This window comes from Microcaecilia unicolor, chromosome 3 (genome assembly GCF_901765095.1).
Source record: "Microcaecilia unicolor chromosome 3, aMicUni1.1, whole genome shotgun sequence".
Lineage (NCBI taxonomy): Eukaryota > Metazoa > Chordata > Amphibia > Gymnophiona > Siphonopidae > Microcaecilia > Microcaecilia unicolor.
In genome coordinates, this window is record NC_044033.1 from 410,049,359 (window position 1) to 411,144,682 (window position 1,095,324).

The 1,095,324-nt window shown below is 43.3% G+C and overlaps 4 protein-coding genes across 5 annotated transcripts; 2 read left to right on the top strand and 2 right to left on the bottom strand.

The window, feature by feature from the left end:
- The first annotated feature begins 256 nt into the window (after nucleotides 1-256).
- Nucleotides 257-77,597, top strand: PTCHD4 (patched domain containing 4). 2 transcript variants are annotated; one of them, XM_030195582.1, is made up of 3 exons: nucleotides 257-862; nucleotides 40,248-40,728; nucleotides 75,476-77,597. In XM_030195582.1, the coding sequence occupies exons 1-3, from the start codon at nucleotides 257-259 to the stop codon at nucleotides 77,107-77,109; spliced, it is 2,721 nt and encodes a 906-aa protein (XP_030051442.1). In that variant the 3' UTR covers nucleotides 77,110-77,597. The 2 variants fall into 2 exon arrangements, with proteins under 2 accessions (XP_030051442.1, XP_030051443.1); XM_030195583.1 differs by having other exon boundaries at nucleotides 257-685.
- A 256,498-nt stretch (nucleotides 77,598-334,095) lies between these two features.
- On the bottom strand, nucleotides 334,096-902,479 carry LOC115467099 (protein eva-1 homolog C-like). The gene is made up of 8 exons (XM_030198792.1): nucleotides 902,228-902,479; nucleotides 709,109-709,326; nucleotides 669,902-670,025; nucleotides 643,801-643,953; nucleotides 605,954-606,097; nucleotides 359,712-359,876; nucleotides 348,677-348,850; nucleotides 334,096-335,813 (listed from the first exon to the last, which is right to left on the bottom strand). Exons 2-8 carry the CDS (start codon nucleotides 709,160-709,162, stop codon nucleotides 335,443-335,445), a joined length of 1,185 nt encoding a protein of 394 aa, XP_030054652.1. The 5' UTR covers nucleotides 709,163-709,326; nucleotides 902,228-902,479; the 3' UTR covers nucleotides 334,096-335,442.
- Nucleotides 902,480-918,517: 16,038 nt separating this feature from the next.
- LOC115464782 (39S ribosomal protein L19, mitochondrial-like) lies at nucleotides 918,518-957,577 on the top strand. Its single transcript, XM_030195137.1, has 7 exons — nucleotides 918,518-918,662; nucleotides 918,998-919,170; nucleotides 923,665-923,721; nucleotides 927,250-927,379; nucleotides 951,442-951,576; nucleotides 953,355-953,536; nucleotides 957,227-957,577. Exons 1-7 carry the CDS (start codon nucleotides 918,518-918,520, stop codon nucleotides 957,446-957,448), a joined length of 1,044 nt encoding a protein of 347 aa, XP_030050997.1. The 3' UTR covers nucleotides 957,449-957,577.
- Nucleotides 957,578-966,268: 8,691 nt separating this feature from the next.
- Nucleotides 966,269-1,078,067, bottom strand: GCFC2 (GC-rich sequence DNA-binding factor 2). The gene is made up of 18 exons (XM_030198793.1): nucleotides 1,077,719-1,078,067; nucleotides 1,068,383-1,068,496; nucleotides 1,057,941-1,058,090; nucleotides 1,056,255-1,056,467; nucleotides 1,046,404-1,046,507; nucleotides 1,044,977-1,045,092; nucleotides 1,044,051-1,044,234; nucleotides 1,034,423-1,034,546; nucleotides 1,023,083-1,023,158; nucleotides 1,018,959-1,019,071; nucleotides 1,015,408-1,015,607; nucleotides 1,001,780-1,001,930; nucleotides 991,658-991,764; nucleotides 988,671-988,747; nucleotides 983,617-983,683; nucleotides 975,521-975,667; nucleotides 967,658-967,779; nucleotides 966,269-967,381 (listed from the first exon to the last, which is right to left on the bottom strand). The coding sequence occupies exons 1-18, from the start codon at nucleotides 1,077,987-1,077,989 to the stop codon at nucleotides 967,267-967,269; spliced, it is 2,451 nt and encodes an 816-aa protein (XP_030054653.1). The 5' UTR covers nucleotides 1,077,990-1,078,067; the 3' UTR covers nucleotides 966,269-967,266.
- Nucleotides 1,078,068-1,095,324: the final 17,257 nt, after the last annotated feature.

Sequence of the window (1,095,324 nt, forward strand, 5' to 3'; positions counted from 1 at the left end):
ACCGATAGAATATCCCTTGCACAGCTTCGCATGCACACATCAAATGGATAGCGGATACTGCAGCAAAAGAAAAACCCCATAATGTAAAATACAATGCCTGATCAACGGTGGGGCGAGAAGGGGCTGTCCTGGCTTTACAACACAAACCCCCGTTGATCAATATTTTACTGTCTTACTGCAACTTGCTGCAGTGCTTTAACGGAGTACGAGAGTGCAAAAGGAATTGACAGAAGGGACAAGAGGCTCCACATGTCACATGTGCTTCCTAAGAGGATCCGGACTGGGAACTGCAGGCTGGATTTGGTGGAGGATGCTGCGGCAGGTGATTCACGGTGGGCTCAGGTCATTTTTCTACAAACTGGGATTATTTGTAAGCAGGCACCCGGTGTTTTTTCTCACTGTCCCCGCCATCCTAACTATCGTCTTCGGATTCAGTGTGCTAAGTCACGTCAAACTCGAAACTGATCTGGAAATCTTGATAGCCCCGAGTCACAGCTTGGCTAAAATCGAGAGGAATCTTGCCAACAGCCTTTTTTCTCTCGATCAGTCCAAAGCCCAGCTCTATTCAGACTTGCACACCCCTGGGAGGTATGGCAGGGTGATCCTTTTATCCAAGCCTGGAGGAAATATTTTGCATCAGGCTGATCAGATCCTACAGATCCACCGAGCTGTGCTGGAAATGAAGGTGAACTACAAGGGCTATAATTATACTTTTTCTCATCTCTGTGTGTTGAGAAATCAGGATAAGAAATGCGTGCTGGATGATATTATTTCAGTGCTAGAGGATCTCAGGCAGGCTGCCCTCTCCAACAATAAGACAAGAGCCAGGGTGCAAGTGAGGTATCCCAACACTAAATTAAAGGTATGCTCTTATTGCATGCTTTTGCCAATTAAAGAGACAGCACTTCATTTCTTCTCTAGCCAGCAAAGTAAACTGCAGCTTGCTTCGTCTAAAGCATTAGCTGATACATTTTTGTTGTTTCATAGTACGGAAATGAATTATTAAAACGAATGATACAATGACTTCGAAGGGAAACGAGATGATGGAATGGTGGCTGGCTAGAACTCTGTATTCCTGAATTTTCTTTCAGTGTTTTGTTCAATAAAAAGTATAGCTTCCCGTAACTATTTTTATTATTCAGGCTGGAGCAATATCAGGCATTGCTCTCGTACTTGCTACTTTGCAGGGTGCTGATAATTGCTTAGCTTACCTTTTAGCCTGTGGGTTTTCTTGCTGGGATCTGGGAGTGAATTGCTGTAGTAGAAATCCCAGTTTACATGCAATTAGGGGGGGGGGGGGGGAGTAAAGAGACTGAACGTATCTCAGATTATTCCTGTAATTAGCTCTCTTACTGGCTGAGGAGCTGCTCGACTGTACTGAATAATACCAAAGAAAGACTTGGCATTCTTCCTTTATTAAAGCTGAGCATGTAGCTTGAAGCACGTTTATCATTTGAGTGGGAATACCTTTGTTTAACAGTGCTTTTCCACTGTGGAATGATAATCCTTTAAGAAACCTCTCTTCCCTCCCTTCCTCTCTCTGTCTCTTTCCCTCTGGTCATTTCAATATTCCTGACAGTCACAATGTCCTACTCTATGAAAAAGCCAAAGCTCCTCCTTCCTCTTTTCCCCCCCTCCCAACCCATGCTGTTTGTCAGTCCCTTGGAAAGAAGCCAGCCCCCGAGAAGGGTTTCTCCAGATTTAGGAACAGAACCATTACGCAGAATGGCCGGAGGCAGCAAAAGCTGCAATGTCTGGTTTCTAAGTGCGATAATGCTCTGCATAATGGAAACATACAAATGTAAGTTTCTGAAGGGGGCACAAAGAAATCCTATTAATGTGGCACAAGATGACGATCAAGAAAAGATGGAGAAAGTGCCATGAAGAAAGTACAGCCGTTACTGCATCTCTTGACTCTGCTTGCAGCTGATGGTAAGTTTACTTGGCACGAAATTCTCCTACCAGAAATAATGGACCAACAATGTACTGTATGTCCAAAGACCTATCATTAAAAAAACTGTAAAAAAAAAATCACCTGACATAAATAGCCTCCTTTTTTTACATAGTTTTTTTTTCAAGGATAAAAGGTTACAGTAGATAGTAATGATTATGAGCAAAGCGGATCAGAAGGGTATTGCTCTGACTGATGCTTTTAACCGTTTTTTTTTTTAGCGAAAACCTATGATAGCCAAAGGTCAAGCCTCAGTGAGGATTGCACTGGGAAACACAGAATGGGAGAAGACACTTGAGATATTAGACCCAAAGATGTGATCAAAGTATCTGCGATTGACTGATACTAAAGCTGTGGCATTCGATCAGTTGACGCATCTCCGGTTGTAACAATGAGACAGAGAACTGCTATGCTGTATACAATGATTTATTAAGCCCTAACTCATTTGCAGCACTTGGAATAAGGAGGACATTTTCAAAGGCTAGAGTGTTTTTTTTTTTTTTTTAATTCATGTAGAGTGGAATTTACACATGCAGAGGAGGAGTAGCCTAGTGGTTAGTGCAGTGGACTTTGATTCTGGGCATCACTTAACCTTCCATTGCCCCTGGTACAAAATAAGTTCCTGAATATATGTAAACCGCTTTGACTGTAGTTATAAAATCCTCAGAAAGGTGGTATGTCAAGTCCCAGTTCCCTTTCCCTATTTGAGATTCTACATGGAATGTTGAAACTATTTGTAGATTCTACATGGAATGTTGCTACTATTGAAGATTCTAGATGGATGGAATGTTGCTACTATTGAGATTCTGTTACTACTATTTGAGTTTCTACATGGAATGTTGCTATTCCACTAGCAACATTCCATGTAGAAGCCTGCCCTTGCAGATCAGCAATGCGGCCGCGCAGGCTTCTGTTTCTGTGAGTCTGACGTCCTGCACGTACGTGCAGGACGTCAGACTCACAGAAACAGAAGCCTGCGTGGCCACATTGCTGATTTGCAAGGGCAGGCTTCTACATGGAAAGTTGCTAGTGGAGAAGTAGTCTAGTGGTTAGTGCAGTGGACTTTGATCCTGGGGAACTGAGTTCAATTCCCACTGCAGCTCCTTGTGACTCTGGGCAAGTCACTTAACCCCCCCCCCCCCCATTGCCCCTGGTACAAAATAAGTACCTGAAAATATGTAAACCGCTTTGAATGTAGTTGCAAAAACCTCAGAAAGGTGGTATATCAAGTCCCATTTCCCTAAATGGCCAACACACATAAACTGGGGTCAATATTCAGCCTGTGGCACTGGTCATCAGTATTATGTCCTTTTTATGCAGTGACCTTGGCTGATTAAATGCTGAACATCGACACTTAACCGGCCAAGTGCCGACTTCACTCCCGGAATGCCCACAAAATAGCTGGTTTTGCTTTAAGCACTCGCAGGTTAAATCACTTCGAATATTGACTCCTGCGATTTTAGAAAACTGCTATTTTCACATGTAAAAGCCATGACAGCCCCCCCCCCCCCGAATTCTCTAAAATATGCTAAAAACCTGTGTGCAGAAATTTGGACATTGCCCGAATTATATACGTAATTTATTGAATAACTAGCCAATTAGTGCTGATAATTGAGATCGTGACAAGCAATTATTGGTACTAATTGTAATTAATTCAGATTTAAGCACATGCATTTAGGTGCAGGATCCATGCATAAGTTTTACACATGGGTCCAAAAAGGAAGCACAGCCATGGACGGGCCATGGACAGATCACAGGTGTTCCTTTCATTTATACACATTTTTATAGAAGAAAGGGGATCTGCACCTAATTTAGGAGCTTGGGGAATTGGGGATTTACAGTACACCAAAGTTTCATTGGCATAAATGGTCATGCCTAAATGTAGCTGTGGTTCGTGGTGCTAAACGCTATTCTATAAATGGCACCTAACTTTAATAGGTTTCATTTATAGAATAGCACGCAGCACTATTTTTTTTCAGTGTCACTTTTTTAGGCACCATTTATAGCATTCAGTCCATGAAGGGCAGTTCTAAAATCTAGGTGCCTGCATTTACATGCCCCTTACAAGCATGAATGTCTAGGATACTAGCACCGTGAAGAGGGGAGTTCACATGCCCAAGTTAAGATGTGAGAATCCTATATTACATGAGGATCTGTCAAACATAGCGCTTCCTGTAAACTAGGCGCAGGACCATATATCAAAGTCCCTCCACATACAGGGGGAAGCAGCGATTTAACAAAGCTGCATAATGGGAAAATAAACATAGATCCCCTCCCCTCCCAACTAGGTATGGGACCAACTTTGTAAAATTATAGCACCCTCTGGAAACTGGCCTCCATGGCATCCTTCCCCTGCCCTGGTTAACCATGCCTACAACATTATTCCAGTGTGGAATCATCCCCCCAAGCACCAAAATACCTCTCACATGCAGTTCCTCCTGTAGCAGCAATCTCCCCCACCATTGCAACTCCTTTGCAGCAGCAACCCCACCCCCACCCCAATCACCACCATCAGGATACCCTCCACCAGAAGATTCTCTCCACCAGAAGATTCTCTCCTGTAGGATTCCCTTCTAAATGCAAACTCCCCCAATTCCCCATATGATAAGCAAGTACCCACCACATGGAATCTTTCCCCCTCCAGGAGTCTCCCCTGCCCTGCATTTCCCCCCCACTCTCCACCCACCAACTCACTCCCCAGACTTACTAGATCTCTGGAATCTAGTGGGGTGGGTCTGAAGCCCACTGGCTCCTGCCTTGATGATGCTGGTGACTGTGACGATCTCTAGCAGTGATATTGCAGTATTACCACTAGGGGGTTTCAGGCTTCCATATATGGACATTTTGCACATATATGAAAAGCTAACCCTTAATGGTAATTCCGCAATATTACTGCTAGAGGTCTTCGTAGCCATTTTGAGGAACAGCATCATAGAGCTGGGAGAGAATTCTCCCACCCTGCTGGACCCCATGTAAACCTGGTGAGTGGGTTGGGGTGGAGGCTGCAGAGGATGGTGGTCTTTTTTTGCCTTTGGGGTACCACATGTTGGGTGTTGCCCACCACATGGGGGATCGGGTATGGGAGGGGATTGCTGCTGCAAGAAGGGAAAAAGCCATGGGCAAGTCTCCTGTTGGGGGGTTCTGTCATCTGGGGGACTGTTAACCATGCGGAGGGGGGATTGGTGCTGCAGTGAATTGTCTGTGGGAAGGGTGGATATCAGAGGGGGTGCTCAGGGGGATCTAACATCAGTATTTACATCTGCTCCTTACAGAAGACACTTACACATGCCACAGGGCAGGTGTAAATAGAAATGAGTATCATTTCAATGTGAAATGGGAATGCCAGGATACTCCCTTTCCCTGCCCTACCAACACCCTTCTGACATGTAGATGTAGGAAGCATCCCTATATGTGAATGGTCTCCGTTCTGAAATGCCATTTAAACATCTGGCTGAAGTCTCTAATTCAATAATAGCATTTTAGCCTTTCAAGCATTTATATCAGTGTGCCTCACACACTCTAGGGAGATGCATATTCAGTTTGTCTTTTAAAAATTCTGATGGCATGTTCATTTTTTGATATGCTGGTTCTCTCGTATATATTTTAGAGATGTAAAATAAACAGCATCTTAATGAATCCCCTATAATTGCATCTCCTTTTAGGGGTTACATTTTTTTTACACCTCACTTTGTACACTCGGATTTCTTGGCAGAATCGGGTCACTTTCTTGACTATTTATTTCCCTTGAAATCATATCTAATGGTTATTGCCCTTCCAACATGGAGCCTCATATAGGCACTGTTTCGAGTTGGGTGGTTTTTCCTGTCAATGTGCTTTTATATTTAGCTGCTTTCTCTTTTTCCCTTTTAACCCATGTATCCCTATAGTATTTTTAGAGTTTTTTGTAAAACCATATGCTCAGACAGAATGCTTCCACTTTTTGAGATATACGTTTTCATCTTTTCATCATTCCATACTTTGCAGATAATACCTGGCTTCTTAACATGATCTTGGATTTTTTAAAGTAGAACGTTACACTCTTGAACCTTCATCACTCTCCACCTTTTCTCTTGTTGTGTTTTCTTGCTGTTTGGTCAAAAGGATAACGTTCCTTTTTTCCTTCTATAGGACTGTGACTTTTGCTTTGAATTCTTGTCTTTTATACTAGAACTAAGAAAGTACTGCCTTTGCTTTATATTCAGACCTTAGAAACATCACAAGGTCAGTGTCTAGAGTACACATTTTTAATGTGTGTGATTACAGTTTATCCTTTTGATTTGTCGATGTAATTTTATTGTTTTATTTATACAAAGATTGTTATATTTGCTAATAGGATTATTTTGTGTATATAAATCTACTCATTTTACTTTCTGCTTTTAAACTCTTTGATTTATCCTTTGTACAATAAGAGTATTACAACATATCATGTTTTATTGTTGTATTTATATGTATTATATATATTTATATATTCTTTTATGTTTCTCTTAATATCATATGTTCATTTTAGTTTTTACATGTTTTGTAGACTCCTGAGGCAGGTGCGTAGGCGCCGAAACACAGCAGCTGTGTCGAGTCAGTTGATGTTCCTTAATAAAGACCGATAATCGTATATACTTCTTCCTTGGTTTTTTGAAAGCCAGCCTACCCTACTCCCTTTCTCGCTGAACTGCTCTTACATAGGGATTGAGTGTTCTTCCACTTTTTGTGGTTTCTCTTCGCCTATATGCTTTATGACAGATATCAGTGACCATTTTAGTAGCCACCCTGTGGGCCAACTCCATCCTGTTTATATCTTTTTGAAGGTTTGGTCTCCAGAATTGTACACACTATTCTAAATGGGGCCTTACCAGAGATTTATGTAGAGGCACTATCACCCCCTTTTTTTCTGCTGGCCATTCCTCTTCCTATGCATCCTTCTGGGTTTGGCCTTAGCCATTTTTTTAACCTGTTTGGCCATCATAAGATCATTATTTATTTGTTTGTTTGTTTGTTACATTTGTATCCCACATTTTCCCACCTATTGTTAGGCTCAATGTGGCTTACATTGTGCTGGAGAGCTGTGATCATTAGAAGTGATCACTCCCAAAACCTACTCTTTTTTTTTTTTTTAGCACAAAAGTACTTCCCCCTCCCTAAAGAGTATTGCTCCCTCAGGTTTCTGTAGCCCAAGTGCATGACCTTGCATTTTTTAGCATTACATTTTAGTTGCCAAATTATGGACCATTCATCAAGCTTTGCTAGATCCTCCCATATGCTATACACACCATCAGGGGTGTCTGCCCTATTACAGGGTTTTTTTTTAGTCATCCACAAAGAAGTGAATCTTAGCAGACAGCTCTTTCATGATATCACTCATAAAGATATTAAAAAGAGCCGGGCCAAGGACTGATCTCTGTGGTACACCACTAATAACATCCTTTTCCCTCAAAGTGAGCTCCATTTACCACCACCCTCTATCTCTTTCCACTTAACCAGTTTCTAACCCAGTTAGTCACATTATGGCCCAGACCAAAAGCACTCAGTTTATTGATCTGTTGCCTATGCTGGAACAGTGTCAAAGGCTTTCCTGAAATATAAGTGAACCACATCTAGTGATCCCTGTAAGTCCAACTGTTTGGTCACCCAGTCAAAGAAATGTATCAGATTAATCTGACAAGACCTTCTGCTAGTAAAACCATGCTGCTTGAGTTCCTGCAAGCCGTTGGATTCCAGAAACCTCTCTATCCTCTGTTTTAGAAGTATTTCCATTAATTTACTCACCACAGAATTAAGACTAACTGGCCTATGGTGCCCAACCTCCTCCTTACTTCCACTTTTGTGGAGTGGGATCACATCTGCTTTTATCTAGTCCTCTAGGACCATTCTAGACTCTAAAGAAGCTTTGAAAAGGTCAGACAGCAGAGCCAGAATACAAAAGTAGAATATGACACAAGCTTCAACATAGGGAGTGTCTGTCACAATTCCTTTATTGCACCTGAGACCTGACACAAGGCCATGTTTTGGCGGTAAGAACCACCTACCTCAGGGGTCAAAAATACAATATCTGTTGTTGAATGAATTAGAAATCAATGGTGCCCAAAAGGAAATGTGTTGAATACACAGATCCCAAAGGTGTGCAAAAAAAAAAACCTTGGCACCAAAATCGCCACTGTAGCAATCACAAAAGAAAGGGTTCACTACAGTGGTGATTTTGGCACCAAGGTGCTTTTTGCACGCCTTTGGAATCTGTGAATTCAACACATTTGTTTTTGGGCACCATTGATTTCTAATTCATTCAACAACAGATATTGTATTTTTGACCCGTGAGGCAGGCGGTTCTTACCGCCAAAAACACGGCCCTGTGTCAGGTCTCTGGTGCAATAAAGGAATTGTGACAGACACTCCCTGTGCTAAAGCTTGTGTCACACTCTCTACTTCTTCTTTCTTCTCAGACAACAGAGCCACCAGAACCCTAAGTTTCATCACTACCCTCAGATGTATCCTTTCCAGCTCCATCTCTTTGTGTACTTTTAGTTTAGCTAGCTCATGAGCACTACTTCTGAAATTTGGTCAAGATATCTTTTCTACACATTGTAAACTAGCCACTGTACATCAACATCTAAAAAATCCCTCTGCCAACCTTGTCAATCCCTCAAATTATCATCCTGTTTCCCAGCTTGCCTTTATATCTAAACTTACTGAACAGGTAGTGTTTCAACAGATTAGTACCATTTTTAGATAGCACCCATATCAAACAGGAGGATTCCACAAACACCTTTCTACAGAACGTTCTCTGCTAATTGTCTTGGAGTTTGTATATTGTATGCATGATGGCTTCTCTTGACCTTAGTGAAGCATTTGATCTGGTTGATCATTCTAATCTGCACCGTTTAGCAAGTTTAGGTATCGGTGAGACACTGCTGAAATGGTTTCACTCATATCTAGATATTAGATCCTTTCATGTATGCTGGCCCTCTACCTCTTCTCATACTTAGAGGCGTATTTTCAAAGCATTGTATAAGGAACCTATGGAATTTTGTAAGCCTAAGTGCTTTGAAAATGAGCCCCTTATTGTCTGACATATGTGTTCAGCAAAGAGAGAGGAAGTCCAAAGTACAAAATAGCACCAAAGGCCTCCAGGATAGGGACAGCAGTTCTACTCTTTTCCCTGTGTCACATGTGGTGTTCCTCAGGGTTCTGTATTGTACCTATTCTCTTTAACATTTTTCTAGCCCCTCTTGCACTTTCACTTCAAACTCTAGGAGTAACACTTTTTAAAATCAATGTAATAATGTTCAACTCTTATTTACCACTGAAAATCACACTGCACAAGAATTTACTGCTAGCTATCTCATTAATATCTGACTGGATATTCCTAGTGAACTGCACATAGAAAACAAACGTACCATATAATTCATTGTTAACAAAACTCAATGTGACAACTTTAATTCTAGTAATTGGGAAGCATAGCCAGTGCCAGGCAAACTTCTATGGTTTGTGCCCTGATCATGGCTGGACAGATTTGGATGGGCTGGAGTGGGGCTTCGTTGCCAGCCTCAGTAGTTGTTGAACAAGGCCTGTATCAGGCAGGCTTCTACAGTCTGTGCCCTGAAAATGGCAAGGACAAACCAAGATCAAGTATGCATATGTATCACATCATATCTTATGCTATGAATTTATCGTATTGGGCAAACTGGATGGACCGTGCAGGTCTTTGTCTGCTATCATTTACTATAGTACTATGTTATGTTACTATGCTACTATGACTAAATGAACATAAACTATTACCAGAATGATATGTTACCATATACTTCTATGTTTCTAAACAGTTGCTGACAAGTCAAACAAGTCTTGTCCTGTTGTATCCTTCAACAACACTCTAGTTCATGATGTTTGTGCAGGCTATTTTCTCTGTATACTTCCCATGATCTCACAGGCTACATAAAATTCAGTGGCATGCATCAGTTACCCACCCTTGAACTAGAAGGTAGTAGAGAAATCCATTCATAGAAGAGGCAGAGTATAATTTCATGGTAATGCAATTTAAGAAACAGGTGCATTAATCGATTTGGGTTATTAATCTAGAATATATGTGGAGAATTTTCACAGCTTTGTTTGTGCCTCATTAAAGACAAAGGTTTATTTTATATTCCAATAAGATTCAAATAGTAAATATGCTTTTATTCAAGGTGATCTTTTAAATCGCAATATTTTATGCTGCCACAAATCTTCGGATGATCCCAAAGCACATCACCCTACTCAAAGAAAACCATAAAGTGCCCTTAATTCTCTGTAACAACTGCAAATAACTGGCCCTGTCCCTCACCCAACACTATCACCAAATATAGAGAAACTGAGATCATACTCCACATACCTTGGTTTAGAAGTGAGGTTCATTTCTGTCATGGAATGAGCAAAACTAAACCATTTACAGACACTGCCACCAAGCGATCCATTAATCATTTGAAAAATGCTAATATTGTGATCCTAGTAGCAGACCTGGGTTTATGCCATGGGTTCTCAACTCAGTCATCAGGGCATACCTGGCCATTCAGCTTTACAGGATACCCACACACTACATCCATTGTATGCAAATCTGTCTCATGCATATTCTTTATGGGTATCCTGAAAACCTGACTGGCTAAGACTGGATTGGGAAGCACTGGTTTAGTCCTAGCCAACAAAGGCAGCTGGCTAGGGCATCAAATAATGAATGCTGTTCATACATTATAAAACATATAAGAGTAGATGTGAAATTGTCACGCTGCTTGCTTTTATATATAATAATTAATTAGTCTGGCTGATATTCAAAAGTAATTAAAGTGGGTAGGAGCCTCTCCTGCCCGCTTAAATCTCTTACCACCACATAAGTGGCGATGTTCAGTGGCACTGTACTGCTGAATATACCCACAGACCAGCCAACAAAAAAGTGGGCAGGTCAGGGTTGGGGAAGAGCTGGGGTTATGTGAATGCCAGCAATATTCAGAGCCAGCACCCATATAGCTAAGCAGGAGAATTTAGGCCAGCAAAAGGTCATGGCAGCCATTTCACACAGGCAGCCTCAAGGGGCAGGAGTGAGGAGGCTTTGCTCCTGCCCCCGACAACCACACTAGGACCACCAAGGATAGATATAGGACTGAGGAGGTTGAGGGTGGGGGGCTCATTCCGGGGGGAGGGGAGGAGCTTTGATTACCAAGGGAAGGAGGAGGAGAAGAAGGTAGTTTTGGAGGCCAGGAGGGGTATTTGGGGGGGGGGGGGGGGGGCTTTTTAGGTACAAAATAGTTATTTATTTTAAAAATCTGTACACCACCTAAAACCTACGTGGTTTTCAAAAATACACTCATAATAAACCTCATACAATGCATAAGGCAAAATTAATCGTAAATGAAAATATATTTCTTTATTCCTAAGCACTCATTACTGGAAAGAACTATCTAAGAAACATAGAACAGTCAAACTCCGTCTTATGTGGGCCCCAGCTGAATATTGTCCGGATCCCACATAAGCTCTGGCAGCCAGGCCACATAAAATTAGCAATGAATATCTGAAGCAAATCTAGCTGGTGATGGTAAGCCTCAAAAAATGTCATACCCAGCTCCCTGACAGCAGTATGCAGGTCCCTGGAGCAGTTTTAGTGGGTGCAGTGCACTTCAGGCAGGCGGACCCAGGCCCATCCCCCCCCCCCCACCTGTTACACTCGTGGTGGTAAATGTGAGCCCTTCAAAACCCACCTGAAACCCACTGTACACACATGTAGGTGCCCCCCTTCACCCCTTAGGGCTATGGTAGTGATGTACAGTTGTGGGGAGTGGAATTTGGGGGGGGGGTTGGGGGGCTCAGCACCAAAGGTAAGGGAGCTATGTGTCACATCCGTCGCTCCCTCCGGCTGCTCCTCCGCTGGAAGCAGGAGCCGGTGTCCATCGCGGCGAGGGCCGGCCTTGAGCCCGCGGCAATAGCCGCCCAGTCCGGGGCCGAGGCCGTGGGCCGGCGATCACGGCTGCCGGGCTCTCGATTGCCGGCTATGGGGTCCGTACTCGCGCCAGTGGGGAGAATGGCGCCAAGACGCGATGGCCAGCGTCTCCTTCACTTTCGGGCGCGAGAACCCGAAGCTCCGCCTCAGAGGAGTTAGATTGGGAGGCCGGTGCTGTAGTCCCGCCTGGGAGGTCGGACAGAGCCAATCAGAAGGATTCTGTCAGTAACTGGGTTCTGATTGGCCGGCCATGTCGGCTGGGGCTGGGTGGTTGAATGCAGACAGTATTTAAGGAGCAGGCCTGAGATAGGACATTGCTTCAGGTTCTGTTTCCCGAGGCCAGTCTCCATGTGTTCCAGTTTTCAGTTCGTTTTCCTTGCTCTCCTGGTTTTGACCTTTGCGTTGTTTTTGGACTTCTCTGCTAGCTGCCTGCCTTGACCTATTGCCTGTTTCGACTATGCTGTGAGCTGCCTGCCCTGACCTATTGCCTGTTTCGACTACGCTGTGAGCTGCCTGCCCTGACCTGTTGCCTGTTTTGGACTCCTTTGTTTTCCTCCTGCCCTCCTGGCTCCAGTATTGGGTCAGTTCGTCAACCCCGCGGTTCCAGAAGTCCCGTTGGCCGGCTGCAGCTGGGGGCTCAACCCTCGGCGAACGGTGGTCGCCACGGGTGAAGACTTGGGGTTGCACGGCTATCCTCTGAGGTCCTTCGGGGCCTTGCGGGACCTAAGGGCTCACCTTCTCTTCAGACAAGACACTATGCACCTGGGAGCAATTTGTGAAGTCCACTGCAGTGCCCCCTAGGGTGCCCGGTTGGTGTCCTGGCATGTGAGGGGGACCAGTGCACTACGGATGCTGGCTCCTCCCACAACCAAATGCCTTGGATTTGGTCGTTTTTGAGATGGGCGTCCTCAATTTCCATTATGGCCGAAAACCGGGGTCGACCATCTCAACATTTAGTTCGACCATCTCTAAGGTCGACCTAAATTGAGATTTGGGCGTCCCCGACCGTATTATCGGAACGAAAGATGGACGCCCATCTTGTTTCAATAATACGGGTTTCCCCGCCCCTTTGCCAGGACATCCTTAGAGATGGGTGCCCCCGTTTGATTATGCCCCTCCCCATGATTTACAGAGCCCCTAGTAATATAGAATGGAAAATCGCCATGTCCTGACTTGAACATATGAATTCTGCTCTGCACATCCTTGCTAAAATGTCTTTAAATGATCAGCTGAAGCTTCATCTTAACTTATGAACTTATGCTTATAAATTTAGGCCTGCCATTTATTAGCCTAGATGTAGAAGCCTAATTTATGAGCCCTAGTGCTGAAAATCAATACTAAGTTCCTTTTAACTCGCCCTAAATCCGTCCCTGTCGCCACCCACTTTTTATGCTTCATATTGGAGTTCAGTGAAATTTTGAGTATATATTTAAGCAATCAGTCCTAATAAATTTTGAAAGAGGCCGATTTGGGAGTATAAATCTTTCGAATATTGGGCCAAAGTATAGCATAATCTCACTGTACTTAATATCACCGGGCAATCCTACCCATTTATGGGATCAGCGTATTAAAGTGCACTAACCATCAGACTTTAATGTGGCTACACACTGTGTTACTGACATTCAAATGAGGCAGATGGTAAAGGATGCAAATATTTTACCTACAGATGCTTTCACAAAAATTTATCTATCCCACCCAAAGGTGTAGTTAAATTTTTTGCATTAATGCATCTGTGAAGCAGTTTGTGCCCATACTTTGTCACTGTGATAATGGGTACTGAGCTGCACTGCATCTCATTACTTCATTAGCATAGCTTTTGTATTCAAACTCTTGCAAGCTAATTTATGTATGCTCAAAGCAGTGGTAATGCCTGTAAACCAGAATGCATATGCTTATAAACATATTAGCACATTTTAGTACTTTGGTCCTGAAGTCACTGGAGGGAAAACAAGAGTTTTGTATAATGAGAATTTCAAAAGATTAATAATGTTTCAAGAATGTGAAAATTAAAGCCAAAGAATTGCTAAAAGCAGTAAAAGAAGTGATGTGGAGGCATTCAGAAAAACATACAGAAGATATTTTTATAAAGACTTTCCAAGTATTCTCTACATGAAATAGTGTACATGAAATATGTGCAAGCAGCAATCCTAGGCATCATCTTATATGTGCTATAATTAGGTGTTCCTGGGAAGAGGAATGGGTGGAGATACAGTTTTAAAATATACTTTGCAAAAACTCAAAGTATACTACTACTAATCATTTCTATAGTGCTACTAGATATATGAAGTGCTGTACACATTATGGTCCAGATTCTATATATGGCACTTAGAATCTAGGCACATCTGATAGAGACACCTAGGCATATTCTGACGCGCCTAAATTCAGGCACGATATACAGAATATCCCTTGTCTGGGCAGATGTGCCTAAATCTAGGCACGTCCATTTATGCCAGTGAAAACCTTGTGTAAATGCCTGAGCCTACATCTATGTGTGCTGGTACACATTCTGTAACAAAGTGCATAGATGTGATTGATAGGCCCGGCACACCCACAGTCCGCCCATGACTATGCCCCATTTTGCCTGCACGCATGGGTATTCGGACTGTGCGCATTGGAATGTACGTGCACCGCTTTGCAGAATATGCCTGGCAAAACACGCACATAAATTTCTATTAAGGCCTATTAGTGTTGTTAATTGGTCATTATCAGACCATTAGCAACACTAACCAGCTTATTTTCAAAAGAGATCGCCGGCTATCTTCCGACACAAATCGGGAGATGGCTGGTGATCTCCTGAACCCGGCCAAATTGGTATAATCGAAAGCTAATTTTGGCCGGCGCCAACTGCTTTCCGTCGTGGAGCAGGTCCAAACTTCAAGGTAGGGTACAGAAGGCGGGATGGGGGCGGGGCGGGACGGGGGCGTGGTTACGAGATGGCCGGCTTCGCCCGATAATGGAAAAAAGCAGGGAACCAGTGGAGCTGAAGCAACTCCCAGCGACGTGCACTCGGGGTGGATCGGCCCTCCCACCCGCCCCCTTTCCCACTCTAGTGGTAAGAATGCACTCCAGGGGGGGGGGTGCACATGCCGAGGGGGGTGCGCAGTGGCGAACCGCCCCGGGTGTCAGCCGCCCTCGCTACGGCACTGAAGAGAGGGTTTTGTTTTTGTGTTTCTGTGAACTAGATACTCTCTTATCTTCTTTTTTATTAACTGAACCTGTTCCGGGGCAGAGAGAGCAGGGAACCAGCGGAGCCGACACCCCCCCAGCAGCGTGCACCCGGGGCGGACCGCCCCACCGCCCTCCTTCCTACGCCACTGCCTCTCTTATACAAACTGCAAGATACTTGATATAGTACTATATTCCAGTGACGTGCAAAATATGAGAAAGGGAAAAAGCCTCTGCACCCCAACCTCCACCCAATATATAGTCTTAGAGTATGGAAGAAATAACATGGGTCAAATTTTCTTCATCGGCACAAAAAAACCCATATCTATTTTAATCTTGCTAGAATCTTCACAGCAAAATCGTATTCACGGATCCAAAAAAAAAAAAAAAAAAGAAAAAAAAAAGGCTGAAAAGAAGTGAAAAGACCACTTAGCTTTAGACTTCTAACAAATGTGCAGGAAAAGTCAGTCACACCAACTGTGACCAGAGTTTCGCTACCATGGGCTGTCTCAAGGCGTGCATGACAAATCAGTAACACTGAATACAACTCATCTTCAATACACCAGGATCCTAGATTAAGGCGTACTTTATAGAATGAACTTAGGCAAATTTCATTTTGGCACTAAATTTTTAGGCGTGATATATACAATCTAATCCTATATGTATAAGCATCCTAAATATAAGCACATTTATATAACAAAAATATAATAAACAAACAAAAGCCTATCCTAATCCAAAACAAAATAATATTAATAGCAGGGAGAGCTATAGTTCTACACCTTTTATAAATATGTCGAGATAGACACATACAATTGAGACATATGCATATATTTGATCACATATTTGATCTTACCTATATGTACAAGATTTGTTTGATTGAAAAACTCTTAAAGATATACACACAGTTCAAACTCTTTCCACCTTCCCAAACATGGGCAATTATTTGTTTGTGATGACCCAAAGTAAAGTCTATGAATGAATGGAATTTCAAGAACATGATTAGCACAAATCTTCAAATCACTGGGTACTAATTGGAATCTCAATATAACCAAATGCTCATTAGTAAGATAAATCCCTCAGAACTCATCTGAATTCATTTTTAGAAAAATATGTACTGCAGTTGCTAAAGCTTCCTCAGTCAGCAGGATATTAATTTGCAAAACATAACCACTGCCCCTGTAAGGAAAGAAACATTTCTTCTGAATAAGCTTTAGTCAAATAAATGTCCTATATCGAGAACCTCCATTTATGCATAAGCCCATACTTAGTTCATTTGGAGGAGCATTTTCAAAAGAAATGTCCAAGTTGCGATTTGGACGTCTTTGCAAAATGTTGAAATCTGAGGGCAGGGAAAACCGTATTTTCGAAAAAAGATGAACATTCATCTTTTGTTTCGAAAATACCATCAGAGACGTCCAAATCCAAGGACATCCTTAAATTTGGACGTCCCTAGACATGGACGTCTTTGACTTTCGGTGATTTTTGAAACCAAAGACGCCCATGTCAAAAATGTCCAAATGCAAGCCATTTGGACATGGGAGGAGTCAGCATTTGTAGTGCACTGGTCCCCCTGACATGCCAGGACACCAACCGGGCACCCTAGGGGGACTGCAGTGGACTTCATAAAATACTCCCAGCAACATAGCTCCCTTACCTTGTGTGCTGAGCCCCCCAACCCCCCCCCCAAACCCACTACCCACAACTGTACACCACTACCATAGCCCTTACGGGTGAAGGGGGCACCTAGATGTGGGTACAGTGGGTTTGTGGTGGGTTTTGGAGGGCTCACTGTTTCCTCCACAAACATAACAGGTAGGGGGGGTATGGGCCTGGGTCTGCCTGTCTGAAGTGCACTGCAGTACCCACTAAAATTGCTCCAGGGACCTGCATGCGCTGTCATGGATCTAAGTATGACATCTGAGGCTGGCATAGAGGCTGGTATGAAATATTTTTAAAGATTTTTTTGAGGGTGGGAGGGTGTTAGTGACCTCTGGGGGAGTAACGGGAGGTCATCCCAGATTCCCTCCGGTGGTCATCTGGTCATTTTGGGCACCTTTTTGTGGCTTATTCGGAGAAAAAAACACGTCCAGGTGAAAACATCCAAGTGTTCGTCAGGGACGTCCATGCTTTTCTCGATTATGGGTCAAAGACGTCCAAATGTTAGGCACGCCCACGTCCCGCCTTCGCTATGCCTCCAACACACCCCCTTGAAATTTGGACATCCTTGCGATGGACTGCAGTTGGAGTCATCCAAAATCGGGTTTTGATTATACCGATTTGGACGTCTCTGGGAGAAGGACGTCCATCTTACGATTTATGTCGAAGGATGGACGTCCATCTCTTTCGAAAATGAGCCTGTTGATCTCTCTGCTTTACATCTGTTTGGAGGCACTACAGGAAGAGTGAATTTTAATAAGACAAAATAAATAGAGATTTATAAATTTAGAATTAGATTTTATGACTGGGAAAGAGTTCCTCAATTTAGTTTATTTTAATCAACTGCTGTTAACATTGGCTGGTACAGAAAGATTAAGGGGTCCTTTTACTAAGGTGCACTGAAAAATGGCCTGCGGTAGTGTAGGGTGTGCACAGAATCATTTTTCAGCGCACCTGCAAAAATGCCTTTTTAAAATTTTTGCCAAAAATGGACATGCAGCAAAATGAAAATTGTCGCATGTCCATTTTGGGTCTGAGACCTTAGTGCCAGCCATTGACCTAGCGGTAATATCTCATGCGGTAATGACCTACATTCGTCAAATGCTGCTTGGTGCGCGTCTGATACTCAAGTCCGAAAATAAAAATTATTTTTTGAGCGCGCGCAAAAAATGAAATTACCGCAAAAGCAACGCGGTACTCGGGCAGTAACTCCATTTTGGCATGCGTTGGGCATGCGTAGATGCTTACGTGGCTTAGTAGAGGGACCCCTAAGACCTTTGACAAAACTGCAGTAAGTCTTTGCACTTCCCACACCGTAACTGCAAAAGTTAATTTATGTTAAGTGCAAAGCCTGTGTGGTAAGTGCAGGAGGTTTGGCCAGCATCTGTCCTACATTTAGTGTCCAGGGTAGACACTTACCATACAAGCACTGCATCACATGCATTTCTTAAGCTTCAACCAGGGTGCCCCCAAAAGCAACTTCTCTATACTCCAATCCTCCTCCCCCCCCCCCCCCCCCGGGACCTATCAGGCAGTCTTCCTGGAATTCCAGTGGACCAAGATGGGAGCAGTCCCCCTCTGCTCAAATCTGACACTGCCCTGGGTGCAAAATGGTGGCAATGACCCTAGCAGTAGTCTTGCTGTATTACTGCTTGGGATCATCCCTCCATCTAAGTAGAATCAAACATTTACACCTTTTCTTGAGAAAGCATAATGTCTTGAATGTAGGTGCTATTGTTGCTGGATTTCGACTAGGATATTATAAAGTTATATAGGTGTTTATGGGGCTTATTTTTAAAAGAGAAAAACATCCAAAAATTGGCATAAATCTGTACTTGGATGTTTTTCTCACAAACCGTCCAAATTGATATTTTCAAAAGCAATTTTTAGATGTTTTTCTTTGAAGTCCATCAGAAATGCATTCAAATCACAAGGGGGCATGTGAGGGGCGTGTTAAGAGTGGGATCCGGGAATTCCTTACACTTGGATGTTTTTCTGTCATAATGGAACAAAACAAAAAATATCCAGGGCTGTAAGTTGGATGTTTTGGTCTAGACCTGTTTTATTAATGAATAAGCTACAAAAAAGTGCCCTAAATGACCATATGACCACTTCAGGAATAAAGGAATGAAAACCTCCTTACTCCACTGATCCCCTCCCACCCTGCAAAGATGTAAATGAAACAGTACATACCAGCCTCTATGACAGCTTCTGATGTTATGGCCAGTCCTAACAGAGCAACAAGCAGGTTCCTAGAATAGCCTAGTGGTCAGTACAGTACACTGTACAGAAGGTGACCCAGGCCCATAATACACTCTATTACACTTGTGGTGGAAAGCGTCACCCAAACCTACTGTACCCACATATAGGTGACACCTGCAGTCATAAGGGCTATTGTAGTGGTAATGGTGAGATGTGTATCTAGGACATTGTATGACCCCTAGGATTCCTCACTGCTCTGATGGGATGCCTGTGTGGCTAGTCTACTAGGAAATCTGGCTCCTCCTACATCCCAGTGACTTGATTTTATGCGTTTTTCACTTGGACATTTTTTTTTGGGGGGGGGGGGGGGGGCGGGGATGGTCCAAAAAGATAGACGTACTAAGCACAACATATAGGAAATGGTAATTTTCAAAGAAAAAAGAGAGACATTTTTCTGGTTTGAAAATCGTCATTTTCACTACTTGATTTTTAGACGTTTTCAGCAATATGTCCAAAGTCAGATTTAGACGTCATATCGAAAATGCATCTCCATGTGTCTTTATAAAATAGCACCACAACATGCATTCCTGATTACTTAATCTAGGTGTCCTGATACAAAATTAATGCATAACAGTTCTGTTTCTCTGGAGAGCTTACAATCTATGGGGCCCTTTTATTAAGCTGCGTTAGTAAGTAGGAGTATTCCAAGTATTTTTTTTATTGCAGGTCATGGGTTAATGTTGCTATTAGCACACTACCTGCTGAGATTTAACACTGGACAACTTACCACCTCCTGTTTAAGAGGTGGTAAGTGTGTTAAGTCTGCGTTAGCCAGTTAGTGAATGGCAAGTGTAACATGCTAGCTGGCTAATGCTCCTACGCTCACTTTCTGCCCATGCCAAACCACCTGACAGAAAAAATGAGTAATGTGTGGTTTAATGCACAGAAACAGACTACTACAGAACCTCTTACCATGGTTGAGCAGTAGCATGTTTCTGGGCACTAACTTGCATTAAGAGCTTAATGCATTTTAGTAAAAGGGGTCCTTAGAGCAGTACAAAAGTAAGATAACATTTCCATACAACAAAACATAAATTATAATCCACTAAATCTAATGTAACATGGACTAGATGAGCTTTTCATTTTTGTCCTTAAACACATTTAATTGCTCTCTGTTTGTGATGTTAAGAATGAGAAAGATGATAAAGGATGAGGGTAAGATAATTTTATAAAGTAAAAAAGTAAGGAGTAAAATAGATGGATAAAAGAATAAGAAGGGGTTGTAATAAAAAAAATGGGATAACAGATGGTCAGCCACTATGTTATTCGTCAATGAGGATGTCTCTTCCTATAATACTATTCTCTCCTCTGCTCTGGATACTCTCACTCCTTCCATTCCTTTTTCTATAAGGCGTACCAAACCCCAGCCTTGGCTGACCTCTAGAATCCACTACCTACAATCCTGTGCCTGATCTTCCGAATACCTTTGGCTGAATTTCCATGCCCATACTGACTTCATACATTTCAAATTCTTACTGACCTCCTTCCAGTTTGCTCTTTCACTTGCCAAACAGGACTACTATATCCAGTTGACAAACTCTCTTGGCTCAAACCCTTGGCATCTCTTTGCCACACTGAACTCTCCTCAAAGTGCCTTCATCTCCAACTCCCCCTTCACTTTCTCCCCAGGCTTTGGCTGAGTACTTTCATGATAAGAGTCACAATATTAACCTTGGATTCTCAATCAAATCACCTCCGCCTCTCCTTCCCTTAGTCCATTTTCTCAACCCTCCTTCAACCCCTGCCTCCTTTTCTTTCTCTTCTGAAATCTCTGCAGGAAACTGCACATGTTCTTTCCTCCTCCAAACTAACTACCTGTTCCTCTGATCCTATTCCCACCCATCTACTTAGCACTATCTCTCCTACTGTTATTCTGTCATATCCTCAATCTTTCACTTTCCACTGCAACTGTTGCCTTCAAACATGCCATAGTTACACCACTCCTCAAAAAACCTTCATTGGACCCTACCTTTCCTCCCAACTATTGACACATCTCCCTTCTGCCTTTCTTATCCAAGATACTGGAACGTGCTGTTCACCGCCGTAGTCTTGACTTTCTTTCATTTCAAGCTATTCTTGATCCACTTCAATCTGGCTTTCATCCTCTTAATTCAACTGAAACTGCACTTCCTAAAGTCTGCAGTGACCTGTTCCTGGCCAGATCCAAAGGTCTCTATTCTATCCCATCCTCCTCAATCTATCTGCTGCTTTTGTCACTGTTGATCACCGCCTACTCCTTGATAAGCTGTCCTCACTTGGATTTCAGTGCTCTGTTCTTTCCTGGTTTTCTTCTTATCTCTCCCATCACACTTTTAGTGTATACTCTGGTGGATCCTCCTTCACTTCTATCCCACTATCAGTTGATGTACCTCAGGGCTCTGTCTTGGGGCCCCTTCTTTTCTCCATCTATACTTCTTCCCTTGGTGCTCTGATCTCATCCCATGGTTTTCAGTATCACCTTTATGCTGATGACTCCCAGATCTACCTCTCTATACCACAAATTTCAGCAGGAATCTAGGCCCATGTATCAGCCTACCTGTCTGACATTGCTGCCTAGATGTCTCACCACCATCTGAAACTAAACATGACCAAGACTGAGCTTCTTATCTTTCCCTCTAAACCCACATCTCCTTTCCCCCCATTCTCTATCTCTGTAGATAACACTTTCATCCTCCCTGTCTCATCAACTCGTAACCTTGGGGTCATCTTTGACTCCTCTCTCTCTCTGCACATATCCAACAAACTGCTAAAACCTGTCGTTTCTTTTTCTATATCATCACCAAAATTTTCCCTTCCTTTCTGAGCACACTACCAAAACCCTTATCCACACTCTTATCACCTCTCACTTAGACTATTGCAACTTGCTTCTCACAGGTCTCCCACTAAGCCATCTCCCTCCCCTTCAATCTGTTGAAAATTCTGCTGCATGAATTATATTCTGCCAGTGTCGCTATGCTCATATTAGCCTTCAACTCAAATCACTTCACTAGCTCCCTATCCATTTCCGCATACAGTTCAAACTCCTCTTATTGACTTACAAGTGCATTCACTGCAGCTCCTTAGTACCTCTCCATTATTATCTCTCCCTACACTCCTCTCCGGGAACTCCATTCATTGGGTAAATCTCTCTTATCTTTACCCTTCTCCTCCACTGTCTACTCCAGACTCCATTCCTTTTATCTTGCTGCACCATATGCCTGGAATGGACTTCCTGAGCTGGTACGTCAAGCTCCATCTCTGGCCGTCTTCAAATCTAGGCTAAAAGCCCACCTTTCTGATGCTGCTTTTAACTCCTCACCCTTATTCACTTGTACAGTACCCATATATGTTTTATCATTCCCACCTTAGTAAGTCCATTATCCTTTATTTATTCCATTTGTCTGTCCTGATTAGATTGTATGCTCTTTCAAGCAGGGACTATCTCTTCATGTTCAAGTGTATAGCGCTGCATACGTCTAATAGCACTATAGAAATGATAAGTAGTAGTAGTAGGGTCAGAAAAGGTAAGATGGGGGTATGAGAGAGATTGATGAGCCTTTTTTTCCTTTTCTACCCTGGGGCCCTTTTACTAAGTAGAACTAAAAAGTGGCCTGCACTATCCCCAGCATGGGTCTTACCCACATACTAGGGCCACTCTTAGTGCAATTTTTTTATTCTGGTAATAATGGCCATGCACTAATTTTCCCATTAGTGCGTAGCCTTTCGCACGTGAGCCCCTACCGACCCCTATTTTCTAGATGGCAAGGGCTCACATGTTAACCATGTGCCAATCGGTTAGCATCAGCAATATGGCTGTGCTAACCAATTAGCTCAAAACACGCCTACTCTCTGCCCCCAGACCCGTTCCAGCACTAAAAAATAACAATTCTTTAGTGCGTAGGTAGCGTGTACACATGCAAAAACCACCGTGGGACATCTGAGTGTGTCCTGTTGTAGTGTTTTTAATCTGCAGTAAGTACATGTTAGTGCTCAATGCAGCTTAGTAAAAGGACCCCTAAGTTTTTATATGACATATTCAGTGCATTTTTCTTGGTGTTTCTATTTATATATAATTGCCTTTCTCGCTTTTCAAATTAGAAAATGAGAGAATGTAACACCCTAGTTGTAGAATATGGGAAAGGGAACCTTCTTGAAGGCAAAATCTACAGGGAAAGCAGGGGCATAGCCAGACTTCGACGGGAGGGGGGCCAGAGCCCAAGGTTGGGGGGCACATTTTGGCTCACCTCCCTGCTGCCGCCCTCCCGCCGCCACTTCTTCCCCCCTGCTGCCGCTGGAAGGTACTGCTTCTGCCTCCCCGCCGCCACCGCTGGAAGGTACCTTGGCTGCCGGGGTACCCAACCCCCTCCAGCTAAAGCATTTGTCCCACGATGGTCTCACATTGCCTGGCCCCTTTCCTGTTTTCAGCACCCTAGACTGAGTTCAGATTACACTAATAGATTGCTAGCTAGTCAATCATTTGATAATGACTTTTCACCAGAGAGACCTGGACTTTGAAACAATCATCTTCAGAAGACAGGTTTGTATCAAAGTCAATGAGTTTCACATTGAATCTAGGCAGCATGTAATATGGCTTTCTGGCACAACTGCAAATTTCCTTGTGGTTCTGGAAGCCAAAGTCCATAGACATTATTAAAATAGACTTGAGGAAAATCCACTGCTTATTTCTAGGATACAAAAAGACAAAATCAATGGCTCAGCTTTGTCCAACAATAATTTGTAAAAATACACAACAGTGACCGGACAGAGTAAATATGTTGCAATAAAAAATCAGTTGACTAAAGAGGTTATCTCATAACATCCAAAAAGTCCTTGTGTGCCAGCTACTGTTGTGTCTCACAGGTCTATGTAAATTTGTAATCATTGATCACCTCCAGCCAGCCAGTAGTACCAAATGGTGCTCATATATACAAGCTTAGGTGCCTCATTGTCTTTCAATGATTAAATGGAAGCATAAATACATTGGCACAAGAATATCTATGTGTACTACTGTTCAAAAAATTCAAAAATTAAACATTATTGCAGTAAATAAGCAAATAATGCACAAAATCCACTTAACTTGAGAGCTCCAAACTCTATATGTTATCTTCTAAGGCTGGAGCTCATCAGGTTTCACCATAGCGTTGTCGGCGATTTACCGACATCAGTCGTTGTTGCTGTGAGTCCAGACGCCAGTTGTATATAGCAAAGATTTATGCCCTTGACAAAGCAAGAGACCGTGAAACAGGGTCCTGTCGGGCTTACAACGTTATCGGAGTTGCCAGTAAGGTTTCACAACGCTACGGTGAAACCTGATGAGCTCCAGCCTTAGAAGATAACATATAGAGTTTGGAGCTCTCAAGTTAAGTGAATTTTGTGCATTATTTGCTTATTTACTGCAATAATGTTTAATTTTTGAATTTTTTGAACAGTAGTACACATAGATATTCTTGTGCCAATGTATTTATGCTTCCATTTAATCATTGAAAGACAATGAGGCACCTAAGCTTGTATATATGAGCACCATTTGGTACTACTGGCTGGCTGGAGGTGATCAATGATTACAAATTTACATAGACCTGTGAGCCACAACAGTAGCTGGCACACAAGGACTTTTTGGATGTTATGAGATAACCTCTTTAGTCAACTGATTTTTTATTGCAACATATTTACTCTGTCCGGTCACTGTTGTTTATTTCTAGGATAAGCAGCATAAAATGTATTGTACTTTTTGGGGGTCTTGACAGGTAATTGTGACTTGGATTGGTCACTGTTGGAGACAAGATGCTGGGCTTGATGGACCTTTGATCTATCCCAGTATGGCAATACTTATGTATTTATGTACTTATGAGACTAATTCCAATGTTTGTCCAAATAGAATAAATAGAGCAAGATCAATGGTCACAAAGATATACCACAGAATTACACCTCTTTCTAAGATGGCTGATGTGCACCAAGCATGGATTCTATAATTTAAAATTTTTCTTTCAAGAACCGCATTCAGACTTGCTAAAGTAACCAGCAAATCAGGCAGAAACTGCTGTTAAATAATGCATTCCAAAGAAAAATGAGTATGTTGCCATAAGTCAAATCCAGTAAAATCTTTCCCTATAGAGCAACAATAGACCTTTGGTACAGGAGTAAACTATAGACTTCTAAGAAAGCTTTTCTTATCACTCTTGTTGTCTGCAATAAAATCATGCTTCATTTCATTAAATGACTCTCCTGTTGCAACTACTAATTAAAACAATAATTAAAATTTCCAACTCTTTCTTCTTTATTTCTGAATATTAAAATTTAAAGACTAAAAATATAGCTCATTAGCATTTTCTCCATCTCCCTCCAGCAACACATTGGAAAAGTTAAGTACATAAATCACACTGAACTATCAGGATATTCCTTGAACATCTTTGGCCACACACAACAGGGGAATTCTATATATGGTATCGAACATTAGGTGCTACTTCTATGCCATGGAAAAACGTCTTAACGGATGCAAGGTGCCAAAATAGGGCAGAAATGGGAGATCCACGAGAAAACACGCTTGTGCACTCATTTATTGAATTTATAGATCTGCAATGGGGGCAGAGGCATGGGAGGGCCAGGGTCATTCCCTTGAAACGTGTGCTGTGTTGTAGAATTGTGCAGACCTGCGTGTAACTCGCACACTGGGATTTATACCTAGTTTCAGTTGGTATAACTCCTCGTGCCCAGAGTTGGTTGTGGATCCCAGTGTTATGTTCTATTCTATAAAGGGCATCAATCCCAGAAAGTCCATTATAGAATGCCATTGTGCCGATTTTTTCGGAGCAGCATTTAATGAATCCAGGCCCAAATGTGTGTTGGATACTGCAGCAAAAAATATAATCTAAAACACAAGTAAAATACAACACATGATCAAAAGTGGGGTGAAAAGGCTGTGCTGACTTTATACCAAAAATGTCACAAAGGGCTGTCAAGAATGGAACCAGTACACTTTATTGATGATCCAACACAGGCCGTGTTTCAGCGTATAGTAACACCTGCCTCAGGGGTCAATTCAATCAAGCACCACTTAATGTTTGTGTGGTTACTCATAGTAATTTGTCACCATAAAAGTCTGTTCTGAAGACAGAAAATATTCCTGCAACGGTTTCGGACGTCAGAAAAATGTGATTTTTGGCACTTTTTTGGGCATCAATAAAGTGTACTGGTTCCATTCTGCTGTGTATTTTCACCCTCTCTGTTGCATGTTGCTTTATACCAAAAGTGCTCATTGTGTTCCTTGCAGTAGTAGCACTTTATGAGCTATAGATCCTACAGCGGCTCTGCCTCCTCTATAGATTTTTTTTGTTTTTTACTAAAAAGTAAATCTTGTTTATGAAGGAAGGGTTTACTAAACTGCATGAAGCACTAGCACATCCTTAACAAGAGAGAAAAAAAAAGCTTACCACAAAACATGTTATAGCATTTGGCGGTAATTTGTCTATTCTTGTGCTATGTTTTTGCTATTTTTTTGGGAGGGGGCATGTCATGAATGGGGGATTGGGCATGGGAGCATTATCCAACTAGCATGTTCACATTAGTGCATGCTAGCTGGATAACAGAGTTAACACAGAAGCACATAGAGTCCTTCCCAATAGGAAGCAGTAAGTGCTCTTTCACTAACTTTTTCAGGTAATGCGTATTAATATGAATATTTGTGCATGACCTGGAAATAAACTGAATACTGCCTTGAATACTGCTGGGGGCTTAGCTCACAGGAAAGTCCTAACACACATTAGTAAAAGGGCCCCAAAGTGAAGCCACTGATATACCTGTGAGCATGTATTGGCTTACATATCCCACACTCTGACTGTTGCTGCCCTTTCCTAGCAGAAAGGATGGATGTAATGGGTTGTTGCTGGTCTCCAAGGGAAAGGAAGAAGAGGAAATAGTCTACTGCTACTATTAAAATTTCTATAGTGCCACAATATGGTACTGATGTAGTATATAGAGCTTATTATCTATTCAGATACATAGATAAAACAAATACTGGCCGATATTCAAAGTGATTTAAGCAGGTAGAAGCCTCTCCTGCCTGCGTAAATTGCTTACCACTGCCTAACCCCCGATATTTAGCAGACAGCGCAGAACACAGCAGCAAGGCTGCTATTTGGCAAATCTTGATTTGAGGCAGCAACACCCCTTCGTGAGAAGCTCCACTGGCTCCTGATCAAAGAGCGGATTGAGTTCAAAGTCTGTGCCCTTACACACAAGATCATATATGGGGACGCTCCTGCCTACATGTACAATCTGGTTGACCTCCCACCCAGGAATGCCGTGCAGTCATCCCGCACCTACCTCAATCTCCACTTCCCTACCTGCAGGAACTTACGATACAAGCTGCTCTTTGCCTCTTCATTTTCCTACCAATGCCCCCGTTATTGGAATGCTCTCCCATCAGCGTTAAAAGCGACCACAGCATATTCAAGGAATCCCTGAAGACCTACCTATGTGATCGTTCATTCTCCTCAGCAGCTTAATCCTTGCATCTCCGTCTTCCATTCCCCTTCAGTTTCCCCTCCCTCCCCTTCTCTACCTTTTTTTCCCCCCTTCCCTTCAGCTTTGCAGTACTGTTATTATGATGTACCTTCTCCTGTATTGTACGCCACATAGAGCCCGCCTTGGTGAGAATATGTGGGATATAAATGTTCACAATAAATAAATAAAATATTGCCTCTGACAGTCCCCAGAAAGGATGAGCAGGTCAAGGGTGGTACTGAGGCATTGTTAGGGAGGAGGTCAGGGTTATTTGGGTGCCAATATTCAATGTCAGCACCCCCAGAGCTATACAGATTAATTTAGGACAGCTCTAAAACTGTCCTAAATTAACCTGCTTAGCTGTGGGGGATGGCACTGAATATTGGACGGGGCCTGCATAGCTATTTTTCCCCCTGAAAGTCCGCACAGATCCCCTTCCCAGGCACATAAAGAGCTCCTCCCTCCTACCCCCTCCCCCAGCCCATGATACTTAAAGACCTTCCCCTGCCCCACCAGGAACGAGCAACCCCCGCAAACCAGGGGCGTATCTGCGTGGGGCCTCAGGGGCCTGGGCCCCCGCAGATTTCGCCCTGGACCCCCCTACCGCTGCCAACCCTCCCCCTCCGTTGCTCGCCTACCTTCGCTGGCGGGGGACCCCAACCCCCGCCAGCCGAGGTCCGCGTCCTCCTGCCGCTGCCGGCTGCCTCTGGTGCTTTCATTTGTCCATTGAAGCTGGCGCCGATGAAAGTTTCTTTTGAGTCTGACGTCGCTGCACGTTGTACGTGCAGGACGTCAGACTCAGAAACATTTTCTGAGTCTGACGTCCTGCACGTACAACGTGCAGCGACGTCAGAGTCAAAAGAAACTTTAGTTGGCGCCAGCTTCAATGGACAAATGAAAGCACCAAAGGCAGCCGGCAGCGGCAGCGGCAGGAGGACGCGGACCTCGGCTGGCGGGGGTTGGGGTCCCCCGCCAGCGAAGGTAAGCGAGCAACGGAGGGGGAGGGTTGGCAATGGTAGCGGCTGGGGGGAGGGGGATCGGCAATGGCGGCGGCGGCGGCGGGGGGGGGGGGGCTATAATGTGCCCCCTCACTCTGGCCCTGGCCCCCCCTACCGCCGCAGTTCAGATACGCCCCTGCCGCAAACCCTCCCTGAAGTCTAGGTAGGACCACTCAGGCCTAACTGATGTCCCTGGTAGTCCATGGGGGGGGGGGGGGGGGGTCTTTGAGGGCAGGAGTGAAGCCCCCTCACTTTTGCCCTTTGTGGCTGGCCCTTGCAAATGGCTTCCAGTGACCTCTCAAGGCAGCTTCTGGTACTTGTATAGTACCACAAGCTGCCATAAGTGGTCACAGCAGCCATTTGCAAAGGCCTGCTGCAAGAGGCAGGAGCAAAGGAGCTTTGCTCCTGCACCAAACAACCCCTACAGACCACCAGGGACATCAGGTAGGCCCAGGGGGCCTACCTAGATCTCAGAAGGTTGGGGGGAGCTTGTTCTGGGGAGATGGGAGGGTCTTTAACTATCAAAGGCTGGGATTAGGGGAAGGAAAGAAGGGGCTATTTGGGAGGCTGGGAATGGGATTGGGATTAGGGCTTTCAGTGGCAAACATAGTTATGTGTATCCCATCCGATATTCAGTTGGAGCCATCTAAATATCTTATGTGGGCTCTGGCTGAATATTGACCAGGGCCCACAGAGGCTTGGCAGCCAACCACATGACATTTAGCCCCCCAATATTCAGTGCTGGTGCCTGACCATGGCCCAGCACTGAATATTGGGGGCTAATCCAGCAGGTGATAAGTGTTCTGACCCCACTGAATGGGGCAGCTTGTGCTGTCTGTGTGTGACAGATTACGTGTTTGTACATTTATTAACCTATGTATATGAATCATATCCCTGCATTTCTGTAGTCCTTTGTAATCAGCTCTTAATAACACCTGTGTTCTGCTCCCTGCTTTTTAGAGCTTTGTTGTTGTTGTTGCCTGCCTCAGAGCATGTTGAGAAGAGCAGAATTCCCCCTCCCTCCAATTCCTCTATGTAAAGATATTAAGAGAGATGGTAGCTGTACCTAGGGTTTAGATCCAATGTGTAGAAGGCTTGAACTCTCCATGTTGAGGCAGTAAACTACTGCTTGTTGTTACCTCTCAGGGTAGAAAATGTTATGATTGTGGTCATAAACCCTCTCAAACTTACCTTTTTCCTGGTGGTCAGCTTAGCTGGCTTCTGTTTCATTTGTCTGTTCTGTCTGAGCTGGCTTCTGTTTCGTTTGTCTATTCTGTCTGAGCTGGCTCTCTCTCTCTGTGCTGGCAGCTTCCAGCAGCATGACTCTAATTGTCTCACTTTACTACAGCTGTGTGTGTGGACTGAGTTGCTCTACCTCTCTTTGGGTGTACTGGCTTCAAGTGCTTCACGGTGCTGCGTTGGTGTGGGTTGAGCCTCTATGGGTTTCAGTGTGCACTCTGGGTCAGTATGCTGTTGCCTGGGTCTAGGGAGTGTGACATCATCTGGGACACTGTCGATCACAGCATACTTCTCGATACCCTGTCCTCACTTGGATTCCAGGGCTCTGTCCTTTCCTGGTTCTCTTCCTACCTCTCCCTCCGCACCTTTAGTGTTCACTCTGGTGGATCCTCTTCTACTTCTATCCCTCTGCCTGTCGGCGTACCCCAGGGTTCTGTTCTTGGTCCCCTCCTCTTTTCTATCTACACTTCTTCCCTTGGTTCATTAATCTCATCCCATGGCTTTTCCTACCACCTCTATGCTGATGACTCCCAAATCTACCTTTCTACCCCTGATATCTCACCTTGCATCCAAACCAAAGTTTCAGCGTGCTTGTCTGACATTGCTGCCTGGATGTCTCAACGCCACCTGAAATTAAATATGACCAAAACCGAGCTTCTCATTTTCCCCCCCAAACCCACCTCCCCGCTCCCCCCGTTTTCTATTTCTGTTGATGGCTCTCTCATTCTCCCTGTCTCCTCAGCTCGAAACCTTGGGGTCATCTTTGACTCTTCTCTCTCCTTCTCTGCTCATATCCAGCAGACCGCCAAGACCTGTCGTTTCTTTCTTTACAACATCCGTAAAATCCGCCCCTTTCTTTCCGAGCACTCTACCAAAACCCTCATCCACACCCTTGTCACCTCTCGTTTAGACTACTGCAATCTGCTTCTTGCTGGCCTCCCACTTAGTCACCTCTCCCCTCTCCAGTCAGTTCAAAACTCTGCTGCCCGTCTCATCTTCCGCCAGGGTCGCTTTACTCATACTACCCCTCTCCTCAAGACCCTTCACTGGCTCCCTATCCGTTTTCGCATCCTGTTCAAACTTCTTCTACTAACCTATAAATGTACTCACTCTGCTGCTCCCCAGTATCTCTCCACACTCGTCCTTCCCTACACCCCTTCCCGTGCACTCCGCTCCATGGATAAATCCTTCTTATCTGTTCCCTTCTCCACTACTGCCAACTCCAGACTTCGCGCCTTCTGTCTCGCTGCACCCTACGCCTGGAATAAACTTCCTGAGCCCCTACGTCTTGCCCCATCCTTGGCCACCTTTAAATCTAGACTGAAAACCCACCTCTTTAACATTGCTTTTGACTCGTAACCACTTGTAACCACTCGCCTCCACCTACCCTCCTCTCTTCCTTCCCGTTCACATTAATTGATTTGATTTGCTTACTTTATTTATTTTTTGTCTATTAGATTGTAAGCTCTTTGAGCAGGGACTGTCTTTCTTCTATGTTTGTACAGCGCTGCGTATGCCTTGTAGCGCTATAGAAATGCTAAATAGTAGTAGTAGTAGTAGTAGTAGGGAGGGCCTTGATAAGGAAGTGGTGTTCTTTCCTTCAGTGCCTTTGCAACGGTGGTGTTTGCTTTAGGTAGGGTGGTGCAGTGTGTCTAGTTTCCCTGCTTGCTTTTGCTAAGGTCCAGGTTAGTGTTAGTGCACTGTGCACTGGTGTCTGTGTGTTTAGCTTTCCTGCTTTTCCCTTGTGGTTCCCCTGCTTTTCCCTCTTGGTTTTGGAAGCATTGCTGTGTGTAGGGCTTTGGAAGCTCTGTTACTGTTAGAAGTACTTCAGGATTTGGTGTTGTTAGGAACACTACAGATTTTGCTGTTAGAAGTACTTCTGGTGTTTGTGCTATTGGGAGCATTGCAGTCTTTGCTGTAGGAAGCACCTTGTTAGTTTTGTGTCTAGCTTGCTAGGGTAGTGCTTAGGTAGCCCCTTGATAGTTTGTGTCTAGCTTGCTAGAGTAGGGCTTAGGAAGCACCTTGTTAGTTTTGTGTCTAGCTTGCTAGGGTAGTGCTTAGGTAGCCCCTTGATAGTTTGTGTCTAGCTTGCTAGAGTAGGGCTTAGGAAGCACCTTGTTAGTTTTGTATCTAGCTTGCTAGAGTAGTGCTTAGGAAGCTTGTTAGTTTTGTGTCTAGCTTGCTAGGGTAGTGCTTAGGAAGCACCTTGTTAGTTTTGTATCTAGCTTGCTAGAGTAGTGCTTAGGAAGCTTGTTAGTTTTGTGTTTAGCTTGTTAGAATAGGGCTTAGGAAGTCTTTTTGTTAGTGTAGGCCTAGGAGTGCCCTGGTTAGTCCAGTTCCTTGGAGCACTGCTGTCTCTTCGGTTTCCAGTCCTGGTCCCTGTGTCATCCAGTATCCGGTAAGTCCTGCTGGCCACTCTAACCCAAGGGCTCAACCCTTGGGGGGGGGGGTAGTGGCCAAGCGCAGGTGAAGCTGTATGGACCAGTCCTATGTGCTCCAGTCCAGTGTGTTCTGGTCCGGTGTGTTCCAGTCTGGTGCGCTCCAGTCCAGTGTGTTCCGGTCCGGTGTGTGTTCCAGTCCTGTGTCCTCCAATCCGGGGGATTCCAGTCCGTGTGTTCTGGCTCGCTGGGTGGTGCCTGCAGTCCCTGCCGGTGCCGGTGTGCTTGCCCAGCGTTGGTTGGTGGGTTTTGCCTGCTGCTGTCGCTCCTCGTCAGCAGCCCAAGGGCTCACGTTTGCTCCAGAGCCCAGCCCCGCGGGCTCTGAACCTGAGAACCTGACAGAAAACCTCTCATAGTGATTTTTTAAATGTGCAGCTGTGAGGTTACCAGTGCTGCTGCTGTGATTTCTGATAGTCCTCTGTTTCAGTACTCAAATTAACATGGCACTGACAGTTTCTCCACTCAGGGAGAGGGGCTAATCACAGATATAGGCTCACTCTGTATGTACAGAATCTCTAATCCATTGCAATGCAATTGTAAGTGATTTGTTTTATCATGTCATCAACTGGATTAAATAAAGAATGGGATTAAGAATTGGAGTAAAATTCTTGGTAACTAGCAGTCACAGGTTTTAAGTCTCTGAATAGACTCAGTATATAACACTGAGCTGAGTTCAGAAAAGTAGGCATTTAAAAAAACGCTGACTGCTGCTGGTTTATATTGGAGGGGAGCAGGAATAGAGTCCAATATTGAAAATCTGTTTGCAGTTGGTGCTAGCAGTAGTGCTAGCTCCATAAGTGGTGTTTTAAAAAACTGTTGACAGACCTAAGGATACTGATTATTTTCTTCACTAAATGGCCAGAGTTATGCATCTGAAAAAGGGGAAAAAATATGTATATTAAGTGCTGAAATTCATCCCCTGAAATATATAACTTATTCATTGAAGTGTCGACAGGCAAATAGCAAGTGCCTCAAGCTTTGCTTTCATCTTCATCAGAGGCCCCTGATCCTCCAATTTAATAATCTTTCATTTCTCAGCTCTATTACTTTGCAGACACATTGGCACCTGTTTGTAAGATAAAGAAAATATTTATTTGGAGGTTTTCAGGACCGATGAGAAGAAATAATACCAGGGTAAAGTTCTGAAGTCCTTCCCCCCCCTTTTTTATTTTTAAATAGTAATTCACTCATTTCTTCATATTCCTGTGTATGAATTTGGGACTAGAAATATTACTGGTACATGGGATTTCTCTTGATGTGTTGTTGCTGTGCCTAAACCCACAACATGCTGTTGTTAATCTCCCCACTAATAACAAATGTTTTACCAGTTTACTGATAGAGGGATATTGAACATTTATAAATTCTGCCAAATAAAATCCATACAGTTTCATTAGGGATTAAAATATTTATATTGGTGTTGATATTCAATGCAATTTAACTGGACAGAAATGGCTCCTGGCTAATTAAATCACCTGTTCAGGGCTAACCAGTCATTCAGCTGTACAGCGGCATACTAAAAGGGCCCCTTAGTGATGTATTGGAAAGGCAGTTAGGCAAATTTTAACAAACTAAGGGGCCCTCTTACTAAAACTTAGTGCATGCTAATGAAATTAGTACATGCTAAATGCTAAGAGCCGCATTGAGCCTGCCATGAATGGGAAAGCACGGGGTACAAATGTAACAAAAAAAAAAAAGAGGCCCCGGAGGAGATATCCCTATCAGAGAGTCTTCAGGCCCCGCACCTACTCCTGGACTTCACTGGCCAGGAATGCTTTACTAGGTTCCACTTTGACAGGGCTGTCATGCAAAACTTCTGTGACCAGCTACAACCCCTTTAGCTCAGGACATGCAGGAATAATCCTGTGCCAGTCCACCTGAAGGTCATTGCCTCCCTTGCCTTTCTGGCAATCGGCACCTTCCAGTCAGTGCTACCAGTCAATGCACCCAGCAAGCTCTAACTGTCTTGCCCAGTTCTTCGATGCCTTCCTCACCCACACCTCACATTATATTATCTTCCCCACTATTGCTATCTTCCCCACTATTGCCCAGGTACTCCAGAACAACATGGCTCAGTTCTATGCCATAGACCACTTCCCCTCGACCATAGGTGTCATAAACTGCATACACGTCGCACTCCGACCCCCCCAGACAAATGAGGAGATCTACAGGAATAGAAAATAATTTTTCTCCATGAACATACAGGTTATGTGTGATGCCCAGGGGAGATTGTAGATGTGTGTGTCTGCTACCCAGGTTCCACCCACAATGCCTACATCCTCCAGCATTCAGGAATGTACTGCAGGTATGACCGAGGGGAGATCACCAGTGGTTGGCTGCTAGGTAATCAGTTCAGGGATTCCCAAACTTTCCCCTCCTAACAAATACCTGGTAAGATCCCCAAAAAGTATAAAACATTTTATGCTATTTATCACAGAATTAGTGGATTTTCCCCAAGTCCAATTTAATAACTATGGACTTTTCCATTAGGAAGCCGTCCAAACCTTTTTTAAAACTCTACTAAGCCAACAGCCTTTACCACATTCTCTGGCAAGAAATTCCAGAATTTAATTACACGTTGAGTGAAGAAAAATTTCTCCGATTCACTCTAAATTTACTATTTTGTAGCTTCATCGCGTGCCCCCTAGTCCTAGTATTTTTGGGAAGCGTAAACAGACGCTTCACGTCTACCCGTTCCACTCCACTCATTATTTTATAGACCTCTATCATATCTTCCCTCAGTCGTCTTTTCTCCAAGCTGAACAGCCCTAGCTGCTTTAGCCTTTCCTCACAGGAAAGTCATCCCATCCCCTTTTTCATTTTTGTCGCTCTTCTGTACCTTTTCTAATTCCACTATATCTTTTTTTGAGATGCGGCAACCAGAATTGAACACAATATTCGAGGTGCGGTCGCACCATGGTGCAATACAAAGGCATTATAACATCCTCATTTTTGTTTTCCATTCCTTTCCTAATAATACCTAACATTCTATTTGTCTTCTTAGCTGCAGCAGCACACTGAGCAGAAGGTTTCAACGTATCATCAACGACAACCCCTAGATCCCTTTCTTAATCGGTGACTCCTAAAGTGGAACCTTGCATGACGTAGCTATAATTCGCGTTCCTCTTTCCCACATGCATCACTTTGCACTTGATCACATTAAACGTCATCTGCCATTTAATTGCTCAGTCTCCCAGTCTCATAAGGTCCTCTTGTAATTTTTCACAATCCGCCCACGATTTAACAACTTTGAATAACTTTGTGTTGTCAGCAAATGTAATTACCTCACTAGTTACTCCCATCTCTAGGTCATTTATAAATATGTTAAAAAGCAGCAGTCCCAGCACAGACCCCTGGAGAACCCCACTAACTACCCTTCTCCATTGAAAACACTGACCATTTAACCCTACTCTCTGTTTTCTATCTTTTAAGCAGTTTTTAATCCACAACAGGACACTACCTCCTATCCCATGACTTTCCAATTTCCTCTGGAGTCTTTCATGAGGTACTTTGTCAATTGCCTTTTGAAAATCCAGGTATACAATATCAACCGGCTCACCTTATCCACATTTTTGTTCACCTCTTCAAAGAAATGTAGTAGATTGGTGAGGCAAGATTTCCCTTCACTAAATCTATGTTGGCTTTGTCTCATTAATCCAAGCTTTTGAATATGCTCTGTAATTTTTTTCTTTATAATAGTCTCTACCATTTTAACCAGCACCGACGTCAGACTCACCGGTCTATAATTTCCCGGATCACCTCTGGAATCGACGTTACAATGGCCACCGTCCATTCTTCCGGTACCATGCTCGATTTTAAGGATAAATTACATATTACTAACAATAGTTCCGCAAGTTCATTTTTCAGTTCTATCAGTACTCTGGGATGAATACCATCCGGTCCAGGAGATTTGCTACTCTTCAATTTGTGGAACTGCCCCATTACATCCTCCAGGTTTATAGAGATTTCATTCAGTTTCTCCGTCTCATCAGCTTTGAATATCATTTCTGGCACCGGTATCACTCTGCAATCTTCTTCGGTGAAGACTGAAGCAAAGAATTCATTTAATCTTTCCTATTTGGTTTTGTCTTCCCTGATTGCCTCTTTTACCCCTCGGTCATCTAGCGGTCCAACCAATTCTTTTGCCGGCTTCCTGCTTTTAATATACCTAAAAAAAAATTTTTACTATGTGTTTTTGCCTAACACAATCTTTTTTTCAAAGTCCCTCTTTGCCTTCCTTATCAGCGCTTTGCATTTGATTTGACATTTCTTATGCTGTTTCTTATTATTTTCAGTCGGTTCCGTCTTCCATTTTCTGAAGGATTTTCTTTTAGCTCTAATAGCTTCCTTCACCTCACTTTTTAACCATGCTGGCTGTCGTTTGGTCTTCCATCCTCCTTTTTTAATACGTGGAATCAGTGGCGTTCCTAGGGGGGCGGACACCCGGGGCGGCGCCCCGCCCCCCGGGTGCAGCACCCCCCCCCCCATGCAGCGCGGACGCCCCCCCCCCCCCCGCCAAAGTACCCCCCCGGCGAAAGAAACCCCCCTCCCCGGGTGCACGCCGCTGTGGGAGGTGCCGCAGCACGCGCCTGCTCAGCGTTGGCTGAGTTCGCGCGTTCGCTGCAGCCTGCAGCTCCCTCTGACCCGGAACAGGAAGTAACCTGTTCCGGGGCAGAGAGGGAGCTGCAGCCTGCAGCGAACGCGCGAACTCAGCCAACGCTGAGCAGGCGCGCGCCGTGGCACCCCCCCAGCGGTGTGCACCCGGGGCGGACCGCCCCCCCCGCCCCCCCCCCCCCTTGGTACGCCACTGCGTGGAATATATTTGGCCTGGGCTTCCAGGATGGTGTTTTTGAACAGCATCCACACCTGTTGTAAATTTTTGACCCTCGCAGCCATTCCTCTAATTTTGTTTTCACCGTTCTTGTCATTTTATCATAGACATATTGGATTTCCTCTGTTTACTTACTCCAAAGCTAATATCAAATCTGATATATTATGATCATTACCTCCCGCACCAGATCATGCGCTCCACTAAGGACTATAAATGTTGCTCTGAGTTGCTTAAAACAAGTGTTGTTACTTGTGAATTATGTTACAAATACTATAAAAAATAGAGTTTACATCTGGGAATATCCCCTAAGTTTAGGTGCAACTATTTGTACCAACTGAAACGTGGTCTAAATGTAAAGCACCTAAATTATGCACTTATCCCTACTGGCGCTAATTAGCTCATTATTCAATTAAATTGGGTACATGCCCATATTTGCTCACACAAAGTTTGGTGACTTTTATGGAATTAGGGGGATAATGTGAAGCTGGGCAAATACATGAGTAGAGCATGGGCAGGGCATACAATATAATCATAAACAAATCACAATAATATACTTCCTCACTCTTATTCTGTTATAAATAGAATAACAACTCACTAAGGGGCCCTTTTGCAAAGCGGCGGTACCTGTTGCAGAGTATGAATTCCACTTTTATTCGGGCTTTCTGCTTAACCTACAAAGGTCTATAGCGCTTCCTTTGCAGGCCTCTGTCCGTGCTTCATGAGAGGAACAATTCCCTCTCACGTGAGCTGATGGAGAGTAAATATCTGGGTGTCTTCATTCCCAGTGACCTATCCACATTATATACCCTTAATTTAGAACCCCTTTTTACTGATACTGCTAATAAACTGTGGACTTGGCAATCAAATCCACTGTCCTTACTGGGAAAGGTTGCATTGTATAATATGGTGTTACTGTACTGCCTCATTGGCTCTGTATATGTCAAATGCTTCCCATGGTGCTGAGCGTGTGACAGAATAAGCGATTGACAAAACTGCTGAATCTTTATTTGTGGAATGGGAAGCAAGCCAGACTGCCTCTGTCCCAAGCATATTTACTTAGAGAGAGGGGAGGATTGGGTTTATTGTCAGTCCGACTTTTCTCTCTGGCCTGTAGGATGTGACACATAAATGATTGGTTCCCGAACGTTTCTCCTTTTTCTTTTACTCCAGTACCAGAATGTTTCTCATTTTTCTTTTACTCCAGTAGAGATATATTTGGCCCGCCCATATCATTTTAGCTATGTGTTGCATGCCCATGTCAATCAACTGGGACCCTTTTGGCACATATACCTCACTTGGCAATGGATTGTTGCCTCCGTGGGTGTCTCCATTGCTTTCCACTCACAGTAATGGGCTCTTTTTGCCTAGCATGTCTGTGGCTCGCTTCCAAGTGTGGCATCAGCGAGATTTATCCTTTTTCCTTCAGGCTGGATCTGAAGGGGGTGTGTCACGACCTCATGCCTCCTTGTGCATGGAGTATGAATTAGGGGAGTAGAGGGATGTATTTTCTTGTCTACAAGTTCATCATTATGTTGCTTCTCTGCCCTCATCAGCCCTTACTGCAGAGGTTCACAAATCACTTTCAGAAACATATAACTTGGAGGCTCAACAACGAGTTTCTCTGCAGTGTCATCATGAAACACTGTTGGATTTGCTACTCCCTTGGCCTTGATGGTCACAGGATTTAGGTATTCCAGTACTGGAGGACCAGCTTCTTAAGAGTCTCAAGAACCGTCAGTCTTTTACAAAAGATGTCCTCCATTGGGAGATGCAAAACAAACTGGTGATTCGCTTATACATTTCTCTTTCCTGAACATATAAAGGCGTGCTTTGGAACTTCTGATTGTTGTTGTAAGTGCAACCAGCCAGCTGCTACCTTGGGACATTCATTTTGGCACTGTCCAATCATTCAAACCTATTGGAAAATGTTGGGATGTTGTGTTTCCTCCCTTTGGAAGGTGCTTTGGATTCTATGACCTAAAACTTTGTTTGGACTGCATGATATTGTTTTCCCCCAAACCCCACAGGTTACTTAAGCTTTGTTAAATGCACAGTCCTATTGGTTATTAAATGTATCCTTACTTGTTGGCTTAACCTGGAGCCACCTTCACTTTTCCAGTGGAGATCATTAATGATTATATGAGCTTCCATGGAATGAAGAAAGCTTACAGACTTGTAAATGGTACCAGGAAAAACATTTTGTGCTATTTGGGAGCCTTTTTGGACTTCCTCAACTACTACTGCTCAAAGTAGACTGCTTAACAACTGAAGTTGAGTTTGATTGTTAATATTTGGGGGGGGGGGGATGATTAGAGATGTGACATGTACCCATTTACTTCTTTTTTTTTTAGGGGGGAGGGAAGGGATTGGAAGGGTTGGTTCATGTTAGGGGTTCTCGTTTATCTGGCCTTTGTATCTTTCATGCCTATGTTACTTGCTCTGTTTTGTATATTTTCAATAAAGATACTTAAAAATAAATAAATAAATAAAAAGGAGCATTAGAGTAAAGAGTCTGATGCACAATTGTCAATACCTTAAATTGAATTTGTTGAATTACTGGTAACCAATGTAGATGCTTAAGAATTGGTGTATGAGAACATTTTGATATGCTGGCAATCAGCTGGGAAGCTGCATTCTGGGCTACCTGCAATGCCTTGAGACTCGAAGAAGCTATACTGAGGTACAAGGCATTGCAGTAGTCCAACCGTGACAATACCATACTCTGAAGTACACTTCTGAAGTCATAATTAGACAACATAGGTTTTAATTTATCCAAATGCTTAAAAGTTGCTTGAACTACCTTACAAACTTGGCCTTTCATGTTAAGTCTATTATCCAATGTCACCCCTAACAACTGCACTTCCTCTTTTACTGGGACAGACATATCTCAGGTCACTCATCAAGTTCTTCTCTTCCCACAATCATCACCTCAGTCTTAGATACATTCAGCACAAGACCATTTGCAATCATCCATTGTCTCACCTGATGTATATATTTTTTTGATTTATATTTTTGTGATACAATATTAGCCCCTGACTTAGCCTTCAGAGAGGTGAAACATGGCCACATTAGGCATTGCATATTCTAGAGTTGATTGGAATAAAGTTCTCCTGTATTGGAAGAAATGTATTCTGCTTTTTGTAGACTGCCTGTTATGAAATTAGTCCCAGATTAGCCGAAGATAGGAAGAATAACTGAAATAAGGAACATAAGTTGTAAAGAATAATATCACTGAAAAAAGTACTTAACCCAGCAATCATATATTGCTTTTGCTTTTTTAAAGGATGGAAGAAATAGTTTCATTGGACATCAGCTTGGAGGAATTTTGGAAGTACCAAACAGCAAGGACCCGAGAGTGAAATCAGCCAGGGCCATTCAAATGACCTACTACCTCCAAACCTATGGCTCTGCTATGCAGGATCTTATTAGTGAGAAATGGGAGAGCGAATTCTGCAGACTGGTTTATAAAATACAGAAAGAACACGTGAACATTCACTTGTATTCGTTAACTTCCTTCAGCCTGCTGAAGGACTTTCAGAAGACAATTTCTCTATCTCAGAGTAAGATGCTGGTGAGCCTGGTGCTGATTCTGCTGACTGCCACCCTTTCTAGCTCCATGAAAGACTGTCTTCGAAGTAAACCTTTTCTGGGACTTCTAGGAGTACTTACTATCTGCATCTCCAGTGTCACTGCGACAGGAATATTTTTCGTCATGGATGGAAAGTATAACTCCACTCTCCTGGGAATCCCTTTCTTCGCTATGGGTAATCATTTCTGTTCATAATAGTAAGAGTTGTAAATGCCTTTCTAGGTAATAAAGAATGTCTTTTACATTCCAAGATAAATCTTCCTATTACTATCTTATCTTAATCTGTCCTTTGCCAAACTTCCAACCAAAAGAAAAATGAAAGCTTGAAGAATTTCAGCCCATGTGGAGGAACACTTGCATTCCTAAAATGGGGGAGAAATTGTTACTGAAAAAGTAGTCAGCTCAATATAGCAAACGAACACCTGGTGAATGACAAAAATGTTATCATCATCATAATAACAACCAGATAAAAGAGAAAGGAAAAAAGACAGCAAGATAAAGAATAATTTTAAATGATATTATAGCATCTCAAAACACATATATGACCATCTCTGGGAAAAGGTGACTAAAGTCACAAGAAACAACAAAATAATTTGTAATGCAACAACCCCAAACCCATTTTTACGTGAAAACAATAAAAAAAAAAGTTACAGATGTTCAAACATATAATTTTTTCAGACTGCTTATGGACCCAGGACATGAAAGATTGGTCATTCTCAACATTTAAATGGTCACATATGTGTTTTCAGGCTTTTTTTTTGTTCAGGCAGTATGGGGGAAATTCTGTAAGTGAGCTCCTCTAGTTAAGCCCCCTGGTGTTATGTAGTGAGACCTTATTCTATAATGGCAAGATTCCATTACAGAATGCTAGCATTGCCTATCATTACCCAGTATTGGCACACCTTTGTGCTTATGTTTATGATTAGTAGGGAAAATTTGCTATATCGCTCTATCCAAAACCAAATTGGTTTAGCTTATATTTAGGAGGAGGTAATCCACCAGGGTGGATGAACACTAACTCCCACGAAAACACAATAGTTAAAGAGAAGTGGGAAGTGGACCAATGACTCCAGGGAAACGGGATACTGATGTATAAGGTACCACTTTATTCACAGACTCGACACAGTACTGTGTTTCGGCCACAGGCCTGCCTCAGGAGTCTTAAATGATCCTTGGTACTAGAAATCAGTCTCGATGTCGGATGGTCTTGATAAAGACCTTTGTGATATATTACAAATGCTGTAGCGTCTCTTTGTAGTCTGTATTGGACAAATACAGTGAATAAAGTGGTACCTTATACATCAGTATCCCGTTTCCCTGGAGTCATTGGTCCGCTTCCCACTTCTCTTTAGCTTATATTTAGGCATCTGCATTTACACCAGCCATAGGCCTGGCCCAAATGCAGCAAGGGCACACATAACTTATTGTACTCTGTAAGTTGCATGTGTAATTGGCAGCCCCACCCATGTTCTTCCCATGCTGCACTCATTTGACTGTCCCCTTGCTTTTTCACGCTATCCCCTGGATTCTATATAGAGCGCCTAGAGATCTGAGATGAAATCCAAGTGTATTCTTCAACAACAAGCTAATCAGCATTGATAACAGCTCTTAACAAGCAATAATGAGCACCAATTGGCAATAATTAGAATTTACACGCACAACTCGCTAAGCGCATTCTGAAATGCAATGAACCTAACTTCTAATGCGTGCAGGCAAAAAGGGGCATGGTTATGGGCAGAGAAATGGGTGTTTCAGGGGCATTCCAAAATGTACACAGTGTGCCTAATCTACACACCGGGATCTACGCCATGTTTTCGATGGTGTAAATGGAGGCACATAGTTTTAGGTGCTGAGATATCAACTAAGTGCATTCTATATACCACGCCTAAATCTAGGCACAGCTTATAGAATATGCTTAGTCGGCACCAATTTCTGTGCCACTTACGTGCATTCTCAGAGAATAGCTGCCTCTTACGAGCATAAGTGTACATTTAGCAGAAAAAGAGCTGGTACTCTGTACACTTATGCATTCAAGTGGCACATAAATGGCAGCCTGTCAAAGATTTACCCTTTATGTGCCGTTTCTAAATAATAGCATCATTTTTACCATATGCTCACACTGCATTGTCCATTTCTAAAATGAAAGTGTGACCCAGCGCTGCCTCCCAAACTCTCTTCTTAAACCAATCCATGGCTGCTCATGGAGAAATGTTAGGAAGGCATGATTACTATGGCAGCACATGGCCCAGAGAATTCTCCTTGATTCACATCTTCAAGGATAGCATGCTTGCCTGTGGTAAAATGGGTAAAATGTTTTTTGTATCAATGGCCACACACCAATTTTGCCATTAGCATGTAACCATTAAAAAAGATTAGCACATGAGTCCTTACTACTACTACTACTATTTATCATTTCTATAGCGTTACTAGATGAATGCAGCGCTGTATACTGGACACGAAGAGACAAGTCTCTGCTTGACATAGCTTACAATTTAATTAGGACAGATAAACAGGACAAATAAGGGATAAGGGAATTACTAAGGTGAGAATGATAAAAGACGGGTATTGAACAAGTGAGTAAGGGTTAGGAGTTAAAAGCAGCATCAAAAAGGTGGGCTTTTAGCCGAGATTTGAGTGAGCCCTTACCGCCTACCTATTATGTAGGCAGTAAGGCCTCACACACTAAGCACATGCAAATAGGTTAGAATGCGGCAATCAGGGTCGCCGCCGCTCCCCCCTCCACCCCCCAGGTTGCCGCCGCTCCCCTCCCTCCGTCCACCACCGGGCCAGCCCCCTGCATTGAAATCACAGCACCTCTCACCTCCGTGTGAAAGTGCTGCAGGCAGCAGGGCAGCAGATCACCTCCCTTCGGCCCTCCTTCACTCTTTGTGTCCCGCCCTCGCGGAAGTTACATCAGACGAGGGCGGGACACAAGGAGGGAAGTAGGGCCAAAGGGAGGCGATCTGCTGCCCTGCTGCCTGCAGCGCTTTCACACTGAGGTGAGAGGCGCTGTGATTTCAATGCAGGGGGCCCAGCCCAGTGGCAGACGGTCGACAACGAAGGGCGGGTGGGACTGCGGCGCCGGGCCTCCAACCCGGGGAATTTTGTCCCCCCTGCCCCCCCTCTCGGCAGCTATGTAGTTGTGTTAACCAAGTAGCGCAGTGCACACCCATTCTTCATCCCCAGATATACCCCCTTGTGCCAAAAAATAAATACTGCCGGAATTATGTGCATCCCATCCTGCACATATCAATTCTGATTTCTACAGCCTATTTAAAATGGGGCTTTATATGTTTATATAATTGTGCAATCTAAAATGTAGTGAAAATAAATCAGACTTTCATAAGCTATGATTAAACAGACCATTAGCAGTAATCCTGCATACTCTCCTACTGCTTAAATTGTTTAAAGAAAAAAATATGCAAGATACATGATCAGCACCTGCTATAACCCAGGTGCATTTCTTTTCACTGGGATTAAAATTTCTCTAAACATTGATCATATCATTAACTTTTACCATCTGTCAGTAATTTTGTATAAACTGGATGCAGTTTCCATGCTGTTTCTGCCAATTCTAAAATCAATATTACAATTAAAATCTATGTCTTGAAACAAACTTTTTTTTTTTTGCTTTCACATTTTTAAAGCATTGAGAGGGTCTTTTACTAAGGTGCGCTCATGTTTTTAGCGCAAGCTAAAATTGTGGGCGCACTAAATGTTAGAGACGGCAATGCATTCCTATGGGCGTCTCTAACGTTTAACGCACCCACAATTTTAGTGTGCGCTAAGAACGTGAGCGAGCCTTAGTAATAGATGCCCTAAGTGTTTTAACAGTTGTTAACTTATCTCCCAACACAGATGCATAATTTTTTTTAATTAGGGGGCCTGATATTTAAAATGATTTAAATAGCCAGGAGAGGCTCCTGGCCCTTTAAATTGCCTGTCCAGTGCTAACTGGGCACGTTCAGTGTCAATTAACCAGATAGTGCTGCTGAAGATGTCCGGTTAGTGCTCAGTGTGAAATCAGATATTTGGGGGGTGATCCAGCGGTGGAGTCAGCACTTGGCCAGTTAAGTGGCCATATTCAGCATATAACCAGCCAAGGCACGTAAAAGTCAGTCTTATCTTTATGTGGTCTCCATAGCTGGTTAAGTGCTGAATATCGCAATTACGGGCCCTTTTACTAAGCTTACCGCGTGCCAATACGGAACTACCGCCAGGCTACTGCAGGAGCCCCGACGGTAGCCCACCCCAAGCACCCACGCTACCCCGGTGGTAGTGTCAATATGGCACATGCTACCTGCACATTAGCCCTACTGGTCCTTATTCTGTAAAGGTTATGCTCCTAAATTTATGCTCTTAGGAGCATAAATTATGTTCATCAATTAGGAGCATAAATTTTATAGAATAAGGATCACTGTGGCTTAGTAAAAGGACCCATTCATGTGCTAAGCACTCCAACTATTATTTTTAAAAAGGGGTCCTTTTACAAAGGTGCGCTGAAAAATGGTTTGCAGTAGTGTAGGCACGGGTTTTGCATATTCTATCCATTTTTAAGTGCACCTGTAAAAAAGGCCTTTTTAAAATTTTTGCAAAAATAAACGTGCGGCAAAATGAAAACTGCTGCGCGTCCATTTTGGGTCTGAAACCTTACAGCCAGCCACTGACCTAGCGGTAAAGACTCACGTGGTAACTGGCGATAATGACCCCTACGCGCACCAAATGCCACTTGGCGTGCATCCGATAGATGAAATTACTATAAGAGCCATGCGGTAGTCGGGCTGTAACTCCATTTTGGCACACGTTAGGCATGCATAGACACTTACACGGCTTAGTAAAAGGGTCCCAAAATTTTTTGTTGAGGGGACGTGTCATGGGCAGAGTGCATGCTAACCAGACAATGCAGGAGCAGTTAACTCTTCCCACATTAATTTTTTGCATCTAATCGCAACACTAGAACACGCAGTGGTGTACCAAGGTGGGGCGGTGGGGGCGGTCCGCCCCGGGTGCACGCCGCTGGGGGGTGCCACGCGCCTGTTGGCCAAGTCCACTCGTTCCCTCCATGCTGCTCCCTCTGCGTGGAACAGGTTACCCGGGGGGGGGGGGTGTAATTTCACCGGGGGGAGGGTCACGCTGCACCTGGGGGGGGGGGGGCACATTGGCGATCTGTCCCGGGTGTCAGCCAGCCTAGGAATGCCACTGAGAACACGACCTGAAAATACAAATTTTTTAAAGTCCTAAAAAGTGCAAGTAAAATCTAGGCTTAGCAGGCAGGAAAGTCCTGCATTAGAATGCATTAAGCTCAGATTTCAGTATACTATAGTAAAATGGTCCCTAGAGGAGCAAGAAGATATGAGCTGCAATCATGCAGTTCTAGACCTCTAGTTTTATTCAAATTTTATTAAAGATTTACTATACTGCCTATCAGGAAAGAGTCTAGGTAGTTCACATTCTAAAAAGTACAACTTAACTATTAAACTGACAAGTAGTACAACAAAACATTTTTTTAACAAAGGAAATGGGGAGGAACTACAAAATCAGAAAGGAAAACAAGAGGAGGAGAGGAAAAGGCAGGGAGTACTGAAAGTTTGAGCAGTCAGATTGTGTCATTTCCACAGTCTAAAGGGAGGTGAAGAGAATGCATTCAAGAATACAAAGGTCTTCAGGTCAGTTTTGAGTTGTTGTAGGGAGGTTTGATGGCAAAGCGAGTGCGGTAGTTTGTTCCAATGTTCCAGTCCTCTGTAAGTTGAGTTTTTTTTTTCTTCTTTGTTCATCTCTTCTTCCCTCCCCATGTACCTATCACTTACATCCTCTTTCTCCTTCCTCTTCTCCCTTATCCTCTTCTACTGCAATTTGCTTATTCCGTAATCCTTCTCTTATTTCTCTAATCCTTCTCCCCTCTTATCCTTGTACTTCTATAATTCCGTTCCTCCCCTCCCTTCTTCTCTTTTGTGGAAAATATTGTCTTCTCTCACCTTACAAATGTTTGGAAAGTAAATATGTGCTTCATCTCAGCAATCCAGCTTTAGCCAGGGTTTTAGCACGGAGACAGCACTGGCATCTCTGCATAGTGATATCCTATCAATCCTATAGGAAGGTAATGGCAGCACTTCTGGTTTTTCTTTGATTTGGTTGATCACCCACTGCTGTTTATGCATTTGTTTGAGATTGGTATCAGGGGCAGGTTATTGCCTTTCACTTAGAATCAAGAATATTTCAAGTACCTTTTGGTGCTTCCTTATCCCAACTTGTTATCTGTGTTATGGGATCATGAAACAAAAACAAAAAGCACCAAGGGCCTTCAAAAAAGGGGAAAATAAAGTCTTTAATCATATACATTGATAAAGCAATACTTAAGTGGACCCGACATGGTCTGTTTTTCGGCGCCCAGCACCAGGGGTCGTAAGAAATAGTGACAATGTGCGATTGTATTGTAAAAACAATACAATTTATTGCAACGCTGTGTGGTCCCTTCACACAAAATGGAAAGTTATTCGATTCAACAAGCGCAGTCCTTCAGTCACAGACTCAATCACCCCCAGCGTCCTGTTTTGGGACTCTTTATAAGTTCCCTAGCTACTATGATCCAAGTTCATAGACTTAGTACCTATCTGTATGCAGATGATAAGAACATAAGAGCACAAGCATTGCCATACTGGGACAGACTGAAGATTCATCAAGACCCCAATATCCTGTTAGCAGCAGGGGCCAATCCAGGTTACAAGTACCTGGCAAGATCCCAAAACAGAAAAACAGATTTTACATAGCTTGTTTCAGAAATAAGCAGTGGATTTTCCCGTCTATTTTAATCATGGCTTATGGACTTTTCCTTCAGAAACTTGTCCAAACCTTCTTTTTTTTGCTTTGTTAACTTAAATGCTTTTGTCACATTCTCTGGCAAATAATTCCAGAGTCTAATTACATGCTGAATGAAGAAATATTTTTTCTGATTTGTTTAAAATTTTCTACTTAGTAGCTTCATTGTATTCCCCTAATCCTTGCATTTTTGGAAAGAGTAAACAAGTGATTTATGCCTACTCATGCCACTCCACTCATTATTTTATATCCCTCTATCTCTCTTTAGCGCTCTCCTTTCCAAGCTGAAGAGCCCTTTTAGCCTTTCCTCATAGAGAAGTCATCCCATCTCCTTTATCACATTGCTTGCCGTTTTCTGTACCTTTTCTAATTTTACTATATAATTTTTTTTAGATGCGGTGTCCAAAATTGCACACAATATTCAAGCTGTTATCATTTTTGTCGCCCTTCTCTGTACTGTTTCTAATTCCGCTATATCTTCTGTCAGAAGTGGTGACCAAAACTGCACACAGTATTCGAGGTGCAGTCGCAGCATGGAGTGATTCAAAGGCATCATAACATTCTCATTTTTGTTCTCTATTTCTGTCCTAATAATTACCAGCAATCTATTTGCTTTCTTAGCTGCTGCTGCAAACTGAGCAGAGGATTCCAACAAATTATCAATGATGACACCTAAATCCTTTTCCTGGGTGGTGACTCCTAATGTGGAACCTTCCATCATGTACAGTAGCTATATTATGAATTCCTCTTTCCTATATGCATCACTTTGCACTTGCTCGCATTAAATAGCATCCGTCATTTCAATGCCCAGTCTCCTAGCCTCATGAGGTTCTCTTGCAATGATCTTGTGATTTAACAATGTCAAATAACTGTGTTGTCAGCAAATATCACTTCACTCATTATTCCCATTTCTAGATGGGAATAATGAGTGAAGTGATTAAATTTGCTGACAACACAGTCAGTGATTTCTAGATCACATATAAATATGTTAAAAAGCAGCAGTCCCAGCACAGACCCCTGGGGAGCCCCACCATTTATCCTTCTCCTTTGAGAACACTGACCATTTAACACTACTTTTTGTTTTCTATTTTTTAAACCAGTTCTTAATCCACAACAAGACACTGCCTCCTATTCCATGACTTTCTAATTTCCTCAGGAATCATTTATGAGGTATATTGTTAAAGGCCTTCTGAAAATCCAGATACACAGTATCAACCAGCTCACCTTTATCCACATTTATTCATTCCTTCAAAGAAATTTAGCAGATTAATGAGACAAGATTTCCCATGGCTAAATCCACGAGGGCTTTGTCTCATTAATCCATGTCTATGTATTGTGACAAGAAAGCTAGGGCAAAACCCTTGGGAGCCAAGGGATTAGGACTTAAATCTTGTCATCACTCGAAAAACCCTCTATTACCAGGAAAGTCAAAAGAGAATTCAGTAATATATCCTTACCCGCTTGCTTCTTTATGCACATCTAAGGAACTCCCTCTAATCAGGCAAAGCAGAATGCATAGGGGAGAGCTAGTAACAGGAAGGCCAGAGAAGGTAGCTCCAGCAGCCAGCTGGGGTCTGAAAGCAGAGCCTCTTGGGACAGGTAGTCCAGGAGCCAGTCTCTCCCCAGCTGGGACAGATAACTCATTAGCTGCCTGGGCAGAAGCAAGAGCTGTTGTTGGAAGCACACACTACAGGCAGAATTTGAAGGAAAGAGACAGACTGAAATTTCTTGGGTATGAGAAAATCCTTAAAGCATTGAATCTACTAAAGAGGCACATAGGCAGGCTGGAATTCTTTGGGTAGTTAATAGACCCTAAAGTATAAGGAACACAGGCATGCTGAAGTTCCTTGGGCATTGGATAGATCTTAAAGCATTGAATCTATGAGGAAGGTAAAGAGGCTGGGAGAGAAAAGCCTTTGGGAAAGTTATTACAGCCTTGGAAGTGGGGAGGCTGGGAGAAAGGATTTTATTGCAGCCTGGAAAGAGAACCTGGAAGAAGGTTTGGGCTGGGGAAAGCAAAGCCATAATTGGGGAGAAACCTCTGTATGCTGAGTTTTGTAGCCCAAGGGACAGTACTGGTGGGCTGAACTGGGAAAAGGATTTGAGAGCCTAGGTGTGGCACATGTTATATGCATGGAAAGGGGGTTTAAACCTCTGTGCAGTGCTGGTGTGGAACCAGAGAAGGGCTTTAATAGGAGTAAGCCCTCACTGATATATGTTTAATGCCCTACTATTACTTTATTATTGGTGCTTTTATATATTCTGGAAACCCTATAAGCCAATGCCAAGAATAAAGGCTTGTATTCTCTTTTTGTTATAACCACAATAAAAAGCTGGGTTTTGGGAAATGCTAGGCGTTGTGGTCATTGTAGGAAAAGGCTCCCATGGGGTTAGGTTGAGCTAGTTGTAGGGGAAATAGGAATAGCAGGAAGGCTACATCTTCTTCTCAGTACCAGCCATACCTGTGTGCGAAGACTCCCATCAGAGACCACTCACTCACCTTAAACAGCCATCAGGACCAGGACTTGCCCCTTAGAGCGCCCCTAGTGGTGACAGTATATATATATATATATATATATATATAGAGTAAACGTTACTTTATCCACCTTCCAATCTTCCAATACTTCACTTCTTTTAAAGATAAATTACATACTGCAAGTTCATTTTTAGCCTCTGCAATACCCTTGTTGGTTTCTAGACCAGCTTGCTTGCTGTGGCTTCTGTTATAGTGCCCCCTATTCTCCTGGTGAACCTCTAGACTTGGCCAGCCCTGATTCTAGCCTGGGCATGCCTTGCCTGCCACCAGTCAAGGCCTATCTAGTCTCAGGATTAGTTAGGCACCGTCAACTTGGATGCTGCCCAAAGGCTCGCCCTGCCCGGACGTGACAATTGGCTTCTTGCTTCTAATAAACCTAAGAAAGTTTTTATTGTGTGCTTTGTCTCCAAAGCAAGCTTCTTTTCAAAATCTTTCTGTGCCTTCCTTATTAGTCCTTTGCATTTGATTTGGCATTCCTTATGCTGTTTCCTATTATTTTCAGTTGGATCCTTCTTCCATTTTTTTGAAGGATGTTCTTTTAGCTCTAACAGCCTCCTTCACCTGACATTTTAACCATACCAGTTGTCATTTGTCCCTTCTTCTGCCTTTTTAATATATGGAATACATGTGGTCTGGGCTTTTTTTGTTTGGACAACATCCACGCCTGATGTATATGACCTTTACAGTTGTGCCTCTAAGTTTTTTTTTTTTTAAAACCATTCTGCTCATTTTATCATAGCCTCCTTTTCAAAAGTTAAATGCTAAAGTATTGAATTTCCTATCAGGCTCATTTTCGAAAGAGAAGGACGTCCAAAAAGCGACATAAATCGGCACTTGGATGTCCTTCTCACAGAGACATCCAAATCGGTATAATCGAAACCGCATTTTGGATGTCTTTCTCAGAAGTCCGTCGCAAGGACATCCAGATCTCAAGGGGGGCATATCGGAGGCATGTTCGAGGTGGGACTTGGGCATTCCTAAGACTTGGACGTCTTTGAGCCATAATGGAACAAAGCAAAGACGTCCAGGACTAAAACTTGGATGTTTTCACCTAGACTTATTTTTATTATGAATAAGGCACAAAAAAGTGCCCGAAATGACCAGCCAGCTCATTTTCGAAAGAGAAGGGCGCCCATCTTTCGACACAAATCGGGAGATGGGCACCCTTCTCACAAGGCTGCCCAAATTGGCATAATGGAAAGCCGATTTTTTGATACCCTCGACCGCTTTCTGTCGCGGGGACGACCAAGGTTCACAGGGGCGTGTCGGCAGGGTAGCGAAGGCGGGACTGGGGCATGATTAAGAGATGGGCAACCTCGGACGATATTGGAAAAAAGAAGGGTATCCCTGATGAGCACTTGGCCGACTTTACTTGGTCCATTTTTTTTCATGACCAAGCCGTGAAAAGATGCCCGAACTGAGGGAATCGGGGATGACCTCCCCTTACTCCCCCAGTGGTCACTAACCCCCTCCCACCATAAAAAACAGGTTAAAAATACTTTTTTGCCAGCCTCAAATGCCATACTCAGGTCCATCGCAGCAGTATACAGGTCCCTGGAGCAGTTGTAGTGGGTGCAGTGTACTTCAGGCAGGCGGACCTGGGGGGGGGGGGGGTTGGGGAGCTCAGCACCTAAGCTAAGGGAGCTATGCACTGGGAGCAATTTCTGAGGCCAACTGCAGTGCCCCCTAGGGTGCCCGGTTGGTGTCCTGGCATGTGAGGGGGACCAGTGCACTACAAATGCTGGCTCCTCCCACGATCAAATGGCTTGGATTTGGCCGTTTTTGAGATGGCCGTCCTTAGATTCCATTATCGGCGAAAACCAAGGGCGGCCATCTCTAAGGTCGACCCAAATGTTGAGATTTGGTCATCCCTGACCGTATTATCAAAACGAAAGATGGACGCCCATCTTGTTTCGATAATACAGTCGGGGATGCCCCTTTACGGGGCCGTCCTTAGAGATGGGCGCCCCCGTTCGATTATGCCCCTCCAGATGACCATTGGAAGGAATCAGGGATGACCTCCCCTTACTCCCCCCAGTGGTCACTAACCCCCTCCCAACCCCCAAAATTGTGATGAACAACATTACTTGCCAGCCTCTGTTCCAGCCTCAGATGTCATACTCAGGTCCAATACAGCGTACTTCACAGGTGCACCCAGGCCCATACCCCACCTACTTGTTACACTTGTGGAGGAAACAGCAAGCCCTCCAAAACTCACCAGAAACCCTCTGTACCCACATATAAGTGCCCCCTTCAACTATAAGGGCTATGGTAGTGGTGTACAGTTGGGGGTAGTGGCTTGGGGGGGTTGGGGGTTGGGGGGCACAGAACACAAGGTAAGGGAGCTGTGTACCTGGGAGCATTTTATGAAGTCCACTGCAGTGTCCCCTAGGGTTGTTGTTCTGGCATGTCAGGGGGTCCAGTCTACTACAAATGCTGGCTCCTCCCATGTCCAAATGGCCTGACTTTGGACGTTTTAGACTTGGACATCTTTGTGTTCAAAAAACGCCAAAAATCAAAGACGTCCAAATCGCAAAATGTCCAAATCCAAGGACATCCATGGTATTTTTGAACAAAAAAGATGGACATCCATCTTTTTCGAAAATGACCTTTTCCCTACCTCCGAATTTGGATGTTTTACAAAGACGTCCTAATTCCAACTTAGACGTTTCTTTCGAAAATGCCCCTCTATGTGCACTTACTCCAATAATTAACTCAAATCTGATGATGTTATTATCACTGTTGTCAAGTGGCCCCAGTACTGTTAGTTCAGATCACGTGATCCACTAAGGACAAGATCTAGAGTTGCTCCCCCTCTTATTGGTTTCTGAAACAGCTGCTTCATACAGCAGTCCTTGATTTCATCTATGGACTTTACCTCCCTAGCATGCCTTGATGTTATATTTATCTAGTCAATTGAAATCACCCATTATTACTATGTTACCCAGGGGTCCTTTTACAAAACCATGGTATAAAGTGGCCTGCGTTAGTGTGGGTGTTTTGGGTATGTGCTGGGACAATTTTTACTGTGGCTGGGAAAAGCCATATTTTAATGGGCTAGGAAATGAATGTGCAAAAAAATTAGAACTAGCGCATGCCTATTCAAAGCCTGAGCCCTTACCGCCAGCCATTGACTTAGCGGTAAGAGCTCATGCGCTACCCGTGCGGTAACCATGCAGTGCACACCAACGTGGCCAGGTTGCTGATTACGCTGGGAACACACACATCCCACGCTAGAAAATAGAAAAATATTTTCTGCTGTGGGATTTGGCGTGAGTAGTGTATCTCCATAGCATTTGTCAAAATTCATTGATTTTGACAGGTGACACTTCCAGGTTTTCAGCAAATCAGAAGCGAGGATATGCCCAAGCCATGCCTTCTCCCCACCCCTTTGATGATGTCATTGCCCAAACCATGCTGAGCCATGCCTACTCCCCACCCCCTTGGATGATGTCACTATAAGATCATTCAGAGATGTTCAAAAACGCTATACAACAGAGTATCCAACAAGCTTTAGATATCATAAAAGCAGAGCATCACCCGAGATTTAGTTACAAATAAGATAAGATTTATGCCTGGGGGTTTATATAATTTCTTATATTCTAGAAGTCACTAACCGGGAGGGAGCGAGGTGGGGCATTTGTAGAGTTTCAGAGAAATATACATCAATGAGAACATGTATCCTATTGATCTCACACAGACAATGTGAAAAAGCAAACATCAGGCTAAAGACCCTGATCTCACACAGAGAATAGTTTACTTTGCAGGACAAAAAAGTAAACAGCTCTGCCGTTCTTAAAAAACAGGTGTCATAAGAACATAAAAGTAGTCATACTGGGTCAGACCAGTGGTCCTTCTAGCCCAGTATCCTGTTTTCCAAACTGTGGCCAAGCCAGGTCACAAGTACCTGGCAGAAACCCAAACTGTGGTAACGCTCCAAACTACAAACCCCAGGGCAAGCAGTTGCTTCCCATGTCTGTCTCAATAGCAGACTACAGACTTTTCCTCCAGGAATTTGTCCAAACCTTTTTTAAACCCAGATACACTAACCGCTGTTACCACATCGTCCGGCAAAGAGTTCCAGAGCTTAACTCTTCATTGAGTGAAAAAATATTTCCTGCTATTTGTTTTAAAAGTATTTCCATGTAACTTCCTCAAGTGTCCCCTAGTCTTTGTACTTCTGGTACAAGTAAAAAATCAATTTACTTCTACTCATTCTACATCACTCAGAATTTGGTGGGCCTCAGTCATATCTCCCCTCATCTGTCTCATCTCCAAGCTGAAGAGCCCTAACCTCTTTAGCCTTTACTCATATGAGAGGAGCTCCATCCCCTTTATCGTTTTGGTCGCTCTTCTTTGAACCTTTTCTAATTCTGCAATATCTTTTTTGAGATACGGCAACCAAACCTGAACGCAATACTCAAGATCCTTTTCTGTGTCCTTTTTTTGAAAAACAAAATGCCTATTTTCTTTCCTGTGAGAAAGCTTTGAACAGCTTTAAAAGTAAGCACACGGTATCCTTTTCAAAGAAAAATACTATAAGAAAAAGAAAAACATCTATTTTCTTTTCCTATGAGAAAAAAAGTTTAAGGTGCACATGTGTGACTAACAGGTGATTTTTTTCGAAAGAGAAGGGCGCCCATCTTCCGACACAAATCGGGAGATGGGTGTCCTTCTCTCATTGTCGCCCAAATCAGCATAATCGAAAGCCGATTTTGGCCGTCCTCAACTGGTTTCCGTTGCAGGGACAACCAAAATTCACGGGGGGGGGGGGGGGGGGGGGGGGGGTGTCGGCACCGTACCGAAGGCGGGACTGGGGCGTGATTAAGAAATGGGCGTCCTCGGCTGATAATGGAAAAAAAGAAGGGCATCCCTGACGAGCATTTGGCCAACTTTACTTGGTCCATTTTTTTTCACGACCAAGCCTCAAAAAGGTGCCTGAACTGACCAGATGACCACCGGAGGGAATCAGGGATGACCTCCCCTTACTTCCCCAGTGGTCACCAACCCCCTTCCACCCTAGAAAAAACTTTAAAAAACATTTTTTTCCAGCCTCAAATGTCATACCCAGCTCCATGACAGCAGTATGCAGGTCCCTGGAGCAGTTTTAGTGGGTGCAGTGCACTTCAGGCAGGTGGACCCAGGCCCACCCCCCCCCCCCCCAGTTACACTTGTGGTGGTAAATGTTGAGCCCTCCAAACCCCCCCCAAAACCCACTGTACCCACATGTAGGTGCCCCCCTTCACACATAAGTGCTATGGTATTGGTGTACAGTTGTGGGGAGTGGGTTTTGGGGAGTGTTGGGGGGCTCAGCACCGAAGGTAAGGGAGCTATGCACCTGGGAGCAATTTGTGAAGTCCACTGCAGTGCCCCCTAGGGTGCCCAGTTGGTGTCCTGGCATGTGAGGGGGACTAGTGCACTATGAATGCTGGCTCCTCCCACGACCAAATGGCTTGGATTTGGTAGTTTTTGAGAAGGGCGTCCTTGGTTTCCATTATCGCCGAAAACCGGGGACGACCATCTCAAAAATGACCTAAGGACGACCATCTCTAAGGTCGACCTAAATTTGCTGATTTGGGTGTCTCCGACCGTATTATCGAAACGAAAGATATACGCCCATCTTGTTTCAATAATATGGGTTGTCCCGCGCCTTTACGGGGCCATCCTGCGAGGACGGCCTCATGAAAACTTGGGCGCCCCGTTCAATTATGCAAGGTGTGCTGAAAAATGGCCTGTGGTAGTGTAGCTGCGTATTTTGGGCGTGCACAGATCCATTTTTCAACCCACCTGCACAAAATGCTTTTTTAAAATTTTTGCCGAAAATGGACATGCAGTAAAATCAAAACTGATGCATGTCCATTTTGGGTCTAAGACCTTACCGCCAGCCATTGACCTAGTAGTGTCAAGCAGTAATGACCTATGTGTGTCAAATGCCACTTGGCGCGCATCTGATACGCACGCCCAAAAATAAAAAATATTTTTCGAACGGGTGTATCAGACATGTGCCAAGAATGAAATTACCACAAGAGACATATGGTAGAGGTAACTCCATTTTGGCACATGTTGGGCGCATGTAGACTCTTATGCAGCTTAGTAAAAGAGCCCCTAAATTCCGCCAAGGCGGTAGGGGGCAATGTTGGGGGGGGGGGGGGGTTTGACATCACTTCCTGTCACATGACCCCCATCCAAGATGGTGGCTAGTAGTGGAAACAGGAAGTGACATGATGCATACAGTGGTGGCCCCCATCTTGAAAAGGGGTGTGGCTATGAGCCCACTCCTTGTGACATCACCAAAAGGGCAGGATTTGTGGTGGGGTATGCAAAAGGATGACGTTTGGGACAGGGCTATGCAAACAAGGTGGGGTAAGGGTGTGGCTATGCAAAAGAGGTGAGGCTTAGGTGGGTCAAGATGTCATGCGCAGTGACATCATCCAAGGGGCGGGGTGGGCATGGTTTAGGCATGGATTAGGTGGTGATGTCATCAAAATAGGTGGGGAGTGGGCATGGCTTGGGCATGTCCTTGCTTCTCATTGGCTGAAAACCCGTGGACATGTCACCTGTCGATTTGGCATGTGCTACCCACAGCTTTGTAAAAGGGCCCCTTAGTTTGTTAGCTTCCTTTATTTCTGTTATCATTTCTTTATCTGTCTCTTCATTTTGACCAGGTGGATTGTAGTAAATACCTGTTATTATCCTTTTCTCTTTTTCATATGGAATTTCTATTCACAAGGATTCCAAGGTGTATTTTGTGTCCTACAAAACTTTTAATCAAAATAACAATGACAAGAGCTGGCAATGAGACAGAAGGATTAATTTTTTTGCAGATCAGGACCAAACTTTACAAACTAAACTACATAAAAGGGAATATTCAACATATTCTAACTAGCAAATGTAGACTATACAATAAAAAAGATTAAACCATTGACCACTTCCTTAGTGGATGTATTAAAGCCACCCAGACTGACCACAAAATCATCACAGTAGTGTAGCCACAAAGATGCACTGGAGCGAGTGTGTGCAAAAATATGACTTTTAAATCAACAAATACTGGTATAACCACCATGTAAAAAAAGTATGAGAAAATAAAAAAAGTCAAGATTTTATAGGACTTCAAATTCAAACACAGTGATATTTGGAACATAGCATATTGAATATCACACCATTCAAAAATAATACTGTTGAGTTTATCGATATTATGGTACCAGGAGACACAAGAATTAATGACAAAGAATTGGAAAAATTAACAACATATAGAAACCTGACAATAGGAAAGGCAATCCTCTGGAACAAGCTATGTTGGGTTATCCCTATTGTTGTAGAGAAGCCTTAGGTGGAATTATGCCAAGGCTGACAAATTTCTACAAAACCTTGAAATTTCAGATTTGTCAGCAGCAGACTTGCAAAAAACAGTTTTGTTGGGTTCAAGCTATATTTTGCAAGATACCTGGATAATTCCTAAGCTTCTAAATGAAGCTTGAATTCTTTGTTGATACCAGAAAAATCCATTAATGTACCTTAGTAAAAGGACCCCATAGTGACTGATAGTCCTCTATTTCCCATAATAGCCCAGATCAACTAACAGACATAGAATGAGGAGTCACAAACAAATCCTTACAAACAGAGACATACAAAATATATAAATAATGCAAGTTGAAATAACAAAAATTAAAATAAAGGATATAAAATACCACAGATAAAAACAAAAGTAGAAAGTGTAATTAAATGAGGTGGTCTAGAGGAGATCTGCAAGGATATAGTAGAGAAGTCCCACCTCCAGTGTGGCAACCTTTGTGCAGCCATGGAGGAGAAAGGTCTCCTAAAGGGAGAACATCACTGTGGAGAGGCAGGAAATGATCCTGTAGCCATTACCTGCCCTCCAGGAGATAAAATATCCTCTCGCACCAAGGATGTGTCTCCAGGAAGGAAGGGTTAGGATGGCCATTGTACTTGGAGATTCAACCATTAGGCATGTAAATAGCAGGGTGGCAGGTGGACATGAGGATTACTTGGTCACTTGCCTGCCTGGTGCAAAGTTTCGGACCTCACGTGCAGTGGCGTACCTAGGGTAGTTGACACCCGGGGCCGGTCATTTTTAACACCCCCCCCCCCCCCAAAGCCAGTACTAGGCATACCGATAATACAAAACACTCAGGACCTATAGAGCAATTCTACCATACCTTAAGCAGTAATTTCTACGAGTCACACAAGGAAAAGGAAAGCATCTTAAACACTACAGTGAGCACTAGAACATCAATTCACCTATTGTAAAACGAAAACAGACAGATTAGTACAGATCGTCGATCCTGCACAGTCAATGCCAACCGAAAGCCATGTCTTTTTCACAAACACAGATACACCCTAATCCACTATAGAATAAGTAATCATAAACTTTCTATTTAGACAAAAATTAAACTGAACCCCCGATGCCAGACTCTGCATACAATGCAACACCACAGAAACAGAAAATGTCCCCTAGTACTGTGCAAAATATAAAGACAGCAGATGTAAATTTGAAAAAACTAACAAATACCAATCACCACTTTACAAATTAACAAATAGAAATAAAACAAATACAGAAAATAAAATAATACCATTTTACTGGACTAATACATTTAGCTTCCAGAGGCCAAAATCTCCTTCCTCAGGTCAGTACAGTATAGTGCTGTTACAGTATCTTACCCTGACCTGAGGAAGGGGGTTTTGTTCTCTGAAAGTTAAGTCAAAATGTATTAAAATTAGTCCAATAAAAAGATTACCTTATTTACATGTTCTATTTATAAACAACACAGCTACAATACTATATCCTAAAGCAAAATAATAAAAATATATATTTACAGTTTGTTGTCTCTGGTTTCTGCTTTTCTCATCTTCTTTTCACTGTCTTCCTTCCATTCAGGATCTGTCTTTGCTCTCTCTCTGCCATCCAGTGTCTGCCCTCTCTAATATCCCTTCCATCCACTGTCTGCCCTCTCTCTCCCTTCCACCCACCATCTGCCCTTTCTCTCTGCCCCTTCAATCCGTCTGCCCTCCCTCTTCCATCCATCCAGGGTCTGCCCTCCCTCATGCTCCCCACTTCCATCCAGGGTCTGTTGTCCCCTCTCTCTGCCCCCACTTTTCAGACCCCAGTTCCACCTGCCCCTAGTTCCAGCCCCAGCCCACATCTCCCACCTGCCCCCCTTTTCAGCCCCACTATCCCACCAGTCCCCAGCCCTTTTCTCCCATCAGTCCTGAGCTTCAGCCCCCAGCCACTTCTCCCTGTCCCCTTTTCAGCCCCTAGTTTCAACCACAGGCCTTTTCTCTCCCCAGTCCTGAGCTTCAGCCCCAGCCAGTTCTCCCTGTCCCCTTTAAAGCCCCTGCCCCGTTTCAGCCCACAGTTCCAGCACTAGCCCCCCCTTATCCCAAATACCCTCCTTTTCAGCCCCCAGTTCCAGCCCCCTTCATCCACCACATGCTTTGCATCCCCCCCTTTTCAGCCCCAGACCCATTCTCCCACCTGCCCCAGGCATGGACCCATTCTCCCTCCTGCCCACTTGTCAGACCCCAGTTCCAGCTTCAGACCCCTTCTCCCCTCTGAGCACCCCACCCTCCCCAATCCCCTTCTCCCCTCTGAGCATCCCTCTCAGCTCCCCCACCCCTCCCCAGTTCCCTTCTCCCCTCTGAGAACCCCTCTCAGCTCCCCCCACTCCTCCCCAGTTCCCTTCTCCCCTCTGCGAACCCCTCTGAGCTCCCCCACCCCTCCCCAATTCCCTTCTCCCCTCTGCGAACCCCTCTGAGCTCCCCCACCCCTCCCCAAATTCCCTTCTCCCCTCTGCGAACCCCTCTGAGCTCCCCCACCCCTCCCCAATTCCCTTCTCCCCTCTGGAACCCCTCTCAGCTCCCCCACCCCTCCCCAAATTCCCTTCTCCCCTCTTCGAACCCCTCTGAGCTCCCCCACCCCTCCCCAGTTCCCTTCTCCCTTCTGAGAACCCCTCTCAGCTCCCCCCACCCCTCCCCAATTCCCTTCTCCCCTCTGAGCTCACCCATCTCCTTCTCCCATCTGAGCCCCCCCCCCCTCCGTGGAGAGCGACAGAGCCCTCTTCTCCTGCCACCACCCTGCATTTTTTTTTAATCCATGGCTCAGAAAAGGTATCTTTAAAAGATATCACCAACACAGGGAAGATAGGGCATTCTGCTAGCGAGGTTGCAAAAGAGACCATAGCAGATCAGATGCCTTTAAATAAAAAGCAGGCAGATTTTCAAGATTGCAAATTATCACTGTCAACTGCCGAGCAAGTTGTAAATAGGAGCAACAAACATTATTTGAAATATCTGCATGCAAATGCCAGAAGTCTAAGAAATAAGATGGGAGAGTTAGAATATATTGCACTAAATGTAAAGATAAATTTAATAGGCATTTCTGAGTCTTAGCAGTAATCTTGCAGTACAAAGCCATGCTGTGCAATAACTGTCTGCCCTGTGTGGTAAATGTAGGGCAGATACTGGACATGCCCTCTGCAATTACCACAAAGGCTTTGCTTTTACCACATATTAATTTTTCTTTTAACATGTGGTAAGTGCAAAATTTACTGCAGTTTAATAAAATGGCCCCTTAGACTTATAAGTATTTAACTTCAATATATGGGCCCTAATCCAGCTACCTAAAGGTGCAAACCCTACTCTAAAAGTGTGTATGTCAAATCTAGAGTACCCTGCAAGGAGATGATAATAAAATATTATTTACATATGAGAACTTACAGGTCTTTTTACAAAGGCATGCTGGTGTTTTTAGTGCACGCTAATCATTAGCATGCACTAAATGCTAGCGACGCCCATAGGAATATATGAGCGTCTCTAGCATTTAGCGCACGCATATTTAACGCATGCACTAAAGACACTAATGTGCCTTTGTAAAAGGACCCCTGAATGTCTAACAGGCTTATATTTGAAAGTGATCGTCGGCGATCTTCCGACATAAATCAGGAGATGGCCGGCGATCTCGCAAAAGCGGCGAAATCGGTATAATCGAAAGCTGCTTTTTTGACACCATCGCCTCTTTCCCGTCACCAAGCCGGCGAAAGTTCAAGGGGGCGTGTTGGCGGCAAAGCGAAGGTGGGACATGGACGGGTATGGGCATGGCTACCAGATGACTGGCTTTTGTGGATAATGGGAAAAAAAAGCGGCATTAATCAGTATTTCGCCGCTTTTACTTGGTCCTTTTATTTTCACGACCAAGCCTCAAAAAGGTGCCCGAACTGACCAGATGACCACCGGAGGGAATGGGGGATGACCTCCCCGTACTCCCCCAGTGGTCACCAACCCCCTCCCACACTACAACAATAAAAATAAAAACCTTTTTTGCCAGCCTATATGCCAGCCTCAGATGTCATACCCAGCTCCCTGACAGCAGTATGCTGGTCCCTGGAACAGTTTTTGTTGGTTGCAGTGAACTTCAGGCAGGTGGACCCAGGCCCATCCCCCCCTACCTGTTACACTTGTGGTGATAAGTGTTGAGCCCTCCAACCCCCCCCCAAAACCCACTGTACCCACATGTAGGTGCCCCCTTCACCCCTTAGGGCTATGGTAATGGTGTAGACTTGTGGGCAGTGGGTTTTGGGGGGGATTTGGCGGGCTCAACACACAAGAGCTATGCACCTGGGAGGCATTTGTATATTTTAAAAACATTTTTAGACGTGCTCCCTAGGGTGCCCGGTTGGTGTCCTGGCATGTCAGGGGGACCAGTGCACTCCAAATGCCGGCTCCTCCCATGACCAAATGCCTTGGATGTCGCCGGGTTGGAGATCGCCGGCATTTTTTTTCCATTATCGCTGAAAAACAAAAGCGGCCATCTCAAACCCGGCAAACTCTGGCATTTGGCCAGGCTAAACCGTATTATCGAAAAAAAAAGATGGCCGGCCATCTTTTTCGATAATACGGTTCCGGCCAGCTTTAGCGCCGCCGCCAAAATAGATCGCCGGCAACATTCGATTATGCCCCTCCATGTCACATAGACTCCAATCAAATGAACTAATAAACACATTAAAAAGAACTGGGGATAAGAGCGAACCCTGAGGTACTCTATAGAAGGATTGTTAAGAGGAAGAAACAGTATTTCTCATTTTCACTTTGTATGATCTATTAGCTAAGAACTCATGAAATCAATTTAAGACAGCACCAGAGACCCCTAATTCACTCAACCTTGCTAATAAAAGCTCATGATCCAGAATATCAAATGCAGAAGATAAATCCAATTCTGCTGGAATGGCTTGCTTGTTCCTACTAAAAATTATTTATATCAAAACCCAAAGCTGCCAGCACACACTGTGTGGAGTGCAACAAATCAAAAGGTTCCAGATATGCCCTTAGTTGGTTAGCTGCTGTGGCTTCGAGTAATTTCGAAAAGATTGGGAGGTTAGCTGTAGATCTACAGTTTAAAGGTAAGCGTAGATCTCATTATTTCCTTTAAGAACAGAAGTTAAAGCAATCTCATTAATAGCCTTCAGAAAACAACCCATACATAGTAATCTGCCAAAAATTTAAGAGATCCAGGACACTATCCCCCTGAAGGTCTGTAAAAAAAAACTTTGTACACCGCGTTAAACCATTTCTAGGGGAAATTGCAGTTTAAAAGAATAACATTGACATATACCCCTGGATTCTATATAGCGCGACCTAACGTGCGTGTGCATATCAAGTCATATGGTGGCGGCGGGGGAGGGTTCACGGCGGGAGGGGGTCAGAAAAGACATGGGGGCGGCAACGGCGGTGGGGGGGGCGGTGCCGGGGGGGGATAAAATGTGCCCCTCCCCTCGGGCTTTGGACCCCCCTCCCACGGAAGTCTGGCTACGCCCCTGCCCTGAATATCTTGCAAATCACCTTATTCCAGTTACATCCGTGGGGCCTACACAGTGTCAACATCAGAACATTTGACACGTTCCTTCAGCATCATCTGGGAAATTTTATAAGTGTTGCCTAAAGATAGGTGTGGAAATGTGTTCTAATGGTTTCAAGGTGCCGAAAATGGGCTGAATGTATCTGCGCTCAACTGCAAAAAGGGTATTTCCTTGAGAAAGTGGGTCGGGGGGGGGGGGGGGACGTTCCAGAAAATTGCATGCAGTATTGTAGGATATCGCGGTTGCGTGCCCAACTTGCATGCCAGGATTTATACCTGGTTTGAGTTGGTGAAAGATGGAAACAGAATTCAGCGGCCAGTGCTGACAGAACACTCAGCCTGGAGTGCCATTTATAGGATAATGCTGGGCGCCATCTACTGAATCCGGCCTGTGTGCATCTTGAGACAATGTGCCAAATGGCTTTCTTCTTTATAGCCCTCCTCTCGAGAAACACACTTCCAGCATATTTGCAAATGGACACTTTTTAAAAGTTGATCCTGATTTTTCCTAGAGTTTATGGAGGATGCAGCACATGAGGCAAAATGCTGATTATTGATAGTTTCTTCTACCCCTCCTTTTTTATAACTTTCCTTTTAATATATTTAAGGCAACTGTTAGTTTGTCTGTTGTCTATCTTCACTGTTCGTTTGTTTTTTGACAATGTTTGGATTTGATGTAGTGTCATGTTCCCTTTAATTATGAATTGTAAATCACTTTGATGCAGTTGTTTGAGAAAGGCGATAAATCAAGCAACAACTAAACTAAATTAAGAATTAAGAATTTACTTATTTATTTATTAAGATTTATTTACCACCTTTTTGAAGGAATTCACTCAAGGCGGTGTACAGTAAGAATAGGTCAAACATGAGCAATAGGCAATTTCGGGCTAATGTGGAGTATAAATATCATGAATGATTAAAGAAATAAATCTCCCATTCTTTCCCCTTCCCCAACTCCCCTCCATTCCTTCTTTCTTCACTTTCTCTTCCTTTTGCTGTTCATTTCCCTCTACCGTTTTTCTCTTCCCTCTCCCTTTCCAACATCTCATTTGCTTTCTGTCTTTTAATCCACTCTTCCTCCTTCAGTACAGCCTCTACTGAAGTGTTGCTTCTCACATTCTCTGGTCTATATGAGGCCAGAACAATAGTCTCTTTCCTTCACAACCCAATTGCAGTCTTAGGTGATCCAGAGGGTTCATCTTTGTCTATGCAGTTCCAGTTACTGTCAGCAGATTTTGATGGCTAAAGGCAGTTGGAAGTACTCATCGTTCCACTATCTCCCATACTCTTCATTTATCAGCACTTGAAAAACCCTATCAGATCCAATATTTTGATTGCCAGCTTTTCCTCATGGGCAGGTGCGGTCCGGGGAATCCCATCAATCCTGCTCCACCACCAGCTGGCACATTTATATTACCAGCTTGTTCATCTGCAAGCCACTATAGCTCCATTGCACTGCCATAACAGCTGGTCTCTGCCTTTGACAGTGTTCTTCAATGCAAGGCCCAGAGGCTGATGGCAGCCTCTGGAGACCTCCGGGGCAGCCCTCATCATGCTGGGATTTTCTCTACTCTCTGTCTTTCTATCCAAGCTTGCAACAGAAAGTGGGAAGTGGATGGGGGGAAGACCTACAAGCTTCAGGGACAAGGCATTTCTCAGTGGAAAAAGAGAATTAATTTGAAATGCCCAACTCTTTGAGGATACCCCCAGTGAAAAGCTTGAAGGTAGTCTGGAAGAACTGGACGTGACTGATCAGTACTGTAATGGTCCCGAATGGGAAGATATTTATGAGCTCTCCTTCAGCTTATTTGGATCCAAAATGAACCCGACATAAAAATGAATGAAGACCACTGGCCTATGATATCAATGCCACAGATGGATAGACAGACTGACAGGCAGAAGAGCAAACTGAAAACATGTTTATTTTTATTTTTATAAATCTGATTAGAAAGCTTCTACTCTTGGCATGAAATAAAACAATTTATAAATCTATTTAGAAAAAAATCAATACATTCCTTTGCATACTTAAATTCTGTCTGTGGTACTAAACATTACGATAAATCATATAAATTGGCAGGAAAGGGTTTTATATGAGGTTACATTCCACAGTAAAAAGCACCATTGAGCCCGAGGATGAAATTCATTTAACATTCTTTTTTCTTTTCATTAACCACTTCATTTTCGCTATACATCTGGTCCAGTTCCCCAAGGCCTAAGACTGGTAGAAATGTCAGGTAGCATAAATTGCCTTTTGTATCCACTGTGGATCAGATCTTAAGGATTTTTTACATAGGTATAAAATGAAAAGGATATGCTTCCTGAAATGAATTCTAATTCATGAATTATGTTTCCCTTAAGTTATAGGCAGAGAATGGAAATACTGATTTTCTCTCTATTAGTTGCGTAAGATATGCTTTCTAAAATGAATAAATAAGAATAGTAAACTGTTAGAAAAGAATGATATATACTAAAGCCAAAATTTGATCCTTCTAAATTAATCCTCTTTATACCATAAACATTCAGACGCCCATGCAAAAATCATTAACACTGGTTTCATCTGTTTTTACCATAGGTTTTACTGGCTGAGCAATGCAGAAATAGTTTCAGTGCGGGTGCTTCGTTGCTCTGAAAAAGTCCTTTATATTTAGTTAGTTGCATTTGTATCCCACATTTTCCCACCTTTTTACAGGCTCAATGTGGCTTACATAAAGCTGTAATGGCTATCGCCATTTACGGAATGAGAAATACAAAGTATTATGAGGTTTAGGGTACAAACAGTTCATAACAGGTGTAAGAGATAAGGGAGTAATGCATAATGTTCATTTAGTGACAAAGTAATTGAAGTAAACAAGTATAAAGAGTTCAATGTTATCTTGTTCTGGTGGAGTTTTGAAGTCAGGTCATTTATTAAGGATCATTATGATAAGTCTTTTTGAACAGGTTGGTCTTTAGTAATTTCCAGAAGGCTATCAAGTCGTGCATTGTTTTTATGGCATTTGGAAGTGCATTCCATAGTTGTGTGCTGATGTAGGCGAAGCTAGATGCATATATTGATTTATATTTAAGTCCTTTGCAACTGGGGTAATGGAGGTTCAAGAATGTACGTAATGATCTTTTTGTGTTCCTGGTTGGTAAGTCTGTTAGGTCTGACATATATAACGGGGCTTTGCCATGAATAATTTTATGAACCAGGTTACAGACTTTGAACATAATTCGTTCTTTTAGTGGAAGCCAGTGCGGATTTTCTCTAAGGGGTTTGGTGCTTTCATATTTCGCTTTTCCAAATATGAGTCTGGCTGCAGTGTTTTGGGCAGTTTGGAGTTTCTTAATGACTTGTACTTTGCATCCAGCGTAGATGGAATTGCAGTAAAGAGTCATTGATTTGATATACTGCCTTTTTGTGGGTACAACCAAAGCGGTTTACATATATTATAAGCAGGTACTTTTTCTGTCCCTAGTGAGATCACAATTTAAGCTTTTGTCTGGGGCAATGGAGGGTTAAGCGACTGTCCCAGAGTCACAAGGAGCTGCAGTAGGAATTGAACCCAGTTACCCAGGTTCTCAGCCCGCTGCACTAACCATTGGGCTACTTCTCCAAACGTTTGCAGATGACAGCAATGGAGGCAAGAGCGAGTGGGCATTGCTCCGCCCCATTTAAATTATGGGGTTGGAGGGGTCTAGGTGAGGGTTTGTAGGGTGGATTGCAGGGTCCTACTAAAGTATCAGGGAATTTTGTTTTGGAAGAGGGGAGAGGGAAGGGCTCCACTAGATAACCAAAGAATTTGGGGGGTGGAAGGGAAGGAAGGTTCCACTAGATAACCAGAGAATTTGGGGGGGGGGGGGGGGGGGGGGGGGAGGGGACCCACTAAACACCAGGGATATTTTCCAAGGTTTGGGATAGCAGGGGGTCATTCATGTGAGGAGGATGGGTGCCACTAGATACAAGGGATATGTTTCCATGGGGGTTGGGAAGATGTGGATTTATTTCATGCCAACTGGAGAAGCTTTCTAATCAGATTTATGAAAATAAAAATACACTTATGTTTTCAGTTTGCTCTTCTGCCTGTCAGTCCATCCATCCATAGGCCAGTGGTCTTCATTCAATTTTATAAGTCAGGGCCATTTTGGATCCAAATAAATGGAAGGAGAACTGCCAAATATCTTCCCATTCAGGGCCGCGACAGTGCTGACCAGCATGTGTCAACACCATCTATCTCTTCCAGACGACCTTCAAGGTTTTCATTGGGGGATCCTCAAAGAGCTGGACATTTTCAAATTAATTTTCTTCTTCTATTGAGACGTGCTTTATCCTTCAGGCATGTGGATCTTCCCTCGTCTACTTCCCCCCCTTTCTCATGCAAGCTTGGGTAGAAAGACAGAGAGTAGAGAAATATCCCAGAATGATAGGGGCTGCTCCATTGAAGAACACTGTCATAGTCATATACAGAGACCAGCTGTATTAGCAGTGCAGAGGCTGTTTGCTAGGGCATCGGGTGAAGGGCTGATGCAAAATGCTGCAGTATGGTTGTGCCTTTTTAAAAAAATGTCACCCTTCCTGTTAGTGCCTGAGCCAATCACCACTCATACACTGACAGGAAAGGTGACATTTAGCAATGAACTGTGGATTATTTCCATGATTTTAGCATAGCAGTAATTTGCATGCTCATTGATTCTAGCATGCTGTGGCATTTTTGTAGCTCTAATTTCACAGTAGAGTGCAGGCTCTTCCATGGGGCTTTCTGTATGTGATCTCAGTATGTATTGTAAAAAGATAAAAATAGAGGTTCTAACCTATGAGGTTTTAATATCCTAATGTGTATGTCTTCTTCCAAGATTCATTCTGTCTTTAAATTATAGTGAAATTTGAACAACGAAGAAAGCTAACATTTTGACCTAGATAAATGGCTACAAATGGCTAAACATATATGGCTGGCAGATGAGATAGATCCTTGGCAGGCTGGATAGGAGTAATTGGCAAGACTAGAAGTGCCAATTGGTCTTTTTCTGCCTTAACCTATAACACATTTAGGCTATTATGAGTTATTTTAGGATGACTGTCTTCCTAGTGTAAGATTCAGGGTAGCTTACCCTGTGGCTGTATGCTCTGGCAAGCTCGTCCCTTGTGTTTAGAATGTTCTGAGAGCACTTTAAACTGTTTTTCATATTCCTTACACTGCTTAATTTATATAAGAACATATGCATTGCCATACTGCTAAAGACTGAAGGTCCATCAAGCCTAATATCCTGTTTCCAACCATGGCCAATCCAAGTCACAACTATCTGGCAAAGTCCCAAAACAGTGCAATACATTTTATGCTGCTTATCTAAGAAATAAGCAGTGGATTTCCCAAGCCCATCTTAATAATGGTTTATAGACTTTTCTTTTATGAAGATATCCAAACCTTTTTAAAACCTCGCTAAGCTAACTGTTTTTACCACATTCTTTGGCAATTAATTCCAGAGCTTAATTACACATTGAACGAAAAAATATTTTCTCCAATTTGTTTTAAATTTACTACTTTGTAGCTTCATTGCGTGCCCCCTAGTCCTAATATTTTTGGAAAGAATAAACAAGTGATGCACGTCTACCCGTTCCATTCCACTCATTATTTTATATAACTCTATTATATCTCCCCTCAGCCGTCTTTTCTCCAAGCTAAAGAGCCCTAGTCGCTTTAGCCTTTCCTCATAGGGAAGTTGTCCCATCCCCTTTATCATATTTGTCACCTTTCTATGTACCTTTTGTAATTCCACCATAACTTTTTTGAGATGCAGTGACCAGAATTGCAGACAGTATTCGAGGTGCGGCTGCACTATAAAGCGATACAAATGCATTATAACATCCTCATTTCTGTTTTCCATTCCTTTCCTAATTATACCTAATATTTTATTTGTTTTATTCACCGCTGCTGCACAATGAGCAGAGGGTTTCAATGTATCATCAACGATGACATCTAGATCCTTTTCCTGGTTGGTGACTCCTAATTTGGAACCTTGCATCATGTAGCTATAGTTCTGGTTTCTCTTTCTCAAATGCTTCAGAAGGGGGCAGACCAGTAGCAGCAGAGTGTGTAGCAGTGTGGGCATTATGGAAGGTCCCGCAGCTTCTCTCTGCTTTATTGCTGCTGCTACACATGAAGAAGAAAGGATCGATTCTGGATCGGGGGAGGAAAGTGCAGATGCTAGTTTGAGGAGGGAGGGTGGATATGCTTGCTCAAAGAGGGGGAGGGGGCAGGTTCCAGATATGAGCCAGGCAGTAGATAATAGAAGATAGATGATGAAATAGGATGGGGAAGGAAGATGCTGGCTTATAAAGAGAGAAAGGAGATATTGGCTAGGCTGAAAGTAGGAATTGTGGATGCAGTGGGGTGGGGTGGGATGGGTGGTGGGAAGGGAATAGGGGCATGGATTGGGTTGCTGGACCTGTGTACAGTAGAAAGACAGAGGGGAGATGCCGAACTTATTGTAGAAAGTTGAAAGACAGAGGAAAGATGATGGGAGGGTGGAGAGGAAGACAAAGCCAAGATGCTGAACATGGGAAGAGGGAGTATGGAGACAAGAGGAAGAGGCTGGATAGAGTGGTGGAGAGAGGGAAAGAGGGAAGATGCTGGATAAAAGATAAGGAAGACAGAGAGGAGAGTCTGGATCAAGGAAGAAAGGAATATGCTTGCTTAGGGAGAGAAGGGTAGATGGTAAACATGGGAGTAGGGTGACAGAAGGGAGATGCTGAATTGGGATGGGGAAAAGAGGGGGTACTGGAACAGGATGGGAAAGATGCTGGCATAGAGGGGGAGGGAGGAGATGCTGGATTGGGTAACAAGTAAAAAGGACATGCTGATAATGGGGGGACAGTGTAGTCAGAAAGCAAAGGGGACATGCTGGACAATTGGAGAGGAATAGGAACAGCGAGGGGTTGGACATTGGGGGAATAATGAGAAAGGGGAGATGCTGACAGAGAGAAGCTGGACACGGGGGGTGTAAATTAGGGTGATGGAGAAATGCTGGATGGAGTTGGAAAGAGAGAGTTGAGATGCTGAATGGAAGGGGAGAGGAGATGTTGAACAGAGGAGGGAAATGTTGGATGGAGGTGGAAATAGAAAGTTGAGATACTTGATGGAAGGAGGAGAGGAGATGCTGGGCAGAGGAGGGGAAAGAAAAAAGGGGTACTGTTCAGAGGGGAAGAGAGAGAAAGAGGAAATATTGGATAGAGGGAAGGAGAGAGAAGAACTAGGAGGAGGGGAGAGAGGGGAATGCTAGCATGAAAAGTGAGGGATCATAGGATGAGGAATAGGAGGGCTAAGGTGAGGGAGATGGTAAGCTGTAGGTAGATGTAGTAAAGACAGGAAGACTGAAGACGATAGTTTGAATGAAGGAAATCAAATAGCAGAAAAATAAATGGAAAAAAACTGAAAGGAAAAGATCGAAATCAGAAATAGATGTAGGAAAGGAAGTGAAAAAGACAGAAAGGGAGGGAAGACATGACAGATGGACTGGAAACCCTTGAAAGAGTTAAGACAGAGGAAAGCAAACTGTGAAAATTACGAATAAAATGGCCAGACAACAAAGGTAGAATAAAGCATTTTATTTTTTTTAATTTAGCAAATGAAAACTGTCAATTTAAAGTAAGAATTTATTTCTGCTTTCTTTATATTTTGAGATTTGAATAATATTTTTGTATGGTGAGTTGTATGGGAAAAGGTCCTTGATCTACTGTTGGAGACTGTGGAGTGTGTGTGTGTGTGTGTGTGTTGTGTGTGTGTTGTGTGTGTGTGTGTGTGTGTTACAAACCTGGAGGTTCAGGGTTTATACCGAGATTCTCAGAGCTGCCAAGTTACCCACTTCCAACAGGGAGAGTTTAGACCATATCTGGCTTCTGACAACCCTGTACTGATGCATTATGGGACATACAAAGAAAAGCTACGAGAATGGTATGGGATTTGCGTTATAAGATGTATGAGGAGAGACTTGCTGAACTAAACATGTATACTCTGGAGGAAAGGAGAAACAGGGGTGATATGATGCAGACGTTCAAATATTTGAAAGGTATTAATCCGCAAACGAACCTTTTCCGGAGATGGGAAGGTGGTAGAACGAGAGGACATGAAATGAGATTGAAGGAGGCCAGACTCAAGAAAAATGTTAGGAAGTATTTTTTCACGGAGAGAGTAGTGGATGCTTGGAATGCTCTCCCGTGCGAGGTGGTGGAAATGAAAATGGTAACGGAATTCAAACATGCGTGGGTAAGCATAAAGAATCCTGTGCAGAAGGAATGGATCCTCAGGAGCTTAGTCAAGATTGGGAGGCGGGGCTGGTGGTTGGGAGGCGTGGATAGTGCTGGGCAGACTTATACAATCTGTGCCAGAGCCGGTGGTGGGAAGCGGGACTGGTGGTTGGGAGGCAGGGATAGTGCTGGGCAGACTTATACGGTCTGTGCCAGAGCCAGTGGTGGGAGGCGGGGCTGGTGGTTGGGAGGCGGGGATAGTGCTGGGCAGACTTATACGGTCTGTGCCCTGAAGAACACAGGTACAAATCAAAGTAGGGTATACACAAAAAGTAGCACATATGAGTTACCTTGTTGGGCAGACTGGATGGACCGTGCAGGTCTTTTTCTGCCGTCATCTACTATGTTACTATGTTACTATCCAGCTTATAGAGAAAAGAGAAAAACGCCTATATTTCGACCCAAATCGGGAGATGGGCATTTTTCTCGCAAAGGCGCCCAAATCGGTATAATCGACAGCCGATTTTGGGCGTTTCCAACTGCACTCCATTGCGGAATCGAATAAAGTTGATGGGGGCATGTCGGAGGCGTGGTGGAGGCGGGACTGGGGCGTGGTTATCAGCCGAGGAGAGATGGGCGTCTTTAGCTGATAATCGAAAAAAAGGCGTTTTTACTGCGATTTTGGGTCACTTTTTTTGGACCCTTTTTTTTCATGAACAAGTCCCAAAAAAGTGCTCCAACTGCCCAGATGACCACTGGAGGGAATCGAGGATGACCTCCCCGGACTCCCCCAGTGGTCAATAACCCCCTCCCACCAAAAAAAACCCAATTTAAAAACTTTTTTTCCAGCCTCTATGCCAGCCTCAAATGCCGTACCCACCTCCATGACAGCAGAATATGTTCGATCCTGTCACAGCCTTTCCCTGGGTCAGATGTGGCTCTCGGGTGCACTACAGGGTCACATCAGCATTGCATTGTGGTGGGTGTAGGGTATTGGGCTCCGTGATTTCATTAGTTTGTGTTACAGTCTCACGATGTTGGTAGTTGGTAGGCTCTTCTCCCATGGTGCCTTTCCCCCTGCCTACTGGGTCAGAGTGTGTCCAGTTTTGTTTCCGATAGTCCATGAGGTAGTGGCAATTTTTGTAAGCCAGTTTTAGATCCCTTCCATGTGTTAGCCACATTAGAGAACTTAGTTCTTACCTTGAATGTGGCTGAAAGAGGGCATTGTACAGCATTCTGCCAGCTCTGACCTACTGCTAATCTCACTACCAGGGAGACTCGTTGCCAGTGGGGCACAACCTCTGATCTCCAGTTAACTGTGAGTAAGCGTGCTTATTCCAATAAAGGATGTTTTCGGAGAGATTAGTCTTCAGGTGTAAACTGGTGTGCCAATGTTATACAGCAGTAACAAGTCCTAGAGGCCTGCATGTATGCAGGTCCCTGGAGCACTTTTAGTGGGTACCGCAGTGCACTTCAGCCAGGTGGACCCAGGTCCATCCCCCCCTACCTGTAACACTTGCGCTGGTAAATGGGAGGCCTCCAAAACCCACTGTACCCACATGTAGGTGCCCCCTTCACCCCTAAGAGCTATGGTAGTGTTGTACATTTGTGGGTAGTGGGTTTTGGGGGAGGGGGTTAGGAGCTCAGCAACCGTGGTAAGGGAGCTATGCATGTGGGAGCTTTTTCTGAAGTCCACTGCACTGACCTAGGGTGCCCAGTTGGTGTCCTGGCATATCAGGGGGGCCAGTGTACTACCAATCCTGGCCCCTCCCACAACCAAATGGCTCGGATTAGGACGTTTTTGAGCTGGGCGTTTTTAGTTTCCATTATCGCTAAAAAAAAACAAACGCCCAGCTCAAAAACGTCCATTTTTTTGAAAATACGGTTCGGCCCGCCCCTTCACGGACCCGTTCTCGGAGATAAACGCCCATGGAGATAGGTGTTTCCGTTCGATTATGCCCCTCCACGTATTTCAATGGATAAAATCAGGGACTATAAATCTCACACTGATTTGAGGTGAAAGTTCAAAACCAGGATTGGATAAAAAAGTCTCCTTCCTAGAACTAGGTAACTTGGCACGTCTGGTTTCTAGTCTATTTGGTATAGAATCAAATCCAGCTTTGATTTCTGTAACAGTAAGGGAACATATACAGAATATGGCTGTATGTTTTTTTTCCCCTCCTGTTTTTAATAATGCACCACAGTGGCGTAGCCACAGGTGGGCTTGGGTGGGACGGGGCCCACCCATTTTTGGCTCAGGCCCACCCAACAGTAGCACATGTTTAGTGGTAACTGGTGGGAATCCCAAGCTCCACCAGCTGAAGATTTCCCCTGATGGTAACGAAAACGCTACTCTCCACGACACCGGCACCTGCGCATGCTCAGTTTTCAGTGCATGCCTGCTGCCAAGGTGGAAAGAAGCATTTTCCCACCAGCTGAGCTAATTTGTTTTTTTGGGAGGGGGGGAGAACACTAGGTGCCTGCCCAATTCTTGCCTAGGCCCACCCAAAATCTGTTGTCTGGCTACGCCCCTGATGCACCAGCTGTTATCTAGCTGGTGACTGACCGCCTTCTTTTCTGTCAGTCCATAAGAGTGAATGGTTGTTTTTGTTGGTGGGAGTGGGGCTCAAGATTGCTTTCCCTGGGCCATGTTTTGTCTTTCAGCAGCCCTGGAGGAGAACATAACTAGAAGCTACCCAGGAGCAACCCCAGTAGAAATCTATCTCGGTGGAGATACTATGCAAAGTCATTTTTCCCAGGCTCCGCAAACAGTATGTAATGGCTCCCAGGAAGGTATCAGAGGTGGAGTTCCAGGGGACATTCACATGGGTGGAGCATAGGAGGGGCATGGGCGGAGCTGCCACTTACATGAGCAATTTACAGAACACTGTAAGTTATATGTGCCTTGCTGCATTTAGGCATGCACAATTAGATGTTGTGTATGATAGGTGTAGCTTCATGCACCTAAATTTTAGGCACTCCGATACTGAGTCGCACTAGTATCTATAGAGGAATCCAGGTGCCTAGAGTAGCCTAGAGTAGGCTGTCACCATCCTGCATTGAGGTGCTTAAAAGGAGGATCCCACTTATAGTATTATCCTCTATGTCTCCATTATTATCCTTCTGTAAACAGTGTCAGCAGGTCTTCCTTCCACTCTTCGGCCTAGGTCAACCCTGCTTAGCAGATATGCTTCAACGCCAGCTTCTATCTCTTTAGACACCGGTCAACATCTGTTTGCCTTTCTCCCACAGCCAGGACCTTCTGGATTCACTGTTCCTTTGACTTGTACTTCAGTGAACACCCAATAAACTGACAGGGACTCCAACATTCTTATAATAAAGGTTTCTCATGTATTTACACCAGTTCATTTGTAGCAACTTTAACAGCACAGCATACTGCATTATCTCAGGTTCCTTGACATTTGTTCCCATTCACAATGTCACACAGGGTTATATGCACTAGCTTGCTGCTTATAGTTCAGTCCTTTAACATCACTTTCTCTTTTCAGGTAGCCACTAATTATCTTGTTAATCACCAGTTTCTTACAACACACAGTATTTAACTTTCCATATTCTTAACCTTTTGAGATACCTGCTGCCACAGGTTTCTTCCCAGCTGCATCAATTCTGTCTTTCGAATTCTAGACAGTTTAGGAAATACAGCAGCCAGGAAACCTCTCACCTTGGTACCAGCAGTTTGCGTGAATGCAGCCACCTCCATACTCTCCTCCCCACCCTCCTCTATAGCCTCCTTTTTATCCCATTCCATTTCTTCTTCCTCCTCCCAGGGTTCCTCCAGCTGCCCCTCATCTCCCTGATTAGAAGCCATCTCCCAATCCTGCCCCTCGCCCTTCACTTCCAGGTGCATTGTGGGCCTGGTGGTCCCTGGGCTTATTCCTTATTCCAATAAATCTCTTGGCCATCGGAGGGCACACTCCTCCTCTATAAGAGATTTGTGAATACCTCTTTATCTCCCTCCGGGACTGCTCTCGCTTTCCTTGAGGCCGTCTACTCAGTAACCTTTCACAACAGTTAAAGAATGACTGGTCCTTGCAGTCATTTGAAGTAGGTTTTGGTAGTAAAGTTTAATGCTCCATTTATAATGAATGAAGTTTATGTTCAGTAGATGATTATGTATGTATGTATATCCTGTAAGCCACCACGAATTTTAGATTGTGCAGAATAGATATTGTATAAATAAATAAAATAACATTTCAGTGGTACTCCTTGGATAGTGCCACTAAGAATCAAGGGATGGCCCAGTTCAGTGACACTTCTCCAGATAGCAGATGCTGCTACCCAGATCAATGTGTTTGAATATCAGATCTACTATTTTGAAATTATTTTGCCACAGGTACCGAATATTTTAAAAATCATTTGAAAATGGGGGTCAAACTCTTCAGTAAAAAGTATTTAATTACAATTGAGGAAATTTAAAATAAGGAAAAATGTTTATGTTATTTTCTTTGTCCTCTTTTTAGGTCATGGAACAAAAGGAGTTTTTGAACTTCTTTCTGGATGGCGCAGAACAAGAGAAAACTTGCCTTTCAAAGACAGAGTAGCAGATGCGTATTCTGATGTAATGGTGGCATACACGATGACAAGTTCAGTCTACATCATCACATTCGGCATGGGTGCCAGCCCTTTTACAAACCTCGAGGCTGTGAAAATATTTTGTCAGAACATGTGTGTTACTATCCTATTGAACTACTTCTATGTGTTCTCGTTCTATGGTTCTTGTCTTGTCTTTGCAGGCCAATTGGAGCAGAACCGATACCACAGCATCTTTTGTTGTAAAATTCCCTCAGAGGAGTATCTTGATAGACAGCCCATTTGGTTCCAAACAATGATGAATGATGGACATCATCATTCTTCACACCATGAGCCTGATCCATATCAGAATCATTTTATTCAACATTTTTTGAGAGAGCACTACAATGAGTGGATTACCAATACCTATGTTAAGCCCTTTGTTGTGATATTGTATCTTATTTATGCATCATTTTCTTTCATGGGCTGCCTACAGATCACCGGAGGCTCAAGTATCATCAATCTTCTAGCCACTAAGTCTCCAAGTGTTTCCTATGCATTCATTCAGCAAAAATATTTTAGTAACTACAGTCCAGTGATTGGATTTTATATCTACGAACCTCTGGAATATTGGAATACAACTGTGCATGAAGACTTGAAAACTATAAGCCATGGATTCACCACAGAATCTTGGATCGAACAATACTATCAGTATTTGAAAGATGGAAACGTCAGTGCCACAAACAAAACCGATTTTATAAATATCCTTCAGAACTCCTTTTTAACAAAACCTGAATTTGAGCACTTCAAAAATGACATAATTATCTCCAAGTCAGGGGATGAAATTAATGTTATTGCTTCTCGCATGTTTCTGGTAGCCAGAACTAGTGAAAACACGCAGCAGGAAGTAGTTGAGTTATTAGAAAAGTTAAGACCACTTTCACTAATCCAAAGTGTTAAGTTTATCGTATTCAATCCAACATTTGTTTTCATGGACCATTATGGCTTGACAGTTACCATGCCTGTTTTAATATCTGGTTTTAGTGTCTTGCTAATGTTAATACTGACATTTTTCTTGGTCATTCATCCTTTGGGCAATTTCTGGTTAATCATCACAGTCACCTCAATAGAATTGGGTGTTCTTGGCTTGATGACATTATGGAAAGTAGACATGGACTGTGTTTCAATCATGTGCCTTATTTACACTTTGAATTTTGCCATAGACCACTGTGCACCTCTGTTATACACTTTTGTACTAGCAAATGAGCACACACGGACTCTTTGCATACAAGCATCACTCAAGGAGCATGGGGCAGTCATCTTTCAAAATGTGACTTGTTTTCTTCTTGGGTTGGTTCCTCTTCTTTTTGTGCCTTCGAACTTGACCTACACACTGTTTAAATGCTTGCTGCTGACTGGCAGCTGCACCCTTCTGCACTGTTTTGTTATTTTACCTGTGTTTTTAACTTTTTTCCCACCATCAAAGAAACACCAGAAGAAAAAGAAACGAGCAAAAAGGAAGGAGAGAGAAGAGATAGAATGCATAGAACTTCAGGAAAATCCAGACCATGTAACAGCGGTTTGAGAGTTTTTCATGAATGTTCTTCTTAACAGCTAGGGATACAGAAAAATCACTGGAGATGCCAGCTACCTGTGCTGGCCATGTGTAGCTGGGCAAGGACAATTACAAAGTGGCAGCCAAGATGGATTGAGGTGGACATTTACTTTGAAATGAAAAGGAAAGTGTGTGTCCCAATAATTCTCATTCTCTGCTAAGGAACTTTAGTTAATTGGCCAAGCGTTCTTGAAATTCAAATTAAGAAGTTCATGAATACATTGGGAATCATATCAAATCTTGAGAATTGAGTCAAAATGGTAAAAAAAGAAAAGTTCTTGCAGTTCTTATAAGGCATATTAAGTCAACCATGCCAAGACTTTTAAACTCAGGCAAAGCTAAAATAAGTCAAAATGTATACATAGAATAGTTATTATAGAGGGTGACAAAACGAACACATACAGTACATCTTCGATGCACTAATGAAAATGTCATTAATTTAAATAGCAAGGACCACTATCATGACCACAATCTATTTTTATTACATAAAGGGAAGGGATAAGCTAAAAAAAAAAAAAAAGGTCACCGTACAAGCCAAAAATAAACAAAAGCCATTTCCACCAGGAATAGGGCTGCTTTCTCCAGTGTGCTTAGAATTTGCATAGGTGAACAGGGACTTTTCATTAAAATTGTCTTTTCACTGAAATACTTTGGTTTCCCGCACTGAAATCCAATCTTAGTGGCATTACTAGCGTTGATTTTGCAACATGTATTGAGTATGGGTTTTACTCATAAAAAGATATGATCCAAACTAGGATTGTGCATTCAATAGCACATTCACTGAGGAACCTTAAACATCTTAGGGATAAAGTCTATATAGATTGCTAAAAGTTAGGCACCTAAAAACTGGGTGGTAAACTAATATTCTGTAACATCAGAGTTGTGTGCCAAACCTATTACAAAATACTTGCATAAGTCCGCAGTTATGTACCAAACTTGAGGGAGCACTTGCCTCTACCCACTGAGGTGGCTGTAAGGGCTCCCGTGCTAACCTGGCAGTAATTGGGTAGCACGCAGCACCGCCTAATTACTGCCGGGTAACCCCCTGTGGAAATATTTTTTGAATATTTCTGCTAGCGCTGGTAACTCACAGTGGGCTTACCGCTGCTTAGTAAAAAGGCCCCTAAATGCAGCAGTTGAGTGTGTAAATGTGACTATTCTATAAAGTGAGCCCCTGACATGCCCATGCCCCTCCTATATTAACACTCTCTTTGGATTTGTGCACGAGAGAAGTTAGGTGCGTTGTTTATAGAATAGGGGCATAAATCAGTTACACGCACAACTCAAAATTAGCATCAATTAGTGCTTATTGATACCAATTATTAGTATTTATCAACAATTATTTGCCAATTCAGTGCCAAATAGCTAATTATGTTGTGTGGGTAACTAGCCCTGTTCTATAACTTTGCATCCAATTGCACGCCTAACGTTTGGCACTATTTATAGAATTTAGGGGTTAGTGCACAAACTTGGTTGGATGCACGTAAACCTACAAATTAACATGTGTAGAACTGAATTGCACTTGTTAGAAAGTTCTAGCATGCATACAACGTGCTCATAGAAAGAAATGTCTGAAACAAGGCGAAAAGCATCTAAAAACTGAGAAACTCTTCCAAAAAATACAAAAACAAACACATGGATCGAGGAAGAGCACTAGATGTGGTGCATTTAGATTTTAGCAAAGCCTTTGACACGGTTACGCATAGATGACTAATAAATAAATTGAGTGCCCTCGGTATGGGCCTTAAAGTGACTACTAACTGGGTTAGGAACTAGTTGAGTGGAAGGTGAAAGAGGGTAGTAGTAAATTGAGCTTATTCTGAGGAAAAGGATATTATCAATGGTATGCTGCAAGGTTTGGTACTTGGGCTTTTTAACATTTTTTAACTTCTTTTTATCATTTTTCTAAGCGATATTGCTGAAGAGCTGTCTGGTATGGTTTGCCTCTCTGCAGATGATACCAAAATCTGAAATAGGGTAGACAACCCTGATGGAGTGGATAACATGAGGACCAACTTAGCAAAGGTAGAGGTATGATCTGGAATTTAGCAGTTAAGATTTATTGCAAAAAAATGCAGGGTCGTGCATTTGGACTGCAAAACCCTGAGGGAACAGTACAGTTTAGGGGATCAAGAACTTTTGTGCATGAATGAGGAGTGGGACATGGATGTGATCATGTGTGATGAACTTAAGGTGGTCAAACAGGTAGAAAAGACAATGATGAAAGCTAGAAGGATGCTTGGGTGCATAGGGAGAGGAATGGCCAGTAGGAAAAAGGAGTTAATGGTGCCCCTGTATGACTCTGATGAGACCTCATTTAGGGGGCCGTTTACAAAGCTATGCTAGCGTTTTAGCTTGCAGTAAAAATCAGCTGGCAGTAAACGCTGAGATGCCCATAGGAATATAATGGGTGTCTGTGTTTACTGCCAGCTGATTTTTACCGCAAGCTAAAAACGTTAGCGCGGCTTTGTAAAAGACACGCTTAAAATATTATGTACAGATGTGAACAGGATGGAGTTGGTCCAGAGGGTGGCTACTAAAATGGTCAGTGGTCTTCATCATAAAGTGTATGAGGACAGACTTAAAGATCTCAATATGCATACTTTGGAAGAAAGGCAGGAGAGGTGAGGTATGATAGAGACGTTTAAATACCTACATGGCATGAATGCACAGGAAGTGAATCTCTTTCAATTGAAAGGAAGCTCTGGAATGTGGGGGCATAGGATGAAGGTAAAAGGGGATGTAGACTCAGAAGTAATTTGAGGAAATACTTCTTCACGGAAAGGGTGATGAAATAATGGAACAGCCTCCTGGTGGAGGTAGCAGAGACAAAACTATACCCAAGAAAGCTTGGGACAAGTACATAGGATCTCTAAGGGAGAAGAAGGGATAGTAGTTGACATAGATGAGAATACTGGATAGGCTATATGGTCTTTATCTGCCTTCATTTTTCTATGTTTAAGTGCCAGTATTCTAAACATTTATGCGTGTAATTGGCACATAAATGTTAGCTATAACAAACCATTACTACTTTTGTATCCTTTTCCCGTCTACCATGATGTACCTTTATTACTTTTATATACTCTAATCAGTTTATGTCGTCCACCTAGTAAGTAAAGGGGATATTATCAGTATATAAGATTGGATTTGATTTGAAATGTTAGCATCCACTTTATAGAATTACTCCTTATCTGTTTAACATGGGAATTAGTGCACACTAAGGGGCAATACAGTAATTTGATTGTGAAATAGGCACCACAATGAGGCACAATTTGCACCAATTCTATAATAGCACATAGGTGCACCTAAGATTTTATAGAATACTAGTGCAAACCTGCTCTGGCATGACAAAATGTTAGCTTAGGTCAATGGCTGGTGTAAGTGGACGTGCCTAAGTGCACCAATCAATACTTATAAAATACTATCTGATAGTATTTTATAAGTTGAGCGCATTATTTGGCAACACACTCATGGCCTGCCCATATTCTGCCCACATATTCTGCAATTACATGATATAGAACTTAGGAGGGAGTTATCAGTGTGAGCGGGCTTTACAGCGTCCATTGAGTTTTCACTGCTTCAAAGCAGTTTTATTATTACAAGGTATATCACTCTACATTCTGCACCCATACTTTGTGGTTTTCAATTGCAAGTGTATGACCCCTGAGGCAGACGGTTGTTCTGTTGAAACAAGGCCCCATGTTGGGTCATATACACATCTGGTGCTGAATAAAGTTGCTTCAACCCAACTTCAGCTGATGAGATTTCCTGGTGCACCCCTACTTTTCTTATCTTTACCCTTTGGTTGGTATTTTGTTGTACTTTGGGCTACCATTAAGCCATGTTATTTTATCACAAGTTGTGTTATGCCATGAGATTCTGTGCTAAAATAGCACAACTTGTGGAAAAATAACCCAGTAGGCCATGTTGATAACTTTCCCCTTTAGGTGCTAACTCTTGTCATGGCGCCTACTGCATATATACACATCACTGCCAATTATTGGTGCCAATATTTATGTTTATGTTCATTTATGTTTTGATATACTGCCTTTCCAGTAAACAGGTCAAGGCGGTGAACAGGTTTTATAAAATATCAGTTTAAAATATAGAAAGGAACGACTGTACAGGTCTTTACCTGCCGTCATCTACTATGTTGCTATGTATCAATTAAATGGACAGAAATCATCCATTCATAGAAGAAATGTGCAATCAGTCCAATAGCAGACTGCCTCAAGCAGATTGACTATATTTTCCAGTCCCATAAGACAAATCCCTAAATGCCGTTCAAAATAAAAGAGGTTTTGAGGGCTAATTTGAATTTCTGAAAACATTGCTCAAATCAGATATCACATGGTAGATCATTCCATAACTGAGGAGCTAAAAAATAGAAAGCCGAGTGGTGGGTGGATTCTAAATGGGCCTGTTTGGAATTTGGGAGAACTAAGCAATGTGAGTCGAGAGAACATAAAGTACGAAGTGTGTATAAAGTTTTGTCGGTGATGCCAAGTATGACGGACAGCCTAGATAGTAAGCTTTGTGAGTCAAGCATAAGATCTTGAATTTCAATCGATACTGGACCAGCAACCAATGGAGGCGATACTTCTGGGCACCTATTTATAGAATTGCCCTGTAAGAGTTCAGGAGCTATTTTAATTGTTAATGCAATAGCACCCTAAGTATTAGCTTATCTGCATCATTGACAATTAATGCATATTAACCCCCAGATTCTATATATGGCACTCAAAATTGTGCATGCAAATTTGGACGTGTGCCAATTTACGCAGGCAATTTAATTAACAAGCCAATTAGCACCAATAATTGGATGCTAACAATCAATTAGTTAATTAGCAACAATTTGGATTTATGCGCACATCTTGCTAAACGCTATTCTAAAACGATTTGCACGCAAATTGTTTAGCGCATAACTAAAAAGGGGGTGTGGTCATGGGCAGGTCAGGGGTGTTCACTAAAGATTCCTAACTTAACTACAAAGATTTACACCAGGATTTCACTCGGTGTAAATCCTCGTACACAAAGTTGTGCATGGATCTCAGTGCTGCACACTAGTTTATAAACAGTGCCCAACTCAGAGCACCATTTATAGAATAGTGCTCAGTGCTCATTTTTTTCGCACCCACATTTGGGTGCTGTTTACTGAATCTAGTCCTAAGTGACCACATACTAAGTGAAGGATGCTGTTCACACCCATTCCCCACCCATAACCTGCCCATTTCCCAACCCTTACAGTTAGAACGTGAATTAGCATGCTAGCATGCACTGTCTTTTAAGTATGATAACATTTACCAGCCCCATGCAGTAATAGTTAGCATGTGCTTAATGATGTAGTTATAAACTTTGGCTTCTGTTAAGATGTGTTATTTTACCACTAACTCATGCTATTTTATGCAATGAGCCCTAGTTACTGATAACTGGGGTTAACAGTAAAATAACATAACTTAACATGTAGCCCACCACTGTTCCCTCTAAGCTGAGTTGGATTCCTGTTTCATTACCATATTTCCAATAGTGAGGGGCAGGCAAGCTCTGCAGAATTCTAGAGAACCTGTCTGTCCCTGGCCATTGAAAACACAATATTGAAGCACTGCCCCCTACTGGCAGCAATGCAGTTGGAGGACTCACGCTCAGCCTAAAGGGCACAGTGTAGCCCGCACTGATTAATTCCTCATTCATTCATATGCTAATTGCTTAGCACACTTTAGTAAAAGGACCCCTTAGTAAATCATGGTCTTAATTTGATACATGAAAGAAAGACAATTATAAAACAAGTTTACAGTTATTGAGGACAGTTTTCAAAGTCATTCAACCAGTTCAATAGCAGTTTTCTTGGGTAAATTGCCCTGAAAATTGTCCTCCTCAGATGCAGTTAAAAATACAAATGTGGTTCACAACCAGAATTCACAGTTACATTCCCCTGAGTGTGGTGAGGTCAGGGGATGCAAATAGCACAGGTACTTGATATTTTCTAAAATACCCACATTATTTTCTCTATCTAGGTTGCCTACACAAAAGAACAGATGGAAAGTATATGGGTGATTTTTAATGCATGAGATATGTGCCAATTTTTAAAGGAAGGGATCCTCTGCAGTTTCCATGCGGAAATGTGGGTTATAGTGTGCATGTTAAAATAGCCCTAATACTTTGCTAGTTCGTGGCATGTTTGAAGATTGGTCCCAATATTTTAAACTATTATAGTCAATAAGCTTGAAAGCCACTCTGTAGGTAAAAAGATACATGGAAGAATTTCACTAGTAACATGAGGACATTTTCCCCTGAATTCTATATAGCGTGCCTAGAGACCTGCACTGAAATCCAAGCGGATTCTATTTTTATTTATTTATTTTATTTATTTATTGCATTTGTATCCCACATTTTTCCACCTCTTTGCAGACTCAATGTGGCTTACAGAGTTGTTGTTGTTGTTACATAAAGAAATAGCATAATCGAGAGTTAACAGTGGATATAAGAAAACAGTATTGATAATAGGCACAGGTGCCATAAGGTAGCGTGGTCGAGATTTACACAAGCAGATATAAGCAAAAACATTCCTGATGATAGGTATTCGTTAATAATGGGGAGGAATGATAATAATCGTTGCTAATGGCAGATGTCATAGAATATAACATAATCAAAGTTCCGATAAACATACATAGACAAGCACGTTCTTGATAGTAGTGTTATGACGTATTACATTGGTAGTAACTGATCTTATTGGTATGCCTTGTTGAATAGGTGGGTCTTCAGGGATTTGTAGAAGTTGGTTAGTTCATAAGTAGTTTTTAAGATGCGTAATCTGTAACAACGTGTGTACCTTAATTGACTTAACAAGCTAATTAGCATTGATAAGTGCATTTAAGTAGCAATAATGAGCACTAATTGGCAATAATTAGAATTTACACGCATAACTCACTAAGTGTATTCTGTAATGCACTGCACCTAACTTCTAACGTGCAGGCAAAAAGGGGTGTGGTTATGGGCGGATAAATGGGCATTTTGGAGGCATTCTGTAATTCACACGCATAATTATAGAATATGGCCCTCTGTGCCTAAATCTATGTGCCGGGATTTATGCCATGTTTTTCTTGGTGTAAATGGATGCGCGTAGTGTTAGGTGCTGGGATATCAACTAAGCATGTTCTATATACCGTGCCTAAATCTAGGCATCGCTTATAGAATATGCTTAGGTGAAAATGTTTTCTGGGTGGATTTTTTAGGCGCCATATATAGAACCTCCCCTTTATGACCAGTTCTATTACTGGGCTTCTGCATTTATGTGCTTCTTGCATGCATAATTACAGAATACAGAGCTGCCAAGGTGGTCAGCCTCTCGAGTGGGCCTGCCTATAGCTCCACCCCAGCCCGCCCATAACTCCGCCCAGCACACCCAGCCTGCCCACAGCTCCACCCAGAACTACCTGCAGCTCTGCCCTGGCACATCCTCCATTCCAGCGACAGCAGGAGACGCCTTGTAAAACATTATTTCCTGCTGTCGCAAGACCAGCTGCAGCAGGAGATGACGTTTAATGAAGGCATTTCCAGCTGTTCCTGGAAACAGAGCTGTTAGATCTTGGCTCCCCGGCGGGAGTACGAGAGATGACTTTGGCAGGTCTGAGAATACGAGCCCTGTGGCAGGTCTGAGAGTACCAGCACTGTGGCAGGCAAAGGTACACTTACATCTGTAAGAGGTGGAAAATCAACTAAATGCTATTCTGTAAGAGCTCGTAATAAGATGTAAATGCAAGGAGGTGTTCATGTGGGTGGAGCACGTGGTTCTGCAATTACACATGCAACTTGGAAAATATGGAAGTTACGCGTGCCCTTGCCACATTTAGACACCAGCAGTTACACCAAGTCTTTGGCTCACGGCACTATTCCCTCTAAGCTGAGCAGGGGTCCTCCAACTACATTGCTGCCAGTGGGAGGTGGTGCTTCAATATTGTGTTTTCAATCACTAGGGACAGGCAGGTTCTTTGGAGTTCTGCAGAGCTTGCCTGTCCCACACTATTGAAAATGTGATAGTGAAACAGCACCTAGCACTGGCAGGACTGTACATGGAGGTCTCCTGCTCAGCTTAGAGGGAAGAGTGGCCCAAGGTTACACTGATGCCAGGTTATGCTGTTACTCCATAACAGAGTCTGAGTGCTCAAATGCCACTATATCATAGGTTTTCACTGTGCGGCATCAGGATGGCCATAAGGAGGTGCCCACTTATAGAATTGTCTCTGTTGCCCATGAATGTAATGACATCTTGTGGAGTATCATTGTTAATCAAGATTGTTCGTTTACTTTTCACTGAATACACTCCAGTTTTTTCTTCTGTTGACATTTCCATGAGTTTGTATTGTTCTGAAGAAGTCAAAAGAACTTGCTATGCATCTTTGAAGTAAATACTAAAATGCAGACAAGGCAATGCAATGCATTTATCTTCTATGAAAATATGGTTGTTGCCATAATTCATCCATTCCTTATTCGAATTTATCTAGAATGAATTTAAAATCACTTGAAATTAATTCTAAATGTTCTCTAAGGATTAAAAACTGCTTATTTTGCAGTTCACAACTGGTTTGAATCAGGTTGGCAAACCCAAGGCTTCTGAAAGTTTCATAGAATTAAATTGTTTCCGGATCCTTACATTATATGCTACTGCTAAATATTAAAATATGTCTCAACCTACAGTAGTAAGTCAATGGCTGAAAATTCCACAGTTTAAACATCATATCATAGGAATGTGCATTTGTTAATGCGTATTTAGGGGTTCTTTAATTAAGGCATGCTAACAGATTTAGCACGCACTAATGATTAGTGTATTCTAACAATTAGCATGCACTAAATGCCATGCAGCCCATAGGAATATAATGGGCTTTGTGGCATTTGGCGCATGCTAATTATTAATGTACGCTAAATCTGTTAGCACGCCTTAGTAAAAGGAACCCTCAGTTTGTTAATTCACCATTTTTAATGTTTGTGTACTAACATACATACCATTTTTGCCCATTAAATAGTCTTAATTCACTTCTAAATATTTTATTAAATTGAACATGCAAAATGAACAAAAAAATGCTTGCGAATGAGCAAAAATGATGAAACTTCCAAAAATGAACTGAAATGTTTTTGTATGAGCACATCCCTATAATTTCAGGAAGCAGAAAGGAATGGATCATTTGGATTTGACAAAGCCAACAGCCATACCAATCTTAATACTAATTAAGCTAAATGCAGATTCAAGTATTAGTTCCTGTCAAACAATAAACATCTTATTGGTATTCGGCGTGCATGCCTAAGTATTCTGTAATTCCCTATGAAATAATAGTATTTGCAGAATGGAGGCATTATAATAAAAAAAAATATTTTACTGGCAAATAAATTTGTCTACAATGATATGGCTATGCTACATTGTTTATTTCCATAAATTATTTTTTACACTTTCATTGTATTTCTTGGAATAATGTGAGATAAAAACAACAGTTGTCAATTGCTATTACAGTATGGTAAGAATTAATGCATATGAATTGACACAAAGGGTTAAATATTCAGCTGGCGGCAGTGACCATATTATCGTCCTTTGCCAACTTAATGCCCCCATATTGAATGCCGGACCATGTCCAGGCACCAACATTGAATATGTGAGTATGTGCAGACAGATGGTACTTATGTGGTTAAAGCTAATAATCAGTCCTTAATCACATAAGTATTGACTTCGCCCCTGGACCACCCACAGTGTAGTTGGTTTTATTTTATTTTATAATGACATTTGTATTCCACATTATCTCAGAGTTCAGGTTCAATGTGGCTTACAATCCATTTATAAGTAGGTACTATCTCTGTCCCTAGGGTTCACAATCTTGGTTTTGTTTTGGTTTAGGCGGTTCGAGGTGATATTCAACGGCTACGTTAGGGGCATTTTTTAGTAATTATTTGAATGAATGTTTAAGGAAAGATGTTTTTTTTAAATCATAATTTATTCTTTGGTTTAAGATGTCTTGTTTTTTTCCTTAGCTTTTTTGCTAAGCTTGAATTTTCTAGGAAAGCAGAGGTTAGACGATTTAAACTGTATTACTCCTTGTACTATACCCTTAGTGCCATTTAGAAATCATTGTTAGAGACAATATTGTAATAATGTCAGGATTTTGAATAATTTGTTTGACTTTGGTAGTTTATCATTACAAATCCCTGAAGTAATGAGGAAATAGACCCAAATGTAGATTACCTACCCAGTTAGTAACAGAAGCTTGATTTCTTCTGTATCCATCTGCTGAATCTCTTTGGGCAAAGAGAGATTATATTTTAATGTTTATATTTTAATGCTAGGTCAATTTGTAATAAAACTATTGTTATAAGAGATTTGATAGATGATACTCAAGCAGGGCTAGCATTTATAACTGAAACTTGAATACCTGATCTCAATTTGCCTCATGCTATTGATGTTTGTCCTCAAGGTTATAAAGTACAGCTTTACATTGTCCTAAGCAGGATAGGAAATGAGGTGGTTTTGCCTTAATCTATAAAGATTTTTACACCATTAATATAGTGGGTGGTTTGATAGGCCAAGGTCTGGAGCATATGGTCTGTCAGTTACAGGATATGGAGGGTTTTTACACCTTGGGTATAATAATAATCTATAGGCCTCCAGTGAGTTTAAGTTAACCACAATTATTGTTTATTATGCAAAAGATTTTAAGAATATGATTTCAATAGGTGATCTTAGTTTACATCTGGAAGGTGTGAATGATTTTTTAGATTTAAAAAATGTTTCTAATTTCCAAGTTGATTTCGTCAGCTCCATTCATGAGAAAGGGCACATGTTGGACTTTCTTGCTTATACCTGTGAAGGAGGTTGCCTACCCTTAGTTGGTCATCAAGTTTGGGAGCCAGTATGTTGGTCAGGTCACTTTTCTTTAAATTTTTTTAGACTTAAGTATATTACTAGGTGTAGGAAGATAGATTCTGAACTGTTCTGGCAACGAATTGAGAATATATATTAACTCTTGATGAAAGTGATTCAATTCACACATTACTGTCATGTAATAGCACAGTAAAGGAGACCTTAGATAAAATTGCTCTATTCAAGACTAGCAGAGTTAGAGCTAAACAAAATCCATGGGTCACTGAAGCTCTGTTGACTTTGAGGAAACAGTGTAGGAAATTAGAAAGGAATTGGAAGAAATCTAGTGACCAAGATTCCTGTTTAAAATGGAGACTAGAGATTAAGTGGTATAAGTCCACAATATCTGAGGCAAAGAAGAACTATCTTGAGCTGTTGACAGATGAAGCTAATTCTTCTAAAAGTATGTTTAAGATATCTACAGTAACCTTTACAGAAGCAACCCTGTCCACATCAACTACTTTACAAACTAATGCAAATGATTTGTCAGACTGTTTTCAAACTAAAGTTAATCCACCCAATATTTAAAACCATTTAACCAGCCAGGAACGACTACTGATTGGTTAAATGGCACTTAACTGGCTATATGGTAATATTCAGTGGGAGATTGACAGTTATCTCCTGCTGAATATTGCTGGTTAACATAATTATCCATCAATGAGAAATATTCATCATAAACATCTCTTAGAGCTTAATTTTGTCTATCAGGCCTGTCAATTTGTAATCAGCTGTCTCTTCAAATAAGGCAAATTGATTCATATTCAGGAAAGCCTTGAAAACTCAACTATTCAGTAAACAATTCAGTATCATAATTGTCATTCTCCTTGACTAGAGGACTTCTTTATTTTGTCATCTGTGTTGAACCTTTGAGATAATTGTGGAATAGAATAGTAGTAGAATATGGGAGCCATTTGGAAGAACAGAAAATATTTGAGGTAGCATAAAAAATAAAATGTAAATATACTTGGCAGGGAGCCACAAAGGATACTCATTTGCTTATTACATTTACTTATTCATTTATTTAAAAAGCTCCTATTCCACGTTCTCATTTTGCAAAGTGGTTCATGGCTCTATAAAAATATTAAAATGTAAAAATTCCAAACTAACTAAAATTAAGACAGAACTAAAGCCCATAAAAGCCTGGTACTCATACCCTCCTTCTCCCTCCAAGAATCACAGAGGGATCCTTTTGCTAAGGTGCGCTAATGGATTTACCATAAGTTAACAAATTGTTGTGCATTGTGGCATACAGTCCATGGGCTGCATGGCATTTAGCGTGTACTAATTCCATTAGTGCATCTTTGTGAATGGACCCCAGTGTGAATTAACCAACAAACAGATAAATTCCCCCAAAGCAACCTATTTAGGAAAGAGCAAGGTTTTTAATTTCCTCTGAAATATTTTGTAATCCTGCTCTAACCTTAGCTCCTCCAGAAGTGGATTCCACAAGTCATGAACCACTGAAAAGGCCCAAGGACTAAATTATACCTGACTCATCTCTTTAACCACAGAGACCACCAAACAATACCTTAACTGTGTTCAAAAAGATATCCAAACCACATAGGGACAATTTAATTCTAGGTATTAGCCTTCAAAGTGAAACTGAATAGGGAAAAACACACTGTTTGCTACTAACATCACCACACAATACTGAACACAACCATCAATGCTATGGGAGTTACTCTCCTAATAGCTGACAAACTGAAGATCCTAGGGGTCACCATAGATCGTGATCTATCCTTTGACAACCAGGTAGGAAACACAACGAAGAAAATGTTCCACACAATATGAAACTCAAACGCTTGAAAAACTATTTTCCCTAAGATGTATGCTGCACTCTTGTCCAAACTATGGTCCTCTCCCACGCAGACTACTGTAAAGAACAAGACTTAAAGAAACTACAAAAAGCACAAAAGACAGCAGCAAGACTTATATTCGGCAAAAACCGCTTCAAAAGTGCTAGACTTTTACTTCAAAAACTATACTGGCTACCTATTAAAGCACGCATATCCTTCAAGATCTGTTCTCTAGCCTACAAAATAATCTTCAGCCACATGCCGGAATACATGACCAACTTAATAGATCTACCAATACGCAACACATCCAAGAGCATGAGATTCTATCTTACCCGTCAGTTCCCTATATGTCAAAGCATAAAATACAAATCTACATATATAACCAGCTTCACCTACATCTGCACCAAAACATGGAATTCACTACTGAAAGACCTGAGATTCATGAACAACTACTTAACATTCCGAAAACACCTTAAAGCCCACCTTTTCAGAAAATTCCTTCCTGATGAATCCACTTAGTCAAGCAGACCACCGGTCAATACTCAATTATCATGTTCATGGACAGAGCGGAACTTGACTTGCATTCAACCAAGAGTTGCTATATCATGTAACCTGTTCACCTTAAGTGAACTGTAAGCCACACTGAATCTACCATTAGGTTGGAAAATGCAGTGTACAAATTCAGAAAATAAAATTAAATAAAATACTAAACTCCCCAATAAGCATACAAACATGAAGACTTCCACATTTACCTCCCCTTGGAGCTTGTCAACAACCTTGATATTCTTGGTATCCCTCCATACCCACATAGGAATAATTTGAGACCACACAATCCTAGCATCAGGAAAATAGTAACAAACTAATATCAAATCCCTCTTCATCTGTTGCTTAAGATCTACCCCTTTTCCTGCATATTCTGAATATGTTGCCCAAAGTTTGGTGCGCAGTTTGGGGCATGGATCTAAGGTAATTGGCTAAATTGGTAATAACCAGTAATTAACAAGTGCTAATTGGGAGCAATTACTAGTTACAGATCTCTGATCCATGCCTATTCTATAACCTGGGTTCCCAATTCATCTTGTATGCAAATCCAAAGTGCGCATTGCCAAGAGAGGGGCATGGGTGCATCAAGGATTTAGATGCACCTAACTGACAGTAGTTAGGCATGAGCCTTTACACCAGGCTTTGACAGCCATAAACGCTCACACTTAAAGTTAGATGCGAAAATAACTTAAGCTAGCATTCTATGAAGACAGTTCTGCAGAGCACCATTTGGGTACGTTTACAGAATCTTGCCCTTTATGTTACAAATGTCATTGAAATGAAATAACAACACGTGAAGAGTAAAAAATGCTTAGCTTGTAACAGCAATAGAAGGAACTGGTCTTACTGGGGGCCTCAGCCATGGACGACCAATCCCAGATGAAAATTGAGATGACATTCTGGAACCCCTTTCTGAGTCCAAAAGATAAACGAATGTCCAAATAAACACATACATCTTATACACTGGAATAGAAACTGATGCATAAGAAATATAACAAAAGGAAAGTCAAACACAGGAGCTAACTTTTCAAAATTATTAGGGATCCTAAACCCAACAAATTACCTCTCCCTGGACACAGTCAAAGAGTTTGTTTAATATTGGGGGTGCTCAAGTACCTATACAGCTGGATTCTATTTAAGCAAAGCTTAATTCATATAATGATATTATTAGCTCACCAGCAAGATTCCTTCTCTCCTTTGCACTGCCAAAAATGAAGCTTCTCCAATTCAAAAAGAATTAGTGCATACAATTTTGAGTCATAGCCAACATACACCAAACATTTCAGCAAAGCAGCAGCATAGGGAAATGGGGTCAACTGGATTCGTCAGCATGTACCAATCAATACAATCTCATTACTGGTCAAAAGGGCAAGAAATTCTGAGTACTGGACACTGAACATGAACTCCAAACTGGGGCATGATGCAATGAAACCTACAACCTCCTTATTTTCTGATCAGTTGTCAAACAACAAATTTAGAAATACACCTTCTGCCAGTGCACCCACATATCATTTCTTAGCAAACTCATATGGCTGATCACTGGCTTGGCAGAAGCCACTAACTCACTCACTTGTAATGCCATGAAAATGTAAATGAAAAGGCCACTTGAAATAAAGCATGGAGGAGTGGCCTAGTGGTTAGGGTGGTGGACTTTGGTCCTGAGGAACTGAGTTCAATTCCCACTTCAGGCACAGGCAGCTCCTTGTGATTCTGGGCAAGTCACTTAACTCTCTATTGCCCCATGTAAGCTGCATTGAGCCTGCCATGAGTGGGAAAGCACGGGGTACAAATGTAACAACACCAAAAAAAGCAATGGTATAAGCCAAGGAACAAATCTGCATATCAGTCAGCCAAGTGAGGTGCTATCACTTATGTCCCTCCAATAGCACAAAACCATGTAACAACATTTGCACCAGAAAGAAGACATTGAGTCATCAAAGCCTCTTAATCTAATACAATAGCAACATTCACCAAAGAAATAGTCACTTCATGCCTCAACATATCCATCAATTTTGCATAAACAATGAAGTCCATCACCACCTCGTGCTGAAAATTAGCTTGAATGGACAAGTCTCACTACAGCAAGAGAGAGTCACAAACTTCCTCCATCCAGCCTCATATGCCTTTCAACTATTATTTGCAAGGGAACTTCTTAGCAACCTCCTGAGGACTCCAGGATAATATTCAACAAAACTCATTTGGCATTACATTTGGAGTGACGTCCACATCAGGAGTAAGTCTATTAGGAACAAGAAAGGTCATCTACAATCTCATTAGCAAATCTTGGAACATGGCTCACTGGAAATGCGACATTCAGATGCAAGCAATGAAAGACTAACTGCCTCAATAACTCAACAAGCATCACACAGCCATCTTGTCTGATCATATGACCACTTTCTTATTAGAAAACTGTTCACCCCACACCATAAAAGCATTGAACACTGACAGTAACTTTTAACAAGCAATGCGGACAATATTCAAAGTGATTTAACTGGGCAGGACAGCCTTCTGCCTGGTTACATTGCCTGTGTGGGGCTATCCACTGATAATCAGCGGCACTTAACTAGATAGTGAGTTAGTGCTGATACTCAGCAGCACTATCTGAATTCAGTCACTGAAGGGACGGTCAGAGGGCAAAGTCTGCTGGCATTTATTGAGGCACTGTGGTATTCAGTGCTAGTGTCTGACTAGTTAACCAGGCTGATAAGACCACATAAAAAGCAGTCCTTTCTTTGTTTAGTTACCTATGAGGACATCAGCACTGAATATCAGCCAGTGCCCAGATAATTTCCGCGTAGAAGCCTGAAGGGTCCTATGGACCCCTTCCTTCTCAACTCTTCAGAGTAATGGCTGACTCCCCTGATTCCAGTTCCCCCTCTCTCCCTCCCTACTCCCCCAACAAAGAGAAGGAATTGCTCTTGCCCTCAGGATTCCTAAACCAGCAAAGCTATTAAAAGTAAGCCTGGGAGAGCGTACAGGGATTGGTTTATGGTGGGATTCTTTTTGGCCTATTCCTTCTGTTCAAGATGGGAAGGAGGGAGGGAGGGAGGGAGGGAAGAGGGTTGGAATTGGGGGGAGGGATTTATTTTAGGTACCATATATTAAATCTAGCTCTTAGTGCACACAATTGTGTGCACTGGCTATAGAATACTGACTGTTACACACAACTGAACTGATAAATTAGGTGCTAATCAGTGATAACCAATAATTGGCAATAATTGGATTAATTGGCACTAATTTGCAGTTATACCCTTAGTTGGTATTCTATAACCATAGCACCCAATTCCTTTAGGAGCCCTTTTACAAAGGTACAGGCGGGCTAACCCGTGGGTAGTGGATGCCAAATCGGCACTACCACAGGGCTAGCAGGTACGCCTAGTGGTAATTGTGAGTTTTGCAAGCACCGAATCCCATGGTAGAAAATAATTTTCTATTTTCTACCGCAGAGGGCGTTCCTGGCAATAACTGGCAGTTGGTGCGTGCTGAATGGTTACCATGTGGATAACGTGTGAGCCCTTACTACTAGGTCAATAGGTGGCGTTAAGGGCTCAGGATGTAAATAAGAGCACGCTAGTTTTAATTTTGCCACTCATCCATTTCCTGGCCAATTAAAAAAAAATTTTTTCCAGACACGGTAAAGAAATGGCCCAGTGCACATCCAAGACATGAGCCCACAGTACCGCAGGCCACGTTTTACCACGCCTTTCTAAAAGGACCCCATAGTGCATAATTGCTAAGGGGTGTTGGCATGGGAGAGGCATGGGTGGGTCAAGGGAGTATACATTATACGTGAGGCACAAGCATTTACATCAGCCTTTGACATGGCGTTAAGTGCTCACAACTAAAGTGAGCACTCAATTGAGGATTTACACTAATATTCTACGGAATTCAAGCTTAGTACCCAGCATTTTAATGCCTAAATTTAGGCAACCTTTTGAGAGTTACTCCTATGGAACTAAATTCTATAAATGGCGCCTAAAAAATCATTGCTGAAAAAAAGTGCTGAGTGCTATTCTACAAACAGCACTGAAAGTTATGTGCCATTTTAGGCATGTCCATTTACACCAATGAAACCCTGGTGTAAATTCCCATGCCTAAATTAGGGGTGGAATTCCTGAATTCTATAACAATAAGCATAAATTAAAGGAACGCCCTTGTTCTGGCCATGACTCTCCCATAGCCACGCCCAATATTTGGTCCCATGTATAAACTTTGCATGCAGAAATTTTAATTAAAACCAATTAGCACCAATAATTGCTTGTTAAAAATGTAATTATCGGCACTAATTGACTCATTATTCACTAAATTTGCACGTGCAATTTAAGCATCATGTATGGAATTTGGGGAAAAGTGTAGAAGTTAATTTTATAACAAGCTACCTGTGTGTGATGACCAAGTAGATGCCTATTTCATGGCTATTTTATTCTAAAATACTTGTGCCTGGATTGAAGCTGTGTACTTTTAAACCTGTTTGGAAGCAGGTTCAAAGTACATATAGGCACAATTATTTTATAAACAAGATCAGTATTCAGTGGCACTTACCCTGGTAAGTGCTGTATACTGGGGCCACAGGTTTTCAATGGTGTTATCTGGTTAAAAGAAGGATGAAATCCCCATGAAAGTAGTCAGTGGAATACAGCAGTGAGGAGATAACGCCAACTTGCAGAACCAGATAAATCTTTATTAAAACCAGCATCTTGATCTCCTTGTCTTGTTTCACTCTCCCTATTTATTTTGTGGTCTAAGAAAGAGAAAGATTGTATATAATCCATTTATTTAGTTGAGATTGTTTTCCTCTAATATTGTATTAATGTACAGTCATCTCTGTATTACTGTTTGCAAGTGACCCTTGTAAAATGAAAAATTATAAATAAATGATTAAAAAAAATAGCATCTATGGCACAGAAAGATCTGACACAGCCGTATTTCAGCAAAGGATAATGCCTGTGTCAGGGGTCAGTGTTTTCTTTGTTCCGAGATCTATTATGAAAAGAATGTATGGCTCAATCAAGTTATGCAAGAATGGCACTGGTTATATTCAAAAGACGAACAAGGTGTTGGTCTGAAAAAAAGGCATCTCACGCAAAATTTACTGACTAAGCAGTGGGACAAAGAAAATAGGCATTTTGCCAAAACACAGCCGTGTTGGGTCTTTCTGTGCCACAGATTTATCTGGTTCTGCAAGTTGGCGTTATCTCCTCACTGCAGTATTCCACATTAACTGATTGATGCAGCTGAAATTTTTTACTGAGTGACTCAGGGGTCGAGCCAGAAGGTATCTGAGTACCGCCAATATTCAGCACCGGCACTAGACATCTATTCCGAGCTAGGACAGTAAAATAGTAAAAAAAAAAAGCTGCATCTTTTTGTAACTGTGCAGACTTTTATGCTTGTATTCCCTGGGTTAATTTCACTGAAGTCCTTTTGTACATGTAAAAAGTCCTTTATGTGCAAAACATCTTTTACAAAAATCCCCTCAGCGAGCTTAGTCCAGGAACTTTGTCCTCCTTCTGCAGTCTTCCACCCATGTAAACCAGCTTTCAGCAGCTCACTGGGCCAGTGAATGAGTAACAGCAAATTTCTTTTATAAGACTTTTTAAAAAATTAATAGACGCTGCTAGTTATCAACTATCTATACATTTCATATTTATAGATTAGGTACTGCTTCATAAATTGAGGTGGTGTTAGTGTTAAAAGAGTGATTTGGGTATAAATCACATCATATTATGAAGTAGAAAGATCTAAATGTCATTCCATTGTGGATACTGATGTGGGAAGACACTGGAGGCAGGGAACAGCTGTCAAAATGAGCAGCTTAACTAGTTGAACTTTCTATTAGTATGCTGAGGTCTGTGAAGTGCTGTTCAAAATGTAATTAGCTGAGCTCAAAATTTGGTTTATGTTTGACTAAATCTACCAGACCACGTCTAAATGTACTAATTAAGGGATCAATACAGCTTGATCTCTGCAGCTGTGGGGGGAGGGGTTTTCAAAGTATATTGTGCACTGCGTCTCCTTTGAGATTTAGTGTATTTCATCACTTTGTCATTCTGCCAAGACAGATCTACTGCAACCTGGAATGAATGAAGACCGAGCTTAAGGATCTGCATTGCACCCATTAGAAGCCCGTGGATGTCTGAATGCTCAGGCACCCAATAAATCTTTCTGTTCCTTTATAGTTTTATAGATTAATATGCAGCTCTGCCAACATAATACTGGACTTAAACTTTCATCTATAGAATGCTGGGGGGGAAAACCCCTATTCAAACAATGCAGATATACTTTATACACTTTTAAAAGTTACATATTGTTATACTGGGCATGACTACAATAAATGATACCCTGTGAAAATCTTTTAGAGCAGAAATAAGATAATTATGGGACTTTTTTACTAAACCACAATAAAATTTGCTGTTACTACATCTTAACATGGGCTTTTACTATAAGGTGGCTGCAAAGTAAAAGTGGCACCTGTTTGATCTTTCCCACTATTTTTTTTATTGCAGGTTGTGTGTTAATATTCACATTAACTTGCGGTACCTGCTCTCAATTAATGGAGAAGCACATATTGCATCCTATTTAGGAGGCAGTAAGTGGTCCTGTGCTAACTCTGCATTAGGTAGTTAGGGCCCTTTTATAAAGATGCGTAAGGGTCTATACGCATCCAGCACTTGCCAAATCAGCATTACTGCCTGGCTACCACATGCCCCGGGTGGTAATTCTGAATTTGGTATGTGCGGTAAACAGCAGTGGGCATGCACTGGATGCTTACCACCTGGGTAGCGTGAGACCTTACTGCTAAATCAATGGGGGGTGGTAAGGTCTCAGACTGAAAATGGACACGCACTGATTTTCATTTTGCTGCATTTCCATTTTCCGGCCCCTTAAAAAAGGCCCTTTTTTCAAGACGCAGTAAAAAATGGCCTGATGCATGCCCAAAAGATGTGCTTGCACTGCCGAAGGTCACTTTTTGCTGCGGCTTAGTAAAAGGGCCCCTTAGTGTGCTGTAAGTGCAGCGTGTGCTAAATGCTTTCCTCGCCCACTCTCCACCCATGCCATGCCCCTTGACACAAAACGCACTGAACGCCCTTGTGAGGGAGTGAGTGGTGTAGTGACAGGCGTCCTTATGAAAACTCCCTCACTGATTTTGCAGTTAAGCCATCTTGTGGCGGGTGGCACCCACCTGCCATGTCAGAAGCAGAGGGGCGGGGCTCAGGCTGGAAGGTGGTTAAATGCCCTGGAACAGAGTAGATCAGAGAGGCCCTGAGAGAAGAGGTCTCCAGAAGCAAGTACAGAGGTCTCCTGGAGTGAAGGGATCCTTCCAAGGTGTTGGCGGGGCTGCCGTACCTGTGGGGGAGACCCAGGGAAGCAAGGAGCGGCCCTATTTCCAAGGTTTGCACCTGGGGGTAAAGAGTAACTACCCATGGATTGCAAAGGAAGGAATAGAAGACTGCAAAGGTAAAGGAGTGTATTTATTTGTGAAGACTCAGACCTGAATGCCCTAACTAGAGCCAGGCTTGGACTTATGCATAAGTGACCTGAACTATGCTGTAGAAGCCTGACATGGTAGGAGTGCTGAGGAGAGGAGAAACCATTGTTAATGTGATTGTTGCCATGTTAAGCCATGCGTCTGTGATAGAAACAATCTGCTATTTTGTTTGTCTGTTCAGCAATAAAAGCTTTATTTGGATTTACGCTGCACTCCTGACTGTGTCTGTGGGATTCCCGGTCTGTCCACCAGCCATGATGCCACAGCACTGATTACCGCAGGCTAACTGCAAAATTACTGCAAAGTTCCTTAACACAGCTCTGTGCTAGCAGTTAATACAGTGTTAAACTGTGCATTATCACCTAGATTCTATATATGGTGCTCAGATTTGCGTACCCAAATTTGTGCACTCAGTCAAGATGTGCATGCAATTTAATTGAATAAAAAGCAAACAAGCAAAAGGAGCCATTTGAATTGGGTACACCAGGGAATTTTTATTCACATAAGACCCAAATATTCCCTGCCATAGCCAATTCAGAAGGCTCCTTTTGCTTGCTTGCTCTTTCCTTGTTTTGTGCGTCTTGGATTTTTTCATCTCCAATTTAATTGAGTAACAAGCCCTTAATGATTGATAATTGGATGCTAACAATTATTGAAGTTAATTGGCATTCATTAAAAATTGCGTGCACATCTTTCTGCATGCTATACTATATCTCAACTCACCTTTCCTTCCACTGGTTAGGCTCCACAGCTTCTTTGGACCGTCTCCCCGGCACTGTGTCCCTCCTGTACTGATGCCTTTGCTGCCAGTTTTCCTGTTTGACTATGCTCCAAGCCTCATTCCAGAGATTATACAAACCTCACTCTGATGTTCCAGTATTCTAGCCTCATTCTGGTGCTCCTACTGCCTCTTTCAGTGTGTTCCAAACCTCGTCTGGGGCATCAGAGATTGTGATATCATTAGTGAGGGCCCTTATAAGGAACCATGGGACCCTCAGGCTTTACTTTAGCAACACAGGTCTCCTAGTGGTGTCTAGTGTGTGTGTTTCACTCCAGCCCTACCTCAGTTGTTCCTGCCTTGTCTCCAGCTTTGCCTCAGCCTGTTTCTGCCTTATTTCTCAGCCCTATCTGTTTGTTCCTACTGCGGCCAGCCTTATCTCAGCTTGTTCTTACCATGTTTCGAGTCCCACTCCTGCCTTGCTTCCTGCCTTGTTCTAGCCCAGTCTTCCAGCTCCAGCCCTGCCTTCCAGTTCCAGCCCTGCCTTCAAGCTCCAGTCTTGCCTTTAGGCTCCAGCCCTGTTTTCCAGTTCCAACCCTGCCTTCAAGTTTCTGTCCTGCTTTCAAGCTTCAGCCCTACCTTCAAGTTCCAATTCTGTCTTCAAGTTCCTGTCTTCCAGTTCCAGCCCTGCCTCCAAGCTCCAGTCCTGCCTTCAAGCTTCAGCCATGCTTTCAAGCTCCAGCCTTGTCTTCTGTTTCTGTTAACCTAGACTCTGGTTGCCTGCTGTGCCTCGTCCTGTGCCTTGCCTGGGTGACTTGTTTGCCGGGTAGTGCCAACTTGGCTGTGGCCCAAGGGGCTCACATTTTCTGAACTGTGTTGTTGTGTTAATGGTGAACACTATACTCTATACTGAGTGATTGGCGTATCCAAAAAATGAAATAATTTAGTACTTACCTTCGGCTCCACAAATCTCAAAGGACATCTGTTTTGCTGTCTCTTTAGCTTGAAAATAGGGAGCTTGCATGTCAGCTTCTCTTGCCGCAAGAGCAGCTGACATGTAAGCTCACTATTTTCAAGCTCTAGTCCCTTGATAAAGTGACGGTGAAACGTATGTCCGTCGAGATTTGTGGAGTCGAAGATATGTACTAAATTATTTCATTTTCTGGATACTGCCAGTCACTCAGTAACGTGTATAGTGGTCACCATTAACACAACAATATTTTTTCACATATATTTTTGGATGGTAGGGGGGGGGGGGGTTTGGTCTATGATTATATTTTTCACCAAAGGATACAAATGTAGCTCCCTAAGGTTTTAACTGATGGAGCATTGACCCGGTAATTGATAATACCTTTCCCCCACTTTTGTTCACATACATGGTAATCTATTTGATTCAAATTTAGTTGACATTTAAATACATCCATGACATAAATACATAGGACGTATTTATTAATTTAGATTTTGCTCACACCTTTTTCAGTAGTAGCTCAAGGTGAGTTACATTCAGGTACACTGGATATTTCTCTGTTCCAGGAGGGCTCACAATTTAAGTTTGTACCTGAGACAATGGAGAGTTAAGTGACTTGCCCAAGATCACAAGGAGCAGCAGTGGCATTTGAACTGGCCACCTCTGTATTGCAAGGCCGGTGCTCTAACCACTAGGCCACTCCTCCGCTCCATTATGTCTCTTTCAATTGAAAGGAAGCTCTGAAATAAGGAGATGAGGTGAAAGGGGTTAACTCAGGAGTAACTAAATAATAGTTATTCATAGACAGGATAACGGATGCATGATACAGCCTTCTAGTGGGAGTCGTGAAGATGATGGCTGTAGAGCAATTCAAGAAAGCCTGGGTCAAACACAGAGGATTTCTGAGGGAGAGGAAGGGATTGTGGAGCTGAGCAGTTGGTATGGATGGACAGATTTGGTAGGCCATATGGTCAGTTTCTATGTTTCGTTGTAGGTAATCAATAGAAATAAAACAAAATAAAACATGGAAAAGAAAATAAGACGATACCTTTTTTATTGGACATGACTTAATACATTTCTTGATTAGCTTTCAAAGGTTGCCCTTCTTCGTCAGATCACAAATAAGCAAATGTTGGTAGATGACAGTATATGTTTCTTTGTGAATGCACTTTGCTTATTTTATGAGAGAACTAGAGACAGTTGTAAAACAGAGATTGTTTCCTACCATGTGTTTTTATTCTTGGCCATTTAGTTCTACTTATGAGTAATAACACCAATTTAGATTTGCCTAATACCTTGTATTTTAGTAAAATTGCAGCACTATTTACAAGTTTTGATAGTTTATAAACCTATATGCAGTCACAGTTGGTTAGTCAGCACAATTCTTGTGCCTGGATTTGCAGAGAGACATCAAAAGGACCAAAATTACAAAGTCATTTTATTATATAGCTACAGCTGGCTAATGGGAGACACAGAAATATAATGATTTTGCAGTGTTGCTTAGGAAGATGGGCAATGAAGAACTTTGAAATTGAGTCTCTCTTGCTTCATAATGTACACCGCTTTGGTAGCTTTCAGGCTTGCAGGCAGTATATACAAAAATAAAATGTAATGTTCTTACAACTGAACTATTCATTTTCTTTGTATATAGACATTCAAGGAACAATTTTTGAAAGTTGTTTACCCATAAAGAAAGTAGCAAGATTGGGAGATAGGACTGGGAATAAGGTTGGGGCGGGCCAGCTCAGATATACACCAGAATTTCATTTTGAAATCTTGGTGTAGCCCGTAACCTACAGAATATGCAGAGTACGAGATCCCCATGGTACCAATCATCCAGTATATTTAAAAAGGGAAACTCAACGGGGAGTTTCCCTTTAAAAATCATCTTGCAGGCTCATAATATCTAACTACCTAAGTCTAGTAAGCAAAACTGAAGAACTCTAAATTATGTATTTACTAGTAAAAAAAGGCCCGTTTCTGACACAAATGAAACGGGCGCTAGCAAGGTTTTCCTCGGCTCCCCTGCAGCCACCCATGTCCAGCGACCCTCCTCTCCCCCTGCAGCTACCCATGTCCAGTGACCATCCTCTCCCTCTGTGTCCACTGCAGCCACCCATGTCCAGTGAACCTCCTCTCTCCCCTGCCCCCCCTCCTGCCACCCATGTCCAACGACCCTCCTTTCTCCCCTGCCCCCCTCCAGTCACCCATGTCCAGCAACCCTCCTCTGGACATGGATCAGCTGTGAGGCGTGTTCCCCCCCCCCCCCCGGGTTCTGAAGATGACATCATAATGGCTATGGTGATGTCAGCCTGATCTACTGAGCCTAGCAGACCAACTCGGAATGAGCCACGGTCCCAGGCAAGTCAGAACGTTGGAGGTGAGAATTATTATATAGGACTAGTAAAAAAGGCCCGTTTCTGAGACAAATGAAACGGGCGCTAGCAAGGTTTTCCTTGGAGTGTGTATGTTTGGGAGAGTGTATGTGAGAGTGACTGTTTGAGAGTCAGAGTGAAAGTGTGAGTGTGTGAGAGAGAGTGAGTCTGGGTGTGAGTGTGAGAATGAGAGTGTGTGCAAGTGTGTATGTGAGACACAGTGTGATAGAGAGTGTGTGTGTGTGGCCATCCATGCTCCTCTGTCCCCTGCCCCCTCCATTCATCCCTTTCCAGCATTTCCCCTCTCTGCCTAAGGCCTGTCCTGCAATCCATATCCATCCATGGCCATCTGTCCCCTTCATTCATCCCTATCCAGCAATTCCCCTTTCCCTGAGCCCTGCCCTCCCAATCCATGGCCATCCATGTTACTCTGTCCTCTGCCCCCTCCATTCATCCCTTTCAGGCATTTCCCCTCTGTGCCTGAGGCCTGACCTGCAATCCATATCCATCCATGCCCATCTGTCCCCTCCATTCATCCGTATCCAGCAATTTCCCTTTCCCTGAGCCCTGCCGTCCCAATCCACGGCCATCCATGTTACTCTGTCACCTGCCCCCTCCATTTATCCCTATCCAGCATTTCCCCTCTCTGCCTGAGGCCTGCCCTGCAATCCATGCTCCTCTGTCCCCTGCCCCCTCCATTCATCCCTTTCCAGCATTTCCCCTCTCTGGCTGAGGCCTGTCCTGCAATCCATATCCATCCATGCCCATCTGTCCCCTTCATTCATCCCTATCCAGCAATTCCCCTTTCCCTGAGCCCTGCCCTCCCAATCCATGGCCATCCATGTTACTGTGTCCCCTGCCCCCTCCATTCATCCCTTTCCAGCATTTCCCCTCTCTGCCTGAGGCCTGCCCTGCAATCCATATCCATCCATGCCCATCTGTCCCCTCCATTCATCCCTATCCAGCAATTCCCCTTTCCCTGAGCCCTGCCGTCCCAATCCATGGCCATCCATGTTACTCTGTCACCTGCCCCCTCCATTCATCCCTATCCAGCATATCCCCTCTCTGCCTGAGGCCTGCCCTGCAATCCATGCTCCTCTGTCCCCTGCCCCCTCCATTCATCCCTTTCCAGCATTTCCCCTCTCTGCCTGAGGCCTGCCCTGCAATCCATATCCATCCATGCCCATCTGTCCCCTCCATTCATCCTTATCCAGCAATTCCCCTTTCCCTGAGCCCTGCCGTCCCAATCCATGGCCATCCATGTTACTCTGTCACCTGCCCCCTCCATTCATCCCTATCCAGCATTTTCCCTCTCTGCCTGAGGCCTGCCCTGCAATCCATGCTCCTCTGTCCCCTGCCGCCTCCATTCATCCTTTTCCAGCAAGTCCCCTCTCTCCCTTCCATGACCCCCCCCCTCGCATCCATGCTCCTCTCTCTCCCATGTCCCAGCCTGGCCCGCCCTCTTCTTCTCCCCCCCCCCCCTTCGCATCCATGCATCCGGTTTTTTTTTTTCTTCTTTTAAAATGTACCTCCGTGGCGGTTCTGGCAGCGAAGCGTCAGGGAAGGAGGCGGCGCTCCCGACGTCTAGGTTTCCCTTCGCTGTGTTCCGCCTTCTTTTGACGTCATCCTTGACGTCAGAAGAAGGCGGAACACAGCGAAGGGAAGGCTAGACGTCGAGAGCGCCGCCTCCTTCCCTGACGCTTCGCTGCCGAGCGATGCGATTGGTTGAGTGTCATTGCTCCGCCCTCGACGTCATCACGTTTGACGCGTGGGCGGGGCAGACACAATGCGATCTCACCCCCTTCACTTTTGGCTAAAAGAGGCTTCATAGAACGTTGGAGGTGCGTTTTATATAGAGAGATATGCTCTCTCCTTGCAATACTTTGTTGCTTGGTTGAAACATTTTTGTGCTTTTCTCTCTTTTCAATAATCTGACACAGAGAGGACTATCTACTGAAATTTCCACTTATTAACCACAGGAGCCACCAAACAACATGTCGGCTATGTTAAAAAAATATATCTAAACCAAGGTCTAAAAGGTGAACCACATAGGGACAACATAGTTCTAGACAATCCACTATTGAAAGCTGATGTGTCAGTACTAAACTCCCCAGCAAGCAACCCTCCATACCCATCTAGGAATAATGTGAGACCATACATTCCTAGCATTAGGAAAACAGCAAAAGATTAATAGCAAATCCCTCTTCATCTGTTGCTTAAGATCTACTTCAAATTCTGTATGTCACCCAAACTTTAGAACACAATTTTTCATATGTAGATATATATATAATTTATCATGTTGGTATATGCAAAGAATTTAATAGAAAGTGGGAGTACATGTATAAAAAGGGAAATTTTTCACAGGCCAACCTGCTGGCGAGGTACAGATCTGATGAATAAACTCTTTTGCATAGGAACTATACTTCCTTTCTCAAATAGGAGACGTTACATGCAAGCATAACTATCCTCCTTTATTACAACTCAAACATCTATTATTTCCAGTTCATAATTTGGTTCAATGCCCTAAATCACCAAGGCATTCCAGCTGGGCATTAATACAATTTAACATACACCATGTAGTGAGAAAAGAACCTCTCTTCCTACAGAACAGCAAAGTCCTGAGCAGCTAGCTTCTACCAATTTTCAAAATCGAGACTCCGCATCACCATTTCAGGTCTTAGCATCTATCAGTCAGAGGTGGGACTCCTCCTTTCTGATGTGTCAGCAAAATATTTCTTTCTTTTTTTCAATCTCTACCTGTTTCTCTGCCAGCTGTATGTGTTCCCTACATTACTTAGAGGGGCATAATCGAACCTCTCCGGCGAAATAGATCACCGGCGATCTATTTTGGCGGCGGCGCAACAGCTGGCTGGAACCGTATCATCGAAAAAGATGGCCGGCCGTCTTTTTTTCGATAATACGGTTTAGCCCGGCCAGAGTTCGCCGGGTTTGAGATCGCCGGTTTTGTTTTTCAGCGATAATGGAAAAAAAATGCCGGCGATCTCAAACCCGGCGAAATCCAAGGCATTTGGTCGTGGGAGGAGCCAGCATTTGTAGGGCACTGGTCCCCCTGACATGCCAGGACAGCAACCGGGCACCCTACGGGGCACTTCTAAAAAATTCAAAAAAATATACAAATAGCTCCTAGGTGCCTAGCTACCTTACCTTGGGTGCTGAGCCCCCCAAAACCCACTCCCCATAACTCTACACCACTACCATAGCCCTTATGGGTGAAGGGGGGCACCTACATGTGGGTACAGTGGATTTTGGGTTCTCTTAAAAATAGATGCAAAACACATAGCTACGGTAAAAGGGAGCCTGCATAAGCATCAGTGTGTGTTTTTGATGGATGCTGAGGCCCCCTTTTACTGTTCAGCCCTTTAGTAAGAGGGCCAATATAAAGAAAGGAACAGGCTAGCAGTTTTATACAGCTGAAGCCAAAATAATGGAAATTGCTGGGGGCTGTGCCATATATAAAACATGATACTTAAGTAATAATGGTTTTCAATGAGCTGGCTTTATATTGCAATGTAAATAAATACGTATAAATTTTTAAAAAGGCATAATACTAGGCAATCGATGGCAGGCAGCTGTATAAAATATAAACAGAGAAATATGGACTGAGCATTACAGCGATCGCCAATGGAGTGCACGGCAAATCAACTGTGCAGCCGCCAACATGCTCATTTAGGGGTCCTTTTACTAAGCTGCAGTAAAAGGGGCCCTGTGCTAGTGGCCATTTTTACCAATAGGCCAAGAAGAAATGACCATCCACTGTTTGCACTTGCTGTGTGGCCATTTCAGGGGGGGAGACCTTACTACTACCCATTGAGGTGGCGGTAAGGGCTCCTGCACTAACATAGTTGGGACCGGGCAGTGCACGATGCTGCCTGATTTACCGCCGCGTAACCCCCTGTAAAAATATTTTCTCAGTATTTCCACTAGCACTGGAATAAAGGCTGTAATGTCATATAACAAAAAGTAGCCACCCCGCGGTAGCAAGAGAAATTAATGCCTCAAAATATAACCTAGGTTGCTGGAAGAACCAAACAGTGCTGGTAGCAAAAGTGAAGATGACAGGACTTCTCCAAGCTGAAGAGCCCAAGCCGCTTCAGCCTTTCCTCACAGGGAAGTCGTCCTATCCCCTTTATCATTTTTTCACCCAATATTGACTGGATAAATGTTACATCAGAGAGCGCCAGGGAGATAAAATTTCTAGATTTAATAAATAAATGCTTCTTGGAGCAACTGGTCCAGCAACTGACTAGAGGGGGAGCCATTTTAGATTTAGTCCTTAGTGGAATGCAGGGCGTAGTATGAGATGTAGTGGTGTTGGATCCGCTGGGAAACAATGATCATAACATGATCAAGTTTGAGCTACTATCTGGAGTGAAGCCACAAAGGAAATCTACAGTAGCAGTATTTAATTTTCAAAAGGGCAACAATGATAACATGAGAAAAATGATAAAAAAGAAGCTAAAAGGATCAGCTGTAAAGGTTATGACATTAAATCAGGCATGGACATTGTTTAAAAAGGCCTGGCCAGACCAGATACATTCCACGCATTTAAAAAGGAGAAAATAAGAGAAATTGATAGATAGCCAGTATGGTTAAATGGTGAAGTGAACGTGGCTATTAGAGCCAAAAGATCTACCTTCTTTTGGCTCTAATAGCCACGTTCACTTCACCATTCAAAGAATGAAAAAAGGACCCAAATGAAGAAAATAAGAAGCAACATAAGCACTGGCAAGTTAGATGCAAAGCATTGATAAAGGAAACTAAAAGAAAATATGGAGAGAAATTTGCCGCAGAGGCAACTTTTCAGGTGCAGAAGTAACCTCAGACAATATTTCTTCATAGAAAGGGTAGTGAATTCATGGAATGGCCTCCTTGTAGAGGTGGTGGAGATGAAAACTGTATCTGAATTCAAGAAAGCTTGGGCCAAGCACATAGGATCTGGATAGGCCATGAATGGGCAGACTGGATAGTCCGTATGGTCTTTCTTTATCTGCCTTCATTTTTCTCTGTTTCTTAAATACATCTTAATAAATAAATAAAATTAAAAGATGCTACACCGTGAACTGAAGAAAAGGTTTCTATGGAGCTAGCAAAAATAAAAGTCTACAAAGTTAAGGAGCTAGATGGAATATATCTTAGATTAAGGAAGCTCCAAAATCTTCAGGTAGCTCAATTAATAGATTAGTAGAATCAGTCATTTAAGATGAGAGAGGTTCTGGATGACAGTAGAAAGGCAGACATCAATCATCTTCATAATAGTGATAAAAGGGAAGAGGGAGGAAATTATAGGTCAGCTAGTTTGATCTTGCTACAGAGTAAATCAATTGAGAATTTCAAAACATATAAATATTATGTATAAAAGAGTAAATTGTATTGAATGCAGCAATTACAGGTTCCAAAGCAGCATAGTTTTCCCAGGGGAGATCATATCAAACAAAAATTATCAATTATTTTACATAGGTGATCCAAGAACTAGATCCAGGGCCTGTATTGGATACACTATACTTAGATTTCAGTAAATCATTTTCCTTTGTACCACATAGGAGAATCTCTTAAGCCTATTCTTATCCCCTTCCCCAAACAGAATATGACAACAGATATGGACCATTAAGTTCATCTCGTCTGACCAGTTTCATCCCTGTTACAATGCCATAGGCCAGTTGTAGTGTTACTGAAAATTCACAGATGGGGACATATTTTTAGCAGCAGCTGCTAAACTTATAAAACTCTTTAAATATTGACCCACAGCAGAATGAGCTCAGGCCATTATGCAAAATTAAATTATACTCAGTTCCAAGTACCTGATTAAGACTAATATTTGAAGAAAGAATGCCTAGATTATTAAATATGAAAATCGTGCATTGTACATGATCATTTTAACACTTAGCAATCCTTCTGAATATCGACACTAACCAGCCAGAATGAAATTGGGCAAGAGAAGGGTGTTACATAAGTATAAGAGTAGCCATACTGGGTCAGACCAATGGTCCATCTAGCCCAGTATCATATTTCCAACAGTGGCCAAGCCAGGTCACAAGTACTTGGCAGAAACGCGAATCATTGCAACATTCCATGCTATAAATCCCAGAGCAAGCACTTGCTTCCCCATGTCTCTCTCAATAGCAGACTATGGGCATTTCCTCCAGGAACTTGTCCAAACCATTTTTTTAACCCAGATACACTAACCACTGTTACCACATCCTCCAGGAACGAGTTCCAGAGCTTAACTATTTGTTGAGTGAAAATATATTTCCTCCTATTTGTTTTAAAAGTATTTCCATGTAACTTCCTTGAATGTCCCCTAGTCTTTGTACTTTTGGAACGAGTAAAAACTCAATTTATTTCTAAACCACTCAGGATTTTGTAGACCTCAATCATATCTCCCCTTAGCCATCTCTTTTCCAAGCTGAAGAGCCCTAACATCTTTAGTCTTTCCTTATATAAGAGGAGTTCCATCCCCTTTATCATTTTGGTTGCTCTGTGAACATTTTCTAATTCCACTATACCTTTTTGAGATACGGCGACCAGAACTGAATGCAATACTCAAGGTGCGGTTCAGAAAGTTATATGCATCTGAAAGACATGAACTTTATATGTTAGTATTCATGTACTTTTTTACTTAATATACATGGGTTAATAGAAGAAATATGAGTATCAAGAAGAAAATACTGTCAATATGAGTGAATTGAACTTTAGGAAAACATATTTTCTACTGCATATTGAATATCAAAGGTACTATAAGCTAAAATGCTGATATTTGACTAAAATTAAAAGTTTAAGGGGAATGCTAACTAAAGTGTGGTACATTTTTTCACTTGCTGTACTTTAATGCATAGACACTGTGTTACATGCAGTGCCAGATAGCACGGGAGCACCCATGTTATCAGACACTGCATGTAACGAAGTGCCAGCAACTTGAAACTTCCTGCTGCGGCAGTGCAGCTAGCCAAACCTCCTCTCCCCCAACAATGAAGATCACCTTCCCCTCCTAAACCCACCCCAAAATCAATATCCTTCACCTGGGCAGAACCCCCTGGCCAAAACCCAATTCCACCCCAAAAATCAAGACCCCCCACCTGGGCAGAATCCCCCAATCAAATCCCCTCTCCCAATCCCACTCCAAAAAAATCAAGACCCCTCCACCTGAGCAGAACCTCTCCCAGTTGAGACCCCCCCTCTTGATCCCACCACCATTTTAAAAATCGAGACCCCACTCCTGATCCCCGACAGACCCTCAGGGGTCTTGATGTTTGGAGTGCTGTTGAGTGTGCAGGAGGCCTTGATTGGGGAGTTCTGTCCAGGTAGGGGGGTTTTACTTTTTGGAGTGGGATAAGGAAGTGGATCTTCATTGATAGGGGTGGGATTGGGAGGGAGTATTCTGAATATCAGGGGGATGGGATCGAGAGGGGTTTATAATAGTACAGGGTGGGATCAGGAGATGGTATCCTGACAGTTGAGGGATAGGATAGGAAAGAGGTATATTGACTGTCGGGGTGGAATCAGAAGGAGGGATCTTCATTGCTGGGAGTAGGATCAGGAGGGTATATCCTGACTGTTGTAGGGGTGGAATCAGGAGAAGGGATCTTGATCAGGGGTAAATTATGAGAGTGGGGGGAGAATGAATGTGGCAGAAAGGAAGAGGGGCCTGAGGCAGCTGTGGTATCAGACTGTCAATACTGTGCACCTTCCCCCAGTCAAAAAATTATAAACACGGCAATGATACAGATTGCAAATACAAACTGGCAATAAAAATTATTAAAAAATGAATAAAAACCCACTTTTAGAATAATTTTAACTGTAACGCATCTTTCATTTAAGAAATGAACTAAGACATGTCTTCTCAAGGAACCTAATGACTATTCTATACGCACTAATAGTTACCTTGCCAACCACTGTAAAACACAGCAACATACAACCTTGTAAATGTAATTGAATCAATGTAATCTCTAACAAGTTACATGTGCAAATTGAGTCATATTCTATATTTGTGCATGCAACTTAGTTAACAAGCCAATCGGCGCTGATAATTGCCAATTAACAAGCAATTATTGAAACTAATTGGCATTAATTTGAATTTATGTGGAGGAGTGGCCTAGTGGTTAGAGTAACGGTCTTGAAATCCAGAGGTGGCTGGTTCAAATCCCACTGCTGCTCCTTGTGATCTTGGGCAAGTCACTTAACCCTCCATTGCCTCAATGCCCATGACTAAATTTAGTTGCATGAATGGCTACTTGACTTATTCTATAAACTGCACCAAAAGTTAGGTGAATTCTATAAAGTATGCCTAAATCTATGTGTACTTTATAGAATGCGCCTAGGCATATTTTCTTCCTTGCAGATTCTTTAGACGTAATTATATAGAATCTACCCCTATATGGTCAAAGTTTTAGCCAGTCTTCAAAGAAGTAACAGACATGAGAAAATTAACAAATAGTAGTCCCCTGGAATACACCATTATGGCAAAACTCTTTTTTTAAAAGGAATACTGTCAAACTGGAGGAATCATAAAAACTGAGAAATACTTTGTGACTGCTCCTCTTGGGAACATTTAAAAATGTGTTGAGAGATATATGAACTAAGAAATAGAAACCAAGATTATCAAAGCCATATCTATGATGGAAGATGGACTTAGCATTCTAATAAGTACAGTTAAATGCAAAGTATTATGGGTAGAACAAAGCCGTTGGAATAAGTAGATGGGTGGTTAAACTGAAGGCAGATTATATGTACAGTTGAATAAGATAGGTGGAATTGGTTTTAGTTACAATAAACATGTGGCAACCTAGTCCAGATATGGAGTGAGTGGTTAGACAGTTTCTATATGTATTAAAGGCTTGTGAGAAGAACCAGACTTTCATAAGCTTCCTGAAGTTGAAGTGGTCTTGAGTTAGACATAGCTCTTATGGGAATGACTTCCAGAGTGTGGGAGCTACTGCCAAGAATGCTCACTGGTGGGTATCACATTGTGTGATTTCTTTTGACAAGAGTACTTATACTGATGCTCATTGAGAGGACCTTTGAGGCCTCAAAGGCATATTGAGGCCTAACTTATTTTTTAGGCACTCTGGTCTATTTTGTCTAAGGGCCTTGAAAATCATAAGAACATAAAAGTTACTGGGTCAGACCAAAGGTCCATCTAGCCCAGTATCCAATTTTCAACATCAGCCAGTCCAGTTCACAAGTACCTGGCAAAGTCCCAAAAAAGTAGCCAGATTCCACGCTACTTAATTTCAGGAATAAATAATGGCTTTCCCTAGGTCTATCTTAATAACGAGTTATGAACATTTCCTCCATGAATTTATCCTAACCTTTTTTAAGCCCAGCTAAATTTTAAATCTGGCCATGTAGGGGATCAGTTGCCGGCACAGTTTTTGTTGGTAATTATATGTGGAAGTGATGATTTTGCACTTATATAAGTGCAAAATCATCACTTCCACATATACTGTACTTACAAGAGGCAACAATTAGCTAGAGCCAAAAAAAAAAATCTAGGTCAATTACTCCCTTGATCCCTCATTTACAGCCCTGGCTGGAACAAGCAGTTTTTAAACCTATGCAAGAGCTGATGGGAAATTTGGTTAAACATAAGTGCATTCCCTTTGTAAAATGGATTCTTACAACAAATTATTTTCTTATGTATTATTCTTTGTTATGTATCCTATACTGTTTATTGTAAGCCACATTGAATTCAAACTTGTTTAGGATAATGTGGGATATAAATGTCACAAATAAATAAATAAATGTATACCTTTTGTCATGTGCAAAGCATATCTCCTTGTAATCTCTGCATTCTGGACATCTATATGTGTAAATAGTATCTTTCTGAAATTGTCGTTTCTTAATGTAGCCCATCTATACTTGTAAAATGTCGCAATTTACACATGTAGATGCTTCTAAAATAACCTCTGTAATGTACTAAATTTAGGACTGCAATAAGTGCCTACTATTGAAAATCCTAGTTAGAAACACCCAAAGTAGAAAGTGTGGGGACTATGTTTAACATATAATTTATTCAAGTGTCCCAAAAATCCAAAACTTCAACAGGATTTTTTTATATAACTGCAATGATCAAAACAAAATTCCTTTTTTCCTTTTTTTATGTTTTTATATTTTTTTGTTCAAGGGTCATCAGATCTAACTACAGCACATCCCATATGAACAACTTTGTTCCTTCTTTTCCAGAACAATGGGTGTGGTGCAAATCCTCATATAGACCCCCTTTGTACTAATATTTTATCTTTCTTTTTTCTCATTTCTTGATTCATTTAACTGATATACATGAATATGCATTAGCGCAGACTTATCGGTAGAAAGTGGCAACTTCTAACCCGCAGGGGGACTATATGAGGATTTGCACCACACCCATTGTTCTGGAAAAGAAGGAACAAAGTTGTTCATATGGGATGTGCTGCAGTTAGATCTGATGACCCCTGAACAAAAAAAATATAAAAACATAAAAAAATGGAAAAAGGAATTTTGTTTTGATCATTGCAGTTATGTAAAAAAATCCTGATGAAATTTTGGATGTTTGGGACACTTGAATAAATTATATACTATTGAAAATCAGCACTAAACATTCTTTCCCCATACTCTAACTATGTCCTATGGCTGCCTACGTTTTAGGTTTCTAATTTAGAAGTCTAAAGAAATTAGAAGGTTGATATTCAAAGTTATTTAACCAGCCAGAAATGGCTCCCAGCCAGTTAAATCACCTATTCGGAGCTAACAGCTAATTTCAGCGGCACTTAACCGGTTAGTGTCACTGAAACTAACCACTAAGCGCCAAATTTGAAAATTGGCTATTTTGAGGGCATTCTGGGGGCAGAGTAGACACTTGGCCGGTTAAGTGCCAATATTCAGCACTTAACTGTCCAGGCTAACCGTGTAAAAGTCAGTCCTATCTATGCAGTAACCCATAGCTGGTTGTGCTAAATATCAAACTTAATCAGCTATACATTAACTGGCTCCAGAGAAACTCGAAAATTCAGTGCCGGTGCCTTGCCATGGTCCAGCACTGAAATTGTGGGTTTAACCTTGGCAGTGGTCAGCAAAACACTGATTGCTGTTGGCTGAATATCAGGCTCTAAGAGATTTGGGGGCCCTTTTACTAAGCCATGTAGGCATGTACTTGTGTCCTACGTGCGTCAATTTGGAGTTACCACCTGGCTACCTTGTGGCCCGGGTGGTAATTTCATTCTTTGCATGTGTCCACTACGTGCGCTGGAAAATAATTTTGATTTTCCTGAACGTAGTGGAAACCGGGCGGTAATTGTCATTCTACGTGCATAGACAATTACCGCATGGTTATCGCATCAGACCTTACTGCTAAGTAAATGGGTGGCGGTAAGGTCTCAGACCCAAAATGGATGCATGCTGATTTTAATTTTGATGCATGTCTATTTTCGGCCTAAAAAAAGGCCTTTTTTGCAGGTGCGCTGAAAAATGGACCTAAGCGCATCCAATACACGCGTCTACACCAGCACAGGCCATTTTTCGGTGCACCTTAATAAAAGGACCCCTAAATTTAGGCACATAGCCCTAATCAATTTTCAAAGGGTCCAATTTAAGCTCCTAGCTCCCAATATTAAAGCACCTAAACTATTTGAAAACCAGACCATAAATAGTACTCACATTCAAAAAAATTGCAGGCTAGTAAATGAAAAAATGTAAGTGTTCCACAAAACGTTTGGCTGAAAATAAGGCAGAAATTTAGTAGCTTAAATCTAGAAGCTTAGCTTTTTTTTTTTTTAAGAATTGGACCCATAAAATATTTGACAGATATTCAATGGATGGAGTCCCAAATGTTTAGAAATGGTCTGCTGACTCCTAGTGAAGGGGCTCTTGTTAGCACCCTGGTTTCTTTAGCATTGAAGGTAATCTTCTCCCATTGGAAGTCTTTACATCAGGCTACCTACCAGGAATGGTGGAACTTAGTGCTCCAAATTTACAAATTCGAATCACACCTTGCAAAGAAATCTTCTCGTTTTGCTTCATACAGGGAAAAATGGCTACCACTTTTGCTTATTTTGGTACGGTACAAAGATAAGTACTAAATTTGATGTATTTTTGGCATGTGTATGCTTTATACTTTGATTTGTATTCTCCAGCCCCCCCCCCCCCCTTTCCCTCTTCTTTTCCTCTTTCTTCCCTCTCTCTTGTTTTCACTTAATTTGATTCTGAATATAGATTGCTGCTTCTTACATGTGAGCTCTGGTATTGCCTTACTTTGTAAAATGTTACTTGTTGTTATGTTGTGAGCTTTTGATTGTATCTGTATCAAAAATCAATAAAAGAAATTGAACTTTAGAAATGGTCTTGTAACCCTCTCTAGACAGACTGGCATCAACTTCTCTTTCATATGTCCTCTGAAATGTCATTTCTTTTGATATCTATCTATGGCAGCTTGTCCTCCTACCAATATTACTGTGAGGCTACCGCAAGAGGTCATGGGTGCCAATTTGTACACAGTATTGGAAGGGGCAGGAATGACTGGAGCTTACTCCTACTTCAACCCAGAGACAGCCCCTGGGATCCAGCAGGTAGGTCTAGGGGACCTACAGGAGGGTTGGAAGGGTGAGATAGGAGAAGAGAGGGGGAGTTCAGGAAGGGGGGTCTGAGTATAGGGAGTCATCAGGGGGTCTCAGTGGAGGAGCTACGGGGGGTCGAGGGGGGCATTTAGGGGGGACAATACTTCAGCTCATTCCTTTTAATAATCAGCCTGGGAGCATCAGGCTCTGGATTTGAGGCCCCATGATCTTGGGTCTGAAAAATGATATTGTAACACAGTAACAAGGACAATATAATAGGATTAATTCAACTATACTTTCAATACATTTAAATATTTTTGTGGACCATCAGAGAATGGATGTTTTGTTTTTTCCCAAGTGCAAGGCAAACACTTGCACATAAACATCCTGGACCCTCATCGGTCTGTTTCTTTTGTGTGTGTGTGTGTGTGTGTGTGTATATATATATATATATATATATATATATATATATATATATATATATATAAACTAGTAAAAAAAGGCCCGTTTCCTTCTCTGCTCATATCCAGCAGACCGCCAAGACCTGTCGTTTCTTTCTTTACAACATCCGTAAAATGCGCCCCTTTCTTTCCGAGCACTCTACCAAAACCCTCATCCACACCCTTGTCACCTCTCGTTTAGACTACTGCAATCTGCTTCTTGCTGGCCTCCCACTTAGTCACCTCTCCCCTCTCCAGTCGGTTCAAAACTCTGCTGCCCGTCTCATCTTCCGCCAGGGTCGCTTTACTCATACTACCCCTCTCCTCAAGACCCTTCACTGGCTCCCTATCCGTTTTCGCATCCTGTTCAAACTTCTTCTACTAACCTATAAATGTATTCACTCTGCTGCTCCCCAGTATCTCTCCACACTCGTCCTTCCCTACACCCCTTCCCGTGCACTCCGCTCCATGGATAAATCCTTCTTATCTGTTCCCTTCTCCACTACTGCCAACTCCAGACTTCGCGCCTTCTATCTCGCTGCACCCTACGCCTGGAATAAACTTCCTGAGCCCCTACGTCTTGCCCCATCCTTGGCCACCTTTAAATCTAGACTGAAAACCCACCTCTTTAACATTGCTTTTGACTCGTAACCACTTGTAACCACTCGCCTCCACCTACCCTCCTCTCTTCCTTCCCGTTCACATTAATTGATTTGATTTGCTTACTTTATTTATTTTTTGTCTATTAGATTGTAAGCTCTTTGAGCAGGGACTGTCTTTCTTCTATGTTTGTACAGCGCTGCGTATGCCTTGTAGCGCTATAGAAATGCTAAATAGTAGTAGTAGTAGTAGTAGGGCGCTAGCATGTGGGTTTTTTTTTGTGTGTGTGTGTGTGTATGTGTCACAGAGTTATTTTGTGTGTGTGTGTGTGTGTGTGTGTGTGTGTGTGTGTGTGTGTGTGTGTGAGTGTGTGAGGGTGCGATGTGTGTGCAGGTTGTTGATGTGTGTCTTTTTTTGTTTTGTTTTGTTTTTTGCTTGGGGGTTGGGGGATGTGCTGTGCTGTGCTGGCAAAGTGGGTTGGATTGGTGTGTGGCTTTGAGGGTGTGTTTCTGTTGTACTGTGTGTGTGTGGTTTTGTCTGTCAAGGAGGTTTGTGGAGGGGGGTCTTTCTGTTGGTGAAATGTAAATGTGGTTGTAGGGGGTGTCAGCCTTTGTTGGGGTTTTTTTTCCCATGTTTTTTTTTTTTTGTGTTGTGCTGAGGCAGCAGTGTTGTTTTAGATGGGCGGAAGGTTGAGGAGCACGTTCTTTGTCTGTCGGTATTTTTTGGCCGTTTCAGGGCTGCTGTAGGGGAATGCTGGAAGAGAAATGTGCTGTTGGAAGCAGCGCCATCTTTTTCCATTGGGCTGGGGTTCTGGGCATCCTGGAGGTGGGTGACAGCTTGCCTGAGGACGGGGATGGTTGTTTTAAGTTGACGGAAGGGAGAAGAGCACGGTCTCGGGCCATCGGGGGGTGATCCGGTATGTTAGGTCCATTTCAGGCCGGCTGCAGGGGAATGCTGGAACATTTATGCGCTGCAGGAATCAGCGCCATCTTTTTCCGGGTGCTCGGGGAAACCCGAGGTGGGAGACAGCTTGCCTGAGGCTGGGGATGGTTGGGCACGTCCTTGGCCGCTTCGGCAAAAGGAGAAGAGGAAGGGGGTGGGGAGTTACCTGCAGCCGCCTGAGAAACCATGTATTCTTTGTTTGTTTTGTATTATTAGTTTGCATTTCTGTTGAAGAAAGAGTGGATGCCTTTCTAATGATGGAGGTGGTGCGTCGGTGTGTGGTTGTTTCGTTAGTTTGGCAGCCAGTCTCCAGCGATTCCTAGGCAGGGAAGGAGTAGGGAAACTGCTTACTCCTCCCCGTTCCTTGGTCGCTGTTTGCTGCTGGCTGTGTCGCGGGTAATCCTTCCAGCTGGGCCGCAGCTTGTCCTTGTCCCAGATGGTGACGGGCACGTTGTTTTCCGGCTCCTCTGACTCCATGTCAAGCGATCCCAAATATAGTCTGTGCTATAGGCCCTCTGGCACTCTTCAGTACTGGCATTAGGCATTTAAAAATTCCCCCCCCCCCCTCTCCCCCAGTCTATTTTTGCACATACCCACAGCAGAAATATTCTTCTCTCGTTCCAGCGGTGGTTCTGTGCTCTCCATGCTGCACAGATAATGAGCCATTCTGCCGGGGAATGCTCCTCCCTTATTGTCACGTAGTTTCCTCTGATTGGTCCGTCTTACGTTGCCTAGTGTTGCCTGGGAACGGTGTTGTGATGGTCCTTTGTATTTCAGAATGTTGAGTGTGTTTTTTCTGATTGGTCCGTCATGCAAGGGTGGGGCAGAGAGACATGGTCAGTGTTCTGGTTTCACCACCATGAATCCATGAACCCTTCAGTGAGTGACTGAGTGACTTCAGAACGTTGTCTTCAGAATGTTGAGGGTGAGTTTTATTATAGTAGATGTATATATATAACTTTTTTTCCCATTCAACGCAACATAGAAATCACTTATATAAAACTGCACTTATCTTTTAATGGGTAAGTAATTCTTCTTTGTGACTTCATTTTAAGACATCAACAAGCTGATGCAAAAATCCAGTGCCTCTCAATATCGAAACTTGGAACAAACTAACTGCATTGTAACCTGACATAGCGCTATGTTTCGCTATCATAGCTGCATCAGGGAAAAATTTGCAAAAACAAAAATCAAAGTCACCTCCTCTGGTATTTGACAAATCCAAAAGGTTGTTCACAAATTTACTCACATTCACTCAGGATTGGCACTCTTATCAACATTCAATATCTCGCTAAGATGACTGCGGCGTCTATAGCCATTCTTGCGTTAATAAGAAGCGTTTGTCCCTGTCTCCTCAGCTCGAAACCTTGGGGTCATCTTTGACTCTTCTCTCTCCTTCTCTGCTCATATCCAGCAGATTGCCAAGACCTGTCGTTTCTTTCTTTACAACATCCGTAAAATCCGCCCCTTTCTTTCCGAGCACTCTACCAAAACCCTCATCCACACCCTTGTCACCTCTCGTTTAGACTACTGCAATCTGCTTCTTGCTGGCCTCCCACTTAGTCACCTCTCCCCTCTCCAGTTGGTTCAAAACTCTGCTGCCCGTCTCATCTTCCGCCAGGGTCGCTTTACTCATACTACCCCTCTCCTCAAGACCCTTCACTGGCTCCCTATCCGTTTTCGCATCCTGTTCAAACTTCTTCTACTAACCTATAAATGTACTCACTCTGTTACTCCCCAGTATCTCTCCACACTCGTCCGTCCCTACACCCCTTCCCGTGCACTCCGCTCCATGGATAAATCCTTCTTATCTGTTCCCTTCTCCACTACTGCCAACTCCAGACTTCGCGCCTTTTGTCTCGCTGCACCCTACGCCTGGAATAAACTTCCTGAGCCCCTACGTCTTGCCCCATCCTTGGCCACCTTTAAATCTAGACTGAAAGCCCACCTCTTTAACATTGCCTTTGACTCGTAACCACTTGTAACCACTCGCCTCCACCTACCCTCCTCTCTTCCTTCCCGTTCACATTAATTGATTTGATTTGCTTACTTTATTTATTTTTTGTCTATTAGATTGTAAGCTCTTTGAGCAGGGACTGTCTTTCTTCTATGTTTGTGCAGCGCTGCGTATGCTTTGTAGCGCTATAGAAATGCTAAATAGTAGTAGTAGTAGTAGTAATGTCCACTCCGAAAATTCCAAGGTCAGATCACACCACTAACAATTACCACATTTTTTAAGATGGAATCGTTGACTAGATTCTATACAATGTTTATGTTTATGAAAACATTCCACTAAAGAATTTCCTCTATTTAGGGCTATAATATGAGGATCCATAGTAGTAAAAAAGCAATTTGACTATGTGCCAGTGATTACATATACTAGAAGCTATAGCAGAAGACTTAGATGAATAGGGCAGCACACAAGCAATAGCCTCCTGGGATTCATGACATGTGTAATGAATCAAAAGATCTCGCTGTGCACATAGGAGCCAACTTTTCAAAATTATTGGGGATGCTAAGCCCAGTGGAAATAACCCTTCCTTGGACACATATAAGGAATTTTCTCAATAGTGGGTGTGCTCAAGCACCCAAAGCACCCACAGAGTTGGCTCCTATGTCTGTGCATATCTTGCTTTCAGGTATGCTTTTTTTCACCACACGTGATGGATATCCTCTAGCTGTCAAACGTGGTTCTAACAACAATGTTTGATATTTAAAATCTTGTAGAGATGAACATGTGCTTCATAGTTGTAAAAACTGACTAACAGAGATTGTCTCTCAATTGTCTAGGATGAAAACTATGATATTGCAAAAAATTGTTACGATCTTTCTCTTTCCTATAAAGGGTAGACCCCAGACCCTCTGATCTTTTAAATACTCTCACATCTAAGATATTAATAGAGTATTAGTGATAATTCATTGTAAATTGCAAATTCTCATCCTGTCGATTTAACCAGACAAGAAAATCATTGAGGGCTCCTTTAACCAAGCTCCTGGAAAAAGTGCCCTGCTCTAGTGATGGGGGCTGTTTTTCCTTCCTGCCAGGGCCCTTTTTACCGCAGTGGGTAAAAAAGCCCCCAGCACACATGGCCATACGGTGAGAGAACTATTACAGCATGGCCATGCGGCAGGGAGCCCTTACCGCCACCCATAGAGGTGGCAATAAGGGCTCCCGTGCTAAACCAGCGGTAACTGGGCAGCGCACGACGATGCCCAATTACCACCGGGTTATCACCATGCACGCCATTTCCAGGGGTTTTCTTTTTCCTCTGGAAATGGTGCGCACTCAGGGCAGGACTACCGCCGGAGGCCACATTGGGCTGGTAGTAGTCCCGGAAGAGCGAGCGATAAGCCTGCGTTGGGCTTGCTGCTGCTCTGTATAAGGACCCTTTAGTGATGACTCGGTGCTGATCCAGATAAAAAACACATCATACAAAAACCATTTCCAACATATAATGAATCGATACCATACTGATTCATATACATATTACCTTCAAATCTGGCCACATACTAAAATAGTAAATCACGGCAGACAAAAACCTGAACAGTCCATCCAGTCTGCAAACAGTCACACTCATTATTAATTCATGATTAAACTAACAATGAATGTGATATAAAATACTTGATCATGGTCTCTCTTTGGCATTTCTGAGACATCGACTGTAGAACTCCAACTGCCCTATTGGAGATGCAGTTGAATCCTATTCCAGCCTATCTGAATCCATGTTGTCATTTGCAGGACACAGGCCGTAAAAGTCTGCCTGGCACTGTCCTCACATTCCAACTACTGGAGTTGTTGTTGAAGCCCTCTACAGCCCATCCTAAACCGGACTGCCATATATGGGACACAGACCGTACAAGTCTATCCAGCACTGACCTTAGTTCTTCACAACCGGAGTCGCCATCTAAGCGCCACTCAACACATCAACGCACATGCAGCCAATTAAGTTTTGTTTTTTATACCACCCCTTTTCTAATTAGAGATCCTCTGTGTTCATCCTGTGCCTTTTAGAATTCTGTCACCGTTTTTGTCTCTACTGCACTCCTTGGGAGGGCATTCTAAACATCAACCACCCTCTCAGTGAAAAAAAATTTTTTTCCTGACATTACTCCTAAGTCTACCACCCAGCAATCTCAATTCATGTTCTCTAGTTTTACCATTTCCTCTTCTCTGGAAAAGATTTGTTTTTATATTAATACATTTCAAGTAGTTAAATATCTGTTTCATATCTACCCTGTTCCTCTTTTCCTCTAGGGTATACATATTCAGGTCTTCCAGTCTTTTCTCATATGTCTTTTGGCACAAGCTCAATATCATTTTTGTTGCCTTCCTCTGGATCACTTCAAGTCTTTTTATATCCTTAACAAGATATGGCCTCCAAAACTGAACACAATACTCCAAATGGAGCCTCACCAATGTATAGGGTTATGAACAACTCCTTTCTTCTGCTGGTTACGCCTCTCTCTTTGCAGCCTAGCATCCTTTTGGCTATGACCACCGCCTTATCACACTGTTTCGTCATCTTCAGATCCTCAACACTGCTTAAGAGGTTGATCATTATTCTTGCACCATAGGAGTGACTAACCTGTGGTACTGAGCTATATTGCATGCTAGTCACTTCCATGGTAAATCTAGATGTGGTAAAAGCCCAAACAAACACATAAGTAACTTATGCATTCACCACCTGTTGCAAATGTATAACTCAATTTGAATATCAGACGCATGGTTCATCTCTAAAATCTGAAGAAAAAAGAAATTAAATGTTCACGGTTTCTTTCAATTTTGTCATGAACTGCTGAAGTAGTTAATGTTTAGTTAATACTTGCAATGACCTTTGCTCTTTCCCTGAGCAAGAGTCACTGTGATTTATAGGGTCCATTAGGTAAAAAGGTTGGCATTTTGTCAACAGTGTTATCTTTCAAAGTCCATGGATTAAGACTAATGGAACAAAAATCTTTAAATTATTCTATGTCTGCCTGAGAAATATACTAATATGCTGTAAAAGGAGAAAAAGGGCAATGACAAAGTTCACATTTGCTGAATAATGCTAATTAAATATATATCCCAAAGTAAGTTAAGACCCTGTCTTACCAAAGACTTTCCCAAAGTTCTTAAATCGCAAGAGGATTGTGAAAAATTACAAGAGGACTTTACAAGACTGGGAGACTGGGCATCCAAATGGCAGATGATGTTTAATGTGAGCAAGTTCAAAGTGATGCATGTGGGAAAGAGGGGCCTGAATTAGTTATGTAATACAAGGTTCCACATTAGGAGTCACCGACTGGGATCTAGGCATCATTTTTAGTGTGCGGCGGTGGCTAAGAAAGCAAATAGAATGTTAAGCACTATTAGGAAAGGAATGGAAAACAAAAATGAGGACGTTATGATGCCTTTGTATCGCTCCATGGTGCGACCACACCTTGAAAATTGTGTTCAATTCTGGTCAACGCATCTCAAAAAAGATATAGCGGAATTAGAAAAGTTACAGAGAAGGGCGATGAAAATGATAAAGGGGATGGGATGACTTCCCTATGAGGAAATGCTAAAGTGGCTAGGGCTCTTCAGCTTAGAGAAAAGACAGCTAAGGGGAGATATGAAAGAGGTCTATAAAATAATGAGTGGAGTGGAATGAGTAGACGTGAATCGCTTGTTTACTCTTTCCAAAAATACTAGGACTAGGGGACACACAATGAAGCTACAAAGTAGTAAATTTAAAACAAATCAGAGAAAATATTTCTTCACTCAACGTGTAATAAAACTCTGGAATTCGTTGCCAGAGAATGTAGTAAAAGTGGTTAGCTTAGCAGGGATTTATAAAGGGTTGGCTGACTTCCTTAAGGAAAAGTTCATAGGCCATTATTATAATAGACTTGGGGAAAATCCACTGCTTATTTCTACAATAAGCAGCATAAAATGTATTGTACTGTTTTGGGATCTTGTCAGGTACTTGTGACCTGGATTGGCCACTGTTGAAGACAGGATGCTGAGCTTGATGGACCTTTGGTCTGTCCCAGTATGGCAATACTTATGTACTTATGTACCTATGTAAAAGAATAGGGTTTAAAATATCTGATAGCTTAAACCCTAAAACTATTGTTCTTAACCTTTACCTATTAAGCCCCCAATAACTTCATTTAAATTAAATAATCCCATTCCTGCATTTTAATTTAGGAAATATAAAGGCAGATTCACATATCCATATCAGAATGTGAGGAATTACCACAGTATTACAAAAGGCTCTGCCAAACCTAGAATCTCATGTAAATAGGTGCAGGACTGCACATATATGTTTCTCCATGTCTAGTAGAAATAGCAATTTTAAAAAACTGCATGTGGGGAAAAATATTCAAACGACCTAGAGGGCAACCGTTTTTGGAACTTTCAGTTCCAGCTGAAACCGAATCTACGGCCAAAATTCACCACTTGGTTTTGGCTTGAAACAAAGCCAAAACTATAGTCCTGATCTGCTGCCACTGCAAGCCCATCCATCCTGGGCTAGATTCCCCTAACAGAAAACCCATCCCTCCAGGCTACCCACCAACTCCTTCTCCCTCCACCCTCACCTGTAGACCCTCCCTAGACCTACCTTTCGAAAGCCCTGGTGGTCTAGTGACCTCTTTGGAGCAGGAGTGATTCCGAGTCACTCCTGCCACACCCACTGCATAATGAAAATGGTGGTCATGACTCCTCATAGCAGGCTCGTGGGAAGTTGCAGCCATCATTTTGGAATTAGCACTCATGCCATTTACAATCTCAAAATGGCAGCTGCGATTTCCCGTAGCAACCTCGCAAGATTGGCACTTTTGACCAAAACCTGAACCCTGATTTTGGTACAGTTTTCATGTTGAATTTGAAACCAAAACTGAAATTAATTTGCCTCTAAAATACTCCCACATATGCATGGGTGTAGCTTTTTAAAATTTCTGTTCCCACTGTCAAGCCAGTCTGAGCCAATGTTCACCCTCCAATCACCCCTCCCTGACCCCAACTGGATCCTCTACTCCCTTGACTTCAATCTCCCTGATCAGCTCCCAACCTCAATCCTCCAGTCACCCCTGATCTAAATCCCCCCAACCCCTGCAAAAGATATCAAAACACTTTTCCCAATTCTCTTACAACGACCCCCCCCCAAAGTATCTGATGTCCACCATTAGCACCCCTCCTGGAAAAAAGACCCCCCCCCCCTACCCAACTTGCCAGTAACAATGACTCCTCAAGGCCACACCAGAAGACTCTCCACCCCCCCATCCCATCCCCCTTTACCAGTATCCCTGGAAGGAAGGCCAAATGACAGTCAGCATCATTAAAAAGTGAAGTGAAGGAAACTATTAGAGCTAAAAGAAATCCTTCAGAAAATAGCCGGTTGTGGAATAACCTTTTGCTGGACTACAACAGATTGTGGATGGACTTCTGGTTGTAGAAGTGAAACCAGAGGACAACGGTCAACACTGACACATCATGCCATTTTATTTCATTATTTTCTTTTGGAACATCTTTAGTGTGGATTTTTGGATAAGTTTGTTGACTAATTAGAATATGCTGTGACCTTTGACGTCCACAGTCATAGCTTTTAGAGCAAATATCAGCACAGGTGAGGCTGATTCACCACAAACTGCTGCTGGTTGGAGAGAAAGTATGTGTGTTATGCTCTGATTAGGGAAGTAATTTGTAGCTGGATTAAGTTATCTAATATTATCTAAGTGTGCCTACCACTTGCCAAAAATCACTGCTGCAGAATGCACTGAATTGCTAATACTAGCCAGGGTTTCTTCAACTAAACTCTACAATTCTTAAAAATATAAATCAAGAGCCAACACATTAAAAAAATCTTTTCAAATATTGAAGAAAATTTTGTTTTGATGTGAAAGGAGATATTCTCAGAGGTTGTGCCTAAAGGGTGGATGGGTTTCTCTATCATGGAATGGCTCCAGAAGTTAAACCCGGTATCAGCTAAGTTGTGACTCCACCTAAACTCTACCCTCATTTAGGAAATGGCTGGTTATTGGGATATTCAGCAGCACTACCCAATTATATGTGGTGGCCAGTCAGCTCAGTGGGGTTTAACCAGGCAGAAGCCTTTCCTGCCCAGTTAAACCCCTTTGAATACTGACCCTTATATTTTTTGCAGTTAGCTTGATTTTTTTCATCACAGGTGACAGAAAAAAGGTGGACTACTGCTGGACTTTTCCTCTGACATTTTCCACAAGAAGTTGTATTGTCTTCACTTGCAACAACCAGACACAAAAATAGTCAAAAAAGGAGAAGAGAGAGCCCCTACATGATAAGTCAACAATATACAAAGAGAATAGGGGTGAATCAATGGTCTTCTGGTGTAACTGGAAAACAAGAACTCCAGAGGATAAAAGATGAAAACAGCAATCCAGCTGCAGCCCTCTAATGCAGTATTAGTGAGCGCTCCTGATCAAGTCCCTTTTCCAATCACCCCATTCTGATTGGTCTCAATCCCCCAAACAGAACTCTCAAAATGATAATCTCCCCAATATCCTCTCAAAATGATAATCCCCCCCTCCAAAAAATCCCAATCTCATTCAATGCCCCTAATCCAGCCTCCCTCTGACACCCCACAACTTCCCAAATCCCCTTCTAAGTCCTTCCTCCAGTTCCAGATCCCCTTCTAAGCCATTCCCTAGTGCAAAGTCCCTCCTGAATATTTTCAACCTGCCCCTCTCCTACCCACCCCTCTCCAACATCCCTTACCAGTAGTACTGTGAAACTACTGCTAGAGGTAATATCTGCCATTTTTGAATCCAAGAGTCAGATACAGTCTGCCCTGTATCTCATTAGATGACCAGGGATACCCCCGAGTAAGTTATGGGGTGGTCAGGAGTGGAAAAAGGGTCAGATTGAAGACATTGGGAAGAAATTTTATGCTGGGGAGAGACTTGGAGAGGGGGTCTGGAATTGGAGGAGTGGCTTGATCATGCGAGAATTGATTTGAGGAGGGGTTTGGAGGGAGTCTGAAATCAGGGGAGGACCTTGATCATAGGGGACATGATTCAGGGGAAGGGAGTTATAGGGGGATCATATTCTATGGGGTGGCCTTGATTATGGGAAGATCGACTCTGAGGGGCATGACTGTGAAGGGAGGGGTTGGATCAGGAGGATTCTGTTTGGGGGGACATTGGGGGAGGAAGATAAGGGTTGTACTACCATACCAGCAGATTTTTTTTAACATTGGGGCCCCCATTCAATGCCTTGGCAGATACCCGCTAAGCCATTAACTGTCTGCAAGACTCCTGCATTTACCACACAGGCTTTGTAGTTAATGCTAGGGATGTGCAGGTAAAAAAATGTAATTTTGTTTTGTTACCTGTGTCATTTGCAGGCGTCATTTTGTTTTCACAATTTTTTTTTATTTTGTTCCATCTTGTTTTTATAAATTTCTTTTTAAGGGCACTACTGGAATTAACAAGAAACAAGTCCTGAGTTAGGGCAGATATGCTGAAGGCTGTTCCTAGTAGGCTCCTGCTGGGCCAGTCAGAAAACAGGAACTAAGACAACCTGAAATACAAGAGACAGCTAGAAATAGACTCTCAAGAGGCAGCTGCCTTCTAACTCAAAGGTTATAGGTTTAAGGTGGTTATGCCTGATAGCTATCAATACTGGGGGAAAAAAATACTCTGGCTGATAATCAACACGATTTAAGGTTGCCGATGGTTAAATCATTTGTTCGTGGCTATCCAGTCACTTTCAGCGGCACTTAGCTGGTTATCTTTGCTGAAAATGATCGGTTAGCATTGAACAAAAAACAAGCTAACTTGTGGGCATTCCAGGGGTGGAGTTGGGTTAAGTGCTGATATTCAGTCTCTCGCCACATAAATAAACTGTTCAAATTGGGCCATATAAATAGCAATCCTATCTTTAAGTGGTTTGGCAAGGGCTGAATATTGACATAGCCAGTTACATGCTAGCTGGCTCATAAAAACCTCCAGATATTCATTGACGAAAGCCTAAAAGGGCCCCGGAATTGAATAACCATGAATAACACCAGAGGTGGGCAGCAAAACACTCACCACCAATGGCTGAATTTCATGGGGGAGGAGTGACATTTAAGGACACTGGAAAAAACTTGTTATTTCAGGGTTTATTCCTGTCATTTTGGGTTACAAATTGTATTAAAGGACAAGGGAAATGCCTTTCAAACAAATACACATCCCAACTGCATCTTAACTTTTGCACTACAGATGTGGTAAGCTGTATGGAGGGAAGGGCATGGGAGGAAAGAGGGGAAGATCTTGGTTTGAACTTCTGATGGTAGGTTATAACAAGCAAAACATCCTATCTTATTCTGTTAGTAATTGATTGCCTGGGGTTGGTGGAAGAGGAATGTTTTCATGTTCATGAATTTTTGTTATGTGAAAATTAATAAAAATTATTTTACTCCAAAGCTGCGGTAAATGCCAAAACTTACTACACTTTAATAAACATATCCCTTTATGCAGTACACCAAGAGGCTTTAGCCATTCACTGAAGTTGCTTTTTATGATACGTACCCCTTCTTTCTCTCTGCCATACGTTGCTAACCTTTCAAATAAGGCAGCTGTTCTTGACAATTGCTATATAATATCTCCTAATTTCCTCTTGTACTGCACTGGCTTGGTTTCTAGCCAGGTCATTTGTATCTTAGTAGATTATAACATCAATCTCCCCTTCCTTCCTTCCTTCCTTCCTTCCTTCCTTCCTTCCTTCCTTCCTTTCTGCTCCAGCTGTCTTGAGAATGTGCTTGCATCTCAACTAGCTGTGGATCTACTAGGCTCTATCTCTCCTTCTGCCCTAGATCAATTCTACTAATGATAAGACATTCTGCAACAAAGGAAAGAAAGGGAAAAAAATTGGCAACGGTAACAAAGATTTCACCATGGCATATGACACAACAGATATACATCCTGCTATAAGTTATTAAGGCAAGCCCCAGTCAATGCAGAAGAAAGACAAATAATCTCACTTAAAACTTGGCATTCACTTTGGAAATGTTTATCTACACAAAATTTTGCTGTAATTTGATGTAAGGCAATCAGAATATTTCAAAATAATTAGACACCAATTCTGTTAGTAATACTTTTGTCATGAAGAAAATTAAATTGTTGAATCTAATTTTTTAGTACAATGTATTATATTAACTAGATAATTGTTAGTTACTTATTAAGAGGATTTAATCTAGGCATGCCGTACTATTCAGTTGGATATTTTTTGTCTCAAAATTAATCAACTTTAGGCTAACTAAGGGTGCGCTAATGAATTAGTGTGCCTTATGTGCCATGCAACCCATAGGCATACAATGGGCTGTGCAACATTTTAGTGCATGCTTATCATTAGTGAGCGCTAAATCCATTAGCACACCTTAGTAAAAGGACCTCTAAGGAGTTTTTAGTATTATAAAGCATACATCTAGTATTGTTCATTAACTGGTATATATGGTACAAGTATTCTAAAATTTTTCTAACTAATTTTGAGTGTTATATGAACAGAAGTTAGTTACTTATATCTGGGAGGACTTGGAACTATGCAAGGGGCATAGTTTATTTTTTGCTGGATAGCACAGATATTCAGTGATATCCAGTTATGTCTGGTCAGGATATCGCCATCCTAAAGTTAACCATTTAACTTCTCTGGTATACTTTAGGACAGCATAGCTGGAGCTTATGCAGGTCCCACTTGCATAAGACACTTATGTGGGTCCCAGCTGAATATCAGTCATGACCTGCAGAAGGGGATCTTCCAGTCCCCCCCCCCCCCCAGTTCTGAACCTATCTCATATATAACATAGTAACATAGTAAGTGATGGCAGATAATGACCTGAATGGTCCATCCAGTCTGCCCAACAGTCTCATTCATTATCAATTTAAAATGTAAATTGACAATGAATATGATCTAATATAATAAAACGCACCGTGAACGTTCTGAAAACAATGTTCTGAAGTCACTCAAACATTACTTGAAGGGTTCGTAGATTTGTGGTGTGAAGCCAGCCAGGCTGCCAGCCGTCTCTGCCCCGCCCTCGCGTCAAACGTCATGACGTCGAGGGCAAACGTCATGACGTCGAGGGTGGAAAAAAAAACAAACAAAGCGCAGCGTCAGGGAAGGAGGCGGCGCTCCCGACGTCTCTAGCCTTCCCTTCGCTGTGTTCCGCCTTCTTCTGACGTCAAGGATGACGTCAGAAGAAGGCGGAACACAGCGAAGGGAAGGCTAGACGTCGGGAGCGCCACCTCCTTCCCTAACGCTGCGCTGCCGGAACCGCCGCCACGGAGGTAAATTTAAAAAAAAAAAAAAAAGGGATGTTGGGGGGAGAGAAGAGGGTGGGCAGTTGAACAATGGGAGCGGGAGGGCAGAGGAGAAACGACAGCAAGGATGCGAAGGGGGGGAAGAAGAGGGCGGGACAGCATGGGCGTAGACTGGGGGGGGCATTGCCCCCCAAACGACGACGACGACCCGCAGCGGCGAACTGGGGCCAGCAGTAGTACAGGCAGCAAGCAGCAGGCAGGCTCGACTCCGCTTCTCTGCCCTCTCTGCATCCCGCCTTCCTCTGATGTCATTTCCTTTCGGGCGGGAAGCAGAGAGGGCAGAGAAGCGGAGTCGAGCCTGTCTGCTGCTTGCTGCCTGTACTACTGCTGGCCGTCCGTTCGCCGCTTCAACTTCGGTACCAGGGGCTGTTGGTAGCGGCGCTGCAGCGATTACAACAGTCTGCCTCGGAGCCTCAGCCTTCCCTGCCACACATCCCGCCTATGCGGAACAGGAAGTTGTACCAGAGGAGGCGGGACATGTAGCAGGGAAGTCCGAAGCAGACTGCTGTTATTGCTGGCTGGCTGGCTGCAGTGCCGCTACCGGCAGCGATCAATGCAAGTGAGTGAGGAGGAAGGAAAAGGGAGAGACGCTGGAACCGGAATTGGGGGGAGGTGAGAAAAGGAGAAAAATGGAGGTACTGTTCAGCTGCACCTTTGGGAGGAGCGAGGTGATGGAACCATGTGGGTAGGGGTGAGTGGTGGCAGGAGGAGGATCTACAGGATGGAGGGAGAGAGGTGCAGGTCTGCTGTGCTGGATATTTTTTTTTGGGGGGGGGGATGATGAACAGAGAGGAAGAGGTGATGGATTGGGGGGGGGAAGGGATTGTTAGATGCGGATTAGCTGGTAGGAGGGAAGAAGGGAGAATGGATGGTAGGAGGAAGGGAAGAGAAAAGTGAGATTCTGGTCATTGAGGGAGCATAGAGACAGGGACACAAAGGGACAATGCTGGACAGAGAGGGGATAAGGGCACACAGGGACAATGCTGGGAGGGAAAAAGGGATATTGGAAGATGCAGGACATAGGGTGGGTAAGAGGACAGGGGAGATGCTGGAAATGGGGCGTAAGAAAATGATGGGAGGGTGCTAGACATTGTACGGGGATGGGGACAAAGAGGGGATATGCTGGACATAGGAGAAATAATGATATAATGGGGAAGGGGACATGGAGGGATGCTGGATTGAAGTAAGGGAAGGAAGATATGCTGGACAGAAGAGGTTGAGAAAAAGAGAATATACTGGTCAGAGGAGTGAAAATAGGGAGAGAGGGTGCTGTATAGAAGGGAAGAAATAGAAAGAGAGGGTGCTGGAAGAGGGGAGAATTAGCAGAAAAAAAACCAGGAATAACAGGATGAAGATTGGGGTGAGGGACACATTGAGGGCAGATACTGAAACTCCAGGAAGGGTAGGGACAGGGCAAATGAATATGCTAATATGCTCCGCCCCATCCTTTCCCCCCCAAATGAAACAGTCAAACTACGCCTATGTGGGACAGGCTGGGACATGGGAGACAGAAGAGCATGGATGCGAGGGGGGATCATGGAAGGGAGAGAGGGGAATTGCTGGAAAAGGATGAATGGAGGGGGCAGGGGACAGAGAAGCATGGATTGAGATGGCAGGGCTCAGGGAGAGAGGGGAATTGCTGGAAATGGATGAATGGAGGGGGCAGGGAACAGAGGAGCATGGATTGGGAGGGCAGGGCTCAGGGAGAGAGGGGAATTGCTGGATAGGGATGAATGGAGGGGACAGATGGGCATGGATGGATATATATTGCAGGACAGGCCTCAGGGAGAGAGGGGAATTGCTGGATAGGGATGAATGGAGGGGACAGATGGGCATGGATGGATATGGATTGCAGGACAGGGCTCAGGGACAGGGGAATTGCTGGATAGGGATGAATGGAGGGGGCAGGTGACAGAGTAGCATGGATTGGGAGGGCAGGGCTCAGGGAGAGAGGGGAATTGCTGGAAAAGGATGAATGGAGGGGGCAGGGGACAGATGGGCATGGATTGGGAGGGCAAGGCTCACACTCTCTCTCTCATATACAATGTCTTTCTGACTCTCATTCTCACACACTCTGTCTCACAATGTATCACATTCACTCTCTGTGCCACACAGTCACTCACACACTCGCTTAGTCTCATACACTCACTCTCACAGAGAATCTGTGTCTCACACACACTCTCTCTCTCTCTCGCACACACACACACACTCTCTCACACTGTGTCTCACATACATACTTGCACACACTCTCATTCTCACACACACACACTCTCACAAACACACTCACACCCAGACTCACTCTCTCTCTCACACACACACACACACACTCACACTTTCACTCTGTCTCTCACACAGTCACTCTCACATACACTCTCCCAAACATACACACTCCGAGGAAAACCTTGCTAGCGCCCGTTTCATTTGTGTCAGAAACGGGCCTTTTTTTACTAGTATTATATACTTGCTCATGGTCTTTCTTTGGTGTTTCTAGGACATAGACCATAGAAGTCTGCCCAGCTCTCCCTAGTAAAGCTGCTTCCACCATCAAAACACAACACCACTCTTGACCTCCATCCCCAAAACAGCTACTTTCCTCACCAAAGTGCAGCCCCACTCCCACCACGCTTCCCCAGAAGAGGTGCTTCCCCCATCAAAGCACAGTCCAACTTCTAAAGGCCTCCCCACCCCCTGTAGGTCTCTCCATCTCTGTATAGCCCCTTGGCCTACCTTAAGATTCCCTGGTGGTCTACTGTAGAAAGAGCAGGAGTGATCCCCACTAATTCCTACCCTATTGACTCTGGGTTCAAAATGGCTATTGTGACCTCTAGTGGCAGTCTCACAGTACAGCGGTACTACTGTGTGACTGCCACTAGAGGTCTTAGCAGCCATTTTGGACATGGAGCCACCATAGACAGGATCAGTTGGGAATTGCTCCTGCCTTTCCTACAGCAGACTAGCAGGGATTCTTAAATTAGGCCTGACAAACTTACAGGCAGTGGGGGTGGGGCCTTTGGAAGTAGGGAGAGAGCCTTTGGGAGAAGGGCAGTATTTTGGGGGGGGGGGGGATGCAGCTCTTCTGGGGAAGGGGGATTGACTGGAGGGCTATGCTTTCCAGTTGACATCCAGCAGGTTGAAATCTCTCAGTAACAGAACTTCTCCTTTCTTTCCCAACTTTTGGATATCTACAACCACATCTTTATCAAGCTGCTCCAATTATGTCAGAGGTCTGTAGACAATACCCATGTGAATAGAAGTTCCATTTTCTCTTTTCAAGGTGATCCATTTTGCTTCTTCCTTTCCCCAAGTCCCCTGCATTTCAGTTGCTTTGATATTGTTTCTCACATACAGAGCCTCTCCTCCACCTTTTCCGACCATCTCTATCTTTCCTAAACAGATTATAGCCCAGTATGTTTGCAACCTATCGCAGAGATGGCCAAATTACAAAAGGCCATATCGGAGGTGTAGCGAAGGCGGGACTTCAGCATGCCTAACACTAGGACGTCCTCAACCCATAATTGAAAGAAACAAGGACGTCCATGATGAACACTTGGACGACTTTACCTGGTCGTGTTTTTCTTACGACCAAGTCACAAAAAGGTGCCCGAAATAACCAGATGACCACCGGAGAGAATCGGAGATGACCTCCCCTTACTCCCCCATTGGTCACTAACCCCCCTCCCACCCTCAAAAAAACATATTTAAAAATATTAATTGTCAGCCTCTATGCCAGCCTCAGATGTCATACTCAGGTCCATGACAGCAGTATGCAGGTCCCTGGAGCAGTTTTAGTGGGTGCAGTGCACTTCAGGCAGGCGGACCCAGGACCATCCCCCCTACCTGTTACATCTGTGGAGAAAAGAGCAAGCCCTCCAAACCCCACCACAAACCCGCTGTACCCACATCTAGGTGCCCCCATTCACCCATAAGGGCTATGGTAATGGTGTACAGTTGTGGGTAGTGGGGTTTGGGGTTTGGGTGGCTCAGAACACAAGGTAAGGGAGCTATGTACCTGGGAGCAATTTCTGAAGTCCACTGCAGTGCCCCCTAGGGTGCCCGGTTGGTGTCCTTGCATGTGAGGGGGGACCAGTGCACTATAATTGCTGGCTCCTCCCATGACCAAATGGCTTGCATTTGGTCGTTTCTGAGATGGACGTCCTTGATTTCCATTATCGCCGAAAATCAGAAGCGGCCAAGTCTACAGACTACCATCTCTAAGGACAACCAAATTTCAGAATTTGGGTGTCCCTGACTGTATTATCGAAAAGAAAGTTGGACGTCCATCTTGTTTCGAAAATATGGGTTTCCCCGCCCCTTGTTGGGGCCATTTTGCGAGGACGTCCTCATCAAAACTTGGACGTCCCTTTCGATTATGCCCCTCCACGTGTTCCATAATTTTATTCTTTATAATAGTTTCCACTATTTTGCCTGGCTTTGAAGTCAGACTTACCAGTCTGTAATATCCAAGATCACCCCTGAAACCCTTTTTAAAAATTGGCGTTACATTGGCAACCTTCCAATCTTCATGTACTATGGATGATTTTAATGACAGGTTACAGATCAGTAACAGCATATCAGCAATTTCATGTTTTGAGTTTTTTCAGTACCCTGTAGTGTATACCATCCAGACCAGGTGATTTATCATTCTTTAACATCGATTTGGCTCAGTGCTTCTTCCAGGTTCACTAAGATTTCTTTCAGTTCTTCTGCATCATCATCCTTGAAAAATATTTCTAGTATAGGTCTATCTCTTACATCTTCTTCCGTAAAGAATGAACCAAGAATTCATTCAATCTCTCCAATATGGTCTTATCCTCCCCGAGTTCTCCTTTTCTCCTTCGTGATCTAATGGTCCCACAGATTCCTTCACAGGCTTTCTGCTTCTGATATAACTGAAAAAGATATTACTATGAATTTTTGTATCTGCAACAAGTTTTTTTTCATATTCTCTTTTATCCTTCATTATCAATGCTTTGCACCTAGCTTGACGGTGCTTACATTACTTCTTCTTTATTATTGAGATAGACATGGGGGAAGCCACTGTTTACCCTGGGATTGGTAGTATGGAATGTTGCTACTCTTTGGGTTTCTGCCCGGTACTTGTTACCTGGATTGGCCACTGTTGGAAGCAGGATACTGGTCTAGATGGACCATTGGTCTGACCCAGTATGCCTATTCTTATGTTCTTATGCAGTATGGGGGTAATTCTGTAACAGGATGCCTGGTAGGAGCCTATTCTATAAATGACACAGGTGCTTATTTTTCGTTACAGAATACTAGCTTCACCAGGTATAAGTGTTATAAGTGTTAGCACTTACTTGATGCAGATATGAGCGCTCAACCCAAACACTGCCCATATGTACATCCACAATGTAAATATGCGCCATGTGGGTATTTGCAAATTAGCACCTAGTGCTTGAACATTGGCTGATATATTTTTAACTAAAATATTGACAGTTATTTCAAAATAAAATCATTGTGGCTACTTTTTCTCCCCCTCTCCCCAACCTTTGTCTTGGAAGCCCACATGTAAAATCTGCATGCTTTGTAAAACAGGGTGCACGCTCTTACCCACTCCACGTTGGGGCAATTTTCAAAAGGCATTCTTAAAATGGTAATTATGGATTTAACTACATAAAAACTCTTGAAAATTGTTTTGGCAATATTATTCCTTTGTCTCTGTTATTAAACTTCTGCGTTTTTTTTTAATCTATTGGCAGTATGTCTTGTTTCAGGACAGCAGAGCAATTGCTGCTAGATACAGTATCTCCAGGAACAAAAATGAACAGAAATAAAGAACTCATGATGGTCCCTTAAATGATTGTCTTTAGATGGAAAATTCTGTTAGTGTACCATTGCAAGTAACACTACTGTCATATGGCATTACTAAAAATGGAAAGATCTGAGAAATGTCCGTCTTGTCCTAGAACAAACATGAAACCATTTGTCTTGAGATCTTTCGCTTCTGGTGTTTGTTGAGTAAGTACAATAAAGTGCTAGAACATTGAGCTGATAGATTAAACCAATTTAAAATGGCTTAATAAGACAGTTAGATTTATAGAGCTATAAATCTAGTTCACATGGATAAGCCAGAAAGGTGAACACTCAGTGGCTGAATGTTATGTGTATGTTATGTATTTGGTCTAAGGTGTACATGCTATTTACCAAGAATATTTTCAGATACAAAATAGTATTTGGTGTACATAAATGTTTTTTTAATGAAATCAGGACATGCCTAATGAGGTGGAGTTTGGGTAGAGTCAGTCTGTATGTGCATACATTTACACATGCTCTTGAGCAGAGCAGATGAAATGCTCAAACCTTCAATCTAAGCAGAATTTTTGCCAGTATTTTCTGAAGACAGCACAGCAACAGGACAGGAGAAAAATACTCTCAACACAAACACCAAACAACAGCAAAGGTAGTCCAGAGCAGGAGAAGACTTAACAAAGGTTTGCCACATGCAATTTTATTTTGCAATGACCTGACCCATGCATCAGCGCTATGCCTCTGTCAGGGGTCAAAACATATATAAAAGATAAAATCAAATAGCATAATAAAATAATATGAAAAAACTCAAACAAATAAAATAATATGTATATATCTAAAAAAGATAATCACCAATACTTTATCAGCAAACTGTGCAATATGAGTAAAAGTAAGTGCCTCATAAATATATGCTCCATGTAAACAAAGATAAAATACTTTTATTAAATTAAGTACAATAAATAAAATGACTTTTTATGGAAACCACAAAACATGTTCCAAACAATTAGAACACCCAAAATTACCACAAATGACATAGCATAGAACATATTAAACTAGCAATGAGTAAAATTGCAAATATAATTATAAAATTATATTTGCAAAAGATCAAATAAAACATTTTAACTATAACTGCTGAGGTGTAACAAAATATGACCATGTTAATCAGAACAGAAACCTAACAAAAATTGGACTCAAAGCATCATCTAAAACATGAAAAGAAAAAACTTAAGAGAGGTTTGGGTTAACCCCCGCCTCCCCCCCCCCCCCAAAAAAAAAAAAGATTGAAAAATTAATGAATTAACTAATTTTAAAAAACATATAAAATACAAAAATGGTGCTGTGCATCTTTCCTTAAAAACTGTCAACATCCTCTTAAACAACCCAGCATATTAGCAACGTCTGCAAAAGTTACATAGGCACCCTGTTTTATAAGGTGACAAACAGAAATGTAAAGTGCCAGTTGCAATTTCACAAGGAAACAGCGGCAGTCGTGAAGATAAAAATTTAAAAAAATGAAGATATACTTATCACCTGTTAAAGTATGTAAAAGCAACAGTGAGGAGTGTAAGTACATAATCCAAAAAAAGGGGGGAGAAGAACACTACTTTCATAATACAGCTTGAAATAACTTTACCGCTACAAAAAATATGAATATAGAGATCGTCTATTATGACAAACATCTTCTCCTAACAGGCAAAAAACAATAATAGCAACTCAGGCTAGTAATGACTAAGGACCTCTTTTATCAAGCCGTGCTAGTGGCTCCTCTGTTGGCATTACCACACCAGGAGCTGCTAGAATGGCTTGATAAGAGGCCCTAAAACACCACATATATCTCAGAGGTGATAAGCAATCACACAGACTGTATATCTGAAAAACAAATGCTAATATATTAGTACTTTTTTTTAGTACTGTTTCAGCTTCTTAAGCACTAAGCTATCACTTGATATGTTTAACATTATTATATGTAATTTTGTTCGTTTAAGGCACTGTTTGTTTCTCTTTTTATATTTCTTCAGATTCCGAGTATTGAACCAACTTTTGACTTGCAAAACTGGTCTGTGAGTGTTCTACCCCCATATTCATGGAGGCAGGTTGTTTATTTTTCATATGCATATGTTGAACATTGTTACATCAGATTGCATTGCCTGTAACGGGTTACATTGCCTGTGCCTTTAAGAAAGGCAGGAAGTGCCTTTGGACTACAAATATTATTTATTCTGCAGTGCTCTGTAACAGGCTTTTCAGGAGCACATGTCCCAGTTCCCTATGCTGTATAGGACTTTTCCTATTGGCTGGTTTCTTGTCTGTGTATGATGGAATGTAGCCTGCACATTCTCTCTCCATTGAGTATCATTTATCGTTTATTCATTTACTAGACCGTCACTTATTACAAAAGTAAGTCAGAACGGTTTACAATTTAATATAACATTAAAAAGTAATGTTAAAATACTATAAAACATACTCTGAAATCCATTTATGATAGGAAAGCACAGCAAACCAGACAGTCAATTAAAAACAATTCATATGAATTATTTAAGCTATAATCATAATCATAAAAACATTTAATAAAATCTCGAGAGAAAAAAAGAAAAGAAAAGTATATTCTCTCTTTTTTTTCCCAACCTTTCTTTCCCCTTTTTTCTTATTCTCTCCCTCCCCCTTCTTCTTTCTTCTCTTCTATCCCTTTCCGTTATTTTATATTTAGTTTTGTATTAAACATTATCTTCAAATACATCTCGAAAAAAATGCGTTTTTAAAATTTTGCGGAAATGAGTGTAGGAGTCTTCAAGCCTAAGTTTTTTAGGAAGGCAGTTCCAATGAGTAGGGGCTAAGAAGAAGAATGCAGATGTTCACGTTGATTCCCATCTAGCTTTGGATGGAGATGGAATTACCAATCTATTGCCTGTCAACGACCGAAGTGTCCGCGCTGGTGTATAAGGGATAGTAAGATTAGACAAATATGATGGACTAGATAAGTAAAATGCTTTGTGTGTCAATGTAAGAATTTTAAATTTTATCCTAGCTTCTATTGGAAGCCAGTGCAATTGATATAACAGTGGAGTAATTCTGTCATATTTTGAAGCTCTACAAATAATACAAGCTGCAGTATTTTGAATCGTCTGTAGTCGTTTTACGTTAAGTTTTGAAAGACCTGCATAAATTATATTACAGTAGTCCAAGCGTGATAAAATATAAGCATAAGTTAGTGTACATAATGAAGATTTGTTTATGGAATTTCAGATTGAGCGTAGTTTGCGCAGTTGATAAAAAGATTTCTACCTAAGAGCCTAAATTTGGCTTCCAGAGCCTCCCCTCCCCCCCCCCCCCCCCCCCCCCCACATTTTCCTATATCATTGGTACCCACATGTACCAAGACAGCCGGCTCCTTCCCAGCACTATCTAAGATCCTGTCTAGGTGACGCGTGAGGTCCGCCACCTTCGCACCAGGTAGGCAAGTCACCAGGCAATCCTCATGTCCACCAGCCACCCAGCTATCTATATATGCCTAATGATTGAATCACTAACTACAACAGCTGTCCTAACCCTTCCCACTGGGGCAGAACTTGGAAACATATCCTCGGTGCGAGAGGATAGTACATCCCCTGGTGGGCAGGTCCTGGTTACAGGAGTACTTCCTATTTCACCAGGGTAATGCTCTCCTTCTAGTGCCAATTAACACCAATTGTAGCCAATAATTAGTAGATAACACCAATTAACACTTAATTATATTAAGGTACATATGCAACTGACACTATTCTTATGAGTGTAACTTTTGTGCCAAGCATAAGACCATGTGTGCAAGTTTATAGAATTAGGAGGTTAATGTGTGGTAAATGTAAAACTTTATTGCAGTTTCATACAAGGGCCCCTAGGTTTCTCATGAAAGTTTGTTTATAGATCTTATTTGTATCTGTTGCAATCTTTTGTGGGAATGGACCATATCTGAAATCACATAGGTTAGTACAGTGTTTCTCAACTCAGTCCTCCGGGCACACCCAGCTAGTCAGGTTTTCAGGATAACCTCAATGAATATGCTTGAGAGAGATTTGCATACCAAGGATTTGCAAATCTCTCTCATGAGTATTCAATGATATCCTGAAAACCTTACTGGCTGGATGAGCCTGAGGACTGGGTAGAGAAGCAATTGGTTAGTATATAGGCATAAAACATTTGTTGAGAAATTACCCATCCTCTCATGTATGTAAAAGCTCATATGCCAAAAAACATATTTTAAATCAGAAGTAGTTAATATATGCATAAGACAACACCATCTGAAATTGAAAATCTTGAAGAACTAGGCAGGCATTGTCTCTTCTTTCTAAATAAAAATCATCTGAAACACTATATCTGTGCTACATGTAGATTACAAGGGAGCATCATTTGGGCGTGATATGGGTGGGATTTAGGACTAAAATCTAAACCACAAAGGGAATACACATATATGTAAGGCAATTGACATGTCAGGATTTACACTTACTCTTTTACATTTACAAGTATTTCAGCGTAAATTTAGGCTGGCCATTTGCAGGAAGGAATAAGGGAGATGTGGAGGGGCATTTTCGAAAGAAACGTCCAAATTGCGATTTGGACGTCCTTGCAAAATGGCAAAATCCAGGGGCGGGGAAACCTGTATTTTTGAAACAAGATGGACATCCATCTTTTCTTTCAAAAATACTATTAGAGACGTCCAAATTCTTACTTTTGGACGTCCCTAGACATGGACTTTTCTGACTTTCGGCGATTTTTGAAACCAAAGACATCCATGTCAAAAATGTCCAAATGCAAGCTATTTGGGCATGGGAGGAGCTAGCATTTTTAGTGCACTGGTCTCCCCCACATGCCAGGACACCAACCGGGCACCCTAGGGGGCACTGCAGTGGACTTCATAAAATGCTCCCAGGAACATAGCTCCCTTACCTTGTATACTGAGCCCCCCAAACCCCCACTACCCACAATTGTACACCACTACCATAGCCCTTATGGGTGAAGGGGGGCACCTATATATGGGTACAGTGGGTTTGTGGTGGGTTTTGGAGAGCTCTCTGTTTCCTCCACAAATGTAACAGGTAGGGGGGAAGGTATGGGCCTGGGTCCACCTGTCTGAAGTGCACTGCAGTACCCACTAAAACTGCTCCAGGGACCTGCATGCATTGTCATGGGCCTGAGTATGACAACTGAGGCTTGCATAGAGGCTGGCACAACATATTTTTAAAGATGTTTTTTGAGGGTGGGAGGGGGTTAGTGCCCAATGGGGGAGTAACGGGAGGTCACCCCTGATTCTCTCCGGTGGTCATCTGGTCATTTTGGGCACCTTTTTGTGCCTTATTCGTAATAAAAACTCGTCCAGGTGAAAACATCCACGTGTTCGTCAGGGACGTCCTTGTTTTTTTCGATTATGGGTCAAAGACGTCCAAGTGTTAGGCACGCCCAGTCCCGCCTTCGCTACGCCTCTGACACGCCCCCTTGAAATTTGGACGTCCTTGCGATGGACTGCAGTTGGAGACGTTCAAAATCGGGTTTCGATTATACCGATTTGGACGTCTCTGGGAGAGGAAGTCTATCCGATTTATGTCGAAAGATGGACATCCTTCTCTTTCGAAAATGAGCCTGATAGCCTCCTTAATCCTCTATTGTTTATTTTTCCTTCCAATTCAAAATTAAATGAATGCAGTGTCTGTATCTCATTAGTGGCATTTATATATATAGGTTTGCAAAATGACTGACATATATTTGTAGGAGCTGATATGCGTGTAAGTTGATATTTCACGACTTACATGTAAATGTTTAGGCACTTACACATATAAGTAACTGTGCCTCCTCGGTTGATTTTCCTCCATTTGTCTTTTTAAAATGGATGTTCCTTCCACATGTACCATCACATACTCATGCACCCCTGTATGTATTTTAGAACAGGCAAATCATGTTCTAAAATACTGCTGGAAGTGTACACATCCCTGGACATTTCAATTCTGATTTCTATATTCTATCTAAAAGAGACTTCATATAACAGTTTAGATTGAATTAAAACATAAATTCAGAATATAAAAAATAACCAAGGATTTAAATTATTCTATGCAATAGTAGGGGATATCACTTTGCAAGGCAAACACAAGTTTGTTTCTCTGTAACTCTCTGAATAAATGCCATAGGAAAACTAAGACAACTCGCAAAGCCCTTGAGTCTCTAGCTTGAAATTGGAAAAGTTACTGAAGTAAAAGTCATTTGGAAACATTTGTTTGCTCATGTGAAAGCACTAGACGTTCCTTTCTGCTGTTGAATTTCAACATCTTCTCTCTTACAATCCCATGCCGTAAGCCATTACACATTCAAGATTCTTAAAATAATTTTTTTTACTCCTAAAGGTCAATTTGCAGGTTGTTTTCCCTGTTGAGTTTATTTATACATGGTTGATCAATATATGTCATCCATTTGATATAATTTCAGCTGTTTGAACAACTTGTCACATCAATTGATCATTTCTATAAATTGAATGCACAATTTGTTACATTGTCTACTCATGTGGAAAGATGCTAAGCAGCTGATGAGAAATCTTACTTGCTTTTTTTCTGCTTGTCAGTTTGAATAGTTAAAGCAATTTCTTAATTAGAAAGCAGTCACATATGTAAATGATTAAAATTTCCCAGGGTCTTCCAACAGGAATGACATCTTGGTGCCTGTTTGTACGGAGCTAGCCCGTCCACTAGGCAGACTAGCTGGAATCCTAGGGTGGCACAATTTAATGGGCGGAATTACATTGACACTTGATATCCAAGTTCCCTCTCTTCCATTCCCTCCCTCCCTCCCTCCCTCCACTCCAAGTGTTCAGGCCTTACCTCCCTTCCTCTGAGGTGGTGACATGGCAGTCAGAAGCTATAGAAAATGAATGGTGACCAGCACAGGGACTTGAGGATCCATGTATACTCAAAGACTGCCAATTCCCGCCACCTCAGGAAGTTCAGAGGGGCAGGAGCTAGCAAGGCTTGAGCATGCGCAGATGCTCAAAGCCCTGCACTGGCCACAATATATATTCTATAGCTGCCGACTGCCATATTGCTTCCCATAAGGAACTGAAGTGAGGCCTGAACACCTCAAGAGCCAGAAGGAGAGGTGGAGGGAGGGAATGATGAAATGAGAGAGATGCTGGAGGCCACAAGAGGGGAGGGACTGTGAAAGAGAGATTCAGGAGACCATGGGGATGTTGGGGGGAGTAGAAGAGGCAGATGTTAGAGAACATGGGGAGTTCGGGTTTAAGAGAGAGAGATGCTAGACACCATGGGGAGGAGGGAGAGGGCCTTGAGCTGAAAGCTGTTCACTGGGGGTGGTGGGAGTGGCTCCTGACTGAAGGTTTGCCTAGGTCAGAGCATGAGATATCCTTTGGACTGGCCCTGTGTTTACTGAATTATGGTAAGCTTTTGCATTTACTGTGCTTTAACAACAAAACTTAACACATGGTAATTGCAAAAGCTGTGTGAAAACTGTTGGGGACATGTTCAGCACGACCCCTGCACCTACTGTACAGAAAAGTACCTTTCCACATGTTAAGTTTATTCACAGTTGGCAGGATGTGCTTGATGTCATCTAGTGAGGAGGCAGTAAGTTCACCTGTATTGTTTCTGGATTATGAGGAAATTAAGAAGAATACGAGAATACCTTCCATCAGAATCAGGGCCCTATTTACTAAGGTATGCTTGCATTTTTAGCTCATGCTAAAATGAGCACGCGCTAAATGCTAGAGATGCCCATATATTCCTATGGGTGTCTCAAGTGTTAGCGCACACTAATTTCTAGCGCATGGTAAAAATGCTAGTCCGCCTCTAGTGCAGCTTAGTAAACAGGGCCCTTAGTTTTTTAAATTATAATTTCTACCTTTTTGCCCAGCACCGATGTCAGGATTACCAGTCTGTAATTTTCAGATCACCCCTGGAATGTTTTTAAAAATTAGCAATTATATTGGTCACCCACAAATCTTTGGATATTGTAGATGATTTTAATGATAGGTTACAAATTACTATAATAGGTCTGCAATTGCATTTTTGAGCTATTTTAGTAGAAATGCATTTCATCAAGTTCAGGTGATCTGCTATTCTGTATTTTGTCAATTTGTTATATTATACTTTCCAGGTTCACTGAGACTCTCGTAGTTCATTTCCTCCAAATGGTTATTTCTAGGAGAGAGACACTAGTGGGGAGCCATCGGTGTAAGGTCATACATCATCTTGGTCAGGCTGGTTGTAACAAGCAGGAGTAGTTGAGGGAATGCTGCAGCCAGGATAAACCCATGGTGATGTCATCTAATGGCACTCACCAGCTCTTTAAAAATTTGATTCCACTGTTGTACATAGCTGTAGGCTGATGCCCAAAGGGGTATACTTCTTTGATGCTCCTTTTGCACCTGTGAGGGACATGTGAGGAGCTGGCAAAAGAGTATTGAGGAAAGGAAAATTAAATCAAGACCTACGATATCCTGGACCTTAGGCAATTTACAGGGATCAATGGATCATCGTGTTCAGATACCTTGGTTGAAGAATCTGAGCTTGCTGGATACACAGGCAATTGAATCCCTTCAAACATCTGGAATTTTCCTGAACCTGGATGTTAGGGCCCCACTACCTCAACCATTGAATGGTAGATTAGGCTTCTGGTGGTGAGTCATGCCAGGAAGAAATGCTTTCCAGATTTCCTACTGCTAGTTCTTCGCACAATGTTGTTCAGATCCCTTCCCCTATGGAAAGTCCCACTTCCCAAAATGTTTTTTTATAGTGCTGCCATACTGGGACAGACCAAAGGACCTGTTTCCAACACTGGCAAATCCAGGTCACAAATACCTGGCAAGATCCCAAAACAGTAAAACCGATTTTATGCTGCTTATAAGCAGTGAATTTTCCTAAGTCCAACTTAATAATGGCTTATGGACTTTTCTGTTAGGAAATTATCCATGCCTTTTTTAAACCCTGCTAAGCTAACTGCTTTTACCACATTCTCTGGCAATGAATTCCAGAGTTTAATTACATGTTGAGTGAAGAAATATTTTTTCCTGTTTGTTTTAAATTTAGTACTTAGTAGCTTCATTGCATGTCCCGTAGTCCTTGTATTTTGGGAAAGAGTAAACAAGTGATTCATGCCTACCCATTCTACTCCACTCAGTATTTTATAGACCTCTATCATATCTCCCCTCAGCCCTCTCTTTTCCTAGCTGAATAGCCCTAGCCACGTTAGCCTTTCCTCATAGGGAAGTCGTCCCATCTTCTTTATCATTTTTGTCACCCTTCTCGGTACCTTTTCTAATTCCACTACATCTTTTTTGAGATGCTATGACCAGAATTGTGCACAGTATTTGAGGTGTGGTCACATCATGGAGTGATACAAGGGCATTGTAACATTGTAATTTTTGCTTTCCATTCCTTTCCTAATATTTCCTAACATTCTATTTGCTTTCTTAATCACCACTGCACACTGAGTGCACAACGATGACACCTAGATCCTTTTCCTGGGCATTGGTTCCTAATGTGGAACCTTGCATCATTTAGCTGTAGTTTGAGTTCCTCTTTCCCACATGCATCACTTTGTACTTGCTCACATTAAATGTCATCCTCCCTTTGGATGCCCGGTCTCCCAGTCTTGTAAGGTCTTCATGCCCAATCTCCCCATCTTGTAAGGTCCCATCTAGGGGTTAAAGCCATGCAGTGTGAAGTTGTTCCCCCTTAGAATGTAAAACCACTTTGCCAAATTAAGGAGCAGACAGTTAAATACATAGAAATATTATTAATTAATATCCGGACTTTTAGCATATGCAGCAGGAAAGTTCAAAGTTTTTACCAGATAGACTGTAAAAGTTGCATCCATGCCTTTGCATTAATGTGATTTTATTACCATTTACTCAAAAAACTTTTAGGATAACCATTTCCAGATCTGCAGTGCCACTGTTGTGCTAAAGTTTTTTTAAAAAGTCAGCAAGAAACAATTCAGTGGAAATACTTGCAATACTTAACTGATTCTTTGCAGGTATCTATGAATTTGGTGTAATTAGCCCTAGAGAGCAACATTACTTATTCATCACCATCTGGAACTTCTAACTCAATTACCTTAGCTTTTTTCTTAGACTTTGCATGTTTAATTGATGCAAAAGGCAAGTTTAGTAATTAAGTACTGCTTTATGCTGCAAAAGGTAAATATTTAATGTTAGTTGTGTATAATGAATCTGGGTTTTATTATGGTTACAAGCCGACCTGAGAGTTCCTGCATTTAATCTATATGCAGGCACAGGCGACTCCTCTCAAAGAGATATGTCAATTGAATGTTTCTAAGGAAAGTATTCCAAGAAGCTCTTTTATATGTGTAGCTGGAAGTCATTTGCTTCACCTAGGTAGTTGCCTAGTGTGTACCCAGAAGCAGAATAACCCCTTTACATAAGCAACATGTATAGGTACCAGGGCTGGGACCAGAATCCTCCAGGAGGCTGAACAAGCAGGCTCCACTCTCACGCCACATTGACTCAGGATGAGTTAATGCTGTGTTCTCAATCAACTGTTCATTTGAGTTAAGTCTCTTGAGGCAACAAATTCAATGTGGCAGTGGCAAACTATAGGCGAAGGCAACAATAAGGCAACTTAATTACATGCAGTGTCTCTGTTTCTAAATACTCCTCATTCCTAAGCCAGGAGAAAGTCCAAATTCTTTTATCTCTTTACTCTACTACTGTGGGTAGCAGGGAAGTCACTACAGTCCCTTTCAGTAATCATTTACAGTTTTGATGTTTGCTGTGATGAGACTCAGGGACTCTGAAAATCAGAAGCAGTTCTTTTAAAGCAGGTTCCTCTGGAATGATTGTGGCTTCTCAGGAACTCTGTAGTTTTAGGTAGTAAAGTTTCTCTTTCAGCCCTGTGGATGTTCCTGACCACCAGTAGGTAGGATGAAATCCATGTTGCCTTGCTGGAAAGATTCACAGATAGACCAGTACTTCCTTCTATTCTACCTCAAGAGAAATGGTAAGGGTTCCTAGTGTCCTCCTCCAACCAATAAGACAGATGATTAAGCAGCTTTTGCACACCTAGATACTCCTGGATACTCCTTGACTTTAAGGTACTGGCTTGGGTGGTACAGTTTTCAATCTATATAACTCCTGGTCTATAATGCTAAGAAGATAAGCATTAAAGGTCATTTGGAGTATCACATGTACAAATGATTGTAGTCTATCTAACAAAATCACTGATCTAGTAACTACCAGGGTAGCAAAGGACAGTACATAAGTACATAAGTACATAAGTAGTGCCATACTGGGAAAGACCAAAGGTCCATCTAGCCCAGCATCCTGTCACCGACAGTGGCCAATCCAGGTCAAGGGCACCTGGCACGCTCCCCAAACGTAAAAACATTCCAGACAAGTTATACCTAAAAATGCGGAATTTTTCCAAGTCCATTTAATAGCGGTCTATGGACTTGTCCTTTAGGAATCTATCTAACCCCTTTTTAAACTCCGTCAAGCTAACTGCCCGTACCATGTTTTCCGGCAACGAATTCCAGAGTCTAATTACACGTTGGGTGAAGAAAAATTTTCTCCGATTCGTTTTAAATTTACCACACTGTAGCTTCAACTCATGCCCTCTAGTCCTAGTATTTTTGGATAGCGTGAATAGTCGCTTCACATCCACCAGATCCATTCCACTCATTATTTTATACACTTCTATCATATCTCCCCTCAGCCGTCTCTTCTCCAAGCTGAAAAGCCCTAGCCTTCTCAGCCTCTCTTCATAGGAAAGTCGTCCCATCCCCACTATCATTTTCGTCGCCCTTCGCTGTACCTTTTCCAATTCTACTATATCTTTTTTGAGATACGGAGACCAGTACTGAACACAATACTCCAGGTGCGGTCGCACCATGGAGCGATACAATGGCATTATAACATCCGCACACCTGGACTCCATACCCTTCCTAATAACACCCAACATTCTATTCGCTTTCCTAGCCGCAGCAGCACACTGAGCAGAAGGTTTCAGCGTATCATCGACGACGACACCCAGATCCCTTTCTTGATCCGTAACTCCTAACGTGGAACCTTGCAAGACGTAGCTATAATTTGGGTTCCTCTTACCCACATGCATCACTTTGCACTTGTCAACATTGAACTTCATCTGCCACTTGCACGCCCATTCTCCCAGTCTCGCAAGGTCCTCCTGTAATCGTTCACATTCCTCCTGCGACTTGACGACCCTGAATAATTTTGTGTCATCGGCGAATTTAATTACCTCGCTAGTTACTCCCATCTCTAGGTCATTTATAAATACATTAAAAAGCAACGGACCCAGCACAGACCCCTGCGGGACCCCACTAACTACCCTCCTCCACTGAGAATACTGGCCACGCAATCCTACTCTCTGCTTCCTATCTTTCAACCAGTTCTTAATCCATAATAATACCCTACCTCCGATTCCATGACTCTGCAATTTCTTCAGGAGTCTTTCGTGCGGCACTTTGTCAAACGCCTTCTGAAAATCCAGATATACAATATCAACCGGCTCCCCATTGTCCACATGTTTGCTTACCCCCTCAAAAAAATGCATTAGATTGGTGAGGCAAGACTTCCCTTCACTAAATCCGTGCTGACTTTGTCTCATCAGTCCATGTTTTTGTATATGCTCTGCAATTTTATTCTTAATAATAGCCTCCACCATCTTGCCCGGCACCGACGTCAGACTCACCGGTCTATAATTTCCCGGATCTCCTCTGGAACCCTTCTTAAAAATCGGAGTAACATTGGCTACCCTCCAGTCTTCCGGTATTACACTCGATTTTAGGGACAGATTGCATATTTCTAACAGTAGCTCTGCAAGTTCATTTTTTAGTTCTATTAATACTCTGGGATGAATACCATCAGGTCCCGGTGATTTACTACTCTTCAGCTTGCTGAACTGACCCATTACATCCTCCAAGGTTACAGAGAATTTGTTTAGTTTCTCCGACTCCCTCGCTTCAAATATTCTTTCCGGCACCGGTGTCCCCCCCAAATCCTCCTCGGTGAAGACCGAAGCAAAGAATTCATTTAATTTCTCCGCTACGGCTTTGTCCTCCTTGATCGCCCCTTTAACACCATTTTCGTCCAGCGGCCCAACCGACTCTTTGGCCGGTTTCCTGCTTTTAATGTATCTAAAAAAATTTTTACTATGTATTTTTGCTTCCAACGCTAATTTCTTCTCAAAGTCCTTTTTTGCCCTCCTTATCTCCGCTTTGCATTTGGCTTGGCATTCCTTATGATCTATTCTGTTACTTTCAGTTGGTTCTCTTCTCCACTTTCTGAAGGATTGTTTTTTGGCTCTAATGATTTCCTTTATCTTACTGTTTAGCCACGCCGGCTGACGTTTAGTCTTTTTTCCCTTTTTTCTAATACGTGGAATATATTTGTCCTGAACCTCCAGGATGGTGTTTTTAAACAGCATCCACGCCTGATGCAAGTTTTTTACTCTGCGAGCTGCTCCTTTCAGTCTTTTTTTCACCATTTTTCTCATTTTGTCGTAATCACCTTTTCTAAAGTTAAACGCTAGCGTACTTGATTTCCTAGTTTCACTTCCTTCAATGCCAGTATCAAAACCGATCATATTATGATCACTGTTATCAAGCGGCCCTCGTATCGTTACCCCCTGCACTAGATCATGAGCACCACTAAGGACTAAGTCTAGTATTTTTCCTTCTCTTGTCGGCTCCTGAACTAGCTGTTCCATGAAGCTGTCCTTGATTTCATCAAGAAATCTTATGTCCCTTGCGTGTACAGATGTTACATTAACCCAGTCTATATGCGGGTAATTGAAATCCCCCATTATTATTGTGTTGCCCAGTTTGTTTGCGTCCCTGATTTCCTTTAACATTTCCGCATCCGTCTGTTCGTCCTGGCCAGGCGGACGGTAATGTGAGTGCAATAACCGAATAGCCTAGTAATGCTTGTATCTGGGGAATGAATGCATGTTTTGTGAAAGGACAACATACGTTTAAAAAAGGGAGCCACGGCTTTATATAGTAGGAACAAAATAAAGGAGATAATTATTAAAAAGTTCATTGTATGCTTTTCCACATATAAAGCCTCTTTGGCTTTTATAAAATTGCACAGTTGTATAAGCATGTACAAGTATAAGCCCAAACAATAAAATATGCACTTATACACATGTGGTAAAAGACCTGGAGCAAAACTGTGATGTACACACATGCTTAATATGTTCATACAATCATAGAGGATGCAGGTGTAAATTTGTCCTTGCACATGTATGTATAGGCCCATATGTTGCCTTTGGAATACTATGAGTGGAGATTGTAATTAATAAGCAGGAACTATCCCCTGACCCAGCATTGTGAAATATGGTCATGTTGGGAGATTTCCTAAGGCTTTGATACATTTTCTGCACACTGAGAAGTTATTTTTTTAAGAATTTCATTAGCTAATATAAAAAAGGATTTTGATATTTTCACAATAATAGATGGCTTGTATCGGACTTTTGAGGAGTTATGGTGATGCTTGCTGATAAAGTTATGGTTTAGCTCATCTTCTGAAGATCCAATTGAGAATCAACAACATTTTGAAATAGGGAGTGATTGTGGTATTGTTACTACAGGGGCCCCCCAAAATATTTCTATCTATACCCACATAGGAAGTGACATCACCCAGTTCCTTCGACTCACTGCTCTCCTGGGCCACCGTGAATATGGCAGATTTGCATGCTAAGCGCTGCCCACAGAGGAAGTGATATCACCCGGTAGTAACCTTATCTGATATCCTACTAGCGGCACAGGCTGCATAGGCATGCATCATGTAAGCGCACCAAAGGAGCTTGCACATCCTGAGTACATGCCCCACTCTATTCCTATCCCCATCCAAACCCAGCTCATTCACCACCATTCCTCATACTTGGTTTCCTTCTGTTCAATATTGTCATGTTCCCTGCTAAAATACTGTGGATTATACACAAGAAATCTAAGGATAACATACCAAAATAAAGGGCCATTTTACTAAGCTGCGGTAAGCACTATCATGTGCTTACTTCAAGTTAAAATCCACTACAGCAGAGTGTGCTCAGGCGCCCCATGGTAATTTAGTGTTTGACATGCGCTACCCAAGTGCTAAAAAATAGAAAAGATTTTTTAGTGCAGGGGCGTGTTTTGGGGCTGAGAGTGGGTATGCCCAGAGCTAATTGGTTAGCACAGCTGCATTGCTGTGCGCTAACCAGTTAGTGCATGGTTAGCGTGGGAGCACTTACCGCCTAGTAAATAGGTGTCGGCAAGGGTTCCCGCACTAATGACCAAGCACTACTTGGGAAATTAGCACATGGTCATTAATGGGGAAAATAAGAAATGCATCCATTTTACAGCTGTGCTAAAAGTGGCCTAAGCACGTGGGAAAGCCCTTCACTACTGATACTACAGGCCAGGGGCGTAGCCAGACTTCGGCGGGAGGGGGTCCAGAGCCCGAGGTGCGGGGGCACATTTTAGCCCCCCCCCCCCCGGTGCCGCCTACCCCCCCCCCCCCCCCACCATTGCTGAACCCCCCTGCCATCAACTTTGACCCCCCCTGCCGATGACCCTCTCGACCCCCCTCCCGTCACCAACCCGCCGTCGCCTACCTTTGCTGGCGGGGGACCCCAACCCTCGCCAGCTGAGCCAAGGTCCTCTTCTTCCCAATCCCGCAGGACGTCAGACTAGAACGAAGACTTGCGCTGGATTGGGAAGAAGAGGACCTCGGCTCGGCTGGCGGGGGTTGGGGTCCCCCACCAGCAAAGGTAGGCGACGGCGTGTTGACAACGGGAGGGGGGGTCGAGAGGGTCGTCGGCAGGGGGGTCCAGGGGCAAATCTACGGGGGCCCAGGCCCCCATGGCCTCATACTGGCCACGCCATTGCCACAGGCTACTTTTTAGTGCAGCGTAGTAAATGGATCTCAAACTGTTATTAATGTGGGACCTAAATTTACCAGATGCAGCTTGTACAGTAAGAATGTGCACTGGCAAAATATTTTTTATTTGTTTTTAAAATTTTTGGAAATGTTCTGATTTTTCTGTCTTTTTTTTTGTTGTTGTTTAAGACATTCAGTTTAATCATGTGCATTGGAATGCCCCTGAGTTGCATGGCTAATTTACAGAATTCTATGAGTTATGCATATCCTTACTACATTAGGTGCACAGATTTACACCAGCTGTATAGCTGGCGTAAAGGTGGGTGCCTACAGATTACATTAGTATTGTATAATGGAACCTAAGTACCTTGGCTCCATTATAGAGTGGGGCTCCTGCTGTGTGGCCTAGGGGCACCTAAATGGAGGGACATATATGTGACATCTGTTTGTAACCCTGGTCTCACCACAGAGTTCTGGGCATCAGCTAGCTCTTCAGGTCAGTACCCAAACCAAGGCCACAAATAAAAGTTTTATTTCACTGAGCTGGGTGCAGGCCTGGGCCGGGCTTGATCTCGGTAGGCCTTAGGGTTGTAAGCCACACTTTTACTATTTTTTATTTATCAGTCTGGGATCAAATTAACTTCACTCTCACTCCAAATAAACTGTCTACTCCAGGTGTTATAACAAAATGCAATAACTTTACTGGAACACTGTAATAGGTAGATAATCAGTCTTCATACTTTTCTTGTAACAAAGCAGTTCACTTTATCTCAAACAATTCACTTTGCTGAAAGAGGTTTTTGTGTCAAGCCAAGACTTTTGGTGTAAAAGTTCTAACTACTAAATTAATAGTCTTTGTATAAATCCTATGGTATTTATATATTTACACTTCCATCCAGTCCTCCAATACCCATCCTTTCTGGCAGAACAATCCAAGAATGTGCTTCCCGCACTTTCTGTGGCAAGCTGTCCTTCTGGACTTTTACCCAGCCACCGGACTCACTCAGAATCAGATCTCCCTATCTATCATTTCCCACCAGAGGGGCACTTCGACAAGCTGCTGCCTCTGGCACCAAATAGACTCTTGTTCTGTTTTCAGGCTGGGTTAACCCTTTCTACCCACCCGGAGCACTCCTCACAATCCAGTTAATGCTTTTGTTAGCAAAAACCTCCTCTTTATTCAGCCTTAGGCTATTGGGATTGTCCAGGGCACCCCTCTCCTCCTCATGGGTCATGGCAGGGGTAAAGGCAACCATAAGTACATAAGTACATAAGTACATAAGTAGTGCCATACTGGGAAAGACCAAAGGTCCATCTAGCCCAGCATCCTGTCACCGACAGTGGCCAATCCAGGTCAAGGGCACCTGGCACGCTCCCCATGTGCTCACTAATCCCATCATTTTTATCACCTTCCAACTCCACCCCAACTATGATACCTATTGTCAGTTACTCTCTGCTAATCCTACCTCTGGGCTGGGCTCTTCACCCTCTCATCCATGCTGTTTTCCTCCCCCCCCCCCCCCCCCCGCCCCCCCTAGTGAATTTGGAGAGTTCCACACCAGTCTAGAAATCCCCTAAGGAAATTTCCAAACACAATTTACCAGGGGATTACACTCTCCCTCCAGTAAATAAAAGATGATTTCCCTGGTTCCATCACAGGGAAACATCTTCCTTTGTCCTCAAGGGCGAAACCTTCTACAATTTCTTTTCCTCCCTCCCAAGGGTCAAAGAACAAATCTTGCTAACATTAACATTTTATTCACTATAAATACCACTATGAACAAATAGTACTATTTTGGTTCATAAATATTATAGCAACAAATTTCTTACAAATTCATCTTTTATAATCTCTGAGTATACACTTTACCAACAGCTTTTAACTTTGAAACATATTTTCATTTTTTATTTCCCCAAACCAACAGCAATAACAAGTGTGCATTATTCAATCCCCATATTCCCTAATATTCCTCTTCAACTTCTTTATTGCAAAACACATCAGTGATAAATTTTCTTTGAGTCCAACTTAATCTTTATGTGTTGTTACCCATACAATTTTAGGTCTGGTTTGCATACCAGTAAATACCATAGTATGACTTGTACCCTGCTAGGATACGAGTCATACTATGGTATTTACTGGTATGATATGAGTCTATGATCTTAACATAATGTTTATGGATTGACCACCCAATCTGCCGGTCTGTATACTGGGCATCAATGTGGTCTCAGACCATGGGGTCTTATGACCTGTGTACTGGCTATGTCAGGTCAGAGCCCATCTGTTGAAAGATGGCTTCCCTGATCCATATCTCTCTTGGCACCTCAATAATGCTCATGACTTGCCATGGAACATAAGGATATCCAAAGTGCCACATGTCCTACACCATGTGCTTTAAATATCTGTCCGAGTGGCTAAGTTCAGGACGTTTCTTTCCACTAGCTCTTCTTAGGTCTATCCAAGGTTCCTGGAGGTACTCTGCTGAGAGAGGAGTGTCCAACATCCTGCTAATGTTCTCTCCTGTGGCTCGGGGAGGCCCTCCAACACTCCTCAAACTCTCTGGATCCACTTTCATGGGTAGGAGTAGGTGGTCCACCTCGACACTTCTCACTGCCCACTCGATTGCCAGTTCAACAGGGACTGTGATGTCTATGACCCCTGTGGCCAAACACAGGTACTCCAGAGGAGTTCTGGGCTTACTAGCCCTGTGCCCATGTCCTTTGGGTTATGCCACAACAAGCCCCGGTAGGTTTCCGGGGGCTCAATTGGTGATCTCTCCAGCTTCCCTCTCAGGTGCTTTGGCAGAGGTGCTGGTTCCCTCCACATCACTGGAGCCCTCTCCAATGAGATCACTGTCTCCTTCCCTGAAGACTCTTTTCGGCCTTGCCCTCACCCACGGATCCAAGATAACAGGCTGCTGACTGAGCTTGGGGGAGTCATAAGGGGGATGATGTGAGATGCTCCATCTGCTCCAGTCCCCCAACTTCCATACAGTGATGTTATAGGGCCTGATCCTCCAGATCCCTGACTCTCTATTGAGCTTGATGTTCCCAGTGGCTCCATCAATTCCATTTTCTCGGGGCCTCCCTAAAGTGCTCTAAGCCATTCCAAAACTCCTTGCCTCTCTGATGCGAGTCCACATTTTGCTCCGGTTTCAGGGCTGTCCTCTTTCCTCACCCTTCTCTGCTACCGAAGGCTCCACTGGCGGGCACCAGCAGGCTCTCATCCCATTGGTAAAAGCTGATCCCACAATGGTCACAGCATAGCCACACCAGGGCCAGATCTCCTCGATGGGTGCAGCCTGGACAGATGAATTGCCCCACTGTTGCTCTGCCCTCCACCACCAATTCAATTATGGCTTGCAGTCAATGCACCATGCTCTCCAGGTGATAGCAGTACTCTCCTAACTCCTCTCCATGTGCTCCACTTTGCTCTTTATCCCCATGTGCTGCTCCACCTGGGGCCTCACACTTGACCTCCACCCTCTTTTGGCACATCTGACATCAATCTCAGCGATCCTCCAATGGCAGACCATTCTCAGCATTCCCAGTATTTGTTAAAGGCATACTGCATCTTGTTCCACCTCCTTGTGGCAAGCAAGGAATCAGTGGCCATGTTTACCATGTGGCGTCTTCCTGCCATTTCACTGGGTACTCACAGTTCTGTTGGTATCACTGCATTTCTATTCTGGTAGCTGTCTCCCACCAGTTCAGATCCTTCTCCAGCACCAGGTTAGAATCAAAGTCTTAGTCCTAGATTAAACAGTCTTTCCGTCTTAAACTCTATCGTCCCTCATTATGGGCGCCATTTTGTGTAACCCTGATCTCACCACAAAGTTCCAGGCACCAGCTGGCTCTTCAGGTACCAAAACAGGGCCAGAAACAAAAGTTCTATGTCACTGAACTAGGTGCAGACCAGGGCCGGGTGTGATCCCGGTGGGCCATAGGGTTGCAAGTCACACTTCTACTATTTTTTATTTATCAGTCACCCACCCGAAGCACTCCTCACAATTCAGTTAGTGCTTTTGGTGGTAAAAACCTCCTCTTTATTCAGCTTTAGGTTATTAGGCCTGATCAGGATACCTCCTCTCATTACGAGTCCTGGAGGGGGTGAAGGCAACCAAAGACCACGTGCTCACTAATCCCATCACTTTATGACATTTTTTGGATGTTTTTCTCTTTCACAAATGAGCTCCAAAGTTATTCAAAGTTGTTAAATCGCAAGAGGATTGTGAAAAATTGCAAGAAGACTTTACAAGACTGGGAGACTGGATATCCCAATGGCAGATGGCGTTTAATGTGAACAAGTGCAAAATGATGCATGTGGGAAAGAGGAACCCAAATTAAAGCTTCGTGATGCAAGGTTCTACATTAGGAGTCACAACTCAGGAAAAGGATCTAGGTATCCCTCTGCACAGTGTTTAGTGGCAGCTAAGAAAGCAAATAGAATCCTAAGAATTATTAAGAAAGGAATGGAAAACAAAAATGAGAATATTATAATGTCTGTGACGAGTGGACACTTGTTGAAATTACATGGGAATACTTTTCAAATAAATAGTAGCCAAAGAAAAAAGCAACACTGGGCCTTCAGAACTAGGACAACAGGGGTACTTTATTGATCAATGACCCGACACGGGCCGTGTTTCGGCGCTGACAGATGCGCCTGCTTCAGGGGTCTAAATAAACATATAAATACATATATAAAAATAAATACATATATAAAAATTAATAATCGATATGATAAAACATAATGGACGCATTGCATTTAAAATCAAAAACAAACAATATGTCACAGATAAATGTATCAAGGAAATTGTTATACAAGAAATAAAGCAAACAGAGGAAATGAGTAATCATGAGATGAATATCATATATATAAAAATGAATTTCATTTTATAATTCGAAAAGTACATTTGGTTTTAATGTTTAATGTAAATAGCCCTGATGGGCTGTTTGTATGTATAAAATAAAAGAATGCTAATAAAACAATAAAGGATCTTTACATGTATATACATCCATATGTAGAACTTGTAGAGCAATGTAGAGCAGTAAAAGATCCTTACATGTATATACATATACATCCACATATATAGATAAATAAATAAATATATATAAATATGAATTTATAAATATATATCTCTCCGATCATTATTAGAAATGTATGTGTCCAAAGGTATAGCCAAAAGCTTTTAGTGTGAGTATATTCACTGTATCGAGTGCATTATCTATATCTTTAGGTAAAAGACCATATATATGGTTATAGGGAGAAATAAGCAATCTTACCGATATGTTGCCGCAATAGTGTGCGGATGACAAGGCGCGTTTGCCTATATAATAAAAGTATAATGATGAGGGTAAGAAATAATCAAGTGTGTGAATAAAAAACACAAATATGTTAGTATTGGCTCACCTGAGGGGTTGTATTTATTGAAACGAAAAATATGTATAAAAGGCTGAGCTAGCATTACAAAGAATTATATATAAAAATAAGGCAGTATCACTGAGAGGTATTCGGAGCCATGTTAGATATACATAATGCGTAAGAAAAGGGGTCAGTGAGGAAAACTCCTACCTTAAACCACCGGGAGATGGTCGTTTATGATGACAAAAAAGAACGCAGATAGCGCTTGCAGTATCTCCTGTGTTCTGATCCGGAAAGCGCTAAAAAGCGCTACACCCGATTGAAAATGAGTTCTCTCGAAAACAAGGGTTTAAGAAACCAAAACGGGACACTCGCTTATCCAGTCCTATATATTTGAAATAAAAAGCGCGCCAAGATCTAAAAGACGTGATGATGTAGTCACGCAAGTGTGAATGATGGTTAGAGCGAAGCGCTTGCGTAATGACGTCATGTTTTGTTAGTCGAGAGATTTAAAGGGGAACAGATAGATATACTGAGTATCGGTATAAATGATGTAAATGGATGTATAATGTATAGACATTATTCAGAAAATATTACATTCGCTAATCAGAGAATCGGTCATAATTATTATAGAATAATATGGACATTGTATATTTCTAAATACAAGTGTTAAATTACAAATAAATAACAAATACATGAAATTGGATAGTGATATAATAAAAAAAGAGACAACCATTACGTTAAAATACATTAGGACAGCAGGCAAATTCAAAATTCTTAAAAAATATATTGTAGATGTTGGTAATGAATTGATAACAATTACAATAAGTTAGGTCAAGATATACATACATTAGAATAGCAAGGAAAGATTTTTGCTTTTAGATGTGAATAAATCTAATTTAGATATAATAAAATAGTTGTTAAAAAATAAACACAATTAGAAATTTAAGCTTCTAAATTTAAGCTTAGTTTGATATTTATTGGATGTTGTTTTAAAATCTAGTAAAATTGGTTATGAAGATATGACAATTTATTGTGTGTTTTTCTTTATTTCCATTAATGTATCTATTTTGATGCTCCGTGACAAATGAATTGTGTATAGATAGTTTGAACATATAAGGATATGTGATAAGATGTACTTATGTCTAAAAATTGAAACTCCTTATGAGGGGATGACAGTGCAAACGGGAAAAAAAGGGAAGGATAGAATATGTAGTCAAGAGAAGACAGCTAAATCCAATTCAGCATTTAATCCTGCTGGATAAAGTGTGTTCAGCTCAAAAATGGCTCTTTGTTCTTGTTTAAGCAAAGTAGAGTCCAGGTTTCCACCTCTCCATGGTTTTGAGACTACCTTAAGGACACAAAAGAGAAGTTCACCAAATTCGTGAGAGTGTTCTATACAATGATTTACCAATGGTGCAGAAAGGTCCTTGCGCCTAATACTACTTCTATGTTCTATCATTCTGGTTTTGACTTTGCGAATTGTTTTTCCTATATATATTAGATGACAAGGACACATAATTAGGTATACAACACCCTCTGTGTTGCAATCTGAGGAATGGTTAAGTGGGTAGTGTTTCTTCGTAATTGGATGTATAAAGGTATTGGTGCTCATGGAAGATGCACATACCGAGCATGCACCACAGGGTTTATGTCCAGTTGAGAGTTGTGATGTTGGTCTTGTATTGGGGAGGGCAGAGGGGGCAACTATTTCCTTGATGTTTCTGTTTCGTGTATGTGCTACAGTGAGATGTTTGTTCTTAAAACAGTCCAAGTTCTCCAGAATATGCCAATGTTTCTTCATTATTCTTTGTATATCAGATGACATATTTGAGAATCTGAGGCTACATACTATGTCAGGGATCTTTTTTTGTGCTTGCTTTTGTAAGAGTGTCTCCCTGTTTATCATTCTTGCCTTGGTCAGTCCTCTGTTCACACTTTCCTTGGAGTAGCCTCTAGAAAAAAATCTTGTTGCCATAGATTTGGCCTGGTTCTCAAAGTCATTATGATTACTACATAGTTTTCTTAAGCGGAGGAATTGTGAATATGGTAAGTTCTGTTTTAAACTTCTGTTGTGGAAACTCTGGAAATGCAAGAATTGATTTTTGTCAGTGGGTTTTCTGTATATCGTTGTTGTGAAGTGATGTGTTTCCTTTTTGATCAGGATGTCCAGGAATGGTATTTCCTCTTTATTGTATTTCATCGAAAATTTCAGATGTGGATTGAGATTGTTCAGCCATTCATGGAATTCCTCAAGTCTAGTGACGTTCCCTTCCCACAAAATCAGTATATCGTCAATATAGCGTTTCCAAAATTTTAGCTCCTCTTTAAAAGGATGATCTTCTAAAAATAGGTGCTCGAAAGAGGCTACATAAAGAATAGCTAGGTCAGGTGCCATGCTTGCTCCCATCGCTGTGCCTTTGATTTGTTTGTAAAAGGAGTTTTGAAAATTGAAAAAATTCTCTTGTAATGCTATGGACGCCAATTGGATAATGAAGGCAGTAGGTACTCTAGGGTTGTTATCTCTATCATTTAGGACATCCGTGATGATGTCCAAGACAGGTTGGTGAGGGATGTTGGTGTAGAGCGACTCCAGGTCTAAGGTGACCAAAGTAATTTCAGAAAGGTCACCATCATATTCTTCCAGCAGATTGATGACATGTGCGGAGTCCCTAATGTAGGATTTGACAAGTGGAATAAAAGGTCTAAGGAAAGTGTCCACAAAGATGGAGAGAGGTTCGAGGACAGAGCCTATACCTGATACAATAGGTCTTCCTGGTGGATCTATCAATGATTTGTGAATCTTAGGTAAGGTATATATGATTGGTGTTATGGGGTATTTGGTGATAAGAAAGTCTTTTTCTTTGCTGGTTAGAAAACCTGATTCGAAGCCAAAGTTGACCCAGAAGTCAATTTCTGTCTTGAGTTCTTCTGTTGGATCAATTTCTAATTTTTGATAATATTGGGTGTTGGACAATTGGTGGTTAATCTCTCTGATATAGTCACTTGTGTTAAGGATGTAGTAACAGCGGTTAGAGTATCTGACTTTTAAAAAGGTTTGCACATGTTCCTGGAAGAAAAGTCCATAGTCTGTTATTGAGATGGGCATGGGGGATGCCACTCCTTGCCCCAAGAATGATAGCATGGAATATTGGTATCAATTGGGTTTCTGCCAAGTACTTGTGACCTGGATTGGCCACTGTTGGAAGAAGGATACTGGGCTAGATGGACCATAGGTCTGACCCAGTATGGCTATTTTTATGTTCTTATGACCACAACTTGAATGCTATGTGCAATTCTGGTCACTGCATTTCAAAAAAGATACAACAGAATTAGAAAAACTACAGAGAAGGTCAACAAAATTGATTAATGGGATGAAATAAGTTCGCTATGAGAAAGGCTAAAGCAGCTAGGGATCTTTAGCTTGGAAAAGAGATAGCTGAGGGGAGATATAATAAAGGTCTATAAATTACTGAGTGGAGTGAAACGGGTAAAGGTGAATCGCTTGTTTATCCTTTCCAAAAATACTAGGACTAGGGGGCATACAATGAAGTTACTAAGTAGTAAATTTAAAACAAACCACTGAAAATATTTTTTCACTCAATGTGTAATTAAACTCTGGAATTCATTGCCAGAGAATGTTGTAAAAGCAGTTAGCTTAGCAGGGTTGAAAAAAGGTTTGTATAATTTCCTTAAAAAACAAAAAGGCCATAAGGCATTATTAAGATGGACTTGGGGAAAATCCACTGCTTATTTCTAGGATAAGCAGAATAAAATCAGTTTTAGTCTTTTGGGATCTTGCCAGGTGCTTGTGACCTGGATTGGCCATTGTTGGAAACAGAATACCTGGCTTGATGTACTTTCAATCTATCCCAGTATGGCAACGCTTATGTTCTTATGTTCTTTTAGGATTAAAATAGGTGGCATAACCAGTGCTGATAGAGTGTTGTCATAGAATTACTGTCTTACACTTCAGTAAGTGCAAAACTTTATTGTGTTTTATTGAAAGGATCCTTATGATTAATGAGATGAAAGAGAAAGAAATCATGCATTTCTTTTAGTAGGCTGATTTGTTCACTGGGTTAGATAGTCCACTGAGACAGGCAGCTTGCTTCTGACCATACTCACTCTGGGTTGCCTGAAAGAAATACACAATAGATCCTAAAGTGGGATTCATTCCCTCTTGTCCATCCCTGTTTACTTTCAGAAAGATCTTCATGGATAATGCGTTTGTTCTCCAAAGATTTGTTCAAATGTGGTTTGTTTTTTTAATCCAACTTTGCTGCTACTGTATTTTAAATATCTTTCAGCAAAAAATTCAATGGTTTATTTATTCATTTGCTGAAAAAAATATTTGCAATTCTTTCTGTGCAGCAATGAGTTCAGAGATGAAAATATGCAACCAGTTTCATGAAACTGAATTGAAGTTCTATATCATTCATGTGATTGTATAAATCCTCTTTCACTTGGTTCTTCTCCAAGCTGTTCCATGTCTTACTGAAACCTTTGTCCATATAAACCCTAAAGATCTTTAATGAGAAATCCTGCAAGGATTGATCAAAAGATATTAGTGGGGAATCCTTTTCTTGTCCCCGTTAAGCCAACCACTGTATGTGGATATTATGCTAAACAATTTAACAATAATAAAAACCATTATTTAGATTCTAATCAGATGAACATATAATTAACTTTGCCAGCTTTCCAACTTAATTAGTCCCAGATTTCCTCTTCTTCTTTCAGAAATTTAATAAACATGACTGTCTTTAATGGCCAAAACGGGTATTACAGGTGCGTGACATGGAATCATCATTAGATCTTAAACCATCTTATACATAAGCATCTTGCCAAATGTTTCTTCTTATATAATAATGTAAATTAAGAAAATATATTTATTAGAAAATAATATATTCTAAGACTGCTACAGTAACATATTTTACTTTTTCTTGTGTTGGCTAGGCTACTGTAATTTTTAATAATCACCCTGCTTATTTCAACTATAGCAGAAACACTTTTCCAATTTTTTCTCTTTTTAAATTGTACACAAGAAATAAATGCACACCCATTAGATAGATGACTAGATTACAGAATAATCGTTAAGGACTCCCAAAACAGTGAACTGCAAAATTGGAAAATAAAGAACATTCTGTTCCAGTGTCTCCAGTGTTCTATAAAAACAAGTCAAAGGAAATTAAAGTAAATTAAAAACATTACATTGAAATAGCATTAAGGATCTGTCTCTAGCTCACAAAAGCAAAGAAATCAATGAGACTTCAATAATGGCATTAGAATATATGAGTATTAAAAATGTCAAGGAAGCCTAGCAATTCGATTACAAAACTGTGAAACCTGAATACCTGGGATCAACTCCAATCTCTATGGTATTCAGTGGCTCACCTTAGAGAAGTCACACAGGCTCTAGGCTCTAACTTGAATTTTTTGAATTTACAGTAGCTATTTGGAGCTAGAAATTATTTGTGGCCAAATATATCCAAATTGATTTGAGCTGCCAAAACTCAAATGTTTGGAAATAGAGATTTGCTGTATATGAGTTGTCCTAAATGCATGACCTTGGTGTTTCCCCTCTAAGGGATTGTGATCTGCGCAATCTTTCTAGAAGATCATAATGGCATTTTCCAGGGCAGACTCAAAAGGAGCCAGAGAGCAGTCTGAGATATCCCCACTGTGAACCCATAAGGAAAGCCTGCTTCAGTGAATTTTCAAACATTTGTACATTTTTCCCATTCTGCTGTCTAAAAACTGCAATTCCAAATGCAAAGTTGGTCGACATTTATCCAAAAAGACTCATGGCTGCTATTGCTACAAAAGGGGTTTCTGCAAAAGCACTGAAGGATCCTTTTACTAAGCTGCGTAAGCATCTACACGTGCCTAACACACCCCAAAATGGAGTTACCACCCGGCTACCATGTGACTCTTATGATAATTTCAATTTTGGCGCGCATCCGACATGCATGTCTGAAAATTTTTTTTATTTTCAGACGCGCGTGTAGGTCATTACCGAAAGGTTACCGTGTGAGAATTTACCACTAGGTCAATGACTGGCGGTAAGGTCTCAGACCCAAAATGGACGTGCACCAATTTTGATTTTGCTGGACGTCCATTTTCGGCAAAAATTTAAAAAGGCCTTTTTTTATAGGTGCGCTGAAAAATGGACCTATGCACGCCTAAAATCTGCGCCTACACTACCGCAGGCCATTTTTCAGCACACCTTAGTAAAAGGACCCCTGAGTCAAGGTGTATGGAGATTTATGCAATCAAGACTTATAGAAACATGACAGCAGATAAAGGCCATCCAGCTTATTTTCGAAGGAGATCGCCAGCTATCTTCCGACACAAATCGGGAGATGGTCGGCGATTACTTGAACCCGGCCAAATCACTATAATCGAAAGCCGATTTTGGCCAGCACCAACTGCTTTCCATCGCGGAGCTGGCCAAACTTCAAAGGGGCTTGGGCGGGACGGGGGCATGCTCACAAGATGCCCGGCTTCGCCCGATAATGGAAAAAAGAAAGCCGGTCCTGACGAGCATTTCGCTGGCTTCACTTTGTCCCTTTTTTTTCAGGACCAAGCTTTAAAAAGGTGCCCCAACTGACCAAATGACCACCGGAGGGAATCGGGGATGACCTCCCCTTACTCCACCAGTAGTCACCAACCCCCTCCCACCCAAAACAAAATATATATTTTTTTCTTTGCCAGCCTCTATGCCAGCCTCAAATGTCATACCAAGCTCCCTGACAGCAGTATGCAGGTCCCTGGAGCAGTATTTAGTGGGTGCAGTGCACTTCAGGCAGGTGGACACAGGCCCACCCCCCCCCTACCTGTTACACTTGTGGTGGTAAATGTTAAGCCCTCCAAAAAACCTCAAAACCCAATGTACCCACATGTAGGTGCCCCCTTCATTCCTAAGGGCTATGGTAGTGGTGTACAGTTGTGGGGAGTGGGTTTGGGGGATTTGGGGGGCTAAGCACCCAAGGTAAGGGAGCTATGCACCTGGGAGCTATTTTTGAAGTCCACTGCAGTGCCCCCTAGGGTGCCTGGTTGGTGTCCTGGCATATGAGGGGGACCAGTGCACTACAAATGCTGGCTCCTCCCATGACCAAATGCCTTGGATTTGGCCGGGTTTGAGATCACCAGCATTAGTTTCCATTATCGGCGAAAACCGATGCCGGCCATCTCAAACCTGGCCATCTCTGACATTTGGCCGACCTCAACTGTATTATCAAAATGAAAGATGGCCGGCCATCTTTTTCGATAATACAGTTCGGGACTGCTCTTTGCGGCGCCAGCCAAATAGATGGCCAGCCATCTATTTGGCCGGCGCCGTTCAATTATGCCCCTCCATATGACACATCTAGTCTGCCCATCCTCTGTAATCCCTAACCCTTCCTTTTCCCAAGCGATCCCACATGCTTATCCCATGCCTTTTGAAATTCTGGAAGTCCTTAACTCCACACCTCCACCAGGAGGCCATTCCACGCCTCCATCACCCTTTCTGTAAAATAGTGCTTTCTTAGATTACTCCTAAGCCTATTCCCTCTTTTTGTTTATTTCTATAATTGTACTTTCCTGTTGTGTTATGTAGATCATCAAAACAAACTTGAATGCATTTTGAATTGTATTTTTTACACATCAAATTGTGAAAAATGTAAAAGTGTGTAAGATGTTTGCAAGACACTGTATGTGGAGTGGTCATTCATCAAACGTAACATCTGAAATGAATTATATGGACTTGTTTACTAAGGTGTAATAAAGTTTTGTATTTATCCTGTGTTAAATGCAAAAGTTAACATAGACAGGGCCCTGTTTACTAAGATGCACTAGCATTTTTAGCGAGTGCCTAAAATTAGTACCCGCTAAATGCTAGACACCTATATATTCCTATGGGTGTCTTTAACATTTAGCGCGCGCTTATGTTTAGCGTGTGCTAAAAATGTTAGTGCGCCCTTAGTGCAGCTTAGTTAACAGGGCCCTAAGTGTGCTAAAAGAATAATTCTGTAACTGCACCTGTATTATTAGGCACCCAGAGGGTACTTGGTAGGAGCCTGTTCTATAAAGGAATGTAGGCTTTTACATTAGAGAACATCAGCTCAACAGGGTAGAGACATGCAGATGTGCTAAACCCCAAGCATTTACGTCAGCCATAGAGCTGGTGTCAGTGTGTGTATGCCTAAGGTCCAGTGATGCATGGGAGGAGCCAGCATTTGTAGTGCACTGGTCCCCCTCACATGCCAGGACATCAACCGGGCACCCTAGGGGGCACTGCAGTGGACTTCACATATTGCTCTCAGGTGCATAGCTCCCTTACCTTGGGTGCTGAGCCCCCCCCCAACCCCCCCCCCCCAGGTCCGCCTGCCTGAAGTACACTGCACCCACTACAACTGCCCCAGGGACCTGTATACTGCTGCGACGGACCTGAGTATGGCATTTGAGGCTGGCAAAAAAGTATTTTTAAACTTGTTTTTTATGGTGGGAGGGGTAGTGACCACTGGGGGAGTAAGAGGAGGTCATCCCCGATTCCCTCCGGTGGTCATCTGGTCAGTTGGGGCACCTTTTTGAGGCTTGGTCATGAAAAAAAATGGACCAAGTAAAGTCGGCCAAGTGCTCATCAGGGACGCCCTTCTTTTTTCTATTATCAGCCGAGGACGACCATCTCCTAATCACGCCCCAGTCCCGCCTTCGCTACCCTGCCGACACGCCCCCATGAACTTTGGTTGTCCCCACGACGGAAAGCAGTCGAGGGTGTCATAAAATCGGCTTTCGATTATGCCGATTTGGACGACCTTGCAAGAAGTACGCCCATCTCCCGATTTGTGTTGAAAGATGGGCGTCCGTCTTTCGAAAATAAGCGTGCAAATGTAGATGTCTACTAAACGTGTGTCTTGGAAAATGGGTGCACCACCTTGTTCAAGCCTCTTTGGCTTTCTGGCCTAACTTTAAGCACCATTTATAGAATAATGCTGAGCGTTATTTTTTTTGTGCTGATTTTTTTTGTGTCATTTATATAATTTAATCCTATGTGAATGTTTATTATAAGCATGTCCCCTTTTGTGAAATTGTTTGCAAAGAGGCTTCATACATTAAACAACACTGTCAGCATTTTTGTGCTGTTACACAAAGCTCCTTTTGCTGTTATATGATTAAAACTCAATAAAAGATGTTAAAATAAATAAAGAATTACTACATCAGGGCACTAGTTATAATATTGAATTTGTGTTCTTTCTTTCTTTCTCTTTCTCTAGCTTCTTTCTAATTCATTATCTTTCTGTCACTGAGAAGTTAGTGGCATTTCAGTGAGTAAAATATCTGCATCCATATTCATTCTTAAATTATGCACTTTCAAGCAAAAGTCATATAGCATATTCACAAACGTTTTCATTTGCATGGCTGTTTTTGACTTTTGAGCAGTTTCAAGAATTGAAATTCTTGGGCAAATTAATTAAAATAGCATGTTGTGGTTTAGGATTCAGCTTCAATCTCATTGGAGTAGCTGTTACTCCAGCTTCAATAGTTTGAGTCAAGTCACTGCCTAGTTTGAATGAAGTTCAGATCTCATACATTCAGCTCATGCATTAAGTTCAGCTCATGCATTAAAGCTTTGCCCAGTAGAATCAGCAATTTAAGATGTTGAGTCCTTTTAAGATGTTCATGATGCATGAGGGGAAGGAGTCATAAGTGAATGCTTAAAATGCAATATGTATAGGTCAGACAAGCTGCGTGCATACCAGATTCTGGAGCGGGGCTGCCCGAACCTGCCCTAGGGAACCTACAGTCAGTCCAATTTCAAGGTAATCACAATGAATATGCATGAGACAAATTTCAATATACTGGGCTTCCAATGTATGCAAATTTGTCACCTGGTAACATAGTAACAATGTAAATGAGGTGATGTAAAAACTAGAATGATATCTCTCTTCTGCCCAGTATAATATATTAAATGATGGCACATAAAGACCAGTAAGATCCATCTACTTCATTACGGGTATCTTGAAAATCCATCTGCCTATTGGCAGGACCAGATTTAAGTATCAGGAAGACAAGCTACAGTGTAGGGCCTCAAGGGGCCTTATTATTATTACGTATTACTTAATTGAGGGGGAGGGGGATCTTTTACAGATTACAGTTTAGGGACCACAATACATATAAATCCAGCCTTGCCTGTCGGGCAGTGCTTCTCAACCCAGTCCTTGGGGCACACCCAGCCAGTTGAGTTTTTAGGACATCTGTAATGAATATGCTTGAGCTAGTCATCAATACCAAGGAGGCGGTGCATGCTAATTTATCTTATTCATATTTATTGTGGGTATTCTGAAAACATGACTCATCTGGGTGTGCCCCTAGAGCACTGCTGTAGAGTTCCCAGGATAACCTTGAGAAGCCCTGGTCTAGAGGAAGCTGCAATGTGTGACTAACAACTGATGCTGTGATGACACTGTCAGTTGGAAGAGAAAGCCAGAATGGGGGAAAAGCGTTGAGAATGAGCAAGGGAAAGGTTACGGTACCATAGATTCAACAAAAAACAGTTCTGATTAAGCTGGAAGTTCAAAACATTGTTTAAGTTATAAATGACCAGGCAGAATTCACGAGAAGCTGTACGTTTTTTTTGTGTTTTTATGATATATTGTAAACCATTAGCAACAGACATAATGCTCCACTTAGAAGGAGAACATTTTAGTTAAACATATTGTGCACTGAGTCATTGAACTTTATTTTCCATCAAAGTAGCCTTAATATGCATACATTATACTGCAGCTTGCCTTCAGATTAGAGCAATTTTAATGAATATTTTAATAACAACAAAAAAAGAATGGGGTAAAGATTTAAGCCTTTAGAATGGCAATTAATCATAATGATAAATTAAACTGTAAATAAATTACCTGAACATTATATTTCCTCATGTTTTAAGTAATGAGCTGTACAATGCAATCAATGCAGTTCCAGTAAACGTCTGCCTTTTTAAAAGAAAGGATACTGATTTATTTACTGACAAACAAATATTTCAGTGTAGTGTATTATATTATAGTTTTTCTTCAGTGGAAAACTTTTCCCATGTACATAAAATGGTGTGCTTTGTAAACAAGGATATATCCATTTCACTGCTCTGCTATAGCAGTTATGGTCCTAATATATATGATGGAAGAATTGGATTTAATTATTTACTCAAGATGAATTGTATATTCAAGTATGGTTCCTAGGTCCTTGCCCAAGAGACCTTACAATCAAAGGGGCCCTAACATGGGTTTTGGGCACTGAAAAAGGCTTACCACAGGATGGACTAAATCGTCCTTTGGTAATTTCCCAGTTTGCAGGTGCTAATCATGCACTATTTACTTTTGAAGGCGTCATGGCAAGGGCGTGGAAGTGTTATCAAGCTAGCACATTCACACTAATGTGCACTAACTGGATAACAAGTACTGGTTGGTCACACTATGCATGCAGTAGACTGCACAAAATGGAGGAGGAACTTAGGGACTAACAGAAATTACAAGCATTGTAGAGCTGTCAATTTTCCTTGTTCCAGGAGAGAGACTTCTTGTCCAATTCCTTTCCAATAGCAGAGCGTGATAAATAGAATGACTTACACAGAGGCATATTTTCAAAGCACTTAGCCTTCCAAAGTTCCATAGGTTTCTGTGGAACTTTGGAAGGCTAAGTGCTTTGAAAATATGCCCCACAGGGTCACAGGGAGTGTCAGTGGCAGAAGTGGAATGTTTTGAACCCTGGCTTCTCTGGTTCTCAGCCCACTGCTCTAACTACTAGTCTATCATGTAAAGGCTGTGTAAGCTTCTGTTTACATTAGAATATACAGTCTGACCAGGGGATTCCTATACTTTTATATACATCTCTACATATGTATGAGTATATGTTTATATACAGTGGTGGAAATAAGTATTTGATCCCTTGCTGATTTTGTAAGTTTGCCCACTGACAAAGACATGAGCAGCCCATAATTGAAGGGTAGGTTATTGGTAACAGTGAGAGATAGCACATCACAAATTAAATCCGGAAAATCACATTGTGGAAAGTATATGAATTTATTTGCATTCTGCAGAGGGAAATAAGTATTTGATCCCCCACCAACCAGTAAGAGATCTGGCCCCTACAGACCAGGTAGATGCTCCAAATCAACTCGTTACCTGCATGACAGACAGCTGTCGGCAATGGTCACCTGTATGAAAGACACCTGTCCACAGACTCAGTGAATCAGTCAGACTCTAACCTCTACAAAATGGCCAAGAGCAAGGAGCTGTCTAAGGATGTCAGGAACAAGATCATACACCTGCACAAGGCTGGAATGGGCTACAAAACCATCAGTAAGACGCTGGGCGAGAAGGAGACAACTGTTGGTGCCATAGTAAGAAAATGGAAGAAGTACAAAATGACTGTCAATCGACAAAGATCTGGGGCTCCACGCAAAATCTCACCTCGTGGGGTATCCTTGATCATGAGGAAGGTTAGAAATCAGCCTACAACTACAAGGGGAGAACTTGTCAATGATCTCAAGGCAGCTGGGACCACTGTCACCACGAAAACCATTGGTAACACATTACGACATAACGGATTGCAATCCTGCAGTGCCCGCAAGGTCCCCCTGCTCCGGAAGGCACATGTGACGGCCCGTCTGAAGTTTGCCAGTGAACACCTGGATGATGCCGAGAGTGATTGGGAGAAGGTGCTGTGGTCAGATGAGACAAAAATTGAGCTCTTTGGCATGAACTCAACTCGCCGTGTTTGGAGGAAGAGAAATGCTGCCTATGACCCAAAGAACACCGTCCCCACTGTCAAGCATGGAGGTGGAAATGTTATGTTTTGGGGGTGTTTCTCTGCTAAGGGCACAGGACTACTTCACCGCATCAATGGGAGAATGGATGGGGCCATGTACCGTACAATTCTGAGTGACAACCTCCTTCCCTCCGCCAGGGCCTTAAAAATGGGTCGTGGCTGGGTCTTCCAGCACGACAATGACCCAAAACATACAGCCAAGGCAACAAAGGAGTGGCTCAGGAAGAAGCACATTAGGGTCATGGAGTGGCCTAGCCAGTCACCAGACCTTAATCCCATTGAAAACTTATGGAGGGAGCTGAAGCTGCGAGTTGCCAAGCGACAGCCCAGAACTCTTAATGATTTAGAGATGATCTGCAAAGAGGAGTGGACCAAAATTCCTCCTGACATGTGTGCAAACCTCATCATCAACTACAGAAGACGTCTGACCGCTGTGCTTGCCAACAAGGGTTTTGCCACCAAGTATTAGGTCTTGTTTGCCAGAGGGATTAAATACTTATTTCCCTCTGCAGAATGCAAATAAATTCATATACTTTCCACAATGTGATTTTCCGGATTTAATTTGTGATGTGCTATCTCTCACTGTTACCAATAACCTACCCTTCAATTATGGGCTGCTCATGTCTTTGTCAGTGGGCAAACTTACAAAATCAGCAAGGGATCAAATACTTATTTCCACCACTGTATGTATGGGAACAAAAGCACTTAGACTTACAAAGTTCCATAGTAAGTCTAAGTGTTTTGAAAATACACCCCTAAGATCTAGCTGAGATCAGCTGCATTCAACTTTTCAGACTGCATGTGCAAGTTTTCCTCAGAGTTATCATCTATCTAAACTCCTGTTACTCTATCTTATCTGTCTATGTGTTCCGCCTCCACTTGTCCCCTTTGCTGTCTATTAAGATGGTTTAATATATATTATGTTGGCATTGTAAGTAGCATACTATGCTATATTGAGGGGCATAATCGAAAGGGATGCCCAAGTTTTGCTGAGGACGTCCTCGCAAAATGTCCTGGTGGAGGGGTGGGGAAACCCATATTATCAAAACAAGGTGGACATCCATGTTTCATTTAGATAATACAGTCGGGGACGCCCAAATCTTGAAATTTAGGTCATCCCTAGAGATGGTCGTCCCTAATTTTTGGCGATAATGGAAACTAAGGAAGCCCATCTCAGAAACGACCAAATCCAAGCCCTTTGGTCATGGGAGGAGCCAGCATTCATACTGCACTGGTCCTCCTGACATGCCAGGACACCAACCAGGCACCCTAGGGGCACTGCAGTGGACTTCACAAATTACTCCCAGGTACATAGCTCCCTTATCTTGTGTGCTGAGCCCCCCCCCCCCTAAAACCCACTAACCACAACTATACACCACTACCACAGCCCTTATGGGTGAAGGGGGGCGCCTACATGTGGGTATAGTGGGTTTGTGGTGGGTTTTGGAGGGCTCACATTTACCACCACAAGTGTAACAGGTAGGGGGGGATGGGCCTGGGTCCGCCTGCCTGAAGTGCACTGCACCCACTAAAACTGCTCCAAGGACCGGCATACTGCTGTCATGGACCTGAGTATGACATTTGAGGCTGGCATAGAGGCAGGCACAAAATATTTTTAAAGATGGTTTTTTGAGGGTGGGAGGGGGGTTAGTGACCACTGGGAGAGTAAGGGGAGGTGATCCCCGATTCTATCCGGTGGTCAGGCACCTTTTTGTGACTTGGTTGTAAGAAAAAAAGGACCAGGTAAAGTCGTCCAAGTGCTCATCAGGGATGCCCTTTTTTTTCCATAATGGGTCAAGGACGCCCATGTGATAGGCACGCCCAAGTCCCACCTTCGCTATGCCTCTGACACGCCCCCGTGAACTTTGGTTGTCCCCATGACGGAAAGCAGTTGGGGATGCCCAAAATTGGCTTTCGATTATGCTGATTTGGGCGACCCTGTGAGAAGGACGCCCATCTTCTGATTTGTGTCGAAAGATGGGCGTCCTTCTCTTTCGAAAATGAGCCTGATTGTGTACTGTCTTTTGAATATTTTAATGTTGTAACTGCTTATTGCCTATGACTGGCTTATTTTTGCTGTACACTGCCTTGAGTGAATTTCTTCAAAAAGGTGATAAATAAATCTTAATAAATATATATAAATGAATACATTTGAGGTCCCGATTCTACCCATTGATTTCGTGCTGCAGGTCCTATAATGCATCAAATTAAGGATCCTGTTTACTAAGGTGCACTAGCATTTTTAGCACATGCTAATAATTAGCCTCTAGTGCGGCTTAGTAAACAGGACCCTTTGTTGCCTGAAATTCAAGACTGGTCTAAAAATCTACCTCCTGAAACTGGGTAACTTGGCAGCTCTGGCATTGCAGAGAATTTATTAGGGATGGGCTGTCATTTGTGACGAAATATCATTCACTAATGCTAGTGTGCATTCGCACTATGTGCGAAGAGAGTGCACTCTTTTTAAAGAGTGCACACATGTGCATGCCTATGTGATGTTTCATGCACGTGTGATAGTTCATGTATGTATGCACTATTGGGGATAAAAGTGTATGCTCTTTAAGAAAAGGGTTCCTCTTTACACATACCCCTGAAATCTATAAAGATTACCCTAATTTGGGCACAATCCTGAGATGTGCACATAACTTTATTAGTTAATAAAAAGGAAACTAAGGGTACAAAATCATGTTGCCCCAAAGGAGACGCTAAATGTTACTTTTTGTCCCCATCCAACACATACAGTGGTATTCTTGGACATCGTAAAGATATATTTGGTTCTTCGTTAGCCACAATAAAATCTAATAACTGCTTTGGGTCAAAGAATAAGTAATTATCTGCTTAGAGCAATAAATTGAGAAACTTAAAGGAAATTGCTCTAAAATAGGTATACATATACACCTGTGTATAACAAAAGGTTAAGAAATATTAAATAAAGGCCTTATAAGCCTAGGGTACCAACTAAGTGGACGCTCTTATAATGGCTATCATCACAGGCCAACCACAGACCAATCACCACCACCACCTATCTAGATGGACCTTTAGCCTCACACTGGTGTCTATTTTACAAAAGGTCTGCTCCCCCTGATGATAAAACCTGCCTAAGCTTCTGGCTCTTAGTGACAATTTTTCAAGTGCTGAATTTTAATTGCCATTTACTAAATTCTGGCCCATAGTATACACTGCTTTGCAAAGTGTGTGCACACTCAATGATATTTGTTCTGGAATAAAAATTTTTTGACTACCCATCCCTAGAAATTACTAATTTTGAGGGCCTTTTTACTTAAGTGCATTTAGCAGTTAACAATGTGAATTAGCACACATTAACTGCTACTGACAAGCACATTGTTTCCAGAATGATTTAGCAGTTAGTGTGCACTAATTTATGTATTAAGTGCATTATGTGCTGGGGTGGGGCATGAGTGGAGAATGGCCATGAACACCATACTGCAGTTAGCACAGAGAACATAGCACAGATTCACTTCACACCTTATCAGTAGGAGGCTCTAAGTGCATTTGTGTTAATTATGACCAGATTTAACAAACACTAATGAACATTTCTGCACAGAAATGCAGAGAATGTGCTGGAAACTCCCTCAATTGTTGCTGGTGCTGCTTTTGCACTTACCACATGTTACGCTTTTCCTGTTGAAGCCCAGGAAGTGCAAAACTTGACGCATTTTAGTAAAACCCTTGGTGAAACTGCTAAAACATTAGATCAGTCATCATATAAAGATATTTTTTTATTGCTGCTGCACTTGTGGGCCGATGATCAGAAGCAAATGCAGACGCTAGAGGCTGTTAGCGCCATACTAGTGCCTGCATTTGCTACACCCCATTATCAGAGCCCCCGAGCACATGAAACAACGTGCTTGCGGGCTCTGAATAAAAGTAGCATGCAAATGCATGCAAAACAGGGTAAACTTATTCATCCCCAATGATCAGCGACCAGCGCGCCAAAGATTGGCTCGCTGGCCGCGGCAAACTCTACGCCAGCTTGGACCATTGGAGAGGAATGGTGAACCCTGTCCAGCATGCATTTGCATGTTATCAGGCCCCCATTCCCCCCAATGCAGCAGGCACTCGCAGGAACCTCGACACGACCGCTTCCCCAAACCCAGGGATAGGTGGCAGGAGGTCCGGCAGACCTCCGGTCCCCCTGACCCCCCGACACAGGTTCAGGGGGGGCTGGAGATCCAGTGGGTCTCCAGCCCCCGCTAACCCCCTCCCCATCATTCCTGAGATGTCCCTGGTGGCCCAGTGGGCCACGGTCAATCCCCCCCCCCCACCTGGTGGTCTAGCAGCCCTTCTCCACCCCACTACCTTTTAGGTTGTAGGGAGGTGGCCTCCCTCCTCTTCCATCAGTGCCACCTGTAAAATGGTGGTGCCCAGCCCTGCCCAGTGCATCCTGGGGATGTGCTGGGAGGGACTTCATACCATATAAGGGAGTTTCTCCCTTATATGGTGTGAAGCCCCACCCAGTGCATCCCAGGATACACTGGGCAGGGCTGGGCGTCGCCATTTTGCAGGCGGCACCGATGGAAGAGGAGGGAGACCACCTCCATCCTCCAACTTAAGGTAGGGGTTGGAGGAGATTGACCGTGGCCCACTGGGCCACCAGGGACATCTCAGGAATGTGGGGGTGATATGGGGGCTGGATACCCCCCAGATCTCCAGCCCCCTCTGAACCTGTGTTGGGGAGGGTCGGAGGGACCGGAGGTCCACTGGACCTCCAGCACCCTGTTGCTGGGGAGGGGGGTCAGGTCGGCTCGGGATTTCTGCCTGGGCTGCTGAACCTGTGTCAGGGGAGGGGAGGGGAGGGGAGGGTCAGGGGGACCGGAGTTCCGCTGGACCTCTAGCCCCATTTCGCTTGGCTCGGGTGGAGTAGTTGGGGTCTGATGGTCCGATGGACCTCCAGACCCTATGTTTGACAAGTGCAGGAGGATTGTGAATGAGCACATGCTCAGGCACAATCCTCCCGCACTTCTACCCCATGATCAGAGAGAACTGCGTGCTTAAATTTGCATACAATTATCTTTGATCATAGGTCTGGAAAAGCCCCGTGCTGTTCCAGTGCTATTTTTAGAGTGCTGTTTGGAACAGCACAGGGCTTTTGATCATCTGCCTATTGGTCTTTCGATTTACTCTGTTCCCGCCCTCCCTCCCACCCATCCCCATCCCACCCACATTGTGCTTGTGCATGTCTTTCTTGTACCTCATTTCCTGCTACAGTGTTTGACAGATTTCAAGATCAAAGCTTAGTCCTACAGTGGTTCAAGTCATTCTTATTTGACTGATACAGTCTGTTTCATGGGCCAACAGGATCAGAAGTAGGTATATTTTGGCATCTGGAGCAGGTGGCATGAAGCATGCCTTCAAATGCAGGGCCTAGATTGGGACAAAGGAGCAACAGCAGTGGCTAAGGCAGCATTTCTTCTCTTTTCCCCACTCCTCTCCTAGATGCCAATTTTATTTAATTAAGAAAAGAAAAAGGTGCCATACAAGGCTGTCCTTAGGGGGCAATATGACTGCCCAGGTCCTGATCCCACACTAGCCATGCCCTCTGCAATCAGTCACAGACACTAGTCCATATAACACCAATGACCTCTTGTGAACACAGAAGAAGAAAATCTTCTATAGATCCTTGCACAGAAATTACCTCACCTAAATCACACAGACAAAGCATGGTTATACCCTCACCAAGTACAGAATAAGTGACCACAAATTATAAACTGAAATGTACAGGCAAAGACTGAACTGAGAACTCCAAGAAGCCAGACTGCAATGCAGTGCAGTACTGAAAACACCGGAACAGAACTACTTTTTCTCCTATACCCACCATCTCCATTTCTCCCCTCCTTCCTCCAAATTCTCATCCTGCTCATGCTGTATTCTACAGACTCTAGATGCTGGAACCATTGCAGGAGGAAGAAGCAGGCATTGTACCAAGGAATAAATAGCAGCTGCAGTTTGAGCTGCCATAATTGAATTGAATGCAATTATTATATTTATCTCCTTCCTCCAACAGGCCAGATTACATCAGAAATAATTTTTAAAACACAATATAATCATGTAACGCAAATGGAAGAGGAAGCACTGAGAGTATGTAGAATGACTCAATGCCATACCATCTTACACCATACCTACCACCATACAAAAAGCCTCATTCTGTACCCTTTAAAGTGTGGCACATCACTTGAGGGCACAACCAAAGATAAATGAGCTCAGTAAGCAGAAGAAACTCCAAGCAGGTTTTGGACAGATTGCTTTGGGCAGCCAGTATAACAGCCAGTATTAGACTCCATGGTATAATTATGTAGGTTAATTAGTTGCTTGTCATCTAATACATGGGTGATCGGATAATTATTCATCAAGAGTAGCACAGTTAGCTGACAGTAGTCAGTCTCCTAACCAGCTAATTATCTGGATAGAGTTAGGACAGCAAAAAAGCTGCTTTGTACCTGGATATTCAGACCGACATTGAATATCTAGGGGTGTAAAAAGACTATGCCGACCACTGAGGGCTGGATATTGGCCCATCTTATTTTTTGTAATCTGACAGAACCCCTAATTAGCTGGAAAATAAACATCAAAAATGTTAAATTTATAAACACCTTTGAAGTCCTGTTTTCAGTAGTGGTTCTACATTAGTTACAATAGGTCTTTTCCTGTCCCCAGTCTCAGTTTGGACCTGAGGCAGTGGAGGGTTGAGTGCCTTGCCCAAGATTACAAGGAGCAGCAGCAAGATTTGAACTGGGCTTCACTGGTTCTCAGTCCAGTGGTCTAACCATTAGGCAACTCCTTCATTCATAGGGGTTGATATTGAACTAGGGTGGTCCAGTGACAGAGTCACATTTTTTTAACAGTCTAACATCCCAACTTCAGTTTACCATGACCCATGATAAAAATAGGATAGATATTTTGGATGTTTGTCTCTATAGATCTGTGCCTGTCTATGGCAACCCAGTTTAGGATAGGCTAGAAAGGGCTTCAATAGCAACTTCAGTACCAGGAACCAAGGACAGTGCTGGGCAGACTTTTATTGTCTGGGTCCCACAAATGACAAGACAGATTTGGATTGGCTGGAGTGTGCTTTCACAGCAACTCCAGTAGGTGGAACATAAAGATAGAGCCAGGCGGACTTCTACGGTCTATGTCCCAAAAAATGGCAAAGAAAGACTCGTGATCAAGTGTATGATATCACATTCATTGTTGATTTAATCATGAATTGATAATGAGTGTGACTGTTAGGCAGACTGAATGGACCATTAAGGTCTTTATCTGCCGTCACTTACTATGTTATGCTAAGGCCACTTTCTACTGCAGCTTAGTAAAAGGGTCTCTTAAATATACCTTTGCACAAACTGAGACTTCACGCAAAAGTTTGTTGTGGTGACACATACTTTTGCAAAGTGACTTTGCAAAAGCACACTTTACATGAAAACAAGCACAAACTGCCTGAAATTGGTCATTTTTGCATGATTCCAGGCAATTTATGCTCATTTTCATGCAAAGTGTGTTTCTGCAAAGTCACCTTTGTACTGCAGTACATGAGGTCCTTAGTGACTCAACCTCTTCTCTGGGTGATTTTAATGCAGAGCACAATCTTGGTACAATATTTATCTTTATATTGGTTATTTTCCCCAGCCAGAATATATTGTATTATGTCCCTCTTTTTTCAGTTCTTTAAAGCAGATATTTAGCATTGCAGAAAGATTCCTTGGTATTTGTTAAATGAACATCACTCAACATCATAAAAGATCTACAGCCACTACTCCAGCTTCAGATTAGGACATAAGAATAGCCATACTACTACTACTACTACTATTTAACATTTCTAAAGCGCTACTAGGGTTACGCAGCGCTGTACAATTTAACATAGAAGGACAGTCCCTGCTCAAAGAGCTTACAATCTAAAGGACAAATGTACAGTCAGTCAAGTAGGGGCAGTCAAATTGGGGCAGACCAATTGTCCAGTAAAATTATATTCCTTTGGGCATCTCAGGCTAGTATTCTCTAATATGACAGAATTCCAACTTAGCTCACATACTTCAGGTACCTTTTCAGGAGTTGCCCACACACAGAGGCTACATCTAACTCAAAACTACCTCTACTTTAGAAATCAAGTGAAAGCCTGATTCTTCTCTCAAGTATTTAATACATGTGACTGACATATACTCACTCTGCACCTGGACTTGCTTACTGCACACCCAGTTCCTCAGATCTTCTTTAACTGTACATATAATTTGTTTTCAGTTTAGCCACCCATTTATTTATCCTGATTGACTTTATACTACGCATCTTGTCCCTGTTTATATGTCTGCACTTAGCCCCCCAACTGCATAGCAAAATATTCCGTTGTATTGTATGAACAGCATTAGCATTTTATCTATGCTAATTGAATGTTCTTCCATGCTGTCTATTATGCTATCATTTGTATTTATACATCTACCATATTTCTATTATATGATTGTTCTACAATGCTGTTTAAATGTATATATTTCTGATATTGTTTCCTGTTAGTCCTATTGCTGGTCATTTCCATTGATTGTATGCATGTTTCTATTTGATCATTTTATTATTGTTATGCTGATAACAAAAGTGTAAGTTTTTTGTCAAGCTGTACCTGCTGAATACTGCCTTGGGTGAATCTCTTCATAAATGTTGTTGATAAATCTCAATAAATAAATAAAAAACATTTTCAATAATTAGCCTTAATGAAGACTATTTGGCACTAATTTGCAGTTATGCACGTGAGTTATGACCCTATTCTATAAAATGCATATGCGAATTGCCTAGAAAATAACTGGAAAAAAAAGGAGGGGAAAAGTCAAGCAGAAACAACAAGGGTGAAAGTGAGGAAAGTTCCAAATAACCAAGGCAAACAAGGAGTAAGAGCATCCAAGAGTTTATTTGCCAAAATAAGTTGACCCAAAAAGACCCTACACGGGCCGTGTTTCAGCACAAAGACTTCCTCAGGGGTCAGGATGGTTGAACAAAAAAATCAACTGCGAGAAAACAAGAGAGGACTGATTGCCTCGCCACTCAGCACATATTGCTCCAGTACTTTAATGTTTTTTTTCCATTCATATACAGTACTTGGCCATTTGGAACTTTCCTCACTTTCACCCTTGTTGGTTCTGCTAGAAAATAACTGCACAGGAAGTGTTCACATGGAAGGGATATGGGTGGCATATGGGCATTCTCACTATTATTAGTTAGGTGTGCAAGGTGCCGCATTTAGGCATGAGTATTTACACCCAACATAAAGTGATCATGCCTAATTATTGGTGCATAAATGTCAACTTATACTTGATTTCTATAATGGCAATTACATGTTTAATTAGCATTACAGAAAATCGACAGAGAAAAAAGCACTACTCTATAGGCCATGCTTAAAGTTAAACATCGTTTATAGAATAGAGCTTATGCCTGGGAATTGTGCCTAACTTTAAGCATGGCAATTTGCACCAACTGAAATGTGGTGCTAATCTATGCACCTACCCTAGGTGCATATCCCTGTTATTCTGTGCTAATTGTAAGAATGCCCCCATTATGCCCATGACTATCCCATTTCCATGCCCCCTTTTCCAGATCATGTGTAAATTTTAGGTGCATATCCCTTGCCTAAATTTAAACATATAAATGCCAATTAAATTTAATTAGTGCCAATAAGTGCTTGTTAAAAAGCTAATTATTGGTGCTAATTAGCTTATTATTCAAATAAATTGCATATCCAAATTGGGCTCATGGTTAAACATGTGCTGGCTGCTTTACACAGCTTAGAAAAAGAGTCCCATAGTTTATACAATATGTGCATCTATGTGTACTTTACCTGAAAACATTTACATTGTTCACATTGTTCTAGGGCAGGTGTAGATGGCCCCATCTTCAATCTACAATAACAAACAACTATTTCACCACCACTGCAATATTCATCAAATACTGGTCCTGCTAATACATCCCCTTAATTGCTGTCATCTGGGATTACTATAACATTAATGGGGTAGGATAAAGCCTCAGAAGAACTTGGTAGCTTCACTCGTATTTAATAATACTTCAGCTCCCTTTCTTTTCATTCATCGGCTGAAAAAAACTCTCCCTTTCTATTTCTATAACCCTCAGGAATCTATTTGAATGTTTAAGGCATGTCTCTTAATCTTATAGCATTATTCTGTGCATTTCTTCACTTATTTGTTTTCCTTTTTGCTTCAATTTTTCTTCCGTGATTCCTTTTATATGTAGTTCCTTCACATACAGTATCTTAATATCACTCCAATGCTGTCAGCATTTTTGGTTAGTGTGCTGCTGTGTCAGGGACACTGATGTCTGGCTGTTTCTCATACTGACAGGAAACATACATTCTTTTACCCTCCTTAATCCATAATTTTTCCAAAACACCATTCAATGCATATCATACATTCATTCTCTTGTTGATCACAGAAACCCTGTCGAAAATGGTGATTCACAATTTAAATAACGCTGACAGAGAGGTCAATACAATCACTTCTCACTATGTAGTAGTTTTCTATAGGTTCGCTCTGGTTGATCTATTTCTTGTTAACGCTATTACCTACCCAATCAATAAAAATGTTACCATTCTATACTGGCATTTAAACCATCTGGTTCTACTGACTTTTAACCTGTAGATCTGTTGTTCACATCTAGCCATCAAACTCCAATGATCCCCTCCCATAATTGAATATGAAAAATATTGTAACACTACTACTTCAAAATCTTTAAAGTTGTGATTTTTTTGCAAGCAGTGGTTTCCTATTGGAGTTTCTCAATGTTCTCTCAGAATATTGCTCTTACAGTATGTTCTGTTAATCGCACATTCAATCCTGTTTGTCCTATCTTGTTACATGGGCGTTCTAAACAATGTACCACCAAGACAATTTTACAGGATTTTTTATCTTTTAACTGAAATCCTTTACCATCTAAAGAATTCATGAAAACCTGAGTTTGTTCCATAAGGTCGCGCATTTGGCATTGTCCACAAGGTCCACGTCCCCTTTCTTTACTCAATTGTTGGCTCACCGGAATGGGTAGTATGAATGGGAAAAGAATGTATTTAAAATTTTTGCCCCTACTATAGGCTATATGTAAGTTCTTTCCTTCAAATGTAATATGATATTGTAGCAGTTCCTAACACTTGGACATTTTTCTGCCATAATGGAACAAAACAAAAACATCCAGGGCTGTAGGTTGGGCGTTTTGGTCTAGACCTGTTTTATTAAAAAAATAAGCCACAAAAAAGTGCCATATATGACCAGATGACCATGGAAGTTAATTAGGGATGACCTCCCCTTTCTCCCCCTGTGGTCACTAATCCCTTCCACCTTCCAAAAATGTGATTAAAAACCATTACATACCAGTCTCTATCCCAGTCTCAGATGTTATATACTCAGGTCCATTAGAGCAGCATGCTGGTCTCTGGAGTAGTCTAGTGACAGGTGCAGTGCACTGCAGACAGGTAGACCCTGGTCCATACCTCCCCCCAAGTTACTGCCTGGCTACAGCATGCCAGAAAATATATGTTATTTTCTGGCATGTGGCGACAATCTGGCAGTAACTCTGACGACGCCCGTAGGCGATTACCACATTGTTAACACAAGAGACCTTACCACTAAGTCAATGGCTGGCAGTAAGTTCTCAGACCCGAAATGGACGCGCGGCAATTTTTATTTTGCTGCACGTCCATTTTCGGCAAAAAGGTTTTAAAAGGTCATTTTTTGCAGGCACGCTGAAAAGTAGATCTGCACGCACCCAAAACTCACACCTACACTACCGCAGGCCATTTTTCAGCGTACCATAGTAAAAGGACCCCTTTACTTGCAAGGTCTTTAGATATTTGTCAACAGTGATTTGTAAATATACTGCAGCCATATTGTCTCATAGAATATATGAAGAATACTTTTTGCAACTTTTTACTGAAGCCAAACATGATGACTACTCTAGATATTGACTATGGAAATACTAACCTGGTTGATTAAAAGATTTGTATATACTTGTCAACTTATTACACTATCAGAGGCATAATCGAAAGAGAAGGGAGCCCATCTTTCGACACAAATCGGGAGATGGGCGTCCTTCTCTCAGGGTCGCCCAAATCGGCATATTCGAAAGCCGATTTTGTGCATCCTCAACTGCTTTCCGTTGCGGGGATGACCAAAGTTCCCTGTCAGCAGTGTACTGAAGGCAGGAAGGGGCCGTGCTTAAGAGATGGGTGTCACATCCGTCACTCCCTCCGGCTGCTCCTCCGCGGGAAGCAGGAGCCGGCGTCCACCACGATGAAGGCCGGCTTTCTTGAGGCCACGGAGGGGAGCCGGGGCTCGCCGTGGTGATGGCTGCCCAGTCCGGGGCCGAGGCCGGAGGCCGGCGATCGCGGCTGCCGGACTCTCGATCGCCGACTACGGGGGCTGTGTTTGCGCCAGTAGGGGAAATGGTGCCGAGGCGCGATAGCCGGCGTCTTCTTCATTCTTGGGCACGGGAACCCCAAGCTCCGCCTCAGAGGAGTTAGATTGGAAGGCCAGCACGAAAGATCCACCTGGGAGATCGGTCAGAGCCAATCAGAAGGGTTCTGTCGATAACCAAGTTCTGATTGGCCGGCTATGTCTACGGGGGCTGGGCGGCTGACTGCCGAACAGTATTTAAGGAAAGAGCCTGAGACTAGAGGTTGCTTCAGGTTCTGTTACCCGAGGCCAGTCTCCGTGGTTCCTGTGTTCCGTTGGTTTCCTGGTGTTGCTGATTTTGGACTTTTGGACTGTTTCCTGGTTTTCTCTGCTAGCTGCCGGCCTTGACCTCTTGCCTGACTCTGATTACGCTGTTAGCTGCCTGCCCAGATCTGTTGCCTGTTTGGGGACTCTCTATTCCTTCTGCCCGCTTCTCTCCTGGTTCCAGTCCAGGTCAGTCCGTCAACCCCGCGGCTCCTGAAGTCCCGTTGACCGCCTGCAGCTGGGGGCTCAACCCTTAGTGAACGGCGGTTGCCGCGGGTGAAGACTTGGGGTTGCACGGCTGTCCTGTGAGGTCCTTCGGGGCCTTACGGGACCTAAGGGCTCACCTTCCTTGCGGATAAGACAATGGGCATCCTCGGCCGATAATGGAAAAAAGAAAGGCGCATCTGACGAGCATTTGGCCAACTTTACTTGGTCCCTTTTTTCACGACCAAGCCTCAAAAATGTTCCCGAACTGACCAGATGACCACTGGAGGGAATCGAGGATCACCTCCCCTTCCTCCCCCAGTGGTCACCAACCCCCTCCCACCCCCCAAAAAATTGAAAAACATTTTTTTACAACCTCTGCCAGCCTCAAATGTCATACCCAGCTCCATCACAGCAGTATACAGGTCCCTGAAGCAGTTTTTAGTGGGTGCAGTGGACTTCAGGCAGGCGGACCCAGGCCCAACCCCCCTATCTGTTACACTTGTGGTGGTAAATGTGAGCCCTCCAAAACCCACCACAAACTCACTATACTCACATGTAGGTGCCCTCCTTCACCCATAAGGGCTATGGTAGTGGTGTACAGTTGTGGAGAGTGGGTTTGGGGGCAGGGGTTGGGGCCTAGCACACATGGTAAGGGAGCTATGTCCCTGGGAGCAATTTGTCAAGTCCACTGCAGGGTGCCCGGCTGGTGTCCTGGCATGTCAGGGGGACCAGTGAACTACGAATGCTGGCTTCTCCCATGACCAAATGAATTGGATTTGGTCGTTTTTGAGATGGGCATCCTCGGTTTCCATTATCGCCGAAAACTGGGGACAACCATCTCTAAGGTCGGTGATCTCAACATTTAGGTCGACCATCTCTAAGGTCGACCTAAATGTTGAGATTTGGGCATCCCCGACCGTATTATCGAAACGAAAGATGGACGCCCATCTTGTTTTGAGAAAATGGGTTTTCCCGCCCCTTCGCGGCGCCGTCCTTATACATAGGCGCCCTTAGAGATGGTCATCCCCGTTCAAAAATGCCCTTCCACATTGCCACAAAAGGAAGTGTTCAGTAGATTGTTGAAAGGCTGTTTCCAGGCTTCTTGTTTTGACTGATTGATGTGATGATTTTCCTCTGATATGTTTTTCAGTTTGGATAAGGTGCTGGTCTGGCACAGTATGTGTGCACTCTTTTCCATTAGTGTGAGTTTACTCTTGTAGAGAGTTCTGTTCTATTAGTTCTTTTTCTTGTTTCATTTTAGTCTGTACATCATTTTGGACTATTTTATTAGTAAAGATAATATAGTATATTTTAAATAAACTTTAAATTAATTTTTAAATTACACAATAACTAGCTTTAAATAAACTGTCACAGTAATAAAATGTGTTAATTTCAGAGACCACCATTAGTAACATTTTTATTTCGAACAGATTGGTTGATAGCATTGAACTAACATCCATCATATTGTGTTCATATTTTACTGACAATTGTAGGATAACCCTGGGATAGTTATGCATCACAGTAACAGACCTTCAAGCACAACCATATTATATTGTCCTAAATGAATAATGGGTATCTTTTCCAGGAAACTGCAGTACCTGTGTTAAGAGTATGTTATATATTTACTTCCTATTTCAGGCTATTAGGTTTTGCCATACAGCACAATGTTATTTATTGAGGCTGAGTCAAAATCATGCAGATTCTAAGTTGTAATTTGCTATCTATCAAGGTAAATGGGAGCTTGGTAAGGTGTGTTTCCACCACCATGTTGGCTCCTCCCCCAGTAAAATATAGCAATGTGATCCGTTCTGAATTGTGCCTCAGTTGCCACGTGTGTTACAACTTAAATAGCCAGTGTTGTGCCACTTATTTATTAATAGGACAGTAGACAAATTTTTTAAAATGTCATTTAAACTAACCACGCTTAAATGTAGTTAAGCCAGTATAGTGTCATTTTTTAATTAACAGGACATTAGCAGTGGCAGCACACTGATGGAAATGGGACTTGATATACTGCCTTTCTGAGGTTTTTGCAACTACATCCACAGTGGTTTACATATATTTAGATACTTATTTTATACCAAGGGCAATGGAGGGTTAAGTGACTTGCCCAGAGTCACAAGGAGCTGCAGTGGGAATTGAATTCAGTTCTCCAGGATCAAAGTCCACTGCACTAACCACTACTCTTCCACTAGCAACAGTCCATGTAGAAGCCTGCCCTTGCAGATCAGCAATGCAGCCGCGCAGGCTTCTGTTTCTGTGAGTCTGACGTCCTGCACAGCCACGTTGCTGATCTGCAAGGTCAGGCTTCTACATGGAATGTTGGAATGTTGCTAGTGGAATAGCAACATTCCATCTGGAATCTCCAATAGTAGAAACATTCCATGTAGAATCTCAAATAGGGAAAGGGAAATGGGACTTTCTGAGGTTTTTGCAACTATATTCAAAGTGGTTTACATATATTTAGATACTTATTTTGTACCAAGGGCAATGGAGGGTTAAGTGACTTGCCCAGAGTCACAAGGAGCTGCAGTGGAAATCAAACTCAGTTCCTCAGGTTCAAAGTCCACTGCACTAACCACTAGGCTACTCGGACACTGTGTGCCAGTCAAGTGTCTACATGTAAACAGGATCAGTCAAGTACATGCATGTAAGTGAAGCATGTGCTAGCTGGTGTACATAATCAAAGTGATTGCTAATTAAATTTATAGTAGAAAAACAGAACTGGTGCTCTGTAGTCCAGATAGACAATGGAGTGGACTGCATTAAGCATTACTATTGAACACAGAAACATTGCAATGCTAAAATTTGCCAGATGCAGGGTGCTGCAAAGCTGCAAAGGGAGGTTACCATATTTTCTCTTTGTTTTGTGTCTTAACTCTGCCAACCCTGCATGTCCCTACCATCTGTGCTCTGTAACTTTCTCTCTATCTTTGGCACCTTTCTGTTGCTTGGCTGTCTGCAAAGGTCAGCTTCACCTGCTCTGCTTTCTGTTTGGCATCAGTTCCGAAATGACTGTAATGTGCTTTCATCTGGCATCTTCACTCACTGCAAAACAACATTTATTAGCACAAACCTAAAGGACTGTTATGAATAATGAAAACCAAGTTTATTTTTTAAAGTATTATTATTATTTATTTCTATTGAATCAGATTTAAATACAAGACTAAAGCACGATAGAAAAAAAATTTGAATCTAGCAAGTAAAATGTTTTTAGTAATATTGTTGGACTGTTGGTTTAATCATGAATTGATCACGAGTGTGACTATTGGGTAGGCTGGATGGACTGTGCTGATCTTTATTTGCCATCATTTACTATGTTACTATGGGGCCCTTTTACTAAGCCGCGTAGGAGTTCATTCATGCCCAATGCGTGTGGCATGGGCGGTAGTTTCATTTTTTTCTGCGCATCCACTACGTGTGCCAGAAAAAATTTTTATTTTCTGGGATGCAGTGCTAACCGGGCAGTAAAAGGTATTGTACTTGCGTAGACCATCACCGTCCAGTTAACGAGGCATGAGACCTTACCGCTAAGTCAATGAGTGGGGATAAGGTCTCAGACCCAAAATGGATGTGCGCCAATTTTCATTTTGCCGCACATCCATTTTCGGCCAAAATTTTAAAAAGACATTTTTTTTACAGCTGCGCTGAAAATTGAATCTGCGCACGTCCAAAACACGCACCTACACTAGCTCAGGCCATTTTCAGCGCACCTTAGTAAAAGGACCCCTATGGTAGTATGCCTTATTTAACTTGAAACAACAGAAAAAACCCCACACAATTCTGAGTTTTTTCTTTGCCGTCAATAATGTGTACTATTTATCAAAAGACACACTATTAAACAATAGTACATGCTATTGCACAAAAATGTGCTATATTTCAGCAATAGTATGCATTATTAACAATATTGCCCCTGAAATGCAAACATTTTTAAAAGCCCAAACACATCAAAACATCCCATAAACAGCAAGAGAAACTTGTTGGTCTGCATATCCCTACATTTTATAACTGCTGGAGCTGAGGGTTTCAAGGCAACTAGTGTGCACACAAATTAGCTAAGTGAGTGCAAATTATACCTGCTATGTGAAAACTAATTTGGTACATGTGTGGATTGTTTACATTCAAATGCTGATCTTCAGTGCATCTCAAAGGATTAGAACTTGGGATCTTTCTTCCTTCTGCTGTTTTAGCTTCCTAGTTCACTTGGAACACGTGCTTAATGGATCTACGGCACCAAATAATGTATGCTTACTGTTAATGTAATCTTTTATTGTCAGTCAGAGCTGTTTATTGCTTGTAAGCCACATTGAACCCGAGCCAGTTTGGGATAATGTGGGGTATAAATATCATAAACAAACAAACAAATAAATAAATAAAACACTTTCATTCAGAGTTACCCAGCCGTTCTACCATGCTTTTAATCCTCCTTTCATCACAGTTTTAGCCAGGAGCAACAGACCAGAGCTTCCTTAGGAACCCAATATGTGTGTACCTCAAACCTGGTGTGCATGTGTACCTGCTCAATATTTGCTGGGATTTTTCTCCTGGAGGTATTTATTATTTATTAAAATTTGAGGGGGGGGGGGAAGAGTGGAGCGGTGCCTAGAATGAGCAGTACACCTTACCCCGTGAGCTCTCGTGATCAGCTCCCAGTCCTGCTGACATCAAATGTGTGGGACCGGCATCAGAGGTAAAAGCTTGCAGCTCCCTGTTGTATTTGGAGGAAGAGAGGAGCCGTGCCTTAAAGTAAGCAGTACAACTGTATCCTGTGAGCTCCCAACCATGCTGACATCAACTGTGCAGGACCAGTGTCAGAGGTAAAGTCCTGCAGCTCCCTGTGGTGCAGCCGCAGGGTATGGCCAAAGAGGCATGCCCTAAGGGGCACACCAGGCCCCTTGTGAGCCCTGGTGGAGCTTTGATGAGCCTGGATTCTCTGTGAGCCTAATCTCCTGATTATCTTCCAGGCTGAGGTATTTTGATAAGTTTATTTGCATGGGGAAGCGCAAGGATAAAGGTTAAAAATTTGGGTCTGAATGTGACATCTACCCCAGGTCCGCTAATCGGTTGGCATGTGGCAATGTAGATGTACTAACTGATTAGCGCAGAACACGCCCCCAGTGCTAACAAAAACCAAAAAGTATTTTTTAGCATGTGCAACCAGAATTAAACCTGAAGCTACCACAGGATGCCTAAACGTGTCTCACGGTAGTGGTTTTTAACCTGCAGTTAAGCATGTGTTAGTGGTTACTGCAGCTTAGAAAAAGGGCCCTAATATATATAGCACTATTAAATATATGAATACTTTAATAATTTAATAAAGTATAAGGCCTAAGGTAGACATTTTAAATACTTTAAAATGTCTACCTTAGACCTTCCAAATTATTCAGCAGACCTCCTGCTCAAAATTGTGCTCATGTTTTTTTCTAAAATGTATCTCCCTTAAAATGTTGAAAGTCATAAAAAGAAAAACTTTCCTTTTGCAAGCTGAAAATATTTAGCCAGTATTTAGCTTTCTGTACAACCTTTGTGACCTTGCTACAAGGTCTTAAAGCCAGCAATTTAAAATATAATGAAAAGAAAGGCTTTAACTGGTGTGCAACTCATATATAGAAGCTATTTATTTATTTATTTATTTATTTATTTATTGCATTTGTACCCCACATTATCCCACCTTTTTGCAGGCTCAATGTGGCTTACAGAGTAAGTTTATGATAAAGTCGGTACATGATTTAAATACAGTTGATCATAAGCTGAGGTGAAAGAGGAATTTAGATTGGCGGATGTTGGATCGGTTGTGTGAGAAGAGTTTTAGGAGTGTTTGGGTGGTTTGGGATGATTTGTATCATTGAGGGTGACTTTTGTAAGCTTTGTTAAAGAGGTGAGTTTTCAGAGCTTTGAGGAAGCTGGTTAGATTGTTCATGGTTTTCAAGGCCTTGGGTAACGCATTCCAAGACTGTGTGCTTTTGTATGCAAAGGTCCTAGCTTAAGCCTGTTTGTATTTCACTCCTTTGCAGCTGGGGAAATTCAGATTGAGGAATTTGCGGGACGATCTTTTGGCGTTTCTGGGCGGTAGGTCCACTAGGTTTAGCAACTGATATAGGTTAATGTGAAAACTAGAAAGGGTCATTTCTATTTGTAGCTTCTTTGCAGCAAAGAACAGCAAAAATCTGCTGTTCCATTCCTAGGGAAAGGAAAGCAATCTCATATAAAAGAAAATGTTCCTTGGCAGATTCAAAGAATTTTAAGTTAACTTTATTAAATTCTGAACGTTAACATTTTGCAGGAGCGCTAATGTTGTGCAACTGGGCTGGCCCATAGATACAAAGAGGTGTCAAACTAGCAAAAGTGTAATAGCAGTATCCCTCCTTGAAGATTCAACTCTGGCTACTGTCCATTCACACATCTTTCTTTACATTACTAATTCAATCACCTTGAAACAATCTCAAGTGGAAAGAATCTCTGGCATATACTTTACCTCCTGTAGGGATAAGAAATAGCTGATCAGCATTCAAGCTACAAATTCTAAAGGAGTTTCCTTAGGGAAATTTAAATATAAATAGATGAACAGGCTTGGAGGTGGATTTGATTATCAGCTGCCCGGGGAAGATGATCATTTTGAGTTTTACTCTGCCTTATATATCTGAGAATTATCATAACCTCCATTAATGAAAAGTGAGGGCTGGATAGCTATAAAATTCAATCCAGATACTTGGGCCTCTGCTTAATTAGTTCTTACTCTGTTTATTTGATTATATTTGCCTATCACAGATATAAATTATGCACATATGTGTCCTCAAGGTCCACAGTAGACATACTTGACCTTGATGACTGTAGTTGCTAGGTAGTCTGCAATTGACTGAGACTGTCAGGGCTCCATTGCACATTTACACTTGTCCCTAAAATCAAATGGTATGCTGGATTTAGTGATTGCCACCTATAGACTTACTTTACTGCCAACTTTCTTCTGGGGGGGGGGGGGGGGCACTGAATGACTGGTGGTTGTGCTGAGGGCACCATCTTTTAAACTCACTGTTTTGAGACTATGCAGGACTGAGGTGAACCAGAGTAATAGAAGCAATATTGATGGACTGGGCATGATTGGAGAGGAAGACGTCATTTATATAAGATAAGTACTGAGCTTCAGCTTGGGATTTATTTGCACATTTACATATATTGTGTATGTATATACAACATTGCTTGTGTGGGTTTAGTACTGTTTATGATGGTGATCTGTTGTGGTTAAAAAAACATGCCAGGTGTGGTGATGGATGTACGTGCATGCATTTATTGATATTTAAATGTGCAATGATGGTTCCTCTGGTTCAACCAATGACCTGCTGAGGTTGTAATAGTTTGAATAGGTATGAACTGAGTTCAGTTTTCTTTCATATATAATTTTCTCTCTCTTTTATTTAACAAGTTTTACCTGCCAGGCCTGGCTTACTCGCCTATCCTCTGCAATTTGACAAATGTGTGACATGGTTTCGCAGCTAGCTAGCACCTAGAACTACATCATAGCCACTTCCGCCCAGCACATCAAAATACTTAGTCATGTGAAGGCAAATCTACAATCCAGGCATTCACATTACATAATAACATAAGAATAGCCATACTGGGGAGATATGATAAAATAATGAATGGATTTGAACAGGTAGACGCATATCGCTTGTTTACTCTTTCCAAAACTACTAGGACTAGGGGGCATGCAATGAAGCTGCAAAGTAGTAAATTTAAAACGAATCGGAGAAAATATTTCTTCACTCAATGTGTAATTAAACTCTGGAATTCGTTGCCACAGAATATAGTAAAAGCAGTTAGCTTAGCTGGGTTAAAAAAAAAAGGTTTGGGTTCTTAAGATCCAAGATGGCTGCTTGAACCTGGAGTGGGTGAAGTCTCTGCTTTCCTCTTTCCGCAATGCCGAAGCATAGGGGAAAGGCGACCCCCGCCTGAGCCACTGGTCGGCCTTCTACTCCTACGGCTGGACCGATGGACCTTTTTGTGCAGAGCTCTGAAGCGCTGAATAGATCGAGAGGCGGCACGCTTGTGACGCCCAGAGTGGAGACCTTGGAGCGACGCCAGCTAGAGGTCACGCTAAGCCCTGACCATAGAGCACCTCCCCCGCAGCCACAGAGCACCAGTTCCCCATTGGTGGCGTCAACTTCTCTCCAACCAGAATGTGTAGCTGAGAAGGGACGAGAGGCGCAAGAACAACTTTCAGAGGATTTGGGGAGTTCAAATGGTTTGAACCCTCGTGGAGCTGTGAAAGAGTCATCTATTGCTGCAGGAGATTTCCTGGCTACAGGTAGTGAGTTGAGTGCTCCTTCTTCATTAATTCAGAAGGTACAGACTCCATCTGCTTTTTCTTTTATAGTAGAAAAACCATCTGAGGTAACCCTGGATAATCTGTGGGCCTTGATAGCTAGTCTGGGGAACTTTTTATGTCCTCAAATCCAGGCTTTGGAATCTCAAACTCAAACATTATAGGAGAATTTAACATTTATTGAGACTGATGTTAAAAAGTTATCTGAGAAAGTCGAAATGCAGGAGAAAAATGTTGAAAAAGTACAAGTACAAGCAACTATGATAAAAGATTCTTTGAATATGCGCCCAATTCCATGGTTTTACAGCAGAATTGTCAACTTTGAGGTCCAGCAGCAGAGGTGATAGAGTGGGAGTCAAGAGGACCCAGAAGCAGAAGGTAATGGTGTTGGAGGAAGCTCTCTAGATTCCTGGCTGCTCTTATCTTTCTCTTCCAGGAGCTTCATGGAACATTGCTCCTCTTCCTTTTCTTCATCCAATAAGATGAAGAGTTCCCCCTGTTCCTCTTCTACTGCCTGGGAATCATTAACAGGTGCAGTCAAATACAATGAAGACCAAAAGGAAATGTAAGGCCACAAGCAACAGACACTAAAGAAAAAAACACTAGAGTCACATGGAACTCAGGCTGTGGTATAGTACTCGCATGCCATCTTGGTAAGACATAAACTCCAAAGTAAAATTTCACAAGCTGTCACTTTTTTTAAAATATTCAGAATTATTGGGCTGCTCCAATGCAAGATCATGAAAGACAGCTCATTAATCACATAACAGAAAAAAGATAAATGTCAGTTCAATACAAACAGTACCATAATAGACAGCATGGAAGAACGTTCAAATAACATAGATATAATACAATATCTGCTTACTAGAAATGGAACAACTAATAAGCATGCATTAGAACATAATAACATAGATATTATGCTAATGCCTGTCTACAATATAGCTTACTATATAGCCAAGGGGCCAAGTACAGATATATAGATGGGCAAGTTCTTTGTACAGTTAAACAAGATATAAGGAACTGGTCTCAGTTACAGTGTGTGTAGCAAGCTAGTTCAGGTGCGGAATGAGTGTATAGTCAGTCGCCATCCCCCAGATTCTACATATGGCGCCTTGAGTTACACACACAAATCTGGGCGTATTCTGATTTGCACACATAACGTAATTTGATAACAAGCCAATCAGTGCTGATAATTGGATGCTAGCAAGCAATTGGAAACCATATCCTCCTCCTACAATTTGACTTATCCAGCACTTTTGACATGGTTGATCACACTATCCTAACTAAACTTCTGGACAAACTCGGGATTGGTGGCAACATCATAAACTGGATAAGCCGCATTGAACCTGCTATGTGTGGGAAAGTGCGGGATACAAATGTAATTAATTAAATAAATAAATAAATTATCAGCACTAATTGGCAATAATTAGAATTTACACACACTACTCACTAAACGTATTCTATAATGTAGTTCACGTAAATTCTACTGCATGGATCCCAAAAGGGGGTGTGGCTATGGGAGGAACATGGGCGGGTAGTGAGCATTCCAAAAATGTACATGCAGTGTTATAGAATAACCTGCTCCACACCTAAAGTTAGGCATTGACATTTGCACCAGGTTTTCATTGGTGAAAAAGGCTGCACCTAAATTCTAGTTATGTGGATGGATTTAGACTTAATGGACTAGATTCTATATATCATGCCTAAAAAATCAGCACCGAAATGAAACACGCCTAGGCATCCTATATAATAATTCTCACCTCCAACGTTCTGACTTGCCTGGGACCGTGGCTCATTCCGAGTTGGTCTGCTAGGCTCCGGAGATCAGGCTGACATCACTGTAGCTATTATGATGTCAACTTCAGAACCCAGGGGGAAAAGAAAACATGCCTCACAGCTGATCCATGTCCAGAGGAGGGTCGCTGGACATGGGTGGCTGGAGGGGGGGCAGGGGAGAGAGGAGGGTCGCTGAACATGGGTGGCTGGAGGGGGGCAGGGGAGAGAGGAGGGTCGCTGGACATGGGTGGCTGCAGGGGGGCAGGGGAGAGAGGAGGGTCACTGGACATGGGTGGCTGCAGGGGGGCAGGGGGTCGCTGGACATGGGTGGCTGGAGGAGGGGCAGGGGAGAGAGGAGGGTCGCAGGATATGGGTGGCAGGAGGGGGGCAGGGGAGAGAGGAGGTTCGCTGGACATGGGTGGCTGCAGTGGGCGCAGGGGGAGAGGAGGGTCGCTGGACATGGGTGGCTGCAAGGGGAGAGGAGGGTGGCTGCAGGGGAGCCAAGGAAAACCTTGCTAGCATCCATTTCATTTGTTTCAGAAACGGGCCTTTTTTACTAGTATTCTATAAAATACACCTAAATTTAGGCGTACTTTATAGAATATCTAAATTTCTATATGATTTATAGAATATGCCAAGTGCCCATCCAAGCAACTAAATTTAGTTCCGGGCAGTTACATCAAGTAAAACTTGGTATAATGCCGACACCTAAATTTCACATGAATCAGGTGCATTCTATAACAACGCGCATAGATTTTAGAAATGCCCATGACCTGTCTATTCCACTTCCATGACCACACCCACTTTTCAGTTAAACGACTTAGAATTTCTGCACATCATGTTATAGAATATACTTAGACAGTTCTGTGTGTAATTAATGCCAATTAGTGTCAATAATTGCTTGTTAAGTGGCAATTATCAGTGCTGACTGGCTTGTTAACTAATTAAGTTGTGCGCGTAAATCCAGAATACGACTCTTATTCCACACTTATTTTTAGGCAAAGTTTACAGAATACATCTAAGCTTGTTTTCCTTTGGCACTGATTTTTTTTTTTTGGCGACATATTTAGAATTAGGTCCCATATGTATTAAAGACTTCTTGCCTTCAGTTATAGCGGCATTTGCAGCTGTGGTGTGCTCAGAGGCCTCTGCCCCCTGTTCCAGATAATTTATTTTTGAAGATAGCGTCTGTGAAAGAATAATAAGCAGATGTTAGATAAAGTGAGACAAAGCTAAGAGCTGGGGCTAGCTATAAAACTAATGTAAAACACACTTACATGCTGAGATATACAATACCTCTCAGCCCTAATTTGAAGCTAGAAAAAATATTTAGATTTGTTTTTCTCCTGAAATAGCGCAGTGTATAATTGTTCACATTTCTCCCCCAAGTCTAGCAATATCAAGTTAATTTACAAGGTAGTCCCACTTCCTTCTGTAGCCCTGATACTTCAATTCTAGCTGAGTGATTAACACTTCAACAAGCTTTGGCAATGGCAATGACAATTTATCTACTTACCTAGATCTTGTGTTACAGCTTTGCTTTCACCGAATGTTTATATCTTGCACTTGGAGCACAAAAGAGAAATATCCAAACCTGGATGCTCCTCTCCCAGAGAACAATAAAGGGTTTATTGATATGTTTACCACTTTCCACAATGCACTGATCAATATCTTATTATACTGTTTATTTATTTTGAAGATCTGTGAGATTTTTTTTAGCAAATATTTTACTGTGAAATGCACAAAAGTTCATTGTACCCCTCGGGCACTTCATACTAGATTATTATTTTCAATAGGAGTAAAAAGGTATCACATAATTTCTTTCCTTCTTTGGCATATATAATATATCCAGAAATGCTCTTTAATGTCTTTTGCTCTAAAATCATCATGTATTTCACCACCATGTAACCCAAAACCCTCTGTTAAACCAATTGTATGTTCTCTTCTATCTCCATTACCCTTGAAGAATTGTAAGCCACATTGAGCCTGCAAAGAGGTGGGATAAATGTGGGATACAAATGCAATAAATAAATAAAATATCACTGTATCCTTTAGATTGTAAGCTCTTCCGAGCAGGGACGGTCCTTAATTGTTAATTTTACAGCGCTGCGTAACCCTAGTAGTGCTCTAGAAATGTTAAGTAGTAGTAGTATTCGATAGGAGTTGCCTTTTGTTTTTGACAACCTGTGTATTTGATGAATGGTTTAAGTGCTTGGTTACTGCTGGTGAAATACATTTTCTTTTTTTATATAGCAGAGAAGTTCCTGCTTCCCCTCCACAAGCATAACTACAGGGCAGAACTGAAGTAACTTTTTTTTGTCTAAGTTTTGGTCTTATTTATTGAGCTGAATAAACAAACCATATGTGACTGCCAATGTACTTTAAATAAGATACAATTTTTGAAGTCTTTGAAGCAGATTTATATTTGGAGGAGAAAGGGCATAAAAGTACAATTAGAGGGGCATTTTTGAAAAAATGTCTAAGTCCAAAAAAAAAAAACCCCAGCCATCTCACAGCCATAATCAAACAGGAAAAATGTCTAGATTTCCTGTTTGATTATGGCTGCGAGATGGATGTTTTTGCATTGAAAACATTCAAAGTGAATAGCCATTTTCCAAAGTGAAACGTCCAACTTTTGAAAGACATAAAAACAGGGACATGAACATCTATCTGGCATCATTTTCAAAAATACGGCCGCAGACTTCCCTGCAGAACAAAGGAGTAGCTTAGTGTATAAGTACATAAGTATTGCCATAGTGGGAAAGACCAAAGGTCCATCAAGCCCAGCATCCTGTTTCCAACAGTGGCCAATCCAGATCACAAATACCTGGCAAGATCCCAAAAAGTACAAAACAGTTTATACTGCAGTAGACTGTAAACTAAGAGGCACAGGTTCAAACCCCAACATAACTCTCTCTTGCTGTACATGTGATCCCTCCAGCACCTGAAAAATACCTACTGTAACTGAACATATACCACTTCAATAGCCTTCAGGCTTGCAAGTGTCTTATATATTTAGATAAAGTAAACATTTTTCCTGTTTCTGGACTGCTCAGAATTATTTTTTTCTTTTAAAGAGTTAAAGTGGTTCTTAAACTTGGGTCCTTTGGGTCACAAGCCACTGCACTAACCACTAGGCTACACCTCTGAACTAGTTGCTGCTTTGTTCAAAATGGCCATAATACCTGCAACTGACATACAGCTTGGTTTTCCTTTCCAGATTAATTTTCAGGGGAGAGGGAGGAGGACAGCAACCAGTGGGGGGGGGGGGGGGGGGGGGGGGGGTTAAAGAGGTATCATGCCTTAATCCTTCCAGTGGTCAACTGCTCAATTAGACCAAGTTTTTGTAACTTGAATGTGACTTTGGAGTCAAAAAATGATAAATGTCTGCCCCTAGTTCTGTTTTCTTTCCAAAGAAATCTTTACCAAATCCCATTGCAACTGGCCCATTTTTAATGACAGAGAAACAGTTACTAGAAAGGGTCTGGGACCAAAGAAATGCATGCAGTTAACCAGAGCATGCACTTAACTGTTGTAACCCAAAGAGACTCCCTGCTCCCCAAGTCCATCTAGGACATCTGGTCTAGTTGTGTACCCAGAACCTGCACCTTAAGACTCTCTGTTATCCTTAACCCCCCACCCCCACCCTGGTTCATTGGACCCTATCCTGTTGTCCAGCAGGTAGGACTGATGATGTACCAACTCAGGTTACCCGTTTCTTTGTAAATCCATGACACATTCCACGTGGCCCACCCGAAATCCCTCATGCTGAGGAGGAATGACAGGGTACCTCCATCACCGACTCCTTTTGATGCTGACCCTGACACAAAATTTGAAATCCAGAACAACCTTGACTCCTGAAAGATACGAGAAAGACTCCAATATCTCATCACCTGGAAGGGTTATGGCCCTGAAGAGAAGTCTTGGGAACCAGCAAACCAAGTCCATGCCCTGTCTCTCCTCCAAAGATTTCATCACCTGTTTCCTCATAAACCTAAACCTGGGCCCGGGAGGAGGGGGCCTTTGGGAAGAAGGTACTGTCATGGCTGACCCCGACCCCCCCCCCCACACACACATACAAAACTCACCCAGTTTGTCATGCGGCATTTTCGGAGCCTCAGCAACTGTCCCTTGTGCCTTGAGGCCTTCTTCAGCCCAGCACCCAGCCCATGATACAGCGCCGGCAGGAGCTGGCTTCCCTAGCCATGCACGCACTGAAGAGGCATTTTAAAGGACCAGCTACCGGAGGTGAAGACCAGTGCCCCATGATGATATCATCTGGCTGGGGCTATTTAAGGCAGACAGACCTTTTCTGCCTTGCCTTCACAACATATTGCCTTCTGTTCCTATCTTGCCTTGGTCTCCAGCTCCTGTTTTTGTCTCACCTTCAGCTCCCAACCCTTCCCAGTGTCCTTGTCTCCAGCCTTGCTCAGCATCTTCGTCTCCAGCCTTGCTCAGCATTCCTGTCTCTGGCTCTGCTCAGCATTCCTGCCTCTAGTCCTGGTCTGCACTCCAGCCTCCAGTCCTGCCCCAAGGTCCTGTCTCCTGCCCTGTCTGCATTCCTGCCTCCAGATGTACCCAGGTCCTGGTTCTCCAGGTCTGCCCCAAGGACTCTTTTTAGAATCACCCAGGCCCTGGTACACCAGGCCTGCCCCAACGGCTCTTTCAGGGCCACTCAGCACCCCCATGCTCCTGGAGTGACTCACCTCCTGTCAGCAGGGACTCCCCCATCTACCACTGACTGGCTGTGTCCCAAAGGCTCACCAACCTAGAATCATGACACAAGTCATCTATAAGCTGAGGCTCTGGGCTGCAGAGGGTCTAGAACCCTTCAGGCTCCACCAGGTAAAAGCCCATAGACTAGACCCTGTTGGATAACATTGGTCACAAGACTCGATCAGTGGGTCACAGGCATGGACTATGCCCATGGGAGTCAGTCAGGTCTGTCTTCACACCAGTACAAACTGCACCATCTGCTGAAGACAGAGAAATACAGCCCTGGAACTTGCTGGTACTGTCACTAAGGGCTTCTTTTACTAAGCCTTGCTAGCAATTCCTACGTGGCAAATGAGAGGACGTCCATATGAATTGCCGCTCCGGGAATCGCTAGCGCGACTTTAAAAAAAGAGGTCTTAAATTCTCAGTATTTTTTGCTTCTGTCTGCTAGTTAGGGGACGTGGAGGGGCATAATTGAACGAAAACGTCTATCTCCATGGCCGTTTATCTCCGAGAACGGGTCCGTGAAGGGGCAGACCGAACCGTATTTTCGCAAAAAATAGACGTCCATGTTTTATTCGACAATTTGTGAGCTGGGCGTTTTTGTTTTTCAGCGATAATGGAAAATGAAAGCGCCCAGCTCAAAAACGAATAAATCCAAGGCATTTGTTCATGGGAGGGGCCAGGATTCGTAGTGCACTGGTCCCCCTCACATGCCAGGACACCAACCGGGCACCCTAGGGGGCACTTTTACAAAAACAAAAAAAAAGGTAAAAGAGCTCCCAGGTGCATAGCACCCTTCCCTTGTGTGTTGAGCCCCCCAAATCCCCCTCAAAACCCACTGCCCACAAGTCTACACCATTACTATGGCCCTAAGGGGGGAAGGGGGGCACCTACATGTGGGTACAGTGGGTTTGGGGGGTTGGACGACTAATAAGCATTAAGCAGCACAATTGTAACAGGTAGGAGGGGGATGGGCCTGGGTCCACCTGCCTGAAGTCCACTGCACCCCCTAACAACTGCTCCAGGGACCTGCATACTGCTGCCAGGGAGGTGGGTATGACATTTGATGGTGAAAATAAAAAGTTGTGAAACATCATTTTTTTGTGGTGGGAGGGGGTTAGTGACCACTGGGGGAGTCAGGGGAGGTCATCCCTGATTCCCTCTGGGGGTAATCTGGTCATTTAGGGCACTTTTTGGGGCCTTATTCGTGAAAAAACAGGGTCCAGGAAAAGTGCCCTAAATTCTAGCTACAAACGCATACTTTTTTTCCATTATCGGCGAAAGGCGCCCATGTCTGTTCGGGTTATAACCATGCCCTAGTCCCACCTTCACCACGCCTCCGACATGCCCCCGTCAACTTTGTATGCTTCCGCGATGGAGTGCAGTTGAAAACGTCCAAGTCCGGCTTTCGATTATACCGCGTTATTCGTTTTTGTGAGATAAACGTCCATCTCCCGATTTAGGTCGGAACTTGGGCGTTTTTCTCGTTCGATTATAAGCAGGATAATCTACTTGTCTGTACTGGTCTAGCAGAAAAAGGAAAACAGAACTCAATGACTCTGAACGCGAATATGCATCTTTATGTAAAGTTGGTTTACATTTTTATACAAGAGGTGTTAGCAATTCAGACAGTTATCCTCTTGCTAATTTACACCCACATACAAAACAATGTTGAGCCATCTTTCAAATGAAGCAAATTATCCTGCCAGAGACTGATATACAATTTTCCTAGAATGTCAAAGATTATGGCTCTAGTTATTTTATTCAGCATATTAAAATGGAAATTTATAAGTTATAGTATTTCTACAAGAAGATTTAGAGTTTTGTAAAATAATTAAGAAACCAAAAGTTTAACTTAGGCTACAAACATATTGATTCCTTTTCACATTTTTAAAATTGAGATGCTTTATGGCATCATTCCCATTTCACCATGTCACAATTCTCCAATGAAACATCACAGTGATTGGAAACCTCTAACTTTGTGGCCTCAATCATAAGATCCTGGTAATTAAATATCATAAATTAAAGACCATAAACTAAATTATACATCATACCATTCCATAAAAGCATCTTAGTTCACCAGAAAGTTTTCAAATAATATTTAATTTAATAATTTAAATAATACATATCACATATAATAGGATTTACTGCTTTCCTGTGTTTTATTAATTATCTTAAACTAAACTTATCACAATTTGTTTGTTAACTGAACTTTTTTTTATAATCAAAATGAGTTGGAATGCTCCAATGTTGTAATTGGACTGCTGAGTCAGTCTAAGAGAAAGATTTACTCCATTGTCAAAAGCATATAGTTCTGGCAGATTTAGCAAAAATGTTCTGAAGCCAAAACCACACTCTTAACTATTGTTCTTTTACAAGGGAAACTAAAACATAAATCAGTTAAGCCGAACAGTAGCGCAATTGATGGCTTCCAAATGTTTAGATCTCCAACAGCCTCTCTCAAACATTTTACAACTTGATTTTTTCCTTTTTTATTTTTTAACTAGTAAAAAAGCCCCGTTTCTGATGCAAATGAAACGGAGGCTAGCAAGGTTTTCTTCAGAGTGTGCATGTGGGAGTGGGAGTGTCCCTGCCCTCTGCCCTCTGGCCTCTCTCCCTCCCCTCCCCCCTCTGAGTCCAGTCCTTCAGTGTTGTTTCCTGCTGTTCTGTGTTTGTGTTACAGAGAGAGTGAGGGCATCTCTCTCCCCTCCCCCCTCTGAGTCCTTCACTGTTTCCTGGGATTTTGTGCTGTGCTGTTTTCCTTCACTCATGGGGAAACCGGATATCTCTGGCGCTTCACACTTCCGACTGGAGGCTTCAGTGGTGCCTTTTATATATATAGATAGATAATGAGAATAATTTTATATAGGTGGAATAGGCAGAGATGTGCAAATAGAAATAGTGCCATTTAAATGTACTGTGATACTTTATTCCCCCCCACCCCCACATGTGTATACTTGTCAAGTACATGGTGGGCCCTTCCCAACCCTACCCCCATATATACAGGTTTATTTTTTAACCTTTCCCTCCACCGCTGGCCCATCTCCCTCTCTTTCTTCCCATCCATCCCCTCTGTCCCTATTCACTTATCATCATTTTCTTCTCCCTACCCACAGCTCGGCATCTGCACCTCTTTCCCACCTACCCAGCATCTGTCCCTCACCCCCCACCCCACCTCCTGCCCAGCATTTACCTCTCTCTCTCTCTCTCTCTCTCTCTCTGAACTCCCCCTCCCCAGTCTACCTCCAATCCATTGCTGACAGCAATTCCTGTAGTCAAACTGTGCCTGCCCTGCAAGCTTCCCTCTACCACACCCCTGCCAGTAAGGAAACAGGAAGTAGTGTCATCAAGGGAAGGTTATTGTAGAGGGAAGCCTGCAGGGCCAGAGCATGTTGCCTACAGGAATTGCTGCAGGCGATGGCTCGATAGTAGACTGGGGGGTCATAAGTACATAAGTATTGCCATACTGGGAAAGACCAAAGGTCCATCAAGAATTCCAGAGTTTAATTACACGTTAAGTGAAAAAAAAATTTCTCTGATTCATTTTAAATTTACTACATTGTAGCTTCATCGCATGCCCCCTAGTCCTAGTATTTTTGGAAAGCGTAAACAGACACTTCACATCTACCCATTCAACTCCACTCATTATTTTATAGACCTCTATCATATCTCCCCTCAGCTGCCTTTTCTCCAAGCTGAAGAGCCCTAGTTGCTTTAGCCTTTCCTCATAGGAAAGTCGTCCCATCCCCTTTATCATTTTCATTGCCCTTCTCTGCACCTTTTCTAATGCCACTATATCTTTTTTGAGATGCGGCAACCAGAATTGAACACAATATTCGAGGTGCGGTCGCACCATAGAGCGATACAAAGGCATTATAACATCCTCATTTTTGTTTTCCATTCCTTTCCTAATAATACCTTGTGCTACTATCTCGTTAGTGAGCTGGGTGAAGATTGTCCATGTCCTGTCCACTGGAGATTCCTCTGGGTGATAGTCAAGTTTGTCTATAAAGTTTTCGAGGTTGGTTTCATTCTGTGGTAGGCTTTTTCTTGTTGAAGATCTTCTCTTTGAAGTATCTAGCCATTTCGTTTGCTCGAGAGGGATCGTCGTTTACCATTATCAATGATTAGGTGTTTAGTAAGTTATTACAAGTTGGTCTTCATAGATCTTCGCTGCTCCCAGTGACATCGTACCTGCTGTAGAGGTGTGGTGCCTTCCACTCCTCTTCGGGTATGGGTTGCAGCCAAAGGTCAGAAAAGGTGATATGGTGTCACCCGATTTTCACCAGTTAGGTTTAAACTTTGTATCTTCTCGTTCCACTGTATTATTTTATTTATTTTTTTGTTACATTTGTACCCCGTGCTTTCCCACTCATGGCAGGCTCAATGCGGCTTACATGGGGCAATGAAGGGTTAAGTGACTTGCCCAGAGTCACAAGGAGCTGCCTGTGCCTGAAGTGGGAATCAAACTCAATTTCTCAGTTCCCCAGGACCAAAGTCCACCACCCTAACCACTAGGCCACTCCTCCACTCCAAGGACAAGGTATGGAGGCCTCCCCACCTCCCCATCCACTACAATGATTAGCATTGCACACAACTGTTGCAAACCTCCCAAATAGGCCTTCTTTATAAGAGAGCAACAGAGTTTTTATTTGTATCTGCTTCTAGGAATTCCATTTCTTCCTGGGGTGGTTCTCTTGCAGTTTCTGTTTCCATAGTAGCCTCCATGTAAGTTAGAAAAGGGAAACCTCTTTACCCATTTTTCCTTCCTGCTGGGCTTTAACTTATATTGCTTGTGCTCCCAGAGGAATTCTCCAGCCCCTCCCTCAGCATCCTGCCCCTGACCAAGTGCTGAGTCACTGCCATTCTGGAATTGTTCCATAGAATTCCTATGCTTAAGAGACTGTTGCTTGTTCCTATCCTGAGTATTGGGCATATGACTGCCTGAGGGCGCTGTTTCTAAAATATCCTTCCCCATGCTTCTCTATCCTGCAGTTTCTCCATCTCACTCTCTCTCCTGCTGAGTATATGCATAATGGCTGTCAAGAGGAAGTACATCTCAGGTAAGTCACTTTTGCACTAGGAGAGGTTGCCCTCCAGGAGCAGGAAGCATAATGGTAGAATTCCTTACCTGATAATGTAAGACAATATGCTAATTACAAACTATTTTGTAAAGTGTTAAAGACAGGTTCTGTTTGAAAACTATCCAGCTTATTTTCGAAAGAGAAAAACGCCTAAAGTGCGACCTAAATCGGGAGATAGACGTTTGTCTCTCAAAGGCGCCTAAATCGGTATAATCGAAAGCCGATTTTGGGCGTTTCCAACTGCACTCCGTCACGGAAATGAATAAAGTTGACAGGGCGTGTCGGAGGCGTGGTGGAGGCGGAACTGGGGCGTGGTTATCAGCCGAAGAGAGATGGGCGTCTTTAGCTGATAATCGAAAAAAAAAAAGGCGTTTTTACTGCGATTTTGGGTCACTTTTTTTGGACCCTTTTTTTCACGAACAAGTCCCAAAAAAGTGCTCCAACTGCCCAGATGACCACTGGAGGGAATTGGGGATGACCTCCCCGGACTCCTCCAGTGGTCACTAACCCCCTCCCACCAAAAAATCCCCACTTTAAAAACTTTTTTTCCAGCCTGTATGCCAGCCTCAAATGCCATACCCACCTCCATGACAGCAGAATGTGTTTGATTCTGTCACAGCCTTTCCCTGGGTCAGATGTGGCTCTCGGGTGCACTACAGGGTCACATCATCATTGCATTGTGGTGGGTGTAGGGTATTGGGCTCCGTGATTTCATTAGCTTGTGTTACAGTCTCACAATGTTGGTAGTTGGTAGGCTCTTCTCCCATGGTGCTTTTCCCCCTGCCTACTGGGTCAGAGTGTGCCCTGTTGTGTTTCCTGTTGTAGTCCATGCGGTAGTGGCCATTTTTGTAAGCCAGTTTTAGTTCCCTTTCCTGTGTTAGCCACGTTAGACAACTTAGTTCTTACCTTGAATGTGGCTGAAAGAGGGCATTGTACAGCATTCTGCCAGCTCTGACCTACTGCTCATCTCAGTACCAGGGAGACTTGTTGCCAGTGGGGCACAACCTCTGATCTGCAGTTAACTGTGAGTAAAGGCGGTTATTCCAATAAAGGACGTTTTCGGAGAGATTAGTCTTCAGGTGTCAACTGGTGTGCCAATGTTATATAGCAGCAACCAGTCCTAGAGGCCTGCGTGTATGCAGGTCCCTGGAGCACTTTTAGTGGGTACCGCAGTGCACTTCAGCCAGGTGGCCCCAGGCCCATCCCCCCCCCCCCACCTGTAACACTTGTGCTGGTAAATGGCAGGCCTCCAAAACCCACTGTACCCACATGTAGGTGCCCCCTTCACCCCTAAGAGCTATGGTAGTGTTGTACATTTGTGGGTAGTGGGTTTTGGGGGAGGGGGGTTCGGGAGCTCAGCATTTGTGGTAAGGGAGCTATGCATGTGGGAGCTTTTTCTGAAGTCCACCGCACTGACCTAGGGTGCCCAGTTGGTGTCCTGGCATATCAGGGGAGCGAGTGTACTACCAATCCTGGCCCCTCCCACGACCAAATGGCTCGGATTAGGACGTTTTTGAGCTGGGCGTTTTTAGTTTCCATTATCGCTAAAAAAAAACAAACGCCCAGCTCAAAAACGTCCATTTTTTTCGAAAATACGGTTTGGCCCGCCCCTTCATGGACCCGTTCTCGGAGATAAATGCCCATGGAGATAGGCGTTTCCGTTCGATTATGCCCCTCCATGTCTCTTAGATGATGTTTTTGGAAAAGTATGAAGTTGTAATGTCCTGGGACTAGCTTGGCTTCTTTTTCTGTAAACCACACTAAACTCAGGAGGCTAGTGTGGGATATAAGCATCCGGTGTAAAATAATGTAATTAAGTATTTTAAAGTTCTTTATATACCAGTTTCTAAGGTCATATCCTACCACAAAAAAATCTGACAGGGCATTTGTAACAAACTGATTACCATTTTCCATAATAATTGTGGTAGAGAGGACCTTTGGAAGAAATGGAGAGACCTCAGGAAGATGGCAAGTTTAAGCAGACTGAAAGGACATAGAGAGGCCTTCCAACCAGATCATTCTGTTACAGTTCAAGTGTCATGCCCTGCCCACTGAATGATACCACTGTCTCTGGGGTTAGTCAGCTGGATAACTCACATTCAGCCATTAAAGAAGAAAGTACTTCAATGTGCAAGATAGGCTCTCCACCTGTCATGCCATGTTATTGTCAGAAGAGCATAAGTATTGCTATCCAAGTCTCTGTAAAAGCAAAATAATTCTAAGGAAACATCCAACAGTGATGGCCAGCTGCTACAAATAAGAATTTTATTCATAATGATTCTTGTCATAAACATTTTTGTAAATGCCCTTTTACTTTTTGAGCTGTATTAAAATTTATTTGTGTAGATTTTCTTCAACTCGTGCACTTGGCACTTGCTCCCCTTCCCAGAAACACCACACTGAAAGCATCTTAGAGAAAGTTGGATTTATTTTGGCCGCAGCCAGGAACGTTTAGCTTACAATTCAAAACACATCATACGTCATAACATAATTATCGTTACACACACATAACCACATATTATCATCTGTTAATAACTTGGGGTACACAGTTTTGGACCTCACAAATGCTTAGAATGCCCCCCAGGTTGCCGCACAAGCAGCCTGTGGGTTCCCTGTGCCAATTACTAGCACCTGTAGAATCCTGGTGCATCCCGCTTAAGGATGCCCCGCCCTAATATCAAAAACGGCATTCTGGCCCCCTGGCCGCCTAAGCCAGGAGACACGCTGTTCACATTTTCCTGCTGCCACTCTGCAGCCTTACTGTTGCTTATGCTTATCACTTTGGAGGAGGTCTTTCTGCCCCCGTTCTCAGCATCTCATTTAGTACTGTTACTGCAAAGTTGCTGTGTACCCCCCGTCGTTATTGCGTCTACCTCCCCGGCCGTCTGGATTTCCGAGGGCGGTTCCCCTTTCTTCCTCTCCTTTTATTCTCTTTCCTCCCCCCCTCCCCCCCTTTTCCTGCCTTAACCCTTTGTCTGCCTGGTTCCCCTCCCTCTTCCCTGTGCCCTCCTCTCCTCTCCTCTTCCCCCCCCCCCACCCTCCCTAACGTCGCAGGCCATCGGCCCGGTTGTGCCCAGCCTCCCTTTAGGAGGTGGCTGGGTTCTTTCTTCATTCTTATATCTCAGGAAGCAGTATTTTGCATCACAATTCACTTTATACACATTGGTCAGTTTTATTTTAAGGAGGTATATAATTCATATTATCTATAATTACAAATATATCAGTTAAATTATTGGTTCTTTTCAACAGAAAACAAATCATCATAACTTATCCTTGTATACATGTAAATAGGCATAAGGATATGTTCTTCCTTTTTTGTTTTTTGGGGGGGAAGGTTGTTTGCTTTTTTTTTCCATTTTCAGTTTTCGTAGGGGCTAATTTTCGAAACAGGAAAATGTTCAAAAAGTGGCACAAAGCAGCAGATGGCTTTTTTTTGTCAAAATGTCAAAATTGCTATTTTCAAAACCCATTTTCAAGACCTTTTTCTATGCAGTGCATCCAAATCACAAGGGGGCATGTGAGGGACGGGATATTTATTTATTTATTTATTTGTAGCATTTGTATCCCACATTTTCCCACCTATTTGCAGGCTCAATGTGGCTTACATTATGCCGTAATGGCGAACGCCATTTCCAGGTCGAGAATTACAAATGATATTACAGTAAGGTGCATACATGATAAGATATGATACAATAAGGCATTGCATAGAGGTTCTTCAGTGATAGAGTTAATTATAGCATAAGTTGGATAGTCAGCTATAGAGAGTTGGATGTTTTTCTGCTATAATAGAACAAAGCAAAAACATCCAGGGCAAAAAGTTAGATGTTTTGGTCTAGACCTGTTTCAATCACATCTAAGTCAGTAAAAGGTGCCATAAATGACCAAATGACCACTGGATGGATTAAAGCATGATCCCCCTTACCCCTCCAGTGGTCACTGACCTCCCACCCCCCAAAGATGTGAAAGAAACAGTATATACCAGTCTCTATAACAGCTTCAGATGTTATGGCCAGTACTATTAGAGCAGCAAGCAGGTCCCTGGAATACCTGGAATAACCTAGTAGTTGGTGTAGTTCCCTGTAGAGAAGGGAACCCAGGCCCAAATCCCATTCTGTTTCATTTGTGGTGGAAAGTGTGAGCCATCCAAAACATACTGTACTCACATATAGGTGACACCTGCAGCCATATGGGCTATTGTAGTGGTGTACAATTGGGTACAATAGGGGTTTTGTGGATTTAGGAGGGCTCACCATACAATATAAAGGGGTAACAGATGCGTATCTGGGACCTTTTATGAAGTCCACTGCAGTGCCTCCTAAGGTGCCCCACTGCTCTGCTGGGATGGACATTTTTGAAACAAAAAGGTAGACTTTTTTTGGTTCAAATCCAAAATTGGATTTAGATGTCATATTGAAAATGCTCCTCTTAATTAGCACCTGAGGCAAGAAGATTCCCCTGCTATAGGAACACTGAATAATTTAATGCCTTTGGTCCCCAAATTTAATTTACTTAATTAATATTATGATCTGAGCAAGATAATTAACTTTTGAATATTGTGATAAAAACAGTCCCTAGTCTCCATTTTAAGACTTGTATTTTGATTTTTTTGCTTGTGCATTGATCATACAAAAGCAAGATCTAAAATAACTTGTGTGCATTACATCTGAAATTAAAACAAGACATTGGGAAGTTAATTATTGTAACTGATTCTACAAAATGCTGTACGTCACTTTCATGAGCAGTTATGCATCATTGCAAAAAATAAGCAACCTCCTTCTACCCACTCACAAACACATCCCACTCACCTGTCTTAGCTATTCTTGAGGTTGCTGGTCCAGGAAGTCCAGACTTGATCCAGGAAGGTGGACCCCTCTGTTAAAATGAAGAAGTGAAAGCTGAGTGTGTAAATTCAGTCTAGATGTAGCAAACAAGAAAAGAAAAGAAAAGAAGACTTCCAGAAATAAAATGTTTAGGTTTGGGTTTATATGTTGCAGAGAATCTGCTGTAGAATGGTATAACTTAAAACCTGCAGGGGAAAGGCACTTTTTAATGTTTGATCAAACCTTGCAGAAATTATTACAAGCCCTAAGTTTTGGGTCATAGCTAAAACAAAATGTGTTGAAATTGCTAAAGAAGACCCTGTCTGGAAGTAGGAACTAGATCCAGGGGGAAATTAAGATGTCAAAGTATTTGACATTGAAAGATAACCCAGAGAACTGTCATCTTCCATTCATAAACCCTGCAGAGACAAACTATCTGAGGAAGCACAAGCAGCGGCTGAATTCAAGAGGAGAGTTTGTCATCTAACATAGAATATAGTAGCAGCATCTACAAGGGATGCTGAGCAGAAATATTTTTGTGACTTCAGCCCTATTTCAACCAATGCACAGATGAAGGGTCTGTGTGTTACCAGTTATGTGCTCAACTACAATATACAGGCTAACTGTAGAAGAGTGTGTATCATTTAAGGTCATAGTCCCCTGCCCATCTTCAAGTCTTTGCTTAAAGCCCACCTCTTCAATGCTGCATTCGGCACCTAACTCTTACCTCTCAGGAATTCCAGACTGCCCCAATTTGTCTGCCCCTATCGGTCTGACTTTTCACGTGTCCTTTAGATTGTAAGCTCTTTGAGCAGGGATTGTCCTTCTATGTTAAATTGTACAGCGCTGCATAACCCTAGTAGCACTTTAGAAATGTTAAGAAGTAGTAGTAGTAGTAGTATGTAACTAGTTACTGTACTCAAGTAAAAGTTCTATTACTTTTACTTGTAAAGAAGTACAGGAAAAATGTTACTTTTACTTTTACCAAAGAAATAATTTTACCAATTTTACTACTTTAGTACATAAGTACATAAGTACATAAGTAGTGCCATACTGGGAAAGACCAAAGGTCCATCTAGCCCAGCATCCTGTCACCGACAGTGGCCAATCCAGGTCAAGGGCACCTGGCACGCTCCCCAAACGTAAAAACATTCCAGACAAGTTATACCTAAAAATGCGGAACTTTTACCTAGTTACTTCTGATGTTTGCAGTTAAAAGTAAAAGTGGCAGAGAGCCCTAAATGACCTCAGTAAACCAAATGAAACAACAAAATCTGGAACAGGATTTTGCAATTGCGAACCTTGTCACACAAACAGTGGATCATCTCATCTTAAATTTTGGTGTGCAGAGAATACAACCTATGAGAACAGCCTATGGTTGTTGAACTGGTACTAATCTCTAGTCAAACAGAACAGTGATGAGTTTGGTCCAGGGCCGTAGCCATACTTCGGCGAGAGGGGGGTCCAGAGCCTGAGGTGAGGGGGCACATTTTAGCCCCCCCCCCCCCGGCACCGCAACCCCCCCCCACCCCCCCCCCCCCCCCCCCCCCCCCCCCCCCCCCCCCCCGCTGCCATTGCTGACACCCCCTGCTGCTGCCAGCACCACCAACAACAACTTTGACCCCCCCCTACCGACGACCCTCTCAACCCCCCCCGCCCGCCCCGCCTACCTTTGCTGGCGGGGGACCCCAACCCCCGCCAGCCGAAGTCTTCTTCCTTTGTTTGGTTTCCGAGTCTGACGTCCTGCACGTACAGCGTGCAGGACGTCAGACTCACAGAAACAGAACGAAACCTTGCGATCTGCAGGGCTTCGTTCTGTTTCTGTGAGTCTGACGTCCTGGTCAGATTCAGAAACCAAATGAAGGAAGAAGACTTCGGCTGGCAGGGGTTGGGTCCCCCCCCCCCCCCCCCCCCCCCAGCAAAGGTACCAGACGGCGACGGCGGGTTGGTGGCAGGAGGGGGGGTTGAGAGGTTCGTCGTGGCCCCATAGTAGCTACGCCCCTGGTTTGGTCACTTTGAAATATAAAGTTGAAGCTGTTTGCAATTCTTGGTGAACAGACATATGTCTCTATCACAACAGATCAGTGGATATGCCATGGAAAATTTTATATTGCCATGACAGTCCACTGCATTATATTTCTTTTACATTTCTTGTTTCTTTATATTATAAAGCACTTTGTATAAGTATTAAGAGCAGATATCTTAGTTATCATAATATTGATACATAATATCCGATTGGCTTATCTTCAAATAACACCTCACTGCCAGATAAATTATGTCTGCTCATAGGGGTTAAAACTAGATGACTGCCCCTTAATTAAAGATGGTGCTTATATACTCTTTTTGCCTTAATCATTATGTTCCTTATACTGTATATGCTTTCTCACATTTGTTTACCTACTTATGTTAATAAAATATTATAAATGTAAGAATTTAACTATTTATACATGTGATGTTTGCTTTTGAACATTATATATTAGTCTTTTTTTTGTTCCTGTATATTATTAATATATTTATTTTATTTTAATATCCTGTTACATTTTATTTTCCGTTTATATTTTTAGATGTTACAACATGTTGTATTCTTTATTTATATATCAGATATTTTATGACCCTTTTTAATGTTAATACATCTATTTGGTTGTGTCACAAAATTGGTTTTACTTGCTTGTATGTGCATAAATATGCTTTTTTAATGTATTCTATTTAGACCATAAAGACTCCTGAGGCAAGCCGGTTGGCCGAAACATGGCCGTGTCGAGTCTTTTTAAGTTACATGATTTGGACTCATCATGTCTACTGAGCTACATAATAAATTTGAACTTTTTCCTACATCGTCTCAAGACTTTATTCCTGAGTCATCTTCGCTATGTCTTTTGCAACTAATAATGACTAAGCCACAAACAAATGCCTTAAATGACCAGATGACCACTGGAGGAATAAAGGAATGACACCCCTTAACTCCTCCAGTGGTCACTGACCCCCTCTCACCCCCAAAGATGTGAATGAACCAGTACATACCAACCTCTATGACAGCTTCAGATGGTATAGCCAGTCCTATTATATCAGCAAGCAGGTCCCTGGAGTAGCCTAGTGATCCAAAAAGATAGACACACTAAGCACATACTCCCAGATTCTATATAGCGTGACTTAAGTTGTGGGTGCATATCTAGTCATATTCCTCAAATATCCCACCATATTTTCTTACATCTAGTGGAATATAACATTTATTTTTTTACATAAGCCATGCCAGACTGCATTCTTTTTGTAAGACCCAGCCCTGGTCTTTGCAGCCCACACAGCAAATGGTAATGCCTTTTTATTTCTCTTACAAGGAAGTCTAACTTCCCACTGTGAAAAAATTAGCTTGTCTTAAGCTAACACCTCTGCATTAAGATAGGATGCTGGCTCTATGAACAGATTATGTGTTCACACATTTAGGGGGTCTTTTACTAAAGCTTAGCTCGAGTTATCTGCAGCAAGGCCATTTTATTCCTATGGGCCCTGCTGCAAATAACTCGAGCAAAGCTTTAGTAAAAGATCCCTTTGTTTATAAAGGCATGGAGACTTGTTTTCAATCAACAGGCATTCATCATTTTGCACCTAAATTATACATTTGGCCCAAATATTGCACACCATAGCTGTCAGTGCCTACATTTCAGTGGGAATGGCACCCATCTCTCTATCTTTATTAAAGCATACACCTGTTGACAGAGTTTGCCTTTTCACATTACTGTTTAGCCTCATTAGGACTTTACCCGGTTACTTAATCCCAGGTGACACTGTGCCACTCTGATTCACCAAGAGGGGCATAATCAAACGCGAACGCCCATCTCCATGGCCGTCTATCTCCGAGGATGGGTATGTGAAGGGGCGGGACATAACGTATTTTCGAAAAAAATGGGCGTCCATCTTTTTTTTCGATAATGCGGTTTGTGTCGGGCAAATGCATCGGATTTAGGCGGATTTGAGCTGGGCGGTTTCGTTTTTCAGCGATAATGGAAACCGAAGGCACCCAGCTCAAAAATGAACAAATCCAAGGCATTTGGTCATGGAAGGGGCCAGGATTCATAGTGCACTGGTCCCCCTCACATGCCAGGACACCAACCGGGCGCCCTAGGGGGCACTTGTAACAATTAAAAAAAAATTTTAATACCTCCCAAGTCCATAGCTCCCTTACCTTGGGTTCTGAGCCCCCCAAATTCCCCCCCCCCCCAAAATCCACTACCCACAACTCTACACCATTACCATAGCACTTATGGCTGAAGAGGGGCACCTAGATGTGGGTACAGTGGGTTTTGGGGGCGGTTTGGAGGGCTCCCATGTATAGAGTACATAAACACATTTATAGCTTTAAAGAAGGACTCCTATATGCAAGCCTCTTGACTCTGAAGTCAACAGAGTATGGAGTAAGCCTATAGGACTTCTAAGGTATTGGGATAGTAGACGGATAGATGGGGAGACTGGATAGCCTACGTGATCTTTATCAGCCATCATTTTCTATTATCTTAGCCAATGTAACTCATGTAGTTTCTCTTAGTTTTAGTCCTGGACACTTTCGTTTTGCTCTATTATGGCTGAAAAATATCTGTAGAAGTCTCTTCTATAAAGCCCAGAAACCCCTATATCCAGATTAGAACACAAAAAGGTAAGAAGCACAGAAGAACATTCTTTCTGGTTCCACCACTGATAAAGGGTCATTGACACAGATAGACGGGCATGATGCCCTCCTGAGGCATCTTTTTTTTCTACTATGTAAAAATGTATCTAAAAATAGTCAAACACAAAGAATGAATAATCTGTGAAAGAACTAGGGATGTGGGGTGCATATGGGCTGTTTAGGTGCCTAAGAAAAGTGATCACACAATTGATTTAATCAACATGAATTTAAAAATTAACAAATGCATGGTTGATTCCTGTGCTTTAAATGGTGCTAATGTGTAGTATGAAGTTTCATCAACAAAAAAAAGTGTGAGGAAAACATGAAAATCAGAAAAAGGTCCTAACATGAACTGAAGATCAAATGACAACTTTTTCCATGCACATCCCTACACAGAACAGATAAGATGGGAAGGAAAAGCTTGTAAACAAGGGAAAAGTATTCTTACTTGAACAAGACAATGGTTATTAATGATTGACCAGAGCTAAGAGAAACTACATGTGTTACATTGGCTAAGATAATAGAAAATGATGGCTGATAAAGTATCCAGTCTGCCCATCTATCCATCTACTATCCCTTCCACTTCCTTAGAGGTCCTCCTATATACTTATCCCATACTCTGTTGACTTCAGATATAGTCAGGGCTTTTTTGAGGGGGTACTGTGTACCGGCACCTTTTCCGTTGTCTGCTAAAATTGATCCATGGACCCCAAGTTTTAATGAAAGAGCTGAGGCTCTACACACCAATTCTGCCTTGTCATACATTCTGTGACCGGTTGCAGGGGGCTTGGCTATTGTGGGATGGGTCCCTCAGTGATTACCCCACCCCTGAAGAGTGGCCTAGCATTTGAGTACTGGCACCTTTTTTACTAAGAAATACGCAGTGGATATAGTCCTTGCTTCCACCACCTACACTGGGAGGCCATTCCATTGATCCACCACCACCCTTAACAAGGAACATGTCTGATGCTAACCATGAAAGCAAAAAGTTATTTAGACACTTTTCTTGCATTAGGTTGCTGCCATTCCCTAGCAAGGTAAAGATAAAAACCCTTGAAGCACAGTAATTTTTTTTCTATGTGATTTCTTATATTGTATTCAGTCCTGCATATGCTAAATTGCATTTGAATTATCAATAAATATTGTTCTAATTTGTCTAAGAGATTTTCTGGCAATGTTGCCAAGTGTACAGGAATCAAAGTAGAACATAAGTAATTACTAAGAAGAAAAATATATCCCTCAGGATCTTTATCTCTCTATAAAGCCAGTGAGGCCTGCAGCACATTTGTAATGTAACAGATATTGTCTAGCATTGCTGCCTATTCTTTCTCTTACATCATTATATAAAAATGTTAATGAGCAGCAGGTGAGACAAAAATTGGCATATGACACTCAGAAATAATGTCTGTAAATCCAGTTTTTCACAGTTTGAAAATCCATCATTCATAATATATGAAAATTGGTACCAAAATTCACATAAACTACATCTAATGTTCCCTCTAAGCAGCTTTAAGCTGGGGGAGGGGCAAAGATATCGCACTCTCAATTGCAAAGGACAGGTGATCATAAGGGATTCCCGCACAGCTCAAAGTTGCTTGGAAGGAACACTGACTAGGTCAATGGGTGACGGTAAGGGCTCAGGTTGTAAATAGGCACACACTACTTTTAATTTTTAGTTTTAAACAATTTTATTGATGACCTATCACAAACAATACAATATTCATATGCTATGTTCAAGATACATCAGGAAACAAATGAACAACTTGTAATCATAACAAAGAGGTAGCCATCACTTTTCTCTTTAGCTTCCTCCCTCCCTACTCCCAGCTATTTATCTTTTATCCGTACCTCTATATCCCTCCCCGCAACCTCCCGTCTGCCCTTCCTTACCCCTCTAATATTCCTCACCCCTGTAACCTCCCTCCCCCCTTTGTCCACCCCCTTCCAGGCAGCTACATATCTCCAATAGCCCAGGGAAATTGACCTATTCACTATCTAAAACCCGTAGCTAACTTTGTTGGGTCCAAGCTCAGTCGATTAAGGATGGAACTTCGGGCCCTAGGGGCTAAAGCATTAATATATGATTCCCATATTAAGTAGAATTTAACACTACTTTTAATTTTAGCTTACAGCCATTTACTGCCCCCACACACAAATGGGAAAAGTGAGTCTAATATACGAGTGGGTGCCCAACTGGGCAGCAGTGATCATCAAACATTTTGGCTTGATAAAACAGCTGAAGTGGAGGGCAGCCACTCAAAACTCAAAGTCCTAGATTTCAAACATGCTGACTTTAGCAAAATGAGGAAACACCTGACGAAAGAGCTGAGTGGCTGGGAGGACATATAAGAAGTGGAAAGGCAGTGGTCCAGGCTGAAAGGAGCTATAAATATGGCTACTAATCTTTATATAAGGACAGTAAATAAAAGCAAGAGAAAAAGAAAACCAATATGGTTCTTCAAGCAAGTGGCTGAGAAAATAAAGGCTAAAGAGTTGGCGTTCATGAAATACAGAAAACAAGAGGAACACAGAGAGGAATACCGAATGAAACTGAAAGAAGTCAAGAGAGAGAGATACTTTTGGCAAAAGCACAAATGGAAGAACAAATGGCTAGAAATGTAAGGTGGGGCAACAAGAATTTTTTCATGTCTATTAGTGAAAGAAGGAAGACTAAAAATGGAATTGTGAGACTGAAAGATGCTGTGAACTGCTACGTGGAGAATGATGAGGAAAACGCAAACATGCTAAACAAATACTTTTGTTCTGTGTTAACGAAAGAAAATCCCAGAGAAGGACCACATTTGACTGGCAAAGGTACATATGAGAATGGAGTGGATATGGCACCATTCACGGAAGAAAGTGTTTATGAACAACTTGAAAAATTGAAGATGAACAAAGCAACGGGACCGGACGGGATCCATCCCAAGATATTGAGGGAGCTCAGAGAGGTTCTGGCAAATCCTTGGAGACAGAGAGGTTCCTTGGGATTGGAGAGAAGAGGATGTGGTCCCTCTTCACAAAAGTGGTGACAGAGAAGAAGCTGGAAACTTCAAGCCAGTAAGCCTCACTTCGGTTATTGGGAAAGTATGGATGCGATGCTGAAGGAAAGGATAGTGAAGTTCCTGGAATCCAATAGGTTACAAGATCTAAGACAACATGGTTTTACCAAAGGAAAATCATGCCAAACAAATCTGATTGAATTCTTTGACTGGGTGACCAGAGAATTGGATCAAGGATGTGTGCTAGATGTAACCTACTTAGATTTCAGCAAAGCCTTTGACACGGTTCCTTATAGAAGGCTTTTGAATAAACTTGACAGACTGAAGTTAGGATCCAAAGTGGTGAAATGGATTAGGAATTGGTTGAGAGACAGAGATGCCAGAGGGTGGTAGTTAATGGATTTCACTCGGAAAGAGGAAAGGTGAGTAGTAGAGTGTTTCATGGATCGGTGCTGGGGCCGATTCTGTTCAATATATTTGTGAGCAACATTGCTGAAGGTTTAGAAGGTAAGGTCTGCCTTTTTGCCAATGATACCAAGATTTGTAACAGAGTAGACATTCCAGAAGGAGTGGAAAATATAAAAAAGGATCTACAGAAGTTAGAAGAATGGTCTAATGTTTGGCAATTAAAATTCAATGCTAAGTCCATAACCATTTAGCTACTTTCAATGGTAGCTATGCTGCAGATCTGTGTGAGGCGTTTCAAATATTGGTTAAATAAAACTGATGACAAAATTGAGCTTTCAGATGACAAGGGCCCTGGATGAGATATTATTGAGCTGCATTGCACAACTGCACTCTGTCATTTGAAAAAAAGACAAACTAGGCCAGTGCTGTGCTTTCGATACCATGGGGCCAAAATTTATCAAGCAAAAGATCATGATCCACTACATTAAAAGCTGCAGATAACTCTAAGAGAAAAATCACATGGTCAGATCCAGCATCTAGATTCCTGTGCAGATCATCAGTCAATGACAAGAAGGCAGTTCTGTGCCTTACCCTGCATGGAAACCTGCCTTTCTGTCAGAAAATGATTTTCCTCTAGATAGTCCACTCACGTTGCTACTTTCTCTATCAGTTTGCCAATGAATGGTAAATGGGCATTAGGTCTGTAAGGTCTGCAAGGTTGGGACTATCAATTTCTAATGGAAAAATTATTGCTTCCTTCAGTTCTTCTGGCAGCACACCCTCATTAAGGAAGGAATTTATAATAGACAGCAGCAAAGGAGCAAACAGCTCTTTGGGCTCTTTAATCAGACCAGCTGACATGACATCTTATGGGAGCCCCTCGTTTTAAAAGTCAGAGATTACTTTTCAGGGCGCAGCACAAAAAACAGCACTCCCTGAGTCTGTACATCACGATCATCTGCCAGCGCAGTATTATCTTTCAAAGCCACCACCGACTGCTTTATCATAGAAATACTTTGCAGCGAGTCAGCCTTATCGGTATAACCTACAGTCCTGTTGTCTTGCTGGCAATTGTTCACCTGTGGATTTCACAATAGCTGCCCAATTCGGAAAACGTCTCTTGACTTATCCCTTCCTCTCAGATTTTTTGTAAAATCTTCCTTCTGGCTATTTCCAACGTTCTCTTTGTTAAGTTTCACATGCTGTTTATATTCCTCTTTTTCGTACATGCCATAAGCCTTGCGCCAGTTGCATTCAGCCTTCTGGTAAGACACCGTTCTAAGCTCCTCGCTGAACCAGGGTATGGATTTCTTGAGTTTCCTAGGAAATTATTAAATAGAAGCAATCTTAACTATGAGAGCCCCCCCATTTTGAATTCCAATTTAGCCTTTACTCAGCCAATAAGGTTTGGCAAAGCAGCTGACTCTATAGCTACTAATAAAAAAAAGAATCCATTAAATCTTTCCTCTCCATGATATCCCCCAAATTCTATAAATGGTGTGCATATTTATGCGTACAAAATTGCACGCTACCTTGAGACGTGTGTGCAACTAAATTGGCTAATGAGTCAATTATCGTCAATAATTGGGTGCTAATTATTGGCATCAGTTGGCAACTATTTGGATTTGTGCATGCATCTTGCTAAGCGTTATTCTATAAACATCCATGTTACTCAAAAGGGGGCAGGGCCATGGTAGGGGCAAGGGTGAATCATGGCTATTCAGTAAAGATGAGCACAGTATTATTGAAAACAAGGGATAAGTACATAAGTGTTGCCATACTGGGACAGACCAAAGGTCCATCTAGCCCAGCATCCTGTTTCCAACAGTGGACAATCCAGGTCACAAGTACCTGGCAAGATCCCAAAACAGTACAATACATTTTATACTGCTTATCCCAGAAATAAGAAGTTCTCAAGTCCATTTTATGGACTTTTCTTTTAGGAAGCTAGCCAAACCTTTTTTAAACCCCGCTAAGCTAACTGCTTTTACCACATTCTCTGGCAATGAATTCCAAAGTTTAATTACACGTTGAGTGAAGAAATATGACTTACTTACACACCAGGATTATACCAGGTTTCAGCTGGTGTAAATCCTTGTGCCCAAATTTTAGTGTGAAAATCAGATCTAAGTGCTATTCTATAAATGACACCCAATTCGAAGCACCATTTATAGAATAGTGCTCCATGAGGATGTTTTTCAGTGCTGTTTTTTAAGTGTCATTTACCAAATGTAGTTCTATATTTTGTTTTGTTTTCTGTGGTTCAAGATCACATGATTTAGTACAAGGGAGGTGAGCAATAAATAGACTGTATTACAGGGTCTATTTAAATATCATCAACTCTAATTTCATGGGAACAGAAATTATTTTATTTATTATTTATTAGGATTTATTTACCGCCTTTTTGAAGGAATTCACTCAAGGCGGTGTACAAGCATGAGCAATAGGCAATTACAGCAGTCAAAATATTCAAATTAAACAGAAAAAGTAACTCTAATATGTGAGAACTGAGCCATTGCTATAGGGACTCTACATCAAAATAAACCTACTAGACTTTTTAAATTCTTTAACCTAAATGATATGCATTCCACTCCCTGAAACTCTGGAATGTTTTCTTCACAAGCATCACCATGCCCCTGCCCCTAGCTTGATACAAGATAAAACTGCATAATCTGCAAGACACAACTCCACAAGTGTAACGGTATCATTAGTATTTAGCTATGTGTCTATTATGCAAAACAGAGCAGATTTTTGTTCTGTTATAAAATCATGGAGAAAGGCAGATTTAGATTTAACTGCCTTAGAATTAATTGACATTTCAGTGTAATATCCTTTTCTCTCAATGGATAGTACTCATGTTATATTATGTCTTGCAAAAAAGATACTATTTTAACAGACAACAAAATCAAATAGTAAGAAAATAGGCCTGCAATGCCCTGCAAAGAGGTATGATAAGGGGCATGCCCCTTTGGCTACACCTCATCTGCAACAGACATTCTGGCAACGGACTCATCACCTCGAAGGGGTTGATATTTTAAGTCACTTAGGACCCAGAAATAGTGATGTTGGGTGAGCAGAGCTTAACCGCAAGTGCAGGTCAAAGGCTCCTACCAGCATAATTCTAAACGCCAGCTGTTTACAACCAACAGTTCAATCACATGCAAAAAAGGTTTCCTGGCATTTTCTTACTGAAACACAGTTAGTAGCAGCCAGATTAAAGCAGGCAGGAATAGGAATATTTAAACTAAAGTCCCTTAAGTTTATTAAGTATATTTTGACAGATTCTCATGAGAGAGTCCTGATAAAATTAAAAAGTCATGGGATAGGAGGCAATGTTCTGGTGTGCATTAGGAATTGCTTATTGGACACAAAACAGAGGGTAGGGTTAAATGGCTATTTTTCTCAATGGAGGAGGGTGAATAGTGGAGTGCTGCAGGGATCTATACTGGGACCGGTGCTATTTAACATATTTATAAATGATCTGGAAAACACAACTGCAAGTGAAGTGATTAAATTTGCAGATGACACAAAACTATTCAAAGTTGTCAAAACATGTGCAGATTGTGAAAAATTGCAGAAATAATCTGAATCATAGTTACCTGATGCTAGAGTCCACCTTAGGAGTGAGGACTCAAGAAAAAGGCCTAGGTGTCTTTGTAGACAATGTGCTGAAATCTTCTGCCCAACATGCAGCAGTGGCCAAAAAAACCAAAGCAAACAGGATGCTAGAAATTATTAGGAAAGGGATGCAAAATAAGACCAAGAATATTATAAAGCCTCTGTATCGCTCCATGATGCGACCTCACCTTGAGCATTGCATTGAATTCTAGTCACAGTATCTTAAAAAAAGATATAGCAGAATTAGAAAAGGTTCAAAGAAGAGTGACTAAAATGATAAAGGGAATGGAACTCCTCCCATATGAGGAAAGGCTAAAGAAGTTAGGGCTCTTCAGCTTAGAAAAGAGATAGCTGAGGAGGATATGATTGAGGGTCTATAAAATCCTGAGTGGTGTAAAATGAGTAGAAGTGAATCGATTTTTTGTTCTTTCAAAAAGTACAAAGACCAGGGGAAACTTGATGAAACTACATGAAAATACTTTTAAAACAAATAAAAGGAAATATTTTTTCACTCAAAGAATAGTTAAGCTCTGGAACTCACTGCCGGAGGATGTGGTAACAGTGGTTAGTGTATCTGGGTTTATAAAAGGTTTGAACAAGTCCCTGGAGGAAAAGACCATAATCTGTTATTGAGATGGACATGGGAAAAGCCACTGTTTGCCCCAGGTCTGGTAACATGGAATGCTGCTAGTAATTGGGTTTCTACCAGGTACTTGTGACCTGGATTGACCACTGTTGGAATTAGGATACTGGGCTAGATGGACTTTTAATCTGACCCAGTATAGCTATTCTTATGTTCTTTTTCTCCATGAATTTGCTTTTTTGGCCACAGCTGCACACTGGGCAGAGGATTTCAGCATATTGTCTACAAAGACACCTAGATCTTTTTCTTGAGTGCTGACCTTCCAAGGTGGACCCTAGAATCAGGTAACTATGATTCAGATTATTCTTCCCAATGTGCATCACTTTGCATTTGTCCACATTAAATTTCATCTGCCAATTGGATGCCCAGTCTTTCAATTTCCTAAGGCCTTCCTGCAATTTTTCACAGTCCGCATTTGTTTAAACAATCTTGAATAGTTTTGTGTCATCTACAAATTTAATCACCTCACTCATCGTTCTGATTTCCAGATCATTTAAAATATATTTAACAGATCCCTGCAGTACTCCACTGTTCACCCTCCTCCATTGAGAGAAATGGCCATTTAACCCTACCCTCTGTTTTCTGTCTAATAATTCCTAATCCACAGTCAGGTTATTTAGATCCTGCCGCAGTATTCCTTAAGAATTAACTTATAGAAAACATAAATAAAATTCATTTGACCTTCTTAAGAATAAGAATAAGCCATAGGCAGTTTCTGGTTCTGGTAAATCCTGAGACTGTGAAATATTAGATAACAATAAGGCAATTCCTGGTCTTTAAAACATTGTCACCCACGAAAACCACAATTCGCCCTTATTTGGGGCTTAGAAATATTTCTAGCAAACTATTTTTCATTGAATTGGGTGAGTCAAAATAATCATATTGTATGTGTGTGAATGCATAACCAGCCCTCCAATTTTCGGAGCAGCCTGGGGTGAACTGAGGGGGCAACACATTCCCCCTCCCCTTGTGCGTTAAACATACATTTGCTGGCGGGGATACCAAGACTCCACCAGCCAAATAAATGCAGTACCTAGCAGCTCCCCTCCTCCTCAAGCTGCTTTCTACCTACGGAAGTTGGTGGCGGGCCTTCATCTACCAATGCCAGGACTACTTGTGCATTCTTCAGCATCCCCGCCAGTAAAGGTAAAGGGATGCTACAGTTCTAGAGGGGGACTGAGCCCAAGGTAGGGGGGCCAGGTCCCCAAGGTCCCCCCACCCTGTGGCAATGCCACTGAGAAGCACTCTGCATTTAAACTGCATGAACACCTTTTACACAGGATTTTAGATTTTCCCCTTCTTTCCCATGCATAGTAACTTAGTTTCATTGAAAGAAGCATGAGTTTCACTATTCCTTTTTAAGCTTCCCAACACATTCCATGAAATAATTAAATACAAGGGATTGATGTCTATAAGGGTAATTTTTTAAGATTACCTAGGTTTGGAGGTGGAGAAGGCATGTATTTTACTCCTATTTTATAAAGACACAAACTTGCACAAATTCTGCTGAAATAAGAATGTAAGAATAGCCATACTGGATCAGACCAATGGTCCATCTAGTCTAGTATTTTGCTTCCAAAAGTGGCCAATCCAGGTCACAAGCACTTGGCAGAATCCAAATTAGTAGCAACATTCCATGCTACCAATCCTTGGGCAAGCAGTGGCTTCCCCATGTCTATCTCAATAGCAGACTATGGACTTTTCCTCCAGGAACTAATCCAAATCTTTTTTAAAACCAGATATGCTAACTTCTGTTACCATGTTTGTGCAGCACTGCGTACGCCTTGTAGCGCTATAGAAATGCTAAATAGTAGTAGTAGTAGTAGTATATCCTCTGGCAATGAGTTCCAGAGCTGAACTATTCTTTGAGTGAAAAAATATTTCCTCCTATTTGTTTTAAATGTTTTCCCATGTAATTTCATGAAGTGTCACCAGATCTTTGTACTTTTTGAAAAAGTACAAAGACCAAGCCTAAATTTATAAAATACAAATATAAATTACAACTCCACCTGTGTTCCACCCAAACTCCTCCCCTGAACAAGCCTACTGTAAAGCTACATACAAAAACATGCCACATTGCACCATGTGTACTTTTACAATGATGACATTTTATAAGAAACCTTTTATGATCAATAATTCATCATTTTACACATGAATAAGATTTATAAAATTATCACCTGTCTGTCTGTTTCTCTGTAGGTCATGCTTTCTTTCCAGAAAGGGTCAGAAATTCAGCAACTTTGGCATGCAAGAAGAAAATGTAAACATCTTGGACAAGTTCAAAAAACACAAACAGTGGATCAGTTATCAGTGAACCAAAATGTGAAAAAATGGCAGTTGACCATAGAAGGATGCAGTATAGACTTCTGATAAACAGTATTTACAGTATAAAATTAACTCTTGAGATTACCATGTGTAATTCCCTATTATAATGGGGATTGCTAAACTGTTGAGAAACCCCTTCCTAGAGTCACTGGAGGGAGGGAACTGGTTGTAAAGGGAGGGTAAGAAGCCCAGGCCCAGGGAGAGTGGTTGTGGGAAAGTGCTGAGGGAAATGTTCCTGGTTGTTGAATGACAGGGGAGGTGTTTGGAAGTTAATAAATAATGTTGTTGGTATGAGCACAAGGTCTTTGGTGTCCTCTACCCCCCTTGTAGAGAGGGGGGTGTGCTGGATGGGTTCAAGAAACTGACTGAACTAAGTGGAGGCTTCTGCCAGTGAAAGCATTAAGTGTAAAGCGGAGGAGTGGGCCAGGTGGGAGCAGAGGAACCCAGCCTAGGAGCAAAAACAGGAAAGAGCCTGTTTGGAGCCCAAGGTAGTAGCCTGGAGAGGTGCACCTTTGGGAGAGAGTGGACAGACCGGGAAGTCTGATTCACAGTGGAGATTACTTGCTGCACCAGTGCTGCAGGCACAGCCTTAGTCTGTTTCACCCAGAAAGGATGGGTAATGGACAGGAGGAGCTGTAAATATGTGCTTACTGTATGATTTTACAAGATTTGGACTGGAGGATTTATACCATATCCCTGAGTTTGGCTCTGACTTACTTGTACTGGATATCAAGTTGGATTACAAATTAATTTGTTTTATTCTGAAAGGATTTGAGCTGCCTGTTGCAGAATGTTCAGTAAAGTTCTTGTTTGTTTTCATATAAAACCTGGACTGGAGTCTTCTAGGAAAACTTTCTTTGCTTTTGTGGCCCTGATCTTGGGTGCCGACTCGTGAAAGGCTAGCTGGTGCCCGGACTGTGTGAGTGTGGTGAGACCAGGGTTACAATTAGAAATATTTTTGCTAATCATGGCTTAGTTTTCCTCATTGTATACTGTGTCTCTCTATTTTCCCTTTACAGAGATCATGCCAGGCAGTGTGAACTGGGTACTGCAGAGTAATGACTGTGTTTGACCCATCATTCTCTAAAGAGAATCTGCAACTATGTCCATCCTATTCCACACCAGCTGCTACAGATGAAGATTCACATAGACCAGATGGTAGGAATATCCATAAAGGATGCTGATGACCTGGAGTGATGCCTGACTAAGCCAGTCAATTACCTTAATCTGCTGGATTCAGTCAGAATCATTAGTGCTATTTTTGTAGACATGCTGATTAGTTGATTAATCATTCAACTTATTGGTGGATTTGATTTCTTAAAGTGTTTTTGCTCAAAAGTTCATTTTTTTATCGATTATGTTTTAGCTACAGAACTGCAACAGAAGCTGGGAACTTTTCTCAGTGCGGGATTTTCTTTGAACCAGAGGCAGAGAATGGAAGGAAAAGTCCGAATACATCTGGCAACTGTGAAATGCTGAACATGAGAAAACAATGAAGTTTTTAGTAGGGCAATGAGATGATTAATTTACATAGGTACTGGCATTTAAATAACTACATGTGGAGGGGCATTTTCAATATGACGTCCAAGTCTGACTTTGGACGTTTTGCACAAAAAGTCCAAAATTCGAACAGGAAAGAAGGTCATTTTCGAAAAAGAAAAACTTCCGAAAATACTGTTTTGAACAAGGTTTTGTGCTTTTGCTGTTTTGTTTTTTGGTCCATTTTTGAAAAAAAAAAACGAATAAGTGCAAAATGTAGAAAATCAAGCCATTGGGATGTAGGATGAGCCAGCATTTTTAGCAGACTGGTCCCCCAGACATCCCAGGAGAGCAATGTGGCACCCTAGGGGGCACTTCCGTACACTTCATAAAAATGCTCCGAGGTACACATCTCACCTTTGCTCCCTTATCTTGTCCCCTGAGCCCTACAAAGCCCACTCAGAACCTACTGCCCCCCCCCCCCCACTGTACACCACTACACTAGCCCTTATGGTGAAGAGGGCACTTATATGAGGGTACAGTAGGGTTTTGGTGAGTTTGGGAGGGGTCACATTTTCCACCACAACTGTGACAGGTAAAGGGAAATAGGGACCCAAGTCCCCACTCCATAGTGCACTGTATCAACCATTATACTACTCCAGGTACCTGTATGCTATTCTAATAGACCTAGCTATAACATCTGAGGCTATCATAGAGGCTGGTAGGTCATATTTTTGTTCACATTTTTGGAGGGTGGGAGAGGGTCAATGACCACTGGGGGGATATTGAAGGGTCATGCCTGAATCCCTCTAGTGGTCATCTGGTCATTTAGGGTAACTTTCTGTGCCTTATTCGTTATAAACACAGGTCTAGCTCAAAACATCTTGGTTTTAGTCCTGGACGTTTTTGTTTTATTCCATTATGGCTGTAAAACGTCCAAGTGTTAGGCACACCCTAGTCCCGCATTTGAAACGCCCCGTCATGCCCCCTTGTGATTTGAACATACTTCTGATGGGCTTCATAGAAAAACATCTAAAAATAGGTTTCGAAAATACTAATTTGGACGTTTTTGTGAGAAAAACATCCATATGCTGCTTTATGCCACTTTTTAGACATTTTTCTCTTTCGAAAATGAGCCCCACAATCAGTGTTGTTTCACACATAGTCAGCAGTGCTGAATATATGTCGAATGTTTGACTATCACCAACTCTGTACTGATAATTTAGGCCTACCATTCACACAAACAAAGATATATGGATTAATGAAACTATTCATTTGCATTTCTTTAAACCAGATTGTGCATACTGAGCAAACCAACTAAGGACTCTGTTTAGTAAGGTGCACTAGCAATTTTAGCGCATGCTAAAAATTGGGATGCGCTAACCATGTAGATGCCCATAGGAATATTATAGGCATCTACATGGTTAGCACGCGCTAAAACGCTAGCGTGCCTCTAGCACAGCTTAGTAAACAGGGCCCTAAATGTATATCTTATTCAGATAGCACCCAAAACCTAGCCCTCATTATATGGATAGTATCAGGCCAGACAGACAGATTTTTGACACAAGTGTAAACCCCCTGGTGGCAGAGCAAGGTATTACACTGTTAAAAATATCTCACGGTGTTTCCCCAAAATAATCTCTACGCAAAACCAGAGAATTTAACATTTAAAAAATAAGTTTTATTTTATAACATCTATGCATGCTAACAGCAGTATTTGCCTACTTTCTTTTCTACAGTGTTCTCAGCCATCATCATTCAAGGACAATTAAAAACCATTTCAGTATTTTAGGAACAATATCAGATAAATATTTTTTCCTCTCTAAGGAATAAAACAAAGTAAGTAGATTTCTTGACTAACTTTTTTCCTTGAAACTGATTCTTTGTACTAAAATTTTATTTTTCAGGTTAATTGGATTCTACTCGAGGACACCGGAATCAGGTATGATTTATTTATTTATTTATTTATTGCATTTGTGTCCCTTATTTTCCCACCTATTTGCAGGCTCAATGTGGCTTACATCTTACCAGTCAAGGCGATCGCCTAGACCGGTATGGAAACAAATACAATTTGATGTTAGGGTCAGGTAAAACTAGTATATTCAGGTGCCTAGGGATCAAGGATAGGAAGTAATATGTAGTGTCCAGTACAGCTTGTGGTTTGCTGTGTTGCAGATTGGAGGCATCTAGGTTAGACTGATGGGGAATGCTTTTCTGAATGGGTAGGTCTTTAATAATCTCATGAAGTCTAGATGGTCGTAAATTGATTTCACAGTCTTTGGGAGTATATTCCATAATTGTGTGCTTATGTAGGAGAAGTTTGATGCATAGGTTAATTTGTATCTGAGACCTTTGCAGCTTTGGTAGTGGAAATTTAGGTAGGTACGTGATGCTCTAGTTCTGTTTCTGTCTGGAATGTCAATCAGGTCGACCATGTATCCTGGGGCTTCACCATAGATAATCTTGTGGACCAAGGTACAGATTTTGAAGGTGATACGTTCTTTGATAGGGAGCCAGTGCAGTTTTTCTCGGGGGGGTTTGGCAAATTCGAAACGTGATTTACTGAATATCAACCTGGCTGCCGTGTTTTGGGCTGTCTGGAATTTCTTTATGAGTTATTCTTTGCATCCCGCATATATTCCGTTGCAGTAATCTGCGTGGCTCATTACCATTGATTGTATTAGGTTACGGAAAACTTCTCTTGGGAAGAACGGTTTTATACGTTTAAGCTTCCACATTGAATGAAACATTTTCTTTATAGTGCTGCACACCCCCCTTCGCCAACGCCTCATCATACCTTCGCTGGCAGGGTCCCCAACCCTCACCAGCTGAAGCGTTTGTCCCACACTGGTCTTGCACCCTGCTCTTCTCAGTTGCGCCGTGGACACTCATTTTAGTGAAACTGAGGTGTGCGACACTTTGTGCATGCTGCTCAGTTTCATTAAAAAGAGCATGCATGGCGCAACTGAGAAGAGCAGGGTGTTCAATGCAAGACCAGTGTGGGACAAAGAATTCAGCTGGCGAGGGTTGGGGACCCTGCCAGCAAAGGCACAATGATACGTTGGCAAAGGGGGGTGTATGGCAGGAAGATGGGCCAAAATGTGCCCCCCACACTTTGGGCTTTGCCTCCTCCCCCCCCCCCCCCCCCCCAGCGGATCACTTTTTCAAATATCAGTATCTCAGGGAAGGGGGGAGTAAGAGGATTATTGAGATTGCCAGTGATGGCTGGAGACTCCCTGCAGTTTAGTTATAGGTCGCTATTATAGGATCTAGATTTGGCCAGTCAAGTTGGGAAGCTTGTGCTGAAAATCAGTGCTAACCATTTGCTTTCTACCTCCACCTAAACCTGTTCCCAATCCCATCCAGAATTAGACAGGCTAAAGTTAGCTGCCTAGTGAAACGTGGGTGTTTAAATTTAACTGTTCATCTTAGTAAATATTTGAAGGCATTAATCTACTCTGCTCAGAGCTTTGAAAACTGACACCATTATGAATGTTATCCTTGTATGGATCAATGTGATTCAATTTTTGAAGCTTCTTTGCTGATTTGCTAGCAGATAAAATGTCTGTCCCCAGGGAATAGTAAGGCCACAGTTTAAATACATCTGAAAATGATGACTTCAAAGTAACCAGGGAAAGATTCAACGGGGTAGTCAACAAATGAAATTGAATAAATAAGTTATCCATTTCACTTTATATGGATTTTCAGTCATGCTGTCCATATAAGTGGGACCACAGATTATGTGATCCTAACTTTAAATGGTTAAGTTATTCATCTTAAATTAAAACTGATAGTTGTGAATTCCAACATATATGGGTAAGCTTTATGGATAGTGGCTGACTATCTCCGCTATTTGCATAGCTTTTGGGAGGGAGGGTGGCCACCCTGACACTTAAATATAGAACTCAAATACAGCAGGGCCAGTGGACTCCACCTCAGCCTCAGCCCCCAAAATACGAAATATATAGCAGGCTAAGCCATGTCATGGACTCCCCTATTGACTAGCCAAAAAAGTTGAGTGCAAATCTCATCTTTGACCCCACTCCTCCCAAACTGTGAAACAGCACTGCTAGGGGAGGTAGGGCTAGTCCATTACCCATTATTTAGTTGGATAACCTCCTATTCTTGGGAAGGCATAATATGGAATGGACTTTTCTACTGGGAATATCCTGGGTACTGGCTAGCCACTGTCAGAGACGGTATACTGGCACCTTCAATCTGACTCAGCTCTGAGCTTGGGATCTGTTATGTTGCACATACTTTCCAAGTATTGCATAGTACACAAAGCTTTTTTTCTTAATTGAACAAAAGTAGATTCTCTAAAACAAATCTATCCTCTGACTTTTGAAATGCCTTCTCTGTTTTTCCTAGCTTGTAAAGTGCTAGCGTAATTTACTGCAGAAGGCAGAGTTATAGCGATAGAGAAAAACAGAAATTTGAATGTTGAAACTAAGGGGCCCTTTTACTAAGGTGTGCTGAAAAAAGGCTTGCGGTAGTGTAGGTGCGGGTTTTGGGTGCACGCTGATCCATTTTTTAGCGTGCCTGTAAAAAAGGCCTTTTTTGCCGAAAATGAACATACAGCAAAATCAAAATTGCCGCACATCCATTTTGGGTCTGAGACCTTACCGCCAGCCATTGACCTAGTCGTAAAGAATCCGGGTGGTAATGACCTATGTGCGTCAAATGCCACTTGGCGCGCATCCGTTATGCGGGTCCAAAAATAAAAAATATTTTTCAGATGCGCATATCGGACACGCGCCAAAAATAAAATTACCGCAAGACCCAGGCGGTAGTTGGGTGGTAACTCTATTTTGGCGCACGTTGGGCACGCGTAGATACTTACGCTGCTTAGTAAAAGGGCCCCTATCACCATAAATAAAGATGTGATTAGCGCATAATAATGAGCATGGTGCTATTCTCACAACACATTTCCATCATTAAACAGCAAGTTAAATGAAGACAACATCCAAAGGAAGACTCACTTTCTTAGAGGCCCTTTCACTAAAGTGCGTTAAGCAGATAACATGCAAATTAGTATATGTTAATTGCTCCGGCACAAACGCACTAACTGTTCCCAAGGTATTTTAGCAGTTAGCATGCACTGATTCACATGTTACGTGCATTTTGTGTTAAGCAACAACTAAACAGGCTATGGCAGAGAATATAATACTGCAGTTAGCACAGGGTACACACCAAGTGCCGTCACTTGTGCTGTCTGCATGGGTTCATTTAGCACCTCCTCGATAGGAAGCGCAAAGTGCATCCACTCTTATTGTGACAAGTTAACAAGTGCTAATGAACATTTCTAAATGGAGACTGCAGAGGATATGCTAGGTATGCCACCAGCAGTTGCCATGCTACCTTTGCACTTATCGCGTGTTGAGTTTTGCTGTTAAGGAACAGTAAGTGCAAAACTTAATGTACCCCTTAGAACGTAAGAACCCATACTGGGTCAGACCAATGGTCCATCTAGACCAGAATCCTGTTTACAACAATGGGAAATCCAGGTCACATGTACCTGGCAGAAACCCAAATAGTAGCAACATTCCATGCTACCAATCCCAGGGCAAACAGTAGCTTCTCCCATGTCTGTCTCAATAGCAGACTTTGGACTTTTCCTCCAGGAACTAGTCCAAACCTTTTTTAAATCCAGATATGCTAACTACTGTTACTACATCCTCCAGCAAAGAGTTCCAGAGCTTAGCTATTTGTTGAGTGAAAAAATATTTCCTCCTATTTGTTTTAAAAGTATTCACATTTAATTTCCTTGAGTGTCCCCTAGACTTTGTACTTTTAGAACACGTAAAAAATCAATTTACTTTTACTCATTCTATACCACTCAGGATTTTGTAGACCTCAATCATATCTCCCCTCATCCATCTCTTTTCTTTGCTGAACAGCCCTAACCTTTTTAGCCTTTCCTCATATTAACCCCTTAATTTCCAACTGTGTATTGCAAGTACATGAAAAAGATAACTGCATATAGATAGTTGGAAAATAAGAGCTGTGCCCTGAGAAGATGAGTCTTTGAAGCTAGATATTGATCAATGGGATGACTAACTGCCAGACTGAAGAAGTGGATGTAGTCACTAGCAAGATGGATTCTGAATTATCATAAAAGTGGAAGTTAAACTTTAGAGGAAAAATTATGACTGTTGACTGGATAGATGCAGGGTTTAATGCAGGAAGGAATTTTGCCTCTGTGCAGAGGATGTTGAATGAAAAAGACATTGCTTTCTCCAGAGGAAAAAGAAAGTCAGAAAGCTGAGGACAGCTTGCTCTTGAATCCAAGATGGAGAACTCTGCTGTGTGGGGGAGGTGAGCAAAGAATACCCATAAGACTAGGAGGCTGGGGAAATGACCAATAGGGTTAGAGCATGTGCTTGGCGGGATGAAGCATGAAACTATCAAGTTTCTTGGTGACTGTAGGAAATGATTTATATGTATGGGGTGACCTATGAAAAATAGAGATTATAGGTTCTACCAGGAAGTTGACACTATCCTCAATTATGCAATACAAATACACATACAAGAAACATAAGCGTACACATACAACTATGGAGGTAGAACAGGCAGTAAATTGCATGAAGCACTAATACTGTAGTCTCACACCCTTTAATTATATTGTAGCTCCTGTCTGACTTAATGAAGGACTGATGCTTCAAAAGCAATATGAATCCCTCCTTTACAAGTCAAATTAGTTCAATACTTGCAATTATCTTCAGAGAACTCTGGTTTTCAGCCAAAATCTTAACTGAAGTTCTATCAATAGGCAAAATACATTTATCAAAGGTCTGAGATTTTAGTGCAGTCTTCACTGCCAAAAAATTGGTCATTTTTAATTCTGTGCCCTTAACTGTATGCCTTTCCTTGCACTAAAAAGACAATCTGCATTCTCCTGCTAGAAGCACCTTTTTACAATCTATTACTTTTTTAAGTATGCATCCAGGGGCCTAATGGTGAGCATTCCCTGGACTCTAGAAAAATGGGTCCTTAGTCCAAGGTTATCTCCAGACAAAGAAAACATGGTCCTTTCAAACTCAATTTTCTGTGCTGGAGGAGAAGCCTAACGATGACTGCAGCAGGCTGAAAATCTGAGAGACCAGGGTTTACATCCTACTGACACTCCTTGTGGCCTTGGGCAAGTCATTAAACCTTCCCTTGCCTCATCTATAAACTTTGATTGTAAGCCCTGTGGGGACAGAGAAATACCTAGTGAACCTGAATGCAACTCACCTTGACTACCTCTAGAAAGGTGTATAAGTTTACTAGATTTGGAAGTCAAGATCAGCAGCTACAGGGAGAAGAGTCCCAGAATCAAGTTGGTTCCTGGACTGGAAGGAGAGTCCATTTCAGCATTTGCTCCCTCATTTCTTTTTTAGGGGGGATTATACACATAGATGGTGCAGTGGCACTATGAACCTGATTAAGTTAGAAATGATTCTGTGCGTCTAGAAAGTGGACAGTGCTTATTGGGGGGAGAGCGGTCTTCACAGGTCCTTAGAACCTGAAGAGACTGAGAGAAAAGTGCTAAAATCAAGGATTCAACATCAAAAAGAGAAAAAAAAAAGGAATCTGGAGGAATTCAAGAATTCCAACTAAGAAGAAGAGAGAAGGATCATTTATTTTTGGAAAAGAGGATCCAACAGAGATGTTTCTGTTCTCAATGTTTTTCTGCTATACTGGCCTATTTTCTGATGATGTTACGATACGTATCCTACTTTGAAAAACTATCCTGCTTATAATTGAAATAGAAAAATGCCTATATTGTGACCCAAATCGGGAGATAGACGTTTATCTCACAAAAACGAATAAAGCGGTATAATCAAAAGCCGAATTTGGTCGTTTTCAACTGCACTCCGTCGCGGATGTGGACAAAGTTGATGGGGGCGTGTCGAAGGCGTGGTGAAGGCGGAACTGGGGCGTGGTTATCGGCCGATCAAAGATGGGCGCCTTTCGCCGATAATGGAAAAAAAATATGTGTTTTTAGCGGGAATTTAGGGCACTTTTCCTGGACCCTGTTTTTCCACGAATAAGGCCCCAAAAAGTGCCCTAAATGACCAGATGACCACTGGAGGGAATCGGGGGTGACCTCCCCTAACTCCCCCAGTGGTCACAAACCCCCTCCCACCACAAAATATGCCGTTTCACAACTTTTTATTTTCACCCTCAAATGTCATACCCACCTCCCTGGCAGCCGTATGCAGGTCACTGGAGAAGTTATTAGGGGGTGCAGTGGACTTCAGGCAGGTGGACCCAGGCCCATCCCCCCCCCCCACCTGTTACACTTGTGCTGGTAAATGGGAGCCCTCCAAACCGCCCCCCAAACCCACTGTACCCACATGTAGGTGCCCCCCTTCACCCCTTAGGGCTATAGTAATGGTGTAGACTTGTGGGCAGTGGGTTTTGAGGGGGATTTGGGGGGCTCAACACCCAAGGGAAGGGTGCTATGCACCTGGGAACTGTTTTATCTTTTTTTGTTTTTGTAAAAGTGCCCCCTAGGGTGCCCGGTTGGTGTCCTGGCATGTGAGGGGGACCAGTGCACTACGAATCCTGGCCCCTCCCACGAATAAATGTCTTGGAGTTATTCGTTTTTGAGCTGGGCGCTTTCGGTTTCCATTATCGCTGAAAAACAAAAACGCCCAGCTCAAAAAAAGATAAACGTCCATGTTTTTCAAAAATACGGTTCGGTCCGCCCCTTCACGGACCCGTTCTCGGAGATAAACGCCCATGGAGATAGACGTTTCCGTTCGATTATGCCCCTTTATACGAACCAATTCATTCGGTAACTGGTGTCATCTCCTTGACAAGCAGTAACTTCAGCTGAACTTTTCAATAGGGTCTAGGTTGAGACTTTGAGTTGGCCATTCTGAAATGCAAATTCTCTTCTTTTTAGCCATTCTCTAGTAATTTACTTGAATGTTTAGTGACATCATCTTGCTGCATGACCCACTTCTAGCTCAGCTTCAGCTCATGGATAGCTATCCTAATATTCATCTCTAGAAGTTTCTACCATAAAATTATACTGCTTTGTCCCCTCTTATCACCCATCCATCTCTCCCTGTCTCTCACCCACCCAGCTTTCCATGTTTCTCACCTAACCCACCCCACTCTCTTCCTGGAATGATTTGTATACATTCTGATATTTTTCAGACGTTTTTCTATGTTGTTCTTCTGCAGTGTGTCTAAATCTCAAGGGGGTGAATCAGGGCATGTAAAGGACAGGATTTGGTTGCTCCTAAGACTTGGGAATTTTTCAGCCATAATAGAACAAAACAAAACCATTCAGGACTAAAACTAAGAAGCTTTGAGCGAGACCTGTTTCTAGAATGAATAAGGTGCAAATAGGTGCTCTAAATGACCAGATGGCCACTGGAGGGAATCTGGGGTGACCCCAATACCACCCAGTGGTCACTGACCCCCTCCCACTCAGCCTCTATGACAGCCTCTGATTTTAAAGTCAGGTCTATTAAAGTAGCAGGCAGGTCCCTGGAGTAATGTAGTGGTCGGTGCAGTGCACTATGGAGTGGGAGACTCAGGTCCCCATCTCTCTCTACCTGTCACACTTGTGGTGGAAACTGTGACCCCCCCCCCCCCAAGTCACCAAAACCCTATTGTACCCACATATAGGTGCCCCTTCACCCATAAGGACTATTGTAGTGGTGTACAGTGGGGGGTAGTGGGTTTTGGATGGGTTTTGGAGGGCTCAGAGGACAGTAAGGGAGCAAAGGTGAGATGTGTACCTGGGAGCATTTTTATGAAGTGCACAGAAGTGCCCTTTAGTGTGCGCTATTGTTCTCCTGGGATGTCTGGGGGACCAAGCTACTAAAAATGCTGGCTCCTCCTACATTCCAATGGCATGAATCTCTACGTTTTGCACTTATTCTTTTTTTTTTTTTCTTTTTTTTTTAATGGACCAAAAACCAAAACGTCCTAAGCACAAAACCTTGTGCAAAACAGAATTAAAAAAAAAGAAAAAAAGATAGATTTTTTCCTTTTTCAAAAATGACCTTCTTTCCTATTCAGATTTTGGACATTTTGTGCAAAACGTCCAAAGTTGTACTTAGACGTCATATCAAAAATGCCCCTCCATGTGACATTATTTCCTTCCTGTGGGTGGTTGTAGCTGCAATCAAGGCTAAGCAGGTGGTGGCAGGTAGGCAAGCTGGGATGGGGCCTTAACCCAACACAAAGGCATTTGTTTTGAGTATCTCATTACAAACAAGTTTTCTGGAGGAATCTGGACTCTTTTGTTGATATATATGGAACTTTTGTTTGAACGTTAATGGAACTTGTATTAAACTCCTTAGAGGGAAAAGGGCCTGGGACTGGGTCAGGCCCCACCAGGTGATCTTACCAAAGACTGACCAAAAGGGTTAAATGAAAGTCACCAAACCTAGGCAAAGACTTAACTGTTTTGTTGTAGAGCTGCAAAGCAGAGAAGTCTTCACGGTCACTTGGTCCACATCAATCATCTATCCAGAAAACATTGTTTCAGAATTCTTGCAGGTCATCCAAAAGCTATTTGACAACTTTGAAGCAGGCAGTACAGTTCTTTTTAGAGAACAGCGGTTTCATTCTAGTCATCATCATATAAACACCATTCCTGCTCAGTTTTTTCCTGATGATTTATACACAAACCACCTGATGTTCAGCATTATTTCACCAGCAGGAACAACTCCTGGCCATTTAAATAGCCTTAAGTCAGCTAAGCACTAATATTCAGTGTGAGATAGCTGGCTATCTCAGCTGAATATTAGCACTTCCCCCGGATTCTATATAGCACGCCTAGAGATCCGTGCCAAAATCCAGGAGTATTCTATAACAACGGGTGTAACTTAATTGGATTAACAAGCTAATCGGCACTGATAACAGCATTTAACAAGCAATAATTGGCAATAATTAGAATTTATGCGCACAACTCACTAAGTGTATTCTGTAACGCAGTGCGCCTAACTTCTAACATGTGCAAACAAAAAGGGACATAATTATGGGCGTTTTGTGGGTATTCCAAAATTTATACACGTAATTATAGAATATGGCCTAGTGCGTTTAAATCTACGCACCAGGATTTATGCCACATTTTCATTGGTGTAAACGGAGGCTCATAGTTTTAGGTATTGTGATATCAACTAAGCATATTCTGTATACTGCGCCGAAATCTAGGCACCGATTGCAGAATACGCTTAGCCGGCAATGATTTCCATGCAGATTTTTTTAGGCGCCATATATAGAATCTCCCCCTTAGCGGCTAGCCCAGTCACCGGCTTTGTCACACAACATAGCAGGTTAGCGCAAATATTCATTGGCTGACCAACTAACTTTAGCGGCCAGATGGACCTGCATAAATAGCAGGTCTATCTTTGGCCGCTATAACTTAGCTGGTCAGCCAATGAATATCGACTTAACTGGCTATGTTCATAATGGCCAAAAGAAACTCCAGAAATTCAATGCCGGTCGCCAGATAGAACCCAGCATTGAATTTCCAGTTTGCCACAGGAGTTAGCCAGGCTGGGTACAACGTGCAGGACCTCAGAAACAGAACGACGCCTTGCGCCAGAAGAAGAAGAGGACCTCGGCTGACGGGGGTTGGGGTTGGGGTCCCCCGCCAGCAAAGGTAGGCAACGGCGGTGGCGGGGGAGGGTTGGCGGCAGGAGGGGGGTCGAGAGGGTCGGCAGCAGGAGGGGGTCAAAGTTGGTGGTGGTGGCAGCAGCGGTGGGGGGGGGGGTTGGCAATGGCAGGGGGGGTCAGGCGGCACCGGGGGGGGCTAAAATGTGCCCCCTCACCTTGGGCTCTGGACCTCCCTCCCGCCGAAGTCTGGCTACGCCCCTGGTGGCAAGACTTCTGTAGGTCTTCCTATGTGGTTGGGCCTCAGTGCTATAAGCACTGGTCTAGTGAAAAAGGTTGTGTGTTGCTGTAGCACTGTAACACAGGAAGCACCCAGAGGTAACTCCATAGTAATCTGCTTAGTTCCATTTGAGCTATGCTGTTATAGCAGGTAATTATCACTATAATTAAAATGTTGGTAAATCATGCATAACATTTTATTTAATGCATTATTTAAATTGTCCAGCTTTATAGGCAGGAGTAGAAATCTCATTATATTCTGTCTAGTTGTAATAAATAACAACTTTGTTAAATGAAAGACATGTAATTATGACTCAAGCTCCTTCCTTTAGATAAATGCTAAATCAATTTAAATATTAAAGTCAATTTAATGGAAAAGGAAATTATTTTGTTTTGTTTTGTTTTTCAATACCTGGATGCTGTGTTACACATTTTACAGTAGAAATCATAGAACAAGCTCAAATAATTTAAAATACAATTTATAGTTGCTTCACGCTATGTGAGTTATACTCAAAGCTCAAATTAGCAGTACTTAATGGTTCTACCGGTGAAATGGGAAAAGTCAGCAAGATGCATGTAAATTATGGTGCTTATTTTAGAAGTGCTAGTCATAGTTTAGACATTCCTAAACAAGTATTTAGATGTTCATAGCGCATGAATGTCTAAATTCCGATTTGCCAAAGCTGGGATATGAATGTCTAGAACTGAAGAATGCCCATATGGTGAAGGGGTGTGGTTTAGGCAGGTTGTGGATAGGACTTTGGTGGGCCCAAAAAATAGACATTTACTAGGGGATTCTATATATGGTACCTAACCCTGGGGTCCTTTTGCTAAGCAGTGGTAAAAGTGGCCTGCGGTAGTGTGGACGTGTGAAATTGGCGCACGCTGGGCGATTTTATACTACAGCTGGGAAAAAGGGCTTTTTTTATGTGGGGGCACTAAATGGTCATGCGCTAAAATTAAAAGTCCACAGCAGTAACAGGGTGGAAAGGAACCAATTTCAAGTGATCAGTCACCACACCAGGATAAGAACTTGTTCCGGTTGCATGCTATACCAAATTTTTACCAAGATATTAAAACGCTCCATTATCTATCGATACACAACTGAGCACTCATCGACTGACCCCTGAGGAAGGCTGTTATAGCCGAAATACGTGTTGGGTCCAAATACAATTTTCATTGGAGCATCTTATCCTGGTGTGGTGACTGATCACTTGAAATTGGTTCCTTTCCACCCTGTTACTGCTGTGTTCTGTTCTTGTGGAGAGTGTGAACCCCATTTGTCTTTTCATCTAAAATTAAAAGTAGCATGTGGCTATTTACTGCCTGAGCCCTTACTGCCACCCATTGACCAAGCAGTAAGGGCTCATGAGCAACTAGTACGGTAACCAGGCAGCCTTCGCCAATATGGTCTTGCTGCCGATTACTGCCAGGAATGCTCCCCATGGTAGAAAATAGAAAAATATTTTCTACCACGGGAAACAGCACGAGCCAACTTAGAAACTACAGCAGGGTACCCGTGCTAGCCCTGTGTTAGTGCTGATTTGGCGCATGCTACCTGCACACTAGCCCTACCGTTGCTTAGTAAAAGAACCCTGTTATGTGCTATTTTGCGGAAAAGCATTATAATGGAAGCAAGGTGCTAAAATGGCCCAAACACAGCAGATTGATGCGGAACTGCACTTACTCACCCAGATAAAGAACAGCACCTAAGTGTTTCCATGTGGATCTGAAAAGGGGGTGTAACAATTGGAGCAACATGGGCGGGTCAAGGGTGTTCCCTTAAAATGCCCACAGTGTTGTATTACCCAAGAACCTTCTGTAATACTAAATGTATACTTTATCATATATTTCCACTATTCATGATGTATTGTAAGCCACATTGAGCCTGCAAAGAGGTGGGAAAAAGTGGGATATAAATGCAATAAATAAATAAATACATTTGGGGGGGATCCATGCCCAACTTGTATGCCAGGATTTACACCTGGTTTCAGTTGGTGTAAATCCCTGCGTCCAAAGTTGGACGTGGATTCCAGCGCTGAACGATTTTCTATAAAAGGTACCCATCCCAGAGCACTGTTCATCGCTGATGGTTTTCTCTGCTGATTTTTCCATGCCATATACTGAATGCAGCCCTTATTGTCCATTCCAGAAGGAGAATGAACATCTATGTCGAAAAAGTTGGATATCAGGATTTATACTTACTACCCAGTACTTCCAGCTTTCAGAAAAATACTCCAATTGAGCAGCAGTCCACTGGAAGGATTATGGAAGGCCACCTCTTTAATCAACCAGTTGTTGATCTCCCCCCCACCCCCACCACCACCACCACCACCAAAGAGATACTGGCAAAGGGTACCAGGCTCTTTGCCAGCTTTAAGATAAATAAACATTTATGTTTCCAAAAAGGCTGATACAAACATTTATGTTCTGGAACATTTTTAAAAAGCTACTAAATAGTTCTCAGTTAGATAAATTTTTATGTGTGGACCATCAGCTGGTGAGACGAAAAGCCTGAACTTTCACAATCTTATAGCTGCCACGTCTCAATTCTTCATCGAGCTGTTTTTTCTTTTTTCAGATATCGGCTGTTTTTTCTTTTTTCAGATATCGTTCAATGATGCATTAATTGTGGTTAAAGTTAAATTTAAAACATCAAATAGTACTTACCTTGTAAAGATTTCATCATGCGCATTCAAAACAGATTCCTTGACAGTTCAGTCACTTTACCAGACTATTTCCATTCAACTTAATTGTATCTCCTCATTGAACGATATCTGAAAAAAGAAAAAAATGGACTGATGAAGAATTGAGATGTAGCAGTTATAAGACTGTGAAAGCTCAGGCTTTTTGTCTCACCATCTGATGGTCCACATAAAAATTTGTCTAATTGAGAACTGCTTAGTAGTTTTTTATATGAATGATTTCAGTTCTCTTATTTTTTTCAATAGTTTGCACCACACTATTGTTTCCATAGGAGCCAACTTTTCAAAATGCTGAATGAACGCAACCCAATATTCTCCCGCCACCTGTCACCAGCAAAAAAGAAATAGTCTTAGACTACATTCACCATTCTTTTTGTCACCTGCCTGTCCTGCAAACAACACACAGTTCAATTATCCCTCTGATATGTAGTCGTGTGAGCCGAGGTTTACTGTGTGCAGCTCACAAAAAGGCAAAGTGAACATAAACAAACATCATCCTGAGAAAGGTGTTACCGGATGAATGCATTAAAGATAAATATTAATTTTGTGAAAAGAATCAATTTGATTTACATCAATTTGAAACCACAAACTCTGGTAAAAATAAATATATTATTTATTTTAGTGCAAATTAATGATCATATTGCACTTAGTAATCTATGATCAATAATACAAGTGCTTTTAAAGCTTGAATGTTAAAAATATTATCAGTGTTTAAAGTCCCTACTGGATCCAGCTACTACACTCTAAAATATTTGTTTTCCTTCTAGAGGAATCAACAGAATCACTTACAATCTCAGGTAGGTATTACATATTACACAACTTACATAAATTTCCCTAATACCTTTTCTTCTTGAGCAATTACAGTTCTTTTCTCTTTCTGATTTATTTCCTATAGGAATTACTTTAAAGGTAAATATCAACTACTATTATTTCAAACCAATCATATGGCCAAGAAATGATTTAACTATTTTTTTTATTTTTCTTTTCTCAGGTTCTCAGTTCCTTAAAGTAAGTATGTATATGTTTTGTAAATGCAAAGTGTCTCTCTCAGCTCAGTCCAATTATCAGGGCCGGTCCTAGGGTCTCTGGCGCCCCCCCAGCAGACTATGAGTTGGTGCCCCCCCCCCCCCCCGATCTCCTTTCTCTTTTCTCCCACCCTGCCCCTGTCCAGCGATTCGCCTTCACCCCATCCCCCGCCATACCTCGCCGCCCTTGGTTCTTTAAATCTTTAATTTACCTCTGTTCCAGCAGCCACGTCATTTGAAAGCCCTGCCCTGTCTCTAGCCTTTCTTCCCTTAGTGAGTTCGTTCCCTCAGAGTCCCGCCCTCGAGGAAATGACATCAGAAGGCGGGACTGCAGAACGAACTAACGAAGGGAAGGAAGGCTAGAGACAGGGCAGGGCTTTCAAATGACGTGGCTGCTGGAACTGAGGTAAATTAAAGATTTAAAGTACCAAGGGCAGCGTGGTATGGCGGCGCCCTTGAAGGCAGGCGCACCCCTGCGGCGCTTACCCCGCTTACCGGGTTTGACCGGCCCTGCCAATTATCCTCATTCTCCTGCTGTACTTAGCTGGATTCCTGCTTTCTTGACCTTAGGATCAATTCTTCTGTCTTTGTTGTCTTCACTTTGTCTTCTTCCTAAACTTATACTTTAAAGAAAATAAAAGGAGAGAGTCTACCTCTCTGCAGTGTGTGTACTTTAATGTAAGCCTGCCCGTTACTGGAACCTGAACTGGATTGTAATATAAGCAAAATAAATTAAAATAAAATCTCTGAATCTGATCTCCTAACTTAACCTAATAAACATTCATTTCCCAACTATTAGTTTCTAATGATTTCTTCCTAAAATATTTTATCAATTCAGAAGATATCCTTTAGAAATTATATCAATTTCTGTTATCATCACTTCAGCCTCTTGAAGGACCATTAATCTCTATGGCTTTTCAGAACTTTTCAGAGTAAGATATCTTTAAATAGTGTTCTAACTATCTTTCACCTTAAATAATATCAATATCTCCATTAAAGCCTATGAAACAGCAGCTCTTCCCTTCCCAGGAAAGAAATCAGAACTGCTTAAATTACAGTACAAACCTCTTATACCCTTATTACTTTCACACAGTATATCCTCAATCAGTCCTTTATTGTTACACTCATAGTTTGTCAGTTATTCCTTCCTCACAAACCTCATACACCCAGACACACTAGGAAACAGGTCTTCCCTCATCTGGATCTTCCGTTGCTCTCTTTAACTGTCACCAAGCAAAAACCCTAACAGGAGTAGTGCAGCCAATCAGGGAATCTCTATTTGAGACCATATTTCCATACAGAAATTCTATTAGGCATTTTATGATAAAAACAAGACATAAAACCTTCGTTTTGGACTCAAACTTCATAGTTAAGGTCATAGCCATGCTCTAATGTTTACCCTATAAAATTTTCCATGAAAATTAACCCTCACATACCCAAACTGGAACACTCCAAAATTGGACTCATTTGCATGAATTCCAAGCTTCAAAAACCTTACAGCTAATAAAGAAAAGCTTCTAGCATCTGAATTCTAATCTTAAAATGCTTGCAATCCCTTTCAAAACACATTTTGGATTCTTTTAAAACTTTAAGGTGTCAGTGCAAGTCTCCTTTGAGTGTACTGTGCATGTGCCAGAATTCACGCAGTTTTACTGTTGCTATGGCAACCAAAGGCACGCTCAAACACCCCCTGCACTCCCAGCAACCTTTAGGGCATATGTAATTAAAATTGCGCAACATGCACGAGCGTCGCGATCCCATGACAGACCCGCCCCCTGACACAAAAATCCAGCCTAGAGCCTCCCCACAGTTCCCAAACGCCAGGTACTAAATAAATAAAACATTTTCTTCCACTGGTTACATTTTATTTTTATTTCATTACAACAGTCAGATAAAACAATAACAACAGAGCAATACCAAATCGAAAATGAATGGTGTGCAAAATGAGTCTACTGTCTAAGTAGTTGCAAGGTAGAAGTGTAAAAATATTTGTCACAGCATTTCTTATCATCAGCTGTGGAAGACAGTGGGACTGCTGTGCTGATAAGATCCTAAGTTCAAAACAGGCCATTTCCCTCATATTGACAAACCATAGCTGCAGATAGTGGTGGTGAATCTTCTGACACCCAATAGGACAGAATCAATTTCTTGATGAGCAAAAGAGCATTATAAAATAAGTGGCACTGTGAGGCCAAGATGCCCTGCTCCAGCAAGTGTTCCTGAATACCCAGAAGTAAAGAGCCGTAGCCCAATCGTGGAAGTACTAGGCAACTCATGCCAACACCGACAGTCTTGCCAAACGTGAAACAATATGTTATCAAAATCTCAGAACCTAACAAACAGATCCCTTTTCAGACACTTGGCCTTGCAGTCACACATGCACAACAGAAATAACCCCTCTTCAAATTCTTCAAAAATTAACCTGAAATCCTAGGAAGCTAGATTCTGCATGCAGTACAATACTGGAAAAACAAAAATGAAAAATACATTGCTATACACTGCAAAATAAGATAACAGATGTAAATTCTCAAATTGGACATATTCCAAACACTAAAATGAAAATAAAATGATTTTTTTTTTTTACCTTTGTTGTCTGGTGACTTTGTTTTTCTGATCATGTTGGTCCCAGTCTCTGATTCTGCTGCTATCTGTTCTCTTAATTCCGTTTCCAGGGCTTCCTTTCCATTTATTTCTTTACTTTCCTCCTTTCTTCTTCATTTCTTGCCCTACATCCATAGGTAAAAGCTGGGTCCTCCGTGGACTTGACTGGAGAAGGTAACGAGTGGATCCAGCTTTTGCCAATTTTCTCCATTCATGTGTAGTTTTTCTCTTCTTTTCCCTTTCCCTCATCTCCATCAGTATTTTATTTATGTATTTATTTATTTATTTATTGCATTTGCAGTATGCATCTCCTTCCTCTTTCTTCCCTTCCCTCCTTCTATATGCATCTCCTTCCTTTCTCTTCTATCCATGTCCATCATTTTTCCTCTACTTCCTCCATCCATGTCCAGCATTTATCCTTTCTCCCCTCCCTTTTATCCATGTGCATCTACGTCCTCTGTCTTTCCTCCACTCCATGTCCAGCATTTATCCCCTCCCCTCTATCCATGTGCATCTCCTTCCTCTGTCTTCCCTCCCCTCCATCCATATCCAGAATTTCTCCTCTCTCTCACCTCCATCCATGTGCATCTCCTCCTGTCTTCCCTCCCCTCCATCCATGTCCAGCATTTCTCCTCTCTCCCTTCCCCTCCATCCATGTGCATCTCTTTCCTCTGTCTTTCCTTCCCTCCATCCCTGTCCAACATTTCTCCTCTCTTCCCTGCTCTCTACTCCATGTCCAGCATATCTCCTCTCTCCCCACCCCTCAATCCATGTGCATCTCCTTCCTATTTTCCCTCTCCTCCATCCATGTCCAGCATTTCTCCTGCCCTCCCCTCCATTCATCCATTTTCAGCAACTCTCCTCTCTCCCCCTTCCCTCCCCTCCATCCATCTATCCATGTCCAGCAACTCTCCTCTCTCCCCTGCCCTCTCTTCCATCCATATCCAGCAATTCTCCTCTCTTCCTTGCCCTCCCCTCCATATCCAGCGATTTCTCCTCTCTTCCCTCCCATCCATGTCCAGTGATTTTTCCTCTCACCACTGCCCTCCCATCCATGTCCAGCGATGCTCCTTTGCCCTCTCCTCCCATCCACGTCCAGTGACTCACCCCAACACCCATCTGCCTCCTTTTTCAGCCCCCAAGTTCCAGTTCCAACCCCAGCCCCACCTGCCTGCCCTCTTCTCCCACAACAGCTCTCCTTTCCTTCCTGCCGTCCTGCATTTAAACTTTTATTTTACCTCAAGTTGCGGTGGTGGCAGTGAAAGCAGCAGGCTCACCTCCATGCTTTCACTGCCGCTTATCGGGTTGCGCCTGCCCTGCAGCAGCCGTAGTTCCACTTCTGATGCCTTCTGGTTGGGTCTCAAAATATAGGGGGGGCTCGAGCACCCACAGCACCCACAGAGTTGGCACCTATGATTGTTTCAGTCATTTTATAAAAATCATTCTTGTGCTGTCTCAGAGATGTCATGTTCCTGCATTGTCCTTTGATATTTTAGACATTCTTGCCACACATAGCTGGTGCCTGAAAGTCCATTTCTCCATGCATTTTAGACCAGGATCTATATCAACAAATCCTGTTGTAAGATACTAGCAGAGCATAAGATGTCCTGACCTAGACGTCTCAAGTCTCATTTGTACGTCCTTTATAAAATGCTGCTCCATATCTCATAAACAGACATGGCATGTGTCACAAATGATATTCACAGTTGCCCAGGGCCACCAAGAAGGGGGAAGAGGGGGGTAAGATTCAATGGGCCTGGCCTCCAAGGAGGGCCCAGCGCCGGCGATCAAAGGAGATTGCTCTACCGGTCACAGGTCCTTCTTTCTACTGTGTCCTGCCTATGCAGAAACAGGAAGTTACTTCACAGGAGGCGGGCAAATGACAAGAAGAAGGACCTATAACTGGCAGAACACTCTCTCCCATTCACTGCTATGGGAAGGGAGCGGCAGTGGCGGCGGGAGGAACAGCTGTGGTGATGCAAGATGGTAGTGGTGGTGGTGGGGCAACGTCGGGGCCCAGAATATTGTTTGCCCCAGGCCCAGCTTTGTCTCTCAGCAGCCCTGCAGTTGCCCATATAGAGGGGCATAATCGAACGCGAATGCCCATTTGTAAAAACGTCCATCTCCGAGAACGGGTCCGTGAAGGGGCGGGCCGAATTGTATTTTCGAAAAAGATGGACATTTATCTTTAGTTTCGAAAATACGGTTTGTGCCAGGCAAATGCATAGAATTTGGGCGTTTTTTGAGCTAGGCGTTTTCGTTTTTCAGCGATAATCGAAACCAAAGCGCCCCAGCTCAAAAACGAACAAATCCAAGGCATTTGGTCGTGGGAGGGGCCAGCATTGGTCGTGTACTGGTCCCCCTGAGATGCCTCTATGCCAGCTTCAAATATCATCCCAAGCTCCATGACAGCAGTATGCAGGTCCCCCGAGCAAATTTAGTTTAGTTGGTGCTGCCCGGACCCACGCAGAGAGCAAAAATCGGAAGAAAAAAAAAAACATGCAAGTGCAGTTGGGGACATCCAAATTAAAAAATAGTAAAAGGGAGATTCAAACTAGCCACCTTCTGATTCCTAGGCCAGTGCTCTAAGCACTGCACCACATGAATCAGTTGTTTAGACATCCTTCCCTTTCCATTAAGTCCCTCTAAGTTTCTGTCAGCCAATCACAGCTGGGAATCAGAAGGTGGCTAGTTCAAATCTCCCTTTTACTATTTTTTAATTTGGACGTCCCCAACTGCACTTGCATGTTTTTTTTTCCTTCCAATTTTTGCTCTCTGCATGGGTCCGGGCAGCACCAACTAAACTAAATTTGCTCGGGGGACCTGCATACTGCTGTCATGGAGCTAGGGATGATATTTGAAGCTGGCATAGAGGCTGGAAAAAAAAGTGTTTAAAGTTCGGGTTTGTTTGGTGGGAGGGGGTTAGTGACCACTGGGTGAGTCAGGGGAGGTCATCCCCGATTCCCTCCATTGGTCATCTGGTCATTTAGGGCACTTTTTTGGGACCTGTTCGTGAAAAAACAGGGTCCAGAAAAAGTGTCCTAAATTCTGGCTAAAAACGCCTTTATTTTTTCGATTATCGGCCGAGCGCGCCCATCTCTCCTCAGTCAATAACCACGCCCCAGTCCCGCCTTCACCATGCCTCCAACACGCCCCCGTCAACTTTATGCGTTCCCGCGACGGAGTGCAGTTGGAAACGCCCAAAATCGGCTTTCGATTATACCGATTTGGGCACCCACAAGAGAAAGACGTCCATCTCCCGATTTAGGTCGGAATTTGGGCGTTTTTCTCTTTCGAAAATAAGCTGGATTGTCACACCTGTACTCAACCTTGTCATACATATACTGCTACTTGCAGCTTTTGATTACTCACATATATACACAAATAACCTCTTTTAAATAGAAACACATAGGAGGGGACGTATATTAAATTGAACAGTTCTGAGTAGTGGAACATGAAAACATATGGTACCATATCTCAGAAAAAGAGGAAATTCCAAATAGAAATGTTTTTGTTCTAAACTTTCTTTCAATTTTGGTGGAATTCAATCTGTCTAATGTATCAATATGAATCTTATGTTGCTTCTAAATCTAATAATATCAGCAAACATAAATGGATTTGGGAACCTTTTAAATCTTTTTGTGATACAGTATAATTGTTATGACATTTTTTTTTTTAATGGATGTGATGTTGCTATTTCATGCATTCTCATTGTAATGGACACTCTTGTTCTGTTTTATCTTGTTTTGCTATATGCATAAAAGTTTAAATAAACTGATTTGAAGTAGAAATGTTTTTGTTCATATTGCATATAGTGTATGTTTATTTTTATTAAAATATATGCTATACCACCTTTCAACACTAAATAATTTACAATCTAATCATTAAATCTAAGACCATATTCTATATATGGACCTTAAAAACTCTGCGCGGTAAACATTTCTGCCTAGGCTAATTCTGTAAGCTGCCCCTAGATTTAGCCACAGTATATAGAACACGCCTAGGTGGGCATCACAGCACCTAAAACCATGTGCACCCATTTACACCAACAAAAACGTGACATAAACCAGGCACATAGATTTATGCACACTAGGCCATATTCTATAACAACGCACATAAATTTCGGAACACCCATGAAATGCCCATTTTCTCCCCTATAACCATGCTCCTTTTGCCTGTGCATATTAAAATTTAGGCACAGTGTGCTACAAAATACGCTTAGGTATTTATGCGCATAAATTCTAATTATTGCCAATTAGTGCATATTGTTGCTTGTTAAGTGCTGTTAACAGCGCTGATTAGCTTGTTAAGCCAATTAAGTTACGCGCGTTGCTATAGAATCCACCTGGATTTCAGCACAGAATTCTAGTCATGGTATATAGAATCCATGGGTAATGACCAAAATCATATTACAAAATGAAAATCAAGAAACAAAACAAAATACATATTAATGAAATTTAATTGAAAGTAGTATGAAGGACCAAAATACAGCCTGGGAAGGAAGAGTAAATAACACTTGAAGTGGCTCTTGCTGGCCAATGATTGATGTCAAGAGTGAAAAAGACAAGGATATTGTGAACTGAGGGCTTCACTGCGTATGGACTAATACAATGTTCCTTAAATCTGTTTTAAATGGAGTGTCTTCTAGTCCTAGTGATATTGGAAATGATAAATAACTGTTCCCTATTTACTCATGTAAACCCACAATGACCTAATCCTTATGCACCCCAATTTGGGTGCTAGCAATTATTAGAGCTAACAAGCAATTGATTGGCAGTAATTAGGATCTGCCCTATGCCCCATTCTACAACGTACATGCTTAAATTTCATAGTAAGCAACTCAAAAGGGAGCATGGCATGGCAGGAGAATGGGTCAGGGGCGTAGCCACGGGTGGGCCTGGACGGGCCCAGGCCCACCCACTTTCCCTCCAGGCCCACCCAACATCCCTCACATGTTGCGCGCTGCCTTTTCTCCACATCAAGAGCTTTACCTGCAACGGAAATGCTTGTCCTCCCCGCCGGCGCTGCCTCTGCCCCTGCCTGCATTCTTTTCTTCGATCGTCGCGTCGCCGGCAGCGCTGCCATTCACTCAGGCAGCTCCGCTCCCCTCAGCCGCGTCCATCTGGCCCTACGTAAACAGGAAGTGCATCAGAAAGAGCCGGATGGACGCGGCAGAGGGGAGTGGAGCTGCCTGAGTGAATGGCAGCTCTGCTGGCGACGCGATGATCGAAGAAAAGAATGCAGGCAGGGACAGAGGCAGGGTAGAGTGCAGGGACCGAGGCAGCACCGGCGAGGAGGAAAAGCATTTCCGTTGCAGGCATGGTGGGACGCAGGGGTGGAGAGAGAGGCAGGGAAGGGCATGAAAGCTGCCTTGCAGCAATTCCTCAAGGCCGCCACACTACAGCAGTGGCCAGGAGGAGAAGCTAGTGGTTGGGCATCAGTGTCCTTGCCCTGGGCCTGCCCCGTGAGAGGGGGTGGGGTGGAGAGAGTGAGTGAGTGAGTGAGACGGTGGGGTGGAGAGATAATTGTTTGACATGGGGGAAGGGAGAGATGCAGGAGAAAAAGAGAGGGAGAATTGTTTGATATGGCTATGGTGGGGAGAGGAAGGGAAAGGCTGCAGAGGAGTGGCAAAGGACGATAGAGGAAAAAAGTGTTGGACATGAAAGTGGAGGGAAGGGAGTGAGAGATGAGAGAGGGAAATATTGAACATGGCTGGAGGGGAGAGAAAAAGATGTTAGACCAGGGGCTCAAGGCAGAGAGAGAGAGAGAGAGAGAAAGAAAGAGATAGTGGACAAATAGGAGAGATGTTGGACATAGAGGTGGAGCAAAGGGAAGGAGAGATGCTGCACAAGGGAGGGGGAAGAGGGAGATATTGGATCCAGGGGCAGAAGGGAGATCTGCTGGACAATGGGTAAGAGAGAGAAATGCAGGACAATGGAGGGAGGGAGGGGTAGGAAGGAGGGGACAGGCATATGCTGGTGGGGAGAGGGGTAAAAGGGAGATGTCAGGCTATGAGAGTGAAGAGAGGATAAAGAGAGAGGGGAGATGGTAATGAAATGAATGAGAGGATAGTGATTACAGATTGTAGAAATATGGTAATGGTGCATAGATTGAAGATGGAAGGGAATGGAAGGCTGGGAAGAAGTGAGTTTGGATATGGGTGAGCTAGTGGGTGAAAGGAGATGAAAATTTGATATCTGAAAAGTAAAAAGGAGGAAAAAGTTTAGAAAGAGGGTTAAATTTGAGTGGACAGAGGCAGAAAAGAACAAAAAACAGAAATGAAAGAGCTAAAATGGAAAGATCAATATTTCAGAAGCAGTTAGTGAGGAAATGGAACGAGAGGAGAGAAAAGACAAATGGATAACAGTTGCTTGAAGAATTAGCAGAAGACGACGGGAAAGTGGGAAGGAGAAACTGAAACCAACATGATAGAAAAATAAAATGTCCAGACAACAAAAGGTAGAAAAATAATTTTATTTTGAATGTTTTAAATGGAATATGTTCAGTTTTATTGTGTTCAGTAGAAAAGGAAATACATTTTTGTTTTTATTTCTCCAGTGTTGCACTAAATGTTGCGGTTCTCAGTTCAATTTTTGTCTACATATTTTTATTTCTAATTTGTAATCCCTTGTTCTGTATTTGGTGATGGTCTGTCAGTGTGAGACTGTAATGGCAGATGGGGAGATTAAAGAGGAGAGGGCTTCTTTATTTTCTGCCCTGGGCCCCAGATGGCTAACAGCAGCCCTGACCCTTGCTGTAGCTGGTAGGGATCCCCAAGCCCTGCTAGCTGAGGACCTCCACTGAAGGTGGCCAGAAATCCCTTCTGCTGAGCTTGGCAGATGGGGGCAGCATCCTTGAGCCACTGACAACTAAGCATGCATGGGGTGCCGCTATCGGTGGCTCAAGGAGTTGTTGCTTCCGACCAAGCTTGGTAAAAGTAAATTCTGGTCATCTTTGGTGGAAGTTTTCAGGTGACAGAGCTTGGGGATCTTCATCAGCTAAAGTATTTATCTTTTGAGTTGGGAAATGCTGGGGGAGGGGGTTAGAGAGAAAACTTTGTGCCCACCCACTTTGGGTTCAGGCCCACCCAAAATTGGCTGTCTGGCTACGCCACTGGAATGGGCAGGTTTGGCGTTCCCAGAATTTAGGTGACTGTTGTTGTGTAGTAATTCTACATCCATCGTTACCAGAAAATTTGTTCAGAAGGTCATTGGTGTATTATATTAAGCTGTTTGTCCTGTGCACAAAGGGTTTAAGAATTCCCTCTATAAATTCAGATACTTCCCCTGCAAGATTACCAATGCCAGTTATGATTGGTCTGCCAGGGTTTCTAGGTTTATGGATTTTTGGTAGCCTATAAGAAGGATTTTTTTTTCTTTTAAGATATGGTTGTACTTGCTTTGGAAGTGTTTGATCAGATTTTTCAACTGTTCTTCAGTCAGTTTTCTATAATATCTGTTCCCTTCTTCAATGTATTTTTGTTTGTCCATAATCACTGCAGAATCTCTTTTATCTGTAGGTCAGATGATAATGTTTTGGTTATTTTGTAGGTTCTTTTTATAATGAAATTCAAACAAGAAATTAGATAGCTGTGTCCAAAACACAAATCGGGAGATGGGCATCCTTCTCTCAGGGTCGCCCAAATCGGCATAATCGAAAGCAGATTATGGGCGTCCTCAATTGCTTTCCATCGTGGGGACGACCAAAATTCATGGGGGCATGTCGGCACCATACTGAAGGCGGGACTGGGGCGTGATTTAGAGATGGGTGTCCTCGGCCGATATTGGAAAAAAGAAGGGCATCCCTGACAAGCATTTGGCTGACTTTACTTAGTCCCTTTTTTTTCACAACCAAGCCTCAAAAAGATGCCCGAACTGACCAGATGACCACCGGAGAGAATCGGGGATGACCTCCCCTTACTTCCCCAGTGGTTACCAACCCCCTCCCACCCAAAAATCAAAAATTTAAATACATTTTTTCCAGCCTCTATGCCAGCCTCAAATGTCATACCCAGCTCCATCACAGCAGTATGCAGGTCCCTGAAGCAGTTTTTAGTGAGTGCATTGCACTTCAGGCAGGCGAACCCAGGCCCAACCCCCCCTACCTGTTACACTTGTGGTGGTAAATGTTGAGCCCTCCAAACCCCCCCCAAAGCCCACTGTACCCACATGTAGGTGCCCCCTTCACCCCTTAGGGCTATGGTAGTGCTGTACAGTTGTGGGGAGTGGATTTGGCGGGGCGGGGGGATTGGAGAGTTCAGCACTGAAGGTAAGGGAGCTATGCACCTGGGAGCAATTTGTGAAGTCCACTGCAGTGCCCCCTAGGCTGCCCGGTTGGTGTCCTGGCATGTGAGGGGGGACCAGTGCACTATGAATGGTGGCTCTGCCCATGACCAAATAGCTTGGAATTTGGTCATTTTTGAGATGGGCGTCTTTGGTTTCCATTATTGCAGAAAACCGGGGATGACCATCTCTAAGGTCCAACTAAATTTCATGATTTGGGTGTCCCCGACCGTATTATTGAAACGAAAGATGGACGCCCATCTTGTTTCAATAATGCGGGTTGCACTACCCCTTTACGGGGGCCATCCTGCGAGGATGCCCTCATGACAACTTGGGCGCCCCGTTCGATTATGCCCCTACACGGCACCCACAGTTCATTGACCAAGGTAACGATGTGCTGTTGCTGACTAGAACTGATTGTTTTCTGTCTGACAAATAGGATTTGAACCGTGTAAGTACTGTGCCACTGATACCTGTTTCTATAAGTCTTGTAAGCATTATATTATGATCCACAGTGTCAACGGCTGCTGAGAAATCTACTTGCGTCCTGTATGAGTGTTCTGTCTTTCCTCCCTGGTCTCCCTGAGTGTGCTGGGCTTTGTAGCCTTTTTAGTCTCTGTGCTAGCATGGGCTCAGTCTGCCCTAGGCATTGGCCTAGATCCAAGGGCTCATGACCAAACACAACACCGAAGGGTTCAATTATGCATTTCTGATAGATCCAATAATATGTAAATATGCCTTTCTAATAAATTCTTTACTGTTGTGGGAGTTAGGTTTTGAATAGTTATAGAAGTTTGCCTCCTGCCTGCCTAACAGCCTGGTTGCGTTGTTGGTTTGGAACTTAGTCAAATATGGGTATTCTCTCAGGGTAGGATTACTACAGCTCCCCCCCCCCCCCCCCCCCCCCCCATGTTCCTCTTTCAATTCCCCATTGTAGTAAGTAAAAAAATAAAAATTGGAAGCTCCTCTGACAGTACACACAGTCAGATGCCATCTTGAGTCTTTGACTGTGTTCTTAAATTCAGTGTTGTAGTTGTGTAGTCTTAGCTTTCCCCCCTTCACACTGGCAAAAGGCAGATGGAGACATAGGCATAGACAGCTGGACAAGACAGAAAAAACTTTATACTGTTTATGAATAAATTTGCTGTTCTCAGGAGGAACTGTAGTAAATATTAAAAATATCAACTGCTATGCCAGCAGAAGCACGAAATCAATTATGGACAAGAACAAGAAAGTCATTCTGCATGACGATGAAGAGTAACTTGTGAAGTGAAAAGAAGTCTTACTTGGCAGTATCTAGGTCTGCAAAGATCTGCTGCAAACAGTATTTTATTCTACTTTGTGGCACAGCAAAGACAGTGCAAATGTTATGCCAGCATTATGCTTGTTATCTCATTAATCAATGTCCTGCAGAGTTGCTGTATGAATGTGTTCCAAAAGAAGTACCCTGTGTGTACGTATTAGATTTTGTCATTGTTCCAGGTGAGTTGACACCTACAGAATCGACACTGGAAAGTAAAATCTTGTGCAACACAATATCAAGAAAATACAAAATGAGCACAAAAGGGTGAATCTAGGGGAACACTAGAAATTAAAGATCCATATTATGTCATTACTGTTGAGTTTTAGGTTACTTCCCTAAGATAATCAAACACAGCCCCACTATACAGTGCAACAGTAGGTACGAAATGAATGTGTCTCCTTTATGGTACATCCATCAAGACAAGAAAGGCTGCAAAGGTAATTATTTTCACGGTGCTCTAGCCAGCTACAATATATTCATTTGAACTGTTTAAAACTAAAGAGGAGATTCTATATATGGCACCTGAAAAATCCGCACAGATATAATTTTCACCTAAACATCTCTCTATATATAAAATGCACCTCCAACGTTCTAATGAAGCCACAGCCGGAAACTTGAGGTGGCAAAGATATCCGGTTTAGTGTCTGCCCCGCCCTCACGTCACAATGTGATGACGTCGAGGGCGGAGCACTGACAATGAATGAATGGCATCACCTCGCCAACCCGTTGCTCGGCGGCCTGAAGCGGTGAAGGTGGCTCTGCGCCAGCGAGAGGCAACGGTCTGCGTCCTCCTCTCCTGCTCTGCTGTCTCCTGCAGCCGTTACCATGGAGGACTGTCAGGCAGGCGAGAAGCTCTACTGGGCCGAGTACGCCAAGAGCGGTCAAGGTTCGTGCAAGAAATGTGGGCACAGCATCGCCAAGGATTCGCTGTGACTGCCCATCATGGTGCAGGTAGGCGCGTGCGCTGCAGCACATGGGGGCGGGGAGCAGGGTTCGTATATCGGCAATCGCGCTGATCGCTCAAAACCTTGCTAGCGCCCGTTTCATTGCTTTCTGAAATGGACCTTTTTTACTAGTATTCTATAAGATTTAGATGCAGTATATAGAATGCACTTAGTTGATATCCCAGCACCTAAAACTATGTGCATCCATTTATACCAATGAAAATGTGATGTAAATCCTTGCACATAGATTTATGCAGACTGGGCCATATTCGATAAGGCGTGTAAATTTGGGATCACCTACAAAATGCCCATTTCCCTACCCACAACATTGCCCCTTTTTGGCTCCACGCATTAGAATTTTGGCGCTCTGCGTTACAGAATGCGCTTAGTGAGTTATGCATGTAAATTCTAATGGTTGCCAATTAGTGCTCATTATTGCTTGTTAAGTGCTGTTACCCATGCTGATTGGCTTGTTAAGCCAATTAAGTTGTTATGGAATACTCTTTGATTTCAGTGCGGAACGCTAGACGTAATAAATAGAATCCGGCAGTAAATGCCTAAAATTCATAGTGCAGCACTTCCTTTGTAATACCTTCCCCCCCCCCCCCCCTCCAAGCTTTTTTTTCTGCACACAAGCAATATTCTCCTATCATGATTTCTTTAATGACAGCATTACATTAATCTTCATTTATTCCAAAAGTTGTTCTTACTACTGTACACTGTGCTATGACTTCTAGAATTATGGTTTCACCTATTTCTGTGTGCTGAGCACCATGTAGCAGTTTCTGTAACATGTTTAATTTGGAAGCATTTTCTCATAGATAATACATAAGTAGCAGTCTGGTTATAGGGTAAATGAGAGCAGATAAAGACCCAAATAGTTTATTGTTTATTAAAATTTTCTATACCACCTTGTGTGGCATACAGGCGGATCAAAAATGAGGATCTCGCAAAGGATGCCGCAAGCTAAACGCGCTGTGATTGGCTGAGAGAGACCTGGAGGGAGGGACATCCAAAAAGTTTTGATTTGGACGTCCTCGCACGTCCTGATCTTGTAGGGGGGGGGGGCACAAGCTGAAAACAACCTTGGAGGGGACTGTTGAGAGAACTGTGGTTGTGGTCAGTTTAGGCAGGTAAGAAAAACAGGGACGTCCTTTTTTTTTTCTTCACAGAAGTCCTTCCTAATTACAGGTAAGAAAAACACGTCCAGGAAGGACGCCCATCACAAAAGCTGCAGGAAGATGTCCAGCTCGTGTTAGACGTCCCTGACGAGAACTTGGACGTGGCTAGGCAGTGATGGACATCCATAAAGGACGCCCCTGATGAGCACTTGGACGTTTTTCCCCCCAATTCTTTTCTTTGTTACATTTCTAGAAGTTTTTATAGGCAGCGCAGCCCCAACGAGAGGTACAGATCTGTCAGATTTTTCACGGTTAGGCAATTGGAAAACTGTAGTGCATCTCATTACAATACAATTTATACACATTGGGGTACTAATTTGTTGCTGTTGTTACATTTGTACCCCACACTTTCCCACTCATGGCAGGTTCAGTGTGGCTTACACGGGGCAATGGAGGGTTAAGTGACTTGCCCTGAGTCACAAGGAGCTGCCTGTGCCTGAAGTGGGAATTGAACTCAGTTCCCCAGGACAAAAGTCCACCACCCTAACCACTAGGCCACTCCTCCACTGCATTCTGATTTTGTTAGCTGCTACCATGATCAATTGGAAAATAGCTCGGAGAAGCATTTAGTGCATGCCACAGTTTACTACTTGCTCGTTAATGGCTCATTAGTGCATCTGGCCCTGGGTATTCCCCTGTCCTTGGAGGGCTCACAATCTAATTTTGATCAAGAAGCAATGGAGGGTTAAGTGACTTGCCCCAGAGCACAAGAAGCAGCAATGGAATTTGAACTGGGTTTACACCATGGTACACCGAGTGTGCATTTCCAATTTTGTTTTCACGTGGGATTAAAAAATTGCAATCAAGAGAAAGCCAATAAAAGCACAATATCATTTCCTATTGCTTCTTTCATTTGCAAGGCAATACAGCACTCAGATCTTTTCAGATTTATGTCCTGAACACACCACCAGAAAACCCTCACTTGTAGAAGCTGTAAATTTCCGTCTTTATAGGGCTACCCTTGAAGTCTCTGAAGGATTACCGCTGTGATGGATGGGCAGTGTTCAAAGGGGAGATATAAAATAGAAGAGAAACTCAGAATAGATGTAAGACTTAATGGCACCAGGACACAAAAGAGTCTGGTCCTGATTGAGCTGAAAGCCTAAGCAGCAAGAAAGAACTAATTGTTAAAAAAAAAAAGAGAGAGACTTTGATACATTTGTCTAACCTGTTCAAATAGCTGTGTCATCCATCCTATCACTTTAATTGACATGATGTATATTTGTATAAATAAAGTTTCCAATATTTACCTATATAAAATGTGGTAAGGAGTTCATTGAAGCATTATTAGATAAATCAACATAAAATATAGATTCAAATCAGAAGTTTGAACAGTAAAACATTTTTAAAAATACTCTCTTGGGAATTCAATGGGTCCACCTCTCCACAAAAGCATACAGGGTCTATTACATAAGCCATAAATAGAAAATTTTAAAGAACCTGAAATGTACCTTTCAGCTTAAACAAAATAGAGAAAGAGTCATGGCAGAGACGTGGTCCTGGACACATCAGACTTTCTTGATAGTGAATTGTGTTCATAGCGTTTCAAGCCTTCACTTTGAGTTTGTCCTGAGCTCTTCAGACACGCGTGCATTTCATAACTGTCATACAAAACAAGCATTCACTTTATAGATTTATAACCACTCTCACTATATTATCCATCATCTTTGTGCTGTATCAATGTACACCATCTTTTTAGCAAAAAGGATGGAACATGTACGATCTTATTAAATTGATTTTTTTTTTTTAACACAAATCATATACACTTTGTAAATGTAGTTTTTAGGGATCAACTGAACTTCAGAACATCACCCCTTTGTGGTTATAATCTGGTGCATCACTTTAATGGTTATTTTAGAAGCTCTAATCCTGCTTTGGATGTCTGAAAACTGGCATTTAAATATCCACATTGCATGGATGTCCAAATCCCAATTTTATAAAGGCAATGTGGCCAATGTAATGCCGATTTTTAAAAAAGGTTCCAGAGGAGATCCGGGAAATTATAGACCAGTGAGTCTGATGTCGGTGCCGGGCAAAATGGTAGAGACTATTATAAAGAACAAAATTACAGAGCATCTTCAAAAGCATGGATTAATGAGAGAAAGTCAACATGGATTTAGTGAAGGGAAATCTTGCCTCACCAATCTACTACATTTCTTTGAAGGGGTGAACAAACATGTGGATAAAGACATATGCAGCACTATACACATAATATGCAGGTACTTTCTTTGTCCCTAGAGGGCTCATAATCTACGTTTTTGCTGCCAGCTATCTGGTCATAATTATTGTTTTGCTCTGAATATCGTTAGTGCAGCGGGCATTGATCCTGGCAACCCATTTTTGATTCCCACTCAGCAAATTGTGACCTTGGGCAAGTCACTTAACCCTCCATTGCCCCAAGTACAAAAACCTAGATTGTGAGCCCTCTAGGGACAGAGAAAGTACCTGCATATAATGTGTATAGTGCTACATATGTCTAGTAGCACTGTAGAAATGATTAGTAGCAGTAGTACTCTTTGCTGCCCCCTAGTTTAGTTGAGTTTATCGAACACTTAATATACTGCTCTTCACAAACAATCACAAAAAATTCAGAGAAACAGAAAAGAACTACAACTCCAAGGAGAACATGGATAGCACAGTAGAGAGGCAGAAGAATAAGTACCGTCAGAGGACCAGTACCAGGGCAGGCAGCAATCCCGGAGGAGAAAAAGGGAAAGGCCTGAAGGAAGAGATGGGACTTAAGAAAGGACTGAAACTGGGGTAGGACTTCTCACTGGCTGAGTGTTCCTTAGAGAGAGGGCAGTACAAAGGAAGGCTGAGAGTTGAGTGGGCACAAGGCAGGAACAAGAAACAAGGGGTACGGTTAACCGGGACAAGTGTGCAGAGCAGAGTGTTTGAGAGGGCACATAGGGTCAGATAAGGGCAGAGAGGTAAGATGGACACCCAGAGTAGAGACTTATGAGTCAAGGTAAGGATCTTAAATTGGACTTGAAAAGGAATGGGAAGTCAGTAGAAGTGAGCAAGCAATGGGGTTACGTGGTTAGACCTATGGGCATGGGAAGGCAGTGTGCTAGAAGGTGCTTTCCCATGTGGCCTAGTGGTTAGAGCTCCAGCCCTGACATCCAGAGGTGGCCAATTCAAATCCCACTGCTGCTCCTTGTGATCTTAGACAAGTCATTTAACCCTCTATTTCCTCAGATAAAAACTTAGATTGTGAGCCCTCCAGGGACAGAGAAATATCCAGTATGCCTGAATGTAACTCACCTTGAGCTACTAGGTGTGAGCAAAATCTAAATAAATATTCTGCCTGATAGTTATGCCTCGCCTCACCCCATACTTGGAATAAACTCCCTGAGCCCATACGCCAGGCCCCCTCCCTGCCCATCTTCAAATCCTTGCTCAAAGCCCACCTCTTCAATGTCGCCTTCGGCACCTAACCACTACACCTCTACTCAGGAAATCTAGACTGCCCCAACTTGACATTTCGTCCTTTAGATTGTAAGCTCCTTTGAGCAGGGACCATCCTTCTTTGTTAATTTGTACAGCGCTGCATAACCCTAGTAGCACTCTAGAAATGTTAAGTAGTAGTAGTATCTTGCCTGGAAACAACCCTTTTCCCACCCTGCTAGAAGTCTGAACTCTACGGAAGCCCTCGCATACTTTCAGCTAAGCAAAGAGAGGACTTTTCAGCTAATCCATTTCCCCCAGGTAAATCATGCTTCACCCAACTGAATGACTTGGAATATTATCCTCACAGTATTTCAAAATAGCGAAACATGGGTTTAAGCGGACAGAATAATACAGATACATATAACCGGACAAACAGGAACTGAAGAAGAGAAAAGAGCAATTGACGTTCAAGTTTAATTACATTGTTGGACATTTGTATCTAGAATAGTATACCAACTGAAGTTACACACAAAGCTGTTTATCTGAGGTGGATTTTTTTTTTTTTGTTGGATCAACCTTGACACCAGTAATTTAAAAAAATGCTAACGTGATGGATGATAGGACTCAAGAAAAATGCTATGGATAAGCAAATATGAGATCAAGACATAACATTATAATGTGCAAGGGATATATTATATTTAGGTGCTGTGGTAGGGTTGGGTCCTTATTTGCAACAAATATTGCTGTGTATAACCCATTTGTTATAAGTGTGTGTGGATTTGAAGTATGTCTGATTTTTAAAGTAGGGTGGTAAGAAAGATTATGATGAATGGTGGATATTCTCAAGGATTTAATGAGATTTAACTAAGAAAGGAGATATAAGAGTTTTGAGAAATATTTAATTGGATAATTTTGTTACAAAAATCAAATAATGATAGTTAAACATTATCAGGCTTATTTCTGAAAGAGAAGGGCGCCCATCTTTCGACACAAATCGAGAGATGGGCGTCCTTCTCCCAGGGTCACCCAAATCAGCATAATCGAAACTGCTTTCCGTCACAGGGGTGACCAAAGTTCACGGGGGCGTGTTGGAAGCATAGCAAAGGCGGGACTGGGGGTGCTTAACACATGGGCATCTTCGGTCGATAATGGAAAAAAGAAGGGTATCCCTGACAAACACTTGACTGACTTTACTTGGTCCTTTTTTTTTTAATGACCAAGCCACAAAAATGTGCCCTAAATGACCAGATGACCACGGAGGGAATCGGGGATGACCTCCCCCTACTCCCCCAGTGGTCACCAACCCCCTCCCACCCTAAAAAAAATTAAAATATTTTTCCAGCCTCTATGCCAACCTCAAATATCATACCCAGCTCCATGACAACAGAATGCAGGTCCCTGGAGCAGTTTTAGTGAGTACTGCAGTGCACTTCAAGCAGATGGAACCAGGCCCATCCCCACCCACCTGTTAAACTTCTGATGGTAAATGTGAGCCCTCCAAAATCCACATGAAACCCACTGTACCCACATCTAGGTGCCCCCCTTCATCCCTAAGGGCTATGGTAGTGGTGTACAGTTGTGGAGAGTGGGTTTTGGGGGGGGGGGGTTGGGGGGCTCAGCACACAAGGTAAGGGAGCTATGAACCTGGGAGCTTTTTCTGAAGTCCTCTGCAGTGCCCCCTAGGGTGCCCGGTTGGTGTCCTTGCATGTGAGGGGGACCAGTGCACTATGAATGCTGGCTCCTCCCATGACCAAATGGCTTGGATTTGGTCATTTCTGAGATGGGCGTCCTCGGTTTCCATTATCGCCGAAAATCGGGGGCGACCATCTCTAAGGTTGACCTAAATGTTGAGATTTGGGTGTCCCCGACCGTATTTTCGAAACGAAAGATGGCCACCCATCTTATTTTGATAAAATGGATTTCCCCACCCCTTCGCTGGTACATCCTGCGAGGACGCCCTCAGGAAAACTTGGGCGCCCCATTCGATTATGCCCCTCCACGTATGGTTACTTGAAGTTTATTATATCACAATATCTCAGGGAATATATTATCCAAGGCATAGTGTATCTGTGCTATTTATTTAAAGTACACACTGCTAACATCCTTGCAATGTTAGTATTATTTTTTGCACTTGTAGCGCAAAAGGCCAGCATAGCCCCATAGTGAGTTCAATGCTGTATTGCAATGACTGTGTTAAATTTAATTCAAGGGCTCCCTCGCCTGGAGGAAAAGAAAACCTGAGCAATTACCTCAGCACAATCAGCAAGAATTCTTTCAAGTTTTACTTCATGTTAGGAGCAACTACAGTAAATAAAGGGCAGCACAAAAGCAGTTCAAAGTACTGTATTTAAACAGCACATATTACAGGGGTCCTTACTGTAGAAAGGATGTTCAATGACAGGGTTGTCTTTATATTTTTAGATTTCCCTACATCATGTACTGTTAGCTTTGCCTCTGAATCTACAGTACAATGCTAAATTACTGAATGAGTTATCAAAAACATAAAGATGGCATTCATCTGAAACTCGGGTTCAGGTTTTCTCATTTAATACAGATTACTCTTATAGTGTCAGCCTGGCAAACAATTTCAGCCTTTTATTCATTACTTAATACATTTTGTACACCATTTGCACAAACCTTCATGGAACACCCATGAAGTTGCAGTGCATGGACCATAGGGGTGAACAAAAAGGATTACATCTGAACATTTTTCTTGATCTTTGAAGACCCAGATTTCAATGTCTCTGGAGCAAGACACCTTCAATAAGATGGCTGAGGGGAGATATGATAGAGGTCTATAAAATATTGAGTGGAATGGAACATCTAGACGTGAATCGCTTGTTTACTCTTTCCAAAAATACTAGGATTAGGGGGCACGCAATGAAACTACAAACTAGTAAATTTAAAACAAATTGGAGAAAATATTTCTTCATCCAATATATAATTGAACTCTGGAATTCATTGCCAGAGAATGTAGTAAAAGGGGTTAGCTTAGCGAGGTGTAAAAAAAGATTTGGCTGGCTTCCTAAAGGAAAAGTCCATAGACCATTATTAAGATGGACTTGGGGAAAATACACTGCTTATTTCTAGAATAAGCAGCATAAAATGTATTATATTGTTTTGGAATCTTGCCGGGTAATTGTGACCTGGATTGGCCACTGTTGGAGACAGGATGCTGGGCTTGATGGACCTTCAGACTGTCCCAGTATGGCAACCAGAAATTGAAGTTCAGATTCTGTATTGCCCTGTGTGTGATCTGAAGCCCACATAAGATATTAACTATCCCCCTTATTTAATAAGAGGTCATTTAAATCTGGGCACCAAATGCACATGTAAGTTATAGAAGATGTTTGTGCTGATCGCATGCTTGAGGTGTTCTATAACCCATGGAGGGGCATAATTGAACGAGAACGTCTATCTCCATGGGCGTTTATCTCCGAGAACGGGTCCGTGAAGGGGCGGACCGAACCGTATTTTCGAAAAAAAATAGACGTCCATGTTTTATTCGACAATTTGTGAGCTGGGCATTTTTGTTTTTCAGCGATAATGGAAAATGAAAGCGCCCAGCTCAAAAACGAATAAATCCAAGGCATTTGTTCGTGGGAGGGGCCAGGATTCGTAGTGCACTGATACCCCTCACATGCCAGGACACCAACCGGGCACCCTAGGGGGCACTTTTACAAAAACAAAAAAAAGGTAAAAGAGCTCCCAGGTGCATAGCACCCTTCCCTTGTGTGTTGAGCCCCCTAAATCCCCCTCAAAACCCACTGCTCACAAGGCTACACCATTACTAAAGCCCTAAGGGGTGAAGGAGGGCACCTACATGTGGGTACAGTGGGTTTGGGTGGGTTGGACGACTAAGCATTAAGCAGCACAATTGTAACAGGTAGGGGGGGATGGGCCTGGGTCCACCTGCCTGAAGTCCACTGCACCCCCTAACAACTGCTCCAGGGACCTGCATACTGCTGCCAGGGAGGTGGGTATGACATTTGAGGTGAAAATAAAAAGTTGTGAAACATCATTTTTTGTGGTGGGAGGGGGTTAGTGACCACTGGGGGAGTCAGGGGAGGTCATCCCCGATTCCCTCAGGTGGTAATCTGGTCATTTAGGGCACTTTTTGAGGCCTTATTCGTGAAAAAACAGGGTCCAGGAAAAGTGCCCTAAATTCTAGCTACAAACGCATACTTTTTTTCCATTATCGGCGAAAGGCGCCCATCTCTCCTCGGCCGATAACCACGCCCAAGTTCCACCTTCGCAACGCCTCCAACACGCCCCCGTCAACTTTGTACGCTTCCGCGATGGAGTGCAGTGGAAAACGTCCAAAATCGCCTTTCCATTATACCGATTTATTCGTTTTTGTGAGATAAACGTCTATCTCCCGATTTGTGTCGAAATCTAGGCGTTTTTCTCTTTCAATTATAAGGTGGTTAGTGTGCAACTGCTTTAGTGCATAGATGCAAAAGGGCATTCACAGGGGGAGGAGCAGGGGTGGGCCATAGGTGTTTCTCCCACTTGCGCACATAACTTACAGAATTCTGTACATTACTAATGTAAGTGCTGCATTTAGGTGTATGCCTAAATGTAGACATATAAATGCCAACTTACACTAGTATTCTACAACAGAAATTATTGGGACTATATTCAGCTGGTGGCAATGAACATTTTGCTAACTACTGCCAGTGTTATTCCCAGATATTCAGTGCCAGGCCATAGCCGGGCTTTGCATTGAATATCTGGTTTATGTGGTCCCAGCTAACACATAGCCGGTTAAATCGATATTCAGACCTTAAGCAGCCGTGGGTTGCCACATAAAGATAGGACTGTGTTGTATACTGTCCCGTTTATACAGTTACCCTAGCCGGTTAAGGGCTGAATATTGGCAAGTGATGACTCTGTTCCTGGAATGGCCCAAAATAGCCAGTTTTCACTTCTAACCGCTACTTTTCAGCTGATATAACCAGTTAACTGTCGCTTTAAATTAGTGGATAATCCCAAACAAGTGAGATATGATGGCCAGAACTGAACACAATACTCAAGGTGAGGTCACACAGTGATACAGAGGCATTATAGTATTCTCAGTCTTATATGCCATCCCTTTCCTAATAATTCCTAGTATCCTGTTTGATTTTTTGGCTGCTGCTGCACACTGGGCAGAAGAATTCAGCATATTGTCTGACACCTAGATCTTTTTCCTTGGTGCTGATCCCTAAGGTGAACCCAGGCATCAGGTAACTGTAATTTGGATTATTCTTTCCAATGTGCATCACTTTACATTTGTCCACATTCAATTTCATCTGCCATTTGGATGCCCAGCCTTCCAATTTCCTAAGGTCTTCCTGCAATTTTTCATCGTCAGCATGTGTTTTTAACAACCTTGAATAGTTTTGTGTCATCAGCAAATTTAATCACACTCATTGTTCTGATTTTCAGATCATTGATAAATATGTTAAATAGCACGGGTCCCAGTACAGATCCCTGCGGCACTCCACTATTCACTCTCCTCCATTTAGAGAAATGGCCATTTAAACCTACCCTCTGTTTTCTGTCCAATAACCAATTCCTAATCCACACCAGAACATTGCCTCCTATCCCATGACTCTCATTTTCTCATGAGGAGCTTTTTTAAAAGCTTTCTGAAAATCTAGATACACTACATCAACTACATGTTTATTCATACCTTCAAAGAAATGAAGCATATTGCTGAGTCAAGACTTCTCTTGGCTGAAATCATGCTGACTCTCTCCCATTAAACCATGTTTGTCTAAGTGTTCCATAATTTTCTTCTTTATAATGGTTTCCACTATTTTACCCAGCACCGAAGTCAGGCTTGCTGGTCTGTAATTTCCCAGATCACCCCTGGAACCCTTTTCAAAAATTGGCATCACTCTAATCTTCAGGTACTATGGATGACTCAGTGGGCTGTCCCTGTACAGTGCCACTGAATATCTTCTCTCATCATGCTGGGGCAGTCTGTGGATGGAGCGGACAGGAGCTAGCAGTTATGCAGGCACCAGCCATATTCGTTGCCACTGCCTGCAAAGCTAAATGGGCAGATAGGACCAAACAAAAGGCAGTCCTGTCTTTGCCTGTTTAGCTATGCAAGTGCTGTAACTGAATATCAGCCAGAATTTATTTTTGTTACATTTGTACCCTACACTTTCCCACTCATGGCAGGCTCAATGTGGCTTACATGGAGCAATGGAGGGTTAAGTGACTTGCCCAGAGTCACAAGGAGCTGCCTGTGCCGGGAATCAAACTCACTTCCTCAGTTCCCCAGGACCAAAGTCCACCACCCTAACCACTAGGCCACTCCATCCACAGAACTTCTGGGTTAGTGGTTAATATTGGTGCCTGGACATGGCCAGACATTAAATATCCAAGCTTAATTCTGCCCACATTTCTCAGGCTAAATATTGGCCCCAAAGAAAACTGATCAAGGCCTGTTGTAAGTAGTCTTATGTTCATGAGAGGTTTTTGTTTTTCTTCATGTTTCTACTCTGCAGAGATGCCGAACCCCACTCACTAGGAGAGTATTGCACTCATTTGAAGGCTCTCTCACTCATTACAGTCTCAATGCCAGTCCTGATCACTGTTTTCATGAGATGCAAGCCTAAGAGAGAAAAGCCAAAGGCCCAAACAGCAGGAAGAAACCTGAGCACACCTTCTTATGTACTACTGCCCTGTTCCCCATCCCTTTTCCTTGCTTTACAACAGTGGTTCTCAACCCTTGTTCTGTTGTGACACACCTGACAGACAGTGTTCATATATGTGACACACTGAACACTAAGGAGTTCTTTTATCAGGGTGCACTAACAGATTTAAGGCTAGGTTTACAAATGGTGCTATGGGCACATTAGCATTTTTAAAGCATAGAAATGTGTAGGCGCGTTAGCGTTTAATGTGCATTAAATTTACAGGCATGTTAAAAATGCTAAAGCACCTTAGTATGTACGTTAAATGCTAAGATGCCCATTTCATACGTATGGGTTTCTTAGCATTTAGGGGCCCTTTTACAAAGCAGCAGTAGAGCTACCGCTGCTTTTGTCATGTGCTAATCTAACATTACCACCAGATCACCACGGTGCCATTTGCGGCACACCAGAAATTTATTTTTTTTCCACTGGGGACTTATCAGGTAGTAATAGGGCAGTGCTATGTGCTGCCTGGTTACTGCTTGGTTAGCATGGGAGCCCCTACGCCTCCTAAATAGTGGTAAGTATATACAGTTCAATCCGCTTAACTGCAAGGGTCTGGGACCAAAGAAATGCATGCAGTTACCTGGAGCGTGCATTTAACCGTTGTGACCCAAAGAAGCTTGACATCTGATAAACATATGTACATATGTCATCCCTTTTTTCAGATACATGCAATGTATTGGTAACTGTCATCTCTTTATTGTAGGTACATACAATGTGTTGACAGCTGTCATCCCTTCCTTGCATGCACATTTAATATTTTAACAGCTGTTATCCCCTTTTACTTTTTACATTATTTGGATCCACATTTTTTGTGTTTACAGCTGTCAACCTTTTTTGCAGATACATGGGTTGACAGCTGCATTCCTATTTTTCACCCACTTTGCAGGCACATGTATTGTGTTGACAGCTGTAATCCCATTTTATAAGTACATGCATTCTGTTCACAGCTGCCATCCCTTGCATACACATTTAACTAGTTGACAGCTGTCATCCCATTTTTGATCTACTTTGCAAACACATGCAATGTGTTGACAGCTGTCATCCCTTTTTTTTAGGCACATACAATGTGTTGACAGCTGTCATCTATTCCTTACATGCACATTTTTTTGTTACATTTGTACCCCGCGCTTTCCCACTCATGGCAGGCTCAATGCGGCTTACATGGGGCAATGGAGGGTTAAGTGACTTGCCCAGAGTCACAAGGAGCTGCCTGTGCCTGAAGTGGGAATCAAACTCAGTTCCTCAGTTCCCCAGGACCAAAGTCCACCACCCTAACCACTAGGCCACTCCTCCACTCCATTTAATATTTTAACATCTGTTCTCCCTTTTTTTAACATTTTTTGGATCCACATGTTATGTGTACACAACTGTCACCCCTTTTTGCAGGCACATTCAGTATGTTGACAACTGTCATCCCTTTTTTGCAGGTACATGCAAAGGGTTGACAGCTGTCATCCTATTTTGAATTACTTTGCAAGCACATGTAGTGTGTTGACAGCTGGCATCCCTTTTTTCAGATACATGCAATGTGTTGACATCTGTCATCCCTTTTTTCTAGGCACATACAATGTGTTGACAGTTGTCATCCCTTTTTATAGGTACATGAAATGTGTTGACAGCTATCATCCCTTCCTTGCATACACTTTTAATATTTTGACAGCTGTTATCCCCTTTTATTTTTAACATTATTTGGATTCACATTTTTTTGAGTTGACAGCTGTCACCCTTTTTTGCAGATACATACAATGGGATGGCAGCTGACATCCTATTTGTGACCCACTTTGCAGGCACATGTAGTGTGTTGACAGCTGTCATCCCTTTTTTCAGATATATGCAATGTGTTGACAGCTGGCAACCCTTTTTTGTAGGCACATACAATGTGTTGACAGCTGTCATCATTTCCTTGCATGCACATTTAATATTTTGACAGCTGTTAACCCCTTTTTGTAACATTATTTGGATCCACGTGTTTTGTGTTCACAGCTGTCACCCTTTTTTGCAGATACATGCAATGTGTTGACAGCTGTCATCCTATATGTGACACACTTTGCAGGCACATGCAGTGTATTGACAGCTGTCATCCCTTTTTACAGGTACATGCAAAGGATTGACAGCTGTCATCCTATTTTGACTTTGCAAGCACATGTTTTGTGTTGACAACTGGCATCCCTTTTTTCAGATACATGCAATGTGTTGACATCTGTCATCCCTTTTTTCTAGGCACATACAATGTGTTGACATCTGTCCTCCCTTTCTGTAGGTACATGCATTGTGTTCACAGCTGTCATCCCTTCCTTGCAAGTACATTTAACTAGTTGACAGCTGTCATCCTATTTTTGATCTACTTTGCAGGCACATGTAGTGTGTTGACAGCTGTCATCCCTTTTTTGCAGATACATGCAATTTGTTGACATCTGTCAACCCTTTTTTCTAGGCACATACAACGTGTTGACAGCTGCCATCCCTTTTTATAGGTACATGAAATGTGTTCACAGCTGTCATCCCTGCCTTGCATACACATTTAATATTTTGACAGCTGTTATCCCCTTTTAATTTTAACATTATTTGGATCCACATTTCTTGTGTTGACAGCTGTCACCCTTTTTTTGCAGATACATGCAATGGGATGACAGCTGTCATCCTATTTGTGACCCACTTTGCAGGCATATGTAGTGTCTTGACAGCTGTCAACCCTTTTTTGTAGGCACATAAAATGTGTTGACAGCTGTCATCCCTTTCTATAGATTAACCTTCTCAATTACTGGTCCTTTTACAAAGCAGTGGTAGAGCTACTATCACTTTTTTATGCACCACTAGTGCCACCACCACTGCGCACCATTTCTAGTACACAGGAAATCTTTTTTTTTATGCTGGGGGCTTACCCAGTGGTAACCACTGGCTGGTTACCATGGGGCTAGTGCGGGAGCCCATACCATCTCCTAAATAGAAGGCAGTAAGGACTCCCTCAGGAAATGGCTGTACAAAAAGTACAGTGCAATCCGCTTAAGTGCAAGGGTCTGGGACCAAAGAAATACATGCAGTTAACCACAGCGTGTACTTAACTGTTGTGACACAAAGAAGCCTGACGTCTGATAAACATATGTACAGTACTTTTTATTATATGTATAGTATACAGTCTCCATTAACTGACGTTATATAGTCTCCGTTAACTGACGTTAGGCTTACTTGAAGTAATAGTCATAGTCCTCTGTACACTCTTGTGTCTGTGAGTTCCATAGACTATGTCTGCCAGACGGTAAAAACTGTCATAGCACTGACATTCAGTGTCCTCCAGATAGGCCCACACGGTGTTAAGACTCTTCAGCGCTCTTACAAAAGTGACAGGAGGTTGTTGAATTTCGTCAGCATGTGCCTTGCTGCTCATTTCATCATCTGTTTCATCATCAGCCGTTGTCTGTGTGTAGGCACATATCTGGACATCAGTGCTGTTGTCAGCTGTTTGTAGATCAACAGCTATGTAGTGATGAAACTCCTCTTCAGTAACACAGGCTAGGATGTCAATAGCCTGTTCATCTGACGTGTTTGCAACAACTGCATCTGTTTCGCCCCTCTCCACCAGGGGCGTATCTGGACTCTGGCGGTAGGGGGGCCAAAGCCAGAGGGAGGGGGCACATTTTAGCCCCCTCCCCAGCGCCACCGATCCCTCCCTGCCATTTCCGGACCCCCCGCCACTGCCAGACCCCCCCCCCTCGCCACCAATGACACTCTCCACCCCCTCCCGCCGCCGCCAACCCTCCCCCGCTGCTGTCACTTACCTTTGCTGGCGGGGGTCCCCAACCCCCCGCCAGCCAAGGTCCTCTCTTCCATGCAGGCTGCAAGTTGCAATGCTTCCTGTTCTTCTGAGTCTGACGTCCTGCACGTACAACGCGCAGGACGTCAGACTGAGTTCCAAATTCTGAGTCTGACGTCCTGCACGTTGTACGTGCAGGACGTCAGACTCAGAAGAACAGGAAGCGTTGCAACTTGCATCCTGCACGGAAGAGAGGACTTCGGCTGGCGGGGGCTTGGGGTCCCCCGCCAGCAAAGATCGGCGACGGGTTGGTGGCGGGCGGGCGAGGGAGGTGGAGAGGGTCGATGGTAGGGGGGTCCATGGTGAAATCTGCGGGGGCCCAGGCCCCTGTGGCCCCTCGCAGATATGCCCCTGCTCTCCACATCCCTAACAAAGCTTGCCCGCTTGTAGCAGTTCACAATGGTTGCCTGTGTAACATGATTCCAGGCTTCTTTCTGCATATGTAGGGAATCCAACAGTGATAGATTACGAGCCAGTTCAACAGCACGTTTATCCTTGCCATTCTGGTCATCCATAATGCTCATCAGATGACGTAGCACAAGAGCCTGATAATGTTGTTTGAAATTGGCTATTATGCCCTGATCCATAGGTTGGATCAGAAAGGTAGTGTTTGGTGGCAGGAAGACCACCTTGACGTTAGACAGCCTGACATCATCCCTGTGTGCAGCACAATTATCACAAAGCAACAAAATCTGATGCTTTTGTGCCCGCATTCTAGTGTCTAACTTCTTTAGCCACTGCTACCAAATTTCCCCAGTCATCCATGAATTTGCATTAGCCTCGTATAACAAAGGAAGTCGCTTAACTTTCTTGAAGCAACGGGGCTGTTTGCTTTTTCCAGTGACGAGGGGTTCCAACCTCTCACTCCCATCCATATTGCAGCAAAGGAGGATCGTCAGTCGGTCCTTCAACGTTTTACCTCTAGTAGGTTCAGCATGTTTGAATGCAAATGTTCCATCAGAGACCGTTTTCGTCAGCAATGAAAATGTCAAGAGGTGCAAACTCATTCAAGATGGTAGGAAGAACTGAAACAACCCAATTTTCAGTACCAAAGTCATCAGCGTCTTGTTTCTCAGCATGCTGTTTCTTGAATGTTATGCTGTTCCTCTCCTTCCATCTTTCCACCCATCCAACAGTGGCTTTGAATTCAGTTAGTCCAAGACTTTCAGCTAGCTGGTTAGCTTTCTCCATAAGCAGTGGACCACTGACAGGAAACTGTCTGCTCCTGACTCGAGAAAACCACTGAAGAAGAGCATCTTCTACCTCCTCAGCTTTTCCCGCCCGTTTTCGTTTCTGTTGTGGATTTGTATTGTTTTGTCAGTCTTCTAGAAGCTGGTCTTTCTGCTTCAAGACACGTAAAATTTGAACAGGATTGACACCATATTCTTTAGCAATAGATGCTTGACTTTGTTTGTTTTTTAATTTTTTAAGAACTTCTATTCGTTCAACCAGTGTTAAAGTTTTACAGTTCCACTGCGGCGACGACGACGACTCCAGTGTACACTCTAACAATATTCTTTCACTTATTCTGCCTGTGGCAGTTAAAGGGGCAGTAAATTTGAAATCTCGTTGGTTGTCACTCGCCAATCGGCTTCCATATTCCGTGTGCGCTTATGCGGAGTCTTTCCTGCAGAGGAGCGGTCTTAAACCGTGCGTATTAGTGAATCTTGCACTTATCAGTGGTGCACTAAACCAAAGTTTGTCTCCATAGAAATTGATGGTGCTAAAAGCAGGACCGAAGTACGGCATGCAGTTAAACAGAGCATGTGCTTATCCGACGTGCACTTAAATGGAGTGCACTGTATTTACCGCACAGCCATTTCCTTTTTTTCCACAAAAGCCCAGCTGCAGTAAAAAGGGCCTCGGCGTGCAGCAAATCCACATGCTGAGGACACCGCACGACCCCTTTACCACATCATAGTAAAAGAGCCTCTTAGTGTGTGCTAAATCCATTGGCATACCTTAGTAAAAGGACCCCAAAAATTCACAGCTGAGCAAAAAAATAAAACTCCTAAATATTTCATTGTTAAAAATGATGCAAGGGAAATATAAATATAAAATATTCTTATACAGAATTTACTTTAGTTTTCACAACAGTTCATGATAAAACAAATAGCATTTTTTGTTCAAAAAAGTTGTAATCTTTACTTATTTTTCTTACACTCATAGCAGGCTCAATGTGGCTTACATATTATATACAGGTACTTATTTGTGCCTGGGGCAATGGAGGGTTAAGTGACTTGCCCAGAGTCACAAGGAGCTGCCTATGCCTACAGTGGGAATTGAACCCAGTTCCCCAAAACCAACGACCACCACTAGGCCACTCCTCCATTCTGGGACTGACAAGATACATGCAGTTTTTCCATATGGAATTGTTTAGTAGGCAAATTCATAATAATCTTATTGTGAAAAAAAGAAAATTTTATCTATGCTTGAGTCTATACAGCTTATTATACAAAACAAATATATTTTCAAATTCTGGTGTCCCCTCGGTAACTGCAACGCAAAATCCCTCTACTGTCAGATACGGTGAAGTAACACAAAACCCTGCAAATAGTCAAACTATGTAGCAAACAGAACATATGAACAGCAGACCTGCAACATTTCTATTTGGGACTGATGGCAGCAAGTTAGTCAAGAAGCAGAAATATGGACCAGTTATGAATATTTCAAGGGACATACGCTCTGAAAGTTATGCACATTCTTCAAAGAACAAATTTCAGCCCAAAACATTTACCCTCATTGCCTCCATTTTGTCTTATCAGATGTTCCAAAGAAAAGCAATAGCATTTTATGCTGATTTTTTTTTCTTGTACAAAACAATACTACACTTATTTTAGATTTACACTCTGGATGCTGCATCTGAAAAATCTCACTATTTAGGGCAGTCAATCTCACTCTTTGGGATAGATCACCCTGAACATCTCTGATGCTGAATGACATCTGATTGGATTATGCCGAATATAAGCCTGTCAAAGAAAGAAGTTGGTTTTATATTGCTGTCTTATTTGCCATGCCTGTTATGTGGAGTTCCACCAGAGGGCGCACTTTACCACCATACTTTCTTGTCCCTGCATGGCACATGGTCTTTCCACTATTAAAAAATGTACAAAAAATATTGAGGCGTTGCTCAAAAATATCTTCCCATTCTGTGTCTATGGAAAATATATTTATTGAATTAAGATGCTGGCTGCATATATTTTGTTCATATGTACTATTTCCATTAAAGTGACTTTTAAGCTCACTACGAAGTAGTATTACTATTTATTTTATTTTTTAAAATGTAGGGGTCCTTTTACTAAGGTGTGCTGAAAAATGGCCTGCAGTAGTGTAGGCATGTGTTTTGGGCGTGTACAGATCCATTTCTCAGCGCACCTGCAAAAATTGCCTTTTTTTTTTTTAATTTTTGCCAAATCAAAATTGGCACGCGTCCATTTTGGGTCTGCGACCTTACCGCCAGCCATTGACCTAGCAGTAAAGTCTCAAGCGGTAACCGGGTGGTAATGTCCTACGCGCATCAAATGCCACTTGGTACTCGACCGATACATGCATCTGGAATTATTTTTCGGACGAGTGTATCGGATGCATGCCAAAAATGAAATTACCACAAGAGCCACACGGTAGCTGGGCAGTAACTCCATTATGGCGTGCATCGGGCACGCATAAACGCTTACGCGGCTTAGTAAAAGAGCCCCTTATAGTCCACCTTAGCAAAAGGAATCAAAGTGGAGCACAGTAACAACATACATCCTAAAAGCAGACAAAATAAAAAACAACATAAAACAGCATGAAATAATAAGCATTCATTACAAATCAAAACCAGAGATATCCACAAAATAATCAAATGCCTCCCTAAGGGGCCCTTTTACTAAGGGGTGGAAAAAAGTGGCCTCAGTAGGCCCTTTCATGTGTTTTTCCTGTGCACTAAAGCCATTTTTGCTGTACTTCTAAAATGGCTGATTTTCTATTTTTTGTATTAATGGTCATGTACTAACGTTGAACACAAAGGCTATATATTAAATTGTAATAAAGTTCAAGTCTAGATAAATTCAGATCTGAAACTATTCCTATAGTATCCAGTATCACATGTTATACTCTGTATTTGTTGTTTTAAGGTATGGACCATCAGTGGTGAAGTTCACCGATTATATTTAGAGAAGATATGTATCTTCATTGGTCCAATCACTTTATATCAGTTACCATATATCACATTATTTATCTTCAAACTCCTCATATTCTTGAATTTTTTTTTCCTATTTTCAAATTGATATCAAATATGCATGAAAGTTACATCTTCACTCAAAAGTACTTTAAATGCAGAGGGGAACTGATACCAATGCGAATTCATGTTTCACCCGGATAGGCTGTTTCAAGGCTTTCCCTGCAATAAAAATCAAATCAGTATACATTCTCCACTAATATAATTCACTTTAAATCGTCATACCTTTTACCGTGTCAAGCACTGGCAGAGTTTCCCCAACACTAAACACGGCCACGACATTTTGTTGCATTTAGTTGACCAAGGTCACGTGAAACATAGTAACATAGTAGGCGATGGCAGAAAAAGACCTGTATGGTCTATCCAGTCTGCTGAGGAGGAAGGAGGTGTTTTAGAGAGCTCTGCTGACTTCCAGTGGAAAGGGAGTGAGACCTAGCTCCCTCCCCAAAGATGAGGAGGGTCCCTGGGGAGAAGGCCTCAGGAAAGTCCCAGGCTATGGGGCCTCCTGGGGCCCGGGACCAGAAGGCCGAAAGGAGTGGCTCTCTCCCTGGTTTGACTACCGGGAGAAGGGAAAGGAGTCCAGTGGACCGAAGGGAGAAGCAGCCCAGTGGAGGCCACCAGAGCATTTCCCCCTCCATGGCCCAGCTTGCGGAAGGTAAGCGAGAAGACAGTGGAGGGGGGAGGAAGATAGTACAGGCCCCAGAAGGGCGCTTCCAAGGAAGGGAGAAGGAAGAGGCGATGGAAGTTTGCCAGAAGCCTTTGCTGGAGGCAGCTGAGAGTGAGAGTGAGGAGAATGGATCGTCAGATGAGGAGTTCCTTGAAGTGAGCTATGACCCTGATGATCCAGCAAGTAGTGTGGTAAATATTGTAAGACGAATTAAGCTGGTGGAAAAAGAAGTAGTGGAGCTAGGAAAACGTCTGAAAATGGCAAGAACTATGTGTAAATTTGCCCCAGCGGAGCACAGACAAATGTATGTTAAAGAGGAAGCCCGGATATCAAAGTTGTTGGGGAAAAAAGAACACTTGTTGAACTGTTTAAAAAAGGGCTCTGTGAATCCTTTGAGGGAGCTCTATGTTAACCGAGAAAGGATGGCTTCAATACCTCAGTCTGGGGGTTCAGGAACACTACAGTTGCAGCAAGCTTCAGTGTCTTCAGCAGCATTAGACTCAAAAGAGTTGTCTGGGTTCAGAGGTGACCCCACTTTAAAATACATGAGACAGTTGGCAACACAGTCTAGAGCACTTACCCAGCAGCCAGAGGATAAGGAGGCAGCGGCAGGACATGGCTCTGAGGTGGGGGCTGGAGTAGAGATCCTACCTGTGGAGGGGAGGACAGAACTCAGTAACTTTTCAAAACTCCAGATAATGGAGGCAGCAGAGGGAGACGCAGGTAGCAGCCTGTTTTCTACAGAGGTGGTGGTCGAAGTCTCAGAGGGCTTACCTGCAGTTGTGCAAACAGCAGAGACAGTTGCCGTGAAGGAGGCCCTGTTGGAAAAGGGTCAGCAGAGGCAGACTCCGGTATTTTTGGCCGGGTCTGCAATGACTGAAGTGGAAACCGAAGCAGCATGGCATCTGGAGAAGCCCCGCCCACGAAGTCCGGGAGCAGGGGAGGTCTTCCCTGAGCATGGAGTAGCTGGCGGTTTACAGGAGAGGGGTCGGAGAGAGAGGAATAGGAGCGGGCAGCAGCTGGGAGCTCATTTGACCAGCTGTCCATTACAAGAGGTGAAATCGGGGGGTGCTAACAGCCAGCCTGTGGCGGAATCAGGAACAGACAAGCCATGCCCCCGGGAAGCGCCAGCCATTGGGAGAACGCAGGAGGGACTGCACCAGAAGCAAGGGGGAAGTAACCCGATTGTTGAGAGACTTTCGTTGACTACAGAAGTGGACATGGCAAGTCTAACAGATGTGCAGCGGGTGGTGGAGCAGACCTGCCAGCAGGACGGCTGGGAGCGAGGAGCCAAGGGGAGCGGCGGAGTTCCGGAGGCTTCGCCCCTGGTGCCGGAGGTTGGAGGGAGTTCGGGGGCAGAGCGAGCAGGGAGTCTGGTATCGCCAGCTGCAGACCTGACTGGGCAGGTGCCAGAGTATCGCCAGGAGACAGAGGAGAGGAGGCGATTAGCCCAGAGGCTGGAGCCTGCAGTGGCAGGGACGAGCAGGGACGTTCCAGGAAGTGGTGATGGGCAGGACAATCAGTTGGAGGCAGCCCAAGCCGCAGAACTGACTATGGACGTTGCTGGATGTTTGTCTGAGAGGGAAGGGGACGGGGGACAACGGGAGGGGGAGGGGGCGGTGGATATTGAGGAAGGGAGAGGGATGAGGGGAGGGGCAGAGGGACAGAAGGGGGGGGAGGCAGAGGGAAGGGCTGGAACAAGTGTGGAGGGGGGGCGGTGGGGGCTGGGGTCCAAGTCCTTTGCGGCAGCAGTCCAGGGAGGGGGAAGGAGGGAGGGGGGGAGATCGGGTGGTTTTGAGGGCCCAGGGAGGGGTTGGGGGGGAGCGGGGACAGGGGGTGGACAGCTGCCTAAGCGGCGAAATGTGGTACAGCTGAAATGGATAGGGGAGGGGGCAATGCCCTCCAGGGATCGGGTCTTGAGGCTGGTGATGGGGATGGGGTTTATACCCGAGGACTTTTACGCGTGTATACACCCCATCAACATCCCAGAATATGACTTGAGCTTCATGACCCAGAGGGGGATGGAAATATTCTGGGAAAGGTACGAGGGGGTGAGGGGAAAGGGGGAGTGGCGGGACCTCAGGGCCATTCCAGTCAGCAAGCCGGACCTGGTGCAGATCACCCTGCTCGTGAGAAATGAGTCTATCTCTGGGGCAGATTTAGCCTACTGGCTACAGAGGTACGCGGAGCTGAGATCCCCACTTACAAAGTTACCGGATCCAAGCAGGGTTTGGGCAGGAGGTTGGGGAGCCCTGGTCAAATTGAGACAGGAGAGCCATGTGGTCCAGCACATTCCTTCGGCTGCCTTTATCGGTCGTGACAGGATACTGTGCTTTTACAAGGGGCAGCCGCGGCAGTGCTTCAGATGTGGTTCGTTTAGGCACTTCAGCATGTCATGCCCAGTGGTAAAGTGTGGAAGATGCGGGGATCAGCATGCCACAGAGGACTGCACCGCGATCAGGTGCAACCTCTGCGGCGGGTTAGGCCATGCATATCGGAACTGCCCTAGGGCGGCCCATAACGAGTGGGATATGTGGGGGAAGGGACGGGGAGGGGGGGTAATGGAGGAGGGGATAGGGCAGGGGGTGATAGGCAGGGAGGGGCAAGGGGGGGAGAAGGGGGGGATGCAGGAGGGGGGGGCGGCAGGGGGCTGGGTCAGGAGTGGAGCAGGGGGGAGAGGGGGAGTGGGTACAAGTGCCACAGAGGAAAGGGAAGTTTCGGAGGGGGGGGAAAGTAGGGGTGGGCAGGGAGGGGTCGCTGCAGGGGAAGAGGGGGGGGAACAGATTTCAGGTGTTGGAGGAGGAGGATAGGGAGGTTGGGAGGGAGGAGGAAGAACAGGGGGAAGGAGAAGAGGTGGAGTTAATGGAGGAAGAGGGGGCGGCAGGGGGGATTGGGGAGGGCAAACGGAAATATGAGGAAGCACTGGAGGAGGGTACTGGTGGTAGGAAGAAGGGCGGGAAGGCTCTGGGGGGAGGGGGAGGGGTGAGGGAGGAGGAAGAGGGAAGGGAGGGAGGGAGGGGAAAGGGGAGTAAGAGGAAAGCTGAGGGGGCCGGGCAGGTGGTGAAGGCCCAAGTGCAGGCTTGGGGGGACAGAGTGGAGCTAGAGGAGGATCTGGAGGACTTGGAGGACTTGGGGGAGGTGGAGGACTCGGAGGAGGAGGAGGGGGGGGGGGGTGAAGGGGGGAGAGGGAGGGATCAGGGGGTGGGTCCGGATAGAGCAAAGAAGAAAGGAAGGAAGAAAGGGGGAGGGGGGGGTAAGGTGCAGACAGGACAGCTGCGGGGGGGGGAGGGGGATCTGGCAGGGGATGATGTAGACCGCATAGCAGAGGACCTGCTTCAGGGTAAGAAGGGGGTATCCCAGGAGATAAGGAAAGAAGTTGGGAGTGAGCAGACCCGTGACTCGCAATGAGGATGGCAGGCTTAGTATTGACATTTGCCACGCTGAATGTGGCCAGCATCGCCTCTCCGAAGAAGCAGGGTTTAGCGTATGACTGGTTCGCGAGGGTCCAAGCAGATTGCTTCCTGCTCCAGGAGACTCGGCTGCGGTCCATTGAGGTGATCAGGCGGGCAAGGCGGGCCTGGAAGTGGGGTCCCTCGGTGTGGGGGTTGGCGGGGGAGAGGTATGGTGGGGTGGGTATCTTATTTAAGTCCCACCGGGTGAATATTCAGCGAGTGGTGGAGCTGGGGGTGGGGAGATGTCTTGTTGTGGATGCGATTTGGGAGGATAGAGCACTGAGGGTGGTGAATGTGTACGGGCCCCAAAGCAAGAAGGAAAGGGTGCTCCTCTTTGGGAAGATCAAGCCCTACCTATACACTTCGCGCCAAGTAGTCTGGGGGGGAGATTTTAACACCATATTGCGGAAAAAGGATAGTGGGGGACGATCGGTACAGGTGGGCTATGACGGGGTGAGGCTGGCAGGGATCATGCGGGAGGCGGAGCTGGTAGACGCGCATGTGGCCTTCTGTGAGGAACAGGAGGGGTTCACGTTCTTTCGAGGGCAGTGTAAAAGTAGAATCGATAGATTCCTGGTAAAGAAGGGGGTTTGTCTGGGGGGTCCACGAACCGTGGACGTGGACTTTTCAGACCACCACATGGTCCTCCTTCAGGTGGGGGGGGGCGGCAGCGCAGAGGCCAGGGAGGGGGTTATGGCGACTAAATTTAAAGTGGTTAGGTAGCGAGCAGGTGCGGGAGGAGTACCGCCGGTTTTTGGAAGATCAGGTGTCAGTGCAGGGGGCATTTCAGTCATTGGGGGAGTGGTGGGATACAGTGAAAAGACGAACGCGGGGATTCTTTCTCAGACAGGCGAGAAGGGAGGGGAGGGAAAGGACAAAGTTGGGCATGGCAATAAAGAAAAAGAGGGACACATTGATTTCACAAGGGGGGAGGGAGGAAGAAATACATGATCTCCAAGCACTCCTGGAGCAGGTACAGTACAACCGCTACACCTCCTTGGTGTATGAGCGGGACTTCGGGAAAATGTGTAGCCCGGACCCCTTCGCATGCTGCCGGGAGCGGAGGGCGCGCAGGGTGATGGAGGGGGTGCGGGATGCACAGGGGGTCCTGCAGGACACCAAGGAGGGGATTCTGGGGGCAGTGAGGGACCACTTTGCGGCGTTCCTTTCAGCCCAGCAGATTGATATGGAGCAGATGGAGTGTTATGTGGAAGGAACCCCGGGGATAGGTCACGGGGGACCCCAGCTTCAGGCCCTCTTGAACCCGTGGACAGAACAGGAGGTGGAGGAAGCCATCGGGGCGCTCCACAGGAAGACTTCGCCGGGGCCGGATGGGCTAACAACTGAGTTCTACCAGGCCTTTAAGGAGCAGCTGGTGCCGATCCTGGTGAGGGTATGGGGGGCAGCCCAGTTGGAGGGTTCCTTGCCTAGTTCCTTGACAGAGGCGGCTCTTATCCTACTAAGTAAGGGGAAGGACCCGGCGATGCTGGCCAACTGGCGGCCTATAGCACTGCTTAATACGGATCGAAAAATCTTTGCGCGAATGCTATTCCAGAGAATGAGGCAGGTGTCTGGGGATTTGCTAGCAGCCTCGCAAGCATGTGGGGTTAAAGGGAGAGGGGTCTTGGAAGCTGCAGCGTGGGTGCGGGAGGGGGTAGAACGCAGTAGAGTGGGAGGGCATGGTAGGCTGTTGGTAACACTCGACCAGGAAAAAGCGTTTGATAGAGTGCAGTGGGGTGTCCTATGGAGCATTCTGGAGCGCTATGGGTTTCCGAAGGGTTGGATAGAGCAATTACAGCTACTCTATCGGCATGCGGGGTGTTTTCCCCTGGTTAACGGGTGGAGAGGGCAGGGGTTTGAGGTAGGGGCAGGGGTCCGACAGGGGTGCCCACTCAGCCCGCTGTTGTATGCATACGCCATCGACCCTTTTATAAGACGGCTGGAGAAGGGGGGGGCGGAGGGGCTGGAAGGGGTGGAGGTGGGGGACAATAACCAGTTAAGGGTCGTGGCGTATGCAGATGACGTTACAGTGTGGGTAGCGGACCAGAGGGAGGGAGGTAGATTGCAGAACCTGATCCAGGAATACTCGCAGGCAACAGCGTCGCAGGTCAATTTTCAAAAGTCCAATAGCCTGTGGGTTGGGGATCAGGGGCTGCAATTTGAGTTGGGAGGTAGGTTTCCTACAGCTGTGGAACGTATACGGGTCTTGGGAATATACTTCGAGAAGGGGGATTATAGGCTCTACAACTGGGATAGGTGTCTCCAAGAAGTGAAGGGGAGGGTGGATAGATGGAAGGGGTGGAAAATGACCATGGGGGAGCGGGTACAGCTCATCAAGGCACACTTAGTTCCTTTGTTTCTGTTCGTCAGTTACATCTGCCTGCTGCCGGAGAGCCGGTACACGGCCTTGTATGGGGTGTTCTTCCGGCTGCTCTGGGGCAACAGGACGAATCCGGTAAAACGGAATGTTACCTATCTGCCTAGGAGGGAGGGGGGGGTGGGCATGATAAACCCAGTCCTGTTTTTCAGCGCTTTGTTCCTGCAGTTCAATCTGGGGAGGGCGGTAGGGCGGGAGCCACCGGGGTGGGCTAGGAGTGTCCTGCAGTGGTGGCCGAGATATTGGGACCTATGGCTGGAGGGGGGGAGGGTAGTGGCACTGCGAAGGGGGGCTCCGGGGGGGGTGAGTTATTGCAAGACCCTAGTGAAATTGGTGAGGGTGTGGGGGCTGACGGTGGGGGAGGTGAAGGCAGGACAACGGGGGGTCTGGATGGACAGAGTACGGGCGCAGGTGTTCTCAGCTCCTCTGGCGCTGAGGGACGCGCCGGCCCCACGGATGCAGCAGGGGTTACGGTTGATTGCTTCGAACCGCATCCCGGTGAAGTATAAAGACCTGGCGTGGCTGTCCTTTCACGGTAGACTGTACGTCCGAGGAAATTTGAAATATCGCAATGTGCGGGATAGAGGGTGCCCACGGGAGGAATGTGCTGGAACTGAAGAGACGATGGAGCATTTCCTGGTGAGGTGCCCATTTACAGTCCAGGTCTCTGACCGGGTTTCCTCGTTGCTGCAGATCCCCAGTTTCCGCAACTACAGCTATGCGGACTGGGTGTATGGCCCAGAGGGTGGAGAGGGACGCGGGGATCCGGTAACACGCTTTCTGATTTCGGTGATATTGCGGTACTGCCTCTGGATGGCGCGCTGCAGGGTGTCCCTGTACCAGGAGGTCCGGCCGGCGGAGGTAGTCAGCTGGGATGTGGTAAGGGCGGTGCAGGAAGCGGCGAAGTGGGAAAGGGTGGAAAAAGGGGTGGGGGTGGCTTCGAGGTGGTGGAGACACGTGAGGCTTAAGCCGCCATGAGGGGACATGCTTCCCAGGGGATTGTGTGCCAGTTGTCTGAAGGGGTTGTGGGGGGTCGGGGGGGGGGGGGGGGGGGGGTTGATCCATTGTATTATTGAGGAGGGGGTGTACATAGATAGGCAGACCATGTCTAGCTAGGAGCCTGGGGTTTGATTTGCATGTCCGGTTTTTTTCTTTAGTCTTTCTAATAAACAGTTTCCACTGTACTATTGAGGAGGGGGAGGGGGTGTACATAGATAGGAGGACCGTGTATAGCTAGGGGCTTGTTTTTGATTTGTATGTTATTTGTTTTTAGTTTTTTCCAATAAAAAGAGTTTTCCAGTCTGCCCAACAAGATAAACTCATATGCACTACTTTATATATATATACCTGGCCTTGATTTGTATCTACCATTTTCAGGGCACAGACTGTAGAAGTCTGCCCAGTACTAGCCCCGCCTACCAACCACCGGTGCTGCCACCCAATCTCCGCTAAGTTTCTGAGGATCCCTTCCTTCTGAACAGGATTCCTTTATGTTTATCCCACGCATTCTTGAATTCTGTTACCATTTTCATCTCCACCACCTCCCGCCAGTGGCGTAGCTACGTGGGCCCCTGTAGATATGGCCCTGGATCCCCTGCCGACGACCCTCTCGACCTCCCCTTCCGCCGCCAACCCTCCCCCGCTGATCTGCAAGGCTTTGTTCTATTTCTGTGAGTCTATTGTAATATGTTTTGCCTTCTAAAAGGCATGAGTAAGCGGATATTACATTACTGTAGCAAAATAATTGGAGAAAGAAGGTTGTCTGCTCCAAATATCAGGTGTAAATGTAATGCACATACTTTTCTGGGCTCATTTTCAAAAGGGAAGTATGCACACACTTTCTCTTTGAAAATCTGACAAAGTCTACACAAAGAGATGTTAAGTATGTACTTTTTATCTGTATGGACAGTTATCAAATTACTCATAAAGCAGGAAAGTGAGGAATAAATAGAATATAAGTGCAGAATTGTATAAAAATAAAAGGAAGTCATATTCAGTTTGTGGATAGCAAGAAAGTGGTCCACAAAAGGAAATTACAGTGGGAAAGTAGCCAGAGGGAAAGAGCAGAAGCTGCATGAGTAGGGAATATAATAAAGAGTGAGCCAAATCAAAATAAAAAAAAGCAGGGGGCACATTAGAGTGGGACAGTAGGGTGCCACAAGGACAGCATGAATAAGGAGACAGCTCAGAAGTAATATGAATGGTAATGGGCAAGGTCATGTGAAACCTGTCTTGAGACAAGTGAGGTGGACTGTGCTCCACAGGTCTACAAAACGTGAGAAACAGAGGAGGAAAAGGGGGAGAATGCAGAGAATGATGACCCAGAGACTCAGAGGACCCTACAGATGTTAACACTGTCTTAGATCATTCGGACAGATACAGAAGTTTAGCAGTAAGGCACCAGAGGTCACAGCTGATGTCTGTGGTATCAGCTGCTGCTGGAAGACCAAGAATGCTGAGAGATGGAGGCAAGGAAAGGGATTTTTCAGTCTCTGGGTCATCATACTCTGACAAAACTAACATCTTTAAGTACAGTATGTATTTTCCTGTCCTGGGAGAGCTTACAGATAGGGAAAATTCTATAAATTGGGCACTGATGTTTATGTGCTCAATACACACATAAATACAGGTTTCCATGTGTATGTGTGCCAAAATTCTACCTAAGTGCTATTCTGTAAAATGGACAATGCATATTTGACAGATAGACATGTAAATGGGCAGAGTCTAGGTAGAGTATGGACTTAGACTTACAATTGTAATATAGAATAAGTTGCACACATATCTCAGGTATTCAGGTATGAGCATTTGCACCAGATTTATGGCTGGCATAAGATAAAGGCATGGGCACTTTCCTTTATAGCATAGACATCATATAGGCATCCTCTATATCCTCTTTGATCCTGGGGAACTGAGTTCGATTCCCACTGCAGCTCCTTGTGACTCTGGGCAAGTCACTTAACCCTCCATTGCCCCTGGTACAAAATAAGTACCTGAATATAAGTAAACCACTTTGAATGTAGTTGCAAAAACCTCAGAAAGGCGGTATATCAAGTCCCATTTCCCTTTCCCTATTTGAGATTCTACATGGAATGTTGCTACTATTGGAGATTCTAGATGGAATGTTGCTACTATTGAGATTCTGTTGCTACTATTGGAGATTCTACATGGAAAGTTGCTATTCCACTAGCAACATTCCATGTAGAAGCCTGCCCTTGCAGATCAGCAACGCGGCTGCGCAGGCTTCTGTTTCTGTCGTGCAGGACGTCAGGCTCACAGAAACAGAAGCCTGCGCGGCCGCATTGCTGATCTGCAAGGGCAGGCTTCTACATGGAATGTTGCTAGTGGATGCAATGTCTGTGCTCTATCAACCGAGTTTTTAAAGTGCGAGAAGCATCCAAGCGGAGAAGACACATGAACCTATGGTCTCGCATTGTATACAATACCATCATCAATTTTCAGAGTTGCGATGTTTAGTATTGGAACAAATGAGAGTTTCTGAAAGAAGAGGTGACATTAGACGTCTTTTACGACAAAGAGAACAACGATGGATATTTGAGCTTAAGACTGTCATACCCGGGGGTTTAAATGTAGCAATTGAATGGAAAGCGTTTCTCTGATTGGAGCACTTTTGGGTGACGTCAGACGCCGAGTATATAACCGGATTGTGAAAGCGAAGAGACCGTCCGCCATGTTTTGAACCAGTGATTAGTGGAGACGGCGAGACATCAGAAGCTTGGATTTTTGTATATATGAATATTCCCCTGAAGCAGCTAGAATATAGCGAAACAGGGCAACCCTGTCGGGACTTTATTTACATGTGGAGTACGTTGAATGCGAGGCTGGATTTACTAAGCAAGACAATTCTTCAGTCAAGATAAGTACTCTTTCCAAGCCTTTGGAATTTAGACTTTATTATTTGAGTCTCCTTCACAAATGTTTGCATGGAACATGGTTAAGCCAGTGGCAAGTTAGTGGCAATTGAGTGATGTTGTGGAGTTTTTTTTGAAGACACATGATTGATACAGTTCCCTCATTATACAAAAGGCTTGTCCTTTGACAAAGAGGTGGTGCTGTTATACCTGATGTCTTTTTTTCTCCACAGTGGGTGATCGTTGGAAGTTGCTTTGCCTAGAGGCAGCCATAGTTGCTTGCAAACAGGTTGTAGATTTGGTAGAAAGAGATATACTGTTTGAATTCAATTACCCCAATATTGGTTGGATAAATGTAACATCAAGGTATGCTAGGGAGGTAAAATTCCTTGACGAACTCAAGGACTGCTTTATGGAGTAGCTGGTATAGAAGCCAACAGAGGAGGAAAAATTCCATACCTCGTCCTTAGTGTTGGCATGATCTGGTGCAGGAAGTAATGTTGCTGGGGCTGCTTGATAATGGTGATCATAATATGATCAGATTTGATATCAGTTCTGAAGTAAGTACACACAAGAAATCCAATACATTAGCATTTAACTTTCAAAAAGGAGACTATGATAAAATGAGAAAAAAGGTGAAAAAAAATCTTAGAGGAGCAGCAGTGAAGGTCAAAAATTTACAACTGGCGCGGATGCTGTTCAAAAATACTATCCTGGAAGCCCAGGCCACTTACATTCCATGTATTAAAAGAGGAGGAAGGAAGGTCAAATGACAGCCAGCATGGTTAAAAAGTGAGGTGAAGAAGCTATTAGAGCTAAAAGAAAACCCTTCAGAAAATGGAAGAAGGATCTGACTGAAAACGTTAAGAAACAGCATAAGGAATGGCCAGTCAAATGCAAAGCGCTAATAAGGAAAGCAAAGAGAGACTTTGAAAAAAAGATTGCGCTGGAGACAAAAACACATTTAAAACATTTTTTAGTTATATTAAAAGCAAGAAGCTGGCAAAAGAATCAGTTGGTCGACAAGATGACTGAGGTTTAAAAGGGGCATTCAGGGACAACAAAGCCATAGCGGAGAGATTAAATGAATTCTTTACTTTGGTCTCCACTGAGGAAGATTTGGGGGAGATACCGGTGCCTGAAATGGTATTCAAAGCTGACGAGTCAGATAAACTGAATCAAATCTCTGTAAATCTGGAAGATGTAATGGGGCAATTTGACAAACTGAAGAGTAGCAAATTGCCTGGAAAAGATGGTATTCATCCCAGAGTACTGATAGAATTGAAAAATCAACTTGCAGAACTATTTTTAGAAATATGTAATTTATCTTTAAAATGAAGCATGGTACCAGAAGATTGGAGGTTGGCCAATGTAAGGCCAATTTTTAAGAAAGATTCCAGAGGTGAACAAAATTACAAAGCATATTCATAAGCATGGATTAATGAGACAAAGCCAACATGGTTTTAGTGAAGGGAAATCTTGCCTCATCAATCTTGCCCTTACTTAAAGAGGATGCTCATTAAATCATGACGTCATGATTTAAGTAAGGGTGCCATGTTTGATTACCGGCATCAGAGTAAGAAAGCACAGAATGAGTGAACAAGTAAGCATTCTCAATCTTTTTCAAAGAATTATTTTCAAAGAATCTTTTCAAAGAATCTGTTTATATATTATGAGGAGTATGAATTATAAATTTGGATTTGTTTACTAAATATACCAGCAAAGTTCCAGGATTGAGCACATGATATTATGTGGTTTATTGATAGTCTTTTCTTTTTAGAAATGATAATATAACACAATCTGTGAATTAATTTGAAAAGAATATGGATCTCCTTGATAAAACCTAATATAATTGATGGGTGCAAGGGGACCCCATCGGAACACACTAAGCGGAATCCATTTCAATAATTGGAAGATATATTAAAGATAAGTGCCATTTCTTTGAATTTTGAGAATATACATTGAAGATAGATGCCATATTCAATATTTTTGACAAGAAGTGAAAATATATAAAATTGAAAAACATACACAAGGAGGAAGAGGAAAGTGAATAAGATTGGAGGTTTTTAGCCAATGAAGAAATCTTGTTCGGTGTGTCTGCAAGCAAAATAAACTCAGACTGCTGACGTACAGAGGCTTTTTCCTCCTGAACACTCTCGTTCCTTTTGTGAATATTATAAAAGATACAAGGTGAAAATATAGTTACCGCAATATTTTGTACCCACATACGAGTTTTGATTAATCATATTTATTTTGGTGGAGTAGTTCTGGATTTTTTTAAGGCTAAAACCTAGACATTTTGAGCTAGACCTGTTTTAATAACGACTAAGGCACAAAAGGTTGCCCCAAATTACAACTGGAGGAATTAAGGCATGACGACCCCCCCCCCCCCCTCCCACACACACACACACACTTTACTCCCTCAGTGGTCACTGACCCCCTCTCACCCCCTAAAGATGTAAAAGAAACTATACATACTATGCTCTATGACAGCTTCAGATGTTATGGCCAGTCCTATTAGAGCAGCAAACAGGTCCCTGGAGTAGCCTAGTGGCTGGTATAGTTTACTGTACTGTACAGTGCACTTGTAGTGAAAAGTGTGAGCCTTCCAAAACCCACCAAAAGCCTACTGTACCTGCATACAAAAGCCTACTTGTACACAGGATTATTTATGGTGAAGTTCTGGGATACATGTTGGACCTCATAAAATTACCACCCAGAAACAGTACCAGCCTATCCTGAACTTATTTAAATCTGCATTATCCAGACTGTAATGGACTTAGATACAAATCAACTTATGCATCCAACTTTTCTTACATAAGTACACAACTATGGAACGCTTTGCCCATAACCATCTTAACTTCAGGAAACTACTGAAAACCAACTTGCTTAAGAAGGCCTACCCCCCTGATCCAAATTAACTTCTCACTTCATGCGACACAACAAAATATTAACCGTACTAGGTTTCTATAACTTCTATAACTTCCCTCTTGTTATTTCCTTGTTGTTTTATACTCATGTTTATTTCATGTGTTCTACTGTACTATGTATTTGTATTATTGAACCGGAGTCTACCTCTACGCTATTGTGTAAGCCACATTGAACCTGCAACTAAGTGGGATAATGTGAGATATAAATGTGGTAATTAAATAAATAAATGTAGGCAACACCTGCAGCCATAAGGGCTATTATATTGGTGTATAGTTGGATACAGTAGGTTTCTGGTGGGTTTTGGAGGGCTGACCACACAACATAAGGGGGTAATAGTGAGATGTGTACCTGGGACCTTTTATGTGAAGTCCACTGCAGTTCCCCCTAGGGTGCCCCACTGCTTTGCTGGGGTGTCTATGCGGCCAGTCTACTAAGAATGCTGGCTCCTCCTCTATCTCACTGGATGTAAGGGCACGGCCACAACCGTGACAACTATTATCTCAATCTCTCAAATTTACCATTAATGCTCACGATAATATTTATATCATACCAAAAAGAGCTTCCTTCTGGAATTAAAAATGTAAGAAAATAAGAATTGTCATACTGAGTCAGACCAAAGGTCCATCTAACACATAAGAAACAAGATGGCAAGCGATCCGCAAAATCCAACGTGGAGACAAACAAAGCAGATCAATCAGTGATATGGTTCAAAACTTTATTTTCAAAGATTCACCCAACACAGACTGTGTTTCGCCCACAAGGGCTGCGTCAGGGGCTAATAGTCGAAGCAGGACATGAGATTGAAACGTAAAAAACCAGCAGGGTGCTTTCCTCAATCAAAGTGAGGACATCAGCTCAATACACAGGGTAAGTCTGGTCGCACCTCCAGCAGCTGAGAGATGCGACCAGACTTACCCTGTGTATTGAGCTGATGTCCTCACTTTGATTGAGGAAAGCACCCTGCTGGTTTTTTACATTTCAATCTCATGTCCTGCTTGGACTATTAGCCCCTGACGCAGCCCTTGTGGGCGAAACACAGTCTGTGTCTGGCAAATCTCTGAAAATAAAGTTTTGAACCATCTAACACATATCCTGCTTCCAACAGTGGCAAATCCAGCTCACAAGTACATGGCAAAATCTCAACAAGTAGCAAGATTCCATTTTACTTACCCCTAAGGATTAGCAGTGGCTTTTCCCAGATCTAGTTTAATAATGGTTTATGGACTTTACCTCCAGAAACTTGTCCAAATCTGTTTTAAGCTCAGCTATGCTGTTTTTACTACATCTTCTGGTAATCAAAGTAGTTTGGAGTAATAAGATTGAAGCGACTCAAACTGAGATAATCCAAACACCAGTCTAACAGCAGAGTTCTGTACCAACTATAAACAATGAATGAGTGATTTAGAACAAATTGCTAAGGTGAGACTGCAATAATCCAGTCTACAAAGAATTAAAAACTGGACCAAGATTCTAAAAGCCTCTAAATTGAATTATTTTCTAAAGATCCTCGGTTTTCTCAACATTAAAAAGAAGTGTTTAATGACAGACCAAGTATGACAATGCATAGCACAATAAATGGTCCATCTCCACTCCAAATGTTTTGAAAAAAGATCCAAAGAAAACTGACTACCATCTAAAGATATAAACTCAGCATATCTTGAATCTGTTTTAGAACCCAGCCATAACAACTTGGTTTTGCTCTAGTTCAATTTAAGCCTATGGAATGAATCCAATTAACTGTCATATAAACACAGTCTCATAAGGTCCTCATGCAATTTCTCGCAGTCCAGGTGCGAGTTAACAGCTTTGAATAGCTTTGTGTCATCTACAAATTTGATCACCTCACTCATCAGTTCCATTTCCAGATCTTTTATAAATACGTTAAAAAGCACCTGTTAATACAAATCCCTGTTACACTTCACTATCCACCCTCCTCCATTGAAAAGATTGTCCATTTAATCCTACTCTCTATATTTTTAACCAGTTCCCAATCCACAACTGAACATTGCCTCCTATTGCATGGCTTTTTAATTTCCTCAGGAGATTCTCGTGATCGATTTGTCAAAAGCTTTCTGAAAATCTATATACACTACATCAACTGGCTCACCTTCATCCACATCTTTATTCATACCTTTAAATAAATGTAGCAGATTGGTGAGGCAAAACTTCCTTTGGCTAAATCCATATTGACTTGGTCCCAATTAAACCATGTTTGACCACGTGTTCAGTAACTGTGTTCTTTATAGTAGTTTCTACTATTTTGCTTGATGCTGACGCCATCATGGCCAAACAAAATTGTAGAAACTATTATAAGGTGCACTTGCAAATCCATCAGACCAGTGGTACCCATTATAATTGGGACCTTTTTCTGCCACAATTTCTTGGTCTCAGATTGGATTTTTTTTTTGTTTTCGATACTTAAGGATCTTCTCTCATTCCATACATAGCACCAAATAATCACTTCTATTTGCCATTCCATTCAAGTGCTTTTCACTGTTCCCTCTGAGTGGGAGCCCGCCACCTACAGTCTTGCCAGTGGGGGGTGCTGTTTCACTATCACATTTTCAATAGTGAAGGACAGACAAGCTCTGCAGAACTCCAATTAAAAACACGATATTAAAGCACCCCCCCCCCCCCCCCACACACACACACACACACACACACACTGGCAGCAATGCCCTTAAAGGACTCCTGCTCATCTTAGAGGAAACATTGGCCTGTTTTTCTAGTTTACTATAGTGGTTTTCTTGCTTTTGAGCTTTTCAGTAAGAATAGAAATGCTTCAGATAATCATAACTTCTTTTCTCCACAATTCTGTCACGGTTGTGATCCCAGTGTTTTTTCTGGTACAGAAATGTTATAATATTTATACAGTTTCCAATGGTTAAGATGTGATTTCTTATTATGCATTTAAGTTCAGTTTCTTTATTACATTTTTCATTTAATCACACAATCCAAATAAACAAAAATAAACATAAAGCACATACCATTAAAGAACAGAGAAATATATCAAACATAAAACAATCCAAAAGTGAAGGATCAAAATAGTCTATTTAGTCAGGCTCTGGTCACACCGTAGTTAACATCATGTAGCATACAACAAACATTACATTTTTTAGTGGGCAAAGAAAAAATAAGTAATCCTCTAATGGTTGCTATATCTTTTCAATATAAGTCAACTAATTAATTTGATATCTTCTTTACATTCCTATTATACAGCAACACAGTGTACCACCAGAAAGTCACATTACTACCTCCAAAGTTCTTTCAGTTAGCAAGCGCTTGTCAAAGTGCCAAAGACAGAAAAATATTAACCAGCTGTTCTTCATGTGATGCAAGCTGAAGGGATTTAAAGAAAAGCAAAAAAAGTATCAACGATAAGGTGGGTTTTTGAGATCATTTTACAAATTATTGACCATATTTCTTGTCAAAAACCTTGCAGGCAGGAGCATTCAAAAACGATGTGTGATAACATTCGAAGTACCAAATCACCCTGCCAACGCCGTGCTGGTTGTAGCATTTGTTGGGCGACCAGTTAATTCTGTTAGCCAAGAGGGTCAGTTTATTTGCTGATTTTCGAAAGTGCTTCCGTATGCACTGTGCAGCTCCAGAGCTATGGTAGGCAGCAAATGAAGCCAGGGCCTAGATTTTTGGCCTGCCCAACGGAGTTCTACAGCTAAACACCAGTGCTGAGGTGGATCCTTCCAGACCCAAAACAAGTCCAGGGGAAGCATGAAGAAGACATGGGGACCCAGGTAAGGTGTCCTATGGCCTGGGGATGCAATTATTTTAATATTAAATTGGATCTTTTGTGCCCATGATACTGCAAGCTTTGGGATTGTATTTTAAAAATTCTTGTTATCCCTCAGGAGGGTTCAGGGGTTTCCCTGAGGTGGGTTAATGTGGGTTAATTGATTTTGTTGCTGTTCCACATACAGATGGGGTTTGGGGCTTTTGGGTGCATGTTTCAGGCAGTGGCTAAGGTCATGCTTTAATTTTTAAGAGTGATATTTGGGGGTTTCAGGTGGATATTAGATACTTTTTCTGATGAAATTTGGTAACATCTTATATGGCATGTTATTTTAAATTTGGAAAAAAGTGTGCAGTTGATACACGGTAAAATGGGATCTTGTGATGGTTTTAATTAAAATGTGTGACGATTTTTGTAGTATTTCACTTAAAAGTTTATTTCCTCATTCATCTCAATGGGATTTTACACTTTCAAAATGGAGATTGTGGTTGTAAAGTGGAACTGCTTGCATGCAAAAGTTTTAGAATGTGTCTATGTGCATGCTTCTGATTGGTGTCCGGGACCGTGGGCAGGCAGGCACTCTGATGTCATCTGAGTCACTGTCACCCCAGCAATGGTTTGGGACAGTGTTGCCAGGTGGGCGGTTTTACCGCCCAATTGGGCGGTTTTCCGTGACCTGCCGCGGGAAATTTTTGCCCGCGGCGGGTTGCGGTTTTTTGGGCTGGTTTTTGGGCTTCCGGGCGGTTTTTTGTGCGGCTTTTTCGGCCGCGGGGGGCGGGGTTAGTGACGTTTGTGGGCGGGGTTAGTGATGTAGGAGGCGGGGCCGATGACGTGGGAGGCGGGGCCGGTGACGTGGGAGGCGGGGCCGGTGACGGGGGAGGCGGGGCCGGTGACGGCGGGGGCGGGGTTAATGACGGTGGGGGCGGGGGTGATGACGCGGGGGTGAGGGTGTCAGGGGCGGGGTTTGAGTTTGGGCGGGTTTTGGGCGGGTTTTGTGCTGCATTGGGTGGGAAAAAAATTTTCCACCTGGCAACACTGGTTTGGGAGGCAGTTGCTCAGAAGAGCTATGACCTTGTGAGAGTGAGGAGTACAAGTGTGTGGTTCTGTGTGGTGACAGAAATTTCCTCAAAAAGAATAGTTTTGTGATAACCACTGCATCATTGCTATCTGAGAGTGACTGGTGTAGCAAATCCAGTGTGAATTCTGGGAAAAAGACTGCTGAAAGTGCTGTGATTGAAGCAAACTGGGAAACTGGTTTTAGGTTATGAAATGTTCCATCAGGAATCGCTCACCAGTAGAGACTGTTTTCGTCAGCATTGAAAATGTCACAAGGTGCAAACTCGTTCAAGATGGTAGGAAGAACTGAAACAACCCAATTTTCAGCACCAAAGTCATCAGCGTCTTGTTTCTCACCATCTTGTTTCTTGAATTTTATGCTGTTCCCCTCCTTCCATCTTTCCAACCATCCAACAGTGGCTTTGAATTCAGTTAGTCCAAGACTTTCAGCTAGCTGGTTAGCTTTCTCCATAAGCAGTGGACCACTGACAGGAAACTGTCTGCTCCTGACTCGAGAAAACCACCAAAGAAGAGCATCTTCTACCTCCTCAGCTTTTCCCGCCCATTTTCATTTCCATTGTGGATTTGTATTGTTTTGCCAGTCTTCCAGAAGCTGGTCTTTCTGCTTCAAGATACGTGAAATTTGACTGGGATTGACACCATATTCTTTAGCAATAGATGCTTGACTTTGTTTGTTTTCTAATTTTTTAAGAACTTGTATTCGTTCAGCCAGTGTTAAAGGCTTACAGTTGCGCGTCGACGACGACAACCCCAGTGTACACTCTAACAACATTCTTTCGCTTATTCTGCCTGTGGCAGTTAAAGGGGCGGTAAATTTGAAATCTTGTTGGTTGTCATGCGCCAATCAGCTTCCATATTCCGCGCACGCGCGCTTATGCAGAGTCTTTCCTGCAGAGGAGCAGTCTTAAACCATGCATATAAGCGAATCTTGCACTTATCAGTGGTGCGCTAAACCGAAGTTTGTCCCCATAGAAATTGATGGCGCCAAAAAACAGGACCGAAGTAAGGCATGCAGTTAAACAGAGCATGCGCTTATCCGACGTGCACTTAAATGGAGTGCACTGTATATACTTACTGCACAGCCATTTCTTTTTTTTTTTCACAAAAACCCTGCTGCAATAAAAGAGGCCTCTGCACATGGCAAATCCACATGTCAAAGACACCACAGGGCCCCTTTTACCGCCGCATAGTAAAAGAGCTCCTTAGCTAGCATTGAGTAGCACTTATTAGCATAATATAACACACAATATGTAGTTAGCTCATGCTATTTCCTGCTAGTACATAGTTAAATGCAATAGTTTGTGCTGAAACAAAACTGAACAAAATGAGAAAAAAAAACCCACAATGAAAAATAGCAAACAATTTCCCTTGCATGCACCTAAGTAACAGCAACTGGAATGGAGGAGTAGCCTAATGGTTAGTACAGCAGGCTTTGATCCCGGTAACCTGGGTTCAGTTCCCCCTGTAGCTCCTTGTGACCTTGGGCAAGTCACTTAACCCTCCATTGCCCCAGGTACAAAAATTAGATTGTGAGCCCTCTAGGGACAGAAAAAGTACCTGCCTATAATATATATAGCGCTGCATATGTCCAGTAGTGCTATAGAAGTGAGTAGTAGTAACTCATAGAAATATGTGTTTTGCTGTGTCCCATCATTGCAAAGGAAAGTTGGCAGTGATAACAAGACGTTGTCTGGATGTCCCATATTTTTTTGTAGAAAAAGATGATTTTGTGCAGAATAAATAAATAAATTGCATTGGAGGAAGAGAATGTTATATGATCCTCTTGGCTTTTAGTATCTGACAGTTCTTGGCTGCTAGATGTGGAATGGGGTTTAGGTATACAGCAGGTCATTCTTTGGGTCACGATCTCTGAGAAGTGTCTTTCAGAATTGGGAAATGGCTGCCATGCCATCAGCATAGATGCAGAGAAAACACAATTATACCCATGTCTTGACCTTTCCCATGTTTTTCTGTATCACGTCCTTAAAATATTGCAGACCTTTAAACCTCTGTGTCATGGATTCATTTGAAGAAGAACTGATGCCTGAAATCTATTCATGTGTCTGAGGTCTTCAAAAGAACAGCATCTGCCATTTGCTAGAACTCCAATGTGGTAGATTATTTTGCTTTCTTCACCCCCACCCCCCCCCCCCCACCCCAAAAAAAAAAAAATCCAAATTGGGAACAAATGAATGAAAAATCCATCAAAACAACTTTGTTAAAAAGTAACATCATCTTTTGTTTTGAGAGGTTTTTCTTTTATTTTGGGTTTTTGTTTGTTTTTAGAAGATAGAGAGAGGGAAAAGAATTTTACCAATCAAGACATAGCAATCAAGATCACAGCCACTGGAAACTTTGGGGAAGTTCTGACTAAAATGTAAATCATTTTACTTCATTTTTATGGAAGGATAATTCTGATAAAATGAGAAGGAGCTCTTGTACAGACACCAAAAAACAGTGATTCATTTATGTCTGCGGGGTGTAGAATTCAGAACTTCCATCCTGAAATGGCATCATTTTGATGACTGGGTAACACATGTCCTTGTTAAGAACAACTTTCTGTAGAAAAGGTGACTTTGTAAAAAAATAAATAAATAAACCAAAAGTAAAAGAATATAACCGTAGATTGCCTAGATTAGGCTCTTTAGCTTACTGCTCCTGTTTGCTCGTTTCTTTTTTTTTTTCCTCTGCTGCATTATACACTGTAAAAATCCACTAGATAAAAGCCCCAGGTAGATATAAGCCCAGAAGCATAGCCAGGGGAGCAGTTGCTCCCTCAAATGGACTTCTGATGGCACTGGCGCATATTTTTTACGTGATATGTCACATTTAAATTAAGCGCCGGTGCTGTCCGCCCTCTGCCTCACCCCCCCCCCCCCCCAATGCCCTCAACCTGGCTACACTTCTGTATAAGCTCTCAGGTAAGTAAAGCATCAAATATCTCAAGCAAGCCAAACCACCACGAGGGTGAAAGTACACAAATTCCTACGAAAAGTAGAATCTGAGAAAAGGGGGAGTAGGAGGAGTAGGCTCTTGAACAACACTAGTAGGCGACGTAGATTAGGAACAATCTCTTTATTTAAATATACACTCGACTCATTTTCCTACGAAAAGTAGAATCTGAGGAAAGGGGGAGTAGGAGGAGTAGGCTCTTGAACAACACTAGTAGGCGACGTAGATTAGGAACAATCTCTTTATTTAAATATACACTCGACTCATTTTCCTACGAAAAGTAGAATCTGAGGAAAGGGGGAGTAGGAGGAGTAGGCTCTTGAACAACACTAGTAGGCGATGTAGATTAGGAACAATCTCTTTATTTAAATATACACTCGACTCATTTTCCTACGAAAAGTAGAATCTGAGGAAAGGGGGAGTAGGAGGAGTAGGCTCTTGAACAACACTAGTAGGCGACGTAGGTTAGGAACAATCTCTTTATTTAAATATACACTCGACTCAACACAGCCGTGTTTCGGTGCTACAGACACCTTCTTCAGGAGTCTTGTCATATATAAATATACGAATATTAAGCTCAAAGAGAATGAAAGCAAGGCTTCTGCTACAATTCTAATCCACTTCTGTGAAGTGCAATTGAATACACTGAGCTGTTTTTTCTGCATCGGCAGTGGATTACAATTGTAGCAGAAGCCTTGCTTTCATTCTCTTTGAGCTTAATATTCGTATATTTATATATCACAAGACTCCTGAAGAAGGCGTCTGTAGGAAAAGAAGGCTGCTTTGGTTCTCAAAAGTAGTAGCTGAAAATATAAGGAAAAAGAGGTTAGCCTTCATAAACTACAAGAAATTACAGAAAACGAAAGACAGGCAACACTATCTGGAAAAGCTAAGAGAAGCTGACAGAGCAGTCAGGAAAGCAAAGCTGGAAATGGAAATAAAAATAGCCAAAATGGTAAAATGTGTGTGTTTGGGGGGGGGGGGATAACAAGACATTTTTTAGATATGTTAGTGATAGGAGTGCAAATGTGGCATTGTGAGATGCAAAGATGAAGCTGTTGAAGATACAGTGGAATTAATTAACAAATATTTCTGATCTGTGTTCACAGCTGAAGGGCCAGGAGCAGACCTGCAGATGACAAACACAAATAGGAATGGAAGTGTGGTAGACTCTGAACGATTTTCAGAAAACTGTGTTCGTGAGGAGCTAGCTAAACTAAAGGTGGGCAAAGCAATGGGAGTGAAAGGGACAGTAGATGGCATGGTAATGATTGTGAATTTTGCATTCTGCATTAGAAGAATGCCAAAAGTCTTTCTGTGTAACAACTCAACATATGATTCCTCTGTAAAATGGCTTGTACTGGAAAAAAATGAATTGTTCAGACAGAATGCAAATGAATGTTCCCTTCTCAATGGAGTTTGCTTCACATTGTGGGTGCTCAAGCACCCACAATGCTGGCACCTGTGGTGGTATGTAACATATGACCTCCAAAGTTCATTAAAAAGAGTTATATCACTTATTCAGCTCTCTCATTGGCTCCTTTTTACAGGGTGAAGGAGTAGTCTAATGGTTAATGTAGTGGGCTGAGAACCTGGGGAGTTGGGTTCAAGTCCCACCGCAGCACCTTGTGACACTGGACAAATCACCTAACCCTCCATTGCCCCACATACAAAATCTTAAACCAGTGGTTCCTAAACCTGGTCCTGGAGGCACCCCAGCCAGTCAGGGTTTTGGGGATATCCACAATGAATATTCATGAGAGATATTTGCATGCACTGCCTCCACTGCATGCAAATCTCTCTCATGAATATTCATTGAGGATATCCTGAAAACCTGACTGGCTGGGGTGTTTCCAGGATCAAATTTGGAAACCACTGACTTGAAGTGTAAGTCTACTAGGGACAGAGAAAGTACCTGTACATAATATATGTAAACTGCTTTGGATGTATTACACAAAGGTGGTATATCAAATCCCTGACTCTTTACTGCATTGCAAGTCAAATGTAAGCACTAGCAAATACATGTACATGTTGCAAAACTGGCACCTACACAGGTAGATGTTGGAACTTACAAGTGTAAATCCCTGATTGATGCCATCTTTTTTTCTACACATGTAGGTTATTAAAATAGATGTACTGGCTGTACCTTTACCTCTGTACCTCCTTATACGTCTTTTACAAAAGGCTCAACAGTCAGCAGAGTCTTTTGTACAACACTGGGAGAATTGTGAGTGTCCCGACCTGGACATTCCAATTCCTACCCCAACGTCCAGTTTATCCATTCCGATCCTCCACTTATACCTCATACAATCAGTATACAACTTTGTATTGGTTATCCACCGACTGGGCAAACGCCTCTAACGGTACTATGCATACCACATTGAGCCTGCAAATAAATAGGTGGGGAAAATGTGGAGTACAAATGCAACAAATATATAAATAAAATGGGGCTTCAGATCTGGCAACTGCCAGTTGAATATCGAACAAATACTAACATAATGCATACTTTACACACAAGTTTCAATAGTGAAGATAGTGTTACAAATTATTAAAAGCAGAACTTTTAACATCATTCCACCAAGGCAGATAGCTTTGTACACTTTACAATCCTTGAATGGGAGCAACAAGTCTTTAGTTCTCAGGGGTAGAATAGTTACATGAGGAAATGAAGCCACATCATTCCATCAGAATCTTTATCATCAGGATTCTTACAGACCACCCAAAAATATCAGACATTTGAACTTAAAATTGTTATACATCCATATGCTTTGAAAATGAGGCATTATAATCTGCAGATTATATTGCTCATTTTCAAAGCATATGGATGTCTCAAAATGTCCAAAAAAAAGTCCATCTGCCAAAAAATATCCAAATCATAATTTTTGAAAGCCACAATTAAGATGTCCTACACTGTAATTCATCCATATAGCAAATAGCAAGGGGGCATGTTGTAGGCATGTTTAGGGGGGGAACTAGGGAGGACACAAATTTAGGACGTCCAACAGTGATAATCGAATGGGAAACAAAGTCCAAGTCAAAAAAGAAGGGTGTCCTACGTTAGACCTGTTTCAATCATGCCCTAATTGAGTAGCTGACCACTGGAGGGATTAAGACATGACCCCTCCTTAATACCCCAGTGGTTACTGTCCCCTCCCTCACCCCAGAAAGTGACACTAGAAAGAGAAACTAGGCTTCCTAACAACATCAGGTATTATGGGCATTCTGAACACAGCAAAAAGCAGGTCTGAAGGGTAGCCTAGTGGTCAGTGCAGTGGACTGTAAATCAGGGGATCCAAATTCAAATTCAACTCTTTTTTTTGTTACCTACTGTACCTAAATATTAAAAGACACCTGCAAGCCTGGGGGCTATTGAGGTGGTGCACATTTAGATACAGTAGGCATTTCCCTGTCTCTGGAGGGCTCATCATTTATTTATTTATTTGTTACATTTGTATCCCACATTTTCCCACCTATTTGCAGGCTCAATGTGGCTTACATCTTACCGTAAGGCGATCACCTAGACTGGTATGGAAACATATACAATTTGATGTTAGGGTCGGGTTAAGTTAGCATATTCAGGTTCCTAGGGATAGAGGATAGGAAGTAATATATAGTGTCAAGTACAGTTTATGATTTGCCATGTTGCAGATTGGAGGCATCTAGTTTAGGTTGGTGGGGAATGCCTTCCCAAATAGGTAGGTCTTTAATGATCTCCTGAAGTTTCGATGGCCGTAGATTGATTTCACAGTCTTTGGCAGTGTATTCCACAACTGTGTGCCTATGTAGGAGAAATCGGATGCATAGGTTGATTTGTATTTGAGACCTTTGCAGCTCGGGTAGTGGAGATTTAGGTAGGTACATGATGCTCTAGTTCTATTTCTGGTTGGGAGGTCAATCAGGTCGACCATATATCCTGGGACTTCACCATAGATAATCTTGTGGACCAAGGTGCAGATTTTGAATGTGATGCGTTCCTTGATTGGGAGCCAGTGCAGTTTTTCTCAAAGGGGTTTGGCACTTTCGAAACGTGATTTACTGAATATCAGCCTGGCTGCTGTGTTTTGGGTTGTCTGGAGTTTCTTTATGAGTTGTTCTTTACATCCCGCATATATTCCATTGCAGTAATCTGCATGGCTGATTACCATTGATTGTATCAGGTTGCAGAAAGTTTCCCTTGGGAAGAAAGGTTTTATACGTTTAAGCTTACACAATGAATGAAACATTTTCTTTATAGTGGAGTTTACTTGGCTCTCAAGAGTGAGATTGCGGTTAATTGTAACGCCTAGAATTTTGTGGCTGTACAATATGAGTTGCAGTGGAATATGAACCTGGGTGCTCTGGATTAAAATTCACTGCACTGACCACTAGGCTGACCCTCTGCTCTGCAGGGATGTCTGTGTGGCCGTTTTTATACAAATGTTGTCAGGCAGATATGTTTGTCCCTATTTTTTTGGCATCCATAATTTGGGCATTTTATTTTGGAAAATGGCTGTTCATTTCAGATGTATTTTTGAAAATGACTGAGATGGACAGGATTTTTTTGGATCTTATGAGGAGGACGCCCCAATTCTGGGCATTCTTTTGAAAATTCCCCCCGCATCTCCTTCACCTTCAGGCACTCTTGTCTTGGGGCTTCTCTAGCATGGTGGCCAAGGAAAATTGCCCTGTTTTCACTTTCTTTTTTTTTTTTTTGTGTTTCATGCTTTTTATTCAGACAGATCAATAACTTTAAACACATTAGATACAATACAACTTGATATGCAGCCTGTCTGAGTTTTTATAACATTTTTTGAACAGAACTATCCCCCCCTCCCCCCCTCCAACCCTCTATCCCTATCCCCCCCCTCCCTCCCCCCACCTTTCTTCAAGAGTTCAAAATTTTACTTCTTGCTACTGGCGTGAGAGTGTCCCAAAATGGAGACCAAACATGACAAAACTGATCACCTCTCTTGGAGGCTAAGTCTTTTATGCCTTTCTTTTCGATGGCACAGGCCTGAATCATTGCGGATCTCCAGTGTGCGACACTTGGATGATCATTTACCAGCCATAACTGTAATATGACACGTTTTGCCATTAATATTGTCCTCTTCAAAAATGCCGTGAGACCTGCCGGCACTGGCCGCTGTATATCAAAAAGGTCAAACAGTTGCTTAGGCGTTGGTGTCCAAGTGCGATTCCATATTTTGGAGACATGTTCACTCAATTCCATCCAAAAGTTTTTAACTGGTGCGCATGACCAATACATGTGCCCTAGATGAGCCATATCCTCCTTACATTTTGGGCAATTGTCCACTTCTCGAAGCGTGGCTTTATATGCTCTGTGTGGCGAGACGTGCAGCCGAAGCAGAAATTTATATTGTAGCTCCCACCAGGTAGCATTGTCCGTCACCGAGGTCATATTTTTTAGACATTTTTCAATCTGTTCAGGGTATAACTTACTCTGTAATTCCTCAGTCCAGGCCTGTGCCACCCGGGAACAGTCAATTTGTTGTAATGAGTCCCTCAGACCTCGATGGAAATAGCTCAGGGGGACTTGTGATTGAGCCTCAAAACCCAATGCTTCACTCAGTTTTTCCCAAGCGATGTTTTTTAATGATTCTGCCGGCAAAGAGTTTACATAATGTCGTAATTGTGTATATGCTAACCAGTCATTCACACCCAATCCATACTCTTCCTTCAGGTTCTCAAATGATTTTAATGTCCCTTGTTCAGAGACCACATGGAATAAGTACCTAATTCCCCTTTTTGCCCACCTCTGGAAAGGAACCAAATCACCACCCGCGGGAAAGGCTAAATTACCCTTTAAGGGCAGCAAAGGCGAGATTTTGGTATCCACCCGCAATATCTTGCCCATCCATCTCCACGCAGTTCTCAGGGGCAAAAGGATCGGTCGATAGGGGCCCAACCCCGGTAAATCTCTGGAGGGCGCATGGAGCCAATAGGAAAATTGCATTTTTCCCAGGATTGTCACCTCTGTCTCTGTGCAGGAGAAAAAATTTGTGGAGCGGAACCAGTCTGACAGGTGTCTCATACTACTGGCCAGGGAGAACAACTTTATGTCTAGTAGTCCCAACCCCCCCTTTATGCGGGGTAACAACACTTTCTCAAAGGGCATACGGGCCCTCTTTCCCTGCCATATAAAATTTGTCAATTTTTTCCGCAGCCACTGTACATCCCGTGGCCTCATATGAAATGGCAGCATTTGAAATATATAAGTCCACTTTGGGAAGAGAACCATATTATAAAGCGCTATACGTCCCAGTAATGAGATGGGAAGAGCCTGCCACCTCTGCAAGAATTCCAACGCACGCTCTTTTAGGGGTCCCATGTTGACCTCATAAAGTTCTGCTAAATCTGCAGGAATGTGTACCCCCAAGTATTTGATACTAGACTGTGCCCATTGGAAAGGAAATTTCCCCTCCCACTGTAATCTAATGTCCACCTGTATAGGGAGAGCTACGGATTTATGATAGTTTAAGGTGAACCCTGTCAAAAACTGAAACTCGTCCAAATTCTCCATTAAGTGTCGCACCGAGGATGAGGGATCAGTCAATGTCAAAAGGATGTCGTCGGCAAAAGCCAACACCTTGACCTCCAGCGATGGCATGGCTATCCCCCTCACCTCCGGGTCTCTTATGATCGTTCTAAGCAACGGTTCTAAGTATAGTAAAAACAATAAGGGCGATAGGGGACAGCCCTGCCTAGTACCCCTCTGTAACTGAAATGGGGCTGATTGAAGCCGATTTGTAATTACTCTAGCAGAGGGGTTGCTATATAGTGTTAAAACCGCCTCCATAAACCATCCCCCTACTCCGACATGTTCCAGAACCTGAAACAGATAGGCCCACTGCACCTTGTCGAATGCTTTTTCGGCGTCTAGGCCCACCAACATCAACCTCTCTCCCATGGCCTGGCTACGTGCAATAGACAACAACACTTTCCGTACATTCACCGTTGCTTGACGCCCCTTAACAAAACCCACCTGATTCTTCCCAATTAAGGATGGTAAATGCTGGGCAAGCCTATCTGCCAAAACTCGGGCCAAGATTTTTATATCCACATTTAATAATGATATGGGTCTATACGCTTCTAATTGGTCTGGGGACTTACCCGGCTTAGGAATCAGTGTAAGAAGTGCTTCATTTTCACCGGGTGAAAACCATCCTCGTTCCACCACCGCCTCAAAGTATGATATTAAGGGTTTAATCAACTCCAGGCCCAAAATTTTGTAATATTCACTCGAAAAACCATCTGGGCCCGGAGCCGATTTCAGAGGGAGAGATTTTACCACCCGTTGAATTTCCTGCGCCCTTATGGGTTGTGCTATGGAATCACAAACCTGCGGCTCTAACCACGGCATGCCTGCATCTTCAAGATAATCTTGTATAAGAGGGCCCTGGTGTTTCCCTGTTTCAGAGTATATTTCTGTAAAATATTTCTGGAACGCGTTTACAATCTCCGCTGGCTGTGTCAGCCTAGACCTATTTTGCAATTGGATACATGAAATAAAGGAGTTTGTTTTCTTAGTTCTTGCTATATGTGCTAATAACCTACCCGACCTATTGCCGTATCTTTGAAAATTAAGCCTCCTCGCATAGTATAAGCTTTGATATTTTTCATGAATCATTGTATTTAATGCTACCAAAGCTGCTACCATGGTTTCTTGATTTTCTTTAGTTGGGTTAACTATATGTCGCTTCTTTGCAAGCTTATATGCTGATTCTAAACGTAAAATGCCCGCCGCTAAGCGTTTTTTCCGGGCGCTCATAAAGGCAATGACCTCTCCCCTAAGGACCGCCTTTGAAGCCTCCCAAAATATTGTTGGCGCCACCTCAGATTGTGCGTTTGTCTCTACATAGAACTTCCAACGGTTTCTCATATGATCTACAAATGTTGGGTCCTGGTAGAGATATGAGGGGAACCGCCAAAATCCACCACCCGATCCTCTAACCTCTAAATCCAGCTCTAACCCAATTATCGCGTGGTCTGAAATCTCAGTGGGACCTATAAAAGCTTTCCTTACTCTAAAAAACCAAGACTGCGTTAGCAGAATATAGTCAAGCCGAGACCAGGTAGCATGTGCTTTAGACTGGTGGGTGTAATCTCGTGCATCCGGGTGCAACAAGCGCCAAGGGTCAACCACGTGCAGCGCTCTACACAAGGCTGGTAAACCCTTCCCGCGGCCCAGTGCTGCTATAGCCCTCGGGGAGGATCTATCCATTTCTGGGTCTATGACCTGGTTAAAATCCCCGGCCCAGACCCAAGGGGCATCAGCATATTGTAACCCAAGTGCTGTTATCGATTGAAAAAACTGTGGGCTATAATTATTTGGACCATAAACAGTGCAAAGATAGAACTTTGTTCCCTGATAATTGATGAGCACCAGCACTACTCTCCCCTCCTTATCTTTAAATATCAGTTTGGAGTGACAGGGGATACCTTTCTTAACCAAGATCACCACTCCACTTCTTCTATTTCCCGAAGAGGAGTAGTGACACTCCCCCACCCACTGTTGACAAAGTTTTGTGTGTTCTTCATCAGACAGTTTTGTCTCCTGGAGACAGGCAATATCCGCCCCATGCGCCCTCAATTGTGATAAGATTTTATATCTTTTCACCGGGGAGGTGATCCCTGATACCTTCCAGGAAAGGATGTTCAACCCAGTTTTACCCTGCATCTCTAATAGCTAAGAATTGGTCTATCCCAAGTTCTCCCATCAAACACAGCCCCGGGAGCCCAGCCTCCCCCAAGGCTGTCTGCCTCCAATTTCCAGCTCTGTTATTATCTTTTCCCCGGCCTCCTGTCCTCCCAACAAAAGTAAATGCCAACTTTCCCACTCTCACTTCCAGCACAATCATTCCATCTTTCCTTTCCCTAGATCTCCCTCCCCCTTCCCCCCCCAACCCCCCTTCTCCAAATCCCTTCTTGTACACCATCTAGGTGTTACTCGGTCACTTATCTGCTAGGGACCCCACTCCCCACATTCAGATATCTGTCACTGTTATTCAACATCACATACCCTGTATGAATGTCCTGTAATATTGTCCAGATACTACTCCTCTGTCTAGGAAAATCCACTCCAAGCCGGCAGTCCAGCAGTCTTCATGATGTGGGAGTCTGATCCTCACTATTCTTATTTATAAAGGCTGCAGCCAGCTTCTCCGACTCAAAACTGTGCCATTTCCCATTCCTTTGGATTTTGAGGACAGCTGGGTAAGACAGTGAAAAACGAATCTTCTTTTCCACTAGGGCTGTGCATATTGGGTGAAATCTTCTTCTCTTTTCCTGTAGCCCAGCCGAATAATCTGGAAAAATCAAAATCTCATGTCCTTCAAAGGTCAGATTGCCCCGCTTGGACTTAAATCCCTGCATGATTTCCTCTTTATGGATATAGTTATGGACTTTGAGAATAACCACACGTGACTTCTTTCCTTCTTGATAGCGTCCCAGTCTATGGGCTCTTTCGATACTGAGGCTTCCCCTACTGTCTGATAATGCAAATTCCTGCTGTAACCATTTTTCCAGGGCAGGCCCCAAATTTTTCTCCAGCACAGTTTCGGGAATGCCCACCAGTCTCAAATTGGAACGCCTTGCACGGTTCTCTAGGTCGTCAATTTTTGCTGCCTGCATGTTAACCTGTTTTTCCAACTCCGTGAGCTTCGGTTCTGTGGTCTGCCACGTGTCTTCCATGTCCGACACACGCTGTTCCAGCGTTTGAGTGCGCGTTGCTAACCCCTCAATAGTGGCGTCCAGCTTTCCCAGATGTACTTCTAAGCTGTCGAACCGCGTTTCCAGAGCCGCCTCGATCACCTTCGCAATCTGGGCCAGCTGGCGGTCTGTAAATTCATCACGCGCCAAATGTGCCCCATCCGCCATTTTAGGCTCCGCCGGGGGAGGTGAGGACTTTCCTTTCTCTATTTTCGTGCTGCGTTTCGCTGTTCCAGCTGGCATCGCGACCAAATATTGGTCCATGCACCTTCCCGCAGCTATAATTGAAGTTTTAAAGTTTTAGTTCTTAAATTTTCCGGCGATTTTCGGCCATATGGTGAGTGGGGTCCCTGGAGCTCAGCCTCTACGCAGCTTACGCTCTCAGCGCATCACGTGACCTCCCTGTTTTCACTTTCTTAACACCAGCCCTGTTTTCTTTACAAGGCCAAAGGAAAAGGTGACAACCATTTTTTTTGTTGTGAGAACCATCTGAAAATGTACAGTAAGTAAAACTGGGACATCTAAGAGCCTAGAAAGGAAAAGTCACATTTTAGAGATGTAGACCAAAAAAAGGAAAGAGATGATGAAAGGAACAGTCATGTATAAGGGCAGGGCCGTGCCGATGCGGTAAGCGGGGTAAGCGCCGCAGGGGGGCGCCCACCTCTGGAGGGCGCCGCCGCGGTGCTTACTCTCGCCCCGCGCCGCCGAGGCCTTTAAATCTTTTACCTGGTCGCAGCAGCGTCAGTGAAAGCGCTGCCGACGTCTCCCTTCCCTTGCACTCATTGGTTCCCTCAGTGTCCCAGCCCAACCATGACCTTTAAAACCGGCTCCGGTCCCCACCTGGCAGTGTTGACGGCGTCCCCTGTGCCTTTGAGCAGCTTACCGGCACACGCAGCACTTCTCTTGTTTCTCCTCTTCGTTGCCGTCGCGTCGTCCCACCCCCCCACCCCCCCTTCACGCGATTTGCGAACCGCGCTGCCGCTTAGCACTGCTTAAAAAAAAAATTTACACGTCAGCAGGAACAGGCTGCTTCAGCCAATCCCAGGAGCCTTCCTTCAGCCCTTGGGCGGAACACGCTGAAGGAAGGCCCCTGGGATTGGCTGAAGCAGCCTGTTCCTGCTGATGTGTAAATTTTTTTTTAAGCAGTGCTAAGCGGTTCGCGAATCGCGTGAAGGGAGAGGACAATTTGCTGGAAATGGAGGGGAAGGGAGAGAGAGGAGGATTGCTGGTTATGGATGGAGGAGGGAAGGGCAGAGAGGGACAAGGATGGACATGGGGGCCCACGGAGAGGACAATTTGCTGGAAATGGAGGGGAGGGGAGAGAGGAGGATTGCTGGCTATGGATGGAGGAGGGAAGGGCAGAGGGGGACAAGGATGGACATGGGGGCCCACGGAGAGGACAATTTGCTGGAAATGGAGGGGAGGGGAGAGAGGAGGATTGCTGGCTATGGATGGAGGAGGGAAGGGCAGAGGGGGACAAGGATGGACATGGGGGCCCAGGGAGAGGACAATTTGCTGGAAATGGAGGGGAGGGGAGAGAGGAGGATTGCTGGCTATGGATGGAGGAGGGAAGGGCAGAGAGGGACAAGGATGGACATGGGGGCCCACGGAGAGGACAATTTGCTGGAAATGGAGGGGAGGGGAAAGAGGAGGATTGCTGGCTATGGATGGAGGAGGGAAGGGCAGAGGGGGACAAGGATGGACATGGGGGCCCAGGGAGAGGACAATTTGCTGGAAATGGAGGGGAGGGGAGAGAGGAGGATTGCTGGCTATGGATGGAGGAGGGAAGGGCAGAGGGGGACAAGGATGGACATGGGGGCCCAGGGAGAGGACAATTTGCTGGAAATGGAGGGGAGGGGAGAGAGGAGGATTGCTGGCTATGGATGGAGGAGGGAAGGGCAGAGAGGGACAAGGATGGACATGGGGGCCCACGGAGAGGACAATTTGCTGGAAATGGAGGGGAGGGGAGAGAGGAGGATTGCTGGCTATGGATGGAGGAGGGAAGGGAAGAGGGGGACAAGGATGGACATGGGGGCCCAGGGAGAGGACAATTTGCTGGAAATGGAGGGGAGGGGAGAGAGGAGGATTGCTGGCTATGGATGGAGGGAAGGGCAGAGGGGGACAAGGATGGACATGGGGGCCCAGGGAGAGGACAATTTGCTGGAAATGGAGGGGAGGGGAGAGAGGAGGATTGCTGGCTATGGATGGAGGAGGGAAGGGCAGAGAGGGACAAGGATGGACATGGGGGCCCAAGGAGAGGACAAATTGCTGAAAATGGAGGGGAGGGGAGGAGGATTGCTGGCTATGGATGGAGGAGGGAAGGGCAGAGAGGGACAAGGATGGACATGGGGGCCCAGGGAGAGGACAATTTGCTGGAAATGGAGGGGAGGGGAGAGAGGAGGATTGCTGGCTATGGATGGAGGAGGGAAGGGCAGAGGGGGACAAGGATGGACATGGGGGCCCAGGGAGAGGACAATTTGCTGGAAATGGAGGGGAGGGGAGAGAGGAGGATTGCTGGCTATGGATGGAGGAGGGAAGGGCAGAGAGGGACAAGGATGGACATGGGGGCCCACGGAGAGGACAATTTGCTGGAAATGGAGGGGAGGGGAGAGAGGAGGATTGCTGGCTATGGATGGAGGAGGGAAGGGCAGAGGGGGACAAGGATGGACATGGGGGCCCAGGGAGAGGACAATTTGCTGGAAATAGAGGGGAGGGGAGAGAGGAGGATTGCTGGCTATGGATGGAGGAGGGAAGGGCAGAGGGGGACAAGGATGGACATGGGGGCCCAGGGAGAGGACAATTTGCTGGAAATGGAGGGGAGGGGAGAGAGGAGGATTGCTGGCTATGGATGGAGGAGGGAAGGGCAGAGAGGGACAAGGATGGACATGGGGGCCCAAGGAGAGGACAAATTGCTGAAAATGGAGGGGAGGGGAGGAGGATTGCTGGCTATGGATGGAGGAGGGAAGGGCAGAGAGGGACAAGGATGGACATGGGGGCCCAGGGAGAGGACAATTTGCTGGAAATGGAGGGGAGGGGAGAGAGGAGGATTGCTGGCTATGGATGGAGGAGGGAAGGGCAGAGAGGGACAAGGATGGACATGGGGGCCCAAGGAGAGGACAAATTGCTGGAAATGGAGGGGAGGGGGAGGAGGATTGCTGGCTATGGATGGAGGAGGGAAGGGCAGAGAGGGACAAGGATGGACATGGGGGCCCAAGGAGAGGACAAATTGCTGGAAATGGAGGGGAGGGGAGAGAGGAGGATTGCTGGCTATGGATGGAGGAGGGAAGGGCAGAGAGGGACAAGGATGGACATGGGGGCCCAGGGAGAGGACAATTTGCTGGAAATGGAGGGGAGGGGAGAGAGGACGATTGCTGGCTATGGATGGAGGAGGGAAGGGCAGAGGGGGACAAGGATGGACATGGGGGCCCAGGGAGAGGACAATTTGCTGGAAATGGAGGGGAGAGGAGAGAGGAGGATTGCTGGCTATGGATGGAGGAGGGAAGGGCAGAGAGGGACAAGGATGGACATGGATGGGAGGACAGGACCCAGGGAGAGAGAAGAAATTGCTGGAAATGGATCTAGAGCAAGAAATGAAGAAGAAAGGAGGAAAGTAAAGAAATAAATGGAAAGGAAGCCCTGGAAATGGAGTTAAGAGGACAGATAGCAGCAGACTCAGATACTGGGCCAGCATGATCGGAAAAAGAAAGTCACCAGACAACAAAAGTAGAAAAAAATCATTTTATTTTCATTTTAGCGTTTGGAATATGTCTACTTTGAGAATTTACATCTGCTATCTTATTTTGCAATGTATAGCAATTTGTTTCTAAGAATATTGCTGACAATTCCTGTCAGTGTAGCAAGTGGTGAGCGATCATTTTCACCGGGGGGGGGGGGGGGGGGGGGCGCCAACTGATAGTCTGCAGGGGGGCGCCAGAGACCCTAGGCACGGCCCTGTATAAGGGCAATTCTATAACCTAGATGTCCACATTTGCGTACACATTAATGAAGCAATTCTGTGACAGGTCGTTTATACTTCTGTGCATATTACACATTTAAATGTACAGAATACTGCTTTTGAAGCAAGCATGAGTGCACATATGCGCATAATTAGCCCAACAGGTTTAAAGAGAGGGCAGATTTAACTTGGCTGAGCCCTTTCCCCCATTTGTGGTAATGAATTGGATTTGGTTATAAAAGTTGTGCACATATGGGGTGAAAAGGGGAATTTGGCTTATTTGATGGTGGAGGAATGTGATTGGCTGGCAGGATCGGGTTGGTATCAGGTGGGAAAGTCACTTCGCAGTGAGTTTAATTTGAGCGTGAGCCATGAGCTGACATGGGTGAAGCAGTGGGGGAGTTCTTTTAGGTTTTAAATTAAATTAATAAAATTCTGGTTACTCACACGGTCTGGCGCTGGTGGTTTGAGGAAGTAGTGTTGATGCTCAGAGGACATGAGTAGGTACGTAAGTACATAAGGTAGGGAGCCAGGGGACGTGTTAATCTCATTCCATGATTGGTTTATGTGAAGGGGAAGTTTCTATGTAGTTTATTTGCTTGGGATTTGTTGTTCACGAGTGTGTCATGGCTCATAAAAAAGTAAGTGGATAGTCAGGCATGATTAGTGGCTTGATTAGAGAGCCCAGTAAACATGTCATTAAGCGTCCTGAGCAGTTATTGGAACAATTTGGGATGGTGGGAGCGGAAGAATCTAGGATGCAGGATTCTGCTATGCCTAAAAAGAAAGCTCATAAAACTAAGCATTTGACCTCAGCATTGGTGAGCAGGGCTGCCAAGAGTGTGTGTGTGTGGGGGGGGGGGGGGGGGGGGGGGGGCAAAATTCCCTGGGCCTGATCTTCAAGGGGGGCCTGGCACTGGAGTCTGTCTCTCTCAAGCTCTCGTCAGTACAATAGCCCAGTCCTGGCACACAGGAGCAGGAGAGAGACAGACTCCAACGCCAGTATTGTACAAAAGACCCCAGCCCTTTGCCCTCCCTAGAAGCGGGAAGGAGCAGACACACTGACGCTGGAAGGTAGGGGGTGGGGAAAGTGGTGGCCCAAAAAAGTGAGAGGCAGTGGTGGCAGCGGCTGTGTCCTGAGTGGGGGGGGGGGGGGGGGGGCAGCTGCGGCAGCCCTGCCCTGGGCCCGGCTCTGTCTCTCGGCAGCTCACATCGTGTATGCTCAATGCCAGACCAACCTCCAGGTTTCCCTGCTATGTCATCTCATTGATGTCACACCATGGATATATTCCCCAGATAACCACTACTGCCTACACCTGTCTCTGTCCCTGCCTCATGACATCCAGCTGCACCACTATGCAAGCCATGTAGGATGTGCTCACCTAAAGTGCAAATCTTTTACATACACAGGGCACCTTCCAGCCCAGGACCAGCCAGCAGCCCTGGAGCAGCCTGAAGGCCCAGACCAGCCAGCAGCTCTGAAGCAGCCTGAAGGTCCAGACCAACCTGAAACCTTGGAGCAGCCTGAAGCCCCAGACCAGTCTGCAGCCCTACAGCAGCCTAAAGCCCCAGACCAGTCTGCAAGTCTGAACCAGCCTGAAGCCTGTGGCCCAGGACTAGCCGAAAGCTCCCACTGAGGAACAGGCCAATATAGAATTTGACCAGGGAGAATGGGAGGAACCACACACTAGCCCCTTCCAGGTGGAGGCAGAAGAGGGGGAGGATCCCTGGGAGGACATGCCCCCTCTAGAGGAGGAGGAAGAGGCACAGCAGCACGCCCCCCACCCCTGCCACAGCAGGACACAGAGGGCACTGGGCCTACAGCGGACAGGATTGCTGGGGGGCTCCACTGAGGGAGACCCCCACCTGCATCTCCTGTAGCAAGTGGCTGCCACGCAGACCCACTTGCTGGAGAAGATGGCTGCCTTAGGCAGGTCATGGAGCAGGAGATGAGGGTACAGCGGTAGATCACACTTCTGCTGGTGGAGGACCTGCTCCAGTGGCTCAGTAAGGGTAAAGGGTGAAGCAGTGGCGTAGCCAGAAGGCAATTTTTGGGTGGGCCAACAGGTTGGATGGGTGGGCACTAGAGTTGCCAACTTTTTTGAAAAAGAAAAAAACAGCAAACCTGATGCACCCATGCTCTGTCCCTACCCCACTCCCCATAACTTCAATGAGGGTTGCAGTGCAGGCTTCAGTGGCTGCAGGCCAATTGAGAGCTAAGGGAAGTACAATAGACTGCACTATTCAGCCCCACTGAGCCATGGTCCTCCAACACATATATGGTATTGAAGCCAAACACATTCTGCATTCAGAGAACCTCCTGGCCGTCCACCAACAATGGATACAGAGCACAGCAAGGACAATTCACCATAAAACTCATCATATAAAGAAATTTTGTTTTCTAGTGTAATCTCAATTACAGACATATTATAAATTAACTTAAAAAAATCTATAAAACAAAAGTCACTCAGAACCTAGAGCAAATCTACCATGCCAACACTAACTTCCAAAAACAAAGATCCTACCTATGAAAAAGAAGTGCCTTAAATATTATAGTAGGGCCCTAAAATACAAATACATTTATCAGGAAAGCTGAACAAGCCAAATTACTACAGAATGCTACATTGAAACTTCATGCTAACAGAATACCTCAGTCACACACACAAGACACAAATGCCAAATACAGAATAAGTGACCACAAACTCTAGAAATATAAATTAAACGGAAACCCCAAGAAACTAGACCTTGCATGTAGTACACCACCAGAGAAACAAGAAAGAAAGGCACTTGCTCCTGTGCAAAATATAAAGATGGCACATGCCAGGGATGGTGTTAGGGGATGCAACTAGGGCAATTGTGCTTGGTTCCTTGGCCAGAGAAAGCCTGCATGCTGGAAGCTGAAGGAGCAGCCTGGTAATGGACTTTGGGGTCCTTTCCTAGATTTCTGTCCTGGACCCCAGCCATGTTTACCATCAACTTTGGCAAGATGTACATTCCAAATCCACATATTATATTCACAACATTGAAAATAAAATATTTTTTATACCTTTTTGTTGTCTGGTCATTTTTTCTCAAATCATATTGGTCCCAGTCTCTGGTTTCTGCTTCCCTCTGTCTTCTCTTAACTCACTTGCCAGGGTCTCCTATTTGACATTTCTTCTTTCTTCATGTCCATCATCCATCTCCCATCTCTGTTTTCCTATATTTCCTTGTTCAGTATCTCCCCTGTGTTCATATCTCCTCATCCATCATCATTCCTCTGTGCACCTATGCACCCCATGCCCAGCATATCCCTTCTGCATTCCTATTCTCTCCCTTGTCTGGTATCTCCCCCCCCCCCCCCCCGTGTCCATATACCCCCCTCTCCAGTGTCCAGCATTTTATCTCTATTCTATATCCCCCCCCCCCTTGGTCAGGCATTACCCCTCTGTGCCCATGTGCCATCCCCATACAGCATCTCACATTTGTGTCCCTGTCCCCATGCTCCCACCTAATGCCCATCATCTCCCTTCTGTATCTGTATACTTCCCTAGGTCCCCTTTCTCCCTCCTCCACACCAATGTGTCCCTCTCCTCACTGATCCCACCCCCAACCAGCTTCTCTTCCTCTCTTTCCTTCCCCTTATGCATCTGGCTCTTTCTCCCTGCATCTCTCTCCCTTCCCTCTGCATATCATCATCTGCATATCCAGCACCTCTCCTTCAGCCCCCCCCCCACAAACATCCAGCATCTCTCCCTTTCATCCAGCCCCCCTACATGTTCAGCACCTCTTTCCCTTTCATCCAACTCCCATACATGTCCAGCACCTCTCCCCTTCACTTCAACCCTCTGCATATCCAGCACTTCTCCCCTTTCCCTCCACCCCCCTGCATATCCAGCACCTCTCCCCTTCCTTCCACCCCCCCCCCTATATATCCAAAACCTCTCCCTTCCCTCCAACCTCCCCTCTGCAAATCCAAAACCTCTCCCCTGCCCTCCAACCTCCCCTCTGCAAATCCCAAAACCTCTCTCTCTCCTTCCTGCCAACCTCCCCTCTACAAATCCAAAACCTCTTCCCTTCCCTCCAACCTCCCCTCTGCAAATCCCAAAACTTCTCTCCCTTCCCTCCAACCTCCCCTCTGCAAATTCCCAAAACCTCTCCCCTTCCTTCCAACCTCCCCTCTGCAAATCAAAAACCTCTTCCCTTCCCTCCAACCTCCCTTCTGCAAATCCCAAAACCTCTCTCTCTCCTTCCTGCCAACCTCCCTTCTACAAATCCAAAACCTCTTCCCTTCCCTCCAACCTCCCCTCTGCAAATCCCAAAACTTCTCTCCCTTCCCTCCAACCTCCCCTCTGCAAATTCCCAAAACCTCTCCCCTTCCCTCCAACCTCCCCTCTGCAAATCCCCAAATCTCTCTCCCTTCCCTCCAACCCTTGCAAGTCCAGCACCCTTCTGTTCCCTCCCCTCCCTGCCTCCCCTTACTGGGCCAGCACGCAGCACCCCACTGACTTCCTCACCCTCTTCCACCCCTGCCGCAGCGCTTCATTTAATGTTGTTGTCGGCGCTGCTGTTACAGTTTCCCACCCCCGCGGCGGCGCTTTACACTTTACCCGACGGCAACGCTACAGATGCAGCGCTGACGTCCGACGTCCTGCTCCGGGGCCTTCCACGCTGATGTAACTTCCTGTTACGGAGGCGGGACGCGGAAGGCCCCGGAGCAGGATGTCGGACGTCAGCGCTGCATCTGTAGCTTTGCCGTCGGGTAAAGTGTAAAGCACCGCCGGGGGGGGTGGGAAACTAACAGCAGCGCCGACAACATTAAATGAAGCGCTGCGGCAGGGGTGGGAGACGGTCACAGCAAGGATCTGCTTCTGGGCGGGCCTGAGGCTAAACTGGGTGGGCCTGGGCCCATCCAGGCCCACCCGTAGCTACGCCCCTGGGGTGAAGGGCCATGGACTTGACATACTGTCTTTCTTTGGTCCAACCAAAGCGGTTCACCCAATCTATGCAGGTACTTTCTCTGTCCCTACTGGACTCAATGAGCAAACACACCCTCAATGAGGGTAAATACCCTTCCAATCCCCCCAATTATGTATATAGTTCTGCTCTTGAAAATACAAGTTTTATATGTTTCCTACAAAGGTCTGTGTCTCTACTCTGTGTACAATGTATCGATAGCCTGACATGCCAATGCCGACTGGGGTTGTGCTGCAAAAGGTACTAGGCAAACCCTGGGAAAAGGGAGACTACAGCTGTATTAGGGCTGTGATACCTGAGCATAAGGGTTGTGTGTTTGATTCCCACTGTGGGGGAGTTTGGGGTAGCTTTTTATTTCCCCTGTTGTAGAGGCTGCAATGAGGTAGGTAAGTGTGTGTGGCATGCAGAGCCCTTTGGTTCTGGTGGCTGGTAGAAGGTAAGCAAGGGGTTCCCCCCCTCCCCTGTCCTTTCCATGTCTTCTCATAGGTTAAGGGTTGGGGCCAACACATATGGGGGTTTTGGACCCACTCTAAGGAGGGTAGTCTCATCCTTAACCCCTTGATCTGGGACAGAGGTATTATAGGGGTGCTCTATTTGTGATACTTATGTGGGGCCTAGAGGCACCTCAGCATACTCCAGATGAGCACAGGGTTGTCTCTCCGAACACACCGGTACCAGCGCCTCAGGGATTCCAGCTCACTGCGGATGCCATAATGCCTGCAAAATACAAGTTTGTAGACCAGGGTTCAGGTAATGGGCCTTCTTGCCTTCATATACATTATTATTTTGGAAGCTAAGTTGTGCAATGCTCTTCACATAGGGTGTGACAGCTATCAACAGGCAGATGGGGGAAGAGGGAATGCATTACACAAGCACAGGTGATATATGAGCCGAGGTAGACATGGGGACAGAGAGTGGCATGGTGGTATTGCAGGGATGTGGGAATGAGCAGCAAGGAACAGCTGGTTTTCTTTTGGGCATGTACTTTAGGGAGCTGCTGCCAATGTTCCCATCACTATGTAAGTGGGGCCAGGGAAGGGGGGAAGGGGTGTAGGTCCGTGCAGTCCCTCATGATAGCTCTGCATGGGTGTTAGAGGGAGATGGCCTCCATACTTTCTGGGCATTGGATGTGGTATACATTTAGATTTCAGCAATAGATGGGGTTTTCCCCCCTTCCATTCTATATTTATGAATGTGCACATATACATCCATGATTACTCTGGAATGAGGAACCACTGTTAGACCTTGGATTGGTGAGGGAGCTATTAAATGTCATGCAACAGGAAAGGGACCTCACTGCATGTACCCTGCCCATGTCTAGTGCTTGTACATGAATGGTGCTGTAATCTGGGGGGGGGGGGGGGGGGGGAATGCTGGACACTCTAATGTGTGTCCATGTGTAAACTGCTCCTCTCACTTAGTCGTGTTAAGCTCTCTAGTCTTCTCCGAGAGTTGACCTTGGGGTTTGGGAGACTGGGTGTGCACTACTCACTTCAGGTTCCCTCTGAATCAAAACCAGGAGCCACACAGTAGTCAGGAAAATCAAAAAAATCAACTGAACTTTATTTTAAAAATTAGAACTAAGTAACGGTTGACATGATAGCTCTCAGCATACAGTTTTGATGGCATCTCAGGCTTGATCTTACAGAGTCACAAGAGTTGATAACTTTTCCTTCTTGGGTTATGCACATGTGCAAAACCCCTTTCACTTGACCTGTAGCCAAAGGACATCCCACAGTCAATTTCTCCGCTATTGGGTGGGCAGACTTATACGGTCTGTACCAGAGCCGGTGATGGGAGGCGGGACTGGTGGCTGGGAGGCGGGAAATACTGCTGGGCAGACTTATATGGTCTGTGCCCTGAAAAGGACAGGTACAAATTCAAGGTAAGGTATACACATATGAGTTTGTCATGGGCAGACTGGATGGACCATGCAGGTCTTTATCTGCCGTCATCTACTATGTTACTATGTATGTTACCATTGGAGATTTGGCCTTTTAGGAATTTACCCTGGAAGAAATCACCAGCCGTGGGCAGACAGCATCCTATCCTTAAGCCAGGTTTTCAGCGAGAGTCCTCAATCTCAGTCTGCAGGTCAGCTCCTCTGTTGGCTAAGGAGATTGACAGCAATGACCTTGATCCCACTCCAATGTCAGGGTTAGATCAGCAGGTACCCCCTATTTCTATTCCACCGGGTCACTTGGCAGGGGTATAGCAGTTCTCAAGCACAGGCTACCAAGGACAAATCTTACAATACTGTCCTTCCTTATATAGTAATTATCAGCTCCAGCCCACACTAAGATTCCACGAATCATGATGCTCTCAAGTGTGAGATGGACTCATGATTACTTCCATGCTAGGCTCCTCCCACCCAGGGCTCCAATATAGCAAAAGGTTACACATGCTGTGATGGAGACATTTATGTGGGGCAGGTGTTTTTGCATTTTAAACAGGTGTCTTCTGCGCCTTAAGCATAGGTAGACCAGGAGCTGGGTCTCCTCAAAGGAGTAATTAGGTTTTCACTTGAGAGACATACTTCTACACCTTGTACAGATATGGACGTTCCTCCACAAGTAAAGCTATATATGGATGTGTTGCATATGGAGGGGACGTCCTGCCGTGGTCATGCACGTTATTTTGAACATGGGGACATCTAGTGACAATGGGTGTTCTATGCTATGTATTTTCGAACAGTGGGGATGTTTATCATCGCTGGTTAAAGATGTTTTAGTTCCATACGTCTATTTTCACTATTTTTGTACATAGGGAAACATTTATATATTTTTTTGATTATAGCCTTTTGATTTTGGACATTTTGCGCTAAACATCTCTGGCATGGTTTAGACGTCATAACAAAAATGCCTCTCCACATGGATTACAGGGCCAATCGGCCTCTCAGTGCAAACTGGTCCCAGCTCTGACCTGCTTACAGACTTTACAATTTACTTAAAGTAACCTACCTGATGCTCACCCAGTCAAGCAAGGGTTATAAAAATGGTACCTAAATGAACAGAGACTGAATTGGTGCAAGAAAAAAAATCCAACAAGTGATTCAAGGACAAAGATGCAAATGGAAAAAATATCCAATAGAGTAAAATTGGGGACAATATTTTTCTTATTAACTAGAGGAAGTACAAAAATGGTATTGTTAGACTCAGGTATGAAAAGAAGCTGATGACAGTAAAGCAAAATTGATAAACCAAATGGGATGAACTGTTATTGTGCATGAATGTCATTTACCAGTAAGAATGCAGGATTTGCACATAGTGTGTTTTCTTCATAGCACGCACATGCATGATGCTTCGTGTATGCATGCCCTATCGGGGAAAATGTGTGCTATGTTATATAGCATGCACTTTTTAAGAAAATTGTGCACTATCCCCTGGATGCGGTATATGGTGCCAAGATTTCGGTGCCAAAGTTTGCACAGGTCAAGAGGGCAGATTGTAGGCCGTAGACCTTTCAGAATTTTTTCAAGAGCTTTCTCTGTGACGTGGTTGAATGAGTCCCAGATGGCTGTGCATGGTCTTTATCTGCCTTCATTTTTCTATGTTTCTATGTAACTTGGACTAGCTGCAGTACACGTTTTCCAGAGAGCAAAGAAAACAGATTATTCACCTGCCAACTCCAAGTCCCGCTTTTCTTTTATAGATTGCCTGATTTCTTACTGCTTTAACCAATTAGATAAGTGATTTGTAATGCCACATTTTCAGAGGGCTTTTAAGTTTTACTCCTGACTCTAATGGATAATCAACATTGAGCTTAATTACATATAAATTACCTGGCTTAGTTCCTGCCAGTCATGGCCTCACTTTTAGAAGTTAATGACTCCTATCCAGTCAATATTCAGCTGGTGGTGGTCAGTGTTTTGTATGCAGTAACCATTGCCAGTTAAATAAGACCTGGATATTCAATGCTGGACCATGTCCAGGCACCAGCATTGAATATCCAGGTGTGACCAGACATCTTGGCCTGGCTGTTCTTCAGCTGGGAGACAGATAAGACACTTATGGGGGTCTTGGCTAAATATCAGCCAGACCTGCATAAGGGGATCTTTCATTTCCCCCTCTGGAATTCTGATTAGCCCTTTTGGCACCCCAACAAGATAAGCCCCAAATGTTACCTGAACCTCCTCCCAACATGACTAGACCCCCCTCCATGCCCCCCAAAGAGAAGCCACCATCCCACATCTACCTACCTTAACAGCCCTGGTGGTCTAGTGGTCACCTGGGCAAAAGTAAAGCCCACTGACCTCTGTCCCTGGTGGTTCCAGATGAATAATAGCTGCCACGACCTCTAGCCATAGTCTCGCGGTACTACCGCACTGTTAAGGTAGGCCCAGAGGGACCTACTGGGACATAGAAAGGAGTTGTCTTGGAAGGGTTCAAGGGTTTTTATCTGGGAGGGGGTTGGCAGGGCCACCAAGCGAGGAGGCGGGGGGGGGGGGAAACAAAACTCCCCGAGCCAGCTTCCAAGGGGGAGCCTAGGCTTGGTGCTGGCAAGGTTCTTCTTGCTGCCTGCTTCTGGGTCTGTCCTCTCCTGCTCCTGTGTGCTGCCCAGAACCTGGATGATTGCATTAGTGCGATGTCACGTTAATGCAATCATCCAGGTCCTGACTCCCGGCACAGACAGCAGAAAGAGAGGATAGACCGTGGGAGAAGGCATGTAGGAAGCAGCTTGCCAGTGTTGGGCCCGGGTTCCCCCTTGAATTCAAAGACAGAAGGATAAGAAGCCAGAAGGGTAACGAGGCAGAAACCCACTATACCCATGTATAGGTGCCCCCTTCACCACTAAGAGCTATTGTACTGCAAACTACTAAAAGCCCATCTATTTAGGCAAGCATTTCTAGCATTGTAACCCAAAGAAAATTTTACCGTGGTATTTGGTGACTTGATATCTTGGGAAGAATAACTGATGGCTCTATTTCTGTCTTGTTTTATTTGTATGTTTTATATGTATGTTTTATTGCTAGCCACCTAGATTTGATGATGGGCAGGCTATACATTTTTTAAATATGAAAAATAGGTATTTTCCTGTCCCCAGAAGACCTACAATCTAACCCCCCCTCCCTTTTATAAAACCATGCTAGCGGCTGCCACGTCGCAATGCCGACATAGCCTATTCACTTTGAATGGATTGTGTTGGCATTACCACACTGGCAGCTGCTAGCACAACTTTGTAAAACTTTGTACCTGAGGCAATGGAGGGGTCAGTGACTTACCCAAGATTACAAGGAGCAGTAGTGGGATTTGAGCCAAGCTCTCTGGTTGTCAGCCAGTTGCTGTAACCACTAGGTTACTCCTCTACTAATTTAAGACTGGTGAATGGCAAAATCTAAACTAATTAGATTATTTATTTATTTATTATTACATTTATATCCCACATTTTCCCACATGTTTGCAGGTTCAATGTGGCTTATAATATGCCAAAAAGGCTATCGCCAATCCAGCAGAAAACAAATGCAATTGATAAGTAGGCAGCGAGGATAGAAAGAATAGGGTGTAGAGGGAAAGCAGGAAAGGTATGAGAGTCCACAGCGGTCCAATTATGTGCTGGTTCACAGTACTTTATGTTTTATGTTGGATCCAGGGGTAGGCCTTCTGGAATAAGTTGGTCTTAAGTAATTTCCTAAAGTTGAGATGGTTTTGAGTGGTCTTCACAACTTTTGGCAGCGCATTCCACAATTGGGTGCTAATAAACGAAAAAGAGGAAGCGTAAGTGGATTTATATTTGAGTCCGGCACAGGTCTGGTAATGGAGATTTAGGAACGAATGGCATGTGCTTGATGTATTCCTGGGTGGAAGATTGATTAGGTTAGACATGTAGCCTGGGGCTTCTCCATAAAGGATTTTGTGGACTAGGGTGCAGATCTTGAAATTGATTTGTTCCTTTATTGGGAGCCAGTGCAATCTCGCTCGAAGGGGCTCTGAACTTTCAAATTTGGGCTTACCAAAGATTAGTCTTGCTGCTGTGTTTTGTGCAGTCTGTAGTTTCTTTACGAGTTGTTGTTTGCATCCTGCATATATGCCATTGCAGTAGCCTAGGTGACAATACCATTGATAATGCTAGTATAGTGATTTCAATGTACATATAGTCAGCGCTACTACTTATTAAGATAGTAGTTTCAAATATATGTGTTTTTTTTTAACGTGTGTCTTCTGTAAGTCTTGTCTAGATTGTAAACTTCAAGGATTAGACACTATCCATGGTGTGTCTCTGTTCAGTGTTGCAACATTAGCATGTGCTATACATTTCATGATAATAACAATTTACCACTCTCAGAGAAGTCCTTTAAGGTGAATCGTTAGTGCGGGGTACCACAAGGCTCTCCAATATCACCAACATTATTTAATGTAACCATGGCTCCACTTGGAAAAAAACTGGAATCAAGGGGCTTCAATCCATTTATCTACGCAGATGATGTCACCATACACATGCCTTACAATAACAACAACATCACAGAAACAATGGACAAAGTCAAAATAAGTCTGGACCTTATGGAAAACTGGGCTGAAACCTTCGAACTCAAATTAAACAGGGTCAAAACCAAATTCCTGGTTCTGTCAAACCCGTATAGCCCCAAAACTCACCACAATCAACCACAATACATATCAAATCAAAACGCAATTGAAAATACCGGGAATCATTCTTGACAAACATCTAACACTTGATAGCCAACTATCAGCAGTAACTACAAAATGCTTCAGAACACTATGGAAACTGAGAAGGATCAGAGACTATTTAGAGAATCATTCCGTGTAATAGTAAAATCGTCGATACTATCACAACTAGATTACTGCAATGCAGTATACATCGGCTACAAGGAAAGCACACTGAAATCGCTGCAAGCCGTTGAAAACACGGCAGCAAGGCTAATCTTCAGGAAGTTGAAATATGAAAGAGCTACCCCACTACTTGAAACACTACACTGGCTGCCAATCAAGGCAAGACTGATCTTCAAAGCATGCACCATTATCTATAAAATATTATTTGGCTTTGCTCCAGAATACATGCTAAACTTGATATAACTATCCCCAAGAAATGCAAGTCATGGAACCAGAAGCTACCTACTTCTTCATCTACCCAATTGAAGAAACATAACTTACAAATCCATATACATGGTCTGTTTGAACTACCTCGGTTCCAAATGGTGGAACACATTACCAAAGATCACAAGAAGCATCACAAACTATCTCCATTTCAGAAAAGAACTGAAAACATATCTTTTTACAAAATTCTACTATAAATAATATAACCATACCTACATCACAAGCCCATAACCAAAATGTAAACTGATGGTCTAGTGGCCTCTATGGGGGCAGGAAAGAATGTGGGAACAGGAAAGAACAACACTCTTTCCTGCCCACTGCTGCTATTCTGCCCGGTGCCACAGTGTTTTAAAAATAGTTGCCAAGACTCCCTGCAACAGTCTTGCGAGACTGTTGAGACCCATGATACTACCGTGGGAAGTCTCGGCAGCCATTTTGAAAATACGGTAGTGCCAGGCAGAATAGTGGTAGTGGGCAGGAAATGGTGGGATTCTTTCTTGCCCCTGAAGAAGTCACTAAACTACTACAGCCCTTCAAGGTAGGACCACTGAGGCTCGTCGGATGTAGTGTGCGGGAGGGGGCAGCAGTGCAGCAGTGCAACAGTAGGGGGGGCAGAGGGCAGTGGCCATGGGGGCCCATGTCACTCTTACTGCCCGGGGGCCCAGGTCACTGTCAGTCCGCTTCTGGTCGGTTAAATGCAATATTCAAGACTTAACCAGGTATGCATTACCGTATAAAGCTAGGACTGACTTGTATGTGGTCTTATTTATGTGGTTAATTTGACCAGTTAAGTTCTGAATATCAGCACTTAACTGGCCAAGTGCTGACTCTGCCCCTGGAATGCCCACAAAATAGTGGGCTTTCAGTTCAGTGCTAATCAGTTATTTTCATCGCCACAAACCAGTTAAGTACCGCTGAAAATGAACAGTTAGCTCTGAACAGGCAATGTAATTGGCCAGGAGCTGTTTCTGACTGTTAAATCACGTTGAATATTGACCACCTAGTCTATCTATATAAAAGGTAATGCTAGAACTGGTCACTCACATTTACGAGCCGCTTGAGCACATAACTGTACAGAACGCTAGCAGTTTCATAGGTGAGTGTACACTTAGGGCCTGATTCTGTAAATGGAGTCTAAAAAATAGGCACACCCAAAAGTAGAACTTTTATAAACCATGCCTAAGTTAGGCATGGTATATAGAATAGCACATAGATCTGGGGAACGCGCCTACATTTAGGTGCAGCCATTTCCACCACTGAAAACCTGGTATAAATACCCAGGCCTAAATTAGGAGCGGTTCCACCCAAATTCTATAACCATGTAAATTTGAGGAACAACCCTGACACACACATACTCTTCCCATGGCCTTGCCCCCTTTCAGCTACATGAGCCTCCTTTTAGAATACGCCTTGTAGCACTATAGAAATGATAAACAGTAGTAGTAGTAAAATGATACATGCGTAAATTCCAATGATTGTCAATTGGCTCATTACTCAATTAACGTGTGCGTATAAATTGGGCATACATTCAATTTAATGCACACAACTCGCCATGCCTTATATAGAATCTGGGGGACAATGCATAAGAGGCATCAGGGTGATTAACCACTATGCTGTAACATAGTATGTAACTGGCATAGCAAAATGCAAGGAGAGCATTCACAATGGTGAAGCATGGGAGGGGCATAGCCAGGGCTACAACTTCTTAGGTGCCTACAGAATACTGCAAGTTACACACAACCCTGTCACATTTAGAGGGCCACAGTTGGTGTTACTGCAGGCATGTTCATGTAGGCTCACCGATGCTGGTTACGATAGCATTCTATAAAGGAACCCGGGTGTCCAGATGTTATTATACAATAAATTGTCACCACAAGGCCTCAGGGCATGTAACAGGAGGCACCCACTTATAGAATCCCTCATAGTGGCTGAATGTCACTGCTATATATATAGCGACAGGTGGTCAGCAGCAAATATATATATTCAGTGTCATTGACTATAAACCTAGTGGAGCTGAATACACATATTTTTCCACTGAAGCCAGCATTTAAAAATAATCCACCGACTGCCACCACTGAAAACTGGCCTCACAATTATTTTTCTAAGCAAGAAAGACAAGAAATTAGGAAGAAATACTTGTAACAGCCTCCCAATGAAAGAGAAGCAAAAAGGATATCTGAATTTTTTTTAAAGGTAGAAGACAAGCAGAGATGATCATTAGCTGCATGAAAGCGAGACAAGATAAAAGCAAAACAGGAAGTCCAAACTCCACAAGACAATCCAGGAAAACCACACAGTGGGGAGAAAGCCTGGAGAGGAGAAGGGTCCACAGCTCACAGCCACAGGATGGATTGGGCTGAGAATGCCAGAGCATAGCCCCCTAACAGGGGGATGATCAGAAGCAAACGCTGGCGCTAGAGGCTGTTAGCGCCATACTAGCACCGGCGTTTGCTAATGCCCCATGATCAGAGCTCTGAACACAACTAGCATGCAAATGTATGCTAAACAGGGCTAAACATATTCATCCCCAATGATCAGTGGCCAGTGCGCCAAAGATTGAGTCGCTGGCTGTGGCAAACCCTACGCCAGCTCCGAGCTGGCGTTAGGGTTTGCAGATCATTGGGGAGGAATGGTGAGCCCTGTCCAGCATGCATTTGCATGCTGGCAGGCCCCCATCCATCAACAGCAAACCTGCCAGCAACAGGGGGCTGGAGGTCCGGCAGACCAACCAACTCCCCCCCCCAGCGACAGGGGGGCTGGAGGTCTACTGGACCTCCGGTGCCCCCCCCTGATGATCCCCTCCCCCAGGTTCAGGGAGGGCTGGAGATCCAGTGGGTCTCCAACCCCCTAGTCTCCCAGCAAGGGGTCCCTGATGGTCCAGTCCCCCCTACCTTGTGTGTTGGATGAGGGAGTGTAGCCTGCCTCCCTCCTCTTCCTGCGCCGCCGCAAATATGGTGTATAGCCCCTCCCAGTGCATCCCAGGATACACTGGGCAGGGCTGGGCGCCGCCATTTTGCGGCGTCACAGGAAGAGGAGGGAGGCAGGCTACTCTCCCTCCTCCAACACACAAGGTAGGGGGAACTGGACCACCAGGGACCCCTTGCTGGGGGAACTAGGGGGGCTGGAGACCCACCGGATCTCCAGCCCTCCCTGAACCTGGGGTGGGATCGTCAGGGGGACCAGAGATCCACCGGACCTCCAGCCCCCGTTGCTCGGGGCAGGGGGTAGTTGGGGCCTGGTGGTCCCATGGACCTCCAGCCCCTGTGTATGACAGGTTTGGGCTTTTGACAGCCCAGACCTGTCAAACAAATGTGGGAGGATTGTGCAGAGCACATGCTCAAGCACAATTCTCTCGCACTTCTACCCCATGATCAGAGATAATTGCGTGCTCAAATTTGCATGCAATTTTCTCTGATCATAGGCCTAATAATGGCCCGTGCTGTTCCAGCTATTTTTGGAGCGCTGTTTGGAACAGCACAGGGTTTTGATCATCTGTCAGTAAGTAAAGAGCCAGAGATAGACAGTAAGGACAAGATTTCATGTAAGGGGATCTTCTGATACTATAAATGTTTCACTGAGGTCCTTTTGGCTTGATTTTACATAAGAATTTCTAACACCTGTAATCCCCCCAATTATTAGTGTTTACTGAACGTATAAATTTCTTCTAGAGATTACTGGGGGGAAGGAAGTCCAGCCCAAGGGGAGGAGTATGGGAATAAGAGGCAGGGAGATAGTGCCCAAGTGTTTTGAGTGATAGAGGAGGAGGAGTTTTGCTCGTCCCAGGATCAGGGTGAATCATGAGTAGGGTCACCACTGGAAGAGGGTCAGACTAAGGGGATCTGAGCCCACAAGGGTGAATTAGTGCTGAGAGAAGGAGTGCAGCCCTTGGGATATAACATCTCTCTACACGATTGGCATGGGCAGGAGCTCTGTATATATATATATAGTCCAGAGCCCAAGAAATATCCCTGTAAATAAACCTGTGGAGATAAAGAAGCATGAGAGTTCCACATAGGAACAACAGAAGAACTGAAATATAGTTTGAGGTACTTGGAGTTGGATTGCAAGAAACTGTTTGATGTTGCTGCCATTGCAGAATTAGAGAATAAAGGTTTGAGTTTTGAATAAACATCTGCCTACAGTGTACTCATTGTGGATAGAGAGTCTAGAGAGCTTGAGTGTCTCCTAAACCCTAGGATCGCAATTCCAGAACTTTAACCCACTCCCAGCTAATCATAATTGTGGACCACAAATTAAGAGAAGAGTGGTGTGACCGATTGCAGGCAGTAGAGGGATCATCCCTGATGCTGTTTTTAACGCCTAACCCCTATTCACTTGTTCAGTACCCATATCTGTTTTATCATTTCCACTTTAGTTAAATTCCCTTATCTCTTATTTGTCCTTTTAGTCTGTCTTTTATTTATCTATTTGTGACATTTATGTCCCATATTATCCCAAACAAATTTGAGTTCAGTGTGGCTTACAATAAACAGTATAGGATACATAACAAAGAATAATGCATAAGAAAGTAATTTGTTGTAAGAATCCAATTTTACAATACAGTATCATAAACATACTGGGATAGCTATGGATGTTTAACATTTAGAAAATCTATTATGAATGACAAATTGTACATGAAGCAAAGAGAATGTTAATGGTAAACAGAGTAATAACCAATTCAGATAATAATTAATTGCTTGAGATATGGTTGTTCTTTGTGAGGGTTTGTTTGCAAAGTAACGATTTGGTTCCTAGGTAAGAGAAGTCTGTAGAGTGGACAGTTTTGTAGATCACTTTTTTGCAATTTGGAAATCTGAGGCAAGTCTGAGATAGTTTCTTGCCTCATATTTAGCGTTTCTTTGAGGTAAGTTTATTAATGGTACCATATAGTCTGGAGTTGTGCCATTTAGGATTTCAAAGTTAAAGGTACATAATTTGAAGGTGATTCTCGCTTTGATGGGAAGCCAGTATAATTTGATTAACAAAGGGGAGGCACTTTCAAAACGAGAGATTTTGTATATGAACCTGGCTGCAATGTTTTGAGCTGTTTGGAGTCTTTTCAAAAGGTACTCTTTACAGCCAGCATATATGACATTACAATAATTGAATTGGGATAATGTTAGTGACTGTACCAATAGTCTGAATGTTTCTGATGAGAAATAGAGTCTGACCCTTTTTAGTTTCCAAAGAGAACTGAAAGATTTTGTAATTACTGAGGAAACTTGAGAATCAAATGTTAAATGTTTTTCTATAATTATACCTAGAATTTTCAAATTATTGTCAGTGGGGAATGAAGTGTTGTCCATTGTGAAACTGTTGTAGTCGTTTTGGTCAAATAGATTGGTAATGACCGTGAATTTACTTTTTTCTTTATTTAGCTTTAGTTTGGATTCTGAGGCCCAGGTTTCCATCAAATTTAGGCCAAGTTTTGCTTTTTATAAGATGTCTTGAATGTTCTTTTTGAAGATTATGTATATGGTAACTTTGTCAGCATATATGAATGTTTTGAATCCTGCGTTACCTAGTGTGGCATCATTACATTAAACAGAATGGGCGATAGTTGAGAGCCCTGGGGGACGCCACAGTCCGGTGACCAAGAAAAGGATAAGGTTCCTTTTATTTTCACTTTGTAAGATCTTGATTTCAGGAATCCTTGAAACCATTTGTGGACTGTGCCACATATGCCAAAGTTGCCTAGTATGTTTAGTAGGATATTATGTTCTATTACATCGAATGCGCTAGACATATCGAACTGCATTATTAAGATCTTAGACCCTATTCTAATTTCTTTTCTGAGATTTGATACTAGGGTAGTAAGGACAGTCTCGGTGCTATACCATGGCCTGAAACCTGATCAGGTCATGATTAGATTGTATGCTCTGTCAGGCAGGCACTGCCTCTTCGTGTTCAAGTGTACAGTGCTGCGTACGTCTAGTAGCACTATAGAAATGATAAGTAGTAATAGTAGTAGTAGCCTGGGTCGTGAGAAAACTGAGCCTGGTCTGGGGGCAAGACCCGGGCTACATAAAACTGGTACCCAGCATGGGGTCTTGGGAGAGGAGTGTTAAAGAGAAAAAAAAGAAAATTATAAACTGAGACTGAGATAAAATTCACATTTTCCTTGTAACCTGGGTTGGACCAGAGCTAGCCAAAAGGGGTGAGGCCTGGGCTACACACCATATTTACAGATACTTTGGACTCCTGAGGCAGACCTTTAAGGCCGAAACATGGCCCCTGTTGGGTTCTTGTCTGTTTTAATAAAGAACTTTTTAGTCTTTGAAGTGCACGTCATGGTTTATGTGTGTTTCTTTTCTCTCCACTGTGTGATTTTCCTGAAAGTGAGACAAACCATGGACAACAAGCACAGGCTGAGGTCCTATAACAGGAAGAAGACATGAGCAGACTAGGTGGGTCTTCAAGCATTATTTCCTGTGTTATTCTATGTTTCTCTGTAGAAAAGCTTAATAAAATAACAATAAAGGTCCTTATACTAAGTCCAAAGAGCACATTTCAGAAAAATGTTCAAAAAGAGAGAATTTGAAGTGGAGATATTTTCTGATTTGTGCAGAATGCAGCATTGGGGATAGTTTTAATGGTGTTTGGAAACAGCAACTCACTTTAGGGACAGTGGATTCAACTCTAGTAATGGAGAATGTATAAAACCACATGGGGCAACATTTACAAAAATGTAAGGCCTGATTAAGCTCTTGAGAGCTGAGATTGAGCAAAGTGCATGCAATGAAAGAACAATCCCTGGCACTCTGAACATATGGTTTATATCCTAATGCTCCATTTACAAGCAGAGCTTACCTACCTCATTTGTGTAGCCCCTGGGGTTCAGGAGAAAACAGCAGTCTGAGAGTTAAGGAGAGCCACCCTGGTATCAGGAAGGAGAGGTCAAGCCTCATTAACCTGGTAGAATTCTTGGTGGATATTACTAGAGAGCCAGACACACAGGCACATGGTGGCTACATTTATGAGACCTATGTTTTGAAAAACTGGAGTATGACATCTGAAGTCAAAATGCAGGAAAGCACAACAAAAAGAAGACTGGTATGTGCAGGAAACAATTGTAACCTTCAGCATAAATGGAAATAAGTTATTTATAGTACAATTTCAGTGTATGGGGAGAGGGGTTAGACAACAATAGCAAATCCATTGTCTACGTGTATGTCTCTTGTCTGTAGTGAGTGTGTCTTTCCTTTTTTTAATGAGTCCCTGTTCTCTTTTGTTTTAACCCATTTATGCACGTGGACGTGTGCAAGCATCATTAGTTCTGCATTCTTGTTTTCATCTGCTTACTGATGCAGTGTCTGTGTTCCACTATCCTAGTTCTCAACATTCTCTTAGTTTTACCTGAGTAGAACTTCTGCAGAGAAGTGTAACCTGGCCTGCAATAGGATTGCTGTGGATCTTCTTACATGCATTGGCAATTTGAGCATTATTGTGACACCTGAGGCGGGCATTTGATTATGCCGAAACACAGACCATGTCAGGTCCCTTTGTCCAAGCAGCAAATAAAGCATCTTTTAAGCACCACTTCCTGTGTTGGAGTGTCTGTTGGCATCTACTCCAGTTTGATCGAGAGAATCCAAGGCTCATCTACAGGCTATGCCTCATTCAACTTGATTCAGGCTTGGGGCCTCTTGTGGCACTGGTGGCCCAGGGCAATTATTATGTTTGCCAACCACTAATGCTGGCCCTTTTGCTAACCTATTTTTCAAATCTGTATGTTTAAGTGCTGTCAATTAAGTAGTAAGGTGCAGGGGTTTTTTTTGCAGGAAGAAATAAACAATGGTAGATTAAGGGGAAATTCTCTCTTAGAGGCAGATGCACTAAAGCTAAATGAGCCTTTAATGACTCTCCAACGAGGAAAATTTCATCCGTTGCATGCATCAAAGGGCTTTTACCGAGGAAGCCAGCAGCTAACGAAAACGGAATGGAGATGAGCAATTAGTGTGAAAACCCCATTGAAACGACATGCACTAACCTTTTCCGATTGCCTTTACGCAGGAAAAAGGCAGGAAATCTAACGAGAGGTCTGGACCACTCGTTAGGACAGCTCTGTGCCAGGAAAAATCATTAAGTGAAAAAATAAACAAACTTTGAGCCAATCCCAGCGCATTAGCAGAGCTAAAAGCGCTGTGATTGGTCCAAAGGACGTCAGAAAACACATAAATAAATAAAAATAAAAAAAGGATCGGGAGGGGGCAAGGGCGCTCATCAGGAGCGTCCTGTACGGACGGCCTTGCCCCCCCCCGCTGCTCCCCACTTTCCGCCGCTCCCCCCACCCCGAAAAAAGCAAAATTCAAGCAGCCCCTGCCCCCCTCCCTTCCTCACTACTCTCTCACCTCAGCTCCGCCTCCCGACATCCTCTGTCCTGTGCCCCGCCCCCTTTTGGGGTCGTCGCCGCCATTCCCCTCCTCCATCGGGCCCCCCTCCCTCTTACCGGGCCCGTGCAGCGCCTCTCTCCTCTGTCCGAAGGCGCTGCATGGGCAAGAAGAAAGCTGATGCCTGCCTTCGCCCAGCTTCGATGGCGCGTCTTTCTCCTGCTGGGCCTACGTAGGTTACTGACGTCAGACAGGGGCGGGCCCAGCAGGAGAAAGACGCGCCATCGAAGCTGGGCGAAGGCAGGCATCAGCTTTCTTCTTGCCCGTGCAGCGCCTTCGGACAGAGGAGAGAGGCGCTGCACGGGCCCGGTAAGAGGGAAGGGGGCCCGATGGAGGAGGGGAATGGCGGCGACGACCCCAAAAGGGGGCGGGGCACAGGACGGAGGATGTCGGGAGGCGGAGCTGAGGTGAGAGAGTAGTGAGGAAGGGAGGGGGGCAGGGGCTGCTTGAATTTTGCTTTTTCGGGGTGGGGGGAGCGGCGGAAAGTGGGGAGCAGCGGGGGGGGGGGCAAGGCCGTCCGTACAGGACGCTCCTGATGAGCGCCCTTGCCCCCTCCCGACCCTTTTTTTTTATTTTTGTTTTGATTTGGGAGCCATGTGCTTGTGATTTGACTGTGTTTTGACTGTTTGTGGCATGCGCAGAGCAGCTAACATAACGCTTGGCTGCTCTGCGCATGATTTGGGGGCCGATTAACGATGTGTATTGTGATTCTTTGATACATTGTACGTTTCAATACCGATCTCAGCATGTGTGACTTTTTTTTTTGGTGCATTTTTCGTTATTTTAAAATCGTTAGGGACTTTAACGATTTAGATTTTTTTACGTTTGGTTGCTGCATCTGCCCCTTAATCCCTTATGTCAAGCCTTGTCCAAAATGAACACTTAAAAAAAATCTGTGCATGCCTCCGAGTTAAACTCTCAGCTGACACTTTTTTTTCAAAGACTTGTATTTTCTGTGTAAGATGGAGAACACACTTGTAGATTTTTGGCTCATCCAAACCACACTTCCTGAATATCCACGTACAAGTAATGAATTTCTGAAATTGCCATTTACCTACATCCAGTTTAGTTTATAGAAATAAAGTAGAAAAAAAACAAGTTGCAGTTGATATCTGTAATGTATTTAAAAGATGGCTATAAAATGTATTCTTGGACAGCACAGTAGGCAGGACATTTTCAAATGTTTAAGTGGCCTATATCATAAATTAGAAACATTAATGTGCTAAACAGGACCTCTTTGAAGTACACATTAAAGTGATTCTGGAAGATAGCAATGTGAGCATAAAACATTTTGCAAGACCATGCATACAAATAAAGGAATCCTGTAACAAATAAGATACTACCAACTGACATGCTCACACTTCATTAATCACCTCAGTAAATGACAATTAATACCTGTAGAGCCAGGCGTTAACTAGCTATCAGGCAAAATGCTGTTAAAAACCCCAGTCTTAAGTAGATAGGCCAGTCTGCAAAAAGGATTTTCTCTCTCTCCAACTCTGCCAGAGCATCCCTCTCTCTTTCACAGGAAGAACAGTCCTCAGTCAGGGCATCCCTCTTCTCTTTCCCAGCTTCTTCATAATATTCACCTTCCCCTTCCAAACCCAAAGCAAATGCTCTAAGTCAAAATAGATTTCCCCTACTGAGGTACCCTAACCCATTGCCCCTAGAATCCCTTTCTAATACCAATTCAGGAGGTATATTCACTCTTCCGGAGGATTCCAGGTCTTTCTTGCCTCTATTCACTCACGTTCATTGATGACATAATAATTTGGTAGTAAGGTAAAGATTTCTCCCTTCAGTCATTGCATGAACTTCAACAGATAATCACATACAGAACCTTGCTTATTCAAAGATTCTTTTACGTAGATTCTCAAAGCCATCTAGCAGGAGTTAGGAAGCTAGACTGGCCCTTTTGAACATCTTGCCTCATACTAGGACCTAGTATGGTTGGTAGGAACAACTTAGCGGGCTAGCATAAATTGTTAGTGTTAACCAGCTAAGTTAATCAGCTATTCCCTGTGCAAAGGGATAGATGATTTAAATCTGCCTAGCTAACTTCAGTTTAAGTAAGTTAGGGACTTAAGTAGAGATAATTAGCTACCTGCAGCTAGCTAACTTTAGGTGAATTTTCAATTGTAAACCAGTCACTTAGTTTGTGTATGAAATTTTACCCAATGTTAGCCAGCTATAAAACACCTAGCTATTAGGCCATTGAGTTGCTTACTGAAAATCTACCTGTCATTTAATAATAAGAAAAGTAACATTGACTGCATCTGTCACAAAATCTAAGATGTCCAAGATGAAAATCTACAACTATCTACCCAAGATCAAGGCAGTGGCAGCAGCTGTGGCATCCAGGTGGTTCAGTGCTAGAGCTGCACACCACCTGCAGAGGGACCAGAGTCCAATTCCCAGCATAAACCTTCAGTTCCCAAAGCAGTCAGGGCTGATTCCTAGGTCTAATCACCTATAGAAGGTGACCCAACAAAACAAACAAATTTATATATGGAAGATCTATAGTATTTCAAATACTGTCATTAAATTAAAAAAAGGAGGTCATTTTATAAGCACTATTCATGATTTAAATATCTCAGTCCCAGCACTTATATGTTTTTGTGTCCAAAACATATAAGCCAGTATTTTACAAAAGGGCAGGACAAAATGTTTAAGCCATTAAAATGAATAGGGCTGGTGGAGGCATGTCAGGGGCAGTACAGGGTAGTGTCAAGGTTGGTGCTGTCAGCAACATCTATCTCCAATTCCAAATAGCATGCTGATGTACATCCAACACCAGATGAACGTTGGGACTTAGACCACCATTAAACAGGGACAGAAACTAGCTCAAACACACAGCAGGGGCAGAGCCTGGCTCAAACACACAACAGGAACAGAGCTTAGCAGAAACAGAGCTCAAGAGCCAGGAAGCAAACATAGCAGGCAAAGGATTAAACAGACTAAGGGAAGACAAACAAAGAAGCAATGTGCTTACCAGCATCCACAGCTGGAAGGGAAAGGCCAGGCAGATTGAGAGGCAGCAGACACACCTGCATAGTAGTTAGATAATTAGGGACAATGCTGACTTCTATAGACTCTCAGAATTAACAGACAAGAACTACACACACAGGAAATAGAACAGGGAAAACAGAAAACAGGAACAGAGCTTGGCTAAACACAGAGATTGGCTTAAACACAGAGCTTAACTATAGCAAGAGTCAAAAGCAGGGCTAGACTAAAAGCAGAAGCCAAGAGAAGTCAAACAGATACAAACACCAAGGGCAGGGTATGGCTCTTTACTCAACATGTAATTAAACTCTGGAATTCACTGCCAGAGAATGTAGTAAAAGGAATTAGCTTAGCGGGATTTAAAAAAAAGGTTTGGATGGCTTCCTAAAGGAAAAGTTCATAGACCATTATTAAAATGGACTTGGGGAAAATCCACGGCTTATTTCTAGGATAAGCAGAATAAAATATATTGTACTTTTTTAGAATCTTGCCAGGAACTTGATTGGCCACTGTTGGAAACAGGATGCTGGGCTTGATGGACCTTCGGTCTGTCCCAGTATGGCAATACTTATGTACTTATATATTGTATTTGCTAATGGTGTATGTACCTTGTTCCATTTCTGTGCAGTGCTAAGTAAATAAAGGTTAATAACAAAAACAATCCACTGCTAAATATTTTGTTCTGTATTGAGGGGAATTTGAATTAGGCACTCCAGAATATCAAGCCTAGAGCTCTAATGACAAAGATTCTCCATCATTAAGCTGTAACATGCACAATATTTTTTCCTGTTTTAAGGTGCAATACAGTTTGCCTTGCTCTGAGGTACAGAACATACTATACCCCAGAGTAGGGTAAAACATTTTGCACAGCAGACTAGAGTAAACCACGAGCTTATTGGTTAGAGGCCAAGCTTGATATCCAGGGATGCCTGGTTCAAATCCCACTGCTGCTTCTTCTGATTCTGAGTTCATAATCCTCCACTGTCTCAGCTACAAAATTAGATTATAAGCTTAAAAGGATCTGAGCCACTATCAAAATATGCATTTTGTACCCCAGGGCAGTGCAAAACATTTTAGGGTACAGAACATTTAGAACTGATCAGAGCTCCAAAATGTTTTGAACCTCAGAGCAGTGATAAACATTTTGCACCCCAGGCTGGTGCTAAATGTTTTGGGGTGTACAACATTTAGAACTGCAAAATGTTCAGCCCTACTCCGAGGTGCAAAATGTAGTACACATTACAGGGCTAAAACTATTGCACCTCAGAGTAGGGCTAAACATTTTGCCCTTCAGAATGTAGTGGAGGAATGGCTTAGTAGTTAAGGCATCGGCTTTCAAATCCAGGGGTGACTTTCTTTCTCCTTTCTTTCTCTCTTTTTAAACTTTGTTTAATCAGCACTGCTCAGAAATGGAACAAGATATATAAATTGAGTACACAAGTATCTTTGAATGCTTAGACCCTAAACCCAGGGAATATCCAGCCGATCGATTATGGACCAAGTTTGACTTGATTTCAGTAGATGAACTCTCACACTGGCTCAGAAAATATGCCAAATCTCAATGCAAACTCGACATTTGCCCCACTAACCTAATGAAAGCCGCCCCCAAACAATTCAAAAAATACCTCACGAACCAAGTAAATTACAGGCTCTTAAATGGTCTCTTCCCCACGGATAAAGGAAATATCCTTCTCACTCCGCTACCAAAAGATGCCAAGAAAAGCACAATGGACCTAACTATCGACCAGTTGCTTCTATCCCGCTCATAACAAAATTGATGGAAGGCATAGTGACGAAACAACTCACGGAATACCTAACCAAACACTCAATTCTACATGAGTCTCAATCAGGATTTCGTTCAAATCATAGCACTGAAACCGTACTAGTGTCTGCAATGAACTCATTCAAAAAAACAATTGCAACCGGCAAAAACATACTCATATTACAATTTGACATGTCTAGTGCTTTCGACATGGTGGATCATAGAATATTACTACACCTATTAGAATACTTCGGTATCGGAGGCCCAGTTCTCAAATGGTTTGAAGGATTCCTCATCACCAGATCCTACCAAGTAACAACGAATACTGACAGAGCACCACCTTGGATACCGGAATGTGGAGTTCCTCAAGGATTCCCCCTTTCACCAACCATTTTCAACCTAATGATGATACCACTAGCCAGACTTCTAGCTAATCAAAACCTGAACCCCTACATATATGCTGATGATGTTACGATCCACATCCTGTTCAAAAGTGACTTAAATGAAATAACCAACGAGATCAACCAGAGCCTCCAAATCATGCACTCCTGGGCGGACTCTTTCCAGCTAACACTTAACACAGAAAAAACTCAATGTCTAGTTCTCACTTCTCAATACAATACAACCAACTACCCCACTATAACCACACCATACTGCACACTGCCTATTTCGGAAAATCTGAAAATTCTTGGAGTCACTATTTATCGATACCTCACACTCGATACTCACGTGAAGAATACAACGAAAAAAATGTTTTACTCGATGTGGAAACTCAAAAGAATAAAACCTTTTTTCCCAAGAAACATCTTCCGCACTCTGGTAGTCATTGGTGATAAGTCACCTGGACTACTGTAACGCTCTGTACACAGGATGTAAAGAACAGACCATCAAAAAACTCCAAACAGCCCAGAACACTGCAGCCAGACTCATTTTTGGTAAAGCCAAATACGAAAGTGCGAAGCCCCTAAGAGAGAAACTGCACTGGCTCCCGCTCAAGGAACGAATTGAGTTCAAGATCTGCACAACCGTTCACAAAATCATCCACGCAGACGCCCCACTCTATATGTTAAATCTAGTGGACTTACCGCCCAGAAACGCCAAAAGATCGGCCCGCAAATTCCTCAACCTGAACTTCCCCAGTTGTAAAGGAATTAAATACAAACAGTCATATGCCACTACTTTTGCATACAAAAGCACACAGATATGGAACGCATTACCCAGGGCCCTGAAAACCATGGATAATCTAACCAACTCTCGCAAATCTTTGAAGACACATCTCTTCAACAAAGCCTACAAAAGTAATCCTCAATAAACTAATCACTCCTTAAACCACTCATGTGCATTAAAAACACCTCTCATGCTACCTAACCTAACACCTTTCCATCCTTATCCCCACTCATCTTTAGCCTATTTAAGATCTTGTAATGACTACTTCATAATAACACTCTGTAAGCCACATTGAGCCTGCAAAAAGGTGGGATAATGTGGGGTACAAATGCAATAAATAAAATAAATAAATAAATAAATAAATACACTCAGAGCAGGGCAAACCGTTTTGCACCTCAGAGTGATGCTAAACATTTGCAATGTAGAATGAAGCAGAGAAATAGCTTAGTGGGTAGAGCAATGGACTTAATATCCAGGAGGTAGTTGCTTCAAATCCCACTACTGCTCCTTCTGATCTTCGGCGTATCACTAAACCTAGGGGTCCTTTTACTAAGGTGTGCTGAAAATGGCTTGTGGTAGTGTAGGCGCAGGTTTTGGGTGCGCGCCAATGCATTTTTCAACGCGCCTGTAAAAAAAGTCCTTTTTAAAATTTTTGCCGAAAATGGGTGTGCAGCAAAATCAAAATTGCCGCGCATCCATGTTGGGTCTGCGACCTTACCGCCAGCCATTGGCCTGGCGGTAAAGTCTCACGTGGTAACTGGACGGTAATGACCTATGCGTGTCAAATGCCACTTTTGGCACGCGAAGCTGATGCGCGCCAGAAAATAAAAAATATTTTTTAGGCGCACATAGTGGACGCATGCCAAAAATGAAATTACCGTAAGGACCACATGGTAGCCATGCGGTAACTCCATTTTGGTGTGCGTTGGGTGCGCATAGACGCTTACGCAGCTTAGTGAAAGGGCCCCCTAGTGTCTAATGTACATGAATGTACATTGAGCTGCTGCTGAAAAAGGTGTGAGCTAAATCTACGTAAATATTATATTTTGCAGTGCACTATACATTTTGTACCATCACCACAGTTGGTGCTAGATGTTGTCCCCTACAGACACTGAATAAACACCAGGGGGGGACCTCGCAAATGCTATGTACTTGTCCTATGAGGGTAGGCATTATGGTGTGAGAATGTGTGGGCCATTTTCAGCTTCATGGGCACCCTTGGGTACACTTTTTTTCATACATTTTATATTTTCATATTTTGAGACATTGCTGTTGATATGCTATACATTTTGAATGCCTTTAGGACGCCTTGGTCAGGAGGCAGAGAGATGTCAATTTTATATTAGGCTTCTGTTTAGTCCTGGGTTTGTAAAATACATCACAGACTCTAGACATTTTATTTTAAATGACTATTTGCTGACATCTACAAGCTTTCTAAAATGGCACTGCACACAGGAGCACCGTTGCCTCTTAATTTCTTTCTTTAGTTTTGCTCATACAATGAAAGGAATGAATCTCACTTGTAAGCTACGTTATGTTGTGTATCATGTCAAGATCTCTAATGTACTGCTAGTGCTTTTTTTTAACACTTGTAACAAACAAGAACTTCCTTCTAAAATTCATAAAGTGCAAAAAATACAAGCAATATACAAGACGATTGAAACTATTTCTGTATCTTTCTGCCATATTTTCCTGTTCTTCAAATGCACCTCTCAGTACATATTTATTTATTCAACTTGATAATCCGCTTCATCATGAAAGCCTGAGGTGGAGTACAGTAATAATATACAAAAGACCATAATTACATACAGTATAAAATGAATTATCCATTGCTGAGAGAAACGATACACACACCCAAAATATTAGGGAAAATCTGTCAAGATTACATATGCAGAGACCTCTAAGATTCTATTAACATACTGAACTCTGACTTGTGAATAACCCTGAGTTTGTAGAAGAAAGGGAGGGCTCTCCTGACAAGTGAGTTAATGGTGGATGGGCACTGGGACGATTTAAACCCCTAGCTACATTTAAATTCTTTGGGCTCAATATTCAAACCATGGGAGTTAACCAGGCTGACTCTCACGGTCGGCGTTGAGGTCAGATATTTAATGCCTGGCCATTTCCTGTGACTGGCATTGAATATCTGGTTTATTTTTGGCTGATTTCAACTTAACTGGCCAAGTCAATATTCAGCACTGCTATTTTTGCAGCTGAATTTGGCCATCAAACTTAACCGGCGATGCGCTGAATATTAGCAGATAGCCTGCTATATTGTGTGATAACCGGCTATCTCCCACTGAGTATTTGCAAATAACTGGTTAAGCCAGAACCCAGAACTCCCAAAGATCCGGAGTGGGCAGGAGGCACACTGGTCTCTCCCCACTCCCACCCGACACCCTGCTGCCGCCACCGCTGCTGCTGTTTCAGTAGTGGTGGCAAAAACAGAAAAAGCAATTGTGGGGCCGCTCTCCTCCTCCTCCTCCTGGCTGCTGGTCCCACCCCCTCTGAAATAATTTCCTGTTCCAGGGCAGAGCCGGCAGCCGTGAGGAAAAACAGCGGCCCCTCATTGCTTTTTCTTTGTTTTTGCTAACACTGCTTAAACAGCAGCAATCGTGGTAGCGGTGGTTGCGGCAGTAGGGTGTCAAGTGGCAGCGGGTAGACACTGAATGTAAGTGTATATTTTTGTCTCCACCACTCAAAGAAGGTGGTGGAGGCAAAAATGGTAACTATAATCTCTAGATGCAAAGTAGTGAAGGGAAAACCAGATTAACCTGGGTCTATGAATATACTTCAGGAAAGCACTTGGCCGCACTTCCATCACTTTTTGGCTCTGTTGATGTTCTCAATTGAGTTGCTCACGGGATATGTGCCAATCCACTGAGCATGACAGAAGCTTCTGATTTCTAGCAATGTGCATGGAAAAACTGTTAAGCTATAAACGCAAATACAAGCAAAACACGGTTTATTTGTTATTTATTTCTTGTTCTGATAGCATATTTGGTCTCATCAACTGCACTTCTCTTTTTAAAACACAACCGTTTTTAATAAAATATATAAAACTATTCTGCATTGCTCTTCATAAAGAAAACCACAGTTTTAACAAATATCAAAAACAGAATAAGGCACATTATTGTGCAGCATCTTCAAATATATATATATATATATCTTTTAAAAGCCAACCTCTTTGAGGCTGTTACCATATTACAGATCACCGACACATCTCCTATAATACCATAGTCATTGTAAATTTAAAAAACAATTACTCCAATGCAGCAGGATCTCATCCCTGAGGTGTCAGTAAAAATGTTGCCACTGATAAGCAAATTTTAAATAACAGAATAAATTGTAGAACGTCTAAGCACCAAGATGGCTTCCTGATGTACGAATCTCCTGTTGTTATCAAGTTTTATAGCTTAATCTCATGACTTCCAGATTCCCAAGACCATTGTTCAGCATTCAAGTCTCATCTCCTGTCCCACACTCTTTTCAATCTTTTGGCAGTCCTGGAACCTCTGGAGTGTTGCATTCAAATGTTCCCAAAATCTACTGAAGCAGATGGTTTTTTTCTTCAGTCTTCACACACACACACACACGCAATTCTAATAAATTCACTACAAAAATATGTTTGCATATTTGTACCAAACATTTCCTCCATTTAAAAAAAAAAAAGAAAAAATACAGCTTTTTGTTTTCTAAGTTTCTCTTCTTGCTTTTTTTTTTTTAACAAGTTATGAGAATCTTTATAGGATGAGAAACAGAACTCTGCTTCTGTTTAAACCCCAAGCTTTCATGCCATGAGGAAAAAAATACTATAAAGTGAAACCCTCAACATTGTAACAGTACCTCAAAATAAAGTGAATGAAGTCTCTGTAATGAACAGCTCTATTCGTTTAGAGCCTCTTTGAAAAGGGTACAATGGGGTGAGGAAAAAAAAGGAAAATTAAGCCTCCCTTTTTAAGCCATTTGCTTAATTGTACAGGCACAAAGACATCCTTGGTTTCGGTATTATTAACTTGTAGTGTTGCCTACCCAACAAGCAGGAATCTTAGTAATAGCGGTTCAGGCTTCTAGTCCCTGGAATGTCCGGCTGTCCATTCATCCATATTTCCCGAATGATACGCTCCCTCTCCTCCAGCCTCTGGGCCCTCTCCAGCTCCTCAGCTGAGGTGAACACATTCATGTTTAAGGTCCTTTCAAACCGGCGGTGCCGCCTAGCAGACAGGTCAGAAGTGGTGTCTGAATCGTCATCCGTATCACTGCTGTCACTGTCAGTCTCCTGCTTTCGGGGGGACTTTTTCAGCATTAAATGCTTGCAATCGGTTTGACAGGAAATCCTCACCACCAGGGCAATCAGCGTCAAAATGAGACCAATGCACACTCCAGAAACAAAATATAAAGCTGCCCGTTCAGGATTTTCTGTGGAAGAAACAAAAATATTTTTTCTGAAGCAAGAAAATAGCAAATAAAGAGGCTCATGCACATGGCATATATTTTCTAAGACTCACAGTATAATTTTATAGCATTTCCTTCCATATTTGTCATTTTAAAATGCACGTGTGGCTTTTACACATAGTGGCATTTATGGGTCACCTGAATGGATTTCAGAAAGCCGCTATTAATAAGTGTAAAAGCTGCAGGATGTGTAATTTGAAAGGGGAGGTGCTAACTGATAAGATGTCCATTATGGACCAGATTCTATATATAGCACCTGAAAATTCAGGCATATTCTGTAAGTACATCTAAATTTTATAGAATAGCCTTAAGTTTCCGCACAGCAGTGGTGTACCAAGGGGGGGTGGTGGGGGCGGTCCGCCCCGGGTGCACGCCGCTGGGGGGGGGGGGTGCGGCGCGCCTGTCGGCTCTTCGTTTTCATGCTCCCTTTGCCCCGGAACAGGTAGTGGAATATAAGATCAGCTATTAAATTAAATTACATTGAGGAGATGTATATTGGAGCAGGTTATTATAAATCACCTCAGGTTCTTTGGAATGAAGGTGAAATGTAAATGTGATAAATAACACATAAAATAAATGGCAGAGTGTAGGGTTGAAGTATGTTCCAATTGGACTGGAATCTGACCAACACAAGGAGGAGAGCTGGCTAAGAAAAAAAAAGGGCTATCAATTCCAAATAAAGAAAGTAATTGAATCTTTGGTTTTACAATAAATAATCAGATTTTATCAAATGAAGGCTGAGTTATAGCCTTGTACTCATTTAACATTAGGTATGATTCCGTATGCAGTCTAATCATGCAGCTCCGTACATGAACGAACACATCTCGTTTCTGAAGAAAAAGATTATGTAGTTAAAGCAAATTTCTGTTATTGGAAGACCTCGTTTCACTGGAATCTTCCTCCTAGAAGAACAAGTGGCTCATAAATACATTCATAAAATTATACCTCCCTTTAAAAGTATTTGGGGAGGCAATAGAGGGGGGCAAGCCAGATATTGGGGGGGGGGGGGGAGGGGAGGCAAACCAAAGTGACATTTCTGAATATCACTCCCACCACATCCCAGTCCTCCCCTCCCCCACATTTAAATTGGCTATAAAAGATGCTACTAAAAGATTCCAATAGTCTTTGATGCATAAAGAATCCCCCAATCAGTTTTGGTCACTCAGAAAAACTAACATTGGATAATTTCATTCAATTATTTTTATCTATAAGGGGGTGAAGTATGGATTAAGAATGGACAGAGTCTCAACACAAACCCTGCATCTGCTGGCTCAGAAACATACTCCACATTCCTCCTACAATGCTGCTAGGACATTTTCCCTCACAAGTCACTATACAAAAATATATTAATAACATGTCTGGATTAATTCACTTAAAGACCCTTTAACTCAGCTGCAGTATCAAATGGGCTTTGTGCGTCCAAATGTGGGACTTTCCTGTACACTAAGTCCATTTTTATCGTGGCTGTAAAGTAGGGCTTTTTCTCTTTAATTTTTGCAGAAGCCATGCTAATTTTTCCGTCTGCGTACAGGATTGGCAAATATATTGATGTGAGAACACTAACCTCCTCCTATGGAGTGGAGTAGTCTAGTGGTTAGTTTAGTGGGCTTTGATCCTGGCAATGCGGGTTCAATTCCCACTGTAGCTCCTTGTGACTCTGGGCAAGTCACTTAACCCACCATTACCCCAGGTACAAAATAAGTACCTGTACACAATATTTAAACTGCTTTGACTAACCAGAGAAAGGCGATATAACAGGTCCCATCCTCTATCCCTTTTGTTTTATATGAGGTGGTAAATAGTCCTGTGTTAAGTCCACATTAACCAGTTAGTGCTTGGGATTATGAATGTTCTAACTGGTTACTCCTTCCACAATCTCTCTCTGCCCATCCCCTACCTTCTCCAAAAAATAAATGGGAAAAAGAATTCACACCACTAGCATGCACAAAAGGGAAAATAACAGCAGGACGCTTCAGCACATGCAGAGGTAAGCATTTTTCGATGTAATAAACTTGCTTTAGGGGTTAGTGCACCTTAGTGAAAGGGCCCCTTACATTCCATTGTCAAACACTTTGCGGCACTTTTTACAAAAGTGCGTTAGATTTTGCACTTAATGTGATATAACGCAGGAAATTAACGCATGTCAAGTGCAAAACTAATGTAGTACGTAGTGGGAGCATGCCCAGCATATAACCTGCAGTTACTGCATTAAAATGCTCATTAGCCTGCACTACTCAGTTTGCACTTAGCACCTACTGAAAAGATCTCATTATATATACTTTGGAAGAAAAGTGGCAGATAGGGGTATGATAGAGATGTATAAATGCATAGGAGACAAGTCTACTTCAACTGGAATGAGAGAGCATAAGATGTAGATGAAAGAGGACAGACTCCGAAGCATCTTCCCTCACCCTCGCAGGCCCGCCCAGCAGCAATTCCGATCGCACGCAGCTTCTTCGGCTTGCACACGCTGCCTGCCAGCTGCCGCTCAAATCTCCTCGCAGCTACTAAGCAGCAGCGCTAACCCAGAAGCTCAGAGGAGAGGCAGCGTGTGCGAGCCAAAGAAGCTGCGTGCGATCTGAATCGCTGCTGGGCGGGCCTGCAAGGGTGAGGGAAGATGGGGTGAAAGTTACAGCACGCCACGGGGGAAGGGATGATGGGGAAAAGATGTTGGATGGGGGAGGGAAGATGGGGACAGCAGCTGCACGGGGGGGGGGGGGGAGGGAAGAAGATGGAAGGAAGGAAAGATGCTGCACAGGGAGGAGGGAAGATGGAATGATGAGGCATGGTGGGTAGGGGAGAAGCTGTATGGGGAAGAAGGGAGAGATCCAGTAAAGGGGTGGAGGGGTCAGGAAAGGAGAAGTCTTGGCTGCATATGAGGTGGAGGAGAGGGAGACATGCTGAATAGAGAGGGGATAGGTGGTGAGAGGGGGAGAAATGTTAAACATAGGGGTGGAGAGGAGGGCAAAATGGTGGGCATAGGGGTGGAGGGAAGGGAGAAATGTTAGACATGCTGGTAGAGGGGAGGAAGGTAAATATGCTGTATGGGAAGGGGAGAGAGACGGACAGTGGGAATGAGAGGGGGAGATAGACATGGGGGTGGATGAGAGGTACACAGTAGGTGGTGAGGGGGGAAAATGCTGGGCCATGGGGGAGAGGACTACTACTATTACTATTTAACAGGAATGAAGAGAGAAGGGGCAGGAAAATATAAGGCTACCATGGTGGGGTGGGGAGGGGATCAGATGCTGGTTAGAAGGGTGGAGGGAGAAGATGATGGGAATGGTGGAACCCTGTGGGAGAGGGCAAGGAAATGAATGAGAGATAGTGATTACAGAGAGTAGAAATATGGTAATGGGAAGTAGATTAAAGATAAAAAGAGAAAGTAGAGATGGGGAGGAGTAAGATGGGGAATGGGAGAGCAAGAAAGTAGAGATGGGGAATGGGAGAGCTAGTGGGTGAAAGAAGAAGATGGAAATTTGATAGGTAGTTGAAAAGTAAAAAGGAGACAAAGAAGGGTGAGAGAGAGGCAGAAAAGAGCTACAAAGGAATGATCAACATGTCAGAGGCAGGAATAGTGAGGGAACAGACACGAGAGAGGAGAAATGACAAATGGATTGCAGCCGCTTGAAGAAGAATTAGCAGATGGCAGAGAGGAAAGCAGAAAAGAGAAATTGGAACCAGCAAGATGGAAAAATAAAATGTCCAGACAACAAAGGTAGAAACAAAGCATTTTATTTCGAATGTTTTAAATGGAATATGTTAGCTTTTGGAAATGTGCATAGGAAATGTCTTTGTATTGTGTTCTGTAGAAAAGGAAATGCATGTTTTGTGTCTCCAGTGTTGCAGTAATGCTATGTTTAACTTCTTGGGGTTACTTTTTAATTTTTGTCTAAATATTTTTATTTCTAATTTGTGATCCCTTGTTCTGTATTTGGTGAGGTTCTGTTGGTGTGATAGTCCTGGGGAACTGAGGAACTGAGTTCGATTCCCGGCACAGGCAGCTCCTTGTGACTCTGGGCAAGTCACTTAACCCTCCATTGCCTGCCGCATTGAGCCTGCCATGAGTGGGAAAAAGTGCGGGGTACAAATGTAACAAAAATAAAAAAATAAATAAAATAATGGCAGGTGGGAAATTGGAAGGGAGGCAAAGAGGAGAGGGAATCGGGGAGGGGAGCCCTCCTTTATTTTCTGACCTGGGCCCAAGCAGGTCTAACACCACTCCTAACCCTTGCTATATAGCTGGTGAGGATTCCCAGACATCCCCAGCTAAGGACCTCCTCCAAAGGTGGCCAGAACTCCCTTCTACCAAGCTCTGGCAACAGCATCCTTGAGCCATCGACAGCTAAGCATGTGTGGGGTGCTGGCATCAGTGGCTTAGGGTCATTGCTGCTGCCTGCCAAGCTTGGTAAAAGAGAGTTCTGGCCACCTTCAGAGAAAGTCTTCAGCTGACTGAGCTTGAGGATCCTCATTAGCTAAAGTATTTATATTTTGAGGTGGAGGTAGGGCGGAGCAGAGAAAATTTTGTGCCCACCCACTTTGGGTTCAGGCCCACCCAAAACTGGCTGTCTCGCTACGCCACTGATTTTAAGGAAATACAGAAAGGGTGGTGGATGTGTGGAATGGCCTCCCAGTGGAGGTGAGGGAGATGAAGACTATGCAAATTCAAGAAAGCGTGGGATAGGCACATACAGTAGGAGCATTGAAGAGAGGATGAGAGGCAGATAGGAAAAGCCAGTAGATAGTCTTCTCCTTTTCATTCTCATCTAAGAAGACAGTGAGAGAAACAGAGAATTAGGGAAAATTAATGGATAGCTATAAACACAGAGAAAAGAAAAGTGGAAAAAAAAACCTATAAAAAGAAAGCAGTGGTAGGCAGATGTAGAGAAGGAAAAGAAGGAAAAAAGGAGAGAGAAGAAATATAAATGCCAATCTGGAAAATAATTTAGAAGACAGACACAAAAAGTGGAAGTAACCCAATTAGAACTGGAATTAACCCAATTAGAAAAATGCCCAGTATCCTGTTTCTAACAGTGGCCACTCCAGGTCACAAGCGCTTGGCAGAAGCCCAATTAGTAGCAACATTCCATGCTACCAATCCTGGGGCAAGCAGTGGCTTCCCCATGTCCATCTCAGTAACAGACTATGGACTTTTCCTTCAGGAACTTGCCAAGTCTTTTTTTAAACCCAGATACCCTAACCTCTGTTTCCATATCCTACGGCAATGAGGTCCAGAGCTTAACTATTCGTTGAGTGAAAAAATATTTCCTCCTATTTGTTTTAAATGTATTTCCATATAACTTCATTAAATGTCCCCTAGTCTTTGTACTTTTTGAAAGAGTAAAAAATCAATTCACTTTTACCTGTTCTACACCACACAGGATTTTGTAGACCTCAATCATATCCCCCCTCAGCCATCTCTTTTCCAAGCTGAAGAGACCTAACCTCTTTAGTCTTTCCTCATATAAGAGGAGTTCCATCCCCTTTATCAGTTTGGTTGCTCTTTGAACCTTTTCTAATTCCACCATATTGAGATACAGTGACCAAAATTGAACACAATACTCAAGGTGAGGTCACACCATGGAGTAATACAGGGGCATTATAGTATTCTAGGTCTTATTTACCATCCCTTTCCTAATAATTCCTACCATCCTGTTTGCTTTTTTGGCTGCTGCTGCACACTGGACAGAAGATCTCAGCGTATTGTCTACAATGACACCTAGATTTTTGTCTTGCCTGCTAACTAGCAAAAGGCAACTATGATTTGAATTATTCTTCCCAATGTGCACCACTTTGCATTTGTCCACATTAAATTTCATCTGCCATTTGAACACCCTTCCAATTTCCTAAGGTCTTCCCACAATGTTTCACAAACCGCATGCGTTAACAACTTTGAATAGTTTTGTGTCATCTACAAATTTAATCACCTCATTCATCATTCCGATTTCCAGATCATTTATAATATGTTAAATAGCACCAGTCCCAGTACAGATCCCTGTAGCACTACACTACTGAGAAAAATGGTCATTTAAGCTACCCTCTGTTTTCTGCTCAATAACCAATTCCTAACCCGCAACAGAACATTGCCTCCTATCCCATGACTCTTTAATTTTCTCAGAAATCTCTCAGGTGGAACTTTGTCAAAAGCTTTCTGAAAATCTAGATACACTGTATCAACTGGCTCACCTTTATTGACATGTGTTTTGTTGGTCCCATCTCTGGTTTCTACTTTCCTCATTCTTCTCTTAACTGTCTTGCCAGAGTCTCCTTGTCCATTTGGCACTTCTTTTCTCTTCATGTCCACTAACCATCTTCTCTCTGCATCCCTATCTATCTGACCCAGCATCACCCCTCTCTTCCCGTCACGCCACATTTCTCTCATCTCTGTTTCCCTATTCTTGCCCTCTCCAACATATTTCGTCTGTGTCCTTACACCCCCTGCCAAATGCCTCTCTCTTCCCTCCCACAACCCCCCCATCCCCAAGGGTCCATCAAGTGTTCCTTTCTCTTTCCTCGCTCCTCTTCTGTCTCCCAATTGCAGACCAGCACCTCTCCCTCTTCCTTCTTCCCCACAGATCCTGGCACCTCTCTCTTTTTTTGTCCTTCCCCCCTCCATCCAACATCTCTTTCCCATCTCTTCCTTACTCTCTTCATTCGATCTCTTTCTCTTCTCTACCTGACCTCCCTGTCCAGCACCTCTCTTCTTCTTTGCCCCCTATGCAGCACCGCTCTCCCTCTCTGTTTCCCCATGCAGCACCTGTTTTCTTACTTGTCCCCTCCCCCGATGCAGTAGCTTTCTCCCTCCTTGCCCCTTTTGATGCATCTCTCCCTCCTTGCCCCTCCAATGCAGCACCTTTCTCCCTTCTTGCCCCCACCCCTAATGCAGCACCTCTCTCCCTCCATGCTCCCACCCAATGCAGCACTTCTCTCCCCCTTTTTTGTCTGGCCCCCCCCCCATCCTGTACCTGTCTCTCTTTGTCGCGATTAATCTCTCTATGCACTGCCGGCACCCTCAGCAATAGCACGCTGCTTCAACCAATCTGGGGGCCTTCCTTCAGCCACATCCCACTCACGAGGAAACAGGAAGTTGCTTCAGAAGGGGTGGGATGTTGCTGAAGGAAGGCCCCTGGCTTGGTTCAAGCAGCTTGCTATTGCTGAGGGTGCCAGTAGTGCACTACAAGATTAATTGTGGCAAGGAAAGAGAGGTACCGGATTGCAGGAGGGGGTGGAGAGGGGCAGGGGGAGGAGGGCAAAGAGGAAGAGAGGTGCTGCACTCGAGGGAGGTGGTGGCAGGGGCGTATCTGCGTGGGGCCACAGGGGCCTGGGCCCCCGCAGATTTCGCCCTGGCCCCCCTCCCCGCCATCAACCCTCCCCCGCTGCTTACTTTTGCTGGCGGGGGGCCCCAACCCCCGCCAGCCGAGGTCCGATCCGCAATCTCCATATTTCATCTTCCTCCGTGGCCATGTGCTTCAAGGAAGTAACGCTGCAGTGCTGATTGGTTGAATCCAGTTCGGCGTCTGACGTCGCAGCGACGTCAGACGCCGAACTGGATTCAACCAATCAGCACTGCAGCGTTACTTCCTTGAAGCACATGGCCACGGAGGAAGACGAAATATGGAGATTGCGGGTCGGACATTCGTCTGGCGGGGGTTGGGGCCCCCCGCCAGCAAAAGTAAGCAACGGGGGAGGGTTGACGGCGGGGAGGGGGTGGAGAGAGGCGGCGGCGGCGGCGGCGGGGGGGGGGGAGGGAGGGAGGGAGGCAGGCAGGCAAAAATGTGCCCCCCCTCTCTGGCTCTGGCCCCCCCTACCGCCGGATTCCAGATACGCCCCTGGGTGGTGGAGAGAGATGCCTGACCCACAGGAGGGAAGGGAAGGACAGGACAGCACGCCAATGCAAGAGATCAAGCCCCTTAAGCGTGTGAGCTGGAGAAGGGGCCCAAATGCGTGTGACTTGGCATGTCTGATATTGAGGCTCATATATGTTTTAACAAGGTACATAGGGTCAATTTTCAAATACAGACACCCCAGGTACAAAGTCCATGGGGACAAAACAATGTGTTGAATTTTAGAAGGAAAATTAAGTGCATAATCTCCTTTTGAAAACTATCCACAGGTACAAAGGATCTGTAGTGTTTTTACCTACCTTTTTTCTGTAGGCAGATTTTACTGGAAAACAATACAAACAGATTAGAAAACCCAGCTGGCATGCATTGTTTTCCAACTTGGTCCTAGACACCCCCTGGAAATGTTCCCTTAAATTTGATTGACAGGGCACCCTACCTGGAACCACACAAATACTTTTAGCCAGTCTGAGTGAAGGCAATTTCAGCAGAAACCTATTTACCCAACTCAATTACTGTTTATCCAGGTAAATGACTTAGAAATTATCCTCATAATGTATTCCAGGCTGCAAAGAGAGCCTGTTTACAATGTCTCATTATACACTCATTAGCAAAGTACTCACAACTATTTGCTCTCTTGAAGAGCCTCTTTTTAGACACAATATGTTTGCCTAATTCTCCAAGAGCTATTTTCCAGCTCCTCTTTTCTGGCTTTTAAGGCAGCAATTTTCATACTCTCTACTCCTCTAAGCTGATTGTGAGTCCTCCAACTGCACTATTGTCAGTAGCAGGGTGGTGTTTCAATATTGTGTTTTCAATCACTAGGGGCAAGCAAGTTCCCTGGAGTCCTACAGAGCTTGCCTGTCCCTCAGTATTGAAAACGTAATAGTGAAACAGCACCTCCCACTGGCAGGACTGTAGATGGAGGACTCCCACTCGGCTAAGAGGGACCAGTGGTCCATGGGTACATTTACATTGAAAAATCCCAAAGACAAGAGCATGCACACACACTTGCACCTTTTCTGACCACAACAATGTGTGTATATTTGAAAATACGAAAGTATGTGCATTATTTAAAACCCTGTCATTGTCTTACCCCCACCCCTTGCTTAGAAAGCCTCCACTAAATGCACTGTAGAACAATGAGTGCGTGCACACTTTTGCCTGCACACGAAGAGGGCAATTCTATAAATAAGCTGCTAACATTTATGCAGTGAATATGCTCATAAATGACTGTGCACATATGTCTGCACAGACACATGTAAATGCAGAATATCCACCTACTTCTATTCTGTAAATATACAAATATTTTACATAATGCTCGTTTGATAAGAGGGCATACACATGAGTGGAGCCTGGGCAGAGTGTAGGCAGACTTGGCTGGAACCAAGGTGGACTTGGCTGGCAGTAGGCTCCCAGAGGCCAGGCAACATATGGCAAGGAAAGCTTAACAAGCTAATCAGCACCAATAATTGGCCACTAGAAAGCAATTATCAGAACTAATTGGCACTAATTATAATTTACATGTGCAACTTTCTAAGCATATTCTGTAAAGGGGCGTAGCCAGACAACAGATTTTGGGTGGGCCTAGGTAAGAAGTGGGTGGGCACCAAATGTTCTACCCCCACCACCACCAAAAAAATATCTCCGCTGGCATGAAAATGCTTCTTTCCACCTTGGCAGTCTACAGCAGGCATACACTGAAAACTGAGCATGCGCAGGTGCCTGTATTGTGGAGAGTAGAATTTTGTTACTATGAGGGGAAAGTCTTCAGCTGGCAGAGCTTGGGATCTCCACCAGCTACCGCTAAACATGTGCTACTGTTGGGTGGGCCTGAGCCCTAAGTGGGTGGGCCCTGGCCCACCCGTGGCTACACCACAGGTGGTACATGTAAATTCTAATGCACAGATCATAAAAGGGGTGTGGCCATGGGAGGGGCATGGGTGGGTCATGGGCATTCCTAAAAATTATGCCTGATCTGCGCCTAAGATAGGCATGGGCATTTACACCAGGTTTTAGTTGGTGTAAATGGTTGTGCCTAAATTTTGCAAAAATGGTACGGGAGGCCGTATCTTGCTAAAGATGTAAAAAACTGGAAGTGGTGCAAAGAAAAGCTACAAAAATGGTATGGGATTTGCGTTGCAAACCGTACGAGTAGAGACTTGCTGACCTGAACACGTATACCTTGGAGGAAAGGAGAAACAGGGGTGACATGATACAGATATTCAAATATTTGAAAGGTATTAATCCGCAAACTAACCTTTTCCGTAGACGGGAAGGTAGTAGAACTACAGGACATGAATTGAGTTTGAAGGGGTGCAGATTCAGGAGTAATGTCAGGAAGTATTTTTTCTCAGAGAGGGTGGTAGGTACGTGGAATGCCCTCCCGCGGAAGGTGGTGGAGATGAAAACGGTAATGGAATTCAAACATGCGTGGGATAAACACAAAGGAATCCTGTTTAGAAGGAATTGATCTATGGAATCTTAGCGGAGATTGGGTGGTGACCAGGGGCGTATCTGAGGTTCGGCGGTAGGGGGGGCAGGGGCTAGAGTGAGGGGGCACATTATAGCCCCCCCTACCGCCGTCAGCCCCCCTACCGCCGTCAACCCCCCCCCCCCCCCACCGCCGTCAACCCCCCCTACCGCCGTTAACACTCCCTCCCTCCGTCAACGTGATGCGACGTCAGACAGACTCCATCCAACTGGATCTAAAGATGCATGCAGCTTTCACAGCGCGCTGCACGACGAGGATGAAAAAGTTAAAGATCCCGGCTGGGCTGGCGGGGGGTTGGGGTCCCCCGCCAGCTGAAGCAATATTTTAAAAAGCTGGAGGAAGCGGACCTCGGGGTAGGTGATGGCGGTAGGCGAGGGAGGGAGGGTTAACGGCGGTAGGGGGGTCCGGGACAAAATCTGCGGGGGCCCAGGCCCCTGTGGCCCCACACAGATACACCCCTGGTGGTGACACTGGTATTTGGAGAACAAAATCAGTGCAGGGCAGACTTCTAAGGTCTGTGCCCTGATCGTGACTGAATAGATATGGAGGGGCTGGAGTGTAAATTTTAAGGGGCTTCGACGTTAGCTTCAGAACTTTTAGTACAGGAACAGTGCTGGGCAGACTTTTACAGTCTGTGCCCTGAGAAAGGCAGGGAGAAATCAAACTTGGGTATGCATATAAAGTATTACATACCATGTAAAATGAGTTTATCTTGTTGGGCAGACTGGATGGACCGTTCAGGTCTTTATCTACCGTCATTTACTATGTTACTATGTATTAATCTGCAAACAAACCTTTTCTGGAGATGAGAAGGTGGTAGAACTAGAGGACATGAATTGAGGTTGAAGGGGGGCAGACTCAGGAGTAATATTAGGAAGTATTTTTTCATGGAAAGGGTGGTAGACATTGGAGCCGACTCTGTGGGTGCTTGAGCACCCCCAATATTGAGAAAGATTCCTTGTATGTGTTCAGGGAGGGGTCATTTCCATTGGGCTTAGCACCCCCCATAATTTTGAAAAGCTGGCTCCTATGGTGGTAGATACGTGGAATGCCCTCCCACAGGAGGTGGTGGAGATGAAAACGATAATGGAATTCAAACATTTGTGGGATAAACACAAAGGAATCCTGTTTATAAGGAATGGATCTATGGAATTTTAGAGGCGATTGTGAAGGAAAATCAGTGCTGGGCAGACTTCTACGGTCTACGCCCTGATCGTAACTGAATAGATATGGATGGGCTGGAGTGTAAATTATAAGGGGCTTCAACATTAGCTTCAGAACTTTTAGTACAAGAAGAGTGCTGGGCAGACTTCTACGGTCTGTGCCCTGAGAATGGCAGGGACAAAAAGTATCACATACCATGTAAAATGAGTTTATCTTGTTGGGCAGACTGGATGGACCATTCAGGTCTTTATCTGTCGTCATTTACTATGTTACTATGTTTTTAGTCCCGGGGACAGGCGTTACTCTTATTCTATAAACCATGCCTAACTTTAGGTGAGGTTTATATAGCGCTGATTTTTTAGGCACTATTTATAGAATCTAGTCCATACAGTATTAATCAGATCCTGACTCATTAATACCACTATAACAACAGGAACTACTACTACTATCAGTACTTATCAATTGCATTGTTCTACATAAGAGACCCTGCTATGTTGAGTTTACAGTCTACTCAATATATAGTGATGACAATACATAGAAATAAAGGTTAACAAATAAAAACAGCTTTTATTTTGGTGCATTGAAGTGGACTAACATGGCAACCCCACTACTTGATGGATGATTACAATAAACATGATTAAATAGACAATGTAAAAGGAACCTCAGAAAGGGTGATGTTGTGGTGGAACTCAGAAATAGAAGATGAATTAGGAAGAGCTAATAAACTTATTAGCCTAAATATACAAATTAGTGAGAGTGGTTTATAGTTAAGGAGAGTTTTGGGCAGAGCTTGAATTTTGTTTAAATTTGGTAATCTATTATAAATTTTACTCATCAGTCCCACCCTTCTCCACTCGATTCCCAATTCATTTTCATCCTCCTATACTTATCTTCTCTCTACCCTCTTCCCCAGCACATTCCTTCCCTCCCCCACAAAACCTTTGGATCCAAGACCCCCATTCCTAGATTCTCTCTGCCTCAAGGACATAGCACTTTCCATAAGACACAATAAATTCAGCTTCAGATCCCTGTCTCTCAGGGGTTGACCAGAGCTAAGCATGCCATAGAGGTGGTATGCTTAGAACCAGAAAGGAAGGGATGATGGCTGTTGCTGTTAAGGCAAATTCCTACACACTGAAATGCAGAGCTGAGGGTTTGCATTGAAGGAAATATTCTACCAGCCCTCAGGCTAGTTAGGGTTGTTTGGGCATGCCATCTAGAGAGATGCGCTTGAAGATGCAGGAATAAAAAAAAAAGGGGAGTGGGAAGAAGAATTGTTTTAATGTAGATTTTGAAGTATCAGTATTAGCAACAGATGAGAGTCATACCTGTAATAAATGAATATGCTGCTAGGATATTGGTGACTAATGCCATTTCTGTGCTGATTCTGCCCACGGGTGGCATACTGCTGTTCAAGGCCGGCTGCTGTGTCTCATCCGCAGGAAGCAGCAAGAGGCTGTGGTCTATCGAGTGAAAGGTAGCTGACCTCCCTTTCTTCTTCTCTGTTTGTGAGCATAAAGAAAATGAAAGTAAACCCACTGGAAATCACGCTAATGCCCGATATTTTTGCTCAATCCCATTTTTATAAGTCATGCCTGCATCTAACGTTTGCAACAAAACATTTGCACCAGATTTCCCTGTCCGTGCCACAATTAATTTCTAGTATCAAAAGTCTACAGCACTAATTTTAAACTCCAATTCTGAATTTGGAATCAATCAACATCTGTCTCACCCAACTATAAAAGGATGAAATAGGCAGCTTTGAAATCAACACAGAGTCAGAGTTTGGTTTAAAAAAGGCAATATTATCAACCCCAGCGTCAACTAGCTTGTTATGTAATAATCAGAATGACTTCATACAGGGTACACTATACAATCTTAACTGCAGTTCCATATTAAATCAAGAATAAAAAGAACTTCTTTACATCACAACCTTATTAACCTAAAGGCTGGTCTTGCTTTTGTTTATTGCTTCCTTCTGCAATAAGGTCCTATTGAGTTTAGTCAAAACATAATTTCCCCTTTAGAGAGGCAAGTGGACACAGGTTAATGATTTTATTTATGGATGACTGGAGCTGAGAATCAGGTTCATTCCTTCAAAGTCTAAAAGAGCCCCTTTCAAATCTTATCTGATCACTGGAGAGTACTTGTTGTACCTCGATATGTTTAGCAACACAATTACAAATCACAAAACACTAATTTATCAACACATTAAAGTCAGTCCAGCAAAGCCCAAGGAACACTATTTAATCAAACATCAAAGTTTGTGAGTCTGCAGCAATAAAGATTTCTGAATTTCCTTCTTCACATAATTATTATTGACTAAAAATTAAACAGAAAACAGTAGCCGGCAATCCATCCAGCTTCCACTTATCTGCTGGAAATTAGTTTAGGAAACTAACACTTATACTGTGAAAAAAAAAATCTTAGCAGTACAGAAGCAAAGCAATTTGCTGCTTTACAAATTTTGGCACTTTCCAATTTGTTAGGAGCTTTCTATGTGTAAGTTTGCAGATTTGATACTAACGATGAATAACTCCACTGTTCTATATCAGAGTGTGTGCTTAGAAGATGTTGAAAGAAAGGCAACCCTTCAAAATTGCAAAATGGAATGACAATACGTGTTCTAGGGTACCCGGTCAAAACAGCCCTGACAAAATGTCCCCTGACAAAAAAGCTTTCAAAATAATAGCCCCTGACATAACAGCCACTGTCAAAACAGCCTGCCCACAATATAGCCCTTGACAAATTAGTCCCCCAACAAAAGGGCCCGATCAGGCTGCCTAGAATACGGCACTGCATTTTTTTCCTAATAATCTTTCCTTGCCAAAGAGGATAAGGTTGGTAAGACTATGAAAACGATGATAATATTGTTTTTTTTTTTAAATTAGCATGTTGATGGAAAAATAATTTCCTTAAATAGCAGAACAGATCATGAATACCACTCGCAGTGGGTAGTCACAGTAAGTAAAAACTGGTTTTCTTCATGAAAATACGGTAAGACTATAAATGAAGAGTTGTGCTGGGGGTGGGTGGGAGTTGAAGAGGGTGGGCAGGAATGAAGACTAAACTAGGCACTGCTGTGCCTTCTAGAGGATATCTTTTAATGCTGTAGGCTGAGGCAGAATGTTCAAGTTTTAAAACTATAGGGAAAAGGGTTTTATACTATGGAAACTAAGCTATGCTGCAAATTAAAGTTAAAACTGTAAACTCAATAGACTGAGTTGACATGAGCAAAATTTTCTGTTACATTATATTGTGAGCAATTTTTACAGATACCCATACACACATATATAAACACTCGCAGGGAGAGATTGGGCTTTCCCTCCTTGTTCACCTGCACTTTAACTATGATTATAGCTATTCTGAATTTTACTGAGCTACTGGATGTACAGAACAGCTTAGAGGAAACACTGCTCCTCCTGTACAATCACCATTCAAAAAAAAGGGGGGGGGGGGGACTGTAGGGGCATTTTTGAACACAGCAGTGAAGGACCTCTTCACTGTCTACCAAGCTGCCTCTCCCAGTACCTTTGTTACTGATGGTATTATGCACACAATATACACTCCTGGGAATTATATAAAAAAATAAAATACAGCATGGCAAAATAATACAACATATTAAACAGAAAAGTATTTGGAGTATTCTTGAAATATACATGTGAGCAGAGAAGTTCAGCAGCACTAAAACAGCAATGTTTCTGGTAGACTGCCATATGGCTACCATGCTTCAGCTCAGCTAGCTTTTAGTCTGCGGTTGAGATACCAAACATTAGGTACAGATAATAGTCTGAGCAGCAGGCTGAAAACTAGGGAAGCCAGGGTTCAAATCCCACTGCTCCCTCTTGAGATCTTGGACAAACCACTTAACTCTCCAATACCTCAGGTATAAAACTTAAATTGTAAGCCCTCCAGGCTTACTCTACTACTACTACTACTACTACTTAACATTTCTAGAGCGCTACTAGGGTTACACAGCGCTGTACAATTTAACAAAGAGAGACAGTCCCTGCTCAAAGAGCTTACAATGTAATAGACAAGTGAACGGTCGGTCCGATAGGGGCAGTCAAATTGGGGCAGTCTGGATTCACTGAACGGTAAGGGTTAGGTGCCGAACACAGCATTGAAGAGGTGGGCTTTCAGCAAAGACTTGAAGACGGGCAGGGAGGGGGCTTGGCGTAAGGGTTCAGGAAGGTTGCTCTTAGCATAGGGTGAGGCGAGGCAGAATGAGCAGAGCCTGGAGTTGGCGGTGGTGGAGAAGGGTACTGAGAGGAGGGATTTATCCTGTGAACGGAGGTTACGGGCGGGAACGTAAGGGGAGATGAGGGTAGAAAGATAGTGAGGGGCAGCAGACTGAGTGCATTTGTACGTAAGAAGGAGAAGCTTGAATTGAATGCGGTATCTGATCGGAAGCCAGTGAAGTGACCTGAGGAGAGGGGTGATATGAGTATATCGGTTCTGGCGGAATATGAGACGTGCAGCAGAGTTCTGAACAGACTGAAGGGGGGATAGATGGCTAAGTGGGAGGCCGGTGAGGAGTAAGTTGCAGTAGTCCAGGCGAGAGGTAATGAGAGCGTGGATGAGAGTTCGGGTGGTGTATTCAGAGAGGAAAGGGTGAATTTTGCTGATGTTAAAGAGGAAGAAGCGACAGGTCTTGGCTATCTGCTGGATATGCGCAGAGAAGGAGACAGAGGAGTCAAAGATGACTCCGAGGTTGCGGGCAGATGAGACGGGAAGGATGAGGGTGTTATCAACTGAGATAGAAAGTGGAGGAAGAGGAGAAGTGGGTTTTGGTGGAAAGACGATAAGCTCGGTCTTGGACATGTTCAGTTTCAGGTGGCGGTTGGACATCCAGGCAGCAATGTCGGATAAGCAGGCCGATACCTTTGCCTGGGTCTCCGCGGTGATGTCTGGTGTGGAGAGATACAGTTGGGTGTCATCAGCATAGAGATGATACTGGAAACCATGAGATGAGATCAGGGAGCCCAGGGAAGAGGTGTAGATTGAGAAGAGAAGGGGTCCAAGGACCGATCCCTGGGGAACACCAACAGATAAGGAGATGGGGGTGGAGGAAGATCCATGAGAGTGAACTTTGAAGGTGCGGTGGAAGAGATAGGAGGAGAACCAGGAGAGGACAGAGCCCTGGAACCTAAATGAGGACAGTGTGGCAAGAAGTATGATTTAAATCCAAATCCAAAATCCAGTACCAGGCATAACGTGAAGTAATACAAAACACTACAAAAGACACTGAGGACCTACAGACCATAATAGCAGTAACTTCCACAAGTCACACAACAAAGACCTACCTAGGAAAAGACAGCACACAAACACTGCAATGGGTAGTAGAACATCAATAAACCTACTGGAAAACTAAGGGCCTCTTTTACTAAGCCGGTGCGGCAGATGAGAAGCCCATTCAATTCCTATGGGCTTCCTCTCATTTGGCGCGCAGGAATCGCTAGTGCGGATTAGTAGAATCCCTAAAGAAGCCAGATTAGCACAGATCCATCTTGCACAGTCTACTAACAGAAAACCATGTCTCTTTCATATACATACAGACAGCGCTCCAAAAACAGCGCTGGAACACATCGGGGCGTTATTAGACCTCTGATCAGAGATAATTGCATGCAAATTTAAGCATGCAATTATCTCTGATCATGGGGTAGAAGTGCAGGAGAATTGTGCCTGAGCATGCGCTCAGCACAATCCTCCCGCACTTGTTTGACAGGTCTGGGCCATCAGGCCCCAACTACCCCTGCCCCCGACGATCCCCCCTCAGGTTCATTTCATTCTAAATTTATTAATTGGAATATATCAGCTTTGGGAAATTTACATCTCTGATATCTTGCATTTCAGTTTATATTTCTCTAGCATTGCTGAACATGCAGAGTCTAACTTCTTGAGGTCCCCAGTTTAGATTTTTTGACTTCCTTGTTTCATATTTGTTGAGAGTCTGTCTGTATTTTTGTACAGGTGACCAAGGTGCAGTAATTTGCTAGCATGTTGTTTCTGTGAGATACTCTGTCAGTGTTTAGTTTCTGTGTAGATATCTGAAGCAGTCTGACTTGTTCTGTTCTTCCAGCAGGAAGTATATTGGTATTCTAGGGTGCTGCCTTTTTATAAGCAGGGTTAGTACTATTGGAGTCTTGAACATTTGTGCTGTTTACTATGACAGGTTTTCTATGCAAGTCTGAAATGTGTTTGTGTTTTGCAGGGTTTCATTACTGTAGCTCTATCTGAAGGGATTGTTCCCTCCTCCCACTCCCCAACCCTGTCCCCAGTATGTTGGGAGAGATGGTGTTATAAGGGCACATTCAGTCCTAGCTATGTCACTGCATGTGAAATAAACTGCAAAATATGTACATATCAAATACAGGGGTGTAAATATGCACAAGTTCTTTCTATGGGATAATTTTCAAAAGGGAAAAACTGGTTTAATTTAATGTGCATATTCAACATGTATTTAAGGCAGCTTGCTATACAATTGCCTTTTTTTGTGAGAAATGACAACTTCTACTTTTAAAAACATTTTTTTTAATAGATGTGAAAGAAAAAAAAAAACCACGTAATGCAAACCCAGCAAAGGTTGCTAGTTTTGTTTACAGCAACAGGATCACTAATCTTTCAGGGCTTAATGCTCAAAGCAAATTGGGCTTGCAATGGATTTCGCCAATCTAAATGAAATGTTATTTTGCGGGTAATGCACAGAGGCTTTCAGCCACTGCTTTACTATGCATGCAAGCAGTGACCGAAAGTCCCATGCTAATGAGCTCGCTACTATTAAAATGAGCTCATTAGTAATTTCGTACAATGCACAGAGAAATGGTACACGGAAAACCCCTGTTCTTGTCCTGTGCTAACTTTTGTGTCCGTGCTTGAGTGCTGATTGTCTCAGGTACTGACAGGAAAGTCACGCCAAGCCCCACGAGCCTCCCTCCAACAACAAAAATTCCTGGAGGTCCAGTGGACCCCTCCCGACCCCCCTCCCCAATCTAAATAAATCCATGGAGGTCCAATGGACCCCTCCCAACTCCCCAAAAAATATAGCCTGGGGGTCCAGCAGGCAAATCAACCAACCTCCCGACCTCCCCCACCCTGGTGGTCCAGCAGGCTCAGTGACCCAACCCGTTAGGCACTGGGCAGGACGGGCTGAGCCCGAACTCCTAGTGAACACTGTCCCCAGTGGTCTAGTGAAATCCCCCCCCCCCACCCAGACTCCTCTGCATACCTTTAGTCAGAGGCAGGAGGAACACCTACTCCATCCTGCCTCTGGGCCTGCCCTCGTCAAAATGGAAGTGCCTAGCTCCTGCCCAGTGCATCCATGGTATTTAGCCCCTTCCAGTGCATCCCAGAATTCACCAGGCAGGGGCTGGACAGCATCTTTTTGACAAGAGCGGGCCCAAAGGCAAGAGGAAGTAGGTGTTCCTCCTGCCTCCGACTAAAGGTATATGGTGGGGTCTGGGGTGGGATTTCACTAGACCACCAGAGCCAGTGTCCACTAGGGGATTGGGCTCAGCCTGGCCCGGCTCAGGGCCTGCTGGACCACCAGGGTATTTTTTTTTTCAGGGGCTGGGAAGTCAGGTCAGGTGGCCTGCTGGACCACCATGCTATTTTGTTTTTTTGGGGGGGAGGTTGGGATGGGTTCATCAGACCACCAGGGATTTATATAGATTAGGGAGGTTGGGAACAATCCACTGGACCATCGGGGATTTTTTCTTTGTTGGTGGGGGAGGGGGATCAAGAGGGATCCACTGAACCACTGGGGATTTATTTTAGGTTAGGAGGGTCGGAAGAGGTTTGCTCACTGGACATTCACACAAGAGGTGTGCCTACCACACAGCTCTTGTGGGCATGTGCCAGAAACGTTCTGACCCCTTTACTAACCAATGCTAACATTCTGTTAGTGTTGAACACTGGTCTGTAATTCTGAGTTGCTGTCTCAGCCAGTGTTTTCAAGCACTGTTTCCTACAGCACCTGAGTATTGTGAAACTAGCCCTCGGTCTCTAATTAATGTTTCTCTAAGTAAAACCACTAAAAAAATAGTCCTGAAGATCTTCATTCTTATTTAATATAGGGGCTACCTATCTTGAACTTGTATAATTCAACTCTTAAGGCAACTAGGAGGCATGCTTGCTTTAAAAATTTAATAGAAACTGTAAGCTGAATACTACTAGATATGCTATAAAGGGATAGAATAGATGTCCTGAAAGATTTTAGATTGAAAAAAAGAGGGAGAGCAAGGTCAGAGGCAAGCAGGGAGTTAAATAGCTGTTTGTAACAGTAAACTTGAAAACCTTTGCATCTACTTGAATTCCTTGAAAAAACCAAAATGCAAAAATCTTCCTTAGGGATGAAATCTGTTCCCAGAGGACAGTTAAGGTGATTAATATAGTAAATAGCAACAACCACAAATCTAGCCCCTGGCAGCTGTCTGCAAATTTTGGGAAAGAAGGAAAATCTTTGTCTTCACTACCACTGGAATTCAGGGGCAACCCCACATCAAAATTCAATCCAGGACACAGACACCAAGTCAAAGCCTGAACTGGTTTACAGTAAACTGATAAACTGCTGCTTTCTAATAGCGACATTGCATTGACAATGAGAACACTAAATGGTGGGGTGTAGGAGTCTTTATTTAACTCTATCCTTTAATATATATATATAGATCGTTTCATTCACTTCTAAACTGCTTGATGGTAAGAAAAGTCTTAATTAGAAAGAGCAAACCGGCATTTATAGAAAACCATGGCCTAAGATCTAAGCCGACGTATGGAAAGAAAGCAAGTTTTATACAATGCAAATCAAAGCATACCATGTATTACCTAGTCCTAAGCCAGTGGCTCCCAACCCTTGCAAGCCCTTGAAAATAAATAAATAAAACAGCTCATTTAGCCAGTTCAATAGCTTTTGGAAATGGCTCTCATTATGTAATGAATGTAATTCATCTTGAGCTACTGCTGAAAGATGTCTACATATAAATTATGTATATACTAGTAAAACAGGCCCGTTTCTGACACAAATGAAACGGGCGCTAGCAAGGTTTTCCTCGGCATGTGTATGTTTGAGAGAGTATGTGTGAGAGTGACTGTGTGAGAGAGAGTGAATGTGCGAGTGTGTGTGTGTGTGTGTGTGACAGAGAGAGATTGAGGCTGGGTGCGAGTGTGTCTGTGAGAGAGAGTGTGTGTGTGTGAGAGTGAGAGTGTGTGCCAGGGCCCCCCCCCCTCCCAGTGTCACCCCTTCCTCCATGTTCCAGGGTCGTTGTCGTCCCCCTCCTCCCCTCTCGTTCCCTCCCCCGAGTTCCAAACCCCTCTCCTCCACTGAGTTCCAGACACCCCCCTCCCTCCTCCGGAGTTCCAGGTCCCCCTCCCCCGAGTTCCAGGCCCCCCTCCCTCCCCGAGTTCCAGCCCCCCCCCCCCCCTAGAGAGAGTGACATGAAATCAACTCTGGCTAGTCCCCACACCACCGCAGCCCAGCCCTGCACCTTATCACCTCCTGATCCAAAAGTTGTTTTGTAGTTTGGATTTCTTTTACCTCGACAGCAGGTAGGCACAGTGATGGAGCCTGCAGTAGAGTAGGAGGTCCAAGATGAATACAGGCGAGGCAGAGCAGGCAGTTTCAATGCCTGCAGCACACGGGACAGGTTTTCTTCAGTCAGGAGGTGTGCTGCTGTAGCGACAGCCAGTGTCTTTTCAGCTGGGGATCAGCAGTGCTCCGAGGGTGGGAGGGCAGAGCGAGAGGGGCGGGAGGGTGGGACACGGCGCGAGTAACTGATCCAGGTGGCTATGTCTTCAGATCAGCAGGGCTCCGAGGGCAGGAGGGCGGAGCGAGAGGGGCGGGAGGGTGGGACACAGTACGAGGAACTGAGCCAGGTGGCTGTTTTTTCATATCAGCAGGGCTCCGAGGCGGAGCAAGAGGGGCGGGAGGGCGGAGTGTGTCGTTCACGTTCGGGTACACTGTTTGGGCTGTTTTTTCAGTCCATTGGTGTGCCTCGTGCTGTTTTCATGTGGTTGGTCAGTGTCGCTGGTGACGTACCAGGAAGTACTGAGGTTAATTCATGAGATGGAGAGCACGAATGCCTCAAGGTTTAAGTGCCACGGAGTCAGCTTCAGAACGCTGGAGGTGCTTTTTATTATATAGGATATTAGGGTCAAGTTTAATATTTAAAAGTATGATGTCCAAGTATATGTTTTAACAGGATCATTCTAGGATGTTTGGTGTTGGAGCAATCATAATGGTTGAGTCGTATTATCAAAATTTCTAGGGGAGGTTCTAGGAGCCTGGAAATTAATTGAAATGGGGTCAAGACTGAGGGTTCACTCAGGGTGCCAAATACACTTCCCATCTCCATGATTCCACTGATACTGGGCTGGCTCCATACTGGATCTGGCTTGAGGAAACCACTGAAGATGAAGACTGTAATCGTGAGATGCCAGTGACCAGCGGGATAAAAGAGATAGTTGCTGAGGTCTCATGTGAGCCCTTGCCCAGGGAACCACCTCCAGAGTTGCCATAGATAGAGGTATATAAAATAATGAGTGGAGTGGAACAGGTGGATGTGAAGCATCTGTTCACGCTTTCCAAAAATACTAGGACTAGGGGGCATGCGATGAAACTACAGTGTAGTAAATTCAAAACAAATCAGAGAAAATTTTTCTTCACCCAACGCGTAATTAAACTCTGGAATTCGTTGACGGAGAACGTGGTGAAGGCGGTTAGCTTGGAAGAGTTTAAAAAGTGGTTAGACGGTTTCCTAAAGGGCAGGTCGGGGAGAGACAGTAGGCAAGTTTTGTGCGGATTGGTTAGAACAGCTACAGTGCTGTGCGCCAACTGTTTAGTGGGTGTGGTTAATGTGGGAGCCCTTACTGCCTACAAAATAAGAGTCAATAAGGGCTCATTTGCTAATGGCCACACGCTAATGGTGAAATTAGCACACGGCCATTAATAGGACAATGGGGCCATTTTACCACCATGCAAGTGGCCTCAGCACATAGGAAAGTCCCGTGCTGAGGATAGCGCATGTCACTTTTTAGCGTGTTTTAGTAAAAGGCCCCCAAAATGTGGAAACGACCTTTAAGGGGGAAGGGGGAGAAGGGATTTGATATACTGCCTTTCTGTGGTACATGCTCTCTGTGGTACATTTACATGTTATATACAGGTACTTTTTTCCTGTCCCTAGTGGGCTCACAATCTAAGCGGTCCTTTTACTAAGCTGCAGCAAAAACTGGCCTTAGAGTGCCCTTACGTGTGTCTTTCCCACATGCTAAGGCCATTTTTACTGCAGCATTAAAATGGCCAATTTTCCATTTTTCGTATTAATGACTATGCGCTAGTGCTGCCATCAGTGCATGGCCATTAATAAAAATTATTATATGAGCACGTAGCAACACCTATTTTGTTGGCAGTAAGGGTTCATGTGGTAATCCTATGCTAACCAGTTAGGATGTGGTAATGTGGGCACGCTGATTAGTGTAGGAACGTCCACTCTCCACCCCTCTAACATGCCCCCACCAACAAAAATGTTAAATACTTTATAGCGAGCGATTTGGAACTTATCCTGTTCCCCAGGTTCTCAGCCCACTGCACTAAGCGTTAGGCCACTCCTCCATTCCAGGATTCTTAATAAATATGTAAAATAAAAAAATGGTTAGATAGGTCCTGCAAATCACTAACCCTCTTGTTTACTAAGCTGTGCTAGCGGCTGCCGTGCGCTAATGCCGACACAGTCTCTTTACTTTGAACGGGCTGTGTCGGCATTGCCATTCAGCTGACCTGCAAGGTTTCGTTCTATTTCTGTGACTCTGACGTCCTGCATGTGCCGGACGTCAGACTCAGAAACAGAACGAAGGAAGAACAGGACCTTGGCTGGCAGGGGTTGGGGTCCCTTGCTTGCAAAGGTAGGCAACGGCGGCAGCGGGGGAGGCTTGGCGGCGGGAGGGGGGGGTCGAGAGGGTCATCAGCAGGGGGGAGGGTCAAAGTTGTTGTTGGTGGTGGTGGCGGCAGCGGGGGGGGGGTTCGGCGCAGCCGGGGGGGGGGGGGCTAAAATGTGCCTCCTCACCTCGGGCTCTGGACCCCCCTCCCGCCAAAGTCTGGCTACGCCTCTGGTAAACAGGGGGGGTATATCAGTGGTATTCATTCTCAGTTTTTGAAGGTTGCCAATAAGTCAGCTTTTCAGGTTATTCCTAATGACCAGGCATGTGAAAATTTTATACATATTCTTTAGGGATATTCTGAAAACCTGACCTGTTTATGGACCAGAGGCCTGGAAGTAAATATTATTGCTAGAATTAATTATTCCTTTCTATTACATAAGAACCATCCTAACAAATGTTATCAGTATAAATATACTTCAGCAAACACAATACCTGGAAGTATATGATCTGTTATAAAAGGAGACAAATCTGGGTAAAACGTGCCATCTCCTATCACATTAGGATCATAAGTTCTTGGCTTTTGTGGAAAATGCCGCTGCTGTATTCCTTGGTAGTTTGTTGGTTTGGACTGGGATTCATGCAACAGCTTCTTGGGTACTGAGAAAAAAAAGAATACCACAAAATAAGAAAGAATGATTTAAATTTGTAGTAAAGTAAATGCATCAGTAAAACATCACATTATAATACAAAGTTGATGAATCTTTTAGGAACTGCAATGCCTCTCAGAAAGTTTTCAGGTGCACTTTGCACCACGTGATAGCACCTATTATGAGGGTTTGCCCATTTGTCTGTCGTTTTCATCTGTCCATGCACATGAACTTCTAGGGGGCCTTTTACTGAAGTGCGTTAATTAGCTAATGCGGGAATTAGTGTGTGCTAACTGCTGGTGTATGGCAGTTACTACAGTGGCTTAGCACTTTAAAGGCCAAGTCTATAATCTTGGTGCACATATTTATGCATGCCCTACATTACTACTACTACTACTTATCATTTCTATAGCGCTACTAGATGTACGCAGCGCTGTACACTTGAACAAGAAGAGACAGTCCGCACATGGGTAAATAACTAGAATTCTGGCATTTACGTATACGTGTGTTCACCTACCTATGTAATGCTGGTATAGCACCCAAGCACTATTCTACAAATACCTGTTTAACTGACACAGCATGTATTTGCAAGGGGGAGGAAGGACTATATGGGCAGGACATAGGCGGAGTTCCACTTACATGCGTAGCTTATGGGCACCCTGCTGCATTTAGGTTCTCACACTTAAGCCAACTGTATGGCTTCCGTAAGTGCGGGCACCTAAATATTGGGTACATTGATGCCAGATTATGCTAATATTCTGTATCAGATCAGGGCCGTCGCCGCAGCCCCCCCCCCCCACCCCCAGGATCACTGCCGCCTGCTGCCACAACTGTAAATACCTTGACTGGCGGGGATCCCAAGCCCTGCCAGCAGAAGAGTCTTCCTCCAGCGCTGCTTCTCTTCACTCGCCGCATTGCCTGCCCCTGCAGCTACTTTTTCTCTCATGTCGCGCATGCTCGGTTTCAAAACCATGCATGAGCAGCCTGAAGGGAAAAGCAGCCACTTGGCAGGCAATTCGGCAGAGTGAAGAACAGCAGCACAGGAGGAGGATCTCTTCTGCTGGCGGGACCTGGGGAGGGGGGACCCCTGCCAGCCTGCTCTGTTTGTTCTTTTGGGTCCTTTCCAGCCTTTAAGAGGGGCCCGGCGCCGGAGCTTTCTCTCTCCTGCTCCTGTCAGGATGCGATCACCCAAGTCCTGTCAAGAGCAGGAGAGAGAGAGACCCCGGCGTCAGTTCCCCCTTGGAGGCCCAGGCCCTGAGAACTTTGCCCCCCCCCCCCCCCTTCTCGGCAGCCCTGTCAGATCCTAGGTGCCTAGGTTCTGTTATAGAACAGGCTCCTCACAAAGTACCTAAATGGAGGTCCTCAGGGTGCCAAAATGGAGGAGGCCGCTTATGGAATTGCCCTCTTTGTGTGAGTGTGATCCGCTTAGGTGGAATATGAGGAAATAAACAGTAACCACAGTAGATAAAGTGGCATTACGTTATTCACATTAAATGTAATAAATGTTTCTCCTTGTATTAACTGTATGTGACGCTGCTGGGTATGCCCACAGCATTACCTCAGAGGCTTTCCAGTTACTGTGTGATCATTTTTGCTAGTAACACATGGTAGCTGCAATTTTTTGCCCCAAAGTTTCAGAAGCTCATGCAGTAAAATGGAAGAAAGGGCTTGAACAACAGTGGAGAAGGAAGTTGGAGCCATGGGCAGTTTCTGTCTGCTCCGTTAGGCTTCCACATCAATCAAAACCAAGACAGAGATCTGATGCCATAAGCTTTCATTCACAACTACCTGGAGATTTCCCCCACCCCCCAAAACACACACACACACACTATTTTATACCCCATTCAACACACTTTAGTCCAACCAACATAGTGATAATCCTTAGCCAGAGGCCATGCACTAGGACACTATATTCCTGTTCCTAAATTCTGCCACATGAGGGTAAATTCTATAAATGGTGCCACAATTTAGGCACTGGGATGAGGTGTGAGAAGGGAGAATTCTATAATGGCAGCTCCACATGGAACTGCCATTATAGAATACTACCTTAGGTTCACAGTTTTGCACCTAACTTTAGGTCTGAGCACTTACACCATGTCAAAGGCTGGTGCTTGGCAGTTAGGTGCGTAACCCCAGGCACACCCCTCCTATAGCCAAAGATTGCAGCTTCTAGAATACCAACTACCAACTGGTGCCAATTAATACCAACAATTGGCTGTTAATGCCAATTATTAAAGTTGCACGTGTAACTGACCTTATTCTTCTACTAATCATTTCTATAGCGCTACTAGACATATGCGGCACTGTACACATATGCAGGTACTTTCTCTGTCCCTAGAGGGCTCACAATCTAAGTTTTTTTGTACCTGGGGCAATGGAGGGTTAAGTGAGTTGCTCAAGGTCATAAGAAGCTGTAGTGGGAATCGAACCCAGGTTGCCATACCTAAACTTACATTACCCAAATTGCAAAGGACTTAAATACAAAACAACTTACGCATCCAGCTTCTCCTACGTAAGCGCACAACTATGGAACGGACTCCAAAAAGCTGTAAAAACAATCCATGACCATCTAAACTTCAGAAAATCACTAAAAACCAACCTCTTCAAAAAGGCTTACCCCACCGATCCAACGTAAATCCCCACACCCAGCAACACAGCTCAACCAATGATTGTACTTGACAATATACAATCTTCATTCCCTTCGACCTTTACGGTGCCTGACACACACCTAGCTCATTCGACCACAATACAACCTTGTATTTGTTATCAACCGACTGACGAACACCTTTACGGTATTATGTAAGCCACATTGAGCCTGCAAATAGGTGGGAAAATGTGGGGTACAAATGTAATAAATAAATAAATAAATAAATAAATGATCAAAGATGGAAGGTCAAGAATTGAGGAGGCATAAGATTGTTGGATTTGAAATCGAAATTTGAGAAAAGCAAGAGTCAAGAGAAAGAGGCAGTTAATGTAATACAGTAGAAACGTTATTTGGAAATCTTTAAAAGGGGCACAAAAAGTAGTATCGCAGTGACAGTCATTATTCCCGCTCGGTTCCAAAGTCATCAAAGAACTTTGCCTATCTCTATGCTCCTGGAACCATCGATTTCACTACTGATAGCTTTCTGTTGACTGGTCCAAGTAATAAAATATGATGAAATGGGCAGACACCAGTCAACAAACAGAGATAAGGGAAAAAGTGAAGGAAATGGAGGTTCTTTTAAAACTAAACACAATTGTTTTGGAAAGAACAACCATTTAATCTTCCTGTTCTTAACGCGAACGTGTTTGCTAATCATGGCAAAATACATACAAAGACTTCTCTTTTTGTAGCTTTATGTGATTTTTCCAATTACTTGAATCTTTTTTTGCTGTGAAAGTTCAATATAATTCAAAATAACATGAAAACCACTATACAAAAGTGGTCATTACAATAAAATTGCAGTGTAGCCCTACCAAAATGTAACAGAGACCTACAGTTAAGCAAAGTTATCGAGACAGGTTGGGGCCAGCAACCATTTCACAGATCATTTTTTAAATGCATCAACAACACTCAATGGGGATGATTTAAAAAAAAAAATGGAAATCCATTCATTATAGAGTAGGCTGTACTTTTCCAAGCTAATATAAAAGTTCAGAAGGAATAGACTGCCAAACATTGAACCGATGAGCCACAGTTGGTGATTAGATCATTATTTATTTTGATGTATTTATTTAAAAGTTTGTATACACTGCCAATCTCAGATTTTTTTTGTCGGTTTACATAATAAGATGAAATGATATAGAAGTGGAAAGAATATTTTGGCAGTATTTGGCTTCATATCCTTCTCAGCATGCTATATTTGATCATGCAGAGATCAGGTTGAACAATTCATTATTAGGCCAATATACACAAGGTTTGGGGACCTTTTTACTAAGCTGAGTAGGCACCTATGCGCGCACAATACACTTCAATTTGGAATTACCGCCCGGCTACCACGTGGCCTGGGCGGTAATTCCATTTTTTACGTGCGTCCACTACACATGTCTGAAAATATTTTTTATTTTCGAACGTGCAGTGGTAATCGGGCAGTAATCGGCAGTGTCGCGTGTTGATGATTCCCGCCCGGTTAATGTGTGAGACCTTACCGCTAAATGAATGGGTGGTGGTAAGGTCTCAGACCCAAAATGGTGGAGGAGTAGCCTAATGGTTAGTGCAGTGGGCTTTGATCCTGGCAACCTGGGTTCAATTCCCACTGCAGCTTCTTGTGACCTTGGGCAAATCACTTAACTCTCCACTACCTCAAGTTCACAAACTTAGATTATGAGCCCTCTAGGGACAGAGAAAGTACCTGCATATAATGTGTACAGTGCTATAGAAATGATTAGTAGTGGGACACACAACAATTTTTATTTTGCCACACGTCCATTTTCGGACAAATAAAGAGGCATTTTTTTACAGGCGCACTGAAAAATGGATCTGCGTGCACCCAAAGCACACGCCTACACTAGCGCAAGCCATTTTTCAGTGCACCTTAGTAAAATGACCCCTTGGTACTCAAGTTTGGCGTCTTTATACTGCCAACTCCAGGCTCCGCTCATTCTGCCTTGCCTCTCCCTATGCCTGGAACAATCTTCCCTCACCCATACGCCATGCCCCCTCCCTACCCATCTTCAAATCTCTGCTTAAAACTCACCTTTTCAATGCTGCCTTCGGCGCCTAACCGCTCTAGAAATATGAAATGGCCCAATCTATCCACCCTATCAGATTAACTGTCCACTCGTCCTCTAGATTGTTCACTTGTCTTTAGATTGTTCTCTTGTCTTTTAGATTGTAAGCTCTTTGAGCAGGGACTGTCCTTCTATGTTTAAATTGTACAGCGCTGCGTAACCCTAGTAGCGCTTTAGAAATGCTAGTTAGTAGTAGTAGTAGTAGTAGTTTATACTAAGCTGCAGTATAAAGGGGCCCGGGTGATGTAATGTGATACAGCTCTTCTATCCTGCCAATTCCTACTGAATCAGTGGTTCAAAGTGGTTTACAACAAGTAAAAAGTAGAAAATGCAACTTATGATATACATAACAAAAATAAACAAAAAAAAAATTAAGACCTACAAAAAAATGCTTGAAAAGGTAAGTGTTAAGATTTTTTCAAAATTGAAAATAACCAGAGTAATAGGAAAAGAAACCCAAAACTGAGGGGCATAATAATAATAAAAGTTTCCAGTATTTTGTTATATTTGATACCAACAAAACATGGTAGCAATTGGCGTAACGGATCTCTGAATTGGAGAGAACCTTTTAGAAGTAAAATGGCCGGTTTTCCATTTTTTTTTTTCAATTAATGGCCATTAAAAAAATTAGTGGGTGAGCACTAACCCAACACCTATTTTGTAGGCGGTAAGGGTTCACACACTAAACCTGCACTAATCAGTTAGCATGAGGTAATGTAGTTGTGCTAACTGATCAGAACAGAAATGCCCAGTCTCTACTCCCCTGCATGCCCGCTCCACAGGATAAATGAAAAATATTTTTTAGCCTGTGGTTTGTGTGCACAGAAACTTACTGCAGGATGCCTGAGCATGTCCCGCAGTAAGCCATTTTAAACTGTGCTAAGTGCATGCTACAACTTACCATAACTTAGTAAAAGAATCTCTTTGGGGCCTTTTTACTAAGCCACGGTAGGCTCTACGTGCATGCAGCACATGCCCAAATGAGACTACCGCCAGGCCAGCATGCCCTCCTGGCGGTAATTTCAGATTTGGCGTACGCCCATAACGCGTGGATGGATTATTTATTTATTTCCCCTTCCGCGCGACAGTTGCGGCGGTAATCTGTACTTGGTGTGCACCAACTGGTCACCACGTGTGTAGAATGTAAGCATTAAGGGCTCAGGCCGGTTTTAGGTGCGCGCTGGTTTCATTTTTACCGCAGACCCTTTTCCCGTCCTATTAAAAAAAGCCCTTTTTTTTAGATGCGGTAAAAACTGGCCCAGTACAAGCGTGCCTACTCTACCGCAGGCCACTTTTTACCGCTGGTTAGTAAAAGGGCCCTTTTGTGAGGTAGGTGCCTAGATTTGCCTAAACGTTTTCCCAGCAAGTGTCTAATCTTACAATCCTAAAATGTAGGATCAGCTGATCAAACTTTAGCAGCCACCTACAGTTAAAGATAGGTGCTTAATTTCAGTCATTAGTTTAAGCATCTAACTTTAAGGCTCCTTTTAAAAAGCTGTGGTAAACACTAGTGCTCAGCAGGAATTGCTAGCACAGTTTGGTAAAAGAGGTCCTTAGTCAATAAACTATTTGCTCTGCAATCTCCCTCTAAAGACACATTCAGAGGGAAAGGAATGTAAAAATACAAAAAGAAAATTTAAAAACATACACAGAAAAATCAATAATTTGGCTCAAATTGTGGATCCTCTGCGATGTCAAAATGACTATTCAATTTTCTTTTGCTTGAAATTTGATGGTTTCTTTATAGCACTGAGACTAACAGACCATGACGCACTACTGTCTTACTGCAATATTATGAGGAAAGTGAGTACAACTACCAGGTCAATGTAATTGCCATGATAAAACCCTACCACCACAGTATCACTTCTGTTAATAATGTTTGCTTATGCTAGTTTTGTTATTTTTTTTTTTAACTCTGTTTTGACAAGTTTCACTTAAGACATTGTGACTAACTAATCCTAAGGGAATCTGAGGTTCTTGACATCATGCATAGGTAACCACAATCCTGCAATTACTATGGTTAGATCTAACCATCAATCAACCAGCTCACTCTACTTCAAAATTTAATTTAATGACATAAATTGTGGCAAGGCCCACCTAAAACGTGTACAGTCACCACAGCTCTTCAATGTAAATACTGCTTTCTTGTCAACAAAAAATACAGAGTCACTATAAGTAGGATTGTTAAAGCAACAGTAATACCATTCAACAACCATCATAATGCCTCCATTCTTTCCACTTCATTTCTACAATTTAAAAATAAAATATTTGATGTTTCTGAAATACACCCACCAATCTGGGCACTGCTACACTGTTCATCAGAAAAAAATCATGTAAAGAACAAAAAAATAAAAATAAAAAGACATCAATATCAAAGAACATTAGTGATTCTAAGAATCAACATTACTCTGAGACCCCTAGGTAAACTTCACACAAAACAACAGAATAATATCATTTCTGAGCACAATGGGTAGACCTAAAAAGTCTCATTGTACGAATAAACTATGGGGTTAGTTTACTAACCTGCATAAAATCTGAGCTTAACACGGGTTAACATGGGAATATCCTGCACGCTAAGCCAGGGGCGTAGCCAGACTTCGGTGGGAGGGGGGTCCACAGCCCGAGGTGAGGGGGCACATTTTAGCCTCCCCCCCCCGGAACCTCCGACCCCCCCCCCCCCCCGCCATTGCCAACCCCGCCACCGCCGTCACCACCAACTTTGCCCCCCCCCCTGCTGACGACCCTCTCGACCCCCCTCCTGCCGCCAACCCGCCGTCGCCTACCTTTGCTGGCGGGGGACCCCAACCCCCGCCAGCCGAGGTCCTCTTCTTCCCACCCAAGGCTTTCTTCTGTTTCTGACGTCCTGCACGTTGTGCGTGCAGGATGTCAGAAACAAAAGGAAGCCTTTTGCGTCGTTGGAGGTGCCGGGGGGGGGCTAAAATGTGCCCCCTCACCTCGGGCTCTGGACCCCCCCCTCCCGCCGAAGTCTGGCTACGCGTGCAGGATATTCCCATGTTAACCCGTGTTAAGCTGTCAATTAGTGTTCATTATTGCTTGTTAAGTGCTGTTAACAACACTGATTGACTTGTTAAGCCAATTAACTTACACGCATTGTTACAGAATATGCTTGGATATCAGCGTGGATCTCTAGGTATGCTATATCGAATCCGGGGATAAGTGCTCCCACGTTAACTCTGCATTATCCACATAGGATGCACTAGCTGAATAATGCGGGAATGCCCACTCCATCCACGACATGCCTCCTCCAAAAAATATTTCTAAAAAATCACTAACACAAACAGGCAAAATAGCACAGAATGCTTTAACACATTTATGCAACAGCCTTTTAGGTTTACCTTTTAGTAAAATGAGCCATATGTGTAGCTTGTGAGATTGGACATGTCATTAAAGTAAGAGAGAGACAGTACTCAGGATCAGTATTTAAGGGAAGGAGACCTCACAGGAAGTGCTAGGTAACCATGCTTGATGTAAGAAGGCTCACAGAAAATGTGATTTTTACATTTTTAAAAATCTTTTACTTATCAGGATTTACTTAACGCCTTTTTGACGAAATTCATCCAAGGCAGTAAACATATTCAAACAACAATATATATTATGGCACAGTATGACCTTACAATGTCAATACAATACATAATAAAACATCATAGTACGTGGAGGTGGAACACGTGGAGGGGCATTTTCGATATGACGTGTACATCAGACTTTAGACGTTTTCCGCTAAACATCCCAAATCCGAATAGCAAATGTAACCATTTTCAAAAAAAGAAAAATGTCTAGCTTTTTTTTTTTTTTTAAATACCATTTCAAACAAGGTTTTTTGCTTTGTGTGTTTATCTTTTTAGACCATTAAAAAAAAACCACACAAACAAAAAATACCCAAAATCAAGCAATTGGGATGTAGGACATCCCAGGAGAGCAATGGGGCACACTAAGGGGGCACTGCTGTGAACTTCATATAAATGCTCCCAGATAAACACCTCAGTGTTGCTCCCTTAGCTTGTCTGCTGAGCCCCCCCCCCCCCCCAAAACCCACTACCCCCAACTGTAGATCACCTACAATAGCCCTTATGGGTGAAGGAGGCACCTATATGTGGGTACATTGAGTTTTTAGTGAGTTTTGGAGGGTTCACATTTTCCACCACAAGTATAGCATGTAGGAGGAGGTATGGGCCTGGGTCCACCTGTCTACAGTGCACTGCACCCACCACTAAACTACTCCAGGGACCTGCATGCTGCTCTAATGGACCTGGCTATAACATCTGAGGCTGTCATAGAGGCTGGTGAGTACTATTTTTATTCACTTTTTTGGGGGGGTAGGAGGGGTCAGTTACTACGGGGGGTGTAAGGAAGGTCATCTAGAGGGGAATAATCGAACGGCGCCGGGGAAATACATGGCCAGCGATGTATTTTGGCGGTGCCGCAAACAGCTGGCCAGACCCGTATTTTCGAAAAAGATGGCCGGCCATCTTTTGTTTTGATAATATGGTTCCGGCCAGCCAAATGCCTTGGATTTGGCCGGGGTTTGAGTTGGGCGGCTTCGTTTTTTAGCAATAATGGAAAGTTATGTCGGCCATCTTAAACCCCGGCCAAATCCAAGGCATTTGGCCGTGGGAGGAGCCAGCATTTTTAGTGCACTGGCCCCCCTGACATGGCAGGACACCAAGCGGGCTCCCTAGGGGTCACTGCAGTGGACTTCAGAAAAGCTCCCATGTGCATAGCTCCCTTACTTTGGGAGCTGAGCCCCCCCCCCCCCCAAACCCACTACCCACAAATGTACTGCACCCACTAAAACTGTTCCAGGGACCTGCATACAGCCTCTAGGACTTATTGCTGCTGTATAACTTTGGCACACCAGTTGACACCTGAAGACTAATCTCTTTGAAAAAGTCCTTTATTTGAATAAGCACTTTTACTCACAATTAACTGCAGATCAGAGGTTGTGCCCCATTGGCAAAGAGTCCCCTGGTACTAAGATGAGCAGTAGGTCAGAGCTGGCACAATGGTGTACAATGCCCTCTTTCAGCACCATTCAAGGTAAGAACTACGTTCTCTAACGTGGCTAACACAGGAAAGGGAACTAAAACTGGCTTACAAAAATGGCCACTACCGCATGGACTACAACAGGAAACAAAACAGGGCACACTCTGACCCAGTAAGCAGGGGGAAAGCACCAGGGAAGTAGAGCCTACCAACTACCAATACCTACACCCACCACAATGCATTGCTGATGTGACTCTGCAGTGCAAATAACAGAAAAGGTGTCACACTCACCCCAGAGCCACATCACAAGCAGGAAAAGGCTGTCGGAGGACAGAACACATTCTGCTGTCATGGAGGTGGGTACAGCATTTGAGGCTGGCATACAGGCTGGAAAAAAAAGTGTTTAAAGTGGGGGTGTTTTGGTGGGAGGGGGTTAGTGACCACTGGGGGAGTACGGGGAGGTCATCTCCGCTTCCTTCCGGTGGTCATGTGGTCAGTTTAGGCACCTTTTGAGGCTTCGTCGTGAAAATAAAAGGACCAAGTAAACCCGGTGAAATACTGCTTAATGCCGTATTTTTTTCCCCCATTATCGGCGAAAGCCGGCTATCTGGTAGCCACGCCCATACCCACCCATGTCCCGCCTTCACTTTTGATTATGAGCTGGCTGGTCATTTAGGGCACTATTTTGTGTCTTATTTGTTAGAAAAACAGGTCTAGACCAAAACGGTTTTCGCCCTAGGTGTTTTGGTTTTGCTCCATTATGGCTGTAAAACATCCAAGTGTTAGGCACGCCCTAATCCCGCCTTCAAAACACCCCGACACACCCCCTTGCAATGTGGACACACTGCCGACAAATTGCATAGATAAGACATCTGCAAAATAAGTTTTGAAAATACTGATTTGGACGTTTTGTGAAGAAATTTGTTCAAATGCTGCTTTATAACACTTTGGACATTTTCCTCTTTTGAAAATGAGCCCCATAGCCAGATAAGATAGAGTGATAGGAGTTAGACAAAAATAAGAGTGATTACCTTAAGGAAAAATTGCACATGAAGTCAGAAAAGGTGTAAGAAAATGATGTAAAAAAAATAAAATAAAATATTCTGAAGGTCTTTTTATTACATGACATTGCTGGCACATAAGCAGCAAGTTTCTATGGGTACCTATTGTCAAACAATGACACCAAAGCAGGAAAGTGTGCTTATATTCGTAAAAACAAGTATATGTGTAAAAAAAATGCAGCTAGGATATTTGAGGTAGGTACTCGCATGCTGACAACACTTTTAAAGCTCATACTCTAGTATTTTGAATGTTTATGCACAAACCTATACTAATGAGGTAATCAGAGGTGAAATTACACAAAACAACCTCATTACTCATTACTGGAGCGATCTGCAGTCAGGGTATTTCTTTATTTTAAGATCAGATGGGTGGGCTGGGAGGTGGGGGCGCCTGTATTTTGATATTGGGAGGGTGAGCAGAAGATTATCAGATCTCGATGCACAGCATTAACCATCTCGATTTCTATTTTATTTTTCACCTTGTCTGTAATTTGACCCGGGACTGGCAAACACTGACGTAATCATGTGCCCTCACGCTATGTTTTCACTGTAGCCTCAGTGCTTTGCTTTTCTGAGACCTACCACTGACTAGTCATCCTGAAACTAAACACAGAAATATTTGGAACAGAGCCCCTTCATCTCATACAGACATGTCTTAATACAGAAGTATTTCAAAACATTGGTAAATTTCAAATGACTCATATAGGCCAAGAGGAGTCTTGTGAAATTCCTGGAGTGTGGGAGTCAGATTAAAAGACTGTTTCCATTTCTGGGAAAACATTCTCGTCATCTCCTTTCCTCCCCACTCATACCTATGCGGATTAAAAGCCAGGGCTCAAATATGAGAGGACAAAAGTCATTTCCTACTAGGCCTAAAATCAGCCAGGAGCTGCTATTTGAATTCATCTCCCTATGAAATAAAAACGAAGCTGCGAGAAAGCACTGATTAAATGGAGCATGCTGTAACAGACCAGGTAGACATGTCAAATCCCCTGGATGGAGCAGGATGGGCCACAGCACAGGTTCTGTGCAAATTCAGGTTTCACTGATGCCAGTGTCTGTCCAGGCCCCCCCCCCCCTCCCCGACTACAGACCACCAGCTGTGGTGGTTTACTATATCAGAGACCACCACCGATATTTCACTTATACCAAGGTCTCCACAGATTACAAACATAGCATTAATCAGTGGTTACACAAAAGAAATTCACTGTACTTCCTTATTCCCTTGAAGAAGACTAAATGCTCCCTTTGATTGACCTGCCTACACATAATTCCCATCTCTGGATCCAGAGAATTCCTAATTCTCTATTTATCCTAATTGTAAAAAGATGGTTTACAAAACAGTCATCTCTGCTGACTTCTCCTATCAATGTACTAATTGGTGGAATCTTCTTCCAAGAGCCGTTAGATCTGTACATGATTACAGTTGCTTTCGGAAATTACTAAAAATGTTTCTTTTCAAAAAGTTCCTGCAACAAGATAATGGAAGACAGGTATAACCACTTTTATGCAAAATGTTATTTTGAACTTTATCCTGTATAACTGCTTATAATTTGATGTTTGATACACAATAGAACCTCGTAAAATAATTCATAAACTCATTTTTGTAGTTTCATATGGCCGAATATAGAAGATTTACTCAACATTTTTCCTTTATCAGAAGATTTATAGCTATAATATGAACTAAATTACCCTCCCATGGCCACACCCCCTTTTCAAAGCCACGTGTAAAAATTTTGCACGGATCTGCTCTACTAAAAATGTGCACATACATTTCAATTAAGGCCGATTAGTGCCGATAATTGATTATTAGCACCCAATTATCAACACTAATTGGCTCATTATTCGATTAAATAGTAAGCTCAAATTTGTGTGTGCAATTTTAAGCACCTTTTATAGAATTTCAGGGTTAGTGCATGGTAGCTCTCTGCCCATGTTTCACCATCAGTAACAATGCAGAAACCGGAAAACTACTGCAAGACCCCTTAACGCAGTCACGTAGTAGACTGTTTCCAGGCTTTAACTGCATGTTAAGCGCTTAGCACACTTTAGTACAAGAGCCCCTTGGATTCCTTCCTGCATCACATTTTAACAGCTACAAAGCAGTTTCCAGTATAAAACTAGTTTTACACATGGAAAGGGGCTTTTGTAAAGCTGTGCAGCAACATACACATTTATTTATTTATTACATTTGTACCCCGCGCTTTCCCACACATGGCAGGCTCAATGCGGCTTACATAGTAACAATATAAATAATTACAAAGTCGTAAGAAGAATATACAGTTTGTGGTAAACGCAAAACTAATGGGGTTAACGGAAAGTAAGTTAAACATAGGAGGAATTGGGTTCAGAAGGAAATGAGCATTGGGAGGTAGGCGTAGAAAGTGTATCTAGTTTTATATGATTTATGCATAGGCAGACCTGGGGCGCAGTCTGGGCAGAGTGGAAGTAGAGTTCTGATGGACATATGTAGTTTTGGCCAATCTCATAGCGTCCAGGTCCGTTTTCATTTACTGGCTTTAAATATTTCAGAGCGGACCACCATTGTGCTGTTCTACGATATATATATCCTTTGTTACCATCTAAGCACATAGTATTGGTTGGTGGAATTGACCCCTGAGGCTGGCGTCTCCACGCCGAAACACAGCTCATGTCGGGTCACCAATAAAGCACACTTGTCCCAGTCTTAAAAAGCCCTTGGAGCTTTTTTTTTTTATGACTGCTTGTGTTGTGTACTTTGACCCTCTCTGTTGTATGCTGCTGCATGTGCATTTTATAAAATGCATGTGCACAAGCAGAGTACATGCACATATTTACACCATAGTCACTGTAGGTGTAAATTCTTGCACTATGGGGCTGGCTGTGGAGCTAGAGAATGACACGGGGATGGAGACACGCGGTTAACTGAGGGGACGGGGACAGAGCATGTGGGGGACACAGTGGAGACAGGGACATTGCCCGCAAAGACAGGGACAAACTTTGTCCCTGTGTCATTCTCTAAAACTTGAGATTAGCCTTAAACAGGCTGTTCCAACTAGATGGAACAGCATCTATAAAATGCTAGTATCAATATGAAAAAAAATAACACATTTTAAACAACTGGCAACTGAATTCAATGATAAAAAAAACTGCAGAAGCTGCTTTTGGATTTAAATGAAGCACTGTTAAATAACATCATTTGTGTCTTGTCTGTGTTTGATGTGGTAACAAGAGTCTTGTCTGCTGATCAGACTCCTACCATTTGCAATGTCCTTCCATCATGTGCCCAGTTGCTCAAGCATCTTACTGTTACTGCAACAGATTCATCCATTGTTACTGGCATCTATGAGCATTTCCAACACTTAACTGACACTTATTTTCTTGTTTATCCACTACACAGTGTTGGTTCTCTTCTACACCTACACGTCTGAAAGACAATCCAATTATCTTCCCAGAAAATGTAAAAACACAGGCTACTGTATCTATGAGAAGGTTGTACCAAAACCAGATTGAAATTGAATGCTTGAGACGATCAACATCAAAAACCCAGGACCCTCCACAATCCACATTCCCAGAAGGCATCACATCTGTGAAAGAGCTCCCCTCCAAAAGAATGAAAATAGATGTTAGTCGGTTTATGAGTGACTTTTGTGGAACAATGCCTCCTTTGAAGGTTATGGTTAATGAACTGGATAGATATTTATGTTGGAGTAATGCAGATGACGATATTTTGATTTTTTGGAAAAACAAGCAAAAGTTCTAACTTGCATGGGGGATCCTGTGCATTCCTGCTACCAGCACGTCTTCTGACATTTTCTATTGTGGAAAGACTGTGGAAGACAGGAGAGCTACACTGACTCCTGAGATTGTTGATGACTTATTATTCATCCACAGATTTAAAAAATCATAATAGTGCTTCATTGAGCATATTTCTCCCCTGCTAGGGCATACAGAGCGGGTTGTATTTTGTACCCCTGAACATATTAACAGGGTGGAATAGGGTTCCTTGGGGTAGTAGAAGTCAGATATTGTTGGGGTTGATAGGACAGAGGGTGGCAGGGGTGGTTATTTCAGTTGCTTGTTGTTATTTTCTATTTGTGATTTATAAACAACAGTTGCACAGAATATTGTTCCTTTTTATAATTTAATTTAAAAAATTTAAATATAAAATCATGTGTTCAAGACTTGGGCAGATGAGAACAGAGCCTGTGAGCAGGGCTGCCAAGAGACAAAGCTGGGCCCGGGGCAAACAATCTTAAGGCCCCCCCCTGCACCCATCAAGCCCTGCACCATCAGTCAAAAGTAAAAGTTTGATACTATTCACTCCGCTCCTCTACAACCAACTGTCCAGTGTTCTGGTGGTAACTTCCCTTTGTGACTAGCAGCAGCACGAGCAGGGCACTCTTTCTTCAAAAGAAAGTAGAAAATATCATGTTGATTTATTTATTTTATTTATTTATTGGGATTTATTAACCGCCTTTATGAAGAAATTCACCCCAGGCAGTGTACAGCAGGCATAGTTTAACATAAACCTTACAATTTTAGTAAAATAACAAAGAATAAACATAAATACAATAAATGAGGTAAACTTGAAAACAGTAAAATGAAACCTAATAATTGAGAACGGGGTTTAAATATTGCATTCCATACTAATTCCAAACAAAGTTGCAGTTGGCACTGTGTGAAAACTGAAAACAGAAATTCTCCATGCTGCTGGCCTGCCCCTCCCCCACAAATTATATTAATTTCTTTAAATTATAAGATCTCCCCTCCCCACAAATTACATTAATGGCTTTAAATGCAGAGATCTGCTAGTTACTTACTGAGCTCAGCTGAGGCAGTAGTAGTACCATTGCAATGAAGTTGAAGCTATTAAGAAGGGCACAGCCCTCCCCTCGGTACAGCTCTGGGCAAACTACATCGATGATGGCAGCTGCCTCTGCACCACCAGACGCCACTGACCGACAGGCCTGCCTGCCAGCACCAGCTCTGCTCTGCCTTGCCACTACAGCACGGAGCATACAGGGTACTGTATGTCTAACAGTAGTTAAAGAAGAGGCATAGCCAGAAGACTATTTTTGGGTGGGCCAACAGGTTGGATGGGTGAGCACTAGGGTTGCCAACTTTTTGAAAGAGAAAACCTGCCACCTGATGCATCCATACCCTGCCCCTGTCTCACCCCACCCCATGCTCCACCTCTACCCTACTCCCAATAACTTCAATAAGGATAGCACTGCAGGCTTCAGTGGCTGCAGGCCACATTGAGGGCTAGTGAGAAATACAAGAGATTGTACTCTTCAGACCCCATTGAGCCCTGGTCCCCTAACACGCATACTTTGCCCATATAGTATTACAGCCAAATAAATTATGCATCCATAGAACTCCCGGCCCTCCCCCAACAATGAGTTCAAAGCAGAACATTCCCCATAAAACACACCATATATTTTGGTTTCTAGTGTAATCTCAACTACAGCCATATAGTAAATAGAAAAGTCGTTAAAACAAAAAGTCACAACAATTTTTCCACCAGCTTAACCGAAAAGCTTTTGCCTACATATGGCAACACAAACCTCCAAGGGTACGAGCAGCTATTGTGTGTCAGTCTAAGAAGCAAGGGGGAATGGGAGTTCCGAATTTCATTCTCTATCATCAAGCGGCGCAATTACGTGTGCTAACGGAGTGGAGCGCTGGTAGTATAAAGCCTTGGCTTCAAATAGAGCAGTACTGGATGGGGACGGCAAGCTTATACTCTATATTATGGATGCCCAAAGACCGACTTCAGGCATATATTAGACAGGAAAAAAGCAAAAAACAAAGAGGAGGTAAACAGCCTCACGAAACCGTGAGATGAGAAAACAAAAAGTGAGGAGAATGGATGAGGATACCAAAAAATATGTATTTATTCGCATAAAAAATCAAAATTAAAAAATGACTAATTTATACATAAGATCGACCCGACACGGCCGTGTTTCGGCCCTAAGGCCTGCCTCAGGGGTCTTTGCAACCTCAGGAGATATACCTCAGAATGTGTACTCCAAGGGAAATATCAAAACGAAGATCTCTAAGGTCTCCTCTCTTCTAAAAAATATATATAAAATGTGCTGAAAAGCACAGCGAACTTGTAATACTTCTCTGCCAAAGAGATATCTGCGATTGTAAAATATGTGGACATATTTTACAATCGCAGATATCTCTTTGGCAGAGAAGTATTACAAGTTCGCTGTGCTTTTCAGCACATTTTATATATATTTTTTAGAAGAGAGGAGACCTTAGAGATCTTCGTTTCGATATTTCCCTTGGAGTACACATTCTGAGGTATATCTCCTGAGGTTGCAAAGACCCCTGAGGCAGGCCTTAGGGCCGAAACACGGCCGTGTCGGGTCGATCTTATGTATAAATTAGTCATTTTTTAATTTTGATTTTTTTATGCGAATAAATACATATTTTTTGGTATCCTCATCCATTCTCCTCACTTTTTGTTTTCTCATATATTAGACAGGCCCCGCTGGCGGTGCAATACCCCCTACAAACCTGGTCTACTATAAGGTGGAAGTTTCTTCCCAATAGAGAATATTTTCAACAGATGACAATAAAGACAGCACCGGGTTGCCCTTTGGGGTCTGAAGATCCTATATACAGATTCTGGGAGCGGAGGGGCCTTGGCTCATTAGGTCAAATCTGGGAAAAGAGACAGACGGTACCATTTGCTGATCTCCAAGAGGAGTATGGTCTACCACCACATCATTTGTTCCACTATAATCGCATTAGAGATTATATATACAGGCGAGCCAAGGAACAGCTATCCCTTGAGGAGACGGCCCTAGAGAAGGCGCTGCGGGCAGGAAGCCATAGAGGCTGCGTTTCTCGCATATATGAGGCTTTGCTAACTGACAGTGCACCTATTTTGCGCTATATAAAGCGCTGGGAAAGGGACCTCAAGATAAACCTGGAATACATACAATGGGAGAAAGCTCTAGAACATATGTTACGGGTTTCTATTTCCAGCTCTGTGACTGAAAATAGCTATAAAGTATTGTATCACTGGTACTACACGCCTAAGAGACTAGTGAAAATGTATGCTCGGGGATCTGACCAGTGTTGGAGGGGATGTGCAGAGGTGGAAGATATGCTCCATATTTGGAGGACATACCCCAAGATACAGGTCTATTGGTCAGAATTGCTAGATTTGTTTGCTCCGTTGACGGGGGTGCGCTACCCCACTAGGGCGGAGGTCTGCCTGTTGCACATCCGCCCTGCGGGAATCCGGCTGCCGGTGCACCGGTTAACATCAGTGTGGCTGGTGGCGAGCAAAATCACGCTGGCAGCAGCGTGGAGGACCCCTGTAGCACCACCAGTGATAAAGGTTATATTCATAAAATGGATTATCTCTATCAAATGTCGAAAATGACGGCCATTCGCTCTGGGCATATTACAAAGTTTAACAGACAATGGGACACGTATAGATCTTGGAGATCTCATGGTGGGGTTGATCTGGACGCCCCCAAGTTGATTGTTCCTCTGCTGTGACTGTTACACTCAAAGACTCATAAATACCGACATTCAGTTGAACTTTGTGTCTGGTTATCAGTGAAGGGAAGGGAAGGGTGGGGGGAGGTTTGGGAAAGTTTGTTAATTCTTAAACTTCACAATAATTGTATATTGTACATTGGCTGTTTAAACTCAAAACTTTAATAAACATATTTGGAAAAAAACAAAACAAAAAGTCACTCGGAACCCAGAGCAAATGTACTCTGCCAGCACTAACTTCCAAAACAAGGATCCTACCTATGCTATTTTAGGGCCCACCCATATCACGCCCCCTCCCAAAATTAAGAAACTTAATGTGCGGTTAGTGCATGGAAAAGTGGAAATTACTGCAAAATGCTTTAATATGTACTGTGGTAAGCATTTTATTTCCACATATTAAGGATTAATGCCCTTTAGTAAAAGGGCCCCATAATAAGCAGAACTATCCCAGAACAAATCTTGAGGCACCCACTAATAACCCTTTTTGCTTGGGAGTGAATTTCATTTACCATCGCCCTACATTGTGTATCACTCAACTAGTTTCTAAAGTGGGGCCCAGTTCCAGGCAGCTGTTTGTCTTCAACTTCCTTATGTCCTTAGTGCCCATTGCCATTTGTCATCCAGACTGTAAGCTCCAATGAGTAGAGACTGTCTCTTCTACATGTCCAGAAAGCACTGTGCATATACAGTGTAGCACTATATTCATGTTTAATAGTAGTAGCATCAAAAGCTTTGATGAAATCTAAGTAGTCCATATCCAGTGCCTGCCCTTGTTCTAATTCTCTAGTCATCCACTGAAAGAATTCTTTCACATAAGAGCATGTTTGCTAGAAAGCACGAAGAGTAAGTGCAAAAATGAGTGCAAACGGTTAGCGCATAAGTGGAATAACCATGTTAGCGAATAAGTGCAATAACTATTGCCAGTCTGGAATGACAGTACGCACTGACTCACATGCTAACTGCTCATTTCTCACCCCTCAACTGCAGAGCATGTTAAAGGGTGAGAAATGGGCAGGTTATAAGTGTGGACTGTGTATTGCAGTTAGCACACAGTGGTACATATTCAGGGAAAGTATGTAAAGGGGCAGTGGCGTTCCTAGGCTGGCTGACACCGGGGCGGATCGCCGATGCGCCCCCCCCCTGGTGGAATTACACCCCCCCCCCCCCCACGGGTGCAGTGCGACCCCCCCCCCCCCCCCGGGTGAATTTTTACCTGCTGGGGGGGGGGGGTGCCGCAGGCCTGTCGGCTCCGTGTCCGCTCGTTCCCTGCTGCTCCCTCTGCCCCGGAACAGGAAGTAACCTGTTCCGTGCAGAGGGAGCAGCAGGGAGGGAACGAGCGGACTCGGCCAACAGGCGCGCGGCACCCCTCCCCCCAGTGGACCGCCACCACCACCCCCCCCTTGGTACGCCATTGCTTATTTTTAGACATCAAGAAGGTGCTTACTTGGAGCAGAGTCTATGGTGTTTATGTTTATTTGATTTTCTGTATACTGCCTTTCAAAAGGCACAAGCAGAGGGAAGGGGACAGTAACCACTGGGGATTAAGGAGGTATCATGCCTCAGCTGCTCAATCAGAGCACCTTTTTGTACCTTGGACATGACAAGCAGGACTAGATAAAAACATCCTTCTTTTTAGACATGGACATTTCTCCCCATTCGAAAACTGCCATTGGATGTCCTACTTTTGGGCCCTCCCTAGTCCAGCCCAAAACACGCCCCCTTGCTATTTGGAGGAACTGCAGTGTGAAACGTCCAAATTCTGACTTTCCTAAATCCCGATTTGAACGTTTTTATCAGATGGATGTTTTTTTAGGCATTTTGAGATGTCCATCTGCTTTGAAAACAAGCACCAGTCTCCTGGTAAAGGAAAAATATGAAAAGTTCTAGATACTGGAATCTAGATATTTTACAATCTTTTCTTTCTGTAGGACTCCAAAAATTGTCCTACCTTTGTGTAATATTTGTGGAAACAGGTTAAGGGCCCTGTTTTCTAAGGTGTGCTGGCATTAGCACACACTAAAATCGTTAGTGCGCCTACCAGGGGCGTAGCCAGACAGCAAATTTTGGGTGGGCCTAGGCAAGAAGTGGGTGGGCACCAAGTGTTCTCCACCCCACCCAAAAAAATGCTTCTCTCCACCATGGCAGTCTGCAGCAGGCAGGCGCTGAAAACTGAGAATGTGCAGGTGCCGGTATCGTGGAAAGTAGCATTTTCATTACCATCAGGGGGAAGTCTTCAGCTAGCAGAGACTGAGATCCCCACCAGCTACTGCTAAATGTGTATTACTGTTGGGTGGGCCTGAGCCCCATGTGGGTGGGCCCTGGCCCACCCCAGCCCACCTGTGGCTACACCACTGGCGCCTACATCACAGCTTAGTAAACAGGGTCCTTAGAGTCTAACCGCCCTGAAGTTTCCAACCTCCTCTTTATAATGAATTGTTATTTTATTTTTTATTGAAACTTTTGCAATGAAATTACATTGACAAAGCTGGCACATAATGACATCAGTTGGCCTGCACATAGTCAGTTTTAATCTTAAAACAAATATTCTCACAGAACATTTCCCATCTCCAAAGCTTTGTTCAACAGATCTGTCAGCAGACCCAGCACTCCCCTGGCTTAGTTCATTTTCAATTCTGCCTGTTCCTCTCAAACCCTCTCTTCTATAAATGGTGTGGCATGTACCATAAGTACATTTATTGGGTTTTTTTTTAATTTCTTGTTTTTTACAGAAAGATGAGGGCTTAAAACTTGACATTTTGTGAAGTACTTGTAAAGTAGGCTGCATTTTATAAGCTCATTTCTTTGACTGTAAGCCTTCTAAGTAGCAGGTTTTTTTTTATTGTCAGTATCTCTGGATTGTTTGTATGAAACGTGTTTTAATCTGCCTAGGACTTTTGTTTTATTTTAAGTGACACACAGTTTGTGGATAATGCATATTATTCTCTGCTTTTATGAAGAAATATCCTTTTCAGTTAATTATTCATCACGCTGTAACCTCCCCTGCATATCAGCCTAACCTGTTCTCTGAAGGGTTAGCCTAAAATGCCAGGAAACCATTCATAGCAAAATTCAGTTTGACAGGATGTGTTAACTTTGCTTGCTAGTGGAGTTACAACCATGTCTGAAGGGAAATGAGTTTACTCAAGCAGATTTTATTCAGTCTGACTACAAAGTGGGAGTGAAAAAACAAAGGGCCCCTTTTACAAAGGCGTGCTAGCGTTTTTAGTGTGTGCTAAACGCTAAGATGCCCATTATATTCCTATGGGCATCTTAGTATTTAGTGCACGTGAATATTTAGTACATGCTAAAAACGCTAGCGTGCCTTTGTAAAAGACCCCCCAAAGTGCTCTCTTTTCAGTCAGTGTTAGGAAAGCAAGAGATGTGAAAATTCCCAAAGTATATTAGAATGTCATGAATAATGGTTTGTCTGCAAAATGCTGTGGCCCTAGAATTTAGGAAAAAAAACCAAAGTACATAAGTATTGCCATACTGGGACAGACCAAAGGTTCATCAAGCCCAGCATCCTGTTTCCAACAGAGGCCAATCCAGGTCACATGTACACCTGGATTTTCCCCAAGTTAATTTTAATAATGCTCTACAGACTTTTCCTTTAGGAAGCCATCCAAACCTTTTTAAAACCCCGTTAAGCTAACTGCTTTTACTACATTCTCTGGCAACGAATTCCAGAGTTTAATTACACATTGAGTGAAGAAATATTTTCTCTGATTCATTTTAAATTTACTACTTTGTAGCTTCATTGCGTGTCCCCCTAGTCTTGTATTTTTGGAAATAGTTAACAAGTGATTCACGTCTACTCGTTCCACTCCACTCATTATTTTATAGACCTCTATCATATCTCACCTCAGCTGTTTTTTTCTCCAAGCTGAAGAGCCCTAGCCGCTTTAGCACTTCCTCATAGGAAAGTCATCCCATCCCTTTTATCATTTTCATCGCTCTTCTCTGTACCTTTTCTAATTCCACTCTATCTTTTTTGAGATGCGGTGACCAAAATTGAACACAATACTCAAGGTGCGGTAGCACCATGGAGCAACACAAAGGCATTATAACCTCCTCATTTTTGTTTTCCATTCCTCTCCTAATAATATCTAACATTCTATTTGCTTTCTTAGCGGCAGCACACTGAGCAGAGGGTTTCAACATATCAATGATGATGCCTAGATCCCTTTCCCAGTCGGTGACTCCTAATATAGAACCTTGCTTTACTATAATTCGTGGTGTGCATAAATTCTAAAGGAAAGCCATAGAAGTAGAAGACTATGGTCCACTACGTGTAAAAATCCTTGCCAAAAGAGTACTGAGACCGACAAGGCTCTTCCAAAAACAACAGGAAGACGGAAAATCAGATAAAACTGCTTTATTCTGGTAATACATAAATTCTAAGTCACAGAGTTGAAAATGGGCATGGCCTATTCTAAAATCTATGTGCATTGTGGTAGAATACACCCACTCTGTGCCTAGGAGTAGCTTAGTGGTTAGTGTAGTTGACTTTGATCCTGGGGAACTGAGTTCAGTTCCAACTGCAGCTCCTTGTGACTCTGGGCAAGTCACTTAACCCTCCATTGCCCCTGGTACAAAATAAGTACCTGAATATATGTAAAACTGCTTTGAATGTAGTTGCAAAAACCTCAGAAAGGCAGTATATCAAGTCCCATTTCCCTTTCTCTAATTTAGGAATTGGGATTTACACCAAGTAAAATATGGCATAAATAGCAAAGACTAAATTTGTATCAGGGAAAGTGGGAAATGGACCAATGACTTAAGAGACTGGGACAGCTGGTCACGTGGAGAAGTACTCAGCATATTCTATATACCATGCAGAATTTTAAGCCTATTCTATAAAATTTAGGCGTACTTTATAGAATACGCCTAGGCGTATTTTTTTCCTGCGCAGAATTTTCAGGTGCCATATATAAAATCTAGCACTTTATGCCTGTGCATATAAAATAAATGTATGAGAAAGGGAACAAAAAGTGGGAGAACACAATAAGAGGCCTAGGTTACAATTAATTTCAGAATAGAGAAAAGGGGGAGAGGATAGGGCAATATGGAAGGAGTATAGGGCAAGCAGCCGAGACCTAGTGAGATTATTTAATTCAGGGAAAATGCTTTCGTAAAAGTGTATGTTTTTAGCTCTTGCTCATATTTTTAAGGAGGTTTACAATCTAATACTGAGGAGAAGTTTGTTCCAAAGTGACAGGGCAACTACTTTAAAGCAAGAAGAATGGGTTGCCTCAAACTTTATTGCACAGTGTCTCTGTTAGGGACACTCATAAAAATGGAGTTTCCCTTTTGAATATTTGAGCTGAAGTAGAGAAGTCCATTTGTATAAATGTACCTATATGCATACTAAGGGGCCCTTTTACTAAGCCGCAGTAGGCTCTACATGCATGCAGCATGCGCCCAAATGAGACTACCGCTAGGCCAGTGTGTCCTCCTGGTAGTAATTTCAGAGCCTTTACCGCTAGATTAATGGGTGGCGTTAAGGGCTCAGGCCAGTTTTGGGCGCACACTGGTTTCATTTTTACCTCAGGCCCCTTTCCCGTCCCATTAAAAAAAGCCATTTTTGGTAGATGTGGTAAAAACTGGCCCAATGCGCGCCCAATACACACGCCTGCACTATCACAGGCCACTTTTTACCGCAACTTAGTAAAAGGAAGTGAAGGAAAGCTTTCGGCCTGGAGAATTTACCCAGATAGCTATTAAGTTAACCAGGAAAATTACTTTAATAACTGTCCTAATACTGTCTCCACTTTCAAAAGCTAAATATATTATTTTGCTTCTTCCATTTGTGAAGCTTTTTCACATGTGTAACTGTATATTTACACCACGTCAGATACACTGCAAATAAATCTCACTCTTCGGGGCAGTCCACCTTTCGCATTTCTGGTTTGTACTAGAGGCCATGGAGGAAGAATATGACTTTGCACAAATACCCTGGTTCCCAGCTCATATTGCATAGCTGTCAAGTTCTCCAGTTTCAGGGGGAAGACTTTTTGGCCAATCTAGTTGTTGCACTTACATCCCAGTTCAGGGAGCCTTTTACTAAGCAGCTAGCCTGGGTTTTAATGAGAATTAGAAATTAGCATTCCTCTACATTAACCTCTACTGTGCATTAAAACCAGCAGTGCAGTAACAAAACCCAAGCAAGCAGTTAAATGTGAGGTAGGAACCAGGCGTGACTTGGGTGGCTTGTAGGCTTAGTCAGCTGTGACAGCTAGCCACATGCCAACTGTCACGCCTGCCAATAGCGCGGCTGCATTTACTGCCACCTCAGGAGGAGGGGGAAAGTGCAATTGAACTACGGGCAATCCAGCAGTGTGGTTCAGTGGCGTAGCCAAGGGTGGGCCCAGGCCCACCCAGTAGCAGCACACCTATGATGTGGCTGGCAGGCATTCTTCCCAAGCCCCACCAGCCGAAAACTCCCAACAACTGTCCCTCCTGCATAACTTGTAAATAGATCTTCACCTGCAGCATGTAGCGACTGATACATGCTGTAGGGTCAACATGAGCAGTGTGTATTAGTTGCTGCTCGCTGCCAGTGAAAATCTATTTACAAGGTATGCGGGGGGGGGGGGGGGGATGTTTGAGAGACCATATGGTATGCAGGCGAGAGAGGGAGAGACCAGTTCACTTGTGGGACAAGGTGGAGTTCTTCTGCCCACCCATCTTGGGCCCAGGCCCACCCAAAATTGGGTGTCTGGCTACGCCCCTGGTGTGGTTGCTGTCACAAGTTCCGCAGTAGTACTCTCACCCCCATTGTCTGACCCCTTCAACACCCCCTCCTCCCAAAACATATCCGATCCAACCTGTCATAACTCCTTCCCCTCCCAGACACTTCACCCAATTCAATCACCCCAGTCACTGCAATGGATCAGATTAGGGAAACAACAAATCCAAACACACTCCACAGTCAGAAGACGGTTGCAGGGCGGTAGTTGAAAATTGACACACGTAGGACACGCGTACGCGCCTAAGTGGCTTAGTAAAAGGGCTCCTAAATTTCTTACACTGCAGTAAGGAATTGACTAGATCTCGTTGCTGGATGCTTAAAATTCTGACCATTAAATTTGAGATTCTCTATTATGGTAACATCATATGCCCCAGAAGCAGGCACAAGCCGAAATGTGGCCACATCAGGCAGGTGACTTTTGTACCAATAAATGAACTAGACATACTGGGAAAGACCAAAGGTCCATCAAGCCCAGCATCCTGTTTCCAACAGTGGCCAATCCAGGTCACAAATACCTGGCAAGATCCCAAAAAAGTACAAAACATTTTATACTGCTTATCCCAGAAATAGTGGATTTTCCCCAAGTCCATTTAATAATAGTCTATGGACTTTTCCTTTAGGAAGCCGTCCAAACCTTTTTTAAACTCCGCTAAGCTAAACGCCTTTACCACAGACCTCAAAAACCTTGCAGGTGTCTACAGTTGCAGAGCACCTGCCAAGTAAGTGACAGATGCATGCCAGAACACACTGTGAATCAACAGTAAAAGCTTAAATTGTATCCTAGCTTCCACAGAAAGCCAATCCAACTAACGTAACAACAGAGACATATGGTCATATCTCAGAGACCTATAAATCAATCAAGCAGCTACATTTTTATATACATTTTTCAACACCTGAGTCTCTTTTATTTAACTTATTATATAGCCTGGGAGTATAATATAAAAAACAAGATTTTCCAATGTTAAAAAACTCATGTATAAAAATCAGAGCTGTACCGAATAACATATTTTACTATTTGGCTGAATACAAACAATGAAAAATATTATTTGGCTGAATACGAATACCAAATATGAATAATGAGGTTTGAGCTTTAACATAAAAAATAATAAAAACAGCAATGTAAAATCAGAGATCAAGAGTTTATTTCAGTAGGATTTAGTACAGTAGAGTACCGGATTTTTCATATTCAAATTTAAATCACTATTTGGCCAAATATGAATAATGTATTCGGGGCTGAATCAAATATGAATGTTTGGTACAGCCCTAATAAAAACAAATACCTTTTCGTTTTCTTTGGACCACTGTGGACCTTAGCACTATGGATCTCTTCCTTTCCCACTGCTCTCCTACTGCAGCACCAAGATAGACCCCTCCCACTACTCCAATTAACTGCTATGGGGACCTTAACCCTCAGTTCAGGCACACACTCCAATAATGTGGCCCTACGTCAAAAAAAATTGCCCAGTACTGTGTACAAATGCTACTATCATTTATGTGTATCTGTGTCATGGGTCATTTTTCCCTTTATATGTGTGTGACATACTACACATGAGAAAAACAGTATGTACAGGTCTTTATCTGCCATCATTTACTATGTTACTGTGTGTGAACACACACACACACACAAAATGAATACATCAGTTTTTCTTGACAATGACAAATTGCTCCTTTGATAACTATGGGGCCTTTGTGTCATAAACATAGTTGGGTTTTAAATCCCATAAGCACTTACCCTCTACCTCCTTTCCTGTGACCTGAGCACAATCTCCAGATCAGATTAGCTTCTAGTGGATATTCTTAGCCCATACTGCTCTTCCCCTTTATGTGAAATTTACAAGAACCCATTGATGAAGTATTAGACTTCTGACCTCCAGTGAGACTGTAAGAGGAGAGTACTGAAACCTCATGGCAAAAAAAATCCAAGCAGTATATACCAGTAAGAAGCAGAAACTAACTTTTAATTTAATTACATCTATCTTGTTCAGCCCCATAAGGCTATGAAATCAGATATGTACTCATTAATACAACTGCATCCTAAATGCCAGTGCCCACAATGTAATGTAAAGGGTCATACATTTTGATATACAGGCCTTTCTGTGGTACAGCCAAAGTGGTTTACATATACAGTAAAACCTCTGTTTTCGTTGACGTTGGTTATCGTCGTTTTCGGGTTTTGTCGTTTTTTTTTTTTTAATTTGTCTCGATTTTCGTCGGTTGCCTCGGATTTCGTCAGCATGCATACTGTACTTGTGCTCTGAAGACAGGGAAAACATTAATCCGGCTTATCCTTTGGGAGCTCATGCCTCATACATAAATCCTTCTGAGAGGGGAGGAAGAAGGGATTACCCTGAACTCTATAAAGCTGAAAAAGACCCTACTGCTCCGATGCACCAAGACTCTCTTCCTGCCCCTACTCTCCCCCTGTGGATGAACTTGCCTTCCTCTGCACAAACTTCAGCCTCTCAGATCAATCAACTCTCGGCACCTCTCCCCCCCCCCCCCCCCCCCACACAAAATAAATGCAAAAGATCCCAAGGGAGACATGCACCCCAACCCTGGATTTTGACACCTTCTCTGCACTGCTCAGGCTGGAAACGGAACGAGGCGATCCGGGAATCATCCGGTCTCTTACAGCGGCTGCTCATGCATCTTGTTGCTTTCTTGGGGGGGGGGGGGGGGTTTATCTTCAGATCCACACGGCTCCCTCTTGAACAAGACCTGGAAGGAGGCCAGGGTAAGATCCTTGGTTGGCGAAAGCAGTTAGGGTGGGAGCTGGTTGCTGGTATGGATCTCTATAGGAGACAGTGAGAGACGTCCAAAGTGGAAGGTGAAAAAAAAAACCCTATAAAATACTTTTCAAAATTATTGCCTCGGTTTTCGTTAGTTTTGGATTTCGCCAATTGTTTTCGGACAGATTACCGACTGTATTAAATGTAGATACTTTCTCTGTTCCTAGTGGGCTTACAATTTAAAGGCCTGATATTTCGTCGGTGGCAGCATTATCCCCAGAAATTCAGTGCCCTGCCAGGCTCTGCCACTGAATTTCTGGGTATATGGAGCTGGTGAAAACACAGCCAGTTAAGTGCATAAAGACAACACTGTGTTTTATGCAGTTACCTTTGCCAGCTAACTGCTGAATATCAGCAATTAACTGGCCAAGTGCTGATTCGGCCCCCAGAATAGCTGGTTTTGCATTGGGCGCTAAGCGGACATTTTCAGCAGCAACAGCCTGAATATGGCCGGTTAATCCTGAACAAGTTATTTAACCGGCCAGCAGCCATTTGTGACTGGTTAAATCACTTTGAATATCGACCCCTAATATATATTTTTTTATGTACCTGAGGCAACGAAGGGTTAAGTGACTTGCCCAGGGTCACAAGAAGCCACAGGTTCTCAGCCCACTGTGCTAACCATTAGGCTACTCCTCCACTCAACGTAGAAGCCACCTGCAGAAAGAGACCTTGGCCCACTCAGTCAGACCCGTGCCCTGATCCCAAACACCTTCATCTCCTACCTTCACCCATTTTTGAATATTCTTTTTGTTGCACACAACTACTTCTGTTGATACACTATTCCAGGAATCAAGAACCTCCTCAGTAAAGTAATATTAATATCCTCTAAGCTTCCCTTTTTACAACTGGAGTTCTACATAAGAACATAAGAGTAACCATACTGGGTCAGACCAATGGTCCATCTAGCCCAGTATCCTGTTTTCCAAACAGTGGCCAAGCCAGCTCACAAGTACCTGGCAGAAACCCAAATCAAGGCAACACTCCACACTACAAATCCCAGGGCAAGCAGTTGCTACCCATGTCTGTCTCAACAGCAGACTGTGGACTTTTCCTCCTGGAATTTGTCCAAACCTTTTTTAAACCCAGATACACTAACCACTGTTACCACATCCTCCAGCAAAGAGTTCCAGAGCTTAATTATTCATTCAGTGAAAAAGTATTTCCTCCTATTTTCATGTAACTTCCTCAAGTAAAAAATCGTTCTACACCACTCAGGATTTTGTAGACCTCAATCTTATCTCCCCTCATCCGTCTCTTTTCCAAGCTGGAGCCCTAACCTCTTTAGCCTTTCTTCATACGAGGGGAGTTCCAACCCCTTTATCATTTTGGTCCTTGAGCTTCTTTTTCTATGGAAAATGCTACATTTTACGCATTACTGAAACCAAATGTTTCTGCCATAACTCTTTTTCCCCGAGGGTATATTATGAGCTTCTTAAACATTTTTCTGTAGGCCTGGCCTCAATGAGTAGTTCAGATTTACCTGTTAAGTGAAAAGACACTATGGATAAATCAGAAATATATCACTATCATAGAAAACCAGAGCTTGAAGGGACCTGAAAAATCAAGAGGCCATCTAATCCATCCCTCTGCCTCTACTGCGTTAAATCCTTTCTACACCAGGGAAGGGTACCCAGAAAAGTTTTATGCCATTTTCATTTGAAAAAAAAATTCTCTCATGAATGTCATAAATAGTGTGCCCACTTTCTATGTAGTATGCACTCTTTCCCGATAGGGTGCACATGTGCAATAGTTTGTCCTTGATAATCTGCTCCAAAAGAATAAAGTGATAGAGAATCCCACTTGTTCCATTGCTTACATAGAGAAGTTCTTCCTTGTGACTAACCTATATGTCCCCTTCTAGACTTGAGTCTTGCTCGACCAATACTGGTCTAGGAAAGTCTGAACATGTTAGCTCCTGCATGCAAGACCTGGAAAGAATGGGCAGTCTGGGATGCAGAAGACAATCGGATAACTCTGCAACGTTCTACCAAATAAAGCTTACAGGCACTGTGGTGGGCTTTGATCATCTAAATCTTGATGCCTAGAAATGGGTAGAAAGAGGATAAGAAACCAACAAAACTCTGAAGCCCTATTCTTTTGTCTTCATACACTATCCCCTAAGTTTTATATAGTGCGACCTAAGTTGTGTGTGCAAATCTGGTCGTATTCTGTTTTGAATGTGCAACTTAATTGGCCTAAGCCAACAAGCAATTATTGACACTAATTGGCTTTAATTAGAATTTATGCACACAACTTTCTAAGCCCTTCTATAAACTGATGCGCGTAAATTCTAAGATGCAGATCTGAAAAGGGGGTATGGGCAGGTTGTGGGCATTCCTAGCATATATGTGAAGTGTAATAGAATAAGCCCATTCCGAGTGTAACTTAGATGTCGGCATTTAGACCAGGTTTTAGTTGGCGTAAATGGCTCCTACTAAATATAGGTGCAGGAAACAGGTGCTGGGTGTATTCTATACACTATGCCTAATTTTAGGCATATTCTACAAACCGCACCTAACTTTAGGTGTAATTTACAGAATACACCTAGGTGTATATATTTTTTAACGCCGATTTTTAATCATCATATATAGAATCTAGCCCTATATGGGTCATATTTAAAAAAAATATTCCTGTGTATTAGGATTATTTTATTCTAATTGGTTTCCCTTTTTTATTTGTTTTTCACTATCAGGTGAATTTTCGAAAGAGAAGGACGCCCATCTTCTGACACAAATCTGGAGATGGGCGTCCTTCTCGCAAGGTCGGCCAAATCGTCATAATCAAAAGCTGATTTTGGGCACCCTCAACTGCTTTCCGTCGCGGGGACAACCAAAGTTCAGGGGGGGCATGTTGGCAGTGTAGCGAAGGTAGGACTGGGGGGTGCTTAGGAGATGGGCGTCCTCGGCCGATAATGGAAAAAAGAAGGGTGTCCCTGAGAAACACTTGGGCGACTTTACTTGGTCCATTTTTTTTTCACGACCAAGCATCAAAAAGGTGCCCGAATTGACCAGATGACCAACGGAGGGAATCGGGGATCACCTCCGCTTACTCCCCCAGTGGTCACTAACTCCCTCCCACCCTCAAAAAAAAATCTTTAAAAATACTTTTTTGCCAGCCTCTACGCCAGCCTCAAATGCCATACTCAGGTCCATCGCAGCAGTATGCAGGTACCTGGAGCAGTTGTAGTGGGTGCAGTGTACTTCAAGCAGGCAGACCCAGGCCCATCCCCCCCTACCTGTTAAACTTGTGGTGGTAAATGTGAGCCCTCCAAAACCCACCAGAAACCCACTGTACCCACATGCAGGTGCCCCCCTTCATCCCTAAGGGCTATGGTACTGGTGTACAGTTGTGGGTTTTGGGTTGGGTTGGGGAGCTCAGCACCCAAGGTAAGGGAGCTATGCACTTGGGACCTTTTTCTGAAGTCCACTGCAGTGCCCCCTAGGGTGCTCAGTTGCTGTCCTGGCATGTCAGGGGGACCAGTGCACTACGAATGCTGGCTCCTCCCACAACCAAATGGCTTCGATTTGGTCATTTTTGAGATGGGCATCCTCGGTTTCCCTTATCGCCGAAAACCAGGGACGACCATCTCAAAAACGACCTAAGGACGACCATCTCTAAGGTCGACCTAAATTTCATGATTTGGGCATCCCCAACCGTATTATCGAAACGAAAGATGGACACCCATCTTGTTTCAATAATACGGGTTGCCCCGCCCCTTTACAGGGCCATCCTGTGAGGACGCCCTCATGAAAACTTGGGCGCCCCGTTCGATTATGCCCCTCCACGTAACACTATTCTCCCTTGATGTGGGCTAAAAGGATTTTTTTTTTTAAGAAGTTGTAAGTCACATTTTTTTCCTTTGCTTTTTATTTCCATTCTTTGTACTTTCTTATGGATGTGTATCACGTTAGAAAATAAATAAATAAAAAGCAGTCCTATTGAGTCCAAATCATAGCCCGCCACATAGAATAAATCTGCATGCCAAATGTCCCATTTAAGTATGGCCAAGCTGCTGAGGAAGGGAAATGCTGCTAGCCTAGAAAACTTGCTGACTTGTAAGGTCTTTCCTTAATCTTTAGCTAGTCATCAAAGCACCACACAGAATAGCGAGTTTTACTCTCAATTTAATGACTATTTTTGGGCCCTTATAGTGCTGCCCTATAAGTATGGGAATAATCATCATGAATTACAGACTATGCTTATGATAACACTGCATGAGGCTCCTCTATTACATACAGAGGTAAACACTCAATTTGGAATGACTTGCAGAGAGCGTACAACTCTAGTTGCACTGGTTCAGTAACTCGATTCTGGCTGCATTACATTAAAATATCATATGGGCATGACAGGCTTACAGTGTGCTAAGCAACTTTTCCACTTATTCTAGGAAAATATACAGGTTTTACTGTGCACATTTTCTAATTGCAAACATTCTGTAACACTGGCATCTGCCAAGGAACAATCAAAATTAATCTGCTAAAGCAGTAAAGTCCACATTTACTGGCACTCAAGCATGCAATGAACAGAAAACTTGCAGCTTGTAGGTGCACATTCTAAGCCAGAGTTTTAAGGACTGAGGGGCCCTTTTACTGCCGTTCGGTAATAGGGCCCCTAAATATGTTAAAAAAAGCAGTGGTCTCAACACATACCCTTGGGGAACCCTACTATCTACTCTTCACCATTGAGAATACTGAACATTTAACCCTACTCTCTTTTTTCTCTCTTTTAACCAGTTTTTAATCCACAACAGGACATTACCTCCTATCCTATGACCTTCTAATTTCCTCAAGAATCTCTCATGAGGTACTCTGTCAAATGCCTTTTGAAAATCCAAATACATAATATCAACTAGCTCACCTTTATTCACATGTCTATTTACCCCTTCAAAGAAATGTAGTAGATTGGTGAGGCAAGATTTCCCTTGATTAAATCTATGTTGGCTTTGTCTCATTAATCCATGCTTTTGAATATGCTCTGTAATTTTGTTCTATATAATAGTCTTTCCATTTTGCCCAGCACCAACATCAGGCTCACCGGTCTATAATTTCCTGGATCACCTCTGGAACACTTTTTAAAAACTGGTGTTATATTGGCCCCCTTCCAATCTTTTGGTGCCATGTTTGATTTTAAAGATAAATTATATATTACTAACAATGGCTCTGCAAGTTCATTTTTCAGTTCTATCAGTTCTCTGATGTATACCATCTGGTCCAGGTGATTTGCAACTCTTTAATTTGGCAAATCACCCCATTACATCTTCCAGGTTTACAGAGATTTGTCCGCTCCTCTTTTTTTTCATTCTCTACCGTAGTACAGCAGTCAAAGATATTCTTCCTACTGAACTGATAAGGGTCCTCCTTTCTTTCTTCATCTCATATATAGATTACTGCAACTATTTATAAAATGGTTTACCTCTTGGATTCATTAAGCATCTGCAATTAGTTCAACCTATATAATGCTCACTGCTTTGACCATGTTTCTCCTCTCCTGATTGCAGAACATTGCCTTCCTGTCTCTACTTCTCTGAAGTTCAAAGTCCTTGTTTTGGTTCACAAGGCTCTCTAGACTCACTCACCATCTTACCTTGCAAGCTTCCTGACTCCCTATGTGGAGGGGTATAATCGAACGGTGCCGCCCAAATTGATGGCCGGCCATCTATTTGGCCGGCGCCGCAAAGAGCAGTCCCAAACCGTATTATTGAAAAAGATGGCTGGCCAACTTTCGTTTTGATAATATGGTTGGGGCCAGCCAAATGTCAGAGATGGCCGGGTTTCAGATGGCCGGCATCAGTTTTCGCTGATAATGGAAACTAATGCCAGCGATCTCAACCCCGGCCAAATCCAAGGCATTTGGTCGTGGGAGGAGCCAGCATTTGTAGTGCACTGGTCCCCCTCACATGCCAGGACAACATCCGGGCACCCTAGGGGGCACTGCAGTGGACTTCAAAAATTGTTCCCAGGTGCATACCTCCCTTACCTTGTGTGCTGAGCCCCCCAAAACCCACTACCCACAACTCTACACCACTACCATAGCCCTTATGGGTGAAAAGGGGCACCTACATGTGGGTACAGTGGGTTTTGAGGGGGGGTTGGAGGGCTCCCATTTACCACCACAAGTGTAACAGGTAGGGGGGATGGGTCCACCTGCCTGAAGTGCACTGCACCCACAAATAACTGTTCCAGGGACCTGCATACTGCTGTCAGGGAGTTGGGTATGGGATTTCAGGCTGGCATAGAGACTGGCAAAAAATATATATTTCTTTTGGGTGGGAGGGGGTTGGTGATCACTGGGGGAGTAAGGGGAGGTCATCCCCGATTCCCTCCAGTGGTCATTTGGTCAGTTGGGGCACCTTTTTGAAGCTTGGTCCTGAAAAAAAAGGGACCAAGTGAAGCCGGCAAAATGCTCGTCAAGGCCGGCTTTCTTTTTTCCATTATCGGGCGAAGCCGGCCATCTTGTACCACGCCCCCATCCCGCCTTCGCTACCCTACCGACACGCCCCCTTGAACTTTGGCCAGCTCCGCAACACAAAGCAGTTGGCGCCGGCCAAAATTGGCTTTCGATTATACTGATTTGGCCGGGTTCAGGAGATCGCCAGCCATCTCCCGATTTGTGTCGGAAGAGGCCAGCGATCTCCTTCGAAAATAAGCTGGATAGTCAGTCACTGCCTTCAATCATTCCTCCCTCCTCCTCCTCTCACCTTTGAATGTCTCCAGGGACAATGCCTTCTACCATTTAGGCCTTCACCTGTGGACATTTTCCCCCCTCCCTATGATCTGAATCATCTTTTACTAGTTTAAAGAAAGCAGTGAAAACCTGGTTATTCCAAATGAACTTCGGACAACACTAATGTGGTTCCCATACCCTAGCCCTTCTTCCCAAAATGAAATAAGCCCTTCTTCCTTTCTGCACCATTCCCCTCTCTCGCCTTTTCTACTCAGTCACGTCTTCTTATCCCTTTCTCTTTCCCTCCCTCTCTCCCCTATATTTTTTATTTCCCGTATTCTTTTATTTTGTTTTGTAAACTGCTGTGCTGCACACAGATGGTATATCAAGCTCATGTAATAAATAAATACATTTTGTGAATCATGAAAATAAGAGGAGTTTGCTGCTCTTGCAGAAAACCCATGGCATAAGATCACTCAGCCAGAGTCTTAAAAGAACCACATAGGGTCTAAAAAACATCCTTAGGCAGTGAAACTGCTGGTCTACCTCTTTAATGCTACATGTTCAACAACATTGCCTCCTCAACTCTTCCAACACTCAACTGATACCCAGATGTATTTTATAAAACTGCTATGACATGGCATAAACTAGCTGGATAACCTCTCAGAAAGAATCCGTTAGTGCACGGGCAGCAAATACCCCAAGGTCTCTGAACCACAAACTATATGCAGGGCTTTTTTTGAGGGGGTACTTGGGGGTACTGAGTACCAGCACCTTTTCCATTGTTTGCTAAAATTGACCCATGATCCCCAAGTTTTAATGAAAGAGCTCAGGCTCTACACACCAATTCTGCCTTGTCATAGGTTCTGTGACTGGTTGCAGGGGGCCTGGCTATTGTGGGGAGGGTCCCTCAGTGATTACCCCCACCCCTGAACAGTGGCCTAGCATTTGAGTACCGGCACCTTTTTCACTAGAAAAATTGCACTGACTATATGGCACCTTGACTCCATATGGGATATCAAGAGTAGGTAGATATCAAACATCTTCAGATTCCCTCTTGGTAGGTATGAAATTACATTTTACTTTTTTCACAATCTTTCCCCAAAACATTACTTCTTTACCTGAATATATAGGAAATGAACAGAATCAGAATTACTAGAAATCATAAGGCCTTAGAGAACCTCAGACATATTCTGTGTCATAGCTCTTGAAATAAGCCTATAACTATCTATCTTATCTGCATGGGAGAAGCATTTCAATTCTTCTAATGAAAAGAGAGCCTGCATATATCAGGAAAGACTGTGTACTCTTTTATTTGCAAATAGGGTACACTCTTGAAAGAATGGACTACTGTTAAAATGTGTTATTTTACTGTTAGCCCCAGTTATTATTAACTAAGGGACCCTTTTACTAAGTCGCACCTAAAAGCAGCTTGCGCTTGTGTAGGCGCATGTTTTGGATGTCAATTTCCTCAGCGTGCCTGGAAAAAAAGTCATTTTTTGTGCCTGAAAATGGACATGTGGAAAAATTAAAACCAGTGTGCATCCATTTTTGGCCTGAGACCTTACCGCCATCCACTGACTTAGCGGTAAGGTCTCACACGCTAACTGGGCAATAAGTGGTAAGCGCGCATCAACTGCCGATTACCACTGGGTAAGCACCACGTAGTAGAAAATAGAAAATATTTTCTACCATGTGTTTTCAGCATGCGCCAAAAAAAGAATTACCACCCAGGGCATGGGGTAGCTGGGTGGTAGTACCAATTTGACGCATGTTGGATGCATGTAGACGCCTACGCACCTTTGTAAAAGGGCCCCTAGGTACATAAAATGGGACCTGTACCAAAATAGCACAAGATAGTGGTGAAATAGCATACCTTAATGGTAACCCATGCTGATAAGTACACCCCAAAATGAAATAACCCCCCCAAAAAAATAAACATTCCTGGAAATGACATGACAGAAAAATGTTCAGCACACTTCTAGTACCAACCTGGACGTCTGAATTCCAATCTCAATGTTCCATGTATAATGGACCTTCACATTTTTGCAAAGGGGCTTTGGTAAACAGAGGCTAAGCATTAGTAAACATCAGACTTAATGTGTTTTGATGAGTTTCTCTAATAAAGTAAAAGAAAAGGACTTGCTCTAGCTATTTTCTCACAAGAACAAACATGTTTTAAGAGTGTCAAAATAGCTCCCAGGGAGCTACACAGGTATAGCATTGCTCAAGCTGAATGTATTTAGGTCTGAGTGACAGAGGCAGGTCTATGGGAATTGCGAAGGGTGCTATCATAGTAACATAGTAAATGTCGGCAGATAAAGATCTGCACGGTCCATCCAGTCTGCCCAACAAGACAGCCAGAGTTGAATCTGGCACTCTGCATAGGTTCCACTTCTTCATGATTAAATACTGGTATACTTTTTCTCTGTCTCTCCCTGCCAATTTTGGGGTACAGACTGTAGAAGTCCTACTTCTCTACTATTGGAGTTGCCATTGTAGCTCACTCCAGCCTTGATCCTGATCTGTTTTTTGCAATTTACAAGACCCAGACCACAGAAGTCTGCCCGGTACTGGTCTTACTTCCCAATTTCTGAAGCTGCCGTCGAAGCTTGTTCCAATTATGAGGTCATTTAAGTTTTGCTGTAATTGGATTCCATTCTTTTTCTATATAGTGTTCCTCTATGTTTATCCCATGCCCTTAATTTTATTTTATTTACCATTCATTCTGCAGAGGCCAAAGGGAATGGAATCTCTACATATACAGTATCTCCTGTACACTGTTTTGAAGGTTACCATGCTCATTGCTACAACTCAGTGTTTGGATATTGTAGATATGTCTTGATGCTTTGTAATTCTAGATACCTGTCCTCAGCCAGGAATAAATGCTTTTGAAGCCAGCTGAATTACGTCCAAAATAATTTTTCCACTGAAGTTCAGATGTGCCTTCATGACGACTAGAAGCAAAATATTATTTATAGAGCTGAATCTTATGGGCACAAATACTAGGGATAGGCATACCTTCAAAAATGTAGTGCATGCAAAATTGATTTGGCACACATTAACTTACAAACTAATATGCAAAAAGCTAATCTGCACACATTAAAAAGTTTTAACACATTATAAAAATCCAAAATTGTGGGAGAAAAAGGCCAAAAATCTTGAAAACAAACCAAAAATGTATTCATGTCCTCAGCAAATATTAATTTGAAATGTATTTATATTATTTTTCCTTTATGCTAAAATGGACTTGATGCTGTTCCTATAACTCTTGAATTCCTAATTGGAGAGCTGTATATAGCAAATAAGGAAGACCTGAACCATTTGTAACAATGCAATGTCCTAGATAAAAGAATGAACTAGGCCAGGGCCTAGAGACTGCACAATGAAGATGTACAAGAAAGTTGCATATACAGGATCTTCAATGTATGTAAATTTATTTTAAGTACATTAACCCTGGGATTCTGTATAGCGCAATATAAGTTGCTTGCGAAAATCCAGTCATAGTCTGGATTTCCACATGCATCTTAATCAGTTAACAAGCTAATCAGTGCCAATAATTGCCAATTAACAAGCAATTATTGACAGTAAATGGCATTAATTAAAATTTATGCACAGAACTGTCCATGCGTATTCTATAATGTAACGTGTGTAAGTTTGTAAGTTCTAAGTCATATAGTTGAAAAGGGGGTGTGGTCATGGGCGTGGAATGGAGGGTTGTGGACATTTCAAAAATCTATGCGTATAACATAGTAACATAGTAGATGATGGCAGAGAAAGACCCGTACGGTCCATCCAGTCTGCCCAACAAGATAAACTCATATGTGCTGCTTTATGTGTATACCTGACTTTGATTTGTATCTGCCATTTTCAGAGCACAGACCGTAGAAGTCTGCCCAGCACTAGCCCCGCCTCCCACCATGGTTACAGAACACACCCCGTTCATGCTTAATTTAGGCGTCGACATTTACACCAAGTTTTACTTGGTGTAACTGGCTGCAACTAAATTTAGGCACCTGGATGTGTGATTGGCGTATTCTATAAGGTGTGTAGAAATGTAGGCTTATTCTAGAAAGTACACGTAAATTTAGGCATATTTTATAGAATACTCCTAAGTGTATTTTGTTTCAGTGCTGATTTTTTAGGTGCCATATATAGAATCTAGTCCTAAGAGGGTAATTTTATAAAAGGATTTTCACCCATAAATATATTTGCTTCTCAGTATTAATGCTTAAAGGCTTGCACAGGCTTCCTTACACTTCCAAAACAAATCAAAACTAGCGGATTTTAAACAGAAAATCATAACAAATCCTCTCTTCAAACCCCCCCAACGCCAGCTTCAAGATGGCGGTAGGCTTCCAGTGTTAAGAGCAGAGTTTGTTTGTGCGCTGTTGTCTGAGCATTGGGAGGAAATAGCAAATGACCGCCTTTAATACCCATTGGACTACATTTAAATACAATTTGTGACCATCTTTGGCATGCACATTGTTTCCTGAATTAAAGCTCTCTGAACATTCTGCGCAGATTAGCCCCGGTGCTAGTCCAGCGCTAATCAGTTTTAAGCATTGGGGCCAGACACTTACAAAGCAGGGTCCAGAGGGAGAACAGTTGTAAAGGATTTCTATCAGGAGCCTCTACCAAAGTAGAGTGTTAATAAGGAAACTAGTAAAGACTGTAAGTGCATAAGTACATAAGTAGTGCCACGCTGGGAAAGATCAAAGGTCCATCAAGCCCAGATTCCTGTTTCCAACAGTGGCCAATCCAGGTCACAAATACCTGGCAAGATCCCAAAAAAGAACAAAACATTTTATACTGCTTATCCCAGAAATAGTGGATTTTTCCCAAGTCCATTTAATAATGGTCTATGGACTTTTCCTTTAGGAAGCCGTCCAAACCTTTTTTAAACTCCGCTAAGTTAACTGCCTTTACCATGTTGGGTGTGATCGTATTTACCGCCTTTACCATGTTCTACTACTACCTGTATATAGTTTCTACTAAGCTTATCTAGAAACATAGAAATGTAGAAAAATGTAGGCAGATAAAGACTATATGGCCTATCCAGTCTGCCCAACCATACCATTTACTCTCCCTATCACTCCCTGTACTTGTCCCAAGATCTCTTGAATTCAGATACTGTTTTTGTCTCTACCACTTCCACCAGAAGGCTGTTCCACAAATTCACCACTCTTTCTATAAAGAAATATTTCCTCAGATTACTTAGGAGTCTATCCCTTTTCACCTTCATCCTATGCCCCCTTGTTTCAGAGCTTTCTTTCCATTGATTGAGACTCGCTTCCTGTGGATTTATGCCACGTAAGTATTTAAATGTCTATCATATTTCCCCTCTCCTGCCTTTCTTCCAAAGTATGCATTTTGAGATCTTTAAGTCTGTCCCCATACGATTTATGATGAAGACCACTGACCATTTTAGTTATCACCCTCTGAACTGACTCCATCCTGTTTATATCTTTTTGAAAGTGTGGCCTCCAGAACTGTAAACAATATTCTAAATGATATCTCACCAGAATCTTATACAGGGGCATCATCACCTCCTTAATCCTACTGGCCATTCCTTACCTTATTAATCCAAGCATCCTTCTAGCTTTCACATTGCCTTTTCTACCTGTTTGGCCACCTTACGTTCATCACACCCAAGTCTCACTCCTCTTTCATGCACAAAAGTTCTTCATCCCCTAAACTGTACCGTTCCCTTGGGTTTTTGCAGCCCATATGCATGACTCTGCATTAAATCTAAGCTGCCAAATTACTGACCATTCCTCTAGCTCTGCTATGTCTTTCCTCATGTTATCCACACCATCAGGGGTATCTACCCTATTGCAGATTTTTGTATCATCCACAAAGAGGCAAAACTTACCAGACAGTCTTTCAGCAATATTGCTTACACAAATGTTAAAAAGAATTGGCACAAGAAACAAACCTTGCAGCAAACCACTGGTAACATCCTATTCCTCTGAATGAGTTCCATTTACCACTACCCTCTGTCACCATCCACTCAACCACTTCCTAACCCAGTCATTCACGGGCCCATACCGAGGGCACTCAGTTTATTTATTAGTCGTCTATGCAGAACTGTGTCAAAGGCTTTGCTAAAATCTAAATATACCATATCTAATGTTCTCCCTTGATCCAACACTCTGGTCATCCCGTCAAACAAATTAATCAGATTTGTCTGACAAGACCTGCCTCTGGTGAAACCATGTTGCCTCAGGTCCTGTAATCCATTGGATTCCAAAAACATTACTATTCTCTGTTTTAATAGCATTTCCATTAATTTACTTAAACAGAAGTCAGACTTACCAGCCTGCAGTTCCCAGTCTCTTCTTTAGTTCTGCTTTTTTGGAGAGGGACCATGCCTGCTCTTCTCCATGTCAGCCAGTGGAGCAACTAGAATGTCTCTAAGTTCCGTCAGTACCCTCAGATGTATGCCATCCAGTCCCATTTCTTTGTCCACCTTTACTTTAACCAGCTCCCCACAAACACAGTCCTCTGAAAATCTTTCGGGGACTACCACCCCTCCATTCCTATTTGTGTTTGTCTTCTGCGGTCCTGCTCCCAGCCCTTGTGCTGTAAACTCAGAACAGAAATATTTAAACAATTCCACCTTACCTTTATCAGCTTCTACATATTCCTCCCCTTCACCTTTGAGTCTCATAATGCCACTTTTGCACTTCTTCCTATCACTAACCTATCTATAAAATGTATTGACTCCCCATTTTACCATTTTTTTCTTCCCATTTGGCTATTTTTTTCTTCCACTTGCATTTTTGCTTTCCTGACTACTCTACCAGCTTAACTTTTCCAGATATTGTCGCCTGTCAACCTCTTTCTGCGATCTCTTGTAATTTAAAAAGACTAACCTCTCTTTCCTTACCTTTTCAGCTCCTACTTTTAAGAGCCAAAGTGGCCTCCTTTTCCTCTTACTTTTATTTACTTTCTTTACAATAAGGTTTGTTGCCCTTATAATAGCTCCTTTAAGTTTGGCCCACTGCTTTCCAACTTCTTCCAGATGTTCCCATCCAGACAGCAGTTCCTTGAGGTAAATCCCCTATCTGAATAAAGTCAGAAGGAGGCCTGTATATCACATCAATGCAAATACATTTGCCATTCCCTCTTTTCAGATTGACCCACAGTGCCTCTTCCTTACCCTGTAGGTTCTGCAATTGTGTGGCTTTAATATTATATTTAACATATTATGCCACTCCTCCTCCCTTTCTTCCTACCATGTCTTTCCTGAAAACATTATAGCCTGGAATAACTATATTCCAGTCATGATTCTCTGTGAACTATGTCTCTGTGATCGCTAATAAATCCAAATCAGCCCCTTCCATCACAGCATCAAGATCTAAAACCTTATTTCCCATACTTTGGGCATTAGTATATACTGCTTGCCAGACGTTGCCCCTTTTTTCTATTTGTGTAAAGGTATTTAATGCTTCACTTACCTGAGGGCTTGTACTTACCTGGGGGTTTTGATCACCCTGACCCAACAATTCTAGTTTGAAGCTCTCTTCAGTAGGTTTGCCAGTCTGCTACTGGAAACACTTCTTCCCTTCTTTGATAGATGGACACCATCACTGCTCAGGAGCTCTTGGATAAGCATCCCATGGTCCAGGAAGCCAAAATGCTCTTGACGACACCATCTGCGCAACCACATATTCATCTCCAGGATGTGAGCTTCTCTTCCTTGGCCTTTTCTCTCAACAGGGAAGATCAACGAGAACACCCCCTGTGAATATGTCTGCTTCATCCCGAAGGTGAAACAGACAGGTGTGCAGGTGGTGTTTTTTTGGCTGCTTCATCCAAATTTAAGTAAACCCTTTGTTTGAGAATTCTGCAACTTTTGGTCTGGAGTTGGGACATGCATTTGTTTGAAATGATATGAGAAATGTAATTTTGTATTTCTTCTATGCAAAAATAACAGGAACAAACCTTAAAATGACCAGCTTCTTTCCACTGTCTTTATAGTTCAGCATTTCTTTCAGTATTATTTGCTATGCTGTACAAGCCAACCTTGAACCTGTGACTTTCAGACTTTAAGGCAGCCACATTCTTGGAGGAGCTACTCTGTCTCTTGGGAACCTGCTTTAGCCAGCTCATGCCTAGCTGTGTCTTGTATTTCTGGTAATCTTAGATTTCATTTCCTGACTGGTCCAGCAGGAACCAGCTCAGGGTAGTCTTGAATTTTTCCTCCTGACCTCTAGGCTTGTTTTCTATTGCTTCAGTATTGTTCTTGTCCAGTTGTGCCCTAAAAAAAAATATATATATATATACACACACACACACACACACACACACACACACACACACATATATATATACAAAAACAAAAAAGTTTGCAAACTGAGGAACCAAAAAACCAATTTTTTTTTTGCCTGCACATCCCTAGCCTCAACTGACTTATTAGATGAAAGGAGAGTACTTAGTAATTGGATTTTTCTCTGCCTTCAGCTTCCTAGCTCCTATTGGTCCCAGCCCTGACCCCACAAACTCAAAATTTACCAAAAGCAATTCACCCTCATGCTCACAGGGTTAAGGGTTACACTGGCCATAAGGAAAGAATACAAATTTGACTAAAGCAACACATTTTTCATGACTCATAATTAGAAGAACTTTAAAAAAAATGTTAGCCATCGCTTTTGCATGTACACATAGCTCTGGAACTTGAGTACTACTACTACTTATAATTTCTAAAGTGCTACTAGACGTACGCAGCGCTGTACACTTGAACATGAAGAGACAGTCCCTGCTTGACAGAGCAGAAAACATATTTGGCATTAATGGCCATATGCATGAAATGCACCATAAGCAGTCACCCAGCTAAGTCAGCATAAAGCAGTATTTCAAAACGCAGCCTGAAAAGAAATCAGGACCGTACCATGAGGCTGAGCTGTTTTCCATTCACTCATTTTAATCCTTCACATAAGGGAAAAGGCCAAACTATATCAATCACAGACTTCAAACCTACATATCTAAGTACACCTACTGGTTTTCCAGTAAAACCAAACCTATAAAACCTATTACTTAACCAGATTCCTCCTAACTTTTTTGGGAGGGTGGGGGGTTGTTGTTGGTGTTTGTTTTAAATACTAACTAGGTAGGAATAAAGCAAAATAAGATTTTACTTTTTCCCACACATTTGTCTCCCTCACAGAATCCTGTAAAACTAATAGTGACTTGATTCTACATGGTATGCATAGAATCACTGCAGACCTTCAGGCTGAATTTGATCATTTATCGTTTTAGGTATGAAATGCTGAAGACAATGGAGGGCCTGTGCAGCTGAAGATTTACCTTTCACACCCATTGTGACACATATTATGACAGGAAGAGTTAAACTCATATGACGCGCAAGTCACTATGGGCTCCTTTTACAAAGCGGCGCTACCAAATAGCGTGCGCTGAATGTGAAGAAACCCATGGGAACTGAATGTGCTTCCTAGCATTCAGGGGCCTAATGTGGGTTTACTGCTCGCTATTCCAGGACTACCGCCAGCTCAGCATGGCCGCTGGAGGCAGTTCTAGGTCAAACGCACACCATTTTCTGTGGGGAAAAAAACCCTGGAAATGGTTAGCACAGCAGTAGCACTGCAGTAATCAGGAACTGCAGTGCACTTCCCAGTTACCACTGGGTTACAGTGGGAGCCCCTACTGCCACCTCAGTGGGTGGCGGTAAGGGCTCCCTGACGAATGGCCACACGGTAAAAGTTTTCTTACCGCATAGACATTTTATTTTGGGGTTTTTTTTACCTGCTGTGGTAAAAAGGGCCCTGGTGCATGGGAAAAACAGCCCTCACCGCTACCATAGGTTCCTTTTTCCTGCATCTAGGTAAAAGGATCCCTCAGTGCACCGTAATTGGTAGCGCCACTTTCTAAAAGGAGTCCTATGTGATAAATTAATAGTCAGCATTAAGATATACAAGTAACCACATTCCAGTACAGTGGCAGCAAATAACAACAGCCCAAGTTTGGATTTTGTCTTTAAAGAGACAGGGGTGAGAGGGCAAGGATAGAGAATATTTATAGTATGGGACAGGATTCAGCCCCTTCACTAGGGCTCCTGTCTCTTCCTTATCTATTAGGGGGTGAATCAAAAGCAAATTGAAGACCTGGCTTTTCCAGAAAGCTTTTGAGGGTACTTGAACTGTAGGGGTTGGGATCTGGGCAGAATTAGGACTCGCCCAGCAGTCAAGAAAAGGCAGCACCAACACATCAGAAGAAAACAGCTGGAAAAAAAATCAAGAAAACAAAGAAGTACAGTACGAAAGTCACCTGTCCGATGCGACCTGATTCAGGGGCATATGATGTAACCTTAATGGGGAATCTCAAATTTAATTGTCAAAATTTCAAACATCCAGCAATGAGATCTAGTCAATTCCTTTCTGCACTTCCCAAACTCTACTGAACAAATGAGAAAATAGAACAAGTCATACTTTTACAGATCCCTACAAGCTGCACAGCAGCAGAATACATCACCTGGGCCACACACAGACATACAAACAACCAACACAGACACACCCTCCCTAAATACATAAAGGGTGACAATTAGATAGACTTAGAAAACAGGCAGGCAAAACCTGAAATGGAAACTAATGTGTAAAAGAATTACTACCATTAGACAGAAAAATTAAAATGTAGTCAGGCAAATCTGTGAAGGTGCATCTATTTGGAGCCACTTCTACTCAGGAAAGAAGGCAGTTTCCTTATTTGAATACAAGCATAGAAACACTAATATATGGGCATAATTTAGGTGTTACCTCTTACATCTGCTTCACACATAGATTACTAAAACAAATGCACAGATATTGGCAAACTTACATATTATATTTGTAAGACGCAAAGATTTCAACATTTTGTTCATCAATATACTTTCCTGTCTTTGATAATTTTCTAGATATGCAATAATAGCATTTAATCTTTAAGCTTAGTATACACACTGTTTGATGTAATAATCTGCATGTTCACTTTTATTGTTTTATTTCTATTTAGATCCTTGTGCTTTTATACTACACATGTAATTGCCTTTTTAACATTAACATATAGGTGAATTATGGATACATGTTTAAATATGTATTTATGTTTTTGATTTTAAACTGTTCCTAATTTATTAAATGTTTTTGAATCTTTATATATTTTTTTATTTTATTTTTATTATATATATATATATATATATATATATATATATATATATATATATATATATATATATATATATATATATATATATATAAATCTTGTTATTTTGCTGATTGTTTCATTGTGTTTTGTCAGACTCCTGAGGCAGGCACACGTGGCACAGAAACACGGCCCGCGTCGGGTCTCTTCCATTAAAGATTGTACCATTGTCCCCACATTGGAGGCCCTTTTGTGCTTTTCTGTTGGCGATTCTATAATTAGGAACATAAGATTAGCCGTACCATCTAACCCAGTATCCTGCTTCCATCAGTGGCCAGCCCAGGTCACAAGTACCTGGCAGAAACCCAAATGGTAGCAACATTCCACGCTACCAATCTCAGGGCAAGCAGTGGCTTCCCCATGTCTATCTCGGTAGCTGATACGGACATTTCCTCCAGGAACTTGTCAAAACCTTTTTTAAACCCAGATACGCTAACCACTGTTACCACATCCTCCAGCAATGAGTTCCAGAGCTTAGCTATTCGTTGAGTGAAAAATATTTTCTCCTATTTGCTTTAAAAGTATTTCTATGTAACTTCATTGAGTGTCCCCTGGTCTTTATACTTTTTGAAAAAGTAAAAAATCGATTCACCTCCACCTGCTCCACACCACTGAGGATTTTGTAGATCTCAATCATATCTCCCTTTAGCCGTCTCTTTTCCAAGCTGAAGAGCCCTAACCTTTAGCCTTTCCTCATACAGAAGCAGTTTGAACCTTTTCTGATTCTGCTATGTACTTGAGATATGGCAACCGGAACTGAACACAATACTCAAGGCAAGGTTGCATCATGTGGCAAAACAGAGGCATTATAATATTCTTGGTCTTATTTTGCATCCTTTTCCTATTAATTCCTAGCATCCTGTTGCTTTTTTGGCTGCCACCACACACTGGGCAGATTTCAGCATATTGTCTACAATGACACTACTACTACTTATCACTTCTATAGCGCTACAAGGCATACACAGCGCTGTAGACCATACATGAAAAGACAGTCCCCGCTCAAAGAGCTCACAATCTAAATAGGACAGACAGACAGAACTAAGAGACAGGGAATTAAAGAGGTGGGTATAAAAGGGTACAGGGCAAGTGAGTAGTGGTTAGGAGCCAAAAGCAGCGTTAAAGAGGAGGGCTTTTAGCCTAGATTTGAAAATGGCCAAAGACGGGGCTAGATGTACAAGCTCGGGAAGTCTATTCCAGGCGTGAGGTGCAGCGAGATAAAAGGAACGGAGTCTGGAATTAGCAGTAGAGGAGAAGGGGACAGACAAGAGAGATTTATCCACAGAACGGAGTACCCGAGAGGGGGGGGGGGCGTAGGAAGAGACAAGAGTGGAGAGGTACTGGAGAGTGGTAGAGTGAATGCACTTATAGGTCAGTAAGAGAAGTTTGAATTGAATGCGGAAACGGATATGGAGCCAGTGAAGTGACTTGAGGAGAGGGCTAATGTGAGCATAGCGACTCTGGTGGAAAATGAGTCGCGCAGTAGAGTTTTGGACTGATTGAAGTGGGAGGCCGGTGAGAAGCAGGTTGCAATAATCTAGATCTTTGTCTTGGATGCTCACTTCCAAGGTGGACCCTAGCATCAGGTAACTATGATTTGGATTATTTTTTCCAAAGTGCATCACTTTGCATTTGTGCAATTAAAGCACATAACAGTGCACTCCACCCTCACTCTGCCCATGTGTATGCCCTTTGCATGCATTCTTGGCACCTAAATGTTGGCATCCACTTTACAAAATTACCTCCAAAGAGGGTAAGTTTATAAAGGGATGCCTAGTTAAAGGTGCCTATTTTGTAAAATATGAAGTAGAAGGTATGGATATTTATATCATCCCTAGAGCAGGTATAAATGCATGTGTCAAAATTTGTCAAGTATGCTTGTAGTGTGTGCTTCACCTACAATCTGCCTACACTGCAGGTTAGTGAGTCATCCAGTAAATTTTCCTGCAGTAAAGAGATTGTGGGGTCCTTTTACTAAGCTGCAGCAAAAGGAGGCTGTGCTGCCATCACTACATGTTTTTGATGTGCACTGAGGCCCCCTTTTACTGCAGCAGGTATAAGGCTAGGGGCTTTTTTGTTTAAAGAAATGGCTGTGCAGCAAGTGCTTCACTTGCTTCATGGCCATTTTGGGGGGAGCACTTACAGCCACCCATTGAGGTGGCGGTAAGGACTCTGGTGCTAACCTGGCGGTAACTGGGCTTGATTACTGCAGGGCAAACACCAGCACTACAAAAATAGAAATATTTCTGTAGCACTGGAAATGGCGTGCTGGAGGTGGGAACTACCGCCGGGCTGCTGAAGTAGCCCGGCAGTACATCCGGTTTAACAAGCAGTAAGCCGCTTAGTAAGTACATAAGTAATGCCACACTGGGAAAAGACCAAGGGTCCTGTCCACGACAGCGGCCAATCCAGGCCAAGGGCACCTGGCAAGCTTCCCAAACGTACAAACATTCTATACATGTTATTTCCTGGAATTGTGGATTTTTCCCAAGTCCATTTAGTAGTGGTTTATGGACTTGTCCTTTAGGAAACCGTCTAACCCCTTTTTAAACTCTGCTAAGCTAACCGCCTTCACCACGTTCTCCGGCAATGAATTCCAGAGTTTAATTATGCGTTAGGTGAAGAAAATCTTTCTCTGATTTGTTTTAAATTTACTACACTGTAGTTTCATCGCATGCCCCCTAGTCCTAGTATTTTTGGAAAGCGTGAACAGACGCTTCACATGCACCTGTTCCACTCCACTCATTATTTTATGTACCTCTATCATGTCTCCCCTCAGCTGTCTCTTCTCCAAGCTGAAAAGCCCTAGCCTCCTTAGTCTTTTTTCATAGTAAATAGTGGTCTTAGATTGTAAGCGTTCTGGAACAGAGAAATGTCTACTGTCCAGTATGTGATAGTAACTTGCCCTGTGCTTGGGTTTGGAAAGGTGGGTAATTATATCTATATTCCAAAGATTTATTTACTGCCTGGCTGATATGGTTCCAGGTAGTTATCAAACATCAAATATCATCACCATAGAAAGCAGACTGCGGAGTACCTCAAGGATCACCACTATCACCAACTCTTTTCAACCTAATGATGACCCCACTAGCCAAGTCCCTTTCCAGTCTTAGCCTTAACCCTTTCATTTACGCAGACGATGTCACACTATACATCCCTTACAAACACGACATATCAGAAATCACCAATAAAATCAAACTTAGCTTGAACATCATGAACTCATGGGCGAATGCATTTCAACTCAAACTCAACTCAGAAAAAACACACTGTCTCATCCTCTCATCTCAATACAGTACGAACAAGCCCACCAACATAAACACAGCTGACTACACCCTCCCCATCTCAGAAAGCCTGAAAATTCTTGGAGTTACAATTGACCATAACCTCATGCTAGAGAACCAAGCAAAATCTACAACAAAGAAAATGTTCCACTCAATGTGAAACCTTTTTCCCAAGGGGAGTATTCCGCAACCTGGTACAATCCATGGTACTAAGCCATCTACACTATTGCAACGGAATCTATGCCGGATGCAAAAAACAAATCATAAAGAAACTCCAAACTGCTCAAAACACAGCAGCTAGGCTCATATTTGGCAAAACGAGATTCGACAGCACCAAACCTCTACGAGAAAAATTGCTTTGGCTCCCAATCAAAGAACGTATTGTGTTCAAAATCTGCACCCTGGTACACAAAATTATCTACGGTGAAGCACTGGGATACATGACTGAACTCATAGAACTACCAACTAGAAACACTACAAGATCATCACGAACTTACCTAAATCTCCACTACCCAAGTTGCAAAGGTCTAAAATATAAAACAACCTATGAATCCAGCTTCTCCTATATAAGCACGCAACTATGGAAAGCATTACTAAGCGCTGTGAAAACAACTTATGACCACTTAAACTTCCGGAAAGCACTAAAAACTAACCTGTTCATAAAGGCATACCCTAATGATCCAACCTAAATGCCTGAACCCTGCAACACAACGAAACCAAAACCATATTCGAAATAACTAAACCCTTCCTCCTCTTTACGATCCCCAAATATTTTTGTCACACATGAACTTTACCCTACTATAACTTCACTCTGTATTTTGTTCATACCAGAATTGGTGATCACCTAATGGTATTATGTAAGCCACATTGAGCCTGTAAAAAGGTGGGGAAATGTGGGATACAAATGTAATAAATAAATAAAACATAGCAAAATAAAACGCTAGTTGTCACGAAACACCTAGCCACCCACCTAGGGTTATCCCGCGGCCACTTAGATGATCTAGCACCAGCACAGCTCAGGTCTGTCTGCACCTGCTGTTTGTGCTCTACACAAGTCTCTCACTCTCAAGCTATCCCCAGTGATTTCTAAGTTACTGGGGCCACACTCCCAGTGGTCCCACAGTTCCCAAAGCACTCACAGACCCAATAAACAAACTACCAGGATTCTTTCAATCCAGACAGGCAGAGTCAACAAACGAAACAGGTTTATTGTCACACTGGAACAAGGAAACTGAAATATGGATCAATTATAACACTAACTAAACATCTATATACTTTCTAAACAGTACCTGGGAAGGTCAGAACATATAATTAATCGAGCCTCAGCAAAGAGATTTGTCTCTTTTTCTTCCCGTGCTAAGACTGAAGCAACAGCTAAAAATAGGAATGTGCTAAACACTAGAGACGCCAGTGTATTCCTATTTTTAGCATGCGCTAAAAACACTAGACCATCTTAGTAAAAGGACCCTTCAGTTCTCTGTAGCAGCTTTAAATCAAAGAAACACCACCTGCTGGCCAAATAGGAGAAATACACTTCAGAACAAAATGCAGGAAAATATCCAATACATTTTGCAGACTCAAAACACACTGTTTCTTCACACCAGTGTTTTGATTTCCAATAGGCCATTTTGCAGGTGTAAAATAAGGACATACTAGGATTTCATATACAGAAGACATTCAGAACTGTTTATGAGTGTCTAAGATGATTGAACTGCCACAGTATAATTCATTTACTGATCTGTTTCCGATTTGAAGAAACAGAACGAAAGACATATTTAAGTAATAATCCCAAGACAACAAAAATGAATTGGAAGGAATTCCAGAACAGTAAAGAACTACAACAGAAACCATATGTAATCTGAGGAAGGCTATTAATTCATGGTAAGCCCTTCTGCCAAAAATCAACTCATAATAATACATTCTCAAAAAAGAGATTGATACCAGATTTGTTGAACCACCTCTGGGGGGGGGGGGGGGCTTTCCCTCTATTCCTTCCAATCTAGTTCTCTTCAAGGAGACACCATATACAGTTTCTAGTACCTTCTGCCGTCTTCCACATTTCCTCACATACAAGTCAAGCACTGCAGGGAGATGCTTTTTGACCAACACAATATTATCCAAATCCCCTCAGAGCTAGGACCAAGTATTGCTTTATATCTTGGGACTTGGTATTCAAACAAGCACAGTAGTAGTGTTAATGGCTTCTTAAGGTCCAGAGTGTTACTTTTAGCAGCTTTAAATATAAGATCCATATCTCTTGTTTGTCAACAAAGAATGCTTTTGCAATATTTAAACACAGCATAATTATTTCACCTTGCAGATAGAATTCCTTCAAGACTTAATATTTTAACTAGCAAGTGTGAATTTCCACTTATTGAAAACAAGTAAAACATACAAATTATAAAAATATGCTAATTTCAAAGCGATTTTAGATCAGGAGGTTTCTTAGACTGATGAAGAAGCTCGTTCAGCATTCACATTGAAATCAAAAAAGATAGTGATAGCCGAGTATCTGAAGTCTTTTCCTCCATCCAATTGCTGAACATGACAGATTAAAAGTTCATTAATAGGGGGAAATACACACTTGCTAGTTAAGATATTACGTTTTGAAAGGAATATTTAAACACAGAACATTTATCAGACATGAAAAAAAGATGCAGCCCAGCTGAACTTTGAAAAGGTCAACCTTGGCAATCATTCTTTTATTCTTGCAACATTTTCTCTGCATGTACAGTAGGGTAGTCATGCACATAACTAGTGTCAGCAGATGGTTATTCCAGAGAAACAAAGGGGAAAGGGAAGTAAAGTCTGCTAGAATTCATAATATAATGGTTGGGAAACACAAGGAAGATTTAAAAGTAATAATTTCAAATGGGAAAGATTTTGATGATCAATTCAGTTGCTAATTTTTCCAGGCTGCTAAAGGGATTTCCTTTAAAAACTATACCATGTTGGTAGCTTAATATGATTAAAACCAACAAGTAAACATCTTTGGAACACAAGCTTTGAGACCAAATATATTAAAGGGGAGCTGCTCTATTAGCTCAGTGGTAGAGTCCATATTAAGTAGTTCAAATCCTAAGATTCACACCTGGAAAGTAGACTGTGGCACTGCTAAGTGATTACAGTAGCTGTCACTAGGGGTTGCAGTGGTCATTTTGAGGCTGGATCTGCAACAGGCAGGAATGAGTGGGCATCATTCCTGCCCATATGACCCCCTAGACCTCCAGGGACTGTCAAGGTAGGCCTACAGTGGAGGGGGGGGGGAGAGGAGCTCAGGTTGGGGCTGCATCTGTCTTCAGGGGGAGGCGGATCGGGACTGGGGGTGCTCAGGCCGCAGCTGCAGATGCATCTCTCTTCGGTGGGGGGAGCAGGGGAGAGAGGAACAGGATATCAGCATCTTCTTATGCGGGTCCCAGATGATAATTTTTTTTTGTTACATTTGTACCCCGCACTTTCCCACTCATGGCAGGCTCAATGCGGCTTACATGGGGCAATGGAGGGTTCAGTGACTTGCCCAGAGTCACAAGGAGCTGCCTGTGCCTGAAGTGGGAATCAAACTCAGTTCCTCAGTTCCCCAGGACCAAAGTCCACCACCCTAACCACTAGGCCACTCCTCCACTTGCCTCTTCTTTCAGTTATGCCGGTCAAGTACAACTAGGATGTGCTTGTTGGCAGCACCTTTCAACACATTCATCAATTTTAACATGAACATTAACACCACAAATGGTATTTTCACCACACTCTACAGCAATCCTTACCAGAATCTCTCATCACACACTTCCCAGTACTGTAAGCTTGCCAATCTTTCACTCTCAGGAACCCATAACGTATAATTTCACACTGAATTACTTCACTCAGAGGAGAACCACTCTCACATGTCTGGTCAGCACCAGCTCTTCAGCCTTTTTCCTTAACGGAAACTCATTCCAGCTCCTAGGACACTGACTCCACTGATGTCATTAGTGATGTCATCCTTCCTGCCAGACAGCCTCAAAGCCAATCGAACGCATGCACTAAGAACATTCTTTAGGTTTTACATGCATGGCAGTTCCAGTCTGCAAGTCAAAATCTATGTCCCATAGACTTACATTATAAATAAAAAAATTCCTCAGTTTTCTCATAGGGGTCCATCTATGGGCTGCATGGCACTTAACACATACTAAATTGTTAGCACACCTTAGCAAAAGGACCCTATAGAAAATCCCAAGCATTTCTCTCAAAACCACTTTTAAGCCTATGTTTGACCAAAATTATTCATACAGTATTTTTCCCCCATATTTTTAAGTACAATAATTTACTTCACACATTTGTCACAAACCCACAGACTCCCAAATAACCCATAAGAAAAATAAAATAAATGAAAAGGAAACCCAAGATATGCCTTACCTGTGTCCCACGATGTCCTCCTGGCTGTCACCACCTTCAAATTTAGTCTTGTTGGACTCCTTGCACTACCTGTGGCCTCTCGCGGCAGCCCGCCAGATTGACTAAAAGATTTATACCACAGCTAATCTTTGGGCTTATCAGAGCTCTGGGCACCCAATCATGCATTTGTGAAAAACCACGCATGCTCCGGAGCTCTAGTAAGTCAGACCTTATAGTCTGCCGCTTTCCTGCTACCTGCTTCCCCATACAGACCAGCCATTATGGCAGCATGAGATCGTGTGCCTGCCATAACAACAACCCTGGCTTCTACCTGGACATCTCCTGGACCCTTTTTGGGTCTCAACACAGCCCTGCCAGTCCAGACTTGCCCAGAACTGACCCTATTCAACTTGGGGCCTGCTCAGCACCAGCCCCAGCCTACTGCATCGGAGCCCCAGCCAAGTAATATTTTAAAATGAACCCATTGGGTTGCATTACTACTGGGCATTGAATGAATTAGAAAAGTCAACTGAAGAAACAAAAATTAAAAATTAAAAAATTCTCTAAAGAAGAAAATGTGTCACCATGGACGAAACAGGACTGTGTGGCAGGAAAATCCATGTGTGCTCTGAAAAGCCTAGAGAGTATTTCCAGAACTCTCTGTGAAACTTTTCTGTGTCAGCATGGTTAGAGCCACATGAGTGGCTAATACATCCCATTTGTACTCCTAGAAATAGGAGCAAATTTGGAGATCAAGTATGTGTAGCATTGTGTTAGGCAGGGGAAATGTGCTTTAGGTTCTTTATCTGCTATCATCATATACTATATTCTCTAACATCCAACAAGGGGCTAGAAAGCAAAGGCTGAATTTTCTCAATCAAGCTTGTGACTAAAGAAACAGCCGGCTATTTTATAGAAGTTTCGTCCAAGCAGACTTTCCTTTTATAGGGGGTTCACATTCCACTAATCCAGCTAACATTATAGAGTCAAAGGAGGACAATCAAATCAAACCACTTACTTTAAAAGCTAGCCTTTCAGAAGGGATGCACCTATATATGCCAAGACAAGTAATCATCACAAGAACAGCTGGAAGTACTTGATCTTTGCTTTTCTACTGCTGTCTCCCAATCCTGTCTTCTTCAGCTTCTTCTCATCTCTCACATCCATCCTTTTCTTACTGCTTTCACCTCTAAACTCTCTGGTCTAAGCAGTAGTTTCATTTGAACTGCTGTAGCTTCTGGCTCGTTGACTTCCATTCACTGCATATCTTTCACTTTAACAAATATAAAAAATATTATTTCTCAACTCCCAGAATGTAGTTGTGTCATTTCGTTTTTGAAAAGATGAACATAAGAAAATAAGATTTGCCATACTGGGTCAGACCAAAGATCCATTATGCCCAATACCCTGTTTCCAGGTCACAAGTACCTGGCAGGATCCTAAAAAATAGAAAGATTCCATGTTGCCTACCCCTCTTCATTTTCTCATCACCCTCTAACATAGTAACATAGTAGATGACGGCAGAAAAAGACCTGCACGGTCCATCCAGTCTGCCCAACAAGACAACTCATGTGTGCTACTTTTGTGTATATAAGTCTGCCCAGCACTAGCCCCGCCTCCCACCATCGGCTCTGGCACAGACCGTATAAGTCTGCCCAGCGCTATCCCTGCCTCCCAACCTCCAGTCCCGCCTCCCACCACTGGCTCTGGCACAGACCGTATAAGTCTGCCCCGCACTATCCCCGCCTCCCAACCTCCAGCCCCGCCTCCCACTACCGGCTCTGCTATCCAATCTCGGTTAAGCTCCTGAGGATCCTTTCCTTCTGAACAGTACATATAGTTCATAAATATATTTCTTGCTTTGTTTTAATTTTAATTTATTTACTTATAACCACCCACCCGTGATCAATGCTGCATGAGGAACAATCAGAAACATACAAATTAATCTAAAACAAACAACCACATATCAAACATAAAAATATATAATATAAAACATTAAAGAGCCCTTTTACTAAGCCACGTAACCATCTACGCATGCCCAACACTTGCCAAAATAGAGTTACCGCCCGGCTACTGCATGGCTCTTGCGGCAATTTCATTTTTGGCGCATGTCCAATACGCGCGTCTGAAAAATAATTTTTATTTTCGGATGTGCGTATTGGGCGCACCAAGTGGCATTTGACGTGCATAGGTCATTACTGCCCGGTTACCGCCTGAGACTTTACCGCTAGGTCAATGGCTGGCGGTAAGGTCTCAGACCCAAAATGGACGCGTCCATTTTCAGCAAAAATTTTTAAAAAGGCATTTTTTGCAGGTGCGCTGAAAAATGATTCTGCACGCACCCAAAACACGCGCCTACACTACCAAAGGCCATTTTTCAGTACACTTTAGTAAAAGGACCCCTAAAATATTACCACATACCTAAAAAATGCTCTGAATTTCAGCAATATCAGAGATGGAGTCAAGAAAACAGCGTCAATGACACAGCAAAACAGCGGAGTCAGCCATGAAGTAGTATCAAGGAATCGGCTTTATTTAGGAGTTGAAGTAGGATCAACTTTATTTAGGACCTTAAATAAGATTGCTTGCTTGATCTTACTTCGTGGCCGACTTCATTCTTTGAATTTCAGCAAAACATTAAAGTCTTCCCTACTACTACTACTACTACTATTTAGCATTTGAAATGCTTGGTGCAATAAATGGGTCATCAAATTAGGTATTATGAAAATCCATCAAATTCTCAACAATTGGGCCAGCAGTAGAAAATACCTAGATCGGGTAGAAGTTAAATCACTTTAACCGGAAAATAGTCTAATAAGTCTTGCTGGCTACAGTGAAGTGCTGGGCAGACTTATACGGTCTTTGCCCTGAAGAGGACAGGTACAAATCAAGGTAGGGTATACACAAAAAGTAGCACATATGAGTTTATCTTGTTGGGCAGACTGGATGGACCGTGCAAGTCTTTTTCTGTCGTCATCTACTATGTTACTATGTTACAGTGAAACGCCCGAGATGGACAGTAAACACGCACTAAGGCTGATAAGTCTTCAGTTGTAACACTGAAAGGTTTGTAAGAAGTAACACCGAACCACCAGGAGTCAATGCAAATTCTGAACACTACATGAAATATGATCAAATCTACCATAGCTAGTTATAACATAATGTAACCACATTTTGGGCTAGTTGTACCATCTTAACAATTTCTCTGGTAGCTTAAAACAACAAAAGTTACAATAACCCATTAAAGGAAAGCTCCAAAAAAGGTCAAAGATATTGCAAAAGTTGGATCCTAAAATAACTGGTCAGACCACCTGGGAAACTTGTGAGCGACATGGAAGCCCCCATTACTCCCTCAATAACTCAACGCCTTCCTGTCTTTCATTCTTTCCCTCTTCAGACGTCTCTATCCATAACTTCTGTTCATCATTCTCATTTCTACTGAATTCTGACTTGTTCTCTTCTCTGTTTGCTTTTAATCTTTTTAATCCATTAGTGCCCAATGTTCCCATATGGCTTATTATGGGAACACTGGGTACTAATGGGTTAATTCTCACTTTAAAAATCATCTCTTCTAACCCTTAGCTTCATTATGACATACACTTGAATACTGTTTCATGAGGTCTAATACAACACTTGAAAAAGAACAAATGAATATTGAAATAGCATCCAAAAAGATTACTTTCTTTTATATACATAGGGGCCCTTTCACTAAGCCGCGGTAGGCTCTAAGCGTGTGCAGCACGCACCAAAATGAGACTATCACCAGGCCAGCACATCCTCCTGATGGTAATTTCAGATTTGGCACATACCCATAATGCCTGGATGAATAATTTATTTATTTCCTCCTCCACATGCCAGTTCTGTTGCCAACCAGTCACCGTGCGTGTAGCGCATGAGCCTTCACTGCTAGAGCAATGAGTGGCGTTAAGGGCTCAGGCCACTTTTGGGCACGCACTGGTTTTATTTATACCGTAGGCCCTTTTCCCGTCCCATTAAAAAAAAACAAAAAACATTTTTTGTAGATGCGGTAAAAACTGGCCTGGCACGCACCCAATATAGACACCTACACTACCGCAGGCCACATTTTCCCGTGGCTTAGTAAAAAAGGGCCCCCATAGTAATGTACTATGCAGCTTCGACAGCCTCCCCTAACACAGAGATCTGACCTATAGATAATGCAGAGATGATGCATTATGAGCTACTAACGTGGGTCCAATTGCAGAGATGATTAAGTAGGAAAATATGAGTCTGGCCTAGCAGCATTTCTCCTGAGTTTTTGAACAATTTTTACTGCATACTATTGGAAAAAGTGGAGACTTTTGTGAGGACCTGAAGTTTAGTACAAATGCAAAACAAAAATCATTATCCTCTGGATTCTATACAGCACGCCCATAGCCGCTGAGAGGGGGGGGCAGGGGGGACAAAATTCCCCGGGCCTCCAAGGGGGGCCCGGCGCCGCAGTCCCACCCACCCTCCGTCGTTGACTGTCTGCCCCCTGCATTGAAATCGCAGTCTCACCTCCATGAAAGCAGCGCTGCAGGCAGCAGAACGCCTCCTTTTGGCCCTCCTTCCCTCCTTGTGTCCCGCCCTCGCGGAAGTTACGTCAGACGAGGGCGGGACACAGGGAGGGAAGGAGGGCCGAAGGGAGGCATTCTGCTGCCTGCAGCGCTGCTTTCATGGAGGTGAGACTGCGATTTCAATGCAGGGGGCCTGGCCCGGTGGCGAACGGGGGAGCAGTGGCTGTGGCAATCTCGCGGGGGGGGGGGGAGTGGTGGCAACCTCGGGGGGTGGCGGGGGGGGGGAGCGTTGGGGGCGGCAAGGGTGGCAGGGGCCCCAGGAGTGGCCTTGCCCCAAGCCCGGCCCAGTCTCTCGGCGGCCCTGAGCACGCCTACAGATCGGTGCCAAAATCAGCACAGATTCTATAACAATGCACACAATTTAACAAGCTTAAGAAGCTAATGAGCGCTGATAACAGCACTTAACAAGCAATAATGAGCACTAATTGGCACTGATTAGAATTTAGGTACACAACTCACTAGGCGTGTTCTGTAGTGACTTGCACTGAACCTCTAACATGTGCAGGCATAATGGGGCGTGGTTATGGGTGGGGAAATGGGCATTTTGTGGGCGTTCTGAAATTTACATGCCTAGCTATAGAATATAGCCCAGTGCACCTAAATCTACGTGCAGGGATTTACACCACATTTTCATTGATGTAACTGCATGCGCAAACATTAAGGCATTGGAATATTAAATAAGCGTATTCTATAATTGGCGCCTAAATCTAGGCACCAATTATAAAATACCCTTAGTCGTCACTGATTTCAGCACCGATTTTTTCGGCGCCATATATAGAATCTCCCCCTATGCATACAAAATACACTATAAAGTGTGTTCTTCGGTTGTATTCCACACCTTTTCCTAATTACGTCTTTTGCTAGTGCTTTTTTTCTGGAAAATAATGCTGGCACTCATATGCACGACACTCTTTAGGGGCACAGGGTGACCACTTTGGACCCCACCTTTATAATAGCCACACCCCCTACAGCCAACCAACCAGTTTATGAGAAAGGCAGCATTGCAAATACTGTGCCAGTCCCTAGAACATTAGCACACCTGTACCTGGAAAACAGAATAAGTCAGAACAAGCCAGAGCGCTACAAAAGCCTGCACAGAAGCTATGCGTTTACAAAATACCTCACCTCAGTCATATATGCAGAATATAGATACAGCCTCACCATATTACCACAAACTAGAAATAGAAATGTTCAGATACAAACTGCATGCAGTGGAACACTAGAGAAATAGAAAGTAGAAAGGCATTTCCTCCTTTACTATGCAACATATAAAAATATTACCCCCTATTTACTGAGCCACGCTAGCGGCTGCCACGCACCAATACCGACACAGAAAACAGGGGGGGGGGGGGTTAGAGATGCTGCACATTCAAATATTCAGATCTCTAAACCAAATCTAATGCAATCCCAAGCTCACCTGTACCCTGCAGGAGACCAGCCCTGTATACCTTCAAATTTCTGGAGTTCGTTTTGTGGGGCTGAGTCTTCCTGTACCTATGATCATGTTTCTGGGACTTGTGCTGATTGGCTTCAAAAGAGATGGTTGTTCCCTATGCTCTGTGACAAATGCCCCTTGCACTCCAGAATTTGTCACAAAAAGATAGTGTTCAGCAACAGCATAACTGGAAAATACTTATTAACTGCACTGTACACTGTTACACCTAATGGTATTTATAAGAAAATCAACAGTCAGGGTGATCATTAAACAGAAATTAATAGAAAGCATTCAAATCAGTTTCAAACATAAAATAAACACTGGTTTTGCTGCACTGTTATAGAAGTGTGGAGATGTCAAGGCCAAATTATTCAATAAAAAAAAAAAAAAAAGAAATGGCAGCCAAAAGGCTAAAAAACATTTTCTGCATGCTGTACGCACATACCAGTTGGTGGCAACTGTGAAATGTTGGAAATGTTAGTTTTTTTAGGCATTTCCTTAAGTATTCTAAAAATGAATAAATAATTAACTTGAGATGAAAAATTTCTCAAACTACCTGGTCTCTGTGTAAGAGCCCTGCTTTGACTATAATTCCTTCCTGGGCTGAATGGCCCCAAATGTTGTTCACTCCCTTCTCCCAGGCACTAACTGAAATGTATACATTGCATTCATTTCTGGTCACAGTATCTAAAAAAAGATATAGCAGAATTAGAAAAAGTTCAAAGAAGAGCAAACAAAATGATAAAGGAGATGGAACTCCTCTCATATGAAGAAAAGCTAAAGAGGTTAGGGCTCTTCGGCTTGGAAAACAGAAAGCTGAGGGAGATATGATTGAGGTCTACAAAATCCTGAGTGGTGCAGAATGAGTAGAAGTGAATAGATTTTTTACTCTTTCCAAAAGCACAAAGGCTAGGGGACAATCAAGGAAGTTACACAGAAATACTTTTAAAACAAATAGGAGGAAATATTTTTCACTCAACGAATAGTTAAGCTCTGAAACTCTTTGCCAGAGGATGTAGTAATAGCAGTTAACGTATATGCGTTTAAAAAAGGTTTGGACAAGTTCCCCATAGTCTGCTATTGAGAGACAGACATGGAGGAAGCCACTGCTTGCCCTGGGATTGGCAGCATGGATTGTTGCTACTATTTGGATTTCTGCCAGGTACTTGTGACCTGGATTGGTCACTGTTGGGAGCAGGATACTGGGCTAGATGGACCATTGGTCTGACCCAGTATGGCTATTCTTATGTTCTTGGTCCCTGGTTAAGATTCTTTCTTGTGTCTGTTACCAGCAAGGATACAGTTCCACTCTTAATCCAGAGGATCCCTTGTCAGCAAGAGCAGGCAATTACCTTTCTCTTCCTTGCTTTATGAGACTGGGTGGAAGATCAGCTCTCCTCTCATTTACAAGTTCTCTTGTTTGCTGAAGCCCATAGAAATCAGGAGCCCAAAGATACAGGTAGCTGCCTCTAGACCTCCACTCTCATTTTTGGCTCTTTCTCAGTCCTCTGCTTCCAACTTCCCACTCTCAACTGACACACTGCAGTTGCATTAGCAGCATCCCAGAGTTCAAAAACAACCCATGTGGAATTTAATCCTGTCCGTGCTGGTATAGGCACAGTGAGTTCAGCAACTTCCTCTGAGTTCCAATGGCATGGTTTAAAGGAACACAACAAAACACAAAGCAGGAGTGGGCCAAGGAAAATCCAAACCGGAGATGAAAAAGTTCAAAATCTTTTATAAACATACAGTGGTGGAAATAAGTATTTGATCCCTTGCTGATTTTGTAAGTTTGCCCACTGACAAAGACATGAGCAGCCCATAATTGAAGGGTAGGTTATTGGTAACAGTGAGAGATAGCACATCACAAATTAAATCCGGAAAATCACATTGTGGAAAGTATATGAATTTATTTGCATTCTGCAGAGGGAAATAAGTATTTAATCCCTCTGGCAAACAAGACCTAATACTTGGTGGCAAAACCCTTGTTGGCAAGCACAGCGGTCAGACGTCTTCTGTAGTTGATGATGAGGTTTGCACACATGTCAGGAGGAATTTTGGTCCACTCCTCTTTGCAGATCATCTCTAAATCATTAAGAGTTCTGGGCTGTCGCTTGGCAACTCGCAGCTTCAGCTCCCTCCATAAGTTTTCAATGGGATTAAGGTCTGGTGACTGGCTAGGCCACTCCATGACCCTAATGTGCTTCTTCCTGAGCCACTCCTTTGTTGCCTTGGCTGTATGTTTTGGGTCATTGTCGTGCTGGAAGACCCAGCCACGACCCATTTTTAAGGCCCTGGCGGAGGGAAGGAGGTTGTCACTCAGAATTGTACGGTACATGGCCCCATCCATTCTCCCATTGATGCGGTGAAGTAGTCCTGTGCCCTTAGCAGAGAAACACCCCCAAAACATAACATTTCCACCTCCATGCTTGACAGTGGGGACGGTGTTCTTTGGGTCATAGGCAGCATTTCTCTTCCTCCAAACACGGCGAGTTGAGTTCATGCCAAAGAGCTCAATTTTTGTCTCATCTGACCACAGCACCTTCTCCCAATCACTCTCGGCATCATCCAGGTGTTCACTGGCAAACTTCAGATGGGCCGTCACATGTGCCTTCCGGAGCAGGGGGACCTTGCGGGCACTGCAGGATTGCAATCCGTTATGTCGTAATGTGTTACCAATGGTTTTCGTGGTGACAGTGGTCCCAGCTGCCTTGAGATCATTGACAAGTTCCCCCCTTGTAGTTGTAGGCTGATTTCTAACCTTCCTCATGATCAAGGATACCCCACGAGGTGAGATTTTGCGTGGAGCCCCAGATCTTTGTCGATTGACAGTCATTTTGTACTTCTTCCATTTTCTTACTATGGCACCAACAGTTGTCTCCTTCTCGCCCAGCGTCTTACTGATGGTTTTGTAGCCCATTCCAGCCTTGTGCAGGTGTATGATCTTGTCCCTGACATCCTTAGACAGCTCCTTGCTCTTGGCCATTTTGTAGAGGTTAGAGTCTGACTGATTCACTGAGTCTGTGGACAGGTGTCTTTCATACAGGTGACCATTGCCGACAGCTGTCTGTCATGCAGGTAACGAGTTGATTTGGAGCATCTACCTGGTCTGTAGGGGCCAGATCTCTTACTGGTTGGTGGGGGATCAAATACTTATTTCCCTCTGCAGAATGCAAATAAATTCATATACTTTCCACAATGTGATTTTCCGGATTTAATTTGTGATGTGCTATCTCTCACTGTTACCAATAACCTACCCTTCAATTATGGGCTGCTCATGTCTTTGTCAGTGGGCAAACTTACAAAATCAGCAAGGGATCAAATACTTATTTCCACCACTGTAATAATCGTACTGTCAGGTTCTCAGGTTCAGAGCCCACAGGGCCGGGCTCTGGAGCAAACATGAGCCCTTGGGCTGCTGACGAGGAGTGACAGCAGCAGGCAAAACCCACCAACCAACGCTGGGCAAGCACATCGGCACCGGCAGGGACTGCAGGCACCGCCCAGCGAGCCGGAACACATGGACTGGAATCCCCCAGAATGGGGAACACAGGACTGGAACACAGGACTGGAATCCCCTGGACTGGAGGACACAGGACTGGAACACTGGACTGGAATCCTGGACCGGAACACACCGGACTGGAACACACTGGACTGGAGCCCCCTGGACTGATCTGTACAGCTTCACCTGCACTTAGCCACTGCCCCCCAAGGGTTGAGCCCTTGGGTTCGAGTGGCCGGCAGGACTTACAGGATGACACCGGATGACACAGGGACCAGGACTGGAAACAGAAGTACTCCTAAATCCTAAACTGACCTAAGTGCTCCCAAGCCCTAAACCAACAGAAGTGTTCCTCACAGAAACTAACAAAAGGACTTCCTAAGCCCTATACTAACAGGAGTGCCCCTAGGCATTGACCTAACAGGAGTGCTTCTCACAGCACCAAAAGGAAAAGCAGGGGAGCCACAAGGAAGAACAGGGAAGCTAAACACATAAGCCAAAAGTGCTTCCAAAGCACCAGACCCAACCGTGCTTCTAAAGCACCAAACACAGCAGAGCTTCCAAAGCCCTAGACACAGAAGTGCTTCTAAAGCACCAAGAGGGAAAAGCAGGGGAACCACAAGGGAAAAGCAGGAAAGCTACACACTATCACAAGTGCACACTGCACTAACACTAACCTGGACCTAAAGCAAGTAGCAAAAGCAAACGTTGCAAAGGCCCTGAAGGGAAGAACACCACTTCCTTATCAAGGCCCTCCCTGATGATGTCACACTCCCTAGACCCAGGCAGACAGCACACTGAAACCCAGAGAGGCCCAACCCACACCAATGCAGCACCGTGAAGCACTTGAAGCCGGTACACCCAAAGAGAGGTAGAGCTAACTTAGTCCACACACACAACTGTAGTAAAATGAAACAATTAGAGTCATGCTGCTAGAAGCTGCCAGCAAAGAGAGAGAGAGCTAGCTCAGAAAGGACAGACAAAAGAAACAGAAGCCAGCTAAGAAGCTAACCCCCAGGAAAAAGGTAAGTTTGAGAGGGGTTCTGACCACAATCATAACACATACAAATCATCATAATAGACATCATAATAAAAAATCAACATAGACTGTCTGTATAAAATTAACAACGGCTGTAAAAAAAAAAGTCCACCAGAGGATGCTGTATCCAAATACCCTCCAATGAAATTGGGGGAAACACTTAAATAACAGAATCCTACCAAGTAAAAACATACAGACAACTAAGCACAATAAGATAAAAATCATAAAATATAAATACATATTTGTAGAAAGAAATGTTCTGTAATATATACATAAAAATGAACATGGGCATGCCATAATTAAAAAAACAATGATATAAAAAGAATCATCTTCAATATTTACATAGAAATGCATAAAACAATCATTTTGTATACACATGAACTGACCTCCACAGACACAAATATAAGATTGCCAATAACATATAAGAAGCTGATGATAGAAAACATGTGTATTAAAAACTACCAAACATCACCAGAGAAGGACATACCAAATTTGTACAGGTGAACAAAACAGATGAAGACCTCAATAGTAGCACAGTATCAAAGTGATCAAAATCCAAGCAGAAAAAATTAAAACATGCTCAAAGCCCAAAAAAGCTAAAATAAAAAGGCAAAATAAGAGAACAGCTCACTGTGAGTGTAACAAAATAGAATAAATGGCAAATATTTATCTAATCATACTATGGAAATACAAATGAAATAAATAAGCTAGAAAATCATGCTTAGCCCAAAATGTTTAATACTATGTATAAACTCGATTGATTCCCAAAAACTTAAAACCAGATCAAAAAGCAACAAATGACACTATAATATAAGGAGGGCACAACAAGAACGAAAAGTTCCATCAGAGGGCAATGATCATGAGTATGAGCGAATACCGGGGCCTAATCTTAAATGCAAAAAGAAGCAGAACTATGGCTGTGACTAAGCCGCGGTCCGAAAGCAACATGTATGTAACAAGAAAAAGAGAAGAGCAAAAAGCAGGGTACATAAGAACTTACTACTTGTACAAGCAAATGCCAACAGGATCGCAATCTGAAAATGACACGATCTGCATGTGCAGGTGAACCCGAAACGTTGCACATGTGCTCTTTATAAACCACGGGTGTCAGTGATGTAAGGTGACATGATGCCACAATGAGGGAGTGGTTAAGGCTACAGTCAAACCCACATAAATGAAACAGAGAGAGCCGAGCATCCATTGGAGGCGCCTGGTGATATTAATTACATTCAAGATATCAATATAATAACATAATCAATATGTATTTCCCCCACAAGGTGCAACAAATCAACTTGATGTAACAAAACAAGTATAGGAAAAACATTGCACTTTTTGCTGTAGGAGCTTTGTGGGGGGGGGGGGGAGGTATCCTATTGTATTTAATGAAAGGTTCTGAAATGTCATTGTGTTCATGTGGAAGGTGATTGTTAGTAACTGGAGATCTGGAGGGAAGGCGTGCAATGATTATTAGTATTATTGGTTTTTATTAGAAGATACTATTATTTATGTTATTCTTTTTTTTAGAATTATGTTTTATGATTGTGAGCTATTTGTAATGATTTTTTTTTTCAGGATAATTGTATGTAAATTTTAAATAAACAGAATTTCCAACCACTTCTAAAGTCAAATCATTCGAGCAGCGGTTCCCAAACTGTGCAGCGAACTTTCAGGGGTGACGCAGCACATTGCTCCCTACTTTTTCCTCCCACAGGTCCGGCATCTGTTGCTTCCTGCTTCTTCCCCCACCACAGCTGCAGTGCTTGCAGCTTACAATTTCGGGCCATCCGCAATTCACACAGGCACTGCAGGGACTTCCCTCTGCCACATTCGGCCCTTGTAACAGGAAGCTGCATCAGGGAGGGCCAGATGCGGCAGACTGGGAAGGCAATGGACTGCCTGTGTGAATTGCAGATGCCCCAAAAATGTAAGCTACAAGCACTGCAGCAGCAGTGGGGGAAGAGAAGGAAGCGGCAGCGATCCTGGACCTGCAGGAAGGAAGGTAGCGAGCGATGCTGGATTTGGGAAAGGCAGAGTGCTGCAGGGAAAGGGAGACCTATGTGGCGGGGGGGGGGGGGCTGTGGAGACCTAAGTGGCCGTGGGGGGGGGGCAGAGATCTATGTGGCTGGGGGGAGGGGGGAGGTGCCGCGAACCAAAAACGTTTGGGAAACCCTGCATTAAAGGAAAAAGAAAATGCACCACTGAAGCTGGTGAAGCATAGCTTTTCAGATTTCCAAAGAACACACCAGGTTTTGGTCACAAATTTTCAAAATTGGCCCTTCCTTTTTAGTTTCTAGGCATTTGTGAAGAGCAAATATTTTTGGATCATTTGGGCTGTTTTCCTGATTTTAAGACTTTTTTCAGCTTGTTTCAAAAATTCAGTTGAATAACAACTTTTAACATGTGTTGGAACTTTTAACATATGGCAAGTGACCTAAAGCACATTAATTCATAGAATAGTATGTGTGAAATCAATTTCGTGGGCTCTAGAGGACCCTTTTACAACAGGCTGGTAAGGGTAGAGCCAGCTTGGCATGTGACGATTTCGCCCTACCGCCGCATTCTAATTCTGGTGCTAGAAAATATTTTTTGAGCTTCTAGCACTGGGGGCATGCCCAGTTACTACTGGGCTACTGCTAGATCTCCTACCATCTCCCAAATAGGAGGCAGTAAGGGCTCCCCCAGGAAATGGCCCTGTGGCAAGTGTTCAACTTGCCTCATAGCCATTTCCTTCCTTAAAAGGAAAAAAGCCTTTTACTGGTGGCGGTAAAAGGAAGCCTTGGTGCGCAACAAACCCATGTGCTGACACCACCGCAGGACCCCTTTTTCTGCCGTTTGGTAAAAGGGGCCCTACATTTTTTAAGCACTAATGATTCAAATGCATGCTGAGTGCATATCCCTGGTTAGTTTCGCTTCATCCTTCCCCAGTTTCTCTGTTTTACTCTGCTTTCCTTTCTACCCCTCTCGTGCCCCCACACAGTTCCAGTCAAAATCACATTTACATGCTTGCTTCTTGCAGCCCACATCCTTTAAAGTAAAACAGGACTGCTTAATGTTGGTTTTTTTGATTTAAAAAAAAAATCTTAGTCACTGCTCAAGCAATACTTTCCAATAAAATCTAAAACGTGCCTTGGCTGCCAAGCTCAAGGTCCCTGCTTAAGGGCATAGCTGCACAATCAACATTCAGTCTGAGCCTCCTTTCCAGGAATGGGGAAGTGGGATAGAAAAAAAATAAAGCAACTTCAGTCCTTGCCCATTATATCCTCTGGTTCACTAACTCTGGGCTCTGGAACAACTTGCCTGCTGAAAACAGAGCACATATCATGCCGAAATACATGCTTGAAAAACTTTTAGAAGGCATTCCAGCTTATAATCGAACGAGAAAAACGCCCAAGTTCCGACCTAAATCGGGAGATGGACGTTTATCTCACAAAAACGAATAAAGCGGTATAATCGAAAGCCGATTTTTGGGCATTTTCAACTGCACTCCGTCGCGGATGCGGACAAAGTTTATGGGGGCGTGTCAGAGGTGTGGCGAAGGCGGAACTGGGGCGTGGTTATCTGCCGAACAAAGATGGGCGCATTTCACCGATAATGGGAAGAAAGTATGCGTTTTTAGCTAGAATTTAGGACACTTTTCCTGGACCCTGTTTTTTCACGAATAAGGCCCCAAAAAGTGCCCTAAATGACCAGATGACCACTGGAGGGAATCGGGGATGACCTCCCCTGACTCCCCCAGTGGTCACTAACCCCCTCCCACCACAAAAAAATGATGTTTCACACATTTTTATTTTCACCCTCAAATGTCATACCCAGCTCCCTGGCAGCAGTATGCAGGTCACTGGAGGAGTTGTTAGGGGGTGCAGTGGACTTCAGGCAGGTGGACCCAGGCCCATCCCCCCCTACCTGTTACAATTGGGCTGCTTAATGCTTATTAGTCGTCCAACCCCCCCAAACCCACTGTACCCACATGTAGGTGCCCCCCTTCACCCCTTAGGACTATAGTAATGGTGTAGACTTGTGGGCAGTGGGTTTTGAGGGGGATTTGGGGGGCTCAACACACAAGGGAAGGGTGCTATGCACCTGGGAGCTCTTTGACCTTTTTTTTTGTTTTTGTAAAAGTGCCCCCTAGGGTGCCCGGTTGGTGTCCTGGCATGTGAGGGGGACCAGTGCACTACGAATCCTGGCCCCTCCCACGAATAAATGTCTTGGATTTATTCGTTTTTGAGCTGGGCGCTTTCATTTTCTATTATCGCTGAAAAACAAAAACGCCCAGCTCACACATTGTTGAATAAAACATGGGCGTCTATTTTTTTCGAAAATACGGTTCGGTCCGCCCCTTCACTGACCCGTTCTCGGAGATAAACGCCCATGGAGATAGGCGTTTTCGTTCAATTATGCCCCTCATTGACTTTCAGATGGTTATGAAATACAGTAGGAGATATTGTCAGGCTTTGTCCTTGAAGTATGTAGAAATAAGATTCAATAGGCACGCTTAATGTAATTTATTGGATTAACTTTGTTCTATAGAGCTCTGTCCCTTTCATCAGCTCAAAGCAAAATGAATTAAGGATGGGATCCACCGCCTTGGGTGAATCTCTTCATAAAGGCAGTTAATAAATCCCAATAAATAAATAAATATCTGTAGTCATTTTGCCCTGACTTCATCAAGAGAATACAGCATTATGAAAGGTTGTCACCAAATGTATCAATACTGTAAACAACTTTGTTGACTTTTTAAAATTATTTTATTTATGAATTTACACATTACTTCCACTTGAATGCAAATTAGAAATACAGCATTGACCAAATCAAGGAAAACATAATATCAAACAATTTACTACTAAATACTTTAGTCCACCAAAGAAGGAAACCAAGAATGAGTAATAATTAAGGAAAACATAGTCAAAATATCTTCAGGAAGTCTACCAGTGAACTCAATTGGTAAAGGAAAGTCTGTAGAAGTCCTTTAATTAATGTTGGCTTCTCTTTTTATAAGAAAATCCCTGAGCAGCTTAGGGTCTGAAAATAAGTAATTAACACCACCAATATTCAAAAAACACCTACAAGGAAATTTTAATATTAAAGTCCCCCCCCCCCCCCCACCCACCGAGCTATAACTCTTGGTTTAATAACCAAGAACTCCTTCCTCCTAAGTTGGGTACTTCTAGACAAATATCTGAAGTAAAGTCTTAATATAGTATTATGGTCCGGTTCTAGTGCAGGTGTAACTAACACAATTGATCTTCCAGTTAGTATGTGTACTAAAATAGTATTTTAAAAGTTCACTTATAGAAAGCACTAATACTCACCCTACATCATTTACAAACAACAATGTCAAACCATTACATTTGGAATGCCTTGAGCATGTATCTCATAATACCCACTGCAGCCACATTAGCAAGATGGTTGCTGAATCCTTTTGGTCTATGTCACAAAAGACAATGTAGAACCCACACTAATCAATCAGATCCTACTCTGGTAGAGGTCGTTTCTGACACTGTTCGAAACAATGGAGATACCAGAGGTCCAGGAAAAACCACAGGGAAGCAGATAAAAGAATGATACAAAACCCATGCCACATTACATTTTTCACTGATGTAAGGTACACACTTCAGTGGTGTAGCTAGGTGGTGCCACAGGGCCTGCCCCCCCCCCCCCCCAATTTCCTCTGGGCCCCTGGTTGGCTGGCGGGGGTACCCTACCCCCGACAGCTGAAGGCTTCATCCAATGCTGGTCTGCGGTGGCGGCGGCGCCGCATTGTCTGCCCTGCTCTCTCTTCCTCTCACGTCAGGCACACTCCTTTTAATGAAACTGAGCATTGTTTAAGTAAAAGATGCTATATTTTTATTTATTAGGATTTATTTACCGCCTTTTTGAAGGAATTCACTCAAGGCGGTATATATTTTTTTTAATCCTGCTGTTTGCTGTGTTTGAGTATTATTATTATTATTTGTTGCATTTGTACCCCACATTTTCCCACCTATTTGCAGGCTCAATGTGGCTTACATAGTACCGTCAAAGGCGTTTGCCAAGTCGGTTGATAACAAATACAAGGTTGAATAGTGATCGAATGCGGTATATATGGGGGGTCGGAAGGGATGAGGTTTGCGTGTTGTCCAGTACGATCATAGTCATGCTGTGTTTCCGGGTGAAGAGATTTACGTGGGGTCATTGGAGTAGTCCTTTTTGAAGAGGTTGGTTTTTAATGATTTCCTGAAGTTCAGGTGGTCACGGATGGTCATGGTGGTCATTATCTCTTTGATGTGCATGCCTCTTTATTTTCATTTATGGATTTCCTTTCCCTTTTTCATTGTTGTATGTAATCCACTTTAAACTCACCTATGTAAAGGTGATATATCAAATAAAGAAATAACCATAAAATGTATTTGTGGTAGGGGAATCCTGGAATTCCACACATGAACAAGCAGTGAACACCTGAAACTGCACTGGAAGAAAACCTACATATTCCCCTGGAAATCAAAGGTTTACAACGTCCTTGAACTGGTGCTTTTTTTCAGTTGAGCAGGAAGCTTGCTTTTTTTTTTTTAATCATTTTAATTGGAAGTGAAAAAAGTACCAATAGAAGCCAGAACTAAATACAACCTCTAATAGAGTACAATTCAAAATATTATGAACCTAGACTTCAAAAGAATCAACAGCAACCTCAACATCGGCTTTTAACTCTTTCTCCTAACATCAAAGGAATGTTCTGCTTGAATGAAAAGGGGAGGCGTTCATCAATACAGCTTTATCTGACTCTGGTCTGTAAAAGAAAAAGTCATTTGCTCTGATACAAAGTAGCACTGATAATTGAAGACACCAAGAAAGCCCATCTAAGAACTTTAGGGGTCCTTTTACTGAGGTGCGCTAAAACATGACCTGCGGTAGTGTAAACGCGTGTTTTGGGCGCGTGCAGAATAATTTTTCACTGCACCTACAAAACAGGGGTGTAGCCAGACAACAGATTTTGGGTGGGCCTAGGCAAGAAGTGGGTGGGCACCAAACGTTCTCCCCCCACCACCACCAAAAGATATCTCAGCTGTCAGGAAAATGCTTCTTTCCACCTTGGCAGTCTGCAGCAGGCATGAGCTGAAAACTGAACATGCGCAGGTGCCAGTATCATGGAGAGTAGCATTTTCATTACCATCAGGGGGAAGTCTTCAGCTGGTAGAGCTTGGGATCTCCACCAGCTACCGCTAAACATGTGCTACTGTTGGGTGGGCCTGAGCCCTAAGTGGATGGGCCACGGCCCACCCAGGCCCACCTGTGGCTACGCCTCTGCTACAAAAAAAGCCTTTTTAAAATTTTTGCTAAACATGGACGTGCGGCAAAATGAAAATTGCTACGCGTCCATTTTAGGTCTGAGACCGTACTGCCAGTCATTGACCTAGCGGTAAAGTCTCATGCAGTAACCGGGCGGTAATGAACTACACGCGTCAAATGCCACTTGGCACGTGTCCGATACGCGCATCTGAAAAGAAAAACTATTTTTCGGATGCGCATATCAGACGCGCCCCAAAAATTAAATTACCACAAGAGCCACGCGGTAGTCGGGCGTTAACTCCATTATGGCGCACGTAGACTCTTACGCAGCTTAGTAAAAGGGCCCCTTAGAGACTGATAATGCCCATAAAACCAGGAGGATCCTAAAGTACACACTTAAGATAAAGGGCAGAGGTCAATACAATGTACCCTCAAGAACGACGTTGCTGAACGACCAATTGTCCATTGTGGCAGCGTTGCTAATAAAATTGTCTACATGCTTTAGGCTCTGCAAAGACTGTAGTCCATAGTCCTATGATTACATTGTTCTTCATCAGTTACTGGAGTCGGACTAGTAATTTGAACTGGGTTAGTTAGTCCAACCTATAATTTACTGACTACAAATTGGAATCCCTAAATAGATAATTTTCCTCTGCTTTCTGATTAATGTTCTTTATACTATTGCCTTGCAAACAGCCTTCTGCCCCAATACCCATCCTTCAAGGTTATTTTTTTCAAAAGGTTTTTCCACTCAGTGAGCCAAGAAAAGCAGGCTCCAAGTATGATTATCTTTCAGTGGTCGGAAAGCACATGATGGTGTTGAATATTTTGACAGCACCACTGACACAGCTACATCAGAAAACCAGCATTTTCATTAAATGACTGGCGGGACAGGTTACCGAGCCCTACCTGACAAAAGCACCTCTGTTTCTGGCACACGTAGATCCAAATCACTGACATGGAATAATTACTTCCAGCCATTTCTGCGATAATGTAGATATGCTAGAAAACAGTTAGCTAATATTCATTATCTTGGTGCACTGTGTGCAAAAATTAGCAGTCAATGCGTGTGTGCTAGTCCATATATTAACAGAAGTGGCTAGAATGGATGAATAAATTAAATTTTCAGGAGCCCTCTCTGGATGAGTATGAAACTTGATTTCATGTTTGTGAATTGCTATACATAGATGTTTATAAATTCACAAATACAAATACGAGTTTCACATACATCCATGTACAGTGACCAAAAATTCATCCACAGAAACAGTCAAAATTCATGTAAACTTGAAATTGGCTTCATCTGTTTGCAGTAGTAGTGTTTACAAAGAAAAAAAAGTGGACTAACACGGCTACCACCCTTTACAGTAGAGTTTAAAAGCAAGTTCTTTTTCTTTCTTAGTGTAGACTACAATTTTCTATGAGGATAGTCAACTGGAGTATAACACACCCACTCTTCCCCCCCGTCCCCCACCATGAACTGGGAACATATGCCCAGATTCAAAAGTGTAGTAAGCTTACTAGGGAAAAGTGTGTTAACTTCACTTTTCACCATGACCAAGGGGTAAAAGGGGTACTCAGGGAAAACAAAGCCATAGCGGAGAGAATAAATGAATTCTTTGCTTCGGACTTCACCAAAGAAAATTTGGAAGAGATACCAGTGCCAGAAATGGTATTCAAAGCTGACGAGTCAGAGAAACTGAATGAAATCACTATAAACCTGGATGATGTAAAGGCACAAATTGACAAATTGAAGAGTAGCAAATCGCCTGGACTGGATGGTATTCATCCCAGAGTACTGATAGAATTGAAAAATGACCTTGCAGAACTATTGTTAGTAATATGCAATTTATCTTTAAAATCAAGCATGGTATTGGAAGATTGGAGGGTGACCAATGTAACACTGATTTTTTAAAAAGGTGTTCCGGGAAATTATGGACTGGTGATCCTGACGTTGGTGCCGGGCAAAATGGTAGAAACTATTACAAAGAACAAAATTACAGAGCATATTCAAAAGCATGGACTAATGAGACAAAGCCAACATGGATTTAGTGAAGGGAAATCTTGCCTAACCAATCTATTACATTTCTTTGAAGAGGTGAACCAACATGTGGATAAAGGTGAGCTGGTCAATATTGTGTATCTGGATTTTCAAAATGCATTTGACAAAGTACCTCATGAAAGACTCCAGAGGAAATTGAAGAGTCATGAGATAGGAGGCAATGTTCTATTCATCTAGAGATGGGAGTAACTAGTGTGGTAATTACATTTGCTGATGGCACAATGTTATTCAGAGTTGTTAAATCTGAAGAGGATTGTGAATAATTACAAAAGGAACTTACAAGACTGGGAGACTGGGCATCCAAATGGCAGATGATGTTTAATGTGAACAAGTGCAAAGTGATGCAAGTGGGAAAGAGGAACTCGAACTATGGTTACATGATGCAAGGTTCCACATTAGAAATCACCAACCAGGAAAGGAATCACCAACCAGGAAAGGGATCTGCATGTCATAGGAGCCAACTTTTCAAAATGATTGGGGGTGCTGAATGAACGCAACCCAATATTCTCCCGCCACCTGCCACCACCAAAACAGAAATAGTCTTAGACTGCATTCACCTTTCTTTTGTTTTTTTTAAATATATTTTATTGTTTTGTTTTTTTTAATATATTTTATTGCAACAGTCAGATAAAACAATAACAACAGAGCAATACCAAATCAAAAATGAATGGTGTGCAAAATGAATCTACTGTCTTAGTTGCAGCGTACAAGTGTAAAAACTTGCGCCACAGCATTTCTTATCATCAGCTGTGGGAGACAGTGGGACTGCTGTGCTGATAAGATCCTAAGTTCAAAACAGGCTATTTCTCTCATATTGACAAACCATAGCTGCAGATAGTGGTGGTGAATCTTCTGCCACCCAATAGGTCAGAATCAATTTCTTGATGAGCAAAAGAGCATTATAAAGGAAGTGGCACTGCGAGGCCAAGATGCCCTGCTCCACCAAGTGTTCCTGAATACCCAAAAGTAAAGAGCCGTAGTCCCACTTGGGGAAGCACTGGACAACTCACGCCAACACCGACAGTCTTGCCAAACCTGAAACAACATGTTATCAAAATCTCAGAACCAACAAACAGATCCCTTTTCAGACACTTGGCCTTGCAGTCACACATGCACAACAGAAATAACCCCTCTTCAAATTCTTCAAAAATTAACCTGAAATCCTAAGAAGCTAGACTCTGAATGCAGCACAATACCAGAAAAACAGAAAGAAACACATTGCTATACACTGCAAAATAAGACAGGAGATGTACATTCACAAATTGAACATATTCCAAACACTAAAATGAAAATAAAATGATTATTTTCTACATTTGTTGTCTAGTGACTTTGTTTTTCTGATCATGTTGGTCCCAGGCTCTGATTCTGCTGCTCTCTATCTGTTTCCAGGGTTTCCTTTGATATATAGAGATAAACTATAAGTATTATTAGGGAACTGGTTTCCTCACAATTCCTCACGGTCTGATCACGGTCTTGGTTGAAGAAGGCTGTTCGCCTGCCTAAGTTAAGTAATCTTCTAGGACTGTACGGCAGTGCTGTGTATTTATTTAGAAATTGAAAAATATTAAAAATAAGGAGGTTTTTAGCCGCCGATGATGATGAAGTCCTAGCCCTCATCCTGTTATAAATATGGGAGAGGTGCTTCTCGAGGCGTTTTCCTCCAGAAAGGACACTCTTATGCTTACATATTTGTAACTGTGTTCCAGGGTTTCCTTTCCATTTATTTCTTTACTTTCCTCCTTTCTTCTTCATTTCTTGCCTTACATCCATAGGTGAAAGCTGGGTCCTCCGCAGACTTGACTGGAGAAAGTATAGAGTGGATCCAGCTTTTGCCTATTTTCTCCATCCATGTGTAGTTTTTCTCCTCTTTTCCCTTTCCCTCATCTCCATCAGTATGCATCTTCTTCCTCTTTTATGCCTGATTTGGTATCTTTTGCTCCTCCTTCCAAATAAATGAGCATTACTATTCATTTATTTATGACATTTATACCCCACATTTTCCCGTACAATTTCAAGTTCAACGTGACTAACAAGCTAAAAAGAAGTCATTACAAAATATGAAATACTTAAACCCACACATCAATAAGGAAAGAATCGTAAATATATAAAGAATTCAATGATAAAGCATAATGGAGAGAATGGAAGGTGGGAGAAATATAGGGCCCCTTTTACTAAGCCGTGTAGGCACCAATGTGCGCCCAACGCATGTCAAATTGGAGTTACCACCCAATTATCGTATGGCCCTTGCAGTAATTTTAATTTTGCGGTGCGTCCGCTACGCGTGTATGGATAATATTTTTTATTTTCTGGCGCATGTAGCAGATGTGCGCCAAGTGGCATCTGACGCCCGTAGGTCATTAGCTCCCAAATTCTTTATGGCTAGATCTATGGCTGGCAGTAAGGTCTCAGACCCAAAATGGACAAGCGACAATTTTAATTTTGTTGAACGTCCATTTTCAGCAAAAAAAAAAGGCCTTTCTTACAGGTGTGCTGAAAAATGATTCTGCGCGCACCCAAGACCCGCGCCTACACTACCGCAGGCCATTTTTCTGGGCACCGTTGAAAAAGGACCCCATAGTTTACTATCCTATAACCAATGCCTCTTCTTTTCCCCTCCCCTAAAGTTGATAGCCAGCTCTAAATTTACCCAACAGGTTGATCCAGTTTACCACAGTCCATGCAGGAATTTGTAGTCCCGATTTTCCTAATACATTACCAAAGAAAAGTGAGACTAGAAATCCATGCATACAGAGGGTATTTTACTAAGCTGCGGTAGAATTTTTAGCTCGCAGTAGAAATCAACTGGCAGTAAATGCCAAGATGTCCATTATATTCATATGGGTGACTCAGCATTTACTGACAGCTGATTTCTACTGTGAGCTAAAAACGCCAGCGCGGCTTAGTAAAAGACCCCCCACAGTGGGGTAAAGCCAGGACACGCTGAAGCTGTTGAGCAAATATGGAATCATCTGGCAACCCCATATCTCCCACCCCACCCCCCAACAACACACACACACACACACATACTCTTATTTTCCCAGTGAGAAGAGGGTGTTAAATTTACTAAAATGTTTCTCCCTTGTTTGTGTGTAGGGGCAAAATGCTTCTAATACTTGGCCCAGTGTTGCATATTTTAGGTTTTGCCTAGCACCATAAATCCAGTTAAAAGAATTCACACCGTCTCAGATGTTTCAGAATCAGTTTACATGCACATTACAAGCAGGGATGAATTAAGGCATTTATAAACTGGGCACATATCTAGGGCCTCAGTGTTTAGAAGGAGCCCACTCAGATGTGCAAGTTTAGTGGCAGACTTTTGCCCTGATTTAAGTCAGCTGATGGCAAACAGAAGAGTGATGGTGATGGGGACCAGTGAGTCCACTAGAGAATGACACAGGGCAAAGTTTGTCCCCATCCCCACGGGCTCTGGCCCATCCCTGCCCCGTCCCTGCAGGCCTTGTCTCTCCTTCTCCATCACTGCCCTGTCCCCGTAGGCTCTGTCCCTGTCCCACCCCATTCCTATGGTCTCTGTCCTCATCTGCAGAAGCCTCAAACACTGATTTTATATTTCAATCTTTTTATTAAAGTATAAAATGGAGCAATATTTTGTGCAATTGTTGTTTATAAATCATAAATAGAAAACAACAATAACGAGCATCTATCATTTATTTATTTAGATTTTGCTCACACCTTTTTCAGTAGTAGCTCAAGCTATGTTACATTCAGGTACACTGGATATTTATAATAACCCCTCTACCTCCCCCTCCCCACCCTTCCAATCCAAACAATAGCAGATTTCTACTCCAAGGAACCCTAAACTACCCTGTTAAAATGTCCAGGGGTACAAAATACAACCCGCTCTGTATGCCCTAGCGGGGGAGAAATATGTCCTAAGATGCACTGTTATGATTTTTTAATCTGTGGATGAATAATAAGTCATCAACAATCTCAGGATTCAGTCTAGCTCTTCTGGTTTCCTGCAGGAACGCACAGGGTCCCCCGTGTAAATTTTGTCAGTTGTGGTCAGCACTTTTGCTTGTTTATAGAAAACATGAAAACATCATCATCTGCATCACTCAAACATAAATAACAGTCCAATTCATTAACAGCCTTCAAAGTAGAGAATGACACGGGGACAAGTCCTGTCCCCGCAGGCTCTGTCCTTGTCCCCAGCCCCGCGGTTATTGCGGGTCTCCGTCCCCATGTTATTCTCTAGTGTCCACTGCCTGCAGAGGTCTGTCTATTCTCTCTCTTTTTAAAATCTATTTCCTTTTCCGCGATATCCCATTTACAAAAACCAGGTAAAGGACAAACAAATAAAAGAAACAATTCAAATCATAAGGAAAAATATAGAAACATCCATCAATCCACATCACACAGGAGCAAAGGTAAAATATCAGGCAAAAAAAAAAAAAAAGTTAGGAATACAAGATTCTACTGAATTCCTGGATAAATTACAATTTCAAGTCCCCATCTTAATTCTCGTTCAGCGAACTAGGAAATGAAGGATTTAGCTCTGTTTTTTGGTTTTAAAAAAATACTCAACTTGGGTAGGATCAGGTTATTTAGCACTTACAGGGCAATTTAAGAAAAAAGATCCCACCTAATGTAAAGATCTGTACCTTCATTTGAAGAAAAGTCTGTGTAAGTTGAGTAACATAAGGAAAAATCTTTACCTTTTGGCCACAGAACAGGAGCTTCTTCTTCTTAAATCAATACTTCAAAACTAATAACTTGTTGTCAGAAATAAATATAACCAAGAGAGTGGCAAGAAATGCCTGTGAAGATTCCAGAATCTAGACAGATCAAAATAAGGAGAGGAAATGACACCCATACCAACGTCTTGCACTCTTTCCGTAACCACATTAGGCGGCCCTTTTACTAAGGGGCGCCCAAAAGTGGCCTGCGCTGGTGTAGGCGTGTGTTTTGGATGTGTGCTTGTCCATGTCCTGAGCGCGCCTGGAAAAAACGGATTTTTGGGGGGACATGCGAAACCAGCACATGTCCATTTTCGGCCTGAAACCTTAACACCACCCACTGACTCAGTGGTAAGGTCTCACACGCTAACCAGGCAGTAAGTGTCCAGCCCACGCCAACTGCCGCTTTCTGCTAGGTAAGGGCCCAACAGTAGAAAATATCTTCTACTGCGTGATTTGGGCACACGCCAAGAATGGAATTACCGCCTGGGGCATGCAGTAGCGGCAATTTGGCACATTTTGGATGCACATAGGCGCCTACACGCCTTAGTAAAAGGGCCCCTAGGTGAAAGGTAATGACATTTGGATATTAAAATTGACTCCAAAATGGGCAAAGCGAATAACTCCTTATAACAGGTTTATCTATTTCCCCCCCCTTTTCTGCACATTGAACAGTGCTGGGCAGACTTCTACGGTCTGTGCCCTGAGAACAGCAAGGTCAAATTAAACTCGGGTATACATATAAAGTATCACATTAGAGTGGCTTGGTCCCGTGCGGGCAGGAAGGCATGCATGCACAGTATGCCGCACTCAAAGGCTTTGAGAAGTTGCTGGAGAGCGGTTCCCATGCAGGGCTTCATCAAATAGGAGTGGCTGGTGTGGAGGAGTGGCCTAATGGTTAGAGCACCAGTCTTGACATCCAGAGGTGGCTGGTTCAAGTCTGACTGTGGCTCCTTGTGATCCTCCATTGCCTCAGGTACAAACTTAGGTTGTGAGCCCTCCAGGGACAGGGAAATACCTAGTATACCTGAATGTAACTCACCTTGAGCTACTACTGAAAAGGTGTGAGCAAAATCCAAATAAATAAATACCACGTAAAATGAGTTTATCTTGTTGGGCAGACTGGATGGACTGTTCAGGTCTTTATCTGCCATCATTTACTATGTTACATTGTCCTCTAGTTGATAGGAAAAGTTGGTGAGTCTCACTTCTTCCATGCTGCTGCAGTCAGTACCATGGGGGAGTTTTTATGATATATTTATTTTATTTAGATTTAACTTAACGCTAACATGCATGTTTACCTACAGCTCACCGAAGAGTTAAACCTGCTCTGATTACAAAGCAAAAAGACAAGGTCATTTTCATTAACTGGATTTTTTTTTTTTTGTTAGCCTTGACCTGGAGGAGGTTTTCAACAGAGTTTAACACCTTTTGAACTCAATTAACTATGGAAAAACAATTTACACTTCCAGGTGATTTTGGTGCTTCTGCATGCTGCTTAAGTGGCCTTGAGCAGGCTGGGTTACCACATGCTCTCTCTCTCTCAGAACGATGCCATATCTACAACATTATGTTCTCCAGTGTCTATGTTGGGATCAATAAAAACTTTATTTCTAGTTTTATAAAGTTTTATAATTTTATATGAAAGTGCTGGAGCTTTGTGTCTTCTCTACATAAGTGCTGGAACTAGGAATGCTACACAAAACTCCCTAAAAGTGCAGACTTTCATTATACACAAATCATAAACAGTTTTCCACACCCCCATCATAAAAATTGTTCCAACTGCCATGACTATTTTTTTTTTGCCTCTTGTTGATTGTGTCAGAAGATCTTGGTTTCCTCCCCAACTCTACTCCCAGAACGCCCCACTCCTGTCCACTTTCAAAACCTGATGTATTCCCATATATTAAAAAAAGGTGAAAAAAAAGGCCAAATGATTCTCTGCAAGGTTAAAAGGTAAGGTAAAAAGGGCTATTACTGCCAAAGCTCCTTTCAAAAAATGGAAAAAAAGATCCGAATGAAGAAACTGGAAGAAGCATAAACAGTGACAAGTTAGATGCAAAGCATTAATAAGATAATAAGCAATGCCAAAAGAGAATTTGAAAAGAAGCTTGTCATGCAGGCAAAAACTCACAATAAAAATGTTTTCAGGTATATTAGACGCCCAAAACCTCTGAGGGAGTCAACTGGACCATTGAGGCACAAAGGGGCACTTGGGGAGGATAATGAATTATTTGTTTTAGTCTTTACTGAGGAGCATATAAGGGAGCTATCCTTGCCAGAAATGGTATTTAAAGGTGATGATCTGGAGGAAATGGAACAAATCTTGCTGAACCTGGAAGCTGTAATAGGGCAAACCAACAAGCTAAACATCAACAAATTACCTGAACTGGGTGGTATGCACACCAGAGTACTGAAAAACTCAAAAATGAAATTGCAGATCTACTATTAAATCATCTGTGGACCTGAAGACTGGAAACTAGCCAACGTAACACCACTTTTTAAAAAGGGGAAACTGCAGACCAGCCAGCTTGATGCCAGTGCTCGGCAAAATGGTACAGGCTATTATACAATTATTGAACACATGTAGATAAAAAATGTGTTCTGGGACAGATTCAACATAGATTTAGGTAGGGGGAAGTCTTGCCTCACCAATCTGCTACATTTTTTTAGAGGCATGAATAAATATGTGGATAAAGGTGAGTTGGTTGTAGAGTATCTGGATTTTCAGATGTTTTTGATAAAGTCCCTCATGAGCGACTCCTGAGGAAGTAAAAAAAAAAAAAAAGCTAAGCAAGCAGAGGCAATGCCATGTGGTGGATTGGAAACTAGTTAAAAGAAAACAGAGAGTAAAGTTAAATGGACAATTCTCTCAGGAAGATGACCAATAGAAATAAAACAAAATAAAACATGGAAAAGAAAATAAGATGATACCTTTTTTTATTGGACATAACTTAATACATTTCTTGATAAAAAAGGATGGAGTTGGATTCTAGACCATGAATAGACTCCGAAGGACTGACCAAATCAACTGTCATGTCAGGAATCCTGCTCTAAACAGTAATGAGATATGTATGTGTGAACTGAGGACCAGGTCGCAGCTCTGCAAATCTCCATTTTATACTTATGGGCTTCTTAGCTTTTAGCACGTGCTTTCCATTAGCTCAAACTAAGTTTTAGTAAAAGGGCCTCTAAAGGGTATATGAGATTGTTTTCTCAGTTCTTTGAATATTTAAGTTCATGGGAATTTCCCAAGTCTGAACATTTTCTGATATTAATTTACATTGACTGTGGGAATTATATATAATCATTGTTTATTTTTATTTCTTCCCCTACTTTTTTATTTTTTTGTGGTCTACATTTAAACATTAATTCTAGAAAACAATCTGAAAGTCAGTAGCTTTCAGGTATTGTAAATGTGTGACTCTTGGCCAACTCACCCAGTAATTAGGCATAGGGATGGGTATAATGGACTGTTTTGTATGTTGACTTCACATAACATATGATTAAGTTATGCTGTAGTCAAATTGTGAGGCAGACTGGATGGACCATACAGGTCTTCATCTGCCATAATTTACTATGTTACTATAAATGCAATCCAAGTTTAACCATTAGCTGTCTGCAGGACTTAATTTAAAAGCCAGAAGTGGGGGCAGAGCCAAGGCCGAAAGTGAACTTACCCCTATACACACAATACACCTGAATTCTGTAGAATTTATTATGTTTCTTCTTCTTCTGGTTTAATATGTGATTAGTCTGTAACCCGCTTTGAACCACCACCTGGTTTGGGATTTAGCGGGATATAAGCACTATGTTATATCATATCGTATATCACACTACATTTGTGGATAACAAGGAAGCTGATATGCACATATACTAGGAAAATTTTAAAGAATATCACCAAAAGTTGCAACTTGTGAACAATGTGGCCCTTTTACTAAGCTGTGGTAAAAAGGCTGAAAAAAGAGATGGCCATGTGGTCAGATTGCTCTTACAGTGCGGCCATGCGGGGAGGGGGGAGCACTTACCGCCACCCATTGAGGTGGTGGTAAGGGCTCCCATGCTAACCTGGCGGTAACTAGGTAGCAAACAACGCTGCTGCTCGACTACTGCTGGGTAACCCCCTAAGGACATTTTTTTAAAAATATTTCCGCTAGTGCCGGAAATGCCACATGCTGGGAGTAGAACTACCACTGGCACCCGTGTTAGGCCGGCGGTAGCTCCAGATTGGCACACAGTAAACTCACGGTGGGCTTACCGCCGCTTGGTAAAAGGGCCCCAAATCTAGGACTAATCAGTGTTTTTCTCAGCATTTACACATTTGATACCACAGTGTTCGCTCCGGACATTTTCAGCAGCCTGCTGGCATGAAGGAGTAGCTGGGTTAGAACCAAGGAATACTGCGCAAACACACAGACATTTAAAGTAAATGTATAATCCAGGGCAAAAATTAGCTGATTAAAGGAGGATGTTATTAACGTGGGCTCCCATGAAGATGGCTTATATTACCACAAGTTATGCTCTTTTAGCACAGGGTCTCATTGCATAAAATGGTACCCTGAGCTAAAATAGCACAACTGGTGGTAACATAACTTGTCTTTACTGTCGTCCATGTTGATAACTTCCTCCTTAACGATAATTTGTGCAGCAAAGGAAAAAGATGTGTACGATAAATTAATTTTGTTGTTTTACAAATACTATTGAAAACAAAATCTTATTTAAATAATAAAAATTTATATATATACACACACACACACACACACATACACATGAAAAATGAAAACAATAAGAAATATTGTTAATACTGTAAACATAACAAATGTTTCAAGGACCTTAAGTCTGACACATGCTCTGCATCCACAAAAATCCAACCACCCCCCAACAACAGGTAGATTATTTCTCCTTGGAAGTCACTATGCAAAAAATATTCTGATTTTCCTCTCCTCTGAGCAACTGCAATTGCAATATAAATCTCCCCACTACCAGGCACCCTGAAAATATAAAACTTGAAAAAATATTCCAACTCAATATACATGTAGCAAACCTGTTCTACAACAGTAGTAATTACTATGATTCAAACAGCAAGAACCCCACCTATGAATAGTCAGCACTACAGGTATTACCCTGCGTCCTAGAACACCAATACACTTACTACTGGTCAAATAGGGGACTGCTACAGATTTCTACACAAACATGCAAACAGAATACCACACCATGATCATAGTCAAAACAGAGCTATATAGGAGCCAGCTCTGTGGATCCAATGGTGCTGAGCACTCCCAATACTGATGACGCTCCTTCATTGTGTTTGGGAAGGGGTTATTTGTATTCCCCTCAATGCTCAGCCAGCGGCGGTCAGCTCATGGTACTATATAGTACCGTGGTAAAACACAGTACCACGAGCTGCCGTTAGAGGTCGTGGTAGCCATTTTCATTCTGCGGACGCAAGGGGCAGAAGCGAGGGATCTGCACTACTGCCCTCAATGACCTCACCCAAATGCTACAGCATTCTCCCCCCCCAAAAAAAAATGTTTCAGCATTTCTCTCCTCTCCCCCCTTCCCAGTGGTCCAATATTTGTCCTCCCTAATGCTCCAGCATTTCTCCTTCTCTCCATTGCCATGGTTCAGCATTTGTCCTTCTCCCTCACATAGTTTTTTCTTTTCTCTCTCAATGGTCCAGCATTTCTCCTTCTTCTCCCCCTCCCCCCAATGGACCAGCAATTTTCCTACTCTCCCTCCCCAACTGGCAATCCGGTATCTCCCCTTACCTTTCAGCTCCCCTTGTACCTTTTAAAAGTGATTTTCACTATTAGAGGCCACCAACAGTGAGCAGTGATTCAGACGTACTGCTCACATCCACCAGAGAGCTTTATCTTTGATGCTTCCTGCCTCTGTGGAAACAGGAAGTTGTGTCAAAGAGAAGGCTCCGAGGTCAGTGTGAACAGTGTGTCTGCTGGCAGCCTCTGCCAATGGAAACCACTTTTAAAAGGTACGCCCAGGGGAAGAGGTGAGAGGTAACGGAAAATGTTGGACTGCTGGTTAAGCAAGGGGGGCAGGAGAAATGCATGTATAATCTCAGCATTCTCTGCCCCCTCCCAACCCCACAGTGCATTCTTTTATCTCTCCCTCATCCCCATTGCACACATTCAGATTTATCCCCCCCCCCCCCCTCCACCAATCCCCATGGCACACAGTCACCTTGTTCTGCCCTCCAATCTCCATGGCACAGACTCACATTACTCTGCCCCACCCCATCCCCATGGCACATTCGGCCACCAGCATCAGCTGCTCTGTTCACCTTCTCTTCCCCTTCCCCACAGAGATCACACAGCATGAGGAGGAGGAAGTAAATGGCTGCATATTCGGGTGCTGCCTTCCCCCTGTGCTGGAATGGAGTTGACTTTCTTTAAACCATGGGGCTGTACCATAAGGCTGCAGCTAGAGGTCGCGGCAACCCTTTTGAGGAGGCAGCCACGTCAGGCAGGAGTGAGTGGACATCACTCCTGCCCGTTTCCCATTAGACCAGGATAAAGCAGGTAGGCCCCCTGTGATCCTGGTGGAGGGGACTTGATATTCCGGGAGGTGGGAGGGAGGGAGAACCAGAAACATGGAGGAGTTAGGACCTGGCTATAAATCCTTATGCAGGTCTCAGCCGATATTCAGCCAGCATCCACATAAGCTCTGGTGGCTAGCATTGCACATCATGAATTCAATGCCAATGTCTGGGCTAATTCTGCCCGCAGTGGCCAGCAGGCACCGAATATCAACCAATTTGCATTCCTCTTACTTTTCCTTAATGCATAAGTACCCTGTTCAACTAAGGCAATCTTTTATTGAGCCATACGAAAACTCATTCTGAGGTATATGTTACCAAAACTATGCAATGACCAGTCTTACACTGAGACTGGTCATTGCATATTTCCAATGAAGATCAAATATCAATGAGATATTTGATGTTCTTTGAAATTTTCTGTCTCCAAGCATCCTAACAAGCATAATTGAGGAGTCATTTCTAGCGTTGTCCCAGTAATAGTTATTAACTTCCTTAACTTCCAGTCACAAATTGTAGCCTTTCTAAAATGCTATATAAGTTCCTAAGGGGGACGATTCATCAAGCAGCGTTAGGGCTTTAATTGGTCCTTAGTGTGACTTACAGGCCTATCTCAGCTTTTCTAAAAATACTATGGTGATATTTAATTTGACGCAGGTTAGTTAGTAATGAGATGCAAAATATGCAAATGCATGTTTTGCATTTCATTACTATGCAAATACTGTAATGCGGCTTGTGGTGATACATCGCAAGTCGCAATAAGGCCCACAAACCACGGTAAAATAACTCCAGCTTTTTGCTTGGGTTATTTTACCATCCGGGAGCATCAGGCCACAAAACAGCAGCCTGATGCTCCTGGGTCACTAGAAGAGAGTCCCTCCAGACTTCCGCCCCCCCCCCAAGCACTCCCCCCACCCAAGCACCCTCCCCAGAGTCGAAGCCCCCACTCCCCCTCCCCCACCTGAAAGGCTGGTGGTCCAGGGTGGGGGTCTTCTGGGATCCAAGCGGTCTTCCAGGGTCCGGGGGGCTCTTTAGGCAGAAACGATGTCCAGTTGCTCCTGCCCTGTCCAGTGCTGCCTTCAAAATGGCACCCCTAGAGCTAGTATCAAGTTACTACTGCTAGGGGGCCATATTCCATATAAGAAGGACCCTCAGCTAGTGGCCCAGGAGCATCAGGCCACTGTTTAGGGAGGCTCACAAGCAGCATTATTCCTCTAAGACAGGATTCAACAACCAGGTTGCTGAATCCCATGGGAAATCAAGGTAAACGTTTACCATACCTTGATGAATCTCCCCCTACGTCTCCAAACTCCACATCTCCTCCTCTAGAAACCTACCTGTGCAATGTAATAACTTCTATATTATTTCTTGGTTTTTTAATTCAGCAAATATTCTTTGCTAAATCTCTGCATGGCAATCTTGGATCTGTTAGTGAATCACTCTACCTCTTTACCTCCCTTTGTCAAAGGTTATGTTATGTTATGCACTGCTTATACTCCACAAAAGCCACAAATGGTTCGCTGCAGATCACAATGTAGAGAGAAATTGCAGAAATTCAGTACATATCCCATCACAAATAAACAGACACTAACATGTTTAAAAATCATCTTAAATTGTTTCTTTGAACAAAAATGTCTTAAGGGCCTTTCTAAAAACACAGTAATCAGTAAAGGTCTGAAGTTGTACAGGTAACCATACCCATTCCATATACAGGCAACTTGATAATAAAGAGAAGAGTCAAAGATCCTTCATTTAGTAATCCATGTAATAGAAGGAAAAGCCAATAATATTAGATTCCAAATTTTGGCTCCAGTTTTTATGTGTAATAAAGTGATCCAATCTGTGAGATAAAAAGGAGCCTCGTCATAAATAATCTTAAATGTTAATACACAAAGCCTAAATTTAGACTTTGCGTATATAGGGAGCCAGTGAAGTCTCTGCAACAATATTGAAGCTGAATTGAATCTACTTGAGGTATATGCTAAATCTCTATAAGGCAAAACAGTCCGACATGGCACATGCTCTACTCAATGTGGAAGTTCAAACGCCTGAAGCAATTCTTCCCGAGGGAAACATTTCGCAACCTGGTACAATCAATGGTACTAAGCCACGTAGACTACTGCAATGGAATAAATGCGGGATATAAAGAACAAACCTTAAAGAAACTTCAGACCGCTCAAAACATGGCAGCTAGGCTAATCTTCGGAAAAACGCGATTTGAAAGTGCAAAACCCCTCCGCGAAAAACTATACTGGCTCCCAAAGAACACATTGCTTTCAAAATCTGCACTCTGGTTCACAAAATTATCTACGGTGAAGCCCCAGGATACATGACAGACTTGATCGACCTACCAACTAGAAACACATCCGAATCAACAGGAACGTACCTAAATCTGCACTACCCAAGCTGCAAAGGACTCAAATACAAATCAACCTAAGCATCCAGTTTTTCCTACATTAGCACACAACTGTGGAATGTATTACCAAAAGCCTTGAAAACTACGTACGATCACCTAAGCTTCCGGAAAACACTAAAAACTAACCTGTTTAAAAAGGCATACCCTGCCGATCCAACATAAATGCCTGACATCTGCAACACAACAAAACTAAAGTACGTAATGGACATAACACAACTCTTCCGTTATATGATGCCCTAATGTGGCTGTGCCACATGAACTTTATCTTACCAAAACATCACTTTGTATTTGTTCACACTGGAGTCTGCAAAAGTATCTCCAGTACTACGTAAGCCATATTGAGCCTACAAATAGGTGGGAAAATGTGGGATACAAATGTAACAAATAAATAAATAAATAAATGTTTCGCATAAGCTGTTTCAAGGACATACCCCCATTATTGCTTTTCTCCTTAGACCAATGATGTGCTTGATTCTTGAAGCTTTATAAACTTCTTATGAATGAGAGAGATCTGAAAACAGTGGATGTAGTGGGCATGCAAATCTTTCTCATGCATATTCATTGGGGTTATCCTGAAAACCTGGTTTGTTTGTAGCCCTTGAGGGCTGAACTTGGACAAGCCTGCTCTAAAGAAAGTAGTCGCCTACTTTCCTTAATAGAATAGACTCCTATCAGGCACCCAATTATGGAATTGCCCTTATATTGTATCTGATGTGTCTCGCCTGGGAAGTGAGTCTTGAAATGACCCTTTGATTCCCTTACCATTCGGGCAAGGGCATGTAAAGCTAGGTTGCAAAGGAGTGGTGAAAGAGGGTGTCATTGTCTTGTTCTCTTGTTGCTCAAAAACAGCACTAGATCGCAACCCGTTTGTTAGGATCATGGTCTCTCGATGATGTGGTCTCTATGCACCTCCCTTTTCACACTGCTGACATTATGGGCTTCAATAACATTAAGCGTATTATTATTCCATTATTTTTATGGTTTTGAAATGAGAACTGGATCTATATTTAGGCCATATTAACTAAAAGTTTGTATGTGGGCATGCTCCAATTTCTGAAGGGGCAAATTAAACTTACGAAAATGTTTCAGTGTATTAACATACTGTGTGCCCAAGAGTACCCCAATCTCTGCTTTTACTTCACTGATCTGAGCTCCATTTAGCTCAATCAGAGGGCAAAACTGGTTGCAGCTTTGGTAATTAGAACTTGATGGGTGGTACTAATAGAAAAGAAAGTCTGGGAGAGCATCAGGCATGAGCTTCAGTGCTGTGCTGCAGAAATATTTTCAGCTAGGCCAGCCAATTACTTTATTGCTAGGATGGCATCCAAACACTTGTGCTGCCCCATCTCCAAGCAAACTACAGCCAGAGGTGTTATGTTGGCAACTATTTATATTCTCATCAGATAATGTCAGTGCTATTATCATTACATCAGGATTGTTTCACACACGCTGCAGGTACACCCAGTTAATCTGCTGCCAAGAAGTGCCAGCCACAAAAATGACGTAGACTCCTGCAGGTGATGTCTGGGTCCTGCTCTAGCTTGTCCTGAGAAACCCAGGATGGCTGCATAAGCCAATACTTTTCTCATTATTGTGCTACTCATACTGTAAGCACACAAAGCCTACTTAAATTACAGATAGAAATCCAACCACCACGAACAAGGCATTCTTCGAACCTGTACAAATCTAGCTAGCAAACACCTTAGCAGAGTATCTAGTGCATTCCTTTCCTTGAAGGTAGATCTTTTTTGAACATCTACTTAACCACAGAAAACTCCAAAAATAAAGACAGAACTTTCTAAGAGAGATGTTCTCATCTCAAGGCCTGGGGATAACCAAACTTGGCAAATTAGCTTTGTTCTTGAACTCTAGGAGGGGTCACTTCTACAACTAGGTGCCTCCATTTAGGTGTCCTGAGGGTGGGTGGTAAGTGCCTAGGTTCCCTTATAGATTAGCATAACCCAGTATTGACATACCTAACATTTAGACATATATACATTTACAGGGGTGGCCCAAGATAATCTGTTGCCTGAGCCGAGGAATGAGCCGCTGCTGCTGCCCCCCCCCCCCCCCTTGAGGTAAGGAATGAGCTGCTGTTCCCCCCCTCCCCCCCCCCAGGCAAGGAATGAGTTGCCTCTGCCATGATCTTCCATCTTCTTCCTTCCTTCCCCAGCCCTCTTCCACCAATTTACCTTTTCTTTCTTATTTTTCCAAAGGCGGTGGCAGCGATTCTCAGAGGCTGCCCTGTCGCCGGTCCCGGCGGCAGGACAGCCTCTGGAAACTGCTGCTGCTGCGGCCTTTGGTAAAACAAGAAAGAAAAGATAAATTGGTGGAAAGGGGTTGGGGAAGTAAATGACCCTCCCTGTGACCTTTAGCAAGTCACTTGGCCCTCCGCTGCATCTGATACAAGCTTATGGTAAGCCTTTTGGAGAACAAGGTAATACCTCCCGGTACTATACTTGAATGAAACACACCTTGAACCTGCTTCTGGAGAGGCATAAGCTAAATACAATAGGGTTGAGGAGGAGAGGCTCTGCAGGGTTATCTGCCAATATTCAGCGACACTTAACCAGATAGCACCGCTGAACATCTCCTCTAACCGCCTAAGCTGAAACCAGCTATGTTGTAGTCTGTCCGGGGGTGGAGTCGGCACTTATGCACTGATATTCAGCACTTAACCGCCTAAGTTAACCAGACAAATTGGACTACAGAAAACACAATCCTATCTTTGTCCAGGGTCACCTATCTGGTTAAGGGCTGAATACTGGCCTTGGCTGGATATGTGTCATCCGTCTGCACATCCCTGAATATTCAATGCCAGTGATCATGCGTGGCCCGGCATTGAATATCGGGGTATAAAGCCAGCGGCAGCTAAAAAAAAAAAAAAACCTTCACTGCCCAGGCTGAATATTTATCCCTAATAAACAAAAAGTATATGCTAGTATTCTAAACATTTAGAAGTGCCTAGTTCAGTGATTCCCAAACCTGGTCAGGTTTTCAGGATATCCACGATGAACATTCATGAGAGAAATCTGCATGCACTGCCCCAACTGGATGCAAATCTCTCTCATGAATATTCATTGTGGATATCCTAAAAACCTGACTGGCTGGGGTGCCTCCAGGACCAGATTTGACAATCACCGGCCTAGTTTATAGAACTGCCCTTTATGTACATCTGAGGAACATTCATTGTGGACATCCTGAAAACCAGACATGTTTGCAGCTCTGCATTACAGTTTCTCTGCTGGAGAGTCAAACACAGGTAATGGTACAGTCCACAGATGGGACAAGTAAATCACTTCAGTATGACAAAGCGGATCTCACAAACATCTACTCTCGGGGTAAGTTAAGGGTCAAAGGTAGTGATTACAGGCAAGCTTGGAGATTGTCTTCCAAAGAAGTAACCTGATAATAAGAGAGGTAGGGTGATGCCAAAAGACTTGACAAATCCCTCTCCAGATACAGGCAGACTGTAGCAATCCCAAACCATGCATTTTCAATGAACCTAATTTAAAGCAGATCTCAGAAACACTGAGGCAAGAACAATGTTCTTTTAAGTGTCATCAGTGCAGCAAAGGAAGGTTATTAGGAAAGGGAATCGAGCCACCTGATTCTCCTTCCTGGATCTCAATAGAACCATATTGTGGGGTATTTGCTGATACAAGTTTAGATTAAATGCCTGAGGTAAAGGCAGAGCAAAAATAGTACAGACTGCAGACAATATTTTGAAACAGTAGATGATCAGTGTTCTCTCTAAGCTGTATGTGGGTGCACACGGGTCAGAAAAGGAACGCAAACACCTAGAACTGCACATGCAACAGTTTTTCTGGCTTCCTTTATGGTGAACATAGGCTAAACTGCACACGTTGAGTTGATGCTGAAAACTTGAGCGAGCACAAAATGCTTTTCAAGCACGCACTTGGTACAGCAAAGATTAGAGAAAACATTAACAGATGATTTGTCAGTGAATGTAATGTCTTGCAAATTTGGGGAAGGAAGGAAACAGAACATAATTAAAAGTTCCAGAGTAATATCCTGAAGGGGAGCCAAGATGGCATCAGAGTAAGATATGGACTCTAGCTGCTCCCACATTTGACTGATTTATTAAGTTCCTTGTTTACTCTTTTATTGCTTGAAAATGCCTACGCGTAGGGGGAAACTTCTCCTTCTGCTACTGGAAGCCTTCGTCAAGTCACTATAACAGCTTTTGTGGTGCCTTCTCCAAGAGTTTCTGCTGCTGGTACTGGGAAGAGGCCCAGCTTGAACAGTGAGGTATCGCTGAGCCCTAGTGGACCTGCTACTCCACCATTACCTGGATCTCTCCAGTGATCTCAACTACCATAAGATATAGAGGATGCCAGACTTTCTCCTAGTGTCACAGGATAGGATGAGCAATCGAGTACCAGAGAAGAGAGTTCATTTGCAGCACCTTTTGGAGCAACTGCGCTATCTTTGATGGAGAGAATGACCTGGACACTAACGAGAAGGAAGGAGAAGGACGCTGAAGATTTGTTATCTCAGGCAGAAGCTAGCCTGTTTCCTCAGTGGTTCTGCCCTGTTGAAATCGCTGGTGAAGTCTAACATGATGACCCTTGAGAAGCTGTGGTTGGCTATGGAGAGTTTTCATCAGGTTTGCTCCTCTTTTATTTCCATTTCTTTAACTTCAACCTCCAAGATTTGGGGGCTGATATTCTGAGTACGAGAGGTAGTAGAACTGCTTCCCTTGGCCAACACTGAGACCGGACATTCAATGCCGGGTCATTTCCAGTAATCAGCATTGAATATCCAGTTTATTTTTGCCTGGTTTCAACTTAACCAGTCAAGTCAATATTCAGCGCTGGCCAGTTAAATTGAAACTGGCCAAAGATAGGCCTGCTAATCCTGTGGCCTAATTTGGCCGCCAAACTTATCTTGCGATGAGCTGTATATTGATGGATAGCCTGTTTTATCAAGTGATTTAACCAGTTATCTGCTAAGCGCTAAGAACATTGTCAGATAGCCGGTTAAGTGCCATTTAACCAGCCAGGACCCGTTCCTGGCCAGTTAAATAGTTTTAAATGTCGGGCGGCTGGAGACTAAATTGAATTTTCACACTTTCAGAATTGAAGCAGTTGATAAAACAGCGACTGAGCTAAACTCTTCTCAGACTGTTTTACTTCAGAATACAACTCATAGAGGCCTGAATTTAAGATTGTTCAATTTTCCGCAGTCCAGATTGACCTCAGCTAGGGATCTCTTTCATAGATTCCCGCAATCGGTATTGAAATATCCAGAATCAGTTTTTCCACCTTTGCAGAAGATTTTTTTTTCTATAACCTCTACTGAAAAGAAAACAGCTAAAGCTTCAGTAGATTTAAATATACTGGATATTTTGGAATCTTCACAGATTGAAGTATCAGAAAGATCTACTCTATTGGCGTCTTTTGGTTTTTATCAAGATAGGGTGTCAATATTGAGATTATAAGACTGCAGATTCAACATTCCTGGGAGATAAAGTACAAGTGTTTCTGGATGTTTCCAAATAGACGCATTCTAGAAGGAAGAAGTTTTTGGAACTACGTTCTACTGTGACTTCTTTAAGAGCTTCCTTCCAACTTAGGTTTCATTGTACATTTTTTGCTTTGTAGCAGAATAAATCAATATGTTTTTTTATGAACTTGTCCAGCTGACGTTCTTTTTGGAAGGGAAAAATGTAACTCTCAGTTGAAACCAAGCGGTCATTGGTTGTCAGGTCCGTATCAACAGGGTTTCTCTTATTCTTTTCCTTGCCAATTTTGCTTCTTAAATATCCATCTTCCTATGGATTTTGAAGAAGCAAAATTAGATTAGAAGGAAACTGTGTGCTCCTGTTACAGTTCAGTCACCAATATAACAAGACCACCTTCAATAAAAAAAAAATAGCCTCTGCCACAAAGCAAGAGAGGAAGAACCTCTAACCTAACGGGTCACTGAGAGATTGTTCAGGCATTTAGCATGATTACATGATGGAGGAGATAACTTGCGGGGATAAGTGGGGATGCAATGAATCTTAGTGGGGACGTGCGGATATGGGTTAGATTCCAGTGGTGTGAACTGACAATTTTTTGTGCCTTGTAAGTGTGCCGCGAGACAAAAAAGGTTGAAAATCACTGCTCTATAGATATAGATTATACGTTAGGCTTGAACAACTATGGACAATTATGCTAGAACAGGATTCTCTGGCTATTTTCACTACAGATATACTATTGCTACAGAGATCAGTACGGGTTTGTCAGCTTAAAGATACACAGGTCTGTTATCAGCAGGGAGATAAATCTAGACATTTCAAATAATTCCTACATTCAGTGGCATTATCGCCCTAATTTTATATGTAGAGTTCAAAACTGCGCATGCAAATTTGGGCATGCGCTCAAGTTACGTGTGCAATTTAATAGCTTGACGAACCAGTTATCACTAATAATTGGGTGCTAAAAATCAATTAATGGTGCTAAAAGGCAATAATTGGAATTTGTATGCGCATCTTTATAGTTGCTATTCTATAAAGATGTGTCCGTAAAATTTCTATGCAAACCCAAAGGGGTGTGTGGCCACAGATAGGGGCATGGGCGGGTCGGGGTGTTTCTGGGATTTGCACGCAGTATTATAGAATTCAGTGGATCCACACATAATTTAGGTGTAGGGATTTACACCAGAGTTCAGTTGGTGTAAATCCTCATGCTCAAAATTGGGCGCAGACCCCAGCACTAACCCTCAAGTTCTTTATAGTGCACAAATCCAGTCGTATTCTGGAGTTGCACGGGCAACTTAATTAGTTCACAAGCCAATCAGTGCCAATAACTGCCAATTGACAAGCAATTATTGACATCACTGATGCATAATTGACGTCACTGATGTCTGCCAGTCAGCCAATTTCTGCAGCTCAGCGGTTTTGTCCTACTGAGGATTTTACAGGAGTTCAACAGCCTGGACTCTGACTACACTCCTTTGCTAAGCTTTTTTGCCATAAGAGACTAACCTGACCCCTGAGGTAGGCCTTTGTGCTGAAATACAGCTGTGTCGGGTCATCCTTTTGCTGTTTGCATTAAAGTCTTCTTGATATCCTCTTTGGATTTACCTCACTTTTTTGTTTGTTGCTCATGTTCGCGTGAGGTCTATTCCTCCTTTTTTTGTGCGTTATATGTAAACCACTTTGGAATTACCACAGAAAGGCAGTGTATCAAACCCATGACCCTTTATTACAAAGCAGAGAAAATACTTAGCCACAAATATAAAAGCCCACCATCAGTGACCCTCCCAGTGACCTTTGGCAAATCTCTATCTCCAGTTGTCTGTTTACTCAGGTGTAATTGGTTATTATTATGCTTTATTATCCCATATTAGCAAACCGCTTGTAGGAGAGCAACCATCAGTGGCGTAGCTAGGTGGAGCGCCAGGGGAGCAACCGCTCCCCCAAACAGAGTTCTGCCAGCGCTGGCACCTATATTTTCTTGTCGTGTTGCACTGAAAATGTGTGCCGGCGCAAGTCCGCTCTCGCTCCCCCCACGCCGTCAACCTGGCTCAACCTGGCTCCGCTTCCAGCAACCATCCCGCCCCACGGCACTGGAGCCACTGTCCTCTTACTCTCACTGTGCTCCTGCCTCAATGTCCTCCAGCCTGGGTGTATTGGTGGATTCAGAAGGCAGCTGGGGGATAGTGCTGGGCAGACTTATACAGTCTGTGCCAAAGCCGGTGGTGGGAGGCAGGCCTGGTGGTTGGGAGGCGGGGATAGTGCTGGGCAGACTTATACGGTCTGTGCCAGAGCCGGTGGTGGGAGGCGGGGCTGGTGGTTGGGAGGCGTGGATAGTGTTGGGCAGACTTATACAGTCTGTGCCCTGAAGAGGACAGGTACAAATCAAGGTAGGGTATACACAAAAAGTAGCACAGAGTTTATCTTGTTGGGCAGACTGGATGGACCGTGCAGGTCTTTTTCTGCCGTCATCTACTATGTTACTATGAATAACACAACTTGTAAGCAAGCTGCATTATTCTTCCTCCCAACCCTCCTCCCACCTCCCTCCAAGTCATGATTTACCCCCCCCCCCCCCCCCCCCCCCCCCCCCGCCAAAGAACCCCTGGGGGTTTGGAGAGGTAAATCTTGCCTTCAGGGGTGGGTGGGTTTGACTGCAAGGGGGTGGGAATTACTCATGCCTTCAGGTGGTGTATGACAAGAAGAACTTAACACCAGCCATTTTAAAAAGTTTTCTGGAGCATCAGGCCCTATGTTAGCAGGAAGGCAAGATAAACTGTGTTATTTGATTTGCATAGTAATGAGGCATTTTTATTCACTTGTGTGCTTTGCAACTCTTTATTATGTATCCCATGGTAACTTAAACTAACGTGCTTTACAGTCTTAGACTCTCAATTCTGCAGCTCATCTCTGTTAGAATCGTTCCAGCTGGACTTGCCTCTCCTAGGCCAAAGGATTCAATATGAGAATATTTTCAGGATAGTTCCATTTCAGAAACAACTTACATATTTTCTATCTATCTATACACATACACACACTACATGGCGTAGTTACACATACCTAAATTGTTGGTTAAGAAAAAACTTATTGACTATCCAAAGACAGCACATTCATTTGAAATGTATTGTAACTGGAGTCATTTTCAAAGGACTTCCATGGATAAATAATGACCTACCAAAAATCCCTAGTTAAAAATTACCCCAGGCCCTGTGCAGAGAAAAGTATACATGTGCAAAAAGCGGGGACATGGGGTGGTGGGGGGAGCACAAAAGTATGTAAGAGGATTTCATTCTGAAATCCCCACAACAAAGAAAAGATGGTGGCATGTTGGATTATGGGTCACTTACGCCAACAAGCGAGCACCATCTCTTTATTTGGGAATACTATTACTCCAGTAGACTCCTTCAGATATCATGGAATCATGCTAGACTTCAAGTTTTCATTTGTACTACAGGTTTCACAGTTGTACAAGGCCAACGTTTTCATTCTTTATCAGTTGCGTTCAGTCAGACATCTCTTTGAAGTTCATATTTTCATGGACTTATACTCTCTCTTGTTATTGCAAAACTGGACTATTGCAATATCATTAATGCCAGCCTTTGACACTCCTTAGTGGAAAAAACTACAAACAATACAAAATGTAGCCATCTGACTACTATGTCATGCAAAGAAAACGGACCATATTACCCGCTTGTTTAAAAAATACCACTGGTTACTGGTAACACAGAGAATTATGTATAAGATTTGGTTTCTACGTTTAAGGCACTTAAAGTAGGTCTACTAGATTATCTTGCTGTTTTAACAATCCCTTATACCTCATCTCATGTTCTTCGATCTATCAATGATTATCGGTTAGTTTTTCTGGGTCCAAAACAAGCACAACTGAACACTACACGGCACTCTGCTTTTTATTTTTTAGCTTCTTTTTTATGGAACAATTTGCCACTGAATCTCTGTGGTTATCTCCTCTTTAAAAGAGTTCAAAACAGAATTTAAAACATAGCTTTTTGGTCAGGCTTTTGATTCATAATGTGTGTGATGACCTTCCTCCTTGGAATTGTAATTTTTGGAATTGTACTTCCCATAGTCATTCTTTGATTTAATTTAAATTTTTACTTATTTACTGCTATCCTGTTGTGTGTGTGCTTGGAAAATGACTGCATTCTATCCCTCTATGTGTGTGTGTGTTTCTATCCTGAAGACTGTAGTTCCTTTCTGTTTTTGATATTGTTTTTTGTATTGTACACCTCCCAGTTCTGCCTGTCAGTTTGGGCAGTATAGCAGGACTAAATAAACCATAAACCATCTGTTTTTTTCCCCACATATTTTTGTACCTACAGAGTATTTGGAGAAAAGCCTCCTTATGTAATGTAATGTAATATAATGTATCCATTTGATATAGTGTTCTTTACCAAGCTTTAAGGGGTTAACAGTTAAAGTACAGTAGTACTACAGTTAAAAACAATTAAAATAAATTACAACTTAGATCAAATAAAACAAATTAAAAATAAAAGAAAATAAAACTACAAAACAAGGCTCAGCATTTTCCAGACCCAAATATATACATCCTTCAAAAAATTAATCAGCAAAAAAACTGATAATTTATTTGTTGCATTTGTATCCCACATTTTTCCACCTATTTGCAGACTCAATGTGGCTTACAATAATACATCATAACAAGCGCTAATCAAGAGTAGATAAACAATTGGTTACATAAAGAACAAGTGTAACATAATGGATATAATCAATTCAATAAATCAGAAGGCAGATAGATTATCAAGTAATTAGTGGTGTGTTGGAATTCCTACTATTGATTATTATGGTAAGTCTTGTTATAAAGGAAAGTCTTTAAAGATTTTCGAAAGTTGATGAGGTCGTGAATATTTTTCAGATCCAGTGGTAATGCATTCCACAGCTGCGTGCCAATGTAAGAAAAACAGGACAAATGTACTAGTTTGTACTTTAGACCTTTGCAGCTAGGGAAGTGAAGTCCCAAGAATGTGTGTGCTGATCTTTTAGTGTTCCTGGGTGGTAAATCAATAAGGTCTGACATGTATGCCGGAGCATTTCCATGAATGATTTTATGAACCAGAGTGCAAACTTTGAACACAGATCGTTCCTTAATGCAGCTCAAGTAGCTCAGCCATAGAACTACACAAGAAAACAGGCTTTTAAAGCCTAGGGAAACTGAGAACTATTTCCTTTCATGCAACTCTTGAGGCAGGGCTGGCTCTGCAGCTAGGCAGACTAGGTATCTTCCTAGGGCTGCCGCAGTTGAGGCACAGTGGTGATGCAGCATCTCATCTCTCCCCTTTCCCCTTCCTCCTGCCACAGCTGAAGCAACTGGATTCAGCACTGGCTTGGGGCCTACAAACACAGGCCTACACTCAAGCATAATTGTATCTTGCCTCACCCCCTTCAAGAGGAAGTCCTGTATTGGAGGAGAGAAGGGTGCAGCAATGATTCAGTGCAGGCCTGTGTTTCAAGGTCCTGAGCCAGTGCTGAATCTTGATTCTTCAGCCGTGAGAGGGTGGCAGGGGTAGTGGAAACAGCAGCAGCAGTTCTGGTGGGAAGAAAGGAAAAGAGCAATATGCTGGATTGTGGTGAGAAGAGGTGTAATGGGATTTGATATACTGCCTTTCTGTGGTACAATCAAAGCAGTTTACATTTATCATATACAATTACTTTCTATGTCCCTAGTGGGTTCACAATCTAAGCATTGTATCTGGGGCGATGGAGGGTTAAGTGACTTGCCCAGAGTCACAAGGAGCTGCAGTGAGAATCAAACCCCAGGTTCTTAGCCCACTGCACTACTCCTAGGGGAGATGCTGGAGTTTGCGGAACAGGAGTTTTGGTAGTATGGAATGTTGCTACTAATTGAGTTTCTACCAGGTACTTATGAGCTGGATTGGCCACTGTTGGAAGCAGGATATTGGGCTAGATTGCCCGTTTGTCTGACCCGGTATGGCTATTCTCATTTCTTATGGATTACGGGAGGGAATGGGAGATGCTGGACAGTAGGGAAGACAGGTAGTGAAGGGAAGGGGAGATGGTCTGTGAGGACGGGGTAGAGAGGGGAAAAGGTAATTCTGGACTGTGATAAAGGTGGAGAGAGAGGGGGGGAGGGGAAATGCTGTAAGGCCTTGAGCTGCCTTTGGGTAAATGTGAGGGATTTGAATGTCTGAAGGTTTGCCTAGGGCATTGGATAACCTTAGGCTGGCTCTGTCTTAAGGCAAAGAGTTCCAGAAGGATGGACCTATAACTAAAAACACTATTAAGAGTAGCAACCAAATAGACAATGGATAAGGTTGGAAGCTGCAAAAACACTTTTTGTAAGACTTGCAGTGAAAGTATATTCACTCTACTTACCTTTTGGCCAGATACTGCAACAGATAGCACTCATTTATACAGTAACTTGTGGACCGCATAAAGTATTTTTTAACTGATAGAACAATTCATCAGAAAGCCAACACAACTCACGTAAAACTGAAATGATGGCACTGACTGACTTCATGAATTTTTAAGAGAAATCTCCATGGGGAACCAAATGCTGTGAGCATGCAAATTAAATGAGTGGCTGAAAGTAGCTCTTAATATGTCTTGCTGACTGTAAAGTCTTCAAGGCATTCACAATTAGTAGAAGCATAGCAGTTTAGAGTAACTAAAGACTGCTGCTAGGCTCACTTACTTAAACTTACTCATTCAGGTTCATAGATTTCCTTTCCATAGAAGAAAATGCTTGACTTGTGTATTATTTATACCTTTGAGATGTCTGAATGTCTCTCTGGTCTTCCCTACTCATGTTCTCTTCCACTATCTACTATACATAATTGGGTCCTTAAATCTCACCTCATAGGGCTTATGGTGCAAACACTACACTTTGTAGACTCCTTTGCACATGCGACTGCCAGAAGTAGAGAATACTTCAGAAGAGGTCTCAGCGATGATTTGTATAGCAATAATACCACCTTTTTTTCCTACGCTTATACCCATCCCAATGCATCTTAATGTTCAAAAAAATCTCCCAAAAGTTGTATCACAACGGTTGGCCATCTTGAAGTCATCACAAAGGATCTATAAAGCAGGGGCCAACATTTACAGTACGTGCTGATTTCACACACGTTTAAAATACTGGCATGTATGCACATGTGCACACCTATGCCTGTAACTGCCAAAAATGCACCTAAGTGCTACTCTGTAAATCATAGGCTTAGTTTGACTGTTTCATTTGGGGGGGCAAAGAATGGGCGGGGCATATTAGCATATCATTTGCATATATACATATGCAAATGAATATGCTAATATGGAGGAAGGAATTGAAATTTACAGGCAAAATATCACAGATGCACATTTCAAAAAGCTGACACATTTCAATTAATAAATTATGAATAAAATACTTTTATCTACCTTTGTTGTCTGATCATTTAGTTTTTCTATTCGCTTTGGTCCCAGTGTCTTCTGTTTTATGCAGTGTCTTCTTTCCAGTAGGCTTCCCTCTGCTCCCCACCCCTCCCAGTCCCAACCATCTCTTGCTCCTTCCCTCTGCTCCCCACCCCTCCCAGTCCCAACCATCTCTTGCTCCTTCCCTCTGCTCCCCACCCCTCCCAGTCCCATCCATCTTCTGTTCCTTCTCTCTGCTCACCATCCCTCCGTCCCATCCATCTTCTGCTCCTTCCCTCTGCTGTGCCTGACCTCTCCCAATCCCATCCATCTCCTGGTCCATCCCTCTGCTCCCCACCCCTCCCAGTCCCAACCATCTCTTGCTCCTTCCCTCTGCTCCCCACCCCTCCCAGTCCCATCCATCTTCTGTTCCTTCCCTCTGCTCACCATCCCTCCATCCCATCCATCTTCTGCTCCTTCCCTCTGCTGTGCCTGACCTCTCCCAATCCCATCCATCTCCTGGTCCATCCCTCTGCTCCCCACCCCTCCCAGTCCCAACCATCTCTTGCTCCTTCCCTCTGCTCCCCACCCCTCCCAGTCCCATCCATCTTCTGTTCCTTCCTTCTGCTCACCATCCCTCCATCCCATCCATCTTCTGCTCCTTCCCTCTGCTGTGCCTGACCTCTCCCAATCCCATCCATCTCTTGGTCCATCCCTCTGCTCCCCACCCCTCCCAGTCCCAACCATCTCTTGCTCCTTCCCTCTGCTCCCCACCCCTCCCAGTCCCATCCATCTTCTGTTCCTTCCCTCTGCTCCCCACCCCTCCCAGTTCCATCCATCTTCTTTCTACTCCCCCCCCCCCCCCGCGAGGTCCAAGATCGTGACTCCGTCTACCCCCTCTCTTCCTCCCTCCCTCCGGCGCAGGCAGCAGTCTTTTCCAGCGTTCCTGGCAGCGGTAGCGTTGTACACGCTGCCTTCGGTCTGCCCTGGAAGCCTTCTCTTCAAGTTCCTGTTCCCACCCATGCGGGAACAGGAACTTGAAGAGAAGGCTTTGGGGCAGAGCCGAAGGCAGCGTGTACATCGCTACCGCTCCAGGAACGCTGAAAAAGACTGCTGCCTGCGCCGGAGGGAGGGAGGAAGAGAGAGGGGTAGACGGACACGCTCCTCTCCACTCCGTCCACTTGGCTTCCCTGCCCTCTCTGTCTGCGTCCTGCCTTCCTCTGACGTCAGAGGAAGGCGGGACGCAGACAGAGAGGGCAGGGAAGCTAAGCAGACGGAGAGGAGCGCGTGCCTGCATGTGTTTTTTTTTTTTAACTAATGGCGCGGCGGCGCCTCGTCATCATTTGGGGGGGCATTGCCCCCCCTCGCCCCCCCCCCCCCCAGTCTACGCCTATGCTGTAAATATTAACTCAAAATGAGCCCAGCACGTCAAAAGATCTAAGCAGGGAATAATAAATGTATTTTTACACAACCTCAGTAGTGACTCTTTTCACACTTGCTGACAGCCTAGTGATTCACTGATATCATTGCTGGTCAGTATCAAACTTTAATAATCCTTACAAACTTTGGTGACAGATCCTTTAATATCTGAAGCTAAGAAGCTAAGTAGCTTTTATTATAAACTATATTAAAAGTAAGAAAAAAGTTTGTAAGGATTATTAAAGTTTGATATTGACCAATGACGGTATCAGTGAATCACTAGGCTGTGAACCAATGTGAAAAGAGTCACTGCTGAGGTTGTGTTAAAATACATTTATTGTTTCCTGCTTAAATCTTTTCAGGTGCTGGGCTCATTTTGAGTTTATAATCAGTGCCCCCACCGATACGTTTAGACTGTTGAAATTGGATTTATCACTCTGTAAATACAAGCTTATCTTATGCAGCACGTACTTTAAAGTTAGGCATACACATAAGCGGATTCTGGGTGCAGCATGGGTGAGACTGACACTTGCGCATATAACTTATAGAATTTATTTAGGGGCTGGATTTAGTAAATAGCAGCGAAAGTTAGGTGCCGGAAAGATCTCTGCTAAAATTGTATTCTATAAAGAGCGCTCCATGCCAAGCTTAGCACAGATTCCTGCAACCAACTTTAGTGCACGGACTTGCACCAAGTCAAACCTGGTATAAATCCAGGTGCACACGTTGAGATGTAACCTCAAAATTCTATAACTTCGTGACTACATTATGGGAACTCTCTTGCCTCATCCATGCCCTTGCCACAGTCACACGCAACTTTATAGAACAGCGCATAGGCAGAAGCGTGCGCAAATCCAAAGAACTGTAAGTTAACACCAATAATTGTGTTAATTGGCTCATTATCTATGTTCTGTGCGCATCTCAGGATCACGCCCCATAAAATGCAAATATCTTCTAGTCAAAACAGAAAATGATAAAAACTGAAATATTTGAAAACAACAAAGAACGACCTTTGCGAGCAACCAAAAAAGGAAGCATGCTGCTGTTTTCAACAACCTAGCCCCTGTAGTATTATTACTGATTTAAACTATGAGCAGATCAGCTGTTGGAGACTTTATTTGTACAATTATGAGCTATTTGCGCTGACTGTGACTGTCCTCAGGGTCAGCCAGAGGTTGAACCTGGCTTTCCTAGCTGAACTTGCGGTTCTGTGAAAAGCAAGCAGGGGATCTGGTCAGCTAAATCTCTGTTCTTAAAAAAAACTGCTGTTTGTGCTAACAGAATGTAATCATAAAAGGTTCACTGTTTCTTCCTTCCCAAAGGAAATGGAAGCTGCGAGGAGGTAGACTCAGGGACAAGGTCAGGAAATATTTTTTTCACAGAAAGAGAAAGGCCTGCCTAGAATAACCTCCTGGAAGAGGTGGTGGGTACAAAAAAGGAATTCAAAAAAGGCATGGAATAAACACACAGGATTCCTTAAAAAGAAGAGGATGGAAACCAAATATGAGACTCTTCTGCTCAAAACAGCAGTGAAACAACTTATTTGCACTTCTGTTGTTTATGTTTTATTGTTCTCGGCCAAGAATTCCAAGATTGTGAGGATTATAAATAAGTAAATAAATAAATAAATAAGAAGACGGGGGGGGGGGGGGGGGGGGGGGGAGAGAGAGAGTTACAGCCCTAACCATCTTACTGGGCAGATTGAATGGGCCATTTCAGTCTTTATCTGCCCTCATCTTCTGTGTTAGTGTAATAAAAAGAACCGAGCATACACGGCTGCTGAAAGCTGGTGATAATCTACTCAGCAGGATTTTTTAAAAATCACATTTCAGAGACTTTGCTTGTTCAGCATGTAGCTGCAGTCCAAAAGGATGATTTCTGTTGCACAGTGCGGACAATAAACGGCACCACCGAAATATATAATTATCAGACAGGCAGTGTCCCGCAGGGCGCTGACACTTTATGTCTGGGCCTGAAGTTTATTTGAAAATGTCATCGCTGCACGATTTTGCTCCGGTCAACTGTCTACAGGAAACCTTCAAACAAGTAAAAACCTATTAATTCCCAAAGTAATAAATTATCCCCAAGGAAGTCAGAGAAATGACAGCTCTCCTCCCTTCCTTTAACCCTCTGCACCCTTCCCCACCCCCTCCAAAATCTCTCAACAAAAGACTGAGGAAATTGCATCAGTCCCAGATGCCTGCTTGCCAGAGGGAAATCCATATGTCACCATTTAAGGAACGTTACTCATGTAAAAATAGTTCACAAGAAGTTATCATGAAGGAGAGTTTTTATTTAACAACAGCTGGCCGTAAGAGCATTTTCAGGTTACCGATACAGACACAGAAAAGTCTTGATAGGAAAAATATGCTTCCCTTATAAAAACCAGGTCCAGATCCTTGTTCTAACATCAAAGTGTTTCTAAACTTTCTCCTTTTGGACAGTAAAGGCAGAAAGTGCATTAAAGCTGAAAGAAACCACATAAAAGTTTGTTTCTGTACCGGAGACAAATGTTCCCAAATGCTGAACTAAACATGAAAAGTCTTTGCAGGAAGAACTAATTTAATGCACTACAACACACTTTCCCATGGATTCTGTATTGGTCACCCAAATTTGAGGACAGATCCCAGATCCATGCATAAATTAATTTGTCAATTAGGCGCTAACAATCAATTACTGGAGTTAATTGGCAGTAATAGGATGTGGTACTATGAGCAAGGGTGGGCTGTGGAGCATAGTCAGATAAGTCGCACACACTCCACAAGTTACAGTGAAAACAAATAATATTTTATTAAAGGTTTCCGGGAAGGGCTCCAGTTTACTTTACAGGAGGGGAGAAAACAATATCTACAGCTAATTTGTAAGCACAACAGCATCTTTGGGTGACCTGCTCCTGCAGGGCCACAGCATACATGAACATCTATTCCTCAGCAGGAATTCCTACTAGTCTCTGGCCTGGTCTCTGGATCCAGTCACCCACACTGTCTCTAGCAAGTACACATAGCTGGCCTGCAACTGCAACTCTTCATGGTTCCTAGTTGAATTTGTCCTGACTAGACATAATGGTTGCACGTTCTTAGCTTTGGGATGGAGGCATCTGCAGTGGGTATCACTGCTTCCCTCTGGGGCTCCTTATCCTAGCTCTGTCCTTGCCTTTTATACTTCCTGGGTTATGCCCTCTTGGCTCCTCCCTCCCGTGTCACTTCCTCTTTGGGCAAGACTAGGAATGTCTCTTTTGCCCACTTAACAGCTAAAGCTTCCTTTTCAACCACAGCATAGTCCCTTCTCCCTAGGAAACAGCTTACCGCTAATGTAAGCTACAGAGTGTTCTTCACCATCCACTTCTTGAATCAAGACAGCCCCGAGCCAAACATCTGATGAATCCATCTGCACTACGAACAGTCAGTTGAAGTCCGAGCTGACCAACACTGGCTCCAAGCATATGTCCTTCTTCAGGGTCTGGAAAGCAGTGTCCAGGTCCGACATCCACTGTACATTCTCAGGGGCTTTCTTCTCCAGGAGACGAGTAAGTGGTTCCGCCTTCTCAGCAAATCCTGATAAATTGATGGTAGTACCCAACGAGCCCCAGAAAGGCTCATGCCTGCTTCTTGGTCTGGTCTACCGGCACTTGTGTGATCACTTTTACTTTCCAGATCTGGGGTTTCACTTGTCCCTTCCTGACAGAGTACCCAAGGTATTGGACCTCCTGTCCTCCCAGGAAGCACTTTTTAGGATCTGCAGTCAACCCAGCTGTCCGTGCACTATCCAGTACTGCTTCTACCTGGATGAGATGGGTCCTCCAATCCTTACTGTAGATGATGTCGTCGTCTAAGTAGGCAACCGTGTAGTCACCATGTGGCTTAAGTAGATGGTCGACAAGGCATTGGGAGGTAGCTGGAGCTCCATGAAGGCGAAAAGGTAATACACCTTAGGGTGTAGAAAAGGCTGTCTTCTCCTTGGCATCCAGTGTGAGGTGTACCTGCCAATATCCTTTGGTCAGGTCCAGGGTCAAAATGAACCAGGCTCCTCCCAGCCTCTCGATGAGTTCATTGACCCTTGGCATCGGGTAAGCATCCAGTTTGGAGACAGAATTAACCTTACAGAAGTCGATGCAGAACCAGAGGTTCCCATCAGATTTAGGTACTAGCACAATGGGTGATGACCAATTACTGGTGGATTCTTTGACAGCAGAGATGCTTGACCTGGGGATTATTTCTTTTGCTACTGTCTGCTGATGGGCTTCTGGAATCCGGTGCAGGCATTGGCAGACCACCACTCCTGATTCCATGATGGCATCACGCAAGGTGGGTCCGGTCCAGCACATTGGAAAAGATGTCCTGGTTCTGGCGGACCAACTGTTCCAGGTCAGCATTCGATAAAGGTGAAAGCTGCTAACCAAATGGGACTTTAAAGGGCTTCAGCTGTACCGGTACCTCTGTACCTAAATCATCTGTTTGGACCAGTGCCGCAGACACCGGGACCCACTTCTTTAACAAACTAATATGGAAAATCTCTTATTTCTTTTGTCTGGTTGGGCCAACTTGTAGTTTGACTAGGCTCCTCTTCCCAAGCTTCTTGAACCACATCCAGGATTCCCCTAGGTCTCCGACCATATAACAGTTCAAACTGAGAGAATCCTATTGAACTCTGGTGCACCTCCCAGATGGCAAACAGTATATAAGGGAATAGGGTATCCCAGTTCTTCCCATCTTCTGCCACAAACTTCCTCAGCATTTGCTTGAGAGTCTTATTAAAGCTTCCACTAGACCGTCTGTCTATGGATGATATACCAATGCCCGCAAAGTCTTTACTTTTAGCAGGATACACACTTGTTTCATGACTCGGGACATAAAAGTGGTGCCTTGGTTAGTCAGTATCTTAGCAGGGATCCCCATGCGGGAGAAGACCTCCCATAGAGAGTTGGCCTCAGTGGTAATCTTCATATTACACAGCACATTTACTAAGGCACATTAGAGTTTTTAGCGTGCACTAATATTTAGGGCAAGCTAAACATTAGTGATGTCCATAGGAATAAATGGACATCTCTAACGTTTAGCGCGCCCTAAATATTAGCGCACGCTAAAAACGCTAGTGCACCTTACTAAAAGAGGCCCTTAGTGTATAAGAAAATATTTTTAACCGAAAATCCCTGCACTTGTAGGGGATAAGTTTGTAGAGCATTTTCTATATTCAAAGCATATTCTACATGCAAAAAATGACTATTATAAAAACTAGACACATAGGAAAACGTTTCCAGGGTAGTAATTTGGGCAGAGGTCTGATGCAAACACATACTTTACACAATACATGCGTGCGCACATGGATGATGATTTTAAAACTAGGCACCCAGAGTGAATTCTATAAAACACCAGCGTGGAAAAAAATGCTTAAGCGCTATTCTATAAGCCACTCCTAAAGTTAGGCACGGTTTATAGAAAAATGCTTAAGTGCAAATGTGGTGCAAATTGCCCTGCCTAAATTTACACACATAACCTCTTTATTCTATAATTGCGTGTATAACTGGAATTCATGCCCATGCTCCACCCTGAAACACCCATGACCCTCTCATTTCCATGCCTCCTTTTCTGGGATGCACATAAAATGTAGGTGCAGATCACGTGCTTAAATTTACACGCGTACATGTTGATTTCAATTAGCGCCAATACTTGCTTGTTAAAAATCCAATTATTGGCACTAATTGGCTTGTTATTCAATTAAATTCCACATGCAAATTGAATGCATGCCCAAATTTGCGCCTGCAATTTTTGGTGGCTTTTATAGAATTAGGAGGCTAGAGTAAGGTGTCCAAAACATGCCTATTTCAAGCCTACTTTATAAAGATCAGCAGGTACCAAATGACATGTTTCAATTATAGCTATTCTTTAAATATTAACATTTAATTCTCATGCATCTGTTTATATCTGGTGGAACTGGATTCTTATGCACAGGAAATATAAAAATATGTTACAGTATAATTCCTCTTCCAAAACCTGTCACTACCGTAAATGGAAACCTAGCCCTGGTGATCGACGCCCCCTCGTACCTTCCAACAGGTAAGAGTTCTCTCACCGCATGGCCATGTATGCTGGGGGCTTTTTTATACGCTGCAATAAAAAGGGCCCTGGTGCGTGGGAAAAATGACCACCAGCACAGGGCCCTTTTTCCCACAGCTTGGTAAAAGGGCCCCATAGGCAGCTCCACTGTTCTCATAGGCTGTATTCCCTGAACAGCAAAATTTAAGATGAGATGATCCACTGTTTCTGTGACAAAGTTTGCAATAGCAAAATCCTGTTCCCAGTTTTGCTGTTTTATTTGGTTTACTGTGGAATCATTATTTACATCTTGCTTCCGCTTTCACTTTTAACGTTTAACTGCAGGAACCAGATGTAACTGAGTAAAAGTACTACTACTATTACTACTTATCATTTCTATAGCGCTACTAGATGTACACAGCACTGTACACTTGAAGTAGTAAAAATTGGTGAAATTATTACTTCAGAAAAAGCAGAAGTAACAAATCTTATCCTGTACTTCTTTACAACTTTTACTTAAGTACAGTAACTAGTTACATTTATTTAGTTACTGTACAACACTGGATATATCCATATAAATACCTATTTAGCCATGCCAATGGCTCTGAAAACTGTTCTCCCCATGAGCTAATTCTGTTAGCCATCAGCTAAAGCAATTTCCTCATATAAACTAAGCCAGTATCCATCTACTTTACCTACAGCTCTGGTCTGCACATTAAGGGCTGCCGAACAGGATGTATATTTTGGAAACTGTTCAAATAAGCATTAGTAGTAGTAAGTAACATTCACTATGCCCTAGACCTCATGAGACTTTTTCTTTTCTGCCACTTTTGTTTATTCTTATCACTCCTCAAGAAAAAAAAAACAAAGGGATAATAAAATACATGGTACAAACCTTAACTTCGGTGAAAACTCCTTGTGAATGGAAACAGTGGCTACTATCTTTTTTTTTTTTTGCAATTACAGATCTTGCCAAAAGCCATAGCAAAATTACAGGGCCAGACTAAATATATTTATTTTAACAAGCGAACAGTATAATTTTTTTTTTTTTCACATACAATTTTTTCATGATTCAGGGAAAGAGTAATTTCTTCTCTTGATAGACCACCATCGTGATCTAAAAAACGTTATCTCTCTCTTCATGTTATAACACAAGAGGGGAGGCAAGTCAGAGCTCCAGCTTCGATTCCTGAAGCCAGCTCCTGCACCTCAGGCCTGAAGAGGCAAAGAGCACTGCCCAGATAGCAATCACAACCAAAGGGAAAGGAGGAATACCATAGGATGGACTACAAATCAAAGCGGGTATAAAATGAGAAAGGTGGATGAAAAAAAATGACATGAATAGGATTTTTAGAATGTCGGGGTGAGTGGCTGCTTAACCAGAGAAAAGAGAGGCAGAGACATGCTTCCTCCACTGTGCAAACCATGCAAAATACAAAGAAAATGCACATTCCCCAAAAATGACAGCAAAAATAAAAGATTTTTCACAAAAGAATGAGCAGGAAACACTATATAATCTGTGAGGAGACAAGAAAAACAGCAGTGACATCAGCAACATATGCTGTATTGTGCCACCAGGATCAGAAACTTAATAAGAGATTTATCTATTCATTTATTTCCAGTGCTGAGTTTGCATTCCCCACCACCATCCCCAGCAGCATTGTTTTCATTGTGTGCAGGCATTTACTGGCTTCTCTGATAATCACCTACTGCAAAGCTAGCACATAAGAAGCTCCCATGTTCTTTACACCTGCTATCTGTGCATGGCCAAGGGGAAGAAGCCAAATGGCACAGGGGATTTGGACTTAGCTCAGTAAGGCTCCAATGTTCAGTTCTCCGCAATGTTCCAAACAGCGCCACAAAATTACTGCCAGAACAGCATGGGGAGAGAACGCATTATTAGTATTGATCACAGGGGACGTCTGTGGAAGGATTGTGCCTTGGCATGCATTCTGACACAATCCTCCCGCAGAAGAGGTTTAACAGGTCTGGGCTAAAAACCCAGAACTGTCAAACCTAAAGCCCTGGTGGTCCGGTGGTTCTCCAGATCCCCCCCCCCCCCCCAGCACAGGGGCCTGGAGGTCCAGTGGACCCCCATACCCCTCACCCCCCAAAACACATAACCCCCCACTGCAAAAACATTGAACACTGGTGGTCCAGTGGGACCCTTGCTAGGACTCCCCCCTCTGGAAAGCTAGCCCTGGTGATCTAGCATTGTACCCCCACCCCCAAGCCCCCTCGTACCTTCAAAACAGGTTCCTAGGTTGAAACTAGAGGAGGGACTAGCACTCCTTCTCTCCTCCTGCAGGTGCCGCCTCAAAATGGCAGCGCCATGCCCGGTGCATCCTGGGATGAACTGGGTGGGTCTTAACTATGCTTGGCAAGGGTCCCACTGGACCACCAGGGTTCAATGTTTTTGTGGGGGGGGGGGGGGGTTATGTACTTGGTGAGGTGAGTGGTCTGGGGATAAACTGGTCCTCCAGGCCCTTTTGTGTTTGGTAGGGGGGCCTGGAAGCATGCAAATGCATGCTGAACAGGCTCTTCCCAATCCTCCCCAATGCCCTGGCAAACCCTAACTCTGGCTCTGAGCTGACATAGTGTTTGCCGTAGGAGCAGCACCCTTGTTTGGTGTGCTTCCCACTGAGTATTGGGGAGGAATAGTGATCACCCTGTTTATTTATTTATTTATTTATTTATTAATACTTGTATCCCACAACTATCCAAAAACAAGTTTCGGTTCAATTTGGCTTACATTTAACAGTAAATGTAAATGTAAGCCAAATTGAACCGAAACTTGTTTACATTTACAAGTTTGTATGATGCTATGTTTTACAGTGGTTGGCAAGATAACAGTATTCAGAGCCAGAGAGCGCTGGAAACAACAAGCTCGCCAGCTCTGAACATCCTGCGGCAAATACAGGTGCTAGTCCGGCGCTAATGGCCTCTAGTGCCTGCATTTGCTTCTCAGCATCTGGCTGTAGATATTTTCCTATCACCGGAGGGCTTTCACCCGCGCTAGCTAATGAGACATCTGTATGCAATTTTATGGCCATGTGATGCAGCGAAGTGTTGTACATAGAAGATAATGCATGAATCCACGTGTAGCCATATTAAAATGGACGGTAATGAGGCTATTAAAAAGTACACAGATGACTTTAAGGCAATTAGGCAAGCACAACACTAGAACTCGAGTGTCAGTTCTGAGAAGATGTAGAAGAGTTAGTTCGATCTTCTACAGTAGGGACTGTGAAGATTTAATGCCAGTTTTTCCTTTTTGCTGCGAGCATAACAGTACCCACACTTTTAAGACAGAAGGGGAGGTGATGGTTTTGCGCACAGTGTGAGCAGAAAAAAAATAAGTTGTACCTGCGCATGTACTAGAATGTTCTTCTGCACATAAATATTAATATTGCAAAAATTTTATGTGCAAGAAATTTTTGCAAGACTTCCACTCATACACAGATGTGTGCTGATACTCAGAAGAGTGGAGTAGTCAAATGGTCAGTGTACTGGCTTGAGAACAAGGAGAAGTAATTTCCACTGCAGCTCCTTGTGATTCTAAGCAAGTCACTTAGGGGTCTGTTCTGACCTGGTTTTACAGCCTGCCTCACTGACACAGACTACTCAGTAATTACTGTGGATTCTTTTGGATTCGTATTAGGTAAATGAGACTTATTAGAGGTTCTAAAAAGCAACATGATTAAGCTATATAACTGCCATACTGGGACAGACTGAAGGTCCATCAAGCCCAGCATCCTGTTTCCATCAGTGGCCAATCCAGGTTACAAGTACCTGGCAAGATCCCAAAACAGCATAATACATTTTATGCTGCTTATTCTAGAGTCACAAAAGGGAGGGTAAAACAGCATACAAAAGAAATAAACAGTGGATTTTCCCCAAGTCCATTTTAATAATGGTATATGGACTTTTCTTTTAGGAAGCCATCCAAACCTTTTTTGAACCCTGCTAAGCTAACCATTTTTACTACATTCTCTGGCAATGAATTCTAGAGTTTAATTACATGTTGAGTGAAGAAATATTTTCTCCTATTCGTTTTAAATTTACTACTTTCTAACGTCATTGAATGCCCCCTAGTCCTAGTATTTTTGGAAAGAATAAACAAGCTATTCACATCTACCCATTCCACTCCACTCAATATTTTATAGACCTCTATCATATCTCCCCTCACCTGTCTTTTCTCCAAGCTGAACACCCCTAGCCGCTTTAGCCTTTCCTCATAGGGATGTCGTCTCATCCCCTTTATCATTTTCGTCACCCTTCTCTGTACCTTTTCTAATTCCACTATATCTTTTTTGAGATGCAGTGACCAGATTTGAAAACAATATTTGAGGTGCGGTGTGATGCCTGAAGACTTGTTACTAAATTGAACCATTTTGTGACATCATGGCTTTTGGTGGTTGGCTCCTTCTGTTCCTTTTCTTGGCTATACAAAATGGGCCTTTGCATCTATTTGGCTAGATCCCACTCCTTAGTTTTCTTGGTTGAGCCTCACGTACCGTGCTATTTTCAGACCTACTTATATCGTAGCTCCTCTGTAACGCATTACTGCAGCACTTCATAAGTCTGGGCCAGAATCCTGGACTCGCTAATGTGCCACAGAAAATCTGCAGCTGGAATGAGAAAACACTCGGGTGTTTCAAGTACAACAATCACATGTGTTAAATCAAGGCATGACACACCATTTGCTATCATCTGACCTGAAAGCAACTGATCATTCCTACTAGTATAGAGTAGTTTCAGGTCTGCAGCATTAAGCCTGGGAAGGGGAATTACAATTTGGATGTAGAGGAATGTGTGTTTGATGACCTTAAGATTAAAATAATTGGAAAACTACTCGTGCCTCAACTTTCAGCCTGCCATTTTCTACTCACAGTATTTGTAATCTGGCACAATACAGGGGATTTGATTCTGGAACACATTTATAGGGATAATTTTAATAAGGCATTTTTGAGTGGAAAATAGCATTCATAAAACTATAAGGGCTACAGGATATGCATGTAAGCTTATGTACATAAACCCTGGATATGCAAAAATGAGGATGTTATAATGCCTTTGTATCACTCCATGGTGCGACCACACCTCGAACACAGTGTGCAATTCTGGTCACCGCATCTCAAAAAAAGATATAGTGGAATTAGAACAGATACAGAGAAGGGCGACAAAAGTGATAAAGGGGGTGGAACAACATCCCTATGAGGAAAGGATAAAGCAGCTAGGGCTCTACAGCCTGCAGAAGAGACAGCTAAGGGGAGATATGACAGAGCTATATTGTTTTGCTTTATTTTCTACCATGTAAGATGCTTTCTTTTACAATGTAAGCCGCACTGAACCTGCTGTATGTGGGAAAGTGCAGGGTACAAATGTAATAAATAAATAAATACATAAAATAATGAGTGGAGAGGAATGGGTACATGTGAATCGCTTGTTTACTCTTTCCAAAAATACTAGGACCAGGGGGGGCACACAATGAAGCTACAAAGTAGTAAATTTAAAGCAAATCGGAAAAAATATTTCTTCACTCATTGTGTAATTAAGTTCTGTAATGTACCCACCATCAAAGACAGAATAGCTGGATTATTGTCAGGGACAGGGAAATACTTAGGGGCCCTTTTACTAAGCTGTGATAAGGACTAGCACGTGCTTAGCGCAAATTAAAAGCGCTTACTGTAGAACCTGCTCAGGCGTCCTGTGGCAAGAGCCCAATCTGCCAGCTCAAAGCACACAAAAAAAAGTAATTTTATTTATTTTTGCAGAGACAGGGCCCTGCCAAGGGTCTCTGGTGCCCCCCTGCAGACTATCAGTTGGCGCCCCCCTGGTTTGGCACAAGATGCAAAGGAAATAGGAGCTGAAAGATGGAGTGCAGATCTTTTCAAGAAGGCATACCATAATCATCCATCTTAAACACTAAATAATAACACTACACAGGCTCTATCCCTCCCCATCTTCAAATCCTTGCTTAAAGCCCACCTCTTCAATGTCGCTTTCGGCACCTAACCATTGGACTAACCAGGAAACCCAGATTGCCCCAATTTGATTGACTGCATTCTTGTCCCTTAAGATTGTAAGCTCCTTTGAGCAGGGACTGTCCTTCTTTGTTAATTTGTACAGCACTGCATAGCCGTAGTAGCGCTTTAGAAATGTTAAATAGTAGTAGTACTATACAAAACCGAAAGCCTATCACATGATTGATTACCCTCCTTGCTACCTATATTTAAGCACTACCACTTCAAACCTCATCTTGAATAGAATCTCTCTATAGCAGATGACTACTACTTATCATTTACAATCCATTTTATTACTCATCAGCTTATCTTCCTTGTTCCTTTCCTCGTGCCTTGGTCTCCCCTCTCCCCCCCCCCCCCCCCCACAGAAATGTCCTCCTTGTTTTTCCTATCTTCCTCTTTGCCTTTCTGTTCCATCAGTTCTTATTTTCCTTTCCTGCCCTTACTCTCCCCTCCTTCATTCCTCCCTGATTCTAGCTTGTTCTCCCCCCACCCCACAGAAATTTCCTTGCCTGCCTTGTCTTTCTTTTCTTCTTCTCCAGCTGGCCTGGTGGTTCCAGTTCCCCCACCCAACCTGCAGCCTCAAATGTACTTAAAGTAGGCCCACCACGCCACGCCAGCCAGCAGCCATTATAATGAAAAGTACAACAACAAGGGCAGGCAAAACCTTACCAATAATGTCCAGTCCACGCCACTGCCACAGAACAGCAGCGGATCCAAGCAGCACGGTGCCGGCTCTCCTCTCCTCTCTCCTGCAGGGCAGCACTAACGCGGCGTCGGCACTCAGCTCAGCAACACCCCCCCAAGTCCTCCAGAATTCGACTGCCTGTGAGGCTCCAGGCGCGTGCGTTGAAGAGCTGAGGGGCGGTGCTAACAGTCACAAATGGAACGAGGCAGCGCTGCGCACGGGAAGGCAACAACCAGAGACAGCAGCGGCGCATGCGCATATAGGCGCCAATGCGACTATGCGAGAGAGGTGAGGTTTAAATTTATATTTTTTAATTGACTCGGCCGGCGGCGGCGCCTCTGAAAGGCAGGCGCCCCCCTGCCATGCTTACCCCGCTGAGTGGGTTAGCATGGCCCTGTGCAGAGAAGGCATGTCTGGGGGTGGAAAGTGGGCACTTCTGCGCCAATCAGCACAGTTACGTTACCGTGTGCTAACTGATTAGTGCAGGATTAGCATGTGAGCCCTTAGGACTAAATTCTATAAATTGCACCTAAAATATCACTGAAAAAACGCTTGAGCACTATTCTATAAGCTGCACCTAAAGTTAAGCGTGGTTTATAGAATAATGCCTAAGTCTCAGGGATTGCGCATAAATTTAGGCACATTCAATTGAACCAACGAAAATGTGGTGAAAATGTCCTGCCTAAATTTACATGCGGAAACCCCTTATTCTATAATTGTGCCTGTAACAAAAAAACACGACCACAATCTGCCCCAAAGCACCCATGACCCTTCCACTTCTGTGCCTCCTTTTTCAGGATATGCCTAAATTTATATGCGCACATCGGAACTGATTCCAATTAGTGCCAATAACTGCTTGTTAGAAAGCCAATGATTGGCACTAATTGGCTCGTAATTTAATTAAACTGCATGCACAAATTAGGCACACACCCAAATTTGCTCACACCATTTTTGGCAACTTTTATAGAATTAGAAGGTTACCTCCTACAAGACAGGTTTCAGTAAGTGCTGAAGCACTATTTTTTTTTAATGGCATCATGGCATCATTAGCACATGGTCATTAATTCCGAAATGGAAAGTCGGTCATTTTACTGCCGCAGTAAAAATGGCTTTAGCACAGGGGAAAAACCAAAGCAAGGGCACACTAAGGCCACTTCTTTTACCACAGCTTAGTAAAAGGGCCCCTTAGAGTGTACCTGAACATAACTCACCTTGAGCTACTACTGAAAAAGGTGTGAGCTAAATCCAAATAAAGAAATAAATAAATGTGTGTGAACATACTAGGTGGCTCCTTATGGAATTACCTTCCTTGATGCATAAAGTACATGCATAACCATAAAATAAACGTGGAAATTTGTGTATGCCTCATAGTCGGTGTACATTTGCGTGTCTCTGTACTTCCGAGGTGGGGGAAGGGGTGAATTGTTACAGAGCTGGTAAGCACAAACGTTTCCCTTTTTAAAGCTGCCATCACTTTTGTTCCTACCTGTCACACAGATTAGTCAACCTGCTATAAAATGACTCCCCAACCATCTAAAGGGCCCTTTTACTAAGCTGCGTAAGCTTCTTCGCGCGCCTAACGCGTGCCAAAATGGAGTTACCGCACAGCTACTGTGTGGCTCTTGCGGTAATTTCATTTTTGGTGCATGTCCAATACACACGTTCGAAAAATTATTTTCGGACGCGTGTATTAGGCACGCACCAAGTAGCATTTGACGTGCTTAGGTCATTACCGCCCGGTTACCTTGTGAGACTTTACCACTAGGTCAATGGCTGGCGGGTAAGGTCTCACACCCAAAATGGACGCATGACAATTTTCATTTTGCCACAAGTCCATTTTCAGCAAAAATTTTAAAAAGGCATTTTTTTACAGGTGTGCTGAAAAATGATTCCATGCGCATCCAAAACATGGGTCCACACTACCGCAGACCATTTTCCAGTGCGCCTTTGCAAAAGGGCCCCCTAAAACTCTCCTATACCTTCCTAAGCAAAACTATATTGAACTATACCAAGGTCCAATTAGTTCAAGACATTCACAGACAAGAGCACATTTGTTTGAGTAACTCGGCACTGTGAAAGTAACAGCTGTGCTCCCAGGAGTGGAATAAAGCTGGTAACTTAATATATTTTATTTCTTCTCCTCATGTTCACCTCCACATTTATAAAACTGTTTGACTTTCCCTCCCCTATATCCGACACAGTAGCAAATGCTTCAGAGGACAAGATTTCTAAGTGCAGTTTTTTATGTTATCTGAAATGACCGCTCAGGCCCCAACAGCCTAAAATTCACAAATCCTCTTGGCTAAGAAGGGGTAAATTATTTGCCTTTCAAAGAAACCAGTAAAACGTTCGAGCAATTTCATACCCACAATTTATTTGTAGAGAGACAGTCACCTAATATTATTTATTTATTTATTGCATTTGTATCCCACATTTTCCCACCTTTTTGCAGGCTCAATGTGGCTTACAATGTATCATTCTTCGTAGATAATAGATTGGAAGATAACAATTAGTGTTACATAAAGGACGTGAATGATATAGTAGAAAATTAAACATGCAGATATAAGAAAAAACAGTTCTGATTATAGGTAAGGTGGAGATGTGTTATATTTACAATTGCTGGTCTTTGTAGTATGCCTTGTTGAAAACGTGGGTCTTCAGAGATTTGCGAAAGTTAGTTAGTTCATAAATAGCGTTTTAAGTTGTGCGGCAGTGCGTTCCATAACTGTGTACTCAGGTAAGAAAAGTTTGACGCATGCGTTAGTTTGTATTTTAGACCTTTACAACTGGGGAAGTGAAGATTGAGGAATGTGCATAGAAGCCAGTTCTGTGGGCGCCACTGGATGAGCACCCTCAATATTGAGCTAGTTCCTTCACTGTGCCGGGGAGGGGCGACTTGTATTGAGCTTGGCACCCCCAGTCATTTTGAAATGTTGGCACCTATGATCAGATGGAAAGGTTTGGGCTACTGTACAATTTATGGGGCTTACCGCTGCTTAGTTAAAGGGCTCCTGTATTAGGTATCCTTTTTGGTTTCAAATTCAGAATTTTTTCTGTTTGTGAATTTGCCCATAAACACACAGAGGGCTCCCCTCCCCTGACTTAAACTACTACTACTACTACTTAACATTTCTAGAGCGCTACTAGGGTTACGCAGCGCTGTACAAAATAAACAAAGAAGGACAGTCCCTGCTCAAAGGAGCTTACAATCTAAAGAACGAAGTGTCAAGTTGGGCAGTCTAGATTTCCTGGGTAGAGGTGTAGAGGTTAGGTGCCGAAGGCGACATTGAAGAGGTGGGCTTTAAGCAGAGGTTTGAAGATGGGCAGGGAGGGGGCCTGGCGTATGGGCTCGGGGAGTTTGTTCCACGCGTGGGGTGAGGCGAGGCAGAAAGGGCGGAGCCTGGAGTTGGCGGTGGTGGAGAAGGGTACTGAAAGGAGGGATTTGTCTTGAGAGCGGAGGTTACGGGTAGGCTCACTGTCTCTGTGCCCTGTGCCCTATTGCAGTGGTTCTTAACGCAGTCCTTGGAGCACAACTAGCCAGTCGGGTTTTCAGGGTTCCCACAATAAAAAAAAAAAAAAAGCTTGTGACATGATTGCTTGCACTTTCTCCATTGTATGCAAATCTAACTAATGTATATTCATTATGGATATCCTGAAATCCTGACTGGCTGGGTGTGCTCCAAGGACTGGGTTGACAAACACTGTCCTGTTGGCAGCCTAGTGACAAGTTGCTTTCCCGGAATGTTTTAATCTGTCACAAATAATTTAAGTCAATGGTTTGCATATTTATTTATATATTAGGATGTTGTTCGTTATCATTCCTATAGGTCAGAGGTTCTCAACCCAGTCCTCAGGACACACCCATTCAGTCAGGTTTTCAGGATATCCTCAATGAATATATATTCTCTCCTATACCTGTGAGAAATTTCTTCAATAAGTTACAATTACTGTATTAATTCTTCTAAGTTACAATTCCTGTATTAATTCTTCTCAGTAACTTTGACCGGTTTCAATCTTTAACAATACTTTATTTATTTAATGTTTCTTTTACAATTTATAAACTCTTAAAATCCACCTTATCCTCACTGTTTCAATCACATGCATACATACCATACACTTCTCTTCATTCTAATTTCATTCAAACATAAAATCCTACAGCAGGGGTTCTCAACCCAGTTCTAGGAACACACCTAGCCAGTCAGGTTTTTAGGATACCCACAATGAATATATATGAGATACATTTGCATGCACTGCCTTCTTGGTATGCAAATCTATCTCATGCATATTCATTGTGGGTATCCTAAAAACCTGACTGGCTAGGTGTGTTCCTAGAACTGGGTTGAGAACCCCTGCTATAGGTGAACTTCTAGAAGGCAAAACATAAAATTTTATGAAATAACTCCCTTTTTGTTGCATTCCTTATTCCTTGCCAAAAAGAAATTCCTAGGTAAGGCACAAGCTTTACAATGTTGAAAAAGAAGTGCTGAGTGTGCCTCACCTGAATCACTATACCAGTGGTTTTCAACCCAGATCTCAGGAGCCACCTGGCCAGTTGGGTTTTCAGGGTATCCAAAATGAATATGTATGAAAGATTTGCATGCCAGGAAGGCAGTGCATGCAAATCTCTGTTGTGCATATTCATTGTGGATATCCTGAAAAACCGACTGGCTACATGGTCCCGAGGACTGGGTTGAAAACACTGTCCTAGACACTGCCATGCACAGGTGCAAATTGCCTGCTTACTTTGGGGGGAGTGAGAGCGCGGGGAAATAGCAGGTAAGAAACCATATTGGAGGTTGGGGATGGGGACAAACATTAGCATCTTCATCATTTGGAGGGGCACTGCCCCCCCCCCCCCCCCCCCCACACACATACTATATGTCTAAGCTGCCAATTAAAGATGAAAAATAACTTTTGGGAAAACCTCACAATGTTCCTCTCATGAGTCTGAAAGTCACATCAAATGATCCATATTAATAGCCTCCACTAGGTAATATTAGGATTAGAATTGCACCACTGTAGCTATGAAATTTCAGCAACAAACTTCAATTTCTCTTTGATTAATTTACCAATAAAATTATTTTTTGTTTGATGTTTCCAGCAGAAAATTCATTGAAAAACACCCTTGCTGGACTGACAGATTTGATGGCCTTGAACATCTAGGGGTAATTTTATAAGAGGCCTAAGTGAAATGTCCAAAACACAACTAAAAATCGCATGCCCATCAAAAACATTTCAATAGTCAAATAATGCTTTTGATATTACGTGACTTTTGATTGTTTTTTGCAGGTATATTTTTTTTTTTTTTTGGGGGGGGGGTTATTTATATAGGGGCCCTTTTCTAAACTGTGTTAAGTGCTAACATTTGCTTAATGTGGGAAAAAGGCTTAGGGGCCCTTTTACCAAGACACGCTAAAAGGTGGCCATCGCTGGTGTCAGCACATGGGTTTTCTGTGTGCTACTGCCACTTTTAGCATGGTCGTAAAATGGCCACCTTGGCATATTCTTTTGGAATGGCCACATGCCAATTTCCCCATTAGCGCATGCCCATTACCACAGGAGCCCTTACTGCCACCTATTTTGGGTTCCCTTGCTACTCCCACGCTAATTGGGTAGTGCACAGTAATGTGCCTGAGCTACACGATTAGCACAGGCATGCCTACTCTCCACCTATGGGCATGCCTCCCACACTGGAAATTAAAAAAAAAATTTCCAGTGTGGGATGAGTGCATGCTAAGAGGAAACCTACTGCAGGATGTCTCAGCGCACCCTATGGTAGTGCCAGGGGCGTAGCCAGACTTCGGCGGGAGGGGGTCCAGAGCCCCAGGTGAGGGGGGCACATTTTAGCCCCCACCGGCACCGCCGCCCCCCCCCCCCACCACTTTTGAACCCCTCGGTGCCGCCACCCCTTCCCCGTCCCTTTCGACCCCCCCCTCCTGCCGCTGCCAACTATCTTCCGCTACCGCCAGGTACCTTTGCTGGCGGGGGTCGCCAACCCCCGCCAGCCGAAGTCCCCTTCAGTACCGGTCTCCGAGTCTGGCACGCTCGCTGATCTGGATTCTGTTTCTGTGAGTCCTGACATCCTGCACGCTACGTGCAGGACGTCAGGACTCACAGAAACAGAATCCAGATCAGCAACGCGCCAGAGACTGGCACTGAAGAGGACTTTGGCTGGCGGGGGTTGGGGACCCCCGCCAGCAAAGGTACCTGACAGTAGCAGCGGGGGAGGGTTGGCGGCGGCAAAAAGGGGAAGGGGTCGAATGTGGCGGGGAAGGGTCAGCGGCAAGGGGGTGAAAGCAGGGGGGCCAGAGCTAAATATGCGGGGGCCCACGCCCCCACCTAGCTACGCCCCTGGGTAGTGCCCTTTTAGCATGCGATAGGACCGCATTAAGCTTACCATGCCTTAGTAAAAGGACCCTTTATTGCATTTTGCGGTTATTTGCCTGTCACACACTATTTTTTAAATTATTTTTTCGGAGTGGGCATGGAAGTGTTATTCAGGTAGTGCCATCCTATTCGCGCACTCTAGCTGATGTGGAGTTAACACGGGAGCACTGAGCACCTCCTAAACAGGAAGCAGTAAATGCTACCATGTTAATATTTTTGCAAGTCTCACCCACTAATGGAAAATTTAGGGGCCCCTTTTACTAAAGGATTGGCGCACAGCAACAGACTTGCCACACACCCATCCGGAACTATCGCAGGAGCCCAGCGGTAATTCCCACATCCCAGTGCACATCATTGCCGTTGCTACAAAAATATTTCTATTTTTTTGTAGCACTGGTGCTTACCCAGTTAACACTGGGTTAGCGCGGGAGCTCTTACCACTACCTCAAAGGGTGGCGATAAGTGCTCCCCCCCCCAAAATGGCCGTGTGGCAAGTGGTTCACTTAGTGCACAGCCATTTTTTTCCAGCAAAAGAGATATCCTTTTACCCACTGCGGTAAAAGGGGGCCTCAATGCACGTCTAAAACACATGCTGACATAAGTACATAAGTGTTGCCATACTGGGACAGACCGAAGGCCCATCAAGCCCAGTATCCTGTTTCCAACAGTGGCCAACCCAGGTCACAAGTACCTGGCAAGATCTCAAAACAATACAATACATTTTATGCTCCTTATCCCAGAAATAAGCAGTGGATTTTCCCAAGTCCATTTTAATAATGGCTTACAGACTTTTCTTTTAGGAAGCTAGCCAAACCCTTTTTAAACCCCGCTAAGCTAACTGCTTTTACCACATTCTCTGGCAACAAATTCCAGAGTTTAATTATACGCTAGCACACGACCCTTTTACCACAGCTTGGTAAAAGGGATTCTTAGTACTGTTCTTGCAAAAAGAAAAAAAAGCCCTATTATAGGGACATGCTAGAAATTAGCTTTGCGTGCAGGAAAGTCCTGTTAAAAACATGCTAAGCTCGTTTCTTAGCATATCTTAGTAAAAGGGCCCCTTAGTTTTTTATAAAGATAAAAGAGGCACCTATGTGCCTTTACAAAAAATGATCGTACAATGACCCCTCAGTAAATTTTCTCACAGAAATTTACACCTACTTCAAATGTGTGTGTGTACTCTGCATATACACACATATTTTATACAATACACTTGTACATCTCAACTCTGCTCCAGCTGCACCAAAACTATGCCCCCCCCCCCCTTGCAAGAAAACGTAAGTGCAGATGAAGTAAATGCATGAACAATCTTGCAGTGTGCCTACTTTTAACACATGCATAACCCTTTGGACACGTAAACCTCTGCCCAATTTTATAAATGCAATTTTCTGCACATAAAACTCACTATACACCTGGATAATACTTTATAAAATTAACCCCTAAGAGCAGAGGTTTTCAACCCAGCACTCAGGGCACACCTAGTCAGTCAGGGTTTTCAGGATATCCCTATCAATGGGGATATCCTGAAAACCACAACTGGCTAGGTGTGTCCTGAGGACTGGGTTTAAAACCTCTGCCTTAGAGAGAGAGAAACAGAGACAGAGAAAGACCAGAGAGAAACATTAACCTGGCTGGGACACAGAATGCTGACAAGTTAGCCCTGGGCAATTTTTTTTTTTTAATTCTGTTTATTAATATCCAACACAATGAAAATGGTATCAAACAAATCCAAGGAAAACAACACAAGTTGGATAGCATTTTTATCTTTAATTCCCCCCTTCTTCCCCCTCCTTCCCCCCCTCTGCCCCCCCCCCCCCCCCAGTACCCCAACTAAACCCTCTCCCTTAACAGTTCAAAATTTTACTTCTGTCCACCGGAGTGAGAGTATCCCAGAATGGTGACCAAGTCTTGCAGAATGTGTCACCTTTCTCAGGGGCTAAGTCTTTGACTCCCCCCCCCCCCCTCCCTGGGCAATTTTAAGTAAGGTACTGCTGCTACTGGTGCAAATTGAGCTCTAGAGGTAGCTGAGGGGGAGAAGCAGCATTCGGCTCACATAGAGGCCCTTATACTACGCTGAAGTATAAGGGGCCCTGCGGTGTTGGCAGCGCATGGATTTGCCGCGAATCAAGGCCCCTTTTACCGCACTGGGGGTTTGTGAATAAAAGGAAATAGCTGTGCAGTAAGTATATACTTGCTGCATGGCTATTTCCTGAGGAAGCCCTTACCGTCTCCCAGGGGCGTAGCCAGACCAGCGGGAGGGGGGTCCAGAGCCTGAGGTGAGGGGGGCACATTTTATCCCCCCCACCACCATTGCCGACCCACCCCCGCCAACAACCCTCTCGACCCCCCCCCCTCCCCGCCGCCTACCTTTGCTAGCGGGGGACCCCAACCCCCACCAGCCGAGGTCCTCTTCTTCTGGCACAAGGCTTCGTTCTGTTACTGCGAGTCTGACGTCCTGCATGTACAGACTCACAGAAACAGAACGAAGCCTTGCGCCGGAAGAAGAGGACCTCGGCTGGTGGGGGTTGGGGTCCCCCGCCAGCAAAGGTAGGCGACAGCGGCGGCAGGAGGGGGATCGAGAGGGTCGTCGGCAGGGGGGTCCAGGGCCAAATCTACACAGCCGTCTCCTATTTAGGAGGTGGTAGGGGCTCCAGTGCTAACCCAGCGATAACCCTTTATGGAAAAAATAAAAAACTTATTTCAGGCATTCCGGAAATGGCATGTGGTGGGGCTGGCACTCTCACCGGTTCCCATGGTGGGCCAGTGCTAGTGCCAGATTGGCATGCGACAAAGCAGCAGTAGCTCTACCATCACTTTCCACTTTGTAAAAGGACCCCATATTCTCAAGTAGGCAGAGAACTCAGGTATTTGATTCTAACAGTGAAATGCACAGCCTGTATTTAAACTGTTGACTGGGAAAGGTGGTTTTAAGAAGAAAAAAGTTTTGGCTTTCTAATGGGACTATGCAGAGAGGCTGGTAAGACGAGATGGATGGGGGGAAGTCCTGTACATAAAGTTAAAATTAAAAGCATACATTTGAAAAAAAAAAAAAAAAAAGGCTGGCTTTTGTGAAGATTTTTCCCGGAGGTATATAAGGAAAGAAAGAGTGATTTATTTTTATTATTGCCTGAGAAACAGAACCACTGACCTAAACAGACCACTGTCAAAGAGGTGTTTTCGTAACCTCACATCCCCCCTTCCCCCCAAAAAGAAATAAATACAGTGGAAAAATCACATCTCTCTCTTCAACGTTGCCTTCATCAGGCAATGAATCAATCGATACACACTGCGCTTCGGGGTCACGTTTCCATCCTAAACTGCAAGATGGCAACACAGCCTGTGGTTGTGCCAACAAAAGAGGATTTTAAAACAAATTTTGCACTATAAACCAGAACACCATTTCTGTAGTTTCCATCTAGCCTCCTGCAGAGCCCGGGACTCACTTTTCCGTAACCCTATGAGCCCGGAGTTTGCCACTAGTTACTGAACTCTAAAGCCAGGCACTAGCCCGGTGCAATCAGAACTAGTGCAACGCAAGGCTGCGTCACCTTCACGACGATAGTGCGAAAATCTAGCGCAAAAAGAGGTAGGAAAGAAAGTCATCTTACCTGTTGCTTCTCAGTTCGGGATGCAAACTAGCACAGAGCAGCAGCAGCAGCTGGCACCGGCCGAAGGCTGGAAAGGAATGTGACAGAAGAGAGCAGGAGGGGCTGTGACTTGGCAGCTCAGCGATCCGTGCAAGAGCAGAGAGTGAGAAGCTACTGAATGATGGGGCGAGCGGAGGGTGGGGGAGGAGGAGAAATGGCAGGAAAAGAGCTTCCCTGAGCTTGGGCCGAGACAGGATCCCCTCTCCTCCCCCCAACAGCTCGTTTACTTGTCCACACCATTTTTGGCACGGTGCATATTATTTTGATCGCTAGTAAGTCGTCTGCCACACTTACAACCGGGGATGGTCGAGTTTCAACCCTCTAGTGGCGGGAGAGTGGTGGGACCTCCCTCTCCCCAGCCCTCGGTCGGATTAAGGCAGGGGAGCCTCTGTCTGGGACGATCCTGGTTACTTCCATTCAGCTGAAAAAGTTGGGAGTCAGCAAACTGTGCACAGGCTCGAACAGATCAGTTTAAAAGATCTTGTTTTGGGTTGTATTTCTTTTCTTTTTTTTTTTCAGGAAGGCTTGGTGCTCACATGGCAAGGACATGACTGGCCTTATGGAAATTATGTGTACCACATGCTCAGTCTGTGGTATGATGAAGGGTTTCACAATGAACCAAAGCTGGAATCTATTACCTCTGCAAGAGTAGATTAAAATAAATAGGAACGTTTAGGCGGTACAGTGTATATATGAAACCCATCACTCACATCTGAGAGAAAAAAAAATGACACTACTAAAAATTGTAGGAACTGCCTTCCATAGTGGGATAAAACTAGAGTTCAAATCCTGTACTGCTGCTTGTGATCTTGGGCAAGGCAGCATTTTCAAAGGTCGTGACTATCACTGGCTGAATCTGAAAAGAAAGCGACAGTGGGAAGGTGGAGAAGGCTTGAGAAAAATCAGGTATGCACGATTATCTTATTTTACAAAACACTTCATTTCTTATACTTGCAATTACATGGAATGCATGACAGAGCTCTGTGTTTTGGCACAGAGTGCCTGCCTCAAGGGTCATGAGATCAGGGGCGTAGCCAGACTTCAAGGTGGGAGGGGGCCAGAGCCCAAAGTGAGGGGCATATTTTGGTCCCCCTCCCTTACACCCCCAATCGCCATGCTGCCCCCCCCCCCATCTACCACCGCTGCTGCTGCTACACATACCTTGGCTGGCGGGGATCCCCAACCCCTGCCAGCTGAAATTGCGCATGCCAGTTGTGAGGGGAAGAGAGAGCAGGGCAGGAAATGCGGCGGTGTCGGAGGCCAGTGCTGGAAAAAACGCTTCAGCTGCGAGGGTTGGGGAACCCCACCAGCCAAACCAGGGGCACAGATCCAGTATTGGGGGGCCCAGGCCCCCATGCCCCCCCATAGCTATGCCACTCTATGAGATATTAATGTATCCAAAACAGTGCTTGAGTATAGCACTAAGATAGCACTTCAATACTTGTGAAATTGGTCTTTAGAAAGACCTTTGTAATGGCCATGCGTCTGCAGTGAACTGCAATGCAAACCACCGCCATTGCAAAGGTCTTTCTAAAGGCCAATTACACAAGTATTGAAGCAATTTCTTAATGCTATACTCAAACCCTGTTTTGGATACATTAATATCTCATGACCCCTGAGGCAGGTACTCTGAGCCGAAACACGGTACCGTGTCGGGCACTGCATGTTATTGCAAGTATAAGAAATAAAGTGTTTTAGTAATTGACAATCACCTGGTTTTTCTCAAGCTTTCTCCACCTTCCCCACTGTCATTTGCTTACTACATTCTATGTGGGATTCCTATCGGTTTTCCTTCTTTCCACTGGCTGAATTTGACCCAGATATTCAAAGGCTGCCTAATCCAGGCACTGGCATTGAATATCCAGGTCATAGGTGGCTACTGGAACTTAGTTGCGTAACGGTGACATTCAGGGCTTGATGCTCAAGGGTCGCTTTTGAAATTACCAATTTGTAAACAGCGACCGATGCTCAAAGGGAATCACATGCAAATGTGAGGCACAGAATTTCTGCAAGCAGCTCGGTAGAGAAAGCACCTAATTCGTGTGCAGAACAGTCTTGGTAAGTGTCCATCTTCTGCGCAGACCCAGGAATCATTTTGTCCTGCTGCTGCATGCTCTGCCGGCCCTCAAAAAACCATTTATGAATTTGAAACAAAAAAGTATTTACTCTGAATTCAATTTGTAAAACTCTATTTAATGAACCGCCATGGAGAACTGAAATGTTACCAGTCCATAGTTAGAAAGATTTAGCATGGCACAGTTTTACTCACAGTGGAGAGTTTGGGCTGAAATGTTATCAGGGTCACACAGGGACAGCTCCAGACCTGTCGGAAAATTTTGTACATTAAAGTTCGGTGCTCCTTTCTGTGCATTGTACAGAATGCTCATTTTAATACTAATGAGCTCATTGTAATACTTTTGCATACGGTTATGGGTAGCTGCTTTGTGCACTGAACCCTCAGAATGACACTCAGGTAAGTACCTGGATGAAGTTATGGCAGCCTGTTTTCCTGTCCTAACTTATTTCAGGCACTTACCCAGTTAGCAAACTATTTCCACAAACTGGGTAAATCCCAGTGCTCTCCTGGCTCCACCCTAGAATTTCAGCAGCATTGTGAGGTTAAGCCTCTCCTGCCTGGTTAAATCATTCTGAATATCTATCCAACAGAGTGTGAGCTCTCTGGGAAGAGAACATAAGAGCACAAGAGTAGCCATACTGGGTCAGACCAATGGTCCATCTAGCCCAGTATCCTGTTTTCCAAACAATGGCCAAGCCTGGTCACAAGTACCTGGCAGAAATCCAAATCGTGTAACACTCTATACTGCAAATCCCAGGGCAAGCAATTGCTTCCCATGTCTATCTCAATAGCAGACTATAGACTTTTCCTCCAGGAATTTGTCCAAACCCTTTTTAAACCCAGATATGCTAACCGCTGTTACCACATCCTCCGGCAAAGAGTTCCAGAGCTTAACTATTCGTTGAGTGAAAAAATATTTCTTCCTATTTGTTTTAAAAGTATTTCCATGCAACTTCCTTGAGTGTCCTTGTACTTGTAGAATGAGTAAAAAATCGTTTTACTTCTATTCATTCTACATCACTCAGAATTTTGTAGACCTCATATCTCCCCTCAATCATCTCTTTTCCAAGCTGAAGAGTCCTAACCTCTTTAGGCCTTCCTCATATGAGAGGAGTTCCATCCCCTTTATCATTTTAGTCGCTTTTGTTTGAACCTTTTCTAATTCCGCTGTATCTTTTTTGAGATACGGTGACCAGAACTGAACACAATACTCAAGGTGTGGACACACCATGGAGCGATACAAAGGCATTATAGTATTTTCAGTCTTATTCACTATCCCCTTCCTAATAATTCCTAGCATCCTGTTTGCTTTTTTGGCCGCCGCCACACACTGAGCACAAGATTTCAGCGTATTATCTACAACAACACCCAGATCTTTTTCTTGAGCTCTGACCCCCAAGGTGGACCCTAGCATCAGGTAACTACGATTCGGATTATTCTTTCCAGTGTGCATCACCTTGCATTTGTCCACCTAGCTGAATGTAGCTTGCCTTGAAATCAGGGGTGAACAAACCAGACTGTACATAGGGCAGTGCCCAAGGGCCCACAGCAGTCAGGGAGCCCATTCTCCCCTAACCAATAAGAACCAGTAATATATGTTGGATGGGTGGATAGGGGCCCATATCACTGTAAGTCCACCCATGCTTGAAGTACTACCTAAAAAGACATGAGCTAAATCTAAATCCCAAGGAAGGATCAGCATAGATGATTTTGAAATCTTGCTTCTCATTTGTCAGCAGCTGTCTCTAACCTCATAGGATATATAAGGTGGCCACATCATAGTGTGTGCTGTAGGGTTTGCTGAATGTCATGTGTGTGTGTTGCAAAGCACAAAACCAATATGCGAAGACATACTGAAATTCTACAACCTGCAATTTATGATTAGGCTTATTCTGAGAACTAGAAAACTAATATATTGTGTTTTCAGAATAAAAACATTAACTTTTAATCTTTGACTATTATTTTTCATTTATCTCAGGTAATAAGGCTGGAGCCTACATTGATGATATCAGGCTACTGGTGACATGTGGACTGTTCACTGGAGGGCACTGATACAGAAGCTTGACTTTTCTCCACTGTTTCATAATTGGTGTTTTTTAAATTTAATTTCCTTTATTAATTAATTTATTTTATTTCTGCCCTTTTTAAGACATTCACCTAAGGCGGTGTACAGACAACTAGACCTAGGTAATAGACAACTGCAACAGAAAATATTTTCAAATAAAAAAGCATATTATGACTTGGAGAGGCATAATCGAACGCGAACGCCTATCTCCATGGGCGTCTATGTCCGAAAATGGGTACGTGAAGAGGTGGGACAGACCGTATTTTTGAAAAAATGGACGTTTTTGAGCTGGGCATTTGTTTTTTTTAGCGATAATGGAAACTAAAAATGCCCAGCTCAAAAACGTCCTAATCCGAGCCATTTGGTCAGGGAGGGGCCAGGATTCGTAGTACACTGGCCCCTCTGATATGCCAGGACACCAACTGGGCACCCTAGAGGTCAGTGGGGTGGACTTCAGAAAAAGCTCCCACATGCATAGCTCCCTTACCACGGGTGCAGAGCCCCCAACCCTCCTCCCCCAAAACCCACTACCCACAAATGTACAACACTACCATAGCTCTTAGGAGTGAAGGGGGCACCTACATGTGGGTACAGTGGGTTTTGGAGGCCTCCCATTTACCAGCACAAGTGTTACAGGTGGGAGGGGGATGGGCCTGGGTCCGCCTGGATGAAGTGCACTGCGGTACCCACTAAAAGTGCTCCAGGGACCTGCATACACACAGGCCTCTAGGACTTGTTGCTGCTATAGAAGCTTGGCACACCAGTTGGCACCTGAATACTAATCTCTCCGAAAACGTCCTTTATTGGAATAAGCACGCTTACTCACAGTTAACTGCAGATCACAGGTTGTACCCCACTGGCAAAGAGTCTCCCTGGTACTGAGATTAACAGTAGGTCAGAGCTGGCAGAATGCTGTACAATGCCCTCTTTCAGCCACATTCAAGGTAAGAACTAAGTTCTGTAACGTGGCTAACACATGAAAGGGATCTAAAACTGGCTTACAAAAATGGCCACTACCTCATGGACTACCGGAAACAAAACAGGGCACACTCTGACCCAGTTAGCAGGGGGAAAAGCACCATGGGAGTAGAGCCTACCAACTACCAACATCGTGAGCATTTGCCACAAGTTAGTGGAATCACGGAGCCCAATACCCTACACCCACCACAATGCATTGCTGATGTGACTCTGCAGTGCGCATAACAGAAGAGGTGTCACACTCACCCAAGAGCCACATCAGAACCAGGGAAAGGCTGTCAGAGGACAGAACACATTCTGCTGTCATGGAGGTGGGTATGGCATTTGAGGCTGGCATAGAGGCTGGGAAAAAAGTTTTTAAAGTGGGGTTTTTTGGTGAAAGGGGGTTAGTGACCACTGGGGGAGTCCGGGGAGGTCATCCCCGATTCCCTCCAGTGGTCATCTGGGCAGTTGGAGCACTTTTTTGGGACTTGTTCGTGAAAAAAAAGGGTCCAAAAAAAGTGACCCAAAATCGTGGTAAAAACGCCTTTTTTTTACTATCAGCTAAAGACGCCCATCTCTCCTCGCTGATACCTATGCCCCAGTCCCGCCTCCGACACGCCCCCGTCAACTTTACTCGTTTCCACGACGGATTGCAGTTGGAAACGCCCAAAATCGGCTTTCAATTATACCGATTTGTTCGCCCACGGGAAAAAGACACCCATCTCCCGATTTAGGTCGCAATATAGGCGTTTTTCTCTTTCGATTATAAGCAGGATAGTATGCTACTTACAATGTTGATTCAATGCAGAATAAAACACCTTAATAGACAACATAAGGTATTAGCAGAGGTGGAACATAGAAACAGATAAGATGGAGTAACTGGAGTTAGATAGTCAATAAGCAGACTAACTTAAAGTTGTACATGACCCCTTTTACCTGCATTTTATAATGAAGGTTGTCATTCATCTCTCACCGTGTCTGCTTCTGCACCTGCCATTCTACTGGGACTTGTGGACCACTTTCCCACTTGTTTTCTATGACTCAGCTAGGACAGGAGTTATGCAGGAAACTTTCTGTAAAACTATTTGCAACAGCTGGACTGCACTCTATACATAGTAACATCATCACATAGTAAATGACAGCAGATAAAGACCTGCATGGTCTATCCAGTCTGCCCAACAGTCACACTCATTATTCAAAGCATTATTGAACCAATGGTCCAACAGTATTATTACAACATTTTACTCACCCTCTCTGTGGGCACGCTCGCCGCTGGTCGCCTCAGCCCATTCCAGCCCTCCCTGATGGATAGATGATGAAATGAGTGAGTCATGAGGCTGTGTACTTCATGTGAAAAAAAGTCATCACCGAGATCCAGTTCAATTAAGAATCTAATCTGTAGTGATGCACCCATAGGAGAGATTTTATAAGGCGTTGGGTTGTAGAATTCATTTTGTATCTAAGTCCTCACCATATGAGTTAACAGGACCTACAATTATTGATTTATCACAACTGGGCACAATGGGCAGCTAGTGCTGTCCAATGAGATCTGTTGGCTGCTGCAGATTCTGCCATCTCCCAGGTGATGTCAAAGATTTGCAGAGCTTCTTTAAATGTTGAGTGGTCTGCCTTTTGGAATGTGGTCTTGCTGTTTTTGGAATGTGCTGTTCAGTGCATTTTTTCTAGTGAAAAAGGTGCCGGTACTCAAATGCCAGGCCACCCTTCAGGGGTGGGGTAATCACTGAGGGACCCACCTCACAATAGCCAGGCCCTCTGCAACCAGTCACAGAATCTATGACAAAGCAGAGTTGGTGTGTAGAGCCTGAGCTTGTTCATTAAAACTTGGTGACCAGGAGAAAGAAAGTTCAGGTCACGTGATAAGATGGCGGCACGTTAGTTTGTGGCTTGTGAGCTCCTGAAAATTGTTTCCCAAACGTTACCTCTTTTTTCAAAAATGCCCCATACCAAGCGGAAGGGATCGGTCAGAGGCGAGACCTCGATGCCTAGACCCCCCGGAGGGCAACAGATGATGGAGAGATATGCCACAATTACATCTACCCCAAAATCCGGGAATAGTCCTGCTGCCTCGTCGGAAGAAGACCCTTGGGGCTTGGGACTCGATGACACCTTGTCTCCCCCTGAACTCGAACCGCCGCCCCAACCCGAAGGACGCCTTCTCCAGCGTGAGACTCTGGGACCGGAAGTGGTGATACAGGGCCCCACGGATTGAGGAGTGGAGGGGGCGAAAACCGACGGAGGGAAGGGAAAGGAATTTTCCCTTCCTGAGCAAAGAGCTCCATTTTCTAGGTCTGGGACGGTGACGCTGGAGAGTATTTGGAATGCTCTCCAGCGTTTGGATACTTCAGTAGCCAATTCCACGAAAGAAATTTCATCACTTGTAAGTAAAGTGGATTTACTTTCTAAAACTATGGAAAATACAAAACAAGAATTTAACTTGCAGGTGTCATACTTAAAACAAGAAATAAAGAATTTACAGGAGTTTAAAGTGACAACAGTTAAAGATAGGACTTTTCTTCATCGAAAATTAGAACAGATTGAAAATTTTCATCGTAGATTAACACTACGGTTTTTGAATTTTCCAAGGTCTTTGGGGGTTAGCCCACTGGATGCATTTAAGAAATATCTATTGGAAGTCATACATTATTCCCCTGAAATGTTTCCACCAATAAACAAGATTTATTATATACAGCCAAAGAAAGTATCTGATGTACAGCTAGATCTAGGGGCTTCCGAAACACCAAAAAACAAGGAAATTGTGAATCTAACTGACTTTCTAGAAACTTCTATGACTGAAGACTCTGAAAGATTGACACTATTAGTGAACTTTGTATTTGAACAAGATTTGGAGGTGGTTAAACGCCTTTACTTTAGAAATGCAAACTCACTTTTCTTAGGAAAAAAAATATGGATGTTCCCAGATGTAACTAAATTAACCCAGGAGAGAAGGAAAGCTTTTCTATCTCTTAGGGCCGAAACCATAGCTCTGGGAGCATCTTTCTATCTTAATTACCCCTGTAAATGTGTGGTTAAATTCCTAGGGATAAAATATGTGTTTTTTCAACCAGAACATCTTAGTGTATTTGTAAAAATAAAGAAATTGGCTACTGGGTAGATTTAGTTCGATGATATTTAGATTGGATAGATGTGTGCTAAGCTATATAATTTGATTTTGTTTGCTTAAAACTTCTCCTGTTGTATTTCCTTCATGTGGCCTCCTAATATTGTGGTCTAAAGAGGACAAAATATTATAATTTCTTCTGGGTAAATTTACCAATGTTTTTATATATTCAGGTCCGCATTACCAGTTCAAGTTTATGTATGACTTGTAAATGTATTGTAAAAGCATTAATAACAAAATAAATAAATAAAATAAAACTTGGTGACCAGGGGTCAATTTTAGCAGACAATAGAAAAGGTGCCGGTACTCAGTACCCCAAGTACCCCCTCAAAAAAAAGCCCTGGTGCTGTTACACAAAACGTGATCACCAAGCTGCATCTTGTGCTCCATCACTATCTTTTCCAACTTGCATGAGCCAACCACTGCAAGATCCCTTCACTGAGAAATTAATCATGATGTGTAATAACTAGTGTTCTCCATAGAGGGCATTAATGAAATACATTTAGAGGTCCTTTTTACTAAGCCGTGGTAAGCACTAGTGCTTCCAATGGCTTACCTCTGGACGCACTCAGGAATCCTGCGGTAATTTTTGGATCTGCGTGCAATCCACGTGCTAAAAAATATTTGTGTCTAGGGGTGGAGAGTGGGCATTTCAGTGCTAATCAGTTAGGGCATCTACATTACCGCATGCTAACTGATTAGCGCAGGATTAGTGCGCAAGTCCTTACTACCTATAAAAGAGATGACTGTAAGTGCTCACACACTAATATTTGTTAATGGCCACATGCCAGTGGCAAAATTAGCACATGAACATTAATTCAAAAATAGAAACTCGTCCCTTTTCCAGCTGTGGTAAAAATGGTCTTTGCGTGTGGGAAAAACCCACGTAAGGGCACGCTAAGGCCACTTTTTACCACGGCGTAGAGGGCCTACATCAGGAGTCTACAAATAAAAACAATGTGTGATAGTAAAATACTGACAAAAACAAGATGTGTAACAGAAAACACATGTAGTATTGAACATTAATAGATGTCTGTTTATGACTTACGTATAGCATTGAAATCTTGAACAAACTAGCTATGAAATGTAAAAACATGAATATGCAACAGAAATATATTTGTACTTGAGAAATCATATATATAGAAAAAAATATAAAAAAAATTAAAAACAATAAGTAAAAAAATAAAAAGTATGTTATTCAGCATTTGTGTTCTCTATCTCTCTAGACCACCATTATCCAGCATCACAATTTCAAGATTCTCATCATTTTTTGTTTAAGCATACAGGTTAGTCCCTTTTCAATTATACTTTTCTGTAACACAAATAAATTTTAAAAATTTTGTTTATTTCTTTCACAATTTTCATTATCATATCCCGTTCTGGAAGTTAGATTCTACATATTTTTAATGTATCTTTTTTAGAATTTTTCAATTTTTTTAATTCAGTTTGCTTATACATATACACATATGGATGGTTACCTTGCACACCATTATTATGTAATGTCATTTTTACATACTTTTTATTTTTTTACTGATTGTTTTTTATTTTTTTATATATTTTTCTATATATATGATTTCTCAAGTACAAATATATTTATGTTGCATATTCATGTTTTTACATTTCATAGCAAGTTTGTTCAAGATTTCAATGCTATATGTATAAACATAGACACCTATTAATGTTCAATACTACATGTGTTTTCTGTTATATATCTTGTTTTTGTCAGTATTTTACTATCACACATTGTTTTTATTTGTAGACTCCTGATATAGGCCCTCTGGCCGAAACACAAAGTTGTGTCGAGTTATTTTATTGGTTAATAAACTTTGTTTCATTTTCACTACTGTTGTGGTCCAGTCTCTGGGAATCCTGGTTTTTATTCCCACTTCACTTTGTTATTGAGTTTCTCCATGGGACTTCTTGAGTGCTCCACGTCTGTGGATTCTCTTTTGGTTTTCTTTTTAAATAAACACTCCCTCCTATTGGTCCTAGTTTGGTCACTGAAATATGTTCCTGGGGCTATGTACTGGGGCTGTTTCCAGAACCTTCTATGCTAGGCAATAAATCCAGTGAGCAGATGTGACCTGACCTGGAAACTGAACCAGGAGCCCTCTGCATGCGTAGTGCATGGTGCTATCCACAGAGCCATTGCATCTGTCCAGTAGGTTCTTTTCATAGAAAGCTACGTGCATAGTTTTCCTTTTGAAATTTTCTTTTATGGGTATATGGGTAAAACATTGCTCCCAGACTTTTTTTTTTAGTTCAATATTCAAATAAAGAGAGCAGTGACTGAGTTAGCCAATACAATCAGAACAATAACAATAATTACCATGCTGGAAATAACAATTAACCATGTCAATTTGATAATGATAGATGTGGTGAACAATAAGCGTAAATAATGACATGATTAAAAAAATAAAAAGTAAACCAAATGGAAAAAAGAAAATAGTGAAAGATAAAACAATGACAATGACAAAAACCCAATGATGGAATTTTCAAACTTTGATTTCTAAATATTGTTCCAGAGATTTCCATAAATATGTTCTCTTATGGACCTTGTTTTTTTTTCTAATGCTTTAAGTTCATATTTAAATACAAGGCATACAGTATGCCACCAAAATTGTTGCATTTTTCCATGATCCTACAATCATTTGAAAAGAAACTAAAAGAAGTAAGTTCAGCGAAGTATTGTGATCATCTTCTAAGTTAAAATCAGGATGAAGTGATCGAAGAATCAAGCATATAAACGGCAAGTGACCGACTCACCTGCAAATGCGCAGTAGAGACTTCCCTCTCTGTCCCACCCTCACATCAAGACGTGATGACGTCAGAGGGCAGAACAGAGAGAGAAACGGAGTCAGAGTCACTGTCGGACGCTGCCGCCTGGAAACGAACATCGCGCGCACCAACCTCCCCCCTCCCCCATCCCCTCTGCCGCTCCCGCCTCCTCTGCATCGGGCCCTGCACTGACCTGACAGCGCCTCTCACCTCTGTGTGGAAGCGCTGCAGGCACCCCCTGCAGGTCAGTGCAGGGGGCCCGCCACGGAGGGGGGAGGGAGCGACGGCGAGGAGGGTAACTGGAAATCTCGCCTGTTTTTACGGGCTTAACGGCTAGTAACAGATAAAAGATACCTGTGGAAATATGATAAGGCACGTGATGGAGTGATTTTAAAATTAGAAGACAATGGATAATGTGACCAAGGTCATGAAGTACTTTAACCATTAATGTGAGCCTCAGTGTTAGTTTAAGTACTAGTAATGTGGGAGTACTGCTTGCCTTGATGTATCTATTGAAGTATACGTGGAAGCGAGTTTTTGTAGCTGGTTTTCCCCACAGAAAAGGAGCTAGTTATTACAGAAAATGAGATAGGTATTTCAATATTCAAAATCTTTTGTATAGTTTTCCAAATATAGAACCAAAAGCCATGTATGATAAGACATTTGTAGAACATATCTTGTAAAGATCCAAATGAAGAGTTACAATGCCAGCAAAGATTATTAACATGTAATTTTGCTTTACATTTCACATTCTGGAATCCATAAAACTGTATGAGCTAAAAAGTACTTAGATTGGAGCAAACTAGCTGACTGTGTTGATCTGGAAATTCTGTTGCCCCCAGACTTTTTATACTCCCATTCCTTTAAAATCTCCAGGAACATTCTTTTAAATGAAGCTTATAGTATGCATGTTGTGAACTGGGTGTACCTTTCAGTTGCAGTGGGGACAGCAATATTCAGATAGCCAGTTTACCTATGTACATCACTATTTACCAAAGTTAAATAGCTTTAAAGACTGTCCTCGTTATGTTCATGATGTGTCTTGAAGGACTTTGTCCTCTTCTTAGAATGAAACATATCAGAAATATGCTCCAATTGTACATCAATGTATCTAACATGCGCCAGCTTCAGGGGGCCTATATCAACCTCTCACCCATGTCCTTACTTCTTTTGTCCTTCCTTTCCACCCAAACAATTAAAATCTTGGCATATGGCCTGCTTAAATATACTTTTTAAATAGTAAATTCTAACTTATAGTAAATTATGAATTGATTCAGAATTGTACTCCTTATCCAACATTATTTGAAATACTACAAACATTCCTCTTCTAAGTCTACATACTCAATCCTTGGTTTTGATCCTTTACTCCAACTGAGAAAAATGAATCAAAGAGTCACAAGTGCTCACTTACTGCAACCAGGATGAAACTGCGGCCTACAAGTGTTCATTGTTTAAGGTAAAAAAGTATCAGATGTTTCATTTTGGAATAACAAGCCTCAATACAAAATGTTTTTTAAGCTGTGCCATTTACACACTCTGGCAAATCCTTTGATCTAAATAAAGGCCATGACTTCTGTAACCTTTCATACTTTTCTTTGGCCTTCATAACTGAACTGAGCACACAATCTTCAGGTATCAGCTGTCATTCAGTTAACAAGCGATTATTTTCAATTAGTCAATGAAACTGAAGCAGCATTCCATTCACATTCAAATGAATCTTGTAGCAGTCAGCCATTTAGTCTGAAATGGTAGGGGCTCAAGAATTTGGAAGTCCTTTTCATACGGAGTTCCCACACGCCACCCTGAAAATCAGCCTCTAGGTCAAATTTCACTGAAAGTATCCCACACTGTAAGCAAAGGCATGTTAGTATATACATATATATTGCATTGTATTAATCAGCTTTAACCAATTATGGTTATGCAACCTGTACAGCCAAGTTTTCGGACAACTCCATTCACCTATATTCTTATGTTTCTGTTTATTACCAGTCTTACTATACCACCATTCGTAAAGACATCATAGTGGTTTACAAGCTTTTACTAAGGCGTGCTAATGATTAGCGTGTGTTAAATGCCATGATTCTGTAAAGATTGTCAAAAATTGTGTGTGTAAATTTAGGCATGTTCCTGATTTGCACACACAATTTAATTGAATAACAAGCCAATTAGTACCAATAATTTATTCACATTTATTTACAAAAATTGTATATTCTGCATGATATAAACATTGCTCAGCGGATAACATAATAAAACATTCACAATGAAACAAGTCAAAACATACAACATACAAGAACCTACTCAACAATACATCAATCAAGCTTTTTAACAAACAATTATTGGCACTAATTAGATTTAATTGGGACCAACATACTTAAAGTTTGGTGCAGGATCCATGCCTACAATTTGTGTATGTTCCAAAAATGGGGGCATTAAAAAGGGAGGGGTCATGGGCATTTCAGAGTAGACCGTGGCATGGCTTCCAGTAAGAGAAAAATCCCAAAGGGTTTCCTCTTCACCTGACTGGCAGCTAAGAAACTCTGCAGCTGTTACTCAAGCTGTTTTTTTTCTTATTTGCCTTCAAAGATTCAGATTGCAGAAACTCAAGCTTTGCCTATTTTGTCAGGTGGTGCTCAGGAAGTTATTTTAAAGGATATTTGTGATTTAAATTATCATATGGTGGTGATGCTCAAGTCCATCATTTCTCAGTCTGTGACATTTTCTAAACAAGTAGTAGACAAATTTGTAAATGTTGATGCTAATATTGCCTTATCAGATAAATGAGTTTCAGGTGTGGAAGCTCAGGTTACTACACTCTAAGCTGCTTCTGTCATAACTATAAAAGATATGTTATTCATTTGAAATTGGAAATGACAGAAAATTCAAGGAAGGTTTGTAACCTATGTTTTCTCAATTTTCCTTCTATTTATTTGTTATCCCCTGAAATCCTCCTGAGGAAATACCTTAAGGAGGTTCTGGGGTTGCCTAATTCTGAAACTCTTCCATTAGGCTATTACTTGCCAAATAATAAGAAACTCTAGTTGGTCCAACACAAGGTTGATCAATTGATTTCACATGAGGTGGATTTGACTGCACTTTTCGAGGATTCTCAAGAGAATATTAAAACTAGATCTACTCTACTGGTCACATTCACCAATGAAAGTGATGTCGTTGATTATAAAATGTTTCTTTCAGAAAAAAAGATGTGAGTTTTGTGGTGCAAAGGTAAATGTTTTTCCTGATGTCTCTAGGGCCACTCAACTCAGAAGAAAAGCTTTTTTGCTCTGAAAATTAGTTTTGGCCATTGGGGCAACTTTTTACCTTAAATATCCATGTAAATGTCTTATTACTTTTCAGGGAAAGGTTTTATTTTTGGGGAATCTTTTCAATTAGAAAATTTTCTTAAAGGACACGAAATGATTAACTTGTTATTGGGAGTCATTAGAATTATAGTTCCAATGAATATGGTTTTATAACCTTGTTTTCAGATGTATACGTTTCTTGACAATTGGTGTTTTCTTCTCTGTAGATGTGGGCTAGATAGCTGGTACTGTGCAATTTGCACTGGATTGTTTTTCCTTTTCAATGTATGTGTATTGAATTGCCATTGTTGAATTTTCTGTTGAACGTAAAATTTTGAAAATCAAATTTTAAAAAAAGGGAAGGCAGAACCAACATAGAACAAAAGTTGTATGTCAACAGCAAACAGAGATGGGCTAACCCATAGTGAGTGGATTAGGGTAGTAAGAGGGCTAAATTAAAAAGACCTGGGTTAACACTAAGCTCTGCAGGACACCACCTGGGAGAGGATGCAGCGAAGATAAAATGGAAGTAGCAAGGACTCTAAATAAGCAATCCCGTAGAAGTGAAGCAAACCACCTCAGAAGGGTACCTCCTACTCCAAAGTCTAAAACCCAAGCCAGGAGAATCTGGTGGTTAACCAAATCAAATGCGGTAGGTAGATCCAAAAAACCCCATAATGGCATATCTGCCTGCATCAAAATCTGCCTGCATTTTTCAATCATCTTTATTTGGTTCACTACAAATTACAAAACAAAATAGGCACAACAGTGTACAACCAATACAGTACCAGGCTTCTTCCCACCCTAACACCCCCACCCCTCCCCCAGATGCTACATATCCCAAAAGCTATGGTCCATATCACAAGAGCTATGGTATACTCCATCAGTTCTCTAAGGGCCTTGTTTACTAAGGTGCACTAGCATTTTTAGAGCATGCTAAAAATTAGCGTGCCAACCGTGTAGATGGCCATAGGAATATTATGGGTTGTGGCTTAGTAAACAGGGTCCTAAATCAATGATCTAACAAGCGTCTAAAAGCCAGTGGTGTGAGATATGACCATAACGGTTCCCAAATACACTGAAAAGCCTTCCAGAAGTAGAGTCCAAGTCCAGAAAGGCACAGCGTTCCATGGCAGGCTGGTGAATCATCAATGAGCACCACTGTGCCAGAGTAGGCCAGTCTGAAGCCAGTACTGTAAAATATATTCTTAACCAACAGATAGAGCATTTAACAAAACCCACAAAACTTTTAGGAGCTGGGCGGGTACAGGAAACATGATCAATAAGCAAATGAGCCATTGGTCTCCATCTCCAGTTCCACAGACTAGAAACATGTGTCATCACAGCACCCCAGAAAGTGAAAACTCTAGTACAGGACCAAAACATATGCCCAAGGGTGGCCTGCAGCTGAAAAACATTTCAAGCAAATATCATAAGGTCACATTGTAGCTAGAAAAGCTCTATGGGGGGATACATACAAGCATAAACATATATTGTAGCTCCCAATGCAAAACATTGTTAGTACAGGCCTTCCTAGTCATCAAACTGCACTTAAATTGTTCTACAGAGAGCGTGATCCCCAAGTCCTCATTCCATTTATGCACATATTGTTCATAATCCAGATCCTATAACTGATCCTGAAGATGTTTATGATAACACTTTAAGGAGATGGTGTGTTGTGCATCCAGCCAATACAACTCAGTATACAATTCATGAATGGACACCGAAAGCACCTCTGTTGGTAGTGAGGTGACATGGAGGGGCATTTTCGAACAGGGACGCCCATCTCTAAGGGCGTCCATCTCTGAGGATGTCCCCGTGAAGGGGCGGGGCATCCCATATTATTGAAACAAGATGGGTGTCCATCTTTTGTTTCGATAATACAGACGGGGACGCCCAAATCTCAACATTTAGGTCGAACTAAGAGATGGTTGATCTAAATGTTGAGATGGTCGACCGGTTTTCGGCCATAATGGAAACCGAGGACGCCCATCTCAAAAATGACTAAATCCAAGCCCTTTGGTCGTGGGAGGAGCCAGCATTCGTAGTGCACTGGTCCCCTTCACATGCCCTAGGGGGCACTGCAGTGGACTTCATAAATTGCTCCCATGGTGCATAGCTCCCTTACCTTGGTGCTGAGCCCCCCAAAACCCACTATCCAGAACTGTACAACACTACCATAGCCCTTAAAGGGTAAAGGGGGGCACCTAGAAGGGAATCGGGGATCACCTCCCCTTACTCCCCCGGTGGTCATCTGGTCAATTTGGGCACCTTTTCGAGGCTTGGTCATGAAAATAATTGGATCAAGTCGGCCAAATGCTCATCAGGGACGCCCTTCTTTTTTTCCATTATTGGCAAAGGACGCCCATCTCTTAACCACGCCCCGTCCCACCTTCGGTACACTGCCGACACGCCCCCGTGAACTTTGGTCATCCCCATGACGGAAAGCAGTTGAGGACGCCCAAAATCGGCTTTCGATTATGCCGATTTGGGCGACCTTGAGAGAAGGATGCCCATCTCCCGATTTGTGTTGGAAGATGGGCGTCCTTCTCTTTTGATTATGCCGCTGATAATGTCACAACTGGTGGTACTGAAAGACAGCAGTGCCCCCCAATCCAAATTCTGCCTACAAGTCACCAAAAGTTTTAATCTGATCAGAATCTTGTACTACATGCAGAAGGTAATGATTGTACACAACAGGGACTCAAAGTATAATGCAAACAGAATAGGGACCATGGGCACCCCTGATGAGTACCCCGCTCGATAGGAAACACATCAGACTGGACACCATTCATCAAAATTGCTGCTATTCGAGAAGCATATAACAAACAAACTGCATGGAGAACCAACCAACAATCCCCACAGACTGCAAAATGTTAAACAAATATGTCCAATTAACTTTATCAAAAGCATTCTTCACATCTAATCCCACCAACATACCCAGTACCCCCTCCATTTGAGCACGGGACATCACCAAAAGCACCTTTTGAACATAGACCACTGAGTACCAGCCCATTATAAACCCAACCTGATGGTTCCCCATCACTGATGGCAAACTGCGTCACAGATGAGTAGCTAGAATATGTGCCAAAATCTTAATATCTACGCTGATGAGATAAATAGGCTGATAAGATTCATAGTATATGCTTTGTTTACTCGGTTTAGGAATCAAAGATATACTCATTAGCATATTCAGAAAACTTTCCTTTCTCAAGGCTGTTCTCATAATATGCCTATAAAGGCCTCAACAACGAAGTGGACAACATCTTTAAAAACTCTAAGGAAAACCCGTCCGTGCCAGAAGCCATATTATTCTTAAATTGTTTAATACACAGCTGAATTTCCTTCACTTGCAAAGGCTCATTCAAGCAAGCCCTCTGGTCAGGAGATAACCCAGGATTGCCGGAGTCCTCTGAGTAATCACGAATCTGTGGAAACAAATTATCATCCGGTGCTGCATAAAAGTTCTTAAAGTTACAATAAAACTGCAAGGCAATGTCGCATGGTTGGTAAAGACATGCCCCAAAGCATCAAGCAAACTAGAAATATAACAGGTGTCCTGACAGTGTTTAGTGACCTGAGCCACTATCCTTCCTTGGATGATTCCCAAATTGGTGATAATGAAATTTCCGATACAGTAACATATTTCGTGATCGCTCATAGATAAGAGAATCGAGTGCAGTCTGCGTAGCCAAAAAGGCCTCACAAGCTGCTTGTATGGGGTGCCGAACACACTCCCGCTTAGCCAGCGCTCACTTCTTCTCAAGATGCACAATACCCTGGGCAATTTGGCATTTGCAAGGGGCCATATGAGCAATGACATCTCCCCTAAGGACAGCCTTAGCAGTGTCCTAAAACAAGTGAGGTTCCTGCAAGTGCTTCCCATTAAAAGCAAGAAAATGCTGCCATCTCTGAGAGAAATACGCAACATCACCCTGTAGATAAGCAGGAAACCACCAGGTACCAGGTGTTTTACAGGGTCCCCCCACTTCCATCTGCATCCGGATGAAAGAGTGGTCTAACACCTCCTGCGGTCCAAATTTGGGATGTTGGACTCCAGAGAACACAGACTGTGATATAAGTATGTAGTCAATGCGTGACCACGTGCCATGCACTCTGGAGAGCTAGGTGTAATCTCTCTCGCCCGGATGCAGCAGTCTCCAAGGATCAACCAATCCCAGGGCTGTACACAAATAACAAACCCCACGAACAGTGATACACTCCTCAGGGGACGCCTCCCACCTGTTCTTAACTTGCTCTTAGTTTGACCTATGTACAGGAGGTCACATGGGCATCATATCATATATCACCCTATTGGTGTTGCAAGTGGTGGCACTGTAAATCTGAACAGTTTTATTACCCTGAGGCCACCAAAAGTTAAAAACACGGTTAGCTGAACATAAACATTGTTTAAAAGCGAGAAAATTAGAAGCACCCATGGATAAGGGGCATAAATTTACAGACTTAAATTGTATGGGGATTGATCCTATACCAAATAACAGTTGAAGAGGTGATATTTCCAAAATATTACGACAGCGTGAGCAACATTGGATTTATCAGTTGCAAATTGTGGCCCCTACAGGAATGAACAGACCTAAAATGAGGTCAGGTTCCTTTAAATTTCCTCTTTGTTTTATTGGAGACTAGTAAATTCAGTGTCTTATATCCCCTAAAAGCCCTAAAAGCTATTGATGAAATAACTAACTTCCGCAAATCATTGAAGACACATCTCTTCAACAAGGCCTACAAAGAGAACCCATAGCCTTACAAAACTACCTCACTAATCCACCCAGTTATTAAAGCCCACCTTCTATCCTACCTAACACCTCCCTTCTCTCTTCCCTTACCTAATCTTTGTACAATACTAATTGTATCTGATAACATGGAATGATTATGTCATAACCAATCTCTGTAAGCCACATTGAGCCTGCAAATAGGTGGGAAAATGTGGGATACAAATGCAATAAATATCACCATCTTGAATCTGTAATGTTGTTGTGAAGTTTCCAATCATAGCAATGGGTGAGAATATTCTTGCAAAATTTTGTTATGGTATGCAGCTCGGAGATCATCTACATTCTGTAGCTATATATTGCAAAACAGCTGCTAATCTGCCAATTTCTTGTGGGCTAGTACATTGACCAAAAAATTCTCCTCTTATCTCAGACTCTTTGGCATTGATTAAGAAGAAGGCAAATCCCAAGCTTAGAGTTTTAAGACCCTTTATGCTCCAAAGACCAGTGTTTCCAGAGAAAAAGGATTTCACAGGGTACCCTGTCAAAATAAACATCTCTAATTTTAATAATGTATCCTTATTTCATCATTGAAAATTAGATTTCGCAACAACTGTCAAACACAATAAACCACTCAATCTATCAGTTAAATATGGCTGATTCATGACTTTAGTTTCATGAAAGCAAAACCACATATCTGTTTTACCATACACACAAATGACGCACTGTACAAGGCAACATAAATGCATCTTGTACAGGGTGTTCCTTTCTCATACAAATGCCTAGTACTGTTTAGCTGGCATTAAAATACAAGGGATTAAATCAACTTTGACTTATAAGATAACTTCCTACCACGTGCTTATGGGACTTCTAATAGCAGGATATGTCTACAAATAGTTATGAATGTTGATTAACCACAGTTATAAGAGTTTGCATCAAAAATGTCCAATTGAGATTCAAAATTCAAATTACAATTTTAAAATCTTATGCATGAATTTTAAGTTGTTATTATATCCACAACATGTGGAAACAGATGTTATTCTAAATGATGTATGTACAAGCATACCTCCTGATCAAAGAAGGGCCTACGGTATCTGTTTCCTTTCTACAATCCTTACCTATATATATCTATTATCATAACAGGTTTAGCCATAAACACTATATCTGTCTTCATTAGGTATTAGCCGAAGAGCAATCGAAGAGAGGGTTCAAAAGTACACAAAGTCAAACGGCAAAATGAAGCAGAAAAGGGCCTCAAGAACTGGAACAATGGTACAATCTTTAATAAGACAGGACCCGGCACGGGCCGTGTTTCAGCGCCCAAATGCGCCTGACTCAGGGGTCAAACTGAAATCAATCTTCACAAGTTTTAAAGCTGACTGTACCAGAATCCGTGTATTCACTTTCAACGTTCCTTAACAGAACCGCCAAAAAAGAAAGTGAATACACGGATTCTGGTACAGTCGGCTTTAAAACTTGTGAAGACTGACTTCAGTTTGACCCCTGAGGCAGGCGCATTTGGGCGCCGAAACACGGCCCGTGTCAGGTCCTATCTTATTAAAGATTGTACCATTGTTCCAGTTCTTGAGGCCCTTTTCTGCTTCTTTTTGCTGTTCATTAGGTATTACACAGATTCCTTCACTATACATATATGTCATTACCTATGGTCTTTACACATAGTTTTTCCCTAAAATAAAAGGGTTTTTTTTCTGGTGTTATATTAGGCCACATATATATGTAGTTGGCATTAGGTTGTAGAAAGGTTTAATTTATTTTTTTATCACATTTGAGTGTTTTCATATCATAATGCATATATGCCCATTGGTACCAACACTTGCTTCCAGCATTTATATTCATACCAGTGGTGTAGCCACAGGTGGGCCTGGGTGGGCCGGGGCACACCCACTTAGGGCTCAGGCCCACCCAACAGTACCACACGTTTAGTGGTAGCTGGTGGGATCCCAAGCTCGGCCAGCTGAAGACGTCCTCCTGATGGTAACGAAAACGCTACTCTCCATGATACCGGCACCTGCGTATGTTCAGTTTTCAATGCATGCCTGCTACAGACTGCCAAGGTGGAAAGAAGCATTTTCCACCAGCTGAGATATTTTTTGGGTGGTGGTTGGGGGAGGGGGAGAACTAGTGCCCACCCAGTTCTTCCCTATGCACACCCAAAATCTGTTGTCTGGCTACGCCCCTGATTCATACTTACATAATTTCACACTGATTGTGTTATTTCACATACAATGTTTATTTATTTTTATTTATTTAGATTTTTGCTCACACCTTTTTCAGTAGTAGCTCAAGGTGAGTTACATTCAGGTACTCTGGATATTTCTCTATCCCAAGAGGGCTCACAATCTAAGTTTGTACCTGAGGCAATGGAGCGTTAAGTGACTTGCCCAAGATCACAAGGAGCAGCAGTGGGATTTGAACCGGCCACCTCTGGATTGCAAGACCAATGTTATATGTTTAAGTAACAAACAAAGTAGACTTGTATCAATTACTGTTTCTTCCTAAACTCTTGTATACAAATATCTCTATCTTTACAGGTGGATATGAGGTCTCATAAATCACAGGGATGCGTTGCTGAATAGTATTTCTAGAATATATATCAAATCCCTTTCTTGTGATTGTAGATAATCATAGACCTCCACAACCTCTTCCTGCCTGAAATGTGGATTTAAACGTCCTTCTTACTTTTTTTTACTATTTTAAAATTTCTTTCAGTTTTGCTTATCATTTATTTCTTAGCAATTGTTGTTTATAAAGCAATTAACAATTCAGTCAGCTTTCATCTACTATTGTTCCACTTTTCTTTACAAGCTCAGCTTGTTCCCACAGCACAACAGCAGAGAGACAATTTCAAATGTTCCCCTGCTCAAGTCCCCTGAGAAAGTGATAGTGAAACAAGCGCTTGTCCGGACCAGCTGAGCTTGTAAAGATAAGTGGAACAATAGCAGATGAAAGCTGACTGAATTGTTAGTTGCTTTACAAACAACAATTGCTAAGAACTAAATGATAAGCAAAACTGAAAGAAATTTTTAAAAAGTAAAAAAAAGTAAGAAGGACATTTAAATCCACATTTCAGGCAGGAGGAGGTTGTGGAGGTCTATGATTATCTACAATCACAAGAAAGGGATTTGATATATATTCTAGAAATGTTATTCAGCAACACATCCCTGTGATTTATGAGACCTCTTATCCTCCTGTAAACATAGAAATATTTGTATACAAGCGTTTAGGCAGAAACAGTTAATTGATACAAGTCTACTTTGTTTGATGCAGATTTTGGATATTGTGTAGACGAACACACCTTTTAAGTATGCTTGGCGAGTATATTATTGTTGTATGATATGATAAAGATAAGGTTTTTTCCATGTTTGTGGTTTTACTTATAGTACATATACACCTAGTATAGCGCAGTTTATCCATATCTTATAAGTTAAACTAAGTATCATTATTTTGTGCATCACATTTATTTTATTTGCATTGCTATAATACAAATTACGTTAAGTTCCTATATTGAATAATGTTCACTGTCATTCTAGTGCAAATAAACTCTGTAGGTTTTTCCTACACTTATATAGTACTAGTAAAAAAGCCCCGTTTCTGATGCAAATGAAACGGGGGCTAGCAAGGTTTTCTTCTGTGTGCATGTGGGAGTGTGTGTGTTCCTGCCCTCTCTCCCCTCCCCCCTCTGAGTCCTTCATTGTTACAGAGAGAGCGATTTGATTTCCTGCTTTGCTGTTTTCCTTCACTGTTTGTGTTAGAGAGAGAGCGAGGGCGGGGCAGACACTCATGGGGAAACCGGATAGCTCTCCCTCTTCACACTTCCGGTTGGAGGCTTCATAGAACGTTGGTGTTGCCTTTTATATATAGAGATTGTTAATAGTTTTGCTTGTAAAACTGTTGATGTTGTATTGCACCTACATTGATTTATGCTCAACATTATCTGTTGCCTGTGCTTATTGCAATGTATTTCATGCAGTATACCTTTTCTTCATGAACTATGAATTGCATGCATCATCAGAGACTTATGACTGTTACCGTTCCTCTGGCATGGATTTTTAACCCATTAAAAGAGGTGTGATATGTGCCACCTTCAGCTTTTGTTACTGCATTATTTATTGCCCAGCATGTTAAAGACTGCATTCTATGGACTGAGTTACTTTTGGACTGTCTGCGCAGCTATACACCACCTGCAGCCCATGCTGTGGACATTCAAGGTCACTAAAATGGTACATCAAACACTACCTTCAATGCAGTGATCCATCACTCATCTGTTGCAAAGCTTTGCTATAAAGTGACTTTTCTTTCATGAACTCACAAGCCATTTAACTTTTATGGACATTTGCTTAGGCATTTCAAAGTCACTTAACCACATTTCCTGATGAACATTATTATCTGCAATTCAATATGTCTGTTCATTGCATAATCATGCATTCCAGTATTGTATCTTTCCATACTTATAGGCTTGGTCTTATTTTAAGTTCATGTTTTAAGCTCGATTACAATGTTGTCTGTTACTCTTAGATGTGTGTTTATGCGTCAATGCAAGAATGTCATCTAAAACGCTTGATGAAACATGGTAACAACATTCATTGTGATGAAGTAACCTATCGCTCACTTAGGGGCCCTTTTACTAAGCCACGTAGGCGCCTATGCCTGCCCAACGCACGCCAAATTGGAGTTAACCACCCGGTTACCACGTGGCCCTTGCAGTAAATTCAATTTTGGCGCGCGTCCGAAAAAATATTTTTCAGACGCGCGTAGACCATTACCGCCCGGTTACCAAGTGAGACCCTACCACAAGGTCAATGGCTTGCGGTAAGGTCTCAGACCCAAAATGGCTGCACGGCAATTTTCATTTTGCAGCACGTCCGTTTTTGGCAAAAAATTTTAAAAGGCATTTTTTTGTAAGTGCACTGAAAAACAATTCTGCGCGCGCCCAAAACACGCGACTACACTACCACAGGCCATTTTTCAGCACACCTTAGTAAAAGGACCCCTTAACTAGCATTTCAAGCTGTCCAGCTACTCCTTAGAGCAGAATACATGAAAGGAGGGGAATGTAGGAACAATGCAAGCACTATCATGAGCACTATGCCCAGCTGTCCATTAGGTTTTAATTTGCTGTTTTCAAGTTTTCCTCTTTGTATTTATGTTTATGCGTGCACATTTTACTATTGTTATGCTGTCAACAAAATTGTAAATTTGATGTTAAACTGTACCTACTGTACACCGCTTTGGGTGAATCTCTTCATAAATGTGGTTAATAAATCCCAATAAATAAATATTCTTGTTGTACACCACCATGGGCGGATTTCTTCAAAAAGACAGTAAATAAATACTAATAAATAAATAACATAAATAAGGCTTTAACATGCACATTAAAGTGATCTGGAAGACATTAAAATGAGCTTTCTGAAATTTCATATGCCCAACCATATAGATAATCATCACGTGAGTTTTTAGTGTGTGTAAAGTGAATGGCGTGATACATTATTTACCAGTAATTACTAATGACCTGAAATTTAACACCTGCTGATTCAAACTGAAAAACCGCTAGCTCACTTGATCTCCCCAGTGTAAAATATAAAGTTTTCATAAGGCTCCATCAGGACAGAGAAGAGAAGGAGGGAGAAAATAATACAGAGAACGAGGTGACATTGAAGACTAAAGCTGTCAACTGGCTCTACATTTTCAGAAGAGGCTAATCTAATCCTGGATTTTATCCCACTGCATACATGAGACTGTACTGTTGCTTTCTTAAGGGAACACAGAAGGGGATTAAAGTCCCTGCATGCAACAGAGTAAACCCAGGACAGGATCAACCTGTCCTGATAAATGGAGCCAGTTGGCAATCCTAGAAAACACATGTCAATAAGCACCTAAAAATGAAATCTTCCTTTATTTACATAAAGTAAATGTATTTCTGAAAAACAGGATGCCAGAGGACAAAGGACTTTGTTGTCACTGATATTGCTAGTACTGCCAAAGGCCACTAAAAACATTCAAAAGTTGAACACCAAAAGCTTCTGTGAGCTCACCAATTATGTTGGTTTGAGTGCAGAGCTCTTTCCTATTAGCTCTGAAGCACAAGCCCTGTGGGGTCTAGCCACTGCAATGCCTACACTAAAGAATGGTCTTAGAGAGGGGAATGATCAGATAGCAGTGCTCTTCTGAGTAAAGGCAGTGAAATTTCTCCCTGAGTTACCCTCTTCTTTTCTACATTCTCTCCCCATTACCTTTCACACCACTATTTGAAGACATTTATTACTACCAAAGACAGACGGAATAAACAACAAGAAAGAAAGATGGCTCACGTCTAGCAGCTCTCCTGCTTCTTCCATCAGCAATGACAATCACCATCTGCCAGGCTCACTAGTGTGCCCTTTCAAAGCAAGCAGGTGGAGCCAAGGGAAGAGAATACACAGACACATAATAAATGATGGCAGATAAAGGCTATATGGCCCATCCAGTCTGCTCATTCATATCATCCACTACCTCTTCCTCCCAAAGTCCTATGATTTCTTTAATTCAGATACAGTCCTCGTCTCCACTACCTCCACTGGGAGATCATTCCAAGCATCCACCACCATTTCCGTAAAGAAGTGTTTCCTTAGATTACTATTAAGTCTATTCCCTTATAACTTCATCTTATGCCCTCTCATTCCACAGTTTCCTTTCAGCTGAAAGAGACCTGCCTCCGGTGGATTTATGTCATGGAGATATTTAAATGTCTCAATCATATCTCTTCTCTTGTCTTTCTTCTAAAATATACATATTGAGGTCTATGAGTCTGTATCTATATGCTTTATGATAAAGGCTAATGACCATTTTAGTAGCCACCCTCTGGATCAACTCCACCCTGGCTATATCTTTTTGAAGGTTTGGTCTCCAGAACTGTACATGGTACTCTAAATGTGGCCTCCCCAGAGACTTACACAGAGGCATTATCACCTCTTTTCCCTGCTGGCCACTCCTCTTCCTATGCACCCAAGCAGTTTGGCTGTTACCCTTTCTACCTGTTTGGCCACCTTAAGAACATCAGAAACAATCACCCCCGAGTCTCACTTTTCTTTAGAGCAAAAAGAAATACTGACCATGCTCGGTTTTCTGTGATTTTGCTAGTTAGTTTCCCATCAGTAAGCAATTTGGTCATGCTACTTAGCCAATGTATTTTGAGGTCTCTGGGCACAATAAAATTTCAGAAACATTTTTACTTCGCTCATCTTAAACTTATTAAGTGGTATTTTAAACTGCATTTAATTTTTTTTAGTACCTTAACATTTTAAGGGGCATGTTTGCTAAGGTGTGTTAGCGTTTTTAATGTGCCTTTAAAGTTACAGCATGTTAAACGCTAACACGCTTATACATTTCTATGGAAGCATTTGCATTTAACGTGCATTAACCATTAACGCGCATTAATAACGCTAGCACGGCTATAGTGCACCACAGTAAACATAGGCGTTAGTGTGTTATTGCATAGGCCAATATGTTTATTCTAATTCACCTCTGAATTTAAAAACTATAAAATATGTCCGATTAAAATTGATATATCCATGTTTCAACTTGGATTCACATATTTGTTCAGGACATTATGATAGTCTTGGGTAAATTATCCTAGTCTAGCCTTCTACTAGGGACTAGGCATCAATCTTGTCCTGTGAAGCATTCATGTTCAAAATCTGGAAGTCAAACCTAGCTCTGGAGTGAATAAATCAGTCATACCCAGGAGACATTCCAAGCATCAGTTCCTCAAAGTATGGGAGTAGAGTTTACGTTTATTTCAGATCCCTGATGCAGGCACTTGGTCACCGAAACACGGCCCGTGTCGGGTCTTTCCAATAAAGAACTCTTCATTGTCTTGTTTCTGGAGGTCAATGTGTGCTTTTGTTTTTTATATTTTAGAGTGTGCAAGTTAAAAAGGGCGTGGCATAGGCAAGTCAGGGGCATTCCCAGAAATTAGACATGATGTTATAGAATAGATTCATTTACATGCTTAACTGCCATTAGCTGCACATCCAGCATTTACACCAGGTTTCAACAAGCGTAAGTGCCGCTCCCAAAGTTAGGTGTGAGATCCACGCTAAGCTAGCATTCCGTACGTCTAGTAGCACTATAGAAATGATAAGTAGTAGTAGTAGTAGTAAAGTATACTCCGCACAGAACGGCCTTGCAGAATACCAGTTTAGCATTGATATTCCCAGTGCCTAGCTTTGGGCACCAGTTATAGCATTCCCCCCACCACCCTTTGTGGAAAGCATTTCTGGTAACTGTGACTGCAAACTGGCTTCAAAACACTTTCGGAAGTCAAAGCCCTACTATTTTTAAACAAACAACTGAAAAAACTCTAGCAATCAGTACAACTTTATTCTGAGATATATAAAAGAAAACCTCATGGGACTCCAAAAAAGCAAAAACCATTTCAGGTCGGTGCTCTTGTCTTTGAATGTTACTATTTTCACTAGCTTATCAGTGGGTGTAATCGACTGGGGGATTTATGTGGTCTGAAGCTGCTGTGTCATGTCCTGGAGTGAACAGAGGCAGAGATATGAACACACAGGTTTAACGAAGAATTAAGGCCTCAATTAAGAAATCAAGTACGCTAGCGTTTAACTATAGAAAAGGTGATTACGACAAAATGAGAAAAATGGTGAAAAAAAGACTGAAAGGAGCAGCTCGCAGAGTAAAAAACTTGCATCAGGCGTGGATGCTGTTTAAAAACACCATCCTGGAGGTTCAGGACAAATATATTCCACGTATTAGAAAAAAGGGAAAAAAGACTAAACGTCAGCCGGCGTGGCTAAACAGTAAGATAAAGGAAATCATTAGAGCCAAAAAACAATCCTTCAGAAAGTGGAGAAGAGAACCAACTGAAAGTAACAGGATAGATCATAAGGAATGCCAAGCCAAATGCAAAGCGGAGATAAGGAGGGCAAAAAAGGACTTTGAGAAGAAATTAGCGTTGGAAGCAAAAATACATAGTAAAATTTTTTTTAGATACATTAAAAGCAGGAAACCGGCCAAAGAGTCGGTTGGGCCGCTGGACGAAAATGGTGTTAAAGGGGCGATCAAGGAGGACAAAGCCGTAGCGGAGAAATTAAATGAATTCTTTGCTTCGGTCTTCACCGAGGAGGATTTGGGGGGGACACCGATGCCGGAAAGAATATTTGAAGCGGGGGAGTCGGAGAAACTAAACAAATTCTCTGTAACCTTGGAGGATGTAATGGGTCAGTTCAGCAAGCTGAAGAGTAGTAAATCACCGGGACCTGATGGTATTCATCCCAGAGTATTAATAGAACTAAAAAATGAACTTGCGGAGCTACTGTTAGAAATATGCAATCTGTCCCTAAAATCGAGTGTAGTACCGGAAGACTGGAGGGTAGCCAATGTTACTCCGATTTTTAAGAAGGGTTCCAGAGGAGATCCGGGAAATTATAGACCGGTGAGTCTGACGTCGGTGCCGGGCAAGATGGTGGAGGCTATTATTAAGAATAAAATTGCAGAGCATATACAAAAACATGGACTGATGAGACAAAGTCAGCACGGATTTAGTGAAGGGAAGTCTTGCCTCACCAATCTAATGCATTTTTTTGAGGGGGTAAGCAAACATGTGGACAATGGGGAGCCGGTTGATATTGTATATCTGGATTTTCAGAAGGCGTTTGACAAAGTGCCGCACGAAAGACTCCTGAAGAAATTGCAGAGTCATGGAATCGGAGGTAGGGTATTATTATGGATTAAGAACTGGTTGAAAGATAGGAAGCAGAGAGTAGGATTGCGTGGCCAGTATTCTCAGTGGAGGAGGGTAGTTAGTGGGGTCCCGCAGGGGTCTGTGCTGGGTCCGTTGCTTTTTAATGTATTTATAAATGACCTAGAGATGGGAATAACTAGTGAGGTAATTAAATTCGCCGATGACACAAAATTATTCAGGGTCGTCAAGTCGCAGGAGGAATGTGAACGATTACAGGAGGACCTTGCGAGACTGGGAGAATGGGCGTGCAAGTGGCAGATGAAGTTCAATGTTGACAAGTGCAAAGTGATGCATGTGGGTAAGAGGAACCCGAATTATAGCTACGTCTTGCAAGGTTCCGCGTTAGGAGTTACGGATCAAGAAAGGGATCTGGGTGTCGTCGTCGATGATACGCTGAAACCTTCTGCTCAGTGTGCTGCTGCGGCTAGGAAAGCGAATAGAATGTTGGGTGTTATTAGGAAGGGTATGGAGTCCAGGTGTGCGGATGTTATAATGCCGTTGTATCGCTCCATGGTGCGACCGCACCTGGAGTATTGTGTTCAGTACTGGTCTCCGTATCTCAAAAAAGATATAGTAGAATTGGAAAAGGTACAGCGAAGGGCGACGAAAATGATAGTGGGGATGGGACGACTTTCCTATGAAGAGAGGCTGAGAAGGCTAGGGCTTTTCAGCTTGGAGAAGAGACGGCTGAGGGGAGATATGATAGAAGTGTATAAAATGATGAGTGGAATGGATCGGGTGGATGTGAAGCGACTGTTCACGCTATCCAAAAATACTAGGACTAGAGGGCATGAGTTGAAGCTACAGTGTGGTAAATTTAAAACGAATCGGAGAAAATTTTTCTTCACCCAACGTGTAATTAGACTCTGGAATTCGTTGCCGGAGAACGTGGTATGGGCGGTTACCTTGACGGAGTTTAAAAAGGGGTTAGATAGATTCCTAAAGGACAAGTCCATAGACCGCTATTAAATGGACTTGGAAAAATTCCGCATTTTTAGGTATAACTTGTCTGGAATGTTTTTACGTTTGGGGAGCGTGCCAGGTGCCCTTGACCTGGATTGGCCACTGTCGGTGACAGGATGCTGGGCTAGATGGACCTTTGGTCTTTCCCAGTATGGCACTACTTATGTACTTATGTACTTATGTACTTAATGTTGCTTATATAGACACTAAATATAAAGTCTGCAGAGCTACTGCAGCAGATACAGGCACAATGTGTAATTAAACTCTTAGCTGCCACCCAGCGACTATAGCTAGCATTCACATTGTAGAAAGAATCTGTAACAGCAGCAAAATATCTTTCAACCACATAAAGCACTTGACTTAGTACAATAATCCCTCATTTCCTTTTTAAATTCAAAACATGTGACACGTGGAATAACAAAGAAATTAATGTCCTGTCAACCAATTTTGTATGAGTACAATATTGTCCAATGCTGCTTGCCATGTTTTATAGAAACAAGTACTATACTTTGGAGATCTAACAGCTCCTTCCTGAAATATTATAGAAGGGAAAATCCAGCCTCACTTCATCTCTTTACCCCGTCCCTTAACATTTTGCACCTCTTTGTTGTTTGAAGAACACAGACAACTTCTTCCCCTTTATTCCCTCTTAACACTGCCTCAGTTTTCATCTTTAGAATAAGGCAAAACCTTCTCATTTGTCTAACCAGCTGGTATGATGCTATGAGAAAGCTTAAGCAGAGATACTAAACTGATTTTGAATCTCAAAACCATTGTTTTACAAGTAGCAGAGATGAAGGGGGGAAATGTTAAAGTTGTAATCAGGGCAATAATCAAATGCTGCAGTCAGTGCTGATTTTAAATGCCAACTGCAGTGTACAAATTATTTATTTATCTTCTGCACAGTATCCACAGAAGTGGTGGCACCAAATGGTTAGTGCAGTGGGATGTAACATAGGCAGCCGAGATCCCTCGGGCCTAGGGGTATTCGTGATATTGAAATAATAACAAGACACATGGTATTTTCTTAACTTGGCAGAACTTGGCCGCAGCTTTATTTTAAACACAAACGTCATAACCCTGGGGATACCCAAGCCAATCAAACTTCCAGCTTAGCAGCCAACCCAGTCCGCCATCACAGCAAGACTGACCAATCGTATACAGAGCTCCCCGCCGTACAGCAAGGGCGCTCGACCGTAAGCGCAGCTATCCCAGCTGCTTAGCTTACACCATCAGGCTTGGGTACCCCGCCAAAGCTGTGACAAAATATATACATTTACGTATCCACATAACATTGGGAGGGGGGGCTGGGTGCATGCAGATGCCCAGACGCCAGAAGAGGACGTCCGGGCTCCGCCCAGGGGGTTTTAAACCCCTTTTCTCTCCACCCTCCCCAGTGGGGTGCCTCCGAGCGGTGGGAACGTGCCCATTGCGCTCCGCTCCACCCCGCTGGCCTTAGAGCACATGCCCGTCGGGGCATGGCGCCATGTTAATGGCGGCTCCATGCACCCGAGGGGCACTGCGCCTTGCTTAGAACCTAGGGAACTGGGTTTGATTCACACTGTGGCTCCTTGTGACTCTGGGAAGTCACTTAGGGGTGAATTCTACATTCAGTGACAAAAAAAAGTGCTTAAAGTTAGGCACAGTTTATAGAATAACGTTTACGCCCAGGAATCGCGCCTAACTTTAGACATGGCCATTTGCATCAACTGAAACATGGTGCAAATATTTGCACCTAAATTAAGCATGTTCACCCTTAGTCTACAACTACATGCATTAATTTTAGGAATGCCCTCATTCCACCCATGACCCTCCCATTTCCATGCTCCCTTCTTGAACTCACACGTAAAATTTATGAGCAGATCCTGCGCCTAAATTTACATGTGCATATTCCAATCAAATCTAATTAGTGCCAATAATTGCTTGTTAAAAGCACATTATTGGCACTAATTAGCTTGTTATTCAATTAAATTGTGCGCGTAAATTGGGCACCTGCCCAAATTTGTGCACACAGTTTTTAGCGACTTTTATAGATTTGGGGGGTTAATGTGTATTTGACAGATGAACATACATATATGAAGAGTCTGGGCAGAGCACAGGCGGGACTCACACTTAGGCATGTAGAGCAGGTATATGGTATCTCTGGCACTGAAGTGCAAGCACATACCCCAGCTCTAAATTATAGGTGTGTATTTCACCTGTTACAGTACCATCCTATAAAGGAAAGTAAGTGCCTATCTTCCTTTAAAAAGTAAGCGCTGCTTAGGCAACCTCTCAGTGCCTATATATAGGTTCACTTTTACCTACTTCAGGAAGTAGGTGAAAGCCTGTCTCTTCTCTCAAGCCTTTACTACATATGGGGCTAGATCCTGTATATGATGCCTGAAAAATCCGCATGGAAAAATATTATGCCTAGGCGCATTCTCTACAGTACGCTACGCCTAAATTTTATAGAATGACTCACAATTTCCGTGTGGTATATAGAATACTCCGAGCGGCTCGCCATGCGACTAATTTGGTTTTGTCCATTTAGGCCACCGTGTAAATCCCAATGCCTAAATTAGGTGTATTCTATAATAATGCGCACTGATTTTAGAAACACCTATGCCATACATACATAAGTATTGCCATACTGGGACAGACCAAAGGTCCATCAAGCCCAGCATCCTGTTTTCAACAGTGGCCAATCCAGGTACAAATACCTGGCAAGATCCATGCCCTGCCCATGGCCATGCCCTCTTTTCAACTATGCAACTTAGAATTTAGGCGCACCATGTTACAGAATACACTTAGCACATAAATCTCAATTAATGCCAATTGGTGCTAATTGCTTGTGAACATCCAAATAACAGCGCTGATTAGCTAGTTTATCAATTAAGTTATGCACATTGTTACAGAATACGCTTTGGTTTCCAGGTGGACTTTCAGGCGCCATATATAAAGTCCAGGGGATGGTGACTGTCTATACAGTAATTCCACATATGGACTAGCTGGCTACACACACTGTAACTTAGACCAGTTCCTCATATTATGTTTAACTATACAAAGAACTTGCCTTGAGTTTAGCCACCCATCTATTTATTCCGATTGACTCTGTGCTATCCATCTTGTCCCCCATCTATATATCTGCACTTGGCCCCTCGGCTACACGGTAAGTTGTATTGTAGAAAAGCATTAGCATCATATCTATGTTATTTGACTTTTCTAATGCGTGCTTATTAGATGTTCCATTGGTATGCTGGCATTGTATTATATCTCTGTTATTGGAATGTTCTTCCATGCTGTCTCTTATGGTACTGTTTGTATTGTACTGACATTTATCCTTTTTCTGTTATATGATTGTTCAGCAGTGCTGTTAAATGTGTATACTTTTTGACACTGCTTCATAGTCCCATTATTAGGTTTCAATTTGCTGTTTCCCTTATTGATTGTACTTATGCTTCTGTTTGGTCATTTTACTATTGTCAAACTGTTCCTGCTATAAATCATCTTGGGCGAATCTCTTCATAAAAGTGGTTAATAAATCCCAATAAATAAATAAAAATATAGAATTCTACCTATGGAACTAGATTCTATAAACGGCACCTAAAACTGGCACTGAAAAAAAACGTGCTTAATGCTGTTTTTATAAATCTTGCCTAAAGTTAGGTGTAGTTTATAGAACACACGTAGCGCCTGTCCCATGACTAAAATTTAGGTGCGACCATTTACACCAACTAAAATCTGGTGTAAATGCCCATGACTAATTTAGGCACAGATTAGGTGTATTCAATAACAGTGCATGTAATTTTTACATAAGAACATAAGCGTTGCCATACTGGGACAGACCATCTATAACAGTGGCCAATGCAGGCTACAAGTACCTGGCAAGATCCCAAAACAGTATAAAACATTTTATGCTGCTTATCCTAGAAACAAGCAGTCGATTTTTCCCAAGTTCTGGTGGTTGGGAGGTGGGGCTAGTGCTGGGCAGACATATACGGTCTGTGCTGGGGCTGGTGGTTGGGAGGCGGGACTAGTGCTGGGCAGACTTATACGGTCTGTGCCGGGGCTGGTGGTTGGCCGGCGGGGATAGTGCTTGACAGACTTATACGGTCTGTGCCAGAGCCGGTGGTGGGAGGCAGGGATAGTGCTGGGCAGACTTATACGGTCTGTGCCAGAGCTGGTGGTTGGGAGGCAGGGTTGGTGGTTGGGAGGCAGGGATAGGGCTGGCCAGACTTATACGGTCTGTGCACTGAAGAGGACAGTACAAATAAAAAAGTAGCACATATGAATTTATCTTCTTGGGCAGACTGGATGGACCGTGCAGGTCTTTTTCTGCCGTCATCTACTATGTTACTATGTTACTATGTTAATAATGGCTTATGGACTTTTCTTTTAGGAAGCTATCAAAACCTTTTTTAAACCCCACTAAGCTAACTGCTTTTACCACATTCTCTGGCAAAGAATTCCAGAGTTTAATTACACATTGAGTGAAGAAATATTTTCTCCGATTTGTTTTAACGTTATTACTTTGTAGCTTCTTTGCTTGCCTATGACCCGCCGATACCCCTCCCAGGCAACACCCCCTTTTGTGATCTGCTCATTAGAATTGGTGCACCACTTTGCAGAATACGCTTAGAAAGTTGCTTGTGTAAATTCTAATTAGTGCCAATTAGTGCCGATAATTGCTTGTTAGTGGCAATTATCAGTGCTGATTAGCTTCTCAAGCAATTAAGTTGTGTGCGCAAATGGTTTATGTGTGCTGATTTGCATACGCAACTTTTGTTGCCAGTTATAGAATCTGGAGGATGAGGTCTGTCACCTATATGACCAAAAGAATTTTGTAGACTTTTGCAAAATGATCTTGAACCACAATAACTTATTTAGGGCCTCTTTTACTAAACCGCACTAGCGATTTCCGGCGTGGCAACTGACAAAGCCCATTCACTCTGAATGGACTTCGTCAGCACTGCTGCGCAGGAATCACTAGCGTGGTTTGGTAAAAGAGGCCCTATTGTTCATATTCACTTAGGGAAAATCATCCATCATTTTTGTTTTCTCAGCAAACAAGGGCTTTTTTCATTAGAGTAAACCTCTTGCGGCTGCTGTTTGATATTTACACATAATCTCTTTCTAAGTGGTGACAATTCGTGGAGCTGAAGCATTTTTCAGTAATAATGCTCCCCTTCAAGAAGGATTAAAAAGGTAACATCATGCTGCACAGGAGAGAACACTTTTTTCTTGACATTCTCTTTTGGTTTACTTTTTGAAAATATAATTGGTGCCAAGACATTTTACTGTTCAGACACAGTTTTCGTAAGAGAAATAGGCAGTGGGTAACAGACAACTCCGACGCAGCCTTTAACTCATCTCCTCTGGGCTCTAAGAAATCAAGAAACCACATGTTCAGACTATTCTATGACTTGGTGCCAAAGCTTGTGTGCTATTTATGTGCCTCTGGAGCACCAAAATTGGCAAGAATGTGTGTAAGTGCACTAGGCAACACTCTATAAGGTCTAAAAGGACATAGAAGTCAGAATTGAGACATTGAACAGAGGCAGAGATATGATTGAGACATTCAGGTCAGGTGGCCTCATTGTAGAACAGAATTTGCCAATACAGTTCTAAAATACTGAAGAAAGGGACATTTATACACCAAATGAAAGCAGCGCAAGCATTCATTTTAGAAAAAAAAACATCGAAAATCTCAACAGGTTGAAACCCAGCACATAAATATGTATCGTAGTAAGTTAAGAAATATGAATATGTACTGTATTTTCCTGATGCTATCTCAGAGACCAGTATCCCTTGACAATTTGTTTTTTTGGGGGGACAAAAACCACTGGGGGGGATTAAGGGTGCAACCTCCCCTAATCCGTGCAGTGTTGCCCAATTAAAGCAGTTTGCCAAAACATACTTGTGCTTGGTAGCAGATGTAAATCCCGACACTGACATTTATTCTCCTTCTGATGTGTTCTCAACACGTATATGAGAGAAAAGGTGGAAGGTACGTATTGGGAAAGAAACTTAGGAGTGCTCATGAAATTCTCCAACCGAGGGATCAAAAAAATAAATAAATAAATAAAAAAGAGAGAGAAGACAAATTCTTTAGCAGAAATGATTTCCTCCCTAGATGGGGACATATGAAGTAATATGTTACCTAAATCATGATATGTGTTAAATAAAGTTGAGTTATGGCTTTAAGTGTTCTCAACATGTAAGGAGGAATGGTGACAGAGGTATCAAAGTTGATGGAGGCACACAATGTTAACACCATGAGTATGGTGAATATCAACTAGGATGAAATTTTAAAAAAAGGGGAGGAGGAAAACACAGAAAAAGAGAAGAGATTGTGAACATGGAATTCATGAATATTATGACAGTAAAGGTATATGATAACAGAAAAAAAATTGATGTTTGTGTATTTGATGTTGAATTCCCAAGAGAAGGGGACCCTAGTTGGGAGGTACAAGGGATCTAGTAACTGAGGGGGGAGTGTCATCCCCTATTAAGTTGGGGATTACTGGAAGGGAAGGTTCCCTTGAGAGTCATTGGGGGGAATGACCTAGATGTCCCTGAATGGGAGTTGGCCCGTACCATGGGGAATACTGATACAAGTTACAGGAAGAGAAAGGTTCCCTGGGAGTGATTGACAAGGAGGGAGGAGTTATCAGACAGATTAAAGGGGGGGTAGACCCATGAGGGGGGACTTTGGTTGTCTAAGCATCCCCTGCCAAAAAACCTGGAGGAGAAAAGGGGACTGATCTCTGGCTGTAAATAGAGGGGCTGTGGCTCCTGAAGCGGCAACCAATAAAGTGTGTGAGCTACAGGTGGGTAGAGGAGAGACTCAGTCCGTGAGCAGGGGATTGGAGCCAAGGAGAGCTCCATCCCAATACCAGGGTGGATCCAGAGCAGGGTCACCAATGGAAGAAGGTCAGAGAAGAGTCTGATCCCACAAGACATTGAGCCTGCACTGGGAGAAGAATAAACAGCCAGTGGAAATAACAATACCCCACGGGATAGGAATGATTAGGAGAACTGTATAAATGTGCATACTCTTTATTTGAAATCTATCCTTGTAAATAAACATGAGAGGACCAAGTGGTATGGGAGTTCCCCAGAGGAACAACAGAAGAACTGGAATGCAGTTTGGGTGGTGACAACAGAAATCCTGAGAGTCAGGTTCTTGACTTCCCTATAACTGGCCCCTTATTTCTTCTTCCCAACAACCCTGAATAATAACTGCTGCCAGCAGCTTCAACTGGAAATGTTGAAGGTCTGCTGTCCATAGGTTCTGTTTGCTTCATAGTTTCTGAGAAGTCAATGCACAACGGTCGCCGTTAAATATGGCAGCTACCGGTGAACTTACCGAATCGTAAACAGTGACTGATGCACGGAAAGTTAGCGAGGGAAAGCACGTAGAACACACGCAGAACAGTCTCTCAGTAAGAGTCTATGTTCTGCACATGCCCAGGAATCGTGGCAGCATGCTCTGCCAGTGGGCTCAGATCCTGCCTATATCTGCCTACCAGGGTTCACTTTCTGCCTGTGCCCATAGGATCCCAGTTGTGTTTCCAGCTTCATTCAGCAGCTGATAATTCTTCTATGTGGGCTGTCCCAAACGCTTTCACCCTTCCTACATGTAACCCTAGTCTCACCACACACAGTCCAGGCACCAGCTAGCTCTTCGTGGGTCATGCACTCGAGACCAGGGCCACAAAAATATACTTTATCAAGTCAACCAAGTTCTCAGTTACTACAGACTCACTGAGCTGGGCGCAGACTAGGGCTGGATAAAATCTGGAAGGCTCGTAACCTTGGGGTCATTTTCGACTCCTCCCTCTCCTTCTCTGCACATATTCAGCAGACTGCTAAAACCTGTCGTTTCTTTCTGTATAAGGCCAGCAAAATTTGCCCTTTCCTTTCTGAGCACACTACCAGAACCCTCATCCACACTCTTATCACCTCTCGCTTAGACTATTGCAACTTGCTTCTCACTGGTCTCCCACTTAGCCATCTCTCTCCTCTTCAATCTGTTCAAAATTCTGCTGCACGACTAATATTTCGCCAGTGTCGTTATGCTCATATTAGCCCTCTCCTCAAGTCACTTCACTGGCTTCCTATCCATTTCCGCATACAGTTCAAACTCCTCTTATTGACCTATAAGTGCATTCACTCTGCAGCTCCTCAGTACCTCTCCACTTTCGTCTCTCCCTACATTCCTCCCTGGGAACTCCGTTCACAGGGTAAATCTCTCTTATCTGCACCCTTCTCCTCCACTGCTAACTCCAGACTCCGTTCCTTTTATCTTGCTGCACCAAATGCTTGGAATAGACTTCCTGAGCCGGTACGTCAAGCTCCATCTCTGGCCGTCTTCAAATCTAAGCTAAAAGCCCACCTTTTTGATGCTGCTTTTAACTCCTAACCCTTATTCACTTGTTCAGAACCCTTATTTTATCATCCTCACTTTAATATTCCCATATCTCTTGTTTGTCCTGTTTGTCTGTCCTAATTAGATTGTAAGCTCTGTCGAGCAGGGACTGTCTCTCCATGTTCAAGTGTACAGCGCTGCGTATGTCTAGTAGCGCTTTAGAAATGATAAGTAGTAGTAGTAGTACTTTATCTCTTTGTACCTTGTTATTTCCCCTTCTTTATTAGTCCAGGTGCAAACAGACTCACTCAAAGAAGACTCCAATCCAGGTTTTTTATGAAACCAAACAAGAACTTTACTAGGTTTGCTGCAACAGGCAGTTCAAAATCCTTTCAGAATATAACAGGTTAATTTATAATCCAACTTGGTATCTTGTAACAATAAGTCCAGAGCCAAACTCAGGCATATGGTGTAACTTACAACTCCTCCTGTCCATTACCCATCCTTTTGGGTGAAACAACCTAAGGCTATGCCTGCAGTACTAATGCAGCAAGCAATCTTCCCTATGGACCATACCTCTCCATCTGTTAATCTCCCAAAGGAGTATCTCTCTAGGCTACCACCTTTGGCTCTGAACAGGCTCTTTCCTGTTCCTGCTCCCAGGCTGGGATCCCCTACTTCCCACCTGGAGCACTCTTCCACTTCACGGTTAATGCTGTGACTGGCAGAAACCGCCACTTAGTTCAGCCTTAGTTCCCAGCAAGGGTAGAAGCAACCAAAGACCTTGTGTTCTTCCCAACAATCAGGGCCAGTTTTAGACAGGCTTGGGCCCAGGGCAGAAATTAAGGAGAGGGCCCCTCCCCCAATCTCCCCACCCACCATTACTGCCACACATAAAACAACTTACATAAGAAAATAAGAGTAGCCATACTGGGTCAGACCAATGGTCCATCTAGCCCAGTATTCTGTTTTCCAAACAGTGGCCAAGCCAGGTCACAAGTACCTAGCAGAAACCCAAATCTTGGCAACACTCCATATTACAAATCCCAGGGCAAGCAGTTGCTTCCCCATGTCTGTCTCAATAGCAGACTATAAACCTTTCCTCCAGGAATTTGTCCAAACGTTTTTTTAAACCCAGATACACTAACCGCTGTCACCACATCCTCTGGCAAAGAGTTCCAGAGCTTAACTATTCATCGAGTGAAAAAATATTTCCTCCTTTTTATTTTAAAAGTATTTCCATGTAACCTCCTCAAGTGTTCCCTAGTCTTTGTACTTTCGGAATGAGTAAAAAATCCATTTGCGTCTACTTGTTCTACACCACTCAGGATTTTGTAGACCTGAATCATATCTCCCTTCATCTGTCTCTTTTCCAAGCTGAAGAGCCTTTTACCAAATACAAAACAAGGGATCAGAAATTACAAACAGAAATATGAACACCAAAATTTAAAATTTAAACTTGGCAAGTACTGCAATACTACGATACTGAAGAAATAAAATCAGAAATGCACTTCCTTTTGTATTGAACACAATCGGTAGCATCACCATGGGGGTCCTGGGTCCCCCCTCCAACTTTAGTTTCAGACACCCCCAAAATTAGCCACCACCCTTGTTGTGGCTGGCAGAGATCCCCAAGCTGTGTCATCTGAAGACCACCTCCTCTAGTACGGCAGCCAGAGCTTTCCAAGTTCTGCAGCTGATGGCTGTGTCCTAAAGCTGCAGCCACAATTGCTTCCCCCTCCCCCCCCCCCCCCCCCATGCTTGCTCAGATTTCATGTATGCAGAAAAACAAAGCATTCACAGGGGTGGGTCAGCAGTGGCAGCAGCAGCAGCTCGGGGATACTGCAGCTGGCTGCAGAGCTTAGAAAGTTCTGGCTGTTGGAACAGCAAAGGAAAAGGAAGTCTTCACCTGGAGGGTCTTGGAGATACCTGCGAGTTCAGGGAGGGGCAGGCAGCAGGGAGAAAATTTGGTGCCCACCCACGTTTGAGTTCAGCCCTGCCCCCCCCCCAATCAAATCATCTGTGATACATATATCCCAAAGTTAAAATATTCCAGTTAATAAATTGAGAATAAAACACTTTTTTCTACCTTTGATGTCTGGCCATTTTTTTTTCTGTCATGATGATCCCAGTTTCTCCATCTGTCTTCTGCTAATATTCTTTCCAGAGAGTTTGTCCATTTGTCTTTTCTTCTCTCTCCTGTCTTATTCTATTCCTTCACTACACCTATCTCTGATATATTGATCCTTCCTCCCTTTTTCCTTTCCAACCTCTCTATCCACTCAAATTTTATCTTCTTTCCCACCCTTCTCCTTCTTTTAACTTCTTAGCCATTAACTTTCCGTATTCTTCTCTCATTCCCTAGCTGTCCCATTTCCCATCATTCCTTCCCCAGCCTGCTATTCCCTTCCATCTTTCATCTAACCTCCATTACTACAGTTCTACCTCTGTATTCACTATCCTCCTCTCACTCATTAACTTGCCACCCCTTCTTGGCCTCTCTCATATGGTTCCGTCATTTGCCCTGTTTCCCCTCCCTCTCCTTCCCTCAACACTTGAAGACCAGTATTTCCTCTTCCTCTCCTCCCCTGTGGTCTAACATCTCCCTCTCCCTTTTTCTCAACACCCCCATCATCTCTCTTCCTTCCTGCCACCCCCCCCCCCCCCCCCATTGTAAATCATCTCGCTTCCTATTTCTCCCCTCCATGGTCCAACTTTACTCCTTCTCTCTTTCCTGCTATTGTTCCCTCCCCACACCCTATTCCACATGACCCAGCATCTCTCCTTCCATCTTTCCTCCCTCCCATTGTTCAACACCTGCCTCTACCTCCCTTCCTTCCCTGGGTCCAACATATTTCCCTTTCTTCCCTGGGTCCAACATATTTCTCTTTCTTCCCAATTGCCATCCTATCTAGCATCTCTCCCTCCCTCCCTCCCTCCCTCCCTCCCCACCACCCTCAAGTCCGAAAACTTTCCCTTTCTCTTCCTTCCCTCTACCCCATTGTCTGCCATCTCTCTCTCTTCCTCCCCTGTTCCTAGTCCATCATTTCTTCCTCCATCCCCTTCCCCCACTCCCAGTATGGCATGTCCCCCTAACTCTCAAACCCCTTCCCCTGGCCTACTTTAGGATAGCTCCAGGGGTCCCACGATCTGCCATCTCTTCCCCTCTCGCCACTGCGATCCGAGGTCTCCCTCCCTCTCACCTTCCCTGTCCAGCTTATATCATGTTTTTGTTGACAGGGGATCGTCAGCATGGCAGCAATTCTGATACGCTGCCTGTGACTGCCCCAGCACTGTTCCTCTGCCATGTTCCACTGAAACACGAAATTGATTCAGAAGAGGGTGGAATGTGGCAGAGCAACAGCACTGAGGCAGTCACAGGCAGAATCACTGCTGCACCGACAGTCCCCCATCAACAAAAACATGATGTAAGCTGAACAGGGAAGGTGAGGGGAATGGGAGAGACCTCGGATCAGGGTGGCAAGAAGGGGAAGAGATGGCAGACCGTGGGGGCCCCCTGGAGCTGTGGGGCTGCTCTGTTTACCCATCCCCTAACACCGGCCCTGCCAACAACAATATTTATTAACTTCAAACTCCTCCCCTACTGTCATTCAATAACCAGAAACATTTCCCTCAGCACTTTCCCACAAACACTCCCCCTTGGGGGTGGGCTTCTCACTCTTACCATAGTTCCCTTCCCTTCCCCTCCCTCCCCCCCCCCCCAGTGACTCTTGGGAGGGTTTTCCTAATAGGGTTGCAAACTCCACAGTTTTCCTGCAGGATTGGCTTTTTAAAGTCACCCGTGGGCACTTTCCAACAGCCACAAGTTGTGACTTTTTGGGTGGTTTTTGGCAGCCACACGGCTTGAACCAATGATTCCGGCTCTGTCTCCTATTGGTCAAATTTAGAGCCAGAATGAGGCCTGGTGCATCTGAAGCCTCATTCTGGCTCTAAATTTGACAAATAGGAGGGTAATTTGGGTGATGAGGTCATTCATCAACAGCTATGCGAGGCAGCGAACACGTGAGCAGTAACCACATGGGATTCTTGGAGGAGGCAGCAGAGCAAGCAGCACACAAGCACACAGGTGAGAGAGTGACTCCTCACATAGCTTATTGGGCTATTTTTAGGCTCCTTTTGGGCATGGATTGGGCTGTAAAATTGTTCACTATCTGGCAACTCTGTTTCCCAAGGGGAAGAGAAAGAAACCCCCCTGGGAAAAGGGTAGGTACAGAGATCAGGTCACAGGACAGCTCCAGACCTGCTGGAAAAATTAACACAATAAAGGTAGGTTCTCCTTTCTGTGCATCACACAGAATGCTCATTTTAATACTGATGAGCTTGTTCTAATACATTTGTATAGGTTTATCTGTAGCTGCTACGAGAAACAGTAAAAGGGATGCAGAACCCCTTTGTGCATTAGTTGCTATATAACGTTTGCTTTAGACCAACTCCAACCGGGCGAAAGCAAACATTGCAAGCACAATAAGCTTTGTGCATTGGCCCCTGAGTCCTATATGTGCACAGGGTTTTGCGTTATCTAGCAGTGAATGGATTTTATGTTGCTGTTACCGAGATGACACCAGAATTTGAATATATATATCTATATCTATATATACCTGTATCTATATATATATGGCTTGCATAACAAGTAAAAAATCTGGGACTGGCTTGTTGCATACAGGTTTTTTAAAATATGGGATTGAATGGTAGACAAAATCACACAAAACACAATTAAATATTTAGGAGGGTTTTTTATTTTGTCCAATTGTGAATTTTAGTGTTGCATGTGTCGCACACATAAACATTGTCTGTCAAGTGTGTCACAACACAAATAGGATGAAAACTACTGTTTTACAGGGAAGTGCGATTCAAATATCCCTCTAGTCATCTGCCCCTGACACAGCCTTATAGGTGAAATGTGGCCACGTTGGGCACCGTTTTTACCCACACTTGTTTAATACATTTCTTGCTACTTTTATTATTATTAGCATTTGTATCTTCTAGTACATCTGATCTGTTTTATTTCTGTACTGCTTGAGCCTCCTTTTGTTCTGCTTCTGAATGTGTCCTTTTCTTAACACACATTAGTAACTATTCCTTTTAGGCTTTCACCTGTTTATGAGAAAGATTTCTGATATCCTTAGCCTGATGCTGTTCCCAGGGACTGTAGATGTTCCAAGCTTCCTTAGAAAGCTCTGAAAAGGGTAATTTAGTTTACAGGCTGCTTGAAAGACACTAACCTTTCAACCAGATGGTACTTTTCATCTGACACAACAAACAGCCACTGTAAACTCTGACCTTGGAGCTTTCCTTTAAATGCAGCAGGTTTTCTTCCCCAGGGCTTTGTGGGGAAGAGTGGGAGTGTCAGGAGGGTCTCCTCTTTCCCATACAAAAAGAAAACTGGCCACAGGAATGCCCACCTATTTCATCCGCATACCAATTTATACCTTCAGCTGGATTTACCATTAACTGTGCAAGCAAGTGTCGCCCTTTGTGCTCTCTGTAGCAAACGAGGTATTAATAAAATCTCTCAGGGCCAACTTTCACAATTGTGAAAAACTGTTGCTGCCTGCCTCTTTAATTCCCAAACCACCTTGAGTTAGAGGCAGTAACCACCTGATTATTATTCAGGGCACTGGTTTAATCTAAAGCTCAGTCTCAGAGCTCTTGACTTTGGTCAGACTCCTCACCTGGGTAATTATTGCAATTAAATGCTTTTTGTTTTAACTTAGTCTGCCATAAACCTACTGTCTGGAATCTATCGACAACTTCAGACAGGCTTGGTGGTACTATCATTAACAAACTAAACTGTAGATTACCGTGGTATTAAAGCTGATAGGAAACAGTTGCATACATTTAAATGCTTTCTTTGGCTTTTGTGTTTTTGTGGGGAGGTTGTCTGGTTCTTTATCTTGGCGATATCCAGGCCTCAGGCTTATTTTTCTTGCTCACAGGTTTGCTATTTGCCCTGCCCTTTAAATTTATTGCTCCCTCTTTAGATATTGTTCAAGTGCACTCAGAGGAGCAAATATACTGAAATTTACAAGGCCTCCAATATATTTATCATGTTAGAAATGTAAAAAAAAAAAATCCTTTATCCACTTTTTAGGTGTTTTTTTTTTTAACAACCCACTCTTTGGTTGTTACAATCATCTTTGTAATGTTTTATCAATCTTAAAATGCCCATATTGGCCTTTTAAGCATCTGTATCACTCTGAGGTATGTGAACTTCTCTCTACCCCTATATTACACATTTACTGTCAAAGTACAAAGGGCCAGTTTGCATGCACACCAAGAAAAATGTATCAGTCCAAAAACTGGCATTTTGAGGGCGGTGAGAACTTGGGAAGTCAAAACAGACGGCAGTCATTTTTAATATTGTGAAATTAACTATGGGGTACTTTTACTAAACTGTGATAAAAAGTCACCTTAGTGCATAGCTATTTTTTAAAATTACCGTGTGAGCACTTACCACCACTCATTTTGTAGGCAGCAAGGGCTCCTACGTTATCAATGCACTAAACAGTTAGCATACAGTAATGTAGATATGCTAACTGGTTTGCACAGGAACACCCATGCTCCACCCCTTACAAGCCCCCCCAAAAAATTTGAAATATTTTTTAGCGTACACATAATTTAAAGTTACCACAGGATGTCTGAGTCCCATGATATTCTATTTTTTGCTGTGTTAGGTGCATTAGCGCCTAATACAGCTAAGTAAAAGGGGCCCCATGTGCATTAAAACTTCTGTGTGTTGGGGGGGGGGGGGGGGAGAGCTGTGACAGATCAACTAGTCAACAATATTAATATAAACTTTTCACTTCTTATAGAGCCTTCCTTCATGTTTTAGTTTATTAGGGCAAACAAAAAAAACAGCACCACGGGCCTTTAAAAATGTAACACAGTTCTTTAATGAATGAGCCTTGACAAAAAGACCCGACACGGGCCGTGTTTCGGTGACTAGCACCTGCGTCAGGGGTCACAGTGATGACGTGGAAAACTTGGGGAATAACTCGAATATATTCCTCTACAATATATTATTCCTTACCCCACGTCTCATGTAGTAAAAGCTACAAAGCACCAAGGCACTTTCACTTTCTGTATCCTGCTCCCTCATCAGCGAAATGGCAGATGAAATTTAATGTGGACAAATGCAAAGTGATGCACATCAGAAAGAATAATCTGAATCATAGTTACCTGATGCTAGGATCCACCTTGGGGGGGGGGGGGGGGGATCCACCTTGGGGGTCAGCACACAAGAAAAAGATCTAGGTGTCGTCGTAGATAATACGTTGAAATCTTCTGCTCAGTGTGTGCAGGCGGTGGCCACAAAAGCAAACAGGATGCCAGGAATGCGTGGACTAACACAGCTACCACACTCCTCTACTTAGGAATTATTAGGAAAGGGATGGTAAATAAGACCGAAAATTGGAGGATAACCAGTGGGACACTGTCAATGCCGTAGTGAGGGTGGCTGACACCTGGGGTGGGTCGCCACTGCGCACCCTCCCCCCCCGGAGCGCATTCTTACTTGAATTAGTAAGCGAGGGGCGGACGAGAGGGCCGATCCACCCCCGAGTGCACGTCGCTGGGAGCTGCGTCGGCTCCGCTGGTTCCCTGCTCTCTCTGCCCTGGAACAGGAAGTAACCTGTTCCGGGGCAGAGGGAGCAGGAAACCAGCGGAGCCGACAACCCCCCCAGCAGCGTGCACCCGGGGAGGACCGCCCCACCGCCCCCCCTTCCTACGCCACTGGACACTGTCATACCAGAGTATAAATTATATCATAGTGATAGTGTGGACCAAATTGGTGGAGGGGTAGTATTGTATGTTAAGAAGGGCCTTGAATCAAATAGATTGAAAATTCTGCAGGATACAAAACACATCTTGGAATCCTTAGGGATTGAAATTCCATGTGTACAGGGGAAAAGGACAGTGAAAGGAGTGTACTACCGTCCATGTGGCCAGGATGAACAGAGAGATGTAGAAATGTTATCAAAAATTAGGAAGGCTAACAAACTGGGGAACATAATAATAACGGGTGATTTCAATTACCCCAGTATTGACTGGGTAAATGTAACATCAGGGCATGATAGGGAGGTAAAATTCCTTGACAAATTCAAGAACTGCTTTAGGAGCAGCTGGTAAAGGAGCCAAAAAGAGGAAGAAAAATTCTAGACCTAGAGCTTAGTGGAGCACATGATCTGGTGCTGGAGGTAATGGTGCTAGGGCTGCTTGATAACAGTGATCATAATATGATCAAATTTGATATTGGCTCGGAAGTACACACAGGAAATCCAATACATTAGTATTTAACTTTCAAAAAGGAGACTATGATAAAATGAGAAGAATGCCGAAAAGAAAAATCAGAGGAGCAGCTGCGAAGGTCAAAATTTTTAAATCAGGTGTGGTTTCTGTTCAAAAATACCATTCTGGAAGCCAAGGCCAGTTATATTCATTGTATTAACAAAGGAGGAAGGAAGGACAAGTGACAGCCAGCCAGGGTCAGCATTGGGGGGGGGGAGCAAACAGGGCAGCTGTCCTGGGCCCCACAGCTCCAGGGTGCCCCCACAGTCTGTCACCTCTTCCCGTTTTTACCACCCCCATCCAAGGTCTCCTTCCATTCCCCTCACTTTCTTTGTCTTCCTAACCGCATTTTGTTGACGGGGGGGGGTCAGTACAATGGCAGTAATTGTTATACACTGCCTGCATCTGTCCTGGCGCTGTTTCTCTGCCGCGTTCCTTTCCCTTCTGATGCAACTTCCTGTTTCAGATTGTGTTGGAGGCAAAAACACATAATAAAAATCTTTTTAGGTATACTAAAAGCAAGAAGCCGGCAAAAGAATCAGTTGGACCGCTAGGTGACCGAGAGGTATAAAGAAGCACTCAGGGAAGACAAAACCATAGTGGAGAGATTAAATGAATTCTTTGCTTCGGTCTTCACCAAGGAAGATTTGGGAGAAATACCAATGCCAGAAATAGTATTCAAAGTTGACGAGTCATAGAAACTGAATGAAATCTATATAAACTTGGAAGATGTAGTGGCGCAATTTGACAAATTGAAGAGTAAAAATCGCCTGGACCAGAAGGTATTCATCCCACAGTACCGACAGAATTCAAAAATGAACTTGCAAAACTATTGTTAGTAATATGTAATTTATCTTTAAAATCAAGCATTTTGGGATTTGGTTTATAATACAATTAAATATTCATTTTTGGAGGCTCTGTTAAAATGTTTAAGATATATGCATATTACATTGCCTTTTAGAATCTCCTGATGGCGCTTTCTTGTGAAACATGGTATCCATGTAGAGATTCTGTGGACAATTAGAATAGAATAAAGCTGTAAGATTGATCAGAGGGTCTCTGGATGAGAATATATGCAGTATTGAGCAATGAGGATAATCGCATAATAAAGCGATTGAGATCTGTATCTGGGACATTATCGATTCGATCGTTTCTATGTGTGAGTGGTTTCAACTGATTATTATTATTTATTGCACTTGTATCCCACATTTTCCCACCTATTTGCAGGCTCAATGTGGCTTACACAAACCTGATGAACTCTTCAACTGCATTTTCAAAGACTCAAGAGCACATGAAAGGGATTTGGGACTTTCATAAATATCACTGTCTAGTTAAGTATTTGATGTTTTGAGGGTGGTGAATAATCTGTAACAAATATTTTTTTTGTTACATTTGTACCCCGCTCTTTCCCACTCACTGCAGGCTCAATGTGGCTTACATATTGTATACAGGTATTTATTTGTACCTGGGGCAATGGAGGGTTAAGTGACTTGCCCAGAGTCACAAGGAGCTGCCTGTGCCTGAAGTGGGAATTGAACTCAGTTCTTCAGTTCCCCTGGACCAAAGTCCACCACCCTAACCACTAGGCCACTTCTCCACTCAATTTCAGAATTTGTATATTGTTAATATATTATTTCTAATGAATGACAAATCTATTCATGTGAACAGTGAGTGAGGGGAATGAAAATATTTGTAGAGTTCACCAGTGTTTGGGATGATAAAGTTATTTTATTATATATTTTTTGAAATAAAGATTTCTTAACATTTGATATAGATATAGTTGTCTTCACATTAATGTATGCTTATTAACAATTGTAGACTTTTTATATATTTGAGTCCTATACATTTTAGACTCGACACATTTAAAGAAGAATAACATTATTAGATGTTAGGGTCATAATGGTCGTAGTTGGGGGGGTATTGGGGTGCTGTACACATTATCCCTCATTCCCTAACATGTATTTTCTGAATAGATGAGTCAACTGGCAAATTCCATAATCTGATATTGATTTTATTGTCAATGCTATATCATTCCACCATTTCACCGATAGATAGGATAAGGTTGTTGAGTGTACAGTCTTAAATCTGACACCTTTTGTTCATGGAAATACTAGGTCCAGATTTCCTTTCATTCTTTTCAGTCTCTTTTCGGGTACTATTATCCAACGGTTAAGATATTCTGGCATTTTGCCATGTAGAAATGTGTGTATCATTGTGCAGAGTTTAAAAATCGCTTCAAACAGTAGTGTGACGAACGAAGGAGTTACTCTTTCGTATTTTGATTTAGAAAAGATCAGTCTAGCTGCAACATTTTGTACTGTCTGTTCTTGCAATAATCGATTTGTGCAAAAATGAGAGATTGTACCAATAGTCAAAAATTGTCTCGGCTGATACAGTGACATATTCTCCTGAGTTTTTTTTTAGTACACTCTGACTCGTGAGCTTTGATTACCATGTCTGGCACCAGTATCTCTCACAAATCTAAAGCAAAGAATATACTGCTTGCCTGGAGCACCTAAGAACCACACCCTCCTCTACAGATGAGGGCTAGCTAAGGACTAACTGGTTCTCCCCTGCTACTGCAGCTCCCAGGAACCTGTCTGCCTTTCTCCTGTTGTCTTCTAGGCAGTTATGGAATACTTGACTCACTTGCAGGAAACCATTCCTGTCACTACTGTTGCCATAATTCTCCTCTATGTTCCCCAAGCTGTGGACCTGACCAGATTCCTAGGCTTTGTTTCCTGCCTATTCCTCCTCCCAGGACTTTTGCCTCTTCCAGTGCCTGGGTTTTCCAGGACTCTACCAGTCTGCCTGCACAGGTAAAGACAGCTTTTTTCCCCTTTTCCTCATTTACTGGAGAATAGAGGAAACTGCAGTGCTTTTCCTTCTTGCCAACCTTTTCCTTTATCTCCTCAGACTGTGACTGGCCCAGCCGGTCACAATATTCAAGAATACAAAAAACTTAAAACATGTTAAACCATAAACCTGAAAGGCGTAATGGAGAAAACTGACAGACTAAAACATCACACATCCTAATCCAGAAAGATCTCTGAAAATATTGTACTATCTTCCCCATAAAGACCACTGTTCCCTCCTTCTTCTTTCCCTTCTCAGTGCAGACCCCAATCTTTCTTCTCCACCCCCAGACCCCATTTTCTCCTTCTTAGTTCCCTTTGTAGACCCTCATTCTCTTCTTCACTCTCCCCCGTTGATCTCATTGTCTTCTATTCTGCTTTATAAATCCCAATTCCCTCCTTACCTCTGTCCAAGAAATTTAATCCTCCATCCTCCTCCCCCAGGCCACAGTTCGGTCTTTACTCTTTTTCGTCCCTCCTCCCTGACCCAGGCATCACATTCTAACATCAGTCAGCCCACCCCAAAGTTACCTATCTTGAGATGCCTGGAGAAAACCATAGAGGTTGGTCCTAGGTCTAACTCAGGCAGAAGACTTGATTGCAACCGAGCACAGGCTGAGCTAAAACAGCTCATGCTCATGGTCCCCATCGCTCTTAGGAATCCAAGAAGAATAGGGCCATCATTAGCTTACTCAGTCACCAGTTCATACTCTCTCATAATCTGGCTTTCTGCCACTGTCAGTGCCTCCGTCATATACACTGTCCATAGTACATCTGAGAAGTTCTTGGCAAGTCTAACGGGCCCCATTAGTCATTCATGGCACCCACAAGCTGCCATGTGTGGTGAAACCATCTAGAAAACAGGCAAAGAAATGTATGTCTGACTGTGTTCTACAGGGTTTCGTCTCTTTAATGAATGATTAAATACATTTTAGTTTATTGACCCAACTTGGGGATATTGTTCTTAACTTAGAGAATGCTACCGGTTATTGAGTAAACAAGTCACAGTTTTTTCAGCTTTTCAGACATGATCTATTTGTGCATAATAATGCGTGAGCGATGAAAGGCGTTGTACTATATTGCATTACTAGATGAGCTTTCAGTGTGCCTACTAAACTAACCTACCAAAGGTTTTCTGTTACATTTCCAGACTCTTGTCACCACCTGCCCCCCCTCCTGCCTTTATAATTATTACTGCATATGTTTCTCATCTATGACACTGAACCCTCACAATGACTGCACCATGGAAACAGCATTTAAAACAGCTTCCAACACTGTAATTATCCAGCCCTTTGGGATCTCCAAACCCTCTAATTTTGAATAAAGGGTGTGCCACATGGCAGAGCAGATATGTAACAATGAGGCCATTCCACTGCTGCTGTTGTATTAGCTATGTTCTCTCTTGTGGAAGAGATTAGTACCTGAGGTAACATTTAACAATGGCCCAGTAAACCAATGGCCACTAGCCTTCTGAGCTGGAGGAAGACAGCTATTTAAGACATGCTGGCAAAGCTGGCCAGTAGCCCTTTCCTCCAGTTCCCTGGCAGCAACATACATGCAGAAGCTCAAAAGTAAAAAAAGAAAAATCTAAATTATCATATTAGATATGGATATACTATGAAAAGTTACTATTACACCTACTAATGCGAAAAAAGTTAACTATATGTCTGGAAGTGCACTTACGTTTGTTTGTTTTTTATTTAAAAAAAAAATTTTTTGTTACTTTTGTACCCCGCACTTTCCCACTCATGGCAGGCTCAATGCGGCTTACATGGGGCAATGGAGGGTTAAGTGACTTGCCCAGAGTCACAAGGAGCTGCCTGTGCCTGAAGTGGGAATCGAACTCAGTTCCTCAGTTCCTTCACATTGCCAAAAGATTATAATATTCACCAGTACAACATATGTCCACAACAGCTGATCCGTCAGTTAAAAGGTACTTCTCTAGTATAGCATGCTCGTACTAACACTTTTCTTATTTTCCCTACTTATAATACCAGTCATATCACCCCTCCCAAATAGACACAATAAACCTCCACATTCATAGCAGCAAATATATAATCACTTCAGTTAGATTGCACTATGATGCATTTTGTCACGTGACTCTGGTTCTGGGCAGTAATTGGCTGGCTCAGTCTCTGTTCCCTTGGCTATCCTAATTCGAAATCTCATAGATGACGATCTTTGGACTCTTCTTTTCACCAAATTCTTAATAGAAATTTATAGCGGATTGGCTGGAACATCAAAAATTGATTCTTAATCCATCAAAATGTGAAGCATTTTGGCTAAGAAAAGACCTACTATTTTTTCAGCGCTATTCAAAATACCTGTATCCAAGTTAATGAAACCATTAGATTTGTTAGATGTGATCTTGGATAACAAGCTTATCATTTATACTTCACATCTCTGATTGTTAGACAAAGTTTCTCAGTCCTCGGGAGAATTTGTTCTCTAAAACAATATTTAGATTCCAGAGCACTAAGGACATTAATTCATGCTTCAGTTATCAACCAGATAGATGTGAAAACTGAGACTGCCTTTCAGACTCATTTTTTATATCTAATTATTTATACAAGCAACCACGTTCTCCTGTGGGTAGTAATGTTTGTTATCTTGGTGAAATAGGCAAGGAAAAAACTTGGCCAAATTCAAAGCCTGAACACAACTAGGGAAAAAAAAAATTGGCGCATTTGTTGAGAAGATGCTGATGTCACTTTTAAATCCATCTGTTTGAAATGGAAAGTTTCTATTTGTGGTTTGGATTTGATCTGTGGTTCTTTACACTGGGCTACCTCAAAAATCTGTTTCACCTAGGTCAAGTTCTTAACCACAGCAGCTAACACAGAAGGGCAGCCGCTTTCAAAAAGACCAGTGTACTAAACAGTGTACTAAGAGATGGTCATATTGAGAGTCAGTGTATAATGTGCTGGCTATGGCATCTATTGTAAGCCTATTGTATAAAGAAAAAAAGTATCTACTTTTCTTTACAGAATACTAGCGCAAGTGGCAAAGAGAATATGCACATCCAGGCACAACCACTTATGAGGTTTAAGATATCTGAACACATTCCTCTTTGGAAAAAAAACATATAGGTCAATATTCAAAGTGATTTAACTGGCCAGAAACACTCATTCCCAGGAACGCCGTTCAATAGGCAAATCTCTCCTAATTGTTCCCTTCTCCTCCATCGCTAACTCCAGACTCCATTCCTTTTATCTCGCCGTACCTTATGCCTGGAATAGACTTCCTGAGCCATTACGCCAAGCTCCTTCCCTGGCCGCCTTCAAATCCGGGCTAAAGGCCCACCTGTTTGATGCTGCTTTCGATTCCTAACTTGTCACTTACTCTTAACCCTTATCTTGTCTTCCTCTCCTCAATAGTTCCCTTTTCCCTTATTTGTCCTGTCTGTCCTGGTTTAGATTGTGAGCTCTTTTGAGAAGGGACTGCCTTTTCTTCATGTTCAATTGTAAAGCGCTGCGTACGTCTGGTAGCGCTGTAGAAATGATTTGCAGTACTAGTAGTTAAATCACTGGCTAACTGATCGTTTTCAGTGGAACTTAACCATTTAGTGCTGCTGAAAATGTCTGGTTAGCGCCCCACATAAAACTAGCTCTTTTGAGGTTGGAATCAGCACTTGAGTTAATTGCTGACATTCAGCACTTAACTGGCCAAGGTAACCGCATAAAAGTCATTCTTATCTGTATGTGGTGCCCCATAATGATTCAGTGCTGAATATCTCATTTGGGGCCCTTTTACTAAGGTGTGTACGTGCCTACAAGCGTCCAACGCATGTCAAATTGGCACTATCGTCCAGGTACCACGACCCATTGATTTAGTGGTAAGGTCTCATGCACTAACCAGTCAGTAAACGGCCAGCACACATAAACTGCTGATTACCACCAGGTAAGCACCACGCGGTAGAAAATAAAAATCAAAAATGGAACTACCGCCCAGGGAACGTGGTAGCCAGGCGGTAGTTCCAATTTGACGCACATTGGACATACGTAGGTGCCTCAAAGAATTAATTATTGACTAACCCAGGGATTCTATATATTGTGCCTAACATTCTGCGCCAAAATCCAAGCATATTGTATAACAATTACATAAATGGATGCTCCTACAGTTAGGCACAGTCATGGCTGCTATGCATATTCTCTATACCACGCATAATTCTAAACAGCATTTATACAATATGCCTATATTCTGTGTGGATTTTTCAGGCACCATATATAGAATCTAGTCCTAACTAGCTTTAGCCAATAATTGGCTATAATTACTGCTAATTGGTATTTAAATACTTAATTGCCCTTATTTATTTATTTAGATTTTGCTCACACCTTTTTCAGTAGTACCTCAAGGTGAGTTACATTAAGGTACTCTGGATATTTCTCTGCCCCAGGAGGGCTCACAATCTAAGTTTGTACCTGAGGAAATAGAGGGTTAAGTGACTTGTCCAAGCTCACAAGGAGCAGCAGTGGGATTTGAACTGGCCACCTCTGGATTGTAAAACCAGTGCTCTAACCACTAGGCCACTCCTCCACACCCTTAAATCAGTAATCTGTAATCTGTGCACTCAAGTTCTAGTGTGCACAACCCCAAGAGGGGCATAAAAGGCAGTTAGGCACACAGGTTACAGAATACTAACAGGGCCGCAAAGAGACAGAGCCAGACCCAGGGCAGGACTGCCTTAGCTGCCCCCCACTCGGGCCATTACCACCCCACACTCAGGCAGCCGCCGCCCCCCACATATTACCTTCCCGTGCTCCTCCCATGGTCTGTCACTCTCCATCTCCTGTGTGCCGGGACTCGGGTTACTGCGTTAACACAATCATCTGGGTCCCGACACACAGGAGCAGAAGAGAGACAGACTCTGGCGCCAGCCCTCCCCCTCTTGGAGGCCAGGCCCGGGAAATCTTGCCCCCCCCCCCCCCCTCAGCAGCCCTGAATACTAGCATTTACATGCAAACTGCCTATAGTTAGACTCAAGCATTTACACCAGTCATTGAGCTAGCATAAGTGTTCGCACATAAAGTGCGGACTTTATGTCCCTCCTTGTTCCCTACACTCTTCCCAACAATCCTTCTTATCTTTGCCCCCTCCATTTCATTTTTTTTCGAGATACAGTTTTTTTTCCCTATCTACATAAGTACATAAGTAATGCCATACTGGGAAAAGACCAAGGGTCCATCGAGCCCAGCATCCTGTCCACGACAGCGGCCAATCCAGGCCAAGGGCACCTGGCGAGCTTCCCAAACGTACAAACATTCTATACATGTTATTCCTGGAATTGTGGATTTTTCCCAAGTCCATTTAGTAGTGGTTTATGGACTTGTTCTTTAGGAAACCATCTAACCCCTTTTTAAACTCTGCCAAGCTAACCGCCTTCACCACATTCTCTGGCAACGAATTCCAGAGTTTAATTATGCGTTGGGTGAAGAAACATTTTCTCCGATTTGTTTTAAATTTACTACACTGTAGTTTGATCGCATGCACCCTAGTCCTAGTATTTTTGGAAAGCGTGAACAGACGCTTCACATCCACCTGTTCCTTCTCTATGGAATTCTTTCCCTCTGCAGATCCATTAAAGCCCACTTACTCTTGTTTTAAAAAGACAATCAATACTCATTTACCCTTTTTGATTTCATCCAACCATCATCATACATTCTTCCTTAATTACAACACACTATTCCAATTTACACCCTTTTCCCACTCTCTACCTCTACCACCTTCCTCCCTTACCCATCTTACTTACCCACTTTTTATTGTCTACTTCTATATTCAGCTGTTTTATCCATTTTGTGTTATCTTGTAAACCTGTTATATTTGTAAGCCGCATTGAACCTGCTAATAAGCGGGAAAGCGTGGGGTATAAATGTTACAATACAATAATTGGCTCTTTAAAGCTACTTTCAGTTTAGGTCCTTATGACACTTCTTGAAGCTTGAAACAGTTTCCCCTCCCTTTTCCTTTACCTATCCCTGTCTTTTGTCATTTTCCATCCCGTCTTCTAATATTGTCACTTAATTTCTCCCCTCTTTCCTATTCTTTCTATCCTTTTTTGCAGATGCTGTATTTCTCTCTTCACATTTTTGTTTTACATTTTGTAAACCATGCAGTAGCACCACTGGCTATGATCTGTGGAATATCAAGCATCAATCAATCATGGTAAGTTCAGCTCTTGCTATTCCCCAGTTGGTCTCAGGAAGCACTTTTAAAGAGATCATGAGCTTGGCTACCTGGGTTATTTGTCAATCTCTTTTAATTCATTTGTCAGGTCATCTTCTTCTGTACATAAGTAAACAATGATACAAGAAAAGTGCCTTTGTAAAAAATTATTCTTTTTTTGAGCACTGTTATAATAGCTGATATTTTTTCACTATTTGGGAAGGTTTTTGCCTATGATGAAGTAAAGATCTGTTCAGATCGCTATAAACCTTGTTGGGTTTGAGCAACTTTGAGGCTTTTCCTTCCTTTTTTTACTATCAATGCATGAGTGTTTCGTAGCGATACCTCTGGATTAATTTTGAGTTATAGCTTTGAGCGCTGGTACTCCCACACCCATTTTTGTTACCATAGGTAAACAATGTCCAGTTTGCCTCTTTTCTGAGCTCGGCACATTCCTGCAAGCTAAGGTAGCAGCAAGGAAAACAACTTTCTTCTCCCACTATTTCCAGCGGTGTACCTTCTCTATTCCATCTCATTTAAGGTTCTTAATGCAAAGGATTTCCTCATCAACCAATTCCTGCTTCAAGCGCTGTCCGAGGTTGCCTCTGTACCAAAGCATGGCTATATATTGGTGATCCACAATCTCCATTCCTTCTGATCTTACTGTAAAATTTACTTTTTAACCCTTTTGGAAGCTTATGCCAGTGGTACCAAATAGAACAGCACCCTATTTGCTCTTTCTATGAATTGGAGATATCTTCTTTTTTTAAAACTTTATCTTTATTAAATTTTAACAAGATAATACAAAAAGCTATCTTCTAAGGACAGAAGGTTGTGTAGCTCAGTTCCCAAAATTTTCCATGAGAAGAAACAATGTTTTCTCTCCCACGGAAGATAGTTGGACTTTTTCCATTTTCCATTTATTATTATCCAAGCTGTGCTCAGGTCAATGTAGCTTACAATATAACAACATTTTGCAATATAACAATGTAACATTGGAATAGACTTCCCGAGCCTGTACGTCTAGCCCCCTCTTTGGCCGTTTTCAAGTCTAAACTTAAAGCCCACCTCTTTACCACTGCTTTTGACTCCTAACCACTGCTCACTTGCCCTGTCCTTTTATCCTCACCTCTTTATTCCCTTGCCCTTAATTGTTCTGTCTGTCTGCCTGTCTTATCTAGATTGTAAGCTCTTTGAGCAGGGACTGTCTTTTTTGTGTATGGTGTACAGCGCTGCGAATGCCTTGTAGCGCTATAGAAATGATAAGTAGTAGTAGTAACATTATACAATGTCAACAATTACTAATAAATTTTACTCGATCCTGCAATATAAACGTTATATGATGTCAACAATAATTAATGATACATTTTACTCGATCTAACATGCAGTTATTGACTTTCAGCACTATACCTTCATTGAGTGGGATTAACTATTGAGGGTAAGAGCCTCAGGTAAGTGAATAAAATCTATACACATAAATAAGCCTTTGTAGGCTAGAATGGGGGCAAACTGGAAAGAATTAATAGAATTAATAGAATTAATAGACCACCCTTCAACATCTTCTGTCCTTCTGTGACTGTTCTCTTGTGCTTGACTGCTTAAATATTTTAAATTTAAATGCTTTACTTTTTGTCTATTAGATTGTAAGCTCTTTGAGCAGGGACTGTCTTTCTTCTGTGTTTGTACAGCGCTGCGTACACTTTGTAGCGCTCTAGAAATGTTAAATAGTAGTAGTAGTAATTATCTGTGGTGGCTCTGCTCCTTGCAAGCTCCACATAGCTTTAATCTGACAAATTCACATCATGCTTTGCCACTTTCAAAATACTCAGAATAACATCTGCATACCCTCCTTCACAACAGGAGAAATTCAAGAAGACTAGACACCAAATCCAAAACTTTCTAACCACTTTCAGCCAAAACCAAAACTGCAGCCGAAACTTATTATCTGATTTCGGCTGAAGCCAAAACTGAAAACTAAAGTTTGGTTGTGTGAATGTGGATCTACGAGGCCTACTGGAGATTGTCAGAGTTTGTAGTCAGCAGCCCTCTGCTAAACCCACAGGAGATTATTACCCTCTGGTCACAGGAACTGCAAGCACAGGCTGACAACTGGGAGAGTCATTTTAACAAGGACTTCTCAACAAGTCTGGCACATTTAGGTTCCCAAGTCAATGCAGATGTAGCTAAATATCTTCTGAGACAGGACCTTTGTGAGAACGTATAAAAAAAAATCATTCTGTTACTATGCAGAAGTAACTAGAGAAAGCAGCATTAAGATGCTTCCCATTTTGTATTTAGTTAAAGGACAAGCGTGATATAGATTCTTACTAAAATAAGGTAAAGGAGTTTAGACACTGGTCTACATCATAGACATTACAGCAGCCTGATGCACAATCTAAAATAAGAAAAACACATTGATGTTTGTTTTTTTTTAATTTGTACCCTGCGCTTTCCCACTCATGGCAGGCTCAATGTGGCTTAGGTACTTATTTGTACCTGGGGCAATGGAGGGTTAAGTCACTTGCCCAGAGTCACAAGGAGCTGCCTGTGCCTGCAGTGGGAATTGAACCCAGTTCCCCAGGACCAAAGTCCACCACTCTAACCACTAGGCCATTCCTCCATTGTTACTGAATGTAAGGACTATATGCTCTGAAAAATTACAAACAAGACTAATACATTTCTCAAATTGTTTTCTAATATATAAACTTCATTGCATTGTAATATCACTTCGCTACTAACACTGTATGATGACCAGTACATGTGCTTGAAAACAATCACTGCAGGCTCCTTTACTACTATTTATCATTTCTAAAGCGCTACTAGACGTACGCAGCGCTGTACACTTGAACATGAAGAGACAGTCCCTGCTCGACAGAGCTTACAATCTAATTAGGACAGACAAACAGGACAAACAAGAGATAATGGAATATTAAAGTGAGGATCATAAAATAAGGGTTCTGAACAAGTGAATAAGGGTTAGGAGTTAAAAGCAGCATCAAAAAGGTGGGCTTTTAGCTTAGATTTGAAGATGGCCAGAGATGGAGCTTGATGTACCAGCTCAGGAAGTCTATTCCAGGCATATGGTGCAGCAAGATAAAAGGAACGGAGTTAGCAGCGGAGGAGAAGGGTGCAGATAAGAGAGATTTATCCAGTGAACGGAGTTCCCGGAGAGGAATGTAGGGAGAGACGAGAGTGGAGAGGTACTGAGGAGCTGCAGAGTGAATGCACTTATAGGTCAATAAGAGGAGTTTGAACTGTATGCGGAAACGGATAGGAAGCCAGTGAAGTGTCTTGAGGAGAAGGCTAATATGAGCATAACGTCACTGGCGGAATATTAGTCGTGCAGCAGAATTTTGAACAGATTGAAGAGGAGAGAGATGGCTAAGTTGGAGACCTATGAGAAGCAAGTTGCAATAGTCTAAGCGAGAGGTGATAAGAGTGTGGATGAGGGTTCTGGTAGTGTGCTCAGAAAGGAAAGGGCGAATTTTGCTGATATTATAGAGAAAGATACGACAGGTTTTTAGCAGTCTGTTGATTATGTGCATAGAAGGAGAGGGAGGAGTTGAAGATGACCCCAAGGGTACGAGCTGATGAGACAGGAAGGATGAGAGTGTTATCCACAGAAACAGGGAATAGGGGAGGAGGAAAGTTTGGTTTAGGGGGAAAGATGAGAAGCTCAGTCTTGATCATGTTTAGTTTCAGATGGCGCTGAGACATCCAGGCAGCAATGTCACACAGGCAGGCTGATTCTTTGGCCTGGATTTCGGCTGAGATTTCTGGTGTGGAGAGGTAGATCTGGGAGTCATCAGCGTAAAGATGATACTGAAAACCATTCCTGTCTCATAGAATCTAGCTTCTGCATGCCACAAGTTTGATTAAAATGCTGCATCTTCATCATACACAGCAGAGCCTGGAAATTCTTTAGAGTTATCCAAACCATATTCAAGCCAGAATATATATAATTTAAATAATGAAAGACCTACCCTCCGCACACATGGAAGTCAGCAAAGGAAACCTGAAACTGAAAGCAACAGTGCTTTTACTAGAGCTCACTTTGAGCCACATTTGGAGTGACAGCTCATGTCATATCTCCACAGAAAGGCAAATTCCTAAGAAGCTTATCATTCAAAATTTACAGAATAAGGGCCTCTTTTATCAAACCGTGCTAGCAGTCCCTGGTGCAGCAATGCCGACAAAGCCCATTCACATTGAATGGGCTTCGTCAACATTGCCACTAGTGTGGCTTGATAAGAGCTCCTTAAATTCCTGCTACATTTTTGTATCAAAAGCAATTATTTGGAGCAGTCTATTTACCATATAAACTACTATGCAAGATCATAACTGCATTACTTGCAACCACATTACACACACACACAATAAAATGCAGACGTAACCCGCTCCTCTCACTTGTAGCCGGGCTAAGCTCTCTAGTCTTCTTCGAGAGCTGACCTTGGGGTTCAGGAGACTGGTTGTGCACTACTCTGAATCAAACCCAGGAACCACATGGTAGTCAGGAGAGTCAAGAAATGAACTAAACTTTATTTTAACAAATTAGAACTAAGTAACGGTTGACATGATAGTCCTCAACATACAAATTTGATGGCATCTCAAGCTTGATCTTACAGTGACAAGAGCAGATAACCTTTCCTTCTTGGGTTATGCGCATGTGCAAAACCCCTTTCACCTCTAGCTAGATGACATCCACAGTCAATTTCTCCGACGTAGCACCATTACTATTGGAGATTTGGATTCAGCATTAACTGTCCAAGTCTTTCAGGGATTTACCCTGAAAGAAATCACCATCTGTGGGCAGACAGCATCCTACCCTTAAGCCTAGTTTATGGTGGGACTCCCCTATCTCAGCTCACAGGTCGGCTCCTCTGTTGGCTAAGGAGATTAACAGCAATAACCCTGATCCCACTCGAATGTCAGGTTTGGTTCAGTAGGTACCCCCTCTCTCTCTCTCTCTCTCTCTCTCTTTTCTACCGGGTCACTAGGCAGGGATGTAAAAGTTCTCACAGGCTACCAAGGAAAAACTCTACAATATTATATATATATATATATATATATATATATATATATATATATATATTATATAATTATCAGCTCCACCCCACACTGAGATTCCATAAATCAGGGCACTCTCAAGTGTTAGATGGCCTTATGACTTTTCCATGCTGGACTCCTCCCACCCAGGGCTCCACTATAGCAACGGGTTATTCCCTCCATCCCCCAGACTACCTTATAAATCCCTTGTGGTCTAGTGGTATAGTCAGGGCAAGAGTGATTCCTAGCTGCTCTTGCCCATTTCACCATTACTCTCAAAATAGCTGCCGTGAACTATTGTGGCAGTCTCGCAAGCAGAGAGAACATGGACAGGAATGACTGCAGATTACTCCTGCCCTAATTACATTCTTAGACCATCAGGGATTGTAAGCTAGGCCCGAGGGGCGCACCTACAGGTGGGCAGGGGGGAAAAGCAGCCCTTTTCAGAGGGGAGGGAGACCAACAGGACAAAGCACAAATTTTCAGCTTCCACCGAAAACACATGGTCAGTTTCGGCCAAAACCATGGCCATAGCCTTTTAGCTGAATCCAAAACTGGGCAGAAAAAGGATTTTGGGTCAGTTACAGCACCATAACCAAAATCAAAATTCAGTCAGCTTCTAAAGAAGATCTGCTATTCATCTGCTATTCACCAAATGATCCAAGGATAAATGGGTCTCAGAATGTCTGGAAATGGAAATGTGAAGGCTGGACCATGCCATAGTATCGCCGAGGAACTGCAGTTAGTTGAGGACAGCAGGCCAGTATAAGATGTGAAGGGTTGTGAGACTGATTCCGGCTTTGGTGGGGCAGCTTTCTATCAGCAATGGTCGCCCCAGAAGTAGGGTCTTCGATTCCAACCGCAGCCTTAGAATTGGTGCCAAATGGTGTTCTTCCTACTATTAGCATGTGGAGGCACCGGGCACTGGTATGAAAGGCCAGGTGTTAGATGTCAGCTTGCTGCAGCCTTTGAGTAGGCCTGCAGAAATCAACTTGGACTCCATCTTGATTCTCTTCTTAAGGTTTGCGCAGCATTTACTGTATCTCTGCTTCCTTGACCAATTCTAATGCATCTAGGGGTCCTTTTACTAAGTCGTGGTAAAATGTGGCCTGTGGTAGTGTGGGTGCGTGTTTTGGGTGGGTGCTGGGCCATTTTTTTTTTACCGCAGCTGGGAAAAAAGGGCTTTTTTTTAATGGTCCGGGAAATGGGTGTGCCCTGAAATCAAAACTAGTCAATAAGCACCAAATTATTTATCTTGAAGGGAGCTCACAGTATAGCCATTAAATAAACGCTCTGCTTCAATCCATTTTCCAACATACATTTATCAATAACAATCCACTGGGTTCAGAAATCATAGTATTTTTATATATACGGATCTATCAGATCAGCGCACCTTCCCCTAATAAGGCTAAATGAGCCTAGCATATGTCTGAAAAGGGGCGTAGCGCAATCCTCATCAATCCTTATATTTTTTCAATTTTTTTCTCTTCTTTTTTAGTTTTAAACAGCTTATATCTTTTCCAATTATTATATCCAGTATTTCCTCTATATATTAACAATATATTAAAGTACTTAGCTTCTCAATTTTTCAATGTTAGCGATTTTAGCTGTTTCTTATATTCAAAGGCTGGAGACCAGATGTCAACCGACACAGATCCATGTTTTGCGTTATAAAACGCTATTTCATGGTAGTCTCCACACATATGTCAAACAGTCCCCATCTAAATTAAAACTAGCATGCGTCTATTTACGGCCTGAGCCCTTACTGCCACCCACTGACCTAGCAGTAAGGGCTCATGCACTACCCGTGCGGTAACCATGCACCATACGCTAACTGCTGATTACTACCGGCAACACCCCCACAATAAAAAACAGAAAATTATTTTCTACCACAGGATTCGGCACGCGGCAAACTCAGAATTACCACCAGGTGCTAGCCCAGCAGTAGTGCTGGTTCGGCGCACATTACCCATGTGTTAACCCGCCTGCACCTTAGTAAAAGGGCCCCCAAAAGATTTATACTCTCAGGAGAACCTAGAGCCAGTTGGAGGGGCATAATCGAAAGGGACGCCTAAGTTTTCCTGGGGACGTCCTCGCAGGACGTCCCCGTGAAGGGGCGGGGAAACCCGTATTATCAAAACAAGATAGGCGTCCATCTTTCCTTTTGATAATACGGTCGGGGACGCCCAAATCCTGAAATTTAGGTCGACCTTAGAGATGGTCGTCCTTAGACTTGGTCGTTTCTGATTTTCGGTGATAATGGAAACCGAGGACATCCATCTCAGAAACAACCAAATCCAAGCCATTTGGTCGTGGGAGGAGGCAGCATTCGTAGTGCACTGGTCCCCTTGACATGCCAGGACACCAACCGGGCACCCTAGGGGACTTCAAAAATTGCTCCCAAGTGCATAGCTCCCTTACCTTGTGTACTGAGCCCCCCAAAAACCCCTCTCCACAATTGTACACCACTACCATAGCCCTTATGGGTGAAGGGGGCACCTACATGTGGGTACAGTGGGTTTCTGGTGGGTTTTGAAGGGCTCACATTTACCACCACAAGTGTAACAGGTAGGGGGGGATGGGCGTGGGTCCACCTGCCTGAAGTGCACTGCACCCACTGAAACTGCTCCAGGGACCTGCATACTGCTGTGAGGGGGACCCGAGTATGACATCTGAGGCTGGCATAGAGGATGGCACAAAATATTTTTAAAGTTGTTTTTTGAGGGTGGGAGGGGGCTAGTGACCACTGGGGGAGTAAGGGGAGGTCATCCCCGATTCCTTCCGGTGGTCATATGGTCAGTTCAGGCACCTTTTTGAGGCTTGGTCGTAAGAAAAAAGGGACCAAGTTGGCCAAGTGCTCGTCAGGGACGCCCTTCTTTTTTCCATTATGGGTCGAGGACACTCATGTGTTAGGCACACCCAAGTCCTGCCTTCGCTACGCCTCCTCACGTCCCCCGGGAACTTTGGTCGTCCCCACGATGGAAAGCAGTTGGGGACGCCCAAAATTGGCTTTCAATTATGCCGAATTGGGCGACCTTGGGAGAAGGACGCCCATCTCCCGATTTGTGTCGAAAGATGGGCGCCCTTCTCTTTCGAAAATAAGCCTGTTGGTAACTCAGACAGGATTGATTCAGTTCTGGGTTTACTCTAAAGTATACAGGGACTTTAAGTCTTGTTTTTCTTAGGGAACCTAGTTTCAAAAACAGAACCATAAGTCTCTGCATGCAGTGAAATAACACCTGTACTGGATCAACCCTGTTGGGCAAATATGGAGCCAGATGGCATCACTATTCTAACATGACTGTCCAGGATAAAACGTTTTCTGTTTTGGAAGATTCTGGGGTTCATTTTCAAAACAAAACAAAACAAAAAATCCAAAAAATGTCATAGGGTGGTAGATGGATGTTTTTCTCCCCAAAACGTCCAAGTTGCAATTTTCAACACCATAGACCATTATTAAAATGGATTATGGGGAAAATCCACTGCTTATTTCTAGGATAAGTAGCATAAAATGTATTGTACTGTTTTGGGATCTTGTTAGGTACTTGTAACCTGGATTAGCCACTGTTGGAAACAGGATGCTGGGCTTGATGGACCTTCGGTCTGTCCCAGAAAGGGGCATAGCTACGTTGGGCCACGGGGGCACGCCCCTCCCAGATACGGCCCTGCCCCCCACCCCACACCCCCCACACCCCCCGCCGAGGACCCTTTCAACCCCCCTTCCCGCTGCCACCACGAACCCTCCCCCACTGCCATCAAGACCTGTGCTGGCGGGGGTCCCCAACCCCCGCCAGCCGAAGTCCTCTTCAGCGCCGGTTTCTGGGCCGGCACGTTGCTGCTGCTGATCTGGGATTCTGTTCTGAGTGAGTCGTCCTGACATCCTGCTTGTTCCTACGTGCATGTAGGAATGTGCACGACGTCAGGACAACTGACTCAGAACAGAATCCTTCCAGATCAGCTGCAGCAACGCGCCAGCCCGGAGACCGGCGCTGAAGGACTTTGGCTGGCAGGGGTTGGGGACCCCGCCAGCACAGGTACCTGACGGCGGCAGCGGGGGAGTGTTTGCGGCGGCGGGAAGGGGAGGGTCGGCGGCGAAGGGGAGGGTCAAAAGTGGTGGCGGCAGCAGTGACAAGGGGGGGGGGGGGGGGTCAGTGGCACTGGGGGGAGCTAAAATGTGCCCCCTCATCTTGGGCTCTGGACCCCCTCCCACCAAAGTCTGGCTACACCCCTGGTCCCAGTATGGCAACGCTTATGTTCTTATGTACTTATTATACTTTCACTTGTATTATTTCTGAGTGAGTAAGCCAAATAATATGCAGAATCACTGGATAACATGCATTATTTCCCTAATATAGTGCTTTATTTGTCTTATCTCAGCTTACTAAATGGATCTTCTTAATGAGAGACTACGAACCACCGATGCAGCGCGCTGTGAAAGCTGCATGCATCTTTAGATCCAGTTGGATGGAGTCTGACGTCGCAGCACGTTGTAACGTCAACATGCTGCGACGTCAGACTCCATCCAACTGGAACTAAAGATGCATGCAGCTTTCACAGCGCGCTGCACGACGAGGATGAAAAAGTTAAAGATCGCGGCTGGGCTGGCGGGGGGGTTGGGGTCCCCCGCCAGCTGAAGCAATATTTTAAAAAGCCGGAGGAAGCGGACCTCGGGGTAGGTGACGGCGGTAGGCGGGGGAGGGAGGGAGGGAGTGTTAACGGCGGTAGGGGGGGTGACAGCAGTAGGAGGGGCTATAATGTGCCCCCTCACTCTAGCCCCTGCCCCCCTACCGCCGAACCTCAGATACGCCCCTGTTTCCAAGAAATCCTATGTTAGAAAGTCTGTTGAAAGTAAGAAAGATATAAATAGAATTTGTAAGTCATGCTTTCTACAGACCAAATAAAGGAACAAAGCAAGACATCTGTTATCCATTGAATAAAAATGTTTTTGTCTAGAGCCACATACGAAACAAGTTGTCAGAAAAAAAAGAGATTTGTTGACAGAAAGAAGTAGCAAAAATATTAGTAAAGGGTTGTTTGGGTAATCTCTCAAAATGCAGTTATGTAAAAAATGTGCTCTGTAGAAGTATAACTACAGCATGTTCATTCTTGTTTTCCTAGTAAACAGGAAACGCATTCAGTTAGATGAGAAAACTACAAAGTTTCTGCAAAATATTAAGCTGTCCCAGTTATTGCAGTAAATCCAAACTACAGTATGGATACTTTCTAAGAAAACTGAAAGCACTAAACTGTTGTTGAACATGAATACGTCATGTGTACAATATTGTAATAAGCATCGCTGGTAATATTTATTTCACATTTGAATTGTACAGGATATCTCTGTAACATAGAAACAGAGAAAAAAGTAGGCAGATAAAGATCATATGGCCTATCCAGTCTGCCCATCCATGCCATCTACTCTCCCTATCACTCCCTTAGAGATCCTATGTACTTGACCCAAGCTCTCTTGAATTCAGATACTGTTTTCATCTCCACCACTTCCACCGGGAGGCCGTTCCATGAATTTATCACCCTTTCCATGAAGAAGCATTTCCTCAGGTTACTTCTGAGCAGTGCATATTTCCTAGTAAAAAAGGTGCCGGTACTCAAATGCTAAGCCACTCTTCAGGGGTGGGGTAATCACTGAGGGACCCATCCCACAATAGCCAAGCCCCCTGCAACTGGTCACAGAATGTATGACAAGGCAGAATTGGTGTGTAGAGCCTCAGCTCTTTCATTAAAACTTGGGGTCCATGGGTCAATTTTGGCAGACAATGGAAAAGGTGCCGGTACTCAGTACCCCCAAGTACCCCCTCAAAAAAAGCCCTGCTTCTGAGTCTATCCCCTTTCACCTTCATCCTGTGCCCCCTCGTTCCAGAGCTTCCTTTCAATTGAAAGAGACTCCCCTCCAGTGAATTTATGCCATGTAGGTATGTCTCTACGATATCTCCCCTCTCCCGCCTTTCTTCCAAAGTATACATATTGAGATGTCCCCATAGGCTTTGGGCTAAATTCAGTAAATGGTGCCCAAAATTGGGCGCAGAAAAAAAAATCAGCGTTCAATGCTATTCTATAATGGGCACTCAAAGATGGACACCTATTATAAGTATGGCATTGTGTACCGATTTTGGCACCCAACTTTAGGTGCAGGAGTTATGCCTGCTGAAACTAGGTGTAATTCCTGATGCCCAATTTGGATGGACATCCTCAGTATTCTATAGTTCTGAGCAAAAGCTTTAAGAGCGCCCCTCACCCACCCATGGACCTCCCATGGCCACGCCCCTTTGAGTTGCTCACAATGGGATTTGGGTGCACATTGTTATAGAAAAACACCTAACAGGAAGTGCACCCAAATCCAAATTGGTGCCAATTTGTGCCATTTAGAAATCAAATTATTGGCACTGATTGGTTTTTTAGCCAATTCAGTTGGGTGCACATCTTGGAGCACTGCACAAAACTCAGCGCCCAATTTTGGGCACCATATATAGAATCCAGGGGTTTATGATGAATACCATTGACCATTACAGTAGCTGCCCTCTGGACCGGCTCCATCCTGTTTATTTCTTTATGAAGGTGTGGTCTCTAGAATTGTACACAATATTCTAAATGAGGTCTCACCAGAGTCTTATACAGGGGCATCATCACCTCCATTTTCTTACTGGCCATTCCTCGCCTTATGCACCCAAGCATCTTTCTAGTTTTCGCTGTTACCTTTTCTACCTGTTTGGCCACCTTAAAATCATCACACACATTCACATCCAAGTCATGCTTCACGTTCATTCACAGAAGTTCTTCACCCCCTAAACTGTACCATTCTCTTGGATTTATGCAGCCCAAATGCATAACCCAGCATTTTTTAGCATTAAATTTTAGCTGCCAAATTCCAGACCACTCGTGTAGCTTCACTAAGAGGCTTATTTTCGAAAGAGAAGGACGCCCATCTTTCGACACAAATTGCAAGATGGGCGTCCTTCTCACAGGGTTGCTCAAATCGGCATAATCAAAAGACGATTTTGGGCATCCTCAACTGCTTTCTGTCGCAGGGATGACCAAAGTTTACGGGGGCGTGTCGGAGGCATAGCGAAGGCGGGACTGGGGCATGCCTAACAAATGGGTGTCCTCGACCGATATAATGGAAAAAAGAAGGGAATCCCTGATGAACACTTGGACGACTTTACCTGGTCCTTTTTTTCTTACGACCAAGCCACAGAAATGTGCCCTAAATGGCCAGATGACCACCGGAGGGAATCGGGGATGACCTCCCCTTACTCCCCCAGTGGTCACTAACCCCCTCCCACCCTCAAAAAAATTTTTTTAAATATTTTTCCAGCCTTTATGCCAGCCTCAAATGTCATACCCAGCTCCATGACAGCAGTGTGCAGGTCCCTGGAGCAGTTTTAGTGGGTGCAGTGCACTTCAGGCAGGCAGACCCAGGCCCATTCCCCCCCCCCCCCCCACCTGTTACTCTTGTAGTGGTAAATGTGAGCCCTTCAAAACCCACCAAAACCCCACTGTACCCACATGTAGGTGCCCTCCTTCACCTGTAAGGGCCTATGGTAGTGGTGTACAGTTGTGGGGAGGGGATTTGGGTGGGCTCAGCACTCAAGGTAAGGGAGCTATGCACTTGGGAGCAATTTGTGAAGTCCCCCTAGGGTGCCCAGTTGGTGTCCTGGCATGTCAAGGGGACCAGTACACGAAGATTGCTGGCTCCTCCCATGACTAAAGGGCTTGGATTTGGTCGTTTCTGAGATGGGCGTCCTCGGTTTCCATTATCGGCGAAAATCGGGGACGACCATCTCTAAGAATGACCATCTCTAAGGTCGACCTAAATTTTGTGATTTGGGCGTCCCCAACCGTATTATTGAAAGTAAAGATGGACGCCCATCTTGTATCGATAATACGGGTTTCCCAGCCCCTTCGCCGGGACATCCTGCGAGGACGTCCTCAGGAAAACTTGGATGCCCCTTTCGATTATGCCCCCCCCCCCCCACGTCTTTCCTCATGTTATCCACACTATCAGGGGTATCTACCCTATTGCTGATTTTGGTATCATCTGCAGAGGCAAACCCTACAAAATAGACCTTCGGTAATATCACTTTCAAAAATGTTAAAAAGAACTAGCTCAAAAACTGAACCTTGTGGCACACCACTGGTAACATCATTTTCCTCAGAATGAGCTCCATTTACCACTACCCACTGTTGCTTTCCACTCAACCAGCTTCCAACTCAGTCAGTCACTTTAGGGCCCATACTGAGGGCACTCAGTTTATTTATTAGTCGTCTATACGGAACTGTGTCAAATTCTTTGCTAAAATCCCCACATCTAGCACTATCCCTCGATCAAACTCTTTGGTCACCCAGTCAAAGAAAATTAATCAGATTTGTCTGACAAGACCTGCCTCTAGTGAAACCATGTTGCCTCAGGTCCTGTAATCCATTGGATTCTAAAAATTTTACTGTTCTCTGTTTTAAAAGTGTTTTCATTAAATTTACTTAGAACCTCTTCCTTACTTCTGCTTTTGTGGAGAGGAACCACCTCTGCTCTTCTCCAGTCCTCCGGGACCACTCCCGACTTTAGAGAAGCATTGAAAAGATCAGACAGTGGAGCCACTAGAACTTCCCTCAGTTCCTTCAGTATCCTCAGATGTATACCATCCGGCCCCATGGCTTTGTCCACCTATAGTTTGGCCAGCTCCAAAATTAAGCCACTTAGCTATATGGGTGCTGGGACTGAATATTTTTGGCATTCACATAACCCCTGGCTCCTCCCCAATGCCGCCCCCAGTACTGCCCCAACCTGCCCACTTTTTTGTCAAGTGGTCTGTGGGGATCATTTCCTTAGGCAGCAGGAAACGATTTAAGCAGACAGAAGAGTTGAACAAAGAGAAAACCAACACTCCCATTTAACTGCACAAGCAATCCTCATAAGGTGGCAGGGATAAAGTACCATGGACTGTGAAGCAGTAACAGAGTTTGAAATTATAGAATCCAAACTCCTCTTACTAAAAAGTCAGCAACAACCTCTATTGTGCGTTTACTTGATTTTGGCGATAGAGAGAAGAGGGGTTTGGTTTTTAGAATTTCAAACTCTAGCTGCTTCTAAATCTAAACTTAGGCCACAAATTGCTCATATTCAGGTGAAGTGAGGCTGCTTGGAGGTTTTCTTCGTCATTCGGGTTCTCCGATATTCACAGTCCATAGCTGTAGTCTACTGCTGATGAAGGCTGGAAAAGCTGAAACACAGCCTGTGTTGAGTGAGCTACAGTACTTGTTTTTGATCAAGAATGAATATACAGCAACTAATAAAGACATTCTTCTTCCCACACCAAATTATACACATGTATTTGGGCTGCTACGCAAGTATTCTATATAAAAAGAAATAAAGTAGATATCTACTTTCCTGTATAGAATAGGTTCCATAGAGGCACTTTCTTGGCATATAAAACTAGACTCACCTTTATGAAATTATCCTCGCATGTGACCAACATTGCACCATTCAGGATCACCACCCCTGCCACAGCATCAAACTCTACTACTCATGCAGCATCAACTCCTTCACCTGGTGAAACCTCCTTCCATTGTACCACCACTATGGCTTGCTTAACACACAGCCCACTTCATCATTACTCACTTTTCCTGCCACATATTATTAGCACTTCTGCCTCTGATACAGTCCACTCCTGTTCCACAATGCCACATTCTGGCATGTCTCAAAGCCACAGCCTTACTCTGCAGGTACGTCCTACATGGGCCTACCCTCAAGACAAACTAAAACTGCTTATTATCATAGAAGATACTGCTACCTCGTGACAACTGCTGATACTTTGGGGGCAATATTCAAAGGATTTATGCTCCTAACATTGAGAGTAACACTCATAAATTAGCCTCTTTGAAAATTTACTAGGGCTGAGTCATACATTTTTACTCAAAATTTCACTAAACTTTTAAATTTAAGAGCATAAAAAGTAGGAGGAAACACGAGCGGATTTAGGGTAGGGAAAAGAAGTTAGGAGCCTAGCACTGACTTTCAGCACTAGGCTCATAAGTTCATAAACCTAGGCAAATGAATTTATGAGCATAACTTTTATGCTCCTAAATTAAGATGAATTTTCAGTTGAATAGTTATACTTCAAAGTTTGGTTCAAAATGAGGCACGAATTTAGGCTAACTTAGGAGCAAAAATTTAGGAGCTCACCATTTTCTGAATATTGGGCCCTTAGTTTTTGGTGTTTCTGGACAAACAAAAAGTAAGTAGTGTAATAGACGTTTCTTCTACCTCATCTTTCTGGAATGGCAGCAGTTTATTTTATGCACTTTATATGTATACATTTAAGGAGAGGATAATATTTTTGAATCTGCTGTATGTCTTTCACACATACTGGGTGATTCTGTATATGGCAACTAAAGTTGCCCTTGCAAATCAGCACACAATACCGATTCACGTGTACAACTTAATTGATTAATGAGCCAATTATTGCCAATAATTGACTGCTAACAACCAATTAATATTAATTAGCCTTAATTGGGATTTACATGCAGATCATATTCTGTAACACCAGGGGCGTAACCACGGGCGGGCCTGGACAGGCCCAGCCACCTTTGCTCCAGGCCCACCCACCCTAACTAGCCCCAACCCAACCAGTGGTGTAGCTCTCCCAAGCAAGGCTCCAATCTTTTCCTGCCTCTTCTGCCCGCTCTCCCCGTCCGCGTGGTCTACTCACTTTTACTGCCCTGAAGCACCATTCTCCCTCCAGCACCGGCGATTCCCATAGCCAGCCTTCTGCCAGCGTGCGTCGTCGGGGCCTCTTCTCAGGTGCATCCCACCTACTCTGCAACTTCCTGTTTTCCGCTAAGGTGGGACGCGCGCCTGAGGAGAGGCCCCGACGACGCACGCTGGCAGAAGGTTGACTATGGGAATTGCCATTGCTGCAGGGAGAACGGCGCTTCAGGGCAGTAAAAATGACCAGAACTGACCGTGTGCAGGGGGCGGGGGCAGCAGGTGGAGAGGAAATGCGAGGCCCGTGCCCAACCAGTCCACTTCCAGGCCCATCTAAAAATTGAACTCTGGCTACGCTACTGTGTAACACTCCATGCATAAATCCTATAGTATGTAAATTCAAGCAAGCATGTAATTAAAGTCTGGAATTTGTTGCCAGAAAATATGGTAAAAGCAGTTACCTTAGCAGGTTTTAAAGAAGGTTTAGATAATTAAAAAAAAAACAAAAGTCTATAAGCCATTATTAAGATGGACTTGGGAAAATCCACTGTTTATTTCTAGGATAAGCAGCAAAAACTCTGTTTTACTGTTCTGGGATCTTGCCAGGTACACATGATCTGGATTGGCCACTACTTGAAACAGAACACTGGGCTTGATGGACCTTCAGTTTGTCCTAATATGGCAACGCTTATGTTCTTCTGGTCTTATGCAGATGCGTTTCGGGGATGCTCCAAGGACAGTTCCACAATTTACACGCAATGGTACAAAATAGATCCCATTGGCGCCTAATTTAGGTGCTAGCATTTACACCTGCTTTCAGCAGGCATAAGTGCCAGCACCTTAAGTTAGTAGCCATTTATGCGCTTGGGGAAAATTCTATATATTGCACCTGAAAAATCGGAGCTGACTATAAGCACACGTAGTGCCATTCTATTAAGGATGCAATACCTTTAAAGAATCACACTTAGCGGTACAATTTAGCGTTATACTTATGCGTCATATGGTCCGCCAAAAAACTCAGGATCATTTATAGATCATGCCTACTATGTTTCATGCTCTATGCAGAATTGCCAAACAGTTCCACATCCTGAATCAACGCTGATATGGCATCAGCGCATTATGATGTCATGATGTCATCTGCACGGGGACACTGGGAAAATGGCTACAAGAAGGAAACAGTCAAACTTAATTAGGCAGATACTGTCCTCTTGGCAAGATTGTTCCTCTGCAAGAAGAGGCATTATTTTGTCCTTCCAGGCCACAGAAGGTCATATCTAAGATATAGGAGGGCCTAGGAGAGACTCACGGAGGAATAAAATGCTGAACCCTTCTTCCGCATGGATGTAAGTATTAAAAAGCATGCAAAGTACTGTGCAAAAGTGATGGTCTTGATTGTAGTGGTTAGCTGGCCTTGGGGCAGCGCATGATTTTCTGATTGCAAGGCTACTTCCTTCCCTCCCCTGCTTGAGGATGCTTCTTGGTATGTGTGGAGCTTTTGGGGTATGGGACCAGTGAGAGGATTTGATATGTCACCTCCTTGCCTGCATAGTAGGGCTCTTAGAGTAGTAAAGCCTGTGTTCTTGAAGGTGTAAGTGCAAAATGATAGCAGCCCATGGGAGCAGGAATCAGTCATGGGATTTGATTTCACTACCCCAATATGATTAGTCTTGAGACAACTTGGCTACCTCCTTCCCTCAGAAGTAGTGTTTCTCTATACATGTCATGAGGCATGCTGCACTGAAGATGGAGGTGAAGGCAGGAGCATGTATGTCATGTTAAACAGCGGTATGAAACATCTGTCATGTACCTGACACGCAACCTCCCTCTTCCTGTCCCTCCCCACCCCTTGTCTCCCTACAAATGAAGGACTTGAGAAAACGGGGGAGGTACCTGCGGCAGCATGACCAGGACTTTCTCCAGGGGGTGCACAACCAGCTGCTTGCTGAGGCAGGTGAGTAACACTTTGGTGTCAACTTGTTTTCCTCATTTGTCACTCATTTCTGCTGGCAGCCTCTAGGTATATAACCATTAGGCAAAGGTTACTCCCAATGGTCAACTCCCTAGATACAATGCCCATCTTAGAAATGTCATGTTCAAATGTGCAGCTGATGGAGAGTGTGAAAGTTTAACCAGTGTCTATGTTTCCCACCTGGAAGCGGTGCAAAGAAAAGCTACAAAAATGGTATGGGATTTGCGTTGCAAACTGTACGAGGAACGACTTGCTGAACATGTATACCTTGGAGGAAAGGAGAAACAGGGGTGACATGATACAGATGTTCAAATATTTGGAAGGTATTAATCCGCATATGAACCTTTTCTGGAGACGGGAAGGTGGTAGAACTAGAGGACATGAATTGAGGTTGAAGAGGGGCAGACTCAGGAGTAATGTCAGGAAGTATTTTTTCACGGAGAGGGTGGTGGATACGTGGACATGCATGGGACAAACACAAAGGAATCCTGTTTAGAAAGAATGGATCTATGGAATCTTAGCGGACATTGGGTGGTGATGCCGGTATTTGGAGAATAAACCCGGTGCAGGACGGACTTCTACGGTCTGTACCCTGAGAAAGGCAGGGACAAATGAAACTCGGATATACATATAAAGTATTACATACCATGTAAAATGAGTTTATCTTGTTGGGCATACTGGATGGACCATTCAGGTCTTTATCTGCCGTCATTTACTATGTTACCTTTGTAGCACCCCCTGGATCCACTGCTGCTACAGAGCCAGCCCAGCACCCCACAGGCCAGAGGAACAGGAGAAGGAGGAAGAGAAGGTGGAAGACAAAGAGGAGATATAGGAGTGCATCCATTTTCGGCCTGAGACCTTACCACCACCCATTGACTTGGCAGTAAGGACTCACACACTAACCGGGCGGTAAGCATCAGCACCCGTAAACTGCCGATTACCGCTGGGTAAGCACCACATGGTAGAAAATATTTTCTACCGTGTGTTTTGGATGTGCATCAAAAATGGAATTACTGCTCGGGGCACGCAGTAGCCAGGTGGTAGTTCCAATTTGACGCATGTTGGATTCACATAGGTGCCTACGTGCCTTAGTAAAAGGGCCATTATATTTGTTGTTCTTATTTATATGTTGCTCAGCAGTTGCCAGTGATAATTTGCAATCTTAAAAATCTGTCTGCTTTTTATTTAAAGACACCTGATCTACTATGGTCTCTATTGCAACCTCGCTATCGGGATGCTCTATCTTCCCTGTTTGGTAATATCTTTGAAAGATACTCTGTTCCGAATCTTGTGCTTTTGAACAACTGTCAGCCTTCCCCCAGTTTCCAGTTTAAAAGCTGTTCTGTCAGCAGGATCTGTTTGTCAGCCCCAAAATATTTGCACAGGGTAGGGTGAAAAGGTCTGCTGTGGGTCAGATGGGATTTGAACCCTGATTACTTGATTTACAGTCTTGAATTGATACCTCTAGGCAGTGGTGTGCTGGTAAATGTTTAACAACAGGCTCTCTCCCTGGTCCACCTCTGTGTCCTCCCCCCCAAATTGCAGAGCTGGCTATAGCTGGGGAGAGAGCCTTGGGGGGAGGGGGCAATGCATTACTCTCTCCAGGAAAAAAAAATTAAATTCTCCAAGGTTCCAATCTAATTCATGTTTAATTTGGGATAAAATTCCATAAATAAGTAAAGAAATATAAACTTTTAACGTTGAGCACCTGATTCTCATAACATGATGTCTGTTTTAGCAGCCCTTCACCAGGAAAAAAAAAAAATCTCTGCAGCATACCCAAAGTGACGCAAACCAAATTAGAATACAGACCAGGAATTAGAAGAACAGACAGTCTTGCCAACTCTGAAAAACAATGTGCTATCAAAATCTCAGAACCTAAAAAACAGATCCCTATTCAGAACACTTGACCTTGCAGTCACACATACAGAACAGAGATAGCCTCTCTTCAAACTCTTCAAAAATTAACCCGAAATCCTAGGAAGTTAGACTCTGCATGCAGCACAATACCAGAAAAACAGAAAGAAACACATTGCTATACAATGCAAAATATGATAGCAGATGTAAATTCTCAAAGTGGACATATTCCAAACACTAAAATGAAAATAAAATGATTTTTTTCTACCTTTGTTTGGTGACTTTTTTTTTCTGATCATGCTGGCCCAGTATCTGATTCTGCTGCTCTTTATCTGTTCTTAACTCTTGTTTCCAGGGCTTCCTTTTCACTTATTTCTTTACTTTCCTCCTTTCTTCTTGCCCTACATCCATAAGTAAAAGCTGGGTCCTCCGCAGACTTGACTGTCCAGTGGATCCAGCTTCTGCCTATTTTCTCCATCTACGTGCATTTTTTCTCCCCTCTTCCTTTTCCCTCATCTCATCTCCTTCCTCTCTCTTCCCTCCCCTCCATCGATGTCCAGCATTTCTTCTCTCTCCCTTCCCTCTCCTCCATCCATGTCCAGCATTTCTTCTCTCTCCCTTCCCTCTCCTCCATCCATGTCCAGCATTTTTCCTCTCCCCCTCCATCCATGTCCAGCATTTCTCCTCTCTCCCCTCCATTCATGTTCATCTCACTTCCTCTCTCTTCCCTCCCCTCATTTCTCCTCTCTCCCCTCCATTCATGTTCATCTCACTTCCTCTCTCTTCCCTCCCCTCCATCTATGTCCAGCATATCTTCTCTCTCCCTTCCCCTCCATCCATGTGCATCTCCTTCCTGTCTTTCCTCCCCTCCATCCATGTCCAGAATTTCTCCTGCCCTTCCCACCATCCATCCATGTCCAGCAATCGTCCTCTCCCCTCCCCTCCATCCACCTATGTCCAGCAACTCTCCTCTCCCCTGTCCTCCCCTCCATCCACCCATGTCCAGCAACTCTCCTCTCCCCTGCCCTCCATCCATCTATCCATCCATATCCAGCAATTCTCCTCTGTCCCCTGCCTCCCTCCATCCATCCATATCCAGCAGTTCTCCTCTCTCCCCTCCCCTCCATGTCCAGCGATATCTCCTCTCTCCCCTACCCTCCCCTCCATGTCTAGCGATTCTCCTTTGCCCCTATCATCTGCTCCCATCCATGTCCAGCAATTCTCCTCTCTCCCCTGTCCTCCCGCTCCCATGTCCACCTGCCCGCCCTCTACTCCCCCCAACATCCCCCTTTTTGTTCCTGCCACCCTGCGTGGTTTAAATCTTTTATTTACCTCCATCACAGTGGCTGCATCAGTGAAAGCCCTGCCTGTCTCTAGCCTTCCCTTCATTCCCTCTCAGCGTCCCGCCTTCTTCTGACATCATTTCCTCTTTCTGCGAGGGCAGGTCACTGAGAGGGAATGAAGGGAAGGCTAGAGACGGGCAGAGTTTTCACTGACGCAGCCACTGCAATGGAGGTAAATAAAAGATTTAAACCCCCCAGGGCGGCGGGGGCGCAGGCAAACGAGGGCTGTGGGAGGTGAGGTAAGCGGTGGTAAGCTTGGCTTGTGGCGCCCTCCTGCCATGCTTACCTCGCTTACCGCCGGGTTGCGCCGCCCCTGGAGAGCCAGCTCACCGTGCCAGAACAACTGGCTTGCGAGATGTTAAAAAATTTAATAACCAGCTCTTGCGCGCCGGCTCCAGCACACCACTGCCTCTAGGCCACAGGCCTACACTCCACTCTTTAGAGGTCCAAAGAGGGAACCATATCACTGCATAGGGTATATATCCCAGCTCCTTGGCAAAACACAAAACACCCTGGTATGGAAAGTGAGGTACAATACAGGTTACTGCATATGTTTAAACTATGGCCCAATGACCATTATTACAAGCAGCACCCTAGACACTCCAGCTCACCTATTCTCCTCCTAAGGTATCAGTAAAGATGAATGTGACCTAAGACTTTGCATCAAATGAGGTGGCCTAGTGGTTGGAACAGTTGACCTGTTATGCATAGGTGGTGGATTCAAATCCCATGTAACCCACAACTGACCTTCTCACCCTAGCCTGTGCAAATGTTTTGGGGCTGACAGATGTGATCTGGGAATAGGTGTTAACAGTTGAATTTTGGAAATGCGCAACATGGAGCTTTTGTTGATCTGAAGGGTACCATAAGTTGTGTGGCCAAGAGAGATCATTGAATCTCTCCTTTCATATACTGGTGGAAGTGGTTATGAATTTTGTAGATCAGGTTAGTTGCTGTCTCAGACGTCAAGAGAACTTCATTGTTTGTATCTTCAGACTGTAGTCAGTCTTTCCTTACTGAAATACACACTTCTGATACTACTACCGAAACTTTAGAACACACGCCGAAAAACACGACACCCACAATTGCGCTTAGCAGTCTACCATTGTATGCACCAGATGTTAGGCCTGCTCTGAGCAGGGCTACACATAAGTGGCCACTTTAGGCGCAGTTGTGCATAATTCCATAACAACACGCATACATTCTAAAAACGCACCCTGATCAGGCGCCTTTTTCGCTTGTACGACTGCTAAAATTAGCGCCAACCATTAGAGAACATGCATAAAGAGATATGCATGTATGTCCCAATTATTGCCAATTAGTGCCATTAATTGGTTCTTAATTGCCAATTATTGGCGCTGATTAGTTTGTTAAATAGTTAAGTTGTGCGTGCAATTTGGCCACATGCCCAGTTAACGTCTATAATTTAAAGCATCATTTACAGAATTTACCCCTTAGCGGTATTCTATAAAGGGCACAGATCCTTTACAGAATACCGCTCAGTGGTTACATATAGAATCTAGTTTGTAATCACTACAGTGCACTGTAAATTAAGTTTGTTTATATTGCAATCCTACAGGTTATGCAGCATAGTATGAAAAACTGTAAGCTGGCCAATTCATGGGTTAAGAGTTGGGAACACCATGCCGAGATCATACTGAGGAAACTGTACTGCAAGGAACACACACAGAGAACCAACAGACCTTGCTCTGGTTGAATTTAAGCCACAAAGAAAAGACTTTAAAATTCAGGATTACTTAAAAAAGCAAAGGAGCTTAGCCTCCATTTTGAGGAACCACATGCACAGTTATTGTTTGTGCTGTATGAAATATTTACAAAATGGGTCTTAATGATATTGTCTCTTCTCCCCTCCAAGTACACCTGGCATGTTTGAAACCATATTTTTTAAGACAAAAGTCAGATACTAGGGAGCTCATTTTCAAAACAGAAAAATGTCCAAAAAGTGGCACAAAGAAGCAGATGGACGTTTTTTGGTCCAAGATATCCAAATGTTTGTTATTGAAACATATTTTTAAAATGTTTTTCTATGCAGTTCATCTGTAGTGCGTCCAAATCACAAGGGGGTGTGTTGGAGGCAGGATTTGGGCGTTCTCAAAAATTGGATGTTTTTCTGCCATAATGGAACAAACTAAAAACGCCCTGGGCTAGAAGTTAGACATTTTGGTCTAGACCAGTTTAAATCATGATTAAGTCACAAAAAGGTGCCCTAATAGATGACTGGAGGGATTAAGGCATGACCCTCCTTACTACCCAGGTGGTCACTGACTCCCTCCCCCCCCCCCCCACCCCCAAAGATGTTAAAGAAATAGTACCTACCAGCCTATTTGACAGCATCAAATATTATGGCCAGTCCTATTAGAGCAGCAAGCAGGTCCCTGGAGTAGCCTAATGGCCGGTGCAGTGGACTGTAGAGAAGGGAACCCAGGCTCATATTCCACTTGTTGCACTTCTCGTAGAAAGTAGGAAAACCTACTGTACCCACATATAGGTGACATCTGCAGACCTAAGGGCTATTGTAGTGGTGTACAGTTGGGTACACTAGGTTTTTGGTGGGTTTTGGAGGGCTCACCATACAATATAAGGGGGTAATGGTGAGATGTGTACCTGGGACATTTTATGTGAAAGCCCACTGCAGCGCCCCCTAGGGTGCCCCACTGCTCTGCTGGGATGTCTGTGTGGCCAGTTCAGTATGAATGCTGGCCCCCATACGTGCCACTGGTTTGTTTTTCTGCATTTTCCCTTGGACGTTGCTTTTTTTAAATGGTCAGAAAAGTAAAATGCACTGAGCACAAAATGTCTACAAACGTCTAAAAAATGGCCATTTTACAGTTCAAAAATCGCTATGTTCACTACAACAAAACATCCATAATCGGATTTAGACGTCATATCAAAAATGCCCCTTTAAGCCAGAATCTTCTTGTTTAAAAGGCAAGTTCAGTAAAGCCTTTTCTATTCGCATTTATTTCTTATAAATACACAGTTCATTTTTTCTAGCAAAAAAGGTGCTGGTATTCAAATGCCAGGCCACCCTTTGGGGTGGAGTGATCACTGAGAGACCTACCCCACAATAGCCAGGCCTCCTGCAACCAGTCATAGAATGTATGACAAGACAGAATTGGTGTGTAGAGCCTGAGTTCTTTCATTAAAACTTGGGGACCATGGGTCAGTTTTAGCAGATAATGGAAAATGTGCCAGTACTCAGTACCCTCAAGTACCCCCTCAAAAAAAGCCCTGTAAATACAAAAATTCCTTTTGAGGGGATGATACCTCTTCTGTTAAGTAAACTCCAGAAATATTCCACAGAGTATCATGGGAGAATCTGTGCATACTTCTTTCAATTCTTAAATGCTCTTTATTTTTTCCATTTTTTCCAGGCCTGAGTTTTCTAGGAAATGGGCCAGTACTCTCACTCACACCTGGCAAAGATCATGAAGTCCTTTAGCATGGTGTTTAATTTTCTCACGCTCTATCTTTGTACTATTCCAGGGTTCTGTGCAATATTCTGGGATGCAGAAGTGGAATATTCCACATTAATTTAGGATGCATTGCATCCTCCTTCCCTTTGGCACTGAACTCTATTCCTTTTATATCTGTACTCCAGCTTAAGTCTGTTTTCTGTTCCAAGGCAGCAATCACATCCGTTTTGCTAAATGGAAGCAGAAGGAGAGTGATCAGTTGATTTTCATCTCTGGGAAGTAAAGCCAAAAAGAACTGAGTTTAAATTGCTATAGGAGAGAGTTCAGTTACACTTTAGCAAGAAAACGTCAACCGTAAATGTAATCAGGTTTGATAGGTTACCTTGACTGGTGGCAAAATCTCCATCAATAGAGATAGTTAATAAGGACTGATGCTTATTGATACATACATACATGCACAAAGTTAACCCTGTCAGAGGGTAAATGGTGTGCTCAGAGAGGATTAGATCATAGCAGGAAAACTAAATTAATTCTCTGATTGAGTCTTTACTGCAGAGGACACTGGGGAGATACCCACATCAGACAAACTCTTGGTAGACAATGATGGTTCAGAGGAATGGAAAGAAACCAGTGACCTGAAAAATGAGCTAGAGCTAATTGACAAACTAAACAGTAGCAAATCACTGGGACGTGATGGTATTCAAAACCACATTCCACCTCGGATTTCCAAAGGAACTCTAATACAATATGCAGACGTATTACCAGTAAGCTGGAATCTACCATACAGATTTGCTACTATACCTGAGAATTAGAGAGAAGCCAATGTAAGCTTAATTTTTTACAAAGGGCTTCCAGAAATGATCCAGTGCTAGGTAAAATTACGCGGGTTAAAGGAAAATGGCCAGCATGGAGTTAGCAAATAAAATCTGTGCCATACTAATTTTAGAATTCTTTGAAGGTGCAAATGAACATGTAGATAACAGTGAGTCAGAAGGTGTTTGGCAAAGTCCCTCAAAAGACTCTTGGGGAAATTAAAGAGTCATGAGATCAGTTAGGTATGAAATGCAACAGGTGGAAGAGTTTAGATTATGTATTGTATTCTGTACATTGTGGCTGCAGCCTGTGTTTCAGTTCTAAGTTCTAAATTTGTTGATATTGCATAGCATGTGAAATTTTTCAATAAAAATATAAGAACTAAAAAAAAGTCATGAGATAAGAGGCCATGTCTTAATGTATTGGGAACTCTTTTTTAAAAATGGGAAACAAAAAAGAAGAATTAAATGATCAATTTTCTCCATGGAGAGAAGTCAATAGAAGACTGCCCAGGGATCTGTACTGGAAACACTATTGTTTAACTTAATCATTTACTACCTGGAAAAAGAGCAATGAATGAGGTGATCAAATCTGCACATAACACAAAATTATTATACGTAATTACAACATAAGCAGACTGAAGAATTGCAAGACTAAGTAACTAGCCTGCTTATTTTCGAATGAGAAGGCCAGCCATCTTCCGACACAAATCGGGAGATGGCCGGCCATCTCCTAAACCCAACCAAATCGGTATAATCGAAAGCCGATTTTGGCCGTCTTCAACTGCTTTCCTTCGCGGAGCTGGCCAAACTTCAAGGGGATATGTCGGCAGTGTACCGAAGGCGGGACGGGGGTGTGGTTAAGAGATGGCCGGCTTTGGCTGATAATGGAAAAAAGAAGGCCGGCTCTGATGAGCACTTGGCCGGCTTCACTTAGTCCATTTATTTTTAGGACCAAGCCTCCAAAAAGTGCCCCAAATGACCAGATGACCACCGGAGGGAATCAGGGATCACCTCCCCTGACTCCCCCAGTGGTCACCAACCCCCTCTCACCCCAAAAAAAAATTAAAAATTATTTTTTCCAGCCTCTATGCCAGCCTCAAATGTTATACCCAGCTCCATCACAGCAGTATGCAGGTCCCTGGAGCAGTTTTTAGTGGGTGCAGTGCACTTCAAGCAGGTGGACCCAGGCCCATCCTCCCCCCTACCTGTTACACTTGTGGTGGTAAATGGGAGCCCTCCAAACCCCCCCTGAAAACCCACTATACCCACATGTAGGTGCCCCCTTTCACCCATAAGGGCTATGGTAATGGTGTACAGTTGTGGGGAGTGGGTTTTGGGGGGGATTTGGGGGGCTCAGCACACAATGTAAGGGAGGTATGCACCTGGGAGCAATTTTTGAAGTCCACTGCAGTGCCCCCTAGGGTGCCCGGTTGGTGTCCTGGCATGTGAGGGGGACCAGTGCACTACAAATGCTGACTCCTCCCACGACCAAATGCCTTGGATTTGGCCGGGTTTGAGATAGCCGGCATCAGTTTCCATTATCGGCGAAAAACGATGCCGGCCATCTCAAACCCGGCCATCTCTGACATTTGGCCGGCCCCAACTGTATTATCGAAACGAAAGATGGCCGACCATCTTGTTTCGATAATATGGTTCGTGAGACCTCTTTACGGCACCGTTCTTAGAGATAGCAGCCCATAAAGATGGCCAGCGCCATTCAATTATGCCCCTCTCAGGGGGCCCTTTTACTAAGCCACAGTAAAAAGTGGCCTGTAGTAGTGTAGGCATGTGTATTGGGCACGCACCAGGCCAGTTTTTACCACGTCTGCAAAAAAGGGCCTTTTTTTAATGGGATGGGAAAAGGGCATGCGGTAAAACTTAAACCAGCGCACGTCCAAAACTGGCCTAAGCCTTTAACACCACCCATTGATCTTGCAGTAAGGGCTCACGCGCTACACACGCGATGACCGGTCAGTGCGCACCAACTGCAGATTACTGCCTGAAATGACGCATGTGGGAGGAAATAAATAAATACATCATCCAGGCATTATGGGCATGCGCCAAATCTAAAATTACCGCCAGGAGGGAGCAGTAGCCTGGTGGCAGTCTCGTTTAGGCACACACCTTTGTAAAAGGGTCCCTAGGCATCTAAATAGCAGGTGAAATGTAATGTATCAGATACACTATTATCTGGAAGAGGAGCTACCATTTTGCACTGTCAAATGTGTTTTCAGTGACAAATGCAAGAACATTTGGGTCCCCTGTTTTTTTTCCCTGTCATAATCAATCATATTATGTACTTTATGCACATTGCCAACTGTGTTTCTTCTCTGAATAAATCCTGTTTGACCTTTAAGGTGTAATTCTTATTATGCCATGTTTATTGAGTTCTAACCTGGAACAAATAAGATGTGTGCAAAAAAAAACAAGAAAGAAAATAAAGCTACAAAAAGAAAGAAATTTCATGCAGACCAATGAAAAGTAATGCACATAAATTCAAATAATTCTAACTACATTTACACAATCCTGGATTCTATGTGGAACCTGGATTGTGCTTTGGTTTATCATTCCCCCAAAATTTGTAAAAACAAAAGTAAATGGGGCATCATAAAATGTATTGAGCTTTTCAGGGATCTTGCCAGGTATTTGTGACCTGGATTGGCCACTGTTGGGAACAGGATACTGGGATTGATGGACCTTTGGTCTGTCCCAGTGTGGCAATACTTACCTACTTCTGGTGGAGAGGGGAAGCTACAGTCCCAAGGCCCAAGGAAAATAAACATCTCACTGCCTCACACTTTCTAGAAAGCACCTTTATTGTGCTTATCCCAAAGCAAAGGTATTTACAACCACAGCAGGAAAAACTCAAACTGACAAAGTCCATATGAAAATGATAAAGGAGATGGGACAACTTCTCTATCAGGAAAGGCTAAAGCGGCTACAGCTCTTCAGCTTGGAGAAGCAACAGCTGAGTGGAGATTAGATAGAGGTCTATAAAAGAGTGGAGTGGAATGGGTAGACCAGAATTGCTTGTTTATTCTTTCCAAAACTACTAGGACTACAAGGGTGTATTTTAAAATCTGTATGCTTATTTTTAAAATATTACATGGCTATGCTCCTGAGTCTTTGTTAGCTTTGATTACTATTCCTTGTCGGACCTCTGTACAACTACATCTGCCGTCTCCGAGGTTAATAAGGTTTAAAAGAATTTTTCAATCCTCATTTTCCCTTATAGGGGTCAGATTTCAGAATGAGCTCCCTGTTATCCTTAAACTGTTAGCCTTCTGAAATTTAGAAAAGTAGGGTTGTTTAAGAAATTTCTGAATTGTTAATCATTCTTGGTTCCGCATTTTATATTTTAAGGTTGGGTTTTGCTAATTTAATGTAATTACTGTATATTTTATATTTCAACAATTTTATTGATGGAACATTTCACAGTACATAGTCAGTATATTTTAAATGTGACTTCAGGTATAGTTTACAAGGTGTGTTATTAAGATATGTATCTTCCTCAGGAATGCCTGTGATGATGTCTTCATATAAACTGCATAGAACTAATTTTGGTTACTGTGGTATTAAAAGTATCAGAATAGTATAGTATATATATAGTAAATTTAAAACAAACAGTTAGCTTAGCAGGTTTTGAAAAAGGTTTGGTAATTTTCTAAAAGAAAAGTCCATAAGCCATTATTAAAATGACTTGGGAAAATCTACTGCTTATTTCTAGGATACTAAAATATACTGGTAGGAGAAAATCAATCAAAGTATTCACAATCGGCAACCAGGTGGAGTCTCATATCTTTTGCACGAATGTTCACATCACTCCCTTGGTGACTCTATTACCGTGCATAGGTTTTAATCATCGACTAAAGCCACCTCCACCCTAATATTGTGAAATCTTAAACTTGACGTACCCACAATTACAAACTTATGTGAATATATATCAAATGTATCAAATATACTAAAGACACTTAGCTTCTGGAGCGATTAACTCCCTAGTTCAGACTCAGTGTGTAGAGGCCCCGACAGTGCCTGTTTTGCTGTGCTTCTTCTGGGGGAACCCACACAGTATTAGCCTGATAAAATAAATCATAAAATATATACAGTGTCAATCTCTTGTTGCCATTGCAAATCCTATACAAATAACAATTGTGGACTTACTGAATCGTGTCTTGACACAGTCCTTAAGCTGTTCCTACAAAATGGCGTCTCTGCTTTCTTTCAAATCTGTTTATTACCGGAAATTGTAATATTCTGTTTCCGTAAGGAAACCTGAAGTGTTCACATAAAGCTACCCCATTGCAGCATAGTGTTAAGACCTTCGGGTTCCACCGTGTTTAACCGATGTATCCACAAGGTCTCACGCTGCAACAATTTCCTATTGAAATCTCCCCCTCTAATAGCTGGATCGACACGTTCGATCACTTTACATTTAAGATCTTCAAAACTATGACTCTTGGCCACACAATGGTGAACCAAAGGAGCGCCAAAGTTACGTGCATTGATCCTAGATTTATGTTCTATCAATCTGGCATGGAGCGATCGAATAGATTTACCTATGTATATGGAAGAAGTTTGTTCACAGTTATCTGATAAGTCAGCTTACGAATTGTTAAGCGAAGATCCCACAATTAATCTCCAGAAGAGGATTCAAGAGATTACTCAAACAGGGGTTGAAGAGGGTTTCCTCACGGATAAAGAATATAGATATTTGAACAGAAAAACTCCAGTTATCCCTGTTTTATATATTTTACCGAAGGTCCACAAAAGTACAACCAATCCACCTGGTAGACCTATTATGTCATCGAGAGGATCTTTATTGGAACCATTATCTGTTTACATTGATTCCTTTCTGAAAGATTATGTAAAATCTAGCCCAGCCTTCATCAGGGACACCACTGATTTTTTGAATATATTACAAACAATACCTACAGTTGATGCACATACACTAATGGTAACTCTTGACATTAAGGCACTCTATACAATGATTCCTCAAAAAGAACTATTGGATACAATTTCAGAGTTACTAGAAACTAGGGAAAGACCACATGATGTTCCAACCGACTTTTTAATAGAATTGACTACTTTGGCTCTATGCAAGAATTTTTTTAGATTCCAAGATGGAATCTATCTGCAAAAATCCGGAGTAGCCATGGGCGCTACGTTCGCCCCTACTTTGGCCAATCTTTTTATGGCAATGTTTGAAAGAAAATGGCTATATATAGTTCACCATATGTTTGTAAGATCATATTATGGCGTAAATTTATAGATGATATTTTCATGTTATGGAGGGGAGATGTACAAGATCTGATGGAATTCATCCAATGGTTGAATAAATGCCATGTTAACATTCAATTTACAATGACATGGTCAAACACTAAAATAAATTTTTTGGATGTAGAAGTGCATCAGATTCAAAATCAGTTTGTCACTCGGGTTTTTTCTAAACCGACGGACAGGAATACATTTTTGGATTACCATAGTTGTCACCCGAATGCTTTGAAACAGAGTTTGCCCTTTTCTCAGTTTCTCAGATTTAAAAGGATTTGTACCGATATACAAGATTACAAATCGCATGCAAATGATCTAGGAGCAAAACTGCTACAAAGACATTATCCATATAAGACTTTGAAAAAAGCATATACACGCGCTAAGTTCAATAATAGAGAACTACTGTTGCAATCGCAACATTCAAAGAAATCAAAAGAACAAAAAGAGGAGATATTGACTTTTGTCTTACGATATGTCCCGGGTGGAGAAAAAATAAAGAACATTATCAGACAACATTGGGACATAATACGATCTCATCCCCTATTTGAAAACCATTCAATAAGAACTGCTTTTTCCCGTTCTCAGAATTTAAAAGAAATTTTGAGTCCAGCACTATTACCAGCTCCGTATAATGAGTCATCTGACAGTACATTAGTAACGGGACACTTTAGATGTGGCAAATCTCGATGCATGACATGCGAGATGACAGAAGAGGGAGATCATTTTTACCACAATGGTAAGACATATTCATTGAACAAACACACTACATGCCGAACTCAAGGCATTGTATATTACATCAAGTGCCCGTGTCATAAGCTCTACATAGGTAAATCTATTCGATCGCTCCATGCCAGATTGATAGAACATAAATCTAGGATCAATGCACGTAACTTTGGCGCTCCTTTGGTTCACCATTGTGTGGCCAAGAGTCATAGTTTTGAAGATCTTAAATGTAAAGTGATCGAACGTGTCGATCCAGCTATTAGAGGGGGAGATTTCAATAGGAAATTGTTGCAGCGTGAGACCTTGTGGATACATCGGTTAAACACGGTGGAACCCGAAGGTCTTAACACTATGCTGCAATGGGGTAGCTTTATGTGAACACTTCAGGTTTCCTTACGGAAACAGAGTATTACAATTTCCGGTAATAAACAGATTTGAAAGAAAGCAGAGACGCCATTTTGTAGGAACAGCTTAAGGACTGTGTCAAGACACGATTCAGTAAGTCCACAATTGTTATTTGTATAGGATTTGCAATGGCAACAAGAGATTGACACTGTATATATTTTATGATTTATTTTATCAGGCTAATACTGTGTGGGTTCCCCCAGAAGAAGCACAGCAAAACAGGCACTGTCGGGGCCTCTACACACTGAGTCTGAACTAGGGAGTTAATCGCTCCAGAAGCTAAGTGTCTTTAGTATATTTGATACATTTGATATATATTCACATAAGTTTGTAATTGTGGGTACGTCAAGTTTAAGATTTCACAATATTAGGGTGGAGGTGGCTTTAGTCGATGATTAAAACCTATGCACGGTAATAGAGTCACCAAGGGAGTGATGTGAACATTCGTGCAAAAGATATGAGACTCCACCTGGTTGCCGATTGTGAATACTTTGATTGATTTTCTCCTACCAGTATATTTTAGTAGCCTAACTTTATTAGGAGTTATCCAAGCCATTAAGGTTTTTTTGTATTTCTAGGATAAGCAGCATAAAATCTGTTTTACTGTTTTGGGACCTTGAAAGGTACTTGTGACCTGGATTGGCCAACGTTGGAAACAGGATACTAGGCTTAATGGACCTTCAGTCTGTCCCAGTATGGCAGCACTTATTTATTTATTTATTGCATTTGTATCCCACATTTTCCCACCTTTTTGCAGCTCAGACTTATGTTCGGTTCATACACACAAAACAGTATTTTGAACTCAGAATTTGTGGTAGGCTTCTCTGAATTCTCTGACACTCCCTTAAACCTTACAGGGAGCTACCCAAAGTTAGGTAGCACAAAAGTGCATAAATGATAATAATCCAGCTGTGCACTAGTTTGTAAGTATACACCTAGCTTTGCATGGGTGGGGGCACATATGTGTGTAACTTATAGAATACTAGCAAGGAAATCCAGAAGAGGAAAACAAAATTTCTGCAGAAAGAGAAATACAGTTCACAAAAGCAGAACACGTCTTCTAATAGTTAAAAAGCTTTTAATCTTGCCACTTTAAAACACAACCCGACATGGCCACGTTTTGCCTCTCTAGAGTATACTATTGAGAAAGGAGGAGACACTCTTTTTATCCTGCTGCTAGCTGCTTTCATTGCCATATCTGCTATTAGGTGTGTGCACCCTTTGGGACCCTAATAGTTGTTAATACCTGACACAGCCTACACTGTGGAATGTCCTTCCTAGATTACTACAGAAGGAGCCCTCCCTTTCCTCATTTAAAGTCTTGTTAAAAACGTATCTGTTTCAGTCAGCTTTTAACATTTGACTTATTTGCTAACAAATTGAACTGCTTTGATCCTGGGACCCTACAAGATATAGCAGGGTTGCTGAATCTTTCCTTTTTATACATATTGTATTTCCTTTCTATCTTTGTCATATTATTATAATGTAAACTGCCTTGATGGCATTGACCTAAGTGGTCAGTCAAATAATTATACCCTTGTATGGACATGTGTGGAGTTTGTATATGGGTTGTAGCTTTGTAGGGGTGATAGGTGTCAGAATGTGTGGTGTGGAGGGTTTATGTGTGTGACTTTGGAAGTGCTGGGGAGAGGATTTTGAACATGCATTTTGATGCCCTCCATTTCCAGCTGCATCAGTTATTTTTCTTTGTCTCTGTCTGTCTGCATAGTTACTCTCAGGGCTGTGGAGTCAGCGTCGGAGTCAAAGGTTTCGTGAACCGATTAAACAGCCCTGGTTACTCTGTGCCAAACTGCTGGAAGAGGGAAATGGGAATGAAATTGAAAGTTTAGAATGGTGTACTAATCAGCATCCTAACAGTTCAAACAGATTCCCACAGAAATTAATGGGAATATATTTGTCTGGAGGCCTAGTTTTCTGAAAATAATGATCCAATGATTCTGGTTTGCTAATTCATCCAAGATATTCATGATTTTCATCCTATATGCTGAATCTGGTGAACTGCCATCCCTTTTTTGAAAGTTATTGTGCCTGTGAACAGAAAGACAGACAAGCACAGAGACAGACATCAATCACTTTTATTTATTTATTGGGCTTTATTAACCACCTTTATGAAGAGAGTCACCCAAGGTGGTATACAGTAGGTGCAGTTTTGTTAACAGCATAAAAATCCTTAAATGGGCAAGTATAAACATAAATACAATGAAAGAGGAAACTTGAAAACAGCAAACTGAAACCTAATAATAGGACTACCATGAAACAGGATCAAAATATACACATTTAACAGCACTGAAATTCAAACAACAGAGATATCATACAATCTAAGCATAATAGTGATGAAATATCTAATAAGCACACAATTAGAGCATTCAAACATTGGTATGATAGTAATGCTTTTCTACAATATAGTTTACCAAATAGCTGAGGGACCAAATACAGATATATAGATGGGGACAACAGAGCAGTTGGGATAAATAAATGGGTGGCCAAACTAAAGGCAAGTTCTTTGTACAGTTACTCAAAATATAAGGAAAGATAAACCCTTCTTTTTCTAAAATTCCATATATTACTCATACAAAGCTGCAGGATGTTTGAAAACTATAAAACAATCTGTAAAACAGTAAACTATGCAAGCAATTAGCCAGAGGAACAGCAAACTAGTGGACTGCCCCGCATCCTGCCTGCCTTCTTTAATATACAAAGAGAAGACTCAGCTGGCAGCAGCCAGACTCAGCAGAGTAATTACTGAACTCCATCCACAAACACGAGGTGACCCATCTGAGCTATTGTTCGGGGAGGGAAACACATATGGATATTATTAATAATTGAACCGCTCAGCTAGCACATGTCATTTGTCTCACAGTTGACACCGGTAGGATTCTTGTTGGTGAGGTCAAGGATCTCATTTTTGTTATTATGTTGTGTTGTGGAGGCATAAGAACATAAGCATTACCATACTGGGACAGACTGAAGGTCCATCAAGCCCAGTATCCCGTTTCCAACCGCAACCAATCCAGGTCAGAGTTACCTGGCAAGATCCCAAAACAGATTTTATGCTACTTATCCCAGGTATAAGCAGTGAATTTTCCTAAGTCCATCTTAATAATGGTTTGTGGACTTTTCTTTTAGGAATGTGTTCAAATCTTTTTTAAACCCTGCTAAGCTAACTGGTTTTACCACATTCTTTGGCAACGAATTCCAGAGTTTAATTACACATTGAGTACAGAATACTTTCTCCAATTTGTTTACAATTTACTACCTAGTAGCTTCATTGCATGCCCCCTAGTCCTTATGTTTTTTTGCAAAGAGTAAACAAATAATTCACGCCTACCCATTCCATTCTACTCAGTATTTTATAGGTCTCTATTGTATCTCCCCTCAGCTGTGTCTTCTTATAAAATTAGCAACAAAGGAGATGAAGTCCGTGGTGTGCTGGAGCTGGCTCACACTCGGTTGTTAGATTTTCTGAAATTTTGCGAGCTGGTTGTTGTGCCAGATCAGCTGGGGCAGGAGCAATCCGCCATCCTATGCTCCTGCCCATACAACCTCCACTCTCTAACCGTACTGAAAGTGACTGCTGTAAGTTTCAGCAGCAGTCTCGCAAGAATGTTGTGGGAACTCACGGCAGCCATTTTCAGTACGGAGAGTGCATGAAGACTGAATGGGCAGGAGTGTAGGAGAATCACTCCTGTCCCAGCTGACCACTGGACCACCATGGCTGTGTAAGGTAGGCCGAGGAGAAGCTGCATGGATGGGAGCGAGAGAAGGGGACAAGAGAATGGATGAGAGGGAGAGAAGAGGACAAGCTACATGTGGATGAGAGGGAGAGAAGAGGACAAGCTGCGTGTGGATGAGCGGGAGAGAAGAGGACAAGCTGTGTGTGGATGAGAGGGAAAGAAGGGGACAAGCTACATGTGGATAAGAGGGAGAGAAAGGGACAACTGTATGTGGATGAGAGAGAAAGAAGGGGGACAAGCTGCATGTGGATGAGAGGAAGAGAAGGTGTTAAGCTGCACATGGATGAGAGGGAGAGAAGGGAGAGGAAATCACAAACACAATGTGGCCCCCAAAGATGCATGGAAATAAATTGTTTATGTTTATTTTGAGTAACAGAAGAAACATCCGGAAATACCCAGCAGTCACAAATTCCATCCTGAGTTTCTGTGTGGCTAGGGAAAAATAAGCTGGGTACTTTCTTATTTTTCCTTTGTGTTTCACCATATTTAGTCAGGAATGAGTGGGAAAGCGCGGGGTACAAATGTAACTAAAATAAATAAAATAAATAAATAGAATACACAGGGGTCCTTTTACTAAGATGCACTAGTGTCAGCAACAGCAGCAAAGAGTCGCATAGCAGCTCCTTCAATTTTACAGAATTCAAGAAAGCCTGGGACAATTTATTTATTTATTATTATTATTAGGATTTTATTACCGCCTTTTTGAAGGAATTCACTTAGGATCTCTAAGAGAGTGATATGGAGAGCTGCTGAGAATACCAATTCATCCAGTGGTCAACATGTGGGATAAAAATATTTGACCTGCGGGGCCCCGGAATGCATGGTTGAAACAGATGCCGTTTGAACCTCATAGGGATCTGTACAAGAGCCTTGCAGTTCAAGGAGCTGTTTTTAATCATGTGTCCCCACCCATATAAGACAGAAGGAGCTGCTGTGCAACTCGGGGGAGAAAAAGGGGAGCAAAAACTGGACGGTATGGAAGGGGGTGTGGAACATAAGTTGGATGGGATTTGGGGGACAGCAGATGCTGGATGGGATTGGGGGAGGGGAGCAGAAGCAGAATGGCATTCAGGGGGAGAACATAAGCCAGATGGGACTTGGAGGAAGGAAAGCAGAAGCTGGATGGGAAAAGGGGAAAAGGAAGAGGAGCAGAAGCTGGATGGGATTTAGGTGGATGGGAAGGGGAGCAGAAGCTGGATGTGACTCTGGAAAGGAAGGAAGAGGAACAAACCAGAAGATGGATGGCACTCGGGAGGAAGGAAAACAGCAAAACAGTTGGAAGAACTGTGACTGAGTGCAGAGCAGGGAATTATGGATGGGAGAGACTGAGTGGGAATTTGGTGGAGATAGCGAGGGGTGTGTGTTAGGGAATGGTGAGACTGATAGGAATTTGGAGAAGATAGGTATGAATGGGAGTGTTTAGATGATCTAGGAGTATGGATGAGGGTGTGAAATGAGAGTATGAATAAGGATGTGACATGGGAGTAAGAGAAAGGGAATGAAGTAGGGGGAGAGACTGAGACATTGTGTGAATAAGTTGGAAGACTAGAGTGGATGAGAAGCATTGAAAATTGATAGGGGCGCAGTGGAGGGGTATGAGAGAGGAAGGAGATAGGTTTCTGAAGAAGATGAATGAGGGTGGAAATGGAGAAAAAGGGTAGCAAGAGAGAGGCAATAGGAAATAGAGTAGAGAATTCAAGAAAGCTTGGGACAAGTATATAGGACAAGTACATTAAAGAACTGGATCTCCCTTTACACACCTCCAAGGTCACCAAGGTCCTCTCAAGCAACATCCCTGACCACAGCCTCTCCGAAGGACATCACATAATGTGATACCCACCAGCGAGCCTTCTCCGGAGTAGCCCCTACACTCTGGAATACACTGCCTGAAAGGCTATCCCTATTTCAGGAAGCAGGTGAAAGCTTAACTCTTCAACTAGGTCTTTAATGGAAGAAGTAACTAACTTGCTAGTCATATACACACACAAGGAGTGACACCGGCTGCACATACTAAAGCAGGACATGCTTATCCATTTCTACCCTAGCTAAGATAATTTTCAAGCACCAGCCTAACCTCATGTGCAACTTTCTTTAAATTAGTCCCCTTATTTTCTTATTCCTGTTACTCTTATCTATCAATATGTTTCATCTTTGCTTACATCCTGTGCTCTCTATTAAAATGTTTTATTGCGTATTGTGTTGACATTGTAATGTAGCATACTATGCCATACTTTGTATGGTAATTTGAGTATTTTTACTGCATAATTGTCTATTACTTATGTTTGACTTATTCTTGCCGTATACCTTCTTGAGTGAATTCCTTCAAAAAGACATTAAATAAATCCTAATAAATAAAAATAAATAGGAAGTGAAAAGGAGAGTAGATGGCATGGATGGGCAGACTGGATAGGCCATGTGGTCTTTATCTGCTTTTATTTTTTCTCTGTTTCTATGTATATTGTTCTAGGGCCTAGTACGGTATTTATACTACTGCCTTTTCAAAGGTAGATTATGGTTGTTATGGTGTGATAAGTTGGCTACATAGTTTTTGAGTATCTTTTTACAAGGTTTTGTGTGATTTCACATAATGGCCCTGTTTGAAAGCAAGGTCTTGTCATCCACAATAAAAACACTCAGGATCAGTGGTCTCCACAAACAAAAAACCATTGGCTTTAAGCAAAGTGTCTGGCAGTTGAAGAGACATGTGCTGTTCCTTAGGTGATAATCACAATTTGAATATTTTTTTGTACGGTGAATTGTAAGGTGGATAGCTCCATTGTTAGGGAATATGGAGTTTGTGATACAGAATTGGAGATTCTGCCCTCCAGACTCCATTGCCACATAGTAGAATTTGATGAATGATGGTATCAGTTATAATGGTGGTTTTACCAGGCAGTTGAAACTGGCAGGAGGGGGGAGGTTTTTTTTAATGCACGGTGACTAATATCGCTAATTTAAAAGTAGGGAAAAGAAGAGTATGATGTGCGGCAATATCATTCTGGCTTGTCGCTTCCTATCTAAATATCAAGGATCAATATACCATCAATAAAAAGGAGCTTATCTCAAGTGAACAATGGTATATGCAATGTACTATAGAAGTGCAGGAACAGAATAGAGTTCTTCAAAGAACAGTCCTTCAAAAATAGGGAGGAAAAGATCTCCTGTTGAGTTGCAACCATTTTAACATGTGGTCGGTCCATAAATAATCATAGGTCAGAAAAACCTCCCAAAGTAATGTGTCATTTAGTGGATCCAAAAAAAACTTAACAACTTTATTTTCTAAATTGACATCTACTAAACAGGCAAACAGAGAGTACTTAACTTAATAAGCAGTGCACAGTTGCTTGACTTGCCGGTTTACTGAGTCATCTATTCGGCTGAGGTCCTGATGGAGACCCGTTTCGCGACGGCTTCTTCTGGAGACCCAGTCACCCATTGTCACTGTGCAGTAGTTTCCTTAGCTACCATAGAGAGTTAGCCTTCACCCCTCCCCAAACAAAATATTTCTGTCTAGAGATGCCACTTTTTCGTGTCCTCTAGTTCTATAGCGTCCCCATCTTTGAAAGAGATTTGTTTGCTCATTAATATCCTTCAAGTTTTTAAACGTCTGCATCATATCACTCCTCTCTCTCTTCGCTCCTCTAGGACATATATAATCAGGTCTTCAAGTCTCATCTCATATGTCGTCTTGTGCAGACCCCATTCCATTTTGGTAACCTTCCTCTGATCTGCTTCAAGTCTTTTTATATCCTTAGCAAAAATTGCCTCCAAAACTGAACACAGTACTCAAACTGAGGCCTCACCAATAACTACTACAGGGGCCTTATCACCTCTTACTTTCTGCTGGTATGTCCTTCTCCATGTCACCTAACATGGCTTTTTGGCTTTGGCCTCTGCCTTGTCACATTGTTTCACCACTTTGAGATCCTCAGACACTGTCACCCCAAAGTCCCATTCCTGGTCCATGCACATTAGCTTCTTTTATCCTACTGTATACAGCTCCTTTGGGTTTCTGCACCCAAAATGTATCACTCTGCATTAATTTGCATTAAATTTTAACTGCCAAGTTTTAGCCCACACTTCTAATTTTTGTAGATCACTTCTCATACTTTCCACTCCCTCCAGGGTGTCCACCCCATCACAAATCTTTGTATCATCTGCAAAAATGCAAACCTTTTCTCCTAACTCTTCATTGAACAGAATTGGTCCCACAATTTATCCCTGAGGGACACGACTCATCTTTCTTTCTTCTGAATGTATTCTATTTACCACCACCCTCTGTCATCTGTCCATCAATCAATTTCTGATCCAGTTCACTACCTTCAGACTCACCTCCAGGACACTCAGTTTATTTATAGGCCTCCTATGATGAACATTATCAAAGACGTTGCTGAAATCTAAGTACAGCACATCCCACGTTTGCCCTGAGATCTAGTTCTATGATCACTTGGTCAAAGAAATTAATCAGATTTGTTTAGTATGATCTTCCTTTGGCAAGATGATTGCCTTAGATCTTGCAACCCATTGGATTCTAGAAAGTTTGGTGTTCTTTCCTTCAGCTGCATCTCCGTGACTTCCATGACTTTTGCTTTACCGAGGTGAGACTTACAGGCATGTAGTTTCCCATCTCTTCTCTGTTACCATTTTTACAAAGAGGGACATAAGAACATAAGAATAGCCATACAGGGTCACACCAATAACAGACTATGGACTTTTCCCCAAGGAACTTGTTCAAACCTTTTTTCAACCCAGATACACTAACCACTGTTATGACATCCTCCGTCAACAAGTTCCAGAGCTTAACTTTCTTTGAGTGAAAGAATATTTACTCCTATTTGTTTTAAAACTATTCCCATGCAATTTCATTGCATGTCCCCTGGTCTTTGTACTTTTTGAATTCACCTGCACCCGCTCCACACCACTCAGGATTTTGTAGACCTCTATCATATCCCCCCCTCAGCCATCTCTTTTCCAAGCTGAAGAGCCCTAACCTCTTTAGCCTTTCCTCATACAGGAGCGGTTCCATCCCTCTATCAATTTGGTCACTATTCTTTGAACCTTTTCTAATTTCGCTATATCTTTATTGAGATACGACAACCAGAACTGAACATAATACTTAAGGTGAGGTCATACCATGGAGCGATACAGAAGCATTATATTTTTGGTCTTATTTTGCAGCCCTCTCCTAATAATTCCTAGCATCCTGTTTCCTTTTTTGGTCACCACCCTGCTCCAATCCCATGCAATCTCTCCCGTCTCCAAGAATCATTTAAATACATCCTTTAGAGGACCCATCAGAAGCTCTTGAAGCTTTCTCAGTATCCTAGCATGTATCTCATCCAGTTCTATGGCTTTTTTCACTTTTAGTTTTGCAATTTGTTCAAAAACACTTTCTTCAGTGAGTGCTGTGGTACCTACTCTATTCCTATTCTTTGCCAATCATTTGCAGTCCTTCTCTGGAATGTTTTTCTGTAAATACTAAACAGAAGTATTTGTCTAGCATACTTACCTCTGTAAGAGAAGCATGATTAATCAGAGATTACCTCATTACTGAATGAGATTAAAAGAGGAACATCAGGAGCCAAGAACCTGAATCTACAAGTTACAGCAGACAGTTTTGCTCTGTGCCATTAGATTTCTTCCTTACTTTGACCGACAGGCAAGACAGAGAAATGTAGGGTTTGTAAGCCCCCACTCTATCCAGATAAATGAACCATGCACTGAAGGCTTCAATAACATTGAATCACACAACAGGAAATTTCACCTCTCTTTTTATGGGAAACTAGTCAGTGCTTTCCGGGAACAGAAGTTGGGCTCTTTGATCAGCCTGTGTGAGGTTCAGAAATGTCAAAGAGCCATTGTCTCATCTGGGTTCAATTTTTTTTTCCTGGGGGAGGAAAGGAAGCTGCAGAGGGCTATGGATATTCTTAATCCATGCTTTCAGAATGCTATGATAAATATTAACTTATTAGAAAGTGAAAGCTAACGAACAAAGACCCCACAGCTAATACCTACTGAGCTGATGTGAGGGTAGAGCCTGCACTGTGCCCCTACTGCCTCCTATTTATTATTATTATTATTTATTGCATTTGTATCCCACCTTATCCTACCTATTTGCAGGCTCAAAGTGGCTTACATAATTTTGTTACACACAGTTAATCCTGGATGTCAGGTACAATTATTGTTGTGCAGAGATTAATTAAGGGAAGAAGTAGAGAGAAGAAGGAAGGAATTTAATAGGTATATTAGAGGATGGGTTTTCAGAGGTGGATTAGTACGGTTCTGGGTTTTCATTGTAGGCTTTGTTGAAGAAATATGTCTTGAGGGATTTGCGAAAGATAGTTCAAGTTACCAAATAATACTAATTTACCAGGAGTACAGTACATCCTCCATCATCCTACACAAGTAATAAAGCTAACCAATTTTTGGACTTGTTTGTCATGGAGTGGAAGTTACTCAGGGTTCTGAATTAAATCGGGTAAGATCAGAAGAATGACCATTTTGCCTCTGCTTTCTCAAATGTCTGTAACTCATTATCTGGAGCAAGTAATATTCATATTTCCGCTTTGGTTATTTTTTTTCACTAAAGCAAACATGGCAGGGATGTATACATTATTGCACTGAGACGTAAAAGTGCTTTTAGCCTTGGTTTAATAGAACACAGGCTGAAGAGATCACACTGACCCCCAAATTCTGTATATGGCGCTTTAAATAGCGCAAGCAAATTTGGGCATGTGTCCAATTTGCACGTGTAATTTAATTGAAAAACAAGCCAATTAGCATAGACAATTGGAATGTTAACAAGCAATTATTGGTGCTAATTGGCTTTAATTAAAATGTACTAATGTAAGTTTTACACATGGGTCCAAAACGGGAGCATGGCTATGGGCAGGTCATGGGATGGATCAGGGGCATTCCTTCAATTTATGTATGTTATAGAATTTGGGGAATCTGCGCCTAATTTAGGGGGCCTGTTACAAAGTCGCTCTATCTTTTTAAGCTTGTGGTAAAAGCTGAGAGGCCCAAAGGAATACAATGGGCATCTCAGCATTTACTGCCAGCTGATTTTTACCACGAGCTAAAAACGCAGCTTTGTAAAAGACCCCCTTAGGCGCAGGAATTTACACCAGGGTTTCATTGGTGTAAATGGCCATGCCTTAAAGTAGTCGCAGTTTCCAGTGCTAAGTGCTATTCTATAAACAGCGCCTATCTTTGAGCGCCGTTTGTAGAGTAACGCTTATTTTTTTCAGCACCAATTTTTTAGGCACCATTTATAGAATTTAGTCCTGAATGTCTCCATATGTTGCATAGTTTTAAGAACATAAGACCATAAGCGTTGCCGTACTGGGACAGACCAAAGGTCCATCAAGCCCAGCATCCTGTTTCCAACAGTGGCCAATCCAGGTTACAAGTATTTGGCAAGATCCCAAGCTTTGGAACTGTTATACCTATCTCCAGCAAACTTTGTATGGCAATAGGTCCTTGGATGGCCATTTGAATTTTGTACTTTTAAGAGCTGGGGAGTGATGTAGGAAGGTGCATAAGGGGTCAGAGTTACCTGAGTTTTGTTTGTTTTTTTCACACAAAAGGCCTTGTGTATGTTTGTGCCCCCTTCTAACTCTAAAATGGATGGACCTGACACTAAATTTTATGTGGGGGCAAGTCCCTAGTGAGACAGATTTTTCTACTTTTCAAAGCTGCTGAGTGATTTGGGTGGTGGGGGAGGGGGAGGCATAGGAATGGGAAAAACTGGCACCTTTCCAAAAGAAATGCATGAAGTGTTGAACTGAGGCTATCCAAAATGTCACACTTCTTAGTCTTTGTTCATTAGAGTATTTCAACAGATGTAGCTTTAGGGGTTTTGTTTTTTACCCTTTTCTATTCCCAGCTGTGTTCTGGCCACGTGTTTCCACAGGATTTTCTATCATTACTCGGTGTTTTGTTTACAGAATATGCGCTATGGAACACTTCATGTGCCTCATCGCCTCAATCTGTGTTCGTTTCAACATATGTACATATCTTTCCTGTCAATGAAGAGTTATGAATGTAAGTTGAAAACCCAGACCAAGAACAGTAGGAGGCAAGGGATGGAGCAGGACTGTTAAAATTTCTTGGATACATCTGAGACCTCTCTGGTTCCTCTGCAGAAATTTTTTTTTTATTTTACCAGGACTTAAGAAACATTCATGAAATCTCAGAATTGCCACCTTCATGTCAAACACAAGGGAAGCACCTAGAGCAATTGGCAGCAAAGGCTAGGACTACACAGAGGCACTGAATGCACCCCCCACCCCGGTAGTTGGCAGTATCTGAAGAAGGCAGAAGCAGCAGCAATGGATGAATCAGCCCATGTGGGCTAAAGGAAGGAGATCGCAGTGACAGCGACTGAATAGGTCCAGGACAATAGACTCAGAGGTGGGACAGGAAACACTGTGAGAGTGCTGGGGCTGGACTGGAGGGAGAGGTGTAGGGGGCGAACTGTGGTATGTCCACATGCATTTCAGAATGACCAGAACTCAAAAGTTCCCAGGTATATTCCTGGATCAAGCCAGCCAAAAAGGAGACGTGCCACACTGCACCAGACAAAGGTCCATCAATCCCAGCATTCTGTCCCCCAAAATTACCACCTTGACATCCCAAAGAGTAACTCTATTCCTTATCACTCATGCCCAGGATTAGGTATTGGCTTTCTCAAGTCTACCAAGCTGCACAACCCTAACCTGTTTAACCTTTCTTCCTAATGAAGCCAGTGGCATTCCTTGGTCAGCAGCCAACTGGGCAGATCACAGCTGCACCCCCCCCCCCCCCCCTGGGTGCAACATCGTCCACCCCACCCCAGGTGCAGCGTCCCCCCGGCGCATTCATCTTACCTGCTGGGGTGCTTGGAGCAGCAGCGCAGTTGTCGGCTCCACTGGTTCCCTGCTCCTTCTGCCCCAGAACAGGAAGTGACAGCAGAGGGAGCAGGAAACCAGCAGAGCCGACAGCTGTGCGGCTGTTCCATGCACCCCTCCTGCAGCGTGCACCCGGGGCGGACCGCCCCCACCGCCCCGCCCTCGGTACGCCACTGAAGGGAGCTGTTCCACCCCCTTGTCATTTTAGTTGCTCTTCTCTACAGTTTTTCAGTTCCACTACATTTTTTTTTTAATGGGGAAACCAGAACTGCACATAATTGTGACAGCACGGTGGCATTGTAGATCAACACAGATTTATTATTGTAACATAAGGGTCCTTTCACTAAGCTGTGCTAATGGATTTGCCGCGCTAACATTTGGTATGCGCTAAACGCTAATAGTAAGCACGCACTAAATCCATCAGTGCACCTTAGTAAAAAGTCCCATAGTATATGATGACTGATAAAGACCTGCACAGGCTATCCAGGCCATAAATCAGTACTTTCTGCTGATTTCACATAAATTGGAACCAAATGTTGGAACTCTCTTCCAAAAACTACTTAATTGCTAAAAACTCATTTCTTGTGCTGCATGCAGAGTCTGTATGCTAATTTCGTTTGTGTCATTTTGGGTATACTGGAGCTGTAACAGCTTACTGAAATTATTTATAATGAAAAACAAAAAAATAAGTTATTTTTCTTTTTCTGTACTGGTGTAATATTTTCAATGATTACTGTTAATATGTGCCATGGCTGGTGAAAGGGTGTGGCTAAATGTGTCAACATTGTCCAGTTCAGCCAAGTTCATGCAAAGTTAATTATGTTCAGTGGAAAATAAATCTGTTGGCTCAGGCTGCTTGCTATCTGAATATTCAATCCCTGTTTCATTATTGCTACCAAGTATTACATATTAAGGGGATTTGTTTTAATTCATTTATCCAGTCCTTACGTGCACATGGTTTTGCTTTTTAAACCCAAAGGTTTCCTAGTATAGCATTTTTCATGTTTGAATTAGTTTTTGTATACAAGTTTTGCTTGATTTGTCTTTATTTGAAATAAAAGAAAATGTTTAAAACATATGTTGTCAACAAGAGACGGGGCTGGATGGGGGTGTGGCTGGGTGGGGGTGTGGCTAGGTGGGACTCGGGGGGGGGGGGGCCTCAGAGAACTGGTCTGCACACGGCCCCGCAATTGCTAAGAAAGGCCCTGCCCCTCTGAGATACACTAATAGCATGTGATATAAAAGTGATATAAAAGGAAGTTCCTCAATATCTCAGAATAAATAAACTGGCATAAAAAAATTTTAAAATTGCAAGTTACAGAAAAAACTGGGGTGAAAATAATCATACTCCAAGAGCTGGCAATTATTTTTCATATTCATATAATTTTAGCTCTATTCAGGCAGCCTCTTCCTATTCCTTGGACTTCTAGACCATTTAGAAACTTCCTCAGGCCATTATAATATTCTCAGGTTTATTCACCACCCCTTTCAAATAATTAGAACATAAGAGCAGCCATATTGGGTCAAACCAATGGTCCATCTAGCACAGTATCCTGTTTCCAAACAGTGGCCAAGCCAGGTCACAAGTACCTGGCAGAAACCCAAATAGTGGCAACACTCCAGACTACAAATCCCAGGGCAAGCAGTAGCTTCCCATGTCTGTCTCAATAGCAGACTACGAACTTTTCCTCCAAGAATTTGTCCAAACCTTTTTTTTTAAATCCAGATACACTAACCGCTGTTACCACATCCTCCAGCAAAGAGTTCCAGAGCTTTCCATCGAGTGAAAAAATATTTCATCCTATTTATTTTTAAAGTATTTCCCTGTAACTTCCTTAAGTGTTCCCTAGTCTTTGTACTTTTCAAACAAGTAAAAAACTGATTTACTTCTACTCGTTCTACACCACTCAATCCTATCTCCCCTCACCTGTCTCTTTTCCAAGCTGAAGAGCCCGAACCTCTTTAGCCTTTCCTCATACGAGAGAAATTCCATCCCCTTTATCATTTTGGTCGCTCTTCTTTGAACCTTGTCTAAGTCCGCTATATCTTTTTTGAGATACGGCGACCAGAACTGAACACAATATTCAAGGTGCAGTCGCAGCATGGAGCAATACAGAGGCATTATAGTATCTTATTCAGTCTTATTCACCATCCCTTTCCTAATAATTCCTATCATTCTAGTAGGCTTTTGGGTTTTGTTTTGTTTTTTAATCACTGCTACATACTGGTCCCAAAGACACCAAGGGTGGCCCATCCCAGTGTTGGAGATTCACCACTACAATGCTGGAGATTGAAGGTCAATGAGTGAGGTTTTTCTCGTGGGCCTCAGCCATGTCTACAACTAGTTCTGACAGATGCACATTCCAAAAACTGGCATATTCCAATCACTAAATAGAAAATAAAATTATTTTTTCTACCTTTATTGTCTGGTCATTTAATTTTCCTCATCATGCTGGTCCCAGTCTTTGGATTCTGTTTTCCTCTGTCTTTTCTTAACTCTCTTGCCAGGGCCCTCTTGGTCCATTTGGCATTTCATATCTCTCCACGTCCACTAATCATCTTCCCTCTGTGTTGCTATCACTCTGTTTAGTACTTCCTGTATCCTTGCTCCTATCCTCCCACCATATTAGGTATTCCTCTTCTCTGTGTCTGTATTCTTGCCCTATATCCCATAAGTCCTGGTGGTGCTTTTTTTTTTTAATGGCATCTGAAACAAGGAGGCTACAGCAGCATACGGATGTACACAGAGACATATAGTAATGGAATAACTTTTCATAGGTAGAGTAGTAATTTGTTACAAATCATACATAGTAACATAGTAAATGACGGCAGATAAAGACCTGTACGTCCATCCAGTCTGCCAACAAGATAAACTCATTTTACAAGGTGTGTGATACTTTATACGTATACCCGAGTTTGATTTGTCCTTGCCTTTCTCAGGGCACAGACCGTAGAAGTCTGCCTAGTACTGTTCTTGTACTAAGTTCTGAAGCTAACGTCGAAGCCCCTTAAAAGTTACACTCCAGCCCATCCCTATCTATTCAGTCACAATCAGGGCGTAGACAGTAGACGTCTTCCCAGCTCCCGTTTTGTTTCCTAATTACCGGTGTCACCACCCAATCTCCACTAAGATTCCATGGAAACATTTCTTCTAAACAGGGTGAAGCCCCGGGATACATGACAAGACTTGATCGACCTACTAACTCGTAATCAGTGTGTCATTGTGAGGGGCTGAATTAGGTTGAAACCTAGTTTGGGGGGGGGGGGTGAGAGGAGGGGGCTTTGGCATGTGAGCTGGATTCTGGAGCTGGTATGTCTGTGGTCCATAGGTATAAAATAGGATGCACAGCATTTAGTGTGCATTAATTCCATTAGTTCATGATAAGCTTTAGTTAAAGGGCCCCAAAGTTAGGCCTAGTTTGCCCTATGAGCATCACTTTTTATTTATCCACATTAAATTACATTTGCAATTAAGATGCCAGGTTCTGCAGTCTAGCAAGGCCCTTCTACATTTCCTCACTGTGCGCTCATGTTTCAACAACTTTGAATAGTTTAGTGTCATCATACTGCTCCCTGAGCCACATGCTGATCCCTGAGCACTCCAATATTCACTGTTCTCCCTTAGGAAAGCTGACCATAGAGAATAGCTTTCTGCTCTTGTATTTAACACCATTAACCCCATAATTATTACGTTTACTACAATTTGTATAATCTTTTTAAAGACTTTGCTATGTGTGGGAAAGCGCAGGGTACAAATGTAATAAATAAAATAAAACAAAATAAAATAAAATGCCACTAGCACCAAGTCCCATAATGCAATACAGCAGTTCCATAGCATTTACATTCCCCTCTGGTGGCTTATTGTTCCCCTTCTATCTTCACTTTAGACTGCAGGCACTGACTAGGAAATCTCCAGACTGCAGAACATTTATCAGGAGCTTGGCTAACTTAATAAAGGTTGAAGATCTAGCATACGACTTTGGGATATTTACCTAACCTTTCCTTCCAGTGGGCAGCGTTTTCCCTCTTGATTTATAACTATATCCTTTTCAAAACAAAGCTGTTGGACTGTGGCTGAACAAGAAAGCAGGAAGCAGGGCAGCGCCACCTAGAGGCAATATCCTTGCACAGGCACTTGAAACAGGCTAGGAATACCAGGATGCTTCATTGAGCATCCAGGCACAGGAGTCTCACTAAACAAACTCTACTAGTACGGTGCGAGTTTTGTCTTCAGATCATCAGATTCACCTGAAGCTTGGAAAGTTCAGAGGTTTGAAAACAATAATGTATGAGCGTGGATCTCTCCAAAAGGGAGTCAGTCAAAGACCTTTCAGGCTGGCTCAAATATCTTTTAAGCAACATGAGAAACAAAGCCATGGCCCAGATATGTATCACATTCAAGAGTTTTTCTGTATTCTGACCAATATATTGGTCCAGTAATTCATTTTTTTTCTTCCATCTCTTTTCGAACAAGCGCTAACGTTATGGCCTCATTAACCTTTATTTATAACGGGGGGATTTTTTCATCTATTTTAATATACTTTCCCTATGAACCCCTATCCCTCCATCCCAGGACTTTGTAATCATCCATGACCCCAGCCAAATCAGGATGCAGAAGACTCAATGGTAGTGTCTGGATGACAACTTCATTTTTATTTATTCATACTTGTATCCTACAATTATCCAAAAATTAGTTTCGGTTCAATGTGACTTACATTTAACAGCTGTTAGAGATTAAATTGATTCAATTTCATTTACAAGGTTGTATGATGCTGTTTTACAGTGGTTGGCAAGATAACTATTAGCGCATATGGAATAGTCAATGGATTTCTTGAGAAGATATGTCTTAGTTCATTTCTTAAATGAAAAGATCAGTTACATTTAGAGGTTGTGTTGTGTATTATTGTTCCAGAATGGTTAGTGCATATTTTACTCATAGAATTTCCTGAAGAGGTAGGCCTTTAGGTCTTTTTTAGAACAAGGACAGTGCGGACAGACATCTATGGTCTATGCCCTGAAAATGGCATGGACGAATCAAAATCAGGTATATACAGTATATATGAAGTATCACCTCATACATTATGTAAAGAGTTTATCTTCTTGAGCAGACTGGATGGACCGTACAGGTCCTTATCTGCCGTCCTCATCACCATCTACTATTCAACACTTTTTGGGCTTGGTCATTACATTAGAAATGACACCAAAAATGTTCTGGTACAATATTATCACCCATTTATATAGCAGGTCCATTATAATGGAATGCACTTCCAGGAGTCCTAAGGTTATGCAGTAGCAAAGCAAATGTTAAAAGAAACTATTGAAAACACATTTGTTTGTGCAAGCGTTTCATGCAGTGTAGATGTAACCATTATGGGCCAGATTCTATAAATGGCACTGAAAATTCAGTGGCAATAAAATTCAGTAAGGGGCTTTGGGATGAGCAGTCTATAGAATAGCACTGAGTGCCGAATTTGCTGCTCAACTTTGGAAGTGAGGACTTACGTCAGCTGAAACCTGGTGTAAATCCTGGCACACAAATTGGATGCAGCTCCCCATTATTCTGTAACATTGTGTGCGTCTTTTCTGAGCCTAGGTTATAGTGGACTGTAAGTTTTTAAAATATTAAATAAATAAATAAACAATAAATTATGTCAAAATACAGAAAGTTAAGATGTCTTAAAGGAAGAATAGCTGTCCAAAAAATTTCTCTTTAAATATTTAATAGCCTTATAAACTGTTTTCTTAGGTTTTTATTTTTTTACACATTTTCCCCCAGGTTCTATATATGGTGCCTGAAAAATCTGCGTGGAAAACATTTCCACCTAAGCATATTCTATAAGCGGCACATAGATTTAGGCGTGGTATAAAGAATACGCTTAGTTGGTATCCTAGTGCCTAAAACTATACGTCTCTATTTACATCAATGAAAATGTGGCGTAAATCCCAGCGTGTAGATTTAGGCACAGAAAGCCATATTCCTATAATAGTGTACATAAATTTTGGAACACCCATTTCCCAACCCCACCCATAACCATGCCCCTTTTGCCTGCGCATATTAAAATTTAAGTGCAGTGCATTACAGAATACGCTTAGCGAGTTGTGCGTGTTAATTCTATTGCCGATTAGTGCTCGTGATTGCTTGTTAAGTGCTATCATAATGCTGATTAGCTTGTTAAGCCAGTTAAGTTACGTACACTGTTATAGAATATGCCTGGATTTCAGCACGGAATGCTAGGCGCACTATATAGAATCCGGGGAATAATGACTAAAGTTGGATGCGCAAATCAGCATGCATAACCGATCTGCACACGCACCTTAATTGTTTGACAAGCTAATCAGCGCTAATTGGCCACTAACAAGCAATTATCGGCACTGTCACTAATTAGAATTTACATGTGCAACTTTCTAAGCGTGTTCTGTACAGAGATGCACGCAAGTTCTAATGCACGGATCACAAAAGGAGGCATGTGCACAGGAGGGGCATGGGTGGGTCATGGACATTCCTGAAAATGACATGCACTGTTACAGAATATGCCTGATCCGTGTCTAAATACATTTACACCAGGTTTTTAGCTGACGTAAATGGCTGTGCCTAAATTTTAGTTGTGCGAACAACCGTTATGCGTATTCTATAAACTGCACCTAACATTAGGCAGGTTTTATAGATTATTCTACAACAAATAAAGCAAGTATCATAAGCCAACACACCTAGAAGAGCATTTTCGAAAAGACGACCAATCAGAATTGGGATGTGCTGCTCATAACGTCCAATAAATACATCCATCTCAAAGGTATTTTTTGAACAGGAAACACATCCTCATTCTCTATTTGAAAATATGTGAGATGGACATCTTTGTGCTGAGAATTTCCAAAATGAATAGCCATTTTACACACTGAAATGTCCAACTTAGGAATGGTTGAAAACAAGGAACAGGGATGTCTCTCTGGCAGCTTTTCGATAACCATGGTCACACAGACATCCCTCCAGAGCAGAAGGGTAGTTTACTGGTCAGTGCAGTGGACTTTAAACAAAGTTACTCAGGTACAAATCCCATCTTAAAGTCTTTATATTTTACTAGTAAAAAAGGCCCGTTTCGGGAGGGCAAAGGGTAATGAAGCAGGAGTGTATTACGAATTTCAGCTGTATGTAGTAAATTTTGAAATGTTGTAAATCCTGATAATGTTCTATACTATAAAAAATTAATAAAAAGGATTTGGAAAAAAAAAAAAAGGCCCGTTTCTGTTTTAAAGGAAACGGGCGCTAGCAAGGTTTTCCTCGAAGTGTGTATGTTTGAGAGAGTGTGTGTGCGAGTGACTGTGTGAGTGTGTGTGTGTGTGTAACAGAGAGAGAGTGAGACTGGTTGCGAGTGTGTGTGTGAGAATGAGAGTATGTGCCAGGGTCCCCCCTCCCTCCCAGTTACAGGGTTGTCGTCCCCTCTCTCCCAGTTCCAGGGGGGTCCCCCCTCCCTCCCTTTTTCCCAGTTGCAGGATCCCCCCTCCCTCCCAGTTAAAGTGCCTCCCGGTCTCCCTCCCTCCCTCCCAGTTGCAGGGCCTCCCTCCCTGCCTCCCAGTTGCAGGGTCTCCCTCCCTCCCTCCCTCCCTCCCTCCCTCCCTCCCAGTTGCAGGGTCTGTCTGTCTCCCCCCTCCTTTTGTCCTCCACGTTTTAAAGCACTGTCTTTCCAGTTGAAACAGCTTTAGACTTGTTTCAGATGGAACAACAATTTTAAAACGACAAAGCATCAGCTCCTAGTTTGCTGGGTTTTGAGTGTATAGGAATGACGGCTGCGTAGGGTAGTGGAAACAGAGATTAACCAAAAGGCTTCGTTGCTTACCTTACACTTGCTTTGCTCACTTCCATTCCTGTGTATGAAACGTCCTGCAGCTTCTCATAGGGTTGCTTGTTGTTTTTTGAGTGAATGGGGATGACGGCTGCACTGGATTCGGACCCGCTGCCCTTTCCCTCCTCCGTCTTCCGAGTCAGCAGTGGACCACGACCCCCGCCCTGAGCCCTCATCCGCCTCCTCGACATTGTACAGTCGCCGCAGCTGCTCGCTCGCCGTCCTCCCTCTTCGTCCTCTCCGACAGTCCGAATCCGGACTTGGAGAGGAGAGGGAGGGTGGCTGCGGTGTTTTGAGGGCGGTTAATGTTCGCGGGTGATTCGGGAGGTTGGCAGCCAGTCTCGAGCGATTCCTGCCTAGGTCGCTGTTTGCTGCTGGCTGGGTTGTGGTTTGTTGCTGTGCGTCGGGCTGGTGACTTCACCTGAGGCTCAGCCAATCAGTGGGTTTCCTGACGTCATCGATCTACAGCACCTAGCAGACCACGGCGGAAGCCAGGATCCCAGGCAGCTTCCGAACGTTGGAGGTGAGAATTATTATATAGGATTGTGAGCTCTCCAGGAACAGATAAAAGCTTACTGTACCTAAAAATGCACCACTACAATAGCCATCACCCTTGCAGGTACTTTATACATTCAAATACAATAGGTATTTCTGTGTTCCAGGAGGGCTCACATATACAGAAAAGAAATAGTTAAAGTGGGAGTTACACCTGGGTCCCCTGAACTGGCCACTAGGCTACTCCTTACACTTGCTTGCTGCTCTGTAGGAATAGCTGTAATACCTGAAGCTGTCATATAACCATGGGCGTAGACTAGGGGGGCGAGGGGGGGCATTGCCCCCCCCCCCAAACTCTTCTTACCGGAAGTCGCGGGTGCGCCAGTAGTAAAAGCACCAAACAGGCAGCTCGACTCCGACCTTTGCTTCCCTGCCCTCTCAGCATCCCGCCTTCCTCTGATGTCATTTCCTTTCGGGCTGAACGCTGAGGGCAGGGAAGCGAAGGACGGAGTCAGTGCTTCCTGTTTGGTGCTTTTACTACCGCGCCAGTTCGGGGTTCGCCGCTCTGCTCTTCGCACCAGTGAGCGCCAGGCCAGCCAGTCCACACAACAAGGAAGGCAGAAGGGGAAGGCGCCGCGAAGCCATCTGGTAAATGTTTCCTTTCCACTCCTCCCCCACGCAGCCAGCCGTCGCCGTTCACTCAAAGTCAAAACAGCAAGCAAACCTGTGAGCTGCTGCTGCCTGCCTGCATCCACCACGTTGTAGTTCTTTATTGCTGGTCCATCTTAGTAACACTGTTTTTGTTGGGTGGGTAGATAGGCTAGGCAGTGCCTTACAAGGTGGAGAGAGAGGGAGAGGGAGGGGAGGGGGAGGGGGCAACGGGAAAGGGGTAGTTGGAATCAGTCTTTAGAGTTTTTATATAGCTGTTTTAAACAATGATTTAGGAATGAGAAGACGGAGACCCTCACAACACACCAGTCAATATTTTTAATCAATCTAGAGCTAATCCTATTATAGCACAGAAAATGGTTTGGCTTGTAACAGTTCTTGCCCTGACTGATAAATGTGGGTTATTAGATATCTTTCCCATGGGCTTGTACATTGATCACTGAAGGTGTCAAGTATTGCAGTGATGCTTCTCGTGTTAACCAACCCTTGTTAGCTGGGTAAGGAGGAAAGAAGGAAGGGAGGGAGGGAGAAAGAGCTGGCTTGATATCTCATACCTATTCATTATGGTTATTCCCCAAAAAACCCAGCTTTTTCTCTTCCTTCCTTCCTCCATATTAGCATATTCATATATATATATATATATATATATATATATATATATATATGAATATGCTAATATGCTCCACCCCATCCTTTGCCCCCCCAAATGAAACAGTCAAACTACGCCCATGCATACAACCTGGTATCCACCATCACTTTCACTTCTTTGAGGGGTGGGGGTGGGACAGGATCAGTAACCAATGGGAGATTAAGGAGGGGTCATGCCCTCATCCCTCCAGTGGTCAGTTGCTCAGTCAGGGCAACTTTTTGTACCCTGGATGTGATTGAAACAGTTCTAGATAATAAAAGCCCTTCTCTTTTGCCTTGGATATTTCTTCCCATTCCATTATCACTGAAAGATGTCCTAATTTTGGGCCTGCCCTAGTCCCGCCCAAAATATGCCTCTGACACGCACCCTTGCTATTTTTGGTGAACTGCAGTATAAAATATCCAAATTCTAGCAGTCAAGAGAACAGAATACACATCCAAATTCTAGCAGTCAAGAGAACAGAATACACGTAACGGTGAAATAAAACTTTTATTCGCCAATGATGATCTCACCACAAAATGCATTATGCGGTGAGATCATCATTGCTGAATAAAAGTTTTATTTCATCATTATGTGTATTCTGCTCTCAACTGATTTTCATGCCATCTGCAGATTACAGACTCCTTTACTCCACTCCAAACAGTCAAATTCTGTATTTCGAAAATCACAATTTTGGACTTTTTTGGCAGATGGGCTTTTTTGGGCACAGCTTTGTAAAAGAGGCCCTTTATTAGCTACTAGTAAAACAGGCCCATTTCTGACACAAATGAAACAGGCGCTAGCAAGGTTTTCCTCGGAGTGTGTATGTTTGAGAGAGAGAGAGTGTGTGTGTGAGAGAGAAAGTGTTTGTGAGAGATGGAGTGTGTGTGTGAGTGAGAGAGAGAGAGAATGAGTGAGAGAGAGACAGACAGTGTGTGTGTGTGTGTGTTTATGTCAGACAGAGAGAGTGTGTGAGAGACAGAGTGTATGTGTGTGTGTGAGAGTGAGTGTGTGACAGAGATAGAGTGTGTGTGAGACAGAATGTATGTGAGAGACAGAGAGTGAGTGTGTGGGGGGGGGGGGCTCCGAGGTCCATGACGCCCTCCTTCCCTCTCTCTCCTCCCCTCCAAGTTCCAGGCCCCCCTTCCATCCGAGGTGCAGGCCCCCTCCCTCCCTCTCCTCTCCCTCCTCTCCTCCCTCCCTCTCTCTCTTCCACTCCAAGTTCTTGGCCCCCCTTTCCCTCCGAGTTCCATGCCCCCTTCCCTCTCCTCCCCAGCGTGTTCCATGCCCCCCTTTCCTCGGAGTGTGTATGTTTGAGAGAGAGTGTGTGGGTGAGAGATGGCGTGTGTATGTGAGAAAGAATGAGTGAGAGAGAGAGACAGTGTGTGTGTGTGTCAGAGAGAGAGTGTGTGTGAGAGACAGAGTGTGTGTGTGTGTGAGTCTGTTTGTGAGCGAGAGAATGTGTGAGAGAGAGTGTATGTGAGAGACAGAGAGTGAGTGTGTGTGTGTGAGAAAGTGAAGCCTTCAAGCCTTGAAGCATTCGTGCGCTCTGTAAGGCTCCATCTCCTCAATTGACGACACGTAGTTCCGGAACATTGCAGGAATGCTTCAAGGCTTGAAGGCTTCACTTTCTCGGCTTCAGAATGTTGGAGGTGCGTTTTATTATATAGGCTATTTCATGTTTGTATTGATGGGATATCAGTTTTAAAATTACATTGCTCCTTATTTACAGCAACTGTATTGGTTGCCTATGGCTCAAACAATTTTTTTTGTAATTAGGATTTGTTATACTGCCTTTCTGTGGTACAATCAAAGTGGTTTCACTTTTTTATTATATGCAGGTGTTTTCTCTGTCCCTGGTGGGCTCACAATGTAAGTATTTTACCTGGGGCAATGGAGGGTTAAATGACTTGTGTAGAGTCACGAGGAGCTACAGTGGGAATTGAACTCAGTTCCCCAGTTTCTCAGCTCACTGCACTAACCATTAGTTTACTCCTCCACTCATTTTAGGTTGGGAACTTTACCCACACCTCAATTTTTTAAAATTCATTCAGCTGCCCATAATAATATTTAAGCTTGTTTTAAGTACACACAAACACTGTATTTCTGTAGTTGTTACCATGGGCCTCATTCTCATATAATAGCATTCAGGTATTTCACAGTAAATACTGGGTGGAACCTCTTTACAACCTCTCTGATTACTACAGTGGTGGTCTGACTGAGGCCTAAGTTCTATATTTTTGGTTCTGCGTGAATATACTTGCCCTATCTTTCCTAAAACCGTAACGATAAGCCTTAGAATGGTAAATCCCAGCAATGTGCTTTTGTGTTTTTAACTTGGCACAGCACCAATCTTTAATATTTCCATCTTGATGGTTTTCAAGTTTGGAATACTCTTTTATGTTAGAGGATTCAATCTGTTCCCTTGACTAGGTTAATGGAATCATAATGTATATGAAAGATTGTTATCTAATCCCACTGCCTCTCCCACACGTTTCAATCACAGGCTACCTTGGCACACATCCTCCTACCTGTACAAGCCTTGAACAACACATAAAGGCTATAATATGATTTCCCATAGATTCTGTCACACTGACTTTGAAACAGTACAGATAGCACTGCGTTGGGCCGGCGGTAGCTCTAGATTAGCATGCGGTAAACCCACGTTTTACATATGATACACAAATTAACTAACAAGCCATTAACTAGCAATAAATTGATAATCAATTATTGCAAGTAATTGGTATTAATTAGATTTTGCGCACCATTTTCCTGTGCACAATTCTATAACCCCCATGTGCCTAAATCCCCTAGCACAGAGTTTTAAAAGGGAGCATGGCCAGGGGCGCGGTAACGGCGTTCCAAAAATGTGCACATGCCAAGAGTTGGGCAGCCCTTACCACTACCTCAGTGGGTGGTGGTAACTGCTCCCCCTCACATGGCCATGCAGTAAGAGCAATCTTACAGAATGGCCATGGCTGTTTTCAGCCATTTTTACCTGCTGAGGAAAAAAGGGCCCCAGTGCACAGCAAAAACAGTCCCTGCTGCTAGTGCAGGGCCCTTTTTACCGCAGCTTGGTAAAAGGACCTTTCAATTTGGAGCACGCTTTATAAAATAGCACTGTGCACCAATTTTTGTTTCTGACACCCAGATTTAGCTGTCATTTACTGAATCCAATCTGATGTGCTTAACATTTAGGCACAAGCTCTTATAGCAGCCATAGAGCTAGTGTGTGAAACGTCTAAATGTGGCCAATAACCATGTAACTTACAGTATTCTGTAAGTTGCATGTTAGTGAGAGCCCCACCCATCAGGGGTGTAGCCAGACAACAGATTCTGGGTGGGCCTAGGCAAGAAGTGGGTGGGCACCAAGTGTTCTTCACCACCACCAAAAAAATATCTCAGCTGGCGAGAAAACGCTTCTTTCTACCTTGGCTTACCATCAATGGGAAGTCTTCAGCTGATAGAGCTTGGGATCTCCACCAGCTACCACTAAACATATGCTACTGTTTGGTGGGCCTGAACCCTAAGTGGGAGGGCCCTGGCCCACCCAAGCCCACCTGTGGCTACGTCACTGCCACCCATGCTTTTTCCTGTATACATCTCCTTGCAAATATAGGCTTGTGAGTGACTGGATGGTATGTGGCTGGGTTTCCATAGGATCACACCCTCACTGAAGCTGAAGTTGAACCACCTTACGGCAGGTGGTGGTAACCTGCTGAGTCAGAGGGGCAGGGCTCAGGCAGGAAGGAGGTTAAATGCCCTAAAGCAAAAGAGTTCACCAGGCCCCAAGTGAGAAGGTTTCTAGGAAGAGGCTCTGAGTCGAGTAGCAACTAAGGCTACAGTACCTGTGGAGAGTGCCAGGGAAAAGAAGCAGCCAGAGCTAAGTGTTTCTCTGAGGTGGGGAACTGTGAGCAGACAAGTCAGCTTCCAGGCATTAATATATACATGGACAGAAGACTGCCAACGTGGCTCCTTTAATAACATTCAAAAGATATCTTTCTGAAGTATTAAAAATTACTGAACAATTGTTTCCACCTGTAGCAAGGATTTATTATTTGGCTCCCTATGTTAAGAAACCAAGTGAGCGCATAATACCATCTATGGAAACCCCATTTGAGGAGCTAAATTTGAATTTATCACAAACAATTGAAGATGAACTATGTGGAGTACAATCTGCTACATTAATTATAGACTTTGTTCTACAGCCGGATCGGGACTGGATCTTGAAAACTTTCTTTAAACATAGACATGAAGTCTTTCTGAATTGCAAAGTCAAAGTATTTCCTGATATTGCTAGACAAACTCAGAAAAGACGTCAGTCTTTTTTGAAACTTCGTGATCGTGTATTGTCACAGGGGGGAATTTTCTGGCTTAATTTTCCTTGCAAATGTGTTGTTAAATTTCAATCAATTAAATATGTTTTCTTTGAGAGTGATCAGTTAGCAAAATTCCTGGACTCCAGACAAGAACCAGCCGTAAACTCTCTTGTGCTTCCTCCATTAGTATCTACTCCGTGATAGGATAAGTGGGAACATGTTCTATTCATTTTTTCCTATGTTAACCAATTTTTGAATTGTGCCTTGCCTATAATTGTGGACTTTAGCAGTAATTATCATTTAATAGATTTTCTTTATAAAATATTTTCTTGTATGGTATGATAATACTCCTTTTCTGTACAAGTGTATCTTGTAAAATTCATTAAAATTACAAATAAATCAAAAAAAAAAAAAGAAGACTGCCAACGTATTCCTAAAGTGTATAATTTGATGTGTGTCCAGAAGAGACATTAGTTGCCAGAGTCCTTAGGTCTGACTAGGAGTCAGCCCAATGAAGAGTATTGACAGACAGAGAGAGAGAGAGAGAGAGAGAGACTCTACTTAAAAGGACTAAATCTGTACAGAAATGACTACAACCCCTTTTGTGTACTTTTGACTTTTACCTGCAACCTGTTTGTGAGGTCCTGCTGCCAGTCACGAGCCACACTGCCACAGCGCTATATAAGTTAAGTAGGTATTTGCAGAACAGTGCATGCTGGCATATATCTATGTAAGTGTATGCAAATGTTAGCGCCTAGTTATTAGAACTGTACCATGAATGTCCACAGTAAGCATCAGGGGCGCACTGACCATTAGGGCAAATGAGCAGTGCCCAAGGGCCCAGAGGCTCTTTTCGGTTGCCTGCTGCCATCACCGAAAATTATAGCCCTCCTCAGCCTCAGTGGGCTCTTCCCGGTCCTACCTTGGTCTAGTGGCCTCTGTGGAGGCAAGAAAGAATCCCACTCTTTCCTGCCTGCTGCCGCTACTCTGCCTGGTGGTACTGCTGTGTTTTAAAAATGGCTTCTGAGACTGCCAAGACCCATGAGACTACCGCGGGAAATCTCGGCAGCCATTTTTAAAACGCAGCTGTGCCGGGCACAGTAGCGATAATGGGCAGGAAAGAGTGGGGTTCTTTTCTGCCCCCGAAGAAGCCACTATACCACCAGGGCCCATCAAGGTAGGATCGGGAAAGGCCCACTTTGGCTCAGGGGTTGGTAGTGTGTGGGAGGGGGGCAGCAACTGCAGCGGTGGGGGGGGGGGGGCTGCAGTGTGCATGAGAGGGGGTGGTGGGCAGTAGCTGGGGAGGCCCCAATAACCTTTATTGCCCAGAGGCCCTGACCACTGTCAGTTCACCCTTGGTAAGCATACTGCATAATTAATAGATAGGTCTATACATTCATCATTTTGGTATTCTACCATCCTTTCCTGCATTTCACTCCATTTCTATTCCTGCAGTGCAACTGGCATCAAAGAACAAGGAGGCAAATGCTTATTTTAAAAACATCCACCCTCCCCTGCAGCCTAGCTGGAAAATTCACTTCATTTTATTTTTTTCACCTACTCTACAAAGGATGTCGTGCAGACAGTTTCACAACACACATTTTTAAAGTTCCTCTAATGAAATTCAGATAGAGGTTCAGATTCACAGGGAGAAATTCAACCACAGCACTTGGACTGGTGAGGCACTTTGCCCAAGCATGTTACACTCAAAGCGATTAGACTCTTTTTACACAAGATAACCACACATACCAGTGCTCAAACTGGAGGAGGAGACTGTTAAGTCCTTTCAAAAGCCAAGCAGAAGGAAAATTAAACAAATATCAACACATTCCTAAATGCTGATTGTCATCTTTCAAGGACCTAAAAAGCTTTTATAGGGAAAAACAATTGTTTCTTATTACCTCTGCTAAACTCCGTTTATAGGACATTGCCAGCAGCAGGTAAAACACTAACAGCAATTGGTTGTGATGTGCCAGAGCATTTGGGATGCCTAGAACATCTAGATTAAAGCAGAATATATGAAATTTTAAAAGAGAGCAAGGGCCAGCCCTGTGGTTCAGGCTGAGTCAGGCCTGCTTTTGTCCCTCTCCATACTACTACTACTACTACTTAACATTTCTAGAGCGCTACTAGGGTTCCGCAGCGCTGTACAAATTAATAACTAAGGACGGTCCCTGCTCAGAAGAGCTTACAATCTAGAGGACGAAATGTCAAGTTGGGTAGTCTAGATTTCCTGAGTAGAGGTGTTGTGATTAGGTATGTGATTAGGTATGGATCAGCCTGTTTGGGTTAATGTGGCTGAGGTGGCAACCCTACAGCAGAGCTTTTCAACACATTCTTGGGGCACACAGTCCCATCGGGTTTTCAGGATGTCCCCCTTTAATATGCATGCACTTTCTCCTTGGTATGCAAATCTATCTCATGCATATTAATTGTGGATATCAGAAAACCCGACGGAACTTGGTATGTCACAAGGTCTGGATTGAGAAGGCCTGCCCTATAACACTGTGTTCTGTGAACTTTGACTGGCCAGAACCGGATACACCACAGTCATAAGACAGCTACCAATAGGGTGGTACTCCCTGCCTGCCACAGGATCATCAGAAGAGCCTACAACTTTCCTCTAGGTCTCCTGATCAGCAAGTACACATGCCACTTGTTAAGGATCCACCGTTCATGTGATGAAGTCTGATCTACTGAAAAAAAAGTTAATTACTTGCTGATATGTCTATACTGGATTCAGATCCAAAAGCCATATACAAATAACCTTTCCAAAACTGCTCGACTCATTCTTTAGCAAAAGTTTTTAAAAGATAAAGATACATTTGAAGTGAGTTGAATTAATATGCATTCCTTTATGCCCATGTGGGCCAGCTGTTTCCCGAAGAAGCAACCAGCCAATCAGATTTCCAGCACTTCCCAGGGCCACCGAGAGACTGAGCAGGGCCGGGGGCAAGGCCGCCCCCAGGTCCCGCCGCTGCCCCCCCCAATCGCTACTCAGGCCCCCTCTGTCCACCACCAGATCCCTACATTCAAATCGGTAGCGCCTCACCTCCGTGTGAAAGTGCAGCGGCAGATCACCTCCCTTCGGGCCTTCCCTCCCTGTGTCCCGCCCTCACAGAAACAGGAAGTTACATCAGACGAGGGCGGGACACAGGGAGGGAAGGCCCGAAAGGGAGGGGATCTGCCACTGCACTTTCACACGGAGGTGAGTAGCTGCCGATTTGAATGCAGGGGGCCCGGTGGCGGACAGAGAGCGGCTGTCGACGGAGCCGAGGGCGAGTGGATGAGATTGGGGAATGCGGCGCCAGGCCCCCCTTGGAGGTCCGGGCCCAGGGAATTTTGTCCCCCCTGCCCCCCCCCCTCTCGGCAGCCCTGGCACTTCCACAAGAAGAAAGAAACTAGAATGTGCTAAGGGGGAGGGGGACTCTATAAATGGCACTAAAAGTTAGGCAACTAAAAAGTGGGCACTGAGCTAGTATTCCTTAACGGCAGAATTGTGCACCAAATCTGTTATAGAATACTAGAGTAAGTCTGCAATTACGTGCCAAATTTTAGGTGCGACCACTTATGCCATGTCTATGGCTGGTGTAAATGGTGGCACGTAAATGCGGCAGTTGAGTGTGTAAATGCAATTATTCCTTGGCACGGAAGACTCTACATGCAGGAGCTAAGCTGGTGCTTTTGATATTTTGAGGGGATGGTCCTTGAGGCAGTCCTGGGGGGCGAAACATGATTGTGTCGGATGATATATTTCCCATCTGACAAATGCTCTGCTTCAAGATAAGTTAAATTAACGTGTACAGTTTAAAACATTGTAAAATTTTAAGCATTTAAAATATTAAAAAATCTCTCAATAAGCTAGCAGGTCACCCGCAGTAAAGTGGAGTGAAGTTTTCAATAGATTTTGAACTGAACTACTTGAGAACCAATGACGAGGTGGGTGCAGGAAATCCTTGTATCAGTGTGAAATCATTGGCAAGGTGCACCACTGAGGTTTTCGGTGTTCTGTTAAATTTTGAGTGGGAAAACAGTGTTGCCACTATTCTATAAAGGGCATGCAGGAATCTGTTTATTTTAAAAAGTATCTCTTGCATCTTTAAAAGAACTGTTACATCTCAAGAATGTTCATTTTGCATATCCTGAAAACATGACTGGCTGGGGTGCCTCCAGGACCAGGTTTGGGAACCACTGGTTTACACAATCTAACCTAATTCCATTTCAGTTTTTTAGTTTTAACTATGGCATCCCGGATAACCATCTGGACTTTTGAACAAAATGATCTAATTCTCTTACTGAATTTACTCTTCAGCAGATACCAGTTGATAGACATCATCATTCTCTGAATTTTGCCAAATTCTTCTTATGGCTCCTAAAGTTTACAAATCCATGTAATCTCTCAAACCTCATCTTTGCTCTAAATTACTTTCTGACTGGGAAAAAGAATTAGAGATTTCACTACCCAAAAAGGAATGGGAGCTCAGTGGCTTTCCTAGGTTAGTAGCCACCTTGGGCAGATCGTTGCTGCGTACTCCCCACCCCGGCATATCACCCCTCCCCCATTGCATCACCTCATGGGGGGTGTAGGGAGCATCTGCGCGGCCTCCCCCTGCACTCCCTTGAAACATGCACCCAGGGCGGACCACCCCCAATGATCCGCCCTTGGTACGCCACTGTGGGAGCTTTTCTGGTCTAAGACAATCTGCCCAACTTTCAATTCAATTCAAATTAGGTCTTATATACCGCTAATATCTCCCTACTGGGGTTCACTGTGGTTTACAACCATTAACTTAAATTAGTTAGAACTGCTGAACTTCAGTCTTCCTACTTCGTATTTCATAATGCATATTGGACTCCAATGAAACTAGTTAAGCTCCCTCTCAAACCCTCAGACAATTGTTGGTCATGTCAAAAGGACCAAGGTTATCTTCCAGATATGTTATTTTATTGCACCAATTTGTCTTTATACTGGACTTCAATCAAAATCAAAGAAATATTTTCCCATATTGATACTCTTTCATTTAAAATTGTAATACTGAAATCTTCCAGCTCCAGTCTCTCACTTCCACCTGATCATGGTAAATTGTTTAATTGGAAGAATAACATGAATGCCTCCTAACATGAGTGGTGGAGTTTTCTCTGTGGCTAAAATGCTTTTTTCTACCTTTGTTGTGTGGGCATTTTTAAAATCACATTACTCCCAGTCTCTCTGGTTTCTGCTTTCTTCTCTCTCTACCTGGGACTGTTCTCTCTTCTTTCTGCTTTTCCCATCAATACCCCAGTCAGTTTCTAAATCCCTGCCCCACCCCCCAAAACCTCAGTTTCCATATTCCCTTAATCACTTAGTCCAAACTAAGTCCCCATCACTGAGTCTATGGTTTCTCACTGTAATCTACCTCCCTTATCCTACTCTGTACCCCCAAGAAAGGTTCAGCATATCTCCTTCTCTCCCTTCCCCCCCCCCCCCCCACTATGTCCAACATCGCTCCTTCCCCCTCCCCTCCCCCATACCAAATTCAGTATCTCCTTTCCCCTCCCCACAGGTCCAGCATCTCTCCTCCATCCCCTTTTCCTTACCAGATACAGTAATTCTCTCTTTCATCCTATATCCCCTACCAGACACTCCCCTGATCCTGAATGAACTTCCCAACTCCCCACCCACCTTTATAGGCAGAAATGATGCCTAATTGGTCCTGCCATCTTTAAAAACAGTGGCATTTCACCCCTAGTGGTGCTTTCCAATGCACTGCTAGGGGTAGTCTGCCACATCCTATATAATAAAACACACCTCCAACATTCTGAAGCCGAGAAAGTGAAGCCTTCAAGCCTTGAAGCATTCCTACAATGTTCCGGAACTACGTGTCGTCAATTGAGGAGATGGAGCCTTGCAGAGCGCACGAATGCTTCAAGGCTTGAAGACTTCACTTTCTCACACACACACACACACTCACTCTCTGTCTCTCACATACACTCTCTCTCACACACAGACTCACACACACACACTCTCTCTCTCTCTCTCTCTCTCTCTCTCTCTCTCTCACTCATTCTCTCTCACATACACACTCCATCTCTCACCCACACACTCTCTCTCAAACATACACACTTCGAGGAAAGGAGGGCATGGAACACGCTGGGGAGGAGAGGGAGGGGGGCATGGAACTCAGAGGGAAGGGGGGGCCAAGAACTTGGAGGGGAGGAGAGAGAGGGAGGGAGGAGAGGAGAGAAAGGGAGAGGGGGGCCTGCACCTCGGATGGAAGGGGGGCCTGGAACTCGGAGGGGATGAGAGGGAGGGAGGGAAGGAGGGGGTCATGGAACTCGGAGCCCCACACACACTCACTCTCTGTCTCTCACATACACTCTCTATCCAACACATACTCACTCTCACACACATATACTCTGTCTCTCACACTCTCTCTCTCTCTCTCTCTCTCTCTCTCTCTCTCTCTCTCTGACACAAACACACACACTTTTTCTGTCTGCCTGTCTCTCACTCATTCTCTCTCTCACACACACACACCAAGGAAAACCTTCCTAGCGCCCGTTTCATTTGTGTCAGAAACGGGCCTGTTTTACTAGTAAAGAAATATTTGAAACATTGCCTTATTTGGCAGATTGACTCCTAGCAGTGTATTTGAACACAATGCCAGGGGTCAAAGGTCACCATATGGACGTATGGCAAAACGCCACATGCAGGCGTAATTGGGTATCGCTCCTGCCTTTAGAGGCAGGAGGAGAGTACGATCAGAGGAGTGTCTGGAGGGGGGATCAGGGGAGTGTCGGATAGGGTCTGTGAAGCCTTTCTGCTAAAATAATTCACTGTCCAAAAAAAACCCAGAATGATAACAGAGGCCACCATTGCCTCACACACCATAATGTGTAGAGCACTGATTTAGAACGCTCTTGCATAAAGGGAAATGGGACTTGATGTACTGCCTTTCTGAGGTTATTTGCAACTACATTGAAAGTGGTTTACATATATTCCGGTTGTACCAGGGGCAATGGAGGGTTAAGTGACTTGCCCAGAGTCACAAGGAGCTGTAGTGGGAATTGAACTCAGTTCCCCAGGATCAAAGTCCACTGCACTAACCACTAGGCTACTCCTCCACTCCACTAAAGCAGCATAACTGTGTACAAGCAAAAGCATTCAAGCACTAATCGCTGGTTTCACAAACTCAAACTCCTCTTCTGAGAAAAATGTCAAACTACTAACAAAACTGGTATGGTCGTCAGTTCTGTTTAATGCTAATGAGCTGTGACCTGAAGCTACATGGACAGGAACCACAGGAACGCAGGAGTTCCACTTTCCACATACCACTGGTGCACATTAATTTATTAGAAAACTGGTTCAGCCGAGGACTTCTAAAAGCAAATGCAGGTTCAAGGCATTTTGGAAGACATTTTGCATCTGAATACTATAATACAATGAATAAAATGTTATCACATATAAGGTGCAAAATCCATATAAATAAATATTTCTCTCATGTCAGTATACTCTTTACAACAATAAAGAGGTTTCTAGATGTGAAGTTCAACACAGTGCCCCTAGACACAATGAATATACATGAAACACATTTGAGGGTGCTGCCTTTATTGTATGGTAATATACTTAAAGAGCAATTCTATAACAAGTGCATAAAATTACAGAATACCAGCACTTTTTAAGTATATATACTTAAGTGCTGGCAGGATGGTTAAGCACTATTCAATGCAAGGCCCAAGAAACCTCTGCAGTTGCCTCCATTGTCTTTCTGGAGGTTTTTCTGCTACTCTGCCTCTTACCCAGGCTCAAGACAGAAATAAGAAAGTGGATGGGGAAAAGCCCTATGCTTGAAGGATAAAGCATTTCTCAACAGACAAAAGAGAGTGCATTTGGAAATGATGACCTCCTCGAGGATGCATCCAAATCCACATGCTCAGGTTGCACAAGAAAGCAAAAGTTACCAAAGGCCAGCATCAGTCCATGCTCCCTCAAAAACACGAAGGGGGTCGATCTTCAAAGCAATTTAACCTGCCAGAAACAGCTCCTGTCTGGTTAAATTGCTTGTGCAGGGCTATCCACTGATACCCAGAGGCATTTAATCGGTTACTGTCACTGAATATCAACACAGACCGCTAAAGTGAAAGCCGGCTATTTTGTGGGTGATCTGGTGGCTGAAAATCAGCACGAAACTGCATAACTGCCTGTCAAGCAATCATATTGGACAGCATACGACACAATCCTATTTTTTGCGGTGTTTTTGAGGCAGTTAAGTGCTGAATACTGCACTTAACCATGTAAGAGATAGCTGGCCACACAAACTCAGATATTCAATGCAGGTGCCGACATGGTCCAGCACTGAATATCCAAGAATAATGCCAGAAGCGGCTTAAAAAAAAAAAACACGCTCCCTACCGCCAGCTGAATATCTAATACTAAAGGGATAAATCTTTGATTGGTTACAATATTTCAACACTGAACATTTATTATTGAAGCAGCAGGGATAAATGTATTCAGCAATAAGCAGTGGCCCAGTAGGCTCTGGCTTACCACAGGTGTAGATTACGTTGAGGTGCTTGGGGACTCCAGGATAACAGGGGTCTCCGAACTCGTAGGTGCTGGCATAGACACTGCAGCTTCTCTTCCCATGGCAGCGCCTGGTCATCAGCTGGAGGGCAGAGGCTGACTGACATTCTACATCACAGAAAATAATAATATGAATAAATCATATTTCAGAATCTATGGATAAAAGAAAACATTAAAGAAACATCCTCCTCAACAGATACTGTCCATCTGAGGGAATCTTGACTATTTTGAGATGTAAAGGTTCTTAAAAAAGATAGATAAAATACCAAATATGAAGCAACGAATGGCTGAAACAGAGTTGAAACAAACAAGCAATGAACAATATGAAAACCAACCGCTTATTCCATGTAAACAAAGCACAGAAATAAATGGATCAATATTTAAACCTGGTGGTGGGCATGGGTTTTTAAACACCAGCCACAGCATTTTTTAAAAATCTGCATACTGAATACTCCCACACAGTGGTGACCCCACCATTAGGCCAACTGAGGTGAGAGCCTCAGGTGGCACTCTCCCCTTCCCTCCTCAACCGTCTTCCACTCGTTTTTCCTAATTTTTTTCATTTCCAAAAGGCGGCAGTGGCAATGGCAGCGATTCCCATAGGCTGCCCTGCCACCGGCCTCTTCTCCCTACTGCAGTCAGCCTCTTGACGTAACTTCCTGTTTCCTCAGTGGTGGGATGCAGTAGAGCGAAGAGGCCGGTGCCTATGGGAATCGCTGCCAGTGCCACCTTTTGAAAAAGAAAAAAATAAGGTAAACATGGGGAAGAGGGTTGAGGAAAGAAGGAGGGAGATGCCAGACTGGGCACAGGCACAGGAGGGGGCAGGGACAGCATCTCAATCCTGCCTCAGGCAGCAGATTGAATGGGCTGCACCGGTTCAGTCCCACACAGATAGGCAGAAGCCCTGAATATACATTGGCCACTGGCAGCTATACATATAGGAGGAGATTCTACATGTGGCGCCTAAAAAAATCAGAACTGAAATCAGTTCCGACTAAGCATAGTCTATCATCGGTACCTAGATTTAGGCACTGATTATAGAATATGCTTAGTTCATATTTCAGTGCCTAAATCTACGCGCATCCATTTACACAAACAAAAAATTGGTGTAAATCATTGCGCATAGATTTAGGCGTATTAGGACATATTCTATAACTAGCTGCGTGAATTTTGGAGCACCCATGAAACGCCCATTCCCCTGCCCATAACCATGCCCCTTTTGCCTGCATGCATCAGAAGTTCAGTGCACATTGTTACAGAATACGCTTAGCGAGTTGTGCACCTAAGTTCTAATCAGTGCCAATTAGTGCTCAGTATTGCTTGTTAAGTGCTGTTATCAGAGCTCATTAAGTTACGCGTACTGTTAAAGAATCTGTGCCAATTTCAGCACAGCTCTCTAGACGCACTATATAGGGGATAGGGGTGAATTGTATATTCGGCACCAAAAAAAATCAGCCCCAAATAAAATCGCTACTCTATAAACCACACTTAAATTTAGGCAGAGTTTATAGAATAGCGCTTGTGCCCAGGAATTGCGGCTAACTTTAGACACGGTCATTTGCACCAATTGAAACTTAGTGCAAATGTAACAACATACACAAATATTAGTAATGCCCCTGTTCCGCCCATGACCCTCCAATTTCCACACCTTCTTTTTGAACTCACATGTAAAATTTAGGCATTTGTAAAATTCAATTAAATCTAATTAGTGCTAATAATTGCTTGTTAACAAGCCAATCATCGATGCTAATTAGCTTGTTATTCAATTAAATTGCACTTGCTTTAGGGCCCTGTTTACTAAGCAGTGTTATAGGCGTGTTAACGTTTTTAAGGCACGTTAGTCATATACACACATTAACAATGTATGTGCCCACAATATCCCTATAGGCACCTACATGGTTAGCGCGTGTACTAAGTGTCAGCGCGCTAATCACTAATGCACCTTAGTAAACAGGGCCCTTAGTGACTTTTAAAGAATTTGGGAGATATTGGTGATATTCAGCCTCTGTACAGCTGTGTGGTTTTAGGACAGCTTCTTTTCTGGCCTAAATTAAAACTCTTGACTATTTTGACACCTAACAGACAGGACTTAACAAGGATCTGGGTTTTCTAGCCCATTATAAACCATAAAGTTGTATTTCTCTGTTTATCACCCTCCTCTCACCTACCCACACCCATCCTGTTTGACTATCAATGAAATGCTTTGATGTCCCCATGCATATTCCTACCCACCCCCACCCTGCTAGACTGTCAATGAAATGCTTGGATGTTTCACTTATATATACTATCAGCTACCACATTTGCTTATTTCCGATCTGACGATGAAGGGCAACCTTCGAAAGCTAATCAAGAAATGCATTAAGTTATGACCAATAAAAAAGGTACCATCTTATTTTCTTTTCCATGTTTTATTTTGTTTGATTTCTATTGATAACCACTGTGAACAAGACACACACTTTGCTTCTCCTGTCAACAGCAGGATTTTCTCTGATATGTGTCCAAGGTTTCACAGTGCTGACTATTTCATTTGTTTTCAGATCTAAAGTGACACTGATTGAGCATTTTGCTAAGATGAGAGGAAAATTCACTGTCACACTTCTCTGCACTTACATATACAAAATAGCCCTATATGTTTACATTTGATTTAAAGTAAGAATCCATGAGGTTAGGAAGAATTATTTTTCAAAGAAAGCTTATATTTGTGTCGGGGTAGTTACCTTGTTGCTTTTTCTAGCAAAGGTTTAAAAATTTTTAAATATATTTTTCAGCAACACCAAATGTTTCTAGCAGGATCTATATAGATGGTGGAAATCAAGACATCCTGCCCTAAAGAGGATTAGGGGAAAAGCTTAGGTTTGGTATCAATTATAACTCTGACAGCAAATATTAATGTAATATATATAACATAACATATACATGAAGGGGCATAATCGAACGGAAACGTCTATCTCCATGGGCGTTTATCTCCGAGAACGGGTCCGTGAAGGGGCGGACCGAACCGTAGTTTCGAAAAACATGGACGTTTATCTTTTTTTGAGCTGGGTGTTTTTGTTTTTCAGCGATAATGGAAACCAAAAGCGCCCAGCTCAAAAACGAATAACTCCAAGACATTTATTCGTGGGAGGGGCCAGGATTCGTAGTGCACTGGTCCCCCTCACATGCCAGGACACCAACCGAGCACCATAGGGGGCACTTTTACAAAAAAAAAAAAAAAAAGGTAAAACAGCTCCCAGGTGCATAGCACCCTTCCCTTGGGTGTTGAGCCCCCCAAATCCCCCTCAAAACCCACTGCCCACAAGTCTACACCATTACTATAGCCCTAAGGGGTGAAGGGGGGCACCTACATGTGGGTACAGTGGGTTTGGGGGGCGGTTTGGAGGGCTCCCATTTACCAGCACAAGTGTAACAGGTGGGGGGGATGGGCCTGGGTCCACCTGCCTGAAGTCCACTGCACCCCCTAATAACTGCTCCAGTGACCTGCATACTGCTGCCAGGGAGGTGGGTATGACATTTGAGGGTGAAAATAAAAAGTTGTGAAACGGCATATTTTGTGGTGAGAGGGGGTTTGTGACCACTGGGGGAGTCAGGGGAGGTCATCCCCGATTCCCTCCAGTGGTCATCTGGTCATTTAGGGCACTTTTTGGGGCCTTATTCGTGGAAAAACAGGGTCCAGGAAAAGTGCCCTAAATTTTAGTTAAAAACGCATATTTTTTTTTCCATTATCGGCGAAAGGCGCCCATCTCTGATCGCCCGATAACTACGCCCCAGTTCCGCCTTCACCACGCCTTCGACACGCCCTCATCAACTTTGTCCGCATCCGCGACGGATTGCAGTTGAAAACGTCCAAATTCGGCTTTCGATTATACCGCTTTATTCGTTTTTGTGAGATAAACGTCTATCTCCCGATTTGGGTCACAATATAGGCGTTTTTCTAGTTTGATTATAAGCAGGATAGTAACATAGTAGATGACGGCAGAAAAAGACCTGCACGGTCCATCCAGTCTGCCCAAGAAGATAAATTCATATGTGCTACTTTTTTATTTGTACTGTCCTCTTCAGTGCACAGACCGTATAAGTCTGTCCAGCCCTATCCCCGCCTCCCAACCACCAACCCCGCCTCCTAACATATATTAAATGTTTTTTTCCTGGGGCTCTGGGGGGGCTGTTCCAGGGTTTTGATGGATGCTGCTGGCTGGAAAAGGTTTAAAGTTTAGTTTGGAAATTGTTAATAGAGTTAGCTGAAGAAAGTGTGAGATGTTTCTTAAATGTGGTTTTATTTTTCAAGAAATAAACCATGATTAAGTGGGGATTGTACTATAAAATGTTCCTTGGTGTTTCAGGTTAAAAATTGACTTTGAAATTCTCTGTATAGGAAGTTTTGCATTTACTTCCATGGGGGAGGGAGATTCTAAACAGATCAGAGAAAAAAAAACTGTCTTTCTCTGTCAAGCTGATTGGTTGAGTGATGTCAGATCCTCTAGGGGGGGTGAGTTGCCCGGAAGACTGCTGAGTGAACTGAAGACCAGAGCAGGGGATGACTGGGAGAGAAACGTATGCTGAGTGTGTGAAGTGTGGGAAATGAAGGTATATTTTATGAGTTTAAAGTGAAATAAGTGACATTGGAAAAGGGTACTTTGATATTGAAAGTGAGCTGAGTGAATGTTCCAGTATAGCACTGAATTTCCAGAGATAAGTGATTTACCATTTTAGGGTGAGAGAGGTTTTGATTTGTGGTGGGAATTGTACTACATGAGAAAGCCTATAAGGGTGTCAGGAAAAAGTGTGTAAGGATTTTAAGTATGACCCAGAGGAAGGATTGAGAAGTGAAGTTGATATTTGGAAAAAGAAGCCATTAAGCTGTGTCTGTGGGAAAGGTGTGTTGTTGGTGTGAGTTCTGAGTTCAGTACAGGGTTTGGAATCAGACTGCAGATTAAAGAAAATCCAGCACTGTTTTTGTATGATTATGCTGTATTCTCCAGATTGATCTGATAGCTGTGCAGGGAAATGTTATGTTTATATTTGAAGTCTGTGAGATGCAATGTTGAATCACCATTTGAATATGGAATGGGTTACTGTGTGAGATCTCTGAATGCAGTGTGAAGCCTGCTGGATTTTAGAATAGGGAATTAACAGTGAGAAATAGGTTTTGTAGTGAGAAAACCTTTAACTTATTTTATTTCAATTAGAGAGTGTGGCCACAGTATTGAGAACTGATTAATTGTCACCAGAGAGGAGTCAGCGCCTGAAAAAGCCAGGGAGTTGTAAGGTTTTTCTTCCCTGATTATTTTCTTTATAAGTGAGGTTTAGGAAGAAGAAATCTGGAGAAATTATCCTCTGAAGGGTTCCAGCTGAGCTCCAACTCAAGAAAGACCTCACCTAAATAAATTCAACCATAGCTAAGTGACATTTGCAAAGGGTGTTGAAGGACATATAAGTTTTTTTGGTTTACAACATTTTAAGAGAAAACTAAAGAACAGAACAACATCAAATATGAAAAAAAAATCCATGTTTTCCTGACTTGCCTAAGTGTTCTGGGTTCAAGTGAGATCCTTGCACAAACATCCATAATACCTATAAAGACTCAAATTCTGACATCAATAGCAAGGAAAGAGTATAGAAACAAATATCTGATTTTGATAAAAAGACAATTTAAATATTTATCTGAAAAGGTTCTTTTCTACCTTTTTAGGTGATTTTGTTGAAAGAAACAGAAAAGGTTATGGGTATACATGTAAAACTACATTTGAATGTTGAATATGTTATTGCAGTTCTATTAAGCCACACACTAATTGTGAATTTGAGTTTATTTGAATGAAAATTTGCTTGCATTTGTATTCAATAAAGAAAGAGATAATTTGCAAATCTGAAAGTTTGGTCCTTCCATTTCAGGAACAAATCCTAAAGTTAGATTCTTTTCCTCCTTTATTCTTTGAGAGTAAAGGACGAGGTTAGTTTATTTGTTCCACTCCCTTGGCTGTGAGTGTGTGTTCCCTGGATATTCGCCACGACTACAACCATCAGGTATCTGGAAGCACATCACTACAGTCCAGCCGAGAGGGGTGGCAACATTAATCATATTTTTATAGTGCTACTGAATATACCCAGAGCAATAAAATGGCATTTTCAGGTTTGAGAGTAGTTAACAAATAAAAAAATGTGCAGGTTAGTCGCTGTTTTGTACAAAAGTTAGCTACACATACAGAAGAGCTCCTGGTTCATTTGCATCTGCAGCTAAATTTCACAATAAATTGTTCACATGTTGCCACAATTGGGAACTTCATGTAGTCAGGCCAAGGCAATGCACCGAAAATTTTAACACATAGGGGTGCTCACTTTCAAAGCACACAGACTTACAAAATTACATAGTAGCGTACTTTGAAAATTAGCCTCCATGATTATCTCCTTTAAACAGCAGCATCAGTCTGTTAAACAAGTGGCAGGCCTTATGAAAGATGCCCCTCCTCCCCCAGGAAGACCTTGGACCCCTATATAACAATCCCCACCAACCCACATATACACACAGCCGGCCCTGATCCAGGGCTCAAGAACAAGAAATGTGGGTCAGCCCAGAAAGCTCCAACTTTTGTAACTCCAAAACACAAGCAGTGCCATCCTGGTTCCACTTCACTGACCCTTGAATCACACCCAAATGCTATCTAGTAGGAGCCAGGAGCTCTCCACTGCTGCCATTTTGAAAAAATGACAACCCCCAGCGGTACATTTGGAGGTGAGTCCAGAGTTGGGGGGAAAGTGAGTCCCAGGCTGGCACCACTACTTGGGTGTTGAGTAGCAAGTGGTGGGATTTTCGGGGGGGGGGGGGGGGGTCATATTTCTCCAAACTTCAGTTCTACTGATCCACCAGAAAATTCAGCTCACCAGGATATGATGGTCTCTCACGTGAGGCTGGGGGTCCATTTAAGTGCAGAATGTCACTGCCACTTGAAGTACAAAAAATTCTACAGGTCATAAAAGGAAAAAAAAATAACTACTTCCCTATGAAGACAATCTGGTCATCTCAAACACTCCCATGCTGCTTTAAATAGAACGTTATAATGCCTTTGTATCACTCCATGGTGTGACCGCACCTCAAATACTGTGTGCAATTCTGGTCACTGCATCTCAAAAAAGATATAGTGGAATTAGAAAAAGTACAGAGAAGGGCGATGAAAATTAAAACGGGTATGGGACAACTTCCCTATGAGGAAAGGCTAAAGCGGCTAGAGGGCTCTTCAGCTTGGAGAAAAAATGGCTGAGGGGAAATATGATAGAGGTCTATAAAATAATGAGTGGAATGGAATGGGTAGATGTGAATCGCTTGTTTCCTCTTTCCAAAAATAGAACTAGGGGACACGCAATGAAGCTACAAAGTAGTAAATTTAAAACTAATTGGAGAAAATATTTCTTCACTCATCGTGTAATTAAACTCTGGAATTCGCTCCCAGAGAATATGGTCACAGCAGTTAGCTTAGTGGGGTTTAAAAAAAGGTTTGGATAGCTTCCTAAACGTCCATAAGCCATTATTAAGATGGACTTGAGGAAAAGTCACTGCCTATTTCTAGGATAAGCACTATAAAATGTATTATACTGAACTGGGATCTTGCCAGGTACTTGTAACTTGGATTGGCCACTGTTGAAAACAGAATGCTGGGCTTGATGGACCTTCAGACTGTCTGTCACAGTATGGCAATGCTTATGTACTTATGCACTGATCTTTCAGCACCATATAGAGAATCCAGGGGTATATGCAGGTACTTTAGCTCACAATCTAAGGCAACAAAGGGAAAAGTGATTTACACAGGGTTATAAGGAGATGCAGTGGGAACCCAGTCCCCCAAGATTTCAGCCCATGTTTCCTATGAATGTGAAGGCCTCTCCACCCCCCCCCCCCCCCCCCCCAATAAGGGCTGAACTCATGACCCCTGGTTTATGAGACCAGTGTTCTAACCACCCAGCTATGGAGCCTTGTAAAATGTTCAAGCCTTGAATATAGGGACTTTTCCCCCAGCCACTTATACTAGTACTCTACAGAAACACAGGTGCCTACTTTTCTTTATAGAACAAATAGATGCTTTCCTAGTGCCTAACTCCAGGTGCCACTTTATAGGATTTCCCCCACAGTACAAATGTAAAGCTTGCATATACTTTCTACCCACAGACTTTCTCTTTGAAAACTGAGTCCAGAAAAGTATATGCACATATCTGTAGCAGTTAATTGTGTGGGTACTTTTTCCATAAACATTTACAGGTACCTTTTTGGAAATCTGAAAGTAAGTTCCACCTCCAACCCTCCCCTCAGTAACACCTCTCATACATGCACGTTTTCCCTGTATGTGCATATGTGTTTGGCAAATTTCAAAAGCCCCAGTACTACTCACAAACCTCTGTTTTAAGTACTTTGAAAATTGTTCTCATAATGAACAATCTCTACTTTTTAGAGCTTAAAATCTTACTTAATGAAAAACCAGTCCCAAGTGGATACAAATATTTCCTTCTTAATGCACTCGTTAAGCAAGCTAGCTTTTAGATTAATTTGTCAGAGAGCTTCATTACAAGAATGGTGGTCCATAATACTTCAAAGCAGTTGTAAAGCAACAGAATCCCATTCAGCTCAATGGTGAAATGTCATGATCTGACATCTTTATTCTCCCATTATCTGACACCGAAGATGTCAGCAACACATCAAGACAACAATTGGGTGATTGATGAGGTTGTGGCACTCCCCTAAATCATGTTGCCTCCACTCCTCTAGTTCTAGCAAGGACATTGATCCATTTCAAACCCTGTGATGATGTTTAAAAGAGCCAGTACTGGCATTCAGTGCACATCAACGAGTACAGCTCCCTTAAAGTACTATAGAATGACTCTGCTCTGGATCAGAACATTGAGGATCCATAATCTGTTAAAGCAATCCTCAACTCAAGGTCATGCCTCTAAACACAAAGAACCAGATTCTATATGAGGCGCCTAAAAAATCCACACGGTAAACATTTCTGCCTAAGCGTATTCTATAAGCGGTGCCTAGATTTAGGCTCCTAAAATTATGTGCCTCCATTTACACCAACAAAAATGTGGCGTAAATCCCTGCACTGGGCCATATTCTGTAACTATACATGTAAATTTGGGAATGCCCACGGAACGCCCATTTCCCCGCCCATAGCTACACCCCTTTTGAACTACACAGCTTGGAATTTAGGCATTCATTATTTTATTATTTTTTTTTTTGGTTACATTTGTACCCCGCGCTTTCCCAGTCATGGCAGGCTCAATGCGGCTTACATGGGGCAATGGAGGATTAGGTGACTTGCCCAGAGTCACAAGGAGCTGCCTGTGCCTGAAGTGGGAATCGAACTCAGTTCCTCAGGACCCAAGTCCACCACCCTAACCACTAGGCCACTCCTCCACTCCACAGAATACATTTAGCGAGTTGTGTGCGTAAATTCTAATTATTGCCAATTAGTGCTCATTATTGCTTGTTAAGTGCCGATATCAATGCTGATTAGCTTGTTAAGCCAATTAAGTTACGCACGTTGTTATAGAACACGCCTGGATTTTGGCACTGATCTCTAGGTGTGATATATAGAATCCAGCAGTAAAGGGAAAATTCAATAAATAGCACCCAAAGTTAAGAGCCAGGATGATCTGCACTAAGTTAGCATTCTATACAGAGCACTCTCCGTGGAATGGCCCGTACAGAATACTAACTTAGCACACATTTTCCTCCTAACTCTATATATAGCGCTCAAAATTGCACGTGCAAATTTAGGTGCATGTCCAATTTGTGCTTGCAATTTAATTGAATGAGCCAATTAGCGCTAATTGGATGGAAGAAAGTCAATTGATGCTAATTGGTGATAATTTGAATTTACGCATGCATCTTTGTAGTCGGTATTCTATAAAGATGCGTGCATAGATTTTTACATGTGGATCCAAAAAGGGGGCATGGCCATGGGAGGGGCATGGACAGGTCAGGGGCACTCCTAGAATTTGGGTGCCGTGTTACAGAATATGGCAGATATGGCTTTGCACCAGTTTTCAGTTGGTGTAAATCCTTACGCCCAAAATTGGGCGTGGATCATGGCGTTAAGCGCTGTTCTATATATGGCGCCCAACTTTGAGCACCATTTATAGAACACTGTTTAGAACTCATTTTTGGCAACATTTGTAGAATTTAGCCCTTTGTGCCTAAATTTGGGTGTAAGCACTTATGCCTGTACTCGTGCCCAACTGATGGCAGGTATTCTATCAAAACAAGAGGAAAATAAAAAATCTTCCTAAAAAAATCGGCAGACAAACAAAACAACAGTGGAAGTCACAATGAGGCCAAATAACATCCAGTAGTCAGGTAATAATGTCAGCATATTTAGTCATTCATAATTGGTAAAATCTTAGTCCAGCTACAAAAATAAGACCCAACACGTGTTTTGGCGTGCAAGCCTTCATCAGATGTCCTTTTGATATAGCTCTAATCAGTTAAAAGGAGGTTCCAACCAGGGGCGTAGCCAGACTTCAGCGGGAGGGGGGTCCGGAGCCCGAGGTGAGGGGGCACATTTTAGCCCCCCCCCCCCCCCGCCATTACCAACCCCCCTGTGCCATTGCCGACCCCCCCCATTACCGACCCCCCCCATTACCGACCCCCCCTGCGCCATTGCCGACCCCCCCCCGCACCCCCGCCAACTTTGACGACCCCTGCCGACGTCCCTCTTGACCCCCCCTCCCGCCGCCAACCCTCCCTCGCCGTCACCGTGGGCTACATTTGCTGGCGGGGGACCCCAATCCCCGCCAGCCGAGGAGGTCTTTTCTTCCCGTGAAGGCTTTGTTCTGTTTCTGACGTCCTGCACGTTGTACGTGCAGGACGTCAGACTCACAGAAACAGAACGAAGCCTGGCTGATCTGCAAGGCTTCGTTCTGTTTCTGTGAGTCTGACGTCCTGCAAGTACAATGTCAGACTCACAGAAACAGAACAAAGCCTTGCAGATCAGCCAGCGTTTCTGACATCCTGCACGTTGTACGTGTAGGACGTCAGACTCACAGAAACAGAACGAAGCCTTCGGAGGAAGAAGAGGACCTCCTCGGCTGGCGGAGATTGGGGTCCCCCGCCAGCAAAGGTAGCCCACGGCGACGGCGGGGGAGGGTTGGCGGAGGGAGGGGGGTCGAAAGGGTCGAAAACAAGGGGGGTCCGGGGCCAAATCTACGGGGGCCCAGGCCCCACGTAGCTACGCCACTGGTTCCAACTGAAAAAGGGGACATCCTTACTTCCTCCTTAGACACAAAGTAATAGCAGTATGCTCATCCAACTGTGCCACTACATCAAAAGAACTCCTGAAGAAGGCTTGTGTGCCGAAACACTGCCTGTGTTGGGTCTGTAGCTGTACTGAGGTTTTACCAATTAAGAATGAATAAGTATGCTGGACATCATTACCTGACTGTTGGATGTTATTTAGTCTTGAGCTTTGGCTTAATGGTGACGTCCACTCCCCTTTTGTTTGTCAGCAGGTATTCTATAACATCACATCCAATTTCTGGGAATGCCCTGACCCAAATGTGTCGCTTCCATAGCGATGAATCCTTTGAAACTGCATACTATGAAATTTAGGTGCGTATGTTATAGAACAGGATGTAGGGCAGATTTGTACGTAACTCCTAATTACTGCCAATTAAGTGCTTGTTAACACCAATAATTGTTATCACCTAATTAGCAACTAAGTTTATGCAATCTGAGCCCAACACTGCACACCCAACTTTGGGTAACCTATACAGAATCTGGCGATACATCTGACAGCTAACATTAAAAATGTCATACTGCATGCTCTGAAATACATACTTTCTAAAACTGGGTCAGGCTTTGCAGTTTTTTGAGCAAAGATTTCCTCTGACCTACTGCATCAATGATCTTATGGTAAGAATACTAAAAGGAAATTTTAAGACAATCCAGAAACGTAAGACCTGTGAAGTCAAAATGATAAAATATTTTGACAACCACTATAAACCATAAAATTCTACTGCTTTGTCACTCTCTTATCAGCCATCCATCTCTCCCTGTCTCTCACCCACCCCCCCCCCCCCCCCCCCCCCGTTTCTCACCTATCCCACCCCACCTTCTTCCTGTGAGACTGTCATTGGAATGCTTTTGTGTTTCACTTATATATTCTGATATTTGTCAATATTTGCTTATTTGTGATCTAAAAGAAGGGTTACCTTCGAAAGCTAATCAAAAAATGTATTGTTAGTCCAATAAAAAAGGTATCATCTTATTTTCTTTTCTATGTTCTCACCTATTTCTATTTATTACCTCTGACCCACTGAAATCAGAATTAACAGGATGGGAGATTTTGTATAGCTATTAATAGCTTGGTTGTTGAAATAGCTTCCTCAGAGCTGACCAAGTGCTCCTAAAATGAAAGGGAAAAACTATTATATGTCAGAAGCTGGCACCATCTTTGATCCTGGTATCTCTGCCTCCTAGCTGTGCTAGAAAGCAGGGGTGCCATTTTTGATCCTGGCGCAATACCAGCTAAGCAGCACAGAAGGACCGTAATCCACATCAGAAGTTGATCCTGGGTAGGTAGGGGCCTGGAGGAAGGGGTAAGTAAGGAAAAGATTTGGAGGTGGAGTGTTTTTTGGGGGGTGGTAGATTTGAAGTTCAGGAATCATGGTTTCAATGGAGGGGCAATAAGGGGATCAAAACCGGGGAGGGGGGGGTTGAGTGAGATCAGACCTCGGGAGGGGGATCGGAAGGGAACTGGAACACTAGAGAGGGAGTGGAAGGAGGCTAAAAACATGATGGGGGTTAGGACAGGACTTTTGACCTGTCAGGGGGGCCAACCAGAAGGAGAGCATGAGGTTTAAGGGTGCCAGAGTTCACCACCTCACTGAGGATGGTATTGGGGGCTCAGCATGTCCTGTGCAGTACACGCAGAGCAGATGCTAGGCACATTGCACTTACTCTGTGTTCTATATTACAGATAACACAGGGCAAGTGCAAACAATTCCTGACCCTTCTAACAAGGGCCCCCCGAATGTTCCAAGTGGCTGGTCTAACAGACATCCACCTTTCTGGATATGGATGTTCCTTCCCCTTCTGTTTTAAGTCCACCCTTGTACCACCCCAAATACACCCAGACCACATCCCCTTGCCATATGGACATACAGCAATTTCAGACATCCATATCCTGGCTTTCTATAATCCATGCAATATGAATGTCTAAATGCTGATTTTCAGACGTCTAAAACACGAACAGGGCTTCTAAAATAAGCACCTTTTAGCTGAAAAATCATCTTAATTTAGGAGCTTAAAATGTATGCTTATAAATTTAGGACTGCCATTCATTTGCCAAAACCTATGGACCTAACTTATGAGTCTTATCTTGAAAATCAGTGTTAAGCTCTTAATTTTTTTTCCCTGCCCTAAATCCCTTCCTCCTGCTACCCACGTTTCATGCTCCTAAATTATGAGCTTAGTGAAACTTTTAAGAATAAAAAATTTAGGCACTCAGCCCTACTAAATTGTCAAAGACAACAGTTCAGAAGCAAAACTCTTAAAGCCAAGAGCATAAATCCTCCCCCCCCCCCCCCCCCCCCCCCCCGTTTACAAAACCGTGCGGTAATGCCGACATCCCATTCAAAGTGAATGGGCTGTGCCAGCATTAGCATACCAACAACCGCTAGTGCGGCTTTGTAAACAGAGGGGGGTTTGAATATGAGGCCCTACGTATCTTAATCTACAGTACCTTGCAAAAATCTTTGCACCAATTTACATTTTTCTGTCCTAAACACTTTTGACTTTAAGTCTTTCTTGATAAAAGTCTAGAGTATGTTGTGTAGCTTCAAACCAGTGGCGTTCCGACCCTAGCTGACACCCGGGGCGGAACGCCGATGCGCCCCCCCCCCCCCCCCCCCCCCCCCCCCCGGGTGTAAAATTCTTTGCTCCCTGGGCACTTTTCACATTAATGTGGGAGTTTCAAGCAGTGGCGTACCAAGGGGAGGCCCTGTCTCAGTCCGAGTTCGCAATTCGCATGTGCTCACTGCTCCCTCTGAATTGTGAACTCGGAGACAGGGCAACAGGCACGCGCCGCGGCACCCCCCCCGGGTGCACGCCGCTGGGGGGGGGGGTGCCGCGGCGCGCGCCTGTTGCCCTGTCTCCGAGTTCACAATTCAGAGGGAGCAGTGAGCACATGCGAATTGCGAACTCGGACTGAGACAGGGCCCCCCCCTTGGTACGCCACTGCTTGAAACTCCCACATTAATGTGAAAATTGCCCAGGGAGCAAAGAATTTTACAAGCCTTTCTCTTCCCTGTATGCTAGTCCTGATGAGTATTTGTGTATCAGTGAATTGGAGATGATTTCTTCTTCCTTATTATTGCAAGTTTTGTTTCTGATACTGCTCTTTTCCTCTTCTTTGTATTTTTTTTTATGTTTTTACGTTTTATGTTTTTAGGTAGGGTTTTGTTTATTTTTTTCTGCTGTTTTTATGTAATATTATAGTTTTATTGTTTGCAAACTGCATTGATTGGTTGTGGTATATAATGTTTTACAAATAAATAAATATATATCACAAGGGGGATAGAAAAAAAAGAAAAAAAACTTTAATGCTGGAAACATATTTCATCAACTTTCTTCAAGTAAATAGATAAAAGACTAGCCAGCAATAGCGCTAACCAGTGTAGTAAAGAACCCGCTGCTGGACAAGACTTGAGGGCATTAAGCGAATGCTACATACCTGTAGAAGGTATTCTCCGAGGACAGCAGGCTGATTGTTCTCATTGATGGGTGACGTCCACGGCAGCCCCCTCCAATCGGAATCTTCACTAGCAAAGGCCTTTGCTAGCCCTCGCGCTCCCATGCGCACCACGCATGCGTGACCGTCTTCCCGCCCGAACCGGCTCGTGTTCGTCAGTCCCGTATATAGCAAGACAAAGACAAGGGAAGACACAACTCCAAAGGGGAGGCGGGCGGGTTTGTGAGAACAATCAGCCTGCTGTCCTCGGAGAATACCTTCTACAGGTATGTAGCATTCGCTTTCTCCAAGGACAAGCAGGCTGCTTGTTCTCACTGATGGGGTATCCCTAGCCCCCAGGCTCACTCAAAACAACAAACATGGTCAATTGGGCCTCGCAACGGCGAGGACATAACTGAGATTGACCTAACAACTTATCCAACTAACTGAGAGTGTAGCCTGGAAAAGAATAAACATGGGCCTAGGGGGGTGGAGTTGGATTCTAAACCCCGAACAGATTCTGAAGCACTGACTGCCCGAACCGACTGTCGCGTCGGGTGTCCTGCTGCAGGCAGTAATGGGATGTGAATGTGTGGACAGATGACCACGTCACAGCCTTGCAAATCTCTTCAATAGTGGCTGACTTCAAGTGGGCCACTGACGCTGCCATTTCTCTAACACTATGAGCCGTGACATGACCCTCAAGAGCCAGCCCAGCCTGGGCGTAAGTGAAGGAAATGCAATCTGCTAGCCAATTTGAAATGGTGCGTTTCCCCACAGCCACTCCCCTCCTGTTGGGATCAAAAGAAACAAACAATTGGGCGGACTGTCTGTTGGGCTGTGTCCGCTCCAGATAGAAGGCCAATGCTCTTTTGCAGTCCAATGTGTGCAGCTGACGTTCAGCAGGGCAGGAATGCGGACGGGGAAAGAATGTTGGCAAGACAATTGACTGGTTCAGATGGAACTCCGACACTACCTTCGGCAAGAACTTAGGGTTATAAGAGGCCACCTTTGGTGAAAAACTTTCAACCTCCCCCCGACCGGTAGATCGCCCGGCACGGATACGTTGATGTCGGCTATGCTCTGCTGGAGCCAGTCAAAAGCTCGTCCCCTGCTTTTGCTGGGGAGCCGTAGGGCCTTGCTGAGGCGCACGCTGCTGATGAGAGCGAGCGCGCTGGGGCTTAGCCTGGGCCGCAGGCTAGCGAGAGGGAGGATTGTACCTACGCTTACCAGAAGAGTAGGGAACAGCCCTCCTTCCCCCATAAAAACGTCTACCTGAGAAGGTAGATGCTGAAGGCTGCCGGCGGGAGAATTTGTTGAAAGCGTTATCCCGCTGGTGGAGCTGTTCTACCACCTGTTCGACTTTTTCTCCAAAAATGTTGTCCGCTCGGCAAGGGGAGTCCGCAATCCGCTGCTGGATCCTATTCTCCAGGTCGGAGGCACGCAGCCATGAGAGTCTGCGCATCACCACACCTTGTGCCTAGATTTTACCTTCCTACTTGGGGCCATCCTGCCGACGATTTCTGGGCGGGGTCACGTGACCCGCGAAACTCCGCCTCCAATCAAAAAAATTTTACCTTCCTACTTGGGGCCATCCTGCCGACGATTTCTGGGCGGGGTCACGTGACCCGCGAAACTCCGCCTCCAATCAAAAAAGCAAGTTGAACTTTCCTATTTAAACTGAAGAGCTGCGGCGCTCGTGCTGCTGAGAACTGATTATTGAGGATATTGGACTGCATTGAGAGCTGTTTAAGCTGATATCAATTCAGAAAAGTATTTTTATTTTGCTTTTATTATTTTTTATGTGCCTAGATTTTACCTTCCTACTTGGGGCCATCCTGCCGACGATTTCTGGGCGGGGTCACGTGACCCGCGAAACTCCGCCTCCAATCAAAAAAGCAAGTTGAACTTTCCTATTTAAACTGAAGAGCTGCGGCGCTCGTGCTGCTGAGAACTGATTATTGAGGATATTGGACTGCATTGAGAGCTGTTTAAGCTGATATCAATTCAGAAAAGTATTTTTATTTTGCTTTTATTATTTTTTATGTGCCTAGATTTTACCTTCCTACTTGGGGCCATCCTGCCGACGATTTCTGGGCGGGGTCACGTGACCCGCGAAACTCCGCCTCCAATCAAAAAAGCAAGTTGAACTTTCCTATTTAAACTGAAGAGCTGCGGCGCTCGTGCCGCTGCGGCGCGTGCGTCGGGTGCGCGCCGGAGGAGCGCACCTGAGGAGCAGGTGCGCTCCTTAGTTGTGCTCCTTGGGGTGTGCGACGCTGGGATTTATAGCTTTTTGAGCTTTAGGAATTAAATTAGGAAAGTAAAGTTATGTAGAGGCCAAGGCCTTGGTTCCTAATGAACTAATGATGTTCCTTATTTTTATTTTGTTGATTCTCTGGAATTCCAACTCACCTTCTTTGATAACATCTAAAGGCATGCAGGACTCAGCATATATTCCAGTACATTGGAGTTGGCGTACTAATCAGAGACTTGCCTATTCTAGGAGATCTAATAGTCCACGCTATCTAACATCTGTTACACTATCTAATAACAGAGTCCCCGATATCACCCCTCCTTTTTCCTCGCTGTCTACAGCTTTAATTAATTGTAGATCTCTCAAGAGTAAGTTCTCCTATATTTTAGATCTCTGTAAATTGCATCAGCTTGATTTATTTGCTATTACTGAGACATGGCTTTTATCAGGGGAAGAATCTTATCTTTTTCAATGTCTACCACCAGGGTATTCAGTTAGCTATTCGTCACGTACAGGGAGAAAGGGAGGTGGACTGGCTATAATATTTAAGTCTGATTTTAAGGTTCAGGAAATCAATGACCATAGACTCTCATACCCTGAACTTTTACTGCTAAAATTTTGTACTGCTAGTTACACTTTTCATGTACTACTGTATTACTGTGCTCCTTCCACTACAGCAGTGGGGTGGGACCACATATATCAATCACTTGCAGATGCCACGATTAGGTTTTCAAATCTTATAATACTAGGTGATTTTAATGTGCATATAGATGATCAATCTAATCCACGTTCAGTAAAATTTTTAAATTTTTTACGAGATATCAATCTTATACAACATGTGGATGGATCAACCCATACTGCTGGACATACATTAGATTTGATAATAACACATAAACTGGATGAAATTAGATGTTCAAAAATTGTATTAACTCCGGTATCATGGTCTGATCACTACCTTCTTCAGTTTTATTTATCTGTACCACAGTTGTTATATAATACCAATTCTACTTATATTAAAACAAGGAGTCTACAAAAAATTGATACGTCATCTTTACCTTCTCTAGCGGATAAATTCCCATTGAATTTTGATACACTTCCTATAGAGGATCAAATTGGAACATGGAATCAAGTTCTATCTGTAGCTCTTGAAGATATTGCACCAGAAAGAATAATTACTAAAGGTACAAAACGGTTTCAACCATGGTACCATCCAGGATTAAAATTATGTAAACAACAGATACGTAGAGCTGAACGCCAATGGCGGAAGCATAGAACTATAGAATTTAAACAGAAATGTAAGCAGTGCCAAAAATATTATTTAACACAACTAAAAGCTGCTAAAACTACCTACTTCTCCAAAGAAATAAAGGAAGCTGCTAGTTCACAGAAAAAGTTATTCCACATTATGAAATGCTTGACAACTACGACTAGTGAAAACAGAGAATCTCCTGCTCTTGATTCCGAGATTCTGGCAAAGTTTTTCAGTACTAAAATTGAGAATCTAAGAGCCCAATTCTCAAGGGTATCAGGGATCAGTCATATTGACAACACCTCAAATTCACAATTAACTGTACCCTGGCAAGACTTTGAACTCCCATCTGTGGAATCACTGCATACTTTAGTTGCAGGTCTTTCACCCACTTACAGTTCCTTGGATCCCATACCATCAGCATGGTTGAAAAACCACACGCTAGAAATCCAACAGTTTATGTATTTAATCATCGTACGGAGTCTTTCTGAAGGGATAGTCCCTGCTACTCTAAAAGAGGCGCTAGTAAAGCCTATTCTGAAGAAGCCCTCATTAGATCCTATAACACCCAACAATTATAGACCAGTTTCTAATCTTCCGTTCCTATCCAAAGTGATAGAGACAATAGTGTTTAGACAATTGCAAACTTATGTAGATTCTAAAAATTTGCTACATCCTAGACAATCGGGCTTTAGGAAAGGCCATAGCACAGAGACTATCCTGACTTCAATGTTAAGTGAGATTCATGCAAAACTAGAACATGGCTATATTGCCTTGGTTGTTTCACTGGATCTATCTGCAGCTTTTGATTTAATTAATCATAAACTACTTCTTGATAGACTAGGTGAGATTGGAATTTCAGGGACAATTATGAAATGGTTTATATCTTTTCTTACCGAACGGTCATTTAAAGTAGTTCAGCAGCAATCGTCCTCTACAGAATACAACTTACCATGTGGGGTTCCACAGGGATCGGTCCTGTCCCCATTACTGTTTAATCTATATGTCAGTCCCTTGGCACTTCTCATTCAAACAATGGGTATTAGTTTTTATTCTTATGCGGACGATTTCCTTCTTATACATTATGTTAAACCATCTAATATGGATCTTACACCACTACAAATTTGTCTGGATAAAGTGGCAGACTGGCTCACAACATATCAATTAGTATTAAATCCAGATAAGACTATAACATCTTGGATAGTAGGACAGGGCACATGTCCAGCAGTGGTACCTATGCTATTTGGCAAGAATATCCCTACAGTTAAATCTTTTAGATACCTTGGGGTTATAATTGATTCTGCTCTGACTTTCGAGGAACAAATATCTGATGTAGTGAAAAAATCTTTTTTCCATCTTAGGAGACTTCGGTCAGTTAGGAATTCAATTAGTAAGGATTCCCTTAAAACGTTGACATCTGCTTATATTACCTCACGCTTAGACTACTGTAATATCATATATTCAGGGATCACCCAAGCTAGCTTGAAGCGATTACAAAGAATACAGAATACTGCAGCACGTATGATTTGTAGGGCCCGGAGGGATGACAGAGTAACACCTTTGCTACATCAACTGCATTGGCTTCCAGTTGAAGCAAGAGTTAAGTTTAAAGCCTTAGTCTTGACCCATAAGGCCTTTTATACACTAAATCCTGACTACCTGTCAAATCTAACTATTCCTTACACTGCCACACGAACCCTTAGATCCCTGACAGATAACAGGTTAGTGATTCCTCCTCTTGCTAGGGCTAGATGGGAATCTACACGGAATTCGGCTTTTTTCTATCTGTCTCCCTCTCTTTGGAATGGCCTTCCAAAAGAGATCAGACTTGAGAAATCTTACTTTCATTTTCGGAAACTTTTGAAAACCTTCTACTTTATCGAGTATGTAGATCAGAATTTAGAATAATGGAAGAAAGGTTATAAATGGGCATCTGTAATATATACTAAGTCAAAACTGTATTATCTGTCTGTGTAGATTATATTATGTATTTAATTTTGTATCTGCAGTGTTCTCCTGTGTATTAATCATGAGTTATATTGTTTTCATCTTATGTAGCTAGTTTGTTGGGTTTGCTGTGCTTTCCTGTAATGATTGGAGTTCTAATGTTTGTCCAATTTGTACTTATTGTACTGCTTTTTTTTTTTTTTTTTTTTTTTATAAATTGTAAACCGTTCTGTCTTGCAGTAGCAATAAGATACGGTATATAAATTGATGTAAATAAAATAAAAATAAATAAATAAACATCAAAGATATCATATACCCCTCTGGCCAGGAATTTTCTGCACGCCTTCAGCTGCCTGACCACCTCCTGAAACGGCTTGGCTTGCTCAGGAGGGAGCTTGTCCACCAAGCCCGCCAACTGTCGCACATTGTTCCGCATATGGATGCTCGTGTAGAGCTGGTAGGACTGAATCTTGGCCACGAGCATAGAGGAATGATAGGCCTTCCTCCCAAAGGAGTCTAAGGTTCTGGAGTCTTTGCCCGGGGGCTCCGAAGCATGCTCCCTAGAACTCTTAGCCTTCTTTAGGGCCAGATCTACCACACCAGAGTTGTGAGGCAACTGAATGCGCCTCAGCTCTGGGTCCCCATGTATCCGATACTGGGATTCGATCTTCTTGGGAATGTGGGGATTAGTTAATGGCTTGGTCCAGTTTGCCAGCAATGTCTTTTTTAGGACATGATGCATGGGTACTGTGGACGCTTCCTTAGGTGGAGAAGGATAGTCCAAGAGCTCAAACATTTCAGCCCTGGGCTCATCCTCCACAACCACCGGGAAGGGGATGGCCGTAGACATCTCCCGGACAAAGGCCGCGAAAGACAGACTCTCGGGAGGAGAAAGCTGCCTTTCAGGGGAGGGAGTGGGGTCAGAAGGAAGGCCATCAGACTCCTCGTCAGAGAAATATCTGATGTCCTCCTTCTCCTCCCACGAGGCCTCACCATCGGTATCAGACACAAGTTCACGAACCTGCGTCTGAAGCCGTGCCCGATTCAACTCCGTGGAAACACGGCCACGGTAGGAGCGTCGAGAGGTGGCCTCCCTCGCCAGCACCGGCGAAGCTCCCTCCACCGACGTCGTCGGGGAGTCTGCCTGGGAGGCGGCCGTAGCCGGTACCGCAAGCGGTACCAATACCGGAGAAGTCACCTCGGGCAAGGGGCCAGCCGTCGCCTCACTCGACGGTACCGGTGGCGCAAGCACCCCCGGTACCGGAGGAGAAGGGCGCAACAGCTCTCCCAGAATCTCTGGAAGAACGGCCTGGAGACTCTCGTGCAGAGCGGCTGTGGAGAAAGACTGGGAAGCTGATGCAGGCGTCGAGGTCAGAGTCTGTTCCGGGCGTGGAGGCGGTTCCGGGCTGTCCAAGGGGGAGCGCATCGACACCTCCTGAACAGAGGGTGAGCGGTCCTCCCGGTGCCGATGCCTACTGGGTGCCGACTGCCTCGGCGACCCAGAGCTCTCGGTACCGAGACGGGAAGGAGACCAGTGACAATGCTTCTTTGACTTCTTCAAGCGAAGCATGTCACCAGAGCTTCCCGGTACCTACGAGGAGGACGTAGAATCCAGCTGTCGCTTCCTCGGGGCCGAGGCCGAAGAAGGTCGATCTCGGGGGGGCTGTACCGCAGGAGCCCTCAGGGTGGGGGAGACCCACCCGAAGGCTCACCGCCACCAGCAGGGGAATGGACAGCCCTCACCTGCACTCCAGATGAAGCACCACCGTCCGACGACATCAGCAATAGCGGAGGTCCCGGTACCACCGACGTCGACACAGCCTTTCGATGTCTCGGTACTGACGATGCAGGAGGTAGAAGCCTCGATGCAGTCGATGCCGATGCCGAGGTCGAAGACTTCGATGCTGTCGACGTCGATGCACTCGATGCGTCCCGTGCTGTTGTCGTCGAAGAGCCCGAGAACAACTCGTTCCACTGGGCTAATCTCGCTACCTGAGTCCTCTTTTTCAAAAGAGCACAAAGACTGCAGGCCTGCGGGCGGTGCCCAGCCCCCAGACACTGAAGACACGAAGCGTGCCTATCAGTGAGCGAGATTACCCGGGCGCACTGGGTGCACTTCTTGAAGCCGCTGGAAGACTTCGATGACATGGGCGGAAAAATCACGCCGGCGAAATCAAAATTCGCGATGATGACGAAAAGCACCAAAAAGAAGGGAGAAAAAACCCATACCGAGGCCAAATAGGCTGGTCCCAAAAGCGAAAGGAAACTTACGTGGGGAAAAAGCTGGAAACACGGGAAAGGGGTAAAGACCGGATCGGTCTCTTTTTTTTTTTTTTTTTTAGCGAAAATCGCAAAGACGAGCGAGGTCAACTTGAGGGGCACGAAACGGCGGCAAAACACGACCGTCCTGAGCACGGACAAAAGAAGACTGACGAACACGAGCCGGTTCGGGTGGGAAGACGGTCGCGCATGCGCAGTGCGCATGGGCGCGCGAGGGCTAGCAAAGGCCTTTGCTAGTGAAGATTCCGATTGGAGGGGGCTGCCGTGGACGTCACCCATCAGTGAGAACAAGCAGCCTGCTTGTCCTCGGAGAATAGAGGCATATATGTTCTGGTTCAGGAAAGAGCTAGAAATTATCTAAATCCTATGTGTCCCCAGCTAGTTATGGATCAGTGCTGTGTAGTAAAAGGGGCTCCAAGAGGGAAAAGAAAGAATATAAGGGAAAATATTGTGTATCACGGCTCTAAAAGTTCAGTCAGAGTTTCCCTTGCTTATGTTTCATCCTTTCACCTCTTTTCATAGCATCATTGCCTTCCAGAGATGCTCAAAGATCTGAAAAATCATGTTATACTATACTATATTTGAGATAAGTAAACCAAACACTGAGTTCAGCTCATGTACTTGAGAGTAAGTGAACTGTTAATAAAGCTTCAACTCACAGGGTACAGCAAAAGAGATTTATCCACTAGATTCCTGTATTCAATACAGACCTGAAGGTTACATTAGACTCATGTTACATCCTGTTTCATAAAGGGTAACTGAACTGCCCATCAATTTCCTTGTAGTGGACAACTGCCAGAAAAGGGGCAGAACAAAGCCAGAATTGAAAGGGACTTCCCTATGCCTTAACATGTAATGTAATGAGGCATTGGCTGAGGGAGGGGAGGCTAGGTACAATGATAAGCAGAACCCTGCCTTTCCTAATGAATGCGTTTATGTGTAAAAGCAGAAATGTAACTTATAGTTGCTTTCTAATTGTTGGAGTGCAGTACATCAGAAGCAAGCTTTTGAGAATTATACTGAATATCTTTGGAGGGCAAGGTGGCATCAGCAGGATCAGCCATGAGTGATTAGTTCTGCTCTGTACAATTTTCTCTTTAAATCCAAACTGTTAGCATTAATATTCTGTTGTTCTTGTTTTAAGGGCAAATTAAAACCTCAACTCTCAGAAGATATTTCTGCTGGGTCAATGGGCACTTTTACTCTCCACGCTCAGGAGCTGGGATAGGAATAGCTTTGATGTCTTCTCCTCTAGACAACCAGCCTGGAGCAACCCACAAGTCATGGCCTCTGTGCTACTAATGGACTTATTGTCAAATTTAATGTATGGGGCTTGTTTACTGATCTTGACAGAACAGCAGATGGGCTTCCGATCAGGGCTGAACTCTGGTTCTTTCCAGCATGTGCTCTGAGCAGCACCAGATGGCCACTGCCACTGTTCTTGCCTCACAGATACAATCACCTCGACACTCACAGGAACAGATACTGGTTCCCCCAACAGCTAATGTCTTGGGGGAAGCTTTAAACTGAGCCTAGAAAGGACATCCTACATAAGCACACAACTGTGGAACGCATTACCAAAAGCATTGAAAACAACGTACGACCACCTAAACGTCCAGAAATCACTAAAGACTAACCTGTTTAAAAAGGCACACCCCGCAGATCCAACTTAAATGCCTGATCTCTGCAACACAACAAAAGTAAAGTACGTAATGGACATAACACAACTCTTCCGCTGACTGTTCCACATGTACCACAACATCACTTTGTATTTGTTCACACCGGAGTCTGCGAATGCCTCTCCGGTACTATGTAAGCCACATTGAGCCTGCAAATAGGTGGGAAAATGTGGGATACAAATGTAACAAATAAATAAATAACTAAATAACATCACAGTTCTGACATGAAAGTGGTGGAGCAGCCTAGTGGTTAAAGCAGTGGCTGGGTAGCCAGGGATTGAATATTGCTTCTCCCTTTGATGTTCCCTGTGACTGTAGGTAAGTTGCTTCACTCTCCTAAACTACCAGCTTATCCAAGGCTGTTGCAATCCAGTAAGCACGATAAGCATGGCAGGGGGAGCTGACCTCTAGGGGGTGCCACCTGTTACGCCAGTCTCTGTTTCTCTTCCCTTCCTCAGTTACCATGGATCTGGCATATTCCACCCCACCGCCCTACCCCCTCACTCCACACATACAGTCTGGCATTAAATTGGACCCGCTTCCGCTGAATCCCTCCCCCCCCCCCCCCTTTCCTTCCAATCCAGCATCTTTTTCCTTTTCCTTCTCCCCCTCCGGTGATCCTTTTACCCTGAGTCACAGCAGCAGCACAGATGCAAACACGCTGCCACGTGCTGCTGCACAACTCAGAGTAGATGATTTTTAAATTCAGGGCAGGTGAGAGAAGGGGTCTGGGGCTGGAACTGGGGGTCAAAGAGCGGGAGTACTGCCCTGTTAAGCACTGCATATTGCCAGTCGGCCTGCTATCGATTTCTTTGTCTTCTGGAATAATAAAAACATGTCCACTGAAAATGTAACAGTTTGTGCACAGTTCTGAATTTCACCCTAGGAACACATGCACTTTTACCTATATATCAGGGAGATAAAGCCCAGTTGCCCAAAGCACTAATCTACCAATGGAGATAGTAACATAGTAACATAGTAAATGATAGCAGATAAAGACCTGAACGGTCCATCCAGTCTGCCCAACAAGATAAACTCATTTTACATGGTATGTGATACTTTATATGTACTGTATACCCGAGTTTGATTTATTCTTGCCATTCTCAGGGTACAGACCGTAGAAGTCTGCCCAGAACTGTTCTTGAACTAAAAGTTTAGAAGCTAACGTCGAAGCCCCTTAAAATTTACACTCCAACCCATTCATATCTATTCAGTCACGATCAGAGCATAGACCATAGAAGTCTGCCCAGAACTGGTTTAGCTTCCCAATCACTGGCGTTGCCACCCAATCTCCACTAAGATTCCATGGATCCATTCCTTCTAAACATGTTTATCCCACACGTTTGAATTCCATTACCGTTTTCATCTCCACCACCTCCCACGGGAAGGCATTCCATGTATCTACCACCCTTTCCATGAAAAAATACTTCTTGACTTTACTCCTGAGTCTGCCCTCCCTTCAACCTGAATTCATGTCCTCTAATTCTACCACCTTCCCATCTCTGGAAAAGGTTTGTTTGCGGATTAATACCTTTCAAATATTTGAACGTCTGCATCATGTCACCCCTGTTTCTCCTTTCCTCCAAGGTAGACATGTTCAGATCAGCAAGTCTCTCCTCGTATGGTTTGCAACGCAAATCCCATAGCATTTTTCTAGTTTTTCTTTGCACTGCTTCCAGTCTTTTTGCATCTTTAGCAAGATATGGCCTCCAAAACTGAACACAATACTCCGTGGGGTATCAACACCTCCTTTCTTCTGCTGGTTATACCTCTCTCTATGCAGCCTAGCATCCTTCTGGCCACGGCCGTCGCCTTGTCACATTGTTTCTTCACCTTCATATCCTCTGACACCAACACCCCAAGGAGATGGTTTTGAAAATTATCCTCCCTATTACTTTAGTTATAAGCCACCTTCCTGCTTTGCCATCCTGCACAATCCAATGCAAGGGCACTGCATATGCCTTTCAATATCCTAGGACGCATGGCAATGTCAAGATTACTTCACAACCCTGAAGTGTGCTGTGCCCCATAAAAAAACATTCTTCAAGGAAATAGCAAATACTGTTTCTGCTAAAAAAAAAATCTTTTAATTGAGCAATACAATTTCATAATGTAGGCAGAGTACTTACAAGTGCCAATAACAAATAATTCTTAAAACCCAAACATCTTAGTGACCATTAAGCTTAAAAGCATATTCAGGTCAGAAGAGCTCCAGTAAACACTATCTCAGCAAAGTACCCTGCCCTGAGGGTTCCATTCAGGTGGCTTTTGCATGGTGAGGTAACACGCAGGCTGCTAAGCATGATTTCTGCCTGTTACTTGTGAGTGTTCTGTACAGAATAGAGTGGAGGAGTGGCCTAGTGGTTAGAGTACTGATCTTGCAATCCAGAGGTGGCTGGTTCAAATCCTGCTGCTGCTCCTTGGGCAAGTCATTTAACCCTCCATTGCCTCAGGTACAAACTTAGATTGTGAGCCCTCCTGGGACAGAGAAATATCCAGTATACCTGAATGTAACTCACCTTGAGCTACTACTGAAAAAGGTGTGAGCAAAATATAAATAAATATACTGCTTTAGTTAAGATGGCAGCTATCTGTCCCAATATAGGCCCCTCAAGCCTTTCCCTTTCCGGGTCAGCTGCATCATTGCCTACCCTGTTGTTGCTAAGCACATTTAGCCCCACACCTAAAAACTTACAAAGAAAGAAAAGGCTCCTCTTCCCTTTCTGCTCTCTGCTGCTGCCGCCTGAGTCACTGCTGGTATCTATGTTACTGCCAACACTGCTAGGCCTCCTTTTCCCCCTCTCTTAGTACATCATCATCATCAATGGCTTTCTTGGTCAATGCAATCCTCCTCTTTTTTTGTCTCACACCTTACTTGGTGCCTCTAGTCTTAATTCCACAGTTGTTAGTACTGATTTAACCCTTCTGCACTGCCCAGGTTGTTTGTGCTCTGATCCACTCTTAGAACACGTGGGTTTTTTTGTCTTGTAAAAGTGTCTTAGGAAGAGGTACATTAACTTTCTCCACGACTGAAGTCCTTAGGACCTTAAGCAGTCCCTGTTTGTTGGTAGGGACTTTTAGCCTATCCTGCTGCTTTGTCACTTGTGAGTGTTCTGGGTGTTTTAGGGCCTTCCAGCCTACCTTGCTGCTGAGTTGACCTTCTTCAGGTATGCTACAATTTTCCAGCTAACTACCAGCTTTGCTTCTTTTCAAGTATTTGGGGCCTTTTAGCCTATCTATGTCAACCCTCTTAGTGTGTTTTACAATCTTCCTGCCTACTTTGCTGCTTTGTGGGCCCTCTTTAGCTATTTTGGGGGCCTTCAAGCCAATATCATCATTCCTTTAACCCATTCCCTCTGCCTTAGGGTCATCCAGCAAGTGTTGCTGTCACTTTCCTGCTCTCATAATTCCTTGGAGTGTTCTTGTCAATGTTGGTACACTTTTACCCCTTCCCAAATGCCTTGGTGTGCTGTACTCCTACCAATGTTGGTACTGCTTTGCTCCTGCTTTTATACCCTGGGATCCTCATTTCACTGTTTGCTTCCCTTTGCCCTTCTGATAGTGTATTGGAGTCTTTGTGAAGTCTGTTAGTATCCTTTACCCTCGTTTGGTGCCAAGAAATCTTCATCCCATTCTTGATGCCTTGGAATGCTGTTACAGTTGCCTGCCAACAAGTTGGTTTTTTTTTAAATTAATAATGGTAACATTTAAATATGCACTGAAGCTCCAGTATATACAACATCATCTAGCAATAAAAAAGAGGAGGGGAAACAATAGAAGCAAACTAAGGAAACCTTTCACTAAGCTGCGATAAAAAAAGGGCCCCTGCGCTAGCAGCGTGGGATTTTTTGCCGTATGCTGCAGCCCTTTTAACCGCAGTGGGTTAAAAAAAAGCTGAAAACAGCCATGGTCATGCGGTAAGATTGTTCTCACCCTGTGGCCATGTACTCGATCTGCAGCCCCTCCTTACCTCTCAACCCTCATCTCCCCTTACGTTCCTACCCGTAACCTCCGCTCTCAAGACAAATCCCTCCTTTCAGTACCCTTCTCCACCACCGCCAACTCCAGGCTCCGCCCTTTCTGCCTTGCCTCACGCCACGCGTGGAACAAACTCCCTGAGCCCATACGTCAGGCCCCCTCCCTGCCCATCTTCAAATCTCTGCTTAAAGCCCACCTCTTCAATGTCGCCTTCGGCACCTAACCTCTACACATCTACCCAGGAAATCTAGACTGCCCAACTTGACATTTCATTCTTTAGATTGTAAGCTCATTTGAGCAGGGACCATCCTTCTTTGTTTATTTTGTACAGTGCTGCGTAACCCTAGTAGCGCTTTAGAAATGTTAAGTAGTAGTAGTAGTAGTAGTAGTAGTTATATCCCAGTCATAATATAACATAACTTACAAATTCTTATGTATCACCATTACCCAATAAATTAGTTCAATGTGGTTTACAAGAGCAAGTGAACTAGTACAACACTAGGAATTACATTCAATAAAAAGTTACAGTATATTGGGCATTAACAAAAATGTTTTTGAGTAAGAAAAAATGTAAATTTACTTCAGAAATTAATATAGTTCACTTCTAATCAGATACATAGAGGAAGAAAAATTCCATTCCAAGGCTGCTTGACAGTAGCATACCAAGGGTGGGGCAGTAGGGGCGATCCACCCTGGGTGCAGGCAGCAAGGGGGTGCGTGGAGCAGGCGCACAGCTGTAGGCTCTGCTGGTCCTCTGCCCCCTCTAATGTTACTTCCTGTTCCAGGGCAGGGGACCAGCAGAGCTGATGGACGCACACCTGCTCCACAACCCCCCCCCCCCTTGCTGGGAGGAAAGGTCTTGTGATGCGCTTCGGGGGGGGGGGGGGTAACACGCTGGGGGGGGGGATGATGCACTTCAGAAGGGTGATGCTCTTGGGGGGGGGCACAGCAGCGACCTGACCCGGGTAGCAAACAGGCTAGGAATGCCACTGCTACTTGGTATGAAATAGTCAGAGAATACATTATTTTAAATTTGACCCAAGAAATGGGAGAGAAGATTAACACTAGACAATTATGTTGATGCAGATTTTTATTTGCAGCCAAAAATTTGAGTAATGAACACATATAATCTAGTGCCACGCCATTAATAAGTCTAAAGACAAATATCAATAACTTAGGGGCCCTTTTACAAATGTTGTGTAAAAAGTGGCCTTAGCGCAACGTTGTTTGGGTTTTTCTAGTGAGTTAAGTCCATTTTAACTGCAGCAGTAACAGGGGTGCTTTTCAATTTTTAAATTAATGGCCAAGTGCTAATGTTGAATATAAACTAAACCAAAAAGTAGGGTAGAATCCTCAACAATGTGCAAACAATATATTAAAAAAAATACTTTTAGAGAGTTCTCTTAAGGTCTGACTTATTTAAACCAGTTGTTCCTGCAGGAGGAAAAAGCCTCACGAAGCTCAAAGTTGCAGTAAGCAGCAAGAGCTGGGCTGCTTCATCATTGGCTCAAAAACTGGAATAAAATCCCTCCTGTTAACCTTGACCTGTGATGCTCTACAGTGTGGGAGAGTACTTGGCTACAAAATTGTATGAATATATTTCACAAAGTTATACTCCACAGTAGTATGAAAAAGTACTTTAGCTTCAAATTATTTTCCACAGCAGTATGAAATAAGTACTTAGCTTCAAAACCAGTCTTCCTTGCACTTAGGTCACGGTCCTTCAGTTTTGAGTCAGAGGAGTGCAAGTTTTTGAGCCGATGATGAAGAAGCCCAGCTCTTGCTGCTTACTACAACTTTGAGCTTCGTGAGGCTTTTTCCTCCTGCAGGAACAACTGGTTTAAATAAGTCAGACCTTAAGAGAACTCTCTAAAAGTATTTTTTTTAATATATCAAGTGCTAATGTTGCCACCTATTTTGTGAGACGTAAGAGCTCATGTGGTAGTCCTGCGATAAAATAGATGCACTGATTAACGCAGGAACGCCCACTCTCCAAACTTAAGACACGCCCCTGCTGAGAAAAATTAAAAAATATTTTTTAGCACGCGGTTTGGAAATCACCTTAGGACACCTGCACACGCCCCACAGTATGCCATTTTAAGCTGTGGTAAACGTGCGGTAATGCTTACTGCAGCTTAGAAAAAGGGCCCCTTAAATTGTAGACAGGATATTATAGGCAACTAAAGGAACATATTCAAGGGAGGAATGTCCTTGTCATATTTTTGGCTCCAAAAATCAGATATTCAGCACTATTCTGCAATATTTTCAATCTTTTCACTAACATGTTAGAACTACCCACATATAGAAGATTACAGTAATCTAGCTGTGATATAATGAGGGAATGTAACATAGTAAATGACGACAGAAAAAGACCTGTACGGTCCATCCAGTCTGCCCAACAAGATAAACTCATTTTACATGGTATGTGATACTTTATATGTATACCCGAGTTTGATTTGTCCTTGCCTTTCTCAGGGCACAGACCGTAGAAGTCTGCCCAGTACTGTTCTTCTACTAAGTTCTGAAGCTAACGTTGAAGCCCCTTAAAATTTACACTCCAGCCCATCCCTATCTATTCAGTCACGATCAGGGCGTAGACCATAGAAGTCTGCCCAGCTCCCGTTTTGTTTCCAAATACCGGCGTCGCAACCCAATCTCCGCTAAGATTCCGCAGAACCTTTTCTTCTAAACAGGATTCCTTTGTGTTTATCCCAAGCAATTTTGAATTCCATTACCATTTTTATCTCCACCACTCTCACGGGAGGGCATTCCACATATCCACCACCCTCTCCATGAAAAAATACTTCCTGACATTAGTCCTGAGTCTGTCCCCCTTCAACCTCAATTCATGTCCTCTAGTTCTACCGCCTTCCCATCTCCGGAAAAGGTTCGTTTGCAGATTAATACCTTTCAAATATTTGAACGTCTGTATTGTGTCACCCCTGTTTCTCCTTGTGACTCTGGGCAAGTCACTTAACCCTCCATTGCCCCTGGAACAAAATAAGTATCTGAATATATGTAAACCGCTTTGTAGTTGCAAAAACCTCAGAAAGGCGGTATATCAAGTCCCATTTCCCTTCCCCTTTCCCTCCCTTTCCTCCAAGGTATACATGTTCAGGTCAGTATACCTTGGAGGAAAGGAGAAACAGGGGTGATATGGTACAGACGTTTACAGGACAAATGTAGTACTATTATAAATTGGTCAGGTAGGAAATATTTCCGCACTCGATAGAGAATTCCCAATTTTAAAAAAGATTTCGTTATAAATGAATACATCTGTTTCTCCCGTGGTAAACCAGAGCCTAGAATCCCTCCCAGAATTTTCAGAAGAGATTCTAAGGAATAAGAGAGATTAACCTGCAACTGATCAAAACGTATCAGAGCTCCACAGAGCATAAATCTTCACATCATCCATCAAAAAGTTAATACCATTCTTTTGCCCTCAAACAGAATCCCCTGTTTACTAAGGGGCCCTTTTAGTAAGCTGCGGTAAAAAGGGCCCTGCGCTAGCAGTGGGGGCCATTTTTGCCATGTCGGTAGAAAGGCTGCAAAAATGCATGGCCATGCATAAGATTGCTCTTACCGCATGGCCATGTAGGGGGGGGAGCACTTACCGCCACTCATTGAGATGGCGGTATGGGCTCCTGCGCTAACTGAGCAGTAATTAGGTAGCACACGGAGCTGCCCGATTACCACCGGATTACCGCTGCATTAAAAAACTGGCCCCTATTTTCCTTAGCACAAGAAATGACGCACAGTAGGGCTGGAACTACTGCCGGCGAGCACGTTGGGCTGGTAGTAGCTCCAAATCGGCACACAGTAAGCGCGCATGAGTTGGATCTACAAAAATATAGTTTTCCCTATTTGCAAGAAAACTTTCAAGAAAAAGTACCACCCAAAGTCAAAACTCTAGGTTTTAGCTGAGAGAAGGACCACCTCCTTGATGGTGTAGCAAGCACCAAACCTGGCAAAAGCTGTACTTTGTATCCAGAAAAAACAGCATCTTTCAACTTAAAATACAAATTCAAAACCACTAACTTATTGTTCCATGTACCAAGGACAAAAGAGTGGCCCTTACAGAAACAGTATCTTAGGAATCCTCCAGAAAACCAGTTACAGCCAATGATTATTATTATTTGTTACATTTGTATCCCACATTTTCCCACCTTTTTGCAGGCTCAATGCGGCTTACATATAACCGTTAACGGTGTTAGCCGATTCCGGTCTGAACAACATCAAGAAACTAACATCAAGGCTGTCTTCCTCTTCTGCTACCTGAACTTTTTAAAGTGGAAAATAATAAAAACTAGGCAAGGGTAGGGTATCAGCATTGGGTAAATTCAGCATCTCATGTGCTAATAGGAAAATTAATGCGTGGCCTTTAATACTGAAAATAGAAAAATCAGCCATTTTACCCCTGCAGTAAGAATGGCCTTAGTGTGTAGGAAAGACTTGTGTAAGGATGTGCTAAAGCCACTTATTTACTGCAGTTTGGTAAAAGGGTCCCTTAGATTGTGAGCTCTCCAAGGGCAGGAAAAATATCTATTGTGCTAGCGGTGGGGGGTCGTTCTTGCTGCTCGCTGAAGACCTTTTTACCACAGCAGGTAAAAAGGCCAAGAAAAGAAATGGCCGTGTGTTAAGATTTAACTCACTGAATGGCCCTGGGGGAGGGGTGAGCACTTACCGCCACCCATTGGCCAGGTAACCCCCTGCAGAAATGTTTTTCAAATATTTCTACTAGTGCCGGAAATGCCACGTTGGGCCGGCGGTAGTTCCGGAATGTCGAGTGGTAATCTCACGTTGGGCTTACCGCCGCTTAGTAAAAGGGCCCCTAAATGAATAAAAATAAACACTGTACATTAAAACCAATATATAAGTAGCCAGCACTGGCCTCAGGAAAGCTGGTGCCATTTTGGAATAGATACCAGCAGAGCAGTTGTGACATAGGATTGCTCCTGTCCACATTTATTTCATACCATGGATGGGGTAAGAGTAGTCTTGGAGGGTGGGAGCAAGGATAAAGGGAAAAGAGCCCAAAGTATTTTTATCAGAAGTATGATGCTTGGGATTTTTTTCAGGGGGAGCTGATGCAGGCTGTTCATTTGAAAACTAAACAAAAAATGAACACATTTGTGACTGTCTCCGGGAAAAGGTGACTAAAGTAGCAGATCCAAAATGTTAAGAATGGCCGATCTGTTCTGTCATGGGTCCATAAGTAGTCTGAAAAAATTATGTTTGTTTTGTTACTTTTCTATTTTGTTACATAAAAGGATGGGGTTTGAACTGTTATATTACAAATTGTTTGCTTTTAACACAATTCATTAAAACCTCATTTTTTTGTTTCTGGTGGCTTTAGTCGCCTTTTCCCAGAGATGGTCATATTTGTTCTTCATTTGCAAAACGAAATGGAATATGAACATTTCATTGAAATGTCCCATTTCATTTCAAACAGAAATACATCTTTAGTGAATGGTGATGATCACAGTTCAGATCAATGGGGCTCATGTGGGAATTTTCAGAAAGATTCCCGATTTTGGATCATGATGCCTGATCAGAATTTTATGATCCTTATCATCCAAATGTAAAATAAAGTTCCAAATACAATCACGAATTTTCCTCAGATTGCAAATCCAAAGACAGGACCCTAACCATAAATAGTTAAGAGGGTTCTGCTTCTTTACCATACAGAATTCTTCCCAAGTCTATTACCTCTTAAAAGATACTTACATCCAGAAACTGCTGAATTGTGTCAAAGGCACAAGTCATGACAAGTAGACATAGCTGCTTAGCTGTTGTAGGAAAGCACAATGCATTAACCTCTTTAAATCCATATATTGTTATGGTTAGGCTGAAATTCCTTGGGTTTTAAAACCTTTCAGCAAGAGGATTTTGTGTTAGCCATAACAGCACATCATGGAAACACCATATCATAACATTGCTTTATTTTGAGGCTTGACTTAGTTTTGATATTTTTTTTTTTGTTTTTAGTTAAACTAAGACTAGGATTTAAGAAGGAAAAAAAGCAGTGAACAATGTCACTTTCCCTTTGATCCTGTAGCAGTTTGGACTATAACATTTTCTAGGGGGCTTTGGAAATAGGTTGTCTGCTGTCATCCTTTTCTCCTGCTACTTTATCCCTGACTTGCACAGTCTGACATTCAACAATAAGAAAAACAGGTCCTTTCCTGAAGCTACTGAGTCATCATTCTCCTAACAGCCAGACTTGAAGGTAGAAGAAATGAGTCCTGAAAGATACGCTAGTACAAAATGCTTCTGCTTCCTAGTTTCGAACTCTTTGTGGTCATGGCATAGCTACAAGTGGGCCCAGGTGGGCAGCAGAGCACCCACTTTGGGCTAAGCTTTCCCAATATTGGTGAATCCTTGCTGTGGCTGGTGGTGATCTCCAAACCCTGCAAGCTAAAGACCTCATCCTCTGATGGCTAGAACTCCTACCAAGCTTGGCTGGAGCGGTGGAGTTCTGGCTATCGGAAGAGGAGAGGTCTTTAGCTGGTGGGGCTTGGGGATCCCAACCAGCACAGTTATTTACATTTTAAGTTTGGGAGAAGGAACCAAGGGAGAAGCAGGGAGCGGGTGGAGAATACTAAAGTTTTTGGAATCCGATGATTACAAGACCCAAGGCAACATGGTTTCACTAGAGGCAGGTCTTGCCAGACAAATCTGATTAATTTCTTTGACTGAGTGACCACAGAGTTGGATCGAGGGAGAGTGCTAGATGTGGTGTATTTTAGCAAAGCCTTTGACATGGTTCCGCATAGACGACTAATAAATAAACTGAGTAAACTTGGTATGGGCCCTAAAGTGACTGAGTTAGGAACTGGTTGAATGGAAGATGACAGAGGGTAGTGGTAAATGGAATGCATTCTGAGGAAAAGGATGTTACCAGCACAGTTAGCTGTTGGGGTTCTGCAGTCCAACATGTCACATGTTTCACCTGCAGAAGGCTTTACCCTTGATATCCATGATAAAGCCTTCTTCAGGTGAAACATGTGACATTTCGGACTGCAGAACCCCTATAGCCGACTGTGCTTATTTAAAAGCTAAGTACTATACTTAATTAATAGAAGTTTGGGAAGTTTCAACACCTTTAAAGCATTAAAAATATCAAAAAAGTAATACATTTAAGTGACCAGTGACGATTTTGGGAACGTTCTGGGCGGCATTGAAACCATTAGCTCGCCAGACACCCATGCTGAGGTCCTCTTTATTTAGATTATGAACAGTGAGTTTGAAGTAAATTTTTGATATACAAGTGCATATTGTGTATGATCATTACTGGATACTATAGCCCTTGTGAAGAGATATACTAAAGTTTGCCATTTCATGGGACTCAAGCTTGACAACAGGCATAAGTTCGGGCACCTACTTTCTAGGGCTTATTTTATAAAGGTAAGCTATGTGCATAAATTCTGCCATATAAATGGGGCCCCTGTGATAAAATTTCCCTCCCTGACTGTAAGTTCTCTAGGGATGGCAGTATGTTAAATTTGTTGTAAAGTGCATTCAATTAGGGGGATACAAAAATGCTAAAAGAATCTTAGGATATTTTTCTGCTTTTATTTTATTTATGTCATTTATATCCCACATTATCCCAGGAAAACTCAAGTTCAATGTGGCTTACAATAAGGATTAAGTAAAACAATGAAAGGTTTAGAGTAATTATAGTACAGTGCAATCATAAACAGTGGGATTAACAATAGGAAGCTAATGTAAGTGGCAATGTTCGGATAAGTAAGTACATTTTATAGAAGAAAAGGCTAAATAAGCACCAGGTTAATTAGACATGGCGGGGGAGATTCTATATATGGCGCCTGGAAAATCCGAAAGGAAATCCTTTTTGCCTAAGCGCATTCTAAAAGATTTAGATGGGGGTATATAGAATACGCTTAAATTGATATCCAGGCACCTAAAACTACATGTATCCATTTATACCAATGAAAACATGGCGTAAATCCCTGCACGTAGATTTATGCGGACTGGGTCATATTCTATAACATGAGTAAATTTGGGAACGCCCACAAAATGCCCATTTCACCGGCCAAAACCATGCCCCTTTTTGGTTTTGCACATTAGAAATTGGGCACAGTCAGTTACAGCATACGCTTAGCAAGTTATGCATGTAAATTCCAATTATTGCCAATTAGTGCTCATTATTGCTTGCTAAGTAAGTACTGTTAACAACGCTGATTGGAATACGCTTGGAATTAGGCACAAAACGCTAGGTGCAATATATAAAATCCAGCAGGGAATGCACTAACTTTTGATATGAACTTATAAAGAGAAACGTTTTTAGCATCCTGCGGAACTGTATAAAACAAACTCTTAGTGCACATACATCGGCTCTTAATTTTAAGGGCTGTATTTGTGATTTACACATGTAAAACCTGATGTTAAACAGCTGGTATTTACAAGTGCAAATCTGCATTATTTCCCAAATTCTATACAGTGTGACCTAAGTTGCATGCACAAATCTGGTCATATTCTGTTTTGCGTGAGCAACTTCATTGGTTTAAGAAGCCAATGAGTGCCAATAATTGCCACTTAACAAGCAATTATTGCCACTTATTGGCTTTAATCAGAGTTTATGAGCATAACTTTCCAAGCGTATTCTATAGAGTGATGTGCATAAATTCTAAGATGCTAATCTGAAAAGGGGGTGTGGCCATAGGAGGGTTGTGGGCATTCCTAGCATTTATGTGCAGTTATACAATATGCCTGTTCCGAATGTAACTTAGACATCGGCATTTACACCATGTTTTATTTGGCGTAAACAGCCGTGAATAAATATAGTCGCAGGAAACGGGTGCTGGGCATATTCTATAAACTACACCTAAATTTAGGCGTATTCTATAAACCACGCCTAACTTTAGGCATAGCTTATAGAATATGACTAGGAGTATTTTTTTCAGCACCGATTTTTTTTAGGCAACATAAATAGAATCTAGCCCTATATGTAGATTATAAAGCGGCGTGGTTAGGCAGAGCTTGGGTAGAACTAAAATCTACATGTGTAATCCCCATTTCAGCAAGAGAACACATGCATATGTCCTGAAATAACATGTCAGATTTGTAGCTGCTCCCTTACATACGTAGGTTCGTAAAAGTGCTTGTTTCAGCCACCCCTTTACAGGAGGGATTATAGAAGCTCTCTCCCTTAATTCCCCATTACAATTTTCCCCTCCAAAAATATCTTTAGGTTTGCAATATTGCATTTATACACATGTAACTTACATTTTACAAAGATATGGCAACTTACATGTGTAAGTTGGGAAATCAACTTGCACGTGTAACCAAGTTTCTCTGTTCAGTTTTTCAATGTGTATCTTTGTAAAATGGCTGCTCCTGCTCCATGTGCAAGAAAATACATGTACACTCCTGCACGCCTCTGCACTGGCAGATCCTTTTTTAAAATTCCTGCGGAATTCAGCACATCATGACCTAGATGTATCAGTTCCAATTTCTACATTATATCTAAAATGGGCCTGATTGTGTAAATGTGTCTTATAGATGTAATGTCTCTGGTTTATGCTGAGGGTAAGAAGCTCCATAACTATTCTAATTTGTGGCCTTGCCATTATGATGCCTTCTTCCATCTTTCCGAACTTTTCTATTAGGAACAATTAATCTATGCTCTATCTACTCAGACTGAAAATACAAAAGATATTGTCAGAAGTTAACTGCGCCTATCTTACCAATAGTTGGCATCCCAAAATGTTCATAGGGGCATTCCAGGCTACCTCCCTGAGACCTTCCAAACGTGGCAGAATAAATGGCTATTACCATGCTTCTTTTACAGTTCAGCCTCAGTTTGTCATCTTCGCAGGCTACTTTACTCTTGTACTCATCTGAAAAGAAAAAATATATATTTTTATTCACTTGTTCTTGTCTTGGGCACACTAGAATTTTCATTGGTAAAGTGATTTCTGTTGAAATAGATATTTCATAAGCTAAACCAAGGTTGTTAGCTGCTATCATGTAGCTTTAAGATTTTCTCCCAAAGAGCATCCCTTTAACACCAAGATTTGCAACCATAGATATACCAAACAGGAAAGTCTGAACAGCATGTACCAAACACTGTGCGAGTGGGGTAGTTGCAAAGGGCACAAATACGGAGGGGTCCAAAAATTGGTCACAGACTATTATCTCCTCTCATTTGGCGATGGTGAAGTGGGCAGACAGGGCAGGAGGCACCAGTGGGTGAGTCGTACAGGATGAGTCTGGAAAATACCAGCCATGGTTGAACCTGGGGCTTGGCAAAGGCAGGAACGGCACACAGGTTGCACCTGTTTATAAAGGTAACATATGTGCCTCATAGAAGGCTCAGGTTTGCATCTTCACACCAGTGAAACTAGTGGAGTCTAAGTCTATTACTGAAGCAGGTTGAATGATGGCATCCATCACCCTTCTCAGCAACACCAGGCCCAAGTCTCAGCCTGCTTGTCTGACATTGCTGCCTGGATGTCTCACCATAAGAATGAACATGGCCAAAACTTAACTTCTTATCTTCCCACCTAAAACCACCTCTCCGCTTCCCCCATTACCTATTTCTACGGATAACAATCTCATCCTCCCTGTCTCATCAGCTCATAACCTTGGGGTCATCTTTGACTTTTCTCCTTCTCTGCAGATATCCAACAGACTACTGAAACCTGTCTTTTCCTTCTCTATTACATCACCAAAATTTGTCCTTTCCTTTCTGAGAACACTACCAAAAGCCTTATCACCTCACACTTAGACTACTGTAACTTGCTTCTGCCAGATCTCCCACTAAACCATCTCTCTCCTCTTCAATCTGTTCAAAATTCTGCTGCACAACTTATCTTCCACCAGTCACTAATCTCATTAGCCCTCTCCTCAAGCCACTTCAATGGCTCCCTATCCACTTTCGTAGACAATTCAAACTCCTCTTACTGACTTACAAGTACATTCATTCTGCAGCTCCTCAGTATCTGTCTTCTCTTATCTCTCTCTACACCCCTCCCCAGGAACTCCATTCATTAGGTAAGCCTCTCCTATCTGTACTCTTCTTCCTCCACTGCCAACTCCAGACTCCATTCCTTTTATCTTGCTGTGCCATATGCCTGGAATAGACTTCCTGAGACAGTACATCAAGCTCAGTCGCTGGCCATATTCAAATCTAGGCTAAAAGCCCAACTTTTTGAGGCTGCTTTTAACGCTTGACCCCTATTCACCTGTTCCATACCCATGTTTGTTTTAATCATTTACACAATAACTCCCCAATCCCTTATTTGTCCTGTTTATCTGTCTGAATAGATTGTAAGCTCTGAGGAGCAGGGACTGTCTCATATGTGTTTTATATACAGTGCTGTGTTCATCTAGTAGCGCTATAGAAATAAGTAGTAGTAGTAGCAGCAACACCAATTCCTGTCCCAGTGCAAGGGATCAACACAATACGCTTGTTATATTTAATCTTCCTGTGGCGTTGACCAGAAAATTCTTAAGCAGTGGTGTGCTTTGGAATGCTAGTGAATGCCATCCCAGGGGTGACTAAAGGCCTACATTAAAGCTTAAATTGTTAATAGCTTCTGTACACATTTATTTATTCAATAACACTTTTAATAAAATGTCTTATAATGTAGCACAGGGAGACTAGAGAAAAAGCTGAATTTCAATCAGTGATCCTGAGATGAAAGCACAGATTAGGATCTTATTAAACTCCTCAGATAAAATGTGATGAACTTTTTGAAATACTGAAGGAGTGATACTGCAAGATTTTGTGCCTGATCTATCAAAACTTTTCCTATTCTGTAAATGTAGGTAAGACCTCTCATTAATCAGGCCCTGCAGCAGAAAATGTTCTAAGAAAGAAAAAGCAGGGTTAATGTGAACCCCAGGTCTATGAGCAGAATCAAGCAATGGCATACAGAAAAGCTAATACTATGATCAGTGACATATGGTAGGCTGCAAGAAAGAATTATTCAGGCAAGAGTCTTCGTCAAGACGGTGAAATATCTCAAGGAGTTGTTAATTGAACAACTGTAGTCTTCTGGCACCATATAGTTCTTGTACTCCTCATCTCCCCATATTCCCCCTCTTGTACTGCCTTCACTCCAAAATGTTTGCCCCCTCTTCAACTCATCCTAGTGTTTGTCTTCCTTTACACCTCCCCCAGCATTCGGCCATCCTTTGCACCGCTCTCCTCTCTCCTCAAAAAGCATAAACCAAGAGGGCAATTATTAAACTGGATGCCTAGGCAGAAAGGTTGCAACATGTACCTTAATAAAAAAGGGGATCAGAAGAATAGAGCATAGGTTAAGTGCTTTTCTTTTGGCTGTGTAACCAAGCATTGAAAGCAACAATTAAGAATTTCTGATAACAGATGTTAGTGATTGAACACTATGGAATGCTATCGCTGAATAGAAAATAGGAGGTTTTTGACCAATGATTGGTCTGAGTCATAAGGTGCTATGGTTTTTGAACTGAGATATTTGCTGGGTCACAAAAATGATGACCGATGTCCATAGCAATAACCTTTGACTGCTGAAGCCTTTTTTCCACCTCCTTTTAAATAAGACTTGTCAGAAGATTGAAGGATTATTTATCCTTTGAGAAGTTTCATTTAATGGTTCAAAGCATAGTAATGCCTCATTTTGATTACTGTAATGCTTTATTTTTAGGGTTACCAAAATACACCTTACAGTCATTACGGATTGCACAAAATGCTGCTGCTCGTGTACTTTTGGGAATGAGCCATTTTGATTATATTATCGCTGCTCTTGTTTCTTTACATTGGCTGTCTATTGTGTATAGAGTGCAATATAAAATCTTATTATTGGCATTCAAAGTGTTAACTGATAAAATTTCTCCAGTGATTTCGGCAAGTTTACATTTGCATGAGCCTTCTTGCTCCTTGAGGTCTGGATCTTCTAACATGTTTGATGTTCCTTCATTCAAGACTGTTTTTTTTTTTTTTTTTTATAAGTACGCAACTCAATCTTTTATATTGCAGGACCAAGACTGTGGAATTATTTACCAGCTCAGCTTCGAGCCTTACATAATATGGATAAATTTTAAATGGTTTTGAAAACTGTTTTGTTTCAGCAAGCGTTTGATATTTCTCCATAGGGGTTAGTTCTGGATTGTTTGGATACTGTTGGATTCTGATGTTTTAGCAGATAGTTTTGATATATCTCTGTGAAATGTGTATTATTATTATAACTGTGAATTGTCTCCCACTCAGGGTTGTAGATGTGCACGGTATAAACTTTTTAAAATAAACTGGTGAGAGGATGAGAGGTATAAGAAAACAGATGAAGCTAGGAAGGAGATGAGTAAAGAAGGGAAATGGGAGACGAAAGAGGATGACAGACAAGAAAATAGGAGGCTGGCAAAGGATTGAGAGACATGGGAGGACTAGAGGGGTAATGTAGGAAATAGAGGGAAATATAGGTGTAGGGTGATACTGTAGGCATATATTAGAAATGGAGAAAAAATGAAGCAGAAGGATCAATGTCAGACAAATGTAGGGGAGGAGGAAGGAAAGAAGAAATGAGGCATAAAGAAACAGAAAATAGAAATGTGATCCTAAAAAAAGGGCGTAAGAGAAAGCAAGATGTAGTAGTAAAGAGAGATCATGATCACCCCAATTGGAAAAATAAAATGATTAGACAAAAAGTACAAAATACTTATTTTTAGTTTTTAGCAAATTTCAATATTTCAGCTTAAAAATGTGCATACAAACAAAAATGTGTTTCTGTGTTCTTGGGTTTTCCATTTCATATGTTATTCATATATTTATTTCTGATTTGCAGGATCTTATTACTAGGCGATGGTCTGTGTTTTTTTTATGTGTAACCAAGGTAAAAAATTCTTTCAGGGTCAATCCAAGGGTATCTGACACCCTAGGTGAACCTTTAAATGTGTGCCCCACCCCATCCTGGGGTGGCTCAGGACCCTACTCCCCACTCCCACACCTAGAATTTTTCCCTTCCCTTTTGTAGTCCAGCATTTCTCCCCTTCTCTACCTCTCCCACCCATGGTAGTGTTCAGCATCTCCCCTTCTCTACCCACCCCACCCCCCCCAATCCCTTGGTGTCCCATATCTCACCATTCTACCCCCAAGGTTTCAGTGGCTTTCCTTCCTTCCCTTCCATACCTCCTCAGTGGCAGCATTACATGTCAGCCACCTTGCCAACACAACACTCATCACATCATAGGACAGACAGAGTGAGTACTGACAGCCATGCTGGTGCTGCCACAGAGGGGGTAAGGAAGGGAAGCCATTTCAAATCCAGAATTGGTCTGTAGAGCCCGAGTTCTTTTATTAAAACTTGGGGACCATGGGTCAATTTTAGCAGACAATGGAAAAGGTGCTGGTACTCAGTACCCCCTCAAAAAAAGCCCTGCCCCTATGCAGGCTTGAAAAAGGTACCTTTGGGGACTTCATATTTAGGCTCCCTGTTATACAATTACCCTTATAACCAGAATACACTACAAAAATATGTTCTTCCCCTTTTTTATTTACAGCTTTTGTAGTATGGATCAATATTTCCCTAGTGTTTCCTCCAGTTTTATGCTTATTGGGACTTTTTTGTCTTCTCATACAATCATGCTTTTCACTATTTTAGGAAGAGCTCCTGCTGTCCCCCAGGGCATTGCTGGCAATGGCCTCGCTTTGATGAGAAACTTGCTGCATTACCAACCATGCCTCATTTTCCAAGAATACATGGAACTAAAAGAGAAATGTTGTAAAACAGAACTGCATTTCTGAGCTTTGCATCCTACTCCCTATCATCCATTTTAAAAATTCAGCTTTGCGATATCTGTCTGTCCTATGATGTGATGAGTGTTGTGTTGGCAAGGTGGCTGACATGCTAATGCTGCCACAGAGGAGGTATGGAAGGGAAGGAAGGAAAGCCACTGAAACCTTGGGGGTAGAATTTGTTGCCAGAGAATGTGGTAAAGGTGGTCAGCTTAGCGGAGTTTAAAAAAGGTTTGGATGGCTTCCTGAAGGAAAAGTCCATAGACCGTTATTAAATGGACTTGGGGAAAATCCCCTATTTCTGGGATAAGCCATATAAAATGTTTTGTACTTTTTGGGATCTTGCCAGGTATTTGTGATCTGGATTGGCCACTGTTGGAAACAGGATGCTGGGCTTGATGGACCTTTGGTCTTTCCCAGTATGGCAATACTTATGTACTTATGAACTTTGCTTCAGCATCATAACCTTCAAAGCACTGTAGGAATTCAGTGGGTGGTCACATTTTTTCAACAGTGGGCCCATACCCAATTGTGTGGGCTGCATGAATTTTTTTACAGTAGGCCACAAGATCCATATGTGTGCAGGCCGCATTAATATTTTAGCATGTTATAGCATGGTTTATACTCACCAAAACCTGTGAATCTCTTCTGTAATTGTAACTTCATATCCAGAAACTACTTCTGCAATGTTTCAAAATCATGGGTGCTAGCTAATTAGGTCAAATTTATTTTTTTAAATTCCAAGTGGCCTCTATCTTGAGGTCAAGGAGACCACAGTTGGCTTTCATGGGCTAAACATTGGCTGTCCCTGTTCTGAGACACCAAAATTGTTCCTCTCCTATCTCTGTTACTATTTAAATGTTAAATTTTGGTCAAACAAATCATTAAAAAAATTAGCAAAATATCCTTGAAACTGAGACCTTATAAAGATCTGTATTGTTATGATTTGTGGTTGATGGTACACATCCCCTTAATCTAGAGGAAGATAAATCATTTCTTCTGGAGCAACGAAGCAATTTGCATAAAGCTATTCTGTGAGATGTGCAAGCTGGGAAGCACACCAAATTCAGGTAAAGATAATTATGCAGCAAGTATCAATGGCAGGTTTCTTTCATTCTTAATATAACTTTGAACTTCAGTGAAACAACAGATGCTTAAAAATATCCAGGGACTGGCTCCTTTCCTTGTTCTAGTTAATCACCATGAACAATTCAGGCGCTGACTTTGTCAGCAATATCCCATTATTCTTTACTCAGAAGGACAGGGCTTTCCAATCTCATTTTGACTAATTGTAAAACAAACCTTTTGGAAAAACAATAAAAGCCATTTGTTACAATCAGACTGTCAAACCATAATATAGCCTAAATCTTCAGTGCATAAAAGTAGAACTGTGTTCAATGCCTGCAGATTGGCTTGTATCTGTGGCCAAAGGTCATAACCTTCCACTCCCCTGGTGAATATTGTTTACTCACCTGCTTTTGTGAGGAGTGGTTTTCAAAGGCAGAAATTGTCTTTATATATTGTTAGTCTTCAGAGCACAAAGGAGCTTGAAAAGGCTTTGTTTTAAAGTTCGGGCAGCCCTTAAAATACCGGGGCTGTGGATCTTAGGAAGAAACTAAACACCAGTTGCTAAATCTGTTGATGCCTCTTGCTCTAGACAAGCAGATTTAAGATTCTAGAGGAAAGTGAGAAAAGCAAAGTTCCTTTTTATAATGTCGTTAATTTTGTCCTCATTTCCACATTTAGGAGGTAAGTCCGTAATTTAGGAGGTAAGTCCGTAAAAAAAGAAGCCTACATGTCACATATATACTGGTATTGTGGTCATTTGCATATCAAGAGCACACACATGTGACCAGAATACTGGTATGTACACAGGGTGAGGCAAAAAAAAAAAACAAGTACCCCCCCCCCCCCCCCCCAAGTTTTTTTGCTGTTCTATCAGCAAGTGCTTGGAATTTCAACATGAAAGTTTACAGATTTATTTGCTGTTACTATCTACATTTGTGTACTGAGTGGAATGACATTATCTTTAAAAACGGCAAAGTTACAGACTTTTTATTGTGACCACCCAGCAATTTTCATGCGATCAAAAATGTTTGCACTGTACAACTACCATTATTTGAAGACAAAAAAAATGACATCATGGTGACACAGATTTTTGTCTGATGAGCAATGTTGGAGGTCTATCATAAGCTCCACCCAAAGCTGCAAACCATTACCAAACTCAAGGAAGCCTGAAGATGATCTGGAAGCCTGCCACAGGGACCAATCAACCTCCTACACATCTCTCTCCTCCTCTTCCCTTGCCTCCTCTCTTCAATCCTTTCCATCATACTGAGCCCCTCCTCCTTTCAATTAAAACTGGAGGTGGACCCTTTGAGGATTCGTGACTGCGAAATTCTGACACATTGTTAACTGAATTGCTTTAGCTCGAACGTTTTAAACACGCTAATATGTCAGCAATATCAATATAGCTAATATATAATAGATAATTAAATGTTATTTAATATTAATAGATAAGTATGATGACTAAATAAATATGCAAAATTTCGTATTAAAATTCAAAGCAGTTGCTGAGAAAATGGCAAAAAAACTCTCAGGGGTTACTTTTTTATGCCTTACCCTTCACATGCAAATGTGTACATATACACATGTCAATATTCTGGCTACATGCTATTTATTCTATGGTAATAGAAGAAAAGCACCAAGAGCCTTCAAGGTTGAGATAAACACTGGTCCTTTATTCACTGACCCGATACGGGCAATATTTCAGCACAAAACGCCTGAGTCAGGGATCAAATGACTACACAAATCTAAATTTCCAGAAACCAAAGAGCTTGTCCTGTCCAGTTAAACCCCTCTGAATATCAGGCCCATAAATAGTAACATAGTAGATGACGGCAGAAAAAGACCTGCACGGTCCATCTAGTCTGCCCAACAAGATAAACTCATATGTGCTACTTCTTGTGTATACCTTACCTTGATTTGTATCTGCCATTTTCAGGACACAGACCGTAGAAGTCTTGCCCAGAACTAGCCCCATTTTCAGGACACCAGCCCCGCCTCCCAATCTCAGCTAAGCTTCTGAGGATCCATTCCTTCTGCACAGGATTCCTTTATGTTTGAATTCCGCTACCGTTTTCATCTCCACCACCTCCGGCGGGAGGGCATTCCAAGTATCTACCACTCTCTCCGTGAAAAAATACTTCCTGACATTTTTCTTGTGTCTGCCCCCCTTCACTCTCATATCATGTCCTCTTGTTCTACCGCCCTCCCATCTCCGGAAAAAGGTTCATTTGCGGATTAATACCTTTCAAATATTTGAACGTCTGTATCATATCATATTAAATGCTATCATTTTATGTGAATGTTTTAGCAATCTAGGCACAAGCATTTATACCAGCTCTATGGTGTAAATGGTCACACCAGTTACACAGAAACATAAAACATGACGGCAGATAAGGGCCAAATGGCCCACCCAGTCTGCCCATCCTCAGTAACCACTAACTCATCCTTTCCTAAGGGATCCCACATGTCCCACAAATTCTGACACAGTCCTCGTGTCCACTACCTCCACAGGGAGGCCATTCCAAGCATCCACCACCCTTTCCATGAAAGAGTATTTTCTTAGATTCCTCCTAAGTCTATTTCCTCTTAACTTCATCTTATGCCCCCTCATTCCAGAGTTTTCCTTCATTTGAAAAAGGTTTGCCTCCTGTATATTGACGCCACTCTTCCAGCGTATACATTTTGAGGTTCCTAAGCCTGTCCCTATATGTTTTATGACAGAGATTGCTTACTAATTTTGTAGCCGCCCTCTGGATTAACTCCATCCTGTTTATATCATTCCGTAGGTATGGTCTCCAGAATTGCACACAGTACTCTAAATGGGGACTCACCAGAGATTTACATAAGGGCATTATCACCTCTTTTTTCCTGCTGGTCATCCCTCTCCTTATGCACCTAAGTATCTTTCTGGTTTTTACTAGTGCCTTTTCTAGCTGTTTAGCCACCTTAGTCACCACCAAGTCCCACTCTTCTTTCATACACAGAAGCAGTTACAAAATAAAGTAGATACCTACTTTCAGTGGTGTGCTGGAGCAGGCTCTCACAGGCTCGCAAGAGCCGGTTGTTAAGTTTTTAAGAATTTTGGGAGCCGGTTGTTAAAGTAGGGCCCTCCATGGCTACTTTAACAACTGGCTCCCAAAATGTGGGCTTGGGCCCCCTGCTGAATTCTCTTTTACTTTGCTGGTGGGGATGCTGAGCCCTGCCAGCCAAGTAAATAGACTACTGCTGCTCCCCGCTCCTTGTTTCCAGCTCTGGGCAGCAGGCTGGGACTTCTCGAGCATGTGAGAGAAGTTTCAGCATGCTGCTCAGAGCAAGACGTTGGGAGTGGTGGCAGTCCATTTATTGGCTGCCAGCAAAGGTATGCCTAGCGTGCCTGCACGAAGGAAGGGAGGGAGGAGAGAGAGGCAAGTGTTGCTCCCCCCCCCCCCCCCCCCCCCCCCCCCGGCCACCCCTGGCCCTTCCAACTGCAGAGCTGGCTACGTCCGGAGAAAGAGCCTGTTGTTAAAAATTTACCAGCACACCCCTGCCTACTTTCCTTTACAGAAGAGGATCCAGATGTAGAACTGCCCTCTACATACACTTGATAACAGTAAAATCAGCATTTGGTCACACTGAAAGCGGCCACCAAAACAGTGCTGGTGGTTTGTGCAGCTTAGTTTAAAAAAAAATGGAAAAAGATTGCAGGCATCCACATTCAGGTGTCAAGCACATAGACAATGTTAACTGGGCTGGTAGTGTGCCATAAGAACATCGAAACCTCTGAAGGGTTTAAACAGTCCACAAGAAGTGTGCGGTTTGCAGTGGATAAGAAGCATTAGAATTATATGAGATTGCTGATGTAATATAAAGCAGGTTCCTGGAAAGCTTCCCAGGGGGGTAGTGGGGGGAGGGGGGGAAGATGGCATCAGATGTTTCTAAAAAAACACCCAATACAGGAACTGAAGATCGTGATCTGCAGAAATAAGAATGTGAGGATGAAACTGAAGGTCATATAGGAGGGAATTTCTCTACAGGACGCCCAAAATTAGACGCCAAGATGATGCGCATTAAGCACAACAGTTACTAATTCTTCTCTACCATCGACATATACAGTATCATTCTGTACAATCTTCTTTTTTTAGGGTGGTAACTCCTTATAGAACTCCCTTCCCCTTGTCGTACATTTAGAACAATGGTTCTCAACCTTTCTTCTGTTCTGACACACCTGATAGATGCTCTGTGGCACATTGAATACTACTGTTCATGGCTGAACAAAAAAATCCCTTATATATAATTTATTATTGCTGAAAATGATGCAAAGAAAGTTGGTCACTACTTGGTGGGAAAGATTAGATTTGCAACATTTCCAGTTAGGGCTGGTGGCAACAGTGAGCATTGTGGGTAATGGAGAAGCAGAAAGGACCACAAGCGGATTTCAAGTACCTGATTTCCTGTTCTGTTCTCCCCAGCCTGCAGTCCTTGTTAAGGAAAGCAAGGGCTTACTGTCTGTCACATTTTTGGTGACACGTAAGTGTGTCCCGACACACTGGTTGAGAATCACTGATTTAGAACCATCACTTTTTAAGGCCCAGCTTGACTACATCATCACTGTCCTATACGTTTTACAGGAATAAATTGTTTAATTTATCCTTTCACCATGGTCAAAGTGCATTCTTCCCTGGCACTTGTATACTGTGGTCTTTTCACCTCTCTTCCCTCCCAATAGTGTTTCTTATTTTTAATTTTAGTTTATATTCATTTCCTTTATCCCTTTTAGGCTATAGGACAGCAATATAACACGAACAAACCCACCACCATAAACACTCCAGACTACACCCATCCTGTTTCAGCCAGTCTGAAAATTATTGGAGTTACAATTGATCAGAATCTCACACTCGAAAGCCATGCGAAAAATACAGCAAAGAAAATGTTCCACTCAATGTGGAAACTCAAAAGAATAAAACCTTTCTTCCCAAGGGATATATTTCGTAGCCTGGTACAATCAATGGTACTAAGCAACCTAGACTACTGTAATGCCATCTATGCCGGATGCAAAGAACAAATCATCAAGAAACTCCAGACTGCCCAAAACACAGCAGCCAGACTCATATTTGGAAAAATGAAATACGAAAGCGCCAAACCCTTAAGAGAAAAACTACACTGGCTGCCACTAAAAGAACGAATTGCGTTCAAAGTTTGCACCCTAGTCCACAAAATCGTGCATGGTGAAGCTCCAACCTATATGTCAGACCTCATAGACCTACCAACTAGAAACACAAAAGGATCAGCATGCACATTCTTAAATCTTCACTAATCCAGCTGCAAAGGACTTAAATATAAATCCACATACGTAGCCAGCTTCTCCTATATAAGCATGCAAATATGGAACGCACTACCAAAGGCCATAAAAACAAGGCACGACCTAACAATCTTCCAAAAACTACTGAAAACCAACCTGTTCAAGAAGGCATACCAAAATGACCAATCCTAAACAAGAGATAATTAGTCGCCACATGAACTAGATGAAAACGAACTCTTTACATCAGATTATAACTTTTGATGTCACTCAAAGTTACACAATTCACACTACCACTTTAACTATTATGCTGGATCGAACTGTGTTTCTCATGCCGGACATGAACTTTCTATATTTGATTATATAACTTATTTTATAACTCATTCAGGAACTTTTATATTTGATTATCTAACTTACTCTATAACTCATTCAGGAACTTCAATGCAATACCTCTCTGTTTTCTATTGTACCATTTATCTGCTTTAATGTAATACAACCTGTAATTCTCCATCCGGAAATGGCGATCGCCATTACGGTGTAATGTAAGCCACATTGAGCCTGCAAATTGGTGGGAAAATGTGGGATACAAATGTAACAAATAAATAAATAAATGTAACCTAGGCTTCACTCATTTGTTCACCTGTCCTTCCGTGATAATAATTGAATTGATTTTTAATCTTTTGTAAACCGCTTTGCTACTTTGTAATTGTGGTACATTGTGAAACATGAAATGTGAAATGTTTATAGTATACTAGCTTAAATCATTTTTGAGCCTAATTTTAGGCACGAGCATTTACACATGCCGAAGGCTAGTGTAACTGTTCGTGACTACTGCCAGTTAGGCACAGAAATGGACGTATTCTATAACTCTGCGCCTAAATCCTTGGAATGTTCATGTACCACCCATGCCCCACCCTGGGCCAGGCCTCCTTTGGAGCTACACGTGAGATGAATTAGGCGGCTAGGTTATAGAATAAGGTGCAGCGCAGATATGTGTGTAACCAGTAATCAGTACCAATTAACACTTAAGGCCAATTATTAATGGTTATCAACAATTTAGCCAATTACTTTACATGCGTATCTGCAATCAGTGCCCAACTTTGGGTGACCTATAGAGAATATGAGGATAGGGTCTGCTGTAGAGCATTAGGCAAGATAAAGAAAAAAAAATCTGGCTTTCGATTGTTTTTCTAATTTCTAATTTGTTTCAGCTATCCCCACCTACTTATTCAGGGCTCGATATAAAAAGCTGTGCATTAGAATAGTGCACTAAAGTTTAATCTACGTTAGGCTAAAAAATTATGCAATATGAGCACATAACATATACTTGTCAACTAACGCATGTTATCTGGCAAATAACATGCATTATTACCTGAACACCCATCAGTAAAAATGGCCCTTATTATTCATATGTTGAATTTCCACACCAACCCCCAGATTCTGTATAGGTCACCCAAAGTTGGGCTCAGGTCACAGATCCATGTGTAAACTAATTGGCTAAATAGGTGATAACAATGAATGATTGGTGTTAAGAAGCACTAATGGGCAGTCATTAGTAGTTACATGCGGATCTGCCCTACACCCCTGTTCTATAACCTGCACTCCTAACTTATTTTATTTATTTACAAACATTTACTAGCCTGCACAATCTTCAAAAATTCTTGGTGTCTTACAATAAAATATACCATATTTTTCGGACTATAAGACGCACCGGACCATAAGACGCACCTAGGTTTTAGAGGAGGGAAATAGGAAAAAAAAATGTTTCCTTTTTCCCTCCTCTAAAACCTAGGTGCTCCGGTGCGTCTTGTCCGAATCCCTCCCTCCGAGTTCGGGATCGCCCTCCCCCCGGCCCTGTCACCACTTCTCCCTACTCACGTCACGCGATCTTCCCTGGTGGTCTAGTGACGTCGGGGCAGGAAAGAGCCCCCTCTTTCCTGCCCAGCGCGCTGCTCTCCACCCTCCTGTATGCAGCCTGACGGTCTCGGCAAGATTCAAAATGGCCGCCGAGAATTGAAGTCTCGGTGGCCATTTTGAATCTCGCCGAGACCATCAGGCTGCATACAGGAGGATGGAGAGCAGCGCGCTGGGCAGGAAAGAGGGGGCTCTTTCCTGCCCCGACGTCACTAGACCACCAGGGAAGATCGCGTGACGTGAGTAGGGAGAAGTGGTGACAGGGCCGGGGGGAGGGCGATCCCGAACTCGGAGGGCGGGCGGCCAGCCAGCCAGCCAAATCTACCTTCGGACTATAAGACACATCCCCATTTTCCTCCCAAATTTTGGGGGAAAAAAGTGCGTCTTATAGTCCAAAAAATTCGGTACATAATACAATCTTAAAAAGTAAAAATTAAACCATATGAAAAACCATAAAATAAACATAAAACAGAAGTAAAATAAACAAATTACACAAAAATGGAAATAACTCTTCAGTTAGTCTACTCTCCAATTAATATTATATGCATTTATCTTAGATCACAGCAAGTCCAGATATTTGTACAAATAACAGTGTCTTCAACTCTTTTTAAAACTCTCCAAGTTCTGAGCCAATCTCAAAGTCATTGGTAAAACGTTCCATAAAACTGGACCAATGACCTTAAAAATTGATTTTCTATACTCTTCTAGCCTAATACATCGAGCGGCTTTGAGCCTTATTTGCAGATCTCAAGGTTTGCCAGGGCTGATAGATTTGTAAGGTTGCCACAATAAATGGAGAAACAGTTCCATTGAATATTAGGAAAACCAACAACATGATCTTAAATTTAATTCTTTGATGAATAAGTAACCATTAGAGTCACTTCAGCACAGGAAAATATGTGAGTAACGTGAACAGCCTGTGAGTACTCTCACTACAGCATATTGAGTTATCTGGAGAGCCCTAAGAGAATTTTTTGGCAAGCCTATTAACAAGTTATTACAGTAGTCAAAGCATGGTGTTATTATGCTTTGGACTACAGTTCGAAATTTTGAGAAAGATAACAAATCTCTCAATCTCCTAATCCTTCTTAATTTACAGAAAACCACTTGAATGATCTTATGTACCTGAAATGACATACTTAAAGTAGAAGGGGATATGACCAGGGGAGGGGCATGAGGGCTCAGCGGCATTCCTAGGATTTAGGCACATGGTTTTTAGAATACTTGCATTTCTAAGCCTAACTGACAGTAGTTGGCCGCGAGTATTTACACCAGCCTTTTGTGTAAATACAAGTTCCTATATTGGAGTATTGTGTTCAGTTTTGGAGGCCGTATCTTGCTAAAGATGTAAAAAGACTGGAAGCAGTGCAAAGAAAAGCTACAAAAATGGTATGGGATTTGCGTTGCAAACCGTACAAAAAGAGACTCTTACTGACCTTAACATGTATACCTTGGAGGAAAGGAGAAACAGGGGTGACATGATACAGACGTTCAAGTATTTGAAAGAAATTAATCTGAAAACGAACCTTTTCCGGAGATGGGAAGGCGGTAGAAACAGAGGACATGAATTGAGGTTGAAGGGGGGCAGGCGCAAGAGTAATGTCAGGAAGTATTTTTTCACAGAGAGAGTGGTGGATATATGGAATGCCCTCCCGCAGGAGGTAGTGGAGATGAAAACAGTAATGGAATTCAAAGGTACGTGGGATAAACACGAAGGAATCCTCTTTAGAAGGAATGGATCCACAGAATCTTAGCAAAGATTAAGTGGCGACGCCGATAATTGGGAAGCAAAATCTATGCTGGGCAGACTTCTATGGTCTACGCCCTGATCATGATTGAATAGATATGGATGGGCTGGAGTGTAAATTGTAAGGGGCTTCGACATTAGCTTCAGAACTTAGTACAAGAAGAGTGCTCGGCAGACTTCTATGGTCTGTGCCCTGAGAATGGCAAGGACAAATCAAACTTAGGTATACATATAAAGTATCACATGCCATGTAAAATGAGTTTATCTTGTTGGGCAGACTGGATGGACCAGACAGGTCTTTATCTACCGTCATTTACTATGTTACTATGTAAAAGGCCTGACACGGGCCATGTTTCATCATCAAAATGCCTACATCAGGGATTATTCAAAATTCGGAACAAAATACTTAAACGCAATCGGTAGAAAACCAGATTTCTCAAACATATCAATCTGCAAATCGGATTTGGCACCACAGTGAAGACACCAATTTGTAGCTTGATATGTTTGAGAAATCTGGTTTTCTACCAATTACGTTTAAGCTTTTTGTCCCGAATTGTGAATGACCCCTGATGCAGGTGTTTTGATGCCAAAACATGGCCCATGTCAGGTCATTTAATATAGGAATTTGTATCCCACTCTTGATGGCCCTTTGTGCTGTTTTTTCTGCAATCTGTGCTGTGTACTCGACCCTCTCTCTGCTGTGTTGTAGTATTCAATCAAGACAGACCCACGTGGAACTGCCTTTATAGAATTTGCACTTAACACACATCATCCTGGCACCTAACTTTGGGTGACCTTTACTGAATTCCGCCTCCTCCTCCCCCAAGTACATAGGTGGATAAACAGCAAAGAAAAACAGATATGCAGATGCAAACATTACATTTCAGTGATCTAAAGAGAGAGAGAATAAAGCTGAGAAGGGCTAATTTTACAGCATCAGTATTTATGAAGTTCTGCTCAAACTACTTACATGCCGTTCTACTTCCAAAGCATTGGCCACTGAAAAATGATACAGTAAACAATCAGCTGAACTTCTCCTGCCACCAGTAAAACTGTCTTGTGAGAGAGACTAATGCTTTTCTGAAAGGGTTGATTAAATGCAGAATTACTGACCTACTCCCCCCACCACACAAAAATCAATCACCAACATTAAAGAAAAACAGAACACGCTTGATCTCTTTCTGTCCTGTGCCCTGTGTTTCTCCTGCTCTGAATGACACTATTATATCCAGGTTCCACCCTCCTGCTTGGCCTTGTATGCAACAAATCGTGTCAGTGGAGGGAAGGAAAGGTTTAAGAATGTGTTTAATCAGGCCAACAGTATCTTGCTGGGCGCTGACCTCCTGATATCACTGAAACAACGGGACTAGTAGAAAAGGAATTGCTAAAATAGCATCCAACATTTTATTTTTTTGTCATGATCAGAGCCCTCAGCTTCCCGCAGCGGCAAGAATTTAGAAATTCTGGGCCCAGCTTCCAGAAAATGCTGAGCTCCTAACTTTATGCTCCAAAGTTAAGATCATATATTCTTGTGCCCTATTTTCAGCCAAATTTAGGAGCATACATTTTTAGCTATTTACTAAGGTGCACTAGCGTTTTTAGCAAACGCGAAACACTAGAGACACCTCTATATTCCTATGGGTGTCTAGCGTTTAGCGCATGTTAAAAACGCTAATGCGCCTATAGTGCAGCTTAGTAAACAGGGCCCTTAATTTAGGAGCTTAAAAGTTAGGCTTTAAGCCTAGATTTATGAGTCTAATTTATGAGCCTAGTGCTAAAAATTAGTGCTAAGCTCCAGACATCTTTTCCCTGCCCTAAATCCACCCCTGTTGCCACCCACTTTTTATGCTCCTGAATTTAAGAGTTTAGTGAAATTTAAGATGAAAAATGTGTGCACTCAGCCATAGTAAATTTCAAAGAGGTCAATTTTTAAGCATAACTCTCAAAGGGGCCTTTTTACTAAGCCACAGTAGGGCTTGAACCTGGCAGTAATTCCATAGTTGGCACACACTGTTTCCTGCGGTAGAAAATAATTTTCTATTTTCTAATGTGGGGGGCGTTCTCAGCAGTAATCAGCAGCATGGCCACATTGGCGTACACTACCTGATTACCGCACTAGTAGCACATGAGCCCTTTCCACCAAATAAATAAGTGGCATTAAGGGCTCAACAGGGGTGTATCTGCGTGGGGCCACGGGGGCCTGGGCCCCCGCAGATTTCGCCCTGGACCCCCCTCCCGCCATCAACCCTCCCCCGCCATCGCCGTGGGCTATCTTTGCTGGCGGGGGACCCCAACCCCCGCCAGCCGAGGTCCGCTTCCTCCTGCCACTGCCTTTAAAAATATTCCTTCAGCTGGCGGGGGACCCCAACCCCGCCAGCCAAGCCGAGGTCTTTTAAGTTCTTCTTCGTCCTCCGTGCTGTTCAAAGCTGCTGAATCCAGTTTTGGAGTCTGACGTTCCAGCACGTTGTACGTGCAGGACGTCAGAATCACAGAAACAGAGATTCAGTTCAGCTTCACATTCAGGGCCAATCTCCCCTCACTCATCAGTTCCAGCACATATGCAGTCAAGCTTGGGAGTGGGTCAATGGTCCGGAATTGCGATCTGAGGGTTTGAGCTTTACCCTCTGGAGCTACAAACCAGATCTCAAACATAAGCAAACTCTTTATCTGAATTCTTGGAACAGGCAAACTGCAACTGGCAAATTATCAATCCAAAGTATTCCTTGTTGTTATTTTCAATGGGGAACTACCTTTTCCACGTCTTCTCCAAATTATATTTACAGGATACATAATATTATATTTACAGCTCCTCCTGTCCGTGCCTATCCTGTAGAGAGATATTATCCCCAAAGGCTGTACTCCTCTTCTTTACCTTGGTTTACTTTTGCGGGCTCAGACCTCCCTCAATATGACCCTCCTCCAGCAGTGACCCCACCTTTGGTCCACCCTGGTTCTGGGACGAACTCTTCCTGGCTTGGTCCTCTTCTACCCACCCGTAGCACACTATCTCCCAGTAGGCACTTATTGGAGCCACCACCTGCCTCTCACAGCCGGTGGATCTCTCCAATTTTTAGGACTCCCCTCTCTCTCCTCCTGATAAATGGCAGGGGATGTGCAGGCACCTCCAGACCTACAGGCAACCAAAGACACCCCCCCCTTAAAGGGCATAACTTTAGCTTTATCTCCTTTCAAACTCCCCCTACCCCCTTCACTTTTTAGTACCAGGGCACTATTTCTCTGCATTCTATTTCAAAACTACTCTCCATGGGCTGGACTTCATCCCACCCAGGGACATCCTACCACTCCAACCCTCTGGAATGGACCTCTCTTCCCCCTAGGGCTCTGGAAAAGTCTATCATTCTAGTAAATCCCATTCCATGGGGTATTACATATATAATGGCTCTAAACCATACAAGATCATAAACAGAATACAATAAATAGCATCTACTGGAAGCCAATTAAGGTGTAACAAAAACAAACCTGATCAAATTTAGATAGTGAAAAAATTCAACCTAACTGCTGTATTCTGTATTTATGTTTATTGTGTTTATGTTTATTAGATTCTTGATATATATCATCTGTAAGTTTTTTAGAGATACTTTTTGAACAATTTAGATAAATCTAATCGCAATAGTCAGTTTGACAAAATAAAAATGACTGAACCAACAGTCTGAAATGGACAGTATCAAAATACTTACGAATTCTACGTAGTCTCCTCATTAGGAAAAAAAGATTTCTTAACTATAGAATTAATTTGAGCATCTAATGACAATGTTTGGTCAATCATTATTCCCAAAATTCTGATTGATGGTGAGAAAATATACTCTAAATTATTAGGTACAACTAATAGGAGGTAGGGTACAATCAGGCACAGTGCCATTAATTAGTCAGATCAACAACAGTCAACAGCTCATCAGCCAAAAAAAATATATATTTTTAAATAAAGAGCATTTAGTATCATCGATTTCAAGTAAATCAATCCACTAATAGACCAACAGGCTCATTTACGAAAGAGATGAACATCCATCTTTCAACATAAATCGGAACATGGACGTCCAAATCGGTATAAATACAAATAAGGCACAAAAAAGGTGCCCGAAATGACCAGATGACCACCGAAGGGAATCAGGGATGACCTCCCGTTACTCCCCCAGTGGTCACTAACCCCCTCCCACCTTCAAAAAACATCTTTAAAAATACTTTGTGCCAGCCTCTATGCCAGCCTCAGATGTCATACTCAGGTCCATGACAGCACATGCAGGTCCCTGGAGCAGTTTTAGTGGGTACTGCAGTGCACTTCAGACAGGCGGACCCAGGCCCATACCCTCCCTACCTGTTACATTTGTGGAGGAAACAGCAAGCCCTCCAAAACCCACCAGAAACCCACTATACCCACATATAGGTGCCCCCTTCACCCGTAAGGGCTATGGTAGTGGTGTACAGTTATGGGTAGTGGGTTTGGGGGGGTTGGGGGGCTCAGCATACAAGGTAAGGGAGCTATGTACCTGGGAGCATTTTATGAAGTCCACTGCAGTGCCCCCTAGGGTGCCCAGTTGGTGTCCTGCCATGTCAGGGGGACCAGTACACTACTAATGTTGGCTCCTCCCACGTCCAAATGGCTTGCATTTGGACGTTTTAGACATGGACGTCTTTGGTTTCGAAAATCACCGAAAGTCAAAGATGTCCATGTCTAACGACGTCCAAATTCAAGAATGTCCTTGGTATTTTCAAAATAAAAGATGGACGTCCATCTTTTTTCAAAAATACGCTTTTCCCCAGCCCCGGATTTTGATGTTTTACAGAGGCTTTGGATTGATTATTCCTGCACTGTTCTAAGCCAGCCATGCTTAATGCAAAAGGCATTCCCAAACCAAAAGTTAAATTATGAGCCCACTAGAGACAGAGAAAGTACCTGAACATAATATGCAAACCACTTTGGTTGTACCATAGAAAAGCAGTAAATCAAGAATTTAATAATAAGAATTTGCAGCACAGCTGTTCTGCGCCCCACAACATCTAGTATGGTACAGCTGTCCCACCTCCAACAGCATCCAGTATAGCATGGCACAATCGGATAGTCAGATCAAGCGGAGAGTTGGTGAGTACAGCTAATTGGTTGGGCTTTACCTAACACTGCATCTAAGCTGGCATATTTGTTGGTTAAAAGATGTAGCCCATTAAGTTATTTTTTATCATGTTGATTCTTGACAGATAATATCTACTGCAGTTATTTCAGTTAGTGGTCAGGGAAGGGAGAGGCATGAAGTAGGGGGTGACAGACTCAATGTGCATCTAATAATAGTAAGTAGTTTTCTGACCTCTCCAGAGTCTGAATATTTAACTGATTTGCCCTCCTCCCTTAATCCTCCATCTGTAAACCCCTCTGGTTCTTCTACCTGGTCCTCTTTTCAAACACATTTTCTCCTATCTCTGCAGAAACCCATGGCTACGATGAAGACCACTCAGTTTTTGTGATCCCGTCCCTCATCCTGGTTAAAGATAGCAGATTTGGAACTCCTGCCTGTTCTCCTATCTATCCTTAATCTGAGTTTATCATCGGGTCAGTTCCCCGAAACCTGGAAACTTGCAATAGTTTGCCCTATTCTAAAAAAAAAAAAAAGACATTAAATCTCTTAGTCTGTTGTCACTATTGTCCCGTCTCTAATCTTTGTTACATGTTAAAAATACTTGAAAAAATAATCTTTAATCAACTCACTTCTTTTTCTGAGAAATCATTGGCTCTTCACCCTAGACAATCAGGTTTCAGAAGACACTTCAGTACTGAAAAGGTTATGACAGCTCTCATTAGTGAACTTCACTCCCACTTTGAACATCATAAAATTGTCCTTGCAGTTTCTCTTGATTTATCAGCAGCTTTTGATCTCGTCAACCATTCTTCACTTCTCTCACACTTGGCTGCTCTGGGACTTTCTGGTACAGTATTGTCCTAGTTTAAGTTGTTTCTATCACATTGGTCCTTTCAAGTTTGCTTCTCTAATACTATCTCTGAGAAACAGGAATTACATTATGGTATCCCCCAAGGATTAATCCTCTCACCTCTTTTTTTCAATCTCTTTCTACGTCCTCTCGCTAATCTGATTCAGTCCTTTGGTATTTCAGTTCACATATATGCTGATGATATTCTTCTGCTTTTTCCTACCTCCCCACTATCTCCATCACTTAGTCCTTTGCAATCCTGTCTCGACTCAGTTGCAAAGTGGTTAAAAGACCACCATTTGGTATTTAACACTGACAAGACCATTGCCTATTGATTTTTCAGTGCTTTAACACCCCCCTCTTCTCCCATTCATTTCTTTGGAACCCTATTACTCCAGTATCAAGTTTTTGCTATTTGGGAATCATCCTCAACTCCTCCTTATCTTTCTTGCCACAAATCTCACACTTATCTAGAATTAGCTGTCTTACTTTTTAGCAATTACGGGCCATTTGCCACCTTTTTGACCCTAATCAGTTTCATGCACTTGTTCTCTCTTTTTTCATTTCCTTCTTGGATTACTGTAACGTCTCAAACTCTCCAAAACACTGCTATCTGTCTACTGTCACACTTATCAGTATGATCACACTACAACTCTGTTAAAGCAGTATCATTGGTTACTGGTCCAACAATGCATCATTTACAAGGTTGCAACACTGACTTTCAAGGCCCTCAGTGTAGGTCTATCTGATTATCTGTCTTGTCTCACAATTCCTTATTCTCCATCAAGAGTTCTACGTTCTGTTAATGATCAGAATTTAATCCTCCCATGTCCCAAATCTGCATATTCAGAATCAACCAGACATTGTGCGTTTTTCTTTCATCTCACAACTGGAACACTCTTCCTCTTTCCCTCCACAGCAACACCTCTTTTAAAAAGTTTTAAACCAAACTTAAGGCTTAGCTATTCATTCAGGAGTTCGAACTAAAAGATGCTTAAGGTTTACCAGTCACCCTTTTTTCCTTGTGTTTCCCATTGCCACCTATGATGTTTTTATTTCCCCTTTCCCATTTCCCTTTCTCCGCCTGTTCGTCTTTTATTCTTTCTAAGTATGAGTGAGTCTGCTTTCCTATCAAACAATGGAGTTCTTTTCCTTCTTCCCTTATGTTTTGTAGTATGTACACTGTTCTGTCCTGCGTAGTCAGTTTGGGCAGTATAGAAAACACCAATAAACTATAAACTTCATTCTTTTTTGCTTTTATTTTATTTTTATCTCATTTTGGGTGTTACTTTTCAATCTTTAATCACTTTCTTCTATCTTCTCTCATATCATACTCTCTCTCACTAGAGTCTGTGTTATTCCCTCCAAAAGGTACTTCTTCTCTTAGGTGCCCACCCCTCTACTATTCTTTTTTTCCATTGTTCTCTATCTATCCTATTTTAGTCCTTCTACAATGCTCAGTCCTCCAGTCTCTCTCAGTCCTATCTACAGTTCTATCCCATGATTTTGCTCCCATGCAGCCTAATCTAGGGTTACCACATGGCTCCAGAAAAAGGAGAACATATTGAGCCAGTCTAGGTTTTACTTCCATTGCTTTCAATGGAAGCAAAACCCAGACTGGATCAATGTGTCCTCCTTTTTCTGGAGCCATATGGTAACCCTACTAATAACCCAACCTCTCTTCCCTTCCACCACTCCTGTTCTCTCAGCTATCTTCTCTCTCATTTCCCCTTTATCTGTCCACATTCCTAAACTTTCCATCCTTTTTCTCTGCCATCCATCTCTGGTACTTTCCCTTCTCCCTTACCTCATACTTTTCCCCATTACTTTTCTATCACTTTTCTCTTCCTAGCTGTATAACTCCCTCTTTCACTCTCTGCCCCCTCCACCTTTATCGTTTTCACTCTCCCCTTGTCTTCCTTTCTAAACCCCCTTTTCACACTATTCCGTTCCCTCCCCTTTGTTGATCTTCTACCTGGGTCAGTAGGAGGAGAGTAGTGGTTTCTCTTCTTGCTTTCTGGATCATGTCTGTACTGCACAGGACACCAGAGTCACTCACAGTTCAAAGTGCCAGTAGCAGGGGGAAACAGACATTGCTAGTTTCCTCTTCCTTCCTTCTTCTAATCCTTCTGCTTCCAATCAACTTGAGAGGGCAAAGGAATGGAGAGACATCCCCAACCAGTTGCTGATCTGATCTGGTTTTCTACAACTTTACAGAGCTGCCATGTTATTCCATTCAGATACGTAAAAATAAATATTAGTAAATAAGTTGTTGGTGATAACCTCTTTCCTAGACAAATAGGGGACAATTCTTTAAAGTTTCCCCAAATTTGGGTGCCAAAAATATAGGGTGATGAAGGTAAACTCTATAATAGCATCTGGGTATTCAGATTCTGTTATAGAATAGAGCATAAGTCTACATCTTACACCATTTCTGATGTTCAGTTAGAAATGTTATTCTGCTGGTCTTGTCAGGAAAGAGATGGTTCACTGGCACATATGGTTTTCTACTGTAAAAACGTCAGAGCTTACTGGCAACTAATTTGGTCAAAAATGTGTCTTATCTTTCACTTGCCTGAGTCCACTGCGCTCTCTTATGAGGTTGTGATCTTACGAGCTTCTTGTCCTACTATCCCTCTTTTGGAGTCTGATAAGAAATTGTATAACATACTGCTAGCTGTTGCCTTGCATTTAATTGTCTCCAATTGGAAAAATACTGTGTACCTGAATTATAATGAATGGTGGAGTTATGTATGCGTGATCAGAAAATATGAAACAATTTTGGCCCATAGACGTCGAAACATTAGGTCTGTTTTCAGGACCTGGGCTCGTTTAGACCTTTTTTATCAGGAGCCACATAGCACTCCTTGACCTTGTGTAACCCTGCAATTTGTCTCCGGGTATTGCCATGGAACTTTGACTTTGATTATGCTTATGATTTTTTTTTGGGGGGGGGGTTAATTTCCAGGGGGGGTTTGTTTGATTTTGTGTTTACTTTTGTATTCTCTGTATGACAAAACCTTTAATAAAAATATAATTAAAAAAAAAAAAAAAAGAAATGTTATTCTGCTAAATTTCTGTAAATCCTTAAACAAGAGAGCAAATAAATCTGTGAGTGAAGCAACATAGACATAAAAAAGTCAACAGCCAAGTTATACAGAGGCCTTTTTGGACTCCTTCAATACTACTTGTGACTGCCTTTCATCAGATCACTTTGGGCAAAATGATGAAGAATGTGTTTATGCTCAAAAGTTAGTCATAAACTTATTAAATTACAGAATCATTGCAGTAATAGAGAAAAGAACAAAGGAAAATTACAGATAGGATGACTGGAGAAACAGGAATGAAAAAAGATGAGAGAGGGAAAGATGTCTGAGTGGCGGAGTTTCAAAGGAAGTGAAAAACTCAATGAAACTTTGGAGAAGAGCATGAACAAACCAAAGAGAGATGATCTAGCAAGCCCACGGCAGGTCATATGCATGGGTATTGCTATAGGGTGACACGATTTGAAAGCGCAAAACCTCTTTGCAAAAAACTACACTGGCTCCCTATCAAAGAGCGAATCGCCTTCAAAATCTGTACCATGGTTCACAAAATTATACACGGCGAAGCACCTGACTACATGTCAGACCTTATCGACTTACAAGCCAGAAACTCATTCAAATCAACACGATCATACTTAAATCTACACTACCCAAGTTGCAAAGGACTCAAATACAAATCAATTTACGCATCCAGTTTTTCCTACATCAGCACGCAACTGTGGAATGCACTACCAAAAGACATGAAAACCATACATGACCACCTACACTTCAGAAAGTCACTCGACCCACCTGTTTAAAAAGGCATACCCTACAGACCCAACGTAAATGCCTGATATCAGCGACACAACTACACTACAGTTCGTAATAATCTCCATTAAACTCTTCCACTGAACGTTTCCTCTTTGTGGTCCTACCACATGAACATTACCCTATCACAACTTCACATTATATTTGTATACACCGGAGTCTCCGGCACTATGTATGCCACATTGAACCTACAAATAGGTGGGAAAATGTGGGGTACACATGTAACAAATAAAATAAATAAAAATTTATCTGCCTTCATTTTTCTCTGTTTCTGTGGTGTGTAGTTGCCCTGAACAAACCTAATAGCATATACCTAGGCAAAATCAGGGATTACCAAATCAAACAGCAAAATAGGATTCCAGCTTGAGGTTAAACCGCAACCGAACTAATATACTCTAACTGGAAAACAGATTGTATGTCACTCAATTGTAATAGAGGAAAAGACCTCAGAAGCTTCTTAGTGTCCCATAACTGACACACAGGAGCTAAACTAAACTTCCATCACAGATCTCAAAAACCTCCACAAAATTTTTAGTTTTAACAAATTCAAACCAACAGACCAAAGCTAAACAAATCTGCAGCTTGTTGGTTCAATGCACACAACACTAAGCCCCTGATAATACCTAGAAAGCAAAATGGAGGACTACCTATGGGCACTTAATCTAAGTTTTGATTAATAAATTATGTGCATGATGATGTTAAAAATCATTTGAATTTGTTATATGTAAACATGTGGAGATTTTTGAGACCTGTGATGGAAGTTTAATACAGCTCCTGTGTGTCAATTACTGGAAACTAAGAAGCTTCTGAGGTCCAGGTGATATGCATTCTGTTTACCAGTTTGTGTGCGTTAATTTAAAGATTGGGGATTAACCAGATTGGCCTTGCTTGTTGGTGCAGTCCTGTGTTTCCAACCACTATCCTAGTTATTTAGTACCAAAATGTGCTGTGCCAGAACTAGGCTGAACAGCATCCAAAATTGGACCAAAATCGATATCTGGGAAAAGAATAGAGACCTTGGTGCCTTGTTCCCACATGGCTCATCATTCATACACCACCCCAGGCTACCACCAAGGGTGCCATCCTGCCCTACCCTTTCCACCCTCCTCATTAGAATTCTAGCTTTGGTACTTAACAAAATAATAACTCAAATGTAAAGCTTTCAAGTAACAAATGTAAGCTGAATCCAGAGCAAACACTGACCCCAGGAAGAATATTAAAAACTAAAATTCCAAAGCATGATTGTCAAGAATCACCAAGTTAGGTGTAAGATACTTACTTGGCCTGCACTTGTACCACACAATCAAATATTTGCTGGTTCCCGGGCATGGATCTGCACCAAATAGTCGGCTATTGACAAGAAGCTGGCAACTCCGACGGTCTTGGCATTCATCCAGGATTTTCTATGTATAGAAATGCAAAGAAAGAAAGGAAACAGCAGTACTTTAGTGTTGCACTATTACAGTGCCTCCAGTGGAGACAATTAGCCTTTATTCACAGCTTAAAATGGGCAGAATTTCAGTAACCTAAGCTTAGTGACAATCGCATAATGACAGACTTGCACAGAGTTCTAAGAGCTGAATGATTCTAACTTTATAGATCTTTTGGTTTGTTTCTTCTGTACATTTAAAGAGGGCCTCTTTATCCAAAATGAGAGGTCATTCAGAACTCAGTCAGTTTGGGGCTAGACCACTTTAAATTAGGCTTGTTGATTTCTTGCTAATCGAGCGACATGAAAATACCAACTGGAAGCCCATGATTCCAAGAGGCAGGCTAGTGTACTATTTAAATTTATTTATGACATTTATACCCACATTTTCTCATGCAATTTAGAGTTCAATGTGGATAACAGGCTAAAAAGAAGTCATTACAAAATATGAAACAAAATACATATACCCACACACGTATCAATAAGGAAAAAATCATAAATATATAAAAGATTCAATAATAAAGCATAATGGGGAGAATGGAAGGGGGAGATTAGGCAACAGGATCAATTGACAACATTTTTTTGAAAAGGAAAGATTTCAAAAACTTACAAAATACCAAATAATCATGTTGGGATCTTACATTTTTTGGCAAGAAATTCCACCATTTAATATCTTGGCATAAAAAGTAGCTGAATATATAGATTTATAAACTACTTTCTTATAGGTAGGAAAATGAAGACGCAGGTTGTCTCTTGCACCAAAGACTGAATTGCAAGAAGGCAAAGTAGCAAGGGACAACATATAGTCAGGGGCAATACCATACAAAATCTGAAATATGAGAGCACAGTTTTTGAATACAATCCTGGCCATAATGGGGAGCCAATGCAAATATATCAGCAAAGGAGCAGCCCTCTCAAAGTGTGGTACATGCATGGCAAATCTAGCTGCAGTATTTTGGGCAGTTTGCAGTTTCCTTAAGATACATTAATCACAGTGCAAGCCCACTTTTTCTCTAAAAATAGATTCAAAAACTTCAAAAAAATACTCAATCTTATGCAATCTTATGCGCCGTTCACAGAAGAGACTGCACAGAAGAGAGTGAGCGCCGTTCATAGAAGAGAGTGTGTATGAACAACTTGGAAACCTAAAGGTGGACAAAGCCATGGGGCCAGACGGCATCCACCCCAGAATACTGAGGGAGCTCAGAGAGGTTCTGGCGGGTCCTCTTAAAGACTTGTTTAATAAATCCTTGGAGACGGGAGAGGTTCCGAGGGATTGGAGAACGGCGGAGGTGGTCCCTCTTCACAAAAGTGGGGATAGGGAAGAAGCTGGAAACTACAGGCCGGTAAGCCTCACTTCGGTTATTGGAAAAGTAATAGAAGCCATGCTGAAGGAAAGGATAGTGAATTTCCTGGAAGCCAATAAGTCGCAAGATCCGAGACAACATGGTTTCACCAAAGGGAAATCGTGCCAAACGAATCTCATTGAATTCTTTGACTGGGTGACAGGAGAATTAAATCAGGGACGTGCTATGGACGTCATCTACTTAGATTTCAGCAGGGCTTTTGACACGGTTCCCCACAGGAGGCTCTTAAATAAACTAGACGGCCTGAAGATAGGACCTGAAGTGGTGAACTGGATTAGGAACTGGTTGACGGACAGACGCCAGAGGGTGGTGGTGAATGGAGTTCGCTCGGAGGAGGGAAAGGTGAGTAGTGGAGTGCCTCAGGGATCGGTGCTGGGGCCAATTCTGTTCAATATATTTGTGAGTGACATTGCCGAAGGGTTACAAGGTAAAGTTTGCCTTTTTGCGGATGACACCAAGATTTCCAACAGAGTGGACACCCCGGAGGGAGTGGAAAACATGAAAAAAGATCTGAAGAAGCTAGAAGAATGGTCTAACGCTTGGCAATTAAAATTCAATGCGAAGAAATGCAAAGTGATGCACTTAGGGAGTAGAAATCCAAGGGAGACGTATGTGTTAGGCGGGGAGAGTCTGATAGGCACGGACGGGGAGAGGGATCTTGGGGTGATAGTATCTGAGGACCTGAAGGCAACGAAACAGTGCGACAAGGCGGTGGCCGTAGCTAGAAGATTGCTAGGCTGTATAGAGAGGGGAGTGACCAGCAGAAGAAAGGAGGTTTTAATGCCCCTGTATAAGACGTTGGTGAGGCCCCACCTGGAGTATTGTGTTCAGTTTTGGAGGCCGTATCTGGCGAAGGATGTTAAAAAAATGGAAGCGGTGCAAAGAAAAGCTACGAGGATGGTATGGGATTTACGTTCCAAGACGTATGAAGAGAGGCTTGCTGACCAGAACATGTACACCCTGGAGGAAAGGAGGAACAGGGGTGATATGATACAGACGTTCAAATATTTGAAAGGTATTAATCCGCAAACGAATCTTTTCCGGAGATGGGAAGGCGGTAGAACGAGAGGACATGAAATGAGATTGAAGGGGGGCAGACTCAGGAAAGATGTCAGGAAGTATTTTTTCACGGAGAGGGTGGTAGACGCTTGGAATGCCATCCCGCGGGAGGTGGTGGAGATGAAAACGGTAACGGAGTTCAAACATGCGTGGGATATGCATAGAGGAATCCTGTGCAGAAGGAATGGATCCTCAGAAGCTTAGCTGAAATTGGGTGGCAGAGCAGGTGGGGGGAAGAGGGGGTGGTGGTTGGGAGGCGAGGATAGGGGAGGGCAGACTTATATGGTCTGTACCAGAGCCGGTGATGGGAGGTGGGACCGGTGGTTGGGAGGCGGGAAATACTGCTGGGCAGACTTATATGGTCTGTGCCCTGAAAAGGACAGGTACAAATTCAAGGTAAGGTATACACATATGAGTTTGTCTTGGGCAGACTGGATGGACCATGCAGGTCTTTTTCTGCCATCATCTACTATGTTACTATGTTACAATGTTTACAGACTGTCGGGCAGGGACAACTATCCAACATGAATCATGTTTTGCTCTAGCTGCTTCAAGGATCACCAGTGAGCTGACGCTTGAAGATTTAAGGGGTGAATAAAGGTGAACCAGTCGATATTGTGTATCTGGATTTTCAAAATGCATTTGACAAAGTACCTCATAAAAGACACCAGAGGAAATCGGAAAATCATGGGATAGGAAGTAGTGTTCTGTTGTGGATTAAAAACTGGTTAAAGGATAGAAAACAGAGAATAGGGTTACATGGTCAATATTCTCAATGGAGAAGGGTAGATAATGGGGTTCAGCTGGGGTCTGATAAACTGCCTGCTGCAGCATTCAAGTAAAGTTTAAGTTTGTTTCATAAAACCTGGACCAGAGTATTTCTTTGAAAATGAGAGTGAAGTTAAATTGCTCCCGGTCTAATAAAGAAATAAAGAAAAAGTGTGGCTTAAAACCCTACGGCCTACCGGAGTAAGTACGGACTCAGCCTGCGCTCAGGTCAAAAACAAACTAAAACATTTGCTGTAATACTGGTTTCAGGTGCTGACCTGAACAGCTAACTGGTGCCTGGAACTTTGTGGTGAGACCAGGGTTACAAAAGTATAATACATTTGCCTTTAAAGGAGCCTACTATAATACAGGGCGACGAAAATGATAGTGGGGATGGGACGACTTTCCTATGAAGAGAGGCTGAGAAGGCTAGGGCTTTTCAGCTTGGAGAAGAGACGGCTGAGGGGAGATATGATAGAAGTGTATAAAATAATGAGTGGAATGGATCGGGTGGATGTGAAGCGACTGTTCACGCTATCCAAAAATAATAGGACTAGAGGGCATGAGTTGAAGCTACAGTGTGGTAAATTTAAAACGAATCGGAGAAACTTTTTCTTCACCCAACGTGTAATTAGACTCTGGAATTCGTTGCCGGAGAACGTGGTACGGGCGGTTAGCTTGACGGAGTTTAAAAAGGGGTTAGATAGATTCCTAAAGGACAAGTCCATAGACCGCTATTAAATGGACTTGGAAAAATTCCGCATTTTTAGGTATAACTTGTCTGGAATGTTTTTACGTTTGGGGAGCGTGCCAGGTGCCCTTGACCTGGATTGGCCACTGTCGGTGACAGGATGCTGGGCTAGATGGACCTTTGGTCTTTCCCAGTATGGCACTACTTATGTACTTATGTACTTATGTACAGACGAGCAGGGCTTTTTTTGAGGAGGCAATTGGGGGTATTGAATACTGGCACCTTTTCTGTTGTCTGCTAAAATTGACCCATGGTCCCCAAGTTTGAATGAAAGAGCTCAGGCTCTACAAACAAATTCTGCCTTGTCATAGATTCTGTGACTGGTTGCAGGGGGCCTGGCTATTGTGGAGGGAGGGGGGTTATGAATATTGTGGGGTGGGTCCCTCAGTGATCACTCCACCCCTGAAGGGTGGCCTGGCATTTGAGTACAGGCACCTTTTTCGCTAGAAAAAAACACACTACTGACGAGCAAAGAAATACCTCTGCATACAGAATATAAAGAAAGATTATTAATTTACAAACATGGGTTTTCACTGCGTAGATACCATCAGAATTTTGACACTCATGTAATCTATTTTGGGGGTTGCTAGGGACAAGCAGCAGCTCATGATTTGTGAATACACATTAACTTTTGAACAAGCAGACACCTTGTGAAAGTTTACTATACAGATATAGCCAAAATTTGCTAATTAGTTTTCAGAAAGCCATGTGCAAAAAATATACACCCTATAAATGGTGCTGGAAAGTTTAAGTACTGACTGCCGGATTCTATACATTGTGCCTAGAGATCCGCGCTGACATCCAGGCATATTCTATAACAACATGCATAACAATTGGTTTAACAAGCTAATCAGCACTGATAACAGCACTTAAAAAGCAATAATGACCACTAATTGGCAACAGTTAGAATTTACAGACACAACTCACTAAGCGTATTTTCTAATGTGCGCAGTTCAAAAGGGCATGGCTATGGGTGGGGAAATGGGCGTTTCATGGGCGTTCTAAAATTTACCCACATAGTTACAGAATATGGCCCAGTGCACGTAAATCTATATGCAGGGATTTATGCCACATTCTCGTTGATGTAAATGAAGGCATGTAATTTTAGATGCTGGGATCTCAACTAAGCATATTCTAAATACAGTGCCTAGATCTAGGTGTTAAAGAAATGATTTATCTTGGGGGAAGAGCTCTAGAGCACTCACTAATGTTTACAATTTTTAATATATATATATATATATTTAATTCTCCACCAGTTGCCGATTAAAGCAACAATAATCACAATTGCAATGAATTAAATATTATCTCTGTTGAAATGCAGTGTCCTGCATTTCCAGATTTAAAGTCATGCACCCAGGACACAAAGACCATCTATTTACCTTCAGAAAAGGTTTATTTAAGGTACAAATCATGTAAATAATATTGCAAACCAAACGAGAGGTAGGTCTTACAGATCTTTACAGAAAATCTGTACTTAAGTAAAGTAGCAGGGTTCTAAATCAGAAGTTATAACTTACAGAACAGTCTTTGTTGTAGAGTATGCTGTGGTCCAGCGAGGAGCCACAGAGGCAGGTGGGCTGCAGGTCCCAGGAAGATGCAGGATAGAAGAGAAAAACTGGCTAGCTGGGCTGCTCCCAGGCTTTTATAATGTTCCCTGAGTCCTGGATATTGTAATTTGCAGGAGATCTTGGGTATTGTAGTTTGCAGGGAAGCATGGTCACATGTTTCCTGGATATCTACTGGCAAATGGCTTTTCTATAGCTTGAGGGCTTTTGCACAGGTTTCAGTCTGTTCACATTACAAGTCTTTCCTTAATGCACATGTCCTCCCTGATAGCTGATGGGAGGGGGCAGATATACATATCTGAGGCAACAAGCAAATGCCTTGTTTATGCTTTTCCTCTGAAGTCTTTGTCTTCAATGGGTTCTCCAGACTTTCTGTCTCTTGGGTCTTTGGTTTTCGGAGATGTCTGATGAGCCTTCAGGTATCCACCTAGTCATGCTTTGTTTCAGATGGGAGGAGAAGAAAGCTATATCCCAGTACCTTTTGTCTCTGTTAAGTGTTTGTAATTGCCTAGCCCTGCTATCAGAAGTTCCCTGAAAAAGGGATGGGGAAAGAGGATGGGCTTGAAATGAAAGCCAGTTTCTGCTGCATTTTCAATATGTCTTTTAAAGCTGTATTTTTATATTGGTATAACTGATCCAGTAAAATCAATAACTCTGCTTACACATTTAATTCTGACAATTAGCTTATACCATAACATAGGCATGAGTTGTAGACTACACTTAGGTGGAAATGTTTACCTCACAGATTTTTTAGGAGCCTTATATAGAATCTGGCCCTCAGCACTATTCTATAAAGGATCTGCGCCCTTTATAGAATAGCGCTAAGTGCATAAATGGTGACTAACTTAAGGCAAGTGGGAAGTGGACCAATCACTTCAGGCCGTAGAGACTATGATGGTGTGTAAAAGAGTAAACTTTATTGAAGACTCAACACAGTATTGTGTTTCGGCCACAGGCCTGCCTCAGGAGTCTTAATTGGAGTAAAAAGTGTTTTTGGATACTTGTCCGTCTAAAACGATACACAAAGAAGTATACCAAGGAAGTGTCCAATACTTTGAAGTCTCAACGATCATCAGACTCAAGTATAGTGAAACGACAAAATGTCTCCCTCTTCGAAGTTTACTCTTTTACACACCATCATAGTCTCTACGTCCTGAAGTCACTGGTCCACTTCCCACTTGTTTTTGTGCATCTATACCCCGTGGGATTTAGTGTTCATCCACTCAGTGGAGAGCCTGCCCCATTTGACTAACTTAAGCACCAGCAATTATGCCTTGTGAAAGCAGGTATAAATGCTGGTACCTAAGTTAGGTGCCGATGGGCCCTATTCTGTAACAATGCATGTAAATTCCAGGTAACGACCCCAAAATGCACCTGACCATGCCCCTTTGAATTTACGCACTACAGGATTTACACGTATCACGCTATAGAATATATTCTGCATATAAATCCCAATTAATGCCAATAATTGTTTGTTAGTAGCCAATTATTGGCACTAATTAGCTCATCAATCAATTCAGTTGCGTGTGCAAATCGCCAGTACTCGCTGATTTGCTTGCACAACTTTAGGTGCCATATATAGAGTCCCCCAGATGGAGGGTAATTTTATAACTGGGCGCCAAGATGCAGTGTGCAGTGAGCTGAGGGCTAATTCTACAACAGCACTGGGCGCCAAGTTTCCAGTATAGAATACTAGCATAATTCGGCATCAACACGCCTACACTTAACCACATCCACTTACATCATGTCAATAGCAGATGTAAATGTGTATGCTTAAATTCAGCAATTTAGAATGGAACTTACAATATTTTGTAAGTTACCTGCAGCAAACCAAGAAGTAGGGGTGGACCAAGAAATCTTCACAGCCAGGGATCAATGAAAACACCTTTTATTCAGCACCACACCAGTGTGTGACCCGACACGGGGCCGTGTTTTGACGGAACAACCGTCTGCATCAGGGGTCTGACACTTACTGTAGAAAAATCACAAAATATGGATGCAGAATGGTACAACTGATGATCAATAAACCGCAGGGGAAATCAGTCGGATGCCAATAAACCCACCCAAAAAAAAAAAACCTGCACTTGAGCGGCTTACTGATCATCAATTGTACCATTCTGCACCCATATTTTGTGATTTTCTACAGTGAGTGTCAGAACTCTGATGCAGACGGTTGTTCCATTGAAACACGGCCCCTTGTTGGGTCACACACTAGTGTGGTGCTGAATAAAAGGTATTTTTATTGATCCCTGGCTGTGAAGATTTCTTGGTCCACCCCTACTTCTTAGATTGCTGTTTGGATTACACGTAGGGATTTTTTTTAACCTCTACTTTTGAGTTTGGTTTGGTATAAGTTACCTGCATAAATGTTAGACCTGCACACACCCCTCCCATGGGAATGTCCCTTGCATTTATGCTCTGAGGGTCCCTTTTATGAAGCTGTGGTAAGCGTGCTTACTGCAGCAAAAAAATGGCATCCCATGGTAATTTCACCATGTATGCATGCTACCCATGCACTAAAAAATAAAGAGTTCACTATTCAGACAGCAGGAGTTAGACAGGCTAACTCCCGCGGTTGGCACTAAGCCCATGCCGGGCCATTTCTGGTGACCGGCATTGAATATCCAGTTTATTTTTGGCCGGTTTGAAGATAACCAGCTAGGTCGATAATCATACTTAACCAGTTATCTTCAAACTGGCCAAAGATATTCCACTATTTGACGCAGCCAAATATGGCTGCTAAACTGGGTCTAAAACTCGGTGGATAGCCAGTTACATCACGCGATATAACTGACTAGCCACTAACCAGGGATATTCAGTGGGGGATAGCTGGGTATCCCCTGCTGAATATCGGCGCATAACCAGTTAAGCACTATTTAACCGGTATTTTTTGGTGCAGGGGGGGCGTGTCTGGTGGCAGAGAATGGGTGCATCTATGAAAATTGATTAGTATGTGGGCATTCCCATACTGATTAGCGCAGGTTTAGTATATGAGTCCCTACGCCCTACAAAATAGGTGGCTGTAGGTGCTCATGTTCATAATAGCCACAAGCTAATGGGAAAATTAATGGAAAAAGCTGAAAATCAGCCATTTTCCTGCTGTGGTAAAAATGGCTTTACAGTGTAACTTTTTGCCACAGTTTAGTAAAAGGGCCTCTAAGCAAGCTGTGCTCGTGAAATATAGAATAAGCTAGCACTTAAGCACACAAGTGTGCCCTTACTCACGTACGTACTAGTATTCTGTCATTTCCACACACAAATGGCACTTATATATAGGCACTCAAGTTAAAGAATGCAGTGGAAAATGCTGACAATTTGTTTTTTATTCCTGGGAGTTTTGCAAGTCATTTTGCACAATGCAGCCTTCTGCAAAAATGTTTGCTATTTAGTACGTCGGTCTTGGTGAGGTTCGTGGATACTCAGGGCCGCCGAGAGTGGGACCGGGGGTGGGCAAAATTCCCTGGGCCCAGGCCTCCAAGGGGGCCTGGCACCGAGGTCTCTCTCGCTCCTGACGGGACCCAAGTGATCACGTCCCGACAAGAGCAGGAGCGAGAAAACTCTGGCGCCGGGCCCCCCTTGGAGGTTGGGGAGGACCCAGAGCTTCCTCCAGTGCTGCTCTTCTGCCCATTGCTGAGCAGCTGCTTTTCCTCTCAGGCGCACATGCTCAGTTTTGAAACCGAGAATGCCCTGAGAAGAAAAACAGCCACAGGGGCAGGTAGTCAGCGCTGGAGGGAGATGTCTTGTGCTGGCGGGGCCTCGGGATCCCCGCCAGCCAAGGTATTTCAATCCTGTTGCGGCAGTGGAAGCAATCGGGGGTGGCAGCAGATGATGATTTGGGGCGGGGGGGGGGGGGGGCGGCCGCAGTCCTGTCCCGGGCCCAGTTCAGTCTCTCAGCAGCCCTGTGGATATTGCAGTAAGGCTAATAATGCATTCTGGCCCTAAATACTGTTTTACACTCAGTATCGCTCAAATTCCTGCTGTTCAGACAACTGTGCAACCTCTACTAATGCAATTCATCCCTTTTTTTTCTTTTAAATAGTTCATCTACCTTCCTGAATAGCCATTCATCGCATTCTCACTTCCAGCCGCAAACTTACTGAACTGACACCCAAAGTAGAAAATCCTGTTTACTAAAGATAAAGCATAACTTAGGTCCTGTCTCAGAACTATTGGAATGTATCTTTAAACACAAAATCCCCAGCGATACTCAGGAAACAGTCACATATCTAAAGATATGAATTTGCACAAAGCCTTTTATCAAGATGTCATGTGTGAAAGACGGAATACCTACTAGAAGAATGAGTTTAATCTGTGCAAGGAATGAGACCGATTTTATTGCTTTTCAAGAATGGATTTTTTTGTTACTGCCACCAGAGTAACCTTAATATTTAAACACAGTTGTAAAACCCCAGCTATAAAATCCACAGGAAGAGGTTAGAGCTCTGTTCATTTATGAAAAATCTCATTCATAAAGATTAAAGCATTTTAGTCTACAATCTTTTTAAATACACGTGGGAACACTTTGAAATGCCTTGCAATTATGTCAAAGTTCAATTTCCCAGCTCTCTCTCTCTCTCTCTCTCTCTCTCTCTCTACTCTCCTCTTCCTAATGACCCATCTGATTCTATCCCAAATGCTTCATTTATAATCGAACTGAGTTCTTTGACCTGCAACCAAGGGCGTAGCCAGACCTCGACAGGAGGGGGGGCCAAAGCCCAAGGTGGGGGGGGGCACATTTTGGCCCACCTCCCTGCTGCTGCCCTTCCGTCACGTCTGCCTCCGCCGCCGCTGCTTGGTACCACCTGGGTCTCCTCGTCGCCGCCAGAAGGTACCTTGGCTGGCGGGGGTTCCCAACCCCCACCAACTAAAGCATTTGTCCTGCGCTGATCTTACATTGCTGGCGCCCTGTCCTGCTTTCAGCATCATTCACGCTTGTTTTAATGAAACTGAATATGCATGCTCAGTTTCATTAAAACAAACGTGCAAAGCGCTGAAAAACAAGACAGGGCGCCAGCAATGTAAGAACAGCGCGGGACAGACGCCTTAGCTTGCGGGGCTTGTGGATCTCCGCCAGCCAAATCAGGGGCCCTAGAGCCAGTTTGAGGGGGCCCAGGCCCCTGTGGCCCCTGTAGCTACGCCACTGCCTGCAACGTCTCCTACATACATTATGAGTGTCCCACATGGACAGTCTGTATTCCACCCTTGCATGGGAGCAGGTATTCCTGCCAGATGAGAGAGACTTAGCGATCCTTTTACTAAAGGGTGTTACATAGTAGATGACGGCGCATAAAGGCCTTCACGGTTCATCCAGTCTGCCCAATAAGATACACTCATAGCATATGTTGCAGTATAACATATATATATATATATATAGATATAGATATAGATATATAGATATATATATATAAATATTCTTGATCTGTCCTTGCCATTTTCAGGGTACAAAACATAAAAGTCTGTCCGACAAAGGACATACTTCCCAACTACTGGAGCTGCCGTCAAAAGCACACTCCGGCCCATTCAGTTCTGTCTAGCCATTATCAGGGAACAGACCATAGAAGTCTGCCCTGCACTGGCCTTATTTCCCAATTACTGGAGTAACGGTCTAAACACCAAGTTTTGTTTTGCTTCCATTCTCTTTCCATATTGAAATCCTTTGTATTTATCCCACACATTTTTTAATTCTGTTATCATTTTCATCTCCACCACCTCCTGTGGGTGGGCATTCCAGGAATCACCACCCTCTCTGTGAAAAAGTACGTCCTAAGTTGACCCTCTACAACCTCAATTCATATCCTTTCGTTCTACCGCTTCTTCTTCTCTGGAAAATATTTGTTTGCATATTAATACTGTTCTAATATTTAAACATCTGTATCATATCGCCCCTATCCATCCTTTGCTGTAGGGTATAGATATTCAGCTCCACAAGTCTCATCTCATATTTCTTTTGGCCCAAAACCCCATATCATTTTTGTTGCTCTTCTTTGAACTACTTCAAGTCTTTTTATTTTCTTAGAGGTAGATGCACTAAACGTTTTTCATCGTTAAATGAGCCCTCAGGGAAGAATTTCCTATCCTTTCCATGCACTTAAGCCTATTTTCCGACGACAGTAGCAGCTAACGAAAACGGAATGGAGATGAGCAATTAGTGTGAAAACCCCATTGAAACGACATGCACTAACCTTTTCCGATTGCCTTTACGCAGGAAAAAGGCAGGAAAACTAACGAGAGGTCTGGACCTCTCGTTAGGACAGCTCTGTGCCAGGAAAAATCATTAAGTGAAAAAACAAACAAACTTTGAGCCAATCCCAGCGCATTAGCAGAGCTAAAAGCGCTGTGATTGGCTCAAAGGACGTCAGAAAACACATAAAAAAATAAAAATAAAAAAAGGATCGGGAGGGGGCAAGGGCGCTCATCAGGAGCGTCCTGTACGGACGGCCTTGCCCCCCCCCCCCCCCGCTGCTCCCCACTTTCCGCCGCTCCCCCCACCCCAAAAAAGCAAAATTCTAGTAGCCCCTGCCCCCTCCCTTCCTCACTACTCTCTCACCTCAGCTCCGCCTCCCGACATCCTCGTCCTGTGCCCCGCCCCCTTTTGGGGTCGTCGCCGCCATTCCCCTCCTCCATCGGGCCCCCCTCCCTCTTACCGGGCCCGTGCAGCGCCTCTCTGCTCTGTCCGAAGGCGCTGCATGGGCAAGAAGAAAGCTGATGATGCCTGCCTTCGCTCGCGCGTCTTTCTCCTGCTGCGCCCGCCCCTGTCTAACGTCGGTAACCTACGTAGGTTACTGACGTCAGACAGGGGCGGGCGCAGCGTCTCTCTCCTCCTGGGCCCGCCTTTTTGGATTTAAAATGCATTCAGTCTCATTGCATTCTCAATCTCATTGGGGGGGGGGGGGGAGGAAAGGCCGTTTACTGGGTCGAGCTGTGGAGAGCTGAAACAACCTTTCGCCTCCTCTGCTAGAAGCTGGACGAGCCGGATCGTGCCTTCTTGCAGTTTGACTTGGGCAGTGAATTTAGGAAGACCCCCTTCTCTCCAGAACCCAAAGCAGGTATTTCCTCCTCTAAAATGTTTAAATTGTCTGTTTTGTGCTTCTGTGGGACTGGGGTGCGAGGATCTCAGAACTGCTTTTAACAATGCTGCCACTGTGAACGGAGAAGCCTCGGGATTTTGAAGTCGCTGTTTTGCTGCTTGCGATGAATCTGTTTGTTTAGAGAATGGAAGACTGGGCTTTTTTTATGTGTTTTCTGACGTCCTTTGGATTTGGGAGCCATGTGCTTGTGATTTGACTGTGTTTTGACTGTTTGTGGCATGCGCAGAGCAGCTAACATAACGCTTGGCTGCTCTGCGCATGATTTGGGGGCCGATTAACGATGTGTATTGTGATTCTTTGATACATTGTACGTTTCAATACCGATCTCAGCATGTGTGACTTTTTTTTTTGGTGCATGTTTCGTTATTTTAAAATCGTTAGGGACTTTAACGATTTAGATTTTTTTACGTTTGGTTGCTGCATCTGCCTCTTAGTGAGATAACAGCCTCCACAACTGAAGCCCTTCATGTGTGGTTAGGGTACACAGATAGGCTACCACAGAAATGCATTAAAGCATTTAGCAGTATTTTGCCTATTTGCACTCATTAACCCATGTGTTAGAGATTTTTTAAAAACATTTTTGGGAGGGGTTTGTCATGGACTTGGAAGCGTTAATTAGCTAGTGCGTTATACCTAACGTATGCTAATTGGCTAATGCAGAGTTAACACTGGAGCACTTAGGGCTAGATTCTCTGTATGGCACCAAAAAAATCAGTGCTAGTCTATAAGCCATGTTTAAAGTTAGGCACACTTTATAGAATAGCGCTTATGCCCAGGAGTTGTGCCTTACTTTAAGTATGTAAACAAAAAACAAATCCTCTTCTCATAAATAGTACTGTAATACAGTCCTTAGCCACACACTTATACAACATTCAATCATTAGGAAATTATCAAAAAATTGGAGGAAAAAGCCTCGACAGACTCCATTCTTTTAGGCACACAACTGTTGATTTCAAGGAGCACTTGCTGCCATTATCAGCAAAATAACCTCCATGAACTATCAAGCTTTCAAAATCCACATATTAAATACAACAATTTACCTTGTAAGGATGCACAGCACCTTCCCACTATCCACGGCCTAAATTTATAACATAAAGTCCAATTAAATGTAATTGGCTCATTAAAAAGCCATTTCCACTAATTGGCTTTTTAGTCAATTAAATTGCACATGCAAATTGGGCATGCACCAAAATTTGTGTGCGCAATTTTTGGCGGCTTTTACAGAATTAGGGGGTTAGCGCCTCCTAAATAAGAGGCAGTAAGTGCTCTGGTGTTACTTCTATGCAGGTAGCGCCTATGTTAATGACAACATTAGTGCATGACCTGCAATAAAATATATATTAAAAATTCCCCCCCCCCCCCCCCCCCCCCCCAAAAGTGCTGTGTTGAATCTAGGCTTAATGCACAGTAAAATCCTTCATTACCATGTGTTAAGCCCAGATTCTAGCGCATTTTAGTCAACTAAGCGTATTGTATATACAGCGCCTAGGTGGAAATGTTTACCTCACAGATTTTTAGGAGCCTTATATAGAATCTGGCCCTAACCACTATTCTATAAAGGATCCATGCCCTTTATAAAATAACGCTAAGTGCATAAATGATGACTAACTTAAGGCACCAGCAATTACGCCTGCTGAAAGCAGGTATAAACGCTGGCGCCTAATATTAGATGCCTTAGGTCAGCAGACACAGTGTAGAGCGTTTGTGCTGCCTTCTCCCCTCCTGCCATTCACATCCTAGTGCAGAGCAGTAACAGTGATGCAAGCCACATGAACCCTGAGCATGAACATGTCCCCATGAGCTCCCTTTCTCATTCATTAGCACACCTTAGTAAAAGGATCCCTTAATCTGTTGATGGTCCACAAGTAAGCATTAGAGATTACAACTGTTTGCCACCACTTCTATGATAAACATATCATCACACTCTGCAGGAAAGGTAGCTAATTGAACCAGCTATAAATGGAGTCCTCTCCCTATTTACCCCGACCCTTTAAAGTGGAGAAGTGAAGGAGTAGCCTAGTAGTTGGAACACCATGCTTAACATCCTGAGGTGGCCAGGTCAAATCCCACTGCTGCTTCTTGTGATCTTGGGCAAGTCACCAAGGGCCCCTTTTACTAAGTGGCAGTAAGCCCAATACGGGTTTACTGCTCGCTAAACAGAAAGTACTGCCAGGCTACCAAAGCAGCCCAGAGGTACTTCCCACCCCTACTACGCTGTCATATCTAGAGTGTACCCAGCGGTAATCGGGCAGTGCCGCTCGCTGCCCAATTACCGCCAGGTTAGCACTGAAGCTCCTACCACCACCTCAATGAACCCCCCCCCCCCTGAAATGGCCGCACGGAAAGTGCTTTACTTGCCGCACAGCCATTTCCTGCAGTTAAGAGATACTTCCCTTTTACCCGCAACAGTAAAAGGGGGCGTCAGTGTGTGTGAAAAACATGCACCGACGCCAGCGTAGGCCCCTTTTTGTCGCAGCTTGCTAAAAGAGGACCTTAACCCTCCATTGCCTGAGGCAAAATTAGATTATGAGCTCTCCAGGGACAGAAAAATAAGTGTACCTGAATGTAACCCACCTTTAGCTTCTACTGAAAAAGGTGTGAGCAAAATCCAATTAAATAAATATAAACATTTACATCCTGAAATATTTATTGCACTTCTCTGAATTTTTCACAATAAAAATATGTCAAAAGCTAAATACAGACTTCTCAGGAAAACTAAATGCACTGCTACATATATTTTTTTTAATTTTGTATTTAGCAACTTTCAATTATACAATCACATCCAACAAATGCAATTCTCAGAAACTCAGAAATAAGTAAACACAATTCAGGAAAACACCCTAATACAGGGATTGAAACAAAATTCTAAACATTTGTCACGGTTGTGCCCAGGTCCCTGGCTCGCAGTCACCTCGGTCCCCAGGGTTTAGACCTGGGGAATGCTACGAATTGATAGTTTACCAGTTCCCATGTTCCAGAAGATATGCTGGTCCGCCTTTATTAACCACCTGGTAAGGTTCCTAGTTGCCTTGCAACAGTGTTCTTCAGAGGTGTTCCTTTGGTGTGAGTTGTTGCAGTGCCTTTGTGCTTTTACTTTTTGGTGACTTTGTCTCTGCTTGGCTACTGGACTTTTCTTCTGCTTGCCGCCTGCCTAGACCCTGATTGTTACTGGATTATTCTCCTGCTTGCCGCCTGCCTAGACCCGGATTGTTACTGGACTATTCTCCTGCTTGCCGCCTGCCTAGACCCGGATTGTTACTGGACTATTCTTCTGCTTGCCGCCTGCCTAGACCCGGATTGTTACTGGACTATTCGTTTGCCTGCTGTGTCCCTGGAACCCAGCGTGTTTCTAGTGTTTCCTGCTGTCTGTCTGTCTGCCTGCTGCTGTGTCCTGCAGTCCAGCCTTCCTGTCCTGTCCGGTAAGTCCTGCCGGCTGCCTGCAGCCCGGAGCTTAACTCTGGGTGAAGGGTAGCTAAGTGTAGGTGAAGCCTCGCCCCGATCCACTGTGTTCCAGTTCCAGTCTGCCTTGTCTGGTGTTTGGGTGATTCTCCTGCCGCTCCTCGGCAGTGGTCCAAGGGCTCACAAACCTAGTTAGCTGCTGTGTATACGTAACAACATTGTCCATATTATAAGGAAAAAAGATCCAAGTGTAAGGAAAAAAAAAAAAGGAAGGAAAGCACTTTATATAGCAGACAACTAAATTAGAGACAATTCTCAGCCAGCTCCTTCAGTATACCCTACACTAAGAGACATCAACCCCTCGTTTGATACCACAAAATCTATCAAGTGCTTACTAAAGACATAAGATTTACCCTCAAAGAGGTAAACACTGTGAGTCCGCATTCAATCCGCCATGGTTAATAAACTGCTTGTTTGGCGGTTTATCATTAACCATGGCAGATTAAATATGGACTTGCTGTGTTTTTTGCAATTCTTATTATAGCTGTTTTGATCAACGCACTTTTTAATATAGCGCTATCAGCACATAACAGTTCGTTGGTATTGTTTTTTGTATGATGTACAATGGTTCTGATCATTATTGACCTCTGAAACGTGCATACCGAAACACGGCCCATGTCGGGTCTCTTTAATAAAACACTCTTGTTTGTTCAGTCTTGAAGGTCCTTTTGTGCTTTTCTTTGCTCTTGTTGTTTGTGTACTTTTGACACTCTCTTCTGTTACCCTGATTCAATTATTTGGCAACACTGTTTTTGGGTTAGTTGTGCTTGTATTAGTTTTGCACATACTGTGACAGGAATGGGCCTCACTCTTAAGCCAGGGTCTGTGGAGTATGATCTCAAGTCCCTGAAATTTACTGCTAACCCATGACGTAGTCTTGCATGTCCACAAAAGAATACAAGCGAGAACACACCACTCCAAAATAAGAAATTGAAACAATGAAAAGGTGTGCTCTAATCGAGCGAAAGTAGTGGAAACCAAGTAAAACTACTCAAAAAATCTTAAAACATCAACAGAGAAAACTCTCTGAAGTAAATCTAGCTTGGAGGCACCATTTAGCAATTATATCATCAGCTATAAGATCTCCTATAGCCCAAAGCTATTCCAGATCTGCAGCACTTCATACTTACGAATCATCTGCCTCCAATGCTATACTGTCTTAATATCAAACATATAAACGGCGAGTGACCGTACTCACTCGCAAATGCGCAGTAGAGACCTTCTCTGCCCCGCCCCCACGTCAATACGTGATGACGGGGGGGGCGGAACACAGAAGGTCTGTACTGCGCATTGCTGAGGGAGGGACACCGCCGTCTTAACGCTCCCGCCACCCGAGTTGCCGCCGCCACCCACCTTCTACCCGGTCGGGCCCTCGCTCTACTATTGAAACAGCGAGGGTCCGGGAACGCAGCACTGAGCTCTGCTGAGCTGTCGACATCGCCCTTCCTTCTTCTTCTCTGCCTCAGTCCCACCCTCAACGACGTTACGTCACACGAGGGCGGGACAGGCAGAGAAGAAGAACGAAGGCCGACGTCGGCAGCTCAGCAGAGCTCAGTGCTGCGTTCCCGGACCCTCGCTGTTTCAATAGCGGAGCGAGGGCCCGGCCGGGTGGAAGGTGGGTGGTGACGGCTCGGTGGGGGGGCGCGAACTCGGAGGGGGAGGTGCAGCGGCGAACTCGGCGGTGGGGGCGGGCCTTTCAACCCCCCCTTCCTATAATAGCCCGTTTTTACGGGCTCAAAGTCTAGTTTTATTATAAACAATCTTTAAAGCAATTTTAAAAGTCAAAATCAGCAAACCCAGTACTTAACTGACACAAAGCTGGCACAGCGCTGAAGGTAAGCAAAGCTCCCTCCTGGGGAGATTTCAAACCAGGTCGCTGGATAATACTACAGCCTCAACACTCAAGCGGCAACTGTCAAAAAAGAAGTTGAGGCTTGCATGTGCCAGAGATTCCTTCTGGATTTCATACAATGCAACATGTATAGGTTATCTATCCTGGTGTGCTTGGAAATTCCTCTAATTAAGCCTGTGAGACCCAAAATAATATTTCTATATCTTTCTGCCACATTTTCTTAGTCTCGGACCGTATTTCTTGGTACTTGAGAATCTTCTCTATTTCAACATGATTCTCCATTAGGGGTCTTCAGCTGCACATTTACACATAAGAATCCTTTCTTTGTACATGCAAACCCATATGGCAGTACAGTATATCAATTGTTCCAGCTTGTTTGATTTATTTTGAGGCTTTAGTGAGCTTGTATTAATAATTCCAAAGGACTTTATGCTTGTTGATTTTGTTCATGAGTCCTTGCATATTTTCCTTGCATATTACATCGCTATCCAGGAGGGTAGCTAACCAGCATACAGAAAGAAAAAAATCAAAACAGCAGAAAATTTTCTTCCTTATATGTAGGTATATCAAACTCCCAATGTATCATTTTTGGGTATTTTCAAAACATTTCAAACAGTTTAGTTATTCAATTGAAGCTCTTTCACTTATCTTAAATTTGTCAGCTCCGGGGGGGGGGGGGGGGGGGATTTTTAGTCCGACTGCCGTTGGCAAGGATGGCGGGAAAGCTTTATAGGGGGTGGATCCATGATACAGCTGGATGGCCAAACATGATTTCATGTCGTACTTAAAAATTCCCCCAGAGCCGACAAATTTAAGATAAGTGAAAGAGCTGCAATTGAATAACTAAACTGTTTGAAATATTTTGAAAATACCCAAAAGTGATACATTGGGAGTCTGATATACCTACATATAAGGAAGAGAGTTAAAGAACTTTATAGAAAAAAAGAAAAAAAAGTTTAAAAAAACAATGAAGACCAGTGATGATAGGAGAGGGGTTTAATAGAATAAACGTATAACTCAACACTCCTCCTGGCTGAGGTCTTCAGAAAACAAGTTAATACATAAGCACATAGTGGTGTATTTAGTATTCTATAAGCTGCAAGCATCACTTAGCAATACCCACATTCCCCTCTCACATGGACACTCCCTTTGCAGTTATGTACTAGAACACTTACAGGCTTATTTTCGAAAGAGAAGGACGCCCATCTTTCGACACAAATCGGAAGATGGGCGTCCTTCTCACAGGGTCGCACAAATCGGCATAATCAAAAGCCGATTTTGGGCATCCCCAACTGCTTTCTGTCACGGGGATGACCAAAGTTCACGAGGGCGTGTCGGAGCCATAGCAAAGGCGGGACTTGGCTGTGCCTAATACATGGGCGTCCCCAACCCATAGTGGAAAAAAAGGGGGTCCCTGACGAGCACTTGGACAACTTTACCTGGTCCTGTTTTTCTTACAACCAAGCCACAAAAAGGTGCCCGAACTGACCAGATGACAACCAGAGAGAAACGGGGATGACTTCCCCTTACTCCCCCCAGTGGTCACTAACCCCCTCCCACCCTCAAAAAAACATCTTTAAAAATATTTTGTGCCAGCCTCTATGCCAGCCTCAAATGTCATACTCAGGTCCATCACAGCAGTATGCAGGTCCCTGGAGTAGTTTTAGTGGGTGCAGTGCACTTCAGGAAGGCGGACCCAGACCCATCCCCCCTACCTGTTACACTTGTCGTGGTAAATGTGAGCCCTCCAAAACCCACCAGAAACCCACTGTACCCACATCTAGGTGCCCCCTTCACCCGTATGAGCTATGGTAGTGGTGTACAGTGGTGGGTAGTGGGTTTGGGGAGGGGTTGGGGGGCTCAGCACACAAGGTAAGGGAGCTACGTTCCTGGGAGCAATTTCTGAAATCCACTGCAGTGCCCCCTAGGGTGCCCAGTTGGTGTTCTGGCATGTCAGGGGGACCAGTGCACTACAAATGCTGGCTCCTCCCACCACCAAAGGGCTTGCATTTGGTCGCTTCTGAGATGGGCGTCCTTAGTTTCTATTATTGCCAAAAATCAGAAACGACCAAGTCTAGGGACGGCCATCTCTAAGGATGACCTAAATTTCAAGATTTGGGCGTTCCCGACCGTATTATCGAAACGAAAGATGGATGTCCATCTTGTTTTGATAATACGGGTTTCCCCGCCCCTCCATTGGGACGTTTTGCGAGGACGTCCTCAGCAAAACTTGGGCGTCCCTTTCGATTATGCCCCTCTTAGGCAAACAAGTTACAGAATAGCACCTACTTATGTACCTGCAGTTTCATCCCTGTTTTGGTGTGTAACTACCATTGTAGTGCAGAAGTTACACACCTACTGGCTGATATTCAAAACCATTTAACCGTCCAGGAATGGCACCTAGTCGGTTAAATGGTACTTAGTCGGCTATCCACCAATATTCAGCGGGAGATAGCTGGCTGCCTCACACTGAATATCTCCAGTTAGTGCTTAGTGGAGAGCCGGTTAAATCTTGCTGTATAACCAGCCATCCAATGATTTTCAGTGCATTGCTGGATAAGTTTGGTAGCCAAATCTGGCCATGTCAATAGCTGGAATATCTCTGGCCAGTTCAAAGTTAATCGGTCAGCACTGAACATATTTTTGGCCGGTTAAATTCAAACTGGCCTAAAATAAACTGGATATTCAATGCCGGTCACTGGAAATAGCCTGGCATTGAATATCTCGGCTCACAGCTGACCATGGGAGGCAGCCCAGCTACCTCCCACAGTCTGAATATCGAACCCCTAACTTTTAACACAATATATAGAAGGGGAACAGTGCTCTTTTGCTTTATGCAAAAAGAAATCTCTGATGATTTATGGTCCTTTTTTCTCACTGTAGACATATTTTGTTGTTCAACAACAGCCATGTAGACAGCACTCAAAGTAGCCAATTTAAAGGGTGAGCCCTTAGGCTAATTCTAGCTTTTCACCTGTCATCCCCTGACCTTCTGGTATTTGTAACCCAGCTTATAAGTAATTCATGGCCTCATTCATACACTGGTCATCCAGCTTCCCTGACTGGAAATGCAATTTGCAAAGCAGACTTTGAAAACTGACATTTCGGAAGAAAGAGAAGGTTCACATTCGCAGCAGCAGAAATCTGTCAGTCTCCAATCTTGAAGGCTTCCCATCCCATCCTAGATTAATGTATTGTATCTCTCTCACCCCTTTCCGCTGGAAATCATCCCTTCACACATAACTCATCGTCCAGCCTTGCCGTAAATCACACGAGGGACATCGTGCAGTATGAGACTCAGCTGAAGTTAGGGAAATGTCAATGACATACTCAATATCATTTCATATCATTTTCAAAACAAAACAATAGAAAACAAATGAATTTGGGGAGGAGTTCAGTGTCATGCAGAGAAGGGTGACAAAAATGATAAAGGGGATGAGACAACTTCCCTATGAGGAAAGGCTAAACCGGCTAGGGCTCTTCAGCTTGGAGAAAAGGCGGCTGAGGGGAGATATGATAGAGGTCTATAAAATAATGAGTGCAGTTGAACGGGTAGATGTGAAGCGTCTGTTCACACTTTCCAAAAATACTAGGACTAGGGGGCATGCGATGAAGCTACAATGTAGTAAATATAAAATGAATCGGAGAAAATGTTTCTTCGCTCAACGTGTAATTAAACTCTGGAATTCGTTGCCAGAGAATGTGGTAAAGGCAGTTAGCTTAGCAGAGTTTTTAAAAAGGTTTGGACGGCTTCTTAAAGGAAAAGTCCATAGACCGTTATTAAATGGACTTGGGGAAAATCCACTATTTCTGGGATAAGCAGTATAAAATGTTTTGTACATTTTTGGGATCTTGCCGGGTATTTGTGACCTGGATTGGCCACTGTTGGAAACAGGATGCTGGGCTCGATGGACCTTTGGTCTTTCCCAGTATGGCAATACTTTTGTACTTATGATGATAACATATTCTCCAAGGTAATCCAACTGACACCATAAATTTGATGAAACGCTTCAGTTTTATTAGTATACAAAACTCTTATTTTTTTATATAACTGTTCTTCAATGTTTAAAAACTCTTATATTACTTCATGTATGTTCTTAGATCAATTATTGCTGTAAACGGAACTCCTCCACCTTCATGTGGCATGTTTCGCAAATTGCTGCCTCAGGGTGTGGTCTGCTCAACTGTAAGTTAAAAACGTCAATCAGAACACCAACTTCAGAAAATCAGAGCTTAAAATATTATATTGTATACACATACCTTATACTAACAATCGCACACTCTCCATTGGCATCTGCCATTCTTTTTGTTGTACTTACCAATGGTCTGCTGTATTTAAATTAAAGCGCGTGGCTCCTGACTACCAATGAGATTCCATGAGAAGGATGCCCATCTTCCGATTTGTGTCGAAAGAATGTCATGAATGATTTACAGGGCCACTACCCAATCAATTTCTAAGTTCAAACCTTTTGGAAACACAGTTCCCAGTGTAAATGTCCACCATTGCTCTTTATAGTTCAATAAACTGTCTATATCACCTCCTTTAATACCCATTTGTATTTGTTCAGTGATATGCCACCTCATAACAGTCCACTCTTGGTGTTTTTGGTGCCAGTGACTTACAATAGGATATCATTGGTGAGTACAACAAAAATAATGGCAGATACCAATAGAGAGTGTGCTCTTAAGGATCTATTTACCAAGCCACAATGCATGTAAATGAGCATTATTTACCACTGCTCCCACTGTTTGAAATAGGAACTATATATTACTGCCTAACATTGCCGTGCAAAGCTGCGGCTTGGTAAATACATTCCCTCTCTACTATTTACTAGCCCCTCTCTAACACTACTTATGAAAGTGAATAAAGCTGACCCTGGGACTCAATTTTTTTCCTCCTTTCCTTGTGCTATTGCTCATTAGAAAGTCATTGCCAACTCTCCTGTCAAAACACAGAAAAACTGTGCAGCTAATTACTAACTAGCTGTCAAATGACTGTCCTTCCTTCTTACATCTTACTGTCATTTTATCTGCAAATGTTTGGCATCTAGAGTTTCACTGGAGGCTTGATCCATTATGTGCATTAACTAAATGAACATATATAAGGGTGATGGATGTCTGGAAAAACCTCCCAGTGGAGGTGGTAGAGACCAGGATGGTGTATTAATTCAGTGTGGAACAGGGGTAAAAGATCTCTGAGGGAGAGAAAGGAATTGTAGAGCTTTGTAGTGGATGTAGATGGGCAGAACGGATAAGCCATATGGCCTTTATCTGCCATCTTTCTTCTCCATTTCTACCCCAGCCTTTGCTTGTTGTCCAGCTGCATGCCTCATTATAGAAAATGAGATTAAATGGGGACATGAGAAAGATCTTTCTCTTGTTCCACACTACAATTCTGGAACAGAAGTAAATTATTTAAGTTTTAAATGTGGCTTTAAAACATGCCCCTGATATTGAGCCTGCAGTGGTCAGCATTTTGTTTTAATGCTAGCTGCCACATGAAAGATAAATCCAGCTATTCAGCAACAGTATCCAGATAGCAGCTGCCTGCAGCTGAATAGCAGGAGTCAGCGCTGAGCGGTTGTGCTGTCTGGTAAAGTAGCAATATTCAGACTGCTAACCAGATAGCTATCCAGATAAAGTTAAGGCAGTCTTTTTGGTGTCCTAATTTTAGCCAGAGAGCTATCTGGCTAAAGGTCCACATATCACTTCTAACTGGATAGCCTCCAGCTCTGTCCAGGCTCAACCCATGGACAACCCTGGCATTATCTGGATAGTACTGAGGTGGTCAAAGGAAGTATTCAGCAGCCCTGTCCAAATATCCCTCGCACCTGCACTTATCCTGTTAGGAGCCAAAGCTATCCAGATATTGACCCCATGGTTATATTGAATCTTGACCCCACAGTTACTTATAGCAGTTGTAGGGAACTTGAGGGGGGCTCGGACCCCTAATGTTTGTATGTTCAGAGCACCCTTCTGAATAATGAAACAAGGATTACCCGTAAGATTTATTTCATTCCCCCCCCCCCCCCCCCTACTTATTCAGTGTGCTGTTTTCAATCCTTGCTAAATAGATCAGGTTGCAGGGTGGCCTTTTGAAATTATGTAAGGACAGCCATGTGACCCACACTCCTAACTAGATTGGACTCAAAAACATGCTTAGCTCTCTTCTTGCAGTTTCGTCATTTGCGTCCCTTGAGCAACTTAAATATATCAAAGTACTCTCTATGCAGCACTTTTTTCCTGAGCAACCTAGGTATGCTTTTCCAAAGTTCAGCTGCTTTGGAACCATGTGAACAACTATGTGATGAATGCGGCATGGGCTCTCTGGATGGAGAAGCTGAGGAGGAAGTGCTAGAGCTGGATGAGGAGGAGGAGGATGAAGATTTCCTTCAGCGTTTGTGCTTCTTACCTTTCTTTGCCCTATGTGTAACGCTGTAATTGGGCTTGGTAGAAGTATCTGAAGAGGTTGTAGCTGTCACACTGGAAACAGAGTGAGGAGCTGGTATATTCAGAAGGTCGGATTACTGAGTTGAGATCACTGTCGTAGCAGCCGCCATGGTCAGAGCAGATGCAGATACTGTTGAAGTGGTGGGGGGCACGCAGCAAGCTGTTGACAGCCCTGGGTCTGGCTGGCGTTCACTTGGTAGAGAAGGAGTTGGAGAGAATCCTCTAGAAATGCGCTGGGTACATGGTAGAAGTGGCGAGGAATGGTACGTGAGTTCATGGTCCAAGAGGTGATTCCAGTGAGCACATGGTGACCAGTGGTAGTCATGTGAGCTGATTCTGTAGTAGTCCCAGGACGATTCAAGATATCTTGGAGAGTATTGGTAGTAAGCATTATGGCCAGACGAGTCATATGATGGGCTTCTAGCCCTTCGGTGGCACTCCTCAGTGCGGTAATGTGAACATGGAGGAGAAGCCACATGCAGTTCATGAGGCATGGCAGCTCCTCTGTTTTGCCTAGGGGAGGCACCATTGGAGTGGCCGGGTAAATAAGATTGCACAACTGGGATATGCTAGCTGGACTCATGTGCGGCAGTCAAAGATCCGTGGTCTGTCTCCGCATTCATACTGGCCTCCGCTGTAGATGAGCCGGGTGACACATGCGCGTTCATAAGCTGCTGAACTGGAGCTAACAGCATCTCTTGCAGGGGTGGCAAAGCTTGGATCACTGACCGCAGGAGAGGTAAGTCTGCCGAATTGATATATTGTTCTGGTGGTCTTTGCAGATTTTTGGAGCAGGAGTGGGAATAGGGTCTTGGTGCAGAGCAGGTACAGTGACTGCATTGCCTGTCTGAGGTACAGGTTTTGATTTTTTACTAGCCTTTTTAGATTGCTTCTTCACACCACGTGGCATGGCTGAAATGCTGAGTCTTTTCTAAAGGAAAATTTACACAACTTACAGTTCTTTGTTCTTGTCTGTAGAACTGCTTGTGGTCAGCTGGGCTGTAGAATTAGCCTAGAAACTGTATAGAGTTAAGCTTTCCCCACAGTGGGACTTGAACCCTCCACCTCCATGTCCAGGTCACAGATGAGCTGTTTCAGTCAGTCATGCTACTCCTGCTCTGCTTATTTTAGAATGTAGAAAAAGGCCCTTTTGTCTCTCAAAGCTGTTCCGTCTGCTGGGCAATGGGATTTTTTTTTTTTTTTAAAGAGCTGCAGCAGCAGCACTATTACTGTAGCCTAAGCCAGAGCAAAAAACGGAGTGCCCTCAGCAAGGGAAGCAAAAACCCAGCTTCCCTTGCTGCATTCAAAATTCGTGGCCATCTGCTTTGCCCCGCCTCCTACTTGGCGCTCCACCTATCGCTCAGCCCGGTATCACCCACGTCAGCGGCAACGTTCATGAACGTCACTGCTGACGAAGAGGCCAGCCACGGAGGGAAAAAATTAAAGCACCGCGGTGGCGCTCTTCCATATGGCCATCGCCACGTTATCTTCCGGCCATGCACAATACCGCAGAGGCCTTCTCTGTATGACTTTTTCAGGGGATAGTGGACTTAGGGCTAAATTGAAAGGGAGATGATACAGTTGCTATTATTTCAAGGACCCAAAGGTGATTACTAATGCCCTATTGTGGAAAACATAATGTAGTTAGTGTTGAAGATGTACATACCCAAGACCGGATCTCGTGTGGGTTCTGTGCCTTTTGCACAACATGTTACTTGTAGTGGGGCACACAGGACCCTAGGGCATACGGTTTGGACATGCCCATGGGTGCAGGAGTATTGGGCAAAGATACAGCCCCATCTGGGATGAGTGCTAAGTCAGTAATTAGTTTAGATCCTACAAGGAGTCTGTTAGATGATCCTAAGACATTAGAGGTTAAAGGATGGGGGGCCTACGTATTTTGCTCACAAAGCATATCTTTTGAGGACGAATGGGGTGCTTTGGTGTAGAAGGGTCTGGGATCTCACTCTTTGGGGGGGGCAGACATAGCTCCTTCTATAATCTGAAGCAAATGGAACATTTTCGTGTGCAGTTTCCCAGAGAGTTATGTGACATTTCTGGAGATTTGGCAAACCTATATTCATGTTTCAAGTTTATTTAAAATTTGATATACCACCCTTGGGAGTAACCTTGTGAGCAGTTTACAATTCAATACAAATATAAGAAAGAGAATGCCACTATAATGATAAGAAAGATACTAAAAGAAATAGCCTAAAAGCACGTATAGACAATATATAATTGTACAATTATATCCTGTGCTGAACAGTCTGACCCCAGGCAATGGGCTGATGAACAAAAGAAAAAAAATCAACTATGCTCCAAAAGCATCCTGAAACAAAAAAGCCTCGAGTTGTCTCTTATATATATTAAATGACTCTTCCAGTCACAAATACAATGGCAGCACATTCCAAAGAACTGTACTAACCACACTAAACATCCTAGTTTGCACTGTTTCAAAATTAAAATCCCGAAAAGATGCAGAGAACTAGATCTGAGGGACCACATGGGTATATATGGGGTCAGCAAACCAGACAAATGGGATGGAATCCTTGTATAATAAATCTTATAAATCAAAGAGTTTTAAAATGAATTCTTGAGACTAGAGTCAGGAGTCTAGTACTTAATCAAGTCTACGTGTACCACATCCTGAGCAGACAGTGCCTTGTGGGAGATTATTGTAAAGAAAAGTTCTACCTTAACTTATCTATTAAGAAGCTGCATGAACAAGGAATAATTATTTACTGGCCATTTGTTTCTTGGTTAATAAAATAGATCTGAAAGTAAATTTAACTGAATCGTCTATAAATTAGAATCTCACCAAACCTGAATACACGTTCAGATACATTTTTTAAAAGTTCACTAAGGGACATTTTTCTTACAATACACACACATAAGCAAGCACATTGAGCCTGCAAAGAGGTGGGAAAATGTGGGATACAAATGCAGTAAATAATAATAATAATAAGCACTAGGCTATCATGCCTTAGGGCATAAGTAGCTGTGAGTTAGCTTTCAGAGAAATTATTTTATCAAATTCAGTAGTCATATGCCCCTATGTGCCTTCCTTGCCAAGGCGCCCTGTTAAAAAAATTTCCCTCTAAGAGGCAATTTTCTAAGTTTTCCTTTTGTAAAGCTATTATAAAATTATGCAGTGAGGTGCATGCATGACCAGCTCGGAGATGTTCTGGCGGCACTGCTGTCTGACCTCTTCAATGCTTCCTTAGAGTCTGGAGTGATCCCGGTGGACTGGAGCACAGCAGATGTGGTCCCTCTGCACAGAAGTGGAAGTGAGGAGGAGGTTGGGAATTACAGACCTGTCAGTCTGACCTCAGTGGTGAGTAAACTAATGGAAACGCTTCTATAGCGGAGGATCATGAAGTTTCTCAAATCGAATGAACTGCAGGACCCAAGGCAACATGGCATCAATAGAGGCAGGTCTTGTCAGACAAATCCGATTGATTTCTTTGACTGGGTGACCAAACAGATGGACAAGGGAGGGGCGCTATATATGGTATACTTGGATTTTAGCAAAGCCTTTGACACAGTCCTGCACACGCGACTGATAAATAAACTGAGTACCCTCAGTATGGGACCTAAAGTGACTGGGTTAAAAACCGGTGAGGCCCCATTTAGAGTACTGTGTGCAATTCTGAAGACCACAGTTATGGAAAGACATAAACAGGATTGAGTCGGTCCAGAGGGCGACTACAAAATTAGTAAGCAGTCTCTGTCGTAAAACATATACGGACAGGCTTAGGAACCTCAACACATATACGCTGGAAGAGAAGCAAGAGGGGATATGATAGAGATGCTTAAATACCTCAGTGGTGTCAATATACAGGAAGCGAGCCTTTTTCAACTGAAGGAAAACTCTGGAATGAGGGGGCATACGATGAAGTTAAGAGGAAATAGACTTAGGAGGAATCTAAGAAAATACTCTCACCCAAAAGGGTGATGGATGTGTGGAATGGCCTCCTGGTGGAGGCTGTGGAGGCAAGGACTGTGTCAGAATTTAAGAAAGTGTGGAACAGATATATGGAATCCCTTAGGAAATCAGACTGGAGTGGCCATTTGGCCCTTATCTGCCATCATGTTGCTATGTTTCTACATACATACTTTCACAGTCTTCTCATATGCATTTCAGGGGGCATTGTAAATCAGGTTACATGTATATAAAGAGTGCAGTATTTATGAAGAGCAGTGAGGTAAAAGAGTATGAACATGCAAAAAATATATGCAAATCACAGTAGGAGACTATTCCAAAATAACCAAACACCACAAGATATAAAACTAAAATTAAACGCTGCTCATATTGAACGGAACGTGTATATATTAAGAACAGTGCAAAAACCGACACCATACGATATGTGCCAGAACCCAAAGTGTGTATGGACAATGAAAGAACTGTAAAACAACTCACAACCACAAATCAAGGTTTGCCTAAATGAAACTGCTCATATTAAAAGGGACCAATAAGGCATTTTACCTACAAACTGATCCCAAATGTTTATCAGGAAACAATCAACCCCCAGTGGGTGAAGTAATGAATCTTACCACTTTTTTGGAGTCATCTTTGGAGGTTATAACGCAAAGAGTTACATTATTAGTTTCATTTGCTCTGGAAATGGATAGAGATGCAGAATTGAGACTTTCCTTGAGACATTTGGATTCAATTTTTTTGGGCTCTAAAATTCGTGTTTATCCTGATTTATCACGTGAAACACAGAATAGGCGCAGAGCATTTCTGGCTTTGCGACCAAGAACTGTGGCAATAGGTGCAACTTTTCTATTGAAATTTCCTTGCATATGCCGGATCTTGTTTCAGTCAAAGCATTTTCAATTTTTTGAGCCCAAAAATTGGAGCAATTTCTATTAAGTAAGGAAGAGGTTCATGTGGTAGTCTAGTCTCAAAATGTAACACTGTAAGACAGATTGGAGTGAAATACCTAGGAAAGACGTTTCTAAATATTCTGGTGATTTTTTAGTTAATTTCGATTTTTCCATCTTGGATCATTTACTAAAATAGTGGTCAATAGTTAAGTAACTTATGTAAAGATTAAGTATTTTTCCTTTTATTTAGTTTCTTAAATTGTGTATTATCACTCATAAATTTATGTTATGATTGTTAAAAGATTAATAAAGAAAATATACATAAAAGGGACCAATAAGTTAAAAAATATCAGAAATATAAGAAAACACAAAAATAATAAAGGTAAAATAGGTTGATGCAGTATTGAGAATCAGTGAGGAGCAAAAAAAAAATAGATAGATAGATAGATAGAAATCTGAGGACTGCTCTACGTGAAAAACCATGTGTAAGACCAAATAAAATATAAAAATATCAAAGTATGTATAACTGAAAGTAAAATAAATGACTCCACTGGAAATATACAGTCTAACGTAGAAAAAAGTGATGACAAACCGGTGCCAATGGAGAGCAGGAAAGAAGGAAAAAAGGCAACCAAAAGTCACAAGGGTCTGTAATGCAGGTACTCTGGAAAAAAATATATACAGTAAGTGAAGATACTAAAAATATGGCGGGAAAGGAAGAAGAAAACGCTGAATGAGAATAAGCATCTATGCAGGAGAAGGAAAAAGGCGGGAAAAAGAAACACTGAATTTAAAAGAACATAAATAAAGTGAAATGTAAAGTGAAAGGCATTTGTCAAATTACAATCTGTAGTATGTCTCAAAGGGTATATTTTCTTTGTAATTGGATGTTCAAAGTTTTTGATCGTGAGGCTATGTTTGCAAACTGTGCATTTGCCACAGCAAGAATGACCAAATGTCACAATGTCCATTGTTCCTATTTCCGGTAATATTGAGGGTACCAATTTCTCTCAAATTTTTATTTCTTGAATAGGCAATTGTTGGTTTGATATTCCTAAAACAAGGCAGTACTCCTAATATATGCCAATTTTTTAATATTATTTTTTGAAAGTCACAAGAATACTGTGAAAACTTCATTGTACACACAATATCAGGTGTATTTCATTCTTTCTTTGGTTCTAATAATGTTTTTCTATCTTGAGGAATTGCTTTTGAGAGACATTTGTCTATACATGAAGAAGGGTATCCACTTTTTTTTAAACGTGATCTTATCTCGGCTGCTTGTGATTGAAAATCTTCAAAGTTATTACAGAAATGGCGTAAGTGGAGAAATTGTGAATATGGCAAGTTACTTTTTAAACTACGATTATTATTGAAATGTATATATGTGTTTCTATCTGTTGGTTTCCTGTAACTATGTGTGACAAAATAATATTCAGTCTTCGTGATAAGTATGTCTAGAAACGGAATTTGTTTGTGATCAAATTGCATTTTAAAGTGTAAATTTTGATCACAAGTGTTGAGCCACTTATAAAATTCTTGAAGTCTTGTTTCTGTTCCATTCTAAAGTAAAAAAACATCATTGATATATCTTCTATAAAAAAAACAACTTCTGATTTAAATGAGTGATCTTGTAGAAAAATCTTCTCAAAATTAGCTACGTAAAGGTTCGCAGCATCAGGTGCCACGGCCGAACCCATGGCTACTCCTTTAATTTGTTGGTAAAATCTTCTTTGAAATGCAAAATAATTTCAAGTTAGTACTATTGTAGCTAAAGTGATAAGCAAAAAATTGGGTATGTGACAATGTGTTGTTCTTCCTTTAAGTGTGACTTCAATAATTACTAACACTTTTAGTTGCGGTATGTTGGTATGTAATGAATTAATATCGAGACTGACTAATATGATGTTATCCAAATCCCCTTCAAATTCATCTAGTAATGTAATCATATGTGAAGAATCTCTGACATATGATGGAATGTGAGGAACATATGGATGTAAAAAGAAATCCACAAACTGTGGAAGAGACTCTAAAACTGAACCGTTACCTGAAACAATAGGATGGCCTGGAGGTTGTGTCAAAGATTTGTGGATTTTCGGCAATGTATACATTGTTGGTATAACTGGATTCTCCACCAGAAGAAACTCTTTTTCCTTGGATGCAAGGAAGCCTGCGCCACAGGCCAAACAAACAATTTCGCTAATGTCTTGTTGTAATTTCTTGGTTGGATCTGCTTCCAAAGGTACGTAATATTCTTGATCTAATATCTGTCTATGAACTTCTCTCACACAATCCTCTCTATTCTGAACAACAATTGCCCCACCTTTGTCAGCTGGTTTTATAACAAAGTTAGTATTTTCCGATAAAGAAATCATCTCTTCATGTTCTCTCTTTGTTAAGTTATAGAAACAGTTCCTGGGTTTATTTTTTTCTAACTCTTCTTTGTTCTTGAGTACACATCAATTAAAAGTTGAAATAATGGGGTCTGGTTTAAAGGACAGGACTTTTTTCTTTTCTCCTTTTCAAGTTTGCACTCTAGGGAGTTCAAGCACTCTAGAAAGTTTTAGAAGAAAGTGTAGATCCCCTATGGGTGAGGTTTGAAGCGATGATAAAAGGATGTAATCACGGTGTAAAGGCCCCACACTCAACACTCACCAATTGGGGAAATACAGAGAAAAATAAGGAAATTCTGTATTTGGTATAGTGTGCAATTCAAGATGTTAATTGAATTTCCTTTGATGTTTCAATTTATAAAAAATTCTGACAGCATTACACACTAAATGTTGGATGAACTTAATGTAATTTATTGCATCAGATGTTTTCTTAAAATGCTTGCAATAAATCGTTTTTTTTTTTTTTTAAAGAAACAACTGTATCTACAACATAATATTAAGATGTTCAATTATATGTAAATACAATTCTAAAATATAAACAGTTTTATATATGTTATAAGAGAAGCAAATATGAACTGCAACTTATCCCTTTAATTTCTAGACAACAAGTGTATTGTTAACTACGAATTCTCATTTACTCAAGTCTTCACCAAAACCTATCAGATAAGTATAACTGCTGATTAACTATATTGTTCTTAGAATTTATTTCAGCTATAACACCCCATCCAAGAATTTGATCCTTTGTGTCACTTTTCTTTTCCAGGGATCAAACTGCACCACTTATAATGAGCAAATGCGTCAATTCCCAGGTAAGTATATGTTTCTAAATGTAGTATCCCTGCAACACTGTTGACCATGATGCTTGCACTTAGCTGTTTTTTGTTGGTCTTTCTTGAATGCAAAACCTTTGGTCTTTCTTTTTTTTTTTTTTTTAATTTATTTATTTATATCTTTTTACATTTACATATCATCATAAATGTATTGAAAATACAGGAAATATAATAATCCAAACAAATAATTAAAAGGAAATATTTCTCTAAACTCTTTGTCCACAAATCAATAGAAGATCCAAGTACTAGGAAAAAAAAAAAGTACAAGAAAAAATGTAAAAATGAAATTTCAAGAGCAGACCCCAGATAGCCTACATAATAGCATTTATCTCACTGGGAGGCAGATAAAGGTTTACCCACACTTTCTTGTGCCTCAATAAATTGTAACAATTTTAAGGGTTCAAAGAAAACATAATTATTTTCATTTAGTGACACTAGACATCTACATGGGAATTTTAATTGGAAAACCGCTCCAAGCTTGAGAATTCTAGTCTTATAGGACAAGAATTCCCTTCTTTTTTTCTGAGTGTCTCTGGCTAGATCTGGAAAAATCTGAACCCTTGAACCCAGAAATTCCGTATTTATATGGCGAAAGTAAGTCCGGAAAACATTGTTTCTGTCCATTTCTAATGCGAAAGTGACTAAAAGTGTAGTCCGTTCAGTCACTATATCCAAGGAACTTTCCAGGAAGTGGGTCAAGTCTAGGTCCGGTGCAGCCCGAGGTTGTCCAACTGTATTCTTTATTCCGGTTATGTACTGGGCCCTAGCGACAGGTGGAAAAGCTGTCGCTGGGATCCCCAGTACCTCTAGAAAATATTTTCTCAACATGTCCAAAGGGGCAATTAAAGGAGACTTCGGGAAATTAATAAATCTCAGGTTGTTCCTACGACTTTGATTTTCTAAGTAAACAATTTTGCGAGCAAAAATGTCTCGTTCCTTGATTAGAGTGGCTGATAAATTTTGAGAATTAGTAAGTTCTACCTCCAAGTTCTGAACTCTTTCAGCCATATTGTTTTGCTTTTCCTTTAAATCAGTTATTCCACCCCAAAAGAGTTAGAAATAGATTGTAAAGAGGTGTGGATACCTTGAATTGCGTCCCAGAGCGCTTCAAGCGTTATAACAGCCGGTTTAACTTTTCCTCGGTGTCCTTCAGGAGTCATCTCGCCAGCTAGAGACGAAGAGAACACTTCTTCCGTAGTAAAACTAGTTGGCGTCGAAAATACAACGGGAGCTCCCAGCACAGTTACCAGGGGCGGCATTCCACCAATCGCTCCGGTCTCCTGTGCCTCCGTCGCATTCATAGTTACTCCTGGTCGAGGAGGGGCTGTATTCGGGGGAGGACTCAACGATACCCCCTCAATGCTATGGTCCGCTTGAACAAACGCGGACCCTGCAGAACCAGGTTGTCGCTCACGGAGGACCGTCACTCCGTAAGATTCCAAGACGGTCTGGCGCTCAGCGGGGTTCACAGCTAAGCTCAGGGAGGTAAGAGCTTTAGCTTTCTCCTTTCGCTTCCCCATGGTGTTAATTAGAGAAACTGGCGTTCGATCGACCGGGAACTCGGGAGCTCTGATCCTCACGTCCTTTCAAGACGCCATCTTGGATCGGATCCCTTTGGTCTTTCTTGACGTTGGTGCACTTATAGATCTGATGCTGCTCCTCCTGAGTACTTCGATTAGAGTCTGCCAGGGAGCAGGATCCTGGAACTTGAACACCTACTACACTATGCTTTAAAAATTAATTTAAAAAACCCTAAACCCTATCTAATACGGGAGATTAAATAACCCTTCCACATGACCTTTAACCCACTTCCCTAACTAGCTTACCCATAATAAAAGAAAATATAATTATTTCACCCTATTCTAATCCCTCCCACAAATAGTATTTTCCCAGAGTCTTGAAATGTCTCAGTGTAGAATTCCTTTATAACCAAGCCCACTGAGACCATTAAATAGCTTCAGAGATGTTAAAATCCTCTATTTCTGAACTTCTCACAGCTGTTCTGTACTCGCCAAAACTTTTAATTGTTGTAATCATTTATTACTTTCTGGGGTAATTTAATTTAAAATATCCAGGGGTTTTTTCCCCTCACTCATAAGTCTCCCTCAAAACCCTCTTTTTACCAGACAGAAATGAAATTGCACTTAAATTTGTCACATCTGTCAGGGACTCACAATGACAAGCCTCCCCTGCTTATTCAAACTATTAATGCCTGCCTGGTAAATTGGTTTATCTTAGTATTTCAACCCCAGCATTATCATCAGATTTTCAGTCACACCTGTTAAAGCCATAAATACGCGGAAGACTTTCCAAACTTATACATTGATTCAGTCACATCACTCAATGCACTTTAAGTACTACAACACTCTATTAAACCGTTAAACCCAGAGTTTTTACTCCCAGCTAACCAGAGACCATGACTACAGGTCTTGTCAGCTGTTAACCTACCTCCCAACTGCCAACTGTAAGGTTTAGAACCCACTTCCCAGCTCAAGACACCAGCACAAGCCTCCAACACTCTAAACCCAGGTAAAACCCCTTTTAAAGGGGACATACTCTTATATTTTTTATTTTTTTCAACCCTTTACAAAAGCAGCAAGGTACTACTTTGGTTTCCCTTCTTTCACTTCACATTTCACTTTTTTATTTATGTTCTTTTAAATTCAGCGTTTCTTTTTCCCGCCTTTTTCCTTCTCCTGCATATATGCTTATTCTCATTCAGTGTTTTCTTCTTCCTTTCCTGCCATATTATTAGTATCTTCACTTATATATTTTTTTCCAGAGTACCTGCATTACAGACCCTTGTGACTTTTGGTTGCCTTTTTTCCTTGTACCCCGCTCTCCATCGGCACCAGTTGCTCTGGCCAAAATAAAAACAGATACTCAATGCCAGTCACTGGAAATGGCCTGGCATTGACTATCCAGAGTCAGCACCGACTGCTGCACTTATGTGGGATGTCTCTCGCCGGCTGAATATCAGCCCCAGTGGGCCCGCTGGTAGGTAGTTGGTAGAAGCTGGAAGAATGTAGATACATAGAGTAGTCAGTAGATTTCGGTATGTGTGCCCCTCATGTAATTGCAGTGTAGTATCCACTACTCTAGGAAGTTCTTCAGGGCTGAAGATGTCATCAATGTATCTCAGGTAGAGGCTTTTGGGCATAGAAGTTATAGGAGCCTTGTACTATAGTTATGTTTTTTTAATTTATATTCCACCTTAAACCAAGGCAGATCATACATTAAAACATACATAATCAAACATAAAATTCAACCAATTCAATTAAAACAGAACATCATAAGGTAGGCTGATGACTTAGTTCCACCTAACAGCATTTCCAAATCAAAATTAATTTTGTCCAAATGACAGATAGGCATCTAAAGGACTCCACTGATTGTGTCCTGCACTCATTTCCAGAGATCCTAATCAACTTACTTATGCCTACAAGACTATGCTATTTACCCCATGAAAACAAATTACTCTTCAGGAGCTTTTTGAAGGCCGTCATATCATTCAATGTTCTAATATGTAATGTAATTTATATTTACCCACCTCCAGAACTATACTTCATGCATCTCATCGGGGTGCAACTACCACTGAGTGAGCCCAGCAAAAAGCTCTGGGCCGACCACTGATCTAAGATCTACTAAGTCACCCCTTCCTCCCCCCAGGTCCAGCAACTCTTCCTCCATTTCTCTCCTCTCTGCTCATGATCAGCATCTCTCTCTCTCTCAAACCCCCACACACAGCCTGCCCTGGAGCCTTCCCTATAACATGTTCCATCCACTCTCTGATGCAACTTCCTATTTCTCTGTGAGCAGGATGCATCAGATGAAAGGTTCCAGGGCAGGTCACAGGCAGCAAGTGAGAAGCCCTGCCACTGCCAGCAACCTTTCACAGACAAATTTGAAAGTAGTCATGGGGGGAGGGGGGTTCAGCAAGAGGGAGAGATGTCAAATTGGGGGGCAGGGGGAGGAAGTAGAGGGAGAGATGTTGGACTGTGAGCAGGGTGGAGGGGAAGAAGACATGCAGGAGGGGAGGGGAGATGTTGGACCACAGGAAGAACGGAGGGAGGGAGAAGAGAGGGAGAAGTGTTGGGCACAGTGGCGGAAAGAAGGAAAGGAGAGATGATGGACAATAGGAGGGAAAAGAGTGGGGAAGGGAGGGAGGGAGAAGGGAGGAGAAGTGTTGGACACAGTGGCGGAAGGAAGGAAAGGAGAGATGATGGGCAACAGGAGGGAAAAGAGAGGGGACCATGAGGGTGCAAGAAGAAAGAGAGGAAGAGATGCTGGGGAGGAGGAAGAGAAAAATGCTGCATCATGGGGACAGGGGGTGGGAGAAGAAGGCTGCTAGTTGACATAGGGGCTGGGGTGGGAGAAGGGAGAAGGGCGATGACATAGGGGCTGGGGGTGGCAGAATGGTCTGGGGGCTGACATACGGCTGCGGATGGCACAAGGGGACTTGATGTTGGCAGTTGGTGGGATGACAGAAAGGGGTTGACATTGGCAAATAGTGGGGTGGTAGAAGGCCTAGGAGAGAGGAACTTGGAGCTAACACAGGGGCTGGGGATGGGAGCAAGGGTAGATGTTAAGGGATAGTGTAGAAGAACAGTTCTAGTGCTGGGCTTGGAAGAAGGGGACTGAGGGAAGGGGCTGAAAGAGAGGCAGATGAGAGAAGGGGGGTGGGGCTTGGAGATCTGTTCGATCCTGGGGCTAAAAAGAGGGGTTGGTGAGGGATAAGACTTGGAGGAAGATAAATGAGGGCTGCGGAGAGGCAAAAGTGGAAGATGGAAAGCTCATAGATAGGTAAGATGAGAAATAAGGGAAACTGAAGGCTAAAGAGTGAAAGGGGAAAATTAGGGGTATATCTAGCTGCTGAGTGAAGATGCACAGAAAAGAGAAACAGAGAAAAACGATTAACAGGGAATAATCAGTGTCAGAGACAGCTGTAGAGAGAAAAGGAGAACAGGAGCAAAAAGAAGAAATAAAAATGAAACCCTGGAAAAGAATTAGATGAAGACAAGAAAAGCTGAAAGGAGAGGCTGGGACCAAATGGATTAGTAAAATACAATGCCCAAAGAACAAAGATAGAATAATTTTATTTTCATTAACTAACTAACTAACTGGAATATGCCATCTTGAAATGCACAGCCCTGACAACTTTATATTTGACCACAGTATAGAAGAAAATAAATTTCTGTTTCTCTAGTTTTTGCGCTTCATTCAGACTTGTCAGGGTTTACTACTTCTAGTCAGTGGTTGCTTATTCTGTATTTGAATTCTGTTTGTATTCTGCAGGAGTGATAGAAGTGAAGTTTTGTGCTAGTGTTCATTTCTGTGTAGGGATCTGTAGCAGTCTGGCTTGTTCTATTTTTCCTACAGGGAGGTATCAGTATTCTAGGTTTCTTGCTCTTTAATGGCAAAGTTACTGCTATGCTGCTTTATTATGACAGGTTTTCTATACAGGTTTGGAATGGATATTTTATAGGGTTTTGGTTACTGGAGCTTTGAATGGTCAAATCTTTACAATCAAATCTGAAACTAGAGTATTAGGGGTCTTGCTTGATTCTTCATTCACCTTCACTTCCCATATTAACCAGCTATGGACTATTCAAAATGAGACAGCTACGTCTAGTCAGATCATTCTTCCACCAAAAAGTCTTCGCACTACTAGTGCAAATGTTAGTCCTACCTCACTTGGATTACTGTAACATTCTATTCCTTGGTATTAAGTGTCAATATCAGAAAAACTGCATCTCATCTAAACAAACTGCACTGGCTTCCCATAGCAGAAAGATTCAGGTTCAAAGCTGCTTGTTTAGTTTTTCAAATCCTTCAGCACTTCACTTCTGAACTGCTAAGACCGCTTCACTATGTCTAGTCCAGTCTAACAAACTGAAACAACTCATGCTAGCATCACCGTTCCAAACGACAATTAGAAATCAGAAGATTTTCAGCTCTCTATTCCCCATTCTTGGAGTCAAAATATGGAACTGTCTACCTATTCCCATCAGAACAGAAAACAGCTACCTCAATTTTAGGAAGAGGCTAAAAAAGACTGTTTCATAACAATCCATCATGACTTCTACCTCCTAGTATCATCCATTATCCTTTCCCTAATGTTCTTAGTCTCATGCATTAATCCAATGGTCTCTAATGTTTCTCATACCTCACACTAACACTATTCTCACCTATATTGTAAACCGCACTGAACCCTGGAAAGGGGATATTAGCGGTATACAAGAATTGATTGAATTGAATGTCACCCTCAGTCTCCGCTACCTTGGGAGAGATGGTAGGTGGTTATAGGGGTGTATCTTAATTTTCCACACAGAGCCCATTCAATCCTAGGTATGTCACTGCATCCAGTGTAGAGGACCTCTGATCCTCAAATACTCCTGCCTTAATAAATTGGTTAGTCTATAAGGTGCCACCTGCCTCTGTCATTTTTTTTTACAAGGTAGAATACAATATTGCACAATTGAACAGTTATTATAGCACATTGGCCTAAGACTGGTCAGGGCTCGGACCCATGAGCAGAACTATGAAGAAAATGTACAGTGCTAGAGTGTGCTGCAGTGTTATTCCTCGTATTACCAAAATCAAGAATAAAAATAAGAAAAATATAAAAAGAGTAAGTAGTAACTTTACCTGTACTGAGGTGTCAGTTGAACAGGAGACATCTTCCTTTAGAAAACGTGGCATAAGATTGTGGGTATCGAGCAGGACACATCTGATGGCTTGGAACGCTCCGGCCCATAGAAGGAAGACTGAATACTGATGGTGGTTCTGTGAGGACACCGGAGGGATATATATTCACCATCACAGGCATGGTCCGTGTAATTTTTTAACACTTTTTGATATGTACCCTGCCAAAAAAAGGAAGACAAACTATGAGTTTCCAGAGATTTCAATTATTTCACCTATGAAGTTGTAATAATGCGATATTGTCAATGGATCGTTTCCATCCAGTGGGCCCAACTGGTCCTGACCTAACCCCAGATATTCAACACCAGAGCAACGCGCGACTCCTGGAACTGAATATCGGGATATGTCCACCAACTCAGAAATTAACAGGGCACCGGCTGATATTCAGACTGGTACCCAGTTAACTCGTTGCATAAAGTAGGATAGCTGTTTTGCTGTCCTAACTATGTAGTTACTTAGCTGGTTAGCAGACTGAAAATTGGCTAAGTTTCCACGTTGCCCTAATTCTACTCCAGTCTGCCCACAAACTAGCCAGTTTTGGTATAAGCAGTTAGAGGGGATATTCAGTGGCACTATCCAGTTAAGTGCCATTGAATATCCATAGAAAGCCCTATACAAGTGATTTAAAAGGCCAGGAGCCTCTCCTGGCCGTTTAAATCACCTTGATATCGACTCCAGTGTGTTTAGATTTCCACAGAGATCAATCACAGCTAAAGTAAATATCGCTCTGATAATTACATGTGATATAAATAAAATAACTAGCTGGAACCATTTGAACAAACATTCAAAGAGGTTGCATAGCTTAGGACTTCATGGTTCAGGATAGCATTTTCTTCTGGGCTTGATTAGCCTTCCCTAGATCCGGACAAATCATGGAAAGGCATGAGGAGATTATCACAATTCTTGATATACTCTTCTCTGAAGGAAGGAAGGAAAAGAATAGAAATTGTGGCCTGTAAAGAGGTATGTGTCATATTCTTACCCAGTGCTTTTTTTGTAGAAAAAAAGGTGCCGGTACTCATTGTGGGCGGGGTCACCACACATGACACCGCCCCTATTATAGCCACACCCACATTAGCCACACTTCTTATACCAGCCATGGCGCATATAAACAGACATCATTTGAAAATATTATACTAGTATAGGAGAAAAAATAATGTGATTTTTTTTCATTATAAATAATTTCTGTAAGCTGTTACAGCTCCAGTATACCCAGTGCAAAATAAGACAAATTCCAAACACTAAATGAAAATAAAATGATTTTTTTCTACCTTTGTTGTCTGGTGACTTTGTTTTTCTATCCATATTGGTCCCAGTCTCTGATTCTGCTGCTCTCTATCTGTTCTCTTAACTCCGTTTTCCAGGGCTTCCTTTCCATTTATTTCTTTACTTTCCTCCTTTCTTCTTCTTTTGTTGCCCTGCATCCATAAGTAAAAGCTGGGTCCTCCTCCATGGAATGACTGGAGGAGGTATAACATGGATCCAGCTTTTGCCTAATTTCTCCATCCATGTGCAGTTTTTCTCCTCTTCCCTTTCCTCATCTCCATCCATGTGCATCTTCTTTTTTCTTTCCTCCCCTCCATTCATGTCCAGCACTTCTCCTCTCTCCTCTCCCTCCATCCATGTCCAGCATTTCTCATCTCTCTTCCCTCCTCTGTATCCATATAAACATAATTCTCTCTCCCCTCTCCTCCATCCAGGTCAGCATTTCTCCTCTCTCCTAGCCAACTCCTCCATCCATCCATGTCAGCAATTCTCCTCTATCTCCTGCTCTCCTCTCCATCCATTTCTAGCATTTCTCCTCTCTCCCCTCTCATCCATGTCCAGCAATTCTCACCTTCCCTGTCCTCCCCTCCTGTCCAGCGATTCTCCTCTCTCCCCTCCATGTCCAGCAATTCTCTCTTCCCTGTCCTCCCCTCCCTGTCCAGCGATTCTCCTCTCTCCCCTCCATGTCCAGCATTCTCTCTTCCCTGTCCTCCCCTCCCTGTCCAGCGATTCTCCTCTCTCCCCTCCATGTCCCGCAATTCTCTCTTCCCCTGCCCTCCCCTCCATGTCCAGCAATTATCTCATCCTGCCCTCCCATCAATGTCCAGCAATTCTCTCTCCCCTGCCCTTCCCTCCCATCCCATGTCCAGCAATTCTCTCTCCCTTGCCCTTCCCTCCCCATCCCATGTCCAGCAATTCTCTCTCCCCTGCCCTTCAATCCCATGTCCAGCAATTCTCTCTCCCCTGCCCTTTCCCTCCCATCCCATGTCCAGCAATTCTCTCTCCCCTGCCCTTCCCTCCCATCCCATGTCCAGCAATTCTCTCTCCCTGCCCTTCCCATGTCCAGCAATTCTCTCTCCATTGCCCTTCCCTCCCATCCCATCCCATGTCCAGTAATTCTCTCTCCCCCTGCCCTTCCCTCCCATCCCATGTCCAGCAATTCTCTCTCCCCTGCCCTTCCCATGTCCAGCAATTCCCTCTCCCTTGCCCCTTCCCTCCCATCCATCACCATGTCCAGCAATTTCTCTCTCCCCTGCCCTTCCCTCCATTATGCCAGTGATTCTCCGCATCTCCCCTGCCCTCCCATCGACGTGCAGCAATTCTTCCGTCCCTCCCCTGCCCTCACCTCTCCCATATCCAGCGATTCTTCGTCCCCCCAGCGTCCTCCTTCACGCCTGCCAGCCAGCGTCAGACTCAGAAGCGAACGGTTGCAAGCAGCGATTGGCTGGCAGCGTCGTAGCTTCCTCTGCAAGTCCCACCTACAACTTCCTGTTTACGCATAGGCGGGGACTTGCAGAGGGAAGCTACGATGCTGCCAGCAATCACTGCCTGCACCATTCGCTTCTGATTCCGCTGGCTGGCAGGCAGTGAAGGAGGACGCTGGGGGATGAAGAATCGCTGGATATGGGAGAGGTGAAGGCAGGGGAGGGACGGAAAAATCGCTGAACGTCGATGGGAGGGCAGGAGAGAGGGGGAGAATCGCTGGAATTAATGGGAGGGGAGGAGGAGAAAAAGGTGCCGGTACACCGTACCATTGCGTACCAGCACAAAAGAAGCACTGTTCTTACCTTTCCCACCCCCTTTCAGTGTCATGCAACATGCTCTCATTTGTAAACTAACAATCATTTTAAAGCAGTTAGATTCTGCCATTTGTAATCCCCCAATAAATTATGAGTTTGATATTCAAACATTGCAAATGTTTATGTTTAGATTTTATACAGATGAAATTAGGGCTGCATGTTAATCGCAATCAACACATCAATCATTAATCTCTATTTTAAAAATTAATTGCAATGAATGATTAATTGCCCGCCCATTCTGGCATCTCTTGATTCCCATTGGGACCACTAGTGGCTCTCCCCTCCCCTCCCAGTTTACTTTAGTTGTCTTGCAGTAAATCTTCACCCTGCAGCGGCCGGAAGCGTATGGAAATGCTGCCTCGGCCTGCAGTGAACCTTTCCTTCTGACGCAACCTCCAATTTTCAGAAAGGGGCGCCAGGTCAGAAGAAAGGTCCGGTGCAGGCGAGGCAGCATTTCAATATGCTGCTGACTGCTGCAGGGTGAAGATTTACTGCAAGATAACTGATGAGGTAAACCGGGAGGGGAGGGGAGAGCCGACGCCACAGTCTGGGTAAAAGATGGCAGGCGGGAGAGTGAAGGAAAACGCGGGAGAGGAGACATATTAGGGAGAAAGAGAGAGAGAAAATGGGTGAAGGCCCCCCCCCCAAAAGTTACAGTACCTGTTCAATGGCTTCAGCCCCGACAGCTGATGAAATCCACTTCCTGAGTCACCCCCTTCCTCCTTGTACTGTCTCAGGAGCGAGGAAGTCAGTGGGTTGCCTCCAGTCACCAAAGCTTCCAAGCATGCTCAGTTTGTGAATAAGCTGAGCATAATCAGGGAGTGCCAGTATCAGCAGCTGGAGGCAAACCCACTGACTTCCTTGTTGCTGAGGCAGCACAAGGAGGAGGGGGGACACTTTGGCACTGGATTTCTTCGACCGGCTTCAGCATTCCCACCAGCAAAGGTAAGATATCTAGTGTGTGTGTGGGGAGGAAATGTGCCCCGCCCATCCCTGTGACCACCCCCCCCCCCCCCCCATGAACAGCTGGCTACGACCAAACTTTAACCGCACAATTAATCACGAGATTAAAAGTTTTAATCGTGAGATTAATTGTGATTCAAAATTTTCATTGAAATACAGCCCTAGATAAAATCAGTTAAATCAATACAATTGCTGATGGAGGAGTATTTTTAACAGGTTGTCCTTCCTTTTCTCAGTAATAACTTGCTCTCATCCTTCTCCTCCAATTCCTATCACTTTCTCTCTCAATATTAATTGGTAATTTTTTCCCATTATTTTTAAACAGGGCAAATAAGTACAGACAAGTTATAGGTGATACATTTTTGGTGCAGTAATCTAATATATTTGCGACAAGCTTTCAAGAGTTGTCTTCTCTTCAAAGCATGCCAGGGGCGGACTGAAAGTGGTCAGGGCCCCCAGACAGTAAGGGTCATTGCACCCCCAGGTAAAACACAAATGAGGCAGGTGAGGGTGAAAACGTTCCGACTACGGCATACAGACAAAGGTAACAGGTACTGAACAAACTCTCAGCTTTCTCTGCAAACAACGATTCAGCTTTCTCTACCAACAACGCTCTTGCCACTCTCCAACTCCATAAAATCGCTAATGGGTCTAAAGACAACTTCCCGCTTTCCCTGGTCGCTTTTATTTCAGGTCTAACTAAGGACGTCCATGTTCTCACCCATGCGAAACCATTTTGCTGGCCGTTATACGGTGGGGGCGCCTATCTCGTAATGCCGCCCATAACATGCCCCTAACAAGTCCATAGATGGGCGTCCTCGCGCTGAGGACATCCTTACGGCCCTGTTTAGATTATTGGATTTGGGTGATCTTCTTTCATGGGGATGCCCATGTGCCTTTTGTGTCGCTTTTTGGATGCCCTTCTCTTTCAAAAATGAGCCTGATAGTAGCCTAATGGTTAGTGCAGTGCCATGAGAAACATGTTCAATTCCTACTGCAGCTCCTTGTGACTCTGGGCAGTCATTTAACACTTCTACTCCGTTGCCCCAGGTCCAAAATAAGTACCTGTATGTAATATGTAAACTGTTTTGATTGTAACCACAGACAGATAGTATATCAAATCCCATTCCCTTTCCCTTATAACCACAGAAAGGCAGTTTATCAAGTCCCATCCCTTTTCCCCTGTGCAGAATATTAAAAAATCAATTACTTTCTCACTTGACTTGTCATTTAACGAAACAATATGAACATCTTATTTGCCTTCTCTCTTTTCAATAGGTGATACGGGAGGTGTTCGTGAGAAGATCTCTCTGCCCTACTTTCTTTCATCAGTTGGAATGGAAAGGTTTCAGCTCTGCATGTCAGAACCCTTCTTCACCTTCAGGGGACAGGAGACAAGATAAACATGAAGCTTTCTTTGTTTTGGCTTCCTTATATAATATTGCCGACAAGTGCTTCGGAGCTGTCATTGTCTCTCAAGAAGCATCAAACCTGAGAAAGCAGCTAGTGTACCAAAATACTTCTCTTCAGGTACACAACACTAGCCTAATGCCTAGTGGAGGTCTTCACAAAATACCATCCTGAATTCATACATGGAATTTCTCTATGTTCCTATGAAGAATTGCTAAACCGTAGCATAACTTTTCCATATGAAAAGTTTTTTGAAACTAAGGTAAATAAGATTTTTTCTGATGTTAGGATTGATAATGTACTGGTTCCTGTTTCAGCCTTTTATCCGCACTGCTGGTGGATGGTCCCAGAACACAGTAAGTATACAGAGGGTGGGATGCCTTAAGAGGAAGGTTCCGAGACCATCCCCAGGCAGCACAGGTGAATTACTGCTGCTGCTGGTGAGCTGTAGACCTCAGGGAGAAACACTGATTAAGGTACAATGTGATGAGGGAGATGCTGGACTGATTAGGAGAGGGGTTGAGTGAAGGGTGAGATGCTGGACCCAGGGTGGAGGTGAGGGAAACAGAAGTGCTGACAGTTAAGCATAGGGCCCCTAGGAGTGCAGTGTACTGTGTAGTTGCCCATGGGGGCCAGATTTGTGCCTATTGTGATCCCTATGCTGTCATATTTGAGAGGCCCCCTCCCTCCTATTCAAGCAGGAAGTTAATTTTAATAGTCTTTCATTCTTGTGAAAGAGAATGCAAAAATTCTACATTACACACCAACATTTTATTAAAGCGATACATTAACAATAATGAGGCCCCTTGTAATATGAGGTACTAAGATGAAGCTTGTTTAGCTTATATGTGAATCCAGCCCCGGTTGGGAGCATTCTCAGCACCTGCCCACATAGATAACACTGAGAAAATGAATTTCGTTAAGTAAGTGCTTTGCAGAACATGTGGATGCACCTACAGAATTAAGGTGATGTTGTGATCTACATGATCTGCTGCAGTAAGTTAGTAAACAGTACGTTACCATGTGGTTCCTTCAATGTGCAATCCATATACTTTCCTTGCCTTATGCCATGCTATGCAGTTAACATGGGAATTAGCCTACACAAAGAAGGTAATTCTATAAAGGAGCGCATACATTTAGGTGACAAGAAGATTACTATGTGGGGCCTACTTTCCTTTATAGAATACTTGCATAGCAGCACAAATATGTGATTGTCTCTGAGAAAACATGACTAAAGTCACAGATGCAAAATGCTGAGAACGGTCCATTTTCATGTCATGGGTCCAAAAGTATTCATATATTTGAACTTCTGTAACTTTTTTTTTTTTACATTTTTTATGAAGTTTGGATTGTTGAATTGCAAACTAGTAAAAAAGGTCCGTTTCTTACAGAAATAAAACGGGCGCTAGCAAGGTTTTCCTCAGAGTGTGTATGTTTGACAGAGACTGCGTGTGAGAGTGAGTGTGTGTGTGTGACAGAGAGAGAGTGAGACTGTCTCCTCTGTCCCCTGCCCCCGCTCCAGCCACTCAGCGATTCTTCTCTCTCCCCTGCTCCCCCTCCAGGCACTGAGTGGTTCTCCTCTGTCCCCTGCCCCCCCCCCCCCCGTAGCCACCCAGCGATTCTCCTCTCTCCCCTGCCCCCCCCAGCTACCCAGCGATTCTCTTCTCTCCCCTGCCCCCACTATCCAGCCACCCAGCGATTCTCCTCTCTCCCCTGCCCGCCTCCAGGCACCCGCGATTCTCCTCTGTCCCCTGGCCCCCCTGTAGCCAACCAGCGATTCTCCTCTCTCCCCTGCCCCCCCTCCAGGCACCCACCGAGTCTCCATCGCTCCTTTGAAGCCCTGCCTGTCTGTAGCCTTCCCTTCGAGTTTGTTCCCTCTGAGTCCCGCCTTCTGATGTCATTTCCTCTTTCCGCGAGGGCAGGACTCCGAGGGAACGAACTGGAAGGGAAGGCTACAGACGGGCAGGGCTTTCAAAGGAGCGACGGAGGACTCAGTGGTGCCTGGAGGGGGGGCAGGGGAGAGAGCAGAATTGCTGGGTGGAATGACGGACGGGCAGGCGGGGGCGTGGGCATTTTTTACAGACTGTTGACTGGTTCCTCATTCTTGTGACATTGCGGGACAGTGAGAGCCAATGAAACGCTGAGTTACAGACTTACGAACCCTACATTGCCACAGTGCCACGGAGTCAGCTTCAGAACGTTGGAGGTGCTTTTTATTATATAGGATGTTCTAGTGACTTTAGTTACATTTTCCCAGAGATGGTCACATATGTTCAAATATTTTAAGCCTGACACTACTTAACCAGCCATAATGCTGACATAAATGCTCACACCTAGATTGCCAGAACACACATGTAAATTATAGGATTTCTACATTTGGGCTACATTCAGTAACTGCAGTCAGTAAATAGCGCCCAAATTTGGGGCTGAAAAAAGAGTGCTAAGCACTATTCTATAAACAGCATTCTGTGATAGGCACCATTTATAGAATACTGTTTAGCACCGGGATATGTGCCCAATTTTGGGCATGAAGATTTACACCAATTGAAACCTGGTAAATCTTCGCACCTAAATTAGGGGTGATCTGGGAAATTATAGACCAGTAAACCTGACGTTGGTGCTGAGCAAAATAGTGGAAACCATTATAAGAATAAAATTATGCAACACGTAGACAAACATGTTTAATGGGACAGTCAGCATGTGTTCAGACGAGGGAAGTCTTGACTCACCAATTTGCTTCATTTCTTTGAAGGCTGAATAAACATGTGGATAACGGTGAGCCGGTTAATGTAGTGTATCTAGATTTCAGAAAGCTTTTGATAAAGTTCCTCAAGAGAGACTCCTGATAAAATTAAAGAGTCATGGGATAGGAGGCAAGGTTCTGGTGTGGATTAGGAATTGGTTATTGAACAGAAAAAAGAGGGTAGGGTTAAATGGTCATTCTCTCAATGGAGGACAGTGAACAGTGGAGTGCAGCAGGGATCTGTACTGGGATCAGTACTATTTAACATATTTATAAATGATATGGAAATCTGAACGATGAGTGAGGTGATCAAATTTGCAGATGATACAAAACTATTCAAGGTTGTTAAAACACATGCGGACTGTGAAATATTGCAGGAAGACTGGGTGTCCAAATGGCAGATGAAATGTAATGTGGACAAAATGCAAGGAGATGCACATTGGAAAGAATAATCCAAATCACAGTTACCTGATGCTAGGTCCACCTTGGGGGTCAGCGCTAAAGAAAAAGATCTGGGTGTCATTGTAGATAATACGCTGAAATCTTCTGTTCATTGTGAGGTGGCATCCAAAAAAAGCAAACAGGATGCTAGGAATTATTAGGAAAGGGATGGTGAATATACTGAAAATACTATAATGCCTTTGTATCGCTCCATGGTGTGTCCGCACCTTGAGTATTATGTTCAGTTCTGGTCACCGTATCTCAAGGAAAGATACAGTGGAATTAGAAAAGGTTCAAAGAAGAGCGACTAAAATGATAAAGGGGATGGAACTCCTCTGTATGAGGAAAGGCTAAAGAGGTTAGGGCTCTTCAGCTGGAAAAGAGATGTCCTGAGGGGAGATATGATAGAGGTCTACAAATCCTGAGTGGTGAAGAACGAGTATAAGTAAATCGATTTTTTACTCATTCCAAAAGTACAAAGACTAGGAGACACTCGAGGAAGTTACATGGAAATACTTTTAAAGCAAATAGGAGGAAATATTTTTTCACTCAAAGAATAGTTCAGTTCTGGAACTCTTTGCCGGAGGAGGGTGGTAGCAGCGGCTAGCGTATCTAGGCTTAAAAAAGGTTTGGACAAGTTACTGGAGAAAAGTCCATAGTCTGCTATGAGACAGACATGAGAAAGCCAATGCTTGCCCAGGATTGGTAACATGGAATGTTGCCACTATTTGGGTTTCTGCCAGGTACTTGTGACCTGGATTGACCACTGTTGGAAACAGGATACTGGGCTAGATGGACCATTGGTCTGACCCAGTATGAGTATTCTTAGGTTCAGTGCTGGTCACTGGAAAAAGCCCAGCATCGACTATCCAGATTTAATGCTGGCAGTGGACAGCAAAAGCGCTGCCCGCCGCCGGCTGAATATTGGGCCCAATTAAACCATAAAAATACTGGGTTAGTTCATAACTTTGTGACACTTCTGAAAGAAGCCAAACTGAGGGTAACTTTAAAACAAAGCACACTTTAGAGTCTGTGGGTACTTTCACCCTCTGACCTTACATCTGTTTTCAAAGGGAACAATTTCTCTTTGAAAACTAACTTGGGAAAAGGAAGTGACCAAATCTGCACTTACTGGGGTCAACAGTCAGCTGGCGGTGCTCAGCACCGCCACTGGCAATATTCGCAGATATTCAATATCAGGCCATGTCCGAATTTTGGCACTGAATTTCCAGGTTTGCGGATCCGGCTAAAGCATGGCCAGTTAAGTGTGATATTCAGGGCGTAACCAGCTATGGGGCACCACATAAAAACAGGACTGACTTTTATGTGGTCCTGTTATGCAGGGACTTGGCCAGTTAAGTTCTAACTATTGGCACTTAACTAGCAAGTGCTGACTCCACCCCTGGAACATCCCCCAAATAGCTGGCTTTGAGATGGGAGCTGACATTTTCAGAGGCACTAACCAGTTAAGTGTCACTGATGGCCAGTTAGCTCCAAACAAGTGATTTAACCAGACAGGAGCGTCTCTGGCCGGTTAATCGCTTTGAATATTGATCCGACTATTTGTACAGGTCCTTCTTCAATGAAATCTTAAGTGTATATTTTTGAAATCCAAACATAGGCACATAAGGGCACTCTCAACCCAGAACACCTCCTTGACGTGCATATACCAATGTGCATCACCTGCCATTCCCACACAACTCTACCCATATAGGTGATAGGACATTTCAAAAGTTCCATTGCTGTGTTATAAGGCCTTGAAAAGTTGTCCTCAGCGGAAACTAAACATATACTTTAGAAATGCAAAAACTAGGCAGCTGGTACAAAGAATACCAGGGTAGTAGTTTACCCCCCACCCCACCCCCAATTAAAGGGCTATGCATGCATGCATACTTACAGAAAATATTCTCCTTTAGCTCTCAGTACAGAGGGCTAAAAGCAGTTGAGGGTAAATGCAAGCATTTCAAAAACCAGTAGCTATTATTAAGAAAGACATGCCTGCGACAGGGCCATTTTCAGGAAACAAGAAACCTGCTCCCAGAATTTGTCAGGGCTTATCAAAGTGACAGGAACATAACCATCTACTTATTTTTCTTATTAATCTGCACTTTCTGGGTTGATTTAGCATTTTTTTAGCAAATCAGCCTGAGAGCTTTACGTATTATATTTCCTGTTGGTTCAAAGGTCTCTTGTCAAGTTTTGTTGGCAGCAGTATTCATGTTTCTCATAAAAAAAAACAAAAAACAAAGGATGGGCAGGTCAAGAAATTCTGAAATTCTATAGGCTCCATACAGCACAAAATGAATTAAACCAACAAGTCTGCAGGAACAGACAAAGTTAACTAGGGCAGAATGATCTGGGACAGAGAGTTATTGCAGTATTGAAAAAATTAAACCCCTTAGTCAATACTGTAGCATTTTCAGTTCTTCCTGTTCGTAGAAAAGGGAGATGAAAGGCAGTGCCACTTAACCAGCTTCAACACTTCATTCCAAACCTAGGGACCTGTTTACTAAGCTGTGCTGTAGGTGCGCTAGCGTTTTTAGCGCGCACTAACACTAGATACACGCATTGGCATGCGCTGTTTTAGGCGTGCTAAAAACGCTAGCGCACCTTAGTAAACAGGGTCCCTAGTATAAACAAGAAAGTTTTGTATATATAGGTGGCTGGGGCAATAGATGGAAGAACAAGAGGATATATAAAATAATGAGTAGAGTGGAACGGGTAAACGTGAATCGCTTGTTTTCTCTTTTCAAAAATACTAGGACTAGGGGGCACATAATCAAGCTACAAAGTAGTAAATTTAAAACAATTGAAGACAATTTTTCTTCACTCAATGTGTAATTAAACTCTGGCATTCGTTGCCAGAGAATATGGTAAAGGCAGTTAGCTTAGCAGGGTTTTAAAAAAAAAGGTTTGGGTGGCTTCCTAAAGGAAAAGTCCATAGACCATTATTAAATAGACTTGGGGAAAATCCACTGCTTTATTTCTAGGATAAGCTGCATAAAATGTATTGTACTGTTTTGGGATCTTGCCAAGTCCTTGTGACCTGGATTGGCCACTGTTGGAAACAGGATGCTGGGCTTGATGGACCTTCAGTCTGTCCCAGTATGGCAATACTTATGTACAATAGCGATGGGCTTCACCTCTCTATGGCAGGCAAAAGGATCCTATCTGAGAAATTCAATCAATATATGGACAGGCGTTTAAACTAAAGGAAGGTGGTGGCAGAAGAAATAAAAAAAAAAATTTCAGTAAGTCACTCCCAGCATAAATACTACAGTGGAACAACAAGAGACAAGATCTCAGCAACGGGAAGGAGGTAACCAAAACAAGAACTTCACAAAATATAAGCTAGACATCAAAAGATTGGTGGAAGTCTATGAGCGCAAATACACATAGTTTAGAAAATAAAATTCCTGAGCTGGAAGCCCTAATGGTGCATGTAGGCTTGAACATTATGGCCATTACTGAGATATTGTTTAATGAGTCTTATGACTGGAAAGTCACCATACCTGGCTATAACAATTCAGGAGAGATAGAGATGGCAAAATCAGAGGAGGAGTAGCTCTCTATATAAAAGACAATATCAAAGCAGCTGAAATGCAGGGATTGTGGGGGGAAAGAGGAAGCCCTGTGAATTTGTGGGAAGTAGAGATAGTACTCTCATCCATACTGATGTAGTCTACAGACCTCCAACTTAAAATAGAAGAACTGGACATAGACTTGATTAATGATATTGCAACAGTAGAACAGAAAGGAGAGGTGCTGATATTGAGTGACTCAAATCTACTGGATGTGGATTGGAGTTTCCCCATCTGCAAATCAGGAAAGAAGTAGAAAGATAGTGGATGCCCTTCAAGGAACTTTGCTTAGATAAATGATGAGGGAAACAACCAGGCAAGGGTTGTTGCTAGATTTAATACTCACAAACGAAGAGACTCCCACTGATATTCAGCCAGCGGCAGGCAGCACTTTGTACCAGCTGGGCTGTGTCTGGTGACTAGCATTGAATATCTGTGTTTTTTTGGCAACTAAACACTTAACTGGTTAAGCCGATATTCAATGGCTGACCGGTTAAGTTATAACGGTAAAGACAGGACTGCTATTTATATGGTCCAGTTTAACCACTAATCTTATCCATTCTGGCACTGAACATCTGCACCTAACCGGATAAGTCGTACGACATAAGCCAGTTTAAAACGGTTTTTCTGAATTTCTGTGATTAGCCGCAAAACCGCTATTTAACTGGTCAGTGGCCATTTCTGATTGGTTAAATAGCGCTGAATATCGGGGGGACTGTGTCTAATGTCTGGGTGCAGACCCACCTGGATAGCATTAATTACTGCATGGTATGGTTTGATATAAGAACTGAAGTGGAATGCTGTCACAACAAACTCAAAGCCCTGGATTTCAAACATGCTGACTAGGGCAAAATGGAGCTGTATTTGAAGAAGGAGCTCAGGGCCATGCCAACATGGTAAGCGAGTAAGCATGGCAGGAGGGCGCCATCCTCTGGGGGGCGCCCTGCCACACCATGCTTACCTCGCCCTCTTCTCCCCAGATCCTTTCCTTTTTTTTGTTTAAATTTACCTCTGTCTGGCGGCAGCGTAGCGTTAGTGAGAAGGAGGTGGCGCTCCCCCGCCCCGACGTGTCAGTCTTCCCTTCGCTCAGTTCCGCCTTCTTCTGACATCAGAAATGATGTCAGAAGAAGGCGGGACACTGAGCGAAGAGAAGACTGACACGTCAGGGCGGGGGAGCGCCACCTCCTTCTCACTAACGCTACGCTGACGCCGGACAGAGGTAAATTTAAACAAAAAAAAAAGGAAAAGGATCTGGGGAGAAGAGGGCGGGTAGTGTAGCGATCGTTTCGCGGGGGGGGGGAGGCAGAGCGGAGCCAACTGCAGTGGGGCGCCGGAGACCCTAAGGCACAGCCCTGAAGGAGCTGACAGGGTAGGAGGAGATTCAAAAAAATGGAAGAAAAGTGGACTAAATTGAAAGGGTCTATAACAGGGCAACAGATCTTTAAGTAAAGAAAGTAAATAAAAGCAAGAGGAAATGGATATGGCAGTGGCGTAGCTAGGGTAGTTGACACCCAGGGCCGGTCATTTTTTAACACCCCCCCCCCCCCCCAAATCCAGTACTAGGCATACCGAGAATACAAAAACACTCAGGACCTATAGCGCAATTCTACCATACCATAAGCAGTCATTTCTACAAGTCACACAAGCATCTTAAACCTACAGTGAGCACTAGAACATCAATTCACCTATTGTAAAATGAAAACAGAACAGATTAGTACAGATCGTCGATCCTGCACAGTCAATGCCAACCGAAAGCCATGTCTTTTTCACAAACACAGATACACCCTAATCCACTATAGAATAAGTAATCATAAACTTTCTATTTAGACAAAAATTAAACTGAACCCCCGATGCCAGACTCTGCATACAATGCAACACCACAGAAACAGAAAATGTCACCTAGTACTGTGCAAAATATAATGACAGTGGATGTAAATTTGAAAAAACTAACAAATCCGATCACCACTTTACAAATTAACAAATAGAAATAAAACAAATATAGAAAATAAAATACCATTTATTGGACTAATACATTTAGCTTTCAGAGGCCAAAACCTCCTTCCTCAGGTCAATACAGTATAGTGCTGTTATAGTATCCTATCCTGACCTGAGGAAGTTTGTTCTCTGAAAGTTAAGTCAAAATGTATTAAAAATTAGTCCAATAAAATGATTACCTTATTTATATGTTCTATTTATAAACATTTATTAACAAATAAACACAGATACAATACTATACCCTAAAGCAAAAAAATTAAAAATATATATTTTATTTACAGTTTGTTGTCTCTGGTTTCTGCTTTCCTCATCTTCTTTTCACTGTCTTCCTTCCAACCAGCATCTGTCTTCGCTCTTTCTCTGAAATCCAGTGTCTGCCCTCTCTAATGTCCCTTCCATCCAGTGTTTGTCCTCTCTCTCTGCCCCTTCCATCCACATCTGCCCTTTCTCTCTGCCCCTTCGATCCGTCTGCCCTCCCTCTCCAATCCATCCAGGGTCTGCCCTCCCTCACGCTCCCCCTTCCATCCAGGGTCTGTCCCCTCTCTCTGCCCCCTCTTTCAGCCCCTCTTTCCACCTGCACCTAGTTCCAGTTCCAGCCCACATCTCCCACCTGCCACCCTTTCAGCCTCACTATCCCACCAGTCCCCAGCCCTTTTCTCCCATCAGTCCTGGGCTTCAGCCCCCCAGCCACTTCTCCCTGTCCCCTTTAAAGCCCCCAGTCCCCACAGTTTCAGCCCCTGCCCCTTTTCAGCCCCCAGTTCCAGCTTCAGACCCCTTCTCCCATGAGTCACCTTCCCTCCCCAGCCCCCTTATCCCCTCTGAGCACCCCCACCCCTCCCCGCTCCCCATTCTCCCCTCTGAGCACCCCCACCCTCCCCAATCCCCTTCTCACCTCTGAGCATCCCTCCTCTGAACTCCCCACCCCTCCCCAATCCCCTTCTCCCCTCTGAGTACCATTCTGAGCTCCCCCACCCTCCCCAATCCCCTCTGAGCCCCCCTAACCCTCCCCAATCCCCATTCTCCCCTCTGAGCACCCCACCCTCCCCAATCCCCTTCTCACCTCTGAGCACCCCTCCCCAATCCCCTTCTCCCCTCTGAGTACCCTTCTGAGCTCCCCCACCCCTCCCCAATCCCCATTCTCCCCTCTGAGCACCCCTACCCTCTCCAATCCCCTTCTCCCCTCTGAGCTCCCCCCCCGACCCAGTCCCGTCCCCCCTCCATTGAGAGCCACAGAGCCCTCTTCTCCTGCCACCCGCCTGCCTTTTTCTTTTTTTAAATCCGTGCAGCCACGCAGGCAGCGCTTCGCGTCTGCCCTGGGTGTGCTGTGAAAGAAGTAAATCGCCAGCGCTGGCGTCGGGCCTTCCCTCGATGTCCCGCCCTCGAGGAAATAGGAAGTTACCTCACAAGAGGGCGGGACATCGAGAGAAGGTCCGACGCCAGCACTGGCGATTTACTTCTTTCACAGCACACCCAGGGCAGACGCGAAGCGCTGCCTGTGTGGCTGCACGGATTTTAAAAAAAAGAAAAGGGCAGGCGGTGGCAGGAGAAGAGATGCGACGGAGCACCCCCCCACCCGTGGACACCCGGGGCAGACTGCCCCCACCGCCCCGCCCTTGCTACGCCACTGGGATATGGTTCTGCAAAGAGGTGGCTGTAAAAATAAAGGAACAAAAAATATATTGTTCACTAAATACAGAAGATTACAAAAAGAGGAAAACAAAAAATAATACCACATAAAGCTGAAGACATCTGGGTAGCAAAAGCACGGGCAGAAGAACAAACGGAAACAAATGTAAAGCAAGGGGGACAGGTATATTGGTGAAAGCAGGAAGGCCAGGGTTGGAATTATGAGATTCACTTATACTGATGGTCAGTGTGTGAATAGAGATTAGAGGAAAAGTGGAACTACTCAACAATTACTTCTGTTTGGTATTCATGGGGGGAAAAAAACCTGACATAGGTTCACGAATGTTTGACATTGTTATTTATCTGGATGGCATAGATACTGCTCCGTTCATGGAAGGAAGTGTTTATGAACAACTTGCAAAACTGAACATGGACAAAGCCATGGGACCAATGAGATACATCCCAGGATACTGAGGGAGCTAGAGAGGTATTGGCAGGCCCACTAAAAGATGTGTTCAATAAATCCTTGAATACTAGAAAAGTACCTTGGGATTGGAAAAGGGCAGATGTAGAACCTCTTCACATAGGTGGCAAAAGAGAAGTAGTGGGACACTACAGACTGGTGAGCCTAACCTCTGCAGTGGAAAAGCAATGGAGAGGCAGCTGAAGGAAAGGATAGCCAAATATCTACAATCCAGTAAATTATAAGATCTGAGGCAATATGGCTTTTACCAAAGGCTAATCTTGTCAAACAAATCTGATTGATTTCTTTGATTGGTGACCAGAAAACTGAATCAAGGGCATGCGCTGGATATGGTCTACTTAGATTTCAGCAAAACCATTGATACTGATTGATGCAGTTGAACGGGTCTTGCCATGTCTAAGTAAGTAGAACCGATGTTTTAGCCATCATGTGGCTTTTTTCAAGGTACAAGGGCCATTTCTATACCATATGAAGAGCATTTTAGAAAGAATGTGCAAAGGGAATTACAATGTCTGAGTCAGGACATGTGGAATTCCCATACTATTTTACAAGAGGCTCTGAAAATGTAAAGTCTCTTCTAAAATAGGAGCAGGGCTGCATGTTCCAGCCCATCTACATCCAGAAGGAGTGGAGATTTTAGAAAGCTGGGCATGGGGGAACATGTATTTCCCATCCCCACACAGACATGAGAGCAGCTTTCAAAAATCGCTGCTCCCTGATCCCAGCATTGGCACCACCCTCATCATAGCCATACCTTGATGCCAGCCTCCCCACTGTTCCCTGAAACCATCCAACAGCCCCACTACCCAAACTTGGCAGGCACCAATCACCCCCTCCATCATCACTTCAACCCTGACAGACACCGATCACCCCCCTACATACACACACACCAACACTTGACCCCTGACAAACACTAATCACTCTCCCCATTACCTGAACCCCAACAGGCATCAATCACTGCCCTACCATCACCAGACCCCCCCCCCCCCCAACAACCATCACCTAGACAACTCCTCCTCATGGGAGACCCCCATGTGTGGGCACAAGCCCAACATGTGGGGGCCTCCACTAGAGATCTTCCACCTCAGGCTGAAGGCCTTCAAAAATAGATGTTGGATTGCAAGCCTCCAAACCACCCCCCCATCCCCTCCCCAATGCAGACTCTGGGTTTACTGGAATTCCTGGTGGGTAGTGGGGTGAAAGTGATGTTCACTTGCTCCTGCTTCATGGCCAACTGTGCCCAATATGGTCACCAAGACCTCTAGCAGTAATATCATGGGTCAGATTTAATTGAATATATTCACAATATAGCTATGAAAGGGGAAATATTACTAATAGGTGATTTCAATATGCCAGATGTTAACTAGGGCATCCTGTTGCAGGGTCATCTAGAAGTAAGAAGATTCTAGATCCTCTACAGGGAGAACTGTACTAGCAGTTGGTAATAGAATCCAGACTGAATTGGGCCATACTAGACCTGATGCTTATGAATGGGGAGTGTGTTTCTGACTTTATAGTTGGTAACCATCTGCATCCAGTGATAACTGGATAGTGTGATTCAATATTAAGATACAAGTGGAAAGGATTTATTAAAAAATGAAGAATCTAGACTTCCAAAAAACTAACTGTGAAGATGGGTGAATACCTCAAGGAGTTGTTAGTTAGAAGGGAACATCTGGAAGAAATAGGAAAGCAGTGGGCAAAACTGAAATGAATTATTTTAAGAGCAACAAACCTTTTTGTTAGGAAATTAAATAAAAGTAAGAAAAAAAGAAGGCCACCTTGATTATAAAAAGTAGTAGCTGAAAAGGTAAGGTGAAAAAGATTGTCTTCATAAAGTACAAGAGATCAAAAAAAAAGCAAGAAAGGCAGGAAAAGCTAAGATAGTTTGGTAAAACAGACTTTCCCAGGTACTAGACAAACCAACCTCCTCCTGAATAAACACAGTCTCTCCTTTGGGATCCTCTTCCACACATACCCTCTCAAAAGCAATTTTTCCCCACAATTTAAACTCCTGGTTAGTGATTCTCTTTTTCTTTTCAGTCCTTTAGTATCAGTGGCGTATCCAGACAGCCAATTTTGGGTGGGCCTGAACCCACAGTGGGTGGGCACAAAATTTTCTCTCTAACCCCCTCCCCCAGCATTTCCCAACTCAAAAGATAAATACTTTAGCTGAGGAAGATCCCCAAGCTCTGTCACCTGAAAACTTCCACCAAAGATGGCCAAAATTCACTTTTACCAAGCTTGGTCGGAAGCAGCAACTCCTTGAGCCACCCCATGCATGCTTAGTTGTCAGTGGCTCAAGGATGCTGCCCCCATCTGCCAAGCTCAGCAGAAGGGAGTTCTTGCCACCTTCAGTGGAGGTCCTCAGCTAGCAGGGCTTGGGGATCCCCACCAGCTACAGCAAGGGTCAGGGCTGCTGCTAGCCATGCTGGGGCCAAGGGCAGAAAATAAAGAAGCCCTCTCCTCTTTAATCTCCCCATCTGCCATTACAGTCTCATACTGACAGACCATCACCAAATACAGAACAAGGGATTACAAATTAGAAATAAAATATGTAGACAAAAATTGAACTGAGAACCTCAACATTTACTGCAACACTGGAGAAATAAAAACATAAGTACATAAGTACATAAGTAGTGCCATACTGGGAAAGACCAAAGGTCCATCTAGCCCAGCATCCTGTCACCGACAGTGGCCAATCCAGGTCAAGGGCACCTGGCACGCTCCCCAAACGTAAAAACATTCCAGACAAGTTATACCTAAAAATGAGGAATTTTTCCAGTCCATTTAATAGCGGTCTATGGACTTGTCCTTTAGGAATCTATCTAACCCCTTTTTAAACTCAGTCAAGCTAACCGCCCGTACCACGTTCTCCGGCAATGAATTCCAGAGTCTAATTACACGTTGGGTGAAGAAAAATTTTCTCCGATTCGTTTTAAATTTACCACACTGTAGCTTCAACTCATGCCCTCTAGTCCTAGTATTTTTGGATAGCGTGAACAGTCGCTTCACATCCACCCGATCCATTCCACTCATTATTTTATACACTTCTATCATATCTCCCCAGCCGTCTCTTCTCCAAGCTGAAAAGCCCTAGCCTTCTCAGCCTCTCTTCATAGGAAAGTCGTCCCATCCCCACTATCATTTTCGTCGCCCTTCGCTGTACCTTTTCCCATTCTACTATATCTTTTTTGAGATACGGAGACCAGTACTGAACACACTACTCCAGGTGCGGTCGCACCATGGAGCGATACAACGGCATTATAACATCCGCACACCTGGACTCCATACCCTTCTAATAACACCCAACATTCTATTTCGCTTTCCTAGCCGCAGCAGCACACTGAGCAGAAGGTTTCAGCGTATCATCGACGACGACACCCAGATCCCTTTCTTGATCCGTAACTCCTAACGCGGAACCTTGCAAGACGTAGCTATAATTCGGGTTCCTCTTACCCACATGCATCACTTTGCACTTGTCAACATTGAACTTCATCTGCCACTTGCACGCCCATTCTCCCAGTCTCGCAAGGTCCTCCTGTAATCGTTCACATTCCTCCTGCGACTTGACGACCCTGAATAATTTTGTGTCATCGGCGAATTTAATTACCTCACTAGTTATTCCCATCTCTAGGTCATTTATAAATACATTAAAAAGCAACGGACCCAGCACAGACCCCTGCGGGACCCCACTATCTACCCTCCTCCACTGAGAATACTGGCCACGCAATCCTACTCTCTGCTTCCTATCTTTCAAACCAGTTCTTAATCCATAATAATACCTACCTCCGATTCCATGACTCTGCAATTTCTTCAGGAGTCTTTCGTGCGGCACTTTGTCAAACGCCTTCTGAAAATCCAGATATACAATATCAACCGGCTCCCCATTGTCCACATGTTTGCTTACCCCTCAAAAAAATGCATTAGATTGGTGAGGCAAGACTTCCCTTCACTAAATCCGTGCTGACTTTGTCTCATCAGTCCATGTTTTTGTATATGCTCTGCAATTTTATTCTTAATAATAGCCTCCACCATCTTGCCCGGCACCGACGTCAGACTCACCGGTCTATAATTTCCCGGATCTCCTCTGGAACCTTTCTTAAAAATCGGAGTAACATTGGCTACCCTCCAGTCTTCCGGTATTACACTCGATTTTAGGGACAGATTGCATATTTCTAACAGTAGCTCCGCAAGTTCATTTTTAGTTCTATTAATACTCTGGGATGAATACCATCAGGTCCCGGTGATTTACTACTCTTCAGCTTGCTGAACTGACCCATTACATCCTCCAAGGTTACAGAGAATTTGTTTAGTTTCTCCGACTCCCCCGCTTCAAATATTCTTTCCGGCACCGGTGTCCCCCCCAAATCCTCCTCGGTGAAGACCGAAGCAAAGAATTCATTTAATTTCTCCGCTACGGCTTTGTCCTCCTTGATCGCCCCTTTAACACCATTTTCGTCCAGCGGCCCAACCGACTCTTTGGCCGGTTTCCTGCTTTTAATGTATCTAAAAAAGTTTTTAACTATGTTTTTACTATGTATTTTTGCTTCCAACGCTAATTTCTTCTCAAAGTCCTTTTTTGCCCTCCTTATCTCCGCTTTGCATTTGGCTTGGCATTCCTTATGATCTATCCTGTTACTTTCAGTTGGTTCTCTTCTCCACTTTCTGAAGGATTGTTTTTGGCTCTAATGATTTCCTTTATCTTACTGTTTAGCCACGCCGGCTGACGTTTAGTCTTTTTTCCCTTTTTTCTAATACGTGGAATATATTTGTCCTGAACCTCCAGGATGGTGTTTTTAAACAGCATCCACGCCTGATGCAAGTTTTTACTCTGCGAGCTGCTCCTTCAGTCTTTTTTTTCACCATTTTTCTCATTTTGTCGTAATCACCCTTTCTATAGTTAAACGCTAGCGTACTTGATTTCCTAGTTTCACTTTCTTCAATGCCAATATCAAAACCGATCATATTATGATCACTGTTATCAAGCGGCCCTCGTATCGTTACCCCCCTGCACTAGATCATGAGCACCACTAAGGACTAAGTCTAGTATTTTTCCTTCTCTTGTCGGCTCCTGAACTAGCTGTTCCATGAAGCTGTCCTTGATTTCATCAAGAAATCTTATGTCCCTTGCGTGTACAGATGTTACATTACCCCAGTCTATATGCGGGTAATTGAAATCCCCCATTATTATTGTGTTGCCAGTTTGTTTGCGTCCCTGATTTCCTTTAACATTTCCGCATCCGTCTGTTCGTCCTGGCCAGGCGGACGGTAGTACACTCCTATCACTATCCTTTTCCCCTTTGCACATGGAATTTCAATCCACAGTGATTCCAAGGAGTGTTTTGCTTCCTGCAGAATTTTCAATCTATTTGATTCAAGGCTCTCGTTAATATACAATGCTACCCCTCCACCAATCCGATCACCCTATCACTACGATATAATTTGTACCCCGGTATGACAGTGTCCCACTGGTTATCCTCCTTCCACCAGGTCTCAGAGATGCCTATTATATCTAATTTTCATTTAGTGCAATATATTCTAACTCCCCCATCTTATTTCTTAGGCTCCTGGCATTCGCATATAGACATTTCAAACTATGTTTGTTGTTCCTAAGTACATCATGCTTAGTACTTGACAGTATTAATTGGCAATCTTTTGTCTGATTTTTATTGTTATTTAAAGATACCCGATCTACTACAATCTCTTTTGCAACCTCACTATCAGGATACTCTATCTTCCCTGTTATGGTGATATCTTTGAAAGATACCTTATCCCGAACCATGCTCTTTGAGCGACTGTCGGCCTCCCCCCATTTCTAGTTTAAAAGCTGCTCTATCTCCTCTAACGCCGATGCCAGCAGCCTGGTCCCACTCTGGTTAAGATGGAGCCCATCCTTTCGGAATAGGCTCCCCCTTCCCCAGAATGTTGCCCAGTTCCTAACAAATCTAAAGCCCTCCTCCCTGCACCATCGTCTCATCCACGCATTGAGACTCTGGAGCTCTGCCTGTCTCTTGGGCCCTGCGCGTGGCACAGGTAGCATTTTCTGAAATGCTACCCTGGAGGATCTGGATTTCAGCTTTCTACCTAAGAGCCTAAATTTTGCTTCCAGAACCTCTCTCCCACATTTTCCTATGTCATTGGTACCCACATGTACCAAGACAGCGGACTCCTCCCCAGCACTATCTAGAATCCTATCTAGGTGACACGTGAGGTCCGCCACCTTCGCCCCAGGCAGGCAAGTCACCAGGCGATCCTCACGTCCACCAGCCACCCAGCTATCTATATGCCTAATGATCGAATCACCAAGTACAACAGCTGTCCTAACCTTTCCCTCCCGGGCAACATTTGGAGATATATCCTCGGTGCGAAGGGATAATACATCCCTGGTGGGCAGGTCCTGGCTACAGGAGTACTTCCTACTTCACCAGGGTGATGCTCTCCTTCTAGGAGACCTCCCTCCTCCAAGGTAGCACAGGGGCTACCTGACTGGAGGTGGGACTTCTCTACAACATCCCTGTAGGTCTCCTCTATGTACCTCTCTGTCTCCCTCAGCTCCATCAAGTCTGCTACTCTAGCCTCAAGGGAACGGACACGTTCTCTGAGAGCTAGGAGCTCTTTGCATCGGGCACACACATATGACACCTCACCAATTGGGAGATAATCATACATGTGACACTCAATGCAAAAGACTGGATAGCACCCCTCTCGCTGCTGGACTGCTGACTCCATCTTAGTGTTTTTTGAGTTTTTCCGTAATTTAAAACTTGCTAAAGTATTAGGATATCAGCCTATCACTAACTTACAGTTCCTCCTTTAAACCCCAATCTTCAAGTTCCGAAAGCACAAGCAAATTTGTTCACTTACCAGAGAAATATCCTCTTCTCCCAGAACTTATTAGAAGGAAAGCTTTCGCGCGCCTAACGGCGCGCGGCACCTTGAGCAGAGGCCCCGAGTGGATCGGAACGGACCTGGGAGTCACTCTGGCGAAGGCTCCGAGGATATGCAGATGAGCTGCAAGTCCTCCACGGCACCTGAGAAGGCAACCGGTGGGAGAGCTGGGCACCTCTCAACCAAGAAAAGGCTTACCAGGGGTTAGGCCGAAGCCAGCATTCCTCCCCCTGAGGGTCACCTGATCCTGGCTAAGAAGTACCTGGTAGCTCTGGGTAGGTGGAGCGAAAGCCCTGGGAACTGTGGCGAAGGCCCTGGGAAGGTCGGGGTGGATTTGGGAGTCACCCCGGATGCAGCTGTGAGGATATGCAGAACGCTGCAAGTCCTCCACAGCACCTGGTAGGAGCACTGTGCACCTTGAGCAGAGGCCCCGAGTGGATCGGAACGGACCTGGGAGTCACTCTGGCGAAGGCTCCGAGGATATGCAGATGAGCTGCAAGTCCTCCACGGCACCTGAGAAGGCAACCGGTGGGAGAGCTGGGCACCTCTCAACCAAGAAAAGGCTTACCAGGGGTTAGGCCGAAGCCAGCATTCCTCCCCCTGAGGGTCACCTGATCCTGGCTAAGAAGTACCTGAACTGAACACAATAAAAAGACATCTGCTATGAACATTTCCCAAAACTAACATATTCCATTTAAAACGTTCAAAATAAAATTATTTTTCTACCTTTTGTTGTCTGGACATTTTATTTTCTATCATGTTGGTTTCAGTTTCTCCTTCCCACTTTCCGTCGTCTTCTGCTAATTCTTCAAGCAACTGTTGTCCATTTGTCTTTTCTCTCCTCTCGTTCCATTTCCTCACTACAACTGCTTCTGAAATATTGATCTTTCCATTTTAGCTCTTTCCTTTCTGTTTTGTTCTTTTTTGCCTCTGTCCACTCAAATTTAACCCTGTTTCTAAACTTTTTCCTTCTTTTTACTTTTCAGATATCTATCAAATTTCCATCTCCTTTCATCCACTAGCTCACCCATATCCAAACTCACTCCTTCCCAGCCTTCCATTCCCTTCCATCTTCAATCTACGCACCATTACCATATTTCTACCACCTGTCATCACTCTCCTCTCATTCATTTCATTACCATCTCCCCTCTCTCTTTATCCTCTCTTCACTCTCATAGCCTGACATCTCCCTTTTACCCCCTCCCCCACCAGCATATACCTGTCCCCTTCCTCCATTGCCCTGCATTTCTCTCTCTTACCCATTGTCCAGCATATCTCTCTTCTGCCCCTGAATCCCAATATCTCCCCTCTTCCCCCTCTCTTGTGCAGCATTTCTCCTTCCCTTTGCTATGTCCAACATCTCTCCCATATTGTCCACTATCTCTTTTTCTTCTTTCTTTCTTTCTTTCCTTCTTCTTTCTTCTTTCTTTCCCTCCTACCTAGAGCCCCCTGGTCTAACATCTTTTTCTCTCCCCTCCAGACAGTTCAATATTTCCCCTCTCATCTCTCACTCCCTTCCCTCCACTGTCATGTCCAACACTTTTTTTCCTCTATCGTCCTTTGCCACTCCTCTGCAGCCTTTCCCTTCCTCCTCCCCCCACCACACCATATCAAACAATTCTCTCTCTCCTCTTTTCCTCCTGCATCTCTCCCTCCCCCATGTCAACAATTATTTCTCCACCCCACCTACCATTACCATCTCTCTCACTCACTCACTCTCTCCACCCCACCCCCCTCTCACGAGGCAGGCCCAGGGCAAGAGCATTGTAGTGTGACAGCCTTGAGGAATCACTGCAAGCTTTCATGCCCTTCCCTGCCTTTCCCTCCACCCCGCGTCCCACCACGGCTGCAACAGAAATTCTTGTCCTCCCCACCAGCGCTGCCTCGGTCCCTGCATTCTTTTCTTCGATCATCGCCGGCAGCGCTGCCATTCACACAGGCAGCTCCACTTCCCTCTGCCTCATCCATCCGGCCCTCTCTGATGCACTTCCTGTTTACGTACAGCCAGATAGATGCGACAGAGGGGAGCGGAGCTGCCTGTGTGAATGGCAGCGCTGCCGGCGACGATCGAAGAAAAGAATGCAGGGACCGAAGGTACTGGGTAGCATGCAGGGACCGAGGCAGCACCGGCGGGGAGGACAGAATTTCCGTTGTGGCCGGAGACAAGGCAGCGACATGCGAGGGATGTGGGGTGGGGCGTGGCGGGCCTGGAGGGAAAGTGGGTGGGCCTGGGCCCATCCAGGCCCACCCGTGGCTATGCCCCTGTTTAGTATACGGCTTAAGCCCTCATATTCACTCCTTGATTTAGTATCCAAGCAGACGGTTGAAACCTATCAGTCTGTCCCTACTTCTTCCTTTTGTGTGACTCTTGGGGTAAAAAATCTTTGACATTTATTTGCGCTTCATGCAAGACACTAACTTAGATCTCACTGGACACAAACTAACTAGGCCCAAAGGCTGAACCTTAAACAAACAGCAAAATCTAATCATATCCTAGGAATCTCTGGCTTACATAAGGGCAAGCATACAGTGGGTATGTTCCTTAAACCAGAGTTAATGAGGGGGTCGTTGAAAGGATCCTTACACATACATACCATTGGCATTATTCATCTGGACTGCCAATGATTAACTTTTGGGAACAGCAGGCCCACACTGCTATTTTGAATTAGTATTTTATTTGGAACTGATACGTATATGAAATGAGATACAGCTAAGAACAGTATAGTTGATGATGATCACCAAATGGTTAGAACAGCACCTGATACCTTTTGTGACTTGATAGCTAGTCCAGCTAGTCCTTCCAAATACATATATTTAACAGTATTGGTTAATACACACACTGTACTTTGCCTCTAAAATATGACAAAAGCAAAAATAACCAGCAATGTGACCTAAGGCCAGCACACCAGTGAGAATATGTGAATGCCACATCGCCAAAGCTATCATGTTGAATACTCGTTTGTCTTGCTGAAAACCTTTGTAAAGTGACCACCATCAAAGTGGAAACAGTACTTGAACATTTCAGCCAGAAAACGATTTACGAGTAAGAATGAATAAAGGCACAAAACATCATCCTACACTACACAATAAACCTATTAGAGGATAGATTTTCAGTAACACTCCCAAGTGCAAAAGTATGTGTGTACCAGCTCAAAAAAGATGACTTTCTAACAACAGAGTAGAGGAGTGGCCTAGTGGTTAGAGTGGTGGACTTTGGTCCTGGGGAACTGGGTTCAATTCCCACTGCAGGCACAGGCAGCTCCTTGTGACTCTGGACAAGTCACTTAACCCTCCATTGCCCCAGGTACACATAAGTACCTAAGCCACATTGAGCCTGCCACAAGTGGGAAAGCACAGGGTACAAAAAAAAAAACATGATGAAAATCATCTAATGCCACTCAATGTACATATGAATATTTAAGAACAGCAAACAGCATTGTATGTCCATGCATACCTTCTGAACATAGAAGATAGTCATGTACACCTAACACACAATCTGAAATGCCACTTTTTTATGTGGTTAACTTTGGGTGTGCAATCAATTGCATGCATTTCATTTATTATCTGGTCAGTATTCAGCCAGTGGTGGTCAGCATATATATATATTTTAATCCTGTCACCAGCTAAATTATCCCGGATATTCAATGCTGGGCTATGTATGGGTCTTGCCAGACTTCTTCTGGCCACCAGAATATATGCTGGTCCCAGCTGCATATTGGCCAGGACCTACATAAGTGTCCCATCCTTGTGAACTGAGGATGATCCCCCTTCCCCCAAGCCAAGCCAAGTCCTCCCTCCCACCCCTCCAACCAAGCCTTCTGACCTTTCCCTCCCAGCTCTCCCCCAAGTTGCAGCAGCCTCCCTCTTTCCCCTCTCCCCACCTTAATAGGCTTGGTTATCTATAGGTAGTCAACACAAGATCAAATCCTACTCACTTCTGCTGCTCACAGATCTTGTTGAAAATGGCCACAGCTACCTCTAGAGCAGTCTCATGATCCTACCACTAGAGGCTGACCCAGAGCCAGATTAAGGCATAGGCAAACTAGACATGTGCCTTGGGCCCAATGTTTAGGGGGTCCTATCAGATGTGCTCAGGATTCAGGAGGCTAGGATTGCCACTGCCTGGAGTTTTTCAGGATTCTAAAAATTAGTAAATTAACTGTCTCAAAGGCAGAAGGATGGCTAAGAGTGTGGATATTTTACAAAGTTTAGCCCACTACAGCTGTCCATTTCCCTCCTCCAGTGCACAGGCAAGGATCCAGCCAATGGGAAGGCTTCCAGTCACAGGAAGGCGAGGCTACAGGAAGGAGAGGCTAAGCTGCAAGGGCTGTTGGGGAAACTGAGCATTTCACAGAGTGTTTGAAGAGAACCATGGAATCAGTGAGTGTTCTGGGACTGGGGTGAGGGGGGAATATTGCTGAAAAGGAGTAGGACTGAAGAACAGGGAACAATGTGAAGGGTCTGCTGTCAGCTGAAGAAAAGAACTGGCAGCAATCCCAGAATTTTACATGATGGTGGGCAGACCCAGTGGGGGGGGGGGGGTCATGCGGCATTGCCTGGATGAGCAGATGTGGCAGCCGCAGGACAGCACTAGAAAAGAGAGCTTGCTAGCTAGAGAGTGTGTGCTGCATTTGTGTATGGTTTATGTGTCTCTGGTGAGGATAGTCACATAAATAAAGCTTACCTTTGAAAATCTGGGCTGGAATGGAGAAGTTTACCGGTACAACTATACCTGTGCACATCAGTGGCGTAGCTATGTGGGGCCACAGGGGGCCTGGGCCCTGTAGATTTGGCCCTGGACCCCCTGCCGATGACCCTCTCGACCCCCCCTCTCGCCGCCAACCCTCCCCCACCGCTGCTGTCGCCGTCGGCTACCTTTGCTGGTGGGGGACCCCAACCCCCGCCAGCCGAGGTCCTCTTCTTCCGGCGCAAGGCTTCATTCTGTTTCTGTGAGTCTGACAGAACAAAGCCTTGCAGATAGCCAGCAGCCGCATTGCTGGGTGATCAGCAAGTCTTCGTTCTGTTTCTGTTGCTGGCTGATCTGCAAGGTTTCGTTCTGTTTCTGTGAGTCTGACGTCCTGCACATACATGTGCAGGACGTCAGACTCACAGAAACAGTCAAGTCTGCAGAGGACCCAGCTTTACTTATGGATATAGAGCAAGAAATGAAGAAGAAAGGAGGAAAGTAAAGAAATAAATGGAAAGGAAGCCCTGGAAACGGAGTTAAGAGGACAGATAGCAGCAGAATCGGATACTGGGCCAGCATGATCAGAAAAACATTCACCAGACAACAAAGGTAGAAAAATATCATTTTATTTTCATTATAGTGTTTGGAATATGTCCACTTTGAGAATCAGGTGCTCAACATTAAAAGTTTATATTTATTTACTTATTTATGGCATTTTATCCCACATTACACATGAATTAAATTGGAACCTGGGATCATTTCATTTTTTTTTCCTGGAGAGAGTAATGCCTTTGCCCCCCCCCCCCCAGGCTCTCTCCCGGCTATAGCCAGCTCTGCAATTTTGAGGGGAGCTGCACAGGTGGACTGGGGGGGGGGGGGTGTGCAGAGGTGGACAGGGGGAGAGAGCCTGTTGTTAAACATTTACCAGCACACCACTGTCTAGTGCCCACCCATCCAACCTGTTGCCCACCCAAAAATTGACTTCTGGCTACGCACTGGAAGTTACTAGGTCCATAGTTGAAGCTTCTAGTATTGCTGAAACATCTAATGATGATCAGGTTGTTGTGTAGAAGCTTCTATTATCTGACTTGGTAAGCTGAGTCAGAGGAGGAATAATGTCATCTGTAAACTCAAGTTATCTCTTTCAAATATCTAGTCAACATTTCCCTTGGGGCAATTGTCACTCTGCACCTTTTCTAATTCCACTATATCTTTTTTGAGGTGGCGGAGACCAGAATTGAACACAATACTCTATACAGTGGCGTTATAATATCCTCATTTTTGTTTTCCATCCCTTTCCTAATAATACCTAACATTCTATTTGCTTTCTTAGCCGCAGCAGCACACTGAGCAGAAGATTTCAACGTATCATCAATGATGACTTCCCAGGTCCCTTTCTCATTCCGTGACTCCTAATACTGAACCTTGCATGACGTAGCTATAGTTTGGGTTCCTCTTTCCCACATGCATCACTTTGCACTTGCTCACATTAAACGTCATCTCTTTTCCAAGCTGAAGAGCCTAACCTCGTTAGCCTTTCCTCATATAGGATGAGTTCCATCTCCTTTATCATTTTTGTTACTCTTCTTTGAAACTATTAAAATACGCTAAGGGGGGACTGCTGCAACATGGGGGGAGGGCTAGGAGGGGGATCAAACTATGTTCAGAGAGGAAGCTGGGAGGGGAACTGGACTTTCCTAGGTATAGTGGGAGGGAGGGGGAAATCAACTAAGTTCAGGCAGGGTGGGGGGAGGGGGATCAGACTATGTTTAGGGGGGTGGAGGGAGGGAGGAGCGTTTCAGGCCACAGCAGTGTAATTATGGAGGTGCCAGCTGGGCTGGAGCATGTGAGAAAAATTTCACTCATTTGGCCATCAATCTCAAGCACTGGGGTGGTAAATCTTCAGCATTGGAATGAGACAACGTTGGTGTCTCTGTGAAAGAAATACATCATTCCACTACAACTACAGGGCTCCAGAAGATCCAAGAACATTTCAGCTGATCCCAATTGTACAGGACCTATACCCAAGTCCCAGAATTCCTGAGTCTCCTGGTAGCCCACGGAGAACTGTACTGCACTTCTACCCACAGTAGCAGGCATCTGTTTAAACGGACTGTGTCACTCTCTCTCCCTCCTTCCCTCCTCCCTTCTTCCTTCCCTCCAAGGTCGGTGTCACTTTCCCTCCTCTTCCCCCTCCACAAAGTCTGGTGTTGCTTTCCTTCCTCCATCCTTGTCCAACATTTCTCCTCTCTTCCCTCCCCTCCATCCATGTGCATCGCCTTCCTGACTTCCCTCCCCTCCATTCATCCATCCATGTCAGCAACTCTCCATTCTCCTCTGCCCTCTCCTCCATCCACCCATAGCCAGCAAATTTTGCTCTCTCTTCTGCCCCTCCATTCATTCATCAATCCATGTCCAGTCATTCTCCTCTCTCCCCTGCCCTCTCTTCCATCCATCCATGTCCAGCAACTCTCCGTTCTTCCCTGACCTCTCCTCCATCCATCCATACCCAACAAATATGCTCTCTTCCCAGCCCCCTCCATTCATCCATCCATGTCCAGTAATTCCCCTACCTCCCCTGCCCTCCCTCCATCCATCCATGTCCCGCAACTCTCCATTTTCCCCTGCCCTCTCCTCCATCCATCATATCCAGCAATTTTCCTCTCTTCACTGCCCCCTCCATCATCCATGCATGTCCAGCATCTCTCCCCTGCCCCTCCATCCATCGAGATCCAGCAATTCTCCTCGCTCCCCTGCCCTCCCCCCTCCATCCATCCATGTCCAGCAACTCTCCATTCTCCCCTGCCCTCTCCTCCATCCACCCAATACAACAAATTTTCTCTCTCCCCTGCCCCTCCATTCATCTATCCATGTCCAGCAATTGTCCTCTCTCCCTGCCCTCCCCTCCATCCAGCCATGTCCAGCAATTCTCCCCTCCCCTCCTCGTCCAGCAATTCTCCTCTCCCCTGCCCTCCCTCCTCTTCATGTCCAGCGATCTCTTCTCTCCCCTCCCCCTCCATTGTCCAGCGATTCTCCCCGCCCTCCCTCAGCTCCTGACAGCCTTCGTCTCCGTTCCTTTCCTGCCCCCTCCCCCGCGCGTTTAACCTTTTATTTTCCTCGCAGCGATGGCAGTGAAGCACATCAACACAGCGGGCTCACCTCCAGCCTTTCCCTTCCCTCACACAGGTCCCACCCTCGCGGCAAACAGGAAATACATCATCGCAAGAAAGTGGGACACTGAGTGAGGGAAGGGAAAGGCTGGAGGCGAGCCCGCTGTGTTGTGTGCTTCACTGCCATCGCTGTGAGGAAATAAAAGGTTTAAATGCGTGCCAGGGGGTACAGGAAGGACGAAGAGGAAGCTTGTCTGGGAGCTGAGGGCGGGAAGAGTTGCACTGCAGCATTGCGCCAGCCCTGCGCTGGGTGGGGCAGTGCCCCCCTCGCCCCCCAAAACTACGACCCATGGGTAGGCATCTGTTGTATCGTGGGTGCAGGGGTTATTACTGCTCCTGCGGGGCGGAGAAATAACCTCTTTTTGCACCCATGGCAAAACTTTGAAAATTTTCCTATTTCCTACAGTTTTACTGCGGATTACTGCAGTTTACCGAAACTACCTGCTCCCGTGTCATTCTCTATCCGAGAGCCCATCTAAATCTTTAAGGGACTTACAAAGCAGTTCTCTTCTGGAGGAGGGGTCCAGAGAGAATAAAGCAGCACCGAGACTTTAACTAGGACCCTCCTGCAACCGACAGTGTTCCTAAGAAACCTCAAAGAGACTTTAAGACTGTAATGCTGATGTTGCCCCGTATTTTTCCTGCATCTTCCAAGTTTAAATAAACCTTTTGGTTCAGAACTGCCTGGCCTGGACTGACTTACTTGGTGAATGGAGGGTGTGAATGAGTGAATTACTGTGTCAATTGACCTCCCAGTGCAACTGGTCCTGACCCTGACCTCCTGACACAAAATTCTAGAATGTGTGTATAATAACCCGCCCTTAGGCTCCCCAGGTAAATAGGGTTACATTTGCATGGCACAGCTGGAGCTGATGCCCCTCCTCACCCAATCCAGGTAACACACAAATTGTTTACAATGGTGGGTGGGCAACCAGGGCACCATTTTGCCCTTTGGAGCATGAAAAAGAAGGTGGCACCAAAAGCAGCCTTTGTCCAGGATACTGTTTTGTCCAGTAATTAACCCGATGGTAGATAAAATATAGATGTATAAGCTGCCCCTATATACACCCCAGCAAATTTAATTTTGTTGTATGTCAGAGCAAAAGGGTCAATTGTATCATTTCAAATAAAACATCTTAAGTCTTTTAAATTTTATTCTGATATTGGAGTAACAAAATCAAAATACTAATTTAGTTCTTGATCCTCTCACTTGCAAGACCTCATTCATGTTAATCCACTGTATGAAGTTACAAACATATTTAAACAGTAACTCTATTCACTACTAGAAGCGCAGCAACAGATGTCAAAGACCAGTAGTCCCGTCAGTCTATGAACAAGGCACACGGTCAGCGCAGGGAGGACAACTTTAAAAGCCATTTCTGCACACAAAGCAATGCTTTATGCACGGTAATAGGTTTATAAAATGGTGCATCTGATATGTAAGTAAAATTGCACATGCATAGCTTGTAAAAGCTACCAGGGGCAGAGCTGGCAATTATAAACATACTGCTGAAAACATTACATTAAAACAAATTTCTATACAGCAATTACCTACCAGGTTCAGAATGGTTTACAATCAAGTAAAAGAGACCACGACAGTTTCTTGGGAATTAGCAAAAAAAGTTACCTCATCAGGAATTCCTTGAAAAGTTCTTTTTAAGTTCAAGTTCTTTTTAAAAATAGGATCATCCTAACAGTTAATATTTATTTATTATGTATTTATTGGGATTTATTAACCACCTTTATGAAGAGATTCACCCAAGGCAGTGTACAGTAGGTACAGTTTTGTTAACAGCATAAAAATCCTAAAATGAACAAGTATAAACATAAATACAATGAAAGAGGAAACTTTAAAACATCAAATTGAAAGCTAATAATAGGACTACCATGAACAGCACTGACATTCAAGCGATATATGATACAATGTAAGCATAATAGTGATGAATTATCTAGTAAGAACATTTAAATAACGTTGCTATGATAGTAATGCTAATATGAAAAAGAAAAGAATTCCAGACCCTAGGAGCTTGTACTGCAAGTAAACTATCATGTAATTTGAATCTCTTTACACCTCTGATTGATGGAAAACAAGTGTCTATGTGCACAAGTTAACCTGACGAATTTCTGCATGCCAAAGACCAATTGTATATGGTCATATAATCCCACCCCCCCATCTTGAAAACTGATCATTAAAGCAGTGAAAACACAGATTCTTTAAAAGTGGGGTAGAAAATCCTGACTTTTCACAGACCCTCTACTCATTCAAACACATTTCCACCTCCAGATTCCACCCCCCCCCCCCCCCTTTCAATTAAACACAACAGCAATTTGCATTAGGATTAAGTTTACAATAAATTAAAAGCAGTAGGATAATATCCAACCAGTAGTAATAATAGTAACAAAGTAGCAGTTACAATGCAGAAATATAAAGAGAAGAGAATAAATCCTCAATAAAACTTCTATATTGAAGCTGGTGGAAAAAAATAGCAAAATGAAATAAGTCTTTTCTCTGATCCCACTTAAGGCAAAACAGCTGCTGGAAGTGGTTGAAAGAAAAGTGTTAATGCTGCAACAATCAGAGAGACAGACATATGTAGATCACCAACAGGCTTATTTCGAAAGAGAAGGGCGCCCATCTTTCAACACAAATCGGGAGATGGGCGTCCTTCTCCCAGGGTCGCCCAAATTAGCATAACTGAAAGCCAATTTTTGGGCGTCCTCAACTGCTTTCCGTCGCAGGGATGACCAAAGTTCACGGGGCGTGTCGGGAGCATAGCAAAGGCGGGACTGGGGCGTGCCTACCACATGGGCGTCCTCGACCGATAATGGAAAAAAGAAGGCGTCCCCGCCGAGCACTTGGGCGACTTTACTTGGTCCATTTTTTTCTTACGACCAAGCCTCAAAAAGGTGCCCAAACTGACCAGATGACCACCGGAGGGAATCGGGGATGACCTTCCTTTACTCACCCAGTGGTCACTAACCCCCTCCCACCCTAAAAAAAAACTTTTAAAATATTTTTGCCAGCCTTTATGCCAGCATCAAATGTCATACCCAGCTCCATGACAGCAGTATGCAGGCCCCTGGAGCAGTTTTAGTGGGTACAGTGCACTTCAGGCAGGCAGACCCAGGCCCATCCCCCCCTACCTGTTACACTTGTGATGGTAAATGTGAGCCCTTCAAAACTCACCACAAACCCACTGTACCCACATGTAGGTGCCCCCCTTCACCTCTTAGGGCTATGGTAGTGTTATACAGTTGTGGGTAGTGGGTTTGGGGGGGGGGGGGCTCAGCACCCAAGGTAAGGGAGCTATGCACCTGGGAGCAATTTCTGAAGTCCACTGCAGTGCCCCCTAGGGTGCCCGGTTGGTGTCCAGTGCACTACGAATGCTGGCTCCTCCCACGACCAAATGGCTTGGATTTGGTCATTTCTGAGTTCGGTTTCCATATCGCCGAAAATCGGGGACGACCATCTCTAAGGTCGACCTAAATTTCGCGATTTGGGCATCCCCGACCGTATTATCAAAATGAAAGATGGATGCCCATCTTGTTTCGATAATACAGCTTTCCCTCCCCTTCGCCGGGACGTCCTACGAGGACGTCCTCAGGAAAACTTGGGCGCCCCTTTCAATTATGCCCCTCCAAGTCATTAGAAACTGCCCAATATTTAGTGAAGAAGTCATAAGCCAAGGCTTATAAACGTTCTCTCAGCAGTTTCAAGCAATGCTTGCATTTAATCACAAAAATGGAGATCATTCTCCTGCTGCAAGTTATGCACATTGCTGTGTTTCCCCTAATTATAAGACAGTCATTGATTCATGGGATTTCAGATTTGCATGGTATTATGCTGAATCCAGAGGTCTCTCATCTGACAAACTAGTACTCAGACTTTAAATTTTTCACTATATACAAGGAATATGCTGGTATAAGGGTCAGAGGCTGCCAGAAGTGGACCTGATCCCTGGGTCTCACCTGCTGGGGTTATCTTCCTATTCTGGGACTGATGACTGATGAGACAAAGTCAGCACGGATTTAGTGAAGGGAAGTCTTGCCTCACCAATCTAATGCATTTTTTGAGGGGGTAAGCAAACATGTGGACAATGGGGAGCCGGTTGATATTGTATATCTGGATTTTCAGAAGGCGTTTGACAAAGTGCCGCACGAAAGACTCCTGAAGAAATTGCAGAGTCATGGAATCGTAGGTAGGGTATATTATGGATTAAGAACTGGTTGAAAGATAGGAAGCAGAGAGTAGGATTGCGTGGCCAGTATTCTCAGTGGAGGAGGGTAGTTAGTGGGGTCCCGCAGGGGTCTGTGATGGGTCCGTTGCTTTTTAATGTATTTATAAATGACCTAGAGATGGGAATAACTAGTGAGGTAATTAAATTCGCCGATGACACAAAATTATTCAGGGTCGTCAAGTCGCAGGAGGAATGTGAACGATTACAGGAGGACCTTGCGAGACTGGAGAATGGGCGTGCAAGTGGCAGATGAAGTTCATGTTGACAAGTGCAAAGTGATGCATGTGGGTAAGAGGAACCCGAATTATAGCTACGTCTTGCAAGGTTCCGCGTTAGGAGTTACGGATCAAGGAAAGGGATCTGGGTGTCGTCGTCGATGATACGCTGAAACCTTCTGCTCAGTGTGCTGCTGCGGCTAGGAAAGCGAAATAGAATGTTGGGTGTTATTAGGAAGGGTATGGAGTCCAGGTGTGCGGATGTTATAATGCCGTTGTATCGCTCCATGGTGCGACCGCACCTGGAGTATTGTGTTCAGTACTGGTCTCCGTATCTCAAAAAAGATATAGTAGAATTGGAAAAGGTACAGCGAAGGGCGACGAAAATGATAGTGGGGATGGGACGACTTTCCTATGAAGAGAGGCTGAGAAGGCTAGGGCTTTTCAGCTTGGAGAAGAGACGGCTGAGGGGAGATATGATAGAAGTGTATAAAATAATGAGTGGAATGGATCGGTGTGGATGTGAAGCGACTGTTCACGCTATCCAAAAATACTAGACTAGAGGGCATGAGTTGAAGCTACAGTGTGGTAAATTTAAAACGAATCGGAGAAAAGTTTTCTTCACCCAACGTGTAATTAGACTCTGGAATTCGGTTGCCGGAGAACGTGGTACGGGCGGTTAGCTTGACGGAGTTTAAAAGGGGTTAGATAGATTCCTAAAGGACAAGTCCATAGACCGCTATTAAATGGACTTGGAAAAATTCCGCATTTTTAGGTATAACTTGTCTGGAATGTTTTTACGTTTGGGGAGCGTGCCAGGTGCCCTTGACCTGGATTGGCCACTGTCGGTGACAGGATGCTGGGCTAGATGGACCTTTGGTCTTTCCCAGTATGGCACTACTTATGTACTTATGTACTTATGATAGGGCAACTTACTGTAACTCTTCTTTTGTGGAGTCTGAATTCTGGCCTTCATGGAACAGGTTTTTCATACTCCTCTTACTGCAAGGAGCATACACCCCTTGAAAATGCTATAGCCCTCTTCAAAGCCCTAAGAAACTTACCTTTCAACAATGATCTATTTACAACCTGACAAGCAAAACCTAGAAACTCAGGTTTAAATGTTTTCACCAATATGGCGTCACAGGGATCTAACATGCACTTGCCTGATCTCACCCTACAAAGATGAAAATGGCCAGTTTCCAGAGAGACCACAGAACATTTCACCAACTGCTCTCCCAGCCCAATCTTACTTAAATCTCTCCCTTTCCCACCTATAATCCCAATTAATTTTTCAACACATTCATTTTATCCACAAAGAATATACTAAACTGTTCCAGAGCTCAATCTTTCTGAAGAGCTTTCTCAAAAAAACTGCCCCACCAAAAACAAATCCTATAAAGGGTTCATCACCCTGGCAAACTGGTCAAAAAAGAAAGCCCTTTTCTATTGCCTCAGCTTCCTGTTATAAATTCTATTAATCTTTCTCCAATCATCCCTATCCTTCCTATGCTTCATCTCTATGCCCCTTAGGGTTACCATATGGCCCCAGAAAAAGGAGGACAGATTGTGCTAGTCTGGGTTTTACTTCCACTGATTTCAATAGAAGCAAAACCCGGACTGGATCAATGTGTCCTCCTTTTTCTGCAGCCATATGGTAACCCTACCCCTTCTATTCCAAAGTTAACCATGGATTCCCTTTTTATTCCCAGACCTATTCTTTAAAAGGGCAACCACATCTAATGTATCCACAAACCTTGATTCTGCACCTCTACCATCTCATCCAAATCATCCACCTGATCTGCCTGGAGATAGATTTCCCAGGCCTTCCTGTAAAAAGTCCTGATCCACCATTCCATGGCTCCAAAATCTGATATCCTGAACTATTTTCCCTTTTCCACTACCTCCATGTTAAAATAGGAAATAGAAGCATAGGATGACCTGTCCATGGCCGAGCCACTGTATAAAAAAACTTATCCATCCCCAAGCCCACCTCCTGCAGGTCTAATTACCAAATTCAAAACATGACCTCTCCCATGAGTCTAGTCAGTCAAGCAAGTCAATGCTTTAGCACTAGTTGGGTGGTCTTGAAGTCGACAGAGCAGTCCTACAGGCACTGTGGTGGCCATGGCAATGGTGTCCATTGGGTCTCTTTCAATGCAGTCAAGTCTTGTGCGGCTGCAGTAAAATCATCCATGCAGAGTTGGAGCTGTCTTACTTTAACTTTGATTTGCCTACACCTTGAATGTTCACCTGAATTTCTAAAGTCTTAACAAAAGCAGAATTTGCTAAAGTAGGAACAAACATTGTGCAAACCTTATGCAAAGCCTCCAGAGTTGTTTTAAGTCAACTCCAAGTTATTTCATGAGGCTGAATCAACGATGGAACTGAAACATATCCAACAAAGAACCCCCAATGCAGGCAGAGTGCTGGCTCTCAGCAGGTTAAGTCACCATCCACCAATAGCCCAGGACTGGTTCTGGAGTAGCATAACGATTAGTGCAGTACCCTAAGAATCAGGAGAATGGGGTTTAATTCCCACTATAGCTCCATATGACTCTGAGCAAGTCACTTAACCTTTCATTGCTCCAGATACAAAATAAGTATCTGTATATAGACTGCTTTGATTGTAACCACAGAAAAGTGGTATATCAAATCCTACTTCCTTTCCCAGTGCAGATTGATGCAAAGTTCTTCCCACTTCCACAGCAGAACCTTCAAGAAAGTCATGCTCCCCCATCCATGGCTCAGTCAGCAATGCAGCCTGGGTACCCAGAAGAAGTATAGGACCTCTTGGGTTGAGTGAGTCTTCACCCTCCTGACTAGAGCTCTTCTCTGCCCCTGCCAACATGGAAATGCCTGACAATGGCACATATTTATTAATAAGAGTTTATAAGAGATAAGTAATAACCCACATAGACTTTCAGAATTGTTTCTGATCTTATATCTTCTATTCCTGTGAAATGTAATGAATCTTTGACTAGTGCTGGGTTTTCTGATTTTTTTTTTTAATAGGAAAATAACTAACTTGATTTAATTCCCCACAAGTGGCATCGAGAGTAGATCATTTTGTAGAGTGATAGCAGTAATGCTATGGTGACAACATGGGACAAATTTTCTTTGGTAACTGAAAAAATGATGTCTAAATGTATTAAAGGCACTCATTCATCATCTGTTCTCTTAAATAATATCACTTTTAACATTCTTAATCAGGTTAGCAAAGCATTTTTGCCGTTTCTCACTAAACTAGTGAATCTTTCATTAAGTGAAGGCCTTGTTCTTGAAAAGTTAAAAAGGGCAGTTGTTATTCCCATCATGAAAAAAGGCTGATGAAGGCTATTCTAGTTTTTAATCAATTTCCAACATGTTCTTGCTAAGTAAATTATTGGAGAAAGCTGTATTAGAACAATTAGCAGAATTTGTGGAGGCAAATCAGGTTTTGCATGTGTGTCAATCAGGATACAGATCCAATCACAGTACGGATTCGTTCTTGTTATCTGTAGTTACTGTGTAAACTCTGAGCCTAAGAAATTAGCTTGAGGAGTCCCTCAGGGGTCCTTATTATCATCCCTTTTTGTACTTACTTCCGTTGGCAAGGTTGTTGGAAAGTTTAGATCTTAATTTTCACATTTTTGCAGATGATATATCATTGGTCATCTTTATGAAGGAGAATCAACAGGAAGTTATTGAAAGTGTTAATCAGAATTTGGTAGATTTAGGCGAATGGCTAGTTAAATAAGTGTTTGTATTAATATGGAAAATCAGTTGCAATATGGAGCCGTCTTTTCAGGGTAAGGAGTTTCTTATTGTACATGATGTTGTAACATTAGGTTTTCACTGCGATGATCAAATGAAATTTACTCTTCAGGTCAGTAAAGTGGTTAAATCTTGTTATTTTTACCTTAGGCTGATACACCAATTGCAGCCAATTTTGACCAAACCAAATTTGGTGAAGGTTATGCATGCTATTATAATTTGCTTTTTTTATGGTTTGACCAAGTTAGTGTGAACAGATTACAACTAGTACAAAATACTGCAGCCTAATTATGGGTGTGAAGAAGTTTGATCATATAACACCTGTGTTAACTGATCTACATTGGTTACCAGTGTCTGCTAGGATAGACTTTGTGCTTAGTATTTAAAGCCTTTAGATTGAAGGTACAAGGATATCTTGCTGTACTGATTAATAGGTATGTCCCTTTAAGGCAATTTCAATCATCACAAAGAACTATCTTAGAACTCCCTTCCTTGGCTCTGGTTAGATTAGTAACCACCGTGAAATGGGCCTTTTGCTACTTTGGCCCTAACTTGTAGAATCGGTTGCTGGAGGAAATGAGGAACATTTAAAATTGTTTGCAGTTTTGTAAAGCTCTGAAAACCATGCTTTACTTGTCTGCTTTTTGTTAACTGTCATGATATAATAAGATAAACTTTGTTTTTTGTTTTTTTTCTTTCTTTGTCAATTGTTAGGACACTATAAATTTTGTGTAGTTAGTCTGTAACCAGTTAGGTATATTTTAGGCATATTTTAAATTTTGTATTATTTTGTAATTGGTTAGGTATATTTTATGCTTAATTTTGTGAAATGATGTATTGTAACTGCCTTGGTGCCTATGGAGTGGAGGAGTAGCCTAATGGTTAGTGCAGCAGGCTTTGAACTGGTGACCTGGGTTCAATTCCCACTGAACTCCTTGTGACCTTGGGCAAGTCACTTAACCCTCCACTGCCCCACATACAGAAAAAAAAAACAAACAAACCTTAGATTGTGAGCCCACTAGGGACACAGTGCTGTATATAATGTATACAGCACTGTGTATGTCTTGTAGTGCTGTAGAAATGAATAGTAGTAGTATAGTGTAGAAACCAAATCAAATATGCTGTAATCAGAGCCTACTTCAATGCTAGACATAGGAGCCTGTGCTTGAGCTCACCACCACCACCAAATATTAAGCAAACTCTTTTGGAAAAGTTGGACAGCTTCTATGATGCTACAGATAATAGCTTGTGGGGGGACTCCTAACCTTGCCCTTGCATTAGGCATCACCATGGAAACCAATAAGAAAGGTAAAAAAAAAAAGGAACAAACAGAACTTTGATCAGCATGTCCTACATAGCAGCAGCCAGCTTGCTCCTCCCAAGTGTGTTTAAATAATGGACACAGATAAATAATTCCAGAATTACTACAAAGGTTGTTAATACAAATAAAAAATAGCTTAAAAGCAACTTGTAGAAAATCCCTAAGAATGGGGCATCATAAAGGAATGGGCCTGAGGCAGAGTGCTATAATCCTGCCACTGATGCAATCAAGTTTGAAGGAGGCGGGGGGGGGGGGGGGGAGAGTGGGGGTACAGATGAGGGAGAAACACTGGAGTCAGGAGCTTAGGGATAGAGATAGATAGATGCTGGCTGGACCCAAGAGGGAGACAGAGGTCAGGAAAGGCCCCCCAAAGGTGAGGAAGGAAAGGTGAGACAGATCCTGAGCCGGAAGCCAGAATGCATGTGAGAAGGGTACTTGTGCAGGAGGGGAGAACTGAGAGGGGGACAAAGACAGGATGGAAAAGATAAGGGGAGAGAGGTGGCAAATGCTGGATGGAAAGCGGCAGAGAAGGAGGGCAGACACTGGATGGAAGTGGGAGAGAAGGAGAGCAGATAATGTATGGAAGGGGGAAGAGAAATAGGACATACACCATGGATGAAAGGTGGGGAGACAAACAGGACCCTGGATGGAAGGGGGAGCGAGAGAAAAAGAGCAGATGTTGGATGGAAGGTGGAAAGAGAAAGAGGATGCACTGGATAAAAGGGGAGAGGAGAGAGAGAGAGGACACACCCTGGAAGGAAGGAGAAATAGGGCATATGATGGATTGAAGGGGGAGGGGAGGACAAGAGAAGGAATGAAGATGCTGGTCCTTAGAGAAAGAGGACAAGAGAGGAGGGGGAAAGGAGGGAGGAATAAGGAGGAGAAGCTGAACATGAGGAGGAATAGGGATAGGCACAGAGATGTGATCCTGGAAATGGGGAGGGGGATATGGACACAGAGGAGTGCTGCTGGACAGGGCAAGAATAAAGATACAGAGAGGGGGGAATCTCAACATGGTAGGAAGAAAGGGGCAAGGACACAGAGGGGAGCTGAATGATAGACATGAACAGAGAAGAAATGCTAAATGGACCAAGAGACCTGGCAAAAGAGTTAAGAGAAGACAAAGGAAAGCGGAAACCAGAGACTGGGACCAACACGATTAGAAAAATAAAATGACCAAACAAAAAAGGTAGAAAATTGTATTTAATTTTCTATTTATTGATTAGACTGTTAGTTTGTGTAATATACATATGCCAGAACTTGTGTTAGCCCTGCCTGTGGCCCACGAAAAAAACCTCACTCATTGGCCTTCAATCTCCAGCATACTGGTAGTAAATCTCCAGCTTTGGGATGGGCCACCGTTGGCATCTATGCAGAAGCTGTAGCCCCAGGCAACCACCCAGTTCTGCCTAATGATTAAGCCTGTCATTTAAAAGTCCATGAAATGACAGGCACATGAGAGGATGGACAGCACACATTCACTATAACCAAGTGCACCTTGCTTTAAAGAGGAAGCAATGCACTCTGAGGAGAAGGAGGAAGTGGGGCATCCATAGGACATAGGCAGGATGCTACACTTTCTGGCCTCAACCTTGTGGTACTACTACACCTATCTCTGTTTTTAATGCGCTATCAGAGAAGGAGGAATGAGAAACACATGAGTGGACTAGGAGGGTCTGAGAAAGAGAGAAGAGCTATGATGGGTCTAAGGCAGACTGAAAAACAGAGGGAAGGCATTGGGGAGCTGGGAAAAAGTTTTTTATGTATGTGCAGGAGAGAGAGTAAGAGCAGGAGACAGTACATTAGGAGGGGCTAAGAGATGGAGCTAAAGGCTGGTAAAGGACTGGAGGCAGAAAGAGGGAGACTGATGTGGGAAGGCAATGGAGGTGAGGTGGGAAGGAATATGGGAAAAATAAAACAAAGAGAGAAGGAATGGTAAAAACAGGGCTTTGGGGTGGGGGGGGGGGGGGGGACAAAAAAAGCACTTCACAGACATGTACCATTTGGTCCCAAATAGGTGATACTCTGACTGCCCATGGCCACAGTACTCGGTGTGGAAAAATGTACAGAAACAAAAAAGAAGCTACACTGGACCTTCAGGATTGCGATAACTGATGTCCTTTTATTATGAAAATGACCCGACACGGGCCGTGTTTCGGCGAACAAATACCTGCCTCAGGGGTCAAAAAGTCCTAGTTATGATTCCATAGAATTTCCATAGAAATTTAGGTTTGACCAAACAGTCAGGATGTACTGCCTCTAACGTAGGTAGAGTCTGCGTACTCAGGAAAACACTGTACTCGGTGTGACATTTTTAGCAAATGTGCTTTAATATGATAATCCATGTGTATCTCTTAGAATGCCTGAGCTTGCTATTAGACTGTAAGGGCCAATATTTAGCTGAAGATAACCACTTATCTCTCGCTGACCAGGTGATCCTTAAATGTTCAGTGCACATAACCAGACACTGGCACTGAAAATCTGGGGAGACTGCCGTGGCACTCTCTGGTCAGTACAGGGAAGGTCCAGGGTCGGAGTCAGGACAAAGACACACGCACCTCCGTTATTCAGTGGTGGTATCCAAATAACTAACTGGTTAATTTAGGATGGCAAAAAGGCTGCTAATTGCATAAATACTTTTGAATATTAACTTGACTGTATAAAGAATTCAAAGAATGATTAACAGCTTTGACAACAAGAGGACAATATGACAGGGCTGAAATATTTCAAGACCAGTCTTACTTTAGGAAACATAATGGCCACCTGCCTCAAACAATCTTTCTGAAAGGTGGTATACTGAGTGCTATTAAATATTTAAACATTAAACAAGCAAATCCAGTCCTATACTGTACACTACAGTACTTTCCAATTTAAGTGACTGTTTCAGTTGAAATACAGGTCAGAAAAAATAAGTCTCCTGATCTTTTCCAACTGCCAAATAAATGAGCAGTTAAAATTCCAGTCTAATGAAGCCAATAAAGAGGTAGGAGGGGTCCTTGTAGGATGCTGGTGTGTGGATTAACACTGTTATTCAAAGCAATCGAAAGTCAACAAGAGGCACAGCTTTGAAACTCATTTCCCAAGGACTGCTACGTTTCATCTGAGGGCAACCATTGGGAAACTAATGGATTGCAATCTCTGAGCAAACCTCCTCCAGTTAAGCAGTTCATCAGGTCCTTGTGTGGTCAGTCATTTGAGAGGGCTCAAATAGCACCAGCTTCAGCAAAGCTGACCCTGTGATCTATGCATTCTGGTTCTTCTTACCATTAAAGGAAGTGTATGAGTGTTTTGCCTGCTCTGTATCTATTAATTTGGTCCATTTGTAATTTTATGGATTACGTTTCAATGAAATATATGGTTAACACAGGTCATTGTCCTTCTACTCCCTCATTACCATTTACCTACACCTCTTATAACATATGATAAATCACTTAGGCCAGGGGCACCCAACCAGTGACTAGGGAGCCCATTTGACTCTTTCACATGCAAAATATAACTATTGCTGTCCTGTCTCCATGGCAACCAGGCAGCACAGTGGAGGACAGAAGGGGAGGGGATGGGCTGAAGCAGGATGAAGAGTTTTGCTCCTCCTTTCCTGTCCTCCAGTCAGTGCTGTGCACCAGTGTTGCCAGGTGGGCGGTTTTACCGCCCAATTGGGCGGTTTTCCGCGACCCGCCGCGGGAAATTTTTGCCCGCGGTGGGTCGCGGTTTTTTGGGGCTTCTTTTTTTCTTTTCCGCGGTTTTCAGGCGGTTTTTTCGGCCGCGGGGGGCGGGGTTAGTGATGTTTTGGGCTGGGTTAGTGACGTTCTGGGCGGGGCCGATGACTGGGAGGCGGGGCCGATGACGGGGGAGGTGGGGCCGGTGACGGGGAGGCGGGGCCGATGACGGCGGGGGCGGGGTTGATTACGGCGGGGGCGGGGTTGATGACAGCGGGGGCGGGGTGATGACGCAGGGGTGGGGGTGTCAGGGGGGGGGGTTTGAGTTTGGGCGGGTTTTGGGCTGTTTTTAGGCTGGATTGGGTGGGAAAAAATTTTTCCACCTGGCAACCCTGCTGTGCACCCTGGTTGTTGTGACTGGGAGAGAAGGGAGAGGCTATAGCAGGGAGTAATGGCTTTTATCTCCTCTTCCTTGCTTTGATTCTCCCCTCAAACCAGAGATGGTGACAGGGGAGGGCTTGAAGGGAAAGAGTATCTGAGAACCAGAAAGGGTGGTAACAGAGAACTATATGTGAGTGAGATCCAGAGAGTACACTGAGGTTAGGAGAGAGAGAAGAAGGGTGGGAGCACAGCAGAAACAGAGAGAGAGAGAGAGAGCTCAGCTCTCTTTGTTATTAAGAGGGGGAGTTATTGTGTTGAAGTTGCTAAATACACATTGTTATTCTACAGCAGGGCCGCAGAGAGAGGGGACAGGGCCCGGCATCCAAGGGGAGCCCACCCGGCGCTAGCATTACTCTCCTGTTCCTGTGCGCGGCAGAGCAGAGTACTTCCTTCCTTCTGCATCCAAAAGGACTCTTTGGACGCAGCAGGAAGGAAGAACTCTGCTCTTTGGCGCTGCCGCGCACAGGAACAGGAGAGCAATGCTAGCACCAGGCCCTGGGGAAGTTTGCTGTGCACAAGTGACAGGAGCAGGACACGTAAGCGGGGCAGTGGTAAGGTGGGCAGGCTGGAAGGAGGGCAGGTCCAGCTTTGTCTCTCGGCAGCCTTGTTCTAAAGGGATGGGAAGTGTTATGTTGGGACCAAGACCCATCATTATCTGTTGTGGGGAGTGAGCTAAAGAGAGACAGTGAGTGTGTGGGAGAGAAAGATGCTGGACAGGGTGCAGCAGAGTGTGGGAAAGAGGCAGAGATATATACAGACAGACTATGGGTAGAGCATAGGAAGTAAAAGAGGAAGCCATGCTGAAAAAAGATTGTTTGGGGGGACAGGGTGAGAGTTTTGAGATACTGGTAGAGAGAGAGAGGGAGAACTGAGACAGAGGCTAGTTGAAAAAGAGGCGGGGACTGAGAGAGACTAATGTTGACAGGGTGAGGGGACTAAGGGTCTGATGCAGAAAGCAACCGTGGGCTTAGGTTGAACACTGGTTCTACATTCCAAGCAATGCAGAGAGGACTTGTGCATGGCTGTTAACTTTCATGGAATACACAGCCACAAGTTGTATTAAAATGTATGCTGATGAGCTACTTAGGTATTCCGTGCTATGAAGAGAGTAGGCTGCCCACTTTTGACATGCACAACATAAGAAATTTTCTGCAAGGGTCTAGGGTAACGTATAAGGTTTTGCGGAAAACGTTTCATGCCAATCTTTCACATTTAAGTGCTGGTTTTGTCTTGCTATGCAAGCTAAAGGAAGTCCATGCAAGTTTTAAGGGCAGATGGTAAGTAACAAATGTGCGCTTGTCCAAACAAAACTACACCTAAATATGAGCCTCTCATAAAATTTCAAGTGCAGGCAATTTTTGAAAGGCTCATATTTAGGCATAGAAGAAAAGACACCGAAGTGTACTGACACATTAAGTTTTGGTTCAGACACACGCACAAGAAGCCGCACTTACTGCAAAACCTTATACGCATGCGTCCAGCAAACTTCCCCCAAATTTGCCTACAATTTACTTGCTGCATTCCGTGATATTATGCTCATGGTAAAAGCCATGTGCTCACACATTCCCACACGACCACCATGAGCTTTCTGCATCTCCCTCTAAGAGCAAGAGAATCTGCTAAAAGGGTAAGAGACTAGTGGAGGCAAGATGGGAGGATAGTAAAAGAGACAGAGAGGGAGTGAGAGACTGGGGTTCATACAGAAACAGTTAGGGAAAGGGTGAGAGAAATGAGAAAGACTTGGCAATAGGATTTTGAGAAAAAGAACGAAAAACTGGTCAGGACAAGATGGACGAGGGGCCCACCCCACCCCCACCTTCCTTCAAAATGTGAGGCATTTCATGGTGCATGAACATTTGGGCATCCCCGACACAGTCAGTCTGAAAAATCCCCCAACCATATAAAACTATATAAGTATCTGAGGTGTCCTGTATTTTCTGTCATGCTGAGCCAGTCCTGAGGTTATTCAGTCTGTTCCACAGATATTTACCTTTGTAAACAATTTTTTTTATAATCAAAATAGAAAAACGCCTATATTGTGACCCAAATCGGGAGATAGACGTTTATCTCACAAAAATGAATAAAGCGGTATAATCGAAAGCCGAATTTGGATGTTTTCAACTGCACTCCGTCGCGGATGCGGACAAAGTTGATGGGGGTGTGTCGAAGGCGTGGTGAAGGTGGAACTGGGGCGTGGTTGTCGGGCTATCAGAGATGGGCACCTTTCGCCGATAATAGAAAAAAATATGCGTTTTTAGCGAGAATTTAGGGCACTTTTCCTGGACCCTGTTTTTCCACGAATATGGCCCCAAAAAGTGCCCTAAATGACCAGATGACCACTGGAGGGAATCGGGGATGACCTCCCCTGACTCCCCCAGTGGTCACAAACCCCCTCCCACCACAAAATAAGCCGTTTCACAACTTTTTATTTTCACCCTCAAATGTCATACCCACCTCCCTGGCAGCAGTATGCAGGTCACTGGAGAAGTGATTAGGGGGTGCAGTGGACTTCAGGCAGGTGGACCCAGGCCCATCCCCCCCACCTGTTACACTTGTGCTGGTAAATGGGAGCCCTCCAAACCGCCCCGCAAACCCACTGTACCCACATGTAGGTGCCCCCCTTCACCCCTTAGGGCTATAGTAATGGTGTAGACTTGTGGGCAGTGGGTTTTGAGGGGGATTTGGGGGGCTCAACACCCAAGGGAAGGGTGCTATGCACCTGGGAGCTGTTTTACCTTTTTTTTTTGTTGTTGTTGTAAAAGTGCCTCCTAGGGTGCCCGGTTGGTGTCCTGGTATGTGAGGGGGACCAGTGCACTACGAATCCTGGCCCCTCCCACGAATAAATGTCTTGGAGTTATTCGTTTTTGAGCTGGGCGCTATCGGTTTCCATTATCGCTGAAAAACAAAAACTCCCAGCTCAAAAAAAGATAAACGTCCATGTTTTTCGAAAATACGGTTCGGTCCGCCCCTTCACAGACCCGTTCTCGGAGATAAACGCCCATGGAGATAGACGTTTCCGTTCGATTATGCCCCTTCACGTTACCTCTGAATTTCAGAGTAAAGGCTTGGAGAACATACACTCTTTTTCTACAGGATTTGCTGAAGACCACAATTTAAAGATTTCAGTTCTAATACAGTTTGCCTTGCTTTTATTTGTATTCATAGCAGGGCCGCATTTAGGATACACAATGTAGGCAAGTACCTACCACATACCCAGGCCTTACTTTAAGGTTAGGTCATGTGCTGCTTCAGGAGGGTGTCACTGTGACACTATGGCCTTCCTCTGCTTCTCTTCTGACTCTCCAATATTGGGGGATCTGTTAGCCCATTCACTGCCCTCCCCCATCATTTCCCAGGAATCTTTTGCCTGGTCTTGCTTATAGGCACCAAAATCTTAATGCCAGCCCCGATTCAAGGAATATTTAGGGGGTCTTTTACTAAGGCATGCTAGCATTTTTAGCGCATGCTAATAATTAGGATGCGCTAAACATTAGATACCCCTATATATTCCTATGGGAATCTCTAGAATTTAGCATGTCCTAATCATTAGCATGCACTAAAAACGCTAGCATGCCTTAGTAAAAGACCCCCTTAGTTACAAGACTGAATGAAATAGCAATGACATAGAAAGCTGAGCATTCCTTATGTAGTACCCACTTACCTTGACTGCTGCCCTCTGCAATTACTACCTCCTGGATCCTATATACTTGTCTGCGCAAATTTGCACACACATGTTCTAGAGTATGAGCAGTTGTGTGCACAACTTAATTTAATAATTGGTTAATTGGAGTTAGCCAATTCTTGGCTTAAATTGGTGTTACTTGGCACTAATCAGCAAATGCGCACACAACTGACTATAGTCACCATTCTAGAAGTTGCACTCACCACTTCCATTGCAGGCAATTTCTAGGGGCATGAATGTGGGTGGGGCATGGGTGGGGCAGGAGCATGGTTCTAGAATACAAGTCATGAGCACTTACACCAGCCTTTGACATGGCATAAGTGCATGGGCCTAAAGTTAGATGCAAAACTGCGGACTTACACTAGTGTTCTATAATGGAAGTTCTGCACAGAACTGCCATTATAGAATTTGCACTTAACACGCATCATCCCAGCGCCTAAATTTTGGAAGTCTTTCTTGAATCTACCCCTTTGTTTATGCTTTTCAAATAAGTGCAACAGAAACATTGTTGAGGTGTAGTCTCTCTAGATACTTACAAACCTCTCACGAATGGTTGCTTGAGTTTGTCCCCTTCCTCTTGGGACTACACTCTTCCCTTTATCACTTGGCTTTGAGACTCAGTTGGAGTGTAAAGAGACACTCAATCATTCAGAAGTGAGAGAAAAATATAGGGTCTTGTTTCTGATGGTGTAGCTATGAGGCCCTGGGCTCCTGCACTTTGGGCTTAGGTCCTTACTACTACTTACTACTTAACATTTCTAAAGCGCTACTAGGGTTACGCAGCACTGTACAATTTGACATAGAGGGACAGTCCCTGCTCAAGGAGCTTGCAATCTAAAAGACAAGTGAACAGTCAGTCAGAAAGGGGCAGTCAAATTGGGGCAGTCTGGATTTACTGAACGGTAAGAGTTAGGTGCCGAATGCAGCATTGAAGAGGTGGGCTTTAAGCAGAGACTTGAAGATGGGCAGGGAGGGGGCTTGGCGTAAGGGCTCAAGAAGATTGTTCCAAGCATAGGGTGAGGCGAGGCAGAATGAGCGGAGCCTGGAGTTGGTGGTGGTGGAGAAGGGTACTGAGAGGAGGGATTTGTCCTGTGAACGGAGGTTTCGGGTGGGAACGTAAGGGGAGATGAGGGTAGAAAGGTAGTGAGGGGCGGCAGACTGAGTGCATTTGTAGGTAAGAAGGAGAAGCTTGAATTGAATGCGGTATCTGATTGGAAGCCAGTGAAGTGACCTGAGGAGAGAGGTGATATGAGTATATCGGTTCTGGCGGAATATAAGACGTGCAGCAGAGTTCTGAACAGATTGAAGGTGGGATAGATGGCTAAGTGGGAGACCGGTGAGGAGTAAGTTGCAGTAGTCAAGGCGAGAGGTAATGAGAGCATGGACGAGAGTTCGGGTGGTGTGTTCAGAGAGGAAAGGGCAAATTTTGCTGATGTTAAAGAGGAAGAAGCGACAGGTCTTGGCTATCTGCTGGATATGCGCAGAGAAGGAGAGGGAGGAATCAAAGATGACACCGAGGTTGCGGGCAGATGAGACGGGGAGGATGAGGGTGTTATCAACTGAGATAGAAAGTGGAGGAAGAGGAGAAGTGGATTTTGGTGGAAAGGCGATGAGCTCGGTCTTGGACATGTTCAGTTTCAGGTGGCGGTTGGACATCCAGGCAGCAATGTCGGATAAGCAGGCTGATACCTTTGCCTGGGTCTCCACGGTGATGTCTGGTGTGGAGAGATACAGCTGGGTGTCATCAGCATAGAGATGATACTGGAAACCATGAGATGAGATCAGGGGGCCCAGGGAAGAGGTGTAGATTGAGAAGAGAAGGGGCCCAAGGACAGATCCCTGGGGAACATCAACAGATAGTGGGATGGGGGTGGAGGAAGATCCATGAGAGTCAACTCTGAAGGTGCGGTGGGAGAGATAGGAGGAGAACCAGGAGAGGACAGAGCCCTGGAACCCAAATAAGGATAGTGTGGCAAGAAGTAAGTCATGATTGACAGTGTCAAAAGCGGCGGATAGATCGAGGAGGATGAGGATGGAGTAGTGGCCTCTGGATTTGGCAAGGAACAGGTCATTACAGACTTTAGAGAGTGCTGTTTCTGTCGAGTGTAGAGGGCGAAAACCGGATTGAAGTGGATCGAGGATGGCATGAGAGGAGAGAAAATCAAGGCAGCAGCTGTGAACAGCACGCTCAAGTATTTTGGAGAGGAAGGGTAGGAGGGAGATGGGGTGGTAGTTGGAGGGACAGGTAGGGTCAAGTGATGGTTTTTTGAGGAGAAGTGTGTGGTAGCCGTGTTAGTCCACTCTTAAGGTTATCAATAGAAATCAAACAAAATAAAACATGGAAAAGAAAATAAGATGATACCTTTTTATTGGACATAATACATTTCTTGATTAGCTTTCGAAGGTCGCCCTTCTTCCTCAGATCGGAAATAAGCAAATGTGCTAGCTGACAGTGTATATAAGTGAAAACATTCAAGCATTACTATGACAGTCTGACAGGGTGGGGGGATGGGGTGGGTAGGAGGTATGCATGGGGACATCAAAGCATATCATTGATATTCTAACAGGATGGGTGTGGATAGGTGAGGGGAGGGTGATCAACAGAGACATACAGCTTTATGGTTTATAATGGGCTAGGAACCCCAGATCCTTGTTAAGTCCTTTCTGTTGGGTGTTAAAATATTCAATCATTCTGACTTCAAAGGTCTTACGTTCTTGTATGGTTTTAAAGTTACCTTTCAGGATTCTCACTGTGAAGTCACTGGTACAGTGTCCTGGTCCTGTAAAATGTTGACCAACAGGCGTGGGAAGCTACTGGCACCAGTATTGTTCATGTGATGTCTATGTAAATTGAATCTTGTCTTAAGCATCTGGCCTGTTTCTCCAATATAGCATCCTTCATTACATTTTTTACACTGAATGATATATACCACATTGGAAGATGAGCAAGTGAAAGATCCCTTTATGTTGAATATCTTTCCTTTGTGGATGACTCTGGGGTCCTGTGAAATATTTTGGCATAGTTTGCAACTGGATAAATTACAGGGAAGTGTGCCCTTCTGTTCCCCTTCAGTCTGTGATGGAAGTTTACTTCTGATTAGCTTGTGTTTTAAGTTGGGTGGCTGTCGGAAGGCCAGTACTGGTGGGGATTTGCCTGCATATTACTTTCATACAACACTTTTTATGTACAATATTTGGCTCTGTTGATGCAGTTAAGTAGGCCTGGAAGGCCTGTACTAGTAGTTCTATATGTACAATTAATTGATTCCTATCAGACCCAGAGCTCCTTCAGCTCTTGTAATGTACAATCTTAGCGTACATTCTTTTAAATTACCTCATGGACTTGGAGGAGTTTTACTGTTCATACATCCAGTTTTTCAAGATCTTTATGAGGCCCATCTACAATTCCAAAGTTGTAGGATATATAGGAATTGTTAGCTGATTAATGGCTTGTGTCTTATTCCCTGCTGTTAAAGCAGTTTTTAATCTCCTGTAGTATTCTTTGCTGACCTTTTCCCTCAGTAATTTATGCTGTCTTGTCGTTCCTTCCTCTACTCTTAGATATTTATATACATCTTCCTGTTCAAGTTCCTTTATGTCACAGTCATCGGTCGGAAAGATGTTTGCAGTTTTGTTCAATTTTTCTCTAAGATTGGTTGCACATTTGTCCAGGCCAAAAATCATTCTGATATTGTGGGGAAAGCTTTTTTACCATACCAAACTGTTCTGCCACTAAAAATCTCTTCACCCGCTTTTTGGAAAATACCCTAAGTTTGTAAGTGACACTGATCATAGGCACCCTGTATAAGAGGCTTGGGGAGGCTAAGCCTCCCCAGTCCAATCTTGACGTTCCCCTGGCTGCTGCCCTCACAAACGCAGGGCTTCCGCAGCTGCCAAGGAGCTCTCACACAGTCCTTCCTGCTGTCCCCGTCGGGGAGTCCCCAACCGGCAGCTCTCCTTGCCCCCCCCCCCCCCACGCACGTGACCCCAACCCCCGCCACGGCCCACCCAACATCCCCTCTTAATTTGCCTGCCTCGGTCCCTGACTCCCTAAAGCATTCTTATCTTCACCCGTACCCGTTGCCTTCAGCGCTGCCTCACTGCCTGCCATTCATTCTCACAGGCAGGTCCCTGACTCCCTGCAGCATTCTTGTCTTTACCCGTACCTGTCGCCGTCAGCGCTGCCTGCCATTCATTCTCACAGGCAGCTCCGTTCCCGCTCCCCTTTGCCGCGTCCACTCCTCCAGCTCTCTCTGATGCATTACCTGTTAAACAGGAAGTGCATCAGAGAGAGCCGGAGGACGCGGGAACGGAGCTGCCTGTGAGAATGAATGGCAGGCAGTGCTGACGGCGACAGGTACGGGTGAAGACAAGAATGCTGCAGGGAGTCAGGGACCGAGGCAGCATGCTGGCTGGTAGAGGTGAGAGAGGGAGGTGGGAAATGTTGGGAGGAGATGCATGGGGGGAGAGAGGGAGAAATGCTGGATGTGAAGGAGGAGGGAGGGACAGATGCACAGCAAGAGAAAAGGGGAAATGTTGAACATGGATGTGGGAGGGAGGGAGACAGAGAGAGAGATGCTGTATGGGGATGGGAGGGATGCTATAAGGAAGAGGAAGAAAGAGATAGATGTTGGGCCCAGGGTGCAAGGAGAGGAGATACTGAGAGTGATATGGGCAGTGGGAGAGAAGAAGGAGGGAAGAGAGGTTGTACATGGGAATGGATAAGAGGGAGGGATAGATATACACTAAAGGGGAAAGAGAAAAAGAGGGAGATTGTGGATCCAGGGACAGAAGGGAGTGAGGAGAAATGCTGGATATGGATGGAGGGAAAATTGCTGAATTTAAGGGCTGGATTGAAACACTTTGAGGGCAGATGTTTAAAGTGGAGAAAGGATAGGGACAGGGCTACAGATGGTAGACAGAACGCATAAGGACACAGAAGGATGGTGAACATGGTGAGAGAAAAAATATCAAATGGAAAGAAGACACTGCAAAAAACAGAAGACACTGGGACCAAAGCGAATAGAAAAACTAAATGATCAGACAACAAAGGTAGAAAAAAGTATTTTATTCAGAATTTATTAACTGGAATATGTCAGCTTTTGGAAATATGCATTTGTGATGTTTTGCATGTAAGTTTCAATTTTTCTAGTATTGCTGCGTGCTGAGTCTGACTTCTTGAGGTAACTTTCCAGTTCAGTATTTTGCCTTCATATCTGTTGTGTCATGTGTTTTTCCTGTGTGATCAAGGTGCAGTATTCTGCTAGTGTGTAGTATTTTCAGCCCTTTTTGGGGTTTTTTTTGTTTCACTAGGTTGTGCACTGGTGTTTTAGAGCCCGGTGTAATTATAGTGCTGCCTTTCCACGCATAAGGTTGTAGGTCGTCCTGTCCTTGGAATTAATACTGTTATGGTTTGGTAAGGTTATGAGTGTGTTTTTGCACAAGATTGTGTATTGGCCTTACTGAGGTGGCACCAAATCATCAGAAAGGGTTTTAGAGCCTAAATCATGACACACTACCTCTTGAAGGATCTACATATAGTCGTTCATAAAAGGAGCTCATTGTGAACACTTTCCACCCTAAAAGGGTGTTTTGTGGCTCTACATGAGAATTGTGATATTATGATCCCTTGTTTCATATTGTTGACAGTCTGCATTTTCCGTATGGGTGGTATATTGGTTTATTAGGGTCTGCCCAGTGTTATGGTACAGTAAGGTTTATGAGTGTGTTTTTGCACAAATTTGTGCATAGTGTTTTGCAGTTGAGCAACTGTGGTTAGTACATGCTTTGAGCAACCACTTTATTCTTTGATATATGATACATATTTAATATCTAAATTTAATAAAAGGTATTAATTGTGACTTATTTTTACTTATTTTTTTTCTGTGTTGTCAGACAATTATAGATGTAAACCCCGCCCCCTTTAGCCTCCCCAAACAGTTGGGCCACCGACCGCCTATGGCACTGATCCAAACATGGCAGTTCACAGGAGCTGAGTAGAATTTCATGGAATTTGCTTAAAGAATCCCCAAAATAAAGGCTTAAACAGTAACATTTTAACTGTTGCTAGGTAAGTTTTAGTTAAATTAAAGTACATGAAGACTGTCTTTTGAATCAATAGTTCCTGTTTTCTGAGTTAACAGAATGCTGTTAAGTCAATATCAAGTGCATTGTAGGAGAGTTTCAGTAGCCAATAATGTTCAGTGGGCTGGCCAGAATTAGATATATCACAGAGGTGATATTCTTGGTTCACAGTGGAAAAGGAGCCTTACTGCTGCAGTAGAAGGGAAAGGGACTTGATATGCTACCTTTCTGTGGCTTTTTGCAACTACACTCAAAGCGGTTTACATAGTATATACAGGTACTTGTTTATACCTCGGGCAATGGAGGGTTAAGTGACTTGCCTAGAGTCAGAAGGAGCTGCAGTGGGAATCAAACCCAGTTCCCCAGGATCAAGTCCACTGCACGAACCACTAGGCTGCTCCTCCATTCCCTGCTGCTGTGTCAAGAATCACACTGAGGTGATCAACCTCATGGTAGTCTTACACAAAGCCCCAGGACAGCAAGTGGACCTGTATTACCAAAGCAGTAAAACTGGAGAAAGGGTTAGGGAATAATATGTAGGGAAAAAAGGAAACCAGACAGTGCACAACTAATTTCAAGTGCTCAGCTCTTACCAGAATAATGTTATAAAACGATACTATAAAATATATACATTAGACTTTAAGAACTATATTAATACATGGATGATAGTCATGTGAACTTAAACATTTACTTTAGCTGGAATTACATTGCATTAATTTGGAGCAACTGGTTGCTTTTAATATAAAAAACATACTCTTAAGAAATGTAATCCTGCTGGTTTGGTGAGATCCTAAATATTTTTATGTTCTTAGTAGGGATTAGGTGGCAGGGTAATAACTCCTCATGCTGTGCAAATGTTCAATATCAGACTAAAGACAAAAAATAAAGCCGCCCTCAACTCATAACTCAGCCCTTATGCTTGATCTTAGCCAAAAAGGCTGAACCGCAACATGTGATTTTGTCATGATTGCCGCTTTTTCTGGGAAAGAATTCAAGTCATATTTTCTGATTTCTCAGATCTAACCTTTCACCAATCTAGTCTAGAAGCAGCAGTCGACTCCTACAAATATTTTGGTTTCACTGGCCATATGACTTTTTTGCACTTATGAACTCCCTTAGAATCTTTGAGGTATGTAGTAAAATAGTGACACTGTCAATAAATTGCTGATCTAAAAATATTCCAGGCAGGAGTCCACAACTGTAAAAAATATATATATAAATGTGATCAGAAGAGGTCTCCCAGCGGGTGCACACTGAACTTCTCTTCTCTGCAAGCTGTTTGGAAGGAGGAACCAGAGCAGAAGATCTCTGCTTTGGCAGATGAAGCTGCAGTTTCTCATTGTACAGGACTGACAAGTGCTTGGCGTGATCAAAGCTACCCAAGCAATAACAGAGAAATATTTATTGTCATTTTCTGCTAACTCAGCCTTTTTTGAATTGCATTTCCATCTGTTTTGCTGCCTTACACAGAGAAGACTTCTTTTTTCCTTGCAGAAGTACTTCAGCTTTGTCAGGAGGATTTACAGGTGCTTTGCATGCTGAGGCAAAGAAGACCTAGTTTTAGGAATGACCTTGGGTCTCTCAGTTCTCAGGCTCACATAGTTCAGACATGTGAAAGAAGAGGTGACATGCTTGGAATAGCAGGGAGAGCAGCCGCCATCGATAATTTCAGATTTTTCTGCAGCTACTTAGGAGAAACACTGATGAGATTGACCTCAAGAAAGGTCACTCATCCATCATTCTAATCATGGTCTATAATGGAGCTAAAATGTTGATCTCCATGGATGATGGGGGAGAGGATCTTGAGGAAGAAAATCCATGTGGAAAGCCTCAAAAAAATGTAGAACAACTAAGTCTAGGAACTGCTGTCACATTGATCAAAAGTTTTCACATGCCAATGGTCTTTTACGAATACAGATACAGTCTGTTCACCGAGGTGCCAGTCTGCTATAGTGCTGCTTCTGTTACCACCATTTTTCATTCCTTCAGTTCATTTTATAGCCTAGGCTATTAATGGCAAGACCCATCTCATCTCACTTCCCATAGTATATTTGTAAAAGCTGAGTTATAATAAAACTTGAGAGCCTGCACCAAAATCTAGCAGGATAAAAAACATGATTCTAAGACTGGTTTTCATTTCACACAGTAACCACAATGCAATCGAAACCTTTGCTTGTGCTGTTCATTTCAAGCATAGCTTAGGTTTACTTGCCTGCCCTTCTGCCTCTCTCTCATTTTCTTTTGTTCTCATGTCTCATGTTAAACTGAATACAGTGGTAGAATACCTGTTTAATTCCCTACTATTAGTCTTTTATTGAGAGCATCATGGCTGCTTGGCTCACACTATATCCTACTATACAAAAACTTAAGGTATTAAAGTGAGAAGTTGAATATTGTGATAAGGATGTGTCATGCCCTACCCAGAAGAGGCCACTGGAGGGAGCTCTCATGCTAAAAGGCCTGAAAAATGATGGGGCCACCAGAGGGAGCTCTAAAAAAGGCTAGGAAACTATAGGCTGGGGAGGGCCTATAGCACAGAAAAGAGGAGGGTTCCCCTTTAAGAAGGAAGCACCCTGGAGAAAGTCCTGGACCCTTCTAGAAGTGGGAGGAGGGGCCCAGAAGGCGTGGGGTGGGCTATTAGTATTCTTATAAAAGGTATGGACCCTAAAGTAGGCTGGACTAGTGACCAGAGAGAAGGATTTCCACTGAAGGCCTGGGGATACATGAGGCGAGAAGCCACATCAGCAGAGCAGGAAAACACATTCAAGAAAAAGGTACTTTAGAAGTTGTGCTACAAAAAGTGTATTGCAACTATGTTGAGGATCTCAATGTGATGCAACACTGGGCCCGTTGAACTAAGAACTGGCCTAACAGCCAGGGGGGGGGGGGGGGGGGGGGGGGGGGGGGTTGGAGGACAGGACTGTAAGATTAAGGTGGAAGTTAAAAGTCCTGTCCAAGGGGTGGAGGCTGTTTTAACTAAGACCTCAGTTCTCCAGTAAAGGAGGGCTCAGTTAGAAGATTACTGTTTGAACTAGCTATCTGAAGAAGAATTCCTCCAACTAAGTGGTTAGTGATGGATATGTGGAGCAAATCTATATATTGTTTGCCTAATTTGCATAGAAGTTAAAGCCTGCTAACCAAGTGTTTTATTGTACTGAAAGACACCAGGGGGCGCAACCATGGTACCAGAACAGTGCACTTTGATCCAAGGAGAAACTTCATGGAGGGGTTTGGGACTGAATAACGGGGGGGGGGGGGGGGGTAAAAGACTCACCCTGAGAGTAAAGAGGGCCCCCCTACCCCTAATACTGGAAGTGATAGGTGATACAATTGAGATCTGTCTCTCAGCAATTTCCTTAGAAGCAAAACTCTGGTTGGCCTAGGAGGAGAACTGGTGGAGCGGGCCATTGGCCACAAGAGACCCATCACACTAATGTCATTAGGGGTCCTTTACTAAAGGGCATTAAGCCCTTAATACGGTGTTATCATGGGAAAACAGGTTACTATAAAATATCATTTTGTGATATATTTTTTTTTGTGCACTAAGTGCATGTTAACTATTTTTAAAATGCATTTTTGTAGAGGAGGTGTGTCATGGGAAAAGAGTGGGTATTCCTGCGCTATCCGGCCAGAATGTGATTGGTGCATACTATCTGGATAGCGTAGACTTATCATGGGAGCACATAGGGGGAAGTTCTATAAATGGTGCTCAAAAATCAGTGACCCAAAAAATCAGCACTAAGCACGTTTCTATAAATACCAAAATACCAGAGATCTTGCACCAGTCAATAATAGGACTGGTTGTAAGTTGTCTCTGAACATTCACATTCCTTTCTCTATTTTCAAGAATGGACCGATTCCAATATAAGAAAAAAAATGAATGGGCTATGTTTCTTGGGCTACTCAGAGCGATCTAAAACTGTTTTGAGGTATTTTGGGCATGGTATCAGCTTCCCTACCTGCACATTGCCCTGGGTTGACAAAGTCAGTGCCTTAGCTTGTCCATGCTATTTGTTTGGTGACTGGTAAACCAAGAGAACTGTCAAGAATAGTTGCTGATGATAAAAAAATATTTTCCAGAATATTGAATTCAAAGCTAATTTAAAAACTCAGCCTATTAATAGCATTACAGATCATCTGGAAAATTGCCTGTCAAGAGTATCATCTCATCAATTCTGTGCCAACAAAAATTTTCCAATAAATACATATTAAAACTACATCACAACCTTGCTGTGTTACATTCTGACATTTTTCTATTGAAGCTGACATGTGAACAAATTTGTTAGCGAAAGAGATTCTGTCTTTCAAATAAAAGAAGCAAGATGTTATTTAGGATTTTATTTAACTGCTGAGGGCAGTGGATCACTGATTCTCTGGTACCACTCAGCAAATGTATCTAATCAATTCTATGTAGTAGCACCAAAAGTGAATTTGGGTTTAGTGTTTTATACTAATTCCATATTTATATTCTGTTTAATTCATAGGGCTCAGAGCAGAGTGCAGCCCATAGCCAAAATAAAAGAAACACTTAAAACTGGTGCATCCCTTTGAAGCAAGTTTTACTCAAGGTAATTTTACTTGGGGGTAATTTTTAAAATTCTAAAACTGCCAATGGTATCTGCACATAAACTTGTGCAGATCGCCCTCTATATACATGAGTTCATTCAACCTAGGCCGACATAGTCCTAGAATCAGGTTTTGGGTGGAGATTGGACTTATGTGCATACTAGTAAAAAAGCCCCGTTTCTGATGCAAATGAAACGGGGGCTAGCAAAGGTTTTCTTCTGTGTGCATGTGGGAGTGTGTGTGTGCCTGCCCTCTGCCCTCTCTCCCTTCCCCTGTGCTGTCTGTCCTCTCTGTCCCCTCCCCCCTCGGAGTCGAGTCCTTCAGTGTTAAGTTTCCTGCTGTGCTGTGTTTGTGTTACAGAGATAGTGAGGGCTTCTGCCCTCTCTCCCCTCCCCCCTCTGAGTCCTTCACTGTTACAGAGAGAGCGATTTGATTTCGTGCTTTGCTGTGTTTTCCTTCACTGTTTGTGTTACAGAGAGAGCGAGGGCGGGGCAGACACTCATGGGGAAACCGGATATCTCTCCCCCTTCACACTTCCGGCTGGAGGCTTCATTTAGAACGTTGTTGGTGCCTTTTATATATAGAGATTTCATAAAATATGAGCTTAAGGGTTTTTTTTACAAAGGTGTGCTAGCATTTTTAGTGCATGGTAAAAGCTCATGTGCACTAATGTTCACATGATTGAGATGTTGTAAAGTGTGTTAAGTCATTGAATTTCAGGGCTTATACCTCCTTTTTAACGATTGTGAATTTGTGTTGTAAACAAGGCTCCTACTGGCTAAGTCCGTGAAGCCTCCTCACCACCAGCACCGAGCTCTCTGTTTTCCTTTTTATGTGTTTCTTCTTTCTTGGGCCTGTTTTTGGGATTTGCAACCCAGCCCCCTTTTCTTCAACAGCTCCTCGGCTGTTTTAAACCCAGTCCAATTTCAGCCAGGGTTCTCTCCGCTCAGCTCAATAAAGTCGGGCTGTTTCTAACACAGTCCAATTACAGACAGGCTTCTCTCAGCACAGTTCAATGGAGCTAGGCTGTTTCAAACACAGTCCAAGTACAGCCAGGCTTCTCTCAGCACAGTTCAATGGAGCTAGGCTGTTTCAAACACAGTCCGAGTACAGCTAGGCTTCTCTCAGCACAGCTCAATAAAGTCAGGCTGTTTCCAACACAGTCCCATTTACAGCCAGGCTTCTCTCAGCACAGTTCAATGGAGCTAGGCTGTTTCAAACACAGTCCAAGTACAGCCAGGCTTCTCTCAGCATAGCTCAATAAAGTCAGGCTGTTTCTAACACAGTCCAATTACAGCCTGGCTTCTCTCAGCACAGTTCAATAGAGCTAGGCTTTGCGCGGGCTCAAAGCCTTGGGTCCCACCCTCTGGGTCAGTCTCTATTCTCCTGACCTCCTCCCGCTTTGACCCAGGCCTCTCCCCTATACCTCCAGTGCTGGCTGAGCCATAGCCAAGAGCTCCATGGGTTCGTCTAAGACCAGCTCAGCCTCCTCTTGCTCCATCGCCTCTGGTTCCTTCTCCCCCTCTCCTTCAGTAGCCCAGTCCATTTTCTCCTCCCCCCCTCCCCCACCCCTTTTCCAGCTGATTACACTTTTCTTCATTAACTCTGCTAGGCTGCTTTTCCTTCTCCTGCCACCGGTTCCACCACCTCCTCCACCAGGTGGGAGAATCAGCTTTTCCTTTTCCCTGGCGGCCCTCTTCTGGAGCTCCTTGGTTCTGCACCCTACTTCTCCTCCCCCGGAGCTCTCCTGTGGCCTTCTGGGAGTTGTAGTTTCCCATCTTTATGTCCCTTTTGGGCAAAACCTGAGCATCCCTAGGGTCTTCCCTCCTACCCTCCGGCTCTCTTTTCTCCGGTGGGTAGCTGGGGTCCCTCTTCCTTTCGGCATATTCCTTACATACCCCCTCCCTTAAGCTTTTACTCCCCAATTCTTCCCCCTTTTCTTCCTTATCCTCGCCTACCCGGGATAGGGCATCCACATTTCCCAAACGTTTCCCCGGACGATGCTCCACTGTGTATTGGAAGGGTTGCAGTGCTAAATACCACCGCATTAGCCTCCCATTGTTATTTTTCATTAAATTTAGCCACTTCAGTGGGGCATGGTCCGTTACTAGCTTAAATTGCCTCCCTTCGAGATAGACCGTACACTCTTGTATTGCCCACCTAATAGCTAAACACTCCTTCTCTATGGTGGAATAATGGTTCTCATGAGGTAGGAGTTTACGGCTTAGATATAGCACGGGATGTTCTGCCCCTTCATGTTCCTGAGACAGCACTGCCCCTAGCCCCCTCCCCGACGCATCCGTTTGTAGGATAAAGGGTTTTTCGAAATCTACGGCCTTCACCACCGGTTCATGGCACAGGGCCTGCTGCATCTGCTCTAACGCTCGCAACTCCGCCTCCCCCCACCTCAGCTGGTCCGGGCTCTTACCCCTCAACATGTCCGTTAAGGGAGTAGCCATTACAGAAAAGTGCGGGATGAATCTCCTGTAATACCCCACCATACCCAGGAACCTACGCAATTGTTTTTTTCGATTGGGTCGGGGAAAGTCTTGGATGCTTTTAACTTTATTCAGTAAGGGTCGCACCTCCCCCCGGCCTACATTATACCCCAAATACTTCACCCTATACTGGGCAAAGTAACATTTCTTCGGGTTAAGGGTAAGTCCAGCCTCCCTAAACGATTGCAACACTGCCCCTACCTGTTTCAAATGATTGTTCCAGTCCTCACTGTGTACTACCACATCATCCATATAGGCCGCGGCATATGTCTGATGTGGTCTGAGGACTTGGTCCAGCAATCGTTGGCAGCTCGCCGCCGCCGAATTTAGGCCAAAGGGCAGCCTTTTGAATTGGTACAAGCCTATAGGGGTACTAAAAGCTGTCTTTGCTTGGGGCTCCGGGGGAAAGGGGAATCTGCCAGTACCCTTTTGTTAAATCTAAAGTGGTAAGATACTGGGCTGACCCCAACCTGTCTACCAACTCTTCAATATAAGGCATAGGATAGGCATCAGCTTGAGAGATAGCATTAAGCTGACGGAAATCAATACAAAATCTCCACTCCCCTTCAGGTTTTGGCACCAACACCACCGGGCTGGACCAGGGACTATGGGATTCCTCAATTACCCCAAAGTCCAACATTTCCTGCACTTGTTTAATGACTTCCCTCCTTTTCATTGGTGAGAGTCTATAGGGCCTTTGCCTTACTATCTTACCCTGTTCAGTTACAATGTCATGCTCTACTAGGTGGGTACTCCCCGGGCATGCTGTCAAAACATCTTTAAAGCGCTCTAAGAGCCTTCCTATCTCTTTTTGCTGCCCCTGGGGTAACCGGGGGTTAACTCCGGGCTCGCAGGGTTTGAAAATCTCTCTTATTTGAGGCCCTAACTCCTCTCCTTCCTTTTCGTCCCCCCGCGTTTGAAACCCTACCCTCGCTACCCAAGGTTTCATAAGATTAACGTGAAACGTCTGGACCCGACCCCTCTCATTCGCCACCTCATACGTGAGGGGACCGAGTCTCCTCTTCACCACCCAGGGTCCTTTCCATCTAGAGGCGAACCTATGGGGATCTTCCGAGATTAAGATGAGGACCCTATCCCCGGCGGCAAACTCCCTGTTCCGAGTCCCTCTATCGTAATATCCCTTTTGTTGTTCTTGGCTCTGTTCTAGCCGGTCCTGGGCACACTCCTGCATCCTACCCAATCGGCCCCTTAGATCCTGCAAATATTCGCCCACGGACTGCTCGCTGGTTTCCGGAGATACCCAGTGTTCCTGTACGATATCTAATATACCCCTGGGTCTTCTGCCAAACATTAACTCATACGGTGAAACTCCTAAGGAGTCTTGCACCTTCTCCCGGTATGCATAGAGCACAAAGAGTAAAAGTTGGTCCCACCCGGTCCTATCCTCCCCCAAGGCTTTTTTTAGCATCCCCTTTAAGGTCCTGTTAAAGCGTTCCACCATCCCATTGGTTTGGGGATGGTAAGCCGCCGTACGTACATGTTTTATCCCAAAGGCCTCCCATACTTGTCTTAAGGTATGGGACATAAAGTTGGAACCCCGATCTGTCAAAACTTCTTGGGGAAAACCTACCTCACAAAAAATTTTTATGAGTTCCCAGGCAATACCCTTGGCCGAAATGTTCCTTAAGGGTAGGGCCCATGGATACCTGGTGGCCATGTCCATAACTACTAACACATAGAGATACCCTCTCTGTGACCTTGTTACTGGCCCCACAATATCCATGGCTATTCTCCTCACCGGTTGCTCTACCCGTGGCAGCGGCTTTAATGGGGCTTTAGGAGGGAATCTGTCTGATACCTTCTGACATCTGGGGCAGGACTTGCAGTATTTTTCCACCTCCCCATATATGCCCGGCCAATAAAACCTCGCCAATATTTGGGTCAGGGTGGCCTGGGAGCCCTTATGTCCGCTCAGAGGATGGTCGTGGGCCAGCCTTACCACCAGCGGACGAAAAGCTCGGGGTACCACCAGCTGTTTCCCTCCGCCCGAGTGCTCCCAATTTGGCACCCTTCTATATAGGATGTTCCCTTCTATCAGGAACCCCGGAGCTATCTGGCCTTCTCCCTGGCGCGCCCTTTCCCAGGCATACTCTAAGGTAGGGTCCGTGGCCTGCTCCCTATGAAATTGGGGAAACTGCTCCCTCAATTCTTCCGGGGCCACTGGCAGGTAACTCTCCCTCTGTGCCCGCTGAAGAGCCTCCCTTCTACCCTTCTGCTCCTTTTTTTTCACGGCTTTCCTTTTTTTTTCCCGGCCCGGTTCGCCCAATACCTCCCCCTGAAAAGGAAAACCCCCCCCTATTCCCTCTGTTTCTTCGTCTACCTCGCGGTGAGCCTGGGCCCTGGTAGTGACTAACACTTTTCTCTCCCCCATACACTCTATAAATGGAGGCCAATCCCTCCCTAAAATCATCTCATGCGGCAATCTGGGTAGAACGGCCATGGCCATCTCTAGCTCTCCGGTGGGCCCCTGTAAGTTGACCCGCTGGAGTGCATAACGGGTCCTGGCCCCATGAATACATTGGATAGACACCCCTCCATCATAGGTCTCCCTGCCCGGGGCCCTCCTCTTTCTTATCTGTTGCCACAGCCTCCGGGAGATCATGGATTGGTCGGCCCCAGAGTCTAACATGGCGGTGATGGGTACTCCCTCCACCTTAACTTGAGTTAGGTACCTGGGCCTGACTCCTTTTTCTACCTGAGAGATCCACCCCTCCCGCCACTGGCAATCCTTTTTGAAATGGCCTACCTTACCACACTTAAAACACCCCTTGCTCCCAAAAGGAATAGCCTTTCTACTCGGGCCGGCGTCTAACTCGGTCTTTTTACTCCCTGCGGGGGTCTCCGGCTTAATTAGGGAAACTTTCGGGCCCCCTTTTTCTAACGCCCGAGTCCTGCCTCCCTCCCGCTCTGCCCCCCCCCCCCCCCCCCCCCCCCGCTGGGCTTCCAGGTAACATTCCAAACCCGATGTTACCCCCTCTACCGTCTTACATCCCCTCTTTATTAATTCGGCCCTAATTTCGTCGGGCAGACCCTGGAGGAATTGCTCCACTACTAATTCTTGCAGTACCTCGTGCAGGTTGTGTCGCTCGGGCTCCAACCATTTTTTCACTAAATCCATTAGCTTATTTGCTACCGCTTTAGGGGGGGTCCCCTTTTCCCATTTGGTGGCTCTAAACTTACGTCTGTAAGCTTGTGTACTGAGTCCATATCTGTCCTTGATAGCTTCTTTCAACCTTCCATAATTGGCAGCCTCTTCCGGAGACAAATCCCTAAAGGCTGCCAAAGCCTCCCCGGATAGAGAAGGCACCAATCTCATGGCCCACTGCTCTTGTGGCCACCCAGCCGCCCCAGCCACCCTCTCAAATGCTGTCAAAAAATCGTCCACATTATCCTGCTCGGACAACTTCCCCCAGTTAAGTGCATTCATGGAGACATGTCCTACCGCACCGCCTCCTCCGGGCCCGTGTCCATTTGCTCCGGTTTCCCCCTCACGGGGAACATTAGCCCCTCTCTGGAAAAAGTCTTGTAGCATGTTGAGTACTGGTTGCTGCTGATCCCGGGCCGCCATCAGAGAGTCCTCGACTATCTTAGCCGTCAGCTCCTGCTGTTTTTGGAACTGGAGAGTCATCCACCCGAAGATCTCCTTGGGGTCCATCACGGCACTGGCACTGCCACCTGGGGGAGGGACAAAACAACAGAGAACCACCTCCAAGTGCGATTACCTCATTTAAGTTGGACTCTTTCTCTGATCCCTCTAACACCTCCCCCCCCCCCCCCCCCCCAGTTAGGCCCGCTTACCGGAACCCAAGATGGGTCTGCGCCTTTCTCAGCGTTGGCCCTCTCGTGGGGCTTCTCGTCCAGTCGGGTCACGGCCTCCTCTAGCGACAGGTCCCGCAGCAAAATCCCACTTCTGACACCACTTGTAAACAAGGCTCCTACTGGCTAAGTCCGTGAAGCCTCCTCACCACCAGCACCGAGCTCTCTGTTTTCCTCTTTATGTGTTTCTTCTTCTTTCTTGGGCCTGTTTTTGGGATTTGCAACCCAGCCCCCTTTTCTTCAACAGCTCCTCGGCTGTTTTAAACCCAGTCCAATTTCAGCCAGGGTTCTCTCCGCTCAGCTCAATAAAGTCGGGCTGTTTCTAACACAGTCCAATTACAGCCAGGCTTCTCTCAGCACAGTTCAATGGAGCTAGGCTGTTTCAAACACAGTCCAAGTACAGCCAGGCTTCTCTCAGCACAGCTCAATAAAGTCAGGCTGTTTCTAACACAGTCCAATTACAGCCAGGCTTCTCTCAGCACAGTTCAATGGAGCTAGGCTGTTTCAAACACAGTCCGAGCACAGCTAGGCTTCTCTCAGCACAGCTCAATAAAGTCAGGCTGTTTCCAACACAGTCCCATTTACAGCCAGGCTTCTCTCAGCACAGTTCAATGGAGCTAGGCTGTTTCAAACACAGTCCAAGTACAGCCAGGCTTCTCTCAGCATAGCTCAATAAAGTCAGGCTGTTTCTAACACAGTCCAATTACAGCCTGGCTTCTCTCAGCACAGTTCAATAGAGCTAGGCTTTGCGCGGGCTCAAAGCCTTGGGTCCCACCCTCTGGGTCAGTCTCTATTCTCCTGACCTCCTCCCGCTTTGACCCAGGCCTCTCCCCTATACCTCCAGTGCTGGCTGAGCCATAGCCAAGAGCTCCATGGGTTCGTCTAAGACCAGCTCAGCCTCCTCTTGCTCCATCGCCTCTGGTTCCTTCTCCCCCTCTCCTTCAGTAGCCCAGTCCATTTTCTCCTCCCCCCCCTCCCCCACCCCTTTTCCAGCTGATTACACTTTTCTTCATTAACTCTGCTAGGCTGCTTTTCCTTCTCCTGCCACCGGTTCCACCACCTCCTCCACCAGGTGGGAGAATCAGCTTTTCCTTTTCCCTGGCGGCCCTCTTCTGGAGCTCCTTGGTTCTGCACCCTACTTCTCCTCCCCCGGAGCTCTCCTGTGGCCTTCTGGGAGTTGTAGTTTCCCATCTTTATGTCCCTTTTGGGCAAAACCTGAGCATCCCTAGGGTCTTCCCTCCTACCCTCCGGCTCTCTTTTCTCCGGTGGGTAGCTGGGGTCCCTCTTCCTTTCGGCATATTCCTTACAGTGTGTATAAGTGTTCGGCATAGTACCGGTTGAAATAATATTTATAAAAAAGAAAAAATAGTTTTAAAATATTATAAAGTTATCCACTCTGTGTCCATGCCTTTTACTACTATTGCTCATCAAACTTACTGAACTATAGCTGGAACAGTGCAGGGCAGTACTTTTTGCAGGTCTGCTAATTATAGAGTAGCATTAGGCTGAATTTCAGAACAAAGTACCTCCTCCCAATCTGGCACCAATACAGTTTGTGGCTCCTCCTTGTGAACCCCAGCAGAGCTCTGGTTTCTCAAGCACTTGGCACAGCTCTGGTTCTACTTAACACCCCAGCATACCTTTCCTTCCCCCTCACACACTTGGCATATCTCAGATTGATGTTAAAGTGAGCCAGCTATTTACCAAGGGAAAGATAAACAGTGTGATCCTGTTAAACTGAACATGCTCAGTTTTCTTTTATTCTTGATCCCTGCTGATGCCTTCCACTGCAGTCCAGTAACTTGCCTGGCACATGTTTGCCAGTGCAGAATAAAGAAGGAGATTGATAAAGAAGGCTTAATCTGTAGATAAAAAGGAACCAAACCTGAGTAACAGGAGGAGGAACCAAGCAGGCCATGGGTAGGAGCAACAGAAGAGTGGTTGGGATTAGGCAGCAGAGTAACAGCTCTCTGCTTTGCTCCAGGCTCACCCCATTCTCTTCTCTGCAAGCTGTTTGGAAGGGAGGAACCAGAGCAGAAGATCTCTTCTGCTATAGAGTCTGAAAAAAAGTAGAGGAACTGAATTTTATCATTCCAGACTGTTTTGCCATAAAATTAAGCTCTGCCCATAAAATCCAGGAGAGGGGTTCCAAAGATGTCCGGTTACCCAGTTCCAGGCTGGAGTTTATGGAAGAGTTATGGATTTTTGACCACCCTATCATGGTGCATTATGGGACTTGCAGCACTGATTTCAATGGGCAAGATCAAACATACAAATCCCAAGCTGCTTTTGGATGTAAGTTCAAATCCGGGACTGGTCAGAAGGTCTCCAGCCTGGAGCTGGGTAACTTGGCATCTCTGGAGGTGAAAGGAGATCAGAACAAAACACATACATACCTCAGATGTCTGCCATGGAGACACAGATGAAAAGAGAGCAGAGAAATGCAGTCTGCTATACAGCAACGACCATGCGAAGGCCCTAATGCTGCTTGATGAATTCCCCCTCAATCTGCTGTGGTCGGTTTTTGGCAACTAAAATTCTCTTACTGTTGAAGAGGGCATAGGATAACCACATAGAGGGAGGGGGGAAGTTATCAACATAGGCTGCCGTTAAGATGGGTTATTTTACTACAAGTCATGCTTGGCCCAGGGGCGTAGCCAGGCAACAGATTTTGGGTGGGACTAGACAAGAAGTGGTTGGGCACCAACTATTCTCCCTCCACCACCACCAAAACATTATCTCAGCTGGCAAGAAAATGCTTCTTTCCACCTTGGCAGTCTGTAGCAGGCATGCGCTGAAAACTGCACATGCGCAGGTGCCAGTATCGTGGAGAGTAGCATTTTCATTACCATTAGGGGGAAGCCTTCAGCTGGCAGAGCTTGGGATCCTCACCAGCTACCACTAAACGTGTCTTACTGTTGGGTGGGCCCTGGCCCACCCAGGCCCATATGTGGCTATGCCACTGGCTTGGCCCCATCCCAGCGAGCTCTGTCCCCATCCCCACCCTTTGTCCTCGAGCTCTGACCCCAATCTGCACAAGCCTCAATCAGTTATTTGGTATAACGCCAAAGATATAGAAAGAGGTGCATTTACTCCTGTATTGTGCAAAATATAAAGACGGCACAACCCCATGGATTTTCCATACTCCTCACTGGCAGCAATTCACCAAGGCCGGGTTACAAGGCCTTCCTCCTGCCAAGTTCTGCCCTGTCTACTGTAACTTCCTATTTGACGCTAAGCAGGAAGTTGCAGGTGAGAGGGCAGGACTTGACAAGAGGAAGGCCACAGAGCTGGCCTGTGTGAATCGCTGACACTGCCAGCTGTCTGCAGGAAAATGTGACTCCAATATCTGAGTGACACCTGCAGGGAGGAGGAAAGTGTGACTCCAATATCTGAGTGACACCCGCAGGGAGGAGACGTTTTTTTTTTTTTTTTACCGTGGGAACAAGGCTTTTTACCGCTCCCATGGGGCGGTAAAAATGTTTGTTCCCACATCCACGGTAAATTTTGGTGCTGCTGTTACTGCAGATTTACCACGGTTTACCATGGTATATCTACGGTAACAGTAACCATGTCATTCTCTAGTCTGTATATCTATAGCAGGGCCACAGTATCCAATGACAACCACAGCTCCAAATCCTAATCGGAATGTTTCCTGCAGCAGAAAGTAAAACATTTCCGAGTGTGGTCTGCACAGTGGATGCCAAGAGAGGAATAGCAATAGATTTAAAATTTCTGGTAAACCTGGCAGGGAGAGTCCTGAGATTAAAAAAAAAAAACCGTCAAGGATGTGCCCAGTGAAATAAGCAGGAATGGACATCACCACCTGGGTGAAAACTCATGATATCAAAATGCAAAAAACCTTTCTCTTGAAGTTTCAGCAGTATCATAATGTAAGTTGCATGCAATGATGGAGGACAGTGCAAAAGCAGATGAAAAGACTCTCATAAATTAAGAAAGGCTAACAATGCCTCAGGATAGAAGAGATCTAGAGATGTAATTGGAGTCAGAGGGAGGGATTTATGATACAATAAACCAAACCCTCTATCCTGACAGTTAAAGTGATGTTTGACAAGAAGGCATAGTCATCAGGTAAGGATTGAGCTAAATATGACTTCTCCCCCAGTTTTATTCATGTCTCTGTAAGACTAAACAAACAATAGACTTGATTAGACATATTAAATCATGAATAAAAAAAATAAAGACTGCACATTTAGTAGACCAATCTCAAGGGAACTCTGGGTCAGCAAAAGTTGACGAAGTAGATTGTGTGGTACACATAACAAGGTTACTCACTTGCTATTCTCAACTGGAATTGTTTGAAGTGGGTAGGTCTGTAACTAGTAAGAATGGGAATAGATGCAAGTGTTATCGTGAGCAACATGGACAAACAATAACAAAGCCAGAACAGGTGCCAATATTGTAAGAAAAAAAAAACGTATGGTGCATCATGGCCAACTCTTAGAGCCACCCCAAGAAGCACCCAATACACTACAAATTGTGACTGTCCCAACTCGGATGTACCTTTTTCTTCAGGACTTATGCAAAATTGGGCTTTACATGTTGCACAGCAGAAATGACTAATGCAAGGCTTGTATAAAATGAGAATTAAGCTTCCCTTAGAATAAGTTACTTGTGTAAGATTAAATGATAAGCTTAGAAAACAGCCCGGCATGCCAAATATGGTCCTGTATCTGTATGTGCCTCTCTAGTATGCAGCTGTCCACTCAGGGCCAGATTTTGTAAATGGCACTGAAAATTAGGCACCAGGAAAAATTGGCACTCAGTGCTTTTCTGTAAAGGGTTCTCCAGGATAAGTGCTCTTTATAGAATCCCACATAGTGCCGATTCCCATGCCCAACTCTGGGCATGAGGACTTACGCCAGCTGAAACCTGGTGTAAATCCTGGCATGCAAGTTGGGGGCCTATCCCCAGTATTCAATAACACTGCACCCAAATTATTGGAACACCCCTGACCCTCCTATGGCCACTCCCCCTTGCTGGCACCCGGTGTTATAGAATCATGTGTAGGCAGATAGATGTACATTCAACTTCTAGTTGGTACCAATTCATGGCAATATTTGATTATTAGCATCCAATTATTGCTTATTAATGGCTCATTAACTCATCATGCTATGTGCACATCTCAGGATCGTGTGCAGATATGGGTGAATCCAGGGGTCAGTGCTTTACAGAGAGTGAAAAGAGAAGCATAAAGGGCTTAAGAGCACTGAGATTAAAGACAAACAGCAAGACCCTCCGTTAATGGACAGGCATTTAGGATGCATCCAGCTAATGCACTGAGATTAGAATGCGTGGTATTTTGTACAAGAAATGTCCTGTCATCTGCAATAATGTACAAAGGGAGGAATGGTCAAAAGTCAAACTGTAATTCCATCTATCTTTCACCTTTGGTCTAGAGGTTAAGATGGAAGAAAGGTCAGAAGGATAGAACAAAATACCAGTGAATTGGTGAGATGCCTGGGGTTTCATGAAGCAGAACATATTGCAAGAAGACCCATCAATATCACAAATCTTTTGATTTGCATTACCAGTGTCTCAACAAGAGAAGGAACTGGAAGTTAGAGGATTCAATTCCATTTTTTTAATGTCTCTAAAAACAACAGTTCCATTCAAGTTCGCACCATATTAGAAAAGACCAAAACCTATTATGAACTATCAAATAAGAAAGTTCAAATAAAGTACTGATATTTAATGCCCCTGGTACAAAACACATAAGAAAAACATAATCTATGTTAAATGGGTGCAAAAACATCTGGATCAAGTGAGGATAAATGTTGGAACAATCTTCCTTAACTGCTGCTTCCAGTTTTGGAACTGTATTAAAATACTGTATGTGCTATATCTAACAAGCCCATAACTGACCCTCTAAAATTATGGTAGTGGTTTCCAGTTGGATCAGGATTCAGCCCCAAAACTGACTGTAGAATTATACAAGAGAACTGTTGTCATGCTAGCATTTGTTTTTTGACTGATTATACACAATGTTCATTGTACACATAACACCCTGAAAGTTGGCTAAGTTAGTAAAAGACTGAAATTTTTGAATAAATTTTTTAGAATTGAGGTTCCAGTTCTTCAATTTAACAGGCAGGATTAATACACATCATTGCTACAGCAATTCAAAGATCTAAGAAGATTAGAGAACCAGACTTGCCAGAGTCTCCACATGGATCAAATTACTGTGGCAATATTCAAGCCATATAAGTAGATACAAAGTCCATTAGTAGTTTCACCCACTCAGCCCCTGTTTGGCAGCTTGACCTCCATGCAGTACCATGATACTACCACTAGGGGGCTTTGTCAATGCATACAGGGTGGAAAAATTTGAGTAAATGGTTTTTGACAATTGCACTGTACCTATTCCACATATTGAGATAGGAGAGAATATAAACTGTTCAACCCCAAACTAGTCGCAAGCTAGCAAGAAAGACACATAAACATTCACCAATCCTAGAACTGTCCTTTGGAATTCATTGCCAGAGAATGCGGTAAAAGCAGTTAGTTTAGCAGGGTTTTAAAAAGGTTTGGATAATTTCCTAAAGGAAAAGTCCATAAGTCATTATTAAGATGGAGTTGGGAAAATCCACTGCTCATTTCTAGGTTAAGCAGCATAAAATCTGTTTTACTGTTCTGGGATCTTGTCAGGTACTTCTGACCTGGATTGGTCACTGTTGGAAACAGGATACTGGGCTTGATGGACCTTTGGTCTGTCCCAGTATATGTTCTTATCCCACAGTACTAAAACTAGACCTCTGAATTCCTATAAAAGATAAAACTATTAGGTAGTTTAGGCATCATCATTTCGTTTTCTACATTGGTTTTTGCACTCTTCAATAAATGTGATCAGCAATCTAGTAGAGCAGTTTTACTATTTTTTTCTACATTAAAATATGATTTTGCAACTATATTGGAAAAAGACGAGGGGAATTAAGCAGCCAAGTCTGTGTTCAGATGGAAAGGCAGGACAAGTTTTCCTTAAGACACAGATATCCAATCAGGATATCTGATTTCCAAATATATTGGTTCAAAGAAAGTTAGGGGACCGAGACTGGGTTTGTGTTTTGATAATGGAATTGGGTATGTAGTTCTTCCTTTCTTCTACTCATAATGAGGACCAGATCATTCAAGATGTATCATTTCTGTTGATTCTATCACACTACTCTTGTTAATTACATTGTACTCTCACAAGTTTTTGACTGTATAACTATTATAACTAGGACTTCTTGTCAAATATTCTACTTTACTGTAAGCCACATTGAACCTGAACTTGCTTGGGATAATGTGGGATACAAATGTCATAAATAAATACATAGATTGGTTTATTGTTTCTTGTCATGTTTTCTTTGAGTACATGTTTTTAGTTGATATGTACTATGATGTTTTTGCGGTTTATTTCCATTCTATTACTTAGAGAAAAAAAGGATGACTAGGAGTATCTGTGAACCTAGACTGGGAGACGAGGCTCCCACTGGAAGAAAAGTATCTTAGGAAAACAAAGATGATTCTTGGAGATCCCCCTTCTTATGTTCCTGTTCTGTAGGCATCCATATTGAGAAACAAAGATCAGCCAACTTAATTCAGACCAAAGTCCATTGAGTCCATCATCCTGTCTTCAACAATGGCCAGTTTCAGTCACATTTACATGGTAGATCCTAAAAAGTAAATTTATTTCTCATGGAGGGGCATAATTGAACGAAAACGCCTATCTCCATGGGCGTTTATCTCCGAGAACGGGTCAGTGAAGGGGCGGACCGAACCGTATTTTCGAAAAAAATAGACGCCCATGTTTTATTCAACAATGTGTGAGCTGGGCGTTTTTGTTTTTCAGCGATAATAGAAAATGAAAGCGCCCAGCTCAAAAACGAATAAATCCAAGACATTTATTCGTGGGAGGGGCCAGGATTCGTAGTGCACTGGTCCCCCTCACATGCCAGGACATCAACCGGGCACCCTAGGGGGCACTTTTACAAAAACAAAAAAAAAGGTCAAAGAGCTCCCAGGTGCATAGCACCCTTCCCTTGTGTGTTGAGCCCCCCAAATCCCCCTCAAAACCCACTGCCCACAAGTCTACACCATTACTATAGCCCTAAGGGGTGAAGGGGGGCACCTACATGTGGGTACAGTGGGTTTGGGGGGGTTGGACGACTAATAAGCATTAAGCAGTACAATTGTAACAGGTAGGGGGGGATGGGCCTGGGTCCACCTGCCTGAAGTCCACTGCACCCCCTAACAACTCCTCCAGTGACCTGCATACTGCTGCCAGGGAGCTGGGTATGACATTTGAGGGTGAAATAAAAATGTGTGAAACATCATTTTTTTTGTGGTGGGAGGGGGTTAGGTACCACTGGGGGAGTCAGGGGAGGTCATCCCCGATTCCCTCCAGTGGTCATCTGGTCATTAGGGCACTTTTTGGGGCCTTATTCGTGAAAAAAACAGGGTCCAGGAAAAGTGTCCTAAATTCTAGCTAAAAACGCATACTTTCTTCCCATTATCGCTGAAATGCGCCCATCTTTGTTCGGCAGATAACCACGCCCCAGTTCCGCCTTCGCCACACCTCTGACACGCCCCCATAAACTTTGTCCGCATCCGCGACGGAGTGCAGTTGAAAACGCCCAAAAATCGGCTTTCGATTATACCGCTTTATTCGGTTTTGTGAGATAAACGTCCATCTCCCGATTTAGGTCGGAACTTGGGCGTTTTTCTCGTTCGATTATAAGCTGGATAGCTCTTTTCCAGGCTTGAACAATGGTATTCTTAGGTGTACCTAGTAGCTAACAATATTTTATGGACCTTTCCTTCAAGAATTGTTCTTTAAACCCTACTATGTTGATAGCCATGACCACATCATCTGGCAGGAGTGGACTCACTGTTCAGGCAACTATGTAGTGGCCAAATGCCCAGAGCAGCAAGGGACCCAGTGCCTCCCCCTAGGTGATCCAGCATTTCTCCCAGTCTCTTCCATTCTCCTCCCCCCCCCCCCCCCCCCCCCCCCACCCAGGTCTACCTTAAACAGCATTTCTGCACCTTTTCTAATTACGCTATATATTTTTTTTAGATCTGGTGACCAGAACTGCACACAGTGTTTCAGGTGTGGTCGCACCATGGATTGACACAAAGGCATTATAACAGTCTCATTTTTGTTTTCCATTCCTTTCCTAATAATTCCTAACATTCTATTTGCTTTTTAGCCACCGCTGCACACTGCACAGAGGATTTCAATGTATCATCAACAATGACGCCTAAATCTTTTTCCTGGGCAGTGACTCCTAATGTAGAACCTTGCATCATGTAGCTATAGTTTGGGTTCCTGTTTCCCACATGCATCACTTTACACTTGCTCACATTAAATGTCATCTGCCATTTGGATGCCCAGCCTCCCAGTCTCTTAATGTCCTCTTGTGATTTAACAACATTGAATAATTTTGAGGTGTATTTTCAAAGCACTGAGGGCCCTTTTACCAAACTGCGGCAAAAGGGGGTTGGCGTTGGCATCAGCGCGTGTTTTACACATGCACTGAGGCCCCCTTTTACCACAGCTGGTAAAAGGGAAGGTCTCACTTTCCTGCAGGAAATGGCGAGGCAGCAAGTAAGTCAAAAGAGGAGTCAATCCCTAGTATAAAAAAGTACCAGATGCCTAAAGAATACAATTAATTATACTCGGCAAAATTATACCATAAAAGGTTTATAATTTGAAAGGGGCAAAGAGAGTTCAGTATAGGCTGACCTTTCAGCCGAGCTCAATTTAAGTGAGACTAGCCGCTGGGGTGGCTCACTTACAAAGCTCTATACATCATAAATGCTATAACTGCCCTCAGTTTTTTGTATATATAAATACATTAAATTGCTTTATTCATTGAAACTTTTTTAAAAAATCGAGTGCAAAGACTAGAAAGTAGTTCAATAGGCATCTGTACTAAAGGAGGATTCACTGAACCAAAAGCAAACAGCACCTGTAACTCAAAGGGCTGATGCCGTAAATGTTCACTTATAAGTTTGCATGTAGATTCAAAACACCAGGAAATAAAGCATACAACGGCGAACTTATCTTGTTTGAAGCTTATGACTTGCTATATCGTTGAATGCTCTTGATGTCCAACAAGGATCCCCGTTTCAAAATCTCCCTCGAGGACAACCGTGCCAACTTGTGAACCAGTGTCCTTATTTCTAAAAGACTTTTTAGGAACGCCAAATTCAACTTATAATGGATCCTCTGCATGACCATTTCGAGTGGGGAGCCCTTACTGCCCCCATTGAGGTGGCGGTAAGGGCTCCTGCACTAATCCAGCGGTAACCGGGCAGCATGCGGCACTTCCTGACTACTTCTGGGTATAGTCCGACGCTACAAAAATAAATAAATACATTTTTGTAGCGCCAGAAATGACAGCGTGGTAGGGGTGGGAAGAACCACTGGGCTGCTGCGGTAGCCTGGCCGTACTTCCATTATAGCCAGCAATAACCTATCGCTGCTTAGTAAAAGGAGCCCTTAGACTTACAAAGTTATAAAGTAATCTATGAAATTTGCAAGTTTAAGTGCTTTGAAAATGAGCCCTCACATGTCATCAGCAAATTTAATGACCTCACTAGCCCCTGGGAAACCTCACTAGCTACTCTTCTCCATTGAGAATATGAATGAAGAAATATTTTCTTCAATTCATTTTAAATTTACTACTTTGCAGCTTCATTTCATGCCCCCTAATCCTAGTATTTTTGGAAAGCGTAAACAGACACTTCACATCTACCCGTTGAACTCCACGCATTATTTTATAGACCTCTATCATATGTCCCCTCAGCCAACTTTTCTCCAAGTTGAAGAGCCCTAGCCACTTTTTCCTCATAGGGAAATCGTCCCATCCCCTTTATCATTTTCTTCACCCTTCTCTGTACCTTTTCTAATTCCACTATATCTTTGAGATGTGGTGATCAGAATTGAACACAATATTTGAAGTGCGGTCGTACCATGGAGCAATACAAAGGCATTATAACATCCTCATTTTTGTTTTCCATTTCTTTCCTAATAATACCTAACATTCTATTTGCATTCTTAGCCGCCGCCACACACTGATCAGAGAGTTTCAATGTTTCATCAACGATGACGCTGAGATCCCTTTCCCGATCGGTGACTCCTAATGTGGAACCTTGCATTACATAACTATAATTCGGGTTCCTCTTTCCCAAATGCATCACTTTGCACTTGCTCACATTAAACATCATCTGCCATTTAGATGCCCAGTCTCATAAGGTCCTCTTCTAATCTTTCACGATCCTCTTGCAATTTAACAACTTTGAATAACTTTGTGTCATCAGCAAATTTAATTACCTCACTAGTTACTCCCATCTTTAGATCATAAATATGTTAAAAAGCAGCGGTCCCAACACAGACCCCTGGGGAACCCCACTATCTACCCTTTTCCATTGAGAATACTGACCATTTAACCCTATGCTCTTGTTTTCTATCTTTTAACCAGTTTTTAATCCACAATAGGTCACTCACTACCTCCTATCCCATGACTTTCCAATTTCCTCTGGAGTCTTTCATGAGCTACTTTGTCAAACGCCTTTTCAAAATCCAGATACACAATATCAACTGGCTCACCTTTATCCACGTTTGTTCACCCCTTCAAAGAAATGTAATAGATTGGTGAGGCAAGATTTCCCTTCACTAAATCCATGTTGGCTTTGTCTCATTGATCCATACTTTTGAATATGCTCAGTAATTGTATTTATTTATTTGGATTTATTTACCATCTTTTTGAAGGAATTCACTCAAGGCAATGTACAGTAAGACTAGATCAAACATGAGCAATAGGCAATTACAGCAGTAAAAAAATATTCAAATAACAATACAAAAGTATGGTATAGTATACTACTTACAATGTTAACACAATACGTAATAGAACATTATAATTGATAGTGAAGGGTAAAAGCAAAGACATATGGATAGGTAAGAAAGCAGGAAGAATTAGAAAGTATATAACAGTTTATACCATTTTGCCCAGCACTGACGTCAGGTTCACCGGTCTATAATTTCTCGGATCACCTCTAGAACCTTTTTTAAAAATTGGCGTTACATTGGCCACCCTCCAATCTTCCGGAACCACACTTGATTTTAAAGATAAATTGCATATTACTAGTTCCGCAAGTGCATTTTTCAATTCTATCAGTACTCGGGGATGAATACAATCCGGTCTAGGAGATTTGCTACTCTTTAATTTGTCAAATTGCGCTCTATATGTGGTGTATTTAGATTTTAGCAAAGCCTTTGATATGGTTCTGCATAGAAGACTAATAAAAAAAAACTGAATGCCCTCAGTATGGGTTCTAAAGTGATTAACTGGGTTAGAAACTGGATGAGTGTAAGGCAAATGAGGGTAATAGCAAATGGAGCTCATTCTGAGGAAAAGGATGTTACCAGTGGTGCACCGCAAGTTTCAGTTCTTGGGCCGGTTCTTTTTAATATTTTTATAAGAGATATTGCTGAAGGGCTGGCTGGTAAGGTTTGCATCTTTGCGGATGATACCAAAATCTGTAATAGGGTAGGGTATCCCTGATGTGGATAACATGAGAAAAGACTTAGCAAAGCTAGAGGAATGGTCTGAAATTTGGCAACTTAAGATTTAATGCTAAAAATGCAAGGTCATGTATTTGGGCTGGTAAAACCCAAGGGAATGGTACAGTTTAGGGGGTGAAGAACTTTTGCGCATGAAAGAGGAGTAGGACTTGGGTGTGATCGTATGTGATGATCTTAAAATGGCCAAACAGGTAGAAAAGATGACAGCAAAAACTAGAAGGATGCTTGGGTGCATAGGGAGAGGAATGGCCAGTAGGAAAAAGAAGGTGATGATGCCCCTGTATAAGACTCTAGTGAGACCTCATTTAGAATATTGTGCACAATTTTAGAGATCGCACCTTCAAAAAGATATAAACAGGTTGGAGTCAGTCCTTAGGGCAGCTACTAAAATGGCCAGTGGTCTTTGTCATAAAGCATATGGAGACAGACGACTTAAAAATCTCAATATGTATTCTTTGGAAGAAAGGTGTGAGAGGAGAGATATGATAGAGCCATTTAAATATCTATGCACAGAAGGCGAGTCTCTTTCAATTGAAAGGAAGCTCTGGAAGGAGAGGGGCTTAGGATGAAGGTGAAAGGGGATAGACTCAGAAGTAACCCGAGGAAATACTTCATAACAGAAAGGGTGGTGAATTTGTGGAACAGACTCCCGGTGGAAGTGGTGGAGATGAAAACAGTATCTAAATTCAAGAAAGCTTGAGACAAGTGCACAGGATCTCGAAGGAAGTGATAAGGAGAGTAGATGGCATGGATGGGCAGACTAGATAGGCCATATGGTCTTTATCTGCCTACATTTTTCATGTTTCTATACATCCCAATGGCTTGTTTTTGTATGGTTTTCCCTTGGACATGTTTGTTTTTGCAAAACAGTCCTAAAAGATAGACGCCCTGAGCATAAACACGTCTAGCAAAAGGCCATTTTCAAAACAAAAAGTTGTACATTTTTCTAGTTTTAAAATGGCCCTGTTCACGACTGGATTTTAGAAGTTTTTTGCAAAACGTCCAAAATCAGATTTAGACATCATATCGGAAATGCCCCTCCATGTTAGTTTGGGAAATGTACATTGTGGATGTGTTTATATTATATTCAGTATATGAGGAAATGCATTTTTGGCAAAAAAAAAAAAGGGCCTTTTTTGTACAGGCATGCTAAAAAATGGATCGACGCGCACCCAAAACCCATGCCTACACTATCGCAAGCCATTTCTCAGCGCACCTTTGTAAAAGACTTTGCAAAGACACCCAATCCCAGCGGGGCAGGAGGCGGGATGGAGCACCCGAGACCGCAACAAGCGCCCTGTGGACACAAAGGGGAAAAAAGACGGAGCGGAAGCACAGGAAGGGAGGAAGGAAAATGGCCGCACTACCCAAGGAACTCTGATGCGCAGCGCCGGCTCCGGCAGCGGGAACACCACGCTGCCCGCGGAGACCACCAGAGGTCACGGTAGGGAACATGACAACCTGGGAAAAACTAACTGGGCCAATACCACATTTGTAGTACTGAGAGCTTTCCAAGAGCTGAGGGAGGGTTTAAAGCCTTTGGTACAGACTGTAGCTTTTTCTGAAGTACTAACTACCTACCTATGGAAAAGAGAGGAAAGATTGCAAAATGCTGAGATCTTCTTCAATAGGTTGCTTTTATGCATGTTCCTCCGAACAGAGTATTCGAGCTGTAATATAAAATGTCATCAAAATATTTTTAAACTGCCAAGGTGATTTGTAGTTCCAAAGAGACTGGCTTTGAAAATTCAGGCTGTCAGACACTGAGAGTACAAAATTGCCTACACACTCTGCAGCTGCGTTACCACGTGGGCATGTAGAGTGGGGATCTGAAAATGAAATTCCCATTCATACTTTTCCTTGTCCCATCCACTTTTGCATGTGGTTTGAAGTAAAAATGTGCACAATATTTTTATCAGCCGAGGACAAGATTTACCGGGGGGGGGGGGGGGGGGGGGGCGGGGAGGGTGTATTTGGATAACACCTTTGTTACTTAGGTTAATCCATTTTAATATTGCCCTCATGTTACAAAGCTTCTGAGGGGTTAAAATAGCTATAGAGCAGTCTAGAGTGCCAAAGTCAGAGTTGATATGGTGTACAGTAAAGGAGAGATTGACACGCAGAAACTTCCTCCAAAGGGAAGTCTTGACAAGTGTCTGGCATTCATTCAGAAAGCTGAGACGAATTCAGTCAGTGTTCCTGACTTGTAAGAGATTAAGGCTAGAATAACTAATTACTTGGCATGCTCTCTGGGTTTTATTTTTCATTATAAAGGTAGAATTGGAGCCAAACACAGAGTCCTCCCTCACTTTGTTTTGTTATTTAATAAATTTTTTTCAACTACATTCAAGTACACCACCATTCACAGATATATTCTCTCTCTCTCTCTCTCTCACACACACACACAATTGTAATCTTTATCACAAACATAGCATAACATATAGCCAGCCAACGCCCATCTCATACACACAATCACAAAGGCTCCTTTTACAAAACCACACTAGCGACTGTCGCACGGCAATGCCGACATGGCCCATTCAAAGTGAATGGGCCATGTAGGCATTACCACACCGGCAGCCGCTAACACGGCTTTGTAAAAGGGGTGGAAAATTCTCGCACACATACATATCCAGAAAAATACAGTCTCCTTTTAAAATACACACATACATGCACTCTTCCCCACACACACACTTCTTCCAACCCACTGCTTCCTCATACGTATTGTGACACTTGTGAGGGGTTAGGCAGATCTAGGAGCCGGAACTGCGGACTGGGGCACTGGAGAGGCCAGTGTGGGTGGGAACAGTGGAGGGACTACCAATCCCAGCATCCTCGGGAAGGATCACCTGAGTCCTCTTGGAAGGCTAATCAGCGCTGCAATGCCCCTAACTTCCAGAGGAGGCCACTAGACTCCCTTAGAGAAGGTGAACCAGACTACAACTCCCAGGTTCCCAGGGGGGAGGAGGAGGAGGCTTTTGAGCAGGCTCGTGATAAAGATTGGGAGCAGCTGGGGAGAGGGGAGAGCAGTGCATATTTTCTAGCGAAAAAGGTGCCGGTACTCAAATGGCAGGCCACCCTTCAGGGGTGGGAGTGATCACTGAGGGACCCAAACCCACAAAAGCCAGGCCCCCTGCAACCAATAACAGAACCCATGATAAGGCAGAATTGTTGTGTAGAGCCTGAGCTCTTTCATTAAAACTTGGAGACCATGGGTCAATTTTAGCAGACAATGGAAAAGGTGCCGGTACACAGTACCCCCAAATACCCCCTCAAAAAAAGCCCTGGGGGAGAGACAGAGCCCATGGAATGGATGCCTGAGGAGGTGATTACCGAGGCCAAAGAGGTTGGTGAAGGAATGCAGGTCAAGCCCATAGATATTTCTGCCTTAGCCCGGGTGGAAAAGGGGCAATCTCAGGGTCTGTTAGCAACCTTAATGAACTGGTTAATTCAATTCATTGAGAGGTGTGGTAGCCGTGTTAGTCCACTCTTAAAGGTTATCAATTTTGTTTGTGTCAGGTTCTCAGGTTCAGAGCCCGCGGGGCCGGGCTCTGGAGCAAACGTGAGCCCTTGGGCTGCTGACGAGGAGCGACAGCAGCAGGCAAAACCCACCAACCAACGCTGGGCAAGCACACCGGCACCGGCAGGGACTGCAGGCACCGCCCAGCGAGTCGAAACACATGGACTGGAATCCCCCGGACTGGAGGACACAGGACTGGAACACTGGACTGGCACACACCGACTGAAACACACACCGGACCAGAACACACACTGGACTGGAGCACACCGACTGGAACACACTGGACTGGTCGGTACAGCTTCACCTGCACTTAGCCACTGCCCCCCCAAGGGTTGAGCCCTTGGGTTCGAGTGGCCGGCAGGACTTACCGGATACCGGATGACACAGGGACCAGGACTGGAAACAGAAGTACTCCTAAATCCTAAACTGACCTAAGTGCTCCCAAGCCCTAAACCAACAGAAGTGTTCCTAACAGTACACTAACAAAAGGACTTCCTAAGCCCTATACTACTATACTAACAGGAGTGCCCCTAGGCACTGACCTAACAGGAGTGCTTCTCACAGCACCAAAAGGAAAAGCAGGGGAGTTACAAGGGAAAGACAGGGAAGCTAAACACATAAGCTAATAAAGGTGCTTCCTAAGCACCAAACTTCAGGAGACCTAACACAGGCTCTCTGAGCACCAAGCTACAGAAGTTCTACAACTCTAAACTAACTAAGGTGCTCCCACGCACCAAACAACCAGAAGAGCTCCTAGCACTAAAAGGGAAGACAGGGGAACCACAAGGGAAAAAACAGGGAAGCTAAACATGTAAGCCAAAAGTGCTTCTAAAGCACCAAACACAAACAGCAAAGACAGCAATGCTCTCAATAGCACAAACACCAGAAGTACTTCTAACAGCAAACTCTGCAGTGTTCCTAACAACACCAAACCCTGAAGTACTCTATCAGCAACAGAGCTTCCAAAGCCCTACACACAGCAGTGCTTCCAAAGCACCAAGAGGGAAAAGCAGGGGAACCACAAGGAAACAAGCAGGGAAGCTAAAGACGAATCAAAGTGCACACTGCACTAACACTAACCTGGACCTTTAGCAAAAGCAAGCAGGGAAACTAGACACAAAGTCAGAAGTGCACACTGCACCACCCTACCTCAAGCAGATGTTGCAAAGGCCCTGAAGGGAAGAACACCACTTCCTTATCAATGCCCTCCCAGATGATGTCACACTCCCTAGAGCCAGGCAGACAGCACACTGAAACCCCGAGAGGCCCAACCCACACCAATGCAGCACTGTGAAGCTCTTGAAGCCAGTACACCCAGAGAGAGGTAGAGCTAACTCAGTCCACACACACAGCTGTAGTAAAGTGAAACAATTAGAGTCATGCTGCTGGAAGCTGCCAGCATAGAGAGAGAGAGAGCTAGCTCAGAAAGGACAGAAAAAAGAAACAGAAGCCAGCTAAGAAGCTGACCCCTAGGATAAAGGTAAGTTTGAGAGGGGTTCTGACCATGATCATAACAGCTTGATTTCTATTGATAACCTAATTCACTGAGAGAAAAGCCCAGAGAAGTATCTGAGTGGGTTCCCTGGGGAAGTAGCTTCCACCTGGTCCTGGGCTCAAGTATGACCCTTGGGGAGGATACCAGGAGTCAGTGGCTGGTATGAATGGGAGGTGGTCCCCTTTCCTCAGGTTGCTCTGAGGTGAGGGTTTGCTAGGGTGAGTGTGAAGCGTGCTGCAGAACCTTTTTTGCTGAATGAACTTTGAGGAACTTTTGGGTGAAAGAACTTTGGGGCTTTTTGCTGAATGGACTTTGGGAACCTTTTTGCTGGGGAAAGTGGTGGAACTTTTGCCTAAGGATTAGTAGACTTGACGAACTCGAGGAGGGAAGGATTTGGACTGTGGGGCTCAGGGCTGGGTTAATACCTGTGAGAGAAGAGCTTGTTTTTCTGTTTTTTCTTTTGTTGCTGAGTTGAAACTACAAGAGTGCTGGAGCTATGCACTAAGCCCGAGGAGGCATACAGCCCCAGGGAAGAGACTGTTCCTAATTAAATACAGGAAATTTCTGACTAGTTTGATATTATTATTTATTATTTATTGCAATTGTACCCCACATTTTCCCACCTTTTTGCAGGCTCAATGTGGCTTACAGAGTGTTGTTATGATATAGTCGTTACATGATTTTAAATACAGTCGATAATAAGCTGAAGATGTAAGAGGATTTAGATGGAAAGGTGTTAGGTAAGGTCGTGTGAGAGGTGTTTTTTGATGTACTTGGGTGGTTTAAGGAATGATTCTTGTTTGAACTGCCAAGTATCCAGAGTTACCTAGTAAGCCTGGTGTGGAGTTGGGCCTAGGACTGGGAAAGTCGAAGCACAGCCAAGCGGCGGGGGAAGTGTTTACAGTATATATCTCCCTCAAACACACAACCTTACAAAGTTATATCTACAAAAAAAAACAAACACACAGCCTAATTCTCTCACACACATGCACCCATACCTCCAAACATACAACCTTCTCACACACATACTATTCTGCCCCCATATACATGAAGGCAGGCTGCATGTTTGTATAGAATATTCAATGCTTGTGCCTTTAAAATATGAAAGTGTAGCCAAATCTATGTAATTTTGTAGTTCTCTCTGATGGGCTCCTTCAGAGCACAGCTCTCTGTGGTTTATGGGAGGCTTCCTATTGGTTGCTTGCCTTCAAGCATGCTGGGCTAGTAGTTCCCCTCCCCCCCCCCTTTTCTCTCTGCCCTGAGAACATGGTAGAAGTAGCTCTCCAAAAACACTGTAATCTGTAATTCCATCAAGTCTTTTTACCAACCCATAACCTACTATTCTACTGTAAAGCATTTTCAACCTTCCATCCTTATTGCAAACCACAGCACTAACTCTCAGCGAGTACTGAAATTACTCTTCCAATTCCCCGAGTCCAGGGCACACTGCTTGAGAGTGGACTCAAGTAGCAGAGGCTACAATACTTTTCAGACAACAAAACTGTAACTTGTTTTCTCCTTGTTCAAGTTACTACATTAAAGAAGATTTGCTTAAGAATTGAGACTATCCTGATGAAGTTGTATGCTTACAGTACTGGGTTTAAACTGCATGCTAATCATTCTGGGTAGGTTCTTTACATGCCCCCTAATTCTAGTATTTTTGGAAAGAGTAAACAAGTGATTCACGTCTACCCATTCCACTCCACTCATTATTTAATAGACCTGGAGCGCAGGTAGCTGGTTGCAGACATCCTGCAAGACACTGGACAAGCGGGTTAGCTGAGCCTGCTGCTGGTGTAGAACCTGAGCCAGGTTGGAAAGCTCGGTCTTGTCTGGCGAGCTCATGGCTTAGGCTTACTGTTATGACTGGGGATGTGAGCCCTTGTGCCCCGACTGAGCATGGCGAAGATGGAGTGCACCGCACTCATTCAGGCAGCCAGACAACCCCTAGCTTCACCTGTACTTAGCCACTATTCCCCAGGAGTTGAGCCCTTGGGTTCAAGCGGCCGGCAGGACTTCCGGAACTGGCGGGGTTGCAGGACCACCGACCAGACAGGTAGCCAACAGACACAGTTCAAGAGCCAGGAAAACAGCAGAGCTGAGAATAGTCAAAACACAGTCCAGGGTCAGAGGCAGGCAGCAACACAACACGTGGTCAGGAAAGAAGCCAACATCTGGAGCACCAAAAATACTGGAAACAGGATAACCGCCAAGGCACACGGATGTGGACCACGACCTCTATGCAGCAGAAGCCGAAGCAACGAAGGGCTGGAGGCAGTGCCTTAAGTAGGGAAGGAATTAGGCTCAAGCATGTGCAGCTGATCCAAGATGGCTGCCCCCATCAGCAGAGTAGCACAATGCCCAAATATGGGCTTCCTTCCTGTTCTCATATACAAGATGGCTGCCCCCTCCTGAGCTAGCCAAGATGGCTGCTGTCCTTGATCCAACCAAGATGACGGCTGCCAGAAATAGGAAACAGAAACAGACCTATCCTGGAGAAACCACATCCAAAATAGCCGGCTATCTCTGCCGGACTGCGCCTCGCTGGCAAATCGGCCGTGCAGGCCTGGAACCAGGTGAGGAACGTAACAGTTGCATAATAGTGTGCACTGTTTTTTGAAATAACCACAACCCGCCCATTTCACACCCACGGCCATGCCCCCTTTTCAGTTGCACACATTAGAATTTACAAGCACCACAGTTTAGAATACTCCTAGAGCGTTGTGCACCTTCTTCTCTATGGAGTGCTATTTTTTGTGACTGTGACTTTACCTTCTAAACTGCATTAGAAATGTAACATCTTTTCTATACATCATCTGCAACAGTAACATTCTGCCTAAATATCCTAGCTTATAAATCCTGATCCATATTATTAAAACTAACCCCATTGTTTGGAGAAAGAAGGAGCATTTCTGCTTAGAAATGCTGGATTCTAAAGTAAGTGCTGTTCAGATATATCATGGAGATGATGCACTCACATTCTAAGAGAAGTCCCTTAATATCAGGACTGTCGTGTGACAATAGGCATGTGCCCAAAGGGGCAGGCCATGCCCCTTTGGAGCCCGAAGGAGCAGGGCTTGGAGAGTATCTTCCCAGTTATAGGTTGGAAGAGGAAACATAAAGCTCTCAAGGCGGGAGTACTGGACTCTCTGTGGTTCGTGATCCAATGGATCAACATGTGACTTCTATTTCTGTGTCAACACCGCCAGGGGTACTGAGCACTTCCTCTCCTACAGAGGCTTTGTTTTCCTCTGTTGAGCAAACTCCTCCTCCTCAACTAGGTATGACTTCTTTATTCAGGAATGAGTCCTCCCTGTCAGGTTTGGACTCTACCCGACCTTTGTTTCAAATGAAGAATCTCTTGGAATTCCCGCTGTGCAGGGAACTTATGCTCCTTTGCCAACTGCAGTTCAAATTTCCTCTAATTTGTCCCAGGAAACGCTACAACAACTGATAATGTGGTTTCACTTCAATATATTTGGCAGGTTAAGAGAACTGAACATTCAGTTCAGGGGACTATTCCTTTATTGTGTAAATTCTCTCAAGAAAGCTGAGTTAAAATGAGTGAGTTGTACCAGATGCTCATGAATATAGAAACAGCTTTGTTGGTACGTTACAATCAACTGCTGTTTCTGGTGTTAGCTGCTTGATCTATTCATACCTGGAAGCACTGGAGAACAAATGGCGAATTAAAAATCTCAGGACACGTGAATTTCCCAGTTACTCATTATCTGACCATTAGAGTTGTTGAAAATGTATTTAAAAAATATTCTTCAAAACAGATTCTTTAGCTGTTGGCAGTATATATTATGTTCATAGAAGCTCTTTCCAGATAAGACAAGAGGGTGAAATAGACCAGGTTGGGTCTATTCCTGTAGAAATTTTAGATCTTTCTCAGTTTCTGGAATCCTCACAGGAATTGCTATCAAGGATATCTTTTGCTTAAAAAAAAATTCTGAAATTGAAAAAAACACTATACTTAAGCTTTATTTCTCTAAAAAGTCTATGTTCCCAGATGTGGCCAGGAAGACTCAGCTTCATAGAAGGCAGTTCCTACAACTGAATCCGATGGCTTTGGCTGGGAGGGGGGGCACATTTTTTCCTCACATTTCCCTGTAAATGCCCGATCCACAATGGGAACAATAGATATACCTTTGTAAATCCTTCTCATTTAGAATCTTTTCTTTTGGATAAACCAGTATTGTCTGGACAGTTTTCCTAATGCTATTACAGGTGGACGGGCCCTTTTACTAAGGCACGTCCATGTGTCGATTTGAAACTACCGCCCGGCTACCGTGTGCCCCGAGTGGTAACTTTTATTTTTTACATGCATCCAATATGTGCGGCAGAAGGTATTTATTTTCTATTGCATGGCGGTAATCGGCAGAGTACGCACACCGACGATTACCACCCGGTTAACGCGTGAGACCTTACTGCTAAGTCAATGGGTAGCAGTAAGGTCTCAGGCCCAAAATGGACGCATGCCAATTTTTATTTTGCCGCATGTCCATTTTCGGGCAAAAAAAAAAACCTCTTTTGCAGGTGCACTGAAAAATGGACCTGCCTACAACAGCACAGGCCATTTTTTGGCACACCTTAGTAAAATGACCCCTGAGTTTGCTGGAGTAAGTATACATATATATCTATCTCTATATAGTATTGCCTGCTTTTGCTTTGATGGATATTTTCTTTTGTTTAGATTCTCTCTCACCTGTCAGCTTCTTACAGCTTCCTAGATGTGGACTATTTGTTTTTATTTATAGTTTTTCCTTCTTGTATTTCAGTTCTGGATATATTACTGTTCCTTATTTTTGTCTTTCTGAAAATTATTGATAATCAATTAAAAACAAAGAATGCTTCTTAAGACAGTCCAAATGGAAACCCAAAATGTTAAATGAGCTTCCTTAGGGGCCCTGTTACAAAGTCGCGCTAGTGATTCCCAGTGTGGCAATTGTGACAAAGCCCACAGGAATTGAATGGGCTTCATAACATTTGCCACATGGGAATTACTAGTGTGGCTTGGTAAAAGGAGCTCTTAATGTTTCAATCTTCACTGTTTGCCTTTTGTTCAGATTTCTGATGAACGACAATCAGTGGAAAGGTTGGACAACTCCTCATTGTGCAAGGTGTTCACCAAAATTGCAGTCAGATTTGTTTGAAATATACAAGAATAAGCAGGATTATTCAATCAGTTTATCACTCATTGAAAGAATAAAAGCTTTACTTGGAAGGGTTTTTACGCTCATAAATCTCAAGCTACTAACAAGGAGAGAGCCAGGGTAGCTTTGGAATGTAACGAGGGCTTGAAAGGATGACTCGGTGTTTAAGGAATTATTCAGAACTACCCAAAGGAATGAAAAATAAAGTCTGCAAAAAAGTAGATTATAGTGCCATTTATAGATGTTTGAATAGTGCAAGAGATCTATATTACTTGAGGACAATGGTTTGGGCTCGAATGGCATGGAACTGGGCAGTTTGTTCCAAACCCAATACTGAATAAATATTCTGCAAGTCAAAAAATCTCAGAATGGACAATGTTATTAAGAAGCATTAGAAAGTATCCACCCAATCTACAAGCCCTGTCAAGAAGACCCGCCATTTCCTTACAATCATACCTGTGTGAAGTCTGAGACAAACACAACATACCGATGCAATAAAATTTGTATGGGCATGTTACTATTAAAAGATAAATACTAGTCTTCCAATACTATTGTTTGTTTAATTTTAGACCAGCAGTTTCCTTCTGCTCTTTGAACTTCCAGTTCAGTTGAAACCAACCTCTACTAATGCTGTAGCACCAAGAGACTCCTCCCTGCTAGACACACATTTAACCCATTCATAGCAGAAACATTCCTTGGCCAGAGGCTGACTCACTCCTTCTAGAAATTGGTATATGTGAATCATGAGGTTGACCAATAGGTGTTGCAGTTGATCAATGACTGATTATCCCTTCCAGGAACTGTAAATTTTGCATTTGCACTACTCGCAGTCCAAGCTTATGAAGAAGCAGACACTGATCTTAGGAATCAAATTTGCTACTGAGCCATCATGCCAACAAAGCATATTCAGTTTTATTATTCAGTGTAATACAAATGTGGAGCATTGCAAAATAAGAAAACAACTGGAGCAACATTGATGGAATGGACTTATGGTTTATTCTATCGTAGCCAGTTGCCCAATGCACTGGGGCTAAGGGTGGCTCCAGGGGTAGGTACACATGTTATTTTTAGAGTCTGTGGCTATAAAAATCAAAGGGGTCAATATTCAGCCGGTGGCAGTGAGTGGTTTGCTGACCGCTGCTGGTATTATTCCCGGATATTCGATGCCGGGCCATTTCCGGACTTTGGCATTGAATATCTAGTTTATGCTGCGCCAGCTAACATGTAGTTGGTTAAGTCGATATCCAGATCTTAACCGGCCATGGGTTGCTGCATAAAGATAGGACTGTGTTTTATGTAGTCCTATTTCTATGGTTACCCTGGCTGGTTAAGTGCCAACTGTTGCCTCTGCCCCTGGAACACCCCCAAAATAGCCGGTTTTCACTTTGGTGCTAACCACAAATTTTCAGCAGCGACAACTGGTTAAGTGCCACTGAAAATAAGCAGATAGCCCCAAACAAACAATTTAACCAGTCAATGGCCATCTCTGGCCGGTTAAATCATTTTGAATATCAACAAGAACGTCCGGTGAGTCTGACGTTGGTGCCGGGGAAAATGGTAGCAGCTATTATTAAAAACAAAATTACAGAGCACATCCGAGAACATGGATTACTGAGATCAAGTCAGCACGGCTTTTGTGTGGGGAAATCTTGCCTGACCAATTTACTTCAATTCTTTGAAGGAGTAAACAAACATGTGGACAAAGGGGAGCCGGTTGATATTGTGTATCTGGATTTTCAAAAGGCGTTTGACAAGGTACCTCATGAAAGGCTACAGAGGAAATTGGAGGGTCATGGGATAGGAGGAAAAGTCCTATTGTGGATTAAAAACTGGTTGAAGGATAGGAAACAAAGAGTGGGGTTAAATGGGCAGTATTCACAATGGAGAAGGGTAGTTAGTGGGGTTCCTCAGGGGTCTGTGCTAGGACCGCTGCTTTTTAATATATTTTTTAATGATTTAGAGATGGGAGTCACTAGCGAGGTAATTAAATTTGCTGATGACACAAAATTATTCAGAGTTGTTAACTCGCAACAGGATTGTGAAAAATTACAGAAGGACCATAGGCGTAGACTGGGGGGGGGGCGAGGGGGGGCAATGCCCCCCCCAAACGACGCGAGGCGCCGCCGCGCCATTAGTTAAAAAAAAAAAAAAAAACCACATGCAGGCACGCGCTCCTCTCGGTCCGCTTGGCTTCCCTGCCCTCTCTATCTGCGTCCCGCCTTCCTCTGACGTCATTTCCTTTCAGGCGGGACGCAGACAGAGAGGGCAGGGAAGCCAAGCGGACGGAGAGGAGCGTGTTCGTCTACCCCTCTCTCTTCCTCCCTCCCTCCGGCGCAGGCAGCAGTCTTCCAGCGTTCCTGGCAGCGGTAGCATTGTACACGCTGCCTTTGGCTCTGCCCCGAAGCCTTCTCTTCAAGTTCCTGTTCCCGCATAGGTGGGAACAGGAACTTGAAGAGAAGGCTTCCGGGGCAGACCGAAGGCAGCGTGTACATCGCTACCGCTTCCAGGAACGCTGGAAAAGCTGAAGACTGTTGCCTGCACCGGAGGGAGGGAGGGAGGAAGAGAGGGGGTAAACGGAGTCACCATCTTGGACCTCGGGGGGGGGGGAGCAGAGGGAAGATGGATGGGACTGGGAGGGTTGGGAAGCAGAGGGAAGGAGCAAGAGATGGATGGGACTGGGAGGGGTGGGAAGCAGAGGGAAGGAGCAGGAGATGAATGGGACTGGGAGGGGTGGGAAGCAGAGGGAAGGAGCAAGAGATGGATGGGACTGGGAGGGGTGGGAAGCAGAGGGAAGGAGCAAGAGATGGATGGGACTGGGAGGGGTGGGAAGCAGAGGGAAGGAGCAAGAAATGAATGGGACTGGGAGGGGTGGGAAGCAGAGGGAAGGAGCAAGAGATGGATGGGACTGGGAGGGGTGGGAAGCAGAGGGAAGGAGCAGGAGATGAATGGGACTGGGAGGGGTGGGAAGCAGAGGGAAGGAGCAAGAGATGGATGGGACTGGGAGGGGTGGGAAGCAGAGGGAAGGAGCAAGAAATGAATGGGACTGGGAGGGGTGGGAAGCAGAGGGAAGGAGCAGGAGATGAATGGGACTGGGAGGGGTGGGAAGCAGAGGGAAGGAGCAAGAGATGGATGGGACTGGGAGGGGTGGGAAGCAGAGGGAAGGAGCAGGAGATGAATGGGACTGGGAGGGGTGGGAAGCAGAGGGAAGGAGCAAAAGATGGATGGGACTTGGAGGGGTGGGAAGCAGAGGGAAGGAGCAGGAAATGAATGGGACTGGGAGGGGTGGGAAGCAGAGGGTAGGAGCAAGAGATGGATGGGACTGGGAGGGGTGGGAAGCAGAGGGAAGGAGCAGGAAATGAATGGGACTGGGAGGGGTGGGAAGCAGAGGGAAGGAGCAAAAGATGGATGGGACTGGGAGGGGTGGGAAGCAGAGGGAAGGAGCAGGAAATGAATGGGACTGGGAGGGGTGGGAAGCAGAGGGAAGGAGCAAGAGATGGATGGGACTGGGAGGGATGGGACTGGGAGGGGTGGGAAGCAGAGGGAAGGAGCAGGAGATGAATGGGACTGGGAGGGGTGGGAAGCAGAGGGAAGGAGCAAAAGATGGATGGGACTGGGAGGGGTGGGAAGCAGAGGGAAGGAGCAGGAAATGAATGGGACTGGGAGGGGTGGGAAGCAGAGGGTAGGAGCAAGAGATGGATGGGACTGGGAGGGGTGGGAAGCAGAGGGAAGGAGCAGGAAATGAATGGGACTGGGAGGGGTGGGAAGCAGAGGGAAGGAGCAAAAGATGGATGGGACTGGGAGGGGTGGGAAGCAGAGGGAAGGAGCAGGAGATGAATGGGACTGGGAGGGGTGGGAAGCAGAGGGAAGGAGAAAGAGATGGATGGGACTGGGAGGGGTGGGAAGCAGAGGGAAGGAGCAAGAAATGAATGGGACTGGGAGGGGTGGGAAGCAGAGGGAAGGAGCAGGAGATGGATGGGACTGGGTGGGGTGGGAAGCAGAGGGAAGGAGCAGGAGATGGATGGGACTGGGTGGGGTGGGAAGCAGAGGGAAGGAGCAGGAGATGAATGGGACTGGGAGGGGTGGGAAGCAGAGGGAAGGAGCAAGAGATGGATGGGACTGCGAGGGGTGGGGAGCAGAGGGATGGACCAGGAGATGGATGGGATTGGGAGAGGTCAGGCACAGCAGAGGGAAGGAGCAGAAGATGGATGGGACGGAGGGATGGTGAGCAGAGGGAAGGAACAGAAGATGGATGGAACTGGGAGGGTTGGGGAGCAGAGGGAAGGAGCAAGAGATGGATGGGACTGGGAGGGTGGGGAGCAGAGGGAAGCCTACTGGAAAGAAGACACTGCATAAAACAGAAGACACTGGGATCAAAGCGAATAGAAAAACTAAATGATCAGACAACAAAGGTAAATAAAAGTATTTTATTCATAATTTATTAATTGAAATGTGTCAGCTTTTTGAAATGTGCATCTGTGATATTTTGCCTGTAAATTTCATTTCCTTCCTCCATATTAGCATATTCATTTGCATATTTATATATGCAAATGATATGCTAATATGCTCCGCCCATTCTTTGCCCCCCCAAATGAAACAGTCAAACTACGCCTATGAGAAGGACCTTACGAGACTGGGAGACTAGGCGGCTAAATGGCAGATGACGTTTAATGTGAGCAAGTGCAAGGTGATGCATGTGGGAAAAAATAACCCAAATTATAGCTACATCATGCAAGGTTCCACGTTAGGAGCTATGGACCAAGAAAGGGATCTGGGTGTCGTCGTTGATAATACACTGAAACCTTCTGTGCAGTGTGCTGCTGCGGCTCGGAAAGTGAATAGAATGTTGGGTATTATTAGGAAAGGTATGGAAAACAGGTGTGAGGATGTTATAATGCCGTTATATCGCTCCATGATGCGACCGCACCTTGAGTATTGTGTTCAATTCTGGTCGCCGCATCTCAAGAAAGATATAGAGGGGCATAATCGAACGAAAACGTCTATCTCCATGGGCGTTTATCTCCAAGAACGGGTCCATGAAGGGGCGGACTGAACCGTATTTTCGAAAAAAAATAGACGTCCATGTTTTATTCGACAATTTGTGAACTGGGCGTTTTTGCTTTTCAGCGATAATCAAAAATGAAAGCGCCCGGCTTAAAAACGAATAAATCCAAGGCATTTGTTCGTGGGAGTGCCCAGGATTCGTAGTGCACTGGTCCCCCTCACATGCCAGGACACCAACCGGGCACCCTAGGGGGCACTTTTACAAAAAAAAAAAAGGTAAAAGAGCTCCCAGGTGCATAGCACCCTTCCCTTGTGTGTTGAGCCCCCCAAATCCCCCTCAAAACCCACTGCCCACAAGTCTACACCATTACTATAGCCCTAAGGGGTGAAGGGGGGCACCTACATGTGGGTACAGTGGGTTTGGGGGGGTTGGACGACTAATAAGCATTAAGCAGTACAATTGTAACAGGTAGGGGGGGATGGGCCTGGGTCCACCTGCCTGAAGTCCACTGCACCCCCTAACAACTGCTCCAGGGACCTGCATACTGCTGCCAGGGAGGTGGGTATGACATTTGATGGTGAAAATAAAAAGTTGTGAAACATCATTTTTTTTGTGGTGGGAGGGGGTTAGTGACCACTGGGGGAGTCAGGGGAGGTTATCCCCGATTCCCTCTGGTGGTAATCTGGTCATTTAGGGCACTTTTTGGGGCCTTATTCATGAAAAAACAGGGTCCAGGAAAAGTGCCCTAAATTCTAGCTACAAACGCATACTTTTTTCCCATTATCGGCGAAAGGCGCCCATCTCTGTTCGGGTGATAACCATGCCCCAGTCCCGCCTTCACCACGCCTCCGACACGCCCCCATCAACTTTGTACGCTTCCGCGATGGAGTGCAGTTGAAAACGTCCAAGTTCGGCTTTCGATTATATTCGTTTTTGTGAGATAAACATCCATCTCCCGATGTAGGTCGGAACTTGGGCGTTTTTCTCGTTCGATTATAAGCAGGATAGTGGAATTGGAAAAGGTGCAGTGAAGGGCGACTAAAATGATAGCGGGGATGGGACGACTTTCCTATGAAGAAAGACTAAGGAGGCTAGGGCTTTTCAGCTTGGAGAAGAGACGGCTGAGGGGATAGAGGTATATAAAATAATGAGTGGAGTGGAATAGGTGGATGTGAAGCTGTTATGATTGGGGTCAGAACCCCTCTCAAACTTACCTCTTTCCTGGGGGTCAGCTTCTTAGCTGGCTTCTGTTTCTTTTGTCTGTCCTTTCTGAGCTGGCTCTGTCTCTCTGTGCTGGCAGCTTCCAGCAGCATGGGGTTAATTGTTTTACTTTACTACAGCTGTGTGGGTGACTGAGTTAGCTCTACCTCTCTTTGGGTGTACTGGCTTCAAGTGCTTCACGGTGTTGCATTGGTGTGGGTTGGGCCTCTCTGGGTCAGTGTGCTTTTGCCTAGGTCTAGGGAGTGTGACATCATCAGGGAGGGCCTTGATAAGGAAGTGGTGTTGTTTCCTTCAGGGCCTTTGCAACGGTTGTGTTTGCTTTAGGTAGGGTGGTGCAGTGTGGACTTCTGACTTTGTGTCTAGTTTCCCTGCTTGCTTTTGCTAAGGGCCAGGTTAGTGTTAGTGCAGTGTGCGCTGGTGACTGTGTGTTTAACTTTCCTGCTTTTCCCTTATGGTTCCCCTGCTTTTCCCTCTTGGTTTTGGAAGCATTGCTGTGTGTAGGGCTTTGGAAGCTCTGTTGCTGATAGAAGTACTTCAGGGTTTGGTGTTGTTAGGAACACTGCAGAGTTTGCTGTTAGAAGTACTTCTGGTGTTTGTGCTATTGGGAGCATTGCAGTCTTTGCTGTTGGTGTTTGGTGCTTTAGAAGCACTTTTGGCTTATGTGTTAGCTTCCCTGCTTTTTCCTTGTGGCTCCCCTGTCTTCCCTTTTAGTGCTAGGAGCTCTTCTGGTTGCTTGCCAGAGTAGTGTGCTTAGGAAGCACCTTGTTAGTTTTGTATCTAGCTTGCTAGAGCAGTGCTTAGGTAGCTTGTTAGTTTTGTGTTTAGCTTGTTAGTGTAGAGCTCTGCTTGTAGTTTGGTGCTTAGTAGCACCTGTGTTAGCTTTGTGTTTAGTTCCCTGCTCTGTTAGTTTAGGGCTTAGGAAATCCCTTTCTTGAGCAGGGCTTAGGAGCTCCTGTTTAGTATAGGGCTTAGGAAGTCCTTTTGTCAGTTTACTGTTAGGAACTCTCCTGCTGATTTAGGGCTTGGGAGCACGTAGATCAGTTTAGGTTTAGGAGCACTTCTGTTTCCAGTCCTGGTCCCTGTGTCATCCGGTATCCATAAGTCCTGCCGGCTACTCGAAGCCAGGAGCTCAACTCCTGGGGGGCTTAGTAGCTAAGTGCAGGTGAAGCTGTGTGGACCAGTCCGGTGTGCTCCAGTCCGGTGTTCCAGTTCTGTGTCCTCCAGTCCGGGGGATTCCAGTCCAGTGTTCCAGTCAGGGGGGGTTCCAGTCCTGTGTCCTCCAGTCCGGGGAATTCCAGTCCAGTGTTCCAGTCCATGTGTTCCGGCTCGCTGGGCGGTGCCTGTAGTCCCTGCCGGTGTCGGTGTGCTTGCCCAGCGTTGGTTGGTGGGTTTTGCCTGCTGCTGTCGCTCCTCGTCAGCAGCCCAAGGGCTCACGTTTGCTCCAGAGCCCAGCCCCGCGGGCTCTGAACCTGAGAACCTGACAGAAGCGTCTGTTCACGCTTTCCAAAAATACTAGGACTAGGGAGCATGAGATGAAACTACAGTGTAGTAAATTTAAAACAAATCGGAGAAAAGTTTTCTTCACCCAACGCATAATTAAACTCTGGAATTCGTTGCCGGAGAACGTAGTGAAGGCGGTTATCTTAGCAGAGTTTAAAAAGGGGTTAGACGGTTTCCTAAAGGACAAGTCCATAAACCGCTACTAAATGGACTTGGGAAAAATCCACAATTCCAGGAACAACATGTATAGAATGTTTGTACATTTGGAAAGCTTGCCAGGTGCCCTTGGCCTAGATTGGCTGCTGTCGTGGACAGGATGCTGGGCTCGATGGACCCTTGGTCTTTTCCCAGTGTGGCATTACTTATGTACTTATATGTACTTATGTCTTCTCCAAATTCCTCTCTCCATGCAAACAGAACAAGCATAAGGGGTCCCTGACAGCTGGCTGCATGATCAGTGTACAGTCTCTGGACAGGCACAAAAAAATCCAACTGGACTGAATATGGTTGGTATGGATTAGAAGAAAATACGCATTTATTTGGGTGTCTTGAAGCACAGAGAAATATACAAAAGTAAGGATATGAAAACAGTCAGGTATATACAGGCAATTCTATAAATACGTGCCCACTGACATCCATAATCAACAGTGACATGCATATATGCACTAGCACTACTCTATAAGGTAGCATCTAAATGCTATAACGCATTACTGCAAGGGGGTGCAAATGGGCGGAGCATGGGCGGCTGATGAGCATGTAGCCAAACTATGAGCACAACTATCATTTGCACACATTGACTGGCACACTTAGGCATGCCCACTTATGCCAGCCATTGCCCTGACAGAAGTGATCGCACCTGGGTTCGCGCTAGCATTCTATGAAGATTTGGGTGTTTTCTAAGTGTTATTGAATTGGTGCTAAACCCAGGGTCATTGTGGCACCTACTTCTTGCTCCCATGTAGGGCGATTCTGTATCAGTGTTACTTATATATAGATGCCAGTTTCTGCTCGGATAGTTTTTAAGATTGCCTGTATTGTGTTCAACATACTGCAAGGGAAATTGTTCCTCTTTCCTTCCGCAGTTGATAGCATACCAGCATTGTGAAGGTGCTCTCATTTCTGTTCTACTTGGTTGCTGGGGTTTCCATCTGTTAGGAAAATTTGTTATAAAAGAATCCATGAGGATTCTTTTTCTTTTCATGCTAGTAAGCTGTGGAATTCTACACCTGAACAAGTTAGTGTGATTTGTAGTTATTTATCATTCTGCTAGGGACTGAAATCTTATTTTCTTGATAAATATTTGAATGACTAATTTTTGTGAGCTTTCCTAATTTATGTTTTATATTTATGTAAGCCGCTTAGAATCTTTATTGATTTTAACGGGATATAAATAACCTGAATAGAATAGACTGATAGGAGCCTATTCTATAAAGGAAGGTAGGTGCTTGCTTTCCTTTATAGGATACTAGCATAACCGGGTATATATGTGTATATGTGCTTACGCACAAGCATTTACACCAGCCATAGGGCTACTGTAAATGCTTTCATCTAAGTGCCTGAGATATGCACATAACTTAATGTATTCTATAAGTTATGTGCCAAAGTGAGAATTCCTCCCCCCCCCCCCCCCCCCCCCCCAGGATTCACCCATGTGTACGCCTACCTGTAAAATATGCACTATGTATACTGTGCATATTTTATAGTATCGCACTTATACATGCAAATGCAAAATATCTGCCTATGTGCGTACATATGTGTATGCCGGTTTTCTAATCGGTTCCATGCATAATTGGCATGTAAATGTTAGCACCTAATTTACGGAATTACCCCCATAGTCCATACAAAGTAAAGCGATGGCAAAATGTATCGAACATGCTCAAAGTATTGTCAGTTCTTGATCTCTACTATGGTGTGCTCTCTCCTCTGTTCTCCCGCATCCCCCTTGCTCTTCACTCATGGATGGGTTTTGAACCCTCTCTGCTCCTTGCCTTTTTATTCTCAGGACTTTTAGCAATCCCAATCTCCTCCTACATACTCTTAGGTGAAGCCAGTTCTTACAGCATAGGATATACCCTGGTCTTCAGTCTCTCACTCCTCACAGACTGTGCAGCCTTTTAAACTTAGAAAAGTCCCTTCTCTCTATTAATTATTCTCACACCTTATCACATGCTCCTCATACTCAACATCTCTGGACCAGGCAAGTAGGATACACCCAGGACTTGGGTCCCACCTCCCATCACACATTCTTCCAAGCATGTACTCACACTGCTTCGGGGTTCAAATCCTTTCCCTGACTTGGATGTGGAACTGCTTGTAGCTTTTCTCTTTTCTTCTCCTTGACGCAAGACAAGATCTCTCAGATGATCCTTCCTTTCTGTAACCTGCGGTTAAATATTATTTTGTTGCCCTGAGCCCCCCCTGCTCATTTCAGGCAGGGGGGGCTCAGGGCAGCCCATAAATGGACCACAATGGCACCAAGACCAGCAGATGTGCCAAATCTACCGCTTTCAGTGGGAGACTCCTGCTTTTGCGAGTCATCTCCCGCACTCTCACTGGAGTTCTGGGATCTCCCGCTGAACAGCTCTGGTTCCAGGGACAGCAGGAAATGCCTTCATTAAACGTAATCTCCTACTCCCGCTCATAGGAGACGACTCTGTGGGTGCTGTTAGTGCTTGAGCACCCCAAATATTGAGAAAATATCTTGTATGTGTCCAGGGAGTGGGTATTTCCACTGGGCCTAGCACCCCCAATAATTTTGAAAAGTTGGCTCCTATGCTCCCGCTGGCCTTGCGGCAGCAGGAAATGATGTTTTACAAGGTGTTTCCTGCTGTTACTGGAAAAGGAAGTTGTGATGGGGCAGAGCTATAGGCGGTTCTGGGTGGAGCTGTGGGCGGTTCTAGGCAGAGCTATGGGTGGGTTGGGTGGAGCTATGGGCAGGCCCTAAATCTCTCGCTCAGGAGGCTGACCCCTTGGCAGCTCTGGACCAGTATATAAGATAAATTGTTAAAAAATGTTTTGATGATTGTGTATGGTTATAACCTTAAGGATTTAGGTGCCCAGAGGTCCCAAAGTGGTGCTTTGACCTTTGAAGAATTTTTTTTATGTAAAATGCTTTAAATTGTGAGTTTCTCTTGGGGGTTTGAGAGGTTTAAAAAAGCAAGTTTTCACATAATTCTACTTAAAGCATGTCTAAAAGGTGTTGTATGATGTTAAAAGTGAAAATGAGGGGTTTATTTAGGATAATTTTTTTTTTTTTTTTACTTTGGCAAGCCTTCTTCTACAGAGACTTGCATAGCTTGATCTGATTGGCTGCACAGCTCACTACAGGAACCTGTTTCTGAGGAACACTCTAGAGCCTCAGGCCAGGGAGAAAAGAGGGAAGATGGTTAGACTCTGAATAGGCAGGGTGAATGTCTGAGTGTCTGGGAGGTTAAAGTGTGAGTTGAAGAGATAAATAATTTGTTTGACTACTATATGAAGAAGTTTGGTGAGTGGAAATGGTAGCTAAAGTGTGAATATGTTTTGGATAGACCCTTTAATCTTTTTGTGACTCTTTGATGAGAGGAAGTACTGCTCTAAAATAAAGTATAAAGTGAAAATTTGTTCTGATAATTATCAGAATTACCTAGTAGTGATTTTTCATCCAACTGAAAAGTTGTGCGAACTTAAAGGGAAAGGGAGAGAATTAAAACAAATTAAAAGTCCTGTGAGAACCCTGCAAAGTGTGTACAGTTTGAGGAGCATATTTTTTTTATTGTGGTATTCTATAGGGAAGAGTTATTGAAGTTAATCTAAATTTCATACAAAAAATAAATCTGAGCTGTAAAAGGAGTCTCCACATAATTAATTATTAAGTGGGAGGAAAGAAACATTTGAGTTGTAACTTTCATTTATCCCTGCATTTATACATTGAGGTATAGTTTTTCTTTCTTGCTATGCACCCCTGTTAACCAAAATTCTGTAGAACTTTTACAGTTTAACTAGTCCTTAAGTAAACCACTTCTTCTGGAATAAATATATTCTGTTAAACTTTCAGTTGGTCATCGTTTCATTATCCTGTACTTACAAAACGTTTCCTTTGGAAATCTCTAGATTTTCACTTATTTTTCCTCTCAAGACAAGGTTAGTTCATTAATGAAGCTTTTTCCATTGTCTTTACATGAGTACTCTGTCTGAGGTAACGTTGCAGGACACCAGTGACGCACTTACATCCAATTCAGGTACATGAAGAAAGGTAGTTAGTGGGGTTCCCCAGGGGTCTGTGCCGGGACCACTACTTGTTAACATATTTATAAATGACCTAGAGATGGGGGTCACCAGTAAGATAATTAAATTTGCTGATAACACAAAGTTATTCAAAGTAGTTAAATCAGGGCAGGACTGTGAAAAATTGCAAGAGGACCTTACGAGACTGGGAGACTGGGCGTCTAAATGGCAGATGACGTTTAATGTGAGCAGGTGCAAAGTGATGCATGTGGGAAAGAGGAACCTGAATTATAGCTATGTCATGCAAGGTTCCACGTTAGGAGTCACAGACCAAGAAAGGGATCTAGGTGTCATCGTTGATGATATGTTGAAACCTTTTGCTCAGTGTGCTGTGTATCTCAAATATTATGTTCAATTCTGGTCGCTGCATCTCAAAAAAGATTGTGGAATTAGAAAAGGTGCTGAGAAGGGCGACGAAAATGATAAAGGGGATGGGACGACTTCCCTTTGAGGAAAAGCTAAAGCGGCTAGGGCTCTTCAGCTTTGAGAAAAGACTGCTGAGGGGAGATATTATAGAGGTCTATAAAATAATGAGTGGAGTGGAACAGGTAGACATGAAGCGTCTGTTTATGCTTTCCAAAAATACTAGGACTAGGGGGCATGCAATGAAGCTACAAAGTAGTAAATTTAAAACGAATTGGAAAAACATTTTTTTCACTCAACGTGTAATTCAACTCTGGAATTCGTTGCTAGAAAATGTGGTAAAGGCGGGTGGTAACTCGAAATTGGTATGCGTTGGGCGCTCGTAGGCGCTTACGTGGCTTAGTAAAAGGGCCCCTATATTTGTTACTGGTGAGCAACAATTGTTAACTTGGAATAGCAAATCTGAATGTAGAAGCCTCCCAACATACACTCAAAAAAGAAAAGAAAACATAAAATGGCTCTTTTACCTAAAATGGTTCATTGATCTGTAAATTGGGAACAACAAAACACCCAAGTCTGCTGGAAGGTCCTATATAGTGTAACCAAGCAGTGAGCATTAAGGAAGGAGAGTGGTTTTGGCTGTTTGAGGGATAAATTTAAGTCCTACATCGTTTAGGTGACCATGTTGTAAGAAAGGTATTAAAATAATTCACCATTGTACATAGAGCCCTCTCTTGCACATCTGAGGAGCACAAAAAAAAAAATAAAGAAATATATATATATATATTTTAAGGAGGTCCCAAGTAGATAAATGATGTAGGATTATGGTGCCTAATACAAAGAAAGAAACCTACAGTGACATCCTTCTGCATTGAAAGAAGACAGTCCAGCCCAGTTTTAATATTCCAGTTCAAGGCTTTTTGTTTTGTCTAGCCAGGAACAGGTAAAATAGGATATGTGGTCTCGTAAATTATACTAATCTTTGTTCCAAACTTGTCCGTTTGATCTTTTCTTTACAAAAACATCAACTTTATGATGTGTTTACATGAGCACTTCAAAGGACTCCCATTCAGACAGCAGACTGCACTTGCCCAGCTTTTCTGACAAAAGATGGAAAATGTGTAAGGAAAATATGGTTAGCCTAATTTCTTGGATGACAATTCGTATTCAGTACTTACTATTTTATTCTGTATGGGTTTCATTGGTGTAATAACATCAATATGTACGTAATGTATGTTCCAGGGGTAAAAAAATATAAACCAGACCTGATGAACAGAGCACAGGTCTTGGAAGCTAGTCACAAATGGTTTATATTAGTCTAATAAAAATGTTTCAGAGCTTTGTTGTCCGTTTTACATCTAAATGGACCAATGCAGTAACCATACTAATATATTCAAAAAGTGCATCAGAAAGTCGGCTGTTGAGAGGGGCCAAGATGGCTTCATGTATGTGAAAATTGTATTCGGCCTAGAACTTTGTTGATAGTGCAGATTATAAATTTTTAAATAAATGAAGAGACATGTTGGCGGAAGCTCCTACCTCCTTGATGGTGTGGATTTGCTTTGGCAACTTTCCTGGACCTGGAGGCCTGGAGGGGGAGGGGGAACTTCCATACTGAAGCAGATCACTTTGGAGAGGTTTTGTCCACCACTGGATAAAGTCTCCCTTCAGCTATGTGGGAGGAGTTATCCAGGGACAGTACTACAGAAGCTTCTCTGAGCCCTGTGAGAGGTTGGGCTCACCCTAGCCTGGATATGGGAATCGTGCTAAACAACAAGAGCCAAAGATGTTTACCTCATTGTCCATGCTGGAGGGAATGCCAGCAGAGGTCTCCTCCCCTTCGAATACATCTATACAGTTTATTCAAGATCAATTCCTGCAGCAAAAGGAGAGAGATTCAGACTGCAATAGGGGACTTGTGGCATCAGGAATTGGTTTGCAGAAGCTGACCCTCATCTTCCTCTTCTCCCATTCTCTTTCCTGAAAGATGGTTCTGTCTCATTGGCTCCCCATCTTTACTGAGAGTCAGAGATAGCACTCAAAAACCACAGGCTTTTCCCGGGCTGTATCAAAGACATACCCCAGTAAACATCAACAGGAAGCTGATACTTTGCTTAGTACTGGGGAAAGAAACAGGCCTCAATTAGCTGAGCTGCCTAACCAGTCCTGGGTAAAACAGTCACCATTCCATTCTTTTTCTTTCTGTAAAACAGATATTTCAGCCGTGCTAACCCTCTAAGTGCCAAAAATCATTGAATTCTTCTGTAGGCATTTATCAACAACAGGCTCTCTGTGTAGCCACTGCTATCTTTGGCAAATGTCTCAGTCTACAGTCTCAGGGGCAGCTGTCTCCTTTTTATTTTAGTATAATCCACCCCAATTATAGGTAAGCGCTACTGATAAGAGACCTTGATTTGAGGATCTCATCACACTGAGTTAAGCACAGAGGATCCTTATTTGTAAGGAAGGGAAAGCCAGAGCTCAGCTGACCAAACAGGAAGTTGACAGTGCAAATTAGATGGGCTTTATGGTCCTTATCTGATGATATGTTGAGGGTAATTTTAAAACAGGTGACCTAGAGCAAAAAGGAAACTATATTTGCAGCCCATTTTATTAAGACACGTGGAGGGGCATTTTTAAAAAAATGTCCAAGTCAGAATTGGAATGTCCTGCTCATAACATCCACAAAAAAGGTCCATCTCACAGCCGTTTTCGAACAAGAAAACATTGGGATTTCCTGTTTGCAAATATATGAGAAGGACATTCTTGCACTGAAAACGTCCAAAATTAACAACCACTTACCAAAATGAAACTTCCAAAATTCGAACACCAAAAAAGCAGGCACAAAAACATCTGTCAGGCATCATTTGTTCAAAAATGGCCACACAGACGTCCCTGCAGAGCAGAGGGGGCAGTCTAGTGGTCAGTGCAGTGACTTTAAACAATGAGACCCAGGTACAAATCCCACCTTAATCCTTTATATGTTATTGTGAGCCCTCAATGAACAGATAAAAGCCTACTGTACCTAAAAGGTAGTACACTACCCACTGCGCTAGCAGGTGTCTTATAAATTCAAGTACAGTATTTCTATGTTCCAGGAGGACTCACATATTTGTCCAGAAATAAGAGTTAAAGTGGGAGTTACACCTGATCCCATTGTTCAAAGTTTGCTGTTCTATTAGGAATGACCATAATACCCAAAGCTGTCACTTTCACTAATTAGGGGGGTGGGGGGGTGGGGTCAGTAACCACAGGGAGATTAGGGAATGATCATGCTTTCATCCCCCTAATAGTCAGCTGCTCAATCAGGGCACCTTTTTGTACTCCAGACGTGATTGAAACAGGTCTAGATAAAAATGTTCTTCATTTTTGCCTTGGATGTTTCTTCCTGTTCCATTATCACTGTAAGACATCCTAATTTTGGGCCCACCATAGTCCCACCTAAAACATACCTCCAACATGCCCCTTTGCTATTGGTCGAACTGCAGTGTAAAATGTTCTAATTCTGCCTTTCCAAAATCGTGATTTAAATGTTTTCAGCAAATGGATATTTTTTTGGCTGTTTTGGGTTGTCCATTTTCTTTGACAATGAGCACCATAAGCACAAATTCTACATAGACTGCAGCTAAAGTGAAGCCACAAACATTTACACCTGCTTGGGTGTGTTCACGCTTAAAGTATGCACAAACATGAACACTCATGTTTTATAAGATACTAGCCATTAAGCCCGTTAAAACGGGCGAGATTTCCAGCTACCCTCCTCGCCGCTGCTCCCGCCCCCCTCCGTGCCGGGCCCCCTGCACTGACCTGACAGCACCTCTCACCTCCGTGTGAAAGCGCTGCAGGCAGCAGCAGATCGCTCTGCTGCTGCCTGCAGTGCTTCCACACGGAGGTGAGAGGCGCTGTCAGGTCAGTGCAGGGGGCCTGACACGGAGGGGGGTGGGAGCGGCGGCGGGGATGGGGGGGGAGGGTGGAGGTTGGTGCGCGCGATGTTCGTTTCCAGGCTCCAGCGGCAGCATCCGACAGTCCGACTCCGTTTCCCTCTCTGTTCTGCCCTCTGACATCATCACGTCTTGACGCAGGGGCGGGACAGAGAGGGAAGTCTCTACTGCGCATTTGCAGGTGAGTCGGTCACTTGCCATTTATATGTTTGATACACACAAATTTTGGCTCTGCCCACACTCCACCCAAATCCCCCCCCCCCCCAACACCTGAGTTGCATAAAAGTGTATGCATTTAGGTCATTAAATACACTTTATATGTGGCATTTTACCCCATTATAAACATAACAGAAAGTCTTGTAGACTGCTTATGCCTTGTAATTCTAAGCACTTAACAAAACAAGAACTGGAGCAAAATCCAGGGATAACATACAGCCAGAATTCAAAACTACTTCTGATATGACTAAGAGGCAGATGCACTAAAGCTTAATGAGCCTTTAATGACCCTCCAACGAGGAAAATTTGATCCGTTGCATGCATCAAAGGGCTTTTACCGAGGAAGCCAGCAGCTAACGAAAACGGAATGGAGATGAGCAATTAGTGTGAAAACCCCATTGAAACGAGATGCACTAACCTTTTCCGATTGCCTTTACGCAGGAAAAAGGCAGGAAATCTAACGAGAGGTCTGGACCTCTCGTTAGCACAGCTCTGTGCCAGGAAAAATAGTAAAGTAAAAAAACAAACAAACTGTGAGCCAATCCCAGCGCATTAGCAGAGCTAATAGCACTGAGATTGGTCAAAAGGAAACTGAAAGGCACAATCCATAAACAGAAGCCTCTACAAGCCCCAAGGAGTTTAAAAATATTTGTTTTCTAGGCATGCATCCCCGTCCTCAGACTGCAAACAAAACACAAGCACATGGCTCCCAAATCAAAACAAAAATAAAAAAAAAGGGTCGGGAGGGGGCAAAGGCGCTCGTCAGGAGCGTCCTGTATGGCCGTCCTTGCCCCCCCCCCCCCCACCCGTGGTCGCCGTTCCCCCCTGCCCCACTTCCCCCTGCATTCTAAATTAAAAAGCAAGAAGAAAAGCAAACGTACCTTTAGCAGCCCCGGCCCCCCTCCCTTCCTCACTACTCTGTCTCCCCTCAGCTCCGCCTCCCGACATCCTCCGCCCTGTGCCCCGCCCCCTCTTGGGGTCGTCGCCGCCATTCCCCTCCTCCATCGGGCCCCACTCCCTCTTACCGGGACCGTCAGACAGAGGCGGGCCCAGGAGGAGAGAGACGCGCCACAGAAGCTGGGCGAAGACAGGCATCAGCTTTCTTCTTGCCCGTGCAGCGCCTTCGGACAGAGGAGAGAGGCGCTGCACGGTCCCGTTAAGAGGGAGTGGGGTCCGATGGAGGAGGGGAATGGTGGCGACGACCCCAAGAGGGGGCGGGGCACAGGGCGGAGGATGTCTGGAGGCGGAGCTGAGGGGAGACAGAGTAGTGAGGAAGAGAGGGGGGCCGGGGCTGCTAAAGGTACGTTTGCTTTTCTTCTTGCTTTTTAATTTAGAATGCAGGGGGAAGTGGGGCAGGGGGGAACGGCGACCACGGGTGGGGGGGGGCAAGGACGGCCATACAGGATGCTCCTGACGAGCGCCTTTGCCCCCTCCCGACCCTTTTTTTTTATTTTTGTTTTGATTTGGGAGCCATGTGCTTGTGTTTTGACTGTGTTTTGACTGTTTGTGGCATGCGCAGAGCAGCTAGCATAACGCTTGGCTGCTCTGCGCATGATTTGGGGGCCCGATTAACGATGTGTATTGTGATTCTTTGATACATTGTATGTTTCAATACCGATCTCAGCATGTGTGACTTTTTTTTTTGGTGCATTCTTCGTTATTTTAAAATCGTTAGGGACTTTAACGATTTAGATTTTTTTACGTTTGGTTGCTGCATCTTCCTCTAAGTGTAATTTAAAAATTTTTCATGCTTATATTATTATTGTATTATTCTAATAATAATATAAGCATGAAAATTTTTAAAATTACACTTAGTCATATCAGAAGTAATATGTTGCTTCATATTACAAATTTACAAAAAAAAAGTTTTAAAATTGTTTTCCTAAAATCTAAATAAAAACATGATTTCTGAAAAATAAGAGAAAAAAAATCCTTCCAGGCTCTTACCACTTGGAAACCCAAAGAAACTAAACCTGTTTAAAATGTTTTCTGCCCCTTACAGAAGGAAAATAAAACAAATTAGAATTGTTGGTCCTATAATTTCTTACCTGAGTGGAAAAGTGAATGTGGTCATATATATATATATAAGAATACTGAACCTTAACAATTTGAAAAAGAAGAAAGCCAGTTTCAACTGAATCCTGGCATCTATTGGAAGTGAGTGGATGGTTAAAATAAACTGATATTCTGACTTTTCAAAGAAAAAATTAAATGGACCGCCATATTCTGGGTTGATTGCAAATTTTTCAGTTGTTGACGAGAACAACCCAGATACATGATGTTGTAATAGTCCATTTGAGTCAGGAACAAAACCTGGACCAAACGTCTAAATTGATCAAATGAGAAATATTTATGAATTTGAAGAAGCTTTCACATCATCAAAAAAATTGTAGAAATAAGCTGGTTTATTTGTGGCTCTAAAGAGAGGGTACAATCTATTAGAACACCCAAAAGTTTTGTCACTGGAGAAATTTTATAATCCACTTTATTGATATTAATAGAATCAGAAATGGAGTCTATTTTTGTATCGACAAGTACATAATTATCTCCATTATGTTTCTGTACCAGTCACAGATGGAGAAGAGGAACTGCAAAAAAAGACAGAAGGGGAAGGACGGTTCAGAGATAAAGTCTCAGTGCAGGCCACAGGCAGCCTATGAGTGTTGCTGCTGCTGCGCAGGTGAAGACTGGCGAGGAGGTGATTTTAAGGTATGGGAGAGGCGGAAGATTAACCCCCTGTTAAAAATTCCTGGCTATGCCACTGATAGGAGGCACGGGGGGGGGGGGGAGTGAAGAACAATAAAGGGTGGAAAATGAAGAAAGAGAAAGTGAATAGGAGAATAATGGAAAAGGAAAGAATAATAGAAACTCAATCCCCCATTGTAACCATTACATAGAACCAGTAGTGATGGATGATTATATACAGTAGATGTTTTTAAATAAATAAAACAGCCAATCATATCCATCAGCACCATTTTCCAGCTCAGTCCTCTGGCAACCCTTATTTCTGCCTTCGTATTTCTGGAAGGCACTGTATCAGAGCTGTGTCACCCATTCCTGACACCCCAAAACACTCCACATAACCAAGGAAACACCATGAAGCCACAAGCAAGAGCATGGACACTTTGCATGACTGTTAAAGAAATCGGGGTCCTTTTACTAAGCTGCAGGCTCCCTTTTACCGCAGCAGGTAAAAGGGTTGTCTTTTTTTCAGGATAAGAAATGGCCGTGCGGTAAGTGAACCACTTGCCTCATGGCCATGTCAGGAGGATGCACTTACCACTACCCATTGAGGTGGGGGTAACGGCTCCCATGCTAACCCAGCGGAAACCGAGCAGTGCCATACTGCCGGGGTAAGAACCAGCGCTACAAAATTGAAAATATTTTTGTAGTGCTGGAAATGGCACACACTAGGGGTGGGAAGTACCGCCGGGCTCCTGCAGTAGCCCGACAGTGGTTCTGAACTGGCACACGCCAACCCTTTAGTAAAAGGGTCCCTCAGCGAGCAGATTAAACAGAGGTTTTATATAGGTGCAATTTCATTAGAAGCACAATACACTTTGCCTCTGCATGTCTTGCTGCTATGCTTAAAAGCAGGACTGGGTAGATGGTACAGTCAAAAGGATATGGGGTTCTAGCCTTTCTCCTGTCACTGGGCAATAAGTTTAACTCAATGAGTCTGAATATAACTAGCTGTAATTTTTGTTCAAATTTTAAAGCACCTTCAATTTGAATATAAATTAGCATTAGTAATAATACATTTCTATTGCCTCCATTTCAGGGTTGCCAACTGGCTCCAGATTTGCACATCAGGATTGATCAAATCCAAATTTTACCCCATTGCATACAGAGACTTGTAATCTTATTCTTCTTAGGGAATCCAGTTTGGAAATCAGAACTACAACAGTGCTGCCAAGTTACCCATTTCAGGAGGGAGACCTTTTGGCCGGTCCTGGTTTTAAACTCACATCCCAAAGCAGTGTAGCGTTTGTAGTCATTTATTCTATCCATTGAAATCAGTGCAGCAAGTCCCATAATGCACCAAGAAGAGGGTGACAGAAATCCAGGACCGGCCAAAAAGTCTTCTCCCTGGAACAGGTAACTTGGACGCTCTGCTACAAGTCCCTCATACAGTGGACTAGATCGATCCAGTTGGGTGAATCTGGAGCCATATAACAACCCTACACCATTCCTAGCAGATGTGGACAGCATCTTTGAAAAATCCCACATCATGTCACAGTGAACAAAGTGTAAACATCCTGAAAATAGATAGTTTTAAAACGTACTGGACTGATACACAGCAGCCCTCATCTAGCATATATGTAAGCTACTGCTGGTGACCCTTGGCCTTGTGCCTATTTATTTTTTTATTTTTTTAACCAACAGCAGAATCCAAGAACATAAAACAGTGGTGAGAGACAGAGCAATTCCTCCTACGTAGGGATGACTGTGGTGGGGGAGGGAAGCCCAAGAGAGGTTTAAGCAGTGCCTAAAGTTATGTTTGGAGGCAAAACAGATGCCACCTCCTAAACATGCGCCCTTGGAGAAATTGTGTTTTAATGCCCACTGTCTCCCAGGACTCTAAGGATATCCAATTTCCCATTCAAACGCCAGCAATAGAAAAACTGAAAAGCAGATTCAGGAGGATTTCTTCTCTAATCTGTGGCCAAAACCTGTAGCAAATGAATGGGGCTTTGGGTAGCTTTGTCTGTGCTGCCTCCCTTTTCAGTAATTCCTTCATTTTATTGCCTACAAAAGCCGGTCTCCTTCCTTCATTACAACCCTTAATAAGATTCCCTCCACATCACTGAAAGTCTGATTGTATGCTGGGTCTGTGTTTCACAAAACAAGAGAGTCTGGATTACACAGCCTTTTTCTACTGGTATTCAGCTCTCCCTGCACTTCCCCAGGCAGCTACAGAGAATTCAGTGCTTTGGCAAAATGAGGCCTATTGCCCTCACCCCATGCTGAGAACTTCAGACTGGAAGAGCTACATACCTCCCACCAACTGCTGTTTCTCAGCCTATACACATGCTGTCCTTTCAAAACTCTGAAGCAGGTGACTTAGTAAGACAAAGAAGGAGATTCCTTCATCTCCAAGTGAAACACAGAGTTGTGCTGGGAATGCTTAGGAGGGAGATGGCAGAAACTGGTAACAAGTTTGGCCCAAAAAGAAAAGACGTTTTGAGCTAGACCTGGTTTTAGAACAAATTAGGCACAAAAAGGTGCCCTAAATGACCAGATGACCACTGGAGGGAGTCAGGGATGACCTCCCCTTACTCCCCCAGAGGTCACTGACCCCCTCCCACACCCCCAAAAATGTGATTAAAAACATTACTTACCAGCCTCCACGACAGCCTCAGATGTTATACTAGGGTCCTTCAGAATAGCAAGTAGGTCCCTGGAGTAGTCTAGTGGTGGGTGCATTGCACTGTAGACAAGGGGACCCAAGCCCATACCTCCCTCTACCTGTTACACTTGTGGTGGAAAATGTGAGCCCTCCCAAACTCACCCAAACCCTACTGTCCCCACATATAGGTTCCCCTTTCACCCATAAGGGCTATTGTAGTGGTGTACAGTTGGGAGTCGTGGGTTTTGGGGGTTAAGGTGACAAGATAAGGGAACAACGGTGAGGTGTGTACCTGGGAACATTTATTTGAAGTCCACTGTAGTGCTCCCTAGGGTGCCCCATTGCTCTCCTGGGATGTCTGGGGAACCAGTCTGCTAAAAATGATGGCCCCTCCTACATCCCAATGGCTTGATTTGCTACATTTTTCACTTGTGCGTATTTTTTTGAAAATTGTCAAGAGAAGCGTACAAAACACAAAACCTTATTCGAAATGGTATTTTCGGGAAAAAAAGGTAGACGTTTTTCTTTTTTTTTGAAAATGACTTTTTTTCCTATTTGGACTCACACAGAAGAAACAGAATCCTAGGCTTCCACATCAGCTGCAGCAACGCACTGGCCTGGAGACCAGCTGAAGAGGACTTTGGCTGGCAGGGGTTAGGGACCCCCGCCAGCACAGGTACCCGACGGCGGCAGCGGGGACTCGGGGGAGGGTTGGCGGCGGGAAGGGGGGTTGAAAGGGGAGGGACAATAGGGGGGGTCCGCAGCACCGGGGGGGGGGGCTAAAATGCGCCCCCTCACATCAGGGTCTGGCCCCCCTCCCACCGAAGACTGAATACACCCCTGATTTACACCAATGAAAATAAAGTCCAGTGCGTAGATTTATGTGCACTGGTCCATATTCTATAACTACACATGTAAATTTCAGAACGCCCATGAAATGCCCATTTCCTCACCCAGAACTACACCCTTTTTTGCCTGCATGTGTTAGAAGTTTGGCGCACTTCGTTACAGAATATGCTTAACGAGTTGTGCATGTAAATTCTAATCAGTGCCAATTTTTATCAACCTTGATAAATTTGTTAAGTCAATTAAGTTACACGCGTTGTTATAGAATCGGTGCAGATCTCTAGACACGCTATATAGTGTTTTCAAAATTTTCCTCCATATGTCTAAGTATAAATTTTGTGCTACTCTAACATAGGCTATACAGCAGGGATCCTCAAATCCAGCCCTCGAGGTCCACAACCCAGTCTGGTTTTCAGGATTTCCACAATGAATATGTAGATCTCATACATATGCATTGTGGAAATCCTAAAAACCAGGCTGGGTTGTGGACCTTAACGGCTGGATTTGAGGATCCCCACTCTACAAGTATGTATTTTTATAATATTAATATTTCATACAGATGTGAACAATAACTAGAAATGTGTGAACATACTCTTCTGCTATACAGATATGTGAAAATGGGTAGTTATGGAATGTATTAATAGCAGTTGACCACTGGAGGGATTATGGCATCACCACTTCTTAATCTCCCCAGTAGTTGCTGTCCCCCTCCCTCTCCCCTGAAAGTGAAAGCAGAAAGGAAAACCAGGCTGTAAGTCAGCTACAGGTATTATGGCCACTCTGAGCAAAGCGCTAAACAAATTAGAGGACAACTAATTATTTTCCTGGGGCTCCCTCTAGGAACAGAAAAATACTTACTATGTTTAATGATATATGACACCTGCATTTAGATCAGACACCAACCAAGACACAATTGATATAAAACACCTGCATTGACATAAGACACTAAGCAATGTGTATTTTTAAAGCACTTAGACTTACAAAGTTCCATAGGTTACAGTGCAACTTTGTAAGTCTAAGTACTTTGAAAATACACCTCTTCAAGGCTATTGATGTGGTGTACATTCACATACAGTAGGTATTTTTGTGTTCCTGGAGGGATCACATTTATTTTTACTTTATTTGTTGCACTTTTATCCCACATTTTCCCACCTATTTGCAGGCTCAATGTGGCTTGCATAGTACCGTGAAGGCGATCGCCATTTCCAGTATGACAAATACAGAGTGATTTTGTGGTATAGAAAAAGTTCATGTGTGACAGACACATTAGGGAATTGAAAGGCGGAAGAGTTAAATTATGTTCAGTTCGAGTATTAGTTTCGTTGTGTTGCAGGGTTCAGGCATTTAGGTTGGATCGTTAGGTTATGCCTTTTTGAACAAGTTAGTTTTCAGTGATTTCCGGAAGTTTGATAGGTCATACGTTGTTTTCATGGTGTTTGATAATGCGTTCCATAGTTGCGTGCTTATATAGGAGAAGCTGGATGCATAGGTTGATTTGTATTTGAGTCCTTTGCAGCTTGGGTGGTGGAGGTTTAGGTATGTGCATGTTGATCTTGTTGTGTTTCTGGTTGGCAGGTCTATGAGGTCTGTCATGTATCCCGGAGCTTCGCCGTAGATAATTTTATGAACCAGAGTGCAGATTTTGAACGCAATGCCTTCTTTGATTGGGAGCCAGAGCAGTTTTTCTCGTAGGGGGTTGGCGCTTTCGAATATCATTTTTCCAAATAGAAGCCTGGCTGCGGTGTTTTGAGCAGTTTGAAGTTTCTTTATGATTTGTTCTTTGCATCCTGCATAGATTTACAAAAAATAAGTTATAGTGGGAATTAAGCCTGTGTCCTCTGGGTTACAGCCAACTGCACTAACCACTAGACTACTCCTCTGCTCTGCATGAGCATCTGTGTGGCCATTTTGATAAGAATGCTGCCAGACAGACGTCTCTGTGCCTTAGTTTCCTCCCATTTAAAATGTAAACATTTTAGTTTGTAAAATGGTTGTTCAGGATGGACATCTACATCATCCTTCTCATGTATTTTAGAACAGGAAATCTGGATTTCGCTCCTGTTTAAAAATTACTGTGAGATGGATGATGGGTGGGAGTGTTTGTTTGGGGGGGGGGGGGTTGTGGGGGTGTTGGATTGTATGAGCAGCATGTCCCACTTATGACTTGGTTGTTAATCTCTTTTTTTTTTCTTCTCTCATGATTATTGATATTCCTAAAACTTTTAGCACAGGAAAGACACAATGAAAAAACAATCCAGGAAGATACGTGGAGGGGCATAATTGAACGAAAACGTCTATCTCCATGGGCGTTTATCTCCGAGAACGGGTCCATGAAGGGGTGGACCGAACCGTATTTTCGAAAAAAAATAGACGTCCATGTTTTATTCGACAATTTGTGAGCTGGGCGTTTTTGTTTTTCAGTGATAATGGAAAATGAAAGCGCCCAGCTCAAAAACAAATAAATCCAAGGCATTTGTTCGTGGGAGGGGCCAGGATTCATAGTGCACTGTCCCCCCTCACATGCCAGGACATCAACCGGGCACCCTAGGGGGCACTTTTACAAAAACAAAAAAAAAGGTAAAACAGCTCCCAGGTGCATAGCACCTTTCCCTTGTGTGTTGAGCCCCCCAAATCCCCCTCAAAACCCACTGCCCACAAGTCTACACCATTACTATAGCCCTAAGGGGTGAAGGGGGCACCTACATGTGGGAACAGTGGGTTTGGGGGTTGGACGACTAATAAGCATTAAGCAGCACAATTGTAACAGGTAGGGGAGGGATGGGCCTGGGTCCACCTGCCTGAAGTCCACTGCACCCCCTAATAACTGCTCCAGTGACCTGCATACTGCTGCCAGGGAGGTGGGTATGACATTTGAGGGTGAAAATAAACAGTTGTGAAACGGCATATTTTGTGGTGGGAGGGGGTTTGTGACCACCGGGGGAGTCAGGGGAGGTCATCCCCGATTCCCTCCAGTGGTTATCTGGTCATTTAGGGCACTTTTTGGGGCCTTATTCGTGGAAAAACAGGGTCCAGGAAAAGTGCCCTAAATTCTCGCTAAAAACGCATATTTGTTTTCCATTATCGGCGAAAGGCGCCCATCTCTGATCAGCCGATAACCACGCCCCAGTTCCGCCTTCACCACGCCTTCGACACGCCCCCGTCAACTTTGTACGCTTCCGCAATGGAGTGCAGTTGAAAACGTCCAAGTTCGGCTTTCGATTATACCGCGTTATTCGTTTTTGGGAGATAAACGCCTATCTCCCAATATAGGCGTTTTTGTCTTTTGATTATAAGCTGGATAGTAGCAATAGGTAAGTGTACCATGAACAGGCAAGGTTTTGCAAGATGCATCTACCAAATATATGCTTATTTTCTATACCAGTTCACTGAATTGGACTGATGACTGTATATGGAAATGGGAGAGCATATGAACAGAGTATCAAATGCAGACATCAACAGGATATCATGTCTGACAAAAAAACCCAGAAAAGGCTAGAAACAGAGAGGTCAGGCTTATTTCTGATTTAGATTTTAGATTTAATTAGTTGCCTTTCCAAATTAGAACACAAAGCACTTCCCAAAACCAGGTACAGTCCTGTCAGACATCTGGAAAAGTCTTAATCTTGAAAGCACACTCTATACATATCTGTCCTATATTCATGGCACAGTGACAAAGGTTGATTACTTGCTAATCTCCTTGTCAAGTAGAATTTCAGGAGCCAAGACTGAAAGTATTTTTATCTCTGACTATGTTGTGATTTGGAACATATTAGAATCACAACTGTTTTCTTAGCCTTTCAAGTTGGTGAATTAACTCATTGTTACAGAAAAAGAATTATAGATTCACCAAATTCTTGCAGTCCAACTGGGATGTTTTTGGCCAGCTACAATGGCTTTGATGTGAACCCTTCTTTGCTTTGGAAAGATAGAGACAGCAATTATGCATGACAGATTCACTGAACAAAGGAATTTTGAACCAGAAAATAAGCTGAAATATGACATTTAAAAATAAAAATATATCCTATCAGACAATGGGAAAATACCAAAAAACAGGTAGACAAGTGGTATGGTGCTAAGTCCCAAAGGAAAGAAATAGTGGAAACAGACACGATGAAGGACAGATGACATCTTTAAAAAATCTTTATTAGTAATAGAATAAAAATAACACCTGACAGTGATTTTATGATTTGCTAGTGTTTATAATCTGTTATTTATTGTGTGTTGTGTTTTACAGTCAAGTATGTGCCCCTGAAGTAGCCCATGCAGGGCAAAATATAGCTGTGTTGGGTATTATTTTTATTCTACTACCAATATGACTCTCAGATCTACATCTCCACCCCTGAAATCTCAGCTATAATCCAGGACAAAATTTCATCCTGCTTGTCTGACATTGCTGCTTGGATGTCTCAACGCCATCTGAAGCTAAACATGACTAAAACTGAACTTCTCATTTTCCCCCCTAAATCCACCTCCCCTCTTCCCCCATTCTCTATCTCTGTTAATGGCTCTTACATCCTCCCTGTCTCCTCGGCTCGCAACCTTGGAGTCATCTTTGATTCCTCTCTCTCCTTCACTGCGCATATTCAACAGATCGCCAAAACCTGTTGTTTCTTTATCTACAACATTAGCAAAATCCACCCCTTCCTTTCTGAATACGCTACCAGAACCCTTGTCACCTCTCATTTGGATTACTGCAATTTACTTCTCACTGGTCTTCCTCTCAGTCATCTCTCTCCTCTCCAGTCTGTCCAAAATTCTGCAGCACGACTTCAAAATCGTTATTCCCACACTAGCTCACTCCTCAAATCACTTCACTGACTCCCTCTCCTCTTCCGCATACAGTTCAAACTTCTCTTAATGACCTTTAAATGCATCCATTCTGCAGCTCCCCATTACCTCTCCACTCTCATCTCTCCCCACATTCCTCCTCGTGAACTCCGCTCACTGGACAAATCTCTCTTGTCGCCCCCCTTATCCTCCATTGCTAACTTCAGGCTTCGTTCCTTTTCCCTCACGGCACCTTATGCCTGGAATAGACTTCCTGAGCCTGTACGTCTAGCTCCATCTGTACCTGTTTTCAAATCTATGCTGAAAACCCACCTTTTCACCACTGCTTTTGACTCCTAGCTACTACTCAATTGCCTCCCCTTGTTCCTTCTCACCCAGTACTTCCCTCACCCTTAATTGTCTTGTCTGTCTGTGTTATTTTAGATTGTAAGCTCTATTGAGCAGGGACTGTCTCTCTGTGTCAGGTGTTCAGTGCTGCGTGCGTCTGGTAGCGCTATATAAATGTTAATAATAATAATAAAGATTTTTAAGATTTCATCTCTCCATCATTTCTGTATCAGATAAAGGGAAAATACAATGCTCTAGTTTGTAATGAGAATCTACGGCCCCCGAATCTATCCAGAAGTGCCACTCTCCTTGCCTTACCTGGACTTTTAGCAGAATTATCTGGATAAGACAGCTGAAAATCTGGCTCAGCATAGCTACGTGACACAAGGTGCCACACTAGAAGTCACCACCCAAAAAAAGAACCATTGATGATACATTGAAATCCTCTCTGCTCAGTGTGCAGCGGCGGCTACGACAGCAAATAGAATGTTAGGAATTATTACGAAAGCAATGGAGAACAAAACACAAAAGAGTCAGTGCCTACTATCGTGACTGGGCTTCTTTAATTTCAAATTGCTAAAAATGGTAGGCACTAGTATAATTTAGTACTGATTTGCTCTCTTGCATCACCAAGCTCAGATACTGTCGCCGTTTTGAATAAGCAGGAGATTATGAGTGAACAGGTGTGATTCAGGTATGGGTCTATTCCTAAAGATAATTTTTAAAAAACCGTGACATTACTAATTATCGCCCAATAGCCTCCATACCATTGTTAACAAAATTAATGGAAAGCATGGTAACCAAACAACTTGTGGAATACTTGGACAAATTTTCCATCAAACATGCTTCTCAATCCGGTTTTCGCTCCTTATATAGTACTGAAACGGTATTGGTTACCCTTATATCCAAATTTAAACAACAAATTGCTGCTGGAAAGAGCACTTTTACAATTTGACATGTCCAGCGCATTTGACATGATTGATCATAACATCTTGGTGCATCTTTTGGACTACTTCGGCATTGGTGAATCTGTACTTGAATGGTTTAAGGGTTTTCTCTCATTTAGATCCTACCGTGTGAAAGTAAATTCAACTTTATCTTCTTCATGGAACGCAGTTTGCGGAGTCCCTCAAGGATCACCACTGTCCCCCATATTGTTTAACATAATGATGGCCCCATTAGCCAATGCCCTATCCAGATTAGTCTTAAATCCTTTTATTTATGCAGATGATGTAACAATCTATATATCTTTCAGTAAGAACTTGGATGAAATTACCAATCAAATTAATCTTGGACTGACCACAATGGAAAAATGGGCAAATTCTTTCCATCTGAAATTAAACGCCGAAAAGACCCACTGTCTCATTTTATCATCTCAATATAACAAATATTATCCTACCACTTTAAATACCCCCAACCTTTCATTGCTAATCTTGGATAGTCTGAAACTTTTCGGGATCACAATTGATAGATATCTAACACTGGAGACTCAAGTAACCAACACCACAAAGAAAATGTTTTATTCAATGCGGAGACTCAAACGAATAAAACCATTTTTCCCCGTGAAGTCTTCCATAATTTGATACAATCCATGGTCCTAAACCAGACGGATTACTGCAACGCTATATATGCAGGATGCAAAAAATATCTACTCAAGAAATTACAAACAGCTCAAAATACTGCGGCAAGACTGATATTTGGAAAACCTAAATTCAAATCTGCAAAGCCACTCAGAGAAATTCTGCACTGGCTCCCTATAAAAGAACGAGTAGCTTTCAAAATATGTACATTAATTTACAGGATAATCTACGGTGAGGTACCTGAATATATGCTTGAACTGGTTGACTTACCACCCAGAAAGAGATCCAGTACCTCACGATCATATTTGAACTTACACTATCCAGACTGTAATGGCTTAAAATATAAATCAATTTACACCTCAAATTTCACTTTGGCACTCAACTCTGGAATGCCCTACCCAAACCAGTAAAATCTACCCAGAACTACCTAAACTTTAGGAAATTATTGTTTAAAAAGGCTTATTCCCCAGGTTCAACATAATCAGAATTATATCTTACCATCATATGATCCAATGGACACTAATTACACGTTATTATCTTCCTCGTTTTATTATTGATTGTTAATTCTATCTTACTTAATAACTATTGCTGTTCAATTGTTATTCGTACCTTGTTTCTTAATTTGCAAAACTGTACTTATTTGCATTGCAACTTCATTACAGTACTATTGTAAGCCACTTTGAGCCTGTAATCAGTGGGAAAATGTGGGATACAAATGTGATAAATAAATAAATAAAATATATTCAGGTACTTGTTGTGTACCAGGGGCAATTGAGGGTTAAGTGACTTGCCCAGAGTCACAAGGAGCTCCAGTAGGAATTGAACGCAGTTCCCCAGGATCAAAGTCCACTGCACTAACCACTAGGCTACTCCTCCACTCACGGAGTAAGTGGTCTTGAACACAAAAATTATAGGGACAGGAATATGAACGTCAACATGTATACACTGGAAGAGTGGAGGAAGAGAGGAGACATGAGGGAAAATTAGGTTCTTACCAGTCATAGCAGATGAAGCCATTACTTATGGGTTGTGTCCATCAACCAGCAGGGGGAGATAGAGAGCACTCAACTTTTCACAGTGCCTCATGGCCAGCCAGCTCCACTGCCTCTTCAGTATTTGAAGCTTCCAAAGCAGTATGGCAAACCGCAATGGGAATAACATGAACTTCCCTCACAGCGAACGATGGCCCCTTAACAAGGGCATGAACTCAAAAAAGGAGGGAATGAACTCATCCTCCTGGAGGGAATAAACTCGTCCTCCACTTTGTATAAGCGGAGGGAATACTTGCATCCTCCTGGAGGGAAAAAACTCATCCTCCCAAAACATGAACTGAAGGGAATGAATTCATCCTCCTATAACTGTAACAAGAATCCTGAAGACTGTTTTCCGACTCCCCAAGGAAGGAATATAACTTCAGGAAACAAGAACAGCACCTAAAATCAGAATCACTGCAATACAGACAATCATACAGGGAGGACTCATGGCTTCATCTGCTATGACTAAAGGAAAGAAAATTATCATGGTAAGAACCTAATTTTCCCTTCCTTGTCATCAAGCAGATGAAACCATTACGTATGGGATGTAACAAAGCAATCCCTAAATAGGGTGGGAACAAGCCACACCAAGCGCTAGCACCTGTGCTCCAAAACGCGCATCCCTCCTGGCAGCCACATCCAGCCTGTAATGTCGGGCGAAAGAGAGCTTAGAAGCCCATGTTGCAGCACTGCAAATCTCATGAAGAGAGAGTGCTCCAGTTTCCGCCCAGGAAGAGGAAATCGCTCTTGTGGAATGTGCCTTAAAGGCTTCAGGTGGAGCCCAGCCAGACAGCAGATATGCTGAAAAGATAGCTTCTTTGAGCCAACAGGCAATAGTGGCTTTAGACGCTGAAGACCCTCTGTGAGGACCTGCAAACAGCACAAAAAGATGATCAGAGGTCCTGAAAGAATTTGTAATTCGCAGATACTGCAACAGAGTCCTGCGCACATCCAAAAGGTGCAACTGCCCAAATGAATCTGGAAACTCCTCCTCAACAAAGGAGGGAAGAAAAACAGGCTGGTTTAGGTGAAACGCTGAAACCACCTTAGGCATGAAGGAAGGCAAGGTCCGAACCGTGACCCCTGACTCTGAGAATTGCAGAAAAGGGTCTCTACAGGACAGCGCCTGGAGCTCTGACACCCGTCTCGCCGAGGTAATGGCCACTAAAAAGACGGCCTTCAGTGTCAAATCTTTCTCTGAAGCACGCTGAAGTGGCTCAAAGGGAGCCCCCTGAAGGGCCTTCAATACTAACCCCAGGTTCCAAGCTAGACAAGGTGCCCGCACAGGAGGACGGAGCCAAAGCACCCCTCTAAGAAACCGTGCCACATCTGGATGAGCAGCTAAGGACACGCCTTCAACCTTGCCACGCAGGAAGGCCAATGCTGCCACTTGCAGCCGCAGGGAATTATAGGCCAAGCCTTTGTGTGCACCATCCTGCAAAAAGTCCAGAATCGGCGAGACAGGAGCCCGCAACGGAGAAAGCGCTCTTGAAACACACCAGACTTCAAACTGGCGCCAAATCCTGGCATAAGCCACGGAAGTGGAGTGCTTACGGGCCTGCGGGAGAGTGGAAATTACCTTGAGTAGCCTTTATCTCTCAATTGCGCCCTCTCAATCGCCATGCCATAAGACCAAAGCGGCAGGCGTCCTCCATGGCCACCGGACCCTGTGACAACAGGTGCGGAACCAGAGGTAACGGAAAGGGAGCCTCCAACAGCATCTGTCGGAGGTCCGCATACCAAGGCCTCCTGGGCCAATCCGGGACGATGAGCACCACTTCTGGATGCAGCCGAATCCGCAGGAGCACTCGCCCTATCAAGGGCCACGGAGGGAAGACATACAGCAAGCCCAGGGGCCAGGGTTGAGCCAAGGCATCCAACTCGGCACAGCGAGGATTGTCTGCTGAAGAAGCATGGGACTTTGGCATTGGAACTGGTCGCCATAAGATCCATCACTGGCTTGCCCCATTTGGCACATATCTGCAGGAATACATCGTCTGCTAGTTCCCACTCCGCTGGATCGATCTGATGCCTGCTTAGATAGTCGGCTTGCGCGTTGCTCTGACCTGCAATGTGAGCTGCTGACAGGGACTGTAGATGCAGCTCGGCCCAGTGGCAAATTTGTTCGGCCTGCGCGGCTAGAGCTCTGCACTGAGTGCTGCCTTGTCGATTTATGTAGGCCACTGCTGTTGTGTTGTCCAACATCACTCGGACAGCCAATCCTTCCAGGGTCACTTGAAAGGCCAGAAGAGCCAGAAACACCGCTTTCAACTCCAGGCGGTCGATAGACCACTCCGATTCGTCGGGCGTCCACAGACCCTGGGAATGCTTCCCCTGGCAATGTGCACCCCAGCCCTTCAGGCTGACATCTGTCACCACTAGGCACCAATCGGGGAGCGCCAGCGGCATTCCCCGCCACAACATGCTGTCCGAGAGCCACCACTCCATACTGAGGCGGGCCGCAGGGAGCCAAGAAAGTCTGCACTGATAATCCTGAGATACTGGAGACCATCGTTGAAGTAGAGAATACTGTAGAGGTCTCAGGTGCGCTGTCGCCTATAGCACCACTTCCAAGGTAGCCGTCATCGATCCCAACAGCTGGACAATGTCCCAAGCTCGTGGGCGGGGCATCCTCAGGAGCAGACGGACCTGATTCTGAAGCTTGCACCACCTTTGCTCGGGAAGAAACACATAGCCCGAGGCTGTGTCAAACCTGGCCCCTAAATATTCTAGAGATTGCGAGGGGGGTCAGGTGACTTTTGGCCATATTGACGACCCAGCCCAGAGATTGAAGGGCTGAAACCACTCTGGCTGTAGCTAGATGACTCTCTTTTTCTGAGTCTGCTCTGATGAGCCAGTCACCTAGGTACGGGTGAACCCGGATACCCTCTCGCCTGAGAAAGGCAGCTACTACCACCATTACCTTGGAGAAGGTTTGGGGAGCTGTGACAAGACCAAAAGGCAAGGCCTGAAACTGGAAATGTTTTCCCAACACCGCAAACCGCAGAAACTTCTGGTGCGGGGGCCAAATTGGTGCAAGTAAGCTTCTTTCAGGTCCAGAGACGTGAGAAACTCTCCTGGCTGTACCGCCGCAATGACGGAGCACAGGGTTTCCATGTGAAAATGCCGCACTTAAGGACTTGTTTAGCTCTTTTAAGTCCAGGATCGGGCAAAAAGACCTGCCTTTTCGTGGCACCACAAAGTAAATGGAGTAGCGGCCTAGACCTTGTTCGGTGGGAGGCACCGGGGTCACAGCCCCTATCTGGCACAGACTGTGCAAAGTCTCCTTTACCGCCGCCCGTTTGGCGGCAGAACCGCATCGGGACTCCACAAACACGTCTCTCACCAGGGCATCGAATTCTATTCGGTATCTGTCTCTGATCAGGTCCAAGACCCACTGATCTGCGGAGATTTTGGCCCACTCCTCGAAAAAGAGGGAAAGTCTTCCTCCGATGACAGGAAACGAGGAGGGGGCCAGCGCACCATCATTGAGAGGGTCACCCCTGAACTCCAGGCCTTGAACCGGCAGCTGCGGAACGTTTGTCCGAGTGAAAGGAGTTTCTCTGCTGAAAGCGGGCACGCGAAGTGAACCTAGCAGCACGCCCCGGACGGTACCTTCTAGCTTCACGGAAGCGAGGTCTGTAAGAGGAGTGGATTGCCTGACCCTTAGAGGAAGGCTTCAGCCTATCTTTGGGCAAGCGCTGAGGTTTGGAATCCCCCAGGCCTTTAACAATGTTTTCCAGCTCCTCACCAAACAGGAGAAGGCCTTGAAAGGGCAACTTCACCAACCTTTGCTTAGAGGCCATGTCTGCCGCCCAATGTCGTAGGCAAAGAGTGCGGCGAGCCGCCACTGCTACAGCCATTTGTTTAGCCTAAGCTCTGACAATATCATAAAGGGCGTCAGCCAAAAAAAACAAGGCTGACTCCATCCGCGGAGCCACTTCAGATAAGGTCTCCGCTCCATCACCTGGCTGTTCCACTGCCTGCTGTAACCAAGCCAGCCAGGCTCTAGCAGCATAACAACTGCATGCAGACGCCCGAACAGTGAGACCTGCCAAATCAAAGGACCGCTTCAGAGCTGAATCAAGCCTGCGGTCTTGAATATCCTTCAGGGCAACACCTCCTTCAACAGGGAGGGTAGTTCTCTTTGTCACAGCCGTGACCAGGGCATCCACTTTAGGCATTGCAAAGCGAGCCAAATGTTCCTCACTCAGAGGGTATAATTGCCCCATAGCCCTGGCAACCTTCAAAGGTCCCTCGGGGTCAGCCCATTGAGCCGAAATAAGCTCTTGGATGGAGTCATGCAAAGGAAAGGCTCGAGCAGGCTTTCTGGTACTAGCCATCCTTGGATTAACAGAGGAGGCTGTGCCACTCCCAGGATCCTCAATCGAGAGGGCTTGTAAGGCATCTGAAATAAGCGCTGGCAGCTCCTCGCAGTGGAAAATCCTCACCGCAGACGGATCATCAAACTCCTGTGGCAATTCTGCACCCGACTCTGGCTCCTCAGCCCAAGAAGTTCTGCCAGACCCCTCAGAATCCTCATAGCCCGACCACGGGGGGGGGGGGGGGGAGGGGGTACGCCACACTCAGAAGGGGAATTAGCCCTTCTGCGTTTATCAGGAGGATAAGAAACAGGCAAAGCCAACTCCAAAAGGCCAGGATCCACCGGGGGGGGGCAGGCAGAGGGTCCGAAGATCCCTGTGGAAGAGCTCTTTTAAGCATATATGCCCTATGCAGCATTAAAACAAAATCAGGGGAGAAAACCACTCCCTGACCGCCCGGATCCTGCCCAGGGCTATCAGTTGTATTATTCGTGTCACTCAGAGGACCCCCCCCCCCCCCGATTCAGGGCTCTCCGTCGCAATGGAGGCCGCGCCATGTGGAAAATCCAAAATGGCGTCTGCTGCCAGCTCAGAGCACGAAAGATCGCCGCTCACCATGCTCAGGCCGGTTCTACCATCTGTACAGCACGAATTACAGAGCCCCGCTGCTGATTTGCGCTTGCCACATTTAGAACAGCGCTTTACAGTCTCCGCAGCCATTGCTGAAAACAGCGGTAAAATTCAAAAATGGCGGTTCGCGCCAAAAACGTCCCAATCGCGGGCCCACCCCCTGAGGAGTCAGAAAACAATCTTACCTCACTAGACCGAGTATCACAGTTCCAAGATCGCTGTGCTAAAGCGCGACGTGACTTTAATTTTTTTTTTTTAACGCTGTGAGGAAAGCAGAGGCAAAAGAGGTAAATAAAAACACTCCGGAGGCTCAGATAAGTGGGAAAGGCAGGGAAAGGCAAACCAATGTGCCTGCATCCACTGAGTGGGAAAGGACAGGGAAAAGCAAGCTAATATGTCCACATCCACGGGGGCATGGGTAAGGCAGGGAAAGGGCTGACCTATGTGCCTTCAAAGTGAAGCTGCTATAGCCTCTAACACCCCGGCTAACAACTGGCAAGCCAGGAGCCACCCCCAGGCAGATTTTTGATGGAGCTCAAAGAAGCTGCAGCCAACCTGCTTGGGGAGATAGAGAATACTGAAGAGGCAGTGGAGCTAGCTGGCCATGAGGCACTGTGAAAAGTTGAGTGCTCTCTATCTCCCCCTGCTGGTTGATGGACATAACCCATACGTAATGGCTTCATCTGCTATGACTAAAGGAAAGAAAATTATCATAGTAAGAACCTAATTTTCCCTCATGAGACATATTGATATATAAATGAAATGTCTGAAAACAGCCCCATAGTGAAAGAAATAATGGCTGGATGCTGATAATGTACAAAAAACAGAAGAAACCAGTCTTCGCAAGGAAATCAACAAGAAACAAAACAGCAAAGATGACCAACAAAAGCAAAAAACAAAAAATATAAAAAATATATATATATATATATAAAAAGTTAAAATTTAAAATTAATCATAAGATATGTATTTAAAAGATGAATCCATCAAAATCAAAAAATTACATAAAAAAGACGACACTTTGGATGTAAAAATGAAGAATCAACTTTATTAGCCAAACTGTAGCAGGGAGAAAGGGACTTGACACAGCTGTGTTTCGGCCGTACTGGCCTGCATCAGGAGTCTTCTCTGCCGTCTGTTGATTATTGATTCTATCCAAATATAAAAAGAATATGTGTGTCTTACCAATAAACTGAAGCTATAGTGCTCAATTGTACTGGAAACTAAGTTGTTGAGCGGAGAAGATCAGAGCAGCACTATAGCTTCAGTTTATTGGTAAGACACACATATTCTTTTTATATTTGGATAGAATCAATAATCAACAGACGGCAGAGAAGACTCCTGATGCAGGCCAGTACGGCCGAAACACAGCTGTGTCGAGTCCCTTTCTCCCTGCTATAGTTTGGCTAATAAAGTTGATTCTTCATTTTTACATCCAAAGTGTCGTCTTTTTTATGTAATTTTTTGATTTTGATGGATTCATCTTTTAAATACATATCTTATGATTAATTTTAAATTTTGACGTTTTTTATATTTAAATATTTTATTTTTATATTTTTTGTTTTTTGCTTTTGTTGGTCATCTTTACTGTTTTGTTTCTTCTTCTTCTTCTTCTGGATGCTGATAAAACAGAAGGAAATATTAACCACTAAAACAGCTTAGACTTTAAAACCAGATGAAACAATATTCAGGACTAGTAAAAGAGGCCGGTTTCTGAGCAAATGAAACGGGCGCTAGAAAGGTTTTCCTCCCCAACACCCCCCTCCCTGCCAACCCCTTTGTTGTTTTGCCACTGCTCCGCCCTCAACGTCATGACTTTTGATGTGAGGGCGGGGCCCGGAGCGATTTCGGTGGCTTCACCACCACGAACCTTCGAACCGTTTTGAAGGAAGTGACGTTAGTGGCTTGGCTTCACTGACGTCACTGTCTTCAGAACGTTGAGGGTGAGTTTTATATATATATATAGATATGGGCAGAACTACAGCAAACAGTATAAACATGTGCAGACCAGGGGCGTAGCCAAACAACAGATTTTGGGTGGGCCTAGACAAGAAGTGGGTGGGCACCAAGTGTTCTTCCCCCAACCACCACCAAAAAAATATCTCAGCTGGCGGGAAAATGTTTCTTTCCACCTTGGCAGGTATGCACTGAAAAATGAGCATGCTCAGGTGCCAGTATCATGGACAGTAGCATTTTTGTTACCATCAGGGGGAAGTCTTCAGCTGGCCGAGCTTGGGATCCCCACCAGCTACCACTAAACGTGTGCTACTGTTGGATGGGCCTAAGCCCTAAATGGGTGGGCCCTGGCCCACCCAGGCCCACCCGTGGCTACGCCACTGGTGCAGACACAAATGATAATTCCACCTACCCACTCATCGCACAGAGGATACTAGTTGGAAGCATTCTTAATTAGTTCCAAAAAGATTACATACCTCAAACTTGCAGACAACAATGAAAAAGCATGAAATAGTGCCATTCGTAATTAGAAACCCAATTATAGTGTGTAAACGATGATGATACAGACATTGAACTATGGTGAAGGAGTAGCCTAGTAGTTAGTGCAGCAAACTAAGGGGTCGTTTTACAAAGGCGGGCTGAAAAATGGCCTGCAGTAGTGTAGACGCGTGTTTTGGGTGCGCGCAGAATTATTTTTCAGTGCACCTACAAAAAAATGCCTTTTTTGCCGAGAATGGACATGCGGCAAAATCAAAATTGCCACACATCCATTTTGGGTCTGAGACCTTAACGCCAGCCATAGACCTAGCGGTAAAGAATCTGAGTGGTAATGACCTACGCACGTAGAAAATGCAAAAATATTTTTCAGATGCGCATGTAGCGGATGCGCGCCAAAATTGAAATTACCACAAGGGCCACGTGGTAACCGGCCGGTAACTCAAATTCGCCTACGCAGCTTAGTAAAAGGGGCCCTAAGATTCTTGGGGAACTGGGTTTGATTCCCATAGCAGCTCCTTGTGACTTTGGGCAAGTCACTTAATCCTCCAGTGCCCCTGGTACAAAATAAGTAGCTGTATATTCTATGTAAACCACTTTGAATGTCCTTGGAAAAACCACAGAAAGGCAGTAAATCAAGTCCCATTCCCTTTCCCTATTAAGGCTGAAACAGACTTAACTTTGAATTTAACACTGTGCACCCCCTTGGCCTGGACATGGCCTGACATTGAATTTCCGAGTTTAATACCCGCAGTGGTCAGCAAAATGCTGATTGCCGCTGGCTATCTGGCCCTTTATTGTCATCATCTGTTACAGTTTTAAAATATGCTGTATATTTTAAGATACAGTAATATGCTTGTACATTTCTATCTAGTCAGATAATGTACAAATGAATTTTTACCCTTATATTTCCCCATATTGTTAAATGGGTTTACTAAGCAAAAAGATATAACCTTTTCCCTTTGCATAAACAGCATGTTTCAATCAGCTGCAATTGGGGGTTGTTGTTTTTTTTTCAGGTCAGAGTCCTTCTTGAGCTCTGTGGGCTTCGGCTTCCCCTCCCACATAATCAATCATTGGCCTGTGAAAGCAATGACAACCACAGCCACTCTGATTTATCATGGTAATCCAAGGAACAACAATGCCCTGAACCTCTAGGCCTGATGGTGCTACAGATTTTTACTGCACTCTCACTGGCTGCTGTCCTTTCCCAAGCGTTATCATTTCAGTTCTCTGAACAGTATCAGCCCAATATTCAAAAGAGCTCATCTGGCCAATATTTAAAACTATTTAATCAGCCAGGCTGCCGAAAGACTGCACCGGGCCTGGGGCAGGGCTGCCACCAGCCCCCCCCCCCCCCCCCCGGATTGCTGCCGCCCCCCCCCCCCAATCGTCGCTAGCTCCCTCCCCAGATCCCTGCTGCAAAATACCTTGTTGGCTGGCGGGAATTCTGAGTCCCCGTCAGCAGATGACGTCTTTTTCCAGCACTGCTCTCTTCTGCCGATTGCCTGCCCCTGCGGCTGCTTTTCATTTCAGGGCATGCTCGGCTTCAAAACTGAGCATGCGCGCCTGAGAGGAAAAGCAGCACGCTCAGCTGGGCAGAACAGCAGCGCTGGAGGTGCTCCTCCGGGTCCTCCCCAGCCGTGGCGCCGGAGTTTTCTCTCTCCTGCTGTCGGGACGCCTCCATCACTCGGGTCCCGGCAGGCACCCTAGCCAGTTACGTTTTCAGGATATCCACAATGAATATTCAGGAGAGAGATTTGCATGCAGTGGAGGCAGTGCATGCAGATATCTCTCATGAATATTCATAGTGAAAACCTGACTGGTTAGGGTCCCTCTAGGACCAAGTTTGGGAACCACTGAATTTGAATATTGACCAGTGTATGTGTGTGTGTGGGGGGGGGGGGAGGTTCAGTTTTATATGATATTAGCACTGACTTTCTAAATTGGGCATCCAAATGGCTGAAGATTTTTAGGGGTCTTGTTTACTAAGCTACACTGTAGGTGCGTACACTTTTTAGCGCACGCTAAAATTAGCACGTGCTGATAGAGACGCCCATTATATTCCTGTGGGTGTCTCTAGCATTAGTGCGCGCTAAAAAGTGTGCACGCCTACAACATGGCTTAGTAAACAGAGCCCTTAATGTGGACAAATGCAATGCGATGCACATTCAGAAAAATAATCCAAATTATTGTTACCTGATGCCGCAGTCCACCTTGGGAGTCAGCACCCGTGAAAAAGATCTAGGTGTCATTGTAGACAATACACTGAAATCTGCTCAGTGTGCGGCAGCGGCGGCAGCCAAAAAAGCAAACAGGATGCTAGGAATAATTAGGAAAGGGATGATAAATAAGACTAAGAATACTACTCTGTATCGCTCCATGGTATGACCTCACCTTGAATATCGTGTTCAATTTTGGTCACTTTATCTTAGAAAAGGTTCAAAGAAGAGCGACCAAAATGATAAAGGGGATGGAACTCCTCTCATATGAGGAAAGACTAAAGAGGTTAGGACTATTCAGCTTGGAAAAGAGATAGCTGAGAGGAAACATGATTTAGGTCTACAAAATCCTGAGTGGTGTAGAATGGGTAAAAGTGAATCGATTTTTCACCCTTTCAAAAAGTACAAAGACCTCGGATACACTCAATGAAATTACATGGAAATACTTTTTAAAGACAAATAAGAATAAATATTTTTTTCACTTAATGAATAGTTAAACTCTGGAACTCGTTGCCAGAGGATGTGGTAACAGCAGTTAGTGTATCTGGGTTTTAAAAAGTTTTGGAGAAGTACCCGAAAGAGAAAGTCCATAGTCTGCTAGAGATAGACATGAGGAAGCCACTGTTTGCCCTGGGACTAGCAGCATAGGATGTTGCTACTATTTGGGTTTCTGCCAGGTACTTGTGACCTAGATTGGCCACTAATAGAAACAGGACCCATTCAACTGTCCTAAAATAACCTTCTATAGGCAAAGAGCAGTACCAAGTCAAAATAGCCCCATCAAAATATCCCCTACAAAAAAAAAACAACTAACAAATAGGCCCCCGGCATTATAGTCTCTGACAAAACGGCCTGCCCACACTATGGCCCCTGACATATTAGGCCCCCCCCCCCCCCGACAAAACAGTCCCACATATTAGCCCCCTTCCCTCCCAACAAAATAGCCCGATCAAGCAATGCTCACTTACCCATTACTAGCTGCCATCAGTTGTTTAGAATACTGAGCCTTTGGCATTTACGTGGTTCAGTTTAAATGCGCTGCTCAAACGTGCCATTTTTTCTATTAATATAGCAGTGCTTCACTCTCAGTGTATGTTTGCATTAGTGGTGAATATCTTTCTATATTTTTTGACTGTTTACAGTTATATTATTGTTATTTTAAAAAGACGCATAATTTTACTGTTTGAGACACTTAAGCTGTACTGATCTCTCTCGATAATAACCAAATCTGTTCAGTGTGTTGGAGTCTTTCAGATATAGAATTTTAGCTTGTATTTATGTAACATACTATGCTTTTTTAATAACATTAGTTTCCACCTGTGTGAGACTCCCCCTTTTTAAAAAGTTTTACTGTTGGCATTTTTAAGAAAGTAGGAGCATTTCATCAGACATATACATTTTTTAAGCCAGTAATGTGCTGATAACGTCTATTGCATGCTAGCATGTAGAGGTGCATTGCATGTTTCTCAGAAAGAGTGCCATTTTTTAAGAATACATATTTTTTATGTATATTTTTACAAATATTCTTGTAGTTGTGGGTATTGTTCCATTTTGTATTAAGACTTTGTCTTTTTAAGATTTGGGGAAAGACTTGTTTAGCAACAGTTTGTACAGCTTGTCAACAACCTTGTAACTTTTTTTCTGATGGCCTATTTATTATTATTATTATTATTTTATTTTTATTTTTTATTACTTTTTAAATTTAACATATATATTTTCTTTTAGCACGTTGGCATGTTTCTGTCAGTTTCTTTGATTGGTTTTATGAAGAACAAGTCGCTATTTTACATTCTCATATGTTTTGCATTGATACCAAATATTGTGGCTTGGCTGATACAATTTAAATCATTTTAAAAAAAATTTTGAGAGATACCTATTTTTGTCAAGGGGGCTATTTTGTGGGAGGGGCTGTTTTGTCTAGGTCTATTTTGTTAGAAGCTGATTTGTCAGGGCTATTATGACGGGGTGCCGTAAACAGCAGTGTGCATACACAGAGGACCTAAAGTCAATTTCTTGACTCCTATTCCTATTCCTATTTCACTTGACCCTACTTGTCCCTCTAATTACCGACCCATCTCCCTCCTTCCTTTTCTCTCCAAATTACTTGAGCGTGCTGTTCACCGCCGCTGCCTTGATTTTCTCTCCTCACATGCTATTCTTGACCCATTACAATCTGGTTTTCGCCCTCTCCACTCAACTGAAACTGCGCTTACTAAAGTCTCCAATGACCTATTACTGGCTAAATCCAGAGGTCAATATTCCATCCTTATTCTTCTTGATCTTTCCGCTGCTTTTGACACTGTCGATCACAGCATACTTCTCGATACCCTGTCCTCACTTGGATTCCAGGGCTCTGTCCTTTCCTGGTTCTCTTCCTACCTCTCCCTCCGCACCTTTAGTGTTCACTCTGGTGGATCCTCTTCTACTTCTATCCCTCTGCCTGTCGGTGTACCTCAGGGTTCTGTTCTTGGTCCCCTCCTCTTTTCTATCTACACTTCTTCCCTTGGTTCATTAATCTCATCCCATGGCTTTTCCTACCACCTCTATGCTGATGACTCCCAAATCTACCTTTCTACCCCTGATATCTCACCTTGCATCCAAACCAAAGTTTCAGCGTGCTTGTCTGACATTGCTGCCTGGATGTCTCAACGCCACCTGAAATTAAATATGACCAAAACCGAGCTTCTCATTTTCCCCCCCAAACCCACCTCCCCGCTCCCCCCGTTTTCTATTTCTGTTGATGGCTCTCTCATTCTCCCTGTCTCCTCAGCTCGAAACCTTGGGGTCATCTTTGACTCTTCTCTCTCCTTCTCTGCTCATATCCAGCAGACCGCCAAGACCTGTCGTTTCTTTCTTTACAACATCCGTAAAATCCGCCCCTTTCTTTCCGAGCACTCTACCAAAACCCTCATCCACACCCTTGTCACCTCTCGTTTAGACTACTGCAATCTGCTTCTTGCTGGCCTCCCACTTAGTCACCTCTCCCCTCTCCAGTCGGTTCAAAACTCTGCTGCCCGTCTCATCTTCCGCCAGGGTCGCTTTACTCATACTACCCCTCTCCTCAAGACCCTTCACTGGCTCCCTATCCGTTTTCGCATCCTGTTCAAACTTCTTCTACTAACCTATAAATGTATTCACTCTGCTGCTCCCCAGTATCTCTCCACACTCGTCCTTCCCTACACCCCTTCCCGTGCACTCCGCTCCATGGATAAATCCTTCTTATCTGTTCCCTTCTCCACTACTGCCAACTCCAGACTTCGCGCCTTCTATCTCGCTGCACCCTACGCCTGGAATAAACTTCCTGAGCCCCTACGTCTTGCCCCATCCTTGGCCACCTTTAAATCTAGACTGAAAACCCACCTCTTTAACATTGCTTTTGACTCGTAACCACTTGTAACCACTCGCCTCCACCTACCCTCCTCTCTTCCTTCCCGTTCACATTAATTGATTTGATTTGCTTACTTTATTTATTTTTTGTCTATTAGATTGTAAGCTCTTTGAGCAGGGACTGTCTTTCTTCTATGTTTGTACAGCGCTGCGTATGCCTTGTAGCGCTATAGAAATGCTAAATAGTAGTAGTAGTAGTAGTAGTAATTTAGACCAAGCTTTTAGTTCCTGGTAGGGCAGGTTCCCCAGATTCCACTAAAGGACCAGGTGTACTAATGGGATTTTTCCATTTTGTGCCTGTAGAAACACTGCTGAACATAGAAACAACAGCATCTAGCAGCCTACTGCGTTACCACAACATTTGGCAGTAAATGTAGTCTATGCACAACAGTCAGAGAGGAGTTGCCGATTAAAGAAAAATATACTCTTCCATACCGAACTACAGGAGTGCAGGTAAAGTATAAGAAGAACACAAATATATTTATTTATTTCACCTTTTATGTAGCTCTCTCCGTACTTTAAGGGCCAGAGTTGTTGGGGGGAGGGGGCGTGAGACACAGTCCATTGGATGGTCTTTGGTGCCCCGCCCAAATTTCTGCCCCAGACCCCAGCATGTTTAACACTGACCCTGAGTACTTTACAACAAATACCACACAGGGACTCTATATCACTCCCCCAGCTTATAATATAAGCAGACTTAATCCTATAGTATTTTGGCACAAATCATACAAAAGTATACAAGTAACATACTTCTGTTGCACTGACTTATTTTTATATATTTGAAATCAATTTCAATTTTAAGCATAATGGTAGAAAGCGCTACACCACTCCATGAAAAACTCCATTGGCTCCCAATCAAAGAGCGAATAAACTTCAAAGTTCACACCCTGATCCATAAGATCATCCACGGAGAATCCCCAAGTTACATGACCAATTTGATCTACCTTCCAGCCAGGAACGGGTCCAAATCTTCTCGAACATATCTCAATCTTCACCTTCCCAATTGCAAAGGTCTCAAATACAAAACCTACTATGAGTCCAACTTCTCCATTAAAGGTAGCCAACTCTGGAATACCATACCAAGACACATCGGAACAACCAATGAACACCTACCCTTCCAAAAGCTGCTGAAAACTTACCTCTTCAAACAAGCCTATCCAAAGGACCCAACTTAACTCATGAACTCAATCCACACCACTAACACTACCAATACCTCGATACATCCCTCCCTCCTGTCCTACTCCACACAACCATGTTATCTCTGTGACACTTTGTACCAAACATTGTAAGCCGCACTGAACCTGCTATCGAGGGGGGAAAGAGTGGGGTATAAATGCTATAAATAAATAAATAAATAAATAAATAAATATAATGTCTGTAATTAGGTTAAAAGTGACAGTACCAAATGCCATAAAATTCACATCTTTTTAGGGCATACAATGGTCTGCTTGTGCTACTTTTCTTTGAAATGCAACTCCCAGGCAACTAATATAAACATGTCAGGTCTTGCACTTGTAGTTTAATTTGTAGATAAGTCTGGAATATCCTTAGAGATTCTCCCTCTCCAGACAGCCACTTCAGCTGAAACATCTACAGATAAGACAGTTAAAATTTCTTGACACTGATGTTTATATGCTTTCATTCTTGACTCTGGTTTCAGAAAAGGAAGTGGAATTGTTAAACTACTACTGACAAACACTTAGGATCACTTCAACCCTACTCTTCTCCCACCAGTGGCTGATATTCTTATGTAAATTTCTGGAAGGTGGAGATTTCACCACTCTTATTCCTTTCCCATGTCAAACCATTGTAACTTGAGCTCCTACTCTTTATATTTTTCCCTAGTCTGAAACTCTCAATTCTGCCCTGCTCAATATTTATCTCTTGATATTCTCCTCCCCTTATGCAGTCATTACCTCTCTTCCCCAGAACATGGCATCCTGAATTCAGGCCACACTGGTGGTGCAGAGAATGATATTGTTTATTGAACAAACCATAAGAGATGGCACCAAAACATGAAAGAATTCCGAAAGAACATGTTCATAAGAAACCTTTCTTCAGCCACTAAACACACTTGACTAGGGAATGTCAATGCAGTACCCAGCATGCTCACATTTCTCCCTTCCTGACTTCAGCAATAATTGCTAGAAGTCTTACATGAGAGAGAAGAACATTATAATTATGGAGTGGGGTTTTTTAAAGGTCATACATTGGAAGACTGGTGCCATTTTTTATCTTAAGATCCTACATTGACCCAGATCTACCTCTCCACACCAGAAATTTCAGAAGGAATCCAGGCCCAGGTCTCAGCCTATCTGACATTGCTGCCTGGATGTCTCACGACCATCTGAAACTAAACATGGCCAAGACTGAACTTCTTATCTTTCCCCCTAAACCCACCTCTCCTCTTCCCCCTTTCTCTGTCTCTGTGAATAACATTCTCATCCTCCCTGTCTCATCAGGTCATAACCTTGGTGCCATCTTTGACTCCACTCTCTCTTTCTGTGCACATTTCCAACAGACTACTAAAATCTGTCATTTCTATCTCTATAATATCACCAAGATTTGTCCCTTCCTTTTTGAGCACTACCAAAACCCTTATCTACACTCTCATCACCTCACACTTCCTTTGCTCCCACTAAGCCATCTTTCTCCCCTTCAATCTGTTAAAATTTCTGCTGCATGACTTATATTCCGCCAGTGTCCCAATGCTCATATTAGCCTTCTCCTCAAGTCACTTCATGGGCTTCCTATCCATTTCCACACAGTTCTTATTGCCTTACACGTGCCTTCACTCTGCAGCTCCTCAATACCTCTCCACTCTTATCTCTCCCCAGTGGCGTTCCTAGGGTGGCTGACACACGAGGCGGATTGCTGATGCGCCCCCCCCCCCAGGTACAGCGCAACCCCCCACCCCCAGCGAAAGGACACCTCCCCTGGCGAAACGACGGACACCACCCCCCGGTGAAATGACCCCCCCCCCCGGGTGCATCTTTACCTGCTGGGGGGGTGCCGAGCGCCTGTCGGCTTCGCTTGTTCCCTGCTCCCTCTGCCCCGGAACAGGAAGTAACCCGTTCCGGTGCAGAGGGAGCAGGGAACAAGCGTTGCCGACAGACTCGTGGCACCCCCCCCCCCCAGTGGCGTGCACCCGGGGCGGACTGCCCCCATGCCCCCCCCCTTTGGTACACCACTGTCTCTCCCTACACTCCTCCCCGGGAATTCCATTCATTGAGTAACAGGCTCATTTTCAAAAGAGATAGATGTCCAAAAGGTGACATCAGCATTTGGATGTTTATCTCACAGAAACGTCCAAATCAGTATTAGACGGCTTTCTCTGAAGTCCGTCAGAAGGACGTCCAAATCTCAAGTGGACATGCCAGGGGTGTGTTCAAGGCAGGACTTGGACGTTCCTAAGACATGGACATCTTTCAGCAACAATGGAACAAAACAAAGATCTCCAAGACTAAAACTTAGATGTTTTGAGCTAGACCTGTTTTTATAGCCAACAGCTGAAGTGGGAATTGAACCCACTTCCCCAGGATCAAGGTCTGCTGCACTAACCATGAGGCTACTCCTCTACTCCATAAAAGAGGTGCCCCAATTGACTGCTGGAGGGAGTCAGTGATCACCTCCCCTTACTCCCCCAGTGGTGGACCCAGGCTTCTACCTCCCCCTACTTGTTACACTTGTGGAGGAAACTGTGAGCCCTCCAAAACCCACCAGAAACCCACTGTACCCACATATTGATGCTCCCTTCACCTGTAAGGGCTATGGTAATGGTGTACAGTTGGGGATAGTGGGTTTTGGGGGGCTCATCAGACAAGGTAAGGGAGCAATGGTGAGATGTGTACCTGGGAGCATTTTATAAAGTCCACTGAAGTGCCCCCAAGGATGCCCTATTGCTTTCCTGGGATGTCACTTTTCCACTATTCTACCTGATGCCAAGCTTTCTATATTTTTATAACATCTGAGCCTTGTGTCTATTGTTTATCATTAGATTTGGACTTTGAATTCATATCTATAGATGAAAATGAGGTTTCATTACATATATCTAAATACTGGAGTGCTATTTTTCCATACTTCATAGCAATAGTGTACATTCTGCAATTACCTGTCACAATGTAACTGAAGCTTTTACCTCCTTTTACCTCCTCAGTGCATGTAAATGGGTTTCATCCCTGTGTGGATTCTCTGATGCCATGTGAGGCTTTCTTTCCAACCAAAACTTTTACCACACTCAGGACATGTAAATGGTTTCACTCCAGTGTGTATTCTCTAGTGCATTGTGAGGTTTACCTTCTGACCAAAGCTTTTACCAGACTCTATACATGCAAATGGTTTCTTTCCCGTATGGACTTTCTAATGCACTTTTAGATTTACATTACAACCAAAGCTTTTACCACACTTAGAACATGTGAATGGTTTCACTTTATTGAAAATTTTCTTGTGTATTTTGTATGTTTTGCATTTGGATGTATTTGTTTGAACATGGACCACAAAATAAACCATCCAAATCACAAAACATTTTTCAAAACAGCATTTTCAAAGGAAAAGAGACTTTTTTTTGTAGAAAATGACCTTTCCTGTTCTGATTTTGGACATTTTACAAAAAACATTCAGATTTAGATGTCATATCCAAAAATGCCCCTTGTACATTTGACTTGCCCAAAGTCACAAGGAGCAGCAGTGGGAATTGAGCCCATGTTGTCAGGATCAAAGCCTGCTACACTAACCATTAAGCCACTCCTCCTCTGTTTTGGATATCTTGCATTTGGATGTCTTTTGTTCGAAAATAGAAAAAAAAAGGATGTCCAAATCACAGGATGTCCATGGTATTTTCGAACACAAAAGATAAGACATCCATCTTTTTTTTAAATGACTTTCTTTCCTGTTCGGAAATTGGACAGCTTTGTAAAACATCCAAATTCTGATTTAGATGTTTCTTTCGAAAATGCCCCTCTAAATCTCTTATCGTACCCTTCTCCTCCAGTGCTACCCTCAGACTCCGTTCCTTTTATCTTGCTGTACCATATGCCTGGAATAGACTTCCTGAGCCAGTACGTCAAGCTCCATCTTTAGCCATCTTCAAATCTAAGCTAAAAGCCCACCTTTCTGAAGCTGCTTTTAACTCCTAATTCCTATTCACTTGTTCAGTACCCATGTCTGTTTTATCATTCCCACCTTAAGTAATTCCCTTATCCCTTATTTGTCCTATTTGTCTGTCTTTACTATATTGTAAGCTCTGCCAAGCAGAGACCATCTCTTACATACTTAGTGTATAGTGTTGCGTACGTCTAGTAGCGCTATAGAAATGGTAAGTAGTAGTAATGCAGCCTTAAAGAGCGAAACATGGCCACATCAAGTATTATATTCCCCAGTCAAGTGTGTTTAGTGCCTGAATCAAGGTTTCTTGTGAACACATTGTTTTGGACTTCTTTCGTGTTTTGGTGCTATTCTCCTGTGGTCTGTTGTCATAGCACATGCCTCTTTCTCCATGTAGTACAGTACAGTCTCGATTATCCAACTATCTGAAACATCCGACAAACCCTCTCCCCCACCGGTGACATCACTGCGTTGCCATTAAGAAATAGGCAGGTTTTCTTCCTGTTTTCCGGCTTCACATGCTACTGGTTAGTGTTAATAAACAATATTGTATTTTAAATAAAGATACCCTATGCCTGTTCTTTATGCATAAAGTATGTTTTCTGTGCATTTTTAAGGGGTTACCATTGTTTTCTATATTATCCAACTTTTCACTTATCTATCAATGGCTCGGTCCCATTTACGTCAGATAATCAAGACTGTACTGTACTGTTTATCTACAGTAATGGCAACACTAGTAGCAGTCATAGCCTTGTTTTGCTTTAAACCTCTTTTCCTCTAATACATTTGATTTTATAGTTCTGTTGTAGATTTCATGACAGATTCCATTGCAACCATTCATCAGGGTTAAGAGGAAAAAGAGAGAGAGAGAAAAGGCCAGTCAAACATCCTGTCTACGCTACTGAAGCTATGTTTGCAGGCAACTGACCTCAACGAGCAAAATCAAATGATCCAACTGATGACATCCCTTCCCTAAACCTACACTCAAATCCCTGCAAGCTCTCCCCATAGACTTTAGCATGCAAAGATCTCCGATTCAGCAAAGTGGCCCTAATGTCTGTTTGTCCTTAGTGTCGATCCCTCAACTTGACTGAAAACTCCACAAAGAAACTCTCTCTTCTATGTATCGGTAAAGCACTACATACATCTTGTAGCACTATATAAGTCTTTAATAGTAATAGTAATGTACTGACCACATATCCCCTCATTCTATAACAGGTTGCCTGAAGTTAGGTGCCAATCACAAGCATAAGTTATAGAATATTGGCAGTTGGACACATAACTAACAGTTTGGCGTGTAAGTGCTAGATACATGCTCAGCTGTATTCAGTGGCAGCCCTACCATTAGGCCATCTGAGGCAGGGGCCTCAGGCGGAATTCTTCTGAGGCGGCATCACTCATGCCCTTCCTTCCCCAACCCCTTCCCTGAACTTACCTTTTCTTTTCTTGTTTTTTAAAAGGTGGTGATGATAGCGGCAGCAGCAATTCCCATAGGCTACCGTTCCCAGTCTCTTCTCTCTACTGCGGCCCGCCTCTCTAACATAACTTCCTGTTTCCTCAGAGGCAGGCCACAGTAAAGAGAAGGAGCTGGGACCGGCGGCAGGGCAGCCTATGGGAATCGCTTCTGCCTCCGCCTTTTGAAAAACAAGAAAAGGAAAGGTAAATTCTGGGAAGGATGTTGGTGAAGGAAGAGGGGGATGTCAGATCATGGCGGGGGGGGGGGGTGGCAAAGGAGGAGCCAAGGCGGAGGCTCATTCCTCACCTCAGATGGCAGATTGTCTTGGGCCACCCCTGGCTGTATTCTATAACTTTAGTGTGCAACTGTCTTAGGTGTAAATGCAAGGGGAGGAGCTTGGGTGAATCATGGGCGTGTCTCTCACAAATGCATGTAACCTACAGAGTTCTGTAAGTTAGGCATGCGTTACATTTAAGAATAGGTGCCCCATATAAGAGGTTACAGGAAGCTAAGCTTTTCCAGCTGCCAAGTGTGATATTCACAATTTTTTTTAAGAGGCGTTCCGCCCTTGCGGAAACAAGAAGTTATATCAGAAGATGGTTCTACACCACTCAGGATTTTGTAGACCTCAATCATATCTCCCCTCATCCGTCTCTTTTGGCCTTTCCTCATATGGCAATCCTCGTTCAACAAAGTTGCAATCTATTCAAGCCAAACAGGACAAATAAGGGATTAAGGAGTTTCATCAATTGTGGGAATGATTAAAACAACACGGGTACTGAACAGGTGAATAAGGGAATAAGAGTTAAACTTAGCTTCAGAAAGGTGGGCTTTTAGCTTGGATTTGAATAGGGCCAGAGACAGAGCATGATGTACTAACTCGAGAAGTTTATTCCAGGCATAAGGCACAGCAAGATAGACAATACTTATGTAGGGTTGTTTCTTCATCATTGAAGGAGATCTCCAGAATTCCACGGAGATTCTAAAAGGCCTCATCAGGGGTGCCAGATTTACAATTGAAAAACAATGGCTTGTATGTGCACCAGCCATCAAAATGAGTAAGACTAACAGAGGAAGTCATAAAATTAGGATAGAATGGGATGGTATTTTGGATTCTGCTCACTTATTATTGAGGTACAGGTACATCCCCATTAATATGTTTGATTCTAGAAAATGCCAAAAGCAAACAGTCACATACATAGAAAATAAAGCACCAAGAAGTATCAGAAAAAACTAGATTCAATGCCAGAGCCAGGCTTCTGCTTCCCAGGCTAGCTGGGCGTGTAGCAGAGGTGGTACTCCCAACCTCAGCAGAGACATGTAGTGACTGGACTTAGGAGGGCATGAGTACCTGGTTCTGCAGGGAGTGGGTCTATGGCCCTGGCCGGCTGGCCAAGGACTGGAACAGCGAAGACTGAGCTAGGTGGAGGGTTGCAAAAACAGGGAGAAAATACCTGGCTAACTGGGAAGGAAGAAGCAGAAGAAAATAATTTAGCTAAAAGAAATTAAAAACAGAAAAAAGGTCAGATTTAAGTTTCAAGAAAAAAATAAGTGAAATACACAAGAATCCTACAAGTCATGGTGCTTGGACAGTTGTTTTAAAACAGCTCAGCTTTATCCCCAATGGGATTTAAATTACTATAATTTCCAAAAGACACTAAACTCCACGAAAAATAGAAGCCAAACCTTTCTGTGCAAAAGTGTTGTAGATTTTATGCTTGAATCTTACACTTTCAGGCAGAAAACCTACCCCACTTCTTTGTGGGGGAAAAAAAAAAGATCTGACTTGCAGGCTTTTCTATTTTCCTTTTTTCAAATTCAATTTCTCATTCTTTTTTTCTGGTTTTGTATACTTGGTATTGTTTTTGTTTTTCTGAAACACTCCTTCCACTTCTCTCTGTCCATTTATCTTTCAGGACAGCCTTTTTGCCTTTCTCAAAGCTTCTCTTTACCTCTCAGCTGCCTCTCCTTTTCACCCTTCCATCCAATTTTTCACTCTTTGTTCTTCTGTCGCCTTCATCCTTCATTTCTAATCTCACTCCTCCTATCTGTCCCCCAGTCTCATTTCTTCTTCCCATCCATTCTTTCAACCTTTGCTTTACTGAAGGGCAAATTGGAGTAGGGTAAAAAAAAATGGCAGCTGACTGGGCAGGAGTGAAAAGAAAACAGCAATGGCTTGGGCTTGGGAGGGAGGGGGTAATTTTAAAGAGTGGCAGCTTCCAACTTAACATTACTTCCTGCAATTCTATGAGAAAGAGAAAAGTATGACTGGATTTTAGATTTATTCAGCCATTGCCGCAACTTCATAGGTACAACTTCTAGTCTTAGGAGTTTAGAAATTGTAAAATTGGGTATTTATGTTTCAGCTAATTAGAGGTCGTTAAAAAGTAGAAAACAAATCTGGTTTTACTGATGGTTTTACACTACTAGAGCTAGTGCTGGGAACCTTTTTCATTGGAATCAAATGTGTCACTTAGGCGTTATCAATGCAGAAAAGGCACCAAAAATGGAGGATACGGCAAGGCAAACCAGGAGAAGGACGCACTGAGAAAGTGATGTTTTTCCAGTGTTATTCAATGATTCAATACCCCTCCTATTTTTTTTTTTAATTTTTTGCATTGTTGGTGTTTTATTGATATACTAGTAAGGAAGGCCCGTTTCAAATCGCAATGAAACGGGCGCTAGCAAGGCTCCCCTCCGTCCCTTTGTGTCTCCGTGTGTCGCCGGCCCCCCTGCAGCCTCCGTGTGAATGTGTGACCCTGGCCCTTTTGGCACGCCCCCCGTGTGCTCCGCCCTCGACGTCATCGCGTTTTGACGCGAGGGCGGAGCAGAGGTACAGTGCAGTACAACGTTGGAGCTGAGAATGTGCTCCGCCCTCAACGTCATAACATTTGACGCGAGGGCGGGGCCCACAGACTGTGATTTTCTGTGGCTTCAGAGCTTCGAACTTATGAACCTGGCTTCAGTGACGTAGGTGCAAATAGAACGTTGAGGGTGAGTTTTATATATATAGATATCAGGGGAAAGAGAGGCATGTCTGCTCATTTTTTTTCTGTAAAAGCAAGGGCAATACTATCTGCTGTGCAGTTTATTTGTTGTTGTTTTTTTATTTACTGGGCTTTATTAACCGCCTTTATGAAAAGATTCACTCAAGGCGGTGGTTGTTGTATGGGTTGTCCAAATTTGAATATGTCACATCTTTCTGCCTTTCTGCCTCGCCTCACCCCATGCTTGGAACAAACTCCCTGAGCCCATACGCCAGGCCCCCTCCCTGCCCATCTTCAAATCATTGCTCAAAGCCCACCTCTTCAATGTCGCCTTCGGCACCTAACCACTACTCCTCTACTCAGGAAATCTAGACTGCCCCAACTTGGCATTTCGTCCTTTAGATTGTAAGCTCCTTTGAGCAGGGACCGTCCTTCTTTATTAATTTGTACAGCGCTGCGTAACCCTAGTAGCACTCTAGAAATGTTAAGTAGTAGTAGTATTTGATCTCCTTGCACTGGCTGCCTGTAGCCTATTGTATTAGATATAAATTATTGTATGTGTTGTTTACTTGTTTGTTTTTTGATTGTATATGTTTTGTCTAGATAAGGGTGGATTACAAATAATAAATCTTTAAATATTAAATCTAAATCTGCTTTAACGTTAAGAGTAGGAGAGGACAAGGATGAAGGGCAGCACATTCTTTTAAGTAGTTTATATAATCGCAAAGGAACCATCAATAAATTGGGGGGAAATGAGTGCTCTATGAATTTACAAGGGCTATCTGATAAGCTCATGCTGTTTCATGGAATGCTGCTAAGATGGAACTTGAGTGCAAGTTGTTCCATCATGTTCAAGGTGGCATAACTGCTGCCTCACAAGGTGAAGCCATAGTTCAGTTTGTCTCTTCTTCTGGGTGCAAGTCTGTGCTCTTGATCTGGAAAACTATAGATTTACCAAATTTGGCTCAAAATCAGAATTGCCATCACCTTCTACATTTCAAAATCATCAAATACGAAAGAGATTCTTTGGTGTGGTTATACCACGTTTATGGAATTCTACACCGCAGGAGCTGATATGTAAAACAGATTATCTAAAATTTAGGAAAGAACTGAAAACTTGGGGCCCTGTTTACTAAGGTGCGTTAGTGTTTTTAGCGTGCCTACACTTAGCACGTGCGCTAACCATGTAGGCGCCTATAGGGATATTGTAGGCACGTACATGGTTAATGTGTGTACATGGTTAACGCACGTTAAAAACGTTAATGTGCCTACAGAACTGCTTAGTAAACAGGGCCCTTGGTTATTTAGAAAATATTTAGGCAAGTTTTATTCCTACTAATTCTTTAGCCAATTCATTGTAATTGCTATATTGAGCAAATTATTCCTTTGGTTCATTCACTTTTTAAGTTTAAACTGTTTTGAGCTTTGCAGTTAAAACAATATATAAATGTCATGTTGACCATCATTATTATTACTGGAGTAATTTTGTCCAATGCAGAGTGCAAGGTGCTGTGCCAGATTTGTGCTTGCTGAGATAGTGGTAAGGAGTCAAACTTCTCAGGGCAGCGATCACAGGCTGAAGCAAACCATGCTGTCTTTACTAATGATAGCTTCCTAGGCCCCGATGCTCAAAGCTTACCATGTTTGCAACATTTGATTTAGACTGGTTATAGCAGGTCTAGCGCACACGTTATTCAGCATCTAGTGCACAATAGGGTTCTGCGTCATTTTTACTGTTCGCGGTAACAGCTACCAATAATCCTATGTGAATGTATTATGAGCTCATTAGTATAAAAATGTGCATTCCATGCAGTGCACAGAAAGGAGCGCCTATGTTTAACATTAAAAAATTTGTCAGCAGGTCTGGAGCTGTCGATGCATGAGGGCGACTTCTCAGTGTAGCAGTCTGCATGCATTTTTTAACAGTATCTGCTCATGTGCGTGTGAAATGTGCCATGCGCGTGTGTCCCACATGTAACAATAGTGTTAAAAAGTTGTTGTGGAACCAAAAAAAAAAAAACTCCATGAGACGTCACTGGATGCACGCCTATGATGTGGTTGTTGCATTTTTTTTCCTGGGCATGTGTAGAAGAACATTGACGTTTACTGAGAGACTGTTCTGCGCATGTGCTAGGCATTTTCCTACTGAGCCGCTTGCAGAATTTTCACGCTTCTCATTTGCATGCGAATTCCTTTGAGCATCGATCTCTGTTTCAACATCAGTAAATTAAAACCACGGATGTAAATGCATGCGGTATTTAACAGCGACTTTTGAGCATCGGATCCCAAGTAGTGATGGCAGCAGAGCTGCAGAGGGGAACCAAACTGTAAAAACAGAAAGAGATAAATGAACAGACCATGGAACAGGGATCATGTGCAACTCACAAATAAGGGTTTTAACAGTGTCAGATGTATCATATCCCCTCTGTCCTCCCTCTTAATTTAGGACCTACAGTCTCTTCTCATAGATGTTCTGATGGAGAAGTCTTACCATTTTGCTACCTTCTTCTGTACCAAGTCCAGTCTTTATGAATCTAAAAGTGATGCTTCTATCTAGGTGTCCCAGTGCTGCATGTGAGAGTGTGTTTTATAATGGAATCTGGGCACCAAGATTCCATTACATGATACTAGCATAACCCAGTATCGGTGCATCACATATAATATTATCAAGGTATGTGTTAGTGGCATTATCCATTCTTCTTCATTCCTTCATTCAAAATCTGACTTTAGTCCACAAAATCATTCACGACATAGTCCCAGGATACATGACAGACCTCATTGATTTACCAACCAGAAACAGACTCGGATCAGTACGATCATACCTAAACCTACATTACCCAAACTGTAAAGGGCTAAAATACAAAACAACCCACACATCTAACTTCTCCGACATAAGCGCACAACTATGGAATGGACTACCGTTTGTAGTGAAAACAATACATGACCACCTAAACTTCAGGAAATCATTGAAAACCAAGTAAACCATAGACTCCAAAATGGTCTCTTTCCCACGGAAAATGGAAACATCCTACTCACTCCGCTGTCAAAAGATGCTAAGAAAAGCACAATGGACCTAACCAACTACCGACCAGTCGCTTCTATCCCACTCACAACAAAATTGATGGAAGGCATAGTGACGAAACAACTCACGGAATACCTGACCAAACATTCAATTCTACATGAGTCTCAATCAGGATTTCGATCAAATCATAGCACTGAAACTGTACTAGTGTCAGCAATGAATTCATTCAAAAAAACAATCGCAACCGGCAAGAACATACTCATACTACAATTCGATATATCTAGTGCTTTCGACATGGTGGATCATGGAATATTACTACATCTATTAGAATACTTCGGAATCGGAGGCCCAGTTCTCAAAGGGTTTGAAGGATTCCTCACCACCAGATCCTACCAAGTAACAATGAATACTGACAGATCACCACCTTGGACACCGGAATGTGGAGTTCCTCAAGGATCCCCCTTTCACCAACTATTTTCAACCTAATGATGATACCATTAGCCAAACTCCTAGCCAATCAAAACCTTAACCCCTATATATATGCTGATAACGTTACGATCTATATCCCGTTCAAAAGTGACTTAAACGAAATAACCAACGAGATTAACCAGAGCTTCCAGATCATGCACTCTTGGGTGGACTCATTCCAGTTAAAACGTAACGCCGAAAAAACTCGATGTCTAGTTCTCACCTCCCAATACAACACAAATAACTACCCCACTATAACCACACCCTACTGCACACTTCCTATCTCAGAAAATCTGAAAATTCTTGGAGTCACTATTGATCGAAACCTAACACTCGATACCCACGTGAAGAATACAACGAAAAAAATGTTCCAATCGATGTGGAAACTCAAAAGAATAAAACCTTTTTTCCCAAGAAACATCTTCCGCACCCTAGTACAGTCATTAGTAATAAGCCACTTGGACTACTGTAACGCTCTGTTCGCAGGCTGTAAAGAACAGACCATTAAAAAACTCTAAACAGCCCAGAACACCACAGCCAGACTTATTTTTGGAAAACCTAAATATGAAAGTGCGAAGCCCCTAAGAGAGAAACTGCACTGGCTCCAGCTCAAGGAACTGAATTCATGCAAAATTGAGTTCAAGATCTGCACGACCGTACACAAAATCATTCACGCAGATGCCCCACTCTATATGTTAAACCTAGTGGACTTACTGCCCAGAAACGCCAAAAGATCGGCCCGCAAATTCCTCAATCTGAACTTCCCCAGCTGTAAAGGAATAAAATACAAACAGGCTTATGCTACTACCTTTGCGTACAAAAGCACACAGTTTTGGAACGCATTACCCATGGCCCTGAAAACCATGAACAATCTAACCAGCTTTCACAAAGCTTTGAAGACACATCTCTTCAACAAAGCCTACAAAGACATCCTCAATGAAACAAATCATTCCTTAAACCACCCAAGTACACCAAAAAACACCTCTCACACGACCTTACCTAACACCTTTCTATCTAAATCCTCTTATACCTCAGCTTATGATCGACTGTATTTAAATCATGTAACGACTATATCATAACTATACTCTGTAAGCCACATTGAGCCTGCAAAAAGGTGGGAAAATGTGGGGTACAAATGCAACAAATAAAACCCACCTCTTCAAAAAAAGCTTATCCCACCGATCCAACATAAATCCCACACCCAGCAACACAACATAAATCAAAGATCGTACTAGACAATTTACTTCCTCGACCCCATGACGCCTGATATACTTCTATCTCATGTGACCACAACACAATCTTGTATTTGTTACCAACCGTAATGGCAAACACCTTTACGATACTTTGTAAGCCACATTGAGCCTGCAAAAGGGTGGGAAAATGTGGGGTATAAATGTAACAAATAAATAAATAAATTATAAGATAAATAAATCTTTTTCAAAATAACGAGGAAGGAAAAGTCCATAGTTTGTTATTGAGATGGACATGGGGAAGCTACTGCTTGCCCTGGAATTGGTAGTATGGAATGTTGCTTCTAATTGGGTTTCTGCCAAGTACTTGTGACCTGGATTGGCCACTGTTGGAAACAAGATACTGGGCTAGATGGGACCATTGGTCTGACCCAGTATGGCTATTCTTATGTTCTTTTGCTAATTCTTTTACCCAGTCCTATACTAACAAATGACAATGAGGCAAAAGCTGTTGGACAGCAAAACCACATGATGCTACCACAAAGTACATTAACAGAAAAAAAATATTAGAGCTAGATTAGAAAGCTACACACAAAGAACAAAAAGAAAAAAAATCAAAGATCAGCTGCTGAGATCAAAATAAATATGCAAAGTAGTGGAAAAAAATCAAGCAGCCTCAGTTGTTGTGGGGGTAATTTCATAATGGGGTTTTTTTTGCACATGTAAGGAATATTTTATTTATTTATGTTACATTTGTATCCTGTGCTTTCCCACTCATGGCAGGCTCAACATGATGGGCAATGGAGGGTTAAGTGACTTGCCCAGAGTCACAAGGAGCTGTGCCTGAAATGGGAATTGAACTCAGTTTCTCAGGACAAGAGTCCACCACCCTAACCACTAGGCCACTCCTTACAGGTGGAAAAGGCCTCTTTTTTTATTACACACCTGTAAAAAGCAGATGCATGGAAAAGTGTGTCTACTTTTGCATGAATCACATGCTGGCACTCCTGCAAGCATAGTTTAAGCAGAGCTGGGAAAGAACTGAGAAGTGCATGCGTATTTGGAAAAGTAAAAATGTTTCCTGTATTTTTTAATGAGTAAAAGTGACAAAACCTTTACTTAATACTATAAAACACACTGCTGCACATATTGTAGCAGGACTTGCTTAGCCACGCCTATTCTAGCTGAGATTCTCTTCATGTACCTTTTTTCACTTTATATGGACCTTTCTGTTAATGAGGAGTGGCCTAGTGGTTAGGGTGGTGGACTCTAGTCCTGAAGAACTGAGTTCAATTCCCACTTCAGGCACAGCTCCTTGTGATGCTGGGCAAGTCACTTAACCCTCCATTGCCCTGGGTACAAGTAAGTACCTGTATATGTAAGCTGCATTGAGCCTGCCATGAGTGGGCAAGCACAGGGTACAAATGTAACTAAAATAAATTAGGTCACCTTTATTTTCTATCTAACTCCTGTTATTCTGTCTTATCTCTCTATATGTTCCATCTCCACTTATACCCTGTGCTGACATTGTAAGATCATGCTGTGCCATAACGTGTATTGTTGTTTGAATATGTTTACTGCTATACATCGCTTTGGGTGAATTTCTTCAAAAGGCGGTAAAAAAATCTTAATAAATAAATTTATCCCACCTATTCTACGATTCCAGGTGGGTTACAAATAAAATCCGAGTACATACATAGATTATATGCACATATTTCCACCTACTTCAGATCAGGTGTAAATGTGTGCAAGAGGATTTGCACACTGTTGGAAATAGTTCTGAAAGCGTACTCTGGAAACGCAAATAGGCTTGGGTTTGTTGATAATTTCCCATGGACCCTCTAGGTTCCCACCGGAGCAGTGGCTGCCCATATTGCAGCCTTTCAATGGCTTGTGACTTGGGCGATTACCAATATGTTGCAGAATAAAAAGGGCTCTAATTTGTCAAAATCAGCTTGGCAGGCTTTGCAGACGTTGAAGATCCAGAGGGATATTAATTATCATCGAGACCACCCACAAAGGTGGTACAGGGGTGGGAATGGATGCAACACAATATGTGGCTGAGCTAGAAAGACAACTAGCTCACCCTACCGCTATTGTTAAGCATGAAGTGGATGCATATGGTTTTCGGTAGCCTAGTGGTTAGTGTGGTGGACTTTGATCCTGGGGAACTGAGTTTGATTCCCACTGCAGCTCCTTGTGACTCTGGGCAAGTCACTTAACCCTCCATTGCCCCTGGTACAAAATAAGTACCTGAATATATGTAAACCGCTTTGAATGTAGTTGCAAAAAACCTCAGAAAGGCAGTATATCAAGTCCTATTTCCCTTTCATGCATCTATGCAGTGCTGGATTACTAAAAAGATGTTGTATTTGTTAATAGTAACACATGCTGTTGTTCCAGTAATTTATATTCTACCAAAGTGCATTAAAATATGCAGCATCCCTCTGGTTGCTCTATCGTATCAGCAAAAGGGTTGCTCCTTGAACTGCCATTATTTTTTAAGAACTTTTAAGAGTACCTTTATAAAGGGGAAGGGGGCACACCCAGTTCAGGAGGTTAAGTAGGCACCACTTGGGCACTATTTTATAAATACACCTAAGTAACTCACGGCACACATTTTCAAAAGAAAACGTCTCAAAAGCAGCATAAAGTGGCAGATGGATGTTTTTCTCACAAAAATGTCTAAATCGCGATTTTTGAAACTCAGAATTCGGGTGTTTTACTCTTCAGTTCATCTAAATTGCAAGGGGGTGTGTTGGAGATGTGTTTTGGGTGGGCTTCAAATCTGGATGTTTTTCAGTGATAATGGAACAGAAAAAAAAAGGTCCAGGACAAAAAGGAAGTACTTTTTTATCTAGACCTGTTTCAGCCATGACTAAGGGCCCTGTTCACAAAAGACGCACCAATGTTTTTAGCATGCGATAAAAATTAGTATGTGCTAACCGTGTAGACGCCCACAGGACTATTATGAGCATCTACACGGTTAGTGCACGCTAAAAATGCTAGTGCGCCTTTGTAAACAGGGACCTAAATCAGAAAATGTACCCTAACTGACTAGCTGACCACTAGTGGAATTAAGGTATAGCCCCCTCTTAATCCCCCGGTGGTCACTGACCCCCTCCCACCTCCCAAAGATGTGATGGTGACAGCAGGGGCGTAGCCAGACCTCGGGGGGAGGGGGGTCCAGAACCCAAGGTGGGGATGCAGTTTAGCCCACCCCCCCACCACCACCACTTTCGACCCCTCCCCCCCGCCACCCTCGACCCCCCCTCCTGCCGCCGACCCTCCCCCGTTGCCACCAGGTACCTTTGCTGGCAGGGGTCCCCAACCCCCGCCAGCCGGTCTTCTCCAGCTCTAGTCTCCGTCACCTTCGCTGATCTGTTTCTGTGCACACACAGGATGTCAGGAGTCAGGACTCACAGAAACAGATCAGCGAAGGTGCCGGAGATCTCGGCTGGCGGGGGTTGGGGACCCCTACCAGCAAAGGTACCAGGCAGCGGTGGCGGCGGGAGGGGAGATTGAAAGTGGTGGGGGAGGGGTCGAAAATAGAGTGAGCCAGGGCTAAATCTGTGGGGGCCCATGCCCCCATGGCCTCACCTAGCTACGCCCCTGGGTGACAGTACATACCAGGCTCTCTGACAGCTCCAGATATTATGGCCATTCCTAAGAAAACAGCAAGCAAGTGGATGGAGTAGCCTAGTAGTCAGTGCAGTGGACAGTGAACAATGGAACCTAGGTTCAATTCCCACTTTAACTCTTTAATTTCAGTACAAATATGTGAGCTCTTCTGGAACACAGAAATACCTCCTGTAGCTACATATGTAAGTGACTTGTAAGCCTGAGAGCTACTGCAGTGGTGGACCTTTTAGGAACAGAAGGTTTTCCCTGTTCCTGGAGGACTCACAATACAATATGAAGGGATTTAGATGGGTCTCTTTATGTGAAATCCACTGCACCAGAGGCGTATCTGAACTGCGGTGGTAGGGGGGGCCATAGCCAGAGTGAGGGGGCACATTATAGCCCCCCCCCCCGCCGGCGACCCCCCCCCCCCCCGCCGCCGTCACCTACGTTTGCTGGTGGGGGACCCCAACCCCCGCCAGCCGAGGTCCGCTTCCTCCTGCCGCTGCCTTTAAAAATATTGCTTCAGCTGGCGGGGGACCCCAACCCCCCGCCAGCCGAGCCGAGGTCTTTTAAGTTCTTCTTCGTCCTCCGTGCTGTTTAAAGCTGCTAAATCCAGTTTCGGAGTCTGACGTCGCAGCACGTTGTACGTGCAGGACGTCAGACTCACAGATTCTGTTTCTGTGAGTCTGACGTCCTGCATATACAACATGCTGCGATGTCAGACTCCGAAACTGGACGCAGCTTTGAACAGCACGAGGACGAAGAAGAACTTAAAAGACCTCGGCTCGGCTGGCGGGGGTTGGGGTCCAATGCCAGCTGAAGGAATATTTTTAAAGGCAGCGGCAGGAGGAAGTGGACCTCGGCCAGCAAAGGTAGGTGACGGCGACAGCGGGGGAGGGTTGACGGTGGTAGGGGGTCCAGGGCGAAATCTGCGGGGTCCAGGCCCCCGTGGCCCCATGCAGATATGCCCCTGCACTGCACTGACTGGTACACTGCCCCTCTGCACTGTTGGGATGTCTGTGTGGTCAGTTCATAAGCAGCTTTATGGGCGCATTAACATTTTTAACGCGCGTTAACCATGTACGTGCCTACAATATCCCTATAGGCGCCTACATGGTTAGCGTGCATGCTAAGTGTAGGCACACTAAAACACTAATGCACCTTAGTAAACAGGGACATAAGTATGGCTTGCTTTTCCCTGGGACTTTTTTTTTCCTCCCAAAAATGGTACTTGCAGATGAACATGAAAACACCTTGCTCAAAGTCATAATCAAACCAGAAATTTAGATGTGAGTTAGACGTGGGATTTTTTTTGTTGTTGTTGTTTTATTGGGGGGGGGGTTAGATATATTCAGCAAAATATCTCAGTTTGAAAATGCTCCTCATGTATCTATTTAAAAAAAAAAACAACTACCTTAAGCAACAGAAATCGCATCTACATTGCAGGTGCAAACATTTACACCTGCTCTTGATATTTAAGTACACGTGTAAATTAGCATACTGGAAAGGGAAAATATACAGTATATGGTTGTATGTATGTTTCCCCTTGCTGTTCCTAATAGTGCATCGGTGTCTGTATCTAGCTGGTGGCAGCCAGGAGAGCACTATCTGGTTTAGTGCCACTGAATAATTGGCAGATGGCCCCAGGGTCCGTGCAGCAAGGTGAGCATGATAAGCACAGCAGGGGTGCACTGCCAACTTTCAAAGGGTGCTAAAAGCTGCCTCCACTTACTTTTTACACTGACTCTGCATCACAGCATTACTGGCATTAGTCCTTCTGTTCTAGGTGCCCTGCAGTTTTCAATTATTTGCAGAGCCACAGGATTGTCTCTTTTTACTGCTGCCACTCAGCCTAACATCAAACAGGTCTAGTCACTGGCACTACATGCTCCTCCATGTCAGACTACAAAACAGGAACAAGGCCACTGACCAGACCCGTTTGAGGACAGGCAGAGCGGCAGCAGTGAAAGGAGAAGCTCTGGTCATTCTGCAAGCAATTGAAAAGCACAGGATATGTAGGAGAAGGGGGCTGACACTGGGGATAGAGCGAAGACAAGGCTGATACTGGGGATGGTGAAATGTTGGCTGAAAAATGGCCAGGTGAGGCTTTGAAATGGGTCATGCAGAGGCTGGGTTGGAGCTCAGGACAGAATAAGGGAGCAGGTGGGGGAATGGGGCTAGGAAATAGCCCTGATTTAGGGGCTAGAAGGTGGCTTGGAACTCATACAAGGCTGGAGATAGTGATGCTGGCAGAGGTAGGAGTGACAAAAATGGTCTGTTAGGGGTAGATGCTAGAAGGAGGCTGATGCTTGGGCTGGGCAGGGAGAAGGGGGGGCTCAACTACTAGACTGGGGGATGAGGATGGGATAGAAGAAGGGATCTAATACTAGACCTCAAAGAAGGGGATGGAGTCTGACGAGGCAAATGGGAGATGGAGGTTGGGGGCTGGGTCTGATGCAGGGCCTGTGAGAAGAAAGAAAAATGACAGATATTGGATATGGGAGAGAAGAAAGGCGATATGCAGAGGAAGGTGAAAATGGAGGGGTAGAGGGATAAGTACTGGGGTTAAGGCGGAAGAAAGTTAGGGTAAATTAATACTGGAGAAGGAGGTAGGTGAACAGGTGCTGGAGAAGGAAGTGTGGGCGAAGAGGCAGGAGCCAAGGATGATGGGGAAAGGGGAAAAAGAGAGAGACGGCTATGAAGAGTGTGAGGGACAAAGGAATAGGGCAGATCTTTGAAGGAAGTGAGAAAGGGTAGAAATAAGGAATATAAAGGGGGAAATGGGAACAAGACAGTAAAAAGACTGAAGTTGGAGAAGGGGATTAGTGGCAGGGAAAGAGCTGGGGATGGTATGGGATGAGAGATAGAGATAGATATGCTGAGGTGGCAATCAATACAAAGAGTGGAAAAGGAAGACTAGAAAGTGGGTGAAAGACAGGAAATAGGAGACTGGGGAAGAATAAGACACAAATAGAACAGAAGAACTAGGGAGGGAAGAGTAAAAAGCTAGTAAGTAGGTGAACGAGGGAGCCTGAAGAGTGCGTGTTAGGGGAGGGGGAGAAGGAGGAATGAAATGTAGCTATAGGTAGAGGAAAAAGAAAAGCTGATAAGAGAAATGGAGAAAATGACAGAATGGTCAACAGGCAGAGTTAGATATAAGGAAGGAAAGAAAGAAGATGGACGGTAAATAGAAGAAAATGGAAATTAGATCTGGAAAAGGAGGAAAACCAACAAGAGGAAGTAGTAAAGAGGAAAAACAAATGGTCAGACCACAAATGTACAAAAAGTTTGATTTTTTAATATTTGAGAATGAGATGTAAGCTTTGACAATGTAGATTTCTTATATTTTGTTCTGTACAGGAAGAAATATAATTCTGTTTCTTTTTTCTTAGTGTTCTACTGCTCAAAGTCTGGTTACTTGGGTTTTCAATTTAATTTTTTTGTCTAGGGTATTTATTTCCAATCTGTAGTCTCTGTTTTTTATTTTAACTAGGTGACCATCTGTGTTTTCCTTCTGTAACCACAGAGAAGGATTCTTTTAATATGTAGATTCTGTGTACGGTTGTTCTCTCTTCACAGCTGGAGGTGTTTGTTGTAAAATATTTGTGGCGCTGATTTTTTATAGGTAGGGTTAGAGCAGTTTGAGAGTTGATTTGCCAGGTTTTGTGTTGCTTCTCAGTGTCTGGTAGTGGAGGGAGTTTCTGTTGCTCTCACTGATGTGACACCCAAGTTTGAACACGTTTTTGTCATTCTGTTTCTGCTCTGTACTTGTTGCTGGGAGATTTATAGGTTGATCAGGGAATGTCTCATGCAACTGTATGGGGGGGGGCAGTTCTATGCTGATGCCATGCACTGAGCACCGATTGTATAACAGTATCTGTGCACCAAGATGCCGTTAGAGAATACCAGCATAAGTTAGCATTGATGCCCCTAAATATAGATGCAAATAGTTATGCCAAGTCTATAGCAGGCATAACTGTTCATACCTAAATGTCGCACTTTAGCACATAACTTACAGTATTCTGCAAGTTACACATGTAAATGGAAGCCCCTCCAGTCACAAACAGAAGGAAATTTGCTCCACCCAAGGAAAAGCACCAAGCAAAACAAGTAGAGCAACGAAAACTCTCGCAGATGGTGTTCAAAAAAATCTATTTAAAAGTTCCTCTAAAACAGTAAAGATGACCCGACATGACTCATGTTTCAGCCTGACCGACTGGCATCAGGAGTCCAGGGATCTGTCATTCAATATGTATTCCTAGATTTAGTCGTCAGGGGATTAACTTTCCAAGGGAATCCACACGATGGCTCCGTGAATCCTCCAGCATCTTTGCTAAAACGTTTTAGCAATGACGCTGGAGGATTCTTTACTGTTTTCGAAGAACTTTTTAATAAATGGATTTTTTGAACACCACCTGCAAATGGAAGCCCCCACCCATGACCAGCCCACAAACATGTCCCCTTGTACTTACGCACTAAGGAGCAAATTATACATGGCACCTAGATTTCCGCATGGAACTAAGCATATTCTATAAGATTTGGGTGCGGTTTATAAAATACGCTTAGTCGATACCGTAGGGCCTAAATGTACGCGCACCTGTTTACACCAATAAAAACCTGGTTTAATTCTCGTGCGCATAGGTTTAGGTGCACTGACCCGCACTCTGTAATTACACTTGGAAATTTCGAAATGCTCATAAACACACCCCTTTTAAACTATGCAAGTTTATTTTGAACTGTACGTTTTACAATTTAGGTGCAGTTCTTTATAAAATATGTTTAGCAATTTCCATGCATAAATTGTGATAACTGCCAATTAGTGCTTATTATTGCTTGTTAAGTGCTGTTAAAAATGCTGATTGGCTTGTTATGCCAATTAAGTTACGCATATATTCCACACGGAAATCTAGGCGCAATATATAGAATCTGCTCCTAAATTTATGCGCATAATTTATGCTCCTAAATCACGAGCATACTCAATGCTCCAAAATTATGCTCATAATTTAGAAACATAAATTTAGTAGCATAAATTGTGCTCATAAATTAGGAGCATAAATTTAGAAGTGTAAATTTTGGAGCATAACCTATATAGAATATGGCCCTAAGTGGCTTTTGTGCATAAATTAAGAATTAGGGAGTCTATGATTTATATAAAATTGACTGTATTTAAATCAGGGTGGGAACTGAAGACTGGGGGCAGAGATTGGGTTGCCCCCCCCCCCCAAAACAAAAAGGCATTCTGCTACTCCTGGGGAAGGGAGGCTAGAGAGAAGGGGAATGCTAGATGGTGGGGAGAGAGGGGTTGGGAAGAGGGAAGAAAGAAGAAATGATGGACCGGGGAGGAGGGGAACTGATAATTTGCAGGGAGATACCAGAACCCTTAGCAAAGCCTGTTCAGCATGATTTAAGCAGGTAGAAGCCTCTCCTGCCAGCTTAAGCCACACAGAGTATCAACCTCTGTATGTATAACATTTTCAAAGTTAGCTAAGTATATAATTATACTATTATTCAATAGCTGAGAGTAACACAAAGGTTGCCACCAGCTTTCCAGTGCTCCAATTCTGAGCAAGGAACATAAGATGGAAGGAGATCAGTAATGCTTCTGAATCATGGTTAGGTCCTAGTGACTAACTTAGGCTGCTCTCTTCTTCCTTCGTCTCTTCCCATTATTGTCACCACTTCACTGGTCAGGACGCTCAGCAGCTGCTTGAACATGTTGTTCTCAGTTCTAAAAGTTGTGAATTTTGCCTCTGCTCAGTAAGTGTCAAACAGGCTGATGCAGAAAGCCACCACAAGCAGAAGCTCACAGTTACTGCAAGGTGTACATGCACACTGCTGGGTACACAATGCACAAATGAGTTCAGCAAAGAATTTAACGGTGTGGTACACATGGACGCACAGTATATTAAAATGCATGGCCATTAGGTATTCCACTACAGAAGTAAACAGGGGATTTTAAAGCACTCATAATCAGGGCTGCTGAGACGGGAGGGCAGAGGGGCAAAATTTCTTGGGCCTGGCTTCTAAGGGGGGGGCCGGGCTCGGGCCTGGCACTGGCAAATTTCTTCCTGCCTGCTTCCAGGGTCTGTCCTCACCTGCCACCCAGGACCCGGGTCCCGACTCCCAACACAGACAGCAGCAGCGCAGGAGAGGACAGAGCAAGGAGCAGAGAGGTGGGGGGCAGGGGCGTGGCAGCGGTGGTCCAGGTGGGGGGGCATGGGGGTGTGGGCGCATGCACACGCGCAGCAGTCCAGTCCTGCCCTGGACCTGGCTGTGTCTCTCAGCAGCCTGCTCACAATGCAAGGAATTTACTGCAGGTCTGGGGCAATGCAGAAGTTTTACTTGACACGATTTAATGACGTTTTTTTCTTTTTTTTTTTTTCTGCAACTTAAAAGTCAGAACAGCAGGCAACTATCCTCTGAACATTCCCAAAGGAAACGGAAGTGCCAGCACTCATCTGTGCAAGAACCAGAATGCTGTTCTGTGCTAAAATATTAGCCCTGCAAAAATTCCTTGCACAAAACATTTTTACAAGGCTAATATTTATGCACAGAACAACAGTCTGGTACACACACATTTCTGCTGGCACTTTCTCTTTCTTTAGACATGTGCACAATGATGGTGCTCTTCCCATAGAACATTTGTGCATATTTGTCTGGCAGGCTTTCCCTCATTATTACACAAGTTCTTCACACTTTTAATTTATATCTCATCAGGGAAAGGGAAATGGGACTTGATATACCGCCTTTCTGAGGTTTTTGCAACTACATTCAAAGCGGTTTACATAAATTCAGGTACTTATTTTTGTACCAGGGGCAATGGAGGGTTAAGTGACTTGCCCAGAGTCACAAGGAGCTGCAGTGGGAATCAACCTCAGTTCCCCAGGATCAAAGTCCACTGCACTAACCACTAGGCTACTCCTAGGCTTACTGCATTGCCACAATATATTTGCTCATTAATCTCATAGTAAAAACATAAGTACATAAGTATTGCCATACTGGGACAGACAGAAGGTTCAACAAGCCCAGTATCCTGTTTTCAACAGTGGCCAATCCAGGACACAGTACCTGGCAAGATCCCAGAACAGCAAAACAGATTTTATACTGCCTCTCCTAGAATATACAGTGGATTTTCCCAAGTCTATCTTGATAATGGTTTATGGACTTTTCTTTTAGGAAATTATCCAAACCTTTTTTAAACCCTGCTAAGCTAAGTGCTTTTACCACATTCTCTGGCAATGAATTCTAGAGTTTACTCATTGAGTGAAGAAATATTTTCTGATTCATTTTAAATGTAGTACTTACTAGCTTTTTTGCATGCCCTCTAGTCCTAGTATTTTTGGAAAGAGTAAACAAGCAATTCACATCTACCTGTTCCACTCCACTCAGTATTTTATAAACCTCTATCATATCTCCCCTCAGCCATCTCTTCTCCAAGCTGAAGAGCCCTAGTCACTTCATACAGCTCTACCACAGGACTTCCTACATGGAACCCAAAGTTCTTCCAGCTGACTAGCTGGAAGGGTGCTACTATGCAAGTCATGAAGACAGGGATCATTCTAGCACCACACAGTGAGGTGTGAAAGTGCAAGGGTCTTCCTTGACATTTTTATTTTGCATCTGTGTCCCTCTTTTCTTTGAAATGCAAATGTGGGCTGGGGGAGAAGGGCATAAAAAACAGAAGAGCTAACACAAACCCACACTAGTATTAGCATAAGGAAAGGCATAATATGTGTCAATCTTTAACCTCTGGAGACCTGTGTTCAAAGAAAATGCTTCCAAGAAAACTGGCCCACTGTGTAATGTGGTTCTGGGATTCTGTGGGGGAGGAGAGAGGAGAAAGTGTTGGAATAGGAAAGACAGCAGAGCCAGTAGGTGCTAGCTCAATTCACAAAGAAAAAGTCACTGTCCTAATCAGCATAATTAGGTCAGAACAGAGGTGACCAGTTCAAAGGTCAGAATACTATTTTCACATCCAACAGAGATACTGTACAAGTCACTGTGAAAGCTTCAAACCATAATCCTTATTTTAGGACACCAAAGAGGTGGGAAAATGTGGAATACAAATGCAATAAATAAATAAATAAATCATGAAAGAGGGCACATTTTTACAATTAAAAGGAAAAGAAAGCATAACAAAATATACTATACAATTCCACGCTCGTTCAATTGAATAATGTTGCACTTGCCTGCTGAGGAAATCCAATGGCAATCTTTGAAGTTGTTGGTCTGCAAGACGGAGCGTTCTTCCCCGAAGCAACGGTCTGCGAAACAGGGAGACCATGTTGGGTTTTTGCGCTCGTGTCATATCAGGTTGTCTGCATGGACCGATGAGATGGAATGATGATGGACTGCAAATTTTGAGAACTGGATTTCTTCAGCATGGAATGGGAATGGAATTGAACTGCTTTAGTATAAGTGTTTGTTGAAAAGCACTGCTTCATGCCACTTATGGGATTTTTTTTGGTTTTAGTTTTGTTTTGTTATATGAGTGGAGATTTTTCAGAAAGTCCTGTGATGGCTTTTTTGTGGCATGTGGTTAGTTTTCAACCTTTGTTGAACTGAGGACTTTCTTTTTTTTTTATAGTGGCTGTAGCTGTGTGTTTTCTCATTCACTTAAGTTTACTATTTATGTTCAACATTAGCGTAGTGAGACCTCTTTGAAAAAGTTTAAATCTTTACTGAAGACCGCTGTTTGAACAAGCATACTCAATTACATACTCCTGAGTGCTGGAACAACCGGTTTGGAACCCAGTTATCCTGGAAGTATGTGCCCTGTATGTTTGCTGCTCTTATTATAAATGCTGTGTGTTCTTTACTATCTCACACTGTAGTTCTTTTTTTTTTTTGTTTGTTTTCATTTCTTCTTATTTTATTGTGTATGATTTTTGTTTTTAGAAGTGCAAGCTGCTTTGCCCTGCTTACAGGTTAAAGCGGTACAGAAAGTATGGAATAAATAAAATAAATAAATAAATTGGAAAATTGAGCAATTTCCGGCCACAGCAAAAAGGGGTCTTAGCATGCGGGAAAGACCTGCGTAAGGGTGTGCTAAATTCACTTTTTACTGCAGCACTGTAATAGGGCCCCTATATAAGTTATGCATATAAGAGACAGTCCCACCTTTACTTCACCCAGACTCCAAGCCTACCTGTAAAATACACCTTATGTACGAGATGCGTGTATTTATAGTTTTTCATTTACGTATATATTATTATTATTATTATTATTATTATTATTATTATTATTATTATTATTCTAAGGGCCCTGTTTACTAAGCCGCGTTATAGGCGCATTAACATTTCTAATGCATGTTAACCATGTGCGCGCGTTAACTGTGTACGTGCCTGTAATATCCCTACAGGCACCCACATAGTTAACGCATGCGCTAGTTGTAGGCGCATTGAAAACACTAACGCGCCTTAGTAAACAGGGCCCTAAATATTTATCTGTGGAATCATAAATGTTAAAGCCCAGCTTACAGAATTCCAACCAAGAAGTGCCAACCATGCCATAGAGACCTCCAAATTGTGAGGTGCAACTGGCCCTTTTCCACATCTTCCACTTGCCAACTTGCATCAAAATTGGCTCAGTAGTTCTATACATAAGAGGATATGATCTATGCACAATGTAAAGGGTATTTAAAAATGAACATAAAAATAAACTCCAAACTGAATATCAGGAATCCATCAGCATGTATGGGAGGTAGGAAAATGTCTGGAAACATCAAGTGCCATTATATTCATTAGTTAAATGTAATTACCAGCAAATAGAACTAATCACTCTCAATTGTTCTTCTTGAACTTCCTTAATTTGGCTACAGATCCCTTCAGAACTGTGATCAATGGCAATTAGTTAATGAACTAACGAACACCACAGGCCATAAACAGATCTACAGCTAATCCAGAGAAAAATGCTCTGTTTGGAGGCTCCTTTTCATTCACATATTTCTTGTATTTCTTTTAAGGAACCATCTTAGAAGAGTACAGTTCGTCCACTTCCGTGGCCAACTACCTTGCATTTCTTTTATTTACACTGAATATGTTGGTAAAAAAAAAAAACACTAAGAAAAATGCCTTTTTAATCTGGGCCCTGAAGGTGCTAGGAATAATTTGCCCTAATGTAACCTCCCCCCCCCCCCCCCCCCCCCCCCCCCCCCCCCCCCCCCGCACCTCTCTCTTAATTAAATCAACTGTAGAAAAACCCTAACTCCTTAATCTAGACATATAACACTATGCTGGGTGACACTTAAATGCTTTTCAAAACACTGGGACTGGAAACTCTTATAAATAAAAATAAACAAACAGCTCCTCACCAGGCCTATTCTTCCACTGGTATTCCCTATCCTAGAAGGGTATGTTTAAGGCAAACACTCACCACCTACAATCCAATTTTCTGACTTCCAGACGCTAAACACACATTACCAGCTATTCCTCTTACCAAACAGTGTTAGGACCTTGCTTCCTTGCAACCAACTCTCTTTCCTACTGCCCATTACTTCACTATTACTCCCTGTCTTCAGCACACATCCACACTCTTCAGCAGGCTTCACCCTTCTCCCTTTAATATCCCCTCTCTAGTCACTCACTCACAGGTATTCACCCCTTTCCCAATCCTAACTCAGCATATATATATATATCTTTCTCCACCTCAATCAGCACCAGCCTCACCCACACACAACCTCTCTCATCGCAGCACCAACTCCTTCTGGCCACTCTCACACTCAAGTCTCTGGAGCTAACTTCAATCTGTCTGTTTCATAAATAGACCTGCAGTGCAGATTTCCAGTAAAATAAGACATGTGGAGGGTAATTCTATAAGGGAGGACATCCTTTAAATGGTAGAGCAGGGGATCCTCAAATCCAGTTCTTGAGGTCCACAACCCATTTACACAATGAATATATATAAGATCTATTTGCATACAAATAGATCTCATACATATTCACTGTGGAAATCCCGAAAACCAGGCCGGGTTGTGGATCTTGAGGACTGGATTTGTGGACCCCTGCGGTAGCGTATTTGCCCACTGTGAGGTATTTTATTTATTTATACACTTTAGAATCCACACCGTCTACTATTCTGGGCAGCTTACAGTGTTACATGTATAATCATCCCCACATAAAACAACACATACAAAATAAAATCAGCATAAAACTCAATAAACAGATCAGCACCAACAGTACATGATAATCAGATCCGTCTCTAGGCATTGCACTGCAGCAAACATGCGTAAATGACCTCTTACAAAACACCAGCAATTTAAAAAGTTGCATTTTGAAATGATGGTGCGTACTTTGCCAGTGGGCATGTAGAGGGGTGCAGTTTGTGTGTACATTATAAAATACATATTTGTCTGCACACTTGAAAACTATAGGTGCAGACATTTACACCAGCTCTAGGGCTGTTGGAAATGTCCATGCCTACCACTTATGCTAGTATTATATAAAGTATGCACCTGCTTGTCTTTATAAAATAACCTCAACCTCTTCTTCGAAGGCACTTTAATTAGACACCCCCTCATAAAATTACGCTTATTGATCAGGTTGCACAACAAATAAGGACCAATTTTCTCTTAATGAGCTGCAATTTGCAGCAAAATATGAGGCAGCAACAGAGGCTGCAGGTTACACCCAACTGACGTGACGTTTGGCATGATTTGTAAAATGTAAATAAAATATTAGCAAGAACTCTTATACCGAACCATGACAAACATGCAGGATTTTACACAAGTGAACCAGTTTATTCACACAGCTCTAGACCTGGAGTCTCAGAACCTTTCCCAATTTAAAGACCAGTGCAGAGAACGGTAGGCCATTCCTTTATAAACATGCTACATAAATACTGTCAAATGCCGAATGTCAGCCTTGAGTACATTAACGGCCCTTTGAAAAGAGGAGAACCTTACAAGTCAACTACAAGTCAACAAAATGACTGAGCTATTTGAAAAAGTGATTTTTCTTAAATGGGTGTTTTAATACTCCTGCTATAATAACAGTTAATAATTCCCTTATCCCTTAATTGTCCTGTTTGTCTGTACTGATTAGATTGTAAGCTCTGTCAAGCCGGGACGGTCTCTTCATGTTCGTGTACAGTGTTGCGTATATCTAGTAGCACTATAGAAATGATAAGTAATAGTAGTAGTAGTAATAATTGTAAGTAACATAACCATCGTCAAATAGAGTGGGTTGTCAAGGCTTTAAACACCCTTCCCCCCACCACCATATTGTGCAACCAAGAAGGGACCATCCTCCATTCATAAGTCAGACTCTGCAATTGGATCTTAGCCAAAAGGCAAGAAATGGTCTGCTTAGCAAAGCAACGGCACAAGAAAGAGTTCACTCTCCACACTTCTTTGTCCACCAGTACGGCCGATTTTCTGCGCTATTTAACCAGCCAGGAACAACTCCTGGCTGGTTAAATAGCAGTTAACCAGCTAAGGACTAATATTCAGTACAAGATAGTCAGTTATCTCTGCTGAATATGAGCGCTTAGCACATAGGGGGAGATTCTATATATGATGCCTAAAAAATCAGCGTGGAAATCAACGCCAACTAAGTGTATTCTATAAGTGGCACCTAGATTTAGGCACAGTATATAGAAAATGCTTAGTTGATATCTCAGCACCTAAAACTACTCACCTCCATTTACACCAACGAAAATATGGCGTAAATCCCAGTGCATAGATTTAGGTGCACTGGGCCATAGTCTATAACTATGTGCATAAATTCCAGAACGCCCACGAAACGCCCATTTCCCCACCCACAACCATGCCCCTTTTTGCCTGTGCATGTAGGAAGATAGGAGCAATACATTACAGAATACGCTTAGCGAGTTGTGCATGTAAATTCTAATTATTGCCAATTAGTGCTCTTTATTGCTTGTTAAGAGCTATCAATGCTGATTAGCTTAAGCCAATTAAGTTACGCGCATTGTTACAGAATATACTTGGATTTTGGCACGGATCTCTAGGCGCACTATATAGAATCCGGGGAATTGCAGCTAACCGGCTATATTGTGCAATATAACCAGCTAGCTGTGAATATTCAGTGCTTCGCCAGATAAGTTTAGTGGCCAACTCGGACTGCCTAAACAGCAGTCCTATCTTTGGCAGCTATAAACTTAACCAGTCAGCACTGAAATTAACTGGTCCGGTTAAGTTTAAGCCAGCTGAAAAAAAAACAGATATTCATAAGAACATAAGAGTAGCCATACTGGGTCAGACCAATGGTCCATCTAGCTCAGTATCTTGTTTTCCAAACAGTGGCCAAACCAGGTCACAAGTACCTGGCAGAAACCGAAATCGTGGCAACACTCCATACTACAAATCCAGGGCAAGCAGTTGTTTCCCATGTCTGTCTCAATAGCAGACTACGGACTTTTCCTCTAGGAATTTGTCCAAACCTTTTTTAAACCCAGATACACTAACAGCTGTTACCACATCCTCCGGCAACAAGTTCCAGAGCTTAACTATTCATCACCAGAAACAGCCCAGAATCAAATATCTGGGCTCACCGCCGATCGCTGCAATTAGCCGGAATGTATTTTTTACAGAAAGGATTTTTTCCTTCTGGAGATGGAAAATCTATGATATATGGACAAGGAAATGCAGGACAGAGGTGCTCTTTGCCTAAACAGTTGGCCATTGTTATCTGGATATAACTGCTCAAAACCTAAAGGTCTAGGAGAAGATGTAACACCATTAGCTAAAATGGCTGCTTGGCCCACATGCTCCACCACATCCCCAGATAATGTTTGATTAATATAGAGTGCTATAAGCATTTGCAGACCCAAAATATTTAGTTCTAATGAAGCACTAACCTGTGCAGATATGACTACCAAAAAGATGGCAGGTTTGCTGAGTTCTCATAAGTATATAAGTATACAAGTATTGCCACACTGGGACAGCCCAAAGGTCCATCAAGCCCAGCATCCTGTTTCCAACAGGGGCCAATCCAGGTCACAAATATCTGGCAAGATTTCTTTAGGAAGCCATCCAGACCTTTTTTAAATCCCATTAGGAATCATATGTGAAGCAAGAACTCCAATATGGCAAGCAGTGGCATAGCCACGGGGGGGGGGGGGGGGGGGGCTTGAGGCCCTGGGCCCTCCACTTTGGACTCAGGCCCCCTTCACAATTGTGGTACCAGAGACATGGCTGTCAAGGATGCCCAAGTCCCACCAGCTAAATAGAGTCTCTGCCAGAGCCACGCCCGTACAGCTGAATCAGCGAGGAAGCCAATGCCAGCACTTCTGCACATGTTCAGTTTATGCAATGAGACCTAGCTACTAAAAACTGGAGTTAACAGTAAAATAACACTTCTTAATTGAAGCCCAGGTTGATAACTTCCCCCTCAGCGGGTTTGTTCTGTAAGAGAGTTACTTTCTTGGTTTCTTTGACTGGTTGATAACTTCCCCCTCAGCGGGTTTGTTCTGTAAGAGAGTTACTTTCTTGGTTTCTTTGACTCAACTGAACCCTTGGATGAGCTAACAGGTGTCACTAGAGAAGCCGTGTTTAGCAATCACTCCTTTTGTACCATCTCCCCAAGGCTATAAAAGCTTGTCACAGACACAGCCAGACAGCCAGTCTCAAATGCATGGCTAGACCATCAAAGCAGTCCTAAAAATACTTTTTTATGTATGTCTTACCTTCTTCATGCCTACTTGGGTTATTTCTACCATGTAACCTTAGGCCATCTCTCCAGACTCCTAGTACAGGAAATCCAAGAATTTAAACTTGAAGGAACTAACATTCAGTAAGCCGGTATCTGCTTAAAATTATCCCGATTTCTTTAACCAGACATTCAGCAGACTCAGCTGAATAAGTCCAACCTGCTGAACATAACTGATAAAGTTATCCAGATAAACATATCTGAATTATTGTAAAATAAATATTTTGGCAGCCTGATTTATCCAGTTTATTTTTTATTAGTGTTTGATAAAATCGCCTTTTTTACAGTGCAAATCACGATGATGTACAATCCAAAAAGAACTCCAGCAAAATATACAAAAGTAATTTACTCATAGAACAAAAGCATTCAAGTATTACCGTATTGATTACAGGCCTACTCCAGTTAGAATCTCTTTTTTTTTAACCTTTATTTTTATTAACAGAGTCATTTCTGCTAGGGAGAGGAACCTGACAGGGGTGTCCTCTCTCCCCACCCCTTTGCCTTGTCCTTAGAACCTTTTGCAAAGGCTATCCGCCAGAATATAAATATTCCAGTTAGAATCTTAAAATGATTAAGCCATCAGTGAAAATTGCTCTAACCAATATGACAGTGGTCTCCTACTTTTCTTTATAGAATGAGCTCTAAATAAGCATCTTCCAACCCCCGGATTCTATATAAGGCACGGTGAGTAGTGTGCAAATTGTGCTTGCGACCAATTTACACACACTATTCAATTGAGTAATGAGCCAATTAATTATGATAATTGGCTGATAACAACCAATTATCATCACTAATTGGAAATAATTGGAATTCACGTGCGCTTCTAAAAAGAGGTGCACGTAAATTCCAAGGCGCACAGCTGAAAAGGGGGCACGGTCATGGGAGAAGTGTGGGCATGTTGGAGGTGTCAATCACATTTATAGAATTTGAGGGAATGCGCATACATTTAGGTGGGGACCAGACTTTCAGTGGCGTAAATGACTGACCCTAAATGTACACATGTTCCCCCAGCCTAAGCGCTATTCTATAAACTGGATCTTACTGTAGATGTGATTTATAGAATACCACTACACGAATGATTCCAAAACATCTACACTTAAGATGCCATATACAGAATCCGGCCCTAAGTGCCTAAATATGGAATTGCCCTTTGCCTGGAAGGAGTTACAATGGGACAAAAACAAAAGAGGTAAAAGCAACCCTATGTGTACAATCCAAGCAAAAAAAGTAGGGATGGACGCAACGTCTTCCAATAAAGTTCAGAGGACGCACTTGAGAGTAAATGAACGAATGACTTTATTAGTAACGTCAACTTAAATCAGGATTCTGAATGCCTCAGACTGTAAACAGACTCGACATGGATCCGTGTTTCGGTGCAACAGTGCCTGCATCAGGAGTCATTCGATCTACATGTAAGCATACAGGCAGAATAAATACAAATCACATGTGTAAACCAAACAAACTCATATTGTCATACTACACGAGAAACAATATCATATTATTAAAACAATTATATAAAGAAATATATAAAATAGTATACAGAGAGTTATGATCTTATGTTCTTATCTGGCAGACAAAGCCAAATGTAATCATTTTGGACATATATAAATCTGGAGAACAAATAGATTTGTATTACATGTAAAACAATTGTTGGAAAATCAATGATAAAAATACATCTAAAATGTCCATCAAAGGCTAAATTAAACATTCCAGCCGACAGACAAAACCATTTAACTGGCCAGGAATTACACTACTACTACTACTACTTATCATTTCTATAGTGCTAGTACACGTGCGCAGCGCTTACACTTGCACATGAAGAGACCATCCCTCCTCGACATAGCTTACAATCTAATCAGGACAGACAAACAGGACAAATAAGGGATAAGGGAATTACCAAGGTGGGAATAATAAAACAGACATAGGTACTGAACAAGTGAATAGGGGTTAAGAGTTAAAAGCAGCATCAAAAAGGTGGGCTTTGAGCCTAGATTTGAAGATGGCCAGAGATGGAGCTTGACGTACTGGCTCAGGAAGTCTATTCCAGGCATATGGTGCAGCAAGATAAAAGGAACAGTTAAATGGTACTGAGAGGGGCTTTTACTAAGGCGCGCTCACGTTTTTAGCGCGCGCTAAACATTAGAGACGCCCGTAGGAATACATAGGCATCTCTAACGTTTAGCACATGCCTATTTTTAGCACGCAGTAAAAAATGTGAGCACGCCTTAGTAAAAGACCCCCTTAGCCAGCTATCTGCTGATATTCAGCAGGAGATAGCCAGCTGACTCCTGCTTAATATTCCTGGTTAGCGCTTAGCAGATATCTGGTTATATCATGTGATCTAACCAGCTATCCGCCAATTTTCAGCGCATCGCCGGCTAAGTTTGGAAGCCAAATCTGGCCGCATCAATAGCAGTTCTATCTTTAGCCGCTATGAACTTAGCCAACCAGTGCTGAATATCAACCGTCTATGTTCTTAGCAGCCAAAAATAAACCGGATATTCAATGCCAGTCACCAGAAATGGCCTGGCATTGACTATTCAGGCTCAGTGTGACCGTGGGAGGCAGACCGGCTACTTCCTGTGGTCTGAATATCAGGTCCATTGTACACGTGAGCTAAAATAAAAGAAAGGGACAACATAATCCATATTATGTATCGTAGACACGTACAGTAAATAAACATTGCAAAGACTAAACTTTATGAGAATCCTACATTATCGAAGCGTCGAGAAAGGTGCCAAAAAACGCCAAGTGCAGCAACAAAAATTGGACACACGTAAATACAAACTCTGAACAGATTACAAAATATGTCATCACTATCTATATATCAATAAAGAAAATATACAAAAAAAGAGTCAGAATGGTATTTATTTATTTAGATTTTGCTCACACCTTTTTCAATAGTAGCTCAAGGTGAGTTACTCTGGATATTTCTCTGTCCCAGGAGGGCTCACAACATAAGTTTGTACCTGAGGCAATGGAGGGTTAAGTGACTTGCCCAAGATCACAAGGAGCAGCAGCAGGATTTGAACCGGCCATCTCTGGATTACAAGACCAGTGCTCTAACCACTAGGCCACTCCTCCACTGTATATGTGGTATATATTGCTGTACATGTGCAGCAATACCTAGCTCTGTGTACGGCAGTGATATTCAGCAGGCCTAGAGCAGAGTAATCACACACTATCTGTCTAATTCTATAAACTTGCATGCACAATGTTATGCATAGCTCGCAAAGTTGCATGCACCAGTTATAGAACACTGTCAGTTACCTGCATAAGTTAATAATTCGTTGTTAATTCACATTAACAACTAATTTTATTGGCTTCAGTTGGTGTTTTGTTGCTAATTGGCACTGATTAGCAGTTATGTACCTGCCCTTAATTGAGATTATATAAACTGTATATGCAAAATCCATAGCAGGCAACTGCAAAGGGGTATAGATGTAGGAGTGGTATGGGCGGGTAAGGGGTGTGTCTAGCCAGTGGCATAGCTAAGGGACGCTCCCTCAAACGAACTTCCAACAGCGCCGGCGCCCATTTTTCATGTGGTCCGTCGCTCATACACAGTCCACTCTCTGCTCCCCCTGACGGCACAACCTGGCTATGCTTGTGTGTCTAGCATTTGCGTACTTGGGTTATACAATACTAACAGTTACTGCCTACAGTTAGGCCATTGAACTGGTATAGGCACCTGCGCCTACGGTTAGGCATTTTACTATGGATTTATGCTAATATTCGATAAACGGCAGTTACCTACTTAACTGCTATTATAGAACGGTGCTTAACAAACTTTATTCCAACATCTAACTTTAGGTGATCTATAGAGAATTACCCCCTATGGACTAGATTCAAAAAAGAGTGCTCAAAAAGCAGCACTGAAAAAAATCTGTGGAGAGCTATTCTATAAATGGCGCTCTGAGTTGGGCGGCATATATAAAACAGTGCTTAAAGCAGATCCCTGGTATTCAATTATACTGTGCGCATCTTTATTGAATGCCCCTCCCACGGCAATGCCCTCATTTGAGTTGTGCGTGGATCTTTATAGAATAGCGCTTAGCAAGCTGCAGGCGCTAATCCAAACTGTTGCCAAATAATGCAAATAATTGATTGTTAGCACCGAATTATGGTCACTGATTGGCTCATTAGCCAATTTAGTTATGTGCACATCTCAGGATAGTGTGTAATTTTGCCCCTCAAATTTGCATGCCATATATAGAATTGCCCTTTATTCCCCAGATTCTATGCAGCTCGACTTAAGTCGTGTGCGCAAATCCAGTCGTATTCTGGATTTGTGCACGCAACTTAATTAGTTAACAAGCCAATCAGCACCAATAATTGCCACTTAAGCAACTACTGACACTAATTAGCATTTACATGCAGAACTGTCTAAGCGTATTCTATAACGTGATGAGGGTAAATTCTAAGTCACCTAAATTATACACGGACAGATATATTCAATAAAAACACACATAGATTTTAGAAATGCCCATGACCCACCCATTCCATGCCCATGGCCATGCCCCTTTTTCAATTATGCAACTTAGAATTTAGGTGCACCTTGTTATAGAAATACACTTGGCGAGTTGTGCACGTAAATCTTAATTAATGCCAATTAGTGCTGATAATTGCTTGTTAACATCCAATTAACAGCACTGATTAGCTAGTTAACCAATTAAGTTACACGCATTGTTATAGAATATGCTTCGATTTCCATGTGGAAATCAAGGCACCATATACAGAATCCTGGGGTTAGCGCTTATTTTTGAGGGGTGCTGTTTACTTATGGGGGGATTCTATATATGGCGCCTAGAAAATCCGCATGGAAAACATTTCTGCCGAACCATATTCTATAAGCACCACCTAGATTTAGGCGTGGTATATAGAATACGCTTAGTTGATACCCTAGTGTCTAAATCTACTGTATGTACCTCCAGTTACAAAAAATGAAAACATGGTGTAAATCCTGGCATGTAGATTTAGGTGCAGACGGCCATATTCTAGAACAGTGCACATAAATTTTGGAACACCCATGAAATGCCCATTTCCCCAGGCCCATGACCATGCCCCTTTTTGTCTGCACGCATTAAAATTTAGGCACTGTGCATTAACGTGCAGAAGTTTTAATTATTTTCATAAAGTGCGCATTATTGGTGCTGTTAACAACGCTGATTGGCTTGTTAAGCCAATTAAGTTACACACATTGTTATAGAATACGCTTGGAGTTTGGCACGGATCGCTAGGTCCGCTATATAGAATCCGAAGGTATATGTGTAGCAATGCTAAACATAGCTAGTTTTTTCAAATGCCACAGTCATCATTAAAAAAAAAAAACATTGACCACACAAAGCCAGTATTAATCTGATAGAGAATCTGAGTTACATTGTGGACAGCATCATGTAATGTAATTAGTCTCTGCTACTTCTAGTGTTTGAATTGTTGACTGCAGCTGCCTTCCCCCGCAGGTGTAACTCCCAATCTCTGATCTTATCTTCAAGAAATTAAAGCCTTCCTTGTCACATCAATATAACCATAACTAGTAATTAGCAGTGAAGTAATGAGGAAAATACATCCTTAAAAAGGTATATAATAATAGACTTCCTTCTTTTAATGTCATGCTGTAGTTTGCTAAATTAGGAATACTTTATCTATTATCTTAAGTGGTGTATCACTACTCTTTCGGTAGTGTTTCATCTGTCGTCTAAGAGGCCCCAGCAATTCCCAAGAAGCTTTCCTAATGCTCAAAAAAAATAGATTGTTTCACTGTTAAATGCCTGATGGCATCTTCACAACAAAATCCAATGTTTTTAATTAATGATCTTTGCTTATACTCTTTATACAGAGGAATTGTTTGCCTCCTCTGTGCCAGAGCAGAGCAGACTCCCTAAGGGAGTCAGAACTGTTGTAAGATTTATTATCTATTTTATTAATTGATTTATTTTAGGTTTTATTTACCAACTTTTAACCCAAGGTGGAACAAAGCAAGAATAACCTGGACCTAAACAATATGTGATTACAGCAGTAAAATACATTCAAATACACGTGGAAGGGCATTTTCAAAAGAACGTACAAGTCAGAATTGGGATGGCCCACACAAAACGTCCAAAAATATGTCCATCTCACAGCCATTTTTGAACAGGGCAAACGTTGGGGTTTCCTGTTCAAAAATACGCGAAAACATCCAAAATGAACAACCATTTTCTTAAGTAAAACGCCAGGGACAAGAATGTTTGTCTGGCAGCACCTGTACAAAACTGGTCACACAGATGTCTCTGCAGAACAGAGGGGCAGCCTAGTGGTCGGTGCAGTGGACATTAATCCAGGGCACTCAGGTTCATATTACACTGCAACTCTGTAGCCCTCCAGAGATGGGGAAATACCTATTGTACCTGAATGTGCAGCACCTCAGGCTTGCAGGTGTCTTTAACATTTAGGTGCAGTAGGTATATCTCTCTTTCTGGAGGGCTCAGAATTTAAAGGTAAAATAACACAGTTGAATCTGGGTCCCTTGGTTTACAATCCACTGCACTGACTCCTAGGCTGCCCTTCAGACCTGTTTGCTGCTGTGTTCAGAATGCCCATAATAACTGATGTTGTCAGGAAGCCTATTGTCCCTTTCCAATGTCACTTTCAGGGGTGAGGGAGGGGGTCAGCGGCCACTGGGGAATTAAGGAGGAGGGGTCATACCTTAATCCCTCCAGTGGTCAGCTACTCAATCAAAGCACCTTTTTATACCCTAGATATGATTAAAACAGGTCTAACTTAGGATGCCCTTCTTTTTTGACTTGAACATTTCTTCCTTGTGACTCTGGGCAAGTCACTTAACTCTCCATTGCCCCAGGTACAAAATAAGTACCTGTATATAATATGTAAACCACTTTGAATGTAGTTGCAAAAAACACAGAAAGGCGATATATCAAGTCCCAAACCCCCCCCCCCCCCTTCAATTGTCGCTGTTGATTGTCCTAAATTTGGGTCTTCTCTAGTCCCACCCTAACCACACCCCAGCACATCCCATTGTTATTTGGATGAACAGCAGTGTAGGACATCCAAATTCTGCCTTTCGAAAATCTCAGTTTGGACATCTTTGGCAAATAGATTTTTTGTTATTGAAAATGAGCACCATAATAACATAGCATGCTACTTCCAATCTCAGTACAACAAACATTAAAACATCTTAATGGACAGCATAGGGTATAAGTGGAGGTGGAGCATATAGGCAGATAAGATACTGTAATAGGGGTCTGATAGCATGATTAACTTAAGGAAAAAAGTGCATGGACTCATAAAAGCTATATCTACTATAATAAAACGCAGCCTCAACGTTCTGAGGACACTGACGTCACTGAAGTCACTCACACCCCGGTTCGTGGTTTCATGGTAGTGAAGCCACACAACATCTTCATGCCCCGCCCTCGCGTCACACGTGATGACGTCGAGGGCGCAACACAAAAACAACACTAATTAACGCACGGGGAGCAGTAGGGAAACACGCAGAGCGTGTTTCCCTACTCCTCCCCTTCCAAAAAATCCCCGCCGCCCAGGACGTCCACATCAACCCGGCCCCTTTCCCCACATAGCCCCGCCCCTTAGAAGTTACCGCCCCGCCCACGGTACCACACTCACCCTCAGCAACGTCCCCCCCTCTGTCACCTCCCCTCCCCTTCCCTTACGCCTGTCTCCCTGGTGGTCTAGAGGTACCTGTTCGGTGGGGGCAGGAAAGAAAGAGCCCCCTCTTTCCTGCTCGTAGCGGTGGTGGTAGCATCCTTGCTACATCGTGTGGGAGTCTGGCTCTCGGCGTTTCAAAATGGCCGCCGAGAGTTCAAGCTGCATCGCGAGACTTCAACTCTCGGCGGCCATTTTGAAACGCCGAGAGCCGGACTCCCACACGATGTAGCAAGGATGCTACCACCACCCCTACGGGCAGGAAAGAGGGGGCTCTTTCTTTTCTGCCCCCACCGAACAGGTACCTCTAGACCACCAGGGAGACACGCGTAAGGGGAGGGGAAGGGAGTCCCCTGCCCGCTAGCGCCCGTTTCATCGCTGCCAGAAACGGGCCATTTTTACTAGTATATCATAAGCAAGTCCTGCTGCAGTATGTACAGCCAATCTTTGCCCTTGTGTGTGTGTGTGTGTGTGTGTGTGTGTGTGTGTGTGACTATCTAGTTAGTTGCTTTGTGCTTGGGAGAACAGCCAGGCTTTCACCTGCTTCCTGAAGTAAAGATAGTCTTGCATTGAGCAAAGCCTTTCAGGGAATGCATTCCAGAGAGTGTGGGGTCACTCCAGAGAAAGCTCATTGGTGGGTGTCACATTGTGTGATTTATTTTGGACAGGGCATGGTTAGGGGTGCTCCTTGGGAGGACCTTAGTGACCTTAGAGAGCATAGTTGAAGATCCTGTTCTTCAAGTGGTCTGGCCAATTACCTTCAAGAGCTTTGAAGATCAGAGGTAGAGTGTTAAATTTAGCTTTGTACTGTACTGCTAGCCAGTGATGTTTTTGCAGAAAGGGTGTGATGTGACCATGTTACTTACAATCTTCTATCTGTGATGCAGCGGCATTCTGAATTAATTGGAGCTGCAAACCCTTTTCAGTCACACCAATGTGGAGTGCATTACAGTAATCTAGCCTTGATTTTATCATGGCATGAGCCACTGTGACAAGATTTGCCTTCTCAAAGTATGGCAGAGACAGCGTAGTTGTCGCAGATGCTACAGGCAGCTCCTGAAGGTTGCTTGGAATTCGAAGGGGGTGCGGTGGTTCAGTGTGATTCCTTAACATACATATTTATATACTGCAGAACAATTTCACTATAGTACCACCATAAAAAAATAGTTATATACCCAGAGCTCTTCTATTTGAATTGTGAGACAATTATTCTGACTCAACCCCAATGTACTATATATAGGCAAAAGAGAACTGTAAGTACATTTTTTCTACATTTTTGACCCGGTAATTTCTTTCTGCTCCTTTGTACTTCTAGGTCAACTGGAACCAAGGGTGGTATCTGGTGCACCAGCCTTCATTCGCAACTACACTTTGCCTTTTTTTCTCTCTGCTCAGTCTGGTCACTGCAATGACAGTCCTTGATCAACTTCTGGAACCCTGCAGTAATGGATTCTGAATCAAGCTACCAGGTCTCATGCTTAAGCAACGTACATGCCCCCCCCCCCCCCCCCCCCGCCCTCCACATCCTTCCCAGGGGACGTGAATGCTGCCTCAGCAGCATCTCCAAACACAGCCAGTCCAAGGATTTATAAAATTCTGACACTGGTCCACAAAATTTATCACTTGGGTCACCCACTTTTCTTTTTTCATTACCTGATTCTGAACGCTTTACTCCTTACAACAGATCCTCTAGTAGTCCCCTTTCCATCAAATTTTCCTAGCCACCTTCAGGGATTCAATGTTTAGCGTCACCAGCCCTACATTATGGAACTCTCTCCTATCCTACCTACGTGTGACACCTTCCCATCAACAATATAAGCATCCCTTAAGGCCTATCTTTTTCATAAAGCTTTTGAGACATAGTGCTGAGGGAGGTGGTTGCTGATGTGACGAGTTTAATGGCACAATAACGGTGCACTCCCCTATCTCCTTCATCTTTTCTGATATGTAACTTTCATTCTCTCCTTCATCTTTTCCTGTTCTTATTTAATGTAAATCATGTTAGAGGGGTGGGAGCCTAGGATTGTTCATATTCTAACATATTCTAACACTATAAACAATCACCTTGATGGTTCATCTGGAAGACAGCATCTACTATAATAAAACGCACCCTCAACGTTCTGAGGACATTGACGTCACTGCAGGCACTCAGACACCGGTTCGTAAGTTCATGGTGGTGAAGCCAGAACACTCACCATATCTCCATGCCCCGCCCTCGCGTCACACGTGATGACGTTGAGGGCGGAACATGTACACAACCACACAAATGAACGAACGGGGAGGAATACTCCTCCCCTTCCAACAAATCGCAGCCGCCGAGGACGTGCCCATCACCCCACCCCTTTCGCGCCATCGCCCCGCCCCTTTAACGCTAGCACCCCGCCCGGTCGCCCCCTCTTCTCCCCCATCACCTCCCCTCCCCTTACGCTACTATCCCTGGTGGTCTAGAGGTACCTGTTCGCTCGGGGCAGGAAAGAAAGAGCCCCCGCTTTCCTGCCCGGAGCGCTGCTGCTAGCTGCCCTGCTGCATCCTCTGTGAGTCGGGCTCTCCACGTTTCAAAATGGCCGCCGAGAGTTGAAGCAGCCTCGCGAGACTTCAACTCTTGACGGCCATTTTGAAACGCCGAGAGCCGGACTCGCACAGGATGCAGCAGGGCAGCTACCAGCAGCGCTACGAGCAGGAAAGAGGGGGCTCTTTCTTTCCTGCCCTGAGCGAACAGGTACCTCTGCACCACCAGGGATACTAGCGTAAGGGGAGGGGAAGGGAGTCCCGTGCCCGCTAGCACCCATTTCATGACAGGCAGAAACAGGACTTTTTTACTAGTATCAAATAAAATCAAACTTGCGCTTGAACTTGAACCATCTGCTTGGTGGTACACAGCACTACCAATGAGTCATTGAGCCATCCCAAACCACAAGCACTTCTAATCAAACATATAAACGACAAGTGACCGACTCACCTGCAAATGCGCAGTAGAGTCGGAACGCTGACAGTGTAGAAGTCCAAGCCCCGCCTCCACCAGCAGTACAGCCCAATAGTGAGGAGGGCTTGGATATGGGCGTGGAAATCGGAGGAGGAGGGAGCAGGGAGGGAAGGAGGGGGCGGAACTGAGGGAAACAGACGCTGGGGGGAGGGCAGGGGAGAGAGCAGGGTTGGAGGACGGGGGGAGGCCATAGGAAAACAAAAAACTAGCCCGTTGTTACGGGCTTAACGGCTAGGTGGATATAAAGGAAGACAATGACAAGCTTCAAAATCTAGAATGCAATGTTTTCCACCTCTAAACAGTTGAAAATTACATTTCTTTACATGGGGGAGGTAGCACAGATCCTGAGGAGCAGCACTCTCCCATGGTAACACTGCAGGCCCACTAACAAGGAATGGAGGGCCGACTGCCGCGGGGAAGATCAGGAGCAGAGAGGCGTCACAGAGCCACAAGGGTGGCTGATAGTACTTCAGTTCTAGTGGCCACACTGGAGATGAGTTGAGGCAGTAGGTAATGATGCCCCAATCCAAACCCCAACCCTCACTGGCATCCTTAAGGGGAGATATGATAGAGGTCTATAAAATAATGAGTGGAATAGATAGAGGTGAATCACTTGTTTATCCTTTCCAAAAAATACTAGGACTAGGGGGTATGTAATGAAGCTATTAAGTAGTAAATTTAAAATAAATCGGAGAAAATATTTCTTCACTCAACATGTAATTAAACTCTAGAATTCATTCCCAGAGAATGTGATAAAAGCAGTTAGCTTAGCAAGGTTTGTAAAAGAAAAGTTCATAAGCCATTATTAAGATGGACTTGGGAAAATTCATTGCTTGTTTCTAAGATAAGCAGCATAAAATCTATTTTATTCTTTTGAGATTTTGCCAGGTATTTGTAACCTGGATTGGCCACTGTTGGAAACACGATACTGGACTTGCTGGACCTTTGGTTCTGATGACTTATGTTCTTATGACTGGAAAGGCCATATTTTGTTTATGGGCTTGGGCTAGATTCAGCATGTAGCACTCAAAAATCGGCACTGAAAAAAAAATTGTCACTGAGTGCTGATTTTAGTGTCAAGGCTTACACCTGCTGAAATTCCCAGTGCCCATATACATCCCAGGTATTCTGTAACACTGCGTGCAAATTTCAGGAATGTCCCTGACCCGCCCATGCATCTCCCATGGCCACACCCCTTCTCAATTCTGCACTAAGGGATTTGGGTGCACATTGTTATAGAATAACACATTGCAAGATATAGTAACATAGTAAATGACGGCATACCTGTACGGTCCATCCAGTCTGCCCAACAAGATAAACTCATTTTACATGGTATTTGAAACTTTATATGTATACCCGAGTTTGATTTGTCCTTGCCTTTCTCAGGGCACAGACCGTAGAAGTCTGCCCTGAGAATAAATACAAATTCAAATTGGTGCCAATTAGCACCCAATTACTGGCACTAAATTGACTTGTTAGCCAATTTAGTTCAGCATACACCTTGGATCAATGACCAGTTTGGGGCGCCATATATAGAATCTGAGGGTATCTGCTTTCAGTTTTTAGTTTTTCTGTTTTTATCCAGCCCAGCTTGCCCAGATAGTTATCAAGGCACTGGCACTGAATTTTGGTGGTGCCTGTATAACGTCTGGTTTTGCCTTAGCTCCACCCCTAGATCACCCCAGCCAGTGGCGGCCCTACCATTATACCAACTGAGTCGGGGGCCTCAGGTGGCACTCTCCAGGAGGGGCACTCTCCCCTTCCCTCATCAACCCTGTTCCCCTCGTTTACCTTATTTTTTTCTTTTACAAAAGGTAGCAGTGGCAGCGATTCCCACACACTACCCTGCCACCAGCACTGGCCTCTTCTCCCTATTGCAGCCCACCTCTTCCATAATTTGTTTCTTCAGAGGCAGGACGCATTAGATCGAAGAGGCCAGTGCCGGCGGTACTGCGGCAGGGCAGCCTATGGAAATCGCGGCCAGATTTTGAAAAAGAAAAAAATAAGGTAAGCACAGGAAAGAGGGTTGAGGAGGGAAGGGAGGAGATGCCAGACCGGGTACAAGCAAGGCGGGGGCAGCAGAGCTTGGTACTGAGAAAAATCAATTACTGCAACTCATTATTTCTAGGCATACCAGCTTCCCTAATACAAGCTCTACAGGTCATCCAAAATGCAGCTGCATGATTAATCACAGGAATCTCAAAGTCCGAACACATCACTCCAACATTTAAAAAACTGCATTGGCTTCCTATACCATACAGAATACAATTCAAGATTCTTCTGCTGATGCATCAACGGATATTTGGGACAGTCCCAGTCTACTTCCGAAATGCCCTGACATCATACCAACCGAAATGAACGCTAAGATCCGAGACATCCAATCAGCTATACCTTCTGCGAAATCATATAACTACGTTAAGACAAAACTACGAGCCTTCTCATTCACCACCCCAGCCTTGTGGAACGCTCTACCAGGATACCTGAGAGCATACGAAGACACCCACCAATTCAAGTGATTACTAAAAATGCATCTGTTTGTAAAAGCCTTCTCAGTCACATGAAGACCTTTCTGTTTAACCCCTCTCTTAATCTAAACTTAACTCCTTTCTTGATCTTGTACTTATTATTACCAGCTGCTCCCGCTCATCTGATCACGTTTCCTCAGCCACATAATGGCAGATGCTACCCAAGTTCATTACGTGTCTAAAACCACGTATGTAACAAGTAGTTAAAACTTTATATGTGAATACTGTCTAAGACCACGTATGTGTCAATCATTTAATCTAGGTATCTGAACACTGTTACCCACCTTGGATAAAGGAAGGACACAAGTGTAGTAAATAAATAAATAAATCTCATCCCTGCCTCAGGTGGCAGATTGCCTTGGGTCACCCCGACCACAGCACTACCCCAATAGTCCGGAAGCAGTCAGACTTGTTATTTAGTAGCATTCTCCAGTCAGCATGACTTAACCAGGTAGGTGTGAATCTCTTTTAAATTGCTGTGTCTTGTCTTCAAAGCTTTTTTTGAGGGAGCTCCAGTATACCTTTCAAGCAAGTTACAGAAGTATAGAACTCAGCGTAACTTACGCTCTTCTCAAAAGCACTGGATTCAACTCCCTTCTTTCAATTCTATCAGGCTACCTACAACAAGAAAGAGGGGATTTTGTTATGCAGGACCCTCCATGTGGAACTCATTACCATCTGAGCTGATCATTTCTTGTAGTTATTCATCTTTTTGTAAATCAAGGATCTCAAGGAAATTAAGCTTTCGATATATTCACAATTTGGAGTCATCTAGTGAAGAAGTTCAACGGGCGACTAAAATGATAGCAGGGATGGGACGACTTCCCTATGGAGAAAGACTAAGGAGGCTAGGGCTTTTCAGCTTGGAGAAGAGACGGCTGAGGGGAGACATGATAGAGGTATAAAAAATAATGAGTGGAATGGAACAGGTGGATGTGAAGCGTCTGTTCACGCTTTCCAAAAATACTAGGACTAGGGGGCATGCGATGAAACTACAGTGTAGTAAATTTAAAACAAATCGGAGAAACTATTTCTTCACCCAACGCATAATTAAACTCTGGAATTCGTTGCCGGAGAACGTGGTGAAGGCGGTTAGCTTAGCAGAGTTTAAAAAGGGGTTAGACGGTTTCCTAAAGGCCAAGTCCATAAACCACTACTAAATGGACTTGGGAAAAATCCACAATTCCAGGAATAACATGTATAGAATGTTTGTACATTTGGGAAGCTTGCCAGGTGCCCTTGGCCTGGATTGGCCGCTGTCGTGGACAGGATGCTGGGCTCGATGGACCCTTGGTTTTTTCCCAGTGTGGCATTACTTATGTACTTATAAAGTAGATGAACATTATTGGTTAGTTGGTTAAAATCTGTACAACTGTATTTTTGATCTTGCATGGTCAAGCCCCTGAATATATGTTGAACTTAATTAACATTTTAGCCAAAAATTGTGAGGCTTCTTCTAAACATTCTAGCAGCACAAAAATTAGGTACAAGAGGCTATTCTCTACTTCCTTTATATTTTAGCTGCAAAGAATTGGAATGCTGGCTTTACCTTCGATTTTACAAAGCATATTGAAAGGTTTTGAAAGATTTCTTATTACAGAAATGTGTGTTAACTAAATGAATCTGTTTGTAATATTGTATTCAATTGTCCCATTCCTGAGAATTCTCAGTTGTTTCTCATTGTGAGTCACCTTGAACTTTGTGATATTGGCAGTTGATAAATATGATATGTAATGCAATGAATAGGACCTAAACTTGCTTATGTGCCTTTACTTTAAGAAATCTTCAAAGCAGGGGGGGGATATGGGTATACCCAGATGTGTCTCATACAACACAAGATTGATACACATTGCTTCTTTCTATGTGGCACAAGACTGTCTTTGGGGCTACGTTTTTCCTCCATTATTCCTGCAAATGCTTAGTTGATCATTCTGGGGTTCAATATCTTTCCTATATCCCAGACCAATTGCAGTCTTTTCTTGATTCAAAGAACGTGTCTGTTAGCTACACCTGTATCTGTGAGTCTGATGCATAGATATAAAGAAAGGGAAAGGGAAATGGGACTTGATATACCGCCATTCTGAGGTTTTTACAACTACATTCAAAGCAGTTTACATATATTCAGGTACTTATTTTGTACCAGGGGCAATGGAGGGTTAAGTGACTTGCCCAGAGTCACAAGGAGCTGCAGTGGGAATTGAACTCAGTTCCCCCAGGATCAAAGTCCACTGCACTAACCACTAGACTACTCCTCCACATTAAACCTATATGAGTTAGATTTTCTTATTTAAACTCCACATACATATTTCTGCCCCCTCTCTTAATTGTGGACTAAAATGGTTGTGGGGGGGGGGGGTCATTCTCTTCTTTTCTTTGTATTGTTTATTGATTACTTTAATTATGCAGCTGTGCTGTTTTCCCCCTCTTGAGATTTCTGTTGCAACTTGCAAGTGGACGCTTGTAAAGTTTTCAAAACTTTAATAAATATAAATTTAAAGAACTACAACTCCAAAACAAGAGAAGGGAAATAACATCGGAACTGATTAAAAGCCTCCATGAGAGTTTGGAGCTAGTCACTTTTTCTTTTTTGTTCCATTTTTCGTTTTTCCCCAAGTTCTTGGTAAGAACTTCAATGCACACTGTCAACCAGGACTGGAATGCTATCTGCCTTTCTCTTCAGTTAAGAAAGGCCAAGTCTTTTCACAACACAGCTTTCAACACATCAGAACAAGAGACCTCCCACCCAACACTAGGGATACCATTCACATCTTCAAACTCAATATCAAAGTCTATTTAAACTCCATTAAGGAGCCGTTAGCATGTAGATTTCCCTGATAACTCTGTGAATGGACTTGTCAAACAAATTGCCTTTATTATGGGCTGATTAAATGCAATCAAGAAGGGAACTGGTCTCTTTCTAACTCTACCTCACAGCAGCTTGAATAAACATAGAGACCCAATTAGCACACAGGTGACAAAGAAGACTTACATTTAAAAACCTACCATTCTCTAAAGAAAAAAAGTGCATCCCCTCAAGGTCTTAAAAGCAGAGAACTATCTTTCTGGGAAAACACAGAAGCTGCAAAGGTTCTAAAGTTACCAGTGGCCATGCTCAATTTAACTCATTACTGGATACAGCAGGGGTTTTTTTCAATTCACTGCTTAGATCTACGAATTGTTACCTAACATGTGAAAGATAAAGTGCAATCCAATCTTATTTTACTTTTTTCAAATACCTCTTATTGCTTTTCCTACCTATCTCACAGGCTAAGAAATAATTACATTATTTAACATATCATACCCCATACAATAACTTTACAATTGCTCAAACTACATATCCAATGGAAAATATACTAAAAGTACTTGTAGTGATCATAGATCGCCACTTAACATTTGAACCACAAATCTCCTCGGTTGTATTCAAATCTTTCAAAACTCTTTGGAAGCTAACACGTATAAGATCTTATTTTCCAACCTCGACTCTTAGACTCCAGATACAATTCCTTGTACTAACACAACTGGACTACTGTAATGCAATCTACGTTGGTTGTAAAGAACAGTTAATTAAAATTTTTCAAACTGTTCAAAACACAGCTGCCCACCTTATCTATAATATGTCATGCCTTGACAGTGCAACCCCTCTGCTAATTAGACTTCACTGGCTACCTATAAAAGCCAGAGACTATTTCAAGATCTGCACTTTTATGTTTCAACTTTTTTATTATATTATCGTAATAACAGACCATTATACAACACCAAAATGAGTATATATACAACGCAGTCATCTAATTATATCATCAACAACTTGTTTGTAATAATTTTTTTCCCCCCCCCCCCCCATGTTCCCCTTTCTCCCCTCCCTCCCTTCCCCACTCCTCCTTTCCAACAACTGATATATTATTGTGATATTATTGCCAAAAGAAAGGATTAACATCATTTACATAATAAAGTGTAATAGTATCAACCTCCGATGACTTATGTGTTTTCATTTGTTATCCTCCAGTTTCGGCTATATATTATAACCAATATCACATCTTGATCATAATATCCCCCTCCCCCCCTATTTACCTATAGATAAGTCTTCTGTTATCACAATTGACACCCAAACAAAACAAACAAAAAAAAAAAAAAAAAGAAAAAACAAATATTACAGATTGTTAAGAATTCGACTTCTCCCTCTGTGAGTCATCCCATCCAGATAACACCCCCAGATTTTTAGAAAGCGCTCTTTGCGTTTGTATGTCCCTTTTGCCTCTCTCGCTTCCCAAGTGAGCAATTGGTGTACCTGGTTCCGCCAATGCCAGAAAGTCGGAGGGTGTGCAGAGGTCCAGTGCTGCATTATGCATTTCTTGGCAATGAGACATGTTTTGCGGCATAGCATCATTTTATCTTTGTTTAGCCTGGGAAAGGCGTCATGTTTATCTAGCACTAGACATAGAGGGTTCAATGCAATATCACAATTGACAGTTGTAGATAGAAATACAGCTATATGTCTCCAGTATTTTTTTATTGCAGGGCATGCCCATATCGCATGATATAGCGTATTATCTGCCCTCTGACATTTCAGGCAGGTAGCGGTATGGATGCCCCCTGATTTGTATAGTTGTGTCTGGGTAAAATAAGCCCTATGCAATATGCGAAACGCACATTCCCTTAGGTTAGCCCCTCCTACTATTCTGGGCATATCCTGTATTTGTTTTACAATATTCCAACCTGTCAATGCCTTGCCTATATCTGTTTCCCATTTCTGATGGAGTTGACTAAACTCTCTCTCAGGCATCAGTCCCCACAATTTCAGGTGTATACTGGAGATTGATGGCACCTCCTCAGCTATTTCTTCAAAGAATTTTCTAATTTTCTCACCTAAGTGTTTCTTAATCTCATCTGTATTTAGTGTGCGCACATAGTGCGTGAGTTGGCTATGCGCAAAATAATCCCTCCATTGTGCGTTAGTTTGCATTTGTGTTACTGCTTTGATATGCCCATCACCCCCCAATATATCTTGCATAATTGCTATGCCGTTTCTTTCCCACATGACAAAAGTTTGATTCTCTATCCCCGGTACAAACATCGGGTTGCCCCTTATAGTTAATAGCTCTGTATTAAAGGGGTCTCCCCCCAGAAGTTTCCCTATAAATCTCCACGCTTCCCTAGTAGGCTGGAGCAAAACACTATGTTTAAATCTATGGGGGAGTATCTTATTCGGGGTATGTAATAACGCTAGATAATTATATGGGGCGAAGTACACTATCTCATACTCAAGTGGTGTATGATCCGATGCATTCATTACCCAATCTCTAACCTGTCTTAGCAGGCAAGCCATATTGTAGTATTTGATATTTGGAATCCCCATTCCCCCTTGTCTCCACCCTCCTAACAGGAATTTCAATTGAAGTTTGGCCCTTTTCCCAGCCCAACAGAATTTTCTCAGAAGTTTATAAAAGTATTTTATGTCAGTCTGCTTGAGTTTTAGTGGTAGAACTTGTAAAACATACAGCCACCTCGGCATTATTACCATCCTTGTTAAACATATCCTCCCTGTCAAGGATATCGTAAGATTTTGCCAAGAGTTTAACTGGTGCATGGTCTGCTCTTTGAGTTTGCTAACATTTAAATCATAGAGATCTCTTGTATTTACCGGTAATATAATCCCTAAATATTTAAAAGATTTAGTTGCCCGCTTTAGAGGGAAATCTATGGGCCATAGGCTATGGGCATCTGTATTTATAGCTAAGGCCTCTGATTTGTCAAGGTTTAGCGTGAATCCCGAGTAGTCTCCAAACTCCCTAAAAATCTCTAATAAATTACCCAGCGCTTCTCTTGGGTTCTTTAAAATAATGAGCAAGTCATCTGCAAATGCAGCCATTTTGAACTGCTGGTGTTGTATGTCTACTCCAGGCACCGCTGGGCATTCTTGAATATCCCTAATTAGAGGGTCTAGATATAGTGCAAATAGTAAGGGCGATAGCGGGCAGCCTTGTCTCATTCCCCTGCCTATATGAATTGCCTCAGATAAGTTCCCATTGACCATTACCTGCGCTAGAGGGTCTGCATATAAAGCTTTAATAGCCTGTACAAACTCTCCTTTTATACCATATCCCTCCATCACCTCATATAAGAAAGACCATTCCACTTTGTCGAACGCCTTTTCAGCGTCAAAACTAATCATTAAAGCTTGTTCATTAGTGTGCTCTAAATATTCCAATGATGTCAAAATTCGTCTGAGATTCCTAGCTACCGACCTACCCTGCACAAAGCCAACTTGAGCTTCATGGATTATTTTTGGGAGAACACGGCCTAGTCTATTTGCTAAAATTTTTGCAAATAGTTTTGCTTCATGATTAATAAGCGATATAGGGCGATACGATGTTACTAGTTGCTCATCTCGATTAGGCTTTGGAAACACAATTATACGCGCTAGATTTAAATGTTCAGGTAATGTACCTTTTGATATCCATTCTTTAAACACTTTAGTTAATGTAGGTACAATCGATTCTCCCATTAATTTATAAAATTCTGCTTTGTATCCATCGGGCCCTGGCGCTTTACCCATCTTGCTATGTCTTATAGCCCATGTGATCTCATCCTCACTAATCTCCGCGTTCAGTAGATTGCAGTCATGTTCAAGATCTGCACTTTTATACATTTAATAATTTGTGGGTTTTAAGCCTGTAAACTGTATTATTTCTTGAAGTGTATTTCTCTAGTTTGGCCAGCAGGTGGTGCATGTTTAAAGCTGATACAGAGAAACAACTGTTTCCTCTTTAGTTAACACAGATAAGAGGTAACCTGCAGTGATGTGGCCAGCTATTTTTAAAACTTGTTGTTCTGGGCTCTGCTTGGCCCAGGAGCTCAAATTCATCTAGGAAATACTGGATTTTTCTCCAGTCTCAGTTTAGGAGAAAAGGAAGAAAGATCTTTTTGCTGAGACTCTATGAACAGTTATATTTGATAACCTGTGAGCAGCTATATTACCTGTACTCTCCAGGTACTATTTAGATAGTAAACAAATGTTTAGTTAGTTTCATAATTGATCCATATTTCAGTTACCAGTTATTGTTTTGCTGATTGAATCTTTTTGTTTGTCGTTCTAATTTTTCATGACAATAAACATTTTTAGTTTATTGCCTCTGCTTGTCTGGACTAACTAAGAAACCTGGTGGTTTGTGTATTGGGTCTGTGAGTGCTTTCTAAGAACTGTGGGACCATTGAGAGTGTGGCCCTAGTAACCTAGAAATCACTGGGGAACACCTTGAGAGTGGGAGACTCACCCAGAGGCAGCTGGGATCCAGTCAATGGAAGGAGGATGCTAGCATAGAGCACAAGCACCAGGTGCAGGTCTATCCCCTGAGCTGTGCTGGGTACAGACCCTCTAAGTGGCCATGGGGTAGCCCCAGGTGGATGGCTAGGTGTGTCATGACAGCTTGTTAAGCCAATTAAGTTGCGCGCCTTGTTACAGAGTATGCTTGGATTTTGGTGTGAATCTCTAGGCGCGTTATATAGAATCTGGGGATATGCGCTATTCTATAAAGGGTACTTAGTCCGGAGCACCCTTTATAGAATAGTGTTGGACACCCAAATTTGGGCTCATTTACTGAATCTAGACCAGGGTTGTCCAACCTCAGTCCTTGAGGGCCGCAATCCAGTCAGGTTTTAAGGATTTCCCCAATGAATATGCATAAGATCGCATGAGATCTATTTGCATGCACTGTCTCCACTATATGTAAATAGATCTCATGCATATTCATTGGGGAAATCCTAATGTAACACACAATTTTTGCTTCTCCGTGCTGTAAGCAAACGGCATGCAGAGAGGCCTAGAGCACAAAATGCGAGCTAACGTGGGAGAGCACACTGGCCGCACTTTCACACAGGTCTGCGCTAGTGGCAACTCTATCTTGTGCACAAAAAAATTGTATCGGCACTCATTAGATTACATTCATATACATCCATGCACAAGACAGAATACTATCCTCTGCATAAAAATACCAACATTTATGCAGAGAATAGCATTCCAGCATATGCACAGACGTAGGTACAGGCAATCTGAAGAGCGTTGATCCTCCTTTGTTAATCTTTGTTCAGCACACCTTAGAGCCTCTCCCCCGGATTCTATAAAGGTCATCCTAAACTTGGCCTGGATCCCAGATCGGTGCCCAAAATAATCAGTTAATGGGCTGCAATGTTTTAATTGCTGGAGCTAAAAAGCACTTAATTGGCACTAATTATGATTTGGGTGTTTCTTTGGCTAAGCACTATTCTGTAACAATAGGTGCCTAAATCGAATTGTGCGCAACTCAAAAGGGGTGTGGCCATCGGAGGGGCATGAGCGGGTCAGGGGCATTTGCAAAAGGTGAACTCAGTGATACAGAATAGCTGGGATTTACGCCCAATTTATGTACTAGGATTTATACCAGATTTCAGCTGCTATAAGTCCTTATGCGCAAAGTGAGCACCAAATTCGGTGGGCCAGTTTTGAGGAGGGGCCACAGGGGCAAATGCACAGGGCCCCACACTTCACTAAGGGGCCCTTTTACCAAGCTGTGGTAAAAAGGGCCCTGCAGTTACAGCGGCGGTCGTTTTTGCCGCGAACCAGGGCCCATTTTACCGCAGCAGGTAAAAAGCCCAAAAAACACAGGGCCATGTGGTAAGCTTACACTTACCGTGTGGCCATGCGGGTAGGGAGAATTTACTGCCACCCATTAAGGTGGTGGTAAGAGCTCTCACACTACCCCGGCAGTAGTCCCCTGCGGGGTTTTTTTTAATCCAGCAGTGCCGGAAATGGAGCACTCTGGAGGTGGAACTACCATCGGTGTCCACATTAGGCCGGCGGTAGTTCCGAGTTGCCGCATGGCAAACCCATTGCCGTGTTGCAACTTTTAGTAAAAGGGCCCCTGAGTCACCTTTGCAACTAGCTGCTGACTGAAAGTTACAGCTTCTTTTGCTTCTTTTCCCTTTCTACCTCCATCTCCTTTTCCCTCCCTCCACCTTCCCCTTAGTAATTATGCTTCTCATGCTCTATACTCCTCCCACCACTCCACTGGTATAGTTCTACATAGCTAGATAGATAGATAACCTATTTTTATAAATGTTGTTTATGTTTATTTATAGCCCGCCTTTATCCAAGGCAAGTAATAAATGAACATATACAATTAAAATACACTCAACAAACACAAATATGCAGCAAGAGTAAAGTAACAAGCAGATCATGGCAGTTCATTAATTTTACTTCCTCTAAACAATCAAGTTTGATCGTCTTCTCGGTGCTCCGCCAGGGCCATCACTGACCCCGGCAGGGCCGATCTGAGGACCTCACTAAACCATCCAATTGGTTGTAGTGACAGGCATTGTGTACAAAGAGCAGGGAGCTTTTGACCCGCACTTACTGGAAATTCCTTGTTCATTGGAAGTAATTGCAATCCCCGATCCCTATCACGAATGGAGTTAGGCGAATTACCCGCACCTGTCGGTGAAGGGTAGACACACGCTGATCCCTTCAGTGTAGCGTTCGTGCAGCCCCAGATATCTAAAGACATCACAGACCTGTTACTGCTCGATTTCATGTGGCTTAAATATAAGCTAATGTTTTATTTCTAATACAGTGTTATAAGTAGGTGATACAAAGTAACAATGTAAACTAGATGACAAATGTCTGTTCATTGGTTCTCTGTTTTTGCTATCATACTATCTCTGGGGTCCAGGGTATCCCAAGCTTGTAAGATTACCATAGTAGTTAGTGATTAAAGAATTCTGTTTAAATAAATAAATCCCTGACACCTAATTTGAAATCATAAGTCCTGGGTGGGGACCTACCAAACTGGTCTTCACAGAGCCCCACGATTGCTAAAACTGGCCCTGACGACATGCAAAAATTGACACGCAATGCTTGTTCTCTGCTGGTGTTGAAACCTGTTAGTACAGAAAACTTTTAAGTGTGGTTTAGTTCAGTTTCCAGGTCAGGGACCAAGCTTTCAACAGCAATTAATACAAGACACACCCAAGTAATCAATGTGTAAGAAGTCTGTAAAGAAATCCAAATAAGAAAGAAAAATCTTTACGAATGCAGGATGTTCTACTTTAAAACAATCTGTAATGTCAACTGTGGTATTGTTAAGGTAATTCAACCGGCTACCAAAAAGAATGTCTTTTCTTCCTTTTATGTATTTCCTGAGGAATATCAGTGCTTATGGTTTTCGAACAAGTCTTCTCTTTATTCATTCCCCACATTATACTGTAAATCAGAAGCCAGTGTGCAATTCTGATCAGAAACACATGTCGTAACTGCAGCGGGACCCGGAAGGCATGGCTACAGCATAAAGGTTATTCGAGGAAGAAAGAGGTGGTGAAAAACAAGAGCTAGGGCCTTAATAAAAGGTGCGTGTTTTATACCCCAAAATCTATATTAAAAGTGAGAAAACAGAGGAAGAAGGAATCAAAATCTAGCCATAAGTTCAAAACAGGCAGAAACGCAGTCAAGAAACACACACATTAATATTTAAGAATCAAGTTAGCTGAAGGCCGGACTATACCAAGCTATGGGCCCATCCTGTGCAATTCGCACACTGGTGCTCCCTATCCCACCCACTTCTCCACCCTAAGGAGAGAAGACGATGGTCTGTGATGAACGTTTGCGGCCACACAACTCGTACGTACATCTTTTGGTACATTGCTGGCTTAAGGAGATTTAAACTTGCATCTTTGTACGGAATGCACTTATTTGAATGGATGTCAAAGAGAGAACTATTCAGATGGTATAGAAAGTGAGGCAGCTCAGGATGTTTTCGGGGGGGGGGGGGGGGGGGGGTTCCAGTAACATATTCTGCAAGTCAGTACAGAATGAATATTAGAATAGACATAGCGAAGTCTTGTGTCCTCTCTCTGTTTTTATTTGCAATGCTAGGCAACTCTGCCTTGCAAGAAGTGTCAGATATAACTTTTGAAGAATGATCACACTGTCATTATAGTAGCCGTTGGCATATCATAGTTACCATTCCAGTAAAGGCCTTGTACAAAAGAAATTTTCATTCCTGTATCTCAGATTACATAGTATCCTGTGTTTTAGAAAAAAAAACAGAGATCTTAACATTCAATCAATTTTTCTTTTCAGTGCAAGCTGTGAATGAAACTTTCACTGGGCTTTCCATTGCTTAGCGGCAACCTGTTTAGCTGGCTTGCTAGCTCCTTAAGTAAATGACATAATTCAAAGTGCAATGTTCTCACAGCAGTCCCTGCTGGCCAAGTGACAAAATTGCAACAGCATTAGTAGTGACCTTGGCAATCAGTTGCATGTTTATGCATTCCAATGCAAGAGTGAGAGCCCTGGAGGCCAGGCACATCATCCCCCGTATTCCAAGTACGGCACCTAGAGTTACATGCGCAAATTGGCACGTGTAGCCGATTTGTGCACGTAACTGAATTGAATAATGAGCCAATCTGCGACGATAATTAGATGTTAACAATTATCAGTACTAATTGGGACTAATTAGAATTTACATGCACTACTCACTAAGTATATTCTATAAGGTAGTCTGCGTAAATTCTACCCAGAAAAGGGGGCATGGCCATGGAAGGAGCATGGGCGGGTTGTGGGCGTTCTTAAAATTTATGCGCATTGTTATAGAATAACCCATTCCGTGCCTAAATTTAGGCATGGGCATTTACATTAGCTTTTCATTGGCGTAATATGCTGCACCTAGATTTTAGTCATGTGCATGGCGTTACGCATAGTCTATAAACCGCACCTAACTTTAGGCGCGGCTTATATAATACTCCTAAGCGTGTTACAATCTGCACCAATTTTTTTAGGCAACATATATAGAATTCGGTCCCATGCATGAGTGGGAAAATGTGGGATATAAATGAATAAATAAAAATCTAATATAATAAAACGCACCCTCAACGTTCTGAGGACAACGTTCTGTGAAGCCATGAAGCCATCTGATGTCACTCCCAGGCTGAAGGGTTCGTGGATTCATAGTGTGAAGCCTTCAAGCCAGCCAGCCGTCTCTGCCCCGCCCTCGCCTCAAACCAAACAAATCCGGAAGCGAAGCGTCAGGGAAGGAGGCGGCGCTCCCGACGTCTAGCCTTCCCTTCGCTGTGTTCCGCCAAGGCGGAACACAGCGAAGGGAAAGCTAGACGTCGGGAGCGCCGCCTCCTTCCCTGACGCTTCGCTGCACGAACCGCCACGGAGGTAAAGTTAAAAAGAAGAAGAAAAAAAAAGGGATGCATGGATGCGAAGGGGGGGGGGCATGGATGCGAAGGGGGGGGGGAGAAGAGAGCGGGCCAGGCTGGGACATGGGAGAGAAAGGAGCATGGATGCGAGGGGGGGTCATGGAAGGGAGAGAGGGGACTTGCTGGAAAAGGATGAATGGAGGGGGCAGGGGACAGAGGAGCATGGATGGGCATGGATTGGGAGGGCAGGACTCAGGGAGAGAGGGAAATTGCTGGATAGGGATGAATAGAGGGGACAGATGGGCATGGTTGGATATGGATTGCAGGGCAGGCCTCAGGGAGAGAGGGCAATTGCTGGATAGGGAAAAATGGAGGGGCCAGGTGACAGATGAGCATAGATGGGCATGGATTGGAAGGGCAGGACTCAGGGAGAGGGGAATTGCTGGATAGGGATGAATGGAGGGGACAGATGGGCATGGATGGATATGGATTGCAGGGCAGGCCTCAGGCAGAGAGGGGAAATGCTGGATAGGGATGAATGGAGGGGGCAGGTGACAGAGAAACATGGATGGCCATGGATTGTGAGGGCAGGGCTCAGGGAGAGAGGGGAATTGCTGGAAAAGGATGAATGGAGGGGGCAGGGGACAGATGGCCATGGATTGGGAGGGCACGGCTCACACTCTCTCTCTCATATACAATGTCTTTCTGACTCTCACTCTCACACACTCTGTCTCACACTGTATCACATTCACTCTCTATGTGCCACACAGTCACTCACACATTCGCTTGGTCTCATACACTCACTCTCACAGAGAATCTGTGTCAAACACACACTCTCTCTCTCGCCCACACACACACACTCTCACTCACACTGTGTCTCACATACACACTTGCACACACTCTCATTCTCACACACACACTCTCTCACAAACACACTCACACCCAGACTCACTCTCTCACACACTCACACTTTCACTCTGACTCTCAAACAGTCACTCTCACATACACTCTCCCAAACATACACACTCCGAGGAAAATCTTGCTAGCGCCCGTTTCATTTGTGTCAGAAACGGGCCTTTTTTACTAGTAAATAAATAAATATGCCCACACACACACAAATCTAGGGCACAATTTACAAAGCAGATCACCAGGAAGGACGGCTATGTTAGGAAGTGCATAGCTCAGAGGTCACTTCTCCCTCACTCCTTCTTTGTATATATTGAGATGTTCCTAGCCACTTTTACTGGTTTTATTTGACACTTTCCTCATATGACTATCATCATGAATGTCCCTTAGTCCTTGTTCTGCCCACCTAAACCGCCTTCCCCCTCCTCAATGTAGTTTACAGGCCCTGCCTCTGGTTTGGGCTGATGGGAGCCTACACTCTGATTCCAGACAATACATATACTTATAGCTCACTCTTTAGCCTAGGAGTGAGCAACCACAGGCCTTGAGGGCCACAACCCAGTCGAGTTTTCAAGATTTCCACAATGAATATGCATGAGATTGATTTGCATATATTGCTTCCATTGTATGCAAAATTGATCTCATCCATATTTATTGTGGAAATTTTGAAAACCCAACTGTGACCCTCAAAGATTGTGGTTGCCCACCCCCTGCTTTAGCCCTTCACCCTCAAGATGGATTACAAAAACATAGAAGCATAGACTGGAAATAGCCATTTCTACAAAGTAACAGTTTAAAGCAAAATCATAAATAAACAAAATTACTAACAAAAAAAAATGCTCAACTAAAAGTGTTTTCAGATCACAACAAAGATAAATAACCATTTCCTCAATAAAAACGAGGGAATATTCAATATACTTCCTGCTTGATAACCAAATACTAATGTTAACATTTTTTTTTAGATCCAAAGTCTTTAGTTTCAGGGAAATATAAAGTCACACAATGATTTGAAAGTAATGTTCGATTTGAAAGTAATGTTCTATATAACTTTTGAAGAATGAGCACATTGTCATTATAGTAGCTGTTGGCATATCATAGTTACCATCCCAGTAAAAAGAAAGGGGAATCATATATGCTGGTACCAATCTATGCAGAATTTTAAAAACAAAACAGCAGACTTTAAATTGAATTTTGGTCTCTAAAGGTTCCGGGGAACCAGGGTGATTCAATCATGTTTTTGCAGGTACTTCCTCCTCTCCCTAGTACCTCTAAAATACCTGGGAGACATAATACCTGCCTGTGAAAAAACACGAGCATACAGTTATATCCTCCTCTGGAACTATTAACTGTTCAGTAAATGCCCATTTATGCATGTGATGTAGTGGGCTCTTGTTCTCCAAAGCTCAGGGCTAGTGTTAAAGGGTTAAAACCAGGCCTAAAACTTCCCTGAACCCCCATACTACAGGGAGCCCCCCCTTTCAAATTTCTGCACCGGCCCTCTGCATGTCCAACACCTGCCAAAGCACATACCTCAATAAATGGATTCATCTTTAAGGTGCCACCAGCCTTTTTGTCATTCTTCCCATGTTTTCAGTTTCTGGTGATTATGTTTAAACTGGGTGACAGATAAAAGTGTTTAGGGCTGCCGCTTAAATGTGCTTTCATTCCTTACCCCGCTCCATTGGTGTGTTTCTAGAGCAGAAAGCAGAGGTAAGGAAGGAATCTATCCAGGACCTGGGTCCTGCAACTGCTTCAGTACTTCCATATTCCAACTCTGAAAGGCATCACAGAGCTAATCAGCTCCCAACCCCCTTAACCAGAGGGACTGAATCACAAGCAGCCCAGTGCCTTGTTTTTCCATTCTGCTCTGGTTCAAAGAACTGACCCTACTGTATTCTGCTTCTCCACTTTCAATAATGCTCCCCCTCTCCCCCCCCCCCCACCCTACACAGACGCATGCTAAACATCTCCTTCCCAAGATAACTGCTGGTCTGGACTCCACAACCAGCTTTTAGCATGGGGAGGGGGGGGGTGAATTAATGCGCCCATCGAGTTCCCCTAAAATAATGCAAGCTCTGAAGACAGGTAATCCCAAACCTCCACTGCTCAATTTGTGTCATGGCTGAATTCTGCACAACCCTTACCCCCACCCCACCCCAGTGCCAGAACTAAACCCTGGTCGCTTCTTAATCCGCCTAAAACAGTCATCAAGCTGAGAAAGGTACTGCACGGATTTCAGAACTGCCTGATCGCAGGCGATCATCTAAGTATTCTGCTGGATCTAGTTTCACTGCCTTTGGTACCAGTTTACTTGTGGATTTACTGTCACTGTGCTGTGAAAAATTTCCGCAGATTACGGACGCTATTGAGCCACCCAGGATGTGAAACTTCGCACGGCCACAGCGTTTTATTCTGCCTCTTGGTATTTCAATTACGTTACCCACATTGTCCAGCAATTAAAAAGCAATAACACATCCAAATTATTATTATTTTTTAAAAAGGATAGAGGGTTTCACATTTTTTCTTTAAGAAAACCGCATGATCAAACAAGCTTGAACAAGTAACGCCGGAATCTCGCTGTCAGGTGAATAAAAAGTTTACAGATGCTTTTTTTTTTTTTTTTACATTGTACAAGAGCTCGAACAACATCGAATTAACAGTAAAATCTTTTTAGGATCTGGAAGAAAGCCTTCCTCAGTACCCGAGGGCGGAGGTGGGAGGCAGAGCGCAGCTTCTCCCCTACCTGAGAACTCCGAAGATGACTTGGTGAAGTGGCTGAAAACTACCACCAGACACATGACTCCCAGCAAAACCTTCTTGGACTGGGGTGAGGAGGACAACACATCCGAGAAACGCATCCTCAGCTCTCAGCGCCCCTGGGCTTGCTCGATCCTGCACGTTCAAAGCTTGCTTTCTGCCCTGATCCCAGAACGTACGGCTGCTAGTCCCATGGCACGAGCTCAGGACACAGACCCAGCCAGACTTCGCATCTCTCCCTCGGAGAGAATGAATGGCACCGACAACAAGCGTGAAACTCACTTCGGATCTACCTGAGCAGGACGGGCAGCCCCCGGGTCCTAAATTCCCTCCATTTTCAAATCTGAATAAAGACTTTCTGCACTAAATTCAACCTTTTTATTGCAGTTTAATTCATCTGTTTTGTTAACTATATAAACCTGTATGCAATCACATTGTAAAAGAAGCCCATAGACACCCAATATTTGATTAAATGACTGCAACATTACAAGACTGCCTAGTAAAGATAAAATTGTAGCAATAGATATTGGCAAAAAACAAAAGGGCTGTATCCAATTGGAAATGCCGCTATTCTGCATAATGGCAAAGCTATAAAACAAACATATATATATATATATATAAAGCTGTCAGACTTGTGAGTTCTTGTACGAAGTAGAGCGCTGCTGAGCCCGGTACTTGGACCAGGTTCTGCTTGGTGACCGGACAACCCCAGGTTTTACCTGCGCTGACCACTGTTCCCCAGAGGTTGAGCCCCTAGGTACAGGCGGCCTGCAGGACTTACGAGACGGAGCTGGAAGCGGGGTGGTGAACGTATCAGGCAGGCAGACAGCAAGCAAGAGAGTGATCCAGGAACAAGCAAAGTCAATAGGCAGGCAGCAGGCAGGGGAGTAATCCAGGAACAGGCAATGTCAACAGGCAAGCATCAGGCAGGAGAGTAATCCAGGTACAGGCAATGTCAATAGGCATACAACAGGCAAGAGAGTAATCCAGGCACAGGTAAAGTCAGTAGGCAGGCAGCAGGTCAAGAGGGTAATCCAGGTACAGGCAAAGTCAGTAGGCAGGCAGCAGGTCAAGAGGGTAATCAGGTACAGGCAAAGTCAGTAGGCAGGCAGCAGGCAAGAGAGTAATCCAGGTACAGGTAAAGTCAATAGGCAGGCAGCAGGCAAGAGAGTAATCCAGGCACAGGTAAAGTCAATAGGTAGGCAGCAGGTGAGAGAGTAATCCAGGTACAGGCAAAGTCAATAGGCAGGCAAGAGAGTGATCCAGGTACAGGCAAAGTCAGCAATGAGGGACAAGTAGATAAGAAGCAAACTACTGAGCAAGTAACACCTACCAAAGTAGAAGCCGAAGCATAGAGTCCAGGAAGAGCTCAGCTGATAAAGTGCTGGTATCTGACATCAGCAGGAACCAGCAAGGAGAAGGAGCACAGCCATAGGACAAGAGCAGGGGAAGGAGGAACCAGAAGACCAATAGGAGAGAAGCAAGGGAAGCCAGGCAGAGGGAGAGCAGACACAGGTGCGTGGAAGCAAAGCAATCAAGGAGCCTGCAGCCAGAGAAGAACTCCAAACACATGGCTTAGGCAGTGACGTAGCCACGGGTGGGCCCAGGTGGGCCCGGGCCCACCCACTTTGGCCTCAGGCCCACCCAGTAGCAGCACACCTATGATGTGGCTGGCAGGGATCCCCAAGCCCCACCAGCCAAAAACTCCCAACAACTATCCCTCCTGCATACTTTTTAAATAGCAGATCTTCACCTGCAGCGAGTAGCAACTGATACATAGTACTCACACTAGCCCCCCAGCCTTTCCTCTGATGTATTCCCTCCTATACGGAAACAGGAAGTTGCATCAGAGGGAAGGCTGTGGGGCCAACATGAGCAGTGTATATTCACAGCCAAATTTTTGTGAAAATCTGCGATTTAAAAAGTATGCAGGGGAGGGGGTATGTTTGAGAACCATATAGTATGCAGGTGAGAGAGGGAGAGACCAAATCACTTGTGGGACAAGGTGGAGTTCTTCTGCCCACCCATCTTGGGCCTGGGCCCACCCAAAATTGGGTGTCTGGCTACGCCCCTGGGCTTAGGGCAGTGCCAGTCAAGTGTGCGTGTCGACGGGACCCCACGCAGCCCAAGGACACCGCTTGCATTGAGGTAGGGGACATGACAAAAGCACTGGAAAGTAAAATTCTGCATTATCTTAAAATTCTAAAAAAATAAAATAAAAAATGCCAAGTCTTAAAAATGCAACAAATAACATATAAAAACAGGGAAGTAAACAAGTAAAAGCTAACAACTAAATATTACATTAATTGGCACCCATAAAAATTTGCACACACATCTGCTGTGTGCTATTCTATAAGGCATGGCACTTAACTCTAATAGCACACAAATCAAAAGGGGGTGTGGCCATGAGAGAAGGGCATGGGCATGTCAGGGCATTCTGAAAAGTTCCATGTATTTTTCCAGAATACTGCCTCAGCACATCTAACTTGGGCACCAGCATTTGCGTCAGGTTTCAGCAGGTGTAAATCTGTTTTCAAAAGTTAGGTGCAGGAATCAGCACATTTCAATTGCGCTTGGCACCAATTTCTTTCCTGCAGCGATTTCTAAGTATCATTTATAGAATTCTTCCCAATGTCACTTACATGTACCCACACAGAATAGTGCTGTGTCGTACTGCTTCTATTTATACATATAAGTGTACACATCCACAAACGTGCTAGCATTCTGTCAATTTATGCGCTCAAATAGTGCTTAAATGTGGGGGCCCAGTAATAGAATTCTCCTTATGATGCCACTGAAAATAGTCAATAATTCTATGAGGACAGTGGTTATAATCACTTATCAAATTACAAAAAAACACCCACTGTGAACTTAACCAAAAAGCCAGCTTTTTATTGAAATATATTAACAACACCTGTGATGGGGTAGGAAATGCCTCCGAGTTTTTGATAGCATTTACTTTCTAGGCTTAATATATCTCAGTCATTGACTAAAAACCTCCTCAGTCTTCATACTTCTGTCAAAATTTGAATCATGCCACTTCTCTCCTGGTTAAATTGTCTTGATAGAAATTCCACTTATCTTTATATAAGTCAAAAGTCACCGAGTTAATGCATGCACTCTTCAAGTCTAAATCCAAGGTGGCCAGGGCTACATCAACAAAGCTGCCCAGCCTTCTTCTTTTCCTTTCTGATTTATGAAGAAGCTGCTCTTAAATTTCGCAACCTAAAAGAATGGAGTGAACGTTTCTCTGCTTCCTTCTCATTACAATCTTTGTTATGTAGACATACTGATTTCTTGTCACCTTTTCAGCCTCTATCACTGTCTGTGATAAGACATCCTCCTTGCTAGTGCAGCATACTTCAGGGGAACCCGCTGACCGGCAGTTTCTCATTGCCTTATATCAAACCAGGGACCAGCAAAATACACTTCTGCCATTAGGCTGGGTCCTCCAGTACTTAAAAACTAGTAATACTTTAGGCACAGACCAAAGGTATTCTCAAAGTGTAAGATCTAGACATCTAGTAGGCCTGAACCCTATCCAAGTTTCTATCAAGACAATTTAATCAGAAGAGAAGTCATAAAACTTTTGACAGAAGTATGGAGAATGGGGAGGTTTTTGAGCCAATGATTGAGCTATAATAAGCCTATAAAGTAAAGGTTATCGAAAACTCTGAGACTTTTCCTACCCCATCACAGGTGTTGTTAATATATGTTGACAAAAAGTTGGCTCTTCGATTAAGATCGCAGTGGGTATTTTGTTAATTTGATAAGGCACCGAGGGGCAAATGCTCAAAAGTAGTCATAAAATACTGCCATAGAAGTGGTTGAACTTACTGATTTCTAAACAGTGACCGATGCTCAAAGGAAATCACATGCAAATGAGATGCACAGAAATTCTGCAAGTGGCTCGGTAGGGAAAGTGCCTAGCACATGTGCAGAACAGTCTCTTGGTAAGAGTTGATGTTCTGCGCATGCCCAGGAAAAAAAGGCATCATTTTAATTATGTTGCCAGCTCCACTGTCCTGCTGCTGTACTCTCTCTCCTTTCCCCTACAGTGCTTTGATATTGGCTCCACCTTCCTCCTTCAGCTCCTGAAACTCTTCTCTTACAGTGCTGCTGTGCTGCCTCTGGACTCAGGTTTGCGCACTGTGCTGCCTGCACCACCCGACTGCTGTTGCTCACAGGATGCCTCTCTGTTGACTCACCCCATGGTGCACTGGTGCTCATACTGTCGGCTCACTCACGCTGCTGATCACTTCTAGGCACTCCCTCGACATGGCTTATCTGCTCCGCACTTGTATTTGCTTTCCCTCAGGCTGCCCCCGATTGATTTTGCCTGCGCGCTTGGGAATCTCTTATTTTTTCAGCCACTTCAGGGCTAACTCTGCTTTCTCACTGAGGTAAGTGGTGGCTAATGATTAGGGCTGGCTAATGATTAGTGCAGTAGGCTTTGATCCTGGCAACCTGGGTTCAATTCCCACCACAGCTCCTTGTGATCTTGGGTAAGTCACTTAACCCTCCATTGCCCCAGGTACAAAAACTTAGATTGTGAGCCCTCTAGGGACAGAGAATGTATCTGCATATAATGTGTACAACACTGCATACATCTAGTAGTGCTATAGAAATGATTAGTAGTAATAGGTCACTGGACACAGGCACTGACTTTATCCTGTTGGGAAAGCCCCCCAGCTGACATCATAGGGGCTTTTCCCAGCCGATTGGCTGTCTGTTTTTGTTTCTCTGCCCCTTGTGGGGATTTAACTGTCATCATCAGGCTGCTTGTCACTCTGAGATTTAGGAGCTGTTCTCTGCTCTCCGCACTGGCTGATACCTGTTTTGCTCCTTCCTCAGCTCCTATTCCAATGCTAGCAAATGTGATACCCAGCAAGAGCTCCATCACACACACACACACACACACACACACACACACGCACACACACACACACGCACACACACACACACGCACACACACACACACGCACACACGCACACACGCACACACACACACACACACACACACACACACACACACACACACACACACTTAAAAATGCAAACAGACTGCTCCACTGAGAAGTCCTGCAAGCAAATGGTCCCTATGAGAAAAATTTGCACATTAAAGGTAGGTGCTCCTTTCTGTGCAGTGTATGGAAACATCTGTGCAAAACACAGAATGCTTATTTTAATACTAATGAGCTTGTTGTAATACATTTGCATAGGATCATCAATAGCTGCTACTGCGAATGGTAACAGCCATACAGAAACCCATTGTGAATTAGACGTTGAATAAGATGCACACTAGACTAGCTACAACCAGTCTAAATGAAACATTGCAAGCATGGTAAGCTTTGAGCGTCGGGGGCCTGAAAATGGTAACACATGGTAACATATTTATATTCCATATCTATCCGAGAGTCGAGCACAATACAACACATAAAATCAAAACAAAACATCCCCTAAACTAACAATAAATAATCACAATACTATACCCTCCCCCACCACACAAGCCTGTCCCCACCCCCACTGATACTGCATATCATACTTAACACCACACCATAACCACTCATCCCACTTCTATCATCCAGATGACATACATCAAGAGAAAAGGTGGCCCTTCATGTAACAGCAGCTGCTATATAGACAAGTCTTTTTGACAGTGTGTTTTTTCTAGCGAATAAGGTGCCGGAACTCAAATGCCAGGCCCCCCTTCATGGGTGGGGTGATTACTGAAGGACCTATCCCGCAATAGCCAGGCCCCCTGCAACCAGTCACAGAATCTACGACAAGGCAGAATTGGTATGTAGAGCCTGAGCTCTTTCATTAAAACTTAGGGACCATGGGTCAATTTTAGCAGACAATGGAAAAGGTGCCGGTACTCAATACCCCCAAGTACCTCCTCAAAAAAAAGCCCTGTTTTTTGAACACTGAGCTGAGTATTTCTAACTCACCTGTTATTAGCAGTTGATTCCGGTAATTTGGAATCAGTCCTATTTGTCTGCTCTTTATTTAAATCCACGTGAGCTGCCTCGGCATTTTTCCACATCCTCTCTATCAGGCGACTCTAATTTCCCTGTTTTAACAGGGTCCTTTGAAGTCACATCTTGGATGAGCTGTGCTTTATATTCAAGATATTTTATAGCACTTTGTTTAAAGGGATTGAGGTTTGCATGGTAATTTTAGCTTTTGAAAAAAAAAAACTTTAGAAAGACTTGATAATTAAAGGGATGTTCCAGTTGCCAGCATTTAATTATACATATACCATTCTGAAGTCTTATTTTCATTTTCCAATTCATTTTATTCAATGATTTCTAACTATTGTAGTTTTAAATTTCAATAGTTGAGAGTTCTTTTCTGGGTTAATTAATGTTCCCATCCTGTGTCTTTTCCATTTTGATACTGATCCATAACTTTGGTATAAAGAGATTGAAAGCAAAAAAAAAAAAGGGGGGGGGGGGTAAAAAGGGAAAATGCCTTATTTGGAAATGAAGATTAAACATAGCAGAGCATTAATCTGGCCTCCTTTGTATTCTGATGTCCAAAACAGAATTCTAGAATTCGGTGTCATCTTAAAAGAGCAGGTTTTATGAGTGTCACAGGGAGAAGGGATGTAGACCATAGCCACACAATTCTAGATTTATGTTTTTCTTCAGTACAAGGTACATTTCTTCCAATTAACTCCTCCTTTTCCCTTCCTTTTACCATCCTTTCTCCCCTTCCTTCATCACTTCCTCCTCCTCCCCTCTCCTTTCCCTGTGTCTTTCTTTTACCTTCCTCCTCCCCCTCATTCCTGCCCCCTTTTCTGTAGGACTTAACAAAGATCTGGATTTTCTATCCCATTATAAACCATAAAATTATACTGCTTTCTCACCCATCCATTTCTCACCTAACCTACCAATCATTTCTGTAGTGTTACTAGATGTATGCAGCACTGTACACAATATATACAGGTACTTTTTCTGTCCCTAGAGGGCTCACAATCTAAGTTTTTGTATCTGTGGCAATGAAGGGTTAAGTGACATGCTCAAGGTCACAAGGAGATGCAGTAGGAATTGAACCCAGGTCACCAGGATCAATGCAAGCTGAATTAGCCATTAGGCTACTTCTCCACTAATCAACCCCACCCTCTTCATGTAGACTGCTATTGGAATGTATTTGTGTTTCACTTATATATCTGGCCCCAATGCTCAGAAGCAAATGCGGGCACTGGAGGTCATTAACGCTGGACTAACACCCATATTTGCCAGCGCTGAATGCTGAGAGCCGACAAGAATGTGAACCAATGAGCTTGCCGGCTCACAGCACAATGAGCATGCAAATGCATGCTGACGAGGTCAGTCACTATTCCTCTCCAATGTTCAGCAGACGGCTGAACAAACAAGGACGCTCTTTCTGTCATCAGCCTTACAGGTTGTGCCGAGCCGTGGTCTATGAATGGAATAGGGAGATGCATGTGGCTGGCAACCAAGTTCTTGCATCTCAGATGGGCTCCCTTCGTAGTCTGAACTCAATGCAAGACTCAAAAAAAACCATGAAAGTTCAAAGCAGGAACTATGGCTTCAGAACTCGAAGCGGCCGGGAAGAGAGAGGCAAAGTATATTCACATTAAGGTACTTTATTAACACTAAGGCCCCTGAGGCAGGCACTTGGCTGAAACACGGTGCCATTTCGGGTATTACTAATAAAGTTTTTCCACCGTTATTTCGTTTTCCTGCTGTTTGTGAAGGTGCCTTGTTGATCACACTACTCCCTTGTTTGGATTTGTCAACATGTGTGATCTGAAGAAGAAGGGTTACCTTTGAAAGTTAATCAAAAAAATGTATTGTTAGTCCAATAAAAAAGGTATCATTTTATTTTATTTTCTCTGTTTTGTTTTATTTCAATTTATTACCTTTAAAAGTGGACTAACACAGTTACCACAGCACTTTACTGCAGGCTCTATGAAATGCAACACTTCTCTCAAACTTTTCTGGCCCACAGTACTTGGTTCTTCTCCTTGCATTCCAGTGGTCTTCAGCAGTTTTCAGTGACCCTCAGCAGTTTTCAGTGGCCCTGCAAAATGGACTTCATTGGGCCTCTCTACTAGCTTCTGGAAGTCTTCAGCACTTCCTATGGCATTAGCTCTCTCTCAGTAACTGGAACCTGAGAATTTCAATTAGCGTTACTGACTCTTCCTCTGGTAATTTCTCATCTTCAAATGATGGAGCCTGGGGGCTGTTCCAACCACTAGAAGCTCACCCACTGTCACATATACAACTCCCCATCAATGCTTTACAAGACAAGGAGCACGTCTGAAATCTGATGGACCATCTTACAATCCATAGAGCTCCTGGAGTTTCCTGTGGCAAAAGGTGTATCTTTCTTTCTTCAAGGCCCTTCAGGCTTAGGACACTCTCTTGTGGTTTAGACATAAAAATGCCTCCACTCCAGATTGTGTTTTTTCAAAAATAAGAATTTACTGAGACATTTGCTAAATTGTGTTAAGTTGACAAATACACATTCTTTCTAGTCGGTATCCATAAACAGTCCCTTGAATAGTTCACACATATGCAGAGGCCTCTCTAAACTCCAAATTCCTGTTCAGGTTTCTCCATGGAATTTTCCTAGATTTTTCAAATCCCCCTTGTGGTATCTGATTACTTCCTGATACTCTCCTCATCTCCTGAATTTCTTTGGAGACACCCTGGACATGAATGACGTCTCTTCCACAGCAGAAGCCTTTCCTCTTGGTTTTCACAGGTAGTAATACCTCTGGGAAACTTCTGCTGACCTCTATTAAAGATTTAAGGACTTGGTGGAAAGTGTGGATTCTCCAGGCCCAGAGGTATTCCATCAACCCTGCAGATCCTCTATGATCTTCTGGGTTTCTTTATAGAAAAACACTTCCATCCTTAAATCTGTTGCAAACTGAAGTGGGTCATTGGTAGTCAGAGCAAAAGACACACCTTTCATTAGGTTTTGGTCTGCACATAGGTGTCTACATTGATAGACAGTAAAGTCTGTTGTCAAACATTGGGCTTCTTTTACAAAGACGTTCTAGCGATTCCTTGCAGCAAAAGAGAGGAAGCCCATTCAATTTCTAAGGGCTTCCTCTCATTTGCCACACAGGAATCACCAGAATGACTTTGAAAAAGAAGCCCATTATTCCTTATGGAGAATTTTATCATGTGTAGTGAATATAGTTTTCTTTTGTTATCCATTTTTGTTAGTGTTTATAAAATCATTAACAATGTGCCCATGGACTGTCCAATTGCCTTGTAAATACTTATGCTTCAGACAGGCAAAAATCTGCCTACATATGGCCATTATTGTCTTTTCTGAATATTATTTTGAAATTCACTTTTTTTCTGTTCCTTTTATGGGGTTTCTTTCCCCCTTTTTAAATTTTTCTTAGGTCTACAATTAAATACACACATATTGGCATATATTCTTTTGGAGAAACACCCCTAATATTATGAGAGCCATTAGGTAAACAGAATTTGAAGCTATCCTGCTTATAATAGATGATCACTCATATTTGTTTGTGGTGATTGTTACCAGCCATTTTTATTTACTTGAATTTTGTCTCTGTCTGTTTTAGTCTGTTCCAAAGTGCTGGGAGTGGGGGATGTTGGAGTAGAGCAATTGGTCCGCATTTTGCAAACTGTGTCTCCCATAGAAAACAGTGAGGATTATTTGGGAGCCCCATGTCTGCAAATTCATCCAAGACATTGATATTTTGTTCCTGCATGCTAAATTTGGTGAATTTCTTAGGATTTATGCACGGATCTGCCCTACACCCTATTCTATAACATGCGCACCTAAATTTCATAGCACGCAACTCCAAAGAGAGCGTGGCCATGGAGGGGGGGGGCTTTGGCGGATCAGGGTCATCCCCAGAAATGAGGTGCGATGTTACAGATGCCCAGTGAAATACACTGGCATTGACCTCTTTTATATAATTCTTTCCAATGTTCCATATGAGACATTACTTTGTGAATGCTTTCCACCTTACATTTGTAGAAGGCATGTGTATGGGAATGGAGTGTGAATGTTGGGCTGGTTCTGGTTGGCGTGTAGTTGGAGGGGTCTAGCAGATAGAGGGTGGGGTGGTGTCTGTAATGTAGGAAGGTATGAGTGTGTGTGCATGGGTGATTGGGGTTGTGAGCCTGTGTGTGAAATGTGTGAACATGGGGTGGGTGGGGTGTATTTATGTGTGTGAATTGGAGGTTGTGCATGTTTGGAGGCATTGTATGTGAGGAATATGGTGTGACAGTGTTCCCAAATGGGTTAGTTTTCACAGTCACTATGACAGTAATGAACCTCACTCCTAAGCCAGGGTAAGTGGAATATGATCATAGTATCTCAAATTTACTGCTAACATTTGCCATGGTACTTACATCATAGGGCTGTATCTAGATGTTGGGAAATATGAGGGGATGTGTTTGAATGAGTAAGGCTTATGTATAGAAGGTGTCTTTGGATGGGTTATGTGTGTAGGGTAGATTTAGAGGTACAGCTCTGTGTGTGTAGGTAGGAAGGATGCCTTTGAGGGAGTGTGGACAATGTTTTTTCTTAGGTGTATGGGAGTTTTCCACCTGCATTCCTATTATAGGGGTGGTGCAGTAATATTGCAGTTTGAGGTAAGCTAATTCTACAGGACTCCCCCAGGGACCTGCCTGTCCCTTGTGTGACTTTGGAGTTATGAGGGAGATAGTTTGAAGGCACACTTTGGTGCCAACCTTTGCCACCTGCTTCAAGCCCTTCATTCTCTGGCTTCTAATACCAACATTATAATCAAATCTGCTGGTAAGGGCGGTGGAATTGTCATTTTGGACCAGACCAAATGCATTGGAGAAGTAATGAGACAAATTACCGACAGATCTTTCTACACACTTTTGGATGAGGATCCCATGGATAGCATGAAGTCCAAAATCTCAAAAGTGATTGAGTATGCTAGCCAAATGGATTATTTTACTACAAAAGAAAAAAAAATACTTGACTGTCAAACACCCTACCATTCTAACCATATATATGCTTCCAAAAGTCCATAAATCCAACACAAATCCACCAGGAAGGTCGATAGTATCAGGCAATGGATCAATTCTGGAACACTTTTCAAATTTCACAGATTTTTTTCTTGAAACCATACATTCCTTTGATCAGCTCTTATGTATGTGACTCTTCACATATGATCTCATTTTTAGAAGAATATGATAGAGACCTCACAGATCTACTGCTGGTGACAATAGACATTGACTCAATGCATGTCAATATTGAAGAATAAAACTTTATACATTTATGTTATTCATTTTGCTCATCTTGGAACTTATCCTTTTGGAGTCTTCCACCCCCTTGTTTTGCTCATTTGACTGTTGTGGAAGCGGTGTTTCCCCTTTTTTCTGTAAAGTATGATTGTCCACTAAGAACCTATCTATGCCTAAAATTTCATTGCACAAAGTTGGGTCCTAGGTTTATAGACCATATATCATTACATAGATGAACAATCTTCTAACCATGTAACCTTCAGACTCCTGAGACATTTAAGATTCCTTCCTTATTTCACATTTCTTTCTGAAACCTGCCACTCCAGACCCTTTCGATAGAAGTCAGATGCTTTCCATTTTTCAACCTTAATCAAGAGACAGCCCCAGTTCAAGATGGAAAATATATTGAATTCCAGGTGTGTCTTTAAAAAAAACAGCATTTGGCTGGGGTTCTCCCAGATTTGGTGCATCCAGATCAGGTTGGTTTTGTAGCTAAACGTCAAGCTGTGGACAATGTGCGCCGTACTGTTGATTTGCTTTATTTGTCTTGGCGGGAGGGGTTACCCTTATGTCTTCTGGGTTTAGATGATGAGAAAGCCTTTGATAGGGTACACTGGGCATTCCTCGATAAAGCATTGTCTAGATTTGCGCTGGGACAGTTTTTCTGTCTTTGGATCCAAGCCTTCTATGCTTCTCCGAAAGCTTGTGTTCGCATTAATGGGGGTAATTCAGCATTGTTTTCTCTTACTCGAGGGACTCGTCAGGGTTACCCACTTTCTCTGTTATTATTTGATTTGGTCATCAAGCTGCTAGCAGTGGTGACTAGGGTTAACCCTGACATTGTTGGGGTGATGTGTGGCGCCTCTGAGTTTAAAGTTGCACTTTGTGCAGATGATGTTGTATTGTCACTCCATCGTCCCCTGATAGCTCTCCCAAATTTACTCAGGGCTTTCTCTGAGGTCTCGGGGTATACATTAAATGCTTCTAAATCTGAGGGTCTGACTATTGGCTTTCCTCTAGCTCTTGTAGAGACTTTGCAGACATCCTTCTCCTTTAAATGGGCGACCAAGTCCATCCGCTACCTTGGTGTTCAGCTGCCTAAAGACGTCGGTGCCCTTTTTCAGGTTAATTACCCAGCTCTCCTTCGTGAAGTGACTCGGGATTTGGATAGGTGGTCCCCTTTGGAGCTTTCTTGGTTTGGCCGGATCGCTGCTCTTAAGATGAACGTTCTTCCTCGTTTCTTGTATCTTTTTCAAGTGTTGCCCTTGCATCTCCCTAGATCTTTTTTGACTGGTATACAAGATCGTTTGATTCATTTTGTATGGAACAATAAAAACCTGAGGCTCCCTCATGCCTTTCGCTATAAGGGTAAACGTTTTGGAGGCTTGGCGGTTCCTAATTTGCTTTGGTATTATAGAGTTGCTCAGGCTTGAGCGGCGATTGAATGGTTCCACGTGTCCCCCTCTAAGCGGTGAATTTTTCTTGAACAACATATGCTTGGGGCGCATTTTTGAAGCATCTTATTTGGCTGCCTTGCAAGTATCGCTTTTTGCCGGCAGATATGTGTCCCTCGATTCTTTCCTCTCTTTATTATTGGGATTCCCTCTTTGCTAAACCTAGTGCAATGTTATCATGTCATACACCCATTGTAGAAAACCCTTTGTTCCCTCCAGGTGTAGGTGGGGGGAGTCTTTTCTCATTGGGCTTGTCTGGGACTGAATACCTGGGGTCAAGGTTTTGATGATGAGGATTGTATATATTTTGAATCCTTATCAGCTACATATCAACTCTCGCCCTCTGATCAGTATGCTTATCTTCAGTTGAAGCATTTTTTGGCTAGTCCTACTATTTGATCCTGTATAGTGAGAGATGATTCCTATTTGGAGAACTTGTGCGAAGATTCAAAGAGTACTAAAAGCCTTATTACCTGTTTATACTTCTATTTAAGTAAAAATGTTTCTTCGTATCACCTTCAAAGGATTAACTGGGAGCATGAACTGGGGGTAGTCCTATCTCCTGATGATTGGCTTGTTTTGGAAAAAGCCTTATTGAAGTCATCCATTGCTGTGCCTATTAAGGAAAATACTACTAAGGTGTTCTATCGTTGGTATCTTACTCCAGTTAGATTACATCACATGTTTCCAAATGTTTCGCCTTACTGTTGGCGAGGTTGTCTTGAAAAGGGTACCATGGGTCACCTTTGGTGATCCTGCCCCAGGCGCAGGCATACTAGAAGGCAGTTCAGGCCTGTCTACAAGATTGGCTAGGCTGCTGTGTTCAATGGCACCCTGCGGTGTTTTTATTTGGCAGGAAGCTGCAGGGCCTTACTCGTAATCAGTCATTTTTGGTCCCTTATGTATGTCAGGCTGCTCACCTGAATTTGGCTAAACACTGGAAGCATGTGACAGATCCCTCATTACTGCTGTGGGTTTACAAATTGTGGTATGTCTCTGATATGGAACGTTTGACTGCGATTAAGCAACTAACCCAAGCAAAGTGGGAGGATATTTGGGCTCCATTCTTGCAAGTTTGTTCCATGTAATTGGATTCTGGGCTGTACAATGTATCAATAATGTTTTCTCCTTTTCTTGGGGTGATTCCCCTTTTTGACTGCTGTTAATTGTTGACACTGCAATGTCCTCATCCCCAGGGTGGGGGTAAGTGGGATGTTTGGGTCTGTGCTCCTTCAAGGTCTTGTGAATAGTGTTGTGTATTGTTTCTACTATACATTGACCTTATTTTGAAAAAGATGGAATAATTGTCATTCTATTTTAATTTGTTGGAGTAATTGTTATTTACTATTGGTTAATATTATTGGTTGTTGGTGTCTGATTTCTCAATAAAATTCTTCTACAAATTAAAAAAAAACCCAGCATCTGGCTCACTGGAAGGATTATGACCTTGTGGAGAGATCTGGAAGGCCACGGAGACAGCCTCTTACTGTGAATCGCTGCCGGCTGCAGGATCCTGTGAGACCTGTGGGGAGGAAGATGGGAAGGGAGAAAAGGATTTCGTTAATGTGGGAACAAAACTTTTTACCGTTCCTGTGGGGCAGTAAAAAGTTTTGTTCCCACATCCCTCTGAAGTGAGTGAACATTGAACCTAAGTCAGTGATGCTCCCAATTTGTATGGGTGATCGCTCACACGTTCACCTTAGAGGGAACACTGCTGCCCATACTCACCCACTTTGATGTCACCAGATGTGACATCATAGCCCTGCTCCTTTTGCATAAAACCCCACCTTATTTGCATAGCCCCATCTATACCTCATCCCTTTTGTATAACCCTGCCCCAAACCCCGCTCCTTTTAATGACATCACAGGAAGTGATATAGCCACACTCCCTTTCCCAAGATGGTGGCCACCACTGGTTGCACTACATCACTTCCTGTTTCTCCTGCTGGACACCATCCTGGATGGGTTCACATGAGGGGAAGTGATGTCTAAAACCCTGACACCACCCCCTACAGCCATGGAGGAATGTGCGCAGCTTAACCTGTATTTTTCTCACAGGAAAGAAAATAGACAGTTTTCTTTTTCTTATAATTTTTCTTTCAAAAGGATACCTTGTGCTTATTTTTAAGTTGGATCATGTTAGGTCTGTCTGTTTTTAAGAATGACAGACTGATTACTGAATGACAGCCGTTTTAGGTTTTAAAACAAAAGGATTGACCCCCTCCTCCTCTTTGCTTTAAAGGGCACATATAGAGAAAAACTAAGCTGTTTTATGTTTAACTTACACAAGAACCCATAGGGGGTCTGGCTCCTTAGGCGTTCAGATCCGTTCAAACAGGCAGAATACCCATGAGCCCTGCCTGCAAGAGCTGGTTTTCTCTGCAGCCAGTTCGAAAGGAAGTTTAAAAAACAAATTGTGCTGAATATGTAAAACAAACCTGTAACATAGTATTTGGCAAAGCCATCTTTTTTTTTTCTTTGAATGCTATCCTATTTTGTGTGAGTGGGCCTCAGTAGGGAGAAGAGGCCTATGGGAATCGCTATCACTGTTGCTGCCGCTGCCACCTTTTGGAAATGAAAAAAAGAAGGTAAACGCAGGGAAGAGGGGAGATGCCACTTCATGGAGAGTGCCGCCTGAGACCCCATCTCAATTGGCCTAATGGTAGGGCCGCCACTGATCACATCTCTCTTCATATGTCTTGTGGCACAAACCCCATACCATTATGTTTGTACCACAAGACGTGGCAGGCCCACCATATTGGGTGGGCAATTTTATAAAAGTCCAATTCCAAGGCTAAAGTATTGTTTTACCTGCAGAAATGCTTCTGAAAATGACTTTATCTATGTATTACATGTTGGAACAAATCAGTCATTTGTATTCTCAAAGAATAGAGCACCCTGTATCCAGAGATCATTTATCTGGGAAATGGATCCCCTCAAGCAGGCATCTCTTTTACCTTCTCTTCCTGCCTCTGCTCCATTTCCCCCCTACACAGTTCACATTAATCTGTGATACACCTCGAGGTTCAAACAGCTGACTTAAGTTGCATAGATCAGAGAAGCACTGAGGGATGGTAAGGGAAGAACTTGGCTGGGTTGGACCTGGATGGAGGGAGTGAGGAGAAGGAAAGAAGGGCCAGGCCGCTGGAAAGTTATTTGGAAAAATCCACTATCTAGAAGGTCTTAAAATCAACCAATTTGGATAAAAAGCACTCTGCTGAAATATAAAACTGTCCTAAAGAGGAGTTTTGTTCTCTCAGTGCCATTGGAAGATTGGCAGTTAATGCTGTTAGTTTTTTCAGATGTTAAAGCAGAACAGAATGGAAGTAGTAAATTTAGCTTACATCACTGAACATGACCCTTGAAGATTTTACATAATGCTGAAGTGACTCACTGATTGTAACACTACCAGAGTAGAGGGGAAACCAATAGTCCATGAAACTTTAGTGTCAATGCTCTGAACTTGGGCAGACAGTTGCACTTGTAGACTAAACATAATTGCCACAAGAGATTGCCGGTGCCAAGTCTGACTGGCCACAATTCTGTCAGCGTAGAGTCTGATGAAAAACAGGTGGCATGAAGAGGAAGAGGAGAGGTGGCCACGGGATTGGAAATGACAAGAGGCGGAAAAGAGGAAGTCAGGAGAAAGGGGCAATGGTCAGGAGACAGAAAAGGATCAGATGTCCAGAAGGCGAGTGTAAGGAAGCAGAAGAGAAACAGAGTAATGACAGAAAGTGGGATCAAATATTCAGAATGCGCACACAAAAAAATTCCTAAGTATAGAATTTCTGCTTACCTACTAATACATTAAACAAGCCTTTCTAGTCACAAGAAACTCCTTCCACTAATACGATATGTTTAGAGAGAGAATACTGTACAGCTTAACCGTCTAAAGTAAGCCAAATAAAAAAAATTCCAAGCCAGTTCAGAATACTCTGCACTAAATTCTCACTGCAGCATATCTGCTTAGCATGAGATATTCGTGGAGAGCTGCAGAAGGCAGAAGGCAGATGGCCAGTCCAACTGAAATTGCTCACCAATGAATTATTCTTCCAGATATCAAGTATTGCCATGATGCTGTTCAGGGACCCTTGATATTTTATGACAGTGTAAATAATGGTGCCAATGTGTGGTATGTGACCAGAACCTTCAAAGAGTTCAATGAATCCCCAAGAGACTCAAACCCTGGCATAGAGGTTCTCAACCAGTGTGCGACAGCAGAACCCCAGGTGTAGCACAACACAAACAGGAAAACTGTGGCTGGTGTCCAAAAGAAGAGGGATGACACACCAGGGTAGCAAAGTCTTCCTCTCACTTCTCTTTCTGCAAGATCTCCTTCCACTGGTAGGAGGAGCCAACACACAGTGGCTCTTACCTATTACTGCCTCCTCCTCTGCTGGTTTCCCCTCTGATCAATATAAGAAATGAAAAAAAAAACACTCCCTTTTATAATTACAGATCAAAATTTAAAATATATATATAATTTTATATAAAATTGTGCTCATAGAAAAAGATGGCTACAGACATAGGGTATGTTTACTAAGATGCGTTGGCATTTCTAACATGCTTTTAAATTTAAGGTGCGTTAAACGCTAACGCGCCTATACATTCTATGGGTGCATTAGGTTTAATGAGTGTAAATCATTTATGCACGTTAAAAATGCTAACGTGCCCATAGCGCTCCTTAGTAAACATAGGCGATAGTCTGGTGTCTAACAGTCACATCTCATTTAAATATAATCACTGCACAATAAAGTTTATTAATTTTATAAAGCAACCAAAACATTTTTCTTTTCAAAACTAAATGGCACAAAACAACAAGACACAACAGGAATTGGCTGCAACAAATTCAATTTAAAAAAAAAATAATCAAAACAGTGAATTCACTATCTAAAAAAAAATGTAATTCCCAGCTGGTAATTGTGAGTTAAGGAAACTTCATAAAACAGAAAAAAAGAGAGGTTCTTGGTCCCCGACATGGACCACGTTTCACCAGAGTTTCTTCAGGAAGACTCCAAAAATGAGTACAAAGAAGTTATACAAAAGTGTCCCAAAATTACCAAACCACGCTAGCGATTCCTGCACAGCAATGTCGATGAAGCCCATTCAACATGGAAAGTAAAAGGGGCCCTTAATCGTCTACAGAGTAGCTTCCACTTTTAAAATGAACAGTAGAGGATTTATTCTCATCCCACTCCAAAAAGGCAGACTTATCAATGAGATGATTCTTAATGAGGTGCACAGTTGCTTCTCACAGTTGTTAAGAAACACAGGAGCCCTTTACTAAGCCGTGTAGGCGCCTACACACGGCCAATGCATGCCAATTTGGAACTATCGCCCGGCTACCCATGTGGTCTGGGCGGTAATTTCATTTTTTACGTGTGTCCACTATGAGCGCTGGAAAATATATTTTATTTTCCGGCCCATGGCACTAACCGGGTGGTAATCAGCATTGTACGCATGTTGACGATTACCACCTGATTAACACGTGAGAACTTACCGCTAAGTAAATGGGTGGCAATAAGGTCTCAGGCCCAAAATGGATGCACGCCAATTTTTATTATGCAGCACATCCATTTTTGGCCAAAAAAAGGCCTTTTTTGCAGGTGCGCCAAAAAGTGAACCTGCATGTGTCCAATACACGCCTCTATACCAGAGCAAGCCACTTTTCGGAGCACCTTAGTAAAAGGACCCCACAGGCTGTTAAATGCGGAAGACAGCAGTTTGTCGGTTGGACCACTAGATGACCAAAAGCAGCGTTCATGGATAATAAGGTAATAGCAGAAAAACAATTTTTGGCTCATAGCAGTCGGCAAAGGCAACTGTTGCCTTACCAATTTATTAGATTCTTTTAAAGGTATAAAAAAACTAATGGATAATGGTGAGCCAGTTGTTATTAGGGGCCAGAGTCAATAAATGGTGACCAAAGTTAGGCACCAGTATAATCTGCACAGAGCACCTGTACAGAATACTAGCTTGGTGTGCGTCTCACACCTAAGTTTGGGCACAAGCACTTCTACCTGTCAAAAGCTGGTGTAAATGCTTGCTTGATGACAGGCGCGCCTTATTTCTGGGAACACTGCTGACCCAACCAGGCCCCTCCCATGGCTTTTGAGTTGCACACTATCCAGCTTATTTTCTAAATCGATATAATCAAAAGCTGATTTTGGGCGCCCTCAACTGCGGAGACGAACAAAGGTTACGGGGGCATGTCGGAGGCATAGCGAAGGCGGGACTGTGACGTGTTTATCGGCCAAGGTGAGATGGGCATCCTCGGTCGATAATAGAAAAAAGAAGGGCGTCCCTGGCGAGAATTTGGTCCGTTTTATTTGGTCCCTTTTTTTTTAAGGTCCAATTCACAAAAAAGTGCCCGAACTGCCCAGATGACCACTGGAGGGAATCGGGGATGACCTCCCCTGACTCCCCCAGTGGTCACTAACCCCCTCCCACCCTAAAAAAAACAACTTTAAAAACTTGTTTTGCTAGCCTCTATGCCACCATCAAATGTCATACTCCGGTCCATCGCAGCAGTATGCAGGTCCCTGGAGCAGTTTTAGTGGGTGCAGTACACTTCAGGCAGGCGGACCCAGGCCCATCCCCCCCTACCTGTTACATTTGTGGTGGAAAATGGGAGCCCTTCAAATCCCACCAGAAACCCACTGTACCCACATGTGGATGCCCCCCTTCACCCCTTAGGGCTATGGTGGTGGTGTATAGTTGTGGGGAGTTGGTTTTGGGGTTTTTTTGTGGGGGGGGGGGGCTCAGCACCGAATGTAAGGGAGCTATGTACCTGGGAGCAATTTGTGAAGTCCACTTCAGTGCCCCCTAGGGTGCCCGGTTGGTGTCCTAGCATGTGAGGGGGACCAGTGCACTACGAATCCTGGCCCCTCCCACGACCAAATGCCTTGGAGTTGTTCATTTTTGAGATGGGCACCCTTGGTTTCCAGTATTGGCGAAAACCGAGGGCGCCCATCTCTACAGCCGGCGATCTCAGCATTTGACCCAAATGTTGAGATTTGGGCACCCCCAACCGTATTATCGAAACAAAAGATGAAAGCACATCTCATTTCGAAAATACGGTTGGCCCCACCCCTTCACGGCACCATCCTCGGAGATGGGTGCCCTTAGAGATGGGCGTCCCCAATCGAAAATGCCCCTCCACAAATTTTAGGCATGCATGTTATAGAATAAGGCGTAGGACAGATCTGCACGTCTCTTAATTACTGCCAATTAAGTGCTTGTTAACTGCAATAATTGTTAATTAGTTTACACACAGATCTGGGATCCACACCTAAATTTGGGCGACCTATACAGAAATGGGGGAAAGTGTATTTGGATTTTCAAAAGGTGTTTGACATGGAGGGGCATTTTTGACATGGCATCTAAGTCCGGCTTTGGCCATTTTGCACAAAATGTCCAAAAAAAAAAAAAACGTCTATCTTTTTTTGTTTTCGAAAATACTGTTTCAAACAAGATTTTGTGCTTTGGATATTTTGTTTTTTTGGTCCATTTTTGGAAAAAAAAAAAACCAAACAAATAAGTGCAAAACGTAGAGATTCATGCCATTGGGATGCAGGAGGAGCCATCATTTTTAGTAGACTAGTCCCCCATACATCCCAGGAGAGCAATGGTGCACATCTGTGCACTTCCTGAAAATGCTCCCAGGTGCACATCTCACCTTTGCTCTCTTATCTTGTCCCCTAAGCTCTCCAAAACACACTGTCCCCCCCCCCATTGTGCACCACTCCAATAGCCCTTATGGGTGAAGGGGCACCTATATGTGGGTACAGTAGGGTTTTGGTAATTTTGGGAGGGGTCACAGTTTCCACCACAAGTGTGATAGCTAGAGGGAGATAGGGACCTGGCTCCCCCATTCCATAGTGCACTGCACCAACCACTACAGTACTCCAAGGACCTGCATGCTGCTCTAATAGACCTGACTAACATCTGAGGCTGTCATAGAGGCTGGTAAGTCATATTTTTAATTAATTAATTTATTTGTTGCATTTGTATCCCACCTCTTTGCAGGCTCTATGTGGCTTACAATACATCATGAATAATGAGAATACTTGAGAAAGTATACAATTAGTAATAACAGAAGGATTTTGGGTAACATGATAATGATAAAAGATGATCATATTTTAGCAAGCAATCATAGTAAGCAATATTTAAGAATTATATAAGAATTATATAGAAAATGGGCATTTAGTAGTAGCGAAAAACATGGTAATGGTAATCACATTTTTGGGGAGTGGGAGGGGGTCAGTGACCACTGGGGGGTATTGGGGGGTCACCCCGATTCCCTCCAGTGGTCATTTGGTCATTTAGGGCATCTTTTTGTGCCTTATTCGTTCTGAAAACAGGTCTAAACCAAAACATCTTAGTTTTAGTCCTGGACGTTTTTCTTTTGTTCCATTCTGGCTATAAAACATCCAAGTGTTATGCACACCATACTCCTGCCTTTGAAACGCCACCAACACACCCCCCTTCTGATGTGGACGCACTGCAGACTAATTGCATAGATATACATCTCAATGTTTTGATTTAATCCACCTGGTGTTTGCTGTTGAATTCAATTCACAACTCTTCTTCTAGCAAACGTTCTCACAGTCACTCTCTGAGAGGAAAAAAGACTTCAAATACCCGATACTGTTTCACTCATCAGTCCATAAAAAACCTCTCATAAGTGCTATTTCTGTATTACCCTTTTATTCTTTTCACAGGGCACAGATATTGAGGGTTCGGCTCCTAAGGAAGCAAAAGCGAAACAGGAGCTCGCTGTAAAGCGAACCCGCTAGAACACGCCCAGTCAAGATAAGTGCTTACTCTAATATAGGAATACATTACACACAAAAGGGTAATAGAGAAATAGCATTTATGAGAGGTTTTTTATAGACTGATGAGGACGCCCGCCAGCAGCAGTACAGAAATCTAGTCACACAGCACAGTGGCGTAGCCAGACAGCCAATTTTGGGTGGGCCTGAGCACAAAGTGGGTGGGCACAAAATTTTCTCTCTCCCCCCTCTCCCCAAAATTGGCTGTCTGGCTACCAACTGCCCCGAACCCCCCTCCCCCCAAACCACCGCTGCAGGTTTCTCCGGCACCACCTACCGGCACCCAATGGGCCTTCTTTCCCCCCCTCCGTCGGGCAGCGCCAGCCTAACCGTACAACAAAGCTGCACGGCACCGGATCCGTCAGCATGCTGCCGCTAGCTCCTACCTTGTCATCTTTCAGCAGAGGTGTTAGTTCTGCTGCTAAATCTGCAGCGGATCCATGCAGTGCCAGGGCTGTCTCTCTGTACGCTGCTGCGACTGCTTCCTCTGCGCTAGCCTCGCCTCACCTCCAATACTCTTTCTGAAGAGGCGGGGCTAGCGCAGAGGAAGCAGTCGCAGCAGCGTACAGAGAGACAGCCCTGGCACTGCATGGATCCGCTGCAGATTTAGCAGCAGAACTAACACCTCTGCCGAAAGATGACAAAGTAGGAGCTAGCGGCAGCATGCTGACGGACCCAGTGCTGTGCAGCTTTGTTGTACAGTTGGGCTGGCTCACGCTGCCCGACGGAGGGAGCGGAAAGAAGGCCCATTGGGTGCTCCGTTGCTGGGTGGGCCCAGGCCCGCCCAGGCCCACCCATGGCTACGCCCCTGACACAGCGGCTCAGCGGAGCGGTACATTTCACTAATTGAGTGAAACAGTACCGGGTATCTGAAGTCTTTTTTCCCTCTCAGAGAGTGACTGTGAGAAACATTTATGGTTTGCTAGAAGAATAGATATACGTCTGCAAAATAGGTTTCGAAAATACCGATTTGGATGTTTTGAGAAGAAAAACATCCAAACAGGGCTTTATGACACTTTGGACGTTTTTCTCTTTCGGAAATGTGCCCCAAAGTCTCTCATGAGAGCCTCCTTAGGAAATTAGAGAGTTATGGGATAGGAGACCATGCCCTTTTGTGGACTGCACACTATCTAAAAGACAGAAAACAAAATGTAGTTCTGAAAGGTCAATTATCCACATGGAAAAGGGTCACTAGTATCCCAAGGGTCTGTGCTGGAACTTGCGCTGTTTAACATTTTCATAAATGATCTGGAGATAAGATTGATGAGTGAGATGATCAAATTTGCAGATGCAATGTAGAGCCCAATTTTGCATAGATCAGAATTGAGATGTCCAAGGCAGAAATGGGAAGCAACTGCTTGCCCTGAGATTTGTAGTATGGAGTGTTGCCATAATTTGGGTTTCTGCCAGGTACTTGTGACCTGGCTTGGCCACTGTTTGGAAAATAGGATACTGGGCTAGATGGACCAGTGGTCTGACCAGTGGCGTTCCGAGGGGCGCTGACACCAGGGGTGCAGCCCCCCCCCATGCAGCGCGACCCCCCCCAGCGAAGGGACACCCCCCCACCCCCGTGAAAGAACCCCCCCGGGTGCATGCCGCTGGGGGGGGGTGCCGCGCGTTGGTCAGCGTCGTTCGTTTCCATGCTCCCTCTGCCCCGGAACAGGAAGTAACCAATTGTAAAGGAAGTAACCTGTTCCGGGGCAGAGGGAGCCTGGAAGCGAACAACGCTGACCGGCGCGCGGCACCCCCCCCCCCCCCAGCGGCGTGCACCAGGGGCGGACCGCCCCCCCTTGGTACGCCACTGGGTCTGACCCAGTGTGGCTATTCTTGTGTTCTTATGTTCAAGTTGGAACCAACTCAGTTCCAGCAGGCGTGCATGTATTTATATGCAGCCACTGTTTGGAATATGTATGTCAATAAAATACATGGCATTATTTTAGCAGCTTCGAAGTGCAAGTGGCAATTTTGCAATTTCCATGTGTTAAGTGGCATTGCTTCCACATGTAGCTGCCCCATTTTTCAAATCTACACATGGAAGTGCTGCCAATTAAGTAGTGAAGCTGCAATTTTAATTTGGCTTCATTTTAAAGGCAGAAATAAGCAATGGGAGATTAAGGAGAATGACTCCCTTAATCCCTTGAGTAAAGCCCTGACTGAAACATCACTTTTTGAAAACCTGTGTGTGTTTCTGAGGTGTGTAAAACCTTAGGGGAAATCATTTCCCATATATGTTTTATTCTCTTTGTAAAATAAAGAATGCCTGTGTAGATTTTTGTCTTGCCCAAGTCCCACCCAAATGCATGACCTCTTGAAATATCTGTGTGAGGTGAATTTCTACCTGTAAATAGCAGCTTTATGAGATTGCATTTACACGTGTATGCAATCTACACCTGAAAATGTTGCTCTTACAGGTGGAAATGGTTCTAAAATAAGACCAAAATTATTAAAGGTTTTTAAACTATCAAAGGATTGCAAGGATTTGAAGAAGGATCTTGTGAGACTAAGGCCATTATTTTAGGAGCCCTATGTGCAATTTTCATGTGGTAATACTGGGACTTACATGTGGAAACAACATCTATATGGAAATTACAATTTTTGAATAACAGCAGGCTACACATGTATGTGCTGGCTACATCGACAGATCCACGTTTAGAAAAGAGGCATGTTGTGGGCATGGCATGAGCAGTGCTGAAGTATTCTGCAAAGGGCGTGTACATGAAGAGCAGAAAATCTAAACACCGGCATCCTACAATTGCTATAATCACAAACAAATGGCAGCCTCACTTGTCTTTTGGAACTGGTGTTTGCTCTGATGGTTGCTGAAGGAGATCTGAGAACTGTTCAATTACCTGATTGTTGTCTGTGTCCACGAAGGTGTGTCTTTGGCTACCTTATATTTCCCTGCTCTGTTTGCAGTCCTCCTCATCATCATTGCAGCCCTCTCATTCAAATCTGGTTGCTGGTGAAGGGTCACACAGGGTGCTGATGGTGGAACAGAGGAATCAACATGGCTGACTTCAATGTCTAGGCTGTGCAGACCATGGCACAGATAAGAACAGGGAGAAGACACCTTTATCAGAGGATATATATAGGCTCAGAACATAGTTCCTGAATCTGGTTCTACTTTCATAGGACTGCCATCCACCATCTCTGTCTGTAGCTCAACCCCTCCTCCACGACACCACACAGAGTAGAAAGCCCATGCCAGAACCAGGTAGCTATCAGCCTTAACACTGGATCACTAATGCAGATCCAAAGACCTATTTGAGAAGGTCCAAGAGAATAGAGGCTGTCATGTTTTGGAACACCATACAACCAAGTGGACTATCCCAGGATACCTTTTAGCTGTTCAAACACATTTTGGCCTGAAAAATGCCTTTTGTCCCTTGGCAGATGAGCAGCAGGTGATGTATATGAGTGGGCACCCTGCTTCGTGTCACTGGATATGTAATACATTGGCTGGATGTTGTGCAGGCAGTTGATGGATGCACCTGGCATGACAGTTCAGATGTTCCCACACCTCTCCAGGTGATGACAGCCCAGACCCTGCAAACTACAGACAACCTGAATTGGCCAACGTGTTCCAGAAGACGTGTGCATCACGGTATGAAAATGGTGTATATGAAGGGATATGTGTGTTGGGGGAGGGTGGCCTGGATCTGGAAGGTGACATGATGGCACCAAGTGTTGGTCCTGACAAATGCAAAAAATAGCATACAGATAAATAAAAGATTTTCTTAATTTACATTATATATATGTACCATTAAAACATACAAAACAATATGAAGTAAAATAAGATTTTGGCCCAAGGGGGGCTGAGCTATGTGCCCCTGCTGCTTTACAGCATCACAGAGGGCCCATAGCTCTGCCCTCACTCCCTCCAGTTGGGTCAGCATAAGGCCTATTGAGTGCAGAATGTCCCAGAAGACCTGTTGCATGTCCTGCCTCATTGACCGTATTTGCAGGTGGACTTCCAGGACATTAAATGTTCAGAGAATGCAAACCCACCTGGTCCAATGTGGACAAGCTCTGCTGATATCAGATCAATAGGATCCCCTGACTCTTCCACATCCCCTCCCCTCTTGCCATTCTTGCTCCAGCTCCTCACCATTCTTTGCCTTGTGCTTCTCCTCCCCTCTTGCTTCCCCTAGGTCCTGTTGCTCCTCTACCTCCACCTCCCCCTTTCTTCTTCTGTCTCAATCTGTTTCTCTTTCTGTCTCCTGACTCTCCCCCTGCTCTTCTGTTGGCTGCTGATTCTTCTCCTCCTCCTCTTCACTGTCATCATCCTCCTGCCTCCCCACCCCCACCCCATTGTAGCTTGGGAGGCTGTTGGAGCAAAAAAATATCTATAAGCCTGGCATGAACTGAGGGATGAAAGACCTACAGGTTCCTCTTTAGTTTCAAAGGCCAGGCCATTTATTAGGTGTTAGGCACTGGCTAGGGCAATGGTTTATGCTTGGCCATGTTTTAAACTTTATGTAGAGGCAATGCTGGCTAGAAGCTTGTGGGCAGATTACACATGGGAAAAATGGAAGGGAGTGCAGAATTCTTTGGTGTTCCTTCTGCTCCATTGGCTGCATGGCAGTAGCATGGATAGTTTGGAGTGAGACCACAATTAGGGGTACACAATTGGTATGGTGTTGTAGCTGGGGACACACATCAAGATCATATGCCATGTTCCCATCTCTCAATAGGTCCTGTGGCAATACAATAAGGGCAATTCTATAACTGCACATGTCACTGCAACTAGCACAGTGGGATTCAAAAGAGGTTTGGACAAGTTCCTGGAAGAAAGGCCCATAAAAATGTCTTAGCCATGGGACAGCCATTGCTTATCCATAGAAATGAGCTATGAGAAATAGATCTATTTTTCGGAATGTGCCAGGTACTTGTGACCCGGATTGGCCACTATCAGAGACAGGCTACTGGGCTCGACAAACCCTGATGTGCTTCGTCATAACATTCCTTATGTTTTTATATCTGATGATCAGGTGACCTTCAGCAGCTGAAGGGCATATATGACCGTGATCAGCTGCTTTGCTCAACCAAGTTAACAATTTGTACAGTGTTGGGAGTTCAGAAGTGAAAAGCAGCCCACATGACACTGTCATCACAAAATGCTAAAGAACCTTTTTTTTTTTCCTCCAGCAACACTCCAGTGAGTGGAGGAGTGCTATACTGGTTAGAGCACTGGTCTTGACATCCAAAGGTGCCTGGCTCAATTCCCACCACTGCTCCTTGTAATCTTGTCACTTAACCAGTGGTGTGCTGGAGCCGGCTCACACTGGCTCGCAAGAGCCGGTTGTTAAACTTTGCTCCGACTTGCGAGCCGGTTGTTATTACGTGCAAGCTGGCTCTCCTCCCTCTCTCCCTCCCTCCGGATCCGGTCCATCACCTTCACCTTGTCCATCAAATTCTTCAGGGCAGGCAGTCTTGCCTGCCAGCTGCCGACGCTGACCCTCCCTCACTGCCGGTTCGCTCTTTAAAAATGGCCGCCGAGACTTCCAGAGGCGGCCTCGCGAGACTTCTGTTGAAGTCTTAGAGGCCGCCCTTGTAAGTCTCGGCAGCCATTTTGAATAGTGATCCGGCAGTGGGGGAGAGTCAGCGCTGGCAGCGGGCAGGCAAGACTGCCTGCCCCGAAGAATTCGACGAACAACTCGGGAGGGGGTGGCAGGGGAGAGAAAGGAGTCAGTCGCTGGACATGGGTGGCTGGAGGAGGGGCAGGGGAGAGAAGGGAGTCGCTGGACATGGGTGGCTGGAGGAGGAAGGGGGCAGGGGAGAGAAGGGAGTCGCTGGACATGGGTGGCTGAAGGAGGAGGAGGAAGAGGGGGGCAAGGGAGAGAAGGGAGTCGCTGGGCATGGGTGGCTGGAGGGGGGCAGGGGAGAGAGGTCAATCGCTGGGTATGGGTGGCTGGAGGAGGAAGGGAGGCAGGGGAGAAAAGGGAGTCGCTGGACATGGGTGGCTGGAGGAAGAAGGGGGCAGGGAAGAGAAGGGAGTCGCTGGACATGGGTGGCTGGAGGAAGGGGGGGCAAGGGAGAGAAGGGAGTCACTGGGCATGGGTGGCTGGAGGGGGGGCAGGGGAGAGAGGTCAATCGCTGGGCATGGGTGGCTGGAGGGGGGCAGGGGAGAGAAGGGAGTCGCTGGACATGGGTGGCTGAAGGAGGAGGGGGGCAAGGGAGAGAAGGGAGTCGCTGGGCATGGGTGGCTGGAGGGGGGCAGGGGAGAGAGGTCAATCGCTGGGTATGGGTGGCTGGGGGGGCAGGGGAGAGAAGGGAGTCACTGGGCATGGGTGGATGGAGGGCAGGGCAGGGGGAGAGAAGGGTCGCTGGACATGGGTGGATGGAGGGCAGCGGAGAGGAGGGGAGAGAGAAGAAATGCTGGACATGGATGGAGGGGAGGGAAGAGTGAAGAAGGAGATGAGATGAGGGAAAAGGAAGAGAGGAGAAAAACTGCACATGGATGAAGAAAATAGGCAGAAGCTGGATCCACTGGACAGTCAAGTCTGCGGAGGACCAGAAATAAAGAAGAAAGGAAAGAAATAAATGGAAAGGAAGCCCTGGAAACGGAGTTAAGATAGCAGCAGAATCAGACACTGGGCCAGCATGATCAGAAAAACAGTCACCAGACAACAAAGGTAGAAAAAAATCATTTTATTTTCATTATAGTGTTTGGAATATGTTCACTTTGAGAATCAGGTGCTCAACATTAAAAGTTTATATTTATTTACTTATTTATGGCATTTTATCACACATTAAGATTGGAACCTGGGATCACTTAATTTTTTTTTTCTGGAGTAATGCATTGCCACCCCCCCCCCCCCCCCCCCCCAGGCTCTCTCCCCGGCTATAGCCAGCTCTGCAATTGGGGGGGGGCGCAGAGGGGGACCGGGGAGAGAGCCTGTTGTTAAACATTTACCAGCACACCACTGCACTTAACCCTCCATTACCTCAGGTACAAACTTAGATTGTGAGCCCTCCTGGGAAAGAGAAATATCCAGTGTACCTGAATGTAACTCACTTTGAGCTACTACTGAAAAAGGTGTGAGCAAATCCAAATAAATAACTGAGCAAAAATGTACTGTGGTTACTAGATAAACAATATTAACTTTGCAAAATATTTGTAACACCTCTAACACAGCACGGCAGAGACGTTTAAGGATCTTATCAGTAGTATGTGGTTTTGCCAAGTATGAATCATTTAAAACATTACTTCTATAAATTAAAAAAAAAGAAGAAAACACATGGAAATGGAGACTGGACAGGCATTTAATAAGGAAATCTGCCTCTGTACAGTAAGCTGTAGTGCATGTTATAATGTTAGAGCTCCCTCTGGTGGTTGAGTTTTCCTGAACTGTATTTGAGTGCCTGATCCCTGCTTACCACAAAATACCTACCCTCGGGACAGGCAACAATTATAGGCCAGTTTGGAATTGACTAACACTGTGTTTTAGGTTACATAAAAGCGGCTTTATTTACCCAATATACTTAAAAGATTCTACAGCCACAGGTGGCCAGAATATTTCAGTGAGCATATTGTATTTGTGTGGCATTGGGGGAGGGGGGACTGTGCATGTCTCACTAAATCCATTATAGTACAGGATTATCAAGGATTTTAACATTTTTTATGAAGTGTTGGCATAAAGGAAAGACAAAGACTGTGTAACCTACATAAGACAGTTGTCAAAAATCTTAAGACTTTTTAAAGGACAGCTTTAATCTATGATCAAGGGGGATACTGTTTTGCTGTAAACAGAATGAGGCACTGGGATAGTCTGTCACTGTGAGCTATTCAGAAAATCAATAGGAGCCTTTGCAATAAGCTGGAAATGGCTGGCTGTTATAAACATACATGCATATAGAGACTAGCCTGCTTATAATCGAACGAGAAAAACGCCCAAGTTCTGACCTAAATCGGGAGATGGACGTTTATCTCACAAAAACGAATAACGCGGTATAATCGAAAGCCGAACTTGGACGTTTTCAACTGCACTCCATCGCGGAAGCGTACAAAGTTGACGGGGGCGTGTCGGAGGCGTGGTGAAGGCGGGACTGGGGCATGGTTATCACCCGAACAGAGATGGGCGCCTTTCGCCGATAATGGAAAAAAAGTATGCGTTTGTAGCTAGAATTTAGGGCACTTTTCCTGGACCCTGTATTTTCACGAATAAGGCCCAAAAAAGTGCCCTAAATGACCAGATTACCCCCAGAGGGAATCGGGGATGACCTCCCCTGACTCCCCCAGTGGTCACTAACCCCCTCCCACCACAAAAAAAATGATGTTTTACAACTTTTTATTTTTACCATCAAATGTCATACCCACCTCCCTGGCAGCAGTATGCAGGTCCCTGGAGCAGTTGTTAGGGGGTGCAGTGGACTTCAGGCAGGTGGACCCAGGCCCATCCCCCCCCTACCTGTTACAATTGTGCTGCTTAATGCTTATTAGTCGTCCAACCCCCCCAAACCCACTGTACCCACATGTAGGTGCCCCCCTTCACCCCTTAGGGCTATAGTAATGGTGTAGACTTGTGGGCAGTGGGTTTTGAGGGGGAAGGGTGCTATGCACCTGGGAGCTCTTTTACCTTTTTTTTTGTTTTTGTAAAAGTGCTCCCTAGGGTGCCCGGTTGGTGTCCTGGCATGTGAGGGGGACCAGTGCACTACGAATCCTGGCCCCTCCCATGAACAAATACCTTAGATTTATTCGTTTTTGAGCTGGGCGCTTTCATTTTCCATTATCGCTGAAAAACAAAAACGCCCAGTTCACAAATTGTCGAATAAAACATGGACGTCTTTCTTTTGCGAAAATACGGTTTGGTCCGCCCCTTCACGGACCCGTTCTCTGAGATAAACGTTTTCGTTCAATTATGCCCCTCAATGCATCATAGCCAATTCAATGACATGTAACCCCTGTTTCTAGGGCTAGCAGCATCTAGATCAGTGGAACAAGCAGACACTCCATGCTCTGTATCTGATAGGGAGGGAGAAGAGAAAACTCGTTTAGCATCCAAGTATAGAGAAAAATATTATACAATGCATCAGTTTGGGGGTGTTCCAAAGTAAGGGGGGCTTTTTACAAAGCATGAAATTGGCACGCACTGGGTCATTTTTTATCCGTGGCTGGGAAAGGGCCTTTTTTTAAATGAGGCAGTAAATGGTCCTGCTCCAATATGAGAGGAACACCAACAAAAGTGGAGGAACACTCAATCCCTACGTGAGTCAATCAAGCAGAGGAAGGAGTAGGGTAGGCTGGCTCTTTCCAAACAAGGTAGACAAATGCACAGTAATAGGTCTTTATTGAAAAACATAAGACTCCTGAGGAAGGTGCTTAGGCGCTGAAACACAGCAGCTGTGTAGAGTTGCTTGGTGATTTTCAATAAAGACCTATTACCGTGCATACGTCTACCTTGTTTGGAAAGAGCCAGCCTACCCTACTCGTGAACTAATAAGAAAAGTAGTGCGCGACTATTTACTGCCTGAGCCCTTAACGCCACCTATTTACTTGACGGAAAGGGCTCACCCACTACTCATGCAGTAATCAGGCAGCGCTGGCCAATGTGGAATGCCCTCGCGGTAGAAAATTAAAAATGATTTTCTACAGCAGTGACCGGCACACGCCAACTTCAAAATTACCGCCGGGCACCCATGCTGCTCTGATTTGGTGCACACTCTCCACATTTTAGCACTAACACAGCTTAGTAGAAGGGCCCCTGAATCCTGTCTACTAGGAAATTTGATGCAAATGAATAATATGGCAAACAGTGTATTTATGCCTATTACAATCCATGCAGAAAACCAAGAACTCGTAGGGGATATTGTGATATAGAATTGTAATATAAAAATAAGTGGTTCAAATTCACAGTCAATGCGCAATCTGCACATACTAAGGGTTTCATCATCACCCTCCACTAGCAAGAAGGGCATTCTCTGGAGATGTACCTTCCCTGAGCAAGAACTAATACCTCAAACAATTTTTCAATAAACAGTATGAGCTGTAAATCCTACTTAGGTAATCTAATACTATAAATACTGGAAAAACAGCAAAACTCAATCTATTTGAAAATTAGATAGACCACTGGCAAAAGCATAGCAATAATTAAAAAAAACTTTCAGAAAACTCCATTAACCAACTAAAGGGCCCTTTTACTAAGCTGTGTAGGCGCCTATGCGCATCCTACGCATGTCAATTTTGAACTACCACCCGGCTACCACTTGGCCCGGGCAGTAATTCCATTTTTTTACGTGCATGCACTAAGCACGCCAGAAATTTGCTGGCAATCAGCATTGTACGCGCGTAGACCATTACCACATAGACTTTACCGCTAGGTCAATGGGTGGTGGCAAGGTCTTGATTGGTTGAATGATATCTCCTTTAAAAATCTTTCATAGTTTGGTGTTCCGCTTAAATATATTTTCAGAAGGGCAATTAAACAATGCTGGGCACAATGGGCACTATGGACCCGATATTCAAAGCAATTTAGCTGGCTGGTTAAATCACTTGGTTGATGTTAGCCACTAATATTCAGCAGCATGTAACTGGCTAAGTGCCGCTGAATATCGCAGTTTGTGCCTAAAACAAAGCCGGCTATCTTGGGGGACGTTCCGGGGACGGAGTCAGCACTTGGCCACTTAAGTGCTGATATTCAGCCCTTAAGAAGGAGATTCTATATGTGACACCTAAAAAATCAGCACTGACTAAGCATATTCTATAATCGGCACCTAGATTTAGGCGCCGATTATAGGATACGCTTAGTTGATATTTCAGCACCTCAATCTGCGTGCATCCATTTACACCAACTAAAACATGGTACATAAGTATTGCCATACTGGGACAGACCAAAGGTCCATGAAGCCCAGCATCCTGTTTCCAACAGTGGCCCATCCAGGTCACAAATACCTGGCAAGATCCCCAAAAAGTACTAAACATTTTATACTGCTTATCCCAGAAATAGTGGATTTTCCCCAAGTCCAATTTAATAATGGTCTATGGACTTTTCCTTTAGGAAGCCGTCCAAACCTTTTTTAAACTCTGCTAAGTTAACTGCCTTTATCACATTCTCTGGCAACGAATTCCAGAGTTTAATTACACGTTGAGTGAAGAAACATTTTCTCTGATTCATTTTAAATTTACTACTTTGTAGCTTCATCGCATGCCCCCTAGTCCTAGTATTTTTGGAAAGCATAAAGGGAAAGGGAAATGGGACTTGACATACCGCCTTTCTGAGTTTTTTTGCAACTACATTCAAAGCGGTTTACATATATTCAGGTACTTATTTTGTACCAGGAGCAATGGAGGGTTAAGTGACTTGCCCAGAGTCACAAGGAGCTGCAGTGGGAATCAGTTCCCCAGGATCAAAGTCCACTGCACTAACCACTAGGCTACAGACGAGCGCTTCACATCTACCCTTTCAACGCCTCTCATTATTTTATAAACTTCTATCACATCTCCCCTCAGTCGCCTTTTCTCCAAGCTGAAGAGCCCTAGTCGCTTTAGCCTTTCCTCATAGTCGTCCCATCCCCTTTATCATTTTCGTCGCCCTTCTCTTTATAAATCCCGCTGCATAGATTTAGGTGCATTAGGCCGTATTTTATAACTAGGCATCTAAATTTCAGAATGCCCACAAAACACATATTTCCCCACCTATAACCACACCCCTTTTTGCTTGCATGGGTTAGAAGTTCGGCGCACACCTTTACAGAAAACGTTTAGCGAGTTGTGCGTCTAAATTCTAATCAGTGCCAATTAGTGCTCATTATTGCTTGTTAAGTGCTGATATCAGTGCTCATTAGCTTGTTAAGCCAATTAAGTTATGCACGGTGTTATAGAATCCACACCAATTTCAGTGCCTAAATCTAAGCACACTATATAGAATCTGAGGGTAAGCAGCCAGACCACATAAAAGGGAACGCATAAAGTCTGCCCTATTTTTATGCGGTAACCTATGGCTGCTTAAATGATGAATACTGACTTAAGCGGCTATCTGTTAAACAACTTTAAAATAATCAGATATTCAATGCTGAAGCCTGCATAGATCTCAGCTTTGAATATACTGGGAATAACGCCATCAGCAGTGCGCAAAACGCTCAAAGCCAATGGCTGAATATTGACCTCTACACAGTTAAATTACTTTTCAGTAGGTAATCCAAAAATTTTAACTACTGAGAAATAGTTGGTAGTTGCCTAATAGTTAAACTACATTTTAAGTGGTTAATTACTAAGGGTTCCTTTTTACTAAGCGGCAGTAAGCCCAACGAGGGCTTACCGCTCGCTATAACGGAAGTACCGCCAGGCTACCGCAGCAGCCCGGTGGTACTTCCCACCCCTACCATGCTGCCATTTTCGGTGCTACAAAAATAAATACAGACTGTACCCAGCGGTAATCGGGCAATGCCACATGCTGCCTGGTTACTGCAGGGTTAGCGCGGGAGCCCTTACCGCCACCTCAATGGGTGGCGGTAAGGTCTCCCACCGAAATGGCCAGGCGGCAAGTGCTTTACTTGCTGCCTGGCCATTTCCTGCAGGAAAGCAAGACCTTCCCTTTTACCAGCTGCGGTAAAAGGGGGCCTCGGCACGCGTGTAAAACACGTTTCAACGCCAGCACTTGCCCCCTTTGCCGTCAGAAGTGCATCCAAATCTCAAGGGGGCATGTCAGGGGCATGTTCAGCGTGGGACTTGGGCGTTTTTCAGCCATAATGGAATAAAACAAAAACGTCCAGGACTAAAACTAAGACGTTTTGAGCTAGACCTGTTTTTGTTATGAATAAGGCACAGAAAGGTGCCCTAAATAACCAGATGACCACTGGAGGGAATCAGGGGTGGCCTCCCCTTATTCCCTCAGTGGTCACTAACCCCCTCCCACCCCCAAAAAATGTGATGAAAAACATTACTTGCCAGCCTCTATGCCAACCTCAGATGTTATTCTCAAGTCCATTAGAATAGCATGTAGTCTAGTAGTGGTGCAGTGCACTGCAGACAGGTGGACCCAGGATCCTACCTCCCCTACCTGTTGCACTTGTGGAGGAAACTGTGAGCCCTCCAAAACTCACCAGAAACCCACTGTACCACATATAGGGGGGGGGGGGGTTGGGGGGCTCAGCAGACAAGGTAAGGGAGCAATGGTCAGATTTGTACCTGGGAGCTTTTTATGAAGTCCACTGCACTGCCCGCCCCCCTTTCAACAGAATTAGTATTTTAGTTTTTGTGATTGGTGATTTTTCTGCTTTGTTTGGGGTTCTTTTACTAAGAGGTGGCACATGGGCATAGTTTGACTGTTTAATTTGGGGGGGCAAAGGGTGTGGCTTGGCACATTTGCATATATACATCTCATACATATTCATTATGGCTATTAATAAAGTCAACAAAAGCACACACGCACCAGACTAAAATGCTGAATATGAAGCCAGCATATCAAAAACAATAGGGCCAGACATTTTATGAAATAACACAAAACCCTACAAAAGACACTCAAAAACTATACAGAAAACTTAACACACAACAGTCTTAACCCACCTATGACAAGACAGTGCTATACAGTTTACACTGGACCCTAGAGCACCAATATACCTACTACTGGAAAACTGTAACAAGCTGGACTGTTACACATTCCTACACAAACACTACATGCTAGCAGAATCCGTCACGTCAGTCACATATGCAGAACATGGACAGACCCTCATGTGATACAAAATAGGGAACCACAAAAAACATGCCCACAAAAACTGAAATATAGATCTACTACTACTTAACATTTCTAGAGCGCTACTAAGAAAGCCAGACTCTGTAAGCAGTGCAAATACTGGTAAAAGAGAAACAGAAATGTATTTTCTCCTGTACTTTGCAAAATACAACACTAGAAAAAAAATGTACATTTCATAAAGCAGGCACATCTTAGTCCTTAAAACGTATTAAATAAAAAGAATGTTTTCTTTTCTACCTTTGTTGTCTGAGCATTCTATTTTTCTAGTTGGTCTGGTCCCAGTCTCTTTTCCACTTTCCATGTATCAGTCTTCTCCTAAATTCTTTTCAAGGATGACTTTCCATTTCTTCGCTCTTCTCTTGTCTTCCTGTCCTTCTCTGCATCTGTCTGGCACTGATCTTTCGTTTTACGTCCCCCCCCCCCCCCACACACACACACTTTTCTCTCACTCTTTAGTCCTTAGTATCCATCTACCTATTGGCTTTGACCATCTCCCTCTCAATCCCTCTCCAGCACTCCCATTCCCAGTCTCCTAAATACCTCCCCCATTTTCACCCACTTCATTAGTCCTCCATTCTACTACTACTACTACTACTACTACTACTACTACTACTTAACATTTCTAGAGCGCTACTAGGGTTACGCAGCGCTGTACAGTTTAACAAAGAGGGACAGTCCCTGCTCAAAGGAGCTTACAATCTAAAGGACGAAATGTCAAATTGGGCAGTCTAGATTTCATGAATAGAGGTATAGTGGTTAGGTGCCAAAGGCGACATTGAAGAGGTGGGCTTTGAGCAAGGATTTGAAGATGGGCAGGGAGGGGAGCCTGGTGTATGGGCTCAGGGAGTTTATTCCAGGCATTCTCATACTCTGTACTCACCCCCTTTGCCCTCATCTACCCTCCACTGCATCTCATCACCCTATCAGTCCCAGCTCCATCCAAGTCTCTCCTTTCTTCCCTTGCCTCCAAGGCCACTCTTCTGCCTGTTACCTTTTACCCGATGCCCAATAACTTATCTTTCACCATCTTTTTAACCCCTTTCTACCATAACTCAACCCCCTCCAGAGACTTATCCCCTTCTCCTATACCCCTCACCAGTATCCCAATCCCTTTTCAATGTCTCTTAGCCTCTCTCCAGTCTTCCAGGTCATTCACATTATGTCTCAACCTTTTCTCACATCATCCCTTTTTCTTGCCCTTTTTCTCATATCCCTCATTCCACATCCTGCTTCATCCCCTCTCCCACCCCCCAGTCCCATCCATCCTCTGCTCCTTCCCTCTGCTCACCACCCCTCCCAGTCCCATCCATCTTCTGCTCCTTCCCTCTGCTCACTACCCCTCCCAGTCCCGTCCATCTCCTGCTCCTTCCCTCTGCTGTGCCCCATCTCTCCCAGTCCCATCCATCCTCTGCTCCTTCCCTCTGCTCACCACCCCTCCCAGTCCCATCCATCTCCTGCTCCTTCCCTCTGCTGTGTCCCACCCCTCCCAGTCTGGGTTGCACCCCGCCCACGAGTTCCAGGATCGCGCAAAGACACTTTGAGGACTGGGATCGTTATCCCCTCCCCTGGCGCAGCAGTCTTCAATCTTTCTGTGCTCCTGGCAGCGTTAGTGATGTATACACGCTGCCTTCGGTCTGCCCCGGAAGCCTTCTCTTCAACTTCCTGTTCACGCATAGGTGGGACCAAGAGACGCTGCAGAGAAAAGGCTTCTGGGGCAGAGCAAAGGCAGCATGGATACATTACTAACGCTGCCAGGCGCCCAGATAGATTGAAGACTACAGCGCCGGAGGGAGGAAGAGAGGGGGTAGATGGAATCGTGATCAGAAATTCAGGAGGTGGCAAGCCATTTGGTGGGGGCACTGCCCCCCTCGCCTCCCCAAACTATGCCCATGGCAAGCCTAATAGCTACTGCAGTGGACTTTGATCCTGGCAACCTGAGTTCAATTCCCACTGCAGCTCCTTGTGACCATGGGCAAGTCACTTAACCCTCCATTGCCCCAGGTACAAAAAAACTCAGATTGTGAGCCCTTTAGAGACAAAGTACCTGCATAAAATGTGCCCAGTGCTGCGTATGTCTAGTAGCGCTATAAAAATGACCAGTAGTAGTAGTTAGTAGTAAGCACTAACGTGTTTATTTTGCGGGAAAATGCACTACAGCGGGGCGCGCTCAGGTATCCTGCGGTAGATTACACTTCCCGTGTTCTACAAAAGACTTTTTAATTTTTAGCACTGGGAATGTGTTTGGGGGAGTGGAGAGCAGGTGTGCCCAGCGCTAATCAGTTAACATAGCTGCATTGCCGCGTGACAACTGATTAACACATTGTTAGCGCGTGAGTCCTTTCTGCCTACTAACTAGGTGTCAGTAAGGGATCACAAGCTAATGGCCCCGCTCTAATTGGGAAATTAGCGTGGGGCCATTAATTGAGGAAAAGAAAAATTGGTCATTTTACAGCTGTGTTAAAAATGACCTCAGCGCACAGGGAAATTCACGTGCTAGTCACAGCTCAGGCCATCTTTTAGTGCAGCTTAGTAAAAGGGCCCTTTGTTTGTTCCTACAAAATTATCCCCAACATGTCTTATAACTGGGCTATGCACTTCAAACTAGCTTAAACTGACAAAATAAATCACACAAGCCTAGCCTTTGGGTCATGTATAAAGAAGCTGTAGACAGCAATACAGGGTATTAGTCTCAGTAAGATAAATGTTATAATTAATAGGAAGATTAATGCCTGTGGCCAGGTGAAAAGCCAGGTCATCTCTAATAATATGCCTGTAACTGGGGGGGGGGGGGGGTGTCTCCTGCTTGCCAAGTGTTAATTTAAGGATTTGATGGATTGCAAAGCTAATTACTTTCTGTACCACATTTGACAAAGAAAAAAAGAAGTGATTTATATATTAGTGATGCTTAAGCAAATATTTAGTTATGGAGACCTAAACCTGTTCCTAAGATTTATTTATGAGGAAACAGGAGTAAAAAGTAATTACATATTAGCTAGGTTTCTGGGAGCAATCCTTAGTAAAAAAAAAACAAATTATTCTTCATGCACAAAAATGCTCAAGAGATCTAAAACTTCCTAGACATCATAAACAAAACAGAGAGGTTTAAAATACTTCCTGCTGGTGAAGAAAAGTGAACTTTGCCTTTTTAAAGATTGATTGAAAACACACAGTTTAAGACATATGTGCTGTCATTATTAAGATCATTATTTTTGATATTCAGCATTTTTCACAAAGCTACAATGCTGTTGAAGCACTGAGAAGCTTGTGTGTGATGATTACAACTGAGATACCATTGTGTCCTTATGAATACACTAACATTTTTAGAGGTAAATGTATAAAAATGACATAATTGTGGTAAAAAAAAAGTTCTACTGGGTCTGATTCAAAGCAATTTAAGTGGGCAGATGGTGGTAGAGGATGTTACATAGGAGCTGCACACAAATAAATAATGCACTTACCTTTACTGCGTAAAAGGAGTGGGAAGTGGACCAATGACTCCAGGGAAACGGGATATAAGATTTCAAAGTTCCCCTTCAGAACTCCTGCATCTCTCACCTTCCTTCTTCCATCCCATGATTTCCAGCTTCTCTCTCCTGCTTTCTCCCCTCCCATGATCTTCAGCATCCCTGTTTTTCCTTCCCCTCTATAATCTCCTGTATGTCTCTCTTTCCTTCCCTACCTGCCTTCATCTCCAGAATGTTTCTCTTTCCTTCTCCCCATCATCTCTCTTCTTCTTTTTCTGCTCACCCCTCCCCACGATCTCCAGCATATCTCCCCTTCTTCCTGGATAATAATACCATTATTCAGCTTACTCTCTCTCTTCGCTCCCCTCTTCTCTCCCCCTTGCCACATGCCATTAGACCCTTCATCTCAAAGCCGCACCAAAGTCAATTGTATAGCTAAGCAAGGTGCACTGCAAACTTCTGCACCAACATGTCCCCTCATTGTCATATAGATCCCCTATGGGTGAGCTTTTAAAAATGGATGGTAAAAGGATTCAATTACGGTGTAAGGTTCCTCACTAAACACTCACCACATAGGGAATTTACAGGAAAATTGGGGAAATTCAATGCTAGATATGCTATATAGGGTGCAATTTAAGGTGTTAAATGAATTTCCCCTGATGATGGTTCAAGTGTTACCAAGCGATAACAATATTGCACACTACTGTTTAGATTATAATGATTTATTGCAAAAGATGGGTTTTTTTATCCAATAAATATCAGCAATAAATAGATTTTAAAAACAGCTGTATTAAAATGTAGTTATTCTATTGAGTTAAAATGCTAATTTTAAAGTGCAAATGTTTTCCTCACATTTCACGACAATGAAATTATATGCATGCATTCCTGACCTGAAACAATTTCCCTTTCTAACCTTCAGAAAATAGGTACGCTGACAATCAATCAATACATTTTCATCTAACCAATATCCTCAACCAAACCAATCAGATAAGTATTACAATTGCTTATTTTCTCTATTGCTCAAAATTTACTTTCACTGTGAAATATTATTAAAGAAATTGATTCTTTGTGTGAATTTTTCTTTTTAAGGAGTCAAACCTCCCTCACTTGAATATGAACACACGCCTCCACCTCAAGGTAAATATTTGGCTATGAATGTAAAGTCTCTGAATCGCTGAGGGCAATGATGCTTGTACTTAGCTGTGCTTTTAGTTGACCTTTCTTGTATAGGGAGAATCTTTGGTCTTTCTTGAAACGTTGGTGCACGTGCTGCTTCGGCGTTGCTCCTTCTGCGTTGCTCAACAGCCTCAGTACCTGTACTTTAATTAACTTTTTAAACCCCATTTACAGTCAGTTGGGTCCTCTCCCCCCCCCCCCCCCCCCCCCCCCCCAGGAAGAGAATGAAGAGTTGCCAAGTTACTCATTCCAGACAGGAGACTTTTTGGCCAATCCTAGATTTCTGCCAACCTCAATCTGGTGCATTATGGGACCTGTAGCACTGATTTAAATGGATAGAATCATGTACTACACTGTTTTGTGATGTAAGTTTAAAACCCGGACCAACCAAAAAGTCTCTCTCCTGGAGTGGGTAACTTGGTAGCTCTGAGAATGGCATGTCAGATGGGGAGGGACCAGGCAGAGAATAACAGAGAATATCAGTGCAGGGGCTTACTGCATACCAAAACCAGCAGCAGCAGTCAAAACATGATGACAATCTGACCAGCAAAGAAGAAAAGCACAAAAAGGGCATTCACGACTGGAAACAATCTTTGAAGACTTGCTTGTGAACCAATTGGGACAGCCTTCAACAATCTGACCAGACATGCCAAGTTGCCCAGTTTTAGGATAGAGACTTTTTGGCTAGTCTTGCTTTTAACTCACATTCCAAAGCGGTGTGGGATTTGTAGTGCCTGATCCTGCTCATTGAAATCAGTGCTGCAAGTCGCATAATGCATCAGGATATGGTGGTCAGAAATCCAGGACTGTCCCAAAATCTCTAGCCTGGAACTAGATATCTTGTCTTTCTTGGCAGCTCTGCTGCCTGCTAAGGTAGAATTCAGAGGATCCCAGATCAGGAGGATCCGAGAGCAGCAGCCAAGGAGGTTTATTAAGACAGGAGCCAGCATGATGACAAAAGGCTGAAGCTGTGGCCCCAGTGCAGCCACCATATTGGTGCTACCAAAACAAACTATCAGCTGCTGTATCCACGTTGTCATCGTTCATTGTTATTTTATCTCAGTTATACTTAGAAACGTGCCGGCTTGGGCAGCATACAGATGTACACAGAAGAAGTATCACAACAGAATAACCTTTCATCGATTAGAGTAGTAATTTGTTCTAAATCGTAATCAGTGTGTCATATCAAGGGCTGGTTATAGGGACACCCTAGCACAAGTTGTATTGGTGCTGAGATTTTTTCACTAAAGGGCCACCAAAACAGACATCATGTTATGAGAATCAGGTGCTCAACATTCAGAGTTTTTATTCATAACTACAAAGGTTGTTTTAAACCTTAATTAGGTTGAAACCTGGGAGCATTAAAATCCTTGTTTTCCTGTGCCTAGCTCAAAAGAGAAAGAAGGTATGTGGGAACATGCTTCTTTTGTTTTGAGTAATGAAGTGGTATATTATAAAAATGCACCTGATATTTTTTAATACTATTATTTAAAAGAGAGGTATTGAATAATGAAGGAAGCATTATCTTCATGCAGAAGTCCAGAGTCAGTCTAAATGTGCCAGTTCTGTTGTATATATTTAGTTATACTTAAGGTCTTTTTGGATGTAAATGCAAGCAGCATACTATAAGCCACCGAGTTCATACAACATTAATTATTTTCAGTCAAGTAAATCTGTTTGCTGTCTGCTATGTGAATATTCCATCATTGTTTCTTGCTATCAAGTCTTAAATAGTTGTGGCATTTGCTTAAAACTTTGATGGTTTTAATTCATTATCCAGACCTTACATGCACATCGTATTGCTTTTTAAACCCAAAGGTGAAGCCTAAGGGTGGCTGAACAATTAGGTATAAACTGTGTTGTTTCTGACTTTATTTGTTTTGGACTGCTTTGTGTCTTACAGATCTGTACATTTGCTGTCTGGAATTGTGGAAGATGGAAAAGAGACAATAAAAAATACATTTTGGATGTACTCTATTGAAGTTGTTTTTACTTATCTAATGTGTATATGGATGCCTGTTCTGGTGTGTGCATGTGATAATGATTGAATAACTGTCTATACTTGTGGCTTTGATTTCTGACCATCGTTAAAGGAATTTTAAATGCCCAGTTGGGTATATATGCAAATCTCAATTTAGGAATCTTTTTACCAAGCTGTGGTAAAAGGGGCCCTGCAGTGGCGTTGTTACACGAGTTTGATGCGCGCCAAAGCCGCCTTTTACCGCTGCTGGTAAAAGACTTTTTTCCTGAAAGGGAGAGAAATGGCCATGCACTAATCAAAAGAATTGGCGTGCATGGCCATTTCCTGGGGGAGCCCAGTAGTAACTGAGCAGAGTGTGGCGCTGCCTGATTACTGTCAGACGTACCCCTGCCACTCAGAAAACATTTTTTGCTATGCTGGAAATGGCATGCAAAAGGGCATGAAGTACCGCAACCATAGAGCTGAATTTCCATGTGGCCATTGGTCGCAGCAGCGGCTCCGTTGGGCCCTCCTGAATAGTGTTGTCCTGCCGATTCCAAACGGTTAGCGAAAATATAACTCCAGAGATTACATAAGTACATAAGTAATGCCACTCTGGGAAAAGACCAAGGGTCCATTGAGCCCAGCATCCTATCCACGACAGCGGCCAATCCAGGCCAAGGGCACCTGGCAAGCTTCCCAAACGTACAAACATTCTATACATGTTATTCCTGGAATTGTGGATTTTTCCCAAGTCCATTTAGTAGCGGTTTATGGACTTGTCCTTTAGGAAACCGTCTAACCCCTTTTTAAACTCTGCCAAGCTAACCGCCTTCACCACGTTCTCCGGCAACGAATTCCAGAGTTTAATTACGCGTTGGGTGAAGAAACATTTTCTCTGATTTGTTTTAAATTTACTACACTGTAGTTTCATCGCATGCCCCCTAGTTCTAGTATTTTTGGAAAGCATGAACAGACGTTTCACATCCACCTGTTCCACTCCACTCATTATTTTATATACCTTTATCTTGTCTCCCCTCAGCCGTCTCTTCTCCAAGCTGAAAAGCCCTAGCCTCCTTAGTCTTTCTTCATAGGGAAGTCGTCCCATCCCCGCTATCATTTTAGTCGCCCTTCGCTGCATCTTTTCCAGTTCCACTATATCTTTCTTTAGATGCGGCGACCAGAATTGAACACAATACTCAAGGTGCGGTCACACCATGGAGTGATATAACGGCATTATAACATCCTCACACCTGTTTTCCATACCTTTCCTAATAATACCCAACATTCTATTCGCTTTCCTAGCCGCAGCAGCACACTGAGCAGAAGGTTTCAGTGTATTATCGACGACAACACCCTGATCCCTTTCTTGGTCTGTAACTCCTAACTTGGAACCTTGCATGACGTAGCTATAATTCGGGTTCTTTTTTCCCACATGCATCACCTTGCACTTGCTCACATTAAACGTCATCTGCCATCTAGCCGCCCAGTCTCCCAGTCTCGTAAGGTCCTTCTGTAATTTTTCACAATCCTGTTGCGAGTTAACGACTTTGAATAACTTTGTGTCATCAACAAATGTAATTACCTGGCTAGTTACTCCCATCTCTAAATCATTTATAAATATATTAAAAAGCAGCGGTCCTAGCACAGACCCCTGAGGAACCCCACTAACTACCCTTCTCCATTGTGAATACTGCCCAATTAACCCCACTCTCTGTTTCCTATCCTTCAACCAGTTTTTAATCCACAATAGGACTTTTCCTTAACATCACCTGCCTTAGAAATGGCACAGGACAAATGTGATCAAAGTAGAAATGACAGGGTCTACTGGGCATCTATGTCCGAAAACGGGTACGTGAAGAGGCGGGACAGACCGTATTTTCGAAAAAATGGACGTTTTTCAGCTGGGCGTTTGTTTTTTTTAGCGATAATGGAAACTAAAAACGTCCAGCTCAAAAACGTCCTAATCCGAGCCATTTGGTCGTGGGAGGGGCCACGATTTGTAGTACACTCGCCCCCCTGGCATGCCAGGACACCTCCCACAAAACCCACTACCCACAAATGTACAACACTACCATAGCTCTTAGGGGTGAAGGGGGCACCTACATGATTTATTAAATGTTTTAAATAAAGAACAACATTCAATAAGAGATGGAATAATATGTAACGATTGAGTAATTAGTGAGTGGTTAAAGTAAGTAATACAGTGTACTAATTACTAAGTGAGTATAACCCTTGTATATTGGATAATGAATATTTATTGTGGATATCCTGAAAACCTGACTGGCTGAGATTCCCCCAAGACAGGTTTTGGAATCACTTGGTTTGAGGAAAGGTTAAAGAGATTAGAGCTCATCAGCTTGGAAATAGACGGATGAGGGGAGATATGATTCAGGTCTACAAAACCCTGAATGGTGTAGAAAGGGTAAAAGTGAATTAATTTTTTACTCTTTCAAAAAGTACAAAGACTAGGGAATACTCAATGAAGTTTAATGGAAATACTTTTAAAACAAATAGGAGGAAATATTTTTTTTCACTCAATAGTTAAGCTCTGGAACAGTGGTTAGCGAATCTGGGTTTAAAAGAGGTTTGGACAAGTTCCTGAAGGAAAAGTCCATAGTCTGCTATTGACACAGACATGGGGAAGCCACTGCTTGCTCTGGGATTGGTAGCATTGAATGTTGCTACTAATTAGGTTTCTGCCAGGTACTTGTGACCTAGGTTGGCCACTGTTGGAAGCAGGATACTGGGCTAGATGGACCATTGGTCTAACCCAGTATGGCTATTCTTATGAGTAAAGGGCTGATAACCATGGAAACCCCTGTGGCACTGGGCAAGTCATTTCACCCTCCATTGCCTCAGGTATAACCTAGGCCGTAAGCCTTTTAAGGCAGGGAAATAGCTACAGAACCTGAATTTGTAAATTTTGAGTTTGCATTTGGTTAAAACTAAGTAATTTAAATCTAAATCCCAACTTTTGTGGGCAGTTAAGACTTTTATACAGTTGAAGAAATGTCTTTGCCAGTCATTATTTTTAGTTCAAATAGCAGTTGCACAAAGTGCTGTACATTTTCTGTATTGTAAACATTTAATAAATCAATAATAAATCTAACACTCCCATACACAGGCCATGTTTCAATTCATCTTCATCAGGAGACCTTATACAAATAACATCCTATTATTGTACTTATTTTAATCTACAATTTTCCATTTTACAACAATATATTCACAATACCTTTCACAGCCCCATTAGAGCGTCTGGTGCACCCAGGTCCTCCCTGTTTCCGGAACCACCAACCACATGAGTCAATCTACTGACTCCGTGTACCTCACTTCCTCTCTTTATACTGTTATTAATAGGGACCAATCTACTTCCTTATTTAAACCAAATGGTTCCACAGTTCCCCAATTGTATATCATTCGCTGTTCCCTCCGTACCAATTCTCGCTCAGGATTTCCCCTTTGTCCCTGTAACTGGAATAATACAACAAACCTTAGATCATCTACAACATGATTAAATTGTAACCAATGGCTAATGATCGGAGCCTCAACTTTTTTGCACCTAATGTTGCTAAGGTGTTGTGCCACCCGTATTTTGATCTTATGGGTAGTTTCCCCAATATACCACAATTGACATGGGCAACATATGCCATAGATTATGGGAGTGTTAGATTTATTATTGATTTATTAAATGTTTTAAATAAAGAACTGAAACCACTTAAATCTCCACACTGAAAAATCTTTGGTAAATATAATCACGCTCTTCACAAATCCAAAGACTAGAACTGTGTGTATGCAAACAGCTTATCTATAAAATAGTTTTCTTGTATTTTTAATTTTTGATTTTTGTATTCTTTATATATATTTTAGGAGCCCTCGGAAGATACCACTTTAAGGCAACTTCATTGTTTTTTGCCTAGTGGCATAGTCTCTCTTCATTGGGTCGTCCCTTTGTTTGACTATTTGTAAATGCTGTTGCAAACACTCACTACAAAGTGCTCAAAATATGTGCGTGCTCTGAGTGAAAAATAAATAAAATGAAAAACTTGAACATAAACTTATCTTAAATACCGCTACATATATCTTGCTGTTGGAGTCCACTTAGGCTTCCCCTAAATTGCGCCCGACGCCGCGGGTTTCACTGCTTTCATCAGGGACTCGGGTTAGAATGGCCCGCTTTGAATTCCCAACAGTCTGTGCATGCCGCTTCTCGTAGCGCTGTCTGCTGTTCTTTATAGGCGCTATTTGATGACTACAAGATACCGACGCTTCGCGTCAACGTCACTATGAACAGAAAAATCTGGCATTGGTAAATTAAATTAAATTTCCTTAGTGCCTGTTACAAAGACTTGGAATGAGTATACATCTCACTAAATATACATATTTATGACACTCAACTCGTCCAACTTCCTACTACATAGATCTAGCATGAAACAATTGATTACAGAGCTTGAGAAAAGAAAAATAAAAAAGAAAAATAATAATAATAACAAAGAAAAAGAAAAATAAGGACATCTAGAAATCAGATTAAATCATGGAATTCCATTCCACAGATTCATTCAACCCATATGGATTGATTGTATCCACCTGTGTATTCTTTAAATAAAGAACAACATTCAATAGATGGAATAATATATAACGACTGAGTAATTAGTGAGTGGTTAAAGTAGGCAATAAATATTCATGAGATTAATTTCCATGTACTACCTCCTTGATATGCAAATCAATCTCATCAATATTCACTGTGGATATCTTGAAAACATGACTGGCTGTGATTCCCTCCAGGACAAGTTTGGGAACTCCTGCTCTAACCACTGGGCTGCATCGCTTACATTTAAAACCAAGTAGTAATCCACAGACTGTATTCAGAGATAGCAAAAAAAAAAACCACATTTACTCACCTACATAGAACTCTGGAATGTTCAGCAATTTTCTTCTTGCTACCATATCTTTTCTTTCAATCAAGTATTTTAAAGGGTCTTTTCTATCTCTGGGTGGAATAAATTCAGGGCTCAAGAACCTGCACAATGATCAGAAACATAAGTAAGTAACCAAGCTATTTTAGACAAATCATCTTCCATAAGCCAACCAACTGCAGTTACTTATCATACCAAAGTGAACTCCACAGCTTGTTTGTTACATTTGTACCCCGCGCTTTCCCACTCATGGCAGGCTCAATGCAGCTTACATGGGGCAATGGAGGGTTAAGTGACTTGCCCAGAGTCACAAGGAGCTGCCTGTGCCTGAAGTGGGAATTGAACTCAGTTTCTCAGGACCAAAGTCCACCACCCTAACCACTAGGCCACTCCTCCACTCCTAGCCTATGAGTGGGGTTTACTAAAGTAGGATAAGGCAAATCTCAAAACACAGGCAAGGAATGAAAAAACACCCCAGTTCACCCTGACCCAAGTCCCGGATTTCCTAATTCCCCCCTCCCACCCACACATGCGGTTCTCTGCCTCTCCCTGGCTTTCTGGCATTGTTTAACAAATTTCCCTGTATGTATTTTCTCTGAAGTCACATTGAGTCAAATGATCATCGCATACTGCCCAAAACCTGTGTATAAGCATGAATGCAATACCTTTAGCAAACAGTTGAAGATACACATAATCATTTTACAGCTTCATGTTATGTATATAAATATATATATATATTTTTTTTTTATTCAATTATTCAAATTATTACAAGAAACATCTTGTTTAGGAAGTATCATACATATACATAAATCTTTCTCAGAAAAACTTAATCAAGAAAAGTAAAATAATTCACTCTTCGTAAGAAATTGACACTCAAGTCCATAAATCAGGAATCCAAAATGTAGGAAAAATACTGGAAACAAACAACAGAAAAAGAAAATATAACTGGATATCGCACTACATTAAGTGGGGTTGCCTAATTTCTTTATCGTTTATCCAATTTTGCTGAGGCTATAAGTGCAGATACATGAGCAGGTTCCATAAATACATATTTTTTCCCCCAAGCTTTATTATGCACTTGCAAGGGTATCTTTAAAAAAAGGTGCCCCCCAAGTGCAAAACTTCAGGCTTTAGGAGTAAGAATTGTTTCCTCCGCCATCTAGTCTCCTTAGAGACATCTGGAAACAGGAGAATTTTAAACCCTAAAAAGGGCTTTTCTTTATTACGGAAAAACATGCGGAATATCCAATTCTTATCCGGCAATAATGCCACAGTCGCCACCAAAGTGGCGACTGAGGCAAGTTCAGAGTCAGTAGTTTCAAGCAAAAGAGAAATGTCTATTGGTTTTTCAGGTATCCGATTCAGGTCTTTCCCAGGAATATAATAGACCAAGGTAAAGGGTGGAAGATTCTGTTCAGGAATATCCAAGATCTCACGCAGATAGCGTTTTAACATTTCCTGAGGGGTTACATTTTGTACTCTGGGAAAGTTGACAAATCTTAAATTATGATTTTTAGTATAGTTATCAAACACTTCAGTCTTCATCCTAAGACTGGTCAAATCTTTTATCATCGTAGATTGAATTACTTCAAAATTCGAAATTTTTTGATCAACTTTTTCCTCTAATTTTCCAAATTTACCTTCCAGATCTTTAAACTCCTCTTCTTTTTTTTGAAAATCAGTCTCCAAAGATTTTAATCTTGGTAACGTCTCATTATTTTGCTTAAGAAAAATTTGTCCCAAGTTAGACACCAAATCCCATAGAGTATCTAATGTCACTTCCTTTGGTTTTTCTACTAACGCTTTAGGAATTTCAAACCTTGTGGAAGTCAGCTCAAGAATCCAACTCTGTTCTTCAGCTCCTCTCCCCTCACTCCGCGGTGTCACATTGGGCAAAATGCCCTCCGTTCCCTTCTCCGTTGTTAACTGTGCTTCCAATCGACGCTCTACAGGGCCCTCTGTACCTTCCAGGGTAGACCCTGTCGATTCGAGGAGGAAAGAACTCACACCAATCGGCTGGGGAGGTGGTGAACGCATAGCGGGGCTTAGTGTGACATCGAGGCCAAGGGAAGCCGAAGTCTCCAGTTCAACGGCGTTCCCAGCTGGCGACATCCCGCTTACAGAGGCAAGACCCGGCGGTCTAAAGAATCGGTTGATAGTACCAGGCAATGGAGGGGGTAGTGGGGAAGCTCTAGCCGCTACTCTCCCTCAACGTTTAGGCATTATTTCTCAAAGGTAAGATCCCGACCTGCAGCGTCTTAATGGAGTGTGGCCATCTTGGATCCCTGTTTGGTCCTCATGTTATGTATATTTATGTGACTCAGACCACTCGCTGAAGCTGGGCAGAGAATTTGATTGTGAGCCTCCCAGCTGTGAGAAAGCAGGATGGCAGTTTCCCTACAGTTCCTGTTTTTATTACAGCACTGATAACACTTTTGTCTTCTGATTTCTAATAACAGGAAGTGTTCTTGCGGTGACCATGTCAGATCCACATGCCAGCAACAAAGAAAGCAAGTTTGTAGGAATTTGCACACAGCGATCGGGAACAGCACTCGGCACTACATTTGTGCTGCGTAATATCATAGAAGGGCAAGGCAAGTTTGATAGGTTTTTAATATACACTTATAAAGTGGGGAAGTAAGCTTGAGTTAAAGGGAACTGGGAAAATGTGTTTGACTCTTACTATTTATCTTTTTAGGTGTCGTTAAGGAACATATCTATTGCCCTTTGTCGCTTGAAATAAAACATGAACAGTGATATATCCAATGTGAGGGTGGCGGCCTTGTGCCATAGAGTAGCAGTTCACCGAGCCAATGCTTTCCAGCTGTGTATGGCACTAGACCTTTCCAAAGCTGTCCTATGTAATTTGGAGGACTGCCATGCTGCTTGCTCTATCTGTCGTAAGACAAGCTCTTTGGTGCGGCTCAGCAGAGAGCTGTAATACTTGTAATACTGTTCAGAATAGGAATCTTGCTTTCTAGTATCTTCATTACAGAGAAATAAATCAGCTTGGGGTCCTTTTACTAAGCCGCGTAAGCGTCTTCGCTCGCCAAAATGGAGTTACCGCACAGCTACCATGTGGCTCTTTAGGTTAATTTCATTTTTGCCGCGCGTCCAATATGTGCATTCGAAAAATAATTTTTATTTTCTGACGCACGTATCGGACGTGCGCCAAGTGGCATTTGGCGAGCTTGTCATTACCGCACAGTTACTGCATGAGACTGTACCGCTAGGTCAATGGTTGGTAGACCCAAAATAGACGCGCGGCAATTTTGATTTATGCTGCATGTCCATTTTTGCCAAAAATGTTTAAAAAGGCCTTTTTTTACAGGTGCGCTGAAAAATGGATTGGCATGCACCCAAAACCCGCACCTACACTACCGCAAGCCATTTTTCAGCTCACCCTTAGTTTGCTGGTTGTTTGTGTTGAAATGTTATAAAGCTGGATATTATTTGGCAGATGGTGATCTTGTAATTGATATTGGCTCGTGACCTACCAACAGTGTCAGAAGCCATGCAAGAGAAAGCAGCAGACTAACTGCTGTACTAAAAAAAACTGCATCCAATTTTTGCTTACCTTCCAGTGGAGGGGAAGGATGCAATTCTTTAAAACAGCATGGGCAAATGGGCACTAAAGAGTCTTTTGCATTGCTGTGGTTAATGGTACTAGACCATCATGGTAAACATTTTATGTAATGGCTCTTGGGAATTGGTGTGATGAATGATGTCGATGGTACATATGAATGCTTTTTTTCTCAGCCTTTCAAAAGAGAGAGGATCTGCTACATTCTTTTTAAAACATTCAGATTTTTATCATGTAAAAGGTATAAAATGGGATCAGAATGTATTTTTTTTATTTATAAAAATGTGATCGCTGCTTTACTGTCCAAAGGAGCGAACAATATCACATTTGCTTCGAGTTTTGGTATGGTGGGCGGAGCAGGGTGTGAAGGGTCTGAGGCTAGTTGTAAGGCTGCACTGCAGCAATTTGCTGGTCTTAGGCAGCACGCAGCTTTCTACTAGTTCATGGCAACTAATATTTGACATTTGTGTTGCTGTATAATCTCAGGAAACTGCCCTTTAGCTCCCCACCACCAGTGCTCATTTTGCTTGTCCCATGACCCACTGCTGCCACTGTTCATACGGCCTCCCCCCACACTCTTTTGTTAGTAGCGACAACTACCTTCCCCTCTTCCCAGTTGCCAGGAAAGACTGCCTTGCCTACACCTCCCAAGCAAACTATGTTGGTATCCAGCATTACTGGCTCACTTCTGTCACATAACCTGTGTTATAAGGTCAAAAATAACACTCTGGTAGTTTTGAATCTGCCTCATGGTCATTGTATTCATGGTTTTTTTGCCTTTGTGTTCAGGAGTTGAGATATGCTATGATTTGTACAGTCCTCGCATTCAGGATATCCAGGTGCTAAAACTGGAGAAGAGACTAGACGATAACCTGATGTATTTGCGAGATGCATTTCCAGAATACAGCACCTTTGATTTTGATATGAAACCTGTACCGCATCCTGTCACTGAAGAGGTTCCTGTAAACCAGGTAGTAGCTGTTTTTAGTCTAACCAGATCTGAGTGTGAGGGAGAAATAAGGACCAGGCGGCCCAGCCAGTGTGCTCAGTTTAACTCCTTCTGTAGTACTGTGGATCCCATTTGCTCCCTGGCTCTTTCCTTGTAACTAAGGATCCTCTGTGCTCATCTAGGGACAGGAAAATATTGTGGACCTTCAGATGTAGATTTTGTTCAACTCAAAGAGAAAATAAATCTTTAATTGTAATTAGGTCTAAGATAATACTCCAAAAAATATTTTTAGCAATGTTTTCTCTTGATTCGTTGTGGTTCAGTGTGCTTCTGTGTGATTCAACAAACTTTATCATAACAATTATTTTCTTCCAAAATTCCTCTTAAAAAGACTGTCAGCCACTTACAGATAGACCTTCTCACCACCAACGTTAGTCAGCCATTATCATATATATTTTAGGAGACTTTTCATTCCAATGTGAGTTTGTGTTGCATTACGTCGCATCATGGGAGGATTGTCTCCTTCTCCATTCATTCCTCCCGAGAGGCTCCATTTTGAACTTCCTGTGATGCAGTGTAATGCAACATTTGAATTCATGTCGGAAAGAAGTGTCTCCTAAAATATGTGATGATGGCTCACTAACAATTGGTGAGAAGAATTTTTGGAGTATATCTTAATTCTAATGACAATGAAAGGTGTATTTTCTCTTTGAAGAGTTGAAGAAAATTCTTAGAGCTACGAGTTCACCAATGTATAACTTTTTAATGCAGTAATAAACTATAGCTAGTGAAACAGGTTTAGGATGTATTTAAATTGCATTTGAGCTATAGCGGCTTTATTTGAAATTTGGTGCCTTTTTTTGCTTGTGCTATAAAATAAGCATACTTGATCCTGATTAGTGCCAGAAAGACTTATGCAGTCTGTGTCCTGAAAATGGCACAGAGGTACTGTCCATCATAACACATAAACAACCATGAGGTTGTTTAAATTTGCTTGGATTCCATCCTCTTTCTATTTAGGACTCCTCTGTGTTTATCCCACACATTTTTTAAATAACACTTTATTTTTTTTTTAGTGTCCTCCACCAGGAGGGTTTTCCAGGTATTCATCACCCTCTCCTTGAAAAAGTGTTTTCTGATGCTACTCCAGTTGCCACCCTGCAATCTCAATTCATGCCGTCTAGTTCTCCTGCATCCCCATCAATGAAACAAGATTTGTTTGTATATCAATACTTTTTAAGTATAAAATAATGAATGGAATGGGTGGATGTGAATCGCTTATTTACTCTTTCCAAAAATACTAGGACTAGAGAGCATGCAATGAAGCTATTAAGTAGTAAATGTCAAACAAATCGGAGAAAATATTTCTTCACTCAACAACAGATCCATAGCATCTTTCTGACCCCAGCTACTTCTTGGTATATTGGCCTTTTATCAGTCCAGGACCATTCTGACATCTATTATTGGGTTAGCACTTGAGGACTCACCTGCGCTGGGATGCCCTCCAGAGTGACGGTTGCTTGCTGCTTCTCTCCCACTGCTCAGCCTGCCTTTCCTCCTCTCTTCCTTGTGATCCTGGGCAAGTCGCTTAACGTTCCATTGCCTCAGGTACCACTTTGATAGATATTCCACAGGGTGGTTACAAACTCCATTCCATTCCCAGGCCTCTGCCTGGCAGCACTATGCGAGAAGGTACTTCTCAGAAGATCAGGGAATACCTGCTGAGTGGCGGAAGCCACAAGCTCTTTTCTGGCTGAAGAGTATGCCAGCACTGGGCAGGTGGAAGAAGGAGCTGACAGCTAGTGCTGGGACGGAGAAGGTGGCAGAGGCTAAAAGGGGCATTTGCTGGCAGACAGTGGGGGAAGGATAGAAGGGAGCTGATTGCTGGAACTTGGAGAAAAAAAGCTGGATTGGAAGGGAGGCTGGTGTTGTAAATTTGTTTTTTGGGTCACAATCCAGCTCATTTTTGAAAGTGATCGCCGGCCATCTTCTGACACAAATCGGGAGATGGCCGGCGATCTCCTGAACCCGGCCAAATCAGTATAATCGAAAGCCAATTTTGACTGGATTCAGCTGCTTTCCATCACGGAGCCGGCGAAACATCAAGGGGGTGTGCTCACGAGATGGCCGGCTTTGCCCGATAATGGAAAAAAAAAGCCAGGCCTGACGAGCATTTCCCCGGCTTTACTTGGTCCCTTTTTTTTCACGACCAAACTTCAAAGAGGAGCCCCAACTGACCAAATGACCACCGGAGGGAATTGGGGATGACCTCCCATTACTCGCCCAGTGGTCACCAACCCCCTCCCACACACAAAAAAAAACTTTTTTGGCAGCCTCAAATGTGATACCCAACTCCCTGACAGCAGTATGCAAGTCCCTGGAGCAGTTTTTAGTGGGTGCAGTGCACTTCAGACAGGTGGACCCAGGCCCACCCCCCCCCCACCTGTTACACTTGTGGTAAATGGGAGCCCTCCAAAACCCACTATACCCACATGTAGGTGCCCCCCTTCACCCTAAGGGCTATGGTAATGGTGTAGAGTTGTGGGGATTGGGTTTTTTTTTTTTTTTTGGGGGGGGGGGGGCGCTAAACAACCAAGGGAAGGGAGCTATGCACCTGGGAGCTATTTTTTTTTTTTTTATTTTTAGAAGTGCCCCCTCGGATGCCCGGTTGGTGTCCTGGCATGTGAGGGGGGCCAGTGCACTACAAATGCTGGCTCCTCCCATGACCAAATGCCTTGGATTTGGATGGGTTTGAGATGGCCAGCATTATTTTCCATTATGGCCAAAAACTGATGCCGGCCATCTCAAACCCGGCGAGCTCTGACATTTGGCCGGGCCCAACCGTATTAGCGAAGAAAAAGATGGCTAGCCATCGTTTTTGAAAATAGTTGGCTCCGCCCACTTACGGCGCAGACCCGCGAAGATAGCCGGCCAGCTATTTGGCCGGCGCCGTTCGATTATGCCCCTCAATGGAATCTACCGAAGTACCTGATATAGGGGTCAGAGAAGGGCGAGGCTGCTGATGGGGCTGGGAGAAGGAGGGAGCTGATGAATGGGCTGCGAGGGGACAGTTGCTGATTCAAGGGGTTGTGAGGACTGATGTTGATGTTATGAGAAAGGGAAGCTGATGATGTTGCTGGAGCTGGGAAAAGGAGAGGGCTGATACTGGAAAATTTGTGTTTTGCATCATTGAATGGAATCCTCCTAAAAAAAACTTCAAAAAACATTTTTTGCAATATAAATACACCAGTAAACCCCAGTTTTTTGGACTCTGGGAAAGCACCTAGTAGCCTGAAAAGTAAACATCTAAAATCAGAAGTCCTGTTTATATTTTACTATGAACCATATTAGCTCATTTTGGAAGCTGCTTATAAGGTGCCAAATGAGCTAAAAATAACAAATATTTCATACTTCAGAAAGAAGTTGCTTTAGAAAATTAACCCCAACAATGAACATAAGGTCTACTGGAAAGTCACATTCCAAAAGTTTGACTTTGTCCATCCTTAGTGCTCACATCATAAATTTATTAGGAAATGTAAGTGGTGTTATTAGAAATAATATATTCTGTAAAATTACTGTTTGCTACATTTTTTATTTGTAATTTTCAGTGTACTGTATTTAGAAAATTGCTATGACAATATGCATTTTTTAAATGTTAAGGTTCATAATACAAAAAAATATGATATCTTATTCTGTATTCCAACCATCACAGCTGAAAGTTAAAATGAAGCCTAAACCGTGGTCAAAACACTGGGAACGACCCAAGTACAAAGTGCAGGGAATCAAGTTTGAACTGTACTTAACAGAAGAAAAATTAAAAGAAGCAATGAAGTGGGACAGGCCCTGGGCAGAGTTTGATATGCTTAAAGAGTATGATACTACAAAAATAGAGGAAAGAATCTGGAAAGAAATCAATCCAGAGCTGGACAAATAATGCAGATGGATCATGGCTGAGTTCTGCTTTTGTACATTAAAATAAGATTGGTGATATACAGGTGAATCATGAAGGCACTGACTTCTTAAGACTGTAATATTTTACCTAAATAAAGCTGTTTTAATAAGACTAATGCTGTAGTGTTTTATATATTTTTTTATTTCAAATTATTATATTACAAGAACATTATGGAAACATGGAAGAAATTGCTAATAAAACTACACATTATTACATGGAAGTCCACATCAAGGGAAACCGCAATTGAAGTCGAAAGAGAAAAACAAATTCCAAGTTACTCCAAATAACCACAGGCATGAAGACATAAACATCTAATCAAAGCACCTGATTAGATCTTAATTACAGCAATATTAATCCACTTTCTGAACATTAGGTTTATCTGTAAGAAAATTCTCCAAATAGGATCTAGAAAAATATAAGAGCTGTTTCCATGTGTTACCAGACATTTACAAGAAAATTTCATGAAAAAGGAAGTAGCTGCTAATAAAACTTTAGGCTTTGGCTGTAGAAATGTCATTCACCTCATATTAATCTGTCAGGAAACATCTTTGTTTGACCACAAAACAGCTCATTTTTGGGTGGGAAATATGCTTTCATACTAACACCTTTTTGCTCTTCTGTTTGAAATAAAACTAGCAAAGTTGCTCTCTTTACTATATTATCACGAGAGGATTCCAAAAACTTAGTATTGCATTTCTAATATACTGTATAAAAGCTACAGTATAGTGTCTGATTTAAACAGGTACCCAAGAGTAGCTCAGACTGATTGCTAGGGAGGATAACACACCAACTCACCTCCTAGGCTTTAGACAATTAAATTGTCTAGTATGCTTCTGTACACAGGCAGCAACTGTTCATTTCCTTCTGAGCAGTTTCAGCCTGGCTGCAAGGTACATAGTATGATCAGAACCTCCACAACTGTTACAGAGAATTGAGGTACTGCCAACAGACCAGAAATCTGATGGGGACTCATCGGAAATTCTAAACCAGCCACTACCAAGAACTGGGTTCAAATAAGCTGGACAGAAAAATGGAAGCTCACCTAATTCCTTACAGGAAATGGATCAAGAAAATAAAAGTTACTGAGTCACCAAGATTGTGTCATACTATGGAAGACATACATTCTTCCCCCCCCCCCCCCCCCCCCCCCCCCCCCCCCCCAAAGGCTGTGGAGCTTCCCAATTTGTTCATAGTGATTTTTTTCCCAGAGAAATAAGCCCACTGGTAGAAGTTCTGGAGCAAATGTGAAGCAGCTATTCACAACCACTTGCAATCTTACTTGAGTGGCACAGTAGCAAATGACATAGCTAGATTAATTCAATCTAAAGAAAAGGTAGCAGTGAACATTTTCTTGGAGTAATTTTGCACCGAAACCATCAATCAAAATGCACTTAAATAGGCATCCCTGTGACAATCCACTAGTGTGATTGCCTTGTCTGGCAAGTATTAATTTCAGATGTGTAGTTTGGAAATGAAGGGTATGGTCGCTGACATTTACGAAGGCCTTTTATGTCCTACATTGTTGAACCTAGCTGTAGATAGCATCACATTAGAATTTAACCAACAGGATGTATGAATAGAAGGTACCAGTTCTCATAAAATTCCTGCCCAAGAAAGTAGTAAGAAGTGAGAATGCACTATGCTTAATTGTTTGAGGTTGTTGACCTCAAGCATCAACACTACAAAAGATCAAGCTTACTGTGTATTACGAACAAAAGACAGATCTAGTGTCCCCCCTTCTGCTATTGCCCTCCACAATGTAGTCCCAGAAGTGCCCTGCATATGTTGTGATAAGACAGACTACAGCCGTAGTGATTACACAGTAGATGGCAGCAGATACAGACCAGTATGTCCATCCAGTATGCCAAACAAGATAAACTCATTACATATGGTATGAAGTGATACATCATATGTATGCCTGATCTTGATTTATCCTTGCCTCTTTTAGGGCATAGACCATAGATGTCTGCCTGACACTGGCCTTGTTCTAAAATTTCTGAACTTGTCAAAACCATTGAAAAGCTTCACTCCAGCCCATCCAAATCTATTCAGCCTCGATCAGGGTACAGACCATAGAAGTCTGCTCAGCACTGACATTCCTACCTAATCTCCCCTAAGCTTCTTTGGATCCAATCCTAAACAGGATTCTGTTGTGTTTGTACGTGTTTTTGAATTCTACTGTTTTCATCTCTACCACCTCCCGTGGGAGGGCATTCCAGGTAACTACCACCCCTCTAAGTGAAAAAATACTTCCTGACACTATTCCTGAGTCAGCCCCCTTTCAAATTCAATTCGTGCCCTCTAGTTCTATCACCTTCCTGTCTCTGGGAAAAGGTTTGTTTGCAGATTAATATCTTTCAAATATTTGAATGTCTGTATCATATCACCCATTTCTCCATTCTTCCAGGGTATCCATGTTTAGGTCAGCAAGTTTCTCTATGTATGTCTTGCTACGTAAACCCCCTACCATTTTCGTTGTTTTTCTCTGAACCGCTTCAAATCGTTTTACATCCTCAGAAAGATAGGGCCTCCGAAACTGAATACAATACTCCAAGTGGGGCCTCACCTGTGACTTTGTACAGAAGCATCAACACCAGACTACAAGGAACTATCAGTGGATATGAGAGAGAGAGAGAGGCTCACGAGCAGTGTTTTGTTTGGCGCCTCAACACTTTACTATATTCTGAAGAAACATATGTTCAGCATATGGAAAGAAACATCACATAAATGTGTGATCAAACTGCAGAACAGGGCACACTTGTCACATAAAATGATATTGTCACATCTGTTTCACCAAGTAGTGTAAGCCCAAAGACCTGGCAGGGAACATCTGCACAAAACACAAAATTCTTTTTAAATTTGCCACGCATCTACCTTTTCCTATATGAGCACACAGCTCTGGAGCGCGTTACCACGCAACCTGAAGACGGTCTATGAATTGACCAACTTCCATAAACTATTGAAAACTTATCTCTTCGGCAAGATATATCACAAAGATCAGCACGTGTAACTGTATATTCTTTAATATATCCAGAAATGTCTTATAATGTCTTTTACTTTAAAACTATTATGTATTTCAACACCATGTAACCAATACCCTCTGTAAACCAAATGTATATTCTCTTCTATTTCCAATTTCCATGATGAATTGTAAGCCACATTGAGCCTGCAAACAGGTGGGATAATGTGGGATACAAATGCAATAAATAAATAAATAAATAAATATGTGCATCAGAAGTCATTCACCATATACAACATCCATGTTGATTTGATTTATATTGGAAAGGCTTGGTATTCCACTCAGGAGCACATTGAGGCATATTTTCAAAGCACTTTGGGAGGCTAAGTTCCATAGGTTTCTATGGAACTTTGGGAGGCTAAGTGCTTTGAAAATATGCCTCATTGTGGAACACTGGACTAGATCTAATTGCATCATTTATGAGCTCCCTTAATACAGCATCTTTTTGTTATTTTTCAAGCAAGGGCCAATTTGTAAAAATACGAGAGCAAAGATCATCCTTTCTCCACACCCATCCCTTTGAACTGGCTCTCCCCCTAATCCAGTTTTTAATCTCCTCCTCTACTTTTCTATACTTTGTCTAGAGCCTTGTTATGTGGCACCACATTTTAAACAGCTATTCGGGAGGGGGGGGGGGGGGGGCGGTCCCAGCTGCAGAACATAGCTTGCAGTGAGTTTGAACTGCATGCCACTCTATCTTGTGAGAGTAGAATGGGATTTTGGTCACCACAAAGCTCAAACTCACCAGAAGCTGCATGGCACAAATAATAGGAATCACCAACATCAAAAATGAGAGGCAAGCATATACCAGTGTCTCTGGGAAAATAATATACCACATTAATTAATAAATCACCAGAATGTGACCATATCATCATATCAAAAGAATCTTGTTGACCTCTTTAAATGTATTTTTTTATGTGCTCATATACTTTCTGGGGACATTCACAGACCTGAATGGTCTAAAGCAGGTATCCCGGTCTGTATAATCATAGCACATTTTTAAAAATCTAAGACCATGATTTGTTGGTGGTGATGAGGGACTCCCCGAATTCATTGAGGCAGCTCTGGGCACGGATAGAACAATACAGTGCTCTTTCAGGGTTTAAAATAAATGCACACAAATCACATTGGCTCACCATCTCTCCTGGGGTGGGAGGCACAGGGTTAGAGGAACTGGGAGTGGAAGAAGCTGAAGAGGCAATCAAGTACTTAGGAGTCCAAATCCCCCAGAACCTGGCTCAAGTGTGTGCCCAAAATGTGAACAGGCTTTTGGAGGATATGGTGGACAAGTTGAAGCTGTGGCAATCCCTCCCGCTCTCTTTGCTTGGCAGAATAGCGCTATACAACATGATGATTGTACCCAGATGGTTATATGTGTTCCAAACGCTCCCACTTTATCTTCCAAGGAAAGTGGAACAGCAAATAAACAAAATATTGCAGAAATTCCTTTGGAAAGGAAAGAAAGCAAAAATTGCTCTGCAGATTCTGCAGATCCCAAGAGAATACGGGGGCCTGGGCCTCCTGAGTTTGCGATACTTAACGGTAGCCTGTGGAATCAGGCACCTAAATGACTGGTTTTGAAAGACAAGTGAATACTCTGCTACCACTATGGAATTAGGCTTGTTTGGCCCAGACAACTTTACAGGATTTCTGCATGGTAGCAAGCAACATCTCCCAGCAGTCCTACAGAAGTCACATATTTTGCCTACGATGAAAATGGTGTGGAAATGGATCTGCCGCATGCATGGCTTTTCACCTAAAACTACCCCCTACCTGTCGATTTGTGGCAACCCGGGGTTCGAGCCTGGGACAAGTTATACTGTATTCAACAGATGGAAGGAAAAGGGGATAGAATACTTATATCTTGTGCTCACAGACGAAGGGCGTATCAGAACGTTTCCAGAACTGAGAGCTCAGTTCAAAATAAATTCAGCGGACTATTTCCATTATTACCAGCTGAGTGTCCAGTCTGACTTGGACAGACCTCACCAAGGACGTGAGGGAAGAACTGGCTGGTGCTATGTCGCTGGGGGCGCAATTGAAAGTGTCCATGGCCTACCATCATCGCCACATCCGAGATACAATGCCAGAATTGGATTACAGGGGCTACGCGGCAAAATGGAGCCAAGATCTGGGAAGCCAGATAACTGAGACTATGTTTAAGGACCATGTGCAGTCGCTCTGGCAGACCACAAAACTGGCAGAGCACTGAGAAATACAATATAAATTCGCACTAAGGATATATGTGGCGCCTAGAAGAGCTTTCCATATGGGAGCATCACCGGATGGAGCATGTGGGAAATGCCATCAAGAAGGGGCTACATTGGCTCACATGTTTTGGACATGCCCAAGAGTGGTTTGGTTTTGGAAAAGTATACTACAACAAGTGACAGAACTCTGGTCCCGAAGATGGACATATGATCCAAAGTTGCTTTTTGGACACCCAAGGCTAAGCAAGCCAACGCCGAAGGGATTCACAGACTTTGTAAAAAGAGCTACAGTAGTAGCGAAAAAAGCAATCCTGCAAGAGTGGCTGGGGAACAAACCACCATCACTGCAATATTGGCGAACTCAAATGCTTATACTTTTACGTACAGAACATCTGGCAATGCGGAACCAGCCACGGATAAGAAGACAACAATTTGAATGCAGATGGGCAGCCTTTTGGGAAACCTTGACCCCAATGGTCCGGAGCCAGATATTGAACCTATAATCCCCGTTGCTGCTGCTCCTGTAACCTCTGCTTGTTATTGGATATATAAGGGAAAAAAGTGGGGGAGGGGAGGGGGAGTAGTTTAGGGGGGGAAATACTAATATCAATAAAAATACAAAATGTGAAGATATGCTAATTGCTGTTATGGAACTTGCTTATGTAATGTGAAATGTTACAGCTGATTATGTTCACTTAATAAAAATGATTGAAACATAAAATCTAAGACCAATATTTTCAAATATCCATTGAACAAAGTTGGATGCACTTAACAGAATGGCATTTTTGGGTCCTGACATGGGTGTGTCAAGGCACCCGCTATTACAGAACTGTTTGTGCAAATATCTCTTAATATACTTCACACACTCACAGAATGCCAGGCCTCCCTTCCCTCTGCTGGACCCACCCATAAGCTAGACACCCCCCCCCCCCCCTTTCCCCCAGGCTCTTTGGCATCCTGATTTGAAGCAGCAAAACACAGAGCAGGTGACATAGTAGACAGTTTATTAAAACAAGTACCTGATGTGGCCATGTTTTGCCCAAAAAGGCTGCACCAGGAGTAAAGCTGTAGTCCAGACATATAAATTAATTAAAAACATACAAATATTAAAAATCATATCAAAAATAATTCCAATAAAAAATACACAGTTGTGTGCTGGGAAATTTTTAACAACAGGCTCTCTGGGCAATTTGGGAGAAGTGGACCAGGAGAGTAATGCATTCTTCTCCCCCCCCCCCCCCCCCCCCCCCAAGCTGGCAAGCCAAACCCCGCAAGCCAAATAGACTGCTGCTTATTTCTGGCTCTGAGCAATATGCTCAAGTTATACCAGCAGATAGATTATGGCATAATTATGGTATGAAGTTTCCCCCATTTGTTCCACTATGATGGGAAAAATTCTGGGAAGAGTGGCCAAGAAAGCAAGTTCTTTGGCTATTTGTCCATGTTTTTATTTAAAGGCAATTTCTTCTCAAATCTCAAATCTTAATGTCTTACTGCATTTATAAATAACTAGTAAAAAAGGTCCGTTTCTGTTTGAAAGGAAACGGGCGCTAGCAAGGTTTTCCTCTGAGTGTGTATGTTTGAGTGTATATGAGAGTGACTGTGTGAGAGAGGCTTCTGTTCCTGCTGCTGTGCATTCCCTGTGTTGTGGCTCCGCCCCTCTCCCTTCTACTGGCCAATCTGGTGTGGGTTTGTGCTGAACTATCAATTCTCAATTTTTTTACAATAATCTATGGGCCCTGTTTACAAAGATGCTCTAGTGTTTTTACCATGTGCTAAAATTTAGCATGCATTAACCGTGTAGATGCCCATATGAAATATTATGGGCATCTACACGGCTAGTGCACCTTTGTAAACAGGGCCCTATGTATTGACATTTCTCACTGCATGGGCTTCTCCCAATGCATTGCACGGAGAGAATGCTTATAGTGCTTATTAACAGAAATAAAGGGATATATAGCCTTGGGTAAAGAAGCTGTCTTATTGCAATTTCATATTTCCATGGTGTTTGACACCATGGATCATAATTTGCTGCTTTTTAAATTGAGTGAAATGAGTATTAGGGAATCAGTTCTTAAATGTTTTTCATCCTTCTTGGGGAAATAGACAATATAGCATTTTGAAGAATGGTGTAGCATCAAAGGGTTGGAAGTCGCACTGTGGTGTTCCTCAAGGGTCCCCATTGTTGCCTCAATTTTTTAATGTTTATATGAGCCATTCAGGTTACTTACAGTCTTGATATTTTTGTTTTGTGCCTTGTTCAAGATTCTTTAAGAACATAAGTGTTACCATCAAGGTCCACCAACCCCAGTATCCTGCTTCCAACAGTGGCCAATCTAGGTTACAAGTACCTGGCAAGATCCCAAAACAGTAAAACAGATTTTATGCTGATTATTGTAGAAATAAGCAGTGGATTTTCCCCAAGTCCATCTTAGTAAAGGCTTATTAAAGTTATCCAAACCTATTTAAATCCCACCAAGCTAACTGCTTTTACAACATTTATGGGCAACAATTTTCAGAGTTTAATTACACATTTGAGTGAAGAAATATTTTCTACGATTTGTTTTAAATTTACTACTTAGTAGCTTCTTTGCATACCCCCTATTCCTAGTATTTTGGGAAAGAGTAAAAAGTAATTCACATGTACCTGTTCCATTTCACTCAGTATTTTATAAACCTCTATCATATCTCCCCTCAGCCATCTTTTCTCCAAGCTGAAGAGCCTAACTGCTTTAAACTTTCTTCATAGAAAAGTCGTCCCATTCCCTTTATCATTTTCTTCACCCTTCTCTAATTACACTATATCCTTTTTTGAGATGTGGTGACCATAACTGCACACAGTATTTGAGGTGCGTTCGCACCATGGAGTGATACAAAGGCATTATAACATTCTCAGTTTTGTTTTCCATTCCTTTCCTAATAATTCCTAACATTCCATTTGCTTTCTTAGCTAACACTACACATTGAGCAGAGGGTTTCAATGTATCAACAATGACACCTAGATCCTTTTCCTGGGCAGTGACTCCTAATGTGGAACCTTGAATCACCTACCTATGGTTTGGGTTTCTCTTTCCCACATGAATCACTTTGCACTTGCTCACATTAAAAGTCATCAGCCATTTGAATGCCCAGTCTCCCAGTTTCGTAAGGTCCTCTTGCAATTTAACAACTTTGTGTCATCAGCAAATTGAATTTCCTCACTAGTTATTCCCATCTCTAGAGCATTTATAAATATGTTAAAAAGCAGCAAACCAGCACAGACCCCTAGGGAACCCCACTATATACCCTTTTCCATTGAGAATACTGACCATTTAAACCTTACTCTCTGTTTACTTTCATTTAACCAGTTTTTAATCCACAATAGGACACTACCTCCTATCTCATGACTTTCAAATTTCCTCAGGAGTCTTTCATGAGGTACTTTGTCAAATGCCTTTTGAAAATCCAGATGTACAATTATCAACTGGCTCACCTTTATACTCATGCTTATTCACCCCTTCAAAGAAATGTAGTACCCTGTAATACACTGCAGACTTGATACACTGTCTTAATGATATAAACAGTTTCATTTACTTTTTTTTTCTTTTAATCAAAGAGCTTTTTCCTTACACCAGATGCATGCAGACAGGCTAATCTTTGTGCTACAACTCCAGTAGCAGAACCCAAGATGTCTTGAGGATACCATGACTGGACCTGGAGCCATTTCCTATATTCTTCATCTGGTAATTTTAAACTAGATTTTTGTTTCCCCTGTGTTATCAGTAAAGGCCATTACAGGTAGATTACATTTTTTTTGGAAGCAGCAGGCTATGTACTGTAAAATTATTATTAAGATCTGTCTCACATCTTTTTCAGTGTAGCTCAAGGCAAGTTCCATTCAGGTATAGAAGGTATTTTCACGTCTAAGGAGGGCTTACAATCTACCTTTGTACCTGAAGCAATGGAGGGTTAAGTGATGTGCCCAAGGTCACAAGGAGCTGGGTTTTCCTGGTTCTTAGTCCACTGTTGTAACCATTATACTACTCCTCCACTCCAAAATAGAGTATGCTGTTCTGATTCAACTGACAAAAGTTATGTAATCAGCAATTTAACACAAGTGAAAAGTTCAAATTTGATTCCATGTGCATTATTAAAAAAAAAAAAGCACAAGGTTGCAATTTAAATTAATAATGAAAACAAGGATAGTTATCAAAGTTAGTGAGACAATTCCATATGGATTTATAGCTACCAGAAATGCTTAAGGTTAAGACCAGATAATATAACATGAGATTTTTTTAAACAAAGGTTTATCCAAATCTACTGATAAAATTAAACATTTTTTCATATCTTCTTTAATTTAAAAAACTATCTTAAAACAGATGTAGAATACGACAGATTGAAAAAATTCGGTAACATACAAATTGTCTTTTTTCATGATACATAATTTAACAAAATGTTCTGCTTCCCTATGGCAAAGTTAAACATAGTTGATTCCATCACTTCACCACACTGTAGTTTATAAATATACAAGGTGTACAAAAATACAAGATACATAATACACATTTTTTAATAGTTCAATATTTTTGACAATGTCATGTCTTTGTTTCACATTTCAAGTTTTCCAGACTGTATTTCTTAATAAGAACATCTGCAGAATCCAATGCTTTTATCTTCATCAACAGAAGTACCATCTCACTAGTTTCCGCTCTACAAAAAGCAAACTGAAATTAACAAATAGGAAATGGAATGTAGGGATCCTATGACCACTCACATGGTTATTACTAGATTTTTCTTCCAATGTACACTTATGTTTGAGACACAACAAAAACAAAATGGAATTTCCTTTTCTAATATACCAGCAAGGTCCTTCTAAAGCATTTGCTTTAATGAAATAGCAAAAGATGACAAGTCAAATCCATCTTTTCCCAGAGCACTGAAATCCATTCAATGGCAAAGTCATGCAAGCTCAGGCCACACACTTACTTGAAATTATGGTACATTGCATCTGAAGACTGCAACAAATGGTTGCTAAATTTTGCCAACTGTGGGAGAGTTGATCCACTTTTAAGATCTTTGAACCATCTTTCTGGAAAACACTCTACCACCTAGCAAGGCAAAAAGATAATTGTTACAAAAAATACATACAAATTATTTATAAAGACAACACTACAGTACAACAGGTCAAAGTAGGATTTATTTTCAGAATTTCTTAAGAGCATGAAGCAATGATGCCTGTGCAGGGAAGGTTAGAATGTGTAAGTGTTCAGAATACATTTTTCTTGTATGTACAGCTTAATTTTAGTATTAAAAGTTGTAACCATCTTGCTCTTCTATGAAAACAATAGGAAGCACTACTTGTGTTTCAGCAGTAAGTGGCAGAGCCATTGTACAAAGTCTGCAGTGCTACTAGATGAATAAAGAACTGTAAAGATACACATGACAGACATCATCAAATCCTGCCAGGCATAAACCAAACAGAAATCAACTACTTAGAGACCTACGTTCCCTTAAGTCACCATGGGGTCCTTTTACTAAGCCGCAGTAAAAAGTGGCCCGCAATAATGCGAGTGCATCTTTGGGGTGCACGTTGGGCCATTTTTTTTTTTACTGTGTCTAGGAAAAACAGCTTTTTTTTTTAAGGGGCCAGAAAATGAACGTGAGCTAAAATTGAAACCAGCGCGCGTCCATTTTCAGCCTGAGACCTTATTGCCACCCACTGACTTAGCGGTAAGGTCTCACACGTTACATGCACGATCAGCATGCAGCGCATGCCAACTGCTGTTTACCACCAGGTAAGCGTTCATGGTAGAAAATGATTTTCTACAGTGGGATTCGGCAAGTGCAAAATTTGGAGTTTTGGAATTACCGCTTGGCTCATCGATTTAGCGCACACTGTATGTGTAGGCCCTCCCCCACCTTTGTAAAAGGGCCCCCTAGTGCGCCATGAAATTTGTTAGAATTGTGCCTGCACACAATGATTTAAATTACTCATATTGATGAAAAATACTGTGCACTTTTGATGCTGCAGAATCTGTACTGCGGGTCAGTAACTTATATGGGAAATATTTCTTGCACTGTTGCAACTAAGAACATTGTGTGCTTATGGCCAGCTAAATAATCCCCAATATTCAGTGTCGGGCCATGTCCAGGTACCAGTACTGAATATCAGGGGTTAATTTTGGGCGGGCAGGCTGCAGGAGCTAATGTGGGCCAGGCCGATATTCAGCTGAGCCCGCATAAGAAAGTTATGCGTGCCCAGGCTGAAATGGCTGCCAAGTCCTCACGCAGCAGACTCGTCCTCTTGTAACAGCCTCGTGGTGCTTTGCGTCAGGGGCAGGAGCCAACCCCTTTCACTCCTGCCCCTAGTGGCAGCTTCCTGCAAATGGCTGCCACGAGAGGTCATGAAGGCCATTTTCAAGAAGCTGCCGCTATGGACAGGAGCAAGGGGGATTTGCTCCTGCCCCGAAGGACCATCAGGGAGGTCAGGGTGGGGTGGGGCTGCAGCCGGGGGAAGTGTTCTTGGGGAGGGGCACCCCGTGGGGCTTTTGACCTGTCCCTAACTTTACCTGCTTAATTTATGCGAGCCTCGGCTGAATATTGCCAGCACCCACATATAAGCCCTGGCTCCTCCCCAGTGCTGCCCCTTGGCCCATCCCCGACGGCCCACCTTTTTTGCGGGCCAGTCAGATTGCGATTTGAAAATCTGCGATATTCAGTGGCACTCCCCGCTTTAGTGCCACTGAATATCTGTGGTTGGGCGGTGACAGGTGATTTAAGCAGGCAGGAGGTCTGCCTCTTGTTTCTGTCTTCCACGTTACAAACAGAAAGGGAAATTCTATAATAGGTGCTAGAAACAAAGGGAAATTCTGCACCCTGTTAGGAACTTATTCTATAAGGGAAAGTAGGGGATTACTTTATAAATATTTGCTTAACAGGTAATAAACTTGGGTGGTATTTAGTTGTGATCACTTATACCAGCCACAGAACTAGTATAACTGTGTATGCCTAAATGCCGAGGATATACACACACTTCATAATCTACTATAATAAAACTCACCCTCAACATTCTGAAGACAACGTTCTGAAGTCACTCAGTCACTCACTGAAGGGTTCATGGATTCATGGTGGTGAAGCCAGAACACTGACCATGTCTCTCTGCCCCGCCCTCGCATGACAGACCAATCAGAAAAAACACCCTCAACATTCTGAAACACAAAGGACCATCACAACACCGTTCCCAGGCAACACAAGACAGACCAATCAGAGGAAACTACGTGACAATAAGGGAGGAGCATTCCCCAGCAGAATGGCTCATTATCTGTGCAGCACGAAGAGCACAGAACCACCGCTGGAATGAGAGAAGAATATTCCTGCTGTGGGTATGTGCAAAAATAGACCGGGGGGAGGGGGGAATTTTTAAATGCCTAATGCCAGTACTGAAGAGTGCCAGAGGGCCTATAGCATAGACTATATTTGGGATCGCTTGACATGGAGTCAGAGGAGCCGGAAAACAACGTGCCCGTCACCATCTGGGACAAGGACAAGCTGCGGCCCAGCTGGAAGGATTACCTGCGACCCAGCCAGCAGCAAACAGCGACCAAGGAAGGGGGAGGAGTAGGGAAACACGCTGCGTGTTTCCCTACTCCTTCCCTGCCTAGGAATCGCTGGAGACTGGCTGCCAAACTAACAAAACAACCGCACACCGACGCACCACCTCCATCATTAGAAAGGCAACCACTCTTTCTTCAACAGAAATGCAAACTAATAATACAAAACAAACAAAGAATACATGGTTTCTCAGGCGGCTGCAGGTAACTCCCCACCCCCTTCCTCTTCCCCTTTTGCCGAAGCGGCCAAGGACGTGCCCAACCATCCCCAGCCTCAGGCAAGCTGTCTCCCACCTCGGGGATTCCCCGAGCACTCGGAAAAAGACGGCGCTGATTCCTGCAGCGCATAAATGTTCCAGCATTCCCCTGCAGCCAGCCTGAAATGGACCAAACATACTGGATCACCCCCCCCGACGGCCCGAGACCGTGCTCTTCTCCCTTCCGCCAACTTAAAACAACCATCCCCGTCCTCAGGCAAGCAGTCACCCACCTCCAGGATGCCCAGAACCCCAGCCCAATGGAAAAAGATGGCGCTGCTTCCAACAGCACATTTCTCTTCCAGCATTCCCCTACAGCAGCCCTGAAACGGCCAAAAAATACCGACAGACAAAGAACGTGCTCCTCAACCTTCCGCCCATCTAAAACAACACTGCTGCCTCAGCACAACACAAAAAAAAAAATATGGGAAAAAAAACAACACTCAACAAAGGCTGACACCCCCTACAACCACATTTACATTTCACCAACAGAAAGACCCCCCTCCACAAACCTCCTTGACAGACAAAACCACACACACACAATACAACAGAAACACACCCTCAAAGCCACACACCAATCCAACCCACTTTGCCAGCACAGCACAGCACATCCCCCAACCCCCAAGCAAAAAACAAAACAAAAAAAAGACACACATCAACAACCTGCACACACACCGCACCCTCACACACTCACACACACACACACACACAAAATAACTCTGACACATACACACAAAAAAAACCACATGCTAGCGCCCGTTTCATTGGTTTCGGAAATGGGCCTTTTTTACTAGCATTTGATAAGGTACATGTATAAGTGTGAGTCCCACCCAGGTTCCACCAATATGTACCCCTCAACCCTTGCAAATACATGCTAGGTGAGATGTGTGCATATTTACAGGCAAAAATTTGGGCTAGTGCCCATTTTATAGAATAGCTCCCAGAGTGTTTTATACCTTGGATCAGTGAGGAGCCACCTAAATATATCCCTGTGGTTGCAATATCTCAAATTGGATGCAGTTGGAGAAATCTGAACACAGAAAATTTTTGAAAGATTACATACATATATATATCAGAGATATTTTTCAATGTTTTACCATTCCATGTCTAAGAACACTTAAAGGCAATAAACTATTCTATGAAGCAGCAGTGATAAAATTACTTTAATTATGTTCTTTCACCTCCATTGGATGTGGTATGTATAGGTGAGTGGAAGGAAGGTTGTGTGTGAAAGGAGGTCTGTTATATTGCTATATGTTTGTGTTGAAAACTGGGGGGAGGGGGGGAAACAGTGTTCCAGTCATTATTATTTGCTTACATTTATTTGATGCTGTTTACAACCACTGCTGTATATTTTGCTGTCAAAACATAATAAAAATAACTTCACAGAAAATATCCAGTTGTGCTCAAAACTAGCTATCTAACTTTCCTCTGCATTTCCCAAACAGGACCAATTTTTGGCGTATTCCTACAAAAAATACTAGGAAAAAAAATGTATCACTGCAGTTTACAAATATAAATAAATAAAATATACATAACTACAACAAATATTCTTAATACATGCAATAGATACACATAACCTTAAAATAACACAAAAATGTCTACTTTTTGATCCTACACTTTTTGTCCTTTAGATTGTAAGCTCCTTTGAGCAGGGACTGTCCTTCTTTGTTATTTGTACAGCGCTGCATAACCCTGGTAGCGCTCTAGAAATGTTAAATAGTAGTAGTAGTATTCAACTTTAAAAATGTATTGCCTCTAAGTGACTGAACAACCCATTTAGAGATACTCAGGTTTTGAGGTTTAGAAGAGGTATATCTGCCCGCTTTTCTTTTGGTTGTTTTTCTTGAAAGCAGCTGCTCCTACTTGGATTGACTTATCCTTTTTCTTGTCTTTATGGAATATTAGCCTATATTGATCTTTTTGTCGTGGATTCTTTTTCCTTAAATTTCACTGCCAATACTTCTGTGCAAAGTGGTTAGGGCTTTCTAGTTATGTAAAATGTAATAAATAAAACATTAAAAAATAAAATATAGTGAAGGGTATCAATAAAGAAAACAAAAAAGATTTAGCATATGCCTGTTTAAGGGTGTACGTGTTGGAGGAGTAGCCTAGTGGTTAGTGCAGTGGACTTTGATCCTGGGGAACTGAGTTCAATACCCACTGCAGCTCCTTGTGACTCTGGGCAAGTCACTTAACCCTCCATTGCCCCTGGTACAAAATAAGTACCTGAATATATGTAAACCACTTTGAATGTAGTTGCAAAAACCTCAGAAAGGCGGTATATCAAGTCCCATTTCCCTTCCCCTAAAGTTCAGCCATAGCCCAGTCTCAACAAGCTCTAAGGGCAGGTAATGTTCTTGGCATTTGCCTACATCAGTCTGTTTCTTGAACAGATATACACATATATTTTTAGGAATATCCCCCAAATTAAGCCAGTTTAGTAAAGGTTCAGGAAATGATATGCACACCATTGTTATAAGGTTTCTAGTGCAGTTCAGGAGTACATTCTGCAGCAGTTTTCAAAATTCTACATGAATTCTGTGGTATATTTGAATACAGACTTTATTAAGTACACACAAAGTGAAATATTCTACTACAAATGTGTTCTAAAAATAAATTGTTTGGTAATCTCTGTACATTTGATTACATATTTTTTCCTCTATTACATTATTCTTTTAAAAATCAATTTTTCTTTTCCTATGACTCGCCTCTTTGAAATGTGCTCACTCCCTCTTTCCCTCACATTCTCAGTATTACTGCCCATCATCTTTTCCATCCATTCTCCTCATACAAACAAGTGCTGAATGTAAATTGATGAACTGTGTATAGTGTGAACCAGGGGTTCTATTTTCAAAATGTTTATTATCTATTCTCTGTCTGTACAAATGTATATGTTATAACCGAGTATATACCTTTTGTGAACTAAACAATTTCAACTGTGGGATGAAGAAAAGTAGTAGTAAAATTTCCACAAAACATGGATACATTTCCTCTTTTTCCAGATTACATTCACCACTGTACTTAAGATTTTACTTTGCAGGCCCAGCCCAGTGTCAGTACTGTGTATATTGTGTTCAGTTTTGGAGGCCGTACCTTGCGAAGGATGTAAAAAGAATTGAAGCGGTGCAAAGAAAAGCTACGAGAATGGTAAGGGATTTGCGTTACAAGACGTATGAGGAGAGACTTGATGACCTGAACATGTATACTCTAGAAGAAAGGAGAAACAGGGGTGATATGATACAGACGTTCAAATATTTGAAAAGTATTAATCCGCAAACGAACCTTTTCCAGAGGTGCGAAGGCGGTAGAACGAGAGGACATGAAATGAGATTGAAGGGGGGCAGACTCAAGAAAAATGTCAGGAAGTATTTTTTCACGGAGAGAGTAGTGGATGCTTGGAATGCCCTCCCACGGGAGGTGGTGGAAATGAAAAAGGTAACAGAATTCAAACACGTGTGGGATAAACATAAATGAATCCTGTTCAGAAGGAATGGATCCTAAGGAGCTTAGCCGAGATTGGGTGGCAGAGCCGGTGGCGGGAGGCGGGGATAGTGCTGGGCAGACTTATATGGTCTGTGCCCTGAAGAGGACAGGTACAAATCAAAGTAGGGTATACACAAAAAGTAGCACATTTACTATGTGAAGGATCTGGGTTCAATTCCCAGGCCAGGTCCTTGGCTCCCCAGGATGGTCTTGTATACTACACAGACAGTGCTCTCAGTCCCTAGTGGTAAGAATCTCTTAGTCATTGTAAAACAGTAATACCTAATAGCTGGATTAAGAACCCATATTTCTAGAATGGATTTCAATTTGTGGCTCCTAACCAAGGACTGTTATGGTGGTGGCTGTGCTGAGTTGGGGAAAGAGATATAAAACGAGGAAAACCTTTCCCCAGCCAGTTGCAAATGAAATATCACAGCACTGTTGCTCAACTAAGCTCCATTTGGATTCAGCTGAAACCTAATGAAACAAAAGCAAACTGCAGTGCTAAAAATTAGGGCTGCATTTCAATTAAAATTGTAATCATGCAATTAAAGGCAGGGGCATAGCCAACAGCGCACTGGGTGGGGGGGGGGGCACAGGGGTGAACTGGAGGGCCATGCATCTCCCTCCCCCCCTTTAGATGTCATACCTTTGCTAGCGGGGATGCCAAAGCCCTGAAAGTCAAATAAATCTGCTGCCAAAGCCTCCCCCCTTCTCCTTAGACTGCTTCAGAGGCAAGGAAGTTAGTGGCGTACCTCCAGCTGCCAATGCCAGCACTTCCCGAGTATGCTCAGGAAGTGCCAATGTTGACAGCTGGAGGCACGCCGCTGACTTCCTTGCTCCTGAGGCAGTATGTGAAGGAAGCAGGCAACTGAGGCAGTGGATTTCTTTAGCTGACAGGGCTTCAGCCAGCCCACCAGCCATTGAACAGGTACTGCAGCTGTTGGCCAGATCCCCAAGGCTGCCTTTCCCTCGTAGGTACACCACTGATTAAATCTCCCTCCCTCCTCTATTCTGCATCTCTCCCTTCCTGCAAAACTCTTGCAATTCCCCCCCCCCTCCCCCCACCATTTACAGTCTGGAATCTCTCCTTTTCCAGCCCTCAAAGCTCTTGCAATTCCACTCCCCTCCCTTCAGACCTTAAAATCACCTTGAGTCTTTGCCTGGGCAGTGGTATTAATAGGCGGCCTGCACCAGGGCTCTCTCTGAACCGTCCTGCCCTTCAGAAAACAGGAAGTTGTGTCAGAAGAGGCAGGACAGTTCAGAGAGAAAGCCCTTGTGAAAGCCGCAGGCAGTCTATGAGTGCTGCTGCCTTGGCAAAGACTGGAGGTGATTTTAAGGTGCAGGGGGAGTGGAGGGGGGGAGGAAGGGAAGTGAGGTATGCTGACCACAGGCAGGAGGGAAATATAGCATGGCACATAATTAGCATGTTAATTGCAGCATTAATCATGATTAAACTGCCGCCCTACTAAAAAGAAATAAATGAAAAGTTTTACCTTGCGACACTTTTCCACATTACTGGGGTCAGGATGTGCATGAAGGAGAATCAGTAAAAGATAACGATTTAGCAATTTCTCCAGTCCAAGTTCATATAATATTTCTTCCTGTATCAAGCCATCCCAACAAAAAATGTTGGAAAGCAGCTAAAACAAAAGTATAAAAAACATAGGTTAAACTGATGGAAGAGTTGCAATATAAGTAAAGGAGGTTGCTTCAGAAGTTTTGTGTGGCAATTCTACAAGTAAATGCCAATTTTTAGAATATGATATTTTATACACAGAATTGCTGCTGGATGTGCAGATTTGAAAAGGAGGGTGGTGGTCTAAGCACAGCTTGGGTGAGCCAAAAACAAATATGCATGTTCTCATCTGCATTTATACCTGCTTGGTAGCATGCCTACGCATCAGCTACCTGCTTGTTGGGACTAGGTTTTCTAGAAACGTCAGAGTGCAACTGTACTTACTTCTGTAGTGTCTAAATCACTAATAAAGAAAAAAACCTCACACTCTGTTCCATAATGTGTTTCTATTGTGCATGTGTGTGTGAACTCTACACATACATGTGTAAAACTAAATCATGCCACTCTTTGACTGTTTCTTTATGAAAACTTTGCTGTTTGTGCCAGCGTCCTTATAAACATTTTACAAAAGGCTTCAAGTTCAGCACAGCCTTTTGTAAAATACTTGGGGAATAGTTTATGTCCCAACTTGGAGGTCTCATTTCCCACAGAGCAGCCCTATGCAAAATGGTTTTTAGAATTAACTACTTAAGTTTCCTTTCCACTAGAAAGCATTCACACAGAGACCAACCATGATAGGTTAAAGTGGTCATAAACATATCAATGAACATTTCAGACACTTTCTCATGGCATAAGCCTGTGGCCTTTAGCACTTCCCCCTTATTCTATAACAGGTTTTCTAAATTTAAACACCATTTATGCGCTTAAATTTATAGAATACTGTAGAGGCCAACCAAAACCGGAACAGAACGGGTGCCACCAAGCCGCCCTTCCCCCACAATGGTCCTCCCTAGTCACTCCTACCCCCACCGGTTCCTCTATAAAAATGGCTGCCGAGAGTTCCTGCTGCTGCAGCCATTTTTATGGAGGAACCAGCAGGAGCAACTTGGATAGCCCCTGCCCCAAAGGGGTCATTAGACCACCAGGGCAGTTAAAGGTAGGCCTGGGGAGGGCCATCAGTGGGGCCAGCTCAGTAGCTCCTGCTCTCTTCTGGGGTGGAGGGGGGCAACCAAGTGAGTCCCGCTCTCTCCCAGGAGATGGAGAGCAGGGAGGATTTTGGGCTGGTTTCCGTGCTGAAGCCAAAACTGAAATTCGGTCGGCCTCTAGAATACTGCCACCCATGTATGCAAGTCATAAATGACAGATAGGCACTTAGCTCTATTCTATAATCTTAGCATCCAAATGGCTTAGTGCATAAATAGAGAGAGGCATTCAACAGGGAGAGGTACAGGTGTTGCCATAGCTGGGGCAGGGTATGATACATACCTGTAGCAGTTGTTCTCCGAGGACAGCAGGCTGATTGTTCTCACGACTGGGGTGACGTCCGCGGCAGCCCCCACCAACCGGAAATAAGCTTCGCGGGACGGTCAGCACGCAGGGCACGCCCACCGCGCATGCGCGGCCGTCTTCCCGCCCGTGCGCGACCGCTCCCGCCAGTTGAATGACTAGCAAAAAGTATGAAACACACAACTCCAAAGGGGAGGAGGGAGGGAAGGTGAGAACAATCAGCCTGCTGTCCTCGGAGAACAACTGCTACAGGTATGTATCATACCCTTTCTCCGAGGACAAGCAGGCTGCTTGTTCTCACGACTGGGGTATCCCTAGCTCTCAGGCTCACTCAAAACAAGAACCCAGGTCAATTAAACCTCGCAACGGCGAGGGTATAACAGAAATTGACCTACGAAGAACAACTAACTGAGAGTGCAGCCTGACCAGAATAAATTCGGGTCCTGGAGGGTGGAGTTGGATTTACACCCCAAACAGATTCTGCAGCACCGACTGCCCGAACCGACTGTCGCGTCGGGTATCCTGCTGGAGGCAGTAATGAGATGTGAATGTGTGGACAGATGACCACGTCGCAGCCTTGCAGATCTCTTCAATAGTGGCTGACTTCAAGTGGGCCACTGACGCTGCCATGGCTCTGACACTATGAGCCGTGACATGACCCTCAAGAGTCAGCCCAGCCTGGGCGTAAGTGAAGGAAATGCAATCTGCTAGCCAATTAGAGATGGTGCGTTTCCCGACAGCGACCCCTAGCCTGTTAGGGTCGAAAGAAACAAACAATTGGGCGGACTGTCTGTTGGGCTGTGTCCGCTCCAAGTAGAAGGCCAATGCTCTCTTGCAGTCCAATGTGTGCAACTGACGTTCAGCAGGGCGGGTATGCGGCCTGGGGAAGAATGTTGGCAAGACAATTGACTGGTTAAGATGGAACTCCGACACCACCTTCGGCAGGAACTTTGGGTGGGTGCGGAGCACTACTCTGTTGTGATGAAATTTGGTATATGGAGCATGAGCTACTAGGGCTTGAAGCTCACTGACCCTACGAGCTGAAGTAACTGCCACCAAGAAAATGACCTTCCAGGTCAAGTACTTCAGATGGCAGGTATTCAGTGGCTCAAAAGGAGGTTTCATCAGCTGGGTGAGGACGACGTTGAGATCCCATGACACAACAGGAGGCTTGATAGGGGGCTTTGACAAAAGCAAGCCTCTCATGAATCGAACGACTAAAGGCTCTCCAGAGATGGCTTTTCCTTCCACACGATAATGGTAAGCACTAATCGCACTAAGGTGATTCCTTACTGAGTTGGTCTTGAGGCCAGACTCTGATAAGTGCAGAAGGTATTCAAGCAGGTTCTGTGCAGGGCAAGAACGAGGTTCTAGGGCCATGCTCTCACACCACACGACAAACCTCCTCCACTTGAAAAAGTAACTCTTTTTAGTGGAATCCTTCCTAGAGGCAAGCAAGACCCGGGAGACACCCTCAGACAGACCCAACGCAGTGAAGTCTACGCCCTCAACATCCAGGCCGTGAGAGCCAGAGACTGAAGGTTGGGGTGCAGCAACGCTCCGTCGTTCTGCGAAATGAGAGTCGGAAAACACTCCAATCTCCACGGTTCTTCGGAGGACAACTCCAGAAGAAGAGGGAACCAGATCTGACGGGGCCAAAAGGGCGCGATCAGAATCATGGTGCCGCGGTCTTGCTTGAGCTTCAGTAAGGTCTTCCCCACCAAAGGTATGGGAGGATAAGCATACAGGAGGCCGGTCCCCCAATGGAGGAGAAAGGCATCCGACGCTAGCCTGCCGTGTGCCTGAAGTCTGGAACAGAACAGAGGCAGCTTGTGGTTGGTCTGAGAGGCGAAAAGGTCCACCGAGGGGGTGCCCCACGCTCGGAAGATCTTGCGTACCACTCTGGCATGGAGCGACCACTCGTGCGGTTGCATGACTCTGCTCAGTCTGTCGGCCAGACTGTTGTTTACGCCTGCCAGGTACGTGGCTTGGAGGAGCATGCCGAACCGACACGCCCAACGCCACATCCCGACGGCCTCCTGGCACAGGGGGCGAGATCCGGTGCCCCCCTGCTTGTTGACGTAATACATTGCAACCTGATTGTCTGTCCGAATTTGGATAATTTGACAGGACAGCCGATCTCTGAAAGCCTTCAGTGCGTTCCAGATCGCTCGGAGCTCCAGGAGGTTGATCTGCAGATCCTTTTCCTGGAGGGACCACAGACCCTGAGTGTGGAGCCCATCGACATGGGCTCCCCACCCCAGGCGAGATGCATCCGTCGTCAGCACTTTCGTGGGCTGCGGAATTTGGAATGGGCGTCCCAGGATCAAATTGGTCCGGATGGTCCACCAGAGCAGTGAAGTGCGGCAACTGGTGGAGAGGCGGATGACATCTTCTAGATTCCCGGTGGCCTGGAACCACTGGGAAGCTAGGGTCCATTGAGCAGATCTCATGTGAAGACGAGCCATGGGAGTCACATGAACTGTGGAGGCCATATGACCCAGAAGTCTCAACATCTGCCGAGCTGTGATCTGCTGAGACGCTCTGGTCTGCGAAGCCAGGGTCAAGAGATTGGTGGCCCTCGCTTCGGGAAGGTAGGCCTGAGCTGTCTGGGAATTCAGCAGCGCTCCTATGAATTCCAGAGACTGAGTTGGCAGGAGATGGGACTTTGGGTAATTTATCACAAACCCCAGCAGCTCCAGAAGTTGGATAGTGCACTGCATGGACCGGAGGGCTCCTGCCTCCGAGGTGTTCTTGACCAGCCAATCGTCGAGATATGGGAACACGTGCACTCCCAGCTTGCGTAGATAGGCCGCTACCACCACGAGGCACTTGGTAAACACTCGTGGGGCAGAGGCGAGCCCAAAGGGCAGCACACAATACTGAAAGTGCCGTGCGCCCAGTCGGAATCTGAGATACTGCCTGTGAGCTGGCAGTATCGGGATGTGAGTGTATGCGTCCTTTAAATCCAGGGAACATAGCCAATCGTTTTTCTGAATCATTGGCAGAAGGGTGCCCAAGGAAAGCATCCTGAACTTTTCTTTGACCAGGAATTTGTTCAGGCCTCTCAGGTCTAGGATGGGACGCATCCCCCCTGTTTTCTTTTCCACAAGGAAGTACCTGGAATAGAATCCCTGCCCTTCCTGCCCGGGTGGTACGGGCTCGACCGCATTGGCGCTGAGAAGGGCGGAGAGTTCCTCTGCAAGTACCTGCTTGTGAAGGGAGCTGAAAGACTGAGCTCCCGGAGGACAATTTGGAGGCAGGGATGCCAAATTCAGGGCGTATCCGCACCGCACTATTTGGAGAACCCACTGGTCGGAGGTTATGAGAGGCCACCTTTGGTGAAAAATTTTTAACCTCCCTCCGACCGGCAGATCGTCCGGTACGGACACTTGTAGGGCGGCTATGTTCCCGTGGATCCAGTCAAAAGCCCGTCCCCGGCTTTTGCTGTGGAGGCGCAGGGGGCTGCTTAGGCGCACGCTGTTGACGAGAACGAGCGCGCTGGGGCTGTCCCTGTGCCTGACGAGGCCTTCGGGCCGGCTGGTTGTACCTACGCTTTGCAAAAGAATAGGGTGCAGCCTGCCGTGCCCGGGAAAAACGCCCACCCGTGGGGGCGGGTGCTGAAGGCGCCCGGTGGGAGAGCTTGTCGAGAGCGGTTTCCCGCTGATGCAGTTGGTCCACCATCTGCTCGACCTTCTCACCGAAAATGTTATCCCCCCGGCAAGGGACGTCAGCCAGTCTCTGCTGGGTGCGGTTGTCCAGGTCAGAGGCACGCAGCCATGAGAGCCTGCGCATCACTATACCTTGGGCCGCAGCACGAGATGCCACGTCACAGGTGTCAAAAATCCCCCTGGACAGGAACTTTCTGCACGCCTTCAGCTGCCTGACCACCTCCTGATAAGGCCTGGACTGCTCCGGCGGGAGCTTATCGACCAGGTCCGCCAGCTGTTGCACATTGGTCCGCATGTGGATGCTCATATAGAGCAGGTAAGATTGGATGCGGGTCACGAGCATGGAGGATTGGTAGGCCTTCCTCCCAAATGAGTCCAGAGTGCGAGACTCCCGCCCCGGGGGCGCCGAGGCGGTATCCCTCGAACTCCGTGCCCTCTTGAGAGCAGAATCCACGACCACTGAGTCATGGGGCAACTGGGGCCGCATGAGCTCTGGGTCAGAGTGGATCCTGTACTGGGACTCTGCTTTCTTGGGAATGGTGGGATTAGTTAGTGGTCGCACCCAGTTCCGGAGCAGCGTCTCCTTCAGGACATTGTGCAGCGGTACCGTGGAGGACTCTCTAGGTGGTGATGGATAGTCGAGGACCTCGAGCATCTCGGCCCTCGGCTCTTCCACAGAGACCACGGGAAAGGGAATGCTTATAGACATATCCCGCACAAAGGAGGCAAAGGAGAGACTCTCAGGAGGTGAGAGCTTCCTCTCCGGTGACGGCGTGGGGTCCGAGGGAAGGCCTGTAGACTCCTCGGAGGAGAAATATCTCGGGTCCTCCTCTTCCCCCCACGAGTCCTCGTCCTCGGTATCGGACATTAGCTCATGTAGCTGAGTCCGGTACCGGGCCCGGCTCGACGTCGAGGCACCAAGGTCTCGGTGTCGTCGAGCGGTGGACTCCCGCGCCGGCGGGGACGGAGCTCCCTCCATCGACGTCGACGGGGACTCCACCTGCGTGGCTGTCGAGACCGGCACCGCAAGCGGCGGCGGTGTCGACTGCCCCGGCGCCGGGCTAGAGCTCGCCGGCGCCACAGTCATCGGCGCCGAGGGCGCAAGCACCCCCGGCGCCGGCACAGCCTGGCGCATCAGCCCTTCCAGGATCCCCGGAAGGATGGCTCTGAGGCACTCGTCCAGGCCCGCTGCCGGGAAAGGCGGTGGGGCCGGTAAGGGTGTCGGTGCCGGAAGCTGCTGGGGGCCAGGAGATGGCACCGAGGTGCCGGAACCCCGACGCGTCGGTACCTCCACCACCGACGGAGATCTCTCCTCTCTGCGATGACGCTTCGGCGTCGACTCCTCTTCAGGGTGCACCGAGGGCTCCCGGTGACGGCGCTTCTTGTCTTTTTTCCGGTGCACGTCACCGGTGCCGGAGGGCATGGAGGAGGAGGAGGTCGATCCCCCTCGGTCTCGGGGTACCGGGTCCGACAGGGTTCGGTCCCGTGGCTCACGAGTTGAGGGAGTGACCGGGGCCGACGGCCCACGCGGTCTCTCTACCCCACTCTCGCCGGCGGACCGGCGGGCCGACGGGACCTGTTCTCCTGGGGTCGCTGCCATCGGTGCCGATGTCTCGGGCATCGATACCGGTACCGAAGAACCGGCCTTCGATACCGATGCCGTCGAGGTCGACGTCGAGGGGCCGGCGCAAGTTCCAAAAAGACGGTCCCGCAGAACTTGCCTCGCAACCTGAGTCCGTTTCCGGAGACCGAGACACAAAACGCACGACTTGAGATTGTGCTCCGGCCCGAGGCACTGGAGGCACCAAGCGTGGGTGTCGGTCTGCGAGATCGGCCGGCCGCAGCGACCACACTTTTTAAATCCACTCGGGACCTTCGAGGACATCGACGGAAAAATCGCGTCGGCGAAGTCAAAGTCGGCAATGGTGGCTAAAATCACACCACGAAAATTGTAACCGACCGAGCGGCCACTAGGCCGCAACGAGGCGTCCCCGCTAGAAAGCGAGGGAAAAGAAGGAGCGCGTGCTCCACACGCGCAAAATTCTTTTTTTTTTTTTTTTTTTTTTTTTTTAAAAGAGAAAGAAGAAAAAGAAGAGGCCGAACAGGCCAAAAGCGACGATCCGCGTAAACGCGGTCGAAAAAATCCGGCGGCTGAAACGAGAGAGAGGGGAAAACACAACTCTCTCAGTCGCGGAAAAAAAGTAACTGGCGGGAGCGGTCGCGCACGGGCGGGAAGACGGCCGCGCATGCGCGGTGGGCGTGCCCTGCGTGCTGACCGTCCCGCGAAGCTTATTTCCGGTTGGTGGGGGCTGCCGCGGACGTCACCCCAGTCGTGAGAACAAGCAGCCTGCTTGTCCTCGGAGAATGATATTTACATACTTAGTTTATAGAATACTGTAAATTAAGAATGTAAATGTCATATTTAGGCACTTGCATTCACACCAGTTACAGACCTGGTGTAAGTGCAAGCACTTAAATGTAGATGTGTTGATACTGGTTTATACTAGTTATAAAACTGTCCCCTGTGCAACCTGGGGTCTGTCTCCGTATTTACAATGTTGTATGTACATAGCGTTTTTAAAAAAATTATAATACATATATATATATAATAACTGCTCTCATTTTTAGTGTAAACTTAATGACTTAAATAGTACAGATCATTTACCACTGTGGACAAATTGTCAAGCTTTCTTAATTATGACAACCTTAATATTTTAAGCAAAAAATCTGGTAGGGAAAAGAACATCCTCTTTCCTTCTAAATCAATTCAATAGATTACTCTAAAAATCATGTTGATGTGATTAAAAAAAACTACATATCACATGAAATAAAACCATGACAATTAAACCACTCACAATAAAAAGAAAAAAAGAAAAAGGCAAAATGAAGTCAATACCTTCACAGCTGACCAAAACTGTCTCTCTTGGAACTTTGAATGTGGTAAGGATTTGTCATCCAGGGCACTAGCCACAAAGGGGGAAAAAAGGAAAAATAAACTAGTATAGAAATAATTGAAAACCCTACAGGTACTTTCATGGTCTTTCAGCATTAATGAAAGAAATGTTCCCAATAACAATGAGGATGACCACAACCCTGTGTTTCATGGAGTAGCTGCATTAAACACATTATGCATCTATATATTTTTTTTAATTCTGTAGTAAAGTTTCTGAAAGCCTGCATCAAGTCAGTGCAGGCCCCATAACAATCACTGTCCTTGCCTCAAAGGAAAATTACTGCAGTAACATTTAAATTATGAAGGGAGATCTGAAAAAAAATAGTTAGGAAACTAAAACAGACTGCCAAAGTAGCAGTTGCCAAGGTTAAAAATTTGCATGTAGTGTTAACACTGTTTCAAAATATTATTTTGAAAGCCCAAACTAATGAATACCATGCATTACACACAGAAAATGACTGCCGACAGAGAAGCTATTAAAGCCAAAATGCCATCTTCCAAAAACTAGAAACAAATCCAAATTAAATATTTGAAATAAAAAAAACAGAAAAGAACATTAGCATTGACAAAGAAGATGTAAAGCTTTAAGAAGACAGACCAAAAGAATTTGACAAAAGAAAAACTTTAAAAAAAAAAACTTAAAAAAAAAAAAAAATCTTTTTTCAAGAGTATTTGAAGAAGCCTGTAACAGACTCTGGACTACTAAATATACAAGGGATAAAAGGGGTGTTCAAGGAAGAAGAAATTCTGATAATTCTCTTTCCATTAGTCCTTCCCACTATTCTAGAACCTGTGGGTTAGTTCTGTCCATCAATCAGCAAGTTGAGATAGAGAACTGAAAACTGAGCTGAGACATCTCTCTGGGCATCCAGTCCGGCACCTCAGTATTTATGTAGGCACGCAGTAAGGTGAAACTCAGAATAAACACAACAACCTTAAACAACTCACCAACCTAACACTAACCAGACGAGCAAAGGTATGGACCTCCTCTGGACAATTTGAAGAGAACAAGAGATATACAAGGAAGCACCAGAGAAGGTAACAGTTGTTATCTGACTCATTACTTTGCACTGACTAAACATCTCAGAAACTTCAGCAGGCCTCTTGAGTAGTGGGAAGGGCTAATGGAAAGAAAATGATTAAGACCGACCTAATTTCCCCTTCTATTATGTAGATTCCACTATTTCAGACCCTGTAGGATGTTCAAAAGCAATCCCTAGAGTGGATGGGATCCTGGTGCCACCACCCTAAGGACCGAAGCCACACAACTGGCTTACAAGCATGCCACAATGTCCACCATGTAGTGCTTGGCAAAGGTATGCAGTGTCGACCACATCGCCGCCTTGCCAATACCTACCGGAGACAATAAGGTAGTCTCCATCCAGGTGTTGCTGTACAAATCGTAGAATGAGCCTGCAAGGCCTGAGGAGCCTGCTGATCCATAAGCAAATAAGCTGATTCAATAGTTTTCTTCAGCCATCTAGCAACTGTGGGCTTGGAAGACATGAGGCCAAGCCTCTGTTTACCAAAAAGCATAGCCTGTCTCATCTGCAAAACTAATTTGTGAATTCCAGATGTCTAATGAGGACTCTACGCACAACGAGAAGCTTCAGAGAAGAATACTGAGCCTCTTTGTCCTCTGTGAAAGGACGGAAGCGCCACAGATTGGATGAGATGAAATGACAATACCACGTTCGGAGGAAAAAAAAAAGAAACCCTAAAAAAGGATCAAGTCAAGAGCCTGAAACTCTGAAACGTTACGTGCAGATGCAAGACACACCAAGAATGCAGACTTTAATGTAAGATCTGTCAAGGAGGCCTTCCAGAGTGGCTTAAAAGGAGGCTTCTGAACTGCCCAGACTAAATTAATGTTCCATGCTGAACACTGCGTACGAAAGGAAGTCCGCAAGTAGCTCTGTCCCCCACAAGAATTGAACAATATCTGGGTGACCTGCAAGAGATATCTTCTGTAGACGGCCCCTGAAACAGGCCAAAGCCACAACCTGAACTTTTAGAGAACCCAACGCCAATAATTTCTGAAGGCTCGCTTGGAGAAACGCTAGGATATGTGCGATCTGAGCACCGAAGGGAGAAAGTCCACGCTCAGAACACTAGCCCTTGAATATCCTTCACACTTGTCATGGATGTAGAGCGTTTCTGAGCCTGAAGCAAGGTAGCAATGACTGAATCAGAATAACCTTAGAACATAAGAGTAGCCATACTGGGTCACACCATCTAGCCCAGTATCCTGTGGCCAAGCCAGGTCACAAGTACCTGGCAGAAACCAAAATCATAGCAACACTTCATACTACAAATCCCAGGGCAAGCAGTTGCTTCCAATGTCTGTCTCAATAGCAGACTATGGACTTTGCCTCCAGAAATTTGTACAAACCTTTTTAAAACCCAGATACACTAACTGCTGTTACCACATCCTCCGGCAAAGAGTTCAAGAGCTTACCTATTCGTTGAGTGAAAAAATATTTCCTCTTGTTTTAAAAGTATTTCCATGTAACTTCCTCGAGTGTCCCCTAGTCTTTGTACTTTTGGAACGAGTTAAAAAAAAAAAAATCAATTTACTTCTACTCATTTCACAAGCATTCAGGATTTTGTAGACCTCAATCAAGTCCTTTCAACTGCCAAGCTGTAAGACCAAGGGGGCATGGATCCTCCATGAGCACTGGACCTTGCTTCATTAGGCCGTGTACCTGCAGAAGATAGAGAGGACCCCTGTCCAGCAGCTGAATCAGGTCCACGTACCAAAGCCTCCACAGCTAATCCAGAGCTAAAAGAATTATTTGACCCCGGTGCAATGCAATCCTTTTCAACATGTAGCCTACCATGGGCCAAGAAGGGAAGACATACAGTAGATGCATCTCTGACCAGGGCTGCAGTAGGGCATCAATCCCCATCAAGTCCGGTTCTTTCCCCATGGCTAGAAAACTTGGGCACTTTGGTATTCTTTATGTCACCATCAAGTCCAGAAGCAGAGAACCCCATCAGTCCACTATCAACTGAAACCTCTGGCTGGATAGTTCCCATTCTCCCGGGTCCAAGGACTGCCTGCTGAGAAAGTCTGCCTCCACATTCAAGAACCCCATGGTGTGAGCTGCCAACAAGCAGAGAAGATTTTTCTCCACCCAACTCATGAGGAAGACTGCAGATCCCACATTGCTTGTTGGTTTAACCCACTGCCATCTCATTGTTGGAGAAAACTCGGACCGGGCCCTGCCAGAAAGGAAATAAAGTTACATAAGGCATTTCACACTGCCCTGAACTCCAAGTAATTAAAGTGACCACAGCAGGAACACCGCTTTACTGCCTCCGCAGGACTCGCCATTCATCCCAACTGTCACAACAGCAGCACAATGTTTCCCAAGTGGAGAGTCAAGATCCCTCCCTTGTATCTCCAGAGCTCCAAGCAGTTCTGAGTCAAACTTTAGTCAGACTTACTATTTGCTGGCTGCTCCCCCCAAGCTCACAGTCACCACAAGTTTTACCAAAGAAAAGCTCAGGACTGATACTCTGTTCCACACTCTCAAGCAAATCTCTTTTCTTTCTCTTTTTTTTTTTTTTTTTTAAGATTGTTGTGCTGGAAAAGGGGAGTTCCATAGGAAACAGGAGAGAGGTGAAGGGAGAAAAGAAGTAAATTTATAGGGCACCACAGACAGGGATCCAAAGAACTCCTGATATGACTCTGCAGACTCAAGCCACCTGCAAAACTCAACTGGGGGCCAGCTGACCAACTAGGGACCAGCAGCTAATCACTCAGAACCAGAGGCTGAAAAGTGTGTCCATCCACCTGCTGGACATAGAAATTACTGAGGAGCTGGACTGGATGCCAAGAAAGATGCGTCTCAGCTCAGTTTTCAGTTCTCTATCTCCACCTGCTGGTTGATGGACACAACTATCCCACAAGTTCTGGAATAGTGGGAAGCTATGTAATGGAAGACAGTTAAAGCAGAATAATAAAGAATCCAACTTACTAAAGTGTGGTAAGATTATGCAGTTACTTCAGATTAATGGCCATAAGATTATGCCGTTACTACAAATTAATGGCCATAATTAGTTTACAGTAACTGCAAAACCTCCTAAACTCTTGCAGGCGTTCCTAATATTTTGCCATTCAGCTAACTCACAGCAAAGTACATATATACATAAGTAATGCCACACTTGGAAAAGACCAAGGGTCCATCGAGCCCAGCATCCTGTCCATGACAGCGGCCAATCCAGGCCAAGGGCACCTGGCGAGCTTCCCAAATGTACAAATATTCTATACATGTTATTCCTGGAATTGTGGATTTTTCCCAAGTCCATTTAGTAGTGGTTTATGGACTTGTCCTTTAGGAAACCGTCTAACCCCTTTTTAAACTTTGCCAAGCTAACCGCCTTCACCACGTTCTCTGTTGACTGAATTGTAGCCAATACAAAGCCGTTAGTTTTACTAATTCATGTGGTGATAATTGAATCACTTTATCTGCCATGGTAACAGTTAACACATGGCAACTACCTCTGCATTCCATGTCAGGAAGTTACTATGGGCATTAGCATGTGCCAAAGTGCAGTGCCATACTAACTGTTAACACAGCTTATTAACTAGACACTGGCATCTAAATGAATTCTTTCCTTTGATATTTACTGAGGAGGGTGACGATTTGAAAGGAATGAAAAAAATTATGGTGCCTGTGAAGATGTAATACAACAAATGGTCAAACCAAAAAGTATCAAATTACTGGTACCAGATGGCAAAGTCACTGTGGCACTTCTCTTTTGCTATTCTTGAATTTCTCTAGAAGCATAACAAAGGAGAGTACTGAAGATCCCTTACTGCAAAAACTGCAAGAACATTTTTGTCCAGTACCAGGCAAAAGTACCTACTAGCATATTAAAGTCTGCTCTGAACATGAACACAAGTGAACAAAAGCAACAAGGCTGAAGCCTTGATGTGGCTGTGAGTCAAAGCTTTCAAATCTATATTGACCAAAATGTAAACCCCTTACCTTTTGGGATAAAGTGGAATATAGACATCTTCATCTATAGCTTTCTTCAGTCTTAAAACAATGAAGTTCAACAATTCCTAAACAGGACAACGTATAAAAATTTTGCTAAATCTATGTAATTGGCACAACATTATACCAATAGCTGTTTGTACACTTTTCACATTCTGCTGTCTAAAAACAATATAATGCACTGAAGCTGAAATTTGTTTCACCCATCTAAACATACTCGCACCAACACAAATGGGATCACAAAATCAGTGGCTGGAGTCATGAAAAACAGGGCTGCTCTTTCCCCTTCCTCTGGGTCACCATCCTGACCTGCAGTTGGCTGTAGCAGTCAGTATACAACCACAGGCCTCATCAAACATGGGCTTCTTGTTAGAGCAGAAGTCTGTACAGAGAGGTAAGACCTATGAGCATGCAGGTTACAGCAGGTTCATGTTGACTGTTGCTGCTGGCTAGAGGGGATGGATGCGATGATAAATAGAAATCTGTTGGGAGTGGATAGAGGGATCTACAATTTTGTTTTTGTTGCACACAGGGTAATGTGGATTTACAAGACTTTTTTTTTTTGTAATAAATCATGTTTATTGGTTCCACCCAAAAAATACAGAGAGTGCAAGTAACAAAACCAGCATGAACCAGATTATTTAACATAGAAATAACAGTAATCCTACCTCCATACTATCCCATTCCCCCCTCCCAAACCCAGTGCTGCAAATGTCAATATCAAAAACAAAAGAGAGAAAGTCATCATCACTGGTTCAGTAACCTGCTGCGAGCCAATGGAGTAAGCGAACTCCACAAGGGCTCCCAACAAGCTTGAAAGCGATGACCAGGAACCGAGTTCATGGATGACAATGAACACCATTCCAGAGCCACTAAATGCAGCATAGCTGATCGCCACTGTGTCACTGTAGGTGAATCAACCCCAAGCCCAAGTCTGTAATATACACTTCTTCCCCAGTAAAACAGATTGGTTTTTTTTCAGCCCATTAAACCTCTGGGAGTTGGGCGAACAACAGAGATCTTATCAAAAAACATATCTGGTGCAGGTTTCCACTGACATTTCCAAAGATCACTGACACGTGAAAGTCAAGAGAGTAACTTAGCTTTCAAGTGCAGATACAAAGCAACAGGTGGGTCATCGGTTCAACACATCAACTTCGGCCAAGGTTTCGCAATTTAACGCTGTGTCAAGGCGTGAGTAACCATAAAAGTTCACAATATGAGCATGCTTCCTGATTGCTTCCTGCTTGCTAGTCCCTGCAGGAAGCAATCAGGAAGCATACTCATATTGTGAACTTTTATGGTTACTCACGCAACCTTGGCCGAAGTCGGTGTGTTGAACCGATGACCCACCTGTTGCTTTGTATCTGCGCTTGAAAGCTAAGTTACTCTTTTGACTTTCACATGCTGTATGGATCCCAAGCTGATTCTGTCGAGCTTTAGCATCTCTTTTTACTATTCTTGGAATTAAAGGGTTTTTTTTTGCATATGATGATATAATTCCCAGCAAAAGTTTTCTCAACCCTTGTTATTACTAAACAACTACTTGGGTTGGAGGTTGGATTAAATTCAGAGGCTTTCCCCTTAACTCCTTTTAAGATAGATGCACTCTACAGAATCCATAGTCTATTGTTGAAATTACTATTTTTTGCCATTACATGAGAGAGTTCTTTTTTGTTGTATATTTCGGATAAAATAGCATATTTCTCATCCTCTCATGAATTAAAGAATCAACAGCTGCCTGCATGGTCAAATATGCTTCTTACGAGGACTGTATAGGCCACTGAACATATGCCCTCTTTGCTATTTTCAATTTCTTCTCCAAATGTAATACTTCTTGTGCTACTTGTTTATTACAAGCAACTACATATGCAATCACATCACCTCTGATTACAGCTTTAGCTGCCTCCCAAAAAGGTTGGGGGCTATTTTTATGTTGAGCATTAAAAGTCTCATAGGCCTTCCACCTCTCCAGCAGAAAAATCTGAAAAGACAAATCCTCAGAGATAAGCAGGAAATCTCCAATGTCCCGGAAGTGACCTAGAGAGTCTCCAAAATCCAACATAACCTGAACACAGGAATGATCTGACACCTCCTGAAGAACTATAACAGCCCGGTGAAATGAACAAAAAAAGGATCTTGACAGCAAAATATAATCTATACGAGACCAGGTAACATGGGCACAAGATAGATGTGTATAGTCTCTTTCATCGGGGTGCAAAAGCCTCCAGGGATCTACCAAGTCCAATGCAGTACACAGATATTGGACCCCTCTTTGATCACTACTCTCTTCAGGAGCAGCATGTCCTCCAGAGCGGTTCAGTCTGTAATCCAAGACTCTATTTAAGTCACCTGCCAACAATAAAGGATGACCAAGAGCTATGCCACCCACTCTAGCCAAATTCACAAAAAAAATGAATGCTTATATAGATTTGGTACATAAACCCCAAGTAAGAAAATAATAGAGACATGAGAAGTAATTTGCAATAATATATACCTTCCCAAATCATCTCTACAGATCTCTAACTGAACAGGACAAGTTTTTCCGCACCAATACCACCCTACCATTTTTTGTTAGAAGCTGAAGAAAAGTAAACATCCCCAACCCATGCACATTTCAGTTTAAGATGTTCCTGATCAGAAAGCTTAGTTTCTTGCAAACATGCTATATCTGCATGGTGATGCTGCAATAAGGTTAAAATCTTAGATCTTTTAATCACTTCAAACGTCCACTGCAAACAGACATCATCAAATTATTCCACCTCCTCTCTATCCACCTTGGTGTCCCAGCCTCCTCCGAAGGGAAAAATAGTCCACATTCACTCCACATCTTAACACAATGGACGTGCCTCATCAAGCTAGAGGTGATCACTTCAAAATAGCACAGACATATTGCCTGCCTGTGACAAGTCTACTGTGAATAAGAAAATGCCAGTTTCTCATTCATTCATGTACTAACTCAACAGTTTAATTTTTACCTTTGTCGCTTTACTAGGTCCACAATCTTTTAGGATGTTTTCACAAACTTTTACTAGATTACTTGTCTGTGAAGATGATAATGGATTCCACACATGTTCCACAAGCTCTGCAATAAATAAGCTTGTTATGGTAGTTTGCACATATATGGTCCCAGCAAAACAGAAGCTTCAACAATAAAGGGCAATCTTTGTTTCAAAGTAACTTAAATACAGTATTCAAAAGCAGCCATACTATTTTGGAACTTAGGGTATGATACATACCTGTAGCAGTTGTTCTCCGAGGACAGCAGGCTGATTGTTCTCACGACTGGGTTGACGTCCGCGGCAGCCCCCACCAACCGGAAGAAGCTTCGCGGGACGGTCGGCACGCAGGGCACGCCCACCGCGCATGCGCGGCCGTCTTCCTGCCCGTGCGCGACCGCTCCCGCCAGTTGAATGACTAGCAAAAGATGAAACACACAACTCCAAAGGGGAGGAGGGAGGGTAGGTGAGAACAATCAGCCTGCTGTCCTCGGAGAACAACTGCTACAGGTATGTATCATACCCTTTCTCCGAGGACAAGCAGGCTGCTTGTTCTCACGACTGGGGTATCCCTAGCTCTCAGGCTCACTCAAAACAAGAACCCAGGTCAATTGAACCTCGCAACGGCGAGGGAACAACAGAAATTGACCTACGAAGAACAACTAACTGAGAGTGCAGCCTGACCAGAATAAATTCGGGTCCTGGAGGGTGGAGTTGGATTTACACCCCAAACAGATTCTGCAGCACCGACTGCCCGAACCGACTGTCGCGTCGGGTATCCTGCTGGAGGCAGTAATGAGATGTGAATGTGTGGACAGATGACCACGTCGCAGCCTTGCAGATCTCTTCAATAGTGGCTGACTTCAAGTGGGCCACCGACGCTGCCATGGCTCTGACACTATGAGCCGTGACATGACCCTCAAGAGTCAGCCCAGCCTGGGCGTAAGTGAAGGAAATGCAGTCTGCTAGCCAATTGGAGATGGTGCGTTTCCCGACAGCGACCCCTAGCCTGTTAGGGTCGAAAGAAATAAACAATTGGGCGGACTGTCTGTTGGGCTGTGTCCGCTCCAAGTAGAAGGCCAATGCTCTCTTGCAGTCCAATGTGTGCAACTGACGTTCAGCAGGGCGGGTATGCGGCCTGGGGAAGAATGTTGGCAAGACAATTGACTGGTTAAGATGGAACTCCGACACCACCTTCGGCAGGAACTTTGGGTGGGTGCGGAGCACTACTCTGTTGTGATGAAATTTGGTATATGGAGCATGAGCTACCAGGGCTTGAAGCTCACTGACCCTACGAGCTGAAGTAACTGCCACCAAGAAAATGACCTTCCAGGTCAAGTACTTCAGATGGCAGGTATTCAGTGGCTCAAAAGGAGGTTTCATCAGCTGGGTGAGGACGACGTTGAGATCCCATGACACAGTAGGAGGCTTGATAGGGGGCTTTGACAAAAGCAAACCTCTCATGAATCGAACGACTAAAGGCTCTCCAGAGATGGCTTTACCTTCCACACGATAATGGTAAGCACTAATCGCACTAAGGTGATTCCTTACTGAGTTGGTCTTGAGGCCAGACTCTGATAAGTGCAGAAGGTATTCAAGCAGGTTCTGTGCAGGGCAAGAACGAGGTTCTAGGGCCTTGCTCTCACACCAAACGACAAACCTCCTCCACTTGAAAAAGTAACTCTTTTTAGTGGAATCCTTCCTAGAGGCAAGCAAGACCCGGGAGACACCCTCAGACAGACCCAACGCAGCGAAGTCTACGCCCTCAACATCCAGGCCGTGAGAGCCAGGGATTGAAGGTTGGGGTGCAGCAACGCTCCGTCGTTCTGCGAAATGAGAGTCGGAAAACGCTCCAATCTCCACGGTTCTTCGGAGGATAACTCCAGAAGAAGAGGGAACCAGATCTGACGGGGCCAAAAGGGCGCTATCAGAATCATGGTGCCGCGGTCTTGCTTGAGCTTCAGTAAGGTCTTCCCCACCAAAGGTATGGGAGGATAAGCATACAGGAGGCCGGTCCCCCAATGAAGGAGAAAGGCATCTGACGCTAGCCTGCCGTGTGTCTGAAGCCTGGAACAGAACAGAGGCAGCTTGTGGTTGGTCTGAGAGGCGAAAAGATCCACCGAGGGGGTGCCCCACTCTCGGAAGATCTTGCGTACCACTCTGGAATGGAGCGACCACTTGTGCGGTTGCATGACTCTGCTCAGTCTGTCGGCCAGACTGTTGTTTACGCCTGCCAGGTACGTGGCTTGGAGAAGCATGCCGAAGCGACACGCCCAACGCCACATACCGACGGCTTCCTGACACAGGGGGCGAGATCCGGTGCCCCCCTGCTTGTTGACGTAATACATTGCAACCTGATTGTCTGTCCGAATTTGGATAATTTGGCAGGACAGCCGATCTCTGAAAGCCTTCAGTGCGTTCCAGATCGCTCGGAGCTCCAGGAGGTTGATCTGCAGATCCTTTTCCTGGAGGGACCACAGACCCTGGGTGTGAAGCCCATCGACATGGGCTCCCCACCCCAGGCGGGATGCATCCGTCGTCAGCACTTTCGTGGGCTGCGGAATTTGGAATGGACGTCCCAGGGTCAAATTGGTCCGTATGGTCCACCAGAGCAGTGAAGTGCGGCAACTGGTGGAGAGGCGGATGACATCCTCTAGATCCCCGGTGGCTTGGAACCACTGGGAAGCTAGGGTCCATTGAGCAGATCTCATGTGAAGACGAGCCATGGGAGTCACATGAACTGTGGAGGCCATATGACCCAGAAGTCTCAACATCTGCCGAGCTGTGATCTGCTGAGACGCTCTGGTCTGCGAAGCCAGGGCCAAGAGATTGGTGGCCCTCGCTTCGGGAAGGTAGGCCTGAACCGTCTGGGAATTCAGCAGCGCTCCTATGAATTCCAGAGACTGAGTTGGCTGGAGATGGGACTTTGGGTAATTTATCACAAACCCCAGCAGCTCCAGAAGTTGAATAGTGCACTGCATGGACCGGAGGGCTCCTGCCTTCGAGGTGTTCTTGACCAGCCAATCGTCGAGATATGGGAACACGTGCACTCCCAGCTTGCGTAGGTAGGCCGCTACCACCACGAGGCACTTTGTAAACACTCGTGGGGCAGAGGTGAGCCCAAAGGGCAGCACACAATACTGAAAGTGCCGTGCGCCCAGGCGGAATCTGAGATACTGTCTGTGAGCTGGCAGTATCGGGATGTGAGTGTATGCGTCCTTTAAATCCAGGGAACATAGCCAATCGTTTTTCTGAATCATTGGCAGAAGGGTGCCCAAGGAAAGCATCCTGAACTTTTCTTTGACCAGGAATTTGTTCAGGCCTCTCAGGTCTAGGATGGGACGCATCCCCCCTGTTTTCTTTTCCACAAGGAAGTACCTGGAATAGAATCCCTGCCCTTCCTGCCCGGGTGGTACGGGCTCGACCGCATTGGCGCTGAGAAGGGCGGAGAGTTCCTCTGCAAGTACCTGCTTGTGATGGGAGCTGAAAGACTGAGCTCCCGGAGGACAATTTGGAGGCAGGGAGGTCAAATTCAGGGCGTATCCGCACCGCACTATTTGGAGAACCCACTGGTCGGAGGTTATGAGAGGCCACCTTTGGTGAAAGAATTTTAACCTCCCTCCGACCGGCAGGTCGTCCGGTACGGACACTTGTAGGGCGGCTATGTTCCCGTGGATCCAGTCAAAAGCCCGTCCCCGGCTTTTGCTGTGGAGGCGCAGGGGGCTGCTTAGGCGCACGCTGTTGATGGGAACGAGCGCGCTGGGGCTGTCCCTGTGCCTGACGAGGCCTTCGGGCCGGCTGGTTGTACCTACGCTTCGCAAAAGAATAGGGTGCAGCCTGCCGAGCCCGGGAAAAACGCCCGCGGGGGCGGATGCTGAAGGCGCCCAGTGGGAGAGCTTGTCGAGAGCGGTTTCCCGCTGATGCAGTTGGTCAACCATCTGCTCGACCTTCTCGCCAAAAATATTATCCCCCCGGCAAGGGACGTCAGCCAGTCTCTGCTGGGTGCGGTTGTCCAGGTCAGAGGCACGCAGCCATGAGAGCCTGCGCATCACTATACCTTGGGCCGCAGCACGAGATGCCACGTCACAGGTGTCAAAAATCCCCCTGGACAGGAACTTTCTGCACGCCTTCAGCTGCCTGACCACCTCCTGATATGGCCTGGACTGCTCCGGCGGGAGCTTATCGACCAGGTCCGCCAGCTGTTGCACATTGGTCCGCATGTGGATGCTCATATAGAGCAGGTAAGATTGGATGCGGGTCACGAGCATGGAGGATTGGTAGGCCTTCCTCCCAAATGAGTCCAGAGTGCGAGACTCCCGCCCCGGGGGCGCCGAGGCGGTATCCCTCGAACTCCGTGCCCTCTTGAGAGCAGAATCCACGACCGCTGAGTCATGGGGCAACTGGGGCCGCATGAGCTCTGGGTCAGAGTGGATCCTGTACTGGGACTCTGCTTTCTTGGGAATGGTGGGGTTAGTTAGTGGTCGCACCCAGTTCCGAAGCAGCGTCTCCTTCAGGACATTGTGCAGCGGTACCGTGGAGGACTCTCTAGGTGGTGATGGATAGTCGAGGACCTCGAGCATCTCGGCCCTCGGCTCTTCCACAGAGACCACGGGAAAGGGAATGCTTATAGACATATCCCGCACAAAGGAGGCAAAGGAGAGACTCTCAGGAGGTGAGAGCTTCCTCTCCGGTGACGGCGTGGGGTCCGAGGGAAGGCCCGTAGACTCCTCTGAGGAGAAATATCTCGGGTCTTCCTCTTCCCCCCACGAGTCCTCATCCTCGGTATCGGACATTAGCTCATGTAGCTGAGTCCGGTACCGGGCCCGGCTCGACGTCGAGGCACCGAGGTCTCGGTGTCGTCGAGCGGTGGACTCCCGCGCCGGCGGGGACGGAGCTCCCTCCATCGACGTCGACGGGGACTCCACCTGCGTGGCGGTTGAGACCGGCACCGCAAGCGGCGGCGGTGTCGACAGCCCCGGCGCCGGGCTAGAGCTCGCCGGCGCCACAGTCATCGGCGCCGGGGGCGCAAGCACCCCCGACGCCGGCACAGCCTGGCGCATCAGCCCTTCCAGGATCCCCGGAAGGATGGCTCTGAGGCACTCGTCCAGGCCCGCTGCCGGGAAAGGCGGTGGGGCCGGTAAGGGTGTCGGTGCCAGAAGCTGCTGGGGGCCAGGAGACGGCACCGAGGTGCCGGAACCCCGACGCGTCGGTACCTCCACCACCGACGGAGATCTCTCCTCTCTGCGATGACGCTTCGGCGTCGACTCCCCTTCAGGGTGCACCGAGGGCTCCCGGTGACGGCGCTTCTTATCTTTTTTCCGGTGCACGTCACCGGCGCCGGAGGGCATGGAGGAGGAGGAGGTCGATCCCCCTCGGTCTCGAGGTACCGGGTCCGACAGGGTTCGGTCCCGTGGCTCACGAGCTGAGGGAGTGACCGGGGCCGACAGCCCACGCGGCCTCTCAACCCCACTCTCACCGGCGGACCGGCGGGCCGACGGGACCTGTTCTCCTGGGGTCGCTGCCATCGGTGCCGATGTCTCGGGCATCGATACCGGTACCGAAGATCCGGCCTTCGATACCGATGCCGTCGAGGTCGACGTCGAGGGGCCGGCGCAAGTTCCAAAAAGACGGTCCCGCAGAACTTGCCTCGCAACCTGAGTCTGTTTCCGGAGACCGAGACACAGCGTGCACGACTTGAGATTGTGCTCCGGCCCGAGGCACTGGAGGCACCAAGCGTGGGTGTCGGTCTGCGAGATCGGCCGGCCGCAGCGACCACACTTTTTAAATCCACTCGGGACCTTCGAGGACATCGACGGAAAAATCGCGTCGGCGAAGTCAAAGTCGGCAATGGTGGCTAAAATCACACCACGAAAAACTAGCCGACCGAGCGGCCACTAGGCCGCAATGAGGCGTCCCCGCTGGAAGCGAGGGAAAAGGGGAGCGCGTGCTCCACACGCGCGAAAATCTTTTTTTTTTTTTTTTTTTTTTAACAATACGAAGAAAGAAAGAAAGAAAGAAAGAGGAACCGAACGGGTCAAAGCAACGATCCGCGTAAACGCGGTCGAAAAATCCGGCGGCTGAACGGAGAGAGAGGCAATTGCACAACTCTCTCCAGTCGCGGAAAAAAAGTAACTGGCGGGAGCGGTCGCGCACGGGCGGGAAGACGGCCGCGCATGCGCGGTGGGCGTGCCCTGCGTGCCGACCGTCCCGCGAAGCTTCTTCCGGTTGGTGGGGGCTGCCGCGGACGTCAACCCAGTCGTGAGAACAAGCAGCCTGCTTGTCCTCGGAGAAAAATTTTTACCTAAGGTCACAACATGAACTCTTCATTACACACAAGAAAAAAAGGGCAGAATTTCAATCTATGTACATTATACAGTCTCATGCAGGGTCGGTAAAACACAACACTGTTTCATATAAGTGTGATGTTGCTACATATCAGGTACTTTTGTTTTCAGGACTAACTTGTTTTCAGATTTTGTAAATTCTTGGTACAGTTTTAAATAAATGAAAACAAAATGTATTAGTGTTTGGGGTGCATAAAGCCATTTTTTTAAAACTAGGATAAACATACACTTTTCAATTTTGGATGTTTTACCTCTTTCCTCATTCTTTTCTTATTTTGTTTATATTTATTTTGACTTCTTTAGTTTTCTTTAATTTTTGTTCTGTCTTGTCATTCATAGGGTTTTTCTTTCTCCCTTTGGTTATTTATTTGCATATTTAGTTTTTCTCTTTAGTCTTATTTAATCTATTCCCCCTCTAGCCTTTTCAACAGCTGCACCTCCTGCACAGCAGCACCTCAATTCCTCCCAAGTCATAGGCAGGCGCCAAGCACCAGCTGATAGGCACCTAGGAATTTTCTATTCCAATTAAGGACCATAGATAACACAATCTAAGGAGCCCTTACACTAAAGTGCATTAGCTATTACCACACATTAAACCACACATTACCAGCCTAACGCTCTAACCGCTTTTGCAGTATTCCTTTGGGTTATCATAAGCTAAGTTGCACATTAAGAGAAAACTGTGTTGGGGGCAGAACTAGGCAGGGAATGGGTGGACAGTGGACAATTATAAGTATCTCAATGCATAGCACTTACCACATACAAACTTAGAAGTTAGCATAGGACCATTTACCGCCTCTTAAATAGACACTGCCAATGTCTCTGCGCTAATTACAATATGTTAATGCTTGACCTGCCATTAAAAAATGTCTTGCATGCTCCCAATAACTGCCATATTAAAGTTGTAGCTACTGTGCTTTAATTTTCCCCCAGGGCTCACCACTCTCACCAACACTATTCAACCTGATGATGGCCCCTCTTGCCTGGACACTATCCGAGAAAGGCTTCAACCCTCTTAAATACGCAGATGATGTATCAATCTACATCCCTTTCAAAAAGAATTTTCAAGAAATCGCAACCAGGATAACAGACGGCATAAACACGATGGAATAACAGGCAAAGATGTTCAAGATCAAACTGAACAAAGAAAAAACCCACTTTCTGATACCCAAATCATCACGAATCACCGTCATGAGCACATCCCTTCCAATCACTGGCAATCTAAAAACTCTAGGTCACCATCGACAAATCTCAAACACCGCAAAGAAAATGTTCTAAACCATGTGGAAACTAAAACACATAAATAACTACTTCCAAAGAAATATATTTCCGCTCGCTACTCCAATCCATGGTCCTCTCACATATGGGTAACTGCAATGAAATTTATGCTGGATGCAAGGAACAACTATTAAAGAAAATGCAAACAGCACAAAACACAGCCACAAGACTAATATTTGGAACATATTGCTGTGAAAGCGCAAAGCAACTACTCCAAAACCTACACTGGCTATCCATCAAATCACATTTATCATTCAAGATATGCTCACTGGCCTACGGAATAATTCTCAGCCTAGCATCAAAATATATGTCAAACCTAATAGAACTACATGTACGAAACATACTCAAGGGAGCAAGAATCTACCTCACCCTACACTTCCCTAAATCCCAAGGAATAAAACACAAATCCTTATACTTGACCAACTTCACATACGTATGCCCCAAGACTTGGAACACATTACCAAAAGATCTAAAGTGCACGTACGACTACATAACCTTCCGGTAACACCTGAAAGCCCACCTCTTCTTCAATGAACCCACATGTTCAGTGTCTGAACAACAACTAACATGTCCAGATGCATGATCACTAACAGATTCTGGACAAAGCTCCCGACTATTGCAAATAGCACTGTAACTGAAATGCCTGAAGTAATCTGTAAGCCACATTGAACCGACAACTAGATTGGAAAATGTGGGGTACAAATGTAGAAATAAATTTTAAAAAATTTTCATTAAACCCCGGTAAATCCAAAAATCTAATGCACTTTAGTAGGACTCCTAAATGTGCTAAATTGTTTGGCAAACTGCAGCTCACATGAAGAATCAAAGGAAAATCTAAATTTTGATGGTAAAACTTCCCAAATAGTTAATTTACTAAATTTGATCATGCCTAACAGATGCACCTCATACTAACATATTCATTTGGACAAGAACTACAAGCCCTGGTTTATGAATAGCCTAGCTACTTCAAATAAATATACTCAAAATATTGAAGATAATATTGGAGTAAAAAGATATATACTTCCAATGGGCTGGCCCGGCTCAGTGGTAATATATTGCACGTCTATATGGAGGACCTATGCTTTAGTTCCAGGCCAGAGGATGGTTATGCTGCTGAGTATTTGCAGCTCCTGATTGGGAGGAGTCCCAGTCATTGTGCAATGGTGACATCAAGTGGCTGGATTAAGGACTCATATTCACAGGATTCCGCACATATCCCTGGTGCATGGTTCCCCTGGTTAAAGACCGCCACTGCAATGATTGGGCTACATAAATCTGGAAGGGAAAATAGGAGAAATCTCCCATGTAGTTATGAACAAATGGCACCGGTACCCATCCTCAGTGCTACAAGAGATGGAAACTCAAAATAACAGGAGGAAACTGCAGCCCCCATCCTCCCAAAAGGATGCATTTTAAAGGCCTTTGTGCAAATTTTATTAAATCATAGGTACCATCACTAGGTAACTGAGTAGAAATTATAATTACTTTGATTCTACCCTCTTAATTTCTGTTTAATTGTAAAACAATAAGTTTAAATGATCATATCAATAAACATGCAGCTTATTAAAAAAAATATCCCAGGGCAAGAAAAAGCTAATCCCACCTATATTTCAAAGTAGCAAAACAGTATGGATATGGTGACGAACCAGAGGGATGCTACAGTATATAGGAAGATAAATCAGTATCGGAAAGAAAAAAAAAAGGAAGCAAATATGCTGTTGTACAGCTCATTGGTAAAACTTCCAATGGGATATTGAGTGTAATCCTGGTACAGGACCATACCGAGCTATGGTTGCACCCAATGCGACTCATTTCTTCAACACTAAAGAAAAATGATGTCATTTTGATTTTGTTTTGTCATTCTCTCCTAAAGGGCAACTGAAGAAAAACAAAATTCAGCAACACGGGCTGTTTAGCATAGCTGTGTCAAAGGAAAAAAAAAAAAATCACAGGCTTGCTGAGCAAAGAAAGAAATACATAGCCAAATCACAACCCCCCCCCTCCCCCACACACACAAAAAAAAACTTTAGAACAGCAAGGGGAAAACGGGGTGGAACATTAAGGGAGTTTTTAGACCAAAGCTCAATGGGGGGGGGGGGGGGGAGGAGGAACAAAACAGAATAAAGCTAGCACAAACTGTGGGCAGTGGAACTACAGGGGGAGAACTCCCCCCCCCCAAATAAAAAACTAAGGAAGGTCTTTTACAAAGGCGCGCTAGCATTTTTAGCGCATGCTAAATGCTAGAGACAGCCATATATTCCTATCCCTAAGTTTGTCCAATCTTAGTGACTAAAAAGTAACAGGAGCTGCAGGGCTGAAGCAGCATGGATACTGCCACACATGATTTTCCTGCTTGTCTTCAGAGACTATTTTAAATTACCAAGCAGAAAGCCTTGGTTTAACATTAATCAAGCTAGTCCAACATTAGCCCCAAAGGTATATTATATATCATATACATCAGGAAGTAATTCTAACCAACCTGTGATTTTAGGGATAACTGTGTTTATAAGTACTGTAGATAACACCTTCTGATCACCGTGATCTTCTTGCTTCGATTCTAACCCATTTCCAGAGTAGATAAATGTTTTAATCTCTTTGTACCATGATGCCTGCTCCAAGTTCATGTACTGCTGTTTAGGTAAATAGAATATAAGCAACAGGACTCAATATTTCCATTAAATGTTTTCTGTCATCTCAATAGCAGCAGTTATACTTATATACTGATCAACTCGTATATTTTTGAGCTTCATTTCTTACTCTTTAGTCCTACTCCTAGTTCTCATCTATAAATCACATTAACTTTTTAATGTGTGGAGTTCAAAAAAATTTAAGCTCCGACATCAGCTCTTTAACATACATCTAAACATCTACAAACGCTCAAATGTGCATCTCCTGCTCGCTCCATGTTCTTCTCTGATTATCCGAATACAGTCTGCAGGAAAACTAGATTCTACACCAGTGTTTCCCAATCTTTTTGTGGCTGTGACCCTATGATTACAGTCAAATAAAATTTTGAGACCCTCTGGAGATGCAGAATAATGATGCACCTATGGATAGCCTAGTTGGGTCTTGATCCCAAACATGGGTTTTGTGACCTGATTTGGGGTCCCCGACGCACCATTTGTGAAGCTCTGCTCTACATAGTAGAATCTCTCCCTTTCATAGTTTACAACTTAACAATTCAAAGCCTTTTAACAATGATAATTGCAAGCAAGCAATTATGGGCTGGGCTTTGTGGTTTAATCTTCACCAAGCCTTTTCCAAAGATCCAACAGTTCTAGGCTTAATGTTAATTGCCTTTTTTCACAACAATCTCAATTTATACTTCATCCAGAGTAGTTTAGGACTTAATTCTCTATTACTGTGGCCAGCTATCAACATAGGCAAAATAGCAAGCATAATTTTCCAGCAGCTTTAAAAGTTTCAGCAAGAGTCTGCTTCCAAAATAGAAAGAACAGTTTCCTCAAATAGAACAGGGAAAGGCAGTCTGGATGTCACCTCCTGCACTTCTCACATCAGCATTTCAAATACCCAAACCCTGCTAAAGCCAACCACCATGATCCTTATCCTCTTCACTTATGTCTTCCAAAACATATATGCCTTTGTCTTTGGCATCCACATGTCCCTTCCATTCTCTCCCCTCCAGGTACAGACTCCATTCTGCTACAAAATTCTCCCTATGTGGCTAGCGACTCCTTCCTTTAAATGTGTATGAGTGTCAGCAGCTTGCACCATCATCTCACAAACACAAAAACATATCCTGAATGTCACAATTTAGGGAATTTCAAGGATTGGCTTAAGACAGAAAAGCAAAAACACTACTAACAGGGAATTTTTTTTTTAATGGTTATTTCCAGAAAGGTCTAGTGGACAAGCCACGATTTCAGCTGTACTGAAAATGGTATTTCCCCACACGAAATTTGAGATACTTCCTGTGGCTAGGAAGTACCTGAATGTGTGTATAGGCATCTTTTAAGTCCAGAGAGCATAGCCAATCATTTGTATGAATCATGGGGAGAAGATGCCCAGGGAAAGCATCCTGAACCAGATACTTTTGTTCAGGTCCCTGAAGTCTGGGATGGGACATAATGTGGGGGTGGGGGGAGATTATCTTGGGCAAAAAGAAGTTCATAGAATAGAATACCTTCCTTTCTTCCTCTGGTAGGAAGGGTTTGACCACTTTGGACTGTAAGGGCAGAGAGTTCCTCTACAAGTATTCCCTTGTGTAGAGAGCTAAGACAAGACACTCTCGGTGGACAATTTGGAGGACATTTGTTCCAATGGAGTGTGCAACCACAGCAATTTGAAAGACCCACCAGTCGGAGGTTAGAAAGGTCCACCTTTCATGGAAAATAATTAAGCCCCCTCCCCCCACCATCAAGTAATCCGGCATGGCTACTGGGATTGCAGCAGCTATGCTCTCCTGGAGCCAGCCAAAAGTTTGTCCCTTGCTTTGACTGGGGAGCCAGCTGAGATTTTTGGGCACACTGCTGATGAGAGCAAGTGCTGGGGCTGCTGAGGACAGAAAGGAGTAAACCTAGGCCTCTGAAAGTAGTAGGTACTCTTTCTTGGTCTAGCCAAAAATCTTCTAGAGGAGGTGGACGCAGAAGGCGGCTGCCAGAGAGGGACTTTATGACATCAGAATGTTTCTTAATGAGGTCTGCAACCTCCTCCACCTTGTTCCCAAAAAGGTTATTTCCTCAGCATGGAATCTCTTTCTTGAAAGCAGCCTCTTTTGCCCTTTTTCAGCAACTTGTTTGGAGAACCATATAGGCTTCCTGTTTCTTCTGTTTTCAGCTTGGCAGTGGTCCAAACTGAATGCTGAAATGGTCTATATACAAGGAAAGTAAACAAAAACAAAAGAAACAAGAAGCCTATATGATTCTCCAAACAAGTGGCCAAAAAAGGGCATAAGAGGCTGCTTTCAAGAACAGATTCCAATGCCGAAGAAATCCCTAAAGAATATGCAGTATAAACATGTAACAAAGTTCACCAATGTTCCAGTCAACAATACAAAACTAAAATGCATTTACTATTTCTGTACTTGATAATCGTATAGAAATCTATAAATAGCATTTAAATATCAAAACTTTATTTCAATATCAAAAACAAATTAAAAGCTATTCACAACCTCTGCCCTCTAGAGACCGTTTCGAACACCAATGGGATTCTCATTTGCTTTTAAACCATATCCTTTGATAAAAGCTAAATCACTATGGCATACTAATGCCAGATCTCATATAATGTCCTCTTTCTAATTTACTATAATCATCACAACTTTAAATAATCCTCCTAATGAGTCCCATAGTCAAATATCCCACATGCCACAAGTGATCCTTCGGCGGCTCCAATTCTCAATGACTCCAACTCTTCTTGATCGAATCTCCAAATCGTCAATTGTTCAAAATATGCAAATGTCAATGGAGCACTGTAGAATACCTTCATTGAATTTTTACATCCATCAATCCAATAACCAAGTTCATCAGGAAAGATTCAAAAACCCCACATAACAAAGCAGACTTCAACGGAGTAAGCCTCCACAATTCTTTTTACCAATACTGAGCAAAAAGCTTGTGATAAAACAAATCTCCTTGGTCTCTACATGGACCATGTTTCACGTGCACTTCCTCCGGAGACCAAAACCTAAAAAAGAAAAAAGAAACACATAGCCTAGACAACAATCTACAGTTTCAAAAAATTCAAAGTATCACAATGTAAAAACTTACCATCTGCCAATGTAGGGTGTGGAGCTGCAAACCTCTTTGCAATGGCATCCCTCTAAACTGAGAATGCTAACGCATGTGCAGCAGTAATTCATTAAATGTAAAAAGAAAAAAAGTTCCCACCACAAAAAGTGGTAACAGGGATTCACCCCATCAAACTGATCAATCCACCTCCTTATTTAACCCACTCAAGGTCACTGTATCCCACATAAAGATAAATTTCTGTTCGTTTAAACACAATTTCTTCACAATATCCCCACCACCAATAGAAGCCATTGAAGTCCGCTTTGTTATGTGGGGTTTTTGAATCTTGCCTGATGAACTTGGTTATTGGATTCACAGATGTAGAAATTCAATTAAGGTATTCTACAGTGCTCCATTGACATTTGCATATTTTGAACAATTAACGATTTGAATATTTGATCAAGAGAGTTGGAATCACTAAGAGTTGGAGCCGCTGAAAGATCATTTGCAGCATGTGAAATATTTGACTATCAGGCTCATTTTCAAAAAAGGCAGACGTCCAAAAAGTGACATAAGTCAGCATTTGGACATTTATCTCAAAGAAACGTCTAAATCAGTATCATCAAAACCTCTTTTTGGACGTCTTTGTCTGAAGTCCGTCAGAAGGATGTCCAAATCTCAAGGGGGCATGCCAGGGGCATGTTTAAGGTGGGCTTAGGCGTTCCTAAGACATGGACGTCTTTCAGCAATAATGGAACAAAACAAAAGCGTCCAAGACTAAAACTTAGAAGTCCTGAGCTAGAACTGTTTTTATAACAAATAGCTGCAGTGGGAATTGAACCCACCTCCCCAGGATCAAAGTCTGCTGCATTAACAACTAGGCTACTTCTCTACTCAACACAAGAGGTGCCCCAAATGACCAGATGACCACTGGAGGGACTTGGGGATCACCTCCCCTTACTCCTCCAAATCACAAAACATTTTTCCAAACAGCACTTTTAAAAGGAAAAGATAGGACTTCCGGTGACGTCATGACCGCGAGGGGTTGAAGGAAAAAGATCTCTCCGGCTTCAATCCCCCCTTCGCATGATCAGCTCACAAACCGCGATATAAAAACGAAATTCGCCGCAGCCTGAAAAGGTAGAGAGGCCGGCAACGTACACTTTAACTTAATTGGCGGCGTAATGGCAGCGAAAAATGTACATAAAGATAAGCTCCGTGGTAGAGGAGCAGAAGACAAGATGGCGCCGCCCGCAAGTCCGCCGGGCCCGACAGTGTCATCGGCCTGGATCGCCGAAATAACCTCAGAAATGTCCTCAGTGTTAGAAGCTATGTTGGATCGCCGGCTTTCCCCCATAAATGCTAACCTGGAAAAGGTAAAAGAACAGCTCACAGATCTTTCTCGGGATTGTGCAGGCTTTCAAACACGTGTGAGTGAAATTGAGGATAGAGTAACGGAGGTGGAGACAATACAAGAAATAACTCAAAAAAAGCTGCAGGCGATGGAGGAAAAGATTGAGGACTTAGAAAACAGGTCCAGGAGAAATAATATCCGAGTGGTGGGCCTGCCAGAAACGTTACCCGAACGGGGCTTGGAGGTTTTTTTGGCACGCTGGTTTGCCAGTGAACTACAATACCCAGAAGCCTCGGGGCCGATACAAATAGAACGGGCTCACCGCATCGGGATGAAAAGGACGGGCACCAATAAGCCAAGAGTGGTAATTCTAAAATTTTTGAACTATGCGCAAAAACAAGAAGTGATGAAGTTGCTGAGAGCTGGGAAAGCATTAGAGTATGAAGGAATCCCAGTAAGATGTTTCCAAGATTATTCAGCAGGGGTAGCAACACGGAGGAGACAGTTTTCGGAGGTTTGCTCAACGCTATTCCAAAAGAAAATAAGATTTGCACTACAATACCCTGCCAAATTGCGGGTCACGCATAATGGCATTACTAAGACATATGAGACGGCAGGGGCGGCTAAAGAATTTCTACAACAGCTGGGAACATTATCTTCAGATGCAAGTTGAACAGCATAGAAAGAGAACACTCTGAGAACACTGAGTAATGTCATACGGAGAGGTCAGCGGAGACCTGATTGGTCAAGATATGACACTACAGTAATCTCCCAGCCAAGAACAAAGATGGACCACTTATAGTAGCAGAAAGATTGGCAAGAAGGCTGCAGTTGGAAAGTTAAGGTCCTATGGTTTGTGAGTTAGACTTGAACGTTGATTTTTATTTTTTTTTTTTTTTGCTGTTAATTAAGACACTATATGGCAGACACGGCCTGTGGGTGAACCGATTTGAACCCCTGGTAAGAGGGGGGAGACCCTGTAAGTGTCTGCTCAGCTTGACAAGAAAGTTATGTTTTATGTTTACTGTAACATTGTATAATGCGGAGGGGGGAGGGAGAGACGTAAGGAAGTCAAGGTCCTAATTGGTGGACCTGAGAATAAGGGATATAGGGTTTGGGGGGGGGAGGGGGTGGGGGGAGGGAAGAAGGATGCAAGCAGGGCACAAGTCTTAATTAGTAAGGATGTAGAACATAACAATGAAGTTGACACAGTGGAGGTGCAAGTGGGGGGGGGGGCAGAGGCTGGGATGTCCCCCTCGAGTACAACAGTGGACATTTATGGAGAAAGGCACACACTTTCAAATCCAAGAATAGTAAGAATACTAACGTGGAATGTAGGCGGAGTTAATTCGCCAATCAAACGTTCTAAGATTTTACAGCAATTAAATAGGCAAAGGGCGGACATAGCACTCTTGCAGGAGACGCATCTGAACCAGATTGAACATGCCAAGCTCAGCACCTGGTGGGTCGGGGATTGTATAGCAGCAAATGCACAAGGTAAAAAGGGAGGAGTAGCGATACTAATTAGAAAAGGCATAGCCTCTGTAATTAATCCACTTCTGATTGATACTGAAGGCCGCTATGTTATATTGGAAGTGGTAGTTGGGAGACAGAAACTGCTAATCTGTAATGTTTATGCTCCAAATAGATATGATCGGAAGTTTTATCAAACTTTGATAAATTTTTTGCTTAGGCAACCGCACGCAGCTATAGTGCTGGGGGGTGATTTAAATGCAACTTGGGACCCCTCCCTGGACAGATCAGCCCCGGAGACGGCCTCTTCATGTTATAATAATAGAGGCCTCTTACAGTTGAGCCAGATGTTGGGCCTGGTTGATGTGTGGCGGGTGCTGCACCCAGGTGAGAAAGACTATACACACCTGTCGCGGGCCCACTCCACTCAGTCGAGAATTGACTATATTCTGACATCACGTCAGATGTTTGGGGAAGTGACAACAGCGGAGATAGGACCGTACATGGTGTCGGACCATGCCTGGGTTAAGATAGAATGGATACCAAGCGGTACAACTCCACAGGAATACAAATGGCAATTTCCCCTGGAGTTCAGTTCAGATCCAATGCTTAAAGGCAGGTTACAAGCTTGCTGGGCGGAATACAGTACTCATAATCAAGAACACATAGAAGACCCAGTTTTGTTTTGGGAAGCGGCTAAGGCGGTTCTTAGAGGTGAAGTGATAAGTCATGCACACTTTGTGAGGAAGACACGAGATAGAAACATCTTGCGTTTGAGTACCCAACTTTGTAAGTCACGGAAGAGATATGGGGAGACAAACGCGATAGGTGATAAACAACAAGTGCTGGAACTTCAGACCGCCTTAAATGTACTTTTGCAAGAAAGGGCACACAAGTCACAGTTATACTATAGATATATGCTCTATAAACATGGTAATAAAACAGGCAAGTTGATGTCAAAAATAATTAACCCCCGGGGAGGGACTAAGAATATTTTGGCACTGAGACAAAGGGGGGGAGGGCTCCACACATCAGACAAAGCAATATGTGAAACTTTTCGGGCCTTTTATCAAGAGCTGTACGCTTCCCCAGAGGAAGACGGTCTGCTAAACCAGATGTATTTAGAAAATCTGGCTTTACCAAAGCTTACAATACAAGAGCTGGATAGTCTCAATCAATTAATTACTGAAGATGAAGTCAGTTTGGTTATTGCTCACAGCCCACGACTAAAAGCCCCGGGACCAGATGGTTTAAGGGGAGAATTCTATAAATTAATGGAAGGAGGGGTTATACCTGCAATTACTAGATTTTTGAACCAAGTGATAGAGAGACAAAGGTTACCCCCAGACTTGAATAGGGCTCAAATAATAGTTTTGTTGAAACCGGGGAGGGACCCTCTAGAGCCGACATCGTACCGGCCTATCTCCCTGTTAAATTATGATACCAAGTTATTGGCAAAAATCTTGGCTAATAGACTGGCGAGGCTGCTCCCAAGGTTGATTCATGAAAGTCAAGTAGGATTTGTGGGAGGTAGAGCTGTGAGTAAAAACTTGAGAGCAATATTGACATCACTAGAACACAGCTCGCAGGCGAAGGTAGCATCATTGCTGATCAGCTTTGATGCGGAAAAGGCCTTTGATAAGGTTCACTGGAAGTTTCTTTTTGACACGTTGGAACAATATGGATTTTCAGGGAGATTTGTTGAAGCAATACATGCTTTATATGCCAACCCATGTGCCACTCTGAGAGTAAACGGGATAGAATCGGAAAGTTTCTGTATTAGGAGGGGCACGAGGCAGGGGTGCCCATTGTCCCCTCTTCTCTTTGTTTTGGTTTTAGATCCCCTTATTAGAGACATCATGGCAAACCCTTTGATCCGGGGAGTTGGCTTAGGGACACACATGTTTAAGATTGCAGCATTTGCGGACGACATTTTGGTACATCTCACAAACCCAAGGGAATCCTTAGATACGTTATTGGAAACCTTTCGTGAATATGGCGACTACTCAGGTTTCCGTATTAATCTAGACAAGTCAGAAGCGCTGGCTTCGCCAGAGGTGAACCAGAGGGACTTGGCTCCCGAATTTCCGTTGAGATGGGCCAGAGAGTCCTTTAAATATTTAGGAATCCGACTCACAATGAATACATTAGATTTATATCAGTTGAATGTTAAAATCTTACTGGAATATACAAAAACTAAATTGGACTCTTGGATGAGTCTGCCACTGTCATTAATGGGACGGATACATGTAGTACAAATGGTGTTGTTTCCGCGCTGGTTGTACGTTCTTCAAACTTTACCCATACGTCTATCGCGAGTTGATTTGAAGCGGATGATGCGCCTTTTCAGTAGATTTTGTTGGGCAGGCAAAAAGCCTAAAGTTAGCCAAAATCAGTTAATAGGGAGCTGGAGACAGGGGGGAATGGGTATCCCGGATGTGTTCCTATATAATCAGGCGTGTTTGCTGCGCCACTTAGTAGATGTGGTGAATGCCACGCAGTATTATACACCTACGGGCTTGGAGGAAGCTTTTTTTGCTCCCTATGATATATTAGCATTGCTCCACTTACCTCGAAGTCAGCTCCCCTCTAAATTTAAAAAAAGTATCATACTACAACCCCTTCGGGAGGCGTGGCAGTGGTGGATGCGGCAAATGGGGGGCCAACCACACGTTACAGATCAAATCCCAATCGTAGGCAATCCTGTTTTTGAGGCAGGGATAGATAACCCGACATTTGGCAGGTGGCAAGGGCTGGGCATCACAAGATTGGAACACCTATTGTTGGACAATGGGGAAATGATAACATTTGACGCTCTTCAAGATAAAGTGGGATCAGCTTGGGGTAATAGATTTGCCTATGCACAGGTCCGACACTATGTGAAGTCCCTGAGCCAAATATCCCTGAGAGGGCAGATGGGAGAGCTGCTAAGGGTTTTCTTTGAGGAGTTGCAGATGGAGAAACAATCTGTATCAGCACTGTATGGGGCACTGGCTAGGCGTAGGCCTCAGAGGCAATACGTTGATCTTAAGCGAAAATGGGAACAAGATTTGGGGATCTCCCTGGCAACATGGGATGTGTCAGCTACCTTGAAGGGCATACGGGCGTTGGTAACAGATGAGAGGCTGAGGGAGTGTGGTTATAGAGTGGTCTTACGGGGGTATATGTCTAGAACACAACTGGCTCATATGTTGGGGCCGGACAACTCGGGATGCTCTAAATGCGGAGGGGGTCCCAGCTCGTTATATCATGCATTGTGGCAATGCCCCAAGGTGCGCATGTTTTGGCAGAGGGTAAGAGGGTTTTTGATTCGATTGGGGAACAGAGTTCAAGGAACGGAGCGGCAGTTTCTGTTGGATCAACCAAGAGCGTTTGCCCCATTAGGAGCCCCCGCTATAATGCTATGCAGAAAGCTGAGCTTGGTAGCGCGAAAATGCATTATGCAATACTGGGTCTCATCGGAAGGGCCAGCTTACTGGCATTGGCGCAATCAGGTGCATCTCCTGGCCTCTTGGGAGGCTAGGGATTCAAAACGATCGCCTAAACGAAGAGTGCGATTTCTGCAGATTTGGACACCATACCTGCAAATGCTTAGTCCAAGGGGACGTAGTCTGCTTGTTAATGCCTGATAAATAGTAGAATAATGGAGAATACGGATAGCCTGGAGTAGATAATTTAATCTAAAGTGGAATTCTGCTTGCAAGGGGGGGAGGTATTGGGGGGGGGGGGTTTGGAGGGGTTGAGTGAGACGTAAATGGCTAAGCTTGGCAGTGATCTAGAGCTTTGATGTTTAGTTACTGATATTTTGTGATAAGCACTATTTTACCTAATGAAGTATTCAAGAGTATGATATTAGGAACAAGAGCCACTCAAAACCTAATGTTAGCATGGGACAAGGAATTATCAAGAGGGGAGGGGGAAGGGGGGGAAAAAATTGGGGATGAAAAGTGTTTGGCGAAGTTGAATATGTTGTAAAAATGCTGTTTTATATATCAAACAATGCTATATGCATATTCTACATCACTTTGTATTGTGAGAATTGTTAATAAAACAGTTTAAACATAAAAGGAAAAGATAGACATTTTTGTAGAAAATGACCTTTCCTGTTCTGATTTTGGACGTTTTACAAAAAACATCCAAATTCAGACTTAGATGTCATATCCAAAAATGCCCCTTGTGCATTTGACTTTCCAAAGTCACAAGGAGCAGCAGTGGGAATTGAACCCATGTTGCCAGGATCAAAGCCCGCTGCACTAACCATTAAGCTACTCCTCCTCTGTTTTGGACATCTTTTGTTCGAAAATGGACCCAAAAAAGGGCGTCCAAATCACAGGACATCCATAGTATTTTTGAACACAAAAGATAGACGTCCATCTTTTTTGAAAATCACCTTCTTTCCTGTTTGGAATTTGGACGTCTTTGTAAAACGTCCAAATTCTGATTTAGACGATTCTTTCGAAAATGACCCTCTATGGGACTCAACAGGAGTATTATTTAAAGATGTGATGATACAGTGAATTAGAAAGAGAACATTACATGAGATCTTGCATTAGTATGCCATAACGATTTAACTTCTACCAATGGATGTGGTTTAAAAGTAAACGAGAATCCCACTGGTGTTTGAAACCATCACTAGAGGGCAGAGGTTGTGAATAGTTTTTAACTTATTTTTGATATTTAAATACTATTTACAGATTTCAAAATGATGTTTATCAACTAAATGAATATGCAGGAGAGATATCTGCATATACATAACATAGTAAGGTGGAGGGGCATAATCGAACGGGGCCGGCCAACTATAAGGGCGGGCATCTCTAATGACGGCCCCATAAAGCGGCGTACCCGACTGTATTATCGAAACAAGATGGCTGGCCATCTTTCATTTCGATAATACGGTCGGGGACGCCCAAATCTCAACATTTGGGCCACCCTTAGAGATCGCCGGCATTAGAGATGGCCGCCATTGGTTTTCGCCGATAATGGAAACTAATGGCGGCGATCTCAAACCCGGCCAAATCCAAGTCATTTGGTCGTGGGAGAAGCCAGCATTTGTAGTGCACTGGTCCCCCTCACATGCCAGGATACCAACCGGGCACCCTAGGGGGCACTGCAGTGGACTTCACAAATTGCTCCCAGGTGCATAGCTCCTTTACCTTGGATGCTGAGCCCCCCAAATCCTCCCCAAAACCCACTACCCACAACTATACACCACTACCATAGCCCTTAGGGATGAAGGGGGGCACCTACATGTGGGTACAGTGGGTTTTGGGGGGGGTTTGGAGGGCTCCCATTTACCACCACAAGTGTAACAGGTGGGGGGGGGGGGGTGGGCCTGGGTCCACCTGTCTGAAGTGCACTGCACCCACTAAAATCTGCTCCAGGGACCTGCATACTGCTGTGATGGAGCTGGGTATGACATTTGAGGCTGGCAAAAAAAAAAAAAAATGTTTTTACATTTTTTTTTGGGTGGGAGGGGGCTGGTGACCACTGGGGGAGTAAGGGGAGGTCATCCCCGATTCCCTCCAGTGGTCATCTGGTCAGTTCAGGCACCTTTTCAAGGCTTGTCGTGAACAAAAAGGGACCAAGTAAAGTCGGCCAAATGCTTGTCAGGGCTGGATTTCTTTTTTCCATTATCGGCCGAAGCCAGCCATCTCTTAACCACGCCCCCGTCCCACCTTCTGTACACTGCCAACATGCCCTCTTGAACTTTGCCGGCTCCACAACGGAAAGCAGTTGAAGCCGGCCAAAATCGGCTTTCGATTATACCGAGATGGCCGGCCTTCTCGTTCGAAAATAAGGATAGTAACATAGTAGATGACGGAAGAAAAAGACCTGCACAGTCCATCCAGTCTGCCCAACAAGATAAACTCATATGTGTTACTTTTTGTGTATACCTTACCTTGATTTGTATCTGCCATTTTCAGGGCACAGACCGTAGAAGTCTGCCCAGCACTAGCCCCGCCTCCCACTACCGGCTCTGCCACCCAATCTCGGTTAAGCTTCTGAGGATCCATTCCTTCTCAACAGGATTCCTTTATGTTTATCCCACGTATGTTTGAATTCCGCTACCGTTTTCATCTCCACCACCTCTCACGGGAGGGCATTCCAAGTATCCACCACTCTCTCCGTGAAAAAATACTTCCTGACATTTTTCTTGAGTCTGCCCCCCCTTCAATCTCATTTCATGTCCTCTAGTTCTACCACCTTCCCATCTCCGGAAAAGGTTTGTTTGTGGATTAATACCTTTCAAATATTTGAACGTCTGTATCGTATCAGATAATGGATGTAGTGAGCATGGAAATCTCTCATGCAAATTCATTATGGGTATGTCAAAAGTCTGGCCTGTTTGCAGCCCTCGAAGATTGAAATTGGATAAACCTAGGCTAGAAGGTACAACTTATCCATCACCATGGATTCTACTATGTCCCACTCCGCTGAAATCAGGGCCCAAATGGGCTGATAGACTGGGAAGAACTTTGAAGGTTTGTGCAACCTCCTAATGCAGATTCTTACTGTATTACGGGTTCAGCAATAGTTATATTAACACAAGCCTTAGAAACTTTACCTGAGAAACACAGCTGACCCACAAAGGGGTCATCTCCGTCCCCCACAGGAATCTCTCCCTCCTCCAGTGGCTCTCTTCGGGAGTTCACCCAAACCCATCTACTGGCTGATGATCACTTTTTGGACCCTGCCACTTACCGGGAATACCAGTACTTCATAGTGTCCAATCTGGGCCTCTCTGCAGGCCTCATTTCCCCTATGCCCTGGGCCACAGAAGATCCTTGTACCTGGTGCACTAAGTAAGCCTAATGCAGGAGTAAGATAAATTCTGGAGAAACTCCCACAAAAACCCCAACTGGTTCATAATATCCCCCCTCCCCTCGATGCCAGGTAAGAGGCCATACCAAAACTCTCTCCCACTCCCTATGGGCTAGGGTTGGGTGAACCATGGAATGAAAGGCCTCAGAGTTTGCTGCTTCCAGCATGGTGACTGCTCCTGTGTTGCAATGTGACCCAGCATCCTGCTGAGAAGCTGCCACTGAACTTAAAGCTGGCCCATGCTTTCTCATGGCCAGGTTTGACTGTACTCCCAAAGTCACAGGATCATGATCAGTGCGACTCTCTGCACCACTGCAACAAGACTCAAGTGCCAAAACTGCCACTGCAGCCCCCTACCCACAGTGGACACACCTTTTCACACAGGCATTTCCATGCTTGCACCCAGCTATAGTCACTCTCTCCCACACCACTCCCCATGCTCTAAATTGGTATTACCCCATTTTAACTGTATAACAGAAGTATCATGTACATTTGCAGTGCAATTTTATTTCTACTTTAAGAATTTAAGACAGATTTCACAACTGTGAAAAACAGAAAGTAATCATATATAAAGTATGACAGCTCTCCTTTGAAAATACTAAGTTATCCAATATGAACCTACAATACATTCTTAGGCAAGGGGAAACCAGGCAGAAATGTTCCTTATCTGCCGATACCTGCTATGCTGCTATAAGCTATGAACAGAGAAAAAATAAGTAATACAACCTAAACTTCATTTTGAGTAAAATCCAAATGTAGTAGCAAACCTACCTCAAGTGGATTCCAGTCTATCAACCAAGTTCTAATTAAAGGTTTTAAAAGTATAGGCAGACATAGGCTTATGTAGGCTTCATAATAGGAATCTGGAAATTTTTCTCTCCACTCCTGGAATTTCAGCAAAATATACTTGATACTGCAGAAGTCCTCAAGCACATCATCAAAATTTTTTTGACACCTCTTCAAAATATCATCTGTGAATAAAATGTACCAACAATATTCAAAAATGTTTTAATGATCTCAAATCCACAATATAATTTCAACTATTCAACTAGTGCACAAAGTAGAAATTTTTGTGGTTTATCTGATCCACATCTAGCAAAAAAATAAAAGTGCATTTGGGAAGAGTCATTTTAGGAATGGTGACTCCTGATGATCCTGAAACACAAAACAGCTCAGCGTCCCTCCAACCCAACGAACTACAGGATTCTTATCAGGCACTACTGCCAAGAAATCAGCCACCTACAGAGCATGCATAAACATATCAAGAGAGTGTACTTATTGTACATATGAACTTAATCCTAAAATCCTAAGAATCATGCAGGAAACGAAAATATCATTAAACAAAGAGAGGTGGAAGATCCAAAGAAACCAAATCACAAGATGACCAAGAATGTTAGAAGGTTTACTCTCCAATGTTAACAGGATCCGTTGGTACATATGATCCAAAGCATATGGTTTTTAAAATTGGAGAAGTTGGTCTTCTTTCCCTGGCAGTATCATTAAAACAACAGAAAGCATTTTGCCTAGCCAGTGCAATATATTTAGGGCACAATATGAAGCTCAAGAATTAAAAACTCAAGCAACCTATATTAAAGTGTCCAAATGAGTATAAGCTGGAGTATATTTGTACTTATTAGGACAAGTATTTATTATTAGTTATCCTGATTTTATTGGGCATCAAAGGATTAGATTACACTAGTATCTCAGCCTGTGAATTAAAAAAGCTTTGCGTTGATATGAAGCAGCACCACCTGTAAATCAGCAGCTTTCATTCAATTGGCATCTAAGATTGTGCTATAATATTTGTCAACACAAATGCACCTGCATTTACCAGAGATTTTGATTTACACGGGTTAGCAGAACATTTTTGAATCTTTGTAGGTTGTCATATCTTTTAAAGTACCACCACCACCAAAAACAAAACAACATTAGCTTTCCAGATTATACAGGTCACCTTCTTAAGATTTGATATCAAAATTACAAGCACTAAGATGCAGTCACGTCTGAGCAGGCAAACAGTTTAGGAAAAGCACACCTTTTTGCAGTTCACTTTCCATAACTAAGTTATCCTCTCTAACACCAATACATAAATCACTGTGATAGTATGGTCAAATGTCAAATATAAATGCTTAAGAGACACCAAAGAATAAAGGTTAACACAATGACTTCCACATAAGGAGTTGCAAACACAAAGTCTTTTTATGTGTCAACATTTTTATTGATGATTCCACCTGGTAACACATCCATTAGAGTACATACATAACAAATTGTAAAGCTATCGTTCTTATGTACATTAATCTTAAATTGCTATCATCAATTTTTGTTTTTATAACAGTACCCTATCTTATCCCACTCCCCCCTTACTATCTTCACTTTTGCCATGTACACTGAAACAATAGTCAGCTTGTTACATTAAACTCAAACCGTAATTCCAATAGTAACACCTTACATTATTCCGTAATTGAACCCCTTATTACTATTATTCCCCCTCCCCTCCATCCCCTCCCCCCCCATCTTTTTAAATACTCCATGCTCATTCGTAATCCGTTCATGGTCTAGTCCTAGCCAACCTCTTCATTTTCCTATATTTAATGTGTTGGTAAAGGTTCGCTGCCTCACTGGTGCTTCTTAAAGCTCTATATACCATTATCCTCTCTGTCTATTGTATTCCTTGTCCAGACTCCTCCCCCCCCCCCCCCCCCCCCCCAAAGATACCCTGAGACGCCTTCTCCCTCATGACTCTTCCTTCTCCTTCTTAATGTGTAGAAAATTTATTTAACACTGCACTTCTCGCTTTATGGGAAATACTCTGCAAATATTTACTCCAAATAGAAACAAACCGCTTTCTTTTCTTTGGAGAATCCTGAGCTTCCCTGGCCTCCCATAACATCAGCTCATGAAATTTATTCCTCCAATACCAAAAAGAGGGCGATTCCTCCTGCATCCAGTGCCTGAGTATACATTTCTTTCCCACAGCATGTGCTTTGCATAATAATAGTTCCAAATTCCTATCGGAGATCCCATAAGCTGCCCTTCTATTTAAAAGTACTCCTCTCCAAGATGGGATTATTCTTTGATCAGTAATGTTTTCAAAATATTTATGCACCGCCTTCCAAAATATTTTCATTCTATCACAGCTCCAAAATGCATGCATAAAGGTATTCCGTCCCCTGTTACATTTAGGACATTGAGCGTCATGTGTCCACCCTGCCCTTGCTGCTTGTGTTTGTGTCGTGTATTATCCTGTATTGACTCTCCTGCAATTCCGCCCCCCCCCCCATCTGCTTTGGGATATCTGTTATCAATTTTGCAAAATTTACTCCCTTCAATTCATAACCTAGTTCTTTGCTCCATGCCTCTTTAAGTGCTTCATAATTAAGGGGGGGGGGGGGGGGGGGAAGCAGCAGCAGTGCTTTATGTAAACTAGATATCGAAACCTGATCATATTCATCCCCCTTTAAGAAGTCTCGGAGCTTTTGACCCAGTTTTGTTCCCAAGGCCTCTTGGTCTAAACTAAACCAATAGTGATGTAATTGTCTATAAGCATAATAGTCTTTGTTGGTAAGGGAAAGCCTCTGTTGCAGGTCTTGAAATGTGTATAACTTTCCATCCTCATTGACTAAGTGTTCAACTAATGTGATTCCCTTTTCCGACCAATTTTTAATGATCCCTGCTTCCATTCCGGGTTGGAAGTCCCCATTTCCTCGAATAGGCAACTGATCACTAACATTTGGGTTCTGATTCCAAGCTTTACACAAAGTCTTTTATTAAGGCATCAAGATAAGACCAGACACGGGGCTGTGTTTCAGTGGTCAACCTGCCTGCTTCAGAGGTCACTAAACACCATTCAAACTACAGCACTGCGTCTGGTGCCTGATACAACTGTGGTTGTTATAAAGATCACAGGAACACTTCCAGCCAACAGCGGGAGGTTCAAGTAAGGCAAATACTGAGACAACAGTGTAATCAGGTTTCATCTTGGTGCCTTAATAAAAGAATTTAGTGTTTTGCAACTCCTTGTGCGGAAGTCATTCTATCAACTTCTACTCTTTGGTATCTCCAGGAACTTTGTAGAGATTGGTTCAAATATAAATGTTTATGCAAGGTTAAGATAATAATGGAAAGTAACTTAGGGTGGTGGACTTTGGTCCTGGGGAACTGAGGAACTGAGTTCGATTCCCAGCACAGGCAGCTCCCTTGTGACTCTGGGCAAGTCACTTAACCCTCCATTGCCTGCCGCATTGAGCCTGCCATGAGTGGGAAAGCGCGGGGTACAAATGTAATAAAAAAAATAAAAAAAAAAACACATGAAAATATATTACCTCTGCTCTTCTGGAAATCTGTTGACTCTAGTGGAGACATCTCATCATCACTTGACATTCCCTCATGGTGACCAACCTGCTCAGAACTCTCTCTCACTTGCCTTCGGTAAGCTCTGGATTTTATAACAAACACTCATTAATGATAGGATACAACAGTGGTACTCAACCTTTCTTCTGTCGTGATTCAACTTTCAGTCAATGATCATGTGTATGATACACTGAAAACTAAAATTCACCGCTGAACAAAAATAATAATATTTCATTGTTAAAAATTATTCTTAACCAATTTCAGAAGTTTTTAAAACAAAGCTTAATTTTTTTCTCAAAGAAGTTTCAATCTTCAGTCACATCAGACAGGACACATCAGAAGAAAGGCTCTGGGTAAGGCCACAGGCAGTGTGTGTTTATCACTGCTGTCACTGTTACTGGCAACCTCTAAAGAAATTTTAAGGTATACTGTTGGGGGAGGGGGAAGAGGGAAGATATGCCAAACTTGGGCGTGGAGAGGACAGAGAGAGAGGTGTGCTGGACCAGGTGAGGAAGGACAGGAAGGGAACCTTAACTTTACATGGGTCACAGCAGTTCTGGCCATTTTTAGTCCCAAAACTGCCCTCGACTTACACACGAGATATTCTAAGTACAGTAAATAAAATTCTCCCCCTTGGTAGAACCCAAAGTAATTTTATCAAGTAAGGAGTAGCATGATCATTCCATTTTCCTCACAAAATTGATTTGGTTCCTACATTCTGCAAGATCTGAAGTCTATGTAACTGCCTCTCTAATTACTAAATTATAATAATCAAAATGAGATAAAACTAGGGCTTCTGTTATTAAGCAGATAAGACAAAGGGAATGGGACTTATATACCGCCTTTCTGTTGTTTTTCCAACTACATTCAAAGCGGTTTACATATTATATACAGGTACTTATTTGTACCTGGGACAATGGAGGGTTAAGTGACTTGCCCAGAGTCACAAGGAGCTGCAGTGGGAATTGAACCCAGTTCCCCAGGATCAGAGTCCGCTGCACTAACCACTAGGCTACTCCTCCACTAGGTATCAAAAATACATAAGAATCCATTATCAACTGGGAATCTATCTGTATTTGTAAAACCTTCATCTCAGTCTATCTGAAACCTGATTCCTCTGGGGTCGCTGGGCCTGGAAACACCTATTACCTTGGAGAATAGTTTTGCTTATCACCAACTAGGCCATTATGTACGATGTTTGGACAAGGGAGCTTTGTCGACAACTCTTTTGCAGCGTTTATAGTCTTTTTTCACCCTGCCGAATCGGGATCGCCTTACTGTATCTTGTCTCTATGGGGAGCTGTTATGCCTATTCCCAACTACCCCTTGTGTCAGGGTGCAGGAGCGGTGTGCAGCGGATTTGCAGGGATTGCCAAAATCTTTGGATTTAGCAACTTCATTGGCACATATCCCTCAGATTACTCAAGCAACAGAATTACGAGAGTGGCTTTCAAATTTTATACCGTACATATATCTCCCAGACTCAGTTGTTTCATACGGGTGGCATTGATTCCCCTCTGTGTTCAAAATGCAGGACCCAACCTAATTCTTTTTTCCATGCCTTTTGGGGGTGTCCAAAGGTTAATAAATTCTGGACTCAAGTTACTAGATACGTAGGTAAGATTTTGCATTCCATAATTCCCCTTTCAGCCATTGATTTTTTATTACATAAAATGTGAGAGTTCAGTTGCAGGGGAGGGGGGGGGGGGGGAGAAGGAAGAAATATTTCCATAAGGTGACGTTCCTGGGCAGGAAAGCAGTTCTCAAGGTATGGAACCTCATCTGAGTCCCTTCTTTTTGGGGCTGGCACAATTTACTACATCAACATATGCTCTGGGAGAGTAGAACAGTGAGTGGGAATCATATACTTTTATCTCCCAAGGCACGAAGCTTTATTTTAAGCTGCTTGCGATTGCTGGATTTGGAGGACCTGTGCCTCAGTGCTCTCCCAGGGAGGGAGAGGGGGTGGAGGGAGGAAGGAAAGGGTTTTTTTTTTACATTATTATTATTTACCTCTACTTACTTGGTGAGGGGGGGGGGGGACTGCTAAAAGTTGAAAGACAATTTCTTTTCCTTTGGTCACTTTGTTGTATCTATGGTAGTAATAGTTTTCATGGCATTGCTGTAATATTTGATTTGTTATCAATAACAATTGTGGAATCAAACTAGAGGAAATAGGGACAGAGTTTGGGGTGACTGGGGATAAAATACAAATTCATTGACGACTGTGAGAAGGTTGGATGATTTTTCTTGCACCTGTATTATGTTCTTATTGCAGTTTTATGCTTGTTTGTATTGATCTTTCCATCAATAAAAAGATTTAAATATAAACAAGTTATTGCTTTGGGGGCTAAATTTTAATAAGATACCCATGTAAATGTTTGGTCTATTTAAACCAACATTCTTATGATTTCTATGATCCTGTACAGCTCCAATTTTTCTTGAAGATAGAGGAGTTACGGGGCTGTGATACATATAACTGGGTTTTTCTCTTTTAAGTTCAGTCACATTTGTTATAGATGGTTATCAACTGTGCATCTTAGTTTGTTTGTTTTTTAATTTTTGATTGTGATATTCCTTCTAATATGTGTGAATTGTGATCTCACTCTCATATGTAGTCTAGCAGATTGTTTTCAGATTTATTTTATTTCCTACAGATTGATAGTAGTTATTTTGTAATCACTACTGAATGTCTGTTTCCTTATTCAAATTTCTTTGACTGTTTATTGAAATTGATACAAAAAAAATTCAAAAACAAAACTTTCTTTTGGAAAAAACAGCAAAAGTCTAATATTTGGACTTCAAATCAGTTGCGCAGCTTCAAATCATTTTCCTATGTTAAGTCTACTTATCCATTATTGTCCTCTTATGAATCTAAATGGACACATCTGTCTCAAAGCATCAAAGGAAGTACCCTCTCATTAAACAATTTATTCACCCACGCCATCATTAAATTTTGGTGTAATTTAACTCTCGCAGAAGGCAAGGTGATATCCACCTTCACAAAATATTGAGAGAGAAGAAATATGGTCCTCATACTGATCTACACAAGGTATGGTCTGCAGACTTCCCTAATGCTTCTCTATAACCCAATTGGGCAGCTCTTTGGAATTTTATTAGTAGCATTTGTATCCCACATTTTCCCACCAATTTGCAGGCTCAATGTGGTTTACATTTGCCGTAATGGCGGTTGCCATTTCCGGGTAACAAAATTACAAGTGGTGTTACGTTAAAGGTGCATACATACATGGTAACATACATGGTACATAGCATATATGGAACTGATCATGGTGTATATATATATATATATATATATATATATATATATATATAAACCATGTGCATACATACATGGTAAAGAAGAATACATTAAGGTATAACATCCATAAGGCTGTATGGATTTCATGGAGAATTTAGAGAGCAAAATTACTACAGCAAGCCACTTGTTGGCATTACTCAAACTCTGTTGGCACTATACTTCATATGATTGAGTGTCCTCCAATACACTCCCTTCTGACTGGGAATCTGGTCAACAATTAAGCAAATTATTCAATGTTCCTCTGACATCTCATCTCTTTTATGCTCTCTTCACCCCTGCTTCCATGATTCCCCTTGCAAACCTAAACTAACTGATGCACTTATTGCAATTTGTATGCAACAAATATTCAAACACTGGAAAAACATAAAATTTCTCAATGAAACATTTTGGTGGAACAGTCTGCTTCTATAGATGCTACAAACTTCACACTGCTGAAAAATTTAACACACTCAATGCCTTGTCTATAACGTGGAAGCCAAATTAAGCTTTTTTTTTTCATTTCTCGTTGAAGGATGAAAAAAAAGCGCTGATCACTTCACCTCCTCTTAGTGTTCATTATAATGCTGTTTTCTTGTATGTCATTTTTGCAAAGTTTTGCTTCATTTTATGCAATTGTATTTCACATCTAATTCTACCAGTTTCCAATATCTTTATTTTTTCACTGGTTAATAGGTTAATACATATATATATATATATATATATATATATATATATATATATATATATATATATATATATATATATATATATATATATACAAACTCATTTATCAGTTACCTTCGGGACTTGCACTCTTCCAGATGAGTTTTCTCATTAACACTCACACCATCATTTGCAGATATTCTAGAATTGCCTATTAAATACAAGAGGAACAAGAAAATGAAACTTTATTATCTCCTTATATCCCCCAAGTGTGCATGGTGCATAATTTATTTTATTTATATTGTAAAGAATTATTTTAATGCAGTAATTTTGGTCTGAAAACTACATCCTAACAGAATCACAGAGAGGGGTCATGCAATCTATACCATATACATGTGGCCACAGCTCTGGAATGTCCTCAAAATTCATATGCCTCTAGTAGCATTAGAGTAATTGAAACAAATTACATTCCATTCCTTTTTGTTAGTACTAAAAAAGGAGCATGATACATTGGGTGACTCTTCAGAATGAAGGAGTAGCAGCCTAACGGTTATAGTAGCAAGCTGCACACAAGTACATAAGTACACAACAGTTGTGTTGCCATACTGGGACAGACCGAAGGTCCATCAAGCCCAGCATCCTGTTTCCAATAGTGGGCAATCCAGGTTATAAGTACCTGGCAGGATTCCAAAACAGTACAATACATTTTATGCTGCTTATCCTAGAAATAAGCAGTGGATTTTCCCCAAGTCCACTTTAATAATGGCTTATAGACTTCTTTTAGGAAGCTATCTAAACCTTTTAAAACCCCGCTAAGCTAACTGCTTTTACTACATTTTCTGGCAATGAATTCCAGAGTTTAATTACACGTTAAGTGAAGAAATATTTGCTCAGATTAGTTTTAAATTTACTACTTTGTACCATGCCCCCTAGTCCTAGTATTTTTGGAAAGAGTAAACAAGCGATTCACGGCTACCTATTCCGCTCCACTCATTATTTTATATACCTCCATTATATCTCCCTGCAGCCGTCTTTTCTCCAAGCCGAAGAGCACTAGCCACTTTAGCTTTTCCTCATAGGGAAGTCGTCCCATCCCCTTTATCATTTTCATCACCCTTGCCTATACCTTTTCTAATTCCACTATATCTTTTTTGAGATGCGGTCACACCATGGAGTGATACAAAGGCATTATAACGTCCTCATTTTTGTTTTCCATTCCTTTCCTAAAAATACCTAACATTCTATTTGCTTTCTTAGTCACCACAGCACGCTGAGCAGGGGGTTTCAACGTATCATCAACGATGACATCAAAATCCCTTTCTTGGTTGGTGACTCCTAATGTGGAACCTTGCATTACGTAACTATAATTCAGGTTCCTCTTTCCCACATGCATCACTTTGCACTTGCTCACATTAAACATCATCTGCCATTTAGATGCCCAGTCTCTTAAGGTCCTCTTCTAATTTTTCACAATCCTCTCGAGATTTAACAACTTTGAATAACATTAAGTCATCAGCAAATTTAATTACCTCACTAGTTACTCCCATCTCTAGATCATTTATAAATATGTTAAAAAGCAGCAGTCCTAGCACAGACCTCTGGGAAGCCCCATTATGTACTCATCTCCATTAAAAATGCTGATCATTTAACCCTACTCTCTGTTTTCCACCTTTTAACCAGTTTTTAATTCAAAAAAGGACACTACCTCCTGTCCCATAACTCTCAAAATTCCTCTGGAGTCTTTCATGAAGTATTTTGTCAAATGCCTTTTGAAAATCTAGATACACAATATCGACCAGCTCTCCTTTATCCACGTTTGTTCACCCCTTCAAAGAAATGTAATAGATTGGTGAGGCAAGATTTCCGTTCACTAAATCCATGTTGGCTTTGTCTCATTAATCCATGCTTTTGAATATGCACTGTAATTTTGTTCTTTATAATAGTCTCCAGCATTTTGCCCAGCACCAACATCAGGTTCATCAATCTATAATTTCCCGGATCACCTCTGGAACCTTTTTTTAAAAAGCAGTGTTACATTGGCTACCCTGCAATCTTCTGGAACCATGCTTGATTTTAAAGATAAATTACATATTACTAACAATAGTTCCGCCAGTTCATTTTTCAATTCTATCAGTACTTGGGGATGAATACCATCTGGTCCAGAAGATTTGCTACTCTTCAATTTGTCAAATTGTCCCATTACATCTTCCAGGTTTATAGAGATTTCATTCAGTTTCTGTTATGATTGTGCCGGTTTGGCAGGGGGTGGACTTCATTCCTGATTGGCTGTCAAGGTTTGTACTGACGTCAGGGGGTAGTACTTTAGCCTGCATGTCTCTGCTTTCCCTGCTTTGGCATTATGTTGTGCTGTGCTCTGGCTTTGATCTGTGTTTTCCTGTTCAGGGAGTGTGTGTGTGTGTGTGTGTGAGTGTGTGTGATCAGTTCTTGACTCCAGCTGGGCTTTCTCTCGCTGCTTGCAGTTCTCTGTGGGAAGCCAGCTGATGTTTGTTCTGTGGGGGGCTGGGCTCCTGTTCAGCCCTGACAGCTTTCTCCCTGGTTGTTTGTTTACTTAAGGATCTCTCTCCCTTGTGTTCCTGCTTGCTGGCTCAGTAAGTTTAACCCCCTGTGTACTGTGGCTCTGCCTCTGTCTTCTGGGTATTCTGTCAGAGATTTCCTTCTTTTACTGTCTCTTTTCTCTGGTATTTGGTTGGGGCTTAGGTTACCCTTTTGTTTGCTGCTCCTGTCTCTGGCTTGTAGGGTTGGTGTGTTCATTCTCCCCTCTGCCCTGGGGTGGGGGTCTTTTGGGCTGTTGTCTCCACATTCGCCTGTGGTTTCAGGGGCCTTCCTGTATTAGTTACCCTGCCCTGCGCCGGTCCCCTGGGAGGATGTGGCCCCGCTCTGGTTCTTTGTTTTCCCCTGCCCTGTGGCTGGTGTACAGCGTGTGGCTGGCACCTCGGGGTCCTGGGGGGACTCCTGGGTTCCTTTCTCCTCTCCCTGGGTGTGTCTGGGTTCCAGTTCGGCTGTGAGGCCCGTTTGTATGCCTATTTCCCTTTCTTCCTGAGGTGCTGGGGGAAGGGGCAGGCTAGGGATTTGGGTAGTTGGGGCGTGCAGTGGGGGGTCGGTCTCCCCCCGGCCTTGGTCTGCGATCTGTGGGTCTCGGCCGGGGCTCAAGGGCTCACGACCAACCCAACGGATTACAGTTTCTCTGACTCGTCAGCTTTGAATACTATTTCTGGCACCAGTATCTCTCCCAAAACTTACTCGGTGAAGACCAAAGCAAGGAATTCATTTAATCTTTCCGCTATGGCTTTGTCTTCCCTGAAAGGCCTCTTTTACCCCTCGTCATCTAGTGATCCAACCAATTCTTTTGCTGGCTTCTTGCTTTTAATATACCTAAAAAATTTTTTACTTTGTGTTTTGCCTCCAGCGCAATCTTTTTTTCAAAGTCTCTCTTTGCCTTCCTTATCAGTGCTTTGCATTTTACTTGCAATTCCTTATTTTCAGTCAGTTCCTTCTTCCATTTTCTGAAGGATTTTCTTTAGCTCTAATAGCTTCCTTCACACCTCACTTTTTAACCACGCCGGCTGTCGTTTGGTCTTCCTTCCTCCTTTTTTAATACATGGAATATAAATGGCCTGGGCTTCCAGGATGGTGTTTTTGAACTTCATCCATGCCCAATGTAAACTTTTGACCTTCGTAGATGTTCATCAGTTTTCATTTCTTCTCATTTTATCATAGTCTCCTTTTTGAAAGTTAAATGCTAACATATTGGATTTCCTGCGTACACTCACTCCAAAGCAGATATAAAATCTGATCATATTATGATCACTGTTGTCAAGCAGCCCCAGCACCATTACCTCGTACATGAGATCATGCGCTCCACTAAGAACTAGGTCTAGAATTTATCCTTCTCTTGTTGGATCCAGTACCAGCTGCTCTACAGAGTAGTCCTTGATTTCATCAAGGAATGTTACCTCCCTAGCATGCCCTGATGCTACGTGGTGCCAATGTGAGTGCTTCAGTTTCCTAGACCACGGGATCATTTTCCAAGAGCTACAGAGCAGAGATAGTGTCTATCTACCAAAGAAGGGACAAAGTGTCTTTCATAACAGACTGGCTAATGTACTAAAGAGTGCTTTAACTGGGGAGGGGTGAGAAAAAAAATAAAGTCATTAATAACCCTCAGGAATGCAAGACATCAAACACCTTTATAGAAGTGAGAAAAAAAATGTAATATCTGGAGATCCTTTACACCAGTGCCCATAGTATGGGAAGGAAATTTTAGATCTAGAGGCTGTAATGGTAGAAGGCGGTCACAGAGACATGATTCACAGAGAACCATGACTGGGATATAGTTATACCTGGCTATAATCTTTTCAGAAAGGACAGGGTAGGAAAAATTGGTGGAGGAGTGGCATTATATGCTAAGATTATTATTAAAGAAACAAAATTATAGGACATATGGGATAAGAAAAAAGCACAGTGGGTTCATCTGTAAAACGGGAATGAAAAACATATTTACATTGGTATGATATACAGGCCTCCCTCACAGTCAGAAGAAACAGACCGATTTAATTGAAGATATTCACAAGATAGCTAGGAAAGGGTAAGTACTACTGATAGGATATTTTAATATGCCTCACATTGATTGGGGAATCCCTGCTGCAGGATCATCTAGAAGCAAGGGGATCTTGGATTCTCTATAGAAAGAATTGTTCCAGTAGTTGGTAATGGAACCCACACAGAATGGAGCTATTCTTGACATGTTGCTTACAAACAGGGAGAGTGTTCTGATGTTACGGTGGATTATTTGGCATCTTGTGATCATTGAATGATGTGTTTCAATATTACAGCATAGGAAAAAAAGTGCTTATTCAAGATGGAATACTCTAGACTTCAAAAGAAGAACTAGCTTTGCCAACACAGGGAAATACCTCAAGGAAAAGTTGAATGGGAACAGATGAAGGAAGCAGAACATCAGTGGGCAAAACTGAAAGGAGCTATTTTTAAGGCAACAAACGTTATGTTAGAAAAGTGCATAAAAGAAAGAAGAAAAGAAGGCCGCTTTGGTTTTCAAAATGTAGTAGCTGAAAAGGAAAGGTTAAAAAGGTTTGCCTTCATAAATTTCAAGACAACACTGAAAAATGAAGACAGGCAAAAATATTTAGAAAAGAGTAGCTGGAAAAGCCATCAGGAAAGCAAAAATGCAAATGGAAGCAAAGTTAAGACTGGGGTTTTTTTTTTTTTAAGAAATGTAAGTGATAGGATTAAGTGTCAAAATGGCATCATGAGGGTTAAGGGTAAAGGGGAGGAATCTGTAGAAGCTAAGGATAAAACTAAACTGCTTAACAATTATTTCTGCTCTGTGTTCACAGAAAAAAAGCAAGGGGTAGGACCACAGAAAACAAATGATAATGGGAATGGATATATGGTAGATCAAAACTGATTCTCAGAAGACTGTGTTCATGAGGACCTAGCTAAATTAAAAACAGACAACAAGACGGACCTGATGGGATACGTCCAAGGGTACTCAAGGAACTCTGAAGTTCTGGGGGCTCCGTTGTCTGACTTCTTCAATACTTCCTTAGTCTGGAGTGGTCCCGGAGGATTGGAGAAAGACTAATGTGGTCACTCTGCACAAGAACAGAAGTAAGGAGGAGGATGGAAATTGCAGACCTGTTAGTCTGACTTCAGTGGTGAGTAAACTAATGGATTGTAAGGTTTCTAGAATTGAATGGACTACGAGACAGCATGGTTTCACTAAAGGCAGGTCTTGTCAGACAAATCTGATTGATTTCTTTGACTGGGTAACCAAACAGACATGGGAGGGGCGCTAGTTGTGTTATACATGGATATTAGCAAAGCCTTTGACACAGTTCCACATAGATGACAAATAAAATGAGTGCCCTCGGTATGGGCCCTAAAGTGACTGACTGGGTTATTAAAAACTGGTTAAATGGAAGACAGAGTAGTGGTAAATGGAGTTTGTTCCAAGGAAAAGCAAAGATACTTACCTGTAGCAAGTATTCTCCGAGGACAGGCTTCTTATTCTCACAAGTAGGTAGACGCCGTGCTGCGTTGCCTGGCTAGGCAAATTTGCCTAAGAAAAATCCAGAGCTTTTAGGAGATGGTCTGGCTACGCCAGGTATAACACTTGAAGCCACTGGGAGTCTTCATGGATATGGAAGGAAAAATCGCTTCGGCCAAATCAAAAGTCGCGATGGTGCCTGATAAAAGGGAAAGGCACAAAAGAAGAGACCCGATTGGGCAGACCTGAAAACAGCCTGCGTCGAAAAAGAAAAGAAACCTTAGACGCGGGGCAAAACACTAAGAAAATAAAGGTCTTTTTTTCTTTTAAAGGCTAAACAAAACAAACAAGCGGGTAGAAAACCACCAAAAGGCACTCAAAAATCACTCTAACCGGGCATGTGAGGAGCGAGCAGAAAAGTAGCTGCTTCTCACGTGGAAAAAACAAAACTAAAGTGGTGCATTCACGCAGCGGGTGGGAAGGCTCTTGCGCATGCATGCTGGAGTGCAGCTTGTGCTCCTAAAAGCTCTGGATTTTACATTAGCAAATTTGCTGAGCCAGGTGATGCGGGATGGCATAAACAAGCTTGTTTGTCCTTGGAGAAAGGATGTTAACAGTGGTGTTCTGCAGGGATTGGTCCTTGGGCCAGCAATTTCAAACATCTTTGTGATATTGTGGAAGGACTGTCTGGGTAAGGTTTGCCTCTTTGCACATGATATCAATACAAAGTACATATACTATCCTCAAAACATCCATATAGCTCACTTAGAATAACACAAAAAAAAAAATAAAAGATGGGAGAAAAAGCCTCAAAGAGCCCCAGGCATGAACACCCTTGGAGGTGAGAAACACTGCATCATTGACATAAAAACCTCCATACCGATTTTATAGTTTTTATGTTGTACTCTAAATCACACTATTTAGCTCACAAAAATTAAAGCCTCTCAAGATATTGCAATACTATTATTATTATTTATTGCATTTGTATCCCACATTTTCCCACCTATTTGCAGGCTCAATGTGGCTTACATAGTTTGTTATAGTATAGTCATTTCATGATAACAAAAACACTTAGTATTGTACAGAGATTAAGTAAAGGAAGAAAGAAGGAAGGTGTTATTCGGATGGTATAGAAGGTGGACTTTAATAATTGGAAATATTGGTGAGGTAATGTTGTAATAATTGGGAATATTGGTGAGGTAATGTTGTGAGGCTGTGGGTTCTCTTAGTAGGCCTTGTTGAAGAGATGAGTCTTCAAAGATTTGCGGAAGCTAGTTATTTCGTCAACTTTCAGGGCTGTAGGCAATGCATTCCACAGCTGCGTACTCATGTAAGAGAAGGTGGTGGCATGTATCAGCTTGTATTTTAGTCCTTTACAGCTGGGGAAGTGCAGGTTGAGAAATTTGCGGGATGATCTTATGGCGTTCTTGGGAGGGAGGTCCACAAGGTTTAGCATGTAGATTGGGGCGTCTGCGTGAATGATTTTGTGTACAATCGTGCAGATTTTGAACGCAATGCGTTCCTTGAGTGGGAGCCAATGACGTTTCTCTCAAGGGTTTTGCACTTTTGTATTTGGTTTTTCCAAATACGAGTCTGGCGGCGGTATTCTGAACTGTTTGGAGTTTTTAAATATTTTGTTCTTTGCAGCCAGCGTACAGTGCGTTGCAGTAGTCCAGATGACTTATTACCATTGACTGTACTAAGGTATGGAATATGTATCTCGGGAAGAAAGGTTTTACTCTTTTGAGTTTCCACATGGAGTGGAACATCTTTTTCGTTGTGTTCTTCACATGGGCATCGAATGTGAGGTTTCGGTCAATGGTATTTTTAGGTTTTGTGCAATGGGGAGGGAGCAGTATGGTGTGGTTATGGTGGAGTAGTTGTTTTTGTTGTGTTGTGAGGTGAGTACAAGACATTGTGTTTTTTCCGCGTTGAGTTTTAACTGGAATGCATCCGCCCAGGAGTGCATGATTTGTAGGCTTTGGTTGATCTCGTTGGTGATTTCATTTATCTAATCCTCTCTTGCCAACATATCATTCCAAGACCAATGCTGGCCAGCGTTTCACTCTCACTATTTCAAGGTCAGGGCATATTAATTATATCCCTAAGTAAAATCTAATGGCAAAAGACTAGAAGAGCATTCATGTCACCTTTTAACCATGCCGGCTATCGTGTCTGGGCTTCCAATACAGTATTTTTAAATAACATCCGTGCCTGATTTAAAGCCTTGTAGCCAATCCCTTAAGCTTCTTTTTAACCATTTTCTTAATTTTATATCATAGTCATCCTTTTGAAAATTAAATGCTGGGGGGTGGGGGGTAAGGGAGAGGAGAGGTAGGAACAGAGAGGAATATTCCCCCAAGCCAGTCCAAATGTATCCTCTGCAGCATGAAAACACATGCCAGGCCTTTTTTATTTTGGGGCACATTTTCAAACTTGCTTGATCCTCCAGGCACATCAAAGCACAATTTGCAAAGCTGTCATATTTACTAGTTATTTGCCACTGATAATAATAATATATTTTTTTAAAACAACTCTAAAAGCTTAAAAAACAAATTATGTAGAAATTAGAAGCATACTAGGATGACAGGATTTATTAATTTATTTGCTGCATTTGTATCCCACATTTTCCCACCTCTTTGCAGGCTCAATGTGGCTTACATTATGCCGCAATGACAATCATCATTAACGGAATGAGAAGAACAGAGTATTGTTTCAATTAAGGTACATAACATATCAAGAAAATTAGATTTAAAGAAATAATTGATACATATCAGATACGCAAAATGTAGGATAAAGTATAACGTTAAATAATAACAGTATGATTAAAGTAACCAAATTAAGGAGTTCAATGTTCAGGATCTGATTCCAGATGTTAATTAATTTCCTTTGGAGCAGGCATCACTTTTTCTCTGCCTCACTCCACCCCACTCCAAACAGGCAGCACATTTTTTCTTGGCTTCACAAGAAGCACTTCTTTCCAACACCCTTCCCTCCCAGGAAGCACTTTTTTCTAACCTTCCTTCCCAGAGAAAATGGTCACCCCTCCCCCCCAGCATAAAACATTTTTCCTCTTGGCTCCCTCACCTAGTAGCACTTACACCTAGGACCGGCTCGAGGCAATCTGCTGCCTGAGGTAAGGAATGAAATTATGCACCCCCCAAAGGAACCCAAAAGAGAGGGCCCCCTGCAAATTCTGCTCACGGAGGAGGGCGAGGACAGTCCCTCATTCAGAACACTGGTTAGGCAGTTAACCCATGGGGAAAAAAAAAGGAATGCAATGTATACTCCCAGGCTACTAGAAAAAAAAATGAAAACTGCTAACATTGGTTATAAACAAAACTTGTTTAAAATTATGTAGCCTGGATATAAAAAAATACCAACTCCTGACCCTGTCCTGTCACAATGTTAAATACAAACACACTCTGCACCCACAGAAGCCCTCCTCACAGAACAATGAGTTCAGACCAGAACTAGAGAATTTCCCCATAAAATTCACAATACTATCTCAACAGCAACATGACCCATTTCCAGTAGCAGGCATATTAAAATTAATAGAAAATCCTAAAAAAAGTCACTCAGGACCTAAAGAGCAAATCTATGATTTCAAAACAGCACCAACAAGGACCTTCCTTGGGGGGGGGGGGGGGGGGGGGATTTAACATTGAAGTGAGTCCACATTCCACAACATCAATACACCTATTGGGAAATTGAATATGCTAGATTCCTACAGACACTCTATGACCACACAATATTTGGCCTCAGTTACATACGCAAAAAACAAATACACCCTCTCCAAACACAGGATAACCCCAATCATTTTGAAATGTTGGCTCCTATGCCCCTATGTCCAGATGCTATCCCTGACTTCTACCTTTCCACCTCCTACCTCCTCCTGGGTCCAGCACCTCTCCCCGACCTCTCCCCTTCTGCACTGCTACTGTGAAAACAGAAAATGGCAGCATGAGACCTCAGAACCTGAGCCAATGCTCAGAGTCTTCTGGTACCGCACCCTCTGATGTGATTTCTTAAGTCAGAGGTGGCAGGGCTGTCAGATGCTGAACACTGCATAGGCGACTGGTGAGTTGATACACTGGTAAGCTCTCAGTGGTACACTGTTTGAGAAGCACTGCTCTAGATAACAAAGGCAGCTCAAGATTCTACTAGAATAGGCGCACTGCTCTAGATAACAAAGGCAGCTCAAGAGGAATTGGCCCACTGATTAAAGCAATGGGCGAAGAATTAGGAAAGCTAACACTCAGTTCTCACTTTTTCCACTGACACTCCTTTTGACCTTGGGCAAGTCAACAATGAGTGCCACTAAGCCTTCGGGCACAGACCAATGTACAGCAATGTATACCTCTCCAGCAGCACTATAAAAATTATACAAAAGTGTTCAGAGGTCCAGGATTACTAAGAGGCATATTTTCAAAGCACTTAGCCTTCCAAAGTTCCATAGAAACCTATGGAACTTTGGAAGGCTAAGTGCTTTGAAAATATGCCTCTAAGGCTCCATCCTCCTGCCAATCTTTGCAGCTTAGTAAACAAGGCCCTAAATAAAATTCTTTTAATATAAGAAAAGCTTGGATTGTACCAAATATAGTAATCATATAATATCAAATTTCGATATTTTTTGAACGTATGTATTCCCTTATACAAAGAGGATCAAGCTTACCAAACAAGACTATTCAGACTTTTTTTTCCCCCCATTATGGCAAGAGAACTGTGCAGGCAAAGAATCTGAATTAGTACTTTTACATTCATTTATACAAATGAACAAATTATTCTATACTTTGTCAATGAGGCACATTAGGCCTGGTCAGTCTGAAACACCAGCTGATAGTTCACTCTACTTCCGAGAGGGAAAACTAGTCATCAGCTATTTTCTCCAGAATCTGCAGTTTGGTATGTGCTTTAGTACACCTGTGCCCTTCCTGGCAGTGCTCAAACTACCTATAGAGACAATAAGGGAGGAGCAACCTCCAGACAAACCCCAGTAAGGGTCAGAGAGTAAACAAAGTACACTGGAAGAAAGCTCCTAAATTTGCAGAAGAAATTTCCTTTTAAAATAATTATTTTCACTACCTGAGAACTATAAACTATTGCATAGCATTGAGCCTTTGGCACTTCAATCTGGCTGATGTTGCGTTATTTCATTTTATTTATTATAATCTGTATAAGTCACATGTCTAGATGAATCACAAATAAATATTCACAACATATTTCACACTTAAAAAAATAAAAACCTGCTTTTTTTTTTTAATCTGCAAGAAACTAAACAGCCAATATCAGAATTCCAGAGAAGATCTCAAAACTTATCTAGGAGATAAACACACGCTCCATGGGAAAAATGGTATTTAAATCATTATCTATTTGCTGAATAAACTAGCATGCACAAAAAAATGCTAATTACTTTTTTCCTCCTTCAAACTGCCATTGTTACTAACTTGTTAACTGTTGAATAAATGCTGCTTCACTTCGCAAATCATCTTGTCTGCGCATCAACAAGGTAAGGGCTTTTTGTTGATGAAGCTGTTGCATTGCCAGTTCTAGCTCATCAATCACAGATATCTGTAACAGACATCAACAAATTATTAGCGTGTCTGATGAGTTTTGGCACAGGTATAAGCTACAGTAAATTAATCTTGTCTTAGAACTTAATAACATAAGAACAGCCAGACCAATGGTCTATCTAGTCCAGAATCCTGTTTCCAACAGTGGCCAATCCAAGTCACAAGTACCTGCCAGAAACCCAAATAGTAGCAACATTCCAAGTTACAAATCTCAGGGGAAACAGTGGCTTCCCCTTGCTATCCCGATAAACTATGGATTTTTCCTCCAGGAACTTGTCCAAACCTTTTTTTAAACCCAGATACGCCAACATTGTTACAACGTCCTCCAGCAGCGAGTTCCAGAGCTTAACTATTCTTTGAGTGAAAAAAATATTTCCTGCTATTTGTTTTAAAAGTATTTCCATGTAATTTCACTGAGTGTACCTGGTCTTTATACTTTTTGAAAGAGTGAAAAAAAATTGATTCATTTTTACCCGTTCTACACCACTCAGGATTTTATAGACCTCGATCGCCTCAGCCATCTCTTTTCCAAGCTGAAGAGATCTAATCTCTTTAGCCTTACCTCATATGAGGAGAGTTCCATCCCCTTTATCATTTTGATCGCTTTTCTTTGAACCTTTTCTAATTCCATTATATCTTTTTTAAGATATGGCGACCAGAACTGAACGATGACGAACAAAATTGCATAGCTCAAAAATGACAAAAAAAAACCTAGTGAATTTTGGAAAGGTGCTCTTTACTTGGGATTTGTGCACATAAAGATTCATGGTGTTATAACCAAATAGAGACCAGTTGCAACTGAACTGGAAGCACCCAACCCCCCCCTCCAAAAAAAAAATAAATAAAAGGAAGAAACTGCTGGAGGATTAGATAAAAGAATAAGCAATAATGCTTTAGAGAAAGGGGTGCTCAATATTGATCCTTGAGGGCCACAACCCAGTTGAGTTTTCAGGATTTCCATAAAGAATATGTACGAGATCTATTTGCATACAACAGAGGCAGTGCATATAAGTACATCTCATGTATATTCATTGGAGAAATCCTGAAAACCCGACTGGGTTGCAGCCCCCGAGATACAACACTGAGTACTCCTGCTTTAGAGGAAATAAAAAGTAATATCCAATAGCATTTTGCAAGCATTTCTGTGAGGAAGTTTGTTTATTTCACAATTTACTGGCTCGCCAATCTAAGCCACAGCCAAATGTAGGCGATTTACAAGTTAAAACAAAAATATAAAAGAACACCAAACATTTACAGAAAAGACACAAATCAGAGACCGACCATTCATCCAACATAAAAATAGCAATATATAGAATATGCCAATGCTGTTCATCTCCCGTCATGCAGTTCAGAAGACAATCTACTTACTTAAATTTTCATGTTCAAAATATTCATGTATCCCAAAACCCATCACTGTGTTATTGTGGCAGAATATTTTATAAGCACTGTAAATTTCTCAATGTGAACCTACCACGCAAGAGACCACCTGAGTGCTACAGTGCCCTATAAAACCTGACACATTGAAGACTTATCAGCCAAGATTCAAGGAGTTAAACCCATTCTCTATACTCTAAATTAAGACATTTCCTCTTTCTTTAGGAAACTATACTATTACAATATTTTGTGCATATCTTTAAGATTACATAAAGGTCAGGAAATAACACCCCGGGGTAGGTTTGGTTCTTCAAGACCAGATCTATACAAGCCTAGCTTAGAATTTACCAGAAATCTCAATTCTGGTTGACTGAAAAGCACATTACTCTGGATCTGTTCCATTTCCAAGCAGTATGCTATGGAGTGACTTATCAGAACAACTCAAGCACTGGTTTGTTAAAGTAAATCCTAATCAGGTAGTATTTTCCTGTTCCTTCTCCCCTCCCCAATTCACTGGCAACTTTTACAGTTCACATTAATATCTTTTCCCAAGGTAAAATTATGTATCATACCTGATAATTTTCTTTCCCTTAATCATAGCCGATCAATCCATAGAATGGTGGGTTGTGTCCATCTACCAGCAGGTGGAGATAGAAAGCAATCTTTTGCCTCCCTATAAGTGGTCATGTGCTGCCGGAAATTCCCCAGTATGTCGATATCAAAGCTCCATCCGCAGGACTCAGCACTTAGAGAATTACACCCACAAAGGGACACTCTGCCCAGCTCACCACCGCCGAAGCGGGGGAGGGGAAATATTCCAGCGCACCACCGCCAGGGCGGTGGGCGGGAAACCACATCCGCCAACGTGGGGGGAACTGGCTTATCCTGCTACCGCAACCACGGGAGGAGCTGGCTTACCCTAACACCGCCCAAGCGGGAGGGATACAAAGCTATACCCTACAGCCGCACGAAGCAGGAGGGAGTGCCGGCATAATTTAGTTATCAATCCAGCCACCGCCGAAACGGGGGGACAGGAAGCAGCAGCTCACTGTAACACAAAATCGTCTCAATTCGAAGAAACTTCAATTGGAAGAACTTGAACACGAAGTCCTCGTGAACAGGAAATGAAGACTGAACTTGAACCTGAAATGTAACCAGAACACAAACAATACAGATATCTGGGAGGGGCTATGGATTGATCGGCTATGATTAAGGGAAAGAAAATTATCAGGTATGATACATAATTTTACCTTCCCTATCATCAAGCCGATCAATCCACAGACTGGTGGGATGTACCGAAGCAGTACTCACCCAGGGCGGGACATGGAAATCCCTGAACGCAACACTGAAGCCCCAAACTGGGCCTCGGCCCGAGCCGCCACATCCAAGCGGTAATGTCGTGAGAAGGTATGAGCCGACGCCCAAGTAGCCGCTCTGCAAATGTCTTCCAAGGAGACAGATCTGGACTCCGCCATCGAGGCTGCTTGTGCTCTAGTAGAGTGTGCCTTCAGCTGAATAGGCGGAATCTTCCCTGCCGCCACATAAGCTGCCGCGATCGTCTCCTTGACCCAACGTGCCACCGTAGGCTTAGATGCCTGCAGAGCCTTACGAGAGATGCGAACAGCACGAACAGGTGATCTGACTTCCGAAAATCATTGGTCACTTCCAAGTATCTGATGATGACCCGTCTAACATCCAGGTATTTGAGCGCAGGGTACTCCTCTGGGTAATCCTCCCTACGAAAGGAGGGTAGGTAAAACTGCTGATTCACATGGAATCGAGAAACAATCTTGGGCAGGAAGGAAGGCACTGGGCGAATCGATACTCCTGCCTCAGTGAATCGCAGGAATGGCTCTCTACACGAGAGCACCTGGAGCTCGGAAACTCTTCTGGCTGATGCGATAGCCACCAGGAAGACCGCTTTCAATGTCAGGACCTTCAGCGATGCCCTTGGCAAGGGCTCGAAGGGCGGCTTCTGCAAGGTCCGTAGCACCAGATTGAGATTCCACGTAGGCACTATCGAGTGCAGAGGGGGGCGCAGGTGATTAACTCCTTTGAGAAAGCGCACCACACCTGGCTGTGAAGCCAGGGAAGTCCCCTTCAGACGACTCCTGAAGCAAGCTAGAACCGCCACCTGGACTTTCAGCGAACTGAGCGACAGGCCTTTCTCCAGCCCCTCTTGCAGGAACGCCAACACTGAAGATATTGGCGCAGTGAAGCGGCGATACAGAGCCTGCCTCGCACCACGACGCAAAGGTACACCAAACCCTGGCGTAAGTGGTAGAAGTAGAGCGCTTCCTCGCTCTCAGCATAGTGGCGATGACCTTGTCTGAGAAGCCCTTCTTCTTCAGTCGCTTCCGCTCAAAAGCCAGGCCGTAAGACCAAAGGGGGAGGGATCCTCCATCACCACAGGACCCTGATGTAAGAGGCCCCACTCCGCTGACAGCCGCAGAGGGCCGTCCACTGAGAGTCTGATTAAGTCCGCATACCAGGGACATCTGGGCCAATCCAGACCCACCAGGATCACCCGGCCTGGATGCTTTGCCACCTGGCCTAGCACCCTGCCCATCATGGGCCAGGGCGGAAACACGTAAAGAAGTTCCTGTGCCGGCCACTGCTGGAGAAGAGCATCGACTCCCAGAGATCGAGGGTCCCGTCCTCTGTTGAAAAAACGCGGCACTTGGCAATTGGTCGAGGACGCCATCAGATCCAGGCTCGGCCGGACCCAGCGCTTCGTGATGTCCAAGAACGCCCGAGCAGACAGTTTCCACTCTCCGGGATCCAAGGTATGGCGACTGAGAAAGTCCGCCTTGACATTCATGTGGGCCGCCGACAGCTGTTCCAGATTCGCTTCCGCCCACAGGCATAGCTTCATGGCCTCCTTGGCTAGAGGGGCGCTCCTGGTACCTCCCTGGTGATTGACATAGGCAACAGCCGTGGTATTGTCCAACAGGACCCGCACAGGCCTCAGCACCAGTACCGGGAGAAACTCTAGAAGCGCCAACCGAATGGCTCGGAGTTCCAGGAGGTTGATGGACCATTTTGACTCTGCAGGAGACCAGAGCCCCTGTGCTGTCCGTCCCAGGCAGTTGGCTCCCCAGCCCGTCAAGCAGGCGTCCGTCATGACGACAACCCACTCCGGGGTCGTAAGAGGCATTCCTGCGGACAGCTTGCCTGGCCTCAGCCACCAACTCAGCGCCTTTCGCACCGCTGGATCCAAAGGAAGGCGTACGACGTAATCCTGCGAGACTGGAGTCCACCGCCGCAGAAGAGGGTGCTGTAGTGGTCTCATATGAGCCCTGGCCCAGGGCACTCCCTTCATCGTGGCCGTCATGGAGCCCAACAGCTGCACATAGTCCCAAGCTCAAAGAGTAGATGAGGCTAGGAACTGGTCCACCTGGGTCCGAAGCCTGACGCTCCGGTTGTCCGGCAGGAACACTCTGCCCACTTGGGTGTCGAATCGAACTCCCAGATACTCCAGGGATTGAGTCGGGCGCAGCTGGCTTTTCTACCAGTTGATGACCCATCCCAGGGAACTCAGAAGAGCAATGACCCTGTCTGTAGCTCTCCCGCACAGTGTGATAAAGTCACCTCCAGGATAGTTGGGTTAAGGCAGTTTCAGTCTGAAATACAAGTCCCAGAAGGCATTGCAGGCAAGGAGCCAGAGGGGGAGATGAAGAACCCGGACTGGACTCCTAGCTGCAATCAGGGAAGACATGGGTGTACGCTGGCAGGTTGTGTAGAGTGGCTGCCACTAGGCAGAAAGAGAGTTAGGAAACCCTGTATGCAGGAGCTCATCATTGGTCTCATTAGTCTAATGCTTCACTCAGCTGGTTTGGGTGTGAGGAAGCTAAGGGAAGGAGAATGATTGGTGGTGGTAGCTGAAGCCAGGGATTGATTAGGCAGGTGGGATGAAGTCCCAGCAGTGGAGTTCAGTTCAGGAGAGAGAAGCAGAAGGAGATAAGTATTTGCAGGCTGAAAATCCTTGGGCAGGGAGGTCCCTAAAGTACTGAAGCAGGCTGAGATTCCTTGGGTGAGAGGAAGTCCCAAAAGTATTGAATTCACTGTGAAGCTGATGCAGGGGAAAACCCTTGGGTAGGAGGAGTCCCTAAAATATTGAACTCTCCTGAAGGTAAAGAGGATAGAAGGTAGAAAATGCTGCTTGGTGACTGAACTGTGATGATGAACTGAAAGAACTGTTTGTCTTGGGAATTGAATTACTATTTATTGTGCACTGGATAAAGAGCCCAGACTGAAGCCTGTAACCCTGTATTGAATCCTGGTATGTGCTATGCTGCTATTGGAACTATGTACTAGAAACCTGCATGGAATAAAAGTTCTTAAGATTGAAGTTACTGGTGGACATCTGTTTCTTCACTGTACCGGGAGCCTGTGGCTGGAGGAGATTGTTCTATCCTTGGCTGCACAAGAGAGGTACCTGGTTACAATAGGAAGGGGCTCGGATCAGCCAGTCGTCCAGATAGGGATGGACTTGCACTCCCTCCTTGCGGAGGTAGGCCACGATGACCACCATTACTTTGGAGAAGGTCCGCGGAGCCGTAGCCAACCCGAACGGGAGGGCTCTGAACTGGAAGTGTCGGCTCAGTACTGCAAAGTGCAGAAGGCGCTGATGAGGCGGCCAGATGGGAATATGTAGGTAAGCTTCCATGATGTCCAGGGATGCCAGGAATTCTCCCTTTTTCACCGCAGCTATTACGGAGCGGAGGGTCTCCATCCGGAAGTGCCGAACTTTCAAGGCCCGATTGACTCCCTTGAGGTCGAGAATAGGCCGAGCAGATCCTTCTTTCTTTGGCACCACAAAGTAAATGGAGTAGCGCCCCTTGCCAAGCTGATCTACTGGCACCGGGACCACAGCACCCAGGTGGATCAGGTTGCTCAAAGTCTGCTGCATGGCAGCTGCTTTGACCTGAGACTTGCAAGGAGAGTTTACAAACCCGTCTCTTAGGGGTCGGCAGAACTCTAGCTTGTAGCCGTCTCTGATGACTTCCAGAACCCAAGCGTCTGAAGTTACCCTGGTCCACTCGCCCAGAAACGAGGACAACCTTCCTCCTATCTGCACTGGGCCATGGACCAGGTCCCCGTCATTGGGTACGCGACCATGGGGGTGGGCCGGAGGGCGAACCTCCGGGACGGCAGTCCCTGCGAAAGGAATGCTGCTTGGGGGAGAAGTTCCGTTTGAAGGAAGCGGAGGCAGAGGAGGCAGACTTGCCCGGGCGATACCGACGGGCTTCCTGGAATCAGCCCTTAGAGGAACCAGGACGAGCACTGCCGGCCCGAGTCCTGACCTCCGGCAACCTCTTGCCCTTGGTCGTGCCGAGCTCCGTCACGATCTTGTCCAGCTCGTCCCCAAAGAGCAGCTTGCCTTTAAAAGGCAACTTGGCTAGGCGAGATTTAGAGGCATGGTCAGCAGACCAGTGCTTAAGCCAGAGCCACCGCCGCACAGAGACCGTCTGAGCCATACCTTTGGCCGAGGCTCTCAAAACATCATACAGCAAGTCTGCCAAGTAGGCCAAACCTGACTCCAGGGTCGGCCATTCCGCCCTCCAGGATGGATCTGAGGAGGAAGCCCGCTGCAAAACGGTCAGGCACGCCCTAGCCACGTAAGAGCCGCAAACCGAGGCTTGCAAACTCAGAGCGGCCGCCTCAAAGGACGACTTTAAGGCCGCCTCCATTCTCCTGTCCTGAGCGTCCTTCAGGGCAGTGCCACCTTCCACCGGCAGCGCCGTTTTCTTAGTCACGGCCGTGATTAAGGAATCTACCGTGGGCCAGACAAAGGCTTCCCGTTCCCCCTCAGGCAAGGGGTACAGATGGGACATAGCTCTGGCTACTTTCAGGCTCGCTTCAGGGGCATCCCATTGCGCTGAAATTAAGGTCTGCATGGCTTCATGAACGTGGAAGGTTCTAGGCGGGCGCTTCATTCCCAGCATAATGGCGGAGCCAGTAGAGGCTGAGAGAAGGCCTTCCTCTGGAGAGGCAATCTTCAAAATGCTCATGGCCTGCACAAGCAGGTTGGGCAAATCCTCTGAGCGAAAAAGCCGCGCTGCAGAGGGGTCATCCGCTCCATCCGAGCGAGGATCAGTCTCTTCCATAGAGTCCGCTAAGGATCTCTAGGAGAACTCAGACACGCTGCCGTCATCCACATCAGAGGAGACCGAGTCCCCCGGGGGTAGAAGATCCACCCGAGGGCGCTTGAGCATAGAGGCCTCATCACCCCTATCAGAGAGGGAAGCAGGGGCAGCATTCTGCATAAGAAAGGCCTGATGCAGCAGCAAAATGAACTCAGGAAACTCCCCAGTCTGTGCATTTCTGCAGCCTGTACCACGGCCCTAGAGGCGCCCTCCACCTGCGCTCCCAGGAGCGGGGGGAGAGGCATGTTGTGCGTCCAAAATGGCATCCGGTGCGAAACTCTGAGGAGCCGCGCGGGAAGAATGGTGCTTTAATTTCGCCGACTTTTTACCGTCGCCCGAGTCAAGGACGACCAAGCTGTTAACGTCTCCCCCCTCGAGGACGGCCCAAGAAGACACCGTCCGAGCAGCATGGCCGATCACGACCGGGAGGGCGGCCAGCGGGGGATGGGCGCCTAAGGCGGGAAAGGCCGCCGCGCCGGAGGAAAAACCGGGGAACTCTCCCAGCTCCGAAAGGGCGCCCAAAAAGGGCGACTTCACCTTCGATTCCCCCGCTAGGCGCGCGAACGCATACCGGGGAGCGTCTTTTCGCGCCCTTGCCATCCGAGGCCATAGCCACGTGGAGACCGTTCAGGGAACCCCCTGCCCGCTAGTAAAAGGTAAAAATTACCTGCTTCTTGCTCCGACGACTTGTTCCAGTGAGCAGCTGCAAATGAACGTCCTTTTTGAACGTTGTTAAAATATATTTTTTTAATTTTTTTTTTAACGGAGCCAGCAGGAGGGGGAAGAAAAGGAGGGACCTGGCACCACCAGGTTTGCACTTGCTCACGAAGAGCCCTCAACCCCAGGTACTCAACAAAACCTAAACAATTAGGCTTGGAGACCTAGCCAGAGCTGCTGCTGTGCGACCACACACCTGCTGAGATAGAGAACATACTGGGGAATTTCCGGCAGCACATGACCACTTATAGGGAGGCAAAAGATTGCTCTCTATCTCCACCTGCTGGTAGATGGACACAACCCACCAGTCTATGGATTGATCGGCTTGATGATAGGGGGAATAAACTTTTAGGATTACTTGCCAGTATGATTTTTTTGTATTCCATGCAATGGCTGGTGCCTCAGTACACCAAAAGTACACAAAGGAATAACCTGTGGGGCAGGATACTTGCCTAGAGGCAAGCAGAACTCCAGTTTGTAGAAAGGAGTTTGCCCATGTAGGAGTCTAAGCATAGGTGCAAAGCCTGAATAGGGCTTGGTAGGACCCTCCAAGTGCTATGGGGACAACTAGGGACAGGTATTAGAACAGGAGTTATTTTTTTTGTACTATGCTTCCCTTTGAGTCTGGTGAAACCTAAAGACCCTGTATTTAAACGCAGAATACAATATCTATTATTTCATTACAAAGGAAATCCATTATGCTCAAATACAGTTGTCAAAATATTAACATTAAGAAAGCACACAAATATGTTAACCATTATGAATTACACACTTGGAGAAAAAGGTACTTCACACACAAGCCAAATGTACTCTGGTGTTACTTTTTTTAGGGTATGATCATTTTAGATAGTGGGATTTATTGAAGTTAATCAATTTTGAAGTCTAGACACCATAAATTACTTTGCTGTCTACATTCATTATTGAATGAAAAGCTAAATTTCAGGTAGAGACTAGTGAAAATAATTTTTTCTCAGCCCAAGTGGCATTATTCGGGAACATAGGAAAGAAACAAACGGAAAAAAAAAAAAAACTAACTCACCTACGATCAGCGTTTTTCCCCCAAAATGTTTTTCCCATTTCAGAAAAACATTTTGTTTTAGAGAAAATGAAGCTCTAGAATAATTTAATATACTATTTGCCAAGCATCAAACTAGAGCAACATACTGCAGCCACTGCCTGTTCTTGTAGATGAAGAAACAGACAAATGAGCAAAAGAGTTATTACTTAGGTCTCCCCTAATATAGCACACAAATTTCAATCACCTTTTCATTCAGGCAGTCTGCTAAGTTTTCTATGTATGTTTTCATAGTCTTGTAGAACTTGTAATTCGCAGCACTGTTTGATTGTTCTAAATCTGTGATAACACTTTTGGACCTTTCAATATCATGTACTACTTTTTCATATTCCCTCTGATGCGACCGATGAATTTCCTGAAGAGATTTTAACCTAGTAGGAAAAAAAAATACTTAAAACATTTAAACACATTAACCTATATCTAAATACGCTGTTTCAGAACAAAATAAAACATGCTTTTAAACATCTATATACACATTGGTTTTACTATATACACCTAACTTCTTCAGGCCTAGGTAAACATGGTTTAAAGTTATCGGTACAGAACTACCTCCATTCTAAATGTACCTTGAAAGCTCATAAGTGGAGGAGTGGCCTAGTGGTTAGGGTGGTGGACTTTGGTCCTGGGGAACTGAAGAACTGAGTTCGATTCGCAGCACAGGCAGCTCCTTGTGACTCTGGGCAAGTCACTTAACCCTCCATTGCCTACCGCATTGAGCCTGCCATGAGTGGGAAAGCGCGGGGTACAAATGTAACAAAAAAAAAAAAAATATATATATATATATATATATATATATACACACACATTGAATATTTTTCTAATATTACAGAACACAGACTGTAGACACCAAGCTCTTACCTGCATAAGAAAAAATTATATATTGACTACTAATTTTCTTTCCTTGTGTGCTGCCAAACCAGTCCAGACACAGGCACTTAAATTCCCATACCAGTAGTAGATAGCAAAGTAGTTCTCCATTACCACCCTATAAACTAGGCTCCCAAACAATATCCAACTCTCCAGTATTCTTACATGAAAGGATAAAACTCTACAACAAAAAAAGTCCTTCATATAAATAAAGGTTTGCAAAATTAAAGGACATTTATTTTTTACCTTGTAGACAATCTCTTCTTTATAATTTCAAGGTTCACAGGTGGCAGTATTGGGGGCTCACGTTTGATCTTCACATGGTGAGAGTTATGCGATGTGAAAACATCCAGGTCACTTCCCTAAAGGATCGCAAAGCATTACCATATATTTTCCTTCCAATAAAAATCTATATACTCTACCAATAAGTCAGGTACAAAACATGCAAAGACTACTGAACGCATCAGAGACAATGTTTTTTTTTCTATTTCATGTTTACAGCTTCTCATGCCATACTTTCTCCTGCAATAGGAAGTCAGTAGTGTGGCTTACATTACTAAATCATCAGCATGCGTTCTGTTCTTGCTGGTTAAATGTAAACAAACTCATTAGAAACAGAAAAGCTGCACTGGGGGGGGGGGGGGGGGGGGACAACTTATCCTGCATGTAAAAATGTGTCCATTCCAACAACACAAAAACACTACCAAGTGGCTTATATTTATGTTTATTACATTCTTGATATACCGCAGTTCTGTAGTACAAAGTGGTTTACTATTACATACAGCTACTTTTCCTGTCTCTGGTAGGCTCACAATCTAGGTTTTTGTATCTAGGCAGGATAAAGGAGGGTTAAGTGACTTGTCCAGCCCAATGAGCTAACCCTGTGGTTCCCAAACCTAGTCCTGGAGGTGCCCCAGCCAGTCATGTTTTCAGGATATCCATAATGAATATTCATGAGCTAGAATTGCATACAGTGGAGGTAGCGCATGCAAAGCTCTCTCCTGAATATTCATTGTGGGTATCCTGAAAACCTGACTAGCTGGGGTGACTCCAGGACCAGGTTTGGGGAACACTGAGCTAACAAACACTCAAAATTCGGAGGCAATTACACAGAAACTTTTCATAAATCTGCATATTTACTTTTTTATTTTATAAAATAAAAATGCCAGAAAATTGCTTTTATCTGAGCTTAATTAAATTATTTGTTTCTTTTTCTTTGGGGGAGGAGGAAAATCGTAGTTTTCTACACTGGGGAAGAAAGAAGGGTAAAGGGGGAGGAGAGGACAATCCACTCATACTCCACAGCTCCTCCAACCACTCACTTGTCTCATTCCCATCCTCGCTCCTTTATCTCCTACTATTCCTCTGTCCCCCTCCCTTGTATCCTTTACTTACTCTCCTTCCTTCTATTTCCTCACTCAACCTCCCACCCTAGACATCCACAGCACCTCAGGCCACATCTTCCTCCTTAACTGTCAAGGCTGGTGCCACACCTTGTCCTGCATGATATAAAGTGCACACTCTGGGATGGAAGGTGCGGAATGACAAAGTGCTGCCATAATGATAAGAAGATGCCAGAACCACTGAGCAGCAGCCATTACTGAGCAGCAGCCACCAAGGTCACTGCTGATTTTCCTGCCCTTGGTCTACTGCAGCAGTTCCAAGTGGATTACCTGAAATATTTTAACTGCTTTCCTTAGTTGTTGCTGTTCCCACATTTCCTGAGTTTCATTATCATCTTGGCTTTCCTCACTTTCTTCGTCATTTTCCAAAGATGCTATGGAAAATTAAGAGTCTATAATATTTATAAACAGACTAGCAAAACAAGAATTCCACAAGATATACTAACACAACATTTTTAGCTACAGCACAAGATCTGCACCATGTTGACACGAGCTACCTAATTACAATAAAATCATAAACTTAAAATAAAAAAAATAAAAAAAATAAGAGTTCATAATAGCAGTACCAATATTATTATTGCTAGTGTAGTGAATTCTAAGTGTGATTTAGGAAGCTTCTTTCCCAAAAACACAGAAAAGGGAAAAGTCATAATAAGGCAAGCCATAGACATCACATGCAAAAATGGTAAAGCTCCACAACAGCCTCCTAAATATAAAAGTACTGGCAGCATCTTAGTAGCCAGTGGCCAAGCAGTGGAGCACAGTACTGCCATTCAGAGAGATCAGAGTTCACTTGCTGGTTCAGGCCTTCAGCTCCTCAGGTCAGATAGGTATGGAAATGCTAAACATGTAACATCCACAGTCGGCCAAAGGGTCAGTCACTACGCAATGCCAATTACTAGTGACCAGACTTAAAACCCATGATTGCAGGGCTCCCTAAATAAGACCACGACCCTAGCCAAGGACTGTCACTGAAATGTATGGACTGAAGAAAGTTGGAATGAAATCAAAATAAAGAAAAAAATCAACGGGTAGCTGAAAATGAAGGCTTCTGTATCCCAGTTCTGAAAAGCTGACACAGGCAGGAAGAAACTGCTAGGTCGTAAAAGAACCACATGAATGGCCTTCAGAGATCCAACTAGTAAATGTACAAATTAACATCTACTTTAAGATTTTCCTGCCAAAATGTCAATGCTGCAGAATGCATGCCAAACAGCATAATTGCATTTTCTCACTATTTGCAAAGCAGAAGTAGAAAAACATTTCAGTGAAGGAGCTCAAACAGCATATAAAAAAGTTAGCTACATCTAGAGCAGGGATCCTCAATCCAATCCTTGGGATATACCCAACCAGTCAGCTTTTCAGGATACCTATCATGAATATTCATGAAGTATCTCTGCATTCACTGCTTCCGCTGTATGCAAATCTCTCTTGTGTATTCATCATGGTTATGTTGAAAACCAGTGTGTCCCAAGGACAGGGTTGAGAACCCCTGATCTAGAGTTTTGAAGCTGATATTTAATGCTAAAAATAGCAGGATCTTATCTCTTCTATCTGGTCGATAATAAAAGGAGCTTACTGTGAACACTATCCACATCTAAAAGGTTGTTCTGTGGCTGTACATGAGAAATAGTGATATTGCATATATAAGTATATGTTTTGGTTCCTAGTCATTCATCCAAAGCTTATATAATCCTTTCAAGAAAGCTAGTTAATCATTTAACTTATTAGTGGAACATAACCACAAAGGTATGGCACGGTCACATTTGCAATATGGTAATACTAGAGCCCAGCTAAAGAACAAGTTATTTGGAGTTAGTCTTCACTGGACCAAACTTGCTTTCCTTGTGCCATCACCATCCAGTTGGATAGGTAGGACCTTAAAAAGTGAAAGGATTTTAAAAAAGGAGAAATTAGATCTTACCTGCTAATTTGCTTTCCTTTAGTCCCTCTGGACCGGACCAGGATTGGACTGATGGTAGGCGAGCACAACCAATCCTGGTCCGGTCCAGAGGGACGCTAAGGAATATATATTTATATCCCACATTATCCCAAGCAAACTCTGGTTCAATGTGGCTTACATTTGAAAACATAGTGAGACAGAATAATAGAGTTCAGTAGCATCATTACAGCAAGTAGATGGATGTGTCTGAAACATTTAACGAAGTTGAGATCAGCATATATGTTTATTTAGATTTGATAAACCGCTCTAACTGCCAGGGCAGAGCACAGCAGTGTATAGAGTCAAAAACTTAAATACATAAAGAAAACAACCAAAACTTCAAAACTTGGATAGGAAAGGGGTACATTCATGCAAAAGAAGGTACAAGAATATATATACCAAACTGCATTTGAAAGACTGTCTTGCAATGATGCAGCATGTTCAGAAATTTAAATCAGGCGCGGATGCTGTTCAAAAATACCATCTTGGAAGCCCAGGCCAAATATATTCCATGTATTAAAAAAGGAGGAAGGAAGACCAAATGATAGCCAACATGGTTAAAAGTGAGGTGAAAGAAGCTATTAGAGCTAAAAGAAAATCCTTAAGAATATGGAAGAAGGATCTGATTGAAAATAACAGGAAACAGCATAAGGAATGGCAAGTCAAATGCAAAGCGCTGATAAAGAAGGCAAAGAGACTTTGAAAAGAAGATTGTACTGGAGGCAATACATAGTAAAAAAGTGTTTGTTTTTTAGGTAAATTAAAAACAAGAAGCCGGCAAAAGGATCAGTTGGACTGCTAAATGACCGACGGTAAAAGAGATACTGAGGGAAGACAAGGAATAGCGGAAAGATTAAATAAATTCTTTGCTTAGATTTTCACCTAGGAAGATGTGGGAGAGATACCAGTGCCAGAAATGGTATTCAGTGCTGAAGTGTCAGAGAAACTGAATCATGTCTCTGTAACCCTGGAAGATGTAATGGAGCAATATCACAAATTGAAGAGTAGCAAATCACCTAGACCGGATGGTATACATCCCAGAGTATTCATAGAATTGAAAAATGAACTTCCAGAACCGTTTTTAGTAATATGTAATTTATCTTTAAAATAAAAGCAAAGCATTGGAAGACTGGTGGATGGCCAATGCAACGCTGATTTTTAAAAAGGGTTCCAGAGGTGATCCGGGAAATTACAAACCGGTAAGCCTGATGTTGGTGCTGGACAAAATGGTACAGACTATTATAAAGAACAAAATTACAGAGCTTATACATACACATAGATTAATGAGACAAACCCAACATGGATTTAGACTTCTGAGGAAACTGGAAAGTCATGGGATAGGAGGTAGTGTTCTATTGTAGATTAAAAAACTGGTTAACAGAGAGAAGGGTTAAATGGTCAGTATTCTCAATGGAGAAATTGAAAAAGGATTGTGAAAAATTACAAGAGGACCTTACGAAACTGAAAGACTAGGCATCCAAATGGCAGATGACGTTTAATGTGAACAAGTGCAAAGTGATGCATGTGGGAAAGAGGAACCCAACTATAGCTATGTGATGCAAGGTTCCAGGTTAGCAGTCACTGACCAGGAAAAGGATCTAGACATCATCGTTAACGATACATTGAAACATTCTGCTCAGTGTGCAGCAGCGGATAAGAAAGCAAAAAGAATGTTAGGTATTATTAGGAAAGGAATAGAAAACAAAAATGAGGAAGTTATAATGCCTTTGTATTGCTCCATGGTTCGACCGAACCTCGAATATTGTGTACAATTCTGGCCACTGCATCTCAAAAAAGATATAGTGGAATTAGAAAAGGTAAAGAGAAGGGCGACGAAAATGATAAAGTGGATGGAATGACTTCCCTATGAGGAAAGGCTAAAGCGGCTAGGGTGCCTCAGCTTGGAGAACAGATGGCTGAGGGGAGATACGATAGAGATCTATAAAATAAGGTGTGGAACAGAACAGTTAGACATGAATCGCTTGTTTACTCTTTCCAAAATTACTAGGACAAGGGGGCACGCAATGAAGCTAAAAAGTAGTAAATTTAAAACAAATCAGAGGAGCACATGACGTCATGACCGGAGGAAGTCACTGAAGAGAACTGCTCTGGCTCCCTGCGGACCCTCCAGCACTAAATAATATCCTAAACCCCACGAAAACCACTTCGGAGAGAGGGAAGTCATAGATAAACATCTTGGGAACAGGCGAGGCAAGAGGTGGCAAGGAATAGTGACACGAAGTGTGCATAAAGACAAAGATAAAGTCTGCGGCAGGCCTGCAGAGGACAAGATGGCGGTGCCCCCGAGCACAGCGGGACACACAATGTCTTCCACATGGATTGCGGAAATCACCGCGGAGATGTCTTCAGTAATGGAAGACCTACTAGAGCATAGATTGGCGCCTATAGATACGAAATTGGAGAGGCTACATACCCAGCTAGAATATCTGGCGCAGGACTATGCAGCATGTTTGACGTGCACGAGTGAGGTGAAAGACAGAGTGACCATGGTGAAGGAGACACAGACCTTAATTAAGAATCAGCTAACTGCTCTGGAAGCGAAGGTGGATGACCTAGAAAACAGGTCCCGCCAAAATAATCTCCATTTAGTTGGCTTGTCAAAATCAAGAAAGGACAATGAGCTCATTGGCTGTTTAGAACAATGGCTTTCTAAAGAACTTCATTTCCCAGACTCCTTGGGGCCACTGCGGATTGAGAGAGCTCATCAGATGGGACCCCGGAGAGACGAGCAGGCAAGACCTACAGTGGTCATGCTTCGTGTTCTAAACTATGTACATAAGCAGGCAATTTTGCAGGAGCTGAGGATGGGTAAAAAGCTGAGCTCTGAAAACCATGCTGTGAAACGTTTTCAGGATTACTCCACAGGGGTGGCGGCAAAGAGGAAATGATTTACCCCCATATGCTCGAAATTACACTCGCTCAAAGTTCGTTTTGCCCTGCTTTACCCTGCCACCCTGAAGATTACTCATAATAGAGATACCTGAGCCTTTGATGTGGTGGAAGACTCTCAGGCGTTTCTAACGCGTATAGAGGGAGAGAGAACACCTGGGAAAGCGAAGGAGATTACTAAAGGATGATGGACTGGTTTCTACGAATCATACCTACCTGTTAGAGAAGTCATGAAAGGGTTTTTGCCTTGTACTCTGGAGACTCGTACATTTGAATATGGTACATAAGGAAACACAATGTAAGTGGGAGATAGCAGCCTTAGAATCTGCCGTGAACTTTGAGGTTTTTTTGTTTGTTTTACATATATTCCTTATACCTTTGAATATAACAATGACTGATGGATTGCAATGCTAAAAGATTTACTTGAATACCCAGGAAGCCATAGACACTGGGGACCAAATGGAGTATTTCCCTACAGAGTCATCAATGATTTAGTTCTGGCTTCCCCTAGTTGATTGGGGATCCAGGGAGCTGAGTAGACTACCTAAGGTTCGACAGGGAGGGAAGAGGAGCATTGGCGAGGTTTTGTGGGTCTATACAGTGTTACCCTCCTTCTGAATACGAACTGAATATGGAGTCTTCATTAAAAGGATCTTACTGCATCTGTGATTTAATTGAGATTACCCGTTAGACTGCTAAGGTAGCCAATACATTACCTGAAGTTATTAGAGTGGGTTAACGGGCACTTACAATATATACAGAATTCTTGTTGGGGGGGGTTTTCCCCCTCTTTCTTTTGCAGGGTAACTTGATAGACTATTTAGGTGCAGCTCTATCATACCTAGTGGTTATTAATATTGGATGAAAATGAACACACAGTGTCTATATGTATGGATATGGGAAAGTGGTTTTATTTGGGGGTTTTTTTTGGCTTTTGGTGGGAATGTTAGGTTTGAAGATTTAATACCAGTTATGTTGTTGGGGGGTTACGCAGGGAAAACGTTACAAGTGCTAGTTCCTGTGGGGGGAACGAGGTCTTTTGGGACTGAGGGAAAGGGGGGGGGTGGGGGTTGAGGACGATTTGGTTTGTTGTGCAGGGTCAAGGGGCATAATAGAATTGGACAGCTGGAGGTATAACAAGAAGAGTATGATTGGAAGCTGAGGGCTGGCTTGGGGACTGGGAGACTGTGGTCTTGGGGGGGGGGAATGCTCGCTGGGACATCCCTCCTGGAATTCAGATATTAATTGTGTATACAGAGATATTTGATATAACAATGCAATGGTAAAAAGTGGTTACATGGCATGTAGGGGGGATAAATTATCCAATAAAGAGGTCCAAGATACTGCAGCATTTGCACAGAAATAGGGTTGACATTGCTCTACTTCAGGAGACTCATCTTAATAACCTGGAACATGCTAAGTTCCAAACCTGGTGGGTTGGGCAGTGTGTGGTGGCCTAGGCCCAGAAGAAAAAAAGGGGGGGGGGTTGCTATTTTGGTTAAAAAAGGGATAGCAGGAACATTGGCAGTGGACCCGCAGGGCAGGTATCTGCTGGTAGAGGCGGTAATTAACCATCGGAAAGTGCTTATATGCAATATATATGCCCCTAATCAGTATGAAAAATTTTTTTAATCAAAAGTTGTCTAATCTCCTGATAAGATATCAGCCTATGGAGTTGATGGTGGGAGATTTCAATGCAGTGTGGGACCCCTTTCTGGACCGATCGCTCCCCAAGCAATCTCCGCCCTACTTCATAATACGGGTCTGCTTCACTTGAGCCAGTTGTTAGACTTGGTGGATGCTTGGCGAGTATTACACCCCTTGGACAGGGATTATACACACTGTTGGAGAGCGCGTTCGACCCAGTCACGTATAGATTACTTGTTGATCTTGAGGAGATTGTTTGGTGAAGTCTCTAAGGTAGAAAACCATACGTTATTTCGGATCACGCCTGGATTTGGATGGACTGGAAGGCTAATACTAGAGATACAGGCCTTAGGCGTTGGATGTTTCCTTTGGACTTGTATAAGGATGTAATATTTAGAGAAAAACTAATAGATGTCTGGAAAAATTATGCACTGCAGAATGCAGAACCTGAGGGAGACCCTATTCTGTTTTGGGAACCAGCGAAAGCAGTGCTGCAGGGAAAAATTATCAGCTACTCACATCATGTTAAGAAAGTTAAGGATAGAGACATTTTGAGATTGCGCTCACAGTTGTGCCGGGCACGGAAGCAATTTGGTTTAACACATGCGGAAGCTCATAAACAATGGATGATAGAATTGCAGACGTCTTTAAATGAGCTTTTACATAGCCGGGCATTGAAGTCCCAATTATACTATCGTTACCAGTTACATCGCTATGGCAACAAAGAATGAGGCTTAATGGCAAGGCTTATTCACCCTAAAGGGGCCGAGAGCAGAGTTCTTATACTTAGTGATGGTAAAGGAGGTCGGTTAAGGTCAGATGAACAGATTTGTAAGCCTTTTAGAGATTATTATTGTACTCTTTTTACTCTGCTCTGCAGGAAGGCCTTCCCAGCCAGATGTACTTGGGGAATTTAAATTGACCTTCTCTCACGCAGTTGGCGGTCGCATGCCTTAACGCCCCAATTCAGGAAGAAGAGGTGGCTTGGTTATAGCTAGGAGCCCTTTACAAAGAAACCCTGGGTCCCGATGGCCTTCGAGTGGAATTTTATAAGTTAATGGGTGCACAAATAGTAGCCCCAATCACGAGGTGTTTGACTAAAAGGTGGACTTAGAACGAATATCACCTACTCTTGCCTCGGCGCAAATCATAGCTCTACCTAAACCCGGGAAGGATCTGGTGGAATTGGCTTTCTACCGGCCCATATCCTTGTTAAATTATGAAGCTAAGATTATGGCTAACAGAATGGGGCATTATTTACCTAGTTTAGTGCATGAATCCCAAGTTGGCTTTGTAGGTGGGAGATCAGTGGCAAAAAAATTTGAGAAGAATTTTGACATCTTTAGAATTTGGCAGACAGTGGCAGCTGCAGTCATTACTGATCAGCTTTGACGTGGAAAAGGCCTTTGACCGGGTGTACTGGGATTTTCTTTTTGCCTCACTGGAAGCATATGGGTTTCCAGGGCGGTTCGTTTCAGCGGTCAAAGCATTGTACTCTAATCCTAAAGCCAAGATTTGGTTTAATGGACTGGAATCTGAGAGCTTTCTAATACAGAGAGGAACAAAGCAGGGATGTCCTTTGTCGCCACTTCTTTTTGTACTGACTTTGGACCCTCTTGTTCGGGATATCATGGAAAATCCCCTGATTCCGGGAGTTCAAGTAGGCCATTGTTGCTTTAAAATTGCTGCCTATGCAGATGACCTTTCAGTACATCTTACAAGCCTGCAGGCATCTCTTCAGGTTTTACTAGAGACTTTCCAGGAGTATGGAGATTATGCGGGTTTCCGGTTGAATTTGGCGAAATCAGAGGCGTTGGCTTCATTTGCACAATTGCATGCAGATTGGGGACGAGACTTCCCCTTGCGGTGGGCTAATAATTCTTTTAAATATCTGGGTATTTGGCTGGCTATGGATGAGCTGGCATTGTATACACTTAATATTTCAGCGCTGCTGGATGCCACTAAGAAAAGCATGGATGACCCTTCCTTTGTCGCTGTTAGGTAGAATCAATTTGTTAAAGATGGTTCTATTTCCCAGGTGGCTGTATGTCCTACAAACACTGCCTTTGAGAGTTAGACAACGAGATTTAAAAAAGACTTAACAGGATTTTTAGTCGTTTTTGCTGGGCTGGCAAAAACACAAAACAGACTGGCTTTGCTGCTGGGTAGTGGGAATCAGGGAGGAGTGGGGTTTCCTAACTTGCAAGTGTACAACCAGGCTTGCCTCTTACGTCACCTGGGGGATTGGTTTAGCCAGTCCAGGAAATATACACCTATAGATATGAAGCGGGCATATTATGCCCCTTATGAACTATTCTCCCTGCTACATCTTAAGCCAAATCAGGTACCCACACATCTTAGAGATAGCGTATTGTTAAAGCCAATGAGGGAGGTGTGGAAAATGCTGACTGGGAAACTGGGACCCATATGTGTCAGACCAGCTTATTGTTAGGGGGAATGTCTTATTTCAGGCAGGGATGGACAATTCTACATTTACCAACTGGGAACAGATAGGGGTCGTGAAGCTTGAGCAGTTAGTGGTGGGTGAGGAAGATATCTCGTTTGATGAATTACAGCTCCGTGTGGGGGAATCGATTCACTTATGCCCAGATTAAGCATTATATAGCTTCACTGGATAGACCACTGCTGGGGATTCATTTGGGGGCCCGCGTTCGCGATTTTTTTCAGGAAACTATAAAATGAAGAGCTTACGGTTTCAGGCATCCATAAATCGATGATTAAGAGGACATCCTGTAAGGACTATGCCAGTATTAAAAATAGTTGGACACTGGATATTGAAGATCCTTTAGAGGATTGGGACATGGCAGTTTCCTTAAGGGGCATTCCAGCCCTTACGACTGATGAAAAATTGAGGGAATGTGGTTACAGAGTGATACTAAGTGCATATATGACCATGGCTCAGTTGGCACATATGGGAGGACAAGAAGGTTCAGTGTGTTCCAAGTGTGGGCAGAGTACTCACTCTATCATGCTATATGGGCATGCCCTGGGGTACAAAAGTTTTGGGCTAAACAGGCATGAGGGTCACTGCCCACAGTGGCCTTGCTGCAACATCTCAGCTGGGTGGTCAAAATGTCCAAGAGTCAGCTGCAGCCCACCCAGATGCTCAAGTATCTAGGAGTCCAGTTCAACTCGGCTGCAGGCAAGGTGTTCCTTCCACAGCACTGGATTATGAATCTTCAGTCGCAAGTGTGGAGTCTCTACCATTTTGCCCGACACCAATGTCAGGCTCACCAGTCTATAATTTCTCGGATCACCTCTAGAAACGTTTTTAAAAATTGGTGTTACACTGGCCACCCTCCAGTTTTCTGGTACCAGCTTGATTTTCAAGATAAATTACATATTACTACCAACAGCTCTGTAAGTTCATTTTTTAGTTCTATCAGTACTCAGGGATGTATACCAGTTTATGTTATGTGTAGCTTCAAGAACCTAATTCATAATTTCCTCTCTTAAACAACACCTTTCTACTGAAGATATATCTCTGCTTTCACTGCATGCTTATGAAACCAATCAAAAAAAACAAAAAAAAGATATATTTGAAAATCTGTGTGTACACATTACACACTTTTTAACACCTAAATAGGAAATTTGAACTTACATATCTCCTCTGCCATCCTCTGTGTCAAGGATTTTGTTTTTGGAGCAAATTCAATTCTTCTTTTATGATCATCCGCTTCATCCTCACTGTCTGATTCACTGCTTGCTTGCCGCATGTCACCTGAAGTATTGAGAGCGATGTAGTCACGTCCAGCCCTGGCAAGTTCACGTTTTTTACGGGCTGCCCTGATAACACTTGCATCAGGGATTTCTACTGCACTGATCAAAAACATATGACAAGAAAAAAAACAAAGAAAAAAAGGTATTGTGTTACAAGTTGAAAAACAAAAAAGTATAGGAATAAACATGGGGAGGGAGTAATGATGGAAGAGAGAAGGCATACAGGAATAGCAAAGGAAGTGGGGCAGAGCTCTTCTTCCAGGACATTCAGCTGTCAACCCAACTTCATCTTTGGCTGGCAGGGCCTGGGTAACCCTGTCTAACTCTTCATCTTCAGCTCACGAGGCCTACTTCAGACTGCTACTGCAGTACTCTTTATCCCACTAGAATGTATGTTTTTGCCTAGTTCATCTGCCCACTGCTACTCATATTCATAAAAGGTGTCACAGATGGACAAACCAAAAACATAAGTACTTTATTCCCTAAAAATCATTAAAAAAAAAACCCTCAAGTTGTTAACACAAGAACCAATTTTCATGATAAATTTTACTGAAAATATTTTGTGAAAGCAGCAATACTAATCAGTATTTTCAACTCATACTTTAGGGACAAAACCCTGCATAAAGCACTATCACAGAGCACTACCAGGAAACACTATTCTACATTGTGAACCTTTTAGACTTGGACATTGTCAGCTCTCATGCAGAGGATAGATACTGTGGAAAGCCTCTAGGACAATGTGTAGACATCCAAGCTGACAAAGGCAAAAAAACTGTTTGCAACGACAACTCCCGTTTACTGTACCTGGGACAGAACAAGAACATCCAGACATGTTCCAGTCATTCTGGCACCAAGACCATCAGCTCCTAACTCCTGAGGATCCAGTGACGTGACAGAGCATCTGTCAGGTTGAACTGCTATCTCCTTGATGCCTGATAGTGCCCAGGTTGTTAGATATCTGATATTTCAGGATTAGGCTAGTTTGCGCTTAGTTCCCTGGACAGGTACTTAACATACTGTACCATCATTTTGGGTGATTTTGCATAATTCACTGTCTCTGATCACATTTGCTATTTGCTGCCAGTATTGTATAATAAACAGCTTTCCCATTTTTATAATACCATCTGAGCCTTGTGTAAATTACTCTCAGTATAAAGTATATATAATTTAGGATTGTTCTGAATTTCGGATGGCAAGTGGGAAGTTTGTGTGCGAGATCCAATCCAGAGTGCTGAGCTAAATTTACTTCTCACTCTTTGCCAATCCTCTCCTGAGGTTTGGTACTATGTGATTTGTCCCCACAGTACTGTGCTCCACGGTTGATACTTTATACATTTTCCCCCACCCCTCGATGACAAGATTCAAAATGAAGGTAAACAGAAGGACTTAACATTTAAATCAAGAACAATGCCTTTTGAATTAAAAAAAAATAACATTTTCAATGTTTCGTCTGGCAAATGAATTATCTAACAAAGATTTTTTTTTAATAGGGCTGTTGTAAAGGAGGAAACATGTAAACAAAAATTAAAGCAAGATAAGAGAATTACAGCAAAAATTATTTACAAACCTGACAATGCATATTGCTTTTCTATAGAGGAACCAGACTGGTTGCTGAATGCCGAGTGCTGAGAATCCTCACTGTCACTGAGGTGTACATCATCCTCACTTTCACACTCATCTGAGCTGCTGCTCGACTTATGTTCACACTGGAAAATGTCTTTGGTTCAGCAAAACAGAGTCAAATCACAAACTGAAGTACTACGGAAACATTGCTACAAAAGGTTTAAAATGATTTATAGTGCTAACACCAGTAAATTTGAATCATGTGCTTCAAGAAACTCCCACACTGCTTTCTTGAGATCCTGAAACCAGTGCGGGCATTCTTGAACTGTGCACTCAAATTTCCTGAGACCATACGGTGTCAGTCAGAAGAAAACTATTGTTTTGATAGCAACAGCAGAAGCAATCCTTACAGAACTGTGGGTGTGCCTGTGTGTTGGAGGGGGGGGGGGGAGGGAGGAATCAGCCTGGAGACAAGAGAGAAAGAGAAAAAAACAAGAGAGAGCGAGAGATATGCAGGGTTCACCATACAGTCGGGTCTTGAAGACCAGTAGAAAAACTTTACAAATTAAACAATATGGTAGAGGAAGCCAATGGGCTGCTTTTAAAAGAGGGGTGATGTGGTTAAATTTTTGTGTGTCCTTTAATAAGTTTACTGACAGTATTCTGGACTACTTGTACACATCAACTTTGCCTGCTCTAAGGCCCATATAAAATGAATTACAGTAGTAGAGATTACTTATTCATTCCTTTGTCATTAGCGTGTTTAACATGGGTGAAAGAGGGAACTAATTTAGAACATGTTCCTCTCCTTCTTCCCTGCCTTTCTCATGTGCTTTGTGGAATGCCTGCTCTGTCTGCAACAAATTTTCCTACATCCACTACCTCTTTACCTCTCATATTCTCCATCTTCTTGCCCTGAGACTTGACTTTGCCCTGAAAACTCTGCTTCAGCCGTGGACCTGTATCATAGAGATTACCTGTGCTCCCATACTCCTAGTCTGGTTGGCCACGGAGGTGGTGTCGGGCTACTACTTTTACCTTCCTATAGATTTCAACCCCCTTCTTCCCTGCGGAATGCCCACTCTGTCTGCAACAAACTTTCCTACATCCACAACCTCTTTATCTCTTGTACTCTCCATCTTGCTTGCCCTGAGACTTGGCTTTGCCCTAAAGACTCTGCTTCAGCTGCGACCCTGTGTCATGGAGATTACCTGAAATTGGTGTTAATTAAGGTGTGAAGAAGCAGAACAGTTGCTAAAGTTACTAAGGGCAATTTGATTGCTGGGCTAGTTCAATGGATTTGTTTGAAATAGTCTTAGATTTCAAACTATACAGAGAGGAAAGGTCCCACTCAACTTTCTTTCTGACAAGTTCTGAGAGAAGAGGACATCTCTGTGGGTAAGTGACATTATTTTATTCTGAGCTTGGTAACTTAAAAGATTAGGGTTTAAAAGAGGAATTGCAGGATATTGATAAACATAGTTAGAATTTTAAAATTAAAAAAAAATAGCTAGTCTCCATACCCTTTTCCCCATAGTTTTAAAACTTGAAGTTTCTTCCACAACTTAAAGATTAGAGTTTAAAAGAAAAATTGTAGGCTATTGATGAACACAGATACAATTTTAAAATAAAAAAAAAGCAAACAAACTTTATTAGCTAGTCTCCATACCCTTTCCCCATAGTTTTAAAACTTGAGGTTTCTGCCACAGCATTAACAGATAGTCTCTAGAAGGTACAGTTCAGTCCTCAGAGAGGTACATAGAAGAAGCCTACAGGACATTATAGAGAAGTCCCACCTCCAATCTGGCAGCACCTGTGCTGCCTTGGAGGAGGGAGGCCATCTAAAAGGAGAGAATCACCCTGGCGAGGCTGGAAGTAATCCTATAGATAGAACCAGCACACCAGGTAATGCAATAATCTCTCGCACCGAGGATGTGTCTCCAGGAGCTAGTGCCCAGGTGGGAAGGGTTAGGACAGCTCTTGTAATTGGCGATTCAATTATTAGGCATGTAGATAGCTAGGTGGCTGGTGGACACGAGGATCGCCTGGTCACTGCCTGCCTGGTGCGAAGATGGCGAGACGCGTCACCAAGATAGGATTTTAGACAGTGCTGGGGAGGAGCTGGCTGTCTTGATACATGTGGGTACCAATGACATAGGAAAATGTGGGAGAGAGGTTCTGGAAGCCAAATTTAGGCTCTTAGGTAGAAAGCTTAAATCCAGAACCTCTAGGGTAGCATTTTCTGAAGTTATACCCGTCCCACAAGCAGGGACATCAGTGATAAAGAAGGCACCGCGGGCTCGCCTCCGGCTCCAGCTTCTCCCTTCCCTCTTCACACAGTGTCCCACCTTCTGCGATGATACATTTCCTGTTTCCGCGAGGGCGGGACACTGTGTGAAGAGGGAAGGGAAAAGCTAGAAGCGAGCCTGCAGTGCCTTCTTCGTCACTGACGTCGCTGCCACAGAGTAAAAGGGTTAAACGGGGGGGGGGGGGGGGGGGGGGAGAAAGGAACGGAGAGGAGGGCTGTCGGTGAGCTGAGGGAGGGCAGGGAGAATCACTTGACATGATGGGAGGAGAGGGCAGGGGGAGAGAACAGATCGCTGGACATGGAGAGAAGGGGAGGGCAGGGGGAGAGAACAGATCACTGGACATGATGGAGAGAGAACAGATCGCTGGAGAGGAGGAGAGGGCAGGGGAGAGGAGAATTGCTGGCCATGGATGGATGGATGGATGGATGGAGGGGGCAGGGGAGAAAGGAAATTTGCTGGATATGGATGGATGGAGGAAAGGGCAGGGGAGAATGGAGAGTTGTTGAACATGGATGGATGGAGGGGAGGGAAGTCAGGAAGGAGATGCACATGGATGGAGGAGAGGGAAGAGAGGAGAAATGCTGGACATGGATGGAGTGCAGGGAAGAGAGGAGAAATGTTGGACATGGATGGAGGGAAGGAAAGATAAAGGAAGGAGATGCACATGGATGGAGTGGAAGGGAGAGAGAAGAAATGCTGGATATGGATGGAGGGGAGAGAACACAGAGAAAGTAGATGCACATGGATGGCGGGGAGGGGAGTGAGGAGAAATGCTGGATATGTATGGAGGGGAAATTGCTGAATTTAAAGGCTGGATTGGAACACTTTGAGGGCAGATGTTGAAACTGGAAAAAGGATAGGGACAGGGCTACAGATGGTAGACAGGACGCATAAGGCCACAGAAGGATGGCGGACATGGTGAGAGAAAAAATATCAAATGGAAAGAAGACACTGCATAAAACAGAAGACACCGGGACCAAAGCTAATAGAAAAACTAAATGCTCAGACAGCAAAGGTAGAAAACATTTTTTTATTCAGAATTTATTAATTGGAATATGTCAGCTTTTTGGAAATGTGCATCTGTGATGCATGTTAGGTTCAATTTTTCTAGTATTACTGCATGCTGAGTCTGACTTCCTGAGGTAACTTTCCAGTTCAGTATTTTGCCTTCATATCTGTTGTGTCATGTGTTTTTCATGTGTGATCAAGGGTGCAGTATTCTGCTAGCATGTAGTATTTGTAGCCCTTTTTGTTTTTTTGTTTCACTAGGTTGTGTACTGGTGTTTTAGAGCCCGGTGTAATTACAGTGCTGCCTTTCCATGCATAAGGTTGTAGCTCGTCCTGTCCTTGGAATTAGTGTTGTTATGGTTTGGTAAGGTTATGAGTGTGTTCATGCACAAATTTGTGTACACTGTTTTGCACTGGAGAGATTGTGTGTTGGCCTTACTGAGGTGGCACCAAAACATCAGAAAGGGTGTAGAGCCTAAATCATGACACACTACCTCTTGAAGGATCTACATATGGTTGTTAATAAAAGGAGCTCATTGTGAACACTATCCAACCTAAAAGGGTGTTTTGTGGCTCTACATGAGAATTGTGATATTATGATCCCTTGTTTCATATTGTTGACGGTCTGCATTTTCCGTATGGGTGAAATCAAGGACAGCTTCATGGAACAGCTAGTTCAGGAGCCGACAAGAGAAGGAAAAATACTAGACTTAGTCCTTAGTGGTGCTCATGATCTAGTGCAGGGGGTAACGATACGAGGGCCGCTTGATAACAGTGATCATAATATGATCGGTTTTGATATTGGCATTGAAGGAAGTGAAACTAGGAAATCAAGTACGCTAGCGTTTAACTATAGAAAAGGTGATTACGACAAAATGAGAAAAATGGTGAAAAAAAGACTGAAAGGAGCAGCTCGCAGAGTAAAAAACTTGCATCAGGCGTGGATGCTGTTTAAAAACACCATCCTGGAGGTTCAGGACAAATATATTCCACGTATTAGAAAAAAGGGAAAAAAGACTAAACGTCAGCCGGCGTGGCTAAACAGTAAGATAAAGGAAATCATTAGAGCCAAAAAACAATCCTTCAGAAAGCGGAGAAGAGAACCAACTGAAAGTAACAGGATAGATCATAAGGAATGCCAAGCCAAATGCAAAGCGGAGATAAGGAGGGCAAAAAAGGACTTTGAGAAGAAATTAGCGTTGGAAGCAAAAATACATAGTAAAAAATTTTTTAGATACATTAAAAGCAGGAAACCGGCCAAAGAGTCGGTTGGGCCGCTGGACGAAAATGGTGTTAAAGGGGCGATCAAGGAGGACAAAGCCGTAGCGGAGAAATTAAATGAATTCTTTGCTTCGGTCTTCACCGAGGAGGATTTGGGGGGGACACCGGTGCCGGAAAGAATATTTGAAGCGGGGGAGTCGGAGAAACTAAACAAATTCTCTGTAACCTTGGAGGATGTAATGGGTCAGTTCAGCAAGCTGAAGAGTAGTAAATCACCGGGACCTGATGGTATTCATCCCAGAGTATTAATAGAACTAAAAAATGAACTTGCGGAGCTACTGTTAGAAATATGCAATCTGTCCCTAAAATCGAGTGTAGTACTGGAAGACTGGAGGGTAGCCAATGTTACTCCGATTTTTAAGAAGGGTTCCAGAGGAGATCCGGGAAATTATAGACCGGTGAGTCTGACGTCGGTGCCGGGCAAGATGGTGGAGGCTATTATTAAGAATAAAATTGCAGAGCATATACAAAAACATGGACTGATGAGACAAAGTCAGCACGGATTTAGTGAAGGGAAGTCTTGCCTCACCAATCTAATGCATTTTTTTGAGGGGGTAAGCAAACATGTGGACAATGGGGAGCCGGTTGATATTGTATATCTGGATTTTCAGAAGGCGTTTGACAAAGTGCCGCACGAAAGACTCCTGAAGAAATTGCAGAGTCATGGAATCGGAGGTAGGGTATTATTATGGATTAAGAACTGGTTGAAAGATAGGAAGCAGAGAGTAGGATTGCGTGGCCAGTATTCTCAGTGGAGGAGGGTAGTTAGTGGGGTCCCGCAGGGGTCTGTGCTGGGTCCGTTGCTTTTTAATGTATTTATAAATGACCTAGAGATGGGAATAACTAGTGAGGTAATTAAATTCGCCGATGACACAAAATTATTCAGGGTCGTCAAGTCGCAGGAGGAATGTGAACGATTACAGGAGGACCTTGCGAGACTGGGAGAATGGGCGTGCAAGTGGCAGATGAAGTTCAATGTTGACAAGTGCAAAGTGATGCATGTGGGTAAGAGGAACCCGAATTATAGCTACGTCTTGCAAGGTTCCGCGTTAGGAGTTACGGATCAAGAAAGGGATCTGGGTGTCGTCGTCGATGATACGCTGAAACCTTCTGCTCAGTGTGCTGCTGCGGCTAGGAAAGCAAATAGAATGTTGGGTGTTATTAGGAAGGGTATGGAGTCCAGGTGTGCGGATGTTATAATGCCGTTGTATCGCTCCATGGTGCGACCGCACCTGGAGTATTGTGTTCAGTACTGGTCTCCGTATCTCAAAAAAGATATAGTAGAATTGGAAAAGGTACAGCGAAGGGCGACGAAAATGATAGTGGGGATGGGACGACTTTCCTATGAAGAGAGGCTGAGAAGGCTAGGGCTTTTCAGCTTGGAGAAGAGACGGCTGAGGGGAGATATGATAGAAGTGTATAAAATAATGAGTGGAATGGATCGGGTGGATGTGAAGCGACTGTTCACGCTATCCAAAAATAATAGGACTAGAGGGCATGAGTTGAAGCTACAGTGTGGTAAATTTAAAACGAATCGGAGAAAATTTTTCTTCACCCAACGTGTAATTAGACTCTGGAATTCGTTGCCGGAGAACGTGGTACGGGCGGTTAGCTTGACGGAGTTTAAAAAGGGGTTAGATAGATTCCTAAAGGACAAGTCCATAGACCGCTATTAAATGGACTTGGAAAAATTCCGCATTTTTAGGTATAACTTGTCTGGAATGTTTTTACGTTTGGGGAGCATGCCAGGTGCCCTTGACCTGGATTGGCCACTGTCGGTGACAGGATGCTGGGCTAGATGGACCTTTGGTCTTTCCCAGTATGGCACTACTTATGTACTTATGTACTTATGTACTTATATTGGTTTATTAGGGTCTGCCCAGTGTAATATTTATGGTACAGTAAGGTTCTGAGTGTGTTTTTGCACAAAGTTGTGCATAATGTTTTGCTGTTGAGCAATTGTGGTTAATATATGCTTTGAGCAACCACTTTATTCTTTGACATATGATACATATCTAATATCTAAATTTAATAAAAGGTATTGTGACTTTTATTTTTACTTTTTTTTCTGTGTTTTGTCAGACAATTATGGAGGTAGTCACATGTAAAGTCTTGATATAAGCTTTTTGGAGACAAGGATGTTAGGTCATCAAGGAATTGATAGACTCAGGGTAGGGATGGGGAAGGGAGGGGGGTGGGGGTTTATAATGCAAACATTTGATGATGATCTGACCGAATCTTATTCTTACTGTACCCGTTTTCTCTATGTTTGTTTTATATGTTATGATCTGTTATCAATAAAAAACGTTGAATCATAAAAATACCTTCCTGGAAGCCCAGGCCAAATATATTCCGTGTATTAAAAAAGGAGGGAGAAAGACAAAAAGACAGCAGGCATTGTTAAAAAGTGAGGTGAAGGAAGCTATTAGAACTAAAAGAAAAGCCTTCAGAAAACAGAACAAGAAACCAACTGAATAATAAGAAACAGCATAAGGAATGTCAAGTCAAATGCAAAGGGCTGATAAGGAAGGCAAAGAGGGACTTTGAAAAAAAAAAATAAGATTGTGTTAAGAGGCAAAAACACATAGTAAAAAAGTTTTTAAGTATATTAAAAGCAAGAAGTCGGAGGTGAAGGGTAGGGGCGGGGAACATTCGGTTATAAAGTTTGCATCTCACTGGGAGCAGGGATGATATATCAGTTTGGGCAGGGGGCAAGTTTTGACTGTTTTGTGATGTTGTTGAAATATTGAAATGTTTAAAGTCTTTGTACCACAGAGTGGCGCATAAATGAAGCTAGCAGAAATCGTCTAAGTAACAGCATCAACTTCTTTTAGTAAGCAACCCGTAAGTAGATGTCTGGTTTAGGTGCACAGTGTGCAAGTAATGATGGTTATCACAGAGGAAGAGTATATAGGCAGGGGGCTATCAGACACAAGGCCCTTTGCGATGTATTCTTCTGAATTGTACTGGATATTGTGTCACAGGTTTTATTATGTATTAGCCATTTCCTTTTGTGTATATTTTAAACTTGAATAAACAAATTTAAACATAAAAGCAAGAAGTCGGCAAAAGAATCAGTTGGACCGCTAGATGACCAAGGGGTAAAAAGGGCAATCAGGGAAGACAAAGCCACAGCGGAGAGATTAAATGAATTCTTTGCTTAGTCTTCACAGAGGAAGGTTTGGGAGAAATACCGATGCCAGAAATGGTTTTCACAGCTGACGAGTCGGAGAAACTGAATGAAATCTCTATAAACTAGAGGATGTAATGGTGCAATTTGACAAATTAAAGAGTAGCAAATCTCCTGGACCGGATCGTATTCATTCCAGAGTACTGATAGAATTGCAAAATGAACTGGCAGAACTATTGTTAGTAATATGTAATTTATCTTTAAAATCGAGTGTGGTACAGGAAGACTGGGGGGTAGCCCATGTAATGCCGATATTTAAAAAAGGTTCCAGAGGGGATCCGGGAAATTATAGACCGGTGAGCCTGACGTCGGTGTCGAACAAAATGGCATCTGGACTATTATAAAGAACAAAATTACACAGCATATTCAAAAGCATGGATTAATGAGACAAAGCCAACATGGATTTTGTGAAGGGTAATCTTGCCTCACCAATCTATTACATTTCCTTAAAGGGGTGAATGAACATGTGGATAAAGGCGATCCGGTCGATATTGTGTATTTGGATTTTCAAAAGGCATTTGACAAAGTACCTCATGAAAGACTCCAGAGGAAATTGGAGAGTCATGGGATAGGAGGTAGTGTACTATTGTGGATTAAAAACTAGTTAAAGGATAGAAAACAGAGAGTAGGGTTAAATGGTCAGTATTCACAATGGAGAAGGGTAGATAGTGGGGTTCCCCAGGGGTCTGTGCTGGGACCGCTGCTTTTTAACATATAACTGATGTAGAGATGGGAGTAACTAGTGAGTTAATTAAATTTGCTGACGACAGAAAGTTATTCAAAGTTGTTAAATCGCGAGAGGATTGTGAAAAATTACAAGACTGGGAGACTGGGCATCTAAATGGCACATGACGTTTAATGTGAGCAAGTGCAAAGTGATGCATGTGAGAAAGACGAACCCGAACTATAGCTACGTCATGCAAGGTTCCACGTTAGGAGTCACCGACCAAGAAAGGGATCTCATCGTCGTCGTTCATGATACGTTCAAACCCTCTGCTCAGTGTGCTGCAGCGGCTAAGAAAGCAAATAGAATGTTAGGTATTATTAGGAAAAGCATGGAAAACAAAACTGAGGAGGTTATAGTGCCTTTCTATTGCTCCACGGTGTGACCATACCTTGAATATTGTGTTAATTTCTAGTCGCCGCATCTCAAAAAAAAGATATAGTGGAATTAGAAAGGGTACAGAGAAGGGCAACGGAAATGATAAAGGGGATGGGACGACTTCCCTATGAGGAAAGGCAGAAGCGTCTAGGGCTCTTCAGCTTGGAGAAAAGACGGCTGATGGGAGATATGATAGAGGTCTATAAAATAATGAGTGGAGTGGAACGGGTAGACATGAATCGTTTGTTTTACTCTCTCCAAAAATACTAGGACCTGGGGACATGCGATGAAGCTAGAAAGCAGTTAATATGAAAAATCGGAGAAACTTTTTCTTCACTCAACATGTAATTAAAATCTGGAATTCGCTGCCAGAGAATGTGGTAAAGGCGGTTAGCTTAGTGGAGTTTAAAAAAAACAACAGGTCTGGATGGCTTCCTACAGGAAAAGTCCATAGACCATTATTAAACTGACTTGGGGAAAATCCACTGCTTATTTCTGGGATAAGCCACATAAAATGTTTTTTTTCAGGATCTTGCCAGGTATTTGTGACCTGGATTGGCCACTGTTGGAAACAGGACTGGGCATGATGGACCTTTGGTCTGTCCCAGTGTAGCAATACTTATGTACCCAGCATGACTCAAGGCAATCATGGCCCAGGATTTGCCCAGCTCCTGTTGCCTCCCTGCTTGGCTCCTAGGTATGGGTTTTCCTTAGGGTTTTTTTTTTTTTAACTGGTTTTATTCCTCTAAAACCAAGGGAATAATGCTAGACCAGGCAGCCTGGACAGATGAAAATTAAAGTACATATATTTTTGGCTGCCTGGAGCTGCAGATTGCAAGGGGGGGGGGTTGAGACCCATACCCCCTGCAGTTAAGGCCCCACAGAAACTGAGCTAAGAGCCTCACAAAGTTATTGTCCACAGGAGCCCCTGGGAGCAAGGCTGTTGGACTCTACCAAGCAATGCAGCCTTAGCCTACACAGCTGGATGCTAGTCCAGGAACCAGGTGCACCAGCCCACACAATTTACCATCTGTTGGAGGTAGAGAAATACTGGACTTTTCCCCCCACAGAGCATCAGCCCTTATACCAGTGATGATACTGGGAAAAGTCAGTTTCTCTACCTCCATCTGCTGGTAGGAAGGAGATAAAACCCAATCATACAGACTTGTGCTACTGGACAATAAGGATCACAGACAGGCATATTTTCAAAGCACTTAGCCTTCCAAAGTTCCATAGGTTTCTATGGAACTTTGGAAGGCTAAGTGCTTTGAAAATGAGCCCCACTTGTGTCAGCCTACTGTGACATGTCAGGTCTTACTTGATTTCACTCCCTCTCTTTATAGCAGAAAACTGACAAACTTTCTCCTTTACCAAGTCCAAAATTAAATATCATCAAGATGTACTGAGAAAATTAATCCATAAGGAAAATCCATCCTTCATGGACAGAAATCATCATTATAGTGTAGAATTCTATCTGGAAAATCAGCTGAGTAAAGATAAAAACTTTCATCAATCCCGACTATAAAATAATTATGTATTTAAATTGGTCTAGCTACCTTTGTTTTTATCACTTTGCCCATCACTTGATTCTGTGTTCATCTTTTTATTCTGCACTCTGAATACAACTGCACTCACAGCTGGTTTCTTTATCCTGAATTGTTCCTCATCTCCTGGAAGAAAAACAAAAAACAAAAGATGTAGTACTGATTTTAACATGCTCCCTTGAAACAATGGTTGCAGAAGTCAGGAACAAATTCTTGGCCTTTTGCAAGGAGTAAGAAATATCCTCATCTTGAAAATGGGAAACAAAATATATTTACAAAAAGAGGGTAATTTAATAATGGATTTATGATATAGAACAGCTTTCTCCCAGCAAGCCAGTCAGCCACCTCTCTGCAGTCCACAGAGCCAAAAAACCCGTCTCCTCTCTGCCATGGCAGGAACTTCCTCCTACCCTGCCATGGCCAGAGCAGGAACTTCCTCCTACCTATAATGCAAAGCTCTCTTTGATTCTAAGGAGTGCTGTTGGTATTGGTCTAAGTAAGTTTGAAAACCAGAGACCAACACAAGGGATCCTTCACAGTACGGATAGTCACATGGAGCCACGTGCTATAGGGTGGAAGAAGTTCCTGCTTTGGCAGTGGTGTTGTGGTAGTGGCTCTAACAAAAAAAAGTCCCAGGCACCAAACGGAAACTTCTAGTCACCACAGAGATCTGGCACCTGGGATTTGTCATACCCTGCATTAGTATGCTCTTTATAAAACAGCCTGGAGGGCTACTAACAAGCAGTGCAAGTTTTTGTGCAATATATGCATAGGCAGAATTCAGAACAGATTCCCCTCTTGTATGTGTATTTTATATAAAATACTGGCATATGCACCAATTCTTACTTTTTTTAAATTAAGCATTTTAATATTCACCACATCCAAAAGGAAAAGATTAATATCACAAAAATAAATATACATGAAGTAGTAACAATATAATCCAAAATCCCACATCATAAGAAGAGAGGAAGGGAAATAAAATCCACTAGCAATAAAGGATAGAAGAGAAACCAAAGAAACAAGTATAATCCTTACCGTAAAGGCCAAAACCAATCCAAAACTCCACTCTCATTACATCCTTCTCTATTTCTTAACCAAAAAAAGAAAAACTTTTCTAGATGCATAGAATCAAAAAGAACTGTATGTTACAATGATACTGTACTATACAATTACAGGTGAACCTTATAAAAAAGCAAAACAAAAACAAGACACCAAGTTTATAGAGAGATTCCCTTCACGTCTGGATAGCACAGGACATCTGGAAAACTAACACACTGACTACAAAAGCAGGCAAGAGGCTTGCCCTTAAATCTAAGAAAAGGATCCAGAGATATTACTCAAGTTCTCAGGGAAGTCTGTTAAAATTAGAACTTCAAGGGCTTCCCCACCTCCCCCCAATTCCTATTGCACAGTTAGACCCATCTGAGCACTGTTCTAGCTCAGATCACTTGTACGCAACACATCCCCCTGAGCCCACCTTTCAAACAGTTCCCAAATCCTCTTAAATTAGTCCAAATTGTCATGTTACAATGGTATTACTTTACTCAGAAGATAATCCAAAAACGAAAGGAGGAGGTCTGGGCCTCACGAATGAGCAACAGCAAACAAAAAGAAAAATAAAGTGAGGCAACACAAAGGAAAAATGAAGTGCTTACCTGATAATTTTCTTTCCTTTAATCATACCAGACCAGTCCAGACAAATGGGTTATGACCATCCACCAGCGAAAGGAGACAGAGAAAAGAAGGATTTGCTCCACAGCTGTAGAGATGAAGCCGCACCTATATGCAGCAGCAGAAAATGCCTAACCTATTCAGAAAGAGGCACTCCCCCAAATATATAGGGGAAAGCCCCACTGCACAAACCAAAATGGCACCTTGCTCCACAACCACAAACTTGAAGAAGACGGAAAAACTGCCTGAAGCAGAAAAATGTGCCCAACCAGAGACAGGCAAAGGAAGAGGGGAGGAAACTGAGGCCCCGGCCCTCGTCCTCCAAGAAAATGAAGAACTAAGCCAAGGCTTGAGAACCTAGACACTGGTACACCGAGCACCCAAAGACTGGAAACTAGAAGGGAGTGAAAAAAGGAACAAAGTCACTGCCAAGTTCACTAGACAGGCGCCCATATGGGACAAAAACCCCAGCAGAGGCAGGACACACCAGGCCAGAACAGTCGCGCCAAGAGAGGAGAACAACACAGCTGACAAGCAATGAGAGCACTGCAGTACTCTCCTATGGGCGGAACCACTTAGCCCAGAAACCTCCAGCTTACCTAAAAACCACTCTCAGCATCCAACCAGCAACTGCACTCAACACCAGTGAAGATTCCAAACTTCTCAAATGGAGCTGCAAGGGTAGCAGTTACCAAAAAAGGAAGACGACAGGAGAGAAGGGTGAAATAAACCACAAAACTCCCACTTCAACTGGAAGGCACGGCGAAGCAGTGATCTATCCCAAGGCAGGAACAGCGCCAGCAGACTGCCGACACAGCCCTGAAGGGAATCCACACATCAAAACAAAAACCCAGATGGCCAAAGCCTGAGGAAAGCAACACTCAGCCCGCCAAAACAAAATTGCCGCCGCAACGAAAGCGAGAACACTGCAGAGCCCCAGCAGTCCAACTGAAACAACGGTAACCGCCAAAAAAAAAAAACCCACTGCCAGGCTGTGTGGGTTTTTTTTTTTTTTTTTAAACGAACCAAGGCCATTCAGCTATTAAAAAAAAAAACACAGCTTACCTGACAGCCAGAAGGAGCACATACTTGCCCTGTATGACATTATTCCAGAAGGACAGAATCTGCCACATGCCACTCTCACAGCCCCCACCCCCCCCCCCACCGAGCATCAGAAGCCACAAGCAGGGGAGGGGAGGGGAGGGACCCAGTATCACCATGAGTCAACCTAGCTGGTTAATGAGGGACCCAGGACCACTGAGTGTCACCTTTAAAACCCAAAACCAGGGACCAACACACCCCTTTCTCAACCGTCACCGACACAATCTGGGACAAGAGCCAGACAGTATCTAGAGGAGTTGAACATACCATCAACCATCCGCTAGGAGACAGAGGAAATACTGAACATTCCAGGCTACACGATACCAGAGTGCATGGAACTATTTTCTCTGTCTCCTTCTGCTGGTGGATGGACATAACCCATTAGTCTGGACTGGTCCGGTATTGATGACAAGGAATGAGGATTCCAAGGATGTGGTGTAAAACCTTTAATTCTGTCAACAACTCCAATTGCCTAGTGTGTACCAGACTCAACACGGCTGTGTTTCGGCATATATGCCTGCATCAGGAGCCTTCCAAATTTTCAATTCTTTCAATGTTGTTTAAAGCCAGATTCAAGTATCATACTGCTTTAGTTTGCTAACATTTTGTGCACCATTGCAGTCAACTCTGTCTTTCCATGTGCCGTCCTTCCAGTGTGGTGCCTTCTACAGTTACTGGCTTTCAACTCAGAATTAAGCGGACAGCAACACTTTCATGTTCTTCGAAAGTGGGGGTAAATCCCTGGGCCCGACCAACTTTTCGGCCCCTCTAAACTGATAAGCAACTGCGGACTGCACAGATCCCTGCACTCAGGAGAAACAGACTGTCAGGGCAGTATAAGCCAACACTGTCCCTGCTAGATCTCCCCAGTAAACTCTGAAGAATACAGTGCCAGATACTACTGAATAAATAAGGTTCAGATCTCAAAGTTTCTAATCAACCCCTGTCTCCCTTTCATCTGGATTACTAGGTTAAGAGTCCTCTGCTTAAGCTGTTGGGACACCAACCTACTCAACCAATTTCTATTGCGGATTAAAAACTAGTTAAAGGATAGAAAACAGAGTATTTTATTTTATTTGTAACATTTGTATCCCACATTTTCTCACATTGAGTCTCCCAAGCCACTTGGGTCCTTTTCTTCATCAACAGGCACAGCTTACAGACAGCTGGTTGGACCCAAGGCACTGAAGACACCACGCGTGAGGGTCTGTACTCGAGATGGTCCGGTTGCAGCGAGTACAACGCTTGAAGCCGCTGGGAGTCCTCAATGACATGGACAGAAAAACAGCGGCTGTGAAATTAAAAGGCTAGATGGTGCCAAATAAAAAGGCAGAAAAAAAAAAGGGAAAAATACCCAGACGAGCAGCCTAAAAGCAGGCGCGACGAAAAAATAAGGAAACTTGAATAGATGAGAAAAACTAAGAAAATAAAAGGAAAAGAAACTAATAAGGCACGCTTTCGTCGTGGGCGGAAAGCTGCTCGCGCATGCGTGGGACGTTAAGCCCGCATGACGCAGCATTCGGGAAGATTCTCTCTTTTTGCTTTAGACTTGTTGCCGGTCTCCTGGGCTGTCGCGGCCTCATCTTCCTTATTGCATACAATCTATATCAAAATGGCGACTGCTTATAAGGACGCTCATATGGTTAAACTTCTAATTATTCTGACGTCACTTCCAGATAAATCATCATCAAACAGACATATCAATATTGAGACGTCATTTCCTTCTGTCACTGTGTATCAGTAAAACGCTTCCCATTCCACAGGGCCATTAAGGCCATTAGGAGATATCGTATGTAAACGGTATATCCATCTTTGTTCTTTTTGATGCAAAACCTTTGAGATGTCACCCCTTCTACCATTATCTTTTATATGTTCAATTACAGAAATGTATGGTGTCTTATTCTAGACGTGCCAATTTATCAGATGTGTTATGCCGTTCTGATGTCTGGACAAAGAAAGAACTTAATGTATTGGGCCACATGAAATGTGGGAAGTGTATTATGTGTAATATTATGGAGGAGACTAATAAGATCTGGGACAAACAACAACAAATGGATACATATAAATTGCACAACAAATTGTACTTCCAAGGCAGTGATATATATGATCACTTGTCCTTATGGATTAAGATATATTGGACAAACTAAACGCATGTTAAAGACACGTTTAACAAAAAAATTGTATATGCCTCTAGTAAAGCATTGGGTCAATAATAATCATATATTTGATCAATTATGCTGTACTGTAATTTAATATATAAAAGATAATTGTAGAAGGGGTGACATCTCAAAGATTTTGATGACTATTTCTCTGGAAGTGACGTCAGAATAATTAGAAGTTTAACCGCATGAATATTTATGCATATCCTATCCTGATGAAGTAGCGAAACAGAGAGAATTCTTTGACTGTCGAGAGAGACTGGTTACTACTATACTACGTGGATAAACTTGTGACTTGTTGTCGGGAGATATTATGAACAGATTTACATTCTATTGATGCTACACCAAGTTGGAAGTGGCCCGTGGATAGCGTGTCACGTTTTTTCTGCGGATGAAGCTAAGTACTTCTTCGTTTTTTGGTGGTGCTTTATTTTATGTTTTGGACATATATTCTCCCGTCAGTATAGTTTTGACTCTTCTGATAATCATTCTTCCGAGAATATAAATAATATAGGCATTGCTTGTATATTTGGATAACTGATTTGTCACTATTACACCCTATGATTTTTACTGCAGACTGTTTTATTCTCTAGATATAGAGTTGTTTCACACTGCAGGTTTTTCTGAGGCAGTGGTAGCCTGTGATGAAAGCCAATGTAGGTGTGTCCACAGCGTTGGTACCCTTGGCTTATGAGGCCTATATTTAGAAACACACAATAAGTGATCTTTAATATATGTACAAGCAATACCAATTCTTTACAGCAAACCTTTGAGATGTCACCCCTTCTACCATTATCTTTTATATGTTCAATTACAGAAATGTATGGTGTCTTATTCTAGACGTGCCAATTTATCAGATGTGTTATGTCGTTCTGATGTCTGGACAAAGAAAGAACTTAATGTATTGGGCCACATGAAATGCGGGAAGTGTATTATGTGTAATATTATGGAGGAGACTAATAAGATCTGGGACAACATAAACAACAAATGGATACATATAAATTGCACAACAAATTGTACTACCAAGGCAGTGATATATATGATCACTTGTCCTTGTGGATTAAGATATATTGGACAAACTAAACGCATGTTAAAGACGCGTTTAACAGAAAAATTGTATATGCCTCTAGTAAAGCATTGCGTCAATAATCAAACATATAAACGGCGAGTGACCGTACTCACTCGCAAATGCGCAGTAGAGACTTCCCTGTCTGTCCCGCCCCCGCGTCAATACGTGATGACGGGAGGGGCGGGACAGAGAGGGAAACTGCACCGCCGAGGTTGCTACCCCTCCCCCCCCACTCGGAGTCGCCGCCGCCGCCACCCCTCCACCCAGCCCCGGCCCTTTCTTCCCTTCTGAACTTACACATCCATTCGCCGAACGCAGCAACGCACATCAGCTGAGCTGCCCCTTCCTTCTCTGCCTGTGTCCCGCCCTTGCTGACGTTACGTCACAGGAGGGCGGGGCCACAGGCAGAGAAGGAAGGGCCCACAGCAGCTCAGCTGATGTGCCTTGCTGCGTTCGGCAAACGGATGTGTAAGTTCAGAAGCGAAGAGAGGGCACGACCAGGTGGAGGGGTGGCAGCAGCGGCGGCGACTCCGAGGGGGGGGGGAGCGGTGGTGACCTCGCAGGGGGGGGGGGGGGGAGGAAAACTCCAATACCAGCCCGTTTTTACGGGCTCAACGGCTAGTAATCATATATTTGATCAATTACGCTGTACTGTAATTCTATTGCTCTAAGCAGATTTTGCAATCCTTATATAATAATTCTCACCTCCAGCATTCTAATGTGCCTGGTACCGTGGCTCCCTCGGAGGTGGTCTGCTAGGCAGTTTAGAATGCACTGACGTCAGTGATGTCACTGACAGCTTCCTCCCCCTGCCTACCAATCAGCTCTCAGTGCCCCCCCCCCCTCGGCACAACACCCAAGCCCCTCCGCCCCGGCACAGCACCCAAGCCCCTACCGCCCCCTCGACGCATCACCCAAGACCCTCCCCCCGGCGCATCACCAAAGCCCCTACCCCCCCCCCTCGGGCACATCAACTCCCTCGCCACCTGCAGCCACCAATACTAACGCTGTCCGGCCGCTGCTGTTTCTCCTGTGGAGCAGCAGCAGCCGGTACAAAAAGAAAAAAGCCAAAAAAAGATTTTTAACCTGAAACACGGCTCCGTAGACAGCCATCTGGCATTGGCTGTCATCACTGCAGCCACTCCTCCTCTCCCCTCCACGTCACTGCCCCTGCAGGAAGACCCCGGAGGAGAGCAGAGATGACAGCCGTGTTTCAGGTTTAAAATCTTTTTTTGGCTTTTTTCTTTTTGTACCGGCCGCTGCTGCTCAACAGGAGACGCAGCAGCGGCCGGACAGCTTTAGTATTGGCGGCTGCGGGTGGAAAGGGTGTTGATGTGCCCGAGGGAGGAGTAGGGACTTTGGTGATGTGCTGGGGGGTAGGGGTTTGGGTGTTGCGCCGAGGGGGTAGGGGAGGGTCGCTGGACATGGGTGGCTGGAGGGGGGCAGGGGGAGGGGAGGGTCGCTTGACATGGGTGGCTGCAGGGGGAGAGGAGAGTCGCTGGACATGGATGGCTGCAGGGGGGGCAGGGAAGAGGGAGGGGGGTCCTGAGACCAGATGGGTGGCTGCAGGGGAGGGCAAGGGAGACAGAAGGGATGCTGCAGGGAGGGCAGGGGGAGAGGAGGGTCACTGGACATGGGTGGCTGCAGGGGGGGCAGGGGAGAGAGGTGGGACGCTGGACATGGGTGGCTACGGGGGGGCAAGGGGAAAGGAGAGGAGAGTCGTTGGACATGGGTGGCTGCAGGGGGGCAGGGGAGAGAGGTAGGTCGCTGGACATGGGTGGCTACAGGGGGGGGGGCAAGGGGAAAGGAGAGGAGGGTCGCTGGACATGGGTAGCTGCAGGAGGAGAGGAGGGTTGCTGGACATGGGTGGCTGCTGGGGGGGGGAGGGGGAGAGGAGGGCCGCTGCACATGCGTAGCTGCAGAGGAAGGTTGGTGGGGAGGGGGTCCTGAGACCAGATGAGTGGCTGCAGGGGGGGCAGGGGAGACGGGAAGGACGCTGCGGGGGGGGGGGGGGGATTACCTTGCTAGCGCCCATTTCATTGCCTACCAAAACAGGCATTTTATACTAGTTTTTTGATAATTTATTTAATATACCAGGCTAATAATGGGGGCCCATACTTGTTCAAACTTCCCTAGGCGCTCATGTATGATCACTGTCAATTTACTTGGTATGCATACCAAAACCCTTGATTCAGAACTGATAATTTAGGTAACTTGCTACTCGTCCAGTGCCTAGCCAAGTCTCTACCAAATGCTGGCACAAGGGAAGAACACTAATTTATTCATCTGCCAATTCTGCAGAAAGTAATATCATCTTATCCTATATAATAATTTGCACCGCCAACGTTCCATGTCTGGCTGCCTGGGTTCATAACATCTCCTGACATCTGCCAGCCTCCAGCGTTCCATTGCCCCTCACTGTCCCGCCCTCGCGTCAAGATGTAATGATGTCAGAGGGCAGAACAGTGAGAGGGAAGGGAATACTGGAGGCAAGCTGACGTCAGGAGGGGTGTTACGAACGGAACGGAAGCCAGCACCAGCCAGCCAGAGAACGTTCAGGTACAAATCAAGGGGAAGAGAGAATCGATGGACACGGAGGGGAGGACAGGGCAGAGGAGAGAATCGCAGGACACGGAGGGGAGGGCAGGGCAGAGGAGAATCGCTGGACACGGAGGGGAGGGCAGGGCAGGGCAGAGGAGAATCGCTGGACACGGAGAATCGCTGGACGGGGAAGGCAGGGGAGAGAGAGAAAAAAAAAAGCTAACATGACAGCCTTCCTAGGGCCCGTTTCATTGTTGAGGAAACAGGCATGGTTCCACTAATATTTCTATAAAAGCATTTTGACTCTCTTTCTCACCATGGTGCAAGCTGCTGTCATTTACAAGATTACAAACCTACAGAAAATCCGACTCTCAACATTGAGACACACCAAATAACCCCCCCCCCCCCCCCCCCCCAATCTTTTCATTTGATCCTCGTTGTGACTGGCTCGGTTCCGTTATGCTAGTTGAAAGGTGATCTGTCAACTGATAAAACCCTAACATAATAAACAAAGTGCCCGCTAACTACTAGCGATAAGGAATCTGTGGCACTTGAGCTTGCAGTTTCAAGCATGAAAATAGGTGCTGTCAGTCTTAAATTACAATATTTGGAGCACTCCTTTTGTACTTACCCCACCTTCCCCTTTCTGTATCATGTTTCTCCCCCACCCCACTCGAATCTCTCTCTTTTCTCCTATGGTTTAGGTTGTAAACCGCCCTGAAGGTATCCCATAGGGCGGAACAGTAAGACGTAAATAAATAAACAAGCAGCTACCACAGAGCCCAGTCAGTGAGGACCAGCTCCTACCTTCCTCTCTCTGCTCCTCGAAGCTCAGCAGCCCCGAGCTCAGAGGCCAATCAGTCTTTCGCTTTCTGCGGTGCCGGGAAGCAGTGAGCGCTGCAGATGCATCCTCTCCTATATCCTCGTCGCTCTGACACCCCTGCTCATGGCTAGGCGAGGCCTCTTTCGTCTCCACCGTTTCTTCTCGCCGGGGACTACCACCCTTCCCATCTCCCTCCTCCTCCTCGCTGGACTCCGCCGCACGAACCCGAAAACGGCGCGTGGGTTTTTTAAACATGTCCCAAACTCTTCATAAGACCCAAATCATACTACCACCGTTTCCCACCAACCAGCACGCGCCGGAAATTCAAATGCGTTCTATTCTCTCGACACAGGAAAGGGAAAAGAAGACCAATGAGATAGTTTGCAAGGAGGGGTTAAATAACAGGAGAAAGCATGATGTCAAATAGCTGAGGCCGGTTCCCTAGGCAGCCGCCATGTTGGTACTTCCACAACAAGCTACCACCCATTTGTTATGGAAAAATGTATATATGTAATCCCTGTTGAAATGGCATTACTGAAGGATAGGTGGTCTGAGTGCACTCCGCTCCATGGATAAATCCTTCTTATCTGTTCCCTTCTCCACTACTGCCAACTCCAGACTTCGCGCCTTCTGTCTCGCCTCTCGCTGCACCTGGAATAAACTTCCTGAGCCCCTACGTCTTGCCCCATCCTTGGCCACCTTTAAATCTAGACTGAAAGCCCACCTCTTTAACATTGCTTTTGACTCGTAACCACTTGCAACCACTCGCCTCCGGCTCCACCTACCCTCCTCTCCTCCTTCCTGTACACATTAATTGATTTGATTTGCTTACTTTATTTTTTGTCTATTAGATTGTAAGCTCTTTGAGCAGGGACTGTCTTTCTTCTATGTTTGTGCAGCGCTGCGTACGCCTTGTAGCGCTATAGAAATGCTAAATAGTAGTAGAGCCACTGAGGGGAGTGACTGGGAGGTCCCTGAGTGGGAGTGGGAGGGACTATGAAATAAAATGACTATGAAATAAAATGCTTTGGAAAAGTGCCCCTGGGCAAAGAGTGACAGGTGGAGCTAGTAGGAAATAAGAGTACGTTTTGAGTGGGAACTGGGAAGATTTCCTTGGTTATGCCTTTGAACTTGGGTACCTAGTGATCACTGGCTGCCTAACACCCTACCCCCACCAATTGACCAGAGAGGAGAAGGGGAATCCTGTAAGGCTTGCACCTTTGGTGGGGCTGAAGAGAGAAAGAGAATAGTTATTTGTTGCCACCCTCTCAATAACTATAAGCAGCAGGTGTTGTCACCCTCTCACAACAACTGTGGGAAGATAAAAAGAAAAGGCCTTGGTGTAGGGTTATCATATGGCTCCAGAAAAAGGAGAACACATTGATCTAGTCCGGGTTTTGCTTCCATTGAAAGCAATGGAAGTAAAACCCAGACTGACTCAATCTGTCCTCCTTTTTCTGGAGCCATATGGTAACCCTACCTTAGTGGGATTTGGGAGTCTAAACCAGGTGCGGGCATTGAAGCAGAAAGCAGGTTTGCTTAATGCCAGGGTGTGTCCCAGCGGGGTACACCTACATACCTGCCAAGTCTCCCGCATTCAGCAGGAGATTCCCACTTTAGTGGGTCATCTCCCGCACTCCTGCTGAGATCCAATGCTGCCGCTGCTTCTCTCTTAAACAGCTGTAGACGCAGCAAAATAAGAAAAACAAGCCTGGGGCTGCAGCAGCCTTCAGGCAGGTGCTGCTGACTCTGACAGTCCTCTGCCCTGGAACAGGAAACTGACGTCAGCGAGGGCAGAGGATGGCAGAGCTGACAGCACATGCCTGAAAGCTGCTGTGGCCCCGTGCTTGTTTTCTTCTTTTGCCGGCACTGCTGCTGCAACATAGGGAGGGAGACAGGAAACACTGGGTACTGGCTGGAAAGTGTAGGGGAAGGGGAAAGGGTGTCCAGAGGGAGGCAGGAATAAATGGAGAGAGCAGAGGGGAGAAAAAAAGAGTGAGGACACTGGAGGGTACAGAGAGAGAGAGATGGTGTGAGAAAGAGGGGAAATGGAAAAGGACAGGGGAGAGAGGCTGCTGGGGAGAAGGAAGGGGAGCAAGGGGGACACCCTGGCTGGTCAGATGGAGAGAAAAAGAGGAGACATGCTGGATGAAAGGAGGGTGAGAAAGAGGACAAATGCCAGAAGGAGGGGGCAGAAAGAGGGAAGATGCTGGATGGAAGAGGGGTACAGAGAGAGAGATGAGTGGAAAGATGGGGAGAGAAAGAGGAGACATGGAAAAGGGCAGGAGAGAGAGAGAGAAGCTGCTGGAGAGAAGCATGGGGAGAAAGTGGGGGAGACCCTAGCTGGTCAGACAGAGAAATGCTGGATGAAAGGAAGGAGAGGGAAAATGCTGGAAGGAGGGGTAGAAAGAGGGAAGACACTGGATGGAAGGGTAGGAAGAAAAAGAGGAAAGACACTGGAAGGATGGGTAGAGAGAGAGGACATGCTAAATGGAAAAGGGTAGAGAGAGAGAACTGTCTAGAAGGAAGGGGAGATGGAGACAATAGATGGAAGGATTGGGAGAGGGTAATGGGTGGAAGGACGGGGAGAGAAAGAGGGATGACACTGGATAGAAGGGTAGGCGAGAAAGAGGGAAGGTGCTGGATGGAAAGATGCAGAGAGAAAGAGGAGACACTGGATGGAAGGATGCAGAGAGAAAGGGGGAGACACTGGAAGGATGGGGAGAGAAAGAGGGGAGATGCTGGATGGAAAGGGGGAGAGGATAGAGTTTGTGAAAGACTGGAGAATAAGAGGAAGGGACATGGGGAGAACAAAAGTGAGGAAAAGATTAAAAGACATAGGTAGATGAAGTAAAAAAGAGGGAAATTAAAGAATGGATAGTAAGAATTAATTAAATCTGGACAGAGAGAGAAGCAGAAAAATAAATTGAAGAAAACAAAGAAAAAGGAGAGAAAAATTACAAATGGACAGGAAACTGGCAAGATAGTTAAGAGAAGATGAAGGAAAGCAGAATCAAAAGACTGGGACCAACACATTAGAAAAAGTAAATGGCCAGACAACAAAGGTACAGAAAATAATTGTATTTTTAATTTCGGATAAAGTAATGTGGTAGCTGTTTAATAAAGGTTAATAAATGCAAATAAAACACAAAATAGAAAATAAGGTGATATCTTCACTGATTTTTTTAAACATTTTTGATTAGCCTTCAGAGACCAGCACTTCCTTCCTCAAGTCAGGAGAGGATACCATAACAGCATTATACTGTCCTGACCTGAGGCAGGAGGTTTGGGCCTCTGAAAGCTATCTGAAAAGGGTATTAGGCTATTAAATAAAATATTTTCTGAAATGGCAGTGGGATTGAGGTGTGCTGGGGCACAGCCATGTAGAGTGGGTGAAGCCAAGACAGTGGGGCAGGGCTGGGGGTGTGTACTAAAATCTCTCTCTCGAAAATTGGGACTCCTTGGCAGCTCTGCACCTAGAAGAGGGACAGTCATAAAGGGACTGTACCTAAAGAAAGAAGGAATTGGAATAAGTCAACCTGAGTGAGCCAGCCACCAGGATAGGCATGGACTGGAGTACTTGTACATACATAGAAAGTTTAATGCATCTTGAAGTTGTATTTTAAAAAACAGAGTTCAAACTGGCCCTGTTAACACCACTAGTCTTTTCCTAAAGAATGAGAAAACCTCTTACCTACCATGAACAGTCTTAACTTAGAACTGGAAAAAAATTCTGGATTGATTAAAATAATTGGAACTGTGCTAAAAAGAATTGGTTCAAGATATTTACTGCTTGTTGCAGTCAAGCTGGATAAAAGTAGAGTTAATGATAGTTTTACCCTACTGAGTGTCTCGTGAGTGGGAAGAGAGTGCCCTATTGTGTGTAGGCGATGATGAAAGAAAACTCACACTAAAATAATTAAGAGCTTTATTCAGGCATCAAATTAAATAGAATTGCAATGCAAAATTAAAGGTACAGATGATGAATTTGGAGAGAAAAGGGAAAATATTTCTAAGCAGTACAACACATGTTTAACTCACAGCTTAAACTTAAATTGCATTTCTATCCCTAAACAGTGCAAACAGAGACAACAATTTTCCCAGGTTAGAGACTGCAAACAGCACAAAACATAGCAGCAAGACTCATACTTGGGGAAAAAAACGATTTGATCGAGCAAAACCATTACTTACACTGGCTACTCATCAAAACACGCATATCCTTTAAGATATGCACCATGGCCCATAAAATAATCTTCAGTCTCGCACCAGAATGCATGGCTGGCCTTACAGATTTACTGACATGCAATGCAAACAAAAATGCAAAAACCTACCTCACTCTCCACTATCCCAACTGCCAAGGCCTAAGATAAAAATCTACATTCACAACCAGTTTTTTCACATATGTCTGCGCCAAAACGTGGAACTCTCTACCAAAATAATTGAAATCCAAAAACATCTCAAAGCCCACCTACTTAGGAAATTTATTTCCAACAAAATCACATAACCAAGGAGATCTCAGCCATCACACCGCAACATGATACTGAACAAACCAAACCAGGCTTGTGTCAATCTCAAACATCTAGAAACTTGTTTATCTGAGTTACTGTAAGGCACATTGAGCTTAGCACCAGGTTGGAAAATGTGGAGTACAATACATACATACATACATACATAAATAAATAAATAAATAAACAAACAATAACATTTCGCCCAAGGTCTTTTCTCTGTGATAAGGGACAGCTGAAACTTTTCAATGAACTGTGGACAAACCTTACTCTGTTTTTCTGCTGTCTGAGACACAGGAGTCTGTCAAGATGACTACCCCTAACCTGCTTTCTTTTTGCTCCAGGTTCAAGTTTATTTATAACAAATTCACGTAGTGGACCCTAATGGGAAGTTCTACCCATGTTCCACGTGTTCTAGAGCACTTGCTGATATGGCAGAGATACCTTGGTTTTCACTATTCATGTTTTACAAGCATCCTCCTTCTCCGAGCAATTTATTTGACCAGCTGATCACAACTCATTAGCTTATCTGGGTCACCATAAGCTGCGTATCCTTAGGTACTTTCCTCAATGATAAATGTCAGTTTGCCCCCCCAAAACGTCCTTATATGTGTAAATAGGCCCTGGTTACTCTTGAACATGTGAGCCTATTCTAGGTCCAATTTAAATATCATAGCTTGAAAAATAGCAAGCAAAGGTGAATTGCATGGAATCAGCTAGACTTGCATCATTCTACGCCCAGCCGTCTTAGAGAGAAAAGTTTGCCCTCTGACTTCCATTGTGAATTCTATTTAGCCTATAGTTTCCCCTGTTATCCTAAGAAGTTCCTATAAAACTTAATCATTTCTAACAGTTCCACTATATCTTTTTTGAGATGTAGCAATCAGAATTGCACAATATACTCAAGAAGCAATTTCACCATGGAACAATATTATTTTAGTTTAATTTCCTTTCCTATTAATTCCCAACATTCTGTTTGTTCTTTTGGCTATCAGAAGATTTCAATGCATTGTTCACAATGACACCTAAATCCTTTTCCTTGGTGGTAACTCCTAATGTGGAACCTAGTATCACGTAGATATAATTTTGGTTATTCTTGCGATCTGAAGAAGAAGGGTTATGTTTGAATGGTAATCAAAAATGAATTGTTAGTCCAATAGAAAAGGGTATCATCTTATTTTGTTTTCTATTTTTTACTTCTATTTACCTTAAAAAATGGACTAATGCAGCTACCACACCACTTTACTCTGTTATTCTTCCAAATGTGCATCACTTTGCACTTATCTGCATTAAATTTCATCTGCCATTTGGATGCCCAGTCTTTCAGCATCCCAAGGTCCTCCTACAATTTCACGTAGTCCACGTGTAATGTAAAAGCTTTTAATAGTTCTGTGTCATTTACAAATTTGATCACCTCGCTCATCATTCCCATTTCCAGATAATTTATAAATATGCTAATAAGCACTGGTCCCAGTACAGATCCCTAGGGCAATCCATTATTCACCTCCTTCATTGACCATTTAACCCTACTCTCTGTTTTCTATCTTGTAACCAGTTCCCAATCCACAACTGAACATTGAGGGGCATAATCGAATGCGAACGCCCATCTCCATGGGCGTCTATCTCTGAGAACGGGTACGTGAAGGGGCGGGACAGACCATATTTTTGAAACAAATGGGTGCCCATCTTTTTTTTGATAATACGGTTTGTGCCCGGCAAAAGCATCAGATTTGTGCGGATTTGAGCTGGGCGGTTTTGTTTTTCAGCTATAATGGAAACCGAAGGCGCCCAGCTCAAAAACGAACAAATCCAAGGCATTTGGTCATGGGAGTGGCCAGGATTCGTAGTGCACTGGTCCCCCTCACATGCCAGGACACCAACCGGGCACCCTAGGGGGCACTTGTAACAATACAAAATGTAGAATACTTCCCAAGTCCATAGCTGCCATCCCTTGGGTGCTGAGCCCCTCAGATCTCCCCACTGCCCACAACTCTACACCATTACCATAGCCCTTATGGCTGAAGGGGGGCACCTACATGTGGGTACAGTGGGTTTTGGGGCGGTGTGGAGGGCTCCCATTGACCACCACAAGTGTAACAGGTAGGGGTGGGATGGGCCTGGGTCCACCTGGGTGAAGTCCACTGCACCCATTAACAACTGCTCCAGGGACCTTCATACTGCTGTGATGGAGCTGGGTATGCATTTGAGGCTGGCTTACAGGTTGGAAAAAAAAGTTCTTAAAGTTCTTTTTTTGTTTGTGGGAGGGGGTTAGTGACCACTGGGGGAGTCAGGGGTGGTCATCTGATCATTTAGGGCACTTTTTTGGGACTTGTTTGTGAAAAAAAAGGATTTAAAAAATTACCCCAATTCGTGCTGAAAACGCCTTTCTTTTTTCGATTATCGGCCGAAGGCGCCCATATCTCCTTGGCCAATAAACACGCCCCAGTACCGCCTCCGACACGCCCCTGTCAACTTTGCCCATTTCTGCAACAGATTGCAGTTGAAGACACCCAAAATCAGCTTTCGATTATACTGATTTGGGCGCCTTTGCGAGATGGGCGCCCATCTTCCGATTTGGGTCGAAATATGGGCACCCATCACTTTCGAAAATAAGGCTGATTGTCTCCTATCCTGTTGTACACTGACTTTTGGCTGGATTTTGCATAGCTAGGTTTATGTTTGCATATTCATAATTGCCTTTCTTTTTTGTGTGTAATTTTGTTTTTCTGTTTTCAACAATTACTTTTGCCTTTCTTAAGTTCACTCAAGAGCTGACAATTGATTCCTTTACTTCAAATTATTTGATTACTTGCCTCACCCAAATAAGTCTTGAGGTGAATTACAATTTTAAAAAATTATCTAAAACAAGCTATTGAAAGTAAAAAAGAGAGAGAAAAAAATGCTTCTTAAAAACATAAAAAACAAGCTTTAAGTCTTCTTTTAAATGATCTATAACAAACTAAGGGCCCTGATTACTAAGGTGCGCTAGCGTTTTTAGCATGCACTAAAATTTAGCATGTTCTAATGCTAGAGACACCCATATATTTCTATGGGTGTCTAGCATTAGCATGCTATAAAAACTATAGCGTGCCTAAAGCGTGGCTTAGTAAACAGCTAAGGCGTTCTTGCAGCAGTAAAAGGTGGCCATGGAGTGCCCTTACAAGGGTCTGTCCCATGTGCTAAGCACATTTTTTCTACAGACAGAAAATGTATAATTTTCTTATTTTCTGAATTAGTGTCCATGCGCTAATTTTGCCATTAGTGTACAGCCATTAAAGAACTTACACCTATTATTATGTAGGCAATATAGGTTCACCTGCTAATCCTGTGCTAATTAGTGCATGTTAATGTAACTGCACTAACTGATTTGTGCGGCCAAGCCCACTTTCCATCCCCAGACAAGGCCTCTCTGCAGAAAAGATCATACTGGTCTCCCTTCCTTTCTTTCTTCTTTGATCATAACGTATACTCCTTCAAGATGCTTATGTTCTCTTGTTTCTCACTGTTTAGTTCTTCCTGCACCCAAATTGTCCCACCTAGAATCTACACTGCTTTTTACTTTCTTGGTCCCAAGCTTTGGAATGATCTACCCCCTGTTATCCATTCTGAACTGTCTTTTAAGAAATTTAAATTGATACTCTACTACTAATAATAATTTCTATAGTGCTACTAGACATATGCAGTGCTGTACATGTTATGTGCTGGTACTTTCTCTGTCCCTAGAGAGTTCATAATCTAAGTTTTTATACCTGGAGTAATGGAGGGTTAAGTGACTTGCCCAAGGTCACAAGGAGCTGCAGTGGGAATTGAACCCAGGTTGGCAGGATCAAAGCCTGATGCACTAACCATTAGGCCACTCCTCCCCTCAATCTCATTTGTTTTTTTGTTGCTTTTTGGACTATCTCAGCAGTGATATTTTCCTCTACTAGGGTTCCACTTGTAAGTGCTGAATGATCTTGGTGTTCTCTTTCCTATCATAATGGAATTGTTTTCTTTTTTTTGTTTGTTTAATTTGTTAGTTCATTTTAGCTTTTTTTGTAAACTGCCCTGACCTGTTTGCTCAGAAAGGGCGGTATAGCAAATTTGAATAAACACAAATATAAAATGTGGTTTATTCTATTCTTACATGTCTGCAGAATTTCTGAGTGGTCTTGGTTGTTATGAGCTTAAAATATCATGGCAAATATCATGACTTTGGTAACTACATTGGCTACCCGTTAAAGACCGGATCACTTTTAAAGTTTGCACCCTGGTGCATAAAATCCTCTATGGAGAAGCTCCAGCTTATATGGATAACCTTATCAACTTACCACCTAGGAACTCTGATAGATCATCTCATTTGTACTTAACTCTCCATTACCCTACATGTTCTGGCCTCAAGTATAAAGCCACTTACGCACCCACCTTCCCCTATGTTGGTGCTTATTTGTGGAATGGGTTACCTAAATCTGTAAAAACTACTCCCGATCATCTGACCTTCAGGAAAGCACTCAAGACCACTTTATTTGGAATAGCTTATGCTAAAGTCCCGCCATTACATCCCTAACTGTTGTACTGTACCTATCTTAATGACATCCTCCACTTTCTGACCCCTTCCCCTTCTCTGTAATTACTTACTGATCACTCCTACTTCCATGTACTTGATTGTTCATGCCAAATTAATGTATGCCTTTTCAGCCCTTTACTGTTGTAAGCCACATTGGGCCTGCCCGCGGGTGGGAAAATGTGGGATATAAATGCCATAAATAAATAAATAATGTGTGTTAGGTTCTATTCTTGGTGCTAGGCTGGCTAATGCAATGCAGTTGCTCCTTTCACTTGTCACTGAAGTAAAACCGGTCTCTGGGTTGTGGTCTTAGCATTTCCTTCTCAAATATCTAAGGGTGTTTTCCTGCCACACCTATGACTTTTAACCTGCTTTTCAGGTCATCCTTCTCTCTGCCTTTTAACCTTCTAAATTTTCCATTTGCTACATTTAATTGCTGTTGTAATATTACAGTTCCAGTCAGGTAATTTGTTTTGGCACTGGTTTCTTTACTCACATTCCAGTGTTTTTTTTTTTTCTAATTTTAGTTACCTTTCCCTCATATTGCTCTTGGTTGTTATGTTTTGTGTGTCATTAACTAGCAGCACTTACTCTTTCATTGGGCCTGGTCACTTCCCTTGCCACCTTTGTTTCCTGATTTTAGTTTACTGATACAAGTACACTTCTCAAAGGCTTAGGCACTCTTTCTTCCAGTCTCACACATTTACAAACCCTCTGGTTGAATTTTGTTCCCCATTTATCTCTATTTAGGACTTTGGTAACTTCAGAACTATAGCAGATAGGTACTTCAGAGGACCAAATGATTAATTGGAGAAAATGTGACTTAATCTCTTCCTGAATGACACCGGAGTAAGGAAGTTTGTATTTTGTAAAATTGGTCCCCCTATGCTTTAATTTAATATTGAAGAAAAGTTTTAAAAGCCACATTTCCATGTGAAACAGTGCATAAACCAAAGGAGATGGGTTTGCCTTATGTGTAGGTAAAACTACAATTCAAATACACTTTTATCCGCTCACATTGACTCACCACATCAGAGGAGGTGACTCCACCTTAACCAGGGTGGGACCAGGCTGCTGGCATCAGCATTTAAAAAGGAGATAGAGCAGCTTTTAAAGGAGGGGGGAGGAGGCCGACAGTCTCTCAAAAGTGCTTGGTTTGGGATAAGGTATCTTTCAAAGATATCACGAAAACAGGGAAGATAGGGTATCCTGAAAGTGAGGTTGCAAAAGAGACCATAGTAGATCAGGTGTCCTTAAATAAAAAAAATAAAAAAAAAAAAACAGACAAAAGATTGCAAATGAATACTGTCAAGTACTGAGCATGATGTAAATAGGAACAACAAACATAGTTTGAAATGTCTATATGCGAATGCCAGAAGCCTAAGAAATAAGATGGGAGAGTTAGAATATATTGCACTAAATGAAAAATTAGATATAATAGGCATCTCTGAGACCTGGTGGAAGGAAGATAACCAGTGGGACACTGTCATACCGGGGTACAAATTATATCGTAGTGATAGGGTGGATCGAATTGGTGGAGGGGTAGCATTGTATATTAACAAGAGCCTTGAATCAAATAGATTGAAAATTCTGCAGGAAATAAAACACTTATTGGAATCACTATGGATTGAAATTCCATGTGTAAAGGGGAAAAGGATAGTGATAGGAGTGTACTACCGTCCGCCTGGCCAGGATGAACAGACAGATGCAGAAATGTTAAAGGAAATTAGGGATGCAAACAAACTGGGCAACACAATAATAATGTGTGATTTCAATTACCCCGATATTGACTAGGTGAATGTAACATCAGGGCATGCTAGGGAGGTAAAATTCCTTGATGAAATCAAGGACTGCTTTATGGAGCAGCTGGTACAGGAGCTGACGAGAGAAGGAAAAATTCTAGACCTAGTCCTTAGTGGAGCGTATGATCTGGTGTGGGAGGTAATGGTGCTGGGGCCGCTTGATAACAGTGATATTAACTTTGAAGTAAGTATACATAGGAAATCCAATACGTTAGTGTTTAACCTTAAAAAAGAAGACTATGATAAAATGAGAAGAATGGTGAAAAAAAACAGAGGAGCAGCTGCGAGGGTCAAAAATTTACATCAGGCATGGATGCTGTTCAAAAACACCATCCTGGAAGCCCAGGTCAAATATATTCCGTGTATTAAAAAAGGAGGACAGAAGACCAAACGACAGCCGGCATGGTTAAAAAGTGAGGTGAAGGAAGCTATCAGAGCTAAAAGAAAATCCTTCAGAAAATGGAAGAAGGAACCGATTGAAAATAATAAGAAACAGCATAAGGAATGTGAAATCAAATGCAAAGCGCTGATAAGGAAGGTTAAGAGGGACTTCGAAAAAAAAGATTGCATTGGAGGCCAAAACACATAGTAAAAAATCTTTATAGGTATATTAAAAGAAGGAAGCCGGCAAAAGAATCAGTTAGACCGCTAGATGACTGAGGAGTAAAAGGGGCGATCAGGGAGGACAAAGCTGTAGCGGAGAGATTAAATGAATTCTTTGCTTCGGTCCTCACCGAGGAAGATTTGAGTGGGATACCGGTGCCAGAAATGGTATTCGAAGCTGACGAGTCTGAGAAACGTAATGAATTCTCTGTAAACCTGGAGGATGTAATGGGGCAGTTCTACAAACTGAAGAGTAGCAAATCTCCTGGACTGGATAGTATTCATCCCAGAGTACTGATAGAACTGAAAAATTAGCTTGCACATTGGGAAGAATAATCTGAATCGTAGTTACTTGATGCTAGAGTCCACTTTAGGAGTCAGCACTCAAGAAAAGGAACTAGGTGTCATTGTAGACAATTCGTTGAAATCTTCTGCCCAGTGTGTGGTGACAGCCAAAAAAGCAAACAGTATGCTAGGGATTATTAGGAAAGGGATGCAAAATAAGGCCAAGAATATTATAATGTCTCTGTATTGCTCCATAGTGCAACCTCACCTTGAGATTGCTTTCAATCCTGGTCGCCATATCTCAAAACAAAAATGTAGCAGAATTAGAAAAGGTTCAAAGAAGAGTGACCAAAATGATTATGGGGATGGAACGTCTCCCATATGAGGAAAGACTAAAGAGGTTAGGGTTCTTCAGCTTGGAAAAGAGACAGCTGTGGGGGAATATGATGGAGGTCTATAAAATCTTCAGTGTTGTAGAATGGGTAGAAGTGAATCAATGTTTCCACTCTTTCAAAAAGTACAAAGACCAGGGAACACTCAATGAAATTACATGGAAATTCTTTCAAAACAAATAGGAGGAAATATGTTTCCACTCAAAGAATAGTTAAGTTCTGGAACTCACTGCCGGAGGATGTGGTAACAGCCAGTGGCGTAGGAAGGGGGAGGGGCGGTGGGGCTGTCCGCTGCTGGGGGGTGTCGGCGCCGCTGGTTACCTGCTCTCTCTGCCCCGGAACAAGTTACTTCCTGTTCTGGGACAGAGAGAGCAGGGAACCAACGGAGCCGACGCAGCTCCCAGCGATGACGTGCACTTGGCGGGGCGGAGCGCCAGTGGTAATAATGCACTCTGGGGGGTGCGTGCGCAGAGGGGGGGTGCGCCTTGCTGCACCCGGGGGGGGGGTGTGTGTGCAGCGGCAACCCACCCCGGGTGTCAGCCGCCCTCGCTACGCCACTGGTAACAGCAGATAGCATACCTGGGTTTTAAAAAGATTTGGACAAGTTCCTGGAGAAAAAGTCTATAGTCTATTATTGAGATAGAGATGGGGGAAGCCACTGCTTGCCTGGGGATTGGTAGCATGGAATGTTGCTACTAATTGGGTTTCTGCCAGGTACTTGTGACCTAGATTGGCCACTGTTGGAAGCAGGATACTGGGCTAGATAGACCATTGGTCTGACCCAGTATAGCTATTCTTATGTTCTTAGGTTGTGATGTAGAAGAGATCCCTCATTCTGCATGATGAGGGTCAGAAAACACTCCACGTTGTGATTGTACAGAGTGGCAAATAAATCCATGGAGGGGATGCTCTGCACTTGGGAAATCTCTTGGGCAGCACCCATGCTGTGACAACTCATGCAGTTGCATGACCTTGCTCAGACTGTTGGATTTGCCCACCAGGTGTGTGGTTCTGAGAACTGTCCCATTCTAGTCAGCCCATTGCCACATCTGGAGAACCTTCTTACACAGAAGGTATGATCCAGTACCTCTCTGTTTGTTGGTGTAATACATTGCAACCCGACTGTCCTTTTGAATGAGTATAATTTGGTTGAACAGCCGATCTCTGAATACTTTTAGAGCATTTCAGGTTGCCCGGTGCTCCAGAAGGTTGATGTGAAGACCTGTCTCCTGTACGAACCAATCAACTTGAGTTTAGAGCTGATCTAAGTGAGCTCCCCATCCCAGGTGGGATGCATCCGTTGTCAGTACCTTTTGGGGCTGAGGAATTTGGAATGAAAGTCCCATGGTCATATTGGATCAAATTGTTCACCAGAGGAGGGACTGAACCAACTCTGGTATCACCTGGATGACATCCGCTAGGTTCCTGAAGGCTTGACACCACTGGGAAGCTAGGGTCCACTGGGCAGATCTCAGGTGAAGATGTGTCAAGGGAGCAGTGGAGGCCATGTGGCCTAGTAATCTCAACATCTGCTAAACTGTGACGCGCTGGCTGGCTGGAACCCAAGTGTCGCGAGCGACTAGAATGTCTGCCCTTGTCATATATTTCTAACGTTTGAAAAACTGATTTCTGCATCCTCAGACAATTGTGCTAGTTAGAAAATACTTTGATCATAAATAATGCATTTCATTCACTCATTTTGCCATTACTAATCTCCAGACTGGATTATTGCAATATTATTTACCTAGGTTCACCGTGCTATATCCTTAAATAACTACAAATCAGATCATATTACTCCTTTATTTAAAAAAATATCATTGGCTCCCAGTCAGAATTATTCATAAACTTTTAACCCTTACTTTTAAAGCTTTCCGGATAGGTCTCCCACTATATCTGTCTAATCTTACCATTCCATACTCACCTATGCGCTTACTTCATTCCTTAACTGACTATCATTTGATCCTTCCTAACTCTAAACAAGCTGTACTTGAATTTACTAAACATTGTGTATTTTATTTTGCTGCCCCTTTCCACTGGAACTCCTTATCCCGTGTTTTCGATATGACATCTACGTCTGACTTTGTTTTGCAAAAAAATGTCTAAAATCTGAATCGGAAAGAAAGTAATTGTCAAAAAAGAAAAACGTCTATCTTCTCTTTTCAAACATACTGTTTTGAACAAGGTTTTGTGATTTGGACTTTTTTTTTTTTGTCCTTTTTTGACCCCCCCCCCCCCAAAAAAAAAATCCAAGTGCAAAACGCACAAAATCAAGCTATTGGGATGTAGGAGGAGCCAGCATTTTTAGTAGACTGGTCCCCCTGACATCCAGGACAGCAATAGGGCACCCTAGGGGGGCACTGCAGTGGACTTCATAAAATGCTCCCAGGTACACATCTCACCATTGCTCCCTTACCTTGTGTACTGAGCCCCCCAAAACCCACTACCCCCAACTGTACACCACTAACATAGCCCTTACGGGTGAAGGGGGCACCTATATGTGGGTACAGTGGGGTTCTGGTGAGTTTTGGAGGGCTCACAGTTTCCTTCACAAGTGTAACAGGTAGGAGGAGGTAGAAGCCTGAGTCCACCTGTCTGCAGTGCACTGAACTCACCACTAGACTACTTTAGGGACCTGCATGCTGTTCTAATGGACCTGAGTATAACATCTGAGGCTGGCAAGTAATGTTTTTCATCACATTTTTGGGGGGTGGGAGGGGGTTAGTGACCACTGGGGGAATAAGGGGAGGCCAATGTGCTCGTCACCTGCCACTCATCCAGCCATTTTGGACCAGAAACGGTTCCACCCTGTCCATATCCCCTGAAGAAGCCATAAAGGTGAAACTCGGATCCGTGTCGTGAAAATGTGGACACTGAATCTACTTGTACTTATGAAGAGGATTGATTTTGGAACAGTTGACAGTCAAGCAAGTTAATAATCAGCTATTGGAATGGAGATCTGTGTACAGCGTTTATAAGTACTTATGACATTGCAAATATGAATGCTTGAACTATGAATAAGTAACAGCTAACTGGAGGACCGGAGGCAGGGCCGGTCTTAGGGCAAGGCGACCGCATAGGGCCTCGCGCTCAAGGGGGCCCAGCGCAGCGCGCCTGAACTTCGCCCCAACCGCCCGAGTTCCAGTCCCCCTCCCTCTGAATTTTAAAAGTCATCTAAGTTACCTCGTTGGAGTTACGGCGGCAGGCAACAGCAGTGAAAAGTGTGCAAGCTGCTTGGCGCTTCAGGAGCTTTCCCTTCCCTCTCTCAGCTCTGGTTCCGACTCCCGCCCTCATTTCCTGTTTCCGCAAGGGCAGGACCAGAGCTGAGAGAGGGAAGGGAAAGCTCCTGAAGCGCCGAGCTCGCACGCTTTACACTGCTGCTGCCTGCCGCTGTAACCCGACGAAGTAAGATGAGTTTTAAAATTCGGAGGGAGGGCGGGAGGCCCCTGGAGCTCGGAGGGAGGCCTCGGAGGGAAGGGGGCCCTTGGAGCTCGTAGGGAGGGAGGGAGGGAGGGAGGGAGGGGGGATGGTCCTGGAGCTCAGAGGGAGGGGTGGCGGCCCTGGAGCTCAGAGGGAGGGGTGGCCGGCCCTGGTTCTCAGAGGGAGGGGGCCCTGGAGCTCGGAGGGAGCTCGGTGGGGTGGAGCTAGGGTGGGGTGGGGCTAGGATGGGGCCCCATCAAATTGGTCTGCACAGGGGCCTGCACTTGCTAAGACCGGCCTGACCGGAGGACTTGTATGATGGTTGATAACAGTGACTGGTGGTGGTGAAGGTCACCTTTGTTTTCTGAGCACAAACACTTTATTAGAAATAGTTTTTTTTTATTATCATTTTTTTTGGTAAATGGTATGATGATATATTATTGTAGATTTAAATTGTAGAAACCTGAATATTGTGAAGATTCCGGGAGCATGGATTGGGAAACAGCTGAGGAAGGAGGGGGAAAGTCTCCTTTAGGGTGTTCTAAACCTGCACTGGAGGGCAGAGCCTGAAGATTCCGTTCCACAAGGATCAAACATGTCAGAGAAAGCAGCTTGACACCTTCCTCAGAGAGAACAGTGAGATCCAAAGACTACAATTCCCATCAGCCCTTGAGGGAGACACAGGGTAGAGCCAGGAAGAGTTCTCTACACTATCAGTCCCAGAATTCTAAGGGGAGGAAGGAGGATTTGAGGAGGATTAATCAGGAGGATGAGGGGCAGCTGAGGAGAGGGCTGTAGAAAAGCCTATGGATTGGCAACCAAAGGAGAGTGGAAGAGGAGCCTATGGACATTTCTGCTCTGGCTGGAGTCAGAGGTAGAGAGTTAAAAGAGCTGATGGTAGTTTGGTTCTCAGACCTGATGAAGAGAGGGAAGAGATGGCTACATCAGCAGTGAACTAATACACGAAGGCTTCAAGTGGGAGGTTGTCAGGAGTTGATGCTGACACCTAGTCTGGTAGTAGGAGGGGAGTGAAGCAAGTGAAGCCAAACAAGCTGTATTGTATATATTGGGGCTGTGTTAAAGGAAAAACAAGGGAAAACAAGAGAACTGTTTAATTTATGTTTATAAACAAGTGTGCTCTTTAACAGGACCAAGGTGAAGGGACCTGGAGGTGGGAGAGCACAACTACTCTGTTCTCCTTGTAGGGGGGAGGGGGAAGGAAGAGAAAGAAAGACTGGGGAAAGGGACTGCCTCAGTCTGGAAGTTTGATATAGTTTGGAATTTATTGTGGACTCTGTGAAACGCTGAGAGACTCGCCCTGCCGCGGAACTACTGTCACAGGGAGTGGGCCAAAGCTAGTAGAGAGCAGTTGGGGAAGGCCCCAGGGAGAGCCCAATGCCTTGACAGCAGATCTAAGCGGCTGCCTAGGTTGGAGCTCGGTGTTTGAGTGGGGCTAAAGCTGAGGAAGGAGAGGAGGCATATTTAACCACCCCAGGTCTTGCCTTGTGAGAAGACTGCCAGGCGTAGGGGGTTTGGGGAGAATTACAGAACATTGTGGATTACAATATATAGTATGGAATAATGCATCAATATTGATAATTCAAGATAAATAACTAGTATTAGTAAATCCCAATTGAGTTTATAATATGGCTAAACTCAAGGCAAGTTATTTGCGATGAGTCGTGACCAATTTTGATGCACACTTTGAGTCAACTTGTTTGACTGGATTTTGCATCCATAATGTTAAAATGTATTTCATCGGAATTAGCATAAAAAACTGTACAGGATTTGAATTTTTTTAGCCATTCTTATGTGTTTGGATTTTATTAGACCCCAAAAATGGCATTTTGGTAAATGTCGCACGCTCATGGACTGACAACCTTTCAGAAAAGGGGGTCTAGATCTGCAACTATTGCAGTTAGAGACCTCAAATTTTGGGAAACTTAGTTTAACACCTGACTCGAGCAACAGATAAAATTTGAACAAAATTGGAGACATGATGTTGGGAAGGTTTGGACCACTTGGCATGGAATGACCCAT

Bases quoted from the DNA above. Each gene is read 5' to 3' on its own strand.
- GCFC2 (XM_030198793.1), bottom strand. From the start codon at position 1,077,989: ATGTTTAAAAAACCCACGCGCCGTTTTCGGGTTCGTGCGGCGGAGTCC. The intron at 991,765-1,001,779 runs GTTGGTTAGAAT...TATTTATTGCAG, and splicing joins AGTTATCCCTAAAATCACAG to AGCTTGTGGAACATGTGTGG. The intron at 967,382-967,657 runs GTAAGTGTGTGG...TGCTTTTTGTAG, and splicing joins GCAATGTACCATAATTTCAA to AGCGGAAACTAGTGAGATGG.
- PTCHD4 (XM_030195582.1), top strand. From the start codon at position 257: ATGTGCTTCCTAAGAGGATCCGGACTGGGAACTGCAGGCTGGATTTGG. The intron at 863-40,247 runs GTATGCTCTTAT...GCTTTTTTAAAG, and splicing joins ATCCCAACACTAAATTAAAG to GATGGAAGAAATAGTTTCAT. The intron at 40,729-75,475 runs GTAATCATTTCT...TCCTCTTTTTAG, and splicing joins AATCCCTTTCTTCGCTATGG to GTCATGGAACAAAAGGAGTT.
- LOC115464782 (XM_030195137.1), top strand. From the start codon at position 918,518: ATGAAGAGGAAGAGGAGAGGTGGCCACGGGATTGGAAATGACAAGAGG. The intron at 923,722-927,249 runs GTAAAGCGAACC...GATGTTGTGCAG, and splicing joins AAGCGAAACAGGAGCTCGCT to GCAGTTGATGGATGCACCTG. The intron at 951,577-953,354 runs GCAAGTTTGATA...CTTTGTGTTCAG, and splicing joins TAATATCATAGAAGGGCAAG to GAGTTGAGATATGCTATGAT.
- LOC115467099 (XM_030198792.1), bottom strand. From the start codon at position 709,162: ATGCCACGTTTTCTAAAGGAAGATGTCTCCTGTTCAACTGACACCTCA. The intron at 606,098-643,800 runs GTAAGATAGGCG...TCTGTGATGTAG, and splicing joins TTTTGGGATGCCAACTATTG to AATGTCAGTCAGCCTCTGCC. The intron at 348,851-359,711 runs GTATTGTGTTTG...GCTCACAAACAG, and splicing joins AACAGATCATATACTTCCAG to AGAAGAAGAAAGGGAGGTCA.